This window comes from Pseudopipra pipra, chromosome 7 (genome assembly GCF_036250125.1).
Source record: "Pseudopipra pipra isolate bDixPip1 chromosome 7, bDixPip1.hap1, whole genome shotgun sequence".
Classification (NCBI taxonomy): Eukaryota; Metazoa; Chordata; class Aves; order Passeriformes; family Pipridae; genus Pseudopipra; species Pseudopipra pipra.
The window spans coordinates 29,361,085-30,388,760 of record NC_087555.1 but is presented as its reverse complement, the minus strand read 5'-3'; the positions used below and the strand labels follow the sequence as shown (position 1 = coordinate 30,388,760).

Here is a 1,027,676-nt window from a genome sequence, read left to right as displayed (position 1 = left end):
TGGGCCATTCGGGGCAGTGAGAGACATGTCAAGGTCCCACCTGTACTGCCCCACAGGCACGTAATGGTTTAAATCCTTTCGATATGTGAGGAGCCCACCAGGGAAGGGGTGAGTGCATTTGCAGAGCCAGATTCAGCTGATAAATCATCAACTACATCACAGTTCCTAACATGGGACATCAAATATAAGTTATCTGCAAGAAAGGACAAATCAGAATGTTGGTCCATTTCCCCTACACGGTTTAATCATGCATAACACCCTACAAATGAGCACATTTTACCTCTCAGCCCTTTAGTACACCCTGTCTCCTCTTCAAAATGTCCTTCTCTCTCATTTTTGAGCCAAAGAGCTGCATTTGCCACCTTGCACTCCTGCTTCCTCTCATCCTGCTGTGCCCAGGCTCCCTGCCCCACCGGGGGGCTGTAGGCTCAGCAGTGACCACATCTGCTGCCCTCACACCAGGGCTTGGCTCAGTGCGTTCCTGGCTCCATGGGACATGGACACCTGACACTGTCATTCATCGAGGGAGGCTGGCTGCCAGCTTTGGAGAAGCCTGTGGGTGTTTCTGGAGGTACACATATGTTCATCTCACATGCTGTTAGCTTCGTTGGCTATTTGGTGCGTCCTGATGGTGGTGAGTGTTTGGGGGCTTAGATAAAAAAAAAAAAAAGGGCAAAACCCTGCAAAACAGTATTTTGAGAAAATTACTGGGAGAGGTTGCTGAAAAAGAAGGTGTAGCTGGGACCCTGGGCATGTGTGAAGCCTGATGGGGTCTGCGAAAAGAGGCATTACCTGGAAGCACAGCTTGAGCACAGCCAAGGCACAAGAGCCTTTCTCTGGTTCCAGGTACATTTTCTCCATTCTCCTCTTGTTCACCATGATTTGCTTCTTCCTCTGTGTCCCTTCACTCTCTTCTCCCTTTAACTCACCTTCCCCTTGTGAAGAAAATCTAAAATGGGGGCGAGGAGGGGCCATCATCCTTCTTGCTCCATTCAGCCTCTGAGACTTCTTTGCTTGTTGCAAGCTCTCCTGTGCTGGTGAGTCCCCAGGCCCCATGGAGGGGACACACTTACCAGAGCACTGGCTTCTGCAACTAATGCATAGCAGAGAAAATGTCCCTCTTCTGTACAGTAAATAAGTATTGCAAACTGTAACAGTTTCATCTAAATTAATGTGGAAGCTTTTAATTACAAAGGGGAACTGTATCAGTTCGGTGGCCTCTGGACTGATGGATTTACGTGCCTCCACATTCCAGTTGCACTGACCATTTGGTGGGTGCACAGAAGCTGGCAGGGGTGAAACTGGCAGGGGACAAGCAGGCAGATGGATATGGCGGTACTTGTGAAGAGCAGAGGACACAGCCTGGGACTATGAGTGCACGCATTAGCTTATCCATCTGTGACACTAATTGGCTGTGGAAGTAGGTAACTTGTGCTGCTGCTGAACTCCCCTCTGGATTCATGCAGTCACTGCTCCATGGAGATGGACAGAGAAGCGTTCACTTCCAAAGGACATTTCAGGTGGCCTGCAGCAAATTTTACTTGTCAGGTTCAGATGTCAAAGCTGTCTTTGTGGCACTGTTGTGTGGGGACACAGAATGGCCCCGAGAAATGGGTCCTTTGTCAGATTCCAGAGCCCTGGAGCCATGCTGGCGGATGCTGACAATGGTTGTTTTATCAGGCAATGAGGAGGATCTGCTCTTTCCCATGAAGGCTCCATGTTTGTTTTTCACATAAGCTCAGGAAGCTATCTCTGAAGTGTGAGTCATTGGTACGTAACAGACATAACTCAGTCTGCGTAACAGGGAGCCTAAAGACAACTCTCTCAAGGCCACCCCCACTCAAGCTCACCTGATCTTCTGCACCTAATGGGTCATGCACACGCAGCAGCCAGAGATTACACAGCTGAATAGTTTTCCTCTGCAAATGGAAAAACCTCACTGTCAGTGCAGCAAATCCAGGGCAGCTGACAGGAGTTTTTTCTATGCCAGGTGTGGCTTCTTTCTGTGGTGGCAATGCAATCTCTGAACACCCTCAAAAACGTGACTGGGAAATGTCAAACTCAGTATCCACCTTAAAACTGGTTAGGTTTTTTGCCCCCTCTTCTCCTACTGAGAAGCTGTTTGAGAGCATTACTCCTCTCACAGTGAGAGCCCTTCTCCCTGTTTCATATCCAACTTATGCCCATCTGCTCTTAGCACAAGCGCTGTCTATAAATGTGAGTGATTATTTTCCCTCTCTGCCTGCCTAAACCCCAAATGTATTTACAGAGAGGAATCAGATCCCATCTCACCAATCATTTTGCCAAGCTCAGCAAGACATGCTCTCTATCTATTCCTCTGATTATCTGGATGTCACTTCTCTGTACCTGTTCCAGAATGAGTTCAGGCTTGCTGAACACCAGTAACCCAAATGATGTCCAAATATTTCAGCTGAATTTTAGCCAGTGTTTTGTATATATTTACTTTCTCTTCTTGAAAATACATGGCTTGCTACATGTAAGACTGCATTTATCTTTTTAATAACTACATCCTGCACATGCTCCTCCTCTTCTGTTGTTCATAGTGGATAAATTCTAATTTACAGCAGAAATGTTATCAGTCTCTCAGTACATGTCTCTGTACTGTATGCTGTTACATTTCATCCAATGTCTCTTATTAGAGCATAACAATCATATAATTTGTCCTGTAGGATTTCCTCTCCATTGAAAATATCATCCAACTTTGCCATTAGCAAATTTTGTTACCTCACTTGTCATTTTTTGCATGAAGCCAAGTAATGAAATTACTAAGACCAATTCCTCCAGTTCTATAATTTTGCTCTCAGCCCCATCAGCAGTTTTCACTCCCAGTTCTCTTGCTTTGTCATTTTACAGTGCTTATGTTAATTCGCATCTTCTTGAGTCTAACTAATAATTTTCTAGGTGATACCAAGTCAAATGCTTTACCAAAGTCCAGGTTGATAAGATTTATTATTTTTCCTTTGTTCATATCTTATCTTATCTTATCATTATCTTATCAAAGAAAGACATTGGGTTACTCTACATATAACGTACCTAGACTACACTTTAACCCATTTTTTGCTTCCTTTCTTCTGTTACTCATGGCTAACATTTCCTCTAAAAAAGCTTAAAGATTTCAGTGATAGAGATTATTTAGTCTTTAGAAGTGAAAGGTAGAGACCTCTCGAGTTTTGTGGCTGTGTCACACAGTAATTTCCATACCCATGCTCTTTAGTCCATTAATTGTGCTGCCTCTGCTCTCTGTGGTTAGTTACATTTTTTTCCTTCTGGAGTCTGAAGCAATATATTCCTTTAGCTTTTAGGTATCTGCACATATGCTTTCCCTGAATTATGTTCAAAATGGAAGATTTGCATGGTTTTAAATGTAATTTGTATGGTTAATTAATTTAAATTATAGATAGCAAATAATAACCATTTATATTGAGGTATCATGTAGCATATCAAAAAAGCTTTTTCTGGATGTTAGGTACAAATAAATAATGTCAGTTTGTGCCCCTAAGAGCTGAAAGCCCAAAATACTTACAGCTTTACAGCTTCCACACAGACTTCTTGCAGTCTGCTTTTATTGACTCATGGGATCTAGAAAACAAATCAACAGTGAAGTTTTTACTCCACTTATTTCATTAGTTGAATTTTCTGCTGCAGGTTCTGATCAGATTATATAGGAAGAACTTTTTTTTTCCCACACTTAAATTAGTTCTCCAACAAGATACCTAGCAGAAAACAAGACTCGATTTTAGCTCTATAGAAATCTACATAATTCCAAGTAATTTAAGGAATTTAAGAAGAACAGACTGAGAGGCCAATTGTAAACCATCTGTACTCCTTAGGACTTTCTGTAATCCAACAGAGAAGTTTTTCAGGAGAAGCAACAGGATTATAGCAGAACTGGAAAATGCATTTGCCACAGAGAAACAGTACTGGTAACTTAGAATTAATTTTCTATTAAATAGATATCAAACCCCAGGCAACTGACCTACAAAGACTTTCCAGAAACCAAATATACCCACTCTGTAGGCAGCACAGACTGCAGTGAGAAGGAAGGATATAATTTGGAAATTTTGAAGTAAATCCAGAATTGATCAGAGTGTGCAGGTACAAGTAGGGCATCTGGTAATGAGAACAGCTTGGTATCAGTATCCCTAAAGCAGAGCTTACATGGAAACACAGCAGTCAAATTATGGACTATGTAGGTTTGCCCACAAAAATTACCAAGTGCTTTGGCTTGATTTCCAGACTGAACTTGTTAACATGACACACCTGGAAAGGGCATTTGCAACTGAGATAACAAGCATCTAAACATGATAATGGAATTTACAGCAGATGGAGAGATACTCATGTTGCCATAGGAACCATGCAGGAAAAGTGTGTAGGAGTAAAGTATGGCACAGAAAAGCATCTGGGAGAAAGGGATGGTGACTGAAGAACTGAACTCACTCATCAGCTCTTAAGGTTAGATGGCACATTAATAAGAACATATTAGTTTTTCAGGATATTGAGAATCATGGAGGAAAGGAGTCCTAACAGCGAGCTGCAGAACAGCTGAAGGCAGCAATGCCGTGTTGTGCCATAGTGTAGGGCAGAAAAAGTCTCTAGAGAAGGGCTGGAGACAGCCATGAGATGGATGAAAAAGCTGCAAAGCCCCTCAAACACGATGACAGCATGTGACCCCTTATTCCTGCTGAGCACACTCAGGACCCAGCTGGTGGTAAGGCAATGTGCTTGGACTCCTCTCCCAGCAGCAAGTCCATATGTGCTTGGGAAGTGACTCAGTTCAGCTCATTCATTGCCTGCTCACTCTGCCCATGCAGAGAACCTGCTGGATGGTCCCCCAGTGCTGCAGGGCTGACTCCTCTGTGATGGACTCACATGTGGCTACATTTTCTGAAGAAGAAGTCAAGCCCTAAGCAGCCAAATGTGTGGGTTTGAATTCTAGAATTTCCCACACAAAGGGCTTGAGTAGGGGGCTATCTAGAGGAAGTTCCTGTTTCACTCTCTGTTGGGGTGAGTAACATGGCAGAAAAGACCCCCTCGAGCTCAAGGTGAGGAGTCCAGGTAAGGATCATCCCAGGGATTTTGAGGCAAGGCAGAAGGAAAGCCCTTCCATGGTGCAGAAGGACCAGACAGAGGTGACAAGCTCCAGCCACTGCCCTTTGTGCTAGAACAGCCTGCACTCAGCCACAGTGGGTGGTGAGGAAATACCCCGAACTCTGCCTGTGCACGAGTTGGAGAGAAAAGGGCAGGGAGGCATCCCTGTGTGACTTGAGCAAGCAAAGGATTTGCACTTGGGAAAGACCCAGGAGACATATCCAGCTGTCAGCAGCAGCTCCAGCACACTGCCAGATTAAAGCCACTCATGCTGGGAAGTGATGCAAGGGCAGGGAAAGGGCTTGAAACACAGTGCTCATCCATGGTGTGGCTATGGAAATGTCTCAAACTCTGATTGTAACACAGTTATGTCCTGCTCGTGCTGGTGAGCTGCTTCTCCAGGATAAGCTTTAGTCTGTATAGGGAGTTGGAAGGCCCTCCAAGACAGTATAAGTGCTTTGACAGTTCCAGATGGTGGGGTTGGGCACCAGGCAGAGTTGTAGGCTGTCGAGGTCTAGGAGATAAAAGGTGTGATGATTGTAGTTTGTCAGGGTTGAGAGGGATGGAGGGCCATGCCCTTCAGTCTTGTGTGATGGCTCCAGAGCAGTGTCGCTTCTGATATTTTTGCAGCTCCATGGTTGTTGTGATGAGCGTGACAGCTCCAGGCTGTGCCACGCTGCTCTCCAAACAAAAGCATTAAAGAAAGATTACACAGGCAGCAAAACTCCAAAGAAGCCTCTCCGGAGGCAGACACAAGGTCCTTCAGTCCCGTTCTTTGTTGAGTTCCCAGGGCACAGTCCTTTCCTCAGAGGGTATCTCACAGGGTGGAAGCTACTGGGATTACAGTCCCAGCTTCCAGCCAGACTGAGCCCTTGCTGCTGCCCCAATTTCCATTTCCATGTCTGGACTGTGTAGGATTGAGGCAATGCTGGACCCTGCAGCATGACTCAATGCAAAGTCACACTGAGTGCAGCTCAAAACGATGCCAAGTGTGAGTGGGAAGGATGTGAATGGGTCATGGACAGGGAAGGAAATTTTGTAGGCAATGTGAGCTGCTGTGCTGTGTAAGTTTGATGCTTTCAGCTGCACCTACATTACAGCAGGATTGATAGGGACTGATAGAGAAGAACAAGGAAATCAGGAGATGATTGACAGTGATTGAAAAGCCCAAATGAAAAAGGGTTTTGAATCATCAAAACTACAGAAAGATTAATTAAAATCATTAAAAGCAAGCACCAGAAATCCAGTGTTTCATACACATGTCAAATTACAGCAAATCCACAGACCCAGGAATTCAGTGATATCTGTAAAGCTCCGAAAATAAAGAAATTCACAATGTAAAATACTCTGGTGGGTGAAATAGCTTGTGCTACATTCACCTAAACTTACTGGCCATTTTCACCTACAGCCAGGAGAATACAGCCATGTGTTCAGTGTGTTGAAGGAGAAAAGCTGTTTATTTTAACCAAACTTCCTTTCTTATTCCTGTGTCACAGCACCTACAGTTTTAGTAGGCAGGTATCTTTTATTCTTGGCAAGAATAGGAAGTTCTTTCATGTTCATTACCCAGAAGAAACCAGAAAACATTGTTTCCCAGACTATTAACAGTATCAGTTCATAGTAGTATCAGAAGTCTCAGTTGCCTTGAGAAAGAATCTATCCCAGTAACAATTGTCCAATTAAAAAAATGCAGACGAGAAGCTTTGCTAGCAATGTTCCTTTGTGTCATTCTCTCATCGCCCAGCACCTCCCCCAGTTCAGCAATGATTATAAGAAGTCGCACTTCTCCTGCAGTAACGGCAGCTATACTTTTTGGCTCTTTTCCCAGGTTTGATGCCATTCTTCCGCAAGCCTGTAGAGGACGTAGCTCCCTTAGCAGACAGGAACAGCAATAGCGACGTCTTCTGTTGCCCAGGTACCAGAGTGGAACACTGATTTAAAACTGTTAAACTGGGTCTCATCCAAAGATACTTACTAGGTCAGGAAAAAATCCTGTCCGATCAACAAGGGAGTGGTAGAAAACTTGTATCATTATTTTTTTAAATATTACACTTTTTTTTTTTTTTTAAGGACACAGCGATGAAAAATATGCTGACATTTAGAGCTTTTACTCTTTGAACATAGATAGACCTTGCTGCTCTGAAGAAATTATACTGATCTGAAGAAATGCTAAGCATGTTAAATGGCTTTAAACTGAAAGAGAGTAGGTTTAGATTAGATATTAGAATGAAATTCTTTACTGTGAGGGTGGTGAGGCCCTGGCACAGATTGCCCAGAGATGTCGTAGATGCCCCATCCCTGGAAGTGCTCAAGGCCAGGTTGGATGGAGCTCTGAGAAACCTGGTCTAGTGCAAGGTGTCACTGCTCCTGGCAGGGGTTACAGTGAGATGATCTTTAGGGTCCTTTCCAATCCAAGCCATTCTATGATTCTATAATTCTGTGTATAGCCAGAGTATAAACTTTGAAAGAAATCAACAAGAGTTGTTTTGGGTTTGATCAGATCCTGGTCAGTTTCCTGAAATTAACAGAATGATGAATGAACAGAAAGAAAATTTGGCAAATTTGTTTTTACCTGAGTTATAATCAAATACAATTCACTTCAGCTTGTAGCCATAATCAGGCTTACAAGGATTTTATTTGACAAATGTTGGTAAACATATGTTATCCTATTCACACGTTTCTCCTCCAGATCTACAGCTCTTCCTCATTTCTTCCTCCAGACCAGGAATTCCCAGCCAGTGGCAAGGCTTTGGCAGGCTGCAGGCAGGGCACAGCTGCAGGATCCCAATGCTCACCCTCTGCTGCGCTCACAAGGGCCAGGGTGGGATCTGGGGCATTTTGAACCACTAAATTATAACTGGGGAAGTGAAGAGAGCAGTGAACACAAGCTATAATTAGTAGCACCCATAAACTAAAGAGAAAAGGCGGCTTGAAGTGTGTAAGCCCTTAGCAAACATGGTTGACTTGTCAGCCTTTCTGTGCTATTCAGCATTTTGTCAATGCCATCTTACGAGAGCCTCTGGTACTGCACGTGCAGTGCCTTTTTTTAAGAGAAAAAAACTAAATGCCCAGAGTAAGAAAAGCTGAGTTCGTCACCCAGTGCTCAGGGGCTGCACAAACATGCACTAAAGATCTCTGGCCTGTCTGGGGTGTTGGAGGTGTTCTGGGTGGAGGAACATCCACTGACCATCTGTGATGGTTACGAAGGTCTAGCATGGGTGAAGCTATGTCTCTGCTGGAACCGGTTGTCCTCAAACAGTGGGGAAACAAAGTACACGAGTGTACTTCAAATTTGCTTCAAATTTTCCCAGGAAAATTTCAGTGGGAAATTTCAGGGGTATTGGCATGCATTATGATACCATGCGATTATATTATAATTTTAATAGAAATGTGAAGTGATTGGCAGAGCAGGAACCAACATGTTTGGAGGGCAACAAGAGACCAGTTCTGGCCAAAATTTTCTCTGATGGACAACATTACTCTGCTGATCTGTTCACCTGCAGGTCCACAGGAGAAAAATGCAGCTGAGAAAGCCTTTTTTTTTTTTTTTTGCTTGCAGTGACAAGTGTACTTCTAAAAAGGCAGAAGTAGTGGATCTTATGTCTGTGCAGTGGTAATATCTTATGTCCCTGTAAGAGAATTCTAGGTATAGATGCCACAAGCACCTGCTGATAGCAGAATTTGTGTGCTTGGCAGGGAGGTATGGATATGTGCTAATTTAGAGCCAGATTAAAGCTTGTAAATATATTTTGAAGACATGATGCTCATATGGTACTGTCACCATTTGCTGGCCAAAGGCAAAGATGATTTGAATGTCACTGGGAAAATGCTGGTAGGAGGTGGAAAGGCCAGGGTGGCTTTCATGGGGTAAAGAGCTGCTGCCAGGGGAGATGCTGTAGGAAAATAAACTGTTTGTATGATATATACTCTGCTTTACATTTTTGCTTCTATGTATTATTCTCATACAGAGAATTTTTAGCATCTTTTGCGTTATGGTTGTTTACAGTATTATAGGTGTATAATAAGAGCTGGAGAACAGAGGAGGGAGTTTGGATGAGACGTGGAGCAGAACCACAATCTCGCTAACCACAGTCATGCCTGATTCTGCCTTCCTCTTCTTCCTATGCAGATTGATTAAAGCCTGAACGAGGATTCTCTGCCCCTCATTTTAAGAAATAACACTGCCGCAGTCAGTGAAGTTTGGGTTGTCCAGAAGCCATGCCTGCCCTGAAAGATTACACACAACCAGACCAATCTCTCCCAGTTAGCTCTGCTGTCATTCCAAGAAGGAAAAATGCAGTACTTGGGATGAAAAACAGAAGGGAAAAAGGGTTTTCCTCTCAAGGCCATGCCATGGCATCGCTTGGTGCATGAAGTGCTCCGTTTGACCCTGCTTTATGGGTCTCTGTGACAGCAGCCAGCAAGATCCGAGCTGGCACATCCCCACTGTATACAACACAGCTCAGATCCCTCACTCCTCTCAGTCATCTCTCATTTTGAGGGGAGAATTCCTGTAGCCCTGATATGGGAAAATGACTGGAGGTAAGATTGCCTTTACGGTAAGATTACTGTTACGGAAATTATAGGGGAAAATACGGTTGCTACTCCCTGGATGGAATGTGGTCGACATACCTGGCCACCCACAACAAAATCTTAGGGGGACTAAACAGAGAGTGGAGCAAAGAGGAGACACCTCAGCTGGGCTCTGTCAAAACCCCTGCAGAGAAGGGAACTTGGTGGTACTTTCTAGCTGATGAGCCACACAGAAGCTGAAAACCAAGGGAGATAATGGAAGATGTCCTGCTGTTGAATCAGCAAACACGGCAAAATTACTCTCCTTGGACAGACATACGTCCGGACTAGCCCGAGATACCTGCCTCCAAGGTGCAACCAGCCCTCACTAAGATGCATGACTAAAGTCATTCAGGCTACGCCTGAATGTAAAGAGTAGTATAAAATTTATGTAAGTTAAGAATATAAATATAAGAATATAAAAGCATATATAAGTTAAAAATGAGGAGAATCACAGAATAATAGAATATGCCGAGTTGCAAGTTAGAGGACTCCATCAATAACTTCTGGGACCAGTGAATGGGCTGAACCTGTGTTCTCCCTATAGGAACACCTATTGTGTAAGAAGCGTACTCTACGTACACTGAACGATTATCTCGAGCTAACTTTTGTTAGGGATTAGAGCTTGTTAGGATGGTCCTTTGAATTAGCGTACTGCTTTGAATGCGTTTTTGCGGTCAGATACTGTCAGCGGCAATCCCCGAACCTTAACCTGTCACAATGTTATTAATAAAGGCTGTCATTCCGTAATATGATCTGTTCAAGGGCGCTGACAGCCTAACCACACATGAAGGCTTTGAGGAAATTCCCCCTTTTCCCCTGACGCCCGAGTCTGAGGAGCTCCCTCAAGTTTTCGAGCCCTGCCCGCATTAAAGATGGCGGCGGCGCTGACCCGGAAGGGGCGGTGGGGCCAGGCCGGGTGAGGGAGCGGGAGGGCGGGATCGCCCATCCTGGCGCGGCCGTGCGGGAGCCCGGCCCGGCCCAGCCCAGCCCAGCCCAGCCCAGCCCATCCCGGCGCGGCCGAGTGGGGCGCGGAGGTGCCGGCGGCCGCCGCCATCGCAGCCCGCATGGGGCGGGCTCGCTCCGTGCGCCGGGGCCGGGGGCGCCGCTGAGGGGCGGCAGCCGCGGTGCCATGCAGGGCGCGGACCCCGCAGCGGCCATGAAGGGGCCGGAGGGCGAGGGCAAGACGGAGCCGCTGCCGGCGGCGGGGCAGAGCGGCGGCAGGAGCGGCGGCGGCCGCGGCAGCGGCAGCAAGGGCTGGCAGTACAGGTGGGCGTGGGGCGCGGTGAGCGGCGGCGGGCCCGGGAGCGCTGCCCGGGCTGCCCCGGCGGGGTGGGCGGCGCGGCTGCCCCGGCTGCAGCCCCCCGGCACCCGCAGCACCGCCGGGCGCAGTGCGGGGGCACTCGGGCACCCCGTGTCCCTGTGTCCACCGTCCCTGTGGAGACGGCGGGCGGCTCCCGCTCTCCTGTATCAGCACAAAGCTGCCGGGGGATGATGTGCCTTTGCTCCCGCCTCTCAGATCCTCTTTTCCCCTCGCAGAGCGCGGTTTAAAGTTGTTGGGGGGTGGGGGCGCTTCGTCACTTTCCAGCCTTTCCAGAAAAGCCAAACTTTCTGCCGAGTTTTAGCTCAATGTGTCAACTTAATGGCAGTCTTTTTATTGATGCTTTCTGTTTGTTGCTGATAGCAAAACTGAGTGTGTACGGACTTTATGTCTTATCTGACTTGTTTTAAGAACGGCTGCGCTTAGCATAAATCAGGATGATTACTGAGGTACAGCAAGTACAGCAGAAGAGAGCTGAGAAAGCTGGAGAAGCTGAGCACGCAGCATTAGTCTGAATTATTTGCCTGTGTGTTTGAGAGATTTGGGGGGTTCCATATATTTTTTCCCGGTGTGCTTTCTGTTTGAACATATTCCCACTCACACGCTGGCTCTCTAAGACATCTCTTGAGAGATTTCCAAATGTCTGCTCCTAGGTCTCTCATCCTTGACTGGAGTTCTGCCATGTTGCTGTGCTGCTGTTACGTGAAGTTTACACACTTCTCCTTCAAATGGAGACTCCCCAAAGCCATCATCTGCCAGCCCAGATGGGCTGGCTTGCTGTTCCCTGCGTGTGGAGGGAGCCGGAGAGAGCCGGAGCGTGGTACATCTGCCTGCGCCCAGCGGGACAGAGGGACATGGGATGGCTCAGAGAAAGGAGCACCCAGGCCCAGGCTGTGCAGGAACCAAGTGCCTGGTGCTTTTAATAGGGAGTGAACAGCTCGGTCATTGCTGAGAATCTGGGTCACGAGTAATTTACTTTTCTGGTGACTAAGTGTCTGGAAGAGAAGTGGTGATTTCAGGGTGAATATTTCAGGCTGCTAAATGGGGAAAGCTAATTTTCAGATTTAGTTATTGATTGCCTTATCTTCTGTTTCCTGTTGCTTTTAAACTTTTTTTTAAAAAAACCTCTGGATTCAAGTAGAACTGAATTTTCTAAAGAAAATTGCTATTGCTGTAACCAAGCACACACTTACTGTTCATGTGTTCCACATGTGAAACACAGGATTTAGTTTATGCAATCAAAATGGAAGTATTTTATGTTTTTGTGTGGAATTGGAGGCAATGAAAGGGATGAGATACCTGATTTGCCTGGATGCCTTTTTGCTGTAGTATGTTTGAGATGGTGGTCACAGTTCAGTGCTGTGCAGTGAAACTCCACTTTTTAAAATTATCCATCCAGGTCTTTCGTTTCTTCTTTTGGTAGGATAAAAGTTGAACTGACTGAGTTAGTTTGGTAGCTTGACAGCTCTAAGCGGGAATTGTCCATGTTATTCCTTGTAGCTATCAATATCTTGTTTAATTTGCTGTAATACTCTAGTGTAAATTAATCTTTCTTATTTGTTTTATTTCTAGAATATTGGGACAGATTTAATGTACTAATGGTATTATTGTGGACACTTGAGATACCTCGCTGTTAATCTCTGCTGTCTTGGAAATCAATTATTTACTCCTAGATTTGTCTCTATATCTAATTACCCACAAAATATCACCTTTTCCCCCTGTCCCTGTAGGAAGCTCTCCTGGTCAAGATGCTGTAGCTTAGATTTCACTTTGTGAATTACTTCTGTACTAAAATATATTTGACAAAAGAGAGACACCCACCCCCCTCAATGATGAATCAGTGTCCGAAGTATGGGTTTTAGAAATAGGGAACTTTTGGTGGAAGTTTGATCTTTTTTTTTTTTTTTGACTTACTAGAAGTTGAGTTCTTAAGAAACTGCTCTTTTAGCCATCTGACAGGAAATGATCTTGTTTTCTTGTGCATATATATAATCAGGGTCAGAGAGTGTCTGAGAGCAACCAACCCTGCAATGCAGTGAGGCTGCATTTTCCTCACTGGGGTCAGGAACAGCCCAAATGTTAACTTGGGTTTAAGTGGATAAAGAGAGCCTGAGAGGCTGTGCTGCACACTGAAGTCTTTAACCCTGTTTTCATTTAGAAAAACGGTTACCAGGAGGAGAGACTTCTGAATAACTTCAAATTATTAAAAGATAACTTGATAAAGTAATTTAAGATTATAACATTTTCTTTATTTTAACACTAACCAAGCTGAGAAGTAAGTATAGCCTTACTCATATAAAGAATTATTTGCATTTAGCAGTTTTGCTCTAGCTCTTGACCATCTTCATTTGGGTTTTGCCTTGCTCTAGGTTAAATGAACAAGAGTAGTTTCAAAGCAGTGAGAGAAAGGTGGCAGGTTTGGCAGGTATGTCTATGACATGTGATTTGTGTTCGTTCAAACAGCACAAAAAATGTCTCAAACAGAAAGCACAATCTCTGTCTATGAGCTAGGTGGAGAGCTGATCAGAATATGTGCCAGAGAAGTGTAACAAGTCCTGTCAGCCTGGCTTGAGGGGCTTTCAGATTATTTTGAGAGAATTGACTTGCAATTACTGGTTCTCATTTACCTACAAAATGAGAAGTTCAAAGTGCTGTGGTTGACTAGTGAAACAGGGTAGTCTTTCCCAGTTGGAGACATGCGAATGTGCTGTCCTCTTATGTTTTTCTTAGTGGTTCTGCTCTCAGATACATAAATCAATTCAGCTGCTATTAAAAGGATTCCCAACATTTCTTCCCTTGCTGGTAGAAATACATGTAAAATGTTCATGAATTTCCCAAATGATTGCTGTTTTTGAAGCTTACAAGTTGTATTTCAAAACCTATTTGCTTTTTAGTTCTGTGTGTATTTTTGTAGATAGCTGCCTTTGTTCCTTATTTCAGAAATGGTTTTAGCATCAGCTTACTACAGATTTAGCCACTTATAGCTATAAAAATGCTACAGATTGTGTCTTTTGCTCTTTTTTTAAGGAAGCAGCTAACTTTAGTTAGCTGATCCTGAAAGTTTACTTGAGTGCTTCATCAGGGTGATTCACAGTTGCCAGTTAGTATATAAAGCCATTTGGATGAAAGCAGCTTCAAGGACTAAACTTCCTAGACTCACAGTACTTTTTATTAGTTGGGATTTTTTTTTTTCCTTACTAGGAGTGACAATGGCTGGTAAGAGGGTTCCTTGTGCTTGGTGGCTTCTGCTTGTCGTTAATAAGGTTATCAAGTTAAGGCAGAATTCTCTTGCAAAATTACTCCATGTGGCTTTGGGCTGGAGTAAGAGAAAATAAGAGCAGAGAGAGAGTTTTGACAAAAGAGTAACACTAATTTTTTTTTGCATCGAATGCAAATGGATGACATGAAACAAATGGAATGGTTGCCAGTCTTCTTTTAAAGGCTTTGTTTTGCAGTTGATACTATGCAAGCACTCTTCGTAAATACTAAAAAAAACAGTTACTGACCTTAATTCAATCTTCTGCATTTTGAGCAGGTCAGCATGTGATAGTGTAACAGAAGAACTGGTAACTGGAACACATGAATATATTTTAATTCTGCATTTCGAGATGATCATGAACTCCATAAAGTGATCCCATATGAAATGCATTTTAAAGACAATGCTTATTTCTGAGTTTGATACCAGTTTTTTGAGGGTGACTGATGGTGCTTTGCACTTAAACACGTACACGTGAAGCATGTGAAACTGAGCTAGACTGTGGAAGTATTTGATTTTTATTCATGCTATCTTGCCAAAATGATCTAATTAGTAGTAAAAAAGAGTGTCTTGAAACTGATACAGTCTTCTTTAGTGGAGGTCGATGAGGATCCTTTGTATTTGGGGTGTCACTGATGTCAGTTGCAAGAAGAGGTGTTTAGTGTTTCTAGTTTCTATGTGTTTCTAGTGATTTCCATGAATGTTTGATCTTGGGAGGATAAATTTCACCTGTTTGGCCTAAAAAGCTGAAACCAGCTTGCTTAGAAACAGATACAGGAGGTAATGGCAGCACAGTGTTCAATAATGCTTGGTGTTGCAAACCTCTCCCTTGCTGGTCCTCTGTTCTTGTCTGGGCATCAAATTCATGCTTAGGCTGCAACAGAGAGTGTGAACTGACCTAATTTAGTGGCTCCTGAGAGCAGGCCACAATTTAAGTTAAAGTCCCTATCACTTGATAAGTAGAAGAAAAGAAAAACCTCCCAAACCTTCAGGTAAATGTTAGTGTCATCCTAGGACAGTTCTCTCTAATGCTGGTACTCCTAGTGCTTCCTCTTTATTACACACCTCCCTTGTTCTGGGTTTTCTTTTTGCGCTACTTGAAACAAAATTCTTTGGGATCCTACATGGAATTTGTGTATATTTGCTGTAATCAATAACTGTAAACCCCCTGCTTGTGATGCACAGCTGCAGAGGGAGAGAGAGGCTGTGATTTTGCGATGTCATCTCCCAGATGGAAGGTCTGGCAAGGGCTGCTCCTGTTTTGACTTTCGCCTGCTCTTGCAGCCCACCCCACTTCCTCAGTATCCTGCTGTCCTAAGAACCTGCTGGCATTGTCACATAGAGATGCCAGCTGCCAAGGGAGATGGCTTTTGTGTTGGCATCTTTTGGGTTGGCTGGTGGCTTTGATGTTAAGCCTGTGTCAAAGTAGATGATCTTCCTTGCTTCTGTTTCTGACGATCCTTGGAGATACCTCAGCACTGCCTTCAGCAGGGCAATGGTGCTCACTTTGACTTGTTGCTCACCTTTTGCAGTGTGATTCTGAATGCTGAAAAGAAGATTTTTCTCAAGTGATTGCTGTGAATTTTAGAATTCATTTCTGCAGTTTTATTACTAAAAATCAGATTAGGACTGCTGTCACATTTGTTTGATACACTGGAGGGAACTGGCTGAAAAACCTGGTGCCTGAATTTCTTTATCCTCATTTGACTCTTTGCTTAAAGAGTATACCATGCTTATAACACTGATTTAGAAATGCTGCATTTCACATAATTTGCTCATTAGAATAGACAAGAAGCTCATATTTAAAGTGATCAGCCAGTTTTATCCATCTCAGTGTCCATTCTGTGTTATTAAAAAGTTAAGGTCATCTTAACTTTAATAGCTGAAGCTCCAGGCACTTCTCAAAAGGCAAGTGAGCCATTTGTGTTCACACATGTATTTACACTTGGAATAATGGGGTTGGAGCAGATGGAAGCTCACATGTGTTGTAAATTAAGACAAGTAAATCTTGGTGTGAGGGGTGGTAAGTGGATAGAGTTGGAGAAACAGGTTTGGTAATTTAAACAGAGGCTTCATGTTGATTGGTGTTCTAGTAGGGAATACGAGCTCAATTCCTGAACCAGGTGACAAGGTCTGGGTTCCCTTCTCTGCCCCTGTGGCTCCTCAGTGAGCAACTATTAAGAGCATTCTCTCTCTCCTGCTTCTCAGAGCATTCCCATGTTGGACAGGCAGCGGTGTCATATGTGGGAGTTGGTTCTGGCATCACAACATACTTGTGTTTATGCTGAGATTTCATCTAGAGTTCAAATTAAGCTAAACTGAAGATGCACAAACTTTTGAGTAGTTTCTAAATATCAAATAATTTGTGCTTTCCATAGAATAGGTTTCTGCAGGGTGTAATGGCTGTTACAAATGTCTATCCGTCACTAAGTGCAAAGAGTATTTTTCAACTTCACCTTTTCTAATGCAATTAGTATCAGAGAGTTAATTAAATTGCCTACCACATTAACATCTTGCTTCACCACACACATTCTCTCCCCAGAGAGAAGATGAAAAACAAACTGCATGTGCCTGACCTAATCACATTGCTTAATGCAGGAGCAGAAAGCACCAGCTGCTGCTGTGAGGTTGAACCTGGGAAGGTTCAAGTGCTTACTCACTGTGAAAATTAAGGCACAAGTGCGATGACCCCTGTTTACTTAAGGATCGTGCCTTGACATGCCCTCTGATCACCTGCCTGTGCTGATGAATTCTTGTAGGGGATCGCTGCCTGCTGGAAATGCTGCCAGACAACCTTCTTTTCGGGGTGCTTGCAAAGCTTGTACCATTTCAGATTTTCTGCACTGTGTGTCTAAAGCTGAAATGGGAAGGGAGGACGGGCTGAGGTTGGGTAGGAGAAATATTGTTTCTTCATGTGTGTTAAGCTGCCAGTCTTGTATTTGACAGCCTGCTTAGGAGCAGGCATGTCAGTGTCAGGGGGAAGGCTTTTTGCTATGGTATGCATTTTTTCTTTTTCTTTCCAGGTGTAAATTTTAGAGTTTCTCAATGAGGCTGGAAATCTTTAATCTTGGTTGATGTTTAGGCATTGCCAGATCAGTTTCCCAAAGAGCCCAGTTCACACTGGAAAAGTTGGTTTCATTTGTTGCATGGAGATGCATCAGAAAGCATGAGAGCTGCTGGGCGGAACTGCAGGATGCTGTATGAAGGAGGTGGTTTCTGACTCTGGCTCCGACTTCCTCTGTGGTAATACTCATACATTATTAAAACTGCTTTTCCCCTGTGATCACAAACTGTGTTCCTCTTTTTCTTGAATGCCTGGTTTGGAACGGTTCACTCTGATTTTGCAAAACTTTCAAAGGGTCGTGGCTGCAGCTGAAACCAGCAGAAGCCATGGTTTGAATGTATGAATAAAATAAAATTTGGGCTGCAACTGTCTCAAAGTTATAGAGGCTGAAAATTCACTGTGTTCTCTATATGCAAATGTTTTCATCCTTTTATTGTTCAGTATATGACTCCTTCATAAGGGTCCATGGCAAGCACAAGAGAAGAAAACCACAAGAAAACTCATTACTAGTGCATAAGTGACAAATGAATAATACCTTATACTCATTGCATGATGAAAAGGAGCGCTTTTTTTAATTACCTCTTCTCTGGGAATCGCTGTCCACTTAAAGCATTGTGCAAGGAAGTAGTCCTGCTCTCTTTATGTGTTGTCATAATCATAGGTGGTTAACATGTGCTTTCTTAATTAGAGTTTAAGCTTTCCTAACATCTTATGCCTCAATTTAAATGTAGGAATATTTTTGTTTAATTTCTCTGTGTCCAAGAATTATAGTATAATTTGGAAAGCCAGCCAACACTACTACATCCTGACTGACTGCTCCCCTAGGTTTGGTCTGACCTGAGAGGTTGCAGAGAGCACATGCTGGTCCATTGACCAAATAGAAGGCATTTACTTGTGTTGAATCCTGAAATGCGCCACTTGTAACTGTTTGCCAGCTAGACTTCACAGTGATGGGCATTGCTTCTGGAGTCTTGTGGTTCACACAGGTTTTTGTCTGTATTTCTGAATATTTAGATAACATTAATTGACAACAGTCAAGTAAGTGTGTTCTTGCCTGCTTGAAAGGTGGTAATAAATTGTTATGCTCAGTATTGAATCTGAAATGTTGCAAAAATCTGAGGTAGCTGATCACTATATTAACTTCCATTTCAGTGTTTTATTGCTGCAGAGTCCAGGACAGCAATGTGTACTTGTTAGTATAATCATTTAAAAGTCATAATCAAAAAAAAAAGAAAATCTCAAACCTGCAAAGGCATACCTGTATATTTCTGGTAGTATAAGAGCTACTAGACTAGAAGCAGAGCAAAATGCCCTGGGATGGAATGTGTAGCAAGCTGAACCATGTTGGACTGTGCCTAAGAGTAACTAAGTGATGCAGAGGTTTGCTCCACCACTTCCTGTGGATAGTGCTTACCAGGATCCACTGCTTTCTGAGGTGTCATAGGTAGCAGATCGTCAAAAACTGCCAAGATGCTCATCTATCAGTGTTTGCCTTGTCTGTGTTATATCAGTACTGTTCACGGGGCAGAACAGCGTTGACTGCTTGAGCTTTCTGAAACTAGACATCAGGTGAAAGTTTTGAGTTTTGTAATAGTAATATGTGAAACTGTGCATTATGGTGTGCTGATGTAAACTGGTAACATAAATGGTAGCAAAGGTGCAGGCAACAATTATTTAACCGAGGTATCAAGTGGTTCAGACCTTTAGAGGTGCTGCTTTTTCATATGCTCCAGCTCTAAAACGTTGTTGGCTGAATCTACAGTTATTTTTTTCCAGCTATATCATTGCAGAACAATCTGCAGGGTTGGCTACTGACTCTTGGGTCCACCTTCAGTTCTGTTCTGCTGACGCAAATCCACAAATAAATTGTATGTGAGTGGAGTTCTTGCTGACTTGAGGAGTTCATCTATGTGTGAGACAAATTGCTTAGCTGAATCTCACTGCAATTTTTTCCAGGCAGACGTATTGTGAGAGCTAAAGAGCTCTGTAAATTATGAAGTAGTTAAATAATCAGTTTTACAGTTGTTCAGTGAGAGCAGCATTTTGCTACTTATTAATTAAATATTATCCATTTTCTTTTTTCCATTTGCTACTCTGCAAAAGTGTTACAATTGTACATCATTGACCTGTGCCATTAACGCACAGAAGAGGAGAATCAAATACAAGTTTCGTTAAGATGGTTTTAAAAAAAAAACCTGTAAGCTTGATTTAACATTCCCCTTGAGAACTAGTATTGATAGAACTTGAGGTGCAAACACAACTACTGTGTTCATAACAGGGGTTGGGGAGGCTGGGTCATGGGAGAGCCCCTCTACTCCTGGGCAGGAAGCCTGGGCTGTGTCATGACGGCTCATGGAAAGCTGACGGCTCTGCCACACCCTTTCTTCCTGGCAAGCCTGCACTGCTCTTCCAATGCATGTCTGTACTCCCAAGGATTTACAGGAGTGTGTGTTAGGATCAGTTTTTATATCTGATGAGGATGTGTGTGTTGCTAGCACGCTTGCAGCCAAGCGGTGTTCCGAAGTATCCCCAGGGTCTACTGTTGATGTTCTTGTGATAGTGTTGGACCGCTTTTCCTTGCACTTGTGTTCTTGGTTTCTAAATTTATAACTGAGTAGTCAAACACATGAGCTGAAGAACAGGAGCTCTGCTGCCACTTTACAGTTCCCTGTAGGGCACTGCTGATGAATTGCACAGCAAGGTTAGATTTTTTTTTTCTTTTTTCCAAAAGCTGTTTGGAAAAGCAGAGGTTATGTATTGATGTAGATACTCTGTAAGCAACTGATGCTTCTGCCTTACCTTGTTAGGGGTACTGGGGAGCCTGCTTTTGCACCACTGAGCTGTGGGACTGGAGTGTGCTTAATTTGGTGGTGGTTTCTTGGGGGCAAGTCATCTTTGCAGTTGCAAAAGATATGCCCAAACTGTCTGTTGCTGACATAGTTGTTTGGGATTTTTTTTCCCTCTTTTTATTCTCTCCTACACTTCCCCTCTGTGTAAGGAAAAGGGGAACCAGTGCATTGTAGATAAGCACTTTGCAGTGCTCAGTGAGCAAAAAACAGGCTGTTGCCAACAGTGAGCCTGTGGGCAGACAGAGACGAACAAGTTCAGTGAAAATGGTTATTGCTTTTTCCAAACTGTATAGTCAGAATCACTAATTGGTTTGCACTCTTACAATCCCAGTTTCTTTCTTTTCTTTTCTTTATGCTTTGATATCTTTTAATATGAAGATGGTCTCTTTCACCAGAGTTTTGCATTTTGCTGTGAACTCAGTAGGAAGAACTGTCTTCCCTTGGCCAGGGTCCTAAGGCACCATGTTGGTGCTGGCTGCTCTGGAGGCTGGATCCCCCTTCAGAAGCCCTCCCTGATATCTGCATGGGCTGGATCCCCCTTTAGGAGCCCTTCCTCACATGTTCATGGGCTGGATCCTCCTTCGGGAGCCCTCCCTGACATCTGCATGGGCTCCAGATTCCTGGCCATCCTTCCTGCTGTGAGCAAATCCACACATACTTGGATGCTGCTTGTAGTCAGGCCTTACGCAAGTCTGTGGGGAAGCCTTTGGCAGCTGCCTCTGCTCTTCAAGCAGCTGTTGGGTCTTCAGAGACTTGGCTGCTCAAAGTATCCCACATGGTGCTGTCTGGGTCCCAGCAAAATTAAAATCATCTGAAGGGCAGTCTTGGAACTATTGTGTAATGGCTTTCCAGATGGGTGTAATTTTGTGCCACTGCTTGCAGTGATTTGTTTGTGGGGGGCTTTTGGGGAGAGCTGCATGTGAGGTGTATGAAAAAAGGGTGGAGAAACCTTCTGCATTGCTGTTTCTTCTAGGAGAAAATGTTGTCCCAGTACATGTCAGGTGTGAGCCTGGGTGTCTTGGCAGAAGCTGCTGAAAGACGTCATTGTGGGACTGCTGTTCCTCAGTATCTGTTCAAGGCTTGGGTGCTGCATGTAAACAGGATACAGGGGAATTTGGCCTGACTGTCACTATCTTGTTTCTCCCCTGGGACAAGAGACCACCCTGCAAGGCACTGACAGCTGCTGCAACTTGAAGAGTCATGCTAGAAAAGGATGAGTAAAACTAGAAAAGGATAAATAAGCTAACAATGATCCTTTGTGAGTCCTTTATTCCTATTGTATTTTAGTGACATGTAGATATGTAGAAATCCGGCTTGTGGGAAACATCTTTGACTTGGGGGATGGATAGTTTTCTGGAACGAATATGAACGGATGTGTAATTGTTCATAGAATTCTGTCATTTGCTTAGGTGGACAGTTTCAGTCCCTCTCATAATATTTATAAACTAAGCAAGTGTGAGAAATGGGAAGTCAAGTTCAGTGGTGTTCAGCATTTTGGAAAAAAACCCAGATTTTAGGAGGTGGTGGTTGTGCTGAGCTGGAGTTCAGATGTTTCTGAGACAAGTTTCTGCATAATTTTTTCCTAGGTTGTGATTTGTATAGTATCCTCACTTAAAGTAGCCCAGCAAAGTTAAAATCAATTTTATTTTTTTTTTAATCCTTAAGGCTATGACATGTCTGTTGTAACATTTCCTTTCTTTGACAGGACATGTGAATTTCAACAGAAATAGGGCCTTTAGGAGTTGTTGACTCATTATTGCTGTTCCTCTGACAATCTGAGACTGTGGTGAGCCTTTTGAATAGCAACAACAGCATCTTGGCTATATGGAAAGATACACGTACCCATGGGTGCATGTACATGCACGTAGGCAGCACTGTGAATGCAAAGGTCTTACTAAAGCTGGGAAAAATCCCAGTGTAGCCAGGCTTCAGTGTCAGTGTTGAGATAAGTTGTTCAGTGTTTTGTGTCAAGTTCACTTCCAAAATCTCTTTCGTAGAAGTCAGAAACCCCAATGTGGGGAATTGTGAAGGCTTCTGAAGTGCATGGGTGACTTTGAAACAGGTTTTACCAGCACTGTTCCTAATGAAACAATAGTAAGGGCTGTAAGGAAAACCTTACTCATATTTTACAAACTGTGGTTATCTGTGAGTAGAGCCACTGCCTGAACCTCAACTTCTTGTTCCCAAAGTCTACCATCTTAAAGCCTTTTGTACTGCTCTGTAGAGCTTTGCTGTTAATTCCATACTAGTGAAATATTACTGGGTTTTCTGTGGTTGTTTTTTGGAATTTTTTTTAGAATATTAACTGTCTTACAATACTACTTTAGCAGCAACAAATATCTTAGTTTAACTTTTACTGCAGAGACACTCATCTTAAAATTCTTGAAGAAATGCTCTAGTTATAATCCCTGGCCTTGTTCATAAGTAATACTGAGAATATTTTCCAGTATTCATAGGAAAGTACTAATGCTTACCCAGAAGATTAGGAGGTTAACTGTAGTTCTGTCCTGTGTTGTGTGCAGTTATGGAATTACTTTTTGTGAATTGTGATTTGCAGACTGGATTTAGATTTCTTCAGTGTATAAAATTGTTATTTAAAAATAAGCCTTAGTTTAAATGTTGAAAATTCCCTGCCCGACGTGGTGTGGGAATTTGTACTCAGATAGTCTGAGTAGTGCCTATAAGGTCTGTGCTTTTACTCTTATATTTGGTTATTTGTTCACCCTTTGGCCCTTATGCTGTCACGGGAAATATTTGCAGTATCAGCCAAGTTTTTCCTTACCCTTGCCAGGCAGGTGGTCTGTTACTGGCATGGGTGCTAAAAGTTTGTCCAGCCTTTGGCAGGGCGAAAGCTAAATACAGTCTTTTGGGTTTGTGCAGTTCTAATGCAGATGCATGAGCACAATTAAGGAGGAAAATAATTCAATCAGTATTGTCCAAGAGGCGGCTCATTTAGCAGGGACCTCTTCTCATGCTCCATCTCTTTGGACTTTGGCTCTTCTAATGTCCTCCTAATCTCCCACAGTTTAGTCTCATCCCTGGCAGTGAATGGGAGGTGCTGAATGTACTTCTGGGCTTCACCTTGTCCATTGAGTTATAGCTCTTCTGTTTGAGATATGGGGTTTGGGAACCCCCTGTGTGAAGAGTCAAGGATTCTGGAACACAGCTGGTTGGTGTGTTTAACATCATGCACTCGTGTTCATTTGCTGCAACGTGCTCCTTTCAGATTGGCAGTGCCCACAGTGCTGGGGGTGACTGGCTTGTTTGTCCTCAGTCACTTTTTCAGACTTCTCTGGGGGGATGTTTTCAAAGCCTTTCAGTTGAATCCTCCAACTTTTGGGACTCATGAGGCTAGAGATACAAGTTTTTGAAGAGGAGGCATTGGGAGAAATTTGGGTATAGTCAAAATGAAAATCCAAGTGAAGAGGAACATGCAGATGAAGGCAAAATGTAGTCAAGTGGTCATTTGATATGGAAGTACATCACCAGGAGAGCTGCACTCCCTGCTACAGTGGCTTTTTCCTTTTTCTGAAGACTGACAAAATCAGCCATCTCATATGTCAAAAAGAAAAATGGTCAAATGATTTTAATCAAAGACTGTTTAATTTCCCGTTGTCAGATGAGTGGACTTCCATAGGCCATACACATAGGTGTGCTGTATTCACTGCAGTCTGAAGTTACTTTTCTAATTTTTCTTGTGTTCTGTTAAAGGTTCCTCTGATTTAGGCACTTCAGTTAATGGGAGAGCACAGTGGCTCTAGCCCGAATTGCAGGGTTGTGTACGATGTCTTATTGAAAAGCAGGAGTGAAGCTTGCATTCACTAAAACTGAAAAACAATTAGCTGTGACTAGGGACGATTTTCAGACTATTAAAACCCAAGCTCATACATTTTTATGACTATGCAATCTCATAACTTTCAGCTAAATTAAGACAGCGAGGAAGTCTAAACTGTACTTCCCTTGTATGCCAATAATAACAAATGAGAGGCGTCTGCAGAGGATGAGTTTGATTATGTCTCTCTTAGCTTTTCATACATTTTCATACATTTAAAATACACGATAGCCTGAACACCCTCTGCTCTCCTTGGTTTTACTTTTATCCTTAGTAACACTTAATGAGCTATTAGAAATTAAATTCCCAGATAGTCCTACTGGCTGCTCTCCACTGCAGGATATTACTGCAATTCTGATTGCTGCCGTAGTAGTTAGAATGTGTATTTTTGCTTTTAAATCAGTAACTTGTTTTTTCTTAAAAAAATATACATTCTTGCATCTCTTGTTTGAGTAGTAATACGGAATGAGAGTGATTTACTCTGTTCCTGTTTTCATTAGTGTCGTCCTAAATGGCTTCCCTTAGGGTGAAACAGTGTAACATTACATTTATCAAATTGGCAGGTATCTAATTAATCTGGTGATACTGACACTGTGTATAAATGAGGTGTAGAAAGCAGCTTCAGCTGTTATTTGAAATTTACTTCCATACTTAGTCAAACTATGTTTGCAACCAAGACCCACTAATAGAGATGATCCCTTGGCTGTAGTAATCCTGTTTTTCCCCACTTTTCCCCTTTCGCTGATATGGTGCTACTTTGACCTTTTTATGACCAAGACAGGCTGCTGCTCCATTGGACTCTGAATAATTTCATTCGATCTTCAACATACTATGAACTACCAAAATTTTAACTTAAAATCTAAATAAGATTAGTTAAATACAATTTTTTTTAAAAAAGGCAAATAATGTCTGATATTTGGGTCACTGTTTCAATTTTTCATTGAAATAATAGGAATTCCTCATGCTGGAGACCTGAATTGTCTATCAAGAGTGTGTTCTTCACTGTAGGATTATGCCCTGGTGTAAGAGGCGAGGGCATTGAGGTGGCATTTCTAGAACTGTGGGAACATACAGCATAAAACAGGTCTTTAAACTGTGATCTTAAAGTGAGTAGTTTGTAGCCATAGCACTTGTAAACCTTATTTAGGGCAACTGATTTTCAGAGGCAGCAATGTATTTTGCCTGTATATGCAATGCCAAAATGACTTCGATGGATTCTCATTTTTGGTGGATGTTGCAAGTTCAGTCTTTGAAAAAGAAACTACCTGATTTTCCTCTCTGGCCAGAGGAGGAGATGTTTTGGCTCCTGCTTTAGATTTCAGAATATGTTGATGTGAGTGCACCTGCATGTTGTGTTCTGTAGAACATCTGTTTGGGAGTGTGACTGTTTGTGCAGGGAGAAGGGTGCTGGGCATTAGGGATTAATAACACCACACTGGTGTAGGACCACCTATGGACTGTTTTGGTTGGTGACCACGATCAAGGTTCTGTTGAAAAGCTTGTGAAAGTGAATTTTGTTCAGGAGTCCAGAAATAGAAAGCTTGCTTAGAAGAGGGAGCCGGAACCAGAAGCAGCTTGGATACTAAGTGTTTAATTACCTGAAACTTGTAAAAATGTGTCCAGAAGTGCCTGTTGAATAAAACAAGTATTGCTGAAGCTAATTATGATTTGAAATTATTTGGAATTCAGTAAATATAGTTAAAATTCATCATCATCTGAGAACAGATGATGATGATCAGAAGCTGGGAAGATCTAAAATATGTTTACTGTTGGCTGATTGCTTTTCTCTCTCTTTTGATAGTGATCACATGGAAAATATTTATGGCTACTTAATGAAATACACCAATCTTGTCACTGGCTGGCAATATCGGTAAGTCTTTTATGGTGCTTTTTGGTGATGTTGGTCTCTGCAGCATCTAAATGAACAGGTTTCAGATTTTTTTAGTAATACTTGGATTTCCCTATTTCTCTTAGACAAACTTTTTGCAAGAGTCTTATGCTTTTCTCAGTATAGATTAAGCTAATGTGTATGTGAATTATATTTGTACTAAGACATGAATAAAAAAAGGCGTAGGAAGCAGTTAACTCATTTGGTGGCTTGTAACTAAGCTTGTATGTGTAAAAAGCGTTTACAGCATTAGGGTTTTTGTCCTTTTCCATTAAAAAATATTGTCTTTGTGTTTTCTGTTGAGTCTTCAACTTTATGCTAAGTCATGCCATCATTAAAAAAAAAATATTGAAGACTTCTTTACTTTGAATTCAAACAAGCTTTTCCCTTTAGTTCTCCAAGATGTCTGTCTGGCCTGCAATAACTTGATTTTCTATGTCAGGTGAAATTCTCTGGTCAGGTTTCCTATTTGGTCCTGTTACTAGACCAACACAATGCAACCAAATTAATATTGGAAAGACTACACTGGCCAATTGCCTGACTCAAGTCATTAAGTCCCAATGCCATCTGTGCCAACTTGTAATGGAAGTATTGACTTCTCCCAGTACCACCACCCTCACAAAACAAAAAAAAAAAAAGGAAAAGGAGCAGGTTTTATTTAGTGTATTTGCTTTGTTATCATTGCAGGTTTTTTGTGTTAAACAATGATGCTGGCCTGCTGGAGTACTTTGTGAATGAGCAGTCCAGACATCTAAAGCCCAGGGGTACCCTGCAGCTGGCTGGGGCTGTCATCTCACCCAGTGATGAGGACTCTCACACCTTCACAGTCAACGCTGCCAGCGGGGAGCAGTATAAACTAAGAGGTAGGACCTGGATTCTTGAGCAGGGGATTCTTCCACTAGGGGACAGTCCTGACTCTCACCTGTGGCTGCTTGGCTGGCCTTGGCTGCACGGCCCAGGAGAGAGAACTTGTTTGCAGACTGCTGCAGTGGGAATTGTGTGCAAAACTTTTCATCCCGCTCTTCTTTATGGATAGTTCCCTAATATTTGGGTTTCATGACCTTCAGAAGACCAGGAACTTCATATGTGTAGAGGGGGGTTTAATCTCCATGTATAGTGTCCTTAAATTGTACTGATTCAAAGTTTCTAAGTCATTGTAGGTGACAGCACTGTGTGGATGCTTGGCAGAGAACTGTATTATTCCTAATGTTCAGCTTGTTAACTGCCTCATGGTGGTTATAAAATCCCATTCTCTGATTTTGTAGGCTACAGAAATCTGGGCTAATAACTTTTAGTATTTCTTTCCTTGTAGGTTTGCTGTCATTTTCTAATTCAGGGTACCTTACTCTTATTCCAGGAAAGTGTTTCATGTTGTTAGCTGATGATATGTGTGAGGGGAGTTATGGTTTGTTGATTTTTTTTTCCCAATTAATTTTGTAACAAAAAAACAACAAGAAAGAAAGAAAAAGTATATACTATTTATGCTGAACTTGCTTTAGTATTATGGTTATTACATGTAAACAGGTTTTAGATTTAAAAAAAAAATATTATTTCTCACTGTTAAAATTTTGTGAGTGTTTTAAAGAATGAACCAGTCTTTTTTGTCCCTACTTTGCAATGTCTTCAGACATAATCCTTTTGGTTTGCTTTTGTTAGCTACTGATGCTAAAGAACGGCAGCACTGGGTTAGCAGGCTACAGATCTGCACACAGCATCACACGGAAGCTATTGGAAAGGTATGACTGATATTTTCATGGGCAGAAATAATTTAGGCTGGTAGAAGTAGTTGCAAATACAACTATCCTGCCATCTAAGACAAATATTACGAAAGGGTCCATGGTTGGGCTTGAAATTTATGTTAAAGAACGTTTTTCTGTGTAATAGATGACTTGTAATAGGCATATGCTCTAGGAATGAAACAGAGTGAAGTCCATTAGCCTCTGAAGAGCTGAGTGGTCCTCTCTGAGCAGGTGATGCTGAGCTGGTGTTTGAACAGGGAGCAGAGATGAAAGATCAGAGTATTAACCCAGTATTTTTCCAGTGGCCTTGCATGTTTTTTTTTTTAATGGATGAGGAAACAGGACTTCATGTTGCTGAAGCCCTTCCCTTTTGGGAGCTTTACTTTTTTTTTTTTTAACCTTTACTTTTCTTCTAAAAACCACTCAACAGCCCACAAATAAATTTAGGATGAATTCCCATGTTTGAGAAGCAAGTCCTCAACACTATATCTGGGTACTGTTGCTAACCAACAATGTGGTGGTTGCAAATACAGTGTATTTTATAGAACCTCCTGACTGCCATAACACCTGTTCTGATACCTGAACAAAGCCTTGCTTTTAAGTTACAATCAACATCTTGTAGCTGGCTTTGTTGTGAGAAATAAGTTCAATTAGTAGTTCTAAACAAAATTCCGTTCTCTTAAATGTTAGCTCTATCCTTGCAGGACCTTTTAGGAGTCAATTTCTGGTACTGTTGCAGATCAAGGACTAATTTTCAAGTCAGAGAAGTGATACTTATTGATCAATCCAGTTTCACAGATTGATCGTAATTGGACTGTAAAACAGGGCAACTGGCAGCAGACAGTGCAAAATATTTACCAGTTGCTACTAATAAGTTATTAGGGCTTTGTCATCTGTCCTTGCTCTTTAAAAAATCAGGAATTAAGCTGTTCTGCTGTATCTTTCATATTAGAACATTTGTTGATTATTAGGATTAATTGTAAATGTTTTTCAATATGCTTATTTATTCACTAGAACAACCCTCCTCTGAAATCTCGCAGCTTCTCTCTTGCATCCCAAGGAAGCGCCAACTCTCCTGGTGTGCAGAGAAGACCCAGTCAAAATGCAGTTTCCTTCTTCAGTGTTGGACATCACAGATTGCCAGCAGGAAAAAGAGTTCCCATTATGCAGCCAGATCACCTTGTAGATGTTAGAGAGGTTTGTATGCTTTAAATCATCTTACAGTTTTTTGAGAGAGCTGTCATGTTGTTTGTAGGATTGTGCAGAAACCTGCTAGTCTTAGTTGGATGTATTGTCAGTAGCATGTCCTAAGCTATTACTGCACAGCTGTGTGAGGATAAGGAACTTGCCTTGGCTAATTGTAGAAGTATGTGGTGTTTATTCTGTGAGTTTTGTGCTCTGCAACAGTATCCTGATGCTGAAGATAGAACTATGCATGTTCTCTTCCTTGCAAGTCCTGGCACTACAAGTGACAAGGGAATATCGTTAAGGAGGAAGTATGACATCATATACTGTGATGCTATTATACACTTTTCTTCCCATGTCAAGCTGTGGAAGAACTGACTAAGCTGTGCTTGTATCTCCTGTGACTGAGGAGAAGTTGGTCATGATTGATGTTTAAGAATACTAGTACCACTTTCTGGTATGCTGATTAATTTGGACAAATTGTCTAGGGAAGAGAGAGCAATTCAGAAGCCTGCTTTTTTTTTTCACTGCACATTCAGGCGTAGTCTATTTTAGGGGGAAAAACAGAAATAATTACTTTTCCATCTTGAGTGACAGAACAGACGGACTACTGGTTGATGGAACTTGTGAATATTTACGGGGTAGATTTTAGACCTTAGAATCTGTGAATCTCTCTGTCCACAGCAGACTGTTCTTGCAGATGTCTTGCAAAAGGTTAACTGCTGACATCCTGTTTTTATCCTCTAATAGCAGTAAAGTCTCCAATAGTACTAATGCAGAGACATGTGAAATCCTGCCAGGTACTCAGGAAAAATTCTAGCATTCCTCTGGCTTCTGTGTTTTGTAAGCTGTTTCATCTGCTTTATCTTGTGAAAGAGAAGTTTGTCTTCCAAATTCATTTTAGAACTGAAGCCCTATAGGCAGTTTTTTTTCAGTTTGATTTTCAAGTTACCTCTTACTTGTGATAAACTTCTTAGTAGTGTGGTGCAACACTTACAGCATTTGGTGAACTTAAATAATACTTTCACTTTCCTACCTATTACATGAAAACAGTGACAATATAGAATATGGCATTATGATTTATAGAATTGATGCCAATAGCTCTCTGAGCAGTGTTTCTTTTTTGTTGTTATTGTATTTTGGTGTTTGAGAAGCTGCCTTTAAATGAGGTAGTATTTCGGAAATGGCTTTTTCACTTTTTGACTTTTCGAAAGGCGATATGGCATTCAAAATTTTAGGGAGGAAAGGTACGTGTGTGTGAGCTGGAGCACTGAAGCAGTGGCTTGCATTCTCTAATTGGGATTCTCACTGGGTGGGAAGTAAAGTGGAATGATTTTTCTTGGCATTGCAAAGAGCACGGGAAACTATTTATGCTCTCTCTTGATTGCTACTGAGTTGGGAGACTCAGCATGATTATTTACCAGTTTCAAAATTTTTGACCTGTACAGATGAAGAATCCTCAGTAGTAACAGCTTTTCTCAATGTTAGTTTGCTTGCCTTTTTTTTAAAGCTAAAATGCTCATTAGATACATTAGATTATTAGATACATTAATGCATTAGATACATTAGATGCCTACTTTTTTATTTAAAGATATAGTTGAAATACTTCAAGGGCAGGTACGTGCCTGTTACACCTGAGCACAATACAGCTTCAATACTTACAAATTCTGTTTGAGAAGCTGTGGGAAGAGCAACTTCTCTTTCAAAGGATCTGCTGGCTGCATGGTGACCTTTTTTGATTTTCCTATGGATTGCTCTATAGCTGGGCCTTCTGTCAGTCTCTTTCCCTTTTACTTCCCCTCGTCCTTGGCTGAATATGTGTCACGCTGCCGACTTGGATACCTTGCAAAGCAGGAGATTTAAGAGGATCTTTATGCTGACTTGCACTAAATGCAGGTGTATGTGTTTGCAAAGTGAGAACAATTGCCTGTAAACTTCTCATTGATATTGCATTTTTAGTCACAGTGCTTTTCATCTTCTTGCACTACTTTATTTTTTTTTTCCAAATCTGAGTGTATAAACAGGAAAAAACTTAGGACTGTTCAAAGTGTGTTGGTTGGAAGGGGAGATGTGCCTATTTGAACTGCAATGCTCAGCATAGCATGGCTTGTCCTGTTGACTGACCTGATGCTGGAATGAAGTGCTTGGGTCCTACCACATAGTAAATTACTAACAGTGAAGGTCACCAGAAGGGTCATCATGATTTGCCAACTGATTATCTGTGGATTTTGTTTTTTTTAATCCAACACACTTTTTCAAAGTACTGGAAAAAAACTGCACACATAGACTTTTATCATGTTCATGACTGGAGGAAAAGGAGACACATGTTATGATAGCAGTGGTGTGTTTGCATAGACAAGGCTGTATATAATTGTTTTACTAGCTTTCTGCCCTGTCAGCTCTAAGGCTGACTCTGCACAGTTAAACACTTCCAAAGAGCCAATGCTCTTTGCATTCACACATTCACATGCTACATACCAAGCCCTTAAGTGTTCCAAATACCACATACCGTGACCTTGGATGAATACATGTTCCTTAAGTATTGCATAAAATCTTAAAATAGTTCCTAGAAGGGACTGCAGGCAGAAGTACTGAAAAAAAAATCCAGTAAGATACTGCTAGGATTGGTGAATTAAAAAGCTACGTAGTGCTGTAGTAGTTATAAATGCATTAATGCACCTTAGATTCTTTAAAGAAATTCTGCTGCTGCTCTGCTAAATCAATCTGTCTTTACATTTAACTCAACTGCCAGAACATCTAATGATTACAGAGCAGTGCTGTCCAGTTACATTGATATTTGTTGTTCTGCCCCAGAAAGGGGACTAGCATCCCTGTGATTCAAAGATCAGGTAATACTTTGTTTCTGTGAGTGCTGCTTGGTGGCTGGTGTGCTTTGCAAAGCACGTGTGGGCAAATGTGGTGTTACAGATTCTGTGATTTAAGGGTGTGGAGCTCTGTGTGAGGGCAGAAGGGAGCTTGGGGGGAGAGCAAGGTGGACAATGACAACAGGACAACTGCAATTTGAACACATAATGAAGATGAAAATCCTGCTGGCTTTCTCCCCTCTCTGCAAAGTACATGGTAAGATAGTGATCCTGACTGCGGTGTCAGTGCAGGCAACAAATGATAATCCTTTATGGTTTGAGCCAAAATGAGTAATGTGGATTTTTCCTTTGAAGTACTGCATCTGTTCTTGTAGGGAGTGAAAAGATCTTTATACCCACAGATAGTAGAGCCTTTTCCAGTCTGTGCAGAGCACGGAGTTTAATTACTTCTCACACAGAGTGCATGTGGGGTTCCCCTCATCCTTATCAACTAGGCATGAAAGTGTTGATATTTGTTGCAGCAAGTATCATGTTCAAATTCCTTCTTTTTTGAATGACTTCGATTATTCTTTTGCTTGTTAATAAGGTGCCATGTATTGCCATGGGAATTTCATTATGCTTTTAATGACTCTGTAGTAGCTGCATCAAGAAAACGAAGTACAGTTACCTTGGCATACATCTGTTACCTTGTAGTTTTATTGTCATAAAATCATTTGGGATCCTCTCTGTGCACAGCTGAACACGTATCACACAGCACTTCCACCCCCTGGTAAGTGACTGTTTTGTTTGGCAGATGATGTCTCAGGCTGAGGGCCAGCAGAGAGACTTGATCAGGAGCATAGAATGCCTTCCTGTCTCCGGTCACCTTACGTCCTTGGATCAAGACCTGTTAATGCTCAAAGCAACTTCCATGGCAACCATGAACTGCTTAAATGACTGTTTCCATATTCTCCAGTTACAACATGCTTCTCAGCAAAAGGGATCCTTACCAGCAGGTGGGTATAGGTGCACACAGAGAGCAGAACTCTGTAACAAATACAAATCCTTCCCTTCTTGCAGAAAGGTTCGTTCCACTGAATCCATTTTCACATGGGCAAAGAAAACTGGCTTCTTATGAGTTTTTCCAGAGCCTAACTTGCTTGTGTTGGGTGGAACTCCATGCATGTTATGTTGTTTTTTTTTTTTAATATATATAGTATATTCTATCAAAAAGTCTGTGGCAGCAGCTGCATTCCCACAGTAGAGTGGGAATTTTGTGGGATTGCAGAAACTAGGATATATAGTGTCCAACACAATTCTGTCAAATGTCATAGGTTTGTTGTTTGTTTTCTTTTATTGCACACTAAATACCTATTATAAGCATTTACACGTGTGTAGCTTCCATTTCTAGTTAAACATTAAAACAGCTCTACATTTGCACAGGTTATTATTAATGTTATTAATATATCAGTATTCTTGTTTTGAGTTACTGTTCTAGTCTAAACCATGGCCTGAGACAAGTGTTGCATTCCATTCTGAGACCAGAACAGACTTGTAGGCCAATGCAAATTGCTTAAAGCTTATGAAAAAAAGAAAATTTCTTTTAATAAACAACTGACCACCCCAACAAACAAACCCTCTACAAACCCCAAACCTTACTGCTCGTGGGTGTGGAGTATGTCCATTCACAGACAGCAGACAAATATGTTGCCCTGTCTGCACAATTGATCACTTCTATGCAAGTAGGATCTTAGCAGATTGTTCTGCCTAATTCATGTGCAGTGTATGGAACTGAATGTGTTCGTCGTTTGTAAATTCTGCATTTTATTGTGCCTTTTTTCATGTGTTTACTTTCTGGCTTTTTGTGAGCAAAAAGCTTTTGAGGATTTTCAAATGCTTCTCTTGCACAACAGATCTGTAGATATGGTAAGTATGTAACAGAGTATACTCATAAGTTGTCTCTTGCCTTATCTTTCCCATATTCCGATCATATTAGTGGCGCCTGCTTTGCCAGGGCATATTATTTTAGAGCTGTAGTTAGTTTAGCTTCTAGGATGAAAAAATATGTCCTATAAAAGTATTAAAACTATATAAAAAGAACTCGTGATTCTAAAATCACCACAGGCATTAAAAGAGGATATGTGAATAGGATGAATTAACTTTTTTGCTGTGTTTCAGTTCAACATTTCATTTTAAAAGTGAAAAATTGGATGGCACCTCTCCGAACCTCTGTCCAAACTCTGAAGTTACTCACACTGAAAGAACTCTTCCTATTCCCTTTGAATTTTTTTGACTATTGATGAATAACAGTGGGAGGTGCATATCAGAAGTATTTTTGTTTTGGCATTTTCACATGTGCACTACTAAGATGGTTTTTTGACTTGTGTCTGGGGACATAAGTAGGGTCCAGTGAGCACCACTGTAACAACTTAAGAAGAAGATAGCTTTGTTTTGTTTTTTTGGGGTTTTTTTTGACAAGTGTTATAGATTTATAATTTTTTAAACTGTATGGGTAGAAGCTTAGTTCACTGACTGCTGTTCAGTTGGTATCTGCCTGTTAATGTCCAAATCTAAAAAAATTGCTTGGAGATGTCCAACTCTTGGATATCCTAAGGAGATGGATGGAGAGGGGAGGATCAACAAATTGGATGATGCATTACTGGGGCCAGAGTTAAAAATAGTCCACTAAAAGAATGCATGCTCCTTTCTGCAGCCTTCCACACTCACCCCTGCTGTGGCCTTTCTAGAGACACCATAATACACTTGTTCCTTTCAAGGATTGCAAAGAATATTGTTATTATTATCACCATTATTATTATTAAAATCCATGTAGCTTAGATTTCTCCTCTTAACTCAGGAGGGATACTTCTGGTTCAACTGGCAGAGCCTTTTTGGAGGGTTCAGGAGTTAATATAGAAAGAGTTGTAGCTTAATTCAAATGTTGCAGGAGGCTTTTCTATATTTAAATGTAGGAAAACATAACATGAAAAAGGAAAAGTTTGAAATCAAACTGTTCTGTCTAATAAAATATATACAAGCACTATATAATCTTAGTAGGATCAGAAAAGCAGGGCATCATGCTTCACCTAGACATGACTGAGGTGCAGGAGGAAGTGATGGAGACTTGTCTAACATAACATCAGTTTAAACACAAAGAGGAAAGAAGTATTTTTGAGTCTGTTAAAGTGGTACTTGACTGTGAAGAATGTCTTGGACAAGTGCTTGTCAGGCTTAAAAAACAAGAATTAGAAATTATGTAAGAGTTCTAGTTTGCTATAAATTATTAGATGACAAAATCCACCAAAAAAACAAACAGAAGAGTGAAAATACTGCCCCAACACATCAAGATGTATCATGAATCACAAACTTAAAGATGAACAAGAAAGTTGCAGCTATGAACTTTTTCTAAATTCAACTCAAAAGTGGTGAAATGTACTGGATTGAAAAAAAAAGGTACTTTGTTATCATAAAGGTGAATTGCAGCAACAATTTTCAACTCTTGAGGAACAATGCTAGAAGTAAAGGTTCTACATGCTGGGAGGTTTGTGTTGTAGCACAGGGGAAGTGCTGACAACTGTTTAAAAAGAAATGGGTTGAAGACTTTTAGGGAGGAGGAGATCACGGGTGAGGAGAATAGTTTGTGCCTGTGAAAAATAGTTGAGAGCAGATTTGAATATGATCTTCTAGTGAAAGAGAAATATTAAGGTGGTATCTTGTCCATTCACAAAGATTAAAATGCAGCCTGGTAGCTCAGATCTTTTGAAAATACCCTCCTAAGCGCAAAAATTAAACAGCACATAATTATTAAGGTTGTTTTAAATGTAGCTGATAGGGAATATAAAAGGGAGGCTATTTGTTAAGTTCAAGCTAATATAGAGGCAGTGAGTGTGGATTAAGTGCAGCCTAGACTATGCAGTTAGAGATTAGTGTGTTGAAAGTTAAAGCTTAGAAAGCAGGTGTCATGAAGAGGTTTTAAAGATGAGTAAAACCTTTTCAAAAAGATAAGTGTGACAGTGACATTCTGAGCATCTTATTTTTTGACTTCTTTGAAACTTCTGTGTAAATATCTTAAAATGCTCAGAAATTCTTGTTTCTTATTAAGTAACAGATTAATGAGTAATAGACTATGAAAATAAACTACCTTACTGTGGGAAAAGTTGTCTTGGCTCAATAGTCAAGCTGGACTTTCTTCCTGCCCCAGTATTTTCCCGGTGGAAATGCTGCTGTTTATCTGAATTAAGCTTACTCTGTCTGTTGTGGTTGAGGATGTGACCTAGTTCCCTTTAACAGGGGTCTGGAAATAAAGGACTGTGTAGGAAGAGGAAACAGACACTTTAATATAGGTTCCCAAGCACAGGGAACTTCTGTCTGGTGGTAGAAATTCAGGTTTCCTAGTGATTTCTGTGTTTGCAACACAGCCAAGATGGTTTGTCAGTTTGTGTATTCTTCAGTAAAAACTGATTGGAATCACCTGTACACTTATTACCCTTTGAAAAAGAATGGAACATTTTTATTATTAATGAGGAACCCGATATGTTCTGATAAATTAGCTGGGAGTAACTGGAGATGCTGGAATCATCAGGTGGGTAATAGCCTTCCAAGTCCTGCAGCCTTTTTTTTTTTTTTTGACAACTATTATTTATTCAACAGCGTGTGCTTACCTTTTCTGCAGCTGAGAAAAGACAAGCACCTTCTCCAGAGAAAACACTGACAAAAAAACTTCAGCTTTATCTCTTTTTAATGTAGAACTGAGGGTTTGAGAAACTGATAAGTGAAAAGCAGCTTTCTTTTTTTTTTTTTTTTGGTACCAGTTAAAGAAAATTGTAAGGGTTACTTAACATTCCTGTGATACTGGGTTCCTCCTGTAGTATCTGTTTACACCTTTCATGACACCAACTAGTTTCTCCAGTCCAAGTTGCATGTATTACAGCTCACCAATCGCAGTGTTTGTGCTAATGATCACTGAAGGTGGTGTCTCATTGCACCACCTTTGTTTAGTGGCTGCTGGAGGCATTGGCTGCAGGAGGAGTTGGCTGCTTTCAGCTTATTCCATAAAAAAATAGCTCTTTTTTGAAAAACTGCTGTTTACTGACCTTGCAGAGGATGAGCAAGTTTCAGCGCAAACTTTCTTTTGCTTCAGGAACGACAATCAGTTGGTTGGAACCGAAGATCTCTCTGGCAAACCACTTCAAAAATGGAGCAGCTCAGAATTTCCCAGCAGAGATAAACAAACCAGCATCTGTCAGAGAAGAGCAATCCATTGCAGAGCCCTGCCAGCTAACAAGGGTAAGGTAATGTGAACATCCCATTTCTGTGGGGAATTATTTAGAGGAATATCTGTGAATGTTTCAGTCATATTATGGAAAAGTGATTTAATGACAGTTATTCTCATACTTCTGATTAGCTGTGCTGGAGGAGGAGTGAGTCCAGTTGCAGTAAATGAAACTCTCCACTTTGTTTTTTCAACAATTTTTTGCTGCTTTATGTAATTAAACATCAAATGGAGGGAGCCAGTTGGGATGGTAATGCAAGGTGTTGAAATAGGCAGTATTGCCTTGCATTTTGATCTAAACCAAGTAAATAATGAAGTGCAAAAAACCTAACTGAAATTCATGACACTCTCAGAATGGACCCAAGAAGAACTGCCTAAGCAGACAAAAGACAAAATTGCTGGTCTCCAGCTATTACATCTCCCTGTCTTTTTTTTCTAGGTCTTGCTGCATCTGTTTTTCTTAATCTGAACAACTCTCATCACTTGACTTCAGGATGGCTTAATGTATTTGAAATACAGCTACAGTCTGTATCATTATCAGCTACAGTCTGAATCATTATAACTGACAAAATGGATTTGAATTGCAAAATACTAAAGTAAAAAACCGTCAGGGATTATGATGAAGAACATGTTTTCCTAACTAAGCTAGAAAATCATAATTACATTCTCTTTATGCTAGTTGGTTTCACACAGTTGTTTAGCTGAGACTGTGTCATTGTGAAAAGATAATGTGCTGGTTTATGTCTCTGCAATAGCACTGGGCTGTCTTGGAGCAAAATCGAAATGGAAAATAATTTTTTCAGTTGCTGCAGTTTATAGTTTTTTAAATGGTTCAGAGTAGTTACTATTAAGTTAGAAAAAGAAAAGATGAAACAAAGCTAGGAGCTTTCAACTAAATCACATAATTCCTTTCTTCCAATAATTAAGCAAGTTACAGTTTGAGTACTTAATATATACATGGGATATGACTGATGTTATCACTGCCTGTAGGTATTTTCACCTCCCGTAGTTACGATAGCAAACACCATGGCATCCTTGGAAAGGAGTCACCTTTGTGATACTGCACTTTTCATCAGGATTTGAGTGCTGTGTGAGGGCTTGGCCCTGTGTTTTGGGTAGTTGAGTGTTCGTAAATCTGCCTCCAGCCAGGACAGCTGCTCCAGGACAAATGGCTTTGCTTAGGCAGAGGCATACTGCTGCCTTCCTATGGCATTCAGAGCCTCTCCCTTCTGCATCTGCCTCCCTCCAGCTGTTTGCCCCAGGAGGATGCAGCTCAGAGCCCTAGAAATACCACAGTCCCTTCTGCCTGAAGCGTCTGACTCTCAGCTTGTGGTGTGAGGGTTGTTAAAATGGTACTGATATAATTTCTACTAATCTGTCTGCTTTAGTTATACAGGCAACCAGCACATGCAGTGTGTGTATGTGTGGGGCTTTGTTGTTGCTTTATAAAACTGCTATAAGTTACTTTTTCCTTCACTGTTAAATACTGGCACTAGCAGCAATATGATAATGCTTGTGAAGAGCAGCTTGTGAGATACCAGGCAGGATGGTAGTCATGTAACTAGGAACTACCATTTGATACAGCCTCTGGAATAATGATGGCAACACTGGAAAGGCTGAAATAGTGTGGAGGTGGAGGTATGTTATTGAGGTGGTTAGAATTTGTGGTAGTTTTTGCATTGCTGTTTCTGTGTATGTGCTAGATGCTTGCCATTCTGTGAGCTCATAAAACTTACAGGAAAACAGGTCATGATTTCTTTTAACTTTTTTTTTTCATGACCCATTGTGGGAGGTGATGAGAAATCTTAGCCTGTATCCTCGAGATGGAATCTGCACTGAGTTATCTTAATATCCCTTCAAATTCTTCAGCAGTTGTTTATCTTGTGAATAGATTCCGTTGTGTAGCTCTCTGCAGGGGTTTATTTAGTCTCTTTTCATACATGGACAGTTAAATACAATCTGAAGTCCTTTTTGAATACTCTCTGGCCAGTCACATCTTTGAGCTGAGTTTATGGCTCTTATTCCAGGAACCTGAAGAAATAAATCCAGATGAGGAGCTGGAGGATATCTGTGATGATAAAGAAGATGATCTAGGAGCGGTGGAAGAGCAGCGCAGTGTTATCTTGCATCTCTTGTCTCAGCTGAAACTTGGCATGGACTTAACAAGAGTAAGTATAACTGAAGTGTGAAGACTAGCTGCAGTAAAAGTGAAGTGTCATTTTAAACTCAGCTTCTATATTGAACAATGTTGTGTTTTATATTAAATTGTGTCCTGTAGCAACTTCAGGTCCCAAGATGTGATGTCCTAGTTTGAGGTAGGTTTAAGAGAAATGGGCTGAGGAGTTGGATTTTCTTTAATGCAACTGACAATATCTTTTCTACTACCTTTTCTTTGTGTTTTCTACTGTGTTTTTGTTGCCTTTCTTGTAATGACCTGTTTTCTTTCCTGTGATTGCACCTGAGTTTTTCTTGCTGTTTTCTGCAGCCTTCTCATATTTTTCTTTCTGCTTTCCTCCCTTGATCTCTTTTCTGTCTTGATAATGCTTTTTCACTTGCATAAGCCTACAGCTGTATTCATGCTACTTCTGAAAAGAAGTTTTCTTTTTGGTTCCTCGTTATTGATCCTCAGACACTTTGCTGTTCTCATTTCTGTGTTTGCTTACAAGCAGACACAGAAAAATTAACACTGGAGAGAACTGGACTTGACACTTGAGTGCAAATATCAAAAGCAAGCAGCTTGGAAAAATTAACACTCATTTCCTACTAGACAACTTGGGCAGCAAATCTGGGAGAATCAGGCTACTACCAGCTTAAGTTCAATTCACTCCTGTAAAGATTTCTTACCATGAGCACTAGGCGCTTTTAAAGAAAAAATGGATTTTAGAGTGCCATGGAATGAGGAAAACACTCTCTTGGAGTTATTTTTTGAAGCTATTTTTTGGGCACTAGCTACATAGCCCCTAGAAACACTTGTAGTGGGCAGCTTACATTTCACAACTTGAGAGGGGAAAAAAAGGTGGTATGAACAGGCTCTGCTGTTTGTGGGTCAAACTTAAACCCTTGCTGCTTAACCAGGAATTGATTAAGTCATTATTTCACTTATACTGAAGATTGGATTTGGGATAGCTTTTTCTCTTAGTTGGAACAAATTGTCAAGCCCATCTCCCAGTTGTGACTTGTGGCTGTGTATAATGTCTTTAGTTCAGAGCAGGCAGAGTATCAGGGTACTGAAGTGAAAATCCACTTTAATACTCCAGGTTGGTGTTGCAACATGGCAAGTGTATTCAGTTTAACAGGCATGTTTATTAAGAGTTTTAGGTATGTGCTCTTTCTTTTTGAGTGCAGCTGATTTAAATGGGTTGTCTTGATGTCATGGTTGAGACACCCTGTATTGCTGTTTACAATAGTTAGTTATGTAGGGTTAGTTCCCACTACAGGGAAGGAAAAGGCTGATGATACCCACAGCCTCTCACTCCACAGTATTGCTCTTGGCTCAGCAAAGGACTGCTATTTTTTGTAGTGGTGAATGTAACTGGGAAAGTATAAGGTGCCTCTGCTCAGAGGTACAGGATCAGCCTATACTATGCTACTTCTTATGGATGCTTGTTTTAGTTGCTGTGGTGAGAGAGATTCTGCAAGCTCTCCAGAGCTGGCATAGCTTCACTGCTTTTCTCTCCATTAGACAAATCCTCTCCTAACCTCTGCTCTAAACCTTCCTTGCTATAGCTTGAGTTCTTTCATGCTTGTTTTCTCCTCCACAGACATATGGGACACATTATCTCTTTGCAGCTGTTATATGTTTTGTCTTTTTAGGTTGTTTTTATTTACTGATGCTCAGTCCCTTTCAACATCTTTAGTCCTAATAGTACTCACTGGGCTTTTTTGCCTTGAAAATTGCGTTTCTGGAACCTCTGATCGCTGTACTTTGCTCACATCTTATAAGAGGGACGAGAAAGTTCAGTCTGAATGTGTGGTGTCCAAAACAGGACAGAATCCTCCTCTCAGGAACTTCCCTTATAAAATGCCTGTCTCTTCTGTTTTACTTACTAGAGCCTTCTGGGTTTTCTTTTATTCCAGGTGGTTCTTCCCACATTTATTTTGGAGAAGCGGTCGCTGTTGGAGATGTATGCAGACTTCATGTCCCATCCGGATCTCTTCATCGCAATCACGAACGGCACCACCCCCGAGGAGAGGATGATCCGCTTTGTTGAGTATTATCTCACCTCGTTCCACGAGGGCCGCAAAGGAGCCATTGCAAAGAAACCCTACAATCCCATCATCGGGGAGACCTTCCACTGCTCCTGGAGGATGCCGAAGAGCGACGTAGCTGCTGATGCCGGCAGTAACTTCCCTGCTCACTCCCCCTCGGAGCAAGTAAATCTGTCTAAAGATGTGGAAGGCCAAGCAGAGCTGGACTACTATACAGTAAAATTTGTAGCTGAGCAAGTGTCCCACCATCCTCCTGTCTCAGGGTTCTATGCTGAGTGTGTAGAGAGAAAGATGTGTGTCAATGCCCACGTCTGGACAAAAAGCAAATTCTTAGGAATGTCAATAGGAGTGACAATGGTTGGTGAGGGTAAGTGTAACTTCTGTCTTTTATTCATTTTAGAAGGTTGTTAAAATATTAGTTTGATAGCAGATTTGATGTTATATTCCTCTGGTAGGGGAATACTGCTTGGTAGTTTTGTTTCAAAGACTTCAAAAAAACTATAATAATCTGCTTGCAAAAGATGTGAGGGAGTTTTTAGATTTTTTTTTTCCACATACTTCTGGTTTTCCTCTAATCTCTGTGATCTGCAAGACTTAATATGTAATCATTGGTGATGTCTTCCTTTATTTTTACTGTTTGCATATTACAGAAGATGCTACAAGTCATCATTATAAACAGCAAATTTTCGTATGGGGTGGAAAAATAGATAGGTTTATGCTTTGCCAAAAATCAGGATTATATTTGGAAATAAAATTTTGACTTTTAAACCAAAGGGCAGTTACTGTGATGTAAACTGATATTTATGAATAAATTTGCATCAGACATTTGTTAAATAGAAGTGTTGCTACATCTCCCTGTATTGCTGTTAATGTATCTTACTATGCACGTTTTGATTTTCTTTAACTAGAAAAATTGGATCCTTTGGGGACAGAGAAGGGTAACTGCCCCTTAACTGTAATTTCCCTTTAGTACTAGTATTTACTGCAAGAGATGAGACAGCCTCTCCCATTCTGTGTCCCCTGTATATATTGCCCAGTAACTGGGGATTCCAGGCCCTTTCATGTAAACTACGCACCGGACAAGGGAATGACCAAGGGAATGGCAGGGGATGTGGAAGGCACATCTCGATGCTTTGGCTGTACCAGGTAATCTCAGAAGCTGATATCTCCTCTAGGCCTTTCTCAAATCAGATTATACGTTTTCCGAATTTCTCGTGTTGTTCCTACTGATGTCAGGCGCCCCAGTGATCCTGTGCTCCAGAGGCACAGACTGAGGCAGGCAGCAGCCAGGTGTTGTGCTACAGTCTTGTGATGGCAAGAGGTGGACCTTGTGGTTTTGTTTGTTTTTTTTTTTTTTAATAGGAATGACACAAACCAACATATCTTAAAACTCAAAAGAAAAATTCTACTATTTTACGAGATTCTTGACATTTATTGCAAAAGCTACTGTCAGGCAAGAGTTGGGTTTATCTTGGCAGAGGTGTGGTAAAGAGAGTTGTCTCTGCTACCTGCCTTCAGATAGGGTAAGATGTATTACAGGGAGGTAAAACGGGAGTATTAGCCTTCCTCAGGATCTGCAGTTCAGGGAATTCATTTGTTATTTCCTTTTGTCAGTGCAAGTCTTGTCTTGCTGTGCTCCAGAGCCATCAGTAAGAGAGTGACCAGCCCTTTTACGTACTACTGAGGAGTGTGTGCACAGCACAATATTGTGCTTTAAGGAGCAATATTGCTGGGATAAGTGTTTTTTCTCCAAAAGAAACATAAGTGCATGTTACTCAGGTTAGTACTTTCAGGAAAATGCTTGTATCTAGAATCTAATAAATGTCACTTTTTTGGTTTTTTTAAATTTTATTTTATATTTTGGTGTGAGGGGCTGTGAGGAAAAGTAGTCAGAAGTTGGATTTGACTATGTTTCAAAAACCTGGCCTTTTCTGAAATGATGCTGATTCAGGGATTCTTGTATTTCTCCACGCAGGCATCCTAAGTCTCTTGGAACATGGGGAAGAATACACGTTCTCTCTGCCCTGTGCATACGCTCGGTCAATTTTAACTGTTCCCTGGGTAGAACTGGGAGGAAAAGTCAGCATAAACTGTGCAAAGACTGGGTATTCTGCAAGTATTAACTTCCACACCAAACCCTTCTACGGTGGCAAATTGCATCGGTGAGAATGTTTGTTTGAATTGAGATTGATCTCACTGTCTTAAAGGGTTACATGTTGTTTGCAACATGCATTGTAAGTGCACTGCAGGGATCATTGTCTTAGGATTTCTGTGTAAGAAACTTAAGACTATCAAGTTTTAAGCATTTTATAGAAAATCTCTAGGTAAAATTACCTTTTCTGAAGACAAAAGCAGTAATTCTTTTAATGGTAGTTCTTCACTTGTATGCATGTTTTGAAACTAACAGGTAAATGAAAGAAGATCCAGGGGAAATTTGTTTGGGGTTGCTTCTAGCAAATACTAGGAAGTGTCTGCACAGTTGGTGCAAAAGGGATTTTTTGACATTTTGTAGTAAGACTGCTGCAGATTACTCTTGTGCTAATATAGGCAATTAATTGAGGAAGGAACAAATTGGGTGGTAGTAACACAAAGAATCCAGAGCATTTTGCACTCTGCTGTTTGCTGAATCGTGTTTATTTAAATAATGTTGGAGATCATAATATGAAATATGTAACAGCTTAGGACATCAGAATTCCTTAGATGTGGGTTGCTCTCTCAGGTTGCAAAAAATCAGCAGTCTTCTCTAAATCATTTTTCCTTAAACAGTAGAGTAAGGCTGTATTTGTTGCTTAAAGAATACAAAAAAACCTCACCTTGCCCCATAAATTCCCATACCTGCCTGGAATTTAACTTGGAAGTATAGCTCCCCTGTCCCAATGGCAGCTGGAGAACTGAAGCTTTCATGTAATTCTGTTTCACTTGATGCAATTTGAAAGTGACACATCGTTTGGAATTTTTTTCCATCGATTACAATGTATCTTCCACCTTGGGATAGCTCCTCTTGTGCCATAAAAAATGAGTGATAGGATGTAATTTTACTTCAGTGATTTAATTTTGGAAACTGTTTTGTTATTTGTCTCTCTGAAATTAGTCACAGATGTAGAGGCTTTTTAAAGAGAGATCTGTTCAAGGTACTGCAACTATTGAAAATTTGACATGGTGATGATTGGACATTGCCAAAAGAATCTCTGGATGGGGAAGCAGCAGTGTTGTCATGGTTACCCAGAGTGCAAGTGAGTTGCTATGGCAATGGTATAGATTTTTTTTGTAGAGTGACCCTTCTTGTTAGACCTCAGCTGGATATTAGCTCCTTGGTCCTGTACCTCTTTAGCTGGATGAAATAGAGGATAATGATAACGAACAGCTAGACATATATCAGTCATGCCAAGCTTACAAATAACTGCTACCAGATTTTTATCACTAGTACTAGTTCAGGCAGATACTATGGTCTGCAATGCTGGGAATGGATGTGTGTCACAGAGCAAAGCAACTTAGAGAAATACAAGTTGTAATGAGAGTTTAATGGAGCAGGTCAATACTGCACCTTAGTAGTGAGTGATACGGCTTTGTTTACTTCAAGCTGAGCAGAGACAGTGATTTTATGATTGATGTTAAAATACTAGATGTCAGTATTGTGTTGTTACCACACAATGCTTGGAAAAAATCAAGTCTTAAAATTGTGAAGATGTAATTGCAGAGTCAGACTGGGCTGGTCTCTGGCATCCTGTGGATTCAGGCTGTTCGTGGAACTCTTGGGAGGAGAACAGGGACTCCACCTCGTGTAGTAGCTTTGGTGAGGTGTGGAAGTCGCAGAATGAAAAGCAGCACAAAATGAAGGCTGCTTGCTTGTCACTTCTCTTTCAGTTGGTTTCAATAATTGTTAGTGCTTGTTAACTTCCACAAAAAACCAAAAATTGTAAATGTGCTTTTATTCTTAAAATGATGAATCTTAAATTTTTGTGATGGAAAACTGTGTGTGAGCAGCAGATATTTATCAGTCTATTTGGGATTTTTTAAAGATATTTCTAGTGAGGTTAAATTAGGTTTAAGCTGCTGGACCATGATGTGGCAGAAGTCCTGGCTGCTGCTTCTTGCTGTGAGCTGGCTGTGAGCTTTCCCCGCTTGCCCCAGGGATTCCCTGCAGCTCTGATTTGACTGGCATCCAGTGTCTCTGTGCTGAAAGGTCTGACCTGTTATCCTTGTTTTGTTGCTTGAGAGATTAATTTCTCTATTTTGATGCCAGGTCAGTGTAGACACAGCAGGGAGTGACCAGTGCGTGTGGAGGAAGGGAAGTGGGATTGGTGTTCTGTGCTCCCTTCTTCCTCTGAGTGTGGCACCACACACAGGGTGGGAGCACAGAAGTGCTGCTTTCCTGCTCTCCTGTATGTAGTTGTGGTGTGCAAGTCAGCTGTTCCTAGCTGCTCAGTATAGAAGTGTGGAAAGAGATGTAGCCTGTGCTTTTTGTGTGTGATGATGAAATGCAGGAAGGGGAGCTGGAGAGTGGTGTATTTTAGGGAGCTTGGGTACAGGTAATTGCAGTTTAATTGGAGCTGGAGATAGTGTCCTTTGTGAATCCTGCAGCTCCTTACAACTGAGAACATCTCAAATCTGGTTTGCATAATGTGCAAACCCTTTTGATTCTTTGTTTCTAGGATAAAAGTTCTGTTTGAGGGTGGTAATTTGCTTGCCGAGAAGTGCTCCACAACTGGGTCAGGATGGAGTGGGTGTCAGAAGGTCTTTGGACAGGTCTTGATGTTGAGGAGAAAAATGTGCATCAGTGTGTAATTATGGTGATACTTGAGCACTGTGCAGCACCTTGAATGAAACAGTGCATGTTAGAAAGACATTTTTCATATCTTGTTATTGGCAGAGGTTTCTGTGGATGAGACAGGAAACAAAAGGAGTTCTCCTGATTCCTAGTTTCCTACCTTGTTCTTCTGCCTTTTATGTGTCTGCTGCTTATATGAGCAACATAAAAACGAGACCACCTACATATGGAGAACATTGAAATATAAACATTCGAGATGGAGTGCCAGCAGGTCATGAGATATATTCTTGCTAGAAAGTTTAATTTTTATTAAAAGAAGTCTGAACTATGTACCTGTGATGTGATGTTTCAAGTGGCAATGATCAACTTCTTGTTACATGTGAACCGGCCTGTGTTAGTTTCTTTTTCATTTTCAATTCCCTTAAAAGGTTTGAAATAAGCTTAAGGTGAAGCCAAAAATGGAGTTTCCTGGGTAACCTGAGGAGAACTAGAGCAGTGAGTGAAAGTCACTTTGCTCTTTCAGCTTCTCCATGCAAATGAAATTCAAGGAACTAACGTTTTTCAAGGCAATGTGGCAAGTTTGCAAACTCATTCAGGATTGAGTGATTATGCAACTAAGAGTCCTCAGGTGATTTTGGACATGGCCTTTTAAAACCAAATTTCTTTGCTAGAGTCACGGGTGAAGTGAAGCAGAACGCAACGAACACGGTGGTGTGCAGAGTGCAGGGGGAGTGGAACAGTGTGCTTGAGTTCACCTACAGCAACGGGGAGACAAAATACGTGGACTTGACAAAACTGACTGTGACAAGAAAACGAGTCCGGCCCCTGGAGAAGCAAGGACCCTTTGAATCTAGGTAGAGTATGTGCTTGCTCGTGCCTGATCCTTTTTGCCCTAAGCAGTCTGGTGAGTGCCTTAGGAAAACCTGCAAATGTAGAAATTATTTGTGCATAGTGCTTAGCAGCAGTGATCTTAATTTTTCATGCTTTTAAAAATAAAAGTCAAGAGTACAGAAAAAAAGTGCAAAAACCAAGCGCAGGCACATAGTCGTTTATCTTGTCTCTTATTCATGAACAGATGTTTTTTCGAGTTCACGAAGTGCCTGCTAGAACAGAGCCTCCTTATATGTTTTGTTTTTAACCGTCAGCTGCACAGCAGGGCAGCTCCTGACAAGGGACATCCTCACAAGAAACTGCTTGTTGAATAACACTTCCATAGCAGGTTTAAAGGGTTCGCAAACAGACATTAGATTGGCACTGCCAAAACCTCAGAGCCATTCCTACCTGCTCCCAGTTGCTGGCATAGCCGTGAGCCCTTACCTGCACAACAGCATCGCACTCGGACCTGGGCTGGTTTTCACTGTAAGGGGAGGAAATGCTCCTGTTCTGAGAGAACTGCTTGCAGTGATCCTGTAGTTCGAGGGGACAGGCTGAGGAAACTTTTGAACAGTAAAGTTACCCATTTGTTTTGCAGGAGGCTGTGGCAGCATGTGACAGAGTCTCTGCGGGATGGAGACATTGATAAGGCTACAGAGCACAAGCGAGCCCTTGAAGAACGACAGAGGAACGAAGAGAGACTTCGTGCTGAAACAGAAACACCTTGGTGTACTAAATACTTCCTTAAAGATGTAAGTTCCCAAGCATTTAGCTGTTGATGAAGACAGGAGCAGATCTATTATGCAAGCAGGTGCACACGTGTGTTTGTGTCCTGTCCGAAAAGAGAATTTGGCCTTAGATCTTATAGTTTAGGTCCATGGGATCCATAGGAGTAAGGTAACATAAAGACTCCTAAACATGTAAAGGTGTGACTTTATTCTTCACTTCCCAAACACTTTGATTCTGTGATTCCCTTGCATCAAAATGTTTGCCTGTTTCGTGGTCCGGTTTCCTTGACCAAGCACACAGAAAACAGCTTTGCATATAGATGTTTGAGTGTAACAGTAAGTATCCAAAGAAAATGATCAGTAGTACTAATTTTGCCTAGGCTGTGTGTGTATGTACCCAGCATATTGCTAGAAAGAGTGAACATGAGTTTATTCTCAACTTTGCACTAATTTTTTTCTTCTTCTACATTAGATTTTGGATATAGCTTATTTGTGGCTTAGCCTGTACTTCAACAATGTTAGTAGCAATAATATAGTAAGATTTAACAAGATGAACTGCAGCCTCCCTAGGAGGATTGGGGGTTGCTGGTATGATAACTTTAAAACAGGCTTTTCTTGTGGTCCAGGTGATGAGATCCTGTTGTGTGGAGAGCTTTGTTGAGCCCTTTGCAAGAGGGGAGGACTTGACTGAAATTTATGCTGTAGTAGTTTAGATTCTCCTTACAATTAAAGCTTTATGTGTAACACATCAGTAATGTAATTACACCTTCTTCTTCCCATATCTATGATTTAGTAAGGGTTTAGAACATAGTCCAAAAAGTTTCTTTTTCTTGGCTTTCTTCCAGTTCTGTTTTGTAAGGTTCAGGACTATCTGTTAGCTCCAATAAAGGTTTATGTTCTCTAAAGCTGTGTTAGTGTAATTAGCTCAGACTTACATAGTTGTATTGTTAGTATCCAGATTTAGAAAAGATGAAATTCTGTTGCTAACCCAAGACACAGATGTACTCAGAAAATGTTTAAACTTAATCCTGAGCTACTTCATTTCTAGATGAGCAGTTGGTGTGTGTTAGAGCTGACAGTCCTGGGTAACTGCCTCTGCTGGCTGCTTATTTGGCTTCTTAAAGTAATTTGGATCATGGAGTGGAGAAGAGTGGCTCTTTGACTGGGTTAATTACAAGTGCAGTCGACTCCCAGAGAGTGCTGTGGCTCGGCAAGAGCCTGCACGTGTTCTGAAGTAGTGTCAGAAGCCTGCAGCATTCACCTCTGTGCCTTAGTCTGTGGAGTTGAAGGTATAAGCTATGTCCCTCTGGTTTTCACAGTTATCAGCCTAACAGTTATGTGAAGGGAATTCTCTCAGGGCAGTGTCTTTATTATAACCATATTTTCTCTTCAAATTGCAGGGAGATGGCTGGGTTTATCATAAACCCCTGTGGAAAACAGTCTCTGCCGCACAAACTCAGCAAACAGACACTAACTAGAAAAAAAAAACTGCTTTAAGATGAGTTTTCTGATTTTCCTCTCCTTTTCCTCTGTCTCTCAAAACACAGTAATCACACTGAGTGTCCCCTTTTTATGTAATTGTGCAAGTTTAAATGAGCGTAAAGAAATAACTATACTAGGGCACTTTAAAGCTATTTAAAAAAAAGGTAAAAATCCAAGTTGTAGAGACAAACTTGGCAGGTACATTCAACCACCTTGTTTTTTGTATGACCCAAGAGATTTTATCTGCATTGTGTAAGATTCTTCTAAGTAGATCTGATTGCAAAAGCTGCCTAAGAGAAGAGAGACCTGTTGAATTTTGGAGTGACATATGAACTCTTTTGGAATCTGCATCAAGCCCTTTAATAACTGAAACCTTCTCAGTACCCATGTAGACAATAGCAACAAAATATTGCTGCTTTTATGCCCAGTAATTAACCTTCTTGGCGAAAACTGGAGGGGTGTTTGGAAGATGTGCCCGAAATCAGTATTAAGAAACAGCTGGATCATGACGACCTTTTCTTCGGAGAGAATGTGTGCATGCATTGGAGGAACATGGAATATATGTAGAGACTACTTTTCTTTTTTATGGATTTATAAAAGCAATTAGACGTGTAACCATGGAGAAATTTTTCCTCTGAAACGTTTTAATATACTTGAAATAATTGACTTGAATTGGAAAAGTAATTTGAACACTTTTCAACTCTAATTTTATTAAATCTCTTTGAGTGACTGATTTTTCTCAAGTTATAAAGTAATGAGGTTTGGCCTGTTTTTTTCTCCTCCAACTTCTCTTCCCGAGGACTAAGGCTTTCAAAATGAACAGAAAATGTACAATTTTTGTATTTAAATTTTTCTGCCCATCTAATCATCTCAGAGATGAAGTATCAGTGTTACAAACTGTCCTTTGGATTGTTTTGGTTTTTTTCCTGTGGTGTTGTTCAGAGCAAAGCAGTGAAATGTGACCTTGAATACATGGACTGTAGGTCTTGATTTTTCATCTTACCATAAAAACAAAAAACCAAACAACTGATTATGCTGAGGACTGGGTATTGATTTGAAACACAATCAGATATCAGGAAACTGTATTCAGGTACAAACATCCTTTTTTTTTTAATAACTATTTTATTGAAGTCTAAGAATTGCTGGCAATTAAGAATAGTACTTATTATGGCTTTCGTTATTGTTGTAACTACAAGCTACCTTAATTTTTCCAACAGTGGTGCCTTACTCTGTTTTTTCTTCTGATGTAGTCTTCCAATCAGTGTATATAACATTATCTGCCACTTCCCAGCCATTGCAATGGCTGCACCTGATCCAGCATCGTGAGAACTCACAAGTGTGTGATCTGGTAAGATGTTTTCCATAGAGGAGATGCAAGTGTAAGAATGCATCAGAAGGTTTAAATAACCATGTTAACTTTCAACACAAACTGTAAATCATGCAAAAAAAAAAAGGAGTTGGGTTTATGCACAACTGTTTTGATCCTCTTGTACATTTTTTTTTTTGCTGTGAAATGCACTGAGATCTCAATGCGAGTCATAGTCCGTTTGTGAGAAGTGGGGGGGATAATAAAGCTACAAAATGATTCATTTGTTCTGTCTGCTTTCCTAGAGATCAGGTGACTGGAAAGAGTAGGTTGTTATTATCTTTTACGCTGGAGATCTGTCTGGGCTTTCCTTGGTCCCAAAAGTGGGATATTTTGGCACTGTGTGCTCAAGTAGGAAGTATATTCTCCAGCAGAAGAATGTTTTAGGCCCTACTTGTCTTATTTGTGATATTCTTTCCAACCATCCTGTTATGATAGTTTTGGATATCCACTGCGCATTTTCATGTTTAACCAGGAATAAAAATAAAAATTAAAACAGTGGGATTAGTTCCTCCTTGTTTCTGGATCTGTGGCATATTTGGGGTGCACTCCTAGCCTATTCCAGGATTTGGGGTAGGAATCGTAGTGTAACATGAATTTCTTCCATGGTTTGTTGGTACCTGCACCAAACTGGGGGTGGTAGAGAAACAAAATAAATATATGTTTCATAGTTATTTTATCTGTGTCACTTGGCACATTTGATTTAAACAAACAGAAAGGGCTGTGGTGCAAGGTCCAGCTTTTAATATTGCAGTGATCAGAGCAAAAATAAACCTTTTTCAGCTGAGCATACTCCAGGGATCAAACTTGTGCTTACTAAAATAGAGACTTATGACTCAGTCACTGAGCTCTGCTTAAAATTTTGATTTGGGAATTTGTCAAGGTAATGGCTGTAAATCAGACTGAAAAGCTCCTATGTTGACCATAAACCCATTTGTGTTCCTTATATAACATTATCAGTCAAGTTATTTCTCTTCCTCCCTCATCTGGTATGCTTGTGGTTTCACACTAGGAAAGCTGTTACTAATTTTGTTGTGTAAAAATAAACCCAATGCTGAAGAAGTAGCTTTATAAAACGCATGAAATGATTTCTTTTAACATGGAGATGCTGCTAGGAAAAAAGAAGGTAAAACCTTCCTTTGCTCAGATGATCACCAGAACTGGAATGGTTCCTGATGTGGATTTAGTTAGGATGCAGATTTCTACTTCTCAAAACAAAGGACATAGTTGAAAACAGTTAAATAAAAAAACAACTAGCCACCGTACATCCAGCTTAAATTGTAATTGTGATTCTTCTGGGAGTTGCAAGCACCCTGCGGACTAATGGATGTATTTTTAACTCTGACCAGATTTGATTCTCTTGCATAACTGCTGTTGTTTCCATCTTGTACCTTCTGGAGAGCAGGGAAGCGCTCACTGCTGCTTCCTATGTAGACATTTGCTAGAACCACAGTGTGTTCAACAGGGAGCATGGCAAAATGTAGGACTTTGGCTTATGATCCCTTCTGTCTTTTTGGCCTGATTGGGCTCCACTGAATTTAAGAGCAAAGTTCTGATTGATCTCAGTGGTTTTAGGCTCCCTGAATTGTAAACAGCTCTTGGAACTTAAATAAGTGGCTTTCTTCAGAGGTACTGTGCAGCCTGCTGCTCATGGAAAACAGAGTGTGACAAGTCACTCCTATTTAATGCAGGCATTCAGGCATGTGATCCTGATGGATTTGTGTTTTATGAAAAAAATGCAATATGCAAATTGGGTTGTTCAAGGTTTTAGGCAAAAGGCAGGAGAATAGATTAAGTTTTCAGCATATTTACAGTGTAAACTATCAAGCCTAGGATGAAGTCTGTCTCCCTAGGAAAATCTGGATTTCAGCCATCAGAATCAGATGCAGCTTTCAAGTGTCTGGTTTGCACAGGCTGGTCCCTCTGTCCCTGTCATCTGTGGGAAAAACAGGTCAGAGTGCCTTTTAAAGCCTCTTGAGCCGAACTTGGAAGACCAAGTAAACATATTTATCAGTGTATCCAAACAACTTGGTACAAAACTTGGTACGGAAACTCTGCATGAAATATTATGAGAAGGAAAGATTGGACAGCCTGAGGGGAGTTTGGTGTGTTCCTGTGTTTTTTATATTCATGACAGAAAAGCTGCCCCATAGACTAGAGCAGTGGTTAAATGTATTAAGGAAATGAGACTGAAGTCAGGTGGGTGGAAAAAGTGTATTTGTGGGGGAACTGGGGATGATGTGATTCAAGAGAAAAGGGTTAACTTGAAAAATTGTAAAATGACAGGAGGTAACAGCCAGGTGAAGATTAGTGAGAATGACAGGTGTGGCCACAGTTGCAGGTGGAGATTTATATGTGGTAGCTAAGCAAATTTTTTGTTATTTAAATTTCATGTAACCTAGTTCATTCCCCTTCTGTCCTTTGAAGGATTTAGGGACAATTTGGTTCTAGGCTTTTAATTTAGGAGCTGTGGAAACAGTCCAAAGAGGTGGAAACAATAGCTAGAGAAGAAAAGCTTTTTGTATGGGTTGGTGCTGTCACAGCATTTTAGTAAACCAAACCAGCCCTGCAGATCTGCTTCCCTGCTCCACACTGGGGAGCCTCGGCTGTAGAAAGCTCATGGCTACTGTACAGTTTGCTCCTTTCCCCTCTTTCAGGGCTGATCCATGCAGCTGCGTGGTGGCAAGCCAGGAATTCCTCTCCAGTGCTATCCTGAAAGATACACCTCTGTGTAGGTGTCAGGTATGGGCGTGCAGGGCTTAGGATCACTTACGGTTTCTATTCCCTTTTGCTCCCAAGGGTGGAGGAATTTGCACAGTGCCAGGGTTCAGAGCAAGTTATTACTTACCTTTCCTTAATTGCTTTCCAGAATAGAGGCAGCCTGGCTTGGTGTGGTGATTATGGGAATAAAAGGTCTGAGTTCTGTCTTATTGAGTTTCCTCAGGGGGGGTAACTCAGCAGAGGGGTGCGAGAGTTGCAAGAAGAATTAGCCAACACTTTTGTGTTGACACTGTAGCACAGATCTGGCTAGAGGAGGCTGGAAACTGGTCTGATGGGGGAAGGAGTTGTCTAGATACCCTGCATGGGGAGATTTTAGTGTGAAGCAGCGGTGTCTACACTGGTGACTCACATTTCTATCAAAGAAACTTCACCTGAACTATCAAGGACACTCAGGAATTCACCAGTGAGAAAAGGTGTGTTGGAGTTGCAGCATATCAGGCTTTTGCAGAGTGGATTATTGTGTATCTTTGCACAATGTTAAGGACTCTGATCAATGAATAATTTTCTTGTGTGCCAGTGTTTCTTCCATTGAGGGTATATTACATTTCAAGATGTTTTTTTTGCTGCTACAACAGGGGTTTTGTGTGTGTGTAGGCCATTAAAAAAGGAAAATTGTCTTGTTCTCTGCAGATTAAGCAGTTGGAAAAGAAACTCACGAGGGCAGTATACAAGGACTTAAAAAAGATAGACATGGAATTCAGGTGCTTATTAATAAAAGATTAAACATTATTATTTTAAAAAATAATAAAAAGAATGCTTTGGCATCATTATACATTTAAAGTAAGTACAAAATCAGTTCATATATAATGTTGCACTGTAACCAAAGTATTGATTCCACAGGTCACTGTATCTGTGGGAGGAAACAGATCTTATAAATAAGTTATGTACTAGATCTTAGTTCCATTTTGAAAAACACAGCGAGGTGATTCTTTTTCCCCTCATGGGCTAAATGCTTCTCCCTCATCCTCTTGTTCCTCGTTATGAGGGTTTTTGCCTGCTGTGTCACTGCATATTCGTGCTCCCATCGCTGTCCTGGTGCTCCCCACCTGGAGAAGCTGTTTTGCTGGCCTCGTTGTCCGTGTTGTTGTTGAGGATGTCGTCGCAGTCCATCTGTGCCATCAGGTTGAAGCGCTCGGCCACGCAGTGGGCAGTGAGCCGAGCCTCGGGGTCGTGGTCCCAGCACTCCGTGATGGTGTCGCACAGAAAGCGCATCCCCTGCGGGCAGAAGGGCTCAAATTAGGATCTGAAGGCAGGAGGAAGAGGAGCTGATCTAACAGTGTTTTATTGCGACTTCTGACAGCCTCCTGCATAAAGGCTGGTTTTGGCCAAAAGGAAACAGCCTTGGTAAGTTGTGGCAAGTGCTGGTGCTTCCACCATTACTGGCACTGCCTGTGTTAGAGCAGCAGCCTCAGCTCACCCAGGATCTGCTCCCAAGCACTTCCCAAGCTCCCTGGAAATCCTTGCTGGAAGTTGGCTTGTGTTGGCTGTGGGACTTAAATAAGGGCTGGAAGGAAACAGGCCTTCCATCTCCTGTCTCAGCCTTGCCCATTCAGAGCATCCTAAAATCAGGAGGGACAGAGGAGGTGCAAATGGTGACCTGCAGGATGGTGGGTAAGACCAGGCCTCTAGGTTCCAGCCTGTGCTCTGACTGTTACACCTGGAGGGAGGGTATGGGTGGGGTGAGTTCGGAATTAAATTTCCTAAATCTGACTTCTTGTTTTAGTGGCATTCTGAAAGGGTGCACGGTGCCAAATACTCATTGCGTTAGGCAGCTGAACCTTGTTCTCTCATCACAAAATAGTGTTTTGCTTGAGGTGTGGTTGGGTGCTTCCCAGCGTGCTGCAGAACACATGTAGTTCCTCTCAGTTACAATGCTTATGTCTCCCAGAAATATATTTTTTTTGGTCCAATTGTGTAGTGCTCTGAAAAGAGTCAATATTTTGGGCTTAGAAACAAAATAAATGGTAGTATTGAGCTGGTATTTTTCCCACTCTCAAGTTAGTAACACAGCTAGCACCAGAAGCTGTGTTGAACCTTCCTTTGCCCATGTAATTCCTATCATGTGCTATTGCTTTTGGCATCATTGTCAACTAAGGTTGGAACACAGTGGAAAAATCATTATTCTAAATAAAGCTTCATGTTTTTCAGTGGGTTTTGTGTATTTCTTAATTTGCAATTGAGAGAACCCTGAGGTCGTCATGTGGACCCAGACAGAAGGAAAATGCAAGTCCTACGGACGTGTAGGGTCAGTGTCATCTGTCCTTCTGGACCTTTCTGCTGAGGTCCATTGTCTTCCATAATGGACACAGATTGGAGAGAATGGGATTGTGCAGTAAAACTGACAGATGGTGTGTTTCAGTACCTCTGACGTCACTCGTTTATTAGCTTAGTTGAAAGGATTTGAGGATAATTGATTACATGCAAAAATGAGCTAGCTTAGGCGAAGCTTTTAAAGTAAGCCTGTTCTCAAACAGAGCTTTGCAATGTCAAATGGTTTAGTCATTAGATTTTCTGTGGTTATTTTACCCTGAAATCAAGACAGTTATTTGTAGTTTGCCTTGTCAGTCGTGATGATGCTCTTTTGAATGGTACAACTGGAGCATCTTGTTTCACTTACAAATGGACTTAGTTTGGCTTTTATATTTGATGTCTGTTTTTCCAAGACTCCAAAGGTTGCTGAGTTGTACAAGTGATTTTTAGTGGCAATATTGACTTAAGCTTCCATTGCTCCTTCCTGTCCTGCACCAGCCCTCCAGTTGTGGCCAGTACATCCGTCTTTTCAGCTGCTTTGTGAACCAGATCCAGGAATTCACCTGGCCTAAATAACTTTTCTTTTTTTTTTCTTTCTTTCTTTTTTTTTTTTAATGTGTTGGGGTGTGAAACAAGGTAGAAGCATGGGCGTGAGGCATTAGTGAGTTATCTGGGAAACTTTGGGATAAATCTCTTCAGCTGTCTTTGTTGTGCAGACTTGCAAACAGTTGCCCTGGAGCTGCTGCTGGGTGACTCAGCCCTGTCAGGGAAGTTAATGCTGACTCTTGCTAAAAATCCAACCATGGCCAGACACATAGGTCCTCGCTTGACTGAGAGCAATCCTGATGCTCTCAGGAGTACCATGGAAGTACCATCTGGAGCTCTGCAGCAAACTTATTTTCATTGTTAAGAACATCTGAAGGTGCTGCCCATTCAGGTGAGTGACTTGTCACAGTTTCTTGGTGTCACCCAATGCCTTCTCCCACAGGAAGCCAGCGCTGACCCCAGGAGTGGCACAAACCGGTGGCTTTCTGCAGCTTCCCAGCAGATGGTGCTGCCCAGTTCCTCATCCTGGGGAGAACGGCTGCAAAATGCCTGGAAAATGCTGTAAAGCCAGGCTTGAAAGGAGATGTTTATTAGATTAGCCAAGATTAGTCAGGGGCAAACTTTCAGGAACACAACACAGCTTTTCTGTTCCTCTTCCCCAGTGACCATCAGCTGATCTAATAAAAGTTCCCTCCTTAAAAGCCTTGCTCTGTTTGTGTGCTGAACCAACCCAACTACAGCAATGTTGTTTCTGGGAGGTGACTGCAGTCAGCCTCCCCTCAGCCCAGGGAACAGCACAGTTATGGTCAGGCTCTATCAGAGTGTGATTTTTCACAACCCAAGCCTCTGTATATTTTTTCTGTGGTTTCAAAGTTTATCAGAGACCCTAGGAGGTGAATGTCTGAGATGAATACTCAAAGGCTTCAAATATGTGGCAGTGCTGATTTGAAGTTCCTGTATTTGCCTTCATTGGGAAAGAGGCTGGGTGAACTTCTGACATGGACTGGCTGGCTGATAAACTCCCTGGGGGTGCAGCAGAAACCACAGATTCATTTGATGCTCTTTGCAGCTTTGGTCAGTCAGGTCAGTTGTGAGTCTTTGGACAAACATGGTTTTGAGAGGAGACACTGTAGGGAACACGTGGCCTCCTGAGGTCAAGAAACTGTATCTTTCCCTTTGAAAAGTCTGCCTCTGAGTGCCACCCGGGCAGAGCGAAGGCAGTGGCAGTGTGTTTTATGGGTGGACATTGCAAAATGATGCACTGAACACTGCAAGGCTCTGAAAGCCAGCAGGCTTGATGTTTCAGCTTGTTTGTCAGGTGAATGGGATTGTTGATCAGCAGATGGTGTTTTTCACAAGATGTTAATGTCATGGGCCAGTGTGCCTGTTACCCCTCATGTCCTTGGTGCGTGGAAGAAGGCACTGGCCCTGGGACAGGGGATCCTGTCAGGGCCAGGGGGGAATTGTGTTTCTGTAGCTGTTTGGTCTGGGTGTACTTGCGGATGGTCTTAACAGAGCACATCTCATCACAGCTGAAGTGATGGTGTTCTAGAGCACTGGGTTATGCTTTCTGTGCTGACACACTTTGCTTTCAGACCCTCTGAAGGCTGGTCAAAGACTTCCCTTGGCAAAACCTGAGCCTAGCAGGGTCCCTGCTCTCAGCTTAATGTGTGTTCCCTGGGTGTTTCACATGTAGGAGATTCTTCCTGGTTTGCTTTCCTTGTAGAAATGGAAATCTTTCTCTCATGTTAGAGGTGATTTTGAGCTTGAAACCTCCACAACCAAGCAGTCAGAAGGCTGGATGCACTTCCTTTCCCCCCTGTACCTGCTGGGAATGGCTGTGTGCCAGGGACCGCATGTTTCTTGAGCTAGAGCCTTCTGGATAAGGTGTTTAGGGGAGAAGTGGGGTGGACTCAAATGAATTATTGTTTTGTGAGAAGAGCTTGCACTGAAGTGCTCCATTTTGCTGTTATCCTCAAGGTAACTGGAACCCATCTCCTGGCATTCAAAATGCTTCCTAATCATGACTATTGATCAACAAATTTTGCTGTACCTCTGGCTGGTGGCTTTTATACACCAGGGAAATGGGTCTAGTGGGGTTTGTGTGGGCCCAGCCAACCACAATGGAGCTGAAAGTAGAGCCGAGGAGTTCTGCCCACTTTTCCTTTGATTATAACTTTAACAATATTTCAGGCTGGTTTGGTCAAGTGGGACAACAGGGGTTGCTCTTTTCTTGTTGCTCCCAGCTTACCTGGTGCACCAGCCAGCTGCTTGGGATCTCAGGTCGGCCTCTGCCATGCAGCACAATGTCCCTCATGGTGTCCACACAGGGCTGCTCCTGGACTTTCGACCCAAAAGGCAGCTCATAATTCTTTACCTCTGCAAGGAAGCAAAAGCAGCATTACAGGATGTTTTTAGTGCATTCTTTGCTTTGTTTTGGTACGGTCCACCAGATAAGAATACACTTGTTTTTTGCAATCTGCAAAAATAAACAGATCTGGAAAAAATTGAGAATTTGAACACAGAAACATAGTGCTGGGTTTTCACATAAAGGTTGTTTTCAGAGACCGCACCGAGGAACCATCTGACCACCCCCCTGAACCCAAGAGATGCACTACAAAGGACCTGGTTTGTCTTTAGGTGAGACATATTTTGAGCAGGTAAAAAGTGTTGTGCTGGTGAAAGATGGGAGGGGTGACTACAATACCAGCATTTAGATTCCTGCTGCAGGCATGGATTGGCTTAGAGGAGAAATGGCCCTTACAGAAAGCAACCCTGTGTTGTGGGAGGCCAAGTAGAAACTGCCTGTTGCAGAGGTGAGAGGCCACCCTGGTTTCTGCTAGCTCCTCCCTGGATATGAATGCAAGTGAGAGATAAGTGAGGAGGAATGGCTGGGATGCTGGCTTGGGAACAAAGGATGCACAGGCCATCTGAGCCAGGCAAGGGCCCCCCACTATTGGGCATGGGGCATGCAGGGCAGCTGGGGCAGCTTTCTTGCCAAGGATTTGAGATTCTTGCAGCTTGGTGGGTTTGTATTGCAAGTAGGTGGGATATGGAAGGAAGGGAATGAGTGGAGCAGGCAGAAGGCAGGTAGGGGCCAACACCAGGGCCGTTAATGAACTGTTTTGCTACACTCAATTTCAGTTGCCAGGATGCAGCTCTGGGAAGTGCCTGAGTCTAGGGTTTGTGGGTCCCCATTGCAACCTAAACTTTCTAGTTGTTGTCTGAAGAAAAAAATGGTTGAGGAGGTGGAGGCACATTTGGCTCTTCCTGCTTGGTTTGGTTTGCATCACTGGCACAGGCTTGGGTGTGAAACAGTGGCTGGGGGGCTTTGAGCAGGGCCTGGAGCAGGTGACCCCTGGGAACCCATCCCGCTCCTTGACCACTGAGCCACTCCCTTGAGCCACAGCACACAGAGCAAGCAGCCAGGTGGCAGGGATCTGCCACCAGCTCTCGGCACCCCTGCAGGGACCTGAGCCACGCCAAATCAGGTCCTGTGCCATCAGTGGGGATGTGGGAGTAAGGAAGCAAAAAGGCGCACGGCAACCACAGTGCAATGCTCCTACCTCCTACCACTTCACATCTGGAGGCCATTTCCCACAAAACAAGGGCCATAGAGTAGACATCCATCTGCTTGAAAGACTCCAGGTCTTCCAGATTCACCCTGGACTCCAGGACCTCTGGGGCCATGTACCTGGCAGTGCCTACCTGCCCACAAAGAAGAGAGAGACATTAGCAGGGTGGGCGAGGACTGTGGCCACATGACAACCAGGGGTGGCTTGCAAAGGGTCCTCCAGAGAGGGTTTGTGGGCCATACTTGCCTGCCCGCTGTTGGCAAAGTCATCCACTGTGAGGGAAGGGTCGAGGCGTATGGCGATGCCGAAGTCGCAGAGCACACACTCCTGCTCGTTCTTCACCAGGACATTTGTGCTCTTGATGTCCCGGTGGGCGATGGGGATCTTTGGCCGGCCGCAGGCGGTGTAGTCGCTGTGAAGGTGGGCCACCCCGCTCACCAGGGAGCCCGCCATCTTCTGCAGGTCCATCCAGCTCAGGACGTGGCGGGACAGGTAGTCCTTGAGGTTGCCCCGGCTGTGGTAGGCGGTGATGAGCCAGTACTCCCGGCGGGGCCCTGTGCCCCGGTCCTCGGCAGTGAGGAACTGCAGGACGCTGTCGTGCTTGAGGCTGGTGTCGGTGAAGATCTGGCTCTCGTTCTTCCAGGAGGAGTACTCCTCGCAGGGGAAGATCTTCACGGCCACCGTCTCGTACTGCCCCGAGCGGCTGTGGCTCAGCTTGGCCCTCCACACCTCCGCGAACTGCCCTTTGCCCACCATCTCGTCCAGCTCGATGGGGAGCAGCTCCGTGGGGCGGCTGCTGGTGCAGCTGGGGCTGGCGCCGGCCGGGCTCTCATCCATCAGCACGGACAACTTCTCCTCCCGCTCCGTCGCCCTCCCTGGCTCCGGCAGCGCCGGGGGCTGTCCCGGTTTCCCACCCCACGCCTTGGCTCTCTTGCGCCGCTTCTGCGTGCGGCAGAGGTAAAATATCACCGTGATCATCACCGCCACCAGCAGCGGGGGCAGGAGGCTGATGGCAGCCACCGGGATCACCTCTTTGCTCTGCAGCATGGAGTAGCCTGGGGGGAGGAAAGCAAAGGCGAGGTGCTGCTGCTGCCGCGGGTCTGCAACAGCTCGTTTTCATCACGCAGAGGAGGAAAATATGCGAAGCTGTTAATGAAGCGCAGCCCTTTGCGGGGCCGCACAAACCCATCTCAGCACAGAACCCAGATGTAGGCAGTTAGTGAGGGGAATGCTTAGTTTTGGTCTCAAATTTAGCTCAATTTATCAACAGAGGGTCCGGGATGCAGGCCAGCATCGCTTGGGTTGGGCAGTGCAGCACATGAGATCCTGCTGCTGCCACCTAAGTGGCTCTGCTGCCTTTTGGGGGTCCCAGGCACCACTTGCACTCACAGCATGGGGAGCTGGGATGGAAATAACAGTGATAAATCCAAGGCAAGCCTCGAACAGGAAATCTCTGAGGGGGTTTGGGGCTGGAGCTTTGCTGGACCTCTGTGACACATGGAGAGCCAGAAGGGATGCTGGGGGTGGGCAGGACCACTTGGCCCAGGACAGCACTGTGATGCTTTGCATGATAATTAAAGGAGCATCTCTTCAATGCTGTCTGCCAGTGTTGGCATCTCCTTCCTCACTCTGTCACAACCCTAACCCCATCATCTGCCAGGGCATGGCTGCTTTTGTTTTATTTCTTTTAAAACCCTTTCATGGGGTGGTGGGGGGTGACATGCACACAAAGCCATAACCCTCACACAACATATAATTGTCTGATCCTTTGATGTTCACAATTCCTGGAATAAGCATGCTGACTTCAGTAGAGATATTCAAGTAAAATCTTACTCAGAGGTTTTTCTGCCAAGTATAATAACCCAGGGGAAGAGGGATAAGAATCATTCCATAAGCAAAACTCTCGCTGCTTGACCTCAGTGTGTGCAGATCATAATTCAGGTTCTGGAAAAACAGAGCGTTTAGCTATTTTCCTTGGCAAATTTCAAAAAATTGTGCTGCAGCTAATTTCTGCAAGGCTGTGAAAGCGTTTCTAAAATAGGCATCAGGTTTAAACCACAAGATCAACCTAAACTGATATAAATCAATAACTAACTCGGGAATATGTTTATTTTGGAAAGCGTTAGGCCTGGATATCACCTACTGCTTTAATGGATTTACCCGATGCTTCAGATCCCATCTTTGAAACTCTGAAGAAAGAGTTTAAGGGAGCTGCATGCACGAGTCCTGAAAAGGGGACGTTAACACAACTTCAGGAAATTCCTTCATGAGGATGCCCCATCCTGATGGAAGTCTTTTGATACACAGGGGTTGCAGCAGGGCTTAGACCTCTTCTACAGCAAGCAAATGTAGCTGCTCTGGCAATAACAGGTCTGTAAACTCACACCTTGTGGAGCATCTCTCCCGGGGTCTTTTCATCTCTGCTGAGGGGAGACGGAGCTCCAGGGCCAGGCTCAGCTGGAGCAGAGGTGGAAAGGACTTTGCATGCTCCACCCTGCCCAGCACCTCCCCCAGGGTGTCCGCTGGGCTCCTGCATGTGCAGCTTTAGAAAATGGTGCCTCTGTGTATTCATTAGGGTGGTCTCTGAGGCCTGATGGAGTCCCCTGCAGCCTCAGTGTAAGGGCAATGCCACCCAGCAGCCCAGGCCTGAAAGCAGGGCTTAAGGAATCGAGAAACAGAGAAAAACCTGCCTGCTTCAGCCACCCAAAATTGCTTGTCTCTATTAGATATTTCTCTGCTCAGGTGTTGTCTATACCATTGAATATGATCAGAAGTTAATATTTAAAATGCAAATGATTCCTTAAAGCAGAAGAAAAGGATGTAAAGAATGGGGTCTGTGAGGCTGGGGCTTGCAAAACTGGCTCCATGACCCAAAACAAAGAGGAGAGAATTATTTAAGACCTGCACTGCTCCCTCTACGACTTTCAGCACTTTTTTATGCTAGCTGGCAGGAGAAGGCTGGTTATGGAGCCTTTGCTGGGGGTGGCATTTCCAGTGAGCCAGTTGTCATTTTGTGTGAAATTTCATATCCTAGCTTTGGGATTTGACTATCTCTCCCTAGAAGTGTGTGTACCTGTTATGTTTGGCTGGGGAAGGAGCAAAGAACTGCCAAATTTAGCATCATTTGCCTCCATTGAAAGTGGCTTGTTTGTTCAGAGAATTTGCATTTTATGTGATGTTTTTCTTTTTTCCGTGTGTTGCAGGAAAGCTATGCTGCTGGCTTGCAGGTTCTGCTGAGGCTCATTTTCAGCATCTCCTTGTTCTGTGATAATGGAAAATTGGAGGAGTTTCGCTTTGCTTTTGTTACAGGTCAGATTCTTGATGGACACTTGGATAAACCTGGTTCATTTGGACTTAGGGAGGTTTGGACAAGCCCCCAAAGGCTCAGGATCTGGTTGGAAGCGTTTCCAAAGTATATGACCCTCCTGAGGTACAGAAATGGGCTGCCTCTTAGTTTTCCCTCCTGTGGATTTACAGCTCCTGTTGAATCTCCAGCCATCTGCAGAAGCATCCACAGGCGTGCCAAGCCACACTAACATGTGTATGCAGCTCCAGCTGTCCCTGCCCAAGAGAAACTCCACTGCAGGGATCCCCAGGAGAGCAGCAGGGGAGGCACCACCATGTGCCAAGCCCTGTGCCCCGGCACCTCCACCTTTTGGGGTTGCAGCCATGGTGGATGCCAGCAGTTCCCGTGGGTGTGTTCTGGGGCAAGATTTGCTCCAACGTGATTTATTTAAAGCTTTCAGAGTATTGACTCACACTGGGTTACATCAGCCCTTGGGTTCCCCAGTTGATTCACCCTGTGCTGAAGGGCACAGCCCACCGAGAGATACAGTGGATTTTCCATCACCTAATGTTTCCAGACAAAGGCTGGAGGTATTGCATGGAAGGATGCTTTGGCTACAGGCAAAAAGCTAGGCTCAGTAATGGGGTACAGATTTTAACTGGCTTTTATACAGGGAGCTCAAAGAAGGTGCTGAAAGAGCCCCTTCTGCCATTGCATCTCCCACTCTGCTGGAAATACAAGTGATTCCTCATTGGCAGTGGGTGCTGCTCCCCCCGTAAATATCACGAACGAAAGCACTCACCGTTGGTGTGGTTTTCAAAGATGAGTTTGTCGTTGCACTCCTGCTCATCCACGCAGCCGCAGATGTACATGACCCCGTCCTCGCTGGGCTGGGGGGCCATGATGCAGCGAGAGGTGTTGTAGTTGGGGACCATGAGGTTCTCGATGGGGCGGTGGGGGTTGTGGCAGAGTGTGCTGATCCTGATGCTCTCATTGTCCTGTCTCCTGCGTGTTACAAATGAACCGACACAGCATTAGTCTGGCAGCTCAGCCTTTGTGTCACCTGCCTGTCACCTTAAACCTGGTTCTGAGATAATTTGTTTTAAGCTGCATAGGGAATGACTTGTTTGCAGCAGCTCTGGTGTAATTCTAATTACACATGCTTTTGGACGGCTTGTGCTAAAGCCATTTGTCTCTTTGCTGAAAAGAGAAACGTTTGGCACACACGAATAGTAGGATGAGAGCCAGAGACTCTGATTGTTTCCAGTAGATAATTCACCAGTTCATAATTGCATCTTGGATCAGGTAGGGCCAATGCTAAGGATGAGTGCCCTGTGCATTTTCTGGGGCAAAACTCCCCTTTTACTAACACCAGCTGCTAGACCAGCAGGTTTTGGGGCTGTACGGTCCTAAGGAAACTCACCAAAATGATGGTCCCACAGGACCATCATACATGACTTTGTATGTCACCTCTGCTGCAATACAAGTCACAACACCTGTGCCTCAGCAGAGGCTGGGGGTCTCTGCTGCCCAAATTTCCCCTGTGCAGTGGAGAGGTGTGGGCTGGTATTAGTAAAAGGGGAATTGTGCCACAGATAATACACAGGACATCCTCTTCCATTGGAGCCTTCCCCAGAGGAGGCAGAGTAACATAGCACTTTTCATGTTTCCAAGGCAGTGATGGGGAATGACTGGTCCTCCATGGGCTATGGGTGGCTGGAGAGCAGTGCAGCTACTCTTGGGGGAGTTCAAAGGAAATTACAACCATTAATTACTTTTTCAGGGACAGCTTCTGCTTTCTGACTTGCCCATGCAAAGTGAGAGGGTGAAGGTATGGAGAGGTTTCACAATATCTCTGATGTCAGCTGGGAAGTCATATATAAAAGCCAGGGAAAGAACCTAAATTTGTCACTCTCTCCCTGATGAAGGTCACTGATTTCAGTGCTCCCCATGTTTTCTTGGAGCTACCAGGTAATTTGACAGAGGAACTTCCAGCTGAAGAGCCCTAGGAGGGTGCTCTTCCAGCTGAAGAGCCCTAGTCCTTCTCTATGGACTGCCAAGTTTGGGCACCTGGAGGATGTGAGTACATTGCTCAAGAGCATGGAGGCAAAGCTGCTGCTGTGACTGCAATCCCTACACAGGACAAGTTCAGATGATCCAAATATGCCTCTGCAAGTGAGCAAGGAGCAGCAAGGCTGGCTTGGAGGTGAGTCCTGTCTGCAGGGATCTTATTCAATGGGTGGACCTTAGAAAGGGATGGGAGACACTGGGAGGGGTAGGCAGGATATTTGTGACTCTGTAGCTGCCTCACTCCATCTGATATATGATGCAGGGTGCAGTTCCACCCAGTGCAGTGGGGCTGCTTTCCCGGTGTGGGGATTCATGCTGCTTTTTCCTGTGGGCTGTCCATGGGAAAACCCATGGAGATGTTGGATTGCCTACCCAGGATTTAAGGTGGCTGCTCCATATGTGTAGGGGAATTTGAGGCAGGGGGTGGATTTTGTTGTTTGTTTGTTTGGGTTTCTTGTTGTGTTTTGCTTTTTTAAAAGTCCATAATGCAACAATTATCTTGAGGCAAACTCCTACTGAAAGCTGGCGTTCAGCATTCACGCTAATTAGCAGGTTGAGATAAAGCCTAGCGATAAGTGCTTGGCTGGCTTTCACTTTGGCAGCCAAATTAAAAGGGAAAGAAGAGGAAAATCACTCTGGGCAGACCCAAAATGGGTGTTTTTTTAGTTTTGCTCATGAGGACCAGAAAGCTGAGGGAGGCACTCTTCCGGGCCAAACCATGCAGTGCGTGCTCGGCCTGAAATGCAAGATTGCGTTTCCTTTCCAGGCACCTCCCGCAGGAGCAGAAAAGGGTTTTTCCAGGGGATAGGAAGGAGGTGGGTTAAACCCAGTGTGTTAAACTCCAGTTTGGTGTCAGCTCAGATATCCATGTGCTGGATGGGGACAGACCTCAGCTGCACCCCTGCATGTGAACCAAGGTTTTACCAGCCTGATGCAGGAGGACATCGTAGACTTGGAGGTCAGAGTTGCTGGTTTGCCCTTGGGTTCAGCTCATAAAGCTAAATTCAGAGGTTTACGGGGCTTTAGAGATCCCACAGCAAACTTGCCACTCCTTGTGTCGGGTACTTAAATGCTTAATTTATTTAGAAAATAAACTGGTACTAATTATAGGACAGACCAAATAGTTTTTTTACAGTGAATTGTAACTTTAATTATAGTGGAGTCAAAGAAAGAGGAAGAGAAAGCCCTGAATTAGTTCAGTGGGCAATAATCCAAGCACAGGGGCACATGCATGTGCATTTCCATGAGCTCCCACCCAGCGAACCCCTTCTTCCCCCACATCTCCCCTTGACAATGGGCGTTTCCTCTCACCATATGGCCACACAGATCTCGTAGGGGTCCTCACAGTAGGAGTTGAGGTTGCAGTTGCTGTAGCACACCTTCTCCTCACAGGCAGGAGAAGTGGAGTCGCACCACTTGCACAGGTTGGTCTTCAGGCTGCGGCGAGCGCTGGCACTGCAGGCTGCAGGGGCAGAGAGGGGGCAGAGGGTGAGTGGGGCCGTGCTGGCCCAGAGTGGGGCACTTTCAGTAATTCACACAAACAGTGGAGAAGGAGTCTGAACTGACCCTATTTCTCCGTGCACTTTTTTTAAGCTTTCATTTTAGAATCATAGAATAGAATCAATCGGGTTGGAAAAGACCTCCAAGATCATCAAGTCCAACCCTTGACCCAACATTGCTGTGGTTACTAGACCATGGCCCTAAGTGCCACATCCAGTCTCATCTTAAAACCTCCAGGGACGGTGAATCCCCCACCTCCCTGGGCAGCCCATTCCAATGTCTGATTACTCTCTCCATGAAAAATGTCTTCCTAATATCCAATCTATTTTGGTTGGAGCAATTTTGCTCCACTGCTCAGTCAAATGTGTTCTGTATTACGCCAAAGCCTAGAGGAGATGGGGGGATGCTGTCGGTGCAGAGGCAGGTCCCACTGAACAGGAGCTTTGCAGAGCCTGGGAAGCCACAGAGAGCCGCATTTTCCCTCTGCGTTTCCTGTACCCTTTATCATCAAGGGGAAATTTACTTCTTCCTCTACAACCTAGGCTCAGATTGGCATTTCCCCTCATCCTGAGCACATGCAGTGTTCAAAAAGGGACATCCCCGGCTCTCTGCATGCCTGAAGACTTCATTTATTCCCCTCCCGGCAGGAGGAGAGGTGCTGGGGAGGGAGGCATGGCCAGTCTGGGATAGCTCCCTTCTCTCCTGCTGTCTCCTCGTCCTCCCTCTGTCTGTTCAATGAGCCCAAGCTGGGAGGTGTGTTTGCCACCTGAGAAGCGTGTTTGCCACCCCGAGCATCTGTGTTTTTGCAAGAAATGATGGGCTGAGACTTTCCAAGCTCTGGGGCAACAGGAGCTGCTCCTTCCAGGGCTCCATTGCCCGCTCTGCCCTATCCCAGCATCAGATGCTCTCCTGTCCCTAGAGCCATGGATCTGCTGCAGCAGTAGGAATAACTGCTGCCTGTGGGGAGCTGCTCTGCCTGTATCTCACAGGCATAACATTATCTCTATTTTTATAGAAAGGGCACATGAACCATGCTTGGTTAAGGGATAAATCCCAGCTAAATTTAAACTTCCTGTTTTAAGGCTGCTAAATGTCCTTAAAAAAAAAAAAGCCAAACAAGCCACTAAGTGGCTTATGTAGAAATGTATATTTATACTTTTTTTACTTAAATATATACACTCCAAATTGTTCAGGTATGAACCTGAACTACAGTAGCTAATTTTTTGAAGGTTTGGGCCATCCATGGGGGCGTGTTTCTCTGGCTGCCATGTCCCCAGTGCACCCAGCACTGCTGGGTGCTCCCAGCCCCTATGGAAAAGCCAGTCATGGCTCACTGTACTGCAACAGCCATCACAGGGTTTTCCATCACCAGCTGTTAGTATGAAGAAGAAACAAATTGCAAAATCCCTGACTGTGGCTTGTGAAGCCTCGGCCCTTGCAAGCAGGGCCCTGTTGATCCAGGAACACACCCACGGGCACCCCCAGGTCTGTGAGCAACCTGCAGGACCTCCTGTGTCCTTGGTAGTCACATCTGTCACCTGCCTGTGGTCCATGGCCAAGCCTAAGGACCCTCTTTAATACTGTCTCAATAGCAAAAAGGGGTTTCTAACAACTCTTCTCCCCAAATCCAGAGTGCACAGCCTGCTCTGACAGCATCTCATGTGCCTGCTCTGCTTCCCTCAACGGCCCAGACCCCCCTCCCTGCGACCCTCATAAAGAGCTGCTGGAAGGCTCCCGCACAGAAATAAACCATTTACAAGCTCCTGTGGCCTCGTACGTAGGGCCAAGGTTAATGGCAGAGGGGAAACCTGGCTGTAGCGGAAAAGCCTGTTACATCTAAAGGCTGGAAGGAGGAAATTTTGGTTTAAGTGACCCATGCCAGGCTTAAAGTGCAGCTCAGCAGGGTTTGTGTTGTGCCAGGTGGTAGGGGAGCTGAGAGCAGAGTGGGTGAAGATATTGCCCACAACCTCTTGTTCAGCACCCCCTATCCAGGGGGCTTCTCTGGCCCTGGTGAAGTGCCTTGTGATTTTGTGGGTGATCTCAACAGATCCAATGCCTCGCATCCATCCAAGGGTTAGCTACCAAAACCATGGCTTCGGCTGGGATTTGAAGCACTTGCAGCCAGCATGAACTGCCCTCAACTCCCCACTTCACTCTGCCAGGGCAAAGTTTGCAGAATCCCAGGCAAAACTCCTCTGGAGCATGAGAGTTTTGGGGGTGGGATAGAAATCAATCCCAAGCATTTGTGTGCAGCTCTCAACCTACAGCGGCAGCCACTACGCCCTACAAACTCTGTTGGTGTTTCTACATGGGAAAAAGGAATTGAAGGTAAATTGGTTTCCCCCTCCCAAACCCAAGTCCTATCACAGCCAGGTCTATGCTCTACTGGTGCCGCTGCCTTAGTTCTTCTTTCACCCCTTCAGCTCAACCCATCCATGCCACGGCTCGTGCTGTGCTTGCAGCAGGCTTGTGCAGGACTGTGGGCTCAGCAACATCACCCAGGGATAACTGGGGGCCCTGCAGAGGAGCAGCAAAAGGACAAATCCAGATTGTGGATGCTGCTGGTACAGGATGAGGTTTGTTATTTATGTATTTATACCTACCAGATACGTTATTTACTTATTTATGTCAAGGGTTTACTCGAGATCTCAGAGCAAAACGCCAATGTTGTACTGCTGTGTCTGGTGGCGATCTTGACTTGGCAGTTGCCTGCGCTGTGCAGCAGAGAAGCCAGGGCAGATGAAAGAGTTAAATATGGAAATGAGATCCAGAAATATAGTGGTAACCGGACAAAATTCTTTGGAGACAAATTGTTCTAAACTAGCTCAGGCTGTGATTCTGTTATCTGCTCTGCAAGAAAGGTCAGAGCAGGAATATCTCTTTTTTTCTTGCCCCCCCCTTCATTCTTCTCCTAGGAAGTTAAAAGAAGAGCACAAAGCCCACTACAAGCTTCTTCAGGACTTTGTGTCCTTGAACCATTAGCTCGTAGGTACAATTTAACTGCCACATCACTCATCTTGGCCCTGATTAGACCCAGATGAACACTTTCAATATTAATAGTCAGATGATTTAATAAAGCTGCACGAGCAGTAAAAGTAACAATACACTTCCATAAACGGGTTCCAGATGTTGCCAAGGCAAATGCTAAACATCAAAATACAAACTTCAAGAAAAAAAAAGCTAAAAAAAAAAAAATTCTGGATAAGCAAAACTTGGAACAAACTATAAACTAATTAAATGTGGGTTGAGTTTTCCAAAAATAAATTGAAGCCATAAGGATGTGATGTGAGCCAATAAATAGTACAGTTAGTCAAAGTTACTGTGGAACACCAGTTGGAAAGATGGTTTGAAGTCACCGATAGGTGGGCTCACAGCGAGCTTGGCTTACCATCAATAGGAAGGCTTGTTCTCCTGTGCATGACAGCGGGATCAAATCTTCTGGTATCTATAACTGGGACCCCAGAGAGGTTACTGAGAGCATATGAGATGATTTTCAAGTCAAGAAATAAAGAAAAAATGATGCCAGAAGTGCCTGTGTCTCTCTTGCAAGAGCAGTGGGGGTGATACCACCACCCAAGGACACCAGGATATTTTTTCATGCGTGTCGGGGAAGCTCTCCCGCCTCTCATTGCCCACACTCTCTACTTGGCCACCTGCAAAGCCCATTGAAGCACCACTGCTGTAGTCAATAACCCATCCTCTTTCCCCATAAAAGAGTCATTGAAAACAGCTCTCCAAGGGAATTTCATACCGGTCCCATACTGCAGCCACAGAAGTAGTCAGCCCCCAACAGATGAGCTCTTTGCTCATTTGCCAGGGGCTCAGCTGCTCTTACTGCAGCTGTAACAATATAGCAGGGGGCTTTTGTGAGCCCCTCTCTACCAGTGCATTCCCAGAGAGCAGGTAGGTCATCCACCACCCAACTCTGGCTCCAGCTTTCTGCACGCTGCAGTCCCCACGGAGAGGAAATCACTAAGGAGCAAGCCTGGGGTGCATGGAGGTGCAGGCACAGTGCATTTGTTATAGCACAGAAGAAAGTGCTCTGTAGCCCAAGCAATGGCATGTGCAGGCAATGAACACTTTCAGTTCTCACGTATTCTCCCTGACATGCTTTTTCAGAACACCTAAACACTATACAGGCTTAAGGAAAGGTGCTTGGTGTGAGATCCCCAGCTTTCCCCTTCCCAAGGTGGAAGGGGACTAAGGCCTCTGCCACCCAGGACCTCCATTATACAACTTTCAGATTATGCTCTGTCTTACCATGATAATTACCCTTACATTGCTTGTATTTCTCAATGACAAAGAAAAATTGATAATTTTCAAGTCATAAATGCTCTACGTAGCCCCTCTTTCGTGTGTATCTCCAAGTACCCCGGAGTGGGGCTGACACTAATTCAGCAGTCACAGAGGGCTGCCCAGCTTGCTGTTACTGTGGTGGCTCCGGGAGCTCTCTGCATCATGTTTTCCATGCAGGTCAGTTAACCTGTAATCCCCAGGCTTTGCACTTGGAGAGACTAAGGCCACAGAGATTAGGTGAGGTGATCTGCAGCTTTCTCTAACCAGCAACACACGAAAATGCAGGACTAGGGAGCACTTCCACCTTGACCCTGCAGACATATTGCTCCTGGAAACATCTGAGTAGGTGTCCTGATGGAAATCCAGCCTGTGCTGGGACCTGCTTTCCCACCTTGGTGAGCCTGGGATCAGTGGTGAGTCCTTTGTCTGCCGCCAAGTTTAGGATTAGGCTTTACCTTGGGCTTTCATCCACGGGTAATGACACAACTACACAATAACAGAGCCTCTCATAAAATTATTATGAGAACAAACAAATTCCTTCCCTTTTATAAATGCAGTATTTTGTTTTTAATACTAAACCAACAGCAGAGCTGATGGGCTCTGCTCTCTCGCTGACCCATGTGAGAGCACCAGGTCCTTGGTGTTCTCCATCAGCACATTACTCCTCCACGAAGTTGCCTCCTCCATGAAGCAATACCCAGTGCCATGGCTGGGCATCAGGGTAATGCCTATGTCCTTATTGGCAGGAGATCCAATACAGGGTCAGAAGCTCCCATTGCAGTTGCCCAGCATGACCATTTATCAGAGGTCCCATATTTCTTGCAGTCAGGTCCAGCTTCAGCTGTTGGAAAGCACCTGGTCTTGTTGTGGCATCCTGCTGTGCTGCAGAATCTCCCCAGAACCAGACCTCAAAATGCTGTACTTTTATTTCGGAAGCAGCTTGGCTTCCTCCAGCATACTTCTGTTCTCCAGTGGTGGGGTCTGGTGCTACTTTCCGCTGCTGAACCAAAGACGTTTTTAGTATTGGGCTGTTCTTCTCCAGCCATGTGTTTTACTCTTTATCTTCGTAGGAGAGATAGAGCAGACCAAATGGAGCTGAAAAAACTTATTATCCTATTTTCTGCCTTTGCAAGGCACAAGCCACCGGCTCTGCCAGGAAACCCAGCAGTACACAGGCTGCCTTCGGATAAGAGGACCAGGCTCTGCCCTCAGGTATGTGGTCCCACATCTCCCTGCATTATAAATACTGTACTTGGCAGAGTACAGTATGGAGCAAGGAATAAGCCAGAAATGTTTCTTGGTGAATAAAAGAGGACTGATTTTGATTGCATTAGACATCAGTGCTTCCCAGTGCCAGGAAGACATGCAGTATACATTTCTGGTTCGCTTGGACCTTCTTCAAACAGGCTGGTAACTGACTTATTCCACCACTTATTTTTCCTTTGTGAGAATATCCCTTTAAATTAAGTGTTTAGCAAATACTGCTTAGTCCCATTACAAAGTAAATTGGGTAGGGATCGTACCAAGCAGGCTCCTCCAATCTCCTTCAGATGCTGAAATTACATCATGATCTAACTTCACCCCGGGGAGAGATGAGCTCTGCAGATTATTGTCCATACTTCTGCTTTGGTAATCTCTGACATTTCTTGGGTCCATTTCACAAGTTTTCTATGTGTCAGCACAATGACTCTGCTTTTGGGGTGTTAGGACATTTCATAGAGACATATCGCAGGGCTGCACCTCAACAAAGCTGGCAGCATCCAGGCAAGCTGGAGTGCCAGGGGCCAGCGAGGTGATTCCTGGCACTTGGCAGGGAGAATTTGGTCGGAGCAGTTTCCCTTTGATTTCGGTCAGTTGATGTCTGCGCCTGTGGGCAATGACAGGGCTCCTCTGTCCTCCCATAGAGTCACTTGTCTCCTCCATCCACCTGACAAGATCTCAAGTTTCCTTCCCAGATTTCACTTTCTGATCCCCAATGCTGCTCCTTCGGGGACAGCCCCTGCTCCATCCCTTAGGGCCCTTGCCTGGATCCCGGGGTTCTAGGGGTGCTGAGCCCAGGTCCAGCTGGTGTCCAGCTGGGTGCTGGCAGGGAGCAGCACACTGCCCCAGGGTGGCTGTGCTGGGCTGGACAGCTGCGGTGGGGAGGCTGCAGGGGCAATTATTTGCCATACCGTGCTCTTACTTGTGTTTAAAAACAACAGCAGCTCAACTGACTCATAGATCCTACGGCCTCTGAGTCATTTTTTATTTCTGGATTTCACTGCTCTGCCCTTTGCAATGAAGGGAGCTGCATGTGCGCGCGCGCACACACACACACACACATCAAGTTCACATTTGTTTTTCCCCTATAAAAACAAAACGATTTCCATACCATTAATGAAACAGAAATGATTCGACTTCGCGTAGCCTGGCTTTTATTTTCCATTGTATAAACTCTGCAGATGAAATAATGATGGCTGTAAAGTAAACCTCTCTTTCTTTTTTTTTTTCCTTTCCCTTTCCAGGCAGCCTTTTTTCGAAATAGCAATAGGGAGTCACTTACAGGCTTGGCTTGTGCTGTGCCTGTAGTAATTAACCCCTTCATCCCTAGCTTTTCCTCTGCTGGAAGTTAGCCACAGCGTGGGTGAAGACATCAGCAGGTCTCCTCTGGGACTAGAGGCAAAGCGGGGGAGCAGAGAAGGCAGGGAAATGTGGGAAAGGAGGCCAAAAACTGCTCTGTGCAGAGCAGTGGATTGTGGTTGGAGAGAAACACCCATGGGCTGGACAGCTTTCCTGGGAGAGCCAGGGCGCTGGCACTGCAGACCCTGAGGTACCTGTAGTCTTCCTGCACACCCCATTTTTCAGGTGCAAGTGGGCACCACAGTTTTGTGTTTAGCCTGGCAACCCTGACCTGGGTCGCCTCCCTTCCCTCTCACTCCCCTGGGACCACCAGTGAAATGTTCTCTCTCTTCCACATGCCACTGCAGAAATAATCTGTGGTAAATAATTAATCACCTAATCTTGCTCTCTCTGTTTACAGGGTCGTTATGATTTTATGAAGTACTCAGAGGAAAATTATTAGAGTGAGGTAATACCTTACATGAGCAGCAGATACAGCTGGAGCTGGGCGAGCACGTGCCTGCCTTGCCCTGCGGGACGGGGTGAGCTGCCCTCCCTGCGGGAGTGTGGCCTCTGCTTTTTGATAGACCCTCACCATCACACACAGTCTGCCCACGCAATCTGTCTGTCTTCAAGGCTCCTACACATGCCGCAAGCATTTTTCCTAATCACATCTATCATGCAACAGCACAACCCTGCACCCCCCCAGCGCTGGTTCAGATGCTTCAACGATGCCAGGCCCGGGCGGGTTAGTGACACTGACTGAGATACTGTTCCACTTCCCAGACTGGGTGATGTGTTTTATATTATTTCTCTTGGATTTATTAAGCATTATGTAACTGGCTAACCAATCCCGCATGCGATGCAATCGTGGCTGATTTCATGTCAGTGGAAAGTAAACAAAAAATTGCTCTGAAGTGGCTGAACTGAAATCCATTTCCACATGCAAAGTAATTCCTGGAGGATCTTCCCCATCTCCTCATGGCTACTTTGCATCCAGGCTCTCATGCAACCCATTAGAACAGAGTTATGGAAAAATTGCACACAGAACACAACAGTGTGTTACAAGCAAAAATTATTAAGATGAAGCTTATTTTACGTAAACATTTTTAAAGCAACTTTGTGGATTTCTGCTGCCCCTTGAAACATGTTACTATTGCCTATTGCTTGTCTTTTAGTTGGGTAACTCCTTCAAATGTGAAAATTATTCACCAAAGAAAGTCTGGCATTAAAGTTTGAAAAACACGGGAAGTCCTGAGGTCCTGAAGCCCAGAAAGACCCAGCCCAACATGGCCAGGAAGATGTTCTCCCTTGCTGAGCTTTGGAAGTATCAGGTGAGGCAAAAATTATACCCCATTAGACTCTGAACTCAAGCTTTCCTGGGAGCCCTTTCTTTCTGGTTTTATGGGCAATATCCTTCCCATTAACACTAGTTTGCACCCAGAGATGTTGAGCTGAGGATGGGGGAACGTGGAATGCCTAAAACAGTAGTGGCCTTGCACTATTTCATTTGTTGTTCGTCAGTGTCTGAAACATTCAGCAATGCCTGAAAATTTTGTGTATTTCTGGATCCATTTCACCAACACACTTCACTGAAACATCAATATAAAGTTGGTGGCTGGGGGTTTCCTGGTTGTGTGTTATTTGCATTATTTTTCAGTAAGCCCCTATGGCAGCCAAGCACCTGCTTCACCTGGGCAAGGAGCTAAGTCCAATTAAGGTGAATTGCTGTATCAGACCTGGCTGGGCTGGTGGATCATGGAACACTTGCCACATGGAACACGTGCCACTTGCTGGGCTGCAATTTGAACATGAAAGTGGCACAAAGCCATGATCCAGCATCAGATGATGGTTGTGAAAGGGCAGGATGAGACAGCCATGAAAGTGCAAGTTCACAGTTCCATATGGGTGTCAGCCTTTTGCTGACTCTCTAGATGAACAAAGTTGTCCCAAAGCAAACAGGGAAGTTAGGGGTTTGTCCACTGTTCTAGAGACTAGTTTACTTCTTTGGTAGATGAGCAGGGATGCTCTGCATCCTGCCTTAAAAAGGTGGCTCAAGGGAGGGTTGAAGTTTAGCACAGGACAGGAGGTTAGCACAGGAGTCCCTCACACTGCACAGGACAGCAGCTTAACAGTGGGCTTTTCACACCCTCAGTGCCGAGTGTGCATTGGCTGTTGTGGGTCGCTGTGTAATTGTGGCTGTTACCTCCAGAGCCACTACCACACCAGGCACAAACTTCCCTGGCAGACAAAAGCAGTTGTGAGTTTGCCCAGTAATAACTGTGCTTATCCCATCAGGCATTCGGCAAGTCAGATGTGAGGAGCTATGACACAATCCAAATTTCACAGCCATCCTGTGCCTGAAGGTGCAACCCAAGACCTCAGCTGGCAACAAGTCCCCCTCATTGCACCTATGACCCCATCCCTTTATTTTTCCTATCTTTTTCTGTCCTTTCTACCTACGTGTTGTATTGGAAAAGCCTTGAGAGAGCAAGCCAAGCCAGCAGCACAGCCAGAACAAGTTTAGGTCTGGGAGGAAAAAAACCCACAGCCAGGGGTCAGCCCATGTATTCAGGCAGTCCCGTGTGGTCACCTGCACCAGGGTCACTTCACAGCCCCATGGCCTCAGCAACTCCCACCAGCCCAGACAGTGTGTGATGGGAACATGCCATTTCTCCTTGTCAGATGGAAAGCAATTTATTCAGGGTCTGAGGAGGTGGGGAAATGCTGAGTTTCAGCAGTTCATAAGTAGTTTTAGCAGCTCTGCCGGCACCTCTGCTTGCCTGAGGCTTTGCAGGGTGAAGCAATGCATTAGCATATGTCATGGCATGGTGGGTATGGGCTGCCAGTGGGGTCTGCAGAGGGTTAAGCTGCCACATCCCCTATGGAAAGTGCCTTCTGATACTGGTGGATTTGCATGCCATGTTTTCAGAGGGCCCTGAGATTTGAGCCCTCTGAAGAGCACTTTGCAGTGATCCAGTTTTGACTAAATTCTTCTCTTAAAAATAAGTCCCTTTTCCCACCTCCCACACTGCTTGGGAGAAGGAGTCACAGCCTGGTCACATGCAGCTGGTTTGAGCTCATCTTGTCACAAGTTGCTGCAGAAATTGCTGAGTATTTTAGAGCACTTTCAGGACTGGGAGGTGAATGGCAGAAGGTAAGAGTCAACCAACTCCACACTGCTGTTGCCATCATTTTTGTTGCTCTTGTTTCTGCAGAGGTACCAAGAGTCTATCTTATATCCCTTTAACTGCAGCTTCTGCAGCTCATTCTCAGGAAGATGTTGCAAAGAGGAGTACCCCTTTTTACACTTAAAAAGCTGCAGCAATGACCAAGGAGAAAAAGCACATGAGCTGCAAGTAGGTAGCAGACATAGCTCTATCTAACCTACAAACTCAAGTAAAACTATTGCATGGCAGTCAGGTTTTTTTTGCCATTATCATCATATTATGCTCTGGAATTCAGTTTTGTGTACATTTTTCAAGCTCTGCAGGAATCCTGGATCTCTGTGAATAGATGGAATTGAAATTTAAAGATATCGTCCAAATAGGTAAACACATCAGAAACATTATCTGGGTCACATTTGGGCAATGGAGTTCACTCTGTTTTAAGTGCAAATGGTTTACTGATGATTTAGATGAACTTCCTGAGGAGTGTTTGAAATTCCTGGCACACGTTCGGTTTGCCATCTGCTAGAAGGTCTTTGATGAGCCCACAAAGAGATGTTAGACCGGAGCTGCTCTTCATGTCTGGGTTGGACTTTTCGTGATTGACTAGTTTGTATTTTTTTGCATTTATATCACTTTGATTCCCAAGGAATCAGATCAAGTGGGGCTTGCAAGGGACTCTGTGACAAGCTGCTGGGGCAGGGATGCTCTGTTAATTTTCCATCTATGTGCTGTCATCAACTTGTACCAGCACTGCCAGTTCTTTATGTCTGCTAAAATTATTATGTAGAGTTGAGTTTTGCCCTCATTTAGATTGGATCTAACAGTAATTAAGTAATTTGTGCTGTCAGAGGGAACTTGAACTTGAGGCTAGCCTGGATTACAGACACAAAATACTTTTTCCCTTCTCATAAGTGTCCCACATTTAGCGTGTAAATAGACAGTGTGTTCTTCTCTTTCATGCCTTTCTTGATCTATTGAAAATATCTTTTAAAGAGTTTGTGTTGTAACCTACTAAAAAGCACTGCACAATAGGGTTGAATTCAACTCGAACATTTTCCATTTTCTAAAGCAGAAGAGAGCTATGGCAGGAGGGCAGAAGGAGCAGGGGTTTGGAAAGGAATTTTTTTCAGGTATGGAAAAAAATTTTCAGGTATGTCTCTGTTGACAGAGCCCGAAGTGCTTTTACTCTGCACATAAGAGTAACAGGAGCTTTCTTGTCTTCGTGATGCCTCTCAAGAGATCCCACTTGCAGGAGAAGGAGAAGATTCCCACAAGTCCTAGCCAGTGGGCAGAGCTGCAGCACAGCTCCAGAGAGAGCTGACAGCTGGAGGGGATGAGGTACAGGGGGCAAAGCTGCTCCTCCAACATGGAGGAAATGATGAAGAGTGGCTTCTCTATTCACCACCTTCTGCTCCAAGATCTCATCATTTTGCATAGTGCACTGCCTTTTCAACTCAGCATCCTGCCTCTGGACACCTCCTGAAACATGGTGAGTCTGAATATTGCTGAACAGCACTTCTGCCCCAGAACTGCCTCCCAGGCTACAGCCTGTTGCAGAGCTGATAGCCCTGGTGAGGGTGAAAGGAAAGCTCAGAGGCTTGTGACGCTGTTTTACAGCAGGTGAGCACAGGGTAAAGATACAAACCCACAGTAAACATGTGCTGAGATCGCACCCCCAAGCGAACGGCCTCTGCCTCTGGTGGGAACATCTGCGACCATTTTCTTCCATCGAGTGCCTTTTGACATATTAAAGACGTGGCAGGAACTGACCTCCCAGGGGATCCATTGGTCTTATTTCTGTGGATGCTTGTACCCTGGGTCTATTTGAAGAAGGATGATTCATTCAACTTCTCAAGCTTATGGCTCTGTGTGTCACTTCCCATTGTAAGAAGAAGGGTCTTGTTTGCTATCATGGACTGGTTGGGGCTAATTTTGGGACAGATCTAGTATGGAAAAAAATGCTTTACACAGCAAGACAGCAACTGATTCCATTTCTTCCAAGCTGGATGATGATACTTAGAGTCTCCCAGGCAGGAAGTTTTATCAAGCAGCATCAAACAGATGTTCCTCATTGTGTCCCAGCTGTGTTGACTGGCAACCTGCTCTGTCAAACACTCATTGGGGATACAGGCGTTCATTCTCCATGGACAGCATTGTATTAAAAAATCCACCTGAAAACAGCAATGGATCTTTCTAAAGAAATAGCTATACCAGTGTTAGTTGTAAAGACATCAGAAGCACTTGCAGTCATGGCACTCTCAAAAACTGTTTCCAGGAAGGGGTCTGAGACAGGATTTTGCAGGAAAAGAAGAGAAATTCTTCTCTGGATTTTCAGTGCTGGACACAGCATGAATTCACATTGGCAATAGCATCTTTCTGATGGGGTGCATGGTGCACTATAGCAATGCAGGACACAGTCAAGCCTTCTGTTTTGGGATGGCTGAAGTGAGAAGGGATCAGTATCAAAATCCCAGGGTTTTGCATTGCTGATCTAGGGAAAAGGCCCCTCTTAATAGCCAGGAACTTCAGCAGATGTCTCTGGGCCTCCCAGATGCAAAGATATAAGTGTTATTCACAGAGTGAACATCTTCACAGGGGTGCTGGAGGAACTGAAAAGATTAGGAGAGACTCAGATATTGGAGCCATATCAGTCAGTGTTAGCTCTCAGGGGATTTTTCAGGGCTCAGCCCTGCCTGGACCACAGACCATGGTAATAAACCAGCCCTGTTTGCTGGCTGTCATGGTTGTGCTAGTTCCCATTGCTGGTACAAACTCATCTGTACTGCTTTGTGTGCAGGGCACACATTAGGGTGTGTGTGATGGTTCTGGACTCCCCAGTTCCCAGGCATGGCCAGAGGACGTGCCATCATATGCTGCAAGGGCAGGACAACAGCTCTTTGCAGGCTGAATGAAGGCAGGCTGGCATTTCTTTCAGAAACCTTCAGGCCTCATTAGAACTGATTCTGGAGCCAGCATGGAAGCTGCTGGGCACAGTTTTCTTTGGACATCTACTTATTTAGAAGGACTGGAGTTTTGGATCCAGTGGAGAGTAAATGATATAGAGCTAAAGGGAACATTTCCATCCCCAGCGTGGCAAGATAAGACATCTTCCCACAGGCAGAGCATGTCCAGTATGATGTTGCTTCAACCACTTTGAGAGTTGTTGCTTGCTTTGAGAGTGGCAGGGGTGGAACTGGAACACAGGGCTTTGCAAAGTGACACTGGGCAGCTGCCACCGCTGGAACTGCACATCAGGTCCCCACGACAGCTTCTCATCACACAGTGCAAATGCTGAAAAGGTACTTTAAAAAAAAAAAAAAGTTTTAGTCTTGAATCCAAATAACCCTGTGTAGTCACGGGTAGCCCTGAGTTGAGGCATGTCCTTGGTCTGCTGGAGTTCACACGGGCGGCAGCCCCCGTCCAGCGCAGACTGGCGGGCTGCAGTGCACAGCTGGACACATTAATTACCCCAACGCCAGGATGCATTTGCTGTAGTATAAATCAGCTGTCGTTTGTCAGGCATGTTCCTGGCTTATCAATGGGAAGGAAAACACTGCAGTGGAACAGCTCCATGAAAGGGTAAGTCCTGGAGCGGTGTAATTGGTGGGAGCATGGGCTGCAGAGGGGATTGCACGATAAGCAGGCACTCCCACTTCTCCTAAAATTTTGACAGTTACCAGCAGCTGGCAGGAGAGTTTCAACCCTACATGGACCGTAGTAAAAAGATGAACCAACTGATGAAGAAGAAATAAGACTCTGATGGACGCTACAGATCCTTTCCAGAGGCAGGATCACGACAGTTGACTCTGAATTCAGGGATGTGCGTGCAAGCAGGGCCAAGACAGCTTTCAGCCATCCCTTCACTTCCCCTTGAAGATCCCTAAGGAAATGTTATCCCACAGTTGGGGTCCAGCACAGAGATAATGTAGCTGTAATCCCCAGGTTTGATAGGGCAGCCAGCCATCAGTGGTGTTATCTCCCCTCTGCGTGGAGGCCCCTTCCAGCACGAGGCTTTCACTTGGCACACAGCTCTAAACATGGGATGTGAAAGAGCAAAGTGTGTGGGAGCTGCTGATTTTGTCTCCTTGGTGGGACTGTTTTTTTTAATAAAAAGATCAGATGTTGCACTTCCTTGAAAACACGACAATCTATGGGAGAGTTCATTAGTTTATGGCAAGTTGTAACACTGTGGAGCCCGGCAGAAAGCAAATGTTATTGCAAAGAGTTATCACTAAGGGGAGAGGAAAACAATGTCCTGAGGAAATAAACTCGACAGAGCAAAACACCGAACAATACAAAGCCATGGAGTACAGGCAGTAGAGCTGAATATTTTCTCAGAACAAAAGCCCCCAGTCACCTGTTTTTAATGCCAGTGTTTGCTTTCTGCATATTCAGGGAATATGTGGGATACAACTGTCCAGAACTCCATCTCTAATGGGAGTAACAAGTATCATGATTGCAGCTGGCTGAATTTATTTACTACTGGTACACAAAAATGTCTTTGTGACCATTATTAAATAGTGATAACACCAGTAAAACACCAGTAAGCATAAGTTTTACTATTGGTTTGTGGGTTTATTTGTTTGGGAGTTTTTTTGGGGTTGTGGAATTATATTTCAAAAAGGACTTTCCTCCACAAAGCCCCCCACCAAAACACAGATTTGAGCAGCTTTAATGATGACCAGCCTGTCTCAAGTCTGAGAAAAGCTGGAGGTGCTAGGGGAGAGGAAATGCCAGTTTTCATAAATCTGACATAGCTGTACGCTGCCAGTCTTCTTAACCTTCAGTTAATCTAAGTTACACCAGACTGAAACAGTAGTATTGGGTTTGGAGAAGTGTAAAGCTGAATTCAAAATAATACATTGCTTTCCTTGCTCAGTTTCTTGCCACTTGCAACACTGCAGAGGACTCCAGTTCTGCATTGTCAGGGTTTTTCTTGTGTTTTTCCCTTTCACTTCCTAACTGGAGAATTTATCCCAGCTTTGTTCTTATTTAGCCTCATGGTAGGACACACAAGTTTCTCCTTCAGGCAGTGGGATGCTCTGCCTGCTCCCAACCCAGCTACTTACACCCAGCCAATGTGGGGCCCTTGCAGCCTGGTTTGTTTTGAGGGAATAATTTCTTCCTTGGTGTTTTGGCTGGCTTAAATCAACACGAAAGCATAACATAGTGCTACTTGAGAAGGATTGTAACAACCAACCCTGCAGTCCTGTGTCCTGGGGTAGGCAGCACCCACTTCCACATGCTGCATAGACTGGGAGAAGAGGTTTGCTCAGCTGCCCGGGCTCAGCCTTGGACCTGCAAAGCCCCTTTCTGCAAAAGGATGTATTTGCCTGTGAAATGGAGGGTGACTCCTCCTTTGCCCTGCTTCTTCCCCCATCCCCTCACAGCTCACATTTGAGCCCGTGTTCCTGAATTGTGCACACATTAGTGTTGGGGTGCAATTCTAACAGCTCCTCTGCTCAAAGGAGTGGGCTGGCATTTTGGTGGCACTATGACCCCTGGTTTTAGCTCTGCTGATCTCAGAAATAGGAAGCCAACTTCTTGAACAAGCTGCCTAAGGAGCCTGGGATAGGTCAGAGATTTCTTGGGCAGATCAAAAGCCAGAGATGTTTTTCTGACAGCCCTGGAGCTCCCTGTCCTGATTTATGAATTATATACACTCTATATATTTAGCTGAAGAGGCTCACTGGGGGAACAGTTTGTGTAGGCAGGAAAGAGCATATGGCTTCAGAGAGCCACCATCTACCAGGAGATAACCCTCAAATGCACTCTCTGTGGAGCCATCAAAGTTCCATGAGGGACCATGACAAAGGGACCCCAGGAGACTAGGCAAAAATGTTAGGATATTTTAGTGGATCAGCATTTTAACAGGAGACTGAGTTATGGGGAATCAGACCCAAATCCCAGAAACTGGGAGATCTAGACTTGGGGCAGCAGACCTGCAACTTCCCCTCATTTCAAAAATCTTCTTTCTCTTGCAGCTCGCTCTGCCATGGAAGTCCTATGTGCCTTGGCAGACTTTAAGTTTCTTCTCCTCTTTTGGAGGTTGGATGCCCAAAGACACTCTGCTGGGGTTCTTCACGCCCTGAGAGCTGTCGTCGCACCAGTGACACTTAGCTCACACTCTTGAGGTTGCCTCCACAGGTCAGAGGGTTGTGGTGCTTTGTTATCCTCTCTGTGAGATGAGACTGTGTTCAGCCCCATGCCTGCTTGTCCAGATGTGAGTCCTGTTCCTAACAGATGGAGCACAAGGGAGACTTTCCCAATACTGATACAAAACAGGGCAGAAAAACTCCTAATTCTTAACTTTAAGGCCAGAGTGTTTCCATGTGCACAATACAGTAATCCTGATATCAAGTCTGTAGCTTCTGTACAGGTTATAGTTCCAAGCAGATAGTCTTGTAGTCTTGAAGGCTTTGAGCAACAAAAATCTACCACGTCCCCAGCCTGAGCAATTACTTGCTGGATCAACTTTACTGTCTTGTGCTCTAACACAAATGCACCCCATTTTAGCTTCCAGTGTGTACATCTTGTTTTTCCACTGCTCCATAGAAGAGGAAGCCCTCTGCCAGAAAGCACCTCCCTGGGACCCGGCTGTAGAAGGCTCACTCACCTTCCAGCTCCCTCCTGGCCAAACTGAGCCTTCAGTCCCCTACATTGTAAGACAGTTTTCCAGTTCTGAATGATCCTTGTATTTTTTTTGTCCCGGGCCAGGTAAGTCCAGGACTGCCTTGGAAGGATTCTCTGCTCACCTGTGTGAGGGTTTGTGCTAGCAGCAGTGCAACTACAGCTCCTGTCTGCACCTTCTGCTGAGAAAGTCATGCAAAAATGCTGCCCTCCAGCAGCCACTGCCACCAGGGAGGAGTTTAAGGGTGGATATTTTGAAGCCTTGCTGGGGCTGGCCGGGGAGAATTAGGGAAATACGGTGGTCTGTCAGACTACAGCCCTTTATTCCATCATGTATGGACAAAAGTGGTCAGAGGTGCTGTGTGATGGCCACTTCAGCATGTTGGTGATCCAAGGCATAGAGACAGGCAGCATGGAGCACAGACTGGGGTCTCTGCTGCCCTGGTGTAAACTCTTAGGGAGAGCAGCAAAGTTCCTAAAGATGCTCAGCTGGAATCTGAGCCATGTTCTCTATGGCGAGTCTTAAATTTCTGTGCTAAGAGAAGCAACTTCGCTGCTGTCACCAGGCTAGCACTGTCACTCTTAAAAGAGAGGCTGGTACGGTTTGTTGCTTGAAGAACAGCTGAATGTGTATATTCTGTCTCTTTGGGGAACTTGCTGTTCCCTTCTTTTTTAATGTCAATGCAAAGTGGGCTCCCAGGGTATTTCTACTGTCTCAACATGACTGTAGGGTCAATCTTATCACTAAATGCAAGGGAAGTGGATGTAGTCTTAGAAAACATCTATCACTGATGAGCTGAATCACAGAGAGCAAGCCTTGCCTTATTTTTTTTTTCCCATGCAGAGGCAAATTTTGTCATCATATCACTCACATAACCTTTCAGATGAACTTAGTAATCATGATATGTTTTGGTTTGGCTTCTTTCAGATTAAAACCTTGCCTTTCAGAAAAAGGAAACCATAAGTTAAATAACTCCAAAATTAGGTATATCTGAAGGATAATTAGTGGTCTTCTTTTTTACCAAAAACAACCCAGGACTGTGCTTTAAACAATACCTTGTAGTAATTCCTGCTCCAACTGCAATTAAGTTAGCAGGATGTTATCGGTATAGTATCCTACATTTCAAACCATACTTTTGGGTATTATCTACAATAATGAATACTATATATCTCCATAACTTTTTTTAAAAATTAACCAGAGTTTGTGTCCTAATTCTCCCCATCTGGTTCTCTCTGCTTCAACAGTTGCCCCCAGGGTTGTGTTTGCCTACACACAAACTACTCACCGATCATTCTTTTATTCCCTGTTCTTGTAGATAGGGGGACCCACATAAAGTGAATACAGATACAGATCCCTGCCCCCAGTTATTTCATTTGGATGCAAAAATACTGGTGTTGTAATCCTCCTACTTCATTGCTTGGAGAAAAAAAAGCAATTCTAGTTGCCTTGAAATTTCTATGGCAAGGGGAACAGGTCTGTGTTGGTCAGAGTTCACTTTAAAAAGTGTCAGTGTCCATGCAAATATATAAATATACACTATATAGGGATATATGCCTGTATACACATACATAGGCTCTGTATATACAGAAAGACACACACACATACTTAGGAGATGTGTATATAACACTCATTTATACACAAATCCATTCCCTGTTATGAAACAATCATCAAGATATAAACAAGAAAAGTTAAACCACGGATGGGCACATTTTCAAGTGCTGCTGGAGGGTTTTATCTACGGTACTGAAGAAGTGCTATCAAAACTGAAACAGGGCACTTATTACAAAGAAATCTTTACGTAAGTGCTGGAAAGGTTTGCCGAATAACCAGATGTTGTTGCAAAGACACTTCTCCTCCCCCTCTCCCCACTTCTTCCCTTCTTTAATAGTTCGATTAATTCTGCGCATAAACCAGGTCTGATAAAAGTTCTAAGCTGCAAACTTCACCACATCTGGACACTGTCGAAGCCAGATCGTTCAGCGGTGCACTTCAGTTGCTTTTAATCTCCCACAATAAAATAAAAACTTCCAACAAGTAATGCTGACCTATATATATTTTTGCACTGTAAACACTGACATCTGCGAGCTGCTCCAAGCGAGCACGCAGCACTTTCCACCAAGAGATCGCTCGCCCTTCGCCATAAGAGCAATACACAGCTGATGCAGTTGCAGCAGCGTATTCTACTAAACTTTCAGCTATTTCCAATCCTCTGGCTAATTGCTGTCAGGGGAGAAATCAAAGATTAGCTGTTTTGCTGGAGGAAGGAAAAATAAATGACTTCTCAGAGTATGTTGCTTAACATTGCCTAACCAGAAACATTTTTCTACTCACAAAAGGAGAGCAGCAGTAAGGGAAGCAGACTCAGACTCCTTCGGTAACCCATTTCTGGATCCCACTAGCAACAAGAAACCCGGTTTCACGGCTTTGACCAATTCATCTTCCTTCGGTGGAGCCAGTCTCCTGCGATTCTGCTGTCAAGCCCGGAGCCCCGAGTTTGCGAGGCTCCCAACCAGGCTTGCCGGGAAGGCGGATCCAGCCGCTAAAGCCCAGCTGTGCGTGGGGTCCGCCCAGGAACTGCAGTTTATGAACAAACTAAGCCTGACTCTCCTCTCGAAATATATACAAATATGGGAGGGGGGAGCTGGGCAAAGGAGTCAGGCTCTGAGAAAAAGAGTTTGGTTTTTGTTTTCTGATGACAATGTGGAGTTGCTCCTGGCTTCACACGGCCCAAGGATCTTTGAAGGGGACCTAAAGTTTGCTGTGTGCATCTAATCAAAAAGGCATGGGTACCCCTGCGTGATTCTTTCATCTGAATAAAGCACGAAAGGTACGCTCCAATATGCTGAGCTGCAACTAACTCACTACTTTTCTCTTTTAGAAATTAGCTTTTAAATAAGCTTCAATGGGTTACATTTTTAATAAAACTAATTAGAAGTTTTAGGGCAGCTTTTTCAGAAAGACCACATCAATATGAGCGTAGCCTAAAGTAGGTGCTTTTGACCCATTAAAGCAGCAGGATTTAAATATACGTGTTTTCCTGAAGCAGGGCCTAAAATAATAACATAGAGCATTTCTCCCCAAGATCCAAACTGCTATACAAAACTTGTAAGAAATATTATCCCACTTGCAAAAGGGAAACTGTGAAATGTAGCAGAGTTCTGTCTTGCCTTGGTTGTTAACACAATCAATCAGTGGCAAAAGGAGGAGTAAAATCCTCAAACTCTTGCCCTATGATCTACCCCAATCCTTCAGATCAATGTATTCAAGAGTGGCAGAGAAAGAAATGCTGTTATTAAGGCTTAATGCAGGCAAAAAAAAAAAAAAAAGGTTTCGTAGTTACTGATAAATACATTGACTAATTTTTAATACATACGCTGGATTCTAATTCAGTAAATCTCCAGCTTTTTATTTACCCATTTTACAATTCATCTTTTGGTTCATTAATCAGTTTCAGGTAGATATGTTGTGTATCTATATATGCTTGTGTGTGTGCACGTTCATTACAGGTGAAACTTTTGTTCCGTTGGACTTGAAGGCCCTTTCTTTGTATCCACCTTTCTGATAATCTGCACCCAGTTGTTTTGTAAACTATTTATATAAACTATTTTGTTATGGAGTTAAATAAGGTATCTCTTTTCCCTTCCGTGTTTAAAAAGGAAAAAGGGGAGACATTAGATGACGTACAGACACAGCTGATAAACATAAAGTGTGTCTCCTATGCCTTTGTGATACAAGCATGGCAGAGAGTAGCTTGGCCTCTGCAGAGAGATGCTTGATCTGCTACTGATTGCTTCAGGGTGCCCAGGTGGAAGCCAGCTCAGCCTGTCCTCCACAGGGAAATGGCTGTATATCCCTGGGATAACGGAGCAAGTTAGGTGGACACCCCAAAGGAAGATACCACCTGGGGTACACAGAGAACATATTGGAAGAACAAGCCTAGAAAGGTCTGCCTGACCAGGGGAGCTGCCTTGTGCCCACAGCCCCACAGGACATTGGCTCCAGCTCCAGGCAAGGTGTGACAATGCCCTCCCTCACTTATCTGTCTTTGCATCCAACTGGGCAGCTTGCTGTGTGCTATGTACTATTAGTCAAGAAGAGATGGGCTGGCCCGAGTTACCACAGATGAAGTACGGCCTTTGAGGACTAAGGACAAGCAGATGTTCAGCAAACTTTCAGAAACACATTATTTTCCAATAAGCATATTGGAACTGCTGTGTGCACAGTGGTTTCTTGGAGTGACCTGCCAACTCTCCTCTTTTGGATTCAGAGCATTTCAAAATGCCCGCGGATGCTCAGACTGCCAGTTGGATTTTCAGATGTGAGCCCTTCTGTGAGTTACAAGACAACTGGATAAGGCTTGTGTTAGTAATGTCACAGATTATTCATGATCCATGGGAGCCCTCTTTAAAATCAGGAAGAATCCCCCACTGCCTATAAAATTTGGAGAGAAATAATGTCCCCAGCAGGAGCCCAGAGGGGCTTTAAACAATGGTGGACATTGACAAAACATGCTGTATGATTTGGAAGTGCAAGGGAAGCATGGGGTATTATTTTTTTAGCAGCAGAACTTGGGAAGGCAGCAGGAAACCTGCACAATGTCACTGCAGCCAGGGACCCTGAGCTGTGGGAGCTGCAGTTTCCAAAATTCCAGGCAATCCCAAATAACTTTTGGGCCAAACTGAACTCTGTAAAATGCTTCATCCTTTCTGCAGAATAATCTTAGGGAGAGATTTGGGGCCAGACCTCCCTGAAATGAGAACAAAAGCAGTAGATGTCCTATACAATGACACCTTTACAGGACAGTGGGGTTTCTACAGAAGCTGTGCAAGGGGAAACTTTTGCGAAGCAATGCACGTCCCACTCTTTCCAAACAGCTGTACTTATTTCTAGATGGTGTTAGACCTGCTCCTTGGTAAAACATGGTGCCATGATGACATGGGCAGGAGTTTGCTTTCTGCACAGGGGGAACCTGTCTGTTCAGCCCTTGTGTAAGACTGCACAGAGCTAGATATACCCTTCTGTAACCTGCATTTTCAGTCCACTGAGCTGAGGCTGCTGTAAGCAAACTTCACCTGCAAAATAGGAGGAAAGGGAGGCTAGGAGCTTGTTTCTTTCCTAGCACTGTGCTGTGAGTCACGCAGAGTTAAGTGGGGAGCCCTGTAGCACGTGCCCCACTGACCTGGCTTTTCTCTGACTTACAGCTCCGTTCTGGAGACTGGTTATTTCTTAGATCTTATCCAAGGAAAAAAATTCAAACTAAAAATCCGCCAAAGTTACTCGGGGGAAAGTGAGTAAGAACTCTGGGGCTTAGCCTAAAGTGTCTAAACTCACATTATAGAGCTTTGCTTCCATGAAAGAACACAGTGACCTTTTGAGTAAGACACTGGGGAGGAAGAAGAGATAAATGGTTATTTTTATTGTTGGCTTGTTTTTTCCTTTTGGTGTAAATTCCCCTGCTCCTCTATTAGTGGTCTGGACAGCCTCATAACTCAAGGCACACTGAAGGCTGGATTTAAGCTGAGGAACGTAAGGTCTCTGCAGGGTGATTTTTAAGTTGCATTGTGGGAGAAGTTTTCCCAAAGTTCTCGTTTAGGAGCTGAAGATATTTACTAGAGAAGTAAAATAAAACTTTGGACACCTGAAACAATATAACATATATTTAAACGAAGGTTGCAAGCAGCCTGAGTTTCCACCGTGGGAGGCAAGGCTCAGCAATCAAGCAAGAGATCTGAAGCTCCAACATGAGCACTAAATACCCCCGTGCAGGGTAATGTCACAGCGAACATGTGCCGGACCCAGCTGAGTCAAACTTATTATTCTTCCCAGGGGTGAAGATCACCTCATGTGATAGGGAATGTGAAGGGAGAGAAGGGAACCATGTAACCATGCCCCAGACGGTGCTAATGCAAGGGCCAGTGCACCCAAGCTTCCCTAGGCCTCCTCCATGCCCTCTAGACCCCAGAGATCATAGTAGGAGCACTGAGTTTAAAATGACTGGCTACAACAAAAAGTGTTGAGTTTACTTGTGCAATCAGGAGATGTTCCCTTGGCCCTCTTGATTTCCTGCACATTACATGACTGGACTAATATTTGTTGCTTCTACATTGTTCTTTACTTTAATCTGTTTATGTCAGTAGTTATGTTGGGCTTTAGATGAGCTCCATGAGTGGTTTTGTCATGAGGAGAATCAATTTTATACTTTGAAGTATTAAAAGACAGGTCTAAGGAAAACAGCTACCTGATAGGATTGGGACTTAGCTTCTACCTGTGAGCAGCACAAATCCATACTCTTAATTTATGTGCATTTATTGTGTGATCATATTGAACTCCTCTCAAGTTGTCCTGGCAGTTAATTAAACCCCGGAAATGTCATCACTTCTGCATCGTATAAGCATGACCTTGGTTTCACTGTGCCATCAGCAACAGTTGCCTGAGAAAGATGTGCATCCTGCAGGGTGGATCCAATCCAGCCATCACGTCCATCCTGCATTCACCTAAGGAAAAATACCATGAAAAATACCTTTGGCATTTTCCATTCTCTTGCTACAGCCTGTCCCAGTGATGGTCTGGCAACCTTTGATGATCAGATAGCATGAGGAGCATGAGCAATCAAAGCCAGCACTGCATCCTGAGGGACACGGCCATACCTCCTCTGGCCACGGGTGGCCTTGTCTGCATTGCCTCAATCAATTCTCCTCAGCCCTGCCAGCTTCCCCATGCTCCTGCCTCTCAGTTAATGCTCGTTTTGGTAGCCATGAAGCATAATTGCACTTTTTGTGATGCCTGACTTTTATTGGAGTCTTTGCATAGTCCCGAAACACTGGCCTAACTTCTAACAGGTTCCTTGATGAATGCTGCATCAAGATTAAGTAAAGGTGTACCACCTCTAACATTTACAGTGTTACTGAGTTGGTTTGTTGGGTTTTTTCTCTTCAATTCTGTCCCAAATCTACTGGCTTTCTTCCTCTGAAGTTTTGAGTTTTTTTCACAGCTCACTTCAAGCTGCTTTTGAAGCCACTTTCATTAAGTTTTCATTCATATTATTGATGTGTTTGTACAGATTCTTTCAAAAATGTGGATTAGTTTTGGCCTTTGTGTTTGTATTTGTGGAACTCAATCTGCTGTAGCTGAAATGGATGGAAACCACTGCTACCAATTTCAGATTGAGTGGAATTGAGTGATTTCCTGCACCCATCTCTCTTTTCCACTCTCTGCTTATCTTCCCTTGAGCTTTTCTTCTTCTGAAAAATTAACAATATTTTGATTTTCCTACTGTTTAGTGATCATTTCACACAGATATTTAGATGATAGAAATATGTCTATGAGGAGCCTGAACTCACCTACTTTTCCTCCTGCAGTATTCCATGCCGAAGCAGCTACTCATGCATTTTACTGACAGTTCCTTGACGTTCACTCCTCTTCTGTGTTTTCTTAAGGATCCTAAGCAAGCACTGTTTTCTGCTGCATCCATCATACCGAGGACATCACATGCAGACAGATGCCAGGGTCTTCAGTGATGCTCAGCCTTTGAAGACCAACAGCACAAGTGGGCATCACTTCAGCTGCCAGAGACCTCCAGATAGCAAACACCTTTGGTTCTGGAGGAATTAGCCTGTAGGAGCAGTTTGACAGCCTTACTCATGATCTTTGTACTATTATTATTAGTAGTAAAACTATGAAAGGATCCAGGAGCCTGAACCATGGATCAGGAATGTGCTTTTGAAGAGAAACTCCTGGCCAAAGGAATGCTTTGGCTTACACTACAAGGCAGGCTTAAGGCAGGGCACACACTGATTTTTTTCTAGTAACAGCCAAACTGGAAGGTGTGAAGGGTGGCCAGTCCCTGGAAGTGGGCTAGAGGCACCCTAAAAATCATCAGCTAAAATATGTGTGGTGTGGATGGTGGGTCCTCAGCCCCAGCTGTGTTGCTCCATGAATCTGCTCTGTACTGTACCCCATTGCTTTCAGCCGCCGGCACAGCCAGACACTGCACAGGATACGCGACTCTCGTCAGCAGGAATATTGGCTGGTTTACTCTTTCTTCCTGAGGTTACTGAAAGGCCGTGGGTGTTGCAGGATAGATGCAAAGCAGAGCCGCTGCTTTAGGTGTTTTCATTTAAGTTCTCAGTAGCAAAGTGATGGTTGTTGATGGTAGTTGTAGTATCTTTTAATTCTAACTACTTCTAAGAGGTTGAAGGGATGAGGAACTCTAAATGAAGATACTGATAAATAGTGTTGTGACAAAGCTGTTGTGAAATATTTCCCATTAATATGTTTGTTTGTTTGTTTGTTTGTTTAAGGTGTGTTATTTGCTAGAGCAACACAGACTGTCAAAAGATCCAAGAAAAGGAAACACACATAACCTTACAAAAAGCACTAGGAATCTAATTCATAAGGTAATATACCTTACTTAGCTCTCTTCTGCCAAAAAGCAGTTTATCCAGAGTAACAGTGGGATTAAAAAGAACAGACTTAAGGATGGAAAAAGATGGAGCTCCCTGTTTTACAGAGGCTGTGACAGGAGTCAGGACAGCTTCAGAGACTGAAGGGACTTGTAGGTAGGAAGTTGAGTTTGCTTTCTTAAGGTTGAAGAACAAGGGTTATGCTGCCTAGTGAACATGCTGAAGAGGAGGAGAGTGTCCTGGTTAGAGCGACCTGCAGGAAACTGGACTCACATCCTGACCGGAAGGGATCCAAAGAGGGCCTGGCTGCATGAATGGTTGTGCCTAGCTTAGGGGGAAAACACTAAAGCTTATTCTGACCAAAGTAGCACCAGTCCTGGAATTTCTCCTGAGAGCAGTACTGTGCTATTAGAAAATACTGTTAGCCCACTTTGCAGGCTGAGGTAGGAAAATGTGGCTGAGGAAAAGCACTTTGCTGGAGACTTTGGTGCTTATTGAAGACCTCTCCATTGCACACTAGTTTCTCAGGACATCTCACTCTCCTCTAAAGCTCCCCAGGCTATAATGTACATAAGGGCTACCTAGGCTGCTGCTCAACTTGGTTTGGGCACTTCTATCACTATCCTCTTTCTATATCCAGTGTTTTAACTCTTCTCCACAACTTTTATTACTACAAAGAAAATTCAAAGGTGAAAATAGTTTTTGAAATCATAGAATGTTAGACCCACAAAATATTACTGTACTTTATTGATAATGTTGTTTCCATAATAAAAATATTTAATACAAAGTATGATATCCTGCGTGAGCCTCACATAAATATTTCCATCATATCACTGATACGGATCAGAAAAAATTCAGTATGTGCATGCTGCAAATGCAAGTGTAATTGATACAAGGTATGTATCTTAATGTACATCTTGAGTAAACATAAGAAAACCATACCCTAATGGAAAACAGACTGTGCCTTACAGCATGCAATCATGCTTTTACATCTAAACTGGACTTTGGGTTTAGAAAACAAATCTTAAATCAGTCCTATTCAGAGGACAAATCACAGTTCACATACTTGTAAAAAACTTTTGTTTTAGGAAAGCCTTTTGTGGAAAAGCTTGGGAAACTCCATCCAGCTACAGTGGTGGAGGGGTGGGAAAGGACAGATTGAGGTATCCATTCAAACAAGCTGAGGAAAAAGTTGAGTAAACATTGAAGACAACAGAATAGAAACCAGACGCCAAATATTAATTCATGGGGTCTTCAAAGGGGATTTTGAGATTTATTTTAACTGTCGTTGAAAGAAAAAGATTAAATTTTGGATGAAAACTGTATGCAAATTCAGCTCTGGTCAACACTGAAAAAAACCCCGTTTCCTATGCAAAGCAGAAAAAAAGCAAAGCAAAGAAACACATAATATCAACTCTGTAATCCCCTGAGGTGGCCTTTAACCTGGGTTTGAAAAGGACAAGAAAATAAAAAAAAGCTACATGAGAATAATAAAGAATGTAGTGCTGAATCAAAGGACATGAATTTGGTGCAAAAATGGGAACTCTCAAGGGAATGATGTGATATGTAAACCAGGGAACAAGGGCTCTGTTCCCGAGTGTCCAAAATGGTGTTTGGATTACGAGGAATATATAGGAACAATCTCTTCATCCAGTTTGCCAGCCCCACAAGGACTGTGTAGGTACCATGGGATCATGAGGCAATAAACCCAAAGGCTGCAATAATGAAGGTGTATTTATGTATATCGTGTGATACATTAACTGATGTTCTGCAGGAGCTGCCGGGCGGACTTGCTGTATATCTCTCAAAAAAGACAGGCTAGGAATAACAGAAATGCACAGGAATGTTTGTTCCTGCTTAATGAGAAGAGACAAGATGGCTGGGGCTTTTAATAAATGACAGAGGCTTCCCCAGAGCTGAACTCTGGGGATTTTCTGGCAGATTTTAACCACTCAGGTCCTTCCTGGGGAAGCGTGGTGGGATGGGACATGCTTAGGTGTTGGCCAGCAGAGATGGTGAGCAGAATGCCCTCCTGGGTGTCATGCCAGCGCCAGGAGGGAGCTGATGGAAAAGGCTGGGCAGCCGATAGGGTAAGGAATACAGCAAGACTGAGTCCTTCTCTACTAGCAAAGGATTGAGAGTGGGGAAATAACGGGCTGGTGGGCTTTAAAAAATAACCCGAGCTGCCTAATGCTAACAAACATCCGGTGGGAAAGTTATTGGCTGCTGAAAGAGACTGTAAAGAAAAGTGACAACTCCTGCTACAGACGAAAGACAGAAAAATATCTGAAATATTTCCTACTAATATGGCATATATTTTTTGTTTGTTTGTTTAAGGTGTGCTATTTGCTAGAACAACACAGGCTGTCAAAAAATCCAAGCAAGAAAGGCGTGAGAAACTCTGGGATGACCTGAGAACTAGAGAGAGGAACAACACCACAAACAAATCTTAGACATAAACATTGGCAGCTGTAAGGCCGAGGGTGGGCGGTCAGGGGAAGCTCTGTCCCCGTCCCGGACGGGAGGCTCACGGCTGCGGAGCACGGTCACAACGGGGGTGTCGGTGCAGAGGGGCACTATGGAGCCCCTTGCGGGCACCAGGGCGGGCCGGACGCCGGCAGCGCCCCGGGATCGAGCGTGTCGGTGGGCACGGCCGGCGGCGGGACCCGGGGCGGCCCCGCGGACACACCCCGGCCCGGCCCGGCTCTAGGGCCGGCCATGGGTTTGCCCGGAGCCGGGATCAGCGCCTGCGCGCAGCGCGGCGGCCGAGCCCCCGAGCCCCATGGAGAGCGCCGAGCCCGAGCCGAGCGGCAGCCGCCCCGAGGAGGAGGAGGAGGACGAGGAGGAGGACGAGGAAGAGGACGGCGCCCTGCTGCCACCGGAGCAGCCCGCGGCCGCGGTGAGGGTGAGGGGGGCGGCGGCGGAGGGGCGGTGTCCCCCGCCCCGGGACCGGGGCCTGCTCGGCCGGGGCGAGCACCGGCCTTTCCTGAGCGCGCTGCCCGGGCCGGGCGGGGGGGCGGAGGGGCGCGGGGAGGCCGGGCCGGGCGGTGCCCTGCGCTGCCCGCCGCCGTGGGAAGGGGCTACAGGTGGGACGAGCCCTTCGTCCACCTGCCCGGGGCCGAGCCCTGCCCGGCAGAGCTGTGCAGCCCGACCCTCTGAGCTGCGCGGCTTTGCTTCCAGACTCGGTCTGGCCTCTGTCAGAGAGCTTTGTGCACCCTCTGTCCTCGTCCCTAGTGTCAGATTATTATTGATTATTATCAATTACCCTTTTTGTTTCCCCCTCCCCCTTAATTTCACAAATGAATCCCCCCTTCCTGCTCAGTGCAGCTCTGCCTTTCCTGGGTGGGTGTGTGGTCCTGACTGGTTCCTGGTTGCAAATGTGTAAAAGATAACCGTTCTCCTCTGAGAGATTAAAAGAAAAACATTTCGGTGCGGATGTGTTGTGTTTCCTGTGAAAGAGGAGAGGTGGTTACATGTCCCGGGTGTCCTGAGGAGGAATTCACCGGTAGCTGGGAAGTGTTTGGATAGAAAGTACTGGGGTTTGTTTGTTTGTTTGCTTGCTTTTAGAAAGGTTACTTTGTTACCTGTAAAGAAAAATACTTTTCCTTTCTGTATTTTCTTGGCTCAGGGTGATTTTTGCTATCTGAAGTTGTCAGTTTGTTAACTTTGCTCTTTTCTCCTCAAAGCAGGTTTTCTGTTTTCACTTGCAAATGTGATAGAGAACATAGGTATAAAATGAAGTCCTGTCAAAGCCTTTATCCCACAGAGACCTGTCTTATTTGAACAAATGTGGTGTGGGAGAAGGGGAGGCAGGGTTAGTAGCCTTTGCCTTGTGTGGTTAATGTTGCATGAATCTTTATTTTCCTCTTCTAAAAAGATGGAAGACTGTTTGGCAAAGAAAATGGAAATCACTGTTTCAGAAGCTGAAAAGCGGACTGGGAGGAATGCCATGAACATACAAGAAACATACACTGCTTACCTCATTGAGACTAGGTGGGTGATGAGAGCTTGCTCTCAGAGTGCATGGATGTACCATTCTTAACAGATTTTCCCTCCTTCCACCCCTAAAAATATTCAGGTACAGTTGATGAGAGGATTTAGCTGGTTTGTGCTTTGTCATGTGCTTATCAACCCACTGTGGAGGATCTTTTCCTGTGAAAACTTGGCAGCTGATCTCCAGTTTAGTACTAGTGCTGGTGTTGTGTAACTGTACTGTAATTCTTGGTTTGGAGCTAGGTGGGAAAATGCATGCTTGAAAGTTGTTGCTTTAATATGGTGTCAGCAACTGCTTGGTTATTTCTTAGACGTAGTTTGGGCAAATTTATACACATATTTATGAGGTGGTATATGAGAGAGGTCTAACATAATGGTTAAGCTTGCTGGAGATCACAAGAAAATAAAGAAGTCTCATGACTTGTGTCATGTGGTGAAAATTTACTGTTCCGCTAATATTTGGAGTGTTTTGCTTGATCTGATCACCACATCCTCCCTGTAGATGGTCTAAGGGTCAGGGTTAATTAACTGCTTCCTTTCTTCATACTACCTTGAACTTTCACTGGAGGACTTACTGCTTTCAATCTTCTTGTATTAACAAGATTAATAATACCACTTTGATAAACATGCTCAGTACCACAAAGACAACTTAAAATGTCAAGTATTGAGTAGTGAAAAAAACTTTAAAGTATTTTCTAACTTATCCTTACTTCTCAAACAGTCACAGATGACTCCTATTATGCAGGATCATGTTACTCAGCTGAATCAAGAATTTCAGAATTAGACTTTATTGGGAGTTTTGCTTCTCTCTTCTTTATATTACCACTTTTAACCTTTGGGCCTTGCCTTGGGAATGATCTGCTATATAGATAAAACCTTCTGAAACAAAGCAGTTGCATTTTGCAGAGGCTCTGAAGAGTTCAAATTTAAAAGGCTTCTTAGCTTGTTTAACTAATGGACACTCCAGTCAAACTGACTGCAAACCTACTGGGATATGTTTTACTGTATTTTTGCTAAACTTACAAAATGAAATCCAAAATAGACATATATTATATTTTTCAAATATTGTACTTCTTTGGCAGTTGCTCAGATGCTTAAAAAATACTTTTAGAGTGTATTGATATTAAAGATCACATCTTCTCATGTAAAATAAGTGTTATTTTCCTTGTAATAATCTTTCTGAAGGAAAAGAGAAGAAAACTGGAATCACTGGTGTCTAACTATGATGTGAAGTGTATTCTGGGGGTAGCTTTATGCAACCCCAGGACATGCTGACTGCATCTCCTTTCCCGGTCATCCCTGTGTTACTTTACACTCTCTCCTGCTGGTCTTTCCTGGTTGTTCTTCTATAGTGGCAAAACTGTATTTTGCTGCTCAGATTGCATTTTTTCATTTAGATTTATTTTATTCTGTGGTCAGCAAATACCAAGACATGTTTGTCACAGAACTATTGAAAATGTGGGTTTGTCACATCTCTAATAAAATGGGTTCTCTTTTCCTTTTGCTGAGAAGGCAAAATTTCTTGCATAAATATAAATGGTGGCTGTTAAATGTGCTTCCTGCTGAGCCTGTAGCTGTAGGTGGGCTTACAGCAATTTGTCTGTGGGTAATAGGATATTCTGTAGCTGAAGAATAAAACTTTTATAGTAATATAAAAGGAAGACCACTTAATAATAGTTGCATTACGTTTATGTGAACTGGGGTTCCACCGTTACTGCTATCTAGGATTTAATTTCAGTTTTAATTGAGGAATTGTATCTGGGTGAATAAGAGACACAAGATGGATGCAATGATGACCCCTGTGTATGTGGTACAGAACAGAAGCTAAGTGCTTAAACTTTTAACATGTAAGTTTCACCAGTGCTGAAAATGTTTTCAAAATGCAAGCTATGGTGTTGCTTACTTTTTCTTTTCAAAATGAAGACTTATTACTATGCTCTCATTTTCATGTGACTCTTATGATTTTTTTTTTTGAAGTTATATTATACCTTGATGTAGATGGGTTTCTTTGAAACAAAATGAACTCCGTTCCCGTAGACCACAGAGCCTCAGCAAATTCCAAGGGTTGTGCTTCTTGAAAGCATCCCCTATATTCTTGGTTTACACCTTTCTGCATTAGCTAATTAGATTTTTGTGGGGAACTATTTCTATTCAATTAGTCATGATGTCAGTTTGTTTCACAGCTTCTGTTAAACCATACAGTTATTTAAAAATAACTTGGTTTTGATATTCTCCCTGTAAGAACAGGGGACACTTCCCCCTCTTTTTGGGAAATGGCATTAAGGCAAGTACAAATTCTTAAGATGTGTAGCTAAATATTCCTTCTTGAGATATAAGTGCTCAGCCTATGACTTGCTTTCTATAAGGGAAATTACAAATATCCAAGACCTTATCTAAATTCAGACTTGCTTGTTAGAATCTTAGGCAGCTGTGTCTTATATCAGAGTCTGCATGAAACGACAGGAACTGAGATAGTATAAACCCCTGACTCCTGCTCTTGTACCTGTTTTTTTTATGACAGAACTGAAAGTTAATCAGAATGCACAGCACCTCTATAAGTGATCTGTTTTGATGCACTTTTAGTTATAGGACATTTGGGGAATGCTGTTCTCCTTTAAAGTAAACAATTTCTTGTGTAGTAGTAGAACACTTCCCATGTAGTTCACTTTGCTTCCATCCTGCTCACTTTAAGACTTCTAGTCTGGCCTTCGTGATCAAATAATATGATGACTAGAGCGTATTCTTTTGTTTGTTTTAAATGTGGCTTTAGGAAAAAGTGGCACAACCTTGTGCAGCCTGGTATCTGACTACTTAATAGCAGGATCCCTGGTTTCCAGCCCTACTAGTCTTCACTTCCTCTTGAAGTAAATTGCCAAGGTGGCTCAGTATATTTCCCAGTCATGCTGCCCCAATATGACTGGGAAGTTACTAATGTTATTTCTTTTTGAGTATTTGGAAAGTTTTCCAGTAGTTAAATTGTGACAGGAGTGATAACAGCTTCTCTGTTAAGACCTTGGATTGCCCACCCAAAGTGTAAGAACTTCTAAAGAAAGTTTCTGTGAGAGAAGTGAACTTGGCAATCAGTAGCCAGCCAGGCTGCAGTTCAGTGGTAGTAGGGCTGCACCATGGGATTTTGAGAGTTTTTCCTTTGTTATGTTTTTTTTGAATACCATTCCCAAAGTCTCCTATTCCATGCTGGGCTAGGTGAAAAGCCCACTCTTGTGTTTCTTGGGGAGAGGCACAGGATGAAAGCCCACAGAAGTATGTTGTCTTCTGATAAAACAGCAAAAGGCAGATTTTGGTCATTGAGAGTCAGGAAGACTTGTCTGCTCCCTCCAAAGGAGGTATTAGGAAGAAAGAAAGTCTAAATTCAGCATGAGCTTTAACCAGAGGAGAGCTGGGAGGTGAAAGAAGACAGAGGCTTTGAAAACTTAGTGTTGATTTTTACTTGATTGATACATTTATTAGGCAGATTAATTATTCATAGTATATTTTGATTAAATACAGCAAACTGGGTGAAGTGTAAAAAACCAAAGAATCAGCTGGCTGTGAAATATCCCGTGGCAAGAGAAGTGCTTCTTTGTCATACAGCTTGCCAGGTAGAAGAGCAATCATTAGATATCAGCTGTCTGAGAGGCCTGAATAGAGAGACTATTTCTAAGTAGCTAGTGAGAAAAATTGCCCATCCCTCTAAAATAGTGTTCCTCTGCACAGAGAGTGAACCTTGCCCACTGCAGGGGAATGGAAGTGTCACTTCTCATACACTGGAAGGTCAAAGGCTGGAAGCAAAATTAATGCTTCTACCATTGAAGAGGTGAGGGCTTTTACAAGGAAATAAACTCATGTATTTCCTTCTCGTCTGATTTAATATTTTGCAGCCGTTCATCTTTTTATTGCACTCAGAATTGTTTAATGGCTCATTTGAGGTAATTGGTTTTAAACAGGAAGTGAGAAGAGGTTAATTAGATGGACTAAAGTTTTCACATTGGCACTTTGAATTAAGGCAAATGAACGTGACAGGGAGTAATGTAATCTTCGAATTGGTTATGATAACATCAGTTATGAATGTAAAAACTGAAGGTTTCAATTTTGTCTTTTTAATTTTTTCAGGCAGGTTGGTTCATGGAATGAATAACTTGCATTGTTAAAACTGTACTTAAAGGGGAAACATATGGTTTTCCTGCCTGAAGACTGTACAAGTATTATATTGTGTTTTTAGAACCAAAACAAATTGAGAAGTTTGACTGAATGTCAACAAGTGATTATAATCTTAATTGAAACTGGTCTGCAATACTTGCATTTAATGGGGGAGTTCATAATGTGGTCTAAAAAATTAGATGGTAGTGAAGGTATTGAGTGTAATGAGTACCTTTGTGAATTTCTACTTCCTTTCTGAAATGGGGTTCCTGGGGAGAAATGTTCTTGTAATTGGTGATATTTTATGGCCTCATATGTAACCAGGTGGAGACATTTTTGGTGTGATTAAAAAAAAAAAAAAATTCTCTAATCTTACTTGCCTGTCCCAAATCCATCCCTGCAGTTTCAAACTCTTATTACCTCGTTTGAAAGGCCGTGCTGTGGGCGCAGGCTCCAAACTGAGGGCTGTGCAGTGATTTTGCAGCACAGCTTTGCAAAGAACTTTGCTGCTCCCCTCCTTTACCCAACTCTGTAGCATTGTGTGCTCTGGAAAGCGGAATCTGGCAGCTTTACTGTAAACCTGGGTGCAAGCGGGAATCTGAAACTAGTGTTAATAATTTCAAAGTAATTTTAAATTTATTTAAATGAGTTAATTAAAGGAACATGGCTGCCTTGTTTGGTGCTACATAGGCGCCCTCCTGATGAAGATAAAGCAACAACTGCAACTGTAAAAGGCAGCATTTGCACTTCTAAGACAGAATAAATGCATGTTAGAATAAAGGATGTAAGTATGAGCTGAGAAGAGAAATAGTGTCAGGCTGCTTAACACAGACTATGGTGAGGAGGTTGTATTGGATGCTGTCTAGTTAAGAAAGAACAAACTACACAGGCAGGTTTGACCTTCAAGATTCTCTGTTAGTAATTTAATCTTTTTTATCCGGGTATAGTGTGAAGCTTTTGTGTCCCTCATAAGGGTTGTAAAGCTTGATTAACTTAGACTGAGGGAAGCCTAGCCTGTTGTCCACACATCTGCTTTGTCAGAACAAATTTGCAGTAGGCTTTAGATCTAATAAACTTCTTTGATGTCTTCAGTGTGGGCAGGGAAGATGCAGTGAATGGCATGATCTGGTCTGGCAGTCTGCTTCCTTCCTCCTGGAGTTCTTGAGGCCCTGTATGGACATAAAACTTCAAGTAACAAGGTAGTGGTTTGTGCTGGCTTAGGACTAGGCTTCTCTATAAAGCTGTGGTCCTTCCCTGCTGAAGTGTTACACTCCCAAATGACCTTTTAAAAATGTCGATTAATATTTAGTTTTCTGCTTAATGCTTGTGTATGTGTGTGGGTTTGAGATGTTACTACTGTGTTGGGTTTTTTTTAAATAACTGATGTGTTCTTGTTAATTCTGACAAATACAAAGCTGATACAAAACTTGAAAACGTTTTTTGCACAGTTGAGTCTCCACATGGTCTTTGCTTCTCCTAATTTATAATTAACTCTACCAAACAGTTACGGAGCACTAAGAGCGTAATTTACACTGGAACGTTTTCCTGTCAGAAGGCTGTGATCTCTTACAGTGACAGGTTACTGATGGTGTGTTGACCTGAACCCTTGCAAATGATAAATGGACTGCTGCACTGTGAAAATATGTGATGATCCTATCGGTGTATTTGCCTTCCTTCAATATTTATAGGATAGGAATGTGAAATGTAAGTGCATTTGCTTCTAACCTGTAATCTATACTATGGAAGTCAAGTATATGTAGTTCCCCAAACAGACTTGAATCTGTGAAGTCACTTTCTAAAGACAGTTTTCTCGATTTCATTTCTTTTTCTACTGTTAGTTTGCAGCAGAGCACTATTCTTTAGTTCTTTTCTCATATTTGTGGTGTTAAAACTGTTGAAACTTATTAAATGATAATGTGATTCTTTTGACTGCAAAAATTGGGAATTCTAAAAAAAATACAGATCAACTTTTACATGATAAAGCTACTTTGGCAAAAATTGGGTGTGTGGAGGAATGGCAAGCCAGAGCAGGATGAGTTAAGGTAGATCAACAAGCTGCTTAACTTTATCTAATGTATATTACTGTAATTGTATCTGATATGGGAGTGATATATTGAAGCCACTTACAAATGCATCCTAACAAAATTCGAGGTGGTTCTTTAATGATGTTGTGTGAAGCTGTGTTTCTGCAGCAGTGCACTTGAAAACAGAGTAGGAATGTTTGGGCTAGAAACTTCCTGGAGAGATAAACTCCTTTTCATTCTTCTCTGTGCTGACCTCATTGGTGTTACAGGTTATTCACACAGTGATACTTTTAAGATCAGACTTTCACTGCATGAGGAATGGGTTTGATTAGAAGCAGAAGACAACAATTAAGCACACTCTCTGTTGAAATGAAACAGACAAATGAACTTTCCTGAGTATCTTATATTTGGGAAGTAGAAAACTTTATATTTTAAGTTGTCTATGGCAGTGTAACCCCAAAGAATAAGGTATGTGGAGACGAAAAATAATTGCAGCTTGGAGTACTTTTCCTTAGGAGCTCATATTGACAAGAAGAATAAGAATGATATTGAAAACATAAAGTGAACTGTTCTTGCAGTCAACCTTTGTTGGTACGTTCTTAAGTCTCTGTAGCTCTCCTGTGTGTCTGAAGTGTGCAAGGCTGCCATAAATGTCACTAGTGTGTGCACACACTGAGCCTGCCTCTAGTATGAGGCGATGGACTCAGTCTTAAACTTTAGTTACGTTTTAGAAAAAAATGAATAATGGAACTCTTCTATTACAGAAAAATCAATACAGGAAAGAAGAGCTGATTAAACACAACTCCTGTGCCAATCTCAGGGTTGCATTTCCTGTGACCAGGAAATGGTTATGCATAGGAGTGACAGAGACATGTAATAGCAGTGGACCAACTGCGTCCTGCAGTTTGGTTTTTTTTTCTTCCTCTCATTCTTGTCTAATGGAACATCCATTATATTGTGGTGAACTTCTTGTACCAGGTCTGAAATCTGAATTTCTGTCATCTTCCTGCATTTGGGTAAAGGAGGTTGCAGTCTTCTTCATTCTGTCCAATGTATCTGCTGAGCTCTGGGTGAGTCTCTGGTGTCTTCCTGGTGTCACAGCAGCATCTGTGTCTGCAGCACAGATGGGTCCTTCTGGGATGTTGGCTGGATTCTCAGGGCAGTCCTGACCTGTGTTTTTCTTGTCTCCCTATTCATGTTTGCTTGTGCAGTTGTGTGCTTAGACAGGGTCCCCATAATCCTAGGATGTATTGATTGTGTCAGTCTTGCTTAAGGGTTGATGATAACCCATGTGAAGGTAGTGCTGTTGAAACCCATGGTGTAAGTCAGTGCAGCCGGTTGATAGCTGCTGAAGCTGGAGATTAAAAGGATCTGTAATACTGAAGTACTTCTGTGTGAGTGTCTTGAATGGCTAGATTGTTTACCAGACCCTGCTGGGAGTTTCCCCCCTAGGAGTGTAAGGTGTATGCCTTCAGCTTTTGACTAAACAATTAATCTTTCGAGGCATAGTAGCTCAATTCCTTATCCATTCAATTTACCTGTTACTCAGCCATAGTTCAATCACTAGATACCTTCTTTGAGCTGAAGTGGTCTTGCAGTATTTAAACTGTGCAACATTAGTGTGAGGAGGAATGCTGCACAGCCTGTCAGTCCAGCACTAAGCTGATCTTACCCTCTTCAGAACTCTGTATTTGCAGTTGCAACTTCATTGAATTGAAATACTCTAATAGGGAAGAATTCTGTGGTATGTTGGCAGTGCAGTTTTAGTGGCTGCCAGCAGTGTGCTCACCTTTTCTTCTTGAGTCACTCTCAGTTTTAATCTGCATCTGTTTGTGTTGAATGCTATGAATACATCCTTTTTTTTTCTTCTTCCTTCTGAAGTTTTTTTCCCCCTACAAATTCAGTCACCTGGAATAAATGTCCTTTCCTCAAGGCAAGGGTAGATATGCATAAGTCATTCTACCTTACTCAGTAAAAAAAAATCTTTTGCATAAATCTGTATTACATTATTTCCACCTCAAGATGTAAGGCTGCTTTAGAGTGGGATTGTTTGTTTTTCAGCAAGGTCATTAGAAATCCAACCTTGTAGGAGGTTAAGAATGGCTTTAAAAAAATCTATAATTTGTGCGCTACTTAGATGTTTTTAAAACTTCAGAATGTTCTTATGAATTCAAGAACTGCATAACCTGACTTCAGCTGGAAGAAATAACATAGCAGTCTATTCTGCTGAGTACCATATGAGTTCATAACTTACTGTGCCCCGTTCTGAGCTCTTCAGCACAAAGAGCATGTGGACTTACTGAAGCAAGTCCAGTGAAGGGCCATAAGGATGATGATGGTCTTGGAGTGTCTGACATGCAGGGAGAGGCTCAGAGAGATGGGGTTGTTCAGCCTCTGAAAGAGACACCTGATGCTAACTGCTAAGAAGTGTTACTGACCCAATGCTTATTTTATGGTATTGCAAAGTATTTCTGTTGCTTTAAATGTATTGTGTGAAAAATGATTTTTCTTGTCAAATTTTTATATTATTTTTCAGTTCTACAGTATTTCATGATTTCTCCTTTTATAGTAACATAAAATCCTTCAATATCTTGGTAGGTCATGTTGGTTTTAGGTTTTCAACAAATTTTTCAGATGCATCAATTTTGTACCTGCTTACTCTAGCTAGTTTATGTCCTTGGTCCTTAAATATAAAAAGATACTACTTTGAACAAAAAATTGGAAGTTCTTTGAAATTTGCTGTGTTTTTCTAAAAATATCCTTTGAAATTTGGTGTGTTTTTCTAAAAATATCCTTTGAAATTACTTAATATTTTTGAAGTTATGTTTGTAAGTATTTTAGCTGTTGCATGCAAGACAATTTTTATCCTCTGAAGTGAAGATTTTCCCACTGAATAGCAAATTCCTTCTTATAATACTCTGTATCTTTCAGCTGCTTATGAAACTGTGCCGATTTGGAGTCTAACATTGTTCCAAGAGAAATATGTCTAATTCTGTAGTGATGTGAACTAAGTCACCTGTGTGACTCTTTACTTGACTGTGATCTACCTGTTCGTTTTTGGTGTGTAAATGCATTGACTTTTCCTGTGTTCCTAAAAAATTTGAGTGCTATCAGGCAGAAATTACAAATATTTTTTACGTTAAGTATGTAGACGTGAAATTAATTAAGATTCCTTTAGGTTATGAGCAAGTTATGCAGTAATCAGTAGTATTCTTGGGGCCTTTGCTCTATTTGTACTGCTGGTTTGAGGGAGTGGGTGATAGCTTACTAATGCTCAAATTTGCTGCTTTATCTTTCAGAGCTGTTGAGTCCCAGAGCGAGGGACAATGTGCACCAGTGGAGTCCCTGTGGCGACGTTACAGTGAATTTGAGTTGTTGAGGAATTATTTGTCCGTTACTTACCCGCATATTGTTGTTCCACCTTTGCCAGAAAAAAGGGTAAGGAAGCTGAGGCTGCAGCTTGCTTTGTTTTGTTTGTTATTTATTTACTATTGACACTCTTCTGTTTAACCAGGCTGACTTTGTTTGGCATAAGCTATCAGCAGATAACATGGATCCAGATTTTGTGGAAAGAAGAAGAATTGGTTTGGAAAACTTCTTGTTACGTGTGGCTTCACATCCTGTTCTTTGCCAAGACAAAATCTTTTATTCATTTTTAACGCAGGTATAGTAGAGTTATTTCTAAATACATTATTTGATTGTTATTTATTTAAGATAATGTTCTTTTGCTCTTCTTCCCTTCTATTGACCCATAGCTTGTTCTATGTCGGGAGGAAGGACAGACAGTGTGAATAAGCTTGAGGTGGAAAAGACTTGTCCAGCTAAAAGTTTCTTAACAGCCCACTGCAGTTGTACAGTTGCGCTTCTAATGTACCTTATGACTTTTTTCCAGTCAAGTTTTAAGGCTGCTAAGAGAGAATTTCTAACACTTTGAAACAGCATATTGGGAACTTAATGCATGTTGGTTGGGAAAGCTTCCACAGGGCTAAAGCTGAAATAGTAAGCATGCTGTGCTGCTGGCTGCAGAGACAGTACTGGCTTCCAGTTCACTCTCTGGATATCCATAGTTTCTGTAGCTTTGCGGTTTGGATCATGATCATTGTCACAAAAGTTGAGGTCCAGTTGTCAGCTTAAGCAATGCATTCTGCAGCTTTCAACTTTAGGAGATGCTGGATGGCTCTCCTTTTTTCTGTGCTTTGATGAGAGATTCCCAAATGGTGGACTGAGCAGCTATGTTTGCCACAGCACAGTATAGTATGTAGGTGAACCAATGTATAGGAGCTGAAAACAGCAGAAAACCAACCACTACACCTGAGCCAGGTGACAGCATGTGCACATAAACTGTTGTCACCTGTATGTTCTCTGCACTTTGCCTCGAGCTGCAAAGGTCCTTGCAGCTGCTGATAATCTCAAAGGCAACCCTTCTTTCTAAAGAGCTGAGCTACTTCTTTAGACAGAGGTGTGTGGCTCCTGCCCCCACTTGATAGAATGAGGTAATTGAGTAGTGAAGAGAAGAGCATTTTGGGGGGAGATCAGTATGTAAGCACAACGTAATGATTCGTTATTCTTAACCCAGAATCTTGGAAAGACATGGGAAGGGGAGCTGAGGCAGAAGGCAGGCTTACAGGAGAAGTTCTTTTGACATAGGCTCTCAAATAGGGACTTGCAAAAGCTATAGCACTCTTAAATTACTCTAACTGAACATTCTTTTCCTGTATTTTTAGGAAGGTGGGTGGAAAGAAATGGTGAATGAGACTGGATTTCAGTTAAAGGTAATTACTGTAATTGTCTCATGCCTGCTGTGACACAGACATATTCCAGCAAACATGTTCTAGGCTATTTATTAAAGGCTGTTTGCTGTGAGGATGAGTTAAAGGCATTGCTTTATGTATACTTGTATCTGCAAAAAACAGTGATGTTCTTTGCACGTGATAGGTAGGATTGCAGTTGTTAAGTTCTCTAGCAGGCTTGTTATGTGCCTGTGTAATTCTGCTAGAAATGTAGAATTATGATCTTTATAAGCTTTAAAAGTAATGAACTTAAGCCCATGGCACTGCTTTTTTATGTTGTCACTTTAGTTTAGCATCAATTTAAAGGTGGGTGTCAGATTTAGCCTGGTAAGAGGTGCAAGATGTCAAAAAAAAGAAAAGGTAAGCAAAGAGGTCTGAATTGTAGGACTTCTTTACTAGGAGAAGTTGCTGAAAGGGACTAAGACAGACGGATTTGGTGCCCCTTAACTGCTTAATAGAATTTGTCTTGGAGTAATACTATCCCCATTGACATCATTGAGTTCATGGCTGGGTAAACTGGTGGAAGACTTGCAGGAATAAATGATCAAAGGTCGTGTGTCTGTACAGGTCAAGAATCTGAGAAGCTGATAGATTGCTGGGCTGTGTCTGGAAGAGTTACTGTATGGGGACAAATACTGAGCTTTTTGTTTCATTGTAATGTGATCTGCCCTCATGAAATCACAACTGAAAACTAGGTGGATTATGAAGAATTATTCTAAATAGCGAGAGCTAAAGAAAATCCCTGGTGCTCTTATCCTCAGTGTCCAAGGGGCTTTGATACTGACACTTACTGTTGATAACTTAAGTTGGCAATAATTCTCTTCCATCACAGTAGGTTTTGAATATTGCTGGTATTCACAGTGCAAACAGTGTAAAGCTCTGGAGCTGTATGTTCCTAGTCAGCACATATTTATTTCAGCTTATACTCATAGGAGTTCAGAAGGTTTGTACTGGCAGGGTATGTTCAGGAGTGCACACAGTGGTGTGTAAAAACTCGTAGCAGAATGGTGAGACTGTTTGCCTACCTGAAACCACACTGTAGATTAAATGACAGATGAGCAAGTCCTGCTTTCCTTCTAGGTTTGATTGTGTAGTGTTTCCCTTTTACAGTTCCGGTTTCCTTAGGAAAGAAAAATAACTTTTTCAAAAGCCTGTTAGAGAGCATCTTTCCTTTATTCTACATCTAAAGCATAAACCCTCAAGATTTATCACTACACTGGAGGAAAAACCTCTATTCCCTGAATGTCTTAGACGGTAATCAGACCACTGGTTTATGTGTTGCTGTTGCCTCTGCATTAAAGCAGGATGTGTCTTCTGTCTGAAAGAGTTTGAACCAGGGCAACTAAACTTTAAATTGGGCATTAATGCAGTGTAGTATGTTACAGCTCAGTGTTGATGTTGGAAACTTTGTTTATTCTGCCAACTGTATCATTAAATTATGCCTTTCCTCCCTCCCTCCTCAACACTTAATTTTATATTTAAGGGATTTGTCACTTGGGATTTTAACCCTTCCTTTAGGAAAGAGAAAATTCCCCTCTCTCTTTAGTTTACTTAAATGATTATAGGATCATAGTAGGAATTAACTGTCTGAAAACTCCTTGACTGTACTTCATTTGATGGGGAGTTAATCTCTAAAATGCTTGTGCGTATTAGTCTTAAATCAGTTTTAAGACTGGACAGATGTTTTTCTAGAAGCTCAACTCTGGTGCAAATGCTCAAAAGTGGTGTGTGGGAGTTACTGTGCTGCGATTGGCAAGAAGGAAATAGCCCTACTTAGATGGTTGAGTGTTGGCAGGATTGTGCTTCCTGCCTGACAGTGCTTTACTGAACTCTTTCTTCAGAGTGCTACGTGTTTTGTGACAAAAGACAAAAAGCTTGCCCGGCAGCTGTAGGTTTGGAAGTGATCCTTTCCAAGTGTAAACCTGTTGAATGTGCATGCTGTCCCAACTCAGTGGCTTTGGTGACTGCTGTTTGAACATAAATACAGTGGTTTTTGAAATAGCTACGTATAGGGATGGACTCTGATAATGTCAGTGTATCCAGGTGATGTTTGTACTGTGAGAGGATGTGTGAGGAGTACACATGGGTGTGTGTGATCAACTCAAAATGTAACTGGCTTGTGTATTGACTTGTTGGAGATCCAAGACCATACAAGCACCTGAAGCACTCTGAATAAACATGAAGGCTGAGACTTGGAGTTCCAGCAGGATTTTGTGTTCCTTGTGCTGTTTGGAACATGCTTCCCCATGCTGCCTTGTCTTCCCTTTGCAAGATACTCTTAGAGAAGTGTCATACGCAGTGGTAACAGTGAAACAGTTTTCTCCCCGTGTCAGTCAGTCCTGAGGGTTTGTTCACTTACCTTTTTGTTTGTGGATTATCTTTTGTTTTGATGGTTTGGTCATTGGAAGGACAGCTAAAGTTAATCTGACTCTCTCAAGTCCACCACTAAACCATGTCCCTGAGCGCCACATCAACATGCCTTTTAAACAACTTGGAAGTGACTCCATCACTTCCCTGGGCAGCCTCATCCTGTGCTTGACAACCCTTTTGGTAAACAAATTTTTTCTAGTATCCAATCTAAACTTCCCCTGTTGCAATTGAGGCCATTTGCTCTTGTCCTATTGCTTGTTATGTGGGAGAGGAGACCAATGTCCACCTCACTACAACCTCCTTTGAGGTAGTTGTAGAGAGCATTAAGGTGCCCCCTGAGCCTCCCTTTCTCCAGGTTAGTTATGGGGTATCTTCTGCTCAGCCTAAATGCAGCAGGAGGTGAAACAGTCTCAAACTGTGCCTGTCTCATCTGTAGAGGTTATTACAAGGGCCCTAAAGGAAGGCCTCTCTTCTTGGTTTGGGAAAACACTCTATTCCCTTCACTGTCAAACTCAAAATAGCTCTTCAAGCCCTAAGTTGGCTGTAACAGTGCACAAAATATTCCTGTGTCATATACCAGCACTAACAAGTACTGCTGAAGTAACTCACTGCTCGCAGCTGTGGCACAGCCTGTTAGCTAAAGAGTACACTGTAGGAAATCTATACACCTCACAAGGTGTGTTTGTTTATTTTCCTTTTACTGGAGAGAAGGATGTTTTGATCAAAAGCAAAATCCAACCATTTACCCAGATTTGGAGTTTTCCTGCAGTGTAGATGGGCCCTGAGCGAGCTTTGTATAAAATGCATTATAGAAATGAAGAGTTGTAGTGATGTGGGACCTCTGTGGATGAGGCTGGGATCTCTCATCTGTATTGGTGTCTTATTAAGAGTAAATACCTATTGCACAATTTAATATTCAATTAACTGGAAAAAAAACCCTCCACCTCCTTAGCAAGGTTCCATACTGCTGTTGCAGTCATTGGTAAACCAACATCTCAAAAACTAAAGCAGCCAATTACCTTTTTAATTAGGTATTGAACTTTATTCTGTAGAGATTTATATATGCTCTACTATAGAGAAGAACATTGCATTAAAATGGTTCTATTCTGATATACAAATTACATATTTTCTGTAAAGCAAGTCATAAAATAAGGGAACACCATATATAAGATTTTGATTTCACTGGGGAACTGTTCCTAGTAATAAGGAGCATATAGAGGTCACTCTACCACTGGTTTTATTTGGTTTGAAAAATATAAAATAGCTTGTCCATATGGTCTTATGTTACCTAATTGCTTCATCTAAAAAGAATGCAGGGTTGTGTATCTTAACTCCGTGATTTGTGCTGCATTTTAAGAAGGGACTATTTTTGTGGGATTTGGATTATACCAGCTTAATTTTAGTGGTTACTGTTTACATCATATTCATAAAAATAGCTTAGTTTTTTGACTTTTTAATAAAAATATCTGACATGCAGGGCAGCTAGTGTCAACTTGTTCAATGTTTGAAGATTTAAATATGCCAGGAAGGCAGGATTTTTTTCTAATGGTGCTGCCAAAGGCTGAGATTTTTTTGTCACTGAAATTTAATTGCATTAAATTAACAAAGCTTTTTTTCCCCTTTTTCAGGCAGATTCCAGATTAAAAGCTCTTAATGCAACATTCAGAGTGAAAAACCCAGACAAGTAAGATTCCACATACTTCTTCCCTCCCTTTCCCTTTTTCAGTTACATCTATAACTTCAGGTGACAGAATATTCTCTCTCTTCAGTGTAAATTCAGAACAGAAAAATTATCTTTCTGCACTTCAAATCTTAACAGAAGCCCAGTAAGGAGGTACTGTGAAAAGGTTTGATAAATCCTGCTTCTAGAAGCAGGAAACATTTTGAAAAATTCCATTACTTTATGCAAAACGAGTATTTCGTTTTTGCTAGACTAAAAGGAAGCAACAAAAGAAACCCCAAACCCAGACTCAGCAAAAGAACCTCTTAATAATTGTTTGCAAAGAAATCTTTCCAAGTGTGAACAGAATACAGATTGATGGTAGGTCTTTCCAAAAGTCTGCTAGTGTACAGTTCAGGATGCACACACCCCAGTGTTGCTGTTCATAGTTCCCTTCAAGCTGCCAATTTTCACAGATGCTTTTGGAAGTCCAGAGGTCAGTTCAGCTCCGTTACAGTTTAGGAAGCTCTGGGACAGACACTAGAGCAATCTGCTGGATGGAAAAACTGCTCAGAATTGTCAGGGTATGTAATGGGAGGTTCATCACACCCTGGGTGCTGTGAGAAGGGTAAAATGAGAGCTTCTACTTCTGCAATAGTAAGAAACATCAGTGTGCAGCAGTAGAGCCAAGAGATGTTGCTGTTTGCCATCCATAAGCCAAGGAGACCCTTACCAAGTGCCCTTCTGGGTTCATCTGCTGTACAGCAGTGGCAATAGGAGATGCTATTTAGGGAGAGCCCACATTCCTGACTACTTTCTGTTGTCTTTTCCCTTTGTACTTCCATAGAATCTCTGCGTACTGTATTAAGGATCTTAGAGGGTACATACCTTTCTGAACTTCTTTATAGACTTACCTGTGAATTAGTCCAGTCTCTCATTTTTTACTGTGCTTGCTTTTACAGCCTTCTGTGGCAGCAAGGAAGCTTTTAACCAGGGTTTAATATAAAATGAAACATTCATGGATGAGATCGGAAGACAGAAATTCTCTCTGTGCCCGCAGGTGAAATTGGCCCCTTGTTTGAATGCTTCATCCTCAGTCATCTTCCTCTATGGATGATAGGAGTTAGCTTTTCCTGTTCTCACAGCAGGGAAACCTTCCCAGAAGTCTGACTGTAGGCATAGGTGGGCAAGATTGTTTAAGGAATATCTTGTTGTTTTTTGAGGTAACAGTGTTTCAGAAAACAAAGCTGTTGTGAGAAGTGGCTTGTTAAAAAGCAGAAAAAGAGTTAATACAAGGAAAACATGAGAAAGGGCTTGTAACAAAAACAGTTCCCAGGTGTCTGTGTCTCGGTAGAGCCTTCACAGTGCTTGAGAGAGATGGCACATGTTTTTTGTTGTATTCTGCCAGCTACAGGAGCTTCCAAATTGATTTGGGGGATACAAGTTGTTTAACAAATAACTGATGAGCAGAAGTTGAGTTTTTTTGTTTCATTGGGCTTTTGTTTTTGTGTTTTGTTTTGTTTGTTTGTTTGTTTTTAATAAATTCAGGGAGAGCCTTTTACCATAGCACGTGTGGCTCTTAACAGGAGGGATAGTGCCTTGCTCTGCCCAGCACACTCACGCTTGAGCTGCCTGGAATATGATGCCTTGGCCCTCTGCATTACCTTTGGTGCTTGTTTGGGTGGTGAAGTGGTTCAGCAAGCTCACCTTGCTTGAACAAAAGGTGTGACTGCTGTGTGGGGTGTAGGCTTTTAGGTTCCTGGAGCAGGAGGGGTTCAGGTGCAGCTCCCAGTCCGGATTGCCTTGCGGTGTTGTGGAGCTGCACCCCTCAGCTTAGCAATGTGAGGAGCTCCACACAGCTGGAACAAGGCTGCTCCTCCAGGTCAAGTGTAGACTGGAGACTAAACCTTCTCCTGTGGGAAGCAATTTATATTTTTAATGTTGGAATTAAATGGTGATAAAAATATGGTGCTCTGGTTACTCAGAGGTAAATTTGTATCTACTGCAGACCTCTTTGATTTGGCCTCGTGGTGCCCATCCTTTTGTTCTCTTTCTGGGCTTTAATCAAAAAAGTAGCTTTTTTTGATGTGAAAGATTTCTTTAGAAAACACTAAATCTTTTCCTAAGGCAGACATTTTTTTTTAAGTAGCTCTCCTTTATTTTTGTCTGGTTACTCAGACAAGTGGCTTATTCTTTAGTGAACAGTTCTGTTCTTGTAGTGTCTTCCTTCACAAAACAGGAGAGATGCATTGCCCTCACTGCCCTTACTGCCAAGTAAAGTGCACAGAGTAAATAACTTATATTGAAATGCTGTATACTGTAAATCAAAATTTCTTATTTTCCAGTGTCATAAAAGATATTTTTAAGAGACCTACTGGTGCTCCTGCACCAGTGTGATCGATCAGTTCTTCATTTGTGTCCCAATTTCTATTTAATAGCTCCATTAAGTATCGAGTCTGTTGGTAATACTGTAAAACCAATAAAACCAAGTGAAAAGTGCTATTTAAAAAAGCCTCAGTTACTGAGTGCCAAAACTGTCTTGTTTCACATTTCTACTGTTATGATGCACTGGAAAGTAAACATCCCTTTGTGTGCCTCACTGAACTCAGTTTGGAAATTACATTATAATTATGTAAATTTTTTTACATGAACAATGAGTAGGATTTAAGCAAATACTTGAGAAAGAAATCTTTGATCTGCAACACCTTTTAAAAAGTTTTTCAAAAAAAATATGTTTTTAAAGTTTTTGACCTTCACAGAAGAGTGGGGAAAAATACCAGCACTTTGGTTTATGCTTTTCTGAGACAGTAAAAAGAAGACAGCTTACTTCAGAAGTAGTAATTTTTAAAAATTATTTTATTTTTTAATGGAAGAGGAATTTGTAAGGGAGAAGAGGTATTTCTGCTGGATTCCAGGATACAGAAAGTCCTCTTAGGTCCCTGACTCTTGCCTTCAGGGAGTTACAGCATTCCTAAAAGATTTCTTGCCACAAAGCAGGATAAATAAAACTTTTCATTATAAATTTCTGGAGTGGAAAGGGGAGTCTTCCTGAGCTGAAGGCATGCTTTTTAATCTTTTGTTTTTAGTTCAATTATTTCAAGTATCTTCACTGTACGTGTCTGCAGCTGTCTGACATGCAGCCCTGGTGCATATTTTATAAAGTGTAAACTGAAAAGATTGCTCTCTAAATCCCACTGTGCAGATCAATGACTACATTTCTTTTTCCCATACAGTTTCTCTGCTAGCTTTTAAATATTTTTATGTATTTAACCCTGTGTGTGTCATAAAAGATTCTTCTTGGAAATCACAAATTTTAGAAACTGTAATAAAGCTTCTACTTCCTGAATGTAAGGATGAGAATATTTTAGGGGAAGACTTCCTGGCAGGGGAGGAAGAGGTGTTAAATGAAAAACCCTGGAATTTCATACTTGGTCACCCAAAACAAGTGACCTGACTCATTTCAGTAAGACCTCTTGGGTACAAGCTGTTCTGAAATACAAAGCCTGACTGTGTGCCTGTGATGGGAGGAGGGATGAAGTTTCTTTTTCCTTTCAACATCAACCTGGAAGGCTAATCTTAGACTCCCATTCTTTAATTCTAGTTGCATTCTTCTGTGTTTATTTTCAGATCATTGTTTAGAAATTTAAGTAAAGCTGTTTCTGGCTTCCCCCCTGGATGAAATAAATACTTTTTTGTGTACCAAAGTAGGTTATGAGTTAGATTTGTGTGTAGCAGGGAGGGTTTACATGTACACAAGAGGCTGTTGCTGTGGTTTAATTGGTTACCTGTCACTAGCAAGGCTGTGGCAAAGTCATTAGCGTGAGCTAAAGGTATCAGCTTAAACTGCCTCCAAGGCTTAATTGAGCTGGCTGATAAAATGCCTCTTCTTCAGAAGTGACAGGCCAGCAGTGTGCACATGGTCACTTGCAAGGGGTTACCTGTCTGGTACCTTGTTAAGATGTAGTGGTTTGATGGCTTTTAGCCATACGTGACTCCTGTGCAGGTACAAGTCTCAATAGGATTTCGTGTATAATGTTACAGTTACTGTATTGATTAGCCTTAGAGGAATTGTGGGAATTGTGAATGCTTCCTTGAACTCCTAAAGAGCTATGCACAAAATTGGCTAGATGGCAGCTTGAAAGTAAAGTATCTTTGCCAGGTCAGAAATGTGAACATGCTTGTATTAAGAAATGCTTCAGAAGATTTTGGCTTTGTACTTACTTGAAGCTTTCCTGTTCACTAACCCTTGCTTTTATAAATCCCATTAAAAAAAAAACCAACAACCAAACAAACAGCAAAAGAGTGATGCAATAACTTCAGCTAGCTGCTTTTATTTCATAAAATGTTATCTCTTAAATTGATCTGAACGTTCAACATTTGCATATGAAAAAATAGGGCTCATGCAAGTCCTGGGTTGTTCGCTTTGGGGGAATTAAACTTTGCAGTCCCTTCTCTGGGAGTCTTCAGCTAATTCCACTCCAACACAGGCCAGGCTCCGTCTCCCTGGCTGTGGCATTGTGGCTGTGTCGTGCATGCTGTGAAAGCTTGCTTTCATGATGGCTAATGATGTACTATCTGTTTCCTCCTCCCAGGAGATTTACTGAGCTAAAACACTATAGCGATGAACTGCAGTCTGTCATATCACACCTTCTGCGAGTCAGAGCTGTAAGTATTTCCCATGTGTGTCGTGACAAATAGTATGATTTATTTATAAGGCAGTATTTCTTGTTTAGTCAAGAGAAGTGGTGTATGTGTTCTAGAATGAGGGCAGTTTTGCCTGAGGGAGTCTGTCTCTGGAGTGTGGAGCAGGAGACAGCAAGGGGTGGGGGCACTGACTGTACAGATCTGGGAGGGGGAAAAGTTCCAGATACAGTGGTTGAGTTCGCCAGTGCATGTTGCTAATCTGCCCTCTCCTGTGATGACCATGTATCACAGGGGGGTGTTTCAAAGAGAATTGAGGTGTCTGCTTCTCTCTGCACAGCAAATGAGTTGCTTTTGCTGGATGTCTGGGCTGGGAAGGGCCCCAAAATACCAGTTTTCTGATCAGACATGTAATACTTTGCTTTCCAGAGCTTGTAGCGTGAAACCTATATGTTTCCCAATATGCTTTTTCTTTTTTTGGCTTGTTCTTCAATCTATAATGAATAATAGTCTTTCTAATGATGAGAATAATAATGTCATGCATCAAGATACTCTATGGGTTGAGAGTGGGAGATTATTATTTTTTTAAAGTCACAAAAAGGAAATAGGAAATTACAGTTCCAATAATGAGAGCATGATACTTTTTAGTAAGTTCAACAGGGATTTTATTTTTGATGGAAGCTATGCAGCAGAGAGGACGGTAATGGATTGCCCCGTTGAGTTGAGGTTCTTGAGAGGATTAATCACTGGTGTTCTACAGACAGTCCTGTTTTCCCAGGGCTGTGTGTGTGTGATCTGTTGGGCAATTTGCTTATGTTCCCTTTTTACTGCTGTGACAGACATAATAACAGTGGTAGCTCTTGCAGAACTTCACTCTCATTTGGTGGTACATCATAATTCCAAGGGCGTTATCTGGATTACAACTCACACTTCAGAGCGTACACGTGTCTTTTCTTCTGAGGTTGTTGCCAGCATTGTAGTGCTGGCTGCAGCAGGCACTGACACTCCAAACAGCTGAAATGACATCTAGCTTGAGCAATAAGTCCTGCAGTGGATAGCTTATTTCCTTTCCCTCAGTTCACTGAGCTGGGTGGAAAAATCAAGTCACTTGTTAGAATTTTACCAAAGATTTCTCTACAATCTTGATGTCAGGATGGACTTCTGTGTTGTCATCAATAAGTTAAAGAAGTGTGTATATAAATTTGGCATTATTCAGATAAAGGATGCCTTATATTTGTTGATCAAAAACTGAAGGGAACTTGGTTATTTATGGTCTCCGTAGGCATATCCTATAATTTCCAAAGAAATACTTGAAATGCTAATTTTTCAGTATAGCCTTGATTGCGACTTCAGTCTTCTGAAATTAATGCTGTTGATTTTTCTTTCAGTAGTGGCTTAGATTAGATTTAGGCCTAATCTTGTTTACCTGTGTAAGAACATTAGGGCTTTAGCTTGGAATTTGTATGTGGGCTTTCACAAAGCAATTGCACTTCATACTGATGACCAAAACCTGTCTCTAAAACATTTTAGAGGGTAGCAGACCGGCTATATGGTGTCTATAAAGTCCATGGCAACTATGGAAGAGTATTCAGGTAAGAGTTCATCCAGTTTTTAAATACATACAAAGATGTGGGAAGAGAGAAGGGAATTTGTTGGTTATGTTGTTATGCTCTTGAAAAGTATATCTGAAGCATTTCACTGTCTATTGAAAAGCTCTGTATTGCAGTACTAATGAGATTGCTGTGTTGCATAGAGTGATCTCCAGATCTGCTGAGCTTAGTCTCTAGTGGAAGACTAGTTTTTTGTTTTGTATGCCAGACCTTTGGGCCTTTTGCTGCTGCGTTGGCATTTTGTTTCTTCAGAAAGTAACTCCCCATCAGTCTTCATGCAGTTGTCTCTTAAAAGCTTCTAGGCCCTTTTGGTGGTTAAAAATCAACAATTATATCTATCCAATTTTAGTAGCTTTTTAAAGTGAATTTGCCAGTCGTTTTTTTTTATTTATATGAGTGAATTGCATGCTCAAGTTTTCCATCTCACTGGAGAATTAAAGAATCTAAACTTCTGGTTAAGGGAAACCTCCTGCTTCTACACACTGTTCAAGTGCTAAATTTAATTCTCTGGGTTAATGGATTGCAGATGTCTTTCTCACTGGGGGTTTTAAAATGAAATTAGGTGTAGTTCTGTAATAACACAAAGACAAACAAATGTCAACATCAGCAGAGTGGAATGTTTATGAAAAAATGAAGGACAGAATAGATGCATTACATATAAATTACATGAAATATAAGGGGAATCTCTCCTTTTTATCTTGTAAAAAGAGTTGTGGATGTAATTCTTGTAACTAAGAACTCCAATAGGGTTTCATAAACCTGAGAACACAATTAAAATTGCAGTGTACGTGCCAGGATGTCCAGAATAAGTCTCTTTCTATCTTTAATGTAGCTCTGTTTCTTTCTTTATCTAAATAATCTCTCTAACATAACTAGGTAGTTGTAATAAAGAGACAGTTGCTCTTTTTTTGATATTTTTTTAATGAATAGAACTAAACAACAGTCTAATATGAAAACAGCAACATACATGAAATGGCCTCAGGAGAAGTAAAATGCTTACAAAAGTCAAATCCCACCCTCTGGTTTTTGGAATGAGAGGCTTCTATCTGATGTGTTGTGAGTCTGGAAAGCTTAGTTTCTTCTCGATGAGTATGTTAGACCAAAATCTGTTTTAGAAAGTTCATCATTGTCAGTATCCCCTGCCCCATTTATATTGAGTGCTCCGTGATTTGTTTTTGTTTGGTTGATTTTGTTTTAAATAGAGTTTCAGCTCTTTGAACAAGACTTTCTGCTCAAAAGGAATCTCAAACTAAATATATTTGTGACGATGAGCTTTAGGGACAGTTGTTTAACAGAGTGCCATAAATAGCCTCGCCACATTGTCAGTGCTGCTCCTTAGAGAAAGAAAACAGTTTGGCCAAGTCTAACTTTGAGGCAGTTTCCATTCAGGTGTCACCTGGAAAGAAACTGTATACAGGATGCAGCTTATTAACTTCCTTTACCCTTGATGTGTGATGTTGTTTCTCGTTTGTTTTTCCTACAGTGAATGGAGTGCAATAGAAAAGGAGATGGGGGATGGGTTGCAGAGTGCTGGCCACCACATGGATGTGTAAGTACTGACTGAATATCTGATAGTTTGATGTAAGCCAGATGTGGAACTCTCCCTCTTTCCTCTCTTTTCCCTCAACCGTAAAGTACATATGAGTACTGAGAAAGTTGGGGGTGCATTGTTTTTAGGTATACAGTGTTTCTGTGACTTGGATGCAGGCACAGTTTTAGCATCCATATACTGTATTAAGTAGCTCAAAAAGTCTCAGGAGAACCAAAGGGGTTTCTTTTTTTATTATTATTTTGAAATTGTAGAAGTGTTTGGACTTCTTCCAGTTTTTCTTTTAAGTTACTATGCCAGAAACTGGTGGAATACAACTTTAATGTACTGCAGACCTGATGAGATCCATTTGGTTTTGATAGCAGCCATTTGTACCATGCAGTAGGTGGTACACAGGTTTGGACTTGATTATAGAGAATTAAGAGATTTAATTAATCAGCACCAAAACTCCAGTGGATACTTGAAACAAACACTGACTGGATATAATAAAGAATCCTCCCTCTTTGCATAGAATCCTCCCTCTTTGCATCTTTGGAGTCAGTTGGCAGAGTATACGAAGCCCAGCCTTCAAAATAAGAGTCTGGCACACGAGAGTGCTCACAGAAGTGATATATAGGCTCATGCTTTCTGCTTTTCAGGTAGTCATGTATAGTAAGTGAAACAGCATTTCTTACCACTCTGATTCCTCTTCTGCAATCCCACAGAACAGATAAATAACAACTCCAGCAAGAGATGGAAGGTGTTTCACACTTCATACAATATTTTTACCGATAAAATGCAATTTGTGTGGAAATAAAGTTATCAGGTTTAGTTTGCAGTGCAGATTTACATAGGTACTACTGCCTGGTTGTTATTGGTGGTGTCAAGTTATCAAGCTGTCAGTTGTTATTGGCCTTGTCAAATGGAAGAGTTTGAAGAGCCACAACCTCAGCTTCTTCAGAATAATTCTGGTTTTATCAGATCTTTAAGAATTTGAGCCCCTCTGAATAATTTATTCACAATTCTGCGTTTTGGCTAATGTAGTTTGCATCCAAGAAAAGCTATAATATATTTTAGGCAGAGGGCTCTGGTGAGAATAAAGAAATGGAGAATGTGTTCTGCATTCAGAAGAAAAAAAATTGAAGTAAAGGTGAAAATTGAAGAGATTATGAAAACATGGCATGATATAGTGGAGCTAAGGAATCAAAAGTAGGTTTTGGTGGTTCAGATACACCACACCAAGATTGCAAACACCTAGAAATTAAAGAGTTTGTCTCACTTCTCAGTCAGGAGGCTGACCCTTCTCCACACATCCAAAGTATTTAATATTTCTGTCTGTAACACAGTTAGGGCTAAAGATCCAGAGTGAAGGCAGTGGGTAACTGCTATTCTGGGTAACTTTAATCACCACATGAAGCCTGAGGTAGCTTTCCTTGTCTGTCATCTCGTCTGCTCTGGCACTCTCCTACAACAGTAATCCCTTAGTGACAATCAAGCAAGAAGCAGCAGCTGTGAGATTCAGGAACTCATTCAATGACCCATGTGGTCTCCTGCCAGTAAGGTTCATATCTATGATCTCTTGAAAGTATAACTTACCAGTTCAGTTATCATTCCCATAACATCAGGCAGGAGTTTATTGCAACAGAAAGCTACTTCAAGAAGGTTGCCTAATATAGATGTTAAACTTCAAGACTAATTCAATTATTCTCTATCTACCCCATATGCTGTGGTCTTTACTAGATGTTTATTTAAACTTATGAGTTGTTATTGTCTAGTATGATCTATAACTGTTTAATGTTTGGAGAAGACATCCCAAAGCTCTTTGGATGTGTACGTGCTAAAGTGACAGAGTATGCTGAGAAAGTTGGAGTAAATGGCTATAATTCTGGTATTTAAAAGATGAAAGAAAACAATGCCAGACCTTTGATTTCTGTCCTTTCTGTTATTAATGGGTGACCCTTTATCTCTGCATCAACAAGACTGTCATTACAGGTGGAACCAGTCTAAAGTAAAACAGGGATTTAGTTGACAGTTCCCACGAAGGGTGAGAACATGTTAGGTACCTTCAGAACTTATTGCAGCATTTCTCCTTAACATTTTCTCTGGTTTGCCTAAATTTAGGCAGTCAGAAATGTAGCTTGTCTTACTACTATTTTTTTTTTTTTTCAAATAAAGCTCATTATGAAAACCCTGTCTGGGTAAGGTAGGATTTTGTTTGGTGGGATTTCTTGGTTGGGTTTTTTTTCCCTGAAAGTTGTTCTGCCACAAGGAGCTCTAGCACTGCTCTAAATGTAGATCTTACTTGAAATGGAAATGTGGTCCATCTGCTGCCCTGAGAAATCTTAACCACCATATTAAAATTATTGCATTTCAGGACCTAGAAATAGAGAGGGTAAGCCATTTATGACCTATGTGGCTGTAGGATTTTTTCAGAACAAGTGTATTTTTCAACACGTTTTTCAAGTTTGGACTTATTCCTTACTTTGATTTATAATGTGGATTCTTGTTCTTCCTGTTCTTCTATCCCTTCTATATAAACTGATCTGCTGTTGCTGGCCACTTCATATCCTATGTGTATTCATCACCAATAGCCTTGGCAGGGCTTTTCCTGGATGTGCTGTGTCTTTGATTTTGCAGAGCATCAAAACAACTTATCATACTTGCAAACTTATCAAATTCATGTAACCAGGTCCCTTTCAGTATGAAACGCTGCCACTTCTTCCGTAGAGCCAGTTGCTGGAGAGGCACAAGGAAAAAGGGAAAAACTCAAGGATTTTGCAAAAACTTGAAAGCCAAGAGGTGCTGTAATTCACATTTGGGTCACATTGTGCTGGTTGCTGACATATGCTCAGTTCAGAGAGCCTGCAGATGTGCAAGGGATTGCCACATACTTGAGAATCTGAGTTAGCAGAATAGATTAAGGTATTTGTGGTGGGATCTCATTCATTCTGCTTATCTCCAGTGGCTCGTGCCCTGTGTCATGGGCTAAAGTGGCGTCTCATTTCTATTGCTGTGCCAAGCGAGATATGCAGTTACCTCTTTAGCTGTAGGCCTGTGGCTGCAAATGTGTCCAAGACAGTCATCTTGGTTAGCAAGAATCTACTAAATACTGTCAAACAAACAGTATAAACTAGAAAAATAAAGTGCTTTTTGCCATTTTTAGGAGACATCAGCCTAAATAACAAAACTCTTATTGAATGCAAGAGCTGCAGAGTTGGTCCAAGCCCTTGTACTCCAGATTTGTAGGGTTAAACTTCCTGTTGCTCAGAATTGATATGCTGCACTTACAGAGCAGACAAAGCAACAGACTTTGAAGGAGCTGAAGGGACTTAATGTTGTTGTGTTCAGAGCACCACTGTGAGTTATCTGGTACTTGGGCTGAATAGCAAACCATGAAAGCAGCCTCTTCACTTTTCAGAAGATATCATGTTCACATTCCTGTGCCTTAATGCTTTAAGCCTTCCAGGATTTCTTCTGCACCATGTCTTTTTTTTTGCCTTGGTGCTGCCTATGAAGAAAAGGAAGAAATTGATTTTCTTTCCTGTAAGAAAAACTGCCTCATCTTCAGCAGGAAACTTATGATAGATTTTGTACTTGTCAAAAGACTGATTGTAGTAACAACCAAAGAAACAGGCCTACAGGAATGCTTGGATTAACTGATTCAGAGTTTAATTAAAAACAAAGGAAAAACCCTTTCTGGAAGTATCCTTCACTGTTTTATTTTACGACTCGTGTTTCTGTCAAACATGTGTCCTCCCTTGTTACTGGATGTGTTATCCTTAAAGGTTAAATTTAGCAACTTTATATTTAACTATGACTGGTTTTCCCTAGATATGCAGCTTCTATTGATGACATTCTGGAAGAAGAGGAACACTATGCAGATCAGCTGAAAGAATATCTCTTCTATGCAGAAGCACTGCGGTATGTACAGAAGTTTATAGCTCAAATGGAAGCTGTAGTCCTTTTTTTAAATTTTGTGTTGATGTTGAATTTAGTTTGGTATCCTCTTCTGCTCTCTGAAAAAGGGAAATTTCAATGTTGTGGAGTCTCCATGTTATCCTCTCTTATTTTGCTCACTCATATTTGATTGCCATGTGAGTGGCAATACAAATTAGAACTGAGCTGATTAATAGTGAAAAGACAAATGTTAAAATCTGTATACTGTAGAATAAATGCTGTTTATTCCTATGGTTCCACTGTTTCCTCGGCTTCTGGTCTAATAGTGCCCCAATGTGCTGAAAGCTTCAGCTTTCAGATGAGATAGGCCAAACAGAACTGCTACAGCCATTATAAATTCTAGGAACTTTCAAACTGCCCAGTATAACTTTCATCAGCTGTACAGTCTTGTGCATGTAAATACTGATTTCTTTGTTTGGTTTTGTTTTACTTTAGTCTCTGTCAAGCAGTCATCCCTTACAAGTGTGGACACAAAAGCAAATTGCTTTATGCTGTAAGACTTTGCCTAAAGCAATTGTGCTTTCAGAGGGCTGGCTCTGAACCTCTTGGAGAGGTCCAGTAGTGCTGTAGGGAATTGGGTTGGCGAGTGTGACGGCTGCTGTGTGGGAGCCCAGAGCACTAGTAGCCTCTCCTGGGAGACGGATGTGCATCCGGCAGTGGAGTACGGATGTAAGCATCAGCAGCCCACACAGGACTGGGACTTAGTGCAGGTGGTCAGAGGAAACTCCTCTTTTCCAGATGAAAGGCACTGTGTGAATCTAGAAACAGTTTCTTGTTTCATTGTTTAAAAAATAAAATGTGAGGAATTTTATGATTGACTAATAGATTGCTGCTGTGACAGGTGCCGTCTCCAGGTACCTTTTGTCAAAGGTGTGATTTTTCTGTCATGTATTTTGAATAAAACTATTTTACAGTGGTGTCCTTAAGTGGGTGGTAGGGCTTGTATTGCTGAGTGTGTCTTAGAATGATTCTAAGAAGAGGAGCAGAGTGCTACTGCACTAAGAACTTTATTTACTTTGATCCAAGCTTGCTTAACTACAGCATTTGCAGAGTTATACAGTCTATGATAAGGCTGTTGAATCTGAGCTAAATAAATAACTGGAGGTGCTTCCTGTCAAAAAACAAACAAGACATGATGCCATTTGTAAAATTTACATGAAGGGAAATGTAGTAAAACAAAGGATTATGTGACAGATCTTTCATTACTTACTTTTCAGGGCAGTTTGCAGGAAACATGAACTAATGCAATATGATTTGGAAATGGCTGCACAGGACTTAACATCTAAGAAACAGCAGTGTGAGGAGCTGGCAACAGGAGTGAGTCTTTTTCCACTTTCTTCTCCAAGATGCCTCTTTTTTTTAATTTATTTTTTATTTGAGCCAAGTTACTTAGAATGACATTTAAATGGCACCAGCATGCTGGCTGCTGTTTATGAGAAGCGGTATCATATGAGCTCTAGACATCTGAGGTTTAAAGTAACTTGGTTCTTAGTGACTTAAGCTGTTTGTGCCAAACTTCTTTTATTGAATACTGAGCAAGTAAAGAGTTGCAGTAAATACGACTTGAGCAGAATAACACAGACAACTCTATCCTAAAGATCAAAATGTTGGGAATTCTGAAAGGCTTCCTCTGCCTTTTGAATAGTGGGTGTTACTGATATGTGGTGTTAGCCTCTTTTATATGGAAGGTAATGTTATCTAAAATATTATCTGGAAATGGTAACTGACAATTTTTTACAATTCTTAATGTTGCTTCTGAATCTATTATTGTTCTAAACAGAACTCCTTTATGGCTTTTCTTTCTCTTAGTTTCTTTCCTAATTCAGTAGGAAGACTGCTCTGAAAGTTTATCAGCCTTAAAGGGTTTGAACATCAAATTACTTCCTCCTCACTTTGCCTGGTCTAATGTGAGCCAACATGATTACCTATCAGTTAATGAAATGGAAGTTAAAGCAAAAAATCTGCCAAATAAAAAGCACAAATGCCGGTAAAAATCACCTGATGTCTTGTGGCTGTGCTCAGGAATTCCAAATCTAGTGTGTCTTTGTTTTTGTAGACTGTGAGAACTTTCTCCCTGAAGGGGATGACCAGCAAGCTCTTCGGGCAGGAAACCCCCGAGCAGAGAGAAGCCAAGATAAAGGTTCTAGAAGAGCAGATACAGGAAGGAGAAGAGCAATTGAAGTCTAAAAATCTGGAGGGCAGGTAAATGGGCTTGACTGTCTCAAAGAAAACACAGGGCTTGTCTTAGCACAAGTCCTTGACTGGATGCTCTTGAAGGTGTTTGCATTTTATAAGTGTTTTTAATATATTCTTGGTGTTTATGAGCTGTCTATAAAAGCTCCTGTCAGCTGCAAGTTGTGAAATAAAGTGCAGTACATGCAGTTAGCTTCTGGTCTGAGTGTATGGCTTATGTAAAACCTGATGACTTTCCCAGTTACTGAGCCCACTCTAATGGCTAACTTGCATGCTTTTATGTTCAACTAGTAATATATTTAGCAGGTGGGCTTGTGGGTCTGCAGCTGAGTAGGCTGAGGCTCAAAAGCTGATTTGCTTCAAATATGGTATTTAGTTTGGTTTACGTGTATGGGTCCTGAGCTTGTATTCTGCAGCCTCTCATATGGGGGACAACTGACTCCTGTTTGAAAGAGATTAGAAGCTCTGGTGAGTTGTGTTTGAGTAACTGCTTCTTGGTGCTCTAATGAAATTTTCTTCAGGAATGCAAAAATGAAAAATAGAAGCTAACATTCCTAAGGTGATGTGTTTGTGTCAAAGCACGTTTGTCATATAACACAAGGGGTAAACGTGGTATCTCCTAATGTGTTAGTGTTAGAGCTGGAAAGATAAGACTGGTTCATGAATAGTTCAAAACAACAGTAAATGCAATTTCTTAATCATTTTGACAGATGTATTGGAGATGTGCTTTTGTAGCTCTGGAAGCAATTTTCAAGTGAATACTTGCCTTGTATGTAAAGTCCAGCACAAATGAAAGTATGAATTACAGATATCTGCCTCTATTTTTATTAAAGAGACCTGACCACAAATCACCAAACCAAAATTAGTTTCTGAAGTGAATTGTCCAAGTTAAATTTGCATGTTTGCTGTACTTGACAGTCTTGCATCCTGAGTTTTCACATTGGGAAGATGAAGATTCTGACTTGACAACTGAAAAAGAAACATGCAATGTTTTGTGCTGAATGTCTGCATAAAGATTTAGTTACCCCAAAGGAATCTGAAGAAAAATGTGTATTCTGACTTACGCTGCTTCTATGGCAGTGATGCTTCCTGGGGAAAAAACCCACCAAACAAACATCCTAATGTGTCCTGTGAAACTGATTCTCTAGGTTAAAAACCTTAAGAATAAGATGGAGAATTAGGTAGTAGTACCAGTTATTAAATGAGGACACCGAAGGATACATAATAATTGCAGGATACATAATAATTGGTTTACTCGCTGTCAAACACAGCTTCTCTGCTGAGTCCAGAATAAGGAATGTGAGCTGAGGATGAAACACTTAAAACACTTACTAACAGAGATAATTGCTTTTAATTTCAGAGACTTTGTGAAAAGTGCCTGGGCTGACATTGAACGGTTTAAGGAGCAAAAGAATCACGATTTGAAGGAGGCACTTATAAGCTATGCTGTTATGCAGATTAGCATGTGCAAAAAGGTACGTTTGGCTTGTGAAAGGCCAGGCCAGTATATTTATCATATCAGCAGGGGGACAGATGCAGACTTTCAATAACTAAGAACGTGGCAGTCACAGAAGATTGGAAATCACTGACATGTTAATGTTGATGTGTCTGTATATATATATGTGTGTGTGTGTATATATCTATATATATAGAGAGAGATATGTATATATAAAGTAGACATTTGTGGTCCAATTTCATTGTGGTCTCTGCCTTATTCTTGTGTGAAGTTCTATGGGACTTCTTTGTAGAGTCTTCTGTAGAAGAAAGTGAATGAGGTTTGCAAATAAAGTATATTCCCACCTATTGATTTTTTAATTGTTTTTTTAAAAGGGAATTCAAGTTTGGACAAATGCAAAGGAATGCTTCAGCAAGATGTGATTGTCTGGAAATGAGTTTCTCCTCCAAGTGCCAGAGAATGGAAGCACAGTATATAACACCAGTGTTAAGTTGCTACATGACTTACATACAAATCATGAAATAAATGTAATTGTTAATAAAGAATGAAAAGGACATGTTGTTAAATGTTTAGCCCTGACTGCCACTTCTGTGGCATGTTTTATATGTGGGAGCAAATAATGCAGGGGTTAAAGAGTTACTGAAAACTACAGCTCTGTATTGGGACAAAGGTATAGGGAAACTTATCCCAGCAAGTATGAACTGAACTGTTCTGAGACTTGTGAAACACCATGCTCTGTAATGTGTAGATCACTTCCAGATGCCCTTCTTTCCAGCCCTTGCTGTTTAGAATTTTTAATGCTCAAGGGTTCTTTGGTTTTATAATGGGGCACACACTTGTGTTCTCGAGGTTTACACCGTAAGAGGACAAAAAATGAAATATTGTAATTCCTAGAGTTCATATTTAAATGCCTTTGCATGTCCATAGAGAAAAATACTTTTCCAGAGTTCAGGTTAAGCAGTCTCAAGCTCCTGAGATGTTTGAAACTCTCTACAGTAGAGGTGTTGTACAGTGGTTTGATAACAATATTCTGCATTTACTGGTTCCCACTTCAGTTTTGATATGGGCATTGATTTCTTATTAAACTTCTTTCTGCAAGTAAAGGAGATCCAGCTGAGCAGCAAAACCAAAGTCAAAGCTGGTAAGAAGCAGATGCAACTTCTGTTTGGTTGTTTGGAACCTGTTTACACTAGATGTGAATCTGGCCTGTGGCACCTTCTTGTGACTGAAGTGGTTTGGTTCTTGAACAAATAGTTCCTAATGAAGGTGCTGAAATAAAAAACCTGCAGCTTCTGTAGTACTTCAGAGCAGTGATGTGCAAGAATCCACAATGAACCAAGGTGTCTGTTTGGCCCTTGTAATGATGTTTCAATGTGTGTGTGCGTGTGTGTGTGTATACACACCTGTATGACATGATTTGCAGTTGCAGGTATTTGCATTAAATGTTTCTAATTATGATAATCACTACTGTCTAATATTGGGCTTTTTCTACATCCGTACTGAAAGTTCCTGAAGTCTTGTGGAATTGTCAGAATTGATTGCTAGTCATGGAGAAAGCTTTGTAATATTCTGTTGAAAAGTGTATTTAATTATTCTGGCTTATAACACTACTCAGATTTTTTTTTTTTTTAAGAGATACTCCAGAAAGTGCTTACATGTTCTTTTGATAAAACTTATCTAAATGTAGTTCCTGATATGTCCCATGTTACTTTTGTCTCTGCAGCATTTCTTTTCTATAAAACCATTGTAAAGAATTCATAGGTCTGGTGTACACTACAGCTTAAAACTCTGAAGTAAAATGCTGGTCACTCTGATAACCTGTGTTGGCTTTTTCAAAGCATATGACAGTGACACACCTGGCTGAGAGATGATGTTGGGCAGGAAGAGGCCTCTCCATTTAACATTTACAAGGAGAAGTGTTGTTCCATGCAGAGGTTCCGATACAGGCTGAAGGACTCTTACATTCCAAACCAAGAAGTTGCACACTTGATGTATTCAGTAAACCTTCTAAAGGAGTGGTGCCTTAATACAATACCATGAGGCGCTCAGAGTAGGTATTTTTCATGCACTTTGATTTTTGGTAGATCTTTCTGGTGCCTCTTTCCACACGTCACTTGCTGTACAGCTCATTAAGTGTATTAGTATGCCTTTTTTTTTTTCCTTGCTAGTTGTACTAAATTTAAGAAGGGAACAAAATGGTTCTTGTAAGTTTTGTGCCAAAAAAAAGATAAATAAAATTGGTCTTTGATATTTTTGTTATGTTGTTTTTTGTGAAAGCACTGTCTTCCAGTTCTGAAAACTGCTGTTTGATTAATCAGTTCTTGTTCATCTTAGTTCTCAAGTGGCCTCCAAATTTGGGTTTAAAATTCAGTAAATTGTGCACAGCTTGCCTTTTAGGTGAAGAACGTAGTGCTAAGGCCAAAATTAGATGCTTGTTGCAAGTCAGCTGTCTGAATTTCATGTGTATCTTCACCTAGGTAGGAGAAGACGTGTTTGAAAACAGTTTGCATTGCTTGACAGAAATTGGGTGAAAGGTGAATTAAGGATAATTTGCAATATCTTTATTGCTTTTACCTTTGTGTTTCCAGAAAAGCATTGCATATGATGTGCGTACTTGGGGATCTTGGCAAACAGTGAAGGTTTCTCCTCTTAGCTTTTTAACTTTTTAAGGTGAAACCAGCTACTTAATGGCTGTTTCCATGTGGGTAAAAGTGCCCGTGTGACACATGTACACTTGTGAAATGTGCATTTTTCCAGTTACAGTGTGGATTTAACTTCTGTCACTTGTTTCACTTTGCCTCAGTGAGCTTCCTTCAGTTACCCTGTAAACATCAAGAATTGGTGGGAGGCCTTGAGAATAGTAGCAGGAAGGAAGACCATTTTAACTCCATCTTAGTAAAATGTTTTTATGTGAAAGCGTTTACCTGCCTGGATCATCTGATTTGCTGACCCTGTCACTCCTGTCCCAGGAAGCTTTGCTGGGTGGATTATCACTGCTCATGCCATCTCTGACCTTTCCCATTACTACCTTGACATGTCAGTGCATTTTAGTTGCTACTGTTGTCTGCTCCTGAAATGTAGCTGGGGTGAGGGGAGCCTGCTGAAATGGTTTTATGAACTCTTTTTTTAATGTTGTGTTGTTTCAGTATCTGGCACATCATCCCAAGCAGCGCTAACCCAGCAGCTGTGTGCAGGGACTACCTTGGCAGGCGTAGAGCAGATCCTGGTGCTCGAGTCCACACTGAGGAGTTTGCCTGGTGCAGGAAAGTGGTAGCCGTGGCCAAACATGCAGCAGTCCCGGAGCAGCTGGCTTGGCTGGGAGCACTGCATCTGACAATGGGAGACCTTGTTTTCTTGTATCACTCTCCCTACCACTGAAATTCCTTTGTGCATTTTAGTTCGAGAAACGACAAACACTTTCTAATGTTGCCTGAAGGATTACAGGGAAGGAAGTAGTCTCAATTCCCCACACTTGTCATACAATGAAGGGCAGGGCTCTAACCCCTGTTTTGTTGTGCCTCTGTTCTCCATATCCCTGGTGCCTCTGTCTTGTATTTACCTCCAGAGCTCTGTGGGGAGGGACAACGTGTAATAAAAACCCCCATTACAGGGCTGCTCTGTAATAATGCAAAGAAAGAAAGCAAGCGGAATGGGAGCTGGGAAACTTGGAGCACAGGCCTTGGTGACCAATGCAAACACAAAATACTTGTGCATGACCAGTAAAAGCAGTCGCCTGTGTAAGCAGTGGCTTTGCTGCTGCCACAGAGCCCATGTCTGCTCCTGCCTGATGGGCTCCCACTTACTTCCCCAGCAGAGCTGTGTGTCTCAGGGCAGGGCTATCTCCCTAAGGTTTGTGAGGCTAGCTGCTGTTTTCTGATTCTTCTTGGTGTGATACAGTGTTACCAAAAGGATTTCGCGATTCTGACTTGTGGAGAGTCAAATGCAGCGAAACTTCCTCCTTTCCCTCCACTGCCTTTTTTGTTGCTTTTGAATGGTTTACCTGGACTGGCCTTCCCAATGCTGTGTTTTCTTCAAAAAGAATCTTCTGGCTCTGACTCGTTGTAGAAGATATCTAAAACATGAAACAAAGACAAATTGGAAAGGATTTTGGATGGATTTGGAGAAAAACAGCTCCAGACAGTGAAAATACAGAGTATTTTTGAGATAAGGGGAGATGGTGCCATGCTTGGACAGGCAAGGACGGAGTTAAGCTGCATATGAAGCTCCTCCTGTTTTGAGGAGAGATGCACAAGAGGGTGAGGAAGTAAGGAGAAGACAAAAGACAGGGAACAGGCAGGAGGGAGAGCAGAGATGGAATGGGTGGAGGAACTGGAGAGGATAAAGGTGGAAAGCTTCTGTACCTGGAGGCTGGGCTGTGCAGGAGAAGGGGAAAGCAGCACTGTCCTTGTTTTGGAGAGGTAAAAAAAGGAAGGGAGGTGGTAACAGGAGGTAAGGAAGTTTCAAGGGCTGTCAAAGGCAGCTATATAATACTAATGATAGTATAATGATAATACCTGAGTGAAACCTGTAGTGGTGAATGTGGTCTTGGAGTTCAGCACTGATAATGGTGTATCATTTCTCCTCAGCTCAGAAGGAGAGATGTATTTTTTTCTCATATTTTGTATCTGTACCTAATACAATCATTTTGACTTTTCCAAATAAATAAAACAGGAGAAGCAGCTTCAGTCTCCAAAAATGTAGCATGGACTTTATGGACACTCCGATCCTACAAACACCAGCATAATCAGCCATGGGATCTGGGGAGCCTCTTGGCTGATGCAGCTCTAAAACAGGCTGCCCCACGTACCACCACTATCCCAGGGACTACAAGTAATAAATAGCTGCTTCATCTGCAGCAAACATGTTCTGTTACCTGTATATATCGTGGCATATGATAACACCAATGACATTCTCTTCAGAAAGCAGCTATAAGTATCCGCAGAAGATGAAAGGTGACATTGTGATGAGGCTTCCCTGGATGTTAAGGTGGAAAATGATGTAGTCGGAGGGAAAAGGCAACCCCGACTGCCCTCTTGTGGGTCTCCAGCAGGAGCTCGCAGGGACCGGGATACAGCTGCGGTGAGAGGGAGGCGGGCACCTTCTCCCCTCCTGCCCTGCAGAGGTACGAGAACCATCGAACAGCTGGGGTGTAATGGAAGCCTAAATACGAGGGGATGGTCAACCTGGAGCAGATTTCCATGCAGGATTTAGTGATGAGTTTGTGTCTTCTTGTAGGTTGCTGTTAATAACACCATGTGTTACACTGTGATTTGCAGCTTGTGTGCAGGTTCCTTGGGCGCCTTTCACACCACAAAAATGCAACTGTGAGCTGCACTTAAAGGTTTATGAGCTAGCAGTATTTTTTTATTTTTAATAACTGCTTGGAAGTGGTGCCAGCTGCATGGTCAGAAGGAATGATCTATGGCCACTTGTGTAAGATGTAGTCCTGTGTAAGAGATGGCAAAGTTGCCCTGGCCCAGTGCTGCTTTGAATGAGCTTTTCTCTGGTGACAGAGAGGCCAAATCTCATGATGGTTGTTCCAGGGCCTAAAAGCACAGACTTTATTTCCAGCCTCACTTGTTTGCTATTAGATTCCAAGCAAAGGGCTGGTGGCTCTGATGGCCCTGCAGATACTGGATGCTCAGGGAGCAGCAGGGAAGAGCCATGGGCTCCCTGTGCTGTGCCAAGATGCCCCTGGAGCCACGTGACAGAGCTGTGTTTGCCAAACTGGAGTGGACACTGCAACAGCCACAGCAGCATTCCCATTCCCATGTGACATTCCCTGTGCTCCTCCGTGGACTGTGTCAGCCACGAGGTAATCCTGATCATTTCAAGCTACACCAGGTGCTCCTGCTGTCTTTCAGAGTGGCTCTTCCCCCAGCCAGCCCACACTGGGGCCGCATGGAGCCACCGACCTGCTCCTTGTTTGCTTCCATCAGGTGACTCATCACTGCTTCCCAGCAGCACAGCCTCCTCTTCTTCAGTGGCCCTCTAATCCTTTCCACCTCCACGTCTCCCGTGGTCTCAGTAATGCTCTTACTGCCCAGGCTCCCAGTAAAGATGCTGACCAGCACAAACCCAATGTGAGGACCCAGCGGGACCCTGCTTCCCCAAAGAGTTCCTATTTCCATTTACATCCTGCAGCCTTTGACCAGGTTTTAATTTATTTTAGGGAATGCTAGGCTGGCTCTCTGCTTTCTGATTAAGAGCAGGACCAGCCCAACCGGAGTGAGAAGAGCTGTGATATGGTGAATTGCTGCATTAATGCTATTGCTCCATCAAGGAAACTGTAATCTCTTAAAATGAGAATTAATTTGACAATATTTGTTTTTTCGTGAACGTGTTGATTGGCGCTAATCTCTTTTAACTCTGTATCAACTATTCTTTTCCCAGGGATTAATCTCAGACTGACAGGCCTATAGTTATCCAGTCTCTGTAACTATATATTTTTATAAACAGATGAAATATTTGACTTCTTTCAGCCTTGAGGAATGCCTCCTGAAATCCAAGACTTGTTGAAAAACAACGTCCATGGTTCAGAGATCTCCTATGTTGGGATTTCTATAAGCTTGAGAAAAAGCTGTATGGATCTGGAGATACAGGCATTAATTTAAGGCAGCTGGTGTCTAGTGCTGTACCCTGTATGTGACTCAGGAGAAAATATCTCCTTGTGATGGAGCTAATGCACAGCTGTGCCTGATGAAGAGTCTGCACGAAGTGTGATTTGGTTTTAACATCCTCCCAAATGAAGTGAAAAGCATATCCTTGTGTAGTTTAACACAGTATTACATTATAATTCTGTGCTGTTGCTGAAATTTGACCAAACTCTCCAACATCTTGGAATAAAAGTAATGAATTAACCTTTGAACGATGTCATGTGTCTGCAATATTCACTGATGGAGTGGGCTAGTTTCACAGAATCACAAAATATTCTGAGTTGGAAGGCACCCACAAGAATCACTGAGTCTAGCTCCTGGCCCTGCACAGGACCATCCCCAGGAGTCACACCATGGGCCTGAGAGTATTGTCCAAGCACTTCTTGAGCTCTGTCAGCCTTGGTGCTCTGACCACTGTCCTGGGGAGCCTGTTCCAGCACCAACCACCCTCTGAGTGAAGAACCTTTTTCTAATATCCAACCTAAACCTCCCTTGACACAACTTCTGGCCATTCCCTTGTGTTCTGTCACTGATCACCACAGAAAAGAGATCAGTGCCTGCCCCCCCTCTTCCCCTCATGAGGAAGTTGTAGACATGGAGACACCATTTGGTCTGGGTAGCCTCCTTTCAAAATCTAAAATCCTTCTCAGTGTTAAATCTTCCCTGATACATCTTGCTTCCTTAAAGATAACTAATCTTTTCTAACCTCTAACTTCTCTTTATGTTTGCCATTAGCATTCCTCCCCTTTCTGCAATACTTCACCTGATTGTATTTCTCCTGTAAGCCAGGATAGGGATTTGAACATGGCATTGCTTTTTCCAATTTCAGGGCACTTACTTAAAATATCCAGAAATAATTGCTGGTGATCATTCACTTTCTGTTCAAACTCCTTCTCCCTGCTGATGAAGTTACTGCTATTTTTAGCTTTAAAATGCTAAATACATAGTGCTTAGCTGGGCTTTTTCTGTTTCCTACCAACAAATGTAACGATTGGGATTACAAGGCAATTTAGTGTTTACTGGGTTTCATATTACTTTTAAATTTGAAAACATTTCCTTTTCTCTCTCATGTTGACATCCACTATGGAGCTTCCTGGGCTGGAGTTAAATGAAAGTGACGGTAAGTAAAATAAAGTGATGTTTGCCAGCAAACATGTGAGTGGCAGGACAGAAGCCTCAGTGGTGCTCCTTGGCAGATGGTCCTGGAGAATTATTGACTCCATTCAGGTGAAGTTTCTCCTTTCTCCTTACACCAGTTACTGGAGTGAGTTGGCATTTGCATTGTAGTACTTGAGGTCCCCAACAAACACACAGGGACTGGGGAGCTGGGTCTAATGGAGATGTTCCTGGAGGATCACAGGGCAGCAGGCTCTGGATTTGGGGGTGCTGACAGGATTTGGCTGGTTTTAGGAGAGCAGAGGGTGGTGAGGTGCTGTAGGACCCTGCCTTAGGGAGATAATTAGCCTCTGTGTTGCAAGATCCCTCTTTGAGTAGGCAGATAAGGATATAGAGGGGAAATTAGCTGTTAATAGGAGCAGGGTTGGAGATAAGCACAGGGAAAAAAACCACAGAGCTCTGCAAGCCCAGCTGGAGGTTTGGGCAAGGTTGTGTTTGGGAAACACAGGCCCAGTTGGTAGAAGAGTATGTTTATAAATTTGGCTTCCAGGACTGATTCACATGAACCTGCCGTGGTCAAAAGATGGCTCTGCTCAGCAGCAGAGTTGGGGTTACTTCTTCACGTGAGGAGCAACATGTGGGATGCAAGAGCCCTGGACCTGAGCAACAGAGCTGGGCACTGGTGCCTCAGGTTAGAGTGGCCTGTGTAGGGTGAGATGGCAAGTTTTCCTGAGCTGCCTGAGCAGGTAAACATGCTTGTTGGTTCAAAAGTTGTTCCTGTCATCTTTGCCAGAGGGGTAACCTTCCCTTCCTCTCTTGTCATGTACCTTTCTGCCTTCCATTGGTGTTAGTGCTTTGTCATGTGTATCTTTCCACCAGGTGTTGGTAACACCCTTGTGCCAGGTTTGTGCCTGCAAATGGCTCATAACAGGTGATTTTATGTGTTACCCACTCTGTAGCAGGCAACTGGTGCATTTCCTTCATTGCTTTTGTTCTGAACATCCCAGCTCCATGGCTGTTCCCCTTCATCCTCCCTTCATGCTGGTTCAGTCCCTTCCAAGTTGTTCAGTCTGCCTGATGCTGATGCTCACAAAATTGGGGTGGCTTCTACTGATATGGTGGCCATCCACAGTACACAAACCTTAATCTTTCACTTACAATGTGATTGCACTCTTGATTTCTTTCTGTTCTTCCTATCTATTAGTTGTGGATGGAAAGGGTCTCAAAAAATGTTGCTGAGTTATCTGCTCCTTTGTGTTGTGCAGAGTCCCCTTAAGTCCTCACCAACGCTCCCAGTCTCCTGGGATGTACTTTGGCAAGGATGGCACTGCTTCTTTACAGGTGGCTCCATAATTATCTGTCCCTGGAAATTTAAGCTTAATTACATTTTATTATGTATTGGTTCTAGAAAGGCAGGAATGGTGTCTCTTGAAGGACATTATTCTGTCATCCAGAAAGATGTGGTGTTTTGCTGAAGAGCTCTCTGGACAGCATGGATTGCCTTTCAGGTTGGGTTGAGCAGCCTTGGTCACCACTGCTTCTCCTCTTCCTGTCTGTTTTCCCGCCCTTTCCCCTTCTGTCTCCAGCTAAATGTGCTTTGTCCTTTTTTTCTCATGTTTAAAAACTGCAGAAATTCTTGCTTAGCCTTGATGAACCATGTCCCTGGCAGTCACTTTTCTTTTTTCCCCCATTGTCCTTACAGAGTGAGTGGCAAGCTGGGTCGTCCAAGAGTTCTTCAGCTGCTGCATCAACATTTCCCCTCCCAAAGCAGTAGCAGAGTGATCACGGTGCACTTCTGAGGAACCTCTCCTGCTGCAGGCCAGTGATGTGGCAAGAGGGGCACTTCCCCCACTGCCCCTAAGAGCGTGTTATATTCTGTTCATGTCTCAGCAGCTGTCCCTCAACAAGGGACATTTCTGGAGCCAATGAATGGAAAAGCAAACTGTTGTGTGGCTGTATGGGAGCTCTAAATCCACTTATTAGATTGCCATAATCTGGGGAAAGAAAGAAAAATAAAACACAAACCTTGAAATAGCCTCCTCTCGCTGACTGATTGTAGCTTTGTTGTAGTCCCTTAGGTCAACATACACCAAAGATGTTTCTTGACCTCCAAGTGTTTGAAGAGGCTAATACTGGGAAGGACAAGCTGCTCTGCTGAGTGTAAAGTTGCAGTCTGACTCACATGTCCCAGAAGACAGGATCTGGAGTAATTTCCGTGTAGTATCCCTTAGTGCTGGGAGTGAGAGTCGGTCACATCCCAAGGTAGGTGTTTCAGGCAGTTTTGAAGGAATTGCTCCCTGGAGAACCCTCTCTGTCTGCCTCAACTGCACAGGGAGTTGCAGAGAGATAATTAGATTTCAGACGTAGTCTCCCCTAAATGATGAACAGAACAGAAGCTGTAGAGGATTGCTGTGGGTTTGCTTTTGAAGACTTTGCCCTCTTTTTGTCAGTAAAAATTAGAAACTGGGAATTTTACAGAGCCTTCTTGGGTTTGGTCCAGAAGCACCAGCTTTGCTGTTCTCTAGGAAAGGGAACCCCTATCTTATAGATGGTTTTTTTCCCTCTTCCTCCGAAAAAAAAAAAAAAAAAAGTTTACAGGTTGATGTCCCACTGGCATCTGGGTTTATGTGCTTGAAGAGCAGGACACTAATCCCAGAGGAACCAGACAGTGGCTGGAGAGCTGGGTGTTGTTGCCGAATATGTGCTTTGCCTATCGGGACGGCTGTAGGCTGGCAGAGCAGAGTCACCTGGCGGTATCCAGGCTCCCTGTGCACAGAGCCGCTGCTAATCTGCAGACGAATGTGTTTCAACAGGAAAAATAAATCTTGCCCGTACCTGTGCTCGTTTGCTCCTGCCGGAGCCAAATCGCAGCGCCGCGCCTGGCCCGGGGCTGCTTGGAGGCAGCGCCCAAGCCAACGTCACTCCTCGGGTCGGAGGCTCTTGTGCAAGCAGAATGCAGCCAGGGGGGTCCGTGTGTGCCTGTCAAGGCTCCAGGATAAAGCGACAGCCCCTGCGTGGTTTTGCAATGTGATCTCTCCCTGCTTACACGTTCGTCAGCGCTCCCTTACCTGCCCCGTCGCGCCCGCAGCGCTCTTTGCTAATCGCTGCTCCCCAGCTCTCCTCGCAGACGTGCAATTCGCAGCCGCCTCGGTGGTTGTTCGCCTCCTGGGTGTTTGCAAGCGTGTTTGTGGATTCTGTCAAAACGTGGCATTTTAGCGCAAATGCTTGTAGGTGTCACTGTCACGAGCACGTGTCACTCCCCCGACGCGGCTTTGGTGACCACGCACGTGGCACCGGGAGGGAGCGCGCAAAGCAAACCCAGCGGCGCACCTCCTTCAAACAAGTGCCCTTTGATCCAGCAGGCTTCCGCGGAGAAACCCAAATACAGGCTAAACAGAGCCAAAAAAAAAAAAAAAAAAAGAAAAAAAAAAAAGGAGAAAGATTTAAGGCATGCTTTGCACAGGGGGGAAAGAAAGAGAAAAGAAAGCAAAAAAGGAAACCAAAAGAGCCATCTAACCCCCCTCAAAAGCCATCTAACACACACTCCCTGTTGGCCTTGCCTTGCAAGCTGATCCATTGTCTTTGCTCTGACGATGAAAACAAAATCCTTCAGCTCAAGTTCTTCCTACTGGACAGTGTCTGTGAGAGAAACTATTTTCATTTGTGGACCAGGAGAATTAAAATTTTCTTTGCTTATGGCTAACTTGTCAGAGAAGAGGCAGATCTTGGCCATTATGCTTCCATCCCCATCCAAACTTCCTCAAAGATGGAGAAGACTGATCTGAGTTGTTCTGTCATACGTGACTCCAGATGCAAAGTTTTGTTCTAGCTCCTCTGAGAGGCTTTTTGGATTTCTTACTTGGCTGGGGACCATCTCTGACAGGATCTTCAGGAGCAGAGCCTGGACTTGTACCTCTTGTTTAGAAAAAAACCAAACAAAACACCCCAGGGCAGAGAGTGTGCAGTCAAGGTGCTCTGCTCTCCTGCAGCCTCTTCTGTGTTGACTTCTTCCAGCTTAGTGGGAGATGATGCTTCCCTTCCTCTTCTTGCATAACCTCAGCTACTGTCAAGTCTTCATTTTCTTTGGTTTTCGATTGTTTGGATTTTTCCTCCAATTATTTGATAATGGGACATGCTCTTTTGCTCATCCTTGATAATTATCTCTTTTTTTTTAGAGCAGTAAAAGGAGTCAAACTGTGGGTGAGTCTTTGCCATCCTGGCACTGGTGGTATGGATGCAGCCATAAATCCTAAGACTCAGAAGGAGCTCATTTAGCGACAGCCCTGCGCCTGTGGGTTTGCTTGATGCAAATGATTAGTGATGTACAGCCAGGCTGGGCTGCCAAAGATGTGTGTTAGGGGCAGATGAATTGGAAATTGCTGCAGAAAGACAGGGACGTGACAGTTTGCCACCTCCACAGTGGGTGTCTACAGCACACGAAAGGCTGGTGGGGCTGTGGCAAAGGCTATCCCTGGTTGCTGGGGGTCTCTGTGCTCAGGGGTGAGGCAGATGGGCACAAGCTGTGGCAGTTGTGGCTGTGCTGCCCGTGGAGCTGCGCATCTTGTGTACACCCAGGGCTGTGTCTCCTCTGCTCATCCCCTGGACAGGACACTGGCAGCCTCTGCCCTCTTTTGATCACGGCTGAGTCATTTATGGTTGCAAGATGGTGCCCATACGAGATGCACTGGGACTTGCTGTCATCCTTAAACAGTATCTTAAGAGGAGCTCAGACTTGTGTCCCTCTGTGCTGTGAACGAAATCAGCTTTTGCTAAGTTTCCAAGAAAGGTCCTTCTCCACAGGGTAAGGACTGTCCCCAAAAACTGGGGCTGCTGCTCCTTGGGTACCTTTCCATGGGAATGCACTGGAGAATCCTTTGGGGTTAGGGAGATGCAAACCTGATTGTTCTTGCAGAATTTATGGGAGGAGGAAGGGGAAATGGAGAGACAAACCACTGGTGCTGTGGCTGCCGCAGTAAGCTGAAGGCAAGTTCCCTCTGTGTACCATGGTCCCCTAAACTTTCATTTCACACCAGTTTAGTGCCTGGTGCCTGCTGCTGTGAATTTGGAGGGGAAAACCTGCGGTGGGATGCTATTTTAGGTTGTGTGTGCAATGAAGCATATGACTAGCTTGCAATTAATGAGGTGGCAGGTGAGGCTCTTTTGGGCTGAGATCGCCTGTATTTTGTTCTCTGTGTGGATTGCCCTGCTCTGTGATTGCTCTGCTGCAGATGGCAGCTACTTGTAACCTCTTCCTCCCAGACTTTCCAGCAGTTTAAGCAGTGCTCTCCAGCAGCAGATTGGTAACTCCCAGGGTAAGTGTGTGACTGATTGGAAAATGCTGCCATGGGAGCCTCCTTTCCTGTGAGTGTGGTCAAGTGCAGCCCACAGCCTTGGAGGCTCCTCCTTCCCCCACCCATCTGTGGCTGTCCTGCTGCTTGCCATGGCTCTCCAGCTGCTGGAGAGCGGGAACTGTCACCATCTCTGGCTGGGGGAATGTTGTGCCTGGCTGGGGCTGGAATGCAGCTGCTTGATGGAGTCACACACCTCCAAAGGGGCACCTGCTAGCTGGTCCTGGTTTTGTTCTCTGGTTCCTCTGCTTTTCTTATTGACTCATTCCCTGCACAATCACATGTGCTTTGCTCCTCCAGGTAACAGCTCCTCTTCATGATTATTGTCAGAAATCCTTTATTTCACACCACAAAGCAGGTGCCACAGGTGTAGCCCTGCGTTGTTTGCTGTATCCTTGTTATTTGTATTCTTTGGTAATTGCAAAGCCAGGGAATCTTAGAAGGGATTTGGTATAAAACCCAGCTACAGGTTAGTGTGCTTACTGGTGTGACAGCAGGCAGTATCTTACCTCAACTTTTCCAGGTTGGAAAAGGTTCCAAGGGGAGAAATCTGTGTTGCTGGTAGCTTTTTGTGGGCTATGATGGATTCTGAAATGTCCACGTGGAAGGAAGCAGTTTGAAGAGTGATGGAAGGGCTTTAAGGTGTTGGAAGGGAGGCTGGGGACAGGCAGGACCATCTGCACAAGGGAGCACCTGGCTGTGTGGAGGCTACAGGCCAGGGATGCATTGCAGGGGACCAGTTCTCATCTGGTGGGAATGCTGGTGAGCTGTGGGTGGGGGGACACGGCATGGGAGGAGATGCAGGACCTGGGCACGGCACATTCAGTAGTGTACAGGGGCTAGCAGCCAATGTGGTGTTTTGAACTGGGCTCAGGGGTACTGCTCCTCAAACAGGGCTTGTGTGAGCACATTCCGAGGCTTGGCTGCTGTGCCAGGAGCTCTGGGATGAAATGGGGGCACCTTTTATATGAAGTATTTTGCAAACAATTAAACTGCAGTTCGTGCCAGCTCTTACTCACAACATGATGACAATTACAGGAAGTGCAATGTTTGATGACCAGTATCTCCTTTTCTAGAGGGCGATCGAGATTTCTTTTGCCCATTCTGATGCAAATTTCTTTAAGATCTACTAAGAGGAAAAGGGAACAATTTATCTGGGATGAATCACAAAAACCTGCTAGTTCATTTAAGTGTAGTTGTTTGTATTGCTGCTGGTTTGCTGCTACAGGCTTTACTATGGGTCTGAAAAAGCTTTCACTGTGCAAAGAAGTGGGTTTTTTTCTGAATGCATGACCCTAACTAGAAACTATGCAAACACAGAGGGACAGCCTGACCGTGCAAGGTGGTGCTTTTACTAGCAGCTGCTCGTTGGAGTCAGGCATATCACAGGGGAGGATCACAGCAGCTCCCTGCACTCCCTCTCTCCTCCCCAGATTCCTTGTCTGCAGTGATTTCAGGTTAACATTCCTTCATTTGTTAATTTGGTTGCAGCTATAAAAAATAGACATCTTACAGGGAATAGTGAGAGGATGTGCAAATTCAGCAACAAGAGAAAGAGAACATTTTATTCCTGTTGGTGGTTGTGTCTTTACGTGTTATAACAGACTTGAGGACAGAGAGACATCTTGTGCTTTTGGTGGCTGTGTCCAGCTCAAGCAGGTCTTCAGTTCCAGCAGGACCTGTTGGGTGGTACCACAATACCAATTATTTAGGAATGATTTGGTGTTAAAAAATTTGACAGGTTCAGACTATTAACAATGTCCAATAGTAAACAATCTCTGTGAGTTTTTTGCTCTGTGTTTTAGTGGGCTGGACACCCTGAGCTGCTACCTTGTAGGAATTTTGGTCTGATGTGAGCAGCTGTTCTTCGTCATTGGCTTCAGGATACTGCTCCTGCAAGGACAATTGAAATTACTGTACCTTTGCCTTTTTCTATTTTAGCTTCAAAGGACATTTCCCTATATTATTATGAAAATCATCTTTCACTAGACTAAACTTTGAAGCTGCAATATTAACCATTTTATATGCCTATGATCAGCGTTTCTGTGGTGAAGACACAGTGACATCCTCTTTCTGTTTTAACCCAGCCCGTTTGCTATTTTTGCATGCGATATTTTGATGCTGTCTCACTCTATGCTACACCACACTACTTATTTTCTTTATTTGTGATCCAGATAACTTTTGTTTTACCAACAGAACTTACTTTGATAACACATTTTATGGTGTTTTGAACTTGCTTTGTGGGGTTTTTTTCACTATCTCTGTCAAATTATTTTATTTGTCTACCTTGGCACTAAATAAGGTGTGGTTTTCTTCCTTTTTAAGGACATTGACTTACTGATTTCTACATGAAAAATTCACCAGCATTAAGATTACTTGTTAGTATGCACAGCTACAGCAGAGGATGTTTTATTTTTTGACAGCTCCAGCTTCGTTAACTTCTCTGTAAACTGTGGAGAAAAAGCAGCCATTTTAGTACATAAGTGGGCTGTACTACAAACAGAGACATTTCCCAAGCAGGAACTGATCTGCAAAATATTGCCACTTTGCATGCAATTAGAAATGAGATTGACTATCATATCTTTAATTAAATATGCTAAGTGAGTTGATCAAAAATGGCCAAGCTGACAAAATGAAAGTATCCTTGATCTACATCTAAATGCACATTTTTCAAAGGAAGTCATAGCTTTTTATCATGCCTTCATATTCCAATAGCTGGCATTGATTTCAGCCTGTCAGCTTGAATCTACTGGTGTTGATAAGAAGTCTTTGATAATACGACAATTTTTTTTTTAATAAAGCTATTTTTTCCCCCCGAGATGTATAGATTTTGGGTCACCTTGTTGGCCGTGCCCTTTTGTATGAGTTACCCAGAATCTCCTGCTCCTGCTTATTTATTTAGTTTTGCTATTTTGTCAAGGTTATCAGCTAGATATTTTATCAGAGTCTATTTCCTCTGTGCCTCTGGCTTCTAAAAATTGAGATTTAACTTTGTCTGGCAGTTAGGACCTACTGCACAACTGCTCTGTGACACTTGTCAGCTCCCCAGAGGGGCTGTGGGAGAGGGAAGCTGCCTCTTCTCTTGGGACAGTGCTTTTCCCCACAGCTTTGACCCAGAAGAACATCCAGTGCATTACTTTGCACTGTCACTGTTTGTCCTCTCCAATTATGTGCTTTCATCCACCATCAGCTCCTTGTCCACCTGCCCTTTGAAGCACTGATGGGATATCTTCTTCCACCGTTCACTGCAGCTCCTCTCAGACTGGCCAAGACTCTCTTCTTTCACGCAGGGACCAGTTTTTCTTCATCTGCCTGTCTGGCTTGGCATGCACACATCCAGCCAGCAAACAAGGGCAGTTTATTTTACAAAGAAACATGGTTTTACTTACTACAAGGCATTTTAAACCATTTATTTGACTTTTAAATTACCCTCAGTGTTGAACTCTCATCTGCTTTGCAGATGGATAGCAGCACTTACCAAACAGCCTTTGTTGTCTGGGATATCCTCAGCCCACAGTCAAACCATCTTGATGTTCTTCTGACCACTTCATTTTGCATTGTCCCTAAGGCTTAGCCAAGCTCCCTGGATTTCCCAAGCAGGTGGTAATTGCTATTTTGGAGGCTTTCTGAGCTGGCATTACATGGTCCAGCCTCCTGACTGACCTCTCAGGCTCTTTGAATGTGCCTGGGCACAAAGTGTGAGGGTATGGTCTCCTTCTTCAGGGTCTCACCAGCAGGATGCAGTCAGTCCTCCTTATTCCTAACCAAGACCTTCTAAAGGCTTTTGTCAGTGTAAAAGGGACTTGACAAGTGCCACACCAGGTGTGATGCTCTAGGAGACCAGGAGAGACAGCATCCCTTCCTTTTCAAAGTGCACCCATGGAGAGAAGCTGAGGAGGGACCTCCTTCCTTATGTAAAATACTGTGATGTCTCAGCATTACAAAGGTCACATTTTTCTTAATGCCTACACGCAGCGCCACATTCCTCTCCAGAAATTGGTCTCTTGATGTTTGCTTTGTGTTTTAAACAAATTTCTGGTAAAATTTCTGGTGTGTCTCTGAGATGTTTCCTTAAATGGATCCCCCTTCAGGTCTTCACAGGCACCAGCAGAAATGTATAGAGAATTGCAAATTTAATAGCTGGAGTCGTTCAGTAATAAACAGGTTTGTTAAGTTAACTGTGGGTAAGACTGAGAAACAAAGACCTTTGCCCTTCTGTTTTTAGGTAGTCAGTGCTGTCATCCGGGTTGGAGATCCTTTGTCACTGTTTGCTCGTTATCGGATAAACTAGACACACAGAGACAGCGAGATACACCTCCTTGATACACACACCGAGTTTTCTTAAGATGATAACAAGGCTACAATTTTACAAAGTCTAATCAAGTTCTCAAATTACTGCTTTGGGGCAAAGCAGTGTTTTTGGCTCAGGACACGTTATATGTCTGAGACAGAGAGTGCTTGGAACAGACTTGTTCCCCATTCTTTTAGTGATGGGGAAGCATGGCCAGCCAGTCCCCAGCCTACTGAGATAAACAGCTTAAAAACAAACAGCTCTTCTTTTTGATCCCTTTGCTCTTTTTTAGAAGAGAAATGTCTGAAAATTCAGCTTTTTGACTGCTTTCCCCCATTGCACGCCCTTTCTGCAACAGAGCATGGTACAACCATAGAAAACAGTGCAAAGGGCTGATGTAAGGCAAAGCTGAAGCAGACTTCTTTATAGGCTTTAAGATTCCTCTTGTACCTACGGTGGTAAACTGGTTTCATCCAGAATCCTTTTGGTTTTAGCATCAATGCTTTGGATGTGCCATAGCAAAGTCCTCCATTTTAATCTCTTGTTGTATACCTCCTTTGTTGTGTTTTTTTTTTTTTTCTGTACCAGACATTACTTCATGTACTTTTATTCTGTCTCCCTCATTTTTCTCTGAAGATAATAATCCAGATCTTTTCGATCTTTTGTGAATTGCCATGCCGTTGATCCTACTTGTTGCTCTTTGAATCCTCTGAAGTTCCCAGTCTCTGAGATGGCTGGAGATGGCTGGACCACAGCAGTCTGCCTGAGGTTGTACTACAGATCTATGTCAAGATAGTCTATCTTTTTATTGTTCTTCAGCCTATTTTATCTGCTTGCTTATTTTATCTGCACACAGAAAACAGACCTGGGTGGCACCTGGGGGGAAAGGCCATGATCTAGGTTACTTCCTAAAGCATTCCTGGTATATTTGACCAAACTGTTTCTAAAGACCTCTATTGACTCCACAGCCCTGTAGGCTATTCCCAGTGTTTGTGACCTTTGCTATTAGAAAGACAGAAAAATACCTAACCTAAAGCTTTCTCGCTGCAATGCACATCTTATATACCTCCCAAGGGCAGGAAAACCAGCTTTTTCCACTTGTCTGTGCAATGGCCTCTTACATGTTTGAAGACTCTCATCATGTTTCCCCTTTAGCATTCTCCTTGGGAACAAGTGCAGTTCACTTAGGCATTTTTTGGTCATGTTTTCTAGATCTCTTGTCATTCTTATTGACCTTTCCAACTGGGCCATCTCTTTCCTGCCCCAAACCAGACACAATACATTCAGCTGAACTCTCAGCAATGCTGTGTAGACTGAATTGAAATGATTCCTTTGTGTCTTACAACGTTTAAGCCAGTTCATACCTAACAGCATGATGTGCACATCAGCTGATGTCCAGCTTGTGAACAACTGTACTGCCCTACTAAACCATCCTCTGAAATGTTGCTGTCCTGTAGTTTAGCCATAGTATGAGGACTTTTCTTCATCCTTACTGAGCTGTGCTCCACCATCTTCAGCTTACTCCTAGAGGAGGCTGAACCTGGACCTGGACCCCAGACATTCTTGCAGCCATCTCCTGCTTGCTGCAATCTAAATATTTAACTGTCCTTGTCCTCTGGTTGAATAGTCTAGTGCAAGTCCTGATCAATTCCACTCAATGCATCCATGTATTTTGAAATAAAAATCAGTTATAACTACTTTCAAGTAGCATTTAACTCACTTCCTTTGGCCTTAGAGAAATGTCACCTAGTTCACTTCTCATTTTATGTGAAAGACACATGAGAAAATAACTTATCAATAGCTTTACCTTTACCCCCCCCCCGAAGTTATACCTTACCCATTTTTCATTTGTAATGTATCTTAGCAGTTTACCTTTTCTCCTAAATTCAGAAATTCATGCAGATACAATGAACTTCCTTGGCCATTATATCTGGCTTTTTTGAGGGCCTCTAAGGTTTCTTTTAGTCCTCTCTGGGGCCTGATTAACTTAATATGTTTTCTGTTTATATCTGTGATATCCCAGTTTATCCCGTTCATCTTTTCCCAATCTGTAGTGTAACAACCAACATGAAACAGATTCAGGACGGAAGGCTGAGGCCTTTGCTGTTAACCTGATACCCTGATGAAAAGTGACCACCCATACTCTCCTGTCTTCTTTCTGTCTTCTGGACAAATTCTGGCACTGTGAATTGTCAAATATATTTTGGAAGACAAAGTAAACACATGCTTTTTCTTATTACTTAGCTTACTGATACAATCAATAATTCTAAGAGATGAGTGAGATCTGATTTTCATTTACTTGCCATACTATGATCTTTCAAATGGTTTGAAAGACCATTCTGGTGATTTTGCAGGTAAAGATGTGTGGCTGCACAGTATTGCTGGCAGCCCAGTCAGTTCAGCTTCTGACAGTCATGGATGTGCTCTGTGTAATTTGGAGAAGGTTTAATAGCCTGTTTTGTTCTAACATTTCCTTATTATTCTCATGCAATTTTTGAGAGTATTACCAGAGGACACCAGTAATGGGAGGGCAACACTATCATGGTTTTTATTATGTTTTTATGCAAAACCCTTCCTTTTCTTTTGTTAAGCAATTAACTTACAGAGTTCCAATTCCAGCCTTTTAAGGTTGGTTTTTTTTTTTACTTTCTTATTTCAAGAATCTTTCCCTGTTTGGTCTTCAAGGTCCATTTGTGTCCTTCTCATTTTCCCTTCTTTCTCTGCCAACTGAAATTAGAGATTTTCCTTTTACTGGCTTTCACAAATTGAGATTTCTATACTCTGTAGGCTTTCCAAGTTGCTCAAAAAATGTATGGAAACATCCCACTTGACACAGTGGCTTGATCCTTGCAACCCTGGGCATGTGCAACCTCTTGGGCTTAAACATATAGAATCACAGAATCCGAGAATGCTTTGAGTTGGAAGGGACCTTAAAGACCACCTAGTTCCAAGCCCCCTGCCAATATATATTATAATAATATATTATTTATACACACTATATATATTAATATATATTTTATAATAGACAAGAGATATTATAAGCATATATATATATATACATATATATATGTATATTAGCTTAAATATGTAAGTTTTCCTGTTTTAGAGTTGAACTTTTGTTGATAAGTATCAATCTTACATTATCACTGGATCACAGCTTGGTATCCTACCTGCTCTGCAAATCTTGAGTCTTGCTTCTTTAATCAGGTAAACGTTAGACTTGTGAAAGAGGTGTAAATCTGAATTTAAAACATTGTACTTGCCTTGCACAAATTCTCAGTGCACGTTAGGTGGTGTGATGCATCCTACAACACTATAATGTAAACCAAGAGTATTGACAGTAAGTAGGTATGAGGTAGCTGGTCACTCAGCACTGAGTAACCTCCCCAGATGGACAAGTCTTCAGCTAAATGGTTCAGCTAATGCTGTTTTTCAAATTAGATCCACCATAATATTCAAATTAAAGAACTCAGCTGCAGTGGGACAGGCACATGGGAAAGATTAAGATGAATTAAGTAAAGGTGTGACATTAAATTGTGATATTTAAAGCCCACCAAATCCCTTTGTGGATGTTCTCTCTTTTACAGACAAAATATCCCTTGCTTCCTTTACATTTATTTCTGAAAGGCTTAATCCTAAAGTGTTCACACTGGGGTTTAAGGCCCTCTTGCTTTCCCATTTGCAGTTAATTCAACTTAAATGTCTTAGGTAGACTGCCAATCTAAGTTAAGAGTAGATGGTTTTCTGCTCTTCTTATAACTTGTGTTTTAAGGCAGAGAAATTGGTTCTTTAAGTTCTGCCTCTTTGTGTCATTTGACAATTTATGTTAGGCAAGTATTACATTATCATCATTTTTGTGGCTTTTTCTGTCTATTAGACATTTCAGCATGGGACATTAAACATCCTCTCTTCTTTCAATCTTTTCTTTTAAGAGATTTATAATGCTAATTTTATAGGAATGCCATGTGGGACCAAGTCAGACGTATCACAGGTATCTGAATGTCTTGTGTCTACACAAAACCACCTTGACTGACGCTGACTTGCTATCTTTCTTTCTTTCAGACAGGTATATTTCTCATCCAACTTTTCATTTGCTCCAGGATTTTTGTGCTGTCTTCAGGTCAAGTTTTATAGCACTTCAGGCTGCTGTATTATTGTAAAATAAATGAATGAGTCAGGTCAGGCATGTTTGTGGCATTAGAAACTAATCTGATATGAAGAACTTCTTCAGGGCTCAGGTGGAAGTGGAACAGTGTTCTCCTCTAAACCATTTTGGGAACAGAAAAGGTTCTGGGAATAAGGAAGAGAGCTGGTTGACTTGCAAACACCCTCTTCTTTTGACCATTATTGCCCCTAATTAATTATTTCGTTTATTAGTGTCAGCTGCACAGGTATTTTGAGACATTGCATACCACCACATTTCCCTGCCTTAATAATGTGAGGAGAAGCACATGGTACTGCTCTGGCAGCATTATGACAGACTCCTGACCTGCCAGCAATATAGGGCAAGGCAGATTCTACTGAGTCAGGCTTATGCGGGATCTTGAATTGAAAGCCTGCTATAAAATAAATAAATAAATAATTAAAACACAAATTCCATGAGGGATACTGAAATGAAGAGAAGCAATTTACAGACAATGTGAGTGAATGCTCAGACAATGGACTCATTAAATTTCTGCATTGAATATTTGTGTTAGTTAAAGCCCTGGTGAAATATTCCAATTGAGAAAATGGATGGAAGTTGATTTTCTAGCTTCTACTAGCAATTTTTCCCTGATTGGATCCACTGTTGAAATGTCAGGCATTCATCTAGGCATTTCTGAAGCATCATGCATTGGATCACTGGCACATACTAGTACTAACCAGGGCTACAGTGACCTTAGTCATTCAAGAAAGGAGGGGAGAGGAAGAGAGAAATCGAAGAAAGCATTTAATTTTCTTTCTGATTCAGTATCTGATAGTTCCACAAATTCAATGGGATATTTGCATTTTTGAAGTTAGACATGTGCTTGGCTCTGCTGCTGAGCAGGGAACGAGACATAAATCTGTGATGAGGACTAGGCAGTGTTTATCTCCACTTCTGTGGCAGTAAACTGGTTTATATTTACAATAAACTGGTTTATATTTACTTCTTGCACTCCATCCAGGGTTTAGTCCTAATGATGATTACTGTTCCTTTATGCAGTTATGATTTGATACTCATTTTTTGTCAAAAGGTTTTCAGGCAAAATTGCAGGTCACGCCCAGCACGCAGAGAGTGGTAAGACACACAGACACTAAATCTAAAACTAACTTTTGCATTAAAAGAATAATGCAAGTGTGGTGGGGAGAACACATCTGCAATCTCTGAAAGTCAAGTTATTCTCATCCTCCACCAAAGTTTTAACTTCAAGTGTTTGATGATTCCACAACTACAGAAAAGTCAGGTTTAGCATTGTCTGGGAAAATGAACTGTGTCTTTCCACACCCTAACACTTCATGCTTCCTCTTGAATTTACCATGGCTTTGAACATTCTGTTTGCAAATACCCTTTTTTTTAAAACATAAAGATTTTTCAAGCAGTGTTCTCCATATATAAACTACTGACATGAACTGTTCACACATCATCTGTTTTTTCAAGACTTAGCTTGGTTATAAAATACTCAGTAAAAATATTGATTGTTGAAGTGCAGATTGTTTTTCACATTTCCTTTGGCCTGATCATGTAACCACAGACAGACACAAATAGTCCAACAGATTTTTTTTTTTTAAAACTCAAGAAAAGCCAATTGTATGTGTTGGAAGGAATGAGACTATTAACTGTGAGTTGTGACATCCACATGGGGAAGGGGAGAAGACAGACATGCCATATCCTTGTTTTACATGAGGAAGGACAGAGAAGCAGCAGGAAACATCACCCTGGGCAGAGTCAGTAGGACAGGTCACATCATTAGACTTTGTACATCACTCCAAAGGTGCAGATAAAAGGTTAGGTGGATATGAGGGGGTGGTGAAAAAAGCTGCACTTGATGTTTGTTAATTTACCTGTCTGTGGGCTAAATGACTGAGCAGTAGGCCCAGGCTAACAGTATTTTCAAACAAACAAAAATAGTTTTTAAAAAACTGGAAGGGGATTTATAAAGAGTTGCAAGGATAAAGAAAGACCTGGAAAACAGAGTTAAAAATCCTTAAATGCAGTCGTTAAATCTGATAGCTAAAACTAATGATTAGAAGCTCAGGCTTAATGAATTCAGACAAGTACGAAGGCATAAATTTGAGAGTTAGGCTAAGAGGCCATCTAAAAAACATATCTAACTGGTGGACTTCTCTCTCAAATTCCCAAACAGGATCTTTCCAGATCAGCTGCCGCTTCAACAGAAGTTACTGTCTTGAAGCATAAATTTCTGAATTAAATCCTTCAGTTTGTCATGCAGGAGGTCAAACGTGATAGTTCTGGTTGATCTGTACAGTTACTTCTGAAGCCACTTCCTGTTGAAGACCTTTTAAAACACACACATATTGCCCAGTGATTCCCCAAAGCCACTCTTTTTAATACATAGCCATACATTTTCTTTTTTCTAGATTTATACAGAAAAGAGAAGAAAAAGAAAAAGAAGGAGGGGGGAAATGCCTTTTAATTTCCATTATTTAAGACCTCTTAAGAAAAGGAGACTGAAATGTACCGTGCTCCATGCTGCACACACATTGCCTTTTAGAGAGTTTCTCACAGGTGGGCAACTTTTGAAATTCAGAAGGGAGAGGGAAGACTATATTAAAGACTATTAATATTTTAACTAGGGAAAAGCAGTTTGTCTGCTATTTACAGAGCAGTGTACAGAAAAAAATGTAGGTCAAAATGCAAGTGCTCCTTTAAGCTTCTCAAGCTACTGAGTTTATGTATTTCTTTTCTATTTCATTATGTCAGAGCACCAATATTAATAAATAAATACCACAGTATTAAATGACTGTCAAAACTAATACAGACATCAGTGTCACACCTGTGTGACTTGGTGAGAAGCTACCATAATTAGGAAATACATGAGGCAAAGATCCAAGGTCTGATGTGTCCCTTCACCAACTCTACCTTGGTGGTGGGGACTTCCAGATGAACAAAGCACTGTAAGATTCTCACTGAACTTGATAACTTATAGGTGCTCAGTTCCTCTTAAAACACCATGAAAAACCGCACCATAACCCAATCTGATGTTTGAAAATTGGAGCATGTCTTGATTAAGGACATAGAAGAATGGTAAGAGAGTAAAGAACAGCACTTGAATATGCTGACTCTTGCTTTTTAGCATTAAATACAAGACAGTCTTTCTTCTTCATATTATGCTGTTAATTGCTAAACAAATTTTTTTGAAAAGCAGGTTCCAATTGATGTGTCCTTGGAGAAAGACTTGTGCTCACCCTGCAGAAAGCTTTAATTCCTCAGTGTATTTTAATATAAGGATTTAGTGCTGAGCTTCCCAACTCAGACTTAATGCAATTCAAAAGATTTTTCTGACAGGTAAAAATGAGTAGAGTCACCCAATTAATTGTCTTTGAAGGAAAAAAAAAATCAAAGCTGCATAAATGTACATCTTCCCTCAGTTTCTAAAACTCAGGTTTTGGAAATAAAAAAGTTCCCCATTTTATTCAAAAAGCAGGTTAATGACACTTCTTGTCTTTGTGTGAATCTGTAGAGGGCTGCATGAAATGTAGACACATATTATTAACTCCTTCCTCTTGATGCAATTATTTTGAAATAAACATATTGCATAAAGTCAGAGCAGACCTTCACACTAGGTCCTGGTGTCATTAATACTCTCTTCTCAATGCAATTTATTACACTGTAAGTGGATGGCACAACCTCTGACCTGTGTGAGGATGCAGAACCTTATTAATGCCTCTTGCTGAAGGAACTTGAAACCCTTGGCAAAGCTGAGTCACCGGGCAGATGCGTCTCACTTCTAACAGGACCTGAATGAAGGGCAGAAGCCTTGTCACGGGGACAGGGTGATCCTGTAGGACAACTTGGGAATAACTAAGCTTCTAGCAAAAAGCTTTGGGCTGCTGCTGATTGAATGACTCATTGAGCTAAGCCCAGCGAAGCTGGTAAATTTTACCCAACAGAGCTTATGCAGATTTTGGCTTCAATCCAGCAGAGCACTTAAGCACATGCTTAATTATACGCAAGTGACATGGAGCAATTGAGATACGCATGTGTTTAAGTCCGTGGCTGGCGAAAGGCTTTGTTTAGAGAAACGTGGAAAAGTTGGTAAACCCTAAAAGCAATGAAGCTGAGAGGTGCAAGCAACACCACGGCACAGCCCAGGCTGCAGATGTGCAGCCGGTTTGGGTGGAGAGCTGCTCCAAGGAACACAGGGTCTTTAGGAAGATTTGGCTTCTAGCAATTCTCCAGAAAGTTTATGGTGTGGGGTCATGGAGGACATCACGATCAAGGAGATTGCAGTGCAGAAAACTCATCTCGGGGCTTTCTGATGGACTTGGAGGCTCTGGGAGCCCCATGAACCTCCATAAGGGCACCTGTGGTCTGGGGCCTCCTCCAGCGGGAGGGATGTAGGATGTGCCGGCAGTGGGGAACTGGATCGGGCTGTACTTCTTTACGTTCAGGGTGGCAGAGCCCTGAACAGGCTGCCCAGAGAGGGCCTGGAGTCTCCCTCTCTGGAGACATTCCAAACTCACCTGGAGGCGTTCCTGTGTCACCTGCTCCAGGTGACCCTGCCTTGGCGGGGGGGTTGGACTGGATGATCTCCAGAGGTCCCTTCCAACCCTGTGACACTTCAGCCTCCTCCCTGGCACCGACCGCGGCCGCTCCGGCCCCCTCTCCCCCGGGAGCCCCTGCTGGGAGTGAGGGCGCTGGAACAACCCCGGAGGGAGCGGGGGGCAGCCCCGGCCCGAGGCCGAAGGGGCTCTCCCGCCCCGCCTCCGCCCGGGGCCGGCGCGGCCGTGGGAGCGCTGCCCGCGCCGGCCTCCTGACCCGCGCGTAACCCGGCACCGCCCGCCCCGCCAGCGGCCGCAGCCCCGGCGGGGATCCCGCTCCCGTCCTCGCTCCCTCGCTCCCCATCCTCCCCATCCTCCTCCTCCCGCTGCCGTCCCGCCGGTCCTCCGGGCGCGTTTCCCGTGGTGCAGCGCGCGCGCGGCGCTCTGGCCGGGTGTCGCTGTCACCGCCCGCGGACGCTCCGCGGAGCAGCAGGAAGAAGAAGAAGAAGAAGAAGAAGAAGAAGGAGCCGCCGCCGCCGCCGCTTCCCCCAGGCTCACCCCGCCGCCGCCGCCCCGCCGGCCCCCCCCGCCCGCGCCCAGCCAACCCCGCCATGCCCGGGGCCGCGGCACGGCCGCTCTGAGCCGCCGCCGCCGCCGCGCCCCGGCCCGGCCCGGCCCGGCCGCCTTCTCCTCGCAGCTCTGCGGCCGGTAAGTGCCGGCGGGGGCGAGCCGGGGCCGTTCGGGGCCGTTCGGTGCGCGGAGGGAGGGAGGGAGGAGGAGGAGAGGAACGGGAAAGGAAGGAAGGGGGGGCCGCGGCGCGGCGCGTCCCGCATGGGCCGCGCTTGGCCCCGGCGCGGGGAGGCCGGCGCGGAGCGGGGGATGAGGAGGCGGCGGGCGCCCTCCGCCCGCTGCTCCCGCCGCTCCCGCTGCTCCTGCCGCTCCCGCTCCGCCCGCTCTCCCGGCCGGAGCCGCGGGGCCGCGCAGGCCGCGCCGGGGCGGCGGGGATGGGGCCAGCGGGGCCGCCTGACAGACGGACGGACGGACGGACAAAGAGCCGACGGACGGAGGGGCTGGCAGCGCGTCCCCCCGGCCCCGTGCTCCCGGGCCGTATCCTCCGGCTGCCCGCCTCCCCATTGTTCCCGGTGTAAGATAGCTGAAGCGTGCCGACCTGCGAGCAGTCACTCCGTTCGATTTTATTTTTGAATAACCTTCTCAGAGTCTCCTCTCGGCTGCTCGGAGGAAGCTTTTGCAAGGCACCCTCTTCTCCCCAGCGTAGGGAGCTGCTAACAAGTGCCATTCTGGAAGTGGCTTGGCAGAGGAAGGGGGACCAGTAGGAGTTAAGGAGAAATTAGTTGGGCTTCAAACACTTTCACTCTTCATGGTCTTTCCTTCCCCAGTTCCTGCCAAACCTCAGCTGGGGTGAGTTGCAGCAATATCTGCATTAAGCTGGTTCATGAAAAGGAAAGACATTTATGTTGCCAGCATAACTCATCTCTCTGATCACTTTGTTTTTGTGAACTGTTCAGAGCAGCAGCTGTGAGGGATTTTGCACAATGATTAAAAAAAAAAAGGTAGATATGTGGAATCCAGTAATCACAACTTTAGTCTTGCTTTAAAGGTCTACTTGGAGCATGACCTCCCTCTCTGTCTGCATACACGTGATGTTCTGGTCCAAGAAGTGTTAGATGGGAGAGATGTCCTACTCCTGATGAACAGCATCTTTGCTGTTGGTACAGGACGAATGACAGAGGACTGTGGTTTTTCTTTTGAATAGGATCTCAGTTGCTTTGTTTATTTGCTGCACTTGCTCACAAATTTCAGTAGTACTTTTACAGGCTTGCTGGGAATATATGCCTGGGCCTGTCATGCTTCAATATTTTGGAGTGCCCATGTCAGATTTCGTTGTTGCAAGTGGTAGAAATTTGTAGCCATTCTCCATGTGTTTGGTGAATATGCCTGGTGAAGGGAGGAGGTAGAAAACTAGTGCTACCCTGTATCAATTCTTGCAAGTGTTCTTATGGTTTGCTCAGAAGCAGTCTAGATAAACCAGTGGTCCGATCTAGACTTAAGAAGTTTGCATACCTTCGGGCAATGTTAGTTTTACAGTGTCCCACTTCCAGCGTCTGGGATCCGTGCCTGTGTCCAGTGACAGCTGTCATCTGCAGGAGTGTTGGCTGCGCCGGAAGCTCCAGAGCTCATGAGGCCTCAGTTTTCCTGTGGATCCTGTGGGATCTGCAGGCTCCTGGTACAGGGTACACACACATTCACAGGAGAGGCCAGCAAACCCTGCTCTTCTTGAGGTTGTTTAGGAAAACAAAATTAAGTTTTCAATTGCGCAGTTTCCTGAAAACTGTTGTCATGGCCTTTCGTGGTGAATATGCAGCTGAATGTGTGTGTGTGTTCAGTTTCCAAAAGCGTTTGCTTTGTAGTTGTTTCTGGATGTCTGCATGCAGCTCTTCCCCAAATATACATGTAGTTAGTGAGCTCGCATAACTGAATAAAGCTAAAAGAGATGAGTGACCTCTTGCATTTAGGCTGTTGTGTGCACGTGTACTTCTTCTGTCTTTGCTCCTGAGGCTGAGACCTGAGAGAACAGATGTGTATGTAATCTGTGCTTTTGTTATTGTCCTTCTTGTCCATATGTGTTTCATGTCTACTCTGTTGCAAACATATTCTGTTTATGGAAGATCCCTAATATAATGGATTATGAAATCAAACTATTAAGTAAGTAGGTAGCTATTTGAAGAACTACAATGATTTAAAAAAATGGAAGAAAAATTACTCAGAATGTGAAAAGTTATATTTCAGGCTAAATGGTGCACCTGAAGGAACACATGCTTGGGGAATATTACTATGTAGCTTCTCAAAATACAGTTTTCCCTCTCAGTTTGTGTGTACAAGTTTATTTATATGAGGATTTAAAGTGCTGTGGAGCATGTGTGTGTTCTGGAGACAGCTGGTGGTGTAAAACCATCGAGGTTGGAAGTTCTTACTTCCAGCTGAGAATTTCTGTGTACTGGTAGTGTTAGAATTGAACTATGAGAATGCTAAGAATATATTACTCTAGTGAATTATGGTGATGGTACATCTTAAAGAGTTTAGCTCACTGCTAGGTAAGTTCTTTGCACCACAGGTTCAGTAATGTAAATTTGCAAATAATGGAGTTCAGGGTGTCAGTTGTTAGTGTAGGGGTTTAGGTTAAACATTTTAAAATGTACCATTGAGGAAGAAGCATTTGTTGTATTCTGGTATTTTGGGGAAAAGCAGGGTGGGTTTGTTTTTTGTATCTGCTGCTGGAGATTTGTGATTTTTTTTTTTGTGCCTGGGATATTTGTAGAGTCTTCCTCTGCTGAGGAAGACTGTGTGGGCTCTTACAAATGGAGACCTGTCTGTACAGAGCAGCTTGATGGAGTGGGCCTTAATCTATCAAAACCACTTTAAGTGGTTTAGCATAATTTGGGATTAAGTTTGATTTAATTTTGGCTCTAATATAAAATACATTTTTCTATGTGAAGTAACTGAAGTTAAATAAGAAATAGTAACATTGCGATAATCTCTGCGATAAATAAAGATACGGCTGTCACCCTAAACATGAAACTGAAGCATCCAGCTTTCTTGTCCAACCTTAACAATGTCTTGTATATTAAGTGAATGGGACAAGGACTGAGAAAAGTAAACACCAATGGAAATATTTTTTGCTTTGAAGACTCTTAAATGAATCTAACAGAGAAATAGATAGGTTTTATTTAAAATAAGTACTTTGTGTGCCTCTGCCTGGCATTCTAATGATAGCTGCCTTTCAAATGATGAAATAGATTCAAGCCTTCAGCTTGCAGTCTGATCTGCATAACTGAGTGTTTAAAGACAAATGTGGTCCCACAAAAGCTCCATGGATGTAAGCAGACATGGGTATCTGCTTCTGTCAGGTTGCAGGGCTTATGTGAGGGATCAGTACTGTGATTAAGTTTCACTTTAATTTGTTTAGGTTTTTTTTGACAGAAATACTTTTGGGGAAAGTGTATTTCTTGGACTACTGAGAGTCATGGATTTTTTTTTTCTTTTTTCGCTTCTGTAAATTGGAATCTATGCAGAACCTCCTGCACAGCATTGAGTTTATACATTTAACTTATTGTTTTTTAACAGCTGAGACATAGCTATTGACAGGCCATGTCAGCAAAATACAGCCACTGGCTATAATATATAGCTATAAGGCAAGCACAAACTTCTGTCTAACAAAGGAAAATCCGTTCAGATTTTCATGAGATTTATTTTCATTTACACAAATGCTGTTAGTTACTTTATTTCAGTACTTTATTTCAGTACTTTCCAGTGAAGTTAAAACACAACTCCCATCTGTTTAGCTCATTAGTTAGTACTCTGTATACATTTTAAATATACATTTTTTGTCATCCACATAGAACAGAATATTTTATACATCAGCAATAGTGCCATAAACTACAGAAGTGGTAAAATTTTAAACTATTTAACTTACAAATTATTGTACAAATTAAAATACAATAACATATGTGAGCATTCCAATGTGATATATGATTAAGTTATCTTCCCCTGACTCCATATAGAGATATTTTTCATATATCATTCAGCATGTTGGATAAAATATCTGGAAAAATCTGTAATATGTTCTCACAAAACTTGATTATAAGTGTGTCCTAAGGGGAAATTGGCTGTCTTTTAGAAAGACTGTGGAATCTATAACATGCAGAAGGGTTAGAATCTCCTGATAACTTTTTCCACACTGTCAGAATGTTATTTTGGGAGATAATATAGAGACTAGTACTGCTTTTGCTCAGAAATAATTTTTAATGTACTCTTAGGATATTATCAGTGTGTTAATGTATTCCAGGCTATGATATCAAGAGGCAACAGTGAGAATACTGTAATGTAGTTAATATATTACTAATTTATATTACTTCATGATTTCACTGCACTTTTGAAAACAGCAAGACACAGCTCAGTAACAGCATGTGTATATGGCCTGATCGTGCAATTGATATACTCTACTGGCATATTAGTATCACAGTATCTGCATCTTGTCATGGTATGTGCAGAAAACCTTAAGACAGTGCTGTCTAATTCTTCCCTTATGACTAGGATGACATTTTTATAAGCGCAGAATTAAACAGTCTGATGATAAAATGAAATCTGTGTGGGAAGAAGTTCTAACCTGCAAACAGCAGTAGGGTATAATTTATGAACAGCCTATCAAATATAAACTGTCTAGATCTCTTGCACTGGGAAAAAAAAAAAAAACAAAAAAAACGACATAAAAACCAAAACCAAAAATCCAGGTGCCTGTAAAATGTCCGTACAATTTCTTGATGTAACATGTGATATTACTCATGCCTAAAGCTGTTATGATATCTGTGTGAGCTCAGCTATGAGACTGATAAGCCTTCTGCTCTAAAATTGTTTCAAATGGCAGCTACATCTATAAGGTTAAAAGATGCCCATTCATAAAAATTTGTACAAATTTCTTAAATGTTTATGTAGTAATTTTCCCATAAAATCTGTATTAATTTTACTACTTATGTACCCCAACACGGATATCTAAGGCATCATTAGAGAGGTTTACAATGCCAGTAACAGCATGACCAGGTCGTGTTACCTTAGTGCAAGAGGTGAAGTGAGAAATACTGATGCTGGGCAGGTTTGACATAGTCACATGTTCATTAGCACTGTTTAAGAAAGGGAGAAAAAACAACTTTTTACACACTGTGAATGTTAACTGCTGTGTGATTGTCCTGAAAATTTGTCAGATTTCCTTTTTTTCTGTTGTTAGGGTTGTATATGAAACAAGGAAATGGTGATAATGCTCCTAAAAAGCATGTGTGCACATGTGTGTGTAAGACACTTGTAGCGTCTATTTATGATGATGTCTGGCCTAAAGCTCTAGTCATGGAGAATGAGAAGTGTTCAGCATAAAGTGAGATTTATTTTGCCAAACAATAAGCAGCATATGATGTGGGTTAGTGCCTGAGATGTCACTGGGGAGGGGCAAAGCCAGTGAGCAGCTTCTAAATTCACCATCTTTCTCAGGCTTTCTTGGGTAGTGAAAACTATTTAGCCTTGCTTTCAACAAGTGATTCTGTAGTATTGCATTGCAGACATTCAGACATGCAGTTTTTAAAAGGGAGGACAGAGGGAGAAGAATGAGTATTTAAGCCAAGAAATGAGTACATTTCATGGGATCCATGGATGATTTTTTAGTCTGTAAGCATTATAACAGTCAGAATTTCCAGATGCTGTGGATGATTTTAGAGTTTCTCAAGCAAGAGTGTTCTGAATCAAATTACTGTCTCTGTTGCTGACCTCCTAAGGCATGATTCTCCTCAGGTTAGGACCACTTAAACAGTAGTTTTTAACATAGGTCACTGTTATATGTCAGTCTCTGTCAAGTGAAGTATATGTGAGATGAATGACAATTGTCAGGCTTTTTAAGTTGGGTCATTTATAGCACTGAGCAGGTCTAGATACATCAGTAGCTATATACATAAATTTAAGAAACATTCTTCTTTTGTTTCTGTAAAGTTTCTTTTAGCAAAGAAGTTCTTCATGATAGGTTGGTAAACTCAACCAACTCCCTTTTTGCTGGAGTAACCTTACACTGCTTACCTTGAAGAAAATTTTTGTAATGACCACTAGATCAAGTGCAAAAGGAGGTGGTGAATCCTCAGGGTACCAAGAGTGATACAATTATTTTAGACCACAATCACTTGCAGATTTTCCAGACATGCCCATGGAATATTGGTTTTCAGCTTATGTGTTGACCTCATAACCAATTTTTTGAAGGTAAAGTCTAGTGTGAAGGTGCCCTGTGTGAATATTGCTTTAACAATATAAAATAAGAATGAATCATTCATATGGGAGAAAGACTGCTGTCATCTCTCAAGGAGGAAAGCTTTATTAGGCTGTGGTTCTCAGGAGCTTCCTCTGTCCCTGGTAAACCTGACAGTTACACTTAGTGATGAATTTTCGTCTGAGTCAGCAAAAAGATGTCAAAGTTATGTGATTGTCTTCTAGGGAGCAGGAAAGCTTGTATTGTTACGGGGTGTAAGGAAGTAAGGGAAAGCCACTTAACTTTAATGTTGTTTTTTCCTGGTAGAAAATATGAAATTTTCTTTTTAAATTACTAGAAAAGAATTTTTATGTATTTAAAATGTGGTTTTTTATGATCACCAAGGATGAAATTAAGGGATTGGGGGGGGGAATAAAATAGAGTTTGTAGAAGAGGAGCACGCAGAGGATGATCATCCAGTTGTCACAGTATTTTGCTGGAATATGTAGAGTAGGTGGCAATTTGTAGACAAAACCAGTGGGCTTGTTGTCTGAATCTGACAGTTAAAAGTAGATCATGCAAACCAGGCGTGTTCAGGCTGGTGCCTGTTAGGAACCTGTACTCAGTGTTACATAGACTATATTGGATCAAATATAATGCAGCTTTATGTGTGAGTTTACTGTCACTTTTCAAGGAACAGCAATGTAAAGGGACAAGCTGACAGAAAACCTAATCTCTCAGTTCTTTGCATGACCTTGCAGTTTACTGTCTAATGTGCCTTTGTATCCTCTCTGGATTACATTCCTTATAGGTCAGAGGACAGGCAGGGGGCTTTCCACAGTTGTGGTGGTGATGAGAGTATGGCTGCGTGTGTAGAAAAAATGGGATCTGTTGTAGTTACATCTTATGTGCCTAAAATTTGCTGTAACTCTGGACAACTCTTCATTTCCCATGTTTGTTTGGACACGAGTTCAGCAGAGCAGTTTGGATCTGGTTCTAGAACAAGGAGGAATGTCTGTAAACTGAAACAGGGTAGATTTAGATTAGATATTAGGAAGAAATGCTTAACTTTGACGGTGGTGAGACACTGTAACAGGTTACCCAGGCTGTGGGTGACCCCTCCGTGGAAGTGTTCAGGGCCTGGTTGGATGGGGCCCTGAGCAGCCTGGTCTGGTGTAAGATGTCCCTGCCCACAGGGGGATTGGAACTAGATGATCTTTAAGGTCTCTTCCAACCCAAACCATTCTAGGATTCTATAATAATTTGTTGCCCTTTTACCTCATGGGACACATCTGTGCATTGAAGGAACCTGGGTGAGTGCAGCTGCATCAGCGTGTTCAGGGCTTGAGGACTTGAGACTCTTAACATGGTTGGATGAGGAAACAGTATCTAGAAAGCAGTCTATAAGTGCAGAACGTTTTTTTCTTTCATCAGAATCCTGTAAGTATATTTTTGCACTTTACAGACTGGTTTCCTGCTTGCTTAGTATTATGGGTTGTATTGAATGTCTTTCACTGAGACTTGGCTTCATCATGAAGTTATTTGACTATGGGTTCTCAGAAATTTCAGACCTTTTTGGGATGGTAGCTCTTAATTGTTGGTCTGTGAGTTAATGGCATCAAGAACCTTCCAGATTTTTGTTCCTAATGATTATAAGAGTTATTATAAACACAGATCATATCTTTTGATCAATCTGAATTCCTGTTTTAGTGTATTCTAGGACTTAATTAGTGAGAATTAGCTGCAGGGTACCAAAGTCATTGAGGTAGAATCCAATTTCCACAATCTTTTTATTCAAGAGGGCACAATCTTGAGGAGTCTGAGTTTTATTTTTTGGATTATTTTCAATGTTAGTTAATGGGCCATCATATCTGTGTTATTATTGTTCCTATAAAATAGTTTCTAGGCATCTTGTGTTTTGGCTTGCCTTGATCTGAAAATGGGCTTAAGTACCTGAAAATTGTTTGAGAAATTTAAAACTGTAATGAGGAGTAATTACCTTGGGGTATGTGGTAGAAGTCAGTGGGATTCCTTGTTCATACCATCCTTGAAGTATCAAGGGAAAGAGTTATCTGGAAGTTCTTGTTGGGGTTGTGGATAGCCTTTTGAAGAGGATACGCTGCAGAAGCACACTGGATTTAGTAGTTACTTGATTTGCCTTCTTTTTTTTTTTTTTTTCTTTTGAAGTGAGGATCAGCCAGATTAAAAAGGCTGATTTACAATTCTGGAATTTTATGTAAGCAGGATAGGAATAGTTCTTAGCTGATTTAATCTGACCACAAGTGTTGGTTATCAGCAGGGAGGTGGTGGGCTTATTGCTACAATGGGGAAAAATATCCTAACTGTATGGAAGGATACTCTTGGCAAATTTACATGGTCTGTAACATGCTTGTGTTCCAAGAGGGGTTTTGAGAAAGTGACCTAGTTGCTCACTTCCATGATTTCAGAGTTTATTTCTACTCCTTCCCCCTGTGGCTGATCTCATACGGTCTTTAAATACTAACATGTGTCTGTTTATGTGCTGACTCTTCTGTTTATGCTTGATGAAGGTGCTTGATACTGTTCTGATGCTGTTGTATCAGAGAGTGCTGGTTAGGCCACAACAGTCCCTGACTCCGCTGATGAAAATTGCTCCTTGGCGCCCAGTTTGTAATTGCTGGAATATTTTGAAGAACAGTGATAGATTTTCTTTTTTTGTTTCATTATTGGTCAGTGCTCTCCCTAATGGAGCATCACAGCATTGTCTGCTCCTTGTTTTTCATCGTGCATTAAAGGAAAGAAAGGGCTGCCACCAGAATATACAGTTCAAGATGGTGCTTCTAGTGATACCCAAATCATTGTAATTTTACTATTTTTATATTCATATACTGCTGCCATCTCTGAAGGTTCCAAACACCTTTTTGGAAATGTCTTGTGCATTTTGATCACATTTTGTCACCTGTGATTCTTTTTCTTTCCTCGGGGAACTATTATATGGGCTTATTTATTCTACTGACTATGTTACATGTGTGTTGCCTTGTGTTTATGTTAGTAAAAGTGAAGTACATATTTATGTTCTTGAAGTAGTTTATTTTCTCTCTTTTATGTTTAGTTTTGTCATTTTTAGTTGCTAGGTGTATTAGTCCTCTGGAATAGGTAGATCCTTGAAAGGCTTTTTTTTTTTTTTGTGTAGGTAGAGTAAACCTGTAGGGTTTGAGGAGTGGAGCAGTTAATAGAGATCTGTGTCTTTAGCTTTAGAAAGGGCTCTTTCTGATCTTCTGACCAGACTTTTGACCCCACCTTTTCAGGTGGGTCTGAGAGATGGCCACTTAGGATAACACTGTAGTATTTGAAAAACAGTATAGAAAGTATAGGATTTGCTTTGTCTGTCTGGAGTGAATCTTCTACTAAAGAGGTATTCAATCTATCATGTTTTAGATTAACTGGATTATTTGAGGTAGATGAAGGGTATGTTTGAAATATAGCTGCAATGAAATAAATATCCATTAAAAATGAAGCTACCTTGAGGTATGACACTGCCTCTTCTGCAGGTTTAGATAAGAAAGTGTTCCTTGCCAATATCCCCATGAGAAAAGTTAGTCCACAGAGAGCCAATGATATTTTGCAGACTTTGTTTCTAGATGTTACACAGAATGTAATTGTACCCCAAGTAAGTTTGCTGTAATGAAGTTAGGGAAAAAAATGTCTACTTTGTGCATGGTGATGTGCTGAAGTTGAAATTGCAACTTGGGAGAGTGATTCCTCTATTCTAAAATACTTGCATTGCTCTCACAACCTGAGAGTCCATGTTGAAATAACATTTTCAAATAGTGAAGCAAGATCTAGAAATAATCACCTGTGCTCTCTAAGATCTGTTTTGTTGTTATTCATGTCCTTCTTATTTATGGTTTAGAATAGCATTGTGTTTTTCCTCTTAAGTTTTCCATATGCTGTCAAGTATGTAAATGAGAAATGTCTTCCAGAACCTCTGAGATCACTTTTGCAGCTAACTTCCAGGTTTTTTGATCAAAACCTTCTTGATTATACTTTCATTAGCTTATTGTCCAATGTTATTTAGTCTTTGTGTATGCATTAAGTAATTGTCCTGAATTTTTCTGTAATTACTATTTTTCTTTAATGCACATAGATGGCCTCTTAGAAAATAATGAAGCTGAAGTAAAGATATTACAAGCAAAGCATGCTTTTAAAGGAGCAATTTTAGGTATAAGTCAACCATGCAAGCATTAAAATGACAGCATTGAGCTTTACCTATGCCATTTAATTTTACCACCCTCATTACATCACTAATATATTATACCTTAATATTATACTTTAGTATTTAGTGATACTAAGTAGCCCCTACCTTTTTGAATGCACAGGAATTGAATAAGCAGCTGCTCTATACTTTGCTTTCTTCTCATTGCATAACGCATGTTCCCTTACTATGCTCTGCTTAATCCTGCTCTGAAGGCAGAATGAGTATATTTCTTTGTGAAATTTCTGTAATGGTTATTAGTAGGCTTGTGAGGGCCTCATAGGTAGTTCCTGCTGCTCGCTTCACATCTAAATCAAAGGTGGGTCATTGCACCCGATTTAGAGACAAGGAAGTGGGAAGAAGGAGCAGGGATTTGCCAAGATAACAGATGTGCCCAAAAGCAGTGGCAGAGCTGTGAAAAGAAGCCAAATCTCTCTCAGTTCTGTTACATTGTGGTGGTAACCAGTGTTTCTCTCTTCAGTCTTACTGTTGTGCTTACCTTTTCTTGATGGCAGTCCTGCATTGGAGTGCACCCATTCCTCTCGTGATTCTCCACGGAAGTGGCTATTCCATGTTAGTTGGAAACACACTGGTTGGTCGTGCTTTCTGATCAGTCATTAAGTCCTAGGAGAGGTGAGACCGTCTCACCCACCTCCTCACAGTAGTTATCTAAGTAACTGCAGTAGCCTTACCTGTCCATCTGAGGGCTGCTGCCTTCTCCCCTCAGCATTGTGCTGGCTGCAGAAACAAGAGCACTATAAACTGATTAGTTCACCCTTGTGACCTGTATTGAACATTGCTTATTATTACAAGTATTTTAATATACCTCAGGGAAAGGAAATGGATATTTCTTATTTTATGGCTGGAGAATTGGTGTCTGTGAGTAAGATGAAAGTTTGCATTTGATACGTGTGTCCATTGAGCTCTTTAAGAACTTTTTTTTTAAAAATAACAGCATTGCATTATCTTTGTATTTTTAAAGTATTGTTGTAATTGATTTAATTGCAGCCTTGAGTACTCAGCATTTTAGGTGAATTTGACCCAAATGTGTCAGCATAAGCACCCAGAAAATGTGGAACGTATAATTATTGATCACCTATTTTTAAAAAGTTTTGGTAGAAATGGCTTGTGTAGGCTTGTATTCTATTTTGCAAGGTAGCAAATGGTTGTGGCTTTCTCTTCATGTACTCTGTGACTCATTTACACATTTTGGCATTTGCAACAAATGGAGCAAGGGTATTATAAACTATCTTACTAGTGTCACCAGTTTTTATGGAGCATTCCATGCAGTGTGCTGTAGAAAAAGATACATCTATATCTAGATATAGATATACACACATGCATAAATATTTATGATCTTTTTATTAAAAAAAATTAAAAATCAGTGCCAATAGGCTGGAAAGGTGAATTATGATGAACCAAGGTACCCTAGTGAAGGCAGTCCCTGAAACTTCTGTATGTTTGCATACAACTTCTTGTATTCTCCCAGGGGGTTTTGTGTATAATATTTTAAAGATTTTTAAAAAGCAATCTGGAAAGAAACACCAGAAATTTTGTATACATATGTATGGAGTCATAGAAGGTTTGGGTTGGAAGGGATCTTAAAGATCATCTTGTTCCAACGCCACTGTCGTCGACAGGGACACCTTCCACTTAGATCAGGTTTCTCAAAGCCCCATCCAGCCTGGTCTTGAATGCTTCCAGGGATGAGGCATCCACAGCTTCTCTAGTCAGCCTGTTACAGTCTGTCACTGCCCTCACAGTCAAGAATTTCTACCTAATATCTAATCTAAACCTTCCTTCTTTTAGTTTAAAGCCATTCCCCCTTGTCCTGTCACTACAGGCCCTTGTAAAAAGTCTCTCTCCAGCTTTCCTCTAGGCCCCTTTTAGCTGCTGGAAGGCTGTTCCCTGGAGTCCTCTCTTCTCTCAGCCTGTCTGCATAGTAGAGATGCTCCAGCCCTCTGATTATCTTTGTGGCCTCCTCTGGACTCACTCCAGCAGGTCCTCATCCTTCTTACGTTGTGGCTCCAGAGCTGGATGCAGCACTCCAGGTGGAGTCTCATGGGAGCAGAGCAGAGGGGTGGAATCCCCTCCCTGGACCTGCTGCCCACAGTGCTCTGGATCCAGCCCATGTCACAACTGGCTTTCTGGGCTGTGAGCACACGTTGCTGGGTCACGTTGAGCTTCTCATCAACCAACACCCTCAAGTCCTTCTGCATAGGGCTGCTTTCAATCCATTCTGTTCCCAGGCTGTATTTGTGCTTGGGATTGCCCCAATTCACTTGCAGGATCTTACACTTGGCCTTGTTGAACTTCACAAGATTCTCACAGGCCCATCTCTCCAGCCTGTCAGGGTCCCTCTGGATAGCATCCCTTCCCTCCAGGGTGTCAACCACACCACACAGCTCAGTGTTGTCGATCCCACTGTGTGTGTCACCAGCAAAGATGTTAAACAGCACTGGTCCCACTACCAGCCCCTGGGGAACCCCAGTTGTCACTGCTGTCCACTTGGACATTGAGCCACTGACCACAACTCTCTGAGTGCAACCATCGAGACAATTCTTTATCCTCCAAGGATGAGGAATGTATGCACACATACATACAGACCTTTGCCATTTGAGCCAGTAGGGTAACAGAGCAACAGTGGGTTGTCATCTTCTGTAAAGTAGCACTTTCACAGTGCTAGTGATGAGTAGAGATGCTTCCCAGATACTTGCACATAGTAGACGAGTGGTGAGACCCAAGGAATTTAAAGGCTTGTAAAAATAAAAAAATCACATTTTTAAAAGAGAAATGTATTTTTCTTCTCTGTTTATTTTTAAGGTGAAAATATGTGAGATGGGCTGAGAGAGTTAGGCTGTGAATGCTGAACAGAGAAGGGTCCACTCCTGCACCGTGTTCTGACACACTGTCATTGTGGTAAATCCAGCCAGTGAGTTAACCTCAGAAAATTAATAACTGAGAAAAAAAACCTGCCAGGCTGTTGGAGTGTAAACAAGTGTGTCTTTATATGAGATCGGAGTAGGCACAAAAGATAGGCTGAACTCTCAGAGTTAGGAGCAGGAATCAGGATTGCCCCTTTCAATGACCATTAGCTGTTAGATGGGCTCAGCTTTGTGTTAGAACTACACTGTTATCTAAATCAAATAGTAAAAACATTTGATACATTATCTGAACTACTTTTATGAAGTTTCAACCTGAGGCATGTGATACGTGGAATTTCACAAAATTTTCATCAGTTGGACTGAAGTTATGTCTAGTGCCTGTTTTCCTGAATATAAATGCCATTGGAAGTCCCCAGAGTGAGCACTTTTGAGTGCCCAAGTTTCATGGTGCAAGGGCAGAAATTCTGCATCGTTCTTTTGAGGTTAACTATACAGTGCTGGAAATTCCCAGATAAACTCTCAAAAATAACTATTTTCTAGTAGGTTATGATTTAATGCCACAAAACCAGTGGCTTTTTTTCCCCCGATAAACCCATAACATTGCCTATGATTTTTTGACTATTTAAAGTATGTTTGCTACATTGATGACATCCCTGTGGATTTTGACATGTAACCGTGGCTTTGTTAATAGAGTATCAGAAGCTTTTCAATGGGTACATTTGATGATAGATTGTGGTTATGCTGGTGATGATCAAATAGAGATTTCAGGATAGGAAAGGTGGCAAAGATTTTCACGCATGGATAATTTTATGCACGATAAGTAGATTTTCCATGAGTAATCCTGTTGATTGTAATAGGACTATTCACAGCTCAGTATGAGTGTAAATCTTGGTGGGATCAGGCCCTGTACTGGCATGTGTTCAGCAACATGGAGCACTTAGAAATAACTGTGCAACAAGTCATAAGGGTGTTTGTATCATATGTTGCCTTTCAGAATGTGTTGATTTTATGATCTGTGAACCTTTTCAGGCTGATTTATGTTTGATTACTTTCATTTTGCAAGTCAACACATTCTGATTCATTCTTAGAAACACTTGTGTGTTAATTTCAAAGTCATTCTTTTAGCTGTGTCTTATTTTTCTGAGTAGGGAGAAGAGATAATTTTATTTACTGTTCTTTATTTAGAACCATTAAGTAGGGTATTATTTTTTACTTTCTAGGCTTCTGCAGTATGTTAAAAATTGAACCTTTGATATTGTGAAAGCTAGCTGTGTTTCCTTTTATATTGGACTATATCCATATTTTAATAGTGCACATAAATATATTTTGTGATGTGATGAGACTATTCAACATGTTTCATGGCTTGATAGGGATTTAAAGTGGATGTTAGAAATCTGTTAAGCTCTGATTTTTTTTCTTTCTTTTGGAGGGGTTTATGTTGATGGCAATTTTATTCATGGAAATGCTTAAACATTAGTAGTTTTAAATATGCTATTAAGCCATGTTGCTATCTCTTTCTTCATTAGCATTAGGAGTTAGGAATTGCAGAGTTATTGGTGACTTCTATGCTTCCTGTTAGGAAGAAAGCATTTGAGAATGTAGATAGACATTTTTTCCCCTGATCTGAATTTGGCGTAGCCATTGGGTATGTCTGTCTGCAAGGTGTTCATTTGTGTGTGTAGGTTGCATTTGTGGAGCAGTTTCACAACACCCTTTAATCTGATCTGACCGCTGACCGCTGCTGAAAGAATCAGTCCCGTTCCCTCCTCCCTGATTCTTCACCGTGGATCTCCTGTAAGCCTGGCCTGCTCGGTCCCACTGATCCAGACAAAACCTCATGGCTTTTCTGTGGGTATGTTTTTGTCCAGCTCCCTTCTCAGTTGCACAGTGCTATGCTCAGCCCAGAGAAGGCAGCAAGGAGGTGTAACGGGGAAGAGGTGCAGTGCACAACCCTTTCAGCAGGTAGCCCGTGTCTCAGATTGTTTCTTGCGGCTGTATCATTGAGAGTTGGGTAAATAAGAAAACACACCAAATGTCCCACTGGAATGGCCTATCTGTTGTAGTTGATTCTATAGAAGTTTGGCTGTTCAGGAAGGTTTTACTAGTCATGCCAGTAAACTACTCTGATTATGCAGTGATTGGCTTTTTTAAAAATTCAGAATAAACCTTTCCAAAGTGAATTTCACTAAATGGGGAAGGAAGAAAATTAAATTCTGTGATAGAATAAGAATGTTCATTTAGGGAGTTGTATAGATTGTATATATATTATATTCATTTAAATTTACAGTTTAGCACAAATCATTGTAGCATGACCATAGAGTTGAGCCCTGAGAAGCTGAGGGTTTCCCCAGATCGTGTTTTTAAAAGCTTATTCTGTGTGCATTTTGCACTAGTAACCTTTATACATTTTGTGGTTTGGGCTCTGCATGCACTCATTCTTCCAAAGGCTGTTGTGGAAGCAAGGATGTGGTAGGAATGTGCTCAGGTACATGTTCTGTAGCTTCAGGTATTTGTTCATTAGGAAGTTTGCCTTGTCTTATCTTAAATGAAAGCAGACTTCCCAAAATGTGGAACTGAAATAATGTCATCAGGCTGCTTCCAGTGTAAGGTTACCCTGAAACCATATAATAACCTCAGACTGAGCTCAGTGTCAGCTTTTGTGAGGGAATCTTGGAGGTAGATGTTTTTGCTAAAGGCAAGTTAGAACTGCTGTTGTACATCCTGGCTGTTGTGTTTGGCTTGTTGTATCTTCGAAAACATGGTCAAATGGAGTTTATTGCTGTACATGGAAGTCTCATTTCTCTCTCAAGTCTTTGCTATAATCCTTCAGAAGGAGCTAAGGTTTCAGCCTTAGGAATAATTAAATTTCAACAACTTTCTTTCCCTCAACCTTTCCCTGTTTCCCTCAACCTTCTTTCATTCCTTTTTGCCTTGGAAAAGTAGGGAGAAGATAATATACAAAAGAAGGTGGAGTGGGATACAGATATAGAAAGAAAAAAATCCTGCTTTTGAACACTTAAAAAGAGAAGTATAAGTCTTGAAACAACAAAGACTTTTCCAGGACATTGTTTACAAATAGAAAAAGTCCATCTTTTAAAAAACAAAGCAAAAACATTAAATTAGTTCTGTTCTACAAATAGATATTAAACTGCAGATGATTTTTATCTTTTGTCCCTGTTGTTAATCCTTAAAACATTTTTTTCTCACCTCTCATAAATAGTCTTTTGAATCCTAACTACAGAATTAATGTGTTTCTGCACATATGAATTTTATTTTTAAAGTGAACACAATTTGTATCTCTGGGTACTTGCTCATTCCATCAAATAATGCTTTACTGCCTGCTTAAGAAAAGAAGGGAGAAGACAGAATAACCCCCTACCCACCATCAGTCAAAGTGGAGAAAAAGCTGCACCATGTGTTGAACTTCACTGGCAAACAAGTTTTGCTGCTTTCCTTGAGGGTCTCTGTTCAGCTTTACTTTGTAGCAGCCACCATCCCAGCAGACTTTTTGAATCAATTAATGTTTTCTCTGGATGGTGTTTTAATTTTTGATTCTTAATTGAAATGTTGTCATGCTTTTCATTTAGTATGTTTTTGTTTAAATGGTTGTTTCTTTAATTAGGAATACTGTCTTTAGTGCTCAGTTCTCCAACTTACTGCACCAGTATTTGGAAAAACTGATGTCAGGGTTACTGAAATGAATAGTTCTGAAGTACAGCCGTAGGGTCTGGCGAAGCAGCGGTTTCTGAAATGAAGCAATGTGGTTCGCTGGATGGGGATGTTCTGCAAGCAGCTGTGAAGCACCCTTTGAAAAGAGAAGGTGCTGAGATGGTCCCATGAGACCTTTTCTGTGCAGTCCTTCCCCTTCCCCTCTCTCCCCCTCCAAAACTTTTCTGTACCCAGGAAGCTCTGCCTGTAGACACCTCTTGTGAGATGCTTTTCCTGGAGTAAAGGCTTGGAGACCCTCTCCAAGCAGAATAGATACTTTAGAGATTTTATTGACAACTCTTTTTCTGTCAATTTATAGAGAAACTATATGCACTCAAAGAAAAATTGTGAGATTACTTGGTGAGGCTTAATAGAAGTTCTGAGATTCCATGAAAAACACAACGTCTGATGCCAAGAAATGTGCATATGTATGTATGTGGTTTGTATTTTTGTGGCTTCCCTAGAGATAATCTCAAAGTAAGTTGATCTTTATTTTACAGATGCATCTTGCACTTAAAATATGTATTTAATATTTGCAGGCTTGCTAAAGTGTGCTTGTTTGAATGCTTTTAACTTACATCCTTTATCACACAGTCATTCTTCCAGGCACACTTCGCCTCATCTTCAATTTAAATGATAGGATTCCTTTTATGTGAGCCAAAAAGGTGTCAGTTGACAAATTACACATGTTTTACTGAATTAATTGCAATTGGGATGCTTCTTGTTTGGATTAATAGCCTATTTTTGTTTGTGGTTCTTTGTTTTAAAACATTACCTGCAGCGGTCATGTAGCTTACATTGTGTTTAGTCATTTAGAATATATAGCCTAACCCTATGAGTTCTCATTATTTTTCTATGAAAACCCAGATGTTTGAAAGCCTGCTTTAATAAGCAGTGCACTCACTGCACCACTTCTGATATGACTCAAGATCATGACTGGAAAACAACTTGAGCGCTTTTAGTTGCATGACTCTGCTGAACCTACTAGTCAGGGTGAGAAAGAAACTGTTTCTATATCCTTTGCAACTGAGAGAACCAGCAAGACCAATAAACACCAGCACGCAGCTGGCCTGTCCTCTGGGCAACTGCTGTATCCCGCCAGCTGTCCTTGGGTTCAGCATGTCACAAATCTTCCTGCCTCTGTTGGTGAGAGCAGCAGGCTCTTCTGCACTGTTAAACACTCAGCTTCTCTGTCTGCCTACCTTCCTGCCAGGAAGTAGCTTTACATCCAGGATTTCCGGAATTCATACCTAATTTCAGGGCGATGTGGCAGTATCCTCCATGTGGAACAACCTTCTGTGCTGTTTTTGTCAATGGCCTGAGCAGACAGATTAGGGCCACCATGTTCTCACACTTGATACTGTTTGTTCTCCCTTGAATGTGTTTCAGCATCTTGAGTTCTTGTATTTTAGTACCTGTCCACGTCATTGCTTTGGAGAATCTGCAGTGAGCTTATGCTGTGGTATTTCTGTAGCGTGGAACAAAAGCACAGTGAATGACAGTCTGTGTGAGATGTACCCTGACTATGGATTAACTTGGGATGAAGGCTGAAATGAGCAGATGTATCAGTTTATTTTCCTTGGAGTCTGTCTTTCAAGCTAGATATTTAGAATGCTCTACCAAAAAAACCAGTCTTGACTTTAGGTTTTTGCACCATCTTTTATCAAATGATGGCTCCATGCGAGGCAGATTCTTAAAACTTCATTTCTGTCTCACATTTCTTACTTGGCACAGGATGCTCCACACCAATAGGACGATAAATTCATCCTCATTTTCTTCTTTTAGGATGTTGTTGCAAGATCTCTCTGGGAGATCTGCATTGGTGGGAAAAATACAGCCTTAGCGATCTGCCAGGTTTTGTTTGTTTGTTTGTGTTATTGCTGAGAAACTATCAGTATGGTTTCCCAGTTACCTCCAAAAAATACTTCATGGATTGTATAATGTCTGCAGGTGGCTGTGTGGCATACCAGACCTGCATTTTCCCTGGAAGACATCCGAAATCTCATTCTCTTACTCTAAACTGGATTGATTTGAAAGTAAACTCGTAACACAGCACCACCTGAGCTCACTCAGGGCATTCTTTATGCATTCTTGTTGTCCTTATTTGAAAACAGATACTGTGAAAATCAAGAGCATGATTTCAAACTTCCTTATGTTAGAATTGCAGGAGAACAAAAAAGGACCAATTGCAAACATAAATGTTCTGAACAGTATTTTTCCATGTTCTTCTCCCGTCAGAGGTGATTTTGGTCCCTAAAATGGGCTTTTTATGTAGGAAGGAAGAATATTAAAAATATTGATGACATTTTCGTATATAAAGAGATTTAGCTTGGTGACTGTCCTCCTGACTTCCAGCAGAGCAAGGCTTACTGAAAATAATAAAGTATTTAACTGAAAAGCTTCTTTCTTTGGCGAGCATCTTAACTATTGAAACTTGTAGAAGTCAGACCATCCTGTCTGTCAACCTTTCTTTGTATTATTCAGAAGTTCAGAACCTTTCACGATAAAGAATAGAGACAAATGTTCTTTCACTTTTGAGTTATAAGAAGTGAGTTGCTATCAGAAGGTGTTAATGGGCTTTTTACTTTGTTGGGGTGTGTGGTGAATTGGTTTTTTTCTTTGTTCTTTTAAGAAATTGAACTAGTTTTACTTTCAGAAGGTTAAGAATCAGTAGTAATATTTGAAATACAAAAATATTTGAAATGAGATTGAGATTTTTCAGATGTTTCTGCTAGTGGCTTCCATTCCTACCATGTTCTCTAGGATTTCACCTAAAGAGAAACCATGATCTATTTTATAAACTCAGTGTAGTTTAGTATCGAGTCTTCACGAATGTGTGAGATACACTGAGAATTTTCAAAATATTTTCCTGGTGAAGGAAATTATTTAGAAGGGGATCAAATAGATCAAACTGAAAATGGAAATTTAGAGATTTTATGTACATTTGCTTGATTGAGTCTTTTTTGCATGTTGGCAAGGGGCTGTAGTGGTGCAGTTCTGCAGGGTGATGGCCCCGATGGTTTTAGGCAGAGAGATCTGATTTCTTTGGTTATGAGTTGTTGTTGTGAGCTGCAGGGAAAGCAGCACAGCCTCTGACTTAAGACTTGAATGAAGATGGAGCCTTTCTCTATGGTGCACTCCAAGGCAGTTGGAATTTAAAACTGATGAGCAGCAATATGCCAACACCACATCTGTATCATAATTCTGAATGCATCAAAATCAAAGGTGCTGACACTGTCATAATACTCCCCAAGATCCCTGTCTGGTGCTTTATCTGGGCCTGCTGTGTGTTGTCCAGCTCCACTGTGCTTCTGCTCCCACTCCTCTGTCTGCTGTAGCATTTGTATGTGTAGCCTTTGCCCTCCAGCTGTGGGGAGACAGAGGAGTGGAGGAAGGATGTTTTCTCTGTCTGTCTGTCTGTTGGTATGTCTGTCTGAAGGAGCAGGCCAGGGCAATGTGGAATGGTAGGAGTTATGGGCCTGGGGAGTAGGGTGAAGGAGCCTGACCGCTGTGGCTGGACATCCAATAAGCCAAGGAGAAGAGTAGTAGAACTATCTTGCATATATAATAACTAGTAGAATGAGAAGATACTGCCACTTCCAGCTTCACAAAAGCCTGCCATTCTATGTTAAAAACCAATTAATAATGTCATGACACTTGTTGGAATATTATGATTTTATATCTGTCTGTGTAACATAAGTCAATTTAATGGTATTGCTTTTCATGATTGGAATTTATATTTCCTGATTAATGCTCCAGCTTAGTGGAGGTAAAAGAGAATGAGTTTTTTACTAACAGTTCTGACCTCTCTATAGTCTTTATGTGATATATACCTTTAGCCAGAAAATTGCATTTTCATAGAATCACAGAATGGTTTGGGCTGGAAGGGACTTTTAAAGACCACCTAGTCCAACCCCCCTGCAATGAGCAGGGACATCTTCAACTAGATCGGGTTGCTCAGCCCCATCCAACCTGGCCTTGAATGTTTCCCTGGATGGGGCATCCATCACCTCTCTGGGCAACCCCTGCCAGTGTTTCAGCACCCTCACTGTAAAAATATTCTTCCTTGTATCTAGTCTAAATTGACCATCTCTTAATTTAAAACCATTACATGTTGTCTTATTGAAACAGGCCCTGCTAAAAGATTTATCCCCATCTTATAAGCCCCCTTTTAAGTATTGAAAGGCTGCAATAAGGTCTCTCCAGAGCCTTCTATTCTCCAGGCTGAACAACTCCAACTCTCTGAGCCTGTCAGCATAGCAGAGGTGCTCAGCCCTCTAAGCATTTTTGTAGTCTACTCTGGGCTCACTCCAGCAGTTTCACATCCTTCTTCTCTGTGTCCCCAGAGCTGGATGCAGCACTCCAGATGGGGTCTTGAGAGTGGAGTATCCCCTCCCTCAACCTGCTGACCACTCTGCTTTTGATGCAGCCCAGTTTTCTCTCACTTGTGGATATTAAGATGTTCCAGCAGCTACAATATGCCCTGGGGTAGCAGCAGTGAAAGGGCACAAAAGGGACAAGGAAATAGGGAGAACAGGACCAAAATGAAAGAGGCATTTGTAAAAGACAGTCAAAATGGAAAAAAGGAACAGAGTAAAAAGGCCACACAGGAAAAAAATAGAAGTTTTCTAAGGGATAAGAAGGAGGATTTAGCTATCATTTAATTACCAGAACTTTGCCAGTAGTCAGAGGGTACTTTGGTTTGAAACCTTTTATTTGAAAGCGTTCAATTGGGTACACATGGATGTGTGTGAAAGGAGAATCTTTCTATGTTACACCAAACTATCCAACGTTTGGCTCTTATTCAGTATCAATTTTAGGAGTGCATGTGTTTATGTTGAGTACTGACTTGAGCTCTTATAAAATGTTTTTAAGTGAAAAATTTTAAGCAAGTGCACCAATTGTAGATGTTTACTATTAAAACTTTCTTTGTAGGTAATTGCACTTAAGAATGAACATTGAAGACAAGCTGGGAGGATTATTTCTTAAATGTGGTGGCATAGACCAAATGCAGTCATCCAGGGCTATGGTAGGGATGGGTGCAGTATCTGACCAGTCTGGAGTATCGAGAGAACGGCAAGAGGCAGTGCTTCAAGATCGGACTATGCCGCACCAAGAAATTCTTGCAACAGATGAAGTGTTACAGGAAAGTGAACTTCGACAGCAAGAGATGATTTCACATGATGAACTCATGGTCCATGAGGAGACGGTAAAAAATGATGATGAAATGGATGCGCAAGATAGACTTCCTCAAGGGCTGCAGTATGCTGTTAATGTCCCTGTAAGCAATTTCTTTGTGAAATATTGGAGAAATTACTAGGAAGCTTGATCTGGTAGTCTAATCCTACTCTGGCAAGAATCTATTAATTGCTTGTTTGGATTATGATTATCAAAATATTTATGAACGGGTGCTATTTCTGAAAATGTCATTTGCCTCTGGCTGTGGATAAATTTTGCCAATTAAGTATAATCTTTAAGTATCTGTTTTATAAATATTTTATAAGCAGGCTGCTACCATAGAACTAATGCATTAAAATGTGCTCCTTTAAGTATATTCAATGTTCAAGGGTAACTACAAACCAGAATAAATAGTGTTATTAAAAGGTGCTTTTTATGCTGTTTATAGTACTATTTAGTTGCTTTTGCTATAGGAAGCATCTTGTGTGTTTTTAAGGTATGTGGACGCTTAGCAATTGCATTCACACTGCAGGTTGGACTGTGACACTTCATACATGACCATAAATATGCCCCTCCACGATATCTCATAGAAGGCATACCTTGGCTTTCCCAGAGAGCATGTAGATGACTTCCTTTCGAAAACAGAGCATCTGCCTGTAATGCAGCACATCATCACTGTTACCCTTCAAACATAAAGGACAATTACCAGGAGTATAAACATAGATAGCCTTACACACGAAGAATAACCTTCAGAAAGGTAGCACTGTTAAAACACTTATCTGTTAGCTGCAGATCAGGTGGTTCAGGTGTTAGAAAAATGTAAGAGTATCATGGTCTTTTTTAAGGTTCACATTAAATGAAGATTTTTTTTTTTTCCCCCAAAACTTCATTTGAACTGGTCTTTTTTTTTTTTCTTAAAAAATACTTCTGTCTTAAATATATAATAAACTATTCCGTTAAATCTTGCATTGACAACAGCGTGGACTAAAGTAAAATAGGTATGAAAAACTGAATGGTTTTACAGATGGAAGTGATTTTAACATAAGAACTGATCTCAAAATCACCACAGGTCAGGAAAAAAGACCTTGGGAGATGAATGAAAGGATACATCAAAATGTCATTGAGGAAATTAACTGTGCCCTTTTTATTTAAGATACATATTATTCCTTTCACTTAAATTTCTGAAAGAATGAAGCCAGAAGATAATTCCCTTAGAAAAAGGTTTTCTGTTTCAGCAGTTTGTCATCTTCTAAAATTGAAAAATTGCTTTTCTGTAGTGAGAACCTTACCTGAAACTGGCACTTGGTATCTTAACAGATCAGTGTAAAGCAAGAAATTACCTTTACTGATGCATCTGAACAACAGAAACGAGACAAAAAACAAATACGAGAGCCAGTAGATTTGCAGAAAAAGAAGAAAAGAAAACAGCGTTCACCAGCAAAAGTAAGACATTGATTTGGCAAAACCAAGATTAAAAGGACCTGAAGATTTGGTTGACTATGACTAATTTCATTAGCATTTGAAGTAGTTAGGCTGGAAATTGTTTGTTTGCTCAGTAAAGATGCAGTTCTGAAGTTCAGCAGAGACCCAAAACAAAACTGATATAACAGTGTTTTTCTTTGAACTCTTTTTAGCAACATGAACTCTTGACATATTTTAACATCTGTCTCTCCAGGCAGTTCTCTCTCCAAATATTTTTTTTTTTAAATTATGAGTCAGTAGCTTTGTAGACAACTTTTAAATCATTACTCTGTATCTATCTAATAATAGTTGTGCTTTTCTGTGAGCCTGATAATTTTATATGCTTCATGCATAGTAGTGAAAAGTTTTAAAAAGAAATCTAAAATGGTAGTTTTGAAAATTCTAAAAAGTTTACTAATATATATAAAATAATTTACTGGTAGGGAAAATTCCTGTGGTCATAATCATCTTCATATATGTATTTATTTATATCAAGAAATTCTTACCATAGCTGCTGGTTTGTTACTTCAAAATTTGTTTTGTAGATCCATTCATGAAGAGTATGTATCCCTGTATGTCTGAAAACAATTTTCTCCTATTGAGAAGCACTTCAGATAAAACCAGAATCATTTCACCTCATGAGGTAGCAGTGCTGTATCTTCTAGTAATTCCCCAAATCAGTGTTAACCTTCAGACTTAAAATAGAACATATCCAGGCTGCTCTGATAGACAGAAATCAGTTATATGTTATCACACGGCAGCATTAAGATAAGCCTACTCAGAAATCAACCCAAACTGTTTATACATTGAAGGAAAACTCACCGTAACAGCAAGAAAATCTCCCAAACCTTTTTGTTGCACTGGGAGCAGGACCTTCCAGTCCTCCCCAAAGCACTGTCAGATAAGGTTGCACTTGTAGTATTCTTGGAAAGTTGAGAAATTGCTTCAGATTGGGTGTGGAAGCAAGTTCCAAATCCTGTGCATTTTCTTCTCACTTCTCCCTTTGATAGAAAAAGGAGATCTAGGTTGAGTACATCCACAGATCACTTCCATGGAAACATGGCAAGGTAGGAGAGGCGTGTGCCCCTCTTTCTACAGACGTGAACTTGCATGCTTCCTTTTTATCTCCCAATCTGCCAGGTTAGGTTTTTGAGATGACAAAAGATTGAACAATGATCAGGAGAATCGTTAAGCAGGTTGTTTTTCAGTCTCTTTTCCACTTTTTCAGACTTGTCAGAGTAGAAAGGCAGAAAAAAGCTGAAGGACCAACATAGGTGAGAGCCTACTGCAGTTTAAGTTTAGTATTTCCAGAGTAATGGGGTTGATTTTCCCTCCAACAGCAGCTGGAACTTTGACAAATGGAAGTCAGTTAACATCCTGAAGCATTTAAAATTCTATCTTATATTAATGTAGTAATCAGATAAATAAAAAGTCATTAGTTACTATGAATCCTGTCTCCTTTTCCCCCTTCCACGCACACACACACGTGCACACACATACGCACGCACACACACACACATGCACAAGCTTTTTTTTGTTGCTTTTATTAGGGAAGCTGCATTGACTAAGTTAACTTTCTTCATTTAAGATGTGGTACAATGAATAGACGCAGTTGAAGAGCCCAGGTTTAGGATAACCGTGACATTAAATGTTATTTTCTGCACAATTATTTTAAAATTCCAACATAATATATGAAAAGCATTTCATAACATGTATTTAAATTTGTTTTAAAGACCCAGTCCGTTTCATCAGCTGTATGTGGTTACAGAACAGAGCTTTTACAACTGTCTCTATCTGACTGGAGCTGTAACATACCAGTCTTACAAACGTATGAATGTACTTGTCCTTCAGAGTGAATGCACAAGAATTTGTTAGCTCGAGACTTTCACTCTTGCTGAGTTTTGATGCAGCAGAATTTAAAATTAGGTAGATCCTACAGTATTTGCTACTACTGCAGAGCTACTGTTTCAGTTATTGACTCTCTCTTTCTCATCACTGTCATTATCATAAAACCTAAAATGTCGTAGCTAATCAAATTGCAGATGTGTTTCCCCATCAGACTTTCATTTTTTGTTAATAACAAGGGACTAAACGGTTTTATTTAAGGTTACTTAAGCTTTTCTTTATAGTTCTGTTTCCAGTTAAGCAAGACTTTTAGAAATGTAATTTGTTTACTGCTTTTCTTATTCTCTTGCCAGAGATAGTAGAGTCTGGGTTTTGGTTTGGGGTGGTTTTTTTTTCTTTTTCTTTCTGACAAATTAGAGAAAACCTGTGATTAGCTTTATTGACTAAGGTAGATATAGTGCAATTTTTTAAATATAAGTTTTTTTAACTTTTATGAAAATAGTGGCTTTGTTTGACAGCAAAGCAATTGAGTGTGGCAAGTTGAATTCATCAAGGAAATGCTTTAATATGTATATTGAGTGAGCAATACTTTATTGAGTGAAAAACCTGAAAGGGGAGAATGATAATACTATTTTCTTGGTTGTTTGGCTTTGGAGTTTTGCTTTTTAAAATATAATTTTGCCTCTACTGGTATTATGTAGACGTAGATAATTTATATGACTATTTTTGTTAAGTTTTAATGCCTTTTAGCAAACATTTAGAGTTGTGATTTGAAAATAGAATATAACTTTTCACTTTTGCTTTAAAATATGCTTATCCATGGTTTAGTGCCCAGAGGTGATTTGGTTACTTTGCATCCTTTCCAACAGAGGGACAAAGTAAACAGTAGCGTATAAAGTGACTCAGCTGTGTCTAGGGAAGCTCTAAGCTGATTTTCCATGAGCTGCTTTTGCCTCTGTCCTGTTGAAATATCTCTTAATACACAACAAGACACAAGTTGGATTGGACTGCAATTGGAAATGTGTACTAGAAGCTTAACGCATAGCTTTGTAGAAATTAGCATTGTTTTACCTGAAATATTTAAATTCTCTGCATCGCAAAAATTAATGTGTTTTTTTTTTGTAGTTAATAAGACACCTTTAGAGGGTAGTGTGAGAACAAATTTTACTCTTTTTAAAATAGATCCTTACAATAAATGAGGATGGATCACTTGGTCTGAAAACCCACAAATCTCATGTTTGTGAGCATTGCAATGCTGCCTTTAGAACCAACTACCATTTACAGAGACATGTCTTCATTCATACAGGTACTGCTTGACTTCAAATTTGTCTTTTTCTACTATATAAAGAGTTGTTTACTTATGTTAAAAATGTTTTCAGCTCTATGCGAATTTCAGTTTTAAGAGTGTAGCTAACTTGGCATCTAAGCTTAGAGATTCCATGCACCAAAGTGTCAAAAGAATACCAGAAAAAAGAAAAAAAAAATCAACATATGTTTAATAAACTGAAGACCTAACTGTTTACAAGGTTTCTTTTCTTTCTTTATCAGAAAGTTATGGGTTGACTTGTAGCCTAAGTGCCAAAATTGACCCCTTTGTAAAATGTGCTCCGGCTGCTTATTTGCCTGATGAGGTATCTCTCTGGTTCGGAGAAGTGAAAAAGGTACTTACCATTATAATAGCTTGCCAGTATCCTGAATGCAGACTTATGCCAGCATCGTGATTGATCTTGTTCATGAGGAAATTACAGCCATTCCAGATCACTCTTCCGTGCTAGACTTAATGTGACTCTTAGGATCATGGAAAGAACTCCGCAGTTCCTATACTTAGTAAGGCTAATGTTTTTTTTGTATTAGAGTATTTTTGGAATTCGCTCAGATGCTGGTTTTTTTAATAGACATTTTAATATTCCTCAAAAGTAGTTATCAGAAACAACAGTGTGTAGTTATTAACTTATGGATGTGGAATTATATTGTTCAAGGTGAAAAACCATTTCAGTGCAGTCAGTGCGACATGCGTTTCATACAGAAGTACCTGCTACAGAGGCATGAGAAGATTCATACTGGTGAGTATAGTGCCTTGAGTATCTTTACTGGCGTGCTTAAAAACTGTTTCCCCACTCAGGCAAGGTTTCTGGTAATAAATATGCAGCCTAAAACCCTTTTGTAATTTGTTTTTACTTAACACATGTTATAAAACTTTAAAAAAGAAATTAGTTTTGTGCTTTCAACTTGCTCCACTTTCCTTTTGGCTGTAAAGTGAGTATGAACTCTAGTAAGCAGATCTCTAAGTAGTTTTCTATAAATAGCCCCAGAGCAGCAAATCCTGAAGTTTGTGCATTCATAATAGTCAAGGTTTGTTAAGCAGTTCTATCTTTTGTTCTGTCAAGTTAATTCAGATAACGGGGACTTCCATTTCCATAGATTTATTTGTTTGTTTGTTTGTTTGTTTGTTTTGGAATTTGATGGAAAAGTGCCAGGACTAAAATGGCCAAAATGCCTAACCCCAAAGGTATTAGTATCAGCTTTTCTTTTCACCCACTTTTTCTTTTAGGTTTAATTCAGAACTGTTCTAAAAGTAAGAGTCTTAGTTTAAAAATACGCAATATAGGTCAAATAAGGCCTGAAGTTTTAAACCAAAGAGCGTTAAAGTTTATTCATGTTTATTTTTTTATCTTGTTGCACCACACAGAACCACATTCTTTAACAGGTTTGGTTTCATTGGGTTTTTGGCATTTTGGTGCATGGCCTTTCAATCCCTCTTTAAATATTTTGTAATATGGTCCCTTTTGGACTAGATGCCAATTTCTCAGCCTCTTTTTCAGAAAAGCAGAGCTGGTGAATGTGCACAGTGTTTCTTGGCTGTAGCATTTAAATGGATATGAAAGCTACTAACACGCAGTGCAGTGTGTGCATGTGTAAGGGTTGAGAGGGAGAAAAAAACTCTGCAAAATGAATTTTCAGAGCAGTGTACAGGGAGTTACATGCACAAATGCCCTGTTGTTTATGGGATTTTTGTATCCTAGGTTGCCATGAGTCCAGACTAAGTAGGTTTCCTTCAGCCAGTCAGCCACAGAAGAGTCTTCCATTCTTCTGTCCAGTGTCTTTGTTCTGCTCCTAGTCTTTCCTCTGGCTCTGAATTGGTGAACCATGCTGCCTCCACTTTGTGTAGATACTATTCTTGAAAAGAATGCTCATTCACTCTCTTCCATCTATCTGTCCCCCTCGCAAAAAAAAAAAAAAGGCAAAAATTTAAGTGCAGTCTTCACATTTTTTGGAAGATTTTTCTTTTTTTTTCAAATGAGGATTATTCCCTGTACGTGGCTTTGAAAATGAGAGTCTGGGCAATTTAGTTAATTAATGCTTGACTGCAAATATTTTATAAATTGATTTAATTATCTTTTTTAATTCAGCTTCTAGCTCTAATGAGAATTCTGTGTTGATTTTAAGCTTTGGAGGGAGGGGGTGGTGTTGGTGGGATTGCAGGTTTTTATGCCAGCTCTACCATATGCTAGTAGTTGTTTAGCAGAGAAAAAGGTGCCATTTAACAAATTAACCATATTGTTATCTGACTTTTTAAGATACATATATTTTCCTCCTTTCCTCAGCATCCTGAGGTATAGTTTGGTAGTTTCTTAGAAAATTGAAGATGATGCTTGTGTTTAAATTACTCAGGTATAGGGTAGTTAATTGGCATTCTGCATGCCTGTGTGTGCTTTCACCTCTATATGACCGTGTTCACTACTGGGCCTTAGCTGTTTGTGTAGTTACTCTGTTGTTCAGGACTGTATAACTAAACCCATCCAGAAAAGCTGCATTTTCAGCTTGCTTCTCTAACGAGAAGGTGTGCAGTGGGTCTGCGTTTCACTTTGATGGAAGTAAAGAAAAGATCTATTTGTATCATTCATATTCTTTTAAGGAATGTTCCTTATAAATTAAATACTTCATTTTTTTCTTTTTATTTTGCATTTTTACCTCTGGGAATGATCACTTTTAGCACCAGTTTTTGTACAGTGTTCAAAACACTGATGGAGAACAGGATGTCTCTTACTCTTTTAAAAATGTTTATCAAATTTTCCTGTTTATTTTAAGCCAATCAAAGCCAGTGGTAACACTTAGAAGCCCCATTTTATGCCTGTTACAAGCCCCCTATTTACAGGTGCTCCAGCTAGTTCCAGTCTGATTTGAATTTGGTTCTCTGAACTGCTCCTTCAAATGAAATGTTATGAGGGAGTAATGAAGCAATCAATGAACAGCCTTTTTTTTGTGTAAATAATTAAACAGTTGCATCTAAAAGCAGACATTGCATTAATACAAAATTCACTTACTAGGAATAATTGTATGTAGAGGGCAGCAGTGCTAGAACCCTGCTGCTAAACTTGTCCCTAATGAGTCAGAAAATTGCCATTTTAGTTGTAAGAGAGGGAAGAGTCACTAGTACACAAATATTTTCGTATTTTCAGTTTACTAGATTCCAGAAGATGCTGAATGTTCTTTTTTTTTTTCTAATGTCTGCTTTCTTTTTGCTTAGAGATGTTTCTATACACCTTACTCACTCATGCATTCATGTGTCCTAATTGTGTAAGCCACCCTACTTTCCATTTTAATCACAAAAACTGAGATTACATTTAAAAAAATAAAACAGCAATGGGGCTCATGATTCAAGTGCCTTCTTATTCAGTCCTGCTGATTTTTTTTATTGTCTTCTTTGTTATTTTATGATTTGTTTTTTGTCTGTTTAGATTTTAAAATGCCTGAGGTTTTATAATTGTTACAGCCTTCATACACATAATATTTGTACAACACTTTATGAACAGTTCTATTGCTGGGTTTTAATAGATTGCCAACATAGACAAACACATAAGCTGTGTTCGTAAATAATGCAGTAATTATTGTATTTTTAAATTTTGACTTCTTTTTATACATCTAATTCTCTCCCACTCAACAAGACATTTCAGAAAAATGTCCTGGATTCTCCATGCATTAGCAAAAGGCTGTTATTAACGATCTCCTCCATTTGCCATAGATCCTGTTTGAAAAGTACAACAAAATTGCAGAAGACATCTGAAGTTTCAGTCTTCTGCTAAGAAATTATTATTGGAAGCGTATCTCCATATTAATTTTTAATCTTTTTCTAACATTATCTTCCTTATGAAGATTAAAGCCAAAATTAAGTATGGTTTCAGTTTCACAAAGTTTTTCTTAATCTTACTTCCATTCTGGAATTCTACTGAAAAATACCATTTTCTGTGTTGTGCTGAGCAGTTCAAGGGCAGTGTCCCCAGAATTTTCTCCCAGTTAAGGCATGGCCAGCAGTGCCTTTGTATGCACCCTGAAAGTCTCCAAAAGTCTTTGTATGCACCCTGAAAGTCTCCAAAATAGCTGGTGGTCATAATACACCAAAAAACCTCAGAACCCCTTTTTGGCCCTTTTTAAGCCTTGAAATGGGAATGGGTAGCTGAGGGAGTCTTCTGCCAGCAAATAGCCAGCTTGAGTAGACGAATGTTAAGGAACTCTGTGACCATTCATTCACAGAAATGAGGATAAGGCTGCAGGTAAGTGTATTAAAGAAGTGTTCTGCATTTCCTGGGGTAGCAGAATAGCTCCTTAGGGGGCTGTTTCAGAGCCAGAACAGGACCGAGCTGTTTTGCTGTAAGGCTCAGACAGATCACCAAACAGTTGCTCCTTTCTCTAGAAAAACGTAAGGTAGCATGAAAGCAAACTTTGAGACAACGTAAGGAGAGTTGTTGGAAGAGGCAATTTAAAAGAAACACCAAGTAGAATAGGGGAGCAAAGAAAACTGTAAGGATTAAGCAGTAGACTTTGGGAATGGAAGAGAACAAAAGATCTTGCTTCATCTTGCTGAAAACTGAAGACAAGGATTGGAATTTGATGCAGAAAGTCTCAACAGGCTTGATGGGAGTAAAACACCATAGTCATAAGGGTGCCCAACAAATAAAGAGAAGGTGAAGAATGAAACTGGAGTTTGGAAGTTAAGAAATAGGCCAGAGAGAAGGATTTGCTTATAGACAGTATGAGAGAATTATATGATAGATATTACAGCTTACAAGAGTGCTGAAAACAAGCAAAGTTTTATGGTAATTATTAATAAGCAAGAAATGATAAAGGTCTCTAATTCAAGTGAAAGAAGAGGTAGGATGCTGAGGTTGTGAGCTTGTAGAAAAAAGAACTGATGGAAGAAGCTGAGAGATCTGAGTAGAGGAGATAATTTGATTTAGGAGAGAATAAATTGGAATAATTTCATCTAAGAAAGGAATTGGCTGAAAAGCCACATGGAGAGGTAAGAATTAATAATTGGAAACAGGACATAAGCTTACAAAGAGAGAGATTTAGAAATTGCTTGGAATTAAGGCAGTTGAAACTCTGGGCATTAATGATCTGACTAGGAGCACATGTGTGGGCGATACAGATATTTTTCATTCTAGTTTCTATAAATACAGGCACCATATTTTAAGGTACTGTATCTCCATTTGTAGAAGGATGTGGCTAAATAGTTCTATTGTAAATGGAAAAACACACTCATAACATTTTAAATAATAAAATGAATTAATTTAAAATGTAAATGTTGATAATTATCGGTAATTTAATGAAGTTAGTCCATAACATAATTAGTAAGAATAAAACTACTTCAGAAAACAGCAATAGTCTGCATATTTTTGGAAACAAAGCATAGATGGTTTATATCCCACAAATCAGTGCAGTGCAGTATCCAGAACAAAGACGATGTTGACAGATGCTGCCACGACAATCCCTGATCTCTGTGTCAGTCCAAAAGATTTCATAGAAAATATTAAGAGGAAAGATCACTATTGTTCAGGCTGAGTTCTATTAAATAATAGTGAACTTCTGTAAAAGCAAAACTAACTTTTCAATGCACTTGGAATTTTTAAGTTTTGTCAGAGAAACATAGAAAATAAAGAATATCAGAGGGAAGATGGAAGGCAAAAGTTAAAAGAAACAAAAATAGAGCCCAGAAAAGATCATTGCAGGGCTTCTTTGTGAGGAAAAATAAGGGGAGAACTGAAGATGAATTCAGGGCAGTGCATATTGTCTGAACAAATGCTTCATGAAAGTAAAGGATAAAACCAAAAACCAAACCGAGCAAATGAGAAATCTGTAAGTATGCAAACACCAGTTTAGCTATAGAGGTTCCTTTTTTCAGCTTAGTTTTTTTAAATAAAATATTTTTAATTAGTTTTTAAAAAATAAATAAATTTGAGTTCCAACCAAAGTAGTAGGATTTTTTCAAAGCAGTTATTTCAATTCTACATACAGATAAGGTAAAAAATATGGAAAAATACAGAGCACTCTCAAAAATGTTATATTCAAAGTTTGGAAATGCATAATTCTCTCCTAGAAGGGATGGGTTTGAGTTCATGAGTTGGTGAGAGAATTGAGGTATTTTTATACAATCGTCTGCCCTAAAAATATGTGATGCAACAGCAGTTCAGGAAGAGCATCTTTGCAGTTCTTCATTTGTTAAGTGTAAGACGTATATTTGTACCACCATTAGAAAGAGGGGTAAGGATTTAGTTTTAAAGGTGGTTTGTTTTTTTTAGCACAAAAGCTTAAAATAATTTGAGGCATCATCTACTGAGTATTGGAAAAATAGTGGTGTGAGCAAGCCCTATGTTATTTTTCATTAGCAATAGACTAAATCCTCTTACTACTATTAATAAAGAATGTAGTATTTGACCGGGTAATTATATGGAAAAACATTGATTCATTTTCTTCAATTAACATTGCTACATGTTTTTTATCAGGTGAAAAGCCATTTCGTTGTGATGAATGTGGTATGAGGTTTATTCAGAAGTATCACATGGAAAGGCACAAAAGAACTCACAGTGGAGAGAAGCCTTACCAGTGTGAATATTGTTTGCAGGTAAGATGACTTGGTGAAATCTTTCATGACTGACAAACAAAACAGCAGTAGATTCCCAAGTAGTACAGACAGGGATTTCTCCATGGGTTGTAGTCATGTGCATACATTTATACATGTATTTATACACATAAATGTATAACAAATGTTGTTTCTGTTAAAGTGGGCATTCTTGGTGCACAGAGGCACGGCTGGCTGTGCTTGATTTTATTGACTGTGTACTGTTGTTTGACACTTCATTAGAAATTGGTAAAGTGGATGAATTGTCAAGTAAATTTGTTAGAATGAAAGGTTTCTTTCTGCTAATATATTTATTTTTCCCTAATAATAATAATCACCATCGTCATCTTTTTCAGTATTTCTCCAGGACCGATCGTGTGCTGAAACACAAACGTATGTGCCATGAGAACCGCGAGAAGAAACCCAACAGAAGTGCCACCAAAGTTGGCTTTTTGCCATCGGAGGAAGATTCTGGTTTCTCAACGCCTATGAAAGACAGCTCCTTGCCAAAGAAGAAAAGGCAGAAAACAGAGAAAACAAAATCTGGGGATAAGGAAAGTTCAGATAAATCGGAACACAAGAAGGACAAAAATGACTATTTGCCTTTGTACTCTTCCAGTACTAAAGTAAAAGATGAATATATGGTAGCGGAGTATGCTGTTGAGATGCCACATTCTTCGGTCAGTGGAACGCACTTAGAAGAAGCAAATTCTGGAGAAATACACCCACCTAAGCTTGTTCTCAAAAAGGTTAACAAGAGGAGTCTAAAACAGCCACTCGAGCAAAGTCAAACCATTTCACCTTTGTCTACATATGAAGACAGCAAGGTTTCAAAGTATGCCTTCGATCTTGTGGATAAGCAAAGTTTACTGGACTCTGAAGGTAATGCTGACATTGATCAGGTGGACACATTACAGGAAGGGCCCAGTAAACCTGTACACAGCAGCACTAATTATGATGATGCAATGCAGTTCTTAAAGAAAAAGAGGTATCTACAAGCAGCCAGTAACAACAGTCGAGAATATGCCTTGAATGTAAGTACCATAGCATCTCAACCTTCAGTAACACAGGCAGCTGTGGCCAGTGTCATTGATGAAACTGCTACAGCCTCAATATTGGACACACAGGCGCTGAATGTTGAAATTAAAGGTAACCATGACAAAAATGTCATTCCAGATGAGGTACTGCAAACTCTGTTAGATCATTATTCACACAAGGCTAATGGACAACATGAGATCTCTTTCAGCGTGGCTGACACGGAAGTGACCTCCAGTATATCAATCAATTCCTCCGAAGTATCTGAGGTCACCCAATCTGAGACGGTTGGAACAAGCTCTCAAGCTTCCTCATCAGATAAAGCTAGTATGTTACAAGAATATTCAAAGTTTTTACAACAAGCTTTGGACAGAACTAGCCAAAATGATGCCTATTTGAACAACCCGAGCCTTAATTTTGTGACTGATAACCAGACTCTTACAACCCAGCCAGCATTTCCTTCCATGGAGAAGGTCTACACATCTATACCTGTCAATAGCTTTCGATCAGGAATGAACTCTCCATTAAGAACAACTCCAGACAAGTCTCATTTTGGACTAATGGTTGGTGATTCGCAGCACCCTTTTCCCTTTTCAGGTGATGAGGCAAATCATTCTTCTTCCTCCTCTACACAGGACTTCTTGGATCAAGTAACTTCTCAGAAGAAAGCAGAGGCACAGTCTGTTCATCAAGCATATCAAATTAGCTCCTTTGAGCAGCCCTTTAGAGCTCAGTATCATGGGGCAAGAGCTGGAATATCATCTCAGTTTAGCACTGCCAATGGACAAGTGAACCTTCGGGGACCAGGGACAAGTGCTGATTTCCCAGAATTTCCCTTGGTGAATGTAAATGATAGCAGAGCTGGGATGACTTCTTCACCTGATGCCACAACGGGCCAGACTTTTGGCTAAGAAATCTTTGTAAATAATACTGGCACTTTAGAACACATTTGTCAAAAGGGGGTTGCTCTGTAAAAGATGGAGTTCTGTACAGCCTTTAAGAGCGCTATGTTAAAACAAAAGTAAGCTGATATTAGCAAGACCAATAACTGCTTCTTTCTTTTTTTTTCTTTTTCTTTTTTTTTTTTAAATTTTTCGGTTAGCCACCAGTAATTGAACTGCCTGATGTTGGTGCCCCTATCAAAGGCAGTTTATTATTCACTTGTTCGAGTCCAGAAAATATTTTACCTTCTATGAAATTTAAAATAAAAAAAATCCCCAGGTAAGACTTTCCCCCATGATTGTTTCCTTGCTGGTTTCCTTGTATACTTTGGGAGGACAGTTATTGTCTGATATTATTCACATTGTCATTTCTAAGCTTGTCAGCATAGTCATTGCTCTTCAGCAGGGAATCAACATGTACTAAACACACAGAATAAACAAGTAAGTTTCAAAGGTCAAGCAAAAACGGCTTTAAAAGATGGCGTTTTCTAGAAGAATAATCTTCAGTCTCTCAAAAAAAGTTTTAGATCATGTACCCTTTATTTCTGCTTTGCATTACCTTGAGTTGTGTTTGGAGGGAAAAAATGAATTCTGATAGACTAACTCTACTATTTAAAATTCTAATTAATTTAAAATACTTTAAACACTTTTTTTAAGCAGAATGCCTAACTGCTAAAGCCTTTACTTCATTCCTGAAGTAATGTGTATTTCTTTGTACAGCTGAATCTAGATGTAACTTTTTAATGACTTTTTCATACACAGATACCAAGATTTTGGAGTTTTAGCTAAAATACTCTATAGATGACATTCCCAATTGCAAAATGCTTACACAAACTGTGTATTCCAAGATTTAAAAGCTTAATTGTACCTTACCCTCCGTACTCATAACGATTAACATAGAGCACTTAGCCAACTTGATAGTTTTCGATTTCTCAAAAAATAAAACGATTTTGAGATTTTCAGGTTTGATACGGTTGCATCATTTTCATCTCATACAGCTCCAGTAATTCTCTTCAATACACTTGAGATTGGGTATCCTTAGCTTCTCTAAAAACTGTTTTGATTCTCTGTCTGGCATTTTGACAATTCAGACCATTAAATTTATTGAAGTATCCCTGAAAGCTGAAGAAGCAGGCATTCAGATTCCCTACCTTTTTAGTGTTTGCTTAGTGAAAGTCATTACAATTTTACCAACCCCAAACCGGTGAATGATGCTAGTGAACAGGATTTCTTTTTCCAGCCTAGGAGAGTGATCAGAAGTTTTTGTTGCATTTCACAGTATAAATAAACGACAAAGTTTATCCCTGTACCACGAATATGTTTTTTTGAATAGTACTTTGTCTTGAAGTAAACGGTATGGTACGATAAGTAGTTCTGTGTGCATTTTTAAGGTGGTAAGATTTGAGTAGCCTAACTATTGTGTAGTTTAAGTTAACAAGTTACAGATTTTTGAACTGTAATGTTCATTCTATTGCACCTTCCCTAAAGGGACACTGTCTGGTAGTTTAAGGCAGTTTAAGCCTCATGTAGGCTGATTAACCAGGGAAAAACACACACACACACACACACACACACACACACATATGGGTAGGTATGTATATGGTGATTTTTTAAAAATAGGATTGCATACATGCTTTTACAGTGCTGTTGCTAGTTGGTATCTCTCAGACAAAGCCATCAGATAGGAGAAAAGACTGCATCTCAAGGGGCTGAAATAGATCCTGTCTTTTAAGAAAGGACTTGAGCGGGACCTAGAACAATTCCCACCTCTTCTGAAAGCAGTAGCAATATTTTTCTTAATTTTCATTACCAGGAAACTGATCCCACTCTTTATCTTTTTCCCCCTGGTAGCACTAGTAGAGCACTAACTTCACTTGGTACAGTTGAGGGAGAAAGGGTATTTATTTTATCTATAGCTTGCTTCTCTTATTGGCAAGAAATACAATTTATGTAAACTTATTTCTTAATACTTTTGTATAAGAAAACAGGTTCTGTTTTGATTTGTTGACCCCTCTGTATAATACAATAAGGTGTTTCAGTGTGCTATGACTTACCAATAGTTTTGCCCAAATATTTGGCCCCAAGTTAAAGAGCGGGCATTAGGAGAGAAAAAGTAAATTCCTTTTGGATTACTGATGATACATTTAAAGAAATTCCTTTGAAAGAATATTTTTAAACTGATTCTGGTTTTCTTCCTTTTTGGTCAGTTTGATTTTTTCACTTTCTATTCTATGTTGCACAGAAATAACATATATGGCCCCTACATGCCAGGAAGCCACTTCTTGTAATGCATATTTTGAGTGTTTCATTTCCATGACATCTTTGCTTGTGCTGCCTGAATAATACTGTGTTGGCATCTTTGCTCTCATGCCCTGATGCTGCAAGTAGATGGCCATTAATTGTACTATTTGTTGAATACAGCAAGGAACAGAAGGAAAAAAAAGACCAGGTTATTACTGCACTGCCCTGGCCCCATAGGGCGGTAAGAGGAATAAAGCCTCCTTCTCCCTAAGGGGGCTGACTCAGCTTTATTTGAAAAGGTTACTGCACTGATACTCTGCTGGGAGAAGGTGATTTAGGAGTAAGGGAGAGTCGCTCTCACTCCATCCCATCTCCACACTTAGGAATTGCTCCATGGGAGCATGAGGGAGCAAGCTGTTGTACAGAGTGAAGGAACTTGCTCTTCCTGCAGCCAAATGGGAATCACCTGAGGAAATGTTATCCCTTACGTCAGAACTCATTCCCTAGCCTGCTGCTGAGCCATTCCAGCTACACTCTGTGCCTTAGGAGAGGCTGTGAAGTCCCCGTCTAAGCCACAGGGTCTATCCCATAGGGTTCTTCCACATGTACAATTAAAAGTGATGTGAGTAGTTGATCCACTGATGCGTGAAGCTTTCTGCACTGGAGGAGTTAGCCAAATATACTGCTATGATTTAGGTTTAACTCAGTAAAAAGCTCTTGCTTGTTTAATAATGACATTATTTAATAACATCTTTCACCACTCACGTTTTGCTGCTTTTAATCTACAGATGGCTCATTCTTCATGTTGATCTGGGCACTGTTCGTTTTTTTAGTTTTTCATGTATGTTCGGAAAAAAGCAGCTTTGGTTTTCTGCTCTGTTCTTGCACTGATGCTGTTCAGTCAGTCAGCACAAGTCTGGGGTGAGTGTGTGTATTCCCCTGAGCCAACAACAGACATTCTTAATGAAAGGTCATGTAAGCACCAAATGTGTGTGTGTGTGTAAGGTGGACATTTTGGGGATATCTACTAGTGATAGAGCAGTGATAACTTTAAAAAAAGAGGAAACTGATGACATTTATTAACAAACTATATATATACACAATACATGTGTATATATATATATAAAAATATATACGCACTTATTAATAGGCCATATTTTGGTCCTAAATTACTTGACAGTGTCCCTTTTAGCATGAATCTTTTGATATGTTTTACCATTAATATAACAGACAATGAAGGAATCAGCTTGTAATGGTATACTAATAGGCATTTACATTTTCTTCCTTTGATTTGAGAATGAATTAATCATAAATGACAAGTTTTGGGGAGAAGGATTAACCATGTGTATTACTGTATGTTGGTTTACGAATAACAACATAAACAATTTCAATTGGACGATAAAAGAACCATGTTTATGATCTTGTGTCTCCTAGTGTTGTCTTTAGGAAAATTGTGTTTCAAGAAGAAAATAGGACAAGGAAGTATTCATGTGAAATAACAACTTGTATTATTTTTATATTATACTTGTCAGTTTTTTGGATGACGGGAGCTTTTCATTGTTAATTGAGAAGTACAGTAAAATCTTGCTAATTCGCTGACTTCTAAACAGAGCATCCAGTAGGTTTCTACATCCCTGATGGTCTCTTCCCACCTCTCTGCAATGGTCTAAAACATACTGTAGCGAGGTCTCATACAATAATACTGTACTACTTCACCCAAGTATACTACAGCACCTACATTAGTATACTGGGAGATAGAAGGAGTATTGAAAACTAAATTACAGTTGTCAAAATAAATGAACAAAGTACATTTTGTGATGTGACATCCTTGCTTTTGTTGCCTGCTTCTTCACTATTTTCAAAATTGTCATTTTTAAAGGGTTTCTTAGACATTGCTGCGAATTATTGGGGTTCTACTGTAACTTTTGGAGTTTATTCTAAAGTATTCATGTTCTCCTATGAAAACTTTCCACTTGGACAGATACATTATATTCCACACTTGATCAGAATATTTTTATAGTATTTGTATCATGTGTAGTAACTATTTGAAATGAACCAGAATATTTAGATGAATTCACTCTGAATTTTGCAGCATTGGATTACTTTATGTATGTATATTTGCTAACTAAATTTTCTTGGCTTTGAGAACTTTGATTTTTATTCTTCTTTGTTTGCTTGTTTTAATACCATCACAAATTGCAGGGAAAAATCCTAATACTCCTGGGAATCAGGTTGGAAATGTTAACAGGCGGGAATATGCTTATGCCGTCGGTACCAGTACGCATGTGAACTTTCGAATTACATGGTTGGTACTGAAGCAAATGAATAATGCCACAGTTTCATAGAGTTAAATGTTTTACTAAAATGAAGCCTTGTAACTTTGAAAGTTCATTCGACTTATGGTAATGCATGTTTATGTTAGGCATGTAATGCATTTAGCTGAAACTCACTTTGCAAAGGACAAGCACTAAGAAAGTATTACTGCTAATGAAAAGATGTGTCTAAGTTAAAATTTAAACTTTTCTTCAAGTTTAATTTGCTTTGTGTCAGGGAAATAAATTTATAGTCGCTTTTGCTCTACTCGACCTACAAAACCTTCTGTTTCCTTTTTAAAATTACATCTTTTGGTAGGAAACACAAACTGAGGCAAGCAAACATTTCTAAGACTTGTTTCTTGCTTTCCTTAATCCAATGGATGGAAAGGTAATATTGTGTAAACAACATTATTTTATTTTTTTATGCAATACCATGCTGTAAATATGATTTATCAAATAAGGATGTACCTATGATTGAATCTTTGATTCTGCACAGCTAGAGTTTATATATAAATATAAATGTGTCTTGACAATCAAGGACTTATGTCAGTCTTCCTTTATGACGTTTCTTATTGTTATGCATTCCATTTGTTTGACTTGAGTATTTGTATTGTCTGTAAAGTATGTAATGTTTTTATAGCTTGTTTAAAACAAACAAAAAAGCCTGTAAATATGAACTGATCACAGTACTGCTCTGTTAGAAGGCATAAGATGATGTACTGTTTGTAAGCAATAATACATGACAGTGCTAACTTGACAAGTAGCATAAGGTTAAGTTCCAAAAATACCTTTGGGAGTTAACAGCCTTGTTTGAGTTAATGAATATTCTTAATCATTTTTTTATAAATAAATTCAAACGTCCTCCTGCTGGAATATAAAACATTGTTTACACAGCACAATTTCAGTCACAGAGAGGACAGTCTTTAGATCTATGGCTTCATCCGTACACACTTTGAGTAAGAAATGAATGGCTTGGCTGCACTTCTGCGAGATGAGGAAGACTGCAAAAGTTGAATAGCTGTGTCTCTAAAGGATGAGAGATACTATTCTGTTTCTGTGCTGATTCCTGACAGTTCCTCTACTTAATTTGGAGTCTTTAAGTCCTGATATTGAACTGGTGAGACTGGGGCCTCCCATAGAAAGGAGTAGTTCTCTTCTTGTTTCATATGCAGATAAACAGTGAACTTAGGAGTCACCTCGTCATTTGAGTTGCATATTTTTCGAATTATGAGCTATGAGATGTTGAGATGGGTTTATTCTGATAAATAAACTAAATGTCAAACTTATAGTTTGAATTGAATAGGTATTAGACTGTACAGAGCAGCATAACTATTTGAACAGTCATCACTGCTTTAGAACCTCCCCCCCAATTTATAAATGTATATGACCTACATTTTATAGAAAAAGAAATGTTTTTAAATGCTAGTCATTTATATAATATGTGCTTTGAAGGATTTGCTAGTCCACTTCTGTCACTTTTAGTACACTGGTATCTTTTATATGTAATGTATGCTTTTTATTATTATAATTATTATAATTATTATTATTGTAGTAAAACATTTCAGTAGGAGGAATTTTGCAAAAGTATGAGGGGTTGAAATTTTCATTGTCAGAAATGAATTATACTGGACTTTGTCTTTGTAGTCTTGTCTTTCTTTAATTGCTGTCTGGGAGGGAACTTGGTATTCAAATAGAGCAAGTGACTTCCTTTTATTTTGAAGGCATACTAAATAGTGCTGAATTGGATATGAAAATATAATGAATTTGAAGACAGAGAAATTAGTACAAAATCTAGTGTACAGAAGAAATTGTGTTACAAAAAACTTTATGATATATATAGTGGAACACTGTTACAGTGAATTTCTGATATAGTGTTATTTTCTGAAGTCAATATGCCTTCTTTGTATTTCAATTAATTAAAAAAAAAAGATAATTTGTATAGATAAATTTAGGACAATAGGTTTATTTCAATTATTATACAGTATTTCTTTATCCTACAACATCTATTCCGTCCCTTTGTTATCAGACAAAAGACCGTAACCTGAATTCCATCAGTTAAAGTATGTATATAGGTGAGAGATGGTTTTATAGGAACCTGAAGAGTATGAATTTGTATATTCCTTATGTTTCTGACAGAAATCAGTATGTGAGTCTCTCATTATTCCTGTGAAATGAGGAATTTCCTGATACCAAGAGGAGTGTGTGTGCATGTGTGTTTGTGTGTGTGTGTGTGCACATAGGTACACGGAAGATGTTTGGGTCTCATGGCAAAAATGATACAAATATAAAAGGATTTAATGTAGTTCAACATATGACTTACATTTAATATGTAAAAGAAACATTTAAATTTCATAATTCAAAAAAAGACAAAAATAGTTTTGCAGGAAACAAAACTATTTGGATAGCAAGCTTGACCAAATGAATTTTTTTGGTTAAACTTGATATATTTTAAAGGATTCTATTTCTGCCTTTATTTCTGCCCTAAAAGCAACTTAAAATATTTTGGGAGTTATTCTTCCTGTTCATTTGACTGTGAGTGTAATTTATATCATGGTTTACAAAATGTGGCATGAAGGATTGGATTGTTCTATCTGTATAATACAATGAAAGATTGCTTTTTTTTACATAATCATGGTGAATGGTATTGTATTCTTAGGACTGATTTATTCATTAAGTGACTTAATGAGTTTCATCACTTTTGACGTTATTGTTTTCTTATGGTTAACTTAGTCTTTTTGGGTTTATAATACCCTTCTATGTATTGTGATACTAAGGGAAGTTATGTTTTTGCTTTATTTTTAATTAAACTAATAGTTTGATAATTTATATTTGCAAATGATGCATTTTAAATGTGGTCACTTGCTGTTTGAAAAATAAAAATATAGAATACTGTTTTATGAATAGACTTAGCAGTATTTTTCATGTTAGATAGTTTCGAACAAAATCTGCTTTCTTGATGAGACAGATGAAGACATGTAAAGATACATATCATTGTGAAGAACTGAAGTGGATACTTTTCAACAATTAAATGAAATATTTAAATATTGATTTGAGACATACAAAACTTATTTGGGTTTTCTTCTCCTTTGGATCTCATTGCCTCCTTTGATTACAGCAAACAGAATATCTGACCTTAACTTTAATCCTGGTTGTCTGAGAGGATTGCACTGGAATCACTTCAATAGAAACACCTAGTGTTAGACTGTCAGCTTTCCTTTTGTGATTTTTGTTTGCACTGGAGGGAGTTTATTCAGTCCCAGCAACTCCTCATAATAATGAGAACCAGGACTTCATTTGAATCTCAGTTTTAAGAAAGGTGAACTTGATTACTTAAGATTTCAAGTCTGTTGTATAAGAGCATGCCATGTGTGCTACATCATTTCATAGCATGTGTTATATATGGAGTATTTGTTACATAGATTTTTCTATTGTTGAAGCAATTATTTTGAGAAATATTGAAGATTATAGCATATATACTCTTACAAAACCAGAAATGTGCCCCATAGCATTAATTAAGTTTTTAAGTTAATTTAGTTTTCTCACCTTTATTTTCTCGTGTGTTTATGGCATTGTTTCCCTGAATCTTTTGGTAGGGTCCCTCTTGGTAAATACTCGATTTTTGTGCACTGCATGGCTCTGTTGATTTTACTTCATGTAAGAACAAGTTTTATGTGAGAAAGTGTTAAAAGTGGCACAATGCTTTTCAAAGAGAAAAAACAGTAGTGCAGTAGCATGTGAAGACTTGAGCTGTGCTCAGATGAGCACGGCAGGAGGAGCTGTGCGGGTCTGGGATGTCAGCAGCCCCTCTCCTGGTGGGCCTGGAGCCTGCAGGGTCACTGCCTGGGCGTTCTCCACCAGCCACCTCAGGGAACCTCCTCTGGGCAGAGGTGACTGCAGGAGAGGAGCTTTTCATCTGGCCTCAGCCTAAACCCCCTCTGAGCTGACTGAATTTGCACGGTAGCAGAGAAAGGGCGCTCAGGAGAGTTGCTCTTCTGTCTTACCCAAGGACAGCAGCCCTAGCAGGGGTGGCCATGCACAGCCCAGGGTGGTCACTGACTACATCAGCACAGATGTTTTGGGAACTGGCCATGGGAAAGCTGCTGTTTTTCAGTCCCTCTGAGCCGTCTTGCTGTCTCCTAGTGCCTTTGCATACCTCTGAATTGTGGTGTGAATACAGCACCATGACTTGATATGACTTTGTTTCAACCTTACTTAACATGGTATGTTAACATCCAGCCAATATAGTAACTACTTTCAATGGTTTCATGTTTAATATTTTTAAATTGTGGGTGCACTCTGCAACATGCTTGACAAAGTGTCTCTGTACTCAGCCACCCTGCTTGTCTTTATGTTCACTTATATTAGTTATACTGATTTTTATTTGTTTTAGTTATACAATGGAAATAAGAAATCAAAACTGATCATTTCTGCATATTGGCTTACATGATTAAAATTGTCAAATAGTAAAGTGATACTGAAAACAAGATATTTTTCAATATTTTGATATTGAAAAGATTTGCCAGAAGCTACATTTTGTTTTGAGTGAGAAAAATAGTCTATTTAAATTGGCTTGCCTTTTTTTTTTTTTTTTTGCTAGAAGAAGGAAACAATTTTCTATTAAAATAATTGGTTATTTGTGTATTTAGAGGCATTAAAAATATCTAGCTGAAATTAGTATTTTTCTTGCACTGCACAGAGTAAACTATTTTGTAGCTTGAGGTTAGACAGCAATTTATGATAAAGTTGAGCTATTTGGAGGTGGGTTGGCTTAGGGAGGTAGTCTGGAAGAGTGTTCAGGTGTCCCATGTGTTGGTTATCTTATGCATTGCGCTTGCCAGATCAACAGAATATAGTCTCCGAGAGAATATTGTTTGCTTTTTTGTCTGCTTTAGTTGTCGAGACACGGAGTTTAAAGAAGAGAGCTGTCCACTGGCATAGGGAGTTAAAATGGAGCCCATGTGTGCTGTCCTTTCTGAAGCCAACAGCCCTGCCCTTGTTGCTCAGGTAAGTTGCCTCCTCCGCAGTGTCCTTCCCCTGTCACACCAGGGCTGGTCTTCAGGTTCCTGCTGCACCATCTGCTCCAGCTTTTCAATTTCAAAAGCAGTCAAATGCATACGTGTTTGAGTCACTGGCAGAAATTAAATAGGATGGTTTGGTGAGGTTCTGTTTTAAAATGTGTGCGTGTGTGTCTTTTGCAGCTGCATCACTTTGCGTGTGTAAGCAGCCATGCACATCGTGCAGAAAGCATGAGATCCAGTTCCTACCTCCCATATTTGAACTTCTGGATGATTGCTGGATGTACAAGTTACTGTTGTTTCTTTCTGCTTAGAGTCCATCTCCCTGGGCAACTTCTGCCTGTCTCCTGTCTTCTAGGAGAGCCAAGACATGTTGCTGCGTGATCGCTCTGTGTGTGATTTTATTTGGCCAGCGGCTGCACCTTTCAAGCTTCTTGGCTAGAAATGTGGGTGCCTAGTCCCAGACCAAGCTTTGTGCTGATATCTTTTGAGACAGATCAGTGCACTGCCAGTAGCTTGTACATAGCTGCCTTCATTTAGAGGAGGTGATACCTTCTCAGCTGCATAGCCTGAGAGAGGTAAGCTGGCCTGGCTATAGAAATGCAAGCAGTGGCACTGAACATGTGTTAGTTTTCACTTTTATTTATATATATATATATATTTTTCTTATTCTCATGGTCAGATGTGATCATTAGTGCCATTTCACAGAGGGAGAAGTAACAGAGCTTTTGTAACTGCTGTTAGATCAAAAGCACTAGCCTGGCCTAACTGAAATGAAGAGGATCCATTTTTTTCGCAGTGTGATTTATAAAAAAATATTTCTCTGTTGTAATATGAATAATGACTGTTCAAAATGTGTTATACTCTGAAAGGTCTTCGGGAGCAGCACTTCTTTAATCGGTCTTTCTTGCCACAAGATAAACTGAGTCATGAGAGACGATAAAGCAACGACTGCGAGTGCTGGAAATGTTCAGGGTAATTGCGAGGTAATCTCGACTACGCAGTGCTGTGTAAGAACAAAGCAGAGGATGACATCAGAAGCTGAAAGGATGACTTATTTGTTTTCTCTCAAGTCTTGTGTTTTCTTCCATTTCTCTTGCCAGTTCCTGAAATCATCTTTGTTACAAAGCTAATTATAGACAGAACAGCCTAAGAAAGTTACAGCTCAGAAAGACGGATAAGCAAGCACAAGGATACCACTGGGACAAAATTATCCTTTTGTACAAACCAGGACTCAGAAAGGGGGATTTTCTTTAAAACAACATTTGTTACCTTAAAGGAAAGTGTCAAATCAAAGTGAACAGGATGACTGATCAGTCTCCTAGTCAAACACGTAGCTAGAGTGATGGATGTTGCAGCCAGTTGAAAATGAGCTCTAAGGACAGTGCGAGTCCCCACAGCGGGTGTGGAAATGCGCTTCGGCAGTGTCGGCTCTCACAGAGTTGTTTCCTGAAAATCCATTTTAAGGAATTGAAACAAGAATGTTGTAGTGATGGTCAGGTATTATATTGATAACTGCTGTTACACACGCTGAGCAACATCAGGTAAAAATCCATTTGAAAGGCAAAGTATTATACAGTTTGCAGTGATGAATGAACTTGAAAAAGGCTGGCTCTTCATTTAGTCTAGGAACATACTCTACGTGTCACAGCGTGTTTTACTGTTGATCTAGGATTTGTAGGTCATTAAGCAATGTGATTAGCTAAATTGTGTAGTTTATTCACAGTCTGTGCTGTGTACATGGAAATTGCAGTTTGCTGTGTTGTAAGACATGTATGCCTGGCAGCTGAAGAAGATGGTGATGAGGTAGGTGGTAATTAACATCCATCCTACTAAGAATCAGTCCTTTCCACATTTCATAGGATGGCTCAGACCTGTGGATGTTTCAAATTCACATCTCTTGCTGACCAACCTCTGCGCTGCTACTTTCCCTGTTTCTGTGGACCACGTTTGTATCTTTGACACCTCTGTGGTGTTCCCATACTGGTTTTATCCCACATAACCTTTTGGCACCCTCCTTACTCTCATATATCCATCTCCAGACTCCATTCCCTGGACAAATTTCCACTGACACCATACGGACTATGGAAAGTCTTCTTAAATCACAGTTCAGGATGTCTGATAACACAGGTCTGCCAGTCTTTGGATGGTCCATCTACCAGTCCTGAGGACCTATGTAACTTGAGGGAAAGGATTCCAGTTGGTCTGTGGAACTCGCAGTGTCCATTGATAGCCCTGAAAGCACTCAAGAATTGGACTTTGATAAAACAATTTTAACTTTTATTTTCATTTTCCCCCCCTTTTATTCCCAGTAGAGCTAAGGTACTCAGCGTAATGAGAGAGAATTTTATCTGGGACTTCTAAAAAACTTAATCAAATGGTTTGTGATGGTTTTCCTGGAAGGTGGTGTAGACCCTGAGGCAGTGTGGAGGAAGGCCCACATGAAGATGCTGGTGGCTGAGCCAGCTGTGAGTCATGCAGCCATCCTGAGCACACACTGAGGGAATTCATACCACTCCACATCATCACATATTCATTACAAGTAAGCTAAGTTGGAGCCACTTCTCTTGCCTTTGTGCTACCTTATTATTTTCAAAATCTGTTCTTTAAAGAAAGCAAACTGCTGTGCATGTGACTGCCACTGGTTGATTGCCTTTGGAGATGGGACAGTTTATGCCAGTTATGGTTTTCTTCACGTGCTGAGTATGGAAAAGCAGTGTGCTCCTCCAAAACACACACAGCCCTGCTGAAGGAATGCTCCTTCTCTTGGAAGGATTCTCTTGCCAAGAAGGAAAATGTTGAAAATTGCCATGACTTAAATAGCAGACAGAGCTCAACACCGACCACTTCTGAAAGTGCTTCTTAGCAGCAGTGCTTGGTGATTTTAATGTGTCAATGCGGTCCTTGAAAATACCTTTTGCTGGAATTCAGCTGTAGTTCTTTCCAGTGAGGAGGCAGGATTTCCCAAAGAAGTGTTCAGCAGTGGGGGGTGGCCGTGGCAACTAGCCCAAAAAACTTCTTTAGCACTTGCCTTGTGTGCACATGTGTGTAGGGGCAAAGATGCCTGCAGGCAGGTGACAGGGCTTGGTCCTCCGGGAATTAGTGACTCTTCATCAGTTCTGCAACAAATCGAACATACTTATTTCAGATTTTGCACTGGCCCTCAAGATAGGAGAATCTGGCTGAACCTGTTCCCTGGTAGTTGTACAGAGTGTAAAAAGGGAGCTGCAGGAGAGCTTTTGAAATATTCCAGGAATGGAATATCCTGGGGAGATACCCATAGAATTGGGATTGTTCAGTCTGGGAAGGAGGCTTAGGGGTGACCTAATTGCAGCCTTACAGTACCTGAAAGGGAGCTGACAAGAAAGATGAAGAGAAACTATTTACAAGAGCATGTAGTGACAGGACAAGGGGGAACGGCTTCAAACTGAAGGAGGGCAGGTTTAGATTAGATATAAGAAAAATTCTTTACTGTGAGGGTGGTGAGACACTGGCACAGGTTGCCCAGAGAAGCTGTGGATGCCCCAACCCTGGAAGTGTTCAAGGCCAGGTTGGATGCAGCTCTGAACAACCTGGGATAGTGGAAGGTGTCCCTGCCCATGGCAGGGGGATTGGAACTGGATGATCTTTAAGATCTCCTTGAACCCAAACCATTCTGTGATTTCCTCAGGCTTCATCCTCCTTTGAGAAGTCATCTGTCTCCTCTGAACTCTTCCTTTCCTCTTCTGCCACTTGCTTGTCCTTGCTGTTTCCATCCAAGAGTGAAGGCTTGTTTACACTTTGCCCTGCAGGACACTCTGGAAAATCAAAGTGGGTTCACTAGGCTACATGGATGTCTTTTGTAGGTACTTTATTGAAAATTAAAATGGCCCTAACACATTTTAGAAGTAAATGAAATCTGTGAATGCTGCATGAGCTGGCTCTAGATTTGATCCTGTTAACATCGAGACTGTCCAAAATTCGTGCCTTTAATTCAGATGGAGTTTTGCCTATGCAAGGTCACAGAATTTCTTGGCAGCCCAGGGCTGAGAAGTTACGCTGGAGCGAGTTCCTATCGAGACCGAGATGTGCAGAATCAGAGTCCCCTTTCCCTGTGGCCAAGCGTTTCCTCCTGCCGCAACCGAGCAGCCATATCAATTTGGTTATTTATTTTTTATTTTTATTTTTTATCAGACTCCTGAGAACAGCAGCTTTAGTGGAAGTCTGCTCCTAAACCCTCAGTAGTTTCCCACACCCTGCCGTGTTCGTGCCGCCGCCGCGGGCGCTGCGGGGTCTCGGCGCTCCGGGAAGCAGCACCCGGCGTGTGTCCCACGGGCCCGGGTGGGACCTGCCCGAGCCGGGCAGATGCAGATGCAGCCGCGGGGGCGGGCGCGGTGCCCGGCAGACGTGGCAGCGCCCGGGGCCGCCCCGGCGGGAGGCGGCGCCGCAGGAGCGCGGGCCGGGGGCGGCGGCCGCGGGAAGGAGGGAGGGAGGGTCCGGGAGCCGCCAGGTGAGTGGAGCCGGGGCGGCGGGGACACCCTCGGGCCGGGGGGGCACAAACCTGAGTGATGGGGACGGCGCAAGTGGTGCTTTGCCCGCTGGTCCCTCCGGCCGCGGCGTTGCGGCGGCTCCGTCGGGGCGGAGGCGGCGCGGGGTGGGGGGGAAGTAAACGGGGGAAAGAGAAGCTAAAGAATCAAAGCCATGGGGGGGGGGGGGGGCGACGGTGGAAAAGGGGCCCAAAAAAGGCAAAAGAAAAAAAAAAAGGGCAAATGAAATGGGGGGGGGTGTTAAAAAAAACCCTTTAGAAAAAAAGGTAAAAAAATTTAAAAAAAGGAAAAAAGGTAAAAAAAAAAAGGACAAAAGAAAAAAGTACAAAAAAGGGGGGGGGAGACAAAAGAAAAGGAGGGGGGAAGGAGGTGAAAAACCTTTTAAAAAAAGAAAAAAAAAAAAAAAGAAGAGGGAACAGGTAGTTGGAGCGCTCTCCGGGCAGGGTGGGCAGCGCGGTGCGGCGGCCGCAGCCCTTGGCAGGGAGGTGTTGGCAACGCCGCGCCCTCTGCAAAACCGAAGCCATCCGGCCACACCGGGAAATTGAAGTTGTTGGGGAGAGCCCGGGCTTGTTTCCCCACCCGTGGTGTTCCACAGCCTTCGTTACCCTACAAAGATATGTGAAAACATAACGAGCTGGTGCAGTAAATGAGTAACTGCGAATAGCCAAGAGCTGCTCTGTGCGGCGTTACCTTCGTTGCAGTGGTAGCCGCTTTATTTCCTTCTACTTCCCGCCTTCCTAAGAGTCGCCTAAATTAGGTGTTTTTAAGAACTTGACCTGGAGAAGAGTTGGGGGGATTTATTAAAACTAAAGTGCTGTTGGCTGCTGGGTCCCTTGAGGGAGGGAGGCTTTGGAATTACCTCCTCTGGCAAGGACAGAGCCTTCGGAGGTCGTGGGACCACACGCAGTTGTGCTTGGGAAGGCGTTAACCTTTCCTCTTAAAAATCAGCCAGCTGTTGAGTAGCTCAGAGGAGCGACGCTTAGCTCAGAAATAGCTTTAATGTGATTAATAAAATAGTGCTATGAAAGGATGTGGAGGGCACAGAAATTTGATCTATAGGAATCTGGGTTTGTAATTAAATATAGAAGTGTTGCAGGGAAAGGAGATGAGCCTTTGTAATGTTTTTGCAAGGTTTGCTAATGCTCTTCTGCTCTCTTGAATGCTAAATGGTATGGAAAGATTAAAACAGCCATTTGTCTTTAATTTATAGACTGGTAAGTGTATTTGGCAGGAACTTTAGGAAAAATAACATCAATTATCTCCCACGCTAGAGGCTCACTTATATTAAATTGTGCCTGTTTGGTTTATTTGGCCTGCTGGTGTGTATAGCAGAAAAAGCTTCCTCAGGGTTGGTGACCTGGATAGATAATAGCACACAAAAACATCGCTGTGCTGTTCAGCAGCTTAGGAACCACGCTGCGCTGGGACAGTACTGCATGGGGCAAGAGAGGGGCTCCTACCACAAGGACTTTTCACTTGCAGACCCTAAATTGCAAAAAAAACGAGCATGTTGCACGGATCGGGTTGTGGCTGCGTGTGCAGCGGCTGTCCTGGCATGTTTGTTCAGCTCTTGCTTCTGCGCTTTGTACCCCCTCCTGTGTTTGCTTCGGTTGCCTCCTAGGGATGAATGGATCCATGCGTTGTGGAAGGATGTAAATAATTACAGAATTGAGTAAAAAGATTTCAGGCAGTTGGAAATGCCACAGAGGAGCAATAGCGGAGAGGCAATTTCCTGAGATTGTGGAGGAGAAAGATCTTACACCAAGGTGAGCAGGAGCAGGGCTGAGCAGAGAGGGCTCCAGAGCACAGGGCAGGAGATGGGTGTTAATGCAGGGAAAAAGGAAGGAAATGGTGGGGTAAGGGGATTTAAATGTCTAGGAAGGTAGAATGTCTTGCGAGGTGTGCTTCAGGTCTGAACTCCCTGCGTGCAGGGAGTATTTCTGTATTTTGCAAGTTTCAGGTGGGTAATAGGGTGTATCAAACCTACACGTGGTTACATACTGGGCACGCTGAGTGAGTGCCTTCAGCCACTCTGAGCCACTGCAAGGGGTCAGGGCCATGTCCTCCTGGGGTCCCTTGGTGGAGTGGTTTAGGAGAGCAAGGGGCTGCAAGGCTGCAGCCTCCCTGTTTTCCTACATCCGGACGGGATTGCTGTGGCAGACTGGAGTTTGGATGGCCCCAGTGACTGCTTTACTGAGTGAAGTCTCTATTGAGGAAGGGCTGCACTGGGGAATCTTAGGAGAATATGGCTATTCCATTGTAATCTTTTTTCACGTTGTGTATTTTCTTCCATTTTTTATTATTGTGGCTATTTGCATAAAAACACGAGCTTGGTTTCTTTGGAGTTTATCTGCTCCTGCTGCTTTTGCCCTGCTTGAAGCCCCAATCTCTCTGTAACAGCAACCATTTATGATATTGTGAGGGGTTATTTGCTTCAAAAAATGTGGAGGAAGCAGCAGGGAATCAATGAACTCTTATAGACTTGATGCTGCTTAACTGGCCACGTGGGCAGGGCGAAGAAAAACCTCCTGTGCTGACCATTGTACGCCAGCTGTAGGAGACCTTCTGCAGCTGAAACACAGTGGTGGAGCAGCATCTGCTTTGGGTATTTACTATTGGGTATTTCAAAGTAGGGTAATAAGGGCAGGATGGTGAAAGTGCTGATCTGGGAGCTGGGATTCAGACTGATACAGAAATCCTGAGTGACACAAAGCAGTGTCTGTATGTCTCTGTCCCTGTGCAATAGGAAAAGTACATTTCTATGGGTTGCTTTGTCTGCACAGTTTGCAAACTTGAGTCAGAGATTCCTACACTGTGCCCATAATTGATTTGGTCTCTGGTCTCAGGTAAGGTGTCCAGCCATTGGTACAAGCCTTCTGTGATCATGGTTGGTTCTTTTAAGCATGTAAGCTCAACTTGCCAGGAAACTTACCATCCCCAGGAGAGCCAACGATCCAGACAAACCTCCCTCTCCACAGTCATGGAGCTTGCTCCCCTCTGGCTGCAACCCTCTTTGTCTTGCCTAGGCATGGTGTAGCTGTACTGAGGAATGGCCAAAAAGGCTCTGTTGACAACTGGTAAGGGAGGCTGTGGGTGGCTTGTTGATGGCCCTCACAAGAAAATTTGGGGGAAGTTAAGACTTGCAGCCAGCTGGAGGGAGGTGTACAAATGTACCTCTCTATTATTAGAGAGAGAACTTAATTTTAAAGACAACCTGATGAGAGAAGGAACCAGCAATTTCAAGGCAGAGAAATGCTTGTGCTAGCTTTCCCCTTCTGTAAAGATGGGTTTAGTTACCCCTGAAATAAAGCTTGATGCTGCTTTCTTGGTTACATACATGGTGTTGTTTCTGCCAGAGTCTGCCTGTGACAGATAGGAGTCTGAATTTGGGCCATTGCAGACAAGACTGTAGCTCCAAGGGTGGGTGTGACTGAAAAAAGGCTCCTGTACATCAGTACAGGGGATGGCTGAGAGCATCAGGAATGCAGAGTGTGAGTCTGTGGTGGTGAATCCCTTCCACTGCTCCAGTTTCATCTCTGCATCGTGCTGGGAGAGGGGCAGAGTGAGGTAACTCACTTCTCAGGGGCGAGGTTACATTGGCAGGACCCTAGTCTGCAAAAGGTACAGCTGGAGGAGATGTGATCAAGGCTATGAAGTAATTGGTGGTGCTGGGAAGTAAATAATCCGTGTGTCCTCTGTCACTGGAGCACAGGGCCATGCAATGAAATTACCAGGCACCAGATTAAAAACCAAGGAGAGGAAATGCATTTTGCAGGCAACACACAGTGAAGTGCTACAGGATGCTGGGGACGCCAGGGGTGTGGATAGATTCAGGAAAGGCCACCAAGGGTTGTTAAATGTAGGAATAGTGGTAGAGCCTGTGCCAGGAGCAGGCCTTAGGAGGTGCTGGGGGAGCATTGCTCTCTGCTTGCTGTGGTGTCACTCTGTGGTTCAGCATCTGCTGTGAGCTGCTGTTGATTCCCTGTGGGTAATGGCCTTGTGCTTTGGCAGATTGAGAAAGCAGCAGTCATGTCTTCTGTCTTTCCTGCTTTCACAGTAAAGTGCAATAAAACCATGAATCTTCTACAATGGAGGATCCCGCACTGCAGGAATTTGACCGAGAGGAATAGCTGACTTTCCACTTGGATCAGCCTCGCCTGTGATTGTTTTGGAGCTGTGCATTGGGCAGGCAGAGGCAACGTGAAGGATATGATGTTCAGCCTGAATGCTCCCCAAAGTGAGGGTTATGTCCAAGAGCTCTTCCATGAGGAAGCACAGCAGGTATGTCAGAGAGCCATTTCCTTTCCCAAATTTCCATCTCCATGGTCTCTGTACTCCTCCTGGTCACCTCTGTGGGAATCAAACAGGACCAAAGTAATGACACTGCCCTTTGTTTTGATATGTAAATCTGAGGTGTATTATTTACAAAGGGAAAGAGGTCAGAGGGAGCGGTTGCCATAGGAAAACTCTCATTTCCCTGGAGTTTCAGGTCTCAGTTCCAGCAATTCTGAAATTCACTGTGCCCCCAAGTACCAGAGTCCTGTGTCTCCTTTAGAAACAAAGTGACCTTATCAGAGATGACTGTGATGGGAAGACCATCTTAATCTGCTCTGTTGGTCCCAGCTGGTCTTACCTGGTTTGTCATCTCCTGTAAGAGACTTCTCCCATGCACCAAGGATCCTGCTTGCCTTAGTGGGGTGTTTGGCAGGAACAGGAGGAGAAACTCAGTACAGCTGCAGGTTCTTTAAAGGACCCTTGAATGGTGGTTTTGGTTCATGTAATGGGGTTAATTCATTGAGCCTGAGTGGGACTCTGTTGCTGCTTATCCTACAAGAATATAAATAGGGTATTGCAGGGAACATTCTCTTTCAGGGCCCAGGGATCCCAACAGCCCTACTGCCCCTTTATCTTAAAGGCAGCTTGCAGCAAAGGGCTGCCTTAGTAGCTGTTGGTGGTTGTCCCACTGTTGGTGGCTGGCTGTGGCACCACTTCTGCAGCCTGCCCTTAGAACATGAGAGGTAAAACCAAGGCTTTGCTTTTTCTAGGTATCTCAAACGGAGACCAAGCCCTGGTGGAAGATCCAGCTGTTTGTATGGGAGCCGGTGCTTTTTGGAACATGGGATGGCGTCTTCACCTCCTGCATGATCAACATTTTTGGAGTGGTTCTTTTCCTGAGGACAGGATGGCTCGTGGTGAGTGAGTGCTGACTTGGCTGGACGTTTGAATAGACATTTTCCTTCACACCTCCTTACTTACATCACCACCCAAGTGTTCTGGATTCTGGGCTGTTTGTTGTAAACACTGCTTATGCCCTCTGGTATTTTGTAGCTTTTCAAGAAGTTCTGGTAAAATGTAAAGCTGAAGTGGTTTTTGTAAATGGTTTCCTATTTTAGCTTTTGGAAAGAAAAATTAAAACACAACAAACAACCTTGACAATGAACAGGGACATCCCTGTGTTGTATTGTCAAGACAGAATAACCACTTTTCAGGTGAAGTGTATCACCGTAGTTCCAGGTACTCAGCCATTTTCCTAACACCACTGGAGCAGATCTCTTCTAAATGCATCAGTGATTGAGTCCCTGATTTCTTGAACAGGGATTCCTCAGTCAGTTGAAATTGTCATTGCTATCAAAGAGAATTTCAGTTCTGGATCCAGAATAATATCTCACTGAGAGTCAGAGCCTGGAAGAGTGTCCCTGCTCCCCTCATGATGAAAAATGTTGTATTGTCCCTTAACATTTCCTCTTAGAATAAGGAAAGCTCCCCCAGGGATGGATGGGATTTGAGCTTCAGGCAGAGTTCATGTCACAGGCATGAGTTAATGTCACAGGCATGGTGAACGCCTTCCGAAAGGACCAAGAAGACACTTTGTATTGAAAATTACTGCTCTGGAGGTGTTGAGGGGAGCTGCAGTCATTGTGTTGAAGAAGTTGGGATGATTTTCTACCTTCCTTTTCCTTCTGATTTTATTTCCTCCACATCTCCTTTGAAAGTAAGTTATTGCTGGACCAAACACAGATGAAAATAAAGCCAGTAAATAAAAGAAAAACTGAACCAGCTGGAAGTTAGCATGAAAGGGAAGGGAGGAGAAACTGAGGTTGGCAGAGAGCTCCCCTGGCAGAGGACGGTCATACATCGAGCTGTTCACAGTCAGGCTTTTGCTATAAATTTCCAGGGCTGGAGCCCGGGCTGTTGCAGCTTTGCAGTTGCAGGGGACCCTAATCTTGCCTGAATGTTGACAAGGATAGTTGCTGCACTAACCCCTTCTGGCGCATGCATAAATAAGCATCAGCATTTAATGGGGGCTTTTTCTTCCCACTTTCTCTGCTTGCTATTGTTGCTGTGAGTCCAGCCTTCTTCCTCGGGTCTTGATGTTAACCCTTTCTTCTTTGGAAACCATTGGATTGCCCATTAACTAACTGCTGCCATAGCCTTGTGCCACCAGCACTTTCTGGAAAAGCCCAAGGCTACATGAATTGCATATTTTTGCCTTTTTTTTTTTTTTTTTTTTTTAACTGAAGCATGTCAGATTTATTAACCCTTTAACCTGAGGGTAAGCAGTTGAAAAAAAAGAACAATTGTCCTTTTAAAAAGGAGTATGGAGTTGGAGTGGGCTGTGGTGCTGACCCAGCCACAGCTGCGTTTATGCTGCATTTATAGCAAACCTTGGCTCTGTTCCCCACTGACCAGATAACACCCCTGTCAAAGGCAGCAGGATGCTGAACCAAAATAGGATTTTATGATGATAGCAACATCCTGGATATGTTTCTTTTTTTTTTTTTTTTTTTTTTTCACAAAAAACAGAAAAGAAAAAAAAATCTGGGATTTCAACCAACCCCGGAGCAGGGAGGCAGCCTTTTAGTGCTGGTGATAAACAAACCCCATCACGGCTAGTGTGACCTCAAAGATGAGCACTGCTGGAGCAAGGCTGGAAAGGGGGGATGTGGACATGTCCTGTAATATGAGTAAAGGCAGGGAAGGGAAGCCAGACCTTAATGACGCGCTGGGCACTGGAGGAGATTTCTGATTGCTGTGCGCTGGTCTGAGTGATTTGTCAGCAGAGGAAGGTGGGCTGGAGCACGAGGGAGAACTTCTGACCCTGGAAAAGAAATTACAGCCGTGTGCGAGAGGGTAGGAGGGTGGCAGGATCCCGAGCTCAGAAGAGGTCCTTAAGTGCTTTTGGAGGTGCTAAGCACCTTCTCCTTCTGAAAATCCATCTCTAAATGGCAAACCGAACACCCCAAAAAATGGGTTATGCTGGCCCTTAACGCTGCCAACAGGGACCTGCAGCTGTGTTTGTTCAGAGGCTTTTGCTCTATACCCCACACTGAGACCGTGGCTGGTGCAGCAGCTCCTCCCGGGGCCCTCCCTCTGCTGCAAGCAGGAAGGGCTGTTTTTTTTTCAGCGGGGCTGAATCCTGTGCACAAAACTCCCCCGAGCCCATGGAGGGCGAGAGCCACCTGTCACTCTGTGTACGTCCCTCAGATAAGGGCTGGCACACGCTGGTTTATGAGACTGTTATTTATCTTCCATGCTGTGTTGCCTTTGGGGTTTTGTTCTTTGGGATCTCATTGTTTGGGAGGATCAGAGCTTTCAGAGGTAAATTTTCTGAAAAATTAAAATACGAGCTTGGTGCTGTTAATAAATCAGCTTTTGCAAATCCCAGGGGTTCAATTTTGAAACTACTTTTTGTTATTAAAGTGTTTTGTGGCTTTTTTAAGCATGTCATTCTAAACCACGCAAATAGGCAGCGATCCCCTGCCTATGGTGGCTGAATCATTGTTTGACCTCATTCCTTTTAAACCAGAGGACAAAATCAGTGATTCATGGAGAAGTCTTGTGCAGGGCTGAAAGTTGGATACAATGGTCCTTGTGGGTCCCTTCCAACTCAGCATATTCTGTGTGATTCTGTGACAGAGCAGAACCAGCTCATGTAAAGGTCTGCTGAGCCCCAGGCTGAGACAGGTTTACATCAAAGGGGAGCTAGTAGGAGCTGTAAACTTGGCAATCAGTTACGTTAATTAGACAACTAGAGGTATCTGTGTGCATTTCTTTTAATCTGTAATGACTCCAGATTCATACATCACTAGTGACTAGAGGCAGGTAGGTCCTTTTTCTATCTCAACGGAGTTGGTGTGAATTGATCTTTATTTGATTATTTTTTTTTCATTCCAGGGAAACACTGGCATTGTAATGGGCATGTTTCTGGTGTCCTTTGTCATCCTGGTTGCCCTGGTGACGGTCTTGTCTGGAATTGGAGTGTGTGAAAAGTGCAGCATTGGAAGTGGAGGAGTCTACTCCATGATTTCTACTGTCCTTGGAGGTCAAATAGCGGGGACCATTGGCATCCTTTACATTTTTGGCCAGGTAATTTGAAAAAGTTGTTTAAAGAAAATTTAGAAACTTTGCAATGCAGGTATTAATCTTTGCTTTCCTGCCTCATGAAGCAATGCTCCAGGTAAAATCTGGGTAATACTTCACTCTGCTGAGCAACATGGGAGGCCACCACAGGGAGCATTCAACCCCACTCTGCTCCCCAGGAGTGAGCTTGTGCATGACAATGTGCTGTCTGGCGAGAGTCACAATGGTGGAGGAGTTGTGTGTCTGAACAAGCCATGCAGGACATGCTCTCCCATCCCAAATTAGCCCCATTGCCAGGACATGCCCTTGCTGGCGGGAGACTGAAATTAAACTGAAGTGGGAGAGTCAGGGTGGCCACCTAAAGCTCAGTGAGCAGCTGTGGGCTGGCAGGTTGGCCTTGGTGTGCTCCCCATGCCCTTAGGGACCGGGCAAGCCTTGGCTGCTTCTCTGCAGGAGCCAGTAGAAGTGGAGCTGGTGTGGGAGGAGGGCTGGGCAGTGGTAAGTGCCACTTCTTGTGAGCCAAAAGTCACAGTTCTGGATTTTCCGAAAGATCCCAAAGACCTTTCATGGTGGTGAAGCACAAAAATACACAAGTAGTGCACATAAAGAATGGAAAATAATCTCTTAAACCTGCAGTAACTTAACCCCCTCCCCCTATAAAGACGTTATGAACAGTATAAAATGTGGTGAGCAGAGAAGCATTTTTATGGAGGTTTGTTTTTAACTGACTGGTTTACAGCAATCTCCAAAACCCCTTAATAACCCCCAAACCAAAAATAATCCCCTCTTCTCCTTTTGCTCCAGATTAAAAGCAAGTGTCCATAAAATACAAACTGAACCTTGTTACAAGCCAAGATATGGAAATGGGCCACACATGAGAATCCTTCCTGTCATATTTTCCACTCCTGCTCTCTGAGAGGACCCTGTCTGGGAAAGCAATCAGGTTGCAGCCTGTCCTGAGGGTCATAAAAGCTGGGCTGCGGCAGCGCTGGCCCCTGTGTAGGCATCTCATGTGCACGGGGGAGTGTAGGGTGGGAGCTGGCAACTCAGTTAAGAACTTTGCCTGCTCCCAAAACCTGATGCCTTTCCCTTCTTGGCCGTGCTTTTTGCCCAATGTGCTTTGCACCAGCTGCAGGCTGCTCCCTGGTATAAGATGCTCGTGGAGTGCTGTAACTTCTATCATCAGACAAGCCCAGCCAGAAGTGGAGTATTCCCTATTCCCTACTCTGACTGGGGCAAGTGGGGAATGCCTGCTCACATGCTGCTGATGCAGAGAGTCAGGGTCTGGTTCCCCTGATCTGTGCTAGTTGTCTACCTATGATGGAAGTGAATCCTTCAGGATGTCCAAGGTGCAGGTGTCTGAGTCTGGACAGGTGGATGCCCTGCACCTTGCTGAAAACCACACATGAACCTGCATCTCCTGGACAGACCCAGATTGTTCTGAGCACCCTCAGTGGAGGAGTGCTGGGTCTGTCCAAGGTGGGGGATCTGCAGTGAATGAGGGGTCTGCTCCACTCTTGCTGGCTTGGGTGGGGGTTTTCTCCCATCCAGGCATGTGGGAGCTGTGCTGCACATCCCTCATTTGTGAACAGGGATAGTGGGGTTGCAGGACCCGAGCTCATACCACTCATGTCAGCATGCCAGCAAACCCTGACCTGGTTTTCCAGGGATGCCATGCACTGGAAAGGGTTGTTGCTGAAGTGTCAGCTAGTGGGAACCTCTAGAAGGAAATGTCCTGGTATTTCAGATTGCTGTCCCGCAGTGGGGTTTGAGGCCTGAGCCTGTGTGCAGATGTCCTGTCCTGCAGACTCTCAACCACCCTGGGCAGAGTGCATGTCCTGCCCTGCTGCAAGACAAACAGGCAGCTTTCCCTAGAGCTTGGGGGGGGCACAGCTTGCACAATGTGCTCTTCTTTAAAGTGCAGGCTCCGTTCCAGCAACAAGATGGGGAGCCAGTGAAGCATCTTTTTTTACATCCAAACTAAACATTGAGTTAAAAATAACCCCTGGAAGGCAATGAAGGGGTAAACAAACTGCAATTCTTCAGACAGGTGTTGAACCGGGACCCTTTCCTCCAGAGAAACAGAAGAAGAGAGGAGACGCAGAGGTTGACTCATCCTTTTCTCCCTCAGAGAAGCCAGTGTGGTTTCTCCTGGAGTGTTAATGGAGGATAAATTTTAAAGCCAGTGGAATGTTGCTGCGGGGCTGGCCCTAACACCCAGCCTTCTCTGTCTGCCCAGGCTGTAGCTATGCTGTCCTAGAGCAATAAGGTTCAGTCCCTGTAGGCCAGAGTAACATCAAAAGCATTGTATTGTGGCAGCAAATGTCTGTTTGTCTGAACAGAGATCCCCAAGCCCAGCATGGGGATCCCTTTTCTGCCGTGGGGCACTCACAGAGCCCTGTCCCTCAGTGTGTTGCAGGTGCCATGTACATCACTGGCTTTGCAGAGTCCATTGCAGATGTCCTGAGCCTCAGCAACATCTGGGCAGTGCGTGGGATCTCCCTGGCTGTCCTGTTTGGCCTGCAGGGGATCAACCTGGCTGGGGTGAAGTGGATCATCAGGCTCCAGCTCCTGCTGCTCTTCCTGCTGGCTGTTTCAACACTGGACTTTGTCATTGGGTCCTTTACACACCTTGATCCAGGTAAAACTGGGGGTTTATTGCATTGAGGTCAGGAGGTGTTAATTTCCTGGGGTTTTCTCATCATTTGTGTGTGTGAAGTTACACACACTTGGGCAGAGGTAGAGTTCAGAGCTTCCAGATGTATCCCTTGTCCTTTGGCACTGATCTTTTAGAGGCAACCAATAATTTTGCAAGGAAGTAAGTATTTCCAGAGCATGACTGAAGATGTCCTATAATTTAGGTGTTTAACCTCGGGAATTCAGCTCTCAATGTGTGTGCTTGTTATACTTGTACTGTAGTCAGAGATTTTCTAACAACAGAGAGCATCTGTGTTTGCAGTTGCTCTTTGTTGCCTTCTGCTGCCTAACTCAGCATTAAGCATTGTGCCCATGAAAACGGAGGGTTGTGACTTTGAGATAAGAAGATTTTCTCCTGGAGTCCTCTGAGGTCACTTAGACCCTGCCTGTGCTGAGCTGTGCTGGCTGTGCCACCAGTGCTGGCCCCGGGCTGCACACCACTGGATCTGGTGTCCAGGGTCATGCTGGGGAGATAAGGAGGGAGCTGGGTGAGGGCAGGTGACCGCTTGGGTTTCAAGGAGCTGTGAGTGTGAGTTCTCCTGTTAACTTTTCCCAGACTGAGTTCAGCCAGCAGTGACGGCTCCAGCTTGGGCAAGGGAGAGGTTCAGTGCAGCCCTTCTCGCACCTCAAGCCTCCTTCCCCTCCCTCCATCTGCATTCCCAAGAAGTGTTCTCTGGGAAACACAACTGAAGGCGTGGGTTGTTGCTGTGGAAGCAGCCTACAAGTGCCGCAGCAGCCACTCCAGCAATAAGTGTAATTAGCTGAGTAAACAGAAGGTGTCACCTTTTTCTTGGCTTCCTCTGTGTCCGGCAGCACCTTGGGGGGTTGCAAGTGACCTACTAAAGTGAGTTTAAAGGAAAGATCTTCAGTTTTGATTGATAGCTGTGATTCAGCCGCTGAGCCAGGTGGCAGGAGGTGAGTCATGTGGGTACTCATAGCACTGATGGCACTGCTGTCTTTCATGCTGCTGTTTTGTTTCGTGCTGCTGGTACAGTGTGCGATGACGATGTGGCACGGCACGGGGACAGAAGCAGCTGCTCCCCTGTAAGACAGAGCATTATGGAAAGACACTTATAGAAAGAGCCTTATGGAAAGAGCCTTATATTTAGCATGTAAGAAATGCCCCAAATGGAAGCCTGTGAAAGTTTCAGCAGTACTTGTGAATGAAAATGAAGCAAGGACGGTTGTTGCTGTGGCCTGTTTTGCAGAGAAAGCAAATGAGCTGCTCCAAACAGCTGTGTTTCATTGGAAGTTGTTTTCTAAAGTAAATGGAGGGAGTTTGCATTTTGGTTGTGCTCGTAGGAGACCTTTATGATAGTAAAGAAAAATGAATACTCAAGGTGAGGCCTGATGGTAGGAAAGTGAACATGGCCCCAGGAGGCGAGAATTAGAGGAATACAGACGTCAGCAGGAAACATGCCCAAGTTGAGGTCAACATAGTTGTCTTTGATTTCCTCCACTGGTGAGCACTATGTCATTTTCTTCTGACAGAAAATAGAGAAAGGAAGGGAAACGAGGTGGCTGAGCATTGCAGATGCTGCAGTTTAGCCACAGCTGACCAAAGAGAGGAGGGCTTCCAGTGGGTGGAAGGACACTGGGCTGATGGTGGCCAGATCCAAGCCCCAAATGCAAGTACCCCAGAGCAGTTCTGCCCATACAGTGGGACCTGCGGCCATACAGCTGGCAGGGAGAGCTGTGGGTTTCTCTGCTTTCACAGACCCCTTCCCGGTGAGAGTGCGTTTTCCCTCCAGGCTGGGCGGTGGGATCCTCTCGAGCCCTGCATTTCCCCAGAAGGCCTCTGAGTGGTGTGTCAGCACCAACGGTGAGCGCTGGGCTCTGAGGAGCCTCCTCACGCTGTATGGATGGATGGATTCTTCTCTCCAGTGCAATTGCCCCCACCAGCAAAGCATCCCTCCTGCAAGAGGCTGCAGGTGGGACGAGCAGGTGTCAGTGAAGCTCCCTCCTCAGAAGCCAGCTGATGGCAATGGTGGAGTGCAATGCATCAAAGCCCAGCACTTGGGGAAGCATTTGAGACCCCTTTGAGGTGAGCAGTCCACTAATCATCTCTCCACAGCCCTCACAAGCATGCAGTTGTTTTGAGTGTGGTTCTGTGGCTGCAGCGGGGACTGAGCGTGCAGGGAGAGGTAGTTTTTGAGGACAGACCTCTGAGCTGGATTTCAGCTGACATCTTTTCTGGGTTGTGTCCTTTTTTTATGGCAGGTTTATGGGCTTTCAGTTCACAGCCTCAGGTTGCAGTCTCAGAACCTGTAAAATGGGCCATGTGCTGTTATCCTGCCTTTCCTGCTCCTGTCATGGCAGCCTTTTCCCTCACTTAGTGTTTCCAAGTGCTGCGCACATACCAAAGGACCGCACATCTGCCAAGCAGCAGTTATTTGGATTTAAATAATCTCCAGGAATGCCTGTCCATCTTGAAGGTCTTAACCGGCTGCCTTTGTGTGGTTGCTCTGGGTGGAGTCCCCTGCTCTTCTCCCTGTTCCCGCAGCTCACACCCAGGCACACACCAAATCGGATATTGTCCAAGCACTCACTCCCTTCCTGTGGTTTGCCTTTATTTTTAGTCTGAGGACGGAGCATGTTTACACAAAAGGGGGCTTCTCAGCAGGGCTTCCCGCTGCTTTTTCTCCTTTTTTTCCTCTCTCTTGCCGTGGCTTGCTCCCGCTCCAAAGCCAGCCAGGCTCCTGCAGTCCGGAGCTGGGGCCGGAGGAACTGAGCAGCTCCAGCAGACAGGGAGTGCTCTGGGTCGCTTCTCCAGATGCTGCTGACCCCGCTGGGACTGCCGGCTCCCTGCCAGCCTGCCCTGTCCCTCTGTCTGGCCCCGAGGGCTTTGCTCCTTTCCACAGGCTGCCCGCAGGATGGGGTGGGACTGGCTGATGTTTTGGAGTTAATCCTAAATCCTCCCTTGGCTCCAGCTGGCACTTCCCCTGGGGCTGGGTCACAGTCCCAGGCTAGGATCTCAGCCAAGGGTGGGTAGCGAGCAGAGGAGCTCCCTGTTCTGTCTGAAAACGAGCTTCATTGAGCTGTCTCTGGCCACTCATCTTAAAATTCAGGCCCCTTCCATAAACAGAGACCCCTATGGTCCTTCCTTCAGACAGAAGACATCTATATTCTCTTTATCCCTAGGCACAGGTTACTGTTTATATCAAACCTAACACAGGTGAATTGAAATCAGTCTGTGCTCAACTTCTCAACCCATAAGCAAGACCCAGCACTTGCTACAAATGTTCATAGTAGCAGGGATTTTTTGGCTTGTGTACATCCGCATTTTAATCCTGGAGGTCCTTACCTCAAAATCAGCCCAAGTTATTCTGGGAGGAGCAGTTGAACGCAGAGGAGAGGATGCTCCTATCCCTGACCAGCTCCTTAGAACAGTATGTGAAACTTTTTGGCCTTTTCATGTCCCGAACGTTAGAGTCACGGAAAAAGAAGATAAGCTGTCCGTTAATGCCCACTCTTTTATTTTCCTAGCATATCTCTGCTAATTTTTGTGTAGGGTGACTCCCAAATACTCCCTTTCAATTAGGCGCCTGCTTTCCTGTTTTGGCAGTGGCTCCCAGGTGCCCTGTTAAAGCAGAGCGGCTGTGGGAGCGCATGGGGGGCGATCACTGGGAGGAGGGCTGGTGTTAATTTGGCTGTGCTTTGATGGAGAGATGAAAGGAATCACAACATGAGCAAAAGGGGCCCGACAGCAGCTTCTTAAATGCCTGGGGGAGAAAACAATAAATTATTTTGTTGGTAATTCAGTAATTGTGTCCCCTTGGGCTGGGATCCCCCCTGTCCTGCAGCAGACGGTACCATGTGGCTGGGGCGAGCGTGGAGCCTGGCTGTGTGGGGCTAAGCCCTTTCCTCCTGACTGGGAAATCTGAGTGGTTCATTTCTCAGGGGCATAGGGAGGTTTGAAAGGCATGTTGCTGTCAGGGTGCTTCTGCTTGTGATTATTTTTCATGCAAACCACATCCTTCTTGTCACCCACTTGAGTTTTAGCTTCCCAAAGTTGCTCACACAGAGCCCAGAAAACTCATTTATCATCTTCACTTCTTCCTCTGAGGGCAAGTGCTTTGGAAGATTCATCCCCCTCCAGTGTTCTGTGGCTGAGCTGGAGAGCTGATGCTCTCCTGCGGGTACCACTGGTGAGGAGCTGTGGGAGATAAGCTTTGCCTGAAGCTGCTCCATCAGACAAAGAACCTGCAATTGTTAAAGTGATTTATGTATATAAACACTCCGGTGCAAAGATCTCTCAAATGGTGCCTCTGGGGCTTTGATGGACTGAATTAATTAATTATATTCCCCCATATGTAATATGAAAATGATCAAAGCATCCTAGTCAGGGGCTTTTGCTCGACTCTGGGTTGTTTTGTTTTATTTTTGGGTGCAAGGGGTGTGCCCCAGTATCATAAGAGAGGGTGCAGGAAGGATGTGTGTGTTAGAAGATGATCTGTAGCTAATCCCAGAGGCTTTATCCAGGCCGATTGCTGACTTCCTGGCCTGAGACACATCTGGAAACTGGCATCAAATTCCAAATAGAAATCACTGAATGAGTGGCAGCAGGAAAAAAAAAATCTCACTTTGCTACCGAACAAGGTAGATACCATGGTGAATAAAAGCAGGAGGCTGCTAATACACTCGTTATTTATTGAAAAACATGGGATTGCTTTTCCCAGGTTTTTCCAATTATAGTGCATTGAATGGCCCTGACATCACTCTTGAGCTGGGGCCAGCCTATTCAACAGTCTGGCGAAGACATTTATTAACTGGTTACCTGCCAATTGTCTGGGCTGGGAGCTGGGGGACAGATGTGTTTTGAAAAGTGATAACATTGTTAGAGGCCTTATTTAGATAGTGAGAGGAAAGCTACAGCGCTCTGTCCAGGCTCTCTGAAGTAGGTATTTAAAACAGTTTATTTAAAAAAAAACAACACAAAACATTAGGTTGAGATGTAACTCTGCGGGTTTGTAGGTAGGTTTTCATGGTGTTTCCTTGCTGGAGGACATCCAGCAGTCCTTTGTTGAGGAGCAGCAGTCTGACTTGCTGACAGGTGTCAGCTTGGGGTGTCAGTAGAGCTGCTGCACCCCAGGGGCTGGGACTGGCGTCCCTGTACCCCTGCTCTGCTGAGACCAGGCAGGATTTCTGAGCCCATCGCTCTGAAGCATCTCTCAGGAGGTGGGTAAGGAGGGGAGGAGAGCTCTGGGTCTGCAAGTCCCTGCCCTCCTTCACCCATTGGGCTGTGCTGGTGATGGATGCCACATACATCTAATCTGCTCTTAAAAATTTCCTGTGATGGATCCTTTGCTGCATCCTTGGGGACCCTGCTCTAGTCACAGCTACGTCAGCTAACCCTCTCTTCCTGCAGCCAAAACCCACTATTTTGAGTCTCTTGAGGACCTGGGGACAATCTGGTGTCCTTCCTTTCTTCATTGAACCACCTTGCTTGGAAGACCTCTGGTGTTCCTCTTCAGTCTTCTCTTTTCCAGGCTGTGCCATCTGAGTGGCCATGTGGGGCATGGGAGTGAGCTGCCCTCTGCCACATGCTGCCAAGGATGAGGAGTGTCCTGGTGTCACTTGAAACCCTAAGGCATGGTACTCCATGGTGGGACCAGCTGGCCCAGATCCATTCCTGGAGCAGGAGAGGGTTTGCTGAAGTTGTTACAGGTTTAAACTTGCTTAATAGGTACTACTGCTCCTCGTTTATACAGGGGATTTTGTACACATTGTTTGGTTTAATTATTTGCTGTTTCCCTGCAAGGCATCTTCCTAGAGCTTGTAAACAAATCCTGAAATACCTCGACTGGCTTTGTCCCCTGCCAGATGCTGCCTTCATGTGGGCTTTCTCCACCCATTCCTCCATAAAGCCTCCTGTGCAGGCTCTCTGCTCACCAGCAACTTGTTTAATGCTAGAGAACTAATAAAACTGACTGGTTTGAGAAAGATATATATATAATCTCACAATCTCTCCCTCTCTCCCTGTTGCTGTGTTTAAACAGGACAGCTTTATTTAATTGCATTGATTTTTTTTCTCTTTTTTTTTTTTGCCACCACATAATTGTTTTCAAATGATGAAGATATTTTACCTCCTCTTTTTTTCATTCCCCCAGTGTTTAATTCCAGTCACAGTTCAGCTGTGCCCTGAATCTGCTTTCCTTATTCAGAGATTTAATTTATGAAGATAATTTCTAGATATTAGATTTTTCCTCCAGCCGCTGCACTTCTAGTTTGCATTCCTCTCCTAGGCTAAAGAGAAAACTTTGCGTGGGCCATGGATCCTTATCTACTGTTCATCATCTTCTCTCCTGGCTTGTGCTAATAATTTTTGGCCTTTTTTGGCTGTAGATGAGGGATTTTATCCTGGTTGTACCTTCATTAGCCTGGGTGATGGCCCAGTGGTTCTTGCTGGTTTTCTTTTTTACTCAAAAGGGGGAGTGCATCCATTGAAAAATTGATTTTGGTAGGAAAAATTTATTCTCTGATTTAAATGGAATTCAATTAATAGTTTCAAACAAACAAAAAAAATTTTTTTGGGGATGACAACAGCTTGCTCAACCTTTCCAAAATCAAACACTCTTTGATTTCCAGTTTGATTTGCATTCTGAAGCTAGACTTGAAGCTGTAGATGTGTGTGTGTTGTATAGAGGATAATGAAAACCTTCAAAAAATAAAAGCAACCTGTCATTTTAGACACAAAATCAGAAAGTCAACAAATGGAATAGTTCTGTTTTGAAGTACCATTGTCATGTGGATAATACATCCATCATTTCGAAGTATGAGATGCTCTGGTCATGAAGGCAGAAGGCTGTGTAGACTGTGGCAGGATCCAGTGGATTCAGTTATATCATAGTTAACTGCTTTCATTTGAAAGATGGGGATTTGATCAGCACGGTTTGGGCTTTGTCCAAAATGATACACAGAGTAGCTCCAAGATAGAGAGGAGGTCACTCCAAAAAGTCCAAAGGATGTGTGTCATCACTGTTCATCTGCCATTCATTTTCCTCCAATTGTTGTGCCTTGACTCAGCCTAAATTCTGATTTCTTGAGGCCGAGGTTTTTCATTGAAGAAGTTCTGCAGAGCCTCCCACAGTTGGGAACTCTGGACATGACTTCCAAGAAATACCACTCTGTAATTGATAATAATATCCCCATTGATGAAAACTCTTTTCCTAGAAGGATGGAGCAAGGGACGCTTTACTTCTTGTCCTCTTTGTAATGAATAAAATAGTTTTCACCAGCTGGTTTGAATACTACCGAGCACACCAGGCTGTGGATACCACATCAAAAAATCAAATAATAATGGAAGGATTTATGTATTACAGCAAGTCTAGTTCTTAGCATTAAATAATATAAAACATAAGTGGAATTTAGAAACTTGAAACACCTGTGCTAAAATATCTTCCCTTTTTTCTCATAACCAGAATTTTAAAGTTTCTACCTGCAGAAAATATCCATTTTTTGGCTTTTTTGCAAAAAATAAAAGTTTTTGTCAATCCATAAAGACAGAATAAGAGCCAAACAGCTCTACTAGCTACTTCCACAGGCACATTCCTAAGTTTTCCTTTATTTAAGCAGTGCTTTTCTGATGAGGAGCTGCCTGTGTGGGTCCTTTCAGGCTCCAAGTGTGCTCTTGTGTACGTTAGTGGTTTTCCACTTTGCCGAGAAGCTGAGGTGGAGATAAAGCAGGCGCATGGGGAGTTTGGCAGAAATTAGCATTTCCTTCCACCCAGTCCAGTCCTGTAAGAGATGAGATGTGACTGGGGAGTGCTTGGGGGGGAGCTTAGTCTGCCTCATGATCTGAGAGGGGTGAAAGTATCCTGCAAATGAAAATTGCTCCATCAGCTAAAGACAAACATCAGAGACAGATTTAAGCAGCTCCCTTTGTTTATTCTGCCTTTTGTGCTATTTTTAGCTGTTGGCCAGCACACAGTATTGCAGGTCCATTGGCTTTAGGGAGAGGAGGTGCTCGTGACCTGATGGCTCTCGTGGTTGGGATGCCCCATGAGGAGATTGGAGATGAAGCATGAGTGCATTTACTGGGGGTGCATTTACCAGAGAGGGAGGATGTGAATACTTGGGTTTGTCACATATGTAAAGGGCTGACGGCCCCTGAGCAGTTTTTTTGCAGGTTTCCTCAGACAGATCATCCCCAGTGCTTCTGCTCCAGGCTTTCTTGCTCGCTTGAGGGTATTCAGTGCAACACATCCCATACTCCTCCGTGCCTCTGCTAACATAGTGGACCATTGCTGATGTTAAAGCTCTTTCCAAGACCATCCTGCAGCAAGCTGGTCTGCAGGATGCACTGCCAAAACCCTGAGCAGCTTAAGAAGAGGTCGCCCAGAGTGCTTTCCCTCGACAGCTCTGTCAGTCTCCACGCTTGCTAATTTGTCTGCTGAACTGAGCAATATTTATGCATGGGGGTGATTCATCTCCCTGCAGCAAGGTTCCTGGCAGCTGTCAGTGTGACGCCTGTCTCTATACTGGTGGTGCTCAAAGTCTGATCTAAATATCCCAGTTTTGTCTCTGCCAGTGGCGGTGGGGGATAGACAGGTGCAGTGGAGTGTGGTTTTCGGGAGAGTGCTAATGGTGGGATGCCTTGGAGCCCATGGCAGCAGGAAGCCGTATTGTGTGTTGACTTTAAACAGGAGGTTTGGGAGATCAGCTCTGGAGCAGAAAACAGGGGCTCGGGAGGAACAAACACTCGCTGCTTCAGAAGGGCGGCGATTTCCTTTTGGGTAAACACGTCATTAATCTCAGGGAGCACATTCTTTTCCATCAAAAGATAAGGGATTCGAGTAGCCTTTCTCAGGGCTTGGCCTTTTTAAATTGTTTTAAGTGTGGCTTTCCCTCCTTCAATTACAGACTGTACATAATCTCTCATTTCAGTTTGGCTGGGCTTATTGTGGGTGCAGAGAAGGTCTTGGGCAAGGGAACTCCTTCCCTTCTTTAAATTTGCTCTGATATTTTTTTTCCCACTAAAACCTGTCTGTTTTTTGCTATTTGCAGCTCTGATGAATTTGAAACGTAAGTGTGATGTTTGTCCTAACTTATGAAACAATCTCCCTCGTGCTGATGATAAAATAGGAGCTTGTTTGTTCACCACAAGTGGAAAAATGGCAATGGGCTTCTCTCCCTGCCCTGGGCTGCCTCTTGTTGCTCAGCTTTGGTTTGGCATTTTTGAGGGTGCCACTTGCTGTGGCCAGCAAGCCATAGGGTGATGCTGGCTACGGCACCCAGTGCTTAATTTTCAGCTGGCACCATCCTCTGCGGGGAGGCAGCTGTGGAAGAAGCTGCTGCTTTCACTTCTGCTCCCTGTGGCTTGCGGTCTGCGGTCGCTCTGAACTCTTCTGGTAGCAAATGTATTTAACTGGCATTTAAGGATGAAATTACAGAGGGAATTGAGTCCCTTCACGTTCTTACCTCCTCTTCTTCCCAGTACTTCTTCCTAAGGGCTGCCAACAGCAACATGGATTGGGGTGGGGTAGAGCAGGAACTGTGGAGCTCCTTCATCCTGCATCTCTCAGTGCCCTGACAGCTCAGGCAGATGCTCTGCAGCATTCCTGCACTGATCTTTGGGCCCACATGCCGTCGTGCTAATTGTGTAATAGCTTCGTTTCTGTCACTGCATAGTCATTGACCTGCATGTATTCAACACAGAAAGTCTTCTCTTTTTTTTTCCTCGTCTAGTTTAAGACTCCCCAAGCATAAATACTGAGGCTATGGGAGTTGTCAGCAGATAGGATGTGGCCCTGAAGACTGAGATGAACCCAAGTCATGATGTCATTTGTGACATATGGAGAGTGAATCTGCAGGGAGCAGTCAGAAGTCCTGTGTTTACTCTTGTTCATCTGGGCTGGGCTGCACATGCCCCATCTCCAGCTATGGAGCTGTGCTACTGCCCACAAGTCCAGCATGGAGCTGACATGATCCTGGCTCATAGGAAATGTGCACTGATCCATGCTGACTCAACATGGCACACGTAGTGCTGCAGAAAAGGGCAACCCAGCTTTGGTGAATGTGGTCCCTTGGGTAGATGAGTTCAGCTGTAGCTGTCAGAAGACAGGGGCATCAGTCTCATCAGTCCATCCCATCTTCCTCAAGTTCTGCTCCCCGGCAGTTCTTCTCTTCTCCTGCTGTTTCTTCCCAGTCTTCCAGCCAACACTTGTCTATCCAAAGGTGAATCAGGAGATGTCCTGGAATATGTTAAAACATTTTTATATCCCTGTAGAAGTTCAGCAAAGGTCATGTTTATTCTCTGTACCTGTTAGTGCAGCTCTGCTTCTTGATGCCCTTTGCTTCCATGACTCACCAGTTTCCTCACCATTCTCTTAGAGAACTGGGACTTTTGGTGAAGATCTCTTCATGTATCCCACAGGCCAAGTGTCAGCCCGCAGCAAGTTGAGCAGTGGACTCGTGGCACAGAAAAACCACTATGCTGTCCTCTGTCCACCTCCAGTACTGCTTCCCTCTCCCTGTTTTCCTCCCCAACCTTTCCACATTTTTCTCATGCATTCCTGCCTCCACCTGCCCTGTGGCAGGCTGGCCCTGTGGCCTCCAACTGCCCTACTGGCAGCAGTAGGGCAGTGCCTGAGAGTAGCAGTGGTAGTGTTGAACTTGCCTGGGGAAAAATATTGGGAGGATCTCGGGAGCTGGAGCTGGGCAGTAGCAATGGCATGGCTGCAGAAACAGCCTGGCCTTGGAAGAGCTTGGAAATGTGATTGTTAATGTCAGTATTAAACAAACCTAAACACAGGAAGCTGAGCGTGTGCACAGAGGGATGCGGAGGCTTGTGTCTGCACCACTTTGATTGATTTATTTTTCATCTGCTGGGAAAGGTGATTCAAGGTGTTATTTGCAACCCTGGTGCCCTCTTCATGCCTCTTCGATTATGCCCATCCACTGGGGATGTGCACCATTTTCAGTGCCCTTCACTGGGTGTGCTGCATGGTGTTGCAGGGCTGTGATTGTAGTCAGCTGGACCCACGTAGTTCTCTGGCGCATCCAGCGCTTCACTGGGGAAGTCCAGAGCCGTCCAGACTGTGGCTGTGTTGGTGCAGAGCCTCTTTCAGAGCTGTTGTGTCAGATGATCCTGTACTGTTTGTTGCCTCAAGTTAAATTTCAGCATTTGCATAGAGCAGGGGGAACACTAAGATAAAGTCCTTGGGGTTTGGACAACATTTGTGGCTTTGCATCCATCTCTGCACATCCACAGTTTCTAAGTGGGTGGTTAAACCTATGTATCTGTGATTGCACACTGAGATGCTGAAAAACCTATTGCTGGTGGTCCTTTGGCATCAAAATGTTACTTCATTAAAGGCTGGCATGCCTGATTTTCCCTTGACAAATGAAGACACTGTTCTCCTGTGATAGGCTATGGGCAGTTAAGTATGTAAGTGAGTTTGTGAGTTTGGTGATCACCAGACCATGGATGAACTTATTCTGCAGACAGGAGAAGAATTAGTGTTGTAAGGGCTTTTGGAGGGAGAACTTCACTCCTTCCCTGCTGTAGAGCACTTCAGCCTATGTAGGAATTAATTTCGTTTAGGCCACTCAATAGCCATCCGATAGACCTCAGCTTCTGAGAGTTACCAACCTGACAGAGCTTGACTTGCCCACTGGGGAGTTAACATCTCAGAAGTACTGGGCTTGTACTTGCCCTCAGCTAAGAGTTTGGAGGAGGAAAACGTTAAGTATGTGGTTGGTGAGGAGTGAAATCTTATCTTTCTGCAGAGGTGCGTGTTCAGATGAGGATGGCAGCTGTGGGACCAGGTTGTGAGGACCATTCCTATTTTCTCCACACTCGTGTGCCTGGATATCTCCAGCACCTGCACCAGGACCTTGTTCTGGGTGTGTATTTGGACTGGCATCCAAGGGGAATGGATGAAATCCAACTGGATTTCAGAGCTTATGCCAGAAGGGTTTAGAGATGGAAGAAGAAATGGGAAAAAGAGAGAGACCAGAGATAATTATGCCAAGGATATATAATTACTCTTTGGCTCTCCATGTCTTACATCACACAGGATCCCGAAAATGCTGAGATCAGACCTAGGAAATGTGCTGCAAGACAAACACTTCCAGCTGTTCCTCTGAAAGCAAATCTCAGCAAGTACCTTCCAGGCAGGAAGGTGTGGGTTCACGTCTTTAGGAAAAGAAAAAAAACCACTAACCATTTCAAGCCTTCAGCATTCACCTTTGTAATTAAAATCTCTAATCACAAGAAGAGTGCAATACATAACTGTCTTCTGGGAGCTGTTTCTTAAGGTGGTTTTCCATTTTTGCATTGTTTAGCCCCTGCCTCGGTGCCAGGCTTTGCTTAACCTTAAGCTTATGAACAGGCTTATTGAATTTGGCCAAGACTTGACTAGTCTGTAATGAGCTCCAGGTTGCCTGGAACTTGGCAACGCCATCGTCCTCTGTGCCGTTGCATAATGGCCTGACCCTGCGTAACCGCGGCTTCGCCTCGCGCCCCTTCTCCAACCTCTTGGAGTTCCCCCTGCAAAACCCCGGGCCTCATGGAGGGGCTGCCCTTGTAAGGGGTGTCTTGAGTGCCAAAAACCTCCTTGGCTGCTTTCATGCCCTTCCACAGGGTCAGAGGTGGGAGAAAGTGCAAGAAAAGCTCAAACATGGAAACCTGCCAGGGTAGAGGGGGAATGCAGCAGTGGCAATCAGATGAAAACTGGTACCTCCTCCCAGGCATCCCTGGTGGCTGGAGGGATGTGAGAGTCCTGACCATCTTCCTCCTCCTCCTCTGGCTGCATCAGGCTGGTGTGCAGCCTCCTGTGGTCCTCCTGTGCTTGCGAATGGAGGATGCTCATCCTGAAAGCTCTTCCATTTCAAACTTGCTAGATGCTTTTTATTGTTTATTACATCATTTTAATATGGGCAACTAAAAGGACTTAATTTGTGAAAAATCACAGGAATAATTCAGATGTTGCTCTAAGTCAATTTTTCCCAATTGTTTATTTATATCAGCTCAACCACTTGAGAAACCCATTATTTGCTTTCTCCTTATTGAGTATCTAATGATGAAAATAAATTGTTACCACTCTTTATTGTGCATTTCCCATAAGGCTGACACGGCACAGAGAAGGAACTGGATTCTTTTCTTCTAGCATGACACGGGGAAGATTGTTTATAGCACTTCAGCTCCAGCCCTCTGCAAGCCAGCTGAGAGCAGGATCGTTAAAGGCAGGATTTAGAAGCTGTGGGGTTGCATAAATTGATTGAGAGGAAAATTTGTCAGACAAACATCTTGTAATGAGCGAGGAGGGAGGAATCTGTTTTGAATCTCATGTACCCAGCAGTAAGCTGGAGAAAAAGATCTTACAAAAGAAAAATTAATAAAACGATCTTGCCTTGTTTAGAGATCAGAGTGCCAAATATAGGCCCTATCGCATTTCCTTCCCTCCTCCTTCCGAAGCTCGTCCTTTTGAAGTGCACTTTCAATGGGATGTGGATAATTGACTCTGTGAACAACTGACCAAGTGCTCTGTTGGTTTAACCGATTGGTCTCAGTTGCTGATTCCTGTGTTGTTTTGGATGATTTTCAGCCCAATTGCCCTGTCAGCTACAGTTAGTCCCATTAATATGACAGCTGAAAGGTCATAGATGACTCGCTCCGGTCGCAGGCACGAGGGCAGGCAGGAGATGCTCCCTGGGTGTTGTCCTCAGCTCTGTGCTCCTGTGCCCATAGTTTGCTTAAATTGATGGTGACTGCAAATCCTGGTGCAAAACCAATCAAAAGGGATGTGAGATTTGCTTCACAGGAGGGTGACTGAATGAGAAATGAGGTTGCAATGACAACTAACATTTGGATGAACTTCTCTTTAATTAGTCAAGAAAGTTCCTGGTTCTGTATACAGGGGAAATGTGGAATGGCTGGGCTTCCTCTCACCTGCCAGAGCCGTGAGGAGAGGAAGCAGAAGTGGGATAGAGATGTAGGCACATCCTGTGGCTCTTTCAATAAATCTGTGGCTGTCATTTTCTGTGGTTCCAGTGACATCTGCCATAGTTTCAGGCTTTGTTTCTTTCACCCAGGATTTCTGCTTAGGGGAATTAAGTAGGAAAGGGAAGGACGTAGGAATGAATGGAGCACAAGGTATCATTTCACTTCTTGAGATTAATAGCAATCAGATACATACAGATGCAGGTCAGACATTGGACTCATGAGCCTCATGGTCAGTCTGTGGCCATAGTATGGCCAAAACAGTACCACAGGAAATACAGCCTGGTTGTATACTTGGCCTTTTGTATGAGGAAGGAAACAGAAGGCACCCAAAGTGCCTCATTTGAATTACATAGCCTCAAAACACCACTGGAAGACCCCAGCTGGAGATGGTTTACTTGCAAAGCAGGACACTGTGCCTGGTGAAGTTCTGCAGGGGTCTGGTTTTGGTTTGGTGTTATTTGGCATTTTTCTTAGCTTCCTGGATGATGCTAAAGAGAATATGCAGATTCAGTTTGAAGTTGACCCCCAGCTGGGAAGGACATGCAGCATCTGGCAGAGAGAGTCAGGCCTTCAGATGACCTCCACAAACTAGGAAAATGGTGTGAAAAGGACAATTTGTGGTTAGGGGAAACCTAAATGCTAAAGACAGGAAAATATGAGAGTAAGCAATCAAGAGAGGATAGAGTCCAAAGGAGACTTCTATGAATCAGCGGAGCAAACAAGTGACATAGATGTATTTGATGGTGCTGCTGCGAAGCACAGGTTGGAGAAGGCCTGCAGATCTTCTTGGGGTGAGATGAATATTTTGCTCACTTCTTTTGTTTTACTAATGAAACATTAACATTTCTAGGAGGAGCCCATACTTTGTGAAAAATCCCTTGGCCAAGGACCAAATTTTCCTTGAGCAGTTTGGTGGGAGCTTTGCAGCCAGCCCGTGTGACATCATGGATGTGGATCCCAGTTGAAGGCACTCGGGTCTGGTCTTACAGGAACATACAGCCTACACAAATTCCCCCTTTATTTCTCCAGAAGCTGCACTTTCTGCAGACATCTGTGAGGTCCAGAGGTCAGTGTGTTGTGCTGAGCTTATTCCCTTTAAATCTCATCTAGGACTTGTTCCTAGTGGAGATAGCTAGTGCTTTTAGAAAGCCTAGCAGCAGGAGACCTCTTCTATCAGTGTGTTTCCATCCATGTTTGGGAAACACAATGAATGCAGATGTAGTAGGAAACTTTTGATTATCTATAGGATTTTTCTGTGACAACTTCAAAGCTCTGTGGTTAGTTATATTCTGTGACTTTAAATGGATATGTCTTGTGTTCAGAGCTCTGATTTAATTTTCCGGTTTAATCTATTGTCCAAACATTATTAATGTTGTCTTTGAGGCATGGGACAGCTTTGATGGAGTCTTTTTTTAATTTCTGGCCATCACCCTGTGCAGCCATAAACAACATCCTGCCTGCTAATGAGAAAATTCAGGTTATTGCAGTCACATGTCTTGTGGAAATAGATTGTAGTGGCAGGAGAAAAAAAGGAACCGACTTTCCTCACCTTCCACCCTCAGCTGGCACAACCATTTGGAGTACTGACAGGGAGGAGAAGTTTCCATAGATTAAGATACTCCATTAAAAGGCAGTGTTGCCTTTTGAAAATGAAATTATTAATTTCATAGGCATATCCATTAATTCCTTAACCTATAGCTATCATAAGCTATCTTTTCTATCTGTAAGCATCTAAAACCTTTCCTAGTGAATGCCCTGCTGGTACGTCAGCTGTCAGACTCAACTCTTCCTAACAAATCCAGGTTTGTAGAAGAATTTGATTCATCCTTCCACTGTGAACTGAGGGAGTGGGATCCTCCATTTTGTATGAGTAGATGAGGTGCGTGATGATGATGTCCTGCCTACTGCTTTCCCCTCTCTCCTATCTTCTGTAAAACTTTTTGTTTGGAAAGTAAAAACTTTTTGGTTTTGTGTGTGACTTAGAAAGACAGGGCAGAAGTTGATGTGGGGAGTGGGGCACAGCCAAGGGTCTCTACATTTGCTCCTTGTTGTGCCATGATAATCATCTGCAGAAGACTGGGGGCGGGGGAGTGCGGCTGCTTGTGCTGCACAGCCCCATGTTTTGACCAGATTTGGAGATGCTAATGCAGCAACAGGAAAGCAAAGGCATCAGAAGGGTAAGTGTATGATGAGGCAGTGGGCAGTTTTAGAGCTCTTTATTCCTTCTCCACTGAGAGAGTCATCTTGTAGGGGAGAGACCACCCTGCAGCAAATCGGTGTTTTTGGCTTTCAGTTCATTGGCAACCAGTGTATAAATTGGGTGTGTTGGTAGCAGCTTCACAGCATGGGCACATCTCAGGTCTTGTCTGTGCAAGAGCTTGACTAATAGGAACACAGCACTGGGATATGGTGTGAGGGCTTGCTCAAAATTGCAGTTGTCTTATGGCAGCATCATTTTGCTCATTTTGGAAAGAAGATTAAATTGGCATGGATAAATAAGTATAGATAACATTAAAAATGTAATATCTGATCCCGTAGGCAGTTTTCCTTAGTAGCCACGTTTCACAGGAAGATGCCCTGATTGCTTGGAGACAGGACTCCATACAGTCCATGTTCTGGCGTGGCAGGAGCTGCCCAGCCTGGTGGTGCTTCTCCATGTGCTGGTCTGCACCCCTGCGCCTTTCCTTGGCACTTGCAACCTTGTAACCACACGGACCTCTTTTCTGCCTTCGACCCCACCGTGTAAGTTGACAGTTATCCTTTCAAATGATCCCTGGAAGCAGCCGCTGCAGTTTGGTGTGTTGAGAGGACGGGTGGTCTCTGAGAGCAGCTGGAGAGTCTCCTGCAGCCTTGCTGGTTTCTGAGGTTCTCCTCTCGCCCTGTCTTTGCAGAGAACGGCTTCGTCGGCTACTCCGCAGAGCTGATGTCCAACAACACGCTGCCAGACTACAGCCAGGGGGAGTCCTTCTTCACTGTTTTTGGAGTGTTTTTCCCAGCTGCCACAGGTACTGTTAAGTTTTGTCCTCCCCCTCTTTCCCTCCACAGGCACATCTCAGAGATGAGCAGAAGCAAGTGGAGTTCCTCTGGGCTGCAAGGCGAAGCGAGCAGGACTGCACTTGGCCATAGCAGACTCACGTGGTTGATTTAAAATGTTCAGGCTTCTCTCCAGCATTTGAAATTTTGTACTCTCCTGTCCTGTTCACTTGAATGTGCTCTTCCATCGCTGTAATCAGAAACTGCTGCTGAACTCTGTGGGTTGATGTGGTGTAAATCCTTCCCTGCCAAGGACAAGGCTCAGGCACTGATCTTGGCCAATGCTGTCAGGCCACGAGATATCAAGCCTTTTTAAAAGGGCTGAGCATGATTTATCATATAAGATGAGCCTTGTGACTTGATTGCACTGGGAGAGTAGGAAGAGCACAGGAGGACTTTCCCTCCATCCTTACCTCAGTAGGTGGCTGAGCTGGGCTGATGCCACTGCTCATGATGTTGACCCACCACTTGCTGCATGGCATCATGGGTTCATCTTTGTTTGTTGGCAGAGCTCTCATTCATGAGCTTAATTAGATGCCTTCCTATTATTCATTCCCTTAAATTAGCAGGAAGATGCATGTCCCCTTTCCAGAGCTGACAATCTCCAGTGGGAATGCAATAACTATCAGTTGGAGTTACAATACCTTTTGTTGATGCTGGGTGTTTTAAGCTATAAAAAGTACCGATTATAAGCAGTTTCCATAGCAATGAATCCTTGGATTACAGAATGAATTTTCAGAGGATTAGCTCTAAGCAACTTGCTGGAAGTTGTTTGCAGAATTGCTGCAGTACAAGGAGACAAATGAAAGGGTTTTGTGAAACGGATGGGACTGGAGAAATGGTCTGGTAGCAGAAGTCACTTTGTCAGCTGCACCTAGTGTGCAGGACTTCAAATTATCCTTTGAAATCCTTTCTCCCAGCTTATTAGGGTGGCTGTTGCCTCTCTGTAGACTTCCTCTTGGAAAACTCACTGGCCTGAACTATCAGCACCACAGAGAAAATTGCTTCTGCCCTCTTTTTTGTTGTCGTTTTTGACTGGCCCACCTGAGTCCCCCAGCCAGAGAAAAAGACCTTCCTCGAGAACTCTGCCTCTGGTGCAAGAAAGCAGAGTTCATTGGTTATAGTTCATTTCCAGTTCATTGGTTATAGAAGAAGGAATAGTTATGGCAAGACTGCGCAGAAAATTACCGTGATTAGCCGTATTAAATGATTCTTCATCACTGCTAATGCTTGGCTGCGAGGAAGAATGCCAAAGCTAATAGATACAATTTATTTAAAGCCCTGGCAGCCTGTTGCTCTGTTTAGTTAGCAGTAGTAATACCAGTAGTAATGTTAAACATTCTCTGAAAATACAGTTTGGGATGATGTATAATTACTTTGGTTGTTACACAGCTTTTTCATGTGTTCTTTTTAATTGCTTGGTTATTTATAGGATTTAAATTATTCCTTTGGAGTAGCAGTGGCAGTGGTACCATATAACATTGTTATTGCTCTTGTTATTGCTGTTCATAGCAGAGATCAGGAGCCTCATAAAACGTGGGGTTGTGTTTGGTGCTCTGCATGGAAGAGTTTGTGGTCTGATTAAGAAACTTCTAGGATGGGAGTCAAGACTTCTCTGGTGCAGATCACAAATCGGGAGCCCATTTTTGCTGAGTGCTGGGAACAAAGCCCACATCTCCTCGGGCTGGGGCAGTAAGTGAGAGCTGGTTCCCCCAGGCCCCATCTGACCCCACTAGTGTAGCTGTCATCCTCCTCCCCACAGCAGGGGTGCGATGGATGCTGGGCTGTAAAGGGGGCCCTCGGTTGCTTGGGGTCCTACTTGGTGGAGCAGAGCTGCTTTCCACTGCATTGTGGGCACTGTCTGGATGCAGCCAGAGCCTTCCAGCAGGACAGGCGGTCTGTGAGATTGGAGATGACATTTCAGGGATGGGCTTGCCAGGAGCATTAATAGGAGTCTGGTGAGACGTGATAGGATTGCCAGTGCCTCTGATGCAGGGCAGGCAGTGTGATGCAGACTGTGAGGAATGACAGGGACAGGTGAACATTGCTCCCAGGCTGTCACCTCCAACTACCCACCTCTTCTGGAACCCCCACAGTGACCTGGCTGAAGCACTAGAAGCAAAATCCTTTGCCTTAAGATACAACAGAAATTCGAGGAGAGTTCCAGCAAAACAATATGCTATTTAGTTTTGAAGGGTTACATTGAACCAGTTTGAAACAGTTCTTTGACCCAGAGCAATGTTCTGTTTATCTTTAGTTATTAAATATTGTGTTTACTCTTCTTAATTTTTAGCATATGCTAGTTTACAATTTAAGATGCTGTTTTGATAACAAAGTTTTTTAAAAAAATGTTTAGGAAATTGTGAAACAAATTGTTTGGGCCTTTCTGAGATGAAATGTTCCTCTTTGAAGTGAAACTATTTTGATCTCTTCAGGATAAGCTTTTTCCTCTCTAACTAGAAATGGTTGTCTGAATTCAACTGGTTTCTTCGGTCTCTGGGATGTACTGAAAAGTGGTATGAAGTTGCCTGTTTCCACCAGAAATAACAGTGAAACAGAAACTTCTGAAATGCAGGCTGGTAGCTATAAAAGGAAAGAGTGGCAGCCACTTCAGGAGAGGGGAGCAGGACTTGTGGGGAGACCCTTGCCAGGACCAAACAGGCAGGAGGAGCTGTCTGGGGGATACTTCAACTGGAGGGCATGGGGTGGTCATCCCAGCCTGTTGTAGACCAGTAGCAACATGCTGCCTCCTACAACCATCCTCCTTGGATTGTTTTGCTCCAGGTCGGGTTGTTTTCTATTTCCCTGTATTTTACTGGTATGACTCCGGCAACGCGAGTGAAGTTATCCTGGTTTTACGATTGAGTGCTGGTAAGCAGAGGCTGCTCTGTTTGCTCCCTGGGTAATAGCTGTTTAAACCATTTCAGTTGGATGTGCAGTGCAGCTGGCTTTATTCCCCCAAGTTTGTCATTTAATCACAGAGAAGTTGCTGAGCAATCCAAAATATACATCTAGAGCTGGCCTAAAAGGGCATGGAAGACTCAGATTTGCTGGTTTCAGTCAAAAAGACTGAAGTACTCGCTAGATACTCAGATGTGAACATGCCCCTATAGAGATGCTGTGCATTAAGCAGAGGTTTTTCCACATGTTTGTAAATACCTTCTTAATGCACACGTTTTGCTGCTGTGCTGTGACAGGCAAACACTCAGCAAACCACCCAGCACAGGGAGGGAGTCTTGGGAGCTGCCTGCCCACAGTCAGCTCCCAGCAGCAGCCATGCAGCCATCAATGCATTTTTAAAATGAAGATAAATGTCATTTCTGTTGTGCAAGAAATGTTTTTCTTTTTCTACAAAATCCCCAAGGTTTTCTGTCTAATGAAAGAAGTGTGTTGTCATGCAAGAAAGTAAGTTGTCGTTTGAAGCGGCGGTAGTGGAAAGTATCATCGTACTGAAACCAGTTCTGAAATAAACCATATTTGGCACTTGCAAAATGACAGCAAATAGATTTAGAAGCTTTGGGCTAAGTTATCAGATGATGTAAGCTGGCACAACTCCATTAAAGTCCATGGAGAGGTGCCAGCTTACATCAGTGGAGAAGTTGGCCCTTTAAAAAAATTAGCTACAATTCTTATCTAACATTTTCCATTCTTCATCTCTTGGGTGAAGGAAAAAAAAAACCCTTTTATATTTTATAGTAAGTTCACTGAAAAATGCAATGGGTGTTTGCAAGCGATCATATCTGCAGTCATAAACTATAGCTGGTGGAGTTAGAAGCCAGAGCTGGTGGAGCTGGTGATAGTGTCTAACAGACAATGTAGGTGGTCCCGTCCTGCATGTATCCACCACCTGGATGATGCCCAAAGCCAGATTACACTGGGAATAGCAGCAGTGTACAGACCGTCTCAACCATAATTTCCTGGCTGGGTTGACTGTGTTTTCATGCTTCCTTGTCCAGAAGCTTTGTCATTATCTGCTGCTCTCTAAGATAATAGCCAGTGTGGAAAATCCAGCCTGCTATCTCGTTGAAACAGAGAGGTGGATAATTTTCTCTGTGAACAGTCTACAGATATGATTGATTGAGTTCAGAGGGGATTGGCCATTTCCCTAGGGATTTCTTCCCTGTGTCTGAAGAAAGGAACGTCCTGAATTCTCTATGTTGTTGAGTTTCATACGCAAGCGTAGGGTTTTTACTCTGTCACGCAGCCAGAATCTCTGGCAAGGCTTTTTGTGGCTTCTTGCAAGTCAGACCAGTTCTCTGGCAGGGGCTGTCAGAGGCTTTGGATGGTGGAGATTGTTTAGGATGGTGTTTTTTTAAAATTAATCAGGTTGTCCTTTCATTGGAAAGTGGATTGGTTAGTCTTACAAAAGACCTTCTTAGAACTGCTCTTTGGGAGCAGTCATCCCATCTGGAAAATTACTTTTTGGGTGGTGATGAAGAGGTGACTTTGGCATTGTCCATACATCTGTACTACCAGATTGTCCATACTTTTGTACTAGTCAAGTCAGAGGCATAATTGCAGCACAGAGGAGATGGCTTTGGCCTGAGTGGCTCAGAATATCTGTGTTGGTTCCCTCTATGATGGCCTTGGCCTTTGGCCCTGGAAACCATGAGACTGTGGTGACCTCCTGGGGGCCGTGGCAGAAGCTAATGGTGAGCAGTGGCCTGGATCTGACCCCTGATCATTGCACAGCAGGAGGTCAGTCATCAGTCTCCAGATCCTCTTTATGTGGGCTCTGGCAGGTCATCCCCTGGCTGCTCCCGAGTGTGCGTGGGTCCGTGGGAGGGAGGCAGTGAGGCAGCCTGGGCTGTGCAGTCACCGCTGTGCTGATGACTCACCTCTTCAACTTTCTTCAAGTTCAGTCCAGAAAATGCTGTTTTGGTGTTTCCTCAGTGCTTTGCTGAGGCAGGACTTTGGATGAGGAAGAGGTGAGTAAAGCTCAAGATGTAAGATTTAAAGGTGGTGCCAGATGTTTGAGAGACTTGGCAAAGAGGCACATGAGATTAACATCTGTCCTCCTGACAATAGTTTGCTCCCTTTGGAAATAAAAATCAGAGTATTCTCAGCTTTCTGCTTTGTCCCTGAATGGCAAAGTAGCGTGTTATCAAAAGTGCTTCACAGAGACTTTGTTTAGCATGATATTTGTGACGATTTCCATGGACTTCTGCCTAACATTTTTCACCTCCAGCTAAGCCTGTTGTGTAACTGCTTAAAAGGGACAGGGCTTGAATAGGGCTTGGATGCTTTATCTAGAGAAAGCTACAGCAGTTGACAGGCTTTTAGCTGTGCTGTTCAGAAATACATCCACAAAATAGTCTTCCAGGAGAAAATTAAGGAACTCATTTTGATTTGTAATGCTTTTGGTATGGCGTCAATCTGGTCTGAATCGGGAGGAAAAGCTCTTCCAGAAGCTGAGAAATGCCAGGATTCTGTGGGGACCAGGGAGTGGCTGTTGGTGCTCTGTCTCCAGGGTGGAGATGACAGAAAAAGATGGCTGGTGAGTGGACTGATCAAGGGGAAAAAAGAGAGATGAACAAGGAAAAGGTATTAATAATAAACAAATAAAGCCATGGATGTGTTTGGCAACAGGTTGGTGCCTTGTGCTCATTTATGTGCTATCCTCACAGCAGTGCAGTGAGGAGAGGAAGTGTTATGATTTCCATGGAGCAGATGAGGTGATGAGCTATGAAGATGCACAGCAAAGCCTGAGACAGAGCAGAGACGATTTCCTGTTCCTTGATTGGCAACCCAGCCATTGTGCCCTGTTGGCAGCCTATCAGTGGCCATGCAGGGTCTATAGGTAATAGGGAAGGCATCCATCTGGCTGATCTGTGTTTGTCCCCTTTATCCTGAGATTTGTCCCATGGCTTCTGTTTATCCTTCATCTTGGGAGGACCATTCCATCAGCACTGCTGGCTGGCTCCTGGCCCACGTGTCGTTATGGAGACATTTGTCTGACATCTGAGGGGTGGGATGGTGATGGGCAGAAGTTCGCATCTTAAAGAGGCTCTTTGGTCTTGCCTTCAAATTGTCCGAATTCTTGTCATGATTTTAAATCACAGATTTTTATTTATTTATTTATTATTTATAGCAGATACCTGCAGTCTTCTAGGAAAACTTTTGGGATAATGTGACAAGGCTGGTATGACTCCTCCTTCAACCATGGACAAAGCCTCTTAACCACTCTGTACCTTGGGTTTCTAGTCTTAATGTGGAGGCTCTAATACTTTGCTTCATCCTGTTTCCTTTTCTTGCGTCTTTAGATGGTAATTTTTTAGGCTAAGGACTCTCCCTGATTGTATAATACCCTGTACTCTGGCCTAAAATAACAGTTCAGTACTTTATTCTACCATGTGTTTTCTACGTGACGCTGGGACAATCACTTGCCCTCTCAGTGTTTCTGTTTTCCTATCTGGAAAGCAGAGATAATGCCTACTTCCAAAGCAGATCCCTTGGCTGGAAGGTGCCACCTACGTGCAGAGAGCACTGTTATTCCCTCTGCTAAATGTGCATGTGATCATCACTCAACATGGACAGGACAGGCTGTTCTGTAAGGGTGGCTGTCCCCTATGAATGCAGGGACCTGTAATGGATCTGATCCGGGGGTAGTACCACCTGCTACATGTGCTGCCGTGATGAACACTGGCATTTTTCTTTTCAACAATTGGGCTACATTGTCTTCTGTGAGGTTTGTATTAAGATAAGATGGGTTTTGTTCAGATATTGTTTCTTTTCCCCTGCCCAGCGTTGTTCAAACTGGACAAAGGGTTCTTTGATGTGTTAGAAGTGGCTTGGTTCTATGAAAGACACAGTTTCTTACCAAGCAATCCATGGGGGCCAGTATTCGTTTGTGTGGCATGCAATGAAGTGATACAGTTACTACTCTGAATCAATCAATGAACTGATTGATTAAATTATATTACATATTTTAATGCGTATTATATGTACTATAACTTCTCTTGACTCTACATTGCACTTATGTCTGCAAAATACAGGTGTGATGGTTGGGTTCGACATGAGTAGAGATCTCCGGAATCCTCCCACCAACATCCCTCTGGGGTCTTTGGCTGCTATTGGCACCTCGTAAGTCACAGATCGGGGAAAATTTACTCTGGAGACAGCCCTGGGTGTGACCAATCCATTTCACATTCCCATCAACCTTGTATTACTCAGCCATCTGGAAAATTAAAGTGTGGCTCTCATTCAAATTATCATCCATTACCACCACGTAGTCTGGGTGGGTTAGAGAAAATCTTTGTTAATGTCCTTCCTCTGCTGGGTGGAATGTGTGTTGGTGTTGGAATGGTTGAACTCCTGCAGCCTGGCTGTCCCAGAGTGGGATGCAGAGTTCTTGAAGGCTTGGGGTGTGTGATTTTGTCATTTATTGCTGTTGATTTCAGAGGGGGTTTTATGTTTTTTTTCTTTATTTCTCTATATAAATAGAAAATAATAATTAAAAATTTATATTTTTTATTACTGGGAGAATGAGGCTAAGACAGGTGAGATGACCTACCCACCTGCAAGGCCAGGGTAACAGAGGAGCCCTGCATCCAAGCCAAGTAATGCTCTCCCTGAAGAAATGCAACTTTCTAGGAGTAAAGTACTGCTACATATTAACAGCCCCCCAGTAGGCTTTCCTGCCTGCATTCATTACCACCTAAATTACCTTTGAAATTATTGCTTTTAACTGTGTAACAAGGTTCAGTCAGGAAGGAAGGATCTTCAAAATTTGGAAGGATTCCTGGTGAAATTGGTGCTTGTTTTAAGTGGGGGGATTTCACAGGACGCAGGAGCATAACAGATACCCAGCTATTCATGGCCATGTGATTCCCATCTCTGCTGTCTGGGTTTTACAGACAGACTAACTTGTCCCCCCACCTGAGTACTGGAAGGGCCAGAGACCCCAGAGGAGGATCATAACCGAGGCTGCAGAGCAGACTGGCTGCGCTGGTAACACTGCTGCCGGATGGGGGGAGCTGTGTACCTTCAGAACCACAGAATCACAGAATGGTTTGGGCTGGAAGGAACATTAAAAGGCCATTTAGCCAAACCTCCGTGCAATGAGAGGGGACATCTTCAACTAGATCAGGTTGTTCAGAGCCCCATCCATTCTGACCTTAAATGTTTCCAGAGGTGGGGCATCCACCACCTCTCTGGGCAGCCTATTCCCGTGTTTTACCACCCTCATCGTAGAAAATTTCTTCCTTATAGCTGGTCTGAATTGACCCTCTTTTAGTTTAAAACCATTACCCCTTTGTCCTGTTGCTGCAGGCCCTACTAAAAGGTATGTCCCCAGGACTGGGATATTTCTCCATGCACACCTCAAGAGTGCCGGTGGCTTCCCTTCAGGGGTACCATACAGTTCTGCTGCAGCTGTCCCTGGCACATCATAGTGGGTAACAAGGACCAGTATTAAATTTAGCCCTGAAGCTAAATCATGCAGGAACCATGCAGAGTCATCCAAGACCCAACTTGTGGGTACTTGACTGTCTCCTGGCTCTCCTAGTGAGCAGAATGTTCAATGGCTTTGTCTTGATGTGGAAAAAAAAGTTTATTTTTGTTGTTTGCAGGTGGTTTCTGTACATGGTCTTTGTTTTTTTGCTGGGAGCCATTTGTACCCGTCAGTCACTGCGCTATGACTTCATGATAGCAGAGAAGGTAAGTTGTTCGAATAACCCAGCATGGTTTTATAGAGTAGTGCTTTCAGGTTGTCATCTGCCTTGCTGAATGCTTGAATTTTCCAAAAGCCTAAGGAATTTGGGTACGCATCCCTCATTAAAATTCAGGGGGATTTCCCTATTGCAAATCCCAGTGTACAATTGATTTGAATAGCTTTGCATTCACCAGCATATCCAGTAATGCTGAATCTTGGCATTATCACCCAAGCAATAGCTTTAAGAGCTAAAGTATGCTAATGTGGTCTAATGATAAATGCTGTATTTTATTCAATGTATCCTTTCTTGTGTGTGAAAGCTTAGACCAAATTGAAATCTCTAAAGAACTCCCCTGCTTATCTTTACTAAGTCAAGCGAAGCTCACATTTCCATATCTAGCAGGCTGTAATTGCAGGGCAAGCAATAGGATTATTAAACTCCAGACGTTCCACACGGGTGTCTGTACACGAGGGAGGTTTGTAATGTAACATGCTACGTCTCACCATTGCAGGCCTTTAAAAGGAGAGCAAAAGATTTTGGTGTGTGCCATTGTCTTACCTTGAATGGGATATAAAAGGGCTAATTTTCTGTTATTTGGTATTATCCAAAATCATGAGCTCACTGTATTTGACACAATTTCTTGTGATTAATTTGAAGTTGAGAAGCTTGTGTTATTTGATTTGTAACATGGTTTTTAATCTAAAATGTCAGTTTAAAACCCTGGCTTTGTTTTCTAAGTAATTTTAGCTCTAGACTTCTTCCAGCCCCCCAAATAAACTCCAGATTGTTGGTGGGGCTCTGCCACTTGCTGCTAAGGTTAAAAAAAAATAATCTCTGTTTCAGGGTAAAAAAGAATGAGCCTACCTCTTTGTTCATCAATGACTTAGTGGGTGAAAAGTGCAGTAACAAAAAGAATCAGATTTAAATGAATCAGCTGAAGAGAAAGAGATTGTTAAAGCTGTGTTTTAACTTCAAAACCCCTAGGGAGGAGATGAAAAATCTCCTAGTAAAGAATGAGAAGATATTTAATAATGATAAATATAAAAAACAAAGAAGCAAACACACCCCCCCTAAAAAAACAAAGAAAAAGCTTCTTCAGGTTTTGTCTCTCTAGTACTGAACGAACCAAATATGCAATCCCAATATTCATGTTGCTTCTTTAAGCTATCTAGCTGCTTTAGATTTTAATTACATCGGAGAGAGGGAGGAGGGAGAGATCATTACTCCTCCAGACTCTCCCTTTCTGTCACTCACAGGTGAGCGAGTGCTTGGCTGCTTTTCTTGGTACAATATTTGTTTGTCTTTTTAAACATAAAAATGAGATTCAGTAATTTCACTTCTAATGAGCTCCAAGTGCCAATTCCTTGCAATATATTCACACTCTCTGTGTTCAAAACCCACAGCAAACCCTTTCATCAGCCTCAGTGAAAGGGACTCTTCCCCTCTAACCCTGATTTGAATGTCAAGTAGCACATTTAAATGCGAGCATTTTTAGCAGCTAAAATAATATATGATGTCTGGCACAACTGTTTGTTTATTCCAAGTATTTTTCAGAGCAGGGTAGGATTAGAGGGGAGGGAAGGGAAGATTCCCACTGAGTGTCTGTTGGTCTAATGGCAGCTGATATCTGCTCATCTTTGCCTCAGGTTTCTTCTGTCCCACGAGATAAAATTCACAAAGCCAAGTGGATTTTCATGGGGAAAAGCAATGTTGTGGTAGGAAGTTTGTACGGTTCTGGATTGTGACATTGATTTTACATGCCTTCCCCAAACAATGAACTTTTTATGTTTTTTTTACCCAATCTCCTTTTTGCTGCATGCAGATTTCATAGACAGGAAAAAGCCAGATGTTGCTTGACTCATCTTTAGCCATGTAGATTTTTGTAATTCCTTCTAATAAAGAATGTGCCACCTGACTTCAACAGGGGCAGAACCTAGGAGAACCAGTGTTCATTTTTCACCTTCTTTCCTCGACAGGAGGGGTGAGAGCAAAAGACATGTGGGATGCAGGGCACCTGCATTTGGTGGTATTCTCTGCCACAGATGTCTGTCTGCACCTCCAGCACTTGCTTCAGTGGAGTATGGGCAGGGTTTTTCTCTCTGCCTGGCCTTAGTGCTGGTGTTACCCCCATGCCTTGCTGCTCTTTGTGCCTGGCTGCTGGCTGTCAGACTTGTGTGGTCTTGCAGGACTTGGGGATGGGTCAAGTGACCCTAGACCTTAGTTTCCTTAGTTGTGGGAGTTTGTGTATTTGGGTGGGCTTTTTTAGATGTGCTGTCTGTGCTTGCAGCTCTTGACAGTGGGACCTGCTTAGAGGGACCCCTGTCCTCGCTTCTGTGCGACAGAGCAAGAACTGCCTTTCCTTTTCCTCCACGCCTGCAGGAGGTACTCCCAGACTGAAAGGATGCTTTCCAGAAACCAGTTCTAAACCCAGCCTTGTTAGCACTATGGCTTTAAAGATTTTTTTTTTTAAAGTTTCATGTTGGCCAAAGGAAATTCTTTTCTCATCGAAGACAGGAAAATAAGGTCATTGTATTATATCCTTTGGAGCATGTTTTTTGAGATGCCATTTATTTAAGTGGCAATTTTGATTTGGTTTTACTGTGGGTTTTCTTTCAGGATTGGTTTTCCCCTCTGAGACGCAGGGGTTTGTCTTCCTGTTTTGGATGGTTGGAAGCCTGGGCAGCTTTTCCTGTATGATGTCCTCTGTATATAAGTGATCTCTCCTGAAATAAACTCACTTCCAGTTACTTAAGGGGAATCTAATAGCTGCAGCTTTGCTGCAATTGCTCCAAGTGACAAAGAATTTCTTGGATATGAGCTTGTAAAATGTCTCTGTCGGTACAGGATGTTCAGTATTAAATTACTTTTATGGGATAATTTTCCTGTATTAATTGCATGTACTTTTTACCACAGACCAATTAAATAGCTGCTTTCCCAGGGCTCTCTCTGTTCATTTAGCAATGTTACAAAATACATGCGATCTCTTAAAATATGTGTATTTAAGACTGCTCGGGGGTCTTTAAAGGACAATATAATCAACTTTGCATTCTCTCCGCTTCCTCCAGGTATCCTTGGTGGGTTTTTTGTTTTTGCTAGGGCTGTACATCTCTTCCCTGGCCTCCTGCATGGGCGGGCTGTATGGAGCACCGAGGATCCTGCAGTGCATTGCCCAGGAGAATGTGATCCCTATGCTCACCTTCCTTGGACATGGGGTTAGTCATCCCTTCTGTGAGATTGCTGTCAAAACTTCACCTGAATTTAAACACCCAAGATGTGTCTGTAGAGTGAGATGAAGGATGTGTGAAATGCAAGGAGGGGAAGGCTCAGGATCCACTATGCTATGCATAGGCAGAAAAGCCAGGAAATGGGTGGTTTCATGAAAAAAGCAAGGCATCCAGCTGCCTGTGGTCCTTTCCCTGCCCTGAGCCCTCCCACAGGGTGTGTCATTGTGCAGGGGCAGCTCTGCTTCTCCCTGGCATTTTGCTCACCCACCTCTGTGCCCCAGCCTGGGTCTGTCTGTCCTGCCACGCATGGACAGCCGTTCCTGGGGTCCCCTCCCTCCCTCTGACCCACTTCTTCAAGATGTCCACAGTAAAACAGCCACTTATGATATAACTTTGCCTGTTGGATATTTTTTGCAAACACCTTATCTACATGGTGCTGATCCTGACCATGACCAAAGGAAGTACCTAGCTCTTCTCTGCCCTTCTGTCCAGGGCAGAAGCCTCAAATTTTGTCTCTACAGTTGGTGAAATGGATGGTAACTGTCTGTTTACCTTTTTTTTCTGTTTTCTTTTTTCTTATTCTTTCCTGCACACTTTCTTTGAGCTGTTCCTGTCCTCTGTGGTAACCTCATAGCTGAGGATGTGACTAGCCATGGTGCTGTGGATTCAGTCTCTGTGCACTGGAGAAGAGGACTCTTCTTTGTAAGATAAGGTGCCTTTTGGACACTTTTAAATAAAAACAAAGAATAGATTTGAAAGGTTAAGTTAGGGGACGTCTAAGCCTTAGATATGCTTTCAAACAAAGTCTTGTTTGGAATATGACAAAAAGCTTTTCCCTTGTCCTCATGAATAATCTTCATTCATGAGTCATTCTACTGATATCAGTCAAGGTATCAGTCACCAAGGACTGTAGTCTTGGGTTATACATCCAGAGCAAACAATTTCTTATGATTTTCCATTATTCTGGAGAGGGAGAAAATAATTCCATGACTCTCAATAACCTGCAGTACCTAACTGTGTGTGGAGTGGCTGGAAAAGCCTTATGGTGCTCTGCTCCTCCAGAGCACCTTGTAAATACAGAAAAATATTTTACAATAGTGGTATTTATGAATGTTTTAAAATATTTAAATGTTTATTAATATAATAATTTTCTATCCACTCTTTTATGTTTCTCAAAGTAATTTGCTAAGATAAAAATCATAATAATAGCAATAATAATAAATAGTAATAATTATAGGGAAAGTAGGAACAATAACAACAGCAAAAACTTCCAGCTCCTGAAGGCAGTTTTCAGGTGATCCCAGAACAGGCTGTTCTCCACTTGGCAACCCTTGTGAAATTCTCAGTGGTTTGTCAAAGGTGACTGGAAAGTTGATTCCCTCTCTGCTCTGGTAGTTTTCTGTCTTCCTGTCAAATTTTCTGCAGTGAACTCCAGGCAGAGTGCCTTGATGGGAAGGGCTCAAAAAGAGGTGAGAAATCAAAGACAGATCACTTTTGCCCCTTTCTTCTCTCTGTCACCTTGAAAATTGTTTACATTTGGTTTATGGAGAGTAAATACATCTAATTTGTCCTTACCGTTCTGTACCACATCAGTTATTCTTTGAAGAAAGTGTGGTCACCAAAACCTCAGCTGATGGGAAGGACACAAATGTTTTCTGTAGAGTTAAACCCAAGCCAGAGGCATCATGAGATCATTCCATCTGTTCCCCATCTCAGTACATCTTTCTGATACTGAAGATGCTTTCTGAGATCTGTGTTCCTTTGTCCTGGAGATGTATTTCTGTTCATTCTGAAAAGATATAACGGTCCAGAACTGGTCCCCCTTTCTGTTAATAAATAAGAGGGAAGGAAATAGAAATAGTTTCAATTCGAGCTGTGTGTTTATTAAAGAAGTAAATGCAGTAAGTGAAAACCTAGCATATTTTGTAAGATATTTTCCAGCAAGGTCTTTACACAGCCTGCATAGGCTTCTGAGGTGGCAAAATGGCAACACAATACCTGGTCCAAGGAAGGGCATGTTAGACCTGGGCTCAGTTCATGAACTGAAGGCTGAAGTATTTCCACCCCTAATGCTCTTTGCTTTCTCTCTCTTTATCTCCTCCTTTCCCTGCCTCCACCCCTTCCCAAAGGACAGGAGCAGGTGATGTTTCTCCTGGCTGCCTGCTTTCCCAACACATGCCTGGCATTGCTGGGGGCTGACTCTCGCCCTCCAGCATCCCTCCTGCCCAACCTCACTGCTGCTTTCCTCCTGCTGTTGGGTAGATGCAGCTTGGGTGAGTTAAAGGAGGGAAACCCCATGTGCAGAGACTCAGCAGACCATGGGTTTAGCTCAGCTGTGTGTCAGGGCAGGGCCAGAAGCTGCTGATGTGAAGGTGGCACCGCTCTGTGCAGGCAGAGCTTCCTTGACCGTGGCAGTCAAAGCCTTTCCAAGGGCAGCATACAGGAGCCTTTGGGGTAGGCAGCCATGCAGAATCCTGTAGAATAATTAGAGATGAACAGTTAACTCTAATTAACACATTTTATTGCCAGACTTCCCATAAGCCCCGCAAATCTCTCTGAAGGTTTATTGCTGCTTTAATGACATTGTTTTACCATGGAGATACAAGTGAGAATGGATGAATTTTCCAAAGACAAAGCTTGAGTAAGGCTCAGGGATGAGGTGGGAGCTCAACAGCTTTTGGCTTCCAGCCTGTTCTTTAATTTATTAGGCCTGTAAGCCTCTGTTTGCACATGCATGCATGTATTTCATGACTAAGGGGGTACTTTGCAGACAACCCAGGTAACCACCCATGGCAGCTGAGCAAGTGGGGAATCCTCATGGCAAGGTTCATGGTTATTAATTTAAACGTAATTTTGTTTTATTTATGAACTAGAAAGGCCCCAACAAGACTCCAGTGGCTGCAATTTTCTTAACAAGTTTCATCACTATGGCTTTTGTCTTCATTGGGCAAGTAAATGTTCTTGCTCCCATAGTCACCATCAACTACATGTTGACATATACTGCTGTAGACTATTGCTATTTCTCTGTCTCATTGAGCCACAACCTTCAGCAGAAGCCTGACGAGATCCAGATGGGAACTGCTAGACCTGCTCACTCTTCCCAGCCTTTAATTTTCAACAAGCCCTCAAGCCGTGCAGCAGATGGAGTAACTCAAAGCAGATCAAATGGCACCTTGCTGGAGTTCAAAAAAGACATGGACCAGATTTTTAAACCATTTTGTAGTGAGCCAGGTACTTGCAAAAAAGAAGGAGCTGAGAATTTAACCCGAAAGGCCAAACAAAAGGCGAAGAAGCCAGCCAAGCAGACATTACAAGACAGCTTTCTCCTGGATCTCCATCACGATGCTGCCCCAGCTCAGTACAGCTGGGATGAGACCATGGAGCCCCACAGCGAGAGCCAGCAGGACCTGGATGAGCAGGGCTGTCAGAGTGATGCAGGTCAGTGTTCTTCACCCACTGTGTCTGCCCAGCACACACCTGGGATGCTGGAGCAGGAGGAACAGTTCTGCAGAGAAGTGATGATGCTCCCTGGCCCAAGGGGAAGAGGCTAAGGGCTGTAGGAGACAGACATCTCCAAGCTCAGAGGGAATGGTTTATAACCTTGGCCCTCCCAGTGCTTTCTTGAAGGCAGGCGTGAAACTAGCTTTATATTGGGCTGTCATTCAGTGATTCATAGCAATAATATCATTTATTCCAGGTGAAGGTAGAGTTCATTGCAATGCATCACAGGAGAAGTTCCAATGCGATTTCCTACAGAAGATTAATCACAGGAAAGCAGGCAGGACTGTATTTAGTGTTGAGTTGTTTACTATATACTCATAATTCTATAGAGACATGCTTAATGCTGTACATTAAAAAGGGTTTGAGTGTATCTTGGGATTTTCTTCATCCTGGTGTGGGTTAGGAGGAATGGAGCCATGTGAGTCTAAAACTCAGGCTATCAAAATTCAGTGGTCCCAATGCCACAGCTGGACTCTGTAATTCAACATCCATAACTGAGGGTCTGAATTAGTTCTGTTTGTGATTGTGGGTATTTGATAAAGTGTGTTTGCATGGAGTTTCTCATTCCCAGTGTTGTAGTGTTTCATCAGCATTAGTCAGTGAAGCTTCATAAACCCCTCTGAGGAAGAAACTATTATTTTTCTTATTTCACAAAGTAGGGAAACTGAGGCAGAGATAGACAGATGTAGCCTTCAAATGGACTCAGTACCAGAGTTGGCAACCTTTTTTGTTTTTTCTTGCACTTCTTTTCAGTTTTCATTTTAGAGTTTTTGGTTAACTCTGTCATACTCAGCAGTCAGCTAGAATTTTTGCTTTGGTTCCTGGAATCTGGTAATGTAAAATAGAAGAAGAGACCCCACATTATAGCTCTTTTGTAATCTTTTTTTTCTTTTCTGTAGAAACATCTATAAAGCAACAAAATCCAGAGCTGGGAATTCAGCAAATACCAGAAGTACCAGAAGCCTTCTACTCCAGATTTTTCAGTCACTGGGTGTCCTTTGCTGTTGTAAGTAATTTTCTTTTTTTTTTTTTTTGAGCAGTGGTCTGTGATTGTAGAAAACAGAAGGCAGATCATCACAAAATACACTCCAGTACTTAAAAAAATGGCTTTTGAATCTAGCATTCCAGGATACCTGAATTAAAGTACTCAAGGTGTACCATGCATCCAGTAGTTCAAATTCAGAGAAAGCCTGATGACATATTAAATTAAACAAGAGGAAAAAAAAAAAACCCAGCCCCCAAATAAACAAACAAAAAAGCCCCAACTCAAACCAAAAAGGTACAGATTCAAAGTCTGTAATTTAAACTTTAAAGATGCATGGCTGGCTAGGAAAAAGATCAGTGTCCGTCTTTTCACTGTGTGCCAGCCTGCTTTTTCTTGCTGTGGGATGGATTGAGACATCAGCTTCAAAGCTGTGTTGCTTTTATTTATGAGCCAGTTTCTGCAAGCTTGGGGTGGGGTTTCATTAGCGCTGACCTCCTGATTCCAGCAGCCCGGCTGTGAAATTCCATCTTTTGAGGGAGGAAAGTAGAGCATTCCTCCAGTATGTTACTTTAAAGAATAAATAATTTATAAATAGCTTCTGTCTCAAGCTGCTGAGAAATTTAAGACATTTAAATTCATCTTGGGAAGATTGATTATTGGGCAGATGACAGGGAAAGGGTCAGATATGCATAATGAATGAACCATATGGCTTTGCTGCATGGATGAGGATTTCATAGCTGCGCATAAAATGTAACAAACCCACTCAAACAACCCACCAGACCCTGTTAGTTTAATCCTCAGATGGAGTTTGATACCTGCTTTTCAAATTCACTGCTGCTGCTGCCTGCAGCCAGGTCCTTATGAGGGGTCCCACCAGGCTGCAGCACCAGGGGTGGGTTGGATGTGGTAGCCCCTCTTTAGTGATGTCATCTTTAGGAGGCTGTGTGCTGATGCCACCTCTGGGCTTGGTAACTAATGTGGCTCCCAAGTGTATGTCAGGGCAGAGCATTCAGTTCTCTGCCTTTGCAGGAGATGACTGACGTGTTCATTAAAGCAGATTTGGTTCCCTGTCAATAGTCAGACTTGGGAGGAGGTTGCAGCAGAGCTGGGACAAGATCAACGATAAAATATAAAATCACAAAAGCAAAAAACAGGTGTGTTTATTTATCCTGACTCCTCTCCCCCCTGCCCTCTGCTCTCTCTTTTTGAGTTTCACTGGTCGTGTCAGTTGGGACTCATTTAGCTCTTCCTTTGCATGCTGCCCCTTGCTGTTCCTAATCTCACCCATGGAGATGCTACCCCATTCATATGCCACTTGAGCCAAATCTGTCTTCTGAGCTGGTGAGCCTCTGGATACTTCTCTTGGAGTAGCCCAAGCAGAGACCCTGCTTCTAGGACTCAGGGTAGCTCACTGAAGCTCCATGCTGCTGAAGATGACACTGTAAACCTGTGCTGTCTCTCCTTTTAGGAGTGAGATCAAATGAGGCTTTCTGTATTATGGGAACCTCATTTCCAGGAACCCTCAGCCATGACATACCCTAATCTTTTCAGATAACAGTAGGTGGAAATGCTTTCTGTGTGGCCAAAAGCCACTTGCTGTGGGCTGTTTTCCCAGGCAGGAGATGGTGTGGGGTCCTCAGGGGTCCTGCTGCACCACTGGCCTCAGCCACCAATGCCCAAGGGCATCCATCCACCCATGTGGTTGCAGGTAGCATCATCACTCCCACGGGCAGGATCTGGGCTGTGCAGCAGGTCTTGTGCAGGGAGAGTCTCTCTCGTGTGCCCATCCCAGCACATCATTAGGAGGAGACACCTAAAAGGACCCACTCATCAGGATAATTCTGAATGGCTGTATCCTGGGGCCTGACTGTACATGTCTCTTACACAAGGCTCCCAAGAAAACTCTGAGAAAGAGGTGTGACGATGCCATCAAAGCACTGTTTTTGCATGCATTGAACACCAAGATACTGCATTTCGGGGGGGGGGGGGGAAGAAGTGCATTTCCTGATGCTCTCATAACAACTTGAAAGTCCCAGCACTGCCTCAGTTATTGAAGAGTTTCTGTTAAGAGTTGCTGTCCATGCTCATCTTGCCAGGTTGAGGAATAAGCTGCTGACCTGGTCAGTGTTGGGCTGTGTCTGAAGGTGAACAGTCCTTCCCGGGCACCACACTGCCAGTTCTCCCACAGAGAGTTCTTCTGCTGGAGCAGGAGGTCAGTGAAGCTGCTGGGCTTTGCAGAAAAAGGACTGTCAACATCATATTACCTTACAGACTCTGGGATAACCCCAAACCATGTCTCTCCAACAGGCAATTGTGTCCCTCATCATAACGTTTGTCATTCAGTGGATCTACACCCTGGTCAGCCTGGGTGCAGCGGTTATTCTCTATTTCTACATTGGCAGAGTGAGCCCAGGACTTCCCCTTGGTGAGTATTTTTTTCCCTGTATTATTAAATCTGCTTAAAAATTCATTAAGCTTTAATTTAACTTAATTAGGAATTGAGACTCTTGTGTTTAATATGCAGGTGACACGGTGAATGATGAGGTTTTGTTTCATTGCTAGTTTTAATAAATTTTCTCTCTGACTCTTTAATTTTCTATTGGATTATAACTGTAGCTAGTGCTGGTTTGATAGTTTGAACGTAATGCTTATTGTTTTATTATATTGTACTTTAAATGGCAAAATCAGATACTAATACTAAGACTTAATGGGGGTGGCAGTTTGTAAATGTATAACAGCAATGAGAAAAATCCACTACAAATTAGTTTTAATAAACTTAATCAATCTAAACCCACCTGAGAAAGCTTTAAGGAAAATGAGTATCTCACTAAATCTCAGCATTCGTAACTGTGGAACAAGAGAGCCTTTTGATTCCAGAACTAAACACATTGAAAGTGTTGGGAACATAATCTGGGAAAATACTTTTAGGCAGAGGGCATTAGAAGGCTCTGTGCATGTGATCAGCTTGAACAAGTTTAAAATTAAACAGTGAAGCACATTCAGAAAGCAGCTCATGAGAGCCTATAGCTCCTTAGCAAGGCCACTGGAGGGGTTTGCATTGCTCTGCATGTCTAAAGGAGGACATGCTCACCTATTTATGCATACACACATACATACATACACAAACAGTGCATGGCAATGAAAATGTTGGAAGGAAACACTCAAAGTTCAGCCTGTTTTTTACTTGGCTATAAGTGAACGTTATTTTGTGGCCACAAGGCTTCTGGTGATCTGTGAGTTTGTTCTTCAAAGGTTGGAACAACCCTTTTGTCTAGAAAGGCTGGGAGACACTGGTCTGAGAGATGCTCTGGATTAAGGGCTAGATGAAGGCCTTGAGAGGAGAAATGCCCTGTGATTGACACATCTCTTCTCTCTTCCCCCCCAGCAGCCTAAGCCAAATCCAGCAGGCAGTGACAGGTCTCTGTTCTCTCTGTCCCTCACCACAAACTTCTCCTGCTGCTTTTGCTTCCAACTCCAGCACTTCCTTGCCCCTGCAGGGAGCCAGCACAGGAAACTAACTCTACAGAGAAACTAAAAAGAAAGAAAAAAAAAGTGTTGGTGTAATATACTAAGCCAGCTCTCTGTGGGGTCAGACAAGAGGGAATGAATGGTGAGACCACAGCTGCCCTGGCTGAGGTTGGCTGAATGGCTTCTCCAGTCTCCCCATCCCTTGAGTGGTCCATGGAGGAAAAGGTCCTGCAGTGGGTGTCCATGCTTTGCTCTGGCTTTGCTGGGGTTTGACAAGCTCTCAGGCTGGGAAGAGATAGCTTGGGTTCATTTCTTGACAAGTGTTTAAAAGCCACAGCATGTAGGAAAACTGCAAGAATGTTCTCACCACCACAAAATCTTTGCAAGTTAATAACAGGCATGTTGGTTTGAGATTCTATGCAAAAATTGAGTGGTGTAATGCTCTTATGAAAGAATTAGCAGCATACTGACTTCTCGTGCCTTTTCTCCATAGGAGCAGCAGCAAATTTCAGTTTCTTTGGCTGGATTAAGTCGGTTTTGATCACTTTGTGCAGGTTGGTACCAGTCACTTGGCAGTGACCAACATGTTTCTCATTGTTCCCATGACCCACTGATGTGCACAGAGAGGGGTGGAAGAATTGACTTGCTTATTAAGCAGGCTGTCTACCCTTTCTTGCATACTCATAGTTATTCTTACTTAATGGTAAAAATAGCTGCTTAGTCTCATTAGCCTGGCACATGCTGTGGATGTGGGGAAGTGGAGTCTCTGCTGCTCTGTGTGTAGGCATGTCAGCTGATAATCATATCTTGGTGCCTGAAGCTTTATCTTACCCCAGAGGTCTGTGCTCAACCTTTATAGCTCAGGTTGAATGGGAAAATCTGGCAGGAAATGAGAAATTGGATGCTCCATCTCTTCCACCCACCATTCACTGAAAGTGAATTACTATGGTAGTGGTGGAACTGGCACATATGGAAGCTGCGCTCAAGTTTCAGAGAGGAAATTTGGGGGGGAAGCTGCAGTAGTTATAAATACAGTAAACAGTGTCTTTGGTGAAGGAACCATTCAGTATTGAGTTTGCATGGGACTGCAGTCCATTGTCTTGGCGTTTGATTCCCAGAAGACCTTGAGGGTTTTGTTTGGTTGGTTATTAACTAGTTTTGTTAATCTGTTTTGATGCTATTAATTATTAATTCCATCATGTTGGGTTTCCCATAGCAGGTTGTGACCACCTGAAATGGCTTTGAGTTTCTCAGTTGATTTGGTTGCTTTTTGGTTGGGGTGAGTGAACACTGTAGGAAGGACTGCACAACATGAGCTGCCATGCATTATATGTGCAAATTTGGTGGCTCCTTTAAAGTAAATGAAAGTCCAGCACAGTTTAAGCACACTGGCACATACCCATGTCTGTCTTGCCAGCTCCTGCCTCTGCCCACAGTCCCTATAACATGGCCACATGCTTTTGGTAACAGAGGTGGTTAGGGAAAGAAGCCAGGGGAGATGGGACCTCCCTGAGAGGTCTCCATGGCAGGCTGAGAACAGACAAGACAGTTGTCCCACATCACGTCCATCCCTCTCTCTACCAGACCATTGGATGCCTCTGAGTATGGGACCGGGTCCCTGAAGACCCACCTGTTCTCCACACCTCTTGCCCTGAATAGCTTTGTTCACACAGGTACTGCTGCCTCTCACAGCAGTGTAAAACTGCAGCTTGCCTAAGCCTTAGAGGATGAGAGCCCTGGTCAGACAGACTACCCAGAAGAGGGGTGAGGGGGTGCAGAGGGTGTGCTCTGTGTTGTGGCAAGTGAATCCTTTAGGTTGTTCAAATAATCTCTGGCAGAGGTTTAATATTAAAATGAAAGCGTTTCAGAGTTTGTTGGCAAGGTTCACTCTACTACTTACTAGATGGTTAAAGCACACAGAGAAAAATCAAACTAAGCCCTAAAATCAGTCAATGTGAAATTAAAATCAACCAAAAATTATCTACATGGAGGCTGGGGCCATAAGGATGAAAAGGAATAAGGGAGACCTTCCTGTTGAGTCATAAGGGTTCTTGACACCTCTAAGGCTCTTAAGTGCTTGATGAGGTCTTAGTCAGTGCTGTATGCTCTTGCAGTTTGGATTTAAAGATGTGCTATCGGGTTTTCTTAAAATCAGCCTCTGGGATAAAGAGATTGCAGGAAAATCTCCCCTTTTATTTAAAAAGAGTTACAAAAATTACTGTAATTTTTCTTACTGCTTCGGAAACTATAAGAAGGGTGTTCTTCATTAGAAATGATTCATGCTCCTTCTTCTCCTGCACAGTGTAGAATGTGTTTGCCGTAGTCAACATCCAAAGATGAAACTTATTTGTTAAGACAATGTATATTTTCCTATGTTTACTGGGGGAAGGGAGTACAATTTTTGCGTGTCTTTTAATAAAAATTCTTTCAGGTTAGCTCTCTGCCTCCAAAGGGCACCTGGAAAGATTTAGCCTCTTCTCAAAGAACCCTGCCTTGTTTGCACAGCCGAGAGCGTGGCTGGGAATGGATGACAAACAAGGGGTGATGCAGGCACCTCTACTTCTCTGTTTGCAGGAGAAGACCATCTCCCAAGGAGCAGATTGTAGTGACACCGTCCTTTGCAACAGTTGGCATGGAGACCAGGCAGCTCACCGAGGAGAACGCTGACTTCGCCTCGCGGGACCGCTATCACCAGTCCTCGCTCATCAGCAGAGAGGAATTTGGAAACCAATTCCAGTGAAGGACACACACAAAAAAAAAAATCAATCCATTACTTCAAAAAGCATTTAGAAGTGCTAATGGGTGCCGCGGTGCCTTGTGAAATACTTGAATTTATGCATAAAGAATGTGAATAGTTATTTATGTATTTGAAGCTTGTTTGTTTATGCAAACTACAACGTTGCTGGGCTTCAAATCTTACCCAAACTGAGGGAAAAATTGGAAATGAAAGGGCTAGTCGAAGGGAGTGATGAGTTTCTGAGGACAATATAACTGTTTAAAAGAATTCAATTACAAGCCCTATTGAGGTCTAAAGACCGTTGCCACTATAAAAGCTTACAACACCCCATTTCAGATGTCCTCTGGGTGACTAGGGACACTTTGTGCCTGGGAGTGGTGACCTCGGCAGCAGGAGCCAGCACCCCACTCCCAGCTGTGCCACAGATGGATGCGACCTTCCAGGTCAATTCACTTCTCCCCTCGGCATGAACTTCCCTGCTTGTAATACAGTAATTTTCTACCTCAGCATTTCAATTACCAAGGTCTTAGAAAGTACTTTAAGGCATTAGACAATAGGCCAGAATCAGTGGCAAGTGCAAGAAGATTATGAAGTGTATTCACAACTGAAATTGCACATTTAAATCCCGTAATGCAGAATAATGACCTCTTCCCTATAACTGTGAAATGATGTCTTAGAAGCTGTTCATAGTGATTTGCCACATGCTTGCTGATATGAAACCTAAGACCTGACAACATAACTGCGCCCATATAGAGCATCTCCTGGCTGAAGGGGTAGATGATTCAGAAGTGCTTTAACAAAATAAGTTTAGCCTCATCTTTGCTTATTTTACTTAAAGTCCATCCCACAGTGAGCTCCCACAATGAGCCGTTTCTCCTGCTGCCATGATTTGGGATGTGGGAAGTTCAGCTGAAGGTGCTGCAGGATTTACAAAACACATCTTAGGGTTGATGGGCAGTGTCTGTGGGGGGAGTGAGATTTTATCTGGACCTCTCATCACTGTTGCTTCTTCTCCTCAGGGAAAAAACCCTCCACTGAGCACTGTCCTGCCTACAGGCAGCCATCCTGGCAGGGACCCACACAGGCATGAGCGAGGGTTCTGGGCTGAGGCAAGCTCCAGCAACACACATCACTTGTGTAATATTGTTGTAACTTGGCATTTACAAGGAGAGGGAAATCACTGCCTTTTGCTTTGTTTCATCTCTGATCATTTCAGCATTTAGATTATTTATTTCTCCTTCTGTGCAATAAAACCTTGAGATGCCAGGAACTCCTCTCTGTTCTTTCTTTGGGCACACTCAGTGCCTTTGAGCACCGTTCTGCTTGCCTGTGCTCAGTGCCCTGGTGTTACCAGGTGTGGGGGGGATGCTCCATCCCATCTCATGATCTGACCCAGCTGCAGCTTTGGCTCTTCCACTTTTCTCACAGAGGGATGAACAGGAGGCTTTCTGCTGACATGAGGAAAAGAGCCACCCTGGCGCACTGCAGAAAGCATACTCATTTTTCAAGGTCACAGGTCTTTTACTAAGTGTTTTTAACCTTAATTATCTCAATAGAGGCAAGAAAGAAGTTGTGTTTGTGTGACCAGCTCTGAGTCACCTCACGTCAGTCATTCAGTGTTGGAAACACTCTTTCCAGGGCTCCTGCCTTCCATTGCCTTTTGCTGTTGGTTTCCAAAGAGTCTGTATCCGTTGTGTGGATGTGACTTGGTGTTGAAGCTTCCCCTGGGTTTCCTGGGACCAGTGGTTCCAGGGAGCCTTCCCTGTGCTTGTATCATCCTTGACCTTGGCAGATACTGCTGTTGTGCAGACTGAACACTCCTGGGTCAAGCTGCATGGTGCTGAACACAATCCCTGTTACAGTTTCATACCCAACCATAATGCTGTTACTGTAAAATCTAGCATTTCATAAAGTCCAGTCACATGCATAGTGCCTTTCCTTTCAGGTTGAGGAATGCCCAGCCCTGCATTTCTCTGTAGCTTGACCAAAAGAAAACCCCAGAGCATGACATGAAGGGATTAATGGGCAGAAATTTCTAGGTAACTTCTTTTTTAGCTACTAAAAAATTTAATTCCCTTCTTAAAATAAGACATCAGTCAGGAGATAGAGAGGGAGGGTGGGGAAAGGTCCCTGGGCTGTGTACCTCACTCACTGAGGAGATGCACAGGATGAAACCAGATGACCTAGTGGAGAGTGTTTGCCTCTCCAACACTGCAGTCCCTGCACATCCCCAAAACTGGGGTGTGACGGGCCAGAAATACAAACAGTGTCTCCCTTGGTCTAGCAGTATTGGGAAGAGGCCCTGCAGCTTTGCCTTCAGCTGACTAAGTGTGCAGCAGCTGTCCCGTTCTGCCAGCACCATCCAGCAGCTCTTTGCATCTGAGCATCCTCTGGAACAATTTCAGTTGTGTTTGTGGGCTGATGAAGCTTCTGCTGGCAGCTGGAAAAGGCACTGTGCTCTGCTGTGGAGGGGCCCAGTGAGGGAATGTCTGGGGTGCAGGGATGGGTTGTGCCTTGGTATTTCTGAAAAAGACGGTGGCAGGGCTGGCATTGGCACCGGATGGCAATTGCTGCTCTTGGGACGTGGCAGCAGAGGAGATGCTCTGCAGAGCACATTGTTCCAGGGGTTTCTGGTCATTGGGCTCCACGTGCTGCTGCTGGAGAAACTCTGCCACCTCTCCACTGGCACTACCACCACAGCAGGAACCAGCTCCCTCCACCACCTGGTAAGTACAGCCACTGATCCTTCCCTCCCCTCGCATCCACAAGGGAGAAATGCATCACACAGGGCTGATTTCCTCGCTGCCATTACACATTATGACAACTTTCCTGTTTAATGCTTGGAAAAGGACATGCTAATCTTTCCTGGAGCATTAACTCTGGCATAGCTAATGGTAAGAGTGGCAGGAAGCCTTGTTTTAGCACCAATAATCCCACACCGCATTCTGCATATCATTGGAGACTCTACAAGTTCAGGCCCTATGGGTACGCAGGGCTTTGCACATCAAGGAAGCTTTTCCAGCAAGCAAGAAAGAAAGCAGTTGTACAGCTAAAGATCGTGGTGTCATGTCAAAAATGGCTGTAGCTTCAGTAGCACTCTAAAAAAGAAAAAAAGGGTGAAGTTAGGGGGGTAGGAGTTTATTAGCTTCATGTTTAGTGGCTGAAGGGAAGAAATGTAGGTGAGGATTGCTTCTATGAGTGGTAATGTGCCACTTTCACCCCCTCAAGAGCCAAGTTGTGTCTGCACATTCTGAGGCTTTCATGAAGCTTCAGGTTCCCTGAAGGTGAGTTTGGGACCCGGCTCTGAGCATCATATATCCTATTATATGTCAAGATTGCAGCTTTGTTAATTGTGGAAAGGCTTTCCTGTTTTCTAAGCCACATAACCTTTTTTTCATCTATAATTGTTTTCCTTTGGGTTTGAAATTTGATCTTTTTGTTATTATTATGTAAGAAAATGTTCTGCAATGGGTCAAGGGGTGAAAACATTTTCGAAGGAGATGTGGATATGGCAGCTCTGTTTTGTTCCTTTTGAAGATTCTAACTGTAATTGGTGGCTCTGCTTTTGATGGTTTCCTTTGCAGAGCATACAAGGATAGAAGGCAGTTGAGGATAAATATTTTATTACTTGCCTTGCAGTATTGCCTAGAAGCTCATGCTGCATTTGTGACCCGTCAGCACTAAGCGGGTCCGGAAATCAGAATTTTCTGCCTCAAAAGACTTGCACCACAAATAGTCAGGACTAAGAATGGGCAGAAGAAAAGTGAAGTTTTATTGTGATATTGGCATTAGGAGACAGCTCCTCAGTTGGTATAAATTGTCATCCACCTGGATCTGTGTCCCATTAAGAGTCTGCACAGGGAGAATGAATCACACTCCTTAAATCCATATCTTAGCTCAAACTTGTCTTTTTTTTTAATCTCCTCATGGCTTCTCTTGATCAGTTTTGAGTTTCCTTGGATGCTCTGTGTTGTGTATGGTGGCCAAAATATCACACACCTGCCATGGTCATTTATTCACAGCAGACAGTTGTGACCATACTGTTGAAGTAGCAAAGAAGGGTGACAAAATATGAAATGATGCTCCTGTGCATGGACGAATTTAGGCAGGGGGTGGCTCTCTGTGCCCCATGAGCTGGTATTCTCTTGCCCATGTGCCTCTGATTCAGACAGACAGAGTTTCTTAAACAGCATCATACTTACACCTGCAAGGTCAGAAGAGTTTTGCTGAAGCACAGGAGCCAGCCTAGGATTAACATTTAGGTTAGTGGGAAACGGAGATTATTTGAACGATTGCCCTTGCCTGGTGAATTTTAGAAAAGGCAATTACAGGGATAAAAGAGAGAAGATTTTGTAGACTACCTATAAATTTGCTAGCTCCATACAAAAATGGTACATAATGGACTTGTTATATTCCGCAGTGCTGTGTTGCTGCGACCCAGATTTGCCGTAGCATCACTTAAACCTAAGACAAGGTGAGACCTCAGCAGTAACAGCCTTAAAAGCTACGGATGAGAGGCTCTAGCAGCAAACTGCAGGCTAAAAATAAATCACTTTAAAACCCGTACGGCACAAGAGAGGCTCCTTCCTTTTCTGCTTTCTGCTCCTCCTGGTTTTTTTTTACCACATAATTTTTATGCTTGTACCCTCATGCTTTTTATGCTCACAGCTGGGATTTGTCCCTCTTGTGCAAGAGTGAGGAGAAGCACAGGTGCTCCCAGAAACTGAGTGGTCAAGGAGAGCACCTGTAACTTTGTTGGATCCAAGTGTCAAACTTCACTGGGGGCTTCTTTCTGGATTTAACACTCTGAAGTGTTTTGTTCAGCTCTAAAATGTCTGGGTTTTCCTTGATGTGCTCCAAACCAGGGCTGGCTGAAAAGGGTTCTTGAAGAAATAAATCAGAAATTTAGAATTGCTTCTTTCCAGCTGGATTTGAATGGCTGATTTATTTATTTTCCCCCCAGAAAGCAAGGTATTTATTTCCAATGACAGAATTCAAAATGCAACATCATTTCAAGTTGTGTATTTTTCTGTGAGGGATGGAGAGAGATCACAAGATCCATATCCATCCTGACCTCCAAATGTCAAGTATCTAGAACAAGCTGCTTCCAACAGAGGTACAAGGCAAGCAGTTCTTGTTAAAATAAATCAATAAAATACCACCACCCCCAAAATCTCAAGAAAAATGGTCAGGTATTAAGTGCCTTTTGGATGATTGGTATCCATTAATGGATGGCTTGCGGCATTGAGAGGAGATGGGAAGGTAATTAATTACTCAGTTAGGAACTATTTGTCCACTTCGGAAACTCAGGGCTTTTAATAACAAATTCCAGGAGGAGAAAATATTCACTTTGTACCTTAATTCATCATCAGCTTAAAACTTGTCTGAGGTTTATGAGCCTGATCCAAGTTTTGGACAGATCTGGGATGAGTTTCAAGGGAGCTGCAGGAGTTTCATGACATTGGCTGGGGCTGCAAAAGGCTCCTACGGAACCAGAGAGAAGGGACTGGTCACTGCAATCCTGACCAAGTGCTACAGAGATGCCTCTTCTCTACAGACTCCTGTGGTTTTTAGTGATTTCAGACCAAAACAATGTAGAACCCATCAAATCCTGTCATGTGTCTCTAACCCATCAATCTGGAGAGTAGAAATCAAGGTGAAACAAAAACGCGCTGTGTTTTTCCTCCCCCAAAACAAGGTGATGGGTGGGTTTCAATAAATCAATATCAATCATATTTTATATGTAGTTTTGTTAGAGGCTTCCTATGTTGATGAGATTGTTTGTTTTTAACTCCTTTGCTGTGTGTGGAATGTACTGATTGCTTTCAGGTGGAAGTGTTAAATGAATTTTATATATAATTCGGAGAGATGTTTGATGTCACAGCCTCTTTCAGGAGGATGCTATGGCATTATCTTACATCAGGCTCTGCCTGGCCCATCTGGCTCCTCAGATATGATTTAATGCATTTAAATCTCCCATTAGTTTGTGCTTTCAAGGAGAGAGGGGAGCAGTGTTGGCCTGGAGCTGTCCCATAACCAGTATCAGCAGGATGTGGCAGTGGAGCATGCAGTTGTGCCACAGGGATAAACAACTCCAGCACCATACAGGGAAAAGGCAAGTGGTGGTGGCCTTCACTGAGTGTTCATGCTCCACACATACACCTTCATCCTACTGCAGCACAGCACCACTGATGCTCCTTCTTGGTCCTCCCGGGAGGGTGTCTAACATGGCACATGGGTGGCAGGATTGGTATCCTGTCCACACGACTCTCTGCAGCTCCAATGGATAAAACAATACCCACTTTGGAAAAACAAAAAAAAGAAGTGAGATTTTTTTTTTTCCTGATATTTTCATGTGGCTGTTGGAGCTGGAGCTCAAAAATATCAGTCATAAATTGACACCTTCAGTTCAGGGATATTACTTATGAAACCATGAAGGTAGGAATAAAAGTAAGGTGGCAGGAAAACACAGTAGCTTTAAATTTACAGGCACTACATCTTGGCAAATCAGGCAGCTGTGGGGGAAGGGACTGTATTTGTGAAGTCTGAAACTGCCTGAATATTGGCATTTCCTTTCCAGGTGCTTGTGAATAATGTGCTGCTCGTGACTGGAACCATGATGGAGAGAAGAGAGAGATTATCTCATGATGGTAAGTACTGGTTTAGGCACATGGGTTCACACTGTGAGGCTTTTGCTGGGGCTGGCAGCAGCCTCACCACTGCCATGTGCTTCAGAGGCTGCAATGGGCATTCCTTGGCTCAGTGCTGTTTTCCCACTTATATTAAGCTCCGACAGGATGTGGCTGGTTCAAGGGCAGCACAGGGCCCTTTTGCTGGTGTTTCCTAGTGCTGGCTGTGCATACGGGCATAGGGTCCTACTGGTCACCCCTGTCACGGTTACAAGTGCCCTGTTTGGTTCAGAAATGCAGCAAGAGCAGGGAGCTGCTAAGTGGCTTAGATGTTGGGGAAGTCTCTTGGGAAGGTGAGGGAAAAGGGATGTGAGCTCTAGGCTTAGTGTTAGGGCTATAGGCCTTGAGAGTGAGTGGACACAAGAGCATCCATTTCATGTCAGGGCCAGGTTTGGCTTTGATTTGCCCCCTGCAGCCCTGAGGGTGTACTGTTGGCCTTAGAGAGGTTTCTGTGACTCTACTGCCTCACCTGTATTGCATAGTTAAAAGGTGTAGGAAAGCGTCAGAAGTGCTGGTTGGCAAGGCTTTCATTCCAGGGACTAACAAAACTTTCTGAAGAATCATATTTCTTATGGATATTACTTACTACCTGAGGAACTGGTAGAGGGGAGTCCTGCATTTCACATGTAAAGATATCTCCAAGTGTTTGAGCTGCTGCTCTGTGCTCCCTGCACCATCTCCCAAAGTATAAAAATATTTCACAGCTCTTCCCATGAGCTTTAACTCACTCCCATGATGGCATGTTACTTAATCGCATATTGGTCCCTCTGTCTTATCAAGAAGGAAGAAGTGTGTATATATGTGTATATACACACATATAGAGTGTGTAAATACATTGGCTCAGGCTGAAGGAACCTAAAGATATCTTCTGTGGATCATGCTCCTTGGTGGTGATTGCCTTTGGATTCTAGGTCACTCAGATCACCCCATATGCCAGGATTGGGATGGTTACTTGTATGCTTAAAGCATAATCATGACTGATTTGTGCTTTGTGTCCCAAACTGACATTGGCTTCACTTGTTCCTTGAGTTTAAGCAAATTTGAAGCAAGGAGATGCCAAAAGCTGTAGCAGACTAGAGAATGGGTTGATAGAGGAATGCTTCAAAGGTGGCCTTTCCCGGGGTTTTCGTCCATTATTATTCAAGCACCAGAGTGAGGATTTCTGAGCGTGCTTCATTGTGAAGTGGTGTGGAAAGGTGTGGAAAAAACTGAGCACCAGAGAGCAAGTCCTGTGTCGGGGTAAAGCCAAGGCCATTGACATGCTGGTGTGGGCTCATCAGTGCCACCTCTCGGGTGGAAAGAGGCTTTCAGGAGAGTTCGTGTTCATCATCGGCTTCTGCTTTTCGTGAATGGCAAAGTGGGGAGCTGTGGACCAGCCCCCACTTTTGTCCGAGGCTGCAGCTGTCTGGATGCCGGGTGTTGTTACTTGTAGCTCCCCTTTGAAAGGTCGGATTCTGCTTGGCTTGTGGAAATCAAGCCTGATTCTGAACTAGCTCGATGGAAAAGCACAGGGCCCAGGAACAACTCGAGAGGAGAGGCTGCCCAAGGTGAGTTTGTGTTCCCAGGGGAGCGAGAGCTCAGCGAGTACCCTAAACCTGGCGCATCGGGATGCCGGCAGCTTAGGCAAAGCCCAACCCACTGCTCCGTGGCGTGCTCTCTCGCAGAACCAGGAGCATGAAATTATGAAGGGGAATTTCAGAACAATGAAGGGAAATCCTTTGCCTGCCGTACAGCCTGGCCTGGGAAATTCACCAACTTCTTGCAGTCTCAAATGCTACCGAGACATTTCAAAGGGAGCGGGTCAGCTTCATAAACAAGAAAGGGGTTGAAGTTATTTGGCAAGGACTTGATTTCGATGGGAATTAAGTTTGGGGCTATCGAGCGCGGGAGCGGGGGGGTGGCCGTGCGGGAGCCGGGGGGTGACCGGCCGTGTCCCGCCGGTGCCGCTGCGCGGGTGCGGGACCTGCGCGCTGCCCGCACCTACGCGCGGTACCGCTGTCGCTGCGGCACCTCCTCGGGGGCTGGGGGCGGCGGGCAGGGGGGTCCTGCTCTCCCGGCGCGGCTGGGGGATGCAGCAGGAGAAACAAAGTAAAAGTAAAAAGAAGCATAATTTTAAACATTATTATTGTTGTTATTATTATTATTTTCGTTACTGATGCTGCAGGCAGCCGGGCGAGGGAACGGGCGGCCCGACGGCTGCGCGGGGCGGGAGGGGGCGGCCGCTGGGGGCCGGGCCGGGCCGGGGTGGGGGGGGCCGTGGGGAGCCGGGCCATGCCGAGCCGAGCCGAGCCGCGGCTGGGTGATGTCAGGCTCGAGGAGGAGCCTCCGCCGCCTGCCCTTTTACTTTCGGGCGCCGGCACTTGGCCGCAGGCTGCTGCCGCTGCCGGCCGGGCCCCCCCCTCGCCCCCTCCGCCATGGGCACCCCGCACTTCTAAGGCGCCGCCCCGGGGGGGGGGCAGCGGGAATTCATTAAAAATCGCTATTTACGTGGTTATTCATTGCCCCGCTCCGGGTATGTGAACAACCACCCCCCTGCCCCCCCCGCCTCCCCTTCCATCCACCCCCAGCGCCATGCCGGCAGCCTGCACCCTGCTGCTGCTGCTGGGCTTGGGGCTGGTCCCGGTCCCACCAGCCGGGTCGCTGCCCCTCGCTTCCCCACGGCGTCTTCCTCCTCCTCCTCCTCCGTCCCGAAACCGTCTCGGCCGCCCTTACTCGCCTCCCGCCGCGGGACAAGCCGACAGCCCGGGTGAGTGCCCCGCGGTGGGGATGGGGATAGGGACGGGATTTCATCCCGGCAGCAGTCGCGGTGCGGCGGAGAGTGCGTGGGATCCCACACCGTGCGGGTCTCTCGTGGCGCGGGACCCCGTGCACCCTCTGCCGCACCGCGACTGCTGAGCATCCCGGCATCACCCAGAGCTGATTCAGCTGCGAAATGTAACACCAGCAGCACCCCACCACTCCCCATATTCCTTTCCCTTTTTAATCTTGCCCAGCTCATCGTGCTACAGTCAACTACTTCAGTGGGTGAAGGTTTGGGATAGGAGTTGCGGGTGGGAAAGTGTAAACACGTTGTAGCTGCGTGGACTGACTAGGAAGGTGAGTGGTGGAAACTTCACAGAGGAACTTGAGAAAGGTTTTGGGGCATACCAGGATACTGGCAACACTCTCTACCCACCAAAATGCTGCCCAGGTGGGAAATTGGTGGCTCTTGTAGGTGGCCTTCAGAGTCTGGCTTGCCTTCTGCTTGTCTCCAGACATCCCCTCATCTCACCTTAGGTGCTGACCCACATCCAGGTGTGGGGACAGATGCTATTAGGTCTCTGTAAATACCCTCTCTTTCTATGTCTCCTAGAGACTGTCAGATTAGTCATGTATAAAGTCACATTTTTCTTTGCGTGCTACATCTACAGTGTAGTTATCAGGAACAATGATTAGTTTCATGCTTTGCAAATTGTGCTGAATTTGGTTTCAGTACAGGACAAACCATATTTTTCCCAGAACAAGCTGGGCTCATTTCAAGTGTCACTGAGTAAACTGGCTCACTGAAAAGGACACATAGCTCTAAGGGTGACTAATTCTCAATGAGTTTGGAAAGTGCTGGGCATCTGCAGGTATGACATATTGTCATAATTTGATGTATTATACCACCTGCAGACAATATGTCAAATTAGTCCTACACAGGTTTTAAGTAGGTTTTAGGATTGATCACCTGCCTGGGCTGGACTGTCAAATTTCATATTTTTAATTATCATGTTTTGGTACTTGGGGTTAAGTTTAGTTGCATGGGGCTGTACAATTTCAGGAAATGTGACAAATCTACATTTATAACATTTTAGTTTTCTTCACAAACCCAAGGCGTGCCTTTGTAGGATGTATCCACACTAGACAAAATGTACAGTTGAGGATATCAGCTGGAACGTACCCTGCAGTGGATGAGAAAGCTCTTAACTAGCAGTGTTTGTGTGAGAGCATCTTGGTGACTAGGATATTGCCTCAAAATGAAGGAGATTTGGGTCTGTTCCCAGCACAGCCACTTCTTTGTGCTACTCCAACTATCGGTTTGCCCTCCAAACTGGGAGAGAATAATGCTGTCTTACCTGCTACCAATCTTGTGAAAATAAACTCTGCAACTTGCCAGCAAAGTGCTCACCAATTATTCGATGAGAGCTGCACAAATTCCTCGGTGGACGGAAAAAAATATTTAATTTCATCTCAGCTTTCGATCTGGCATCTTTTCCTGTGACCTTGATGACTCCTGAGAGTTAGCGGAGGAATGCATTTCCTTTGTTAAGAGTCTGAAAAGCTCAACTATCTGTCCACATGCTGGAAAATCCATTTGTCAGGCTACCAGTGTCTGGCTGCCTGGCTCAGTGGTGGAGGCTTTGCTCCGTGCAGCTAGTGCTCAGCAGCTACAGGTGCTCGTGAATTATGTCAACCCCATCCAGAAGGAACGGGGGATGCATCATGAAGGAGTGATAAATAGCCCAGCAGTAGCTCTCTCCCCAGCAAACAGCATCATGAATTACGCTGGGTCCTGACAGCTGCGATTCACTTGCTGTTATCTCCAGCTCTATGCCTGTCAGTCAAAGGAATTGTTTGGTGTTATGGGGGCAGGCTGGGGAAATCTCCTGAATCACTCTCAGGTTGAGTTCCAGGTGCTTGAGAAATCCCTGTTTGTCTCACCACTGCTCCTGCCCCTCGGAGCCATTTTCCACCTTTGAAAACACTTGCTTGAAGCAGGGGGAGCATTTCTTGTGAACCCATCACCCCAACGCTATGTGGAAATGAAGATTACATCTCCCTTTGAGACAGTCTGGGACTGGGAGGCAAAAGCCCTTTCTCAGGCAGGGCTTAGCGAGCAGATGGTGAGGCAGTGGGTGTAGAAATGGGGCTTTTGAGTCTCTCACAAAGCGTGAGGCAAAGGAGCAGGGCTGCCCTCAGAGCCTCACTGCCTTCCTGGCCAGCCTGTGCCTCAGTCTGCATCTGCCGCCCTCCCTGTTGGGCAGAGAGATGAGGACAGATGGCTTTTGCCTGTGTTTAAAATACAGTCTGAACCCAGGGAAAGGAACACAGGAAAAAAAAAATAGATGAAGTAGGAAGCAAGAAACCTGGTGGTAGTAAAGTTAAAATATTGTCAAAGCCCTGCATGAAATCCCTCTTGGCAACTACTTCACGTGGATGCCAATCAAATGAAAGGGCACTGTCTGCTGCCAGCCTTGGGCAGGTGAGAGTTTGGTTACAATCTCTGTCCTCCTGCAGGTCTCTGTATTCCAGGCTTCCCATCTGTGAAGTGGTAATAATTCCAGCAACACCACAAGGGCACCAGAGGTGGGACTGAGCCCTGAAAAAGTCCCTATGGCTGGGGTCACCCCCTTTTTCTTCAGTGTCCCTTTTCCTGTTACTTCTGACCCACACGGGTGCCCTGCCACTGTGTCCAGCACAGCATGTGGCTGCTGGCAATGGGCTTGCCCTGAGAAGCTGATCTGCTTTTCTGCCATCTGTGTCTGTCCTTCTGTCCATTCTCCCTCTCTCCCATGCCAACTGTCACTTTTCTTTGCAGCTCCTCTGGTGACAGCCCCAGAAATAAGGTGTGAAATCACCTGAGAATGAACCATCTTTGCTTGCAGCAGAGATTTAGGCTGGCTGCTGGAAGAAACTTTCCAGCCCTCCTAGAGGGGATGAACAATCTGTATTTATTTATGTATTCTTTAACTTTCTTCTGAAACTTTCTGCGTGAGGAAGAAGCAAATTTAGGCATGAGGGACGAAGATGCTGAGGATGCTTGTTTGCAGAAAAGTATGTTGCCTCCAAGCCTTCCTCACATTTTGCAGTATGTATTTTGTGGCTCCTGGGGGGCAGAAGCCTGGCTCTGCCTGCGGTCACACTGATGCAGAGGAGTATTAAGACACTGCTATCTAGCTTTGATGCAATTTCAGGTGACTGTGGTGCAGGAATGATGCTTCCTACCCCTGCGGTGCAGGGACAAGGAGGGATCACCCTCCATGCCTCCGCATCACTATCAAAAGGCTGCAGGGTCTTCCTGCCTTGGGCATCTTCGCTGCTCCTCTATGAGCTGTAAGTGTATTTGGTTGGTATGCTGTGAACACGAAGTCCCTGGGGTTGTATGGATTTAGCTCTGCTCCTTTGGGGTACATAATTAAAAGCAAAAAAGAAATGAGAAGAAAAAAAGGTATTTCAGAAAAGGAGGGAGATTAGAGATCATCTTTTCTACCTGTTTCCCATCCCAAGCCCCAGAAGGTAGCAAGGGTTGTGCATTGACCAGCTGGGTTCACATCAATCTGTGGAACCACTTTGCGCAATATTTAAGTGCTAAATGAATATGGTCTGAGAGATAATTGTGTAACCTGGCTGTCAGGGAGCACACAGTGATGCGTATTGATTTACACCTCGCTGCGCAGTGAACGTGCGTGCTAAGCTGTGAGCAGGGCACAGTGAGTAAGGGGAGAGCTGCTGTAGCTAAAGAGGTATTGGGCTCTCCACGAAGTTTAATTTCCCAGTACCAAACCACCAGCACCAGCCTGTGCCTGTTCAGCAGGTGTTTGCAGTGTGTGCTGCTCCAGAAGCTGTCATCACTTTGAAGGGATAATTTAACTTGCTTTAAGTTTTCCTTGTGGCCAGGAGGACGAGAGATATGGGCAGTTTCTGCCGTGTCTGCAGGGGCTGATGCCAGCTTTGCTGGTGCAGGGGTGCCTTCCTCAGCAAATATTCTTTTCAGTATGAAAAGTTGCAGATACTGAGGAGTTTAGGGGAACATGGGGTTTCTGGGACAACTTGTTTCCTTTACCTGCTCTTACAGATACCAGTTTTTGGGCTGGCAGTCAGAAACTCTCTGTGATTGAGCTCCCAAGCTGTTCTATGTGCTCCATCCTCCTTTCTCCCTATCCTGCTCATATGCAGGGGACATGTCGCAGCTGGTGAGGCTGATGGCTCCATCACCGTCTCATCTCTCAGAGGTGGCAGAGGATTATGCTTATTTAGCAGAGGGCTGTTGGTCTTGGTTGTTGTAGTGCAAAACAAACGGATGCTGCTGAGACTGGGACGGTGGCTGTGCAACCAAAATGTAAAACGTAAAACATAAAACTTGGTAGCATCAGCCTAGTTGTGATGGTTTTAGTGAAGCTAATAAAACAACCCCAACAGAATAAAGAACTGTGTCAATTAACAAGCTAATCAAGGCAGTAAAATCTCTCAGAATAGTGACAGTTTCAGTGCTGTGGTGTAGAGATTAAGACACCACCAACGTCTGTGTTTCCCAGAGACTCTTCTGGAGTCTCTGCTGGAAAGACCTACTGGCTGGCGCTGTGTGTTTCCCATTGATGGGCGCTATGTACCATTTCCAAAACAAGTATAGTGGCAGGGCTCAGCTGTGGCTCAGCCTGCTGCCTTTTTGCAGCACAGAAATGCTGCCTTTCTGCCTCTGTCTGAGCCTTGCCCAACCCAGCTGCCCCTGATATGCACGGGGTTCTCCAGGCAGGGCTGCAACCTGTGAAATACCTCCAGAGAAAATAGAGCTGGATGGATCATAGATAGCCAGTGTAAACCCTCTGGACTCTGGATTTCCTTTCCCAAGTATTTCAAGAGAGTTTCTATGGTGTGGGAGGTGAGGAGGGTCTGAGTGGGTCAGGTTGTCTCTGGGCAGACAAATAGCACTGCTTAAATCTGGGCTGATCCACTCAGATACGCACAGAGCTCTTCTGGAAAGAGTCACGGCCAGATCCTGGCACTCGTTCTGGTATCTTTCTGCTGTTGAAATGGTACAGAGAAACTTTGGGGCAATTGACCAGCCAGTGTGTCAGAAGGTGCTCCAAGCAAATTAAAGGTTGGTTGTTCAAAATATTTTCCTGACAATGTTCGATACAAAATCCATAGTCTGTAGCTTGTGAGCAAGCTTGTCACGAGGCCTGAATACCCCAACCACAGGCCTTGTTATTTACATTCAATTGAAGATGTAGGTCATACAATAGGTTTTTTTCTCTTTCCTGAATGGCTGAGCACAGAAGGCAGAATCCAATTTTCAGTGGCAACAGACCTGATTACAAATTCAAATTTTTATTTCTCTGAGCAGTTTTGTGATATTTGCATTGTAATTTGCTGTTTCTGTAAATACGAGAGGTTCATTTGCTGGGATATTCATCTAGAGGAGATGCAAGAGGGCTACAAGCACAGGCATTGTGAAAGAATGAAATCTGTGGGTGCCTATAAGGAGAAAATGGTTTTGTCACATCTGACAACCCTTCCCTCTCACCGTTTTCTGCATACGTACAGCTGATTTGTGTTTGTGCACCCATCACCATATATTTTTTAATGCCCAGGTGTTATATATATAACATCCTGCTGCTTCAGCAAGGGGCACAGTTCATGCAGAGTCCGCGTTCATCCTTTCAGGCTGAAATCATTTGCATCAGAGGACAAGGAGAGAACTTTCCCACCCAAAAGGGAAATGATGTTGCATTACTGAGCGACCAGCCCAAGTAATAATATAATCTTAGAAAAATGCAGTTCCCTTGAGTAAAGGAAGCTCTGTAAACTTCAGCTTCTCCAGGCTGTTAGCATAGCTGTTGCCTGTGCTATAGTAACGCTGCTGTCAGACCCAGTCTACTGAAGTGCTCTGGAGAGAACAGGGGGAAAAGGGAATAAGAACCAGTTCCTGCTTAAAATGAGTGTCTCTTGTAGGATCTGAATACTGTGAGGTTTATAATACAGATTTGGGGATCTTAGGTCACATTCCTCCTTTGCTGTTGTTTTTTTATCTCAGCTGTGTGCTGGATAGGGTGATGGCCACCCATGGTCCTGAAGAGCTTGGAGAAGGGGCAGACAGAGCCAAGGTGAACAGAGGAGGGTAAAAGGATGCAAGGTTTCCAATCACTGGCAACAAAAGCCTGGTTGTATAAAACCAGGGGAGAAAGAGACTCATTTTTGGAGTTGTCAGTGTTTGGGCAAACCCATGGAAGAGAGAGACATTTGAGAAATTTACTCTGTGAACAGTACCTGTGGTTTGTTCTCTTCTGCTTGCCACAGGGTGGGTAGTGTTAGTGTGTACCATGGTTTATTTTCGACTCTATGAGTGCTAAGTGTGTGTGGGTCCCATGGCCAGGACGTTCACTGAGCCCTTGGTCTGGGTGCAGCAGTTCCCCAAGTTGGACACTCACTAGAGTCTTTTCTAGTAGAGTGCTTGTCTTCACAAAACCTGTAGGAACTTGCTGTCTTGGAAGTTTCTGCCTTCCAGGCTAATTTGTTTCATTGTAGGAGGACAAACAGAACTGTCTCAGGAGCTTCATCTCTTCAGAAACCAATATGAAACGCATGAGGTATAAAAGTATAATTTAAAGAGTGCCTGAAATGCAAAAATGGAGTGTAATACCCTATAAGCTGCTTCTGCTCCCATGCTGCTGCCCCCTGTCCCTCTGTGGCTTTGGATGGAGCAGTTTCCCATTGCCTGTCCTCTGTGCAGGCAGGGCAGTTGAGGAGGATTATATCTGCTTTTGCATCTGCTGTGCCCTTGACTTGGAGTCATTTGATAAATAGTTTTGCAGTTGGTTACTTAAGCATCTCCCAAGCTGCAGTCAGCATCTCAGCTGTGGGCGAGGGAGCATTGCTGCCAAAAGTCAGGATCTGTGTCAAGAGCCTCCTAAGATTTGGCTGTCTTTCCTTAAACCCCCAACTCCTGGAGTTGTCATTACAGGAGAATCACTTCGAGGGGTAGAAAAAGACCTTCTGGCTGTTGAGGTGGTAGATAAAAATGCCTTGGAAACATTAGCTGCAGTTCCAGGAGTCACACAAGAAGCCCAGGTTGGGTGTATTTAAAAAATACCACTAACTCAAAGCTGATCTCCAGAGGCTTTTGAGTCCAGACAGAAGAACTGTTTCAGACACCCCTGCCTGCAGGGCTCTGCCCATGCATCTGCAGGAGGAGTGTGACCCTCTCCATTGTCTTGCTTCCCTAGGAGAAGAGAGGGTACGCAGAGACAGGCAGGGTAACACAGCAGGAACACTGGGTGCAAACCCAGTTGCTTTCTGTCCAGCAGTCCAAATACCCTGTGCAGGCACCTTGACTTTGGTAGATTGACTCTCTGCTGGGAGAAGCAAGCTCCATCTGCCTTTTCACTCTTTACAAGTACATGACAAGGTGGGACAACCTTTAGAATTGCTTTCACAGCATTCCTGACTGTGGTCAGGCCAGTTTAAGCTGTTTGAGGGTGACCATGTCACTCACAAGGGGACCAAATGCTGCAGGTCCTTTCCTTTACCCTCCTGTGTGAGCACCCCATCTTGGACTGCCAGTTTGGTGCTTGGAAAAAGTCCTCTGGAAATGCCATGACCTTTGCAGTTCTTTTGCCAAGGCAAACACGAAGATGTTTGAGGGACCTTTTACACAGTGGTCTGATGGCAATGAGGACCTCGCAGCTGAAGTTTGGGAGGAAACACCCTTTTCTTTTTAACTCTGAGCTAATTTAGCTCTGAGATGAAATCAGGAGGAACAGAGTGAGGAGGAATTTTAAGTGGTCTGATAGAAAGCCATGCAAACTGTGCACAAAGGGTTAACTCAGCAGGGTTAGCTGTTGTCCCAGGGGTGCAGCCCAGGCTGGGTTTCCCAGAGGACATCATGTTGCACACACACATTTAGGGCGTTTTTCTCAGCATTTTTCAGCAAGCTGTGATGGCAGAGGTTTTAAAGGCTGTTACAGGATCAGTCTGACCTCTTTCCTCTATAACCAGGCAGACATCATTGTCATTTCTGCTACCAGAACCACCCTTAGATTCCCGCAAGGATCTCCAGACCATGAGAGAAACCCTGTGCAGGCATTTTGGACTGATGGGCAGGGTTCTTTGGTTGCTGGTAGCAAAGGAGGCCTCTTTTTTTCTTGAAGAGCATGCTAAAAGGCACTTCTGCATCTGGAGTGACAAGAGGAATTTAGATCTATAGAGCACAATTATTCACGTCACTGCTTGTTAGGATGCTGGCGTTAACACCCTTCCTCTTGTGGAAAATCTCTTAAGCCCCGAGGACCGATGTGAAACGTCACGCTCTGGTGAACTTTGCTGAAGCAGGGATGAATCACACTAAGTTGAAGATTTGGCTTTAATATATTATCTGAAAGATACCTTCTGTGATAACCTAGCAGGAGGGTACTGCTGCCCACCCACCCAGGGCATCAGGATCTATTTTAGGGGGAGGAGAGCAGTTTTTGGAGTATGTGTAAGTTGGGGGGTGGAAGTTGGGATTTGGATATTTGATGGGTTTTTCATTTGACCTTGGTTCTGAGTGCTCTATAAAAGTAAAAGGCAGGTCTGGAAGCGATCTCAAGACATCTCCCAAGGGATCTTGAGATGTCTCCCCTTGCAGGATCACCCCAGAAGATATTTATCTAACACGTTTTTAAAAATGAGAAGAGTTTCACAGCATCTCTGAATAACTGTCCTATTACAGTTGTGCCATTATAGGTAAGAAAACACTTTCTTATCAGGGAAACTGTAGCAGCTGGTAGTTAAACCTTCTGCAAAGAAATATCCCAGACAAATGCTGGCTAGGTTTGACCCTGCATAACTTGTAAGATCTCACAAACTGACAAGGTAATTTAGCAATCTGGGGGGGAAACGCAAAAGATAACCCTGTCTATTGAACTAATTCCTATCCCTGTGATGGGAATGATTTCCAGGAGTGAAAGCATCCGCAAACCAACTGCACATGATTTGCTTTCCTTGTCAATTGGAATCAAGGACCCTGATTGTGGAGCATAATACTGCTCTTGTAATTCAGCCTTTATCTTTGTGCCGGAGCTGGGCATAATTGTATCTGTGTCTGAAGGGACAAGGAGAAGGGTTTTAGTAGCTGGTGCTCACAAAGGCATCTTTAGAAAGCTCCCTACCCCTGGTACAAGCTTGGTAGAGCTTAAATGAAAATACCCCTGAGTAGCTTTAGGCATTTGAACAGTCATCATTGTTTGATTCAGATTTGGTTACAGGGCTAACATCTAAATGTTAATTCTTTTTAGGACATTATCAGCTCTTTCAGCAAATGCAGAATGGGGCTGCAGTATTGGACCGGCAGCCAACTCTGCAGATAAAAGCCTTTTGAAAGGATGTTTCTTAGGAGGGAAACATAATCAGAGTAAGAATAATCAGAATAATCATAAAGATGGTCTTTTCTTAGGGACACGGAGCAAATATGATGCATGAAAAAAGCCAAATGAGCACCAGGAGGCTTCTGACCTTGGGAATGGGAGTAACAGCAATTTTGTGGTCTCTGAGAACAGTCCACACCATGCAGACAGATCCTCATGATCCTGTCCTGTAAATTGCTGGTACAACTGGAGATCGTACGGTGCTGGGTAAACTGTGTCACATGCTGGGTTAAGACTGAAGTTGATGGTCACCTGATGGCATGAATGTGCCAGGACAGTTGATGTGAGGTGGCTCTACGCTGAGTAATCTGGGTCGGTGTGTGGGCAGATGGTTTTGGGCACGGATTTCTGGCCTCTTGCTCCTCTGTGCTGCCTTGCTCAGCACACTGTGCCCGTATGCATCAAGGTAGGATGTGACCTGACCCTGACTCCCTGTGAGTCCTCAGTGACAGCTTCGGGGGTGACAGGCCAGTTCTGTCCTTCTCTGTCACCCACTTCACTGCTGGTCACACCTGAAAAAAGGTGTCTGTTTTTCAGCCTCCCCAAAACACGTGCAGAAAGGCACTGGAAATGGTAAATCCCTTCCCCCCTGGTTCTCAGAAAGGAAACATGTGACTGCAGAGGCACTGGGAGAGTGGTGCAGGGTAGCAGGAGTCTGCTCCAGCTGCCTCCAGGCATGCTGTTCCTCTGCATGTCAGTGATGACAGGTTGGTGAGTGCCAGTGGGGAAGGACCTGGCTCATCCCCTGGAAGAAGGAGGTCCGGCGCCGTCCTGAGCGCTGCCACCTCCGCTTCCGGCGTCAGATCGGTCGGTGTGGTGTCATCTAGGAAATGCGATTTAGATCATCATCCTTTTGCAGCAGATGGGGGAAGGGAGGTGGGGGCCCTTATCTCTTCTGGGGATTAATTTCTCTTTAAGCTGCTTTATTTTTTTGCCTATTTGCTCTTTTTCTCCATCCCTTCACAAGTCTCACTGTCCCTTGCTGGAAGAGTGGGAACTATGGGAGCATCCGAGGTTCTCACTGTCGTGATATCATGCCCTGCATCCCACCTTCAGCTGGGAGGTGAGAGCTGGGTGTAAGGCTTGGACTTACTGCCAGGTTTCCCCTGGGATGGGATTACATTTTGCTAGTTTACATGGTGGGAAGAATCCAGCAAACCTTTTATCTGTGTGTCACCAAACTGCATCTACCACTTGTGATTCTCCTGCATCCAGGAGAACTCTTCATCCCTCTCATCCCCACCACGTCCTTGAGAAATTGCTCAGTTCCGAGGTTGGTCATCATCCCTGGTGCGACTGACAGTCAGCAAACCTCTTTGGCACGTGCTTAATGTTAAGCACAGAGAGTAGTTCCCTAGGGAGCAATTCTTAAGTGCATTGCTGGAGCGAGGCTCTGGTCAAGACACCTGGACCGAAGCCCACCTGCATCAGTGAGCAGCATGGCTCAGCTGGGAGACCAGGGACCCATGGCGGTCCCTGGCTGCTCCCAGTGTTGCCTCTCTTCATGGCAGTACTCCTTTTCCTACTTCTTCCTCCATCCTCCCAGTATTTATTGTCCCCTCCTGGCTGTGGGAAGCAGCTCCTGGGCTCAGACCACTTCAGAGCAGTGACCTGTCATTTTGTTTCCAGAGTCTGACATGAAAATACCATCTTGTTTTCTCCTTGGTCTGCAAAGGGCTGAGCTCTTGGCCCCTGGGGCAGATGGCTCCTGCTGCATGTATGCTTCACACTCCCAGGCATCGCTTTTTTGATAGGCATTGAGCTTTTGTGCAGAAAAATCTGTGCTTCAGCCCATTGTTCTTATGGCTTTAAGTAAAATCCCAAATAATCACAAATACCAATAGTTTGGGGGTTTTTTCCCCTGAAAGATCTGTTTAAATCAAATACAAGTCACTGAGCTAATACTAGGAGTAAATAAGCTACATGGAATGACTTTGGTTATCATGAGGTCAGACAGAATGAGCTAATGCTCCCTTCTGGCCCTGAAATTAGACTTTTCAGAAAGCTAAATTTTATCCTGCAGCTTCTAAGTCTCTAGCACCTTTCCTTACAGAGGAGCTCGAACCCCAGGTCTGTGTGGTACTCTGCCCCTCGTGAAGCTGCTCCCCCCCTTATCACTGAAACACAGCCAGGCTTGGAGGCAGGTTTCTTACACTGATATATGCATACAGTTTAAGTGACTATGGGCAGCTGCCGGGGTGCATGAGAAAGTCATCCAATGGATTGTGGTGCCTGGCTAACACGCAAAGGGCAATTAATCTCTCCATAGCAGCAGCAAATTACCTCCCCTGGGAATATTGTCCCATGTGAGATTTTCACCAATTGCAAACCTTGCAGACAGATTCCAGGTTTCTGGAATTACTTGTGTGAGAGCTCTGGAGAAAGATCCATGTTAGAAATGAAGTCTCGTGCTTGCAAAAGTGGACAGTGGCATGGTCCTGCTCCCTCCAGCCTCTCCAGCCTGTTTCTTTCCACTTAACCAGTACTGTACACACCGCCATGGATTTTTCTTTTTTTTTTTCCCCCCTCTCTTTTTTGCAGCCAGGATGTTTTTTCTTGCCTTTTTATTGTTCCAGTGACCTAGCAACTCCACTTTGGTGGAGCCCTGCCAGGAGACTTCCTCCCGAGCCGTCTGACAGTCTCCAGCAGCACTACCCTCGGATGGGAGCAGAAGTTAAAACGACACGGGGCTGGGTCCCTATGTGGCTTTTGCTCTGGCTTCATGAGTGCTGGTGAGGGCACAACTGCCTTCCCGATGAGAAAAGCTTCCAGGGGACTTTAAAAACCCTGGAAAGCAGAAGGAGAAGCAATGCGTGGGTGATATTTTGTGTAACATATCTGCAGGACATTACAGAAAAGCCCAGAGGGTTTTAGAAGTGAATTTGGTGGTGCTGGGATTTAGCATTTGGGATCCACGGTGCAGGCAGGGTAGTTGGAGACATTTCAGCATAGTAGGGCAGCGGAAAAGGGGATGGAGAGGAGGTGTGAGTGCTCTCAGAGCTGTGCAGTTTGGGAGATTTATTTTGGCTTAGTTTTACTGATGTTTACTAAAAACAGTGAGAAAGAAATCCCTTTGGTAGTGCTCCTGGGACCTGTCAGCTGGTTCTGCCTTCACCACCCCCAGGACTGCAGGGGCTTTTCCCACATTAACACCAGGAGGCAACCCTGGAGGGACACTTCTGAGGTAGAATATAAATGAGCTGTCAAGCAAGAGAATACAGCTATGTCAGGCTTTCTGCTCAAGAAAGACAGAAAGGACATGGGTCCCAAGGTGCTGGAGGCTCAGTCCCCACTTCACTGAATGGGCAGATGGATGGATGGATGGACGGACTGGGATTTTACTGGAGCCTTGGCATGTTTATGTGGTTTTTAGAAGTATGGGTAGTCATGAGGCAGCTTATCGCTGTTGGAAGTGGGCTTGTATTCGAATATATTTTTCAAAGACTCAGTAATAAAACAGGACTTTGTTTTTTCTTTTTTTAATTCAGTTGCTAAAAAGCCATTTAAAACCAAAAGTTAATGAAAAGAGGTTTAAGGAGTTGCTCTGAGCCCTGGGCTGGTGGTTTTCAGGCAGCACAGGTGGTGCCATGGATCCATGTGGTCCCAGGGATCTGTGGATTGAACCGAACTGTCCAAGAAAGATGAGTAAGAAGCTTAGGATTTCATGGACTTGAGCTGGTGATCCAGGAGCCTGCCCGTCCCCAGGGATGTGTTTAGGACACCAAAACTAAGAGGATGTAAACCGCTTGATAAGCAGAACAATATCCTGTCCCTGCACTGTGCAGGTTTTATCCCCAGTTGTGGGCACTCCATATGCTTGCATCCTGTGCTTTTGGAAAGAACCACAGATATCTGTGTACTCTTTATTTTGGAAAACCTGTTCCCTGCTTCTGGGTACTGCTTGTAAGAGCTGTAATTGGATCCTTTTTTTTCCTGTGGCATCTCCAAACATTAGGCTCTGGGATAATGATAAAAAGTGTAGGAGGCAAAAATGGCCTTTGGCATCCTCCATTGTCCTGTATGGGAGGTGGTGTGGAAGTGCAGAGTGTTTTTGTCTCATAAAGCAGCACTGCAAGCAAAGTGCCATGGCCTGGTACTGGGAGGGGCTGAGGATGATACCAGTGTCCCCACCTGCATGGGCACCCATTGCTGGTAGTGGCCAGGTAGGCATGAACCACCTGGACCTTGGCACTCAGAGCTCCCAGGGGCTGCTGCTGGCATTAAGCCCCCATCACTTTTCTTGAGCTGACACATTAATGCTCGAGTCACCTTTGGTGCCTGCATAAATCCTTCCTATTGTGGTTAAAATGATTTAAAGTCCTGTGAATTGCTGTCCTGCTTTGCTTGGAACCCAGTGGAGAGAGGGCAAGGAGCAGAAGGACCAGACCAGGGCACTGCCAGAGGAAGTGTCTATAGGGTACTGCATCCAAACCAATCCCCACAACAGGGTGAGTGGCTCTGTAAAGGCTTCTTCTTCTCCATATACCCTGTCTTGCCATCTTTCTTAATCCAGCTGGAATAATTCCTTTTCTTGATATCAAAAAAAAAAAAAAAAAGCAAAATAGGGCTGACCACATGTGGTTAAAAACCTCTTGCATTTTTCCCGTGCTTAGTGCACACGAGGGACCTTCCCTGAGCAATATTATCAGTGTGTTTACGCTCAACTGACCCATCTCAAGTATGAATTTTTTTTTTAAGCTCATTTCAGCCCCCCCGTTCTCCCCCCAACTCGAACTGCTTCTTTCAGAGCAAGAACAAGGAAGGAAATTGAAAATCCCAAAGAGCCCTGGACGGTCCAGATTTAGGGCTTTAGCTTTTGTTCGCACAAACTCACTTGGCTCCTAACCGGCCTCCACCCATGATCCCGACATCCGCAGCAGCCGTTCAAAACAGAGCACAGAGCCCGGCCCCGGCAGGGACCGCAGCCACCCCTGCCACCCGCTGCGGGGCCAGAGCCCCGGCTCTGCTCCCCACTCCTTCTCCCTCGTAGCCTGCCTTTCTTCCTAACCTTTTCCTACAGCCCGCAAGGAGTTTTCCAAGTTGAGATTAGCTTTTTTTTTTCCCCTCTGCGAACCTCGGATGATGTTAAGATTATGCAACGTTAACAGATGTGGGCTTTGCAATTATAGCTGCCTGTCCTCGGGAGGAGCCTGCTTTAGCTTCACGCGCGCACAGCTCTGCATGGGATGCTCCCGGGGTGGCCCATTGCCCTGGCAAAACAGCCGCTGTATGGGCGGCCGTACCGGGAATGCTCCCCAGGGAATCGCCGCCCTCCCCAGGAGGGACTGCTCCGGAGTGAAGGGCTACTCTGGGCAGCCGATCTACTGCTCTTGGCTTTCCTTATGTGCAAAGTCGGATTAAATTTGTGTTCCCCAGGCAAGAAAGCATTTTTCTGCCCTTCGAGGAGAAAAAAATCCCATGTGCAGGAAAGAAGTGGGGCTGGGATAGCTTATGGTGTGCCTTGGCTGGCTGCAATGCTCCTGCCAGGTGCTGTCTGTGGGGATGCTGCTCCCAGGGTGTTAGCAGGATACATCCCTCCTCTCTCCCTGCCCTAAAATATCTGTGTGAGATCACAGTCATGGCAGAAAAATTTTGGTGTTGTGCTGACCCATGACTGAGTCTTAAACATCACCACGATGCTGCCTGGTAGCAGCCACCTCTGGAACAGGGCAGTTCCCATGCTGCATCAGGAATGGAGTCAGAAAATTGTTGGTCCAAAAGGGAATTTTCAGGAGTCTCACAAGGTAGATATCCAACTGGGCTGCCAGGGGCAAGCCCAAAGCCTCCAGAAATCAGCTGGAACTTGATCTGTTTGTCCTGGCTGAGCTATAACTCAGCTCGCAGCAAGCTGTGGACTTGTTATGCTTGCAAAGAAAAAGTAACTCCGAGCCTCGACCTGTCTGGTGAGCATCACTGCTAGTTTTAACTGGGAAGGAAAACACGGGTGCAGTGGGTGGCAGGAGGGTTTTGTGCTGGAAGTCAAATACTTGTCAATGGCTGTAGTCGTGTGGAGTTAAACCGTGGAAAGCAGTTGGCAGCTTAGGATGTGACAAAATTGTTAGTGACAGATCAGCACCTGAGTTAAAGGGCCACTCTGCTTAAAGCCTTTAATGCATCAGGGGAGGCCAGATGGTCCTGTGTGGATTTTTTTGGAAGAAGTTTGATCTAGTCTATCCGCTCCAGAGGAGGGTTGTCTTTGAAGTCTAATGTCTGCAGGCAAATCAAAAAAGAGATTGTGTTTGTCTTGCACTTCTGGCAGGCTTGATGGATGTGTGATCAGCTGAGATTTCATGTCTATTTTGTTGAACCACCTGATTTTTGGGGGTTTCGTTGCTACATGCTGTGGGTTGGATTTTCCAGCATGGCTCATGCTCTGCACCCAGTGAATTGGGGAGCTGAGCCCATGCTGGCACGAAGTTTTCCTCCCTGCACCAGGACCTGGCATACCTTGCATGGCAGAGTTAAAAATGCCAGATGACTCTAAAAAGCCTGTGTAAATAATACCTTCTTATTCAGCCCCTCCACTCCCTGGCTGCACTAAAAGCCAGGTTTGCTGGCGCCCACGATAAGGGGAAGGGTTGTGCTTCAGTTTATTCCCAGCAGCTCTGCAGAGCCAAAAGAGGATAGAGAAAACTCTGAGGTGGATTTCCAGGGCAAACAACCACCAGACAAGAAACCAGCAGTGTTTTACTTTTGAACTGGTTGCATTCAATCAAGGTTCGTAGCTGAAGGCACTGTTTGCCAGCATTTCCAGGGTTACTTTTTAAGAAGGGGCAATGGAATGCCTGCTGTGGTGTCCTGCTATATATTTTAGCCTGCCTATCCAGAGCCCTTGTTGACAAATGACTTGGCAACCTGGGAAAGCAGATTTGCCTCTGTCTATACTCATCCCCTAAGGGTTTCTTTAAGCATCTGCTGCTTTGCCTTCTCTCTGTGCAGCAAAGCTGGCCCCTGAGGCTTTACAGTCAGTACGGGCTGCACAGCTGAAAGCTTTTAGTGAGAGGGGAATGGAGAGAAATTCAGTGTGCTGCCCTGCAGCATGCTCACAGTTTTCAGGGCTGCTATAAATGGACTTGTGGGCTACAATTACAGGCTGGGTATTGGCTTGCAGATGAACATAGCAAGTGTCCCCTGCCACTTTGCATCTCTTTGTCAAGATCGTGAGGACAAGAAGGTTGTTTCATGGGACAAGAGGTGGCTCACAGCAGGCTCTGGGTGGCAGCAGCTGCTTGGCATGCTCAGCAAGGTGGGCATCACAACCAGTGCTAGGGCTGTCAGTAAAGGTACCCCAGTGGCTCTGCTCCACTACAGCTTTTCTCTCCTTGGCCCTCTTGGTGCTCAGACTTCCAGAATGAAATACAGACTGTCCCACATACACCTCTTTTTTTTGGTGAGTTCCCACTGGAGCTGTTGCAGATGGATAGAGGACAGCATTTCGAAAATTACCACTTCAGTCATGGCAGGTGCAGCAACTCCAAAGGAGACATACAAGACAAGGGAGAGGTGTCCCACCGGTGTTTCTCTGAGATACAATTTTTTTATAGAAAATGCTCTGAGGCCAAAAACAGATGCAAAGCTTAGCCTTCAACATCACAACTTTTGGGCAGAGATGGTTCCTTTAGCTGCTGCTTGTATATCATCCATAGCCCTGTTGATGCCATGCACATGACACGCAGGACAAGTCCCATAGCCTGGTCTATCTCTGAACTGCAAAGTGGGGAGAGTTCCCCTCCCAAAACTGCAGCTTTCTTAGCCAGGCTCCCATTCTGCCTACTCAGTAAGAAAAGTGTGTGTTGTGCTACTTTAGCCCAGGGGCTGTGTTTTGGTTATAAGGAAGATGGACAAAATTGGGATCTTGTTGTTTCAGATTTGGACTTGCTTTGACTTGTTGTGGGCTTTGGAGATCATCTGAGGCTGCAGTGCCAGCCAAGTCTCGGGGCTGTAAAACAGATGGTGGCTGCTGGTTTTTGTGTGATTGATGTGCAAGGAAATCCTCACACAACCCTAGGTGGTACCACAGGCTGGAAACCCCAATTCCTCCAGCAAATCTCACAGGAACCACTCAGAGCAGCTGTTACTAGTTGCTCAGCTCCAGGCTGGATGACAGACCCCAGGCTGAAGCTACAGCTACTGCACCAAGTCCTGCTGCTGCTGGCAGTCAGTGTTAATGACTGAGATGAGAAGTTGGCTATCGAGTAACGTCTTCAGTCCTTTCTTAGGACTTATTTGGGGAATATGTTTGTATTCCAGGGATGCACACAGCTACCTGTGTACTTTGGAAGATCCCTTAAAGCATGTAATGCCTGTTAATGCCCCTGTGAGAAGTAATTTTTGGGTCCATGAGATAGAGCTGATAGTAGAAATGCAGAAGAAACTTGTGCAGAGAGGGGAGGAGGTTGCTGCCGTTAGACATCACCATGGTGGGGAGCAACTGGAGGCAGAGGAAGAGCTAGCAAAGCTAAAGGGCAATGCTGGCTTGGGAACCAACATTTATTCTATAAATGTGTTTTCTTCATTTTCTATTGAAAAAGGAAAATTACTATGAATGATGGGAGAGGTGGGGATTTGGAGCAGCCTTGTATCAGGAGCAACAGAGCAGACTGAAACAAGGTTTATGCAGGGTGAGCAGGGGCTATGGCCATGTTTGCTCACAGAAAATGGACATGTAGATGCACAAACTTCGTCTTGTTTCTCATATTCTGATAGACATTACTGTCAGATATGCCAAAATGTCCATCACCTTGGGATGCTTCAGTGCCTGGATGGGCAGTATAATCCCCACCATACACTGATCTCTTCTGTCCCTGGTCCCTTGTGGTGTCTGGATGGGTTATGCCAACCCTCCTGACTCCCCTACATTTCTCAGCCAGCTTCCCACCAGCTCTCTGCAGGTGATGGAATTCGAGGTCAGGTGTGAAACAAACACCGGCCAAGTGCTCATTGCGGAAAGAGCTGTGGAGGCCTCTCCTCTCCCATCTTACACTCAGGATGGGGCACATGGGCTGTGCTGGGCTCCAGCTGCCCATCAGCTCAGGACACCTACATACTCTTCCCATGGACTCTACACTGTGCCTATCTCCATCAGTTATTTGTTTCAGACTTTTCTTTTGGCTCCTTTAAAGATTTGTTTCTCCTAACACACACACAAAAAAGTATGAGGGTGCTGAATTGAATTAATCTTGTGCACAAAGGTGGGTTTCGGCATTTGATCCCACAGACCAATCTAATTTCCACGGGTATAAATCCAAAAATAAATGTCAGGTCTCTGCTTTGATGATGCAAATTTTTTCTGTCGTGTAAGTAAATGAGCTCAGAGCTTGGCCTTGGTGTTACTGCAGTGAGCCGAGCCTGCACATCCAGTGCTGATGGGATCTAAATTCTTTTCTTGTTTTTCCTTTTAGTCATTGAAAGCAGCTATCAGGAGGGAAGAAGTTCAAGCACAGGGATAAGGACTCCTGGTGCTCCGGTGGACAGTGTGGAGCTGGTGACGATGCTGGCTGGGAGCAGGGAGTGGGCATCACTTCCTGCCAAGCACGGAGCGGTGCCAGCGGGGAGCAAGGTCATGGGGCACATTGGTCCTCTGGCTGGCAATGGGGATGTCACCCCACCGGGAGCAGGACCCCCAGACAACCCATCTGCTGGGACAGCAACCCACCTGCCCACCCACAGCCATCCTCCTGGTGAGTTTTGTCGATGGGAGGGTCCCGGTTTGCTGTGCCCAGCCCATGGACTGAGCATAGCCAGTGGGTTAGGAGGTGTTCCTGCCCCACGGCTACAAATGCAGACTTTTGGAAGAAATCCAATCTCAGGAAAGCTGATTTTTTTTTTTGTTTAACATTACAACAAAGATGATTCTCAAGAGCTGCCACTGTTTTTCACCACCCAGCAGTACCCACAGAGTCCTGCCCATCCACAGAGCGCAGAGCAGAGACCCCTGGGCATTCCCACACCTCCTTCCCAGGAGGAGCTTAACCCCATCACAAACCCAACCCAGGTTATAAGAGCCCGAGTTAAGGATGCCTGACCAGCTCTGTCATGATTTGTTGCTGAGGTCTTCACATGGAAATCCTGCAAGTGAACACTTCCCTTTGGGCTTGTTCATAATCTTCAGCCATAAGTAAACCAATGTACTCTTCTGAGCACGCACTTAAATCAAAGCCTGTTTCCCACAGCAGCAGAATAAGTCTGTGCTGATCATCCTGTCCTCACCTCAGTTTTTTTTTTCTTAATGTCTCCGTCTGAAATACGTGTCTGAGATGTGAGCATAGAGGTTTCCTTTAATTTTTTTAATTCCTTCTTTTTTTTTTTTTTCTGCTTAGAGACTAAAATGTGGAGCTGGCATACCCAGGCTGCCAGCTGCTGGCTGTCCTGGCATCAGCTCCTTACTGCTTTCTGCATTTTTAATGTCTTAAAAAAAAAAAAAAAAAAAAAAGTGGTTTTTTTGCCATTCACAAATGAAGACAAAGTTTGAAATGCCATTAATTTTTGGTGGCAGAAACCCTCTGTTCCTGCCAGTTCCTCTTGTAGTTAAACTGTGCTCTGATAAACAGAGGGATGCAGCTGTGACCCTACCTATTGCAGGGTAGGGCTGGGTACCACTGTAGGTGATGCTGCTGCCACCCAGCCAAGACGAAATAACTTTTCAAGGGGAACATGACCCTCTCTGTGTTGCTTTCCAGATGCTGGAAGCCATCACCATGCTGTAGGTAGCCAGGAGAGAGGCAAGAGGGCTCTGGCTTTTCCCAACAGCCCTGCAGCTACTGAAAGGACACCACCAGGCTTGAAAACCGTCAGCGCTGATTCAGCTGAGGGGACACAGGGTGGGCACCTTGGGGTCTGGAACATGTTGGGGTTTAACAACACGATGAGGACAGTGCTGCTACCTTCATCTTCAGAATCTCATCACCCAGGTGAGCCATCCCAGTTCAGCCTGGGAACACTGAGCAAATGTTCCAACACCTGGGAAAAAGGTGCTGTTGAGCAACTAGGCACTGGTTAAGCATCACAGAGCTTTGTGGATCCAGCTCTCCACTATTTGCTCAGGGCAGTTTTCTGACTTGCTTCATGCATGAGGGCAGAGAGAAGCACCCATATGGCTTCTCCGGGCATGGAAAAATATAAATTACTTGGTGCAGCTCCGAAACACAAAGTTGCTGTGAGCATAGTGCAGACTATGCAGGGCCTGTGGTCTGTGAGGCAGGTGGAGGGTAACAGCAGGGGATGCTGGGTGGGCAGCTAAGCCCATCTCTGGGCTCTCATTTGCTTTCCCCTGTTCCCTTGCAGGCACTGACAGCCCCTCTCGACTGGCGAGCAGCTGGGTGGGCACAGAACTGTCCAGCAGCTCCCCCGTGGACACTGCAGCCACTTCACCCAGCCCCTCTGGGAGCAGTGGGGGAACCAGCCTCGGCACTGCCTTCCGTGGCTCCCTGAGACAGCCCCAATCGTCCCCCCAAGCTTCAAGTACCCAGACTGGTGCAGACCAGGTCATGCTACACCTCAGGGGTGTCACAGGGAACTCCACAAGCCCTTTGCTCACAGCATCGCCTGCCACTGACAGCGCTTTCAGAGGTGAGCTCTGCTGGCCCACAGCTTTGTTTTATAGATTTAAAAAGACTTTTTATAGCTTTTGCTTTCTTGAAACAGAGAAGATGCTCTGTTTTGCATGTGCTCTGTTTTTTATTATTTGGATGGTTAGCTGAAATTCCCTGCTGAAAGCAGGAAAAAGCAGTGGAAAAAATAATTTGATCCAAACCCCCAGCATTTTCCACTTAAAAAAAGGTTCTTTGGACCTTATCACAGTGTTTTCTGCAGGGTGGGTGTCTGCAGCTGTGAAATATCTCCACTGGTCCAGTGCCAACTGCAGAGCCAGGGCAGCTCCCAGCCCCACCTGAGCTTTATCTCCCACCCGAGTGGTGCTGGAGTGGGACAGGAGGTTGGGAACCCACACTTATGGCCACACCGAGTGGGTTTGCCCTCAGCTAGACAGGGTGAGATGCCTGTGCTTAACAAATTGGCTTCCCCTCGCTTGCTCTGCAGCAGCCGACTTCTGGAGCTCTCAGTAACAGACTTTGCCCCGCTCCACGTGAACTTACTGAAGACCTGTGTTGCTGAGTCCTTATCCTGTGCCCAGGGCAAGCACATCTCTGGGGTTCTCACAGTGACATGTCCCTTCCCTCTGCCACAGCTGTTGGGAGCAGCACCAGGGCTGCAGAAAAGAAGAGATCTGGTATCCAAAGGACAGCACCTGGCTTCACAGCTCAGCCCCTGGCCTCTGTGCCCTCCTCAGTGGCCCTGGCACAGGGACGTTTCCCTGGGCCTTCCACGGAGCACCAACTTGTCCCTTCTCTCCCAGCTTTGGAAAGCACTGCCACAGGTGAGCTCAGTTAGTCTACAGTTTGTTCTTTTACCCTCTTTTGTGCTTCCTTAAATATTTTTCCCTGCGTCCCATTAAGCCCTGGGATGTGTAGTGAACTGCAGGCTCATATGGCGATGTGGCTGCACTCAAGTTTCCTCCCTTTGCTGTTTGATGCAGTTTTCAAGCCACAGAAAAACCACTAAGAGAGCCTGGGCTGACTTCCACCAGTCTTAGAGCAGAGGTGGGATTTAAAGGCAAGTCTCTGCAGTCCTTTTCCCATGGGGTTTTCTGCTGTCTGAGCCACCCTGCTCTCATGAAGCCTGGCAGCAAGCCCTGAGTTTTGTGCAAGGTCTTCCTGCGGTGAGGGGATTCATGCCTTTCCAAAAGAGCACTTTGTCCAGATTGAAAACTTCCCATGCTTAATATCTGTATGTGTGCTGTAAGCATCTGGGAAGAAAATGGATCCATCTGTTTATAATTTCATATGTATAAATCCAGTTTTTTTATTGTACTGTAGCCATTGGAAGCAGCTACCAGCCATCCAGCAACTCAGCCACGGAGAGGAGAGCTTCGGATTTCCCTGCCACCAGTACCTCCATTTCCACAACAGCCACCAAGGGTGGAGGGAGGACGTTAAGGTCTCTGCCAGCCAGCACTGGGCTGGTCAGTGTGGCAGAGATTTCCACCTCTGGCACTGAAATCATCAGCTCTTCAGCCCAGACCCCTGGGATGTCTATGGGTGCCCAGGACGGTGATGGCAGAGGTGTCACAGACCCCTTGCTCACAGGCTTGCCACCTGCTTCACAAAACACTTCCACAAGTGAGTTCTGATATAGCTGTATATCTCAGAACGTTATTTAAAGATTTATTATTAACAAAATACATCCTTTTTATTTTAAAGAAAGGAGGAATAATATTGTGTTTGGCACATTCTGTACATTTAAAAACATTTCACAGAAATGAAAGTATGGATAAATATTATTCCTGTTGGAAGGGGAGGATAGATTTTTCTTGAAAACTTTCAGAGAAATTTTGCTAGCAACAACTTCAGCAGTTCCTATTTAGAGACCATTTTTTCCCCATCTTAATGATTTCCCAGTATTAAATATTTCCGTATTGAATATTCACACATCTGTTGTCTACATCTACTGATAGTAGATGAAAGGAGGTGAGGGGTAGTAGATGAAGTAGATAGGGATGAAAACTACCCAGGAGTTTTCATTTGTGTGTATGCAGTTTTGTATTTCTTTTCTCCTTTTTCAGCCTTTAGCAGCAGTTACAAACCCAAGAGTGTCCCAGCTGCAGAAGAGGCGACGCTGCACTCAGGCACACAGGGTGCTGACATGCCCAGTGTGGCAGTGGGGACTGCAAATGGCCACATAGCTGGGCTGACAAGAGGCTCTGCCACCAGCACCGGCCCCACAAGCTCTTTGGGGGTGACCTCCTCCTCCTTAGGGACTGGGACACATCGTCCCAACAGCTCACGGGAAGCTACTGATCTCCCAGCCCCTCCCAGGGATCCTTTGCTCACAAGCTCTGAAAGTACATCCAGAGGTAAATCTGTCAGTCTGAAAGCTGTCTGCCTTGGGGCTGGATGAGACTTCACATCCCTGCACTGTTTTTCTTTGGATACAGCCATCAGTCACTATTGGATACGTGGATGTTTTTATTACTGTCTGCACAGGGCTGGCAGCGGGGTGGGTGGGAAGGGGGAGAGTGGATCTCAGCTTTTGGGTGAGAAAGTGAAAAACATCAACGTTCTCATTGCTAATGAAACTCCTGTGCTGGGAAGAGCATCAGTTAGAAATACATACACACACTTTTACCATGCCAGAGACACTTGCTGGGGATTTGCAGCTGTCGTCTCATGCTATGTCTGCCATGCAGGCTGGTCTGTAGGACATGGGTTTTTGATTTTCATGGCTTTTAGTAAGGCACATGTGCTTGAACTTGAGAGATTCACCTCTTCTCAGAGCAACTCAATGGACAGTTTAGAAATGCACACCATGCAGACAGTCACTCAAATGTATATAGTTCTGTATGCATAAATCAAACCCTGGTTTATTGTGTCTTAGGTGTCAGAAGCAGCCAACGACCAGTTAACAGCTCAATGGCAGAGAAAAACCCCCTCCTTTCCTCACCCACCAGCGATTCCATTTCAGCCATGGGGAGCAGCAGGGGTGGGAGGACCCCGAGGTCTGCCACGGGCAGCAGCCGGTGGGCAGCAGAAGTCTCCACGTCCAGCAGTGGCACATACAGGGCCTTGGGCACAATCCGATCCTTGTCCACATCTCCTGTGAGAGAGACCTACAGAGTTCATGGGTCCATACAAATGACGGATTTCACCAAGCGGGTGGTAGACTCTTCCCTAACACACTCTCACTCTCCTTCGGAAGACCCTTCCCCAGGTGAGCTCACGTTAGAAAGGAAATACCGTTTTTCTTATAAGCCAAAGGAGGATTGTTACTGCAGCTTGCACTTGCCCGACTCTTTTCTGCTGTGCATAATATACTGTTTGGAAGGATGCAGTGTGATTTTGCGTCTGAAATATTTCAGCTCTTGCTTGACTAAAAATATGTGGTTTAAATTTTTTTACAGAAGGGGCACATGTGTGGAAAGTTCCATCACGCCAAGAAAAATAATTAACATTCAAATAGCAATCCTTTTTTAATATCTCCAGTTGCTATCTCCGTGTTATAGGCAAGAGAACTAAGCAAGTGAGGATTAGATCATGTCCCTGCAGTCTCAGGGATCAGATTTCAGTTCCTACCTTCTGTCTTGCCTCTTGGACCGTGCTGCTTCCCAGAAATTGAACCAGCTCAACAAATTTAGGGCAGCTTTGAATGTGGTCTCTGAGGTCCTTCATGCTGCTTTTGGTCCTTCATATTGAAGGGTCTGATCGCCCTGATACTATTTCTTCAGACTTCTCAGCACAGTGCCTTGTCTGAACTGATTGCCAGGCTTTTCTGGGTTGTCACGATATTTGTTCTAGCAGCGTGGAGTGCACTCAGGCACATAATGGTAAAATCAAGTGTACAGCATTAGTATGTCAACAGTTTTTATATAATAGCACTTTTCTCAGCATAAAACTATGTTTTTTAGAAGACAAATTTTTCTAGGAAGGATTTATGTATTTGGAAATTTCCTGTTTTCTCTGGATTGACATCTCATATTTTCTGCTTGTGTTTGTACTTGCTGCCTCTGGGTGTTACTGAAAGAAAGTTCATTTTTATTTATAGTTTCATATGTGTAAAAATGTAAATTGTTTCTTTATCACATTTTAGTTCCTGGAAGCAGCCATGTGTCATTCAGCATCCTGTCAACAGAGAGAACCAATTTCCCCACCACTGGCACCTCCATTTCCGTAACAGGCACCAAGAGTGGAGGGAGGATGTTAAGGTCTCTGCCAGCCAGCACCAGGCTGGCCCAAACGACAGAGATGTCCACCACTGGTACCGAAAACATCAGCTCTCCAGGCCATTCCCAGTCTTCTTTGGGAACCCCGGGTGGTGGAGACAGAGGTGCCACCGTGACATCCATGAATCCATTGCTCACAGGCTCACCATCTGCTTCGGAAAGCGCTTCCCCAGGTGAGCTCTGGCCACGTCTGTGGGGCTTCTGCCTGTAGACATTAGACTTCTGTGTAGAAGTGAGGATATGCTAGAATGTGCTGGACAGTGGTGTTGGACGTTATGGATGAAAATTTCAACTTCCGGGGAAAAATGGAAGTTTCTTATATTTAGTCACCAGAAAAACCCAGACTGCTTACTCCAGAGCAGTCTGGCCTCGAGATTTGCTGTGTTTTCAGAGACAGCACAATTTCAAGTCTGCACCATTGGCTTTGTTTATACAAGCAGAAGCAGCACCAGTCATTCCTGACTCCCACCCTGGGGTGCAAAGGCAGTATATACTGATCCCATACAAGCCTGCCATGCTTTGTTCTGAGTATCAGGAATTTGGGTGCTGCATAATCTCACCTTGCTCATTGTGGGTGCTAAGGTGGCAGTGTGAGCACATGGTGCCCATGGTGGGACTGCGGCACCGGGAGCAGTACTGAAGGGAAGCAGACCCAAAAGTGCTCCCATGGCTTGTTTCTAGTACCCTCTTCAGGGTGTCTTCCTGTGAGCAGCACCTCCTTGCACAGAAAGGGGTTGTGTCTTCACAATTAGTGTTTTCTCCAGGTTTGGATCTTCTGACACGTTCTATCTGTGCCGTCAGCCTGAGGGCAGTGGTGGAAGAGAGCACACCTGCCTGTTCATAGCTTAGAGCACATAAATCCATTTTGCTTTGCCCTTTCTCAGCAGAAGGGACCTCAGCAACGGGAGGACACCTGCCTCTCACCAGTACACCCAGTGCAGGGATAATCACCGCTGATCAGGAGAGGAGTGCTGTGCCCGTGTTGGATACCCATGGATCATCCAGTGCAGCAGGGAGTTCTCCTCCCACTCCACCCCGCACCAGCACCTTGGACGTGGTCCTTCTGCTGTCCTCAGCAGCAGAAGAGCCTGGGAAGCAGAGTGACGTTTCACAGGGTGATGCTGGACTCAGTGAGCTTCCAACAAAGCTGCTGCCTGCATTTTCTCCCAGCATCTCAGTGCCTTCTCCTTCACCAAGTGCTTCAGGTGGGTCTTGTGATTTCCCAGTTTGCTGTGGAGGACATCCCTCCTCCTCACCTGCTTCCCAAGCTCCCAACCTTCCTTTTATAGCTTTAAACTATATTTGCAGTTTTAGTAAGCCTGGTTTATAGTGAAGGGCATCTGAGCACTGCACGGTTGGTGAGTTACTCACCTCATGGCACTTGAGGCAGAGCTCCTTGTGTCAGGAGCTGGACAGCCAGGCAGCTCTTCTGGGCCACTTGTGAAGGCTGCCATGGAGCCTTGGCCTCAGCCTCAAACCTGGGGAGCCTGGCATGAGATGTGGTGGAGGACTGGTAGACCTTTTGCCTTTCCTTATATCCCAGTTATTGTATGTTTCAGCCTCAGCTCTGCTGCCAGGGTCCCACAAGAGAATGGTTTGAAACTCACTGGTCTGCCCAAGAGAATTTTCTGCAGGACATTCAAGACCATGTTCTACCTCCCTGCCATGATTCTCCTTCAGAAAAACCATGCACCCCAATCTGTTCTATTTTTCTGGTGTAAAGGGGAAAAGTACAGACAATCTGGGAATCCCCGTTAACAAATAAGTGATGTTCGTCACCAAGTGTCACCTCTGCTGTGGGGGTTGAAATATTCAGATTTGACTACTGGTAGAGGCCTCAAAGGTATTATTAATACACAATGTGTGTATATATATATGTATGTATATATGTGCTTTGCAATTTCAGGGAGAGGCAGAAGAGTTTCTGGTGTTCCTACTGAGACCACGTACATCTCGACCACACTCTCCAGCCACAGGGAGGGGACATCTCAAGCTGCAGCTAGCCACAGCATGTGGAGCACAGAGGCAGAAAGCCTCACACCTCACCTGGACACAGCTGGGAGGACCCGCATCGGCCCCCTCCCATCCTCCACAGCTTGGCCTGGGGTGAGACACATGCCATCTGGCCAAGCAGGGTATCCAGAGCCCAAGGTCACCATCTCATCCAGGGTCTTCACCTACTTCTCAGCTGCTGGTGAACCTTCCAGTGAGTTTTTCTGAACTCTGGGATAGTGTTTGACTGCTGCTCCCTTCCCCTCCTCCATGGTGTTGATATGACCACTAGCACCTGTCACAGCTGTTGCAGGTGTCATGGGTAGGATTTATAAATGGTGGTGGTTCTGCCCATTAGTGTTGTATATCTGCAGCTGTTGATGCTCAGCAGGAAAGGCCTCAAGAATGAGACACAGCTTGTCGCTGTAGGACACATCAACTGCTTGTCTGGGTTGGAGTGATAATTATAAATAACATAAATATACTATTATGACTCTAATGGTACTAGTTGTCCCTCTGGATTTAGTCCTGTTTTTTGGAATAGGCTTTTTGTGTCAAATCCACATTTAAGATAGATAGATATGTGAGATCTACTTCATATGTTTTTAATCTGTGTTTATCTGTGCAATTTTATTAATCTGCATTTCCAAACAGAATTATTGTAGAGCTCACAGGATGCCTGCTTTTTGATCCTGTTCCAGCCATTAGCAGCAGCCATCACTCCCTAAGCAACTCAAGAGCTGAGGAAAGGGCGTCCAGCCCCGTCACTGATCCTGCGTACAGTTCATCCACATCTGCTGGTGGTGAAGAGAGGATACTGCACTCAGCAATGGATGGCACTTTGGCTGGTGGCATGGAGAGATCTTCTTCCTATGCCAAAGCTGCCAGCTCTCCAGGACCAGCTAAGCCAACATCAGTGGAACACGGTGGGACAGCCAACACCTCTACCAACAGTAGGGGCTTCACAGACCTTGCAACAGAGACTGTCTTTGTACGTTCTTCCAAGATACCCACTTACTCTTCTTTCCAAAATGATCTCACAAGTAAGTTGATGTCCCCTGCTGTACATTTTGGGGGAATTCATGTTTTCCTGTTTTTATCTATGTTGTACATAAAATTCTTATTCATTACTACATGCAATGTCACCTGTGAGTTCACTCAGGGGGTTATTTTCATCAAAGGACTCAAAGCCAGAACACACATAGATGGGAAACTGTTCCAGAAGTGAAATCATGAACCCTCCTTTTTTGATGGTTACATTACTTTTTTTGCATCCTAACCAGTCTCTTTTGGATGATGCTTTCAGAAGTGTTTCATGATGACCTAAGTCAATTGTGAAATTAAACCAAATTTTCAATACCTTATTTTTTTTTAGAGATGGCTGTACATTTGTATTATGGGATTGACTTTACCTTTTATGCTAAATAATCTGAATTTTTTGCAGGCGCATGTGCTATTCATTTAGGATTTCCTAACTGCAAAGTTTTGAATCAATGAGTTTATGATAAGCTGGAAATTAGCATAATGTAATAATTTCATCTTGCAGAGGCATAAGTTCACTGTGTCTAAAAACAAATTGAAGAAGATGGATATTCTGTAGATGGGAATGGAGGATAAAAGGAAGAGGTTATGAGTTTTTTAAATTACGAGTGATAAAGAGAACAGATGGGTTTTCCTGCTTAGCTTGCAACAAATATCATGGAATGTTAAGTGCTCAATCACTTTAGAAAAGCAATATGTGAAGAACAGTGTTTTGGAAACCTACACGTTTCACTGGAACCTTGTGTCTGTCAGGGCTCCCCATTTTAGAACCAATTAAAGAGTGCACAAGACCCCTAATTCCATACCCACGCTTGGATGGCGCTCCAAATTTTTAGAAGAGCATGGACCAGTTCACAGACAAGAACATCATCTGTATTTAACAAGTGGTTTTAATACAACATCAAATTACTTTCATATTACTCTGTCTTTCTAATATATTTTGTCCTTTTACTCCAGACTTTTCAGGTAGCCATCAGCCAGTCAGTAGCATTGATGCCACTGAGAGAAGGACCTCTGTTTCTCATACGGATGGCACATACATTTCAACCACATATACCAGAGGAGGAGAAAGGACCCTCCTGTCTATCTCCAATAACAGCACCTCTGCTGACTCCTCAGAAAGTTCCACCTTTTTTTCTGAAATTTCCAGCCCTTCTGATGCATCAAAATCTTCTGTGTCTCAGGACAGGTGGACCAATGCATCGAGTGATAGCAGTTTTGTTGAACCCTCTACAGAGCCACTACTGGTACACTCTTCCAAACTGTCGACTTCTGCTTCTACAGGCAGCATAGAAAATACAACTGTCTTCAACACTGACTCTGATTTGTTGGTCACTAACAGATCATCTCTATCTTCATCAGCATTTCCAGTGTCTTCCTCACTGTCATCGCTGCATCACTCGCTGTCACCAACACCACCACCAAGTCATCTGTTCACACCGTCAGAATCACCTGAGCCACACTTGTCCTCTGTGATGGCATCTTCACCCCCTCTGCAGGCTTTGTCATCCTCCTTGCCCACTTCCTCATTGCTCTCCCCATCTTATTCATTAGCATCTTTATTGCCTCTGTTTTCATCACCCTCACCCATCTCACAGTCCAATGACAATGATCAAGCAAGCATCACTGTAGCTACAACGGTGGTCAGGCAGGTGCCCTCCACAGCTGCCACGGCTGGGAGCTCACCCAGAGAGACCAACAAGCACAGTGTCACACACCAGCCCCAAAACAGTACCACCTTCAACTCCACCGCGTCTCCTCTCCCTACGGCACCTATGGAGCTGCTTGGTAGACACACTGTGTCTGTGTCCACTCCTGTCACAGTAACAGAGACTGCCTTGCCTAGAGCTGCCACCACCCAGGAGGGCAGCTCTGAGAAGGCAACACCACTGCTCACCACAGCCAGTCTTGCTCCACAGGCTGGTCCAACAGCCCTTAGTCCCTCACCAAGTGCAACAAACTACAGCAACGTTGTCCCCGCAGTGGCACTGACCACGGTCAAACCTCCTGTGCTGACAACACCAGTCAGTCGCCGGCCAACCCCAGGTGAAGCTACCACCACGAAGGACCACAGAGCTCAAACACCCACTGCCACTAAGCACATGTATACCACTGGTGAAAGCACAGAAGCTGTGGATCCCACCACTGCAAAGCCTGGTAAAGTCACCGAGGAAAACATCCCTGTTACAAGTCCTTCTGAAGCCACTCCAACCATCAAGACCACTGTGAGAATTGCAACTACTTTGGCTGCTACCAAACCAACCACTGTTCCTCCATCCAGTAGCACGGTGGGGCTGAGGACATCATCTCCAGCAACAGGTAATGTGTATAATGGCACACTCATCAGTGGTGGGGCAGGGACGAGGAGGGCGGGAACACCTGGGTCCCAGTTTTAAGCATCATCAAAGGGTTGTGTACGTATGTATGACATGTCTGTTGTCAGCAGGGTTTGAGGGCAAGAACTCTGTCTCCATGTTGGTATTTTTAAGCTAAGGGTTTAGCAATCAAGTTGAACTGCTGGAATAAGGGTGAGCACTTTGGTGAACTTTTATGATAGAGAGGTTAAGCTGAAATATGACAGTTTTGAGAAAATAAAGCTGGCTGGCCTTCCAGGTAAGCATAGGATGCATTTTATATTTGATGATAAGTTAGCAATATCAATTGATATCAATTAATATCTATCTTATTAATGAGAAAATACAGTTGGCCAGCACTTGGTATTTGTGTTGGAACTGCTTCTGTTATTACAACTTATGGTTGTTTTCTCCCCATCTCACTAAATAATCTCATACTGAAGGGCCCATTGCTTCTCCTGGTAGACTATGTACCATAGTCTTGCTCAGTGTGTCATTATAATCATTTATTACCACTGCCAGCCTCCTTATCTTCTCAAGTAAATACATTTACTGAAGTTTTATATGAATGAAAATTGGCTATGTGTTTCAAGTTCAGAGCCTGGCCTTCATGCTGCTGTAGCATATTGTGTGCACTAAAGGCATTAATCTGAGTAAAATACTGGGAATAATATATATGCCATCCAATAATTAAGTATTTAAAGGTTATTTATCAGGCTGATTAGTTTTAATTATAGCTATGGCTTCATGAAAAAAAAAGTCACTGTAGGGGAATGAATTTTTTTTAAATTGAAAAATTAAGGTAGTGTATCCTTTTTAGCAACGGATTCACGCTTTTGCCAAATTATTCTTTCCCTTGAATACTGAGATTTGCCATTTGTCAGAATACAAAAGATCCTTCTACTGCCTTGGACATGGTGCTTTGTTCATGGGCACTCACTACCATGAGAGAAGAGCTGCCCTAGTCCCTGCAAAAAAAATGTATAAAGCACAAACTGAAGGATGGCCAAGTGAAAGCCATTGTTTTAAAACACACCCACTCATTTCTGGCTGCTTAGATTAGAGACACTAAATGGCCTCTTGCTGATGCTGAGGTAGCTGTGCCAGGCTAGTTGAGGCATGAGATTACATCGAATGGTGTTTCCCACCGCAGAGGTTGGCTTTGGAGTGCTGGTCTGCAGAGCCTGTGTGATACCGTGGTGTACCGCGGTGCCGTCAGAAATGGACACGTGGGTTTTGCTCTTGTGCCTCATGCTTTAACCACAGACTCAATCCTTCTTGCCTCTGTTGCAGTGCTCGGCAGCAGCCACAAAATAGGTATGAGTGCTGTGTAAGCTGTCTTGTTTTTCTTGTAGCACCGTGTTGCTGACAAGTCCACAGTCCTGCCTGTGGTCTGCCCTTGCACGCGTGTGTTGACACGTGTTGGTGCTCATGTGAGTGACATGCACAGCAAGAGCCTTTTTGACCAGGACATCTTTTTTTTTTTTTTTTTTGAAGGGAAGTATTGGATATCTTCTCCAGAATTTGCAATTTGAGTTGGCTGATCTGTGAATGATCTGAGACTACGGTCATTAATCCCCTGATACACCATATATCACAGTGGTCTCTGCTCCCCAGGCCCTTGCTCACCCAGCAGAAAGGGCATTATGAGTGGTGGCACAGACAGGTATCACTGCTGTGCCCATCCCCAGGGTGGCATGGAGGAGCCCTGGAAAAAGAGGTGATAGCAGTCAAGGCTGCCTCCACTGTAACTGGGTAATCTACAGCCTGTATCAGTGTTCAAGCACTAGCTTTGGATCACAGAAACAGGGCTTGGATGAAAAGGGCAGGACTTGGTGAAGCAGCCTGTGCTCCCATGTCTAGCTGTGGCTCTCGAGGTTCATTCTTTGGTTTCTCCATCAATAACCGGTGGGTTGTTTGTCTTCAAAAAGAACTCTGAGATCTTCTGATGAGCAGTGCTGTAAACAAGCTGAGTGTTCATATTAACATGGATCCACATTGGACCTCAAGGGCTTTTGAATAAATATTCAAGTGGCTTATATTTATTCTTTCAGCTCCAACAGAATAATTAGAAACAGGGTAAATAGTAAGTGCAAATGATGCAATGAAGCATCTGATAATGCTCAGGGAGTCACAGAAGGAGAGCTGAGCTGATCTTTTTTAGCCCAAAAGTTGATGATTTTTATGATTCAGTAACTGTAACCTGGGATTTTTTTCTGCTTTTGTAGATGTGGATAAATGTCTTTCCAATCCTTGTCCTGCACTGGCCACCTGCAACAACACCCATGGCTCCTATATCTGTCAGTGTCCTCTTGGATATGAAATGGAAAAAGGAAAGTGCAATTTAGGTAAGAAAACAAAAATGAAAAACCAGGGGAGGACAAGATGGAAATAATTATCTGTAATCTTCTAAAATAAATTAACTTGGGCTCAGACTAGTTCAGGAGCTTAATGTTCCTTCCAGCCACCACTTTTGTCAGAGCCTTTTACTGTTTACCCGAGAATGGTGTCTGATGCCTGTTGTGTTGAGCTGCCCGGGGAGCAGGCGCAGAGATAGCTGAGGGATTCTTGAAAATGCAGCAATGGAGCAGTGGGCTCAGGCTTGTTAGTAAGGACAGACGTGTCCCTTCTGTTCCCAATGTGTTTTACAACCCCCCAAAAAGCATTCAGCAGCTTATTGTAGCTCCCAGCCTTGCAAACTTCGGTGACAGCTTGGGAGAAGTGAGCAGGGCTATTGTGTAACCTGGCTTCAGTGGGATCAGCCATGTGCGGAAAATTAAGCAGCCGTGAAAGTCTTTGTAAGATCAAGGTCTTATTTCATACCTTTAGCATTTTCTTAGAAGCACAGTTATTAGTTGGAACTCAGGTTCTGACCCCCTCCTTTCTATTAGCGGACTCTCAAGGATTTACAATGTCCCATTGTATAGGGGAATTTGTTTTGATAGATTTTCTTCTGACCCTTAATCAACAAGGATTAGAGGCATGGAAATTTTGCTAGGGAAACATGGGTGAGGTGTCCCTGAAGAGTGTTTTGAAACATTTCTTCGAGTTGGAATGTGTCAGCTTCTAATTTAGAGAGTTGTTTTGATTATGCCTTGAAATGGGATACAGGCAGATTATATAACTACTGTGAAGGTGATTCTCATTTTATTTTTTGTCCAGAGTTGTTATATTAAAGCTGTCTGATATAAAATTTGTGGTGAAGATAGGCTCTGTGGATGGAAAAAAAATGGGAAAGAATTATAATGTTATCTGCAACCGTATTTGTTTTTCTGGTGGAACATAAAGCTGGAGCTCTGAGTTCTCATTTCCACTGAGTATCTCATGACACTTAATACAAGATTTAGGGGTATTATCTCTCCAAGTCTGGACAACTCAGATTATTGCATTCTGCTGCTGTGAATCAAATATGAATCTAAGCACAGAAAAATGCATCTTTTGGACCTCTTTTCAAATGTCATTGCTCATTCTCTCCAACAGTTTGAAAAATAAAAATGTCCTTTCTACGATGCTTTATTTTGACTTGCTGGTTTGCTTTCCTTCCATTGCAGGGAGGGGTAAGAGATTTGACATGTTTACCCCAAATTATCATAAATAGCTTTGGTACCTGTAACTTGTTGTCTTGTTACTAATTTTATCAATTTCTCTCTGTGTTCAGGAATCCTTTTAAATTAGTCTGTGTTCCTATATGAAATGTATGAACAGTGTAATGAAATACTGGCTGTTCAGCAGCATTAAGCTCTGGAATTTGACTGGGACTCTGGGAACATTGCAACAACACTTGGGAAAAAACCCAAGGCTGTGACTCTGCTTTACTGGGGCAATGATTCTCAGACGCGAGTTTTCTGTTTGCTATGTAAAGAGATTTTCCATACAAACAGCCTCTCATGTAAGGCAGATGAAACCACATCTACATACGGCACAGAGACATGTGTTCCAACTAACTTGTCTTGTTTTCCTTTTCAGTGAGAATATTTATTGGCCAGGTCCCCCTGAAACCTAATATCACCCATGGGAAGTATGCAGAGCTCTTCCACGTTGAGAGCGAGATCCTGGCCGTGGTGAGTGTCCTTGCTGGGACTTTGGCAATGCTGGTGGGACAAGTTCCCTTTGCTCCTCTTACGGTTGTCATGGGAAGCCATGAGTCTGCAGCATGGGTTTAGCCTTTTCAATCATTGAACTACCCTAGTCTGGTGTAAGTAGGACTGGTGAATGGACTCTTTTAAACCCATCACGCTTCTCTCCTCTGCCCTGCCCCAGCTGTCAAGACAGCAGTGGAGAAACCTGGCTCCTATGGGGCTTAAGGCAGCATATCTGCCTGGAAAATCCTGGATCCCTTTTCCTGAAGTGGTGTGCCTGGATACACGCTTCAGTAGCCTCCATCCTCTCCTACTGTCTTCTGGCTTCATTGTTTTTTCCAGATCTCAAAAGGGCATCAGTGCTCCTCCGAGATCAAACATTAAAACAGTAACTCTGGGCCCCACCATTCATTAGTAAATCTCATGGATGCTGGAGCAGGTTGTGCTGCAGCCACCTTGCTCTCAGCCAAACGCTGTGGGATGAAGCCCAGCAGCAGCACCCACCCAAACATACCTTCCTCTGGGTGGAGTTTTTCAGCCATTTGATTGTAGCTGTGTGACCCTCAGTCAGTTGAGCACAGGCACTGGATGAGCTGTTGGCTGCCCCATAGGCTGAGCCATCAGTTGCTCCAAAAAGACCCCTGGGCTGCGGATAGGTACATCTCTGTACATTTTTTTATCCAGTTCATTGCATGCACAAGTTCATCCTGTTAGCAGTTCCTGGACTGGCTGCACTTTATTCCAGCTCTTTGGAATAGGTGATTTGGAGATGCTGCCAAATGAGGGAGGAGTTGGGGGGAGTCACCTTGATGCTGCCCACACAGCTTGTGCTGGGGAGTAAATACAAACAACTGCACAGATCCAGGGTCAGGGAGGCTCCTCGGAAGATGCTCAGTCTCTGAGGTGCTGCTTTGAGATCAGCCTTGCACGGTGCTCTCTCCCTGCTGACATCGGGCTCATCCTTGGCCTTTGTGGTCACTGCCCAGTGGGGCCTCAGGCAGATGCTCATGTCAAAATCCCCAAGTCTTTGTTCTTGTCCAAGGCTTCACGATAGTGACTTTGTCCATCTCTTACTGGCAACAGGGCAATGCATCTTTCTTATAGAGCAAATGAACTGCTGGGATGTACAGAGCCCCCATGGTCTCAGCAGGTACCTCTGGCAAGCACAGGGGATAGTGTCAATGACCCAGCAGGAGGACCATTCCATGCTATGTCCCACTGGGCTGCCTCCCTCCATAATCTTTTGGGCCACTAACAGCTGCTCTCTCCTTCCCTTCCTTGCAGCTCAATGCATCGCTGTCAGGCTTGCCGGGGTACCACCACTCCACTGTTAAGGCAAGCAGGTAAGACTAAAGCTACCAGGGGAAGAATGAGAGACTTGAGCATTTGGGATGTTCAGCTTGAGATCCACATTCTCCATTTTGAGTTGGTGCTGGGCTTGATACAATCTGTCCTGGCAGTGGTACAGGGCATGAGGAATGCCTGACCATCTTGCCTGGTTCTCCTGGCCTGAGCAGTGTTGGGACAGGCTTGGGAGCTTCCCAGGAGGGATTTATGGCTGGTTCCAAAGTGAGCTACCAGCATCCCTTCCAGCTCCAAATTTTCTTCTCTGTGTGTAGTTTTTTCCTGTTTTTAAGGTCTGTTACAATACATGTAATGCTGTGTCTGTGATAAACATGGCTTATGTTAATCAGAGTCCTATGTATAAGGTGCTAATGATGACATCAGAATTACCCATGATACTCAGGGCTGTTTTGTTTTGTTTTCTGTTAGGGAGGCAAATATTGTGCATGTTTCAGTGCAATCCACGTTCTCTTTAGCATCCAACGTGACTTTCTACGATGTTATCAGCAGTGTGAAAAGCTACATTCGAGCTTGCAAATCCCCCACTGAAGCCTGCCAATTCATCTCCAACCTGAAACCACTCCACAGAGGTAAACAGCATCTGGAGAACTATGACAGGAGGAGAAAGGGATGTTTTATTTGGCTTCTTTTATAACAGAGGGAGAAAGATTTGGCATTTGGAAAAGCCCCTATGAATCATTTTATCTTATTTAAATGGGAGTCATCTTAAGAACCTCACAGTACAAAAGGGACCCAGATACCGAGCCTTATCTTTGCCACATGTGTGAGAAATCTGCGTCTCTGTGAAAACATCACACAGCACCGGATTAGAGGCATTGTAGGGCAGCCTTTCATCTCTGGGATGTGACACCGGGCCCAGCCAGATCAAAAAAGCATAAGTCTTAATTCCACCCACATGGCTGGGAGCTGAGAAATGGTGTGAAAGCCAAGAAACAAAACCCCTCCAGTGAAGTCGATTAGAGCTGCTGGAGGCTGCACAGGGAGCTCGTCTCTCCTGCCTGCCCAATTTCAGTGTTGCAGGGTGTAAAGATGGTTCACAATTAAGACCTTTTGATTTCTGTACTGAATCCTCTACCTGCTAAAGGGGAACGTGGATGCAGCACAGAAAGACGTGGAGAAGGACACCAGTGTTGTGCGTGATCTTCTCAGGTGGACCCGGTTGCTGGTTGTGGCTCTGGTTCTCACTTCCTGTGGGACTGATAGAGGAGATTTAGCTTTGAGAGGTACCTCAGGATGCATGGAGTGAGCACCCTTGAAAGATGGTCTCCTGCACGGAAACTGCTGCAGGTGGAGCTTTGTGACTTTGGGGTTCAAGGCTTCGAGGTTTGGCTTTGAGGATGAAGGGTGACAGTGTTTAGCCTGGCTGTAGAAGGAAACTCCTTGTATCGTTTTGGCAAAGTAAACATGAATATGAGTAGTTTAGTGTGCTTTTATTGTAATGTGCTATATTTTAAAGCCACACTGCACCATGCATTGCATTAAATTGTTTGCTAGACCCACTCAGATTATACCTACACATTACCTCTGATACAATGCTTCTGGTAAAGTCTACTTCTAACTTGAAATAAGCAGAATAAGAAACAAATTGTATTCTTGTGTAAGTACTTAAAAAAAAAGATAGAAAAAAATTGGATCTAGCAGGGAGTGGTCTATGAAAGGTGAGTGCCAAATGAGTGACATATTTTCCATAAAATCATATTTCTCACGAATATTTCTTCGTTCCATTTAGTCTGACCTCCCAGGAAAAAATGTAAATTTGGTGACAAAATTTCCATCATTTATCCACAGTTTTGCTGAATGATTGTTGTAACAAATCTGACTTTCTAAAGTAAAACACTGCATCAAAGTAATGTAAATGAAAGGACAAATTCTTTGTTTGAAAAATGAAAAAATCTAGTGCTTAATATTGAAATGGAAAAAAATTGGTTTGGGCTGAGCAAAATATTTTGCTTGATATAAACTTAAAACCTGATTTTTTGAGTTGTCTCATGGGGTGAATGTGTTTCAGCTTGAGCCAAACCAAATTTTTCATTTTCATTTCCCCTTCTGCCTCAGAGCTGAAACATTTATTATCCACAAGAAACGGTGACATAGGGTAATGTTGCCTCTCTCCTAATGCAGCAAGCACTGTTAAAAAAAAAAAAAGAGATTAAAGCAGCACATGAGCTGAATGTGATGCCTGGGGAAAGAAAATATGCATAATGGTGGGTTCAGAAGGGTCATGCTGATGTCGGCCACCTCTTCCCAACAGTTGGCAGCTTGTGTGGACAGAAAGACCCTGAGTGTGACAAGGAAACTTCGGAATGCACTGACTTCGACGGAGTTGCACTCTGCCGGTGCAAAAGTGGGTACTTCAAATACAACAAGATGGACCACTCCTGCAGAGGTATTGCTCTCTGTGTTGTGCATTTTCCCTGAATTTTGCTAAAACTTTTTGTTCTGGTGGGAATGAGTGTGTGTGCATAGCCCTGTGCATGCAAGAAGCTCAATATTATGAATAAATATTAGCAGCTCAAGTTTCTTTTATTTAGTTAGGGGGCTTTTCAGCAGACACTGAAGACACAGTCTCTCTCTAGGAATAATATTATCTCTTTCTGGTGCATGCTGTGAGTCACAGTGATTGAGGAGAGGGAGAAAGGGGCCTGGCTGCTTTGGGCTCCAGTTCAGTGGCACAGAGCAGAGATGACGTGTTTCTCTGCCTGTTTTGATTTTGTCTGAACTCTCAGTGAACTTAGGGGAAGTGCTTTAAACTCACAAGCTTATATTAATATATAATCAATATTTAAAAAATTTGTATCCGAAAATGATTATGAATTTATTTTTCAGCTGAGTTCCTAGTAGAAATTTTAAGCTTAAATGTTACATTATTTTTTAGCTACTCCTCAGATCAACAAATCTGGTTTTGCTACATTTTAAACAAGGTCTTTGCATGCCAGTGATCAAAATAACATCTGTAGGATCAGGGTGTCCATTCCCTAGTTTCAGTGGTTGTTGTAGGGCTTCTTAAGAAATGCAATTTTCTGATGACATATCAATAAGAATTGCAGTAGTGGTTATATATTGCTTCTGGCACTGTCTGCTGGGTTGCTGTTGAAATAGGAGGAGATGTTTTGTCGATTCCAAATCTGATCAGAGAGTGAGAAAAATGTGCCTAGAAATAATTCATGTGCTGCAGATTCTGGGATGGACATCTCATAGTCCTACCTCTCCTCCACTCTATGGCTCCAGGCAAAATCTTTCTCTTTGTGTTTTCCTTCCTTCCCTTCATCTTGTACGTTGGAGGAAGGATTTCTATTAGGAAATACTGACCATCTCCATTGACCCTAGAGAGTCAGAGAAGGACATATGTAGTGGCTGGAGAGCTGAGCTGAAACTTGGGAGATTTTTACCCAATTCTTACTCCATCATAGACAGTGGGGACACAGGGAAAGTTACTCTATTTGTCTTGTTCATATCTCTTGCCAAGCAGTGTTGTGAAGATAAATACCTGAAAGGCTGTGAGGCACTTGGATGCGATGGTTGCAGAGGGCTAAGAGATTTAACATCTTGTACATGTGGTTACTCCCTACTTATGGATCTTGTTTACCGTGGAAAATATAAAAACCCTACCTGCACACAGTGAGGCCTCAGTTCCAGCTTCAGCTCACTGCTGTCAGTAGGAAACATCTTACTGACCAGCTTCAGAGTGTCTGAGTGACAGGTTTGATGTGGGATTTAGGTTGTAGTGCATGAGGATAGTACCAACTGCATGGTGCCACATTCCGACAAGATACCAGATTTTCGGTATCAGTTGTTCCCATCTGGGTAAACCAGGAGGTTGGGGTTTCTAAAGGCTTTTTTGGAAGTCAAGCTATGGCCCTCATTTGATATTTAGGGCTATTTTGCTGATGAATATAGCATACAATATGCTAGCCTCTTTGAAAATCTCTGCCCTTCCAGTGCCTAAACAGGAACTGAGGTCTCGTGAGCATCCGACCCTCATTGTGGGTCATGAAAATGTAGTGCAGTAGCTCCAAATATAGCATTTGCAAAGAGGGAAGTGGCTATTGTGCTGCCCTGTCCGGTCTGCCCCGTGGGAAGGCAAGTGTGGCTGGAGAGCTGCTGGGGCATGGGGAATTGGCTGCCCCAACCCCCAGGTTTTATTCTGTCCTGCTTTGCAGCATCTGTCCTCTGGTTGACAAAGCATCTCCTGGACCAAGGAAGGGTTGAGTCCCTTGAGTCACAGCAGTTTCAACATGTTGGCCAGGGTACCTCTTGATGTGCAGTTCAGTTGTCTCTGGGTCATTGCTGGTTTTCAACCTTTTAGTGTCTTCAGGGCTATTTCAGTAACAGAGCAACAAGCCCAATGTGCCAACTTTTCAAGGACATGCTATTTTTACTAGTACAGAGTGTTTCTGGAATGAAGCAAGGAGCAGCAAAGCAGGTTTCCAAAGAGACCTCTGAGAATCTTTTGGGAAGGCAAAGGAATCCTGAAGAGCACAACTCGATAGCTTTGGTTGGCCCCTTACACTTAGGCCTTTCCTTTGTTCCCTGCTTATGTTTGAAAGCTTGCCAAGTGAGTGTGACAGTGCAAGGTCTCCTGGGGACATGTTCAAAGGAGCAGGAAAGATGCCAAAGGAGAAAGCAAAGTGGCAGGAAAAGGCAGGGTGAGGAAAGGAAAAGACATAAGCACCAAGTTTTTAAGTAAGAGAGAGAAATGAGTATTCAGGATCTTGCTTTTCCTCTTTACTGCCCATATATCCTCCTGGCCCGAGAAGGGTGTGCCAGTGAGGTCCCAAGGCTGCTCCTGCTCAAGGCACAGCTCCAACTTTGAGACTGCTCAAGGTGTATGTGCCCCACACATGTTACTGGGCTAGGGCTGAGGTTAGGATGGGCTCCAGCATCTACCTGCCCACTCCTGCAGGCCTTCCCAACACTCCAGCAATGAGCTGGGGCTGGGATACATGGGGCTGCTGTGCTCATTAAAGAAGGCAACTCCAGTGAGTTCCCTCCCTTGCACTGCAGATTTTTTTATTGCCTGATCTTGTAGTTCATTTTGGTAGAACATTCACTCCAAAATGTTTTCAGTCTGCTTTTGTTAGCAAGTGAAAGGAGTAATCCATCCAGTCATCTTTTGCTAATGCCTCAATGTTATGAATGAGCCCAGCAAGGATCCTTTGGGATTTACTGCCCTTGCCCTGCTGTTTCTTGACTGAGGCTCTTAAGTCTTGCCCAGTTACCTCTGGTCTCTTCCTTCACTTCAAATAAACCATCTTAGAGGGAGAAAAATATACCCAGTACAAAAAGTGTCACGATGAGATGCAGCATGGGGGCTGTATAATGAACTTCACCCTACTCATCCTCAGCTATGGCAAAATAAATGTAATGAGGGAGGTAATGAAGGAGTAGTGGGGCTGTATGGGGCAAAGAAAAGTGTGCAAGACCAGGTATCATGGGCATCAGCACCCCATCATTGTTGGTATCAGTGGCTGCAAGTCTATGTCTGCAGATGCAATGTTCATGATGTGAGTGCATCACTCATCTGTGTCCACACATCCTGCAGGGAAAATGGCTGAGTGACATGGGATGCTTTGTAAATGGTATATAGGCAAACAGTTTTTCAATATGGCCACAAGCAAGGCCAAGCATCCAAGAGCAGAGTGCCAGGCACACTGTGTGTTGCATCTCCTGAAAAGCAGAGACTTGGGCAGAGCTGCGAAGGGGGTCCGGCAGGTAAAAAAGAGATTCCCAGCTCTGGCTTCCAAGGGTAATATGATGCCAGGGTACATTTAGGTGTTATGGGCAGGCAGAAGATGGGAAATTTTGTTATCCCTGGGCTTTTGACATCTATTTCTGGGAACCAAAATCAAGAGGATCAAAGAGAACCGTTTGGAGAAAAGCTGCAATAATTAGGGAGACTCAAAGATCTCAGTGCCCTTGGCTGTATTCAAGGTAAAGGAGTTATTTGGTGGTGAGGAGGAGAAATGGGAACATATAACCTTTTCCAATCTGGTAAGTAAACATCCAAAGTTTGGAATTTGACACTGGGATAATTCAGACCAGAAAGAAGGTGAATGTTTTTAATGGCTGGGGAAATTAACTTTGTGAGCATCTGAACCCAAGGTTGTGGTTGATTGTCTGTCACTGAAAATATTAAAATCAGTCTTGGCTGTTTCTCTGAAATGTAGCTCCAATTCACCTTCTTGATTTGAAACTGGAATTAAATTCAGGGAAGTTCTGTGACCTGTATTACAACGGGGAGGTCACAGTCAGATGCTCACTGCTGGCATCAATATAATTTGTTATTGGTGCTAGAAGAGCCATAAATTTCTGAATCCATCCAGAATGCTAGTTCTCTCTTGGTTTACGATGATTTTACCAACCCATTTTAATAGACAACGTTTGTCTGTCTTCTCTCCTTTCCTCCCCTCCTGCCCTTTGGGTTTTTGACAATACAATCGCTGGCTGGTCCAGTGGGAAAAGGCATCTGGTGTGCTAGGAGCAGCACAGGAGGGGGTGAGGGCTTTGCTGCAGCTTAGCTGGGACCTCTGCTGGAAGCCTCCTCTTCTCCCTGCTTGCTGGTGTTAGAGAGTGCCAGAGCTTTTGGCTGTGGGTTATCCCCACAGTTAGAGAGCAAGGCAGAGGGAGTAGGGCTTGAGAGCTGCTGCCTCACCTGTTTTAAGCACATAGTGTTTGAGGGTGAAAAAATCCATGAACACTTTTGTTTTCACTTAACAATTCCCTGTGGAGTGTGATGCAGGGGTTTCCCAGACCTCTGGGTGATGTCTTGGAGACCCCCAGGGGCTGCTGCATGTGCTGGCCCTGGGTTGTCCCTCTGCCCAAAGCAACTGTGTCTGTGTCACTCCTGCTCAGGAGTGACCACCTTCACTGCCTCTGCTCAGGCAGCAGATCTGCAAGAGCTCTGGTAGCATTATTGCTGAGAAAAGCAGTGATCTCATCAGTAGTTTGAGTCTTATATTTGTGTGTCCAATGTATCATCTCCTTTCCTGTTCATCAGAAGGGTAGTATAATTTCCTCAGATAATTCAGGTGATGGGATAGCTGTCCATAAGCACAGAAGTTATTTTGAAGCAATGGTTTCAGTTTTCCATCAACATTTTGCATGTAGCAGTTTTCTGGGTTATTTAGACCTAAGAAATTTAATTTCTATTGTACAGTAAAATGTGATATCTCAAAATTTGACTTTGCTGCAAATTTGAAAGATCAGAAAAGAAAGTGACACAAGAAAAAACCATTATCATACCACTTTGGGTTACCATAACTGTGTTTGCACAACTTTTTGTAGCAATACTAACATTTAAAAGTAATTAATAATATGCACCAATGCTAAAGTAATACTGTTCAAATGAGGTTTCAAAACAGAAGCTGGAGGCACTTGCAGATTTTTTACACTGCTGTTTTGTGGGAAGCAGTACAAGTGTGCAGTGAGTTTTTATTTGGGCAAGAAGAAGTTCTGCTGGGAATTACATTACCAGCTGCCCACCCTGTGCCAGACTCCAAGCTGGCTCTGCCTGGAAGCCCTGAAATGGTCCTGTCAAAACCAGCGGGAGGTGAATTTAAGTGCACAGTATTTTGCAGAGGACATACTGCATCCCATCAAAGTGCATCGCATTCCTGCTGTGCAGCGGTGCTGCTGCCGGGCCCCAAGGGTGGTTGGGGTGGGGCTGCCGTGGGAAGCAGTGATGGGAAATGCCTCCCTGCACCACTACGTGGTGCTCATGGCCCTTCTCTCTGTTTTTAGCCTGTGAAGATGGATATAAGCTGGAAAATGAGACCTGTGTGAGGTATGGTGACTGTTCTGCCCTCCTCCTACCCCACCATCCTTGCTTTGGTGACCTGTCAGCACAACTAAGCCGCTGAAACTCCCTATTGTTTTCTGTTCTCAGCTGCCCATTTGGCTTAGGTGGATTCAACTGTGGAAACCGTGAGTAACAAATTTTCTTTATTTTCCATGGTGTCAGAAATGGGAGATTTGAAATAAATAATTGCAAATGACTATGTCTAAAATGCAGTAGGTATACACTTCTTTTGTCAGTGTTTTTTGTTTCTTCATTTTCTGTTGAAACTAATTTTGTTGACCTTATTTAACAAAGCTGTCTTAATGCTATGTCTTAAGGAAAGATCTCCTTTCCTTGGATACTCTGTCATGAGTATAGTGGGCACATATAGTGGGCAGTCTTGAAGCAAGTGAATCTATGAAATATAATTTGAATTATTCTGATCTATTAGTGAAGGGAATCCATACTCTAGGGAAACACAAACTTGTTCTTCCTTCCTCAGGAGATCCCCAACACCATCTGTTTCACTTGAAATTGCAGAGGGAGGGAAGATGGGAAATAGAGAGTTAATCCCTTTGCATGAGGGCTGTGGATATGTTGACTTTAGTGTTTCAAAACCACACCACTGTTTCTAAGTGAGTCTCTGTCTTTCCTGTCTGCAGCGTATCAGCTCATCACTGTGGTGATTGCGGCTGCAGGAGGGGGACTTCTGCTTATCATGGGCATAGCACTGATCGTCACCTGCTGCCGGTAGGTACCACCACCAGGCCTGGCTCATCCATGGTGTCCTCTCAGTGGATTACACCACACTTACTGCTCCATGTGTGAACTCTGAAGGACCAGAACATAGGTGAAAGCATAGGATAGCTAAGCAAGTGGGTTAATCAGAGATACTGAGGTATCACATTGTGCTTTCATTTGGGGCGTATCTTCTTTTTTTTCCAGCACCCAGGCTAAACAACTGAGCTGCTTGTCCCTTAATGATACACCTGGAAATCATGTCCTGCAAGGATGGAGAGGCAAAGGAGTCTTTCCCACTCAGAGCTTTAAGGCTCTGAAGCCAGGAAGCAGACTCCAAAAATGCAACCTAAGAGGAAAGGGAGATTTAGGCAACAGGGGAGGTTATACTTGCCATTTTTCAAGTGCTGTTTGTGTGTATTTATGGCTATTTTCATTTTCCTTCATGGACAAATCCGGCATGTGTTCTTACTCTGTGTGTCTCTCCCTCTCAGACACATGCACACATACATAGTTTCAGTACCAACAGGCAGCTTCAGTTTGGAGGCAAGATATGTTTGCTGAGGAAGCTCTGCTTCATGATTTATGTATTCTGAAAAGGGATGCCTTGCAGTAACACCCTCTCCCCGCCATTCCAGTTCCCAAATCTAGGATTTCAAAGCTCTCTGATAAAGATGGCAGCTGGATTTATTGGTAATATAGACGTGGCAGTGGTTTGGTTGGCACAGTGGTGTGCCCCTGTTACCCTGTGTTTTGAGCCAGGGGGACCAGCAAGCCCCATCCAGGAGGTGAGATGGCCAGTACAACTCCAGACCCCACAGTGCAGATCTCTGCAGGGGTGGACTGACCTTCTAATGAGTCCTTGCCTTTGGCAGCTTATGTGGCTTCCTGGAGGGTACTCTGCTTTGAACTGGAAGTCCACTCACACAACATGGTACTCATGTAGGGGCATTTGGTGTCATTCAGACAGGGTCCTTGCAAGTCTTCTTTCTTAGGAATTAACATAGTGCTTAGAAGTGCTATAGTTAATTACTTGGAGACTTAAATAGCGTGGGGCTTCCCATACATTTTTCTTCCTCAAGAAAATTGAGGATTTTTTCATTGACTCAGATGACCACACGCTTTTTTAAGAGACAAGGGGCATAAGCTGGAACAGGAGAGGTTCAAACTGAATATAGGGGAAAATTCTTTCACCAAGAGGACAGTAAGGCAGTGAAACAGGTCACTCAGAGAGATTCCCATCTCTACCTTTGGAGATTTCAAATCCCACTAGACAGTGCTCTGAGTATCATGGTCTGATTTCATATCTGACTTGACTTCAGAGCAGAAGATTGGACTATAGTTCTTCTGAGGTGACTTTTGTTCCCAGTCAAGTTCATAACATGAAGTGGTGGTCTCTCCTGAGATCATGTCAGAAGTGCATACAAGATAGCGGGATAAGTTTTATGTTTTCACTTTCCCTCATTCTTTTATAAACAGGAAGAATAAAAATGACATAAGTAAACTGATTTTCAAGAGTGGGGATTTCCAGATGTCACCTTATGCTGAATATCCGAAGAATCCCCGGGCACAGGAGTGGGGCAGAGAGACCATCGAGATGCAGGAGAATGGAAGCACCAAGAACCTGTTGCAGATGACAGATGTGTATTATTCGGTATCTATCCATAGCTTAACTATTAACTTTTTCTGCCTGATACAGGAAAGAGATATTCCTTTATTTTTGAAAGTACAGATCCCTTTCCTGCAAGATAAAAGGGCAAAGCAAATGTCTTCCATAGACAGCAAGGCATCAGGAGTCCTATGGGCTCTAACTATTATCTGTGCTGAATATCACAAAGAGATGTCATTAGGAAGAATGGTAGAGAAATGTCTAGGAACATGTTGTTAGACTGCCCCAAAAGCCCAATCCTAGAGAGAGAAGGACAGTTAAGGGTTTTGGATAGACTGCTAGGATTCACTGTAGGTAGTTTTCTCCTGTCCACCCTCACTGATGATGCGGAAGGTTGAGACCCCTGACTGGGGAACTTCACCCCAAAATGGGAAGATGCTGGTCACTGAGGACCCCTCTTTTCTTCTACTCCTTCCCTCTCCAGGGTACAAAAAGACCACCCCTTCAACTCTGAGGGAACAAGGAGTAATAGGCTGTGTAGGGCACAGGAAGGAACAAACGTAGGACTTGCTGTTATGGTTGGTACCATCTGCTAATGTTTGTATCCAGAGCTGTGATGCTGGTGTGTCATCTGTCACTTATCTACAGCTACATGTACTTAAAGTGTGTGTGGGTTACTCCTGAGAGTGAAGGTCACAGGATTTCACCCACGTCACACATTCTGGACTCCCTGCTTTCCAGAGCAGAGAACAGAAACGTTACTTTTTTTTCTGGCTTGTACTTTAAGTTTTGCAGTAAGCAAGTTTACTGGGTTGTGCAGCATGAAAGAAAATAATCCTCCTTCGTGCTTCCACTAAGAATGAAATATTTGGAAATGAAAATGCATTTCCTAAACTATTTTTTAGACCCTAATTATGCTGACAACTAGAAAGGGGAACTTTTTAGCAAGCAGTGGGTGATGAGGGCTTTGCATGGATCTGCTCTGTAACAGATCAAACCAAGTGGCTTGTTGTTATTCACTGGGTGAAAGGACTGTGCAGTCTTGGTCTTAGACATCAGCGTTCCTCAGCCAAGTGTCCCCAGGGGATTACCTTAATTAAGAGAAAGGAAGAGAAAGTCAGATCACTTTGTATTTGATATATAATTTGAGGGCCTGTGTTGGGAGAGGAGATATCTATGGTTAATGGGGAGAGAAGTGCTCCTCGGTAATACTCAGAGCAGGAGACTAGCTTTGATTTTCTAGAATTGTTTCCTTTAAGGATGGCTCTGGGACAATATTCTTTTTGTGAGAGTGGTTTCGATTCCTGAGCTCATGGTAGAATTCTTTTGGATTAAAAATTAACTATGTACTTAAACTGCACTTGGTGGAGTCAGGTAAACTTCAAGTCTGTTCGTTGGCCAGATGTCGATATCAAGATTTCATCAGAATAATCCCTTCAGGCAATACGTAACTCCCACAGTAAAAATGACTATAGGTAATAGAAATCACAAGCACTCATGTTGTTCCTTCTAGCTACTGAAATAACTGCTGGGAAAGGTGGTAAAGCTGTGCCTGAAGGAGGATTTGAGTGTGAGAATAAGACCCTTTTTATTTATTTTTTTTTTTTTTTGCTAATACAGCCACCTGGACTGAGAAATCCTGAACTGGAAAGAAACGGACTTTATCCTCCCTACACTGGTTTGCCTGGATCTCGACATTCATGCATCTACCCTGGACAATACAATCCATCCTTCATTAGTGATGAAACCAGAAGAAGAGACTATTTTTAGCAGAGAGCAGAGAGGGAGTGGCAGATGGACACAGTTTTGTGGCCCTTGGTCCCCAGGTGCAATCTGTCTCCTGGGTAATTCAGGCCACATCAATCTTACTCTTCCCATTTAACAGGAAGGACTTTGAACTCCTTGCCGAGCATTGCTGCCCTGAGGTATTGTTACACTTGCTGAGCAGCAGAGGGAAGGAGGAGGAAGAGGAGGGAATGGCTCAAGGTGCACATCCCTAAAAGACCCAGATGGAAACTAACACGTACTCCATATTCATCCTATGCTGCATCTTCACTCTTTAAGCTACACGGCAAGCATGGATCAGTACGGGCAGATGAACTGTGCCCAGCACTCTGCATTGAATACCACTAGGGAGTGTTTTGTTTACAGATCTTGTTCACTGTTGACTGTGCTTGTCTTCTTAGCCAGCCTTCATGCAAAGATTCACTGTGCAACTGTGTTTGGTAGGTCAAGTTTGTCCACTCCCTTTTACATTGCTGCATTGCTATTTGCTTTGTGCACAACAGGGAAGCTGGCTCAACTTTTGGCCCTCACCTTTTTACTGGTAGAAGTTCTCCAGGTGGCTGGGTCCTTGCTGAAGCCCAGTGTCTGGCAATATTGGCTGAATTCATGGGTTGATTGTCTCCAAGGAGTGTGGGAAGGTTAGTCATACCACTGCAATTTTGACTGAAAAAAGACATTTGTTCCTATGTGCTGCTTTGAAAATCTTCTATATATAGGGAAGAGTCCAAGTATATTGTTGTTTTGTCAACCAGTGTTGTTCAGAATTGATGCCACTGCACATTGTCATGGCACTTCCATATAGGATCCTTTGGGGTTCTGTATCCCTGCAGGGATTTAAATGCCTGTAGAAACAGCAATGTAATATTGAATAATTGCTCACAGGGAAGAAAAAGATGAGCTGTGCATTCAGCATGCTCTTTAGGAGGAATCTGTGAAAGAGCAGTAATGCTGCAGCCTTGGCAGGCAGATGAACCTGAATTCTGGGCAATGAAGATGAAACATTGCATTTTATGATCTCCACAGTCCACCTTGCCTTCTGTAGGAGCTGTGGAGGCTTTCAGGACATTGGAAAATAAGGCTCACTGCAGGCAGTTGCATTTAACAGAGAAAAAACATGATGCTTGCACTCCTAGTGTAGCTAAGATCACTTATGTTGAAGTGTTTTTCTTTCTTACATCCTAGTTTCGAGTGACTCAGACCAGGCAGGTTTACTCACCCAGGTATGTTGTCATATTAGCAAAAGCCTGAACAGGCATCAGACTGAAAGCTCATGGAGTGTATTCTGACCTGAACTGTGTACTTAAAGAGATCTTACTAATTATAGAACCTTAGAATAGTTTGGGTTGGAAGGGACCAGGTTGCTCAAAACCCCATCCAGGCTGGCCTCAAACACTTGCAGGGATGGGGTAACTTCTCTGGGCAACCTGTTCCAGTGTCTCGCCACTCCCATAGTGAAGAATTTCTTCCTTATGTTTAATGTAAATCTGCCTTCTTCAATTTAAAATCATTCCCCCTTGTTCTATCACTACATATTCCTGTGAAAAGTCCCTCTGACTTTCCTATAGGCCTCCTTTAGGTACTGGAAGGCTACTCTGGAAGCTTTCTCTTTCTCTCTCCAGAGCTTTCTCTTATCCAGACTGAACAGCCCCAACTCTCTCAGACTGTCTTCATAGGAGAGGGGCTTCAGCCCTCTGAGCATCTTCATGGCCTTCTTTGGACTCACTCCTTCTTATGTTTCAGCTCCTCAGAGCTGAAAGGAGCACTCCAGGTGGGGTCTCACAAGAGCAGAGGGAGAGAATCACCTCCCTTGACCTGCTGCCCACACTGCTTTTGTTCCAGCCCAGGACACAACTTTTGGGCTGTGAGCACACATTGCTGGGTCACACTGAGTTTCTCATCAACCAACACCCCAAGCCCTTCTCCTCAGGGCTGCTTTCAGTCCATTCTCTGTATCTGTGCTTGGGATTGCCCCGACCCACATGCAGGAAATATAATGAAGTGTATTTACCGTTTATCTTTACTGCACTGTTAATCTCAGTGATCCAAATTCCTGTCCAGATACAGGGTCCAGATGCGGATCCTTCTCTTGAATGTGACTATGCTTTTAATTCAAAGTGGCTGCTTGTATGAGGATAACAAATTGCACAATTCCTTAGCCATTAACCCACTATCTCTGTAGTGTGTACATAAGCTGATATTCCCTTCTCCCCTACCATGCTTTAAAAGACACAGTGCCTACAATTAAGTTTGTGAGGTAGCTCAGCTCATTGAAGCACTAAGGATCACAGGATGTGTCCCCCAAAGTGCCTAACCTCAAGTAAGAGCAGCAGTTCAGATGCTCATGTGTTGTGTGGTCACTCACTGGAGGCAAACCTGGGGTGATGAGGAGCCCTCTGTCAGGGAGCAGGTACGTGCATCCTACAGATGGTGTGAGTTCCCAGATCCTTTCCCAGCACTTCAAAGGCTGTTGTGTTCCCTATCAAAAGTGAGTACCAGGTACCCAGAGGAAGGGGAGATAGCACCAGGCAGTTATTAGCTGTGTTGGCTGAGAGGTTTCTGGTCCCTGCTCAAGTTGCTTTTGTTTTCTCAAAACTGCAAGACAGGAAAGGCACCTCAAGTGTGCTTGAGAAGACACAGTTTGGTGCACCAGCCATAGCACACAAATGCAGTCTTTAAATGCCTTTTATCTACTATGTAGAAACAGCAGTGTGGGCTTTCAGAAAAGCAGAGCTGCCTAGGGCAGTATCCTTTGCACTTACATGAACTTATGGTGACAATGCATGCAACTTCAAGCCTGTCTGATCCGTAATCAGCCTTGCAGCTGGTAGTACACAGCTTATCTGAGATGTAGGAAGGAAAGGAATGGATGCTTATGGGAAGTATTGCTGCCTAGGGAGCTATATTTGAGGAAATCTTTAATTACAGTATCAAAAATGATGTAACAGGTAAAGCACAGGAACTAGCTGTTCCCTGCCACATTTATTAGTGTTTCCAGTCCGTGAATTATGTTCTTCTCCCTTTCTTTAGCAGCTGATCTCTTAATTGCACAGGATCCATTGGCTGATGAGAACTAAGGACTTGACTCTGCTGTGCTGTGGGATCCTTCAAAGAGGAGGTTGGCAGGGTCATTTCTGTGTGGGTGAGTTGCCTCTGTTTTTGAGAGTGCCCAGGACAGAAAGGACTGCCTTTCCCATGGTATGGAGGACGGTTTTGTCTCTGTTACAAAAGAAAAGGGGAAGCTGGGAATCATGCTAAATCTAAATCCAAAGCATATAGACGAGCACTGGACTTTGCCCCTATTTACTAAAGCAGCTTGTCAAAAAGGAAGTGTGTCCCAGCAATGATGGGAATCCTGTGATTTGACCACATGTCAGCAATTCCTCAGATTGGGAAGCAGTTAGACATAGAGACCAGCCGGGGGGGGTTGGTCTCTTCTCTCAGGCACTCAGCAATAGGACAAGGGGGCATGGGCTTAAGCTCTGCCAGGGGAAATTTAAGTTGGATATCAGGAGAAAATTCTTTACAGAGAGAGTAATCAGGCATTGGAATGGGCTGCCCAGAGAGGTGGTGGATTCACCGTCCCTGGAGATTTTTAAACGCAGATTGGACGTGGCACTGAGTGCCATGATCTAGTAAATGGACTGGATTTGGACCAAGGGTTGGACTCGATGATCTCGGAGGTCTTTTCCAACCCAATCAATTCTATGATTCTATGATTCTATATGCTAAGAGGAAAGGATATTTAATTGCTTGGTTAGTTCAAAGACTGGGTGATGCACTCATGTGTGTCAAGTTCAAAGTAGGAAATACCAATTTACAGTTGCAGGTCAGTCCTTCTATGCAAAGAGAATTGTTATTGCACTGAAATTTTCTCTCTGCCAAAGAAGGTAAACATTGGGGCATTTCTTATGAGGAGTTATCCATTCAGCCTGACCTTCTGTTTAGCTTTGTTAAGAAAGGAATCACAGAGCCAATGCGTAGTCCACAGGAGGAGGGAAAGGGTCTCTCCTGATCTGCCACACCTTCTCTGGGTGTCCTATGAGGTCCTGCTCAGCAGGCAAGAGAGGGTTTAGGCAGGAGGAGCCAGCACCCAGATGAGTGCAGGTGCTTTCCCACAAAGTGATCCAGGAAGTTTTTGTGAAGGTGACAGATGCAGCCTGGGGTGATTCAGCCTCTGGGTCTCTACCAGCTCAGCTGCAACCTGTGCTGTGGTGCTTCTGTCTTCAGCCAAGTGCCACCCACTCCCAGCTCTGCTGGGTCAGAAGGAGTGAGTGCAGGGCCCTGTGTTTTGTCACAGTTTATGGTGGTTATTTTACTGCAGTTGTTTACTGCCACACCCCAGCATGGACTCGCCCGGCCACAGCAGGGATGTGGCCTGTTTCAGTGCAACTTGCCCCTGTGTAAAGCTGCCATTGGGATCCTCTCTGCCTGTCTGCCTGTCTGCCTCTGGCAGTGGAGTAGGATTTGTTGCTCCTGTTGGGTATAAGAAGGGTGTCTATGTGTCATCAAGCCACTTTCAAATGTGGGTCCTTCTCTATTCACTACCTAACTCCCCATAGGATGTCTAAATAAATGCAGCTCATTTCTCAGACTATTTAGATTACTGGCTACCCCAAATTACAAATTTTGAGCACACTGGGTGGTTTTGCCAAGGGGAATTGCTCTCCACTATCCAAAAGGATAAGAGCGAAGTGGCATGTTTTTTGTAAGGAGGATGCAAGTGGTTCAGCCAGATGAGGGGGAAGGAAGAAAAACTACACCAGCACTGCACATAAATCTGCTATTGCTCCTGTCTGCTGTGGAAAGCTAGGGGAGCAGTCAGTAAGGGCACATGGGCAGTTGTGGGGGTGTATTTTTAATTAATTTTGGAAAAAATGCTAATTCTGTTGCTTGACAGGAAAAGTTGTGACAGGCATGTATTTGCTGCTATGGTGCTCTGCCAGTTGTACTGAAAAAAACCCCTCACCCATAGAAATACCCCTGGCAGTCAGCATAGGAGAGGCAGTTGCAGTGAACAGATCAGCAAAATGCTTATTTGAGGGATCATTTAAAAGGCAGTTCTAACACACAGCCTTCCTGTGTCCTTGCCATGCACTGCTGCTTTTCCCTGGCCAGCCCTCCAAGCTGCACTGGGAAAATCAGGGTTTCTTTTCATGCTGTTGAAACTTCACAGCACTGAATTGGGCTATCTGTGATAAAAACAGGACACGTTGATGCCCTTTTACCTCCACATTTAAAGCATTAGGTTACACAGCAGCAATGAATCTCACTGCTATTACAGCACTTCTTGTAAGTCCTACTGTCACAGTCACAAACTGAGTCAGCTCTCGTGAATCAGTATCTGCCTCCAAACTGAGTGATAGTAAAAGGATTTTTAAAATAGCAATAAATTACCGTTAGAGAGAGGTGTTTTGTCATTGTGAAATTATTTGTGCCAATACTTGTAAAGGTTATTTGCTGGGACCTGAGTGAGCCCTAGAGTGAGTTTGGACATTGCTGCAGATACACCAAGTGCTGAGACTTGTCTCTGATGCTGGTCAATGGCCCTATCCATTCCACGTCCAGCTGAACTTTTCATTCCCCCCATAGTAATCTTTAATCTTCAGTTTTCATCCTTAAATTAACAAGAACAGATGCATTTTAGTTAAATGCTCTTCCTATGCCTAATGTTTCTTCTTCTTTACACACAAAGGATATAATCCAGCATCCATGATAATGACTGGGGTAACTCTCCCATGGACTGTATTGAAGTTTTTTTTTAGGCCTGAATTATTCCACCATCAGAGTCACTTGGGTGCCTATTTTTGTAATACTGTTGCTGCCTTTCCATGTTGTATCTAATTTTTTTAAAGTATACTTACTGCTGTAGCAAGACCTGTATTATGTGAGATTGAACAAAACAGGTTAAAGATCTGAAACACCTTCCCAAGAAGAGAGTGAGTGTGAATTCTATGTATTTGTTTTACTGGTCAACCAACCTGTTCCCTATCATGTAAGATCTTCTAGGGATGTAGAGATGTTTCCTGCAGTCACACGTAACAACTGCTCTTCAGTTCACCCTTACTTGTCTCTCTAGAAATGAAGCAAGATCTCCTAGTTTCAGAAGGGGTATGTGCTATGTGCTCATAAGAGTTTGGGACCTTTTCAGTGTGTATCTAATTGTTTATTCCCTTGAATTGCTGAAATTCAAAAGCAGGAGAGATGCTCATGACGGGGTAAGAAATAAATAAAAAAAAGGAATACACCTAATTTACAGAAATGTGGCATCAGTACCGTGAGGTGTGGGATGACACCTCTTCTGTGTCTAGTCTGTATTGCATGAGCGTAATATCCTTGTTGAGGGAAGACCTAGAGACAGGGGCTGATGTTTCTCAAAAGTGGTATGTAAATGCTAAGTCTTTATTCTGGTAAAATGCTAGAAGGAATGGGAGGCTTGCTTGGCTTAATGACTGCAGCAGGCAGCCCCTAGGTCTGCAAAATCCTATATGGAAAAGTCCTGTGCAATACAGTAAACACTTATCACTTCTCTTGTACAGTGCCCTAGAATTCACCTGACAAAAAAGGTCTCCAATAAAAGCTCCTAGGATAGGTTTACTATGAAAAACAAAACAAAACAACAGAATAAATACTTACTAGTTTTAAAGGAAATTCTGTTAAACTCAGTCATTTGCTTTAAACCCTGTTAAATTCTGCAGGACTTTCTCCTATCAGAAGATCAAACTTGTTGTGTAAAAGCATAATGGTTTGTTTGAGCAGCTTTCAGAATTGCAGTAGTAAAGCTCAGCTTTTGTCACCTCTGTTTCAAAAGGTAAATTTTCAGCATTTGTTTGTTCTTCTGAATGTAAACCTGCTTTATGTTCTTGACATTGCTCCATTTCCTTCCCTTTATCTCTGAATGTTTGCTTCCAAGTCGCTGGAGTTCTGAGGATGTTTTCCAAACCAGTATTATTTAAAGTTGTATCATATTTTCAGCCTCCACTAATTATACAGTACTGTAGTAGCAAAATATAATTTTTAAGGATTGGATTATTTTTATACCTGCATCCAATATTATTAAATCTGGCGTTCTAGTCAGTAATATAAAAGGATACAATAAAACAATGAATATTACTATGTCTCTGCTTTTTTATTTTCTTTAGCTGTGCCTGTAAAGAAAAACATATGCAATTTTTAGATGATTTTAATTATAATTAGAAATCTAATCCCCAAAATAAGAAATTGTATAGTTCTTTTGTTCTTTGTATGGTGCCTCCTGATTGAATAACTAAACTGAAAAGCAATGAGGAAATGAGTATGTTCTGTTCGTTGTGCCAAACAAACTTCTGCTCAGCTGAAATACAAGTTGTGTTCTGATACATTTATTTTGGTAGCACTGAGCAACTCAGTCTAATTTTAATTTTTCATCAGTTTAATTTTTCATCCTACTGGAATTGGTGAAGTTGTGTGTTTTATGTGTGTGAGTGCATGTTGAAAGGGAGGACAACCTCAGGAGACGCAGGTGCAGCAGGGCTGTTTGCAAGGGCAAGGGACTGGACCTGACCACAGTGAGATCACTCCTGTCTCAGTAAGTGCTGCTGGGGACTGTGAAGGATATGCAGGTGAGTGTCCCTCAGAGGAAGAAGGAGGGCACCTTGAATCCAGATGAACACGAAGGCTGCTGGGAAAAAGCGTGATTGGAAGAGCATTTGGAGCAATGGCAGGTATGTTCAGCTCGGTCAATTTTTTCCTGTATTGCTCCAGACCAGTACAACATGGCTGTGATAGCAATCGGATGGGACTAAGGTGGGATTCATCTGTCCTATCAAAAATTAGGTGGCCAGTTTGAACACACCATCTGGCTTCTCCAGTAGCCATGAAAAGAGATAAGCATCCACAGAGAGCAGCTCACCCCATGGTAAGACATCCCTCACTCTTGACCCAAGACCCCACACCAGACAGCTGCCTCAGATGAAGTGGGTGCTATTCGCAGAGCAATGCAGAGTGTAAGACATACTTCGTGCTACACCCTGAAACTTCTGTCTACTTTCTGTTGTGATACAGTACAGAACTGTGTTTTATGCCTGCTCCTTGTCTAGTAAGACTCTGGTGGGAAAATAAAGGGGAGAGAAATATGATGAACTCTGCGGTTCTGTTCATTTGCAAGAGAAGGACTGTTAGCTGTGCCTCAGTTTTGTTTACCAAGACTCTTGTAAGTTATTCTACTTTCTATGTGACATTGGTAACTTTTAAGGAAATTAACAGTGAGAAAGGATGGGTCACAACATTGCCATGGGACTAGGTAAAAGATCTTTGGAGTTATGGACAAGCACATGATTTAAGTCGTGCCCACTTCAGATTTGCATACCAGTGCCTCTGAGACCACTGAATGCACCCATTGTGTGTGCCTTCAGCATCTTGGGAACCACCTGAAAAGAAGTCAAAGTGCATCTGCTTCCCCTGATTATGCATGAATCTGTATGTATAGCACTTTGATTTAGACTTTCTGAAGGGGTTTTTTTTTTACTTTTAGCTAATTACAACATACATTTCTGCTTGTGTATATAATATATGGTGGATGAACCAAATTTACATGAGATAGCAAAATGTAGAGGAATCTGGTAAGGAATAGGATTGAAAAATATGTGGGAAGAAAGTATCAAGATGACACACATTAAGAGCTGTAAAAGACACTTACTTGTTCCTACTTTATTGTATATCTTCTGGTAGCATGATTGCCCCTTGATTACATGCAACTTATATAATGAGGTTGCACAGGACTATGAACTTTCTAATAGATAATAAGGCCTTTTACCTCTGATACTTCGTTTTGCTGGCATGAACAAGCATTGACAAGAGCAACTACTGTGTTTGTTACTAAACATAGCATAGTTTCTATTCCATAATAATTTTTCAGTGTTCTTGACTGTTATATCTGAGCTTTGACACATCAATTTGTTTTTACAGCTTCTGGAAAGTTATTTAGTTATTTCTTCAAAGAAGGTTTTCTCCATAATTCCTTGCAGGACATCACAACTGCTGTGGCTGTTGAATTTATCTGGACTAGCAGTCAACTATCTATTGTCTAAATGTGTGCCTAATGACTTCGTTAGTAACTGTACCTGCTGATGTTTCACTGACATCAGTTCTCCTGTTTTGGCAATTCTCTGCCATCTGTTCTCCTAAACCACCAAATCTCTATTACTAATTCCCTCACAAATCGGCAAGCAATGGGGCACATACAGCCTGTCACTCCTCTTCTTCCTGGAGAGACCCTGTTGTGACCACTGGTGTGTCACAAAATGGACAGGGAAAGGCAAGTAGAGACGGAAATTCTGGTATGTGAAGATGTATGTCTGTTCAGCGCATTATTTCCTGGAGGAACTGGTGCCTTTTGCATTGCAAATGATTCACTCTGCCAAAACTGTGATCATAATAAACAATCAGGTAGGAATAAAAACAAAGTCAAAAAATACAGGTAATACACCAGCTCCTGGTGTGCATTTACTGTAGAGAACAGTTTTAATGTGCAGACTGCATGCTCAACCTTTAGACTCTAGTATAGGCAGCAAAGCTGCACCATTTACACCTGCTGAAGACCTGACCTTCATTTTCAATAGTGCCCTGAGAAGTTCTCTTGGTCCTACACACTCACTTCACAGCCAACGGGAAGATTTCAAGACCTAGGTTAGTCTAACTGCACCTTGAGGCAACACTGGAAAATCTGAATGTATTGCAATGACTGAAGAGTCTAGATCTGGGACATGGACATCCCTGGATGATGGGTGGCATACAGCTCTGCCAAACACCCTCCACAGCCAGGTTTGTTCCCCTCCGCTCACCCATTTCCACCTGAAGCACGTGCTGCAGCTCCCTCAGATGGCTGATGTCTGAGGGGATCACAGCACTGAAATGTGTTGTTCTAATGAGACTTTGGGATTAGTTTTTGGATGTTCCCTTTGGATGCCCCTGAATTTGGGAGGGAGGTGGTGGCCTGGGGTGGAGGCTGGACGCTGATCAAGCAGGGAAGCACAGCGCACTGGGGACAAACACTTCCCAGCCATTTCCTCCCCTTTTTCTGTCAGCTCCTTGGCAAAGCAGAGTCTTAAGGAGGGGCCTGGAGGAACTGATTGGGCGACTGGTATGGGAGGGAGTAGCAGCAGGGGCAGGAGCTGAATCCAGCATGGCCTGGAGAGGCAGCCAGAGTGGGAGGGGGGCTGAGGGGCCCCCATAATGGCTCAGGACTGGCTCTGCCCCGGCCATCCTGGCAGGACAGCCCTGCTTCCCAGCTGGGGGCAGTGCAATGGCCCCGGCTGCTCCTGGTACCCCCAGTGCCCTCGGCCCCACAGCTCCCTGACAGCAAGCGTGGGCTGCTTCCAACCCAGCACATCCCCCTCAGCACCAGCTCCTGAGGGGTCTGGGGTCCTGTCCCAGCCTGCCATAGGAACGGTAGGTGCTGCCAGGGTATCACTGTGGAGATTAGGAGTAGGAGTGGGGAGCAGGCTGCACTGGAGGGGCTTCGGGGACAGAGGAGCAAAGGAGGATGCAGACAAATCATCCCACATTTCAGGCTCCACACCCTGAGCAGGTTTACATGGCAGAGTGAAGAGGGATGAGGCAGTTCACTCCCCGTGCCAGCAAGAGGCATACCACCGTTTTTACTGCCTGCAAGCCAACAGTGTTTCCTGGTTCAGTGCAAGGTAAAATTTTAGGACAACCCTAAGATGAGAAATTACTTGCGTAATACTTCTGGTCTCTCCCACCCTCCTACATACAAGGAGAGCCACCCCTTCAATATAGGAGATTAGTACCTGAGACTTCATTTCTTGTTCTTAAAACAGAAGATCAAACAAAAGCAGATGAAGGGAGACCTGTTTAACACACAGAGCTGTTACCTGGAATTCAGGAGTGTGTTTATAACCTGCCAGTGTTTCTGGCAGCTGAGTTTGCCAGAGACCAGCTACATAGCCATTAGACATGGCTTTGCAGGGGATAACCAATGGGTTGCTCATCCTTCTTGTCTGTGTCTGATAATGATGGGATAATCTGTGTTTACTTCACAGAAAGACTTTACTGGCAGTTGTGGCAGGATACAGGATCACCCAGACCTTCAAAGTGAGAAAAATTACACCTTTGCTTGAAAAGGAGGAACTGGAAACCACTGTGGCCCACCTGATTTCTAATGGTCTCAAGCAATGCATTTTACTGGAGCACAAAGCAGAACAAAGGTACTGTGCAGCTGGAGAACTTAGGCAGGGGAGGCAGCTAAAAATAAGAGAGTTCGGGAAAACTAAATCCTCCCCAAAGAGACCTTTTTTCCCATCTTGGTCTCTATCTGGCAATTTTCAGAGGCTTCCTGGCATGCAATGTCAAAAAGTCTCAGTCTCCAAACTATTTTCCCTGCATCACAGCTGTGTTACCTGCTTCATGGCCTTCTGGGTTATTTGTCATTTCTAGATCTGCTATAGGCTTCCTGCTCCAGCCTGACCATCCCTACTTAAAAATGTCAACCCAGCAGGAGCACACTTCCTCTCAAGAAAGGAATGCTGCCACTTGAACACAAACATCTGCTGGCTGTGCTGCCTGCTCCTCCTTCTCTTGGCCCACCACTTTAGCGAGCCCACAACACACATAAGATGGCAGCAAACAAAACCACCATAATCTCCACCAGAAAAGCCAAGGTCAGTCCTGCTTCTTTGATGTCAAAGGTGTGGGTGTTTTCTGTTTCTTTTTACCCTGTTAAGCAGTAAGAAGTGCTTTGGCATAGGATTTTGCTTATAAGAAAGAAGTAATCAGAGTTTGAGGCATGGAGCTTGTCTGTGCTGGTAATTTATTGCAAGAGAAGTGAGCATGTGGATCCCAGGTACTATTTTCCAAGTGCATAATAAGCATGCCTTGGGATGGGGTTACCTCTTCCACTTTAAGAACAGGTTATATGGCACCCTCCATTTAATTTGCACTGAAGGTGTTGGTATAGAAAACTAGCAGGGGATAGCTGGTGTGCTGTCAGTTCCCATGTCAGCTTATTTAGTGGTAACTTCCTTGTGTCAGATATTTATGACTTAAAGGAAGAACGCTGCCAGTCCAGAAATCTCCTCCCAGCCTGAAGAGGAAATACAACACAGCTTGAATCTATCATTTGCCACTTGCCACCATGACGTCAGCTCAGGGCTGAACTTTCTACCTGTGGCTGGGACCTTAAATGAGCTGACGCCAGAGGAGAAAAGCACTTTCTCTAAGGTTTAGCAGCAAGTAGCAGCAGCAACAGAAGCAGCAATGAGACGCCGTGTATTCCTCGCTGTGTTGCTCAGCCTGGTGTTGGGCCTTTTGAAAGGTAAGAAACACTATCTTCTGTTTTGGGATTTATGAGAGCAACTATTGTGTGGCAGTGAATGGATTGCTTAGTACTTTCAGCAGCTGCTGAGAAGTCAGTGGTGATACACAATTCAGCATGTCTAGATTTTGATTAATTAATGATGAAAGATGTCACTGCAAGCCAACAGTTTTCCTTGTTCACAGAACAATTCAAAATCACTGGTGCCTGTGATTAACCTAATTTAGCCTATTCCAAGAGCAGTTTGCAGGACTTCCACACTAAACCCAGGTAATTCAAGCTCTGTTACACTCATAACAAAAGGTGCAACTGTTCCACCCCAGTGCCCTTCCAGCCAGAGGCTCCTTGTCTGGAAAGCAGTGCCACCTGAACTGGCTTGCAGAGCTTTCGTTCCCTCCTGTTGAAATAAATTAATGGAAACATCACCACTAGCTTGCAAAAGGCTTGTACCGTGGTCTGTTCAAACTAAAGGGCAGGTATCATTCCTTAAGCCACTTACTAGTTTTTCCAGCATTGTGACAAACTTGGTTGTTGTGGGTCAGAGCCTCCGCCCAAACTTGCCTTTCCCTGATACTCAGATATGAGGGGGTAAAGGCATCAGCAGGAGTAGAATTAAAGCAACTATATGAAGAGTTTTGTGGCAACTTGAAGCTGTGAGAGGACAGGAATTCCCAGGTAATACAAAGATAAAATTACAGAGATATGAGCCAAATTAAGACCTGTTAAACTTGCAATTGGTGACAGATGGTTGTGGGGCTCTGTTGACTACTGTGAGTGAACATATGTATTTCCAGCAACATCTACAATATGCTACAGAGCAATTTTCAGCTATAAATCATGAGCATAGAAGTCTTCAGGACTGTTGGTTCGTTTTCTGTTTGGAGGTTTGTAGGTAACAGCAAGATGTGAAAAATCTTAACCCAAGAGTTACTGAAAGCAATGTATTTCACTTTCTTCAACAGACTTTGCATCAGAATGGGTCAGCCCAGAAACTTTTTTCTTTCTAAGCAAACATTGTTAAAAGCCTTGCAGGATGTGTCCATTTGAATAGTACTGGCAATGGCCCTGCCCTGCTCAGCAGCCAGATGTCTCTGCTGTTCCATAACCTTGGTCCTAACATCCATTTCTTTATTGCCGCAGTAAATGCTTAAGTCCATTAACATATCCTGTTTCATTACATAGAAAGTTAGGTCCAGGCACACAGAGCCATAAATTAGCAATCTTTGCTCAGGTTACCTTTGACAAGTTCATCAGAAAGGTTCAATTGTAGCTCACGTGCTCTGCTGTCACCACGGATGCTGTTCTTCCTGAGTCCAAAGGGTACACCTGGGCAACTGTTAGCCAGAGCTAACAGAGGCTAACAGTCATTGTAAAAAAATGGCTAGTTGTGTAAGGCGTTGTTGCCCCAACATCCATGGCTTGTGGCTAACATAGATTCATATTATATCATGGTTATAGGAAAAAGTACATTTCTTTACATTGACTGGGAACACATAATGCTGTATATAGAACTCAGTGACCAGTGGAGGCAGAAGCATTGGCAGAGAACTGGTACAATTGCTCATGTTTTCCCTTCACGTAGAGGAGACAAATGGATTACTTGTCTTTTTCACATGCCTTTTCTACATAAGCTTTATTGACTAGGAGAAAAAGGTTTAAAAGATTTTCCTCACTTTGGATTTTCAAAGCACTACAAAGCTCCAGAAAAGTGGGGCCTATTTTTCAAATGTCTACTGAGATTTGCAATATTTTTTAATATATCAGCTTGAAGAGTGTGATAGTGACACAGATTTTAGCCACAAATGCATTAGTCCCCCAGCTGCATGCTATTAATGTTTTAGATTAAATTATGATTGCAGCAGCATAACTCAGAGTAAATAAGTTTATTCCTAAAATATATTAACTAATTCATATTAAAGTTAGATCATATGATCCAAACTGGCCATTTGTAAGTATCACACATTTAACACTAAGGCTGGTTTATTATTTGTTTTCCTTACTTCTAAGAAGAACACCCCAAACCAAACCAACCAACTAACCGACCAACCAAAAAAACCCATCAAAACCCCAAATCCCCATACATTTATATCAAGAGTTGAGAATTATACAGTTTAAATAAATTAAAAACAAACAAACAAACTTTAAAATAAATATCTGAAATACTTTGGAAGAGTAAACACAATGACTGAATGCTGAAACCAAAGTGTGAGGAAATTTTTTTACCTATTGTCTGGTATCAGCAAGGTTTCTCTTTATTTAGAAAGAATTATAAAAGGAAGGAAAAGACAAAAAATAATGAATACTGTCATAACTGCATGGAATTGTGATTCAGGAAAAAGGGTCTTGATACCACTGATGATAATGTAGCAGAACAAGCATTCATTGAACAGAAATTGTCTGCTTTCAGTGTCCACATAAATTTGCACAAGAGCAGGTGCTAGCAAAGCAGTCATCCTTCCACTGCTCTGAAAGAGTCTACAGAGAGTTTTCAATGGTGCTCCAGTAGTGCTCAGCCAAGGGGTCACTTCCTAGTGAATGGGATGCCCCAGACCTTGCTCTGACAGTCTGCACTGCAGGGAGAAATGTGTGTGCCTACAACTCACGTAGAGGAGAAAGGCAGGGAGAGTTTAAACCTGCGATTGGTAATAAGGATTCCAATGGCAGGGTCAGAGAAAATGACTGTGAGAGAAAAAGTAACACAATGATGCATGAGGTCAGGGGAAAGCCCAAAGGCAAGGTAAGGCTACCCAGAGTTCTAGCTGTTCAGCCCCAGACAGGACCCCTTGCAGGTATCTGCCTCCTAAGCTGTCCTGCATGCACAGAGTTCCCCAGTGCTGCAAACTCTCTTCTTTTCCCTTCATCAGAAACCACTGCTGCCTCAGAAGGAGAAGAATCAACAACTGTGCCAACAACCTCAAAAACTCCAGGTAAGGAGAAAAACCATCAGACAGAAACTTCTGGGTACAGATTGGAGTAACCAAGTACAACAGATCTCTGCAGTCCCCATAGAGATGTGTTCCCTTGCCTAACTTTCCCTGAGATCCTCTCCCAGGGAAGACAAAGGTGCCCAAATTAAGGTTGTAAATACCCTCCATGCTTCCCTATTTTCCTCCTGCTCTTTGCTGCAAGGAGAAAGTGTTGGGGAAGATATGAGATGCTTTCCTGCTTGGTGCCTTTGCCTCCTGCACCAGGCCTGGCTGCAAGAGGATTCCTGCAAAGACATGCCCAGGGCAGACCCTGCCAAGGCTCTGAAGGCAGTTGTGCCTGAGGTTGGTTGGAGCATGGGCAGGAAGGGAACTGGGCGACACAGCATCACAGGGCTGAGCCCAGGGACCGGGTTTGGGGACCAGTGAGCAGTTCCTTCCTGAGTCAACTGGGCTGGAAAAGACATCTGAGATCATTGAGTCCAACCTTTGACCTAAAACTACCTTATCTGCCAGACCATGGCACCAAGCGCCACATCCAGACTCTTGTTAAATCCCCTCCAGGGACAGTGACTCTACCACCTACCTGGAAAGCCCATTCCAATGCCCAATCGCTTTCTCTGTCAAGAACTTCTTTCTCATGTCTGACCCAAACCTCCCCTGGCACAGCTTTAGACTGTGCCTGCTTGTCCTACTGCTGGTTGCCTGGGAGAAGTGACTGATACCCACCTGGCTGCAACCTCCTTTCAGGGAGTTGTAGAGAGTGATGAGGTCTCCCCTGAGCCTTCTCTTCTCCAGGCTAAACAAAACCAGGTCCCTCAGCCACTCCTCAAAGGGCTTGTGCTCCAGTCCCTTCACCAACCTCATTGCTCTTCTCTGGACCTGCTCCAGCACCTCAATATCCTTCCTGAACTGAGGGGCCCAGAACTGGACACAGTACTCCAGGTGTGGCCTCACCAGTGCTGAGTGCAGGGGAAGAATCTCTTCCCCGTTCCTGCTGGTCGCACTATTTCTGGTACAGGCCAGGATGCCATTGGCCTTCTTGGCTACCTGGGCACATAGTGCTGGCTCATGTTCAGCTTCCTGTCAGTCAAATCCCCCAGCTCCCTTTCTGCCTGGCTGCTCTCCAGCACTCTGACCCCAGCCTGGAGCGCAGCAGGGGGTTGTTGTGGCCAAAGTGCACTTAGTCCTATTGAACCCCATACTACTGGATTTTATCCATCGATCCAGCCTATCCAGGTGCCTCTGGAGAGCCTTCCTGCCTTCCAGCAGATTGACTCTCACCCCCCTGCAACTTGGTATCATCTGTTAATTGGATAATGGTAGGCTCAGTGCCCTCATCCACACATCAGATGACACAAGGCATCACATGCAGGGATGCCCAAAGAAGGGCAGGGCTGCTCAGGGCTTTGGCTGCTCAGCCCCTCATGGCTCCCCCACCACTTACGGGCTCACAGATTGTCTTGCATGCACAGAATTCCCCAAAGCTTTTCCAACAGACAATGCTAAGCAGTGCTGCCATGTTTCTTCTTTCCTCTTCATCAGGAAGCGGGGATGAAACTGCACCAACAACTGCCCCATCAGTGAATGCAACCCCAAATAATCCAGGTAAGGAGCAATCTCTTCAGGCAGCCCCTTCTGGGCACAGATTGGAGGAACTGAATTGCAGGGAGCTCTGCAGTGCCCCCAGAGAGGGATGAGTGCCTGTGCCAGGTTTCCCTGAGATCCTCTCCCAGGGGAGACAAAGTTGCCCAGATCAAGGCTGTGAATGTGCAGGCTGCCGATTTCCTGCTTACTGCCCTTGCCTCCTGCACCAGGCCTGGCTGCAAGAGGATCCCTGCAAAGACATGCCCAGAGCAGCCCCTGCCAGGGCCCTTCAGGGAGTTGTTCCCCCATAGGGAGTGGAGGGTGTGCAGGCTGTACGAGGCCAATGGCCCAACTTGAGCTGCTCTGACAGATGCTCCCAGACATGAGGTGCTTCCTTGGGAAGCTGGAGGGAGCTTTCCTGCCAGGGAGAACACGTGTGTGGTTGTGGCCAAGACAGCTGTGGCCACGGAGCACAGCTAAGCTGGGGGCAATGCAGTGCCCGTGTGGGGCACGTGTTCAAGCCCTGAGCTTTGGGGGACAAGGGGTCACAGACACATCAGACGGCACAGGCATCACATGCAGGGATGCCCAAGGCAGGGTAAGGCTGCTCAGGGTTTTTTGCTGCTCAGCCCCTCATGGCTCCCCCTCCACCTACGGGCTCACAGCTTGTCCTGCACTACAGAGTTCTCCAAAGCTTTTCCAACAGACAATGCTAAGCAGTGCTGCCATGTTTCTTCTTTCCTCTTCATCAGGAAGCGATAATGAAACTGAATCAACGACTGCCCCATCAGTGACTACAACCCCAAATAATCCAGGTAAGGAGCAATCTCTTCAGGCAGCCCCTTCTGGGCACAGATTGGAGGAACTGAATTGCAGGGAGCTCTGCAGTGCCCCCAGAGAGGGATGAGTGCCTGTGCCCAGGTTTCCCTGAGATCCTCTCCCAGGGGAGACAAAGTTGTCCAGATCAAGGCTGTGAATATACAGGCTGCTGTTTTCCTGCTTGCTGCTTTTGCCTCCTGCACCAGGCCTGGCTGCAAGAGGATCCCTGCAAAGAAATGCCCAGGGCAGCCCCTGCCAGGGCCCTTCAGGGAGTTGTTCCCCTATAGGGAGTGGAGGGTGTGCAGGCTCTACAAGGCTGATGGCCCAGCTCAAGCTGCTCTGACAGATGCGCCTGGACGTGTGGTGCTTCTTTGGGAAGCTGGAGGGAGCTTTCCTGCCAGGGGGAGAACATGTTGGTTGTGGCCAAGACAGCTGTGGCCAGGTAGCACAGCTAAGCTGGGGGCAATGCAGTGCCCGTGTGGGGCACGTGTTCAAGCCCTGAGCTTTGGGGGACAAGGGCATCAGACACATCAGACGCCACAGGCATCGCATGCAGGGATGCCCAAGGCAGGGTAAGGCTGCTCATGGCTTTGGCTGCTCAGCCCCTCGTGGCTCCCCCACCACCTACGTGCCCACAGCTTGTCCTGCACCACAGAGTTCTCCAAAGCTTTTCCAACAGACAATGCTAAGCAGTGCTACCATGCTTCTTCTTTTCTCTTCATCAGGAAGCGATAATGAAACTGAATCAACGACTGCCCCATCAGTGAATACAAGCCCAAATAATCCAGGTAAGGAGCAATCTCTTCAGGCAGCCTCCTCTGGGCACAGATTGGAGGAACTGAATTGCAGGGAGCTCTGCAGTGCCCCCAGAGAGGGATAAGTGCCTGTGCCCAGGTTTCCCTGAGAGCCTCTCCCAGGGGAGTCAAAGGTGCCCAGATCAAGGCTGTGAATACCCTCGACTCTCCCCCATTTCCCTGCTGCTCTTTGTCTCAAGGAGCAAGTGTTGGGGAAGATTTGAGAAGGCTACTCTTTTCCTGCTTGCTGCTTTTGCCTCCTGCACCAGGCCTGGCTGCAAGAGGATCCCTGCAAAGAAAGACATGCCCAGGGCAGCCCCTGCCAGCGCCCTGAAGGCTGTTGTGCCTGAGGTTGGTTGGAGCACAGGCAGGGAGGGAGCTGGGCTGCACAACAGCATGGGGCTGAGTCCAGGGACCGGGTTTGGGGACCAGGGAGCAGTCCCTCCCTGTCATCCTCCATCCTGGCCAAGCTGCCTGTCCCAGTGTGGACCTGGGAAACCCCATCCAGGTGGGTTGAAGCTCCTGCTGGGGTCACAAAGAGGAGGGGCAGCCTCCCCAGTCCCTCAGCTCTTCCTACATGGGGGGCTTGGAAGACTGCAACCTTCCTGATAGCTTCCCATTTTCCCATCACGATTGCCCATCATCATCAACAACCTTGTGCCTCCAACTTTCAGCGGAATGTACTTGAGGAATATTTTTCGTGAGAAGGCCTCTTTTGGTGGCAGAGGGTGTGCAGGCTGTATGAGCTTGATGGACCTGCTCCAGCTGCTCTGACAGATGCTCCCAGACAGGAGGTGCTTCCTTAGGAAGCTGGAGGGAGCTTTCCTGCCAGGGGGAACATGTGTGGTTGTGACCAAGACAGCTGTGGCCAGGTAGCACAGCTAAGCTGGGGGCAATGCAGTGCCCGTGTGGGGCACGTGTTCAAGCCCTGAGCTTTGGGGGACAAGGGGTCACAGACACATCAGACGGCACAGGCATCACATGCAGGGATGCCCAAGGCAGGGTAAGGCTGCTCAGGATTTTTTGCTGCTCAGCCCCTCATGGCTCCCCCACCACCTACGGGCTCACAGCTTGTCCTGCACTACAGAGTTCCCCAAAGCTTTTCCAACAGACAATGCTAAGCAGTGCTGCCATGTTTCTTCTTTCCTCTTCATCAGGAAGCGATAATGAAACTGAATCAACGACTGCCCCATCAGTGACTACAACCCCAAATAATCCAGGTAAGGAACAATCTCTTCAGGCAGCCCCTTCTGGGCACAGATTGGAGGAACTGAATTGCAGGGAGCTCTGCAGTGCCCCCAGAGAGGGATGAGTGCCTGTGCCCAGGTTTCCCTGAGATCCTCTCCCAGGGGAGACAAAGTTGTCCAGATCAAGGCTGTGAATATACAGGCTGCTGTTTTCCTGCTTGCTGCTTTTGCCTCCTGCACCAGGCCTGGCTGCAAGAGGATCCCTGCAAAGACATGCCCAAGAGCAGCCCCTGCCAGGGCCCTTCAGGGAGTTGTTCCCCTATAGGGAGTGGAGGGTGTGCAGGCTGTACGAGGCCAATGGCCCAACTTGAGCTGCTCTGACAGATGCTCCCAGACATGAGGTGCTTCCTTGGGAAGCTGGAGGGAGCTTTCCTGCCAGGGAGAACACGTGTGTGGTTGTGGCCAAGACAGCTGTGGCCACGGAGCACAGCTAAGCTGGGGGCAATGCAGTGCCCGTGTGGGGCACGTGTTCAAGCCCTGAGCTTTGGGGGACAAGGGGTCACAGACACATCAGACGGCACAGGCATCACATGCAGGGATGCCCAAGGCAGGGTAAGGCTGCTCAGGGTTTTTTGCTGCTCAGCCCCTCATGGCTCCCCCTCCACCTACGGGCTCACAGCTTGTCCTGCACTACAGAGTTCCCCAAAGCTTTTCCAACAGACAATGCTAAGCAGTGCTGCCATGTTTCTTCTTTCCTCTTCATCAGGAAGCGATAATGAAACTGAATCAACGACTGCCCCATCAGTGACTACAACCCCAAATAATCCAGGTAAGGAGCAATCTCTTCAGGCAGCCCCTTCTGGGCACAGATTGGAGGAACTGAATTGCAGGGAGCTCTGCAGTGCCCCCAGAGAGGGATGAGTGCCTGTGCCCAGGTTTCCCTGAGATCCTCTCCCAGGGGAGACAAAGTTGTCCAGATCAAGGCTGTGAATATACAGGCTGCTGTTTTCCTGCTTGCTGCTTTTGCCTCCTGCACCAGGCCTGGCTGCAAGAGGATCCCTGCAAAGAAATGCCCAGGGCAGCCCCTGCCAGGGCCCTTCAGGGAGTTGTTCCCCTATAGGGAGTGGAGGGTGTGCAGGCTCTACAAGGCTGATGGCCCAGCTCAAGCTGCTCTGACAGATGCGCCTGGACGTGTGGTGCTTCTTTGGGAAGCTGGAGGGAGCTTTCCTGCCAGGGGGAGAAAATGTTGGTTGTGGCCAAGACAGCTGTGGCCACGGAGCACAGCTAAGCTGGGGGCAATGCAGTGCCCGTGTGGGGCACGTGTTCAAGCCCTGAGCTTTGGGGGACAAGGGGTCACAGACACATCAGACGCCACAGGCATCACATGCAGGGATGCCCAAGGCAGGGCAAGGCTGCTCATGGCTTTGGCTGCTCAGCCCCTCATGGCTCCCCCACCACCTACGTGCCCACAGCTTGTCCTGCACCACAGAGTTCCCCAAAGCTTTTCCAACAGACAATGCTAAGCAGTGCTGCCATGTTTCTTCTTTCCTCTTCATCAGGAAGCGATAATGAAACTGAATCAACAACTGCCCCATCAGTGAATACAACCCCAAATAATCCAGGTAAGGAGCAATCTCTTCAGGCAGCCCCTTCTGGGCATAGATTGGGGGAACTGAATTGCAGGGAGCTCTGCAGTGCCCCCAGAGAGGGATGAGTGCCTGTGCCCAGGTTTCCCTGAGAGCCTCTCCCAGGGGAGACAAAGTTGCCCAAATCAAGGCTGTGAATATACAGGCTGCTGTTTTCCTGCTTGCTGCTTTTGCCTCCTGCACCAGGCCTGGCTGCAAGAGGATCCCTGCAAAGACATGCCCAAGAGCAGCCCCTGCCAGGGCCCTTCAGGGAGTTGTTCCCCTATAGGGAGTGGAGGGTGTGCAGGCTCTACAAGGCTGATGGCCCAGCTCAAGCTGCTCTGACAGATGCGCCTGGACGTGTGGTGCTTCTTTGGGAAGCTGGAGGGAGCTTTCCTGCCAGGGGGAGAACATGTTGGTTGTGGCCAAGACAGCTGTGGCCAGGTAGCACAGCTAAGCTGGGGGCAATGCAGTGCCCGTGTGGGGCACGTGTTCAAGCCCTGAGCTTTGGGGGACAAGGGCATCAGACACATCAGACGCCACAGGCATCGCATGCAGGGATGCCCAAGGCAGGGCAAGGCTGCTCATGGCTTTGGCTGCTCAGCCCCTCATGGCTCCCCCACCACCTACGTGCCCACAGCTTGTCCTGCACCACAGAGTTCTCCAAAGCTTTTCCAACAGACAATGCTAAGCAGTGCTGCCATGTTTCTTCTTTTCTCTTCATCAGGAAGCGATAATGAAACTGAATCAACGACTGCCCCATCAGTGAATACAAGCCCAAATAATCCAGGTAAGGAGCAATCTCTTCAGGCAGCCTCCTCTGGGCACAGATTGGAGGAACTGAATTGCAGGGAGCTCTGCAGTGCCCCCAGAGAGGGATAAGTGCCTGTGCCCAGGTTTCCCTGAGAGCCTCTCCCAGGGGAGTCAAAGGTGCCCAGATCAAGGCTGTGAATACCCTCGACTCTCCCCCATTTCCCTGCTGCTCTTTGTCTCAAGGAGCAAGTGTTGGGGAAGATTTGAGAAGGCTACTCTTTTCCTGCTTGCTGCTTTTGCCTCCTGCACCAGGCCTGGCTGCAAGAGGATCCCTGCAAAGAAAGACATGCCCAGGGCAGCCCCTGCCAGCGCCCTGAAGGCTGTTGTGCCTGAGGTTGGTTGGAGCACAGGCAGGGAGGGAGCTGGGCTGCACAACAGCATGGGGCTGAGTCCAGGGACCGGGTTTGGGGACCAGGGAGCAGTCCCTCCCTGTCATCCTCCATCCTGGCCAAGCTGCCTGTCCCAGTGTGGACCTGGGAAACCCCATCCAGGTGGGTTGAAGCTCCTGCTGGGGTCACAAAGAGGAGGGGCAGCCTCCCCAGTCCCTCAGCTCTTCCTACATGGGGGGCTTGGAAGACTGCAACCTTCCTGATAGCTTCCCATTTTCCCATCACGATTGCCCATCATCATCAACAACCTTGTGCCTCCAACTTTCAGCGGAATGTACTTGAGGAATATTTTTCGTGAGAAGGCCTCTTTTGGTGGCAGAGGGTGTGCAGGCTGTACGAGCTTGATGGACCTGCTCGAGCTGCTCTGACAGATGCTCCCGGACAGGAGGTGCTTCCTTAGGAAGCTGGAGGGAGCTTTCCTGCCAGGGGGAACACGTGTGTGGTTGTGACCAAGACAGCTGTGGCCACGGAGCACAGCTAAGCTGGGGGCAATGCAGTGCCCGTGTGGGGCACGTGTTCAAGCCCTGAGCTTTGGGGGACAAGGGGTCACAGACACATCAGACGGCACAGGCATCACATGCAGGGATGCCCATGGCAGGGTAAGGCTGCTCAGGGTTTTTTGCTGCTCAGCCCCTCATGGCTCCCCCTCCACCTACGGGCTCACAGCTTGTCCTGCACTACAGAGTTCCCCAAAGCTTTTCCAACAGACAATGCTAAGCAGTGCTGCCATGTTTCTTCTTTCCTCTTCATCAGGAAGCGATAATGAAACTGAATCAACGACTGCCCCATCAGTGACTACAACCCCAAATAATCCAGGTAAGGAACAATCTCTTCAGGCAGCCCCTTCTGGGCACAGATTGGAGGAACTGAATTGCAGGGAGCTCTGCAGTGCCCCCAGAGAGGGATGAGTGCCTGTGCCCAGGTTTCCCTGAGATCCTCTCCCAGGGGAGACAAAGTTGTCCAGATCAAGGCTGTGAATATACAGGCTGCTGTTTTCCTGCTTGCTGCTTTTGCCTCCTGCACCAGGCCTGGCTGCAAGAGGATCCCTGCAAAGAAATGCCCAGGGCAGCCCCTGCCAGGGCCCTTCAGGGAGTTGTTCCCCTATAGGGAGTGGAGGGTGTGCAGGCTCTACAAGGCTGATGGCCCAGCTCAAGCTGCTCTGACAGATGCGCCTGGACGTGTGGTGCTTCTTTGGGAAGCTGGAGGGAGCTTTCCTGCCAGGGGGAGAAAATGTTGGTTGTGGCCAAGACAGCTGTGGCCACGGAGCACAGCTAAGCTGGGGGCAATGCAGTGCCCGTGTGGGGCACGTGTTCAAGCCCTGAGCTTTGGGGGACAAGGGGTCACAGACACATCAGACGCCACAGGCATCACATGCAGGGATGCCCAAGGCAGGGCAAGGCTGCTCATGGCTTTGGCTGCTCAGCCCCTCATGGCTCCCCCACCACCTACGTGCCCACAGCTTGTCCTGCACCACAGAGTTCCCCAAAGCTTTTCCAACAGACAATGCTAAGCAGTGCTGCCATGTTTCTTCTTTCCTCTTCATCAGGAAGCGATAATGAAACTGAATCAACAACTGCCCCATCAGTGAATACAACCCCAAATAATCCAGGTAAGGAGCAATCTCTTCAGGCAGCCCCTTCTGGGCATAGATTGGGGGAACTGAATTGCAGGGAGCTCTGCAGTGCCCCCAGAGAGGGATGAGTGCCTGTGCCCAGGTTTCCCTGAGAGCCTCTCCCAGGGGAGACAAAGTTGCCCAAATCAAGGCTGTGAATATACAGGCTGCTGTTTTCCTGCTTGCTGCTTTTGCCTCCTGCACCAGGCCTGGCTGCAAGAGGATCCCTGCAAAGACATGCCCAAGAGCAGCCCCTGCCAGGGCCCTTCAGGGAGTTGTTCCCCTATAGGGAGTGGAGGGTGTGCAGGCTCTACAAGGCTGATGGCCCAGCTCAAGCTGCTCTGACAGATGCGCCTGGACGTGTGGTGCTTCTTTGGGAAGCTGGAGGGAGCTTTCCTGCCAGGGGGAGAACATGTTGGTTGTGGCCAAGACAGCTGTGGCCAGGTAGCACAGCTAAGCTGGGGGCAATGCAGTGCCCGTGTGGGGCACGTGTTCAAGCCCTGAGCTTTGGGGGACAAGGGGTCACAGACACATCAGACGCCACAGGCATCGCATGCAGGGATGCCCAAGGCAGGGCAAGGCTGCTCATGGCTTTGGCTGCTCAGCCCCTCATGGCTCCCCCACCACCTACGTGCCCACAGCTTGTCCTGCACCACAGAGTTCTCCAAAGCTTTTCCAACAGACAATGCTAAGCAGTGCTGCCATGTTTCTTCTTTTCTCTTCATCAGGAAGCGATAATGAAACTGAATCAACGACTGCCCCATCAGTGAATACAAGCCCAAATAATCCAGGTAAGGAGCAATCTCTTCAGGCAGCCTCCTCTGGGCACAGATTGGAGGAACTGAATTGCAGGGAGCTCTGCAGTGCCCCCAGAGAGGGATAAGTGCCTGTGCCCAGGTTTCCCTGAGAGCCTCTCCCAGGGGAGTCAAAGGTGCCCAGATCAAGGCTGTGAATACCCTCGACTCTCCCCCATTTCCCTGCTGCTCTTTGTCTCAAGGAGCAAGTGTTGGGGAAGATTTGAGAAGGCTACTCTTTTCCTGCTTGCTGCTTTTGCCTCCTGCACCAGGCCTGGCTGCAAGAGGATCCCTGCAAAGAAAGACATGCCCAGGGCAGCCCCTGCCAGCGCCCTGAAGGCTGTTGTGCCTGAGGTTGGTTGGAGCACAGGCAGGGAGGGAGCTGGGCTGCACAACAGCATGGGGCTGAGTCCAGGGACCGGGTTTGGGGACCAGGGAGCAGTCCCTCCCTGTCATCCTCCATCCTGGCCAAGCTGCCTGTCCCAGTGTGGACCTGGGAAACCCCATCCAGGTGGGTTGAAGCTCCTGCTGGGGTCACAAAGAGGAGGGGCAGCCTCCCCAGTCCCTCAGCTCTTCCTACATGGGGGGCTTGGAAGACTGCAACCTTCCTGATAGCTTCCCATTTTCCCATCACGATTGCCCATCATCATCAACAACCTTGTGCCTCCAACTTTCAGCGGAATGTACTTGAGGAATATTTTTCGTGAGAAGGCCTCTTTTGGTGGCAGAGGGTGTGCAGGCTGTACGAGCTTGATGGACCTGCTCGAGCTGCTCTGACAGATGCTCCCGGACAGGAGGTGCTTCCTTAGGAAGCTGGAGGGAGCTTTCCTGCCAGGGGGAACACGTGTGTGGTTGTGACCAAGACAGCTGTGGCCACGGAGCACAGCTAAGCTGGGGGCAATGCAGTGCCCGTGTGGGGCACGTGTTCAAGCCCTGAGCTTTGGGGGACAAGGGGTCACAGACACATCAGACGGCACAGGCATCACATGCAGGGATGCCCATGGCAGGGTAAGGCTGCTCAGGGTTTTTTGCTGCTCAGCCCCTCATGGCTCCCCCTCCACCTACGGGCTCACAGCTTGTCCTGCACTACAGAGTTCCCCAAAGCTTTTCCAACAGACAATGCTAAGCAGTGCTGCCATGTTTCTTCTTTCCTCTTCATCAGGAAGCGATAATGAAACTGAATCAACGACTGCCCCATCAGTGACTACAACCCCAAATAATCCAGGTAAGGAGCAATCTCTTCAGGCAGCCCCTTCTGGGCACAGATTGGAGGAACTGAATTGCAGGGAGCTCTGCAGTGCCCCCAGAGAGGGATGAGTGCCTGTGCCCAGGTTTCCCTGAGATCCTCTCCCAGGGGAGACAAAGTTGTCCAGATCAAGGCTGTGAATATACAGGCTGCTGTTTTCCTGCTTGCTGCTTTTGCCTCCTGCACCAGGCCTGGCTGCAAGAGGATCCCTGCAAAGAAATGCCCAGGGCAGCCCCTGCCAGGGCCCTTCAGGGAGTTGTTCCCCTATAGGGAGTGGAGGGTGTGCAGGCTCTACAAGGCTGATGGCCCAGCTCAAGCTGCTCTGACAGATGCGCCTGGACGTGTGGTGCTTCTTTGGGAAGCTGGAGGGAGCTTTCCTGCCAGGGGGAGAACATGTTGGTTGTGGCCAAGACAGCTGTGGCCAGGTAGCACAGCTAAGCTGGGGGCAATGCAGTGCCCGTGTGGGGCACGTGTTCAAGCCCTGAGCTTCGGGGGACAAGGGGTCACAGACACATCAGACGGCACAGGCATCACATGCAGGGATGCCCAAGGCAGGGCAAGGCTGCTCATGGCTTTGGCTGCTCAGCCCCTCGTGGCTCCCCCACCACCTACGTGCCCACAGCTTGTCCTGCACCACAGAGTTCCCCAAAGCTTTTCCAACAGACAATGCTAAGCAGTGCTGCCATGTTTCTTCTTTCCTCTTCATCAGGAAGCGATAATGAAACTGAATCAACGACTGCCCCATCAGTGACTACAACCCCAAATAATCCAGGTAAGGAGCAATCTCTTCAGGCAGCCCCTTCTGGGCATAGATTGGGGGAACTGAATTGCAGGGAGCTCTGCAGTGCCCCCAGAGAGGGATGAGTGCCTGTGCCCAGGTTTCCCTGAGAGCCTCTCCCAGGGGAGACAAAGTTGCCCAAATCAAGGCTGTGAATATACAGGCTGCTGTTTTCCTGCTTGCTGCTTTTGCCTCCTGCACCAGGCCTGGCTGCAAGAGGATCCCTGCAAAGACATGCCCAAGAGCAGCCCCTGCCAGGGCCCTTCAGGGAGTTGTTCCCCTATAGGGAGTGGAGGGTGTGCAGGCTGTACGAGGCCAATGGCCCAACTTGAGCTGCTCTGACAGATGCTCCCAGACATGAGGTGCTTCCTTGGGAAGCTGGAGGGAGCTTTCCTGCCAGGGAGAACACGTGTGTGGTTGTGGCCAAGACAGCTGTGGCCACGGAGCACAGCTAAGCTGGGGGCAATGCAGTGCCCGTGTGGGGCACGTGTTCAAGCCCTGAGCTTTGGGGGACAAGGGGTCACAGACACATCAGACGGCACAGGCATCACATGCAGGGATGCCCAAGGCAGGGTAAGGCTGCTCAGGGTTTTGGCTGCTCAGCCCCTCATGGCTCCCCCACCACCTACATGCTCACAGCTTGTCCTGCACCACAGGGTTCCCCAAAGCTTTTCCAACAGACAATGCTAAGCAGTGCTACCATGCTTCTTCTTTTCTCTTCATCAGGAAGCGATAATGAAACTGAATCAACGACTGCCCCATCAGTGAATACAAGCCCAAATAATCCAGGTAAGGAGCAATCTCTTCAGGCAGCCTCCTCTGGGCACAGATTGGAGGAACTGAATTGCAGGGAGCTCTGCAGTGCCCCCAGAGAGGGATAAGTGCCTGTGCCCAGGTTTCCCTGAGAGCCTCTCCCAGGGGAGTCAAAGGTGCCCAGATCAAGGCTGTGAATACCCTCGACTCTCCCCCATTTCCCTGCTGCTCTTTGTCTCAAGGAGCAAGTGTTGGGGAAGATTTGAGAAGGCTACTCTTTTCCTGCTTGCTGCTTTTGCCTCCTGCACCAGGCCTGGCTGCAAGAGGATCCCTGCAAAGAAAGACACGCCCAGGGCAGCCCCTGCCAGGGCCCTGAAGGCTGTTGTGCCTGAGGTTGGTTGGAGCACAGGCAGGGAGGGAGCCGGGCTGCACAGCAGCAGGGGCTGGGCCAACGAACTGAGTTTGGGGACCAGGGAGCAGTCCCTCCCTGTCATCCTCCATCCTGGCCAAGCTGCCTGTCCCAGTGTGGACCTGGGAAGCCCCATCCAGGTGGGTCGAAGCTCCTGCTGGGGTCACACTGAGGAGGGGCAGCCTCCCCAGTCCCTCAGCTCTTCCTGCATGGGGGGCTTGGAGGATTGCATCCCTCCTGTCAGCTTCCTATTTTCCCATCACGATTGCCCAGCATCATCAATGACCTTGTGCCTCCAACTTTCAGAGGAATGTTCTTGAGGAATATTTTTCGTGAGAAAGCCTCTTTTGGAAGCAGAGGGTGTGCAGGCTGTACGAGCTTGATGGACCTGCTCGAGCTGCTCTGACAGATGCTCCCGGACAGGAGGTGCTTCCTTGGGAAGCTGGAGGGAGCTTTCCTGCCAGGGAGAACATGTGTGGTTGTGACCAAGACAGCTGTGGCCAGGTAGCACAGCTAAGCTGGGGGCAATGCAGTGCCCGTGTGGGGCACGTGTTCAAGCCCTGAGCTTTGGGGGACAAGGGGTCACAGACACATCAGACGCCACAGGCATCATATGCAGGGATGCCCATGGCAGGGCAAGGCTGCTCAGGGCTTTGGCTGCTCAGCTCCTCGTGGCTCCCCCTCCACCTACATGCTCACAGCTTGTCCTGCACCACAGAGTTCCCCAAAGCTTTTCCAACAGACAATGCTAAGCAGTGCTGCCATGTTTCTTCTTTTCTCTTCATCAGGAAGCGATAATGAAACTGAATCAACGACTGCCCCATCAGTGAATACAAGCCCAAATAATCCAGGTAAGGAGCAATCTCTTCAGGCAGCCCCTTCTGGGCACAGATTGGAGGAACTGAATTGCAGGGAGCTCTGCAGTGCCCCCAGAGAGGGATGAGTGCCTGTGCCCAGGTTTCCCTGAGATCCTCTCCCAGGGGAGACAAAGTTGCCCAGATCAAGGCTGTGAATATGCAGGCTGCTGTTTTCCTGCTTGCTGCTTTTGCCTCCTGCACCAGGCCTGGCTGCAAGAGGATCCCTGAAAGACATGCCCAGGGTAGCCCTTGCTGCTGCCCTCAAGGGAGTTGTGTCTGAGATTGGTTGAAGCACGAGGAGGGAGGGAGGTGGGCCACACAGCAGGACGGGGCTGTACTGAGGGACCGGGTTTAGGGACCAAGGAGTTTGCTCAGCGGTTGTCCTGCGTGCACAGTTTTCCAAGGCTTTTCCAACAGACAATGCTAAGCAGTGTTGCCATGTTTCTTCTTTTCTCTTCATCAGGAAGCGATAATGAAACTGTAACAACTCCTTCAGAACCAGTGATTACAACCCCAAAATCTCCAGGTACGGAGCAATCACTGCAGGCAGCCCCTTGTGGGATTCTATTGGAGTACCCAAGTACTTGGGAGCTCTGCAGTGCCCCCAGAGAGGGATAAGTGCCTGTGCCCAGGTTTCCCTGAGATCCTCTCCCAGGGGAGTCAAAGGTCTCCAGATCAAGGCTGTGAATATGCAGGCTGCTGTTTTCCTGCTTGCTGCCCTTGCCGCCTGCACCAGATATGGGTAGAAGAGGATCCCTGCAAAGACATGTCCAGGGAAGCCCCTGCCAGGGCCCTGCAGGTAGTTGTGCCTTAGATTGATTGGAGCTCAGGCAGGGAGGGAGTTGGGGCACACAGCAGCACAGGGCTGAGCCCAGGAGCCTTGTCTGGGGAACTGTACATCTTTCCTTCCCAGGTGTTCTCCATACTCCACCATCCCCCATCCTGCTAGGGCATTCCAGAGTAGATAATATGTCCCCATTTAATACTGTGTCTCCCCACCACTGTTCCCTGCTGGCTCTTGCTGCAAGTGGATTGTGTTTAGATGATTTCACAAGTGTTGTTTCTTTCTACTTGGGATCTCTTCCATCAGGAGAAAATATTGTCTTCAGTAGGGTCTCTGGAAACAATATCTGAAGATGAACCTTATAGGCGTTGTAGCTTCATTCAATGTTTTTCTTTTTGCATTTTGGAGGTTGAATAAGAATTACTATTTTTTTCCCCATTGCACAGAAAATGTCTTATCCACGAGAACATACCTATAGAGTTAAGTGAAAGATACCAGGCAGGGTAAAAAGCAGAATCTGTTGTCTTGGAAGAGAACTGTAATACCATCCTAAGTATAATTTATATTGAAATATGACTTTTAATTACTTCTTAACCATTTAAATTAGTGATAGATATAAAATATATACTCTAAAATCTTTACAGAAGGTACAATTACTCAGAGAAAACATACTATGATAATTAACTTTGGAGTCCTCATTTTAATAATCTGTCTGCAGTTATGGACCGTGCCATGACTCTGTGTCATAATAAGGCAAGTATGCACCAGTGCAGTATTAAAGACTCACAGGCTATTGTAGTCTGCCTTTTTCTAACAGTCACTGACTTTGACAAGCCTTGATATACTTTCTTTGTTTGATTTGGTTTTAGTTGTATTAAGAAGAGTTGTGAATGCTCAATATGACAGATAATGAAATTCAGCCATACCCCGAGTCCTCACTGTGATATCCTGCTGGATTGTATAGGGAAAACAGTTACTATATGGACATTAGGCAAGCAACATACAGCTGTGTGCTCTGTAATTGCGTCTATACTCTCTAAAACATACCTGGTAGATTCCTTTAGTAGAAGTACACATGAACTATTCAATATATGAAGTATTTTACATGTGAACTGGCTATTGCAATTTCATAGAAATACTAACATCAATGTCTTTCATTTTTGTATCAGAGAACTTCTGCAGTTCAGACCCTTGTGGAAGAAATTTTGCTAAATGTGTTTCTTTAAAAAGCAATTATACCTGCCAGTGTGACTATGGATTCTACTATAGCAAGGAGGATAAGAATTGTTACAAAGGTGAGTTTGCAGAAGGGCATCTGTGTTTTTAGTTGCCTGTTCAGGTGAATTTTTCTCCCCATATCCCTTGTTTTCATGTTATAACTGAAAACATAATTAATCTGGGAAAGTGACTGCTCAGCAATTCCTTGCTTTCCAGATAGCCACTGCTACAATGACCTAGATTGTTACCTCACAAAAGAGTGAGAGCCAAAGAGGTTAAGGTTCTAGGAAAAGGTGAGTTCTCTGTCAGGGGTGCTGGAGATTGAAATGAGTGAAAAGCAGGAAAAAATGCAAGTGTAAACCTGACATCAACATCAGTTGTGAGGATTTAAAAAGGTCCAAACTCATGAAGACCTCTGAACAACCAGATTGACTTCCTCAACACTCATCACAGTCCTGTTGAAGTGCTTCTCTGAGATGCTGCTGAAGGCCAAGTGTGTGAGCAAATAGGGCTTCTTATTTTAAGTGCCAGCAAGCAAGATTCTCCAATTTACTTGTGAGGCCTAAGAAGCACGTTGATACTGAATCACTTTCTCTGATATGGTGAACCATGTTAGCTGCTTAGTAGCTGCAGTTTTGGAGTCCTTAATATACATATTTTCTCATTAAATGTTGTAACACCTCACAGAGAGTCTTTTAGTTTTAGGCCATTCTGACAGTTTAATGTTATTCAGTTTCATAATCAGGACAATTTGGTTGAGCCCAGGATCCTGCCTTCTTCCCAGGTAGCCAGAGTAAATCCCCCATTGTGACTAAATTGATTGAGCAAACATTTGTTCCCTACTGATCCCTCCAGTATATGAAAAATAGCAATGGTTATCTTCTGCATTGTATTTCCCCATTACTGAAGGCTGGAGAACTCTAAGGTGAAACCTGACTTTCTTGAATGCTTTCTAACTTGTATTCTCTCTTCTCATTTCAGGGGATGTATACCCAGGGGTCATTAGTGTGAATCAATACTCCAATGATAGTGTTAAAACTGTGAATTCCACAGAATATGAAGAGGTGTTCAACGGTGTATCAGAATTTGTGAGTGACTATGTTGGTTTTTTCTCTATATTTCATGTTGTACTGGGTGTTATACAGAGAGAGAGGACACACATTGCCTTTAATGCGGAGCCCAGAAGAGTTTCACTTGAGAAAACTACTTCTTTCAAAGAACTCTTCATACTACTTTAGGCCTATTTGTAAAAGACTTGAATTTTGCCCTCAGGGAAGTACCTGATTAAAGTAATGTCTGCATTTTTAATACCACTTTGATTCTGGGGAGTTCTCACATAAATTGCTCTGCATCTTTCACCGGTCCCTCTCCAGAAACAATGGGGCTGAGTGAAGTTGTCCAGCCTACTGAGTTTCTGAACTCCACTGTTCACTGGAGACTCAACAATACTCAGTGGGTATAAGTAAAAATAAACAATTTTTTTTTTTGAGAAAATTATCATTTTCACACAGCACAAACTTTTCAGAATGGCTGTTCAGCTGTTTCTAAATACCTGAATAACAAGCCTCTTCCATAAGCCTACCAGTATTAGCATTTTAATGCTGTTAATTAAATGGATACTACACATTTTGAGTATTCTATGATTGTACATTAAATCTGGTAAATGATTTCCTGGAAAAATAAGATGAGCAGTTTAATTTATACTGCCATGTTGAAAAAAGTGGATTTGCTTATGTCTCTTTCTGGTAGTAAGGAAGAAGAGATATGCACCTCTACTAGACATCTGATCAAAAAATATTCACCAGATATTAATCAGAAATCATCAAAACTGATTATCAATTTCTGCCTGTTATTATATTGCTTCCTGTGAATGTTTTATCAGAAAGTGACCAAAAATTGTTCCTCCAGAATGTTTAAAAATATTTTCCTCAATTTTTTTGTCCAGCATTTGTTCATGGCATGGCAACAGAAGAGAATGATATGTAGGACTAGAATAGGCATAATGTAGTAACAGAATGCAGAAGTGAAAATAGAATAGAAAATTATTTTAATTTTATTGAAAAGGATAGTTTAGCTTTCATTTCAGTTGAATTAGACATCCTATCCTTTTCTCATGGTGTCTCTTGCTTGTGTGGCAGTTGAAGGCAGCTGCCACCACTAGTTGTTCCTTGCTTCACATGGGGTGAGGGAGAGCAGTGACTTTTCTACTGACTCCATTCCACTTCCAGTGCTTTCATCAGTGCTGTGCTTCTCCCCACAAGATCAACCCCTTATGATCCCATTTCACTGCATCTCAGGGACATGTGCCATCTGGAAGGATGCCTACTTCTCCCTCTTCTCTCTCGTAGATTGGTACTGCTTAGGAGACAGCCTCCTAAGCAGTGAGTTTGCAATAGAGTGTTTGTAGCTATCCAGACAGTCCAGTCCAGTCCAGCTATCCTAATGCACAGCCTGACATTCAGTCTCCATCCCTCCACTGCTCTCCCATACTCCCTGTCCTCCCATATTCTACAGCACCACCCCACTACTCCTCTTCTGCAACACCTTGCCAGTGTATGTAACTGACCAGCTTGCTTTATTTGTGCCTATAGCAGCATGTTCTGGATTAAAACTTTACAGCTGAAGCCTCAGTGGTTCATGTGATTTTGGTCTATGTTTCTGCTTGCCTTTAACCACAATTCATTTCTTTTTTTATAGTTTGAAAAGGCCTTCAAAAATTTATCGACCTATGTACAGACAGTCATCGTGGAAATTCAGTAAGTTTGCCAGTTTGTTTTTTGCACAGTACGTGTTTCCCACACACCCCATTTTAATCTGTTTCCCATGGAATACTCAGTTCAATAAGAGATATGGGATGAGTTCAGTTCAGAACACTTTCCCTTAAAGAAGGTCATTCTTTTCATATTTTCAAGGTTTCTGGAATGCTGGCCCCATTTTTCCCCCAAAATGTCTGTGAAATGGGCTGGCTGACAGGTCCACTGTGGATGTCCCACTTTTAGCACCATGTAGGATATAGCACTATGCTATAACTAGCAGTCCCCTGTAATATCTGACATATCTGAAATTGTAAGTTAACTCTGAGGTTCCTATGAACACTTGGAGATCCAGCTCGAACTCCCAATTAATTTAAAAAACACCCTTATTACAGAAGGCATACAAAATGCATCTCACTGTGCACTTGTTGGTCTCTCCTGATGGCAGGTTGAATTGAATGAGCTGTGGTGACTGTAGCTGTGGAAATAAGGTCCTTTGCTGGTCTAGGTGGACGCTGAGATATCTCTTCCCATCTCCATCTGTTAGAGCTCTGTTACTGTCCCCAGAGCTCTGCCAGCTTCTTTGTGAGTGGTTCCTAAGCCACATCAAGCAAAGCCTGGCATGGTAGCACACACAGCAGTGTAAGCTCTTTCAGTGAACCCCACGGACTAAGCAGTTAAGCAGAGTGTTGTTCCAGCAGAGTTGCGAGGGCAATAACTTCCAACAGAGCAGTTGTGACAAACACACAGGGCACAGTAACATCTCAAGGCACTACAGCAATCTGCCACTTAAAGATATTTGTGTGCATATCCCAGCAGCATGAAGTTTAACTGAAGAACAGGGTAGTCACTGTTGTTCTCCACCTCACCCCAGGGAGGTTGATGTCCAGCTGAATCCAGCCCAGCTAGTGTGCAGTTGGCATAGATACCTCTACATTGCAAACAGACCCTTCTGAATTCACTATGGTCATACCCTGAATTATCCTCACCATGCTTCAGGATGGGTTCTCCACATCATGCCTGGATGACACCACAGGCTGATGCAAGCATGTGAAAGTTAGGGCTTAACAGATAAGGTCCTCCACACTGCAGCTAACTTGAGGTTAGCTCAGTTAAAAATGTCAGCTGTGTGTCAACAGCACACGAAGGAGCAATGCTGTTAGCATTAAATCCAACAGCTACCTATTTGGATCTACTAGAAAGATGGCTGTTAATGCATTCCTAAGCTAGACAAACTCATTTGCAGGTGTCTTGGCAATTACCTATGCTATGGGAAGAAATAAGCTAGGGGAGAGAGGGAGATTTGGCAGAAAATTTCTCTTGTCTTTGCTATCCGTATGGATTATATGAGACTTTTAAATGGAACTATCTGTACTTTTCAGACCTTCAGAAAAATCCAGAACTGCTTCTCAAACGATTGTAACAGTGATGAACCTGTTTAAGGAGAACTCAAGTGTCACCAATGAATCAGTTTCTCTTGCAGTAGAACGAGCAATAAAAGAAAATTCGTCCTATGTCTCTTCTTACAAAGGTATGTAACTCCTTACTGTGGAAGTAAATAATCAGCAGAAACAGAGGTTCCTATCTCGAGACCTGATTGGAGGATTTCTGTGTGCATAAAAGGCCATCAAAGCATAAGCCTTGTTGATTTTAAGGAGCTTAATGTTCTATCTTGTATAATTTTGAAGATTCAACCATGCAGTGCTAGGCTTTTTTGTCTTATTAAGGCTTTCTACTTCCTAAGTAAAGAAGAGGAGGAAAATAATTACTCCTAAGTAAGCAATGGCATGGTGATTTTAACCTGCTGAGTGTTAAGTGGTGGGAAAAATCAGGATAAAATATATACAGACATATATTGTCCTTCTGAGAGTAAGTCAGTATTTTTCTGGAAAAACAGGATGAAACTCTCTTTAGACTTCTATAATTAGCTATGGTAACCGAAATGAGGCCTCACTGATTAGCTACAGAGCTAAGTGATTCATTCATCTAAACTAGTAAATTCTTGCTTTACTAAATTACTTGCAGAATGATTTCCTAAATAAACTATGGATTTTTTTCTCTGTCTCTCCTTTTTTTTTTTTTTTAATATGATCCTCTTTTGAAACCAGCTTTCTCACAAGGTATAGCTAATAATTAGAATTGTCTATTTAATGGCTTATAGCCTGAGCTTGGTCTCTGGAGGTGACCGTATCCACCTCAACCACGACATTTCTTGTGTGCTGTTCCTAAATGTGAGAGGGAAATAGAAAAAAACTGAGAGCTTGCAAAGCACCAGCACATCCCTCTAATGTGTGCCATGCACTGAGGTTTTTAAACCATTCCCACCACTGGGTCATACATCTAAAGAGCAATGTACTGGGCAAAAAGGATACTAACACTGCTCATGAAATGAGCTGCTTGCCCATAAATATTTATATCTATGTAGAGCTGTATGGGATCTGGGCCTCACAGTTCAGCTGTGGAAAAAACTAAGGGAATAGTGATGGTTTTTTTCTGTAGGGTTTTTTTCAAGGTGAGTCAGAAATCCAGTGTTCAGAATATGAACTTATGGGTAGAAATTCCCTTTTCATAGACTGGAAGCCAGGAAGGTTTGGAGGCAGTTGCAGGAGGCTGAGAAAAAGGAAGTCAGAATGTATGATGGAAACAGGACCTTAACTGGTAAAGAGCAAGGGAAAAGAAATGGCTGGTCCAAAAACCTGCAGTATTGATGTCCCAGGAAAAGAACTCAAAAATTTTTTTCTTTAGAATTACTAAATAATCGGTTTATGATTTACTGAGCAAGTGCACTGCTTTCTATGAAATATTATTAGTACTCAGGTTTGCTCCCTGTTTCTCTTTTAAAGAGGCAAGGAAATGTGATGTGTTTGAATGTGATACTCAAACCACAGTCTGTGTAGAAGACCTGTTTCCAGAATGCCAATGCAAAAGTGGTTTAGAAAAGACAGAATGGGATGATCGTTCTTGTTCAGGTAAGAACCTTGCTACTTTATCTATCCCTGAAAGTCTGACCTGCTTATTCCCTGTCTCAGTCCCTTGTTGAAAAAGGATGCTGTGCAATTGTGCTGACCTCTAAAAATCATGGAATGTGTGTCTTATTAAGAAAGCCATAGAAACACATTCTCGCATTTCACTTTGAACACATCCATAATTCCATTCCAGTAGAATAAACTACTAAAGCTTGACAAAATCATCACTGAAAGCAGTGAGTGGGCAATTCTTTAAATGCATTGTTAGACTCTTGGCAAGAACTGAAACCTAAACAGGTGAAGGATGGAACAAATTGAATCCTATATTCACAGCCTTCTCTGCTAGTACATATTTTGGGAATAAATTCTGCATGCTACTTGAAGGCAGCTATGGGAATGTTGACAGAACTAGAACCCTCAGGATGCACTACAATGACCTGTTCATTGTTCATAGTTCTAGGTTTGCATGACCTGGATTTAGACAGGTTTTTGTGGGAAGAATGATTTCTGTGACTTTTAGGAACTGTTAGTTGTTGGGTTTACTTTCTTTAGAGTTTTGAATGTTTTAATGGGTACTCTGTTTATATTTTTAGCTGTCCTGCAAAGCCCTGAGATGTACCTTATTTTCTTCTTATGGAAACTAAAATTTTTACACTACAGAAACTAAAAAAGCTCTAAGATATGAGATTTTAAGAAAAACAATAAATATTTCAAACACCTATGATAAAGTTATGAAAGATGGCTGCAATAAAGCCCAGTGAGATGTGATCCAGTGTAGGCCTTTGTGGCCCCTAACCTGTCTTAACCTGTCTAAATCTGATCCAGTTTTAGATCAGTTGCAATACAAATTATCTGCTGTCAGATCAAACTGCAGGTCATTGCTTGCCTATGTTAGATGCAGTCTAGATGGATTTCCTTTTTGATAAAGCTGAATGGTTTTAAACAAAGCCAGTTTACTTCTAATTTTGTACTTTTGTATTTCAGTTTCTGTTCTACATAGGCATAGTCCTAAAAAAGCCATTCTGGTGCTTTGAAGAATGAGAGAGTTGTATATGTTCTCAGTGCAATAAAAAAGGGGGGAGAGGGGCTACCTTTAACATTGATTTGGGGAGGGGCTATCTTCAATTAACTCATATTTTTTCCCCCTGAAAATACAGCTTGCAGTAAAAGCTGTTCTGCGGAAGCACACAAGTACTGCACAATAAAAGAAGGGATCCCAAAATGCACATGTATGACTAACTTTGAAGAGAAAGATGGAAAAGATGGAGAATGCGTACCGTGAGTATTCAGCCTTTTATTGCATTCCCATGTTCTAGGCAAAGATAGAGGAGAGGGACATCTGACACGGGGTCAGACGCAGTCTAGAGGAACAGGCTGCAGCTGTGTGAATCAGAGAGGTGCCTAAGGTGGTTCACTGGTGGACAAATTCCCATTGTGTCCCGAGTTATGGCATTTTTACTGCTTGGCATTAGTCTTTCGTGGTCACTCATAATACCTGAGAGGAAAGCCAAGGAGGCCCAGGGTCACCCATGAGTCAGCGAAGAGGATAAACTACTTCACTACATAAACACAAACTCAGAGTAAATGGACCGTGGGAACTGGTATGCTGAAGTGTTTAGTAAGCAACAGGCATTAGAGCAAGAGGCATCAAATCCCTGGAATGTTTCCATTGATTTCAGTGGGGACTGTTTCCTGATAACTTTCAGACCTATGTTATTTCATCTTGGTTTTCTCTCTGAGGGTATTTCTGTCAGCTCAGGATCAGAGCAGAACGATGGTGTTTTGCTGGTGAAGCTGAGTAAGTGACTGGTTGTGCTCTGCTCTGGTGAATAAGCAGGGGGACCTTACTCCCCATGTCCATTAATTCAGCTCTTTTTGTAGTTATTGTTGCTGCACACTGAACACTTCTTACCATAAAGTTGATATATTTCAAATACAAGAAACTAGTATGGGAGGAAGATATAGAGTGCCCAGTCCTTACAGACCTTATGTTGAGGCTTTTGATAAAGACAGTAGTTCAGAGGTGCAGAGCTTAGTTCTTTAGAAAAATTAGGTCTTTTTAACGTTTTTCAGACTAAGAACTTGAAACTTTGAGTGCCCAGATCACCAGTCATTCTGAAAATCTCAGATTGTTTTACTCTAATGAAAGTAAAGAATTCAATATTAAGAGGAAACCTGTAATGAACACACCTTGCAGTGAAATTACAGATAAAAGGGGGAAATATACTATTGTTTTGTGATCACAGAATTATAGAATGGTTTGGTTACAAAGGACTTTAAAAATCATCTGCTTAATGACATTATCTTTTCTTTCTTTCTTCTTTTCCTGTGTTCTCTCCTGTAGTTGTCAAGTGGGCTATTCCGGGGAGAACTGCACTGACAGTAAGTATAAGAATTTCCAATTTTTAATTATAATGCGGAAAAATACCTGGTAATGTTTAATCTGTCTGAAATTTAAAACATTACAAGTAGCAGCCTTTAGGCATGCCTTTGTTCTGCACTTACAGCAGGGAAACATTAGGGAAAAAAAGGAGTGAAATTTATCTTATGCCTTATATGCTTAGGGCATGGAAAGAGCCTGTTTGATACCTAACTACACATTTTAGCAGCAATACTAGCTTAAGAACCCCTGCACCCTCTTAGTTGTTCCTGTCCCTCAGCTATAACTATGTGTAAAACCATTCAGTGCATGGTATCAGGAACCTGAGCTGTGATCAAAATAGCATTCAGAAGAGATGGTCTGTAATGCAGATCCTTAATTTACATCTTCCTGTGCCCACAGACATTTGTAAGCACAAGGAGCCTGGGAATAAATGACATCTTCCATATTTTCCTTCCTTCCTTCCTTCCTTCCTTCCTCCTGCCTTCCTTCCTTCCTTCCTTCCGGACAGGTACAGAACTTGTTTTTCAATATTCACCATGAGTTTTCAATTGATCAATTGATAGTTTTTGTTTGCTGGGTTTTTTTCCGCAGACACTGAACTCATCCTTATAATAGTGGGTACAATTTTCGGAGCCATTATCCTGAGTTTAGTGATAGCAGTCTCTGTAATTTCAGCAAGGTAAGAGTATTTCTTATAATTGAAGCTGCATTGCTGCATGTTCATAGAGAACTAAGCAGAAATTTAGAAAGGAGCAGGGCTGTGGATGAGGTTGCAGGCCTAGTTGGGCAGACATGTTCATTTAAGCCATACAGTCATCAGAATTTGCTCTTAGCTATGTGCTCTTCCAAGAAGCATTTATTGTCTTGCTGTGAATTCAACTATGAAAGCTTCAGTCGAGTCTTCAAAATACACACCTGATCCATGAGTCATAATCCTGCCCTAGCCAGTATTGATATGGCATCTGGATAAGACTGAAGAAGGATGCTGATATCAGAAGACTGTGTGGCCCAAATTCAGACCCTCTGCAGCTTTCCCTGCTCACACTTCAGCTCAAGGCCTGGCATGGCCTTTTCAGCTCAATACAGATGTAATTTTCAGCCAAGCATCTCCTTAAAGCTTGCTATTCCTGGTGTACTGGCAAATGTCTGATTGCAGTTGCACCTCCTCACTTCTCTCCACACAATAAATAGTCAAGCAGCTCCTCTGCCTTTGCTCCCAGCACTGCCCAAGCAAAGATGCCTACGAGACCACCCGCAGCAGACATTGCTCGCCAGCAGGTGCACAAGCTGGTGTCAAGTGTATGTGTCCAGCTTTGGCTGCAGGCATGAGGGCACCTTTTCTTAACTGAGTCTAATGAATGCCTCATTTCTTCCTCTGGATAGTCAGTTAGAGCTAGTGGCGGTTGAAAGAAACTCCTTTACTCTAGAAACTAGCTGAAAGAGGCCAAAGTCCCCCTCTGTCTCTCCTGGCAGCTTTGCCTCACCTGTGAGAAAAACATCAAACTTTGTACTCTTATACGATAATAACAATTATAACAATGATAACAAGGGTTATGCAGTAGGCATGCTACAAAAATCAGTTGTGAGTTTCAGAACAGGACTGAGAAGTCAAAATAAGGTGGGAATGGACAACTCAATAAGTTTGACTGACTTAATAAGTAAGGCACACTAAATGGTCTTTTAAAACCTTCTTTGTTCTTTCATTTCCTCTGAAGAGCCAAACACAAACAAAATCCAGAGAAGAAGAGGCTGATAAAGTCAGGATATTCCGACACAGATATCTCTGATGATAGACCGACCATAACGTTCCCCAGAGTCCAGACCACTTCTGGCCATGCAAACCCAGGATATCAGCCAAACAACCCATATGAGATACCTTCCACAAATAAAGGTCATTTTTTGGAGAGGGATTATGATGATTTGGTAAGTGTTTCACATAGACCTGTGGGAATTGCATGGTGAAGGGTCTAGAGAGTAAGTCCTAGAGATGAGCATAGTATTGTGGGCTACAGACACTGATGGAACCTAAACTTCACTTTGTCCATCCTCCCTTGATCTAGAAGGCCACAGTGGTATAAAGGCATCCAAACAACTGTAGCGGCAGCTGAAAAACTTTGCCTTAATACAGAGATCAGCACTCAACTCATTAAGATCTCTCTAAAGTCCCAGTAGTCATCCTTGAGTCACAAGTGAAAAGCAATGGCCAAAGCAACAGCTTGGCTGCCCAGGGGTCTGCTGTGTCATAGAACATTTGACTGCACTGTCCAAACATTCCTCACCACAAGTGTGCCTGCAAGCATCACAGGCTGTTACCACCTGTGCTTCTTTTAAGCCAGTTGTGGAGTCAACAGGTGCTGCAGTGGCACTTCCCAGCTGCAGCATCACGCAAGATTTACAGACAGTTTAAGCTGGGACAGCTGCCCAGAGGGTCAGTGTCCTCCCACCTGCTCTGCTGCTGCTTTGTTCACAGCAAGAGCCTCTGCAGCTGCTGCAGCACTGCAAAGGGGCAAAGTGTGAAGTGCCATGAAGAAGCTTTTGCATTGCTATAGCCCAGAGGAGCCTGGTCAGTAGAGGTGTGTCATTAGCTGGAAGGCATGTTCTAAAAAAAATGCCTGTTTTATCCCTGAATTTTGCAAGGGAGCTGTAGAGGAAGCTGGGCCTTGAGAAGTGTATGCTATGATATGATTAATTTGCTGGGTTCAACATGCATCAAGTAAATAAGAAGCACATTGTATGTTCAAATCTTGTTGAAATGACATTTTTGCTCCACCTCTGTGGTGCAAGAAAATGTCCCTGTTAAGTGAAGAAATCTGTTTAATTGTAATACATTTACATGTTTTGCAGAATTGAGGTCTAAACCGTGACAGGAGCAACCCGGATATCTGATGTTTAAAAAAACCAACAGCTTTTAAAAAGCTGCCAATTAAGAGAAGAAAAACATCTAAGTTGTTAGTTGGTTGGTCAGATTTGCATGGATTTGGGCATTTCTAACTTTCCAAAGGTGTCTACTTCTCACTGATTCAAGTCTGCCTGTTTGGTTTTCCTTGAGGGTTGGTGAAGGGGCTCTCACATGCAGTGTGCTACATGTTGAACTCTTCTGAGAAAGGAACTTTCTGATCCAGAGCTACTTCTCATTTCTCTTCTCCTCTTGTCTAAATTCTCTGTAGTACGAACCATCACAGGAGCGTGGGGGCTTTAGGATGCAGAGCAGATACTAAGTGACAAGAGCAGTAGAAGGACCTACGACCACTGCAACACTGGGTCAGACCAAAGAGTTTCGCAGCCTCTCACCAATGCAGTTACTTCAGCAGAGGAGACAACAAAGTCCTTGACTCCAGATTCTCTCAAGATTTTCTAAAAGAAGACCCCCGCTTGAAAGAGATCATGGACAACTCTGAAATAAGGGGAAAATGTAGTAGGGGATAGGGAAAAGAAGAAGATATCTTTAAAAAAAACTAATGAGCTCCAATAAACATTAGACTTTTTTGAGAAGGCCAGTACACTGGCAAGAGAGCGAGTGTATACAAGATATCAGGATTTTAATCCTGCTGGTTTTCAGTTCTTCTGGAAGATGGTCCAAGCAGTATGTGTGATGCTGAAAAATGTCAACATCCAGAGCTTTACCTTTATTTGTGCTCACTCAATTTCAACTAAGGCTTTAGGCAGATCAAAACTGTTATTCATGAGATCCTGCCCTGTTTCACTTTACTATATCAGATACAGTCTTTTTTACCCTCCTCAACCCCCCATATTTCCTATCTGAAAGCATTTTGTTCAGATCTCTGCTGACATGTGTTGTGTAAGACAATGGCACTTGTCTGATGTTTTCCACAGCCTTCCTTCCCAATAAAATGGCAAGAAACAATATCTTCAAACAAACAACTTTGTTCTCCTCGCTGCCCAACTGCATTGATTTTATATTCTCAGTTCCTGTGGAAAGTGTTAGATTTTTTTTTTTCTCTTGCACTCTTTATATTTGAATGATCTTAAGGTTGGTGTTTGGGTTTTTTCCCCCCGATTTCTTACATATGGTCAGTAAATCTATCTGTAAAAGAATCCACATTTTACCGAGTGTGCATTATCTATTGGCTAGCATTAACATTTCCTTTATATATATATATAAAATATGTATAAGCACACATATGTACATATATTTATAGTTTACATTCATTTAAAACATCATTTAATTCTGTTATATTTTCTGTTTTGGATCTTATATATGCAGATTAACTTTTCCTATTAAACATTATTTTTTCTCAGTACCAAGACTTTCTTACGTTGCTCCCAGTGGTGTAAGTGGGTTTTTTATAACTCTGGAGACTATTTTATGTTGAAATTTGTGCTGAATTTAGACACAAGTGTGCACAGACTGGTTACATCAGCATCCAGCTTTTACTCAGTGGTTCTGATCAGTAATGTTATTAAATCTTAATGAAGGTAAAATGTTTATTGTTGTAAGACTGGCACCACTTTTCAGTGGTTGTTTTCAGTGGGAACTGGGTAGTTAATGCAGTGGATCTCCTTTGAAAATGCTGGACAAGCTGCTCTCTTTGATGGCAGCTGCTAATGGCACACAGCTGAAAAAAGAAGCATCTTTCAGCTTAAGTGACAAGTTTGGGGGTCAGTGGTTGAGAACACTGTATGTGGCTGTAAAGGTTACCAGGATGTCCATGCAGATGCATGTTTTCAGTGCTCTCCATGATCAAAACAAGCTCCTAATTTTTGCAGTTGAAAACTGAGAACTAAACAGTCCTGATCTTTTTCATGTGGCTTTTCTAGCAAAAGAAAGTAGACCCTGCTTTCCAGAAGTAGACTGGTGAGAAAAGGTGCCATTTTGTCTCTGTTGTTTTCCTGGGCTTTCACTATTTCTTTCTTCCCATTGACTCCTGTCCCCTCTGCTGCTGTCACCTGGCTGCACAGTGTCTGCCATTGGCAGGGTCTGTAGCTTCTGATGGCATTAGCCAATGCCCACCATCTGAGTGCATCTCAACATGCTTAAGGTAACCTTTACTCCATGTGAGCAGGGCTAGCTGGATTTGGCTAGTCGTGATACCTTATTCAAAAGAATGGTAGAGGTTTAGTCTTATTTTCTTGACTTTTCCTCTGAGACTACTCACCCGTGAGGAGCAAAGCAAGGCATGGTGGCTACACTTACCACAAGAGGCAGAGGCCCTATCCTTCCTCCAGCTAATAAAGCCCTGCAAGGGGGACTGGCTCCCTCCCCCAACAGTTTAATGCATGGCTAATGCCCCCTTCTTTTTCTTTGAGCCCTGTGTGTCTCCACCATAACCCAGGTGAAGAAGATTCTCCCAGCTTCTAACACTTCTGCTAAGTCCTCTCCTTTTCCCCTTTTTCTCTGATTTTTCAGCAGCAGGAAAAGGTTCTGCTGCCAGCAGCATTCCATTAACCTCATGCAAACTCCACTCCGGGGAGTTTGCACGGTGTGAGACACTGGAAAACGGGTGGGATGTAGACAGGAACTGGCAAAAAGTCATGAAGCTGAGTGTAGTTTTCTACTTCCTTCAGCTGGCTGCTTTTGCTGGAATACCCCCTCCTCCCCTTCTTTATATGGCAGAGTGAAACTTGGGGTTACGTGGAGTCAAATAAAGAGATTTCTCTATATCAAGAAATAGCAACCCACTGGACGGGTCATCGTGGTTTTTCATTGAAGTAAATGGTCTGGTTCCATCCACTCAGGGCAGAGGATCCTTAAAATACAAGTAACAGTAGCCTGCTACAGAGGCACATGAAAAGGCCTTTAAGTGTTATCTCCTATTCTTTTGCAAAGCAATAGAGATTGGAAATGCAGCTGAAAGCTCAATGATAAACAAAACTTTAATGCAGTAAAACTTTATTGAGGGTGTGATATCCAGATATTTGCTGCCACTGATAATAAAAGCAGCAAAAATAGTCAGGTGTGTGTGTCATTTCGCTGCGCTGGAATTTTCATTGCTCTAATTCAAAGCTAATTTCCGCTACTGCAAGCAGGTCATGCTAGGGAGGGGCTATCAGATACCACAGTGAGCCTACTACTCTTTAGCATTTCAAAGGCTGATACAGTTATTTTATCTGGACTGGAATTCTGTACTGAAAGGGCAAGCTTTCAGATATTTTACTTCTCTTTGGCTATTAACAGTGTGTGATTCTGCTGGGAAATGTGATAACGGAAAAGAACTCTTTGTGGTGTTTTATGGCTGCTGCTGCTTGGCTCATGCTTTCTTTCAGCTGTCCATCCTTCAAAATCCAACCAGGTATGGAAAAGGGATCTGGGTGCAACCTTCATCCATCTGGGTGAGTGAGGACATGCCTGAAGGCTGAGAGGCTCCAGGGATCTGCTACACTTGTTTCACATCCTGGATTTTCCCACCCATCTTCTTCCCTGAGATGCAGAGTGTCCTGCTGGCACATGACCTGTAGAGGAGGTGGAAAGGTGCTGCCACTCAAGTCTGCCACCTACTTTTGTCCTAGACCAAAAATTACTCTAGAGAGTGCAATTGCTTGGCACATTTGCACAGGTTGTGCTAAAGTGCTAAAGGAGTTGGGATAGAGGTTGCCTGGTTATAACATGTACTTGTATGGGGATATTTGGATAGCTTCAGTCACATGCCATTCTCCATTTTTCTGGATACACCTGAGCATACTCAAGCAATGTGGGGTGGGAGGGGAAGGATATGGTGCTGGGGATGATAGTGGGGTAAGAACCTGAGTTTGGGCAGCTGCATTAGAGGAGCTGCACCACAGGAATGTAATGGGATGTGGGGTAAGAATGGGTGGGGTGATCAGGCCTGCTGTTAGCACTGCTTATACCTGAAAGCAGCCTGAAAACTGAGACCTAAAACTCTGCATCCACTCCCTCACCAGCAAAGCCCAGCATCCAAACTAGCATGTGAAAAGCAGCACCTTTCAGGCCTGAAAGCAGGAAGCACTTTGCATTTTTTCTGTTTATCTCTTGGTGAAAACCACCCCTTTTTTCCTTTATGAGACTGTTTTTACATAGATCCTGCATGTGATGTGCCAGGCTGGAGGCATAAACAAGTAAGAGTGAATAATGGAGGTAAGACACTATTACAGACCAAGAGGCCTTACTTTTCATTTCTTCTGTACTGTGAGTTTGACGGCTGGCTCTTTTCAGGGTGAACAATAGCACTCCTAACAACCAGAGGGACAGAGGTAAGGGAAAATGAACCTCTCCTCCAGCAAGAAGTGTTCACCTCCTTGGTAGAAATGGCTTCCCGAGCAGAAACCCCCAGTACGGAGAGTGTTTAGAGAAACTCAGATGAAGGCTGAAGGGATTCAGGCAGGTGCCATGGTGAACATGACTGTCCCTAGCTGGTTTTGGGAGACCACCTTGGCTTCATCTGGGGCTCAGGAGGTTGACTGGACCTTGGTACAACCCAGAGACCTGGGATCGTGCTTGAAATTTTGGGTTCAATAGCCCAGGGCCACAAATCACAGCAAGGCAAGCGAGGCAAGGTAAGCCTAGTGCTGCCTCATCTGCCACTCCTGTGAGAGGAGGAATGCCATTTGTCAAGTTTGGCAAATGCAAAGTCATCAATTGCTATTTTATCCCCATTTTCCGCCCTTCACCTGTTCGTTTTTAGCACAGTAATGCTCTCCGCTTCAAAACCTTGTGTCTGGTGTCTGTGGATGGAGCAGCTTTGCTTACCAAGGGTTCCCAGTATGATTAAATTGACCTCTTCCAGGTTTTGGGGTATGAGCTGAAGGTACTGATTTTTACAGCAACTAGTCAAAAAAAACCCCCAACCCAACCCTAAAAGCCCAAAGTGCTCTAAGAACAGGGGAATCCATAAAACATGTCAGGTCGCAACTAAAAAGGAAATAAACAGGGCTAAAAATAAGAATCCATAAATTGCCTTGCTGCTGATACAAGGCTCTTTAAATACATCAAAACCACAAAGGTAGTTAGGAAATCAGTGGGAACGTTGATGACAAGGGTATAAAAGGGGCAGATGGGGATGATAATGTAGCAGAGAAGGTCAGTGATATCTTTGTGGCTGCTTTTATAGATGAAGCTGTTGGGGAGCTTCATATATGTGCCAGTGTGCAGTGGATCAGCTGGAGGAGCCAGAGCTATCAGAAATACAAAGGTAGCATAGCATAAAAAGCTAACAGGAGTAAAGGAAAATAAGTGAAGTAACTAAGTAACAGGAGGGATAAGGTCAAATAGAAAAAGTGGTTGTTAATAAGTGACCAGGAAGCACTGATCCTGAGGACCAGAGGAGCAACACAGCCCAGTGGTGCAGGTGCAGGGAGCTGCAGTACCCGGCTGTGTGCCCAGGCATGGCCAGCCCATCACACCCTATAGACTCACTGAGACACACTGAGCTCTCACTGGTGGGTCTCCGAAGCCACTGACTCAGGGTGGCAGCCAAACATCCACCAGAATCCAGGGGTACACAAAGCTGTGAGCTTGCTGTCACAGGATGTTGTGGATGCTGTATCTGCAGGTTCAAGAGGAGATTAAGCAAATCCAAGGATGCAAATGCCTGAGAGAGATGTATCCCCTGAAAACAGGATGGGAAAGCAGGTATGCTGGAGGAAGGGACTATAAAAGGAACTGGGCCCCCAAGACATTCCCTCCTGTTACAGTCTCTGGAGCAGAGACTGGGGCTGGATGGACACCCTAGGTCAGAGGCACATTTCTCACCTTCTGCGTGCATTGCCCTGTTTTATTCAACACAGCATGGGCTGAAAGGTGATGCCTGTTTCATGGGTACATAGTGGGTCTTGTATGTCCTAATTATGCCCAGGCTGCTCATAGAACAGGGAGAGGCAGGGTAAAGTGCTGTACATGAGGCTCTGCTGTTTATGTAAAAACAGCCTCATAAAAGAAACAAAGAAAAAATTTCACAAGCAAGCAACTGAAAAAATGCAAAATGCTTCCTGCTTTTGAATGCGGAAGGTGCTGCCTTTCACACACAAGCTCCAAAGACAAACCTCCAGAGAGCAAACTCTATTCCTCTCCTCCAGGAAAAGCAAACCAAGACCAACAGCTCCCACTCTCCCTCTCTTGGTAGAAGCAAAACAGCTTATGAAGGATCTGTGCCTCACCTGCTTCCCTCTGTTCCAAATTCCCTGGGCAATGTCTCCAAATCCCGGACAGTGTCCCCCATGGCACCCTCTAGGGTGGGCAACATCAAGGGAAGCAGAGAAAAAAAATATCTGCCCAGCTGGTGGCCCAAACATGGCAGAGATTTCCCCAGGGGAACTGGGAGACTTGCAGGGCCAGATAAAGTGGAAAAAGAAAAACAGGGCACTGGGAGGAATAAAAAATAGTGCCCAGGACTCCAAAGAGGACTGTGGAAGGGCCGACATTGCTTTTGGTGGGCATCTATGCCAACCAAGAATTTTCTTCCTTTTTTTTTTTTTCCCCCTGTTCTGAAACACTAATACACTGGTAGCACCCTAAAGGGACATGTGTCCTAGCTGGTTTCCCAGTTTGGTCATCTCTTGGTAGTCATTTTTTGGAAGTGACATTAACAGCTTCCCAGAGTAACATCCATCGCAAGGAAATCCCTCAATGCTCCTGAGAGAGCCCCCCTAGACCCTCGCCAGTGGCATTGCTGCCTGTCCCTGATGTCTGGATGTAGCTGGGGAAAGAAAGTCTGCTGCATGAATGAGACTTTGGGGAAAAAAAGTCTTTCTCTGAAGTCTTTTATCCATAGAGATCTTTTTATGGGGTAAATCAGCCAGAAGTTAAAAAAAGAAATGTTTCATATCTGGAACAGTCAATGAATTCAAAAGGTCATTATAGTGCTAAGGTTCCTAATCCCCTCTCAAGCAGAGGAATGTTTAAATTGGTGTGAACCAGGGGTCAAGTCCAGGCAGGTATTTTAGTGCCTAACTTGCACTGACATTAATGGGAATAGGGGTCTCTGGGGAGGAATTGTGGATCTGGGTCTGTATATCATTCCTATAAATGAAACAGGGCTTGTGTTGCATATGTGTAACAGTACATTATTATTCTTTTAAAAGCAAGGTTTTTCCTTGTAGACTTCAGCATTTCTCAACTATTTTGTCCTCCAAGTTTGGTGTGAAAGATTCTGCAGCAAGCTCATGCTGTGCAAAAACTGCTTGCCAGAAAAACAAGCAAAATACCAGAGTCCAGTGATTTATTTCATGTAGGGATTAAAGAGCCAAGTGTCAACTGAGATTTGAAAAAGCTGCATGGGACTTTGGGAGGTCCAAACTGCACAGATCCAGGTGAATTCCTCAGAAACCTGTCTGTACCTCCAGAGCACTCTGCTTGTCCAGGTGCTTAGGACTGAAGTTTTTACTTCATTCAGTGGGAATTTTGCCAGAGATCTGAGTGGAGCCAAGCCTGTCTGGCTTTACCTGCTGACATTTTAAATCATATTTAATGTTTCTTCCCCTACACATAGGCATACAAAGGGAATCTCTTTGGGCTCTCCGCTTATAAGAAACCCTCTGCTAGATGTGTCCAGCAAATACTCCTGGCTTTTGTGGCTCTCTCGGAGCGCTAACCAAAGTGGGACAGGTTCAACTGAGGCGAGAAGTGCAGGAAGAGAGAATATTTCTGATCGTGCTGTGCAGGGTGGTGGGGATGGATCCTCAAGCTATCAAACCCCTCCTCCCGCTCGCTCCTTCCTCTCTGGGACCAGGCAGAGTCCCTGGCCACAAGATGGAGCTGGCTCTTTGCAGTTGCAGGATAGGGCACACCAAAGGCACATTTTAATTGGAGCTAACCATTAACAGATACCACAGGCAGGTTTCCATGGAGCTAATAATTTTTAACCCTCTCCTGTGTCACAGCCTTGTGCATCCCCACGCCTGTCCCTTTGATGGCACAGTCCTTAACTCCGGGGGATATGGGCATATTTTTTGGGGTGGCTCACGGCTGGAGATATCCATCACCCACTTCAGTTCAGCACATCAGTGAGCCCCTCCTGAAATAGCTGCTCGGGCAGCCAAGTGCCCCCCAGCCTGCTCTAGGGGCTGTAGGAACACCAAAACTTGCCATATTTTGTCTGGCTTCATCATCTTTGTCTGAAAGACTCAAGTTTTTGCACCTTAGAGGCATGAGGAAAATCTCCCCCACGTACCTCCCTCACTTTCCAGCCCAGCAGCTTCAGGTATAGACTTGCTCAGAGATTTATGCTGAACTTTGCCCTTTTTTGTGTAGGAGAGGGTCAAAACTTGGCAAGAGAATTTTAGGTGTTGCTCTCTGCTTCCCAGCAATGTTGCAATGCTGCTTTTCAGGTCAGGAGTAGTACCTCTTGAGTATCTGAGAACAGAGGTTGTTTCTCAGATGGTAAAAATAGATACTTTTATATCTATTTTTATAGCAGGCAGAAGCAACACCAGCTGCATCTTTAACCAGAGAATAGAAATAGGATTGAATTCATTACTGTAATTTTTGGCATGTGGTAGTTGCCTATTACTGACAAGAATTTTGTGTGAATTGTATTTTTTTTTATAGTTTCCTTGGAAAAAGCAGGACACAAACTTTTTCCATGGTGGTGAAAACCCCATCAGCCAGGTCTGTGGCCTGACTGGGAGGGGGGCAGTGTGGGGACAGCAAAGCTGCAGGGTGCCCACAGCCTGTGCTTCTGTGCTCCCATTTCCCAGCACGGCACAGCCAGGAGGACCCAGCCAGCAGTATGGTGAGGACCTGGAAAGGAAAAGAAAGTGTTTTCCTAATACAAGAACTGTTTGTAACATGGTGGAGGTTTCCAAGGTTCAAATGAGTTTGCCTTTTATTTCATAGCTCTGATTCTACATCCTAGCCTGACCCTAGCTCCCCCCAAAATCCTTTTTATTAAAACCATAAATCAGTCCAGCTTGTTCACCATCTGGGTTCCAGTTTGGACATCTTTTATTTTATAGAGAGCTGCCTGGAGCAAAGGACTGAGGGATGTTCAGGACCTGTTGTGCACCAGTGGTGCCTGAGGCCAGGCTGCACCCAAATTCCCCCTCCAGCCATCCCTGTCTTCACTGTGACTTCATGAAATGGGTAATCTTAGCTGTCTTAGCTGGTCCTTCTGGCACACTAGAGAGCATGCCTGGGATCCTATGGTTTCTGAATTTAATGCAAATATGGTAGTTGATATTACAGTAGTACAATATTATACCAAATAATGTGGCTATAATGAGTTACATCCAGTTGGAAGATATCTCTTCCAGTTGGAGCTGCTAGCTAAGTAGCAAATCTTAACTTATACCACAGAGTCTAGAAATGGGAGAAAGTCAGAGGATCTTACTGCAGGATGGTGGCAATATTTCGTGAAACATTAAGGCAGAGGTGGAGCTTCATCCTGAAACACGCAGTTGTCTTGGACAGTGACTTGGGACTGGCATTTTGCTCAGACTGGATCAGAAAAAAGAGTCATCATTAAAAATCTAGAACCTCTTCAGTGCCATTGCAGACATCTAGACATGACTCAGATGCTTTTATCCACCCTTCCTGCCACAAGGAAGATATGACAATGAAAACCTATCTTTAATACGTCTGAAGTATCTCCGATAAAGGATTTTATTTGTTTTAACTGATAGTAAATGAGCCAAAGAACCAACTTACAATTGCATCACTTGCAAATGCATGCCCAGGTCAGATACACTGGGTTTATGTCCTACTTTGACTATAGCTTTAAAGTGCAAATGATAAGAAAGTGAGCACAAAGATCAGGCCTTTCCAGACCGGGATTTTCCTTTCTGTATTCCAGCAGAACTGTGCAATGATACTGAAAACTCAAGTCCCAGGGCATCTGTGGCACTTAAATACTTCAAGGAGCTTGAAGGATCTCAGTCCTATGGGCTATGTGATGCTCAGTAATGGCATTTTGTAGACAGGAGACATGATGGTCAAGAGAGAAAAGACATAGGCAGTGGTGACAGCTGTTCCTGGAGGTCAAGGGTAACCTTTTTGCAGGTCATCCTTTCATGATCCCCAGGAGACAGAGCCCTTCTTTTGGTTCTCATCCCAAAATCTTGGTGCTGCCTCAAACTCATCTTCTACTGAGTATATCATATAACAACGTCATTAAGACATGAGCACTAATAGCTTTTTTTTCTCAGTCCCTTATTCAGAACAAGGGAATCCCAGGAGAAAGATGAAGGGATTATCTGGTTTTGTAGAAGGAGACAATCTTCTTTTTGGGCATCTATTGCCACCCCATCCCTAACTCCAGAAAAACAAAACACCCAGAAAAACACATTGGTCTGGCACCCTTATCACCAGCAAAAAGGAAGGATTTATATCAACACTTTCTCTGGAGAGCTCATTCTAGGCCACACATTACCTCTGTTCCTGCCTCATTTCTTGGTCCATGGCCAACCTCAGGGACACAAGGCTCCCTGCTTGCTCTGGGGCCCAGCTGCCCACCCCATGGTGGGTGCATTCCCCATGTTCAGCCATCGCAAATTCCCCCTCTTGGTGTCACAGCTGCTCACTTGGTCATTAGTGCAACTACATCCCCTTTTGCTGCTGCATGTGGGGCAAGAGCATAGCACTGGTTTTGGAGAAGGTTATTAACACTGTTCTCATTGGGGAAGCCACAGCACTTCCCTCCCTGCAGCTCCAGGGGTCTTTCCCTGGAGAGCCCCAGGCCTGAACTGTAGTCTGTTGGTCAACAGTGGTCTAATGGGATGAGCTACGTGTCCTGTGACTCTGTGGGACCTTCATAGGGGTTTGGCTTGAAAAATACGATGATAGGAGTACCTGACAAATAGCAGATGCTGAGCACTGACAACAGCTTACGGCTGAAAAGATGCGTAGTACCAGCTCCTGACCTTCTCCCTTTTCATGGGGGTTTCTCACAGGGTCTGTGGGATGAGGTCAGTCTGGGCACAGCAGGCACCGGGTGCTTGTAGCAATGCCCCAGGCGCCTGCAGAGAGCAAGAGCAGGCACTCGACCTCGACTGAGCCCAGCTAAATATAACCAGTGACTGGTGAGCTCCTACGCCTCGCCTGGCTCCAGTCCCACTGCAACACATTCCTTCTGAAAGCAATGCCTTCTTCCGCAAACCTTCTTCTCTGCTCCTTGAGATGCCACAGTTGAGTCTCAGAAGGTGGTTTCCTTCCCTCCAAATAGTTTGTTTCTCCCGTGATCCTGCTTTTCCTTTTTCCCTCTTGCTCATTCACCACTTGCCCCGGTGCATCTGCTCCCCCACCCAGCAGTCCCTGGTCAGCATGGCAGACACAGAGCCAAGGGATGAGGGTCTCCCTGCTCCTACTACCAACGTGATTAAAGCTCTCACACATGAGCCTATCCATGGATGGCAGTAGATGTAGTCATGTTTCGGGGGACTTGGGCATGGTCAGAAGATCTGACAAGGGACTTCTAGGTCTACATGAGGCTTCTTGGGGCAGTACAGCTCATATCAGTTACTTTATCTCTTGCAAGTGCAGGCTGTGCATTTAATTTTCTTTCTTTTCACAGGAATATTAAAAACACACCACAGAGGAACAACCTGCTTTAAATGTCTTGCATTTCCAGGTCAGACTCAACATGGTCAATACTAATTTTATTATTAATAAAGGCTGACAGCATGCACCTTATTGTGTTCTTGGGATAACAGGGAGAGATGATGCTGTCCCTTTCCCCACGCACAGACAAAGCTTGAGGGCAGCCTGTAGGTCACTGCCTGGCCCACACACCACATTCCTACCATGGCAGTGAGGCATTTAGTGATATTTTTGCACTGGTTGCAAGCAGTATGGTTGTGATGCTCCGACAGCCCAACTCTGATTTACCAGCACCGGGACAGTTAAAATGCCACAACTTTTGTAGGTGTGTATTTCCTAAAACAACAAATAGTCACTTTAACTGCAAACCTGCATTCTCCCAGTGCTTTGGAGAGGCTAAAGAAATCAGTGAGGTTTGTGAAAGCAGCATTGGAAATCAGTGCACATAAAGGGAAATTTTGGCAGGTGGCATTAACAGCTAATCACTTCTGTCTGAGAACAGCAACACAGCACATGTGTTTTAAGCAAAATCTGACTGTGAGATCTATTAGACATTATGCTAAAGTGGTATGAAGGGCTGCAGGTCATAGGTAAGTTACCTATTACTACAAATTGCTTTTAAAGTCAATGATCAGCTCTGTGGTTGGTTTATGATTTATTTTAAAAACAGAAGAAAACAGAAAGCCCTCCAGCAACCCAAACACAACAGTAAATCGTATGTTTCCTCTAGATCTGAAGTGTTGATGGCCCAAGCGGTGGGTGCATGAATAGTGCCAAAAAGCCGTCAGGCAGTGCAGCGCTGCCTCGGTGCCCTGGCTCAGAGAGCCTTTCAGCAGATGGACACAGTCTGTTTGCACAGAGAAAATCCCTGAAGCAGGAAAACGCCACGTAAGAGCAGGCACTGACCCGTGGGGAATGAGCGCAAGCCCTGCTGCGAGCGGGAGAGGAGGGCGCGCATTCCTCGTGTGCCTGTGGGTACATACGTGGGTGTGTCTGTGCGTGTGTCTGTGCACCAGGCGTGTCTGACTGTAGGTACATGCTCGGCTGCCTGTGGATCTGTGAGTGTGTCTGTGAAGGATATGCGCGTGTGTGCACATATATGTGTGTGCGGGTACGTGCACGCGTGTGTCCTCATGCAGCTGCGTGTGTGCGGGTGCGGGGATGCTCTGCGCACGCATGTACTCGCGTGATGCGGGCACGCACATGCGGGCACTCACATGCGGGCACTCACGTCCGCATGCGAGCGCTGTGTATGAACGCGGGCGGGCGTGCAGAGGCAGCCTGTCCGTGCCCGTGTGACCGTGTGTGTGACCGTGTGTGTGCCCCTGCGCACACAAACCCACCCGTGTGACCGGGCCCGGCCGTGCCCGCGGGTCCCGCTCCGCGTCCGCACGGACTGGGCTACGCCTCCCTGCGCGGGGCGGGGAGCCGGCAGCGCGCCCTCGGGAGCGGGGCAGACACACGCACAGGCGCACGGACACACGGACACGGACACGCGGACACGCACACCCTCCCCATCCCGTCCCGTCCCGCCGCCCCCGGGCAGCTCCGCGGCGCCGCCCCCGCCTCCTCCTCCCGCCGCCGCCGCCGCGGCCGCACAAAAGGCGGCGGGGAGGGCCCGGCCGGGAAGGGCTGCCCGGCCGCCCCGGCCGCCGCACCATGCCCCGCCGAGGGGGGCTGCCGGCCCCCGCCGCCGCCCGCCGGCCCCCCCCGCTCCTCCTCCTCCGCCTCCTCCTCCTGGCCGCCCCGCTGCAGCCCTGCAGAGGTAAGGGCCGCTCCGCTCCCGCCGCCCCGGGCCCCGCGAACGCCGCTCCGGAAGGCGGGTTGTCCCCCAAACCCGCCTCGGTGCTCTCCGTTACCGTTTGTGTCCTCTTCTCCTCTCGCCCCCGTTCCTGGCTGCCTGCCCCTCCGCCGCCCCGCTTTGCCGAGTGCCCGCTCCGCGCTGCCGGCGGGACGCGGGTCCGCGCTGCCCCCCTGCCCGGGGCCGGCGCTCTCCGCTCATCCCTGCTGCGGCTCCCGCTCATCCCCGCAGGCCCCCAGCACTGCGCTGCACCCTTGCCCCCTTCCCGCTGTGGTCCCGGTTGCGAGCGGTGGGGACCCGCGCTCCGGCGGCGCAGCGGGGCACGGACTGCATTCGCGGGGTGTTACACCTTCGCCTTAAAAACCGCAGAACAGCTATATATACACATCGCTCGCTATATGTTTTTAATGGAAGCAACTGTAGCCACTTCTGTTCGGGGACAAGCTCTGACCCGTGATGTTGGTCTGAGCGTTGTGTGTTAATCGATGGGATGAGGAGCAGCAGCAGAAAGCCACACAGAAACTTTCGCCCTGCCGGTGACCGATCTCCACGCTCGCACCTCGTACCGTCCCTCACTCGCACCTTGTGTCGTCCACCCAAGTCTGCGTGACACCCAGAGAGTGGTCCTTACCTCCCGTGGGGATGCTCTGACGGCTTACACACACACACACACACACACACACACACACACACACACAAAGTCGCAGTGCAGTTGGTGACTCCACTCCAGTAGTACTGGAAATGGGGTTTCCCTCCTCTCTGAGCACTTGGGGAAACTTTTTTACATGAAGGGAGCCCACAAAATGCCCAGAGTCCACCAGTCTGGTACTTACTCTCCTTGCTTAATGTTTTAATGAGTGATCTTAAGAAGAGGCACATCTTCCAGAGTGCTGTGGCGCTGGACCGCAAAAGCTCAGAAGAGGTTTTCTTTGCTTTATTTATTTATTTATTCTCTGTGTCTGATCCGTGAAATTGATGGTTCAGTATTGCAGCAGACCATCTCGGGGACAAGTCTGTTAGAATGCTCATTGGAAGCATAAATAAAATGATCTTTTTTTTCACAGATCTCTAGTAATGTACATCACTTTTTTTTTTCCTTTCCCAAGCAGGCCAGTACATTCATCTCTGAGGAGTTGCCCAAACTAGGATTTCTTGCAGAACAGGTTTAAAATGATGTCTGATTGCCTGGAGCATCGTTATGAGTAAATTTGTTGAGTACCTTTCATGAGAGTTCCTATCTCGCTTTGCATCTCTGGTTTGATGTATTAAAATCTCTGCTGTCTAGTGAGATACACTTGTCTTCCTCTGCTTTTTTGGACTCTCCTGCAGCTCAACCCAAGGGAAGGATGTCATTTGGAGACGTTCCAGTGCCTGCTGGACACTGCTCTGCAAAATAAACAGGGTGCAGGGCTTAGTACTCAGTGGCATCAGTGTAAAGGACTGTATGTGGGCTATGCAGCTCAGTGATCCAGGGGGGTGGATTATTTTCTTCCAGAGTAATCCCAGCTAAATCCTGGATGGAATTTTCCCCGTTATAAGAAGTTTACTTGATTTTCAGGAATCTTTTAATTAAGTGTATCATAGTCAAGGAGCAGACTGAGTTTCTTCCAGTCTTACTGAGTGACTTGCCCCAGCATCTGCAAGGATCTGGACTAGCATGAGCATCATCAGATCCTTCCTTTGCCCGATTCCGGAAAGACTGTGCTGAATCAAGCACAGCAAAGACTTGCATCTGGAAAATCCTGCGTGTTTCTACTCCAGCTCAAAAAGCTCAGGTTTCAGTCTAAAATTGGAGGGCTTCACAAAGCTCTTGTTTTCACAACAATGCTGGAAATGGTTTAGTGCTGCTGCAGAATGGAAAGAAAAGCATACTTGAAACTTCAAAAGCTGCCTCTGGGAGGAATGTCACCCCATGGCTTGGCCACAGGAGCGTGGGCTGCTTTGGTCATGGCACCCGGTGGAAGGAGGAGGACCTGGTTTTCATTCAGCTGTTACTAAGTAAACTCTCAAAAATCCAGCAGTCAGAAATGGAGATAAATATTATCCTATTTCCATGCAGATGGGCGAGTGGAGCTGTGGGAGAGCCAGGGCAGGGTAGCCAGAGTACAAACGCAAGTGTTTGCTATATAAAGCACATTATTATTGCTATGTTACCCCATGTACCATTGGCAAAGCAGCAGCTCTTGAGGAGAGGCTTTGGACTATGTTGTGGGGTTTGGAAATGCAAGTGTTAATGGCTGTCTAAATTATAACTCAGTTGAACAAGTTACATTTTACTTTATATTACCTATTCATCTTTTGAGCTCTTGCAATGTCCAGGAGCTGGAATATAACTTCTGAACATGAACAAGGAATGAAACGCCTGGGTATGTGGTAACAGCCGGAAAAAAAACCAACATCCTTAAGAAGGCTCTTGTTTGATATGAATGAGCCCAAGGAGCCTGTCTGAATGAGAGCCATAGAGAAAGTCCAGGGCTTGGCGTTCCTGGGTTAGAATTAACCACCTTGTGGGCAGCAGAGGCCCGTCAGTGCAGGACTCTGACACGGTCACGCCTCAGTGATGACTGAGTATGACTGACAGGATCTACTTATCCTCTTTTTGTTTTTAGCCCAGGGCATGCTAGGTTTTCCTCCAGCTGTCCAGTTTGATTCACTGCTTCCTGCGCTCACAGCCTGGCCCTGTATGGGAGTGGCCCAGGCGGCCACTGCGTTTCGTTTTTTGGTGCAATATTCACATGGGATACAGCAAAAATCCTTCTTCCAAGGCTCTTGTGGCAGAAAGTTCTTGGGACAGGAGAAAACTCTGTGTGGCTCTTCAGCAGCTGTCGGCAAGTCTGTGGAACCTGCACAGATTATACCCAGTAGCAGCATGGCGTGCTGGTATTTGCAGATGCAACTGGCTGGAAGCAGAGGCCTGACAATGCTTTTATTGACATTTGGGTTGGAAAAAATAGCAGACTGGGAGTTCAAGCCTGAGGCATTTCATTTGGAGTATGCAGCCTCTGTGCTGAATCCTGGGCTGACAATTTCTTTAATCAGTTATTGACAGTGGAAGTTAATAGCTGCACCCGGGGGAGCTGGGGCATCGGTAGTATCGAAGGGCACATTCATAGCCACAGGCATGTTTAAACAAGCTGCTGCATTCAAAGCCCACACCATTGGTGTCTGCTTCAGTTTAACTTGTGTGGTTCTACTTTATTTTTGAAGACCAAAGCCCAAACTGTGGATTTTGCAAGTGAAACTCACTTGGTACGCCTTGTGCTGCCAGACACCAGCAATACAGGAGAAAGAGCATCACTGGTGCCCTGGTTGATGGTCCTGATGGCCTCATGGGCAGAGAGAGCCCTTAGTGTCTTCCACCCCTGCCAGCCTTGGACGTGTCCCAGTGCAAAAACACTGACAGGCTTAACCTGGATATCCTGTGGAAATGACTCTTGAAATAAAATAGAATTAATTTACTGTAACATGAGTCCGCTGTGGAAATCACCTCTGTGGAAGAGGGAGATGAGCATCTTCCAAGACTGCTTTAATATGAAAATTTAAATATATTCAGCTGGAAAAATTCAGAAGATGTGCCTAAAGATGTGACCTTAAAAGTTAGCATCTCAGGGGGTTTCAGACAGCCCAGCTCTGTGTTTCAGGCTGGTCAAACAGCTATTGCCTTCTGTCTGCAGTAAGTATTTAATTAGGAAGATGAATAGCTGAACTCTTTGATTAACCAGAAACCATTGAAAAGAGGGAAGAAAAATCATGAAGTTCAGTCATATTTCAGAGGTTCTCAGCACCCCAAAACAAATTTCTGTCCTTTTTGCTTATCTTGGAGAAGGAAAAGAAAACAAGACCTCCTCGCAGGTGAAGTGAGATTTAAAGCTTCTTCTGCCTTTTTTAGCTCTTGGGAGATTCTTTGCTCTTGTTTAAACTTATAGTATGTTTAGCATTAAGAATGTCTCAGGCCCCCCCTGAACAATGTTCTGGAGTAGAGTAACCTCTCAGCCCACGCTGCTCTCTTGTTCTCTCTTGTTGAAGGTCTCAATCTATGCACCAGTGGAAGTGCCACATCCTGCGAAGAGTGTCTCCTCATCCATCCCAAGTGTGCCTGGTGCTCCAAGGAGGTATGTGGGCAGACCTCGTTTGTCTTGCATGCTTTTAGTAATGATGAAAGGAAGAGCTTTTCTCCCCTTCCTGTTCCTGAGTCGATCCCATGCTGGACGGGGTGAGTGAGGGCAGTGGGTGCTCCATGCAGAGCATATTTTGGGTGTTGCAACTCCTCAGCTTTTTGACATCATAGGAAGTAAGTCTTTGACCCCACTGGCCCCCACACATCCTCAACAGAGCAGCACTGTTCCTTCAGTCCTTCTGTCCCTTCAATTACCTTCTTGTTTTTGGTGGATGCATGGGCTCTGTCTTGGAGGGAGGCTTGTTCAAAAGCTCTCTCCATAAAAAGCCCCAAGCCCCTGGCTGGTGTCTTGCTACGTGTCCTTTGCCGTGTGGCTTGGCATGGCATGGGCTCTTTGTCTGTAAGAAAGATAATTCTCCTTTCTGAATCTATTGTGTCATTTTGGGGGGGCAACCCGTGCTTCTGGCATCCATGCCATGCCGTGGCGATGAGTTGCACAGCTTAACTGAGCACTTCAGAGTGAAAGTACATCCTTGTAATGATGCTGAAGCTGCTCACCTGTAATTTAATTGCACTTCCTTGTTTGTGAGAAATTGCAAGTATCTTTTCCTGCTCCCTAGGAGATGCTCATCAGTTTAGATATAGATAGATAGATAGATAGATAGATAGATAGATAGATAGATAGATAGATATAATCCAATATATGTTTTATCATGTAGACTTACAATTTCTAGAGAACAAGGTGCATGAAAGACCTGGTAACACCTGATGCATAGATAGCAGTTGTCTGCTTATTGCCTGTCCTAAGTGTTTAAGAGAGAAAGAGGGGTGCTTAAAGATGCATGGAAAAATCCTGCCTACTTGCAGGCACAGCTGCTGTGCCAGGAACTGGGTTTGGGCTTTGGGAAACTGCAGGGCAGTGGATAATTTTGAACCTCTCAGTGGGCATGGCCAGGAATGCTGCTGTTCTGTTCCCTGCTGACCCTTACTCCTGTAGTGTGGCCGTCCTGGTCCCATTTTGAGCACTCGCTTCACCTTCCAGCTATAGATGGTGATGCTGAGATGAGAATGCAGGCACTGTCCATGTGCCCCTCTGCTGCTTCCATCCCTCCTCCTGCCAGGCCTGCCTGGGGCAGCTGCAGCTCCTCAGAGCAGAGGATGGGTTTGGGGATGGGTATGAACATGGAGCAGAAGTGGCTCCCACTCCCCATGGTTTGGCTGGGTCTTGGGATGTACCCCATGCGCTGGCTCTCCAGGTCTATTTTACTGCATTTTTCACTTACTTGTAAGCACAGTTGCAGCTTTCCAGGGAAAAACTTGTAACCCTGCAAACACCACGCTGCCGGACAGTGTAATAGCCTTCATGGGTTGTTTTTTCCAGAAAGGCAAATGGTGTGCAGAAGGGAAAGGGTAAAGCAATAGATCTCTCTTCTGAGACATCTTGTAAACAGCTGTAAGAGCTCCTCTTCGAGCCAGCTAATCTGTGGTGGTGAGATTGGATCCAGGAACGCTGGCTATTAAGCTATGGGTACCCAATAGCTTGTGCTTTTTTGTTGGGTTTTTTTGTTTTTCTTTTACTTCTTGGCCTCCTCAAAAGACAATTTTTTTGCAAAATGCTGCAGTGGAAATGTTTGTCTGGTGGTCGCTGTGACCACTAATTGTACAGCAGCCCATGGGACTGGCAGCCTGAGTCTTATCTTGCAAACAGAATAGTTACCAAAAAAAAGTGTTCCAAACTGGAATGGAGAGGCCAGGAAGGAAGATGGGTGTTTACGGGGAAGTGCTGTAATACTTTCTGACCTTTAGCCTGCAGCAGCTATTTAAAAGCACAGTTCAAGGTGTTTCATGCCAAGAGCTACATGTTTAAAAGCTGCTGTCCCCGTTACATGCTACATGCTAAAACTTAGCAAGTTCTTTTCTAATTCTGTATTTTTATTTTTTTTAGAATGTGCTGTTTGAAACCCTAATTATTTCTCTTTAGCTGAGATCATCAGGTGAGGTAATGGGATTTTGAAAGACACCTAGAGTTTTTCGACTTCAAAAGTTTTAAAGTAATATTATAAACTCTCTAATATCCGCTTTCTTTTCATAGTCATTTCACCACCTTATTCCCCTTCCTTCTGTTGCAGCCTAGTCAGGTTATTAAATTTGTTAAATAGCTCATAATCTGTTTTCCTCAGCTGTCATTTGCTATTTGTGTTGCCTGGGAGAGTATATGCCAGTCAAATTCTACAGCTCTGCTGCTGTTTGAATATTGGGGTAAGATATTGGAGTGGATTCCACAGATGGTAGTCATGTTGTGGTAGAACCTCAATAAGCCTGATTTGTGTGTATTTTGTGCTCCCTTTGCTTTCACTTAACAGGTTTAGGAGCAAATTGGGCCAGCTTTTGTCAACTTGGTAGGTAACAATTAATAATGTTGTCAGGAAGCATACATAGTAGAAGTCTATCAGTACATATTGTATAATTCTGTATATAATTGTGTGTATTACGTGTGTATGTATTATGTGTACAGGAAGTGTAGAGATGTCTGTCAAATGTAGTATGTATATATATATATATACATACACACAAAGTTTAATTCTATATATTTTTTATCATCATCTCTCTATATACCTTCTTGTGTTTCCTTTGGGGAATAACATTACTTGGCAGTACCATCCTATCTGTTTGTGGGAGAGGAGGAATTTGAACAGGAAAGCTGTGCTGTTTCCCAGAGACAGTCACACTTCATGCAGGCTCCCCCAGTGTTTCATTCTCCTCCATCACCCTTTGCACTCCTGGATCCAGCCTCCATGTAAGCACAGAGCAGCAGACAGTCATAGACTGCAGCTGTGGGTTAGGAGTGCATGAAGGCAATCCTTTGGATGCAAGGAGACCTATCCCGATAGTTTTCCTATCGGGATAAGGAAGGATAAGGTTCCTTGAATTTATATGCCTTGAATTGTGAGGATAAGAGCATGTGTGTAGGTAGATGCTTACAGAGTAGTTATGATGCTGTCACTTTATGACTGCCACCTCCTAACCTGGCTTGATTTGACTTCTTTTCACTTCTGCTTGTGTTCAGCCTCTCCAAAGGAGTGGTGATGGATGAGCTGATGATAGCAGCTTCTGGTATGCAGCAGCCTTAGAGCGCCCAGGAGCTGCTGAGCTAACCACAAGTCTTTGGGCTGTTGGAAGTTTGGAAGCAGACATCAATTCTGTTGGCTGTTGGAAGAATACCTTGAAAGGCAGGACTTGAAGGTGTTGATTTCAGTGGTGATTAGACGAGGAGATGTGAATGTTTGCCTTAACCATCACCTGAGCGTGCCTTGAAACAGAGCTCGGAGGGAAAATGACTCTTGGGGTGATGGAGACTGCTGTAGCCTTTCCATCCTTGCTGGAATCTTAATTAAGCCAAAATGTCCTTTTTGATTAATTGAACAGAAATTTCCCCAATGGCACCCTCTATTTTCCAGCAGGTGCTTTTACCCCATGCTCTCCCATCTCAGGAATGTGCGCTTGGAGAATGAGGAAGGAAACTCAATGATGTTCCTAAAGGGAACATGTCCACTTTTTTTAATGGAGAAAGCAGGCATATTTCAGACTGAATTAATGTAGAGCTGGATTGATTAAAGCAAAAAATGTCAGGGACATGCCCAGTCAGGAGTTAGATATCAGATAGTCAGTGCTATTCTCCATTTTTATAGCATGAACCAAGCAATTTGTCTTAAAACTGTCAAACTGATGAGCATGTAATTGTCACGCTGTTGTCTCCATTCACTGTTTCTGCTTGTGAGCATTGGCTTTTGTGAGCTTGTTAGCACAGAGGCTGGACTGCAACGTGCCCACTGGGCTGGGGACAGGCAGAGTTACTGATGAGGACTCGGTGGGACCTTCCCAAGCCAGTGCTTCTCTGTGGCATGAAACAATGTTTGGGGTAGATCCTGCTTGTGTGGGGCATCTCTTGGGTTTCTTGCCAAAGCAGGCATGCAGGCAGATGGTTGGCAGGTATTTGAATTGCTTAATTAACTGCGAGGGGTCCTCTGCTTGGGGTTTGAACCAGCTGGTGTGGGGTTGCCTTTCAGTGTGATTGTTCATGAGCTAGTTGGACCTGTGCAATGCCCTTTACTCCCCCGATCGGCTCATCCTTTTTTGCCTTTCATTGAACCTCCATGAGCCTTGATCTCTGTCACAGAAAGCTTTGCACTTGAGTTGGATAGTACCTGGTAGCCCCAGTTCTGGCTTTGGGTTTTGACCCATGGGAGTGTGTTTGCGGGTGCTGTGGCGATTGCTGGGGCTTTCCCAAGGCCACTGTCACTCCCCTGCTCAGAGTTATGCTTCCTGGGTAAGAAATCAGGCAGAAGTAGGAGTCAGTCCTGCCCTCCTGAGTGCTGAGCTGCACCCCCATGCCCACAGGTGTTTGTACCCCTGAGGCTGGATGTTTTTTGTTTGTGTTGCTTTTTGCACAGTTAGAGTGTCCTTTCTAATGGGTAGCAGCAGAAATCAGCTGGCAGAGGTGCTCACCTGGAGCTGGGGTCCAGGTACTGGGAGAGCCAGAGAGCATCTCCCCACAGGTGCCCTATTGTTGGGTGGACATGCCCAGGAGAGCACCTGGACCCCACCAGCTTTTCTCTGACTTGAGGTCAAACCACATCTGAGAGAAACTTTTCTCCAAGGCTGCCTGAAACGTGCTGCTCTGAAAGGATGGGCGTTGTTTTCAGTTTTGTGAGGGGTTCTGATTTTTCTTCTGTAATGCTGGAGATGACTTAAATAGTCCCAGTCCTCCTTTTTGGAAGTTCATCTGTTTACACGACACGTTCCAAGAAATTTGTGTTCCTATCCATCTGATGTGCCGTCGTCGGTTTCTTGGCTGGACCCCGGTGCTGGATGCTGGAATGCAAATCTCGCATTTTTCAAATAGCGTTGGGACCTTGTAGTGAGAAAAATGCAGCAGGAAGCCTCTGTGTCCCAGGGCCCTGTATCTGAGGCTGTCCTTGAGGGACTCACGGAGACTACCCCAGGATCTGTCAGAAACCTCTCCCTCCTTGATATGTCTTCTGTCCTCTGCCATGCTGGAGCTTCAGCAACAAGTGAGGTTTATTCAGCCCCATGCTGGTTTTGGCTGCACAGCTGAAGGAGGGGCTGGCATGGCTGTGAGCATCTTCTCTGCATTCTTTCATGTCATTTTAGTCCCTCAGCCCTGGAGCGGAAGAGGGTTGTCTCTATTGTTGTAGTGCAGAAATAAGTAGGAATCGACCATTTAAAATCCAGTAAGTTTTAGGCATGTGACTTGTTCCCTTTGGCACTTTTGGGGAGAGGAGAAAAAAAAAAAGGCATTCTAACAAATGGGCTTTTTGCAAAAGGCTGCATTGTGTGGCTGGCTGTTCCCGAGTGCTGCCCTGCACAAGGCTGCATTGTGCTCCACGCACGAGGCTCGCAGCAAGGGCTGGAGCTCTGGGACGGGTGCTGGGAGACTCCCGGCCCTGGCAGCCTGTCCTTTGGGAGTGAGCCACTGCCTGCACCTTGCTGCCTGTGCCTCACTGCCTGTAGCGGGCACAGACTGTGTTTTAACCAGCTCCCATGAAGTCTCTCCCACCTCCCTTATTCTCCAGCAAAGCTGCCCAGGACAGCCTGCCCACATCAAAATGCTCCGTCAGTGCTCCACCTCAGGGACTGCTTGCTGTCATTTTTGTTTCCCAAGTGACAGTGTCGTGCCAAGGCATGCAGTGGGGTGGTGTGAGGGAGGGAGTACATGTGGTGCTCACACGGGGATGTGCGGTATCTCTCCTGGGGAAGAGGATGCAGGTCCCTGGAGCCACCCAGACTCAGTCTCCAGCTTCACATTCTGATTTGGTTGGTGGGTTTGTCCGTCTTCCCTCGGTGTCACCTCCTTGTCCTCTCTTCTGTCTTTTGCCAAGTTCCTTTGAGGCGATGCATGTGCATAAAATAATAGCGATGGCAATGGGCTGTCCATGCAGCAAACCAGACATTTTGCCTTGCTCTCATGTGGCCCAAACCAGGGCTGGTAGCAAGTGCTGCTGCTGTGGCTGGGTTGAAAACCCAGGCTTAGCTTTCTCTTGCGATGCTCTGCGAGCAAATTCAATGTTCAAATCCTTGCAGAGTTTCCTTTTTTGGTAGGTCCCTTCGAAAGGCTCCAGGCTCCTTCCAAGTACAGTCACCACAAAGGACACCAGCTTCTCCTTGTCATCTCCTATTTGCTAGATACCAGCATGTCAAAACAAAGCCCCTGCTGTGGGGATTGATGTATTCGCCTCCACTTCCCTTTTGTCCATTCTTCACCCCCCAGGAGTTTGGCAGCACAAAGTCCATCGCATCCCGGTGCGACTTCCTGCAGAACCTGATTGCGAACGGTTGTGCCGGAGCCATCGAAAACCCCAGCAGCAGCATCAGCGTGGTGAAGAACATCCCTCTGAGCAGCAAGGGCTCTGGCCAGACCCACCTGGATGTCACGCAGATTATGCCTCAGAAGGTCGCCTTGAATCTTCGTCCTGGTGAGTCCCCAGTTGCCATGTGGGGTGAGGGAAGTGAGAAGGGGTGACCAGGACATGCCGAGAGGGTGCTGTAGCTCATGGCCTCATAACCCACTAAAGCAGGTGACTGCTGGCCCCTTCCATACTTGTGAACCTCGGTGGTGCATCACAAATAGGTTTGGGGCTGAGGCACATGTCCTCTGTGAGAGGACACTGCTGTTGGGCAAAGTCAATCAAAGCCCACCCACAACTGTTGCCAGTACTAGTCTTAACCCTTGCATGTGTTTAAAAGGAACCTGCTCAGGTTAAAAATGGAATCACTGGATAGAATGAGTTAAAATAACTTCGGATCCTCGACCAAGCTGATAGTGCATGGCTCTAAACTGAGACGGCTCCTTCTATAAATTGGAAACAAACCCACATATCTGTTTTCTGTTGGTATGCGAAAGAGCCATTGGATCAAGGGAGAAGATGGAGATTTGAACTTGTGACTCAGGCCTTGGACTGTAGCCAGGTCCCTGTTTCATTCCCCTGAGCCATCACTTTTCTTCAATCTCTTCCTTTTAATTAAAAATTTAAAGGGAGTGGCTCATCTGAGCCATGCGAGCATGCTTGTTATCAAAAGTTTTTGCCTGGTGGGGGGAGGCTTTAATGTGGGTTTAGAATTCTTGCAAAAATGTGGCAGCTGATATTTCTGAAGGGGGGGAAAAAAAGCTCTTTATTGCAGAGTTAAGAAGCAAATATAAAAGCTTGATTCATTATAAGCGATTGGTGTGGGTTTCTAAGGCTTACAGTTTTGTGACAGCTCTCATTTGCATATAGAAAAAGGAAATATGATGTTTTACCCAAGAAAAACAGGAGCTGGAGCTAGTGCTCATGCTACCAGTGCTCTCCCAGAGCCTACCAGCTGCTGCAGCAGTTCTGTTTTAGCTGTACAGGTTGGATGGTTGTTATGGCTCTCAGTTAACTTCTCCAGCAGTATGACTGCTGTCATCAGTCAGACTCTCAAATCTAAAAATATTTTGCTTCAAAGCCTTAAAAGCAGGTACCTGAGAGCAGTCACCACTGTATGTACATCTAGATGCTTGGCTTCTGCCACTCAGTGTTGCTGATGAAACAGGTTTGCTCCCGTTAAAAAAAGGGAGTTGTTATTACTCCTCTTTCTTGAGGCAATTCCTGGCAGAAAGGGCCAACTCAGCTTCCACATCTCGCCTCCCGTATACCCCTCTTCATGCTCAGTGCCTGGTGCTCAGCGAATTCCCCTTTCCCAATCCCTGGCAGTTTTGCCCAGCCGAGGCGCTGATTCCCACCACTCTGATCTGCGGCAGGACGTAGGGGTCCATCTCCCCGTGGCTTCCCGGGGCCTGTGCTGTCAGATACCTTGGGCTGCAGAGGGCTGGTGTGCTGCTTCTGCCTGCCCTTGCAGGGGACCACACTCATGGCCATCTTCAGTTCTTCTTGACAGAGAAGCCCTCCAGGTCGGGGCTGAACTGCAGGAATCACCCCAAGGACCCCTGCAGCAATTCCCATACTGAGCCAGCGAGCTCCCCTCCCTGTGCTCCTCTTGCAGAGCATCAGAGTCACTGCAGGAAGGGGTAGATACCTAGATGTTTGTAAGAGTATCTCCCATTTTTGGTCTATTTTTGATGTTGGGCAGCACTCCTCCTTTGGGCTGCTGACTTCCTAAACCCTTGTATTAGCAGCCACAGTTTAAATTATCCATTAATCCTTCATCTTGAGAGAATGGATGTCACCCTATGAACCCAAGACAAAAAGGAGACAATGTTGATTTAATTTTAGGCATGAAGGGTGTACTATTTCAAAGATGAATTCATGCGGTGGTCTGTGGCAATGGTGATCTTGTATTCTTCAATTGCTAAGCAGAAGCAGAAGGGAGTGGATTGTCAATTGTTTGCTGTTCCCACCCAAGCAGTTTGATCTCATCATCCTGTGGCAGAAGTCGCATCCCCAAATCTGTGTCTGCAGCTAAACTCCAAAGGCCTTAAATTGATGTCCTTGCAAGGTAGCTTTTGGATTAAGCATTTAGCTTTTATTACATTGCTTTTTAATCCTGAGTCCAGCTATAAAGCAGTGTGTCCTAGTTAAATGAATAATATAAATAGTGTAAAAGGAATTAAAAAAGTAATAGGTGCAAGTTGTGTTGTTCATCAAGCCATAAGCCTCACCAAGCACAAAAAAGAGCTTTTCTTGGATAAGCACGATTGTCGAGTTTGTGTTCTTAAATTGGCCAAAATCAGTTTTTCCAGTTTCTGCACTGCCTCTGTGTGACAGTATCCGAGAAACATTTCTGAATTCAATTTTGAGTTTTAAAACTTTTCAATAAAAGCCCTAAGATGGAGAGGATGGTGGTGACGGTACATGAGGAAGGAGGGGGCTGGATTATCCCTAGAAGTGTGAGAGTAATACTGTGCACAGAGAATAATAAATTCTTTTGCACTTACATCTTCATACACTAGTGATCGTTTCTCTGAGATAATTGGTTTGTGCAGTTAGGAATGAAAGAAGAACTAAGCACAGGATCCTGTTGTTTTTGGTGCTTCTCAGGGACTAATAAATTTGTAACTATTAAGAGAGGCAGGTTGGATCAGACCATACCAAAAATCCTCTCTGGCAGGAAGAATAGTGTTTTGGAAATGGAAATGTTGCAAAACACAGAAGGACACATCCTCTTTTTCTGAAAGGGTTGGGTATTCCAGTGGGAAAAATGTGTAGGAATGAAAAACATAGGCATGGGAATGAATTTTTCCAGATTTAAACATATTTTGCAGCACTGAATTAGAGTCAAGCTTGCAATCATGTTTTTTTACCCTCCAATCAGTGCTAACAGGTTTTGCACCACATAAATTATGTTCTTTGCTCCCCCACAAAATGCATGCCAGGTGCAGCGTCAGGCCCACCTGGAACACCTCTGCTGACTTGGAGTTGTTCAGTCTGGAGAAGAGAAGGCTCTGGGGAGACCTTAAGAGCACCTTCCAGTACCTAAAGAAAGCCTACAAGAGAGCTGGAGAGGGTTTTTACAAGAGCCTGTAGTGATAGGACAAGGGGTAATGGCTTCAAATGGAAAGAGGGCAGGGTTAGATTAGATATTAGGAAGAAATTCTTTACTGTGAGGGTGGTGTGGCACTGGATGGATGCCCCATTCCTAAAGTGTTCAGGACCAGGTTGGATGGAGTCATAGTCACAGGAGCTTTCAGTAAAGCGATCTAGGGGGTTGGAATGAGATGATCTTTAAGGTTCCTTCCAACCCAAACCTTTCTAGGGTTCTGTGATTTGGTTAAGCCACCTCAATATCTCTGCTTACTGTAGGGCCAGTGCTGAGCTGCATCTTGCTGCACTCCACATCTCAGCCAGGGAAGTCCTGCTCCTGCTGGAAAAGAAAGCTGGGGAGAATAAAGAGGAGTATTTATGGCATGAGCTTCCTGCTTCCTACAGCTGGTATCTGGGCAATATCTACATGTGCATGTTTGCACGTGGTGCCTCTCACAGCCCTGCCTTTTCCCAGTGAGGTTGTAGCAGAGTGCAGGGAGATGGTTAAAGAGAAAGAAGGTGTTGGTTGAGGAGCTGTAGCTGACTCCTCTGGTACCCCAGCACAGAGCTGTGGGAGATGCACAGGGAGCTGGTGGAGGAAAGAGCAGACCGGGATCTAAACCCTTCCCAGCTTTGTTTGCAGAAGGGGCAGCCTCTAACCTCTAAATGCATCCTCCTGGGTGCTGGGTCTGGCTCCTTCATCAAGGGGCTGGATGCAGCTGGCCTGAAGCAGCTGCTGCAGAGGCTGGGAGAGGGTGTCCACTTGCTCTCAACACATGGAGATGGCTGCAGGGATCACTAAAGAGCAGATTCTGGAGCCAGGGACAGTGTTTGGCCCTGGTGCCAGCTGGGCTGCAGAGCCCCTTGTGGCCTGCCTTGCCAGCATGGCAGTTTTGGGATGCTGCTGCTGCTGTTGGGCTGGAATTAAGTGGGAGCAGCTGTGCTGCTGTGCACAATGAGGAGAACAATAAAGTGGTTAAGGAAGTGTTTTCACAATGCTAAAAAATGTGAGTTTCATTTCGGGGGAAGAAGAGGGGAAGCCACAAGTGTTTTTGCAGAACTTGCCAGTACCCAAAGTTCAGCCTTGGCCATGAAGGGCTGGGAGAGGGCAGGAGGGGGAACTTGGGCTTTTAAGTATCTGATTCCCTGAGTCTGAGGCTCCACTGAGCTGGAAAAGGGGCTGAGGTGGCAGTTGAGGACATGGGATCTCCAAACCAGCCGGGATGTGAGGTGCTGAAGTCTGAATTTTCCATTTAGACCCATCTCTCAGCAAAGCATAAGGCAGACTTTTACCGCCTCCTGTCTGGTGTGAAGTTGAGTTCATTTTGAAACCTCTTGACCTTTTTTGAGACATGGGTGGTGCTAGCATTGGCCTCCCCTGGTACCCCTTGTGGAGGGCATTCCTAGAGAAAATGCTCTGGCAAAGGGGAAGGTCAGGGATAGGTTTCCTCTGCTTGTCTTCACATTTGCACAGCCTGTGACTCAGCCCTGTCAGGTCCTTCCCTTCTGTTCTTCACTTCAAGAAGCTTTACCCTCTGCTTCAGTGCTTCCCTGGGTCACCCTAACAACCTTCTTTTTCCAGTTCACTTCCCTTTTGCCCTGCTTTCTTCAGGATCACGGTGGCACAGCTCTTTTTCGGATGGGAGGTCCTCTTTAAAGGTCTTTCTTCTGTGTCTGCATCAACTTTTCTTTCCTGCACAGCTCAGAGGACATCTTGCATTCATCTCACAGTGACTGTTCTATACTGACCCTCTTTCTCCTCCTGCTTCACTCATTCTCTCTTTTGTACAGGACTTCTTAGACTCCTCCTGGTTTGCTTTGAGGATGTACCCAAGTAAGCATGAGCAGGGTCCCTGTCTCAGTAGTCCACGAAACATCCATTTGAGGTTCACTCTGCTTGCTTTTCTTTCCAGTTTTCTAGGAAAACACCCTTGTACACATACCAGGGCAACGGCATTTTTCACATGTCCCCCCTTTAGATGTTCTCTCAGATGAGATAGAAAGACATTTTGCCATATGTCCAAAGAGCTAAAATAGAGACGTGCACTCCACAGATGTGTCTTTTTCTTACCAACCAGTACACTACATAGCTTAAGAGAACCCAATGTCAATACTTGCTTTCCTGGTAGTCTCCTAAAGGATGAATCTGGAAAAGCTTCCTCTCACCCTCTTCTTTTGCAAGTGATCTATCTGCTCTGCAGTGGAAAAAAAAAGCATGTGCAGTCTGGATTTTATGCGTGCTCGGAGTTTCCTTTTCACCACTCTCAACTCCTGTGTGTGTGCAGGTGACCAGACCTCCTTCCGAGTTCAGGTTCGGCAAGTGGAGGACTATCCTGTGGACCTCTACTACCTGATGGATCTCTCCCTGTCCATGAATGATGACCTGGATAATATCCGCAATCTGGGGACCAAGCTGGCTGAAGAGATGCGAAAGCTCACGAGCAATTTCCGTCTGGGGTTTGGCTCCTTTGTGGACAAAAACATTTCTCCTTTCTCCTACACAGCACCAAGATACCAAAACAATCCCTGCATTGGGTAAGTGGTGGTTGTACCCTGAAGGGACAAGCCCTGTCTTTGCACACAGCCTGGCTGCAGTCTCCTCTTCCATTCTTGCTTTAAATAATGAACCACACTTCAGCCTCAGCTTTTGGGAATGCTAATTAGCCATGGCTGTCACTGTGATACTTGAGCAATTCAAAATAGGACAGCTTCCAGTTTTGCTGTGGCTGTTGGGAGATCACTGTGTCTAGAGATAGGAAACTATCGTATTAGAGAGCTTGAAGTTATTTTTAAGTACCTGAAAAGGATGCAGACATGGCAGCTTTTTTGCAGGCTTTAAGCAAAAGGAGCCAGAAATTCCTGATTTCTGATTCTAGCTCTGAGTCATAGTTTGGCCTTGAGTAAATCAAATAAGCTTTTTGTCTGCATTTTACAGATAAGAAGACCAAGGCAATGTATGTCCTTCCCAACAAAAGGGAGGAGGAACTGAGATTTGTGATGGCCTGTAGTGCTGATTAATGAGTTCTTGTAGAGTGTTTTGAAGGCATCAGGCAGGTTTTTTCATCTTTATTGCTGTGGAAGGAAGCAAACTGGCAGTTGCAAAAGACACAAGTGATGTGGTTTGCTTTGTGGTGATATGAGAGCCTTCTGTCCTTTTTTCCTTTTTTTTTGTTTGTTAGTGTCTTTGCAAGAGTCTTTTTGCTGCCTTTTAGCCATCAGAGTTGGGATCAAATCCATTGAATTGAGGATTATGCAAGAGGGAAATTGGGTGTAATGGAGGGTGTCCAGGCTCAGATGGGTTTGGATGTTGGAATCAAAGAGTGGATACAGCAGCAAGTGCCCTCCTGGGAGGATGTCACCGTTTACACTTTCTAGTCCTCATCCACCTCATCCATCAGTGAGGTGCTTTCTAGTCATGTAAAGACAGTAAGGTTAGCATTTTTATTTGAGCCATTTGTGGATACCTACATTGTAAGATCACCTCATGAGTGGGTGCCAAGCTCTGTGCATGCTTCAAGCATGAGAGGCAGATAAAGAGAGCTTGCATCAGCTGTGAGTTTCTAGGCCAGCTTTTGGCACTGACCAAGCATTTGGCATCTCACTGCACGTTGACTGTTGACCAGACAAAAATTATCTGTATTCTCTTTTCACCAGTTCTGTCCAGAGTGGAAAGTCAAATGGATTTTAACACTGAAAACTCATACTTCAGCCATGAAGTGAGAAGTGACCACACTGACTGAGCCAGGAAGGTGGCTCTGCCACAATGGCACAGCACACCATGCCTCTTCATAGTACTTCTCCCAGAAATTTGGTGTGGCTTCTGAGAGATCCTCTCAGTCACCTCTGTTATTCTCAGTCTCTGACACCACTCATGTTGCCTGTGGGCTGGGGACAGGGTTTAGCTCCAGCTGGAGAAATCTTGGAAACTTTGTTTGGCTGGTTTGTGATTTAACTGGAGTAACATGGCTTTTGCCAAGTGAAATAGAGTGAAATATGGAGGAGGAAGGGGCTGGGAAAGGAGGAGAGGATGCAACTGGACAGCTCAGCAATACCTGAAACTACCAATGACCTTTCATCAAGGACATCCAGAGCTGTCTCCTCAGCTTTTCCCACTGTGATCAGGATATCTGCATGTACTTTTGGCTTTGCCCAGGTGGTTGCTTTTCTTTCTGTGGGTTACTTCAAGCCAGCCTTCTCTTGGGAAAGTATTTAGGAAGGATTGCCTAAGGTAGCTCATCTGGTGGGTGCTCCCTTCCAGTTGCCATATCTCCTTTATCCAAACCAGGGGTGCTGGCTCCTTGCTCTGTGGTGGAATCTCCTTCCCCTGCCCAGTCTGTGAGCGGGCTCTGGCTGCTGCCATGTGGCTCACTGATGTTGCAGTGAGGTTTGTCAGGTACAGTTTTGTTTGCAGCTATTTCTAGTGTCAAAACAAACTGTTCAGCTTCTAAGAAAAGCTGCAAGTAAACATGAGCTGCAGTGGGTGCTTTTTGCCCCTGGTCCAGGCTCTCTCTTCCGCTTCCTTGTGGTGATGTCTGACTTGCAGGTCCTGGGTAGGGTGCAGCCCTGCTTTCCTACAGGGTCAGGTTGGGATCCCTTGTCCCTGCTCTCATCCCTGCTCCTGACTCAGCATCCTGGGTGGGACCTCCCAGGAATCCAGGAAGTGGCTTCCTGCAGCCATGGTGTCGTCCAAGAGAGATGATAGTTTGAAGGAAACAAACACTAAATTTAAAAAGATAAGGAAGGCAGAGTGCCTGACTGAACCCCTAATTGCTGGTCTCTCTGTGATATGGCTTGTGGAGGTCACAGCCCGAGATAACCCACCCACACCACTGTGTGCCCTTGCTCAGCTATGGGGCGCCTGCCCTGCTCCTGCCTTGCAGCTTCTGCCAGCAAACCTGGAGTGTGAAACAAACAAAGAAGAATTAAATTATACATCTTCATGGGAGGTAGGACCCTACAGTGTGTCAGTGTTTTCTTTGTGCAGCAGGGCTCTGACAAACCATATGGGTTTGTATCACCTGGGCTAAGAGCAGCTTGCTGAGACCCTGCAGTGCAGAGGTTTCAGACATTGCAAACTCTTTGCCTTGGCCCTGTGTGCAAGTGGGATACAAGTCTGGACATGGGGGCTGATCATAGGGAATGGCTCCAGTTGGCAGCCAGGCCCAGGACAGTGGGACGTGCCCCATGGTTAGGTGTGTGCAGGACTGTGTGGGTGGAAATCCCTGCTCTGGGGTCCCTTGTGAGGGATTTGAATTCTCAGTGGTGGTAAATCTTAAATACTCCTTTGTGTAAAAAGCCTCTTAACAACTTACCTATAGAGGGTCATGTGTCAGCAGAGGCTTTTAATTGTTCTCTGGGTTTTATCTGTGAAGATAAGAGTGAATTAGTGCCAACCCAACTCCTTTGTAAACACATTTCTTCTTAACCCTTCCCATCCCTCTCCCCTGCACATGCTCCCTGATTTCTCATACCACAGGAGCTGCTCTGTTGAGCTCTCCCAGCCATGTGGTGAGAAGCAAAGCTGCTTTCTCATGGTTTTGTATGGGAAAAAAAGTTTTTCTGGTAGCCTGCTGAAGCATTTCTCTGTCTTAGGGTGCCCCTCCTACCTTTCTGCTCCAGTGACGCCCTGGAAAGCAGGGATGGTGTTTGCTCACTGGCTTGCAGGGAGAGTGGGAGGAAGCATGAGCTGGTGTTAGTTATTATTACATCTCATGCTGGGCAATTGCCAGGTGCCTGGTGATGTGTAGTGGGTGTAGAGTGGCACATGCTGGCAAGAAAACTGGCTGACAGAGTGAAAATCCATATTGCAAAACAAGGGAAAGGCACCTCTCAGCAGTGATGCTCCTGCATGGTGCTCTTTGACACCAGCCCACCAGTTCTGCAGGCATGGGGCATAGTCCCCATAGCCATCCCCATAGCCTGCTGGGAAAACATACCCTCCCTATCACTGGGTTGCATCCTTCACTGCAGATTCCCAATGTGAAAACCACTTTATAAGTGCTGAAACTGCAGAGCTGCTTGACCCAGGGTGGGCTGGTGCTTTGTGTTTCCACTCACACCGTACATGGAGACAGATTTTCAGTCCTAGTGGGATCTCTGGAAACTTCAGCTTCTCAAAGCTCCTGAGGGGAAACCAAAAAAATATGGGCTCTACTGTAGGGTTTTGTATATAGATAGCCAAAAATCAAAGTGTCCAAAACATGAAGAATTGTGAGAGTATTTCAGCCCTCTAAATGAAGAATTTTAGAAACCATACCTGCTGGTGTGGTTCCTCCCAGTTGACCACTCCTCTGTTCCTCTCACAGTTACAAGCTGTTCCCCAGCTGCGTCCCATCCTTTGGCTTCCGCCACCTCTTGTCCCTGACGGATAAAGTTGACCGTTTTAACGAAGAAGTTCAGAAACAGAAGGTTTCCCGCAACCGAGATGCTCCAGAGGGTGGCTTTGATGCAATTTTGCAGGCTGCTGTGTGCAAGGTGAGTTGCTCTGATTTCAAGGGTTTACAGCAAAGCAAAAGAGGAGGAGGAGGAGGCTGCTTCTGCTCTGTTCTTGAACCAGGGTAAAGCTTCAATATGCCATTTCTTGGAAGTAACTACTAAATTTTTCCTGCAGAAATCATGAAAAATGCTTTGAAGAGCAGAGGCTATTGTTTTCATTTGCTTTTGTAGATAAACAGGAAAAGGAAAAAAGGTTAATGCTATTTCTAGTTTAAAGGGATAAAAACAGAGCTTTCGCAAATGCAAATTTAGGGCTGAGATTTCATCACACAGTTAGACTTGTAGGTGCTGATCCCTGAGCACCTGGGACATAATCCTGTAAGATTTGCATACACTTTTGTACACCAGCACTACATGTCAGATCAGTGCATTTCTTAAGTGTGTCAAACACATCTTATAGTGGTTGACCCATGTTGAGGGTTGGAGCTGGTTCCTACTGCTCGTTCCTGACCCCTTTGCGTGTGGGGCTGGATGATCCCACCTCCGGGCACTGGTAGCCACTTTGTCAAGGAAACTGGAGCAGAGTTCATTAGCTTGGTGCCATGTTAGCCACAACCTTAGGGTTTTTGGAGATGCTTGCTTGAATATTTTTCTGGAATGAGTAGTGGGTTGCTCCATATCCCTTTGTCTGTCATGGATGGAGGTCTTTGCTGCACTCCAACATGTAGCTGAGTTTCCCTGCTCACCGGGAATGGCTCTTTTTGCTATTTCCCCTCTTGGCATACAATTTGCTTTCTGATTGCTTCAGCCTTTCAAAGTCCTTTTGATGTTTTCTTCTGCGTCTGAATTATGGGAGCCGGGAGATAGGCATCGTCTGTGGGAGTGATGGGATACAGGCATGTGGGAAAGCAGATCTTTCTCCACCTGGATTGGCTTCATTTACGCTTCATAGTCTCGGCAGGAGTGAACCTGCCCCACTGGATCTGATGCCAGCCAACAGTCATCTTGCCTCTCCTAGCCTGACACAGGTATTTTTCTTGGCACAACTACAGAGCTGCTCCCAATACTTGTCTGGGTATAAAGGGCTTCTCAGTTTTGGAGAGGTGGCTCTCATGGCTAGAATAGGGACATCGCAGGATGGTGACTTAGTTGTGCCACCCACCACGTGGTTTTTTGCAGTCCCTTCCACCATGTTACTGCAAAAACAGGACAACATTTCCCTACAGCGCAGCAATATTTCAGTGTGTATCACAAGGGCTCATTTTGGAGGTATTGATGGAAGGCAGGAGACCTGCAAGATAATTCCTGCACATTTGTGCCCATCTCAGACTGTTGGTAAGGATCAAAATCTTTGACTGTTGTTGGGTGCACAGCCTCGTCCCTTCTAAATTCAGAAGGCAAATTTAGATTCTGGCACCATCTAAATTCAGGACTGAGCATCCTCTAGGAAGGGTGAGCAAAGGTGAGCATGTGCAATGTGTGGCTCTTGGCGTGATCTGGCAGGTCATGATGGAGGAGTTTCTGCAGCCACAGCAGTTACTGCTGCAATTACTGAATCTTGGGTGTGGGAGAGAAAGACCATGGGACTGGTGTGCGAGGCAGGAGAACCAGTTGTGCCGTGACTCGTGCTGCCTTGGCAGCCTCTTGCTGTGGGTGGAGCAGCTGCCTCTGATCCCAGCCATAAGCAGCAAAGACTCTGTCCAGAGTTAAAAAAGCCAAAATTTCAAGCCAGCTGATTTGACACTAGGATGTTTGGCCCCACAGTCAAAAGGGGAACTTAGTGCCTAATTTCCTTCACAGCGGTCAAGTGATGGCCCAGGCTGGTCAGTGGCCAGGGGTTGTGGTGAGGCTCAGCACTGTTGAGGAGGGCAAAGGTGGTGGACATTTGGGGTGGCAGTGAAGTGCTGCTTGTGATGTGGATGCTCTTTGCATGCTGTTTTGCATCCACAGTGATTAATGGAGTAACATGGGGTTGAAACCCTGCAAAGTCACTAGTTTCTGTTAGCTCAGGAACTATTTTCCCCACCATGCAAGGAGAGCAGCGTAAAAGTACCTTGGTGACTTTCTGGGGTGGGTTTAGGACCCCATTGCATCTCACTGGCTTTTTCCAGGGCAGTTATGACCTTAGAAAGTCCCCTGCCTTTGGGTGATGCAGCGTGTTTGACCATGAATTATTTTGTGCTCAGCAGAAGAGTTTGTGGCATCAAGGGGGATGTCCCGGGGAGAGCTAACCATGGCATAGCAGAGCCTCACTGTCTCCAAGCATGGTGTCTGAGTGTGGTCTTCTCCTCCCCTTCTGAGGTGTCAGAAACAATACCTACTCTTGTTGACTAGGTGTTTTTGTACGGTAATTTATATCAAACATTTCTTCTGCCTGAGCTGTCTAAGAGCTCTGTCGCACTCGAGTAATTTTTTGGCCTGGTTTTCAACCCAAAGAGTGGGGAAAGTTTATACAGCTAATACAGACTAACGAACAGGCCCAGGATTTGGCTCTTTTCTGACAGATGAAGATATGGTAAATGTTATTTTGGAGGCAGTGAAAGAGCCATAGACAATAAGCCTTTATTCTGATGCTAAAATAGTAAGCCAGGAATATTAATCAACCTTCCATAATTACATTTTCCATTTGCAGTATTTTGGTTTTCTGCCATTTTCCAAGTGCAAGGTTCACATGGCTTGGTAGTATGTGTAAGTTTCAGATCTTATATGCTAAGATGCAATAAGGAGATAATGTTTGATTGAAAAATAAAGTGTCTTCTGAAACAGTTTTGATTAGTAGCTGGTCGACACTGGTATATGGCGATAGCGAAGACATGTGGGAGACACTGAGGTGTCTTTCAGAGCAACACCAAACAAAGGAGGTTTTGGCTTTTAACCCCTAAGGCATACTTGTTTTGCACCTGTATCTGTTTCTTGCTTCCAAAAAGGTCTGCACCTGAGAAACTGGTGAGGTTTTAGACATATTGATGAATCCAGAGGGCTTTTCTGGCAGTTGATATCTTGGCAATTGAACAGATTTTATTCAGTGCCCAAAGTATAAATTTAGATGGTTTTTCATGCATGGAAATACTGTTCATGGGTTTTGCAGCCTTTTCAATAGTATCTGGAGGGCTGTGCTGGGCTGAGGCAGCTGTGGCAGTTTTGCCTGTCACTGTTGGCTGTATGGAGTGAGAAGCTGTTTGGGGTATGGGAGACAACTGCAGCTGGTTGTAGGAGTAGGGGCAGGACCCGTAGCATGCCCAGCCCTGTGGAAACACGTCTTCCCACCTTACTCTGCTTTGGGTCCAGTCCCACCCCTGCTTTCAAAATCCTTTATATCCCATGAGGATCAAAAACCAGATGAGGGGGCAGGCATCAGTGCAGGTTTTTTTTGTTCAACAATCCCAGTCCAATAAAAATAAATGAAAGACTCCTTGGTTATTTGTTTTAAGTGGAGCAGAGTGCTACTCTGGGTTTCTCAGTGGAAATTGCATGCTAAAGAGCTGTTTTTTCCAGTGCCTGGAAGCCGCTGGCAGAGGCATTTCGAGATGCAGTGGCTCCTTAGCATGCCAGCCTCCCTGGGGGCGTTTTTCATAGACCTACAGCTCTTTCGGTGTGGCATCAGCACCAGCTTGGGCACCCCATCCAAAACACAGTGGTCTGATGCTCCGAGGCATCAAATGCTTTCAGTGCCTGGATGCTGGGTGCTCGTTGGTTTTTGGAAGTGAATTCCTGAACTGAGCAGTCACAGCAGTTTTGATGTTGTTGATGTGGGAAATTCTGTCAGAGGCATGGAAAGTTTGTCTGCAAAGGGGTGCTTAACCCATGATTTAAAGGTGGGCTTAGCAGGCAGGTGACCAGCAGCATCACCCCTGAAGTGGCTTTTTTAGCTGCTGCTTAAATGCAGCTCCTTTTCTTTGTGTGTAGCACATTTCTAAGGAAATGAAACTCAGATTAATCCTTCTAATCTCTTTGGAAGTTTCTTGGCCTCAATCATTTAAAAAGAAATCAGCTTTGGATACTCAAAGAAAAGTGAACTGGATGGGCTTCTGTCTGGTGGCTGAGTAGACTGAAATCTGCCTCTTGCACTGTTAGAACTTTAATCACTTTTGGGCTGAGTTGTTAAAAAGTTGCATTTTGGCATGATGTTTTAGTCTTTTGTCCAGTTGGGTAACTTCAGTGGAATAAATCCTGCTTCCCAGAGCAAATAAGTCCTCCTTGCATACTGAGCTGGACTGTAATGTGCTGGTGCACGGCAAAGGAAGTGTGTTGCCAAGGATTTCTTCCTATGGCCTTATTTGCATCGCGTGGGTCTTTAAAATACCATGAAGAAAAAATACCTTTTGAAATAGGGAGGAAAAAGGAGTCTACTTTGGCATAGTGTCCCTGAAGGAAGAGTTATATTTATCAGAAAGATCAGCAGCCTTTGGGCTATGACTCACATTTAGAGGCGAAAATTGTGCTAGCAGACATGCTTCTGCACCCTTCTGCCTGCTCTACCCTCCTGCCCTGCCCACGCCTGCTTTCCATAAGGAAGTGCCTTTACTGTGGGGCTGTGGCAGCTCGTGTGCTGGTAAACAGGGCAGAGCCCAGGTTTTGCTAAATAAGCTGAGCAGTAAGCTCTGGAGGAGCTGGGCATCTTCATCTGCACCATGTTCCCATCAGTAGGCTTTTACTAGCTTTTTCCTCATCCCTTCCCAAAGCATTTGTGTGGTGTTGCTCTGAGCCAGGATCTGGAGGGACGGAGATGCTGGAAGTGCGTGGAGAGGGAAGGTGTGGAGCTGTGTCTTTGCTGGCAGATGGGCAGGGTGGCCAGGATAAGGGGAACCTCCGGGTGATGGGCCTTTCTGGCTCCAATCTGTGCCATGGCAGGATCTCGCTGCCCTGGTTGGCAGCAAGACCCCAGCCCACCCTGCTTGGCAATGAGCTGACAATGAGCAGGAGCATCCAGTGAGTGCAAAAGAGTTTGCTGCAGTGCTGTGGTTTCCAAAAATTTTCTTTGGGCACCTCTGTTTCCTTCCACTTCCATTGCAACTAAGTACTTCAGTGTGCTGTTGTAGGCACAGATCTGCTTCTTGAGCTGATGCAAAATTGGAAACCTGGGGAAGCTCAATGGGAAGGAAATGTTTAGAATCTAAATCTTATCTTTTTACTTGGAAAAAATCCCTGCATCTCTCTCCATGTGAAGATAGTGATGTCTGGTCCTTGCACAGAGTGACTAAGGAGGGTTTGGAGGACAATTCATGTGCTGTGCTTGACACTTCAGTGCTTTCATAGGGACCACTAGAGCATGTCTTGGCATTACCATGTTTTTTAATAGGCAGAAGTTGCTCACGGCCAAGCTGTGCAGGGCAGCTGTATGTGGGTCAGTGCCAGCACCAATGCTAAAGGTCCCTGCCCCGCTCTTCTCTGGCTGTGTGCATCCCTGCTCTTCTGGGCTGTGGTGCAGGGGGGATGGAGCCGTTTGGAGCATGTGTAGAGGTGCACAATGAAATGGCAGAGGCTTGGAGGCACCACAGCTTCCAGGAGATGTGTGCAGAAGGGGAGCAGGGCACAGTGCCTGTGCATGAATGCAGGTGCACCAAAGCCAGATCCCTTTGTCAGGGACCTCACTTTGTCCGTCACAGCTCAGAAACAGCCTTTATGAGCGGGCGGTAATGAAAATGCTGAGCAGGGATATTGCTCTTGCTCTTGCTGTTGCCTTGGCTGCTCCACAGAGCTGAGGAAACAAGGTCAGATTAAATGTGTGTGGAGGAAGTTGGCAGCTTTCCTTTGGCCGTAAAAGCAGCTGAAATTCTTATTCTTGGATCTGGGTAGAGAAGGTCTGGTGGACAGTCCACATACCTCCTCATGCCTTTTAAAGTAAGTGTGTTGGAAGGAGATGCTGGGAAATGCTGGATGGGCTCCTGACACTTTGTTTTCTTACCAGGGATGGGTGGACAGGAGCATGGTACTCTCCTAATTAGTGCTAATGAGTCTGCTGCTGGCCAGGCACGTGGCTGGGACCATGTGCAGGGTGAGGGGTGAAGCGTGGGCTTGGCAGGGGCAGACCAGCTGTCTCACAGGGTTTGTTTTCTTCCAGGAGAAGATTGGCTGGCGTAAGGAGGCATCTCACCTGCTGGTCTTCACAACGGATGATGTGCCACACATAGCCCTGGATGGGAAGTTGGGGGGGCTGGTGCAGCCCCATGATGGCCAGTGCCACCTGAATGAAGCCAACGAGTACAGTGCGTCCAGCCAGCTGGTGAGTGGGACACAGGGGCCCAGCCCTTAGAGACCTCGAACCTCTCCGGAGACCATCCAACCCCCCCACTCCAGCATCTTTTGGCAAATACAGCACATGACCAGCATGGTTTGACCTGGTCCTGCAATTTGCAAATAAAGTTTGCTGTTCCCTTTAGGCATCCCCCCACAGTGAATGCTTCTGTGATGATCAAAAACAAGTTAGGAGTGTAGCGAGTTCTTTCAGGGCCCATTGCAAGAGAGTGAAAACTAACTTGGCGTCCTGAAGAGCATTGTATTTTGTCTGCAAAGTGTAGAGGAAGCATAGAATATGTTGTCCCTTTTCTAAACTCTCCAGTGGACTGCCAGCTTTTTCCTGAGGGGGCTGTATCTACTGTGATGTGGCTACAATAGCGAGTACAACAGAATGCTTCTCTTATTCACAGCCTTTGAGCACAAAACTAACATAGGTCTTAGTAATAAATAGGCAAATCAGCCCTTTTAAAAATTTAACTCAGTGTAGGAAACCTCTGGAATGAATGAGCACTTGCCTGCCACCTCGTTAGCAAATCCTTCTACAGAATAGTGCACTAATTATGATTCCTGAATGGATGTCACCCCATAAGGGGAGGTGAATCTGGGTGGCTTGTGTTATGGCCACAAGCTGGGCTCTGTGGTGGAACCCCTTTCCATCCATCCATGCAATCCTGGTAAGTGTATGTATGCATAAGGGAGCACAGTCCTGTACTGATGTGAAGTTAATGCTGTGGAGCCGGCATGGGGATGATTCCTTGGTTTCCATGTTTGAATCTCCGAGGCTCTCAATCAGCCCGTTAGTCTGCAAGTAAATCAGCTGGATTTTTTTCCAAGGACAGCACTTCAGAAGCAGGTGGGAGTTCTAAACTCAAGCTGGTCTCTTGAAATTGAGCCCTGGTTTGTTATTTTGTTGCTTGTGGATATCTAGAGCAGTATCTCCCTGCCGTCCTCTCTGTCTGGGATATCTGCAGAATTAAAGAGTTTATTGTAATCTCTTTATGGTCCCAGTATGCAGAAAAATCAGGCAATGGATGTTTCCACTTCGAGAGAAAAAAATCCACTTGCTGCAGTTCTAAATCTCCCTGCCTCTCATCCCTGGAGGTAGCAGCGAGTTAGTACACACATGTGTCTGCTGATGCCAAAGTGGAAAGAAAGAAGGAACAAAAGAAAGAAATTCAGTGTTTCGTGTTTTGCTGTAGCTAATGGTGTTTTCAGTCATGTATTCTAGTGAAGGGTGCAGCAGAAATATTTAAGGGATTTCTACTGTTTCAGTTGGGATTATGCTGGTACATCAGGGACTTCATCCCACAGCGAAACATGGCATGTGTCTGGAACAAATTTTGCTGTTGGGAGGAGAAGAACAATGAGAATAATCTTTATTTCTGTGCTACCCATCAGTTTTTCTGCCCTTTTCTGCCCCTAGGATTATCCTTCCCTGGCGCTTCTTGGGGAGAAACTCGCTGAAAACAACATCCACCTGATTTTTGCTGTTACAAAAAGTCATTATGTCCTTTACAAGGTAAGCACTGCTAAACTGCCCGGACGGGGGGGAGATTGTATTGCCTCTTGATGAGTGGAATGAAATGCCCTGGGGAGTGGAGGCAACTGCAAACAGGCGAGTGTGCAGTGGCAAACACATGTGTGTGCAGTGATAGGTGTGCATGCCCATGGCCACATGCTGCCTGGTGCAGGCAGGCAAGGCTCAGCCGCTGTCCCGCCCTGCTAAGTCCTTTCAGCAAAAAGCACTAAAGCTTCTTAGAGCAAACAGATATATATGTGTTAGTGAGCATGTGAAGGCCTAAAATAGACTCCATCTTAATCTTGATGTCCGGATGGCTGCCAGCACGCAGCATGCCAGAGAGCAGAAACCTGCTCAGCCCATTCTGCAGTGACTTAATCCCATTACCTAATCATGCACAGTCTTTCTGCCCAGCTGTGTTTTTCCATCACGGAGTCCAGGGCCCTGACATGCCACACACAATTAGAACTCTCTTGCCATTCCTGCTCTAGCCTCCCAAAAGAAAAGGTGGCCCTAGGCACAAGGACTGGCCTGTGTCTGGAGCTGCCCTGCAGGGTTTTGCTGCTCTGCAGGTGCAGGGATGGTGTTTCAGGCGGGGTCACTTTTGGAAACCTCTGGTGAGGCTCTCGAGACTCAAGCAGAAACAACAAGCAGCCGTGTTGCTATGGTCGGGATGCTGCTGCTCGCCCATGGAGAGCAGGAGGGCTGAGCTCATTCTCCACCCCCTCTCCCGGGGATGCTCAGAGTTGTGAGGGAAGTTGGGGCAGCTGCACCTCCCTCCCGCCTGGGCCAGCCCGAGTGCATAGCGGCTCTGGCAGCAGACCCAGGTCTGTTTGTCCCTGTCCTGTGGCCGTGAGCTTTGTTTAATATTTGACATGCCTCGTTAAAGATGCTTTACTTTTGAAAGCTCCACGTTAATGGGAGCCAAACCATTCCATGCACACCGCTGGGTGATGGGGCAGCGTGTGTGGCCAGTGTCCCTGGCATGGGGTTGGTCCCTCCTCACCCTCTGCTTTCCTTTTTTTTTTTCATAAGAACTTTACTGCCCTGATTCCTGGGACAACAGTGGAGATTTTGCACAAAGATTCCAAGAATATCATTGAGCTGATCGTCAAAGCCTACAACGTAAGTGCATTTTAATACCACAACTGCTGAAGTGAAAAGTGCCAGGAGCTCGGCCAGCTCGGCTCCCCCCTCCCTGGCAGGCTCCACCCAGCTTGGCCGCCTCCCTCCCTGGTCCTCTGCACGCTGCTGGGGCTGGGATGTCCGCCCTGGGGAGGGAAGCAAGGTGTGTGAGGAGGAGGAGGAGCATGGGGATGCCCAGGAGAGCCTGCAGCACAGCAGAAATTTCACCCCACATCTCATGTGCAGGATTACCCTCAAAATACAGCCTCCATCTAAAACAGCTCTCTTTCAGAGCACCCCACCAGTAGGTAAAATAGATTATATTTTTGTTATCTGATGTTCAGAGGCCTCCCAAAGATGAGACCAACTCCAGCTAAGGTCACATCCTTGTGTTGCTCTGTATGCATCACAAGTTGGTCTTCTCCCTGAATCCTTATGAGTCAGCTCTTCATGATCCTGGAAGGATATTGCTGTTTAGGTGCTGGGCATGGAGATCTGACCCCACAACGGGTCAGCCCTCAGAGTTATTCATGAGTGGGACCCATGGACACAGCTTTCTTCTTCTTAGTACTGTGCTCATTAGTGCAACGGAGCGAGGAAGAACATCTTTGGAGGAGTTCACACATCCAGAGGCCATGTAGGGATTGTGTTATGCTGCAAAAGTCATCTTTCCTTCGCCCCAGCTCTCTGCAGTTAAAACAGCATTTGGTTATGCCCTTAGGAAGAGTGCTTCCCAAAGCTTCACCCTCTGAGGAAAGGCAATGAACAGCTAATGCTGCTAATGAGGCCCTGGAGATACTGCAAAACAAAAGCCCAGTTGTCCCAGTTTGTCCCCTTGAGTCTTGCGAATAAGAAGCTTGTCTGGGGAGAAAGAAATGAACATTCACTCCACGTTGACTTTGCTTGTGATCTCAGCACCGTCACATGAAAACGTCCCTTTGCCTCAGTTTCATGGATGAAATATGCATCCGTGCCTCCATTTCAGCACCCCTCAAGCCTTTGCAGATAGATATAAGCCAACAAAAACTGTTGGGAATCTGACACCCCCACATCTGCTCCCTCCGTCTCTTTGCTTGTGAGCTTTGCGGTGCAGCCGGCTGGAAACCACTAGGGTGCTTAGACCAAGGTGTGCCCCATGGAATGATCTCTGTGGGATGAGTGGCTGCTGAGACATGGGCTAGTTTCTTGCCTGTTCAGCTGGGTGGTGGGTGTGGGCCGGGATCCCTGGGTGTGCTGCCAGGAGCTGGCAGCTCCTGCCTGCACCGCAGGCAGCCTGGGGCTGCCGGAAACCTGGCACCTGCCCAGCCATCTCCTCTTGGTAGCCTTGTTTTTGTCCTGAAATGATGGAGGAAATTATCACTGAGGGAGAAGGTTAAAATTCTGTTTTCTAAGTGGGAGTAAACCTTTTTTTATTTCTTATGGAAAGGAAACTCTGAGCCTGGAGAAATCCTTCATCTGTGACAGGGACCATCTTCTCTTGCAGGGTGCCAGTGGCTGGTGCTCTGGGCCTGAGCTCAGCCTCTTCCCTTCAGTGTTCTGGACATCTCTGGTCCTCTCTCCCCTGCTTCCCTCCACTGATGCACATATTGGACTTGCATGGGTCTTACATTACCCTCAAGGTCCTTTTCCCCCCATCCCTTCATGTTCCAGCTCTCTTTTCTTCTGCCTAGCATGCTGTCTTCTCTCCCTCATCCTGCAAGGTGTGAAGCAGAAGAGAACAGGGACTACTTTCTTCCTGCCCTCACTAAGAGGGCAGGAAAGAAAAAGAAAAAACTAAAAAAAAACCTAAGAACAAATCCTTCCCCCAAATCTCAACATACCTGAGAGATGGAATGGCTCATGTGGGGCTGTGCCCAGACACAGGACTGAGTTTGGACCAAAGAGAGAAAATGGGACACTGGTTTAAAAAGCACTTTCCTAAACTAAATTCGGGCAAGTCTTGGATGTGTTTCATGTTGCAACTGTCGGTTGCCCTCCGTGGTGGTTGTGGTGCTGTCAGAAGACATCGTTGTGTAACAGTGCAAAGGGGCTAATAATAATGGCATCACAATTAGGTTAACAGAATGACCATAGAGGGTAATAAGAAAACTTGGCATTTGTGTATGAACATAGGAAGAGCCCATGCAAGGTCATACTGAGGTCTGACATGGTGTCCTGTTTTCTGCCATGCCCCAGACAAGATGCTCTGGGAAAGAAGACAGGAGAGCATATCAGTGTGGCAGCTGATTTCTACAGGATAATTTGGGGCAGAGCAGTATCCTGAGATTTATTGGCACATGCAACATTGAGCCCAGAGGTGATGGATGGTCCCAATTGCCACCCCATGAACAGCTTCTCTGTTATAGCAGAGAGATGGGAAATTTTTCCTTTCTTTCCTGAAGGACTATTTAGATTCACTCAGCCAAAACTCATTTATTTCCTGTCCATTTCCAAAAGTGTTGGCTCTTTGCTGGCCTGTGAACCCTGGTTTGTCATCACATGTACTGGCAAGAGGTCTGAATTAGCACTTTTCCTTAATCTGACCTCATTGGTGAGGGTTGTAGACAAGGGGGAGACAGATAGAGCTGGAAGCTGGCTTTGGAAAATAAGAATATTTGTACAAAAAGCTCCATTTTGAAAAACTTTGTCATTTTTGGACACCACTTGTATAAAAATCAGTTCCAGCCATTGGAAGAATTAAACAAAACAACGTCATTCCAAATTAATACTTATAAACTTCATTTTGTTGTGACTTAAAAAGTCTGTGCGTGCAGTAGGGCGGAGAGATGAGAAGCAGAAGAAAGGGAGTAGGAGCATACCAAAACCTCACTGATGGAAAATGCTTTTCACTTCAAAAAGTTTTGCAAAGAAAGAGATTGTTCATTTATTTTTTCCCATGGCATTGTTTCCGGCTGATACTTATGAAGGGATGCTTTTTGTTTGGCACATTCTCCTAGGAGGGAAAATATATTTTTCTGACCAACTGGGTGAAAAGAAGAAAGCAGGACAGAGTTAATGCAGTTTTACACCTTCTCTGTGCTGTACAACAGACATTGTAGGACAACTGCTGGTGGAGAATCAGGCTTTGCACTTCACTAAGGGGCTGGTTTATGGGGAGGAGGAGGTGCAGATGTGCACACAGAGTTCTGACCTTCACCTCAGAGATGCTCCATCTGGGGTTGAGAATGTTTTCTTCTTTTTTTCTCTTGTGCATCCATATATTTTCAGTACTGGCTGCTATGGTTATCACACTTATCCTAGTGTGTAGGCAGCCCCCCAAGCCCCCCATGAGTCTAGTTGTGTTCATCAGAAGCCTTTTGGGCTGGTTAAGTCAAACTCAAATGTCAATGTGTTTGCAGGGGTGATTTTTTTTCATATAGGTGCAGAGATGTCGTAGCCACCATCTGGAAACATCAGGAGAAGAGACTAAAGCAGAAGAAACCCACCTGTCTTTGGGAGCCTGATGGTTTGCTTTCCTGTTGTGTTTCTAGAGTATTCGGTCCAAGGTGGAGCTCACGGTCTGGGACAGCCCTGAGGACGTTGGCTTGACCTTCACTGCCACCTGCCAGGATGGGTTGTCCTATCCTGGGCTCAGGAAGTGTGGGGATCTCAAAATTGGAGATACGGTGAGTCTACCTTTCAGTCTGTTCCCTGGAGAGGTTGTTTCACCTACTTCACTCTCTCGATGAGTGGTGCTGGGCAATAAAATATAGTTTTGCTCATTTTCCTCTGCTCTTCTCATGCTGTGCCACGATGATATAAAAAACCCAGAGAGTGTGTTTCTTTTAGAAATAGTTCTGGGTGGTGTAGATCAGCCTAAGGTCAACTGTGAGGAAAGAGGGAATACAGGTGTCTTGTCTACAGCACTGAGGTGTAAAGGTCTTAAACAGGCAGGAGAACACAGTAGTCAAGAACAGGTTTTTTTCCTGTAATCCCAGATACTCACATCACACTCTCAGCTGTGAAATTTTTATTTCCATGGTCTGCTGATCTTTTCCCAGTCCATTAAATATTTCAAGTTTCATTGTTATTGTTTGAGAATCCTGCCTTGTATCAGAAATAGCACTGCCAGCAGGATGAGGGCAGTGATCCACCCTCTGTGCTTGGCACTGGTGAGTTACCTCAAATCCTGTGTTCGGTTTTGGGCCCCTCACTTCAAGAAAGACTCTGAGGAGCTGGAGTGTGTCCAGAGAAGGGCAGCAAAGCTGGTGAAGGGGCTGGAACACAGGTCTGATAAGGAAGGGCTGAGGGAGCTGGGTGTGTTTAGTCTGGAAAAAAAGGAGGCTTGGGGACCCTTACTGCTTTCTACGAGAAAGAAGGGTCTAGTGAGGTGAGTGGCAGTTTCTTCTCCCAGGTAAAAGTGACAGAACAAGAGGAAATGGCCTCAAATTACACCAGGGGAAATTTAGATTGGATATTGGGAAAAATTTCTTCATCAAAGGGATTGTCAAGCATTGGAACAGGCTGCCCAGGGAAGGAGTGGAGGCACCATCCCTGGAGGTGTTTAAAAGATGTGTAGATGTGGCGCTTAGGGACATGGTTAGTGGTGGGCTCAGCAGTGCTTGATTAGTGATTGGACTCAGTGATCTTAAGGGTCTTTTCCAACCTAAATGATTCTGTGCTTCTGTGGTTCTAATCTAAACCTGTCTTTCCTGTGTCAGTGAGTGAAGGGATCATGGCTAACTTTGGAGGTACTGCAAGAAAAGGCAGAGGGTGTTCAGAAAGGCAGCAACCCTCCTCTCGTGTGTTCAGTTCCTAGGGTGTTGGATGGCAGCACAGACTAAAATTATCATTTCCTCCTTAATGTTAACAGTATACATGGCATAATCCATCCTGTGCTTTTTAAAAAGCAAAAAAACTAAGCTTTGCATGTTTAAATTGAGTATTGAAGCAGATAAACAGGTTGCTGGGCTGCAGGGCTAGGGCAGGAGGGCTCAGACCAGTGGGGAACCTCCTCCCTTTCTCCAGACTTTTGCTGTCTGAGGCCATGGGTGTGGGTTTGTTGGCAGCCTGATTGCCTTATTTGAGAAGAGTGACTCTGCAAACATACCAGAGCTCTCAGTGCTGAGGCATATAAAAATAGTTTGAAAGAGTCAACAGTAGCAGAAGTTCTACCCCACCAAATAAGGATCATGTGAAGTGTTAAAAAGGGAGGTAGCCCTGCTTTTTTAGGTGACTTTACTGTATCTTGGATGGGTGGGTAAAAGTGATCCCTGTAGCGCTTTGTTCCCATGGCAAAGCCTGAGCCCCCAAGGAAGCAAAGGTAATCCCGAGCTCCTGGCTTTGGCAGGAGCAGGGGCATTGCTCCAGCCACTGCAATTTGTGCTATAGAGAGGTCTGGCAGTGAGCACAGGAGGGAGCTGGCACTGGTACCACTCTTGTTTTAGGTGCACCCTGAGTATAAAGGTGCTTGCACAGGGAGATGTGCCACAGGATTGTGGGGGTCGTGTCCCTCCTTCCCATATTGTTCAGCTGCTGTCTGCCCCAGTGCTTCCACATGGATCAAGATTTGACTCCTGCTAAGAAAGTTTCCCCAAAGAGGATAATGCTGGCACTGGACCCTAATCTGCTGGGGTTTAGTCTTGGGGCTGTGGGTGTCAGTGGGTGAAAGGGAGCAGGATTACCCTGATCCCTTTAGCTTGCTTTCTGATCTCCTTCTCCTCTGTAATTTGAGCTCCTATCTTAATTGCTTCAGGCCTTGGGAAGGAGGGGGATGTCAAGGAAGGTTTCCGGGGGGTGCAGCTCTCCCACTGGAGATGGCTGCTCTGCCATCCTTTGTACATCACCCCTTGATATGTGGGACAGTGCAGACAGTGAGAACTTCAGGTGACCCCCAAATATCTCCAGAGAGAAATAATTCCCTCCTGAATTATGAGACCCAAGGAAAGGGTCTCATTTCCTTGGAATAAGGTTAATCCTCTTTGCTACGAGGCAGCTCTGGGCAGTGCTGGCTGGCCCCATCAAACAACGGGATTAAATCAGGGACCAAACGAGCAGCCATTGTATGGCCTTGGTTTTCTCCAGGAGAAAATCCCTGACACTGTATTGTAGCCACATAAAACGAGTAGGGGGTTGATGTATAACCATATAATGATGTGTAACTCTTCTGAAGTCAGTCTTGATAGAAGCATCTGTTAAAAATGGCCTGTTGAAAAAAAATGGCATGCTGAAAGCTTGGGATTTTGTGGCTGGTGCACATCTCCATGTGCAAATCAGGAGTCCCATAAAACCTTCTGAATCCATGATCTTGTAGGCCCTTGTGCTGTGCTGGTTAGATATTTGATAGTGTTTGTTCTGACAGAGTTTATTATTTTTAACAGCGTGGAAACTGGGCTATTTGCTAGAGTTTTGCCGTTTCTTTTTGGAAATAGGTGGGTTCCTTCCCATCTCACAGAAAGCAAGGGTTCCTGCTGGGGAAAATTGCTGTAAATGGCTGACAGTAAAGAGTTTTAAAACGCTGAGGTTGTCCAACCCCTCATGGCAGATGCTGGTGCATTGAGCTGCAGGTGCTCTTGCTGGATGTGCAATTGTTAGGGGGCTTTTTGCACACCTGGGAATGAAGCTCAATGCGCTGAGTTGGCCCCGCTCCATGGAATTGCTCCATGGATTTTCCTCAGGACATCTGCTGTTTCCTTCGTGGGACACCCTTGACAGCTGCTTTGGGGCCGTGCCCCTTAACCTACATCTCAACCTGCCCTCCAGGTTTCCTTCGAGGTGGCCGTGGAGGCGCGGAGCTGCCCTGCCGAGGACACCTCGCACACCTTCACCATCAAGCCCGCTGGCTTTCGGGACACGCTGGAGGTGGCCGTGACCTACAACTGCCGCTGTGGCTGCACCGGCCGCGCCGCGCCCGCCAGCGGCAAGTGCAGCGGCAACGGGACCTACGCCTGTGGGCTGTGCGAGTGCGACCCCGGCTACCTGGGGGCCAGGTGCGAGTGCGAGGAGGGGGCCAGCGGGGACATGCACCACGCCATGTGCCGGGAGGCGGAGGGCAAACCCCTGTGCAGCGGGAGAGGGGAGTGCAGCTGCAACCAGTGCCTGTGCTACGAGAGCGAGTTCGGAAACATCTACGGGCCCTTCTGCGAGTGCGACGACTTCTCCTGCGCCAGGTACAAGGGAGTCCTCTGCTCAGGTAGGAGCCTTTCCTCCCTCGTGCCCTCCACATCGTGGCAGTGGGGAAACCACCCTGAAGTGGGGAAGGCTGCTGGGCCGGGCTGTGCAGTGTGTGAGGGGCTGCGCCTGCCCCACCTGCCCAAATCTGCCCTGTTTCTGGAGAAATCTGTGCTCTCCTAGTTTTCCTTATGGGAAAAAGGAGGGAGAGGTTTAAGTACATCCAAAGTAAAGAACAAAAATTGCATTATCCCCATCAGAATTGGGTTTGCAGGTGTTGGAGTGAAAGGCTCCCTGCAGGCTTGTCTGCTGCCTGGGTCCCACGGAGATGAGCAGAGTCTTGGCTTTGGTGTTATTTTGATGTAACTATGCAAATCTCTTGCACACTAACATATATCCTTAGGAAAGAGTAAACTAGCACAGGCTTCAGAATCCTCTGAAGCTTTTTGGTGTTTTCATAGGCTGGATTTTTTCTATGTGAGCCATCCTTCCCTGCCTAGGCAGAAACAATCTTTTTTAAAGATGAAGCATTTGGAGTAATCCCCTGGTGCATCGCAAGTGAAAAGAAAGGTTGTGTTTCAGGCTGTTACTTATTAAAGAAAAGCTGTGTTAAAGATTCCTAAAGGTATTTTATGTATAGATTTTTCTTCCCACTAGGAAAACAAGTCATTCATTGGGAAAGATGTAGACAGTCAGCTTTGCTTAAACAAAGGCAGAGGAGTTATTTAGCTGTGTTTGCTAAAATGGTTTTAAAACCTCATCAGTCCAAGGTCACATAATTTACCTTGAATGTAATTGCCTGGATTAGCCCCCAGACATAATTCCCCCAGTTCGATCTGGGCAAAGGGTTTTTTAAACTTTGCCTGCTTTCAAGCAAGTAAAATATTTCCTTAGCTGAAAATCCTGGACAGGATTTCTGAAACAAGTGTAAGCTTGGAAAAAAATAGCTATTTTTCATGTTTTCTCCAGGGAATTGGCAGGGTTTTTCCCTGCTGTTTATCTTACCCTGCACGTTTCAGAGCTGGGCAGTAAGTGATGGGGCACTCTTTGGTTGCAAGTTTCTGGCTGCTTGAGACAATCGTGTTGTTATAGAGGTAGAGAATGTTTGTGCTGATTTTCCTGTAACCTGTTTTGTCACTGCTGAAGATAAGGCGAGTGATACTCTGGGTTGTGGAATTGCTCTGGAGCTCCCTGCTGTAGAGCAGTGAGAAAGGCCAGTACCACCTCCCACAGTGACTGCCCAGACTGGGAGAGCTGGGACTCTCCCTGCTGATGCAGGAGCGGAAATAGGGGTGAGCAAGCAGGAAAAAGGTATTTGAAAGTAGATGAGGGAAAAAATAAACTCAGCTGTGAAGTAATTAAGAGCAGTACTGCCTGGGGGTTCTCCAAAGAACCATATTGCTTTGATAGCATCATCCCATCCAAAAGGAGTATATTTAAGGGTAGCAGTGCTGTAAAGAGAGGTTGGAGGTTACTGGTGTAGCAGTTGCTGCAAGAGAAGGACACCCCTCTGCTCAAATTTCCTTTTCAGCAGGAGAGCCAGAGCTCTGCCGCTCCACAGGAAAGCAAATTGCGTTTCTTCTGCTGCACCTGCTTGATTCTGTCCCTGTGGAGGGTATCTGGTGCTGGGAAGAGCAGCATAGCTGTTTTCAGATCTGCCAAAGTTTTTAAAAGTCATTTAAAAGTTATTTTTATAGCTATGAAAGAAAACAAAAGGGTAGGCTGAGGCCAAGCAGCCTCTTTGCTCCAGGAATGGGATGGAGTCTGGCATGGCTGCGTGGGCTGGTTCTCCCTATGCCTCCTGGTATTTCTATTGCTCTCGGTTTGTTGGCTTCATTGTTTGGTTTTTTTTTTATTCCAGCAGTTATGATGCTAAATCTGAGCTGTAGCAAGCGCTGGGCCAGTGACATAACATTTTGAGGTGGTTTTGTCAGGCCAAGAGGCTTGGGATTTCACCAGCCTACCAAGGCTGTCTGAGCTTGGGGGGGGGGGGGGGGGGGGGAGTGTCCAAAGCTGCCCCTGGCAAACAGCCCTCTGCTACACAAACATCCCTGGGCAGTTCTAGCAGATGCAAACTCTCTCCTTCCTACAAATGAGGCCTTCTTGAAAAAGATTGTGTGTTTAGCTCAGCATTGAGCTATGTAGACTTGGTAGCCAGAAGGGTTTAGGTGATGCCTTGGGGGCAGGATGACTTCCAGGGCAGTTGCATGGGGTGTCCAGTTCCTTCCAGGGAGCAAAGTGCCACTCTGCCCTCACTGGGCACAATGTCTGTCCCTGAAAGGCTCTGGCATCCCAGTACCCAGTTCAGGCTGAATCCCACTGCAAGGGGAGACCAGCGGGTTTTAGCTAATGCACAAACCAAAAAAAGCAGCACGTAGGGAACTGTCATTTTGCTGCAGATCGCTGTTGTCTCTGTCCTTGCTAGGGAGTTCCTTGGCTTCCACCCATGAGGGGAACTCATCACTGTTGTCAAGGGCTTTATTTATACTCTATGAATCCTCTGGTAGCATAGAAGGCACTTAATGCCTCTTAGTGTCTTACTGATGACTGTATTTTAAACAGCGTTTTCACCCCAATGGAACCCAACCTCAGGTTTAGCACACACGGGCTGTGGTGTCCCCCATCAAATGCATTTACACCTGCCCAAGTTGTTGAATTAGATGATATCATGAACCTCTGAGTGCCTATCCCAGACCGAGCCAGTAGGAAAGCAGCCAGTCCAACCTGACCCAAGAGGAGGGGGAGGACCAGGAGGAAAACACATTTTTCAAGCTGAGAGGTAAAAATCCGCTCATGCAAACTGCTTTGCACATATGTGGCTGTGTTTTTTGCTCGCCTCAGCTCAGGCCCCATTGCCAACCTGCCTGAGCATTTCTTCCTTTTGTGATCTGTAGCAAAGTTGTCCCCATCGAGTCGCTGCCATGGCACAGGGATAGGTGGCATATTATACTCAAGCATCCTCTACTCCCAGCGAAAGCCACAGTGGAGCAGGGTTGAAATGGTCTGAAATGAACTTTTCTTATCTCTTGGTATTGGGCCTTTGGCCAGCGAAAGTGTTTTCATCCATGGATCCATTTATAAATATTGGCACCTCATTTTGTCAGCATTTTAGAGGAGAGGTGCCTGCAGACAGTGCTGCCTGTGGCTCCTGTCCTTTTGTAGCCCCCCACCATGAAGTGGAGGAGCAGATTTTGGGTGGGAGATAATCTAGAGAAGAAACAAGAATTTAATTCCTGTTAGTGGGAGGTTTAACGTGGCTTCTGCATCTGTGAGGCAGGTGGGAAAAGGAGTCATTTATAACGTGTCGTAAATGTTGATTCAAGTTGCATCCAGCTCTTAGTCAATGCCATTTAGTCACTAAAAAGTGGCATTTGTTCTGCTGCTTCCCGAGTCCAGTTAACAGCTCCAGAGTAGCTGTTTCAAACCATTAATCTGGCTTTTGGAAGGGCTGTGGGGGACATCTTGCACAAGTGCTTTGTTCTTCCAAAAGAATTGCAACTAGTTGTTCGCAGCACCATGCTCTGACGAAGCAGGCAGTCACTTCCCAAATCCAAGAATCCTTTGTTCCCAGTTTTAATCTGGATGGAGAAGTTGCCTTTTTGCATTGAAACCTTCGCCACATCACTCTGGCCTCTTTGCTCTGAAATGTGGGTGGCTGTGGGAGAGGGTTTGAAAACCTTCCTGCCTGCAGCTGGGCTGGGGACGGGGCAGCTGGCTGCACAGCCCAGAGGCTTTTGAGCCCCTTGGCTGCCTGCCAGGCAGTCTGACAAAGAAAGAAACATCTCTGCGCTAATTGCATTCCTGAAGGTGCCATAAAACTAGGTGGCAAGAGGGAGGAGAGGCCCCACTGAGGGCATCACACATTTGCCTCTAATGAAGAGAGACTGGCTTGCCAGAGGCCAAGCTTCATTAGCTTCACTGCCCCAGACCTATCTTTTCTTGAATGGGGGGATGCAGAGTAATATGGCATCGTGGCGTCTCTAGAGAAATTTTCCCTCACCCATCACCACTGTTCCCTGGCTCCCTGTGTGGTTGTCCTGTGCTCTTCAGCCCAGGACTCTGGTTGTGTGCAGGCACATTGCTAATGAGGTGTAAGTGAAGAGCACTCACCACACTGCAGCCATTCCTCCCCCTAAAACACAAAGGATTTGTCTGGAAAATCCATACTGCTTGAGCAACACAGCAACTGCTGACATTGGCACAGCTTTGAGATCAGATCTTTTGGGATTTGTCTTCTTCTTTTTTTTTAGAATTAGACAATAAATCAGATTTATAAATGCTATGCACCTGTAAATCAAGCCCTGGAAAGTCTCTCTAGCTTGTAAGCTGCTGTGAGCATCTTAACTGGTTCAGGTGACTGAAGATTGTGGCTGGCTAAAGAACAGCGTGATCGCGATGCCTCGTAGCAGAGGAGGTGGAGAATGGCCTCACTTGCTGGCACAGGGCTTCCAGTGACACAAAAAACTCAGCTCAGCAATAAAGTGTCAAATCTGCAGGTACATGCAAGTGCCAGAATCACTTCTGTGATAGGATGTGAGAAGGGACAGCTCACTGGAAAGTGACTGCTTATTTTGCAGAGAGTAACCAAGCTGACATGCAATGCGACTCCAGCTGTCCTCCAGAAACCACTTCAAAAACTGCTGAGGATGTACAAGTCCTCAGTATTTACTTCTGAATGCTTCCTCTCTTGGTTTTAGTAAATGGGGAAGCTCAGGGAGTTTTAGCCTTTACTAAAGCCCAGGGAGATAAGGCTATTCTGTTTGTTCTAACATAGCCTCAAGTTAGAAATCTCACTTATGCTTTTGCAATTTGTTTTTGGTGTTCCCTGTCCTGAGCACCAATGTAATGGCATTTAACAGTGCTGTGTTTGAGGGCATCTGGTGGGACAATGGCTCTGGTGCCAGTGCCCCAGTTTCTGGTCCTGCATTACAGCCCCGAGCTTTGAGAGTTACACTTGAGTTTGATGGTACTGCTGGTATCTCCACCCTGGAGTTTCAGGTCAGGTCTGTTACTGTACAAATCACTATGCTCATGGACATATCTTAGTGAAATAGACTTTATTCCACACACACCTTTGTATTTATTATTCACCTACCCAGTGGTAGTGCCTGGACAAAAGATGCTGGTGTGCATGTGAAAGCTCAGGTGGGAGAATAAAGGTGATCCACATCTTTCAGATGCACACCAGCATTTTTTTTTTGGTCTTAATTATCTTCATTCCTAATATGTAAGCTTTTACCAGAAGAAGAAATGGGTAGTTGATTTATTAATTTCTGGGGTGCAGGTGGTGGGTTGAGTGTGGTTTAGGGAGGAAGGGAAGATTCTTTTGTGCCCACTGTCTGTGGCTGTGCCATGGTTGGGGTGGCATGAAGCAAATGTACCCCTGCCAGAAGGGAAGAGGTTGGCCTGTGGCAGAAGGAAGATAGGGAACAGAGCCTAAACCACATCTGCAGTGTTTCCTTTTAAGTTATGTCAAGTCTTGTTATCTTTAGGCTTTCGATTTGGGTCTTTTTTTTTATTACTTTGTGTAAAAAGGTGGAATCTGAGCACTGCTTAGTAAAAAAAGGACCTGAAGGGGAGAGATAAAATGACCATATAAATATGGAAGTTAAAAATAATCTTTTGGCAGTTGCTAAGTGCTAGTGCAGCTGTGAGCCATGCAGCTGCAGGGACATGCAGCTCTGTCGCTGGGGCAGCTGCCTCACAGATCAATCCCTCTCTGCTTCTCGTGTGGGAGGAGGATGGGGAACACACATCTGCCTCCATATTTGAGGCTTATTTTGGTGACAGAGGATGCAGTGTCAGCTCGGGTCACTGAGCTGCAGCCTCACAGTACCAGTTGCTTTGGAATAGTCCCAGTCATTAGCAGCAGGCTGGGGGCTCAGGGGGCTCAGGGGGCCGGTCAGCGGTTGCAGCTGTGTGTGCTGTCAGGGCTGCAGGGCAGGGGAGTGGGTTGGGGTGAACAGAACCAGGTAAAGTCCTCTGAGCCAAAATCCTTTTCCATTAGGGTGGATTATAGGATTTTGAATGTCCCTTTTCCTCACCAAAGAGCAGGGTAGGGGACAGGGAGCTAAAAACCAGCTGAGTCTGGGCTATAAAACACAAAAGTATGTAGATGTGGTCACGCTACTCCTTAGCAGCCAGCAAACTTGGCTTCAGGTATCTTGAGGTCTCCTCTCTACAGAGCCACTGCATAGCCCAGGGGCCCTTATGGCCACAATAAATAACAAGACAATGGTGCTGTGGTAACATCTCTCTCTTAAGATGTGATCAAGACTCAGTCAGACTGCATGTTTATCCTAGAGCTTCCTAAAAACCTTTCTTCTTGCTGCATTCCCATTTGTCCTTTGCTTTTGTCACCTGCAGAAGCTGCTCAGCTAAAGGCCCTGTCCCAAATGTGGATAAAACAAAAATAATCCACCCGAATAAGAAGGAAAAATAAATCTCTCAGTTGCTGTGTCCCATAGCTGTGAGGAACTGAGGCCAGACCACCTGCGCCTGGGTGAGCATCCCCTCTCCAGCATACATCCCCCCTCCAGCTGTGAAACATTTTGGCTCCCATAAGAATAGATTGCAAACATTTAGTAAGAAATTAATCAAATGAGGCACCTCTGTTGTCCTCTTCCTTTTTTGGGGTTAAACTGTGAAGCTGGGCATATTCCACTTACTCTGATCACATGGATTAGTGAAAAGAAATGGAAGGTTTAGATCAGCTCCATTTACTTCCGTTCTGTGGTTCAGCCTAAAACATGTAAGGTCCAGGTCAGCAGGGGCAGGCAGGGCTGAGGACTGTGATGGAGATTACCTGGAGGAGCAGTCACCTGAATCCACCTTCATCCCACTGAAACCGATGCTGCTCTCACCCTGCTTATGAGATCTTTTCTGATATCAGCTGTTGGTATTCCTGCATTCCTGCTTGACCTTCTGCAGAGCATGGGGCTGCCATGCTGTTGCAACATTTTGGGCAGACAGCACGTGATTGCTTAAGCAGTGATTTGGAAAACATTTCTGCAGGTGAGAAAGGAACTGTGGAGGTGCCTGCTGCTGCCAACACATGTGGGATGTTGGCTTTTAGGTCTTGTCCTGGTGACAAGAGCTGGTGTCTGAGCCCTGAGGTGATCCCAGGCTGCTTTGCACGATGCCTTCCCGAAAGGGTGGGTCTGACCATGCTTTGCCAGACCGCAGTGAGCTCTGAGAGCAACACTTGAAACCTCTCAGACTTTAGTGTGGAGTGTCATTGAGAAACTCTCCACTCTTTACACAGTGTGAAGAGGAGGAGAAATGACAGAGACATGTACGGGACGTGCCTGCCCACTGCGGGCAGCCTGTAGTGCCCCACTGTACCCTGCACCAGAGAGGCACCTTCTGTGCTGGGAAGCAGGGATGTCCAGCCCCAGGCTCCCAAATAATTTGAAAGGGTGGAGAGAGATTCCACCCTTGAGCTGTGTGAGTGGCTGGCTGGCAGTGGCATTCTTCTGTGGCATTCTTCTGTAGCAGTATTTGACTTTTCCTTGCAAGCAAAGGGTTCCTGAGCATCAACTGCAGGGTGTCCCACGGTGTTCTGGTTGTGCTCATCTGCAGGAGCTGTGGCTCATAGCCCTGATGTAGAAAGGGGCTGAGAGCCATGTGGGAGGTGTTTTGCGTTTCAAATTTTGTCTTCATGAAGTTTGGCATGCAAAATCCTCAGTGGCCTTTTGGATGTGAATGGGGCTGACTCAGTGCATGTGTTTCCTCACATCTCCAGTCTGTGGGAGGCTCCTGAAACCTCCCTGCCACTTCCTCCTACGCTATCATTTCCATCCTTCCCCAATCTCTCTCTTCTTCTTCTTCTCCAAATTTATTTTTTCCCCTTTAACCTGGTTTCTGTTCTCTTTCCAATTTAATCCTGAGTCATGTGCCGCTGCCCTCCAGGAGCGTGAAGCTCCCCATCCTGCTCTGTGCCAGTTCAAAAGGCTGAACATCCCAGAGTTCAAATGCCCTCTGGGCTGGGGCAAACAGCACGGGGTGACCCTCATCTGCTTGCTGTGACCTGTGAAAGCAAGGCCAGTGATTGTAGCTGCAGTGTAAAAATGCCTGGTCCCTCCTCTAATTGTGCTGCTAATGACCTCCTGTGCTGTGTTTCAGGTCAGAGGCTGCCCATCAGTGCAGTGGATGGTTCTTAGCAGAATGCTCTGTGCTCGATGTATATGCTCCTCTGCATTTCTTTCACAGTAAATAAATGCACTATTAGGTATTGTACCACTAGGCACTAGCATTACATTGTTGCCTATTAAATAATATTGATTATATAGGAGTTGGACTCTGTGGTCCTTCTGGGTCCCTTGCAACTTGAGATGTTTTATGATCTTTGCATGGATTTCTTACAGGAACACAAATGATACTTCCATTTGTGTTTGTGCTTAGTGCTGTGTTTATTCTTCACCTTCCTTGGTGTTCCTGGCAGCAGGCATACCCTGTCTGCCCCACCTTGCTCACACCAGGGGTTTGTCTTGGTCTTTCACAATGAAACAGCAACTGAGTTGGACTTTCTCTCCCCAGTGTATTGAGTACTGCTCACTAGAGTTTCCATTCCTGGCACGAAAGGGCAAAGCTGCCCTTTCTTACCCCTCCTTTCTCCCTGCCTGGGCTCTCTCTGCTGTCCAAGTCTTGCAGTTCTTCCCAAATCTGGCAACAGCTCCTTGAGGACCAACCCACACAGAGCGCTGCTGTTCCTGCCTCTTTTCACTGTGGTTTCTCCTTGTCCTTGAGCGGACCTTTTGCAAGCGTTAATGAATGCTAATGAGGCATTAAATGCCCGGGCAGAATTAAAGAATACAGAAGTGACGTCTTTGACATCTTTATGGGAGCCAGAGCCCCGTCTCTGGGTCTCTGCTCTTAAAGTGGCACAGCATGTGGGTTGCAATCAGAGGTGTCATCTGATGGTGCATGCAGGTACCCAAACCCCCTGTCCTGCTGCAGCTGCCCCCTCCCACGGCCAGGAGCCCCATAGAAAGCTCCAAAAACCCCCCCCCAGCAAGATGAACTCAGAAAATAAAGCCCACTCACTCCCCAAAGAGAGAAGATGGTGTTAGAACAAACTCCCTTTAAATGATCTTCTGGCCAGTGTCTCACTGAGTTTGGCATTTGAATGTGGTCCATCTGATGAAAGTAATTAACAGAACTGCACATTTGGAAATGAATGTTGCATTTGGAGTTTAGAGGCAGATGAAAGCCTCCCACCAGCAGGTGAGTGAAATTCTGTGTCTGCATTTCTTGTTCACATGCAAAGAAAACCTGTGAATTTTGCTCGGTTTGGTTTAAAAAATTGGCTTTAAATAATTGACCTGAAAGGGAAATGCAGTGCAGGCTGTGGGTTCATTCTTTCTCCTTTTTTTTGGTCTTATTTTGAGTGGTATTCTAACTTCTTCCAGGTACTTTGGGAAGGGAAAAATCTGTTCCAAAACCATAGACCTTTAGTGAACTTGCATCACAGATTATGTGTTTGCATCCAAACACAGAACTGGGCAAGGCTCCCATGGCACTGAATTTTGCAGAGGAAGAATATCTCTCTGCTCCAGAGCCCACTCCTCTCAACAAGGTCCAGCTGAAAGGACATTCAGCCCACTTGGGCTTCAGCAGGATGGGAATTAGTCTGCTTTTCATTTGAAGGATGGACCTGAACCATAGAGTTTGGCTCTGGAGTTCAGGGATTTGGGATCATGCAGCTTTATTTTGGAGTCAGGTTTTATTTTAAGAACATATCTGGAGGATTTTTGTGCAGTAGGAGCAGGTAGGAGTCTGCTCAGGCATCAGGGAAGATGAAGCTTGTCCTTCATGGGAGCACCATACCTCAGTGGAAGGGTTGCAGAGCTATAGGTTTTCTCGAGACCTTTGTCTGCCTTTCAGTGAAGTGCATGGTTACCGTATGTCTCCTGATGTTTCTAAATCTTCCAGAGCCTTCACAGTGACTAAAGCTGAAGGCTAAGTGCAGAGTTGTATAAGCAGACCTGGGCAGAGATGGGCGAAGAAGTATGTAAGTGGTGGAGAAGTTCCTGTTTCTGGACCCAGGGGTGTTGGTGGTATCTGGGCAGGGTTGGGAGAGCCGAGTGGAAAATGCTTTTCTTGTCAAGCACCTTTATTTGTCAGACTTTTTGGGGAGAAAGGAAACAAATGGAGAGAGTTGCATCCAGAGGGGTTTCATCTGTGAGCAAGTCTCATCTGTTAGGGGGCTGGAGAGCTGGCTGGAGAGAGGAGCACTGCTGTGGGAGAGGTGTTGGTGCATCCATGGTAGACCCAATAAACACCTGCATGTGAAGAGATCAAGGTCGATAGAAAAGGACAGTGGCACTTCTTGAGTGAGGGGTTTGGAGGGAAACACAGGAGGGGGAAAACCCCGGAGGATTCCCACACACCCCCAACTTCTGATCCGGCTTAAGGAATTATGTGAACTGTTAGCAGTTCCTGCAGTGCCTTCTATGTCATCTACTTAAGGGGTGACAAAGTCAAGGATGAGCATGTGCCCAATGTGTTGGGATGGTATTTGGGCCTATGGCTCAAAGGAAACACCCATCCCAATTGTCCCCAGTCAGGATGAAGTGCTTGTGTCTCTGGGAGGATCTGACTGCAGCCTTTGCCCCATATCTTTCCCTGCATTGGTAGCAGAGTTGGCAGCAGGACCTAAAAGCTCCAATTCCCAGCTCTGGGTCTCCATCCAAAAGGCCACGTGTGGCAGGCTTGGCTGAGGCACTAACATAAGCAGAAGTCAAGAGATTTGTGAAGTGCTGAGTTTACTTGAAGAAAAAAAAAGGAAGGCTTTATTTTAAGAAATGCAGCTTTAGATCTCTTTCAGGAAATGAGTCCTTGCTGCCCATTTTGGCTTTCTGGTGGATCATCAGCCATATCTTGTGGTTGCATTTCACCTCCGCTTCTGCAGCAGAGAGAAGGAAAATGAGGAAAGGCTGGCCAGGGCTGCCACAGGAAATCCGCCTGCCTCGGATTGCTTTCAGCTGCCTTCATGAGACAGCAGTTTCCAAAACCTTGTCTTCCCTGTCCAGTTCTGATTTAACCCAGAAATTTCCAAGTGAATGAGAAATCGGCATACTGAGGTGGGGGTTTTGTTTTGCAATGGCAGTGCTGCACCGTGATTGCTGTCAGTAATGTCGAGCTGGTGATGGGGCTTCTGGTACCCATGGCTAAATTAGCAGCTCAAGCCTGTATTTATTCCTTAACCTTTGGTTTCATTAGTCGGCATCTCCGATGCTATTTTTGATGACTGGTGAGCTCAACCAGCACTAGGATTGAAATAAAGGCTTATTTAAAGCCTTGGCAGTTCTTGGTCAAACCCATATGCTTCAGGATATAAATATCCATTGCAATTGAAAGATGCACAGATCCATGGTGTCTGGTGTAAATAACATTCAGAAAAGCACTATTTACTTATTGCTGACCTCTTAGTGTTTGTTCTGTTGCTTCAGTACTGCGTTGTGGATAAATGTGTGGGCAGGCTCTCTTCTGATGTGAATGGAGGCAGTCAGAGGATGAATTTCAGATTACACAGAAACCTTGGTCCCTTGACATTCGTCTGTCTGTGTTTACATAGTAGCCTGGCTTTCACAAGGAGGCTGTTATGCTCAGCAGGCTCCAGGGATTGAGGATGCTCTGGCCAACCTGCCACCCTTGATTCCACTGCCAGACTGTCATGACCCAGGGAATGGATCCTAAACCCATCCTCACTGTCTAAAATTTCCTGAGCTCTCCCGACTCCCTAGTGGTGCTGACCATCTGGCAGAGCCATGGACCTGAGCTGTGCCATGGGCAGGCTGCCTCACCTCGCCTTGCCTGGCCTCTTGATGTGCAGTGCTGGCTGCTTTGAGTCATGGAAAGAGATTAGTAGGATGATTTATTTGCCTAAGCAGGCACTGTGTCTTACCATAGCCCTTTCCCAAATGGAAAGGTCTGTATTTTCCAAGTGTCCAAAGCCTCTTCTGCTGCCCTTCTTCCTCCCACTCAAAATGGGCTGTTCATAGAGCCTCTCCCACAAATTTCGAGCACTTCTGCTGAGAGATTGGCTGATCTGGTACAAAACTGATGCTCAAGCAGTGCTCTGCATCAATAGGGTTTGACTTCTTCTCTCATAAGCAGATGTTTTTGATGAATCCACCCCTCAGAAGTACAAACAAATGTTGGCTTCTGCATTGGGGCTCTCAAGGTGTTAGGCACAGCAGCCAGGGCTTCTTAAAGGGATGGCACCGGGGAATCTGGAAATTGTTTGCCATAACTTATTTCTCTTAATTGTTTTTCCTTTGTGGCTTTTCCTATTTCAAACTAGTTGTTCAAGTAACCAAAAATGACAACAGCACAGCCTTTTGGAGGTCCTGACCCAAAGTCTGGATGTGAACACAGAGGCAAAAAAAATAAGTGGCTTGATTAAATGGGAAGAAAATACGATATGATCTTTCCCCTCCCGAGCGTTCAGAAACCAAGAAACTGGCATAAAAATCATGAGGATTTCTTTTTCTTGTGTGGTAGGCACATTGGTTTAATTTTCTAGAAGGTTTGAAAAAAAAGTGTTGAAGGGGGCTTGTTTTCAAACATTTTTGCCCTCTCCATAAAAGCTGGGATGATGTTTTTTCTTTCAAAAGAAAACTGGTATTTTTTGCATAACTTTGTGTTATGCACAGAAGTAGGAAGCTTTAGGAAAACCACATTCTATTCTATCAAAATCCCTAGTGAGAGAGCTTTTAGTGCATTGAGTTTCAGACCTCTTGGTACAATTCCTAAAAGGCGGACAGTTATCATGGAGGGCAGACGGGCTGTCCTGCTCAGCAGGGTCACAGCCTGCTCTCAGGAAGCCTGGGATGAAATCAGGGTCAGAGGCTGGAAGCTTCTGCCAGAAGCTGCTATCCCAGTTCGACAATGATCCTGCTTTGGGACCAGAGCAAGACACAGTGCTGGTGTGGGAATGCCAGCCCGGGTTTTTGTGGTGCCAGGGTGAGGGCAGGGAGGATTTGGCCTATAGCTGTCATCCTGGTGAGCAGCTGAGGGGGGAAGGCAGAGGCAGCTGGGGTGAAATGAGGATGGTTGGATGTCCTGCCAAAAGCTGCCTGAGTGACAGTGAGAGGTGCAGCCCAGCCGGGGCACAGCAGTGGGATGGGGATGTGTTTCAGGGCAGAGAGAGAGAGGGAAGCACTGGCTGGGCTGTGGGTCTCAGTCCACCTTGGTGGCCTCGCAGGGAAGAGGATGCCTCCGAGGAGCAATGCACCCCATGGCTCCTGCCCTGATGGATCCCAGAGTAGTCAAACTTAGTGTGGGGACTGCTTTTCCCCGACAAAAGCATTGCTTTCCTCTGCTACACCCTCCCAGCATGCTTCTGCAGCCTCCCTGATATGTGTTCTGTGTTAGCCCCCTAATAAGAGCTGCCTGGAAAGTATGTTATCAAATTCAAAGGGAACATTTAATTTCCCGTCTTTTAAACTTCTAAGCTTGTCTCATTTCAAGGGTGGGAACAGAAGAAAATATCTTTTGTTATATTTGAGGAACATAATGAATGTATTTTGGCTTCACAAACCAGCTTTAATAGAGAATGTGCAATCTCAAATTTGAAGGGGGTTAAAGTCCAGGGTGATGTCCTGCACCATGAGACTGCTGCCGGTGCAGAGGTGTCTTGAAACACACCCTCCTTGAAAACGGATTGTCATCTTGGAAATGAAACTGGGAAGTAAAGCAGAGGTTTTTCCTGGCCATGGTGGTGTAAGGCTTCCTGCAGACATGATCTTAGATGGCACAGAGACTGCTTGACCACATCAGCACTGTGTGTGACCAGAAATGTGCAGCACATTTTCCTGCAAAATGTGAGTACTGGGTAGGACTCTGCAAACCTCAGCTCTGAGTCACCATCACCATAAGACTCAGTGCCACATTACCTCGAGACTCCTCTCAGATTGTGTCCTCAGTAAGAGGACAGAGTGGATTCCCATCTCCAGTGCTCCAGCTGGACACTGGGAAGTGGGCTGACTCTTGTTGTGTCCGTATGAGAAATAAATGTTTCCCACTCATTAAGTTTCAGGCTGTGTGGGAGATGAATGGCACCAGAAATGGAGCTCATGGTGCTTGCAGGAGTGGCCTCTCTTTCAAACTGATGTAGGCAGAGAAGATTGTAACATCTTTGCCATTACAGGTCAAGATGGAAAATTCCCACTCTTGGCATATTTGCCATGGTGAGCTTCAGCCAGTGATTTCTTGCATAGTGAGCCAGTGTGGCCAAAGGCAGGAAACACATGTCAACATGTTTCTAAATTTTAAGGTCACACCCCACGCTTAGTCACCCTCATACAAAACAGCTTTTTCTTCATCCCCTTCAATAAACAAAACCGCTTCCTTTAAGATGCTGTTTCTTAAGTTTTCCGATCACAGTGGTTTAATAGGATGCATTATTTGGAAATGGCCGTTTCCCATCCAACAGTCATTCCAGGCTCCATCTCCAGCCTGCCAGGAGCTGGAAGGGATGTGCAGTCTCTCTAGCCTTCTATGGCCTGGCACTGATGCCTTTAAAAACTGAATCATTTTATGGTCCAGAGACAGATTACCAATGCATTCACATCTTGTGCTGGGTTCTGTGATGTCCTAGGAGAACTGAGCTAAGGCTGACGATACAGGGGCTCTGCCCCTCTGTCCAGTAGCGGGGGGTGGCTCCCACCCAGGTCAGGACTATGGGGTGATATGAATGCCATTGGCTTGCTTGTCTTGTCCCTCACAGCTCAAATTCAAGCCTGAACACATTTACAATATGCCATGTACATGAATTCCCGATGCCAGTTGCTTTGGATTCTTTGAAATAGTGCCCATTTAAGAAAACCATGATTTATAGCTAATTTGGACACATGCATTGCCATGGAGGCACCAAACCTGCTGTGTATGAGACCAATTGCCTGAATTAATTGTGAATGAAAGCCAGACACCCCATTTGGTTTGTGAAGTGGAGGTCACGAGGGTCCCAGTCCTGCAGCTGTACCCTGAACATAATGTGGACATAGTTGTGGACATAGCTGTGCCCATGGGCTCAAACCCAAAGCTTTGTAGGGAGGGGGAAAACCAAACCTACCTGTACATCTATGTCTGGGGAAAGGGCAAGGCTTTCGCCGTGAAGGCAAACAGAGCAAGGGATTTTAATCTCCATCAGATGTAGGCAGGGAAGGAGGTCACCTCTAGAGATCTTGTAAACATAATCTCCTCTGTCTGGTAATGTTTGAATTTTCAGGCTGGATCCAAAGCAAATGGTGGGAGTGCAAAAGAGGCTGTAGGAGGGTGACTTGTGATGTTCTGGGACATATGAGATGCCTAGTAAAACAGAAGGTGCTCCCATGACTTTTGGCAAGGGATATAGCTTGACAGTCCACAGCCTCTCTCATAATCTTGGCGCGATGAGAGAGGCAGGGAGATCAGTGGTTTTGTGTCGATGAAAGGAGTGTGTATATAATTTATCATGTCTGGGGTGCTTCAGGCTGTTTCCAGTGGGAAAGCTGAGCTGTAATGAGGTTGCTGATGAGCCTCATATACAAACCCTTCAACTCTATGAACTGTGCCTTCAAAGGCATCCCTTCTCCTAGGGACTGACCAAGGAGGATTTCAAGCAGCCTCTCCAGCAAGCTGATGGATGCCTCTCTGAAACCAGCTGCTCGGCAGCCAGCCACTGCTCTTACTGTCACTGAAAGCCTTGGAGCCTATTGACTTTCTCAGCCCATTGCTAAACCCCCTAGCTGCAAGGGGATGTTTTAGTAGAGGAGTGCCTTCACTCAGTTGGTTTCTTCATCCATCTGTGCTGAGAGCAGCCCTGAGCTACTCCCTGAGGGGGTTCAGCTGGTCCCAGCAACCTTCATGTTTCTGGCTGGGACACAAAGGTCCTATTTGGACACAGAAGACAGTGCTTGTTGATTTAATTTTTTTTTTCAAGGTTTTTGTGAGAACTTCTTAAGTAAAACTGTTAGGAAAGAAGGGTAGGAAAGACTTTATGAAGTGGGCAACCTGCTAGGCTTTTTGCTGCTAAACTCTGTGTTCAAAACCAGCAAGGAAGCACTACTCCATTTCCATCTTCATATCTCTTGATGTAGACAGAGAAAGAAGAGATTAATTCATACAAAAGTAGGAAGGGAGAGGTGCCCATTTGTCTTGAGTAACTGTAGAGGGAAGCTGGGAGATCAGTGACTAGGTATTTTTTGCTGCTAAATGTAGATATTAATTTGATATCTTAGGTGTTTCCCATCACCTTCTGTTTGTTGCTCTGACAAATAAGGTCTCTCTGGTAGCTCTTCCTGCTGGGCTGCTGATCCCTCCTGCATAGGGGCAGCCACAGCACCCATCGCTGGCCCCGAATGCTGCTGATGCCTCTCCCCTACTCTTGCTTTCAGGTCATGGAGAGTGTCACTGTGGGGAGTGCAAGTGCCATGCTGGTTACATCGGGGACAACTGCAACTGCTCCACCGAGATGGACAGCTGTGTTTCCAGTGATGGCCAGATGTGCAGCGGCAGGGGCGCCTGCGTCTGTGGGAGGTGTCAGTGCACCGAGCCAGGGGCTTTTGGAGAGACATGTGAGAAGTGTCCCACCTGCCCAGGTGTCTGTAGCACTAAAAGGTACTCACGGGCATTTCAGGAAGGTCTTCTTGCGGGTGGGAAGGGCAGCTCTTTGTATCCTGGGATGCTTTTCAGCTAAGGAATTACTCCTGTTTTGTTAAACAGGGGAGATCCGCCCAGGCAAGCCTGTTACTGCTAGGAGCCCATGCCAAGCAACCTGAAAGTATCCCAGGTAGAGCAGCAACAAGTGTTGCTGCTCCAGTCCTCGCAGAGTTTCATGTCCCTATTCATTTCCAGTGCTGTCCCACTCTTCGGGAAAGGTTGGCAACTACAGTTTTGCTGCACTCTGAGCTGCAAACATCTGGGTCCAGAGAGCTGTGAGCTGTAGAGGAGGGGAGGATGGGGCCTCACAGCAGTGGAGGTGGCCTGGGCATCAGCATCAGACTAGTACAGAGCAGTGCTGCCTGCCTTGATCTCAGGCAGGATTTTGCAGTAGCTGAAATGCAGCTCCAGACATCCAAAGGGCAAAAATACCCCAAACCTCCCAGTTGTTTTACACCTTAATCGAATCCACCTCTAGAATAAATCCATCCTTGAGATGGAGATGCTTGGCCCTGAAGTTGCTCTTTCCTTGTGGTTCAGATGTGCAGCCTCAAGACCAGCACTCTGGGAGTCCCTTTCCAAGGGCTGAATCTCTGTGTTCATACAGTTTCTTGTGGGTGCTTAATCTTCCCCTCTGTGTGTGTTCCTGCAGGGACTGCATTGAATGCAAGCTGTTTAACTCAGGAAGACTGGCTGATAACCAAACCTGCCAAAAGCACTGCAAGGACGAGATCATCACCACTGTGGATGTTCTCGGTAAGTTGGCAGCAGCAGGACTACAGGCAGTGGGAGCCAGTGACTGTGGCATTGAGCTCCTCTTAACCAGACCAAGACACATCTGTAAAGAAACCCTCAGGGAATACCTAGTATTTAGAAATGTATATGTGCAGGTAGTATGTATATGTGTATACGTGGTATGTGTTGCACTCTCTCTGGGCTATAATCTATAATGAAGTAAAAAACTCTTTGATCTTAAATAACATCTTACCACATCTAACCACTACCACCAGTGCAAGGAGCAAAGGGAGTGGAATGAGGTCAGATGAGACGGAAGAAGAGATGAGCCATGAGAGAGTACAAAAGGAATTCATCTTGGAAGAAGTGAGCTTGTAAGGAAAAGCAAAGCTGTTTTGGAAACGAGTTCTGCTTTGGGAGACCTGACTGCTACAAGCCACCCTGGCAAGGTCCTCTCTTGCCCTTTGTGCCCTCTTCTAGAGGTCACCCTATGTGTGCATCTCTCAGCAGATTACTTTCTCCCCCTTCTTTTCAAGATCCATTCTGGGAGTCCTGGTTGCTATTTGGAGGAGTAGAGGCGATCCAAACTTGTGACAGCGTTAATCACAATCCTGACCTTGTCCTTAGCCGTACGCCTTGCAGAGAGGGTTGTAGATCAATCAGGGATGAATTACTGTCTGCATCTGACATTTCCTTCTCTTCCCATACTTTATAGAGGTAGGAGTGCCCTACCTTGCTTGTCTTTTCACTCCTTTCCCCCTGAGTTGCCTGCAGGTGATGTTTTTCCCATTTTCCTCTTACATCCAGTTTCTAGCTTTTAAATTATGACCAGTGAGGTTTCCTACCATTCTGTTTGGGACACCTGCTCTTGTTCTCTCCATTCTCCCTGCAGTTCAGCCAGGAGGGCACCTACATCTGCACACTGTGAGAGGTGTGGAAGTCCAAACTACACAAAGCTTCTTTCTGGTTGTCATGGATTTACCATTTTAGAACTTCAGGGGGAAAACTGTTTCCCCCCACCACACTAGTGCCTGGCTGGCCCGTGTTTCTTAGGAGCCAGCAAATACTAGGGGTTAAAGCTCATCCCTCCTGCCTGGTTATTGTACCACACCAAAGCCAGCTTTTGTGCTGACTGTGCCCTGGAAGGTGAGGCTGGGCTATGGTTTGCAAACTCCCTGCATGGCTTTCAGGGAAAAACACAGCCAAATTTCTATTTTAAGACATTTTGGGGAATTATGCTTATGCTTTTGTTGAACTATTACAGTTGGATTGCACGTGGTGCTTGGAGATCTGGGCTGCTAGAGGAAGAGATAAAGCAAAATATTCCTCAAGAAAGCTCTTGGGTACTATGGACTTCGTTACAGGCGGACTTTGCCAAATCCTGGTTTTCAAGCACTTCTGTATTATTCAGCACGTATTATAAGTCCCTGCTGAGAGGCTGAATGCTGATATTTGTCACACAATACATAGATCTGCAGTACCCTGGCAGAGGAGGATGGGACTTCCTTAAATATCAAATTGCAATGAGCACACCCTGGAGCATCCCAAGTGCCTTTTGACTCTGAGTATGAAGCAGCCAGTTCTTCAAAGCTTTGTATGGCAAAGGCATCAATCATTGGACTCATAAGCCAGAATGCTGCCTTGTGGGAGGCTTGTATGACTTGCTTTGGACTCTGCAGGATCTCCTTCGCTTCTGCAATATCTCATTTGCATTCCTAGTGGTTCCAGAGAGGAAGTTTAAACACAAGAGGAGCATGAGCTGAACCTGGCAACAGCACACATCAGTGGACCTGAAAACTCAGTGGGGCCCTCACACCTCTCTATGTGGATATGTGATCTCTGAAACCTAGTGAAGACCAACAGAGATAATTACTATTGAAACTTTAATCCCTGTCTCTTTTAGCAGAATAGCGGTGCAAGGATCAGAGTGAAAGCAGCTAGGCCTGGAGGAACTAAGGTTTGCTGCTTAACTCAGAAGGGCGTTAGTCAAGAAACATGGAAGTTTTATCTATATTAATCTAATTAGTACTTTACTTTGTAACAATCAGCACTTCTCCAGCCCTGCCTTTGCTACCACTGTGTAGGTAGAGCAGGTTTTCGTGTCCCAGGGTTGGAACAGCTGAGGTTTGTCCACACCAGGAACTCGTCGCAACTCACCAGAGGGGCAGCTGCATCTGGGCTCAGCTGTTGAAATGTAGGGTATTAATCTTTAAACTGTATGCAGGTCAAGGGCACTGAAAGGAAAAACAAACAGACAGGAGAAGGCTAAGGGGCTGGAGTAGCAGTGGTCATTAATGCGATCATTTTTCAGCATGACAGACAGGCACAGATAGGAGTGAGGAGGAGAGCTGTGGGAAGCATTTTCCAGGTGCCTAAGGCAAGGTCATGTCTTTGCCAGCCAATAGCACTGGGTCCCTAAATCCCTTCCTCTCCTTTGACACGCTCAGCCCATGCAGGCCTGCAGAGATGTGCTCAGCAGAGCTACCTCTCATGGCCCGAGATGCTGCCCCATCTCCCTCCAGTCACTGTCCCTGCAATGGAGACACCTGACAAGCTGTGGCCATGCAGAGCAGTGGCTTTACTGAAATCACACCTGAAGATAGAGCTGCAAACCTCAGGTGATGGCTTTGCTGAATCTTAAATTGCTTCTGTGAAGCAGCCTTCCTCAGGGAGCATCTTAGACTGACCAGAGCAGCAACAGGCTCTGCCTAGTGGTATGTTAGGCAGGCAAACACACATACAGTACCTATATGAAAGTCCTCTCATTTCTTGTGACCCATCTACACATAATCTTTCCAACCAACTCCTCCCTTCCCCCTCCCTTCCTCCCCCTCTCCTCCCTTTTCACATTTTCCTCTTCTATCTCACTCTTTAAAAACAAACTTCTCAGCCATTTCCGGAGCTGGAGCCACTCAGCACAGTTGGAAGAGCATGAGCTGGCCATGGGCTGCTGCTGCTGGCCCCATCTGAGTCTTTGCCCCTTGTTTTCTCTTCACCTTCCACTCTTCAAGAAATTTAGGAAATTAAGAAGAAAACAGCATTTATTGCCAAAGCAGACTTGTGTGAAGGAAAAGTGTGTGTGTTTGCTTGTGTGTGTGAGAGAGGTTGAGTCTGTTTGCCATCGGACATTTGCCAAGTGCCACATTTTTTCAAGCAGTAAATCTGGACACTGCTCAGTTACAATTTGCATGAGTCGTGATCAAAGTGTGCTGCTTTCCAGGCCTGCTCCCCAAATAAAATTCTGTGACTCTGCATCTCGTTCCAGAAACGGATGACCCGAGCGCGATCCTCTGCGCCTACCCAGTGAACAACTGCGTCATGAAGTTCACCTACTTGGAGCTTCCCAGTGGGAAGTCCAACCTCACCGTCCTCAAAGAGCCAGGTTGGCCCTCCTTTGGTTTCCTTTTTAACAGCAGAGGCTGCCTCAGGAGAGGTGATGGGCTGCAGCCCAGCGAGTTGCAGCAAGGCTGGTTTCACTGGCTGTGTGTGTGAGCAGATAAGCTGGGATGATTTAAACTGAAGTGTTTTATAGTGCTGAAACCCAACTACAAATGCTCCCAACTTAGTCAAAAAAGGACTCCAAGTAAAACATGCACCTGAGCTGCCAGCATTGCTAGCAAATGGTTGAAGGGTTTTCTGCCAACTTAGGATACTGAATTAAAATAAATAGAGCCTATTTAAGTAGCAAAAAGCATGCCTGATTTGGTGATACAGCCCCCAGGAACAAAAACATCAGAAGGGGACACCTGGTGCTGCTGCTGGTTAAGTCAGGATGTTAGGAAATCCCTGTACCAACTAAGGATTTCTACATTGCCTAAGAGCTAGCTCCTATCCAGGCAGTGTAAGGGCTGTGTGTCCCTGCTCCCTTCCCCAGACTGCACAGACAGCTGTGCTTCCCAGCGTTATTTTAATCACATGCAATGCAGTTGCTCAAAGAAAACTCCTCATGGGGTTTTAGGACAAGCTGGCAAGCATCCAGCAGTAGCTTCTTGTGATCTGCTCTGGTCCTCTGAGGCACAGGCCAGTATGGGAAAGACTGAGATTCCTTATGTTTTATTTAATTTGTGCTGCAGCTTGCACTTAATTGAAAGAGTAGTTGATTGGCTGACAGTTAATGTACTTACTTAAAGTCCTTAGAGATCACCTGTGTCCCTGTGGGCCAAAGGCTGAGCTGGCTTTTGCCAGAGGCACCTTAATGCTCTGCGTCCCACATGGGTCACCTGGCATTAAAACCCTGCGTCACTGTTGGACAGTGGCACTGCAGCCCTACTCTTCCCCTGGAGCGCTATGTGACATCCCAGCTCTGGTGACATGCATGAGAGCTGTCCCTTTGACCTGCCTCTAGCAAGGCATTTATTTAATAATAAAAAAAAAAACAAAACACTTTGATTTCAGAGGGGACTGTTGCTTTTTTTAATTTAGTCACTGCTGCTAGTGCTGCCCTGAGTTCACTCACAGGCAGTGGCTGCAGTCCAGATTATTATGTTCCAGGACCCAAATACAGGCTACACTCACACTGGAGCTAATTACCTTTTCTCCCTCATGACCAGCCTGCAGCTCAGCCCCCAGCGCTGTGACGATCGTGCTGGCAGTGATTGGCAGTGTGGTGCTGATTGGCATCATCTTGCTGGCACTCTGGAAGCTGCTCGTCACTATTCACGACAGACGGGAGTTCGACCGATTCCAGAGCGAACGTTCCCGGGCCAGATATGAAATGGTGAGCCTGGGGCAGGGGTGCTGCTGGTGTATGGGGGTGCTGTTGGGATGTGCTGGCAGCAAACAGCTCTGCAGTGATGGAGAAGGGTGGCAGGAACAAGGGATGCAGGTGCCATGCCCTGCAGTGCCTTGCAGCACACTTCAGGGTCCAGCATGTCGCACTGCCTTCCCCTTGGCAAGTTACAAATGCTCTGCAAAATTATACCCAGCCCTTGCTTTCATCATCTATTTCTCAGCAGAGCTTGAGGCTGAAGGGGGTAGGGGAGAGAGGACCACACTCCAACTGTGGTGGCAGCCAGATTGGTCAGGTCTCCAAGGGGGTCCTTCTGGGAGGCTTTGGGTGGGGTTGATCAGCATTTGAGGGCATCGCCTCTGCCTGCAGGCAGGATGGAAGGTGTGTCTGATGGACCATCTCTGGATAAACAACACTGCAGTTTGGATCTGAATGCTCAATTCACTCAAAGCTAAACATAGTGCTATCTCCAAACTAACTGACACATTTTCACCATGACACAGACTTTGTTCCTCACCTTTGTTCTCTTTGCTCCTTTCTCCAAAGGCATCCAACCCTCTCTACCGAAAGCCAATTTCCACACATAACGTAGAGTTCACGTTCAACAAGCTCAATAAGTCTTACAACGGTACAGTTGACTGATGAGGTCTGAGTGCCTGGCACTGCTGTGGACAATTGCTTGACTGTATGTGCTGCTTCCCCACTTGAAGATGGGATCCTCTTCAGGTATGAGAATCCCTTACGACAGGACTGGTCGATGACCAAAGCCTGTTATTTGCACAGTAAGGAGAAAGGTCTGGTTCTTTCTGGAGGCATGGACGTGGAGGCAGGCTCCCTGCCTGTGCTGATGGACTCTGAGCCGTGTGTGACTCCATACCCCAGCTTTCTGGATTTATTAAACCTGCCAACTAAGTCAACCAGGTGCCATATTGCAGCTTTAGACATATCCCGTTAGAAAGGGTGACTAGATCAAAAATCATGGGAACCCACGCCACCACAAGTTCTTAGGGGGGAATTAGCTTAAAAAGAGGAAGGTGTTGGAAGAATTTGTATAAGAAATTAGGATACAAATGTTCTGCAGTTTTTAGGATTTTTTTTTTATAAAAAAACAAAATAAAACTATTGTGCATATATGATGGCTGTGAGGAGAGTTCATTGTTTCCTTGCTGAGCCCCCCACGAAAAATGGGGCTTGCTACTGCAAGCAGGAGTGGTACTGCCTGATTGATTTATTAATAGAGCCTTATCAGTCAAAGCATAGCTATAAAAATAGGAGGTGGAGTCGCAGGGACTGCTGCCGAAGTTATGTTGATTTAATACCCTGCTGTTGACCCAGGGTGGGGAGTGCTTCAAGGAGCTCCTGCTCTGAGCTGGTGGTGTTAAACAGATGAGAAACTGGTGGGAGCTCAAGGGAAATGGGAGTTTAGGCTGAGGAAACTAAATTAAACACCCATCCCTTGGAGTGTGCAAGCAGGCATCTGGCCTGGGTGCCTGCAGGAGGGCAACTGGGAGCACACAGCAGCTCATCCAGACCTCAGACTTTTTACCAGAAGACTATTGCTGTGGGGTCCAGTGGAGCCCAGCTGGAAAAGCAAGGGAGCCCTGAGCTTTTGGTTGGAAAGGGAGCTGAATAAAACACAGTGTTTTTGCTTTACAGCATACATTTCGCTTTGTTTTTTCGGTTTCTTTTCCCCCACCCAAACCGTTCCCCCAGTCCCATGTGTTTTCCTCTGGAGCTGGGGTTTGGGTTACCATGCTAACAGCTGCAGCTTTAAACCCACACAGACAGCAGCGGGGCTGGAGCCGCCACAGGAGAAAAAAGCTGGAGCAATTGCTACTGCCTGGGGTTTTTTTCCTTCTTTTTTTTAAATTTCTTTTTTTTTGGCTCTTCACCCTGAGCAGATCATGCAATAGTCAGCTGAAGGAAGCTTGCCAGGGAAAAGCAAAAACAAATGGTGTTCATTGTTTTGACTTGCTCTTCTCATTGGAAAAGGGCCACGGGCCCATCCTTCCGGATTTTTTTTTTAATGTGTTTTTGCCTCTATAAACAGAAGCTCTTATTTGTTCAGTATAAACAGCTCTCCTTCAAGAATTTTATGGTTCCCCCTCCTCCTATTAGCAGCACTGAAGAAATGCAGCAGACCAGACTAGAAATATCTTGGAATGGGGATTTTGAGGAGGGCAGCAGGTGGCACATTGGCAGCATCGGCACTGATCAGGTAGGGTAAAAAACCCAAAACCTCAAGCAAATGAAGTCTGTACCCTGTCTTCCCACTTGATTCCACTAAATCTACCCCAGCAGGGGTGGAGGGTACAAGGGCAGGCTTTGGTTAGATGCTGGTGCTGCCTTTGCCTTTGGCTTTTTGCCACCCACTGTGGGTGGGCTGGGAGCTGTCCTGCCTCCTCTCCACAACAGCACAAGCATCAGGACAGGCCTGAGCACTGCAGAGGAGCAGCTCTTCAGAGCTCCATGTTTCCTACACAGTATTGAGGTCCAGGCTTAAGTTTGCAGGCTGAGACATTGTGTATTGACACATTTGCAGGCTGAGACATTGTACACATTGTCCCATTGTGTACCTGGGACTAATGCTGCCACAACGGGGAAGGAGCATTTGGGTTTTGTGACAAACCCACTGCATAGTGCCAGGCTGGCAAGACAGATTTCATCACTATCACAAAATTAAAAATAGGAAACAGTCAAAAAATAGTCATCATGACTAGACAGAGCAAGTTTTAGCATGGTTCATGTGACTGCCTCACACAAGCCATACTGCCCCAGGCAGGGAAAGGGGGAGCAGGAGGAAAAGTGGAGAGAAAGGAAGGACAGGAATGCTTTAAACCAGCTTTGCTACCCAAAGCAGCAAACACTGTGAATACAGTTTTGCTGCAATCAACTTATAAGGGACCAAGCAGTTTAAAAATAAATCCACCCCTTTGCACTCTGAAAGGAAAGGCATGGGCAGTGCCCCCCTGCCACCCTTTCCCTTGCACCCTAGCAGATTACCTTTGTGCTGTGGCATTTCCCACAACACTGGGCTAGTTTCGAGACACTGTGCAATCCAGGCAGTTGTCGGGAGCCAAGATTTGACTCATTGCTAAGGGGTGGTTTGGGCAGGGAGAGTGGAAAAGAGCAGAGAAAAGGCTTGGGGATGGGACTGCAAGTGCCCTCCTTCCCCTGCACAAGGATGCTCTGCTGTAAAGCAGACTGGTCTGCAGAGTGGGCAGGGAACAATGTGGGAGCAAGTAAGCAAGGGAGGGGTGCCACAGGCCAGGCTCCCAAGCCAGTATAGAAAAAGAAGGGAATAGTTGGTGCTGTCAGTGAAGAGCATCCTGCTGCCTGTGGCACTGCAGTGGGTAGTGCAGAGTAGCCCCCATCCGTCCCCACCAAATTTAGCTTATCCACAAGGTTACATCTGAAAAATTAGAAGGAAGTGATGCTAAGGCTTTGCATGATGGTGTAAGCAGATCTGCCTTTACCCCTGCAAGTGTAGTGCCAAGCACAGTCATGAGAATGGTGTATTTTAGTCAGCAGCAGTTTATTTGTGTCTGTAAATACACACAGCCTGACCACAGCTAGCATTCCATAATGAAAGCTCCAGCAAAACGCATCAGTGGGTCAAATGTGATGGAAAAATGTCAGTGCTTGTCTAGCCAAGCTGGAATCCGGATGCCATTGCAACATCAGCTCCTCCTGTTTCCCCAGCCACAGCTGGAGTCTGCTGCCGCAGAGCCACTGGGCCTGGGGCTCACAATGCCTTTTCCCTGCACTGCTGGTGTTTCTGGGGGAGGAGAGAACACCATTCCTTGGGAAAAGTCAAGGCCAATGGCAGCATTACTTTGTTAATTGTGGAGATGCAGTGTAACCCTTCACTGTTACACAAGCCTGAGTGAGACATGCCCTCCTGCATCCTCTTGCCCTTTATGGTGGACTAAGGTGCTCAATAGCTGAAGGCAGAGCATGAGCTCTGGAAGATGAATTCTACACACTCTTGCACCTGTTTAACCTTGGATTTCTCCAGCCACGTGGAAAGCGAAGGAGCTGCTGTATTGAAAAGGGAATCACTAAGATGCGTGACAGGAAATACCAAGGTGAGGTAACTCACTACATCTGCAGCCCAGTAGCATCTCCTGGCCCTTGTATCTCAGCATCATCTCCATAACTGAGTACATGCCAAACTGGAATTGACTGTTGTTCTTCTGCCTCCTCTTTACTGCCAGACTGCCAAAAGTTAAAACAATACAGCAGAGACCCAGCAGTTTATTTCATCCTTTATTCATGCCCTTTAGTTTATGCTGGTGTTCATTGGACAGAGCCTGTCAGAAACCTCTCCATTCAGCTGACACAACCCAGGCTCACCCAGCCTTTGGGTGGGCAAAGGCTGAAACTGTGGGTTTGCAGGACCCTGTCATGCACAAGGACACAGAGTCTTTATTTCCTAAATTACTTTATTGCATTTTACTACAAGTCACAACTATCAAGGCAAGCATACTTATGATTAGCAAAACAGGTATATCTATAATACAAACTGCTACAGTTATAAGGCTGTTGTGGTTTAACCCCAGCAGACAACTAAGCACCATGCAGCCACTCACTCCCCTGCAGTGGGATAGGGGAGAGAACCAGAAAAGTGAGAAAACTTGTGGGTTGAGACAAAGGCAGTTCAATAAGCGAAGCAAAAGCTGAACACAAGCAAAGCAAAACAAGGAATTCATTCCTTCAGAGTGGCAGGCACATGTGCAGCCAACCCCAGGAAAGCTGAATTCATTCACAGTGATGGTGCCTTAGGAAGATAAATGCCATGACTCTGAACATCCCCCCCTTCCTTCTTCTTCCCCCAGCTCTGTGTGCTGAGCACGACACCAAATAGTCTAGGATATCCCTGTGGTCAGTTGGGATCAGTTGTCCCAGCTGTGTCCCTTTCCAACTCCTTGTGCACTCCCAGCCTCCTCGCTGGTGGGGTGAGGAGCAGAAGAGGCCTTGACTCTGTGCAAGCACTGCTCAGCAGTAACTAAAACATCTCTGTATTATCAACACTGTTTCCAGCAAAAATCAAAATCATACTAGCTGCTATTAAGAAAATTAACTCTATCCCAGCCAAAACCATCACAAGCAAATCAACAGCAGCAGAAATCAATATTAGCAGTAATGAATACTAGTAGCAATTTTATATTTCAGTTTTACAAGTCACGATAAAATTACCACTAGTAAAGCAGCAAATATACTTATCAGTAATTATTATTTAATGCAAGAGGAAATGTTCTCAAATTGTGCCAAGGTAATTTTTAGAAGTAGTCTAAATACTTCTATATACAATATACCAACAGTATACTTCTATAGGGAGGTTTAGATTAAATATTAGGAAAAATTTCTTCACTGAAAGGGTTGTCAAACATTGAAACAGGCTGCCCAGAGAAGTGGTGGAGTCAACAACCCCGGAGGTATTTAAAAGGCAAGTAGATGAGGCACTTAGGGACATGGCTTAGTGGTGGACTTGTCAGTGCTGGGTTAACACTGGCATTCAATGATCCTAAGGATTTTCTTCAACCTAAGTGATTTTATGATTTTATGATTCTAGTCTAAATCTTTCTTTCCTGGAGTGAAGAGGTCGTGTTTAACTTCCGAGGTATTTCAAAAACAGACAGGGTGCTCAGAAAGGCAGCAACCCTCCTCTTGTGTGTTCAGCTCCCAGGGTTATTGGATGGCAGCACAGACTAAAAATATATACTAATGAATTTGAAATTCTTTTCCAACCTAAATGATTCTATACCTTTATATTATATGTGTGTGTGTGTGTGTGTGTGTGTGTGTGTGTGTGTGTGTGTGTGTGTGTGTGTGTGTGTATATACCACTGTGTATGTATATGTGTATACATATATGTATATACAGAATCATAGAATATCCTGAGTTGGAAAGGACCCAAAAGGATCACCGAAGTCCAAACTCCTGTACCCACACAGGACAGCCCTAAGAACATATATATACATCTATATATACATACATATATGTAAAATTTTGCTGGTACCAAGTGCTCATCAAACCCATCCCAGAAGTGGGGCCAATTGACAATGGACAAAGTCTCACTTGGACAATGATCCGCATCACAGAGCCTGGAGTCAGCCTGGCATCCCTGGTGAGGGATATATCATGGGGAACAGCTGTTTGTGCACACTGGGATGCATCAGAGAAAGATGCTCCATTTTGGGGTAGAATTAAGTCCTTTGTATACCGCAGAGACATAACGAGGAATAGGACACCGCCACTTGGAGCAGCCAATAGACTCTGCTAACATCTGTTTTCACCTGGCACAGTCAATAAATGATGGTATTTTCTATTCTCTCAGAGCAATGTTTGTATTTCCAGACTGTTCTTTCTCTTCTATCAGAACAGATGATGGCAGTTACCAACTCTTCATTTCTCTGGATGGTTTCCTCCTTCTCCAGCCTTTTTTTTTTTCAGCTTTCTAGTAGATAGATTGCTGTTACAGTTCCTTGGTTTTGCACCTTGCATTGATGGTATCTCAGGATTTCTCTGCTTTCTCAATACCCAGCTGCACTCCCAGTGCTGGTTTTGGCTCCCAGACTGGCAGGCTTTTTTGCTGTATTTGAGCAGAGGTCGTCTTCTGTTCAGTATTTTCCCCCTTACAATCAGGGCTGCTCCTATTGCTCCACCCTGTGGCCCATGACCACTGACAGGTCACTAGGAGTGAGACTACACCTGCCCGGTGCGTCTCTCTTGCCTCCTAATGCGTGAGGCGGAGGAGACCCATGTCCATGTCAGGCCCAGAGCTGCTGAAGTTCCTGAGAGGGTTTGCTGATTGAGGCACGAGTATACCGTACTGCTTTGGGTAAAAGTGATGCAGACAGTGCTTTGATACAAGATAGAAAAGCACAGACCCTGCAGCTTAGACAAGAGCTAATGTCACGGAGAAGTGCCTTGCCCACGCTCTGGGCTCTGGCAGTCAGGTGATTGCTGTGGCTGGCCCACTGGCCAGACCCCGGGCAGGGGCTGCCCTTGGGCTATTTGGTAGACGTGTTGCTGAGTAACATTCACTTCATATTCGATTTGTTTGGCTTTGTTAGCATAGAAGCAGCGGGTAGTTAGTATTCATTAACACAGAAATACCCCTTTGTGTGCCTAAAAGACAATCCAAGTAGGTTTAGTTAACCCCACAGTGATGATTTCCTTAATAATTTACCTGTGACAGTAGCCAACCGTGAGAGTGAGTTAATCTCCATCTGTAGATTATTTAGAACTTCCATATTAACATTTTGGTTAATTTCAAGTGTAGTGAAATGAATAACAACTACTCGGTTTAATTAAGCAATACCCAAGTTTGGAAATAGTGCAGGTCCAAACTTAGATGGTCTTGTTACTGCGGGGTTAAACACTCTGCTCTGATTACCTACAGGTTAATGCTTGTGTTGAAAGTTAAATGTCAAATCTGGAGATGGAAATGCCTAAGGAGCAAGATGTGCTGTAGTACAAGAGCCTGTCCACTGTGGTGGTAGACTCTTAGAGGGATTAGTGCTGCAAAGCCAGAACCTTCCAGGGGTTAAAAGTTGACCACCAGCTTCACTCATAGTCATTGTCATGTTTGTAGAATGAATAGAAAAAGAATTTGGTTTTGTTAATCAGAATGTCCAAAAGAGGTTACGATCTATACAGCCAATTATGTTACATCATTATGTTCCAATTATCATTAGTACTAAGCCAACTCTGTAAACAGCAGCATGTAGCATTAGGACCGATGAGATTACAGTATCTTTCACAATTCATGTTATTCATGTCCCATATAAGATGCCAGAGTCCATTAAAAACCCCTTTGTTTGTAATTGCTGATTCATTATTTCAGGTCCATGAGATTTCTGGAATCAATATGAGCTTGTATGCTGTCCCATTTATACAGAAACCATGCTTGGGTGTGGTTGTAACACAAACTGTAATTACAATTGCTTGTCTTCCTCGCCCAGATTGAATTTGTGTCCTGGAGCATCATAATGCACCATGGGGCCTCACCATATCAATGTGCTTTAAAGGTTGTTGTCAATAATTTGGTGTACTGGGGAGTAAGTATGCCAAATTGGGTTGATTCCAAGGTGCTATGGAGACAGGGTCTGCTGGGCATCAAAATTTGGCATCTAATGATCAAGGGTGGTGTAAGCAATACTAACAATCCAATTTGTTGCCTGCTTGAGAAATCATATTCATAAATTGAACGTGATCACTATTCCATTCTTGAAATAAGGGAACAAGCAATAATGTAATTACGAGAGCTGATAGATATAATACAAAAATTATAAGAAAGAAAAATGCTCATGATGTTGTTTCATTTCATGCCAACTTGCCAAATCGGTATGATGAATAAAGTAGGACCAAAATCCAGGAATAACAGTATGAGTTTCTGGTTGCTGATGTTGCAGTTAGGATGACCTGAAAGAAAAACAAAATCGCTTCATTCCTTTTGGATATTAGGTAATATGGATATTCCTTACTTAGAAATGAGATGCCTGTCACCCTAGTGATTGAGAGGGCTTTAAATTAGGTTTGAAGGGCAGAGGGGAAAAGACCAGGCCTAGTGGATGAGGGAAAGGCTGTGGATGTAGTCTACCTGGACTTCAGCAAAGCCTTTGATACTGTCATCCACGGCGTTCTCCTGGAGAAGCTGGCAGCCCATGGCTTGGTGTCCTAGTTACAGGGGTTGGGACCAGTTTATTGCTATGTGGAGTGTAACCAAAACTGTGTATTCTACAGCCTTTATGTCATTTCTGATTGACTGTTAATAATGGATCATTCCCAGCAGCTGCCTGGGGCACACCTGACACCTCAGGCTACAAACTGGGTGTTAAAGAACTCTGCAAGGAGCATTTCTTTGTCTTCACACCAATGACTCAGCTTTGATAACTCCCCTCCAGGGAGGCATTAGCACATTCACAGCCTGTGGGGTCATCTCTGCTAATGGGCCATACTGGACTGGCATAAATAGGCAGCTGCAAACACCTAGACCAAACTGGCTAGGCAAACACCTAGACCTTGTCCAATTGGCTTAGCAAATTTGGCATCACTGGGTGGGTGAAAGGATTGGTGATTCAGGGGTTGACACTTTTGGTAGCTATAATTTGTTGTGTAGTAATTGCTAGTTGTGCTTTACAATGTATAATGAAAATGATCCACAAGGCTTTCAATCAAGTATGGATTGTTCAAAAACAGAAAGGGGGATTTGTGGAGTATTTACAGGACAATGGACACTTCGTGAACAATCCATACGACCAGCTCTGAGGAGTGGTAGGCCTCACTTGACATAACTTTGGAGGTTATTAAAAGAATAGTTTATGGTTGCAAGTTGTGTGAAACTGTGTGTACGTGACCGATAAAGAGAAAGCTGGAAGGTCCCCTGGAAAGTCCCCAAGGCGGATCGGTAGGAGGGACTTCGGGCGGCGCGGCTGACGTCAGGACGCGTGGACAGGGCATCAGGACCAGTGAACTAAAGGTATAAAGCGCGTGCACGGACTGAGCTATCCAATTGCTTTGTTGTAATCACGTACCCGGAAGGAGCTGACTGTATAAAAGCTAAGCCGTTTAAATAATAAACTGAACATCGTTTGATCATATTGATCATCTGTGCGTTGTTTCTGAACTCCTGCCGCCGCGTGAATCCTTACACTAAAAATGGCAAATGCTTTGCCCGTGTTTGACGATTTAATTAACCTTCATGACAACCAAAGCGTGGATCCTCCAGAACTAAACATCAGCAACTCATGTCCAGCTAATCTTCCTAATGTTAAAAGAGAACTCACAGACTCAGAAGCAAGAGCGTTAGTTAAAGAGAGACAAGAGAAAGACAACCACAACTTTAATGAATGAAGAAGAAGATTTTATATTAATAATCATTTAAAAGAACTGCGCACTTTAATACCCAATGACCCAAATATATGCTGGGATAAAACAACGATCCTAAAAGCCTCAGTTGATTACATCCGTAAACTGCAAAGAGACCTGCAGTGCACAAAAGAGCTAGAAAACAACCTGAAGAAACTAGAACATGCCAACAACCACCTGCTGCTCAGAATACAGAAACTTGAGATGCTAGCTCAAGCATACGGACTGTCCCTTGTTCCATCTACAAACCTTTGCTCCCCTGATATGATCAATGCAGTTATCGAACAGGATCCTGTGCTGGACAACTACACCCAAAACATGATGCCACACCACGCAAACCTGTCCTGCACCACCACCACCTGCAACCTCACTGACATCACCGTCACCTTCAGTGACAACCTCGGGAATGTAACTGAACCAACTGGCACTTACAGTGCTCCTGCGAAAATGAGATCCAGACTAGAAGATATCCTAATGAACGATCAATATTAGAAATACTGTTCAAATCCCAAGCTGTGGGTGACTTGATAATAGAAAAATAAAAGAGATAAAAATATATTTTATCCGATCATACAAATAGAGTCTTATCCATGGAGCCGACGCAAAATGAAAATAGCCCTAACCAAAGGGAAATAGAAGACTCCTTAAACATTTTTAGTTCAATATTACTAGATCACTCTTACTGTAAAAATCCTCTTGAAAAGCCTTCACCAGAAAGCACAGGACTGAAATCAGGAACTCACAAAAGAGACAAAAAAGACAGCAAAAAAACTTCTCGGGTAACTGATGAGCAATTGGCAACTGTAGTGGTTTGAATCTTGTTTTCCCCCAGAGGCTAAGAAAAGTGGTAGACCCCAAGGGGTGGAAACCCCTGGAAGTTTTGAAGTTTTGCCCAATGGGCGCTCCTGCAAAATGTAAACATTCCACAAGCTCACCAGAAGAGACGAGTTGTAGTTTGGGTTGTTGTTGAGGAGAGGTGGCCATGTTGTAGAGCCACGAGGAAGGGGCTCTGAGCCCCTTGGGCCCTCTGGGGCCCCCCCAGCCCCTGGCTGGGGAGTGGTGCAGAGACTTGGAACAGTGTTAAGCTGGACTAAGTGTCTGTAGCTGAACCTGGAGATGTTTCTTCATTGTGAGTGGCAGCAGCCGGCACTGACCAGAGAAACGGTGGCAGAGAGCCAGGACAGATAAGAACTGAACCGGAGAAGCAGAAGAGATGCAACTGAGTAAGGAAGACACCGAGTTGTCTCGGAGAGCCGAGAAGGAGAGTCAGCAGCAGAGCTACAGGGTTCTTGGGGGTAAGAACTGATACCACACCCCCCAAACTCCTTTGAGACCTCCTGGAAGGAGGAAGATGATGGACTCTCACTTGAAAGAGCCTTGAAGTGTGACATGCACTGCAGAAAGGAGCTAGAAAGCTCCGAGAGGAATGCAGAGGGGGTGACCTTGGCTTTTCCCCCCCTCGCACTGCTGCCAAGGTGGCAGCCCGAGGCAGTGGCACAGAGGCCCTGCAAGGAGCTTGAATCTCCTGGAGATACCAGACCGTCACGAAGACCCCCTGTGTCTCGTGATATGACCGTGGTGGAACGACCTTTGTCTGGGGTGAACGTAGCCCACGGAAGACCCCTTTGCCTGCGTCAAGGGGCCAAGGGAGCTTGGATACCTCCTTCGTGAGTGCTGGCAGAAACCCAGCTATCAGCTGCTGCATGCATGTGGAGAGGACAGATGACTGCTGCTGTAGAAGAGACTCCTGCTCTGAGACTGGAAGGGATCTATCCTTCTTTCCCTCCTGGACTTTTATTTGGAGGGGAGAAGAGATCTGATCCATTGTAAATACTTATGTCATGGTAGAGATAGTTGTGATCGTGTGTATAATGTATTGTAGTATTTATTTGTACAGTCATTGTAATATATTCCTTTCCCCCATTCTGAGTCTGGCGTGTTTTTGTCTGGAAAACCCATCTCACATTAGGTTGAGATGTGGGAGGGGGGCTTAGACTAGGGAATTAGATTTTGGGGCTATCTCAAACCATGACAGCAACATAGCTTTGTGAATTTCTAGATGAATTTATAAAGAAATATGGCAGTTTAATACCACTCTGTGAAAAAGATGTCCTGAAGAGATTAAAAGAAGTCTTTAATGAAGCTTTCTCCCATAGAAAACCTTTTATCACCAGAGAAATCATGAAATATCAAGAAAAACATCCCAAACCCTCCACTTACAATTTCCAAATCTCCTGTAATAAGCACATACTGGAGGCTGAGGTGAGCTTAACAGGGCACAAGTGTAAAAAGCACCCCATTGCGATTGGCCCAGAGGCCTCTTGTATCCTTGGCATAGACTACCACAGGAGAGGGTACTTCAAGGACCCAGAGGGGCTTTTGATAAAGCCACTGTGGACACAGAGAAGATCAAGCAGCTATCTACCCTGCCTGGTCTCTCGGAAGATCCCTTTGTTGTGAGATTGCTGCGAGTTGAAGAACAACAGGTGTCAATTGCTACCACGATGGTGCACTGGTGGCAGTATCAGACAAACCAAGACTCGTTGGCTCCCCTCCATGAGCTGATTCATCAGTTGAAGAGCCAAGGAGTCACTGGCAAGACTCACTCACCTTTTAATGAATAGTCCTATATGGCCAGTGCAAAAGTCTGATGGAGGGTGGAGGTTAACAGTGGACTATTGTGGGCGTAATGAGGTGATGCCAGCACTGGGTGCTGCTGTACCAACATGTCAGAGATACAAAACGACCTACAGTGGAAGGCATCCAAGTGGTATGCAACAATTGACATTGCCAACACATTTTTCTCAACTCCTTTGCAGCAGAGTGCAGGCTACAGTTTACTTTCATGTGGAAGGGTGTCCAGTACACATAAAATTGACTGTCCCAGGGGTGGAAGCACAGCTCTACCATTTGTCATGGACTAATATAAACTGTTCGGAAAAAAAGTGATGACCCTGAACATCTACAATACATTGATGACACTGTTGTGTGGAGCAACAAGGCAGAAGTTTGAGATGGCAGAAAGAGTAATTCAGGTTCTTCTGAAAGCTGTTTTTACCATAAAGAAAACCAAAATCAAGGGACCTGCACAGGACATTAAGTTCTTGGGAATAAGATGGCATGAAGGACACCATCAGGTGCCTATGGATGTGATCAACAAGATAGCAACTATGTCCCCATGTTGGGAGGAATGGGTTAAAAGTGGTAGATGGATGAGGTGGACTGTAAATCTCTGTATTTAATATCTATCTTTTTATTGTAACATCTTTTAATATCTGTAATAAACTATTAATTGGTGCCAGAACATCTGCTGCCACCCCCTGACCTATGAGAGAGAGTGAGTAGGTTTAGGAATGTACACTATGAATGCACTGGCCACTGTTATCCAGTTTCCATTAGGGACCAATAGTGTGTAGGGATGACAACAGAATCATAAACATGATGCACCATGCTCCAGTGAGCTTGCAGCTGGAAATAACCCTTGATAAACTGATGTAAACTGCAGGCCAGTGATCCTCTGGCATGGACCGAGTTAAACAGTGCCTATGTCTCTGCTTGTGTGACTCTGCTTGTGTGACTCTGCCTGGGTGTTGCTTCAGTGATCCCCTGGTTAGTGAGGTAATGGAAATAAATTTACTCTTTGCATTCTAGCCGTGGGTTTGTGGTTGTCCTGGCTGCCTGCCTATGCTGACTCACACACTCCACCAGCTAACAAGAAGGACACAAGCTTTCCTAGGCAGCAACAAGTTTTTCAGCATATCAAACAGGAGATAGCTCATGCAGTAGCTCTTAAACCTGTCTGGACAGGACCAGCTGAGCAAAATGTACTTCACAGTGGAGCATAGTCTCACCTGGATTCTCACTCAGAAAATATCAGAAGACCATTTGTGTTTTGGGGCCAGGGTATTTATGTATAGTTAATATCACACAGTTTACACATGTGGGGAATGTGGGAAGAGCTTTAGGAACAGCTCCAACCTCATCACCCACCAGCGCATCCACACTGGGGAACGGCCCTACACGTGTGGGTAATGTGGGAAGAGGTTTCAGACCAGCTCAATTCTCCTCAGGGATGAGCAGATGCACGGAAGCAGAACGGCAACCTTGTCAGGCACCGGCGCATCCACACCAGGGAGAGGCCCTACAAAACACCAACGGACTCACCAGTAAGGGAAGCCCTACCAGTGCCCCGACTGCGGGAAGAGCTTTGGCCACTGCTTCCACCCTGAATGAACCCCCTGATGGTGAGGCAACCCCTGGAGTACAGTGATTGTCAGTCCAACCCTTTTACCAGAAAGGGTCAGTCCCCTTTCCCAGGGGCAGATTCTTCCAACAGAACCGATCCTATGTGGGGGGTGCATGTGGAGATTCCTGCCTTGGCTGGGGACCCCCCAAGGTCACTGCTGGAGGTTGAGAGCAGAGATCTCCCCACGAGCGTTGGTCTGGGGGAGTTCCATCCATCTCCAATTAATAATCATTGCTTTTCTGACAGCTTTCCAGAATTGCTTCAACAATTGCTTTAGTGTAGAGCACTATCCTATCTTGTCCTGTGCTTGTGGTTGTTTTAGTGTTTGTATTGTGCAGTACGGGGAGCGCCGTGTACCTTCTCCAGGGCGGGCGGGCTAGGGGCGGGAGGGTTCAATCTGGGGACGGGCTAGAGGGGCGGCAGTTTGAGGTCTGGCCTCCTGCTCGTGCACGGGCCTTGATAAGCACCCCAGCCTTGGATATGTACGCGACCCAGAACGGTGGGTCGGTTTGTTTGTCAGTTTGTCGTTTGCTAACCTGCTGGTATTGCTCAGGCTCGGCATGTTCCGGTTATGTTTGCTTTGCTCTGTTACGTCCTGTAAGAGTGGGCAGGACAAAGGGCTGCTCCTGAGTATCCCCTTATGTTTGTATATCAATGGGTGATAGTAAAGCAGGAAATGTAAGACTTGCCCAAACCGTTCTAACGGGAACGTAGCCTGTGTACCCCTGTGTGATTGCGAGCTATGCTGGCGTTGGCACATGCCTTCGGTAGGGTCGCCCATGCCAGACAGATCAAAACAGCAAGGTCAGATACAACACATCCGTGGGTAGGATGAGCTCGTTAGCCTTCTGGCAGTCATCCTAGGAGAAGGACAACTCTAATCCCAAACCCGGGCAGATGGAGCTCGTTTAGCCCTGTAAGGCCATCCATCTAAGAGAAGGTCACTCTAATCAAACCTACATCCTGAGGACCTCTCTGCCACCGTCCAAGCTCGCTCGGCCCTGGCAGATGAACCTCAGGATTAAAGGGTGGGTTCAGTTCCGCGCAGACTGCATCTCACCTAAAAAATCCATTGCGCAGGCTTGAAGGCTTTACCCACATCACACAGTTATAGTTAACATCACTGTTTCACGCAGAATCACAAAATTTTCTGAGTTGGAAGAGACCCATGAGGATCATTGAGTCCAACTCCTATGCAAATGCTCCACAGCCTGAGCTAACTTTACTTAAGGTCTTTGAGGATCAGAAGCCCACTACACCTCAACTGAAAAAGAGATACTAGCAGCATATGAAAGAGTTCAAGCCACTTAAGAAGTTGCTGGGACAAAAGCATATCTCCTCTTGGCAGTGCAATTTCCCATGCCACATTGCATGTTCCAAGGATACATCCCCTCTACACATCATGCAGCCAGTACTACATGGAGTAAATGGGTAGTTTTGATCACTCAGCAAGCTTGACCAGGGAAATGCAAGCACCCAGGAATCCTGGAAGAGATTATTGACTGGCCAGAAGGCAGAGATTTTGGAGCATTGCCTGAGGAGGTGACTTGTGCCCAAGAAGCACCACCATACAACAAGTTACCAGAAAATGAAAGAGGCTATGCTATAGTTAGGTCATGTAAAAAGAAAATTAGAGAGACAAAGGCTCAATTTGAACTCAATCTAGCCACTTCTGTTAGGGATAACAAGAAGTGCTTCTACAAATACATCAATAGCAAAAGGAGGGGCAAGGAAAACCTCCATTCTTTGTTGGACATGGGGGGGGACATAGTCACTAAAGATGAGGAAAAGGCTGAGGTACTTAACACCTTCTTTGCCTCAGTTTTCAACAGTAAGACAGGTTGTCCTCAGGACAACTGGCTTCTGGAACTGATAGACAGAGACAGGAAGCTGAATAGCCCCCCTGTAACCGAGGAGGAAACAGTTAGCGACCTGCTGAGCCACTTGGATCCCCACAAGTCTATGGGACCAGATGGGATCCACCCAAGGTTGATGAGGGAGCTGGCGGAAGAGCTCGCCAAGCCTCTCTCCATCATCTACCAACAGTCCTGGCTCACTGGGGAGGTCCCAGATGATTGGAAGTTGGCAAATGTCATGCTGATCCACAAAAAGGGCCAGAAGGAGGACCCAGGAAACTACAGGCCTGTCAGCCTGACCTCAGTGCCTGGCAAGGTTGTGGAGCAGATCATCCTAAGTGCAATCACGCAACACATATGGGACAGACCACTGCCAAGGCAAGAGCTACAAACTCACCATGGTGGAGGCAATGACTGGCTAGCTGGAAACATATCCTGTAAACCAGGCCACTGCTTGAAACACTATCTTAGGCCTTGAGAGGCACATTCTGTGGTGACATGGGACTGCAGAGAGAACTGAATCAGATAATGGGACATAAGATCACTTTTGGAATGATCTTATAAGCTCTTGGCAAAGAAACAGCATCGAGTGGATCTATCAAATCCTTTATCACCTACAAGCCTCGGGGAAGATTGAGAGGTATAGTGGACAGTTGAAAACTATGTTAAGAGCGTTAAGTAATGGGACATGGAGGCACGCACAAGCTTCCACTTTGCTTTTTGCTTTAAATAAACTGCCTTATCCCAACCCAAGGGTTGTTTCCATCTTACTCTGTCCCCTGCCCAGCTGGGAAGGGAAGTGATAGAGCTTCTGGGTGGGCACCTGGCATCCAGCCAAGGTCAACCCACCACAGGGAGGCTTAGGTTGGATATTAGAAAAAGGTTCTTCACACAGAGTGTGAACAGGCTCCCCATGGAAGTGGTCACAGCACCAAGCCTGACAGAGTTCAAGAAGCATTTAGGTCATCCACACCACACATGGTGTGACTCTTGGGGAGGGTCCTGGGCTAAGAGTTGGACCTGATGATACTTTTGGGTCCCTTCCAACTCAGCATATTCTGTGATTCTGTGATTCTGTGAAGTGAAAGCCATCCTATTAGCCCTAGAGCTTGCTGAACAAGTAAACTGGCCAGTGTGTTACCTCTATACTGACTCCTGGATGGTGGCTAATGCTCTGTGGGGGTGGCTACAGCAGTAGAAAAGGACCAGTTGTGAGCACAGGCACAAAGCCATCTGGGCTGCTGCACTGTGGCAGGATATTGGTGACTGGGTACAAAAACATGGTTATGAAGGTGTGCAATGCTCTCATGCCCAAAAGCCGCATCTCTGAAGGACACCAAAACAATAAACAGGTAGACAAGGCTGCCAAGTAGCTCAGGTGGACCTATACTGGGAGTGTAAGGGTAAGCTATTTGTAGCTTGATGGGCCCAAGAAGCATTGGGATATCTAGGGAAAGTTGCAACCTACAGATGAGCTCATGATCGAGAAGTGGACCTGACCATGGAGGCGAACATACAGGTCACTCATGAGTGTGAAACAAGTGCTGCAATCAAGTGAGCCATGTGAGTACAATCTCCCTGGAATAAAGGATCGTGATTGGGTTTTTGATATGGCAAAGCCTGGCAAAATGACTATTTTGGACTACGAATGCACTAAGGCAAGCACTCTCCATGGTGAAAGCAACTACTGGTTGGCTAGAAACTTATCCTGTAAGCCATGCCACTGCCAGAAACACTGTCTTAGGCCTGGAGAGGCACATTATGTAGTGACATGGTACCCCAGAAAGAATTGAATCAGACAATAAGACTAATTCCTAAAATAACTTCATAAACTCCTAGGCAAAGAAACACGGCATTGAGTGGGTGTGTCACATCCCCTATACCCACAAGCCTCTGGAAGGACTGAGATATATAATGGACCATTAAAGATTATGTTGACAGGTTTGGGCAAGGGGGAATGGGAACACTGGAATACAAGTTTAACAGAAGCCCATTGGCTGGTTAACACCAGAGGATATAACAAGTGTCCTGGTCCTGCTCACACAAACCCACTACACACTGTGGCAGGAGATAAGGTCCCTGTGGTGCACATTGGGAAGTGGCTGGGGAAGGCAGTGTGGATTGCTGCTCCCATGGGAAAAGGCAAATCCATTAATGGGATTGTATTTGCTCAAGGATCTGGGTGTACTTGGTGGGTAATGTGTGAGGATATCCAGTGTGTGCTTTGAGGATATTTAACCTTGGAGGAAAAATAATCTGTGGTGTGAGAAGTATGTTGTAGGAAGTAATGTAGCAGAAATTACCTGAACCAAGGAAGAGTGAGTTTCACAAAGAACCAGACGAGTGCAGTGATGATCCAAACCATGTGGTGCTGGTGCTCAATAATCGAACATATTAATTCTTCTGTCCTGAACACCCATCTTGACAGCGGGGGCCCAAGTCATAGCCTGTTTGTGAACATCTGAAGGAGTGGAGGAAGCCCATGGCCCGTGACAGTAACCTGTTAAAGGACAGAGAACATACAAATCTGTATGTTGGTTATAAAGAGGGTTTAACTATGTAGATTAAGTTTTAAGCATTGGTAAGGAGGGATTTCAGTAATGAGAATTAAATACAATTGAATCACATACTGTCTGTGGTTTTGGGCCCCACAATTTAATAAGGATGTTCAAGTCTCTGCATGCTTCCAGAAGGCTCTGGGTTTATCCAGTTTGGAGAAAAGGAGGCTGAGGCAAGACCTCACAGCTTCCTGAGGGGAGATGGCTCCTTCCCTGCCCGGAGGCTGCTGGTGCCACCCCCATTGAGTCTGTCCCACAGTCTGTGCAAGACGAACATGGGCATCTCCTCTAACCAGCCTGCTGTGAATCTTGTTCCTTGCAGGTGATCCTGTAAGTGTCTACATTCCAGATCATGGTCCTGTTTGTAGGGGATCACTTTGCATCAGGTTGATTAATTTCAGCATTTCAAGCATTTTGTCCCTTATTCTTTTTACTCTGAGCTCCCTTTAACCTCTGGATAACCCTGACCTGACCTTCCCTTTTACAGACTATCACTTTGGGAGTGCTTCTCTGTCCTTGTTGCCTCCCCATAAGGACTGTCAATTTTGTAGCCCTTGGGCCGCTATGGCATTCCAGTGCCAGGTTTCATGCCATAACATTAAGGCCAGTTTTTTTGGCAACTCTAGATGCAGCATTTTGCAAGAATTTTCCCTGCTGCTGTTGCTGGCACAGCCATCATGTCCCAGGGGCTTGCTCCTGTCCCTTAAGGACATCCTGAGCAACCAGTCTCATCGTCCAGCCAGAAAATCCATCAAGAGTATTAGAGGGAGGAGAAGAAGCTCAGCAGTCCCCCCATTTTTGCAACAGCATTTATTATCAATAACAACAGGGAGAAGGTATTCACTCTGGCCCCTGCATCAGTGTTTAGGAGAAATATTCTTCCTGCCAGGAATATCTGTCCAGCCTCAGCCTGTGAAGAATCACAGTTCTAGCCCCCAGTGGGTAGCACTGCACCACCCACCCCACCCAGTCCTCATGGGGCTTTTGCTGTCCTGCAGGGACAGCTGCCTTAGCCTTAGCATCACTAAAATCCGTAGAGGTCATCGTGACCCCTCAGGTGGTGGGCGAGCACCTTCCTTTCCAGCATGAGCCTGGAGTAGTACCAGGGAATTTTTAATGTGAGGGTACAAGGAGGCTGCATTATCCGGACAAAGCTCGGGTAACGAAGCGGGGGAGGAAGACCCGCTGCCAGAATCAAAGCCTCCTCCTTGTTTTCTGTTTTCAGTATTTGTATCTTTTCAATGATCTTGTTCTGAGCCCAGCCATGTAGGCTCTTGCTCTAGCTGTTGTGCAGCCAGAGGTCTGAGGTTAGTTTCTCACTGAATAATTGGTTTGCAACAAAACAATAGGATTCAAAGGCAACTGCTCGCACTTCTGCATCCTTAGCTGGCTGCAAAGGTCCCAGTTCCTGCCTAGCACTGCTAAAGAAAGCACCCACAGCCTCTGATGCCTCTGTGAGAAGCTTGATGAAGGACCCCTTGCTGTTCTCTGCTTTGCATTTGAGTGTCCTGCCACCTCCAAAACTCAGCTCACAGCCTTTCCCAAGTCAACCAATTCTCAGACACACTATCCCTGTTCCACATAGAAGTTTTCCACAAATCTCTTGCTATTTTTACTGCTCTTCTACTGCCTTTTCCCAAGCATCCATGACCCATGTATCACAGAGCCCCACTTCTGACACGAATTAATGCCACAGCCCAGAAGGGCTACATGGCCTGTGAGTATGCAAAGATTGCAACCGTTTGTAGGTTTGACTGACTCTGTCATGCACAGAGACATGGAGGATTTATTACCTATGTTCTCTTGTTCATTAGTTTACTACTATCAAGGTAATTATAGTCACACTTGGCAAAACAAGTATATCTACTCTACAAGTTACTACAAATTACTACCAGAAAGCAGACATATATATTTCCACAGCAGCTGCAATCAATACTAGCATCGAGTCTATATTTCAATATTACAAATTACTGCAGAATTACTACTAGTAAAGCAGGAAATGCACCTATCAGTAATTACTAACACACAGACCTTTATATAAAGATATATATTCAAAAATGTTACCTGTACCAAGTGCTCATCAAACCAATCCCAGCAGTGAGGGCAATCAAACCCCTTCCAGAAGTGGGTCCAGCCGACAGTGGATGAGGTCTCACGGGGACGACGATCCTCATTGTGGAGCCTGGTGTCCCTGGAGTCAGCCTGGTGTCCCTGGTGAGGGTCTGCTGTGCCGAAGAAATCTCATGGACAAAAAGGGTTTCTGTGCAGCAAAGAGGCTCCATTTCGGGTAAAAAATAAGTCCTTTTTATACCATGGAGACATAAAGGGGTGTAGGAGCACCACCACCTGGCACAGCCAACAGATGCTGCCAATTTCTATTTTTCACCTGGCATAGCCAATAACTGGTGATGTTTTCTATTCTCTCAGACCAGTTTTTGTTTTATCAGGCTGTTTTTCTGTTCTGTGAGTTAGAACAGCCAATTGCAGTTACCAACTCTTCTTTTCTCAGAATGTTTTCCTCCTTTTCCAGAGTTGTTTTTTGCCTTCCCAGATAATAAGTTGCTGTACTGTTTTTGCACTTATCAATGGTATCTCTGGATATCTTTGGTTTCTCAGTACCTAGCTGCACTTCGAAAGTGCCAGCTGCACTTAAGGATGCTTCTGGTTCCCAGGCCTGTTTCCCAGGGTGGCAGGCATATTCTCTGTCAGTATTTGAGCAGAGATCTTCTTTGGTTCAATATTTTCCCCCTTATAACCAGGTCACCTTTATGGCTGTTTCCATCATCAGCCTAAAATGATACCCCTTAGCAAAGCAGAAATGATCACTTGCAGGGAACACTGCAGAATTTCCCTGTCTGAATAGTCCTGTTTGTCAAAGTATCTTTTGCATAGCTACTATTAGTTGTTCAGGAGTGGATCAAAAGTGACTGTACTGTTTAGCTTCTCCTCCTGCAATACCTATTTGGGCTAAACACAGCCTGTGACATCATGCCATCATGTTTCTGTTCCTGAGTCCATGTGCAGTTACAGCCTTGTTCAGGCTTCCTCCTGAACATGTTCTCCATGCTGGCCACAGCCTCCACCACAGCCCTGCACTTTCACAGCCTGACTGTGGCTGGCACCAGCTAATGGGAAAATGTTCAGAGAAGCACATGGGCCATGCAGAAACAGAACCAGGACTGAGGACAAAGTCAGCCCAGACACACAGGCAAGGTGTCCTCTCCCAGCCTGCAAATGCCTGCCAAAGGAGTTAGAAGAAAACCTGAAGCTGGAGAAGGCACCAGGCTGAATTTTAATTTCCTACAGCATTTGAACTTGGAAGCTGTACTTGTCACAGTGGTACAGGCCGACCAAGAACCACCAATGTGATCACAAACAAACAAACAAACCATCCAGCCCGTCTAGCCCGCAGCTCAGTTACAAGCTTTCCAAAACAGACCATTCCCTGAGACAGTGACCTCCAAAAGTCAGATCTGGAAACAAACTTCCTCTGGGTCTTTCACATTCCTTTGGTGCTATTCCCTAAATGCCATGTTTGTGTCTCTTACTAAAAAAATCCACAGCAACAGGCTTTCCACATAGGAAGTGATTCAGTTATTTTTCTGGGATTAAGTCTCAAATAAATTTTCGTAGACAAGGCTGTGGAAACTAAAATGTGACCTGTCAGTTATTGGTTAATAAAGCAATGTTGATACTGTGACATACAAATCATAAAAAACTTGGCTGGTTTTAGTTCAGCACTGGGTTTATCAAGATTTCACAGGAATTTTAAGTCCAAGTAAAGCACTGTTCTTACGCAGTTATACTGATTAAAGTGCCCAGTCTGGGTTCTCTTGACACAACACTCCTTATGCTATTCACAGATACCCACAACCTCAGAGAGACAGAGTGAACTTTATGTACAAATATCAAAAGCTACGTAACAATTCCTTAGTGGTTCCAGCTTGTGTTGGTCCCTCAAACAGACCTCAGAAACTGCTGCTCAGAAATTGCAGAAAGACAGCCTGCTTTCTGCTGCAAGCACTGGCAATGCTTGGTTACAGTCTTATTTCACTATGAAAAGTGTAATATCCTTTAATTATTCTGTTATAAACTATATTCCAGAGTGGATTAAGGATCACAATTTCATATAAATACTTACTTGCCAGATAATATTAAACACAGCAACTTACATATAGCCTTATGCCTCTACCACAGACTCAGTCAGATCACAGAACTGCGAGACTTTCAGATTCATATATTATGATGCAAATGAGTTTTGTAAATTGTGACCTAGTTCCCATGTTAGGAACGGTTGGGACCAACAGCAAGAACTATGCAGTGAATGTGAGCAGCAGGGGCAAGCAAGGAAATTAACATTTGTTCTTAATTTGAAATGGATTTTTAATCACTTTCAGGTGCCTCAAAGGAAGTGCACACACTTGTTTACTATAATCATTCTGACAGGAGAATGCATATAGGAGGTAGCAGGTTTTTGTTTTACTAATTGAAATGTTTGCGGCATTGGTGTCAAATGAAGTGCCAGAATACAGTTCTCTCTGGAGTGCACAAAGAAGGACTGTGAAATGAAGCTTCCCAATTGATCCGTTCCTCAGAACTTGTTTTGTAAAGCAAGAAGTTGTGCATATCCTCTAGAAGTGACTGGATATTAGATCACCTCCATCTTTCCAAATCCAGTTGCTATTTTTTCAGCTAGAGGCCTGATAAACCAGCTCTCCAAAGAGCCTGTTCAGGGATTTAGCTGTGTGGATATCAGCCACACACTCAAACACAATTCAGCAGAGTTAGTGGAAAATACTGAACTCATGAAATTCTGCTTTGGCTGTAACAGCAAGCCTACAACAACACACAGTGCTGAGCTTCAGCCTGAGGCAGCTCTTGGATAAACTACTGTTTTAAATGAGTTTTAGACTACTGTTTTATCTTTTCATATGATATTTAAATGCATATTAAATGTTTGAAAAACAGCAAGGGTATGACTTGTTGAAAACCAGATGTTTTTTCATCTTAAGGATATCTAGAGGTGGTATCATCGTTGGAAACTATTATCTATAAAAGAGCCAGGAGGACCTCAATGCTCCTGAAAAACAGAGTCTCAGCTCCCTCTGGTGGAAAAAGTAATTTTCTGCAAAATAGTTTACGTGAGAAAGTTTTGTTTCTGCTACAGGCCTCAAGGCCATGATAATGAGAAAGCAAACAAATCCCAAATCCTCTGTTCACTTTGGAGGACTGGAATTTCTTAGGAGCAGATGTGAAATATCCTGACTGACTGACTGTTGCAGGGCATCTGAACAATATACAACACAATCATCACGTTCCATCTTCCCCAGGGTGGAGTTCTCCCGACATAAATTATGATACATGACTACTGAAGAATTGGTAGCCCCAAGGAAAATAAAACACACACACATACACAAAGTTCTAACATTTTCTCCACAATAACCATCATAAGCCACACAAGCAGCCCTGTCATGAAGGGGAGTTGGGCACTTCCAGAGCACATGGAGTGTCAAAGGGTAAAGTCATCCCACCCAATACACCCAGGCAGCACGAAATCGTTCAGTTGTGTGTTTCTAAACTGGCTGCCAACAGGGAGCAGTGTCACTAATACAAGAGGCATAAGGCAGAGCCCTCAGATCCAAGCCGGTCTCCCCCAGTCTTAGACACTGTATAGATTAATCCAATCAAAAAAACCCCTCCACTCTCCTATTTTGAAAGACTTGGTGGAAAGTTCAGCAGTAATGCCAAAAACTCTCTTCTCACTAGTTGACCCTAGTCTGCACATAAGTGTATTAACAAAAGAACTCAGCTTTCTCTGTGTGCTTTGGAAGAGCAACAGTCTAGAACTGCATCACCATTTGTCTTGGACTTCTTGAGAGGGATGAAAATTTTATCAATCTGCACCACGTACACGCTAGATATACATAAGGTTACTTTCTAATCAAAACCAATTGTACAAGATATTTCTGCTTCTCCTTATTCACCGCAAAGAGTGGAAAGTAAATCCTGGAAGTATTCCACCTATTGTCACAAAAAGGTCAACAAAGTACATTTTTGTTTCTCATTAGATGAATCAACAGCTCCACTGTAATTAAGCACACAACAACTAACTGCTCTGACAAATTCTTTGCAGCTCCTGTAAACAGAATCATGATAATTCCTGTAGTCACAAACATACCAGATTGATTTTTTATGATACTGGGGTTCTGAAAAGAGTACTTCATATTGCCACAGAAGGAAGAGTGCATAGGAAAGTGATAGGAAAACAGTAGCAAAAAAGGTATTTATTAAACAACATGTAACTCAATTTCACAGTACAGCATTAAAACCTATACTTGTTCCTTGGAAACAGCAGAGCTGAATAAACCTGTGAAAATGAGGCAGCAGGTCAGGTGTGAGGGTGAAGTTTATGAAGAACAGCAAAATACTGTTTCCACAGCCAGAAGGAATTTGAGGGTGGAGAAAAGAAACAAAGGCAACAACAGCCAACTAAATACCCTTGGAGTGCTCTGTGCAACATTTTTCAAACAAGAAAGCCTATTAAGGCTAAAAGCTGGTCATGAAGTTTTGGGTTCTTAAACTCAAATATTAAAAAACAACCATGGCAAGTACAACTTGATCTGTGTGTGTACAATTAAAACAACTTAGTAACAGATTTTTCTCCAAAAGGGCAGTTTTTTACAGGCTGAAGTGTCGATGTTTTAGCTGGAACTCTCACGGTGGCTGCAGCTCCATCAGCTTTGCTTATGGACTAGGACAGTGTCCAGCTTTCAATCTTCTGCACAAACACCAAGCCTGCTCAAGTAGCTCTCCCAAGCTGCCATCCTGTACTTCTCTGCTTCCTGAAGGCGGTCTGGAACTGACAAGATGCCACGTCCCACAATAATGATATCTGAACCTTTTTCACTAATAACTTCCTTGGGGCTCAGGTACTTCTGTCCGAGGTTATCACCTGAAACAGAGACACCATTTTTTTTTAGTTTGTACAAAACCATATCTATTACAAATCCTCAAAGACATGTTGGAACAGAGAACAGGTATGCTGGTCCAACTCTAATCCTAACAATCCACAAACATAACTAGAAACTCTGTCACCACCCAACAAATACTATTACACAGATCAAATTTGACAGCCAGCACCCTCCTTTTTCATGATTTACCAATCAGAATAGATGGAGCAGTTACACAAAGAAGCACAGATCAGGATTACTGAAATAAGCCTCAGCCTTCTTAAAACAGGCAAACTCCCCAAACATTAATGTAAAACCTTGTGACTTCACTTTAGGTTTCACAAGAATTAGGTACTGCAGAGAAACATATCTCCCCTATCTGCTTCAGTGATAACTTGTTTAGTCAGTAGAAGACTTTCAATTAATTGATACTGTGCATCTGTGTCAGTTACAAGTCTTACAGCTGAACTTCTGTATTTGTTGTACTTTTTTTTCTACTACTCAGTAGTTTAACATCTAATCTAACATCTATCTGAAGACATTTCACGTGTTTCCAGGACTGTGCTTTATGGTATGCACGGACCTCAAAACAAGAAAAAAGGCTATGTAGCCTGCTGGTTGCCTTTCAGAGCTCCCAGGAAAGGGATCAGCATACCCAGAAATATGGAAGACAGCCCTTAGTGGCAAACAGACTGCTCCCACAGAGAATCAGCAACTAAATTCTCTTCAGAAGCCACTTTTTCACTGAAGGCCAGATCACTCCTGTACTTGCAAACAGACCATAAATATTCAAGAAAAAGTTACCTCCAGTTTGCAGCTGCACCCCTGGGGTTAAGTGAAGAAATTCTGGTTTATTACTAACTCTAGATCCGGATATGAATCCAAAAACGAAATCTGAGTTGTCTTCAGCCATCTGTACCTGAAGATCAGTGAAGAGTTACAAGCGATATACCTAAAATTCAGCTGGACTAGCAATCTGTTTCTCATCCACCCTTTGACACACTAAGCTGTGCAAGGCAGGGGTTTGAAACACCTTTTCTTGCATTACCAGTGTAAAGTCACCCAGAGCTGACTCACCTGTGGGAACAAGCTGAGTCACTCTGCACCTGCATTTAGTTAATCGGAATCAAACGGGAGGATCGACCTTGGCTAAGTGCTTTGAGAGACAGAATGTTATGTCTCAAAGTGGAAAACCACTTTAACCAGCCTGCCTGATAAGCACGTGTTTTTCTGCCGTGGCTGAAAAAATCCACCACATGATGCGAGTGTGAATGTGTGGGATCATGGCACTGGTTTGGGACGATCCTGGGCATTTCGGTTAACTAAAACAACAAATGCTGTTTATGAGAGAATATGAATAAAAAGGGGAACACCAAAAAGGGTTGGTGGACAAGTGCTGAAATTGAACTCTGTGTGTGCCATTTTCTCCTTCAGTGCCCATACTCCCCCCTCTGTCAGGAAAGGGAATGTTATGTTTCTTTCTATGTTATAAATACTACAGTGAATGAATTTAAACTAATTAGAAATTATGCTTAATTAGAACATTGCTTAAAAAACAAAAAAAAAAAGAAAAACAAAAAAGAGCGGGGCTGCTAATAGCAAACTTGGCATGTTTACTACAATTCCAAGTGTGAACTCTGACCACCTCTCATCACTAGCTTACAGCTGCAACCTTTAACCACCACACTGTCAGATTCCTGAATCTCCAAGGAAAAAACACCTATAATAGTTAGAGCTGGAGGGACTTTTGGAAGCGCAAATATTAGAAGCACATAAAACCTCCGTGTCACACTTTACAAGTTTTTAACCTGAAGCAAGTCTGCCTACTTACTGCAGCTTTTGTGTATTCACCCGTTGCAAGTGACCCTTGGGAACTCATCTCAGCAATCAGGAGACAGCCACGCTGGAGAGGAAGACCTACTTCCTTCAGACCCTTCACAACTCCAGAGCCTGGAACCACATGGGCATTAATGATGTCTGCCCAGGATGCGATTTTGAATACACCACCTGGGAACAGGGAGAGGAAGACATGGACAAAGAGTCACCAGAAATCTGTTAAACAGGAAACACAAGTTAAACAAAACCAGCTGCACCCTAAATCACTCACATTTTAAAAGACAGTTTTACTACTGAAGCTTGACAGTTGCAAGTTCAGTCTCATCAGACAGTTCTGATAGCTGATAACCACAAAGTGTAACCTCTCAGTTTACTTGTCACAAACACTTGCTAATATCTCACCTTTAGTATTCACTGAGACATTTATGGTAGCCTAGAAAGCCACTGTCACAGGTGCTATCTTCCCAGACAGTATGCAGATCATATGGGACATAAGGATCAGCAAAAGAGAAAAGCAGTTCTACAGTTGCAGATCCAATGTCAAATGAAAGCTGTAACAAGCACACAATAATAGCAGGCTGCCTTAAGAAGCCAGGCTGCAGTTTCTCACAGGAGACAACTGCTCAGGAGTACTTACTGAGCAAAACTACAGATTCATAAAAAGGTTTAGGTTGGAAGGGACCTCAGGAAGTCACACCCTCTCAGCAGGGTTAACTTCAAAGCTAGATCAGGTTGCTCAGGCCTTTGACCCCTTGAGTCTTTTCCAAAGCTGGAGATTCCACACTCTCTCCTGGCAACCTGTGCCAGCACTGCAGTTACACACACCAGCAGCAAAGTAACAGTAAATCAAGGTTGATGTTAATCACCTTCATATTGATGTTTCACTGTGTTTCCAATGTCTGCAAATTTCCTGTCTTCAAAAATCAAAAATTCGTGTTGGTCTGCAAGGGTCCTTAACTCCTTTACTACCTCTGGGGTGAAATCATTCAAGATGTCTATATGAGTCTTCAGGATACAAATGCTGGGGCCCAGGATGGCAGCTAAGTGCAGCAGCTCTTTGGAGCTAGTGACATCAGCAGAAAGGCACAGGTTTGTTTGCTTCTTTTCCATGAGCATGAGAAGCCTGGCTGCAGTAGGATGCACCCCTGGCAGCTGGGCACGAGCACTGAAGCTCAGCTCCTTACAGAGTCTCTTCACAGGAGCAGGACCATTCTGAGCCACTGACTCAAACATATTTCCCTGAATGAATTCCTTCACCTTTTCAACCATCTCAGCAGCCACTTCTCCCTGCTGCTGGAGAATCTCCAACACCCCGGACAAGGTACACACAGAGTGCAGGCGAATTCCATGTTCCTCTAACCTAGCCTTCCCACCCTGCTCCCTGTCCAACAGCACTATGGCATCTGTGACTCTTAATCCTTCTTTCCGAAGAACTTCTGCAGTTTCCAGTACACTGGATCCACTTGTTACCACATCTTCAATGATCAGGCATGTCTCTCCCGGATTAATGGTGCCTTCTACCATCTTCTTAGTACCTTAAAAATAAAAAGCAAACATTCCATCAAGAAAGTTTAAAAGACCCAAAAAACCTTAAAAGTATCAAAACTTTAACTTGCTCTGCTAAAATAAAGATCATATTTGTTCCACATACAAGCATACACTACAGCATATCCTGAATTCCAATGGAACTGGACTTCAAGAGATTAGGAATTTCACGTTCACTGTCAGTATGGAGAGGCAAATTGTTTATTAGAATGTGATACCAGTTATCACAATTCTTACCACAGCTCAGTTGCTTATCTGTAACTTAATTAATAAGGATTGTTACTTTTCCAAGCTCATGAAATACTACTTTATGTTTCCAGAAGTTACGTTCTATTAACAAAACTGACACAGTGTTAACAGCACAGATTCAAATGTTTGAATGACTTCAGAAGTTTATTATTGTCATGAATTGAAAACTCAGAATTACAGAACTATTTTCTCGTTATTTAAAACATGTTTAAAGCAGCCGAGTAATTGGCACTCCTTAGCATGTTTCCTATTTTCCACAGACAGCATTCTGTGCTCAATATGCCTGTTTAAACAATGAGAAGAAGTAAAGCCCCAAATGCCTTTGTCTTAACTAACAACAGCCACACATCCATGAAAGGCCTCCTGGAGGGAAACAAAAAAGGATGCCTGGCTTTCCCAGGAAGCACAGAGCAGCAGGAGAACATTATGCAGTGCATTGCTAGAGAACGAGCACATGTACAGCATCCGTATGACACCAGAAACTTTGTGTCAGACAATTAACTGCTGTCACAACTGGCTTGTGCTTCACAAGAAGGAAAAGCAAACGTTTCCATGCCTGGCCCACTGCCTGACACAGGAGTAGCATTTAGTCTTGACAAGCGTACTTTCTAATTACACGCTGTTGGAACAGGACAGCTCTTATCACACGTAGAAATCCAGTTATATGGCAGGTTAATGCTTCAGTCCTCTCTTCCTTTATCAAAATCAGATAAATGGTTCATTGGGTAAAGAAGGGACTGCTGCTAACCCAGCCTACTGATTACAGGACCACAGGAAAATTAAAGAAAAAGGGGTTTGAGAAATAAATGAAGAAGGGACTAGAAAGGTTCTTCTTGGAGTCAATATGCAAAAAGTTCTGCTCAGCATGTTAGAGAACGTGAGTTATAAATCCTCGTTTCTGGAAGAGGCCACTGACCCAGAACCACAGTAATGGGCTAAGAGAAAAAAAAAGACACTGCTAAAGAATAGAAACAAACAAACAAAAGAAACCCCTTACAAACAAACCCAAAGAAACAAAAAACACCCTTCAAGACTCTCCTAACCTACTACAGCAGGATTCAAGCTGCAGCCTAGTGGGCAACAGCTGGGAGATCCTGATCAGGTTGGGATCCTGTGGGAAGTATGCTTTAGGGTGAAAAGGAGCTGCTTTTTAAATAACCTTAAACTGAAATGCTGTACATCACAAAAGAATCACCAATATATAAGGTAATTCCCAAACAAGACAGCAAGTTGACAAAAAGACTTGATTTGATGGTTTTACCATAGTCTTTTGCTTCCTTCCTCCGTATGAGCATCGGGACCTGATTTTCTGAGCAGATAATTGTGGCCAGCGGCAGCGCCGTGTATGGAACACCACACACGCAGTCATACACCAGACCCGCATCTTTGGCTGCTTGGAAGAGGAGATCCGCAACCTGAAAAAGGAAAACCAAACGCTTTTTAAAATCGGACGGGCGCGAAAGTGACTAAACTAATGCATTACCGCGGGAAGCAATGAAAACCTCGCTCCTTTACATGTTCTCACCGCGATCCGACAGCCCGGCCCCGGGAAGGGCTCCCTGGAGAGCAGTGCTCCCGGGTCCCCTCTCCCCCCTGAGCTGTAGGAGACCCGTCACCCCGCACGGGACAGACACCCCCGGCCCCTCGGGGACAGACACCCCCGGCCCCTCGGGGACAGACACGCGGCCCCTCGGGGACAGACACCCGGCCCCGCACCTGCCGGAGGAGGCGCGGGTGGGACACGAGGCCGCGCAGGTCGATGTACACGGGGGAGGCGCGGCCGCTCTTGAGCACGAAGTGCCCGAAGCGCAGCGCGCCCGCCCCGCTCAGCGAGGCCGCCACGATGCCCGCGGCCGCCATCGCCGGGCCCGGCGCAGGGAAGTGATGCAGAGCGGGAGGAGCGCGGGGCGGCCACACCCCCGACTCCGGCGGGGCCGGGCATCCCCGCGTGTGTCCGCGCCGTGGGGACCAGCCCCGCACAGAGCCCGGGTTCCCCGCGCCCACCTCCCCATGCCCGCGCTATCCCGGCCCGGCCCCCCCACCCCACGCCGCGCAGCGATTCCAGGTTCTCCCGTCACCCCATTCCCCAGGGAAGCAGAAAACGCCGCTGCGGGGAGGGTTGGATGGGATCCGAGTTTCTCGCCGCGTTTCTCTCGGGGTGACACCCAAAAGGCCGCTGGGTGGATGGAGCCACGCTGAGGGTTGGCTGCAGTGACGGTCCCCGGTGCTGGTTTCCTGTGAGATCCCTCCGAAAAAGATGAGCTGAATAAAGGCATCAGCCAGCCCTGAGCCGTCAAGGCCTCAGAAAGATGCCATACAAGTGAAATAAGACTGACTCGGTCTTCTCCGAATAATTTTATTTAATCAAAAAAGCCCAGAAACGGAGTCATTAGTATACTCTATTTATAAGACAGGAGATGTACAAGTCAAAGCTACATCTGTAGATGATCATATATACTGCAGTATAGTAACAACAACATGGGACAGCAAGTAGTCACCTCACAACAGTACACATGAGTGATTAGACTTACAAAGGAAATATTTACAAACCTGCCTTTACAAACCAACATTGTGTGCATACAAAATGAAATCCGCAATAAAACTGAAGGTACATTTAAGGCAGACCAGCAATACACTGAAATAATTAAGGCTGTGGAATTACTTTGCACCTTGAAAATGCTGAGCTGTTAGCAATACTGTTTCTTTTTTTCCTCCTTCGGTGGATTGTTGCAAAGATTGAAAAGCATCAATACGTTCCAACTGTTTGCTCTGATCTCGGTGAATAAGTCTGAGATAGATTTATTTTTTTTATTGTTTGGTTTTTTTGCACTTCCTATTGCATTTGCCTTCCAAAAGTAATCAGCAAATTGACCTCAGTGGCAGAGCAGTGCTGAACAGTTTGGTAGAAAGAGAAGTAAAAGCACCAGCATCAGAAGTTGGACATGAAGGTGAAATATGGCTTGAGTAGAAAAGATGTTGGTTTTTCACTAGCTCCATAATAAAGACTACAGTTACAGCAAACATTCAGCATCCTGACGCTATGGAAACACTCAGCACTATACAGATCCCAGAACAAGAGTTCATCACTTGATGGCAGTGTGCAGTCAGCCTAGTAAAATGGGACTTTATTTTGTTTCCTTGGGAAAGCACCATTTTCTGATGGGACATGAACAAATGAGCTGGAAAATTAATCCAAGCCCTGTGTTAGTGGAGAATCCACCTCTGCAGTGAAAGGAACTGAAACAAAACCAGGTGGTTAGCACCTGTACATGTTAATTATCTGTAAGACCTTTATATACAGAATAGCCTTTACATCTGTCTCTGAAGTTTATGTTATCCCAGGTTACTGGATGCAGTCCCCTCATTGCAAGGGTATTAAAATAGGGTTATACATAGTCAGATGTGTGGCTCTGCATTCAGCCTTTAGGCACAGTCTTTGTAACAAAGGCCTAATAGCATCATCAGAAATGCTAATGAAGTCCACTGAAGCCATAGCATTTGTATGGGTCAGTTGAGGGAACAGACTTTGTCTCAGCATTAACTCAGTTTACCAGTAAAATGCTTTTAAAGATTACTGTTACTAAAAAAAATAGTCTTTTAAAATAAAGGGGCAGTAAGAATAAACAAAATTTGTTGGTGTAAGTGGGAAAAATTTTTAAATTTGGAAGTCTATATTGCTTTAAAATAACGTCTAGAACCCTGGACTGGCTGTGTTTCATCCCTGTAGTAACATTTGTAGGGGGCCTGGCAGCGTGGTGGGAAGGGGTGGTCTCCCACAGGACAACAAGGTCTTCAGACACCTGATGGAAGCTGACAGTGTTACATGGGCCATCAGAATTCCTGTTTGATGGCTAAGAGTCAAATGGCCTGGCCAGGCTGCTCCAAGTGAAGTGGAGAGAGGCCAGTTAGTTTAAATCTCATTGCCAGACACATTCATTAAATGCAGTTGTCTTAAATAAAGAGCACCCCATGTCATCATGTCCTCTGGGCTCTGTTTACTGGCACCTGCTGCCTTCCTGTCACCCAACCCAGCACCAGGGAACACTGTGAGCAACACTTTGGTGTCAGAGCAGGGTAGGAGCGCTGTGGAGATGTCTGAGGGTGGTGGCTGTGTGGGTAAGTGCCACTCCGCACGGAGCTCATGGTGTGCCATTGCCAGTATTCCTGTTGGTCATCCTGGCTGGTCTGGAGCTGCTGCAGAAGCTAAAGAGTGCAGCTCCCACCACACCTTCACTCGGCTGTCTTGGGAACACCTGGAGTGGTACAGCTGCAGGCAGAAATCTTCCCCTCAGAGTCAGCTCAGCCTGGGGAGCTTTGTAAAGGCCTGACGGAGTTTTATGGAGAAACTGTGTTTTCCTGTGTTTGCTACAGGCAATATTTCATGCACCAAAAAATCCTCTAGTCGGAGAATGTTGCACAGGGAGTTGGCTGTGGTGCTTCTCACCCAGAGGGTGCACTCCAGGCCAATTTACTGAGCTTTGTAATCTCTTTACAACAAAGTTACAGTTTACAACAGAGTTACAGCACCTGTAGGATCTGTAGAGAGGCCACAGATTGGCTGAGAAAGACCTGAAAAGGGCAAGCTCAGAATACTTCCTCTGTATCTATCATATGGCAGCATTGCATGTCAACTTGACATTATTCAGGCAAAAGAAATCTTTGAGACAAAATACAAGAATGGTTGATAATCACAAACGTTATCTAGAAGTTCTAACAGGTTTAAATACTCCTGAATGTCCTGTACGAAGAGTGGTGCCCAAGAAGAGGAGTTCTCTAATGTGTATATGGAAAAAGCAAAACCACAAAGGAAAGCAACCCCACAGCATTCAAAATCTTCAGAGTTTAGCACTTCCAGCTCTCAACAAGGAATCATTTTTGAATCTGAGAACCTAATAATGTATCCTCTTTCAGCCTTTTGGGTGTTCTTTTCTATTATTTGATAGCAATGAGAGGCCTAAATATTCCCTTAAGCAATCCAGCTTTTTCCCACTGTGCATCCAAAGTGTCTGCTATTGCAGTTTGACATGCGAATGCAGGAGGAAGGAAAATAAAATGCTAAATAACTCCAAGTTTCATGTGATACATGAGAATTTGTTCATATTAATGCCAAGCAGAAAGCCTGTGGCTTAAACTGTACCCATGGGCCTAATAAAAGCTGTGGGTTTTATAGACCACACTTCCATAAACATTTTTTTAAGGGCAGTGCAATCACAGTACAAAGAGCCAGTTTTGACAGATAGGAAGAAGTACAGACAATCCTGTAGGAGAAGGTACCTGAGGCAGGTGCTAATTAAAGACACCCCTTGACTGCTGTCTGTATTCAGTTGCTAAGAAATTGCATACTTTGCACTGTTGCTCAGGACAAGACTGGTCTTTTTTAAGAAGTGCTGCTGAGTTGCTTAGAAAATCAGCTGCTGCACTACAGAGGGAAACTGAGATAGGTTCTATATGACCCAAAAAGTTTAACCTTCTGTGAACACTGTCTCTTTCAAGCCTTTCCACAACTCCTCCCTGTATTAGATTTCTCTCCCTTGGCCACAAAGCCTCGTATACCGCTTCTGACTGTGCTCGCCCTTCTTACTGTGACTCTCCCATCTCAAGGTTTGTTCTTGTATTGCATGAACACTGAGTTTTTTTGCTGAGCCTCCTTTCTTCTCCACTAGCAAAATAGTGACCACCCCCACGTACTGATAGAGCAAGCACAAAGATAAGGGCCAGGTCTCCTACCTGCCATGAAACTGAGCTGAGGGGTGGATCAAAAAAAGGACTATCAGAGCCCTCAGAATTTAACAGGACTCACAGGGTATCTCCACCACCTGCTGGCAGAGAGCTTTTGCTCATGCAGGCTCACAGTACAGTTACTTGGATAGTAAATCAAATTTGACTCTTGCACTAACAAGAGAGTCTATACTGAGCACACATGGTCAGATCAAGCCCTTTTCCTTAGGAAAACCTTTGGTAACATCCCACTACAGGCACAGCAACTGCACTCAGCACCGAGACAAAGTCCTCACATGCCAGAGGAAAAAAAATAAATCTCTTTGATGGTCAACCATGAGGCTGTAGATCTCTATGGTGGTATGGCAGTAGGATGGGGAAGCCCCAGCCAGGGAGGTGTTTCCCCTCCCAGTCCCACTGCTGGAGAGGAGGATTTGGCCAGCCTACAAACTGCTGATTTGTCACTGCAGACTCCCTGTGTTGGTTATACTTAAGGCTGGCTCCGTCACTGTCACATCAATATGATGATGTTGCAACTTGGCTTGCAAGAGAAAAATGTTTTAATTGTGAATATTTTTTTTATTATTACAAAGTAGGCTTTGGACATAAAAATATCCTCACAAATGCTTTGGTGATGAGGTGCTAATGGTGGCTGAGAGATATTTACAAGTTTGGAAATGAAACAAATGACATACTTTAAACATTGAAAACGATTTTCAAGCTGTAAGCACAAGAATGAACTCACCACTCCTACTGCACTCTGAAAGGCTCAGATGGACTTTGGGACGAGCAATTCTGAAACTAGAAATGGAACAGTAACCTTTATATTTATATATATTTATATATATGATACAATATATGTATACTGAAAACCTGTGATAGAAAAAAATTGTCTTCATCATCATCATCTAGTTTACAGATACTGCAAAAATTGGACTCAGCCTTTTCTCAATGCACAGGTTTTGCAAAAGATTTCTGTACAATGTGTATAAAATGCTTTTAAAAAAACCCATCATAGTCCCATTGTGCTTAGTCAGAACCAGCTATATGCTCCAGTGATTCATTGCCTTAATCATAGCTGCAAAAGGTGCTGCACGTTGACTTGACACAGCAGAAAGCCCAAGGATTAATGGAGGATTTTGGTCTGAGCATTACCACGCCACAGGAGTGTACCTAAGCCACGCCACCACAGGAGCTGATCCAGCAGTGACTAGAGCCTGATCTTGCATGTCCTACCCAGGCAAAGTCCCCACTGAAATCATGGCAGACCTGGGCATATGGGGCATGAAAAGTCTGTCTGTTAACCTGGAGCAGGCTTGCAATGATTTCAGCAAAAACTGACCGGTCTGGTTCTGCAGTACGTGCTAAGGTCAGCCTGGTCTCACTTCCCTCTATTACCCTACTCCTAATCTCTTGTACATTTTTAATTCAGTTCAGCAAGATCAAGAGGATTTCTTATAAGGCTGCCTCACAAAGATTAAGGCAACTGCAATTTTGGCTCTTGTTTCCAGTTGGTGTTTGCTTCCCGCAGTCCTTTTTTGGCAGTGGATGTGACAATACCATGTGCCCCAAGAGAGGGAGCGGGTCCCTGCTGCTGTTCCCCCCTTTTCCTTGGTCCCAGGTACTGCCACTTCCGCAGTGGTCTGTACCCTGCAGCTGGGGAAGCCAGGTGAAATGCAAACACCAAATATGGGGCTATGTACAGACAGATCTGCTTGGTGCCTGCTTGCTCCTGGTGCTCCTGCCTCAGGACCAGCAGTGTAGGACCCCAGGGATAGAGGAATTACGTGCCTGGGTTCAGCCTGCTCAACAGGAAACTCTTGACGCTGGGGACCGGGTGCACGTCGTACTGGTGCCTGCGGCGCTCGATGAAGGAGGCCAAGCGGGAGGTATCCAGTGGCATCTTGGAATAGCTGCCATTGTGTGGCTGCAGCCATGGATGCTGTAAACAAGTGGCTGCCGTTGGCCTTCTCCTGAAGTCTTCCTGGAGGATGACGTTGATGAAATCCCTGGCAGCATGACTCACATCGGAGAAGTACTCATGTGGGAAGCTGAAATCTACTCTGCACACATTGATACAAGTCTCTTCTCTGCTTTCATCCAGGAATGGAGAGACACCACTCAACATGACGTAGGTGAGGACACCAATGCTCCAGATATCTGTGCTAAGGGAGACAGGAAGGCCTTGGATAACTTCAGGAGCTGCAAACTCTGGGTTTCCGAGGAGGTGGTGGACATGGTAGTGACCTGTGATCTGAACTGCATCTTCCAAATCAATGATCTTGACACGAGGTACTGGGATTCTTAAATCAATGAGCAGATTTTCTGGCTGTTGAAAATACAATAATACAAACTTAATTATACTATATTTTGGCAAATAAAATGTGTAGGTTTCATGTAGGTTTAATAGCCAATCAAAACTCACATTTAATCAGACATGCAAGGTAGAGATCAGGGGAATGAATGATAAAGAACCACCTCAGCTGCTGTTTGCTCTAAATTCAGATCGGCGCTGAAGTTGTGATGACAACATCCTCTTTTGCACTAGGGCAACACGCTGGGATTTTGCACTTTGTCCCAAATACTTACAGTTTATTTTCCCAAACTAATCTCTACAGATTAAGAGCACTGACAGATTTTTAAATTTTGATGAGATTTGTGTATCTCTAAGTAGTTTAAATTCCATTTGTTCACATGACAACTGGCTAAGTAAGTGTGTGTAACTTGTAACAGAAATGTTCTTCATGGAGTAAATGTTCAACTTTTCTCCCTCTACCACATATCCTGGGAAGGACTCTCATGTGTGCCATTACTGTTGCTGTCAGTTGACATCAATGGAGCTGCCAGTGTTCACTTTTACACATCAGGACACAATCATGCTTTCCAGGCCAGGGTGCAATTACATTTCATCCCAGTTGGTTTTCTCTCTGTTTTAGTCTCTCTCTCAGTGAGAGGTGCTGAGCACTGCCTACACACTCTGCTCTGGGGACTTAACATGAATTTTCCTTCCTTTGTTGTCTCTGAGATGATTTCTGAATTTACTTCTTGCACACTCTCTAGATCCCTTTTTCTCTCCCTCATCCTCATTCATATTTTACTGCTGCCTCATGGCTATATCTATATATGTAAAGCAAAGTTCACTACACTGCTGTTCCAGTCTCTGCTTGCTCTTCTCTTGTGCAGTCTGCATCAACAAAATCAACACGTCCTTGAGCTGGATCCTGGGACAACACAGTCCATGGCTATGTCTGCTGTCACTGCCAGTGCATTTCCTGTTTCCCACTTAGCAACAGAAGGTGCTTTATTTAGCATCCCTCATTCAGAAGAACTGTAAATAGGTCACAGAAAATTAGCTTCCCACCTTGTTTCTGGTAAGTATCTTATGATCAGAGTATTCAGTGAAGTTTCTTACCTGCAAGTGATACCTACTTTTTGACAGGTCCTATAAATACAAACGATCTTATAGAAAGAAACCAGGATGATTTAGCCTTTTGTGTCTAATTCTCACATAAGGTACTGTACGAATGGAATTTTTTTTGTAGCAATAGTAGGCAGCAGAAGAATGAAAGTATCACTTCATCTGACATGCCTGGGGGTTAGAGACATGAGAAAAGATCTCCTTGAAGCTGGATTGTCACTATTTAGGAAAGTAAAATTCATCTCTCTTTCTCCATTTTTAATTGGCATTTAAGTCTGCAAAAAGTTATAGATTATCTGATATCCTGGCAACCAAAATCAATGTTGCTGATCACAAACCTCAAAACACTTGATCATAACTTCAATTGCTAATTCTCTGTCATCCAGTATAACTGGGATGTTGGGGAGGACAGCAGTACAGCGCTGAATCCAGGACAGTACAGTGCCTCCTGCCATGTGCACTAACAAAAGGAGGTACGAGCTGTACCAATCCAAGTGTGATGTTAGAGTATGCCTGAATATCTTCTCCACAGTGCACAGAACCTACATTTCTTGTTTGTTCTTCCTCTGAACCTCTCCCTGGTTGAATTTCCCACCCAGTTCCCCTCTCAGGCTCTGCAGCACAATGCACTGTGTTGCTTTCCTTTGCCCCTGCCAGTGCCCTCCATATCCTGCTTGCTCCCATCCCCTTGCTTTGGGCTCCCCAGGGTACAGGTGCAGATGTGAGGGAGACACATGCTCCTTCTGGCCTGCCCTGAGCTGCCTGGGCACAAGCCAGCCCTGCTCAGGGAGCTTGGTGACTAAGTTGGCAGAGGTGTGAGCCCAAACCATACCCCATAGGTTTAACTTATAATTCCCCTTCAGTCAGGGGCTAATGACATCTCTTGCCTCAGACATCCTCCTGCTTCATTAAATCCAAAAAGCCCTTAAGAACAAACCAGTGAGTCAAGGAAACAGGTGTGTCTCGTCTGAAGGCAAAAACCAGGCACTGCAGGTCAGTAAATCCTTCCTCTGATGAACAGGTCTGAAAGGCAGTCTTGTCCATTTAGTGATCATCTCCTGGGAGTACAGACTGCACCTCCTCCCTATCTGCACAGCTGGGAACTCACTGTTCCAGGGCATGGAATAATAGCACCATTATGTTTTGTTCTTACCTTTATGTCTAAGTGAGCCACTCTGCAATTGTGAAGGTACTGCAAGGCTTCCATTGTGTCTCTTATGTAAAACGCCACTTTTTCCTCCATAAGTTCATCATGGTTCATCAGATAATCTAAGAGACGACCGTCATCCATCCTACAAACAAATCAAACCCTGCACGTGAAAGATCACATGGTATCTCTAGGAACAGTTAATATTTGAAAACAAAGTTGAAATGGAAACTTCATGACCTAAAAATGGAGGAAACTACAATGCAAGATCTGATGAGTATTTAATGATCTCTCAAGATACCACAGGCCATGGTAGAATGATTAATCCTCAGTTGTTATCTCTGGTTCTTGACAAATTTAGCAACAGTCTTAAAGTAAACTCATTTGCTTAAGGATGGATTCAATAGACAGAGGCAATCCCTTTGAAAACAGAGCTTCTTAATTATTTGGATTCATCTATTTATTTATAGAGCTGGTTGCATAATGCAGAAAAAAAATCACTGACATTTTTAGCTGGTAATATATTCTGTGGGAAAACTAACCCAATAAAAGTTTTCCACCTAGTTTTATTCATCTGTACCAACAAATAATCAAATAGCCCAAATATACTTTGTTGAACACACTGTAACAAAGACTGTGGTTGTTACTTCTCCTTATAGATGCAAGCATGGTTGTTACACAGGCCTTTTCACCAAGAAGTATTAGAATGATGTAGGCTTTATTCTAGCTGAAACATATTTATATAAAAATATATATTTACTTTAAAAGTGGACAAAACTGCCCAAATAAATCTAACGTTATTCAATGGGACAAACTAACTGTGGACACAATTATCCAAGCTTCACCACTGTAGAAAGCAGTTTTATTTGTCCCTCTGAATCTTATTTACTGTAAAGAAAAGACAGTGGAAACTCTGCAGAAAATGGCTATTTTCATTTGACATCACAATAAATAAAAAGCAGATGACAAAATCTTTGCCCTGTTGAACTCGGAGTGGGTGAATTTTATCCTTGGCTTTAATAGGGCTGTGATTCCTATCCAGACACTTGAATTGCAGCTCTGCGTACTTACAGTTCCAAAACTAAGATGTAAGAAGTAGGAGACTCGTAGGTATCGTGGATAGTGATGTACTGAGGATGCTGTAAGTGCTGTAACAAAGCTGCTTCGTGTGCTGCCTGCTCTTTCTTTTTCATTTTTTTACTAATGAATTTTACAGCAACGTCTTTCCGGGTGGCTTTGTGAACGCATTTCTTTACTATGGAGAATCGACCCCTGAAATGATAAAGAAAACAGAATAATGAAGTGGCCTCATGAATAAATCATGCCTAGTTTTCAGTGCAATAACAGAGTGATTTTCTAAGTGTTATTTCATTCATCACATTAATATTTCACAAGGAATCAGATTTAACAAGTTGTTCATAACCTTTTCCAACAAAGGCCCTCCATCTTTTACCCTGGGTGTAGAGATTCTTTGGGGATTAGCAAACACTGAGAGCAAATGGTGTCACTTTGCTTTGTGCAGCCATGCTGATGTCCTCTAACAACCTCCCCTGGGTTCAATTTGCTGCCACTTTTACAGATTCTATATTTTTTTTTTTAGCTTTGGTCTCCCTTCTCCGGTTGCTTTATTAGAGAGACCAAACTTTCTCAGACAAGTAAAAGAACAGCCTTATTAAATAATCGCTAACCTAACATTTTGTCTCACCTTTTCAGATGCACAGTAAGAAATTAAGAAAAAAGCTGTCAGGAAAGCATTTAGGAAGCTCATACGGACTAGTGCCTAGTACCGTTCCTGAAAGTAAAACACCCAGTGCTGAACTTGGGCTTTTACTGATACATCATTCTATTCTACACAGAACCAGAATGACTCCTGTCCTTTCAGCCCAAGAATTACTGGTCTCTGATCACTGAGCTGAAGAGCTAACTGCATTAACCTGAATTGTTTGCATGCCCCTTATCTGTTGTCTGCACAGAGCACCAAGGGATGACAACATATGCAGCTCCTATTTAGGCTCCTGTTCAACTGACCCTCTTAATCAGCAAAGCTTTGGCGTGTGATTTAAGTCAGTCACATGCCCAAGTGCTTTGGCAAACTCAGTCTTTGAGGTTAAGCTTATCCAGAACCAGTAAATTGTCATGACTTCAAAAGATGACATCAAATCAGAGATGACAGAGGAGATACCAGCTTCCAGAGATTTGGCTGCCTAATAGTTCACTAGTTTGCCAAGTTGCAATCCTCAAATCAGAACTGAGCTTGAAACCCAAAATTTAGTTAGTATGTTAATCAGTATCTAATGTGCAATGCTCTTTGAAAGGAGCAGCATTTTCAGGCTAACTACAAAAGAAACCTAAACTCTCCTCCAAGGAAAAAGCTTCAATCCATTGTTTGAGTGTTTTATTGCAGTGATAAGCAGGGTTAATATTACCTCCCAATCTCATGCAGCTCTGCATAAGCAAGGTCAAAGTTTTCCTTCCATGAAATAGTGGCACCATCAGCAGCAGAGTCTTTGAGAGAATAAAGAACATTCAGAAAGTATAAAGACAGTTTCCTGAGGAATATAAACAGCATATTTTAAAGTTATGTGGGACTATATTACTTAAAATAGGAAACATTGCCACTAAGAGTCCAGTTTCATACTGCTCAGGCACAGCTGCAGTGTGTTGGACCACTAAACGCCAGAGCTTGCCAAAGAGAGGTGTGGATAAGGTGGACTCAAATCTGTCCTTGCAATTTTGCACTGAGAAGGGCCACACAGACAGTCTAAGGGCATGTGTGTAACTGGGAGACAGAGCTATGCTGTGTGAGCTCTTGTACCATCCAGCACAGGCTATTCAAGCCAGTCACAGACCTGGTTACACACTGGAGCTGCTAAAACATGGGGAAATGTGGGGTCTGCTCACAGCACTGTTCTGAGTGAGCTGTACCCCAAATTCCTGCAGCACTGAGCATTCCCATTCCAGCTGCACTGCTCAAGGGGGTATGTCCTGCAAGTGGAATTGCAGCCTTCCAGCTGGGCTGCCCAGCAGAAGCCTCTGGTGCAGTCGGCATTGCTGGAAAAGCAGGGGAACACCAGCCAGGACACAGAGCCTGTTGTGCAGAGATAAAGACATGAAATAGTCTTGGGATACAAAGTAGGGACCTGCTAGGAAACTGAAACAGCTTTTATGGCAGAAAGCAGCTGTGAGCCTGGATGGAGGTGAAGACATGACAATGGTGGCAGGAGCTGGCTATTTCCCAGGCTTTTTCTTGTATTTCTGCCAGGTCCAGGATCTGTGTTTTTATTGGGATCCATCAAAGCACACCATACAAATGGCACAGATGGACTCCTGTGCACATCAGCCCCTCCTTGCCCTGCCCACTCACCATACTCCGGGAGCCTCACAAATTCAGATGGGTCGCTGGGCAAGCTGATCCCCCAGGGATTGCTGGCACTCACTCGAAACTGATACTGGCAGCCTGGGGCCAGGTCCTCAATGACGAGGTATGTGTCCAGAGTTGAGGCTACTGACTGCTGCCAGACCTGTGAGCCTGCATTTACCATAGGGAGAGAAAGAGAGCTGAAGGAAACAATCTCACTGCCTGAATTTAGGGCAAAGACTTTCTCTGCCCAACACATGTAGGGTTTTAACTCTGAGAGGTTAAAATCTACAGGGTTTTTAGGAAGCGATGTTACAGCAGACTGTTACACCAGAAATGGATCACAGGAAGCTATATTGTGTTGTAGCCACCTTCCCATCTGGCTAAATGATTGAAGAAGGAAATGCCCCTCAGTTGACTGATGGAAAAAGTGCAGCCCAGGGACAAGCTATCTCTCCAGCTGTGTGCTGGGGCTGTGTGCTGCAAGTGATGTCTCAGGGCAGTGCGATAACACAGAAGTGGAGGGCTGATTTGATGATAACTCTGCTATAAGAGAAACAGTAGCAGAAATATTGCAAAAAAAGCCCCAAAACCATGGTCAAAGGAGTCCCAGATGAAGCTGAGACACAGGGTGTCAGTGCAATCCAAATGCTTTTGCAGATGAAGATGTGGTGGCTACAGTGAAAGCTGCAGCTGCAGGAGGAGAACCAGCTTTCTGAGGCTTAGTACAGGTATCTTGCAGATGAGCAGAATTGCAGCAAAGAAATGTGTGGCTCTCATGTGTTTCTGCTCCTATCAGAAACAAACCCATTGCCTAATGTGTGGTATCCAAAGGAGCAATACTTCACTCATCTGTACAGGGTCACAGAACAGAAAAGGAACCCTGGGACACCAAGCCCTGTCACAGACTGTGATTTCTTTCAAGAATATATAAAATTTTATTTTTAGTAAATTCACAGCCTTTTACCTTTATGTTATTTACCATGACCCATATAGTTTCTGTGCACTGTGGACAAATTCTGATTGCCAGGTCTCACAAGGTCAAGTTGGTTTTACAGGGAAGAGTCAGTTTTACCTGTGGAGTGGGAGGAATACTGAAAACTAAAACCACTGCTGGTTTTTTTTTTGTTGCTGTTTGTTTTGGGGGCTGTTGTTAATAGAGGAACTTTTATTCTCTCACAAAAATGCCAGTTACACTGATGGCACAGTGAGGGCCAAAGGGAGAGTATTCGGTAAGAGAAGGCATTAATATGATGGAGTAATTAGGTTTGCACATTTACTACATTTTTGAAACACGAAGGGTTAAAATCAGAATCCATATATCTAAGACAAAATTTACTGCCCAGGAACCTTCACACTTTTGCAGGAAGAATGCAAAAGGAATGTGAATAATTTCAAATGCCCTTTTCAAGAGCCTGTGTATATTGGGAAAACAGTGCATTTAATATCTACTTCATTCTTCAGGGGAAAAGGATGGTTGGATTTAAGAACAAATGTATTTCAGAGCTGAGCTTAAAAAATATACAGGGATCTGCAGCTCTATCCAGATAAAAAAAAATAATAAAGCTGATTTGGTTTTGACATTCCTGGGAAGCACACGCCAGAAAGGATGGATATCTTTCTACCTAGTGGTAGGATGCAAATAATAAAAGGATACCTTAGTGATGGATATATTTTAGCTTAGCACACTTTACTTGTCATAAGTGCCCGGAGAAAACAGAAAGGTCTGTAACATATGAGAGATTGCACTGGATGATAGAAGGGCTTCTTTTGGCCTAAGACTTTGGGATCTGTAAGCTACAACTACTAGCATACCAGTGGTGGTAAAAATGCTTTTGGGACCTTTTGTGACATAAAGGAGACTTACTTAGTTCTCATTCTCTCAGCCAGAGGGCACAGCTCAAACCACTCACCTTCTTCTCTGTACTCCACAGTGTAGCCTGAAATGGTGCAATTGCCTGTACTAGATGGTGGGAGCCAGCGTAGAATCACAGAGGTGCAGCTTCTCTCCTGAGCAATAGGACGGTTTGGGGCAGCTGGGACACCTTGGGAAGAGAAAACAAGCACCAAGTCCAGCATCACATCAACAAGTGCTAGTGCTTTGTTCTGAAGATCAGGTGCATCAGGTACATCAGGTCACTATGGAGCAGCTGCACCTTGTAGAGGGAGCACTGTGGTTTACTCTGGCACAGCCAGAGGAAAGGCAGTGTCACAATCCCATTCACCTACCACTGAGGGGCTGGTACTTCCATATTAGCAGCCAGGAGAGAAGCCTTGCTGCATCAACATGGTCCCACAGTACTAGAGCATGGGGGGAATTTCTTCTTGCTCACAGCTGGTGGTCAGCTCACTGTGAGGCCTAGAGAGCTCCCTGTAAGACCAGCCATGAGAATCACCCCTGGAATGTAGAGGATCTGTTGGACTTCACTAAGTAGCAAGCTAGGTTTTGAGGGTGGGGAGTCCGTTGCCATTGAAGTGTCCAAAAATGACACAAGCAAGGCATTCAGAGCTCTTCTGTGCGTATGAGGCTTTGTGTGCTTGGCAGCAGATTGACAAATGACCAGTAATTCTTCTGTCCTTTGCTTAGGGCTCCCTTCAGCACAGGAGTAGTTAGTGCAGCCACTAACTCGCTTGGATAAATTGGGGAAATTATATCTCTAGGGCATCTGGTGAGGCCAAACAAATTGACTTCTAAATGCTCATGACACTGCTGCATCTGTAAGTCTCCAGTTAGACATTCTTCTCTGGACCCTCCCCTTCAAAACAGCAGGCACCTCTCATCTCTCATGCTATCAGATCCCAGAACATTACCTCCAAGCTGGAGGTAATGAGCATCAACTCCTTATGTCGTATTTATTACAATTAGATGGGTCACTAATTACAATGCTGAGAATTCAGGCTTGGAGACATGTCTCTGAGTTGAATCCTGCAGAACAGTTCACCCAGGCCAAATTCTTAATTCACCTCCTCTATCCCCTAGAGAGAGGTGGAGGTGGAAGATCGGTGTCACTGGATCCCAGGTCCCCCTGCTCCAGGCAGATTCTAAAGCCCAGAGCTTCCCACAGTTAATTGGGGCGTCATCTCCCCAGGCACTCAGCAGCCCAAGGGAGCTGAGCTTCCCCTGGCCGACCTCACCAAGCCCCTGAGAACAGCGCTGTGAGCAGGATGCAGGAGCTGAACCAGTGCCAATGCATTTTCATTTCCCAGATGTGATGTTTATGATCAGATGACTTAATCAAGCACAAAGAACATGCAAAGCCTTCAGCCATCAGTGGGAGCTGTGGCTGAGGAATGGCTCTGTGATTTTAACATCTCAATTCACCTGGCACAGCTCCACATCCGGCTGCCTCTGCACTGGCTGTTCCTGTGTGCTCTCAACCCCCACTAAGGGATCCTGTACAGGAAAAATCCCATATGTTAAGGTCAGATACACTACCTTGGACTTTGATGGTTGCAGAGGTTGAGGCGGTTCCGTGTTCATTGGTTGCCACACAGGTGTAAATACCACTGTCCTGAGGCATCAGGTTGCAGATCTTCAAGGTGAGCTCTCCGGACTCACTGTGGATGCAGGAAAGCCCCAATTATAAAGTGCTGCTTCACTTGCTAATGGTTTTTATACAGTTCCTGTCCTGCCTTATTACAAACACACAAATCTTGTTAACTTATTTGAAGGAACATCCCCCCAGCAATTTGGTACCTGAGTACAACCCCTCATATATCAGGATTAGGCTGTTAATTAAACCTTTGAGGAAAGCTTTGGTCCAAATTGCCTGCCAGGCAAATCTGCTTGTCTGTTATGGCCTCAGAGGAGGTGATGAAGGATCACTCAAGCAGCAAGCAAAGTTGAGGAGTTCAACATTTCCTATGCTTGTGTAGAGCTGCATGCTTAGACTCCATATATGTGGAAAGATCTCCTATCTCAGAATCTTTCCTATCTCAGGAGATGCTGAGCTGCTGTACCTCTGCAGTGAAGTCCAACACACACCAGATAAACTGGGCTTCCTGCAGATGCAGAAAGCAGTCACACAGCACAGGGTGCCTGACATTTCTGGGGAGTTTCGGACCCCTGGAGCATGTGCCATTGATGTTATGTTGCTGCCAGGCCCCCATTCGGAAGGCTGGACATCTCATAAGAGCTGGGGATAAAGAGCACAGCGCCGAGTTCGTGAGAGACGCTCAGTCTTTGGGCCAATCTGAGAAAATAAACAGCTCTGCAGAGTCTAGTGAATTTATAGCAGGTCTAGTCACTTTGGTTTCCACATTTCAGTCTTCAAACATGCAACTTGTGGGAGTTGGCCTGAATTAAAGGATTTTGCTTGTGTAACTGCTATAGCTGTACTGGAGACCCAGCTTAGAGCCAACAGTAAGTTCCCTTGATGGCAAAACTAGGCTAGTTCTCGAATGCTTAATCTGTTGGAAACTGCAGAAGGACATTGCTGGGATAACTGTCTGGACACTGCAGCTTTTGCTGGTCTGACTGTACTGGTTTAAAACAGGACAGAAATATCCTCTTTCCCTGCAATCCAGACACTTGTGCCAGCAAGCTCTGTAAGAGGCACTGCTCCTCTGGGCCTCTCCTTGGCAGGCAGTGTCTTCACTGGAAAACGTATATGAGTAACAAGACAATACAAGTGCTGATAGTGCACAGGGAGCCAACGCACAGACAGAGGACTGTGATGAAAACCAGAACCCTGTATGGAAAAATCCCCCCATCCCAACCCCAGCCAGAGATAAAGCACTGGTGATCTACTAAGTAATGGCTAAAGACAATTTCTGATGCTCTGGGGCAGACACATAAGCAAATGGTCTCTGAAGAAAGCTCCTGATCATATTTAATTTTTTTTTATTGAACATGTAAAATCCCTTCTCTCTTAGTGTTCATTTTTCACTTTCAGTGGCTTTGTACTTCCTGGATTCATTTCAGCCTGAGCCAGAAGCGCTGAAAAGTTCAAATGAAAGATTGCCTCCTGGAGATTTCCACTGCAGTTTGGCCCAAATTGCTTATATAAGCTTATATAAGCTGCAGATGAGCATCCAGCATCAGGCTGTTACCTGACCTGAATTCAACTCCAGATCTTTCTGAATCTTCCCAATGCTTATTGTAAAGATAGTTTTCCTCCTCCCTAGCCAAGCTGGAAACATCACGACAAGCATCTTTCTGTCCAAGCACAGCCAGATGTAGCCTTCCCAGGAGCACATGTGGGCTCTTTTAGGAACAGCTGAGGAAATGCTCTGGAAAACTGCAGGAGTTGCCACCTCTGCCCATAAGATGAGAAAATGCCCAATAATAGTATTGCAAGCTGGTGGGGGCTTGCTCTGCTTGAGTCCCAAAGGTGAGCATGGCATCAAAGTCAAGCAGAGAAGCCCTAGCAATGCAGAAGCAATATTAGCCAAACTAGCAGGCTGTAAGCATTCTGGCTTCTGGCTTACAGCTGGCTCAGGAGGTCAACAGGAGCAAGCTCACATCTGCCAGCAGCACACTCAGCTCAGGAAACAATAGGGCTACCTGAGCCCCAAAGTCTGACCCTTTCTAGCCAATGTGTGGTGCACCCATGTGCCTGTACATCATGCCAGACTTGATTAACTGCATTTCTAATGAGTCTTGTAGCTGGGCTGGTGCCATATTTGAGCAGAACACGACCATCATGACCAGCTATGTTGGGATCCACAGGCAGGACCTTACCAGGATGACACCGTGTAACTGGCTGTGCTGTTGTCATTGTCAAGAATGTTTTGATCTGGTCCTTTCCAGGTTATAGTTGGTTTGGGTCGTCCACAGACTTTGCACTGCAGCATCACCGTGTCACCAAGCAGGCAAGTGATGTCCACTAATGGCACAAGAAACTCGGGAGCCACTGTAAAAAAAAACCCATGGGGACACACTTTTTATCTACAGGTGAGGATGTCTAGAGTCATACAAGTCTAGAGGATACATTACAGGACCAACTATGGGATCTGGGTCCCAAACAGGTGGGGGTCCTGGGATTATTTTACCAAAACTCCCCTTCATTAAAAGCCAGCTGTCAACAGCTCAGAGAAGGAGGTAGTGGGAACTGTCCACCCTCAGCCCTGTGCCCTGGCAGGAGGATGAGACTTTGTGAGGGCAGGTTTGGAGGGTTCAGCCTCTTCCGTGGCCCTGGGCTGTCTGACTGAGCAGCCAGCAGGAAGCCCACTTTCCCTGGGGATTGAGCAGTGGAGAGCTGCCTTTGCTGCAAATGCTGCCTTTGCTGCAAATGCAGGGTGCAGAGCATGCTGTGGCACCAGAGTAAATCACAGCTGCTGCACAGCTGTCCTTAACTCACCTTCTTGAATGAAATTGGGGTTGATTATCTGCAAAATACAAAGAGATAAAAGCATTTATTTTCTGGATGGTAACGAAGAAACATCTGATTTCACAAGGTGATGAACCTGACCAGTACTGCAGAAGCACAGATCAGTGGCAACAAGTGCCTTCTAACAACCAGAAGGTGCAGCAAGCTTTACTGACAACAGAACAGGCCTGGGCACAGCTGGGAAAGTAAAGGAAAGCTATGGCTTCTTCAACTCTGATAAAACATCACAGGTAACAGGCAACAGCGCCAAGGCTGAGGAGGGTGGACGTGCTTTCTCTTTGCTTGGGTGATAATGCTGAAGCCATCAACTCTTCTTCCCAACTCTTCTTGTGCTCCTCCCACACCTGGCTCCAGACCTGTGTTGCACAGCACCTGCAGTCACCACATACCTGGGGCATGTCATGAATACTCTGGCCACTAACCAGGTTTGGGGAAATGTCTTTTAAATTCTGCTCAGCTTCAGGAAAAAAAAAAAAGTAAAGCACTAAACCAGAAATACTTCATTTTGCCCACTGGCGAGGATCTGCAACAACTCTTGGTTTATCACAGTGAATAAAAATTCACTCATTTCACCGGACTGCTGGAAACTTTCCAACTCGAAACTATGTTTGAATAACAAGGAATTATTTTATCTAATTAGTTAATTGATCAAGTTATCAAAGGCTTGAAAAGCTAGTCTCTCTGTGGTCTCTGTGTGCTGACTTTGTTTCCATGTAACCCTGGTAGCAAAGTAGGGAAAAGCAAAGACAATGCCACTAAGTTCTTACACACAGAATCAACCCTACCTAAATTGTGGTTACAACAGTATAGGGGTTTTAGCCTTCTTAACAGTTTTAATAATCTTGTAAGGCCTTGTTATTAAAATTCAAGCTAATAATTTCATATCAAGCACCAAAAAAACCCAATGTGGTTTATCTCACCTTAAATACCTTTGTTACTATTTATTTCAGAGCTATTTTGGAAGATGCCAATGAAGCAGTGACCTAATTCGTGGCCTGACAAAGCTGATGGGAGGTTTTTGCAGAGGCTCAGTAACCAGGCCATGAAATAGAAGCAAAAACCATTCAAAATAAGGTAGATGCATCTTCAAGATTTATATTTACATTTTGGCTTTATAAATAGTGTTCAAGGTGAATGGCTCAGGGTGCCATTCAAGGAGGCACTTGGGCATATTCAGGTTCACTTTGGTTCCATAGCTCTTCTTTATAGCCCCAGGCAAAGCTGTGGTACCAGCACTGAGACCTCAGGCTCTGCTTTCCCCTATCACCACCACAAAGCCCAAATGAACCGGGCATAACATGGACTTGCCCCTCACAAATGTTTGGTTTTTTCCCCCACATAAACATACTTGACATCAACAAATTCCTTTCCATTTGAGACTGAGAGTTTCCTTTGTCCTAGCAATAGGCAGAATTTGATCCTTTGGGATACATCTACAGAGAACAGAAGGCTCACAGAACTGGCTGAAACAAGTAGTCATTGCCAGTGCTTTACACATGGCACTCCAGAAACAAATGGAGGCTGCTGCTGGCTGGCAAAACGGGTCTCAGTCCCGACCACACAGCCAGTCAGTCTGTACCTGGTGGACAAAAGTGATGGTTTGGACTTCCACATGCTCCCAAGAGTGTTGAGAGATTTTAAATGCATCATTCCCAGCATCCTGGAAGGAGCAATCTCTATCTACATCCCTAGGGAAGACTTTTGGAGCACTATTACTATAATTAGAGCTTCTTATTTTTTTTAAAGTCATGTTTGGGGCATCTCTGCAGTGGGGAGGTCATGCCATCCTTGCAATGGGATGGCACGGTTCGGCTCAGGTGGCAGGAGCCTGAGCAGGTGAGAGCCAGCCCAGCTCTTTGGGTCCTGAGTCAAGTCTTCCTCCTGCCTGCACCTTCTGGCCCTGGTTTCCCAGGCAGTGGGAAGCACGAAGTCCCATCTGAAGGGTGCAGCTGGGCACTGATGCCAGGACATGAACCTCTGGCCAGCCAGCCCAGAAACCTCTGAAAGGGTGAGGGACTCAGAGGCAACAACTGTAGTTCTACAGGGTCCAGAACTCACATACGGCCCCCAGGACCCTGCAGACAGGAAGAAATCGGAGCACAATGGGGTACTGGATGAAGAACATCCTCTCTCCCCTCTCTGCATGGGAAGAAAGAGAGATGGATCTCTATGATCAAGTTGTATTGCTCACACAAAACAGCAAAGAAAGAAAAAGCTGTTCTGTGGATACCATTGCTTGCCACTTTCCCTCACAGAGACGCCATCTACTTTTCAGCTGAGTAACCCCAGGCATCAGCTCATTTGCACATACATCTTCATTTTTGTAGTGTTTGGCTTAACTGAAATAGAGATCTATCCTCTAAAGCTCTCCCCTTCCTTCCCTGCAGCATGTACTAAATTCCCTTATTATTCACTGATCTCCATCCCTGTAGGATTAGAGATCAGGAGAAAGAAACACCAGTAACACTTTATATTAATTTTATAACTCTAAAGGATTCATTAGAAGATGCAACTACAATGATGAATGTAACAAATATACCTACAAATAAAGAATTCTACATTTCTAGTGACATCCAAGGTATAATAATTTATAATAATTGCCTTACCAATGTTTTTTTCACCATGGGAATAGCAGAAATAAAATTATTACTGCTAGATAATATTGGAAGAGTTTGTGGGTAAAATTTACGTTTCCTCTCCCAAAACTTCATCTTTTAATTAATCAAATGTTACCTAACAAAACCCCCACAGCCACGTCACAGCTTTTGCCTGCTGTAAGCTTAGAAAAAAGTAAAAGTCTGTTTGCATGAGAATGTTTAAGTGCTACCAAAGCACATCACTTAATTAGGGAACAGGATTTGGTCTGCTTTGAAGGAAGGGGTCAAATGATGGGGTGAGAAGGGCAGAAATGGGAAAGCAAAGGTTCACAGCCAGATCCACTGGTTCACACATTTGCTCCCAGGCCCTGGGGATTTGCTGCCTCTCTCTGCAGGCCGGCCAGGATTCCAGGCTATGGGTGGATAGCAGGAGAGAGCAGCCTCCAGAGTCCTTCTAGACTAAATGCAAGACCTTTGGAGACAATTTCTTCATTTGAAAAATAGGTTTTTAATTCCCATGGGTGGAGAGGGGGCTCCAGAGCGTGGCCTCACTGCCCTCAGAGGATGGGAACTCACATACTGCTCACACAGAGCCTTCTGCTGGTGCCAGGGCTGGTTTCCCTGGTGGATGCACTTGCCAAGTATCTCTTTAAAATGATGCTCTGTACAAAAAGCTGTATGAAAAGATCTTAAAGTCCATGGAAGTAACTCTTCACAATTCTCTTCCACTTTCTTCCTCAGGGATTTGCAGAGAGATGAAAGCCAGGCCAGGTTGCTCTGAAGAGCAGAAATCCCTGTGGGTAAGGGCCCAGGTGGGCTTCTGGCAAGCAGGGTGAGGTGCTGTGCACTGACATGGTGATTATGGGCAGGGAGTGCAGGTCCCCTGCAGCCACTGAGGCTCAGGGGCCACCACATGCACCTGCAGCACATGATGCTGCCAGGGATGTTTGCTTGGGCAACATGGTGGGCTCCAAATCCAGGTGACTTCTCCCTCAGAAAAAAGGATCTGAAAGACTGCTCTCTCCAGCACGTTTTCCCCCTTTTTAAAGCCCCTACCCATCCTTGGGAGCTCCCACACAAGATGAAGGGCAGCAGTGGTGTTTGTGGGGATGCAGGAGTCCTGGCTTCCGGGCATCACTGCCTCAAGGAATGCCCTGCACTGCTTTAACAGGTGGAAAAAACCCTGCTGGATATGTGGCTTTTGTGGATTTTTACTTCTCTCTGAAAAGCAATATGAGGCTCAGTCCTGACAGCCATAACCTGGCCATGGGGCCATAAGCAGGGGAAGGTGGGCCAGGATCTCATGCTGACAAAGGCTCCCTGAAAAAATCCCAGCAAACACCACCTGCCCCAGTGTGGCTGCCAGTCTTGCCTGTGAGCAAACAAACTCATGGGGATGGAACTACCCAACATGAAAACTTCTCACACCATCTTCAGTGTCAGTCCATACCATGCAAACACAAACCCTAAGGGATGAAACTTAGTTGGCAAGGCAGGTAGGAAACACAGCTTGCTCTTTTTTCTTGGAACAAAATTTTAATTGAAATGAGATAGATTTTTTTTTTCCACTGGATGAAATACCTGTAGCTTCATCCAGCGTAGGTGAAAACTTGCAAGGCTCCCTCCACGGCCAGGAGAGTTTCTGTTTCCCATACAGTGAGAGCTGAAAATGGAAACCCTACACAAGGTGACAAAGGCAGAACATGAAAGAGCCTCTGCTCAAATGATGCGGGGTCTGACACTGATCAGGCAAAGACAGGCAGCTGGAGGGAGGGGTGTGAGATAAAGAAATGGGAGGATGTCTCAGGGTTATTCAATAAAAAGCCAGAAATAGACCTTCCTTCTCCCTTCTCCAGCCTGCATGGTTTCAGGACTCAAATCAAGAAAGGCACATGAGACACGTACTTGAATGCCTTTGAGGACCTGCAGGGATCTAAGTGACTTAGATCTATGTGAATTAAGTGTAACTCAACAGTCAGGCTTTAGAAAAGCGGCATGGGTGCTTCATCCAACAACTCAGCATTTTGCAGTATTGGGCCACATTTTTCCTCATTCGTTAAGCTCATGTTATAAAGACAGAAAGGCATCTGCAGCAGAAACTGCAAAGTCCCCTTCCAAAGCGACTCCAACTGCCCTAATTCTTAGCAAAAGCTTATCTTTCATTTGTGCACACATGTTTTATCTGGTGGGGAGTGAGAAGCCACTGGTCCCGAAATGCTCTGAAAGCACAGCTCGGCTGCCTGAGAGGGTTCTCACCTTGGCCAGGGTTTGCTTTTCCATTGCAGAGATGTCCTTGCCATTCCTACTCCACTTCCCTGGAGGAGGCTTATGCCCAATTCAGACACACCAAAGCACAGAAGAGTCTTGCAGATGCCTGTATTTTTCTGATGCCATGTTTCAATCCAATTTCAGAGGTGCATATCAAAACCAGGAGTGAGAACATTTTTTTTTCCCCCAAAGCATAAGGCTAGGCTGCAAACCAAGCCCTCTGAAACAAGACCTGTGCTTCATCTAAACAGCAGAGGGCATGTTTACTCCAAGACAAGCAGCTCAGCATTTTGTAAACACTTCATGGCACCTCTTGGTCACTGAGTTAAAATAAAATATTGACACATTTGCACATGCTGATAGTAGAGTCAGCAGCATGTTCCTTGCTCCCTTACTCCAAAAAAAAAATAAAAAAATTAACGGTTCCCAGAAATTAGTTACAGAGAAATTAAGCCAACTCTAATTTGTAGGAAAAGATCTATCACTCATCACTGACTAGGTCAACTTTTACTTTGAGACTTTTGGGGTGACAAGCTCATGGTGTTACCAGCCTCTCCTTCCCCAAAAGAGAAACAAATTAACAAGAGGAAGTTCCTGATAAAATGAGCAAATAAGGATTCCATCATGCATGGATAGATGCCACCAAAGAAAAAATATAATTTAAAATGGCATCTGGTGAAATGTCCCATGGCATCAGTCTTTTGGCAGGGATGGGGGATGCCTTCTGGCACCCAAGCATGGATGGGCTCAGCTACCTTTGAGAGTGATGGAGAAGCTACAAGGAATGGTGACTGCTGTACAGCCAGAAGACCTCTCATCCTCATCAGATTCCTGCTGCAAGGCCTTAATGGCTGGCTGCTTCCATGGCTGAGGCTGTTGGATGTCTGTACTCCAGGCACCACTTCATAGCACTGTACCCCTTCCTGCATGTGAAGTGTTACATCTTGCTTTTCCAAAAGCTAAACCACCATGTCTGTGCTGTCAGCTCAGACTATGTCACACCTGGTGAGCCACCTTCCTGATCTGTCTCAACAATCCCTGGCTACTCAGGGCAGGGCAGCAGCACAGTGGTGTTGCCCATGGAGGCTGTCCCAGGGAAACATAGGGAGTTCTCAGGATTGTAATCATTCACATTGTAATAACAGGCCAGGAAAGGCTTTCTTTCCAGTATTGTACAAGATTTTGCCAAGAGAGTATGTTAGATCTGCTCTGGAGATGGACAACCTCAGGCAGGGGGTGAAGGTATTTGCCTAAAGCACTTGGGAATTCTTGGCCTGAGCTGAGTATTGACTTGGAGCCAATGCTGTATCCACCAAGCCGTTACTTACTCAACACAGTATTCATCCTTACAGGATGTTTCCTAGTGCTTATCTTGCTTTAAGTGTCTCTGAGTAGTTCTAAAACGCTAAAATGTCATTAACTGAAAAAAGCAGATTAAGAAGCCCAGCATATGTACCTTGGCAACAGCCCAGCTCACTAATCTAATGATGGCACGTCCAGTGACTCAGGGCAGGCCTGGGTTTCATCTTTCCTAAGACAGAGGAACAAACACTACAGGCTCAGTGACAGACATATGTCCACCAGCAGTACTTGTATCACGCTGCAGTTGGAGTCCTGCTGTGCAAAACAAGATGTGTGGGGTCCATCCCAAAGCCGGGAGAAGCTCCTGCTGGATTCAGTGAGATTTAGCTCAGTCAGACCTTCAGACTGCTGGAACATCATTCACTTAGACAGGAGAGGTAGCCCAATGGGATCTGCACAGCTGACTTATGACCCCCTTAGCATTATCGAAACCCAATGAGACTTTACGACACAGAATTGTAGGACAACTAGTTGTGTCACTGTTCAGGACCCCAGACTCGGGTGTGGATGATATTTGCTGATTCACAAGGGCATACACCTTATTCCCAGAAGTGGAGTTGTCTGTCTCTGTGCAATTAACTACAGACATGTGGAAAGGGAGTCTCCAATCTTCCTTAAATATAGGTTACTCCTATCACTCACGTGGCTACACATGTTCCTTAAGTGCCTGTTCCTACACTCACATATTTAATAGATGAGTTTGTGCCTTCTGTTTTGTGAAACTACAGCATAAAGCAGAAAACTAGAGGTAAAAATCAAACTTCATTTCCACCCTCATGCACTTTCATTACATATTAATAAACAAAGAGGAAAAAAAGCCAGTCATCAAGAGATACTATTTCTAGTTAAAGCTACAATGAATGGGAAGTTCTCCGAGGCCAGCATGTCCCTGTGTGAGCAAAACCCCAGTAATGGCATTTTTAGCTCCTTGAAGCAGTGTCACCCAGAATTTCAGTTTCCTGCTCTCATGATGTATGTTTTCCACATTTCTTTCTGACTGTGTGTCCCCTTGAAACAAAGGCAAAGTGCTTCAGAAATCTGGAATCTCCTGAACAGAATTTACTGTGGTATTTCATAAATAGCAAGCCAAGCAAGATCTGAAAAGCCACAGTACCCGAGGGACTTCATGGATAGTATGACCAGCTTACCAACTTCTTACACAGTGAGTAGGTTGGAGGCAAATTGCACCGACACTTCCGTGTAATTAATAGGTCTGCTTTGCATTTAGAGACTGCTCTCTCTGTTTCAGCACTGGGTGCACGTTCTCATGCATAGTGGGAAGAAGAGGGATGTCAGGGGTGACAATCCTATAGGAGAAGCCAGGTGACTTGCCCTGTTATTACCTGGCTGTAATGACAGCTACAGACGACTCCACCTTAATGACACAGGAAGGGCCTCATGCACCTCTGAATGTTGATGGCTGGGACACAGCACTCCCAGTGTCTATAAAATCCATCACGAGCCTAGCCAAGTGTGAGGACAAGGTCTTCCCCCACCTTGGGCAGGTGGTCATGTTTTCTCCAACTGCCCTGGGAGGTCACCAGTGGCTCTGCTGGGATGTACCATGCAGAGCAGGGAAAGGAAAACCAGGTGAGATGGTGATGTTCACTGCACACACAGGCTGGGGTGGAGGGGTAGCACAGCTGTTTAACAGTTATTTAAGCCTAGTACACAAAGCCCAGAACACTGATGAAGCCCTGAACCAGGCTCAGGTGGTGGAAGTAGTTTGTCTTGCCTCTGTTTTAATGAGAAAAGACTTTGGCTTCCAAGGCTGTAATGAAGGTAATTTCTTGTAACACATTTGAAAAGGAGAATCAAAACACTCAAAATGAAAGGAAAGGGAGAACAACTATGGCTCCCAGTAGGTGAATACCCCAGACCTTTACAGATCAGACTTTCTCATGGCCTCTTCTAGGTCTTCATGAGCATTTGTGAGCCTGTCCTTGCTTTGCTCACTCCAGATGATTTTGTTTAGTTTATACTGGATACCAGCAATCCCCTGCCCCAGGATTTCTTAGTCAGACCAACGAGCTGACCACACTCACTCCAGGCTGCAAATGTACTAAACTCAGCACAAGGCAAGGGCCATGCTGCTCCTTGGAGGACAGTGTGACCTTAGCAAGTCACCCCCACAATTGTTCTCTTAATTTCTCTCCCTCTGCCATTTTAAACATTTGCTCAGCCCCAGAGAGTTTTTCTCAGAAGCCAATTTGAGCTTTCCAAGCCAAGAGGAACAGTGTGGCTCCTAGGGACTTCAGCACAGTGACACTAGCACCTCCAGCCAGTGACCTGGGAGATGCAGGATGTGGTTTCTGAGTGTAAATCAAGTCATACACCAGGCACACAGTTACCCCCCCAATAACAGATTGATATCATAGCTAAGACTTCACATTAATGTCTTTTGATTTAAATAGAAACGCTTTTTTCTCCTGAACTTCAGAACAGTAGACTGCACCATAGTAAAAACCCAAATCAAACAATTAAAAAGACCCATGTGGAGTATGCTGGAACTAACCAGAAATGCCAATACTGGAGGACTCAGATACACCCACTGGCAATTTTAAAACATCTGTTTTTCCTCCTATTGAGCAAAGTCAAAACACAGAAATCCTCTTCAAAAAGAACAGTGATTCTTACCCAGCTCTGTACAATACACCTGTGTCTCAGCCACCTGTTACCCCACAGGGCAATTTTCAGCGAGTGAAAGCTTGCACAGACTCCCATGCAGTAACTGGGCACTGCCTTTTAACAAACACATACATTTCTCGTTGTTACCTGTGACTGGCAAAACGCTCTTTGAAAATGTAAACACACCCCTGAGAATAATGCAGCTTTAGTTGTAAGGACAATTCAATCTCCAGGATGTCAGCTGGGTAAAAAGCTTTCCTTTAGTACACATCCCAACATAATTAAAACAAAAGCAACCTTTCAGGTTAACAGCTAACGTGGTGCACCTGAAAACACTTCTCCCTCTTCTTTTTTTTTCCTTCCAGGAGAAGGATCAGCTTTCTTTTGCAGGATGTTTATAGTGCAGCCTGGCTAACAGCATCCGGGAGATCTGCTAGGACACAGATATCCCTGCTCTCCAGTGACCTGGCCTGTCATTGCCACAAAACTACTACATCTCTGAACCATGTCTTTGCCTGTTTCAGCAGGAACCTCTTTCAGTGTTGGTACAATGTATAGAAATGCTTGGCGTGGTCACTATACACAGAAAAAAAAATGGATCCTGCAAGATATGGACTGAGAAGAACCAGATATATAACTGTTCATGATTTTAACCTCCTTCAGGCTCTCTCAACAAGGCACTCCATTAGAACTGGTGGTTTCACACTGGAAAAAGAGTAGCATAATGTACCATGATTTGAGTTGATCTATTTGCATCAGCTTTGCCTGTGATACGAGTACATTCACACAACTGTTTTACCATTGTCCTTCAGTACTATGACAGAAATGCAATTTCCCACTCTTTTAAAAGAAAAAGGAAACATTGTCTTTTCTGATTTTCTAGATAGTTTAAAGCGCTGGTTGTGGTACAACAACATTTGCTCCAGTGATTTATAACAGAGGCCTGACCAGCAGCTCAGCCAGGGCAAGGGTTGTTTTTAACATAAAAAGCTGCTATGTTTATCAGAGTTGACACACATGTATTATTGTCGGAATGAGGTACCAGGCGGGAAACAGTGACTGAAGGTGACTACACGAGCCTCTAGCTCAGCAGGAGCTTGTTCCTCAGCTTCCTCCACTGCTCCTACCACAAAGGCAGCCCAAACTCCAGCCCTTGGCAAACCCAGAATCGTCACTTTGTGTGACTCACACTGAATTGGCACACGTCTGCAAGTGATACAGACCCACCAGCTCCCCTTTCAGCAAAGGCATTTCAAAACGGAAAATTTTCTTGGGAAAAAAATAATCACAAGGATGATTGTCTCTACCTCCATGCTAGTATTGGGGTCAAGGTCATCACACTCTGATTCCTCTGAGCTGTTTGTCTCCTTGTTTGGCAGCATGAAGAGGAAGAAAGAGAACAAGAGATTAGAAAAGAGATTGGTTAGTCAGGGCAGAACAGCACAGTTGTGAGCAGCATGGAAATGGGTAACAGTAGAGAAAATGCTCCTAAAAAAAACCAAACTAAAAACAAACTGACAACAAAACAAGGGAAGCAAGGGCAAAGACATGCGTTTGCCAAAGAAGCAGCAGTGATTCTGCAATTTGTTCAGGTAGTAAAAACAAGGAGGAAGCAAGAGGAAGAAGAACTGTGCCACCATGCTGGAGCAACTGCTTCCCGTGGGCCCAGTCCTTCCTCGGCGCTGCAGGGCGGCTGCACGGTGGGTGTGAGGGCACCTGGGTTGCAGTGGCAGGTTCCTCCCTTTGCACATGCCAGGGCTATTTCACTAGGCTTGGAAGACTGAAAGCCTCTGCAAAGGAAAACACTTAATCATGGGTTCTTCTGGAGAGAGGTGGATCCAAAGGACATGCTCAAGTGCTTTCCTGAATCAGGGCTGGGCTTTGGTTGTGTCAAAATCACAACAAGTGTTTGCTTGCCTCTGTTTCCCTCTGGGGGGAAAGCCCCAGATGAGTCCTGAGCAGGCCTCATGGTCGGTATATAGGGATGGATCCTCTGAGTTGGAGCACAGTAGTCAGGCACCCAGAGCAGAAGATGGAGCTTAACTCCACAGTTCTCAACCTTTTCCATACTGGGAGATCTCAGAGAGAGAGAGAGAGAGAGACGCAGACACACATACACACACACACACACGAACAGACACACACGAGACCCTCTCCTGGCAAGACAGAGTCAGCATCTCTGCCCTGTCTCTTTAACATGGAAAAAAAAAGGTCATTGAGACCATCTCCTTGGACCAAACACCTTAAGCATCTCAAGGTTGGGAACCCCTTATCTTGAGATGTGGTGAAATATTGGCCTAAAGAAAACTCATCAACTTCAGCAAGGCCATTGGTTCATCCAGTGGCTTTCTCACTGCTGCAGCTGCTCTGATGGAGCTGCAGATTGGGCTAGATTAGAGGTCAGTAAATCACTAACATCCCAATTTTAAGCTATTTAACCACGTATATGGTTGGGTTTCTTTAATGAAGATTACTTACTTGCATGTGGGATGCCATGAGAAAGAAAACAAAAAACAAAGGCTGCATTTTATCTTGCATGCAAAAATCCTGCTAAAATGGATACTACAAAAAAAGGAAAAAAAAAAAAAAGAGGTAACTAAAGTTGAAAAAAAAAATCAACAAAAAAAGCAAAACCCAAACTCAAAATTGCCGCCCCCTCCCTCTCTCAGGAGAGGGTACTATAGGGGGTGGAAAGGATGGGAAGCAGGAGAGCAGCACAGAGTTTTCAGATGGCCTTACTCACTTTAACAGAGACTTTGTTTCCCAGAATATCCTTGGATTTACGTGGCCCATTGGCTTCATTTTTGCCACTGCTCTCCTTTTCCGCCCGCTTTCTCATGCGCAGGGTATGCCATGAACATGACTTCCTGTTGTACCAAAAAACGCAGCAATCAAATGGCAAATCATAGAAGGAAGGAAGGATTTGGAAAGGGGAACCAGCATCCACATTTGCAATTACTGCAATTCCCTAGAAGGTGGAAGCCCCCAGCAATATGCCTGTCTTAATCTCAGCAATGAGAGTTGAAGTTAAAAACCAAAGAGTTCTGCAAAGCAGATGTTGTGCCACAGTTGCTGTTCATATGCATGGAGCAGGAAAAAAATGTCCATGATGGAAGCACAGGCAACTAGAACTTGGTCATCTGGTTTCAGGGACTTTGTCACAAATAGAAATTTATTTCAATTTTGCTACAGTTAAAAGACCAATCTGGTCCTCAGTCTTGTTGGTTAAAAGCAGTGAAACAAATATAAATACTTAAGAATGGTCTTAATAGATTACTCAGTACAGCACACAAAAAAATTTAAGAAATTCAAGGTGTTGCTTGCTACATGTTGCTCAGAACACAAATAGCTCAATAAATAGGAGCTGCATCATTAACTTTCCAAGTAATTTCCTAGAATGACGTGTTCTGTGCCTCTCAAGACCAAGAATTTCCCATCTGATTTTGCCAATCCCCTCAGAGAGGACATCAGTCAGCCCATGGGTTTTGGCTAGCATCACAGCAGGCACCATTTCCAGTACATTTTTCACTCCTTATTACTGTTCCTATGACCTTATTCTTGGAAAAGAACAATAAAAGACCATGTCACCCTTTTTAAGAGCAATGCTGTGTTGACAACAGAAATTGCATATCAAAGCAGACATAAAAAATTAAGAAAAAAACAAACCAGTTCTGGATATGGATTTCATTTGGTTTAAACAGTGGACAGGTTGGGGGAGAATTTGGGAAGGGGTATGTTATCTAAAACATAAAGCTCTCAAAACAGCAGGGTGATGAGCTGGGATCCAGGTTCAAAGCATCTGCCCACCTTCGAGTCATGCAAATTTGATTTGCATGTTTAAGCCCAATGTTTGGCACATGTCACGTCTACAGTACCTTGACACATTTTACAAAGCAAGTTGCATGTAATCCAAGGATCACCTGCGATGCCAATAAAACGCAGTATGTTAGCAAGGTAGGACTCAAAGGATGCCCCACGCAGCCGACGCTCCCCCAAGGACACTGAGCCTGATTCCTAAGCGTTTTCTGGTTATACTTCAGCACCTGATGGGAGCTGTACAATAGCTCAATTAAACAAAAAGCAAATGCTGCCGCTGACGCAAAACTGAACTGGGTCATGTCGACTTTTTTTGCCACCAGGATCAGGGTCTCCAGTGCACATGGTTGGCACGGGCAGTCATGCCTGAGCACAAGGAGCACCAGAGCACCCTGCAAGTCTCAGCCAGACAGTAAGTGCTGACTGGTATTTGGGCGTTTCTGGAGAAGGTCCAAATGAGATGTGCAGAGCAGGGGAAGTTATCCAACACTTCAGGACAGTTACGTTTTCCTTTAAGACACAGTAAGAGTCAAGGATGTGGCTGATGGACTCCTTGACCTGTCGGTGAATAATACATGGTGACAACACTACTGGATTACCATGTATTTTGTGTACAGTATTTGTTAAGAAACAATTTTATTACTTAAACTAATTAGTCAGTATGATCTGGCAGACTAGATAGGGTTGAAGATAACACCAGTTCCAGGTTGTTTTTTACCCATAGGATTCCTATTATTCAAGTCTGATTTTGTTTTCAGGATTGTTTTTAGCTGTTTGAGTCTGAAAAAATTATTTAAAACTTTAAATCTCACTGCAGTAAGAAAGAGAGAAGTGCAATGTATGTATCTTCCAATTTTGTTATACATTTCTGGCCACAATTCATCTGACTACAGAATTTGATGCAGAATTTTACTGTACAGCTGCCATGAAATCAGTCTTCACCAGGAGTCTGGTACAGTGGATGAATCTAAGGGCATGTGGTTGCATACTGTGGTTAGAGAGGAACCCAGGAATGGCCGTGGTGGATGTGCAAGAGACGTGCTAAGCAATTCCTTTGGCTTAACATGCAATTCCAGGTAGCATTCATTACTGACTGACAGGTAAAGTCACAATTTCTCTTAACTGAAATGGCAGCAGAGATCAAGTTATTATTTTTAGCGAATCTGTCACAAAATCTTTCCTCGTGTTCAATTCTGCGCCTTGAGGTACTTGCGTAAGGTAACACAATTTGTAGCATACATCATGCATTACCATCTAGTCATTTTAGATGTTAAAAGAAATCAACAGGTATTACTGAAAAGAGGGTTGTACCTTCTGTATTTAATACCAAAAAACCACTTTCTTGCATTAGTCATTTCAGACTGACAAAGTTCTAAAAATCAGAAAAGAAAAATATATATCCACACATTTGTTAAATAAGCAACAAAATATTATAAACAAAATTAAAAAAACAAAACAAAACAAAACCAAAAAAAAGGGTCAAACTAGTTCTTTTACCTCATTAAAACATGCTCATGGTGAAAATTTATTTTACATATTTAAAATAGTACATTTAAAATTAGTTACATTACAGGTACAATGATGAACATTGCGACTATCCATTATATTGCACAACCTGACTTCATCAATATGAGTTTGTTTCTTTCCTTTTTTTTTTAAATAGTGCAAAATACTTTATACAGGAATGTACTTGGATGGGGGACTTGCAAACCAAAAAGTATATTACAAAAGTTACTGCAAACAGAAAAAAAATAAAACAAATCAAAACAAAATTAAAAAAAAAGATACAAGCTGTACAAGGAAATTGCCATAGACAACAAAATCTCTCCTCCTTGAGAAGCAAACCTCAGTCCAACACGGGGCCTGGATTTTTTTGTGGGGTTTTTTTTTGCTAGATGCTGTTATAACCAATATATAGATTAGTAACTTAATACAACATAAATATAAGTCCAGTCCAAGCAGGTCCATGTCGGTGTAAAATGGTGTAACGTAAAGCATATCTTTAACCGTCTATGGTTTTATTTCTCTCCAAAGTATAAACAAACCCCCACAAAATGAAAATAAGCAAAACCCGAGCTATCCACCACGGCTGCCCGACGCTGCGGATTGACCAGCTTGTTCCAATGGCACTGTAGATTAAAATCAGCAGGAATGCCCTACCATTTGGGTTTATTTTTATTTATTATTTTTTTTCCTCAAAAAATCCACACAGTGCTCCCAGCGAAGCCAACATGGCACTTACTTGATGCTTCCGTCGCTATTATCTGTGGTGGATTTAGTGAGGGGAGCCAAGATATTGCCAGGGATCCATCCTTCAGCGGCTGGAGAGTGGTCGTTTGCAGGCTGGTACACCAGGAACATGTTCTGCTGGTTGATAGCAAGAATCTGAACCACCTGTCCCTGATTCACACAGATCTCATCCTCCTTCAGTGCATAGTAATCTTTAATCACCACCATGGAAGAGGTCCCATTGCACCCTCCCAAATCAGGCTGTGAAAATGGACACAACAGAAACCGGTGAGCGGGCGGCACTAAGGAACCTGTTTTTCTCAGCAGCAATCCCGATACTTTATTTCCAACCGAACCGTACCAGGGAAAAAGATACAAAACACTTGAAGTTCACATTGGCAGAAAAGGATTTTAAGACTCTAAAAGGTAGCAATGATGTGATAAAAACCAATCTCCTATTTCACATCAGATTTCACAGCTGCTAGCGACGGTGCCCCTGTGTGTTCTTGTTTGTTGGGTGTTACAGATGAACTGCCTGTGCTGAGCCAAAGTGGGGGAAAGACCAATGAAGGCTCAACGTTAGAAGCTGAATGAATACTCGCACTTATATATAGGTCATATTGAAAGTGGCTTTGGCCAACCTCAGTCAGCAGCAGGGTTGAAACATTGCTGGTGGCTACTGACTCTTTGGTGGTTTGTGTGCAATGCACCCGAATTATGACTTTCAGCTTGCACCTTGAGAGATGTTACGTGGCAAAAGGTCTAAACTCTTCGAATACCAGCAGAGTAGACCTCTTCAGGAATGGGTGGTTAATGGATGTTAAGAGAAGCCTGAACATTGCTGCTGCCAGTACTGCAAATGGATATCTAGTTCACCAGATCTGCAAGCACAGTGCCCTGAAAAACACTGGGCTCGGTGCTCCAGGGTCAGGCTCTTGTATCCATTTCCCAGCTGACATGCCATCCATCTAGATGGCAGTCTCTGTTTAATCCCAAATCCCATTTTCCACCATTGCTTCAGTTTGTTGATTCCTGTCGACCTGGTTAGCTGATAGAGCTAACCTCAGAGATCGTCTATGGCATAAGAAATGGGCTATGAGATCATGTTTTATCAGATGAGGCCAGTACCTTGCTTTGTTCATACTTGTCTCCAGGCTGTGAGTGTTCATACCCTGTGCTGCCGTTGGAGGTAGATATCTTCAGGGGTGGGAGAGATGGGTTACGGCTTGTAGCCTTCAAAGGCTTCTCAGACCCCACTGGGATAGAGGAATGGGGTCTGCTGTTGGGCTGAGGGGCCCTCCCGGCCTGGGGCCTCAGCACCGCTGAGCTGATCTCTTTGCGTTGGTACTCTATGGGCGACTGCAGCGCTGCAAGGGAGGACAAGGATTAGCCACACGCCTTCCACGGCCTTGCAAAGGGCTGCAGGGGGTGTGTGGAGTGATTCAAACAGAACAGACACGTAAGCTGCAAACTGAACAGCAACAGGAGATGCCACCCATGAAAGCACACGGTGCATTCATGGCCAGACAGGACACAAGCATGTTACACCGTGCTGTGCATGAACTGAACACAGCTACCGCAAAGAACAGCTTCTCTAACCAACACAGTGGGCTAAAATATACGTCTGCATTCATGTTCTTTGAAATAATACAAATTAATCACATCCCCTAGTCAAAATAAATGAAAGCCTGAATAAGAGATGCATAGTACATTTACAGTGAATTTTGCTAACATCAGAAAATACAGGCCAAGATCCCTGAGTCTCATTTGCGTATTCTCAAAAGTGCGATGACTAAATACTCTTTATACATGATGCACTGGCACTTGGCTTTCACTGTGCTTTTTACATTAACTGCTTTGGTTCAAGGAAACTGCTGTAACTGACCAGCAAGTGAGAAAGTATAGATGGCTCTAAGACATCAACCCCAGCAGTCCAGGCCTCTCCAGAAAACACCCAACAGGCAATACTAAACAGTTTCGTAAGCCTTTAAAAAAAAAAGTCTGCTTGTGAGAGTGCATGTTTCACAGTCATGAAGACAGCTTACACTGGAAAAGGGAAGGAAAAAAATTCCAGATTGTAAAAAAATAAATAATTTGTTATGTTTGGAGGAGAAGGGATCAGGGCTGGAACTCACAATGAATGGGAAAGGAACAGATTTTCTGGGCTCAGACTACCATCCCCAGACCTTTGGGTTTGGTTTCTTGCATGTCATGTGGCTTTAATGGATGATTTATAGTCAATTAATACTGTGTACATGCACCAGACTAAACCTACTGGAATGCAGAGAGACTAGTCTAGCAAGAGGCAGACAGAGGACATAATGTCACAGCATCAGCCCCACCAGGGAACCACAACAGAAGGAATGTCTTTCTCAACAAGAGGAAAAGTAAAGAAAAACAGAAAGGCTCAGCACCATACTCTCTACCATTCTCCTTCCAGAGAAAGGCAGAACAACTCCAAAAAGAAATCACTTCATACTAAAGAACAAAAGAAAAAAAAATCAAGGAGGACGCCAGATCACCATTTTCTTCAAAAGGACACAAACATAGATCTGGAAGATTAACTGGCTCGAAAACCTGCGTGGTGACCCTTGTTACAAAAGCAGATTGTATTTATGCCACAGTTACTGCCAGTTTCACTTGCTTACTTCAGCTGCAGCTGGAAATGGTTTGGTCCTGCTGCAGATCAGCCACATAGGGCAAGGAAGGTTGGGGAGAACTTTGACAACGACTTTGACAGTGACATTTTTCTATTGTATACAGCAGATTCAGCTGCAAGGTCTTTAGCAGTAAGATGTGAATGAATATTTATCAATCTATCTTGAAACAGTCTATTCTACTCAGTGCTTTTAAAAGGTATTTAGTTGAGTGTCCACTTGTGATACTGATTCCACCATTAACTATCACGGTCATGCCTGGCTTCCAGCCTCCTGTCAAACAACTGTTAGTATTCTTGGAAGCTTCTGGCAAAATCAGTGTGTAGGTACTTGCATTTTCTCTTTCTCTCTCAACTTGCCCCTCAAAACATGATTAAAAAAAAGGTACAGATGAATGGCATTTTCCTTCCGAAATATATCCATCAGTGATGTATTTTCTTTACAGTTTGATTCTTAAAGCAAAATGAAAGAACAGTCACACTAACCAGTCTTTTGGTGCACAGCCTGTTTCTCAAGCTTAGCAGCCTTTGCTTTTTCAAGGAAAAATATGAAAAATTTGAATATTACAGTGTAATTGTACTAAGTTTTACATTTGTGAACTGTGGATGCTTTGAACGTAACCCTGTACTCTTTAGGGCTTCCCTATTGAAGAGAGAAAATCAAGAGACAGCTTGAGCAAGAACTCACAGGGAATATTTTGTTATTAAGTTTACACAGCACAGGCTCAGCGTGGATTTAGTATGATTTTAAAGACAGAAAACATCTGCTTTAATGAAATGCAAAGCTAAAGAACGTATTTAAAGATTAGTCAGCCTCAATAAGATTACATTCTAAAAGCCACTTAAAATGTTCTGGACTGGACAGGCTCTACTGGATACAATATAATTTTCTTGGATTTATTTATAGGTTTAAGGTAAGTCCTTAAGCTTGCATTTTAATATAAATCTATTTTTACTTTTAGCTTCAAAGATAGTGATGATTGTGTTCCTATCCCATCAAATTGTTTGCTGGTCTCACAGAAGATGGGCTAAATAGGGTATATGAAGATGCTTCAGTAGAAAAAGGGTCTCACAGGGCAGTAAGTCCTGGAAGGATAAGAACGAATATATCAAAAATAAAAAAAACAAGCAATAAAGATGTGGAAGGAACAGAAAACGCCTGCATCAGTGCCTCTGGAGTTCTCACAAGGTTTTTTTAAAAAAAGTCTGTAGCTAAGTATTAGTGGAGCTTATTTCTATTCCAATAATTCCTCATTTAAAGCCAACTGCACTGGCACAAAACCATCCAGGTTTTGACACCAACTGGTCAAACTGGAGAACTTAAGACTGTTCATTCCACCAGTATATTTAAGGAATCATTTTACAGTTGTTGTATGAGCCCCTCTCTATTCCAAGTCATGAAAACCCAATACCAAGTGGTGGCATCATGGGTGAAACACCATTTCCCTTCTCAGCCCAGCAGTAGTTTCTGAACTATCACAAACAATTTTTGCATGTAACCCCTTTCCAGTTAACTTCTCAAAAGTAAAATTAAGCTAATTTTAAATTTTAAAAACCTACACGTTGAAGAAAAGGGAACTTTTGCTTTGATGTGAGCTGCAAGAGCCTTTTCCAGTTTTGCAACAAAAATTGAACAAAACTGAACACCAAAACCCAAAAATCAAAACATCTAACAGATTGTGCCAAGCCAACACATTCTGATTCAAGCAAATAAGTTTCGTTATTGGACATGTTTTAAGTTATTAAATACAGAATTTAATATAAGCTGCATTAAAAAAAAAGCAGTTTTGAAATGAATAGTGCAAGGCAATTTTGGACTTTGTTGCTTTCAACTTTGTTGCTTCCAAACAAACAAGAGAGATACTATTTTTAGATTCTTCCTCTAGTCCTGTTTCCTTCTCTTTCCCTCATCTATTCATGAGCAAGAAGAAGCTAAAACTGTTAACTGAATTTGATTCCTCTGTATTTTCAAAATACACACTTCCATTGATCGTGTGTGTTTGTCTGTTTTTTTGGGGGAACACAGCTTGAATTTGAACTACTATTTCAAACCACCCCGAATCTATTCCTAAAGCAAAGCTGACACTTTGGAAAGGCCCCTGTTCATGTACAGCTCCCATGGTTTCTAGGAGAAACATGCCCTTGTCCTTGTTTCTTTGTCCTCTCTTTTGTTTTTTTGTTTGTTTGCTTGTTTGTTTGTTTAATTAAAAGCAGCTGCTCCCCTGTAGAGGTGGGACCTGTAAGGGGATGGGTGGTGAGGCAGCCTTCATCCCACCTCACATCCTCAGCTTGTAGCACATGGTGATGTTTAGTAGAAGGTTCTTGAGGATGAACCTTGCTCTGAGTAAGTGGGAGATACTGTGTAGATAAAATGGCAACCTGGCTTCAACAAGGTCTTAGGTTGGGATCAGATTTAAAATCTCCCTGTAGGATGGAAGGCACCAGAGGACACAGTCCTGCAAACCCCAGCATTTTTAAAGGATCTTGCACAAAAATACCACCCGCAGAGGGACCTGAGACCTGAACATGATCCTGACTGATACATTCAGGGCAACTGCACAGGGACCCAGCCCCTATTTAAGGAGGGAGCCAGTTGGCTGCCAAAAACAGTCCATGAGATGCTGCTAATAAAGCCAGGCCAGAATGACCTGTGGTCTTTAATGGGGCTCCAGCAGCTTCTCAGGGCAGGCTCCAGGGCCACACAGCAGTTCAGATCAGACTTGCCTGTCCCTTCTCCCATTTTCATCTTCCCACCAGGCAGTCCTAGTATACAGGACAGAGATCTCTGTATAGTAGCATTGAGGTGGCCTCTTTTCAAAGAACAGCTGTAAATTATGAGTCTTTCCCATTTACTCTGCGGATACCACTTGACACAATGTTTAATGACAGGCAGACTGGGCTGGACTTTTCTCCTTGGGAATTTTCGTTATGAAAAGAAATCGCTGAATGTTTTTCTCAAAGAGGAAACAAAGACAAAAAGATTCTAAATCCCATTCAGTGTCATGGTTTGGGAAACAGAGCAAAGACCATGTACGTACCATTTAGGAAATCTCTTTGTGTGTCCAGGACCTGGTTGATGTCCTGTACCCAAGCTTGCTGAATTTCTGGATTAGCTGCCTGTAAAATTACTCTCTCTGATGTTTCCCGGCTCATTAGAGCAAACTTGCAGGGATCATTGTCCACATTTTCTTCAATCATAAGGTAGTTCATCTGAAACAAGTCAAGGTAAGCATGTTATATGGAGCATGAGTTAGCGTTGCCCAAGAATCAAAACTGTTGTGAAATGTTCCTGAAAATAACTGAGTCCAATGACAAACTGTCAGATCATAATCAGTAGAATTTGCCTCATATAGATTTACCCAGATAAATCTAAATCTTAAATAAGATGCTTAATAAAGCTCTGATAGACGTACCAGAAATCCACCTGCCTTGTCTTGATTTACAACTTCTATTTTAAGGTAACATAGATCTGACTGATGTGCTAAAAGTTTACTGTAACATATAAATAGAGAAAAAAATGTTCCTATTAATATGGTAATAAAGTCTATCATTCCTCCAATTTAAATAAATGTTTACATCTCTTATCCTTTGATAAGAAAATCTCAGTCATTAGAGTATTTTAAAAATGGAATGGACTGTGCACAGATATAAAAAAAAAAGATAAATTTTCCCCAGATCTTATTTCTTGCAGATTAAAGTCACCTGTGTGCAATCATTTCACTTGACTGTAGTCATGGATGCTCTTTCTCGAAATCATATGGATGGTAATTTTGGCTGCTGTTCTGTCCTTGTGAGGCTTCTGTTTTAAGTGTACTTGTAACTTTAGCTTTTTCTGAGATACTCTGGATACTAAACAAGAATAGGTTGGCATAGCCTCTCAAAAAAAAAAAAGAGGGAGAGTCTTCATGTCAAAAGCAGACAGCTCTGAAGACTAAGGCAGTAACATTCCTCTAGAAGTCTATCTCCAACTGCTCTAAGTATCTGTCAAGATATGGAGAGATCCACTTCACACGGGAATTCTGCCTAGCATTCAAACTGCAAGATGGAATTAGCCTCTTCCTTTGGTTCAGGGATCCCTGTGAAGTTAGAGAGACATGCAGAAACTCCCCTGATGTGAGGACAAGGAAAGGGACAGACAGTGAGCCTGGACAGTGGTATTCCTTTTGGTCTGAGCTCTTCCTCCTCTGATTGACAGCCAAAGCAAGCAAGTCAATCCTGTTAAGACTCCAGGAAAAGGACGTGTAGGTCAGAGCCTCAAACCCCCTATTTGTGTCTCAGGGAGATGCATTTGCCAAAGCTCCCACTCAGGTATTTTGAGAGTCTGAAAGGTACCCAGCTGAGAAGTATCTCAGAAGGGATGTGCCATTTTTCAACACTAATTACCTCACTGCATAAAAAAGGGTTCTTAGCTAATGTAGGACATCATGCTGAAGCTTATGTCACAGTTTGAGTGTAACAGACCTTGGAGAACAATATTTGGGAGCCTCATGTCCCTGACAGACCAGAACAGCTGCATTTGAAGTCATATGTACTTTTTACTCTAACAGAGAGACCTCAGTGCTCAGCAGTGGCTGTGACACAGAGGAAGGAGGTGGGATCTATGGTGCTGTCTCAGGTGGCGGCTCCACTGTGAGGTGAGGATGCCCACAGCCCAGAGAGGCAGGGAATGATCCTGCTATAGGGAATGGTCCTGCTGCACTGTGAGGCACAGCTCATCTCTGTGGGAAAGCACAAGAGAAATGCAAAAGCAATGTGAAGCTGAAATATGGGCTGGTAGTCAAGAGTGTGAGAGGTGTGAGAGCTGCCAGCACATGGACTCCACACTGTGGTGGGGGAGATGCACATGGAGCCACTGGGGATCCCACACTTGCTGTAGGCACTCAACAGGAGAATGAGCTGTTTTGCCAAATGAAAGAAAAGGGACTGGAAAATTATCACACAAAAAATTTTAAACTCAGACAGTGGGAACAGCATTCCTTTCGTAGGCTGTTTAACTAGAAAAGCAACTCATACCCTCGGGGCAAGCTAATTTTATTGACATTAGGAGAGATTTATTTTTCTCTCTTTATCTACAATATACAATTCAGGAATTGTTTCCTGCAGATAAAAGCCTCATTGTTATACATACAATAAACTGAAGTAAAAATGATTCATGCTATTTCCATCTCCAACTTTAATAATGATTTAAATCAGCAAAAAGATAAAATCAAAGCCAATCATCTAAATCAAGATGATTGTTTATTTATACGCTTTAGGTTTTTTCTTTATAGCCTGTTATTTGGTTGGAAACTATAAAATACACTGACTTGCAAATGGATGTAGGCTTTTCAGTAAATGCTGCAGCTTCTGTCAGCCAAGATGATGCCCTCATTTCAGTAAATATGCTGTTTATCATAGATTTGTTTAGCTATACATGGTTAATATGCATTATTTCACCTGATATTGTTCTTTTCTATTTCATATTAATGTACCATTTAAAATTTACAGCAAACACAATCTGAGACTGTGTGGGCGAATTCTCTCACATCTCTTTTAACCTGTATCTCTGAAAAGGAAATCAATCCCAGACTGGTTTCTCAGCTTCGAATGATCAAGAAATTCAAATGAACCAGTGATTTTGTTCTTTCTGCAGGCACAGCAATGGCTGTTCTACCAAGAGATGTGCAGCATTCATTCACCTTCACTTACCATTTCAGAGGTTAACTTTGCATTTGTTTAACAAACATAAAACCCCTTAAACAAACAAGGAAAGAAAGAAGTATTTTTCCTGGTCACTTTCAGTTTTTACTTTTAGTCCCATCCCCATAATCTGGACAGATTATTTAAAACCAAAATTAATTTCTTACAGCTTTCTTTATAGTTTAGCTGGTTTTATAATTCCTCATAGCTGCATTTTGAGAACTGTGTGGCTTTGTTTATTTTTGAAATGTTCATGCAACATTCACATTTGAACTAACAGCCCTCCTCTGAATTAGGGAAGAGTATTTCCAGTAATGTCATATAAAGGTTTAGTATCGACTTACAGTTTGGTCTAAGATGACTTTTTTTGATACTCTACCTTCCCCTACCTTTTATGATCATGCTTAAAAGTGATTATTGCATACTTCCTTTGACTACTGCAGGCTTTGTAGCAATATTTGCTAACTCAGAGCTATGAATGACACAGGACCTGCCCTGGCTGTGTTCCTTGTAAAAATTACCCAGTAAATTTAGACACCCAGTGGTTTATTTAGAGACAGTCTTAAATGGCTTCTGATCCACTGAAAGGATGCAAATGTTTCCTGCACATTGCTGTCCACATATAACAGGATGAACCAGTCCCATAGCACAGAAAATTGGAAACATTTCTTTATAGGACTATCAAACAGAATATGCCTCTCCCTCTCCATTTCTTACCTTTATGCTTTTCTTGAACATGTAGCCTGGCGTTAGAGATCCTTTTCTAAGGAGTTCACTGAAGATAACTATTTGCTCAAAGAGAAACACCCTGCGCTCCTTCGGCCGAGACTGAACTCCGGAATCCTGCTCTGTCACGTAGAAGGTGTCCTGCTGCAGCAGCTTGCCTTGAGCTGTCAGTTTGCCCTGAGAAGCGGACAAGGCACCACCATTACAAACCCTGACCCACCATGGTCACACAAGATGAACTGCTGTATTTCAATGCAGTCCAAGTTTTCCAGGTAGCACCACATTCGTGTGAGACATATCCCCCCAGGTTATCAAAGCAGCAATCTAGTAAATTGTGACCTCAGTTTAAGAAAAATAACATAAGTTTTCTTTGCTCCCATTGCCACTGATTGTGCATATAAAACCAAAAGCAAGAGGTCTCAAAGCAGACTGTTTTGTATGCTTCATTTAAAACATTGTTCCCATTATGTAGTTGGTAACTGTAGTGTCTTGTTCTCCCTAGTCATGAGCTCTCCATCACCCCCTAAACCAGCAGTCAATGATACAACACTTCTGAAGGTGCAAAAAACCAGGACCTACCTGCTCGTAGGAATGCTACAGTGCATAAGACAGTAAGACAATTTTTACTTCATTTTGGAGATAAGACATCTCACCAAAACCTACACTGGCTTAATTGCAAACCACAAGTTGTAACCTGTGGGGTTGTAACTCAAAAGTCCCCTCCTGGACGATGCCAAAGTTAGTCAGAGCTGTTAACGTGTTAACGCCAGGTGACCTTACGAATAGGCAGAGCAGGCTGGTTCATCACTTCTTTTGTTCTGGCTATAGCTATAAGAAGTCTCATTAAAGCTTGCAGAAGCTTTTACAGACCTCATATTTTGAAGAAACAATAGATAGATTATCACAAGTTTAAAGTGAGAGGTATATTACTCCCTCACCTCTGAAACCTCACCAAAACACGTAAGCTCAGCACTGGAGAAGAAAAACCATTAAATAAACAGCTTGGAGTAGAGACAATCACAGAAAGATAAAATAATTTTCCTTGACTAGTTATTACTATAAACAGAACGCTAATACATACCTCAAAGCCTTGGAGGCGACCCAGGTTCATCATATCGTTGCAACGTTTTGGTACAAGGCACATTAATTCAACTGCTTTCTGTTGAGGAAAAAGGATGTTGAATTATTACAAGAGAATCAGGGGGTTCCTAAAAGCCCAGTGTCAAATAATGAAGTTCAATAGCACAATTGCTGCTGTCAGTTTTTCATGGTGAGGCCCTCATGCACTGAAGATGTGTGCTAATGTCTAAAAAGAGGATGGGGCACCTAAAACGTAGGACTGTGCCGTCATTTTTTAATTCTGATTTAAGCTAAGAGAAAAACCACATTTAGAATACCAGCAGGATCTTCAACTATTGTCAAAGGAATACTGGGGTTTTCAATCCTCCATACAAAGTGCCATTAGCACTATTGTCCTGGACATGAAAACGTACCTCTATATCGGAGCACTCCAGACCAGCTTTTTCACTGTACCTCAGGAAGTCCTGGAGAAAGCAGAAAGGTTTGCATTAAGGCACTTCAGAAAGAGAGAACAAAAGGTGCCAGTTTGAAAAGGAAAAAAGCATATTCAGTATGTCATTTTCTGAGAAAAAATTTGCTAATATTAATAAATCCATCTGCAGAGATTGCTGAATGTCATAACCACTTTAAAGATATGGAAAAGGGGTGCGGATGATTGTTGAAAACATCACATAAAAAAAGACAAAGCTGGGATTAGCCCTTAGGAATGCTTACTTGGTCCCTGCCTTAAGCCACAAGACCACACACACATGAAGGTTTTTCTTTTCCTTTTGGCATTTTGGGGAGCGTGCTGCTGTCTCTTTGCTAGTGTGCAATTACCAAACTGTGGGCTGATGGCAGCCTGCTTGAGGTTAGTTCAAAAGAGAGAAGAAACCAGCTGCGAGCTCCGGTGCTGCTGGCGATTACAGGGTAGGGTTCAGACATGCCTGATTTTAGATATTAGCTTGAGACCCCTCAGGATAAATTTTCAGAAATGCCGAGTAACTGGCATATTGGATAAGTCAGTATAACCCAGAGTGGTCAGGCTCCTTGAGAAAAAAATTGTGTGGAGCTCCCCAAATTTTAAGACGTCAGAATATTCTGGAAATAAGTTTCTTAGGGTAATTTGAAATGAGCTATTCAGAAATGGAGGCTATAGCATTTACTAAAAGCACACCATTCAGCACCAAAGACAGACTTTATTAACACACTTGTGTATCTTTGTTTCAATTTAAAAAAAAAAATTGAAAGTTTGCTCTTAAACCTCAGAGGAAGAAAATTCCTATTTGAAGTTTACTCTTCTATAAAAAATCCCAAAATAAAATAAAATAAAAAAAAAAATCTGTTTACTATCCTAAATTACAAACAACTTGCACAGATGTGGCCTTCGTGCCCTGTGGACATTTTCCATGGGCCTCTGTCATTGTATGCCCAGAAAGCAGACTCCTCTTTTCTCTTAATGTGATGAATTTATTCCTCAGTTATGTCTAAGGCTGACTTAAAATAACAGCATCTAATGCAACATGCAGATTATAGTTTAGTCCAAACTGGATCTTTCCACTCACCTTGAGAAGAAGCTGATATTTAGTTATTCTTTGAATGGGTTTGATCAGAAAGTCACTGATGGTTAGCCGCTGGCTTATTTCCTGTTGAACCTCCTACAAATTGAGGATTAAAAACAATTGCAAACAATCACAGAGTAAGACAGAGAACACGATAAAATGTCTCAGCAGAGACTTATTTCCACAGAAAGTTGGTCTGTTCTTAATCTTTTGTTTACAAGGGGGAATTTCTGAGGATTTAAAAATCTGGCAGATCTTAGTTAGGCAAGGACTGGGTAAAAGTCATGACCGAGCTGGAAGGCGTTGGAAAGCACAGGATCCCTCCCCCCTCTGAGCTGACAGAGCAGGACTGCAAGGTCTGAAGATCACTCTTTCTACTGCAGCAGGATTAGCTCACAAATAAGTCCTGCAAGGCATGCTTCACATCCTGGGGTAAAAGGAAACATCCTTCCCTTGTTAAACAAGCTTCTTTACATTACTATCTAAATGTGTCTAGTCCCAAAGACTTTTTGAAACAGACAAAGTTAATCGGAATTTATGAGAGGCACCACCCAACTCCAACAGCTTTTACCTCCTCCCGTGTTTGCAGACTACTGATTAAAAAGTCATATTTTATTTTGGATAGAAATTAGTGCAGGGCCACTATAAGGGCCACACACAGTCAGCACTGCATTAAATATTTATTAGAAATTAACAACAGGAGAATTTGAAATCAATTAAATAATAACATTTTCTCCCTATGGCAGAGACTTCAGCAGCATGAGCAGTATTAAAATCTTCTAGAGTTTGCTTTAGACAAACCCCATGGGTTACAGAATAGTCTCCTTGACTAGGACTCCCAGCTGTAAGCAGTAGTAATGTGTAATGGGCCGTGCTTACCTCAAAGTATGTTTCATACTCGGCTACTATATATTCAGATCGTGGCTTGTTTTGGCAATATACCACATACATGTGCAATCGCCGCTCCTGTGAAGGTAAGAGGCACAGTAGCCTGGTGAGATTTTGGCTACTGTTCTGTTATTGAAGGGTGGCAGAGAATTGCTATGACGTTCTGCTTGGTCTTCCTTATTTTTGCTTTAATCAAAGATTTAGTTTGCTGAAGTAGGAAAGAAAATCGGTAACTGGCTCTGTTCTAGACTTCACCTTAAGCAAGGGGAAGGTTCCATGGGGTAGCCAGTGAGAGATGTCATACCCACAATGGCAGGTCTGAAATTTGCTAGAGTTGTGCTCTGGCTAATATCACATGAACATGTAAATTGTAGCAGTTGGCAAAAACCTGCCGTAATTATATTTTGGCAGATGTCCTTGGCCACATCAATTTTGCCTCCAAAATAAGTTGTTTGCAAGAAGACAATTAATTAATGCCTTAGTGCAATTCAGCTGCACACTTGAAAATGCATAACTAAAGGGTTACTTGATGTTTAAATTAAGTTTAGACGTGTAAAAGTAAACTAACAGATGTTTTTGGAAAAGAGTCATCACACCCTAAATGACAATTGTACTAGATACAGGTAACAAAATAAAACTTACATGCTTAATAAAAAGCTGTGCTAAACGGTCAGGTTCTTGAAGACATTTTTCCAGTTCAACCAGGAAAAAGCTGAAAGAAAGGACATCAACATTTCAGAATACTTCTTTAGGTCATCCCAGCAGCAAACTAGTCGTCCTTCAGATATGTCAGTACCATTTTAGCTATAGTATTCAATAATAAATGAAAAGGTAAGCTTGGCTTCAGCCCTTAATGGTGGGATTTCTAAAGCATTAGATGAGAGCTGTGAAATGTGGAGGTCTTTTCTTGCAAACTGTCTGCTCTTCTTTACTATTACAGTGGTTTCAATTTCCAGAAAGTGCCGATTACTAATTACAAGAGCTGCTTTCCTTCACTGAGAACTCCCAAAGTAAAACTTTTCCATGTACCAAAATACTTGTGAAAACTCAACTGAAGCTTTACCAGGAGTTCTCAGTTGCATGAGTAGATTTGGAGTGCTAGTCAATGTGAAAGAGACGCAGCAGTTTCCACCTGAATGAACAAATCAATGTTTTGCTGGTGGAGTTACAGTATGTTCTGTTTGTCACTGTTTTTAATTTCATAATAACTCATAATATGTAAATCATAAACACCATCTCTATCTGGGCCTGCAGCTTTGTGGAGGTCATTCATTCCAGCACAAATGCCCTTATCAAGAATATACTGGGATGCCTAAAAGTGAGGTAAAATCAGCTAAAGTAAACTTCAGAAATACTGCTAGATTTTTCTATCTGGCTGGCAAATCCTGACAATCTCCCTATCCATGAACTTACTCTTTTTCACTTCAGGATTTCTGTCTCAAATACCTCCGTGGATTTACTACAGTAGCCAGATTTGGGGAGAGGTCATGCCTGCAATGGTCTGGTCCCAAGAAATCCCAGAATCACAAAAAAAGGATGCAAATTGGAAATCTGTCCCAACTAAAAATCCCCATTGGTACTACCATTAGATACAGCTGCTCCCATAAGTCAGTCCTCTATAAATGTTACATTCATCTGCATTTAAATAGACTTCTTGACCCAGATATGCAGAACTAAAAATAGGGAATCCTTTCCTATGTGTTACAGAAAACTCCTACCATCACAGCAAAACAATGAATAGCTCTGGTAAAAACACTCCATTGCGGGAATCAACTTAATATATGGTGAAGCTTTTCCTGACATTTCTTAGTTTGTGCTCACAGAGTCATCTGTCAGAACATAAGGACAGGCCCAGGCTATGAGATAAGCACCTATGGGACACATGATGAGAAGGATACTGTGCTTCGTGAGTGAGGGAAATGTCCAGAGCTGAAGGAAGATCCAGCCCAGTGTCCATTGCTCAAGTCTGCCCATGCATGCTCAAATTCTAGTTAGTTTGAGCTGTAGAGTATTTCTGAGTGGCAGAGTTGAAACAATGATCATATTGTCCATAAGCAAGAGATAACTGTTCATAAATGAATGGAAATGGCCCAGGGTTTGTGTTTCCAGCAGCTTTTCAAAATCTACTTGTATGAGGAAGATTTTCAGGGAATGGAGTTCTTAACTCAGAGCCAAAAGCATCAACTAGGCCAAAGCATGTCAGAGATTTCATGTGAGAAGGATCTTGAAGGAATTTGCATTTTATTGCCCTTCTAGCCAAACACCACTGGTACGGTCAGCCTTCATGATCCAATCAGCTGCGTGTGAAGATGTTCATGACTTTCCAGCACTGCTACTGCACATCAGTAGGATGAATTGAGCCTACAGCTGTGACCCACAAAACACATTTATGGCAGCCTCAATAGCTTTTCTGAGGATCCAGCAAATACCCCACAAGCAGCAACTCTCCGAGGGCCATGTTGGGAATGCTTATGAGCCGTAGCTCAGGAGCTGTGGATGGACCACAGTGGTATATCCCAGTGAAGCCTCTTGCTGCAGCTCCCCAGCAAGGAGTGGCAGAGCCATTGGTAGCACAGCTCTGACACAGAGCAGAATCTTGTGTGCAGCGTTTCTGTCACATTGACCAGCACTCCTGACATAGTGTTTGAACCAGCATAAAGCTGTATCTGTGATCAGAGACAGCATGACAAACATCCTCCCATGAAGCCAGGCAGTGCAAAGCTATAGTCCACCAAAGTTGTTTGTTTTTTTTTTTTTCACTGGGAAAAATGATTTCATGTAAGACTGATGCTTTGCATCATGCAGTTGTGCCAGTTTTGGCTGGGTAGACAAAGCCCTCTATCAGGATTTAGTGTATAGTGAAACTGTGGCCAAAAGCACATGAATCAGAACATGTTCTCAGGATTCAAGATAGCCATGATTTGTGAAGTTATTAAGCAGCACTTACAAACCAACAGAGACCATTTAAAGACAGGCAATGTCCTTTGGAAGTTCTGCCCTGAATGACCTGCTGATGTTCATTTAAAAGCAGCTTAGACATACAGACACCATATAGCTGAATCCTTTATGGACAGTGGTTAGAAAGGTGCTTAAAAAGGAACTAAACGAAAAACTTACTCTTTGTGCCAGTCATAGATCTGGTGAATATTGCCAAATACGATCTTGTCTTTCCCTTTCATATCTTCAGAAACTCCTTTTTCTTCCATCCTCTTCATGAAGCCCTTTAGGATTAAGGATCAGTGATCAGCATTAAAATATCTTTTGTACAAATTAAAACCAGAAACCCAACTAGATACTTTAAATTACACAGTTTGCTTAAAATAAAACTTTAAAGAATTTGTTTAGAATATCTACAATACTTACACAAACCACTATTAGATGTAATTGAAGTGACAAGTGCAAATGTAAGATAAAAGTTAAACGAAGTAGTTTATCAAGCTCTTGGCTTCTCTAGTAAGAGGAAGAAGAACTTTGTACAGAGTTCTTCCATTCATCACCATGAGTATTTTGTGAGAGCACAAAGCCAAGCAGTAAGTTTAAAGAGTCACATGAACAGGATTTCTCACAACTCCTGAGAGTTTATTTGTAAGCCTTGGGAGCACTGCAGCCCTGTTAGGTTTGTCAGTGGTGCATGATATAAACAGAACATAAGACAAAGGTCTTCAAGTTTGGAAGCTCTTGAAAATCAGACAGGCTGACAATTCTCCTTGGACTGGTAAATGCCACTAGTGAATCACATGCCTACAGATCTGAGTCCTTGCTGGGAAAAAAAATGGACCCTGCGAGTGAGTTGGATCTGACAGGTGATCCCTAGAGAACTTCACAAGTTGAAGTTTAAAAAAAAAAAAAAAAGAAAGACTGTTTTATAACAGAAAAAGACCCCCAAACTCTAGTTTCTTTCAGGCTTTTTTTTCAAAACAATAATCCATGGTCCACACATGCACCTCAACACAGATCCAAGCCCACTTTCTAGAAATGTACTCAGACACAGAACATTAGCCCAGGTGCAAACTCAAGTATCTGTTATCATTACTCAATATGACAGGAAAAAAAGCATGAAATAAGTGGTAGGAGCATAAGTTAATTCCCCACCACTGCCCCCAAGGCTGCATTACAGCAGAAAGAGTTTGTCATAAGCAGGGTAGCCAAGAAAAATCTTTGCACACTGGAGTTGGACCTAAAATACAACGTTTGTTAGATGGAAACAAAAATAGTTTCCAAAGGCATTTCTCCTTGTTTCTGTCAACATGAGAAGGGGACCATGGAAGCAGAGTGCAAAATAAAGCAGTTTGTTTCTCATGCTGTATTTTTGTTGTTGTCACTTGTCAGCATGGTGCTTTTTAGTGGGAAAACATTTTGCATAGCAGGGTTTGCTTCAGCTCACCTCCACAACAGTTCCCAAGTCTTTGACGTAGTCTTTTTCAGTCTGTACCAGCTCATTTAAGACAAACCTATATTAAAACAGAACACACACATATTTGACCACATTCCTTGATGTTTGCTCCTCTTACCACATATGACTTCACCATAAACCCCCACTGTCACTCAGATCACATAACGTGTCACTCGTCACTCACTTAGAGCTCAGTGGAATGTAAATGAAAAAAAATGTCACATTTCAAGTCAGGGTAGTCACAATTTTCTTAACCACTCTTTCCTCCTATCCCTCTTTGCCCCCACAGCCCAGAATGGTGCAAGAGCAGCAGCACAACCAGCTGCCTGCACTTTGAACTACCCCTCTCTGACCTCCCCTCCTCCATGCCCTACACCCCCCACCCCCCACCCCCCCCCCGAGAACAATGGAGACATATCCTGATCCATTTTGTGGCAAGCAGGAGAGGATTTCTTGCCCCAGTTCCTCTGGCTTTGCCCAAGAGTCATCAATTAAGTTTTAATTCGGAAGTTTCAAATACTTGGAAAACAAATCCCCTCTCCCGTCATAACTAAGAGCTTAATCTTTCAGACTAGGCAATCTATGTGTGGGTGTTGAATGTTTTAATACTGATTTCAGAGCTAATAATCCCATGTAGGAGAGTCATCTAATGAAGGTTTGATGCATGCAAACAACAACAGGCTAAAAAAAGTCCCTCCTAAGTAAGTCAAACTGACTAATCACATCATGTTCTTTCGAGGACAATTTCAAAAAGTTACAGCTTGCTGCAGACAGTTTGTCTCTCAATTACGCCAATACATAGAGTTGGCAGATGACAAATAAACTCCATCTGTGCTCAAGTTTGCTACAGCATAACAAGGCTAACTAGATAGAGGAGTGCTTTCATGTCCACATCAATCAGCAGACTGACCCACTTGAAGTGATAGGGCTGAGGGCAAACAGTGCTAAGATAAAAGGTTGGTTTAAAATACCTAGAGGGGAAAGAAAACAGAATAGTGTTGCAAGGAGAGACTTAGGAGAAGTTACTGAGAAAATAAATCCTGCTCCTGCTGCGCTCCCAACGTGTCTGTTGCTCAGACAAAGCGGAGGCAATTCTTAGGACATGTGTCAGAAAAAGGTCAAACAGCTTCTTGTTCGTTTGAGAGTGAAATCCATCCCCCTTGGCAGAAGGCAGGGCTGGCAGCGGCCACACCAGATGCCTGTGCTCTCCGAAGTGCCCTGCCAAGTTGTGTGCCTGGGCAGCAAACACGTGCGGGGCAAAAGGCAACAGGCTGCTCTTTCACAGCCCAGCACCATGTGGCCTGAGCAGGCGTGTGCTGTACAGCCCCCTCTCGCTGGCTGACCCACCGTGCCCTTGTGAAAGGCTCACCACATCCACTCTGCCAGGGCACGGGTGCTGGGAGGTGCTGTTCAGCTTGCACCACCCTCCATTTGCATTGCTACCCACAAGCACAGAGAGCTGCTGAGGGAACGGGGAGAACCTTTCCCTCCTACAAGGTTATCTGGCCAAATTCTGCTCTAAAAGTGAAGCAGCAGGTGCTTGCAGTACCTAATGCTGCAGGTCATGCAGGCAGGTGGGTGTTTATTAAAAATCAGTGCAGCAACCAGGTTTCTGGTGAACAGATGAAACTTGCACATTTACATCTCTACACCTCCACTTATTGCCTTAAACTCAGCACCAGCATTCCCTCAGCTCCCCTCTTCCTAGCAAGCAGAAAAATCAATCTTGACCATCTCTATTCGTTCTCTGAAGCCTACCTGACACAGCACCTTAGAGGTACTCCCAAATTTAAGGTTTCTAAGATGTAAGCAGCCAAAAATTCAAGTTCACTCATCTTCTCCTCTAATAACACGGAGCAAGGGCAGGCAGTTGCTTGCAAAGTGCTCTGGTCACCAGCAGGTATTGACTACACAGCTGTATTTAAAATGGCACGAACTGGAACAAGGGTAGAGCCTCCTCACTTCTCATTAAATCTGAATATCTGTATATTTTGGTAACTCTGTATTCGATCCATACTGAACAATGACACTCTATAAGACTATGGTCTTACCGCTTGTAGAAATGCAGCAATTAAGCCTGATGGAATAGGATTTTCCTAAAACCAGGGCCAGCTGCTGGCACATGTGTGCTGCCAGGGCCACAGGACATTACTGCCCATGCCTGTGCAAGAGTTCAGCTGCTGTTCTGTGAGGGAATAGGGGATCACAGCTCGAGCTGGGAGCTCAGCTGCTTCACATGACTATGGAATTAAGCCCAGGAAGCTGCAGAGATACAGAACACAGACACAAAGGAGCTGGAGCAGAGACAGATGTCTTGTGCTGAAAGCCACTAGCAGGTGCTCCTAAACATCCTGGTGTTTGGAATTCTGGCAGCTACTAATTAATTACACATAACACGCTACCAGTTCCCCTGCCAGAAGCATCACACGCTAGAGAGTGTTCCTGTGTTCCTGTAACTATGCTGACAGTGCCAGAGGTCTCTGCACTAAAACTGCAACCTGCAGTTTGCTGCCAGTTACCTAATTAATGAATTGCTGCTAGAGAAAGTCCAGAACCCATAATATTGAGGAACTTTCAGGAGACACTCATGGGCAGAGATGTTCCCTGCAAGAAAGCTGACAGCTGCCTAGTAGGAAACTTCTCCCATTCAGAAATACATCCAGGAGTGTCATGTCCTTGTCTGCTGCTGGGAGTTGCTCCAGTTCTTCACTGTATCACTTCTCTGGCTTCCTACAACAAACTGCAGGAGCAAATGATGGCTTTCACAGACCTGTGACACTGCTCCTACTTCCTCTTCTACTCTTAACGGCCTCCTTGTTCTCCCCAGCTTGGTTTCCTTCCCTGCTTGGCATCTTTCCCAAATGGGCTGCTCTTCCTCCACCTCTCTCACATTTCCACACTCCAATGAGAGCTGTATGGAATGTTACTTTCCCCCCAATCTACCATTTGATTAGATCACTGCAGTTACCGTTGTTAGCACAAGAGGTGATACAAAGATAACAGCTACCTCAGCTCTCTTTCATAGAATTCTTGATTCTGTTTCTCCAATTCTCTGTGTTCTTCAGCTGAACTATGCATTTAAGAAATGCTTTAATCATTATAGGCTTTGAAGGGACAAGTGTTATTTTTTATTTACATTTAAGGGAGTGTACAGATAATTTTAAAAAATAACTTTCATGAGCCGTCACCATTTCTTTTCTCTCCCATTACCATGAACATGAGGGTTTCCCAAATGAAGCTTTCTCTTCAGTGGTGCACCAAAAATGCATCTGAATCCTGTCCCTTCCTTCGCTAATAACTAAGGCAAAAAAATATTATCTCATTCAAAAAATCCTAGTGGGATTCTCTATTCTATTCCTTGAAGACAGCTAACAAGGTCAATCACATATTCCCCCTCTGAGAGCTGATTTCACCACTGGCAATGAAGTAATTACCAATGCAAACATCTCAGTAATACTTGTCGAGCTGTTTAGAGGCTTTTACAGCACTAGATATGTGCTATCTGGGGTAAAAGCTGTACATTTTAGAGTGATGATGAACTTCCTGTGTGGAATTGCTTTTATTAAGTGTTTTTAAATGTAACAAAAACTAGAAGCAAGTAGAACACAGTTTTACTCCCAGTTCCATGTTCATTTACTTTTTCAGTGCTGCTTTGTGTCCTCCTTGGATGCACATTTTGGAAAGAAGAATCAGCAATACAACTTACATTCTGCCTCTCATTGCTTTGGCTTTTTGTTCCTCTTCAAGGTTTCGGGGGGGCGTTGAAGGTGTCATTCCTTCATTTAAGCAGCCAGTGGCATCTTTTAAGCTTCCTCGGTAAGATCCTCCTTCAAGGGTCTAAAAAAACCCCAAAGAAAACAGAATAAGCATAGGCCTTGAACTCCAGCATAACTATTCGAGTCAGTTCTGCAATCAACACTACAGAGTATTCAGCAACAAGCAGAGTATTCAGCAACACTTTCCTGCAGGACTTAGTGAAACACAACCAAACTAATTTTAAGTTGATGTAGGACCCCCCAAAAAAAAGCCAAAAAATGTCCTTCTGTTAGAAGGTAGAAAAAGATATTCCAGTAGCTCCAAGAAAACTCTTCCAAATTATTTCAAAACAACCTGGAAATATCCTGATGTCTCAATCAGGACCATTGTTAGGCTACATGTGGTCAAGGATTCTCTGCCAAAAGCTGAATGGGGATTCTTGTAGTAAAGTACTACACAAAAAGAAAGAGAAAGATGGACACACAGTAACATTCCATAATAATTAAAGCTTCCCCCAAATCCCTGGAAAGTAATTGTAACGGTCTAATAGACTGTATGCGGGGGAGAGAAAATAAAATAACCTCCAAAAATATGTCTAACTGGATTAATGAAATACTTCTCAATTTTTTAGTCCCTCGATGGAATAAAACTATTTTGAGTAAATTTTCTGGGAATATCCTTCTTGGTTTCCCATAAAGAACTCCTTCACCCGTCACTCCTTATCAAGCACGCTATGAATGCTGAGTCTTTCCATGTACCAATATGTCAAACTGAGAAAATACCAAAACCTTCTGAAATGATTCACTAGATAAAACTGCTTGCACAGAGCTGCAGTAATTTAATGATTGTTTTGGTTTTTTTCTCTCTTCACTGTTCCAGTATATGTAAGGAAATGAACCTTTGTAGGCCCATCATAATCCTGCTTTTAACTTGTTCAAAGAAAGCATTTAGCTACTTTTAGAGGTCCCGGAACGTGTAGAAAAAGGTTTAGCTTTGATTTAAAGATTTTGAACTGCTTAGGGAAAACTTAAGAGAAGCCAGGATATGAAACAGGATTTACTCCTTGCCCAACAGACATGGGATCAGACAGGGAGAGTGTACGACACTGAAATTTTTGAACAAATTAATTCCAAAGCATTTTTATTGCTTATTCCAGTCCCTGTAAGAAAGAGTTGACAAGGCAGATTAAAAGTGCCACATGAATCTTTGTAAAATTAAAGCACAGCTGTGGTACTTCAAGCAGTTCTACTCTTTAGAGGGTCTTTTTAAGAGAAACCAGAATACCAAACAAATTCACACAGTAAAACTCCCGTGCCTCAGAACAAGCTTTAAAACAAAACAAACAAAACATCCCACTGTGTAAAATACTTGAATACCAACAAGACCCCAGAAAGAGAACAGTACAATAACTCATGCTCTGCAAAGCCCACTCCAGAAGTGACTTTTGACTGTGCAGTGTAGAGCCTACGTGAGATGTGGGCTTCACCTCATAAGGGGAGCAAAAATATTAGACACTACTGAGAAGCAGAGCACATGGGGTTAATAAAAGCATAGCAGATGAAGGTAGAAAGCAAGGAAACCAGAAACAAGAGGCAGCCTTTATAGCACTTCCCTACAGTCACGTCAGGCCTGTTGTGTACACAGTTTTCACAACACTAAACTTACCAGCTTAGTTTTGACCAACTTTTCTATTGCACTGACAAGATCCGCAGCAGTTGGGACATCGGAGGAGCTCTGTCGAGCAGCTAGCAAAGAAGAGGACTGCAAGACACCAGGTGGCAAAGGAAAAGCAAGTTAAAAGGATGAGAAGGGAGCAGGAAACCAAGCGGTCAGCGAAGAAGCTTCTGAGGCAGGAGAACGAACGCGGAAGGGGAGCTGGAGGGTTAGAGGGCCACATGCACGGACAGGTGAGCGAGTGTCGCCGTATCAGACAAGCATGGAATTGCCATCCACTTCTGGCTACACATTTCCCTCAGCAGTTCCAAGACTGGGAACCAGGGAACAGCATCAAAGAACTGAAGTTCATTTACAAGCAGGTCACAATACTCCTGAAGTCTGCTGGTTCCTCCTTCAAAGGACATCTATGGTCTTACAGACTCCAGAAAATTGATCACCTTACTGCAGAAGTAAGAAATTACCCCCTCCCCCATACATACATATTTAATAAGTGCAGTTAAGCACAAGGCACACACAGAATTACAGGCAGTAGAGGAGGGAGGAACAAATAATTCCCTCTCCCCCACAGATCAACTGCAACTCCAAATGAACTTGGATGACACTTCCCCTTCATGCAACTTCAGCCATCTAAAACATGTAACTCCCTCTCTTCTCCCTGCAACCAGTGGAGAAAAAACACCCCTACATGTCTCATCTATCCTGGGTACCTGGCACAGCCTTGCCTCTATGCCTGTCTGCTGGTCACAGGTATTCGATTTTAGGTGCCTGACATCATGCCGTGTCTTTGGATGTCTCCACTTACAGATCTCCAGAAACACCAAGACCTCTTCAATGTGCTCCCAAGCACCCCCATGGCTCTGTGTGAAATACTCAGTTTTAGTTTAAGGTTTTTGCTCTACAAGGGCATATCACTCCTTGATCTTTGTCCTGGGAAACCTCACTTTGAACATCCAAACCCACTCGATAGCTATGGGAATTGGGATTTATTAGCTCACCTGTATGTACATTTCTTCTGAAGGCAATACAAGCACTGACTAAAACTATAAGCCCTTTTATAACCTGCTTTCAGCAGGCTGACACAGACTAAAGCATGGCTAATTTTTATAAATTTTCCATTAAAAAGTTTATTCATCTCTCAGTTGCTTAATAAAAGTCTTCTGGAGAGCAGCTACTCCAGTGAAATCACTGTGCAGGTGCCAACAAACACGCATCTGAGATTAAATAGTGCTGGGGAATGAGAGGTGGAAATGTGATGGCAGGAATTAGGCACCTGGCCACCTCTTTCCGCAGCCCTTTGGGAAGGTTTCTCCTGTTGAGTGACACAGCCCCAGGAGAAGAAAAAGAAGGCAAAGGAGATTAATCCTAACCAGAAGCCTTGTGATAGAGCAGAAACATGAACAGCCTGCCAGTCATCGTCTTGTCTTTCACAAATAATACATCTAATCAGCAATTCTAATTACAACAACAACAAAAACTACAGGTAATCAGGCTGATAATTAAGGAATTAGGCTGGTAATGCAGGAATCTCATACAAATGTTAAAGCTCAGACAGCCTGTTTCACCTACAATGCAGACAGACATGTCTAGGAAAAGAAGACTGAAAATAAGGACTTTGAAGAGATACTGGACAATATTGATGATAATGGCCAAACATAATCATTCTAACAGGAGGAGTCCAATTTTTGGAGGAACTAAACAGCTGTTGCTCTCATTTATTTTAACTGAAATTGCTCAATATCTCTGAAAAATAAATAACTTCAAGATTTTAAAGGGAGCAAGGAAACATTTGCTGCTGACAAGACTTTCAGGGTTAAATAAAACTTCTGGGATTGACAGGAGTCTGGTTTGTGTGGGGCAAATCAAAATACGGTATTTCTATTTCCCAGGGAGCAAATTATGAATTTCTAATACAAAGATATCTTCCAATTTATCTTTTTAAGAGCCTCCAGGAGCAGTGAGGCACGATTACTGCTGCCTTGCAGATGGGTTCAGGGAAAAGTGTCACCTCCCACACCACGCAGACATCTCCCCCCCTACCACAGCTACTGCCCCATGCTGCTGCTGCTGGTCCAACCTAAGCCTGTGCCTGTAAGCACAGAGGCAGCACATGAGCAAGAAGTTGTGCTCAAATTAACACCATTAGAGAGCTTTCAGCTCCAGCATGGCTCAAACGTTGCTAACACAGTGTCCTGTGCCAGGGAATTTTGGGACCCAGGTTTGTGAGCTTTAGTTGTTTTTTTTTTTCCCCATAACAAAAGTTGAGGAGGGGAAGAAAAACAGAGAAAAAGGGTTTCAGACACATCTTGTCTGTTAGGAGTGGGTAAAGAAATAGGATGCCAAAACACTTGATAAAGCTCAGACATCAGAAGCAGAAAACAGTTTAGTTCCACAACATTTACGCTGTCAGAAATGTATTTAAGAAATACTGAAGTCATATGGCATGTTGGACACCAAAAATAGTGACCTGACCTAAATCAGTTTTGTTTTTCTTTAAAAAAACCCAAAATAAAACAACCCCCCCACACACAAAAAGCAAGCTAGCCCCCAAACATTTAGCTAAACTCCATGGGGAACAAGCCAGGAGCAACAGCTATTGTGCTGGGCATGGATCCACCACAGCTCTGCTTCGCCGACCTTTCGCCTCTGCCCCTCTCCAGACAGCCACCAGCACACATAGCACTGAAAGGGCAAGAGTCCACAACTCCAGCTGCTTCCTTCTGGTCTTGCTGCCACCACAATGTCATAACATTTCCTGACAGATTAGCAGAAAGCCCCCAAATCCTTTACTCCATCACTCTGCTCCTCGAGTCCCAGAAATATTTACATCCTTCTCTCTCTGTATTTCCAAACTCCTGCCTGAACCTTCCCCAAGAACATTCTGGGTTGTTTTTTTGTCTGACAATTTATTAATCTCCCCTATCCTTGCTTCTTTGCCTGCAGCAATTACAATCAGAGGATAGCGATACAGAAGTGGCAGTGCTAAAAACAGATGTCAGCAGGAAAGCAGGAAACTGCTAAACAGGAGGATAGTTTTCTACAAGGGAGAATGACAGAACCAGGAAAGGGTGGGGGAGGACATGTGCAGACAGGACCTGCACTGACTGTCAATGCAAACCACTGTGACAGCCACATTCACAGATTCTCATCCCGAGACCAACTGAAGGACTTTGCAAGCCACTGTGCCATCTACCATGGCAAATTCTGACTTAACGCTCAAGAGACTCTACTTAACATCAGAGAACTACCACCACCAGCATGATGCCACCAAATACCATTTCTACTGCCACAGCCAGACACCAACAGTACTTTTAAATCAGATGTATTAGTCTGAATGGAGTTTCTGACCACACATAGCACAGGCATACAGTCAACCTGTCATGAAATGGGATGCCAGGACTAAATTGCTTATCTAGTCCTATCTGTAAATCCAGTTGGAAAAAGGTATTAGATTATGATTTGCTTGTAGGAGTCTCTTATAACCACAAGTTTAGGCTAGTTCTGGATACTAGAAGACCACTATGAAACCACTGTGTATAGCTATGCGAGAAATGCACTTAAACAGAAAAATTACATAGTAGGGGAGAGGCCTTACCATCTCATCTTGGGTTGGATCATTGTCAAAAATCTTCATAGGAGGAGGAAGAGGTGTGTGAGACTCTTCATCTGGTTCATCTTCTCCCCAACCCTTCTTGCTCTTCTGAAGAAAAGTTAAGATATAATTAGAAGCAGGGATGGGTTTCCCTTACCTTTTTAGGTATCTGAGCCCTAGTCCCACAGTCAATATTGCTTTGGATGGACAGAATTGCAGGTAATAGGAGAGATGCAATAGCGATTTAAGGTTTTGCCAGTTAATCCTGGTGCATTCTAAGGCTTACAGAAATACGGTTTATAGGTCAGCCAAGCAGCTAAGGCAGTTATAGCTGTGTGCTGATAGAATAGTATTTTTTCCATTCAAATAAGAACTGTTCAATGTACAATTTTTAAAATGTGTTCCTCTGTTTGCATTCAGTTAGTATCTTTTGCACTTTTGGCTTTTAATTCCTCATTCACTTTATCAGGAAAGCACCATTCTGGTGAAGAACATTCCTGCAGAAAAACTGCAGATACAGGAACATAGCAGATTTAACAGAAACATGGCTGAGTATTTTCTTTCAAAAAGGAATTACACTGGTATAGTAGGATAAAGCTGATACGAACCTCTGCTGCTCAAGAATAATTTCATTTTTATCTTTGGCAGCTTTCTAATAGGCTATTTAAAAATCTAGTCAAAGGACAATAATATTTGCAAACTCTGAAATGCTCTTCCCTATATATTCCATTGCTCTTTGGGTGACAAAGCTGTTTGCAACACAGCTTTAAACATTGTTTAATTGCTTTAAACAATGCGATTTTACATATGATTTGCTGTTCCCTCTAGACCCTGAGGGAACTGTGTTTACTCAAGCATGACTCACACCATAGAAGAGACTACTGGAGACACAGTCTTTCCCGCAACAAACACCAACACACACCTCATCTGCGCTGTCTCCTTGAGGAGTGGTTTCATCTCCAGTCTTTGGCGAGCCAAGGTCAAAGCTCTTCCGGCCATCTCGCACCTTCTTTTGTTTCTTGATGTTGCTCTCGGTCTTCCCGCTGTTCAGCCGGCGCACAGGACTAGTCAGCCATTTCTTCAGGGTGTTGGTTGAGCGCTTTGGGCCAGGAGAGCTCTGGATGGAGTTGAGGGATGGTTGAGGTTGTAAGTTGGCCACTGAATCAGACTTGCCCCCGTTGTCATTGGCAGAGACTGAATACGCGTCTGGAAGAAAGCGATGCAGGTGAGAGCTCATACCAGCACCTCCTCTCCTCCCTGGTGCACGTCAAGCACTGGGCAGCACTAAGCATGAACATACAAGCTGCCTCAATGAAAGGCTGACCTATGGACATTGTGTAAACTTTATTGCACACCAGAGAGTGGAATATGCCCTGCAACGGGCATTTCCCACAATCTTACACACCTCTCTCATTTCCTACCACACTATCTGTCCTTATGAAAGATCACACACAGCAAAGTTATTTAGTTTTTTAGGAAAGCCTGACTTTCATGCTAAATGCTGAACTTCTCAGCTTGTTCCCACAATTTCAGTGTGAATTGCCAGGAAGAAAATAAGTACAAAAAGCAGATTGCTACAGGAGACCTGACAACCACCAACACATTGTCAGGTTCCGATTCCATAATTGTTTCTCAGCTGGTTTCAGACCCCAGTTACATGACTGTTAGTTAGACTACCTACTAACTTTTGAAGCACCTTAAAATTATCTCCTTTGCCCCTGAAAGCACCCTGTCAGAAGAATTCACACATTCCCTAGAACTAAGAAACTGGAATGAACAATTACAAAAGATGACAAACTATTCAAATCAAAGGAAACTCTCAGTAATGAGACAGAAGACAGGCTTAAATTAACCAATAGTCCCATTAGCAGGAGATTCTGCTGAAGTGCTTTCAACTGCAGTCATCAATATACATGTTCAGACTAGCACCTTAGAAATGGGTGCAACCTCCTTACTCCCCCCAAACGAAACAGACCAGAGATGTGCCAATGTCAGTAAGGCTTTAAAAACAAAACAAACAAGTTGCTCAAAGATTTCTCAATTGCCCTTTAGGAACAAGCGCCCTGTTTTCAACTTTTTGAAACCATGGCAAGGCAACTCCCTCCCCAGGAGCAATCGGGGACTTCGATGTTTAAACCCACACAGTTTAAGATTTTTTTACAAAATTCAAGGGTTTTTTTACAAAATTCAAACATTGTCACATGTCTGTAAAATATAAGTCAGGCTGTACATCAGAAAGTAGTCAGCTGATGTTATTAAACATTTTTAGACTGTTATCTCTGAATATTTTATCTGCCCCAGCAGACACCAAAAACCTAAGTTGTAACACATGAACATAGCCTGGTGCATTGAGATATTCTCAGTTCAGCAGTAAATATCATCAGAGATGCTGGGTTGTACAAATGCTGAGGGAGAGCTACTCTTCCAGAGAATCATTACCTGTGTTGTTTTAGAAGCCAGTTCCTGCTATGAGCATGCAGAGCTTGTACCTGCTCTGAGTGGAGCTGTGCTCCCAGCTGGCTGTGCACAGAGCAGAGACTGCAGCCTGCCTTGTCTGCCAGCTTGTACAACACAGACTGTGAGAGTCAGAATATTTTCTAACCATACACAGCCTCAGTCAGAAGTTGAACCAATAATTTATTACATACCTGAGGTCAAAAGTTAGATTTTTAGAACATACAGGAATCATTTTAACAAGCTAGAGAAAGTCAAAGTTCATTTCCCAGACAGGAAGAAAATCCAAATCATCTGTCTTTTGACAACAGGAGGAGTAAGTGAGAGAGGGGCTGGGAGGAGGACGGATCCCAGGTGACTTACTGACATTCCTCCATAGGGGCAAAATAGCAGGCCAGAAAGGTCTGGGTTTAGCCAGCTCCTGTTGATGTTATTTCATGTACACAAAGCGGCGTTAAATCAACTAGTGCAAGATAATGTTTATCGGGGGCAGCTTATCTTCCACTCAAAAGCCTTTGGATAGTTCCCCCTCACAGGCTCCACGTGATGCTTGGCGAGTTTATCAGTGCACCTTGCATCAGCAAAATTCAGTGTTTCATCATGCTGATTTTGACTTTCCAAGTGCCCTCACCCCACTGAAAGCCCCACAGGTAGTGGGGGAAGCTTGAGGGCTCCTTGCCAAGGGGCTTTGCCAAGAGGAGTGCCCTCAGGTGCTCATGCTCCCACTGCTGCTGCAGGAGCATTAACTTTGGCCATTACTGGTGCAAAGGGAGCTGGGCTGCAGTCACAGAAGGAGAAATGCTGGAAGTGATCACTCTGTGAGGTTGCCACTCCCAGGGATGACTTGGAGCAAGCAGCCATATCACAGACTCACTGCCTTTGGTGGGGACTGGGCTCGCTGGGAGGTTCAGGAGAACTGACGACAAGCTGATCTCACCTTGTTGATTAACGTACAGAGAGGTTTTTACGACAGCTTGTAAGTAACATAGTCCAAATCCCTACCTCCAGTTGACAGCACTTTGCCAATTTAACTTCTGGTAATGGAAGGGAGTTGACAGGAGGCTAATGGAGCCTGGGACAACCCCATCCACCCGAAGGTTTTATTACTGTGACATGTGATCCTATGTCAGCCCAGCAGGCTCAAGGCATATCCAGATAAAGGAACCTTGAGGTCCATGATGGAAGAGGCAGGGACCTCCATTTCCACCATAAAACAGCCCTGGTTTTACGAGCAGGGCCAGGCCCCAGCCTTGCTGCTTCCCTCTCCTTTACCCAGGCAGCACAGCCACAGCCAGGGCATGGACAGACACACAGCACCTCTCCTGCCACAGCACTCTTTGCTCAACCAGCACGGGGAAGCGACAGTCAGTTGTCCTTGTCATTCCAGGGAAGGCAGCAGGTGGGCAGAAACAGCTCCAGTCCCGAGCTGGCCCACAGCTCACCTTCCCTGCTTGCAAGAATTTTGTCCGAAGTTTTATCCAGGGCCAGGAAAACTCTGCAGACCAAACATCAGCCCCCGAGAGCCACAAGCCACGGCGAAAGCCAACCCACAGGTTTCCAGAGGGAGGCATGTTACACCATGCAACAGTCCCACCTGAACAAGGCTCTGGATTTTCCTGCTCAAGGTCATGCCTTTGGTGATGAAAAAGGCTGTTTACCAAGGGGTTACTAAACGTGGGTTGGTCATGCCATGCTGTGTGCAGCCCTGGCAGATACAAAGTCCCCTTCTTTCTCCTTGTCTGCTGAACTGCCCTGCTGGAGCACTGTAAGGCATTTAGGACAGAGCCTGGGCTTTGCTTGGCCCACGCAGCCCAAGACTGGAAACATGGCCTTATCTTCCCTTTACATGGTAGTGTAGTCTCCCTGTGGTTGAAGGACAGGCAGGGAGGTGGGAGAGAAGGACTGGTACGAATCTCCCTGCTCCCCAGTCACCATTAGAGCCCTTCGAGGTGGGGTGACTTTTCTCTACCCAGCACTCTACATAGGTACAAAGTATTCCCAACCTCATCATTCCAGTTACCACTACCACCACACACGCACTATGCAAAAGCCACACCAAGAGTCCACACACAATATTCATAACCTTTTTTCCTTTTCTTTTTTAAAGGAACTGCAAATTTGGACACATTTGTGAGCAAGTCACATTTGTTGTTTTGCCAGCCCTGAGAGTGATTACCTCTGCACATAAAGCAGGTCAGATCGACATGGTCGCAGAGGCAGGACTGAAGCTCCAGAAAGAGCAGAGCTCATGAAATAAGAGACAGAAACATGAAACACAAAAAAATCTGCCAGGAAAGACCTTTTAGACAAGCTCCTAAGCTGAGCTTGTGTGAGCTCCGCTGCTTCTGCAGCACATACAGCTACAAACACATCAATCATGACACTTGATACTGGCCTGAGATGCAGACACCAGGTGGATCGAGCGGAAGAGGACGACACGTTACCGTGCTCTTCTTGCAAAGCACTAGCACATATGTGCTTTGCAAACTGCATTAGTAGAGCTGTTTGGAAACACAGTTTGCTTAAGAAAAGCCAGAGAGCTTTTGGAAAAGATGCAGCAGCTCATCGCGTGATAATTCAGGCAGCTGCTGCTGCCCACAGGGACCAGCAAAGCAGTGGCTGTCCTCACACTGCCATGAGCAGTTGTCCTCCCACCAGTGTCCCAGGACACACATGTCTAAAAAAAGGTATTTGGTGAAGCAAAATGGGTGTAGGGAGGTCAGCAGACTCGTGTGGCTAGATTGATTTCCTGGCCAAACCATTCATTCAGACAGAAGAAATGATGGTTTCCAAAACACTCCTAAGCAAACCTCCAAAAAACTTCTGGCAAGAGGACTGTGAGAGATATTCAGCCAGACCAAAGAGCTTTAACATTCAGTGCTTTTGCACTGCTGGAGACATGAAATGTTTGTTGTTGTTGCTCAAATGAACGGACATCTATAAAAGCACAGCTCTTGTACTTGAAAAATGGAAGGTTCCAGTTCTGTGCTACCTTGGGTGAAAGGAAAAATGAAAATCTCACAGACCTGGTTTTAGAGGCATAGTTGTATTCCCATTTGAGTCATCAGGAATTACTGGTGGAACATAAATACAAGGCATTTTATTTTTACCTCCCTGTTCCCCAGAGCACACGTGGGAGAGGAGGTCTGTCTGATCAGTCATGCAGCACCAGACTCCTTTGCAGGAACTCAACTCTTTAACAGGGAAAGGGAAAGGCCTCTCACAGCAACTCCAAAGAAAACATCAGGCTTGTCTTTTTGGTACATAATAATCACAGATCATATATGATAGGAAAGAAATATGTGTCCATAACCAGAAGATAATACAGAATATAGCTATAGAGACAGGTGAGTAGAGCAGGGCACAACCTTGCTTTAGGTGAGGTGAATCCCCTTCTCATTTATCTATGGCTCAATTTCTCCAGAAATTTTTTATTCCAGAAAAAGAGACTGAGAGAAAAAGATTTTTCCACAGAAGTCAAAGAAAATGAGTCATAATGGGAACTCTGTAATCCTCCTAGAATGTGCATTTAAATCAATGATTTTTTTTTCAGAAATAATTCCACTTGTGAATGAAAGCCAGTAATGGCAATCTGACCAATGAGCACATAAATCAGCTCTGCTGTGCTCAGCAGAGACCGTTTTCCACATTTAGTGATTCTTGTAAAATAATACTTCTGACAAAGACAGAATTTAATCAGACATGGGTGAAAGACTCATTCAGTCTTTACTTGAGTAAGCTTCCTAAAGAATAGGAATCTCCATAAAAAAAACCCAAAACCTTGGAACGCAGGAATCATCTAGACCCACGCTATGCTCAAAGCCCCTATGTTAGAATTTCACACTAAACAAACAAGAATCATCTAAACCACCAAAATGCACCCTCTCCTGCCCTTTCCAAGAGCATGTCCAGCATACAGGTCATAGGTTCCAGTTCACAGCTCTCAGCTTCTTGAAGTTTTATGATCTCCCTTAGGAAATGCTGCTTTGAGAGCCACCTTGGGTCTGCTCGAGGGATTCAGGGCCAAAGCTCTATTGACACATGCAAAGATGGCAGAATGAGGTATGAAGACTGCTTCTTTGGTCTCTTCTGTGCTTTTGTATTAAACGTCCAAAACATGCTCAGTGAAACATTTTTATTGGCACAAGTCAGGGTTACAAAACTTTGTGGCTTAGGCAGATGACAGTACCAATCCCAGTTATAGTGTTAGAGCCTATTCTGCCTGTAAAACCTGGCATGGATTTGCAAAAGTTTGGGAAGCAACAACATTTGGATAATACAAAGTCACTTTACAGCTATTCCTCAAGCAAAAAAACCTAGGTTTTAACAATGTACATCATGAATCTGACAACTTCTTACGTCAACAGGTAAGCTGTTTCTTTCCTCAGGCACAGCCTCTGAAGAAGGCTCTAGTGAAGAGTGTAAGTGAACACAACGAAATTTTCAGTGCCCATGTCAGACAAAGACAGAGGACAACTGGCTTGGAAAGCCCTTTAGATTAGAAGTACATTAAACTTTCGCAATGGAATTGCAAAACGTGCCCTGGAGACTTCCAAAGCTCCCCATCGGCTCCCAGCTCTGCTCAGCCACTCTGCACGTGTTCAACTGCAGACCTGCCCCGTGCTTCAGCTTGAGCTAAAAATGAGATGAGACCATGTAGGAGCCAGCTTCACATCAGAGAGTAAAGGCACATTCAAACTACGCCATTGAAATCTAAATACTAATTTTGGTTGGAGATTCAAATGCCCTCCCTAACTCCAAAATCTCCTGGAAATGAGCAAATTGAGAAGGTTCAACTGACTTTTGTTTATGTCTTGGGACTATTGTTTGAAGCTTCAAGCTGGAAGTACCATCAAAAGGCACAAATCAATCTGGCAGGATTTTCACAACTCCATTTATATGGATGAAATGACTTCTGTCCAAACTCAAGAATAATGGTCTGAAGTTAAATATTTTATAAAAAAGTTTCTAGTCCAATAGACAAAGTAGCAGATGTACTGGACAAACTTTCTGATCATTGACTGTAATGTAAAACCTCAAAATTTGACTTTCTGTTTCACTGCCAAACACACAAACATGACTAAGTTCCAAAAAGAACAGGGGAAAAAAAGGACTAGAATCTAAATTAATCACACAACATTCAGAACACACTGTTTCATTATTGAATAGCTGGTATTTCTTGGAAATATGAAAGAAGAGCTGCTTTGAGATAAAGAATGATCTGCAGAATTCCTTTTAGCCACACCGCAAAGCAGGAGATGCTCCTGTGGGATTTTGCATATGGGTTTTGCCTCAGGGAAATGGTCACCTATCTGCTGGCTTTCACATTCAACTTTCTGATTATTACTTGCAGGTTGAAACCTTAGCTGAAGAAAACAAGCACTCACCCAGCTGGGGTGGGTAAACACTGTCACTCGGAGCTGCTCATTTTTGTGTCACGCTGTAGCTCACCTCCTGCTCTTGGCAGTCAAGGAGCTGCACACACTTCTGCCCAAGGGTGATGCAGAGTGGGACTCACACCCTGTAGGAGCCTCTCTCTTTCCATTAACTACAGAGGGAGTCGGAGGAAATTATACCCTTGGCTAAATTTAGTTATTGTGAATCCCCTTCCCACATTTGAGTACGCTTCATACCAGGCCGATCTCGCAGCAGGGAATGATTAGCTGAAGTTAAGCATCTGACAATCCACTTTAATGAGCAATAACTGATGGCAACCTGCCATTAGCTTCAGTCGAATAGCTTTTATTTTTAGCTGGTGTTGCTCAGATGCAGCTTCCATCCAGCATGTGCTGGGAAAGCTGACATCTCAAAGTAGTCTCCAGGTCTTGGTTGTGCCAGTCGGAGTGTTAGGGCTCAAGAGCTCCAGTTCCTGGAGGTCAGAGAAAAGTCACTGCAGTTCTGGGAAAGTTTCAAAGAGTGAGATAAAACCAAAAGCCTGGAGGAACAGCACAGAGGCGCGTGGTCCCAAGAGACCTTGCAAGAAAAGTTACTGAAATCCTGAGAGCGTGCTGAATGAGTGAGCTGGGTCTCCAGGGAGAGAAACAGCACAAGGGGAATGCACAGAGAGAGCCTGCCGAAATAAAACATGACTTCAGTACTCTCCAAGAGTGCCTAGGGAGAGGAACAGCTGCAGGAATTCTCTATTGTATCTGCTGCTTCATATGGATCTAAGCTTTTATCAGAGGTTACTGGTAGGGAGGGCACCGGGAAGAGAGCAGGATGAGTCCTCAGGTGAATATAGGGCAGGGTCTTGTTTCCTACAGATCAGCATTTAACTGAGGAGCTGCTGCACATGAAGGCAGAACGTCTTTGTGCCTCTGAAGAGGCCCCAGGAAAGTGTGCAACTCAACCCCATGGCACCAAGCACTTGAAGAGCAGCTGAAGTGCTTGCAGTTCTCCTCTCTGAGTGTCCCACTCAGAAATACATTTCCATATAACAGCTTACAACTGTGATGGGTATCTACAACTTCTCTAGTTGGAAGTTTGAGCCTTTTTGTCTCCATTTATCAGCCCAATTCATCCTGCCTCAGAGTCCCATCTGACCCCTCACATAGGCTGCTGTGAATTCATGACAAGAATAATAAGAGAATAAACATCCACAGTGAATCCACCAGCGTGTTGGAGAGATACTCCTAGCCAGCTCCTATCCCAAAATACTATGAGATATGACTCAAGGCAGAGCAATAATGTACCTTCAAGGGAACCTTGAAGCAACAGCTTTTTAGAATAGGTTTTTACTGAATGAAAGGCTGTGGAAAAGCTCAGAAATAAAGCAGTTGCTCCACACAGCAGACTTTAGGGCCAGATGCACTATCCGTACACACCTGATTTCATTCACCCATTCTCTTGCCTCAAGTTTGTGCCCAGCACATGTCCTGGACCAGCCCAGAGCACAGCAGTAGCAAGTCCAACACATCTGCTGGGAGCACACATTGGAGCAGTCTTCCCGTAATGTCTCCCAGCTGGGAAAGCAGATCTCTGAAGCCAGAGGCACGCATTTTGCTTTAGCAAAGGAAGGAAATAAAAAGTCAAGACTAACAAGATCCAGAAAGGGCATGCTTTTTTTTTTTTTTTGAACAAATCAACATTTATTTCAATTTAGTCAAACAAGTCGTTGAAGCACTTCTCTAAGTTCTACTTTACATTTTGTATTTACACTGTCCTCATTCTGTGACAAAAATAATTCCCAACCCTGAAGTTTCCAGAATAAGTGTAGCTAGCAGCAAAAATAACAAAGCCCCAAACACAGAGCAAAAATCTCCCTTGATATATTTTGATGGGAGACTTATGCACGTTCCGTAAAAAAACTTTTAACCTGAACCTTTATGTAAAGCTATATGGGATGATGAGGGGGTAAATGTCACGTTTGAAGCTGAACAAGAAGAGCAGCATTTGCTGGCCTTTGCAAGTACACTGTTACTTTTAGCATAAGGAACTGTGAAATGCTTAGACACCCACACAGAAGCAGACTTTTTAACTTTGATCTAAGCAGTTTTGCTCTGCTGGGAGCGTAAGGGTACCAGAGTTGGCAAATACCATCTTTTATCCCAGATGTTGGGCACAAAAACAAACTTTATTACACATGGTTTCCAAGCAGCTGTTAGTACAACACAAGCCTTATTCTTTTGTGAAGTGTCAAGGGTCAGCTTCATTCAGCAGCTTCCAAATTGAGCTACTGTAAGAATTCTGAAGTAATTTCTCAGTTAAATGACATCATTGCTAAGGTCAACTCTGGCTTACACTTGAAGCCAGCAACCTCTATGACAAGGTGGACTACTCTGCTGAATTGGGGGAGAGGAGGGAGGACAACGACATTTCAATGTCATATTTAGGTCTCCCTACCTCAAAGGAAAGTGTGGTCATGTACCCAAACAATTCTTCATGGAAACAACAGAAGAATATCAATGACAAAATTGGAATTGGAAAAAAAGCAAGAACAGAACCCAAAGCTTTTTGGGATAGGAAGAAAAACTGCATGTTGAGAAAGAAGGGATTGGTCATTAAACTTTCCAGGCACACACAGGCCTCAGAAAGCACAGAAAACAAGCAGAACAAACAAACACAACTGTGTGCATCTTAGCGTCAGCTTCTTTTGCCAAATGCAGTAGCTTCCAACATTCAGCAGCTGTCTCTTGCTTTCTAGTGCTGTGGAGTTCTCTTTGGTACTTGGAGGCTGTGAGGAGCTCCGGGCAAAGAGAAAGTCTTTGTCCATTTACCAACCAATTCCAAAGGCGCTGATCTTGAATAACTTTACTAAGCAAGAGTGACACAGATGTTTGGGAAAGGGGGCTTTTCACTTAGTAAAGTTGTGGTAGGTGCAGTGGAAACCCAAGGCAATCTACATGCTTGTCAAATTGTGCCTAGGAAAGAACAGAGTCCTCCATGAACGTCTCTCATTTGTTCACTCTTAAATTATTCAGGCTCTGACAGCCCCTGAAAAGAAAAGAATGGAATAAGAATAAGTTGCAAGTGGTGCAGGGCAAGGGTGGACACCACGTAACCACCAAGAACAACGAGGTTGGGGTGTTTGACGACAGACACACTGCAGCTGGAGCCTCCAGGGCTGGTGCCCAAAGCAGCTTCCTCCACACTCTTGTCCTCCAGAAATACTAGTGGAAAATACAAGCTCACAGCAAAGGTACTGGTTGGGATGAATTAAAAGAAGTAATGAATGAAGTCAATGCAAACAGCGGTTTGGAAATAAAACACACAGATAAGAACTGCTGGCGCTTGTGATGCTTTGCTCTTTGAACACAGCACAGGGAAATGGCTAAGCAGCTCGGAGACTTTTAACTGCACATTCAAGACCATCAGTTAGACTTGCGGGAAGCTTTCATTCATTCAGCTTAAGTAGGAAAATCAGAACATCACTTGCTGTCCCATATAACAGGCTCACGTGATCTACGCCTTGGTTTTTTGTTTGACAGCTCTCTGGGGCAGGGAGAAGATCTGTGAGGAACCTTCCCTCTGATACCAGTCAACAAGTTTATCAAATTTCAGGTGACGAAGTCACTACTACACTCTATCTGCGTCAGCAAGAAAGGAACTTGAAGTCTCAGAGAGCATCTGCTGCATGGGAACAGGAGTGCTCCCTGCAGCACCCTGCCGAGGTCTCAGCCCCTCTGAAACTGTGCAAGTGCCTTGACTCAGCCACCAGCCTTCCCAGTAAGGTTAGTCCTAAGAAACTCATTGATTTTGACTTCTGGAGGGCTACAGAGAACCTCCCACAGCTTTTGTGGTGCCCACACCATTGCTCCCTACCAGCAGCCTCCTTATGGAAAACAATTCTGCATCCATCTTAACAGAGATGTGGAGAGGTGTACTGCATAAACTGTGCTGCTTCATTCCCATTTGCATCACTGACTCTCATCATAAATAGCTGTAAAAACGCTCTACCAAGCAACATGTCCAATAAACTATAATCATTATAAAAGCCATCTTCCCTATTGCTGAGTAGTTGCTTTCTTTTGGCCCCATCTTTCAAAGAAATCAGGTAAAAGAAACACTTGAACACAACACAAGGATTAGTCTAGCAGCAGAGGCTCTGATTTTAGAAAGACTCTGTCAAATATAAGTGATCTGTTACTGCAATGTGAGATGTCTGATTACAGACATCGACCTGCCTCATAGTTTAGTATCTCCAGGACGAGTGACTGCAGTGAATATTCAAGAAGCATGAGGGTTTAGATATTTGTGTGGAGCTTGCCTTGCTGTAGAGGCTTGTCTTAGACACACTGCTAGATCAAATTTTACAGCAACACAGCCCTGAGCAGCTACAGCCCTCCCCCCCACCTATGAGCAGCCTGGTATCTTTAAGCCTGAGTAATTTCTCTGACACTAAGACAAAGTCAACTAAGATGCTGCTGTCTGCTCAGCACCTGTGCCCTGGCAGGAGCTATGCTCTGCTACTGTGGAGTTGAAGTTACCACTAACATTCAAAGCATTCGCCTCCTTCTTGCCTAAAGCTATGATTTTCCTTCTGCCACTCTAGAAAGGATCCCTGTTGATTAACACTTATTCCATTTCCTAAAGAAATCTATTCAGCTTCCACAGGCTTCAGCTGAGAGCAATGCTTGAATATTGTGCTGATCCTCAGGGTTCAAACTACAGAAGGTACAAAGAATACCAGACTTGAGGCACTTCAATGGTATTCGCTGTGAATCATCATTTTACATTGTACCACTCAGACACATTTGGATCTAAAATACATTTGCATTTCTAATTAAAACAGATTACCATTAGTAACTAAAGAGTGTCTTAAATCAGAATCCTTAGGCCATAAAAGCTAATTGCAGGATGCTAAAACTGGATTTCAAAAGTATACATATTATACCCCCTGCAGGATTAATTAGGCAACATCTCTTCAAAAGAGTTCTCAAAAGTGTATTTATTCAGCATGCGGTTAAATTATACCAGTTGTGCAACACTCCTCATGGCCTGCCTTGGTACACGCTCCCGTGGCAGCAGACAGCTGGGGCCTTGTTCATCAGGGGTGCTCCACATGTGCAGATCTGATCCGGGACTGCAGCGAATCCCAGTCCATGAGAAGGAACACACACGCAGGTTCGTGCTCCTGCCTCACCACCACTCGGGTGCTGCCTTCCCCCCCTGGCGCAACCCTGCTGCTCCCCACTGCGCCGTGGGTGTTGTTCTGGCCACAGCCAACTGGTGCCACAGAACAAGATGATCTCGGGTACGTGTGGGATGTGCTTCCCAGGACACGCGCGCCTGAAATCAACTGGTCCGTGTGAATCTGGAAGCTATCACTGCTGAATATTTGATGCGCAGTTGGTCACCGGTTTCCTACATGACCTCAGGAAAATTTCTGGGCACCCACTGAGCTGTAATGTGTTTTCAGATAGGTTATGACTGTACTGCATGTCCCGGGGATGCAAGAAACCTCTGTTCACTAAAGCTGCATGTGCATTATGAAGAGATGAGAAAAAAATCCAACACAGCATAACAGGGCACATCCTCGGCTGCTGTACTCTGTAGCTGTAATTGTCAGCATGGCTGAACGGCATGAAAAAGTGTCCTCAGAGGATTTAGCTGCAGCTGGGGATGTGCCACTCCCAGCTTTTCCCTGTGCTCTGATCTGCTTGCTCCATGTGAAAAATGAACATGGAAAAATGCTCAGAACACATAACAGTGGAGACACCTCCAGGGTCGCTAAATCCAGTCCCTTCTTATCGTGGACCAGAGTCTCTCTCTTTCTTAAATGTCTAATTCAATGCTGTTTTGTGCTAGTGAACAGGGGATCTTTGCTCAAAAGTCACATATAGACTCTACTTGTGCTTTCCTGTACATAGCAACATTAAATTTCCATGTTTAATTTACAATCTTCCAATACACAAGATAATAATCTTGACCAGAAACCACCCACTGGTTCCTTAGGATGACATTTGCTAACGGGTTCCCAACAGGTCTGGCCTCCAGGCTTTGTCCCTTTATGGAACTTCACAGCCTGAAATACAATTTTGCAGGGATCCGATTTTGCTGTACCATATGGAACAACCAAGGTTGGGGTGCAAAAAAGGCAAGAGAATAGGAATTCCTAACTTGTGGTAACACAAAAATAGGGGACATACTTTTTCCATTTTCTGAAAGTACTGAGCAACCACAGCTCCTGTATAGTAAACTGAAGCATACAATGGGTCTCTCCCCATCACAGAGAAGAAACCCCCACGGCTCTTCTATTATTAACTGTTAAATTCAGCTTGCAGTTCTACTTTTCATTTCATTAGGACTTCACTGAAGAAATTTTCATATTTTGGCCTAATTATCTGAAAGGAGCCCAGGTGATGTGTGCGATTTCCATGGTCTCAGCCTGCTGGGAAGAGGATTGCGGGGCTGGTCCAGGTCAGAGGCTGAAGGATTGAGAGGCAGGTCAAACTCAACAGCAGACCCAATGGGATGCACTAACTACCTTTAATTCAAGGACTGGTTTGTGTTTCAGCACAATTAGCCACATGAAACATTAGGAGCTAATAGCAAACAGGTTAACTTTTGTTTTGTGGTTTTACAACGACAAAGGATGGCCAAGGGAGGTGTATTCAGGCTTATCTCATTAGGTATTTTCTAATAATTCTTTACATGTCCTGAAGTCCTATTTGTGATCTAAGCATCTTTTTTAAGAAAACAGCCTGACGTGTTTCTATAGTTGGATTAAAAAGTATCTTTACTTGACATTGAATTACATGATACAATATTAGCAATTGAACTGTCCTGCAATAGCAACTGATGCGCAGTGGTTAAACTGGCAGAAAATTGGATTTCCTTACTGAACTGAAAACCACAACATCTGCAGATCCTTGCTGTAATCACTGATTGCCCACCAACTGCTCTTTTGAAAAGAAACTGCAACTTTTGCCAAACATGAAAATGTTTTCATAAAGTCTGTTAACAGACAAGAATTAGACTGAAATGAAACAGTATTCTGGTGTGTTTGAGAAGTATCTTGATGCTATTTTTAGACTGAAACATTTTGAGGTTTGGGTTTTTTTAACTTTGAAATGATAGATTAGTTTTCCCAATATGTACGAAAGTTTTAACAAGGTGTATGCTGAAATATAACAGTTTGGGAAAAAAAAACCAAACAAAAACCTTCTGGGGTCATGTGAAATAACTGCCCTTTTTGTTTCACTTCAAAATGGATAGGTTTCATTTCAGCATCCGTGCATTGAATTCCTGAACAATACATCTATCTGGCACTTATTTTATAGGAAAACAGCATGTTTAGTTACCCTGTGTTTTTGCACTGAGCAGGGAGTTACCCAAGCTATATTTTTCACAGTTATCTGTTCTCTTTCGCTTAGAATAAAGTCTCCCTTCTTCAGGCTTTTGGCAAGATGAATAAAGCCTTGTGAATTCCTATATGCTTCTTGGAGTGAATGGGAAGTTTAGGAGCTTTGCCTACATAAAAGCAAACCCCATGTTTCTTTAAAGCTGGACAAATGTACAGAAGTTGAAAACAATGCAGCAATCTGAATAATGAGGATCCCCAACCACGTATTCACCCCCAGACTACTAACTGCAAGCTGATCTTTATGGAAGCTCTCGCTATCTATTTTAGACAATTAAGATCTGAAAGTAGTTAGAGCTGTCTAGCGGTGTGCATAAATTTCAAAAGAGAGGAAAAAGGTAACACTATTATTGCTTGGATCTTGGAAATGGAGAGAAAGTTGCTAAAGCATCCCAACTCTGGCGCTGATATGATAAACATCATATTTACAGAGAGTGGCTGGTGGCAGATGAGAGCAGTGAGCAGAAAGACTTGTGCAGCAACCAGCACTTCTAAAAACCTTGAACCTCCTGTGCTCTTGGACACTTAATATTTTACAGTAACACAGACCCACTGAAAATCTGACCTGCTTTTTTATCCATGAACAAGGTTCCTACCTCAAAAAACCCTCCTGCAAACAGGTAACAACACTTAAAACTGAGTAATCCTAAAGTGACCTAACTGTTCCCCCCCGCCTGCCAGCAGAGCAGTGACCATGCTTCTCCTTCTGTCCATCTTCAGAGGTTACTTATCAGACCCAGGTCTTCTCCTGAAATCCCCCTGTGTTGTTGCCATGCACACAAATGCTAACAGGTTTAGAGTAGTGAGTCTGTTTACCCAAAAGACTGGCATGGGGACTGTCAGTCATGCTTTTGGGACACATTTAACTCAGAACTATCTGTCAGGAGGGTGCAGAGCAGGTGTGGGAAAGCACAGTTTCACACTAATAAAAACAGTGATTTTTTTTCCTAACAGTATTCACCTTGTCAAGTTAATCCTGCTTGCTCAACTGAGCAGCATTTTCATCAACTCTTTTGTCTCTTCCAATAACCCTCTGCTATGACCTACTCTGACTCCTGACTCAGCCTGCAGAGGTGGGAAAACACAGGACTTGGAAGAGATGTTCCTGTCATGGGCTTACCAGTTTTCTCTTAATAGAACTGGAAGGAAATAACAACAAGTCTCACAAACCTCACCACAGCCATTTGCTCTTGAATTTGCCAGGAGAAAGAGCAGAGCTCAATTCTGGCACGAGAGAGAAAGACTGCCTACAGAAGACCAGTACACTTGATCCTCTTGACTCTACTGAGATGCAACTAATGAGCAACAGATGGACATCACCCAAGCAGTTTATTTGGGGAAGGTAACAGTTTCCTCATATTTCTCATTCAAGAAGGACCAGGAAACTAAGCAAGCTTTGGTTGACACCCTTAATTTTACTATTGTTTTCTATTCTGCCTCAATTTTGAGGGAACTGCTTTGGCCATGCATTCCATTATGCTTTACACAGTGTAACCATGGCTCAGCCTGAAGCACTAAATAAAATATGTTCAAATTAGGAAATGTTATGGGCTTGAATATAATACTGCAGATCACTCTCTTGCTACCACTCAGCACAAAGGTACCAGTTTCCTTAGAAAAGCTCTGCAGCTCTCTGTAAGTGTCAGCACCTTCTATAAAAAGCACCATCAGATCTCACTTTTTCCCTAATGAAGAAATAACTTTTATTAACGTGCTGTTGACAGCCCTTGCAATGATGCCTGTTTTCCTAACTTCCAGTTAAGGCTCTGTTTCTGACCAGCTAGGAAAGATGTACAAGGTGGCTGGCTGAACTCGCTTCACTGCACATAAGTCACCATCACTCTCTCAAGAGAAGCTGTCTTTGTTAATCTTAGAGCTAAGCAGCAGTAACAAATCAAAGACTCAGGCAAGAAGAGGAAAAGGAAGGAAGGAAAGAAAGAAAAAGAGGATAGTAAAACAAACAAAAAAAAAAAGCAGAAGGAAGACCAAAACGGTAGGAGATAAGAGCAGCCGGAGGGAGAAAATTTAAAATAAGAGCTTTACCAGGAGCTTAGCACAGACACAAATACACTCAACCTTTCATTTTTAACACACTGAGATTAAAGGTTTGACATTCAGGTTAAGTTTCTTTTGTTCTGAAATGAAAAGTTTGGATACAATCGGCAGCCTACTCAGAAGAGCAACTGTACAAGCAGGCAGAGGACATGTTCTTTACTGAAGCCAATATAACACATCCATTTAAATCTATCCTCCCAGTTTCTGGCTACCCTCAAGCAGAAAGTATTCTATATTCTCACCTGAAACCACTCTGCAGCCACATAATATTACCTACAATGGGGTGTAAGGTGTTGAACTCTAGAAGTTATTCTGACAGTTGATTACTTTTAACCACTTTCTTTGTCTGTACCTGATACACTCATAGCCAGCTTCTCAAGTCGAGTAGATGGGAACATCTCTCTTCTCATGCTTAATGAAAAGCATTTCCTATACCTTGTTAGTGCTTTCTACCCTCCTGGTGCCCATTAGGGCAATGAGACCCCAGCATGCTCCAGGTTGGGCTAGAACCAAATGAGCTGAGCTACTGCAAAAAAATGTCCTCTAAATAAGGCCTTGCACACAGCATTTAATTTCTGGGTTAAATCTGAGTCACTGGCTAGTCTTTACAGCTCCCTGTGCATCAGAGCCTGGAATTTAGTCTCCACCCAATCTCCATGCTCCCACCCACTGATGAGCTTCAAAGCCCTACGCTGAAGGTAGTGCAGAGTAATGGGACTCACCCACTGGACTTTGCTCTGTGCTTAAAGGCAACAAAATTTTAAGCTCCTCACATCCAAGGCATGCAGTGGACCTTTAGGAAAAACATTTCACAAAGCAGGAATACTTCCCATCTCTTCACTTTCCCTCATAGGTACTCTCTTAAAGCAACTTCTAATCTGAGCCACACTGGTAACTGAGGAGATATAGACTTCATGTTAAAAGAAAATAAGGTATATCTGTTACATATAAGGTATATAATTGCAAGTCCTGGACTGATTTCTAAGGACAGTTCAATGACTTTCTAGCTATCAGAAAACCATCAGAATTTGAACCCCCTTATCGGGGCCAGTTTTGCAGCATTAAGAAGCATCCCATTACACTAGGTCACTTTGCATTTGTGCATTTAGGAGACACAGCAAAAAGCCTTCCTTGCCCACTCTTGGCTTACTAAGGGCATTGGCCTAGAGGCTATGCTAGTTTACTGCTCCTAACTACACCCCTCTATGGCTGAAAGCAAGTGACAGACTCTTGCTCTGAGGCACTCCTATATTAGGATTCATATCTCTCCATACTTCAGAACAGTCAAGTAGTCCTTATTTAGTTCATGCAGGGGACTATTGAGGTCAGAGCAAAATTGTAAATGGTACTAAGTGTCATTTGCTTTCTCTGGATGGATCCCAATAGCTCTGTACATGGGCAAAGCTGACAAGATCAGAAACTCACCAAGAGAAAAAAGCAAAAAAGTAGCATCAAGGTCTCCACTGCTGCAATAGATGGGAGAAAACTAATGCAAAAGAGTAGTTTGAGTCATCTGTCAAAATCCTTCAGAGAAATGCCCAGTTACACAAAACTTACGTATTTCATGATACACTGGGGACCTATGGTTTGGGTTTTTTCAGCTCTGCGTTATTGCTGCTATTTAGGATATCAAGCATCCACATCACTTCCAAGCTCCACAGCAAGAAAAGCAGTGATGCAGCTCATACCAACACAACCTGTGTTTGAACACAGATTGCACACTCATCTTCTCAATTTCTCTCTCCCAAAGGTTCTTATTTGCACAACAAAACCTACTCAGTTGTTGTAAAAGGCATCTGTCACCAGAAAAAAGCAGAGCCGAATTTCCAAAGGAAAAGGGAAGGTCACTTATGGGGCAGCACTGAGAATAGTTCCAAGGTGCTTCATACCCCTCTTAAATACAAGCTACAGTCACCCATTTGCACTGCAAGGCTGAGATCAGTGAGAAGCCCTGGGATAACAGTGTCCCCTCCAGAAGCCCAGGTGATCACTGAAAACACAGAACACATGAAGTTAGAGATTCAAAGGTCTGTTTTTTACTGGCCACAGTAAACCATCTCCAAGCTTAATGGTAGAAGCTGCAAATGGGTGCACTGATGCTGTAATCTGAGGCACCTGAATCCCTAGTCAAATGTCAGCTTTGGTACCCGCTTAAATTCAGGGAATATTTCCATCATCTGACTACCCCTGGTTTTCTTTAGTAAATACAACATGACAGATAGCCTTTTACAAATTTTACCTGAAGTTTGCTACCATGGACAAGAGAGAGGTAAATCAATTTGTATCACAAAACACCTTTTGTTACCAACTCAATAAACTAGAACTGCAAACAAAGTTAACATTTCAAATGGCGAGAGAAGAGCCAGCTGCTTCCCCTTCCCCCTTCTAGAGACATCTGTAGGCAGGACAGGCAGCAGGGAGATTTTAATCCATTAGAATCAACATGTATAAGACCAAGCCCTGTCAGAGAGCTTGAATACTTCTCCAGCCTGCTGCATGGGCCAACACATTAAAGCACAGACTGTCCAAGAGACTTGGCTTTCACAGTAGTTTAGTACCACAACCTTTCTGCAGGCAGCCCTACCCCTACAACCAGATTAAATGTTCCTTCTTAAAGGCTGCAAAATAGTGGAATGTTGTGTGTTGACCTCAAGAATCACTTATTTGGCATGAAATAGTGGGTTCTCCCCAGGTTGAAAAAGATCAGTGTCTTACAAAGCCATGGCAAACTCCATCACCAGTTAGTTTGCTGCTATTACCACATAAGCGTGACTCTAATTCAGTAGATTTGAATAGGTTACAGGAAAGAGGGCTCTTGCACTGCATGTGTGCCTAAAGAAATTAGTAGTCTCAGTCATCCTCAAAGTCATCTTTATCTGTTCTTTATCTGGATTTCAGGGTTACCAAAAAATGCATTTGAAAGCTACAGTTACTAAAAAAAAAAAAAAAGACAGAAAACAAAAGCCAAGTTTTGTTCAGGACATTTTGCTTGGCCATCCAGAGAACAGGAAACACAAATACCACAAACAGTCTCCAAAAAACTCACATTATTCAGAACTAGTTCAAGAGCCATATCACAGCATAAAAACTGCAGGCTGGGAAACCTTCAGTCAAAGCATCTGAGCTGCACTGTTCCATGTAAAAGCCAGATTTTGATTTTATTTTTACAAGGCTCTCCAGCTGCCCTGGCTTTCCCACATCTCTCTCAGCGCTTCAGCTCAGCCAGCTTCCCCAGACCTCCCCCCATCACCATTCAGAGATTTGTGAACTGTGAGAAACAGATGTTCTCAAAGCATTTAGCTCCTACCCGAGCCCAAGAAAGACTAGAGAGGAAGGAAAAAAAAAAATAAAAAAAAAATCTCATTCAAGCAAATATTTCTCCCCGCCCTATTGACCGTACAGTCCCAGGGTGTTTCCTCCAAGTAATGATAAAATGTATAACTGTATAAACTGTATCAACTACAGCCCTCCCGCTCTTGGTGCCCGTTACCGGCTGCCCCGCCGCTGTCCCCCCGCCTGTCCCTGCCCTCCGCTGTCGCCGGGACCGAGGGCACCGCTGTCCCTCCGCCTGCCCCTGTTCCCCGCTTGTCCCCGGGGCAGCCGGCCGGGGGTCGCTGCCCTGCAAGGACACCGCTGACCTCCCGGCCCCGCAGCAACCCCCGGGACAGGATCCCGCGGGCCCCACCGACCTTTGAAGGGGCGGCAGCAGCAGCAGCAGCAGTACTTCGCCAGGAGCCATCCTACACCGGAGCGGGCGGGATAGCCGCGCCTGCCCGCTTTCATGCTGCCTTCGGGCTGCTCATGGCAAGGAGCCACCGGCCCGCTCGGGAAAAAACAACAAACCAAAAAATAATAATAATAATGGGGGAAAAAAAAAAAAGCCCTGAAGGCAAAAAACTATTGAGGAACGGCCGTGATGGGCGGCCGAGCCGCTGGCGGCCGCGGCTCCGGAGCCGCTGTGCCCGAGCCCGGCGCGCTCCTCGGGGGCGGTGCCGCCAGCGAGGGCGGAGCTGCGGCCGGACGGGGCTCCCGCCGCTGTCTGGGAGGAAGAGAGAGTTTTTCGGGGGAAGAAATGAAGAAAGGCGGTATCTGTGCCCGAGCAGGCGGCATGCGAAGTCGGTAGCGAGAAATAAAAAAAGCCTGGGAGGAAGTTTGGTACAGACCCGATACGCTGTGGGAGGGGGGGTTCCTCCAAAGCCTTTAAAAGGCAAAACTTGTACCGCTGCGGGTTTTTTAAACTTCACAACTTCTCCCCCCCGTCCCCCCCTTCCCCCAGTGCCATTCCTTAGCTTAAGCATCTGACAGCTAAAACTCTTTCCAACTAGCTGAAAATACTGCCCAGCTGTCTTGTGATCCCAAGGGCTCTGCCTGCTTTCTGCAGCAGTAGACCTGCCTGAAGCACTGCAGTGGGAATGCCTACGCTTCTGACGCATGGACTAAGACACTTGAGATCCAGGAGGACAGCTTGCTTTGGAAGGTGCCAGCCTGTTGTGTTGGGATTTCCCACCTAAAGCATAGAAAACTGGAGGTGCCAAAAACATCCTGAACCTTGCTGGAGGCAGCTGGTAGGAGAGGTCGGGCAGGATTCCAGAGCGAGAGCATCATAGTTTTGCACTCTTGCATCAAAACCTGAACAAACCCAACAAGCTACTTCTCCTAGGCAGGAATAGGTATTGAGAGGGAAGAGCAGAGGGCAGATGTGCCATGATTTGTGCCTCTGTGTGCCAGGGCTTCAGCCCGAGCAGGCATGGCTCTACTGATGCCACAGACTGATCATCTAGACTAAGGCTTTTGGTAATGGCTCCTGTGCCACTCCCATGGGGCCAATGGCCATTTCTGGACAGGAAGGGAGGGTTGTGGCCACAGCAGAGTGTTCACAAACCCACCTTGGGTTGTGCCTATGTAGAGGGTGCTGTTGTCCAGGGGCAGGCCTGTACTGGCTGATTCCACGTAACCATCAGCTGGGATCATGCACACTCTGGAGCTATCCTGGCAGATGGACCTCAGGACCTGGTACCAGAAAAGGGCCAGAGCCCCTCCCTGAGAGACTCCCTCCACCACAGTGGCAAATAGGAAACTCTATTCTTTACTTCTGGCTGCTCTGCAGGAACTGTTCTTCAACTACAACCTCACTGGAATGACTAACAACTTCACTACAAGCCTTAAGCACACAGAATTTTCCTGCCAATGCCCTTGAGCACCAAGGTGCTTTCCAGTACACAAGAATGAAGGCCACTGTAACTCTCTTTCCCTGTTGCTGTGTGTCCTGTCTTTCTTTGACTTGGGTCTTTGCCTATCGGGGAACTGCAAGGGAATGTCTTGGGGGTGCACTCAGGGCTCTTACGCCTGTAGCAGGGAGATAATATGTCACACACATAGCAGAAACCGCAGCTGCAGCCAGAGAACGGAAAGGTAGAGAGGGAACCAGCTGGGACACCCTTGCCTTCTGCACCTCTTCCTTTCCCTGTTTGTCCCTGCCACGGCTCCCCTAGCAGCAGCTCTTCAAGGTGGCTATTTTGGCTACCAGAAGTGCCAGGCAGTAAGAAGGCAGCAGCTTAGGGCCTGAGTGATTCAGGAAACTTCCAGAAGGGCTATTTTGAGAAGGCAGGTCCTCGCTTCTCTGCTTTCTACTTCGTACTGCATCTCTCTTTTCTAACCCACCCTCACACACCATGCCCACCTCTTGCCCCATGGGCTGGATGCCTCCCACCTGATCTCAGCTTGCTTTGTGCAAACAGAAGATGCATAAGATGAACATGCTCTTTACTGGCATTTCACTGTTCATGTGGCATCTGCCCTGATGGGCAATACGGGCTCCAAAGCAGGAGCAGTCCATATACAGTGCCTGGTTCACCAGAGTCCAGCTCTTGGTGGGTTTTAAAAGTCAGCTTAAGAAAACCTTTAAGACTCTTCTTATAAGAAACTAGGAAACATCCTAAGCATTGCATTTCAGCCCTAAATTCCCGCGCCCCTCGGAAGAGCTGTCCACTGAGAGGAGCCCGGCAGCGGGGCGTGCTGGACCAGCGGTCCCTGGCGCGGCGGTGGTGGAGCCGGCGAGGACACCCGGTGGCGGGGCCCGGCACGGCGCGGACAGCCTGGAGCGGCGGGGGACCGGGATGCTCGGAGACATCGGCCGAAAGCCAGAGAACGGCAGAAAAACGTGGAGTGTGTGACGGCAGAGGCACTGCAATAAACCCCGCCTGGGAACGAAGCTTGGCTAAGCCAGCACGTGGACGTGGAGTCTTGAGACCGTGAGGAGGGTTTGGAAGCAAGTTCGTAGCTCTTGTAATTGCAGCAAACTTTAAAACATAATTAAGGCGCAATCTCAGCTCTGAAAAAACTCTTTGCCTAATTAAAACATAACTGAAGTTATTATTGTGGGGGAGGCAGGCTCCACCCCTCCCCAATCTACAGTTCCAGCAATGTTGTGAAGGTTATCTTTAAGAAGTTACTCTTTAAACCCCCATACATTTATGCATACTCACTGATGAATTATACATGCAATAAATATTTCACAAAATAAGACTGAAAGCCATATTCTTAATAATCACAACACATCCAATTAGCTCCTATAAAGCAGCAGTCTAGCTCAGCTCCAGCCCCTGCTTCACTCAGCAGCAGCAGCAGCACTATACTGCCAAGTACACTGAGCCTTTAGCTTCAAGTAGGGAGTTTGGCCTTTGGGATGTAGAAGAGTTGCAGAGATTGGGAGGGGGTGGAAATCTGTACAGCCCACTTGCTCTAGGTGAGAGATGAGGAGCTGCTTGTCTGGGATTAGAAGATTATCAGCAGGATGCATGAGTGTGTGACTGTGGTCATGAATAACTTGGATGTCCCCTGGCAAAGAAAGCATCCATACCCTTGCTCTAACTGACGCCTGAGTCAAAGAATGGAGTCACAGAATGGTTTGGATTGGAAGGGACCTTAAAGATCATCTTGTTCCAGCCACCCTGCCATAGGCAGGTACATCTTCCACTAGAACAGGTTGCTCAAAACCCCGACCAATCTGGCCTTGAACACTTCCAGGAATGGGGCAGCCACAGCTTCTCTGGGCAATCTGTTCAGTGACTCACCACCCTAACAGTAAAGAATTTCTTCCTAACATCTAATCTATATCTCTCCTCTTTTACTTTAAAACCACTCCCCTTGTCCTATCACTATCTGCCCATGTAAAAAGGCACTCTCTCTCTGTTATAAGCCCCTTTTACCGAAAAGCTGAGTCACAGGAGTTCTTTGAGGAAACATCTCCTGGCATCATACTCTAAACACAATCATTATCTGCAGTGGAGTGGACAAGAAAATATTAGGGTGCTGATTTGCTGCATCTGAAGCTAAGGCAATTAGCAGTGTGCCTGCACCATGGGCTAAGAGCTGCCCTGCTCAAACCATATGATGGAAGGGAAGTCATCTCAGTCTAATGTCAGGATGACAAGGAAATCACTTCTGTCTGCTCCTAAATACACCATTAGAGAGTCCCCAGGCATATAAGTTGCTTTCATATGAAATTTAAGAAAGCCTGTAAAAAATTACTTTTGTCGTAGAGGGGAAATAAGTTCTCATATTTTGACCCAGCCTCACTGTGCAAAATTTGGGGTGAAAGATGGAACATAAATTTTTTCACTGTCTCCAGTGCTCCCTCATACCTGCAGCAGCTATTTCATTTTCTTAGGTTATACACCAACAGACATAACTGAGGGAAACACAGGACAGAGCAACTAGGGGATGTAAACTGGCATGGCTTCATTTTGGGTCAACACAAATGCCTGGCTCAGACTGCCCTGGAGGTCTGTAATGCAGAACAGCAGCGACAATATTTCTCCCATAATAACAGGTGCTGTTTCCTTCCCCCCATCATATACACAGGGAGATGAATAATGTAATAGCTGTCAGGAGCATCTGTTCGTTACTTATGCAAGTCAATCCTACATTGTGCTTTAGGGTGTAAAGTGATCTCTGCAGAAAATCCATCCCTCTGGGCACCACTATGATGGAATAAGATGTATTGTGGCTGATTTATTTTTTTAATTCAATGAAACTTAAGTGTTAGCTACTCATTTCTTAGGAAGGAATTGGAAACCAACTATCTAACAGAAATAATTCATGGATGGCAAAAGGAAGATGGATTCTTACAGTTTTAAAGAGATCATTTAAATATGTGATATGACTTGCAGAGTCATATTCAGATAGTACAAGGACATGCATGAAATTTAAATTTTGTTGATAGGGAGAGCTAGGTACCTCTGCAGAGCAATTCACACAGGGCAGACAGAACAGTAAACATGGACATTCTCATGGACTGAGAACTAGTCAGTGAGAAATACCAGGAGTAAAGACTTAACAGAACTTGCTTTCAGATTATGGCCTTGTTTCAGTTCATTGAGAAATCAAGAGTTACACACCAACTTCGGGAGCCCAGTAGATGCTACCTGACTTGTTTCATTACTCATTCTCTCACTTGCTTTCTGGGTGACTTTAGAAGAAAAAATTACCATTTCATGCCTCAATTTTTCTATGTGCAATAAAAGGATATTAGCATTTCACATTCCCTTAAAGTGGTCTGAAACAGAGATTAGACATCTCATACTGAACAGCAAGAAGAGTTGTTATTGTTAGACGTATCTTGAAATGGGAGTGACAAAATATGGCTCTGATATTATTGGCCTTTAGAGTCAGTATTAAAAAGCACCGCAATCAATATGTCTTGCCTGCAAATGCTACTTGCAAAACCAGGTAAATCTGAACAACTGGAGGGAAAGCAGATAGGCAGAGTGAAGCAGTCCTTGCTCAACCAGCACATTTCAGTACATTATTCTTGGCTCTGGCTCCAGCTATTTTCAACAGCACTAAACATTCATTAGATTAAATCAAATGAACCACATTCTTTAAAAATAGCCAGAGCCTTGTCGTGCCAGCTGGAAAAAACAACAACTTTATTGGGTACTAAAACAGATAAAATAAATTAAAAATAAATAAATAAATGGAGTCATATTCCCTCCTGGCTCAAGACAGTACAACTCCAAGGAGAGATTTTTGGCTCCTCAGTTCAGCACAGTGGTAGGTAGAAAAAGAACATTCTCAACTAGCTAAACCAAACAAATTAAGAAGAAATATAGACAGTCCAGCACAACCTCCATGCTGAACTGCAATGTAGGCATATGTTCAGCAAATGTTAGAATATATCATTCCTGATCCCTCTGCTGTAGATGTCAGCACGGGATGGATTTATGGCAACTCAGCAGAGTTGCCATGACCTCATAACATCCTGGCACACCAGCTCTACCGTAGAACCTTAAAGCCAGACCTGTCTGCTGTGCTGCGATGGACCTCACCTTTACAGACTGCTCAACCCACCTCTCTGGACATCAGAACCCCCCTACTGACACTAGCCTAACTTTCTTTCCTAATTTACAACCCATCTTTTCTCTTTCTCAGCATCCTATAAAGAAGGAAAAGTCTATGGAAGAAGAGAAGTCTCTTGGAGACTTATCCCCAAAACTATCTTATAAAAGTTCATCAAGTAAAGGTGGGTGGCCATAGAGCAGACCACAGAATGAGATACATATATTTGCTTTCATGTGATTCAGTCTGTTTCAAGGCAATTTAGAGTTACCCCAAAAATATTCAGGTAGGTATAATCTAGAATAGTTTCACCCACTCTCAGGAGCAGAACACACCTGCAGAACACATGTGCCCCTTCAACCTCCAGCCTAACTTTGCCTCTCAGAGATCTCAGAACAGATTCCTACATTGTCCAGTTCCTCTGGTTTCCTGGGCACAGGACCAATTCCACTATATATACAGCTTCTTCCTAAGCAGTAACCATTTGCTGGCAGCGAGTTGCTTAAGAAAACAGTTACAAGCTGATGTAAAATACAGCCCTGCTAGCATCCTCCAAGACCTCAGGGTAGGTTCACCTGCTCCTGGACTGGCTCTACTGCTTCAGCAAGGTCTTGTTTGAGCAGAGAGGGCTTTTCTGACCCATCAGCAGTACCACCAGATCAGTTACACTCAGATGAGGCTGTAGCAAACAGCTTCATCTCACGAACTAGTTTAACCTACAAGGTCCAGTAAGCAAAACCACGTACCACGTTATGTTAGTATGGTATTGACTGGCTGCTGGAGAGGTATGCTGGATGGTGGGCACATCCTGAACAAGCTACAGGTCAGAATAAAAAAAAACCAAACCCTTCAGCAGAAAAGAGTGAAATAAAAAATTAAAGCAGGTTGTGTGTTTGTTTCCTGAAGCACTTATCTCCATTAGAACAGAGACATATCTTTGGGAGTTACAGCAATAGCCAATGACAGAAGACAAGAAGCATTAAAGCACTGCCTTTTGGACATGTTTTGGCTCCTGCCTTACTGTGTTGGGTCTCAGTGGGGAAATCATAAGCCTATCTCAGCCCATCATGGTCTGCTTTCCAAGACAAACAGGAGCCTCACCCACTTGTGCCTGACAAAGGTGAGTTGTTGTTTTAGCAACTATAAACTAATAGTGTAACAAAAGTATTCCTGGCCTGCCTGTCTCAACTTGCCTGAGGTTGTTCTATTTGGATGGTAGAAGCCACAGCTGATTTTTTCTTTAAATGGCATTTCTCCTTCCTTAGAGGAAGTTGTTACCTGTTTTGTTTTACCTGTTTGTTTGTTTAATGAAAGAGTATTCAGACTATTTCCCTGAGGTGTTCTGCAGCAAATTGCAAATTCTATTCATCACCTTTCCTCTACCCAGTACTTCACACAATTATGGTTCAAGGCAAGTTAGAAGAAAAATTTAAAAACTGGCATACACTATTTGCTAGTTAGAGAGAAAATTTTCTCTCTTTTGCCAATCTGGAGGAATTGGTCTGGAATTAAAATAAAATTCAATGTCAATCTTGTAAAAGCTTTTATTTATTCAGACCAAATTATTGCATTCACTATATTTTCCACTTCCTTTTTATTCTAGGGTAAAAAGAAAACAGAGGATTTCTTACTGTTCAAATGTTTAGGATGGCAAAGCTTTCTGATTTACAATACCAGATCTAAGACAAGCATAAAAGAACCTGTAAATCTGTTATTGAAACTTATGGTGGGTATAAATAACAAGGGCACACATAACAGGCAACCTGCTGTGAGGAAAATTGAAAAAAAAAGTAGTTTTAAAGCTATTTTTATCAGCTGGTGGAATGACTGGCTAGAAAACAACCCTTCTGCTTTTCTCACTGTGGAGAACCTCTGCCTGCTTTCATTCTTTGGTGTCCACATACTAGCACAGTAGTGGCATTTTGAGGAGGTTAGCTTTCTGACAGGCAGGATTTCTGCTGATACACTGCCAGAAATGCTGCTCCCGGGAATACCAGAGAGCAATTGCTAGTCTAGCACCAAATACTCTAGAAATCCCCCTTCTGCTTGGTACCATCAGGCATTGCCAAAATCTGGATTTCTACACACTGGCATTTCAAATCATCGCAGGACAGAAAAACCTCTTGTCTTTCTGTGAGAGGGACAAGCACATGATGTCATGGACTACTTTTTAATCCCTATGTTCAGGCAAAATCTTGGTATGTAACAACTCCACATTACATGATAGTTCCATGAGCACTTTGAGTTGTCAAGAGCCAACAGCCCTGCCAAAACCCTTTGTTGCCTTTCCTGTCTCTCCCAGGTGCCTGCTCCTTCCTGCCGCTTCCCCTGTGCCAACAGAAATGTTTGTGCAGCCTCACAGTGAATCTGATCCGCAAATGGATCCAGGTTAAAATTAACCTAGGGTGGAAAAAAAAAAAAGAGTTTGTTTTAGCCCAGATTGGTTCCTTGGTCTGCCTTGGTTCTCCTGTCAGTATTGTTCAGATTTCTCTGCAAAAGCCTGGAGTTGCATCACCTGTACTACTGTGCTGTCTCCTGGCCTCAGTGATCCCACTCACTGTGGTAGATCCTGGCTTCTCAAGTAGGCAGAGGACACATACCTGATGCTCAGAGAGGTTCAGCCTCCCCATGTGAGATAAAACAGGTACTTCCATCTGGCTGACTATCTTTTGCTCAGCAAAGAGGGAGAGGCACTAGCCCCAAGTGTTGCTGAGCACAGGCCCAACTCTGCTGTGCCTGAATGTCCTGTTTTATGATGGCAATCAGAAGCTGATGGGAGTGGAACGTTCATTTTTGCATCTTTACGTGCAGAAAGGCACATCTTTGGAATAATAAGGAAAGGCTGCAGCAGACTGAACATTGCAGAGCATGTATAAATCCCAAGTGAAGGCTGTGTACCAGCAGTTGTCCCGTGGAGCAGCACTATGTATGCACAGCACAACCACAGCAGATCTGTCTGAACAGATGTGCAATGACCATGAAGCCTACAGGGTGCAAAGCCTGAACTACCTTGCCTGGCCACTCGTGCATGAAGCTTTTTTTCATGAAGGTTTTTCACAGGTCAAATTGTCCTTCCTCTGCAGCAAGAGCACCCTGATTCCTTCACACTGCATGAAACCTGATTTGACTTCTGCAGTTAGTGAGAGGAAAAGTGTTCTTATTTCACTGAGTAAGAGTCCTGCAGAGTTAATAAATTCTTCAGTGCTTTTCTGAAGAATGCCATTTGGTCCTTACAGCCAGAATCTGTTCTCTAGTACCTAAATGCAATTCCCATAGATTTCCAAGGACATTGAGTATGTATGTATTCCTTGGCAGAATACAGCTATTACCTTAAAATCCTGAAGATACATGAAGTCTACAGAGTTTCAAACTAAAGAACTTGATACAGTCTGAAAGAAGTAAAACTAAAATGTACGAAGACCTAAAAATACTTGTTAGAAGTGTGTCTTGAGTTCAAAGATTTCAGTGTTCCTCCCTAGTGTAGAAAATAGAAAAATGTCCTTGAAATATGAACACTGGGTGCTACTTTAGAACTTATAATCTTTTTGGCTTCCAAAAGAAAAGGACAATAAAAGACCTGTAGTTTGGCATCAGGCAGTTTAATGTTATTGGTGAAAAAAATGGAGCGTTCACTCCATGAAAACAGGAGTCACCAACACTCATGAACTGCAAACTGTCTTGCTTAAGAGAAGTCAGGGTTGCTTTATTATGTGAAGTGTATAATTATTGTTTCTGTTGGAAGGCACACCTTTAGTGAGGCTGGAGGCCATCCCAATCTTTCCTGCAATATGCAAGTAATTATCTCTATTTTTATGCTGTGTAAAATTTAATTTGTATTTTGCAAACTTTGGAAAGAAAAAATAAAAATACTTATTTCACTGCTTTTCAATTCTGCAGAATCAATAATTGTTCAGTGCATTTATGAAGAATATATAATACATATGTAAAATAGCATCTTTTAATAAATGCCTAGCATATCCAAGAACAAGAATGGTTTAACCTCTGTTATCCTGTTCTGAATTGTGAGATGCCTATTTAAACAGATTTAAGGAAAATGTAGTCAAAGACTATGCCTTAAAGAAAAGAAAAATAAAATTCTGGAGTTAAAGGCAACATTTTTAAGAAGAGATAATATCATTTATAAGACAAGTTAATACGAATGGAAAAATATACACTGACATTTATATAAATGACCTCCTGCTCTAGATTTTTAGACCATCATAGTGACAAGAACAATAATTCCACTTTCTAAAATTTGGGATTAATCTGAACTAAGCAAAGTTGACATTGTTTCAGGCTTTTCTGCAAAATGTGTAACCTGGGAACAAGTGCTCTGAAAAAATGCTTGTGTAAATGACAGGAGAATCAGGCTTCTCATGTCAGGATCAATATATCAAATCTGTGCAATGGGCTGAAGCAGATACACAGAAACATAATTTCTATTACTGGAAATACATCATTTAATATACATGGGCTTTGCTTCACAGTTTGCCTATCTCTGGCTCAGACCAGTCAGGGAAATGGGGTTTTTAGCAGAAGTAGTTCACTTCAAAACATGCTTATAAAATATTTGTTTAAGATTAGCAACGGAAGGACCAGCCCAGCAGTATACAGGCGTTGCAGGGTGCAAATACTATGTTTAGGAATAGTCCCTTTAACTGTCTGGCAGCTAAAAGAGTGGGGAGGCAACATTTTAGGTAAGTCAAAATCATCAATCATTAGTATTTGCATTACTGCGATTCTTGCAAGTACCAGTTATAGGTTCAATCTTTGTGATGGTGCTGTTAAAAAGTACACCTACAGTTTGACACTAAGTTAGTAGGGATGTCAGGCATGAACCCAGAACCAGCAGTTTATTTTTCCTTCATGCTCAAACTTTAAACATTTCAGGGAAAAGGATCAGGCAGTAAGTTACAGAATATTGAGCAAGGCAGAAAACCATGAGGTAATAATGAACAGTGGTGCACTAAGGCCAGTTACACAGCAAAAAGCAGATTCCACTCTTCACCCCACAGCCCTAGATGGATTATGGTTCAATGTCCATCTGTGAAAATGCTAAATTTAGTCTGGCCTCAGAGGAAACACAAGACACAAGTCCTGCACATGCTCCCATTGATCTTTGAGGATGACCTTCCTGTTAACTCGATGGGCCAAGCGCTACAGAGCAACTCCCCCCTTCCCACCACACTACATGTATTTCAAGACACACAACTAAATACAGAGGAAATAAATTTCACTCAAGGAGCTATTTTTATACCCTTCCTCCAGGCTGCTTGTTTTTCACTAGTGTGGTGGAGGCATGGAGATGCTATGGCTGCTGGCTTTAGGTCAGAGCTCGTATAAAACCTCGTGGTACAAAATGAACTCTCTATGCTGCCTGCTTGTTCTGGTGACTGTGCTGCACTGAGGCACCACAGCTCCAAGGAGAAGAAACAGGAGGCATCTGTAAGGTTCCTATGCAGTTAATAAAAAGAATATTCAGACCATTTTCAGTAGGTGTCTTCCCTGGATAACTGTGCAGAGTGCTTTAGATAATACCTGACCTGGTCTCTTGAACCTCATTACCACAGCAGGAGCCCAAGTCCTTTCTCAGTACAACAACCACTGCTCAGACTCTGTGAGCACCATTTGTGGAGTCCCTTCAAAGGCCTCTCACTCTGCTTTGATCCTGCGAACACAACGGAAGGCTGAGCTCTGCCATTTTGTGAGCAGGCATGTGATGGGATCACTGAAGAGCTGGGGACTGGCTTAGAGTCCTTTATATAGAAGATGTCTCTGGTCTTCCCTAGGCCACATGGGATGTTTCACAGCCAACATTACCCTGGGAAACTATCTCACTTAATTAATTAAAAGTATAGTATTTACTCAGTAGAGCTGTCTTTGGCCTTTGTTGATGTCGCAACAGCTGGGACATCAATAAGCAAGCAATAAAAATTAAAGACCCCTTTTCCACCATATCTTTGAAGTTGGTAAAAAAGGACCAATGCAGTCTTGTTTGTCCAGGTATGCACAGCTGAAGTGCTCTCAGACTGTTCCCTCTCAGACGGCTTGTGGGGTCAGGAGAGGGCTGCAGCCACCCACTCACCCTTCACCTAACCAGCCAGGTCCCAGCAACAGGGACCAGCTGGGACCTTCCCTTTGTGAGCTGCAGCCAAGGAGGGAGGTTCTCACTTCTCTACAGGACAGTAAGAGGGACATAACTGGGTTGGCTTAACCTGGCCCTGGAAAGCGTGGGCTTCCACAGAGGCTGTGTGAGAAACTGCAGTCCTGAGCCTAACACAGAGGGGGACTCTGCATAAGTGGTTCTTTTCTTCTCTGTGGGGAAGAATGAAAATGCCTCCCAACAATGACTTTACAAGAAAACTTCAGCAGGACGTGAGAGTTTTAGAGAAACATCAAAGAGTTGGGAGAATGCATGGTTATGTTTTGGCAACTTAGTTCTCCTTCTCTGTCTCACCTTAAAATGCTTAGTCATATCTACCTGAGTATTGTTCTCAACACTTCTGACAGACAGAAATAAGGCAAGAGCAAAAAAAAGCAAGAGAGGAAGCAGGTCCAGAGAGGCCATAAGAGAAAGCCTCTTTGGAGCTGAGATCCATCTTCTCCTGCCCTCAGTCCTACTACTGAGTTTCTCTCCAGTTTCTTTGTCAGACCAAGTGCTGAACCCTTTGGCATTCTTGGTGAGCTCAGTGTGCCACAGCATTTTAAATTCCCTCCAGTTTTTCGTTAGTTTGTTTTGGGTTTTTGGTTTGTTTGGTTTTGTTTGTTTGTTTTCCCAGTGATAAAACAGACACAGACACTGTACATTGAATTTTGGGATTAAGCTGTCAGGGGACTAGGTGGATATATTTTACCCCCTGTCAGAAGGGGAAGCAAAGGCAAAGTAAACAAGAAAAGTTGCAGGCCTTCTCTCTTTTAAACAAAGACTCCTGTGTTTAAAATAATAAAAATCCACCGTACAAAAGCAAAGCAACTTCCCCCAAAATAGCCTTTCCTGTTTTATCAAAGCATTCATCAAAATTGCACTTCTCCAAAAAAATAAAGTCTCAGGTAGAGCACTGGAGGCCTTTTGCTTTGATTAGATAACAAAGCAGCTGAAGCAATAAGCATTATTGATTTTAGTGGTACCTGGTATGTCCTAAACAAGTCCACATGGCTGAATGTAGGTGTTAATATCTGGTGATGCCATACTGAAAACAAGAAAAAATCATGACACAGAAATACCACATCAGAGAAATAGGGCTGTTCACAAGCCATGAGAGCATGGCTCCAACAGTCCGCATACAATCTGTGTCCACATGTTTCCCATACTTGGTCAGGCTGTGTCCAGCTTACTTAGTTACTCAGGTAGTGCTTGGACTGTCACTGCCTCTTAGGGTTGCCTAGGCAAGGATTTGTCAGTATAGTTTTGTTTTTCTGATGTGCCCAACAGGTAAAATCGCTGGTAGAGCTACAGGCATAGTGACATGAATATCCCTACAGAGGTATGGCTCATCCTTCAGCCTCAACTTGGCCTACCCCTTAGACACGATGAGAATCAGATCTCATCACCCGTATTGCCAACTGTTGCTGAATATTTGTTCATTTTTTTTATTGTTTAGGAGATAATAGAGTCCAGGAGAAGGTATAAACATGGATAACTCCAAGCATGGACACTTAATGAGTGTCTGAGTTCTTCTGCAGAGGGACTTTGAAGAAGGAGAAAGCACAGAGGTCTGGGATCAAAATATACCAGTAGGTCGGGGAGTGAGGCATCATCGGCTCTCCAGCTCTGGGGCAGGCATTGCCCACTGAGGTACAAAGCAGCGATATGGTGGGGAGAAACTGTGAAGGGCCATGAAAGTGAAGATAGGTGGACATTGTTTGAAGAGAGAGAGGAGGGAGACACAGCAGAGAAAAAAAGGAAAAAGGTGACCTGACTGAAATAGCAAAGTGGTTTTGAGTTTTTTTGTCTTTCTTTTCCCATTCCTTTCACAACTGCATGGAGCCACATTCGTACACTGAGGCAGAGCAGTAGTCCTGAGCTGGGCTATGGCAGGCCTTGGTGCCAGCCCACAGAGAGCTGCCATGTCACACCATGCTGGCTGACCGGCTTGTTTCCAGCTGCTCTATCATAATTGAAAAGGAGTGAAAATGCAGCAAAAACTTTCCTGATGTGATTTTTCTTCATAAGTTATGTCCTGAACTTGTAACAGGGAGGCACTAAATGCCAGCAGAAGGGCTCCACGTGACCTCTCTCGAAAGACAGCCTATACTATGAAATTTTGACTCTGAACACCCTTGTGGGAGCAGTAATAAGAACAGAGGTGAGGGTTTGTTTTTTAATTTAAATATTGCATATTTATATTGACAATGGGAGCCTGAACATTGTTTAATAGAAACCCCACGACCTGTTTATGTAACAGTTATATCAACTGTGTTACCTAATGAAATATTTCCTTTACTTCAGAGCCTTGCAAACATTTTAATCGACTGCTCTTCATTAAGACTTTCAAAAACAAAAACAATTTCTCGGCCTCTACAAGGACAAATGAAGGTTTAATGCAGCACACTAAAACTTTTGAATCGTCCTCACACAGCTCCCCTGGGACATCAGGAATCATTACCATGGAATATGTTTGCAACAGAGATTGTTTAAAACACAACAGAGAAAATGCGTGAGCCAATGCAGATCGCAATTTAATACTCAACAGGAACAGGGATACAATAAAAGCAACCTAGACTCTTTTCCCGCACTAAAATCCAAGATGTTCTTAAAAAGAGACGTGGGAAGAAACAATAATGCTTTTCCCTACACAGATGCTTCTTCTGAGATCAGTAACTGAAGGAAAGATTTAAAATGCAACTCGAGCCGGATTACCCTGACCAGCTTTGCACACTAAAGCATTAAACGATCTGGTCTTTCCCACGAGGAGAAGTTACAAAACTTCAAGTCTCAGTGTGACCTCTTTTTCATTGATACCACCCTTCTCACTAGGTTAAATCCTTATTCTGCTTCCTTCTGCCACAGCCCAGCCTGCCATTGCACCTCCCAGCCACAGGCTCTCTCTGGCTGTAGGATTGGGTAGGAGACCCTCCAAATGCATAAGCTGTGACCTGCACAGCACCGAAACTCCTGCTCCTCCTGCCCAAAGTCTGGTGCTCTCCCAGCTGACGGACCAGGCCAAAGTGACCCATGTGGGAAGTGCAGGCAAGATGCTCACCCTGCTATCATATGCCCTGCAAGATCTGTGTTCCCTCTTTAGCTGAAAGAGATCCAACTATTTTTCTGTTTGCTCTGTTACAAGGACCCACCACTGCCACCAAAGCCCTGCTGTTAGGTGGCCGTCTGCCTGCACAGCAAGATGTTTGCATAGCATCTTAAAAAAATATATTCCTTATCTCCTCCAGAGATATGCACCAGACACAAGCATCCTGTGGGCAGGATCTGGTCTGAGGCCCTGAATGGGACCCTCCTTTCACATATCATCAATCCAAAACAAGTGCCATGAAACTCTATCTTTTTTTTAAGGCTTTCTTTTTGTGATGGAGGTTGCTTAAAATTACTGCAAGAACTAACCTTTGTTTCTCTTTGAAATACTCTGTGTATTTGATCTTAGAAGAAAAATGCTGTTTAAGGGGTCATAAGACAAAAACTTTTATGATCAAGATTTCATCTAATAGTTTCATGGGCCAAATTCAAATTTGGAATCACTCAAAGTTAACAGGTTGACACCAGGAATATGCTTGTGGCAACATGCTTAATGAATATTGGCTAGATCACAATGCTGCTTTCTATCCAACTGGATTGCTCTCTTAATTTGAAATGTATAGCTTAATACTTTAGATCTCAATTATAGGGTAAAAGAGAAATAAAAGAAATAAAAGTCACAGCTTTCCTGTAATTAGGCATGTGGGACAGTTCAAACAGAGCTTCATTGCTGGTATCACAGATCTTTCTTTTTCCTTCCTAGGGATGCTAGTCAGAAAAAAAAAACATCCTGCAGATTCTGGAGTACAGTAACAGAGACTGCAGAGTTCCTTTTACTCAATCATCTGTAAATCACTTGCAAAAGGTTAATTCCAGAAATCTGTTTGCCTTTCTATAGAGGGTAATTGCAAACACTGTCAGATCATCGGAAAGGAAGGACAGGCAGGAGGATACTTGTGTGTTGAGCTGAAAAAATCAAGTGTGTATCCTCCAAAGGAACACAGTCAGGAGTCAGACAGAAGGCTGGCAGGCCAGTCCTTCCAGTCTCTGCACTTTTACTGATCAATAAGAGAAATCTGTACAGATATTTCATTACAAAAGGTAGGAAGTGTTCTCTTCTAGGTTTGTTCTGTTCTGTTGACACCACATTTTTCCTTTTGCAATATTTTATGTTAATTCACCACCTATTTTCAAAGGAGGTGTAAAAGAGTGAGGAAGACCCAGAGCACATGTTCAGTTGTGAACTTTGGTTTTGCATTTCCAGTGGCTTTTGGTTAGACTGTTTAAAAAAGCTTGATGAGGACTTGCACTGATGCTTTACAAAATGTCCTGGTGATCCCACCGAATCTGTTAAGTCTCTGTGTGTTCAGATGTTGGCTGACATATTACTTTCCTTACTCTTGCACGTTAAGGATAGTAGGTAGCTTCTCTAAGCCACGATTTACATTTACACTCCACAATAACTCATAATAGGACAAAACAGAGTAATTTGCCATTTCCCTCTATGCAGATGTAACTATGTTTTGATACTTGGCAAAACTCTGCATGTTTCTAAAATAGATGGCAAATTCTATTATTAGAAATGTTAAGTTTTGAGTGTAGGTACTTTCTGTTCTTGAAATTACAGTGCTTGTAAAAGCAAAGAATTATGTGTCTTGGTAATTGCAAGCAAAATTCAGCTGTTAACCTGTTTTCCTGCCACTGTGTATGTTTACATACTTGAAGCAGACTGGGAACACCATTAATGTTGATGTAAGATGTGCCAGCCTTTGTTCTGGGTTGTTGAGAAAGGCCAGAAATTTTGGAAGCCTGGATCAAGGAATTCTATATCCAACTTGTGCCTAAAGCTCCTGGAAGCAGAGAAGGGCATAACCCTGAATAGTCAGAAGCCCTTTATCATGCTAATCTTTCCAGCATCTCATAAGACCAGCAGGCTCTTTCAGCAGCTACTGCATTTCCCCCTTTAAACTTACCCCTCTTTCTTTATTCCCAGCATCTGTTCATTCAGTTTAAACAACTTCCTGTTTTCCTAATAGAGGGAGAACTGATTAGACACAGAGCCTATTTGCTGTACTTTAGCCAAAATAGTGGATAGGGTGGTTATTTTTATTATTTCTAGCTGCACTTCTGGAGATCCCATTAATACTGAGGCTCCCTGATACAGCTTTGGTATGTGCAGGAAGAAAACTGAGGCCAAGGGGGAAAGAGGTATAAGGAAATAAAGGCCATGAATACACGGCTGGAGCCAGCTGTCCCCAGACTCACTTGGCAGCTGTTTAGAGATGCTGGGCCAAGAGCGAGCTCCAACCTGGAAGCTGTGGCAGCATGTCAGGTGAGAGAACCTGCCCACAGGCAGGCAAAACGTGCTAGCAAAGGTTCAGTGCTCTGCTGACACAGCGTGGTGGCTTCCAGGCATCCGGAAGTCAGATCTGGACCTCCAGCCGCAGCCCAGCACTGTGCCCATCCTGCCATACCTGTGGTGCAGTTGTGCCCTGGAGCTCATGCAATCATGCCAAAAGCAGAGTTCCCATGTCCCCTGCCAGCCTCCAGCCCCTGCACCACCCTGTCTCCATCCTCAGGATTTCCTGCCTCCCTTTCCACAGCCTACTCTCACAATTTTTAGATATATTTCATTTAAGCAAAAGCTCTACAACCTGGTGGACATAATATGAAGTTTGAGTGGTGTCACCCAGTGAAGTGTCCTTCAGCAGAGGCCACAAGCCCTACTGCTGGACCACGCACCCAGCAGACATGTCCCTGGCCTCCTGTGAGTCATGCCAGGTAGTGACTGCTCTTACACAGGCCAGGCTGACTCTCAGCTTTACCTTTCTGTTTATTCCCAGATTTAATTTGCATGTAAGCAACTGTAGCACTTCTCAGTGGAGAGCTGCAGACCAGGACAGGCTCCTGTGGCAGCAGCAGCAGGGCAGGGCCCTGGGTATGTGACAGGCAGGAGAGGTGGCAGTGGGTCTAAGAGGTGCGTGAGGAGTTTGCAGTTCACACCACAAACAGAGCTGACAGCTGAGGGCATCGAATCCGAGAGGAGAAGCTGAGCTCTCCTCCACTGGATTTGGCTCAGATGCCTGTTTAAGGGAAAGTCAGATAGCAGACCCTGGTCCTACAGTGCTGCTCTGTATGTGTGCTGCATGTGTCCCACTCCCAGCCTCGGCAGTGGGAGGGCAGGCAGGGAACGAGGACAGACTACAGCTCAGCTTCAGTGCTTTTTCTCCAAACAAACAAAACCACCAAGCTTAACTTGCTCAAGCAACAATGATTCAAATTCTATTTCTCTTAATGCAGATGGGGAAAAAAAATTTAAAAAGCCAGTTCAGGTTGGAGGCTTCAAGTTGGGATGATACGAGCCTTTCCTACCTGGACCTTCCTTGCATTGTGCATGGCCAGAAGTGGGGTCACAGCCAAAAGGAGACCTGCTCTGGCCACACTCAGCTGAACCAGTTCTGGTCTATCAGTCTGGAGCGTCTCCTAAGCCTGGCTGCATGGATGCTATACGTGGGACACACATTGCTCAGAACAGAATGTCGACTAAAGAGGCCACAGACATCACAGAGACAGTGTTTCACCATTCATTGCACGTGAAGCCCAAGCTCTCAGGACAATACCAGGGATGTGTTTTGTTCCACACTAACTGTATTCTTTCCCCATTTTACTGTGCCATTACACACAATGTCTCCAGTTCAAAAGGCAGTAGTGTGTACCAGTACTCACTGATGGCCTCTTTGCAATTACAGACAGGCAGTAGGGTTATACTAAAAGAACATGAACTGGTGTGCACTGTGGCACTCATAAAATAACATATCCACAATTTGGGGCATCCTGGGTATATACACAGCATGACTTCCCCTCCCAGTAGGCCAATAGGCACTGAAACAGTCCCTTTGTTGTTTAAAGGTCTTATTTTTATCCATATTCTCAAGACAATAATGACTACCACATAGCAGAAGACGCACACATACAAACATTGATTCATGGACATGGAGTCAGGCTTGTGCTGTGCCCATTCACAGAGACCTGGGAACAAAACTCACCAATGACTGAACAGCCTTTTACCCATGCCAACTGCAGGAGCAGCCCAAACAGCTTTGCACTTACATGATACAAAAGGGAAAATCCAAAACAGTCTCAAACCTGTCAGACTGTTGCCTACCTTTTCCTGAAGGGAAGAAGCAATCCATCTCCACACTGCTGCGGGAATGGGAAATGCAGAGAGCACTGCTGGGGACCAGACCCTCCTGAGGTGGGCTCCGCTCTGTGGTCCGGACCAAACACCAGCCTGGCCTTTCACTCGGCCTCTCCAGCAGCTCCACTGTCTGCCCCACCTGAATGCTCAGCTCGCTGCTGTGGCCTGCTGTGAAGTCCTGGAGCACCACAGTTAGTTCACACCCTCCAGACAACTGCCCAGGGTCAACAGAAAAAAAAAAAAAAAAAAGAAAAGGAATAGACGTTAGAGGAGGTAGGATGAAAGCAATCATCTTTGCATCATATTTACACTGGCAAAGACAGGATTTGTATTCCTTAGAAGCCAAGTTAATGATTTCTTTTGTCAAAGTTCAACATGTTGTGGCCCTGGTTTCCTTTACTTCTTATTGATTTTCCTGGGCTGAAGTGAGACACCAAAGCTACCCACCCAATAACCTTTTGAATGCTAGCTGTGGGGGAATTTTCGAGCTATGAATTTTCTAGCTGTGAGTGTCCATCAGAAACCCTGGGGGTTTTTGTGTTGCTTTAGTTTCTGGGGTGACTTTCTAGAAGGGCAATAGCCCAGGCTGCCTCAGTGCTGTGCCTTAGGGCAGGACAAATTCCAGCTTGCCCCTCTACAGCTTGACCTAGACACATTCCCACACGCCACCAGTGCAGTGAGGAAACAGCTTCTCTTTTCTTGCAAGACAAGAAACATACCCTCATCTCCCCCGTCTTGCTCTAGGGACCTCTTGGGAGACTAGGAAATCCTGAGGGGGCAGATCAGAAAAGCTCCTCCCATGCTTTCTGATGGAACCCAGAGGTGTAAATATATAAACACAGAGTGATTGATTATATGCTGACTTCCAGGATTTGTACCTAAGAATAAATGTATCATCTTACTTCCGTACTGAGCACTGGCAACCTGCTGCTTTCCTTCAGCCTCACACCCTGTGACTCTGGATGAACAATTCTGGGCTCTGTGTAATCACAGTCTCTCTATAACCACAGACTGGATATATAAGCACTTGTGCATACAGCAGAGCAAAATAGAAGAAGGGATTGCACAAGCTTGTTTTTAACAAAGTTTGGGTTTTTTACAGATTTGGATCTCAGAGCTGGATTCTCGTGTGTCTAAAAAGGTGTGAGAACAAATCTAAGTTTTCTGGCATGAGGAATCTTTCGTAATGCTCCTCTGCAATGTGGATTTCTTGCTGTCTGCCCATCGTTAGGGGCCCTCCTTCTTTGTCCTACATGCTGCCTACTGCCCTGAAGTATCCATAGATCTTTGAGGTCCTTATTCCAGTGTCACACTTGGTAGAAATTTTGATGGAAATTAGTTCACTGATCCAAAAGTTATTAAGATGAGAATAGTAAACAAGCTGATTTAAAACAGAATAATACCATAAACCTAATTTTCTTGGGATATGAAGCTAAACCAAAGGATAACATGCAATATTTTTAAAGGAACAACTTGTCAATCCAACAGAATTAGAATAAATCTTGTAAGATTCAAAATCAGTGAAAACTGGGGTCTGCTTATCAGCTTGAATGGGGGAACCCTTGAGGAGATCACATTCATCTCTACAGACTTCATTCTTCAGCTGGTACAATCTCAAAATCCCTTATCTTAGCCCAAGCAGCCCTGAATACACACTCCCATGGGAACAGCCTGTCTCCCCACTCAGTGGGATAGGGGTTTGTGTGTCCAATGCAGATGTGAGAGAAATCCCACTCACAGGGGTGATATTCACAGTTACAGAAAGGGGTCAGTGGACAAGGACTGGTTCTCACCTGTCCTGTGTCTCTGCCGTAGACGAAATGCTAGATTTGGGGAAGAAGAAGGAAATATTTCTCTGAAAGATTATTTGTAAATAAATAGAAAAAAACCAAAACAAAACAAACCACGGCAGCTGTTTGAGGCCATTCAGACAAACTGCTGGCATTAATCCCGACAGAAAGAGCTCAGTGGTTGATGAAAGCACACAAGAGATCATTTTAGCACCTATTTGGGCAGTTTATCAGCAAACCAACCTCTTGTCACACTGACATAATCTCCACATAACTGGAGTACAGACATTCACAGGTATGGTAAGAATAAGATATTGCTGTGACATTTGCTGAGGTTTCTTTGCTATGGACTAATTTGGGGAGTACGAAATCTTCTTGATCCAATATGATATCTGATTTTGTATGGCGTGGGATATTTAAGACACAAGAAAAAAACTGATTACTTCTTGCTAAATACGCAGACAAATCTCACCAAATGTGATGAATTTCCCCTTAACTCTTTCACTATTCCTTGCTAGGTAAATTTTCTGTCCCCCAAATTATGCCATCTATCATATCTTCTCTGAAAATAATCAAGTCTCTCCTTCTTTTAGGGGAAAACGTGAACAAATACTCTGCTATATCAACTTATCACCCATAGAGCTATTTAGAGCATTTCCATGCCCTGTCCCCGAGTACCACTAGGTGTCCGTGTTTGCCATCACACAGCAAGTGAATTTTGCTATAAAGAATTAACTCTCACTTGTCTTCAATGTGCTTATCTAAGGATGAGGTGCAGTGTCTGGGCATGAAGGAGCTGGTTCAGACAGGATCCCTAGACTCACTGCTTTCAATAATAAAGGAAGAGGATGTTACAGAATATTAAAAAATTTTCTTCAGATGGTTCAAATTGAATTTTGAAACATAAGTAATTTTTATTGCTTAGGTAGGAAACGTGAAACAGCCCTGAAATAATCCAGGGGAAAAGGCTGGTCAAAACAGCACTTGGGGCAGTTTGGGGCTAACAAAACATTTCCTAGGGAGTATCCGCCTGGGAAGTGCTGCCCTAAGCAGCTGCCTGCTCCATGCCTGTGATTCTGCCCTCCTCACTGGGGCCTGAGTGGCAGCCAACCTAACAGGCCTTCTGAAATAACTAAACATCTGTGACACAAACAGATGCTTCAATTTGGGCAACACCTGTAAACACTATCCCAGAGGATGCAGGTGTGCCCCATGACCCTCAGGTACCATCCAGCCCTGTGAGCCTGTTTGCTCTGACTCATTAAAAATAGCAATTTAAAATAATGAGAACTGGAAGTAATCATCCCCTGTAGGAGCTGCTTGGCACCTGATGTGATCAAGCTCTTCCTCAGCAGGGGAGACATTCACCCCCTGGCTTTAGAAGCATACCTTTGATGTGTGAGGGAGGGAGCTAACCTCCCTCAGCTTCCTGGAAGCAGTATGAATTTGTATTATCTGCTCCTCCAGCATCCTCTGAATGAAACTGTGGATCAGGGGTTTCTGTATGCTCCAACTCACCACTTGGAGCCAGTGCTAAAATAACAGATTTTCTGGGAAACAGCCCATCTTTGGCAGGTGGAATTAAGCAGTTTCTTTTTTACAGGTAGGTGCAGGTAGTAGGTACAAGCAGTTAGCTCAGGTAGGGGCCCATAGATCATTTTTAGGTGCCACCTGCAAAGAACAGAAAAGGAGCTCCCTCCTTTTGCCCAAGGCCTTCCAAGTGTTTCTCAAGCCTGTTCTGTGTCTTACAGACCACCACACCACAAAGAACATTTACTTACCAAATTAGCCCACAGCAAAGTAATCTCTCTAGAAAACTTACAATATACTAATACATACACAATTTGTAAGCCACTGAGGAATAATGCAAATACATCTGATTCCCGATGACAGAAATCCTTTCACCTATGAAGTGATCGCTCAAGCCTTAGTTACTTAATTTGTTTTTAGGGAGTAATTTTCCAGTCTCAGAGAAGTGCATCATGCTTCTCTCTATGTTGGAGCACACAAATAGGAATACAGATAGGCTGCTGGTTTCTCACACATATTGCATTTGTTTTGGAAAGAGAAAGAAAATAGAGAATGCCCTTAAGGTTGAACTTCACAGGTAAATGGCTTCATATTTTAACATGTAACGTTCACTTTTATTATTCCTGTGATTAAAACCACCATTAAAGCCACTGACTGGATATATTTAAAACCCAGACAGCACCCTAATCTGTATATGGCACAACAAGATTGGTGAGACACATAAAAATAAAAATAACAATAACAATGCAACATGCCTTTGCAGAGCACAAGGCATAACTGAAAAATCTGACACAGGGACAGATCTAATGAATTGCACAGCAAGCAACAGCCTTAAAATCAGGAAGAAAAGGAAATGGAAGAAGCGAGTAGCAAAATGTAATGAGGAAGCAAGAGGGCCCCAGGCAGTCTGGAGCCGTATGCCCTGAAAGAAGCCAGCAGCAGCCCCAGCCTGCCTCCACAGTGCCTGCCATCAGCAAACCATCTCCTGTCCTCTGCCTTCACATGTTCCTGGGTTAGAAAGCATCACTGTGCATTCGGCATGTAAGTGTTTCATGAGGATGTTCTACCACAGGTCAAACCTGAGCTAGAATGGAGCTGTGCCCTATGTCACCAGTGCAGGCAGGGTCCCAACCACACCATTGACAACTCCCCTCTGCTGCAGGACACTGCTCACACACCTCAGAGCATCGATGTGAGCAGTTTACGTCAGACACCGACCCTGGTGAACGAGCTCCGTCTCACATGAACCTTTTTGCTTCTGGGAACACCCGACTGAGTGCCCATCAGCTGCAGGAGGGTGAAGTGCAAGCAACCAAAATGATCCCAGGAACCAGCCATACCCTGCTGCAGAGGCATCCAGGGTGCTCCAAAGTGAAGGAGCCAGCTCAGCTCCAGGGACCAGCAGGTACTGGTCAGTGCAGGATTACCATGAGATGGTATTTCCTGAATCACAATGTGTGTTCATGGCCACTGCTGCACCTGTTTAGTTTTCAGCCACAAAGCAGCAGCCAGAGGAAGTAAGGCTGAACACCAGAGGCATATTTTTCATCATGCTGCAGACAGAAAATACCTATCAGGTCACAGGCTGTCCTTCCTTCTCTCTAAAATAGATTTTAAGTAGTACTAAATCCACTCCAGTTGAAAGTAAAGTGGGAACAATTAGCTCGTAATAGGGTGAGCAGGTATTTGGGAGGTGCGTGTCTGAAGTCTGTTTAAGTATTTTGAAATATGCCAACATTGTTGCAGAAATCCACACTAGCTGGTTATTTACATCTATTGAATAGCACACAGAGCTCTGCTAGTTTAAACAAAGCATCCTGTGTGGTGCAGCACTGTGGCCTAATATAAATTGCTAGTTTTCTGTTGCTTTTAGGCTTTCTGCCCATCTGGTTTTGGATGAAAGCCAGTTTTGGATAGAAGCATTTAGTCACCATAAACAGCCTATTTCAAGAGGGTGAGAGAGGCAGTAGGAGCAAGAATGGGATTTGCATTTTTATCAAGAGCTTTAAAAAAAGTGAATAAAACCACTTAGATGTTGTTTCTGTCTGTGCTGAAATAAATCCATGAGCTGTCACTCTAGCTGGAGGACAGGCATGAGAAATCTTATCCCCCGCAGAGCTCCTTGTGAAAATTTCTGTAATATCATAGAGATTTTCTTTTTACTGGGAGGTTAGAGAGTGAGAGATCAAATTCAGAAAAAGCCTTTGAGGAATTTCAGTGCTAGAGAATTCCTTTAGTTTTCTTACTCTGTAACAGGCTCTGTTTGGAGGGTGAACTCTGAGTCACCTATGTTCCTGCCTCTAAAGCTTCTGCAGCTCTAAAGGATGCTGAACTGTGAGCTCCAGCGATTCTGGTGACTGCTTTATTGCATCTGTATGGAGGTGTTTCTGTGGGGACAGACTGTATTTCAGGAGCTATGAGCTGAACCAGGAATAACCTACTGTGGTCAGTAGAATGGCTCTGGACTGAGTTCAGAATTGGAAATTCACTGGGGAATACCTGGCTCATCTCCGAGTCTTTCTTAGTCCTCAGGCCCCTCTACCCATTTTCCATTAAGATGGATTTGGTGCTTCCCACTCTTTCTGTTTTGTCTGACTGAACAGAGAGGAGCACTGCTTGAGCTTCATGGGAAGGTCTGTTTATATTTAGCCAATTAGTCAAACACATGGCTAGGATAATGGTGACATCCTGTAGTTCAAATGTACCATCTTTGCTCTTCTCAGCAAGGAGATAAGAGAGGCATCTGGATGTGCAGCATTACAAATATAAACACAGCAAGTTATTCCACAGCAGGAAGAAGAGACAGAGATGGCACGTGGGACATATAAATATGCTAACAGAAAGGAAATTTGGTGTTATAGTCTCAAATAGCACATACCTTTCCTGTCCAGCATCTCTTGCTGGAGTCTCCACTACAAAACCATGGACTATGTTGGATTTTGGACTATGGCATATGCTGACATCTGCAGAACAGCTTGAATGGAGCTGTCTGAATTATTTCGGGAACCTTTTTTCCAGAAAGTAAGACTAAAGTTGATCCAAATGAAACAGCACTTCTAACTATAAAAAATTCTTTTGAAGATAAAGACAACCAGATTCACTTTGTTTCACTCAACAAATTGAACCAGAGCATGTCTGTGTTTGATCCTATAAGACTGACATTTTCCTCATGGTATTTGGCTCAAAGAGCTGGTACCCAAATTCCAGTCCTTTTTCTTCCCTGGAGAGGCACAAAATGGAGCAGATATTGCCTGTGCTCCTCAGACACACTGCCAGCACGACTGGCTCCAAAACCCTGCCAGCGCTGCAGAGGGTAAGAAAGGTGAGCAAGGCAGATGGCTGAAACCCTCCAAGGTAAACCCTACCTGCTGTCTTTTGCAACCACAAGATGTTCTAAACTCACCCAGGGTTAATAAAAATGCAAGAATAGATTGAGATCAGGAAGCACCAACTAGTTGCTTTCTTTTCTACGTGCGCCACAGTCTGAGCAATCTTGATCTGGGGGATCAAACGTTCCAGTCACAGATGATTCATCAGACACCAATTCCCAAGACACTCCTAGCTAGTACACAAAATCTGATCATGTATTCTGGCCAGGAGGTTCATGAAACACCTTCAGGTATAAACAGCAGATGCAAAATGTGCACAGTAAAATGTCTTTCTTCACAGCTGATGAGTTTAAAATAGAAACCCAGCTGCCTGCATGACATACCTGATGCTGGTGGAAAAGGAGAATTTGAGTCCAACACAAGCTTTAGAAAAACAAGGGACAAGAACGTGAGCCCTTGCAAAGGGTGGGCAATACACACATCTGTCTTTATCTAACTGGGGCATTCTGCCTTGACCAGAGTTTTGAGAAGGGAGGAATGAAAAAATCTTACAGAAGACTTGTTTGATCCTCAGGGCTCCCAGCTGAGTATGACCCCCCACTAATTGTTTAGCATCAGAGAATCTACGTTTTCCCTGATATCAACATCAAAGAAGAATTAGGACCTACAGGTCCCTGATTAGCCACCTCAGCTTTTAAATTACAGCAAAATGAATATAGTTACCTGAAGAACTAGGAACAATGACTCACATTAACCAGAGGAGAAACATCAGAATGATGCCCTCTCGGAAAGGAAACAAATGACACTCAGAGGAAAAGCACAGTAAGATCACATAGGGATGCTTTAGAACAAAGTGAATCTCAGTTTGTGCACTGAATCAATTTTGCTCAATACACATATCCCCAGATTATATTTCCCTTATAATCTGGATAATTATTTTAGACAGGTACATTGCTGTCTGCACAGTTACACTTTTAATGAAATTATGAAAAGTGATAAAATTTCAAACAATACCTGCAACTGATCTTCCCTCCCCTTTCAAGCAAAAAGCAGACACTTTTTATAGATTGCTTCAAAGCTATGCTTTCCTGGTCCTGATGTAAGAAGTGAGTGCTTGAAGGCAGAAAAGTGATAATCTTATATTCTCTTCTTTACCTCTGCTAGCATGGAGGAATCAGGATTTAGTAGCCAAGTGCCACTGAGTTTTAGATACAAATTAGACTGATTACATTAGATAAATACCCTCTCCAGTGGACAGCCATGGCCAGCTTCCAGCAGACCCTCTGCTGATCTTCACTGGCCTGCCTCAGGTGCTCTGGAACACACAACTCCTTAATAAATTCTGGATATCTGAAGGTACCGTGGATAGAGAGCACAGCACACAGAAATGCAAAAGCCTGCACTGATGCTTGGTAGCATCATAGGAAACCCCAGCACTCCTCCTTCAGGGATATTAGCTTCTCAAAATGGGTGAGGATCTGAACAAAGAAACCAAAACCACAATGAAGTATTTAAAATATCCCCTGATGTTTTTTCTGCTCAAATTGATGAATTTGCAGAACAGATGCTTTACATAAAACTGGCTTTGTTTTTAATTGGAGGAGATTATTTAAACTATGTCTAGGCCATATGGTCCTGTAAGTCTGACTCCCCTCTGCCATTGCTGGAGAGGCTAGCTTGGCATCCCTCTCTGTTTTCAAGTCATTTCCTTTTTACAGATTTAATAGCTGCTATTTTTCTTTTTTATTGTTGGTCCCTAGGTCCCATTACTATAAATCAGGGCCTGAGGCCCAAAATTAATTCAAAGGTGGATTTGGAGAAGTTGCTTTGAATGATTTTCGGTGGTAGGTTGGTCTAACAGAACGTAAAGGTAAATCCAGATTTGAGATACAGAAAATGCATTGGGAAGAATGATGACAGTGAGTTTCTCTCCAAGCTGCCAAAGGAAGACCTGCTCCTGGCTGGCACATTTTCCTGCTCCTTCTCCCCTTGCAAGTGTCGCACTGCAGAGCTGCTGGGGAGGCTTCAGGCTGGAAGAACATGTGATGGCTGAGGGCACTTCCCTGCCCCAGCACTGCACTGGGCATGTGGCTGGGCTCAGTGCAGCCTGGCCATCTGGGGCCTATTTCTATTGCACCCAATGCAGCCCATGAATTCTCATCAGTTGAGAGTAATAATGCTCCTGGTAAATTTAAATTACACTTTAAGAAGCTCGAGGTGCAATGTAAACTAAGGGTGCTGTTTGGGTGAGGTGGTTGCAGTGAGTCTGATAGCAGCTGGAGGCAGCCAGGCAACCCCACAGATCCTTCTCCCTTTCTCCCCAGCTGTTTTCTCCAGTACCTGTAGTTTACTGGTGGTTATATTAAAGTATCGTCCTAATGATATGCTTCACCTCAGTGTTCCCATTAATCACCACATAAAACCAGGCCACTGCTGCTGCATGGGCGAACTCTGCTTGAAGCAAAGCCAACTTTGAACACAGGAGTTTGCCCTCAGAGAGTGTTTGGCACTGAGAAAAAAGGAACTTGGGAGAGATGATTACTTGAGTTTGAGTCCTCCCTATTGCTTGCCTTGTGCACTGCACCCACTGAGCCTTTCCAACATTGCTGCATGATCTTCAGCCATCACAACAGTTGCAGTTTGAGTCCCACAGTTAAATCCTGAAGCTTTCATTCCCTTCTCCATAATACTGCTATTTACTTGAGGTGACCTCATTTGCCAAGTGATGTAACAGGGTGCACGATCGAGCCTGGCACGTCTAAGCAGATGTTTTCAGTGGACACAGAAACAGCATTATGAAAGAAAATATCGCCTAAAACCTGAGCAGCACAAGAGATTACAATGGCCTTTATGCAGATCAGCTTACCTAAAATAGTGTTGAAAGGCCTTTGGCTCCATCATATGCTTCCCTTCTGAAATGAAAGACTGTTGCTTGTACTACTGTAATGTGACTCCCAAAGGAACCAGCAGCTGCAGGTTTTGAATTTTATCATTCTTGGCCACTCTGTTTGATAGAGTTGACTGAAGCATGCCCAAAGGACACTCCTCCCATAAAATTTTCTTCTTTAACTACAATAATAAAAAATGGTTGCATGCTTTTTTTTTGGTGTGTTTTGTTTTAGTTTCTAACAAGGTAATAAATTCTATTTCAAAAAAGAATATAAATCCAAGGAGTTTGATAGTTGATCTGACTTGCTTTGTATCAACTAAAAGGAAATGCTCATTGACTTTGCCATTTACATTTGCTGTCATGTCACATTATCAGGAGGGCTAAATATGGATCAATGAAGTCCAGCACAAACAAGTAGAAGATTGAGAGGAGCCTGAAAGAACTTGCTATGTTCATTTATCAAAGGATGAGCAGAATAATAAGGTCTATTGATAAGCACATTCCCAGCTTCTGCTTAATTTCTTTCCCTGAAGACACTTCCAATAAAATACTATGGCCTGTGCAATCACTGTTACATGTGAATTGTTCCCGGACGAATATGTTCATTTCTGTTCTTGCTAGACTCAGTTCAATCAATATGGAGGCCTCAATTTTCACAGACAGATGTCTGTGTTTATCCACAACACTCATACACGTGTTCTTTTGTTCCCTAAAACCATATTTCTCTTTCACACTCCACAGATGCAGAGGAAGGTGACATGACCTGAGCTTAAAACATCCTCAGGGTATTTGACAACATGTAATACAAGTGTCCAGGATAAACGAAAGGTTCTGGTAGAGGAGTGTAACATTTTCAGCCTGAAATCCAAGTACACTTAGTGTTTGACATTACCATATCCAGCGTGTCTATAAAGCTGTGTGGAGGACATGTTCAGGGCAGCTCAATTAGAGTTACTGCTGGGGATTTCAGAGTCACAGAGGAGGACCAGAGCCTGAAGTCAGTGAAGTTCAGTGTAAACCGAACACTAACTTCCTCTGGGTTTCTTTTGAAAACCCTCGGCTAAATCTCCATCTTATCCTTAATTAGCAGATCTAAAGATGTGTGCTCAAGGGAACCACATTTGATTTTTTGCTAGTAACTGGGAAATAAAAATAAACTGAGTAAAAAATTCTATTACAGTGAATCCATAGAGTTTGACAGTGGATCTGAGTTGCTTTGTTTCAGCTGGAATAGCTAGGGATTTTGTGGCATCCTAGGGGCAGGCAAGAGGGACAAGAGGAGCCCATGCATGGAGATATAGAAGCACTGGAAAAGAGCAGGGCTGTGGTAGAACTGGGGCTGCAGAGATGGAGGACAGATGGCAACATGGGAGCCTGGGGGTAAGCAAAAGAAGATGGTGAATACCAGCAGCAGTGACTGGCCTGGTTGATACACAGTGCTGATCAGCATTTGTAACAAAACCAAGTAATTCCCATACAAAACTTGAATTTGAGAGCAGGTTCTGAAACTGCATACTGAAGAATCCTAAAGTGAAGGAAAAAATTATTAATCTTTGCTGCACTTGCTTCACTTCCTATTACTCTTACATCCACAGCCTGCCTGCCATACTTGTGCTTGTAGCTATTAACCTTCTATTATCCCACCTACTTAACCTGAACATCCAACAGGACACTTTCTTGGCTGAATATTTCCTTTTCCAGTCACAGAATTATTTGTCCCCCAACAAATTCTGTTTTACGAATTCACTATTACCTCGTCTACGCTGTAAGATTTTTGGCATAAGCATCTGTTTCCTTTCATAAAACAAGAATGATAAATAATAAGTAAGCAATTTCCTCTATCCCAGGTAATACAGTAGCAGAGCTGTGTGTTCAAATCTCATTAATCCTCACCCAATCTAAAGAAGAATCTGCTGAAATGCTCTGGTTGCCAGAATGAGTCCTAAGAGGAGGGAAAACATGCTTGAAGTAAAAGAAAATGAATTAGCCTTTACTGCATGAAATAGGAATTTACTGTTGCATCACCATGCCTAACACTATGGTTATAAGGCGGTAGCTCTTTCAATGATAAATTTCTGCAAGAAAATGATAAAAACACAATACAAATCATTTTTCCTTCTCGGGGTTCACATGTAAGGCCTTAGCAAGTAGTAACCCTATTAAGAGCATGTACCTAACTTATCACAGCCTGCACTGTTTCCTTCTCTTCTTTCTGGGTCCCTTTTCTGTCCTTTCAGCAAAAAAAGGGACTCTTTATCACACTGCTCCGTATTGTACCATAACTAATGTCTGGTTGGATCAAAAGTGCAGATAAATGAATTTGCTTCTCCTATATCAAAGGTATTTTTGTCTGTAATATGCACCATTGAGACATGGGAAAAAAGCAAAGAGAGTCTGAAAAGTAAGTCTGAAAAGTCCCTGCAGAAAAGAGAGAAACTCAGGGGAAACAGTATTCAGAGGCAGGTTTGCTCCTGGCAGACAGACAGAGGTTTTTGGTCACTGCTGTACCGCTCTCCAGCTGCAGCAGCAAGCTCCTTCCTTCCCCCCCCCCCCCCAAATCTCCACATTACAGAATTTTAAGAGAAAGTTTGGCACAGAAAGCCAGAAAGAAATGTAAAGGGGTAAACAGACATTTCTGTACACTGACAAATGTCTCTCTTATGCTCCCTTCTGAATTTGCAGAGTTTGATGCAAGAGGCACAAAGAGGCACAGAAGAGCAGCCACATTTATGCACAAGCTTAGTAAAAATCAATAGGACTTAAATTGCAAAGGGTGCTATTTTGTGAGTCAGGACTGATGTGAGTACTCTCAATCAGGCAAAACAAGCAGCAGTCCCAAAAAAGGAAGAGGGATTTAAGTATGTGGTGAAACCATTTGATCACATGATTCTGCAGCATCTTACAGGGTGGGATGCTCTATTATGTCTGGGGAGAGGGATGTGGGTCATTGAGAAATAAAAAACTTGGTTCCATTTCCCAGACTCCATGTCTCCACTTATTTTCTTTGTGTTATGCCAAGCACATGGCAACTTCATCATGGAGACCACAGTCATATCGCATGGATATTACTGATGAAAGCAAGAAGAGCACCTCCAAAACTAGACAATAGATTCTGCTGTGTCTCAGTTTCCCTATCAGTGATAGTAAAAACTTATGAAGAGTCTTATTTAAAGAGTGTCTATAATGCCTTTTTCTAGCCTTCCAGCTGAAGTCCCCAATAAAATCGAACAATACTACAGAGACTTTAGATCACACGAAATATCTTTGTCAGGCTGAAATCACGAGTAATGAACATAAAAAAAAATGTAGATGAACGTGCAACATTTTCCAAACTGAAGCCAAGGCGAATTATAGTTCTTCATAGATATTTCCAGAGTATTTACACAGACCACAATGGCAATAGTACTAATGTAGCTAAACCTTATTTCTTTCATGTGAAAAACAATCTTCTACAGAAAACAATGTTTATCACCCAGTTATTTTTTTCTACCTCCTTGAAACTTGGCAGGCATTTGACATCATCTGTCTCTATTAGGATGCCATGGGTTATCAGCATTGGCTATTTGGACAATTACAATCCCAGATGGTTCTCTTGCAAAAATTTCTACCGCTCACTGGCATCCCTACATACAGGTAAATTCTATTTGTACAGTAAATATCATTTACTTTGGCTGACTCCATTTTCCTTTTCTGACCACTGTCCGTCATTTTATGTCATTATTTTTTCTCAGCCTTAATTCCACACTGCAACCCAATATAATTTGAATTATCATCCATTAAGTAGGCTCTACTTTTCTTCTTACAAACTATATGATAGGAATTATTCTGTTTTATGTATATTGTTTAGCAATAACAAGGGTATACTTTAATTTATGAGAATTATCTGTGTTACCATAGGAAATAAATGCAACCAATGTAAATTCATGTTTTAGCCATGGTAACTGAACCTGCATCAACTATTGACACAGTGCAATACTTTAACTGATTCGAAGTCTTCTGCAAACACATCCTCTATGATTTTTGGTAAACGTGAACATGCCAGAAAAAATGAACTGCTTTCCCTGCTTACACACTTTTCTCGTGAAAAGAAGTAAGCTTATTTTAAAAGGAATTGTTAAAACATTTTTTAATTACTGAAAATGGGAAGGTAGCCACAAAAGCAACACTGAAGTGAAAAAGTGATCTAATGTCACTTCACAAAAAGAAAAAGTAGCCATTCAACAACACTAAACACAAAGGCATAGCACCTGCCTGGAAAATAGGCAGGAAAACTGTCATTTCAAAAATGGGCTACAGTCCTCTGCTATACATCTACAGCTATAGATCTGGTACAGTAAATATAGGTTTGGTTTTCTCTTTTTATAGAAGTGTTTCTAAAAAACTCCTTTGGCAACCACTAGCAAAGCCTTTACTCTCAAGCAAAGCAAACACTCCTGAGGAATTTGGTGCTGTTGTTTTGAGGTACAAGTCTGCTCTCCCCACCCTCCAAATGGATACCAAAAAGAGGATGATTTGTACAATTGCATTGCTTGAGCAAATGCCTCTTAGCTGGATTTCTCCATAAGTGAAAGCTCCAGCACCACCTGCTCAGAGTATGAACCTGCCACAGCTCAGGAAAACTGCCCTGGGACTTGAATAACACTTCCTAAACCTTCATTCACCAAAGCTGTTTAGAATCAGGGATGGAAAATGTAAAAGCCAACATACCTTCCCCTCTGGCAGTTCAACAGGTGTGTGCTACATTAACCAATCCTGTCTCTGTGCCACTGCCACCTTGACGTCATTGTTACTGGGTTGACAAAAGGTTTCCATGACAAATGAGAAAGCTGATCTGTTATCTCCCCTTTGGAGGAAACTAAAATGCCCTCTCTCCCATATTCTGCTGGACCCACCCATCTTGTTTTTGGCACATAGCACAGAGGGTGCGTTTTTGTGATTTATTTAGATTTCCCTCTGTTCTGGAATAGAGAACCCAAGTTGTTTGTTGTTTTTCCCCTAACTTATACTAGAGGGTGTCACCCTCATTCCACAGTGATCCCACCCACCTCACTCACAGCACAACCTCCTTTGCAGGCTACCACGCTCAAAAAGAGAACAGATAACACAGAAAGAGGACAAACTTTGAAGCAATGAACAAAAACATTATTAAGACATTTGATTCTGTTCTTGGCTATAATTTATTAGCTCTACTAACAGGCATGGCCCATAATAGTTAGCAGATGTTTGAAATATCTTGTTCTGAACTTTGCCTAAGATTAAAAGGATCTTGTAGAATTTAAATAGCAGCTGCAGAATGAAATAAGGTTGCCTTTCTTAGTGTGACAGAAATGTTCATCCTAGCCTTAAACAAGGAGGACTGTTTTATGTTCTGTAAATACTGAGGAAGCTAAATTTCTGTGCACAGGCTCCCACACATTATAAATTTTATATGTGTCTAATTTGCAGCAATTGACATGAAATAACCCCAATGAAAAAGGCTGGCCCAGGTGCCTGAATGCTTCTTACATTTGCTACAATTAACCCCAGACCTACAGCTCACCACAAGCAGGAGGACAGACTATTTCAGCCGTGAATGTCAGCTTAGCAAATTTGAAGGTACAAATTTATTTATTACCAACCTTGCTATTCTCTCTACAGAGAGGGAGAAGCCAGCAGTCGTCAAAGAGGATCATATCCTGGATATGGAAACAAAACCAAAGAATCTTCCAGGAGCAGTAAAATATGTTTCAGTGCAGCTGTGCCACCCCACCAGTCTTACTTGCCATGCTGGCCCCGGCAGAGATTCTACCCTGTGCAGCAACGCAAAGTTGCCCTTTTTTTTAAGCACTGGGTCTGATGCTAAATTCAACCTCATGGGTGTGGTCTCTGTGAATCCTCTAGGACTGCTGATTCCCCTACCTCTTGTTCCTACAATGATTAAACTTCAGCCAAAGGCTAGCTAATTAACTGAAACAGATGGCTAAGCTTCTGAATTGAGGAAGTTAGCATACAAACAGCTAATTTGAAAACAGGTTTAGATCTCAAGATGAATTACTGTTTCCTTTCAGACTGCATGTATTTCTTCTTTGCTTGACATTGTGAACACATTCTGATTTTTCATTGATTCCCATATTTGCAGGTTTCTTGATGTACACAAACTCAGATCTTTATTTGGCAGATATAAGTTCTGAAACAGATTTTGAAAGACCTTGTGTAGTGAACAAAGATGTCCCTAGCCTTTGTGCATCTGGTTTGAGTTAATATTTTTATCCCCTTAGAATACCCATGATTTTTTCCTAAGCTAGGCTTTTCCTAATACACATGTTTTAGTAACATAAGGTTGTGATATACTGCTCTCCAACAGATGTGATTTTGGAGGCTAGCCTGAGGAGTACTGCTCACCTTCAGACGGAGGCAAAGCCCAAACCAATGGTGTGCTATTGTCTTTGAGGAAGACAAAATGCCTTCTTTGACTCCTGTTAAGATTACTTTAAATCCTGCTGCATGACAGCTGCTTACAACTAATGTGGCATGTAATAGTGAAGATATTATTACTGAATATGAAAACAGCTAACACTTTTGCAAATCTAATCAATGTGTTTAATTCATTGTCCCAGTGAGGTTCACAACTCTTAAGACATTCAAGCCAGTGCAGGACTTTAAAACATACACTTAACCTCAAGCCAGTGCTAACTCTATTCCTATGGAGCAGAGTACAGCATATGCTTAACATTAGGGGCATGTACTTAATGGGCTCATAAAACACATCCTGGTTTATGATTCAGCACAAGCAATTTGCAGCTCTGTTTTCATCCTCCTTACAACCAGTAAGGTGTCCACAGAATTACAACAGGCTGGGGGCAGGAAACAGAGCACTGGTCTCATCAATGGAGCCATTAGGCTGAGCGAGCACAGCACCAGCACTAGACCAGGACAAGCCAACTCACACCAGTCCCAGTGGCAAACCCTGGCCAACATGTTCCATTTGCAACCAGAGAACAGGCGAAGGAAAACCACCACAGCTAATTACACACCGGAGCCATTTAGCACAACAAAACTAAATGCTGGAATAATACCCACAGGTGTTTTTACTACAGATTTACCGTAACTCCACCACTCCCAGCAGGTGTCAACACTCCTGACTGGGAGAACAAACCACCTGCATGTATTTTTTATTTAATTACTACGATTTTCAGAAATTTGCTGTGCAGTGCTCAAAGCGGAGTCATTAATCTTGAGTAATCTCTTTGAACAACAATTTCAACTTTTCTGAGCCTGTAGCCCCTCTATAAAGCAGTGGCTGTATTGTCTGAGCAGAGGATTTTTACGCAAGGCAGTTGCCATGGCAATGTGACAGGGAGGGCAGAACCCAAACAATAACTGAGCATCAAAGAATTTTAAGTGCAGGGAAAATTCAGAACTAGATTCCATATTAGAGCTATAGGCTGTCCAAACTGCAGATTTTAAAGCTTAGGAAGGCTGGATATTATTATAAGCTCCCTTAGGAATGGCCGTATTCCAGTAATGCATTATCACTGATCTGTTCCCATTATAATCCATCCATTTCACAGAAAACGACATGTTTTGTAAGGGAGTGGAAAAGCAATCTGAAAAGGAACAATTGCACATCTCAGCTTTTGGTAGAGAAAAGAGAAAGAGGGAAGAGGAAAAAAAGGTTATAATCTAAACTATATTTCAATAGAAAGCCTGGCTGTTGTAAAAATAATAATGGTCTTGGCTAGTTGCTTGTTGTGAAATAATGAAATTTGTGCACCTTTATAATATTATTGCAGGCATTCTATAGAGCACCCTAACAAAAATAGATGGCTAACTAAATGAGAAAAGGCTGCTGCATTGTTTTATAAGGCAATAATCCAGTTCCAGAACACATAAATCGTAAACTTCAAACCAAAGAGTTTATACCAAAAAAACACAACACAACTTTATTGTTATTGTTACCCTGTTGCTCTTGTATATGCTGTTACAGATGTGTTTGCAAAATAATTAAAATCTGAAAGGCTTAGCAGTGGGACAGACTATAATTATGTCTCAAGAGCGCTGAGTGCCCCAAGCTGTTATGAACCTTCATATAAAAATGATGCCATTTCTACATTCGTATGGACTGGTTTGCCACTTAAAGATGGAAACATACAGTCATGGAAGGTAAAATGACCTAGCAGAAGGCCACTGCCTGGGACATCTTGGTTCTAACTCCAAATGTCTTTTTTTGGCCAGTGTTTAACTTGGATGACTCCACTCTCCTATACCTCTTCTGCATCTTGGAAATAGGGATAGCGCCAGTCTCTTTGTCATGAGACCATGTACAAACTTGCATTTGAACTAAAGGTTATGTTTTTGCAAGAAACATGCTGTTTGGATTAGCTTATTTCTGGCAAGACAAAAGCCACCTCTGTGTTGGTGAAGTCACCAGTCTCCTCAATACCCCTACTAACCCCTGTGCCTAAAAGTGTGGCTGATATTCTTCCCTCCATGACGATGAGATCTGTGTGTGTTAGGGCTGGTGCTGTTTACCTGCACCAAGCTTACTGATCTGTTTGGATCAGCAGCCTGTTCTTTTTGCTCCTGACTGCTCACCCAGCTGCAGGCATTAGTGGCATACTTCTAATTTTTTTGGCTTCTCATGCATAACTAGCAGTCCCCACGGAGCAGGCCCAGTGCAGGCCAGCTTCCCACGGGTCTGGGCTGTGTGGTCACCCTCCAGATACAATGGAAGCTTCTCCTGAGGGTCAAGCATCTATGAGGCCTCTCAGCCATGTGCAGTCTTTAGTAATGTGTGTGTCCACAAAGACATGTCTTCATACTACTGCCTTTCTCCTAATTAGAGCTACTTCTGGGTTGCTGTCCCTATCCTTACGCTGATCTCCACAGAAGTTATTTTTGAGATCAGAAGCTTCTGCTGATTTGCTTGGAATTTGTCCAATGAGTACCGAACTTGTTAGAGCGCAGAGCACAAACAGATGTGCAAAACATGAAAGAAAACACTGTTTCCATAGAAAATGAAGTTTAAAACTTTCTCCTGTCACAGAGGTAAGCACAAGTCTCTTCAGGATTTCTCTACAAAGTTGTCTGCCCTATAATAATGCTATTATATCTATATCTGTCAAGTAGCCAGGTTTCCATCGTTTAGCACATGCCATGTTTATTTTCTATTGTTCTGCTCTGTCACATGGCCCAAATCAAATGGCCACAAAAGTCTATCACTGTTTCCTCTATTAGCTGAATTATAACTTCATAAAAAATGCCAAGCTAGCTTAATTTTATTTTCTATAATCAGGTGCTAACTGGCATTACTTACAAGCGCAAGGTTTAATCCATCATTGACTCATGCTCTTTATTTGTCATTTCATTTCTGTTCCTGGAGTCAATATACCAGGTTTGCAATTCAGTGATATTAACTACAAAAGAGACATTGCAGACTTTAAGAACTGTATCAACTCACAGTTAAAGTGAAATGATCTGATACTTATGAATCCTCTTACTGTTTTCATATTTAGGTTAAATTCAACTTCTGAAGTTTCTCAGGATCTATTCTATTGCTTATATCTCATGCAGGAACACAGATACCCATTACTATGTCATTAGAAACCATACCAGTTTTGACTTCTATAGGTTAAACGATTCTTCTATTAAAAGAGACTTTGGGAACTTGAACAGATAAGAAAAAGCAACTCCCTAATGGACATGCTAATGCAGCCCAGTTGTGACATAGATCTCCTGTCCCATTCCTCCTGGGCAGGACCAAACAGTCCCATTGCATTAACACCTGTAAAAGCTATCTTGCAACAGAGGTCAAGGATCACCTGTGCCGGTGAGCTGAACTGTACTTAAATGTTAGCTGTGAACACCAGAGGCTGGAAATGACTCATGGTGGGTACAATATGGAGTTGCTCAATACAAGCATAGGTCCATGTCTGATTGCCTGCAGGCTGCAGTTGTCTTTCACTAACGCTTCCATTTTCTGTGACATGCTAGAAACAACCTGCACAGCCCACGGGCTGGAACAGTACTATCAGTGATTTCTCAGCACAAACCATTTAGGGCTCTTTTTATGGCTTCAGGATAAGCAACTTCCGCTTATACACTACTATAGTTCTTCCAGTGCTGACGAGGCAAGACAGTCTATGGTAAGATGGCTTGTTTTATTATATTAATTTCTGATTCAGTATTATTTGGCTTAACTGTAACCAATTGCCTGTGCACGTAGATGTTTAAAGCTGCTTCTATCCCAATCTACTCTTAGCTGCCTCTGCGGTAATAACAAAGCACGATCTTGGACAGTTTGGCATGTGATTAATAACTGTTCAGATTTCCTTGGCAGTTTTAGCATATGCTAATTGGGTTAACAAGGTACTGAGTGCTCCAAGGTGTTATGAATGTGTTGTAAAATCAGAAATTCTGCTGTCAAATGCATTCATTACTCACGGTCTGTAATTTGCTTGCAAGGAGCCTTCTCCGAAAGACGGTATTTCCAGTCATTTCTCCTACTCCTCTGTGAAAGACATTAGCACAGCAGCACCAAGAGCATCTTTAAGTGATACTGTCTCATTCCTAGAGAAGGAATCTCAGCCAACAGGCTCCCTGGTATTTGGTGAGTGTCAGATTCCTGCTCAGCTGCAGCGGGACAATCAAGTTGCACCGGGGCCCTTGCCATGGGCTGCTCTAACCCGTGTGCAAGACCCATTTGGCCACCTGGACACAAACAGTTCCAGAGGACTGTGGACCTGATGGGATCAAGTCCGAAGTGAGGGACACCCAGCCACAGCTTGGGGCTGTTCCACATGCCTCACTCCCTGTTATTTTCCACATCTCGGCCTCTAAGCTTTATTGCTATTCCCATTCTTCTGCTCCCTACCTTTGCACTTTAGGCACGATGACTCATTCCCACCTCTTGCTATCCAGTCACACTGCCTGACGGTGTTTCTCATCTTTGCAAAATAAAAGCCACAGTGATCAGACCAAAGAGTTGTCACAAGCACCCTGTGCTCTCCATTTTACAGGTAAGATCAGACAAAACAGTCACACTGCTGTTCAAGCCTACAGAACGGACAAGAAAGTCATAGTATCACTTGTTCCCATTTATCCATTTTGCTGAAACATGCCCAATTTATCCACTGACATAGAGGCAGGTTCACACGATTCCTTCTGCTCCTTCTGCTAGTTCTTTCTTACTAAAATTCACATCTCGTGATGTCATTTCTGTGGAACTGAGAAACTCATTCTTTTCTGTCCTCCCTCTTCCTCTTCATTTTCCACTCCATGAATATAAAAGCCTTACTCAACAGTGACATTCAAGTTGACACTGATTTCTGTGAAGTGAATGTAATAAGATAAACTCTATATCTTTGTCTGATTACACTGAGACATACTGACCTGAGTAATTGCACCAGTCATTTCATCCAGTCAAATCACTGATGGAAATTAACACTAGATGGTGGGACAAAAACACTTCCTTGACTAATCAGCCTCAGTGAACAAAGTTCCTGGCAACAAAGAGGTTGTATCTAGATGTATGGAGAAATGAAGGATGATAAATTTAATTTTTTTCTTCAAAAATCTGAAGACGGAGTAAACACACTATGTAGCAGACAGGGCAATAATATATGAATGTGAGAAACAGGTGAGGAAATGATCACTCAGTCAAGGGTTTGTTTGCACAGGACTTAATCACCCAAGAACATGCTTTAGAGGAAACTGGAAAGGTGTGTACAGAAGACGACTTTTTCCAAGGAACAGCTGACTGTAAATGGTAGCAGCTCTTTATGCAATCCACACTTGTTAGTGGAAACAGGTGTGACAGCAGGAAGGAAATGTTTAATGTTTATATGTAAAAACACGACTCTTTCTTGCTTGACTAAAAGATTAGTGTTGGCTCAAAGCCATTATCAGGCTCATAATGTTCTCTAGTTTCAAGTATAAAGGTTCAAGGCAATAACCTGCTTGAGAAGGAATACAGATTCAGGTCCTGCTAAAGGCAGTCCTCACATACTTAAAAGGAACAGGGTTTGGCCTGGAATCATAACTGGTTTCCAAAAGTGGAGGTGGGAACACACATGTGTGATGGGCAGCTGAATGCAGACAGCTCATACGTGCAGTCTAACACAACACTTTTACATGAGTGAGTTCTTTATTTGCTATATTGCAGTTGAAGAAAAGAGAAACCATCTATTTTTCTGCACCTAAAAGATCACTGGGGCCAGTCACACAATGGAAACATGCTGCCCCTCAAACAGCTCCTGGAATAATCACTTGCATTAGCACATTGCTCATAATGCTAATTGAGCAAAGCAAAAAAAGTAGCTCAGCATACCAACCACAACTTGGCAAAAAAAGCACAAAACGTTTAAATCTGACTGATTTCAAAGGACAATAAATATATGCCCAGCATGGAGCTTATACTGTGCTGAATCAAAGCTACCATTTCCCCTCTCTGCCTGCTGCTCATGAAACAGTTTGGTCACCTACCCTATGTGGCGAGTAGAGGATGTGCAATTCAAGCTGCTTCCAGTGACTTCTTCCCTCCTGCTCAGCCAGCACAACTCCTGTAGCGTGCCATGAGGCTATGCAGGAAGAATGGCTGCTGCTGGATAATCTAACACTCCTAACCCCTTTGGCTCCAGCAATTTAAAAGGAATGCTCACAATTTATTTAATCCTAAAATCCATCTTGTCACACGAGTTAACAGTTAGATAATGCTATGCATAACATTGTAAGCATGGCACCATAAATAAGAAAGCATTTAAATAAAAACGTTTGCAGCAAATATTGAAATCCAGTTCCAAGATTCACTTCATTAGAAGCCAAACCAATGTATTAATCTCCACTGCGTGTTTTAAAGACATGAAGCCCAGATTTCAAGAGTTTCTGAGCACCACAAGCTGCTTCTGCATTTTGAAAATAAAGGAAAAATAACATTAAAATGGCTTTTTAAAGGCTTCTCCTTCCTTTGTACGTTCTCATACTTACAGCACGTTTAATTTGTAACCTGGTATTCAGCCCCAGAAAGGTGCTTTCCCAAAAAAGTTCCAGGAACAAAATAAGGTTCTTGCTACACTTTTTCTGGTCAGATCTGCAAAGCATCAAAACAACCTTTGCCCAGTGCTTCCTTAAGAACATAAAGTAACTGGAAAACAGTAGGCAAGTGATTCTTTCTTAGCCCCTGTGGCATAGCAATACAAATCTGACAACCAACAAGTATTGTCCCTTGATCTCCCTTACGAAAGAGTGCCCAATGGATTCAGCACCAAGTGAGACTGAGACAGAGCTTCTCCTCGTGCTGGGCAGCAGTGTGAGCTCTGGCAAACCACATCGGTGCTCTGTGACCTGTTTTCTCAGCCACAAAATGACACTGACTGCTTTGCAGTAGCCTGAGATCTATGACTACAGAATATGAGATAGACATCCCATGCAATTGAAGTTGGTTGCTCTTTTCTAGCTTGTCAGCATATTTGTTATAACAGGATTTACCATCAAAATAGAACAAACAGCAAGACCTCTCACGTTAGTGATGATAATGTGAAAAAGGCAAAGCTCTTCTTAATTCTGCCATCATTCAGGGCTCATTTAAAACCCACTAAACTGCTAATTGCTGCCATGATTTTATTTCATTTTCCTCAATCATATATATGCTGTCTTGGGACACTCAGAGTCACGCCTTTATTGTCCCCAATCAAGAGTTTATGTCAGTGATTTAAATTTGCTTCTCTTTGCTAGATTTATTTTCTCCTCTACAGCACAAAGAAATTTAGCAACAGAGACACAATCTGTTGTGATGAAAATGCAAAGCTAGAAAAGTGTTCTAGCTCTTGCAATGATATTTTTTATTGTTCCCCATGAGGGGAATTATCTCCATTAATGGTGATTACAAATCCCTGTTTACTGGGACATTAGCTTCCCTTATGCTTGTTACTGAAATGAAAAGAGACAACCAAAACATGACAGAGCTGTCATTATAAAGCACTTATCCCATTAAGCCACTTAGCCATAGTCTTTACATAGGGATGGGATGCCCAGAAGAATTCTTCGGAGAATTAATCAGTTATACATTAAGAAATGCAAAGGAAAACTTTCATTCATTAGGATCAATTTTAGCAGTTTCTATATTAGTCCTGTCAACAAAAATACCAGGTTCATGGATTCAAGTGGCCACCTTTCAGATCTGCACCTGTGGAGGCACATTCTGGTTCTCCTGAAATGCAGCAGTGCTGCTTTTTCTCTCTCACAGCAATCAAGGACTGGGAATGAGCAGATGGAAAATAAGTTGTATGTTTGTTTAGAAGACATCCGCTTTAGCCCAGCTCTTACTGAACTATTTTTATTCATGTATCTCCTCCATCACAGGGAAAGTGTTTTGTTCAAAGGCTGGAGGCAAATCCTGCTACTACTGAAACAAAACCCTGAGCAGCCAATGGATTCCTGAAAGGCTGGATCTGGTGTGGAGCTACGAGATGCTCAAAGCCAGATATTCATCTGGTGCTGAGTGAGGTGCTTTCCTTGACTTGGTGAAAGAAAACTGACTTATCATCCTGTTTGCTTTCCATGTTTTCAAATAACTTATCTTTTCTGCCTTGCACCTCTGACCCAACAGCTGCCTAACCCTGTATAACAGCTCTCACCAACCCCTTTTTTCTCCAGTGCCATGTAATTAATTGCATTTCAGCCTCAACAATGTTATCTTTTTCCTTTTTTTTTTGGTGGAAATGAGTGGCCAAGTGCTCATAAATAACACATGGGCATCATACAAAGAGAAGGTCATAAGGGAGCAACTTGATGAGCCTGAGAAAGGGTTGATTTTTAAAGTCCTTTCTCAGTCCTCATATTTCTCTCCTAGGAAGTCTGAAGGGCAGAGGTTTCATAAAGGTAAAAGGTACCAAAGGTTCAGTTGCTGGGGAGGGCAGCAGAACTACAGAGCTATGGGAGAGTTTCTGCAAAATAACTGCCTGTAGCACTGAGACCAGGACCTTTGCAAGAACATGAAACCTCAGAGATTTCAAAAGACAACCCACAAAAACAACCCCTGAAAACCTGGTTTACACCTCTTATATCTGAGCAGCAGAGGGAGGGGTGTTGCAGCCATAGTCTGCTCAGCATTGCAACAAAAGCCAGAAGGTGATTCCAGAACAGCCCTCAGCCCCTAATCTGTACCCTGCAGTCAGCAGCTGTTCAAGCCAGTACAAATCTGGGGGAGGCTGGGTCTGCTGCTGGGAAGGTAGGAGGGAAGCAGAGACAGGGTGCCATCAGCCTTTCAAGTGTCCCAGCACACACTGGAAGCATGCACAGTGGAGGATTATCCATGACGCATGATGCCAAACTGTGAAGGTAAAGATCAGCCAGTGGAATGGCACTTTCCCGATTTTACATGGAGCAACAGGTACAGAACACAGCCCTTTACCTTTCTAAGGACAATCAGCTATATTCATACAAAAAATCAGTGCTCTCTGCATTGTCTGCAGCAAGCAAGAAAGCTGAAGTTTCTGTGTTTCAATTTACTTTTTCTTATCTATATAAATATCACACTTCTAAATGATGGTTTAACAACAACTCCTGTTTTAAAGGAACATCACATGGCTTGGCTAAGTATTTCTTCTGCTGGGTAGACTCCTGCTGTCCTTTCCTATTGACTCCTTAGGATCATGCAGTAAATATCAACACTGGAAAACATTTAGAAGTAATGATGCCAACTGAGGCCCAGGACCTGTGGGGCACAGCTAGCTCCCACCCTCAATTCTTCCTGCAAGCTAAGAAGGCTCAGCACCTCGAGAGATGCTGCCCTAAAGTCACAACAACAACCCAACTGACTCTTGCAAAAATAAATAACCACCAGTCAACACAAAGCTTTTCTCCATGACAGTGGAAAATACGCATGTGTGGTCCAGCCATGTTCTTTCAATAACTGTTTATTTGCAAGTATGGTCAGGAAGTGACGCTGTAGTATCAGGAAAAGTGAACCCAGGGAGAAAAGGGCCTGTGGAGTTGTGCCATATGTTTCACACCCCTCTGTTTCTCACCCACACACATTTGAGGAGGGTGAGTTTGATTTTGATTGTTTTAAATTAGTTTTAAATTAGAGCAAGATCCAAAGAGAAAAATAAAGCTGGATAGCAGCAGCGCTGTGATTCTGGAAACAGAGGCTTGAGGGGACCTTTGGATGTCTCTCTCTCAGCTGTAGGCTGCCAGTAGCAAGGCATGCATGTGGTTTACAAGGTGGGGAGAATGCTGACTCCAAGGCAGTGAAGTGCCTCCTGGGGCATCCTGCAGCAAAAATATTTGGCTCCAGAATAAATATGGCCTCAGAACACTGAAGGGGCCATGAGTTTGTGGATGAGCAGAAGTAACTGGAATAGCCTTCCCCATAACTCAGAGCCTTTTATTTTCTTCCCTAATTGACCTAGGGGTGACAAGAGGTAAACCCTTACTGGGATTTAAGGGGAAAGAGAAGATAAAATAATGATACATTGCGTGGTGTGATCTCTTCCTCCAGTTCTCCTGGAAGCTTTCACTTCCCTCAGCTACTTGCTCAGCTCTGTGCTTCCCTGTGGCTTGCCCTCCATATTCCTACATCTCCTTCTATTGCCTCCCCCTGCAGTACCTATGTTCTTGTGATACTTCATGGTCCTCCATGGTCATAGCTGTACTTGACCAGGCAACACACAAAGACTTGAGGTTAAAGAGTTAAAATGAATTATCTCACTGTCTGCCTGCTCCCTTTTGCCCTTGATCAGGCATTTCACCATGCCACTTCCACATGAGAATGTGTGAATGAGTTTTATATAAGTTCTATATACAGGTTTGGATGGAGAAACATTTACCAGCAGACAGCAAGCTGAAGGGAGGAGAAGTAAGAGCTGAGACGGTGGGCTGTGAAATTTTCCAAGAACTGATCAGCTCTGGAGATAAGCAGCCTTGATTAATCCTCAGGAACTGATAAATTCAGCACACCAAGAGTCAGCCAGATCTGGACAAGGCCACCAGCACACACCAGCATAACTCAGACTACATCCAAGGTGGCAACAGCTGCTGTGTGCAGATTCACACATACTCCTGATAAAAAAAGGACCCTTCAACAGAATTTCTGAACACCTGCCTAAGAGCTACTGCTCACCAGTACAGACCTCCACACCCGAATTAAAGGTCTTCTTATAAATATCTGTGTTTTCCTGATTTGATCCCCTATATGAAGAAAAAAGGAATTTGGAACTGTTTCCCTTTGTCACCTTCCTTCATAGACAGTTTTGTTTCCAATACCAAACTTCTTGCTAATATTAACTTTGAACTTGAATGATCTCCATGTCCTCTAACATCCTTGATCAATGAAGTTTACAGTGTTGTTCAGAGATTGGTTCCTAACACTAACTTCTGACCTTACTTGAACTTTTCTTCCTTTCTAGACAGTTATTCTGTGTTATCCCTATATGCCCTTTATAGCTGGAACCATGTTGTTCCAAGGTTTTCTAAGTTTTTTGAACAAACCTGGAACTTCTAATAAGCATTAATGGCACACAAATGATGAATTCTAAAATAAAAAAAAAGTATGCCAAAAAGAAAACATATTGTTCCTCCAGAGGGATATATTTAATATTGTACAGCCAAATCAAACAAACACACTGTAATCACTAGAATGAAACCCCAGAAACAACTCAAAACAACAGCACAGGAAAAATAAATATGAACTCAAGTTCTTTGAAGAACAGAAGGAGAATGATCAGATTTAGATGACGAATAACTTCTTGCTTAATGACAACACAGAAGGTAGAACTTGAGGTGAAATTAAAAAAATAATAAAATACCCTTTTTAAAAAGAAGTTCTAAATACTGTTTGCTCCTTTTTTTCCAAGTCGAGCACTTCAGATGATCTGGTAGCCCAAGAATAGACACAGAGACAACCACAGAATACTGATGGACAATTCCTATTCTATTTATGTGCTCATTTTGGGGAACCACACAATCTAGCCACCTTTTGTCCCTTCTATCAACAGAAAAACAGCATGATGCTGAGCCAGGAGTATCCATTTTGTGTCCTGAGCAGGCTGGTTTCCAAAGCAGTGCTCAGATTTTTAGGAACATGGGCCTGGGCAGGTGCCAGTGTACCCCTATGGGATGTGACAGAGCAGGTCAGCCTGTGGGCAGGATAAGGAATCACCTGGGCCAGTGTCAGTCCAGGACTGACATCCTGTGCTGTGCAAGAACAAAAGTGAAAAGGAATTGTTCATGAGAAGAAAGGGAAGGAATACAATGTTAATTTTGATAAGCAGTAATGAGGAAATGGCCTTTAATGACTTACAGTTGAGCTCACACTCATTAGTGGATATTTAGAGGAAGAAGGAACTCAATCTCTTGATCTCTTAATATATATGTTGGTGTTTTTTTGTCTAACCATTACAGATGGAATCTTCCTGGAAAAAAATACTATTTTTGACTAACATGAATCAGTTTTAAGTGTTTCCCAATCAGTCAAAGATCAATTCAGAGCTAGAAAATTCTCTGACACCTGAGATTCAACTCAGTTTCTAATGTAAGGTAAATGGCAACAAATAATTGACATCTGGCTCTTTGAAAAATCACAGCACATCTATAAAAGTCAAACAACAGCTGGTCCCGGTTTAGAGCTGAAAAACAGAATATTCTTTAATTCTTCTGTGCAAATTAATAATTTATTTTTATTCTTCTGTCTTAAAATGACTGGGGTTGGTGATATCTTTGAAATAAAGATAGGGATTTTACTGCCCTTCCTTCCTTTTTAATCTGTTTTGATTGCTTCATACTGATTCACTTAAACATCCCTATAACTTAAACATCCTCTTTCTTCACAATAGGCATCAAAATATCTTCTTCTGTGTTTAGTAATATAGATTTATTGATATGGACCTTGATTTATTTCCTGTCATTTAAGACCATAATGTTGTTCACAGCTGAACTTCAGCCATCATTTCAAAGGCACCACTCTGCACCTTATTCTGTACATTTTAAATTTACAGCCATCCTGTCTAAGCAAGATCACATGTTCTTCAGAAATGTCTTGTGATTGAGAGATACCACATTTACCGTGAATTTAGGATACTTGCTATATGAACTATAATGACCTTTATCTGTGTGCCTTTCACCCTTATGGGGAATGTGTCCATCCGCACATCAGTACAGAATCTGATTTTCACACTGCTTGCAGGACTAGAAAGGAGAGATCAAGTGGGTTGCCACAGAAAATACATTTAAATATACTCAACATGGAAGTGTTGATATTCATACCTAAAATGTTTTAGGAGAGTTTCAGCCTGAAGGAGTTCCATACACTTGTTTTGTTATAGAGGGACTTGACTTATATTTTCAAATGTTATTGATTTACTTATTTTCCACCACAAGATGGATTAGATTGAAATGATCTAAGAATAAGACTGAATGTATACTAAATGCTGACCCTTATTTCCTAAATGAAAAAAAAATCTATTAAAATCAATAACAAATGTTCTTTATGAAATGGATAGCAATAGACATGAAAATTTGCAAAAGAATGCACTTTATAAAAGCAATGGAGCATACTCAATCTGCCTTGGGCATAGCTGCCAGTTGTGCATGGAGGAAAATGCTGAAAATAAATCTTTGAAGAATCTCTTCCTGTAGGACTTCACTTCCAGGGACTTTCAGTTGAATCTGTTTTCAGCATCTGATCACTCAACTGCATCTGGATTCATATCTGCAGTTATTTATAGCTGAAAGAAACCAAAACCCTGGGAGAGGTGTTAAGAAAATATCTGCTGCTTCTGGCACTAGTCTGGAAATAAACTTGTGAGTGCTGAGCAGTGACCCTGCACTGACCACCACAGGAATGGCTTTCCTTTGGGGAGAATTGTGCCCAAGCATTCTGAGAGCAGAAGTCCAACCAAAATTCCACAGCACTTTCAGAAATCCCAGCTGAGATATTTAAGAGGCATGGCAAATTTCTTGTCTGCCCTTTATGAAGGTAGTTTCTGGGAATATTACCCAAGGAACAATATGACTGCTATTTCCATGGGCACTGCAGATGTCCATATCTCTAGGTATTCATTCATTTTTGCCCATGAATTTGATGCTCCACAGTCAGCAAACTCTCAATAGGCAGTTTGTTGATGGTTTTGTTGGGATTTTTTTGTTTGTTTTGGTTTGGTTTTGTTTTTTGTTTTCTTTCAGAGTGCTTTAGGTACATTAGAAACAATCACAGTGAGATTAAAACTTTATCAATATAATACAATAAAAAATCTGGCACTATTCATATTACTTTAAATGTCATTTGATGTGAGAATGAAAGGTCCCCTTCAGAAGCTTCTGATGCATTCTTTCCTTTGTCTTGGCTTTGCTATATTTTCACAGTGATGAAGCCAGGGTTGTGCGAAACAGTCAATCTCTGGGAAATTTCTTGCTAAAATTCAACTATTAGATAAAAAAAGAAGACCTCTGGGGAAATTCATCCACTTCATCATCTCCGTAGTAGGTGTGTGAGGAATTGTCCAGCCATGCAGTACAATAGGAAATGGATAATGCTCCACTACCTGGTTAGAGAAAGTCCCCTGAGTAATCACTATGAATTTTGCAAGTGCTTCCAACAAGTGTTATATTTTAAAAGAAGCTGATCATATTTTACTTTGTTTTTCAAAAGAACACATACACCTTTTCCGAGAAAGCTCTTTGAAACAAGACAGCCTATGGCTAATGCTGCCTGCACCCACAGCTGCAGCAAATCCTTGCTGGCAACAACAGAAAGCAAATGTCCTTACTCTCAGCAGCACTTGCACCCTTGACAGATCTCTTCTCAGAGGTAAACTGCTAATCATCTACTTGTTACATTTAGAAATGGGTGCTGGAAAAGACAGGTAACATGTAATTCAAACCAGTCTTAAACCTGGCTGAAGATTAAGGTTGGTAAGAATTAATTTTTTTATTGTTTTGGAATCTGGTTCCAACCCAGGGAAGACCAAAGTCCATTTTTTCTAAGTTCATAGAGGAAAAAAGAGGGCCAAAGGCCCCAGAATTGTCCTGGGAGATATGTGTTGTAGGCAGAGCCAGTATTAATACCTGTTTTGAGGAGCTGGAGATCCTGTGCTACATGCATTATAAAACAATAAAAAAAGAGCTGTTGACTGACTCTGCTTGCAGATGGCAGGTGGGTAAATTCCTGTATAGTAAAAGCCATGGTGACTGGTGTAGACAAAAAAAGGCAGTGAGACCTATCAGCCAAGTCCCTAAAGCAGAGATTAAGTCATACTAAGGCAGAGCATAGGTCTAACACTGAGCACTGTAACTATTTGGATCCTCTCTGGGGTTCAGAATTTTCTGTGAGTGCCCGTGTAACTTCGCACAACAATTTAAATAAAATGTGTATAGCACGTCAGTCCTGGGAAGACTTCATTTAGAAATCTAAAAAATTTAATTTATACCTTCTCTCTTTGAGTGTGTTATATTTTACTCCAAGAGCCTCATGTTTATTTTCCAAAAGACTGAAAAATCTCAAATGTAGACAGGCAGGTACAACTCTGCAAATCAAATGCTGGAATATTTCATAATGCTGGCACTGCTGCATTCCTGATAATAAATACAGAAAGTAGAGAGAAAGTCTTTACTTAGGAAAGAGAGAAGAAAGAAAAGTGCCATTAGTGAGCATCAGTGATTAGAAAGGCAAGTTCATGCCAAAGAAAGCATTGCCAGCAGAGATAAACCAGTCTCATTTTATCAGCTCCAAGTGTCACTTCAATGACTTCAGTTTCAGGGAACTATTCACAGTAAAAAAAAAAAAAAAAAAAGATACATACATTTGTACATTTTTCAGAGGGAAGACTTGAATTTACAGGGGTCCTAGCTAAGATTCAAAGCAAAAATTGAGAGACAGTCACCCAAAGCCTAAGGAAATACCTAAAAAATCTACCATTAGAGAGACAGAGAGGGAAGGGAGAGAGATGTCATCTCCTGAATTGGCTGAACAATTTATTTCCTTGATAAGATAAACATTTTGCTACTACTACTACATGACAGAGAGTTAACCACCTATAGCTAGTGAGCACTCAAGAAGGCTAATTAAAGTGCCAAAATGTTTTATGTCAGGTTTTCCTTTGATCACTATCGTGTTTTCCCTTTTCCACAGGTGAGGGCAGTAAGAATTCAGTGTGACAACTGCACTAATGCTAGGCAGCATTCAAGCAATAGAAATACATCTTCTGGGCCATAATTCACTCCTCTTTATCATACCTTCACAGGAAAAATTCACTTAACAGTCAGCAGTCATTTTCTATTACATAAATTTAATTTTACTTGTGGTGCCATAATTCATCAATCACTATAAGGAAGCAGCACTCCAGACAGTACACTGAATTCTGGCACATCACTTGCCTGAACAGGCTTAGTGCAGAATAACCACAACAATACTTACATAAATGAGTCCAAATCAATTCCTTTCCTTGCCCTTTAGAAACTCACAACTGTTTAATCTAATGTAATTTATTGAGACTAAAATATCTTGGTTGGAGGAAGAAACCTCTTCAGGTCAATGCCGAGCTTCACTTGGCAGACCAAGTGCTGGCACCTATCACAGTGCTCCAGAAAATAGGAAGATTGCTGAAGAAATAGTCCAGATTTTGTATTTAAGTGACTACCTGCTTCACCACCCACTCCATATTCCCATGATCATGCTCTTCCTTAACTCTGCCACAGTCAAGAGTTTACATCACACCTTCCAATTTCCTTTACCTCAGCTACAATTCCACAGCACCCACTAAACACTGGCAGAGAGAGACTGTTCAGTTCAGTCTCACTGCTCAAGTACTGCAGAGACCCCAGTCCACAGTGACACATTTTGGCCATACACAAGCACTGCTGGGGGCCAACACGTCCTGCCCTTTGACATCCCCCCAGTATTGCAGTAGAAATGTGTCTCTTGCACATGACTCAACACAGAACTCACTGGCAGAGATAGAAAAGGCCAAAACTCAGATCATGGGATGCACACATTGTGTCATAATAATGCCAGAGGGATAGAGGGCTTCAATCACCAGCTGTGTAAATATTTTTTTAGAGCTTAAACATGGTTAAAAAAACCCTAGTACCAGGGGTCCAAAAGAAAAAAAAATGCTTCAGGAAAGTAAACTATATAAGTGAGAGCTACAGAATACTTTAGCAACATTCAAGAGAGACAGAGATCTGTTATGCAGTTTTTAATTCTGCTTGGTATGTCAGTTCCCTTGCTGAGAAACTAAGTAGAAATTAGATTGTCAGCTCAGTCTTAGCAAGAGTGCTCTTGTTAGCAGAATTAATGTATGCATTTGCCTTATGGTATTGCTTTTAATTTCTCTGTGACTTTAATTCCATCTGTGAAAATGGGGATCCCTTTCATATTTATCCCATATCTGCATTTTCTGTATTTGACAAAGTAATATTTAATATTTTCATAATTTTTAAATTATTCTTCCTTATGTTGATGTTCTTATTTCAAGGAGATTTTCCTTTAAAGGTTACTAGCCCTACCAATCATCCCTTCCAACTTTACCCGTTCTGTGATTCTGTGATTTTCCTTATGGCCTCCTTGTGAGGTATGCAACACAACAAGTTACCTTTACTATGTAATGAGTGGGCATTTGTTTGCTAATTTTTGTTTGGTTTTCTGTTTGTTTGGGTTTTTATGTTGTTTTGGGCGTTTATGGACTTTTTTGGGGGGTTGTGTGTGTGTTTTTTTCTTTTTAAATAACACATATTAACACTAAGTGACAGTACAAGGAAACACAACCTATTTAGAAAAAAGAGCAGCATGTTGGTGCACAACTTCATGGAGTTCAAACTCAAAATGATGAGTAGCCTCAAGAAAGAAAGAGGGGGATCAAGACACTCCTCATATCTGTGTTACTTGGAAAGGAAACTTCCAAGGAACTGAGAATTCTTCCTAATAAAGAAACTGAAGCAGTACTTCCTGCTTCAGCAACAATATCACGGGGAGAAATCACCTTGATTAGAAGCCTTTCAAGAAAAGAGAATTTGCCCCTAAGTGACTTGTTCCAAAAAGCCTTATTTCTAAAATCTCCCCTCTTACAGTGATTACCTTCAAGTAGAAAAATTATTATTCCCAGATTTTTTATAATACCAAGATCTCAGTCTCATGACTGCTCAAACATGAGCTAAGTCTAGCAGCTAATGGAAAAGATAAAAGTGTATTGTGTGTATTTATTTTTAGAGAGTAAAAAGTTTTCAGTTCACATTTCAGAGCTTTTTTCCACATCCAAAAACAACAGAAGGAAATAAGAAGTGCTCTCCTCAGTATTCTGCAAAAACCAAGACAAAAGAGGCCATTGGAAGATGGACCAGTATCGCCAGAAACAGCTGTTTCACAAGCCAACAGCTCAATGGGCTTAGCAAATGAGAATGCCCTGCATGTAGCATTTTCTTTATGTAATTCCCCACTGCTTTGAATCCAAATATAAAGACTGAAATCCCGTGTGCCATGAATTGAATAGGGCAAGGATTTCTCCCTAAGGAGAGGTTTTTAGATAGCATGCTGAAGAGGGCTTACTGTATAGAACAAAAGCTCTCTCCTTTGCCTTTTGGAAAAGGATGAAGAAATTTTGCATAGTAGGTTACCTAAGACCTGACCTGGATGCTCAATGGGAATTACAATTGCTGTAATAGTATTCATTATCTATTGATTCTTTAGCACTAAGTCTGGGTCATCAACCAGCTTTCTCCCTTCTATATAAAACTTACACAATACAAATGACAATCCAAATAATTCTTTGTATGAAATATTTTAGATTATAAATTGCATATAGAAAAAATCATGGATTGCAAATGTAAAAATTAACATTTTATATGTATTCTCTTTCTTACCTCTTATAAAGGTGCAGACTACAGACATTACTTCAAGTCTGTGTTTCTACTATATAGTATTTAATGAAAATGAAATGTTTGAGCCCAGGGATAATTGCTTTATATATTTTTGAGAGAGAAAAATCCAAGAAAATGAACAATATTAAACACTAAGATCCAGATTTAAGAAGCTACTTAATCAGATATTTAATTTAAACAGATATGAACATTATTAATTTTTTTTAATCTGAAGAGTCTGTATAATTACCTGACCACTGCCTGCAGCCAGGAAAGCATGAATATTTAAATGCTTAGTAACACTTCTGGAGTCAGGCATATAATTAAGAATATTTTTAAAGCAGAGTCTGCTACTATAAAGGCTGCTGTGAATTTCCTTTAATGTACAAAAATAGGTCCAAATTTGGCTCTGTATCCTATGCTGGGTCAACAGAGGGCAATGCTATAATTAATGTACAAATGTAATGTTTGCAAGAATTCCTGTCTCCCCCTCCCCCCAATTCCTCATCCAAACAAAGAAAAGAAAGAGGAAAGGGTAATGTGCCACCAAATATGATTTGTGATGGCCTCCAACATGTGAGTGACGGAGCAGAACAAGGACTCGGCTCTTCTGGCCCTCAGTCAAGGGCTCTATCCTCTGCATCAAATGATCCCCCTGATAAATGTTGTGGCTACATTCAGCTGTCTTGAGAGAAAACAAAATCCTTGCTGAATTTACAGTAATGCTATTTCATTCCCACTTAAAAACCAAAAACCTTCTGTATTTTTAGAAGTTTGAAATGCAAAGGTAAAGCTTAGCTCTGGGGCTGCGCTGGGATGAGAGGAGACGGAAATCACTACTCACAAGCCAGAAGGAATTGACTCACAAATAAGTTGAAAGAAATACATACGACTTGAGGCATGAGGAGTGTTATTACAGCAGAAGTGCTACTTGAGATGGATTATCTTTGAGAAGTTGTGATTTTCTTTGTCTAAAATGTTGCTTGGCATTCTTGTCTGAACATTCAGCAAATGCATTAGGTAATCCTCAGGTGCAATAGCCAGGTTTAGGGAAAGGACAAAGTGTGTCAGCTGGATCTTTGAATTCTCTTGCCTTCAGAGAGTCAACTCTTACGTGTTACTTGAGAATTGTTTCTGGCACCGAGTTAACACATATATGGTCCCAATGTAGCATTAATCTGCTGCCATCCTGGCACACTGCTAGCACTGCAGAACCCTGCTGTAAATGAGGCTGCCGTGAACAGCCAGAGTTTTTAAAGGTAAGAGCTCTTTCTATTGGCTCCTCAGGAAGGAGATCTCACTGGGGCACACAGAGAGGTCATCCGTGGAGGCTACTGCTGTGAAAAGCCCCAAAGCTTGAATTGGAGCTCCTGGGGAGCTCTGCTGATTATGCTGTAGTTAAATAGGCAGGGAAACCACTATTTGCTGAACACCTTACCTATCAGAGCTGCTATCAGTCCCACACAAGTTAATTACAGCATGTTATGTTACAATGTTTACCAAGCGCTATTAACTCTGCTAAGAAAACTGAATCAGAGAGCGTGATATGGTCCAGTCTTCCACTGTCAATAACCAGCACCAGCCTATGTGAGAATATAAAACTTCCCAGTCCAATGACATTCGCTCAGACCATCCTAGAAGATAAGCTCAACTACACACTGGAGGAAAAAAAAATACAATTTTAAACTTGGAGAGTAAAATAACCTCACTAGAATGACAGTGAATTGTTCCCATGTGGTAAAACTTCACCACTAGGAGTCGTGTGTGTCGGGTCCTTGCACAGCTTTGGATCTGCCGACAGACAGATGTTTGAACTAAGACTGAATGCAGGTGTGTCTCTGTGCCTCTTCAATGGGAAATAAGACAACTCAGCTTCATCTGTCATTAATTTGGGTAACATTGTGTAGAAAAACCGAGAAAACTGTAAAGAGATGCAGGGACATGATTTTCCTTGGAGCAAAGACATGATAATGCAGCAGTCTGTGAGCTAAATTCTACACAGTATGCTGGCAGTGACAAGAAAGAAGCTGTTCAGCAGGAACTGCCTCTCTAGTTAAAGATGATGCACTAGCATCTCAGACAAGTGTATTTAAGCCTTAGCTGCACACTCAAATTTCTATTCATTAAATGTATAAAAGGACACACAAACACAGTCTCAAGTCAGCAAGTGAACCTACCCACCTTAAAAAAGTTAAAAGCATGACATAACCTGTTCCCCAATAGTAATAACTTCTTCCCTGTAAGGTCTGGTACTCAGTTCAAACAAGGTTTTGGATAGAAATTCCTATAACCCTTTCCAGTCTTGTATCCCTAAACAAACTCCTGCCATGATGGGCTGTCTTTCAGGGTACAGCCTGACTTGGCACCATAGCCCTTGTATGCAGCTGCAGCATGCAATATGGAGCATCTCACCTAGACATTACCAGAGTTCATGCAACTGAGTCAATGGGCTTGGGGCAAACAAGCAAAGCTTATGCAAATGCTTAAAATTAAACATGAGCTCAAGTACTTTACTAAAGTCAGGGCCTTTATCAGGAATGATAAATGTGAAAAACGTAGAAAGTAAGGCAAGTCCACTGAAGGGTTGAAGACACAAGAAAATACTTCTCAGACATCGGGCAAAGTATTTGCATACATTACAGTGGCCTTTGGATTGTGAGGATCAATACTTTTATACGGCACATTATTGGACAAAAAAGCAAAATCATGGGGACGTGCCTTTAAGATAAATACAATAGCTGGTCTTACAAAGGTAATTTATTTGCAATTAACTTATATTTCTGAGGCCAGCTTTCAAAATAATGCCTGCACTGAACCTTACCTGTGAACTTACAACCAAAGCTTGGACTCTGATTTTGTGAAGACACCCTTCTACCTTTGTAAGTGGTAGCATAATTAAAGCCCCGATAAACAGATAAATCCATAAAGGCATGGAAGAATTGATATTTTTTCAAGTTACCTGTGGTTTCTAAATAACACATGAAGTGAACACGGGCATTATCTCCGTGGATATGACAAACCCCATCAGCAAAGGTAACTATTAACCACCCATTTACTCCTAGCACCAACTGCTAAGTCAGTGGAAGACCACGGTTGGAAGTATCAGGGTGACAAATTGAAGTGAGGCCTCCTAGTAGAGCTGGGAATCTGGACTCAGATTGTCTGACATGTAAAACAATGAGTACATACGTGCCGACAGTGTGCAGCATTCCAACAGAATCTAGCGCGTCTCGGGGCCATCCATATGCTCCACCATATGTCTGTGAGGAAAGGGGTCCAGAATCACAGTCTCTGGAAAGGGTAGGTCTCCCAGGCTCTCAAGATACCAGCCAGGATCCCAGTGTTGCTGTATTCATTGGTGTGTAAGCACCTGTATTCCCGCCAACAAACTACTGATTTCAGCTCAGAGGGTAAATATGTAACATAACCAACTGTTTGCTTATTCAGAAGCTGGCTCTCACAGGACAAGTTCTACTGGGGAAGAAAAGGTTGCTCTGGGCTGTGTTTCTTCAGAGCCAATCCAGCCTCTGTATTAACCACGAGAAGCTGCAGCAACAGAGATGTTACCGTGTACAACAGCAGTACTGATGAGCACATAGAAACAGACTGGAATTTAATAGCCTAGCAAGGGGGAATAGAAGTTTCAACTCACTCAGTAGATGACAGGTTGCTTTATTTTGCCTTCTATTCTGCTTTTCACTTATATTTTCCAGGAGGCAATTAGCTACCATGTATTTTCACATTCCAGTCCTACCTTATCACTGTCCACTGTGTTCTGTGACGTCCTGGATGCAATGGAAATGGTGTCAGGTTGACTGCTGCCATCCCCTTGGCTGTCTGCATCATCTATTCCATCTCTGCAAGAGACATAATAGGGGAACAATGATGCTTACTGAACACTCCAGGTTAGAATGTGCACAGCTTTACAGGTGGATTTGAGAAGAGCAGCGTCAGCGGGACAGAGCTGGCTTTGTGCCACAATTACCTCACTAATGCAGCCCATGATGCTATTTAACTGCAATTTAAAATGATGTCACCCTTAGCCATAGGGTTGGGATTAGCACATAATCACAACATTTGTTGCTGGAAACAGGATGGCCATTGCCTGCATATTGACAGCATAGAAGACTCTGGCATTCAGAAATATCTGTGTAATGAGGGTGTCAGGCAGATTTCTGCCCTAACCAAAAGCATTCAGCCTAGTTTACATGTAACACTGAAGGAAAGGCATTTCTCTTGCCTCACAGGAACCACATCTTCAGAAATTTAATACTGCATATTTAAAATTTAAGTTTGGATAGCCTTAAATATGCTATCCAAACAAACATAAAGACAGTGTAGAGGGTCTATAAATTTACCTCTAAGAGGCTGATAACAGAGGGTATTTTCTTCTGTTTTGCTGTATAGATAAACTTCTAAATTTTTACTGGTCTTTCAAATGAAACATTTAAATAATCCAAAATACATATTTAAGGACAAAGAAAAAAAAGGATCTCCATTCTGTACTAGAAAACTCTTGTATTGGTGCCTGTTCCCAGGAAGAAATGTCTGGACCTCTGCCTTGGTACAGGTCTCCTGGGTGACCTTGGATACTTAAGCTTTGGATGTCTCGATAATACATACTGAAGTAAGAGAAGCATAAAACTTGTGAGGAAATAGAGGTGCTCAAATTACAGGTGGCTTTTGGGAATGCCACAACAGAGAAAGAACAATTAATTTTGTCTAATTTCTATTTAATCCAGGATTGAAAGAAGTCGACAAGAAAAATTAGTATTACTTCACAGGCTGAAATGAGTTTGTATTTGATGATGAAAACAGATCCTTCACTGTAATAATTTACTGTCATGATCAACTAGGATTTTCATTTCAAACAATTAAAAATGCCAAACGGGGAAAAAATTCTGGTTTTATTCAAATGTGAAGAAGTAAAATCTACTTTAGGAAAGAAACATAACCTTGGACTCGGAAGAATGTTTACTGTTTGTTTCTCTCTAATACTTTGGAGTGTAGTACAATAAAAGATCTTTGCACATAGAAAAGCTTTCTAGCTACGTTTGCCAAGACAACATATAAAAAGAAAAGACAATGAAAACTGTTTTGACTATAGGAAAAAGCCCACAAACACTGCACTGCTGTGGGTTGAGAAAACACTAATGATTTCATGTTATAGGGAATGGTTGAGGTTACCTTCTACTGTTGTTTCGCTGCTTTGCTGGTGTCTTGGGGAGCTGAATTGGCTCTTTCAGAGCTCCCTTCAGATGAATAATCCTTTCTTGAATAACTTCCCGGATATTTTTGATCCATTCCTGTTTTGTTTCAATACTGGATGCCTAAAGTTCCAGAAGGCAGAAAGACAGAGACTTTATCATGTTCTCAGGATGTCACCTCCTATGTAGAAGAATCGTGGTTGGCTGATGAAAATGCATGATTACCTGTTTGTCCTCTCTCCTGTACTGGATTACCCAGTAGTTCTCTGGTAGCCCCCAGAGAACTGAGAGCATTTTTACCAGACCTATTTGGCAAGCAGTAGCAAAGCAGCTAAGCTCTGGATAAATATATTTAATGCTAAGCAACACAGCATGGTCTGTAGAGGGGAAATAGGTTATCAGTGCACAAATGGGATTTCCCCAGACAAAACAACCATAAGATGAATTCTTCATTAGAAACTCACTTGACAGAAAAGGCTGTCAGCTCTGGAGGTTTGAGGAATGGGTGACTGTTGATATGCCCAATGGCAAAGGACTAAGAGAATTACACCTCTCAGCCAAACACCCTGAGACGTGCCCTGTGTCAGTGTGCAACTACTCAACCCAGGCTGCAAGAGGAGATGCAATTCCAGCAAGGCTGCACAACCACATTTCCAATTCCAACTGGAGCCTTAGAGCTGAAGTGCTCCTGATGCTGGCATGACCCCACTGACAGACACAGAAGCCAAGGGAATATGAGGAAGGAAGAAACTGTCCTCTCATGTAGTGTTCCCAAGGCCTGAACTAGAAGCTCTAAAGGCAAAGAAAACAAACAGAAAAGACTTACTTTCAGCACTGTTTTATTGTCTGAGGATGGTGTTCGTCCAGACCACAAAGCAAATTTGCAGGGATCTCCTTCAACATGTTCAGTCACTCCCAGTTCTGAGGTCTAGTGTGAAGGAAAGATGATGAGAGATTTCATATATATGAAGCTTCATGAGTCCAGAAAACTTTGGACTTGTAGGAAGAAGTGGGGTGGCTGGGATGGGTAAGGGAATGAGATCTTATCTCTGCTTTGCTACACATAGATAGAAGAGACAGAAGACCACTGGGGATGGCAGGGAATTGAATGGCTTGAGTGATCCTGCTTGCATTTCCCACCCATCCTTCACATCTCACTATCTTAAAACTCTCCAGATTCGCTGCAAGCTGACTTCCAGGTAAGCCCTGCAGGACTGAGAGCCAGCCCTTCCAGGTGGCATTAATATCCCAAACCCAGCATGGGGACTTGAGAGCCATCTACCAAACTCCACCTCTACCTACAAGAAACACAACACCCAGAATGTTTTCTTTGCAGCCACACCTACCAGTAACTTGTTCTTGTAAACATATTTTGTGTGTCCTGAAGAATCTTTGATCTCTTTGCTAAACACCAAAGAGATTTCAAAGAGAAACAAATGCCTCTCACGGCCTTTCCGAATGAGAGACTTGGGATCCCACACTTGGAAGGAATCCTGAAGAATCAGCTCTCCCTGGACGTCCAGGTTCTCATCAAACCCTAAAACCACAAAACAGATTGGCTTTTGTTTATTCTTAGGACCAGCAATTCCCAGAAACACCAGAGCAGTAAGGACTTGAAATAAAACAGTCTTTTTCTTTTTTTACACATATCCTGAAAGGACTTTATTGGCACCCATTGCCCCAGTGAAAATATTTTTCTTTTTCCCTTTTTTTTTTCCCCTACTGCAATGACGTAAGTATTTCGCCAAATATATCATATGTGCTAAATGAGACTGCTGCTAAACTGTAGTAGGAATTACTTAAAAACAAACATTATGAAGGTTTCAGTTGTGGTTACTGTACACAGAACTGCATTGCAAGAAATCTTATGCATGTCAATACAAATTCAGAGAAATGTAGTGTGTGGTGGGTAGAAGTGCCCCACTCTACCATGATGCTTTCAAGCATGTCAACCAAGAGCAGTGGCATGGGGGAGCTACATCTATGAGAGCGAAGTGGTATGGTGTCTGAAACAAGTTTTCCAGGAGGAGTTTCCCATCTTTCATGCTGCCTGTCAAACACCTTCACATGGCTGAGGATCACAGGACTCCCTCCCTCCCTCCCTCCACTTAACTGGAGAAAAGGGAGTCCGCAGTGCAAGGTGCCATCAAGTTCCTGTCTCAGCAGCTGCTCTCGGCAGCTCATGGGTCACACTTCTCTCCAGAGCTGGGGACTGCTCCACCACCAGCACAGTCTGGTTGGCTCTGTCAGACAGCTCTGGAGAGCAGCAAGCAGCCCTGGTCCCTGCTCCAAATATTCAGGAGTACTGTCTTATTCAGAAGACAACTCTCTAAAATGCTTGGCTACCCTAACAAAGTCATTCCTGCTTCTTCATTATTGTGTGGTGCTGATCATCTCATGAGGACAGAATATCCAGATCTTATGTTGGGAACCCTTGCTTTTCACCAGACACCACAGTTAAAACCATCTTCATAGTGCTTCTGTCTACGCTGGGTCAATTTGCTCTCCTGCAATTTTAATCACTTGGTCTTAATGTGCTGCCTAGCTACTGGCACAGTTTCCTTTGTTTCACCTGTTTTAGTACTCTGCTTGTTTCTTGGTTCTGACTCAGGCCAGGTTGGAAATTATTTTCTCAGGCCAAGAAAACGTTTGAGAAAATAAAGTACCTGTGTCCAGAATAAAATTTTTAAGGTTTAGATATACTCCACACATCAAAAAGCCAATAAAAGACTTTATGCCAATCAAATTTTTCCTGTAATTTTAATTTTTTTAAATAATATTTTTTACATCTTTGGCATAATTATGCTAACATTTTGAAACACAAGCTGTTTTGACTCAGAAAACCAGAACTTTTGAAATGTTGAAACAGTATTTAGAAATGTTTTGATCCAATAATTGTTACGACTGCCAGCAGCTTAACTGATACTGTTTCAGGAGGATTTTTTTTTCATTAAGAAAGAATGTTTTAACTAAATATATATATACATACATTGTACACATATACGTACATACACGTGTATGTACATATACACACACACATAAGAGATAAAAAAATAACCCCCCAAAACTTCCTAGCCAGCTTTATTCTTCCAAGACTTGTGGAAAAATATCAGAAAGGAGCCAGAAGGTACCTGAAAATTATGATCAAACAACAGTACTGGTACAGTCAAACTCTACTAACTTTGCACACAAGTTACAAGCAGGCTTCATTTATCTGTGGGTCCCTCCCCTGCCCTGGCCACCTGCCCATCTGCTACCTTCCAGCATGCTGACGTGCATTGCGTCGTTGGCCTTCTTTGGGACACTGAGCATCACTTCCAGACCATCTTTGAGCTCCCCTTTGCCCTCCTCGCAGCAGGTCAGCAGTTCCTAAGAAGCAATGCAGAAACACCCATAAACAAACTCTGACCAACATGCTGGCTTTGTGTCTGACTGTGTTTCTTGGTACATGCAACTGCTTCACTACCAGTGATAGGAGAAAGCTGAACTATAGCAAACCCCACTGTGGATGCTCACAAATAGGGGGGATCAAACAGAAATGACTATAAAACAAGATAAAGCAAGGTGCTCTCAAATGAGACTGTGCATTTGGAAGATTTCTGGGGACTTTTGCTCATGTTGCAGCCACCACTCCATCCAGCTGTGCCAGGTGGGTGGCAGGATTCCTGCCTGATCCTGCAGTGCTGGTGAGCACTCCAGGGCAGGGAGGGCCTTTCAGGAAAGATTCATCTGAGGAGAGACCAAAGGGGTGCTTTAGCCTTCCCACCAGCAGATGGGTTATGCAGTGCAGGTTTGCTGTCCCACAGCACTCACTAGGCTATGGTAAACCTGAGTGTTGTTTCAGTAAACAGGTACAAAGCACGGATTTGTCAGTGTGTTGAACGTAGCAAGTACCTTCCTAGTACAGCATATCACTCCTTTGGTATATACAGAGGAAACTTTAAAGAGAAGTATCATATCTGATCCTAGGTTTTCAAAGACAGAATCTGTTTTTTCCCTTAACCCACAGAATTTTTTCTTCTCTGGCTTACTAGTTTAAAGTGAGCAATGGCTGGTTAAGTAAGATCTAAAATTAACTTATGCACAAGATACTAGAAAAACCTGTAACCAATTTACAAAAAACAACAAAGTTTGCTTTTTTTTTTAAGTGGGAAATGTTAATGTTTCACTTGGAAGTCCTTGGAACTTTTCCCTGATTCTTCAAACATGAACATGTTAGCTCTCAAACAGAATCCAGTGCCAATGAAGGAGTCTCAGTCAAGAGTCAGTGAAATTTCCCGAAATTCATTGCTACCATCATTGAAGCCTTTAATCAAAATACTACATCAGAAACTTGGCAAGAAGTAAAATAAACAGTTCTGTCATCCCTTCAACTTTCTTTTCCCATTTGTTGCTTTTGAGGATGAAATCCACTTGGATGCAAAAGAAACAAAAACGAAAGCCAGTTGAAAAGGTTTTTTACTGGTTTGTTTGGTTTTGGTTTGGTTTTTCTTTCTTTATAAGAGTCTGTTCCTTTAAAACACCCAACCTGATTTCACAGTTTGTTGTCATGCCCAGGCCTGGGAAGTAGGAGTAGCAGCTCAGCAGCAGCTGCTTAGGGGTCATGAAGCAGCTCCCTTAAGCACAAGGTAACTCATTACACCTCTGAACTGCTCTGCATGAGCTGATTTGTGCAGCTCACTAAGGTACCTTCAGTAGGAGTTGGTATTTTGTGATCCTCTGGACAGGCTTGATTAAATAAGAAGAGATGGAGTTGGCCAGACCGTGTCTTTGCTGAATTTCCTAGAACAGATAAAAACAGCAGTCAGTCATGGAAAACTATTAACCCCCTGCCAGACAGAACCACCCATAACTAATTTTAGCTAATTTTAGCTCTGGATCCCTGCATTTCTACATTTAGGTTTAACTTTCTTTAAGCTCCCATGCTTAAAGTGTGGTTTCAGAGGTTGGCAATAAACTGCAGAGCCCCTCTAGGGCCACTTAAACTGCAGGGTCCCTCTGCAAGTCAAGCTGAGGCTCTGCTGAATAAAACTGCACAGGCTTCGATTTAAATATAACTTACCTGTCGTGTCATCTGGTTTCCCCTAGCTATGAAGGCTGAAAGCAGAGTCTTAACATTCAATTAAAATGAAGTGACATTAAATTAAATTGCATGCGTAGGGTGTAATTTAGCTGTCTAAACATAGTCATCTAGTACCATCTGAGAGCCCTGGGTAGCTGAAATATCCCCATGTGAGTAACAGGTCTGACACAGTGCTGACAGACCCATGCTATTCTGAGGTGGCATGTGGGTCCCAGGAGATACCTTTATGATACCTGTGACAGCACTGAATACTTCTGTTTCGCCATCTGAACCTCAACCAAAATGTCTGGGTTGATCAGTGTGATGTGCTCATGAATTTCTGCAGACATTACAGACAGGCACTTGGTGAGGTCTGCAAAGGGCTCAGCTGCCTCCCTCCAACAGATTCCAGGGCAAGTTAGGAGCTCCTGAAAATCCTACAGCACCCTAATGCACATATTTAGCCATCTAAAAGACCTCAAACTCATTCCCTACAGAGGCAGATTTTCTGCTGCAATAGAACAGGTTGGAAACCCTTCTGTCTCCACCAAGCCCTGGGCATACCTCCCCTTGCTCCTGGACATCAGGAAATCCACAGTTCCTAAGGGAGCAGGTGAGGAAGGGGAACGGGACTTATCTCCAGATGCTGAAGGGTAAATTTGAGACTGTAAAGGGAAGAAGGTACAGAAAAGGAAGGGGAAAGAGCTGCCAAGAACAGAGATTTTCTTTCTGTATACAGTCTGATTTTCTGCTGAGTACTAGGGAGGTTACTGCTTCTTTTTAGCCTCAATGTTTATCTGTATGATGGGATGCAAAAATACCCACTTTTCACACCATGTGCCTTTTTTTTTCTAAGCAGATGAGTTTTTTAAAAAAATATCTCTGGTGCCATGAACAAGACCCAAAAGGGAAGGGGCTCTGTTTGGGGGTTAATGGAGTTTGCATGAAGCTGAGTCATGGCTGGCTTCACACAGGAACTGAGCCTGCAGAGCACATGGCTGGGACTCAATTCATAACTGCAGGAGCCAGCAAGACCTCAGCCACGTCTGTGAACTTCCTGGAGCTGGCAAAGTACACTTGTTTTTGTAGGATCCAAGTAACCAAGTTAGCACTACTCCTTCCTGACAGCTCTCTGAACAGCAGGGCATCTCTCAGTAAGATGCCTCCCCTTTGGGCATTCCTTACTCTGTCTGGTCAGACTGTGTGGAGACACAGTGGATTGGTGAAGTGTCCCTGCTGTAGCAACAGCACTGCTACATGGTAATCAGACAAGTACACTGCTGGGAAGGGACATTCTCCCTGCAGCTCCTCCCTCTGGTCCCTGAAGCGTGGGAGTAAGAAGACAGCCTGCTGGAGTGTGTCTTGGGTTGGCTTTGTAACATCTGGAGAGATCTGGACTTACTGTGGGTGAAGATGGAAGTGTGAAAGGTCTGTGCAGGGTAGAGCCCAGCAGTGCAGACATGTCTCACACACCTCTGGGGACAGGGAGCACAGAGGTGTCTGAGCTTTGCAGCAGCTGCCAGGTTTCAGAAGCAAGCTGACCACAGGCTCTGTGCTCTCTACTTTGCCCTGTTTCTTGTTTAAAGCAAGCTTGGCTCACGTTATAGTCCATCACCATGGCTCACTACCAAACACAATTTTAGTTGTTCCTTGGGTGGTAAAATGTCCCAAAGGCCTGGAAAAAATGAAGATATCTGACAGGCACTGTGTGCTGGTACTTGTGTATTGCAAACCAGATGAGCTGCAGAGCAGGATCAACGTGTAGTCTTGAGGCAATGACAGAATCCCAGACAAACACCAAAACTATCCTCTGCGTAGGGCAGCACAGGACCCTCAGAAGTCCTTGGATGGACAACATTGAGACAGGAATACTTAAATATAATGTCATACCATCAGGACTGCTGAATTTGCCATGAAGTAGTGACTAGGTGCCTAGATTTTGTATCAAATGTCTAAAGAGATTCACAAATTTAGATGTCATCTAATTGTGTACAGTTGGTTGGTAGGAGGACAAACTGCATCCTGAACTGGATGTACAGACCAAAGACTTGGTAAGTAGACTGTTTCAGCACTAAAACTCTCATGAGACATTTAGGTTTTGTGATGCATGACACAAATCTGATGAGCAATTTCAGAAAAAATATTAGTAAGCAGAAGCTGAGACCCTGGTTGTGCTTCTGCTCATTTCCTAAGGGACACTCCAGATCAGTGGAGAAACTGTTCAAGAACTACCACCCATGCATAAACACAATGCTCTGCAGTGCTACCAAAGTCAAGGAGCATGTTCCATGCTGGTCATGCAAGTCAAAAGTGCCCTGAAGCTTCTTGAATATCATCTTTTCCAAGATTTAAAGAAAAAAATAATTAAAATAGCAGAAGCATGTCGGTTACTGAACCAAACTCTTCCCAAGGACCAAAGCTTGCTCAAATAACAGACACTAAAATCAACTTGATCCCCTCAATAACATGCTGATTTCCACCAACTCGAGAGCTAACGTATGTTGGCAATAAAAAATAATACCTTGCTAGCCTGAAGTTTATAGTATTACAAATATTAAAAATTGCTAAACATGGTAGGCATCATTTATCTTTGAAACTACTGAATAAAGTTTTAAGAAATTCTCAGATAATGAACAAGACAAATACAAAAAGCAAAAGAACCAAATTAATGTCTACTGCAGTTATATCAGAATAAGCACATTAGTTTCATTCCCTATGCAATTTTCAGCTCATATAACCATACCAACAACTTCTGAATTTTATAAACAGAGCATGACCTGTAGGGAGGGAAGACAGTAGTCTTAATCCTTCATTAAAGATAAACTAGGCAAGTTTCATAATTGAGAGTTAGTGCATAGTTTTCCACCTGCCTCAGCTGGTCTAGTAAAAGAAACTGCTTTTATCTACATACATGGCTTCACTTGTACCCTTAGAACATCCCACCTCTCATAGCAACACTAGTAGTTCATGGTTTCCAATAAGATATGTCACTTGTCTTTGCTCCTTCTCCTAATTAGCTAATCCTTGCAGTGAGCCCTGAAGCTGCAAGTTTTCCACAGTTCAAGCAGGTTACTGGGAGTGCTTGTTTTCAACTCAAAGGTGTCTTTCTATGACAGTTTATGCAATTTGAGGGGTTGTATACTTCTGATCTTCAAGCAAACTTCTTACTAAGGGTGTTATTCAAAATAACTCACTCTCATCATCAGGGTGTTTTGGGAAATTCCAAGTTCTGCCTGGAACAAAAGAACCAGCCATTTCCTCTGTATTCCTTGCACCAGACTGTCCTGTGCTGTCACTGAAACACTGCCTCTCCAAGATCAAGATAAGAAGGATCTACAGGTACTTTGCATTACTTTAGTCACTCAGATTGAGTGACTCCTTGGGGATTTTTGGGGGGCATAGTCATCTTTCTCTTTTTGCACAGGTGTCACTGGGTATAGCCCAGCACCAATGAAAAGCAAACATCTCCCCTTGCAAAACAGCAGAGGATGACACAGGAATATTCACTACTAAGCAACATCATTGAGGTTTCCAGCCCATATAGAGGGCTGGAGTGGAAAAGCTTAGCAGAGAAAACAGTTTTACTTGTGCAAAAAGCACTGATGGACACCTAGGGCAGCTCACAACCCTCCACGAGCCACCGACCAGTATAAACCATTCAACAGGCTCAAGCGCCACCTCCTGGAAAATTCCTTTCAGTTCCATTCTGCTTTTGGACCATTTGATAACAAGGCAAAAACCAAGGCAAATGAAAAAGTTGTTCATCACTTTTCTTCTGGCTCATTTGAGACCTTTCATTGTCGAGTGTGATTGAAATGCTACAACCATTGGCACATACAGACCCCAGAGGAGCTGATTTATGTCAGCTGCCAACCACATCACAGCTTGGATCCTGCTGAGTGGTTACATTTGCAAACAGATTTTCAGTGCTTTGGGAAAGAGGTCTTAGCACTGTTTTTTTTCAGAGAGGCAACTAATTAAAAGTATAAGGTAGCAGACAAATATGGCAGAATGGATAAGGTTCCAAAAATAAGAGGAAGAGCTTAGTTTAAACATACTCAAAAACTTTAACAATTTTCTCAGCCTACAAAATTGGGATTGGAGCCTAAAAATGTTTCTCACCAGGTGTAGTGCTTGTTAGGAACATAGTCTAATTGCAGTCAATGGAGTTTCTTACCAGCATGATGAAGCAAATCCGTAATAGGCTGGGTAAAATTTGCTGAACAGGAAGACAGAATCTTGTTTTGGACTGAGGGATTTCAGATCATAAAACATAATAGAATCTGCCTTACCACTAAACCCAGAAATAGAGAGTACATCTAAACCAGATTTTTAGAAAGGATTTGGTCTGAAAAAAGCATAAAAGTTCCCATAAGAATTCAAAACACCTTGCCACACTGATGAAGATCAGACATCACACCACAGCCTCTCAGTTTTCACAGCATGTGATATTTGCAGTGGAATGAAAACCCCAATACCAAGGCACAGAAATGAACCCACTGCTCAGATGTAAAGGAGGTGTTTCAGCTACACTAGGTGTATGGAAGGAAAATGGCAATGGCTGCTTACATCAAAGAAAGTCCCTGCATGTTCCAGGATGAGCTGGTTGGAGTCAGGCTTGTTTTTGCAGTAGGTGACATACATCTGAAATTTATCTGCCTGTGAAAACAAACATCAAGGGAAATGCAAGATCAGCTATTTCTCTGTTCCCGCAGTCTTTTATTAAGGCTTACGAGGATAAATAAAGGTGACAACACCCTCTCACACACCCACTCCCCATCAAGGAACACGAGAATTGTAAATTAAGAACAGAAGATTTTAAAGTTCATACCTTACCTGAGCAGTTCTGAGGGCCATGAGAGGCTTTCTTTAACAAGTATAACAGAGAGAAAGCCTAAAACTTTAATCCAGATATAAAGTAATTTCTAAGAGCTGTAATGATGTTACACAGATTGTATCCAAGAGTCTGCAGGTCTCAAAACCATGAAGTGTTGACTCACCTACTTGAAGATAAAGCCAGTGTAGAAACTATGGGCAAGAGACTCACCTGGCTTAAACTAGCTTGAGCCAACATTATTTACTTGAAAATTGTGACACCTGGCCTAGAGATGCCTTTCCTACCTTGGCTCATACTTAAGTGGCTCAAATTTTATGTTGTGCTAGGAGTGTTTTGCATTTTATTTCCTAATTTATTTACTTTTAAGAGGAAATAAAAAGCAATTGTGCACTCCCACCTCATATTGCTGTACTCTGGTCTCAAGAAGAGGCAGGCAAATAAAAGAGGAGGATGGCTTCCTTTTATTACTATTGCATTTTTTTATTCCAGGTATCTAAACAACAGGACCATGCAATTGGGCAAGCAATTGCATGTATGTCTGTAACCATACACACAGCTCTGGACATTCACTATTGCTGAGATGATGCTGTAGTGTCTTAAAAGTACCATGAAGATTTTGCACAGAATGATGCACATTTTGCATATAAATGCATCCATTTTTCCTAAATATGTAACCTCTTATTTGTAAACAATATTCCTGAATCCATTTCATCAATAGTTGTGACATGTTTTTAAATTAAAAGCCCATTTGAAATCATCCAAACATGCTCAGTTTTTTGATAAGTGAAATTATTCCATCATTACTCTTAAAACACTAATTCCTAGCTTTGAAATATGAATAAAACCATCAAAGTAAACAGGAAGATGGCTGGCTTGACTGGTAAATATTTTGAAAAGAGAATAGCTTTCATACAGATAAATCACTGTAGCCAAATCCCAGAGCTTCCTACGCCCACAGAGATTCTTAGCATCAAGATTTCAAAGTCTTATTGGAAATCATCCTGGCATTGGGTAATGGAATGAGAGAGCACGGTGGCTCAGAAATTTGACATTAATTTCTGGAGAAAAACATTGATAACACATGTTATTCATGCCTTTGTAAAGTTCTCTTGGCATGACTAAAATTCTTTAGGGAAGGCATATTAAGATTTTTAATGTCTGTCCTCCTATGGCCTTTCACAGGGAAATGAATGTAACCCCTAAACACAGGTTTTGTTTGATCAATTCCTGTTAAACAGAAACCAGCAGAGGCAGAAGCTGTGCTGGTCCGTGCAGGACAAGGACAGAGGCTCTGAAAGCCTTCACACTATTCAGGAGAGGAGTTATGGGAGGAACCTTTCATCCAGAGACAGGAGAAGGACAAAGCAGTTGTAGTTCTAGACTAGCTCCCCATCTCACATATCACCAAGGACATAACCCTTGCACCTATTCCCAGCTTGTTTCCATCTGTGCTGCAGGAATTAATGTGAATAAATAATGAGAAGAAGCAGCCTCATTACCCAGGTGACGAAGCAGTGGCCCACGTCCTCAGGCAGTTGTTCATATTTCTCTAGCTCTTTTAAAAAAATGCTGAAAGAGGAAGACACCAGTAATTAGTTACACTCAAATACCCAGGAGATGCAGAATGACCAATGAGTTAATCAGTACTAATGATCAGTACTTGTATCTTGATTATGAGGCTAATCAAGCATCCTGCCAGTGCAAAAAGTGTCTCTTGCCAAGGTGTGCTTTGGTTTTGAGTACAGTCATGCCTGACTCCTCTAGAAAGGAAAAGATGGCAATCCCTAGCAGAGAGTCAGTGTGTCCAGGGCTGCAAAGCGATAATCAAGAACATGAATCTTCGAAGAGTTGTTGTGTAGTGGTTCAGAGGAAGAACAAAAAGAGAAGCCCAAGGCTGCCAGCTGTCCATCACTGAACTCAGCACACTGGACAAAGGACAACAATTCGAAAAAACTCAACATTCATAGGTAAGTAGTACACTCCCAAAATACAAATTTTTTAATCAACTTTCTCCCAACAACTTGTACCACAAGTGACATCTCTGTTTGCAGACAGAGCCCTGTCCAATGCCTGGGAGGAAAGAGAAATGTGGAACAGAGGCTGCAGAAGAAGCAGCCAGTGAATATGCTGTTTCCCCAGCTGACAAAATCATCAGGATTGGAAGAGACTTTCAAGATCATCCAGTCTGACCGTTGACCCAACAGCACCATAATCACCCCTAAGCCATATCCCCAAGTGCCACATCCAGACACCTCTTGAACACTTCCAGAGATGGTGATTCCACCACCTCCCCTGGCAACTTATTTCAATGCCTGACTACTCATTCAGTGATTTTTTTTTTTCTAATGCCTCACCTGAACTTCCCCTGGCACAACTTAAGGCCATTTTCTCTCATCGTTTCACCTGACATACAGCAGAAGAGATCGACCCCCACCTTCCTACAACCTCCTTTCAGGTAGTTGTAGAGAACAATGAAGTCCCCCCCGAGTCTCTTCTCCTCCAGACTAAACAACCCCAGTTTCTTCAGCTGCTCCTCCTAAGACACGTTTTCTGGACCCTTCACCAGCTTTGTTGTCCTTCTTTGGACACGGATTCTGAATCAGTCTGGAAGATGCTTTAACATCACCAGCCAAAGGAGAAGGCTGTGGCGGACACTGGTGGAGGTGACAGAGGGGAAATTTATTTTAGTATTGCTACAAGTTTTAGAGGAAAAAAGATTATGCAGAAGCAGCAGGCTGAAGGAGGAGGTGTCAGAGAAAGGAGAAATGACAGCAGCGAGGAGCTGTGGGGCATGACTGAGGGTTGAAGGGATGGCAGCTGGGAACAGAGGAAAGTCAAAAAGGAGAGCAATTTGATGGCATCAGTCAGGGTCATCAAAACAAAAATATAGCACTACAGAGTGAGGGCAAGTGGGCTGGCAATTGGGTGATCCTAACGTAGTTTTAAATGGGAGGAGACTTCGCCTCTATGACAGGGAATTTTTTGGGGCTGGAAGTCAATCTTAATGCAATATGTAGTTTATATCTGCTCTCCTGCTATGCTTTGAAGCTACTTGCACAGAAGCATGCGTATGGCAGGCTCTGCTGGACCATATTTATGTGTATGTGATAGTACATTTGTCTGGCTGAAGCACTTAAGATCTCCCATAACTTGACCAGGGAAGGATTTTCTGATTTGTTTTCAAAACCATTTACATTTTGACGTGTAACCTAAAGACAGATTTGGAATTCAGATTGAACTTGTGGGACTCAGCGCCCCTAAATGTTAAGTTTATAACTGCAGTTGCATTCACATTATAGCATGGAAACAATGCCCTCTAAGCTGATGTGGTATGCAGACTTATCTTAATAAAATGGAGTACTGTTAGTTACAGATTAAATACAGAAAGTCTCCAAGAAGTAGCAGGAAAGCTACTTATTAACCCAGCTCATGCCATCAATTTCATTTTTTTCCCTTCATGTTTTCCAGGATCATATTTTTGACAGGCAAGAGTCCAGACTAGATCTAGTGCTGTGAGATGGAAAGCATGTATAGGATGGCGAAGCATTGGTATCCTATGACTTTAATATTGTTGTTAATCAGCTGAAGGCGAAGTTGCAAATCATTTTTGTAAAAGAAAAAAGACAAGAAATCAAACATTATTTTACAAATCTGGATGAATTACTTTACACTCCTGTGTGCCTTGTACTGTAGGTGTTCTCTGCAGACACTGCAGAAATACACAAATGCCTATACGTGCCTTTGGTTTCCTTAGTCATTAAACATTAACAGAACTGTTAGGAAACTGTTAGAAAAACCTACTTGTTATGAAAGTCATATATCTCCTGAATATTGCCAAAGATGATGTGTTCTTTATTGAGGATCCCAGCTGGTATTTCTTCCACTCCACTTGTCATTTCCCAAAGGTAAGTCTGGAAGGCACCAGAAATGCTTAGAATAAATGCAGTGAAAAAAATAGATCTCCCTGGTTTATTGCCAAGGGCACAGTCTGACAAGGGTACTATGTACTTTGAGATTAAACAAAGAAGCTAAGAAAACCCAAATTTTCCAGTGTTACAGAAAGGTCTCCAGAGAAATTCAAAGTGCTGACACTTAGAAGTTTTCTGAGGAAAAAGCAGAAACAAGTCAACAACACCAGTCTTTGCTGTCCACCTGATGGTGTTCAAATACTGCAGGTAGAAACAGCTGAAAGATAGGCCAGATTTGCCACTTCAGGATCCTTAGATACATAAAAATCTCTTTCTGACTGCAGGAATAAGAAAGCTGAAAGATTTCACTGAAATACACTCTTTTTGTTGCCTTGAATATCACTGATCCTTTCAGGAACACCCTGCTGTACAGCTAGGCCAGGTATTTGAGTGTGCAAATCTGGATCTTTCTCTATCATAAGAGTATTCTAAGGAATAGATTAGAATTCTTACAAAAATGCTACATGAATCCATTAAAAAAAGAAAAATAAACCAACAAGCTTGGCCAATCAAGGCACACTGAGGTGTTTGTGGAGGTGCAGACACAGCCAAGAGTGGAGAGAACAGGGTACAGTCCTACCAGTGGGAGACAAGCTCCCATTGCTGCCCACCCAGCTCCCACTCCTAGCAGGACGTGGGTCTGCAGCAAACCACCAATGGTGGTACCTTCACACAGAGCCCTGCCAAGATCAGCCTGTGCGGTAAAGTGAACATCACCACTGCAAAGGATAACACGTGCTCCCAGGGAATACTGGGGAAGTCCCGGGCTGTAACTTACCTCTAAACATTCATGTAAATCCCTGACATAAGCTTTTTCTGTCTGAAGCAGCTCAGCCATAATGAATCTGAAAAAAAATAAAGTATTTTAGGTGTTTGGGGCATTATAAGCATTTGTACAGTGAACAGAAAAAACATCCTCCTGTTGTCTTAGTAAATACAGGCATTTCCACCCTAGACCTTCAGCTGCCTTACTTTGCACCTTTCAGCTCCATGACTGAAAAACCACTTCATATCCCAGTCTCTTGCAGGGCTTTTATTTTCTAAATATCTTTTCTGCATAAAATCTTATTAAGTTGCATTTCTGCAGCCCCGAGTTGGGATTTACTGTCTACGTGCCCATCCTTAATAATCAACTGATTCTCAAATTTTTTTTCCCCAAGAGTAAGGACTTGAAATTCACCAAAAACACTTGCACCTTTGCTAACAGTCAGTGGTAAGCCACCCTAAAACTTGACCTTCAGTGGCAATACAGATGGATTTTGGGAAACATCACTACTTTGAAGGCTCTTCAAGAGCTTGGTATATGACCAGAAAAAATCCAAATGCTGGGAAACCAATCAATGGCATCTGTAGTGCCTGAGGCTGGGCATCTCAAAGTTGAAGTGTCCAATGTTTTGAAAATATGCCACAGGCAGACCAAGAGTAATGACATTTCCTAAAGCAGAAATGGTTTCTTATCAAAGTCAGGCACTATAGTGACGATTTCAGAGGGCTGAGAAGGACTATATATACAAATACTTTCCAAATATTCTTACACAAAAATCAAGACAAAATACTTTGAAAATATATTGGATTTAGATTTAAGTACAACAAGCACTCTTCAAGTATTTCCTCTAGTATGAACTATTTCCAGGTCTCTCAGTTCTATACTGACTGAAATTTGAACCTAAACTTCAAGTGTCACTGAAACCCTGTTAACTCCTCCAGTCGTCACTGAAGTTAAAATAATACTTAGACATCTAAAGATGTTTTTATTTTTTCCTGTTCGTTTTACTTTTCACATAAAGCCAGAAGGATATCAGGGTTAATCCAAGTGCTTGACTCACTGCTTTCCCTTTCCAAAAGTAACTACTGATTAAACCCAAAAGAAATTCAACGTGTATCTTCTGAAATTCTCTGTCCTACAAGTTACAACTTCCATCCTACATCTGCAGAGTTATCTCAATAGCTCTGCAACTGGAAGGAATTACAGGAGTGTCTGTCAGTTCTGGTCATGCAAATACTGTAGCATCGCTCTTTATCAGATAATGTGCCATGGCAGGCTGTGAGCATTTGGGACATACTCTTTCTTTCTGGCCGACTTCCTTTTTTCTTCATTGACTTCATGATTTGCATCTCTCAGCTTTACCTCCCGGTCTGAAAGACTTGCTGGAATAATATCTAGTTCTAGGTCTTTGTTATCCTAGGAAAAAAAAAAGTACAAATTTTAAATTCATTGCAATCCTATTGTTGAGCAAAGTGCAGCATGTTCATGAGATCAAATGGGTAAGAAGGGACAAAAGTAAGATCATCTCAAAAAGAAGGAAACTCCGAGAGAAGTAGAACTACCGTGAGAAGGAGAAGAAGGTGAGGGAGACATCTTAAAAATGACAACTATGATATTCACTGTAGTCTTCACTGTTACTCCTATCTAGGAATAGGTATCAATGAAAAATGTCTATATTTTACCTTACTCTTTCATATCTAAATTAGTTGCCTCGTGTGGGACTTCCTAAATAATAGCCTGATAAAGTAGAGAACCTTGCAGAGACAATCCCAACTTTCAGTGGTCGTTTACCATGAAAATACCTTTCCAGGCTGTGGTTAGTAACTCTGTGTAAACCACAGACCCTGCAAGGAACAGTACATTTAAAGCATCTGAGGGTGTGAGGGAATTTATTCCTCTTTCTGACACTTAATTTTGAAGAATCGTTTTCTGAAAGGTTTTTACACATTTCTGTTTCTGACACTCCCCCTTAATACTACGGGCAGGGAAGAGCAAGAGGTTCTATTTTTTGTTTCTCTTGTGTGCTCTGTGTCACCTAAAATAGCTCAGAGGTGAGGCTGAGGATCAAATTTTTATGTTAGTTAAAGGATGAGAGAATGGAAACTTACAGGCAAAATTTGAGTTAAACTCAAAATAATGGTGCAGGATCAGGATTTATGGTTTATACTAAAATTAACATAGACTTTTACTCAAATAATGTGCTTCCCCTCCTTCCCAAGAGCTGTTACGGTCTCCTGGAAAATAGTGCAAACATTTGTTTAGAAAGTCTTTCTGATCTCCATATGCCTCCTCTTCATATCATTGATCTGCGACAGCAAGAAGTTTTCTCTTCAGGAGCAGTTCTGAGCTTGGCTGGGTAGGCTGGCTGAGCTTTAAGTGTTTCTAATGGGTACACGAAAACCTGCACCATTCATACCATAGCCTTCACCTTCCCCTATGACTTTCAGCTTTGGTATAAAACCCCAGGAGGACATGGTCTTACTGTACCTCTGTATTGATTCCAAGGGCTTTTTCCAGGGAGTAGCGGTATTTCCCCATCCTGAGAGAGAAGTCCCGGTAGCGTTTGTCAACGGTGGTGACCCACTTCCTAATTTCAGTGGCGTGTATATGTCCTTTTTCTACAAAGCTGTCGGCCAGCTGGATGAGGAGCTTCACTTTCTCCTTTGTTTGCTGCCCAAAAGAAGGTCCTTGATTATGTTGAATTATTTCCTTTGCTTTTAATTTACACAGCAATCAAAAGCAGCTCGCAATTTTTTTATACGTCATTAAAGGTTGTCTGTGCTTCATCTTATATGGAATCAGACACTTAAAAACTTTGCCCAGTAAAACTTAAAGACATTTTTATAAGGACACTTATGAAGCTGCAGAAAATAGAAAAAGTCAAGATTTTGAAACCATGCACATACAGACAAGGAAGACATGCTGGAAGTTAGACATGCCTCCTTCCTATAACCAAAAGCTTATTTTTTTGTGAGCCTTGGAGCAGAAGACAGGATTAAAAAATCATGCCTCATAAAATACACCAAATTACTCTGAGTCTATACCTGGGTCATTCTGCAGATCTGTGTAGGCAGGTCATTAATACACTTATTAGCCCAAGAAGTGATTTTGAGTCAGTACTACTTTGTTTCAAAACCAAACAGAATTTAAATCCAAATTCATGGTCTACTATAAAAGCCTCCATCAGTATTTTAGTTCCAGTTAGAACATTACCAGCTAAAAGATGCCTGAACTCCAAAAGATACATTGAGCCCCCAAACCTTCCAGAGGTCTTTTCTATTCCACTTATGCTCTCAATGTCCCATAGTTACGATGGTTTTCCATGTTGAGGAACTTTGTGCAAAACTGGCACAAGGAACCTAGTTATAAACTTTAGCTCCAATTCCAAGTCTATCCCGGGAAGTGAGGTACTGGCAAGTTTCTTTTCAGATGGGGAGGACTTTCCACCATGCCTAAAGCAAGGTATGCTGTCAGGTACTTGTCATCAGTGATTTGGCCACAAATGCATGTCACACCAAAAATATCTAGCAGATTTCAAACCCAAAACTAAATTCAAGAAATTTCACCACCATAATAAATTAACAGCTGAATCAGAGGTCATCCTAACAAACTGAGTATCTAAGCAAGGGTAGGTATGGAGATGTAAAAATCTGATTTCCTGTCATATTTAAAGTGTGTTTCATTCCCAAAGGCTACTGGTGTTTTTGCATTCCAAATAATTGGTTTGGCCAGAAAGTTATTTGTATCAGGAAGGCTTTCAGTTACAGCTTAATTTGAGTATAGCATCAGTCTGGAAATGACATGCATTTACCAGATTGCACATGGCAGTGAAAATGTCCTAGGTCAGCAGTAGGAAAGTGATTTATGACAGCCCTAGGGAGCAAGACTAGATGTGTCACTGTAAGGAGCAGCCAGTAATGGTTAATAGGAACAAGGTATAAAAATCAATCCGAGGCTAAGTTGAGAGCTGAAATAGTTTTGAAACTTCAGGATGAATGTGGATTATTCTGATAAAAATTAAATTATGGAAATTATGAACTGGAATATAATTTCAGGTGGACTAATTATGGGTGGTTAGAGTTCAGAAGTAGTTAAAAGAGTGTTGTACCTGTCCTGTCTGATAAAATTAACTTCCATCCACTGCTAATTGTCTAACACTTTCAGAAACATGCAAGCTAAGCGAAAAGAAGGAGACAAGAACACCACAAAGCCTGTGAATCAAACCCATGGAAGCATGGACAGCCTAATGAGGAATTTAAGGATTACAGAAGATCAATTTCAGGACACAGTGAAATACAGCTACATAATACCAAAGCCATGGTCTTCCTGCAGTCTGACTTTGCAATTTACATCCTTATCAGTGACTGTTAATACCCCCATGGATTCACTGTCTACAAATTACTTATGGTTTGAATTAATTTGCCTGAAGCAGATCCAATCACCATTCCTCTGTAAACCCCACCAGATTTCCCAGAATTGCTCCATATAAATGAATAGATTCTTGGTAATGCAGTTTTCTATTCAAAAATGTTCACCCCAGAGTTTTAAAACTCATCTAGTTCAAGTACTTTGTTGGGATCAGCAGATTATTTCTAATGAGATAAATGATCATCTGTGAGCAACACAGCTGGAATAAGTGAAGCAAATTGTAGTCCCAATGACAGAAGAAAGAGGCCAGGAATCCAACATGACCTTGGATGTGTTCAGAACAATTATGTGCTGTATACCATTCTGGAATGATTGTCTGATGATGGAATTAGGGTATGTCTCATTAGGCTGCTCTGTATACAAATGAACTTTCTCTTCCTTATGATCAGAATAAAAATTCTCTGTAACCAGTACTGACCAAGGTGGAAAAAACCTCCATTTTATGTCTGTGTCTTACTAAAAATGAAAGATCACAGTTCTCAAAAGATGTTTATCTTCTGGGCTGGGAATGTTAGAAGGAAAATATAAAATCAAGAGAATATTACTAGAGATTTGAGGCATTGAAACAGAACCATAAGTACAGACTGAAGTAGATGGCATGATTAGATTAAAATCACTGTTTACCTTGGCAGGTACTCTGAATTCCCCATATTCCTTCAGGAGTTCCTGAGTTTCTTCTGCTGATTCCCCTGTGGAGTTGTGAGTAGAGAGGTAATATTCGCCTGTTTCTTGGATCCAGTCTAAGGCCTGTGAACATCAGAAACAACCAAAGGAAAAACAAAACAAATAGTCTTTGTATTTCAAGAACTAATGCTCTGGCAAAAAAAACCCCAAACCTGTCAAATAAAGGATAGCAAACCCATTGGGACTTAAAACTGTGTATACTAAAATACTTTCTAGGAGTATGCATAAAGAAAAAGGTAATGAAAGCAGGTGGGAAAGGATACTCTATGTTTTCTAGGACAAAAAGGAGTGTAGGGAATTCTACCTAGGACAAAAAGGAGTGTAGGGATAAATCTTCACACAGATAGTTTTCTCATTCAGTAATAGCTCCATAAAACAAGTTTGCTCTTATATTTATTTTCAAAAAAATGAACAAATACAGAAATTAATCAAAGGTAGCAAAAATACTGAGTTCTGTTGTTCAGTTTTGGTATTATCTTTAGTTGTATTTAAAAAAAATCTCTATTTGTCACATTTTCAAAAGTTACAGTGTTTAAATATGTTTAAATACAACTTGAGATTGCAACAGGAACCCCACACAGAGGCACTACATAGATACAGGACATATTTACACGCTGCCAGGACAGAAAGGCAAAGTGGGGTTTTTACACTACCTGCTTGGCACTGCGCTCAAAGACAACATATTGTTGGCACTGATCTAATCGCCGCTTCTTCAGGGTCCAGAAGTGAAGGACCCGGTTCTCCCTCTGCAACAGCTCGCTCAGAATGGCTATAGGGCAAAGGAAAACACCTGCATGACTAGTGATTCTTTGAGTGCATACAGAAATAAGCCATAAAAAGCTGAATTTAATCACTCTGCCAAATGCACACATTCCCGAGAGCAAGAGTGCCCAATAATGTACTTCTTAAAAACGAGCATTGATTCAAAGGGGCTGCTTTAAAACCAAACCAACAACAACAAACTAAACAAATCACACACTCAAAAAACCACCACAAAGAAAGTAGAGTTTGCAGGAGGATTATCCGGTAAAGGAAAAGATGCTAGGATAAAGTTTGGGATTTACTCCAGTAAATACAGCAGGTTATATGATTTCTAGTCCTTTTGTTCTCTTGTGTTACTTATTTCAGGAGTCAGGTACCAGCTGACATTGGAGAAGTTGTTCTTTTACTGCCTCATCTGTTGCTCTGGCCAGAGGCTACCCAGCAATTGGCACCAAAGCCTATTCTGCCATTAGAGCTCTGGTCATGACTGAATTTAATTCAGACCTGAGCCCCTGGTTTGGTAAGATTTCTTTACAGCTATGCTGCCTGGAGACCCTCTGTCTGCTCCCCATGCAGCTACTCCTGGGCTGTGATTTTGGGCTGAGGTCTGGCATTGGTCCTCTAAACTGCTTTCTATGTGGTGGGGATGGGACAGACACCCAGATTTAGGAGGAGATTTGCAGGAGATCTGCTACTCCTTTGAGTCTAGGACACCTATGTTCTCCTTCAAAACCGCTTCAAAAGAGCACAGACAGACTGTATCAGCTTGATAAATGGGTGTCATTTAACTCTTGAAAAAGCACCACGGGTTTAACCAAAAGACAACATGGAGAGAGTGCAAGAGATTTATACTACATGGCTAACACAAACCTTAGTTAAACTTGAGTTTTTCTATTTAAACTGAGCTGAGTCATGTGTCATCCATGGCTATGGATGGAGCTCAGGTGACGCAGCCCCTGCCTCTGCCCCACAGCAGAGCAGTCCCCAGAGGGGGCTCGGGCACAGACAGCCCGGACAGCATCTGCACTCTGGTCTATTCGCACGCTGAGGCAGGTTCTCAACCCCTTACAGTGACTCAGGGTCATTTACTGCACCTCTTATTAACCTCTCCCACTCTAAGACCTTTCTGAATATATTTATATTTACTGCTTATGTATCAACACAGGTGGCAAACAGATTTGGATGTATCCCTCCCCATGTGCAAGTGTGACACTGACTACGGTCAAAAAATTTGTAATACTGAAGTTAATTGCAAAACCTAGCCTAGTCCCTGCTGAGGACATTGAGAACTTGATCTGAGTGACAAAGGCAACTTGGAGCTTGTCGTAGGTGTTCTAGATCAGGTCTCTGCATCAATGGTTTCTTCTGAATAAAATTAATTTTTACTCCGTATTAATAACTTTGCATTGGAAGCACAATAAATATCCTAATAGATGATGCTTTTATTCTAAACTGAAGTGTCCACTTCAAACATTTTCTGTGGATAGAGTCACCAGGCACAAAAACGACGTATTTGGCTTAGAAAGGGACTGGTATACAAGCTGATTTTTACATAAGCAAATCATTTCAAACAAGCTCAACGAGGAACACTCACAAGCTTATATCAGGTGCACATTTAAGGTCTTGCTGAGTCAGGGCTTGATTAGCTTTCCCATGATTTTCAACTGTAAGGAACAAATGTCCATAACAATGCCAAGCATTTGACACAGCAGTGGGTGAACAAAGTCATCTTGACACTGAAGGACTGGTATTGAGAGAAAGGAAAATAACCTCTTCAGTAGCACCAATTTCATCTTCTGTTTATAACCAAAGTTCCTATCCCTTCCACATATATAATGACTGCACTGCTTTTAACCTGTAGCTTTCTGCAGCTTCTAAGGAAGCCAGTAATATCAAAAATGCTTTATTTCTGCAGAATTATTTTGTTCATTCCTATCTGTACTTCACAGCATTTCTTGCCACAGATTAACAACTGATTAATTAAATAGAAGAATAGAAGAATTTCAGACATTTCAGATGTATCATCTGATTGTAAATGCTGATTTTTTGACCAAAGGAAAATAAGTGCAGGTGGGTACTTTTGCTGGTGATTGTTAGATGTAATAGGACATCAAACAGAATTCCAGGGACAAAATAATAGGAGATCCATCCTACGGACAAACAAGTTTGGGGTTCATTATTTTCCAGTGCTCAGCAGCAACAGGATGCATCCAGACTGTGTATTTGATATATGCTTATTAGTTTATGCATTTTTAGATATTAAGGCAAAATAGTGTCTGATGATCTCAGCTAACAACCTGCATGATGGGGGCTGGTGCAGTGTCCCTTCCACAAACTCTTCTGACAAGAGAAGCCTGTGCTTCAGACACCTTTCCTATTTCCCCCATTACCACCTGCAGCAGCCAGTTCTGTGTAAGAACTCCCGCCTGGCACAGGAGGGATCCCTTCTAAAGGTGTCAGGCACAGGCATCATTTAGTGATGGTATATGGCAAAACTTAGGGTGCCTTCTCAGCATGTGCACAGACTTTGGGATGAGCAGACAGCAGAGGGGGAAGCAAACAAAACCTTCAGTGCTGTCACTGCACCAATGCACCAACCTTTCACTTGCTGCTCAGGCCCTCTGGTATGGCTTGCTACTCCAGGCATGCTGACATTGTTCCTGTGGATGTACTTCAGGAATACCTCGGCGTTCCTTCGGGCCAGTGTACAGGCCTAAGAAAAACAGCCCCCACCAAAAAGAATCAGTAAGGATGAGCAAAGAAAGCAAAAGGCACCCAAGGGAGTTCTCTGCTTATTTTGCAGGGAGAAGTTCTCTTTCATCTGGGAGGATGAGACCTTCAGCTAAGAGTCAATAAACTCAGCTAATAAACTAACAGCCTCATAAATGTATTACAGTATAAGTAATTTTCAATATAATGGCTCATTTTATACATTAAGGGAATTAATGACAATAATAAAACAACTGGTTGTAAAGAACTGGTACCTCACACATTTTCAGTCTAACCAAACCTAACCCATCTCTCAAGAAAAGTACTAATTGTTTCAAAAAATGTACAATGTAGAGGCATAATTTCTTAAGCCTGGACAGCAAGCGTAGTTTCATGCTGTGTATCAGTTTTAGTGGAAGGTGAAAGGCTGGCTGACAGTTCACTTGTCAGCCTGTCAGCTGCACAGTTCTTACAAAGCAGCACCTGGAAGGCAGGAAGAAATCTCTGTCTCTGTCCTAGTGCTGCCTTGCAGAGACACAGTTGCTTCAGTTGTTATTAGTTCTTCAGTTATTGGCTTGGAGGACACAATTTGAAATGCTGGATGGTTTGTATAAGCCAACACCAAAATAATGAGTAATAGCTGTCATTTATAATGCAATTTTGAGAATTCTAACTTCGAACCAGCACAACAAGAAGCATTCTGCAAGTGCAATGCAAATACCACCCAAACAGTCCTGGTGACATCTCTCTGAAATAGGCACTGATGATAATGCTTATTACCCCTGCTATAACAAAGTAAAACTGGCCTGGGATTTATACAGCCAGCCAGTAGCTGAACTGGAATTACACTTCAGAACCTCCTCTCAAACTTACCTGCTCTAACACTGCTCTAACCTGTCTACTTAATGAAGAGTTTTCCTGATTTATTAAAGAACTAAAACAAGACCTTGAGAAAAGCCTCCTTCTGTTCCAGATGTTTGCTGATCAGAGGGATGACATGGTCTATCTCAGCTGCTGGTCCAAGTTTATCTCGACCTCCACACCAGTCTTCATCCCGTCTGTATTCTTGCTCCAAACTCTCTAATACACTGCAGACCTGAAACACATCCAGAGCACAGCAATTCAGTTATCTACAATCTAAACAGGAGGAGCATGTTCAGTAAAAGTCTATGACCAATGACATTTCAAATCTAAATGTTTTGTGCTAATGGGCCAGAGCATGGGGATACCTGGGTATAAAACAGACCCTGGACAGAATGATCTAGCAGTTCTTCTTACCCACAGGGATCTCTACTGTTTGGGATAAAATTTATCTGCTTTAAGGCTGCTGATAAATCATTCTTCTCTTCTAATAGATTATGGGGGGGGGGAGTACAAAGGTTGAATCAAGGCAGAGATCAGTCCAGACCCAGTGGATCCTTCAGGAAACAATCCCTATTATAGAAGAATGCTTTGGATGTGTTTAAATCCTACCTAAGTCAAGAGACTTAGCACATACTTAAAGAAAAACACATGCTTAAATACTTTCCTGAAGCTGGAATTAATTCTGTTTGCCTGCATGGTAGTTGCTCCCTATACAGCTTTTGTAAAGACTGATTGAAACCAATAAATATTAAATTAGTGTCACAGCCTAGGTGGATGCAGATGTTCCACTCTACAGGGCTCACAAATGTATCTTCTATGTTGGTAGAATAGTAGGAATGAGGTAAATAAACCAACACATCCTGGAAATTATGCAGTGGCCTCAGACAAAGCTGAGTCTTTCGTGCTGCGGATCCTGAAAATACTCTCAGTGGCTCGTGGAGGCACTGGAAAAACTGCAGAAGTTTTCCAGAACATTTGGAACTTTCCCCTTCTTTCCCAGAGGGCTCTTTCTACACAGTCCCCTGCTGAGATGACTCAAGATCCAGTCAGTTATTGCTAGGGATCCAGCTAACCATGTTCATCCTTTTTTTGCTTACTCCTGCAACTTTCATAGGAACACAGTTTTAATTCAGATGGCCCCACATGATTAAGAGCACAGTCTGGAGTCCAGCATCACCCATTATTCCAGAGAACATCAAAGTCCATTTTAAAACTGGTGAGTTAAAATGAAATGATCAACTGATCCTGCTGCCAGGCTTGTGCACTATGCATTATGCAAGGACATTATGCATTTGGCAATCTAAAATCATCTTGTTTGGACGCAAACCAGCATTCGCTCTCAAACATTTATTGGAGAGCAAGTACCCCTTGTATTTTTTAGGCATAGAAAAGCATTTGCATTTTACTTCTTGAAAACCTTGACATTCTATTGGACTTTGGTGACTTAATGAAAGTAAATGGACTGCCTAGGATCCACACCTTTCCATAAAGAATCATCTCTGCACGTATAAATATCCTCTCTCTGTTAAGATGATGAGAGAAGTGAATGTAAAGTGGGCTGTCAATGAAGTCAGAGAGAAACTGGGCTATTTGAAAGCCAGGGCTTCACCACTAACATCAAGAACATAATATGCTTGGGGAAGACAGGCGTGAAAAAGTTCAGCTGGATGTGACAGCCTCTCCACCCTTTTAGCTGTTTTTTCTAGATACTCAGAGAATTCAGGATCCAGTAAATCATTCAATCCATTGTCATCCAGTCAGGGAGCAGACCCTTAAGGACTGTAGATCACTTGTGCAGCCCAAGAGAGGATGACAGAGTACTTGCAGCAGTGAGTTCATGAGCATTTAAGGACTGAACGGTCTTTGCTCTAAACATTTGCTGAATAGACACAACTTATGAATGAACTGGTGGGCACTACAGTGTATGTTTGTCTATGACTTGGAAACAGGAAGAGAGACTGAATTGATAAATTACTGGCTATGCATGTTTTGGCCAGGACATTTAACTGTCTAATGCTTTAATGAATCCCTCACTGGTTTTCATTTCTCACAAAGCTCCATCAGCAGTAATTCATTTTGATCTTGAATTCATCAGGGACTGTAAATCTGTTTGAAACTCTTCAGAGCAAAAGACATTCATTATAAGGAATTAATTCATCTTAATCTTAAAAATGCATTAAACAAATGACACCAAAAAGTGGCCCAAGGATCATCAACAGCCTGATGTTAAGGAAAAACAAGTTCTTTCTCTAATAACATATTTAGTTGTGTTAAAAATCTCATCAAGTCCGGTTCTCTAATTGAGGAACTAGCTGTGTGATGATAATGACAACAGAAAATGTCATGGCAATCGCTGCTGCCCTTTGTGTAAAACCACAGGTTCCTGCAATGCCCGTGCTAACACCAACTGCCTGACTGCAGTGAATTATATCAGGCAAGGCTATTCGAGTAGCCACACTGAGGCACTAATTCTCACTGACTACAGTAGAAATGGCACCTGTTTGTGCAAGGGATGAATAATCCCACCATACCAGCAGCCAACTGGAAGGTGTTTTAAAATTCATGAACACCTGGAATGTTAACATACAATGGGTTACTGCTGTAATTATCTGTGTTGCAGGTGGATTTAAGAGAAATCCCTTTGCATATTGGCATCTTTTTCAGCATGGTGGTGTTTAACTACTAGTGAAAACACTGGCTAGTACTGCTCACAAAGTAACAAGCAGTTACTGCAAGCAGTTCGCAAGTAAAAGCAGACTTATATTCCTCAAAATTAAGTTTGATATCATGAGAACTTTAAACAAAAATGGTGGGATTTCAAAAATTATTGCTGTTTGAAAGTGGAAAAAATTAAAAAAAAAACTCCAAAGAAACAACTTCAAGAATTACATTGCTTCACTGAAAATTTTAAGATGAAAGTTATTACAAACCACTTGCTGCTTTTCTTTTGTCCATGTTTTCTTTGTTTGCCATTGTTTGTTTTTTTTCCCCTGGGGGGTTGTGCTTTGTTTGGTTTGTTTTTTTTTGTTACAATACTTGCCAAAGAAAGAATTTAGACTAGTTCAGAAATAGGTCTGCTATGGCCCAGATACAACACTGCTCACCTGCTCAGAGGTTTTATAGAAGGCCACCGAGGCATTGACAAGTTTGAGCCTGTCCTCCATCTTCAGCATCAGCTGCTGCCAGTGCAGGGCCACCTTCTCAGCACACTCTCTGATAGCATCGGCATCGTAATGTCCAGCCTGGAGCAACACTTCGGCTTTCTGCTGGACCTGCAGGGCACTCTGGTGTGTCTTCTGTAAGGAAGTGGCATGAAAGAGGGACTGCGTATGAGGGGAGGAAAGAGAGGTCGTACAGATGTGCCAGATGTATGGTAGAAAGGTGAGGCGAGGCGTGAGCATGGAGATGCGAGAGAGTGAAATATTTTCAGAGTTACCTTCAGTTAACAGTTACTTTCTGCAAAGCATTTTAGTTTCAATTATTCACACATATTTGCAACACAATATTAGAGCTTGGAACACATAAGCACTGCTAAGATGGGTTAGCTCCACTGATCAGCTACTGCTCCTTGGGCAACCTGGGGTGGGGTTCTTGGTGGGTCCATTTTGTCATCCCAGAGCAGGCAGCTGTTGTGCTGAGCTCTCACCCAGCCTCAGTGCTGATTGCATGCCACACAATCTGCAGATCCAAAAGTGAACCCTAACGAGGAGTTGGCAAACTATGGGCCTAATCACCTTAATTTGACTGTTGCCAGGCAATTTACCTGGCAGCAGCAGCTTTACTCGTGTGTGTAATTGTCCTGTCCACAGGATACAAAACATCTATCCCAGATGATATGGAGATGTCTTACTAAGGTGCATGAACTACATCACGAAGATACATTTCTGAAAGTCAGTTCACTCACATTAGAGACTAGACCGTGCTACCTTTAAGGTCAGAACTGGGGAGGGTCAAACCATTTTCTCCACCGTTCCCCAATTTATTCAGTGGTCACTTTACAGGTAGGACTGAATTCCTGACTGCCCTATTCCCCAGCCTGTACCAGCTCCTCTCAGAATTACCAAGTGGTGGCTACACTTCCCTCTGTGGCCTGCTGAAAGTAAAATAGCCCCAGTCTCTTCAAAGCCTCTTGAGTAACTGTGTTCAGACATAGCTTAGTCCAGTATTCGATTTTAATCTTCTGAACAGAAGCTCTAAAATCTCTCAAAGACTCCTCTGTGCTACATCCCATTTGTAACTGCCACTGACAAATTCTCATGTGATACTTTTATGATCTAGTCCTTGAACCTGGAAAGAAGCTTGAAATCATCTAGTAATACACTGATGAATACTGCAATGTAGAGAAAGCTATTAGCAAAAAGTAAGCATTAATACTTGGCAGAAACACTTAGGAAGATGTTCAAGAACAACTGGTTAAATTTAATATCCAGCTGCTTTACTGATGTTAGAATTGTAATACTTGTTTTAAACAGACTTTAAAGGGTTTCAACTGAAAATCAATTCCACATCTAGAATGCCTTTAGAGAATGGCCTACCCTGTGTGCTTTGCTGATCTCTTCCCCATGTTGAGCTTTAAACATTTTAAATATTTAATCTAGTGTTTTCTCCCTTCGAAAACTTATTTTCCCCTTACTGTGGTGTAACCCTCTTCTCCCTCTGTGATTTGCATTTACCACCAAGTACAAGCACTTCCCCGATGGCAGCAAGCTGTGATAACTCAGCCAGTGGGTGTCTTGTTCCCCGCTGCTGTCTGGTGGTGGCTGCCAATATGTGGTCAGCACAGCTTGGTACCAGCCAGCTCACACAGAATTGACAGAAAACTTCTTCCTTTTCCTTTAGGAGCTGCAGCAGCTACTCTTTCCTTACTGTGAGTGGAGCTGGATCCAAATAGATCATTAGCTAAGATTTAAACTCTATACTTACTAGCAACACTAGGATGTATATTGACTTATTCCAAGTTTACCAGGAGACATTCTCCCCTCCTTCTTCCCCCTGCCCCCCTTACAGAGTCAGGCATCTCTTCGAATTTCCATAGTTTCCTAGTTTAAAGTTTGGCTTAATTTTCAAATATATAGGGATTCTGCAGCTTGTTCTTTGCTCGGTAAGTAGCTAACAATTAACATAATTTGGGAAGCACATACACCTTGTTAAACAGGAATGGGAGAAAGCAATGGAACCTCTTTCTAGCAGCTGAAGTGAGCACACCCTGTGAGTGTAGGGTTTATTTGTACTGACAGAGATACATGAAGTACTGAACTTAACTATAAATCTTGTAGTGCCCTACTCAGGGGAGTCAGCCCTCCACTACTTTCTCATTCAAAGGAAAGCAGCTCAAATTAGGTGTTATTCCTCCTGCCAAGTCCTGGCCCTGTAAGTGAGGCAAATGGCTTGGCTCACAACCAGTTTTCAAGGGCCAGGTCAAAGATGTGTTGTTACTCCAGAGCAAGAAGGGGCAAAAGCAGTTTAGCAGGCAATTCTGAAAAATTGCCTCTCTTGCCTCTTTGTCAAACTTATTTGAGGATGAGAGTTTGAATGAGTTTCTCTTCTGCTGTCCACAAAAGGAGAGCTGAATGAAAAAGATCTAGTGTGAGAGCATTATCCAGTAACAAAGATATTCATAAATGAATGCTGTGAAATGACCTGCAAACTGTGGATGTGGGAAGAAACTGACTTCACAAACTTTTCCCATTTCAGATCACTTTGTGAATTTTAATGTTATTTTGTTATCAAAGAAATTACCAGGAGATGTGTGAGTGTTATTTTCATGAATGGAAAGGCTGGTATCTGACAGCAGAAAAATTAGCTGCAGGTTATAAATAATTATTTCACTATTAGCCTCTGGCTACATTATCAGTTTGATATAAGTTCATTTTCTAAAGTTTTTATTCCTCCCCTTCCTTCAAGCAAGCAATGATCGATGCTCAAGAGATAACCTTTTGTATGATGTTCACCTGGGAAGGAGAAACAAAGTTAACTCCTTGGTGTTACCTCTATGGCCAGCTGAAACTGCTCATGCTCTCGCTGGAGCTGCTCAGCTTCAGAGAGGGAGCTCGCGTTGACAAGGCTTGCATTCAACATTGATTCCCCATTCCTGATCCAGCCAAGCACCTGTAAAGAAAGGATATGCTTATGGAAAGGCTGCTTCAGTACTAAGGTTTATGTAGTCACAGATCAGAAAATGCTTCAGGCTGGGTGAACAACCATGTGTTTTGCCCACTGTGGTCTCATGTTGAATCTAGGAGCAGAAAGAAATCCTAGGATAAGAATGACCTACGTTTTTACATGGCAAAGATCTTACTGAAGAAGTTATTGCCTGAAGAATTAAACTTCTAAAGTATTTACATGGATATTTAGATAGCAAAGGGTACTCATACTCATTTCCAGGTTTGATCACAAAAGTGAATGTTCCCCTCAAATACCTCACAGCAAAACCACAAATCATAATGAGGGAGATTTGAATTTAACAAAGATCTCTCTTTTTCAAATTTCCAACTGGTATCATAGATGTTGCAACACCTTTCTGCTCCCCTTGTCTGTATTTCTTTTACACAAAAGTCAGAGCTTAGGGGTGAGGATGAAGAAGGCACAGATGGTTTCATCTAGCATAGAGTTAATATGCAGTTGGAGTTCCACCTGCACGCAGAGCTAGGAATAAATATCAGGTCCTGCATTTTGTATTTAATCAAGAGGCTTTACTTCAGAGATGTTCAGATTATTTGTAGACATGCAAACCATGCTGTAATGACTGCAGAATCAAATCCTAAATATACATAATTAATCTATCAAGCTTGTACTCACACATTTAAGCAGCAGCATTTTCTGCCATTTTAAGATACATGTTTGAGAAATTAGCACCCAGAACACATGTGCAAGTTCTTTTCTGTGTTGTCTCAAAGCTTATTTTCTACCTGTGTAGGTGTAAAATTATTCCAGTAAAGCCAGAAAGTTGCTGAATCCAATTCATGGGTGCACAGGAAATCCTGACTGCTCAGTCACTGCCCTAAATATAGCTCATGATTTACAAAGTTCCAAAATTGACTTTGCTGCAGTATTCTACATAGTAATTTCCCTTTTGTGCTATCATTTTCACCAAGCGATCCATTAAATTGCCTGAAAGAAATACAAACTTTCTGTTACTTTGTTTTTGTATCCCTACATCATGTATCACCCTAGTTATAGCCATTCAATTCCCTGTAGGGTAGAAAAATGAGTTTTCCCTAGGAGAAAGAAAGGGGAGCCATCTACACATGTAGCTGACCCCAATTTGTAGAAAATTACATTCTGCTCAGTACAACAGTGTGGTAGATTTCATTTGTCAGCTTTCTTTCTTTCATCATCAGGTGTAATTGTTCCTGTGGGAAGTGCCACAAAGATTTACAGGAAAAGAAATCGAGTTATCATAGGACAATTATACTGGCTGGTATTTTCTATAATCCATCAGACTAGAAACCTACATTATTATCAACTACGTGGTACCAAACACTGAAATTAATCAAAGGATCACTGTACCTGGGAAAGACTTGAAGTGAGGACATGATAATGCAAGACATGCTTTCACATTTTACACACCACAATACATCCTGACTTGGACAATTTAGAGTGTAGAAAATACTATCTATGCTAAAAATATAGCATTTACACCTCTGTATCTGGTTTACAAGACCTGCTCACAAGCTGACTCCTACTCATAAAGTGTTTAATACCTTGTCATTAAAATATGTAGGGAAGCTGCTAATACAGAACCAAGACCCTTCTATGATCATTTCCTATATTAACAGATTCACCATATCTGGCAACATGCTGTTGGGTCGACAGAAAAAGATGGCTTTAAACAGACATTTCCTACAAATTACGGATTTTATCAGCTTTGTAGAAGCACTGATTAAATAATTCTGTGGTTAAATAAATCTCCAAAGACTCTCTTAAAATGCCTAACTTTTTTTTTTTTTTTAATAGCAGAGAAGCAGAAATACTTTTACAGCATCTTATATAACAGCCACTTGACACTGGAGAACAGTTTCTCTGCAAGGAATGGGTTATTTACAGGGCAGCCACCACAGTTCTGAAACAACTCCCACTTTTGACTCCAATTTGTTTTAAAGAGGCTACACTCCTGTACAACACCTTATCTTTAATTAAATAATAGAACCAAATTCTTCTAAAATTCATAATTTCTCCCTTGAAACTTTGCCATCTTCACTGAGCACAGAAGCAGATTCTCCAGGAAAAATAAACATTGAGGCACCCTTTGTGCAGCCATTCTTAAGGAATGAGAGCTCTGTATCACGTAGAACTTTTGTCTACTGTTTAGTTTAGTCCAAATGCCTTCCTTCATGTTTCTAAAAGAGACTTAAGGCCTTGCAATGGATACCTGTCAAGTTGTATGGGAAAAGATTTTTAAGTTTAAATGATAAAACAATGTAAGTGAATCTTTTACATCTCCAGACCCTTTACAGCTTCTTTGACAGGACTGTACCACACAGACACAGCCATCAGCAAGGACAACCTCTGGAAATTTTAGCCATGTTCAAAACTGCATCAGGTTTCCAGGAGCTATTTGATGTTAGATTAGGAAAAAACAAATATATTCAGTGTCTCTCAAATGACTACTTCCCATCATCCTTTGGGCATATACATATGGAAGCAAATCTAATGCCAAACAGCAAAAGTAGATGGATAACAGGCACATCAAAAGGATTAAATATTCTTCAAAACAACCTCAAAAGCAAGTGTAGTGGGGCACTGTGAGGATATCTTGAAGAAAATTAGGTCAAGTTCAACACTTATCAAGAAAAAAAAAAAACCAAACCATACAAAGATAAAATAAGGGGATAGGGAAGCCAAACAGCTGCAGGCGCAGCATTAGAGTTTGTTTTCTTTAAACTGATCTCCACAAATCTATTCTGCTATTACTTTTATGTAAGCAGTCCAACCTCTGTAGTTTCTGTCAGAAATGAGTAGGATCCAAATGAGGGAAATCAGGCTTGGGCAGGATCTTCCTTAATAACAAAGAGTTTGTGAATTACTGATCTTTACTATTTCCACTCTAAAGCAGTTCACAGAACATCTAATTTGGAATCGTTCTGCTTTAATGGTCCCAAACTTCAGTTCATTGTCTTGGCATTCAAACCCTTGGCGCATATGATATAAAGCAGAAATCTCTGGTAAATGAAACTTAAATAGATAGAGACAGTTAAAAGACTTTTTATTTCCATGAGCCATTATATCAAAATGCAAACACATGTACATGTAGCAGCCTTGACCAATTTTACTGTGTCAGCAGAACTTAACACAGCTACAGTAGGTGTCTTGCAGCAACCACATCTCACCCCACTCACAAGAGCAAGAGCAATTTAGTAATGAGATCATCCATCGTCTCAGATGCACTAAAATTAAAGTGAAGGAAGCCTGGACCAGATTGGAAATGAACTACAAGCCAAAATCAATATATTTCCCAATCCCACTAAATGGTTGGGAATATGACTCATCTACAGGAAACCAAATAGATAGGACACAGAAATATTGTAACTGGCCTCTTCCTAAGGGAAACTGTAGCTGTGGTAATTTATAGGTTAACAAGCAAAGGAGCCCTTAGTATTCAGCTGAACAAATAAAATGTTTTCACTATTGGTTTGCCGAAAGGTCACTTAGTAACGAGAGCTCACATGGTCCCAAGCTCCATCAAGGAAATACTAATTAAAGACAGCTGTTCTCTCACAGTATTAGATAGCTCAGTCCTATAACTACTTCCTTTGGGTAGTTTTTGGGTTGTAAAATACTTAAGGCCCGGCAGATACTTGATAATAAGGTAGGTGACATGAAGTACCTGCAGAAAGTGCTGCACTGTCACTGTATGGCTCCAGGAGCAGCCACAGGCCTGACCCACTGCACTTCATCCTGGGCAAGTGGGCAACCTGCATCTTTAGCATTTCTACTACAGGTATAACCTCCTGTTTTCTGTCATAAAATGTCTCTACTCGATCATAAATCTATCACACAAAACTCCAAGCTTAGCTAAGCTCTGTGTAAGAAACTTGGGGAACCTATGGAAAAAAAAAGGATACAATTCATAATCATATTACAGTGGTGATTATAAATATCACAGAGTCTCTCTTTTTTTCCAGAAGAAAGCCAAAGCACTCTACAGAGCTCTAGAACTTCATGAGGAGTTCATCTTCAATAATCACAAATGCAAAATGACTACATTTAAAAATAAAAACTTAGGATAGTTTTATGCTACTTTTAGGTTTTAGGTAGGGTTGCAAAATATTCACATCATAACAGACTTTGAAAGAAAATGTATGCACTAGTGTAGGTGCTCCAGCTTCTAGCTTGAGTGTTGTCTGAGAATTAAGGATTTTTGTCCAGTGATGATGAAACAATTCAGGTAAAGTATCACTTGGCTATTCCCTCTTCAAAAGTGAATATTTATGATCATACGTACTAAGGATTCAGCATACATATATACATATGTATGAATATATATATGTATACATATGTAGTAAACAAATAAGCAAATCTTTTCAATGAACACCTTGTAGTATTTGGGCACCTCTCCCACCCCCTCAGCCACTTGTACAGGTAAAATAGAAACCTCAATATTCCAGGTGTCTGAAAAGATGTTCTTGGTTCTCCTAATGAAACCAAGACCATTCCTTTGAAATTCAGACATACACTGCAGTGTGAAGCCACCTATGGGTTAGGACCAGGAAGTGGAGTGTCACCCTGTGCAGCAAAGGAAAACAAAGAAACATGAGGCATCCAAATTAAATATTAGGGAAAAGCAATGGAGGCAGAACATGACTGCCTACACTAGGATGAAAACTGAAAGAAAGGCAATGTAACAATACTGAGATGTCTAAACAAGACCTTGGATCTAAAGACCACAGCCAGAATTTTTTGAATCACCAGAAGATGTTAAAGATTCCTGCAGGTCAACAGTTGTATAGCAATAAGTGAAAAGGTGAAACTACTATAATTTCATAGTTAGACCTCGCAGCTCAGTTTCCTTTGCTTTGGGCCAATTCTCCACCTCAGCTTAAGTCTGAGTCCCAAATCAAATAATTATATTCTCAGAACACTTGGAGTTTGATGCATTTTCTCCAGTTGAGAAGTTATTGGGTCAGATATCAGCAGACTCCTAATATCTATTCATGCAGCCAAAGGGCCATTCTGTAGCCTGTCAGCAAATCAAGTATTGTTAAGCAAAGAGGGATTAAGATTGTCCTCCTAAAGGTATGCTGCTTGGCAAAAGCTGGTTTAGCAGTTGCACGTATGTAATGGCTGAAAATCCATTTAAACTCCTTATGGGTGGTTAAAAGCTCTCACCTGCTTGACTTCAGCCTGTAGGTGCCGGAGCTGTAGGCACTGCTCTAACCTCTTGTGAGTTTGGTCAGCATTAAGCTCCAGCTCATGCTGTTTCTCATGAAGGAATTCCAGCAGTTCTTGAACCTGTGTTGCAAGATCAATGTCTTTTTCACAGATCAGCTCAATACCTGTAACATGCAGAGAGAGAGATATCACTGAAATTTCAATTTTGCATAAATGTGAATTTCAAAATTTTTTGCCATCTAACACATTGATTTGCAACTATCTGAGTAATTATTTCTCATTAAATTTTCTCACACGTAATATTTGGCTTTCTCAGTTTCCTACTCTGCCTCACTACATTTTTCCACAAAGTAGTGTTTCTCTGGTGATCATTGCTCATCTTGCCCATCAGCATCTGGCCAGTAGGACATGATTTAGACAGAGTCTTTCTCAGAAACTTCCATGAACATCAAATTTATAAAAAAGACAGAAAAAAACTCCCTTTATTACAGTAATTCATTAACTTACACTTTAGAAATGTATGTTGAAAAAAACCTTAAAAGAGAAAAGAGATGAAGATGAAAATACAAAAGTGAAATACAGGAAGTAAACTCTAGTCACCAGATCTACAGTAGTATTACAAGTACAGAGATCTCCACAGCCCAAACTTTTTCTCCATCTGGACACAGAGGATCATTAAAAATGAATTAGTTCAAACCATCCTATAGTTCAGAATTATTCCACAGACTGGCTTTTGTCCAGTCGTAACATATCAGAGAGAAAAGGTGGACAGGTACCACATTCCCTGTCCCTTGCATCCTGCATGAGATTGATAATCCCCTGGTCTCATTTCACAGCTGGCCCTGACTTGATCAGGAGATTGAAAGAGGGACCTTTTGAGGCCCTTCCTACCTCCTGAATTTTCTTATGACACTTTGAGCCTTGTGTATAGTCATTACAAGAAATACAACACAGAGCTTCACACCTTCCTTCTCGCTTACACCCATGCAATAACATTGCTGGGTATGTTACCAGTGCAATTGGGGAAGTCTGGCCGGGAGGAAATATGATGTCATCCCATGTTACTGTAATCCCTGTGACTATAAACTAATAAAGACCCAACTCTTCCCTCACTGAGGTCTATTGGAATTTTGCCATTGGCCTCAATGCAGGAAGGATCAGGAACCTAATATAAAAATAATCTAATTGCAGTAATGCTGAGAAAACACTGCACTTTTCTCCAAAGCCATTTGATTTCATGGAATAATATAAGAAATGTGTTAATTAGAAGCTGCTGAAATAAAAACTTGGACACTTTAAAAAACCCATTTAGAAAGTTGTATTGGCCTCCTCCTTTATCCTCCTCAGAGACTCATGACTTTCCTTCTCTCTCACAACCATATCTACAGAGGACAGTGTGCAAAATAAACATGACCTTATTACTAACCCTATCCCCTTTTTCTGGTTTCTGGTTTTATCAGAAAAAGCACATGGGAATGCAAATGATTGGCTTATTCCCTTTCCCAGCCAAAACAAAACAGTTCCTTCATTACCAAATAAAGTGGAATGGCCCCTGGCTTCCCATTTAAAACTGGAAATTTAATATGTGTTTCTATTCTTGGGAGTGAAGTTCCTTTCAATTGCCAGACACCAGGCATTGTTGCTACAATTAGCCTGCATATGGTTCTGTATCCTCAGGACATGACGGCTTTTTGTATGCTTGACTTCACTACACCTATTGGATATTAAATGCACGGTTTTCCTTCGTGCACACTCAGCTGGTCTGGTTCTGATTGTGCTAACTCATCAGCAGCAACCAGTGAACTGCCTGGGATGCTATCCAAGGGCAGCCTGCGCTCCCCATGATGAATGATCTGCCCTTTCCTGCTTGTCATATGTCATGCAGATTTATTCTACAGTGCCAGCACATGCGGTGAGAACGCTTATTCTTCTCAAGAATTGGTTTGCAAGATAGAAAGCTTTGTTTCCTGAATAATTTCATACATATTATCTTTACATTGTGCTTTGACAGCTCGAAAAGCACAGGTGACTTTCTGATAAACCAAACGTGGTTGCCATTTTCTTCTGATATATCAAACAGTGCAGCAGATGTCAAGGGAACGATATTGAATTGAAAATATTTTTTAAAAAATACTACAGAAAAGAGTACTGAGCCACACTAACTGGCATCCTACAAAACATGCATTAGTGACACCTGAACTGTTCGCAATGTGAGGTACAATTCAGTCTGAGGAAAGCTTTTTGACCTGTAAAAAACTGTTTTGAAACAGCTTTGAATCTGCTTCAGGCTGAAATATTAGAAGCCTGCGATAGCAGTTTATATTCTCTTCTTTGCAATATAAACTGTAGTTATAACTAACTATAAAGGACATCACAAACAAAATGTAATAGGTTTCCACTTCCCTTTTAAGCAATGCAACGCTGGGAGAAAAGGTGAACAATGTTAACTTGATGACCAGGAACCAAAACAGCTTTGAATTTTCCACATATCAGGTTGGGACTGAATAAATGTCCCCAACTTCAGCTTTACAGTGTTTCAGGCTTGACTTAGACAAATTGCTTCTAAGATATAAAAAGGGAGCTCTGTAAACCATGAGAGACTCCCAGCTGTAGGGCTCATTATGACAATGATGCTGACAATGCAAATGGACTTTAATAATCAAATAAATTTGTATAATCAATTAACCAGCTATTGCCTTTTGCAATCGGATATGTCTATCTCGTATTGGCCTCATAAGCCACCAGTGTGCTTGTAACAAACGTGGATAGAGCCTTCCTAAATCTTCGTTCGTGAAGCCTAGCCATGATATGATATGATAACCAGCTATTAGAGAGTAACTCTCTTAATTCCTAGAATGAGAATTACTAAGTTGCATATGCAAAAAAAATTACATGACTGTGTCATCACCGCAGCTTGGACCAAAGTGCTAAATCACTACTAAAATATTATCCTAAACTTTCCATGGGAAATGGATTTCTCAGAAATGTCCAAGCTGTCACTTTTGAAAATGCCAGGACCCTTCAACATATAAAGTTAGGCACCCAAAAAAATCAATATCCATTTTTGAGAATATTTACCCACATATTTAGCTTTGCTATCAGCAGCAGAGAGCTACAATCAAACTGGAAAAATAGCAGATAGGTTTGTTGAAATAAAAAGAGCTGGCTCATTCAAAAGTCCAGTCTTGGTTAAGAATACTGTTATAATAGTCTCTAAATGCAAATAAGTTTAGTTAAAGACACAGATTTTAGTGAGATATGAAGACAATTTGCAAGTACTGCTAAATTTCAGAAAACACAACCTGACTTCCAGATCTTAGATATTCCCTAATAAAAACAAACATTTCTTTGAAAAATAATTATTCTGCTGGTGAAAACAGGCTAATCCAAAGCAGGCTCACTCACATGCACTGGAATAGTGGATGGAATCACAGGAATATAACCCTGAGCTGTATGGAACTTAGGAAATACAGGACTTGTGCCGATGCCTGATGTGCACAGATGCCCTCAATATCCACACAGAGTCTGAACCTTTGGATTTATTGCAACAACATGAGCATGTTCACAGGGATTTCCACACACTCCACAGCCCTGTAAGAATCACTGCTTCAAGTCTGCATTGGACATGCAAAAATTGTGGGCAAACGTCCAAAACCTTTATTTTCTACCTCCACGAGACTTCTGAGAAAAAAAAGGCATCATGCATGGAAACACCTGGATGTGATTTTATCTGACAGACTTGCTGGCTTAAAGACCTCCAAGCCAAATGACAGAGTGATCAAAACTGAATCAGTTTCCTGTGTGACATGTTAAAAAGAATAAAGCTCAAAGAGATTTATAGGGAAAGGAAGAAACTTGGTCAATTAAGGGTGACTTGGTTAGGTAGAATGGCTCTGGAAAATCACATTTTTTCTGGCTTTATCTTCTATAGCTACAGCTGAGTTTTGATGGTAGCAATGGTGACAGTGTACAATAGGAAGCAGCAAGAGCAGCTGATTTCCCAGGACTCCTGCAAGTTTGCAGCTCCGGCAGTTAAGAACAATCATCCCTTACCTTATACACTGAATGACTGTGATAAAGGATTCAGAAAGAGGGAGTAAAATCAAACCACTTTTTTTATGAAGTATAACTGTCCTTTATTGAAGTAAGAAACAGTAGGCTCCCACATACCATCTCTCTCCCTTATTTTGCCATTCTCCCAGCATTTAGCATTCCATGCATGGCAGACATTACCATTATCTTTGATTAACTACAGTTACGCTACTTCCTATGGGGCTTCTGCTTCCTTGCCTTTGGGAGCAGTGGATTTTTATTGGGTAGGCTTCATAGAAAGTGATCTTAGATAATCTTACAAAAACATTTTACAAGTCACTTCATTTAGTTTCTAATCTTTTGTCTACAATCCAAAAGAATTTGTTTCTAACTTCTTGAAAGACACAGAATTTACTTATTTTCTATTTTCTAAAAAATCTGTCACTGAAACTTCTGGCTTTGTTGTGGATCATATTCTTTACCTCCCACAGATTCTTACTTATATGACTCTTCCACGATTAAAAACAAACAATCAAAAAAGCACAAGCATCTGAACCAATCTATTAGAACAAGTTTTCTGTCCTAGAAAGCAAGGAAGCTGAAGCACAGGGCCAGACATCGTGTGGGCAGATCTCAGAGAAGCTCACACACACGGTTCACACAAAGCACCGGATTGTCTCGTTCACAACATACTCTTGTAGCAGTCCTTAAGCCTCTGCTGAGTTCAGCTTGCCAAATCAGGCTGAGTACTGCCAGATTTTTTTAAATGTAGGTGCCTAGAGGTAAAATGTTTGCCAAAGAATAAAAACTTCTTATTTCAAAAGTGCAGATTGAGAGGGAAAGAACTGCTCTTGCTTTGCACTCTTTCCAGACATTTAAGAAGGTTAAAGCACTTCACAAGTAACATTCGCTTCTGGGCTTTACGCAGTGATTAATCTGAATTATGATATTCCTTTTCCAAATGCAAAATGCAAGGATACAAAAATCCTGCATATGATGTATTAGAAAATAGGATCCTACTGCTGAAAAGCAGAGTAAAAGTATCAGACAGACTCCCTATCAAAATGAATCAAGTCTTTCATTTAAGAGCACATACCAAAGGGGGTTTTTTTAACATCCAAGTTGCTACCTTTAAATTTCAAGTGCACTCTGAAAAGGAAAATTCCAGTATGGTTTATCATGTTCCCTTTTTATACAAAATAATTCCAGGTAGAACTGGCTGGAAACAAGAGTTCCATTTCATGACTGCTTTCAAGGCTCTTATATTTGGATTCTTTCCTAGAGGACTCTTGCAAAACTAGTTTCTTTCTCTCCCTCACTCCTGTCTCTCTTTCTGTTGGGCATGTCTGCACCCTGAAATGTGGCACAGGGAACAGGTACTCAGGTCTGTGGAGAAGGAAGCCAGCACATCTGGTCAGTCAATAAAGTCCAGTTGCAGGAAGTTTAACAAGCTTAGGAGTCTAGAACAACTAGACTTCATCCAGACCTGAGGTCTGACTGCCCAGCTCAAGGATCTGTAACTCGTGACTCTGCAGTGCTTGTTTCTGAGCCGGTGCAACGACAAAGACCTACCACAGCATGTTATCTCACCCTCCCCTCTCCATCCACTTTGGAGTCAATCACAAACTCCATCCTGCAGTTGTGAAAATTTCTGAATGAAACTTGAAATTTAGCTTCATTTCCTCCATGAGTTTCAGTCTCAAAGAAGCAGCAGTTAACATAAAATCCTGAATCCAATAATTACCAAAACTTTTGAAACAATTCCGGTGTGGAGAAACAGGTATTGCTCATAGTTATGTTAAAAGCTGATGTATTTAATATGTATTGGGCTATTTTCGTTTGAAACATATTTTGTGGGAGTTGGGGTTTTTTCTTGTTTTTGCTTTGGGTGTGTTTTTTGGGATTTTTTTCCCCCCCCCATGTAAAATAGAGATCAAATTGTCCTGCTCACCTGAAGCCTGGACCTCCATGATGTACTGGTGTAAATCTTGCCCTTGCTGGATGACTTCAAAGGTCATATTGTTCATGGCCAACTTGCGCTCAGTGTGACGCTGCAGTCGCTGCTCAGCCAGAGTGAGGTCTTCAGTATTGAAATCATTCATTTGCCTCAGCAGATCTTCATTCCAGGCATCTAACTCTGCTGTAACCTTCATGGGCAGAAGACAGACACCTTATTCACTCAAGATCAATGAAATATCTTGAACTGTGTTTGGATCAGAAAGTACTTCACATTTCGACTCTGATCCAGAAACATTCAAACTGCAGCCTCAGTACACTCCAGATCCTGCCCACTTAATGGTCACACTTCACGTTTTTCTTAAGACAGGATCCATAACACGATTATCAGCCCAACAAGAATTTGGACACCTCCTCTTTCCCTTATACTTTTCAAAGGGCACGGGAAGAGAAGACCCACTATATTTGCATGGATGGTAGAGAGAATGTTTCTGAATAAATTAAAATTTAAATTAAAAAAAAATGCTTGCATAATTGCAAACCACATAATCTCCAAATGGCCTGAATGTTTCTACAAACATTTTGCAACACGCTATTTGTTACATATCACAGATGTAACACACAACACAGAAGCATCACACTCAAGAGCCAGGAGATCCACCAGTAAATTCAGGAATGGTACCTGGCTGTAACCAAAGACCTATATAAGCTACCAATAACTCATGGGAACATGTAAAATCTTCTGATGCTTTCTCTGCTTCCTAATTGAGACACAAAGTCTGATAATTTTAGCAGTCCATTTATTGTACTTTCTGTTTTACCTCTTAGTCCACAAGCAGCCAATCGGTATCAAAGTCCTTCTCCCTTTTTGCCTCTACAGTTAAAGCAAGATTCAGCAGCCAGCCAAACATCAGTCTCACCTCAACCTAGATTCTGCTACTGCAGGCTAAAAAGAGGGAATATGCTAGTGACTATGAATGAGAGATGGGGGAAAAGAGAAATAGGAATTACATCAAGCACATAGGTACTGTGCAGAATACAATTTTTAAAAGCATTTAAAATTATTAAATAAATGCCTCAATTTTGATTAATAGGTTGATTCCTCATGCCTAGTTTTAACTCTTCTGAATCTAGCTATCTACATTCCCAATTGTGCATTATGATGCAGTGAAAAGTTCTGTTTCTCACTTAAAATGCTCTTCAGTGCCTGTGTGCAGTGAGACGCTTAACTTCCTAAGTAGCCAAGACTCAAAAATTTCCACTCAGTTTTCCTTTCCAGAAAACATACATTATATCCAACACAGGTTTAGGAAGATAAACCAAATAGACCAGTTCTCAGCCTTTCTCATGTTAGAATGGACAGTAGTACAGTTTTGTATTAGGAGTAAAAAAAACCAGGTTTTATGCTCTTTGTTTTTGAGAGAAGCAGAAAAGCAGACTCAATCAAGAACCTGGGACCTCAGCTGCAGGGTGAAAGGCAGAGCATGGGTATCCTGAGGGGCTTCTATTTTTCTTGAGCTTGTTCTTTTGCCCATTCCACTCAATTACCTTTAAATAATAGCTATCTCTACACTGTCTTTGGCCCCATTCCTGATTCCAGCAGCCTCTGATTCATTCACATATCACAGCTGGAGTCCCCGGACAGCGGAGACTTACTGGCAGATTTAACAGTTATGAAGAAATCTTCTGGAGAAGAGTTTTACTAGATACATTTGCACTTAGAGACAAATGCTCAGCTAACAGCAATCAGAACTGAGGTGATCTTGACCTCGTTTCAAACTACAAACAGCAGAATGAATTTAGAATGAGAGCAGGTTCCTACAGTCATGACAGTAACACTTAAAGTTCAATGCAAAGCCCTTTCTGTTCTTTCTAATGGAAAAGCATGTGACACAAGTGAATCAGAACTTTATTTGTTATGAGCTGTTAAAAATATTGTCTGTTTGAATTCACTGCATGGATTGTCAGGCTGCTAACATATAATTATTTGAAATTTTGCAAGGATTCACAAAGTACTTCCCAATTTCCTGTGACAGTCATATATGTACACTCAAGACATCTAAAACCATTTATAAGTGACAGTAACAGAAAAGATTAAAACAATCAAATAATGTGTTACACGAGTTTGCTCTGAGAGTCATGACTTTATGATTGAGAGTTTCTGAACAAAACAAAATCTCTCCATCCCATTTACTTCTATGGACATCAAATCCAGGACAGAAAAATGCAAATCTTTTGTAGGGTTGAACTGTCAGGGGAGTTAATGACGGACGTAAGAAGGAATCAGCAGAAGTTTGACAAGTATGCTGAGATCCAGTACTTCCTGGGTAAACCTCTCCGCTGTGGTGCTGTTTTTCTTAGTAACTCATCCACTTGGCTGTGGAAGGGACACTGATCAACATTGCTCTTATCATTAAATCTACAATCATTGCCATTGAGCATGGGGAGATGGCTGTTCCTGACTGCACTGGTTTTTGTCCCTCAGGCCTGTGTCCAAGACATGTCTGTAGCAGAGAAGCACCTACAAACACTCAGGAGAAGGTTTGCTCCCAGGAAACCAGTGCTGCTCATCCTCGTGACGGCAAGCAGCTCCCACCAGGCTCTGCACACAGAAGGAGATGCTCCTGAAGGACTACCTGTCCCTTGTAGATAGTGGAGCAAAGAGGGGTTTTGCTCCATTATCAACACTTCCCAGATCAAATGAGTGGTTCCAAATAAAGAGGGAAGGACAGTACAGGCAGTGATGACACAAGCTGATAAATTATGCGAGATGGAAGGCCAGCCCATGGTGCTCCGTGTTACATTGTCAGGACTGGGAACAGAGGCTAAGCCTGCACCTGAGCGGCTCTGGACGGTTGGACAGGTCCAGCAGGGTTTGCTGCCCCAGTGCCAGCCCTACTAGGGCCAAGAGCACAGCCACCAGTGGAGGTTAGAAGTAAGGAAGGAGGGAAGTAGCCTTTGAGTGGGGGCTGATGAAGGAGTGCCAATCATCCCATGTGCTGGGTTAGGGGAAGAGAGGAAGGGATCAGGCACAGCAAGAGGTGGAACATCACTGAATCTCTCAGGCTAAGCATGTACAGGAAGGCTGGGTACATTGCTCTGAGTAACAGACTAACAGATGGCTAGAAGGGAATCTAAAGCACACTCAGGCAAGAAGCAATACCAGAGCTGTGATAACAACACAGGTTTCCTGAATCCCAATCTGGTGCCCTATCCCACAGACCATGCTGCTTTGCATATCTCATTAAGACATTTCCTTTTCTGTCTGTACAGCCAATGCCTCAAAATCCCAGCATTTTCTGTACTTCAAACTGGACCATTTGGAAATATTCCCAGAGTGTGAATTTACTGGTTTGACTTGGGTATAGGGAAAATGATTTGTTTTTCTTCAGGAAGGAGCTGTAATTAGGCAGCTCTGTTAACTACAGATGTATATTTTTCAAGTCTAAAAAATGGATGCTTTCACAGATTGGTCAGGCCTTGATATCTATGATAAAATTTGGACTGCATCAAACAAAAGTGTCCTGAGCTGTGGTAAGACTGCACTGAGCCTGTGTCAGAATTATTTCATAAATGAAGCTCACTTGGCCATGAACTTGACACAGAAGAATGGCTGATCAGAGTTTACTCTGATTATCTGCTAGATTTTTGGTGGCAGGAACTGACAGCACTTATGTTTACTCACTTTACTTCCCAGTGTTTGTGATCCTAAATAGACCTCAGCAACCCCACATGCCGTGAGAGAAGAGAAGCCCTGATGTAATAGAAGTCCTGAGCTCTGCTCTGCTCTGGCTTGAGAAAGAAATTGTACCAAAGCAGAAGGGTCACATGTACAGCAACAGCAGCAGTGCACAGGTCTACACTAGTACAAGCAGCAGACTTATCCCCCCGTTCCCACACTGTTCCAAGGAAAGCTGCACACATATCAGTCACACTTCATCTGATTCCTTGGAAGAAGCCACGCTCCTTCTTTGTGGGTCATATAAGCTTGGGGCCAAGAAACAGGCCTTCCTTACTAAAGGAAAGTAAAATGACCCGAGAATACAAATGAAAGACATGACAAAGCAGTTGATTACAATGAGCCTAGGAAGCACATTTCTTCCTTCTTCACCTGAAACAGATGCTCCTGCTGCAATGATAATGGGAGGAGCAATTTTGGTAGTGAATCCAATCTAGTGTTGAGTTACCTGAGATATCCTTATCAGGGAAATGGAGGAAGCAGGTGAGCAAATACTGGTTTTGTGTCAGCTCCATGTTACTATCACAGAGCTATAATGGATATACAGACTATGTCAGCCAGGTCTGCTTTTCATGCAGACACAGTGACCACAGTCTAGACCACATTCTCTTTAGGCAGGAATCCTCCTAAAGCAGCAACTTAATATATCCAAAATCCCACTGTGGCAATACTGCTGCATTTGCTGCTTCCCATATTTATCATGTTGCAATACCAGCAGGAAATGTGACCAAATGGAGAGAGACATGTTCACCTTCAACCCTGGAGCAGAGTGAGAGGTATAGAGAAGAGGTACAGAGGTGAAAAGCAGTAAGAACAGGAGTAACCCAGGCATCTCATGCCTACATTGCAGCTTGCTTGTGAATTAGGCCAAAGAGCCTGCTGGAGCTGCTGCAGCTGCTGTGCAAGCAATTGTATGTCTCAAATAATTTCTTATCTAAATCCTTAGGTATATTTTTTTTTTACGTTGCTGCTGACATTTTCTACAAAATGGTGCTGCTGAGCCTTGAATGCTGCTTGCTTGGCCTTAATTCAGTGTTTGACACCCAAAGTCATCTTGTTTAATGCCAACCAGAAAATTTTGTTTGCCAATTGAAGGAGGTAGAGAGGGGAAATGAGGAATCCAGTGATAGAAAATAAATGCTATATGGTGAATGAATCACATAGGAACTGATATTCCAAAGTATGGGCTGAGGAAGGGCATATGAGGAGGAGGGGAAGAAAGTTCTCTCCTGGGAGTAGAAGCTATCAACACAGAGAGTGGGCTTGCAAGAGGGATCTGAAAAGGAGTAAAGATGCCTGGGAAGAACAAGCAAATGTAGGAGGCAGATTGCAAGAAAAATGATGGTGCAAGTAGGAAGAGAAGCAAAGGCAAGAAGAGTGGGTAAAACACAGAGATGAGACAGTCACACAGGCACAGTGCAGATCTGTATAGGTGAGGGAATTTCTACCTCATTTCAAGAGGAAAAAAATTGGCAGACTTACAGACGGAATTAGCGGAGAATGAGGATGGATGACATGAGATGTTAGATATAATCCAGGAAGGAATCAAAAAAAAGGTAATTCTAACTCCTGGATGCAGAGGGAGCATCTGTGAGTGCAGAAAGAAAGGAGTTATAATGGAGTAGAGATCTCTAAGGCACATATCAGAGATTGGGCACCAGGAATGCCAAGGGCAACAACACTTGGCTCTGCCTTGGTGTTCAGAGCAGGCTGAAGGAGCAGAGGTCTGGATGTGACAGTGTAACTGGATCTAGGAGCAGACTAATACCAAAGATATATGGTAGTGGAGCTGTAGGTAGGAAAGGGTAAATGAAACTGTCACTTCTGGAGATCATATAAGCAGAAAGTTTGCTGTTCCTCCTTCTCAGGCCTTGGTTTTGGCTGATGCTGTGCAGTATGGCAACGCTGTCACCCTTTTTTTTGACAACAGACAGAGATGCCACACTGGCTTAGTAGGGACCTGAGCCACTGAAGTGTGAAAGGACTGTCACAGTGATGATTCTGCTCTGGTGCTTTTGACTCCTGAATCCCAAAAATATCAAGAGAAACAATGGAATTCCGCTCCAAAGGACAGGGTGCCCAGAACAGCTTAGAGTATTCCTTTCCTTAAAATGAAGTGACCTGCAATTTGAAAACTAGGAATAGATGGAAAAGAGAAACAAAAGCTCACTAAGCATGAGACATTATAGGAGTCCAGCTTATGAACAGGACAGGCTGAAATTCTTCTCACCATTCTCTTTCTTTCAAATCTATCTCAAACCCTCTCTAACACTTATTTCTAACACAGAAGCTCACACCTGAGTGTCAGCTCTGAGTTGATGAGGGGGCTATAAAACATCTTGTACCTTATGTAGGCAGCTAACTCACTTGAAAAAGTCTGCTAGTGTTATAAACCCGGAATGGGAAACTCAAGTGAGTTGTAAATAACAGTGAAATAAACTACCGTGAAAGCTGGCTCTTGTTTCCTCCTAAACTCATGCTCAGGGATGGTTGTGAACAGCCAGAGGAGCCAGCAAGAGAAATCAAAGCTGAAAAATTCAATTAGCAGATGAAATAAAGTCAAAGAAATTGAATAGTGGAAAATTAGATATCCAGCAGGTGAAGATTTAAGTGATCATGGGGCTTTGTAAAATATAATAAACAGCATTCAAGTTCAAATTTATATTGTATAGTGGGAATCCCCTTAATCCCTTCCAGCACTATGTCTTGGTGTAGGAACCACATCACTCTCAGACAGTGCAGAGGCTCTGTCTAGCATTGAACAGATCCCTACGAGTTGTAGGAAAAATCAACACACAAGAGATGGAGCTGAGTACTTCTTGGAAAGAGAGAGGGAAGTTTCTTTGGAGGTAACCAACAACTGTTGCTAGACAGGCATTGGCTGAGATCATTCCTGTTTTCAGTCACGGCATTTTATAGAGGCCTACAGGTGAATTTAATCATCTCTCTACAAAAGATAAGGAAAAAATGTGCAGAAAGACTCTGGATGACAGTAATTTTTTTAGGGGTTGCAACTCACTGCATTTTACCATTTGGCTCTTATGCATTTACTCAGCATTTTACTGTACATTAGCACTCATGCAAATAATAAGCCTTAAAATTACTATTTCTGAAGCAAGGGACAAAGTATACTTGACAGACCTTCCTAAGGATATAACTCTGGAGCAAGACTGTGCTTTGTATGTATAACATTCTCGGTGGACTGCTGCTGATGTCTGCCAGCTATTGTCCCTTGAGCCTTACACCCCATTTCCTCACAGCGGATCAGCTACCACATTCACATTGCATGGAATCTCCTGAGTTACCTGGCTGGCTGCACAAACTCAGCTAAAGTCTGTATCATAGAGAAAGACCAACCATAAAATCCTGATGATCCCATCTTGCCTTGAAACGTGCAGTGACTTGGTTAAGGAATAAAACATACCAGGCACCAGAGTTAGACATGTTTCCGAAATAAAGAATGGGTTGTCATTTTATGGTGTTAAGACCTAAGGCAAAATAGCCTCCCACAGGGACAGCCAGGCTCTCTCATGTTTCTGTTGTGTCTGATTTGAGGTGTTGCCATAGTTTAGGTTTCATAATTTACCCCAAGAACCCAGTGTGTAAATATCAGTCAATATAATGAGATTAAGGCAAGAAAGAGCAGGCAGCACATGCTTTGTGCCTGTGGGTTTGTATCCAAACTCATATCTGCCAAACCTGCCATGACTCAAGTACAACACAAAAGCTGCCTATGAGGCTTAGAAGACCTTTAAAAGTCCTAAATGAACACAGCTGGTCTGCCCTGTCACAAAAATAGGCAGGTGGCTTCTCTTAAAGTAAAATACTTTTTCTGAAGAAAAAATGCAACAATAGCTGGCAGATTTCATTGAAGTACAAGAAAAGGTCCAATAATGCCTATTTAGATGGAAGTAAGTGTTGCTTGTGCAGCAAACATTAATCCTGAAGTTTGTCTGGGCTCCAAACCTCTGTCAAGAAGAGAAGATTATAGAAAAGCTCTCAAACCAGGAGGGCTACAAAGCAGATGGGTACAGTGTGAGTTTAGGAAGGAGTGCCAAAGGAAAGGGTTATGTGATCTATGGCACGAATTTTGATAGCTGGGGAGAACAGTCAGAGAAGGAAGGTTTCCAAAGAACAAATGACAGTCAGACACTTTCTAAATAAATCAAAAGGCAAATCACTCATTTGCCATTTGTGAGCTTTTAAAAATACTAATATTTTCAGTTTGCATTGTTAATTAGAAAGGAGAGAGAGAGAGAGAGAGACGGTAGCAGGGAAAATTAACAGATTAATCAAAACTGTTCAGTACCAGAACTGGATGGAATGAAACAACACAGGAGGTAACTATTTTCTAAGGCTGAGCTCTGGTGCACTGCCTTCTCTAAAGCTGTGGGGAGCAGATGGGCTCCCACTGCTGCATCCTTCTGGCTTCCACCAGAAATATGCAAGTCTCCCTCTCACCAGAGTTGCCAGAGAAGGGTCCTTGTCTTAAGGGATTCCCTGGAGCTCAAGAACGTGAGAACCCAGGGTGAGAACACAGATCTGAGGGGGGAAAACTGGAAACTCAGTGCTTGATAAAACAAAGGTGTTCAAGTCTGGGAGGAACAGGAGGGCCCACTTTTTGCAGACAGTTTGTGTGAGTGCAGGGAGGATTAACATGCTGCAGCAGGTAGAGGGCTTTCATTAAGGATGTGTTCAATATGGCATTGCTCTTTGGACAGATGGAAGGGGGCTTATCTAGACTAGAAGAGGAGAAATTCATTTGACAATCAATCATACTGGTACACATTATTTCACGATTCTTAATCTATGCAGGATCTAGGCTATTATGGAAAATTAAAACCTAAATACATTTCCACTCATAGCTCAAGCTATTTGTCTTTAGTAGAAAAAACACTTAATTTCCTGATTTAAATTTCCTTGTCTTTTTCCCTCAACAGCTTGGAATAGTCAACCATCAGCAATATTACATGCTTTTTAATTATAGTGATGAAAAAAATCTTTTTGTTTCGCCACAATGGCATGAGATAATTCTGTTAATTCTTATAACAGTTTCCTACTGACTTGGAATCTTTATTAAAAAGCTGAGGCAACTGACTGCAATCTACTTTCTAAGGATCATTACTGTGTCAGTTTGAGTCAATTCAGCTGTTCCTTGAAAAGCATAGCATACATGTCTCATATAATATTTTATTTCAAAATGCCTTTGTTTTTATTACCCATCAAACTGCCTTTATTGTTTAAGCACTAAATGAACTTACAAAATTTAAGATACTGACCTGGATATATTTTTCATTGTGTTTTCAGCTATAAATTGTCATAATTATTCTAAAATAAAAATACTTTGTTCAGAAAGAGGGAGCTTTCTAAATAAAATCATCTGCCCATAGACTCTCTATGAAACATGTTCTCAGATTTCCCTGTAATATTAATCTTGCAGAGGGAATTCAGATGTTCATATGATAAAAAATAGCAAATCTGCAGTGACAACCAAGTGGTGATTTTCTTTAAAATCCTTTCTAGCTAATCTGATTTTAGAAGACCCTGAAACACATTTCAATTTTAAATATTTTAATATATCACAACCACTCCATTCTATGAATACACAGAAGTAAGACCCATGCAGAAACAAAATCAGAGGTATCCACACAGTCTTCCCATTCTGGCATCACATATGGAAGGGACTAGTGTAAGTCACATGATCTCCTGATGCCTCAGCTGCCCCATCAGTAAAGTGATGTGGGGTGGTAACTATCTGTGAGATCTTTGACTGAAAGACTATTTACAAAGAAACAGAATTTGAGAGCGGTGATTTATTTTAATTCTGTTTTTTTAAGGTCTTTACTTTGATGAACATAATTCCAGGTTCAGACCTAGAATTTGTAGTGAAACAGGCTGAGATCTTAACGAATAACTCACGTGGGTTCACTCTCTACAGACACATTTGGGTGTTTCAGAAGCACATACTGCTTCTTTCTTTTTTTTTCTTTATTTTTGAAATCTTCTATTAAAATATAGGAGATACTACTCTTATGGCAAAGTATGTTATCTGACATGAAATACACACATACATTTATACTTATACACACATACAAAGGATACTGTCTCTCAGTATCAAGGAGGCTGCATATAACTGGCAAGTAAATGAAACTATTCTAATTTACATAATTAACAAGCACTGTAGGACAGACTTTATTACAATACCTAACTGTGCAGTCTCAACAGAAAAGCTCAGATACTTCTCACTGATTTCTATCCCTGGCATCCAGTCACAGATCAGGACACCTTTCAGGAAACAGGACACCTCTGTTTCCAGCCTTTTATTTCACTATAATTCATCACGCCATGTCTTAAACACAGAATACAACAAGGCACTCTAAGGCTCCCATTACTTACCAGTACCCACCTTGAGATTACCTACAGATTTACAAAAAATGCCTTCAGGAATGTATCATCATAAAACACAAAGGTGCTCCATGAACTGAGCAAGCACCAGTGGGATACAGCAGGAAGAACACAACCCAGAAAGGACACAAATGCTGACATGAGTCTTTCATAGATTTTGTGGGCACAAGTTAATTTACATGCTGATCTTTCTCCCTCATGTCCTATCAGAATTACAGCAAGTAATTACTGAGATTGGCTGTAGTCTCTTCAAAGTTTCTCGGTCCAAGAATACCTCAATTATTAGTGTTTTGATAAGTTTTCCATCCAGTGCTTTTGATTTCAAGACAGAACTGAAAGACCTTTTTTTACATAAGGACATGAAAATGCACTTTAACTTACCCCTCTAATTTTTTTTCCTTTTTAAATAAATCCACTGTAATGCTTAAGAAGCCCACCTTTTAAATATCCCTTCCTTTTATGCATTACATGTTTTTTTCATTCTCTGGTTTAAAGACAAGCATGTATCTGTTTGTATCTGTAGGGACGAACCTCACTCAGAAGTGACACATAACTTTCAAATCCCTGACTGACTCGTGTCAAAAGAGAGTTATAACATGGGCACCTTATGAAGCTTCTCTGCAAAGCAGGCAGATTCTCAGCACAGTCAGTTAAGTGCACATGAATCTATTTCAGTGCGTTCCAGCACTATATCCTAAAGCATATTTTTAGGCTCAACATGCTGAATTAAAACGCGGTTGTAGCTCTCTCTCTGTCCCTCACTGGACAGCTGAGCACAATCAAAGAGCTCCAGATGTATCCCAACAGAGCATGTTTACATGCACTCCCTGTCCCACAGCTCTACCTTTCTTGGGTCATGCAGCCAGCTCTTACCTCAATGGTGTACTGTTCAAAAATCCGGAGCTGAAGGAAAATGTCTAGCTTAATCTTCCTCTCATGGAAGAGCTCTTCCATCTGTACCTGGGCCTCGTCGAGCTGCTGAAGGACAGATTCGATGTGGCTGATGGAGCTATTGTGTGGGGTCTTATTGTTGGAAACCGCAGAGTCCCTGCAGCAAGGCAGAAAGCATGGTTAAAGCTCAGCTTTAAGGCAGGCAAAAGAGCAAGAACTACACACTTGTGATTCTGCATGCTGCTGAGAAGCACACCCAAGCACAAAGGGCTGAGGGAACGTGTACGCAAGACTCATCTCGTCTACTCGCCGAAATCCTGTGGCTCCTGAGCTCGGCACAAAGTTAGAACAGGAGGATCATCCTTTCTTGTGTCATGACACTGTGACCTTGCACACTTGGGAGGGGAAGAGAATGGTACATCAATCTCAGTGCCTCTCTTGAGGAGACTGGCTGGCAATACCCTTTAATCCTACAGAGTGACCTGCTCCAGCCTATACTCACATCAAACTCAGAGATGCTAGAACTTTACAAGCTAGTTTTCTGCATTTTTTTTATTAGTTATGGACTAATCGAATCAGAATTATAAGCATTTTAGACCAAGGGGTATGGATACCTTGATTTCCTTTGGGTTACGTGGTATAGCAATAGATGTAGAATACACTGTAAAAAATTCCACTGAAGGAAAACACCTTTCAAACACTCCAAGAGATACTGACTTGTCTTTTCATTGGTGTAAGTGAAATGAAACATGCCTGTAACAGGTCAGATACTGCTCCATTTACATTTTCCATATACAGGCAGCAGAAGGGAGCAAACCCTTTAAACTAGTGGGCTAGGACCAAGAGGGAGTTTGTTGTACCTGAAAGGACAGTCCTGACAGTTCCTTTTCTATTTGTGCTCTCACATACATTAATAAGCTCACCTACAGTCTGTTATGTCCTCAGTAAATTTTTTTCAATGACTATTTCATGGTTAAATAACCTCTGCAGACATAAAGAGCTGAAAGCTATCCTCAAATGTTCCACAAAAGGTCCCTCAGCTTTCAGAAGAACCAGAAAGGAAACTCTGAGGCCAAAATTTAATCTTGGCTTTAGTACTTTGGCTCAAACAAGATTTAGATGCATCTTCATCCAACCTGCTCAAAGGTGTGTGAGAGCAGCTGCATTATTTGGCACATTTAATCCAAGACAACAGAAATACACTGGTAGGATGACAGGATGCAGTGGGTAAGCAAGCAGGTCTTACCATCTTTCCTATCGATCTCCAGTTCTGCCTTGGGGAAGGTGGGGAGGACAATTACAAATCCAACAGCACCTATCAGACTATCAGTGCACCAACAAACTCCCACATGTGCAGTGACCCAGCTGACAATACTGGGAGACAAGTGAGATGTCAGGTAATGCTGCCAAACCACCACATTGTCCTGCAGGGACCAAATGAGACTGGGAGCCATTCTTCTGTCCAGCAAACCTGGGCAGCTGAGGAGGGGTTCCCCTGGAGTCTCCCCACTATGGAAGACTGCTAGCGTGCTTGCAATTTTTAGGTTTTTATTCCCCTTTTCTGGGTTGAATTTTCCCTCAATAAATATACAGCAAAGCATTTATAGTTCTGTAGTTTTCTACAGAACTTAACTGAAATGCTCATGCTTTCCTCTTTGCAAATTATCGTCACGTAGGGTCAGATCAAAATAACATACAGTCAATTTAACGCTGTCGTTGAGCATAATTGAGAAAAAAACAAGTATAATATTTTAAAAGTGCTTTAAGTTGAACTAGGCACTGACACAGAGTCATTTAACTATGTTTAAAACACACCTTCAAGATTTTAAGGCAAAAAACCACACATGTTATTCTGTTTTCAGTGTGCCTTAGAGGAAAAGAGCAAGCATTTGCCTGAACATCTGAACTCTAAGAGTAAAACTAAAAATACAGAAAGCTATTAACTGCACAGTAGTTAGCAGCTCTTTGGATGTGTTTTGCCTCTTTTTCCTCAAATATTTGATGTTTGATACACTGAACTTCAGATGCTCCAGCATTATTCTGAAGTAAGAACTACCAATTTCCCTTGCTTATAAGGTAATATTACACTAATATTGCTCTCCAGGTGTTATGGTTTATGTCTCACTCTGTCAGTCTGTTTTCAAGTTCTTGATCCCAGAGTCCCTCTCTCTGCCTCTACATTAGAGCTGTACAGAGGCAGAAGGGATGAAAATAACTAGGTGAGATTTTGAAACTAGAGCTTAATCTGAGGCTGCATCCAATCAAATTCTGTTTCCTTCAGTCAGCACCTGTCTTCTATAAAAGGACATGAAATATGTCTTCATTCAAATGCAGGATTATTACTATTCATATATTACCTAAACGACTCAAATGAATTATTCAAGACTGGTGTTGAATAATCTCTCATGGGATCTAGAGACACACTTAGTTTTAGAAATTCTTTTTCATTAAATATTTCACTCTCCAAATCAAGCCACCCTTGCATTTCAGTGACTGATGCAATACAAAGGTTTAAGAGTATTAATCTGGTATTTTTTTAACAGTCCTGTCAGATAAGGTGTTGACAATCCCTGGCTAGTGTGGTTTGAGAAAGATCTCCCTTCAGAAAAAAAACATTTCTGAGATTGGAATGCTTCTGCCACAATATTTCTTGCTCTTTCTGGTGAGAAATTCTGGGGGAGAATTAATATAAGATCCTTACTAATCTTTGAAAGGTTATGGATTACAGTTATAAAATTCAAGGAAATTATTGGGAAGAAGATATAAGAAAATAAACTTCGGGGAACATAAGATTGAACTCAGGACATTGCTGCTGAGTTTGTTAAAAAAGAACACTGTGCTCCTATAACCACTTTCAGTGCTTTAACTGGGAGAAAGCTCAGTGAGATATACCCATTATCAAAAGCTCAACCACTGTAAAAAAGGCAAAATACACAACTCTTCACTGGCTTCTTTTTCAGCCCCTAACATTCCTGCTCTTTCACACCTCACTGAAGCAAGTTATTGTTTTGCCTTTCACAAATGAGCAGAAATATTGCCCCCAGCAGCACCCCTAGAACTGCAGTTCAAAACATTTTCTTTGCCTTGGCTGCTGAGAACGATCATCACCTCAGTAAAACACTGATAGGGAAGAATGGAAAAAAAGTTTCCAATGTTAACCATGACAGGTACAGAGTTGGTAGCCAGGCCTGTTTTATTTCTGACAGGTAGGATCTCTGATCTCTGTACTCACAGTGGCCCTGAAGACCTTGTGTGAAGAACAGTTCCAGGCATCGTATTTAGCTCAGGCAGCTGAGCTTTTCTTCACCCCTCTGGAGGAGACACAGAGTGCCATTACACAAGTGATTTTCTCTAAACCAATATCTGTTCTCTCAAAGATAAGGATAAGAAATGTAAAACTTTCCAAAGCTCTAGTAATTTTATTGCTTTTAACCTGTGTTATGACACGCTTAATAAGAGCGATGTATTTCATTCCCTTCATTGTTGTAGCATTTGCAATCTTCAGCTATTCTTCACAGCAGGTACAAGGTGATCCACACTGTGAAATGCAACCTTGTGTTAAGGAAAGATTGCAGCAATTTTAGTTTTTTTGCTTTTTATCCTTTATCTGTGTCTTCTTTACTGTCACCAGCAGCCACAAAAGCTGTTAGAGTGGGCACATGCAGAGGCGGCTTCATGGTTTTTTCCACACAGTTCTGCTTCACTATTTGAAAGAGTCCAGGATCCCATTACAGGCTTTGGAGTTAGTCAGAGTGCTCAAAACCAACACTTCAATAAGATCATCTTGACAGTTCCATACTGCAAACCTTTGTGTGTTTTGTCCTCCAGACAGCATTCTCTCTGTGTCTGGTCTTGACTTTATCAGAAGCAGGGGATCACTTTGCACAAATATGCTCACCTTGTTCCACCTTGCTCACTGCCCAGAATACAAGCCAGACACCAAACCCAACAGTTCTTTGTTAAACACAACTGCCACAAAACCTGCCTTGGCATTTTGCAAATATTTGGACATGACACCAATTCCAAACCAAAAGTCCCAAAGCTGAGGCCACTGTCTCTTTTCAAAGACTGAAACTAAGAACTGACTAAGTTTACATTAAGAAAAAGCTGAAGTCCCACACACCATCTTGCAGTTCACCTCTTCCCATGCTCCACTGATTTCCAGCTCCAGGTATTACCCTGGCCATGCTCCAACTCTACATGCCAATTTCCTACTGACTCAGGTGCAGGCAAAAATCCTTTAGGCCAATCCCACAACCAGAACCAGGACTGCTTGAACACAGACACTTTCTGCAACCCCACAAACCATTCCACACTCCACCTGATGAGCATATACAAGGTCCCTTTCAGGCACTTCACGTGTGTTCACACTGAAGTGATGCTATGCCAACAGGTGGGAAGAATAACCAAAATTCAGAATCTCACTGCCATTTTTGTGATCTCATAGAATTGCCATAAAGTTTGCAAACACTTCCTGTGCATAAAGGGAAATTACCATGCAGAACTTTGACTTATCTGCTATGGCTGGCCATACATACATTCTTAGCTAAAACTCCTTCCCTCTGGCAGTCCACTTTCCAAACCCAGCATGTTTCTTTTCTACTTTTCTCATCAGTAAAGGTGAAGATGGATGGAACCTAGCTATGTCTGCTTCTGATCCCTCCTCTCTAACTCTAATCTCAACAAGCAGTACCAGAGCTCAGATCTCTCACTCTCCCACTGCGATGCAGGCAAGCCATATACAGCAAGACTAGGAATTTACATGGGCTCTCCAGGGCTGAAAGGCAATCAAAATCTAGAGCAGCCCTCTCAGACCTCTTTTCTGACCCACAGGAGAACAGTCTGCCTCCAGAATGACAGGAAAGAGCATAGAGAAAAGCTCAGCACATGCAGTAGTAGAAGGCTCAAGGACTCCAGGAGGGCTCTTAAAAGCAGAACTCCACCAGAGTCTTTCATTATCCATTCTGCTCTAGAGCATCTTAGGCTTTTCCTATCATGGCTCATGGTTTTCTGAACTTTTCAGGTGGGAAGTTAGGGCATCAGATTAGGAAAGCTCAGGGTGAGGAGGGTGATCTAACTCTCTGGGACAGTGCCTGGTGAAATGCATAAGACCTGGGAGATCTGCATATTATTTATGTATACAGAACATGCACACTGTGTGCTTGTAAATAAGGGTAACCTGTAACAATACAAAGATCTAAATAATAAGTGATGCATTGGACTTGGTTTGACACTCAGTACATCCCTTAAAGGCAGGAAAACTCACTGCTGTCAACAAAGTTGAAGGCACAGTAAACCACTGTAAGAATAAATGAGAGAGATTTCTCAATTACAAATTCTATGTAAGTTTACTCTGCAAACATTCATGTGATGATACTTGTAGATTGAGAAAGCAAAAAAAAAAAAAAAAGCCCAAACCCCAACTTCTTCATGTATTTTAAATCAGGCAAAATGAGCTGTTTTAATTCATAACGCAAGTAGAACCAGCAGTATAAGAGCCTCTTTGACACTATGAATAAACCCCACATAGACAAAGATAAATAGAAGGGTGCTGCATGCAAAATGAAATAGTGAAGACTGTTAGACACGTGTGTATTTTGTTAAGAGGAATACACTTCTCCTAAATCGGGAATAACCACATAAATCACGAGGCCTCGGCTCACAACCATTTAACAATCTTCTATAAATACCAACTAAAAATATTCACTTCAAACACATTTATTTCAATTCACTTCACTGTGCCTATAAATAATCTCTCTGTCAAACAGAAAACCCATGCTGATCCACAGACTACTCTAATCAGTCCACACAAATCACTCCTTGCAGTTTCAATGAAACACTCAAGGAATCTGAAGAATTATAAATAAGCAAAGAATTAATAAACTCTCCCAATTAATCCTAGCTTACAGTTCCATATTTATGCACCTCTAAACCACAGCATGTATCAGATTTCTCAACACCTGTCCTCCAGGTGGATGCTTACCTGAGCTGTTGGATTAGATCTTCCCCTTCTTTAATAACGTTGAGGGTAGCATCCAAGGTGGCTGTTTGTTGCTGCTGAAACTGCTTGATAAGCTCCTGAACTGCATCCACAGAGTCAGCACAGACATCCTCTAAGAGCTCCTTCTGCAGATCTTCCATCCATGTCCACAGCTGGGAAGGAGGGGAGGGAAATATAAATCACAGAGGGATTGAGATTTAACCCTTTTGCTCTCTATTTCCAGATCCATAGGCATTAAACAGGGCTGCATGTTTCACGTGAAAACTGACCTAAAATTTCTAAAATCAAAAAGATACATTTGTTATCGATCCCATTTAAAGCAAGAAAGTAAGATAAATACAGTATGAGGTAGGTTTTTTCAAAAATTAATTTGAATTTCAGTTTATTCTAAGACAATAACTAATTATATTATTCTCATTAACTCTTTACACAAGTAACAAGTTACAGACTCCTACAGCTGTGACAACCTAACCCTTTCAGGAGCTGAGCACTATCAGCTGCTATTAATTTTACATGCAGCTGAAGCCTGTTGCAGAACAGACCTAAAATCTTTGGTATGTATGTACAGTACTGGCTGAAGTCTAGCTGTGCCTACTCAGCTATGCCTTCCCAGGGTTTGGGGTTTTGGTTTTTTTTTTTGTTTCCAACACTTAAACCTCCTCCTCAAAATGCACTTCAGACTCTGCATTTTAACTCTGGGAAAATCCAAACATAGGAGACAGCAATATCACCAATCAACCCCATGCAGATGCATTAATTTTAAATAGTCTTGACTACCAATTTTAAAACCACAATCACAGCAACAAATCATTTGCAAGTGCTTAGATGAGAATTTCCAGCCAGCTGTTCATCAGAGGTCTGGACAGGGGCAGGCATGTCCCAGCAGCCTCTCGCTGGCTGTAAAGGCTTAAAGCGAACGGAGGTTTCCCCTTTAAGCTTGCTCTGAAGAGTGAGTGTAAAATTCCACCTACTGAGCTGGCAGCTTGCCAGCAAATCCTAATGACTCCACCAGAGAGACTGTTTTCTGTGCCATGCTTGCCCCATTAACCCACATTTTGCTGGTATATGCTGCAAGGTAGCAGAGAAGTACGGGAGTGAGAAACAGCACGTTGCGCCAGTGCACTGGGAAATGTCAAGGGACACGGTGCTGGCGGCAGCTTTGCCTGCCATTCCAGGGAGCTGCAGAGCAGTTGGTCTCAGAGGGACCTAGGGGTGCACATGGAGGGGACGACAGACGTGTGTGGGTGGCAAAGAGCTGGTGAAACCATTCGTGTTCAAAATGAGTTGCTCTGGATCCGCATCCTACAGTATTTCTTCTTAGACTGCGAATTCTGCATGTCCACATAACACAAGAGGAGGACAGGGATACCTAAGGTTCCAGCTGGCAAAGCTTCTCACAGCCCAGGGTCTACACCTAAGGCCAGTCACCAAATGCTACACTATACACACACTAAGGACTTTAAGGATACCATGCTGACCTAAACCAAAATAATCAAAATCAGAACCTGTCCCAGCACTGCTCATGATACCAGAAAAGAGAGAGCCCAACACCTTGTGCTCTATCCCCACCTCTGTTACTGACTCCTTGCTTGACAGACTTACAAAAACAAGTTTTAAAACATATGCTTAATTTGAAGGCTTTTTAGATTTTCAGAGTCAGCTTTGAATATTTTGGGTAAACACCTCTGTTTATTCATAAGTAGCGTAATCATAATGGACTGCCCTACTACTGGCCTGCAATGGAATGTATTTGCTTAGGGTATTTTACATATTTTCACATTCTCAAGAAAAAGGCATAGTATAAAAGAATGAAATATAAGTAAGCAGTCAGGCTTGTGAAATAAATGAAAGAACAAAAACATATTTAAAGAATCAAATAGAGAGTTTTTTTCATTTGTGGCCTTAGATTCATGCCCTGAACTTTGAGAAGCCACCATAAAGGAAAATGCATTAATGCCTTTATATATGAATTACACTCAGAATCTTTCTGGTTTTGATCCAATCCCTACAGCCACTCAAACAGTAGGGACAGCTGGACTATAACAGACGAGGACCAGGTTGTTCAGGAATATTCCTTTTTCTGCTTAGCAGATCTTCAAGTAATAGAGCATGTTGTAAATACAGAAGAGAAAAATGGCTATGTGTTTAAACCATCATCCTGTTTCGAGATGGGAAAGCCAGCAGTTTTTTAATTTCTTTCTGTTCTTTGTCATATCTCATTTTCCCATTTAAGATAACAAAAAATGCTCATTTACAAAAATGACAGTGAAATCAAGAACTTGCTTCAGTGTTAGGAATCTCTTGAAATCATCATTAGAAAGGGCAGAGTAGAAAGTTTCCAATCCCCCAATTTTCAAAGGAAAATCCTGTTTTCAAAAGTGTCTTCAGAACCCAACTTTTACCAGCAGCCAAAAGGATTTTGACATTTAAGATCCTAAATCACTTTCTGAGCACACTTCTAAATCAAAACAGTTTTAAAATACTTAAACTCTATTGTACTCACCTGGAACCAAAACACTCATTAATTTTTGAGAGTACTCAAACATATTAACTCATATTAGCTTCAGATGTCTCCACTAATGACCTCTGACTGTGAGGATTTGCATAATAAAATCTATCAGAATCTAGGTCATCCTTGACTCAGAGGCCTTTAATCCTCTAGACTTCACCAATCCCTGGGAAACCCTAATACAAAGATCAGTCAATAATATTAGGAAGATCTTTCAGGAACAATTCACAATAGGAACCTGATTCAAAAATCTCCCAGGTTATGTGCTACAACTAATAGCACCTGGAATAAGTTGCTACCAAGCCCCACTTGTGAATGCCACAGCAGTGAAAAGATGAACTCCATTGTCACTGCAATACCAGAGTCAAAAAGGCTGTTAATAATGAAACAGAAACAACATCGTGGTTGTCACTGCTCAGGAAAATCACTCCCTATTAGTGCTTGATGTTTCATTCCACTGGAACTATTCAACCACTCAAAAAAAAAATCCTGACTTTTAAAGCCCCAAATCACTAGACACCTTGTGCATTTCCAGTTCATGCTGTGACCTACTCTAAGCAGTCAGATAGTCTAGACTGAGTGAACTGTTTCAATTTTTCATTGAAATCTGACACATGGCACAGCACAACTTTTATTTCATATGTGCAGAAACTGACTTCTTTTATTCTTAGCACAAGCAAAATTTGTGAGCACCTGTCCCATTCACCTACGTACTCCAAAGTTGATCCCGTGCAGAGGGCATATGTAGACACATGCAAACATTCCAAATATTAAGGCAATATTTCCACATACACCTGTGATGACTTTTAGTAAGTTTTCCAGTGACATGTGTATCCAGAAAAGAAGATAACTTCTGCATTGCATTATTTAACATGTACTAAATCAAAAATACAGAATCCTGGAAAACAATAAAGAAGAAACAGAAAAATAATTTTTTGTGCTTCCTTTGATTGATCTGGGCTTTGGTATGATTAATTGGATATGGAGATACTAATGCATTAGTGGTAAAACCTGAACTATGTCTATCAGAGAGATTCGACCACAAATCTGACTGATGCAAACCACATGCAAAAATGTTATAATTATCAGCTACACAAAAGTCTCAGGCAAATACCTCACCCTAAAAAGTTCATGCTGAAGGTCCACAGAGGCTCCAGAATTGAGGCTTTATTTATCAAGGTACCATGGCTTTACACAAGAAAATTAATTATCTCCTAGATAATTGACTCCTAGAACAGGGGAAAAGAAGAACGATACCCCTTCTTTCTTTTGAGGGAGCATCTGGTACCTCTCATACATTGTAACAACTTCTGCATCTTTCTTGGATATAAAACACAGGCAGCTTCCCTCCATCCAAGAGACAATACAGCTCTTTATTCCCAGCTATTTTAGCTGATGCAATACCCTTCATTTTACTCAAGTACTTAATGAGACCACTTACTGTAGTTTTGAAGGACATCTGTGCCTGTTACTTAGAAATTAATGCTTCTGACTTAGAGTAAGGGACTACTTTAAACAAAACCTGAAACCTAAAGGGATTGCTAAGAAAATGTTGCCTGCATGATTGGAATAACTGTTAAACAACCAATATTTATATGCTGCTATTTGTAAGCGACAGAGATGAGTTATACTCCCCTCAAAAGCAGTTTAAAAACACTGAGTAATGGGACCATTGCAAAGCAAAGAACCAGACAGTTCAATTCATGAAAATTATCATTGTACAACATTTTTTGCCAGTCATTCAAAACAAGGATGTTAATGGAAAGAAGCAACTTTCCAGGGTATATGTGCTACCCCTTCACTATGTTAGAGAAGCATCATGTATTGTAGGACAGGCCCCAAAAAGGTGCTCATGACAACTCAGCAAGTGAACATTCATCACAGCAATGAAGACTAGAGCAGAATGCAGAAGAATTCAGTGAAATACAGGGACCCTGGTGCTACTCCATGAATTGTTCAGAGAAGCAAGGGCAGGCTGGGGAAAAAAAATCCAACCAAACCACAAACAGAATTGCTCCACAGAGAGTTGTCCATCAACCCTATTTAACTCTGCTACTATGACAGGCTTACACAAACCTATTCTGAGTAGTAACATTTAGCTTTTTCAGAATATGCATTAGGAAGTCACATAGACCTCAAGCTCAGAGTAATTTATGGCAGGACTTGTCTGTGCTTATGTTTAAGCACCTGTTCAAGTACTGTTTTACATCTGGTTTCACTGCACAACCTTTACTAAATTGCCTGTTCTACTTCGATTTCCCCACACCAAAATGGTGGAGATGCTAAAACTTTTCAGCACAATTAAAATTAACCTACATCAGGTGATGTTTATTCACACTTAGAATGCATACAGTCCTGTTTCAGTTGAAAGAATTGGTGGTTGTTTTAAATTGGAAGTGTAATTTCAACAACATTGTCCAAAGTCACATTCAAGGTCTTGTGGAAACATCAACAGAAACACAGAAAACAATGTGTGTAATGATGAGCTGCAAAGTGACCACATGCCACCAGTGAAGTGTCACATAATGACAGCACACATAATAAAACGTGACAGGATGGGATATGACCAGACACTACACATGAAATGCCACAATACGCGACTTCCATGGTAAGACACAACTGATGAGACTCCCTGCTGCGAGAAGTAACGTCAGATACCACCAAACTGGTTGGGAAGAAACGACGAGTGGAAAGAAAGGGAACATTCTGTGAAAAATCTGATCTCTTCCTAACCTCTTTCTTGCTTTTTCCTGGCCAATTTCTTGACATTCATCCTTGGTTGGGCTGCATCTGGTGCTTCTGTATGCTGATGCTTTTTAATTAGTAACCTTGCCTGTGGCAAAAGGATTTGCACTGCCTAAACATCTGATGCTTTTTCCAAGACCTGCATGGACCAGACTGATATAGCACAAAATAATCTCCTCTCAAGGGAAACATGCTTTGGGTAGCTAGGCTTACATCAGGGAATGTGTAGATCCCCAGCTCAAGGTCATGTAAATGTAATTCAGGGACTGTTTGCTCTAGGAGGGAAAATTGGCTTATAACTGAGGAATCAGATGTACATGTTCTGTGCTTCTTCTACTACCATCATAAATTGTAAAAACATGTTCCTCTTCTACTGTAATTTTAATATGTTACTTGTAATTATGAATCTGGATGTAATTAACTTCAGCAACTGTACCAAGAAAATTCTGCACTTGATCATTCTGATAATAGGCTTAGAAAAGTTCTTCCTATATCAAAGATTTACTCAGATTTACACCAGTGTAATATAGTACAATTTGGTGCTGGAGAAGCTTTCCATACTACAAAATCAGCAATTTACTAAAATAAATGCAGGTACCATTACATTCTCCTTTACTTTTTCACCGGTTCATTACTTTTTTACTGTTTCACTACTTCTCAAAGGGAATTTGCACCATCTCTTTCCTTTGTGCTTTTTCCAGTGACTGGCCACTTGCAGTCTTACCTCGATCTGCTGCTTTGAGCCTTTTCTGCAACTTTGTGCACTATGCCCTAGGAATCTCAGAAATAAACCATTTGTGACAATTCCGAATCATTCTGAAACTTGCTAAGGATTAAACAAACTGTGGGGCCTTTCTTTAAGGAAACAGTCTTGTTGGATCCATCGACTCCAAAGACTACGCTGACACCCTTTTAAACTTGTTGCATAACTCTATTGCACACGTGTACTTAAGGCACAACAGAACGTGTCTTTGAAGTGATGAGTGAGTTACAGGAGTGTCTCTGAATGGCTTTGATGCAGATTTACTCAGTACACAAATTACTGCAGGCACCAGCTGCCCACTCTGTTGCCTTCGTACACAGAGGTAAAGCCCACGCATGGAACTGGGGGAAGCTCATCTTCCTCAGCTTCAGGCAATCGGGACAACGGGCAGTCATGTGTCTAATAAAAAGGTACTTTATGTGAGTTGGCATGTCCTATTTAAAGATGTTCATAAAACTCCCTTCTAGCTGCAGCATGAACCACAGTTATCTGGAGAACAATGCATACAGGCTGGAGACCCATCTCCATAACACACAAAACACATGCAAAAGCCCTCAAAAGCCATTGACAATATTTGAGTGGAGCCATCATTCAGCAACAGTGCTGGTGAATGGCCTGAAAAATGTGGATAGCAAAGTGTGAACTTAGATGCAGTCTATAGGAATCCTTTGGCTAGGACATGGCAGAAAGATTGAAAAAACTTCTCTTCCATGTGCCTGCCCTCGCTCTGCAGCAGGTTTGCGTTCCTGACATTTGGTTTATGTGGCTGTATTTACAAGCATTTAATTCTTATTACTTTGATTCTGTCCCACAATTTTTTGCCATCACAGATGGCAGAATTTTATTCACTAGTGGTCTGGCTGTGCTTCAAACTCCCCGGCTCAAGAGCGGGATGTGCTGCCAGGATACCACAGCTCTTTTCATTCTCAGCTTCTTAATCCTTCATGAAAAAAACTTGCTTTTAGGCAACAAATGGACAGGAAAGAAGAGCACCCTGCACCACCCCAGCTGTCCTGCTTCCTCAGTCCCAGGTCATTGGTAGCTTTACAGACAAGATTTAACTCTGGAAAGAAACCACCAAAGTTAATGACTGGTGAATGCTGGCATTTTGGTCAAAGCCACAGTCTACCCTCTCAAGCTGGAGAGAGATTTGCTTTTATTTTGCTGCTTTACATATCTCACACAAAAATTAACACTTTTCATAGCCACAATTATCAGAATGATAACAGTAAGCTCACAACCCATCTATCTTCTCCAAGGGATCTGCCACAGAGGCAAGGGATGGCACACACGTAACCTCTATGTGCAGCTCTGGCAGTTGAATTCTACTTCTGCTTTCTGCCTGCAAATCCACCTCTGATGAGAATATTAGAATGTTTAGGAACTGAGCACTTAAAAAACAAAACAAAACAAAACAAAACAAAATGAAAACCAACCAAACAAAACGCCCAGCAGTTACTTAGAATCACAGAATCATTAAGGATGGAATAGACCTTTAAGATCATTAAGTCCAACCATCCATCTACCACCACCACCCTGTTCACCACTAAACCATGCCCTTACATTCCATATCCAAATATTTTTTGAACACTTCTAGGGTTAGTGACTCCACCACTTCCCTGAGCAGCCTGTTCCAATGATTGACAACCCTTTCTGTGAAAAAGAATTTCCTAATATCCAAACTAAATCTCTGCCAGCACAACTTGAGGCCGTTTCCTCTCATCCTGTCACTTGTTACTTGGGAGCAGAGACCGACCCCCATCTCACTACCACCTCAGGGAGTCACAGAGAGCAATAAGGTCCCCCCTGACCCTCCTCTTCTCCAGACTAAACACCTCCAGTTCCCTCAGCTGCTGCACATAAGACTTGTGCTCCAGACCCTTCACCAGTTGTCCTTCATTGTCCTTCACGGGACACACTCCAGCACCTCAATGACCTTTTTGAAGTGAGGGGCCCAGAACTGGACACAGCACTCAAGGTGTGGCCTCCTCAGAGACAAGTACAGGGGGTGGTCACTGCCCTGGTCCTATGGCCACACTATTGCTGATCCGAGCCAGGATGCCATTGGCCTTCCTACCCACCTGGGCACACTCTGGCTTATGCCAGTCAGCCAGCATCCCCAGGTCCTTGTCCATGGGGAAACTTTCCAGCCCCAGCCTGTAGCACTCCATGAAGTTGTTGTGACCCAAGTGCAGGACCCGGCACTTTGATTTATTGAACCTTACATAACTGGCCTCAGCCCACCAATTCAGTCTCTCCAGATCCCTCTGCAGAGCCTTCCTCCAGCAGATCAACAGTCCCACCCAACTTGGTGGTCTGTGAACTTACATAGGGTGCACTCAATCCCTTATAAAAGCATTTGGGTTTTTTTCATCCTCTTGTCTTGTGATTTCTATGCTTATAATACTCTCCTAATCAAACTACATGGATTCAGCTCCCAGAAAAAAATAATGTTCATGCTTATAAAAGGCATAAGTCTAAGATTTGAGGTTTCACAGCCCTGCAGTGAGAGATACTTTCAAAGTTTGAGTTTGCAGGTTAATGTAATGTTATGCCAATGAAGGACAAATTTCTAGCTTCTGAATAAGGCACACAGTGCTTCATTCTAACACTGTAAAGTGATGGGATGTGAAATGGCCACTCAGTGATTATTTTATGTGCACAGAGACAGTTTGGGTCATTTCAATTTTTCCTCTTTTCCTTGTTTTTTAAATCTGGACATAATACAAGAAAAGGAACAAAAGCGCTGTTCAGGACAGGAGTAGTGTGTAAGTGTGTAAGACAAATACTTTGTGGTAGACATGTTCGGAGAACAAGACTTTTCCAGAATTTCCAGAAGTTGCCAGGAAGTGGAGTTGCTAAACTGAGTATGCCCTGCACCACAAATCTCTATTATGGAATGGGCAATTGCTCTGAAAAAAAAAGTCAGTATTAGCAGTAAAAGTCAAACAACTGTAACATCAACTTTGAATCCTGGGTCAATTTACAATGAATGACAGGATTACACTATATATCCCAGAACCACTGTCATGTTTGCTCCATGATTAACTTCGATACATTCTGTCAACTCTTCTGAGGAGAGTCAACAGCAGCAGACCTTAGCCCCATGAGCTTTCTGCTCCCTCTGCCTCAAAGTGAGGGACAAGCCCTGTCAAAATTAGTGATCTACACTGATATAATCTCCTAATCACAATATTCAGCTGAAGCAGAGCAAATTTAATTTCACAGGTCTTGGTTATCAAGTAAAATAAAGTTAGCAGTGCCTGCAATAAAACGCTGTTACTGTTCCTGACTGACAGGGCAGACCCACTCCATTACTCACTTGAGTAACCCCACTGATCTCTGTGGGGTGACCAAGGTGACCTGCTGACCACAAATAATTTAGGTTATAGTACAGGAAGTTGTCTGACACTTAATGGTCCAGACTTTGCTCTCGGTTTCTCATGGTCTTATCAGATAAGCTGTTCGGAGTGAAACTTTCCATACCAGGTATCTGCCTAAGGTACAACTTGATGGAATTTGAGGTAAAAGGTCCAGAATGAGAGGAAGAGGAAAAAGAAGTTATTTCGCCTGTGGTAGAAGAGGAGTCTTATTTCTGCTCAAATGAGATGCTCCAGACCCTCCATGCTTTTAAGCAAGGGTTTGAAATTTTGCAGGTTTTAGCCTTAATGTCAAGAATATACATTATGTCATCCCTGTGAAAATTTTCCCAAATTTGGTCACTCAGAAGACCTCTGCCAAGTTTCAGTTTGCACACGTTCAGTAAGAACCTGTTAAGAGTCTGGCAGTTCATTGTTCTCAACATAAAATATTTTCTGAGCATACTCATCCTCCTGTTCTGTGGGCCAGGTAGACCTGGCAGGCTCCACATGGAGCTGGAAGCCCTGAGCACCTCATCCTACTGCTCTTCTAACCCACTGAGGGCCAACAAAGCACAGGGCACATGACCTGAAACCATACTACTCTGCCTCTCTGGCTTTTTCCTGCTGGACTCAATGCAGGAGCGGAAATCTGAAGCCCACAGAGAAATGAGAAGCCTAGAAGTGGTAGAACATGCTCTTCATGCCCCAAAGAGCTACGAAACAATTGCAGAACTCCTTTGTGGTTCAGTTAAGACCAATATGCTGTAGAAGGATTCAAATTCAGTGAAGTTCCTTCTTCTTCTTAAGTTAGCAACTGCATTATCAGCCAATACAACAAGTAACACAACAAACCTAAATCATCATTTAATTCAGCAAGAGTATTTTTAAAGTTTTTAATGATATGGAAATGGTGACAGTGTTGTTTCCTGTCTACATTCTAATACTTGGAATTGTAAAGTACACTTCAGAATCTTAAGTATAAAATTGTGAGACACTAAATTATTAAGATTCAAACAATGAATTACAAGATGTTTTTATTATTTGCCTTGAGGTTTTTGAGTCTTCAGGGTGTGATTTCATCACATCTGCAACCTCTTCTCCAAGAGGCTCAAAAACTATTTTCTTTTAAACAAAATCAAATGCCAGCCAAGAACCCTGTATCATCATTTGATCATAGCAGCTGAAAGCTCACAGAAAAACTTCAACTATCATGAGATTTGTGATAAAAGTGTAAGATCTGACAATCCTGCCAATAATTTATTCAGATCTGAAGTAAAACCTGAATTCAATCACACTTAATCCTGAGAGAAATTATTCAGGTACAAGACTGTTGAATGCATTTATGCCAGTGATAATAATTTATAACTTTACCCTGCCATCCAGATAATTGGATTTGATCCCCGAGGTATCAGGTTTCTGTGCGCACCATCAGGAATACCTTGGTCTAAAAGGGCACGAAAATATTGACTACAGGCTAAAAGAGTGTAATGAATACTGTAGGACAGTGGGACACACAAAAACTCTTTTATAGGCATGGTAGTAGGACAACTACATCACTCATGAGTTATGACACTAGCAATCACTTAGGGAACTGCTCTAAATTTATGCCTCTAAAATGTTATTACCATACCAGAAAGTCCTTGTTTCAGCCTATTGCATTTATTGTTAAGTAAGGTCACTTAAAAAAATATCAAAAATATTATTATGCTTAACTGACTTTATTTTCCATATTCCTTCAACTGTATAAGTAAGTGTTTAGCAGGAATCCTCTTATAATGCTTTCATATGAACTGAGCAGTAATTCAAGTCCACTGTACTATAAAAAAAACATGCTTAACTTTCATTGCCCGTGGGATATCTGCATTTAAATGACTCCCTAATGGTGAAGAAATTCTAGGAAGACAGACTACAAAAGGAAATATTTCTTTGACAAAATCACTTTTCAAAAATAGGAGCTGTTAAGAGTTTCTCAGGTGCTGGGAATCTGAGCAGCCTCATGTGGAGATGAAGAGCTGGGCAGAGTACAGGTGAAGCAGTGAGAAGTTCACAATCAATGAATTCATCCACACCTGGGAATTACCACATCAGAAACACAATTCATCTGTGATAGGAAGACTGTCAGAAGAAACATGTTCATTGTAGAAAGATATTTAGAATACTTCCGTAAAAACAGTGTCAGTAAGACAGATTCTTTCTACTTACTTCTCTCTTTTACCAGTTTTGTCTCAATATATTAATACAACATTAAAAAATGAGAATTCTTGAAACTTAGATGAAAAATACATCTAGGCCATAGTTCCCTGCATTAGGGCCAAAAAAAACAGAATCACAGAATATGCTGAGTTGGAAGGGACCTAAAAGGATCATCTAGTCCAACCCTTAGCCCATCCCCAGGAGCCACACCATGTGCCCAAGAGTATCATCCAAACGCCTCTTGAACTCTGTCAGGCTTGGTGCTGTGACCACTTCCCAGGGAGCTGTTCCAGCCCCCAACCACCCTCTGGGTGAAAAGACTTTTCCTAATATCCAACCTAAACCTACCCTGGCACAACTTGAGGCCCTTTTCTTGGGTTCTGTCACTGGTCATCGCAGAGCAGAGATCAATGCCTGTCCCTCCTCTTCCCTTTCTGAGGAAGTTGTAACTGCAATGAGGTCTCCCCTCAGCCTCCTCTTCTCCAGGCTGAACAGACCAAGCGACCTCAATCAGTCCTCACACAGCTTCCTCTCAAGGCCCTTCACCATCTTCACAGCCCTCCTTTGGACACTTTCCAATGGCTTAATATCTTTCCTATATTGTGCTGCCCCAAACTGCACACAATACTCAAGGTGAGGCTGCCCCAGTGCAGAGCAGAGCAGGACAATTCCCTCTCTCGACTGGCTCGCGATGCTTTGCCTGATGCCCCTCAGGACATGGTTGGCTCTCCTGGCTGCCAGGGCACTGCTGACTCAGATTCAACTTGCCATCGACCAGGACCCCAGGTTCCTTTCCTGGCACTGTTTTACCCCAGTCTGTACGTATATCCAGGGTTGTCCCATCCCGTCACTTCCCCTTCTTGAACTTCATACAATTGCTGATTGCTCAGTTCTCTAATTTGCTGAGGTCTGCAGGGCCTCCCTCTATCTGTTATTATTTAAATGTGTATCTGTTTTTTATTAGTATTGAAGAATGACAATTACCTTGGTATGTATACATGGTATACTCATGTATATTTCACAATATACATGAAGAGCCAAGCAAGGCCAAGCACTGCATCATTTCTACTTGAGCCCATCTATTTATAGCTTAAAAAGGCAAATACAGATCCAAACATGTGCTAAGGCTCTCCTGTTGTAATGCTTTGCCCTTTGTACCAGTTCATCCCTGGCAGTATGCTGTTACTTCACTGTGTCTGTGGGGATCCCTACGGCTGGCAGACAAACACTAAAACCACAGCAATTTCCTCACTTGTTATTTTTGGCAAAAGAAATGAGGTATTGAGTTGCTTGACTCCCACCAGTGCAGAAACATGTCCCTGAAGGAAGCAGGTAGTGACACACAGTGAAATTCACTGAACCTCCAGAAAATCAGTGTTTGGTCCCCACAGGAATGAAGTAACACAGAAATAAGTAAACAAAAACTTCCTTCTTCTTGCAGAGCTACTGGGCATCCTCAGATTTTGGGGAACTGTTTGAGACTGCAATAACTTCAGCAACCCGACCCAACGGCTTTCATTCATTCTGATGGACATGGATTCCTGTGTCCACCCTGACTTTGCTAATGCCCCAGTTTTATGCTACAGCTCCCTTGACTGGCCCTCTGGAGAGAGAATTATAGAACCATAGAATAGTTTGGGCTGCAAGGGACCTTTATAGGAGAGAGGCACCCAGAGTTTGTCCACTCTGGATCTCCTTAAAAGTGACATGAAGTAATTACTTAACTTTCCAAAAAGGCATCACAGCACCAGTCTGTCCCATGGGTAAATGCTTTTGAGGAAGAGATTTAGCATTTACTCTCAACACCTTATGAAGCAGCATTGATGCTATCACAAAAGACTGGTTTTTAAAACAATTTTCAAAAAATGTTCATTTTTATACATCTGCTTTTCTATTCACCAAAACAGAGCTCATTAAAACCAGGGGTTTGGAGCAGGCAAACTCCCTTCTTGTTGAAGACAGACAGGAGTGAGTATAATGCACTGAATCCCAAACCCTTAATGTAACGAAGCTCTATTTCCCAAACCCAAATTAGGCTACACAGTACCAGTAATTATCAGAAGAAATTTTGATGATAGAACACATATTATTTACACCAAAAACTTCCTAGAGTCATGCCTATCTTTTTTTTTTTGACTACTCATCACCTGCATAGGTGAAGCAAGGTTAATCACAGTAGGAAACTGTTAAGAAATAATTTTTACTGAGGAAATAACCAATTAAGTTTCCCCAGTGGCAAACCAGCATAGCTGCAAACATTTGAGCTACTTTGGAAACAACAGCAGTACTCACAAGCTGAAAGTTAACTATATTTGAGTATATTGCAGAAGCAGAATGTAAAAGAAAAACCTTTGTGTACCAACAGCTATAGTAGACATGGTGTAAGTCCATCTTCCACATACATAAATATGAACATGTGCACACACCCTCTACTTCAGGAGGCTCCCCAACACACTGAAGCCTGCTATACACAACTGGTTTGTAACATGTAAATCAACAAACACAGGCATGATCAAGAGTGCTTTTGCAAACAGATGCTGCAGAGCATGAAAACAACCATCTTGACTAATTCCATCTCTCTCTCAGCAGAAACCCTATTTGTAAAAGTCACTCACCACTGAATGGCCTCTGGCCTGCAGAAAAATTTGAAGTATGCTTTAATTACATCCCCAGTGGCCTCCCATCTAATGTCCTGTCCACTGTATCTCTGGCAAGACAGCCTTATCTCTGGATATTTCTCAATTACACTAAACAGCATTTATTCAGGTCCCCACTGATTCACTGTTTCAGTATGTGACTATTTGCTCTTTAAGAGTTACTTTGAAAAGTCAAGTCTAACTCATTAAACAACGTAAGATTTCCAGTAACACATAATAATAATGGCTAAATTAATTAACATTACATTCAAATGGAATCCCTCTGAGGATACATATCAGGCTACTGGCATGCTGATTCCTAATGTGTTAATATCAACTCATGTTCTTACAAGAGAATTCTTACTTTCTAACAATACATTCTAGTCATTAACTAAGTACCACTTGATTTGCTGCCCCTGTATTTTAGTGTAACACTCATATGTCTAATTCACATTTTATTTCCTCATTACAACAGTTAGTCATCTGCATGAAATGAACTAGATAATATCAGCCCTGTCTGGTGAAGATGCCTTTTCTCTGTGATCTGAGTTTTCAAAGTCAGCCTCTTGCAGCACCCTACGACACACAGCAAAATTCCCTCATGCGCATCTTACCTCTTTGGTGTGGGTATGGAAGGAGACTGACATGTCCAAGAGAAGTTTCCTCTGTTCCACCCTCCGGACAAAATCCTGAATCCGTACTTCCAGATGCCGGGCTGCTTTATAGATCTCTTCAGGGTCACATTCCCCAGTCTGAGCCAACTGCTCTGCAGCCTCCAAAAGCTTGTCTGCATTGGTGTATGTATTCTATCGGCAAACAAAGCAAGAAACACAGTATGAGTAATACAACTGTGGCATGTAAACCCCTGAAAGAGGCTGTTTATACTTTCAAAGGCATGAAAGCAAGTGATTACCAGAGTTTTAAAACAATAGTAATATTTCCTACTGGCACTGCCATCTGTGAAAGGAGAATGTATAAAGCCCCATAGACTAATCCCTGTGTACACATGAAATAGTTTCTTATTTGAAACACACCGCCGCAGCTCAATACAGCCAGACACAGCAACAGGGCTGCCCACTTGTTTATTTCCGAGTTCCCTGCCGTTTCTCAAAGATAATGTAATGAAGCAAATGGGGCTGACCACCTCAGAAACCTACAGTGTCTCCCGTGACACTCAGCCACCAGCTTATTGCGATGGCCTCCCAACAGCTCTCACATTACAGCATGTAATCATGTTAGCCAGAGATGTCTCAGCCCCAAGAAATACTTGTCTTCCACTGGCTTTTGTGAGATAGCTTGAGACGACCATGTCTTCAAGCCCCTTCTACTTTTTTCCTGGTCTGTATCATATTTCTAAATGGAGTAAGTCTGTGTGATTAGCTTGCAGCTGCCAGTGTGTAATGCTCATTTCCAGTTTGTCTGAGGCACTTACTTGTCCTGCATTACATAAGAATTTGATCACTGCACCATCCTGAACAAATTTACCCCATAGCCATGGACTTTGCTGTATGAGATATATTACTCCTGCTTAAAAGAGACGGAACTGAAGAACACATCAGTGAAGTGATGTATCCAAGACACGCAAGACTGTCAAGGAACAGAGGGGAATTCCACCAAACTCACCTCAAGTTTCAAACTACCTACCCATCCTTTCTCTTACTTTCATGTTTACGGAAAACACCACTCAACTAATACACCAGAGAGTCTCTAAATAACGGCAGAAATGGACAGGGAGTGCAGTCATCTTCTCCATATCTATGGAGTTATGGTTTAGTCAGCTGTGTTCAGCAAACTAAACATAGCCAGCCCTTGCTGTCATAGAAAGGCTTTCTTCACTCAAGATGAGGCCACTAGCTCTGTGGTATTTAACACTTAACAAAAATAAGGAGAGACAGTGATATCAGCTTAAGAGTGTTTCCAATACCAGGCAAGTTCTTCACAACCGCTCAGCATTGGCCTAAGGCTGCTCCCACTGGGAATTTTAATCTCCTCATCAATAGAAGCAGAACTGTAGCACTTTCCTTTTCAAAATCCTCTTTGGTTTAAAAATGTATTCAACTGATGCATATACACAAGCTACCTTTGAACACTGTGGACACCCATGTACTGCTGAGCATTAAAGGAACAGTGTCAAACATTAAAGCCATGAGTCAAGTCATGTTGTTCCTACTTACATAACATCCTGCTGCAGTCAACAGTTGTTGTTTAAGAAAATATTCAATACAAAAATGGAGCACTGACCTCCAAGTGTTTAATGGGGGAAAATATTTCCAGTTATAAAAAGAAGAAAGAAAACAGCTCATTCACTGTTCATTTTCCCAGTTTCTGAGGGCTGACTATAAATATACAGTATTTGCATTTCTCCTTTTGGACTGTGAAGAACATATTTGAGGCAGTTTTGTTACCAATAGTAAATTTTTTATTCCCTCACTTTCAGGCTACTCCTATAATGGTTAGGCTCTTAACAGCAGCAAAATGTTATGTTTTAATAATCATTTTTTGGAAATCTCTTTAGATGAGAGTTTGTAAAAAATGTTCCATATAATGTGATCTGACTTAGGGTCCAGTTTCACTTAACAGCATCCTTTCTGAATGATCCTCTTCCAATAGTATTTGGAGCAAATGCCAAAGTTAGCACTATTTTTCAAAGTCTAGTCCACTAGGGTTTTTCACACATTACCACTACAACAGCTCAAACATCAGTCCAGCTCCCTGAGTAGAAGACTGTTTCTGCTTTTATACACGTTATTTAGTATACTTTTAAATGCTTTCAGTCTCTCCTTATGCACAGATTTGGGACACAGAACACCTTTGTTGAAATACAGTACGAATACAGCTTTGTTGCATTAGTCCCTAATACACTTATGTCCATCTCTGCTGAAAACCATTACAAGTTTACTGTCTCCAACACGTGCTCCATCAAATTACATGTGAATAAGGGGAGTGCACTGATACAATGAGCAGATACAAATACACTGGTGAAAGGGGTAGAGGATGAACCCTAGAATTTGGGGAAAAAAGAGTGCAGACTGGCCTCGACAAAGGCTCTGGTCACACTGCACAGGCAACAAAAGATGCAGTTGTCCCACAGAAGCCCCTTTGCATTGAACAAGGCTCTCCAAAGGCAAAGGGGATTTTCTGCAAGGAGGCTGGCTGGGTGTGGAAGGAGCCACACACAGTGTTTTCCCTGGGCTGTGATAGGCACTGTCAGCATACAGTGATGCTTCCCTGAAGCATTCATACCTAATTTTGGACATGGTTGCATAAATGTGTCATGCACAGAAAGCTTGAACACGGTGCATTTTAAGCATGGAAAAATTTTTGTTCTATTCTTTTTCTGCCTTTATCTGTTGAGTTAACAGGTAAGTGTCTGGAGTTTAAAAACAGGTGCAGTTTATGACAGAAAAAAACACTAATGGTTTTATCCCTGCCATTCTAGAAGGAAGGCCTGGTGCTGAAAGATTTCCACCTCATTGCTGCAAATTTAAGAGGCTTAGATACATTTCAGATAAACAGCCACATTTGGGAGTTAACCACACTCGCCTTGAACTCCAGTTTGTTGTACTCATGAAAAAAGTGTCATCTGTTGTCATCTGTCGAGATTTACACAGAGCACAGGCTGAATAAGCTGGAGGTCATTTGGTGAGGGCTTGCTCTACTTCTGTTCTGTTCATCTGCTTAAAGTGCTCATAAATCATACCAGAAGTTGTTACACATATCAAATATTTTTCTGTACATGTATTTTTCTACAGTGCTGAACCAATGCTCTGTTGAACCTGAGAGTTTCATATCCTGGTTGGTACTATAATACTTGCTGCAATGCTCCCCTGCTCCCTACATTTTCATCCTGAGCTTACTCTCTTGTTAGTAAGCTCTTCAGAGTAGATACCTTTATTTTATATGTTTGAAGCACTTTGTACTTTCTTGATGTGATACAACCCTGGATCATGCAGGGTGAGAATCCAAGAGAGAATGAAGTCTTATGATGAAGAAAAGCATGTAATGCCTCCTTGTCCCAGTAACCCCAGCCAGGAGAGGTTAACTCAGATTCCCAGCCCTTTTGAGATGTAGCAGGATCTACCAGGAGCACAAGATCTACGTGTATCTCCAAACTGGCATCAAGATTCAAAACTTTGGAAGAAGGTTAAGACCTAATGTAACTGCAGAATTAAATTTTTCCTACTAGAAGGACAATCGTGGCTGTCCCCTTTTCTGCAAACCACAGACCCATGGAAAGTTTACTGAGGAAAGTGACACCAAAAATGGCTGATCCCTCCAAGGGGAGATCCCAGGAAGAATCTCTCCTCTGCATCTGTGGAAATGAGTTCCTGCCAAACAATAAAAGCACGAGTTACACAGAAAAAATAATCTACTAGTTATAAAATTATATGTTTTCTGAAATTTTAGGGTTGTGGGCATTTTTTCCTAATATTGTATTCACCTGTGAGAGAACTGTCATGTGCAAACCTTGAGGTTTTCAGTGAGCTGCTAACTGGCATTACACACTTCTGCACCATTGCATGCACAAAACCAACTTCCACCTCAAATCTCTTAGTAGTCTTTCTATACCAATCTTTGCATAATGACCTATTTCAATCATGAAATCTGCAAACACAAGGAACTGAAGCTGCACCCCTCAGGTTCCAGAGTGGAAATGGCTGTAATATATGCTTTTGAAGTTAATTTTAGATGAAATCAGGGGGCTTTCATATGTCTTCTGTTTCTTCCAAACAACAACAAAGAAACACAATTATGGAAAAGAAATAGACTATAAAAACCTATACAACAATATCACGATTCAGAATTGGAGGTGATTGGTGTCTTATCCCACGGGAGTATTTACTAACAGGATTCCCTATAACTTTATCTCATTAATTGTTAACAGTTTGATATTCTATAGCAAGTTAAAAAAAAGGTTTATGAAAAAACTGATGTGACATTTTCCTGTTATATTTATCATGCTTTCCTTTGTATTTCAGACCAACAAGTATCAAAATGTCAGGATTCATCTCTGATCCAGGCAGTAGATCTCAGCCGAGATTCCACAGTGTCTCCAGGTTAATGCACATGAAACCATCTTTGCATTGGAAATGCACTATCCTAATACAACTCTTTCAGCAAACTGCTTCCTAAGAGATTTCCTTAAAGTTGAAACTAACATTATTTTGTCCACAGTCGTTGTGCCAGAGAAGTGTTTCCACAACTGTTCTCTTCAAATCTTTTTAGCCCAGAGTAGGAGTTGCACTGACTCTCAGCATCAGAGAGCATTGCCTGTATGCAGTGTGTGCTTGGCCTCAACTGTTACACAAAAAATAGCATTGCATTTCTCAGTACAAGCCAACCAAAGGGCCCTAATTCTGGTTTGAAAGTATTTGTCATTTTTTCCCTAACTATAAAAAAAAAATTAATGAAATGAGAAGATACTGGATAAGGTATCAGTTAATTATTGGACTGATATGGGGTTTAAGCAGAACACAGTTATTTTGCCTTTATTATTTATGATTAATATAATAATATGACTAATATGACTAATATCTTAGTCACTTAGAAACAAATTAGAATGGAATGCAATAGTTCAGCTGGAAGAGACCCGCAATGATCATCTGGTCCAGCTGCCTGACTCCTTCAGGGCTGACCAAGATTTAAAGCCTGTTGTTAAGGGCATTGTCCAAATGCCTCTTAAACACTGACAGGCTCGGGGCATTGACCAACTGTCTAGGAAGTCTGTTACATGGTTTGACCACCCTCTCACTACAGAAATACTTCCTAATGTCCAGTCTGAACTTCCCCTGGCACAGCTTCAAACCATTCCCATGTGTGCTACCACTGGATCCCTGGCAGAAGGGATCAGCAGCTCCCTCTCCACTTCCCCTGCACAGGAAGCTCCAGAAAGCAATGAGGTCACTGCTAAGCCTCCTTTTCTCCAAACCAGACAAACCCAGAGTTCTCATCACACAAGACATTCCTTACAGCCCTTTCACCAGCTTGGTTGCCTTCCTCTGGACGCCTTCAAGTGCCTTAACATCCTTTTCAAACTAAAAAAAGGAAAGTACCAACCATATATATATATGTGTATATATATATATTCGCGTTTTCACTGACCCTTCTACATATTTTTAAGACAACAATCAATTTAGCACAGTATTTCAGTTTTGACCTGACTGCTTTTACAGAAAATTATTCCATGTAGTTTTTATATACTCCTAGGAACTACACTTGTAACTAGTTTATTTCTGTGTGTTTCTAGGCTGATTACACTGAAAATAGATGTGTCAAATGCTAGACCAGGGCAGAGTTCATTCCCTTATCTGGGCAATTTTTTTCCAGAACAATCTCCCTTGCACACTATTTTACAGCTGTTTATTACATTTGAGAGGTTTTCATAGTAACTGTCTCCAAGTTCTCCAATGTGTTGTGAACCATGCTCATCAGCCAGAAAAAGATGTTAATTGCAAACATCAGGAGAAACATGAGGTAAGGGAACAGGGCAGGTGATCAGATACATCATCACATTAAACACAAATACATCCCCCAGACTTCACTTCCCAAGCAGATGTTCAGATATGCGGAAGGGGAATGAGGCAGCACTAGTCTGCCTTATTCAGTATTGATCAGGTTCTGGGGCTGTGAAAGGCAGTTCCAGGCAAAGGTTCCTGGTATTGATTCAGAGAGCTCTGTCACCTGCGTTTTACCATGTAAAGGCACGGAAGAAATGGCATCTCTAGAGACCACTAAGTACCGACTACAGAGAGAAAGATGACTAGCTTAGATCTGATCTTTCTTACTAAAGACTAGTGATGTGAATCCCATATTATGCCTGCAGGCTGAGGCTTAGGGGACTTATTAAGCTTTCTCTGATGTGATATCTTCTTTATGTTCTTTAGGCTCGTGACTCGACTCTCCAACACCACAGATGAAATCTCTGTATTAGACTCTTGCTGGGAAGATGGGATGTCGAGACAAAGTTCAAAGCCTGATCCACCTCTTGCTGAAAACAGTAAAAAGGATCTTACTGACTTCAGGGAGAACTGGGTCAGCCTCCTAGACATCTACTCAAGATCGAAGGAGGAGACAAAAAATGGCAAAGGGCTAAAAATAGAACTCCGGAGGCTTTGTACCCTTGTTCTGTGCATAAACAGAGCACAGCACTCCTCCCCAAAGAAATACAACATGATTCACACTGGCAAAATTATAATTATGGAGCTGATTCTGCATTTCTTCTCAAGCCTTATAAACTGTTGTTATCTTTAATTATGAAGCTCACTTACTGCTATCAGATTCTTTGCTCAAGCTACTTTGTTAAAATTAAGTCCAGCTTTTTGCTGAGGTTAAGTGATCTCACAGTCAGGCTTTCATGGAGAGTTATATCTTTAGTAACTTGATATTCTAAAGCTAAAATAAGTGACCACAATGAAACATTTCTTTGATAAATAAATCTGGGATTTAAGGAAGCATCCATCTTTGTCAAAACTCCTCCCCCCTTAAGAAGGGCAAAGGCTAAGTGCATATGAAGATCTAATATAAGATGTGATTTTATTCTGTTTGAATTTTGTGTAATCAAATCAAGACCTATAGTCTTACTTGTGCTCTATTGCTCTAATTCAAAACAGACTTACCAGGAATTATAGTTACAGAAGTTAAAGGCAGAACATCTCTCAGAGGTCATGCAGCCACTTGCTGTACCAGTACCTGACTGTTCCCTACTATATACTAGAATGGAAACTTCTTCAGACCTTTTAAAAAAATATTCAGGCTAATGAGATTTCCATCACCCCCTTTTTTGTCAGACTGTTTTTCCTTAAATATGGAAATTCATCTTAAGTTTTTCCTAGTCATATCAATCCAGTTCTCCTTGCACTGTCCTTCCTGAAGTTTGAGCTCTTCAAATACTACAGGTTATTATATGCATCTTCTGATGAACGTGTAAGAACATGCCTATCTTTAAATTAATTAATCACATTTATTTAACTACTTTTAACAAATAAGGGTCTCAGTTAGTGAGTGCAAGCAAATGTGAATGTGTGTCCAAGTATGAACCGCTTGACAATTTTAATGAAATTACTACTAATATCAGAACTGCACCTATTTAAAAACACAGTCTAGGAACCAGAGTGCCTGGAATGTCACCTATGCTTCAGCAGACCAGCACTGCATAGAAAACCTCTCTCCCAGCTCCTGGAAAAGCTATCTTTGCAGCTGGTATATGGGGTTGAAAAGTCCTTACACCTCTCATCTCCCATTGTGGGACCACGCATCATTCACAGTGCCTTAAATTATTTTTCTTTAAACATTTTCTGTATGGGCATCTGTATTTACTGACCCATTGCTACTTTCCTCACTGATGTTTTTCAAGGAGATCTTATTGCAGCTTCTTGATACTTACAGGGGCTTGTATGAAAAATGAGAACAGACTTTTTTAGTAGGGCTTGTTGCAATAGGATAAGAGGTAGTGGTTTTAAACTAAAAGAGAGTAAATTCAGACTAGAGATAAGAATAAGTTTTTTTTATGATGAGGGTGCTGAAACACTGGAGCAGGTTGCCCAGAGAGGTGGTAGATACCCCATCCCTGGAAACAATCAAGGTCAGGCAGGATGGGACCATCCTGGTCTAACTGAAGATGTCCCTGCTCATTGCAGGGGGGTTGGACCAGATGACCTTTAAAGGTCCCTTCCAACCCAACCCAACCCAACCCTTTCTATGATTCTATGATTTGAAGCTTAGCTCTATTCAGAAACATCCACAGATTTGGGGAACGTGAATTTGTGTCCAACTTCAGATGGCTCAGAGGCCGTATATAAAATCATGCTGATATTAATGACTGTTTACACCTCCAGTAATTCCATTGTTTCAGTGAATTATGTAATATATATTATATATATATTAAAAAAATATATATAAGCATATGGGTTTTTTCAGTATGAATTAGTTATAAAATATTCCCAGGAATGATAAGGTGGATACAACATAGAATCTTCACTGATCATTGACAAGAACCAGATATTTTTACATGTATTGTTACTTTTATTTACGATTTTTCCTCGGGGTTCACATACAAACCAAGATGAATTTATTATTTGAATTTAAAAGAGTGACAGTTACACATTACATCAAATGCTGAACCCCTAGATAAATTGACTCAAAGCTGCCTTAGACCTTTAAACTAATAAATAAGCAAGATTAGAATTACTAGCTGGAAATACATTAGCTAAAAGAATTTCTCTTTGTGCTATTTCATATTGAGTGCTTAGTTTAGGTTAAAAAAAAAGTTGGCTATGGTATATTTTATCCTCTCAACTGTTCATCTCAATCAGGAGTGCAGTCATACATCAAGTAGGGAATACTCCCATTACCACAATCCTGCAAATTAACTCCAGTGTGATCACAACCATTATTCAATAAAATGACAATGAAATATATAGTGAAATAATGTTTTAAATTACAATTAAAATCACACATAACATCCAATATCAATAAGTATGCTAAGACACACAGATGCACATGTCTGTCTACTTGCTACATATACACAAAGAACAAGCTACGTTTTTAGCTCACTGGGGTAAACTTAACTATCACTCCTTAGAATACCATCAATGCAAGGACTTAATTTGAATGCCACGAGAGCTATTTTATTATTCTAAATCAGAATGTTCAAAAGCACATTTGGCAAAGACCAAACAGATTTCAAAGCTCTGCTTTGCTTTTCTTTTTTTTTCCTTTTTTTTTTTTTTTTTTTTTTTTTTTTTGTTTTTCCTTTTTTTAAGTTGCAAGATTAATTTGTTTTTATTGCAAGTGGAAAGATGAGGCATTTTATTCTTTTTGTAGGTAAAAAGACTATACCCACCAAAGGTTTCACCTGCAGTCTGGCAAACTTCCCCTTTCCTCCCTCATTTATTTTAATCAGTATATATGTGCGATCTCCTCTATTAAATAAACTACTAAGCACTTGCTTAATATGAGATAAATAAATAGTTCTACGCTTTCCAGGGAAGCAATCTGCTTACTTTGTGTTATAAGGAGGGCATATCATTGCAGGATTACACTGGAGTCTGATACACATCCTTGAAGAACCTGCAGTTCACAGTTACCAGAACTTTTGCACCATGCACTTTTATTCTTTGTGAGATGTGATTTAAGAAGTTTAGATTTGTGAAGCTCCACATAGGAACTGGGAGAAGACTTCTTTGGTACAAGAATGAAGTTTTAGTCCTATAAAGACCATATTCAATGTCTTTCCCGAGACCAAGAGATGTGACCAGCTGGGAAAGCAAATTAGATGTAGGCTCATTTTGTGCTTATAAGAACATTTTAATTTTTATTTTCTGCCACCCTACTGCTCTTCTGTGAGAAGCATATACAAACAGCATATTAAAAAAAGATGATGAAATACTCCTGCTGCTGTTTCAATATTTGATGGTTCCTGAATTAGGAAAGATATCTGAAATTCATGATTATTGGCTAGGCTTTATCCTAGCATTTGATCCCTGGTAATATACACAAAAAGAGTCTGGCCCCTTCACTTTGAGAACATCCTTCCACAGGAACAGAAACGTGAAAGTGAACAACAAATAGAGCAGGACAATGAAGAAAACATAAGAGTAGTTCTGGTATGAAATGTGAAACCAAACTGGTCAGTGTTGTGCAGCACAGTGAGTGTACCAGTAAAACAGTATTAGCACTGCCCAATGATTTGATAACTGTTTGAGACCTGCTCAAGTGACTGTCTGGTAACTGAACCTTTAACGCTCAGCAAAAATGAGGAAAGCATGTTCTTTTGTGGAAATGACAAGGGAGCACAAGCAGCCAGACTGCCAGGAGTGAAAGGCACTTCCTTCTGAAAGCTTCTTAAATTATTAATATTACCAAAAAGACAGGTAGTTCACAGCAAAGCTTCACAACTTTTTTATGATAAGGGGAAAAGGGAAGGCAAGTGGAGAAATAAACATGCAGCAGCTCCAAGGTGAGCAGCAACCTAGGAGGGCATGATATTGTTTTCTGTCCCAAAGGCTCAGTTCACATCTTTTCTGAGTCTTACAGACAAAAGTGCAATCATGACAGCTTTATCAAGTCCTGCTGGTATCCTGAATTGAAATAACTTCAGGCATTCTGGGTTTAATATCATCTCACAGTTTGGAGATTTCGAAGACACAGCAACAACACTATTAGAAGGCTTTGGACTGTCAGCAGCACTGGGAAAAGCCAGTACCAAGTACAACTGCCAGCACTGTTGCCTTGAAAACAGGAGCAGAAATAAACCCGTGAGAATGTGAATTCTGTAAACTGCCTGGCTTTGTTTCTGTTGTCTAGTTTTTTATTAAACCTACTTTAAATAAGACACCAAAGCATTTCCTCTCTCTGTTTCCCCCACAGCTACTACCCTGACACAGCTATGCTTTTATTACCATTAATGTGGAGACAGTTATAACATCTTTACTGAAGCACGGTTTAAGTGACATGGGACTGTTTATAGAATGATATAATGTTTAATGGAAGAAAATTCAGCAAAACTTTGACCCAAATTCTCCAGAGCTTTCAGCTTGAGAATTGCTATACAGCTGAACATAGAGACAAGGCAGTCTGGAGCATAACATGGTGCTGTGTATACATCACGTAACAATCATTCTTTCTGTCTGGTAATATATGACAAAAATGCTACACAGGCTGCTGCAAAAAGGTAAGTGTAACACTAATGCACTACAGGACCTCCAGCTCTGCACTAAACTATTTTGCCGTAAGCGAAAAGCCACCTCTGACAAGCAAACTGATTGTTGACAGAAAAAATACAGAGGAAGACATGCCACAGCCCTTTAACAGGGTCAGTGCAGTGCTGCTACCTGAGGAAGGATGGAGAGATTTAGTTAAATTTTTGCTGCTGCTCCTCTGAAATAGAGATAGCCCCCCTGAAACAGAGATAGCCCCCCTGACATGCTGCATTGCATCCACTCCCATGCACCAACCCAGGTGAGAGTGGTACAGGAGATGCTCTCAGTGAGGGCACCACATCTTGTGGTGCAGCTGAGCTGGTGCCATGTGCTAGCACTGTCTGTGCTCCCTCTAGACTCAGAGGCAAGCAGGGAGTCCCTTGGTGTTCTCCTGTATCCCTTCTATTTGTTCAGGTAAGTTTAAGTCATAGTAAAGAATCACTTATAAATTGATCACTTAAAAAATAAATTACTTTCCATCCAGAGTAAACCTCACACTCCAGTACACTGGCTGCTGGAGACAGACACACAATTAGAATAAAACACGAGCACTTTGGTTTTGTTCACAATTTGGATATTTCCATTTGGCATAAGGAGGTTTCTCAACATACCCTGCGAACAGGAATGGTAACACACCACCTGTGCACCACTGAAATAACCTCTACCTCCATCCCCCGACTCTCTGGACCTCAGATAACCTGATGGAGAATGCCCTTCTGCTATCTACAAGAATAAAACAGTCTCCTCAGCTTCAATTAAAGTTGAAGTAACTTTTTACTTCATCTCCTTGTTCCAGCTTAGCATCGTTAGAAGCAGGTCAGCAAGACAGTCCCTTTGGATTCAGAATCGCTTCACTGTCAACATTAATTCATCTCTCCATTGTGGTTTACACATTGGCATTTGTTTCAAATGTGTAGAAATCGTTCTCTGAATCTTATTACATTTATAAACCAATTTTTCACCTTTGTTATTTCCCTGACATGTGAACTGTCTGTACAGCTTACCCGTCAAATTAGTCCTTCAGAGGTGCCACTAAAGCAAAATGGACTAAGGGCTTTTTCTTCCCTAAAATTTAAAAGGATTAAAATCTGTAACAGCTAGGGAGATGTACTGTGTACTTATAATGAGGAAAAATAGAAAGATGTTTCACTACCCTGGAAGTAAGAGACCATTTTATTTATTTTACACCAGACTTATTCTTATACATCAGAAAAGTTCCAGACAGGAACTAACATTTTTCATGTTGGCCAGAAAGCATTCATATGGGATGCATTTTAAAAATGTGTTCTACTGTGTGAATGAAATTCAATTCAGCTTATCCATAAGCACAACAAAGATTTAGAAAGATATTGTGTTTTTATTTCTGGTCCTTATTAGGGGGCCACACATGATCTGAGATAAATATATCTTAATAATGACTTACAGTGAGAGATCTGGTACAGAGGCATTCCCACCAGAAATCTTCATGGTAAAAAATGTATTGATTTTTGGCAAGTAGTAGATCTCCAGGAATATTGCAGGCATATGAGATACTGCCTCTACAGTCAACATCTGCCACATTTTTTACTATAAAAAAAAATCCTGACAGCTTTCTGGTGTATTCTTTACTTAGTGTTGCTGAATCCTTGCTTCTCCCTATCCAATCCCCCTTCCCCCAGAAATCCCAAATCAGCCCCCAAAGGATAAGACTGGCCATGATATGAGACAAAAGCAAAGATCAGAGAAATTCTGTTGGAGTTGTCTTTTGATCTCTCTCTGCCTGCTATCCCAGAGTCCCAGTTTTGTGCCAAACCCCAAACAGTAGGATTTAGGCACCTGCCCCAATCCTGGAGGCATATCCAGCAGGTCCAAGCAGCAAATAACACTCCTCTCAGCATTCACATCCCAAAATAATCTCCTTTTTTCATGTCCCTATGTTAACACACAAATCGGATTGTGCTCTGTGCTCTGAAATACCTGTTTTTTTTTCCTGTCCCACATTTCCATGAGACTATAAAAAAACTGAATTTACAATGGTTAAATGACCCAGTGACCCAATTCCCCATCACACTTGGGTGAGACGGCTGGTATTTCAGCGTGGCTGCACAGCCCTGGCCGTGCTGGGAGGCTGTTTCCCTCTCATTTGATTTTCAGTGCACGACAGAGGAGTGAAGCCAGAACAGTGCCCATCACTTGGTGTGCACTGAGGAACTGTGCTTTGGCACAGGTAAAACTATGAATCCCCTGGGAAAGGGCCTGAAATTGGGAGGAGCAGTTTTCCACCTCAAGTCAGAAATGTTTATTGTTTTTCAAAAAAAGAATGACGTGAATGCATTCCTGGCTGGGCAGTATTTGTTTGAACCACTTTTGTGGTAGGAACAAACATGTACCTCCACTTTTTGAAAGGTTTCAACTGGGCCCATTTTGAGTCTAAAACAAACCCCAGAAGACAACAAAAAGTAACATTGAAATTGCACCAGACCTCTCCCCCTTCCACTGCAGGTTTCCAGTCCTTCCTGCACTCAACTTTGACATTTGGGCATTGACAAATCCAAGTTCTGTTTGTCAATATAAATCCTGGCCACAGGCAAAACAACCAGGAGTCGGTTGCCAAAAACCAGTGCTTTCAGCCATCTCTCCCCTCAGAAACACCCTTCATTCCACCAAACTCTCAATGCACTCACTTCAGCTCTTGGGTTGACACATTTAATGTAAATGCTGCACTTTCCATTGCTGACAACAATGAGTCACAAACACCCTTTTACACTGTGCACTTCTGAACTGAGCCTTTACATTACTCCAGGGAGGCAAAAGCAGGCTTGGCTCTGCATTTGTTGCATGGCTGTGGATCTCACCAGTGTCATGAGGAGTCACCTACACTGTGCAGAAAAAAACTGCATTGAGAAAACCTTATGCATTGGACAGAACAGTCTAATAAAAATGAGGGTTGCATGTTAATAGGAGACAGCGTCATTGTTTTGGAGCACATAGTGGTTTCTATTGTATTAGCTGCATACTAATACATGCAATCATGCTAGAGTAACGTGTGCACATACTCACTGACAGCTCAGAAACACCTCCTGTCTCAGCTCCTGACTTCTGGCAAATTCCGCAATTTATTTTTCCCAAAAGTAGCTTCATTTGAAATGTAATGACATGAGAAAGCCGATTTTGCCTGCTTTTCTCGTGCCAATCTTTTAATTTCTCTCCCTAGCTCAGCAAAGGATGAGAAAGACCCGCACTTCTGCATGTGCTGGTGCTCTGAACCAGACACTAAACAAAGGTGCCTAAATGCCTCAGACCAGATCCCATTCCCATAGTGACACAAACCAGTGCCTCCTTGGGGCTTGGTTATGCAAAACCAGACCTCACAGACCACTGTTATGGAGGGCAATATTAATGGCTGGATTACAAGCAATGAATCAACAAGTGAATTATTTATATAGTCCTTAGGGGTTTTGTCCCTATTCACACACATGTAATTCCAAAAGACCTCTACAAATCCGCTGATGTTACCGTATTTTTATACAGGGGAAACTGAGATCGGAACTCTATCTCAAGGAAATAAATTTTAAAAACAGGTTTATATGCAATAAATTGCTGATTGAATACTCTCTATTTATATATAATCAGTATAAAAACATCACAATAGTCTCATAATGCAAGTGTAGTTTTTAGACAAATCAAACACCTGCTGTGGGACTAAGGACATCCTTCATCTGGACAATTAGGGATCAGAAGAGAAGGGAAAACCACACAGCCAAGCAGCTTCTCTGCAGTGCAGAGCTATGGAACTGGATTCTCCACTCTTTGGAACAAGTTAATTATAAGCAATTTATCTGAAATTGGAAGTGTGATTTTGCTCTAAGTCTTGTGCAGCAGAGTGATCAATCGGACCCAGTTAGTCTATTTCCAGAACATTTGCTCAATGCTAATGAATACTTAAAACCTGACCTTGAAAATTATTTTGCTCTGTTACTGAATATAAATCTCTGATACTGGCTTAATCTACATGAAATTTCCTTTACTGGTGTCTGCAAAACAGCATATTTTTTGTTTGCAGCAATGTCCTAATCCAGTTGCTGTGGCTCAGGTTGTGTTGTTCTCCTAAGGCCAGCACTGGCTGTCCCAGAGCAGCAGCACAGCCATGGCCAGCTCCTTCTACTGCCCTGTAACAGAATCAGAAAGCAAAAATGCTGCTATGTTTCACAGTGTCACTTTTCTCCCCTCAAGCCCCCTCACTATCAATAGCTACAAGAAATTGAAGAGTACCAGTCCACCATCATTAAAAACGACATTTGGACATTGCTGCAATTAATCTTCCAGAATCAATAGGTACAGTTTGATAACCCACTGACCTGCCAATAGGAAGAGCACAAAGAAAAACGACCAGAGAGGTTCAAAAGCCTTTAGATGATGATGGTGTTCATCAACATAGACAGGGCAGCCAGAACAGAAGAGCTCATATAAGCAGGTATATTTCACAGAAATTGTCAATTTTAAATACCATTCATTTCAGCTGTAGGTTTATTCAGTTGAGACATCAGTACCACATTGAATGTATTTTTAGTACATGGCCTATATAACACACAGTGTTATAATTTTCCAATGTTCTCTTTAAGAAGTTTGGGGCCTTAAAGAAACAAATTCCAGGATTTTTCTTCTTTAGGAAACTTTGTCTGTCTTTTCTGATTCAAAAAGAAATTAATTCAAAAGTCTCTGAATTCCCCACACAATAGAAATTCTATTTTCCAGAACCTCTAGAATTTAAAATACATATTTCTTAAATAGCTTCATTGTCTCCCTGTCTGCCATGGGAACAGAATTATGCATTTATAGGCAAATTAAAGGAACATATTTTAAAGACACAAAAATAAACCTACCCAAATAAACCAGTGATAAGAAGCTAGCTCCTGGCAATTGTAAAAAATGCACAGTGTTGCCAAACCTTGAGATTTTATAGGGAGCATTTAGATTGTGAATCATGCTGCAGGAGGTTTAATGAAAAGATCCAGCTGTCAAGTGATTTTGGAAGAGAAGAAATAGGAAAGAAAATCACTTTGAGCTGGAGGAGAAATACACTAACATTCAAACTCAGAGACATGGCATAATAGGCACAGCTCTTCATATGGTGGCCAGGAAGATTTCTGTACTATTACAGAGCCTCTCTAAAAACAGGTCTCCCACTAGACCATGGAGTACCAATGGCTACCAACTCAATTCCATTGCTTCCAGAAGCTCAGCTAAGACGCTGTTTCAGCAGCCCCTGCTAACAGTCTCCATGGGCACGCCTAGATTATGCAATGGAACATAGTCTTGATATCCATAGCATCTGAAGAGCATCACACTTCCTCAGGGAAAAAACGTGACCTGCTTCTGACTTAGATCTGACAGTCAAGTCTCCATAGCACCACATCCAACACAGGCACTCTGCTCAGCCCTTCCCAGCCTTTCTGGTTCCTGGCTCAGGTTGAGAAGGACCAATTCAGTATCTCTGTCCTTGCAATGCAGGTATGTCCCAAGTCACCCAGAGGCTTCAAGACTTCCTGCACAAAGTTACACTATTGCTTCCATGATAAACTATCTGGCTCTTCAGCACGCTTTTAGAAGGTTTTGGATCCAGGAGTCCCAAGATAACTTTCACAGACAACCCATGTATTGGCAGTTTCACTGATCTCTCTCTGCTGCCTGTGACTGCCAGATGCATCCTGCTGCCAGTCAGGAGAAGAAACCAGGAATTCTGGACCTCCTGTACCACCGTACAAAGGCCTGTGTAATCTGCTGCCAGTGTAGAATTGAATGCATTTACATAAATGAAGTGAACAGGAAAAATGCAGATTATAGAGATTTGGCATTTCTGAAAGCACAGTTATTATTGCCAACTTTGAGCATATTTCTTACCAGGTTTAATTTTCTGCTTTTGCCCTGTTTTGGCCTAATATTTCATCCTACATAGGACTTCAGTCACTCAATCCAAAGGCAAAAATACAGTATGCCCAGCAAGCCATTCCTTTCGACAACCAGTTAGGTCACAAAATTTTAAAAAGTGAAACAAAATAACAAAATAGTAATTAAAACAACCACCCAGGGATAATGCTTCCTACGTGCTTATTATCAACATGGGCTCCTAATTTATTCCTAGCTGTTTTACATCAGTACTGAACTTCATGCCAAACTTTAGAACAATGACATCCAACAGAGCTGGAATTTGTATGGGAAAGCACTAGGGTTTTATTCTGAAGGCCAAACAAGTAGCTGTTTGCAATTCAGCTTTGGCCTGACTATTCCATTACCACAGTTAGTTTTAAAGCAGTTCAAGTAAAACTATGTGGGACCGAGAGATCACAGAATACCACTTGTACCTGCAGCATTTCTTACTGAATCCAATGGATATTTCACATGACAAACAATATAATCATATTTTTTCACCATACTTACACTTAAAAGTTCTTTTATATCTGCAAGAGCTTTTTGAAAACTCTGAACTGACAGTATTTTAGGAACAGCACAATGGAGGAAGGGAATACTCCAGACAGGAACACTGGAGAACAAATTACTTCTTGGATGAAGAAAATCACCTGATCTTTGATTTCTTGTAGTTGATACAGGCTCTTGGCTTTCAGGTCTCTGTTGAAAGCCTTTCCTTGCAGGAAATACATTTACCTCCCCGAGACAAATATAAAAGGAAGAGCTGAATCTTAAAAGAATTATGTATATACATGTTAGCTTAACTTTGACAGTATGAAGCCAGTGTTCAGGTGCTTAATCATCATCTTCCAAAAGCTGTCTCAGAGGAAGGCAAGCATGGATACCCAAGAACAGGAAAACTGAATGGCTTCTCAAATGTCATACTGCAAAGTCCAGCATTTTTGATCACATTTTGTCTGGTTCTCCTTCTTTGTAGTAATTCAGGAACAGTCCACTGCATTGCATGTATACCTTGGCAAAATGGAGCCTGTCAAACTTGCAAAGTCAGGAATAAAGGATCCAAATCTGTACTTAAATCAAAACTCTTTTAGTTATGAGGCCTGAATCAAGAGCTGCCACACTGGACACACCCCATGAAATCCGATGGCCACACACCGCCTCCAGTCAGCCTTCTTACTGTGTTTGATAACAAGGGACAACCCCACACATTTTGGGCCAAGGCTGTTCAGAACACATGCTTTGTTGTGTGCTGGAGTTGTGATATTTTACCTTGTAAACATTGGTGATTTTGGAAAATACACACGCTGTTGCATGCAAACACACACACAGGTACCAGATACAAAACCAGTTCTAGCGGTGAGCTTAATGTGGCCCAAGAGCAGCTCCACAGATCCGAGAGCAGCTTATCCCATAAACACAGATGACAAACACTACCTTGCATTAAACCAGGGATCGCCCAGCATTGCATTTAAAAAAAAAAATAAAATATTAAAGAGGGTTGTTTTTCTGAGTGACCTTGAACAATGTGGGTTTTGGCAGGGGTGGGAGAACACCACGGAACAGCGAGCGAGCCAGCTCCCACTTCTGCTTCATTTCACTCCGAGACAATGTTTGGTTAGTTTGGACGAGAAACACCGGCTGTGTTTACCATTAGAGCTAAAGGCTTTACAGCGCATTGCGACTGCCATCTGCAGGTTGAAATCCGCACTGGTGGGCGTTTGCCTGCCAAAATGTGGATAAACCTACACGATAGGAAATCTTAACAGCACATCTGATGGAAAAGCTCATAAAGGCAGAAAGACTAAAGAAATGCTCGTTTTGGATCATTCAAAGCACGAAACCACTCAGTCCTACGGCAGCAGAATGCAGGGGATTAACAGAGCAGTTTCCCAGCATCTTTCCTAATTCTGCACCAGCACAAAGGCAGCAATGCTCTTTGTGAGCAGAGGAGGATGCTGAGAAGGCCACCTTAACCTCTGACTGCTGGGAACGGCAGAAAGGAAAATGATCTGTGGCCTCTCTATCTACAAAGATGGGCTTCCAACACGTGCAGCTCAGCTTGATAGTGTTGAAGTGTGGGGAGATTTTTCCAACTGGAAGGCATGATGTTTTCAGGGTAAGAGCCCTGAATAAGGAAAAGTTAAAGAGTCTAAAATGAAGTTATCTTTGGATTTACAACCATGAGTGGCTGGACTGTGGTTATCTGATTTGCACAAAATAATTCCAGCCAAGCAAAGAGGCCATCATTGGAACACTGCAGCTACATTCAGAGTGATATTCCTTTGGTCATATCTTGATAATGCCTGACTACTAAATTTCACTGCATGGTAGGCACTGTGCTGTGCTGAGGTTGGCATTTTCAGGGTGGCAGCCTGTGAACAGTTTCAGCACTGCCTGAGAAACAGTTGCAGGTATATACAAGATAACAACCTCCCTCCCAGGAGCTCAGGCTTTTTAATCCAAATTCAAACATTTGCCATCTGTGCCTTCCATGTAGTGTATTTATGGTCAGAAAAATTGCCAGGGCTTTGTCTAAACAGCAGTTATGAGAGAAGGAGGCCCCAAATTATATTTCCTATTGCCCACAATACAGTGCTGTAAAATCACTGACATTTTCCAAGCACAGCTGTATGCAGGAATGTGATCTATTTGGGCCATGCCTGACTGAATCATTACATCCAGATTTATCAATCTGTAGAGTTTCTAATCAGACATAGAGGGAGCACGTTCCACCTCTCAATCTAGTGCCTTGGCAGGTCAGTCAATCAGAGCATTTCTCCGCACAGCAATCCTGGATACACAATTCTGCTTTACATGCAGACAGGTAAAACCAGGAATGTTTTGCCCTTTGTCGACAATATCAAGAAAACTTATTAAAATTGCTTCTAGTCTGACCTTTGTAAATGCCTTCCTGAAACAGCAGGAGATAAGACCAAATATATCAGAGCTAAAGGAAAGTATATTTTGGAAAATAGATTTATACTGTATGGCAGGCTAAGTGTTTTTATCAGAGAATTGCCAATAGCAAATACTATTGGTTATACTGTCAATCTCACCAGGTCTGTCAGAATGATACTTTTTATTATTTACTTTTTTTAAGGACAAAACCTTGAACTCTTTTTATTGCCATTAATGTTATTAATTAACATCCTGATGAGAGGAATGGGCAAATTCAATGGTTTGTTTAGAATGTTAGCACACGTGCTTTATTATATGGCTATACTGGGAATATGTCCTGCCAGTCATCCACCCTAGCCATGGCAAAGATGTTTGATAGCTTGAGAAAAATGGCAAATATTTAAACTTAACTTAGCATTAATTACTAACCAGCTCTAAGGAGTTAAGCATCAAGAAGGGAGTTAGGAAGAATAAAAACTGGTCATAATCAGAGCAGGGAGGAGATTTATTCCCCCAAATCGACCCCACTAGAAGCTTCTGCAAGAGAACTCCAGGTGTGATAAATTTATGGCCTCCCCTCTTACCCTCACTATTACTCTTTCCAAAGCAAAGAGTATTATATTCTCAAGTCCTTGACCTCAGATAAAGCCTGAGATTCCTTTCACTTCCCCTCACTGCATGTCCCCATGTCCATTTGCCAGCACCACATTCCAGTGTCACACTGCAGACAGGCCTCATAAATTAGCAGTGATATTCTTGTGAATGCACCAGAGGAAACTACTCCTGTCAAAGCCGTTGGGAAGTAACCAGGTTCAACTTGTGTCAATTATTTCCAATTAGGAGGCACCATAAACTTCATTCACAGAGTGCAGGGCTGATCATAACTATTCTAAGCTGTCCAGGCAGAGCAATGAGATGCTCATTGATGCTACCACATAGGATGTAAAAGAATCAGATTCAGAGGAGCCCAAGAGGTTTCAGAACCATGCAAACTACGTTTTTCTCTTTCCTCTCCATTCCCCTCACTTGAACACATGTGGTGAGCCAGTGAACAAGATTCATTTGCTCTGAATTTGGCCTCGTGAAGTGAAAGGAAGTGTGTCTAAAGTTATTCACAGGCAGACATGCTAAAATAATAGAGAAGAAGCACTAACAGATGGGTTAGAAAAGTCTTTAGTGAACTAATTATATTCTGCCTTAGTACCTACACATGCAAGCTGCACATCTGTAAGGTTTCTCGATCCTGATGAGGGGATGTATCTCCTAATTACATCAGCCAGCAAAGCAAGCCTTAAATAAGCTGTTGTTTCCATGTGCAGACAGTTACATGGCTTGCTCTCATCTCTATTGTCAAGACCATGTTATTTTTCTGTCTTTTCTCACCTGTTCTTAATTTTTTTCCTACATCTCCACTGAAATAAGTCTCAGAGAGGAAGTAAAAAAGAAAAAAAAAAAAGCTAATCTGATCCAGAAATGAGAGATGGAACTGGAGTTATGAAGCTAGTGTATCAGAGGAGGGAGATTTAGAAAATATTAATGCCACAAAGGATATGAAATCACTTAGTTTCAGCTCCTGTATATTGCATGATCTTCATTTTCATTTGCTAGCCCAGGATGGTATCCAGTAACAGCTGACTCAAGTATATATTCTGAAAAAGCATCTAATGCTGATTTCAGGAGGAAACCTCACACTGGATGAGGCCTTGTAGAGCCACGATTTGCAACCTCCAGCCTCAGGTCCATTTTAATGAATTTGCAGATTTAAATTTTCAAAATTTCAAGCCTGTTACCAGAAGGCTTAAATCCACAGGTGGTCCCATGATATTTTAGAAACCCATCAATCTAGAACTGCTGCTCTCAGGCTGTGTGATTTGTCAATGGTATGTAAAGATTTCCCATCACGGCTGAAAGGTAACACCAAAGTTCATTAGCAAGCCATGCAATTGGATACTCCATCAACAGCTGAAAATCTAATTTAAAGAAGAATATTGGTAATCTGAATTTCCAACAACATAGATAAGAAAAGACATCTAAGGGATTGGTGAATGAGAACATGCTAGCAGAATTAAATATGTTTAATACGGTTAAGAGGCACATAAGAGAAGACATGCCAACATTCTACAGATATTTATTTCAGGGTTATTAATTCATCCCTTTTCCTGGCATTTGTCTCCTTAAGAGAGATAAATAAGACCAAAGGGATATAAACAAGGGAATAATAAAAAACAAAAGAGTGAGAAAAATATAAATTGAATATGAGGGAGAGGAGAAAAAATAAACATCTAGTCAGTAGCTGCCATCAGGCAGTGAAATATTTTCCCTGATGAAACAGTGAAAGAGGTATGTCCCTGTTACTGGAAATATCTTAAACTAAACTAGGCCATCACATGGGAATGGTTCTGCAGAAAACCAAAACTAAAGTCTAGTAAATTTTTGTCTTAAGATGCAGTGAAACATTTCAGCAACAACTTGCCTCGGGTGCACCAACAAGACAAAGCATTTGATCCATTCTGCTTTACACAGATCAATCAGGATTTTAATGGATTTACATATTATCAATTACAGATAGAGGATGCTTCAAATCTAAGCCAAAATGTTGTAACATGATCTGACAACCAGAGCTGAGACTGGATAATTTCTGGCCATGGATACTTAGAGAAAAATAAGACGGACAAATGGATGCAAAGAAGGAAGGAAGGAAGGAAGGAAGGTAGGTCGGTCTACCTGTAACAATTGCCTCTAATTCCAAAAGAAGCAAAAATTCCTTTCCACTGTACTCTCAGAAGGAGTGGAAGGTAGTTGCCCTCACTGCAAACACACTCTAGTGTTTCCCCTGCTTCTTGGCTAACTGCTTCCTACCCTATTCTCAAGGCCCTCAGTCTCCACTGCAGGAGTTACAATTGATTTTTTTATCACTGTCTCTCATAAACCATTCTCCTCTATGTCCCAACAGTTTGTGTTGCTTTCCTGTAAACTGCTTGCAATTTCTCATGGGCTTTGAGACCTTTCATCGACCCAGTGTGGTGATTTTCTGATTGTAATTCCTGCCGCTGCCATGCTCTGCAGTGTGCATGCTGACTTCCGAACCTTGGAGACAGGATCCTGCTCAGCTCCAAATGTTTGAAGTGAGCAGCGTGGCCCAACACAGCAATAGCTTTTTCTCAGTATACAGAAGGAGTAACAAAAATCACTCCAGACAGCAAAAGCCTCCAATTTAGACTCTTACCTGTGCTACCTCTTCAAAATCATCATGTCTTTTCTGCAGCGCACGTGCTCTGTGTAGGGACTTCCCCACGCCTGTGTGTTTGCTCAGAAAGGCTTCCCCGTGATTTTCAATCCAGTCCAGTACCTGCCAAAAAAGAACATCCAGTTAGCTCTCCTGTCGCAGCAGCACAGAGAAATCCTGTGAGGGTGAGGATGAAACAGCTGCAGAGGAATGCTTTCTACTTGCTATGGCTGAACACATGCAGATCTGTCAAAGTCCGTTCCACTACACAGAAGATAAATGTTTATAGATGCTACTGTAAATTAGGTTTATTGAATTTTTACTATTCAATTTATTTTGAAGTGTAGCTTAGTTATTTGAGCCTGGTAGATATTAAATATTTACTTTCACATAAATGAATTTTGGGGAATGGGAATCAGAAATCTGGAATCTTTTACAGGAAGTACCCTCCTCTGAAGAGCTCCTTGAGTAAATTGAAAACCAGCAATAACTGATTTCATATGTCAGTGTGAGAGTGAGTACAAAAGTATGGCAGAAGGATCAATTAAAACCTATTTTTATGTGAGGAGAAAGCATTATCAGAGAAAATGGAATGAAAAGGTTAAGAAACCTTCACTGTAGGCCATAAAATATTGACAGTGTGCACCCTCCAAGTCTTTCGAGTTTTGAGTTCCAAATGTTACTGATCCCTATGGAAAAGTAGGGTGACAAATCTGATATTCTTAGTTAAAGAATTTTCTTTCAAAAATAGGTAATTTCTATGTTGACTATCCACGTGGAGTTTCTTCTCACAGTAACACTGGCACTAAAATTTAGATCAAACCTGTTCGGGGTCTACTGCAAGCTGGAAAAAAACCAATTTGACCATATAAGCTTGGGAAATTTCAGGAGGTGATGGCCACGCTTTCTACATCCCTTTCCCAATACACAGAAGCTAAGGGAATAAATAGTACTAGATCAGTGCTGGTATTTCTGTAACAGTAGCTAGGACTTCATCCAGCGAGGAGCTCTGCACTCGCAGTGAGTTGTGGATCCTCACTGCTACTGATGCTGATGGACTAGGAGACAACAGCTGGGATGTCTGTCACACAAGGGACAGGACACTGGAAGCACCCCCAGGATAGTGATACTACCACAGATATTATTGATTAAGCACAGAAACCTAAGACTAGAAAAATGGAAGATGTGATTATTTTTTAATTATTATTTCAGGCAAGTAAAACTATTTCATGGCTTGGTTGTACAGAATCTAAACCACCTGGGCTCTCAGCATTTTCTGTAGTGTAGAATGCAAGCATATTTTTATAGGAAGTTCTAAGTACAAACAAAGCTTTATACGCATATACTTAGGTTCCAGCCCTATTTCTTTGCTGGGAAAAGCATTTTTTAATTAATGCTCTGTGCTTACAACGTATTTTTCATCCACAGAGTACAAATAATTACACAAAATGGGGTATCAAAGTACTTTATGTCCTGCAGGGACAACACATATTTGGCACAAGTCACACTGTGGGTATGAGGAAGCAGGACCAGATGTGTTGGCAGTACAGTCATTACCTCCTGCTTCCCTTTCTCTGACCAGTTTGTCTCCCATTTGCTCTGGGTAGAGAATCCTAAATAAATTCCTTCAAACTGTAAGACAGTCATGTGCCAACTGGTCTGCTAAGAGCTTTTCTGCAATATATTTTTGACCAGGAATCTCTATATAGCTTGTATTAACAATTATTGGAGGGTAGCCTTCTAGCATTTGTGTCATTAACAGTCTGCAAATAATTCCATTAACAACATCTTTCCTCCTGTCAGTAGTTTTCAGCTTACCTATTAAAAATGGAACCAGATCCAAATTCAAGTTTGGAAAAAATCTCATCTAATATTATTTTTTAAATGGCAAGTGGCTTTAATTTAAACAATGTTTCATATTAAATTAGTATGCAGTATGTGCTTTCTGTTTATTAATAATTGATAGCCACTCACTGTAACTACAGGAAACTATTCCAGGAACTTTTTCATGCTTATAGCATTGAAGCAGTAATTACATAAAGATAAAATTTTTTATCCCAACCAATGTTATACTGGCCTGTTTTAGTCGCTATTAGGTGACTGTTGACAGAGACTGACTCTTCCAGTTTATAAACAGATGTTTTGTTACACGTCTCAATTCAGAGTAAGAAATAAAACACACAACACCCACTTTTAACAAAGATGAAAATAAAGAAAATTAATCCAGACCACAGTACTGGCCAAAAAAAGGAAACTACTCTCAAAAAAAAAAAAAAAAATAAAAAGCCAAAAAACAAAGTGATAAAACATTCATACATAGGTAATAAGCCTTTGTTCCAGGACTCATATAAGAGCTGGCAACTCCTGCAGCAGTGTCTTAATGTTGCACTTGAGAAGTTATTCCATAATGCCTGACATTCCTCTACCATGAAAACTTCCCTCCAAAGTTATCTATGCAGGTATTGATTAGGTTTCCAAATCTTTAATTTATAAAATTAGATATAAAATACCCCTTGAGGTATCAAAATTGTATACCCACATAATAAATCAAATCCTTGTGAGCAGACAAGATTAAAAAAATAATCTAGAAATCATCCACTTAAGACATTTGCTGTGACACCCTATTTGATTACTTCTTTCCTATGTCTTCTATGCTTTGAGTGCCATGTCTCAGATTTGACATACCCTTCCTTCTCTTTAAAAAGTTGTGGTTTAAATTGTTTTATTAGGTCTTTTTTTCTGCTGCCCTCGAGAAATAACTACAAATAATTACTCTTAGAGAATAACTTGCTTAACAGCATGTTCTATGCCTCGGAAAAACCATGTTAACATATCTGACCACTCCAGTTTTCAATGAATTTGTTTTCACAACCATCTTGTGAAATACATAAATGCTATAATTTCATTTTGCATAAAAGGAGGGGAAAATACATATATTACATACATATATATACACATACATACACACACACACGCACATATATATATAAAGACTAAGTGAATTGCTGAGGTGTCCCAGAAAGCTGACAAAAGACAGGATAATTAGGATGAGGTTCTGATAATCTGATAGCCCTAATTAACAAAAGAATTCTCAGCATTTACTAACATGCTAAAAAAATACGTTTTTCCTTATATAAAGCACTTGCATCTAATAAGCTCACAATAACTTGCAACCATGGAGAAATATCACATCTTTGTTTCCATCCTACAAGGCACAGAAAGTTTGCTCTCAATCAGGAGCTGAGGTACGGAATAACAGATGTATGGAATAACTGAGTGAGGATAGCAACAGCAAGAACATAAATCTGGACAGACACAAAGCACTTACTCTCCAGTGCAAATAATGAGAAATGTTAAGCAATTAGTCTGTGGCAAATACAGGAACAACTCTGAAAGGTCACAGTTAAACCTGAAATCACCAGCACTTGTAAACATGTACGTGTCAGCGAATTTGGAGAAATTCTCCCTTACTCTGAAGAGAGGAAATGTCTTCAGAACAGCATAACTGTGTAATAATTCAAGATAAACATTTAATGTTTTAATTGAGAGCACAGACTGTGTAACTTACTCTACTGCTGAAAATTAACATCTTGAGATAGAGTTAGCCACTGAAGTTACAGTAACTTAGTTCAAATAATTTAATTACTCCTTAAAAACTTAAAGAGCTTGAAGATGCCATTAAAAATGCAGTTAAGAGTGTTTTCCAAATTGCATCTTCAAATTTCCTAATTGTCCTTAATTGCTAAGTTATTTTTTTTCTAGCTAGGAAAAGGCTGTAAGTCATGAGTTCTTTGGAATTAAAATATTGTACTACAGATTCATCATCTGAGGTGTTTCTTGAAACATAACATTTATTTTTTAACTCCAGTATATTCCAGCTCTCTTTCTCGGTGTATTTACTACTGTACTCACACTAGTTTGAAAGCTACTTGAGACAGGGGCCAGGAGCTCCATCCTGCTTGGCAGCTCCTAGCACAGGAAAGCCTGATCCTGCCTCACTGCAATTTGAATCCAGGCTAACCACTGCTCTGTGGACACACTCCCCATGTAGGCAGCATTTTCCAGTCCAGGCTGTCCATTAGATAATCCTGCATTAATAAAAACGTAATTGACTTCAAGCTTCAAGACACATCCCCAAGCATGGTTGCAGCTGTCCCTGGAATCACCTAGGAAGCATCAAAACTCACAGACAACTTCTAAAAGAACGGGAGGATAAGAGGCTTGGTATTTTACCTTCAGCTATGGCAAATTCCCATCCCACCCCTTACTGACCCCATCACTACAGGTGAGTTCACTGGGGTAGCTGTTTCTGCTATTCCTCTGCTCAGTCTCATAGGATGTCCACAGGAGGAAATAAATGAGCTGCTCCATTAACCCTGCTGGTAACTTCCATGAGACTGCAGAAACTGTGCATGTGAGGCTAGGAGGTGAGAAGGTGGCTCCCTTTCTTTCCCAGATGGAGATTCCTAATACTGTGTTTAATTTCCAGTTAGCAAACTGAGCATCAGGCTAAAAAGCATGACTGTTTGCTGGGAGCCTGTAACAGAAGCAGAACACAAACCAAATATATTCGAGAAGCCCAGCTGATGTCAGCAATGTATATTGGTGGGAACATTGCAGGACACACATGTGAGTTAAAACGATGTTAATCTCTCTCTCTTTCTTTTTTTTTCCCCAACTTGTTTAAGATCAAAAATGGTAGAGGCAGTCTTTTCTTTCTATCATAATGTGCATGTCCTGTCTCCTTATCTCCTGAGGGGCACAATTACACACCCAACAAAATAAACAGTGAACCCAGGTCACCAAGAAAATTAAATAAAACTCAGTACAGTTACAGCAGGCTGAGTGTGCTGGCTATTACAATCATTATATGGCTGGATGACCACGAGATTCAAAATACTACCTGGAGGAAGAATAGCCATAACTGTCCCTTTAGAACGATCTGTGTAACTGCAAAAATAATAATAGTGGTAATTCAGACAGGCTTCATCTGAACACAGCACTGGGAGGCAGGTGCTTTGAAAAGAAACAGTTCCAGAGCCCTCTCCACACTCCTTTTTGCTGACAATTGAAATTCTGCCTACAGGAAGTCTGAGACCTATGGCACACCTAGGATGGTAAAATAAATATGGCCCAGGTGAGGTCAGGGAAAAATCTTCTTGTCAGTCCATTTGCAGGGAATGGTGATTGTATGGGATAACACAGGAAAACATGGAAGAAAGAAATGGAAGACTGGTTTTAAAGGGAAAAGGTTGAAGAAGCAATCAGGCAATAATTAAGCAAAGTTCTGGAATGATAATTGCTCTTCCTCTAGGCTAATTTGTATGATGGAAATCTGGCAAGATGATTGCATTAGTGCAGTTAAGGTCAAGTCTTTTAATAACTTAAAAAAAGTTAATTTGATTTTTAAATTTAAAAAAAAAGCAATGGGGCACTATTTTTAAAGGGCAGACTTTTCAACATAGCTCTGTGAAAATGAAGTCTTTCTGTAAGTATCTTTCCTAATCAGTAAACGTGAAAAATAAGAAACATTTCATATGTTTATCTGATTTAAATTAAAACCTCTTTGGGAAACAATTCTTTCTAAGCAAGTCCTCATGATATACACCCATTTTACATGAATACAAAATTTGAAAGAAGTAGTAAATCCATTACTCTAAGGAACTATATCTGTTGTTGAAGTTAGTTGAAAGATTTCTGCATTTTCACATCTTTTAAACTGTATATCTTTTTGAATAAATGAATGAAGATGAAATAAGAATAACTTCAATAGGAATCACAGAATCATTAAGGTTGGAAAGAAACTTTAAGATCACTGGCTCCAACCACTAACCCAGCACTGAACTACGTTCCTAAGACATCTACACATCTTTTAAATATCTCCAGGGATGGTGACTCCACCACTTCCCTGGACAGCCTGAACACTGAGGCTTGCTCAAATATACCAGTCACTGACCCCTGCCCTCATCCTACAGGAGGAGATGAGAAGTGTAAGCTGGTGATTAAGATGCAGTTTGTTGTGTTAGCAGTGACGGAGCACCCCGACGTCTGCATTTGACCCAGGCCCGTGTTGAACCGTTCCATTTCCTGAGTGAGATGACCCATTGAAGTGCCTCAGTCATGGGAATCATTAATCTTTGTTACTCTAAGACCCACTGTTTTGCCATAGTGACTCTTAAAACTAGGCTACTCTGAAAACGAAAAATAAGTTATAACATTTTACACTTTAAGCAGTAAAGAGTCAGATCTTGATCTCAAAACAGCACAAACCTGGCATAGCTCAAAGGGGTTAGTTTAACTCTTTGGTAAGAGAGTTGTAATAAATTCCAGAGCAATTCCACCCAATTTATTCAGCTTTAAATGAGGCGTCATTTCGAATAGGTGCATAAGCATTGCCTAACTTCAAACACATGAATAGAGCCTCTAAAAATCTGCAAGGCTTATGTCAGTGAAAGGAAGCCAAGCAGTATCAAGCTGCCACCATGAGCATTTTATTGCTTGCTCTTGAGATACAATGGGATAACTAAATTCTGGTGTGATACCAGGCATTCATATGGCACTCCAAAACTTGCGGTTTTATAGTCTCATCACTGTTTCCACTCACAAAAATCAAACCTTATCTTTACCTTCTCTGTAGCTACTATTATGAATGCCCAGTAACTCCAAGGCCTTGCATGTTTGAAACCTCCTATTCCAAAAGCTCTGCTTTTGCCAAGCCTGCTTTTTGTAACCAGGAAGTGTAGTTAAAAGGTTTGTGTTTCAGATCATACTTTACGTCCAAAGCTTAATGTAAATGTTTTGTTACACTGCACAGCAACAAAATCCAATCTTTTCTGTCAAAGCCCTTCAAGATTGTACAAGCCCACTAAGTAACACTTCCTGACTGTACTACATTCTGCAAATACAAGACAGAGAATCTCTTGACTGAAAATACTTCATTTTCTTCCAGTAGAAGAACTAGAAGCTACACATCATACATGTATTTATGAGCAATGCAGTTCAAAGTAGATGTGCTCCCAGGATACCCATGAACCATTCCCTTATCAGGAGGTAAAAGGGCCTCTAACTGATAATTTGCACATTTGCCAGGGAGACCACTGAATCTGAGTGGAGGCAGTAGCCAGGGTGGTATTGTCAGCTTCTATCCATTGCAATTCCATCTCCTGGACAATGTTGCTCTGTGCAGGCTGGCATGGCCAGCCCAATTCCATGCCTTCTACCAAGCCCTCTGGGAGAACTTGGTGTCAGCAACAGCACCAGGGAAGACAGAACTAACACAGGGAATCGGAAGAAAAACAAAATGAAAAATCCCCCCAAAACCACAACAACTGAAAGAGACTTAATAAGACCTAATCCCCTGTAATGAATAAAATGCACACAAAGTCTGATTTAAATCAGTTTCTTTTTGTATTCCAAATCATTGCTGAAAATAGACCCCTTTTCCCTCCTATCCCTGGCCCTGTCACAGCAGGGTAATGTCAACTAAAGGTCTAGCTGAGAAAAATACACCAAAATACAAAGGAACTTATCCTCTGGCTTTTCCTGCTATTATTAATGGTTTATAATAGAACCCAAAACAAAATTCAGCCATTCTCATTTGTGGTTTTTTACCTCATAATAAAAACTGAGCTCCCTTTTTCACTTCTTTCTTCATTATAAATTTATGTTGGAGGCACAGTAAAGTATTTTTGACAGATTTTTTAAAGATGGGGATCACACCTCATGTTTAAACCAGAAACATCATCTTTGGCTCCCATGAAATTATTTTTATTTTCAGAGGCATCTATATATGAGTCTGTAACTCAGATCTTGTTCTCACCAAAAGCCACTGCAAAGTTTCAACTGACTTCGGGAAACGCGGATCAAAGACCCCATGTTTGTCAAGTTAAAAGGCAGGAACTACGCATGCATCCACCAGAACCTGAGTCTCTGGACACACACCATGTTCTATTTTCCTTCTGAACATATGTAGTTCATATGACAGCGTGTCCCAGGCTGCACAGGTTAATGCAGGTAAGTGCACTCCCCATGCAGATACAGCCCTGCTGATGCAGTTCAGCAGTGGTAGGAGGGAACTGTGCCTTACTGTGTTCACTTTTCTTTGGTTAAACACATCAACTCCTGCTAGAGTTTCAAGAAATAAGCAAAAAAGCAACAAGGATTTCATATCTAAAGCAGGCTGGAATTGGAGTGATTTGGTTCAATGCCCAGCACTGCAGTTCAGCAAATGACTCAACATCCCTGCCTCCATTCGCGTTTCTGAAATGACATTACCCACATTTACAGATGCAATAAGCAAGGCTGAAAGAGGAAGTGCTTGGAGTGAAAGCTGCCTTGAAGCTTTTTCAGCCTCTGGCAATACGTGGCTCCAAATTTGGTTGGGGATTCTAGGAACTTTTTCCAATGCAAGAACACACTGAAATATTATAAATAGTAAGCAACATCATGGCAGCTGTGCAAAAGTGAACAGGCAATCCATTGAAAGGCAGGGCTTTAAAATCAGGTGTAAGCTGCTCCTAAACCTCTGAGGTAAAATTGCCTAATTGCTGACCATATACCTATAAACCCTGAAATACCACAGCTCAATCTGTCCACGTGGTAATGACTAATTCATCTTCAGAAAATAATATAGACAGCCTACCAAGTTCTTCTGCATTTAATTCAGCTCAGACATTAAGTAATAAGTCACTTCTTTCAAACTGGCTTGAGAGGTGGTATATCCCACTATCACCAGACAAGCAGTCTGAGGTTTCAGGGTTTTTATTGGGTGTGTTTGTTTGTTTGTTTGTTTGTTTTAAGGTGGAATTGAGTGAACAGAGCTACACTCATTAACATAGTTCGAAGACTGGACAAGAAGGATGAACTTTGATGCCTCTTCAATCCTTTTTCAAGGAGGATCTCTCTTAAAACGCTGCAACAGATAATGTTCCCTGAAGTCAGTCAAAAATTTTTGAGCATCATTTTGCCTTTCCTTTTCACCACAACTCCTCCATGTGGTATGTATGTACTCAACTGTGCCTGGGTCTCTTTCAAAAGTCAGGGAACTAATGCAGCTGCTATTAAGTATGATTTTTTAATCACTCTCTGCTTTTGCTCTCTAATTGTAGCTATTCCAAATACCACCACATAATTAAGGAAGTCTTTTCAAAAGAAAAAACATGCAGTCCCATTTACCCTGGGAAGGAAAAACAACCTTACAGACCTATCAGTATTTTGCTGCATACTGCAACTAAATTAACGAGGGGAATTAAATACAGAGCCAATTAAAACATTTAAAAAACCTTCCTTTATTCCTTTGTCTACATTCAACCAAATAAAGAAGTCCCCATGAGGTCAGATTGTAGGTGTTTTTATGAGCTTTCTGGACATTATGTGAAAGTTTCACCTCTGCACAATTTCTCATTTTAACAACAAAAATCTAACCTCTGTAGCTAAAAACCCCACTAGTCTGTCAAAAGCAGAACATCCATGTTGTGTTCTTTGCAGTGGGGGTAGCCTTGTGAAGCACAGCTGATATTAGTGAACACATCTGAGTAAATTATACAACTACTGAGACAAGTGGGTCCAGAAGAATGTCCTAAATATGTAAAAATAAACGCATATAGTCTTATTCACACTTCTCACTGCTTCTATCACCTACAGATATCCTACAAGCCCATCTGGAAACAGGACTGTAGGAGTTTATCCAGACAAGACAGTGCCTGCAGCAGGATCCTTGTTCATCAACAGCTTCTGCAGTGGAAATCTGTACAGAATAACAATTCCCCCAGGCACCCCCTTCCTAGAAGCTTCTATTGCAAAAGTATGCCAAATAGTTATGAAAGAGCTCCAGAGTATGACTAAGTGAAGACATTCTAAATATCTTCCATAGCAATGGCCCATGCACCAATAAGACTGTTCTCAACTTTTCTAGCAGAGGTTCAAAAGTTGATGGTGACCTGCTGTAGCAGTGCTCTTCCATTCCCCCCCCACCTCCAAGAATGTTCACATTATTGTAGACCTATAAACCTGGACAATAGTCAGAATTACCTGTCTGCTCCCAGATATGCTGCCCTCCCATGAGCACCACAGCTGCTCACTTCACGCCATGATGAGGTACCCACTGCCTCCTGCTCCACCTCAACTCATTACCTTTTCACAGGCTTATATGGCAAAAATAACCCTGTGTCTGCTTTCTGCAGATGGCTGTTATGCACTTGTACAGTTCTTTACATCTATAAACATATCATGATGGTTTGAAACTGATTCACATTTGGAGAATAGTGAGAGTACGATGTGTTGGAGTCCCATCCACCTTCATGTAAAGAAGAGTTGTTCCTAGCTCTAGTAATTAGTGAGATGTAGGATTTAGTTATGTCTCTGGAAACAGCACGTTCCATTCAGGGCTCTGGCAGAGCTGGCTGGGTGTAGGCTGGGCATTGTCACAGCAGTACTTGTCCATTTCCTCTGGATACTGGCTGAGGTCACACAGCCCCAGCCTCTAGGATGCAAGCTCCCCAGAAGGGAGTGGGAATATACACATGCCTCTCCTACCCTGAGAAAGAACTTCTTTCAACTTAACATTGCTTTCCTTTGGCAAAGTTCACGTTTATCAAATGTATCCCACTTATCTTTCATTTTCTTGATTAAATATTTTACTTCACAAAATTTGGCAACTGCCCCTTTAAAAACATTCCAAGTAAGAGAACAATAGACAGACAAATGAAGAACTAATGTTTCTTCCTTAATGCCTGGATTGCTACTAATGTTCCCAGAATATTGTTTTAAAGGAAATCAAAAGAAAAGAAAATATCTTCAGATTAAAAACCTTGTTGTATTCCTTAAATGCTGAACTTCTTTTAGAGCAAATTTCAAAGCTGAGTGTGGGTGGAGAAGCTATAAATAACCACATTTGTACATGCTCCTTCTGTACAAGACACAGAAAGTGTGTTCTGCATCAGCATAGAAAGATGATGCTGCGCTCTGCATGAAGCTTCTTGATGCTGGCAGGTAGAATATTTCTTTTGCAGTTATGCTGCTGGTGTTGCTCTTTGTGAGTCTTTTCTCCAGCTCTCAGGAATCACACCTGGCACTTAGCTGTAGTGTGATCACTTAGTAATACAACTCATCAAATCTGTCAGTCTCTTACCAACAATAATATTCAGAAGCATTTTCTTATCTAGGGTGTGTAGAAGGTTTTGGTTGTTGCTGTCCATAGCACTAGTTAGAACAGTGATTTTTCTCCTTCTGAGGCTAATACATTTTCCCCAGGTCTCCCTTTCTTGTCTCGAGTTTGTCCTTTCAGATCAGTTTTACAGGGTGCAACTGCCGCGTCAGGCACAGCTGGGGCCATATCTAGCCTAAGATCTGGGTCTCCCCATCTGGGCTGTTTGCTTGGTCATAATCAGTGTTTTCTGAAAGAATATCCCAGGTCTCTTATAGCTTAAGAGGATGGGAAGAACACTGTCCCAGGCAGAGTAAGCATTGAAGAAAAGGCAACCTGCAAAGCTCTTGATTTTTTACTCAAGCAAGCCTCCATTTCATTTTCCTTTCTGATTGCTTCCACCACTTTAGGCTTTGAAGTTCCCAGGAATAGAAATATCTGAGCATGCTCAGTGTCTGGCCCAGTTCCCTCCTCATGTGCACTTATGTAGGGGATCTCTACAGCTCTTCGGTGTCAACAGATAAAACAATATCTTAATTATTAGAAACCTCTTGTATGTTGAGTTAATGCTCAGACTCTGCTGTGACCATCTGTACTAGAGATTTTATTAATTCTTTAAATAGTTATTTAGCATCTTGTGTTTCTTCCTACCTCTAGTAACTGCTTTGCTTCCCTGGCACCACACTGACAGAAAAACAGTATTTGCAACTTGATAGTAAGTAGAGACACACTCAGGACCCAGCTGATTTAGATTTCTAAGGTCTTGACCTCCAAGTTGTTACTAATGACATCTATGATCACAGCTAATTTTCATGTTTGTGAACACAGCGTCACAGTGTTGATTTTCATGTTTGTGAGGAAAAGCTTTCTGATCCTATAGAGAAATTTGTGCATTTTAAAGTGTGGCCCTTTGTGGCTTGTGAAGTGTTTTCCTTGCATTTGTTTGCTTCGGGTTTTTTCTCAGTGGGAGTGTCCAAAAATGTAAAAGGACCCCTTGAAATACAGCAGGCACACGGGAGGGAAAAGAGGAGCTACATGAGCTCTTTAGAAAAGTACGTTATCCTCAAATATGTAAGCAGAACTACTTATTTTAACTCTGCCAATGACAGATGGGGCTATGGTCTTCAAGAGAAGAAACAAAACAAAACTAATAGTGGATAAAGATTCAGAAGAAAACACAACTGTTCTTCACAGTTCCGACCCTGATTTGCTTTATGGTCCCTTGCAGTGCCTCAGTTTGTAAAACAAAGAAAGAAATCCACCAATAGATAAATGTCAGACTAAGATAACGATATCATTACTTCTGTCACTAAATGCACATTTTGATAGTGTAAACCCACCTAAATTGTTACTAGTTTAAACAAGAAATTTAAAGGTAAGTAACAATTAGAAAGGACTGATAAAGGAAGGATGAGCTTTACAACAGGGTAGTCTTTAATGCAAGCACTATGCTCCAGGCCCTACACAGGCACTCCTCACTGTGCTTGAGTTGTCTCCTTCACCGCAGAGGAAACTGCTGACTGACCAAGATATTAAATAAAGCACTGCTTTGGGTTACTACTGGGACCAGATGATTTAATCATCCTGGTTTAACAAGGCTTACAATCACAGCACACAGCAGAGACAGGTTTAGTAAGAGAACAAATCCCAACTGGGACAAATGGGTCTTGGTACAGAGTCTCGTAGCATTACAGAAAAACTCACCAGGATGGCACAGCACTGCAGAAGTCTTAAACAGCCCTGCCAGGAACAGAGCCCTTTGGGGCTGAGCATCATGCCAACAGCTAGGAAAACATAACCTTTCTCCATAGGGCTCTGACCTAATTAGAGACTAGAGGCAAAATACAAGAGCACAAACCATGTGGGAAAGGAGAAGGAGAACAAGGATAAAAGCAGTGGATATTCTTCATCAGGGAGTTTTCTAGGATCTCTTGTCTTTTAAATAAATAGCCAGATGTCCCAAACATTTTATCTCCCAGTTTATGTGTGTCAGGCTGTGTGCAGGGAGAAAGGAATGCAGTGCAAGGCTGTGTCTGACCTGCTGGCAGTGCTCCCCTGACACTGGTCCTGCCCAGGGATTCAAGCCTGCACCACACCTTTTCTCCTGCTGTAGGGCTACTGCAGCATGTCCTCTGCTTATGCTGCCTGTCTGTCAATCCCCTCTCAGGCAAACCAGCTGTGCTTGACACAGGGTGTCCAGGGCAAAGAAGTCACAGTTCACTACTGCAAGTAAGTGGGGAAAGGGCTCAGTTACTGTGGTGTGTGAGAAGCTCTGCATGTAGCACACAGACCCCACGCTGAGCCAGGCATTGGGTATGCAGGACACAGCAGAGCTGAGATAAAAAGCCCAGGATGTTTGCATCATTGTGTAATCTGTGGCTGATTCTTCTATATGTCACAGCAGAAAATGATCCTGTGAGGGTTTCGAAGGGTGAAAGGCCAATAACCTCACAGATTCACCAAAGGAGGCCGTGGATAACAGCAGTGAGGAGCTGTTTGTAGGAGGTAAATGAATTGATAGTGACCCCAGAGTCCTGTGGCAGATTAGTAATGCAATAATAAACAAGAATATATGTGCAAGCAGGATGAGGCTTATGAAAAGTCCCTTCAGTAAGCAGCAACCTTGAGCTGTTCAAGAGAAAAGAGGAGCCACCTAAATGACTCTAGGAGTGAGAGTCACATGCAGAATGAAGAGCAGAAATGTTTGGGGACTTTCTCTAAGAGCACCTTTTTAAAGAAAAACTCAGTTTTCTCCAAACTGAAGTTTTCTGTGAAAAACTGCTTTCTTTCTTGTTTTTCTCCTAGCTCAGTGGCTCTCAGGATATGGCATCCCATCATCCTGAACTTCCTTCTCTTCTTGTTTCCTGACACCTTGTGCACTTTGAAATCCTGTGGAGGTAAGCAAGCAGTAACAATACCCAAAATGCGTTTTGACTGTGTAAAGTTAGTAGTTTTTGTTGGAGAGAAAGGGAAAATAATAGTAGAAAAAAAGTTTCATTTTGTGATTTCCCTCCCCCACAACTTTTCCTCCTTATTTGGGAAGGGAATTGTCTCAAGGTCAGAAAGTTTTATATGTTGCTGAAGCCAAAAAAAAAAAAAATTCTCTATCCCTCAACACACGTTCCATCTGAAAAAATTCAAAAGGAAGGAAAGAAACAAGTCAAGAGCTATCAAAACAAAGGGAGTACAAAGGTGAAAGACCAACGGACAGGCCTGAAATATGTTTGGTTTGTGTGTTTTCACATTTGAAAGACATTTCTGTTAAAAGGGAACCGTAGCATAACATAAAAGAAGTTTATAGCTGTAACAGAATACAGGGTTTTGAGCCAACCAGTTCTGTCTAAATGTGCCTGAAGGGTTACCCCAACCCAGGCAATAGCTTCCAGAACTACAATCCAGGTTACAGCTTTTAAAAACAAGCAAGAAGTTTTGTAAGTAGGAGTTCCCTATGAGGAATATGAAACAAAAGAAGTCGCCTAAAAGTCTCCTGTGAGCTAAAACACTCTGTTTAGTCCAAAATAGTGCACAACCTCTCTTCCAAGGACAGAAATACCAGAACTGTTCAGTCAAGTTGGTTTGGTAAGTCCACAGAAAGCAGGCACAGCCAACAGGACACGCTAACAGAGAAAGGAGCTGCTGGAGAGCACAGCCCTGCGGAGCACGGATAGCGTAAGGAGTCTGTGGCACGGAGTAAGGTAGAGCTGCCAGAAGGAGGAGTGAGAACTAGCGGGAATGACTAGCAGGGAGAGGAGCAGCTAGGAGAAACAGGTAATGGTGCCAGATCAGCTCAACCTAAATTGGCTCTTGCTACCCAGCAAGACATAATAATCTCAAATCATGAGTGTAATTCATTACCGGGGGGGGGGGAAAGTAACCAGCTGGCTGAGCAGCTGCTCTGTGGAGGAAAACACAGTGAAATTGTTATAGTTATACTTTGGGAACTAGCTATCATTACCCTCTTTGTTGTCTGGCAAGGCTTTTTCTCACGTAAATGAAAATACCTTTTGTTGGCCATCAGTCAAAAACAATATGAAAGAGGATTGATCACTCTGAGTGACAGGGAAGGCCACAAAAAAGCTGGGAGGCCATATCAGCAGCTAACTGAAAGGAAAGATCAAGGGAAACAAATGGAGTAGAAAAGAATGACTATTTTGGACTCCTAAACCAATGCCCAAAATAGCATATTTATTTCATAGCATAACAGACCCTTATTTCATATTTAGATAGTCCCAATAAATCCTATAAGACATTTCCATAAGGGGTAAAACTGGAGTAGCAATGATTTTGAGGGTTTAGAGCAGGGATTTCTTAATCAGACATCCTGAGATGAAAAGTTCTACTCATGAAGCTTTCAGTGACCTTTGGCAAGTTGTTCAACATCAACCTTTTAGAAAACCCATAATCCTGAAATGAAAGAAACCTTAATAAGAAAGAAGAACTACCGTTATTATTGCTTCTTAAAGTTACAGGGGAGAAAGTTTTCTGGAATTCCAGTCTACATCTATTCAAAGATCTTATTTTTCTCCATGTCTTTAGTGACAATTACTCATTCTAGCAGTTGTTTTCAAAAAATATACATATTTCTGGAGAAAACTCTATTTTATTTCTTTTCTTCGCCACTGCAACCCTCCTATTTTTGTATGGCTAATCAGTAACAGACAAGCCTAATTCTTTCTCCTCCTTTGCCACCACAATAAGAGCCAAGGATGCCTTTCAGGAACAATAAACTACACATCATAGTTTCAGGGAGGCTGCCATGCAAACAATCCTGGGATAGAAAAAGACAACGAGGACATGATACACATTGACTACAAATTCTGATTAAGTGTACCAGCAAATTTTAGCGGTTCCTTTAGGACTGATTTCCCTGCAGTTTTCTGCAAAGCCAATCCTGTATCAGGAGACACTGAATGTCTGGCAGAATGGTTAGAAGTGCTTCACACCACACAGGCTTTGGGCTCTTGCATCCTAATACATCTCACCCACCATTAGGTAGAGAACTGAAGGTCTTGTCTGAAGAGCCTACCTTATCATTATTTCCCTGACAGTGAAAAATAAGAGAGGGAAGTATCCAGGGTACAATTCAGATCTTAGACAGACTGAGTCATTCTCTGAAGATGCCAGTGTCTCTCTGTTGACTATAAAAGGAGACCACGCATTAGGCTCCTGACTTGGATGATTCAGTTACGATCCTAAAGACGGGCAGGATAAATACAGACCACAGATAGTTACATCTACCTACGGAGAACTAACTGCATCTTTATATCACCTTCTCCATTTCTTTATACTGTGAGTTGTTTCCTCTTCATCCACTAAAAGACAGATCCAAAACTTCAATGAGTCAATCAGTAAGATTTCAGAGGGTTTCCACAAGGCCTTCTTAGCGTAAGCTCTCAGTTAGAATCCAAACATTTGCAGTTCAAGAAGTAGCAAAACAGACCATCTGAAAGTAGTAGGTCTTGAAGGACAGACAGTGCTCTGAAGAAGAAAACCTCTTTTTGACAGACAAAGGAATTTTATTTTTCAGTTCCTCTTCTCACTTCAATAGGTTCAGAGATCAAGCTGGCTGGTTCAGATTTCTACAGATCCTATCTCCCAAGACAGCTGTGAAGCTCATCAAAGTGTTCTCGCACTGCTCATACATCAGTGTTAAGTAAACTTCAGTTGGTAACTGAATCTGGCCCCTGAAGTTTGACATCCCTTGCACTACTGCTCTGTGTATAAATTAAAAAGTGATCATTATTATTTTTTCATCAGTGACTCTTTAAAAGCACAAAGAACAATTGTCTTCTTGGCTTAATAACCATATAGAGGAAGAAAGAGGAAGAACGAGAGAAAGGTTGTTTCCAGATAATTTGAAGTTACACTTTAAATCAAATTATGAAGAGGATAGTGTACTGTTAACCAGTAACCTTTAAGGAATTTCCAGAATGATATCATTAAATGAAAAGTTAAAACTATAGTTCTTTGTGATGAATTTTGGCACAAAAAAATACAGGATAATACTGGTCTAAATTTAAGAGCACTGTCAGAAGTTTAGAACAGAGCTCCCTCTCTCATGTGAGTTCAAAGTATTTAAAGCAATTTACTTCTTAACCTGATAGCCTAAGACATGCCAGGTGTTCTTACACAATGCACTGATCACTGGTTACAGAGTGCAAATGTGACTGCCTGGACAGAAACACAGAGCCTGCCTCTGTACCAACAGCCACTGTCTGAACATGCTCAAGTATCAATGTGCCAAGTATTTGCACTCTCAGTCAGGAAGCTCTGCTCTGTCCTTTTGAAGGGCAGATTTCTAAGCCAGAGTTGCTGGCAAGTTGCTTTCAGTTGTGTTCTTTTTTCTAGAACCCTGTCCTGTTTGTGTTGGAAACCCTGAGCGTACTGTCTATAAATGCTCTGTGTCTTCACAAGCTAAAGGAACTAGGGAAACATCCATATGAAATCACCAGAAAATAGGTGGGCAACATTCTCATTCTCCTTCCTAGCATGGCTTCCTTGTGCAGCAAATCCAACACAATCTGGTCATTGAGAAGTAGGGATTGTATAGCTGTGCAGGGTGCTCTTATTCTACTACTCTCTGCTGCCACCAGAGCTTAGAGGTATGTCTATAGCCTGTAGAAATCATCTGAAACTCCTGCATAATCCCATGCTACTGAGGGTCCAAATTAAGGAATGGCAGTCCTCTTTTAAGAGTTCAAAATAAGCAAATAAGTCACCCAGCAACGTTTTTGTTATTTAAATGGCCATGCCGTTATTAATTCCTTTCATAATATCTGCAGGATACTAATCAGCACAAATAAACCACCACTTCACTTTCAAGACAGAGCTAGTTACTTGTTAATCCTCTTCAGAAGATGAGTGGGGCCACAAGTCTGTTCACTGCCTGGACTCGCACTCACATTGACTGAAAATGTGCCAGTTCCTTTGGCAGGAACAAAAGGAATGGAATGAAAATTGCCCTGAAAAAGCAGTTGCCAAAATGTTTTATTGCATGGCCTGTGATGAAGACTGGATGGAAACAAATAAACAAAACCCCCTTTTACTACTATTGTACCATCCTTTACTGCATAAATAATAGAGCAGAGAAGATTTAACAGCATAAGAGGCTGTTAGAGACATACCTGGGTTTGGAAACACATGCACATATTATTAAGTTGGTCCTTTAGAGCTCTGTAGGTAAAAGTTGTATGGTCTATCAGAATTTTGTGGTGAGATATTTATATCAAATAACAAACCAGGACATTGTGGCCTCACCAACTGCTGGAAGGACAAAGTTATTGAGAACAAAGGGATTTATCTCTAGGTCACGGATAACAAAAGGTTGCTTTCCCTTCTGTTGCATCCCATCGGGAGAAGGCTGCCAAGAAGTTTTACCAGTATTGATTCCTGAGTTCCTTCTTCATTAATTTTTGGGGGCAATACAACCATAATTAGAACCTGTACTCACTATCACTCATGGCTGGTAAGGTCACATATACCTTCTAAGCTCAGGGAACTTACAGCAGTAATACCTTGAAAATGTAAACATATAAATGACAAACATTAACCGCATCTCATGACTTGATCAATTTACCAAAGGGGTTGTGAAAATTCTCTAGGATGCTTTGAATTGTAATGTTTTAATTAGTGATCTGTCAGGGGTAGCTATTTACAGGCTAAATCTGCTCAGATGGCACACAGAGCATGTGATGTATTTCTGCAGGGTGCTGTGGCTGAAGTCATCTGGTAGTAAATAGAATCCTGACTTAATTTTTCTTTTTCCTTAGCAATTGTTTATGTATAAATCTCTTGTTTTACAAGTATTATTATATAAAAAAAGCATAAAAGGAGATATATAGTCTGATTTCTTCTGTCTTTGAAACAAACTATGACACGTTGGAAAACTACAGAATGGTGGAGAACTCTTCATTGCCTTGAAGTGATCAAATGATCAAAACAACTGAGTATGCATGTGCATGTGGCGGGGAGGGGGATGTACAGACCTAATCCTCTAAAATCTGGTGTGAGAGCTAAATGAAACACGAACTGCCTCAAGTACCCTAGCATTCTTCTGCAAATGAACTACATAGATCACATGTATCACATGAAGTGTTCAGCATTCTCAGATAGTGTATGGAGACAGATAGACATTGTCAGGACACTTTTCCATACAAATTATGCCCTGATCTGTTTTCTCTGCCAGTAAAAGCCAGACACGTTACAAGTTAAAGTGCTTGGTTATGAAGAGAGACAGCCTTTCCTCTGCAATACTCTGCAGTCTCCCACAACAATGGCAGCTGGTAAATGTAATGTTATCAGAATGGCCACATGGCCTTTTTATCCATCACCAGAGGCAGATAACCACGCAAGGGAACCAAAACTATGTCCATTAATGTATCTGGGCATGAAGCCAACAGAAGGCAAATCCCCAAATTTAGAGAAATCAGATGAACCTGCCACTAGTCCAGCCTGATCTTTTCAATAACCAAGAGGATTTCAGACAGTGCTACAGCTGGTAAGGCAACAGTCCTAGCTCTCTGAGTACCACCACCCTCTTGATTGTTAGTGTCATCTTGCTGTTTGCCACTGGTCTTCATCTGGCATGATGGGCCTGTTCCATTTTGCCATGCAAAGCCACCACAGCTACCTCAGCACTGTGTACATAGCCAAGAAACCCCCCACACAGTACCTCTACATCCACCTATTTTTCAGCTCTTCCTTTACAGGCAGCCAACACAATCAAAGTGAAGCAAGAAGAAAGTAGCACCAGCCATGACCTTGGGACAATTATGTGAGTCTGTGGAGAAACAGGCTGCCTGTGCCAGGCTGTGTGTTGTATGTATGTATGAAAATGACAGAAAGAACTGAGAATTTCTGTGAGAAGCCATAAGGCCTGTAGAATGAGAGTAGCACTTTGACTATTCTGCCATGAAAGTGCGTTAAAATACCAAGTTCAAGGTTTGTCCAGACCACTTCAATAATGCATCTAATGGGTCTCCATTTTCCTTCTATTTTAACAGGTATGCTTCAGGCTTTACAACTTCTCTTGAATGAGTTTCTTATAAAGTAGAGAATTCAGATGAAATTCTTGCCCATATGAAACAAATGGGATGGGGGAGGCAATGAGGTGGAGAACAGCCTTATAAACTTACTTCACCTCTTTCGAAGGCTGCATGGTAACATCTGCTCGTGGTACAACCCTTATCCTACTCTTGCTGTTTCAGTGTTGATGTTCATGGGGGCAAAGGGAACATATTAGATGCTTGGAGAGATGCATGCAGAGGCTGGCAGGATAAATCAGAATCTAACAGTGCAAAGCAGTGGAAATTTGAGCCTACACAAGAGCAATTTCAAATCTCAACAGTGATGGAAATGGTGTTAATTTGCTGGTAAATCGTCTGCAGAAGGGGAAGACCCAGAGCAGAGGGAGGCAAAAGGGAAAAGGTAACAAAAATTGAAGAATCTGCAGCAATTACAAAATACCAGTGTGAGTGCCAAAGGGATTTTTTTTCCTCGCCTGCAGGACAGAATCTCATCACCTCTTCCCACAGCTGTGTTCTAAAAGGATCAAACACTGTAGCTCTTCCTTATCCGAAACCCCAGAACTTCTAAAAAGCAACTGAAGCAATGAAGTATTTTACACACTTAGCAACCCAACATTTTTATAATGATCCTAAATACTTTTAGTGTTAAAAGAGTTCCTTGTCAGTTCCTGCCTGTGTAGAGCCTCATAACAGCTCACAAATTGTCTTAACTGCTATTGCTTTTGTGTGAATGGTGCTCTACTTCCTGTAAAGGCTGCAAATGCAGTTTCACGCCATTTATTTTCTTTCCTTCTTTAAAACACTGTATATTCATTACTCATTGTCCTTAGCATTCCATTATTTACCTTGGTTCACATGTGCAAATGGATGTCATTGTATTAATACATAGATATAATAGCAAACAGTCTTGTAAAATGTCTGATGGTGTGAAGTAATGGCTATTTCTAATGATATTTTATAGCATAACATTTCTTACATTAATATTGTAACCTGGCAATCCATAGTGTTTACACTGGTTTTTTTTTCTACAGCACAACATGTATTTTGATTGTGCTGTGACTGTAAGGATTTTGTGCAGTTCAAACTAAAACCCAGCTAGAATCAGAAGTATTTCCTTGACAGTGTGAAACTATCTGAGAACACAGCCCTGACCTGCCATTAGTACATGCAGCATGTAGTCTGGCCTTGCAAACGGTGCAGAGTACACCAGGAATTATATGAATGAGCCCTGTGTAACATATCTTAACCCTTAAATCCAGTCCAAATGGCACACACTTGGCCTACATAAAGCCTTCATCCAGCTAATTAGTTTTGCAAGGCCTCTATGTGAACACTTGATATTGATGCCCAAATACTTGATCCCTCTGGCAAGACTCACTAGAGTAGCTAGATGAGGAATTATTGATCTCTCAGGATCCATAAGTATCTCTTCTTGGAGATGTGTCTTTCCCAAAAGCTATTAATAGCTATTAATAGCAGACTGAGAGGATGCAAAATAATATTTGAGTCTGTATTAAGAATGTGCAAAACAACAAAACCTGTCCCTATTCACATCCACTTTTAAAACAAGATTGACACAGAACAGGTGACATGAAGAGAAAGGTATAGATGAACAAGTGAGGGAGTGAAAGTTCTGACAGAGAGATCATCTTTCACCAGAATTTGTACTGTACTAGCCAACAGCTGGAGAGGGTGAGCCACGAGACATCCTGACAGGGAAGACTGCATCTCTGAGAACACATTTAATTTTGAGCTGGGTAGAAAGGGGAGTATCTTCCTTAGAGAAACTATACTGTAGCATTACCCGTCTAGAAGACAGCAAATTCTAATAAACTCTAAGCTCTCCTGTCACGATTTGTTCTCCCACATATTTTCATTTTAGACTTGAACCAGGAAGAACTCAGTTAAGGTTATTAAATTTTGACAAGTCAAGAAATTATTACAGATAAATGCTGCATATCTTTAGTGAAAACATACAGGTAGAGAGCTTCATCTGCCAACTGATGGGCATTTAACAAAATAAGCAAAATAGGAATTGCACGACAAATATACAGGTGTTTATTTTCAAAGCCCTCATCAACATCCTCAGATATCTTCCTCCTCCTCACAGAATCTACAATTCATATTTCACATTTAGCTGATAATTTCATTTATGAGTTACAAAGCATTTATCTTGAATAGTACAGATGTTTAGTGAACAGAATGATTCATCTCTTCCTCTCTACTTTCTAAGTAGGACAAAGAGATGCCTCCAGTGTGTGCTAGGATGGAAAGACGTCTGTCATTAAGTTGTTGCTTCCCAGATAATAACTACCCATTAAGAGAAAAATTTGGAAAGACTGCTGCCAACAGAACTCACACAGAGTATTGCTCTCTAAAGCAATGGTGCTCCAGTGACTTACTGCTTCTTTCTTTTCCTCTCACCAAAAGTCACAGTACATACAAAAGACCTGTTCCTTCTGAAACCCAGTGACACAGCCTCATTGCCTTGTATATGTGGAGAGTAAAAGTCTGAATGGGTTTTATGAATGAATCTCATAAACACTTCTACTGAATTCAGAAGACGTAAGAGAGAAAGTTTTGGTTTGGAAAGAGTGAAAAAAAAAGTGTAAATCACCGTAGGGAATGAAGAATATCTAAGATAATATGGATTCTTATTGACATTATATACCACAATTAGAAAAATCACAAAACCATCACAATTTACAACCCTTGATTTTTGAGATTGTAACCCTAAAACTTATTAACTTTGTATATTTTGCTGAAAGTATTCTAACTGAATTCCAAGTACATGCTCTATTTAATATATAGCTTATGAATTTCATTACCATGCAGCATGTTTGCTGACATATAATGAAAGCAAAGTTGCTTAAATTAAGCATTCACTACATTCAGTCCCAGTTTTAGTTATATATATACGGCATGAATATTTTTGTGGGTTTAGAGGAAAAATTAGGCAGGTAGAAATAATGGCAAACTTTTAAAGACTGCCAAAGAAATGGCCATACATATTTGCAAAGGACATCTACAGCTGCAGTTGTGCTGGTGCACTCCAGTTGTGCCACTAACAGGACCCCAGATTTGCATGTTGAATAAAAGTTGCCTGTCCCCTCTCCTTGTTGGTTCATGTCTATTTTACTTGTGACAATTTTGTTGCTCTGTTTCTGCCTCATTTTTCACTTGGAGGAAGGCAATGACATAAAGAACCCCAGGGACATTAGAATGCTCCATAAACATGATTACAGCATTCAGGCTCTTCATTTAAGCAAGTACCATATTGCCACCAACATCTGCTTCGGGCTGTAATGGGGCCCATTAACAAACCACACCATCCTGAATGAGCAGAGCCCTGTAACATCTGTTGATTGTGCTTGCATATTAGGCAGCTACAAACATGGCGTCTCACACCTACTGTCACTTATCCATTCATATGGATTCCTCTGGGAGAGAAAAGTTATTCACCTGGAGCCTAAGTTCTCAGAGGTGAGCCTGTACCCTACACACTGTACCTCTGTGAGATGGGATCGGAACATTGGGGTGTGAAGTTAATTTGGAGCCAGCAAACTCATAGCAGAGGAACATCTAAAGATCATTTAAACACCACCACTAAAATGTCTATGTTGTTTCCTCACAGGAAAGTGAAATACACCACAGTTCAATGGCTTTTTACACTTGAAATTCTTTTTTTTTATTAAACATCACTTTCTCAGAAACAGTAGAGCACCTACAGCTAATTGCTCACTTGTGAAAAACTGAACACTGAAAATAGTGTCACATTTCTTATGGGGAATGGACTGATCAATAATCAATGGACTGACTGATGATTGCCAACGTGAAACAGAGATGTACTGAAAGGTGAATTAGGATTTTAGCATACATAGAGCTGCCTGTGAAATCTTGGTTATGGGAATAGCCTCTAGACGAGTCACCAATCTTTATGGGCTGAAAAGAAATGGTCATTTTTTATCTCTTTTAGTAGTGATATTACCTGTTGAACATCCTGCTGGAACACACAGAGCTGCAGCCTTTGATGTAGCCGGACCTTTCTGTGTTGCCAGATGCTTTCTAGGCGCCGTTGGTGATGCAGGACTTCATGTACCACATCCAACACCTGGTGAACAGCCTTGGAGTAGTTTGCAGTAGCAGTGAGGGATTCAGAATTCCCAGGGCTCAGGGGACGCTGTAGAACATCCAGCAAGGCTTTTCCATCCTGGCTCACCTGAGTGAAGAAATAGGTCTACTTCACTGCACTGATACTTAAACATTCAGTAGCCGACAGAGAACATTCTAGCTCATTCTTTTTCCCCTGTGTGTTTTCCTTATTTAAGTCAAAAAGGAAGAAAGACCTCATCACATCTCTCTTTGACTTGTAGTTACACATTCAGCACTTGCCTTTGCTTCCCAGTGAGCCTGCTGTGTCACTCAGCAGGAGCAGAGGTACTGCACTGCTGGGACTGCACGCACACATCCCAAGGCTATGTTACATTCTGACACTCGGGCACTGAAAATCTTTGACATATCCTGGCTAGTGACAGGTGGCATTTGCAATAGCAGGCCTATTTCTGTGAGGAGGTGGCATTTTAAGAAAACCACAGATGGCAGAGTCATTCATATTCTGTATGATAAAGGACAGTCCTTTCTTCGAAGGATTACTAAGTATGTCTATACGTTGAGAAGTGTGACATTCCATTCTGTATTTCATTTATTTTCATTTAGTGGCAGTGAAAAATAAATTAGTATATGACAGTGATTCTTTTCTTCCCCAGGAATACCTCAGAGGAACCTATGGTCTCCATTTTCAAAGGACTACAGTTGGCTAGCTAATGCAAAGCCAGCCACATGTAACCTTTTTTGAGAATATTAAAATACATTTACAGATGCAAAGGCATTTGGGAATTTAAAAAAAAAGAATGACAGATTTTTTATGCCAGAATTTTTTCCTGGAACATTCCTGGAGCATTTTCATATTGCGGGGGCAATATGAAAAATGGAACCATAAAAACCAAATTGCTATTAAAAAGTGTGTGCATGCACTGGTTCTCTAGAAATGGCTTTTTGAAATATTTTTCAGTTGCAGGTTACAAAATTAAAATATTTTTTTCAACAGAAATGGTGAATGAGGACGCTCTTGGAATCCCTCTCTTTTCCTGGTTCAATTTTTTCTTTTCCCTCTAAAACAAACTGCAATGAAAATGACAAGATTTTCTGAAAAGTGTTTTTATTTCTATGCAATCACAATTACCAATCTTGCCAGGGAATAGATTAATGAATGTTTTTCATCTAGTTTAAATTTTGAACATTATCAGTCAAAGTTAAAACACATCTCAAGGATTGCCAAGTCTCATTTGTTTCTGTATTGTAAGTTGCTTGTCCAAATGTAGCAAATATCCTTAAATACCCAAACTTTTGGGGTATTTTTTGGCAAGTCATGCCACATCCCAGTCTGTTGCAGCACTGTGTATCTGGTGCATTTTCAGAGAAATCAAGAGACCCTTTGAGATTTATACTGGCAAAAACTGGAGTCAAATCTCATCATATTTATGAATGTTGGGTGGGCTTAAGCAAATCCTTGTAGATTTTTTTAAATATTCAAGGCAATTTGAAATAAGATCCAGAAATAACTGGCCAGCCCACAGGGAGTAGCTTTCCCTACTAAATTCAGTTGCTGCTGAAGATCAGCTGAAACATGCCTTTCTTTTCACATGCTGGTGCCTTCTGGGGTCACAGAGGGAACAGCAATAGTGGATAGTGGTGATATGAGGGAGGACTTTAGGAGGAAACACTGAGGCACAGATGTTACCTCGGCAAGATTATGGATATGGTATTATCTGATACTCAGGAAGAAGCAGCTTCTAGACAGGCAAAGAGATAAGGCATAGTACATCCTATTTTATCTGTGGGAAGACAATCAGCAGCAACTTAATCACTGGGAACAGGAAACCAAGGCTATGGGCACATTTGGGTGCAGCTTATTAGAAACTCCCTCTTTGCACTGGCTAAAATTCACTGTCTATATTCACTATGCTCCTGTTACTGGGCTCTGGGATTACAGTTCGTCTGAATCAGTCCCTGGGTGGTGGTACAACAGTTTTAGTATAGTCCCTGCTGATTTACACTAATAGCAATCACAGCAGAATTGGGACTAACAATGCAGGTTCAAAAGTTTGCCCTGACTGCAGAGAATGCATAGAAAATATGACGGACATGCTTTACTCAGGACAACTCTCCTGGAAAGTTTGTGCCATAATATAGATCTATTAATACCTACAGCTTCTGCATTGTCTCATACTCCTTTCTCTTCTACAGGATGTAGGCTTTGATCTCTTGCATGGCAATTTGTTTCTGCTGTCTATTTAAAAAGCCTCAGAGACTACAAGTTATGATTTTTCCCTGATGGGCATAGCCTTCCAGTTATTCTCTGCACAGCCAGAGATAAAAACCAGACTTTAAGGGCTTCTGTTGTCCTGCCAATAATCATTAATACAAATTGGAGGCTACTAGAAGTGCTTCAGTGCTCTCCAATTTACATGCCTGTCCTGTCATACCAGACTAGATATACGACAAGGAGCATGGTGACCATGAGGTAACCAGTGGTACTCAGTATTCACAAGGATTACATACATATTCCAGGGTTTCATATCTTCTGCAGCTCTGAAATTCTTTGGCTTAAAAACTTTATTTTCCAAAAGTATTTTTGTTGTGACTATTACTGCATTCCCAATCAATAAGTTCAGAAGGTTTGTGCTCTCAGAGTTCTCCAATTGAACACATTTCAGAAAGGAAGGGAGCAGCTTCACAAATCGAGAAGCTACCTACTGTGCTCCTGCAGTCATTTCCTTCTCCTTACAACTGCAAAAATAAATCAACAAATCTCTTTTCATGTGAATCTTTTTTAATTTTTCAAGGACCGTGCAAGGAGACAAGCACTAACAACCCGGCTTAGTCACATCATTTCACTTACGTCTCACTAATGACATACTGTTAAGCATTGCAAAAGTCTTAGGCTGAATGGAGCCCATATGACTTGAAGTCCCAGTAAGGTGTAAGTGCCAGTGTTGCATTTGTCAAAGCAAACTTGATACTTCCTCACTTATTTTGAAAAGTATAGAATTGCTGCTGGACTTCATGGGAAAATTTAGTTCATTACCTGACACGACACACATATACACTCCTGTCATCTGGTGATATTCCTGCATTTTGGCTTCATGGTAGGAGAAGGATAGGCAGAATGCAAAAGTTATGTGACCTTGGGTGAAGCAAAAAATAGATTTTATTGTGCTAGTGGAATAATCTCCATGGATGCCCTGTACATAACTAGGGAATAAGTTAAAATCTGCAGATATTCCATAAAGAGGGTAAGAAAGAGTTCCAGAGCCTTGCAAGTGGCTAGACTAATAGTGCCATCTGTTGAACAGCTATGATTGGCACTGGGGAAAAAAAATGGGGTTTAGAGTGAATATATCATGCCTTTAGGAACAGAGAGTGAAGAGCAGTTATGGCACAGTGAAGAAGATGCTCTTACCATCAACCATAACTGGAGAAAGCCTTTCTTTCCCTCCTAACCTTATCTTTACCCCAGTAGAGGTCTGCAGTAGATTTTGTCTCCTCAGTAGATTTTGTCTCCTCATCCACAAGAAATACTGGTGGAGCAACATAAATACACCCTGGCTACAGAAATCAAGAGGAGATCTCCTTGCAAGAGGGAAAGCTGACAAATGCATATACCTTGTGTGCCTCTTCTCCCTCCAGCCCTGCTCTACACAAAAGAAAAGCAAGGCCACAACTAAGTTCTTCAAAGGAAGAAGGCCTGTTCTGCCAGCAGCTTGGCTTAGTGCAGGAGATTTCTTAGATGTGGATTGCATACCACGTCCATGATCTCCACCTCCACTAGTTCTGAGCTTCACTCAAGCTTAATAAAGGAAATAAGGCAAATAATTATGACTACAATTATGGCAAGATGGATAAAAAGAGTCTTCCTAAGGTTCTTTGGATGGCTCTTAGGTTACTGAAGTGAATTTGAACTGCTTTGTTATACTCTGTAAGAGAACATAATAGGCCCATAACATATTAAATGTTAGCTAGTATCCTATTAAATATCCATATTAAATGGTTATTTCAAGGAATGATTACTCTTATTTCAAATCTTTCCGAATTACAGAAATAGAAACAGAGATTTTCAGTGACTGCAGGAAAATAGAAACAGGGGTTTTCAATGACAATGAAAAGGAAAGAAAATGCTACAGTTTTCATCCTACCATAGAGAGCTCTGAGGGAAGAGACACTGTTTTCTATGAGAAGGGGCATTATATAGATTGGAGAATAGGCATGTGGATAGGAGGCAGGACTCCTAAGACTTTTCACCTTACCACATATCTGTGGGAAAAAGGATGAACATTTCTGAAATGAAAGACTATAACCTTTCTGGCAATTCTACATACCATTTAAAAATTTACTTATTAGTAAAATAGTATAGGGATGTTTTAAACAGCTGTGCTTGTGATTAATTATAGCTTTCTGAGGAAGCATCAGCAAAAGCAATATGGATGTTAACAGTTGCTTTTGGTAATGAGTTTTAAACAAATTTTGATTTCACAAAATCTAAGATTGGGGCTTATAAAGAAAATGCCAATTTCAAACATTATTATTTTTTATTTAATCCCAATATGACATAGTTTTTCGAAATATTTTTAAATGCAACCTAAAAACCTGACTGGGTATTTGTATGAAATTCATAGTTGCAACTAGAGGTCAACAAGACTGTTCTGTCTTTGCTCACACAATCCACTGTTCCAAAGAAGCCTAAGGACTGAATAAGGAAGCACCCTTTGCCACTGCAACCCAGACTTGCTCATTCTAATTGACTAACTCTCAAATTCTTGCGGGCATTTGGGAAAGAAGAGGTTTGTATCTAACATTCCTTATATTTATCATCAAAGTACCTGCACAACTGCACTGTGTATGTGTGAGTGCCAACCACCAAGCCTAGAAGAGCAAATCAGTTTCTCTTCTGTTTTATACTATAGATTCTTACAAGGCCACGATGACCAGAACAAGGGCTGGGCATGTAGGAGAGCTGCTATATTCCGTTATGCAGTCTTCACTTGGTGACTTACTAAGTATAGCAAACACTGCCACAGTCCTCTAGTCCAGCTTAGAAAACTGCAAGGAGCAAAATCCCTTCATAGCCAGCAAGACAGTCAAGCATAACACAATACAGGGAAATGAGAAATGCAAATAAACCCAAGTGTTCAGGTAATTTGAGGTTTACTTTCCAACAAACCTGAGTCCTGGACACATGTTTAACAGAATACAACAGATAACACATATGGATTCCTACCACCAGGGTAATTTGCAGGTTGGTCCATGTTTGGGATGAACATCTAGACTAGTTTCATTCCTAAAAGGATTCTCCTAGATGCCAGGAAGGTCCTGGAGCCCTTCTGCAAAATGACATGGACTAAACACAGACCCTGGACTGCACAGTCAAAGGCACTGAGTGTTGACTGTCAGTAGCTTTTATTTCATGCTGCAGCCTGAATGGGGGAAAAAGCAAGTAAAAAACTTCATGTGGATTGTGGATTTTTTTGACAAAATGCCAGAGAATTTGCCTTAGCATTCTTGCCACCCTCTTTTAAAGGAAAAAAAAATCACATACCTATTTAGGTTGGAAGTATTTTACAACAGTATATACAAATACATCTGACATGGTGCTTAGGGACAGGATTTAGTAGTGGACTTGGTAGTGTTAGCCCAGCAGTTGGACTCATGATTTTAAGGATCTTTTCCAGTCTAAATGACTCTAGATTCTGTCTAAAGCACAGTCTTTTGCAACATTCATTGCACTTAGGACCTTACATATCTTTGATGATGTATATTAAAGGAAAAAGCCTTTGGCATGCTCTGTGACATCAGCATACCCTTGCTAGAGCCTGGACTCATGCACAGGAGGAAAAGAAAAGTAGTAAAGTTGCTGGTGGCTTAAAAGGGTTCCCAGTTCAGCAAAGGCAGTGAAATGGCTCTTCTTTGGGTGCTAACATTGGTTCTAGATTTTATTTCTGTATGGGGTTTGTCCCTCAGATTTGTCCTTTTGTTCTGTCCTTACAAGCAGATTGCTGGGAGTCACCTACTACAGCCTGGGATTAGGTTTGACTCCATCTTTGGAAGAGTTGCAGAAATGGAAACCAGAACCTACCTCATTTAGAAAAGCTACGCTCCTAAATGCAGTCAGATGTCTGTTATCACTTAACAGATACTCACATTTTCTCTGGAAAGCACATACCTCTGTGTAGGCCTGTGTTACTTGCTCATAGAGGGTCTGGTGGTGGTGGATGGCCAGTTCCAGGTCTTGCATTTCTGAGGGCAGGCCTCCGTCACTGCACATTTTGCACCAGGCATCCACACCTGAAAGGAACTGAATTCCAGGAACCATGAGCAACAGTGACACAGAACAACATCTCGTCAACATCAGAAAACTTCATAGAGTGCCACTTATGTCTGCAGCAACAACTGAGAAAAACGTAACAATTATAAAAGAGTCCTTTTGGGCACCTTGGAACGGCGCATACCTGTCACCTCCTCAGTACTTGAGGGACACCTAGATCCAAAGGCATGTTTTTTGTTTCTTCTGGATTAAAAACAAATGCTCATTTAACCAGGCTCAGCAAACACCCCTTCTAAAAGTCTTCGCATACCATGCAGGGAGGCCACAATATTGCAATCCAAAAAGGGAGGTTGCAGCATGTTTAGAAAAAACCATCAGCATGAAGCACAAAAGGACACAGTGACAGCTCCAGCTGTTTCTGGCATTGTCTCATCTGTCAGTCTTCCCTCAGTCATTTACCTGTCCTGAACACTACTCATTTGAGCAACAGAAAACTCCCATTAAAATCACTTCCCACATTCGTTTCAGTGAAAGATGGACAGTCTGTATTCAAGGAATTCCCAATCCTGGTCCAGCTCAGTGGGACTGCTAATAGGATACCAAGGCTTTAACCCCCTGGGTCTCACATGTTCTTCTGGCCCAGATCAGCAGGGCTCAGACACCATTACCATCTGATGACTGCTAGACAGCCAGTGGGCAGATATCCATGAAAAGGAAGAAAAAGAAAAAAGGCAATGCCATTGCAATTGATATGGTTTAGCACCTTGGTTGGAAGCCTTAACAGCCAGCCAGAAACTGAACACTCTGGAGAGCAAAGGGGTGGAAAAAAATATGTTTTCACTCTTAAAGGCCTCCAGAGTAGTGCTGATGCACTTTGGCAGAACAAATTGGGGAAGCTCTCCTGTGTGCTGCCTGTTCTGCAAAAGAAAAGAGGAATTTAGTCTCTAAGGTTCCCACCCTGTTTTTCTTTTAAGCAGGGCTTAGTTCAGTGACACAGCACACATGTTCATATTTTGCCCATACTAACTGTCTTATGCCACCTCATTACTTCTCATTAATGTTTTCTCTTCCTCCATTTTTCTGTTAAACCAGCCTGCCATACTTTGGGCTATTTATAAAAAAGAACAGCTAATTATATAACAGATGCAGTACCCTGTAGGATGAATGTATAATGCCACAAAACCACTCCAGAATCACAGTTTTATCCATTCCTGAAGAGTTCACCTGTGGCTTGTTAGTAAAGCACTTGCAGCATGAATTGCTATGAGATTCAAAGCAAAGAATTCCAATTCAACTCTGGCATCAGCATCCTCTTTTATTAGTACTGTAAAGCTATTCACCATGCTGCTGTGTAATCAAGGATATAAAGTGTTTGCATTGTAAACACTTCAGTGCACAAAGATGCAGTGACAAAGAGTAATTCCAAAACATTCCTGTCTACAAAGTACAAATCTACCAGGGACAACTATGCTTTCCAGAAGACCAGAGGAAAGGATGGCAGGTTCTCTTGGATCGGTTTGACTTACAATCTGTCGAATCTGTTCATATGAAATCCCCAAACACCCCTGCATAGAGCTGAAGTCATCGTATTTTGTGCCAAGGCGGTGGAATTCACATAATTTCCTATGCAGTGTAAGAGCACGGAGCCGAGTCAGTCCCTTTTGGGGATGTTCCATGAACCTCTTGATCGAAACAATGAACAAAAGACCTTTATACCTTATAGACCAGTGCTCCTGCTGCTGGAATCACACTGTTATGGCTCTTATCAAAACTGCAGAATTCTACCAATTTTAGTAAAAGCTCTTGTAGTCATGTAACTCATCTATTGCCATATCCCCAGACTGTATTTGCACAGTAGGTGGGAGAAGTCTCAAGAAGATCCGATGCATATAACCACATGTCCACCAGGTTGTCTGGCATTGAGCTGCTGTATATAGACAATGTCACATCAATTACTTTGTTAATTTTGCTTCTGCCACTAGCAGGAGTAGTTGACATCATCTGGTTTAAAAAGTTTTTAAGAGATGCAGCCTGTGAATGCTTTACTCTGATATCTTGAAACAATGCAAAGTGGTCTGTGCTGTGTATGTAGAGTCACGTACGCAGAGCAAGTTTTTTTAAGGATTTTTGCAAAGTGTTAGTTCATGGCATAGGACTATTGATTTGGGCATTATTTGTCACACACTGTGGCAGACACAAAAAGCTTAGTTCAATGTAACCCTTCATGCTAGAAGCATATTCACGTCAAAAAATCACCACTTGAATGAGTTGGAAGAAGTTGCATTTAAAATTATAAATTACTAACTGTTAGTTTGGAACAGGAGCCATTACTGTCCACTGGATACTCAGTACCATTTAAATTGAATGCTTAAATTTATAGTTAGTCTATTGACTAGAATATCTCCTGTTGGGAACATAAAAACTGCTTAAATGAGATTTGAAATAATAATTGTCCGTGCGTTTCAAGGCTTCAGGAAAGATTGAGAAAAATTTCTCCCCAAAAATAAAGAAGTCCATAGGGTATCTTTGTGCCTCTGATCCAATCCAAAAGTAACTTTAAAGTAATGACCTACACTTATTCCTGACTCACAACCTATTCACCTAAGTTGCAAATTCTGTATGCAGATTCCAGCCGGTAACAAGGTATTCTCAGACCACTTGTTACTAACTTTCCTCAGGGACTGCTGTGCTGTGTCACATGGTTGCTCCAAAGCACAGCCTCAGACATTTTGTACTCTGTATTTCTCCACAGATTTGCACAGTTCTACTGCATGCTAGGCCTCTGTGTGGAAGCTGCAGAATAACCAGGGTGGTTCTCCTAGGACCCAGAAAATTTAGAACAAAACTCTAGTGTGCTTTCATGCTCCAGAATGGCTGTGGGGAAAGGTGGGAAGAAGGCCAAGAAGCCACTTTCCTCAGTGACTTTTAATACACCTTGATACCCTGATTTTTTTGTATGAGGCTAATTCCATATTTCCTGTTGCTGTTTCTGGAATTTCCCTATCTAACGCAGAAGTTATCTTGGTCTTATGCCTGTATCTCTTAGATATCAACTGGATTTTCCTTTTCTCCCTTTCATCAAGTTCTTCCTCCCTATTTTCTTTTCTTCTCTTTTTCATTTCCTTTCCTCATATAGGGGAGTTGAGGGTGTGCTTAGACAGATCTGGGCAGAAATGAGAGATGAGAACAGTAGTCTTCCTGGTTGGGGAGTAAAGTAATATGAAACAAATGGCCAGGGGTCAGTTTTCTGAGAATCAGCATAAATGTCTAGTGTGTGCACCTAACACCTGCTACCTTAAAGAGTAACTCTGCTTGTGCACTTCTGAGGGTAGAATTCTGACCCAGAATTAATTGGCTGAGATCTCTCAGCTGATTGAAAACATTAATTTGTTCATTCTGACAGGATCTGTACAGTGAACATCTTATGAACAATTTAGCACGCTTTCAGAGATTACATCCAAGCAGGGGAGGACACCTGGTATGTGTGCTTCCCCCATCTGGCAGTTAGGGAGCTGGAATCTCATCTGGAGTAAATCAGCATAGTTCTCTTGAAATCACAGTGAGATAAGGCACGTTGACCCATGTTCTATTGCAAATTTGAATAGCTCAGACAAACCTAAACATACAGAAGCAGATTCTCTTTTGCACTAGAATATCTCCATGTTAGCACTTGAAAGGGAGGGAAAAAGAAAAAAAAAAAAAACCAGAAAGAGGAAAGAAGAAAAAATAAACAATCAAGAGATTTGTACCAGGTGGAATTACAGGACATTTGGGAAACACCTCCACTGAATCTGCTGAATGGTACCCTGACTTGGACATAGAAGTTGTTTGGAGTTTAGTTTACTGGCTTTTGATCAGACACACGAGTTGAAGGATCCCTGGCTGGAGGCTAACTTGGAATGGTTTGTTTTGTTTTCTTTCTTTTCTTCCATTTTTTCTTTTTCTTTGCTGTTTTCTTGATGATGGCTTAGTATGTACAGGTTGTGCTTAAAAGAATTAAGGAAGACACAGGTGTGTGCACACCCACAAAAAAAAAATAAGGAAAAAAAGAAAAATAATTAAAAAAAAAAGCTTTCATCCAGGAATCCATTCAGCTGAGTCCCATTCAAAATGCCACATGTATCTGCAATAAGAGCCAGGAAAGCGATGTGATTCTGAGGCACATGAAGACAGATGTGAGGTTCAATTCCCAGCAGGATTGACTCAGCCTTTCATCCTTCCAAGCCAGACAAATTGTATTCCGTGCAGTTTTCTGTGTGAGGTCTTTAGGAAGAGACCTCGAAAAACAAGTTTCTTCCTGCTCAGCTTGCATGTTATAGAAATCGTAGAGCTTTGCAAAAAATCTCTGTCCCAAACCAACAACTTCCTTGCAGGCTGGGGTGTGCAAAAGGCTGGAAGATTATGGTCCTAATAGACTCGCTTCCTGTTGGTATCACAGAGAACTTCAATCAATAGGAAGGAATGAACAAAGAGACTGTAGCAGCTTATCACAGTGGAGAAAAAGGCAATCTGCACATCAGATCTGTGCGAGGGAAGCAGGGGTACACTGTGGGAGAAATGGTTGGATCCACAACAAGATTACCCTTACTGACAGAACAAAGGGAGCAAAAACAGATTTGATCTGCAACAGAGGAAATAATGGGTTTATCTACATCTTTGCTTCACAGATTTAAGCCTTATTTATTGTAAAATAATGAAGCCCTGAATTAAGTTTAAAAAACCAAACCCTGCGTGATGTGAAATAATAAAGAATCACATTTTGAATGAATGTTGGATAGATAACACTGTTATAAACCAAATCTCAAACACCTCACTATTTATACTATACAGAAGTCAAATGACTAAATTATTAGCCTTTGGGTCATTGGTTTATTTTACCAGAGTTACTAAGCAGGGCTGAAATTTTAGTCCTGGCTCATGGACACACTGATACCCACATTTCTTTTTTGCAGCAATCTGAATTCACAGGTTTCACATCAGCATTTATCTTGTACTAAATTTTCTTTTATTGCAAGTGAGGAGCAACTCCTATCACAATTAGCAAATTGTCTGTTAGTAATATGAGACTTGCTTCTGTCAGACAGCACAAACTTCAATTTGTTGTGAGGAGATGCCAAGGCAGGACTGGCTTTTTCAGACCCATCCATACAACTGTAAAGAAGAAAGACCCAAAGCTGAAAGTGACATTACTGTGGCTCTTTTTCAAGTTAAGGCTGAGGCAAAATACCCACTTTGAGAGTATCCAAAAGGCAAGAAGACAAAAAATAGTCACCTTTAGTTTCAGAGACAGTTCAGTGCAGTTTTCTGTTTTATTGCCTTTCATGCTGTACAATACCTCATAAGTAGCTCACAAGACTGACACTTCAGAAAAATAGGGGATCACTCATAAAAAAAACCCCAAAAACATCCAATCCTAAACCACGCAAAGAAGAAATAGCTAATTCATAATAAACCTTAAACATTTTCATTGTGACTATAGACTGGATGTAAGTTCTTTTTTTGAGTTTTCTTTATGAATACATGATGATTGACAATTATTAACATGAAGACTTCTCCTAAACACTACAGTGCCTATTATAAGGAGATGAAAGTTTTTGTACTGGGAATCTTCTTTGAGTATCAGTCCCATCAGAGGCACAGAGTGTGCTGACATGAGTAAGTGCCCAGTAGGGTGAGTAATTGCTCTATGCTGTGGCCTGTTGTCAATAGGAAACACAGAATAAAGAAAAATCCATTATAATTCTACAGTCAGAAACAAACAATAAGGAAAATCTTTACTCTCTGAGCTAACCTTTTCTATACATAAATTCCATCTTAAGAGGCACAGTTTCTGGCTTATCTTACAATTTCTTCTTCAGATGCTTCAGGTATGGGTCATTTTATAAACACTGAGAACACCCACTTGGTAACCTTGATATTAACCACTTGGAAAAACAAGCACACAACAACACTGAAAAGAGCTCCAAAGCAGTCTTTGTCACTGGAAAATGAATGTAATCAACATATGATCGATGCTGAGCCATCATCATTAGGTGGACCTGGTTTAGGTGCAAAAAAACCGGAAGGTTTATTCACTGACATATTTTAAATCTTTTGTAGCTATGAATTATGGAATCATTCTGGTAGTTTTAAAGACACAAACCAGAGTTCATGGACATGGAAAATTTTCTTGGATGTTCCTGTCTCTAAAATCTCTTACTTAGTGAGGTCTAATAAAGTCTGGGGCTATGGAGAGCACTGCAAGAGTAAGTGTTAGAATGAATTCTGTAAGTTTCATTAACAATAATGTTCTTTGGCTCCTAGAAATTGTCTGCTGGTATGGATCTATGTCCTATGTGTGAACATTCCTATGTGCACATAGCACATATACATATGGGTGCAGACACATACTGTCTTCCTGACCATAATAATCCTGAATTTATCCACAGCACCAACGAAATATTAGGCAATAGAAACAAAACAGCTTGTTATTGCACCATTGCACTTCATTCATGATCAGACTCCTCATTATTAAAGTGAAAACATAATTTCTTACCCACCAGGGAACATGGGCCGTTTTTGGGGTGGAAATGTTACTATTTGTTTTTGAGAGACTGAGCCACTAGGAACAAGGCTCTAAACCTCTCCACACATTAAGCCAAAAGCCATCAAGTAATAATTGCAGCATCATCATTATCGACGTAGCAGTGGATCGTTTTGCCACTCACAAAAGCAACTCACCTGTTCAGCTTTCTGGTGAAAGACAGCAGACATGGCTAAGATGGTGCTGCGCTCATCCAGAGCTGCAGCAAAACTCTTCCACTCTTGATCCAGCTGGCTGGATATTTGTTTAATTTGCTGGGAAGCATAATGGCCTGCCTCGGAGAGCCTTGACGCAACAGACATGATTCGATTGATGTTGACATAGGCGTTCTGAAAATTAAAAAGCACACATAAATAAAGAGAAGGAAGAACTGTGACTACCCTCTGCTTTCATTACACATTCCAAACACCATCAGCTGGAGTAAAGCCAAGCAGTTCAGCGAGAGCAATCAAGTACCTGCTTAAATATGCAAGAATAGCAGGCATACTACCTTCCACTCTAAAAATACATCCCTTTGGAATCTTTTTGCTCATCTATGCCATTATCTAACACTATTATCTCCCCTTCTCTACTTGAATTTATTTATGTAAAACTAATTTGCCATACTTCACCTATTTACTCCCCTGTTAGGGTCTACTCATTGTTTCTACGTTTTTATTATTTCTGTTGCATTACTTCATATATCTGGATGCTATATCCATGTATTCATAAGTAAAATGTTTGCTTTCTGTCCTTTGAGAACTCTCTGATAATCCTTTATAGACATGCAGTGTCAACAAATGGAAAAGTCTCACAGAATTTAAAAGAGCTCATAAGGATATTCTATAGACATATAAGTGTTTCCATAGAAATGTCTATTACATTATAGGCTTCAGTTAAAATGTTATCTTTTCTGCAGGCTATTTTAAGCTGTTCTCTAGCAGAGATATTATTTAACTTCACTCTGCATTTAGAAGGATTCAAAAAGCCTACTAAAAGGGTAATATTTTCTGTTCTTTCATAAGAATTTTCCATTACAGTTTTTATTCATCCTTGAAGAAGTGGAAGAACAGTTTTTTCTCAAACTGAACTGTGGACAGCAATATAATTGCATTACAATACCCCCATTCTGCATAGGAATGTAATGCTGAAAATAAATAGCCATCATGACAACGTCTTACAAAGATGCACCATCAAAAGACAAATGACAGCTGTTTTGCACATTTTTGGAATGTCATTTGATGTAAGCACTTTTCCTTTCTCTTTCCTCCTCACCAGATGAAAGGAGTATCTCAGAATTTCAGATGTTTTGCTAGTGTTGACTTACTGCTGCTTTCTTGTCTCACTGAAGTATTTCAAAAGGGCTTTAGGAATTTCTGAGACTAGAATCTGTAAGACCCTCATGTGCAAGGACAGACAACAGCCCTGATGATTTTAACAGTATTACTCATGGGCAAATAATAAATCAGAGATGGAAGTGTATGTTGGAGCAGGATCTCATCATAGTGAGTGGGAGCACAATGTGGAAAGGTATCTGCCAATCCAAACATGAAACACAACAGAGCACTGCCAAGTCAGGCACATTTCCAAACTAAGTTGTAAAGCAGGGCAAAGCATGTCTGCAAAGTGTGAGGGATAACTATGAAGTACACTCATCATACCTGTAGGTGATAAAGGGCAAAAGGATGGAGCCACACCCCATACAGCCACTCTGCTCTCCTTGTTAAAACCATGACTGTGAAAGTAGCCACCTCAATAACACAAATCTAAAGCAATACTCAGCCTTCAGTTGTGTTTTTTCCCCTGATCACAAAGCCTTTTCTTAAAAATTGGACTTGGCCCAAAATTGTCAGATTAATTTTAAAGAATTTCTTTTTTTCCAGTACAGTTAGAGAAACCAATCAAAATTATTCTGGAGTTTAAGGTACACTAAAGAAAGATACTCTGATTTGAAATTTTAACCACCAGCCATAGTCAAACACTTCTTTGTGTCCCTCTAGGTTAAAAACTGGAATTCAGACTAAATATTTAAGCCTTTTTCCCAGAAAGTCTTCATGACTAAGCCTCAACCAAGATCATTTTGCAATATTTCAGGTCAGTCCTTCTGGTGGAAAGCAAAGTAGCATGACTGCACTGCTACACTATAGTTGCTAAAACTTGGATGAGTTGTGTCAAAAAAAGAGATGGAACTTTGCTGTGCTTGAAGGAAAAGAAAAATTGCTGGAGAACTTTTTGATTTCATGTAAAAAATGGTTGCTTTCATCCTGATTTTATTTTTTTTTCCTTGCAGAATTATCTCAGCCACTGCAATGCAATGGGAAAACAACTGTGAATTCCTTGGTGTATAGACATGTTAACTAGCAGGAATGTAAAGGTAACAGCTGAACTACATCAGATGTTCTGAGAGTCTGTTTTTTAAGTCAGAGACATTTTTAGTTTTTTATGTCTGTTGTATTTTTATACAGAGATGAGGATGAAATTTCTTTCCTATATGAGAATTTTTCATGGAAGGGTACCAATTCACTAACTCCATAGCTTTTTCAGCAGAAAGCAAGGAGCAGTTTGGGAATCACTTGCCCACACCTCCACTCTTAGTGCACCAAGTGGAACAGGCTCAGGAAACAGAGAGCCCTGAGCTTCCCCTGCTCCTTTCTGAACAAGTCTGAGTTTCTGAGCATTCCAATCCAGTATCAACCAGGATGTGCTCTTTGGAGCTCCAAAAAGTCATTCAGTGGAGATACCTCCACTTCCCTGACACATGTACCCTTTATCTTCATTTTTTTTATCCCATCTCAGTGATGCAGAGACAATGAAGTGGGGTTTGGAGACACAAGATTTGTTCAAGGTCTCACCGAAAAACATGACAGAGCAAAGATTTGGCTGAAGAACTGGAACTCAGGATAGCACATCCTACTAGACATTTTACAATTTCAGGACGTTTGCTCAATGTCACTATTACTGGAAAAGACGAAATCCCTGGGAAAAACTGGAAGATACGGGTTTCTGTTGCAGATTGATATAAAATGCAGTATGGCTTCAAGGCACTCCATAATTTACTTTCAAGAGAAAAACATTTAATTGACCACAATTCACAAAATGCAAGACATTTCTTTTCCACCTTGAAGAAGTACAAGATTGTTAAGTGCCTTTTTTTGGTCTTTATCTGCCAATGTGTAATGGTCTGAGTAAAATGGAAAATCTATGCTGACAAAATTCAACTGTCGACATCTCACAAAGTTAAACCTTCCTTTCCCTCTGGTTTGTTCACCTCTAAAAACTGAGTGAATTGAGATTTTTTTTTCTATGTCACTATTATATAGATCTTCTTATCTTTACATGATACAAATTACATAGAGCGACTAATGTCTGTGACTTTATTTTTCCTTTAGGCTCAGAAAATCCACTTCATCAGATGCATGAAGAGTCTCACTTTAATCTTAATCTAAGGCCTCACCTTTTTTTCAAAATAGAGGTGTCCCCAGAAAGGACTGCAAAGCTATATAGGACCACAATAGGTCAAACAATTAGAAAACAATATATTGATGTAGAGAAGTAAAAGCACTTCAGTTGACATTCTGTAGTCATGACACTAGGATACACCAAATGTTTGGGTAATATATATCCTTCATCATGTATCTGCAAACTTTCCAAAAGCACTCCACATGCTGGAGTTAATTTGGTATTGACTTTATTTCAGCTTTGAAACTTTAGTCAAAAAAAGGGGGTTTTTGCCTTCTAAAAATCACCAGACTGGCAAACAAAATAAAAATTTCCCCACACGTACATTGGCATCATGATGCATAACAGTTTCTTTTACAGTTTAGGAAGGCCTTGTGCAGTGCTTTGCAAGTGAACATACCCCTCTTTGTGCACCGATTCTTAGTCCATTGCTGCTGCCTGACCAAGCCTTGAGTCTGGTCAGCAGTGTGTGTCACGCAGCTGCTCCCGCAGCACAGGCACGTGCTGCTGAGGTCCCGAGCACACGGCAGGACAAGAGCCCTCAGTCTCAGCAATAAGCACTGACAGTAGTGGAGTTTCAATTGTGGAATGATCTCCCACAGGGAAATACAGTAATTCAGCCCTGATCATCTCGTGGGCGTGCTGGGGGACCTTCCCTCTTAATTAAACCCTCCAACCCTAGCTGGAACAATACTTTCTTATGATACACTTATGAAAAGAATATCTTACACTCACAAAAGAAAAATGAGGAGTGAGAAGCATTAAATCTGCAAGGAATTTGGCTGTGTTCATCTCATTTCCTAGAGAACTAGTTGAGATGTTGTGATGGCAAGCAGCAAAGGTGGGCTGCTAGAGAAGGGTTTTGCAGATTAATTGAAGGTGAAATTTGATTGTTGAGTTGTTCTTTAAAACAAAATTTAAAAATAACCAGTTTACACTGTGTTATTGTGAGTTTAGGAACCATATGTGAAATGAACCTAACACATAACTCCAAAGCAGAATGTTTCAGTGACAAAAAAAACTCATGAGATATCTTTCAAGACCTTTAAGTTTCTATAACATGTAGCCTATTGCAGAGTAATATTGGATGGCATTTTAGCTCTGCCTACATACAGAAAAATACCATTCATTTAAGACAGATGTTGGGAATTTTCAACAGACACTATTAGCCTTCACATGATAACTGTAACGTGTTTGAAATATATTGTGACTTAGGACAGCATGGGTGTCCATGTAGTGTCAGACAGCAGGATAGGCAGCAATGACAGCTCTGAATGCTGCCATTTTTATGCATTCCCCACAGAAAGCTGGAAGTCATTCTTTAAGGAGGCTAATAGACCCAGGCATAAAAAGTCCAGGCAAAAGCAACAGGAATAACTCCAGTTACTCAGAACAAATGGCACATACACCACGTATCCAGGTGCAGAGCTACAGTCAGTCTGCTTTGTGCCATATCGAAACACCAGGGTTTTGTTCTCTAGTGGATTTATTAGACTATTGATATTCCTCAAAAAAGGTCTGAGCTAAATATTCATCCTTGTGAAAAGTATTATTGCTTTAGTATAAACATTATACAGCTGTGATAAAGACTAACATAATTTATTTTGAAACTGAAGTGAAAACAAGCACTGCCTTGAATCACAGGGAAAAAAAATAATCTATGGTCCTTATTTGAAAGAAAAATAACACACTACAGTTTATTACCTCAAATATATGATTTCCCCACATCCCACATTGATCATTTAAAAGGAAGAATTATTATTGTAACAAACAGAGCAACAAATTGTTTTTCCAAGCAGGAGCTTTGGTCACAGCATGCCTATAGAGATGTATGGGAAGATCATGCGACAAAAAGCATGACCCAACAAACATTTGGAGTGTGTATTTTCTAGAGGAACTGAAGACAATATTTTTACTATTATTAGTTATGCCAGGCTTAAAGGACACTAGGCACAGTGTAAAGAAAAAAACCCAACAACAAACACAATCAAAACAAAACACCTTAGAAATCCAAGATTAGATCCAACTTCCACTGAAGTTTGTAGGGTTTTTCCCTGCAAAACATACAGCCATCCTTAATGCAAGAATATTCTCTATTATGCAAAAGCATTTTATGTATATCAGTATTGTAGGAGCAGAGTCTTTGGGAACCGACAGCAAGGCAAAGACCATTTCTTCCTCTGAAAGTGTACAGCACCTAAGTGTAACAGTGGCCTAAACCTACTACCCTTACTGAAATATAAATATCACCAAATAATATGTGTTAGTCATTTTCCAACAGAAATCAAACAGCAGCATGAACAAGTGAACTAAGATGTTGCCATAAAAATAAGAAAGGAAAGGGTTGCTTTAGTTTCAGACTCCTCTCATTCTTCCTGCATGCTTTACCACCTGTGGAGTGACTAGTATGCAGCTCAACACTCTAATGCAGCAAAGTGATGTCTCCTGCATGCCAACACCCTCATGTTCACAATGCTGTCTTGCGGAGACACTGGGACTCACTCCACATTTTTCTAGCAAAGAATCTTCTCCGTCTAAAAAAAAAGGACATCACTGCTGACATAAAAGCAGCAGCTTCAGTTTAGTTCAAGTAGCTGCAGCTTACGGTTATTACACTTTTCCCACTATTTTCCAAATATCCTTTCAGTTTGATACATCCCCACATCAGCTATTTCAAAAATAGGATGCCCAGCCTTCTGCAGGACAACAGCCCTGATTAATTCCACAGCCCTGTTTAATTCCACTCTTCAGGCTGTAAAACTCACCTCACATGCCAGCCTGTGTAACCCCAGCATTGAAATACCCTCTTGAAATGTTGTGCAGAAGCACAGCCCAAATACAGGCCTTTCAGCAACAGGGAAAGTCTTTAAAAACCTGTTTGATTGTGAGGAATTTCAATCACTGAGTAAAGCTCTGATACTGCCAAAAAATACCATGGAGGCCTCATTTAGACTGGGGGGAAAAAAGGAAGGAAAAAAAAAAAAGAAAAATATAGGCCTGAGTTGCTTCTGTATCCTGAAATATTTCTGTAGTCTTTTTTAACCTGACTTTGCCACACTGCAGTAACAATACCACAACTCATTATCTAATCTCTCTTTGACAAATGAAATCTGTTGAACAATTTTTTAACAAAGTTCCTACTGAGAAAGCATATCACAAGAAATTTTAAAATGGAAATTTAAGTTGAATAAACTGTTCCTGTTTTCTGTATGAATTGATGTTGATCCAAAACCAAACAGAAGACATCAGAGGGGATTCCAGGTCTAATATTCAACTAAAGCTAAACAAAAAATAGCATATAAAAAATGACATACAGCTGTACTGCTCTTTTTTATTTATATTCCTATAGGAATATCTAAGAACATAGGATTATCTAGGAACATACATAGGTTTGGCATGTTTGTTACATTTTGGGATTCCCCCGTATGTTTCAGTCCCATTAAATAGGGCAGAACTGGGCATCATCTCTTACTGTACTTCGGGACACATGGAATAAGAATGGGGGAAAATAATTTTTCTTCCATTAGGTGGACCATCCCTGTCACTTATTAATTTTCTATTAATAGCAATGATCCCTTTCCAAGCTTAATTTCCAGCTACTTTAAGAAAATAATACCATCCAGTACCACAAAAAAAGGATAAAGGAAAATTCCATGGCTTGACTGTTTATTGGTGTTTTCTGAAGAATTATGACCAACTTTGCATCTTTCATAAGCGAAATGAATTTTAATGTACTAACCTCCAGGACACATTTATTTGTTAGGACTCTCAGAACAGCAAGTGTTATATGGAGACAGTGCAATCCTGTATTTTGCTAGATGGCACTGTGAGGACAAGCTCATAAATCAGTGCCTAGAGCCTGGTTTTCAGTGCTTCTTTCAGATATAATCACAATAAATACATTAATAGGCATTATAAACATTTATTCATCTCCCACTGTTATGCAGTGCCCTAGTGGGGCACAGTGCTTTAAGTGGAAAATAGCCAGCTAGGTGCAAATGGGGGGTGGAATTCAAGCTGGAATTTGGCTGGAATACCAGGCTTAATGCCTGTAGCATTATGAAAGCCGTGTGTGGTTTTAACAACCTCAGGCAGCCAGGAGCTCTTTTTCACATTTCAGACAACTGCTCTCCAGTACCTTGTCCTTGAGCAGCACAGCAGGTGTGGCTCTCCAGTGACTTACACCTTCAACTTTAACATCAACCACCACCTCTGAGGTCTCAGCTCCTTGCAGCTGTAGCCTGACCATGCAGAGCATGAGCAGGTTCACCTGTAGGAGCTGGTTTACTGAGGGCAAGCTTTGGTGTACTTGGCAGAGAGCATTCAGAGAGGGCTTATCTCTGCACCGTGCAATTGCAGCAGGGGGTATACGTGCATCTTTCTAACCCACTGCAACAATCAAAACGTCAATACACTCTGTCCTCATTTCTGTGCTGAAAGCAGAGCAGTTTCCAGAAGAAACCCCTTATGCCTGGAAGGAATAAGAAAATGAGGAAAGCACGTATAAACGTATAGTGATCTTTTTTTTTTAAAGAAAAAAGGTAAATTTAGTCGCATTCAAAAATTCTGCCTGATTAATAATTGAAAAAGGCAAAATCCTACTGTGGCCACAATTGACAGCTTGATTATTGTCTCTTTTTCAAGGTTCTAAAAAGTACCTTAACAGGGTAGGAGTGTAGAAACATAAATTATTAAGGTGCCACCTATAGCTCTCAATAATTCCCCATCAAAGAAATGCCAAAGCTTAAAAAATATTGTATTTTCTCCCCAAAATGTAAACTAACTCCACAGAACTGTGCTGAACTTATGTCAAGGAAATAATCATGTATCAGCGTCTGGGTGGACAGAGCAACACTATTTACAGAATGAGGGCTGCTGCCACAGCCCAGCCTGACCTTCCTGACTTCACCTTTCACAGTTCCACGGTGCTCTCTGAACTGGAGGTGGCCCCCTGTGCAGGCCCTTTACTCCCTCATGTGTTGTTCACATTATGCTCTCAACTCACCATGGAATTCATGGCAAAGTGGTTGTGTTGGGTCTGCAGGTCAAGGGCATGTTGGTAGCTCACACCGATCTCCGTGTGACTCTGCAGGAACAACTCTTTGTTGTGGCTGATCCAGTCGAACATCTACAAGTTACATAAGATAAAGGGGAAAAAAAAAGTTAGACAAGGATGGAAACAATGAGAGACAGTGCAAAATATAAAAATCCTGTTATGTCTCATAATATATGTATATGCATATATGTATATGCTCTAGATGTATATGCAACACAGACAAAATCACCTCATCTATGCTCCTCATTAAAATAAGCTGTTGTCGAGCAACGGAAGCATTGAAGTTATCATCATATTTCATTATTAACAGAGTGATAGACCCAGAAAAACACTCATAAAGCACGTTCCTCAGAAAGCTGATCCCATAGTCTTTTCCTATAAGTAAACTACAATCAGGGATTGCTTCACTGACCAAAGTTCTAGCAGTTCATAAAGTACCTTTAATCCACAAATGGACCAAAAATTCCATAAACATTATGGATGCAATTTTCTCAACCCCCTTTCTTTTTTGTCTGTACATAAAGTTTCCAAATGTTACATTCAAATAGCCAGTTGACTTCCTACACTTATATTTCCCAGGTCTTTGCAAATCTTAAGCCATAACCTAGTCTATCTTCCACTTATTATTTTTGGGAATGAAGAGAGAAAAAGAAAAAAAATGTATTATATTAATATCTACAAATAACACACATTTCAACTTCTTCCACTTCCAAATGTATTTCCAAGCAAAATGGATTGCTCTGTACTTCAGACACAGATAGAAATATATTGAATAAAGCTGATAGAACTCACTCCTTATTTTGAAGTACATTAATGTGACATTTCAATCTGCAGCACGTTCATTCATTATAAGCTGTCAAAAGTCAGGTAGGAGATAGTGCATTTATGTTTTGGTGTTTTGTGTTGTATTAGAGACTAAATGCATTGAAAGCGAGAGCCTTTAATTCTTTACTCCTGACTACAGTTCTGCAGGCAAATACAATCTCAGATTTCTTCTTTTCTGCAAATATTTTTGTTGCAGAATCCCTTCAAAGCACCTTCCCTCATCTCCATCCCAGCAAGGCAGGGGACTGTCCATTAATAAGGACTCTTTCATAATAAAAAAATAAACAAATGAAACCCTAAGTCATTAATCCCTTATAAGAAAAGAAAAGCTAATTATAGAGGCAGCACAGCTCAGGTGAGTACAATCCTCGGTGTTAGAGAAAGTGGTTTAGGGTCAAAAGGCAGCGATGCAGCTTCTGAGTAACCACCTTACAGTCACAGAATGAGTCCAGATCCTTGCTGTAATAGTTGCATGTCCTCCAGTAAAGAGCTGGTTTGTTCCTTAGCCCTGAATAACAACTTGACAGCTGAAGAACACTTGGAGCCCACTGCTCAGGCACGGTATGTTGCTGTAGCTGCTCAGGGTCGGTGCCCCGTTCCCTGTAGAGATGGTGCTCCCGAGAGGAGAGAAAAGGCCCTGTATGGGGCACCTATGACTCCTGCAGTAAAAGCAACATTTCATGCTGAGCACTCCATTCAGCACTGGAGTGCACTGCTTTGTGCAGGGGATTTGCAAAGATAATATTGAATATCCCTTTCAACAGAAGGCAAATAAACATTGCAAGTGTCACCAGACATGCTACACTAACCTGGTCCCAAAAATCTGTCACATATGCCTGACTTTTTAACCTTTTATTTATGAAAATACAATTGCAGCTACAGAGTCTGCACCACCTTGTATTTTGTGTTGATGAATAGTCCTAAAGGCCAATTTTGGTTCAGGTTACAAAGATGCAAGTCCAAAGTGATATCAATGACACAATTAATTTCTCATTTGTACCCATGGAGCTGATCAGGCCTATCACCATTTTTGCAGGAAATATAACTAACAACATTTTTGCAAGGATGAGGTCAAGGGTTTCAAACATTACTGCCAATTAAACAGAACAAAACAACCTAGTACACTTGAAGAGGCATCTAAAGCTTTCTCATTGGATTCCTTTTTCTCACTTTATGAAGATTTAATAAGCAACATTAGCACAAAATAATTTGCCACACTTGCGGTCTTAGAGGAAAAAAAAAAAAGCAGAGAAGAGCCATAAAGCTAATAAAGAAAGGAAAATTCCATAACAGCAAAGTTCACATCCCAACAACAAGATTTTACGTCTCTGCTGAGAGACCAACAGAGATTTCTTGTAAGTAGATATATGTTTGATGTGAACATTTTTTAATGTTTTAAACAATCTAAAGACATTCAGGGGGAAGAAAACTGGCAGCAATCCACTAAAAATAAACAGTAAATTTAATATTTTATGCTCAGTAAAGCCGAATCAGGATCTTTTTAAGACACGTAATTTAAACAAGTAATCTATTGTTCTGTGGATAGGGAGCATTTCCTCCTTCTAATCTACACACATATTGTTGGATGAGAATCCAGCTTAAGTTAAACCATGCTTCTGCCTTTTATTATAAAATAGTAAACTATGAGGAAAAAGAAAGGAACTTTAGGAGATAATTAATCTTTTTTTGTCTTTTTTTTTTTAATCAGCCGAAATACACAACAACAGTTTAAAGGATGCCCTTGAAGAGTTTTGAGCAACACTGAGCAACTGACTTTGATGATGAAATCTGTACTACCTTTAAAACAATATGGTTTTTAAACTTCTATCCACAGCTAATAACAGATTTTGAAAGAGACTCAATTTCAGTTTAGACTTTGCATCTTTCTATGATATTATTCATAAAAAAATATTTTGGTTTCAGCTGGCCTATGCCTGTAGCAAATTATCCCCTATCAATATGATCTGGAATCTTGCCCTGACTCTCTCACATCTCATACAAATGCCCAGAGAATGAAGAAGTTTGCCTTTCATGTGGTTTGGAGCTGGGAGAAAATCAAGCAAGATGATGTCTCGGAACAAATGCAGAGTAAAAAAGATGCAGATTCAGTACAGTCAAAAGTAGGGTTAATGATGACTTTGCTCTGTAAAAACAGACATTGCTCCTGAGTCTTAATGAATAACAAGCAGTATTTACAAACAGTCTTGCTTTACACAGCAGCCAGGGCTTTTCAAAACTGCAGACATGCCAACCCTAAGCAAGGCAATAGTGTGTCTGAGGTACCCAAAGAAGTTCCAGATGAACTGGTACCTTGGCATAGCACAGTCCCATGCTGTGTAGAAGTGCCAACCTGACCCTCAGAACAGCACAGTCTGAGCTCAGTACTGCTTGGATTTGTATCTACACTGATTTTGTTTCCAGGGCTGGTTCCTTCAGAGACTTCTCAAGCATTTCTGCTTAATGCTTACTTAACTGTAGACATTTTCCCAAGTACCCAGAAGAGAGTACTGGGAGTCTGGCATCATGGAATACTTTGTATTTTCACCCTCCTAATCAAAGATGCGTGGAAACAGTAAGTATTACACAGTCCCACAGGTCATGAGATTTCCTTAACAATTGTGGTATTTAAATAAATAAATACCTAAAAATGGGGTCTTATTTGCTTTTGAGATCTAATGGATTGTGTTTTCAAACTCTTTTCTTTGACCACAAAGTCTAAAATGGACTTAAAAAAAATTTCTCATAATAATATGACTCAAAGTTGAGGTGCTGAAAATACCAGATGTCAGACAACTTGTGATGCTGCTGTGAAAGTTTGCAGCAGGTTTGCAGTGTGTGGCCAGGAGGTTTCAATATGAAGGTCTGTCAACATTGTCTGGCCTGGCCCACATTACTAGCAATATTTCTTGAAAGCTTTCAGGTTAAACTTGTTTTCCACATGAGAAACTCTGATGCTTCCTGTGTTCCTGAAGTGAGTGTGTTGCTAGTTTGTTTAATTAAACACACCATTACGGATGTGAACATGGCAATGACCCAACAATTGCTGTTTCACTCAACCCTGCGAGGACTGCCCCAGTTTCAAGGGGCTAATCTGGGCTCCTGAAAAAACGTTCAAGATCCTTTGACAAGTTAGTTTCCCTGTCAAAGGAGTGAGTTTTTAATACAGTAAATATCAAAATTTGGCAAATGTGCTCTATGAGATCAGCTTAAACCAGATACAGTGTCTCAGCAAACTGAGATTTCCTTTGTCATTCTAACATCGCTACACAGCACTGTATCAATTGATCTCACACCATCCATGAAAAAGACTGTCTTAGCAAACCTAGCCAAGTGATTATCATAAAATTATTGGATCTTTCATTATTCCTATGACTTACTTCTTAGCTGGAGTTACGATGACTGCCAGTGACTTAATTCTTCTCGTAAGCCTTCTAATCATTCCTGCATTCATGAATTCTCACCAAACAGCAGCACAAAATAACTAAGATTGGACATTATATCACTAAAAACGCATGAACCAAATGTCCTCAATGTCTCCCAGACTAGCACTTCTCCACACTGCTGTAGATAATCTGGAGACCAGTTAAGTCATTTGGAGTTTTCCAGTGACTGAGATGCTGGGGAGAGGAGTTAAGCACACTTAAAACAGAAGATCAACTTTCAATGTGATTATCTCTTGTAGTCCTGTTTTGAACAATACATAAAGGAAATTGAATGCATATGCTGAAGAATGTTAACTGCTACATTTAATTAAGGAAATTAGACTTTTATGAGAGAGTCAGAAGAACTAAGAATGATCCAAAGGGTCTCTGCCCAGTGCTTTGAGAAGCCTGACTGTCATTAGTGATCAAACATGCATCAGTAATTATTATACATGTGATCTTGAGGCCACTTCACTTGAGATCAGGGTATCAGATCACATCTCCAGCATCAGTCTTGCTGGCAACAATGAGTTCTTAACCTCCTGTTTTGTCATCCTAGTTGATAAGTTACTAGAAAATCCAGGTTAAGCGTTAGACCAAACAGCAGGTCTCAAGCTGGTCATGAATAAGTCCTGCTGAGGGAGAATGTGACTCCATGCTTTCCCTGGATTTGTAACATCTGGCAGGCTAGCAAGTACAGGGTGAGAACAGCTGTTTGAGAACAGAGAAGAAACACGGATATGGAACAGCATGTATGCAGCCTGTGCACAGTCCAGCCCTACCTCAGATAAAATGAGATTTATAACATCATTCAGATAAAAACCTCTGCTCTCTGGCTTTTGTCAGAGCTTGCTGAGAAGCATTAGCACTGGATTCTGGAACAGTGGTGCAGAGCACCACAGGATGATGTGCCCAGCACAGAGCTGGCAGCACACCCTATGCCAAGTGTTATTGATGGGAGGATTAGAGCCTTCATGGCTTTGGCAGCCAGTGAACTGAATATATTCATTAATGAAATTGTTTATACATGCTGAAAATAATAAATCCCAAATCTATTGAACACTGTACGAGGGCTGGAATTAATTATGAACCAGCTTGTAGCAAATCATCTTCTCTGTAAGTTCTGAACCATAAATATCAAACTCATACGGTTAATTAAGGGCAGAATGATAACCAGTATAACCACACCGTCTCGAAGAACAATATGGGATACATATAAAGAAAAGGGCCCCAAAGGGACATACAGATCAAGTCCAATCACTGCTTTTGGCAGCTAAGCACAGTATAAAATTTCCTTTCATAAAGGGATGAAGCTCCACCTGAAAACTAGTGAAGTGCTTCAGCTCAGCTTCTCCTATGGGAAGCAGTTCCAGAAACTTTCTTATCATTACTGAACTCATCATACACTCTCTGACCTAAATAAGACTCATGTCCAGTTTATACACATTTACTCTTAGGCTAACATTTTCCTTCAAGTTAAAAAAGTTCTTCTCCCAGATGGTTTAACCTTTTCCAGTGTGGACTGGGGCAGGTTCATTGTCTCTCCTGCTGTTTGTTTTACTAGAGTCCAATGCTTTTAACTCATCTTAAGACACACAGCCTCTCTTTGCATTTGTTCTAGTTCAGATATCTTTCAATCTCAACTAAGGTCCTAGTAGCACTTTGTGGAATGTTGATTTCTTTTTGCTGGAAATACTCCAGTTGAAATCATGTAAGATAACCTTTGCTTCTGGCATCAACTTTAGAAAAGAAGATACAAAAATGAAAGAGCAACAAGTACTGGATCACCAGTACTTACCATCTTTCTCTTGGCAGCCTCCTGCGTAAATAGTATCAAAGACCAGTAGTGTTTACCGGATTTGCTCTGAAAAGAATAACTTGGGTGATGTTCCAAATAAGAGCAAGTTCAAGAGCACTTAGGAAAAATATGAGGCAGGGTCTTGAAATAAACTCCTGGTAGTCTCACATGTAATGCATCAGGCATAAAGGCATTCTCCCACTATGCCTCCATATGCTGCTAACAAAGAGAAAAATATTGGTAATCTAAAAGAATGTCTTGTCAGATTAAATCCCTATTAGATTAGTGCTTTTCCGTCTCTTCCAATTTGTGGACCCCATACAATTGTTCAAAGCAAGTGCTATAGCAAATTGGAGTCCTCAAACCATAAATCTGCTTTATCAAATACCTTTACCAACTACTAAGTTGGCATTTAATATCCATGATCCACAGGTTGGGAAAGGTTGGAGATAAGCATACATTGCTTATTAAAGAGAGGTCCATATAAGAGTCCATGTGCATTTTGGATTTTCAAAACTGTCTGGCCAGTGTTAAACTAAGTAATCTACAACAGAAAGTGGAAAGTTCCACTCTGAGAACATCTACAGCTAAGCAAGTTCATTTTCATATGTTTCCACAATATAAACAAAATAATAACACACGTAGAACAGTAACTGCCAGAGTCCCTCTCTTGAGGTTTACAAAGTTTCCAGCTACAAGGTCTATTCCTATCTCATTAAGGGAGTTCAAGTATTCACAGCAATTCAATTAAACAAAAATGAAGACATATTTCTTACATCCTTTGCAATTGAATTTAGCCAGTACTTGAACAAAAAATAATACTGTGCAACAGATTTGTGGCACATATACCGTCTGCATTGACATGCAAGGGCCTGATCCAGGAAAGATTTGCATGTGAGTTATCTTTATAAAAGACAATCAAGAAAGTCCCCTATTGCATCCAGACTAGAATCAGAACTGCAGTTTAATTGGAACTAGTGTCTAGGTCACCTGTACATCTGGGAAAGGCCTGGGAAAGGCCAACGGAACTGCAACATCTCCATGAAGGAGCACATGAGAAATGCCAACAGCCTGAAGAATCAGGACATTTACCCAGAAAACAGAAAAATCCCTACTCTTAAGCTCTGAGCTAAATTCAGTGGAACAGAGGGGCTGATTCTGGCTGTCCAGACTAGCTGGGCAAGAAGCCAGAAGGGGGCAAGAAACCAGAAACAAAGACCAGCAGGTAGAACAGGGGCCCTCAGTAATCAGAGCCTGTCCCACAGCCCCCGAGAGCTTATAGTAACCAGGTTTAAACAAGAGACCATCACACAAGTTCTGTAGCCAAACAAGTCCAAGCTTCCTGACTATGAAATCAATCAGCAGGTCAGGATCAGGTTCAGTGAGGGTAACCAGGCTCAGACACAGCCCTGTGACCACAGCACAGGTCCACAAGGATGAGGAAGGTCCCAGGTCATGCCACAAAAGCAGCTGATTGTTCAGTGTCTGGCACAGCAGGGCTCATGGCCTGGCAGGGCAGGGCTGTGGAACAGCTGGAGGTGAGGTTGGTCAGGGCCATCAATGTCCATCAGTGCCCACAGGCCCCTGACACTGGGCTGGGTATGTGAAGGGTCACCAGGCAGCAGTGTAATGGCCCCAGAATAAATTTTGTACTTAAAGAAAACTTTGATGGCACATTTAATTTTTTTCATGAATCAACAAATTTGATGAAAACTGCTTCAACAGAAAAAAAAGCCCCAATCTGCTGTAATTCCTGTCGCCACTCTATAAATACAGCCTTAATGAAACCAAATTACTTGTAGCTTTAAAATAGAACTCAGCATACATCTAAATGCTTTGCTAAGCCAGGGCCTAAATACAATGTTGTGTTTGTTTTTGTGTTTGTCTCTTGTTTACAGATGGTGATGGACAAGGCAATACTTCTGCCAGATCTTTCCCTTTCACATGTGTTCAGAGCGGTCCACAGCCAGGATAAATTGATGCCGTTCCAACAAGGCCAATTTACACCAGCTGAAGATTCAGACCCACAGCTGTATTTGTGTAACCTCAATGCTGCATGAACACAGTTTTTCCATTATAAATATCTGTGTATATGATTCACAGAGTACAGTAAGTTTAAGCTTCAGCACATTAAATTATTCCAGACAATGGGCCCAACTGTCAACCCACTAGAAAATTAGCTAGATGTGTGACGTGACAAATAGCTTTGTATTTATATCAGAGCACCATTTCCAACATATTCACACTGAATGTTCCTACTAAATGCCAGAGTAAGAGATCTGTGTATTTTTTTTCCTGACAGATATCAAGCCACAGCCATGCACAAAGCATGTGATTCCTGTAATGCTGAACAAAGAAGCAAGAATTTTATTGTTGAAGATGGGAGAAAATTACAGCTCCCAAACAGATAAATATGACTAATGATATCTGGGCATATTTTATACGTCTGTGTTGTTTGCTTGCTTTTTGAAATATTGCACCGTTCCACCACACCTAATAACATCAAGCACTCAGGTATTCCTGGAAAGGATTTTCTGTTCCTTAAAATGGAAATGGCCTGTCCTGGGCACAGATCATCTACAGAGAACTTCTTACTGTCTAAGTGCAAATTAATTCATTGGCTGAACACGAATTGTAATACTAAAAGATATAAACAGACAACAGTCTCGTGAATGCAAACCACAGTGTAAATTATGAAAACATCACAGTGGGTTCCCAGATGAGGGATCTTCTCAGTTTTCAGAAGAAATTTTCATTTGGTTGTAAAACGCCATAGAAGTTTGGTGACTTTATTATAGACCCTGGTTCTATTCCTGGCTGAATGTGTGACATTCCTGTCATTCCAAATAGCTGCCATGAAAAACAAAAACTGCCAGATGGGTGTTTACTGCTTTGTACCAGAATCATGGCATTTCCACTAGCAAACCTACCTATGTCTGAGACCCAAAGATACAGCTGTGGTGTAATCACAGGTTTAAAATCCTGACATGTCATAGCACTTTGTGGCTGGAGCTGAGATCTCTGCACAGATGGAAAGCAGAGGATATCAGCTTTCTGCTGGATTTTGGGGGGCCCAGCCCTCCTACCCCTGTGCACTGGCTGTTTCCCCATCCCATGAATCAACCGGTTCAATCATAGAATCACAGAATCAGCCAGGTTGGAAAGGACCTCTGAGATCATCAAGTCCAACCCTTGATCCATTACCATTGTGGTTACTAGGCCATGGCACTAAGTGCCACATCCAGTCTCATCTTAAAAACCTCCAGGGATAGAGAATCCACCTGGGCAGCCCATTCCAATGCCTGATGACCCTCTCTGTAAAGAATTTCTTCCTAATATCTAACCTAAACCTCCCCTGGCAGAGCTTAAGACCATGCCCTCTTGTCTTACTGATAGCTGCCTGGGAGAAGAGACCAACCCCCACCTGGCTACAACCTTCTTTCAGGTAGTTGTAGAGAGTGATGAGGTCTCCCCTGAGCCTCCTCTTCTCCAGGCTAAACAACCCCAGCTCCCTCAGCCTCTCCTCACAGGACTTGTGCTCGAGTCCCTTCACCAGCCTTGTTGCTCTTCTCTGGACCTGCTCCAGCACCTCAATATCCTTCCTGAACTGAGGGGCCCAGAACTGGACACAGTACTCAAGGTGTGGCCTCACTAGCGCTAAGTACAGGGGAAGAATCTCTTCCCTGGACCTGTTGGCCACACTGTTCCTAATACAGGCCAGGATGGCATTGGCCTTATTGGCTACCTGAGCTGGCTCATGTTCAGCTGGCTCATGTTCAGCTTCTAGTAAATCCAAACTCCCAGGTCTCTCTCTGCCTGGCCACTCTCCAGCCACTCTGCCCCCAGCCTGTAGCGCTCCATGGGGTTGTTGTGGCCAAAGTGCACTCGGCCTTGTTGAACCTCATCCCATAGGAATCAGCCCAACCATCCAGTCTGTCCAGGTCCTTTTGCAGAGCCCTCATGCCTTCCAGCTGATTGACACTCCCCTCCAGCTTGGTGTCATCTGCAAATTTACTAATGGTACACTCAATCCTCTCATCTAAATCATCAATAAAGATATTAAACAGAGCTGGACCCAATGCTGATCCTTGGGGGACACCACTGGTGACCGGCCACCAACTGGACGCAGTACCGTTCACCACCACTCTCTGGGCCTGGCCCAATGTTTTCCTCAATGCTGGCAAAGCTGCAGAGCTGGGACAACAGTGTCTTCATCTGGTGTGGGGGCACAGGTGGCTCCACAGGTGGCACTGGGTCTCGCTGCCCTCTCAGCATCCCCCTGGATTTCATGAGGTGGCCTCTCCTCCCAGGGGGGAGAACCACCACACGCCAGAGCCTGACCATGGTGCCAAAACACCCATCAGCCAGAGAACACCTGAATACAAGGTGCTAGGGAAATAAAATGATGGCTGCTGAGGGCTGGAGACACTCTGTGGGGTCTAACCTGGGGGACAGTGAGTGGCTCATGCCAGGGCAGGGACTGTAAGGAACAGCAGATGAAAAGATGTAAGAATCAGAGAATAGCTGTAATAGCAGCAGAAAGAAATTTACACAAATATTATCCCTGCCCCATCATCCCACCAAAAAAGTTTTGATGGACTGGGTATAAACCAAGACAAAATTAAGGGAAATTGAATTTGGGGGAGAGTAGGTGTTTATGGCATTGCGTCCTGGTTTTTCCTTTTAACACCCAAATTAAGAGCAGACATTTGTGTTCATTAGCAAAAAATTGAGCAAAATTCCTCAACTCAAGACTGTTTCCTTTGCGACACCACTTCAGCACCTGTGTAGGACACAAGGCATCCAGGACTTTGATGCCAAATAATACAGAGGGGCCTTGCAAGACATGAAGATTGAAGACAATATTTCTGAATTAGTTTCCATCATGATATGTGCATGATATGTAAGATGCAAAGACAGAATGATGTGGTTTAAAATGACACTGATACTTCTGGAAGTGATCCACAGACCATGCTCCTGGTTTTTCCTCTTAAAAAACCCTCACCAACTCCTGGGGAGGCAACCTCTCAGCTGCACACCCACCTTTATCTGTTCCCTATAAATAGATATGAAGCATAATTTAAGATACACTTTTAAAATCCCAAGCTCTGCCAAGTGTGGGCCATTGAAAGCATTTCAGCCAGGCCAGGAAGACATTAATTTAGAAATAATCACATGGTTACATCTGAAAGATGCTGCACAGTAAGTCTGTGAACCTCATGCACAGTTTAATTACATTATTTCCTGACAGCTAGTCTCTTATCACCTAACCTTCTTGAAGATCAAAGCAATAAATTAAAAAAAGAAGCTTTCTTCTCTTTTTCTGTATGTGCTGGCCTCTCTCTTTTTTTCTAGAAGTGTGGGCTTTGTTGCCCTTTAGAGCATTTGGGTCTTCTAGTCTTCATTAGATAAAACAGAACTTAATGCTTAAAATATGCTATAATCATCGTTAAAAATGAGGTTTAGGTCTGTGTTCAGATGCCAAAACAGATTCTTGTGCCATACTGATCAGGAGAGCATTCCTGTGCCTCCCAGCGGTGCCAAGTTGGAGATGCTGAAGCGGTCTTGAAATGCTCCCTATCAAAATTGGCAAGCAAAAGAAAGAGGAAATTTCTGCAAATGCAAAAATACTCCACCAGAACATACTGCCTTCAATTATTTTTGGACCCATTTTAATGTTCATGGAGGAAGCAAGAGGAATAGTAACTGCGTATCCAGTGTCGGCAGCAGGAAACTACAAATAGCAGAGCACACCATGTTCCAGCCCCAGCAGCGGCAGAGCCGTTTCCTTACAGTCAGGAGTGGACGGGCTGTGAGGCGGCTGCTGCCAGAGCCTGGAAACATAAAGCAGGAACTACGCCATCCCTCGGATAATGTTCTGCCCTCTTACACCGAAAGGTCAGGAGTGTGCTGGATGATCCAGTGTAAATGGGATAGAAGGTGTCCCCTGGTGCTGTAACTATGCTATAGGGCACTCTTAGCACGAAGGAAATGCGCAAGGCTTCCTCATCCCGAGCTGCAGCAGCGGAGAGAGGCATTGTTATTGCTCTTACATTCCTATTGAAAAGACCAGGTTCAATTCCAAGTGCTGTGGAGGCAACATATTTAGCTGCCAGCAAAAATAATAAAAACAAAACAAAACAAAAACAAACCACCAGATTTGGCAGCGCAGAACAGGGCAGAATGAATTTAAAAAGAAAGAAGGAAAGCACTAAGATATCTATATTACACATCAGATTGGGGCTCCTGCTGCAGGACAAGCTTTCTCTGTGACAGGAGGCAAGGCAGTTAACCCCTGTGGTTTTTAATTCCCGATTTTTAGCTTTGAACTTTGCATCCTTTGTACTTCCATTTTGCTGCTCCAAAGCCAATCCAGATCAACAGAAATCAGTGTCTGCCCTTCATGATGGACAGCTGTCCACATCTGAAACATCAGTACAAATGCCTTCAGAAGATTCTTAATGTGCTTTGCTTCTGGAGTCTGAACTCAGGTCATGGAAGTGTGAAGGGAGGAAGTTTGTACCCTCAGAGCTGTCAAACCAGCAACTGACTCATTGCAGGAGAAACAGAAATGTCAGTGGTAGGCTCCAAAAGGGGTCCTGCCCCCTTCACCACAGGGAAAGAAATGATGGTTGCAGCAATGGTAGGTGACATTCACCACTAGAATAACAGCCATAAGGAAGAGGATTTCTGATATATATTTACCCTGTTCCCTTTATTGCTCTGCTCAGCAGGCAAGGCAATCCCACACTTCCTCAAACCAGATGGCAAAACAGGGTTTGTAGCTGCTTTCAGTTGTAGGAGCAGCACAAAGCAGTTGGTATGTACTTGTGAATTTGTCCTATGGTTGTTAGCTTTGTCCCCAAGCTTTCTACTGATGGATGGAAAGGCAGAAAAGCAAACGTTCACAATGCTATCGGCACACAGGGAAAGACCCCCTGTGGTCTTGACTGATAAATAGGAAAGTAGCAGAATACAAGCTTGACACAGTGAAAGCTTCTTTGGAATATCATTAATAATGAAGACTTTTTGCTTTTACAGTCCAATTAGCAGAACGGAGCTCTGTTTGTGCTTTAAGGAAAGTTGAAAACTTCTATAATTATCTCCTGATCTTGCAAAAATCTGTGTGGTTTTTTTTTTCCTACAGGTACCAAGAACAGGATCTTATTAAGTGTGACTAGCAGTGGTCAAAATAATGAACACTTCCCACAGAGCCCACCATGATTACTTCCCGCTCCAGCAACTCTTCACTCTAGATTGGGGACAACAAATTGTGGATGGCATTAACAACCTGTCAGAAGTTGATTTCATATTAAACAGAGCAGATGTCAGCTCACTGCATCTTTAATTCAGAGCTACAGCCTGCAAAGACTGCAAGTCCCGACATGCAGGTTCCTGAACTGAGAAATATGGGCTATGCAGGATTCATCTTCCTCTTAAAGGTGAAGGATTTTTCAAATAATTTATCCTTGTAGATGCTGGAGAGGATTTACCTCCACAGTTCCCCAATGATTCTTTTGTGTCCATGACTAGGTGAGGGAAATTGCAGATTTGACACAGTTTAGCTGCCACTCTGAGAGCCTTCCAAAATGAAGGTGCTGATCCCACTATGAAATCTCTTTAGCACATGACATGTATGCTCATAGCATCAAAAGGAACTGCCAACACACACTCTGTGCACAACCACCCTGGTTATAACATTTTTTTCTGCTTCTAGGCCAACTTTGTTCTTTCATTTGTTTTATTAAAAAAAAAAAAATAAATTCTGAGAGCCAGTAAACCCAGTAATTTGGGAAATCCATGAGCCAAAGCCCTGTTACGCTACCACAGAGCTTCATAAAAAAAATCAGTAAAGATGTATTCAGAGCATCATACTGTCTATTCAGCTGCACTGAACACCTCATAGGTGCTTACCCATGACAGAGAGCACCAATGTGCTTCAAGACAAAGCAGGAGCAGCACTCAGTAGCAAGAATTCAATTATTTTAAAATGCAGGAAGGAAAAAGAAAAAGAAACACAACAAAGAACACATTTGAATAAACACTGAAAATTAATGAAAACCTGCTACAATAGAGTTATTGCTACATGCTTTCAATTCTCACCTGTTTTTTAGAACCTTCTTTGTTCTAAGATGTGTGAAGTAATTAAGTAAAAGTGATTAGAGCTGGCATACATTCATTTGAGGAAATAAACAGATTTTTAGAAATGAATATACAGTTTCCCTCTTTGATATGAACTTCCCGTGTTGATCCTTTGTGCTTGATTGGTGCTATCAGAAAAGTCTTGCTCAAAACAGCTGAAGTGAAGCCGAATATTTGCAGTATCGTATTAAAGCAACCCAAACCATGTGTGCATATATATCTGTATTCAGTAGGAATGTTTCCATACCCTTACATCTCCAAGAGCATTCTACAACTGAAAATATGCACTTCTTTGCTTGAAACAACCAATACCACAGTCAAATTCAGGGCCTTATTATGCTACATGCCAAATAAACAAGCACTTAACTATTGTTTATACACCCAAGCTCAGTCTCAATTTAAGCCTCCTTTCCATATCACCTATATAATAATTTTTCTAACATTTTACGATCTGATATTGTAAGACAGTGTCTGCCAATTCAACAATTTAGGAACCTATCTGCACCTATTTTCTGTGGTCTGCCTGGTATTGGAAATTCTGTGTCAGGGCAAACACTTCATGTTGAACACGAGGCCTATCCTCTCCTCTGCTTTAGTTTTAGAGTGGGCTTAAGTACAAAGGATAGGACAAGATGATCTTCTATTCACATGGCAGCTTATTTAAGCTGCTAGCTGACTTTCCTTCACAACATTGGCATCCCAAGTCTGATTTTATGAACAGTTGTCTAGTGAGAATCTCTATAGCAAAAAAAAAAGGTACCATATGTTAAGGGAAACTTCAGATTATAAAAGAAAGCATTTTTCACTGGCAATATGAGGGAGAAGATGCCAGGTTTGGAAACAAGGTTTCCAGAGAGAACAGACACTATGTGCTCTGTTCAAGAGTCCATAGCATGAGAAGAGACAAAGATGCCAAGGCAATTTAAAATACTTAGACTAAATGTTCCTCTTGAGTAACATCTACTCCAAATCTACAAATGTAGAGATCTGTATATTCCTTCTCTATGATAAAAATGAGAACCAATTGTGTCAAGAACACTTTCAAAGCTTGTTGTTCTTATATAAGGAGTATTTCAAGCGCTGGAAAATCAGGCTGCCCATGATGTTGCAAATGTGTACTAACACAACTGGAATACTGGAGGGGGAGGTACCAACATGGACAGACAAAAACATGGTCTTACTACCATAAGCAGGTGGCAATGGCTAATCCTGCCACCGGCAGTCAGAAACTTTTACCAGAGCATGATACACTTTCTGGCTCAGTCAGTGCCTGTCAGGGGGAGCTCTTACAGACACCATGAGTCCTTCACTGATTTCAGTAGAAGCTGAGACTCTCTCTGTTGTACAGGACCAGGTCTCTGTCTTCTTAGCAGACAACTCAGGGAGACCTCAAGCAACAAAATGCAATCAGATCAGGGATACAGCTAAAACTGGCCTAAAACTGAGTGTTTTCACCCAATGAAGAGGGAAGCAGATACTTTGGTCTGAGAGGGGTAGGTACCAACAACAAATTGGTCCTCTCAGAATGCCTTTTCTGAGACCATGGGTAAGAGATTTAATTTATGCTCAATGGTAAATTCTTGGTCACTCTTCTCATAAAGCCCTCTGCAAACACATGCCTGTTCACAAACACAGACTGCCAGTTCACTGTCTTTCCCAGACAGTATCTATACCCCAAGGCCCTGTCCTTTCTCTGCACAGACATTTGGAATGGGCTAAGGATAAAAGAAACATGCTTAAATGAGCCTCACTTGGACCCTCAGTCAAATGTCTGTGCAGAAGGCACTAAGCTCATTGACTCCTTTTATTGCAGAAGTCTTACAGAGCTTACCCCAGGTCTAACAACACCCCCCGTGCTCAAAATCTCCAGGAAAGCTCCTTACTGTGACGCTCACTTACTGTGCTGTTGTGATATCCATGGTGTAAGTACTTACATGGAAAATCCAGGGCATGCTGAGTTCTGCACATCAATGTGGTATTCACATAACTTAAATGAAATCTAAATCCTATACAAAAATCCATGCCTAATCCATGATTATTATGCCTGTATGATTATTACTGTTAACTGTTAAATACCATTCATTCAGTAACAAATCCTTTCACAGTGAAACAGCACCCAGGGCAAATGTACTTCTCCTTGACGCAAGGCACTAAGGATGTGCTCTCATTCTTAATCTTGATTCTGGTTCTGTCCCCTCTTAATATGCTTCCTGCCTCCTCCCCAGTCCTAATTAACCACCTCCCCAGAACTCATTCATTTTGTATTCATTTCACATATGACAGCTCCCTCTGTCAGCTTCTCAGTACTCTCCTCGTTGGCTTCCCACTCTCCTTCCCTGGGACATATCCCTCTTACAGTAATTTCTAAGCCAATAATTCACATGAAATCTTGGAGGCAATTGTATATCTGGCACATAGCACAGATCAAAGAAACCGAGTGCTTCCTGCAGTGAAATAAGAGAGGAGAAATGGTCCTTCACTGAGTGGATTTTATCTTAGTCAGAGGAGTCTGTCCCAGGTGCTGTGCCTGTTGACATTATCTGGATCCTTAAGGGTTAATAGGACATTGCAAACAGAAAAACTCTATTGTTTGCTTATGTATCACTTTGAGGGTCTCTTGATACTCCTAAAGAAAAAAAAAATTGAGGTGATGGGAAATGTAGAAGAAAGTGAAGATGTTGCTAAAAAGATAATCTTTTTAGTCTTTCTTGTGCTGCTTTTCCAGAAAGTCAACTAAGACCCATTTCTATGAAATGCTTCCCCACACATCACTTGACTAAACGAGCAGTTACAATTGCTCTACTTAATGGACTGTAGTAAAATAAACTGCCTTCTATTAGCAAGAAGGATCACACAATCAGATTTGTAATGCATTTTATTACAGAACATACAACATCAGAATTTTTAAGTGCAGTAGAGGGGAAGAAATGTATGAAACAGTTAAAGTGAGTATCATACAGACACAAATATACTGATAGTTTTCCTTCTCTCAAACATCAAGATATCAGTGGTTCTTTCTTAAAGCCATCTTTTCTCACCTAAACCACACCATAAATTTCCACATTTTACATTCTATTATCCATCAAAGCCATCTTGCATCTTTTTACACGAAGAGTAGCTTGCAGAGCATTCCTTCCTTCTGAGGAACACGAACCTTTGGCAGGTGTAATACTTCAATAACAACATGAGCATGGTTCAAACACTTGGATTATATACTTCTCAGATACTCTTCTCCCTCCACTGACTTTGCTGTGGAGCTAGAGCTTCTCTGTATTTTTCTAGACTAAATCTGTCTGGTCTTAAGTGACATTCTAAATGAGGAACTCCTAAATTTTCTCTAGCACTTCAAGGTGGGTATATTGTTAGTTAATGGCTATCTTGTGCTTCTGCTGAAAATCAGTAGAAGTCTTCCCAATACTTTCATGGGGGATTGGAATAGGATACTGGACAGGAATCTAGTATAAATGACATATCTGTGACTTTCCTCCTTGAGAAACCAAATGCCAAATAATTTATTTCACTACATTGGGGCTGAGTTTAATAGCACTTATCCAGTAAAATAACATATTAGTTCCCTTATTTAAGAAAATCTGACTGAGGAAGAGGCCTGAAGCAGATATGAGAAAGGAGGGACACAGTGTGTGCTGTTCAGTGCCATGGTCTCACTGCCCACACTTGCAAAGGGAGCAGGATGCAGGAGAATTGCTGCAACTGTTACTGCACCCTATTTCCCCCTCAATCATTTTGCTTATAGCCCCCTCCAAACTTGTCTTCTATCTATGAACTTTGCATTGTTAATCTCCAGTCACTCTTGTGCTCACTGCCCAATCACTCACACTCCAATCACTGTTGTGCTCGCTGCCATTCCAGCTGGTCACATCACCTGGGAAATGGGAGCAACAGCTGCTGTGGGGTATGAGCTGCAAGCCGTTTTTGCTTCCCACTCCCTCTCACTGCAGCCACCTGCAGAGCAGCAGCACCACGGCAGCCCCCAGCAGCCAGCACAGCTTCCCAGAGCCTGCTCCACAGGCAAAATCACAGGCAGAGCTGTGTTTTTTCAAAGGGAAGCTTTGGTGTACATGAGGCAGTTGGTTTTGACTGCAAGCCTGCTGCTTCACTGCTCCTTGAAGACTAGATGTGGCCTGTGGTTTGCCACTAGACTTTCTACAAAGCTGGCCTGATCCAAATAAAATGTTTCTCCCACCGCAAACTTCCAGTGAAATTCACTTGTGGCATTTTCTAACTACCATTGCCATCCTTTGGAGTTAGCCTTTGTGTAGTGGATGGGAAGTCAGGAAGCAGAAGGGGAGGTGAGGACAGAGAGAATGTGCAAAGCCCCCTCTGCCTCCTGTTGAGGCTGACCCCAGTGGTGTCAGAGCAGCCTCCTCTTTGCTCTGCTGTGACAAGTTTACAGTGGAGACTCTCAGTTCAGTCCAGCTGGTGACTATACTGTTTATACTTAATGTGGACATTGCTGATTACATCATGATAGCTGTTTTTCATTCACAAACGTGCCAGGGTAGTAAAATTGATATGGAATCAACCCAGAATGATGTAGAAATTCCTACAAATAGTCAAATTGGGTGCCAGTTACAAATGATTTCCAGAAAAGCTGGAAAGTACAGCGTGTAAGGATAATTTTTTGTCTTTTTTTGGTATTTATTCAAGTGCAAAACATGTGGACTCTTGCCTGAATTAGTCTCCCTGTCCAGATTTCAACCAACCAATTATCATTTCTCAGATAGTTCTAATAGTTGGATCTACGCAGATCGTGGTTTTTTTGTTTCAAACAATATTCAGTTTAGACTGGGCTACATTTTTTTAAGTTACTGGTGACTAAAAATATTTTCCCTGTTACCCAGTAAAAACATAGTGAAGCCTCAGTTCTAGTTTCAAAATTATATGTATGTACATACGTATTTCTATATTAGTTGGTGAGGAATAAATTTGTTGAACAGAGCTATGCCAGCAGCTGAAATGTGTTATTTATCAGCAGATCATTACAGTCAGCACTGCACAGCATGTGAACTTCCTCACACCCCTCTGCCAAAGCTCCCCACGTGGCTGACCTGCCTGCTGACTTGAGCTTCAAGGAGCTTCCAGTCCCCATCTGGGGATTCAATCTCACTGCACTGCTTCTGCCTATGTGAGAGCTCCACTTTTCCCCTCCCTTGGCCCCAGTACAGGAAAATAAAATCCTAAAGGCCTGACTTAGAGACAAAGTTTCTCCATAGACAGCTTTGCTCTCATTCACTGATCTGAGTGGGAGAAACCCAGGCTGTGACTGCCACCCATTCCGCTTATTTGCCAATAATAGGAGTTGTTCAGCACACAACTCTACAGACTTCTCTAAGTTGTAATACCTGTAGTTTGTATGATTTGTGTGTCAAGGCAATGACTGCCATTTCTAAATGTTCCAACAGAGGGGATCTATAGGAGGAAAAAACCTGAATTGATTTGCTTGGAACATTTGGGGTGTTTTAATACTAAAGGGTTCAAAAATTAACCTACCTTAAAATACTCTGTGTTTTTAGTTCTTGTGTCCCTTTTTTTTTCTATCCCAGTTTTGAGAACTTTTCAGGCAATGAGGACACCTGAAATTTTTGAAATCAGAGATATCAAGAAAATGGAAAGTCCTTGTTCGTTTTCTCCTTATTAGAACAGGTTTCCTGAAATATCATCCAATGAGTATACAGAGATATTAAAAAAAAATAACAATCTAAAACCTTGTTTATATTCAGAATTTTATGTTGGAATTTGAGCTTTCACAGGGTATTAGAGTTGTCATTTGGTTAGAACTAAATGACATATCCAGGTTAGATGGAAAGAGCTGCACCTCTCCCTGGGAGATGGAAGAGTATCCTGGCTCTGCTGCCACACCTACGTGTAGAGTGTAAAGTGCAACTGAGCAAATGGACATACTTGGAAACTCTAAAATTCAATACACAGACACACTGGTGGCTATTTCTACAGTGGAGACAGTGCTCAGACTTGATTTAGCTCTGAACATTTTATGAAACAAGTACTTTCCAGTCTGAGATGATCAGACTACTTCAAAGAGACCTCCAAAAGGCAGCTACATGGAAAAGGCACATCAATATTTTACATCAGTCTACGCATGTGAAACGTGAACTTAAAGGGTCTGCAACCTTTCCTGGAAGAGTTTAGGGACTCTCCAACTGGGGAGGTTAAAAGGACAGATTTGAAAGTATAAAACAACAAAATATTTTCTATTCTTTGGGAAAATGTAGCAGTCAAGGAAAGGCAAGCAGAGCCAAAGCAGAGAGAAGCCAAATCAAGACTGTGTGTTTAGTTAATGTGAGGTAGATGAATAAGAGACATCAAGAATACCAGAATGCCAGTTTTGTCAAACAAGAGTCACTCAAGACGGACAGCGTTACAAAGGCAGGAATCACATTCTCACTGCTTCTTCCTTCGCCTCAAAGGTTTCACCTTTTTGTTGACTTGCCTAAACCTTACACTTAACAACCTCAGAATAACATGTGCAAAGATTGTAGCTGTCACACTGCCAGACTTACATCACACCATCCTTTTATTCCTGTTCAGGAGGTAAAAGGGAAACATACTGGAGACTTCCTTCAACACTACAGAACAGTGCTTGGCAGCAAGAACTTCTCGGACATTGACTTGATCTGAGAGGCTTTCAGCTTATAACTTTATTCATCACAACAACTCCCTAAATATTAATAATTTACTAATAATATTAGTGAATCACAATCATAAATTTAAAAATTATGTTAGTAAGTAGCAGTCATCTGAATAATCCCAAAGAAACTGAAAATCCAAACTGGACCACTGAAATACAACCACTGCTGGGAAGCACAGAATTGAGTGATCTCCTTACAGCACCTGACACACAAGGAAAAGGGAGAAGAAGAAACTGGAGCATTTGGAATTAAAATTCTGCCCTTATACATTCTTGAGTGATGCTGCAGTGACTCTTATTTTGGAGGGGTTCATCTGAATTCAAGGTTTTCCCAACAGGAGGATTGATTATACAATGATGGAGCCTTTTCAGCCTTAACATGTCTTAGAGATATTTAGTACATGCATTGAAAAACAATGTCACGTGTGTTGCTCTGCACCACTGAAGATTATGTTTGTTTCAGCAATGTGCTTTTCCCTGATGTTTTAAAATAATACTAACTTGTAGCTGATTAAAAAAACCATCTTTAGTGAGATCCCCCTGGGTCTGAGAGCTTAGTACCTTCCACTGAGAATACCCTAGCTCTCTGGTCTAGAATTTTAAATGTGCAGGAAAGACTTCTCACAAAACCACCTAAGAAAGTGTCAAGCATTCCTGCATTAAGAAAGCCAAGACTCTGGCACAACACAATTTCTATAAAGTAAATTCCCAAAACCTGTACTTGCATGTGCTTCCAGAGACAAACAGACAAAAACTTTGAGTAGTAAGGAGCACACTTTACTGTGTATTAGTGAAATTTGTACATGCTGCTGTTTGTGAGACTTGGTTTGGGAACTCTGGCTGGTTTTTAGCCACCCTTTTCAACAAACATGACAAGCTGCTATGCTTTGCTTGCAGGGGACTTCCTTATCTAATACAGGTTCCTGAATTAGTATCTTCTGAAGAGGCAGGAAATGAGGATGTGGTACTGTACACCTGTGAAACTATAGCTTCCTAAGTCCCTGTTACTTACCTGTACTTCTGCTGCTCTACATACTTTTGTATATTGTATTGCATTTCAAGACACACTATATGCCATTCAGGCTGACACACTACATTGCAAACATCTAGGAAACGTGAAGCTGTGATGAAATCTCTATGGAATACTTTATTGTTAAATATTTCTCAAATAAGGTCTTGTGCTGGTGAACAGGAACAGGGCACTGACTCAGTGTCAGGTATGAATTCAAAAGCCATCCTTATGTGCTTTAAAATGCAAAACAGCCACACTGGGCTTTGCATGTTGCTGTTACTTTGGAATACTTTCTCTTGGAGTGTTCATATGTTTAACCTAAACATAGACTCAGATCTGTTCTGTGGGAACTGAGTGGCCACGGCCTTGGTACAAAGCCATTACTAAAGATTTTACCCATTTAAAATCTTGTTGGGATTTCTTAGGAATGGGAAACTGAAAATGTTCTTTGAGGTAACAATTAGGAGGATTTAAACTGCAAATTTCCCATAGACTCCAAGAAGTGCAAACAATAATCATAGTGAACCAAACCCTAAAATCATTCTTCTTCAGGTGCTGTGACAAGTAGATAAATATATTCATAAGCTTTGTAAAAGAAACTTGAAAAAAAGCTCAATTCTCGTGCTAATGTCTACTAAATATACTCATTGTGACACAGAAAATCAGATTAACTTTCACCAAAAGTCACAGAGACAAGCTACTCTTGGATATCATTATGTCTGCTATATCCAACAATTATTAGCTCAATGAATCTGGTTTACGAGTCACACAAAGTACATCTGCTGACAACATGAGATTTACACCTGGGATGAACACCTCATGTTGCCACTTATAGAAAAAATGGTCACAGTGTCCTAGCAATTGTGTCTTGTTGAAAGTATGAAAGGAAAAGTTTGTTCCCTACCTTCTCAGCGTCTTGCTCAAAAAGCCGGAGTTGAAAGCACTGGTCCAGTTTCAGCTTGCGGACATGCCACATCTGATGTAAGTGTTGCCGGGTGGAATGCAGCTTGTCTAAAAGGCTGGTGATCTTTGGCACAAGACTTTGAAAATCTGCACTTCCAGGAATGCAGTTCCTACCAGAAAAACCATCGCTGGATCTTATGCACTGTAATAACCTCTGACCCTCACGATCCAGTTCTTCTACGGGAGCTTTAATCACTTTTTTCTTCAGCTGTGTGTGCTCATCAATCAGCCTTCTCGAGCCCTCAACATCAACTGGGAACTCCTTCCTAGCCAACATTTCCTGGAGATCCTCCAGCCTTGATAATAAATGGATAGCACTGTTGAAGAATTCTTCCAATGAGACACGCAACTCTATCCATTCATCGTGGTTGTAATCCAAGGACCCTTCAAACTCATCCGTCAGTTGAGAAGGATCCACAAGTTTTGCCAGGCCTTCAACAGACACCATACTCGTCTAAGGAAGGGAAAAGGACAGCATTTGAATCAGTGACCATCTAATCAGAAACAACAGTGCAATCCATAAAGTGATGCATGGTGCATGAGGTGATTATTTTCCTCGTCAATACATAATTGAAGGAACATTGTAAAACACATTGAGGACTATATTTAATTTTGATGAATTAACTGGATAGGAAACTTTGCTATTAATGGTATTGATTTACTTATTTATTAAAAGACATTATATCTACTGGAATAATGTCTACCTTTTTCAGCTGGCCTGACTATCAAAAACAAGTAATGAGAATGCTTCTGCTACAGATTACATCAACGCAGCTGGACACTGAAGACATCTTCCTGCAGCTTTTGGATATCTGGACATGGTTGTTCACTGCACAGGTATATGGTGTTACAGGGATTCTGCTACTTGTGTTACACCCCAGCCAGTGGCTATACAGAAGCAAATATTTTAGGCATATGAACTGAAGCAGGTATTGCAACCTGCCAAAACACACAACGTGTTGAGTTTTTTTCTTCCAGATTATTCCAGTTGGCTTCAGCCACAGGCAGATCTCTTCCATATTAACAATTCCTAATGTAATTAAGCCAAAATCAATGTAAAAGTGAAATGTCATTGGAGTATTAACAACTAGAATTTATTGCCCATAGAAAGTACTGCTCACAAATCACACACAGTCAATGAGAGATGGTTTTAATTCATTCAAACTCAGTAACTGGTGATAGAGAAAAGCACTGGGTGTCTGGAAAGCAGATTACAGTTTAAGGATGCAACAACCGATAGCTGTTCCCATTTATTCTAGACAAATTATTCTTTTTCTGAAATACAAGCTTAGGATTTCATATGTAACTAGAGATTTTCAGTGCTGTCATGTTAACACTCAAATTGGCAGTCCTTAAAGGCCTGTGATATTCATCAGTGACTGCATATCTATCCCCTAAAGATCAGGCCTCTAAAGACTGTAAGGATTTGTGCTCTTCAGAAGTGGAGGAACCCAGTAGTCACAGCAATCTTATAAAAGTCATCTACAAAGAAAAACACCTGAAGCCGTGATCATTTTCCTGAATTATGTCCAAAAGAGCAGGCTGACCACTGGTTTAAATTTAATAATAAGCCTTTTCTTCCAATTTGTATCTATCTAAAAATATCAGGCATTCTGGAACTTATTAAAATTGGGATTGTACTGAACTTATGCTCAGGAGAAAGATTATTTTAAAACTTCCTTGCATTATTCCCTGTTTTGGGGAAAGGGGAAGACAGTGGGAAGAGCCAACAAACAATGGGAAGGTAAGTATGTAGCTTCAGAAGTTTTTCAAATTTTTAAATCTCTTGACCTGGACAATGACCCCTTGAAGATAATTCAATTTAACCGTTTAACTGCCTGTCAGGAAAATACTTCTGCTCATGGTTAACACTTGGGAATCCCCCTGCAGTGTGTCAAGCTAATGGAAGCACTGGTCTAATCATGGACAAAATTTGACATGAGATAGCAGAAAGGATTTTCATTTCACAAGTTCTGCAGAAATTTCCTTTATTCAGGTTTGAGTTTTTAAGGAGTTTTTTAAACTCTAATGAAAACAATCTTAATAGGCAGGCAGGTGGTAACCATCCTTCTTTTAGAAGTCACTTTAAGAAGTGCTGTCCACTATTTAGACTCTTTCAGCAGAAGAAAGAAAATAATCTTGAAGGCATCTCTGAATTACTGATAACTAAGCTGCCTGGTCCATTCCTCAAAGTGCCAGGCAGCTTTGGAGTCCAAACCCTTTCCTTTGTGTGAAGATCTGTGGGCTTGCTTCACTTTGGACTGTGACACAGAAACACTCTGCTGAAGTCTCACCACACAAAGTCCAAATCCTTAGCCTCCACTAAGGGTCCTACAGTGCCCTGGCACACACATAATGCTTCCATTAAGCTCAAAAGAGAAATCTGGCCTTAAAACTGACACTGGTTATTGCTGAATTTGTGGATGGGGCAACTCAGTAGAGACTTACATTGCCTTCCACTGCAGTGTGTTCCTGCCAAGGCCCTCATGTTTGATCCGAGCTGTGGGAAATCACCATGACAGTTCAGTGCAGAGAAGGTACCTGTGAGCTGCCCCACATAAATCAAATAAATGTGGGTCATATTGAACTGTGAAGCTTGTTTGATACTCAGTTCTTATGAGAGCACGAGCTGCCCAAGAGCCTGAGCTTACTGATGAGCAGCAGCAGCCTCAGCCCCGAGAATCCTTTAAAAGAGAAGTTCCTGGATTGTGGTGCATATATTGCAGGGTGGACCACAGCTTAGGAAATCTTTGTTTACATTGTGGAATTGAAGGATTCAAACCATTCTATGATTCCAAGTATCTGCAGGTGGTCCAGTACACAGCAAAAGCAGTGACACTCCTCCTTCAGTCCAAAATCTTGTAACCCATTACAGACACCCATGTGAACAGCCCAGCAGACAGACTAAGGTTCAAAGGCACAAACAACACACACAAAATTAAAATGCCCTTCATGTGTGCCAGCATGTACAGCAAACAAGTCCAGAGCTTTTAACACAATACAGACTCAGATCTGTAACTATGAGGATAAGCTTGATCACAGTTTACTATCATCACACCAACTCCACATAGAAAAAAGCCTGCAGAAAGTATTAATTAATTTTAAAAACAAACAAATATTCTAAAAATATGTACTTTAACTCTGTTACTCTACTTCTAGGTTTTGAAGCTCTAGGAAGACATTGTTTTTGTTTACTAAAGCACTGGAGGATTGAAATTCAGCGTTGGATATACATGCATATCCTGTGTTTTCTTGGGCTATTATGGGACTGCCCCTCAGCGCCCACATATTTTTTAAATAGACAGTCCCCATCCTGCAAAACTATTCTATTACTAGTCTCTGCACAGGCTCCCTCCCGCTCCACGTTCTTCTGTGTCCATACATCTCCCTCCTCCTTCCCACTGCCCCAATCTATCTCATTCCCCACAGGCAGCATTGCCAATCTCATTGCACTGTGATGGCAGCTGCCTCTGCCAGGAGCAGTGATTTCAGTAAGTGTCAGGGATCTCTGGAGGTAACAAACCCATAATGGAGGCAGCCTTGCTTTCAGAGGGAAATATGGGATAGCATATGGGATAGCAAGTGCAAGTTATTTTGATGGCAGAGTCCTCAAAAGTAGCCAAGGAATGTAAAGACTTATTTAATCAAAGCAAAATTTATAAGTTGACTGGGTTTTGTGAAACAGGTGGGGAAAGTGTACAAATACTTAAATTGTGATAATAATGTAAAATTGTGTTAATGTGTAACACCAATCTAATTCCCCATACCAATTCAAGAGTGCTTCAAAGAAAATGTTCAAAATAAGGATATATTTATATCACGCTGATTTCAACAAATCTTAAATATATACTTAAATACAGTCTTCCATTGCAATAAACATTAAGAGCTATAGCCAAATTCTCTACTGAGTTCCAGAGATGCAAAATATGAGTGTCTCTCTGGAATTAATGGATTGGTAAGACAGCCAAAAATATAATTGTTTATCAGTGAATTAGAAAAAACAACACATGACTAAGTCATGGCTGGGCATAATTGAAGTATGAGCACTTCATGCATCTGAGCTTTGCTTCTCTTCATGTAAGAAGCTGAAATTCACAAAAAACTAAAGTGCAGTGCTTGAGGCACCTTATCATTCACATGATAATGTTACCCCTGAATTGTAAAGTTCAATTAAATGAAGGAGGTGACAATATAAAGAGGTGACAATTTAGTGAATATCTTTTACCCAAAAAAAGTCACTACATGAAGCTGCATAGAAGGCAACTAACAAACCCATACACTTGCTTCTAAAGAACTTTGTCTTTAGCATTTTAACTGATTTGCTGATGGTTTTTTTCCTATGAGAAACAAAGGAAAGACTTAATGCCACACCACCAAAAATAAATACCACAAAAAAAAACCTCAGCAAAAATGAACTATGTGAACCTCTGACATGAAATATGCAACTCATTCCACCAGTGTACTCAGAAGACAACCTGATGCCAGGGCATGAGCCCACTCCTGCTCCCACTCCCAGTCCTCAGATGTACTTTTTGCTTTCAGTCACAGGGCGTAGGAATTATTTTTTACCTGAAGAAAAGTTCTCATCACAGATAATACTTTACCATACATTTCTTTGTGGCTCTTACCTCAAAGATGAACTTGGAACTGCCAAAGTTTGTTTTCTGCTTTTGCCAGAAATTATCAGGTTTTATAATCAGGGCAACATGAATCTCAGCAGGAAAGGCTTCTTGAAGGGTTTTTAGGAGAGGCTTGATCAAATCCCATTTGGATCCCCTCATATCGATAATAACAGTGAATCCTCGTTTACAAACATCTTCGCTGTAGGAATACAAGCATATCATTATAATTAATATTGTGGGAAGTCACACTGAGACTTAACTTTTGTTGCTAGTGTTCCATGCTTCACGGCAAAGCAAGGAATGTTATACTTTAAAATAAAAGACAAAATATTGCGCAGCATGAAGGCTTTCAGAAAGGTTGTATTAATCTTACTATAATCTAATTTACATGAAATTCAAGTGTCCATATTATAGTTTGCCAAACATGTTTAATGCAAATTTTCACTAAAACCATATATACTTCCACACAATTGAAACCAGAATCATATATGTCTGTATAGAAGCTCTTTATATGTACTTAGAGTGGATTCTGCTTTCAATGTATTGAATTCAACCCACAGCCAAAGTCAACAAGCAGGGTCCTGTGCCTTAACATTACTGGCCATTTTTAAAGTTGGGTACCTTCATTTTCAGAGGTCTCTCTAAGAGCTTTTTAAAAAAGTGTCACTTCCAGAAAAGTGCCAGGCAATCATTCCCTGACAGGAAGGTCCTTGTCACTCAGCATGTGCACTGTTATCATTGGGGCCCTTTTCCCTCCTGACTGATCTTCCAAATGCTGTTGGATCTTTTTCAATCTGCAGTCAGGCTTTTCTGCCAGCCTGTGCTCCTCCCTTGTCAGAAGTTCAAGACAGATATCTGGCCTGGTCACTGGCAATGCATGGGGTCCAACGACATCAGAGCATTAGCTTGCAAACACTTCTCTTTTTCCTCGAGAGGAGAAAGAATAAAAGGACATGTTGATTCACGTCAAATCTGGGGAGATTTCAGTATAGCTTTTTAAGGGATGTAGTAGTATTTGTCCTGAGGGAAAGAGGTATGGTTCAAAAGTGTCATCCCCCATCTGCAGACCCAACATTTGATGAGATTTAGGAAGTGTCTACTCCTCTGACTGACCAGCTAATATATCTGCTTTTCATGGTGTTGAAGTCTTGAGAGCTATGGGTCTGCTTTAGGACACAAACTCTTGCACAAAATGTGAATGTCCCCATTCCCAGTAACGTTATTGGTATAGTAAAGGAGTAAAATTTATTCGTAATGCACTAAAGATGCCAGAATGGTCTATATTGATCTAGTTTTATTATTTTTTAAGGTGGGATGGAGGTCACAGCCTTTTCCACTGAAAGAGAAGCTGTTGGAAGAAAGAAAGTGTGGAAAGGAGAAAGGAGGATGAAAACAGAAAAAAACTATGAAAGAAAGATGGCAGAACATGAACATATGTTGTATAATGAACAAACAGTGAGGTACAGAACAAGAAATCCTCTTTAATACATGAATATAGAACCTTTGACTTTTCTGCAAATGGGACATCAACATAAATAGGATCAATATTGTGTACATAGAGGCATATGTAAGATAATTTAAAATAGTAACTGATACTGGATATCACCGGATTGAATCTGAAATATGCCGAGGACAGATATTATTACATACTGGTATAATGCAGAAATTGTAAGACTCTGTTTAGCCTCCACACAAATACTCTCAGTGCACAAAGACAGGATGATTTTCACTTCACTCTACCTCTTTAACTTCTTAAAACACTCTTTCTGCTAATAAGATCCATCTCCTATATATTTAACTGAAAACAACTCTCTAAAGCTTACAACTAGGTTTCTGGGCTGGAACAAGAATTTAGATACTCTTCATAGGAGGCACACTGGATTAATATATGCTAAGAGAGTTCACTAGCTTGAACAGTCTCAACAGTGCCAGACTGTAACAGTCAAAGACAACAAGCTTGGTCCTCTGCCTTAACATTATTGGCATATCCAGAGCACACAGCATACAACAGTCAGTGCAAAGAAAAACTGGGGAGATCAGGCACTTCCAAACACTGTCAAGAATACAGACCTTTTTATTCTCCCTTTACCTACTGCTGAAAGGTCAGACATCTAATCCTTCCATAACTAATGCCAAAAAAGGCTGTAAAAGAAGCTTTGTTGGTGGTGCTACTGCCTCTTGGCTTTTGGAACAAGAGCTGAGACAAGGAATCAAATCAGAAAGGGATGAATAGAAGGCGTTTTGTGTTTTGTGTTATTTTTCTTGCAAAGCTTTAGAGGGTCGTTGGGAACTCCTGCCAAGTCACTGATCCCAGTTATACTGACCTGACTTTTTCAAGGATTTCTTTTTCTCCAAACACTTGACAAAGATGTCGAGGAGCCATACAGGCACGTGGAGAGCTCCAACAGCAGAGAAGTAACAGGTAAGTGCAATCTCTCTTTTGTGGCATAAATAAATAAGCACATCACCACCCCAGTGCAACTACAGCAAGGCATAGCCAATATGAGCTCCATTCCAACTCCCCATGGCTGCTGCCATCCTGAGAACTTACCAAATCTGACCTAAACCAATGAATTAATGCTTATTGATGAACGACATAAAAACCTGTTTCAGTAAGCAGAACAGCTTACTGATCAGGTCCCAAAAAAGCTGGCCTTACATAGACATAACGAAGCACTGATAAATTCTGGTGAGGCAATCTGTGAAGATTAGTCATCTTTGACAGTCAGTCATTTTTCTTCAGTTACCTCAGCATGGATTAAGGAAATGACCCGAGGTTCCTTTTGAATAGTGTAGCCGTGCTTATTAACTTTATTGCTTAAAAGCAACAATTGAAACCCTTCCTAATTCAGCAATTGATCCGGGAAAAGCATCAGTAGCAATCAAGCTTCCTCCACATTGTCCAAGCAAGAAATGTGTTATTCCTGGCTCCCAAGATGCTCCATCAAGACGTATCTATTACGCACAAGTAATCACTTTAGTATGGCAATTAATGTTGATTGTGGTGCTTAATTTTTTCCGGTATCGATATTTGACCAGAAGCTGGAAAAAACGCTCAGATCAAGGTATTTGGACAATCCATCAGACTTTTGGCTGTGCTCATCTGGACTAGATTTGCAACGGTGAGCACAAAATATTTTGATAGTTGATATGTCATTTCAGTTGCTACACTGCTTTTAAGAAAAGACAAAGACCAGCTTCTAAGTTCAATAAAAACACCCTAGAATATTTGTGAAAACAGTACTTGTGATCTGAATTTTAAAAAAAAAAGAAAGCATAAAATTGAAACTCAGAAGCAGATGTGATAATTTTGTCCAAATAAATGCCTCTATTTTTTTTTCTAGGGTGCTTTCATAAGGTTATTTTCTCAAATTTCCTCTTTAATTCAGGCACATTCTAAATTGTATTTTCTTTGGCAAGAACTGGTTTGCTGGGTACCAAATGAATTTGAAGACTTCATGCTTTCTGATTAATCTTTCAAATACCTATCACTGATTATGTGTATTTTTCATCTTTATGGTTTGGCCAAAGCTTCTGGCATTTCAAAGCTTCAGCACTTGATTAGCTGAAATAACATAATATCTCCATTCCCATTTTGCAGTCATGAGTTAATGATGAAGCAGCACATTTAGCACACCTGTTGGACCATTAAAAGCACAGATCTGACATGGCTAGCATCTCATTCAAAATATGATTTGTTAACGGGGAGAGCAAGATCTCTTTTAAGGTGGGTCGGTGTAACCTTGTCAGGAGACACTCTCAGCATAACAAGTAGCTCTTCAAGCATCAATTTGTAAGCACAAAATCTACAGGAACCCAATTATTTTTGAGATCACCATTCCTTTGACAAATGTGGCTATAGTCAGCCACATGATTCACAAGCTGAGGGTGGAAAAGGGAGAGGAAGAGGAGGTATCTGAAAACAGGTATGTGAAAGCCTCCAAGCACAAACAGTTATCCCAAAGGCTTCATTTCATACTGAGACCAAACTAATTCCACAGCCTAGTTTCCATATCAAAATGCACTGAGGATCACTTCTGTAATTTATGTGTTAATATTTTTGATTAATTGCAAATTTTTATTCATTTTGTCTGTGGCTCATTTACTCAGCTTGAAAACGAAACTACACAAAGAGATTTATAATCAGCTTAACTTATAGGGTTTCATACTTTGATTTTACATCACCATGTTGAGCCTGAATATCACCTTGTCAGTAGAAATAGTCATCTATACTCGTAATATACTTTCCAGTACATTTAGAGGACCAGGTAAAGTCCTTTTTAGTAGACCTGTTTGTCAAGCACTCCTGAATCACAGTTATTTATTAAAATAGCTTACTCTATTTAATCCTTCTCAGCAAACTTGACGTGGCTAATTATCCCAGGTAACTGATATGTTCCTGCACTGTCACAGCGTCAGTCTGAGCTATCACCCACATCCCCCACTGACTGTGGCTGTTGGCTGTGATGAGGCAGATTGTCTTCCCAAAGATCCTGGGGCACCTGTGACTCCTAATCCTCACACCTCCCTTACGTGCCCACTCATCAGAAACCAGTGGAGGAACTTAGTGATGCACATCTCGAGAGCACCATTACTCTGGAATAACAATTCCCACCAGAGAACTTCAGCTACTTAAAATACTGTAGGTAGACAGTCTTCATCCTAAATTTTCCTTGTTACATTTCCTAACTTGGTTTCACAATGCTTTTTTTGCAATTAGAGAAGAAACAGACACCCAGCCTCCATTTCTTCCTTGCTGTGATCTAACTTTGTTTTTTCTCTTTCAGCACAGAAAAGGAATCACTCATTCTCACTTCTCTTTTTTAAAAAGAGAAGGAAAGAAAGAAACCAAAGCCCATTTCACACTGGCTGGAACTGGACATAAAGCAGCAATCTAGAGAAATTTCAGTGACATGTTGTAAAAAGACTTGGAGCCAGTGAGGTCCAGGCAGAGACAAACCTTCTGTCTCTGGTTTCCAGCCACTGCTCTTAGGGGACACACGGTGTGACTGCAAATGGCACAAGAACACAGATGTGTGGGCTGCACAATGTCTGCATTCAACCCCTGCCCCTGGCCCCAAGTCAACAGGAGGGAACAAAAAGACAGAAAAAAACCAAATACTTTGGCAGAAGCTAACTGGTGCCAGAATAATGGGCCCTCCTGCTATTCTCAAGCAAGTAACTCATTTTGGTATTTGATTTTTACTTCTAAAAAAAATTACTCTGAACTCAAAGCAATTCTATTGTAAAATGATATAAGCTAAGAAGAACTCAGACACCAACTAGGTGTAAGAAAACCTTTTCCCAGCATGTAACCATGATCCCATGAGCTTCTGGGAGTTATTTTAAGAGGTGCAGATCGGAATTCAGCAGGTTTGTGTTGTGCTCTCTTCCACCCAGGTAAAAATCCTGATCTACATAGTTACAGACCAGAACTGGAATCCAGAGCTCTGTTATTTAATTGAGCAAATAAACACTATTTGAGAAGCTTCCTGTCTTCATTCAAATAGCAAAGATATAAGACACAGCTGTGTCCAAAAATGCATGATCACAGCTATTAAAGCCAAATCTGGAGGATGAATATTATAATTTTTCACATTCCTGTTAAGTTTCTGCTGGTAAATGATGCCTTCATCTAAACCCATTTACCCTCTTCCCCTTTTGTTGTTGCACATCTACTATATTTGGATCATTGTCTGGCAGGTCTTCCTTGAAACAGCTGCTGAGATAAATATGAAATTAATCAGGGCTTTGTTTTTGTTGAAGAAGGGCTACATTTAAAGACTTGTTACTACAACAAAGAAATATTTGAACAGTAAGTACCATTCAACTCTCTCTTGAGCATTTAAAGTCTTGTATTTGAGATGATTTAGCAGAAACAAAACAAAAATGCTTTACCAAATGAAAATTACACATTCTTGACATTTGCTGGAAAAAATAAATATTAGGGTTGTGCTGAAATATAAACACACCATTCTTGAAAAGGTTTGGATGAGCAGAGGCTATTAAAAGTAAGTTTGAAGATTCAAATCCACTGGATTCCAGATGAGAAATAAAGATACATGGTTGTGCCTAGGACAACCAAACTAATAAGATTCAAAAAATAAATATATCTTTTTGCCTGCACTTTAAGCTTTTTTTTCATAGTCCAAGCAAGGAGACCATGAAGCCCATTTCATGTGCAGTCGCTATGAAGTTTAGTCTACAGCCAACACCGCCAGATTTTCACATAAGGAAAAGGATACTTTTCTCATCTGGGCAATGAGTGCTTGGGGCTCTTAGACACGGGATCCTAATTTATCAGTTCTCGACATCGGTGACTTAACAAGGGAGTGAATGGAGCATGGTGAACAGCTCCAGGAATTCCAGTCAGCACTGTAAAACACAGTCACCCCAGAGTGGAAAGTCTCCAGATTGCAAATACATACATTTCCTTGAAACGCGTTGTTGGAGGCAGAGAAACCCATAGGGGAAAGAACTTTTATAGCATAAATAAGCCTGCAAACATGTTCGGCTCATGCAAAGGGTGATTAATGTCGGTCTAGACAGTCGACAGCAGCACCTGGTAAAATCCAATATATGTCCAGAGGCAGACACCATGCCAAATTCCGTGCTGATGCAAGCAGGTATAACCACTCTGGGAATAGCACATTTGATTCAGGGCTCAACTGGGCTCACAGACGAGGACAGGAAAAAAAACCTCTTCAAAGATGGTAAAATCACTTTTTCTACGTGGTAGTGACATTTCTTGTAGTAAGCACTCATCGGTTCTCATACGCTGCTCCTGGCAGTGCTGGAGAGCAATGCACATCCATTTACAGAGGTGCTGTAATTAAAATAAGGAACTAGGGAGAAAAGATGAGACGCTGAGTGCAGGTTCTCATGGAACTACCACTGAATTAAAAACTGAAAAAAAGCTTTTATAGCAGCAAAGTATTCTGTTTAGTCCTTTTCAGATGAAATGTCTTTTTTTTTCCGTTTCTTTTTTTGATCAGTCTACTAAAAAAAAAAAAGGGGGGGGGAAATTTTGAATTTTATCAAAATATTTTGATTGCCATAGCATTTTAGAGGTATTTTTTGGTGAGAATTTTTTAAAGCTTTTGGATTTTTTCCTCATTGAAAAATCTGCACTTCAAACCAGCAAGTTCTTCCACAACTTAGCAACTTGGCTTCTGCCCTTTTGCAGTGCAGAGTTCAGCATGGGATTTGCACTTTATATCTCCTAAGCAGAAGTGATGTAACTATTCTTTGAGACCTACAAGATTTGGCCGGAGTCCACCCACTCCATGTTTTATTTAAGGACAAACACTGGATTCAAGTGTATCTGTTAGGAGGAAAGGTTGAGTGCTACATCCCAGAAACACTCCGTGGTCCCTTCTACGGGTCTGTTTTGCTATGATACTACAAGAGTATTTCAGTTTTCTTTAGAATTGCACAATTAAAAAGCTGATGCCTCCTTTTTCCCCGGGTTGGACAATGAGGGCTGACCACGACTAATAACTGAGTGGTACTCTTTTTTGGGTTTTTTTTTTTTAGTTCCACCCATATACAAACAAAGCAGGTCTTATTAGGCACAATGATTTATCTAAAATAGTTCACTTATCAGATAGATACTTCCTGCCATGCTAGGCTGGGTGAAGAGTGCCTGTTGTATTACATTCAGAAGGGCTTGCTCTGAAGCTACAAATCAATCTATAAGATACACTTGTAAAATCAATTTTTGTGCATTCATTTACACAGCAGATTTTACTCATTCTTTCAAATAACTACCATGATGGCCACTGAGAGTGGAAAAAGTCCTTTTTACAGAGTTCTCAAGAGACAGTGGAAACTGATGTGCTGTGACAACCCAGTTACAAAACATCCAGCTCACATCCCATTTATTCTGAATCTGTCTCCTAGCAAGGCCAGGCTCTGTCTGCATCTAGCAAGAGGGGCTAAGCCTTGCCAATGAAGCTACTGGATGTGAGGTATCCCTTGTTATTTGTGGAGACATACATGTGAGAGAGATGAAAATCACTGACGCTGACTGAGCACAAACAAGTCAATAACTCCGTATTTCACAGGGAGTGGAAGACCTGAGAGTGAGAAAGCTGGATCCAAAAAGCTTCTGGAAACCAAAGACAAATCCAACAGTCAAACTATGGAACCAAATCCTGGCAATAACCGTGCCAGTCTCTGAGCTAATGCTCTGCCTGTCTTCCCAAGATCACTTCAGGTATTTTTCCAGCCTCAGATACTCTCACCTTTTTAGGAGACTGAGCTCCTTAGGTGCCTGTGTGTGGTCTTCTCAGGTTTACAGTCCATCATGCTAAGGCACTTTCCCACATGAATGGGAAATCACACACTGGTGTCATGGCAACACAGTTTTAATGTTGCTTCCCTTATGATCCTGAACTTTCACCATGACTGCAAGTAATTCCAGTTTTCCATAACTACCTCCACCCATCAGTCACCTCTAACTGGAAAAACTCAGAGCAACTCTTTTATCAGCTAAAGCAGGTTCAGATAAATGATGTAGTTTCAACTGCCTGCTCCCTTTTCCCTCTTAGCTGTATTGTATCTCTATCAAAAGCACAATAAAACTTCCAGGCAAGCCCATCTACAAGTACCACATGTGAACACACATCACCCTATTCATCTCAAGAACTACATACCCCAGGTGGTGCTTTTCTTGCTGCCAGACCTGAAAATTATATTGACAAATTAACATACGTCAGGATAGGAATGATAGGAATTTGCTAGTCAGAAAACTCCTACAATTTATTGTTGATATCAGCAAGCCCATGGTAATGAAAATCAGAGAGAGCAGAATCATGAAACACTGCACCTAAGGATATTTGGCCTAATATTGAGTCCCTCATTTGATCTGGAAAAGACACATCAAACATACATCACAGGCCACATCTACTCCACCAGACTAATGGTTTCCTACCTGTCACTTAAACTAATGCCATATAACATCCTGTGCAGAAATGGGCCTAATACAGCAGCTTTCTGTAGCAAGCTGAACCACCACAGTCATATCCCCACATCCCCCAGAAAACAGCTAATGAGAAACAACAGACGCCATTTCACAGTCGCTGTGCAAACCTTTAGCCCCACACTGGACACACCACACAGTTTAAGCAAAGCCTACTAAGTGTAACTCCCTGATACTGAGATATCACAAATATATGTAACTATTTTCTTTTCAATTATAGCTTCACATATGGCTGGAGCACTGCAGTCCAAGGGATGAGACTGAGCCAGGTGAGCCTAATTGGGTTACTCCTTTCTTGTGTTTTCTGTGTAACAGCTCAACTCTACCTCTGCATGTTACCTGACTTTTCTTTATTGAAACCAGTGCATTTTTCCTTTGAACATATATTTACCATATCTTCAGACACAGGGAGGAGGATACATACTGACAAGGAGAATTTCAAATAGTCATTGGCCACTTTATGGTTGATTCACAAAAGATTAAGAGATATCACTTAATAATCTAAGCATGTGCTTATTTATCCATGCTGAGATATATCCTCTTTTACACTTATGCTGATTTTATATAAGAGTTGTTTATTGCTCTACACATATGCTTATCTAATTGTACTGAATATACATGCTTTATTAAACTCATAAATGAGCACATTTATGGGTCTATCTGAAAGCAGAGCCCTTCATATTTTATTTATAAAGTGGGACAATAGAATGGCATTGACATAGAAGATCCATTTAACTCAGAGGATTTAGGGTTGTCCCAAAGACTTTTCTATTTTTTTGCCAGAATCAAAGCTTTTGGGTTTTTTAATTAGATTTCCAGCCCATCTGCTTGCAAAGATAGCCTTGACAATATAAACTAATGCACATTTGTCTTGCTGAGTCTGCAGCCAGTGGAAGGAAACAATGAGACAAGGAGAATAGTGAACTTGCACTCTCCATCTTATTGGGGTGTTAACTAAAAACCCAATTCTGACAGCCTAAATACCACAATTCTTAACTATTTCATTTCTGTTAATTTTACCACAAACCTTCAGACACAATGTTTGTCAAAGCCATGAATTATTCACATAAGCTCTTTCCCATTTTGATGACTGTGGTGTACAATTCAGGCCGTCAATTAGGACCAGGAAAGAACCTGGCCAAATATTTATGCCTGCAATTATAATCAAAGATTTTGCTCTTTTTTTATTGTGTGGAGTAAAAAAAGCGATCACAGCATAATCAAACTACTACTAGAAGCCTATAGTGGAAAAGATTGCAAAACCACAATTACTGTGGATTTGATGGAGAACCCACAGGAGCACTAGCCTAATGCATAATTTTAAGTGCTTTATGAGATAAAACTAAGGAAAACAGATTAAAATCTCTGTTGCTATGACATGCTTTAGAAACAGCAGAGAAAACAGCTCCAATAAACTCAGACATTTTCCTACAATTTGAAAATAATAAGAATGCTGCCCTGGTCTCTTATGAGAGTGACGCTATATCAAGTTATAGTACCTCCATGCTAAAATCACCCACAAAACTAATGACTCTAAGTAGAACTGACTATGCCTGTATTTTTTGTAATTACCGATTCCAAATGTAAATAATTGTTTCAATCTTCTTTGATACAAGCTCCTCTGGAATAATTATCAATGAGTGTTTATGTCCATCAAGCAAACTCACACAGGTTGTTGGTGTCTGAAAATAAAGAGGTAAGATTGAGTCTATGATAGTTGTTGCTGCCTGAATTACCCCATTGTGGGGGTGCTGCATGGATGCAGTCGCATCCTAATGCTGGGTTTTTCAAGGACAGCGATGTTCAATGACCGTGTTTCTTCAATCCTATGGTCCGTCTGATAAAAATATCTTCCATCTGGTTCCTGTTTGTATGGTTGTGCCTCACAATAGATGGAGCTTGATTAAGCAATTAAGATGGTGCATGAAGCACATGTTTACACTTGCTGGATATGGATGGACTTATGATCACACTTGACTGGTTTTCTGGAGGAGGATGACAGTACTTAAGAATTAGGAAAAGGACATGGTAAGTAGAAGCCTGCAGGCCAGGCAGGCCTTTTACTGCTTTGGTTGACTTCTTGCATCAATTTCCAAGTTTATTGTAGTAAATTAATGTGTTAGCCTGAAAAAGTATTGATATCCTCCTTTCATTTGTGACTAAGAGCAGATATGGTGAATGCATGTTTCCACCTTGATGATTTCCTTCTTGATGATTTCCTTCTTATGCCCCTGGCAACTTACACAATGAATAAATATCTTTGCTCTGTCTTAAGATGTAGAGGAGTTGTGGAAAAGTCCTAGGGTTGGTAATGGCTGCCTAGATAGATTCTTTCTAGTCTATTATTTTGAGATTCCTTTGTTGCTTGATTCTTTTTGCAGAGTAGATATATATTTTCAATTCAGTCAGATTCTGGAAGTCAGCTGTAGCCTGGAAGAAGCAACAGGTGAATCCTGTGATCTTCACAAGAGGCACCAATCAAAGGTAGGAGGAACTAATGGTCTGATAAATCAGTTGAGACTCATTCATAAAATTACCTGATATATTAATTTGTTTCCAACTACCTTAAAATCCACACGAAAAATCCTGTTACATCATCTGGTGATAAAGGCTTCTTTGCTCTTCTCTCTGCCCCACCTAACTAAAACAGTTTATCATTAGCTTTGTTTGAACTTGACCAATATTTGAACTTATGTGATGTAGAACATAAAGTGCCGCAGCATCGGAAATATTCAGCACTGCACGAACAAACCCACACTACAAGAATGCTGTCATAACCTGTTGTAGCATCTTAACACGTCACATGTTAAAAAGGATCTTAAGGAACTTTGCCATGAGTAATCAGGTGTTAAATAAAACAGGGTCTAATGTTATGCTTTAGAGTATTTCACTTAACAACAAAGGCAGAGAAAACCACCTTTTTGTATTGGACTTCAACAAAGAACAAATTACACCCTAGAAGATCTCTGAAAATTTCCTTTGAAAAGGAACTTACTCCTTGGCCACGAGAATGAGAAATAAAAAAAGAAAATCAAGGACTCAACAAGCTATGTGCCAAAAAAATGTTCACAGGTGCAGGAATTAGACTTTTAACAGAATCCCTAATTACACATCTGACTTCTGGCATCTTTTCAAGGCAGCATGAACACAGTTAAAAGTTCTTTGTGCATTTGTACACTCCCACAAAAAAAAGGGAAAAAATATGTTTTCATTTGTAAAAACAATTATAAGTCAACCTCTAAAAGGGCAATGTGAGCACAATACTGGCAAGATGGACTTCAGCTCCTGAAAACACTGACTTGTCACCAATTTCAAAAGCCCAGAAATGGAGATCAAGACAGCTTTGCACTGGTACTGTATATAATACATTAATTTGATTTATATTGTTCCACTTTCTGTACCTTATCAAACATGTCTGCTTTAATTTTCCAAGTGCCCCTGGGAATGTACAAAATATATAATGAAGACAACTAGCACCTTATTCACTTAGATGAATATTTCTAAACCTTGTGTCAAAGTTAGAGCAGGTGGATTCTCAAGTGGCCTTTTTCTCAAAGGTATTGAGTGGTTTTTACCTAGCAAAAATTTATGCCTTTTTCATATAATTAGTAGTGCCCAACAGGTCATCAGATAAGTGCTGCTGATGCTATTATACCACAGATACAATTTAACAGTCCATAAAACTACAGAGGTGAAGTGTCCTACACAATTCATTCCAAAATGAAAATCCCAGGAAACCTTTTTAGCTGACCATATTTCCCTGTCACCTACCATGAACAATCCAACACTGCAGAATCATTGGGGTGGCTGCTCTGGAAATTAAAGAGAAACTGAGATTTCCAGTAAGCCTGGTAAGTGGGGAATGATATAACAGTTGAGTTTTGCCTTGTGAACAGAGAAGAATGAAACCCTAAAATACCTGCACATATTGCTTGTGTATTTGATTCCAGTCTAACAGTTCATTAACAAAGCAAAGCTCCCAGACATTCTTCCTATGGGTAAGATTGTTCACTACTTTCCTATGTACCTGCTTTTTAATTAGATTTTGGAATGGAATTGCAGCTCCTACCACAAATCTCCAGTGGGAAGCAAAATCTAAACTAATCTGTGATCCCAGAAATGTTTGCTTCTCCAGATGCAGTTTCTGAACTAACTTACAAATGTTATAGAAACAGAAGAATGGAGAAATAAGGAGGCATAACCACAAAATTGGATGTGATTAATCAGTGTTTTAAGAGTTCAGTTCTGTCTTGTGAATGGAGGAAAAAAGAGGTCTTAAAGAAAAAGAATATATTGTCCATTTGATTAATTCTAAAACTAAGAGTTTACTAATAAGCTTTTCCAGTCATTCTTCCTGTGAGCAAGATCACCCATTAGTTAATCAGGCACCCGCTTTTTATTTAGGTTGGGTTTTGGAACTATTGTTCTCCCCTGCATTCTTCTTATACTCCCAAAAATCACTGCATGGCAAAATGGTACATTTGTAACGGAGACAGGTTTTTCAAGCACATTTTCTCAGGTCAGGCAGTAACACAGTACACAGCCAATTTCTTACACAGTGCTCCCAATTCAGCACTGGGAAAGGCAGCTTTAAGGCCCTGTCTCCCAGAAATTAGAGGTCTAATCAGTGCATGCCATTAAAGGGGATGTGTATTTCTGCCTCATACAGCATACCTATAACCAAAACACTTAGGGTTTTATATCTTCAAGATGTAAAATATCAATTAATTTGGTTTCCCAAACTTTAGGGAGTATGGACTGGTAAATTCAGGTTATACAGTTAAGCCAAGGGAAAAGAAAACTCAGTGTTGAGTCCTGAACTAAAATGCAGGAAACTCTGACTGTGTGTCTTCTCTTATGTTCTAGGATGGCACCTACCTTAGTGCAAATGTGACCTAAATGGCTGACCTAAATTAAACTTCAGGGTCCATGCAATTATCATCTACAAAGATCACAAAAGACATGAGCAGAGCTGCTAATAAACATAGTCTTTAGTTGGTGGGCTAAGAAGAGCTGCTAATTCTACCGAAAAGGAAATGTAATTTTAGTCTTCAATTAGGACTGACACACAACAGAAAAGCAATAAAAGGAAAAAAATCTGCATTGCTGCATTAGCAGAGGACTTTGGCCTCTAGGGCAGTCAGCTGCTGAATCACAGAAGATTGAGATAGAAGAGACCTAACTAATCATCATAGCCAGGGATGTTGTTGGCACTTAGCCAAGAAAGAACAGTAATCAGTACCAAAAGCCTACCTTTCTTGTAGCTAATTTTTCACTAGCATTAAATTAACATGCAAATAAAGAAGAATGATGGGAAACTATTTTAGACTTAGAGTTTGTAGCAATATAATTTAATGAATATTAGTCTCCATCCACCATGACTGACAGCATGACTTTTCTATATGACATACAAAGTGTACATGCACAGTTGATGAAAGATGTACAGGAAGCCCACTTGGAGTTCTCTAAGGGGAAAAAAACCCCTTTTATTCCCAGTGGGACATGATGTTTGCCCATGGAGCAACTCAATATCATGCAACAGCACTTCAGAACACAGCATTCAGTCTTGACCTGAAACTAAGTGTTTTGCAGATCATGCCTCAAGAACACCAGAGCCATGAACCATGCCTTGCAGAATAGTAACCTGCAGAGAAAATTTGAAAACACTCCCTGCAGTTCTAAAGTATCACAGCCCCTGTATGGGTACAATGTGTATTTTAAAATACCATAAAGTTCCTGCTAAGGATCCCACCCATCTCTATATCAATGCTGTGTTGGTATCCATATTATTCTATTTCTTAAATGGGTACATTTTATAACTGCTTGGATGCTGGACCCTGGTTTAGGACTGGTGGAGGAAGAAGGGTTGAGTTTTACCAAGTAAAGGTTTTTAATGAGTAATTCTTTCACACTAAACTTCAAAAAAGTAATATTTATTCAATCCTCAATGACAACATCAATAGCAGAAGCATCTGGCTTGCCAGATGCTCAAATAAATAATCTATCAAACTTAAGTCATCCTTCTAGTGCAAGTTTGTTAATAACACTGCATAAATATTAGAGATTGTCAATTTTTTGTATTCATGTGTGAAATGGGAGAAAGGCACGGGAAAGGCTTATGAAAGCAGCCTGAATCTGGCTGGAGATGAACTGCTGCTGCTACAGTTTTCAGAGAGAGATGCAGTTATTCTACAAAACCAGTCCTCTGCTACAATTGCTATCCAATTACTTTAATCCAGAAGGAGCACTCAGCAAAGATATCCCTTGTAAAAGCAGCATCAAACCTACAGCAGGTTCCTACTTTCCCATTTGTGCTGTAGCACAGGTATGTGCAAGAGGTGGAAGGTATCTCCCTGAAAGTAGTCGTAGGACAAGAGAGAGCTGTTCTGGTGCTTCAGCTTGTTGGTGAAGTACCACAAAGGAACTTTCTAAAATACTGTATTGCTGGGAAATTCTCCAGAGACTAAGATTTCTCTTTAAAGTCAGACATAAAGTAAAGCCCTGTGTACACAGGCAGGGAAACCAACGCTCCCTTGTTAATAGTAGAAAAGTACACTGTGGCACACGTTGCAGACCAGACAATGTTTGCCAAGCCAAAAGCACATCTGTGTTACACTTTTCTCTTTTTTCTTAGGGGGAAAGGAGAGAGTCTAGAATTATTTTTCTTATTTTTCTGATTTTACTTTGTGTTAAAGTATCTCTTTCTTTTTTTCTCTTAATCTAAGTAGCCCAACAGTCTCACACAACATAGTTACAATCACATTTTGCTGCAAGCAGCTGTGCAGGATCCACAGGGAGCTCTGAGCAGCGCCAGGATCCACAAGAAAGACATAAAATACCACAGACTTGGTTAGGAGCACCTTGTGGAAAATGAGAAGAAACCATTGATGAGATTTACAACTGTCTACCAAACTTGGATACCAATTCCCTTTGCAAACAGCAGGTAATTGAGCATCCCAACCTCTGAGACACAGTTTGCCAGTCCCAGCCCATACTTTCCACGTTATAAGACCATCGGCCCGCTCAATCCCACATGTTACCATGAATTGGTCATTGTTCTATTTCAGTATGATCCAACTTTCTAATACCATAAACTAGCACATGCTTTTATGAGCATGGGAACTGCTGAACCCTTGGTGGTGGTTTACACCTTTGTTATTAACCATTAGAGAATCAATGTGCCTCTTACATGCTCTGATCTCTGAAAACGGCTGAGTTCAGACCACCCTTCCCTCTCTGTGGACACTAATTAGGTCTCTTTCCTTGATGCAGCTGTCTATTCTCATTAAATTTGTAAGAATTTAATATTCTTGAGAGTCTTCTCTAACAGATTTGGTTTAACAGTGACTGACAGATAGCACGATGGCACAAGCTATTAATCATTAACTTGGAGACACAGTCAAAAATATATTCGTGAAAATGCATCATCAGTCCTGCCCAAGCTGTGCACTGGGGAATCCAGACTTTGGAGCAGCGTCCACAATACCTCCACAGATCCAATAAGGATAAGGATCAGGCAGTCTGGGCTGAGACAACTCCACTTCTGTGTCTCCCATTACTTGTTCCATATTGGCACACAGTAAAGGTCTCATCCATTCTCCATGGGAGTTCAGAAGAGCTTTCCATTGACATTAAGATACACTTGACAATATTCCCATTACAAAGAAGACTGCAAAGCACAGCAGTTGTTTTCCTGCTTCTAATGACATCCATGAAGAGGATGGCATAAGCAACTTCCAAATTGTAATAATTTCTGAGAGTAAAGAGGATATAACACATACTGGAGTTACTGATGAGGAACACAAGCATCCATAGTGGAACAGTCTCTGCAAAAACTGTAGGAAAGAGATCACCTAAAAGAAAAGTTAGGATTGGCTGAGCCACTGCACATTCCACTGACAGCTGCTGACAGCTTCAGGAGGAACCACACGCCGCCGGTGCCAGCTCTGCTGCCAGCACAGCGCTCCCACAAAACATCTCTGTCTGCTAATTTTAGCTTTTCTGAATTACTCCCCACATTAACACAAACTTGCCTTCTCCAAGGAATTCTCCCAGTCACTGCTGCCTGGACCTCTCAGAGTACTGTGGAGCCACAGGTCTGATGGTTAAAAGGCCCACAAGGAACATGCAACAGCTTTACATCAGCACTAGCACGACAAAGGCCAGGGAGGGCCGGACGGTGAGGTGTACTGCAGAGACTCACAGACCACTTGTCAGAGAGCCACTGAGAAAGAGGATGGAGAAAATGATGCTCTGCATAAAATTTATAGCAGGCTGTGGTGCCCGCCAGCTCCCTCACCAGCGAGCGGGTGCAGAATATATCCTAGTTTACAAGTTTATGCCTTTTCTCCATCACCTCAGCTCCTTCTTCCAGGCAGAAAATTCCAGTACAACCAACATGCAAAAGCCATTTAGGACAAGGAACAATGCTGATCTAATCCCCAGTCCGAGGGCCTGGACAGAGCTCAAAAAGCAGAGTGTGCAGCACAGCTGTACGTGAGACAGCTCAGGGGATGGGATCAGGCTCCAGATCCTGCCAGTGCCACTGGGTGGCACTTGGTCATGGTGGCTCCTGTATCCTCGCAGTGGCAGCATACATGATGAAGGGGGTTGTTCTACTGTTTGCTCCAGATCTGGAGGAATCCAAGCAGAATCCTTCTCAGTATGAACTCCCTGTCGGAAATGCAGTCAGGCACTACCTATGACATCGCTAACAGAAATACAGCAACACAGGGAGCAGTTGTACAGGGCAGGCAACCATCCTGTGCAAGAGAGCCAGAGATCAGCACTCCCAGCTCATGCAGAGGAGCTGAGCAGCATCTGAGGCTCCCCTGAGAAGACAGCTGAGGTTTACTCAGGGCTTTGGCAAAGCTCAGACCCTTGAAACACACTCCTCGGCACAGCTCATCAACCCTCAAGAAGGCTCAGCTGATGCTGCTGCACCAAATCACCACCCATACAGGAGGCACATATTTCCAGGTCAGCCCCGTACCCCCTGGCCATGGGAGAAGCACTGCCACAGGCATCTTTGACTTTTCTCAGAGGGTTTTAAGAGCCATCCACTCCCTCCTCTCACAGTAAGAAAGAGAGAAGCCAGGTGTGGAGGTGCTGCAGAGCTACAGCTGGGCAGCAGCTGCCTGTTGGTTGCTTTCTGTGCAGAGGACATGGGGTCTGCAGAGAAGGACTCCACTCACTGCCATCCCTCTGGCTGCTCTGAACTTGCAGCCTGAATGCACTGCCTGTGGTGAGGAGAAACACCCCACAGCTGGGAAGGTGGGGCTGAAGCAAAAAGGCCAGATCAGTAAAACCAAAAGGCATTGGACCTGAACTGGGTAGAGACACTTGCTTTGCTGCCTGGGAAGAGCACAAAGTAAAACAGTGACCTTTCTTTCATTGGATGTGTGCCTCCTCAAGCCCTTTTCCCTGGCTCCACTGAAGAAGGTGTGACTGAGCTCTCACTGGGCTGGAAAACAGCCCAGTGCCAGGAAAAGGAACTTCTCTTCCAGACCTGTGCATTTTCTTTGTATGTTAAACTTGGCCTGCAGGGCTACCTCCACAATCCTAAATCTTCAAATCATTAACCCACTGAATTTTTGTTGGAGATGGCGGATGAATCATAAAAAACCCAATATGACTTTGAAATCTCAGCATGAGTCTGCATGGTTGGCAGTAAGAGAAAACTGAACTCCCTCCCCTACGCTGCAAAATAGAACAATTGCCTTGGAAATAATTCAGACATAATAAATGAGGGATTCCTTCATATTAACTGTTTTCAACTGCAGATTTATAGTCTAAAATTAAGCAGATGTTGAGTGTTGAATAGAATGCTTAAAAACACAATGACAAGTTGAAATCCCAGTTTCTCTGCATGTGGCAATCAGCAATTTCAATTATTTATTGGAATCCAATTAAAATATAATGAAATGGAACAACCTATACTTAAGAACATAGAAATATTGTATAATTTGGTGTGAAGAAACACACTGAATTCAGATTTTTGGGTCTTCCAAAATGGTGCAAAAATTTTGTATACAAGACAGACAGCTTGCAAAAGGATTTGCAAAGTAATTTCTATGTCCTTTGAGTAATTTACTTCAAATAACAATTTCAGTCTTGAAATAACATCAACCTTTTTTTTATTTATGTATTTGAGTTCCCAAACTACTGTTCTGAAATAAGGCAATCAAATCTTCATGAGGTTGTTTCAATATTAACATCGGGTTACTCTCACTTGCTTCTATTTCAAAATAGAGATATGCTTCCATTAGACCCATACTGATGATGGCTAATAGAAGTGAGGTTCAGAGCCCAGTTTACCCTGCCCTTTATTAGTCTTTAGAAGAAAAAGGCAACATGAGCTGTGCAAGTCACAGCACATTAACTGCAAATCTCTGTATCATGTTATTTATGTTGCCCATCACAAAACCAGACTGAAAACACTTGCACTGTTATCGAGCTGGAAGGCAGAGCAGGGCTCAGCAGTTAACCAAGCTGGAACCACTCAGGGCACTCCCACCTCCCACAGAGGACAGAGAAAAAGAGGACATCTGCTTTAGGTCCAGGGCTGTGCAAGATCAGACCTTACACTATCCCAAAAAACCAGCAACAGGCAATGAAAGCAGGAAGTAATTTGGAAACCAGTACTGAAGCTCCCACCACTTACCTAAGGTTTGGGTGGATTAAAAAAAATAATTCCACGAATTAAAAATAAACATAGGAAATTAAAATTATGTACCTGTTTAAAAAACCCCCACATCTTTATACAAAACAGTGTCACAAGAGCTGGAAAGACTGCTTTCATCCTTCTTTTGCAAGACAGGAGTGACAAGATCTGGATCCCTCCTGATATGCCTTCTAACAGGGTCTCTAAGATGGGCATGCTAAGAAACCTGTTTCAGTTCTTCAGTCTATTGATTTTAATGCCTTTATTTTTGTCCTATTTGCAATGTAGACTGAGGCCAAATTGTTTACTTTAGCTCAGTCTTGCATAGTGGATTGTAACACATCGCTTTTACTTTCCCTCTCTAACATAAGCATCCCTGACACCTTCAATCATTTCTCATAACTCCTGCTCCCCAGGCTCTGACAGCTCTTATCACTGCCTCTGCACCTCTAGGAAGTTCACATTTTCTAGCAGTTTCTGGTAAAAAGTTGCCAAGCTTGCAGCTGTAGACACTGCAGAATGTCAGTTATAGCCACCGTTCACTCATCTAGGAATATAATGCCTCAACAGGTTGTTACCACATCTGGAAGGAAATCAGAGATCCTCTTCTGAAGACCTGATCTCCAACAAGCAGTGAACGTGTAACTTGGTCCTGAGGTGCTCAGTAAGGTGACACAGGAAGCAAAACAGAGCAGTGTGGTCAGAAGCCCTTTAATAGGACAAGCCAAGACCACCATTGTTTTAACAGAAGTCCCCCAATCCCTAACGGATGGTGATAATAACATCACTTACCAGTACCACACACAGTAGAGGCTGGATTTTAACTAGCTATTGGGGCAGAAGGCTCTTAAAATCCCCAGCACTCATGTCAGTTATATATTCCTAATGAGTCTCTTGCTCCAAAATACCTTACAATTATCTGTTAAATCAAATTATATCTGAAGAAAATACTAAACCTCCATTAGGCTCATCAGTTTCACTTCATTTTTTTACTGTGGTATTTTGATACAAGTGCACAGTGGAATAATTATCGATGGCACCAGATATTTAGTTACTAAAATTAGTATGAATTCCCTGGTGTTATTTTTTAAATAGATGGTTATTTTTGTAGATCTAAAATAGCCTCCGGAAAAAAAAAGTCCTCAAAAGCTCCTTTTGTGCTAGGATCACATAACAGAAAGCAGAGCTCTAGGGTTTAATTCCTATCAATCAACAAAATGAGTTTCACACTACTCCTGGCCAGAGGAGCTAATATATACAGTACCTCAGGTCACCAGGGAAGAGCTTAAAATAAATCCAAGAGTGGGTGAGTATTGCTACATTTTACCATCCCCTGTATTGTTCTTCTAATTTTACAAAGCCCCAGTCACTGAACTAATTATTAGAGGCACTTCGGTTGTTTTACTGATCCTAGCACCTTCCATCAAACTCGGGCAGCTCTGAGGAACTGTTCAAACACACAGGGCTGGCTCTTGGAAACACTTTGCTGCTGTTATGAGCCCTGGATGTCCCCCAGAACAGGGAAATATTTGAGCAGGTTTTTGAACAGAGGACAAATAAAAAGTAGATGTCTTTAAAAACACAGGCCTCCAAGGCATCTCGGGTTTCCCCCTCTGCAGAGAGCACAGAAGATTGCTTATCTTGGCTCCAGAACAGATGGATGTGTTCAGCCGGAAGATTCACTGTAGCTGACAGAGAACATTTCCTTCATCCTATTGCTTCTCCGTGCGAGGAGATAACTCAGGCTAATAATATTCTGTCTGCTTTTTATCCTCCTATAGCCTACGCATAACTTAATTCTTAATTCCAAAGGGCTCGCAGAGGAGATTGGCCTGGTGCTAGTTTCATTTCCACACATATAAATCAAAGCTCAGTCTACTGGAATAGATGGCACTGCACTGGTGTTAAAACATAAGATCAGCAAGGCCAGAAGATTCCCCCTCATCTCCCTGATCATAAACACCATGTTATCCTACATTCAGTCACGCCCTCCAAATTTGTAAATATCGCATCCATTTAAATTTGCATATAAATAGGAGCTATCCTGATTCACAAGAAATAGAGCTTTGCCTACCCAGAAAGCATCAGTGCAAATGTAAACCAAGCAGAAAATGGCAGAGTGGTAGAAACTTGGCATCCGTGGCAATTACCTTTACATCTAATGAATAGAGTCTTAGTTCCTTAGTAACTAATTACAGTGGAACTGTTTGGAGAAAAGGACCTCGTGATTTGCCTGAAAGCCAACGTAGGGCACCGAACCAGGACTGCATTAGTGCACACTGTCACATACCCACTCACCACCTTCTCCTGGCACCCAAGACTGCAGGAGCAGGCTTTTGAACCCTCCAGGAGCCCTAAGTCACCCCAGGCACTATGGACTGAAAGGTTACCATTTTGGGAAAGGAAAAAACTGCGTTCCTAGGTCTTCACCCCCACGCAGTAATCCTCAACCACACAGGGAACCCCGCTGCCTGCAGGCACCTGCCTGACCATGACTCCCAGCTGCATGAAAGCCCTCACTATTCTGCTCTAACTCAAGCACACACAGCCGCTTTCAGAAAACCCACATTATTATTCTGGTTTTGAAAAAGGAACTGCAGAAAGCTGAATCAGAAACTTTCAAAAGTGCTCGCAAGACCCTGGTTTCACTTACCCTAATCTATCATCACATTTCATCACCAATCTCATACCTGCTCAAAGCTCCCAGCGCTGTGCCACCTCTGCCCCCTCCATTAAGATATAAACCAAGGGTTAAGTGACAGATTGTATCAACCTGGATAGCAATCTGTCTCACTCAGGAACCAATGCACCGGGAATAAAGAAAGAATTATTATCCCGGTGTCAATATGATGAATTACAGTCTCTTTTTACTAAAAAAGAATTTCCAGTTTTTCAGCTAGCACAGAAAACTCTTCTGCTTTTAGCACTCAACATCAGAGCAGTTTCTCCTGACATCCTGTTCAGAGGGTCCGCTAATGAAATTATTCATTTTGGTAGATGGCTGATGCAGTTAGTCACTATAGCACTCATCTTGGAACAAACATGAACTGAGAGCCAGCCATAGGAATTGCGACTGCTCTGTCCATATATTTGTTTCCAAAAAGTAAATAAGTTTGAAAGCTCTGCTGATTGCCCTTGTTGAAGTGAACAAAATGTCTAGGGAAAATGAGTTTTCAGGGTTTCCTTACACCACACAGGTTACATAATCCCACGTGCCAGACTCATGAAGTTTGTGGTCACATTTCCCTCCCAGAGCAGCAAGTTCACAAAGTTCACCAGACAAAACAGGACTAGAAGGAACCAAGAGACATCACCTCATGATCTATCATACCCTCTTCGTAACATTTATACCCATGCCAAAGGTTTGTCTATAGAGTAATGGAAGGATTTAAGAAGAAGTTAGATAACTTATGAATCTACTAGAAATCTCTTCCTTATAACAAGCCTAAGCTTCACTTGCTTCAGTGTAAAACTTTTGTCTTAGCCCTGTGAATCCCTTCCTTCTGCAGTGTCACAATGTGCTTCCACAGACCCTACTCACTCTCTAGGCTGAACAAACTCTACCCTTTCAATCCTTCCCTGACAGGCTACTCTTCCAAGACCCACTGATCACTCTTGCTACTTTCTGCTCCACACCCCTCAATGTGCAATATCCCAAGAAGGAGACAGTACTCTAGCTAATGTCTCCAAAGGTCTAATCTGCAAGGATCCTTTGGAAGTTTGTAGAAGTGTTTCACATGTCCCTCACGGCTGGCACATTTTCTGAATGGGTGGTTGTATCACAGAGGAAGAAATGTTCTCTGATCCTCCAAAGGCTTCACACATCAGGGCAGGATAAGGCTTTGCAGTGGGGACCGGTGGGGGTAAAGCTTTTTTAGTGTTTCTAGAAAGACAGGCAGCTAGGTCTTGTATTGGCTCCTTCAGCATGCACCTCTGACCCCAGTGTCTGCATCAGCAGAGAAAAATCACTGCTGCACTGATCCAGAGCAAGGCAACCAAAAGCAGCATCAAAGACTGAGCTAATCAATTTAGTTGTGTGAGTGGGGAGCAGAAGGGATGTATCTTGCTATTGCTGCCACCTCCATGGGGGAAAAGCAATTAATAAAAAAGGTTGACACGTTAGAAGGTCATTTTTGCTCTGCAATTGCTTGCAACCTCAAGCAATGTCATATCTTCATACTTGCAACTATGCAAAGAAATGATAAGATGTAAGGGAGCACTTTCATTACTGTGGCAGCTGGAGGGGGATTGTCAAGCCCTGGGACATGCACTCCTAGGGAGTGACCTACTGCTCTCCCAGCCCCACAGCATGTCCGTAATCTCGCTCACAATATGGTTGAAAATAGAGCTGGCTAGAGGACAAAAGGGGAGTGGTGGGGAGGAAAGCAAACAGATTCAGAGATTCAACTACTAACAAAACCTTGATGACCGAAAGTTCAACGCAGCAAAAAGTTAATCACCAGAGGACTTATGACATCCAGGGAACAAGCACCGTCAGATCTGGCACACACAGCTGCTTTTGCCACTCACTCTCTGCAGCCGAGTGATGAGTCTCCAGAGAACCCTTACCCCTCTTCCATACCAAACACGACCTTTGTTCTCTGCACATTGCATGTGTGACCTGAGACCCTTACCTCTTGACTTCCAGATGCAGCCAATTCCTTTGCCTTTCATGTCCTAACTTCACACTCTTTGCAAAAACATGAGCACTGTTTAACAGTGGCTTTAAAAGAGAAGTTGCTCCTGGGTGGCACAGGGTGTGTTATTGCAACCCTGAGTGTCCCTTCTCAGCCCCTTACCTGCCTGGGGATAACATTCATCTCAATAGCCAGTGCAGTAGTTAGTGGGCAAGGATATTTGGCAAGCTTAAAATCAGGAAAAGGAAGCTGGATGAGGACATTCATAGCCTCATACCCCCTGAGGCTGGATCAGAAATACTTGCCTGTGCACTGAGCCCTATAAATGATCTCCCAAAGCCTGCAAAGATAAACATGCTCTGGCAACACACCTTTCCACCAGCATCCCTGGGAAAAGGATGGGGACCTATTTGTTGGAGGAGAGCCACAGGGACTAATGTGGAGAAAGGTGGTGGTTTACATTCAGAACAATTTGAAATGGCTTCCTTTGAAAGCTTCCCCTTAAGTCCACCTATGTTCCCTCCCCAGTCTGGAGAAATCTCCGGGAAGTGCGGGAGTAGGAAAATCTGCCTCCTTGTACAGGCGCATTCTCCTCCCAAGCAACTACAGTCCCCTTCCCCAGCTCTCCTGAACCTCCCACAAGGTATTAGAAAGCAACAACAAGACAGCAGGCTCTCTCCAGCTTGCTATATTTAACTGCAGGCCTCTGAGCACTCTCCTCCTTTGCAATCCTCTAAAACAGTTGCACAGAAACACAGGGAATGAGAGATGCTCCTCGCTGCTGTGACGAGCCAGGAGCCTGGGTTTGCTCACACTGCCTCCGCTGTGGAGCTCCTGCATTGCCACGTGTGCGATAAAAACCACCGGGGTGTACACAGGAGGAGGAAGGGAACACTTTTGTCCCTCCACCCCAAGAACTCAAGGTACTAAATGTTCATACTTGGAAAGCAGCAACTGCCAAGAACAAGTTCCCCACCCACCCATCCACCCTAAGCTTTGAAGTGTTTTCTTTCTAGCTTTACCTTGGCACGCTGGCCAAATAAGTCACAAGTTTCCGAAGGTCTTCCTGCCTTATTCTGTCATGATTGCTGCGGGCTGGGAAGGTCAAGACAGGACCACCTCGTTTATCACGGCCACCTGTGGAAAATAAAGGATTGTTAGAAAATCAGGCAGGAAGCACATGTCAAAAAAACTATGTGCACTGAATTGATAAACATAAATTACAGCACATTCAAGAGTCCATGCACTCTTTGTAGCTTTTAGGCTTGCCTAATTGAGGAAGACAGGCTTGCATTTGCTGGAGCTCCAAAGGGGAAGATATATATTAAAAAAAAAAAGCCCACACTAGGAAAATTGCTACTAGCATTTCTTCTTTCACCTAATCCCATCAAATCTAATATATCTGCCAATCCAAGCAGGCAAAGCTAATGAAATCCTACTGTTGGGATAGTTTTAGACTGGTCAACATCAGGAAAGTGAAAGCATTTTTCACTGTTGCTCAGTGTGTTGCACAGTTCATTGCAAGATAGTTTACAACGTCCTGCCAGGTTGAAGGGATGTATCCCAGTAAAGTTTATGCAGTACAACATTCTAATCTATCAGATAATTCATTAAATTGAAATTTTGAGTACAAGTTCATGCCTCCCTCTTATGCTTTCTATTTAGAAAGTTGTTGGCAATCAGAATAATCTTTTCGGTTTGTTTTTTTTTTTTCCCTGTAGCTTTCCTGTCTTAAAGTCCACTCCCTTTAAACTGCCAGTGTTTGGCACTCAGTCTTTTACAGCAATTGTCTAAAAGCTTAGCCATAAAGGAATGACTCTACTCTGAACTATACAGTCACAAGTACAGGCATGAATAAGATCTATTCTACTGCACCTTATTTTATTCTCTCCTGTGACTAAAGTTTAAGAAGCTTGAAACTGAAGTCTAATGTCTTATTCAATGTTTAGTTCTTTCTTCATGTATCATCTCAGGAATTTTTCCAGGAATTGTGTGTTTTTAGATACATGTTTGCACTGTTATCTAGGAAAGAGCCATAGCAAAACTACAGCTCATGGAACTGCAAGGACCTCACAAACAAGCTGTAAAAATGCAGATGAATTTGCACTAAAAGTGTAATCCCTTTACCAGAAATATCACTCCTGAGAAAGGAAAATCACGTGCTTCTCTGAGCTAATTTACTTGGCCAACAAGAAGAAAAGGCTACACAAGGACATGCACATCTCCAGCACGGATCCATGTTGCACTGCCCCATGCAGAACTCAGGGTACCTGAAGTCTGTGCAACTGGAACATTCTTGTTACTATTTATACATTTTCTTAAAATACAGATTTATTTTTTTTTTAATTGCTAAGACCTGTCTAAGGAGTCTTCTACAGTGCTGCTGCCTGTACCAGTTACACAAACTTCATCTAAACTTCTACTAATAGAGATGCCACTGGTACCCCATGTTACAGTTCATCAGTCTACATTCCCATGGTTTCCAGTGGATGCAACATACCTGAATGGCTACATTGTGCAACTCTCCATTGGAACCAGGTCACATCTGATTTGTCCAAAGACAAAAATGGAGAGGAAAGCAAGCGATGTCATCCTTATTTTGATCCCTCATGCAGACAGGGGTACACATGGAGAAAAAAAACTGTCCTGCCTAATCTCGTCCCAAATCTCTCTGTCTGTTTTTTGCCTTTGGCTTCACACCATGAAGGTAAGGAAGGTCCATTGGAATCCAGTGTCACCTTGGCTGATCCATGTCTCTGCCACACAGCATGAAAATGGGGATGTAATGTAAAAAGGATTAAATTTACAAGGAAATAAGCTCATTTAAATTTTCAGACCTTTTTATGAAAAAAGCTTCCCATTTTAAGTACATTCTCCCTTTGTTGAGATTATTTCACACACCACATCAATGCCAAAGCCATTATATCACGCACGATGTGTCCAACAGAAAAGCAAGCCAGCCTATAGAATGGCAAACCAGTACAGTAACTAAAGCTGGAGGGAAATATTTTTTCAACACAGGAAGCTTTTCAAGGTTTTGAAAAATTTCCCATCATATCAAGATGTAACTAAGGCTTTCAAAAGCTTCCAGATACTCACTGAAGCAGAGACCTTAACTTGAACTGTATCCCAGAAGATCATGCTACCCTCTACACAGTCAGGCTCCCTCTGTTTCTTCATTTCCAATTATTTAAATATTTGTACAACTTGAAAAAGCCCTAAGAGATGAGATCAGGAGACATCCAAGCCCACAGTTATAATCCTCCCCCAGGATATGAAACACTTGTAAAGGGCCATGAGCTTCCCAATCAGCCCTAATCACTTTGATGCTGCCCATTCACCTTTACCCAGTAAACCAAAAATCATGTTTCTGGGACCCCTTTGACACCTACAGTTCCACCAAAGTGAGCTCTGCAGAATAAATAAATAATTTTTTAAAATTATCTAAGTTCTGGTAAGCTGAAAAAGTGAGAAAACTCTTGACCATTTTACTAATGATAACACAAGGATTTCAGCTACAGAAAAGGAAACAGGATCCAGAACATTCCCATCGTGTCTTTGCTTCAGGATAAAAATTGTCCCTCAACAGTTCATCTAAACCGTCCTCAGGGGAGCAGGATAAATAAGGCTCAGGCACAGGGTCAGAAGTTACCAGAACAGACTGGAGAAAATGGGTTAATTCTCATTGGAGGAGGAAGGTTACATGATAACCCAGTTGGAGGTTTCTGGATGATGGAAGGATAAATAAGTGCCTGGGTTGATTCATTCTAGTCTTACAGCACAGAAAAACAACGAGACATGGGGCAAATCTCAAGATATATGAGGTTTAGAAACAAATGTTTCTCATTTGTGATAAAAGTACTGCTCTATGCTTTGAGCAATAGGGTGAAATTATTATTACAAGTGCATCATACATATTAGAATCCTTCAGTTGCTTCCAAATTATTCAGTTCAACTCAAGCCAATCCCAATTATTGAGAAATCTGTATTTTTTATGAATGCCTGCATAATTTATGATTTTATCAAGAGCCTGTATGAAGAAACATCAGATTTCTTCCAGAACAAACCATGGTATGTTTAATTCACCATAAGGCTTACAAATTTCAGTAACTGTGGTTTACTCCTCTAAATACTGATAATATGTACCTTTCTTGTTGCACTTTATAACCAAAAATGTCAGCTTTTCTAGGCAGTGTAAATATGATCTTACCACCATCAAACTTCAGACACCAAACATGTCTATATTAGGACACCCATCTGCCCTAACAGAGTCTCTGGACAGGTAGCAACAGACACTAAAAAAGAAGAAAATCTTTTGGCATCAGCTGTATAGGGAGCTTATATTGTTCCTTTTCTTTATTATTATCTTTTTACTGAGGGGAATAGTGAAGTACAGAGAGAGGGGAAGAAATTCAGCCCAGATCCCACAGCAAGTTCACTTGAAGAACCAGTAGAAATGAGGTTTTCTGACTTGGCCCACTATGTTAGAACTTCATAGTGCTTGAAACTGTCTGTGTTTGTCAGTAATCCACTCGAGGAGGCTAATCTTGCCCCAAGTCAGCCATGATCTCAACATCAATTGTGTATGAACAGTCTTCAAAGAGCTACTCAGTACGTTGTTTTAAGAGAAAATAAAAAGTAGAAGGAAGTAAAGAGTTTCAATTGCTTTAATCAATATGTTCCATCTCCTGCCTCCCCCTGGACTCACAGACATGAGATGCAATAATCAAACATGTCATTAGGTTTGTTAATTACAGTTATTAAATGCTAAAACAAAGAGCTGATAATTTCTTATTGGTTTTCAAGGTGAGTTTTCATGGGCTTTGCTCTGATTTAGAGAGGCAAACAGATGGTCTGGTTATTAGTGCTCTGGAAAAAAAGAGTTAGAAAAACACATGTTCTTCAGGGCACAGAGTACACTGAGAACAAATATTTAGCCATATATGTCTTGCATTCTTCTACAGAAATGCTTTGTTGATGGCCTTGCCAGTCAGTGGCTTCCTTGCTGATTCTTCCCATCTCCCTTTCTTCTGGCCTATATGAACCCATTGCTAAAGTCAGCACTTATTCCCAGAAATAGAATTACATCATTTTTCCTCCACAAATCATACAGGGGATATTGCAGTGATAGCACAAGGAGTTGTGACGCACACCCCATTAAAAGAAAATATTGAAGAAACCTCAGAAGACCTGGATGGAAGCAGGCTGCATAGTCAGTGGCCTTCTGATGACCACTCATCTAGTCAAGCGTGCATCCAAGGAGAAAGAGACTCCAGCAACAAGATCCTTATCCTAGCAGCTGCCCGAACTGATATCTTAACCCTCTTAGTGGTAGGCCCAAATGTTTCTGCCTGTGGTGGCCCCAGGTGCCCACAGGTAAGCCAAGATGTTGCCCAACCCTGAGTGTTGCTGCTACAAACTCTGTACTGGTCTTACCAGTCTCAAATCCTGAGGCACATTCTTCCCCATTAACACAAAAAGCTGGAATTCCAACTATGGCCAGTCCTGTTTAGGACAGGAAATTATCAGTTTCCGTTAATGCAGACTCCTTGTATAAAGCAGATAATGATCTTATCAAGCTCTGTTTTCAAGCTCCATCTCTCCACTTCTATCAGCCATTCTACCACAATACCTTACCTGCTTGTAGTGACCCATATTTAAGGGTTCCAAACCCTCTACTTCCTTCTTCACTCTTTTTATAAGCATAAATTCACAAGGATTAACCAGAGACTCAGAGAAACATCCCCACAGACAAGGCTCCCCAGTACCTTGTCTAACGTCCTGCAGCACACTGGGAACGGAAACGGGAGCAGCACACAGTGTCTCTGGCCCCTGTTCAGATGTCTCTGCAGTTCAAATGAAGACACTGCTTCATCTGACCCTGCAGATCATATGCTGATCCATCTTGAGGTTGCAGACTCTGCTGAGACCGTAAGTGAGTTTCCAGAGGAGCTGAAATAATCCTCAACGGGTATTTCACTCCAAAATGTGGTGAAAAAATGAATGACAATGAAGAGAACTAGGAGACAGAAGGAGCTCAGCTGATGTCAGCCACTTCAATGCAATGATAAACAATACACTCTGGATTTCTAAATCTAATTGACAGACTTCCTAGGAAAGGAAAGTATCAAGGAATTGGTATCCAGTCTTAAAATAACATTCCTTTCCCTGCCACAGCTGAGCTGTGTGAGACTGCTTGCCACTAGACCTCCTCTGAACAAATTTCTACACTAAAAATCCTCCAGCTTCAAAATGGATGAATGTCTTGCATGGGTCATATACAGGATTATCTGTGTGACCGCCCTCAAGTTCAGTTGGTTCCAACACAGGTGATTCGAGTGCAACTGTGATGAAATGTAAGCTCCCACAACAAGCCCACCTGCCAATTAATACAGCTGCAGTGCAGTCACCAGAATCCCATATCCCAAAGTCAATTACCAGAATCAAATCCTAATAGCAAACACAACAGTATATTTAGGGTTAATGACTCCAAAAACAAGACCAGTTGATCTCACCAGAAGATCTCCTGGCAGATCAGATCAGAGGCTGTAGACAGGACGCCCCGTGCAGTCCCTGGAGGAACCCATCTCCTACCAAGTAGATTTGTTCTGCAATCGCCCTCCAAAAAGCCACTGCATGGATTTGAAGAGACCACCTGTTGTGGCTTGTAATACACTTCTGCTGCTTTATGCAAGTATTTTGGGGTACTTCCTTAACTTTAAATGTATGCTGGCCAACAAGCCCCTGGGGAAATGGTCTCAAGTTATTACTCTAGCAAAGCAAAACTAAGGACAAGTGAGACTCAATAAAAGGAAGGAAAAGCCTCTTCATGTGGAAAGCAAAACTTCCAGAGAATGTATAGAGAAGCTTGTTTTTTCCTCTGGAAGTAGCTGGATTGCTCTGAAGTATCAAGGGAGTACCAGTACCCTCCTCTTCAAAACTGACCCTAAACCTCTCTGCCTCTTGTCTCAGATGCAAATTACTTTTTTTGATCTTGCCTCCTTTATTGCAGATGTATGGGAATAGCTGTATATATTTAAAAAACAATTGACAACTGAACAAAATAACCCCCAAGTCTTCTAAAACAAAATAGCCCATTGCACACCCTCTTGCCCCTGGAGATAGGGAGGGAAGAACACAGCACTTGGGGATGGTGGTACTGACAGACACTCCAAACTCACACCACTGGGCACAATGTTAGAAGCTGTAGAGAATAAGGAGAAACAAAGAGAGGCCAGATTCACCCTGATCACACACTGTTTGTCTTCCTCATTTGAGACAAGTATGGAGAAATGGCAATGGAAAAGTTTCTGATGTTCATCAGTGAAGAGAAATATGTGATAAACTGATTCACTATAACTGGTTGCTCAGGTTTGCCACATCCCCAGCAGGGAAGTCCTCAACATCTACAGCCAAAAAGAGGATCCTGCAAAGTAATGGAAGTTCAGGGGAGAGTTTAAGCTACTGGACTTATGTAATTGCTATTAGGAAGTCTTTCCCCCCTCCGGCTTTAAGAAAAAATTCAGCCTAGAGCTGGAAAACACTGGCAGATGAAAATGTTTCTGAAATTGCACATTCCAGCAAAGTATTTCCATTTCAAATAGCCTATATTTTCACACCAAAAGAGAAACAAACAGACAAACCCAAACAAACAAACAAAACCCCCACAATGACAAGAAACAGAGAGGATGTCCAGTTGTGAATTTCAGTGCTTCTTGTCAGTTAAAATTGATTCCTCAGGAAAAAAACACAAGCCTGGAACCAAAGTGCTTTCACAAAAATAAGGAAGTTTCCAGAGCTGACAAGTCTCATTAGTGGGACAGAAGAGCACATCTTACTGCAAAACGACCCAAATGGTTGGGTGTTATTGTTTTAAATATCTCAAGTGCTACAGTCACCTTCCTGGGTCCTTATATTAAGGACAAGAAAACCCTGTGAGCTGGAACAGGATGGGATATATACAGACCTTCCTCCTTCACAGACTCAGTTCCTCCCTTTTATTGTTTTTTTTCAAAGTCCCTGACATTAATTGAGAAGCTATACCTATGTGACAGGGTGAGGGGACAGTAAGTGCTGGCAGTGACGAGACATTCTCCACAGAATGCCCCATGGCTATGGTTAAAATGTGTGGAAAAATATAGAGCAACTGATTCTGCACACTATATTTACTACCTGTAAATGAAATCAGAAATCCAAGGAGACTTTTTGATTTCTCCTTTAACTTTAGAGACCTATGAGGATATCTAAACAAACACTATAGGTAAAAGCTCTTCTCTATCCTCAAAAATCAGCTAACACTCTTGGAAAACAAAAGGAAAAAAATCAAATGACAATTAAAAAAACCCAAACCACCAACAACAAAACAAAGAAAACCAAAAAAAAACATAGCAGGCACAGACTTCATCAAAAGACCTGGAAATGTCACAGTCTAAAGATTTTAATTTTCTTCTTTAAAGAAAAATCTCTATTAATGCAGCAGCAAATTCCTGATGAAAGCATCATGGCCCAAAACCACTAGGAAAATTCAATAGTCAAGCAATGCCATGTTTTTGTAATAGCATATTTTCTTTTCTTGGAATTTCCATTTATTTCAAACTACCCCAATGTTAATAGGGAATGGTATAAAATGGAAGAGACTTTTCTGTAACAAAATAAAGAATTATTGATGTTTCATTTGAAATTTCCATTTCAGAGGAAGAAGAGGATGGAAACTTTTAATTTAAATCAGAACTTTTCGTGCAAATACAGAATGTTTATATAGTTCAAAATTTAAATATTTTAGTTAGTTTTATTCAAAAATTAAATATTTTAGTTAGTTTTATTCCCAACTCAATACAAATTCCAGTGTTCTCAAATCAGCATTTGAGAACCCCTGGAACCTGGATGTGAAGTCTTCCAGTGCTCAGAGGCACTGGGGGTCTCATTTCAACCCTTTCTCTGAACAGTGAAGTTCATCCATTACATAAAAAGAAAAAACATGCTCCTCCACATGTGGTACCTCTGACAGTAAGTGACCTGTGGTGTCTTTGGACAAGTTTTTGGGAAGGTCAGTGTCTCCCTCTCTGAGCTTTCCTCTCTGATTCAACCTGCTGGCCTAAATTTGGTGGAACCTAATTGCAAAGTTGTCCTTTCACCAAGTCTATTTATACTGAAACTCAGCTCACAAGGCTGCTCCCAAGACATGTGGTGCTGGGGACAGTGGACTTCTGAAGGATGGAGATGGCTGAGCTGTTACTACATCCAGTTCTCCCTGCTTTGTTGCCCAAAGTCCACAGAAAAACCTCCTTCTTTGTGAAACACACGGGTTGGGAGCTCAGCTTGTCACAGCTGCAGCAGCTCACCAGCTTATTACACACTTCTGCCATGTGCTGTTGGTTCCTCAGTGCTCAACCACCCTCTCAGACACCTGGCCAGCCTCCTCCTTCGTACTCCTGCCTCGGCAGAGGAGCAGACAGCACCTGGGTGACAGGTGGGAGCCCACACACCACTGCTCTTCTGAGCCCTCGAGGGAGCAGAAGGACCGTGAAGGATCCCGAGAAACTCTTCTGGGTGGGATGGGGGAAATGCTTTCAGCGAGACCCATGACATTAGTCAACAATGAAGCTTTTTATAGCCTAAGTGCATTAAGAGCTCCATGTATGGGAAAGGCACATGGCAACACATTCCCCTCCCTCTCCTGAGAGCCTCATACTCTTCCTTCTGCATTGCACTGATCAATAGGAAATCTCCTATAAATACAATCAAGCAGCTGAACAACGCCCCAAATTACACTACTCTTCTAAAACAGCGTCTGTGTTTCCCAAGAAAGACTATAAGACCAGTTTCCAAAATATTTCACACCTCTCACTGAAAAAAACCACCTAAAATAATCTACAATCTGTTTTATTTCCTCTCCTCAGTGTTCATCTCCTTCTCAGAACACAAAAATGAGTCTCTGGCCTGTAACTCACTCACTAATGGTTCCCAAAGCCTTTCCATTGCTGGAAGCAACACAGTGAACCACCCAGGCAAAGCCAAGATTTTATTGGGGTTTAGACAACAAACAGGCGGCCAAAGCCACCCCCTGCCAACCCCCTGCTTAATCTGCTTCCAGGAGGTCAGCGATGGAAGCAATCAGACAGCGATGGCCGGGACATGCTGCTCCTGCGACTGCTCAGTCCATCACTCACAATGTGAGTTATGGAATGGGATTTTCAGGTGCTGTTTAGGCACACACATGAACTCTGGGTTCAGTCTAGCTCATGCATGAGATCACTGGAAGAAATCAAGAACCAGTTCCAGGAAAAAATCCCGATATTATCCACCATCCCTCAACTCTCCCACAGCGCAGGGATGCAGATGCAGAGCCTGCTGCTCGCTGCCAGCTGAGTCAGCCAAGGGGAAGTGCCAGGCACAGAGCCCCAGACAGCACTTAGGCTGGATGAATCCATGCCCAGCTAGTTAGAGCTGTATGTCAACTCTGAAATTAAGTGCCCTTGTGAAAGCCTGAGTGCTCCTCTGAGAGGACACGGCTGTGCAGGCAGGTCCTGCTGTGCCTGCTCCGGAGCAGGCGGCAGCTGCTCTCCCTTCCCTGCCTGTTCTGCCCTGTTGCTCTGCAGGGTCCAGGTGTGGAGCATCCACCACACTGAAACACAAAGAGTGGTGTATCCCCTCCCTGAGGGGTCTTGTGTGTTCTCTGCAATTTTCCTGTGGAATCATGGACTAAGAAACCAGCTGGTGAGGCATAGCTGATGGGAAAAGAAATAAACTATGTAACTGAGAGGTTCAGCTGAGAGTTTTTGTGCGTGCTGATAAATTCTGCTGGTGTAAGGGGAGCCCCCTCAACAACTTTACTGTACTGTTATCGTTAAAATTAACTGTAGCATTAAAATCTGAAGAAGACTCAATAAAATTCCTTTTCCTCAAGGAAGCTTGATTAAAACACCATGTGCTCTCAGAGTCTGTGCTAACTACAGAACTTTTTTTTTTTATCTTGCAAAGTCCAACTATTTGATTTTTCTATTTTGCAAAACATTCTGTACTCAAAGCATACTCTATGAAATTATTCCATTTTAAGTAAAAAGAACTCAGCCATCAGTTGAAATGCTCAAACCTTTTCTTAATCTGCTTTATTACAACCCAGGGGAAGACTGGGCAGTACTTACACTCTGGCTGGAAGGTGATGCTGAGGCTGTTGCAGTGGGACACCAGAATCTCAAAGTGTTCTGCCTGCAAAGGCCTCTGGTAACTGTTGGCTGTATTCATTGCATTTGGAGACCATGAAGAGGAGGTGTAAATCCTAGGACAACTAGTTGTGTCAGGAACAGCACATTTTGAGCAGATCCAAGTCTGGAGGCTGGTGAGTCTATAAGGAGCAAGCTGTACCCTGCCTGCAGCTGATCATGGTGCAAAACCCCAGGGGATCATGCTGGAGCTGCTTATTTAACACCCTTTCCCACCCAAAGGCAAGCTTGGCCCAGAACAGTGTCTAATGAGCTGATGATTTGGTGTGAGACACTCTGGCTCACAGTTGAACGCAGGCACCACCAGTGCAAGGGGCTATATAAACAATCCAGACAGGTTGTCGTTATTAAATATTCCATGAATTACCAAATGATCCTGCAGTCATTTCCATGCAAAGCAACAGCAGGAGCCAAGAACTAAATTGCAGTACAGTCCCTGCATAAATTCCTTCCCTTCACTTCCCCAGAGCACCCAGTTCAGCTTTTGTGTCACAAACAAGGGTGCAGGTACACTGTGTTTTTACAACTGTGTTCCCCTCTTCAGAGCAGTGAAAGTCAACAACCACATAAAACATTTCAGGACATTCAGAAGGAAATTTCAGTGTGAGATAAAGTACTCTTGCATGTGAGGACTGTTGGGATAGTCTTGGGTTTCCACGTGAGGCTTTTGGTGTTTCAGAAACTTCCCTCAAACTCCTGGATTTTCATGTTGTTGATGAGAAGGTTTAGCTTTTATAGGGCCAGAAATCGTTTGCCCAAGTCACTGCCGGACTCATGATCCCTGGACTATTTAGCTGTTGCTACATGGAAAGACATCTCACACCGAACATTAGTCAAGGCAAAAGCTTTTCCTGCCTGGACAGCATCTCCATGGCTCAGAAGGGTGATGAGCCCCATCCTCATGGGCCTGACTCCACATCTGGGGAGAGAGCCAAGGAGGAAGAGTCTGGGCAGCAAACAGCCTTGCTGCTCCTCTCCTCCCTTCTGCAGTCAGCATTACTGTGGCGATGCAGGAAACAAAAAACAAAAACTGCAAACAAGGGGAGCTGGCTATTCTTGATGCAGGTTTTTTCACTGTAAGCAGCCTGAGTGGTTTGCAATCATAGAAACGCTGCCACTGGAAATATCCTGGGTTTATGCTGCCAGTTTGGGTGACTTCATGCAAGATTATGATTGCTTCAGACTTTCTCTTCCCCCTCTCACTGACAAGTTGTAATTCATGCCAGAAACACTATCATCCAAGCTATTCTCAAAGCCTTTTCCATATTGTCTAGTCCTCATCCACCCCCAGGTCCTCAAGATTTGTCTCGTGAATGAAGGCTGTAAATCTTTGTACAGAGTGGCAGGAGAGCTTTGAGCATCTGAGTTATTATGCAAATGCAGCATCAATGGTACTTTTAACTGCAAGATGATTGGGATTGTAAATGGAACACCAGTGATTTATGGGTCAGAGTGCTGCCTACAAACAGGAATTAACGCTATTCACTGACCTTGAAACCAAAGCAGGATCCCTGAACTGCCCTGAGTGCTGAGACAGCCCACATCTAGGCTGGAGCTGAGAAGCTGCATTTCATCCTACCTGTGCTGCCCATTTACCTGTTCTCAGAATATGAAGAAAATCAATATGGGCCAGTTTCCAATGCTCTGAGTATTACTGATAGCCCTGTTCCACATACAGTCCTTTGTTAGCAGAAGAGCTAATTTAAGTACTACCAAGGCCAAAACCTGAAGCTGGTCCCTCATGACTTTGCAGCGCCATAAGGACCAGGATGTGGCAGACGGTGCTCATGCTGAGCTGGAGGGATCAAGAAAAGATGTGCTCACCTGACACAAAGGCCACTTTCTCCTTCAGTATAGGAAGGACATCAGCAGCTTTTAAACCATCATTTCGAAAAGAACCTGCAAAACAGAGAAAAACAGGAAAGCCACATTAATAGGAAGTATGCCCTTGCTCCCAGCTTCATGGACATGACATGTTTTTCAAAATCAGACTGGAGAAAGTCTATAAATTACATAAAAGCACCAACAAATGGACTCAAATGGCTGATACACCAACAGCATTAATGTCAATAGAGATATGCTTGTAAAAAAAATACAGAGAATCAGCTCACCATTCTATCCTTCAGAAGTTCTGAAAGGTTAACAAATTTCCCACCAAGTAACCAGATTTATCCCTGCTGCATTTTTCAAGACCATACTATCAAGCCTGGGAGATGCCCAGCTTGCACACCAAGCGAGGAGCCTTCTCCCTTCACTGTTCTCAACACAGTCCAAGTAAAATCGCAGGGAACATTGCAGCTCATACACATCCATCTAGCATCAGCCCTTGAGATAGATTTGCAGAGACTGGCTTAAATAAGGTTTTTCCCCTTTCCCCCTTTCTGCTATACACAGCACAGCTGGAGATGGAACATCTCCAGGTGTGGACTGTGGTCAGAGGGAGGACATGCTCCTGACGAGTGTTCCCTGGGTAAGGAGCAGTTTGAAGCCACAACACAACCTCATGTAATTCATGCTGTTTGATTACATGTTAAGTGTACCTGCACAGGCCATTTGCCTTCCCTGCAGTTCCAAATTATTTCATGTCTCCTAAAATTTCACCAAAGAAATCACAGATTTTTACTCTCCTGGAAGCCTTGGAAAAAGAACTGCTGACAGTTTCAGGCACCAGCAGCATCTTTCTGTTTGCAAAAGCCCAGCAGTAATGGATAACCCAGAGCAAGCTGGACACTGCTACTCCATCAGTGCAATTACAAAACAAAAGGTGGGTTTGAAGGACATCTTTGTAGTTACTCTGAAAAATAAGTCATCCATCACTGGGTAGTGAATACCCATCATGACAAGTGATCTTCCATATGGCCTTAAATCTATTCCAGCTCACCAAAGGATATAACACATTTGAAACCCTATATTTTTACTTTCTGCCTTTCACAGGCAGGCAGATCGTCTGAAATGGTACCAGGGAAAGAAAGTCTTCTCACTAAGCAGCTTTCTAGAGACAAGGCAACATTGCTGCAGCCATCACACCCTCCTTGCTGAACACAGCAAATGGTACCTGAACATTTGGGACTGAAAGTGGGACTGAGGATAAAAGCACCTCCTTTATACTGCCACCTATTACTTCCAACATGCAGCCTGCAAAAGTACAGTGGTTTGATCCATGCAGACATTTGGAACAGACAGGATGAAGACTGTAAAAGCCATTTTCACCTGAAGCTGAACTACAAGTGTTAGTATTATTACGGCTGAGTTACTGTTAATGGCAAATGAGGCAGCACTTGCCATTCACAGTCAGATTGTGCAACAAGACTGTCTCGTACATGTAAACACGTCCATCACTGGTGACCAAAGGCTACAGCTAGCTCTGTGCGTCCCTGTATGCTCTCATGTGTCACCTCTGTGGCACTCAGCTCCAAAAGATGCACAAGTTGACCAGTAAGCTAGTGAAAATTAGCAAAGGAGTGAGGTAATTCAATGAAAAGCCAGGGCCAATGTAGCTGCATTTTGAACAGCCACCAGAGCACGGTCCTGAGGGACCCCTAAAGAGTGCATTGTATCAGTAAAGTGTTTTGGGACCAAGCACAAGCGTCCTGGTTGCTGAAGTCTTTCTGTAATCAAGTAAGCATGACTTTGTGCACTCTGTGTTAAATATAGGAGACTTTGCTATTAACTTATCCTCCTAACAAGAATAACGTCTCAGATCCCTGGCTGTGGCTAGCTCTCACATCAAAGGTAGGAACTTGTCAGCCACAGGCAATGTTTGGAGTTTAAGTAGCTTTATATATAAGCATCTCATCCAACTGTGAAGCAAACAAGAACAGCCAATGTGCTAGACACATCACGGGGTGTTGAAGACACTCAAATGGAGTAGTGGGCCAAACTTATCCAGCTGCATGTTCAGCAGTGTCAGTGCAAGTTGATTTTTGGCCAATATTTATTAAATTTTTCAGGAAATGGCAAAGTCAATTCTTAGACACTTAACTATGCAGCAGACACAGACACTATACAACTGAGATCTTAATGGACATTAGAAAAAAAGTCAGTGGGTGTATGTAGAGCACATAACAAGGACTTCTTAGCAAAAGCCCACTATATTGAGGGCTGAAGGACAATTTCAGACACTCTTCTACAAGGAAGGGCTGCAAACCACGAAGGTAATGCGCATGGAGGCCAGGAGAGAAATGGTCACCTCCTGAGCTGTAGCGGGGCAGGCTGCAGGCATGGGGCTCTCTGCTAACAGCCCCAGTGTCCTGACTGTGCACAGGAGAGGCAAGAAAAGACTTGAAGGGGACAGTGCTGCCAGAAGGTACTTTCCCCCTTCTTAGTATCACTCAGGATAGGTCAGACCTGCTCCAACACAATGAATGAATGAATTAGAAAACTGTGAACCCATCCTACAGCCAGGGAATAAACAAAAAGCCCCAAGATCTGCAAAACTTCCCTCAGGATGAGGAAGGAAACTCCTGAAGGCAGATCAGTGCCTGAAGCAATGCCCTCACTCTGGATCATGTTTGTGCTCAACCAAGTGGCAGCTCATGACCCCCAGATGAGGCCATGGCCACTGCTTTCAGAGGTCATTCCGGTTCCTGACAAAATCCTTGTGTTAGAGGCTACACCTCAGCACATGCTATGAGGTTTTCCAGCAAGGGCTAGGGGAAGGTATACATAAATGGGAAAACCTATGGCTCTAATAAGGACCCTGAAACCAACAGTAAATCTGTCTCCAGGAGGGTCCAGTGTAGCAACTATTCATTCCCCAGCTCATAAGTTATTATAAGCATATCCTTAAAAATGCTTATTTTCATCCTATTCCCCAGCTGTTTCTAATACATTTGTTTTGTTTGTTTGCGTGCTGGATCCAAGGCCATGTCTGCATAGCACCATCTGATTTTGGCTGCAGAGCCCCATGTACACCAAGGCTGTACTTTGTATCCTGTCCTACTCCTCCCTGCTACCCCTCTAAGACCCAAGCCCTCCTGCAGTAGACAGACAGAGGACAGAGGTATGAAGAAAGGGCAGGCTGGACACTGAGGCATCCTCCCCATTGTCCAGGTATTTGTTTGCAGGTTCACCACCCTCATAAGCATGGAACTACACAACAGTGTGCCTCTTGCTTTCTCCCAGCAGGTCTCACCAAGAGCTGCCAAGACATCTGAATATTGCAATCTCCTCTTTACCAAAAGAGAGACACAGAGATCACAGTGCTGTAACCCAGTCACCCTGCAACACCTCACACCTCCTTCCTGTCCTGGCTTAGTGTGCCATCCACATAACAGGGACACCACGACTGGCCACAAACTTGTATCACTCCAGCGACAGGAGAAGAGAGCACACCATGTGAGCTTGAGCAGCTGACAGCATAATGTGTTCTTGTAAACTTGGAAGCACTGAAAAATTAAAAGAGTGGATCCTCAGCATGGCTGAGTCACATGTGAGGGCAGAGCAGCATCACACACGCACAGTCCATTTCCCAGCAGGGATTCCCTGGGTGGCAGAAGCAGCTCACTGTTTTAGATGACATGCTGTAATGAGAAGCCAGATGGGTGAGACGAGAAGCTTAAGGCATGCTTCCATGTTAAATGTACCAATCCTGAAACTGAGAAAATTCCTTTTTCCCCCAGCTGGCCTGGGGAACTCAACTGCTGCAGGACATGGAGGTCAGCAGCTCAAGGGGCTTCTTGAACAGGTTGGAGATCTGCAAACAACAATCTCCAGGGAACTGTGAAGATTAATAAAATAAGCAAGAGTTTTGAAAAGAATGTAAGCCTACAGACTTTGAAGTGAAAGCCAAGCTCTAACTCTTGGAATGAAGTATAAATTATGCCTGGAGAGAGCTCTGTGAGCTTTCAGATTGCTTTCTCTAAGCAGAGTGCAGGGCCTCTGTTGGAGACACAGTCTGGGGCTAGATGGAGCAATGATCTGCTCCAGAGTGGCTTTTCCTAGAAAAGCTTCAGTTCTAGTCTGAAAAATGCAGCTCTTGGCTTCAAATAAAGATCAGCTGCTGGAAATATGGAAATACTTTCTATACTTAAAAAAAGTATGCGTAGGCAAGAAGAAGGCCTCCTGTCAGAGCACTGCATGGGGCTTAATCACTTGGCTCCTGATGCCTTCAGCAGGAGTTGTTCATCCCAAGTCCCATGCAATGTTTCAAGAGAGGCAGCCCACATTCTCATAGTTCTCAGAACAGATTTGACTATTTAAAAACTTTGGCACAAAGTTTCTTTAACCAAACAAAACTGAACTCCTTGGGCTTAAACCCATCCCTCGAGGAACTCCACTGGAGTCCAGTATGCAACAGTAGGATTAATCTGGTCCATATTTTCTTTCTTCTCCCCTCAGTAAAGGCCTTTCCTGTATTTCTACACCACCACCCCACCCCACCCCCCAGTTTTGGGGGCAGTTACCTCCCAGGTTTATGATAGTCTAATTGCCTTCCTTTTTTTCCCCTCAAAGTTTCAGTGGATTTTACTCGAGTTTGCAGTACGGTGGCATCTTGGCTTTCTACAACATACAAACAGAAGGGACGTCTGATGTGAGCAGAGAGAGGCAGAACAAAGGAGACTTTATTATTCCCATTGTAGCCTTTGCAAACTGAGACACAGAGAGATTGACTTGTCCTGTGTCAGACAGAAAGTTTGTGCAGAGCTGAACCCTCATTTCCCCAATGCTTCCCCAATGCTTTTCTCATACAAACATCCCTTTGTTTTCTGGCAGAATATAATCCTCCTTTTTCTTCTCTTTACACTTCTGGCTTCCTCCTCCTGCCCTTCTCTCTCCATTATTCTTTCCTTCTGCATTTCTGCCTCAAATATTTACCTTTTATGTGTGATAAACCCTCTTTAACCCCTTCCTCCCCTTCCTGCAGGCTATTGTCTGTCCCCACAGGGCTGTGAGCCTTCCCAGTTTGATTTCTCTGATTTTCCACAAGCCATGCTTAGCCAAGGGCTGCTGGGGCCTTTGCCGCTGGGATTTTGTTGGCTGAGGCTCATTGGTTAAGAAGCAGAGAGGCCACAGCATGGCACAAGCATTTGGTTGAATAGAAGCAACATGTGCTCCGGACTACTATTTTAGCACCATCTGGCAGAGATAAATGGGGCTGGACACTCCGCATCTGCTGGTCGCTCCTCTGCGGACAACAGCCTGATCCCTGATGCAAAGAAAGAGCAATTTAGTGCCCCGAGCACCCCAGGAGCCCACAACGCTCTCCTGCCATACTTGCCCGCTGCAGGCAGCAGAAGAGCAGGTTTTGATTTCACAGAGGGAGGAAGGAAGGATTGGATTGAATTGAATTGAATCTAAAGGCAGCACCAGACAGAAATACCACAAAATTAAGCTGTAAATATTATTACGAACTATTATTGAAGGTTAACCCAGAGCTATATACTTCTCCTTAATAACCAATAAAGGCAATACCTGGTCTCACAGGAAGCATTTAGGACTGCAGGTCAGAGTGTGACAGGGACAGGGGGAAAGGCAGGTTGGACTAGCATCACAGCCCTGGGGCAAGGATGGCATCTGTGCCCCTCCATCCTCCATTCTCTTTCTCAAGCCACCAGATCAAGTGTGCAGACTGACACACAGACTCATGCCACAGCTTCAGAAGTTGCAAGAACCATGAACAACAATTAGATGGTCTGCACAGAAGACTAATCCCACTGTACCACATGCCACACTCCTTATCCCAGCTGAGAAAGAAGTCATATGCATTACATTGCTGCATTTATTCTAAAATGAAAAGATGAACATTGGGTTTATACATAATACTTAGCCTCAGTCCATGACTAATATTATTTTTCTGTTTCCTTACTCTGTCTTTCATTTTATTAATTATACACCATTACTGCTCACTGAAATATCCTTCTGGTCACAGCTATCAGGTGGCAGTACTACAGGCTACCTTTGCTTCCAAGTTTTGCCAGTGCATATCAGAGGTCCAGTTGCTTTTCTGCCACCTCTACACCGACAGGTTAGATCCTCTGATTTCCCACTGCTTGAATCCCTGCATAGGGAAAGCCACTGCCAGCACAGCTTCCCCCCCTCCCCTGCCTGTAACACTGAGAGAGGCAGGGCTGGGGTTTGGGGGGACCTTGCTAATTGCTAAGATTGTTATTCCTTCCACAAGGTACTTGACAGCATCGAGCCTCCCAGCACAGCCTTCGAATGTCCACACATTTAAACAGTAGCCTCAGCTTGAAAGCTCGCCAAAGAATAGGCAAGGCCTCAAGAAAGATAGAGCCGCTTGCAGCAAGCATGCAAATTCATCAGCCTCTGAGCACGTGTGGCCTCTAATAAGCCGTGTTCGGCATCTGAAACCTAAAACGTCCCACCCTGTGCACACCACCTAAGCTGACAGCCAGGCTTTGCCTTTCAATAGATGGCACAAAACCATTCAAAGCCTCAGAAGGATACTGAATTTAAGCACAATCTGCGGCCAAGGCTCTGCTTCAACTCTATCCATGGGGGATTTTAATAATTTCATTTTAAACATATACTAATAGAGATGCTAAGAGAATTCAATGACTGTGAGTCAATCTTGTATGCGTTTCCCTTTTATTTTCATGAGGACTTTGGAATCAGGCTGAGATCTTTCAGTTCCTACCCTTGGAAAAATAATTAGACGTTATAGGTAGCCCTGTGGATAGCACATCTGACTGCTAGTCAAAAGACTTGGCTCTATTTGTGGTTCTGCTCCTAAATTGCTTTATGATCCTGAACAAGCTGTTTTAACTGTGCCAGATCTTGGTTTCCCTCTCTACAGAACGGAAATAATGACTGCCCACATTAGTAAAGCACAGTCAGGTTCACAGACCTCAAAAGCACCTTACAAATGTGAATTAATTCTGCCTCAAAAAACCTCTCTGAGGCAGGGAACTGTTGCAGTGCACTTTTATAGATAGGCAAAAATGAGGCACTGACAGTACGAAAGACTTGCTCTGGTGATCACAGAAAGGGCTTTTTGAGAAAAAAAAATGGAGATGTTGGGAGAATTGGAAAAATTAGGTCATCTGACACAAAATCCTGTGTTTTATTTCTTAAGTGTGCAAGGGATAGATGTGCTGCCCCAAAGGGAAATAAGTATATTCAGCACCTTGAGCTTTTAGTCGTTAAGTGTCTTGCAATCTACACATCAGTGACCACCCAGATGCAGCAGACTTTTATGGTGTTAATAAACAGCTACGGGCCATTTGTAATCTGAAGTCACATTTTAGACATAGCCATGGTTTCTACCCAGGCCTAGTGTGCATGAATATTTTCTTTTCATTTCACTCCCTTCTCAATTACAATTGGGTTCCTTATGGAAACATTCCTCAGAATTTTATAATCCCATAAAAAGTTTAGAACTGCTGATGGATTCCTGTAGGAAGGATGCAGGGCCCCAGTGAAGTTGTAGAAGCTGAGCACCCAGGGTCTCATCCTCTATTAAATTCTGTAAGTTAGAATAATTTCCTTTAACTGGCATTGGTTTAGTCAACAGGCTTTTCCCAAAAAGCTGCAAAAGGGCATCTGCCAGCACCTGTCACATATCAGGGACGTGCTTAGGGTTTCCCATCCGTCTCCCAGAAAGCCTCCCACTCACATCCCGGAGGTCCCAAGCCACCAGTAACTTCTCCAGGACAAAAAAAAATAAAATAAAATATCTAATTATGTACAACATTGAGGAGACATTTAGCTGAAACGCCAGCCTTACAAAGGAACCATATGCCAGTGCCCCAAGTGTGCTTTGCAAACATCTGCCTCTCAGGGGATTTCATGCCAGACAGTAAGAAAGCAACTTTAATTAGAGGCCAATTGAGATCCTTTTCCCAAAACCTGTGACTTCCCTAGAAAAGAAAAAACATCCCAAACAAACAAAAATGTTTAAAAACATTCTGTACATTTTCTCTTTTAATGTAGAGTTCTCTTTTTAATTTTTCTGACAGATTTTAACATGCCTCATCTAAATGGATGCACAGGCTGTTAAAGTTCCCATTGCCTTCAGAAGCATGGCTGTGTCTAGTACGAGTGTCAGAGTAGGTTTTAAATTAGTCATTTCTGACTGTGGTTCATTCGCCATTCACAAACTAGCACCTCGCTATTAATTAGGCTTACATTTCCCCCATCTCACCTCGCCTCAAATCCCATCTGACCGCATACATTTCTGCCTTTGCTCATCTCCTTTGGTCCCTTTTCCTTTCTGTCAGGGTTTATGATTTCTGCTTGCAGCTATTGTGTCACCCTGGGAAGCTGATTTAAAAAAAAAAAAAAAGGAAGAAGAAAAAGAAAACCTAAATCCTCAATTGAAAGGGGAGTATTCCCTTCCTGTGCATGAATTCCCTGGTTAGGGATAAAGGGAGATCCATGCCCTAAGCTCTTGAAACAGGGCAGGCAAAAGTAGAAATCATCCCTGCAGAGGTGTACATGGGTCCCTGGTGGGATGGCAGAGGCTGTCCCCACCCCTGAGCAGGACACAGCTCATCCAGGAAAGGCAGTTGCAGGCCTCTAGGTGATCCATCTCTGGACAAAACCAACAAAACCAAGGCAGCAAGAACAGCAGCAGAAAGCACTCCAGGTGATGTCAGGCAGAACACATCTCCTCAGGAGCACAGGGAAGGCTCAGGCTATGCTGCAGTGCTGGGCTACTCCAACAGCCACTCTGCAGCCCTTAGCTGGCAAGCAGGACCTCCCTCCACACCCCACTCTTCTGCTCTTATTTTAGTTTCCCAGGGTCTACTCCTCTGCAAACCAATATAAAACCAACCACAGCCCACCAGCAGGGCCTGTACATAACCCACTTGCAGTTGACTTCAGGTTTCCCAGACCTCTTTCATAAAGCACTGAACTGTGAAGTGGCAGCGGCAGCAGCTCCTCTGAGGATCTCACCAGGAAATACTCTGGGTGTAACAGCAATTGCTTTAACTTCCCCAACAGCATCCTAAATCTAAACAAAACCAGGGCAAACATTTTACATACATCAGCTGGAGGGGGAGGGCAAGACACTCACAGGGCTAAATAATTTATCTGCCTCTCTTGCGGATGCTGACATTTTTGACACACATTAAACATTAATGAACATCATTTTATGGATGGCTGAGTCATGCCAGTCAATGGATAATCTCCTGCCTCTCCACCTGCCCCTTTCACCCTGATTTGGCTCCTATCGCAGAGCACAGCCACTTGTAACTCTGCCCCCTGAAAGAAGCCGGGCTCCCCCAGATGCCAAAGGGCAGAGCAAAAGCACTGAGGGGGCGGAACAGATCCCAGTGAACACATGGATGAGAGCCCAGCCCACCGAGTCCTAACCCCACTGCTGTTAAATTCACAGACCTGCTGTTTTGTTAATTAGCTAACACGAGATGCTGTGAATCATTTTGGAAAGCAAATTACCTCCCTGATTTCCAAAAGCTTCCTAGCTGCATTTCTTTTTTAAACTTACTATTTTTTCCTTCTCTCAATGTATAAATGCCAATTAAATTACAGCCTGCCTCTGTTTAATCTAATGTTAGCCTACTCATATTTTCAGCTGCTCCCTGATGCCAGTTATGGCCCCTTATGCCCAAATCTCTTTAGCATGCTAGTATAAATGTTTATAGCCCTAAGACTTAGTGCTGTAAGAAGCTTGACATTTTTGTGCTAATAACCTGCGATGTTATTGTACTGTTGAATTCAAAAGGATCACCAACGGGTTGAAAACACAGCTTCCCTTTAGTTTGTTGCAGCTAAGGACACATATAAAGAGATGACTGGGATTAAAGCCTTATGAGCTGTCTGGATCTCTTCCTGGACAAGCAGTCCTAAAATTTGCTGAAATGATACTCACGAGAAGTCAGGGTTACAAAAAGTGACTGGGCAGGCTTCAAAGACAGAGGAGATGCATTTAGTCTCATCTTACATATCACAGAATCATAGAATCATTTATGTTGGAAAAGACCTTTAAGATCATCAAGTCCAACTGTTAACCCGGCACTGCCAAGTCCACCACTAAACCCATTAGACTGTGATTCTGGGTAGCAGAGTTACCAGAAATAAGTTCTTCATCCCCAACATACCTTTCTTTATGGAACGGGCTAAAAGATTATCACCTAAGCTCAGTAAATTGCCTTTTTTCACTAAGGGGGAGCTGCACAAATAACTGGTTACAGGTTAATGAGATCTGACAGATCTCCAGAGGGTGCAAGCTGCTGCTCTATAGATCCCTGACAGCTGGAGTCAAATGACCATCCAGCTCATCTCTGAAACAGGGAAATAGTTTGGGGCCCCTCTTTCCAGCCCACTGCCAGGTTGCATTTTTTGCTTTCAACAGAGGTGACAGAAGTGCAATATATTGGCAATGATTTTTTAATTTCACAGACTGAACTATAAAATCCTTTTCCCACACACATTTTCCCTTCTTCTAAAGGGATTTTACTGGTCGGTGGTTTCACTGAGTAGCATGTTCTGCAAAAAATAGCAATTCTAGGCAGGAGGATATTGTCACATGCAAAGTGTCAGTAATAGTCCACACAGTTCATTAGGAAGGTCTTCTAAAGATAGTGAAATCATACTTGGATCTGAGATGACTTACTGCACCCTGTAGGATCTTGCTGCAGGTGGCTGCCAAGCCTTCCTTGAATATAACACTGAGGAGTAGACCTCAATCTAAACCCAGCTCAGTCAACCAAAGGACATTTATTATCTTCAGTAAATAAGAGATGAAAGGAAAACACATCTCCTTTCTCCCACATCTCCTGTTCCAGGTGAGATTTCACTCCTCTGGTTGCAGCAGTTTTAATAACCCATTTTTATATTTTTCCCTGGCCACAAATCCATCCTGCATAAACATCTCATGCCAGGCATCCCTGCTCTCCCACACAAACATGTACCCACACACCTTCTCATATTTTGGTTCTGGCTTTGCTGATAAAAGGACAGACTGTGTCCATGTTTCCAGCCTACAACTCAACCCAGGATTTCCATGACCTTTTCCTGCAAACTCCAGCTCTGTTGCTGCAATGACTCATCCATTATGTTAGTTGTTCAATAACTCTTAGGCACTACCGTGCTAATAAGGCTTTGAATAAATGACAAGTCACAGCCAGAAGTCAATGAAACATTAGGAGTGATGACAAATCAGAAATGGCAAACTAACTGCACAAAGAAAAAGAAAGAAATGCAGTGAGATTTTTCTGTCTGCTTCCAAAGCAAATGCAGAATGAAAGACGGGCTGGAGAGAATAGATTCATCACGCTTTGGCTTCATTATTATAATAATTAATTTATATTAGCAGGTGCACATTAAGAAGCTCTGTTTCCACCCCTCTGCCACCACCAGCTGGTGCAACATGCGTGTGTCAGTCACGGAAAATAGTAGTTGTGCTGGTGCCCCTCACCATCCATCTTATGCCTGCATCCTGCAGCTTTGTTATGGGGTCCAGTCAGCAGCACTGGTACAGAGCTGCACAAACAGATAATGGGGAGCAGTTTTTACCCCAAAGTCCCTAAAATGGCCAGAGCCAGATATGGTGGGAGACAACCAGACACATAATGCAATTTCCCGTATTTCATGGGAGCTGACTGATGGCAGAGCACAGGTGTCAAGGCCAGGTATTTGAAGCATGACATTTATAATAAGCTTTTATAAACTTGCCCTGGAAAAGCAGATAGAACTTTACAACAGAGCTCTCCCTCCTGAGGAACATGTCATGGAAATGTTCACAAGTCCGCAGATCTCTGTTTTATACCTCATCCAGTGGATCCCAGTGCAGGATTTGGCCCAGTGCCCAACAGCAGAGTTCTGAGATATTACTTGGGACTGAGAGAGCCAGAAAAATACCCTCGTGGTAATGCCTGCTTAAATTTTGTGATATGATGAAAATGCAGCCTGTGGACATACATCTACCCTCTCTAGCACTTTCCTAGGAAGCCCTATCAAATGTTGTGATATCCATTTATAGCAAGGTGTATATTAACTCCAGAAAGCCAAGATACATGACACTGGCTACTAATGAAAGCTGCAGGATAAAGCAATAATGGCATGCTTGGGAACAAAAAACGCATACTGAAATATTATAAAAAGAAAGTTATTATGCAGGAGAGGCACAAAATTCAATTTTCTGAGTGGTACACTGGCTTAAAATATAGACAATTAGCCTTTTCACAGCCATGAGATGGTGCTTTTTTTGCGAATGTTGCGAACTCACACACACAGAGAAAAACAAAGAGATAAACAGTCTCTTCTTCTCCTGCACTGAAGTGCTACAGTACTGATCACACTGCTGCTATAAGACTACTGACAATTAAGGATGTGTCACCCTGAACAGTATCTCTGTCTGCATGTATCTGATCTGCCCATTACCATCATTCTCAGCCACCACAGCAAAACCATGCACAGAAATCTTACGTTATGGGAATAAATATCCATTGAAGCCAAAGTGGCAAGTCAGCTGAGCACATAAATTGCCCAGATTCTACCCGAGGACAAGAATAATTATCTTTCCAAATCCACTTTAAAGCGCTCACTAAAGAATACTTTCTGAAGAGGTCAAGCCCTGATGATAGCTAATACTTTCAAATGAATCTTTGTTATTGCCCGAGTACAAAGAGCTGTTTTAACGCATCACGACAGAAGAATGCCTCTTCCAGGAGCGAGCCTGCCCCTATTTGTGCAGATCATCCCTTAAGTGTTTGGTAAGTCATATGACTCTGTGGCTTTGAAAGATTGCACTTTGAAGTCCAACAGACAGATGTCAGCATAAAAAGACTGGGGGTGGGGGGGAAGTCCAAGCCCTGAAGAGCCAGCAGCAATGAACAGCAATGAGCTTGTCTGTGAAGACAAAACAACCAACAGCAACTGAGCAAGTGCCTCACCCCTTTGCTTCTGAAAACTGTTCAGCAGTAGTGTAGCTACACAAGTGCCAGCAAGGTAAAGTGCCCTAAGTTGGCTCTACCTATTCAGCAACGTGGCTGAACCCACCAGCACTTACAGCACCAGGAGCTTGGGAGCACCACCACTGCTAGAAAACAGGTACTGGGCAAAACAGCACCCTTGAAGCCATAACACCAGTGAGTCCCTCGGGTGTCAATCGTTTGAGGAACAGTGTGTTGTAGCTTGCGCTACCACTGTCACTGCTGTTCCAGGGATAAACAGAAGGCTTCTGTCATCAGTGTTTTCAATCCAGCCCTTTTTCAAAAGCACTGCTATTCAATTATAATGATTGTTTTGTTACGTGTGGTTCTACTCTGACTCCATAAAAATAGGATCATGGAGTTCATGTTTATTGCGTCTCAATGATTTCCAGATCAAATGCAGTCAGTTTACAAGTAAAAGAGATGTTTGGTTTGCTTTTCCAACTACCAGGTCTACAAACTCACGCTGGGATCTAGAAGTTAAATTGTCATCTTTTTGGCTTGTACAATTGCAAAAGGAATGAAAAAGAAATCTGCTTGCTCGCTCCCGGAGTGGCTGTGTATTTCCAGCTTCAGAGATAATAAGGAATAAAAATGAAGACAATATTTTCAAACCCACTTATCTAATTCTGTGCTTCAGGGCTTCAGAAAGGTAATCTGATTTTAAAAGCTACTCCAAGGGCATCTTGAAGTGACAAGATTTAAGTACCACATAAAATCTTACTGCATATTTAAGTACATAAATAGTATGTAGCTAACTTTAGGCACCCATTTTTCAAAACTGTTCCCCTTAATTTAGTCAGCAAATTAATCAGATTTGCATGTGATTACACATAGAAAGCAGATCATTTCTGTAGCAAGGTGTTATTTTTATATAGACACTTGTCGGAGCAGAATTGCATGTTAAACTAAAATTTATGAGTCTGCGAGCTGAGTGTACATTAACTATTTGACAGCTGCAAATTATTGCATTACAACACCAAGTTGCTTACACAGACCCATGTGCACACATGTAACTCAACCATTCCCCAGCTGTCTGTAAAACCTCAGCGTTGTAGGGGTTAGTAGGTTAGCAGGTTTCCCTCATGGCAACTCTGACACACTGTAATCAGGTATCTGAGCCCCACTGACCTGCAGATGACAGAAGCAAGATGTTCCAGAGGCAGAAGAACTCCTGAAACCTGGTTTGCTACAGATAAGCTACCTACCACCTTGACATACAGATCCTCTAGCTCTTTGTCATGTCCCCTGTGAGTTCCCTACAGCAAAACCTCCACTTTTCAGCTTCTCTCCACTTCATCCCCCCCAGTATATCCAGCTCCTTTGCCACATGGTTTTGGATGCCACCAGTCAAACACGTATTATACCCAGAGTGCCGCTCTGTGGATCCCAGTGTGATGGTCTCCTCAAGCCCTGCAAAGGATTTGCAGAAGCCTTAGCTAACAGCTGTATGTGAACACAGATTTATGGTGGGTAAACTGAAGAAGTGTTCACTCCGTTCATCAGTTGTCACAAAGCATTCCTTCGTGACCCATGGTGCAGCCACCATGACCACCCTGTCTGGAGTTGGGCTTTGCCTCCTCCATCCTTGTGCCTTTGAGAGTTAATGACAATGTCTGATGGCAACCAAAGAGATAATGTATGAGAGCTTACTGGAAAAGTGGGCTGCAAATAAAGGCTGGGAACATGGCCAGTATTTACAGATGTACCGAGTTAGCGAGTTGAGAGGAACTTTCCAAAATATTGGCCAGTTTTACACACCCGGCCTTTCCACACTGGTTTCATAAGCTGGAGGTGCCTGCTTGCAGGGGCAGCACCGCCAGGCCATTCTTGCAGCTTTACTGTGGCTTTCCCCCCTTTCCTATCCCCCTCCAACAAGGACAAGCAAGGGTGTTTAATTACATCCAAATGCTAACATTTTTAGCTAAGTGTAAAATTGTTCATTTGGAAAGCAGCGCTCCTGGCTTCCATCATTAAAGAGCACTGTGATCAATGTAACATCAGACCAATTACGGCTGTTATGGTGCTGAGAGATGCATTTCTGTTCTCTGGCTCTGTGTATGTATTCAGGTGTAAAGGGAAGGAAAGTGCAGCCTCAAATGCTAATTGTGCTGCTTAGGACATATTCACTCCTAAGGAGTCCTGTCAATCACATAGGCTTTTAGTGTCAGGCAATTGCCAATCCTTTCCCACTCCAGCCCCAGCCAAGGTCTTGCCCATGATGATGAAATCTGCCTGGAGATTTTAGAGCCACAGTCATGCAAGACAAAGCTGTTCCTGCAACAAGATGCTACTGACTTGCCTTCATAAACTGTCAAGGGGGCTCTGAAACGAGCACAGTGAGAAGGAATGGGAGTACTTGTGGTTCACTCCATCCTCCGGATGATATTTTCCCAGCACTAGTCACAGCTCGTGCTATTTGAGTCATCCTCATCTGAGAATGTGAATAGTTCCCAACCAGTAATGCAGCATTTCTGTTTTCAGGCTGAGAGCTTGGCTTCCCTCACAGTGCTCCAAGCTGAGCTGAGTCCTGGAGACTTCAGGGATGTTCGATGTCCAGGGAAGGGGCCTTGTACAGGTGGGGTGGTAGGGTGGTAGCAAATGAAATGCTCTGGGCTGAAAGGAAAACAGAACCCTCCCAATACTATTGGCTTTAGACTTTGGATTAAACCCTATCCTTAGTCATGCTGAGGCAGAGAGGAGCAGCCCTGCACAGTATTCAGAGAACTGTAGATTTACCCTGCTGAAACCATCCTTCAGTTCCACACTTATGTATGACTTTCCTCATGATCCCTCTGGGAATTATTTAAATTCCTTATAAGAAGAAATGGATTTGCCTTGCCATTTACAGCACAGGATGTTGTAGAGTTACTGGCTCAGACCTGAAAGCTTCCTACTTGGATTCACAAGAAAAATAACCATTAAATTGGAGTTTAAGTTGAGTAAATTCAGATATCTGAGAGCAAAAGTAGCATTTTGTGGGAAGTTGTAATTGTTCCACAACAAAAAGAAATCCAGAAAATTCAGAGCTGAGTTAAATGCAGAAGCAAACCAAGATGGCTAAGGTATGGATATCAGTTTTAAGGCATACCAGCAAGGTTGCAGAGACCCCCCAGGGATAGCAGGGAACAAGCACGCAGCTATGGCTAATGCGCACCACTACTGATAGCTGAAGATTAAATTGATATTGAAAGCCCATTGCAGATTAAATTGATACTGAAAGCCCATTTCATTTTTTATCTTCACCTTATTAAATTATTTTAGGATGAGAAAAAGGAGACCACATATCTGTATGCTAAGAGTAACACAGGGGTATAGCACATTAATCTGGCAATAAAGCCATCACGGACAATCTGTTGGCTAAAAGCCTCAGAATGTATATCTTATTCAAAAGTTGCATATAAATTAAATTAGCCCAAGAAACAGTTACTGCCTTATAAACATGTGATGTTTCTAACCATTCATTTAGCTGTTTTCCTGCAACAAAACAGATGATGGAGATACCCAGACATCAGTGCAGGTCCCAACCCCTTTCTGTGGCTCCTTTAAGAAAGCTCTCTAGAAATTAACACTGAACTTACACTTGAGTTTTATTCCTTGGAAGGAAACGGCCCTCCCTTCCTTGGTGTACCCTCTCCAAAAGCCTGTGAAGGAAGTAACCCATGTCATAGTGAGGCAGATAAAAGCTGCAGGTGGCCCTATATGTGAGATCTTCCCCCAGCTCCATGCAGCTCTTCCTGGGGTCTTGCTGTGCCAGCTCCAGTCTCCAGGAAGCTCCGACATTTTCCCTGGTGGTCCCAAGATAAGGAAGAATAATGGTTACCCGAGTTAGCTGGAAACATTTGCTTTTCAATCCTGGCCACAGATGTAACGTGATCACACGCAAATGGTTCGCTCTTCCTGCATCTCAGTTCACCCATATGCTAGGGACAGCATGTTTCCCTAACTCCTGAGAGCAGCCTCAGAGCCTGGAAGCAGCATCTTGTCTTTTCACTGGCCAAGAAAATTTCTTACCATCAGTGGTAAGTGGGTGTTTTCTCTGTACGGTTTGCTCAGAGGGAAATTAAAAGGCAGAAAGCAAAGATGTAAAGCTGTTCTTGAAAGAAAATGTCCATCTCTAGAAAAGTGAGAAAATATTACAAGTTCCACACATTTAGCACTGCTGCCAAGTGAAGTCTTGAGCAATTAGTCTGCTGATTGCTTGAACTTCACTGGGTGTAAACCAACTCACTGTCAGTGTAAGCCTCAGTATGCTTCCAGCAGAGGGTGCTCAGCCAGAGCTATTCTCAGCTGCCCCACTTGCCTGTTCGGACCCAGTGAAGACCTTTGGGTGCAACCCATCGCCCAGTGCAAATTTTTAGTTAAGCAAGTGAGAAATAAGAGTGGCAAATACTGCACTCAGAAAGAAACCCAGCTTGTCTGAGTCATCTCTAAGCCTTCCACACACACACCTGAGCAGGATCACTCCTGTCCTGGAGCAGCTGCCACGGAGAACAGTGTGCTTGGAGGCAAAGTGAATCTACTCTGTGGGTGAAGGAGGAGAGGCATGGGAAAGCCTCACATGGGGTTATCAGAAGCTCAGGATAAGCCCCTCAGCCCTTGTGCAGAGCCTCGTGCCATGCACTGCATGGCCTCTGCTGACAAAGACCAGGACTGAACCAGTCACTTGCTTATCCTCCACGCTGCAGATGTTTACAGATATTTTCACTAAACACTTCAAAAAGGTGCCTCTCTCAGGAGTCTGCTTACACATTCTCAATCTTCTGAGCTTTCAAACATTTCATTAGATCTGAAATTCCCACCACAGCAAGTAGTGATCTTCAGAAGGTATGGAGTCTGGGTGGTGGAAGAGGCACTTAAGCACAGAGTGGGTGTTAGCCCAGATCTCTTCCTCCTCAAGTCTTCCGGGTATCTGCAATAGACTGCACTCAATTTTTGAGCAATAACAGTTCCAAAAGTTCACAGATTTGAAAATAAAACATGAAACCATATACCTAATTGCCTGGGTACTGGAGCATATAATTTCTCCGTCTATGAGCCTGAAAGCTGCCAACACAGTTGAGAAAGGAGCTGCAGTGTGGGGCAACAAGCACAAGCCTTTTGTAAGATGTTTTTTGCAGAAGCAAGAACACTTGGTCACCAAAACCATCACCTTCAACTTTTAAGACATATGCCCCAACTCTGTGTGGGATGTTCAGTGAAATGAGTATGCAGATTTGGTCCTCAATAGGAAAATCTACACACTGAAATTTGAAATAATCAGTTTGTCTCCACTCAAGTGAATCTCAGGTGAACCCACACTGATGCCAGATTACCTCTCATTATTTGAAGTGCTTGTCCCATATATCTGCACGGGAGGTACTAAGCAGGGCAGAGAGAGGAAGCTGGCAGTCAGCAGTGTTTTAAGTGTGGTTAAAACCCAGACAGCTTCAGAAAGAAAATACTCCCCCTGCTTCCAGTCTTCCAGTCAAAGAGTCACATCTAGACCAAAATCTGAAGAGGAAGCACATCAGAAGCACTGCAGCTTCCCACTCTGGAATATTGTGTTTGATAGAATTTGTGATTTTAAATTGGGTCAACTAACCAATAATGTGGCAAAAGAAAAAAAAATGAATGCATACCAAAAATGAGGAAAAAAAGGGAATGTGAAGCAGAAAAAATGTTATATGATGTTATTAATGACTAGATTATCTTTTTCCTTTGTCCTGCTGTCCTGTGAGGGAAATTAGGTCTCACACAGGGCTTGTAGCTGCAAAACTGTTCCTTCAGACCAGAGAAGCGTCCAAGGTCTCAGATGCATCTCCATCATAACGGGTCCCAGCCACATGTTCTTCTGGCAAAGAAGGCCAAATTCCAATGCCTTTCCAAGGCCTTTTTTCGGCCAAGGCCTGGATTTTGTTGTGAGGGGACTCGTGCTGAAAGCCAGTCAGAAAGTCATAAAGAGATGTGCTCATCTGGAGCCGTATCTCTTTATAGAAGGTTCCTGTTAGAGAACTTGTGTCATCTGGGAGACAATGTTTATCATTTCTTCAGGCTGAATACATTTTTGTTCAAGTCACAGAGACATATTATTTCTTGAAAACAGGGTAATCAAACTACCTTAAGATCTTCCTTTAATGCAACTGGAATTTACAGAAACTTAATGCAACATATAGGGCTTTCCTAAAAGAACAGGACTGTGTGACAGCTCAGAACTGCCAGGCCTCTGCAGCTGAAAGTGCAATGGGGTGGGAACAGACAGTTAACATGTGGAAATGAGGACAAGGAATCAAAAAAAAGAGAAAGTGAGACAGGAAGACCCACTTTTTAATGAAAATATTATCCTGTGAAATTGCACAATTAAAAGTCAAAAGAAGAAAATTTGAACGTGGCACAAGTTAAAAGAATTACATTTTATACAGATTTTTTTATCCTGTCTTCTAAATAGTCAATGATCTGTTGCACATAAAACTGTAGGATGATAATTGGAAGCAGAGTCTAGTCCCATGACAGGAAATAAACTCTTATCAATGGCTTTTGCAGATCCCAGTCAAACCGTTGGGAAATTGGTAGTCTTGAAAATTAATATGTAAGATCATGATCTTAGAGAAGGATATAGCAAATACACTTATCTGTAATGAGTCCATACTGGTTTTTTTGCCATGAAGATAACCCTTGAATAAGAAATCCAGCCATTTCCTGGTTTGGACTTTGTCAGGATTCCTGGTAACAGCATTGAGGAGAAAACCCACGTAATTTGCTTGGCAATGTGAGACAGATTACAGCTTCCAAGTAAGTGCAAACAAGAGATTTTCTAGCATCTCATGAGCTGAGCTAAAGACAATAACAGAACATTATATAACATGACAGAAACCCATTTTCACCACAGTCCATTAGTGCAGCTGAATCACTCAATTCTGCAAACTGCACTGATCATTCAACATTAATTGGGGCAAATTAAGTTATAATTTATGACTTTTCTCCTTCATAATTACTTATAGAAGGAAATCATGAGGAACTAACAATTAAAATGATGGTGAAAAGCTTCAGGATAATTTGTTAAACACGAGTGTCCTTTCTTTTTCTTCTCCTAGGAAACAGCCTAGTAACTTACCTCTTGTTACTTGGGCTGTCATTCACAGCTATACCCCAATATCCAACTCATGGAAAACAGAAAATTCACAGCCCACTTTCTCTAAATGCATGGATAGGAGCTATGTCCATCTTTGTGTGACACACACCCAACAGCCATTAGACATCCTAGGATGCTACTACTGTGGAAAACATTTTTAGAAAAAATGAAGGAAAAATACTTTAAGAGAAAAAACCATTATATCCGGGAGATCTGGAAACCAAGGGAGGAATCCACAGGTCTGAGGTTGATGCATTGTTACAGATCAGCAGTTCAGGCACAATGTGACTTGTGCACTGGGCTTGTGCCTCTGTTTTTCCAGGATGCTTTGGACTCTTAATGAAATCGAGAAATCATTTCAAACAAGACCAATAACTACTGCTTATCTTATATGCACAGAAAAGGAAATTTAACCTAGGCTTAAAAACAAATTACAAAGAAAAAGAAAACATCTAGCATTGTAACCTCATAACCAATTATTCCTTTCACAGCCTATTATTCCTTGCACATTGTCAGTTCTCTTCAATTAAATGCCCTTTGCTATTTTAAATACTACAAATTAGTGCCAGTTCAAATAGATGTTGTAAATTCATGCAGATGAGGAAGGCAGACATCCAAGCCATAATTCTTTATTCCAGGCTAATTTGCTCAAGTTATAAACTGCTGATTTGAACATGAAACAGGCCTGAATGATCCATTTTTCCATGGTGATCAGAAGACAGGGTATGGGACTGATAAAAACATCCTGATATTTGGCGGTAAAACCTCATCAAACCTTTCCAGAGAAGATAATATTCAAACCCAGAATCTGAATAAAAGCAGTAGGCAATTTCTTCTCCAAGCTGAAAATCCATTATCATTTTGTTCCCATTTTTCTCCTGTCACACACAGTTTTCTTAAACAGAAGGTATTTGTTATAGACAAAACCTAAAGGAGTTGACACGAATAAAAAGGGTTTGGTTCCTACCCTGCCTTCCTGTTTACCAAGCAGCAAATCCTGCCTGAATTTCTCTACAGTACGCAAAGATAACTAGCAGCTAAATAACATACTGCAAGCAAACATATCATTACAAGGCCAAGTCAGTACATCCAATCCATGCATGAAACACCCTCTGAAAGAGATGGGAAATCTCAACAAGGAGTCACTGCAGATTCAGGACCAGGTGGTAGCATGGAGTGTATGAATCAGAGAAGAAGTTGGCCCTTGATTTATATTTTATAAGATAGTATATCTTTAAACAAAAAATGGAGCAAGGTAGAGGCTGGTGATAGGCTCAAATGACGGCTGTTTTCCCAGGGAAGAACACAAGATCGTGTTAGTGCAAAGGATGATGATGGCTTTTCACTTCTATGGAGAAGCAGAGAAGGATTTTGAGGACAGCTCACATGAGAATGTCTTTATGTCAGACAGTAGTGGAATGTACAGATAATCAAGCAGCTATAAGTGCACTTGACAAGCTACCACATTAAAAAGCTTGGCAGAGCCATTACCCATCTCCTAGGCAAGAGAAATGACTGCCCTAGGCTGCTGCATCAGTAGTGCTCTAGCTAGCCCTGTTTGAGCCAACCTCTTGGTCACTTTACCACAGAAACCACAAGAACAACTCTACCATCCAGACATTCTTCCTTGAGCCTGTTCACTGCAGGATTTGGGGTCTGGAACAGGGATATGAAGAGCAGTGAAAAAGCAGAGTCTGAGCAGCAAAAGCTGGACATGCCTTCAAGATGAAGATTCTCCCTGTTCTGCCCCTACGCTTCCCTCTCACCTGTATTAGCCACGCAGGCCTGGAAAAGAGACCAGAGTGAGTTGGGATTGTGCTGGTTTTGCCCTGTGTACACAGACCAATTTTCTCATATTATAAAAGCAGCACCATCCTCCTAAGTCCAGGGATGATGGACATCCTTTCCTCTGCCAAATTTCTCACCTGTCAGGTGTCTCTATGAGAAAAGATGGTTCTTTTTGTTCTTGCCCACAGCAGCAAACCAAAAATAACAAAATTATAACAAAACAAAACAAACAAAACAACAAAAAAAAAACCCAACAAAAAAACCTCAACAACAACAAAAATGACAACCAAAAATAAGGACTATTGAATGTTTTGTGTCTGCTTTGAAATACTGCAAATACTTCTGACAAAAGACCAGGATTTTCAAAGGGATGTCCATTTGGAGAACCCAGTTTCTTAGCAACTGCAGGAGACCTCTTAAGGGGTAGAGATTTCAAGAACAGAAGCAACAAACATGCTCTAAACCTTACATCTTTTTAGGAGGCTCCAGAAGGGGAATTTGAAAATACAAACCCTCAAAACGTCTGCTTTCACTGGCAAAATCTCACCCCCAGTGTCATATCTGACATAGCCTTCTGGATCCCCTGTGCATCCTCCTCCTGCTCACACTAAAGTAAGGTGTTATTGTCAGCGCTGCAAGCAGGTTGTGTTTACACTAAAATCAATCCTTCAGCATGCTTAGGAAGTTCAAACAAGCACTTGGCTGTAAATCTGAGGAGTTTATCCAGACAATGATGTTAACTGTTCCTGTGTGTAGGAAATGCTGCAGATTGACCTAACACTTCTTCTAAACAGGAGTTTTACTACATCTCCTGTGTCAGTCACAAAAGTGATGGGTGGAAAGAATGTTCATTGTTATTAAAAAGGAAAGTCAGTTTCCAAAAGGAGATGTATCACAATCCATCCCTTCTCTGCCAAACATTCCTGCGTACTTAAGGATTCTACTAGGAAAAGAGATTAAAGAGAATTGTGTAGATCAGATTATCGAATGACAAACTCTTTCAACCTGCAATTCTGAAAGCATTCTGGCATCTCACACCACACCTCAGCTGCTGGAATATCAGATACAGCCAAGGCTTGCTTAATCTACTACTAGTAGGAATGAGGCTTTACACTGTGATGTGAGTTTCCTTTTACTGTTGGAGTGGAATTTTTGTATTAGTTCGAAACAAAGAGCAGTGCAGCTGAGCAGAACACAGGGCAGTTTTGTCCTTTTCACTTGCCCTGCTGAATGGGCTGTCAGCAGTTCAGTCTATGTATCATGAATGCTAAAGTACTGGTTCAGACTGGAGTCCTCAATAGACCTGCTGTGGTACCAGGCAGCCTCCAAATTCCCACTGCTGCAAGAGCAGCGCAGCACAGCACACAAAAAAATCCCCTCCCCAAAAAAACCCAGACATCCGCCTTTCCCCCACGTTTAACAACATTTCTGCTCTGCATTTCTGCCTCCTCTTTCTGCATTGCTGAATATACATCTGGGACAGGCTCAGTTGCATTTCAGTGATGCACACTTTATCCCAGCTCTCCACTGGGAAATGGGGATCACTTTAGGTGCTTCTTCAGGCAAATTTCTTTAGTAGCCTCCTGTTTCCCCCCCCCTTCCCTCCCCCCAGCTTTTTCTGATCTCTGAATAATTTGTTCACACAGTACTGCTTCCTTTGCCATTAGAAGCCATAAATCAAAACACAAGCACTGCAAGGTCTTACACTTTCAGAATATATTAATTTTTGGTTTCTTTGGAAAATAAAAATCTGTGTAACAAGTATGAGGGAGTCACAATTACTCTTTTAACAGAGGCTGATGGAAACAGAGTTTCCAAATTTCTGCCAAAACCAAATATTTTTTCCTCCATTACCTTAAAAACAGAATAGTTCCCTGAACCTGGGCTCATTTTCTTCCTGCAGCCATCAAGTTTCAATTTGCAAATGGTTGCCCAGCATAACCTGCCCATCTGCTGGGCTCCCTCCCTCAATGATCACTCCCCAGCCTCTGGCACCCCTTGACCCAAGGACCAAAAAAATTGTATTACCATGAGAACTTTAGAAATTTGGTGTGTATATCTGGCAATTTGAGGAGGGCTCTCCCTTGGTCCCAGCATCTTCTGTCAGCTTGGCTATTTGTCACCACAGAGCAGCATGGAGTGACACTGTGGACAGGGAAATCACCACCACAAGCCTGGCTCAGGGGACCTACAGTCAGGTTCATATAGCAGGACAAAATTACCATAGGGCAGGGAGGTGCTGAACCAAGAATCAGAGGGATTCACTCCACTTCACTTGGTCAGCAAGAGAAATGCTTACTGTCCCCAAATTGTTTTTCCTGATCTTCTGGACAAAATGCCTTTTTGCCATTAAATTACTCTCATGAGATCTTTACACTGACAGGTCCACAGTAACAGCACAGCCTGTGGAGCCAAGGATTAGAAAATCCCCTATCAGCTGTAGTCAAGATATGAGAGAGTTGAGCTGGTCAGCACATTTTTATCTGTTAAAGGTTCTACCATTCCGGATCATCTCTATGATCTTTGTACAGAGAAATCCTGCCTGTGGTTCAAAGGCAAGTGCTTAATACTTCATCAATGCACCTCACAAACATTTCCACATGGTTTTGGATCTTATCTACCTAAAATCTGCAGTAATAAGTTCAAATGAGTGATATGAACACACAGAGGCTTGTTTAACATCACCAGCCCTCAGAAACTGCTTGATAACTCCAAGAGCTCTTCAGAGGGATCAACATCTTCTACATGAGGCCCTGAAGCACGTAACTCCTCCCCCTAAAAAAATCTGAAACCCAACAGCTATCACCTGAGTCTCGCAGATGCACTAAGTTGAAAACAAACACGTTACAATAGCACCAAATTATTACAGCAACTTGAAGCCACTGCAGCCAACAAATGCCAGAGGTGAAGCTCAGAGTCATGCTGAAATAGCTTTTTCATCACGGCCCTCATCCTGGAACTACAAAAATGTGTCTTGCAGAGTCAGATCAGCAGTGAGTTATTTTGGCTTTCTACATCCTGTATCTCTGAGAAGGAAAGAGTTGCAATTAATCAGAAATTTTTAAGTCACGTTTCTTTGAAGATGGCTGGTATTCTGGGTTGCTTTACAGATGTCAGAATTATTTACTACAGAAGTTCCTTTCATTAAGAAAAGAATTTTTATAGCTGAATTTCACTAGTTGCAAATGAGTGAGACACCATGTAAAGCACCAAGGAAGGGCTTTCACCACTTCAAAGCATTGGGTTTTGTAACCACTTCTACAAGTCTGCAGAATTTATGGCTGAAGTGTGTTTGTATAATGTGATCCCAGATTACAAGAAACAAGATTCCAAATAATTCAAAGCTAAACAAGGGCTCACACAAATGCTAAACTCTGTAGTGTCTTTTTATTCCAGAAGCTTCTAATAACATAAAGAGTGCAGCCGGAGTCGTTAGCAGCTGGCTGTCACTTCCCAGGAACTCACTGGTAGTAACCACTAAGGTCCGTAGCCCCTGTTAGAGGATGCCAGCACAGCTGAATGCTCTATTCATCATTTATATGCCATTCACAACGACTATACACACACACACAAACTTCAGAAGGCCAAAGGTTTAGCCAATCTGTGAAAACTGGGCAATTAGTGCAACATCTCCTGTTAAAAGCTGGTGTCCTCAGCTAACAATTCACGACAGATCACTGAAAACAATTAGGGCTGTTAACATACAAGGCACTAAAGACATTTACAGTGTGAAGTCATTGGCACCCCGGCAAGATGTAGAGATTTTATATAAGAGGATACATATGTGAACACGTGTTATAAGCCTGATCATTAGAGTCTACATGAAATGTCACCTTAGAATTCCAATTCCTTTGAATAAAAATGTAAAAGGAGTCATATATCCTCTTCTGGTGGTGTATACTACAGTTCACTGGAGTTGTACATTTAAACACAAGAAAGAGAGAAAGAAAGAGAGAGAGAGAGACATCCCTGTCCTCTTCTGCTGCATTTGTGGGGACACGGAGTGGGCCTTGATGGGCTCTGAAGCCAAATGCAATGAAGCAACAGGAATAATGGGCCATGGAGGTGGATTTAAAATTCAGGTCTGTTCAATCCCTACGCTTTTCTCCTCTCTTAGAGGTGGAGTTCTCTCTGTGCTGCCAATAGATGAGGTTTCATTCCTGTAGCCTTTTTCAGCCCTCTGCAATTTTTAATTATGGTGGAAGGAGGTATTTCACCTCTAGCTTTGCAAATTCTGTCCCAAAGGGGAATTCAAACAAGGTTGGTTTTATTCTAGTTTTGAAAGAAAACAAATTCGGTAATGTCAAACTTTTTCATAAAACAGACTTCCAAGTGTTGACTAACTGTCATCCTGATGCTTTAGTGAGCATTTAAAAGAGCAAATCTGAAACAGCTGAAATACCAGGAAAAATTAAATAGCAACTCTTGATCTAAGAAAAATATAAATTGATGGAGCAACCTGCATTGGATGCAGAATTAAAACGCACACGGGAAATAAACTGGAATACCTCACTCAATTTTTGTTCATCACAGGTCATCAAGCTAAGATGAGAAAAGCAAACTTACAGTGTTTTACTTACCAGAGTTATGGAATAGCAAGTGGTCTAGGACTACTCCCATAGCAGTTGGGAAAAATATGCATTTTTGAAAGACTGATTCTTCTGGCAAATTCATAACAGAGTGTGGCCACAGGCTGTAAAGGACAGACCACACACACGCTTTCTGGACAATCAGTGACGGGACATAAGCCTTTCCTCTGACTTCTTGATATAAACTTAATGGTTACCAATATTTACTTAGTCTGTAAATAAAGGTCATGATTTGGTACTATTTCTCTGCTCTGCATGTGCTTAAACAATATGAAAATCAATGCACTATAAGGGCACGGTCATGGCCTTTTTTCAAACAGGAAGAGTTCCTTGTCACATGTTAGAAGAGAAAATCCCAACCCAGAGGAGCACAGATGAGAAGATCTTCAAAGAGCCCAAACTGAACCATAGCTGAAATGCAAAACACAAAGGTATTTGCTGTCAAGGCTTCAAAAATACACTTTTGCCATTTGACAGTGGTGACTTGGTGACTTTGGCTGGTACTAACACGCCAAAAAGTCATCACATATTTCTACACTCTTTGGATTCCACCTTTAAAATAACCGCCAAAATTGCCAGAAGCCCAAAGCAGAACCTTCCAGACGGACACAAAATTAGAGGTTTGTCACCTTTTTTCCTTTATCACGTGAAACATATCCACTGACATGCACAGCTTCTTTGACAGAAGCTTTATTCTATAATCACTCTAGGAAAGCAGAAGGCACCCTGCAACACCCACCCCACCCCACCCAGCCTTTTATTTCTTTCTTTGTTCCCTTCAATGGCAATGGCAGGAAGGAATTTCATACAGCGCTGAGGATGAACAATCCAGTTAATGACATTGCTGGAAATTCATACATCTGGGACAAAAGCAAGCTTCAGCCTGACAGCTGTTTGAAACATTCAGATAATCTCATTCTGTTGAACAAGATTTTCCCAGTACAAATTTTAGACGACTCAGACAACTTTTATTCAATTTTACAAACTTGGGACATAACACTTGTTTGTGAAAAACCTTCAAGGTAATTTTCAGAGACCTGAAGATCTCTGGAGGTTTAAAGGTCTTGAACTAATTCCCAGTTAGAAGAGAGCGCATCTGAGCAACGCCAGTGCCCCAAGAGCTCCAGGTTTGCACCAGGCATCAGAGGACAGGGCCTGGCTCTGGTGCTCTCCCCCATGCCCAGCTCCACGAGGACCAGCAGCACACCCTGTTAACAGCTGCTGTCTCAAGATCCAGAAGGCAAACCAGAGGAAGCCCTCAATCATTCACCAAATCCATCACACCTATGTGAGCCGCTGCCACCCAAAGGAGTTCCTGTACTCACAGAAATTAGGTATATCCACTAGCAGATCCTTGTCCTCAGGACTAATAACTGTGCTGTGTACAATCTGCTGGCCAAGAAAAACACTTCTGTTTACAGTATGAATAATAATAAACCAAGAATTTCCTCTTTTCCACTAAGTAGACCCACTTCTTTTTCCTACTTACTTTTGGCTCTGTCTGCCCAATGTTTTGAGCATTACCTACACACTTAGAGAGGGCAAAGGCACTGCCCATTCCTACTCACAAGCATCCCAGTAAAACTTCTAGTGCTACAAACCACTCTATACTTCCTTTTAATGACAGTCAACAGAGACATCTCCAAACACCTTCCATCTGTCCCATCAACAAAAATGATGCTTTTAAGGGAGGTTTCTTCCCTGTTCTCTAGACAAGAAGGATGGATCGGATCAAACCAAGCTGCTTCAGCACAGGGAGGGAAGTGAGCAGGAGGTAAATGTGAAGGCATACAGGGAAAATACACACACAACCAGTATTTGACTGCAGGGACCTATAATCAGGCAGTTGGAGACATCCAGTTTTTTTTAACCTTTTGTTCATTGTTTTAGTAATTTTATCTCTCGATGACAGATGAGGCGGATATTGCTAGGAAACTAAATGATTTCTTTGACTCAGTGTTCTGTGGGGAGAATGAGGGAAACATGCCAAAAATGGAGAGAAATTTCCCGGGGACAGAAAATGAAAAATTAATGAAATGCGAGGCAACACGCAAGTATGTCAAATGAACCAAGAAAGGGATAAGAACAATTAAAATCAAACAGTGCTCTGGAGGGTTTGGGAGGATCAGCAAGGCAGGAGCAATAGTCTGAAGAATCTGTATGGAGGAAGCCCTTTAACTCCCCATGAGGTGCAGATAAGAGACCAGGAGGGCCCAGGTTCAGGACAGCAAGTGAGGAATATCAGGCTCCCTGAGCCCAGTCTTGGCACTGGGAAAAGTAATTGGCAGTAGCTTGAAAAAAGAGTGACAGACATTGACAGGAAGGATGTCAAGGTGGACAGACTTCTTTTTTTCCCTGGAGCAAGATGGCAATGAGGACAGACCCAGGATGAACAAGCCAATCTTGTTGACTTAATTTTCAGCAGACAAGTACCTTCTCTATAATCAATAACAGCAAGTGGAGAAGACACTGTAGATATGTGGTAACTTAGCAGGTAGGGGAAAAAGCAACATGTGGGCTAGTTTTTCTTATTGTACATAAAGCTGTATACATATTATTTTATACAGAGGTGTTCTGCACCCAGGATCTGGTTACTGAAAGTCTGTGTCAGCAGCAAGTCCAAATTTGCTGCTCCCACCTTGCAGCTGCTCCGCTGCCTATGAGCTGTTTAGCAGAGCAGTCAACAGCTCTGAATCCCAGTCTCTAACCTAATCACATCTTGGGGCTGCCAAACTGACTCTGTGTACTGATCCTGCAGTGGCCTCGGGTTTGTGACTGGAGTCCTTGCTTGGAAACAGCTCTCTCTTGGTGGGGACAGCAGGAGAAGGCCACGGATTTAGTTCTAAACTCAAGAAGGCACTTGGGCATATGGCTATGCTACTTTGGGACAGGGCTGTTTTCCTAGATTAGTGAGTGACGCCTCAGCTTGCTAATAATAAAACAGGGGAAGACTGGATGCAGGAACACAAAGAAGTGAGAAAATAGGTCAATCCCTCACTTCTGAAAACAGAAGAGAAAAGGGATAATGCTGGAAAACAAATAGTTGAAAGGAAAAGCTGCCTTGATGATAGTGCAGGGCGTTGACCAAGAAAGCATCACCAATGACAGCAGAAAAAATCAAACAGGCCAATGATGGAGAACAGACAGCACCTCCTTTACAAAAAGCAGAAAAGGGCTTCTTGTGGACCATATCCCAGAGACCAACATGCTTTGCAGGGCACAGTCGTAACCTCCAGTCTCTTTAATTCTCTTTTAAAGGATTAGTTTTCTAACAAGAGTATTTGCCAACAGGTCACATGGTGAGCACAGAATATCTGCTGGTATCAAGTAGGTTGTGTTCCCCTACCAAAGCAGGCAGCATTTCTGTTTTACAGAAGCAGAGGGAGAACTGTCAGATGGCAAGAGAGGTGCCAAGACTTCCTTGATGGAAGGTGATAGACAGGTCTCACACTTCCATACCAACTGTTTCAAAGTCTGATTTTTCAATCACTTTTAATAATTTCTTTGGATCCAAAATAATGTGGACAGATGACATGATACGCAGACAAAACCTGACTCTCCCAGTGGGAGGAGGAATATTCCTGTGGTTTGTATGAACTAAACTTTTAAAGCCAAAGAAAGTAACATTTTTCCTATATGCAGCCATTACATTTCCTTTCTGTGCATCTCCTCGTTCCTGTAAAAGAAAAACACTCACGACTAAGTGAGATCCAATATATATAATTATGTATATATATAAAGTGTGATGCTGGAAGAAACCTGCTGCCAGAAACCCTGGATGCTTTGGGACCAAAGCCGTGCCGAAATCCACTGGAGCCCTTCATTAACAGCTTGGTGGGCATCTTCCAAAACCCTGCACAAAGCTGTACTCATGGATTTTACATCAGGAATGGCACAGCATGAGAAACAGTCCCATTCCTACCAAACTGACTGGCAGGCATTTCTCCCCATTGAGTGTTTCATCAGTTCAACAAGAATAAACACGTCGTAACTGGCTGACCACTGACAGTGTGGGGGGAAAATGTTGCTCCCCAGACCCAAGCCAGGCAAAAGGCTGAGGGCCAGCTGGCACCTGTCAAAGGGAGCCAACAGTAGGCAGCAAAGGCTCAGGGTGGAAAGCCGAGTGCCAGATTTTGACTTCAGGTACGTCTGTGCAGCCCTGCAAGTCCCTGGGTCTGGAAGGGGATTTGTGCAGGTGTAGCAAACACTTTTGCTGCATTTATTGCAGCATCAGGTTTAAAGCACTAGTACAATGGCACAATGCTGATCAATGACATCACAGCCTGGATTTGCTTTTGGATCTACAGCTGTTCATCTGAATTTTTGGCTGCTACCTCCATGAGCTAAGGTTTTCATTGGGCTCTTTGTTTGGTACCAGCTGGATCCTCAGCAGCTGAAGTCAGCAGCTGTAACTTCACATTGCTGCAGTGAAACCCTGGGAGCTGCTATGATTTTTCCCAGCTGAGGATCTGGCCCACAGAAGGAGAGAGATCACATCATAAGGGAAACAGCTTCCCTGAGGAGCAGGACTGCGGAGCCATCGAGTCTGCCATCTGGCTTTGCAGCACAAGGGGCTGACACACTTTAAAAGTAGGAGAGGAAGGAAAGACCCCAATGAGCTGCTACCTGGCTGTGCAGCTCTGCACTGCATTTGGGCTGGGACATAAACCCTTATATGGGATCCTCTCCTCCTTGGAAGCACCAATCTTTGCACTGGATATTGCTATGCATTTTTCTGCATATAAATCAGCTGCATCACCACAACTCTCTAATTCATTCACTGGCACAAATGAGGCCTAAATAAAACCCCGCACTTCGCAGATTTGATATTCCCCCCCCCCCAAAAAAAAAAAAAAATTGAGAAAAAGCAACCTTTTAGTTTTTCTCAAAATTCAACACAAAGTAATGACCAGAGGAGGCTGGGAACTATTTGGTAAGTAACATCACAGGCAGAGATGAACCTCAAGGTTCTTTGAGAAGACTACTCTGAGCAGCCATCATGACACTTCTCATCCATGTTGTCACAGGCCAACCCCAATGTGTGGTTTTCCTGTGGTCTTGTTCTGTTGCTTTGTGGGGAGCGGAACCATTGTGCAGGGGATGGCTGCCAGGCTCTTGGGGAAGAAGTATCTCCAAAATCCATGGATGAACCCATCCTTTTGCATAAGAGAGCGAGAAAAGCTCCTGCTATTCAGGGCTCTTTAGAACGTGGAAGAAGGTGTACAACCCACATTGTATCCTGGGCCCCTTTTCTGCATTTACACATTAGATCTCACGTTACCCTGTGTGCACCCCAACCCTGGGGTGTTCCACAGCCTCTGTGTGGTCCTGATGTTCCTTGCAGAGTAATATTAAAGACAAGCCTCTGAAAAAAACTCAGAAAGTGACTGGTCCATCAACAGGCATGTCCCCAAGCAAGCCCCTGACCCTCACTGTGCAGCTTGTAATTACAGAGAAAGTCAAAAGAATTTAATTTTCATAAGAGGTATGTACAGCAAGCAATCACTGAATTAATATTTCAGCTTGTCAGAGCATCTCCTTGTGAGAAGATCCCAATATTATGAGGTTAAAAAAATCTAATGTGAAGCTGAGCCACAACATAAAAGCCATGCTATCTGTCAAAGTCATCAGCAGCCTTGTTCATGGGATTTAGCAGTCAAACTCCCAGCCCAGAGCCTGTCAGCTCTGTCTACCGCAGCATATAACGCATTTAGCAGCAAAATTCTTTCACAAGAGACAAAAAATTGACCAGAGAAATGAAATTTGGATTTTAGATTCTCCTTTCTTTTATTGGTGATGAACATGTAATAAAGGGGGGTAAAAAAGTTGTAAAGTAACTGAAAAACAGATGTAAGTATTTCTGAATTAAACTGGAAGCTTTTTCTGCTGGAGGGCTTACACACCTCATCTGCAGCACTTCCAGGACTGCATCCCTAAAAAAATTCCTAATTTAACAAGTAGGTTGGAAACTTCTACAGTGTAGTAGCTGACCTTGATAATCATTGATCAGAAAGCACTTTAGTATGGAGCAATCCCTTTGCAATCCCTGCTTAAAAGCTTTTATAGAGCTCCTGCCATTGCTGAAATGGTGGGGCTGGTATGGTCAGAAGGAAACAGCACTTGTGCTCAGCCTCTATATTCCCCTGGAGAAAACAGCAGTGAAGACTAAAATCAAAAATTTGAATTAACCAAGTCCAGGAAAGCTCTAACAGGGAAATTCAAAATGGCCAAAACCGAGTGAAAAACTGCCTCCTGAGCAGCTGCATTCACTGCTGTGCTGCAAGTCACAAGGCAACCCTGTCCTGAGCTGAGCGGGGGTGAGCAGCAAACAGGTTTGCTCTGGTGACAGCGCTAATAGTGCCTGGGTTGCATCGCGACTTACCCGCTCAACTGAGAGCGCACAGTCACCTCGAGCTGCAGAGCTGAGCCTGAAATCCTCCCCTGCCCCACTACAGTCAGTACAAAACCACAAACCCCAAAGGTACATCACATGCAATTTCACAGACACAAACCCAAGCTGCTACAGGAGCTGGTGTCCTGCCTCCCCACCCTGCACACTCCCAGTACCAAATGCACCAGCAGCACAGCTTGGAGGGTTTCTTTGCTCGCTGAGGAATCACTTACTACAAGCAAAGGAATATTTGACCTTTCTATCAGAAGGAGCTGACAAAGTAGCCCTTTAAACCTGCCTCAGTTGGGCTGTGTTAAAAGGGAGAGCCTTCATTCTGTGCAGTAAATCTGTAATTCAGTCGGCGTGCTGAGCAGCAGGATAAGGGGGGCATCTGACACCGAACAGATGTCAGATTTTATTTTTTTTTTCCCCTCTCCTCCTAGTCTAGACAGTGGGTCTCACATGCTCCCACCTGGGGACACATCTGCTTGATCGGGCTCGTGGAAATGAGCAGTGATGCACCTTGTGTGGATCACTTGGAGAGATCCACCCTCTCAGGGGAATGCCTACATCACTGCGAGGTGATGACACTCCACCACAGGCTGGAGGCAGGATGCTGAGGCAAGGGTGAGCTTGTCTGCTCTACCATTCAAACTAAACTAACAAAACCAGTGGCAAAACACAGGAACGTTCAGTGGTGGAGGATGAATGCTTTCCCCTATGCCATAGTTCAGGCAGCTGAGTGCATCCTGCACTGGACTCCCCAAACAGCAGCTGGGAGCCCACTAATGAGGACAGGGAGAAAAGCTGCAAATCTCCCCCACCTGCTCAGTCTTTGAGACATTGGAGACATTGTCCTAAAATTCTTTGTTCTTTGCCGTGTTTGCAGGTCACCTCTTTGATAAACTAGTTTCCAGATAAACTTTTAATTACGAGTGAGGCACTTGTGTGCTCCCAGGGCAGGGGAAGCCCCTGGGCCCGTGTCACTTCCCATTGTGATGCTGAAGGGAAGGCTGTTGGGCTGGGTGCCCCAGATCTCCGCCAGCATCCCCTGCCCAGCATACTGAGAGCACAAACATTGCACCCTCAAGCTTAACAGTAGGATCTTGCTTAAGATGTTTAAGATAAGTGGGTCAGCTACCAAGGCTGCACAAATGGCATTTCCAGAAGGGTGTTGTTATTTATACAGCACCACAGGGGACTCTGGAGATTCAAAGACAAATAAATCATGACAAACTCCTTCCCTGAGGGGCTTTGTAATGTGCAACTCAAACCCTCTGGGATGTTCAGTTCCTCCTATGAGGTGATAAGTGCTGTCAACTCCCACTGACTTTAATAGACATAAGGATGCTCAACACCTTGAAAGACAGCACTTTCAAATTACTTTCATCTCCAGCAGTATGGCCACTTACACAGTTTTAACATAATGAAGTAGTAAATGACAACTATACTTAAGAATAATGTTCTGCAAAGGACAGTTGGAGGACAGGACCACCTAGATTTTCATCTCTAGTTTCTACACCACAGAGATTTGCTGGTAGGAGATGGACGTCTCTGAGAGGCTGAACAGAAAAGTGAGCTCGTATGGGAGGGAAAACATCACAACCAAAGCTGACCTTCAGCACTGGCTGGGGCAAGACACTGCCCTAAACTGCTTCTGGGGTATTTCTCTGTTTAGGGGTGGTGGGTGGTTTTTTAGCGTTTCCATTTTTGTGGTTTCATAAATGTTAGCTGTGTAATAGTAAACTGTCTTTCCTAACAAGTAAGTGATCCAGATGGAAGAGATGCAGGGGTGTCCTAGATCTTCAGACTGTAAATCTGATTCAGCTGCTGCCTCCAAGCCAATCTTTTAATTAAATTTTCTCCTTCTATAAGTCGTTTTGTGTTTGGGGTTTTTTTGTTGTTTGTTTTGGGGGTTTGGGATTGGTGGGGGTTTTTTTGTTTGTTTTGGTTTTTGTTATTGTTGAGTTTGGGGGTTTGGGGAGAGGGCTTTTTTGGTTTGGTTTTGTTGTGGTTTTTTTTTCCCCCCATGGATCTTGCAGCAATGGACTTGGCTTTTGTTTCTCTTTTTTTTTTCCCCCACCAATCTTTAAATCTCCAGGTAATTTAAACTGCTTCCCCCATGTAATCCTTGCTCACGGCATGCTATAATTCCATAAAAATTTCAACACACAGAGAGACAGGTCAATCCTTATAATGAAGCTTATCTTGCGGGAGTTGTAATATTTGAGACAGATAGTCAATGCAATATTTATGTGCTCTATTTATTAACACCTTTGATGACTAATGGTGAAGGTTATTTGTGTTTGCTGGGTTTTTTTAATCAAACTACCTGTATTTCTTTATAGACAGGAACAGACTATGATGCTCTTCTGCCAAGAGATACAGAAACAACCCTTCAAATCCCTAAGAAAAACAAGGATATTCTAGTATGTGCAAGAGGGAAAATACTGCTCACCTGTTTAGCACTTTTAGTTGGGAGAGTTCAAAGTGTTTTGAAGAGATCAAGGACAGGGAAGAGACAATGTCCATTAGAGTCAATTAAGTTACCCTTTAAACTTCAAAGTGATCTGTCCATGCCCAAGTCTTACAAGCAGAGAGACAGAGAAGTACAGTCACTGTGGCTTTTGACATCACAAAAACCCAGAAGAACGATGCACACAGGTGGAGCAGTGGACACAGCCCCTGCAGCCAACACGCCTCAGGAGCACGATCCATTTCCCTGTGCTTCCAGCTCTCAGCTGCAAAACCTCCCCCAGCACACACACGTCACTCACAGTACCCTGCTCTACAAGCAGTTGGAGGTGTGAAATACACTGGGGCTTTCACATCCAAGTAACTCTAGAAAGGGACAGGACAACTTTAATTTTTATTGCCCACAGCTTCAAAAATTTCCAAAGTAAATCCAGTTAGTAGAAGAACTGCTTCTAGTTCCAGAGACAGTAATATAAGCACAGGTATGTCCTAAAATTAAATGTCAGAGACATGAAGAGTCAGAAGAGAGGTGTGAGCTTATTTACAGGCTGGTGTGAAATGGCAGAAGGCTTTCCAGTCTCGTCATCCTCTGCTTCCCAAAGGACTCTTTAACCATGTTATTGTTTTCACTGGGATTTCATTCCAATGGGGGGAAACAATCCATCAAAGATATTTTCTTACTCTGCTCTAAAATGCTGCTTGGCTTTATGAGGTAATAATAAACATATTCATATTAAATTTTACTCCTGTGAAAGACGAACAGCAGCAGCACATATAAGAGCAGTTGCTCTGACATAAGTTCCACATTTTCCCAATTCACTGACAAAACCAGCTTTCCTTTCCATCTTGCATTTCAGACAGGGCTCGATTTCAAATGAAGAATGCTTTTGCAGGTGTAATTTTTGCATAATTAGGGCATCCTTATTTGTATGCCAGCCTTCATGAAGGGAGAGCCAGGCTGAATACCTGTGCTTCCTTCTGTTTCTTTGTGGCTGCAAATCAAAGACCCAGAGAATATTCTGCACCCTAAGTTCATTTAGAAGGTTGAAAACCACAATAAAGGCTCATGCCTTCAAAAAGCTGTACATGAGTGCTCTGCACTAACCATCCCTTCTTCCATGCAATAATCTCAAATTCCTTTGACTACTTGCTACGTAGATCAAACTCGGACTTCTGCTTGTGTCTTGTTAAAGCAACTTCCCAGTCACCAGCACTGCTCTGAGATGGCAGTGAGAGCACAGCTTAGAAACTCATCCACATAAAAAGAAAAAGAAATATCAAAGAATATAACTTGTGTTATAAATACAGTGTTCAGGCCACTTGCAAAAGTCAAGAGTTGTGAAAGCCAGACAGAGAAAACTGAGCATGCTTGTGTTTGTGTATACCTATACATATATATATACATATATACATATACAGATATGGATGGTATAAACCTGTCAGATTACCAGCCTATGTATAAAAGAAGTGCAACACTACTATGAGTTGAAAGAGACAATTTTTGGAGATGCTTTGGCATGGAAGGGGCTTTTTGCTTTGCCATCCCTACCTGTGAGATGTCTGGCTTTCTGCGGGATGGGGACTCACTGTGTTGCTCTGGCTTCCCAGATGGCATGTGCTGTTTGTCCAGCAGCAGGCCACATTACATCCATGGCTCTTTTTGGCTGCCACCTGATTAAGGTGTTGGGGGTGACACAGCTGATTTCAGGGGCAGAGTGATAGATACCCTTACATAGAAATGAATTGTCCTTTCCACTGTAATTCCTGATAACTTACATCCCTAATGGCCTTTCACTTAACATCTCTGCAGAGAATGGAATTACCATCCCAATTTTATAACAGATTGGCTCATACTGTGCACCTGAATACAAGACTTTACTGTAGACTTGTATGCGATGAGCAACTGAGCAACAAACAGCTTTTTTGCTGTTTGTGTGCTTTTGTGGGCCTGGAGAGCAACTCCAGCACCTGAACGGGGCAAAATGGCCACTGGAATTAGAATAATGGGGATGATAACATTTTTACGTAATAGCACTTGATTTGTGTCTACTACATACAGTTATAATATTCCATAATACAGGCAGTTGTGTGCATGCTGTGCCCTGCCAAATAACCCAGTTTAAATTTCTATGAACAGGCATAATATATTCCATCTCACTCTCCACAGAATTCTTCCTTTGTCCATAATATGCTTTCAAGCAGTTTTTATTTGCAAATAAAAATGCTTGTGAGGCATAATTTCATTTAGTTAGGCCCTGAGAAAGGGAGACATGGCTTGAACACTGGCTGATAGTCATCTGTCTTCCAAATAGTACCTGCTTGCAGATCTAGGAAAGCCATTTAAGTGGATTTTGCAAGACCCACAAGGTAATGTTTACACTTCTTTGTACATAGATCTGTTCTTAGATGTATTTAGGATTTTTTTGCAAGTCCAGGAGATCTCCTATTGATTTGAATACTCGAAGGTCCACTCTGCTATCAAGTATGTTAAAAAACCACTGTCTTGAAGGTTGTGCCATGGGCTTATCAATGTCCAAATACCACTGGCAGCATCACCATTTGTTGGGTGCTCTGTTTTGAAGTGGAGAAAGAAAGAGGTGCTTGCAGAACACCCATCTGCACACTGTGAGGTGGAGGTCCTTCTTGGCTTAAACCAGTGCTGAAGACTGAAAGACATCAAACATCAATTCACTCTACACAGAAGGAAAATGCTGAGGAACCACCTATTTCCTGTTTTCCTTTGTTACTGGTCAAACCTGGCAATAGGAGATGCTTTCAAGCCTCCAGCTACTCTCATTTCTGAAATTATATAGTTCTACAATGGGTTATCCGAGACACAATTTTCCAAAAAAGGAACAAATCAGAAAATATAAAAAGACACAACGGTCACCAAAACCTGTTTTGGAGTATCCATCAAGTGATGTTTACTGTCATGAAAAAGTAATATTTCTCCAAGAGCATTACGGACTGAAGCAGTTTGTGCTGTGATGCATGGGAAGCAACAGGGATATTGCAAACAATCCATAGTCTGGAGAACAGCACTCCACCTTGGGCCATCCAGGGCAGGAGGACAATAAATCCTCCTTCAATCCCATTCACAAGTCTTTGCACATCAGACCAAGTCTGAAAGATGAGATTGCCAGGAGCAATATCTTATAAACCTCATCTGCTGCCCAGTTTGTCAAGACCCTCAGCAGGAGACTCTGCACGTTCACTTGGGCATCAGCCAGTGACTCTCATGGTCCTAAATGATCCTTTAAGTTTTGGTAGCTGAACCACAGGACAGGAAAAGGGACAAATCTCATGAATTAAATGGTGTAACTCCAAATGGCCAGGTCACTTCTAAGACATACTTGGCAAAATCAAAAGGCAGGACCTCAAGACATCATTTGGTCTGTGCCAACCCCATAAGTGACAAAAATCTACTCTTTTCTTTAAAAATCCACACAGAAATAGCTCTCAGTTTAGAATGGAGCCATCAAAAATTAGCAGCCTCCTCCTTGCCATTTTCTTGTCTATAAGAAAAAATTCCCTCAACTTCATCACAGAACATTTAAATCAACATGACATGAGTCTGGAAATGCCAACATCAACATCTAAGTACCATGGTACAGCGTCAAAAAATGAGAAATAACTGTGCAAAACCATCTCCAAACATGAAAACTATACTGAATAGGGTTCTTTGTGACTGTGGGCAGAGAGAAGTATATTCAGTGAGGTGTACTGTCCTTCTGCCCCAAACTTGTCTTCCTACTGTCTCTTGACTTCCACAACAATGTATCTGGGTTTGGATTGTTCTGCTCAGGGAGATCATCATTTCTATTTAAACTCAAGCAATGGAATATTAAAGAAAAACTGAAGTGCCACTTAGACTCCTAATCACATTCAGCGCTCCTTTGTATTGAGCTGAGTGTCCTTATTTTCCCTAGAACTTTGTGTTGATGTCAGGCATTCAGCACATCACGAGAGATACTTTTTGTTTTCCATTGCTATTGCCTCCAATCCACAACTCTCCAACAAAAGCCCAGTGCAAAACAAGAAGGCTTGGGATTAGATTGTCCTATGTGACACCACAAAGAGATACATGATGATTATAACTTGCCCCCCAACAAACTTCCACAATCCCCAAATCTGGTTGTGTATCTATAGCCACCACACATGTAGCAGCAGAAAGAAAGGAGAGCTGGCAGCAGAGACATAGGACAGAGTAAACTTGACTACATTCCTTGAAAGAAAGGAGGGCTAAGTCTCTAGGGCATATGCAATTCCTGGATTGGTGCAGCTACAGTCCATCGGTAATAAACAAAATTTCCAGAATCTCTGAGAATGGAGCCAAAATCATAGGAGAAAAATTCTTGCACTTAAATTAAGTATCCAAATGCAAAAGTACAAATGTATTCTTCCATAATGGATAGGAGTACAATATATCTGAATACCCAAGCATCAATTAAAACCCAGACACACTTCTAAGCATATCCACCAGGTAGAAAATATGCCTGGACTGACTGAAAAGAATGCCCCGTCCACCCTTAGTGAGGCTCATTTATTCATTTAAAGAAATATAATCTTTAAAAACTCTCTCTAGCCTTTGATCTCCAGTCATCAGTACAAAAGGCATTTGGAGTACTGCTCAGACTTAATTAGCTGGCTCCTTTTTTATACATGATCTCAGTCACACACTAATTAATCCATTTATAGTTTAAAATCTATCAGTCAAATCCCATACTTCATTCTTAAGACATCTTCAGAAATGGATCCACTCCTCCTCCTAATTTGTTGCACTGCTAGAAACATCTACCCCTCCTTTGGACAGTCCCACTTTCCCAGTCAAGAAAAAAACCCAGAAAACATACACCTCCAAGGAGTAACTGAACTTGGATCACCCGGACACGGGGCTGCTCAGTACACAGAATAAAAAGGAAATATAAGCCTTATTTTGTAAAAAAGAAGACTCATGAAAAGCTGAGCTCCACCTCCTGTATTTCACTGAACCACTGCTGCACATAATGCAGAGAGCTGTCAAGAGATTTAATTAGGATACAAAATCCAGCGATTTAAGAATTCTCTCTCCTTATAACATTCTTAGGGATTTGCTCAGAATTAGAGGATGGTTTAAACATTAAAGGGTTTTTTTTCCCTTTAATGAGATCAGCTGCATAGTGGAAAATGAGACTTTATTTATCTAAATATCACATGAAGAACTGAATAATTTAATAACCTCGCTCAACTAAATCCAACCCAATATATTTACATGTCTTTTTTTCTTCTTCATATAAAGTACTTATTTTGTGTTTGACTTGCAATGTATAAACAACTCTTAGCTCTACAAACCATAAAGATAAATAATAAGAATTCTATATTAAAAATCTACTGTTATCTTTGCTAACAGTAATAAGTCTTTCAGTTTGTACTTATATTCAGTCCTGAAATCATAGGTTATTCACTTAGCTAGATCTCTTAGTGAATGTTTCTGGACACAAAAAAACTTTCATCCCGTTTAAAAGTGTTACATACCCTTCTAAAATCAATTCTTGTCCCTTTTAGATCAAGACTAGCATTGGTAATCAGTAACAACCAATGGATCCCTAGGGACCTGGGAATGACTGAGGTATCCATTTGGTTACATACAGTTTTACAGAAAACTTTAACATTTCAAGGGCAGGAAAATAAAATCTAGCACATCTCTTTCCTTTTGATACTGCTTTATCTATCATTAGGGCCAGGTTCAGTCACCCTTGCAAACATTTACTGCCTCAATGCAATGATCCATTTAGCTTAGGTTAATTAATTCAGTAAAGTCAGGGTAATCAGTTCACCCAGGATTAAGTAAAACACTGAGTACTGGGAAAAAAACCCAAACCAACAAACAAAACACAACAGGAAGATTTGTTTTCCCCTGCTGATACATCAAAAAGAAATGAGTGTGGAAAACTGGGACTTAATAATTCGGAAGGACAGCTTGCCCAAAATAATCAGTCTAGTTTATTACATGGAAATAATATTTAAACCTTTTAAAATACAAGTATACATGGATTAGTAAAAAACCCCAAAACTCTTTATCCAGGACAAGGAAAGTAGATCTACTTAACCAATACTAAAGCTATTTTACAGTGCAGGTTTTCTGCATTTTAAAGGAAATCCAATTTCCATCTTAGCAAGTTTGATATAAACTATGAACGAAAAGTAAGCTGTTAAATAAAAATGAAAATATTCACTATCTTCTAAGTGATTAAAGCCTAAAAGTTAAAAATAAGAGAAAGAAATTTGAAGCTTTTTATTTGAATTACTTGAAGCTATATAATTACTTCTAATATTATTACTTGCTGGCAAAACTGCCAGATTTGGTGTAAATTATGTGCCTTGGCAAATCATCATGTCCTAAAGTTTACTAAATCGAACCAAGTGTCGCTTGTAAAAGGATCAAAAAGTAAAAACAAAGACACTCCTCATGTCAGCTACAGAGACTAGATGGACTCTGTGGTGGGATGACATCAAGGTGCATCTGCCCACTTCGGTGCATCTCCTCTCCCCGTGCAATTCCGTGGCTATGCATGAACTCAGCAAATGGAAAAGCTTAATTTATGCACAGCTGCCAGCTTGCACTCTGCTCACCAGTGACTTTCTTAGCAGGAGAGCACACGCTTAAATTAATATTTATTAAGGCTCTCTAACGGCAGTGGCCGATTCGTGCGCTTCCACTTCAACCCATGGTTGCCTCATAAGAGCATGGTACGAAATAAATCAGTGCCCCATATGCAATGTCTGCTTCCCTGACTGTAAGATATGGCTGTGTGTGGTGGCAAAATGCAAGTGAGGATTCCACCTCAAACAGCAAATAGCACAGAGTGGAAGAGTGCAGATTGCTGCAGTCTCTGACAGCTTCTTTCAAAGTCAAAGCTGATCCTCGGTCAAGTAAAGCAGGAGAAAAGTACAAGAAATACAGTAGGTTGCAAAAATGTGCACAGAAAGTAGTAAAGCCCTACAGCACCGTGCAGGCTCAAGGAATATGTTCGGTTGTGGGGTTTGATCACTGTTTTTTCAGGTAGGAACACTTTGCAGCACACCTAGCTCCTTGGTTCCTGATGAGCCTTCACTCTGCATAGGGCTGGGGCAGCTGTAAGCTCTCCTTTTGCAGCAGGGTGCTGGAAGACAGCTGAAGAGACCAACATTTGGTGGTTTTGCTTCATGGGCTACAAATGGCTTACAACAGAGTCAAAGGAGAGAACAGAGAAATGGGACGATGTAGGGGAGAATTCATCTCATTTGAAAGACACATCTAAAAAAATCAATGCATCACTCTCTAAAAGTGTCTACATCTCACAACTAACAACAAAGAGATTCCTGATTAGTCCAGATGGAGGTGTAAATGTTGTAAACTTCTGAAGTAGGATACATCAACCCCACCCACAGCACCTTCACAGAGCTGAGATCATGGGGTGCCTTCGAGCTTCCTCAGCCCAGAGTTTTGCCATTAGAAGCAAACCAACATGTTTAGGCCAAATAGCATCACACACACTGCTTTAGAGGGTGAACACTTTGGAAAGCAGCACAGGGTTTTAACTATGGCATGAAGGAAGATTTTCAACAGTTTAGGCAAAAGCTGATGTAACGACCATCAGTTCTTCTCCGCTGACTAACCTAAGATCCCAAACCTTGAGTGTCTAACACATCACAGGCACTGTGCATTGCCTGGCAGTGTGGTCACCAACACAGCAACAACCGTTTCTTTCCAGCAGTCTTACATCTAGAGATTTGTCTGTAGGTGAGCAAAATCAGGCTGCACTTGGGATGAGGGTCTGGGCATATGGGACATTCCAGCCCGTCCTTTGGCAACCTCTGCTTGCGTTAGCTGGGTACCTGAGTTAGCACTTGTCAAGGACAAGACAATCTCTAAAGACAGCACACATGGAGTAGGAGAAGGGAAAGAGCACAATCCTATTTATGCCATTGGCAAACTGAAGTATCAGAGTGAGGAAAAGCTGGGAATGAAACCGTCTCAATCCAGCATAGCCAAGTGTTCAACTAAAGGACTCTCCTACCCTTCAAAAAGAGAAGAAAAACATGAAAATTCTAATAAATGTTTTCTTTAAAAAGAGAGTACATGTATGTAAGAGGATAAGCAGTAAGAACACAGCATCAATACTGGTATAGAGGTCTTTGATAGACTGATGTTCTCAGGATACAAAATGAGACTTTCCCAGCACATGCACAGCACACTCAAGATTAACTGAAAATGAGACCATGCTATCACTACTGATGCCAGGTTCTCATAGTCTGCTTTTCATTTTCATCAAGCCTACTTCATTACCACCGCCTTGATGCAAATTAAAATGAAGTCATCAGGCTCTAGACAGATATACAATTTTTGTTAGAAAGGCGATGAACCCAGTTCCTGTTCCTGCGAACGATTATACAGTAAGCAGTCTAATTTTCTACAGATGGTTTAATGAGACTGCATATGCATAAAAAGTTACCCATAGGCATATTTGCAGTAGAAAGGCCATGGTTATCTCTTAGCTGCAGGGTCTTCCAGGGACCCAAGCAATTACCATTGTTGAGAGCAACAAAAGCAATGCTACAAATGCGTCATTAGAACAAATATTTCGTAACTGGGCTTTACTAGTTACACCTGGTGCTAAAATTCTTAATGATGGAGCACCATGCAGAGGGAAAACTTCCTGCACTTTGTGGTGTGGATGCACCAGCACGGACACAGCCAACTCATGCCTCCATGATGACTGCAAAGTTCAGAGGGAGCTGACGCCAGGGTGGCATTGGTAGCTGAGCTGCAGAGCTGCAGCTTCACAGAATTAGCCAGAACACCTTAAATCCTCCCTCTGGGATCAAGGGAGGGATGGACAGAACTAGGTGGGATTGTGGAGGCCAATATTCACAGCACAGCCAGGGACCCCATCACCATCCCACACAGTGCCACCCCCTTCACAGATGGACCAAGTTGCCGCCTCTCAGTTTCAAACATATCTCAAGGCTCCTGACTTTGTGAAGATTTTGGCACGGAGCTGAGGGAAGGATGGTCACCTCTGTGGGAACAATCACCCCAGGACAGTGGGCAGTATCCAGGCAAGGGCAGCATCAGTGCCATGGGGACACCAGACACCTTTGTCACGGAGGTGGGAGTAGTGCTCATGGGGAAAGCTCCAGCATCCTGATGGTGACCCTAAATGAAGGACATGCCCAGAAATGTACCAGGGATCAGTTGGGACATTATCTTGTCAACCACTTATAGTCTTCCCGTTACTGCAATGAAATGTTTTCAGGAACAAGTCCAGCATTACCACTTCTACCTTTCCCCAGTGGCTGCTCTCAGCAGGTGCCTTTAAACTTGTTGGAGGCTGAGCATTTTATCTGCTGTAGCCCTTCACTCTTCAGCACAAACCAGCTGTGAAAATTTCCACCTCTTCTATATAATTTTTATCTAAATTCTGACTGCAAATAGCATAGGAATGCATTTTCTCACTTTGCCCATGTTTTGCCTTGCTGCTCTTTAACATGGAGGCACATCTCACAGGGCATGAGAAAAAGGAATTTTTATCAATGACAGTCACATATATGTTACTTGCTTCCACCATAGACTGGGATGACTGAATTGCCACAAGTCAAAGAGACAAGGCAGCCCCGGGTACTCTTAGGTGAGACAGAGGCTGGAAGCCATTCCCTTGCAGTCTGCATGGAGCGTGGACCCTGCAGCTACCCGGGAGCTGAGTAAGGAGTACAGGCCCAGGGATCTTCAAAGAGATCTTGAAAGGAAACAACTGGTGATTCAAAAATCCCCTGCGTGTTTCTGAAAAGATGCATGAAGCATGTAAAAGGAAAGGAGATATTTGTCTTTGAAAAGAAAACAAAAAGTCGTTAAAATCTTGGAAGATGTGGCACCACACAAGAAAGTAGACAGAACTAGTTCTTAGAAAATATATAACTTAATATTTGTCCTATAGGCTCCCACATTAGACCAGAAGCCAGGAAGACTCCCTGCTTTGCTCAAACACAGACCAAGGACCCAGTAAGGGCTAAGGGGCTGAAGTGGTGACTGTAAACTGGAACACACCTGTGTAGGAGGGGCTAATGAAACCCACCCAAAATCTGGGGGAACCCCATATAGGAAACAGTAGTGATATGAGAAATGCTGCCATATGTGTGTCTGCAGTACAACTGTACTGCAAATAACTATAGAAATTGGAACTAGAAGGGACTAATTGGATAAGTCCAGTGATAACAAAAATAGCAATGTAAAACACATACATAAATTGGAAAGTTGCTGTTATGTAGAACAAATAAGTCTCCTGGCTCTGGACCCAACACTGTTGTCATAATAATTATCAGTGACAGAGGCAGAATCCATGGTCTGTTACAGAGAAGAGAAGGAACCTCTCAGGGCCCATTACCAGCCCAGGGTTAGACCTCATTAACCCTCGTTAAACCAAGGCAGATTATATGTTGCAAACCAGATCTGAATTTGGCTTTAGATTTACCACTTGTTTACACAAGCAGCTCAGATAGCTCATTTCTGCTTCCAGACACCCTCACTGACTGCTCTGTGCTTCCCTGGGAAAATTCTAATAAAATAGCTGTGCTATTCTGCTTTTTACAGTTCTTTTCAATCCTAGTCAGACTGGTCTAACTCCAGGTCTCATGCTATTCTTCAGACAACTCCAGTCTCCCTGCCCATCTTGCAGGATATGCTGGGTGAGTTTAGCCTCTTGGAGTCTCCAAGAGCTGGGGAGCAGCCAGTTCCTCTTGCCTCCTCCAGAAACTGGAGTAGATGGTCATTTCTTTGAACTCAGACTTCACAGGTTGCATTTGATGAGTAAAGTAAATGCAGGCTGGATGTCAATGCTTTCTGCTCTTGAAAAAATGGTGCCGGGCAGGATTTTGGCTACAGCCCTCTGGACCAGCTGAGGCAATGGTGAGCAGCAGGCATGGAGGGTAACAAGAACAGGAAAAGTACAGGTACAAACCAGATCTGCATTTAAGCATCCCCCAGTCTCTGTTGCTGGGGAGCTTCAGCTCACCACATTTCTAAGGGATAAAGTGATATATATCCATCCCTGTGTGCTGTGCAAACAGCCAGTGACTCCAAGGGCAAGCCAAGACAATCAATCTGCCACAGCTGAGCACGTTCAGGTCTGTTGTTGTCACTGGGGGATTCGTAGCAGTTGTGCTTTGGGAAACAAAACAAACAGCAGCACACTTCTGTACACACCAGCTCAGGCAGCTCACCAAAATCAAACCAGGCAAGTGAGGACTGCTCGACCTGGAGGATTTAATTGGAGTCACTCCCCCCCTCCCCAAGCCATCTGAAGGGTTCAGAGTTTTATTCTTACTAACTTGCAAATTTACTGCTCTAATTCAAAAGGAAAATTCATGATCTCAAATGTCAAGAAGTTGTGTTCAATTTCCTTATAGTGCTTTGACCTTCTCAACATGAAGGAAGCAACCCTTAAAGAGCCAGTGAAGCCAGGCTGCAGAGAATATTTATGTTGAAGGGCTCCTGTACACCTGTCAGGACAAGGCTCCACACTGGGGACCCTCTCATCCATCTCAGACCCAGGAGATACCTCCTAATTTCAGTGGACAAATGTAGGACAAATACCAACATTTTTCAAAGAATTTGCAGACACAGTGAATAATTAAACCAAATCCAGTTTAGATTCCAAAATGGAAACTCAAAAACATTTGTTTTCTAATTTAAATTATCTTTTTGATTCACTTTACAAAACTAGGAACTGGGCCCTCAGTTTTTCTTTTTTTTTAGTGAATTGGCATCTCATGCAGCTGAGCAGGGTTATAACACGACTCAGTGAGAAGCATTCTGACATTCCAGGATGAATTTTGGATGGTTGGCTATTTCCAGAAGTAAATAAATCACTGAGTTTCATTTTAAGCATTGCTGAAAATCTCACCCAAGCTGAAAGGGAGCTCATATTCATTAAATAATACTGCAGTTTCTGAAAAGGAGAGGGGGATTTCACCATAGCAAAGAAAGAAACTTAGTACCAAAAATACAGAAAAATGTGAAAATCTCATCTTGTCATGACAATTATGAGTACAACCTAAAACAGGATAGTTCAGTGCAACTTCAACTGAAAGTGCATTTGCTGGCCTGCTGGAAGGCAGCAATCGACTAGTACAGCACTCCCTGCACAGCAATCTAGTTCAAATCCAGCCTCTGAAAGTTATTATCCACATAAAATATCCGGCTTCCATGAAACTATATCCTTCCTTCCATCCATCCACAGGCTTTGGAATGGAAGGATGCCCACATGCTAAAAGTCACTGTTATAACCTGCATCTTCACTGGCATTCTCAGCTGCAAGGCAGAGGAAGCAAATGTGCACAGGAGACGAGTGTCTCCCCCTCTATTTGAGCCCACCAGGCTCACTCAAGGACACTGTTTTGCCAACACTGGAAAATGTGCCCAAATGTCTAGAGGAGGAATGTGAAACTGCAGACGCTGCATGCTGACAACTTTCAGCTAGTCAGTTCTAAACTGTCTGGGGATTTCCACATGAGCCACAGCATGAGCCTCACTACCCCATGTTGTGCAGAGAGTTATTTCAACAATTTATTTCAACAACTGCCACCATCTTGCATGCTCAGCCATGTCAGCTATTCAGTCTTCCTTGCTGGTACAGACCTACAGGACATGATACGTGCACAGAGGATCTCAATGCCAAGGAAAACCTCTTCTTCCTGTTACAGCAACATTGCTGCTGCTGTGGCACAGCAAAAGGGAGGTGACACTCAGCTCCTGCAAGAGATCTGTGGCATCAACTTCTGTTGGTTTTCACTTGTTGCAAGAGACCAATGAGGTGTAAGAGCAAAAGAAAGATGGCCCTCACTGGCATGAAGTTTTACAAGCATCCTCCTGCCACTTCAGCCAGCTTGCACATTTCATAGCATTATGAATTTAAATGCCATGGGATAGATCTGTCTGGCAATAAATTCAGCCAAAGGCAATCTCTTAAAAAGCCATCATTATGTAAGGTTGTGTTTGCTCATTATAATGAAGGATGGAAAATATAGTATGCATCACATAGTGTAATTCAAAATTGATTTCCTATTGTGACACATTTTACAGAGGCTACTCTGCACACTGTTTTTGCCATGGTCTAAATCGAGACTGTTTTCCCACTTTTCTTCCCTTTTATCTTCTCCTGTTTGCCCAGTGCAGGAGACTATTTCAAGGCAATACCTTCATCTTTGCTGCACATCAGAAGCAAAGCAAGAGAGGAGTGCTGTCTCCTATCCTGGCAGCTCTCCATCACATTTTAAAACTCTTCCTTGAACCAAAAAAGCACATCACTCATTTTATTTCTCTACTTGTCAAAGAAGAGCTGGTTGCTAGCAGCAAAAAGAGCCACTTGTAAAACATGCCAGCTCCTGGTCTCATCCTGCCAGGAGCTCTGTCATCTCAGCTCCCACCAACGCTCTGCTTCCTACAAGAATCTGAACCATGCAGGATTGGCCTCTCCTAGAGACTCAGATGGTGCTAGAATTATGTTTCTGCTTTGAAGACTGCATAAAACCCCTGTCACAACACCCTCAGTTTTTCAGCTGAGCTATTCTTTCTGTTGATTTAGATTTTACCTCTTCATTTTCTTCAAATTTGTAATCTTTTTTGTGCTAAAGCTGCTAAATAGGTCTTTTTATCCCAAAAATCACTTTATCACCAACACTGCTTGGCACCCTTGTCTGCAAACTCAACAGAGATACCAAGGGCTATTGTGTAAACTACATTTCCCATGTTTGATCTTCAGTGCTGTACCTGTACACCTTCACAGGTTTGTCAAGTTGGTGGTGAAAGCAAACACAGCCATGGTCCCACCTACACAAGAAGTTACCTTCAGTGAGTGTTATATAGGTAAAAACCCAGAAGACTTCAGTCCCTGTGGAAATAAAAGCCATGACTGCCCATGTAGAGCCGCTTCAGTAAGGCCACCTGCCATGAGACCATGCTATGAACTGCAGCATAAAGCAAACAGCCCATGGGGCAAAGGAGCTATTCTGCTCCTTGACTGGCTCAAAGCTCTCTTTACTCACTCCAAATCCCAACACCCTGGGACTGGAAAGGCCATGAGCATAATTTGGTGACGATTTCTCTGTGTTAGAGCCTTTCCTCCATCACCCTGTGAGCTCTGGTTATACTGCACTATGTCAAATACAGTCACAGTCTCCTTAGTTAATCTAGGTCCCTTATATGCTCTTGCCTCCTATACATCAAACCCTTCCTGCAGGACCCTGGGGAGGCAGCTGGCTTCCAGGTAGGGAAAGAGCTGCCCTGGCAGGGCTCAGGCACTGCCCTGCTCCCTGCTCCAGGAACAGGGCTGCTAGGGCAGGAGTGAGCAACTCAGACAGACACTTGTGCTTCATATGCACATATAAAGAAGCTCCAAACTTGCAGGAATCATTGAAAGATTATTAAATGCCTGGGGTCCAATGAAAATTGGACTGTCTCTTATTTCTATTTTTAGAAATAATAATTGAACTATTATTATTTCTATTCTCCGAGATAGAAAGCTCACAAACTCAACGTTTGGACCGGAGCAGCTCAGGAAAACAAAGCAGCCTGACAGCCATACCAAGCCTGTCGGGGTGCAGCTCTTGAAATCCTGCCCTATGCTGGAGCTACAGCACCATACTTGGTCCCTTTTGTCTTCCCAAAATAGCAGCTAGCAGGGCTGGAGAAGAATCAATTCCCAAGTAAATCTCATGCAAATTGGAATCACACAAAGGAGGCTATTAAACGGCAATGGACATCGGCAGCACCACTCTCAGACCTGCATGACAAAAGAGGCTAATAATAATTAAAAACGGGTCTCGATTTATTTACGTTTCTTTCCACTGTGCTTTGTTATTTTAATCACTGAAATACTGGCCACTCATGACCCATTCCATTGTAGTTTTATTCATAATTAATATATGCACATAATCTTTATTAAGTTACATAAAAAATAATAATGGAGTTTTACCATCAATGTAAAACAACAAATTAGGTTTTGTCTGTAGTTTCAATTTGTCCAATAATGATATTTAAACATATTTGGAATTAACCAGCTCAGATGTTAATCAGACAGAAGTAGGTCTGCAGCACCTTCGCATGAGTAATGCTACATGAAATAATTAAAATTTCACATTTATGCAGCACTTTCCATCTCCAAGGGATCCCAGAACCTATTAACAAGTACATCAAAACAGACATATTTTGCAATATTTTGCCTTCCTGTGACAACTTCCTTCCCAGGATTTCAGACCATTTAACAAACAGTAATCAAGCCTTCAACACCCTGCAGGGAAGGGAATGGGCTCCACTGAGGGCACGGAGCCCTCAGGATGGGGGAAAGGCAGCAGGCTGGAAGAAAGGCTGACTTGGTACTGACTGCCCCAATTCAGACAAGGTTTGCATTTAATAAAATACTTAATCGTACCTTTAAGAGAGCTTTAATGCATCATGCATGGCTTTGAGCCTCTTGCTGAATGTGAGTGTGAGGAGGACCTCAGAAAAGTGTGGTGCAGAGGAGAGCGTGGTCACTACTGGCCTGTGAAGGCAGCTCCTCCCTGCCAGCTGTTTGTCATAATTACTTCAGGTTACATGGGAAAAAAAAAAGTAAGTTTTTTTTACTTGGGTTTTATATGTGATGAAAATAACTTTATACCCTCAGATCATCAATGTTTTTTTCTATTTCATAGATCCCCACATCTTTAACAGGTCTTGCAACTTCAGCATTCTTTCCCTGTATACTTTTCAGTTTTCCAACTGACAAATTTTCCAGCTGACACTTTCTAGCAGGGACTACATTTTAAATCAAGGACTGTTCTCCAAAACTGTCTGCACTGAGTGTTCTTACTTAGTAGGTCTCTGTGTAATATAGAGACACTACTGGGTGAAGCAAGAGGGGAACCTCCCACAGAACTCTCTGATTAGTTGTTCCCAGCTTGAGTTTTTGCTGCACTGAGCTAAGCCTTGGGAACACACCAATCTATGGAGACAGCTTTGGCATCTTGCCATGGCAACCTCTCTTTTAGGCATGAGGAAGAACTGACTAAATGCAATTCGCTTTAATGTACTAAAACTTCCTGTATCTGTAATAATTATTTTGTTTCAAACCACGTGATTTGGGGATCATGGAAAAAACAGACACATAGAGAAAAGGACTTTCAAATAAACTGTTTGTTACAATACAAAAATAATTCCAAGCTCTATTCAGAAGCTTGAAAATCATATTGATTTGTGGGCAACATAGTAGCCATTGAATTTTTGTTTCTGAGGCACTAACCTAACCCTAGATTTTTCTCCCATCATGTTGCAGAGGACCAGAGGACACAGAGAATTCTGCCTAAGGCTTTAGTTGGAACACTTTTTTTTTTTCCTGTATTAGCAGTAAAGGATCATATTAAGAGGTCTAGCAGATTGCAGCAGACTGAAAAATGATTACCCTTGTCTTTTAGGAAAATGAGAGCAGGGCCTGGGAAGAAATGCCTGATAAAGTCCATAAATGTCCATCAAGTGCTAAGCTGAGGACCATAAAACCTTCCTCCTTCTCTCTAAGCTCTATACTGACAGCAAACCACGTTATGAAGCGTAATGATTATTTCAGGCTAAAGTTTTCTTTGTTTTTTACTTTTTTTTTTTTTTTTAAAAAGATGGAAGTCTATGGTTAATTATTCACCTGCAACCAGAGTTAGCTGAATTCAGAAGAGGAACAATGATTTTCTCTATTTTTACTGCCTATTATTAAGTGCTGGTTTCCAGTTTTGTTTAAATGCCAGTTATGAGGATTCAATTTACCCCCTCCGAGGGGAATGTCTGGTATCATTCTGAGAGTAATAACTGCAATATATTACGTTAATTGGGCTCTAATAAGCTTCACAGTGCTTTTGCTTCCAAACAAGAATGGAAATGTCATTTTTTAAACACAGTGCACCAAGCAGCTGTCTTTACCTGCACTACCTTATTTCTGAATCTGAGAATAGGGGGCAACATCACAGATTTCCTGGGCATTACAAAGAACATAAGGGAAACCCAAAAGATCTAACTCCTATTAACACAGTCTTCTCTAAAGCCCAACCCTGTTTGAGAAACTAGGAAATCCCACATGAAGAGTTCATTTCATCGAGATGGCCTCCCCTGTCAGCAGCCTCCAATGAACTTTAAATAATGAATTTTAAGGCTGTTGTCCTACATATCATCAATCTCAAAGACAAGAAGTCTCCAGCAGTGAATTTCTCTTCTGTTTAACTCTCAATAGAATGGTATTTCATGCAATTAATGTCAGATGCTGCTTGCGCATTTTGATCATTTCATTTACTTACAGCACAAGAAATGACCATGCCCACAAATCCCAGGCATCTTTTGCACTCACTGAAATTTGGCAGTAAGCCTGCAGGGTGATGCAGGCTTTAGCAGACTCTCAGGGATAAAGGAGGATTATACCAGTTACCCTAATTAATATTTTGCTATTAGACAAACTAGGGACAATGACCTTTAAAGACGAGCAAGAAGAATTCCCTCCTTGTCCGAAAGAGATGAATCTATGCAATTGCATGCATTTGTATCAGTATAGATGTTGAGTATAAGACATCATGGCCACCTTATATTTCTCATTTTGGCATGACAGAAAATAAATAGGAAAGTATTAATGCTGCTTCAGGTCAAACCTTTATACCTGAACAACCCCCCCACCCACAGAAGAAAACCCCCAGAATCTTGACTATTCATATTGTTTTAACAAAGGCAATGATACCTCAAGAGAGCTTCTTAGTCCTAACACTGACTGTGCTCCTCAGTACCAAGCAGACAACCCAGGGCAGGCACAGTCCCATGTGCACAGTGGACCCCCAGCTGCAGGGGCACAGCTGCTGGAGGCCTGGGGGGTTGGTAGCCTCAAGTCTCCCACCACATCTGCCTTGGTACCCCTCCTGCTGCCTCACCAGCTGGTCAGGAGGAGCGGAGCTGTGCCACAGGGTTCCACGCCATCGACCCCTTTCAAATCTGAATTTTCCATCTATGCTGATCTGTTATTGGCCAGTTTCCAGCAGCACACAACTGCTCCTCTGCCACTGCTCATCCATGCAGACCTCTTTCTAAAACCTGCCTCTTTCCTTCCCTCCCCCTCATTAGGCCTCTACAGTGCAGTTCTTCTACAAAATGCGTTTCCTCTGCCATGGTACCGATATCTTAAAGTGTCACCAGAAGCTGGATGACCATGACCTCCCCAGCCAGTCCTCACCCTGCTTGTCCAAAGGCAAAAGACACTTTTCCAGGTGTTTTCTTACCACATCATTTGAGAAATCTTCCAATAAGTTTCCTGTCCTAACAGGAGATGTTAAGTAAACTAGGCTACAGTTTTCCAGTTCATCTCTTAACCATTTAAAGATAATAAAAATATGTTGTCTGGTCCTTCACTTTCCTCAGAAACCCTTCTGAAGAGAGTGCTTTCAAATAGGCCCATTTATGGTTCACCAACCCCATTGCACATTCACTCCAGACAATGAAAGGGGGCTTGCTTTCCAGACCTGGAAGACATTATTTAGAAAGAGAAACATAACAATCTCACTAAGCCAGTAATGCAACTTTTAGAAAAGTGGAAGCATTTCATCTTTCCCCGTGGAGATCCCAAGCCAAAACCTCTGCTGATACAAACTGGCTTAACACAGTGATGCTGTCAAAAAAGATCTCATTATTTCCTGTGTTGTTCTTCCTCTTCTCTTTTTCAGGTATCAGTATATTATTTTAAAGAAAATGTTTTATATTAGGTTAACACCAAAGCTCTGGCAAAGGCCACAAGCCCGGAAGTTTCAGATACATGATAAATCCAAACCTCTCCCTGAGTGTCCCAGAGGAATGGACACCCTCCTGTGTGAACTTCCATATTGAAGCACCACAGATCCCAAACCACACATATGTAAGCCCTTGCAGGTTAGTCTGGAAGTTTCCCTGGTGGTCCAGTCTCTCCCTCACACAATTTCCACGAAGTCCACCTACACTGATTTCAGATGCACAATAAGAGGAAAGTCTAAAGGACCAGACCTGAAAGATTCACATATCACACTTACACCCTTTGCAAAATACCATCAGCTCTGTGGGCAAGATGCCCAGTAGAAGGGCTGGATGCTTTGCAGTGATCTTGCTAACATTTGTTAAAAGCTCTAAGGACTTTGATTAGTGGTCTTTTTCAGCTGCTTGATGATTAACACAATTTTAGGTGACTAATTAGAACTGTACCGTTTTTTGATGCAAATTCAACTCTCTCACTCTCAGTGACAGGCTCATACCAGCATCCAGCAATTAGGCCAGCTCATACCTAGCATCCAGCATCCAACAATTAGGCCAAAGTCTCCTTCCTCCATCCCTGATATTAATGTTAAAGAGGGCCTACCAGCAGGGAGATCTAGGACACCATGCTTTCCACTCTGCTCTTACAGGACCTACTGCAATTCGCTTGCAGATCAGAAATTCCAGCAGCCAAGTTTTATGCACGTAACGCTCCTGCATGGGATTTTCTGTACAGAAAACTACCCAGGAGGTGCTTTGCAGGTACTACAGAGATGAACCCACAGGCATCAAAGCATGCTCATTAACTTCATGCTAAAGTTAAGAACATGATTAAAAGCTTTGATGAACTAGGTCTGTAATGATTAGACCAATCTAAAGAGGGAAACTGCACACCTCATGCAAGGGGGAAGCTGGTGTTCACTGGGAGGAAAAATGTATGAGAAAACTCCTCAAAATCTTCCCTTGCTCCATTAAAGCCATAGTCATGCAAAATTCAAGCAAAGCTAGGATGTTTTCCAATGAGCTGGGACTGCATGGTGGCATCTCCAAGGAATCCATGTTCCTTCTCTAATGCATTAATGTTACTGCTTGTTTGTTGTCAAAGGTGTACGGGGCACTGGGAATGATGCCTCTTCTTTTACACATCATGCCCAGTCGCTAACACCTCTTACTTTGTAGCCAGATATTAAAGATAAAAGCTGTCATGAAAATAACCTAATGTACTATTTAGCATATTCATTTAAAAATCACCATGGATTTTTAAAAACCACAGGCGGATGTAACTAGATTTAGTAGGTAGCAAAGCTCCTCACTGATGGCGTAGAGTCCCTATTTTCAACACTCTCTATACAGAAATTTGCAGAAAAATTAAATAAAAAAAGCTTTTCCTTCTCACCAGGCACCAAAATAAATAAAACAAAATCAACATTTCACCAAATGCATGAAATTAAATACGTGCTTGCTGGCATGTGCTGTGAGGGTGTCACTCAGGAGAGCATTTAAACGCATATGCTTGTATTTAATGACTTATATAAGACTTAGGAGTAGGTTTAACCTCAAGCATGTGTGTCTGTGTTTTGCTGCACAGGGGAGGTGTGGTAAACCAAGGTCTCAGGAGCAGAGGCACCCCGGGGGTACAGGGCTCAGCAGTGAGGAAAGCCAAGCGTGCCTTGCTCCTGCAGAGCTGCTTGGCATTTTCATGGCTCATCCCCCATGTTTCAAAGGAAACACGCACATTATTGCACTTCAGCTGTGCTTGCCAAAAACAGACTACTGTGGCCATGTGGTGGTTCTCCCTCTGCGAGGAAGAACAGCTGATACCTCCTTGTCTTGCAATAACTTTTACCTCTTTAAATCAAGTTGACTACAATACATAAATCTCCCCTTATTTTTCCATGCCTGTAGACAGGTTAGCAGATGTTTTCAACATCCAGGCTGAAACCGTAAATGATGAGACAAACTTGGACCTCTGGAGCTTGGTGTGAGGCTTGATGTGGGAGAGGAGCTGTCTTCACCTGTGCCTGCACGACAGGAAACTGAGCTATTCAACTGCACTCAGGGGGAGGAGGATGTGAACCCCAGGGGATAAGCCCCTAACCCCCCTGCGCCTATTTCTGACTTCTGGGCTGTCTCCTTGGATGTCTGATTAGATAGAGAAAACAAAAAACCCCACAATAATGACCTCAATTTCAGCTTTAAAATTCAGTGAAGAATTATTTATTTTCTTTAAAGGATGATTCATGCAAGAAAAAAGACTCAGACTCGAGTCTGAGTGATTATTTCAGTCTTCTATCTAGTCAGCTTCTCCTGCATGATCCCAGCAGAAACTTCACACTGAATGGATCCCTCTGAGTGAAGCTTCTGTTCCAGGTGATGCTTGTTCCTCAGGTGTGCGGAAGGATTTTTCAAAAAGAGCAGTTGCACCTGGGGGCCCTGACAGAAATCAGGAGCCAGTACTGTGCAAACACCCAGTGAAAGGCTGACAAAGAGCTGGCAACTGTAAATACCCCCAGGAAGAGAAAGGCAGGACTGGAGGGGGCTGCAGCAGCGATGCCAAGGCCTGCTGCTCAGAGATGGCAGGGGCACAGAGGACCAAGGCATCCACCTCCTGCCTCCAGATGGAAACATCTTCATTTTTTCATCTCAATTGTTTTTTCCAATGGATTTTGTCCTACTAAAAGTTGTTTGATCCTGACACATAGAGAACGAAGCCCCTGAACAGGCATCAGAGTGATGGCCTTGCCACCCCCCCAGCAGGGGACCCGCAGGACCATCTTTGCAGCTTTTATTTACAGAGCAGTGATAAAGTGGGAGGGACTTTTTCTGCTCATTAAGAGGCAGAGGCAGTGGGACCACCACTGTATTCCTTCCATGCACACACAGCTCTGGGCAGCTACTGAATGAGACAATGCTCCCTCATTAGGGAGAGGGTCGACAAATGTGTCTGCCATCCTTCTGTTACTATTTCCAAATGAACTCAATTAAGTTAATTAATTTTTTTAGTGCAACAAAAATGGCAAGGACGAAGGTGGAACATTAAATGAGAATAAAAATAAAAGATCGCTCCTCCTTCTCCAACCCAGCTCTCAAGATTGTTTGCTTTCAAATGAAAATAATTTTCAAAACATTAACTTATTTGAAGAAAATCACTGTTTTTCTCTGTGGCTGCTTAATTTGAAAAGTCACACCCGCACTTCTCCCCACAACCAAGTATGATTAATGCAAAGCAACTTTCCTAAAAGAGGAATTACTGTCACACTTTTGTAATCTCAATCAATTATGGATACTTCAAAAAATACAATGAACTTACATTTAATCACTACAGAAGTTTAAAGGAAAGCTTATGCTACATGCTTTGGATATATGAGGATATGGGCATATAATTTTCATTGGGACTAAACCTTCTTTTGAGGGAATCTTGTACGTAATTCACATATAAAGGCACAATTTCATAATTTGCTATTTATGGTTTGTCTCCTGATGGGGTCTTTAAAATTAAATAGGATGCTAATTCATTAACAGTTTAGTGTGTGTGCCTGTATGTTTTGCCTTTCATACAGATTTCTAGAAGGTGAAAAAAGAATAAAAGCTTTCCAGTTTTTGTAATCTGCCATAGATTTGAGATAGGAAAGAAAAAAGCAGATAAATAGTAACAAGACACAGATATGAAAAACATTTAAATATGATTAATTAAATTATTTCCATTTCATTACTGCTTTATCCTTTTTTATGTTAATGATTTGATGATTGCACCCTAGAAAACCAAACCAAATTTCTTCCATTTTGAAGAAATGACAGTATGAGTGAACTTCAGTGCATGCAAATTATATCCTCTTGAAAAAATTTCTATTGTTTTTTATCGATGCATTAATAGTACCATAACAACAGGAGAGGCTGCCTTCTGTTTGTAACCTGGATTTAGTTATCTTACTAACAAAATCATGAGTGCATCTGGAATTTCTACAGGAAGTTCAATCGAAAGCAAACGTTTTAGCCAAGAAGCACACGTATTACATGCCCAGTGACCGCACCAGATCCCTTCCTAGAGAAGGGTTTCACTGTGCCATGCCCTGTATGAGAACCAGGCCAAAAAGCTATTCAATGCTTCAGTAAACTTTTCAAGCTAGTCAGAAGTTGTCCAAGATTTCAACTCTCAGTAGAGAAACAGAGTGACCTCGAGTAGAAAGCCTCACTTCCACCTCCTAACACACCTTTACGCAACCATTACAAAAATATCATCATCTCTACTCTGTTGCACATGTTCAAAGTCAACATCCTCATCACCTCTAATAGTAATTTCACCATGTGCTTTGCTCCCTCTAACTTCTAACCACCTAGGAACCTAATATTGTTCTTGTCGAGACATGGACTTATTCTCCATCTGGATGGAACAGAGTCAGCCAGAGTAGAAGTAAAGATGTTTATCTTTTTGTCCCAGGACTCCCAAAGCAGTCACTGAATGACTTCTTATAAACTCCTACAGTGCACTTAAAGAGCATTACTGGATTGTTTCAGATTTAGAAAAAGGCATGTAAAAAACCCTTTAGAAGTGGCTTCTAATTTGATGCTTAGAGGCTCTGAATTGCCGCTGGAGACTGCTGTGAGCTCGTTCAGATCACCTAAGTTGTTGATTGAAGCATCCAGATCAAATGCCTGAAAGTGGGATGGGAATATTCCCTGCAGGAGATGAAGTTTCAAAGGTACTGCCTAGCATTGTAAAAGTTTATCCAGGTGACATCGTCAAATAAATCAGGAAAAGCAGACAGTGTTTACATGGGCACATCTAAACCATCATGTCTGGGAAATTTTCCCCACTCCTTTGCATGTATACTCTGGCTACATCCCAACTTAACATCAGGGAAAGTGCTAAGTCCCACTGACTCCTGTCCAGGTCCTGTTTTCAACTGGAAGAAAACCTTGGTAACTCAGGAAATCCAAGTTATGCTCTAAAACATTGAATGACCAGAGCCCTATGTGCTTTGGAGCCAATGAAATAATCTGGGACTCCAGACTCATAGAAAGTTGCAAACACTCAGCACCCAGGAATCTTATAAAGGCCTTTAGTGACCCCATCACTGCTGCTCTGTAATTTTGCAGCCTTATCCTCCAGACAGCAAATAATTCTTATTTTTTAACAAGTAATACCTGTCACCCTTATTTAAGGATCAAACCTCTGGGATCTGGTGAAGGCTGCAGCTCCTTCTCTTTACACACAGAAGCTCCCAAGCAAGTGACCCTGCCCTATGCCAGGAACAGCCCGATGGCCAAGGCCGGCTCTGATTCTCAGGCACTTTTGTTTCCAGTGTTGGTGGGGGATGAGAGCGGTGCCGAAGTGCTTCACTCCTCCAGGAAATGGTCCATAACAAGTCCCTAACGCTGCCCATTACGAGGTCAGCCATCTGTCTCCTGTTCAATACTTTCCTGGCAATTGATGCCCCCAACCACAGCATGTCTGGTAAAAAGCAAAGCATCCTGCTCTCAGTTCTTTATGCTGCCTACCTACAGCCCGATACTCATTCACAAAAGCTTTCTTGTGCGTAAGCTTAATGGACAAAACAATCAATGCAAACAAAATCAGATGCTGTCCAACTTTTTCTTGCAGTAAGTAGAATCTGAATCTTAGGCTTTTGTCTGAGATGCCCCCTAGGTCCAGGATAACTAAAGACAATATGGATATTTACAATTAGCCACAACACTTCCAACTTAATTATAACATGTGGGTAATTTCCTCTACTAAGTTTATGGCCTGGCAAAAAGAATTTCACCCGTAAAAACCAACGTGGTGCTGTAGTGCTGCAGATTATCAGAGCATGGGATAGCCCTTCAAACCAGTATTTCAGGTGTCAGATCTCCCTTTATACCAGCCTGGTGAAGCATAGATCAAGCATTCAGAGTTCTAGCAAAACTGCCTCCTAGTATCTGTTAAGAAAAAGATGAAGCCAAACAGCTACAAGCACTTGCTTTCTCTCAAGGTTCTCCTTGGACATTCATGCCACCAGTAAAAACAGAAATGGAGCTTCAAGCCAGGTTTTTGTTGGAGATTCTAGGTTGTTTTGATCTACCTGTTGCAGAGAAGTACAGCATGTTCCCAGTTATTCATGTTTTAATGTGTTGTCTCCCATGTGTATTTCACTGTGAACACATTCCCCACAAATGAAAAATGGTGAAGAGATGAGGTGAACTTGAGAAACTCATGAATATCAGGTTCTCAGACAAATGCCTGCAAGGCAAATGCCTGTAAGACACAACACTGTGTGTGACCAAGTACTGCTTTTTTTCATATTTCTCTGTACGCACCCAGGATGTCATTAAAATCTGGGAAAAATGATAATAAACCATTTCATACTTTTTCACTCAAAAGATTCTCACTTCAGAGTTTTCACCCTGCTTCACCCTGCAACATACATCAAGGTTACAATCACCAGGAGACACTGAGAAGTTCAATTTTCTGTCTCATGAAAAGTCATGAACATGTACAAAATCCTGCTCTGAGGACAAACCAGGGGATGTGTCACAGCCAGACAGACCCTGGGCTCAGCTCCCCTCGGCTCCCCACTACACTGCTGCATCTCTGTATGATCTTTGGCGAGCTCTGTCACCCCTGTATTTCTGTCCTTACCCTTAAAGCTTCTGTTTGCTGCTTCTTTTTGGTTTGAAAGTTTTTTCCAAGGCAGAAACTGCTTAGGCCAGAATTGTGCTGCACTCCCCAAAATGATCAAGAGATGTTTGCCAGTTATGACACACAGTTCTCTGTATTTTAAAGCTTTTCCTTAGTAATATTTAGACACTGGCTACAAATTACATGTTAAACAGGACTGAAACACTTAGAAAATCTGCTACTGCAATGGGAGATTAGCCCATCACAGGCATTATCCTCAGCACAAATGTGCAAGCCAGGCAGGGCAACTGAGGAGGCAGGAGCTGCCTTTTGTGGAGAGTGGTGGAGTTACAATCTTACTGATTTATGGGACACTAACTGCCTTGCAAGGCAGTAATGATTTTCCACAGAGGTCATCACAAACACTGTTTGTCAGTCTGCTTTGAGCAAATCCCATTAAGAAATAGGTGGTTGAAATGTTTATTAAGAAAACCATGAGCCACGTGACAGAACTATAACATTACAACTTCAGTTCTACTGGATGGCCTATGAACACAGTGAATTCGATGAAGCAGGTATTCCCAAGAGAGGAATACTAATTAAAATAGAGAGAGATGCACTGATAGACTGGCACATTTGTGTGCTCTGCGCTGCTTGAATTACTTCCACATAATCACACTTTATACTTACCTTTCCATACATCAGACTCTGAGCCTAGATTTTACTTCCTTATCTCTGTCCATCTAGCACATAAGAAAGATTTATAGCATGTTACACGGGGTGAAACTGTGAAAAAGCAGTTACCATGGCAACCCAGTATTTCTTTTCTGTATAAACTTGAAATACCGAAGCAAAGGAAGGCCAGAACTCCACACCAACTTCAAAGTTGTTCTTTGTTCCTATTACGATGTTTTAAAGCAACCAAAATATTTTACTGCCATCAAGCATACATAGTAAACATGTCCTTTAAAACCCTTTTAAAAAGAAGTGGTCAGTCATGGCAAAACATCACTACAGATGTGACTTGCCACACATGAACAGGTTATCATGAAAGAAGTATCTCAGAAGATGCCCTGACCATTCACAGCTGTGAAGAAGCACGTGAAAGTGCAGTAGGTCACTGCAGGCCACCGCCGTATTACAGGTCAATTTTGCAGTATTAAGATACTTCATTGTCAGATTCCTACATGTTCCTCTACTGGATCACAAACAGACCTTGACCCATGAAGATAAATCACAGCTGTATTTTCGAAAGATAAAAGAACAGCGGCTCCATTTCATGGAAGCAGCACTACGTCTTTGCCCTCTCATTTATCACAGACTATTTTATGATCACGTACATGAACAGCTCCACTGCCCCTAAGTTTAGTATTTCCCAGCATAATGCATCTTAATTCAGGGCACCCACCCATTTGCATTGACATCAGAGAGCTTTACTGCAGAAGTCCCCAGAAGATACCCAGGGGTCTGGCTGCTTGAAGCAGAGTCTCCCTGTTCTCTGTAAGGAAAACTTTCCTTTCTTGAGTGGGCCACACACCACACAGAGCCCAACAGGTCCAACACAAATAAACAGATGTGCACTAAGGTGGCCTAAACATCTGCTAGGACCATTTGTCCAAGCCTTTTGATATACAGCACTTTTTTGGGGGGTGAAGGGGGAGGTGGGGTGGAAATCCAGGAAGAAAAAGTGTACACTTGCAGGGAAAAGCAGACAAATGGTAGACCTACAGATAATGAAACAGTAACCTGTTTTTCTCTCTACCTTTTTTTCATATGGGCAGGCATAAATAGTTTTGTGTATATCACTCACCTTAGAGTATGGCAACCCAAATTTTTAATTTTCACAGGGGAACTTAAAAACTCAGTGCTCTTCAGCAACACAACCCTCCGTTTCTCCATGAGGCATTACCATACAGCAGCAACACTGTGCCAGCTGAGCATCTGAGCAGACCAACTGGGACAGGCCTAAGCAGCCATCCCAACTGCTTCATATTCTGGTACTGCTTTTCATTTTCCCTATTGTGGTGTATTTTCCACATGGCCAAAGCCCTTCCCAATGGCCACCGCTGCCCAGCTCCCACACCCTCACATCCCTGTGGTGGGACACTGCACTCTGCACTTGTCCTGAACTCCCTTCCAATTGAAATCACTGAATCTTTTTTTATTGTTAGTAAGGGCTGAATTTCCTGTGGTGCTGGTAGCATGAAAACACAATCTCTGATTCACAATATTAAAAACACATTTTCCAATCAGAATGGAGTAGAAAGAGAGGGAAAGGGATAGTGGGATAGACATGCATCCCACCGAAGGCAGCTGAGTCTCAGAAAATCACAGATAAATCAGGGGACACTGCTACCTTAGGGAAAAAATCAGTGTTTTTTTCAGCTATGATGCAAATTGGATGGATATAGCAAATACTTGCTTTGCTATGTAAACTGTGAAATGAATGACTGTTTTTTCACCTGCTGAAGTTCTCCTGCTGCCATGTGTTACAGCATTTTGTGTACAGATTGAAAACAAAGCTTGGGCACTTTCTTCTCCAGTTATTGAAGGAGTCTAACAGTGTTCCCAGTGAATTTGACAGTAACACAGTGTTATTTAGGGGAGGCCCACTGCTGACCTCACTAACACTGGTATCAGAGCAGAGTCATTCCTTTTTACTGCAGAACTCCATTTTAATTTTATTTAGGGAGGCAGCATGACCTCATAGGCAAGGCATCAGGAGATCTGGGTTGTGTTCCCCACCATGCCGTGTGATCACAGGCAAAACTTGCAAGTGCTCTCCACTTTCTATTTTTTTTTTAATCATCTGCCGTGTGCTGGAAGTGATCATTATTTACTGCCACAGAGTGCTCTGAGATCGATGAATGATAAACCCTAAAGAAATGCTGAGTGTTACCAATGAAGTGTGCGATTTTTATAGGATTAGAACAACATAAATCAGGACTAACCCCAGTGCCATGGACATAATGCAAAATCAAGGCTCGGGGTGATCTGAATGGGCAGTAAAGTTCCTGGGAACAACAGATGACCCAGTGAAAGCACAGTTTAGTACTCGGCACAAGGATGAGGTAATGGCAGAATAGGCTTTGATGGAGAAGACAAAGTGCCACAGAACAAAAAAAGCGAGTTCATCTTATTTTGTTCATATTGTGTCAATTTTCCTATCCTTTTACGATTGCATTCTCTTGCAGACATATTCTACCTCTCTGTTCCTGCTAAGCTTTGTCTTACGGCCTCCTCCCTTCCTCCCCTTTCTAAATTCATGCTGTGCATAAAATTGTCTCACTGATTTAGAATAAGATTTATTCCTCTTGGCCCAGTGCTCTGCTCCATTGTAGGCCACTAGCCCTAAAGATGGGAGATTTAGCATGTGTTTCATAAAATATTTCAACTCTTGGTCCATGTTTTATTCGTTTCCATTTCTTTCATTTTTTCTTTTTATGGAATTTCATCAACACCACGGGATTGGTACCTGGGCTCTAAAACCAGCTGATTCAACAACCTGCTATCCCATCAGGCATCATGATATACACACAAATGATAACTCCTTCAGGTTTGTTCCTCATTAGTCTGAATTCTATAAGAAAGTCAAAAACTGGAAAAGAAATGTTGGTTGTACATTGAATCTAGTTTAACTCCCAGAATAGCATCACTATATCCACAGTTAATATATAAACTCCCAGCATCCTATCACGTTGGTGCTCTGAACACTTAAAAGACTAAAGAAAACAAAAATAAATGTATCGAATATTTACAAATCTCACACAGTTAAGCCAACTCTATCACAAAAAAATGCATATTGCAGAAATAAAACTCCTAACTCTAGTTGAAATGAGTTTTTATAAAGAAAAAAGCCACTTCTTAGAACCAGTATTGTTGGTAAGACAGGAAATAAGGTAATACGAGGAACACCTCTGGGCCTCTGGTCACCCACTCTTCTGGATGCCCACTCTAGTACTCTTTCTGCTCCCAGGACCTAAGAAACTTGAAATGAAAAGAATATTAATGAAAGAGATTTTGGCAATTGTGACTCGTTATGATTCTTAAACACTTCAAGCCATGTTGACTGTTGCAAATATGCTGGAAACTGTCATTATTAAGAGTAGAACTGTGATGGGGGGGCTCCAATTGAAGTTCTTCACTTCCATTACATGCAAAAGCTTTTTGAAAGCCATAATTTTCTGTTAAAACTTGATGGCAAGGTAGACATTGCAATATCTGTAAGTTAGCTCAGTTCTATTCTGTATTTCCCTTTAACATCTGTGGAGCTTTGTGGAATCAAACACAGCTCTTCCTATCTTTCTGGAGAGGGAAAGATATTTCAGAGCTGCAGAACAAACACATCTTCTATGGGCCATAACCTCCAACAGGATGGTGGGATGTGATCTCTGCAAGAGAACTGCCAGGTCCACAGCAGGATTCAGCACAAGCTCTACAAGCCAGACCATTGTCAAGCACATTAATAGGCCTGGCTTAGAGAAAAAAACAGGTCTCTCACCTTTGGGCATGTATCTCATATACTGCCATAGGAGAGATTGAAATACCCTCTTAGTGAAAAGAGGTTTAAAATCCTCCTGGTTTTCTAGTTTGAGTAAAGCAATTTCATTTACCCAGATGAAAGAAATGAGCTCCTAGCTTAAATGGCCAGGTAGCACCAGTGACAACGAATTTAAAACACTTTAAAATATTGCAAGTGAAGTTCTTCTGCTTGATTTTGAAAAAGACTCAAAAGCATTTCCAGCTTGTCATTGCCAAGTCAAATTTGACCTATAACAAAAATCAAACTCTTAATAAAAACAGAAAGAATGGGTACATTCCCATAACCAAAAATGTTTGAGCTGTTACAGCTCAGCAATTTACTCCCCATCCACTGAGTTGCAATAAGTATGTGAGCACTTTAAGCCCACTTCAATACTGAAATAAAATACATTTGCTGAAAACGTGCTTCGGGGGATATCTGCAGCTGTTTCACGGAGGTTTTAACCCACCACTGATTGGAGTAAGCTAAGAGCACACTAACAGTAGATTAGCATGTTTTGCCTGATAAACTAGAATTTGTGAAGCCACAGCTATTTGACTGCTTCCAACCATGCAAATTAAGACTAGGTGCTCACAGTGACACCAGCTCAAATTAAAACTGCTGCTGATTCAGAAAGAGTTGAGACTGACAGTCATAGATAGACAAGAAGCCGTTGAGACGGCTGCCCTATGGGATACAGAGCATAATCAGACATTGAAGCAAGCAGAATTACAGGATCATGTCAATCACAGTTCTTCAGGTTTCTTTTAAACACATATATCTGAAAATTTGAAAACAAAACATGATCCTGCATATATTTTTAGAAATGAACGATCCACTTTATGGGGTTCCTTAATGCTCCTGTATGCAAATCTCTACGTTAATCACTCCCAAATCACTCCCTGGAATACTATACATATGATAAATATTTAATTCCTTGCACTGACATTACAGGTTGAACACTTCTATATTCCTACCACATTACTAAAGCCACGAACAGTGGGGAACTGTCTGAAATAATCAATTATATTTGATCATTCTTGGCCATAGCCACTGCAAAGATAAATCTGCCAAGGGAAAGGAAAATGTGACAACGCAGGAAGGTGACGAAGAGCTTGAGAAACTTGTTCATTTGGCATTATGTGACAGTGGTGACATGTGCTGCCTCATGCCTACGTGGAGAAAGAGCTTCCAACAGTCTGAAAAACTCTTCTATGGTCCCAAAGCACATGTAAATATCTCATCCAGTGTCCATGGAGAAGCATGGACACTGGATGAGACATCCATTATTCAACACCATGCAGGAAATAATTAAACCATCAGCATTTGGATATCACTGGACATGTGAAGCATAATTATGGCCTTTTCCAGTGAACTCACAAAGATAAAGTCAGGAGCAGGTGAGAGAAGCCCACCCCACAGGCAGGGCAGAGAGGCCTGGTGCCAGGTGGGTTTCTCTCCCAGTGAACACCCAGGAGGTCTGACAGCAAAGCTCTGCTTTTCCTGCTATGCAGAGATCCCATCCCAAGGAGAGAAGTGTTTGCAGAGATGTCGTCCCATGGGAACTTTGCACAAATCCCCTCCCTCCCAGCCCTGCCAGCACAGCCTTGGACTGGCTGAAAAGTCCCAGATACCATCTTCCTTCAAAATCTCTCATGACCATGGTGCCCCAGGGTCCCACCACCACTGCTCTGCTACCCGCCCTCTGCAACCAGAGCAGCAAATTGCCAGTTCCTCTTCCAGCTCTTCTCAGTCCAGAGGGCTAGAGATGTACTCATAGTGATTTTTCCATCATTATTAATTTTCAGATTTTCCAACTGCATTTGATCAAGACAGAGAGAAGAAACTAAAAATATAGCATAGCACTTAGGAACACTAATTGCAAATTAGTCTTAAATAATACATCACCCCTCTCTTAATTATGGCCACTTGCACTCTTCTCATAAAGTGCACATCTGCTAATGTATTTTTCCAATAATATCAGTATAAAGTTGCAGGAAAAGGGTAGAGTAGTGGCTCCTTTGTATCTTGACCTGCTCTCAGCCAAAGTTTCCCTGAATGTCCATAAAGCTTTTCTATTTTTTCTTTTCTGCCTTAAAAAATTCATCCTTAAGATACATTTCTTGGACCAAGAATCACTCGCTAACATCCTTTTCTGAAGGAAAGGGTATACCAGAAACCTGGTTTGCCTGAATAAATAACTAAATCCTGTATTTCCCATTCATTTCCAAAGGCTTTCAAGGGTGAACCACTGTAAATTCTGCAAATTTAATGTTCATGCTTGTTTTACTGCACCAAAGTCCTTGATGCCATTTTTTCCATTTAACTTGCCATTTTCCTCAGTACTTGCATGAGGGATTGAAAGATGCTGAAGCCTGTGCTGCCACTCCAGTTCTACACATGCCCATCACCACAGTTTTCAAAAGACATTCATGACTCTGAGCTTTATAATGTTCTCTCATCAAATATGAGGAGGGCCATGACAAATTCTCAGCACTGGTGAGCTCTAAGCACTTGCACGAGTTCCTGGCTCTAGCACTGAAAACCAGGCCCACAGCACATTACCTCCTGCACCCAAAACAAACAGTCACCTTTGAAAAATGTTAAGAAAAATTGTTTCCCAGCACTATCCACTATAACAGTGATGGAGCTGGAATCTGAGCTCCACTCTTCTTGGTTGAATACCCTGGATGTTATAACTTTCTTGGGAGCACCACACTCTAAGACGCCTAAGTCGAATTTCTAAATAATTCAAAACGTTGGTAACTAGATCTGTTCATTTTATTCTATTGTCTAATATTTCCATGATGCTCCAAATAAATCCCACTTAGTGCATAGACATGACATGCCAATAAAGGTCCAGGGCAGCTCCAGACCTGATGCTACCTATAAGCAGCATAGTCTTGCTACGGGATCATCAGGCAGCTGCATTTACCTGGTCAGCTGGTTCACCTGAAGACCCATGACACTATCACCAGGCTAATCATCTAAATGAGACACCCTTCTCGCTGCAGCCAATTAATCACATATCTTTATCTGACAGGCACAGGCTTGAGATTATTGCTCTGAGTGACCAGTTTTCCTCACCACAGAGAAAACCAACAATTAATAATCAAAGGAAAAGGAAAGTAAAAAAACAAGCTCAACCCCAGTGAAAATCAGCTTGGGTTTTAAAGAGATTTTTTCAGCCTGTACTACACAGGACATGCATCCTCTTACTGACAAAAACCAAAGAAGGGCTTTTAGGTTCTCAGATGTGCTGCTCTCTGAATCTCCGTGCCCTGACATAATCTAGAGCTGAACAAAGGATACTTTCTTTTCTTTTGTTTGAGTTCATCATTGGACTGAAAATCTTTTCAAATTTTACAGGAAAATCAGTACAGTCAAAATATCTGTTTCAAGGCAGAAAAGGTGAGAGGTCTGATGGAGACATTTCTCCTTCTTTTCAGAAGTAATTGCAGTCAGTATTGGTTCCCAAATTGTTCATTTAGAAAATATCCCTGAGACCAGCTGCCACAAAACATTTCAGCTGCAATGCACGGTGTGTGGACTCTGCCAAATTTTTTCTGACCATCCCTAATAGAGCTGCAGCCCCAACAAAGCCACTCTTCTCAGGCATCCTTGAATTTCCCTGTCACTGGCAGAGGGAGCCTGTTCTTGTGTTTCCTCAAAGAATGCAAAATAGGAAACAGCCCTAATAGTGACATGTCCCTCATAGATAATTAAATAGAAAATCTGGCAGCTTTTCAGACACGCTGCTACCTTCCTATGAATACAAAGCAGGTTTGCTTGACAGTCAGCAAACGCACCGGGCCCCCTGCCTGGGCCGGGGTGAGTCTCCGGGAACACTTTAAACAAATGTTTATGATAGATCAGCATTACATTGCTCACTTAGTCTCGTCCAAGAGACGTGACACCCACATCAGTCTTTGATGACTCAAGTGAAAATCCCACCCCTTCCCAGCAGCATTGTGCATGCTCCTACTAGGTTTTGATTCTAAGCAGCGCCCAGCCCATTTCTGGGTATTTTCACTGGCAATCCCATAGATCCCACTCTTAACAGCCAGGCTATTAGCTGGTGCTGCTCACCTGCATTTGTAGTGGCTTCCACAGCATTTCCACTTGTTCCAGACAATGATTTTAACACTGACTGACCCAGCGTGGGGTCTATTAACCCCATAGTATCCAGGCAGGTAAAAATGAACCACTTTCCTCTCTTCCCAGCAGCCAAAACAGCTGAAGTGTTAAGAGCGTACTGAGGGCAATGCTCTTTTTAACAGCACTTGGCACAATTAAGCTTTAATTCAGAGCTGTTATTTTACAGTTTCATTTGTTTCTGCCAATTTTATGTTTGAAGGGTGGAGAAAGCATGAAGGAATAACAATTTAAGGGGAGCTCAGCACATGGAGAACGAGTCCCTCTTATTCTCTCCATCACTGCTGAAAACAGGAGTTTTCCACCTCACAGGGATCCCCTGCCAAAAGGACGAAAAAAGAAACACCTTGGCAGTTACCAGAGCATTTGAACCATCACAGACAAGTACGTTTCTTTGCAATGTTGCACAGGGGGACACAGCTGAGAATAAGACAGGCACCTCAGCAGCACCATGGAGGGTGGGTAGTCAGCAGAACTGTATCTTCTGGAGGCCCAGGCTCCAAGCCAAAGCAGCACTTTTTAGCCTGTCTTTTTTTTCCATAACACTATGGATATAAGAGGGGGAAAGCTACAGGAAACTATGACCCTAACATGCCAAGTTGCCACCAAGTGTGTGAGCTGGATGTGCTTCTACTTTTCTGTGCATGGCTCTTCACCTCTCAGCTTCTCTGGCAGCAATTTGCTTCTGCACCAAGGAATAGGACAAAACCCACCCTCCTCCAGGTATTCAGCATAGGAAGCAAACACACACTGAGGCCTTGTGACTAAACCCTGGCACGGGCAGGCAGCAGTGCAATTAAAGGATCATACAAGCTTGTGAGAGGGAAAAGATAAAGACCTGTTTGTAGGGGAAGGGTCACGGATCACAGGGAGCTGCGTAGCTGTCCAAGCTGGAAAAGGAGGGGGTGAGTCAGTAGTTCAGGGCACAGCAAACAAAAAAGGCTTTAAAAATCACATCACTCTGAAATGGTCCAAAGGAGGACACATGTTGCTGCTAATGGGGGATATCACTGTTTTGCAGCTCAGGAGTACTATCTGGGCAGAACAGCAGTAGCTGCGTTACAGTCGATGTCATTATGGTGTGCTGGAATCCTGGTGGAAACCCCCATATAAGAAGTCCTCCAGCACATGGTGGTGGGACAGGAACCACAGAAAGCAATAACCACCCTGGGGCCAGATACAAAAGGTACAGAAACGGAAAAGCAAACTCAGCAGTCCCCCACCACCGCCATCCTGAAAAGAGAGAAGCAGAACATAGTGCAGGATCCTGCCGGGGGATTTTTGTCTCTCACTCTGCTCTTCAGCTCACTGCACAAAGTGCTCACATACCACAGTAATGAGTGCAATAGAAATGCCTCCAGAGGTACAGTAGATTAGAGAGGGCCAAACAAGAATGCAGCAGCTAAAGGGATAATCAGAGCTCCCCTCCACAGGGAAAGGGCAAGTCTCCGAACTTCTCTCTCTATCAAATCACGTCTAAAAATACACTGAGCAGACAGATCCAGACCTGATGGTGTGACAAGAGTTAATGTGCAGCACTGAGGGCCTGTCACGCCTGATACAGCTACAGAATTGATCTGATCAGTGGACAGGTACACCCACAAGCATTTCTCTGGCGTCCTCCACTACGGGCAGTGGTCAGGTCCTGGCCAGGGTGCTGCATCAGCTACCACCCTCCATTTCAGAGCCCAACTTTGACTTTTGCTCTTTTCCACCCCAGTTTCCAGTACAATAAGGCAGTACAGGCTCAATAAGTTTCACTTGTAGCTCATTATCCCATGGTTTTTAAAAAAATCTACCTTTTTTTTGCACTACCACCTTAGTATCACCTAGGAAGGCAGGACCCAAACTGTCCTGTGAGCTGAGGCTAGAGGAGTGCAAAAAACTTGTTTGATCCCCCTTCAAATGAATTGTAGCAAACACATCTTTTCCTATATATGTAAGAGCACAAGAAAAATCAATGTTACAGCTAATAGACCCTCTCATGGGACCACAGTAATCAGTAGTAGATATCTGTGCTGCAAAATAATATTTGGCAAACCCACAATGCTTTAGGGTCAATAGAGAGATGTCATTTCTTTCTGCATAAACTGATTTACACTGACGCCACAGATATGCTACTCATAATGCTGAACAAATATCCCAGAAAGATTAATATTATTTTCATTGAACTCTCTATTTAAAGAAATATAGAAGCACTGTTTCATCCCTAAGCTGATAATAGAGTCCACGTGTGAAAACAATAAAATAATAAAAGCAACATGAATAAGACTTCAATGGAAAAAGCTTTACCCAAGGAAAAGTTTCTACATCAAAGCAGGCAGATAATCTGACAATATTTTCTCCTACAAAACTGGATAAAGTTACTTAATGATTTAAACAAGATAGAGTATTATAATTTTTATTAGTCCCTAAAGAGCTACAACTAAGCTGCAGGGGAAAATTGTCTGCCTTATCCTGATAGGATATCTAAGGTAATTTTCAATTTTTTCTGTTTTGCATGATCACAACCAAAAATGCAAACAAATAATGATTTTTAAAATTACTTCTGCAAACATTAGTGGGTTTGGTGCAAAAGTGCTCAGAGTTACAGTATGCAGGCATCTGATCAGTTTTCCAAGTTGATGAGACTAGGAGGCTCCATTCTTTATGTCCCTTGCACTGCTGTTGTGTTCCATGACCAGCAGCTCAAACCAGGAGCACAGGCAAGATGTGCAGGATGTCAGGAAGAGCAAGATAATTCCCAGCAGGATGTATCTGGACTCACGAAGGAGGGACCTTTCTAAATGGAAGAGTTTCAAGCTGATCACCTCTCCTAGGAGCAGCTTAGCACTAACAGAATTCTTCTATAACAAAAGGCAACAGGGGAAAATAATGGATTTTCCCTGTTGCTTAAGCAAGTGATATCCAAGTCATTTTGGGGTATCAGTAATAATATGTGTAATAAGAGCTCAGCTGGTATCAAGTGAGAGGCATTCCTTGTCTCTCTGTTGGGCCGTTCAATTTTCTCCATGTCTAACACTTCTGGAGGCAGCAGAGATGTGAGAGTGGTACAGGTGTTGCCAATTTAGTAACAGTGAACTACACAGGATTTTGGTCATAAGTGGGGAACCACTTACAAAACCACAGATTTGCTACCATTTTGGTTACATTTTTAACAAGGATTTTTCTCTCCCATTTTTTCACTCCCTCAATGCTTGCCACAGTCAGCATTTTGTTCAGTGGGATATGTAGATGCATGGCATCTGAGGACAACCTGGCCTTGAAGGTCAGCCCTTCAGCTATCTCCTGAGTTTTCCAGGTCCCCAAGACAATATAACTAAAGATCTCCAGGTTAAACAGCTGTCAAGATGAGTTAAAACAACAGTAACTCAACAGAAACAGAAATTGGCATATTAGGACCACAAATATATTTGTAAAATGAACATACTGCCCTATAATCCCTACAGGACTGGAAAGACCTTGCTGGTTCTTAAAGCATAGACATTATAGCTCTCACTTGGCTCTCTGTGTATATGTAATCCTGGTCATAATTACATGCATATGTTAGGTATTATTTATAATTCAATGACAAGAGATAGATTTCATTTTTGTTTGGTCACTGCTGCTCTGTATGTTTGTGCTGCATAAAGCACAGATTTACTTTGCCAATAAAAATCTGGTATCTGAGACCCTGTGGTGGGCTGACCCTGACAGGATACCACGTGCCCACCAAAGTGCTCTATCACTCCTGTCCACAGGGGAGAGAAAATATAATGAACAACTCATGGGTCAAGATAAGGACAGGGAGAGGTCACTCACCAATTACCAACACAGGCAAAACAGATTTGACTTGGGGAAATGAGAAAAATTTACTATCAATCAGATCAGAAAAGGATAATGAGAAATAAATCCAAATCTTAAAGTGCCTTCCCCTCATGCCTCCCTTCTTCCTTGGCTCAACTTCACTCCTAATTTTCTCTCCCTCCTCCCCTCAGAAGTGCAGAGGGATGGGAAATGGGGGCTGTGGTCAGCTTATCACATCTCTGCTGCTCCTTCCTCCTCAGTGGGAGGACTCCTCACACTCTTCCCCTGCTCCAGCATGGGGTTGCTCCCATGGGAGACAGTCTGCTATGAACTACCCCAGTGTGGATCTCTTCCACAGGGTGCAGTCCTTCAGGAGCTGACTGCTCGAGTGTGGGTGTCTCCTGCAGGTTTACAAGTCCTGCCAGCAAACCTGCTCCAGCATAGGCTCCTCTCTCTGCAGGTCCAGAGGTCCTGCCAGGAGCCTGATGCAGCACAGGCTCCCCACAGGGTCACAGCCTCCTTCAGGCATCCCCCTGCTCAAGCGTGGGGCCCTCCAAGGACTGCAAATGGGTCTCTGCTCCACTGTGGATCTCCATGGGCTGCAGGGGCACAGCTGCATCACGGGCTGCAGGGGGATCTCCACTCCGGTGCCTGGAACCTCCCTGCCCTTCTGCACTGACTTTGGGATCTGCAGAGCTGTTCCTCCCACATATTCTCACTCCTCTCTATGGCTGCAGTTGCTGTTGTGCATGTTTTTCCACCCCTTGCTGAATCTGTTATCCTAGAGGCTCTATCATTTCTGCTGATGGGCTCGGTCAGGTCCATCTTAGAGCCAGGTGGTGTTGTCTCTATCAGACATGGGGGAAGCTTCCAGCACTTCCTCACAGAAGCCACCCCTGTAGTCCCCCTGCTACCAAAACCTTGTCATGCAAACCCAATACAGATCCCTGTGGTCAAAAACGTTTCTTTCTTTTTAATGCTTCAGTAGCTTTTTCTTTATCTACAGTGCTCAAAATTCTTTCTTCTGCTTCTTTTTCTTTTCTGTCTAACTTCTTGATCCTAATGCCTATGCTGTGCTTATCACTGAAGCATCTGAGTAGCAAAGGAGCCAGGGCAACTTATAGAAAAACTTCTTACTTCAGAACTCAAACATACTCACCAGATTACTTAGAGGCCTTCCACACAAGGTTTAGTTTCTTACATCAAAAATCAGGTTTCAGCCTTGCCCCTGTAGCACTGGGGTCACAGCACTGAACAGGAAGTAAAGAGAAGTCTCAGGATCTGGTTTAGAAGTAGCATGAAATGTGTTTTTTGGGAGCAGCACATCAGGAAAGCGACCCTGCATCTTCTCTTCATTTGGGCCATCTGTCTCCTTACTGAATGAGGGACCAAACCAGAAGTACTTCAGACATAGATCAGAACATCTCTGCAAGAAATTCACTGCAAGCAATTGTTCTAGTCTCAAATTATAGATATTAATAGTAACAACAAAAAAATATACAATGCTGTATTGCCACAAGACCAGTAGACAACCAGGAGATTTATATGTCCAAAAAGAGAGCTAAGGCACCAGGCCACAGAAACACCTTCAGGTATCAGAGAGCTGGGAGAAAGAAGAGTCACTTCCCCGTAGATTTATGAAACCAGAAAGAGTTTAGAGTGTACCACACTGGCACACATCAGACGCTCAAACTGTCCTACTTTCTCTAACAGGCAGCCTGGGGAGAGCCCAGTCTCCTGAAACACTCATTTTGAAAGTCCCTCTGGTCTAATAACAATGCAAGTATGTACTGGTTTATATCATTAATGCTGTTCATAGCACAACCAGCCTACAAAAACAGAAACAATCTGCTGAAGAGATACTTGAGACAAAAAATACAGCAGGGTTTGCTTTCTTCCCCTTTCGTTACTAAGCAGCCTATTGACACTGCCTCTACTTTTAGTGTTAGTCATTTTAAGTTCATGATGCAGAAATCAAAAATACTGGGAGATTTATTATTTCACTTGTTCCTGAAGGAAAGATGGCAAACAAGGTATGTCCATGGGAAGGTTGCTGGGTAAATGACAGGCAGAGTACACACAGCTCTGGGAAATCCAGCTATGCTAGCCTAAATTATTTAACTTGATCTAGTCAATAAATATTGCATCAAAATTCAGGGCAAGAAATAGAAAGTTTGTACATGAGATTTATGTTTCACTCTGATTCACATTATAAGTGGTTTGATTAAATATTTATTCTAATATTCGCTTGGGTTAAGAATTATACCAATTTGTCTATACAAAGCTATGCAGAAGCTCATAGGAAATCTTATAAATGCAGCAGAAATGCATTATCAACCTCCTAGTTTTATTCTAAAACCTTTTTTTTCTCTCTTGATAACAAAACCTGCCAATATAATTTATTCCTTGCCACCAGTGGTCTATTATCTTCACAGCTGTTGCTCATGGGCTAAATCAAGCGAGGTTTCTGTAAAAAGAGAATTCAAGTTCTCAGACATTTCAAATACCTTCAGAAGCAGAAGTTCAGTAGAGTGAATATTAAAGGAGAACTTTCAGGAGGTTTAGGTAAGCTCTAGTAAATCACCATGATCTTTGATACATTTCACGATTTAGATTAAATTCTTAAAAAAGCTAAACTTCATCCCACTGATAGTTCAGATAGCATATTCTTTCTGCTAGAGGGAATTATTATGATATCTTAGCTTTTGTCAGATTGAGAGCAACCTAAAAGTACATGTTATTTTCCTGAGAAGACAAAGAGATCAGCAACATTTACATGAAAACAGGTCTGAATATTTAAAAATAGCAGGTGATGTTGAGAGACATTTAAGAAGACTTGCTCTTAAAACTGTTTATGGTTCAGACACTAAAAATGAACTCCGGTTATGTATGCCACTGTAACTCATCATAATACAGAAGAGAAGCTACAAGTCATGATTGAATCCATTGATTATTGGTAGCTGACAGCTGCTTGTAAGTGGAGCTGAACTGGAGGAACTTTGTTGTCAGCACTAGCACTGTTTGATTCACTGAGTGATGTGGTCCTCACCTTTGTTCTTCTTCCTCTGAATGAATTGAGAAGGTTATCTACCTCTGCTAAGTATTGCAAAGTTCAGAGATAAAAGGCACTATGTGTACTCCCATTGTGTTGCTCTTTATTAATTAATGGAGGAAAAATGCACAATTGTGCCTTTGTCTTTGCTTAGGAACATAATGAGGAAAGAGCTTCAATCTTCAGCTCTGCTGATTTGATAGAGGGAATATCACATCATTAAATACAAAAATGTTGGACTGTCTTTGCCAGAATCTGTCACCAGACCTGCATAGATGGTCAGAAGGTATATGTAGTGAAAAATATTCAACATCTCTCATCTGCTCCTACTACAACTTCTGTCAAGGTTCTTTCAGCCAGACAGATGTGAGTATCTGCTAACAGGATTTTAAATTCACAAGCTAAACACTTCTTTCAGCTCAAGGAATGGGAAGCAAAATGAATGAGACTTGTCTTGCCTTTTTTTTTCCCCATTATTTCTTAGCAATGGACAAAGGACTCTAATTCTCCAGTTCACTATATCAAGTACCAGTAGAACCAGGCTAATTTAACTGGAGAGAATATATCAGTATAGATCCTATGGTCTCTCCTCAGTGCTATAAAAAATAAAATAAAAAAATCAAGATATGTTTCCAGTCTCAGTAATGTCAGAGCCCTCCTGTGTGGCCTTAATCAAGGCAGCTTACTTCAGCATGCTTTTTTTTTCATCAGTAAGACATATATAACAAATAAGCCTGAGTCAAGAAGTATTTGGAAAGTCATTCTGAGAATTCTTTAGGCCTAAAAGTATAAAGTGCAGAAATTGGTGTCAATCCATTGCCTGATCACCCCCTTTAGTTTCACTACTTAGGTATCTGCAGAAATAATCAAAGCATGAATACTTGTGTTCTGAAGCAAGAAGAGACTATCACAAGCACAGGAATTTAGATCCACCACTTCAGACATGCTGCAGATAGTTCCTTAACAGTTCTTGGAAATGAAGTTACATGCTGTGGTCCCATTAGATCATTTACTTCAGAAAGATATTTAATCTTTATTGAAAAATTCAGGTAATTAAGAACTTTCAACATCTGCTGGAAAGCTACTGTAGATGCCATAACCCTGATTGCTGAAGTGTCACCCACCTCTCCTGTTTCAGTTTAGCTGACTACAGCTTCCAGAGAGGGGATCTCAGTATGCCTCTTCCTACTAATTAAACAACTGTTTAATACAGTGCACTTTCCTTTGAGTATTCAGGGGCCATTTCTGAGCCTGGTTTTCACAACAGGTCTGGAAGGTCACTGCAATAGCACTCTCAAAGATGTGCTGGCTAGAGGCAGTTGAAGCTCCTCCCTGCACATTCATACACGGAAACCAGTGATTGTTTTTTTCTGAGAAGCCAGAGGAATGTGTCCTGGCACAGCCCCAGCACATTAGTGATAGGGCACAAATCACCCTAACCTGCTTCCAAGCACTGGATGGCATCCAGTCCTTGATGTCCTTGTCCAAGCAAACCCTTCCACCACCAAACCCAGCTGTGATCCCAAAGAGAAATAGCCTGTTAAGGGAGAAGTTTGGGTGTCTCTCCATTGTTCAGAAGAAGACAATCTGACTATACAATCCAGATTCCCTTTTTCCCTGCTTCTCTGGTTCTATGTTTTGTCAAGCAAAGAAATTATAAAAATGATAGAAGACTATTTTACAGAAAATATACTCAGATACTTCTCTCTCTCTCAGTTCATTCCGTCAGCTCATCTCCCAAATTTGGCTGCTCCTGAAGCTGGTAAAACCATAACCATGCAGCTGCTACCTCAATAGCTCAGTGCCTTGGTATTCACAATGCATAGTTTCTTTACTCTGCATTGATCAAAAGGAAAGCAGAGTGGAGAATGGCACTGCAGAGAAAATGCTGCTCCCAGCAGCATTTTCCTTCTCCTCAGCAAAGGTGTGGTGGGCAGACACAAACAGGAAAACCCACCTGTTGTCATCTGTGGACAGGACAGCCAGGATACGAAACATGTATCCAGGGGAACAGTCACCCCAGTATGTGAAATCTTACCATCCATCTTCCTTTTCAGTGTGATTTGATCAACTCACCAAGTACTGCCATGTCAGCATTTCACCCTCAGCAAGGAGCAGACACGACAAACTGTCCCAAAGAACCAGGACTGTGTAGGATTTACCACCCTTCTCCCTTAACTTTCTTTCCTAACTGTGAATCATGCAAGTGCCTGTGCAAGGCACTAAGGTTTCTCCATTGCTATGGGAACACAGTACTCTGCAGCTACTGAAATATTCAGCCCACCTCCACAAAATACCAGGATTTGCAGATTCCAGCCAAGTACCTGAGCAAAGAAAGGTTTTCAAAAGCCAATGTGCTATTAGCATTTAATAAGGAGAAAGGGAGGTTATTCTCTCTGAACAGCTTGAGACTACTCCAAGCAATGGAATTACTGACGACCTGCTGCACTCAACAACCCTTCCTCCCCCTCACCAGAGATGCTCATAAAAAGGCAAAGCCCTGGCAGTAAGAAAAGACAAAAAGAAACACCTACCCTCAGAATAACAAAAACATCAGTCATCCAAATGTGGCCGAATATTTGTGGTCAGTCAAGTCCCAGCTATCTGGCACCCAACAATTTGGATCATCTCTGCCCTGAAATTACCCTCCCACAGACCTCCAGGATAGGTACACAGACATCTGGCCTGTATCTCTGAGTTGAGGTCAGATGGCATTCCTGCTCAAAGAGCTGAATATTTCCTCTTTTCTTTTACCCTCAAACTCAAATATCAAAAGAAAAATAAGAGTTTATTTCCCATCACTGGTTGACACAACTTTCATGTAATCTGGAACAATAAACAAGGACACTTGCATGGGATTTGGCTTTTTGTTAGGCAAGGATATTACTAGGATTCAGTGGGTTTACTTCTGGTTTATTGGGCTATCCCACTTTAATAAGCCAGTTCTTACACAAACATATTTGCCTGTCAAGTGGTAAGATGAGGCATAAAAACTAAGTTGCAACAGAATTGAATTCAGCAAGAAGGGAATTAATTATTTCTCTTTGAACAAAACAAAACAAAAGACAAAAAGTCTTCCACGCATATTTCCAGGATCATCCTGAATCTATCAAATTACCCATCAGTCAGAAAACACTGAGGGGGAAGGGAGATTATCAACTGTATGACAATTAAAAGCGCTGTAAAGCTGCTCTCACTGAAAATGTTGTGCCTGTTTTTTCTGTGTTGCCAGTGGTGGTAGGAGTTGTAGGGATTTAGGGAGTATAGGACTAGCCATAACTGCAGCCTTTGCTGAGCAACATCAGCCACACTCTCTGAAGATCAAACTCCTGATTCCAGAGTCCAGCAGTGTAGGAAGGGGAGGAACAGTCCACGATGACTGGCCACAGCCCAGGATTTGCTTCTCACATAAGTAATAGCTACCTATGGTTTCCCCGGTCTCTCATTTTCTGTTCAAGCTGATTGAAACAATTGTCTGTACACCATTCCAGCCATGCTGGAACGTGCCTGGTGCATACGTGACCTCAGCTGGTCACAGGACCCTCCACCTTCTCCTTTTGCCCGTCACTAAAAGTGTTTACAGGATGCTTACAAGTCACAGGAAACGAAGTTACCTCAGACATCTTTGTCTGATCCAGTCCACTAAACAATGGTCATGATTTGAAAGGACCTATCTGGACTTTTGAAGAACTTCACAATGTTCTCACAAATGATGACCAAGTTTAAGTTTCCTGCTTCCTAGAAAACTCATAGAAAATTTCCAAGACCAGCTGCTAGGCCAATCTAACTTGACCTGATATTCTGAGACAATCTGTACTAGACAAGAAGTTGGAGATCAATTTCTTCTAGTGGTAATAGATTACCTCCTCCTGCATTTACAGGAAAACAAAGCCTACCTACCCTCTGTCTTCATTATTCTAGGTAAATAAACAATCACACCTTTAGTATCTTTTCAGTGACATTCCCATAAATATCTTCTCTAGTCTTCTGATTACACCAATAGCCCTTCTTGTCACCTTTCTTGAATAGAGATGTCCAGGTTTTTGTACATATTTTGTTAATAGCATCTCACATTGAGCTCGGAAGTACTACATATTTGTACTTGTCAGTTATTCACCAAATCATAATAATTCCTTAACCTGTGGTAATGCTGTCATGTGTTTCAGATCTTCTTCAGATTGCCTAGTGCACCACTCGAAGACAGTAAGCTCTGGATATGATGAGCACAGTTACACAAATGTTGGATAGGATAAGATACGATAGGACAGGACAGGACAAAACATGAGGAAAAAAGTTATTGGCCATGCTGCTACAGACCACAGTAACATCAAAGATTAAAAGTTCAAATAGCAAAAAACAAATATAATACAAATCGTAATAATAGAGGTCTTTATAATGAAAAAGTAGATAGCTTCAGCTTATGCCATGCACAAGTACATGAAATGATAGTGATTTATGCTTTTTAAACAAAAGAAATAAGTATTTCGATTGGGCTTGTGGGGGAAGGACTACAGGGCTTATATTCAAAGCTTCATTTTAACCAGGGAAAATTACTGACTGCTGCATGAGGTAGCATTCAGCTTCTTTCCTTTCCTTGAGCAGGGCACCTGGCTTGCCTCGGGAATCCAAACCCAGCAGGACGCCTTTCTGACATCTACCTCCTGACCAGCCGTGGGTGTATCTACTGACATTAAGCAGCATGAGATCTTCTCAAGGAAGCAAAGGCCTACATGAAAAGGTTTCACTGAAAAAGGAGGAAAAGTCTTTAAAGGGAAAACTACTCAGCATGCTGCACCAGAAGCCAAGTTGAACTTTCATTTTAGATCTGAGCATTCTGTAAGAACAGAGTGCACATCTACTTCCTACAGTAAATTATTCGTCCTCAGCTGTATTTCTGTACACTTCAAATTTTTATATAAACCTCTACAGAAAAAGAAATAACAGCAATTATAATCCTAGCAATTATGTAGGCCCTTTTTGCTAGACACCAGAAGGTGAATTGTTACCAGGGAAAAAAGCACTTTGCTCTGAGAGAAGTAGGACAATGAATTCCCATCATGCAAAGATGATGAACCCAGGTAATCAAAACCTGAAAACACTTTCAGGCAGCATCTATGGGAAAGAAATGCAAAAACATGAAGCAGCAAAGCCAAAAAGTCTTAAACCCCAGCTAAGAAGTTTGGCCTGCAAATTAAACCAGGGAAAAATCTTTAGCAGAGAATTAATGCTGTGCCAACATTGAAAAAGTACAAGCACAGATTTAGGACAACTATAAACTATAGAGTCTGACATCAACCACAAGGAAGTGAATGCAAAAGTTAATAAAAAATGCAATTGATAAAGATGAATATGGTCAATACCTCAGTGCATACTTCAATCACTGAAATATCTTGTCAAACAAACCTGCTTTGATTTTTTAATGAAGCAGCAAAGTGTGGTTGCTGAAGTCTGAAGTTGTATTGATACAGTGCACATATCTTTTTATAAAATTTTTAAATTAATGTAGCGTGACACCCATATTAATAATAAGCAAGATAGAGTACCAATAACGTGTGCCTTAAATGAATTCAGACCTTGCTAACTGACATCTCAAACCACACATGAGGGATGGGTGTTTGCAGAGGTTTCTTCAGGAATTATTATTGTTATGCTTGAAGACACTGAACATTTTCACGAGCATTCAGGAGGTAAAAGTAACTTTGCTACTACTGTAATGCCTTATTGATAAAAGGCTTGTAAAGCAGTAAAGGGGGATGAAGGCACGTCACTCTAGTACAGCAGCAATACAGGTTGCTTGGGAATTCATTCCAGAACCATGTATTTTTTACAAAGCAAGGTGAAAAATTATAGAAGAAACAACGTGGACAGCAAAGTGGGACTTGTCTGTGGAAGGCAGCAGGTCTGAAGTAATTTAGGTTAATGAGCTACAGCAGCTGAACCCCAGTTCTTTATTCAGTGATGTTACAAAAGGGATCTGCAAACTGAGGACTGCAAAAGGAGAACAGAAAGAAGAACTGGAAAACTACTGCAGCTTATAATCAGTATTGCTACAGTGAGACTGAAATTTTGAAAGTGATGCAGAAACCGCCATAAAAAATAAAGGTATAGAAAAATAAATCTTAAATGAGACTATTAAAAGCTTAGTTTACCAGCAATAAAGCATCTGACTGCACTACAGGGTCTAAATACTGCCTCTTTTATAAAAAAAGTTCAGATGAGAAAAACTATATAAAGAGCATGGCTGGCCATAGATTTGACTACAGGAAGATCTATGTCAATTCTCCAGTTCTCACTATCTTTGTATCAAATTGGATTTTATTCCAGAAACAAACAAACAAACAAAACACAAACAAAAACCCCATGAACAAACGAACAAAAAACAAGAACACCCTCCTCCCCCTGAAAAAAAAAAAAAACAGGGGAAAAAAAAAGGCAGCCAAGTGAATTGAATTGCTAAGGCTCAGATCCTTTAATGACCCTGGCTGGGTAAAATATTTTCCTTTAAACAGTTGTGCAATCAGCATGGAAGTCAATAGATGCATCCTGACCCACAGTCCCCTACTTCATCCTGCACACAGCAGCAAAACTTAATGGTGTGATCCACTATTTGTCACACAACAGATGCCTTGATGTCTTACTGGGAACTTGGTGCACTGCTGCAATTCAGGCCTGGGCCCCTTACCTGGGTAGCCCCTGCTGCTCTTCAGTTGGTGAGGGCTCAATGAATTTGAACTATTCGACTGAAAGAGAAAAAGAGGGAAAGGACTAAAATTTTTCAGACTGGGATACTTATATGGAAAGGCTCAAAAAGAGGAAAGGAAAATGCTTCCAAATTAAGAATATTTTCCATGGTCTTTTGATGAGTAGAATTTATATCTCCACAAATAGAATAAGTAGGTCATCAAGGAGCTAGGACATGCTGTTCCCTGAACACCCTGTCAGGTGCCTTAACTATCTGTCACAACTAAAACGGGTTATAGGACCTAGAAATAAATCCATATTTGTGGATACCAGACCACAGCGTCTCAGACAGACCATGGAGTCAGTTCATGAGTCTGTTCCATATTATGTTCAATTAATTTCATGTGTAGCTTAATAGCATTTTTGTGCAGTTATTGCATAATAATAACAGAAGACAATCCAGCTGCGTGCTCAGTGTTCATATATAATGTCTCGGGTGTCAGTGAGTCTTCAGTCCAACCCCGAGGCAAGCAATGGTTTTCTCTGAGTCCTTACCCAAGGAGGGAAGCACCTCACCCATGAGTGCTGATCCCACATCCCACCTCCAACCCCACAGCCCACCACAAACACCATCAGACAGCAGGGCAGTGAAAACCAGACCTCATGGCTGCTCTCCTGGGCTTCTCACAACTGGCCCAAAGTGACACCCTGTATGTATGCACAGCTGAAAAATCTGCACACATTTAAGCTGCTAAGTACTAGATATGTTGTTACACCAAATATTCACTGACCTCTCACAGAATGTATTTTAATTGAAGTAATTATTCACTCAGCTCCAGCTGCTAGAACTCCATCCTGATGTGTGTGAAAGTAAATGGCTTTTCAGATTGGCTGCTTGGAAGGTTGGAAAGTATCTGCAGACTGATTAGCAGCTGGGAAGGGAGTCTTCCAAGGCCCATCTGTTTTGCACAGCTCTTCTCATCAGTTTATCGATATGTTTTTAATGCTCTTATCAATGAGTTCCTATTAGGTTAACAGCCTGGAGCAGGGATGAAAAGCATAGTCATGGAGAGGCTTATGGTTTGTTGATTTCCAGTTGATTCCAAAGCTTTTAACATTCTCTTGTTTTCATCAAAGTGTAAACTGAGTTTGAACTTTTGAGGTAGCAAGTGTGTTTCTTGAGTTTCCTGATGAGGATTTTTTCTCATTAAGTAGTCATTATGTTACAGGCTTGGGTTTTCCAAAGCAATTGGCAAAGCTTCCACTGATTTGACTCAGAATGATTTCACCCTAACATTAACACTGACTTAGTGTTTGTGCTTCCCTAGAAATAATATGTCACAAAAGAGCATGTTTTTGGCCCTTCCAGACTCTGAGAGGGCCTTATGCTAATGATAAATCAAGCTTTCTGAAGGGTGAAATAAGTCGTAGGTATCAAGCTCTGTAACACTGCCCTGCTTCTGCAGCTGAATAAGAGTTTCCAGAAACATCCTCGTTAATGAGAATATTACACTCACATTGAAAAGCAGGCCTGGATGACACAAAGGCTAAATGCCATTTCTCTAGGTAAAGCATAATGTTATCACCATGAGTAGCAGAGAGTGCAAAACACTTTAATCCTTATCCAAGAGCTTAAAAAAAACTACTCAAACAGTTGAAGCAAGTTAAGGTCAGAGTTAGAAAAAAACCCAACAAACCGACAGATTTACTGCTTCCCAGCTTCATGCTCTAATTAAGTACAATCAACACCAGCATTAACAATGCCCATTTCTTATGGGTTTCTGTCTTGTAGAGGGGTTCCCTGGGGTGTAAGACACATTTTGATCAAAAGCCTTCTCTACAGCTCGAGTTTTCAGAACCACCCTTTACAATAGGTTTTCTCTGCAGTCTAATAATGATATAACTCAAGTCATAGTCAGTCTTTTCCCACTGGGCTCAAAAATTATTATCCAGAGAACTGGCAGTATCTCTCAACCACCACAGTAGTGTCAGTCTTTCACAAACTGGGCTAAGGAGCAAACTGAATTTGTCCAGCTGCTTATCAATATGTTTTGCAAAGCCTTTTCTGCATCTTCTTCTGCTCTGTATAGATGTCACTGTTTGCACCTCCCACTCCAGGTATTTCTAAACGTGCCAGATGTTTGCCTGAGCTGATTATGCTTTGTGAGTAGCTAACCAGGACTATATAAACAACTGTGAACTTTTTAAGAAGATCTTTGTCTAGCAATTTAGATCAGATCCATCACTAGAAATGATGGTTCTTGACAGTGTTTGGTAGTCTAGTAACAACAGAAGAATTAAAAGATCTGTTTAGTTATTCAGTCAGAATTCCTAGCATTGTTTACAACACAAATGACCTCACTTATACATTAATTACATTCAATTTTAAAAATTTAAACCCATGGCATTCCAGGAAAGATTTATAAAGCAAATGACCAAGGCAAAAAGACTGCTAGGAGAATGCAGAAAATTAATTACAAAGTTAATAACGGCTTTGCACATAGTACTATCATGTTTCTCTTTCGTAAATTAAGGCTAGAAACTGATTGTCATTATTAGAGAGGCCTCAATTCTGCTGATTTTGTTAGACCTCTGGCAATTGCACTTTCACAGGTTAATGAAAAGAGCAAATTACTCAGTTTCACATTATAAATAAAAATCTGACACTTTTTAATGCACAATGAACTCCTCTGGAAGAGTCTTTGTCATGAAGAAATTTCCCCTACTGAGAGAACACCCCAAAAGCACTCTGTGTGCACAGAGTAGATGTTGAGTCCCCCCTGGTTGAGCAACTGCTTTTTATTAATCTCCAGAAGGGTCTATTAAGACAGTGACTCCCACATTGTGCCTATAGGCATCAGGAATAGTTCTAAAGATTACTTCCCCTTTGGAGTCAGACTACTAATGGTTCAAGTAAGAAAAGAGAGACTTGAAGCAAGCTGTAAAAGGGACAGAACACGACAGTTTGTTTAAATAAACATAACTAGTTCCACTTGGATGCTGTAGATTGCCTAAAAGTAAGGAGATAGGGAGTTTATGTATCATCCATGTAAACAACAATCACAAAGTCATCACAAAAATAAACCACTTTCTGCTTTATGATCCTCTCCAACCCAGCCTTTCCCTGTTCAGAAGACAGGGCCTCTTGCTAGAAGGTGCAAGGCTGCAAATCCTTGCAGATCAGAGAACCGCTGAGCTAAACACAATGGCAAAGACATGGCCCAAGGCAGACACCCAAAGCTGGCCATGGCCACCCTGTCCTCGAGCTGAGCCTCCCCATCACCCACCATATCTCAAGGACACTCATCCTTGAGCATCTCGAGAGGGTTCCCCACCGATCCACTTACTGCAACTTGCCCACCTACCACCTTTGCTTTTCACTTCATGTGCTTGAGAGACTGCAGCACACACAGGGCCCACTCTCCCATCTCAGTCTGCCCCCGCCTCACGCTCTGCAGCTACTATCGAAAAAGGGTATCCAACAGTTCCCTCTCACCCAAACACTGGTACAGAAAAGTTCATGTTTCCCATTTACACCAACCTCTCCAAAAGGCTCATTTCTTTTCCAAGATCAGAACATACGTTTCACTGACACATTTTCTGCAGGGCTGCTCTGTCCCCTCAGGTTAGCCTGGGCGACTTATGAGCATCCTGACCCAGGTGCTTATTTTGCTTTTGCATTTTCCAGGCTGTGAAATCCCCCAGGAAGGGATTGCTGTGATATCTGTATCTCAGAGAGAGCTGATAAAATTACAAGTGCTTAACAAATACACAGAACATCCGCATACATGAAACAACACAAACAGAAGAACCAAGATGGAAATGTTGCTTCTAGCAAGCAAATGAGAAATAGTAGAGCAGAGCATTGCATTTCTCATGCTCTGTCTCCTGTGTATCTCCAAGCTTACTTTGGCAGAGAATTACTACTTTTTAGGGGTTCTTTGCTGGCACTAGCAGGTTTTAAATGAATACAGAATGAGTGAAAAATATTCCACATTGAAATAGTATGTGGCACAGTACTGAGATGTCAAATTTTAAGAGACATCTTGTCAGTGGTATTGGATGTAAATCTAAAGGTATCTCATCTAAGAGACAGTACAGTATTTCCACAGGGCAAGAATTAAAACACATATAAATCTATTCTAGACGTTCAGTTCACCCCTTTGATTTCAAGAGTCCAGATTTCCCAAAACAAAGAAATTCTGCAAGCTCTGTTTTGTGTACACCAGTGGAAGCAACACATCTGTTAATGCCAAGAGGTTTAGTTAAGCACATTCAGAACAGATTTGCTGCACAATGTTAGTGGCGCTGAACCTGAAAGCAGTCATTAGAGAAGGAATTTATTCTTGTGCTAACCCCAAGCAAGAGTCACCATCCAGCCAATTTAATATCAACAGCAGTAATTTCAACAATATGATATTTAACCACAATCCTAAAATGGCTCAGTCTGGAAGCAACACAATATCAATGTTTCAAAGAATGCGTCCCCAGCAACATCTGAAGAGGGAGGAAAGATTCAAGGCCACAGTGGCTTTTTCATGGGGTTGAGTGCACAGCTCTTGCTTGAACTTTTTCTTAATTGAGGTTGCAAAAGAGTATGCTGAGGAATGAACACAAATACCATTTTGGTCAGCAGCAAAGTCTACAGAGGACAGTAACGAAGGACAAGTTCTTTGCTGTGGGAGCATCTGGATACAGTGCTCCACCCCAGCCAGGGTATATGCCAAGGGACACTTGGGTACCCTGTACAGATTTTACAGTGGTGAACCCCTAAATGCATCACCAAAGGAGACCACAAGGCCCACAGATAAACCCTTTTTTCCTCCTGTAATTCCTTTCCTTGCTCCCATCTTCTCTTCTCCAACAAACCCCCCTCCCCTTCTCCCCCAAGACAAATTTCCTTCCACTCCCGCTCCCCTGAAAATGTCCAACAACAGAGGATATTTCCTCTTTGCTCTTGTGGCCCCTAAGCAACCCTGACTCAGGGAAGCCCAGACTGCAGTCCCTGAGCCAGATGAAGTTTTTCATGACAAATCATTTGGCCTTGAAAACTTCCTTGTGGCTTTTGGGAGGGAGGATGTCAGTTCAAAAAAGTTCAGATTGTTCAAATTTTGACCCAAATCAACAATGCCTTTATGAGGCTCTCCTTATGAACCCTATCCTTGTGTCAATGTACTCATTGTGTGTCTTATCAGGCTAGATGATTAGATCTTTCTGCAACAAACACACATTAGGTGAAATCTGTTTTCCAGTAAGATCAAGTTAGTTTTACAATGGCAGAAGACTGCAATCATTTAGGAAAAGGAGACATATAAGCTGATAGAAACATCCATTTCTCAATACCTGTCACGAACAAAGCACACTATGGAACTTTCCCCCAAACAGATTGATAATGATGAGACAAATGTAATACCCTGAAACAAATAGCATCACTGCTTTTGTAACATGTTTTATATGCAATTCTGTCTCAATAAGCAGGGAGGAAATAAATAAGAAAGACACAGAAAAAGCAAAATAATATTAAAAGCACAGGAAAAGAACACAACAACAACAAAAACAAACAAACAAACAAAAAACAACAAAAAACAAACAAAGAAACCCCAGAAACTTGCACTTAAAGGGACTATTGGTCTGATCTAGTATTTGATTCTTACAAGCACCAGAGTTCTCTCTATAACACTGAAGAAACACTGTATTTCATATCTGGAATTTTCTTGTAGCATTCTCTGCCTCCTGAAGTTTATTGTACTTTGGGAAAAGATATTCTCAAGATGCCACAGACAAAAGAAATGTAAGGATTCCTGTTGATAGCTCCTTGACTAATTGCCATGAATACATCCAGCATACCAGTGGGGTTTTCTCTCAGTCTCAGCATCTATTTCTCCTCCAAACTGCAGTAAAATAAGACAATTTTGCTGCTGAAGTAGACACTTCTATCAGTCCTTCTGTACCTGTGGATAATTTGAATGGCTTAAAGTATTTCAATAAATTAAACAGGATAAGTAGGCACAAGTTCTTACGAAGGATCAGATGAACTTAAAAGCATTAGGAGAGAAAATAAGACCTAATCAATGTTTCTGTAGAGGGCCTCTTGTTCCCGTATCATTGGTAAGAAAACAAATGTACTTGTCCTTATAGATCGTAGATCTTACAGCCTCCAGGAGCTGGTTGTGACTAAGCATTCCCATCTGTCAGCACAGTTGCCTTGATTTAGCATTACCTAACCTCTGATGACACAAATTAAATATCCCCACTTCTCATTCAAACAAGGAGCAGAGCTCTTACCAGATAACTCACTCTAAGCAAACTGATTTAGGGAAATGCATCACCATGAACAAAGAAGTTACCCACTTGCTGGATGTTTTCAATACCTTCAGTGTCCTTGTCTTCAATCAACTACCCTTTACCAGCCTTCGACACTTCTGCCTGAAGCAAAAGGATTGCTGCACTGTAAGCAACACAGCTTCTAGCTCTTCAGTCTAAGTCCTTCTCTTAAAATTTCCTTTTTTCTTTCACTTTCTCATGCACATACACACACATTGTTGAAGTTTACCATAGCTGATTCTGAGTCAAGAAAACAATCTTCATTTTTGTCACAGATTATAGTTGAGACGCTCTAAGCAAGCATGCTCTTCTGAAAGATTGTTTGAGAAAAAAGAAATAACAAAACAAAACACCCCAACTCCCCAAATTCATAACTGAGTGTTGATTTGAACCATCACAAAGACATGTTTTAACCTCTAGGAGTTCCTTTCTTCATTTCTTTGCAGTTGTCATTAAAAGATGACAGCGAGGAATCAAAACCCCCCTGCAGACAGACCAAGGACTTTGCAGTCATGAGCACCCTTGGAGTACAAGGCACACACCCGGGGAGTTGTTGTCCTCTGAACAGCCCATGCAGTGCTTGTCACGCGCCGCAAGCTGTCTGGTGAAAAGGCTGTCTCCAAAATGCAAGTTGAGCTGGGCTTAGATTACCTTATGCTGAGATAGATATGCTTTTAATAATTATTATTCTTGCAAAAGGTGGGAAAAGCCAAGGAGTGGATCTAAAATGTGTGTCTGTCCATTGGGTCCACTGGTCCATACAGTCCACTGTACCCAAATGTCCTGTAAGCTCAGCTTTTCCATGTTTCTTCAAGTTCTGGAAAGACTATTGATGGATATATTGGCCAATTTGGATGAAATTCTGAGATCACTTCTGATAGATGTCTGTGAGGTCTCTGTGTGACATATGCATATAGAATACTGGAAAGGAGCCCTGTTGTTACAGCTTTGTAGCTCTCCCAGTCACCTATAAGTGAAAAGGAAAGAATGAGGGTGCTGGTTGCAAAATTTGTCTCTGAAGTCCCATCAAAATTGAGTTATGTGCCTTGGAAGACACATGTTTCTTTCTTAAATATTTTAAACTCTTATCTTTGCAGAAAACAAAACCAGACCATTTCTAAAATAGAACTTCTGGTGATCTTGTTGGGGGGCCTGACTTCTCCACTGGCAGGTTTAAAACACCTTGGCTCTGGGCTTTGGATAGAGACAGAAGGTGTCAGTGAGCCAAACTGAAATCCTTTCCTACCTTGCCAGGTAAGTGTTCATAACTGAGCCTTTTCTGCTGCTGGTGAGGATGTCTTGAATATTTATGTGAGCTTGTTCTTCCAAAAGAGCCATTTGGCAACCATTTGGTGAGATGGAGGATGCAGAGCTTGGCCCTGTCTCTGAAAGATTAAATCCAGGATTAAGAGTATGATCATAAGAAACTGCAGAGTGCAAATATCAAAGGTTAAAGAACCAACATATCTTAACTGTGTCAGAGCTGTGAAATTTGTTTTAGTAGACTTGCTTGAAGGTCCCTGGGATGCTGTGGAGTGCATGTAAGAGCTCTGAGTCCCAAACTGGCTCTGGCTATCCCAGAATGGAGTAATCATGTTTTTTGTTTCTTTGCTAGTAGACAGGTCTAAAGTAGTGTACTGGGTTTCAGTGGCAAGATTTTGGTAGCAGGGAGAGGCTACAGGTGTGGCTTCTGTGAGAAGCTGATGGAAGGCTCCCAATGTCTGACGGAGTCAATGCCAGCCAGCTCCAAGATGGACCCGTTGCTGGCTGAGCCTGTGAGAAATGGCGGTAGCACCTCTGGGATAACAGATTTAAGAAGGCTGAAAAAAACCTGCATAACAGCAGCAGCAGCTGAAGAGGAGTTAAAATGTGTGAGAGAAACAACTGTGCAGATCCCAAGGTCAGTGAAGAAGGAGAGGGAGGAAGTGCCCCAGGCACCAGGGCAGGGATTCTCCTGCAGCCCATGGTGCAGCCCATGGTCAGGCAGCTGTGTCCCTGCAGCCCATGGTGGTCCACAGGGGATCAGAGATCCACCTGCAGCCCATGGAGGACCCCATGCCAGAGCAGGGGGATGCCTGAAGGAGGCTGTGATCCTGTGGGAAGGCTGCACTGGATGGTAATCAGTGAGTGATCTCTCCCTGTACTTATCTTGACCCACAGGCCTTTCGTTACATTTTCTCTCCCCTGACCAGCTCCCCTGGCCAACACACCACAATTAGCAATATTTCTGTTTGAATACTGCCTGTATTACTTAAGAGTTGATTCATATTTACCAATAAACTTCCTGCTCAGATGGATGGCCAGGTTGTCTTGCCTTCTGGAAAGCCATGTCTTCTACAGTATCTTCTGGGAACTGATCCTCATTGACGACTGGGAAAGAGCAAGAAATAAACCAAGATCTGGTGCAATGGATTAGGTCTTGTGCAGTCAACGTCAGATGTCTGGATCAGTACCAACTTTACCATAGAGTAGATGGAGTTCTTCATTGGCATGGAAGATAGCAAGAGGGACATATGAAGAGACAGGTTTTAGCTGGACAACGGAGCTTGAATTTATGTACAGGTGTTCCTCATCCCAGAGTAGATGTGTCATGGAAATTAAGGAGAGGTTAAACTGTTTTTTGACAGTGAAATACACAAAGAGGATGTGAATTAATATAATCAGATAAGGTTTGTTTGATAAATACACAATCATCAACCAGCTCCAAATACACTGTTCAGGAGTCTGGCATGTTGAACTACCCACATGCAGGGTGGTGTGGATCCCAGCCAACCTTGGCAAGATCTGGCTACCGAGGCCGTGTGAACTTGTGAATTGTTTCACAGGTTTCAGAGGGGACTAAAATTCTTTTTGAGGAGCCAGCTGGCTGGTGCTGCAGGGTCAGCATGGACACAGTGAGTACAATATTTCACATGGTAGTACCAATTGTTCTTTGTCTTACTCTATATCTTACTGAGCAAGAGGAACTGGTCCAGAGAGATTCCTGACTTTGCATTTTTAATTAATTGAAGCACGTGTATACCAGGAGTGATAAACTGAGAGGAAACTCAGAACAAGCCTTTGCTTTACAGCACTGGAAAGAGGTAAAAGGAGAACATGAACAGTAGCAGCCCCTGGATGCAAACACATGTATCTAAAGCATTCATTTTCTTAAAATCCCAGCTCGCTCAGCACTCAAAGCTACGAGTTTTCTAATGATAGGACCAACCATGACCACGGCTCTCCTCCTCTCACAGAGGCAGAAAAGGATGCAAGGGGACAAGCTGGTAACAGCCCAGTGCTCTCCTGCTCAGACCAGCCTTGGACGCAGGTGGATGTGCTCTGCCATGTCAGCGTTGGCTCTTAGGGTCAAGATGAACTTCATTTCCATTCATATGGACAAGAAATATGGCATTTCCACATCTTATTTCCCATTTACTCTCATGAGCAGCAGCTTTTAAGCTTAACCCACCTTGGTTTTCCCACCCCAACAGTGCCTTATCTGTATCCTTTTTGCTCTTTCATTTGATGCTGTAGGTTTGGTCTGAAGATTGCACAGCCAACGTGTCCCAAGTTTTCTTTTCCCACAGGCAAACTAACTTTAAAATGGTATTTATAATTTTAGGCCACTAAAGACTGTAAATGAAAGATACAGATTTGGGATGAAGCAGAAATAATAAAAGGAGTGTCATCGCTCATTTCTGTAAACAAACTACCTGAAGCAAATGAATTAGTTTGAGTGAATACAAGGACAAATTTTTCCTAATCCAAATAAACAAAATGGGCTAAGATATAACTGATACAGGTTTATAGCATTATGATTTTTCTTTTTTCTAAATTCAAAAGAAAACAGAGAATTACTGTATCTTCCCTTCCTGTTTTATTTGTTGGATATATTTTTTATGTTGTGGCATCCTGACTTGGTTTCTTTTGCTTTTGTTATTGCTTCTTGGTGAGCTTTTTTTCCACTCAAGTCTAAATCAAATCATAACTGTTGCTTGGAAAAGCTGTAGTTTTTCCTCCTGTAACTTTTCACCCTCTGTGCTCCTGAGTTTGGGGGCAGGGCAGAATCTAAGATGCCAAATGGAACAGTCATGGAAATTGCTGCAGAAAACCTACGAATCTCTCTGTAATATGTTATATTATAACCTATGGTGGCATCATTTTAGCCAGGCCCAGAGCAGAGAGATCCACTGCATTGGGGCAGCAGTTTGGGGGCAATGCTGTGCTACCCAAGGGCTCTTCAAGATCACCTAAACACGGAGAAGAAGTCTGGATGGCTCCCAGCACCCACAGCAACTTCCCCAGCCACCACCTGCTCCCCACACCCTGGGCCAGCAACAAGCAGACAAAGCTTTGATTTGCACTGTGGATAGGATAAGTAAGGATTCACATTTCCTTTTGAGATCCTTCCTTTTGCTGTTGCCCCTCTAAGCACAGGGCAGTATAGCTCTGAGTGAGAGGGAACCACCCTCTGGCAAAAGTGCTGTTTGGCTGGAGGTGAGCATGCTCCTGGGACAGATGGAATAACCCACCAGGAGTGGAAACACTGCTCATGGATAGGGATTCCAACAAAAACTTCAGCCTCAGACTTACAAAGAAATTAGACGGACTTAACACTCTTAAAACAAATAACCAGGGAGGATATATTGTGATAGACATTGCACAGGAGCTTTAGCATCCATCAGTTCTTAAAAAATTTCTCTCTTCACCGTTAATACTGAAACTGCACCATGAATAGGCAGCTAAACTATCTCGGGACAAGCCCTACCTGGCTCTCTCACACACACAGATCCTTCTGCACCCTGAGAGTTCATGGCCAGGCACTTTATGGAATCAGACCCATAAAATCTAAAACTCTTGCAACCAGCCCCTGCTGGTGTCCCCCTAAACCAGCACTGATAACTCTGCTCTCGGCAAGAACATCTCCTTCCCGCACTCGAGGCAAAGCGGGTCCCAGTTCAAACGTTCAAGCTCTGCTGGGCTGGCTCAGGCGATGTTTATACTTCAGTGGTACGGGTGAAAACTTACACAAAGCTTTGCGCTGTCAAAGCAAAATGTGATCATTCCAGACTGTGCACTGACATTATTAAAAATATCAATTAAAGCCAAAAATGCACTCTTACACTTAGCTGCTTGGATTAGATTGTAAGCAGCTCAAGGATAAGAAACACTGTTTGTTTATCTTAATCACATTTAAAAATCCAGGCCTTTGCACTATCTCCCCTCACAACAGCCATTTCAAGTGACAGTAAGAATTCTCCAGTGGCTTCAAATGGATTTTTTTCTGCCAACACATTCCCTCTTTGCTTTTAAAGTTTTATTTCTCTTGTTTTTTTAACTTTTAAGCAAATACTACCAACTCATGATTCCCCCAAAACCAAAGAAACAAAGCAGAAAGAATAAAAAGTTCAATGTACATCAAGAAACACACAGGACAATTTGCAACACAGTGTCAAATAAATGCTCATTTACCTTCACTGGAGGTCAGTGGGGCAAATTGGTGGGAACTATTTGCAATTACAGGTTGGGGAGGGACAATTGTGGCAGTTGTGTGGCTTTTTAATGATGCCTTTTGCTCTAATTTAACTTTGGAGATCTTACAAGAAATGGAAAACACCCAGAACTCTGCAGGTTCCCAGAATGTCTCTTTAACTGTATTCAAATAAGCCTGACTAATTTGTTTCCAAACTCCACAATTTTATCTCAATAAAATCAGTGAAATATTACTGCATACAATTAAAGCATGATCAGTGCATTGTGTTGGATGAATATCAACAAGTCCCATTTGTGTCACATCTGGAAGTACATATGTTACACGTAAGAGAATATGATATAAAACTTCAATTCTCCATTATTGTTCATATTGGACTTAACATACCAAAGAACAGAGATTGATTGCTCCTGATTTTACCAGAAACCTCCTGAAACTTTCCTTTAAACTTGGTTAATGATGTAAACTTTCAGAGGACAGATCCTAGAGGCCTAAAGGCCAAGATACAAGGCCAGCAAAAATATATTTTTTGCAAATCTTGTTTTCAAGGCGTTGGTGAGCCTGAACTGCAGTTTTTGAAAGCTTGAGGTGCACAACATTGCATAAGGCTTCCAGCTGACTACGTTTCTCAAACGATCCCTGCTGTATGCCAGAAAGGAAGGTGAAACCTTGCAGCCCTAAACAACCTTGTGCCTGATAATACCTTTTTGGTGATAGGAAGGTGGGAAACAGAGGTTTGGTTTAAGTACATTCACAACTGTAAGTACAGAACACTTGAGACATTTTCTAAGTTTTCCTTTATTGGACATCTGATTCTGTTACTATTCCTGCTATTATTGGGACACTATTTATGCTTACCAAGTTTATGCTTAACCAAACTTATTGCCTGAAGCCCACTTGCAACACTTCTCTGGGAATAAACCTCCTGATGTGTTGTCTCCTCCTACACATCACTGACCAAAGGAACTGTTGCTGTTTTCTCATTTCTGGGAGATGAGGGTTTTGGCCTGTTTAGAACGATTAACAAAAGCAGGCCGGAAGAATGGGGCTACACTTGAAGAACATCTGTCTTAGTGACAGAAGGAAATCTGGACTTCCCTGTGTCATCAAGGCACATATTTAATGAATAAAAAATACCTTCTAACATGGAGAAAACATCAATATCATGCTGCAATCGACCACTAGCCCTGATGAGAGCATCCATGTACAGAAAAGAAAATTCAAACTCTTTCCTCTCTGCACCTCTGATTTCTCACCCAACTAGCTGCTACAATGGGCACTGGAAGGGCACTTTCAGGATGGGACAGAAAAAGCAGAAAGCATGATTTCTGTGCCTTTTTAATAACAATTCTGTCCACAGCAACAGTCTCTATGTACATAAAGACTCTTGGCAAACGTGATCTGGTGAAGCATCTGAGCGTGTGGCTGTTACCAGCAAGAACAGCTCTGCAACTATAACTACACCAAGATTGAATGTTATTTTACCACACACTGACTGTCTAATATTAGTAATTATGTACAATTCTGAGGTTTCTTTTTGCATAGGAGAAAAAAATCATAACAAATAAGGCGAATGCTCAAGTACCCTGCAGCTTTAAATCCCACAACATGGACCATTAAGGGCTTTTACAACCTCCTGGGTGAGATCCATTGTGTAACACTGAGGTTCTGTTTGAAAGTGAAGGACACTCCTGCAGACCCTGTGAAACTGCCAAACTCAAGCATGCAAAACAGAAGGGACATTAAAATAAAAATGCCTTTTTTTACATTGTCTTTGATTCTTTCCTCTCTTTTGCTGACAGCCTGACACCTCATGAATGCAGACATTCCTTGACTCTAGATCTTCAAGAAGTTAGCTACCGAGCCTGTGGTTTAACCTTTAATGAGCAAAATAGGGGAGGTTTTCTGATATATTCACGTTCATGTAAATCTATACATCTGCACTCAGATCCAGGCCACACTGGGACAGTTCCCTCCTCAAACCAGTGTTTCTCCTGAACAAGACTCTTTGCCTATAATATATGCCAAAGTCTTGTTAAATTAAAGACATAAATTAAAATAGAAGAAATACAAATTCAACAAAACTCTATTACAGTTTTTAAAAGTAAACATAAACTAGGTAATCTAATGAGTATAATGGGGAGGAGAAGAGAACTATATGAGAAGTGACCAGCTTTTCCCCGCCATGGTGCCATCCCAGGGCCTCTCAAAAGCTCATTTTTGGAGGCTTGATTCTGTCTTGTAGCAACTGACTCTATTTGTCCTAAATATTCAGCTGAAAATATGTTCTACATTATAGTATTGAACAGAGAGTCTTTTAAAAGCCTTGTGATCATTAAAGTTAAAAGTCTGATGAGTAATGTTGTTCTGTCTGAAGTATATGTCATTCCCTTTGCCTCCTTGCTTTATTTTGGGACAGATATACTTAAAATAGTTTTAAATAAATATGGAGATTATTATCCAATCTAAAAGATTTAATTTAGCATTTATATGGGTTTTAAATGCATGCCAACACTTTCCTTCATTTCAGAGTTTGGCAACTGTTCACTATTCACAATTCTAAAGGCTGCAGACATATGTCTGATCATTTTAGGATATTTGGAGTTGTAGCCAATAAAGACAGTGCTGATTTTAATTAAACTTCTAATTTGTTTCTGAGACAACAACAAGAACTCTGATTGCATAAAATTGTGACTGGCTCCTTTAAATACTCGTGGGTGAGAATTGCCAGAGGCATCACTGTCCATCACTTCCTAATGGTGGGTAAAAATAAATGCTAAATCATCACTCCTGATAACATCAGTGGCAGTTTGATAATCTAGCCCAACTGTAAACATCTTCTTTCCAGTGAGAAGCAGAATATGGACTGGACAAAGGAAAAAAGCCATCCATAAATTAACTGTTCTGCCACTCCATCCCTGCCTTAGGAAACTGTTTACCAGCAGATACGTCAAACACCAATATATATTACAGCAATTCCTCAGATGGAGTGAGACAAATCAGGGCATAGGAAGCCCTGCACAGTCACTTTCATGTCACCAGTTCAAGTCTCTCTGATGTCTCCTGGAAGTAAAATCCCTGTACTGCTTTAAGGCTCTATTATAGCATCCATGTTTTCCAGACTTTCCCAAATACCCTTGCTTTTTGCCCTCTTTTGGAAGACACTTTCCATGCCATTCACTCACATGTCCATTCCAGCCATTACTTATAGGGACAACTCCAGCATTTTCAAAGCCACCCTTTAAGGTGCTTTGGCAGCTGGAAGTGTGGCTGTGGCTGGGGGCACCTGAGTTACCACTCCCAAGGGAACACCAGCAACAGCCTTCCCAGTTTGACCTGGGAACCACAGGTAAATGGGAAAAGTGTTAGTGGCCTTTGGACAGTTTCTCCAGGCATGCATCCATGCCAGAAAGTCACCAGGATGCCTAGGACAGCTGGGTCCCATGCAGGCAGCCTTGGGTGCTTTCCCATGAGGGGCCAGACACTGCACTGCTGAGTGCAGGATGCTCTGCACATAAATAAATGACTTCAGCCCCCAGGGCTCTCTCCAGCGCTAAACTGCTGTTTAGGAACATCAGTCACCCGCTCAGCCAGTCTGTGGATGAAGGACACTCAAGAGCCATCAGCTGGCATGGTCTCTGCCTCAGAGAAATGGAGATTATGCACAGCTCTGCACCTCTGCACCAGCCAGGGGTGTCCCGCGGGCACTGGTGACCACCCCGAGCACACCAAAACGCTGAGGAGGACCCTCTGTGTAGGGCAAACAAGGGTAGTGTCCAATTTCTTTTTATAGGCTTCCTTCAAATCATTTGAAGAGCCACTTACAGAGTTTACATATTTAAATGTATTACATCATTCTGCTGGGAAGATTTTATTCCTTGTTGAGTATTACCACTTTATTTTGGAAAACAACAGCAACTTGGATATATCATTAGTATTTTGTGACAATTAGACAAAACATTGCAAGGTCTCTTTGTACAAAACATTTTCAGGTTCATCAAACATAACTGTGTGGGCTATGTCAAGAAACAGCCTTTTTATGTTGTTCTTGATGGCATGGGAGCTGTTGGCCTCTCTATAAATGCTGATCAAACCATCCCAATATAATTTGCATCTGTGCCGAAATGTAAATACATTCAGTCTCTTCTGTGGACAGAACATAAGACATATGCTCCTAACCACCAGCTAATAATAATGTTTAGTTATTGGGAGTGCAAGGATGCTCACATAGTTATAACCAAAAGATGCTTTGTGAAATGACCTGGCAGACATTAACAGTGATGGGGCGTTTCAGGTGTGATTATACAGCTTCTTCAGGCAAGGAAAGCCTTGCCTGAGGGCTGCAGGAATGAGCTTTTATGGTCAGCAGTGGCTGGTGATGACAGTCCCACCCACACTTCTCAGTGATTAAAACCTCCCAACTCCTATCACTGACAACCTCCTTAGTTCCCCTAAAGCACCTTAAAGCTGTTTGGCTGCATTTTCCACAGACTATTTTGTTCAACATGGACTCTTTCCTCAAGACCTCCTGTATCTTACTGCATGTAAATCACACAAAATTTCACACTAAGCCTTTTGACTTGCTATAGTCTGTATTGAGTGCTCATATGCACAACGAAAGGCAGCAGCAAACATTGCCTGCTAAGATCTATAGGTTTTCAAACCTCTTCTTCATTAATGGAAATGCTGAAAATCCCAATCTGTTGATCAAAACAGCTCATGATGATAAATGAGGAGACCCTTTGTAACTACAGGCAACAACCTTTTCCATTTCCTTAGTGACACTATACAGCATTAGTGTAGGATCTGTAAATGCATTATAAAAGAACGTGATTGGAGCCACTCCTATACCACAGATATATTTTTCACACCCATTCAATTGCATTGGCATCTGAATCTTATCTGTGCAAGGGAGAATCACCACTACATCCAGTTCAGCAAAGTACTTTTCTAACCAGCTGAGGGAAGAAATCATAACCATAAGGGAGAAAAAGGGGACTGACGAATAAAAATTATCCATCAAATGCTACCAAGGCCTGATCAGTTATTCCCAAGCTCAAAACTTATTATTTCTCATATAATTTTCCCATTTTTGCCAAGTTATGCCTACAGTTAAATCCCCTTTAGCCCGGCTGAAGGTTTACCTGTGTTTAACAGGAATCCAGGACAAAGACCAGAGGCTTGTGTTGCTTTCCATCTTCAAATCAAATAGGATACACATCAAATCAATACTGTACATTTCAGAGCATTTAAATTAGTTTTCTTCAGAAGCTGTTGAGTTGCATAGGGCACGCAATAAAATCCAGGCTAAGTGATCGATAATCTACCATGCAGACCTCAAACTTTGGAGCATTAAACTGAAAAGCCCTTTAATTATACCTCACCTACTATTATCTCCAAACTCCCAGCACTTTAACACAACATAGAGAATCTGTGGAGGATTCCCTTAATTAATTAGTTCGACAGCTTTTTAGACTGTTTGCTGTATTTTCATGTGCTGCTTTGACAATTATTCCTATTCTATGCTTCTAAAATATTGGTGTACACTTGCACTCAAATGCAAGTCCTAGGTAATGCAATGAGAATCCCTCTATCAGCTTCAATGGACTTTCAGGCAAAGCTTGAAGACCTTCAATTTCAAGCTGTATTAGCAAGGCCTCTGTTTTATTTCTACATTTTCATGGAATATTGTTAAGTATATTTTATAATTTCAACTGTTTCTGGAGAGATTATTTAATTGGTTTTGTATTTGAATGAACTTACAAATGAGGTATCTACATGTCCAGATCAATATACAGGTATATCAATATTCCTGTTTATTATATTAATATAGCTATATTAATATACCTATTTATACAGGTATAAAAGCCAGAGACCAATTTTCCTAGTTCTAGCTGCAAATCACATGTTAGGTCCTGCATTAGTGTGGGTTTATACTGCTGGCCAAATAACTACAGCCCCAGTACTGAAACCCCTGGAAATGGCTATTCACATACAAGTTAAAAAAAAAAGATCTGGTGCTTAACTGGCATTCAGGAGTTTCAGTGATGTGGAGCCTTATGCATTATGCAATGCTTTTTTGGTGTGTATTCCCAGGGCTGAAGGCCTATTCATGACTTGATAGCACTGGGATCATCTACAGGTTGGCTGTATAAGAAGAAAAGGAAGCATTCAGAGCTCTTTGTTGGTCAGGTTTCCCTACAGATACCACTGGTAAAGCTTCAACAACCAGAGAGGCAGAGGTGGGCTGACAATGAAAATATCTGGAAATTCCTTCTCAGTACCTTAGCAATGCTTAATGTGACAGCTGGAAAAGAGGTGCAAGATTTGCAATATATTTCGATACTATTTGCCGTAAAGAGATTTTCTGAATACTCTGAACAGTTCCAGGATTATTTTGCAAGGACTCTAGGAAAAAAAAGTCTATCTCGCAGCTTCTGACTATCAGTGATGGGTGGATGTCTTTTAACATATAGTAGAAATATCTTTCTCTCTGCCTTTAATAAATTTTTCATATTTAATTCCCTCTGGTTCCTTTCACTTAACCTTAGTAATGCCAGGTATCTGTGTCAAAAATGGAAACAACTTTGGCAGGTCATAAAATGTTGTCTTACTCCACCATAGAGAACTACTTGCAACATGGAGATTAAAATCATCTACACAGACTCCTATTGCAGTTCAAATTAATTGATGAATTCTACCCAGCGAGTAAATTTTTCCATACTTCCTAATTGCTTTGGAAGTTACATCACCTTGAAGTTGAAACCATGTGTGATAAAGATGAACTTTAAATACAACCTCATGCTTTCAGTACTATGCAGTATAATGTATTCAGTATTGTTTCAGGATAATGCACAATAGTATTATGTCAGCATGAAGACCAAGAAAACAAATATAGTTTTACTATTATATCAAAATTATTAATTTTATTACAAGATGGCATTAATTCTTTAACTATTTCATCTGAATTTACTCTGTGGTGCTTCTAAGGTGTATTTGGGATTATTTACTTTCACAGGCTAGATCTCCTTCAAGCAATCAATATTAAAGAAAATAGAGAGGGGCAATCTTAGAAATGTCAAGGAGTCATTTTTCGTTCCATTTCAAGGTAAGACCAAACAACAGTACATTGGTTCAATCCTGCTGCACAAGGACCAGGGAAGAAGATATGCAAGTCAAATGTCCTACAGAAGGATACAATTTTAGCACAGTGGGCCCTACGTCTGGTTAATATATGTAGGTGTTTCTCTAACACAAGTAATAACATGCAATGTACAATAATCAAATCATAACATAATACGAACTACAATGTTTGGTCATTGTTATTTGTTTGGAATAAAGAAAAATTACTCTCCTGGCTTCATTTCTTTTGTGAAAATACCGTCCTACAAGAAGCTATGTTGTTTCCCTAAGGGATATGCTGAAGTTCTCCCAGCTCCTCCTGGTACCCCCACAATGACCTGCACTGTTCAGGGCTGTGATCTCAGATGCAGTGCTCCATGGTTTTACCTCACCAAGAGCCTGATCGAGGATCACAGCTCAAACTCTGGATTTTGCTTCACAGTATTTAGTGTGATCAATATGCCCTTTTGTCTTGTTCAAAATGCTTTTAAGCATGAAGTGTCAGTATTATTTAAGGTGAATATGACATGGTAGAAATAAATATCATGCGTGGAGTTGGAAAAAAGATGATTTTTCTTTTGTGTATGCATTGGACAGCATCTCCGTATTTCTAAAAGTTCTGCCCTTAGGGAAGATTTGTTCCTAGGACTCATGGTTATCCATTGCCATGGTTCTTTATGTCTCAAATGACTTGTTTAGATGGAAAATATGTGTTTAGGTCTTGGGATATGGAAATTCCAGAAGTAGTATTGTAACTTTTTCAGCTTTTTGACACTGGGCTCTGTCCTGCAAAGCCCAAACTCTGGATATGCAACCAAAGGATAAATGAAACATGAAGCAGAAAACAGAGAGTTGAGGCCCACAGAACTTTAGAGATTTGCCCACAGTCCAACAGGACACTTATAGCAAGGACAAGAACTGAACACAGACTTTCTGTCACGTAGTATAAACACATTACCAGCCTTCTTCCATCATCTTATGCCTCTACTTCAACTGAAAAATTAACCGTAAGTTTAAGCCAAGTTACAACAGCTGGAAAAAAATAGTCCCTAGTTACTGCAAAACCTCGTGTCACGAATCTGACAGAAATAAGAGGCTTGTTCTTCAATACACCAGTGCCTTTCTTGCTTATTCCCTCTTCTTCCTGATCTTTAACATCTCCTCAGTTGTACACATGGGCCAGTTCAGTTCCTCAATAATATTTGCATTCAATAGTGCATATGCAAACAGTATTTTTAGTTAACATGCAATTTGAATAGGACTAGCATTCCAAATCCAACATTTATCTTGATTACTCTAAGCTAACTGTACCCACAGGCTCTAAAATGCCGTTTTGGAAACTGCTTTGGGCACAAGATAATATGAGATCACTAATTAACTAGGAAGTTTTAAAAGAAGATTTGATTTAGGCCCTGATTCAGCAAACAAATAACATTAAGTGTGAGTAACCCCCTGGAAAACATGTGAAGTCATTGCATAAATCACACAACATTAAGTGCACGCTGAAAGCACCTTGCTGAAATAGAGCCTAATTTAAAAGTCTCGTATTCTCTTTAATGGAGTGCACTCCAACCAAGAGCCTGGTGTGTTGTGGTTTCCTCTTCTCTGTCAGGGCAAACGGTCTGAATGCAGGGCCAAGAGCCAGGAATTCCTGCTCTCTTAATCTCCTTCTGAAACCGTCTGTCTGCGTTTTGGACAAGTCCACTGACATGACTGCATCCCAGACTGTGACTTGAAAAATGTGGAAAAAAGTTTCTACTCAGCAACTTCCCCTACAAGACTATGGTTAGGATCAATTATTTATTTAAAGGTCTGGGTGATTCACTTTTAAGTCTCCTAATATACTTAAAACAGATTTAGAAGTAAAGCCAATAGGTGCCTAAGGAGATCTAACTTGCAATTCCAGTGCCATGCTTTAGATCTTCCTCAGGTGAGCAGCTCTTGCTGACACTATTCATCCTACTGATTGTAATGGAAATGCTCAGGTACTGACTGAACTGGGCCCTACATAACACAGCAGGAAATATGACGAAAGAAAAATGAAGGAGAGTTAAAGATCATGATAAGGATTTTCTGGTTTTACATGTCCTGGTGCTCCCTGTGACACACGATGTCCATAACCCATGGTTGTTCCTGAGAACTGTAACTTCAGGGAACAGTCAGAAACAGGGAGGCAGTAGGACCAGATGGGGAAGAGCAATTTCTGAAGAAGGCTCTGATGTGAAAGATGAAGGTTAGAAAAAGAAGAGAATCCCATTGTTGTTCTCTTTAGCAAATGAAGAGCAGAGGCCTTGCTGTTCATATGAGCTCATGGCATGAGCCACCCTGTGCACCAAAAGGAAAGGAACTTTGGGCAAATAGGGGACCATTTGGAAAAAGCAAGTGAGGCTTGTACTAAACTGAGACATCTGCCTCACTGCAGTCCTTTCTAGTCTCTCACATTCTTCAGACAACAATACAATGAAAACTTTGAACAAGTCCCCATTACTTCTCATAGCAGATATAAATGTTCCTTAACTGACCTCTGCAGTGTTACCTGGTAATGAGCATGTTAAGAAAATGGAAGAATATAATCCCAGGTTTTGAGACAAGACATTGTGGTCTTCTTAGTCGTGACTTAGACATTTTCAAACAGTATTTCCAGGACTGTTTTATGAGCATTCAGCTGATGTATTTTTTTTCTGATGCAATTTTTCCCTTGAAAAAGATTGGATGGTCTCTGAAAAATGTAAGAACAGTAACTCCTGATAGTGTAGTTACCAGAAAATACCTTCCCACCACTACAGGTGGAGGAAACTTTTTTTTTTTTTAATTGAGTTCCTGGGATAATATTTTTCAAAAGCTCACAAAAATGTTCACAGAACTATAACCTGAAAATTATAATTTAATTTGGAGCTTTACCAAGACCAAACACTCATATGAGTGAAGAGGGGGGGGGAGAGAGAGAGATATACTTCCCTCCCTTCACTGCCTTTGAAGCTGACTTGAATTTATTTTGAATTCAGGAATCTGTCAGCTCATTGTCTCACCCTGAGCCACTGGGAGCACAGGCATGTGTGAGCTCCTCTGTGTGAAGGCAGCCGGGTGAAAATATTTTGCCTGATCACCATATTTAGGGGTCTGTCATATTCCCTGAACAAGCTACAATTTCACTCATGACTGAAGAAAGCCGGTAGAGCCATGCAAATGTAAGCAGCTACATAATGGCTGCATCTGTTTTAATTTTTAGTGGCTTTACAAATAATGATTGTTATTAAAACAAAGTGTATTTTGTCACAGATGCTCCCAACAAAGACTAATTGGCTGCACAATTACCAGGCTTTGGCTGAATGGGCGCTGGTGCAGAAAGCTGGGTCTGCTCAAGGTCAGTGCCCCAGTGCCCTGATTGGGGTTGGGAAAACCCAAAGGCCATGATGGGCTCCTGGTTTAAGCCCCAAAAAATAGTGTCAGAAATCCACCCTGCATAACCACGATCCACTAAGGAAAAAAAGCTTTAATTTGGTTCATTTTTGGGTTTAGATCTGAAGCTTTATAAGTGTGATAGAAGACACTGTCCAAAAGTTCCAAAAGTTTTGGAAAGTGTGATGCCAGAGGAGGTTTGCCTCGTGAGACCACACTTTATACAGTCCCATAAAGCAATAAAACCCAGGAGCTGCCACAGGTCACTTTACCTTTTTCATGAGAAGAATAAAGGGTGATGCTGTGACCCTACAAGCCACTCTTCAGTCCCACATCTACTCTGCCCAGAGCTTAGGATGAAGGCTTTTATTCAAACAAAGCTTCTTTGTTTGACTTGCTTTTAAATAGTGATACCAAAACTTGTTCTCCAGTGAATGGTCTCATCCACTCTGGTTGCATGTGGACTATATAACTGGAAGGCAGTATTTTTTAGACAAACATTGATCTCTGAAAGCCTCTCATTACTTGAATGAATCAGAACCAAACCCAACATTCTTCAGAAAAGTGAGTGTTTAAAGTTAAATTTTCCATATTTTGAATTCAGCGTGATTTGTCCTCCTTTAAAAGCAATTTTAATTACATTTCAGTTTTGAATTGATTTCCACAAGATGCATAAGTTATTATTCTTCATTTAGACTGTGTCACTGGAAGCATTTCATTACATGATAAAAAACCCTACAAGCCTGTCTGGCCTCAGGGTAGAAATGACTGGAATGACATCTCTGTATTTTTAGTTCAAATATTAAATGTGTATGGGCTGCAGCCCCAGTCCCTTGTGGCAGGAATCCTCCAGGAGGAGATGGCACAGCAGGCATCACAAAAAAGGAAAGGAAAGTTGGTGATGGAAGGCAGGCAAGAGATTAATGACAGCCGAACTTGCTCTTTTACAGACACATGGAAAAGCCCATAGTAAAACCACGCTGAGCCTAAAAAGAAAAGTAGGAACAACCATGTGGTACATCTGGTGGAACTGCAATAATCCATGGGAATATACAGTGTCAGATAATTACTAAGCATTTCTGCAACAGAATCTGCTTCAGGAAGGTGATGCAACTGCAGTAAATGGACTCTTCTCTGTGGGTGCACTGAACTGATAAGCTTTTGCTACCAGAGCTGCTGGGCTGTATTCTCTGCTCTAAGATACACACATACAGGCGTGAAAAACACCTCCTTCAGTCAGCACCGATACTACATTTGAGTAGAGATTATTCAGCATCCAAATTATACGCTCAGCAAGATCACCTCCATTTTGATAATTGCCTTATGAATGTGTAACACGGCAGCGCGGGGATTTGTATTCCCAGGAACGTCTGCTATCAGGCATCAATCCTTAGTCTGCCAAGGACGTGGCTCACCAGTTGATAAAGAAGAGGCACACAGCACTCTTGGAAGACCTTCAGGAAGAATCTTATCCTTCCTGGTTTCACTGGGCTCTTGCTCCACAGATGCTGAACCAGAGGTAAATTTTAGGCATGACCCTGTGTTGTATGTGATACAACAAAATTTCCTAGGGGCAATGCAGGGAAAGGTCAGGATCCTCATAGAGATCCCCAGTCATTGCAAAGGGATATTTTAGAGACACTGCTAGTGTTGTTGAGGTAAAAAAAAAAAATCCATCTATTATAAATTCTTTACTTAAGGCTTGCAAATTACTTCTCTCCATAGGATGCATAAGGAGACTGGCATCCCTGAAGTGAAAAAGACCTCAATTACTCATCACTCCCTTAACCTCAGATACCCCAGTAATTGCTGTGAGTCAGTGAGGCACTTCCAGTAAGTGCTGCACACAGGGGCTGATATCCTCTCTGCTCTTTTCCAAAATAGCAAGCACTTGAGTGGGAGCAGTGCTGATATATGCACACAGCTCCCAGGGAGAGATGGAGGTGGAGGGGAAGCTGGGTTCCTGCTCTTCACCTGGCTGAGGGGGAGAGCCCAGCCCCCATGGCCGATGGTAGGGGCTGCATTGCAACGTGGAGCTTTAGAGACAGTGCCAGAGACAAATGTGTTGCGCTGCGGAAGGAGAACATAAAGGAGAGTTCGGGATGTGCATTCATCCCTCAGAGCCACAGCAATAATTGCCACTGATTAGAGGAGCAGGAGTGATAAGGTGGTCACGAAGGCAGTGGCCCCTCACCTCACAAGGGCAACAGCAGGTGCAGGGACTGCAGCAGCACACACAGGTCCAGAAAGCACTTTTGAAGAAATCTCCCAACTGTTCCGATTTTCTGTGCTTTGATTTGTGCTGCCAAGGGGGCTGATGGGCACCCAAAGTGTGCCCTTTGGGATGATGCTCAAATGACTGATGCACACAACCCACAAATGGGTGCTCTGGGCATCCATGGGGCCGCTCCAAAGTGCAACAATTGAAATGCACAATGTGCAAACATCAGCTCCTTCACATCAACTGTCTCTCAGTACAGATTCACTCCCTCTTTGACATTATTTGCCACCCTAATGTAGCAGCATGTACCACTGGGGATTTCTCAGCATTTCTGAGTGTCCTGAGCTCCAAATACAGGGACAGCACATAGTTCCTTCCACAAGATGCATTTTTCAAGACTGAAAGTCCACGCTAACTATTCTCTATCACTTAGACAAGTGTGAATTGGAAAATGCTGAGCACAGCTAGTTAGTGAAGAAAAGGATTGGTAAGATAGATGGTTTCCTTCAGAAGAAAAGAGGACATTCAGATCTTATTGTACTTGAGGCATGGAAAAATATTCTGCTCTAAGAATTACAGGCCCAGCCAGGAAATGCCTGTTGTCACCACATCACACCCTGTGGCTACAAAATTTGCAGAAGAGGGGACGGTCATGCACAGGTCTCCATCATCCATTTCATCATCCCAAGACACTGCTTTGAGTTTAGGAAAGTTCAGTGGTTTATATTCTTTTTTTTTTTCTGCACACAGCTGTGACAGAAATTTATTCTACAGTATTAGATTAATGAAAATTTCTCTCACATTTTGCTACAAACCCAAGAACACTTGAAGAAGACATGTAGCCATCACAGGAGGTTGTTTCATTCAGAGGCTTGAACAACTGCAAGGGTTGATGCCTCTCTCTCGTAATGGGCTGTGCTTTTTGAAATGTTTTTTTCTTGTTCTTGTTGCCAGCTTAGGTAAGAGCTGTTCTTTCAAGTCATCTCAGCATGACTTCAACTGGAGTATTTTCACTGCACAACTCAGACTTTTGGCTTTCATGAGGCTCTGTCCTTTTGGCGTTTTCCCTTGAAAGAAATGCGCCTTCAATCCATATTCCTGCAAATATTAAGTCTATACATGTGGCCCTGATTTGCAACCTCTCTGCAACTCCACTTCTGAAACTGGGCCATTTGTTCAGTGGAAAGGGCCAAAGTTATTACTGCAGGTAACCACAAGTCAGAGCTGCAAATCAGCATAGAAACGATAAGCCAGTAGAAGCAATAACAGTCAAGAACCCAGATATAGATCCCATAAAACCAGCACTTTGCCAATTTGCTTAGGCCAAAAATCCTTCAGCAGATGCCTTATGAGTAACTTTTTAGAAAGCATAATTTGAAAACCATTGGACAGATCAGAAACCAAAAGATAATATCACTGAAAGTCCAAACTATGTGGGTTTTCTTTTTTTTCTACAAACAAGCAGGACCATATTCTGTTCTCATTTAGAGCCATAAGGATGGCTGGTGTCAGCCATTCAAGATTTACATTCACAAAACACAGAATAATTAAGTTCAGGTTATTTCTGTGGCTGAATTTTCTGTCCTTAGACATGAAGAAAAAGCTAGGATACAGTCTCAACAATCTTAGGATAGCGAGGAAACACAGGAGAAGTTTTCTTATGTCCCAGACTACAGCAGGAATTACAGAGTTAGAAAGCGGAGAGGGGAGCTGGCTTGCAGATGAAGATAGAGATAAATCAGTGTGTGGCTGGGATGGAACAGAGCACTCAGTAAATTTCCACCTTCTTGTGCTGGATCTATTCATTTCATTCTCAGTTACTCAAAAATTCCATTTGAAAATTAGCAGCAAGTAAATACTATAGAATGGAGCAGGAGGAAGTAAAGAGACAATAAGTGAATTACAATTACATTGGGAAACAAAGGCATCCAAATCTCTTCCATCAGAATTACAAGAAATTCATTAAATTGGCACTGGGCCACCTGGAACAAGCTGAATTAGTTGAATAATGAAATGTTAATTCTTCAGTTTTGCCGTCTATTTTACCCAATCAACTGTTTTCAAACACTGTAAGTTTGCAACTCGCAAAAACAAAACAAAACAAAAAAACAACCAACCAAAAAGTCCCCCCAGAGATAGAGATATATTGGAGAGAGGCCAAAAAAGAAGAGTGCAAATGTGCAGAGGTCCAGAGCACATGAGGTCCTGGGAAAGACTGAAAGAGCTGGGGTTGTTTCATCAGAAAGGTCTATGGAAAACACACTATGGGTTTTCAAACAAATTCATGAAAGGACAGCTTCAAACTTGCAGATTACTGTTTAAATTTCTGCAAATGAGATAAAGTTTGAGGAAAAATATTTGAAAACAGTGTATAGTGAAGTGCTGGAATAGAGGCCACTGCAAGGGCTGTGGGCATCTCCTCGCTGGAGCTGCCAGGTATAACACAAGAGTCATTCTCCCCACCGTGAAGCAGGGGATAAACAAGGCAACCTCTTGAGGTCCATATTTTCTGATTTGCTTTGCAAACAATGTGCCAACAACTTTGGTAAGCAATGTTTCAAAAGGTGATATACTGATGCTGAACAATATGCCACACCAGTGTCCCCAGTCTGAGGTGCTGGGCTTTCCTATGCCTCTAGTAAGATAAAACAGGGGTGTGCCCCTATGCAACCTCCAGTTGTGAAACATCAGACACTTGACAGCATCATCCTTGTGACAAATCTAAACCACCACTAAAGGATCCCAGGAGTCTTTTAATCAATATGTGTTTCCTTTAAAATACCCCTATAATTGATTTTGCAGTGGTGGTATTAAATGGTTTAAACATGCAAAGGGTCATTTTAGGTAACTGTCCAAAGGGCAACCTCCACTACCTGCAGGTTTGTGAAATATCCATTACAGATTCCTTTAAACTTGGTAATGAGCCATATTTAATAGGTTGCGGTGTTTTTATATAAGTAAATTTGAAACAGATTCTCCAAGTAATGAGACAAAGTTGGCGAGCTAGAATTTCACCATGTGGCTGAGCGCTGGCATCACAGTACGTGGGGGTGCTCAGGGCCCTGTGTCTGTCCCAGGCATTTGGCAAAGAGCCACTATTCTGTTTCTACTGCCACATGAGGCTTTTATGTTCATACAGTTTAAATGTTTCCTGTTCCTGCCCATCCATTTATCATTTTCTGAATGAAAACCTAGCAAAGGTTTTAACAAGCACACAGTTATTTCAGACATCTCAGTTTTAGGCACCAGCTAGAGACAATGGCTACAAGAACCTGAAATATACCTTACTCATTCTGGCACTTGAATCTCAAATTCAATCTGTCTAACCAAAGGGCAAGTTTAACTGCATACTTGAATAAAAACATTGGGAATAATTCTGGACATGACTGCATAGCACTGTCTCTACTGTGATGTATCTATAATCTGCTTTTCCCCTAGGTATCCCTTGGGCACAGTTAAAACCAAATAGCATTTTACTGAATTTTGCAGCTCTGATTATCCTGTGCCTAATCAACCTTTGCTCTTCTAGATTTCCCAGTTTGCAAAACTAATTATAATGAATTGGCCAGCATGTATGAGCAGTGCTGCCCTTCACCATCCCGAAAAGGACTGCCCAAATGTGTACTACAGGTCAACTATAAGTTAATAAGCACAGACAAATTTGAACAGATGTTGCTAGCAAAGGGCTTGTGCTTTTGAAGTGGAGGACAATGCTCTATCCTTGCTGCCCTTTCGTAATTAGAGTTATCTTCTACTGCAGATAAGAGATCTTCTATCTAGATAGACAGAAGACAGATAGATAGATAGATAGATAGATAGATAGATAGATAGATAGATAGATAGATAGATAGATAGATAGATAGATAGATAGATAGATAGATGTCTTCTAGATATCTAAGGGCTGATTTTTTAATTATTACTATTATCATCATTAATCATTGATCTGCAGCATTTATTCACATTATTATTGGGGGAATATAATAGATACCCTCAAGCATGTAATAAATGTACGCTTCCCACCATCTGATTGGTGGGGAGCAACAAACTACAGCTAGTTTTAAAGCAGATGTGCATAGACTTTAAAAGGGAAAATCTATGGTGAAAAATTACACCACTACATGACTGAATACAGTAAAGCAGTGGAGTGAAAAAGACTTACATTCAGCCTTGCAGCAACACTTAACATTTTTTAGTCTACAGAGCCAGATATCTGTCCCCAAGTATTTTTGCCTCTCTCATCTAGATTATAACTCCTGCAGAATAAAAACTGTCACCATCAACATAAAAAGATCCCTTGACTGCTGACCCGATTTTTTTTTTTTGTCCCCTAGAAAACAACCATTTGAAACTCTGATTAAACAAGATGCACAGGAACCTACTCTCTTCTCCCCAGCGGTGACACAAATAGCTTTTCTGAGCAAGCACGTCAAGAGTAAACACGAGCTGCTACAATAAAAGAGAAAGTTTGATTTCACAATTCTTCCTTGTGCAAGGAAGCTTTTTAAAGAGACTATTAGGCTAGTCAGGACCCTAGACAAAGCAGGGGAAGTCCCATGGCAGCCACACAATAAATGGCAGCACCATTAACATTAGGTCATAACCTCCGTGTCGCTGAGCCTTTGTGTGCACCGAGCCTGGTGCGCTCGGAGCTGCCGACAGCTGTTCCAGGGCAACACATGGCCAAGGAGAAAAGCAGCAGCCAGCAAGGGGTTAAATCGCTGCTTTGGGCTTTTTTGCTGTAAGCAGCACCCCTTGAACTTGCTATTATCTTCCTGCCATCTCCTCCACACCTGTCCAAAAACACGGGCGGGTGATGTAGGTCTCTGAAATCAATGTAACCGTGCCAGGTGCTTTCCTTTCCAGTATAAAAGAGCTGTGCCCTTCCTGCCTTGCTTTTAAAATGGTCACTAGTTTCTAGCACTTGTTTCAGAAATGCACCACTAAGATTTGTTTAAAGACACCATCAGTTCAGCACGCAGATTATCTGCTCATGTGTTCTGATTCATTAGATTCTCCTTTTCAATTAGGAAAAAAATGCATTTGTAAACCCAGAATTTTGAATTCCTCCATTCAAAACAGCTAGTAAACCAGCATGCTGCTCACACCCCAATAATAAGTTTATCTCAAACATCAGATGTATCACAAACACTATCCTTACAATCCTTCTTTTAAGCAACAAAAACAAGCATTCTTTAGTCTCATGGCTTTTCTCAAGGTGCTGGCAACATATTATTTCTGAATAGAATGTATTCCTAATGTCCAAATATTGCATATAATTAAAAGATGCAGCTCTTTTGGACCACCTTGTGCCTGTTGCCAAAAAGCATAAAACTACCTTCTTATCAGGAGTTCATATTTAGTCCTGAGAAACAACATGCACTGGATGGAGCTGATAAATAATTCAAACGGGAAATACTCTTTTACTACAACTAGAAAAGCACGTACTCAGAATGGAAAAAAACCTGAAAAAAAAACAAAACAGGAGAAAGGACAAAGTTGTGCTGGAAACTAATTCTTCAGGATGTCATCGCATAGGGTAAAACAGCTTCCTTATAACACACTCCTACATCCTCATGGACTGCAGGGAATCTTACACCAAGGGGCCTTGGTAAACAGGAGTGACATAAAATAAAAAGTAAAACTGCACAGCTATCTCTAATTTCCAAGTTCCCTTCCAAGTGTGACTGATGGTCAGGGATGTGATTTGATACCAATACAGTTATAAACAGTGTCCCATGTAAGCCCTGCTGTGGCATCACTGGGTCATTGCAGGGCTCACCTCTGTCCATGCAGGTAGATCTTGCCCTGGGCAACAGCCTGTTCTGTGAAAAGCACCTTTAACTATCCAGCCTCGGGCTACATTAGGGAGTGATGGATTGCTTTAGTAGCACTGTTGCTGTTCCTAGTGATATAACTCCCCTAGAGACAAGGCCTTAGAAAACTACCGTGGGTGTCTGGCAGGCTCAGGAGATGATGTGTCCGGCACCATGAAAGAGCCATAATCAGAGTTTGCTGCTGAAACGCTACGGACTGAGGTCCCCGTTGCTCTGCAGAGCATAACGTCAGCACAAACACAGCCAGCGAAGAGATTGCTGTGGGCTTGAGACAAAACAGAAATTAAAAAAAAAAAAAAAAAAAGATAAAGAAACTCCCACCACCCTTTCATTCATCTGACATAAATACTGTTTTGTTTTCTATTAAGATCTTGCCTTAATCTGGTAAAATTAGACCTTTTGCTTTATGAAACAGGCCTGGCACAAGCCTTCCCTGCCCTGCTCCCTGCACAGGACGGGACGAGGTTCAAGACCTCATGCTCTTCAGTCATTCACTGCTTTCCAAATATGCTTGCCATTAATTCCCCCATTCTCTCCCTCGAGTCCTACATAAAAGCTGCACAGCCATTAGTAATTATTAACTGAGTCCAATCAAATACTTTAGCTGAGTTTGAACGTTGCTATTCAGTTTGGGATGTTTAAACATAATTACAGGCAGCAAGACTTTTTGACATGACAAATATTTTTTAATAACATTACCAGAATGGTTAGTTCTGTTTTCACTGTGAAAGCAAACAGAGCAATTCCAGCTGGAAAGTTAACATTTATCCTAGCAGTTGGGTAAAAAAGACAGACTCTGGCAGCCAGGCAGCCAAGTAAACTGCTTCCACTAACCAAGGAGAGATAGTGCTTCCAGGGACACAATCCTACAGCCAACTTTTCTGCAGTTCAGAGCAGTGAACCATTACAAAACTTCATGTATTAAGAGTTCATTCCCTTCTACCCTTTCACCCCCCCCACTCCTTCACCATATCCTTCTCCTCACACACCCTTTGACATGCATCAAGTTGAGCTTTGATGAAAATTAATGTTTCTTCAAAAAGGGAAACACTGAGTTATTCAACCTGGAAAATCTTCCAACACTAAGAGCACAGACTAACCATGAGCAGAGAGGATGGAGAGGGAAGGTGCTTACTAAAAACCTTTAAGATCAGAACCAACAACAATAGATTTTTTTCACTTAGGCTCATTGTTTAAATTGTATTCTACTGCAAGGAGTCTGGGCGCCTTTCAAATGTAAATATTTTACAAGAGAATACCATATGGGAGACCCAGCTGTTTGTTTTTATTAGGAAAAAAAAAACTAAATCCTTTCATTTTGCAAAGATTTTTTTTTTTAAAGCCCAACTCTTAGTTACATGCTAACATTTGAACTATCTTAATTCAAATTAATCCCTAAGTAGTTGCAGGAAGTGTTTGAAGTTGGGATTTTGCAGTTGTTAAGCACTTAAAGAAGTTGTAAAAGAAATCAAGATTGCAATATGCTTATACATCAGTATTTTCCCATGTTTGATAAAAAGCCAAAACACATTGACTCTTTACATACTACTATAGGTGGCATATTTAGAGTTCAATACAGCACGATGACATTTAAATAGGTATGTAAGCAATATCAGCTACAAAAATAAACCCACCTGGTCCAAAATCAGAGACCAGCAAAAGCTTCAGAGTACCTAATTCACTTGCCAAATTAAGCTTCTAATTTTGTATACAGATTACTCAAATAAAACCTTGCAGATTTTCTCAAATGTGTTTCTGCTCAGAATAATTTGCCAAGAAATACTCATACAGTGAGTCAAGGCAGGAAAAAAAAGCTTCTGTGCTGTCTTTAAAGCCCAGTTTGCACAGGACACACAAAGAGCCACGAGCAGAAACACAGTGTCCACATCCACAGGACTCATGTGCCCCTGGGTCCCAAGAAGCTACTTCTGTTTTTCGAGACAGGACTTGCTGTGCTCTCTTGAGACCTGTGAGAATACACATGCACATGTCTCACCTTTATTCATCCTACTAACTCTTTTCTTTTTATTCTCATACTTACCACAGGGAAAAAAAAAATTAAGTCACAAAGATAATATAATAAGCATCATTCTGGAGAACATCCATGCTGGGGCACTATACCTGTCCTGCCCTAAATCTAACCCCAGGAAGGACTGATATAACCAGAGGAACCTCACAGAGGGGCTGGGCAATAAGACCCAGGCACCTGACAAGTGATGCTTCTCCAGGATGCTCTTCCAGCAAACAGTTGTTTAAGAGTTTTCTCTGAAACAAATTCTAATTAAACTGTTTCACAAACTATTTTTGCTGGAGTTCCTTAAATCCCTCTCTGAATCCATTTATAACCCTACAACCTCCTGAGACAATGAATTCTCTAGTTTAATTATGTTCTGGGTAGAAAAACTATTTCCTTCCCTTTAATGCTTCCCTGTCGTGCAAGATGCCCTCAGATTTGTGAAATGTGCTGCACCCTACATAGCCAGCCAAGAGTAAAGGTTTTAATGTGAGGTCCGAAAGTGCAGAAGCTGAAAAGTGCTGAGAGGTTCATCTCCAAGGCTCTGGGAATCAATTACTGCCTGGGGCTGTGCACTAAAGAGAGGCGGAGCATAGAAAGGGAAAGGAAACACGTTTTTGAAGGAAATATGCTTACACCCAAGACAACATCGAATTTTTTATCAGCTAGGGCAGCTTGGTGACCAGGTCTGAACATCAGAACCCAGCCATTGAGTCATCATTTAACTCGCCTGCTCGTCAGCACCCAGAGCCCTCAGCTTTCCAGCAGCTGCCCCTCTGCAACCTTCCTCACATGCAATTGAAGGCAAGGTAAACCCTCTCTCCCTTTCTCGAACACCAGCCAAATGCTTCCTGCTCCTCCTCTTATTACTGCTGCTGCTTCTCTCATCCCAGCCACCTTGGGGTTTATTTGATTCCCAGAAAATAAAAATGAATGCTACAGTGTTGGGTGAGGAAGGCTGCTCTCCTCTTGAGACCCACAGCATCCATATAGATGGGAGCGCAGCTTCCCCATCCCTGCTGCTCCAGGTTCCTTGCAGCAGCAGCTATTTGCCTTTTCATTATTGTTCGTGTTACGGCAGCAGCTGAAGCTTTCAACCAAAACTGAGCTGGCCACCATACACACAGTTAAGACAACATTCACTGCAGACAGCTTAACATCTGAAATAAGATGATGAGAAAAGATTGAGAGAACACAGGTCAGCGCCTTCATGTGTCCCAAGCAGGGAAGAGTGTGGGGGCTGCCCAAGCTGCTGCAGGTGAGCAGGCCCCGTGTTGCCCTAGGAAGGTTATTATTTCCATGAGTTACACCCATTAGGCACTCCCTGTGGGAGGCTGTAATTCAGAACAGCACTTCTGCACTAGCCTGAAGGTAAGATATGTTATGGACTGACCACAGAGTAAACATTAATTATATCACTCAATATAGCTGGTATTCACGGGTCAGGACAGGAAGTTCTTCTCCCAAAATAGACAGGCTTGGTGCAGACTCTGAAGAACAGCACAAAATCCAGAGCAATGACAGTTTGCCTAGTATATGTCTACATAAGGTAAATCTCACTGATCCTCATTTATCCCTCCACATGCTCTTTGGGACTGTGTTTTCTCCCTGATGCAGGCAACTTGTTCCTGCAGTACCAACATAGCACACGCTTCTATGAAGTAAAATCTCTTCCTGGGGGAAGGCTGAAACACAAAGTCTCATGGGCAATACCTTTTCACCTCCCCACACCTGCAGTGCCACAAACCACTGCTATAGCGCACCCCAAATGCTTCTCCCTAACACAGAACCTGCAGACTTTTCCTGAAGCAAGTGACAATGGCAAAGACTTTCTGTGACAAGCTGGTAAAATCTAGCCTTACTACAAACACTGCATCTTAATTCTGATTTACTCTAACAAGAAGCAATCCACACATATTATAGCCTGTTTAGTAATACCACTGAAAAGCCAGTCCAGATGAGGGCACTTGCCTTTTCAGTGGGTTTGTGTTTGAAATTCAGTGGTAGTATTCAGCATAGAAAGAAAGAGAAAAAGTTTTAAAAGATAAGGAAGCAGGATTTCTCTGGACAATTGGCAACAGAGGAGTTACTGGCATTCAAATGTGTGCTCCAGGCAAGAGCTGACTTTCTGACACTGTGCCCCAAACCATGTTGTTCTTATAATAAAATCATTCAGGCATCAGTCGTGAGGTGGAAGATTACACTGAAATAGTACTCCCCACACTGTATCTTTTTCATTTGCATCATTTACTGCTGGGCATCTGAAAAGAAAGGATGGCTTATATAAGAGACTTACCCAGGTCTGGAAATGTTTTCCATTTCTCCTCCAACACAAAATCTTTCTTCTTATAAAGAGAAAGTCAATGTTTTTTCAAAGCTGGACTATACAAATTCAGACATTTCCTCTTTCTGGTTGAAGTATTTTGTAAGCATAAGAGCAGTTATCAATTTAGCCCCATGTTCGAGTTGAGAATCACAAATATTCTCTTAGATATTAATGAAAAAACAATATCTGTGGAAAGGGGAGGGCTCCAGAATGATCTTCTTTGCCCACCTGTAATGACAGGTAGGGACCCTCTAAATTTAGTGACTGCAGGAATGACACGGGACATTACAAATCTATTTCTCCTGCCAACACAAATGGCTGCACATTTGAGGGTGTGTTTGAAGGGGATGCCTCAGGTTCCACCACTGGTGTGGCTACCAGTGCCCAGCTGTGATGGCATTGAAACTAGAACTGGGCTTTGGGAGGCACCTGATGGCACAGGAACCTATCTGAGAGCTGATGCTGATGAATGAACATCAGAGCATAGGAGAGATTCAGTAAGTAACTAATCCACCCTTCTCAACCACTGAACTGTCTGCATTTGGGTATCAGTCCCCTTCATTGAGCACAGTTACTTATTATTTCAAAGGTGTCCAGCTCCATCTTGGTTCCTTCCTCGAGCACTCTGCAAGATTGTATTAAAGTGTTTACTGGGACTGAAAAACATCAATGGAGATTTACTAAGGTTTCTTAAGTCTATTTGCAGCTCAGCCCTCCCTGTTGATATGAAACACCAGGTTTGTGTGCAGGTCACAGGTCCTCTTCCAGCTCAGGACGAAGTCAGTCTGAAATTTCCAAGAAAGCCAGAAGAAGGTAAACTAGCACTGAGTTCTTACTGAAAATGAAGAAAGATGGATAACCAGAGCCTTGCAAATCCCAATTAGGATCTGTGCCCTCAAGAAGCCCAACCAAGGGCAGCCACTGCGGATGGGACACAGGTACCCACTGGCACAATGTGCTGCACTGCCCTGACTCCGGTGTTGTAGGAACTGGAACTGCAGCTCCAAGACTGTGCAAGACAAATATAAAAGAACAGATTCAGGCAGGGGCAGAGGGATGCCTCAGGTTTCCCTCTTAAATAAAAAACTGCTGAGAAGCAGTGTGCAGATATATAGTATAATGAGTAAATAAACACTTTGTCCTTCGAGGGTTATTTTCTCCCCTTGAAGGTGAGCTGGTGACCAAAATTTCCTGATCCTGTCCTGAAGTTATCCTTAATCTTAAAATGCTTCAGAAAGGTACAGACAGCAGGAGTGTCACCTGCCAGCCTTTAGGGCTTTATAGCACAGTTCCCATTCCTCACAATTTGTATGCCTTGCACATTAACACATAGATTTCCTCCTGGTAGGTGAGGTTTACACCTCTCATCCCACATATGATGAAATGAACAGCTCCTATTGTAACAGGACCCTGAATGAGACTGTTCATACAGACCATAATACCAGCAATACAGCTGTGTGTGCCAATGTGATCTCTACCTCTCTCCTGTCTGTGGGTTTTGGATAGGACCCAATCCATGCCAAATTTAGCTATTGGTTACAATATTTGTGAGGAACATTTGGTGAATAACTAGAAGTTACAGTTCAGATTTGCATTTATAATCATGACAAAATGAAACCAGTAGTAAGTTTCCAATGTAATAGCTTTAAAGTTATCTGAGAAGAAATTGTTATTAAGAATCCAAGTTTCTACACAGGCCATTGCGCTCAAATCCACCAGTATGCAATGAGCAATCAGAGAAGTTATTCCAAAAAAGGAAAATACATTTTGCATTAGTGATAAATTCACTACAAAATATTTTCAGTAAGTTATTATTAATAGCATGTTCCCCACTTAGGACTCAAGTGCCATCAAATAAAAATATGCTGCTGTTGCCAATTGGAAAACTAGCTCCATATGTGTTTATTGGAGTTATAAGAGCATAGTGTCCAGGTGTAGAGATTATAATTTTGGCAAGAAAAGACCTGCTACTTCTGGAGGTACCTAACCAACATAAGCACAGCTTATGCTGTGCCCCCTGATGCCAGGCCACATGGAGAGGACTGTGAGCCTCAGCTGCAGCAGTTAAAGCAGTAAAGCACAGATTTCAAAAGGTGTTTCAACATGTGACTCATTAATTTAAGAGTTTACTCATGGACAGTTATCAAAATACTTAAGAGGCTACAGCACTCACTCCACAACCTGCATCCACACAATCTACTTCATGTTCTCATAAGTCTTTACTTATGAGACTTTGTCTACTGAAAATCAATGGAAAATAAAAGTCTAATACTCTGATGAATCTGGACCCTAAATTCTTATTCATTTCTGTAGAGACCTAGGAGCATAAAACAAAAGTCAGGCCCTTAAATACATGCTCAAATCTGGATGCCAGGCAGCAAGCACCTGTATAGGTCCTGGGAAAGACCTTAGATCCTCCTTGAGGCTTTTGGTGTCACCAAATAATAAATTAATAAAATGATCAGAATTATAACTTTGCCTGCTGTCATTAGCTCATATGGGATTGATCTCAAACACCAGGAATGCAACAGCACTGAAACCATCATGGAAGGGGGGAGAGAAAAATCAAGTCAATTCTTCAAAATATGGCAAGAACCTGGGGAGTATGTTATGCTAACACATGACACGACATTATTCATACAAATGATAGAAAGTGAGGCTGGAAAGAGCAATTCCCCAGTGTGCAATACTTTTTTGGTTAGTTCAAACTATAGATGATATAGCGAACAGTTACTACTTCAGGAAAAGAGATGCTGTGAGGCCAGCCTCTCGTGAGCTGGTACAGTACCAAGTCTTCCCCAACTAATTAAAGAGATCATAAACTTTCTTCCAAATTCCCAATTACTCTTTTTTTTAAAGTAAAATTAAACAAACAAACAAACAAACAAACAAAAACCCCAAACTGAAATCACAGGTTTTCAGATCCTCTCTATTTAATCACCATAAATGTCACTGAAATATCAGACACGATACCTGCATGACAAGAGGGAATCAATTTTGCCTCTTTCCCCAGAGTCTCTTTGGTTTTCAGTTTCATTTGTCACGCTGGTATCAACTTTCTCCTGGCCAGATGATGTTATAATTAAACACCCTGAGATTCTCAAGCCCGCATGATGCCCAGCTCTCTTTCCTTCCCATCTAGCAGCTCAAGCACAGGCCTGGCATCAGAGCAGGACATACAGTTGATGCTGGGAGCCTGGCACAGGTGCTGGGCACGTTTCCCGCCACGCGACCAGAGAGGTGCATGTCTCCTCCAAAATATCCACTTCATTAGAACACATTCATGATGGTAATCACTAGGACACAATCTGGTTCAGTGTTTAATAACTCCATCATTGTGCTGTGAATGTGCTCTGGTCATTTACATCTAACATGAGTGGGAGCATGATTTGAGCATTGCAGCTCTAATGATGCCCATTTGTGACACTTTGCTGATGCTGATAGCTGATGGTGAAGTTTTGGGAAAAAAAATTCTTGCTATATGTTACAAGATCTGAACAGAGTTACTCTTCTGCCTTTAATATTATGCCCTTTGACAGTTATAGTTTACCAACAATAGCTTCAGAGACAACATTTTGACTGATACTTTGTCATGTTTTTATCCTCACAAGGTGTAAGAAGGCATGTAATTCAGATTTGGCAGGTAATCATTCAGCAAATCATACTGGCTAGCCAAGAACAAAAAAGGAACATTATGCCAGTGAATCTCATCCATTACAAGAAGAAGCAAGGATGTGTTACACTGGGTAGTTTTTGCAGTAAATTTGCAGCAGTGAAAGTGAGGAATTTGAGGCCCATCGAGAGAGGCTCTTACATTAAAGAACTGAAACATCCAAAAAATCATCATGCCTTGTGCACACAGCTCCACCAAAATCATACAGATCCCTGATCAGAAGTGCAAATTGGGAGTCCAACCTGAAAAGCCCTTCCAGTGAGACATGCCAGGAACTGTTAATCGTCAAATGAACAACTGCTGGACTTGTTAATTTCTGTTATGATGAGAGGGATCTCATCTTCAAATGAACTTCTTTATCCACAGTTTAACAAACAAAACAAACCTCTGAGCATTGCAGCACTAGGTGTAATCAACCCATCAGACAGCATTAAGTTAAAACAATGGCTCAGATATCACTAAGCCTCTTATAGGAGTTCAGTCAAATCCAGACTTATTTGGATTATGTGGCAGTTTGGGAAATACAGTAGTAGAGGATCATTTTCTTTCCAATCAAACTCAAAGAATATGAATTTTTTTGTTCTCTTACAAGCGGAAAAAAAAAAAAAAAGACAGAAAGAATAACTGCACTGGCCTTGTGTAAAATTGCTCAATTGAACCAACTTGTAGCCAGCCTGGAAGCTTAGTGACTCTGCCAAGCCACATCTGAATAATGGTCCTTGTCACCCGCTCCTGAGGCTGGGAGCACTCAAGAGGCAACAGAAGCCACTTATTTCAGAAAAGTGTACATCTCATCTCGTTCAGCAATAGCCCACTTCGGCCCCAATATTGGGGTCTGGAAGCTAGAAACTATATGATAAGGAAAAGCATTGATGAGACTTGAAGGAAGTCTTGTCATAGTCTTCTGTGCTTTCAATACGGTTCATTTGCTCACAAATGTTCAGGGCTGATACAGGAAGTCCCTCAAAAAGAAAGAGAGAATGGTAAGCCCAACCATCCCAGAGAGCTGGGGGCTCAGCATCTGGCTCAAAGTCCTGGATACTGGGCATGCACATGTGTAAAGCAGACCCAGAGCCTTACGCCAGCATAAGCAACAAACACGTTGATTTCCATTTATGTCAGTGAGGGCTGCAGAGATCCAGTATGTCTGAAAGTAGGCATGTGTTAAAGACACGTCCATATATGGATTGAAATGTCGAAGTTTTTTAGAATCCTGCATTGAAAATATTGGCCCTTTCTCCTCAGAACTGTTAGCACCCGATAACTCTTTAGATTGAAGCAAGAGATTTCTCTTTTACTTCATTCTTGTAACAATGTAGCATTGCTGGCTTCAAACAAATTATAATAAGAGTAAATCCAAGTGTTAACAGGGAGAATTTAGGCCCTAAAATTATATTTAGTAACTAAACACCGCTGAAGTAAATAAACCAGAAGACTTGCCTAAGAGAGCAACTTAACCAGCACTGTCTGTGCTTTTGTTGGGCTGTAAAGACAAACTTAAGGATGTTGTGACAAAACTCAGCTTGAAGCTATTAATTTTTCAAACATACTGTGACGTTGATCTGAAAGCTGTGAATTAGGAGATGGAAAGTATTCCTGAATTTCACATTTCATCACATATTTTCACGGTGGGTGAAAAAAAAGTTTTGCTTTCCTCATCAGAGGACTGTTGTGTCTTCAGGAAGAGCTTTCCTTTTGTTCAGGATTGCCATCTTCCTGTGTGGTGTTGTTCAGCCCTGCACTGTGACTCTGTACAACGGGACTACATGGCTTGTACAGCTGTTAAGAACCACTACAGCAAGACACTGAGATTAAAAGTAAAGCAGGACTGCTGCAAACTTCACCTCAAGTTGCAAGGCAAATTCTTTTTATTTCTGGCTCATGCATCATCGGTAACAATACAAGTCCTCCCAGGTCCAGTGCTGTATAAATCCATTACTTATTAATTATGTCTCCTGTGTCATCTGGCCAACACTATTTCCTTCTCTGGGTTGTACATGTGTCACTGGGAGCACACTTTGAAGACAATGAGTTTGTAAATTTGAAGACAATGAGTTTATACAGGAGGCTTTGCAAGATAAATGCAGGTAAGAGTAGTTCTGACAGTGCAGAAACAAGGAAAACTTTCAGGATTTTTGGCTGGAATGGTGGAAGGTCTGTAGAGCAGAGTAACAAACTCCAAGACCTGACTTTCACTACGTGCACTGAGCAGATCTCCAGGGCAAGACCAGTTTCTGTAATTTCTTTACAAAGGGATGTATTTTAATCACTGAGAATGTCATGGCCTGGAGAAAAGTAAACAAGGAAGGCTTATAGCAGCACAAAGGAGGTGTCAAAATGCCCACATAATTTTGCCTGCACACTGTGTCTGTCAGGGATGTGCTGAGGTCTTTGGTCCAGCTCACAGAGCTGTGCCAGTGCAAGGGTTTCAATCAAAGCAGGACAACTGCGCTGATGGGGCTGCGGACACAGAATTTATAAATAAAAAAGGTCAAATTGCTTGACAGATTTGTGCTGGTCTTTTCCAAGGCAGGGTGAGCACAGCTGCACTGGTAGAAGTGCATCTGTGCAAGGGCCTTCGGTCAGAAGAGCTGTGATGGATACAGGAGCTCAGCAGTGACAACCACATGGCATTGAGGCTTCAACTAGTGCAGAAAGTGACTGAGAACCTCACATCAAAAGATTCACATTTCTCCCTGCTGGCTTTCTGGGCAACGAAGCATCACCTCCAAGACCAGTTTGTCCTCAGGCCCTGCTAAGTGGGAGTGCTGGCACGACAAGTACACGTGAACAGCCCAGAGCTGCTCCCAAGGAAGTCGGTGACAAAGTTCCCAGTAATCTTGATGGAAACAGAAGCTGGCACAAAATGCTGCAAGTCATTGCATGATCTCACTGTGACAGTACTCTGAGCAAATCAATACTTAGGTTGAATTTCATTTTGCAAATTAAATCAAAGATTCAATTGCTCTGTCTTGCAGGAATTGTCTTTGCCTTACAAGATACCACAAGGAGAAGAAGAAATATCTCAAATGTGCCTCGTAATCAGCTGCATCTATTCTAGGACCACAACTACTAAAATGACTTAATCACACATTTAGCATTATTGCAGGGCATTATTATAAAGTAGATTATTTGACTGATTTAATTGTGCATTTCATGTTATAGCATAGTGATTTATTTTAAATGTCTCTTTAACTTCAAACTCCCTGTGATTGCAGTGCTCAGATTTGGGGAAGTTACAATACAATACTCCCCACCCTCCCCAGCCCCCACTGGGAAGAAGACCTGTCTAGGATTGTATGAACTCAAATGGAACTCTGGGTGTTTACTGCAGCAGACAATTTGGCCCAAAGCATGTTGTAAAGCTCAGGATGGGAGAAAGGAACAGCATGTTCCAGACTAGAAAGCAGGTCTGAAGGACACTGAACTCCTCCTTAGTACTTAGATTAAAACAGCTGATACTGGGAGTGTCCTGAACACTCTTATTCACTCTACCCCTGCTAGAAAATCATATGATGTGCCGAGGTGGAATGCTAATTTTAAATCACAGTGCAAGTAAACATTTTTAGAAAGAGGTCATGTCTAGTGGGTTGGACACAGCACTGCAGAAAGCCATTAACTTGCTGATGGAGGTGTTACCCCAGCACTGCACCCCTTCACACCTTTGGGAAGGTGTTTACCTGCCCTCATTCCTCATTTTCAAAAGGGCAATGAGATTTACTGAGTTTGATAGTCAAGATGAATTAATTACTGACCTGGTTCTTCCCTTAGTTATCTTGCAACTCTGATTTCACCATCAGTCATGGCAGAACAACATTTGTTTCACTGTTCAATCGTCAGGCCTCAGGAAACCAAAATACTTTCCCCAACATTAGAAGAAAGAGAGACATAATATTAAAAATAACCTGCACCATATTTACAGCTATCTGATTTAGAGCTGGCTCTGCCCACCTGCTTCCTTCCTGCTCCCACCTCCAATAAAACACTTCATTCATCATTACTTCCTCCAGTTCCCCATACATCATGGGTTACACTCCAGTCACTGCTTCCTCAGTTCAACTTTTAAGATTACCTATCAGCTACATTTTCAGATAACTCAGTGAACTTCACTGTTCTGCTTTTTTAGAAATTGATGAGAGCTAAAGCAACTTTTGCTATTAAAAGCACAGCCAAAAAAAAAAAAAAGAGAACATTTTACTTTGGAGAAAATCCATTTGGATGCAGTCACTCCCTTCTAGAAGCGCAAAACAACTTGATCCAGGAGACCTGCTAAAAAGAAACGTAATTTCTACATATAGCAGGCTGAAGAAACTTTTCCCTTGGAGATTACATCACTTTGATTGGATGCTATGTTTTCCATCCTGATCTCTCTAGTTAAGTGAAACTGTAGGGGAAACATATTACTCATTGAAAAGCTGTATCCAGAACTACTGCAAAACAGGGAGACAAGTCCTAAAGGAAATAGAAATCACTTGAGCAAAAATCTTTCCTGATTCACCCCTGCACAGCCAGGTTCAATTGAAAAGAGCTGTCTTGAGTATGCAAAGGACAAAATCCATAACATTTTCCTCTGAATATTAACTGTTAAAAATGTTCAAAAACAAACCCAAAAGACAAAACTCCAGCATGAAGAACAAATAACTTGCTGAAGTTCACCACTAACATTACAAAACATTTATTTTTGTTTATACCATGTGCATATAAATAGCACACAGTGCAAGCACCACTCTGAGTCAATGAGAAGGTTGCGCAAAATAGCATTCAAAAATCAGGAAATGCCAGAATTAAGGTTACCCAGGCAACCTTAATTTTAGCCCCCCCATGCATATGCATTTTTACAACACAGCCCTGAAATACACCATAGCATTCTACTTCTCAAATAGTATCACATACAGAAGAAAGCTCCTGACAGCAACTGCCAACTTGTCATGTTGTACATGTTGGTGGCTTTTGCTACATGGAAGAACCAGATTAGGATGTAATCTTTCTTATTGCAACAGTGACTTAATTTCACTCAAAATTTAGCACAAAAATGTCCCCCAGCATCCACTTGGGAAGTGAGTTTTCAGCCATTTCTAGACCTTGGAAAACAGAAAAGGATTTTTATCCTGGCATAAAGTTTGATACCAACATATTTAAAATAAACTACCTGTGTGGGCAATGCAGTCTTTGCTCACAGTTAAAATTCATGTTCTCCTGTGCTAAACAGATACCATGTTTGCCCTGTAGTCAAAAAAAGACTGGGATATGGCCCTGAAGAGACTAGATGAGTTCATTGAGACAAACCTAGAACTTGTGAAGCTTTCCTAATTCCTTTTTTCAACAGGTGAAGACAGTTTCAAGGAATAAACCAGCCTATGTGAAACAACTGACTATAATGGTGCATTTTAATTCCAGGATATTTACTTCACTCCTGTTTTAACAAGGATCTCGGGTATTTCTGAAATGCCAATAAGAAAAACACCAATTAATTGTGTTTATCTTATTAGCAGTTCATGCCACAGCACATTGAATCATTCAGCATCAGGACAGCTTTCCTGAGAAGGCAAACTGTTATTCACAGAAGCAGGTAAGCCAAACAGAAATGGTGTAAGTGGCTTCTACTCTCCATGATAACAGGTACTGTAATTCCCCAATACACAAAATTCTGTTCCTCCTCCTGCTGCCCTCTGACAGCAAGGGGCAGATAGTGCTCCAGCTGAAATCAGTTTGAAAATTCCTTCAATCCCATCAGAATTGATCCAAAATTACTCCAGCACAGAATAGAATAGTGCACTTGGGAGCACTGAACCTGGATTAAAGAGACTTGGCTGCACTCCTCATCCTTGCCCGCCACTCCAAGAAAGTTTTATCCTGTATCCTTTCTGCACATCCCTCTTTCTTTGCCTGCCAGCTTTCCCTTATCTTCCTGTTTACATTGCAAGCTCTTTGTGGCAGGTTTTCCCTCCAGGAACCTGTTTGTACAGTGCACAGCATAGTAAAGCTCAGTCATGGTCTCCGGGTACACTTGGAATAAAAATAATAAAGAAAAACCTAGCAATAAGAAAAAAAGACAACTAAAGCAAAGACCTTGACTTGTGCTAAATAATCCATGGCTTGGATAGGCATAGCTTGTGACAGATTCTTTCCTACTCCTATTAAGTTGATGGCAAAGCTCCCATTAGCTTTAACGAGAGCAGGATCACACCCAGCCTGTGTACACTGAAAACTTTCAAAAGGCCAAAAATTGTCTAGCTTGAATGACATACAGCATTTCAGTTCCTATGGAAATTTCAAATTCCTACAGAGTGTGGGATGCAGTCAGTCCTGTGCCACAAGATATATCCATTTCCGACCATGGAGGCTCCTCCAGACTCAGGCACCTCAGAAGAACTGGATCCTTTATGAGAAACTTCAGTCATCCAGCCAATAATACAACAAAAATAATATTTTCCATTCTCACACATTGCTAAGTTGTAAACTGTTACTTAGATACCTGCACATGGAGCTTATGAGAAACACATGTAAAATCCTGACAAGCTAACCCTGTCTATACCTTTACACAAAATAACTACTGAAAGGACCAATTTTCAAAAGATGCCTATTGGGACTGTCAAGTGTGCAGTGTGCCAAAGTCATCATCAAGCAACACACTTCAGATGCTGCTCTGCTTTCCCTGAGATGCATCCCATCACCTGGAACATCCCTTCCTAGTTTCCCAGGGCAGGTATCACCCTGATGTTTGCCTTCAAAATGTCTCCAAAGACTCACTAAGAGCTTTTTGAGCTTTCCCAGTAAAAGGAGGGAAAATTCTCAGGTTTGAGACAACTCCTCCTAGTATCCCCTCTCTGGTTTAAGTCATTACTGGGTGAGCACCACATCTTTCCAATGTTCAGTGGGACATGACAAAGAGCTTCCTACTCAGCTCAGACGATGCAACACCTGATAAACAACTCTACATTTGCAAATCAGGCAGAGGACTCTGTCACATCATTCTCGTGGGCTACATCACATTATTTCACTTATAACACCAAAATAAGGAAAAGTCAGCACAATAAGGACTTTCTGTTGCTAAAACCTGGAATTCCAAAACACAATGCAAATGCATCTGCTTGAACTAGCTGCAGAGTTGGTGGTGGTGGGAATTGTGCTGTTTTGATTTAAAAGCTATATGCTTCACACAACGCTGTATGAATGGATCTCAGTCCCAGCAATGGTGACAATGCATTAATGACATTACTCCATCCCTCTCTTACCACCTACAAAGTGTATGGGAACAAGTAAATGGGTATTTGTTTTCAATTATTTTCTCCTACTGTATCTTTTCTGTATCATCTCATGATGTCCCTTGGTTAACTTGACCTTTGTACTTTCCAACACAGTGAACAAAGAAGTGCATTCAAAATTGGGTTTGTACTTCTTGTAGTGATTCCTCAATGTGACTAAGCTGGTTTGTATCAATTCTAGGATGACAGAAAGCTGCTTTTCCCTGCTTAGATACACAAACTCATTGAAAGTGCACTCCCTTCAGCTTTGCACTGTTATGTGATTTTAATCCCCAGAGCAGTAAATGTGGCTCTAATATATCACTCAGTACTTTACCTGATAAAACTGGATTCATTATAGATGAGCAGCATTGAAAGAGAATAAAATGTGGGGCTAGAGAGCCTGGGTTTACTCAGCAAGAAATTTCCATTTTCTAAATCCACAAAATGTGTCTCCTTACCTAAAATTAGACCAAAATATAAGAGTTTCACTTCCAGTCTTCATATATTTCCTACTTTTAGCTACAGCTTACTAACACTAAAAAAGTGCTAGAAAACTTATTCTCTAGGCAACACTATTTCTCCAGAATTATGATCAGAAGAGTAGCCTTTTTTTTATGTCATTTTAAAGGATCTGATAAACTGCCATTTAGACCTCTACACCACCTGGTATAACCACCTAGCCCACACACAAGCTGGCTTGGCATTCCCTGTATTTTTAGCGAAATTCAATTTCTCAGCCCATTTTACAAGTCATTTGTTTATTTATTTGTTTAATTACTAGTGTGCAGGTAAGAAATATCCTGAGAGAACAACTGTGCTCTGCAAGAACTGATAGATGTGCAAATGGAAGTGTCTCTTTTGTTGAATATAAATAATAATTTTAGCATGAAACCAGCAGGATAACGTCCCTACTGAATTTAGGATACAATTAGAAGAACTGTGTTGTCTTGGACCTTTAGTAAATATTCTTTGAAGATTTCTGAGGCCCTTTGCAAGCTGAATCTGTTTAAATCAGCAGTTATAAACATAAATGCCTAATGAGGCTGCTGAACAAACTGCACTTTGACTAACTCTAAATTATAAAATCGAAGCTGGGAGTTGACAAACTGAGTATTAAGTTTATTATACACACAGAAAAACAAAAAAGTGGGTACCTCCCTCACCTTGTTTTTAGAATTATGCACCAGTGCAATAGTGAACAAGAAATTTCATCCATCACTCTCTAAAAGAGAAATCTGAAATTAAAATTTGGAGAGTTTCAGTCCCAGCTCTTTAGACATGTAGGTGATCTTCAACTGTTAAAGACCACCAAAGCTATGACTGTTAGAAAGGACAGGTGTGCTCAGGATACAGAGAAACTCCCTACAAGGCAACAAAGAAAAGGAAAGAAAAGTGAGGGGAATCTCAGTGGTGTCATCTTGAGGGATGGATGAAGACAATGGCTTTAAGAATCTCAGAACCTCACTCATATGCACCAAATATGAGTCAGACAAGCTTAAGGGTACACCCAACTTGTTATTCCCTAAAAGCTGAGTTTTTATTTCTTAAGACTAGTGTGTAGCTCTCTGGAGCTCACTATCTCCTATCTACACAACAACTGTTCAGAACCATGTGTTCCTAATGCCAGCATTCAGGAAATACAGATACTACCCAAACACCTTGGGTTTTTTAAAAGATGCAACCACAGAGCATAGCTTATCCTAGTGAACTGTTCACCTTCATCTTTCCCATCTCATCCATTTAGTGAGCTCAACACTTGATAGTGTAGACTGTCACATACCACCTGAATGACCAACATAGCCAGATTTGATTGAGGCCTCAAATTATTTGCCATAAATAAATCAAGTACCCCTACTTGCCATCAAACCACAAGGGTAACAACTTCACTATCAGTGAGGGTCTCAAGGAGTTCTACTTTCCTTTGGAGGAAAAAGGGATGAGTAAGCTCCTGGAGGAGTCTGGGTAGTCCACTGATGTTAATGGAGCAGAATGAAGGCTTGGTGCTCAAAACCTGGTTTTCTGGACTGCCTGGCAGATGCTCATAAGTGTTAATATTATTACTGTATTGTTTCTCCTGTTTTCTTTGAAATCCAACAAAGCAGGCTCAGGCTCTTATGATCTGCACCCATATATCAGGAATGATTCCATGATCTTTCTGTTGCCAAAATAGGCAGATATATTCCCTTCAGTTCTTGCTTCCATCAAACTCAGGCAGCTTCTCTGACCATTACCCCCACCAAGCCTGTCTGAGGTTACTTCATGGGTGACAGTGGAGTTATTTCACCTTGCACAGCCAGCAACTTTCTGCTTGCTTGAGGCAACAGGGGGGAGCTTAAGGGAGCCAGGTCGACCAGCTTCTCACTGGTTTCTTGGTTGCAATCCAACCCATTAACAGGCTAGCAACCCCTCAGAGGCTGCAGCTCTGTGAAAGTCTTTTCCTGTCCTCCTTTACTACTTATTCAGAGAGTATCAGACAAAATGCTCAAGTAAAACTTGGACTATTCATACACAGGGTCTAATTTTTATTACAAGAGGCTGTGGTGGGAGAAAGGAGGTTCTGAAGTTAAGCAGGAGAAAATTGGATCCATTTCTATTCTCCCACCACTGTCAAATCCTAGCATTTCATCCACCTCTCCATGCTTCAGTACCATCTGCAAAACAGAGATGCTAATAATCCCCACGTCTCACAGCTGTTCCATGAATTAACTCGCCAGGGCTCAGCGGTGTTTCGGTGGTGACGGGCGCTAACAGGACACCACAGCATCACCTCTTTCCTTTGTCAGCTTATTAACTACTGCACGTGTTCTCCAGGTATTGCAACTGGGTATGTCTGAATCGCTGAAATACACAAATAAATGAGAGTAAATAACCTTTCCCTGCCTATAAATCAACCATCTGTTGCATTCTTGGATATGACAAAACTTTTAATCAATATATAATTTTCACCCTGTTTTAATGAGTGTTGCTGTATCGCTGCCTACTGCTGCGTGCCGTTATGTCTCCTGTTGGGCTGATATTAAACAGTTCTGTAGTGGGAGACGATGCCAGCCCAAAGCCTTCATCTTTCAGCTGTACCTGATAAGCCTGCACACATAAAGTGCATGTTTATATTACTTTTCCACTCAGCTTCCTAAATGGGACACAGCAACAGTCTTATAACCATAGCAGATCCTAAAAATTAAAAAGCAATCATGGTAGTTTTTTGCAGATATTTTTCATGGAATAACCGAGATTGTTTTAGACTAAACGGACTTCTCTCACACTGTCTGGGCTGTATCTCCTTCTGTTGGGATTTAAGGACCACATTAAACAAATAATTAAATGGGAGACATCCAAGGAATAGTTAACTTTTGAGAAAAGAGGATTTGGGATGGTTCTCTTCATTCTGGGTCAGCAATAACAAGAGCTGGGAAGAAAAAAGCTGTTGCCTAATGCTGGATTTTAGTATTTAAAAACCTGGTTTTCTTCCAAAAGAAAAATGGGGCCCTAGTGGCTTGGCAGCCTTTTCCTGAGCCACAGATCCTGTGATGCCAAGATCCTCGGCCCCACAGCGGTTTGCATGCCCTGGCACCACGTACCCTCCCAAGAGAGCATTGCCAACCCCATCCATGGTGGCTCCCAGAGCTGGCAGGGTCCACAACAGGGATCCTGGGAACAGCCCAACTTCTCTCACAATTCCAGCAATATCAAACCATGTCAGCAAAATATGCAGTTCCTTTCCAAGCAGGAAATCCAGTGAAAGAAATTTCTCTTATCAGCCTCAATGTAAATCTCCCATTTCGGGCTGGTGTGGGGTAAAGTGAGATCACATGATCTCAAGTAAGATCAGTTTTGTGACCGCATGCGGTCTCCTTGCAACTTGTGCAAAAATAGCCTTTGCAGTCCAGTTTGGATCATACTCTGCTTCAAAGAAAGTGTGACTGGAGATTTAAGAATTTGACAAAAACAGAACTGGTTTTTACTGTTAAGAAGGGGGGGGGAACAAAAAAACCCCAACCAAAACCAACAAAAACCACCCATAAAAAAACCATAGAAAAGCCACAGTCAACAAAGAACAACCACCAAATAAATATCATTTCCATATTTCCATATCATCACTTTGTAGGAATGTGATTTAAAATTTAAATTCTAACTTTCCTTTTGCAGCCTCCCAGTCCAGTACAGAGCAGCAGAGTAAGAAAGCGCTGCAGAGCAGGAACACGCTGTTTGAGCCGTGGCACTCTGGAGGATGGGCAGCACCGCAGATCTGATGAGAGGGAGAGATGAGCAGCCCCTCATTCCGTGCCTGGCCTCTTGTAACCTTCAGTTCCATTTTTGGTCCTCAATTGGTTTAAAAAGCACTGTGTGACTTGGTATGAAGGCAAAATTACAGACAGGAGCAATTAGTCAGCTCATGTAAACTGCCAGAGGTTGTTTTGTAGGGGCACAGCAGTGAATGAACTGCAATGGATGGAACTGGATGAAGGACGAAGTAGATGTAGGCTCACTGGACCACTAAATATGAAATAAAGCTCAAACATTTCAGCTGCCTTCTCACCAGTACCCCAATTGTTGATACCATAATCTCAAGATTGGGAAGATCCAGGTCTGGAGGGCAGCTTGGCACCAGTTGAGGCTGGTGCTGGTCCTGGACAGAGCAGAACCCCGTGGGCACATGCTGAGCCTTCTCTTTCCTGGTGCAGCCACAGTGCTTGGGGCTGTGACTCCCAACCCCCAGATCATCTCCTGAGCGAGCTGGCTCACTCCACATGCATCAGGACAGTGCAGCAACAGGGAGGCCACATAAAATCCCCCACTTCACACACAGATAAACAAAGCCCAGATGGCCCTGGGGAGAGGCAGAGGGAAGCCTCTCTGTATGTGCACACTTCATAATTTGGGGAAAACTCACAGATAGCAGGGCACAGAGTTTGCTACATCAGCAGACAGATGTGAATTTGAGTAAGCCTCCAGTAGTGCTGCTACACTACTGCTTTTAATGTCTGCTAGAACAGCAATGGAAGAAAGGATCAGGTGACTAGAGGAAAATGGAATTTTTGGTGGTTGGAACAGACCAGTCTGGTTCAGTAAATCATTGATCTGAGTTTCTCTCTGCTGTAGAGTGGTCTAAGCTTACCAAAGGCAGTGACAAAGCTCTCATTGACTTAACTGAAAGAAGGATTACTGAAAACAGCTACACTAGAGGTGTCAGGAACCCAAATTCTAACTAACAGTTTAATAAACTACAAAGGTCTTGCTTCTTCTTTAAAGGGTGATAACCTTTTACAGCATTGACATTTTCGTTGAAGTCACTCCATGAAGAACAAATTGGGGCCAAACAAACAGTCTGAGACACACTGTTTAATACTTGCCAGAGCTGCATTTATCAGTCTAAGCTCCTAATTGCACTGTTTAGAGAAAACATATTTTTCTTTCTCAGATTTTCTCTGCTCGAGGCTGCATGTCTGAGACATTAAGTGAACTACTCTATCAGAGCACCTGATCACCAAACTAAGCAATAAAAGCAACCATGGAAAACAAAAGTCACAGAAAACTGACCTTTTGTTGCTACCACAGCCTTATTTGGTGTGGAAGCTCAAACATGCCATTGTTAATGAATCAGACCAGAAATAGTTCTGTCTCTTGAGTTGTTCAGAACAGACAAAACTACCTTGTTGTTTGTGCTGCATGAGCATCACCACAGGCTGCTCTATGTTCATAAACATACAGCTCCCATCGTGGACATAAGGATGCTCCAGGTAAACACCAGTATAAGTTGTGATACATCTCGTACACTCTGAAAGCTACAGCCATCTCAGACCCCTATTTCACATTCCTGGACAAATTACTTCATTTGCAGATGCCCAAGAGAGCTACATTATAGCTCTTTTCCAAAATGCAGTCTCAACTCATATCCAAGTCCAAAATGTACTTATATATCTAATATTAGGAACTGCAATCTGAATCTTTTAACATAAGCATCCATAAAGCTCAGGTATTAAAACAATTTTCACAATGATGGAGAAGAGAAGACCTTTATGTGTTGCTTACAAATTGTAGTATTTGATACTTATAACAACTGGGTTGCTTTAGATACTCAGCAGTGCTGGTTTGGGATTTTTGTTTGCTTGTTTGTGAACTGGTGATAGTTAGAATATTAGTTACTAAAGGCTCAGCAACACAGTGAATTTGTCAGCATCTGTACACTTCAGCAGCCTAATGACTGAAGCAATGAGGTTTCATATTGTAAAGGTGATCAGATGTCATCAACTCCTGTTGTTCTAAAGGATAAAAGATAGATAACCATAAATTTCTGCATTAGCTGAGGGAATACTCTAGGTAAAGCAGAAATTAACCTTCAGAAAACTAACAACAAAATATCTCACCCAAGGCACAATATAAATTGATACCAAATCACAACCAAGGGCACCAAAAGATGTCCAGCACATTTTAATACCAGGTTTTAAATAACAGAGGTTGACCAATTCAGAGGTGAAAAGGAAAAAAACCAGCTCAAGCTTTTTTTCCCCAATATCAATATTCTTTGTGAAGCACCAAAAATATACAAATAATAAAAAGAAGTGAGCATTGCAGTCATTCAATTTCTAGTTTCTCTGGGGGCAAAGGCAATTAAGAAATCAGTTTTCTAAAAAATTGAGTGAATGTCAAGATTTTCAAAGCAAGCATGAAGGTTTTATTTTTTCCTTTTTAGGACATCTGTCTTGGAGGAAAACAGAGTGGGTCTCCTTTTCAGATGGCTGAGTATCTGTATCAGAACAGCAGTATTATTTAAGATCTATACGCAGAGCAGCTTTTTTGTTGGGACACAAAAAGATATGTAAGACAAAGGGGAAATAAACCCCAAACACATCTGGCAGTAGTTCTACAGAAGGAAGTTAAGTGTTACAAAAGGTAGCTCGTAGCAATACGTTGTGCCACCCTGTCAATGTGGTAAATGCAGAATCTGCACTAAGTGCACATCTCAGTCATGTCCAGGGTAGATGGGTCTGTATCTACTGCCGGCTCTTCTGAGCAATCCTGAAGGAATCATCCCAGCCTGAAGGATACACTTTTTCTGATGCCTTAAGCCACAGCCAGGTCAATGTCCCCTCTATGGTTCTGGTCATGCCCATGTGACAAGTCCAACAGTGAAAAAAAAAAGTACATCTGAATTTACTTCTTTTTAATGCAAAACTAAAACTCCTAGAATAAATCAGATTTATATTCCACATGTTCTGCAAGCCACACAGACACAGATATTCCTGTTCTACTGAAGCCTGATGCTTTTCCAGAGCACAATGTGCAGTACTTGTCTTAATTCTCTCTCTTCCCCCTCACAGGGCAAAGCCAGCAACTGCCTATGCCTTTATGCTGCACTATCCAGACCAGCCCTGCTGTGACAATTCTGAAACATGTGAAGAAGCTCCAGGAGCTTAACACAATCCACCCAGAGAAACAGAGAGGATATGAAGACAAGTTAAAAAGCTGGAACTGTCCAAATAGGAGCAAGGCTGAATGATGCTCAAACCAGGCACAGAGCAAATAAACCTGGCTTTCCTAGATTCATTTATTTTCCTAAAGAGCTGGACAATAAATTAGAAAAGAATGTGTGACCATGATGTAGGAAGACAGGAAAAAAAAAAAAAGACAGCTGCCAAGAAGTCTCTAGAAACTGATTTTCCACTAAGGAAGTAATAAGTATTTGGAATCACCTGTAAGATTTTTCAAACAAATTCACTGAAACATCCAAGTGTCATAGGAATTACATTTTTCAAAGGATATACAGTAAGTGAGGGAGGAAATTACATATTGAAGGGATTTTTTCCTTTTAATTCTTCACATTTTACTTCAGAGACAGAAATACACTCATATATACAGGAAAATATCCTTTTCCTCTTAGACATCCTAAATCACATTCAGTGGACAGATTATGGGCGTACAGACCTACTGTGAAGGTACAGAAGAGGAGAAGGAAACTCTGACCTTTATTTCACTACTTGGTTTGCTTAAGGCAAGAGCTTCTGACACAAATAGTCACATCTTTGGCCTCAAAGCATAAATACTAACCAAAAATCACCACAAAAGACACTGCAGCATGGACCAGTCCTAGTTTTAAGAACCACCAGCAGGCTCCAGAAAATTTAAGAAGTTAGTAACAACTATTCAAAATCTTGGCTCAAAACGCATTTTCCACATTTTTCCCTAATTGCTTCATTTCAGTGTGGTGGAGCACATCTTCTCACGTGAGCAGTGGTGTGGAACAAACTCTCAGGGGGCCCAGGTTTGGGTGGCCTCCTGCAGCAGGATCAGACCAACCTGAGACGATACCCAAGGGAGGATTTTGACAGCTGCTGCAAGGAAGACAACAATTCACACATGAAAACAATTTCAGTGAAGTTGTGATAACCCCATTGCAGGTGAGCACTGCTCACCTTGTCCCCAGTGAGTGTTGGGGTGCCGTCCCCAGAATGCTGGAGGTTGTGCTTGTCACTGCCTGGTACCTTGTCTGCTTCTGAGTCACTTAGCTGAGCTTGATTTTTTTTATTCATCTCTAATCAGTGGACAAATTCCAAATTTACACAAACAGGAAAATTAGGCTTCATTTATTTGTTAATATCCCTTATTTCTGCTCAAGTTTTGCACTCCATGACAAAATAAAATAAACAAAAAACAGCTTTATCTCACCTAAACTGCTATGAGACATGACAGCAAATATGTCAGTCTCATAACCCAACACCACATGTATCTGTCTTTCCTTGCCATGAATTTCTGCTCGAGCAGCAGGAATATGACAGCTGTACCATGCACTGGCATATTCACAACACTAAACCTCTCCAGAGTAGCTTGATGAAGGGATGAAATCTCCACACCCCTCAGTGAAACAAAGCCAGCAAGGGAGATAAATCCCCAAGTGCCTTGGTGACTAACAGCCCTCTGCACAGTTTGGTGGATAAATACTGCAGGAGAGCAGGAGGGAGCAGAGCTTGCAAACTGCAGCCTCTGTTGTCCTTCTGGAACTGTACTACTTTATGACTTCCAAATAGCAAGAAAATTGACTGCAGCTACAGGGTGAATTGCTGCTTTCCCACACATACACTATATACTCATGCTATATTCTGCAATATTTGTCAACAGGAACGGGGGATTTTCTTTTATTTCAAGACTAATCTTTGAAGTAAATAACGGAGGGAGAGGGGAATTGCAATCTTGAAAGAATCACTTACCCTTAACATCTCCTAATTTCCAAGTATCCTACACAGACAGCAGCCCTGGAACCTCCTTAACCCACCAGACTCCCAAAATACAATTTTTTAAAATGTATAAAAATACATAGGGAACTCACTGTGTTTTGTTAGTGGGAATCTTGCCTTTCCTACTTCTTATATACACCCTCCTCACACATTGTAATCACACAGGCAGTAGTTGATCAAAATATCTTTAGGTCTTTTTGCAATCTTTGAAACTATCCCATATGCACTGGTGGCAGAGGTCCCTGAAGCCCTGTTCCTCCCACACTGCTAAATCACTAGTCTTGGGACATGCTATTCAGAGTATCAATTGACTTTTCCTGTTTAAATTGCTACACCTAACCCAGGATCTCCAAATTGCCCTTGTCTTTTAAAATATTTATTCTTACTAACAATGTAACCAAGGACTTGGAAATTTAGTAATATGCTGAGCTGGCTCTATCATAAATACCTATACCAGAGACAGGAATATCGAACAGGATAAACAGGAGGGGCATTGCATGAGGGAGCCTATCTGCTTTCATCCCACAGAGAAGTGAATAAATAGTGATCTGGACCACCTTTGTGACAAGCAAAAACTCTTAAAGGCATTATAAAATCACAGAATTGCTTAGGTTGAAAAAGACCTTTAAGATCAAGTCCAATGGTGACCCCGCACTGCCAAGGCCACCGCTAAACTGTGTTCCTAAGCATCACATCTGCACATTTTTAAACACCTTCAGAGATGGTGACTCCACCACTTCCCAGGGCAGCCTGTTCCAATGCTTGACAACCCTTTTGGTGAGGAAATTTTCCCTAATATCCAATCTAAACCTTCCCTGGTGGAATTTGAAATCATTTTCTCTTGTCCTATCATTTGTTACTCGGGAGAAGAGACTGATTCCAGTCTTGCTACAACCTCCTTTCAGATAGTTGTATAGAGTTAGGGTTGAGGGTTTTTTTGGGGGGTGGAGGAGGAGTAAACTTTATTAGCTGTTTTCTTAACTGACTATCAATAGAAACACTTAAAAATTTAAAATTCATTGGGACCACTTGGATTTAAACATTTTTACAAAATACTGGCAATTCATACATTTGAGATATGTGGTTCATGGATCAAAATAAATCATCCTTATGGACATCTTTCCACAAGGAATTGTGTCCCCAGAGAGAAACATTGCTTCTGAAGGTTTACATGAGCTTCAGATGCCAGTACATAAAGCATAAAAGTCAAGTGCATCCATCACATAAGGGATAACCCAACCAGTGCATCCACAAGGGAATCACATACAACTCCACTGGTTGCGTCCCCACCAGTCCTCACAAGTTGACTCAGGAGCAGACCCAAGTCCAACATGGGTGTAGATCTCACTGTCTGCTCCCTATTTGCAGAAGTTTCCCCCAGGAACTGCCTGGAAAAACTCCTGCAAGAAGCCAAAAAACACTCCGTTGTGTCCTCCTCATACCCCTAAACCCACATCTCTCTCATGCTGAAACCACGCCAAAAGGCCAGGCACACTCGTGCAGATCCAAGCAATCCCATAAGCTCCAAGATATGGACCTCATCTTCCCCTAGTAACAAATCTGCAGATTCACTGAAATACTACATGGCAACTGGTTTCACTGGTTGGTGCTCCCATAACGCGAGGGCGTGCTCAACTCCAGGTAAAATTCCTCCAGCTGAATTATTCCAACTTTGGAGAAACACAGACATAACCCCAGCCCTGCCAGCACTCAGAAACAAAAATAAGACAAATCTGTGTTAAAGGGCATCATTATTCAGTGAGTGGAGACATTAACATGCAGACAAGACAGAAAGAGAGGGAAGAGGCCACTCCATCAGAGCACCCATCAATCACTGTGGCACTAACAGAGCTGACAGCTCCATTAACTCTGGCACGTGCAGGTCGTAGGCTTGCTTGTTTGTTTGTTAATATATTAGCAAAACACATTTTAAACAAAAATATTAAAGCATGGAAATTAACAGAACGGGTTTTTAGAAGATGCTTAATGAACTAGTTGGAGGAGCAGGGGTGAACAAGGAGTTTCCAGCAAAACTTTCTCTTCACTATGAAATATGGCTTTGACTCAGCAAAATAATGAAGGAGGGTGTCCTTTGTTCTCAGAGAAAATGTAGTCTTTTTGTTGGAGAACATACAGCACTCATGAGCTAACGATTTCTACTCTAATTTTCTGGCAAGTTTTCAAACAATTTTCTCAGTTATTAGTGTTTTTTGTCCAACATGTCAAATTACCTGGCTTTCTTTTTTCAACAAAAGCTGAAGAGGTTTCTCCTGGAACCATCAATATAAATAGACATTTTTATTGTTACCACCAAAATTTTCAGGATGAGATTATGTGGAGACCATTGCACTACTGGGATGCAGAGACAGTGTGGAAAAAGCATGGGAAATGGTAAGTGAAACAGCCTGCATACCATGAAATTGGACAGAAATTCTACAAATAAAAGACAGTTGTTGCAGAAAAGTGGTGTTTAAGGTTGAAGGTAGCCAATTCCAGCCCAAGCCATGAGCTCACAGGGTCCTAGCCTCCAGGCAGGTACATGATTTGAAGGAGACCAGACAGACTGCTACAAATGCCAAGTATTCCCAGAAAACACAACAAAATCATAGCAAAAGCATCTGGGATGCAGCTTTTCCTGTGTGTTTGTGTCAGTCAAGCTCGTTTCCAGATATGCTGATAAACTGTCAGGCACAGAGGTTTCCAAAATGCTGAAGACAGCCTGTAGGCTGCATGTAGACTTGTTTCTCTATATAGCACAGCAAGCAGGAGAGCCTGGACAAGGGAGCATGTACTCATGACACAGGAGAAATTTTAAATTTGCCAAGTGCAACCACCTGAGGCCACACTGTGTTCTGGAACAGCTCAGCCCCACTGATAGCTGAGCACTGTCATGGGATTTTGCATCCCACTCCTTCAGGTATAAATAACTCCCCAGACTGCACAGCAGTGGAGCTGGCCCTTTGGGTTGGACTTGTGGCTGTTGCCTCAGGCTACAGCCCTGTGTGTGTGTGTGCATGAGGAATTGTGCTTCCAGTATGAATCAAGTTATTTCTTCTCATATGAATAATGCTTATTGACAAAATGACTGGGTTTTAAACATTACAACAAAAGTAAAACCAACAAAAACAAGCTGATGGGCTGAGATGAAAGATAGTGTATTTCTTCTTTGAAGGACAAGCATATAATGCATTCAATGACCCAGAAAAACATACTGCAACATCTAGGTCTGTTTGTTACAAATAAATGTCAAAAGACATGAAAGAAGGAGAGGTCAAGTCTTCACCTAAGACAGCCAGAGGAAACACTGCCTTGCACTGTGAATGCATTTGGAAATAATTCCCAACAAGAGAAAGTCTTTTCTTTCCGGTTTTCATCAGCTTGAGGGCTAGAGGACATGAAGCTGTCACAAGTCACCATCAACACACCTGCAACACACACTAGATGGGATTACTGAAGTCAATGACATGGGCCCTGGTGTTTGGGGGCTCCCCATCCAGTGGCCCAGCCAGCTCTCTTCACCACCATGCACACACACCTCCCTGCAGCAGGACTTCCTCCATTTGTTTATTTGGATGCTCAACTCTCCTGAAAGAGCCTATGCACCAAAACAGGATTCTCCTATTGTTGCCTCCACAGGAAACTGAAAGAGGTCCCATGATGGCAAGAACACAATGCCCTGGTTGGGAGCTAGACCACAGCACTCAGTGTGTGTGCTATGGGAACAAGGGGATTGTGTCTCCTGGGAAGGGAAGACAGGGTGAAAAGATGCTTTTTATATAGCTGAGGACATCTTGGAAATATCTAATGACAAGTGACAGAGAGTGGTGGCTTGTTGTGCAGATAGGTCACAGCATGTGGACATGACCTGCATAACCAATGCCAATGGGTTCCCTAAGGGGAAAGAAAAAGTATCCATACTTTCAGCAGGCCTAACTCTGGTCTCACACGCAAAGATGGTAAACCAGAGTAATTGAGTCTGAGCCCAGCAGAAATCAATGAGATCACTGTCAAGTCCAGTGTCAAACACATACACTTACAAACTTGCCCAAGACAAAGTTCCAGAGATTTTCATACTATCCCCTCTGAACTAAAATCTTGAATGTTTTCACTCAGTTTCTGCAGAAAGCCTTGCTATATCTGCCCCTTATTAGCACATTTAGAATGCTGTGAGAACCCATAGAGCACCTCTCATGTCAAGACTACACACACATCAGTCATGTGCATAAACATCTGAAAAACACTGCTGTTATCCAGAAAATACTGCCTGGGTAGCAGCTTCCTTTCAGCACAGTTTAGCAGAACCTTGAAGTTGCTTTAAATTGCCTGTAGGTTTAAAACCAGCCACTACCAGTATGTTCCCTTGAGCAGGAACGTACCTCTACAGTAGGTGGCATCGGGCTGCAAACTGCTCACCAGAGGCCAAACCTGGGAAACATCAGCTGCACTTTTAGCCCTTAGACTATTTAATGATTTCCTATAAACAAGACTATTGTCGAGGACAACAGTCAGGGCTCAGCCTGTGGTCCAGCTCCCATCTCAGCTCAGCAGAGCTGTGTTACTGCCCCCTCCAATCTGTCACTACGTCTGTACGCAGTCGCTCCCTAACCCGGTTGTGTCAAAATGATCCAGGTTGCCTTACTATTTAAAAGCATGGAGGGTTTTCTTTAACCCAGATCACTCTGACTGATTTGGGTTAGAGAAGGACTGCACGTGCAGCTACGCCTGCAGATACCAACCCTGCAGCAGTGGGGACAGGGCCCAGCCACTTTGAGCCTGGCTCGGGTTCAAAGCCTTCGAACGCAGCTCAGCTGCAAGCCAAATAGCACATCTGGCCACAGCTGTAGATACTGTTCAGGAAAAAAAATGGCAAATGAGGCTGCATTCAGTGTCACAGATGAACTATGGAGTGTAAAAATTTAGGGTATGATTCACAGGAAACACTACTCAGCTTCAGATTCCATTATCACAATTAAAAAAGAACCCCCACCATTCTGGTACCAGTGGTCTTCATTTGTCAACTAAATTCTTCATTTTAGGGTTACTAGGATAGACTTGTTAATACTACACAGCCACATGCAGAGATAGTAATTCAATCACCTCTCAAACTAGAGCTAAATGTGTATTTATTTCAGCCAACCCAACTCCAGAAAAGTGAATTTTAAAATGGAAGCACACTGGAAGAGCTGAGAAGCTTCCCTCCCACAAGCAAAACTCCAGGTGTTACCTGTATGGTAGCAAGGTGCCTGAGATCTTTCTCTTCCTCTATGCTGGCCACTGTTATGCACATCAGAGCCCTTGTTTGGCTCCCCAGGCATGGCCAGAACTCACCAAGGGACTCGTGTAGATATAATCCACAACTCAGAGTGGGAGACAAACAGTTTTGCACACTTCTTTTGTTCAACTGCAAGAGCCATCAGGCTCGTGACTAGGACCACATTCAAGTCAATGTCAAAATAGCAAGACTCCAAGAATCTGTTGCCCAAGTTTCTTACCTAGGCATTCCATCCCATATCATCTTCCAACAATCTCTGCTACCAGCCAAACATGAGAGTCAGATCATGTCCTGCTGGCTAACATAGCTCTAAAATGAGAAATGATATTTTCTTGTTTCACAGAAGTTTGGTTAGACTGAACATATCTGGCTTTGTAAAATACATCAAGATCCAGAGATGAAAGATGCTCCTCAAGTGCAAAATACTAAATGTTTCTCTTTAGTTAAGAACAGAGGGTCTAGTAATCCAAAATTTGTTTGGGGATATTCTGGAGGATTAGGCTCTTCAGATTCATTCAAAAAAAGGAGAAAAACTGGTTGCACATATGCTTCATCATAAAAGTATTTATCTGACACGCAGCCAAAACCATTTTATCTCTGTAAGCAATCTTTAAACACTGCAGAATGCATTCACTGCTTTCATTACCAGATTACTTTTTAAGAGTTCAGCAGGTAATTGAAGTTCCAAATGTCCTAAACTGGTTTGGCAATGGATTTCTTAGTGGACTTGCTATCCAAGAACTTTAGAGGGAAAAAAATCAGCTGGATACTAAATATATACCCTAAAATAAGATGGATTCAAATTACACTAAGGAGCAGACTTTTAAAGAGCGAGAACATTTTAAATGAAGAGTAAAGCTCTGCTCAGAGGATGTTCCATGATGTTGAAGCTTCAACTCATACAAAATCACAGAGCAAAAAGTTCTGTGAATTTTTCAATGACACTATGTTGGCCTAAATCTGTTCCTACTGAACTCAAAGGCTGTTAATTTTGACAGAAAACTAATTAGGACAACGCTGTCCCATATACTTTGCACTATTAGCAAATGCTTGTTAAAAACAGAGGGCTCTAGAGCATTTTTCCTGGATAAAAACGATTTTGTTTATTACTTTTCCAATTCACTCAGCAGGAACAGTGAAAGGAATGAGCCTCACTCTGCTCCACACACCCAGCTTCCCTGCACCCGCCCTGCACTGGGGCACTCAGGGGCAGGGCAGGAGGGTGATGAGCAGCATGAAGCCTGCAGGCTGGCCAGGAGGCTCCAGGGGTCTAATGAGGACTCTTGCCCCAGCTACATCAATAGCTCTTGGCAAACCATTTTCTGCCTCAGTTCCTCACATTTATGCAGCGGAGATGATGACAGCGCTCTCTGTTAATAACTGTTATATGCACTGCTTTAAGTGCTATTATTTTATAGAGCTTTTTATCCACAGCCAATTAGCCAATTCTCAGAGGGAAACTGAGGCACTGAGCAATGCTAACTGCTTAATGTCATCCAGTAGGCCACAGCAGAAGTAGGACCTTCCTCTCCAGAATTTTACATTATCCTCTAAACTTATCTACAACCTTGATACTCCAAGGTGAAAATTAGCTTGCTGTTTGTCCAGCACTGTCAGATGTTTGCTTCTGCTAACATTGCTGTTTGCAGCCTGGCTTGTTGTTACTGTTGTTCCTGCAGAGAAAGCACAATATTAGATTTGTAAAATCACGCTGTATGGGAAGACACTGTGATAGCAAATGCAGGATTATGGTATCACTGCAGGCTCTAGCAGCAGGGAAAGCCAGTGATGATGTGGGTTGCTCATGGTCTAACACAAGGAGTTTTAATGATGACAAGAGGAACACAGAATAACAAGACCAAGGGCTTTGCTTTTCACAGCAGCAATCTTTTCTCCTAGGATTACTCCAAGGCAAAAAAAAATCCTTGTTCTGCAATGGATCAGTTTACACAGCAAGGGAATAACTGATATTTAAGATGAATGAGAATAATTGAGGAACCTTCTGGTCTGACACATACCCCGAAGAGATCAGAAAAGGTGAAATGCATAAAATTAAAAGCCTGGATTCCCATATACAAATTATGGTTCCCACCCAAAAAGGCACAACTGTTTCACCTCATGGGGATGCAACACCCTTTCTTGCTTTATGCCTGCTTAACGAGGCATTTCTATTGCAACATTGCTGCTTGTAAATATAACTTGGGGATACCTACAACTTTAGGATGAACATTTCTGGCTGCACCTAAATGCACTGACACCGGGAGAGTAAACAGTCAGGAGTCTCAATCTGTCTGTCAGATAAAGTATGCCAGGCTTTACCTACAGGAGCCTTGGGAAAGTTACAGATGCAGAAGCTCAAGAGCTCTTGTCAGAAGAGCTCATAATTCAGCTGCTGCACCCTAACTTAACACTATATGAACACAACGCATGAAGAAGCAGAAGAGGGCTGAGATGTTGGGAACTCAACTCCAGTCAGCACCAGAAAAAGCACCCACTGATTTGGGATGCTGGAGACACCCAGAGCCTGCCTTCCCCCATCTTTGCATAGAGCAGGTGTTCACTCACGAGCCTCTTATCAAGCAGCATAAGTAGGAAAGTTCTGTCTGACCGACACGTGGTACTTAACAATTTATAAACTTCTTTAATAACAATAACATCATTGTGGAATAGCATTTCACAGCTCCTCTCGTGCTGCAGACGGCAGTGCACTTTGCCATCTGAAACAGTGAGCTGTGACGTGCTGGAGCCACGCGCAGCTGGGCAGGAAGAGCCGAAGATCCAAGGAGGTTTCCTTGAGGCAGGCAGGCTGGGGCGTGACGCAGGGGAAGCCCGTGTGTTCCCGGACGGCTTCGGTAGCAGCCGGGAAGGATGGGGTGCCTGGACACGGTGTCTGCACGTGCTGTTCCCGACACAGAGCTGCCAGGGACAGTGTTTGTTTTACCTTGACTAGAGGAAGGGAGGTTATGCAAAAACAGCAGAGGGGCTAAGAATAATATGATCTTCACCCTGAAGCACTATGGAAGAATCACAGATACAAATTACCTCTCAATATTAAAGTGCAGCAATTCATACAGTCAAATTCAGCAACTACTCATGCACACCAGCATTGCAAAGCATAACCTCAGAGCAGAAATGTAGAAAAGCAAGAGAACACAATTATATCAAGAGGAATCTGGCCAGGATAAAGAAATGCAGCCTTTCTCTATAGAAATTGCTTGGGGAATGCCTTAGTTGCACCGACAGCTTCAAAACCATGAGCCTCAAGTCTTAACTTAAAAAAAAGTGCCTTTTTAATATCTAGGTGACTCTTGGGGGCTCAAATGGATGAGTGCCAACAACAGAGCCATCAGCACCGACTCATCCATGCAGGTTTTCCATCTAAAAATCTCAGTTGTCAGAAGAGTCCCAGCAGGACTTCAGAATGAAAAAAAAACCATGACAGGTCCTAAACTTCCAAATTAACATATTCATTTACTTATCCATGTATAAAAGTGTGTCACTTAGACAGCTTTCTTGGGCATCAATACCTAATTCAAAACCATCCACTACAGTTTTCCCATTTGTTTCTGGATTGAGAATAAACTCAAGTTACTTCAGCACAATTAAAATACTGTGTAGAATTACACAATAGAAATATTGAGACAGTTTCAAGACACTGAATACAAGGTTTATATTCACTCCTACATGCTGAATGCCTCCTACAAGGAAGTACAAGCCCAGGCTGTTGCCCACCAAAATCCCACTGTAAAGCTCCCGTGCCACTGACGGTAAGAGGAGCTGTGCAAAGATCTGTCCAGACAAGGCATCAGGGACTGATGCTGCAACTGCCTGCGGTTTTCTGGATCAAGGTTGTTCAAGTTTCTTTTTCTGTAGATGAGAGGTTTGCATGTTTGATGTTTTAATATCTTAATACAGTACCTATATCTGTAACTCTATAGCAAAGTTAAGGATGAATCTTATGTAAACTCTTGCATAAACTCTTTGGTCACGGAGGATTTTTAAATAATTTTTTAAGATAATCAAAAGAAATGTAAAAGTGTTTCACAAAAGGTGACAGCCCCAACTCCAGACTTCCACTCCTTGAAGGGAAACAGGACAGCCAAGAAACTGCAATGTAACAAGTATAGTTTTACTTTCCTCAGCCAAAGATCTGCAGTTTTCCACTATCGACACACAGGACAAGCAGGATTGGGATTTACTGTCTGATACAGAAAGCAAACAGGATTCGAATCGTAAAACAGCACACAGTGACACTCCTGTGGGTCCAGGCTGCAGCAGCATAACACGTGGGTGCTCAACAGCAGTTCAAATCAGGTCATAAAATCCAATTCATCAAAATAACCTTTTAAAAATAGATTGCTACAGTTGGTTTCCTCTGAAACTGAACTGCTTCAGGCTCCTGCCTGAGCCACCGTTTGCAGGGTGTTTGCACACCAGTAGGAAAAGTAATAACTAGAAAGGTTTTAATGCAGTTCCTGGAACAGCTCTCAGGGAAAATACATACATAGATTGGAAGTGCAAAAAGGAAGCCAGGAGAGGAGATCCCTTCAAAAGTCATTAGCTGCAGCTGTTAACATAGCTGCATGTCAGATTAAAAAAAAAATAATTAAAAAAAAAAAGAGCTCATAGTCCTGCTTTGTTTGCCTGTGCTCTTTGCACACCTGCCAGTTAGGCATCCTTAGTGTGCCCTCCACGCTCTCCTATTAGTTTCAAGATTTTTAGTTTAATCTGTAAAAGGTTTCTGTCTTGATCACTTGACGTTAAAACTATTTTGTGTACAAACTGAGGTCATGGTGCATCCCAGGACAAGAGGAAAAGAATGGACAGACTCCCCCTATAGCACTCTCTCATTCAGTAAAAGTTGGAGGCCCATTTGGATTGGGGACATCTAGAAAACAGAGCCAGGGAATGGGTTTGCTACTTCTCAAATCTTCCAGGTATACATGAGCCAAACAAAGACTTTGCTGGGGACCTGCAGCCAGTAAAAAGTAAGGGCTATGGTCTGGACTAAGGAGCAATGGAGGGGCAGTAGAATTGGATCTGGCTGAGATGGAGTTAACTTTCCCCATAAAATCACAGAATTGTGAAGTTTGGAAAAGATCTCTAAGATCATAAATTTCAACCATCAACCTAGCACCACCAAAATGTTCACCACAAAATCATGTCCTCAAGTGTCAAAGTCACACATCTTTTAAATCCCGCCAGGGATGGTGACTCCACCACTTCCCTGGGCAGCCTGTTCCAACCCTTTCAGTGAAGAAATTTTTCCTAATATCTAATCTAAACTTCTCCTGCTACAACTTGAAGCCATTTACTCTCATCCTGGGAGAAGACACCAGCCCCCACCTTGCTACAACCTCCTGTCAGGTCATTGTAGAGAGCAATGTCTCCTCTGAGGCTCCTTTTCTCCAGGCTAAACATCCCCAGCTCCCTCAGCTGCTCCTCATCAGACTTGTGCTCCAGACCCTTCCCCAGCTCTGTTGCCCTTCTCTGGACATGCTCCAGCACCTCAAAGTCTTTCTGGTTGTGAGGGGCCCAAAACTGAACTCAGGATTTGAGGTGCCTCAACAGTGCTGAGCATAGGGGGACGGTCACTGCCCTGGGCCTGCTGGACACACTATTGCTGATACAAGCCAAGATGCCACTGGCCTTCCTGGCCACCAGGGCACACACTGGCTCACAGCAGCCCTCACAGTGCTGTGCTTTGTACTCGTAACTAGAAAGGTGTTGATAACACACCAGTGTTTGGGCTACTACTGAGCAGTGCTCACAGCACCAGCACTGTCTCTCCAACGTTCCCTGTCTCTCCAGTAGGCTGGGGGTGGGCAAGATCTTGAGAAGGGACATAGCCAGGACAGCTGACCCAAATGAACTAAAGGAGTATTCCATACCATATGATGTCTGCTCAGCAATAAACAGTAAGAGAAAGGAGGAAGAAGGGGGGTCATTTGTTATTTATGATGCCTGTCTTTTGAAGCAACCGCTATGTGCACTGAAGCCTTGCTTCCCAGGAAGTACATTGCCTGCTGATGGGAAGTAGAGATGAAAATATTTGGTTTTCCTTTGCTTCCACATGCAACCTTTGCTTTTTCTTTATTAATCTGCCTTTACCTTGATCCCTTAAAGGTTTTTTCCCATCTTGTTTTCTTCTCCCTTACCTACTGAGGAGTGGAATGATAGAATGGCCTGATGGGCACCAGCCAAGGTCAACCTGCCGCAGGCATTTGCAGGAGGAAGAGAGCTCCCACACGAATCTCTACAGTCCTCAGGCTGGTGATCACTGCCTGTACTACACCTCCCACAGCCTCTGTCTCTAAAGATAACTTCCAAAGAGGAAACTTTCCTTTGTCTATATATTCCCAAAGGAAGATGTAACATGACTGTCTGTTTCTTGTCAGTGGGAAAATTACTCTTTGGAGCAGCACCTAATTAGAACTCTTTGCAGTTGCCTCATTCACATGTTACATGGGGAGCATTACTCTCCTCATGTAAACGCAGGTGGTGTATGCAATCAGTTGGTGCTCTTCAGAAGGCCATTCTACCCTGGATAATGCCATGTTAAGCAAATGGCCCTGTTTGGAATAGCAAGACACAGGTTTTACATTTGCGAGATATATTCCAAGAGGAAAAAGTATGAGGAAAAATGAGGCCAATAAAAGGAAATCATATACTATGGTTATAGCTCTATTAAATTTGGCTGTGTGGAACCAGTCAGGAGGTACCTTCCCATGCCCCAAGGAACTAACATGCCCACGAGAGACATCCATAGCAGAAACTTCCTGGCACAGTGGTTGGCTCTGCAGCAACAGGGAATCTGGCACTTGTAAATGACAACAAAGCAGAATCAGAGCTGTAAATGGCTCCTGACAGCATTCTCTTCATGGAGAGATCCCTGCGAAATATGGAATATATTAGCAAACCTGGGCTGGAAAGCAAAGCATTCTTAGGTAGGTGGAACTTTTTAATAGCATGTCATTAAATCTCTCTTACATTTAGCATTTAATAGATTTAACTTTCACAGCAGCATGCTCATTACAAAAAGGGCACAGGGGACCTTACCAAATAGTGAGCAGAACAGACCCAGAGCCCAAGTGCCTCATTGTCAGCATTTGGGTACCATGGTGATGAGCAAAATCATCTGGATGTCTTAACACATTAAATTGGAAATATCCTTACTCTGCTACTAGTCTTCTTTGGCCCCATCCCCACACGAGTCTGACAGCTGAACACAGGCCAAAATTTCTGCCTGTGTAAATTACTGTAGCTCCTCTGCTGTCACTGGCATCAGGCCATTTTTTATACCAGCTGTAGTTCTGACCTACGTATATTTAAAAATATGGTCAGTGTAATAAAAATCTTAAGACCATTTGACTTCTTGGTGTGGACATAGGCAAGGTGTGTTAATCTCATTTCCAGGACTAAGGCCAAGATGTACAACCTGTCTGAAGTAGGTCACCTGCATCCATATATAGGCACCCATATCAAGTGGTTTAAGAAGAGCCAAGTGTTTGCACATCTCTCTGATTTCACTTGTCACTTCAGCCATGACTTTTGACAATCCTACAGTAGAAAAGGATTGGTGTGCTTTTCCTGGTCTGTGCCCTACCAACAGAAGGTAAAGCCATGCAGCTTCGTCAGGATTTGCTCCGCCCCCAGGACATGGGTTTTTCAAGAACACAAGTCCATACAAACTCAAGAAAACCACTTACTACAGGCTTTGTGCCTGATTATCCCTTTTTATAGATGAGATCTCCCTATTCTACACAAAGGCTGTGACACTTAAAATGTTCTGAAACGCTGCACTAATTCTGTGTATTACTTCTAATTCCTGTTATCTCCATTACTACTGCACGCCAAGGGGAGCTGAGGATAGCTGAGCCAAGCAAAGAAATTATTGTTCATTGTGCACATCTTGAGCACTTCCTGATTTTGGAGGTGGATGCTACAGAAACTTGTCCTTTGACTACCCAAAGAAGAACCTACCAATCATTGGTTTTGAGCTATTGCAAATGAGCATCATAAAGCTCCCAGGCTGAAACATGATGGAGTTGAAGCTGGAAAAATACTGGAATTAGTCCCTATCACAGCAGCCAGGTCTGAGCTGCTAGTTACACCTTACTGCACAGCTCAATGAGGAAGTCAATCAGCTCTGAAAAAAAAAAAAAAAAATCTTTTCCCATTACACGGGCTTACATGTTGGGCAGAGTCATTTTTACAGACTCCCATTACCACACGGATCAGTTTCAATAGGTCTAAACTCATCCAACCAACAGGGTTTCCCCTCTGCTCAGTTTTAGTACCAGAGACAGTGTTAACAACTTTCTCCTGGCCTCAAATAGTTCAAGACCATCTCATTAGGGATTTGACAAATAACCTGAAGCATCAGACAGATTACAGACTAACAGGCACCTGTAAGAGATAGCTGACCTATTTAACACCCCAGCTAACTTTTGAGCAGGACTGAGTTGAATAGGAGCAAGCTGTTAACTGGAGATTCACACACCATAGATCTAAGTCCTCCAAACTCACAAGATCATTACTATTTACCCGGTAGGCCTGACTTGCTCCTTAAGACTAAATTTGTCTGAATGCTTCAGACTGACTCAATTAACATCACTCCTGAACTCTCTGCCTCAGCACAGAAAAGCAGAGCAGGAAAGTTAAAGTGCTGTGAAGAGAGTGGCAGTCAAGTCCAAGGAGGTTGGCTCTTCATGACATATTTCTGTGAACAAGATGCATTAAATGTGAAGCAGAACACCCAAGGATTCTGGCTCTGTGTCTTTGCTTCATACGGAAATGCCTCCTCTTTGCAGCATCAAAGCAAGACAGGCATTTGGTGCATCACTATTAAAAGACTGCAGTGTGATAATAACAGTCTTCAATGGTATGGGACATCTCCTAGAAGAGAAAACCTTGTTATTTTTCCTGTGCTTTGCAGTACCTCCTACGGCTGCTTTCCTCAGCCTAAGCATGGTACGTGCACAGGTTTTGCCTGTTCCCTGCTTTCACTGTGTACCCAGAGAGTCTTTCAATTTTTTTCTCTAAAAAAACCCCCTAGTTTTGGCTTTCCATCCCAAAAGCTACAACTCTAATCAAACATCTTATTGTCTTATTTCTGTGATTTCCTCTGGCTTCTGACCTTTCCCATACTGACATCACCTGCTTCCCTTCCAAAGAGGATGCAGACTCTGATCCCTTTCTCAGCCAAGTGCCCTCCAGTTCTGAAGTGCTCTGCGAGGTAACTTTGTGACACTCTTCCATGGTTTCCCTACAGGCTTCTCATTTCTTCCCTGTTTTTCTGCTAGTACCTTATTCTCAGCCATTCCCTCTGCTCCACACCCAGTGTTAGACTCTGTAACTCCTCTGGCTTGTCCTTCAGATATGTTTAAAAACAAAGCAAAGTAAAACATGAGTCTTCGGTTAAAGAAATTCACAATCCACTTGACAGCTTTTATCATAAGCACTCAATGGCAAGGACCATATTTTTGTTCAGTGTTTCCAGGGCATCTGCTTCAGAAGAAACTAATCAGTGACTGACAATAATACAAATAATAAACCCTGGTAAAGAATCGTCATAACATGACAATATCACAGACCCTATAAGAAGACTGCCCAATTCAAAGTTTTATTTGCATTCACTCAGAATACTTTGAATAGTTTCCTGCATCTATAGCTTCAAAAGCTACTCAGACTGACAGGTACAGCACATGAAAGGCCTGTGAAACCAAAGGCAACTCGCTGAAAGTTTTCATCTGGAGTTTCCACTATACTCGTGCCGTGGGAAAAGACAGTAGTAAACAGTGGAAGAGAAACACAGTCCAGATATTTCCACAGAAAGTAAATCTGCTTCCACAGAGAACTGCCTATTTCTTGCTAGCTATTATTTTTAACCTCTTGCAGATTTATTTTTACTACAATTTAAATGTATCTGTTATACGCCATAACATTATTATTATGAGAGACACTAAAATAGCAAAGTATTCTAGGCACTTGATACCGTTTTACAAAGCAGGGAACTAAAGCCAGCGATGACTGCAGCTCACTGCAACAAACACCAGTCACACGACACACACACCCCTTTAGCCTTACTCCTCATACCTCCTCTGTGGAGTTACTCCCCAAGCTGTGGTGTGCTGTCTCCTGCTGTTTAACGGGGGTGGCAGGGAGCAAACAAGGAATTAAAATGCATCCAGTGGGATGAACTTCTGATTTCTGCTACCAGGCTGTGGGCACAGCCTTGGACTCACAGCCCACAGCTTGGAGCCACTAAAGCCATCAGCTAAGCCTACATATCTCGTAGCAAAACTATCTAGGATACTTTAGAGTCATAGAATAGTTTGGATCAGAAGGGACCTTTAAAGGTCCCTGCCATGAGAAGCGACATCTTCCAAAAGATCAAGTTATTCAGAGCCCTGTCCAACCTGGTCTTGAATGTTTACAGAGGTGGAGGCATCTGTCACCTTTTTGAGCTATCTGTGCTTGTGTTTTCACCACCCTAATCCTAAAACATTTCTTCCTTATCTCTAGTCTGAATCTACTCTCTTTTAGTATAAATCATCACCTCTTGTCTTATCACAACAGTCCCTACTCATCTTTTTATAAGCCCACTTTAAATATTGAAAAGCCATGAGAAAGTATCCCTGGAGCCTTCTCTTCTCCAGGCTGAAGAAGGCTTTCCTCACAAGAATCCATTTCCAACCTCTCTGATCATTTTTGTGGACCTAACCTTGGGGCTTTAATTTCATTTTTCACTAAGCTGTTTTAAATAAGCAAAGGTTTGTTTGTGCAAGGGTCTCAGGTTTTTGGCTTCATAGTGTATACTCTATTAAGACTAATAAAATACATTTAAATAAAGAAATTCCATCTTTATTAATGAGCTTAACTTTTCAGTGCTCCAACACTGAATGACATCTCTTCATGTCGAGACAGGCTATGGTAGATCATAACTTTCCACTCCCAAAGAACACAGCTGGCAAAGCTCTTTTGTTTTCAGCTTGGATGCTGTTTGGCACAACAGTTTGACATTCGCTTACAAGACTGGTGAAAAATATGCACTGCTAATTTTCCTAAGTGCCACGCCAGCGTCTCTGGGGGCCACATGTTTGCCTACCTTGCCATAGAGTAATGGGATTTCCTCCCAGATAATAAAGTGAACTTCACATCAGCTAAGGCAAGACTTTAGATAGGTGTCCTCCGCCTTCGTTACTGAACGATATATTCATGGCAAAGCGCTAAAGTTGATAACATCTTTAAAATACATTTCTTCCCTAGCGTGGGGGATACAAGCCGATAATCCCCGCAGATCTCCTTTTTCTCCCCCATTGCCCCCGCGGTTTATCATGTCCAATTAGCCATCTGCCATGCCGGCACTGCCATACAAAGGCAGCCCGCTCCCCTCCGCCGCAGCCCATCAGCAGGGCCATTGTCCCGGCTGACAAACAAGAATCAGACACTATTGTCTCCAGCTGACGATGCTGCTCCCAAAGTAGGCTGCCAGTTGCCATTAAAACAGCGGGAGCGCCAGAGTACGCTCCAGGAGTCAGGAACCGTGCCAGCAGCGCCGATGTTACCGGGTGAATCTATACAAAGCTCTTTTTGAGATATATATCTATATATTCTGATTTCAGGTAATAAACCACCCTCTCTATCCCAGTTGCACCTGAGCATGCCTGACCTACTGCCTTTATGCTTCACCAAGCACTCACCTGGTAAAGAAATGGTCACAATCCCCAGAAGACAGCAACATCTTGGTGTCAAATCTTTCCTTGTAATGTTGTTTATTATTATTTTAAAGGTAAGGCATGTCTTCTGCCACTTCAGCACAGCTTATTCCACATATCACACCTTCCCCTTCACCACTTTCCCCCCCCCCCCTCCCCCAAATGTATTTTAAAACACTGAAAACTCCACCATGTCTATGTGGGTACCAATTATGCAACAAGGTTAATTTAATTTCTCTTACAAACAACACACATTCACCCTTTTTCCCAAGGCCACTTCACTAAAAGAAATTACTAGAGCAGCTGGTCTGCCAGTCACCGAGATGTTAAATTGAAGATCATTTCCTCTTATTATTCTCAGCAAAGCATGATGTGACCTTACACTAAAAACTACAGGCTGCCTAATTATGGTAGTTTTGTTCCATCAGTGAAACTGAAATGCTGGTTCATATAATTAAGGTTACTAAAAAAGGAATTCCATTTTTAGTTTTAAAGGTAATTTGTTGCCTTGAAGTGGAAGTGCAACAAATTAGACCTATGTACCTGTATGTTCTCAGCTTGTGTAATTTGAAAGAAACAGAAAACACTCCTAGATTTTAGTAACAAAGCCACACGTTGATAAGACACAAAGCACCCCAATAAACCACAATTTATTCAAGGCACTAGTTAATGAAAATGAGCAAACAAAATGAATATTTATGTTTATGTTTAAAAGTAGAAACAGAATTATCTTCTAATCCCTTGATTAGGAAACAGAAATTATTTAAACTTCAACAAATGTTTTAAATGATATTACAGTCTCCAGCACTGAACATACATTGTTTCAATATACCCCTTTTAACCGTCACTGAATAGTTAAAAATAAAATAAATGAAAACCAACTGAAACTAACATGAATCCGCAGTAATCACATCGGTTGCCGACCTTCACAATGACTAACAACAGAGGAAAGTGTTTGCCCTGGATTCAAACGCAGTGCTCATTATGGACCAAATCTGAAATATAACATGTATACTTACATATTTTGCTGAAATGTTACTCTATTCTTAGCACAAAATGCTCTAAATCCCATTTCAACACACTGCAGTCCACATATCACACAGGTGACTGACTTAAACCTAGATTTACGATTGCCACTGCAGTGTCTGGGCCAAGTTCTGTTTTCCGTTGTATCTGTGAAAACTCCCAAACAATTCCTCTGAAGTTCTCTGGATCTGTACAACAGTAACACAATCCATCCCAGAACCAAGTGGGAAAGAAATAATTTAAAATATTATGACTTCTTTCTTTTACAGCCCTTTACACTTTAAGGTTCTCCATTCAGACGATCATACTTGACTTTTTGTATCCAGCTTTCTTTTGCAAAACGTATATTGTAATATTCACTGTTATTCCTGCCAGATTCTCTAGGCAAAATTCCCCAAGTGGCAAAGTCCCTTCAGTTAAACACAGGGCGTGTGAGCCATGCAAGGCTGTAAAACGGGAGTTGTTTATCCAAAGAAATATTAAAAGCAGGACACCAGTCCAAATCAAACAAAAGCACAAATACCTCTAAGTCGTTTCATGACTTTAAGTTCCAGCCATAAAAGACACAGCACTATGGGTTTATAAGGCCTTATACTCCAGAAGTATTTTCTTTGATGTAACTATGAAATACTTAAAATACCACTGGGTACTGTATGGTACATGTCACCATGGAGCAATAAAGCTGCTCGACATCCATAATCGACCTTCCCAAAGACCACAAGGTCACAGCAGCTGAAACAACAGAATACTTCATTCCCAACCTTCAAGAGGCCCAGAGCACCTGTCCAGCCAGAGGACTCCCCAACAGGCTCTTAACATGGGGGTGTGCTTGGAAATTACACCGAGGAAAACCCACCAAACCCATTTTTAAAACCTCATGTTTCCCCGGTAGGTTATTATTGTGGGACTTGATAAAAAATACAGTATGGGAGGCAGGTGGTAGGACACAGCAACAGTTGTATCTACCTGGCCAGGTTGGATGCTCATTTCTATCCATGCCACTCATCATCCCAAGACACACATGGCCATCTAAGGCCACAGGCAAAAGAGTCTACACAAACACTAGGAAGCTTGTTCCTTTTTGATGACTTCAAGAATACAATTTTCTTCTTTCAGAATTTCAACCCCAAAACACAGCACAGGCAACAGGCCCCCACCAACAGCTTCTGTAGGTGCCACATCGAGCTTTGTGTGCCTGTGCACTTCACTAATGTCTGTGCTATGGGCTTATGTTTCCTACTGCACCCTGTCCTGGAAATCAGGGATTGTGAACTTCCGTACACATGAGCTCTGAACAGAAGCTGGGTATGAAAGGGCCCTTCCTCTGGAAGTAATTCTGTTCAATATTAATTGAATTAATATCAAACACAATAAGCATCTTTCTACTGGCCTATAACACAATGCACTCTCATCCTGAACAAACACATTGTAAATAACTATCAGATGTCATCCCTGATGCCCTTCTGAGTGAGGAAGAAGGAAGTAGTATAGGAAAGAAATTATTATCTGAATATAAATCACTCATTTAAATTGTGCCCTTTCAGCATCAGACAAAAAGAGATCCATTTTTTGTCACAAGAGCCCACAAACCAGCAGGTTCTGCCCCCTTTCTGAGCAGCATCTGCATGGTGAGAGGGGGAAGAGGATAGCCATCTCACCAAGACCTCTTGATTCACCTTTATGTCCTTTGCCATGTCTATACGTGAATTCCCAGACTAGCAGAGCCGCCTCAGAGTCTTGAGGTGGAGAAGATGGGACAACAGCAGGGCAGAGCCACACAGCCTTCCATGTGCACTGGGGTATCCAGTGACAAGAGGCTTCTAGGGCCCCACATGTAGTGAGATAACTGTCCTCCTCCCCCATGTCAATCACATGGCAAAACAAAAACCACCTGCATTAGACAATAAAGAAAGAAAACAACAAAACTCACATTCCTGACAGGGTCAGAGGTCAAAGCCTCCAGAGAGTGGTACAGCTTTTAATTAACAGCATCACCTCAAAGAACACAAGGGCTTTCCAAGTGGTAGGAAAGACCTGACAGTCTTTTCTGCAACAGAGCCTCCTTTATCAGCACACATTGCCAGACCAGGCCTTATGAATTAAAAAGTCTCAAGGTGAGGAAGCCAGGCATCACACGAACACCTCACCCCCAGTGACAACTCGGCTGAATCAATTTACCTGCTCTACGAGGAGACACTTGAGTCCATCAACCTCGAGGAGCACTTCTCTGCAGACATCATCTCAAGCACATCTATTGATCAAACAGCCTGGCCACTGCCAATTATTTTAAAGTTATTTAATAGCAGAGCTGCCAGTCACTCATGCACAAATGAACAATGCTAGAAGAATAACCAGATGAAAAGCAGAAAGCAAACAGAATAATTCATCGCGTTCAAAGGAGATGGAATAACATCAATTTTCGACTCACACACGGGAAGTATCAATGACAAAGTTGGCATCTTCATATCAGACACAATCAATGCTATACTTAAGTACCAGAAAAATAAATTAGAAAATAAAACTGTACCTGATAGTGGATAAGAAATATTGATGATTACTCTTGTTAGTAATTGGTAGTTTGCTAAATTGTTCTGTCTCTGACCTCTGTAAATATTTAAACTTTTGGAAAAGGGTTTCCTTATGTGTTTCACCTCTGTTTCCAAAACACATTGCATAAATTACTGCAGCTTAGGCAGGAAGTGAAAACTTTCCCTCTGTGTCTGTATCCAAGGGATATCTATCATTTGTGCACTTTACGAAGTGACTTACTTTATGTTTGAAACAATAAGTATTTGGATTCTGTTCCTTGCAATATAGAAGTCTCAGTACACATTAAATATAGACTACTGAGAATTCCAGAGAACTTGCTCATATTTTATCTGTCAGCAAAATAGACATAAGAAACTTAATAAGGAATACCTAGGCATAGATTTGGTTTCTTACTGAAACATAAGCTCAAACAGAAGCGACAGACATCACACAGAAATTACTGCTGCAATTCAGCACCCAGTGTTATCCTAGAAATCAGAGCTGGAGACTGCTATAGTAATTTCTGCCCTTCAAGTCCCTCTGCCTGTTAATTTTTATCCCAATAACACGGGATTGATTGTCTAAAGGAGAATTCCTGAATTCCTTCCGCATATATCTGACGGTGAAAATTAGAATAGTCCCTGTCCTGCCTGTCTCCAGGGAGGTTTAACTGACTGCCAGCATCAACCACACAGGTGTTAAACCCACCCTCTTTCTAAAGTCATTCCTAGTTCTCATCAGTGTTAAGCACCAGAACAGACCTTCCTTTATTACCTGGTGTTAACTTTCTCAATTTGACTTTCCAGGTACAGCTCAGAAAGCTGCTATCTCAATTGTCGCTGCTGATAAGGGACTGGTACCGCGAGTGTTTGGGTGCTGCTGGGGGAGCTGTTCTGCGTGCGGCGCCGCTCCCAGCATCAGCCTCCTCTGCCGGTACCAGGGAGCAGCCTATCGATCCTCCCGGCTCAGTGCAAAGCCCAGCCGGTTGCTAAAAGCCTCTGAGAGAGATATTAGTTACTCGGACCCTTGTTTTTTTCATAGAGAATAATGCGTTCATGCTTTTCCATGTGGTAGCTGTGAATTTGGGAAGAGTTTAGGCTGTTTAGTATATGCATGTGCTTTTAGAGCAGCTAATCTTTAAACCACACAGATTCATTTTTTATTTGATGTGAATGTACAACGGCATGTAAGACAATGGTTATGCTTTACAAAACCAGAATATAAGTCAGGACAAAGAATTAAAAAAAAGATAATACCAAGGGGGAAGGGATGCTAAGTCAATGCAGGTCTCTGCAGGTCTAACAGACCCTGTCTCTCAGCCTGAGAGGTGCGGGAGAGTCAGTTGTGTCCTGGCTACAACTGTTCCCTCAAGCCCCACATGAGCTGTTCTCTCAGCCATCCATTAACCCAACTTCAGACAGGCACAACAGCAGCACACAAACCCCAGAAGAGAAGGGAGCCCAAACAATGCAGAGAACCAAGTCTCATTTCACAGAAGTCGTGCCTGCTCTCGTGCTTTCCCCATTTCTCAGAGATGTTGCCCAGCCATTCTAACCAATGACAATCAAAATTAACTACTACTAACTTCGGCGCTTTTTTCATATCATCTTTTTGGACACAAGATGCTACATAATGGTGCAGAAACCTGAATTTTGCCATCTTCTTTGATGAACCTTAACGTAAAGGAGACAAGCATCAGAGATAGCCTACACATACATGCTTCACTGCAAGGATGTGGCCTAGGCCCCCCTTCCAAGCCCAGGTTCCTGCGATTTTGTTTCCTCAAGCAGAAGTATTAGAAGAATCTCTGAAATCTCCATGTTAAATGTATAATGCAGGTGACAAGTGTATTTGTGGATCTACAGGTGAAATTTCAGGTGAAGGAGGCAGGTTGGCAGAAATGTCTAGCCACACGCCTCCCTGTGTTTTTCCCTCATTTAGGAATACCTTTTTCATATAAGCTATTTAGGTTTGACTCTCTCCAAATTCAATTCTGCTAACGTGCTTATGTTGAGAGGGCAGTGTTGCAGAGAAGTGATTCAGCCTGAGGTGAAGAAGGGGAGAGAAGAAAAAGGTGGAGGGAAACCTTAATTAACAGGGGGTTTTTTAAAGGAAAATTGGTGCATTATTTTTCTCTTTTTTTCCCCTAACAAATCTGTCATTGTTGAGACTTAGGAAATTAGCTTGTAACCAGGTAGGCTATCAACAAGCAAATATCCTATGGCTTAATGACTTGTGGATCACAAGATACACACAGCCAGACCTTATTATACTTATCCTCTAGATCAAAGGGTTTTCACATAAATGGGGTGCAGTCTACCATAGCAGGGAGCTGCTGCAGGCCTTCAGGATTTTACTTCTTTAAAGTTGTGGTGATTACATAATCGCTTTTTGGTAAGTGGAGCTCAAAGCACTATGTGTAGCTAATGAGCAGGTAGAGGGAGGAAAACAGCTGAAAAGCAGAGTTTTGACAAACAGCTGTGGCAATAAGTGTCAGTCCTAGCCCACAAGGGTCAATGCCCTTGTGAAAGAAGCATTTAATCCTTTACAATTTTTAATTAAAAATCTACCAAGAAGATTATAATACTTTCTTAAGATTTTGATGGAGGGAAGGGAGAGAAGGGGGGTGTGTCATGCAAACCACAAGTTGCTTCACCTCAGATGCTGATACTGTGCTGGTGGCTCCCACACAAATACCACCCCACAAACGGGTGATGCAGTGGGGACCCCAGCATGTAGCTATTGCCCATAGAATTTAATTAACCATTGCTTCATTAGCAACACCACGCTCTGCCGTAGCCCAGCTACACTTGGCTCCACTTCAGCATCCTCTGAAACGGGAGAGCAAAACACAGGACTCTCACCCAGCCCTGAGACACTTCGCGAGCCGTTCCCCGCGGGGTCAGCCTCCCCGGCCGGCAGCGAGGCTGCAGGCGAGCGCTGCCCGGGGCGTCTCTGCCCTCACTGCCCACCCGAGGGCGGCAGGGGCAGCTCCCGGCGCTCCACCCGGCTGGCGCGGGGTGGGCAGGGCAGGCGGCCAGCTCCGCTCCCAAACACCGGCCGGTACCCGGGTGGTGCCGCCGCCCGGGGCGGGGGCCCGGCGGGGCCCAGCCGGCGCTGCCTCCTGCGGGGGGTGACAACGCGACAGCTCTCCCCGAGCATCCCGGCGGGGCTTTTGTGCCTGCCTGGGGAGGGGGCCCGGCCGGTCCTCTCCCGAGGCGGTGGGAGCGCAGCCCCGGGGTAACATCCTCCCGGGGGCGGGAGAGGCGACCGAGGCACGGACGCGCGAGGGGCTGAAGAAGACAAAGCGAACAGGCAGGCAGGGACCCCCTCCATCCCCTCCTCTCCCCTACTCGCGACTCCACTGTCGGCGGTGCCCGCGCCGCAGCCGCCAGCCCCGCATCCCGCGGCGGAGGCAGGGCCCGGTGTTGCTCCGGCCCCTTCCCCGCAGCTCCCCTACCTGTTCGGAAGAAAGCATCCACCTCGGAGTCAGGGACAGCGCCTTCCTCCGCCGCCCCTTCGGCGGGATTCATGGCTGGGGGAGAGGCGGCAGCGAGCCCGGCGGCTGGTAATATCCAGTGAGTTAGGGAGGAGGAGAGCCGAGAGAGAGAGAGAGAAAAAGAGGGAGGGAGAAGAGGAGGGAGGGAGGGATGGAGGCGCGTTCAGCAGCGAGCCCAGCCGAGCGCCGCCCGGATCATCCCTTCCGCGGTGCCTGCGGGGCGGCTGCCCCGGGGCTGGGCTGCGCTGCCCCCGGGCTGCGCTGGGCTGCGCTGGGCTGCGCTGGGCGGCGCGGCCGGGGCGGGGTGCGAGTGCCGAGCCCCGCCGCCGCCGGCCCCCTCCCCTCCGCCCGCTATTGTTCCGACCTGCTCCGCTCCGCTCCCCCCGCTGCCGCCGCTGCCCCTCGCCGCGCTGACAGCCCGGCCCGGCCCGGCCCCCGGCGGCCGCCCCCGCCGCTCCCCTGCCGGCACTTCCTGAGCCAGGCCGGACCGGCCGCGGCGCCCCCGCCGCCGGAGCAGCCCCTCTGCGGGGCGCGGCCGCTCGGGCGGGGCGGGGCGGGCCGGGCACAGGTGCGAGCACAGACACCCCAGCGGGGGCCGGCAGGGGGGTTTTTTATTCCCTACCGCTGTGCGCTCCGCAGCCGTGTCGCTGTGCATCCCCGGGCGGCACCGCTGCCATGTCTCCTCTGCGAGGAGCAGCCGCGGGGGCTCGGCGCGGCGCTCGGCTGTCAGCTAGGCAGGTACTCGGGCAGCGAAAGTGAACGCTACTGTGGTTACACAGACACGAAAATTCTTCTTTGGTTTTCTTTTCTTTCCTTTTTTTTTTTTTTTTTTTTAATGTTCATGAGCTGTAGGGCACTATTGCTTTGGAAACGATCAGTGAAACTGCATGTTGTTGCAGGTATGCCTTCATATTTTGTTCTTTATAATCCTAGGTGACTAGAGAGCCAAAAAGGAGTTTGAAAAGCCAAGACCCTGGTCCCAGGTCAGACACCGATTCAACTCACTAAACGATTTTGATTTCTCTACTGTAACTCCGGTATTTGTGGTTTGGGACAATAAGTGTTGTCTCAAAAGGAGTGCTGTGAGGAATACTTGTACTTTGTTAGCTGCCGAGTTAAATATTCTTCCCTGAGCCCAGCTATCAAGATTTCAAGCACAGACAGGCAGAGATAGACAGAAAGACAGATGTTTGCCATTTGGGCACTTTCTTCTGCTGTTCACCTATTTGAAGTTGCCCCAGCTCCTCATTCTTCTATAATCACGTAACGGCTCTAAAACGAGCAGCCTGCTTAAGGAGAAATGTTGCTGTTTCACCTATTCAAACCACGGTTGTAAAACAGGAGTGTTACTCTCACACCTCACAGTTCTCCATTTTTGTTTCCTCTACTATTAGGAAGAAAAAGCAACTGTTAGTGTTATCACCCCTGTGGCTCTATCACTCTTGGATAACCCATCCTTGCTGTAAAATGCCATCCATCACTCTCAAGAATAGAAGTCCTTTAGCCAGCACATCCCCATGGACTCTGTATCGTTATTCTATAGGAGTAATGTCCAGTCACTACTCCTGTGCCACTGAAAAACTCTGATGTTTAAGGGACTTGAGGACAAAACACCTCTGAGAACCTGGTCACCACAGAGACACTCACTGGAGCACTTCAAAAGATGTATCAGTCTAGTGCATCTCAAGACAGAAAATACTTGGAAGTGTCAGAGCCAACTGCTTATGAGTGACACTGTTTGGATCAGATCTCAATCCGTACATAGGTTAGCAGCTGAGCCTGGCAGAACTTTTCCTGTTTCAGCCCAGATTACTTTAGATGCCAGAGGAGCATAGGTTTCCTCCACCTGATCTCTTCTCAATAGAGCTGAGTGAGAGAAAGGCTGGATTTGGATGTATATTGCATTTGATTAAAGACTGAAAATTTCCCTGCAGAAACTTAACTTTCAAAATGGTAATGACCAGGCAGGATGAGCACAGAGATCTCAGTCACATCTTCTCTGACCTTACTGTTTACTACTGGAATTGAAACAGAATATGTCATGCCCAGAGACTCAGAAAAGGGCAAACATCCTATAGAGATCCATCTAGCATTTAGTTTCCCTCTGGTTGCCTTATTCCCTCCCTCCTGATCTCTGATGTAGTGTGATTTCCCATGCCTAACTCCAGCTGGTTTTGGCTGAAGCCATTTATCCTTCTATGCTTATGGATAAAAAGGGTCATTTCACAACTGTCTGCAGAAAATAGCATCACAAAAGCTATGTCCAGGCTGCTGAAGCTCACTGTAGACCCCTGTGCTGTCTCTGAGCTCACCTCCTTCGGACAACCAGGATTCCAGGACCACCTCAGTATCAGGCATGCCAGCAGTGGGGCATTACCACAGTACATTACCACAGTACAAGCACCTCATTACAATCAGTCTTTCAAGCACCAGACTTTCTTCAGTGACCATTCACCCCTTCTTCCACATCACAGCACAAAGCAGAAAAGCTTTCCATCTTCCAGGCTTAAGGAAGCTGCACCATTTTGAATCCCATCTCAAGATCTCATCTCTGAATACTCACTAGCCCAACTCAGATTCACTCCTTAACCCTCATTCTCCCCCAGGTTCATTCAGGAGTGTGAGCTAAAGTCTTGATAGCTGGGAAGAATGTGGCTTCCTCATGAAGCACTTTGAATCCACTCAGGATTTGCTACAGCCTGGTGGGCTTTAGAGTTAAAGCATTGTAGAGCATCCTTAGAAGCTAGACAGAGGTTACTCATAAGCAGAGAAGGTTTAGCATCCTCCAAAGGGAATGAATGTTGTCAGCGATGGAGAGATTTATATTCCCCTTTCATTAGGAACAGTGCAGGCGTGGCCTGCAGCACCAGCTGTAGAAATCATATAGGCTACAGAAAGCACATTTTTCTGTATAACCTGCAATCAAACGTGTTAGAAAATACTGAGGGAGGGAGTGGTTCATTTAGCTGGCCTGTCATCCCAATACCTACACAGATTCCTGGGTAATGATTAAACCATCTAAGACACTCATATTTAACCATATAAAATACCAATATCTTCTGAAAACAAATTATTTTTTTCTTCACAGAAAAATGTCATTGCAACAAGAATGGTCCCAAATCTCTCATAATTTAAAACAAATGAGAAGTTCCACTTTTTAAAGAATAAAGGTGTTTGGAGAGGTTTTTTTGAATAGAGTTTCATTAAGGTCTACCAAGACTTAGCCGTGAATATTTCTTGCCCATCTCTGCTGTGCAAGACACACCAAGTATGTTCTTCTCTGCTTGCAGCTCCATCAGCCAGGGAAGCCCTGCACAATATATTCACTGTTTTCATGGAATTATCATTGAAGCATTAGTCCTGCTGTCACATTTTGCACACACCTCTTATTTGCACACACCATGGCAATGCAGAGTGGGGAGTACCACAGTCTGCTATCAGTAAATTTTAGTGCAAACCCAGACACTGAGCTACTATTTTTATTAACACGGCAAGCAGAACAGGGCTGTCACTGTAAAATATCATTAACAAGTGGGAACCACCATGACTTCCGTTCAAGTCCCGGCAAGAAGTTTACAGTTTTTGTTGTTCAAAGAAGAGCCGTTAAATAAAGAATAAAATACTTTCTGCAATGTATAATTCACTTTTTAGATAAAATGCTGAAGGCACCTACAGTTTCCTTGAAAAACAAAACACAAAAAACCCCCTGTAGAATTACATAAGCCAAAATACACTAGTTTCACTGACAGACACGGCTTCTAATCTTTTGCATGGCTCTACTTGACAAATGCCTCAATTCATACCACACAACTTACTTTAACTAGGTACGAATGTTTTTCTTTTTGACAGCCCCTAAAGCCGCTCAAAGATCAGAAACTGTCATACAGGCTTTTGATTTAAGGCTTCTGCTACAGTCAAGTTTTCCAGTGGGATGGCAATAGGTGGCATCTGAGTGAAACACTTTTTAGCTAAACCTCATGAGCTTGCAAGCTATAGGATGGGAGGAGGGAGAAGAATTTGAACAAGAAATCAGCAAAATTCATCTTTCCAAGAGAGCAGATCCAAGACAGAAGAAATGCATTTGAAGGCTCTAGGACAGTTGCACTGCTGGCAACAGAATAGCACTCTGAGAAAGCGCATGCAACATGGGTGTCCTGCACAAAGGATCAGGAGTCCAGAGCTGCAAAACACAGTACGAGGGGCAAGGGCTGTCATTCAAAAGGGACAGGGGGAAAAACCACCCTGGAGGCTCAGTAGATGAGCTGCAGCCTGCAAGGGGCTTGTGCACTTACTTGTGCAGAAAGTGCCTCCCATTCAGCGACACAGCAACGTCTAAACAGAGAGTGTTAATAGGTGGGATCAAGAGAAAACCTGAATAGCAGAAGAGGAAAATATAAGTCTTAAAAGCACATAAGGCTGCCTTGTTAATAATTTATTTGCAGCTACATTCTGGGGTATGTGAGAAGAATTTCTCACACCCAGAGACCCGTTCAGACCTATGTTTAGGTATTAGACTTGAGACTACTACACTTTTAAATGGCACCAGGCACAAGGGGGTGGAAGTTTCCATCCACGTTCTAGACTATCAGGAATGTTGCAAGGGAAAATCTGCAAGTCCCTAGAAACAGGGTGCTCAGAGAAGACTCGAGGGCAGGATGGAGGAGGCAGAAGACACGTTTCATATGCGTAGGCTCAAATGCCCATATATATGCCAAAGATAATTTCTGGCTCAGCAGACAGCCCGTGCACATCAAGGTTGGCTTTGCAGCATCCACATGTACATTTACACATGTGGCTTAGCTCTGTCCTTTGCTTAGATGTAGAATAGCTGTTTAGGCAGGCATGGAGCAAGCTCTAATTCCATGCCAAAGCCCTCGTCCCAGCATCATCCCCACTGTGGTTATCCTCCCTCTCTGGATCACAGCTGAAGTGGGAATGTCTACTCAGTTGCTATCCACACTCCTGCTTTCAGAGTGGATGTAAATTCCCATTTCCCAACTTGGACAGAAGCTGAGCAATAATCACTCCTCTGCAGAAACATCACTCCACTCAGAAGAGAGTGATAGCAATTAGCAAGACAATTTTAAAAACAGAGAGGTTTTTTTATCAGTGTGGCAGTACAGAGATTTGCTAGCATCAGTAGACAGACAAATATGTCTCTTCCATAAATTTCAGAACTGCATTTGCTACTCTGGCCACAGAAGTTAAACTGAATTAGCAGCAAGCAAAAGAGCTGATGCATCCAAGAAGTTACAGGTCTCAGTTAAGCTTACAGATATGCATCTAGAAGAGCCAAGAGTGATTGAAAATCCTTTTCTCCCTGGCAACTCTTTGGATACATTTCTTAAATAAGTTGCTAATAAGTGCTAATGGATCACAGATTCTGTTAACTAATGAAATAAAATAAATAAATCTAATCACAAAGGCGGTATCCCTCAGCCAGGTTCCGTTTGCTACAGCAGACTTGAAAAAAGCTTGTGTCAGCCAAGTCTATGCTGTACTTTTATGTACATACAGAACATGAGCCTTAAGCACTGTTAAGCTGGAACATTTTATTCTAACTAAGTTTCCTGAAAACATTTAATCCCGATCCTGAAATTTTGCCAGATTCTTAGCGATACTGAGCAGTACTTATTTGACATGAGCTCCTAAACTCCAAGCAACCTCCCAGGCAAGTTCTGCCCAGTGCAGAAAGAGTTACAGAACTAGAACAGAGAAAGGAAGTATTAAATATTGAAGTGTTTGGGGAAGAATGTAAATGTACATGGTAGCTATTCAGAAAACCAATTTTGAAGTGAAGCATGCATTAAAATTAAACAGTGACTACTACTTTATTACCACAAGCATTCATTTCAGTGCACTTGTAGGATACTAATTTCACACATGGTTGGACATAAATACTAACTTGTTTTCCATTTCACCAGTATAAATTAGTGTGAGAAAGAAGTTTCTTCCTGGGACAAAAGTAGTGGTGTTGTATGCAAACCCAAAAACAATGTGAACCCCGTTTATTTTTTTTTTACAAAAAATTAGAAAACTAAGTTATCGGATCTCTAAATGTGCCATAATATTTAAGCTTTGGATTCCTCTAAGAAGCTTCAGTAAACTTAATTAGCTAACACATTATAAGTATCCTTAGGACGTCAAATGATTAAGTCAGTCTTACTAAATCAGGTGAAAACCTTTCAAAATTCCCTAGACCTCCTTACTACAAAGTACATTATACATTCCTCATAAATCCTGACAGCAATCCTCACAGCCTCTGTACCTGTTTATCCTGCTCAGTGCTTTGCAATAGCTGTAACACTGAACATGTACACTGTGATATTCACACCAGACTCCCCACAATAAGCGAAATGTTTTTTCAATAATTACCTAAATGAATAAAGTTAATCAAATAGATTTTATTTTGCCTTTAAGTGAACATCACAGTATTGTTCATGTAACAGATTTGGATAAGTTCTTATCTGTGGAGTCTCACTCAAGGAACTGTTAGAAGATACCCCTCAGTGGGTTTTTTTGTGGCAGTTTGGATTTCGTGGTGTTTTATTTTGTTTTAAAAAATCAGAATTAGTGTTTCTGAAGGCAGCAATCAGTAAATTACTGAGACCAAATCTGAGGCACTGGAGTCATTCAGTGACTTTGAGTTTTCATCCACATTCCTGAAAGCACACACAGCAGTTCTTGCAGGTAGATCTCAGGGGCAGCCATCACTCTTCCTGACACAATGAGCAGGGCTCAGTTATTCAGTGTCTCCCTGCTTTCCAGTAACTACTTCTCTCCAGAGAGCTTTGAGAGTCCTGCTGAGCACAATTCCTCTTCTATCGCTTTCCACAGGTATATTTTCAGCCTGGCTTACAGCTATGGCTGGAAAGGTTTCAGATATTCTCCTCCATTTATGGTCCTTTTGGCTTTTTCTTTTCTGCCTAATAGCAGGTCTCCTCTCAGTGCTGCCTATAAGCAGAGGTTCACAAGGACAGAGAGTAGCTCCAGCTTCCTTGCAGTATTCCTTGCTACAGGCAAGTGTGACAGAGGGCAGGTGTTGGGATACTGGGGCTACGAGAGAAGCACATCTGACTGCAACCAGACTCGTAACTAGACAAGGAGGAAGATGTGTCCAAGCAGCCACATCCTCTTGATTCCCAGAGCCCCTGGGGTGAGGCCCAGCCTTCCACTCCTCTCTGCAATGACTCCAGAACTGGCACTTAACTGCTTGCAGTGGTACTTCAGATCTCTCAGAGCTCATAGCCCAGCTTAGCTCTGAACTTTAAAAGTAGGTCTCTACTGCCACCACATCTTGCTTATAGTATCTTACACTTTCCATGCATTAAAAGGTCAGGGATGGATTCCCACCATTCACAAGGAGACGTAGCCAGGGAGGGAGGATAATGTACATATGGTGTATTGAAGATTCCTGATGAGGTTTGTGACCATTCCAACAACTGCAAGTATGAATTTTTTTCACCCTAAAAGAGATGCTTCAGTGGCAGAACATTCAAGAAAGAGCCTCTGTAGATTTGTATAGTTTGGGGTTTCAGTACAAATTGCCACTTTGATATTTTTATTTTTAGTTCCAGTGCTGATGGGACCAAGATTCGTGCAGAAGTGCAGATCTGGTGTGCTGACAGCTTAGAAGGAGACAAAATTAGGAACCAGATGGGAAAACACAGATGACACTGTTCTGCAGAAGAGGCAAGACCGTATCTGAAGACACTATTTTCAAAACAATATGTTCCTAACCACTGTGACACTTGCTCTGAGAGGGAGGTCATTTATATAACAGCAGGTAAGACTGACATACTTTCTGCAGAAGAGCTGCCTTCAAGGTAGGTATTTCTACAGCCCCATCTGTCAGTCTGATAGAGGCTGGTATCAAAATTGACCTCCAGGGAAGCTGTGCTATAAATTCTTAAGGACCACACATGATTCTGAATATCTTTGAAAACATAATGCCTCACAGCTGCTGGAGCTGAAGCATTGCCTTCCTTCAAAGGGTAAACCCTCAGTGGTCGTCTGGATCTGTTTAGGAACACTGATATCTGCTATCTGCTATAAAAAAGCTCTCTGTATCACTCTGACTGATATAATGAATCTAGAAAGTGTACACAAGAACCAACCATCTTCCTTTCCTTGGCTGTGTCGTGTCAGCTCTTCCTTGTGCTCTGGTGAACATCTGGAAAGACTAATTCCTTGCTATGCTCTGCTAGCATGCTTTATTTCATAGCCAACACTAGACAGCCCATGCTCCAGAGCTGCAAGAAGTCTGAGCTATAGGCCATAGGCCATCTGGCTACCAAGATCCAGTGTCTTTGGACCAAGCCTCTTCGGTCCTGGTAGAACAGGCTGTTTTACCAGCAGACCTGGTATATAACACAGACACAAATCTACAAAGACATTTGTACACCACCTTGTCAGTGATTAGAGAAAGCATAACTCATTTCATCAGGACTTCGTTTCTTGGTAGAGCTGTCTGGGGCAAATCAATATTTGACTATATTTGAAAATGTTTGTGGGTTTGAGTTCTTTTTTTCCCTCAGAGACTTTTGTTTTAAACGGCTGGTGGTTAAAGACAAGCCAAGTACCCTGAAAGTGAAATACAGGGTGCCTGTGCAGCTTGAGTAGTTATGGCTACTGGAAAAACTGAACCTGTGTACACGCAGTACATGCTCATCAATGTTCAGTCTGGTATGTAGCCAAAGGAAAAAAACAACTTCTACTCCAATGCAACAGCCAGAACAATAAATATATATTAGATAGAAACAAATATTGGGAGTAAGAATTCTTATATTCAAATCCAAGGTTTCTTTATGCTGCGAACTGTGACATGCAAGAGAACAATTACCCCTCTAAATAATAATTGACCCATCTGCAACAGGGCTATAGTGTATTCTTGCCTTCAGGGAAAGGCTAAATTCGTTATGGTTCAGTGAAATACTCTTAGATCTACAGCTGCACAACACACTACTTCAGGGTGAACTCTCCTTCTATGAGAAATCTTGGCAGATCTTTTGCACAGAGGCAATTTCCACATTCCCAGTTATGGTGGATGGTATAGTGCTATAGCAGGATACTCTGGTGCCCAAGGGACACACATTCCCCTCCCCTTCTGTCTACTCGTCCCAGCTGGCACAGTCTGGGGAACAGCTACATTGGTCCCCATTTGCTCATAGGAGTGACACCCAAAACCCAGCCACCCCTTCCCCAAGTCTGACGTTCTGCAAGTGCTAAATAATAACCAATTGCAAGTCCAGGAGAAGCTTTTATCTCAAAGATACATCTCCTCATCAGTTATAAAATGGAACAGCAGAACACGACAAATGAATCTAAGATTCAAATGTCAATATTGCAAACATATGCGGCTTTTCTAGGCAACAGAAATAAACACTGCAGTCATTATTACCATTCACACAATCAAATATAGTTTGAAATCCATGATTTTCCATTTGTTTATATGTAATGGCATTTCAATCCTTTTATTTTAATCTCTTTGCAAGGCCATCCCTCCTGTTCCTTTTATGTACATGTGGATATACACTCATACTTGTGCTGATTCTCCCCCGGCCAAAGGAAAGTTTCACACACACTTCTTTTTATATATGTATTTTTCAAGTGTGGGAAACCAAATTAAAACTAATTTGGGCAATGAAGATTAAAGTTCTCTACTAAATAGTTTTCTTTATTTACCAACGAGTGTTATCTTGTCTAACTTATTAGACCAAATATATTTTCTATGCCTTGTGTCTGCAACACTGGGACAACAGCAGCATTTAGTTTTAGTCAGTAGTGTACATAAGTGTCCTAAGTCTACTACAGACTTTAACTGTAGTTAAAGTAGAGTAAATTCCCTGATCTGGTGAAATTAAAAGCCCCTCTAACATCAAGAAGACTGAATTTCATCTAAATGCTGTTCAGTTTGATCAGTATAACATGTTTTTATTGCTGAAAACCCAGGGTTCAAATACTACTATCAGCACAACTCATCATCTATTTAGGTTGTGGAACCAGAAGTAATCCTAGGAAGTTTAGTCAGGAGACATTTCTTTTCCTTGAATTAAAATCAATATTTTAGCATTCTGTGTGCTTTCAGTTCATCGTTCAGAAAATTATTCTTCCACCCTGTACTAATGTGGTCCAGGATCTCCCCAACTACTTTCTTCTGCATCAGTTATTAGACCTTGCACTACCCTCAATAACACCAAGTTCTTACAGTTGAGAAGTTGCAGCTAATTCAGAATACATCAGTGCACAGGAGCAGCTTAAATTATTTCCCCCAATGCATTATCATGTATTTATCTTCTCTGAATTTCATTTGCCATCATATTGCCCAATCATCCAGTTTATTAAATCCTTCAGGACACTCTCCCAGTCCTCCATACTTTCTTGCTTGGTTTCACCACCTCATTATTCAATTAATCTTCTAGATCATTACTGAACATTGAAAGGTATATTCTCCACACTACAAAGTGATTATTCTTAAAATTGAATTGGATTTTGCTGTGATACATTTAGTGGTGCAAGAAACACAACCATGAAAGCATTAGACAAATACTTCAACATATGTCCCTAAAGAAAACAAAAGTTAGATGGACTTCTCATCCTCACCAGGGACACTGTGGTTTGTTGTTCCAGGCCCAATAACACTTTCTGTGGTTTATGGTATGCTGACAAAACAGCATACACTTAAAATAGAGCCTGATGATTTCAAGGGAGTTGAACATCCCCACTGCACCAGCAGTGGCTGCATTTGCTTTAGTCCTCCTTGTGCCTGGGAAGAGCACCAAAGCATGCTACTGCTCGCTGACATGTTCTCCTTCCTCCTAGGAGCTCTTGCCATCTCCTGCAAACCCAGGGGGAGAAGGAGATAGATGAAATGGAATAGAGGAGATAAGGAAAGCATCACCAGGAAAGCTGGGAATGTGCCAAGAACCCAGTAGACTTAGGCACTCCACTCCCATTACACTTCTGTAGGTGTTAAGTGCCAAATAATTTCAAAAATCCCTAAAGAAATGACTACATATGGCACACTCTGCCAAGGCGTGGAGCTGCCTCCCTGCTGTGCTATGGTTTTGTCCATAACAGTGTAGGTGGACATTTTCAGACACTAACATCAGGCAGAGGAGCTACTGACTCAGAATCTGCTGTGAACTTTCAACCTCACAGGAGTCAACTCTGAAGTCTCCCTCTGACAAAGAGTTTGTCACAGTCTCTGAGAAACCAGTCCATTAAAAGGTTTCAGAAACCTCCTTCTGAGCCTACCAAACAGATGTTGCTTTCTGTTCACTCCACAACAAAAGACACCCATGTTTTCAGAGTCCAGTATAATTATCATAGGAGTCAACAGAAAGACAGCTCGAGTTCCAGGGCTGTCACTTCCTTATTCATTTTGGAAATACTCTCAGCTAAAGCAAAACTGCCATTGGCCTTTCCCCAAGATTTCAAAGAGAGAAGAACTGCAAGATTTGACTCTTATTTGTAGTTTCTGATTCTCTAGGGCAGTGCTTTCATTTTCCCTGCAACGTGCAGTTTTCTACCCATGTTTCTAGAAATCTCATTTTCCCATATTTTTCGCTATGATCTTAATGAAAGACAAAGTATCTAAATAAAAAACAGAGTTGGAGGTTGATCAGTAAAACTTGACAACATGTGACAGAGTTGTCAGGTAAGTGGCAGGGCTTGGTGACCCTGAGGTTCCCTCTCGATCCTTTGCCTTCCAGTTACACTGCCCACAAGGGAGAAACAGGGTAGCTTTGGTCAGGAGGAATGCACTGAACATGAACACAAAGATTTGGGGTTTTTGGTTTTGGTTTAAAGGTATTCTGCCCTTTACAAGATTTTAAATACTACCATATTTTCATACATAAAGCCTCGGGGTGATTTGCACACATACACAGGAATCTCTGGATCTTGTAACAATTCTGCTACGGATTTGCAAAACGACATCAAGCAATTCACAGTTCTGTACCTCTTTCATACTTCTGTAAAATGGTTATGGTGATACTTATTTGCCTCCCAGGAGTGGCAAGGAATCCTCGTTCCAGTTTATAGCGCTCTGAGATGCTCAAGGAGTGCTATAGAAAAGTGGAGAGTTAATTGGTTCATAAACTGTCAACCTTATGGTCATCCTCTTGGTTAAAAATAGCTTTAATGCGTCAGTTCTTTCTGAATTAACACAGAAAAAGGCAATTAATTATGACAAGGTAGAAAGTTTGGGGGTTTTTTTGCTGAAATGTACTGAAATGCTAGTTGTTGTATAAGCATTTATTACAAACTACCCCTCTCTGGAGGCCTGCAAACAGACTTCAGTACAAGTCTAACAAGGGCTACAGCACAGACTGCTATGCACACATCACATATACTTTTTGTAACATATTATTGTAATATTAATTGCTTCAAGACATTATGATGCAATTACAACAAAACAATGGTACCCCAGCCACTGTCAGTGTGCACGTATGGAGGCAATGCTGTCAAAGTGAAATGAAAGGGTGGTGCTGTGAATTGCTGAAGAGCAACCTTTAACAAGAAAATGGAAGTGACACCAATGTGATTCTGTAAAGATGGTATGATGTCCAAATTAAACTAAACTAAATCAGAGGCATTCCATTTAAATCATGTTATGAACAAGAGCCATTTATGCATTAGTGATTCAGCTTTTTAAATGAGTCAGTGACAATAAGTGACAATGTTTTGACAGTTCATCTTGAATGGCAAAAGGATCATCTGAGCCATAAGCCTTCTTTTTTCCCTCCTTTCCTCTAATCCCTTTTCAAAGAGGCTATAAAGTGCATTTCTGGTAAGAAGAGTGGTTTCATAAAGACAACACTCTTGAGATCAATATTTATTCATTGTCAGTGACCACCAGAGAAAAGGTCTATTCCTACATTTTTTTCTTGCCTATGATGTCTCATTTTTACTTTAATACCCAGAGAATAAGATCAGATCTTATCTTACCACATAGACCATATTTGTAGATAGTTCCTTGCTTGGAGGAATTTGTAGCCTGAATAACAGAACTCACTAGGAAGTTTCAACCTAAGTATTACATTTTTAGAAAAATTTAAAAATTTCCCCATAGGAAAATTCCTGATTTGCCAACTTTCTTTTTTTTTTTCCTTCTATTTTTATGATGGAAAAATCAAATTTTCTTTCTTTCCTTCTTTCTTTCAGGCCAAATTCTTTACCCCTTCATTTTCACCTAAGATTACTCCTCCAGCATGAACCAATTCCCATGATGTATCACATCTCTGCCCTACACAAGACACCGCATGTTGCAGGGGGCAATCTATTAAAAATCCCAACCATACAGGAGAAATATCCTTCCTGTAATTGCACTGAAGTGAAGGTGGGGCAGAAGCTGCAATTCAGACCAACATTAAGGCACATTTCAGTCCTCAGCTACATCATCCAGACCTGTGCATCTGGAGAGGCACCAGCTCAAACCCTACACTGATGTGCAGCCACTGCATCCTCACACAAAACTTCAGCTAACACATCCATGCCAAGTACATCCTCCTCCTCCTCCTTTTCAAGAGGCTCTTTAATGTAAGGAAATATATTTTACTATACAGAAATCTTTCTCAAGTGACCACCCAGAGGATTAGTGAAAATGGGTTGCCCAGTAATGGCATTGATTTTTATTTGACCTGCAGTTAAAAGTCCAGTCTGGGAAGGCTGATACTACAAATAGCCTGCAAGGCTCATTGCACTGAATAGAAGTCTTACGACATCCTGTGTTAATATGCCTTTTCCCAAAAAATTTCCTAATTTTTCTGACAGCCTTCTGCTTAAGGGAAGGGTAGTTGAACAAAGAGATGCTGAACCACCATCACCTCTTCCACTCCCATTTGAGTGAGGAGAGGATCTGGCCTGTGCATACTGTAACCTCACAATTTCCATAGCAACACCAGAAGGGCCTTGTTAACCACAGGTAGCATAAAACACTCAGAAGGTTTTAAACCATTCTGCAAGTCTCAAAAAAAAAAAAGGTGCTAAATATGCTGATTATAATTTAAAATTCTGATAAGAGCATAATTTTAAGGTAGCAATTGAAAAAGAAAATCTCCTTCAGGTGGAAACTTATCCAGCTGAAGTTCCACTTATCCAGCTGTATTGTAAAATGACTCCATAAGCAAAATTTTCTGCTATTTATAAAAGAATGTATTATTTCAATAGTTAGTATGAACCACAAGGGAAACTTTACTACAGAAAAGAACACATCATTTTATCTTGATAATTGTTGTTTCTCTATATGTCTGCTCTATAAAGCTCTAACACAACTGACAGCCAAAGGGAAATAGAGCAGCAGTGGGGCTATTGCTCCCTCTGCTGTAAATATCCATGATTTCTTACTGCAGGTGATACACTACAAGTCATTAAAAATACTTCAACTAATTAAAAAACCATCAACAAAAAAAAATTTTTTAGGATGGCAAATTATTATGTTCTCTTGCAAGGCAGTGGAAAGAATATCCAATAAAATATGTTGCTTTTTGTTTCTTTTTTTCAACACACAAAAAGCCAGCAAGAGATTCATAGGTTTTAACTCTAGCTGTAGTCATAGATGAAAATTAACTTAAAAATATAAACACATGAGGAAACCTTTCTGCCACTGATCACAGCCTTGCTTCCTAGTGGCAAAGGGAAAAGGGAAATAATAAGCGCCGAGCGAGAGGCATTTTGACCTTCTGAACAGCCTCCCATTATGAACATCAGCACTGAGGAAATCAGTGAATAATCAGGGAGAGTGGAAAATAAACAAGAATGTGATTCATGAGGAGATTTAGGGGGCTGAATTGTACGTGCATGGGACAGCAGATCACTGAGTAACGCACGGCCTTCCGTTACCAGACCCGCCTTGTTCCTCAGCTCAGCCTGCGAACGCTCCCAGTGCCAACGTGCTGGGCTGACACAGAGAGTCTTCAAACAAGCACCAAGTCTCTGTCAAAAACTAAAGAGGTCGAACGCTTTATCCAAACCATCTTAAAACAGGTTGCTATTGAGCAGAGGATAGAAAGGAGTTGCCTCAGCACCAAATTGCTCTCTTCACAGGCTTTATTCCTTTGCAACTAGAGATTTGTAATTTAAGAAAAAAGGCTCTTCCATCGTTTCTGCAATATTATAGTAATGGAGAATGAGAGTGTAGCAGCAAGATTTTTAGTGCAAAATTTCTGCTGGGAGGCACTATGAAATTGCCTTCTCTTGTTCTTGGTCCCTGCTATGGCTCAGAGCAATCAACAGCAAAGGGAGTCCAGTGAAGGAGGGGCTGAGGGGAGGCACATGGGGGAACATCACCCCTGGACCTGGTTGGTGTTTCCACAGGCAGCAGCATCTTTGATAAAGATTCCCAAGACTGACAGAACAGAAAAGATTTATACACCTCCAAATTTTCCAGCTAAATATTGCCCGTTTATCCTTTCTCTGAAATATTTTGCAAGAAGGAATGAGATAACTTTCATTTTCTACTGAATTTCTTAATAACGCAGGATAAGGCTCCTCAGCTGATTTGTTTTAACACACTCACGGCTCTTCAGTTTGGACAAAATGCCTCTTCTTGATTTCTCTCTGATTAAAATCAATAGAAAAATCCTCACCGATTTCACTGAGTGATGGATCAGATCTTTGTGCTCTGCAGCCCGTAAGGATCTGAAACTGTGACTGTATTTTAACACAGAGATTCTTTTCTTTTGTGCAAGCAAGCATGTGTTGGGCACATAGGGGAGCGTCTTTCAAGTGTCTTGTTCACTCCGGGCTCTCTGCTTGAGGAAGCATATGGCTCTTTGTGCCTGAAGCCCCATAAATCTGCATTAGTTTAAAATATATGAATGTGAATCATTAGCCTAAGATTTCAGAGTAAAAGAGAACACAAGTTCAATATAACTTCTAAGCATTTCTGAATTTGACGTTATCATGACTGAGAATAAGGAACACCATGGCTGCATATTTAAAATGTGTCACTGACCACTCTTAGGACAGCTTTTTCCAGTGATAAAAACTTCCTTCAAAGTTCAAAGAGACTTTTTTTTTTCTTTTGAATCTTCATGGACAAATACCTTGTGAAGATTACATACCCAAAATAGCAACCCTATCACTTGAATCTAATTAAAACCATTTGTCAGAAACATATTTTAAAAGTCAATGAGACCTGTATAGCCAGCCTTGAGTTCAAACTGCAATTATCCTGCCCTGTGTATAATTGAAATCACAGGGATTAATGAGCACATACAATTACAAATTTTTTTTCTCCGCCCAGGTTTTTCACTTTAGAGGAAGAAAGAAATAAGTCACTGAGGAAGACTGTGAAAAATGGAACAAAAGGAAAAGCTGTGTATTTTAGAATACACTAAAGTGAAAAGCATCCACAGAGAATAAAGGGGGGTTGGGTGTGAAAGAAAGACTTGGCCAAGACTGGAAATACCTACGAAACTTTTACTTCTAAACTGTTTTCATGACATGGCCAGAAAGATTTGGGATTTAGGTGTGTTTGTCTTCAGACACAAGGATTATTGTCTTAAATTAGACTTGAAAGTTCTAGATGTTTGACCACTGATTGAATTAACAAAAGCCATTTATTTCAAGTAAAGAGAAAACACACATTAAAATATAAAGAGGCAAGATAAAATTCCTTCTTTGATTCCTTCTTTCCACTTTGATTATTCCTTATCTAAAGGCAAGAAAAAATAAAAGTGAGATATAATGCCAAAGTGACTTTTCACTACCTTAATGTGCCTCCTGCTTTAAGCTTTTAACAAAACCTTGCAGCTATTCCAGTACTTGCTTTATGTTGAGTCACAAAAGACAGAACAGCTAGAAAACAGTGAGGTTTTTACTAAAACCCCTATTCCCCACCATAATTTATTAACTCACCTGACATTTCTTCCATGGTAAATTAGAGGTGGGGCAGCAATGGGCTGCTCCAGCTGCTCCTCATCACAGAAGATGAGCAGAACTAAACAGGATAAATTGCAGATATCCTGTATCTTAAATCACACTGCTGTCACAAAAGGAGATATGGTGTGCAAAGGCAAGGAATATCTTCTATTAGTTCAGCAGGTAGAACTGGGAGACACTGGATATGGTTTTGAGTGCATAACTCTTCCATAAGGCCTTTGAAATAGTTTTCCCTAAAAAGAGGTACACATTCCCCCAAATATATCTGTTTTTCCCAGTAATACTATCTCATCTAAAATAGAGAATGTTTTGCTCTGTCATTTGCCAGGCTTATACATTAAGGTTGGATCATCACAGCTGCAACACTGCAATGCTATGGCAAGACTGAATCCTACATTTGTAGTTAGCTCTGCAGCAGGTTGGGCAGGCACAAATATCCTTTCATCTCTCAGAAACACTTCTCCAACAATAATCTTTAAGGATTTCCAGGCACAAAGAAGTCTCTGCTGACAAGAAAAGAAACCTCCATGTCAGTCCAAGGACTCTGATTTAGTCATCACGTCTGGTTTAATTCAAAGGTGCTGTGACATATCAAAACCTTTTCATGGTTTTGTTCCACTTCTCTTAACCTGCTCCAAAGATTCCCTTTTCACTAGCTTTTCATGGACTCTGGGTACAACTAAATTAACTAATCTGATTCAGTCAATAAAGAATATATCCTTCACTGGCATCATACACTTGGTTACACTTGCTTTTTTCTGAGGAGATGCTCCTTTAAAGGCTTGATGAAGACTCAACTCACAGTACATAACATGCAGATATGCAAGTTCCTTGTGTTTTCTAGCTTTCCCCCATACACTTTATAAATGGTGCTTGCATGGTGTGGGCAGAGTTATGCTACTGACAACTTGTCTTTACAACAAATGCCTCTATTTGGTGTAAGAGTTCCAACCACTTTTATCAAAGCAAAAGGTGGAAAAAAGCAGACTCTGGCTGCAGCTAAGCTAATGAACAGTAGTTTTGTTCCAACTTTCACTGCCAAGTAATTTCCTCCTGTGGTCATTATGTTGTTATTTGTACAGCAACAGCTGCTTCACAGGAGAAGTAGAAGACACTGCTCCTTTTGCCAGTGTCAGTAGGCGATGGGAGGAGCACATCTCAGACCTGTGGGGACGGACTCACACGAAGGGGCTTTGTGCAGGCATGTGTGACTGCCTTTCCAGTGCCAGAAGAGAAATCAGGCTCTCATTTTCAAATGATCCAGAAGAGAAAAGTGACAGAGCAGACAGAAGAAGGGCTGAGCTTTGTAACAACATGATTACATGATTCTCTAGTTTCACTGTGTTAGAATACATCAGCTCTTTCTCTAAATTAAAGCCGTGATTTAGCAGCCTTCCTGACTAGCAAACAACTGCTGTATAGAAAGATTTGTCTTTTATTTAGGTGTCAGTCTCTATCCTTTCCCCTTGTTAGCAACTGAAGGCCACCGTGGTGGTTTTTCTCTCTGCTACCACACAGCTCTGTACCAGGCCACCCAGGGCTCCTCTCCCAGCACTGCCCCATCTCCCACTGGCCCAACAGCAACCTGCTGCACCCAGCACCACCCCGGTCCACCTCTTCCCCCATGCCCCTTTCTTCCTTACAGGGCACTGTAATTTAGGTACAAGGCAAAACTTCAAAAAGAATCCTATTTGGTTTAATCTTATTTAGGCAAAGGAAGGAAATAGACTTTCTGCACTTAAAGGGTTTATGATAAGTACCCAACTCAGTACTTTCATTACAATACACTTCAAGGTCATGAAAAGGCAAGGTTTTATTTTATTTTCACTAAAAATTTTGTAGTCATGTTGCACCACTTCTTTCTTATCAAAGAAAATTTCCAGAGTCTTTCTGAACCTTAATTATATAAAATAACATGGTAACAATGAAGTCAGTCTAATTTGCTCATTTACAATGACATTTACTGAAATGAGCCTTGTGGCTAATTTGGGAAATATACAAAGTGGCACTTTAACCTCAGTTGTCTTCTCCACTGTCCCAGAATATCTTTCCACCCCCAGCAAGGCAGAGCAAGAAACTCCTGTCTTGGCTGCAGAACTCTAGAGCTTTGAAACTGGGCAAGAAAGAATCATGCTGGGCAAAATGCAGGGCAGTAGGGACAACTAAACTTCAGAAAAATAGATTGTAGAGCCGGGAGCTGAAAACACAATATCCTACTTGCAGGCTGCCATGCACAGTATACAAAACCCATGGATAAGAGCCCAGGCTTAAGCCCTGACTGCCGGAGGATGCCAGCACCAAAGGGGTCACTGATGCCTGTAAGCAGCAGGATTGAACCCCAGATTACTCCTACAGAGCACTTCCATTTAGTGGCCACTTCCATTTGGGCCCTTGCTAAAATTCACCAGCTACTGCTCCCTCCAGGGAAGAAGGTGGCTCAAATCCTCAGCTTTTTCATGCTCTCCCTCAGTTGCCACATGCCTATGTCAACACACTGTAAAAACTTGCAACAGTATCCAACAGCTCACTAGAAAATGTGACAAGTTTCCATATACCATTTTTCCCCCAATGCTGTTTAAGCTGGACCCATTTCAGAGCTCTTATTCATTGATGCATATGCACAGGTGACTTCATGATTTGAGACAGGAACATGACAACTGGAGGTGAGCACAAAAAGAGGTTAAAAGGAGAAAATTAACAGGTTCTTTGCAAGGCAATGAGCTTTTTTTTTTTGGTCTGCTAATGCATATCCATTAAATATTTTGTCTGCGTATTCTTTTTGTGAGAGTAAATAACCAGTTCTGTTCTTGTTTTGTGATATTGTCCTCTTTGACTTCCTTTGTACACATGCATGTACAAGTCTTCTGCAAACCACTCTGCTGAGATGTCCAACACGTGAAAGTCATTGGGGTCATCACTGGAAGGGGATAACATCACCTGCACACGCACAGAAATTCTTCACATTTTATTGCCCACATTTACCATCAGAAAAATCTAAGAGTTTTTAGAAGTATAATTTATATTATAATATATTTTAATCTCCCTTTCAGGATGCATGATTCTCCACCATTTATTTTTTTTTACTTTTATCAGGTTTTTTTTAAGTATCTCAAGCAATGAAGCACTTTCTGCTAAAATTTCATTACATTGGTAATGTAATGTTCAAAACTGAGTCACACTCCTAGAAGAAAGTCCTGTGGAGATGCTAAAGGATCTGGTTCAAGATTTAATAATACCACTGACTATTTTTTTCTACCTCTGAGAGCTTTTTGCAGCCTGTATGCCAGATAATTTATTCCATCAAATTTTCAATATTTCGTGACTGAGGCTGATTTCAGTATTTCTCTGCTGACCTATCATCCCTTACGTATTTCCCTTGTTAGTGGACAAAACAGTGCAAGGAGAGAGGGTGAACTGGAGGTCTTCTGCCATTTACTTGAATGCCACTAAAATTGCAAATATTAATATTGTTATTCTGTTCATTGAAAACAGGATGGAATCTAATCAGAAATTATGATTTAGTGAATAGAACTTATTTTTAAAAAATACATTTTCTCTCTAGACACTCTCTTTCTTTTTTTACAGAAAAAACATTGTGTCTATGCCTGATTTTTCTGGATTTTTTTTTCCAACATAGAAATTAGAGGGAGGGCAATCCTATTTTGCTCTGCTGTGTTCTTGGAACCAAATCCAAAACAGGTGCTAAAAATCTTGATCGTTTGTTGGCACAATATCAGAATAAAACCCTCACTAATGATTGTCATATAGTAGAGAATGGAGAAATAACTCTGAAAAATAGAGTAGAAAAAAAAGGTGCAAGCAAAAGAAAACATATGCAGAGAAAGTGGTTTTGCTGCATCATTTTCAGCATAAATATGCAAAGAATTTAGGGAAATTATGGATTCCTCTGCAGGATCCCATGATAAAGATTTCAAATCTCTCCACCACCTACAGAAACAGGCTGCAAAAAAAGCTGATACAGAAAAAAACAGAGTCAGAAGATGAGAAAGTCACTCTGATTCTCTTCCATTCCCAACTGATAACCTTCCTGAAGGTCAATCCACATGAAGATCATTATTCAGTTTCTGCCACCAAGCTCAGGTCCTTAAAAGCAGGATCATATTTATCATGAGTTTCTCATTAGTTTCTTAATTTGTAATTTAATGCTTTGAAAGAAATGTCTGTAAGTATCATGTGTTAGCCAAAAAGAGGTCCAGCAGACCAGCATGGAAAGAATGCTAAACCATCAGCTGTACTAATTGCTCCCACCAGTTTGCTGAAGAGCCTCAGCTGAACTTAACAAGCAAAGTATATTTCTCTTTGCACCACTGCAAAAGGATCTCCAACACCTCTCGGTGAACAGCTGAAGCTATTACTGTTCTTATGCCACCATCCCTTGCTACAAATGACAGAATGCTTCCCCATTTAGCAGCTACTTTATTTGCTCTTCTCTGCTTCTCTGTTTCCCCCACAAGTTCTGTCTTACTATAAATTTTTGATTTAGTACCTTTCAATTTCCCTTTTCAACTATGCACCATTAAGACTCCTCTATTCTAGTTTTCTCCCTAACTATTGAAAATTATAATTCTTTCTTCTAGTACTTGGCTTCCTACCCTTTGATCCTTTTTTTTTCTTCCTAGTAGGGCACCTGACCCTTTCATTCTTCCTCTACCCCTTTTTGCCTCATTGACCTCCTCCTCTTTTTTCTCAACTGCTTTCATCTTTCTTCATTTTTGTGCTCTGGCTTCCCAGTTCCTCTTCTCTTCAGCTGAATATGTAAATTTTTTCCTAGAGACTGACAAAGCCCAGAAGTCAAAAACTTCATCTTCAATCTTATTTTCCAATTTTCAGTATGGATTCTATTAAAATGGAGTTGTGGCTTTCCATTTGACAGTATACTGATGGAGCATTAACAGCGTTTCATCTGTGTGGTAAAGGACCAAAATAATTAAAAGTCAAAGCAAAATTCAGATCCTTTAAATATTTTGCTGATTTAGATATTAGCTAAAATTATGTGTAGATGTACACACAGTATCTCCATCTTTCATTATGTACTGCTCTTTGTAACTCTTGTAGCTCTTTGTAACTCTATTGCTCTTAACATTAGCAATACCAAAAAACCCATTAATTAAAGCAGACCAAAACAAGAGATGTTTATCTGCACTGGCAGATTCCTAGTGATGGGCAGGGGACTGACTGAGCTGCACAACTGGAAAACATTCAAGAATCAGGCATGTCACATTTGCCAATGGCCCCCATCACGCAGCACACACATGGGTGGACACTGCACTTGGCTCCCAGGTTAGTCAGCCTGGGCCATCCAAACCACCCAGTGCCATTCCACAGAGGGATCTACAAAGGGAGAAGAGGAATTTACCTCACCCTCGTGTTTCTTTTCAAATTTATGAGTGGGGCAGATAAAAAAGCAGCTGAAAGCTTTTCCTACTAAAGAAAGGAAAGAAGACTGTGTTCCCCAGTTGTGGGTTTCCCCCAGCTTACTGGTAACAAAGGACTTCTAAAACTGTCCTGTTCTTCTTAAAGATTCCCCCAGCCAGCATGAGATTCCTGGCTCATTTACTTTGCTGTGCCAGTTTCAAGGTGCACTTTGCAGTGAGGTCTCTGCACAAGACAGGGCCCATACAGACCTCGCAACAAACCAAGGTCCAACCCTTCATCAGGGCACCAGCTGCACACTTGGACCTTATGAAGGTTGCCCAAACATTCAAATATATGTGAGAAATGTTTCTAGGTTTCTGCTAAATGGTAAGAACTCTAAGGTAGAGCACCTCTAACTTGCTGAGAAGCCTTGCAGAGGTTTCACAGAGGCTCTCAGTTGCTGAATTGCACGTTCACATGTTCCCATTCTTTGCTGCCTCAGCCTGTCTTGAGCACCACCTTCACAGGCTTTCTGGCTCACACTGTGTGTCTAAAGTCAAGATACCTGTCTCACAAAGATTATGTGGTCAGAAACATTTAAACAGCCTCTTTTTATTTTGTAATGGAGTGGAAGTCCTGCTGGCTATTTTTGTTTTGTTATCAAATTACTAATCATGGATCTGACTGCTCTAAAGCCTAGTGTCAACACCAACGGGATGGACACCACCTTCAGCCTCAAGATTCATGACCGAATTTATATGATTTAATAAGTTGCAGGACAACAACCACACCAAAGTAATTCTACATATTTGCACTTAACCTGTGGAGCAATCATGTTAGCTGAAACCCCTGTGAAAGAGAAAACACAAATGGATGTCTGAGATCTACTTATGATGTTGAGGCCTCCTCTGCTCTACTCACTGAACTTCTGACACCAAATGATCTACAATCCCTTGGCACTACTGTAATGCTGCCAGTAAATAATCTCTTAACATGAGCTTTGATGGGGAAGAGGACTGGGGACAACTAGAACAAATGCATTTGGACTGATACCACATGGGCACCCAGCTGATTTTTGAAGACCAGTGTGTTTTTACCTGCTCAGTGCAGGGCAGTGCTCCTGCCAGTCACATCAGTGGTGGTGGAGGCTTCCCTGCACTCATGGTTTGGGCTCTTGCACCTCTCAGTTATGTGCCAAGTAGCCCAAGAAGCTGAGGCTGCTGGGTGGCTAAATCTCTGTGGATTATTTAAGGGGGTGATGTATGATCCACAGATGTCCTCAAAGCAAATTTCCTCCCAGGAATGTGCTCTCCCAAGCTGCCATATCACCTTGTAACTCTGCAATATAATACCATTGCATAGAGACCCTTCTATGGAAAAATGTTTCATTGGGCTGTTTGGGTATTTTCTGTGCCTGGGAACACCTGGACAGATGCAGTAGGACACGGAAATCTCCTCCCTGACACAGAGGGATACAGATATGGGGAGTGAGAAATCCATGGAGGGCAGAAGAAAGGAGAGACTGAAGGGCAGTGAGCAGTGACAAATACAAAGTGGATGCACAGAACTCTTGTGAAGATCCAGAATGTCATCTCTTATGCACAGCTTGTACATTGAATCTCCTTTTTCTATCTCACTTTAACCTCCATTCTTTGATCCCAAACTTCCAAAGCCAAGACCAGAAAGCAAACACGTTTGCACACCAGCATGTCAGAGGTGCTGTGCCTTCACCTGCTGATGGCTTGTAGTTCCTGTGGTGCCAATTTGACTTAAGAAAAATTTGTATTTGATGACAAGTTGAAAACACGGAGGCTTTTTATAGGATCAGTTGTTATCACTGTAGCTGGAAACCCCTCACATAACACCTCTTCTGCCTCCTCCCCAGCAAGCTGGGAAGTAGCTGCAGGTACATCCAAGGCTGGGTGAGCCAGTGTTCCTTCCCTGCTGCAGGTGTAGCATCCTCTCTGCTGAATGCTGGCTGGGTCATGGAAAGGTGACAGAGAAAACTACTCTGGCTGCTTTATTCTCTGTTTTTCTTTGAAACCTGGGATTTACAGGAGAACTGGAGTGGAGGAATGCCTGATGAGATCCAAATGAACTGTGATAAACAGGCTCCCTCCTGCCACTCATGTACGCCTTGGGGCCATGAAATAAGAAAATCCAGCAACCAGGCCATAACTGTCCTTTTTCTTTTCCTGCCAAGTGTCAGAGCAGCAGGTGGTTAGAAAGGCTCAGGGGTCATTTAGGATGAGTGACAGCACCATGGCCACATGCCATTCCTGTGTCATCCCACCTGCACTAGAGAATTAAGGAATGGAAAATTTGCAGCCTTAAGGAGATGCCCTAGTTAATTTTGCTGCCCTTGGATTGTCAGACTGGATGGCAAAAAACCAAGATCAAACAGGGAACTTACAGTAAATAATTGATTTTGACCTCCCAGGCTTGCTGAAAGATGTATCCTTGGCATGAGAATGGGAATATCTGAGTTTTAAAATGTATTCAGTATTCAAAACCCTCCACCTACATACATATTGCACCCTGCTAAGGTCCAAGAGCAGACAATATATGCAAGGCTGTGTGTGCAAGGCTGTTGTTTCTCTTGGCTATGGCTACAAATAAGGAAATAATAAACATCCAAGTCTTCCCTCTCTATTTAGGGGTATGGTGATACAAAACCAGCAAGCTCCTCTTCATTGTCTTTCTCCCATATCTCTCACAGACTATTTGTTCTTCCTGAAAGATAAGATGCAAACACAGCATGTCTCCACTGACTGGGCTGCTGACTCTTATTTTGTTTCTGTCAAATGATCCCAGTGCTCCAATCCATGAAGGATTGATTAGCCTCTCTTCCTCTGCTCACCTTCCTATCAAAACATGGATTAAAGAAGGATGAATCACCAGGAACGAACTGGGGAAGAGTGTAAGCAGAGTTTTCTGAGACTAGCAGTGTGCATGTCCACAGCAGCTCCTGTGACTTGCTCCCAGGAGTGGTGATGTGGACACCACACAGCACTTCTGAGACACTGCCTGGGCACACCTGGATCTGCTCATTAAGTTTAAGCATAAGATTATAACACTTTGGTTTCATCATTACTGTGCTATGCTAAAAGAATTCATGTCTCTCCTTAGATTAATTAAATATACTCCTATTTAAAAAAGGCTTATGAACTATTCTGCATAGTAATAAATTATGGCAGAGAATAATAGAATATAGATATGAGTCACAACAAAAATCATGTGCATTATTTAATCAAATACCAATAAAACTTGCTTAATTTAATATTCTCAAGGAAGAACTGTCTATATTTGCAGTTTCTTGGATTGATTCAATTCATTCTCCATAAGCTTTATTTCTGCTCTTAGCAATATGCAGAAAAAAAGTTACTGTGCCCATGTTCTACTGCATTTGCACCCTCTCAGCAGGTGCTTAATAAAAGCTATTAAGCTCCCCTGACAGTTTGTCCAATATTTAGATTATTGCTATATTTTTTTAAACCAATGGAATGGGGAAATAGAATATCACAAAATACCTTAAAGAAGACACAGAAAGAAACATGATGGTTTTGTCATTATATTCTGACTTATTAAAACACACAAAACATGATTTAAAATTATCTGCCTGTCAAAACCAGCTTAGGTAGCAGTAAGTTTAAAAATAAATATGTATATCTAGAAAAAAATAATTATGTATATGCAGTCAAGGTGAATATTTTCAGATGACTCCCAGATGGTTTCTGTGAATCCTGAAGGTGAGCAAGTGCATTGATAACTGTTCATTTCCCAGATGCTATGGGGAGTCTACAAAAGAGATAAATACAGTTTTCTGGATTTAATTTATACCGAGCTTCTGTGTCCTTTTATGTAAGCAGTGTTTTGCCAACCTGAAGAGAATGAAGTCCAGCTGCTGCTAAGGCCAGTGTCTCTTGCAGATTGTTTACAAGTGTTAGAGACAGGGTTCCCTGCACCTTCTGTGCAGGGGGAAGGAGAAGTTGGTTTTCTACTACTTCTCTTCTGATGGAGGAATCTTGCTCTCTTTTGTATTCCTCCCACAGAGTTTCCCTACAAGGCAGCATGATCCAGCCCTCAGTAATTAAGATGCCCATCCTCTTCCCACAACTTTCAAGCACAAAAGCCTACCCTGACATCAACAGGAAGGAGAAAGTAATATTATTAGTGCTAATTGGTTAGCAACAAATCTCTCTAGGACATATAAAGCCTATTCATAACATGAATCACTTACATAGGGGAACACATAATCAAGCATGAGAACTTCATCAGGAATCCTCAGCAAGCCTGCAACCACTTCAGCACAGACTTCAGCTGGCTACACCCAAATATCCAGTTCATGCTTTGGTGAACTATGATTTAGCAACATTATTTAGATTGTATCTGTGCAAAAAAAAAAAAAAGCTGCTCGAAAGAAGAGAGTTGTATATCCCTGTTGTTTCACTTCCACAAAGCAGCAGGCTAACTCCCCAGCATTTCCTGACCTCCAAAGATATGCCTAGATGCAATTTTAGACAAAAACATTGGGAAGGGCAAAAAACTTTGTATGCAGAAACAAAATAACCATTTCTATTTCATTTGTAGACTGAACTCACATAAAAAAGTACTGCCAAATTCTGCTAGAAGTTATTTAGGCTTGACCTTTGGACCAACCTCACTGCAGTCTACATACAGCACAGTTCCTGTCACCTGAAACAAAGGCACCAACCTTCCATAAATTTGAAGGAAGACTGCAGGAATGACACTATTCTGATATAAAACCTTTCAAGTTTTTCTACTGTAATAATTACAAAAATGTACAATTTCTGTAGTTGTTCTGCTCTAACTACTGAAAGATCCCTCTTTCAGAGTAGTATTATTTACAGATCTCTTTTGGTAGATATCTAGTTTATGTCTACATCAATATATTTGTATCTATTTTGTTATATACTGACAGCATGTAATTCATAATGTGCTGTACTTCATGACTCTAACTCTTCATCCTTTAATGTGTTTTGCATTTGAAGGTTGTTGACTGAAGCATTCAAACAATTTACAAAGGCAATACACAATGAGTGGGAGCTACTTGCAGCATACTAATTTGTTGGTTTTGAACTAATACTATGTATTGTTTCAGGGTAAATGGATAGGAACCAGGCCTTACCATGACCCTGCCTTCCTTTGGAAAGCTTTTACATTTCAGTGCTCAGATGACCTCCCGGAGCTACTGCTTTTAGGCTGTCTGCCTAAAACATTCCACTTGCATCGTTAATTTAAACAGGGGATTTGGGGGATACAAAAACATAAAATAGGCCCTAATTTAAATATAATTTAAATTCTAGAAGGCGACAACCAAGTTGGACTTTCAAACCATATTGTGCTGGTGTCCCCTCAGAGTCACACACAGGTTACCATTCTCCTGAGAAACACACTTGCAGGCTGCTCTCCCTTGGTCCCAGTGGAGCCCTTGTCTCCCAGACACGGAGCTCCTCTATTTGTACAAGTGTGTTTGCAAGCTCCCTGAACAAGTGCATGTGCTGTCCCTGTCCCCCCACGACATTTACACCCTCTGTGCCACCTTTAGGCATTTGACAGTGCAGGTGTGTGTAACCAGCACCTTCTCTATCCTGAGCCACAAAAGTATTTCAAGGTGACCACCCTGAAGTGCTCAAATGCTCTGTCCTTTGCTGATCTCTAGAATGATTGTGAACAGATTTTTTTCTGGTGCCACAGTGACCTGTTCAAGCTTCCCAGCCTCATCTTTCCTTGGGCATCACACAGCTGATGGGATCAGGGTGTTTGTGATTCACACAGGGATGCAGGGAAAGGAGAGCCTTGCTCCTGCCAGTAGACTACAGCTGGGATCACAGAGATGCTTCTAGAACCAAGTCCAATGTTTCTTCTCCTTAAGACTGGCCAAGCTTCATGGAGAAAACCTGAGTCTCTGGTAATGATGGAAAATGGGGAAGCTCTTGGAAATATGGATAGAGGGCCAGTGCACAGAGAGGCAGGTGATGAAGGAGATAACTGGAGTTTTGAGAATGGAGCAGGAACAACTTAATATGCAGAGGACAGTGGTGGAGAGGGGGGTGTTAAGATGGGAAAATTAGGAAGAGGTGGGATATCTGCATGGATGTTGGTCATGAAATGGGAGGAGACTATCTACTACAGGACAGTTTTGTGGTGACCTATATGTTTAAGGGTTCAGAGAGGTATTGCAGAATGAAGATTTGAAAAGGGTTGAGAAGTGGAACAAAAATAAGGGGTGAAATAGTACCGGAAAAGGACATAATTGACTTAAGAACAGCAAGATGGGAATTACCAGACTTACACTGAGAAATTTCACTAAGCACAGCAAAGAACATGGGCAGTAACGTTACATGGGCTGGTAATTTTTCAATGGTAGAAATAAAGATGGACAAGGTCTGAAGGAGCTCGAGCTTTTGGGATGTCATTTTTTGATGTGTCTTAAAAATCTTTAGGAAGTTAATACAATTTTCTTGGCATGATTTCTTGATCCACCAGTTCCATTAGCATTCTGCACAGTAGGAATTAAACTCCAAAAGTGTTTTTTAATTTTACTGTTTTTTGAACTAACACTTTCCAAGTCCTATTTTGTCTGTTAGTAATCACTTGGGAGCTTATTATAACAATTTGTTTTCCATTCATTTAACTTTTAATCACATTGAACAGCAAAAGTAGATGAATAAATTTCAAGACTGTAAATAGTTTTTTCAGTTTCATCATCTAGTTCATGTGCAGAAATATAATCCAAATGCTAAATCAAATATTTAAAATCAGATCTGCCTTCCTGACTTTTTTTTTTTGTTAAAGAAATAAGACATCTCTTTAATATCAAGCTCTGGAAATCTTTAGAAAAACCCTGTATTTTGAGTCTAAGGTAAATAATATCAATTTAAGCACATGTAGTCTTTTCAAGGGTCTATCCCATGCATACTGAAGTGCTCACTAAGCTCATGACATGACAGCATAGGTCACACTCCTCCCAGGAAGAGACCAGATGGGACAGGGAGCAAGACACCAGCACTGAACCTTTTAAGGGTAGGTCCACCATAACTAGAGGACTGACACTTTTGGTGCAAAAAGAAGGCAAAGAAAGAGGAAATAAACTAAGGGAGATGGCAACTACTGGACTTGGAGTGGGGATTAGAGATACAAGTAAAAGTAAGGAATTCAGTGGGAGACACTGAGCACTGAAACAACTTAAAAGGTCAGCAACCTTTTCCATGTGCTCTGACATTGACACCAAGACCGAGGCCATCAGTTTAATCTCTGAGAATGAAACTGGAAATGAAGCTGTGAATAAGTTATAAGTCCTGGAAATCAAATCAAAGAGAAAGAAAGGGAGAAAATCCAACATCTTGACAGAAGCCAAACAGGTGGGGAAAAAAAATAATTTCTGCTCAAAAATTTTTTGCTCAAAATCCAGGACAGTCTCTGCATGTCAGGTCATTACTGTATGACCTACCAGGTCACCTTAGCCAAATTCAGCTCTGAGAAGGAGACCCTCGTCCACCTGAGGCAAGGCTTACAGAGCTCACAAGACAGCCAGTCCCATGATATAACAACCGTCACAAAACATCAGAGTTCGAAGTCAATATTGGCAATTTAAGCTGTTGGAGAAGTACAGAGGATGCAGCCTTGGAGAAATGCCTATATATAGCTCCTTTCTGTCTCTCCATATGGAGATGCACAGGCACAGCAGTTCAAGCTTCCCTTGCCTAAGCCAGGCAGTGTCCCTCGGTGGTGATACAAGATAACTTACATGAGAAAAGGAAAAACTGTTTTTATGTCTCTATATTTTCAGCCTTCTCTGCTGTGGGAGTCATGAATTATGCTAACATATTCACTAGCAAGCAGAGTGAGAGCACTAAATTAATTTCTCATAAGAAAACAGTCATAAGACAGGAAAAGATCTCCAGTCACTTTCTGTACAACTTCAGTTCTGTAGAAGTCAGTGATTTTTAGGTGATTTATGTATAACTTTTTTTACATAAGAGAGATACAACACAGATCCTGGGAAAGGTTTTGTAGGTATTTGCCCAAACATTTCAGAAAATATCATGAGGAGGATATCACTGAAGGATTTACGTGGCCATTCCACAAGTGGAAATAAAAATGATTGCTTGAGAACTTTAGCTGAGAAATATTGAAATGAAATGGAAGATCAAAACCAGACTTTCCAAGTAAAGACTGTGTTGGAGAAGTGAAGGATAAGAAACAGTGAAGGATAGTTCCCACCCTATAAAACATGTTAGGCAAAGCCTGTTTTAGAGGATAAATACTTTTCTGGGATTAAGGTATATTCTACATCAATCATTTCTTTTCTCAGAAAAGATAATTTAGGTGAAGATGATAATATCAATGATTTAATGCTCTTTAATTCTACTGAATAATTTAAGACGAAGACAACATTTTCCCTTCAAGCTGCTACTTGCATCCTTTGATGTAGACCCAGATCTAAGGAAACATATCTAACACATGATTATTTTTGGTCATTTTCTTATTGTTTCAAGGAGCAGATAATGATACATTTTCAGCACTGTTATTTGGCTTATAAACAAGATAATCACAAGCCCACTATTAAATAAATAGTAAGCTTCCGAATAATTTCAAATGCTTTATGTTAATGTCCAAAAGGAGTAGAAAGTATTTAGAGCTCTCAGAAAGTTCCCAGCAGTTAAACTGAGAATACAGGTCAGCTTTCTTGCTTGGGTCAATGTACTGATTACTAGGGAGTTGCAGGCATTTACATCAATGGCATTTACATCAATGGCCCAGCTGAGACTCCATTTTAAATGGATAGTAGCATCAGGCCCACGTTTTACCTAATTCCCTAGAAAGATAACAAAAGCCCATAATGTTCATGTGCAGAAGGGTCTGGTTTGTTTGTGTGTTTTTTTTTTAATATCACGGAATTCCTCAAACTGACAAAAATAATATGCAATAATAATGTAAATGAAAATCACGTAGGCACGGTTTGTACGTTTACAAGGCTTGTTGTGAACCTGTTTCTTCATCACCCCACTGCCACACTCTGAAGCCAATCCACTGCAGCAGCAAGTCTAACCTGGAATAACTAAGCAGTACAGCAAGTGTCATACACTGAATTTTTCTCCAACACCTTCTGGCAGAACCGATTCATCATCCTGTTGTGTTAAGATTGAATCAAAATGGTAACTGAAATGTTTGTGTTATTAACTACTTTGCTGATAGGAAGGGAAAGTTTTTGATATAAGAAGTGTGTAAAGGAAGCTACACGTGGATAGATTAAAGGGAGCAGATTCTAACCCCAAGGACTCAGAGGATGAAACCTAGATTAAAAGTTATGCTAATATAGTAATAAAGAAATATTGTGGAAAAAAAATAGCCATTCAATAAGGGAATGTGCAAAATTCTGCAGTGAGTCAGAGTTTAGCAACAATATACACAACATAAAGAATAAGTGGATATCTCACACTGTTGCAGAAAGTTTTGAGGACTATCGTGAAATTCAAATTCAACTTCAGTTCACAACACAGTGCTGTTGCAAAAGAGAAAAACATTGTACTGAGAAATATAAACAAGGGTAACATTTATAGACAGATGATGTAATCCTCTTGTTATTCTTAGTGCTAGTAAGGTCTCAACTGGAGTGTTTTGTCCAGTTTTGGGCATTATATTTCAAGAAAGATGTGTATCAGATGAAGCCTTCAGATGAGAGTATTCTATGAAACAGAACCCACAGGCAGGATTGAGCAATTTCAGGTTGTTTACCACAGAAAATGGAATACCAAACATGACACAATAATTACCTTCGAATCTTTAAAACACTGCTTCAAAGAAGAAAGGGAAGTGATGCTCTCCATCTTCACAGAGAATAGAAAAGAAAACAGTAGGCTAAAATGCAGCAGGGAAGATTTAAGATAAGATTAGAACAAACTTTTTCACAGTGAAGCACTGCAACAGATTGCTCAGGGGGATGGTAGCTCAGAGCCAGGAGCCACATGCAATGCCACAACTGGCAGGGCAGAGACCCCCCCACCCAGGGCCCATCCAACTGCAAGGAGTCAGGGCAGGCCAGGGGAGGCAGCTCAAACCAATCTTATCTGGCAAGTTCTGGCAATGCAGCAGATTCAGGGTCAAACCAGCAGGCTGGGATCAGGAGGGCATATGGCCAAGCAAAGCAGGGTTGTGGTACAGCCCAAGCCTGGCATCCTATGGCATTGCTGGGGCATGGACTGTTGGGGCTGGGCTGAAATAAGAGCCCTGGGCCCAAGGACAGGAATAGAGATTATTCCATGGGAGGCTGGTCAGGGCTATTCAGGCCACTGATGCCCTCAGGGCTGTGGGACATAGAGGAAAGGCTGGAGGTCTTCAAGGGCAGGCTCCTGGCAGGATGGGCACAGATGTCTCTGACCCAGCCTTGGAGCAGAAGAAGAGTCCAGGTGACCTCTAGGCTTGCCTTCTTTGTTTTGATATCTCAAGTTTGATGCCATAGGTCTGAATTATCAAACAGCTGCTGTGGCCTTGGTGATGTTCCCCCAGACATCAGGAAGGGTACCTTGCACAAAATGGAAAGACATCACATCAAAGCTCTTAAAAGTCCTGGATCAAAAAGAAAGTGATATACTCCCCACTTTGGGGCAAATATATAAAACAATGATAATTTACATCCATAGGCTTCTTACTACATTTATTATTTCAGATATATTGTTACACTGACTACATTTTTAGTTTGGATAATCTGCTTCCACTTCTATGTCCATAAATGTTCTGTATGGTTAATATAAATACAATGGATGATGAATACTGATGTATTAGCTGTTTCTATATAGTAGAAAGTAGATTATTTCTTCAGCTGTGCTTCTTTTGGTCCTGAAGATTTATGGTTTTCAAACTCAGATCTCTTGCTCACCCAAGTTGCCAAAGAAAGAATATGCATGAATAAATGTCTACTAACAAATCTTGAATTATAGTCAGGCCACACTTCTGTAAAATTAACATCCTTCCAGATGTTACAGGAGTAATTATTTTCTGTACTCACACTGTTAATTTTACCTGTATTTTTATAACTTGTAATCATTTATGTGCTTCTACTTTTTCCTTCCATTTTACTTATGGAGTGCTTTTGCTATAATCTTTATTAGATATACCCAACAAACATGTGCTTCGGGCACCCAGTTAGTGTCTGATGTCACTGATGCTCCCTATATATCACAGCACACTTCAAAAAAAAAAAAAAAGCCTAGGTCAAGCCCAATTCAAGTATTTCAGTGGTGATACTGGATTACAGAAAACTTTGTCTTCCTCTGAATGGAGGCAAATAGCATGCATCTTCCTGTGATGCATTTTTAGTTTGTGCTTATCTCCAGATGGAAGGGAGAGAGACATTGCATGTAGCTGGACTGGCTCATGTGGGAGGAACTCAATCTCCCAAAAGACTTATTTGCGAGTGTAGCCGATACTGGACACTTTACTGAAGAAAGAAATAAAGTGGCTGAAGCTTTTAGCCCTGGCATTCCTGATTGGAGTTGTAAGTTTATTCATACTTTCATGGTGTCCTGAATGAATATCCTCTATATTGTGATTTTTGAGTTGATGTGTATGTTGAAAAAGGAGACCGATGTTTTGCAATTACCGGCATGTGCAATCGCATGTTTTAACCAGGTAACCACTAAAAATCAGGAGGAAATCTTTTTTAGGAGTAGGGGAATTACTTTAACTATATTTTTTCAGGGATCAATGAGGCAAGAATATTTGTAATAGCTTTTTCCTTTCCAGACAATTGGCAACAGATTAAGCATCAGGGAAGATAGCTGGAGATACAGGGACAAAGGTTGTAAGGTTCATCTAATAGTTTGCTGAAGCCATTTCTGCTCTCAGGGTGAGTGCAAGAGTTCCTTTGTTTCCAGCATCACTCAGCAGCCAGGACTGATTACAAGTGTCCTGGTTCTGTCTTGTTGTTGTTCTCACTCACTCAGATTTTGTATAGCTAATGTAGAAGACTGGAGCAAACCCCTTCTGTCAAAGGAAACAGATCAGCATCTTTTCACACTACCTAATATTCAGACAGTCTCTGTCAAAGAAACCTAAGAATATGAGGGGAAGTCAGTACCACAACACGTGTTTTCAGTTACTAAGAAAACCAAAGGGCAGGGAGTGGTTTTGGATCTAATGGCAGTTGATAGTCAATATGTATGGAAATCAGATTGCAGTCCTCTCACGTAACCGCAAGAAACCAGAATTTAAAAGCTTTATCAGTTCATGCTGACAACCCAGGAAATACAGTCACGGGTTTCACTATGGATTCAGAAAAGTACCTACATACTTCTGACAGCACTTAAAGGCATGACTTCTTTTAGCCATTTAATAGAGAGAGGAAAATGGATTTGTGCATTTCTATTATCAGTGGAAGACAACCAGGTTACTGTGCTGATGTGACTAGTTAGATGCATTGATGGGATTGATTCACTGCAGATCTTAGGAAAGGACCTCTCGCTCATCCTAATTACCAGAGTTGGGCAAAGGTTTACACACTGAAGACTAATTAGTTGCATAATTCTTATGTGAGATCATGTGGAGAATTAATAGAGCACTGGTTATGGCACTGTTATTATACTGGTATACCCAGCTTTATTTCCCAGCTGATAATTTTAATTCAGATGAGGTTAGGCCATAGATGTGAGCAAGGCAATAGATTACACTGAGGTAATCAAAAGTGGATGTGGAGAAAAAAAAAGTGGAAGAAAAAAGTTCTGAATCAGAATCACAGAGCTCTCTAGCTTGGAAGGGACCCCCTGAGATAATCTGAAGGAGCTGGTACAGTTCAAATGGAAGTTAAAGCTTTAAGAAGAAATTTGTGGTTAAAGATCTATTGGCTTTTTGCAACAGAACGATATTATTTTTAAGTCTCTTAGGTACCATAACTTACTTATCTATGAATCTGCTCCTAAAGCAGCAAGTGTTACAGGATTTAACCTTGGTGGGACAAACTTCATTGACCCTTGACTTCAACACTCACATCGCAGTACTGCTTCCAAAATCTGTCTCATAGGAAATTTGGACAAACACTCTGTTTAGGGACAATTCTGTTCAGGTTTTTTATTTGCTGTTCTTCTATTGCTTCATTTCCTTTTCTAACACAGAATGAAAATGAGTATTTGAGAAAATCATCTGTTGTCAGAGTTTGTTTCTCCCTCTAAAGCCATCAGATTCTAGATCTGCTACTAAATTTGCATACTGTGAAAATTGTTTATGTGGTTTTAAAGGTCATTTTGATGTCACAGTAGATTTTATATTTAGTAGAGAAATAAATAAATAGTGCTTTAGCCAAAAAAATTACTATTTTCATACATGCACTTTCCCTAACAAAACATTATTCCTGTCAGTAGGATTGCCTGAAAAGACAAGTTTTGACAAAGATTCTGTAAAATATCACTGGAATTCTCTTACTGTTATTTAAACAAAAATGTGCCTGGATTTATCGTACGGAAACAACAAGCATTGGATTCCATGCAGAGAAAATGATTTACTGTTCTCATGGCTCCATCTTGTGGCAATCAAACCTCCCGCACCAGTCCTTTGTCAGCACAGTGTCATCCACCGTCTGAGCACTCCGGGGTGTTACTTACGCTGCCAGCAGCTCAGAAAGGTCAAAACAGCTTCAGTCTTAGTGATGTCTCCTGCAAGTCAAGACCCTCATGATCTCGTTCTTGTGAGAACTTCTCAAGGTGAGGAGCATTTAATATGCTTTACATAAGATCCTTCACTTACATGGGAGCAGACAGACCAAAACCAAGTTATTTTTTTTCTCCCGCTATATTTACAAAACAGGAAGAAGAAACTCATGCCTTATAGACACGTTAATTCCAAATATATCAGAAAATCAGAATTCGATGACAGGCTTTCTGAACCACACAGACCATGCAGCGAGTCCTGTGGCAGCTTTCACTATGTGTGATTGAACTAAAGCATGTCTTGGACTGAAACACTGAAAATCTAGTGTAGATCATTTTGAAACCTCTTTTACAATTGCACTACAGTTCTAGGGGCCATTTTAATTGATATGACATCCCTTAAGCATGATTTTGACATACCTGTTTCTGAAGTACATGTTTTCTGCAGGTTGCATTATTAATTATATATTCACTGCTATTCACCTCCCCTTTTCTGTTGGCCAGCTGTAGACTGAAAGACAGGCAGAAAGACAAAAGAGCTGTTTGTTTTCTTTCCAGTATTCTAGTTGTAGCTTTATTCCCTAATTGGACACTTACAGGGATTTGGGCAACTATCAAACTAGTCTCAAAGTAATAAACATATTCCTGGCCTACTGATCTTACAAAAAGCTTCTCATTTCATGAAATGCTCCCCTGTTAAGTCCAGCAAACTTTTGGTTGTAATCCATTCAGAGGAAAACTTTATATTAGTTTGTGCTATTGCTTGATCCTGTTTAGGTTAGTACTTAATTAGGTCACTACAACTTCTTGGTACTGGTAGCAAGAGGCTTTTGGAACTTACACTGAATGCAAATATGCCTTGGTTTTCCTAGGTAGGTACTGGAAAGGCCCCATTTTCTGATGAAACTGGATTGATTGATAAGTGTCTTCTCTCACCTTTAGCTTCATTTCCTTTGCTTTCCTTCCTGAAACAAAAGAGCTTTGTTTTACTTTATCTAAGAATTGTCCCCTCAAAAATCTGTGATCCCTGAAAGCTGTTCTACATATATTTATTTCTTCATTATTAAGCACATCAGTCATGTATACAGTTGCTGTAAGACTCTGGTATTTCAACTCACTGTAAATAGTTTAGGGTAAGAATAAGCTTTTTGTTATTTTTGGTGATGCATCATGCAATATGGACAGCACCTCAAGCATTAAGATTGAAATGCAACCACATATATGTTTTAATTATTCATAATTCAGACAGCTTTTCCTTTGTTAATGATTTGAGTCTTTTCTTCTACATATACTATACTTTTATTTATGTCACATTTGCCAGCTTTTTTACCAGCTTTTTTATGTTTTTTTCCAGTCGACTTAAGCATTATTTCTACACCACTGTTGAAACCAGGAAGATTGTTGGTTTGCTTTCCCAAAGGCCTCAACCATATCCAAAGTCATGCGCTGGAAACGTTTGGGGAATGCTAGTTTTCTGTCAAACTGGAAAAAAAGATAAAAATGGTTTCATGACATGGCATTTAATTTTCTCTCTGAAACATATCTCGATGATATACAGTATGTCATAACTATGTATGAACTCAGCACATTACATTGAAGCATTTCAGTATGTAAGACAAAGAATAATTTTTTTTGTTTTTTAAATCACAGTTTTACCATTACAGACAGGTCCAGAAGTATTCAGTGATTCTCCACATTTTAAAAAATTATTTATAAGGCAACCTTGCTGTTTCATCTGTAGTTTCAAAATGGTTCAGTTGGCAAGAATTGAGCTCGATGGCCTTCTGTATTTATTTTCCTCTTGATGCAAAAGAATGAAGTGCTGATCTGTGTGTCTTCATACTAAAGGATGGGACTGGGGTGGGGTGATTGGGCTTTTTTATATGTTACTTGTTGCTAAACAATTTGGAATAATTTTTCCTTACTTAAATACTGCACCCACATCTATCAGTTCAATGAGAATTTATCCATAAAATTCCAGAAGCTCCCTTAAGAGAAAAGTATACTAATGTCTCTGGCTCTAATTTCGTAGTTGCCACACATCTTTTTGAGCTGTTTTCATCTTTTTTTTTTTTCCCTAGCTTATATTCCTTCCTTCAGCTGTTCTATTGTGGTGATCTTCTTGTTTTAAACTTTTCAAAGAGAAGAACTGAAGCAGTCTCCAAATTTCTGCAAGAAAACCCTTCTGGGTTACTGTTTTCTTTGGGTTTATTTCTGACAAGATGATAAATATGTTCACAGTGTATTTTTACTTTGAGTTCAGTATAGTTTCAGCATAAATGTTAACACAGTAATAACAACACAATTTACACATTGGGAGAGCAGAGATGTTTGACTATGTATATTTACTTCTGCTATAGTACTCTTAATAGCATAGTTTTCAGCCTGAGTCAATGTGATTGCTTTCAATGCTGTGTGTTCAGAAGGTCTATTATTCAGCTAATAAAAGTGAGGATATGCAGAATACTGATATGCCAGTGATAAACACAAGGGTGTGTTTGTGAGTGTGGAACCTGAGGCACTGTCCCTGATGATCCGTGCGGACGGGTGTTTTCAGGGATTGCCACGGCAGGTTTAACATGAGCTGGAAGCCAGCGTGGAGAACAAAGATCCGATGGATTTAGCCTGCACACAGCGCATCAGCAGCTCCCTGTGCCTGGTCACCAGCCTGGTTTCATCCTGTGTGTCCCTGAGGGGACACAGGACACGGGCTGTGCCAGCAGCGCAGGGAGGCCCTAAGGGACCACACAGAAGGAGCGGAGAGTCTTAAACTGCACCAGGGGAGGTTCAGGTTGGACCTCGGGGGAGTTTCTTCACAGAAAAGTTGATTAGACATTGGAATGGGCTGCCCAGGCAGGTGGTGCAGTCACCACCCCTGGAGGCATTTAAGGAAAGAATGGATTTGGTGCTTGGTGCCGTGGTCTAGCTGACCTCGTGGTGGTGGGTCACAGGTTGGAATCGAGGAGGTCTTTTTCAACCCAATTGATTCTCTGATTTTGTCACCACCCACCTGCAAGGCTCGATTTTCCCACATATTTTAAGAGTGTGATGTATTTTATAAATATGATGAAGTGCTGATCTGTGTATCTTCAAACTAAAGGATGGGATTGGGGTGCGGGGATTTTTTTTCATATGTTACTTGTTGCTAAACGACTTGGAATAATTCTTCATTATTTAAATCTTGCACCCACATCTATCACTTCAATGAGAATTTACCTATAAACTTCTGGAAACTCCCTTAAGAGAGAAATATAGCAATGGTTCTGGCTCTAACTTGGTAGTTGCCTCACATCGTTTTGAGCTGTTTTCATCTTCTTTTTTGTTCCCCTAGCTCATATTCCTTCCTTCAGCTGTTCTATTACAGTGATTTTCTAGCTCCGAAAGGAGCTCTAAGGGACCACACAATCCGCCCTACGTTGGGGAATTTCCCTTCAGGAGCGGTGGGGCGGGGCCGGGGCGCGCGCCCGCCCCTCACGGCCACCTTGGCTCCGCCCTTTCCTCTTCTCTCCTCCCATTGGCTTCTCCGCGCCCGCTCTCCACCAATCCCCAGCCGCGTTCGGCAGCGCCGCTCCTTCCCCTTCCCGCGCCCGCTGCCGCCGGCGCAGCCGTTAGACCCGCCCCCTCCGTTAGACCCGCCCCCTCCGTTAGACCCGCCCCCTCCCGGACGGACCGGCCCGTTATTGGCGGGCGCGGGCTGGGGCGGGGTCAGGGCCATGGCCGCCGCGGGGGCTGCGCGGCCGCGCAAGGTGCCAGCGGGGCGGGGGGGCTGAGGGCGCGGGGCGGGCTCGTCCGTGGCCGCACAGACCCGGCGTGTGCCCGGACGGGGTGAGGGGAGCTGCGGGGGTCTCTCTCGCCATCCAGTAACGAGTCCCGCGAGCGGTCGGGCCTTCCGGGGCCCAGCCCTGCTCGCACCGGGGCGCGGTGTCCAGCTCTGAGTGAGTCTCTCATGGAGCTCCTGGAGCGGGTCCAGCGGAGCGCAGCGAGGGTGGTTGGGGGGCTGGAACATCTCTCTTACGGGGGAAGACTGAGGGAGCTGGGTCTGCTCAGCCTCGAGAAGAGACGGCTGAGAGGGCACCTCATCAATGTGCATAAATATCTAAAGGGGGAAACAGGTTGCACAGAGAGGGTGTGGAGTCTCCCTCACTGGAGATATTCCAGAACCGTCTGGACACGATCCTGTGCCATGTGCTCTGGGATGACCCTGCTTGAGCAGGGAGGTTAGACCAGAGGACCCACTGTGGTCCCTCCCAGCCTGACCCATCCTGTGACTCTGGGGGTGTGTGAGGGTTCTTCCACCCTGTGTGCACGTGGTGTGTGATCCTTAAAGTCCCCAAGGTTCAGGTGGGTATTTATTGAGTTTGTACATCAGCTCTTGGACGTGTCAGTAAGTGAATCACTATATCTATAGAATGCTGTGGAAATTATCAAAGCATCATGCTTTGTAAAGGCACATTTTGTGAAATGAAACCTACAAGTTTAAGGCCCTGGTGGCAGCAGTTACCCCCTCCTTGGCCTGGGAGCTGTAAATTGCCTTGGACTGATCCACTTCTGCAAAAGTTCTTGGAACTGGGGGGCAGTGGTAGTCTTCAAGTATGTTGTGAAAGTACGTCATGAAAATTAAAGTGTATTTCTGTAATCAACAGGGTTTGTCCTCTGGAAGGCTCTCAGGAGCAGTTAAACTAACAAATGGAAGAAAACAGTAAGACTTTGATCACAAATACTGTTTGAGTGTATGTGTGAGTGTTTGGGAATTTTATACTTGTCACACTGCACAACTAACCAAAATTTGTTGTATATATAAAGAAAAGGTTTTAGCTGAAAGTCAGTATGGCCAGGTTCTAAGCAGCCCATTAATAGACAGACACAAACTAAATAGAAATTTTGCATGTAAAAATAGAGAGTTGACTCTGCATATGTTTTATTTGTAGTAGATTGAATTTTTATAATTGCTAGCTGTATGTAAGATTGTTGAATGGAGACTGAATTTGCTTTTGACTTCAAGCTGTTATTGTCAGCTAAATACGTTTGTTGCGGCCATGCAAAGTTATTTTTTCCTGATAAAATTAATTTCCTCTTGTTTCCTACTATTGAATGAAAGTAAGTTGTTTTTTACTTTGCTGCATGTTAAGGAGTTGGTATAAACAGTGAATTTGACTTTTTCAGGGTTGGCTTAAGGAGAGGATGTTATACTGATGCAGAATTCTTTTCCACCGACTCTGACAATCAGGTAGTTAAGTGACTTTTTAATACAGTCATCCCTGTTATCTAAAGAGAAGGGGAATTGTAATACCATGAGTAATAGAAGAAAAGCAGGTTAATATGAACCTGAAATAGCTCCTGCAAAGCAAGAGAGTCTGTACTACACCTTGCAGATACAAGCAAGTTGGTTTTGTGTGCGGTGACTTCGGCTCTGACAAATCTCATTAAAGCACAGGATACATTTTGCAAACACAAATATGCTGCTTGTGGACAGGGGCTGGTCTTGGCAGAAGAACAGACACACTTGTTAAGTTTTTGTGCTGAAAAGAGCACAAAGAGTGGTATGGAATCAGTGCTGCAGCACTGGGATTTGTGTAGTGCTGAACCAATTGTCTCCAAAATACAAATAGGCTGTAGATAATAGTTTAACTGTACATGGAAATAAGAATTAGAAAAAACACGCATGCAGTTACCAAGACACAAAATCCAGCAAATGGACATGGTGCAACAACACAATTTAGTTATTTTGTGAAATTTACATGTTTGCAAAAGTCCATATAATTGTAAAGTAGTATATGGAAAACTTCTTTCTGGTTATCAGTTGTTCTTTGTCAGGTGACATAGTGGAGATTACTCCCCTCAAACCTGAGTTTACTGAAAGAAAACAGTGGTACTCATTTTCTGACTGCAGTGTTCTTTGTGCAGGTTGATGCTATCCATGATGGACTTGACCAGTGTGCAGCTTTACTGAAGAATTTCATACAAAATGGGGCTACAGGTTGTAGCTATTGAAAATGCAAGTTACATTTTTAGGTTTTGTAATACACTCTTGATTTGTTTTGTTGACTGCTTTTTCTTTCAACTAATGCTAGGAAAGGAGGCTGTCCATAAACAACCTGGGAAAGCACCTACTTCCAAGCCTTTGCTAACCAAAGGAAATACTTCCAAGAAGAAGGGGTTAACAAGAAATGTTACTCCTGCCCCTGTCCGAAAAGAAATTCGTAAGTGGGCTTTCTTGGGCTTGATTTTTTTCTTGAACAACATTAAAAGACTCCTCAACTTACTGAGATAACAGCAAGGCTTCAAATAATTGTTGCCATTTGTTATGGGCCGATCCCAGGCTGAATCCACAAAAGGGTGTAGACATAAATTACTGTTTTTTAAAACCTTAAATGTTTAGTAAACAGTTACTGAAATTCACAAATGTTTGAGTTACATGTATAAGAAAGAAAGTTGAGTGCATTTACGAATCTGCCAGACAACACAATGGGTTTGTGTAGCTGGAGAAGACAGGCAACTTCAGGTGGGTTTTTTGTTCCTTATTTCTCTGCAGTGCCAATATCAAATAGAAAATTTGCTCCGTCCACCACACCTTCTGCTGAGAAAGAACTTTCCAGTGCAGCACAGAATCAGATAGTTCAACCTATTCATGTGCCTTGCAGTCAGCAGTCTCCTGTGATGTATCAGAAACTGTGTGAGCACGTGGAAACTCAGATGTCTCTGATAACTGGCCAACCACCACAGGAGAGTAATGAAATTCCTACTATAACTCCTTCTCCTACCTCAAATCAGGGTTAGTGGAACTATTAATGTAGAGCTGATTATTTAACTGCGTGAGTTTTGCCCCAAATTTCCCTGATCTCTGCTGTTTTCTTTCAGGATGTCAAAATGTTGCAGCTTTTAATTATCTGTTACCTACGTCCACATCAGGACTGTCCCTGCAGCATTCAGCTAATCCCTTAACTACTCAGTCAGTAAGTAGAAGTTTGATTCTGACTATTAATAAACATACTGAATTAGCACTGCCTATTTATTTATACATTTAATTTTGTCAGTTTTCCTAATGCTTTTCCTTTAAAAAAATTGCCTATTTCAATCTGTAGCGATGAACAAAATAAATAGAGAAAATATCACTTTTCAAAACACATCTTATATAGACACCAAAAAATGAAATTAGAGGCATTTCAACTGGCTGCTTGTTTCTGCATGGGGAATTCTGTAAGGTACAATAAACATGGAAGGTGCAGGAAATTATTGATTACTGTTAATTGCATTCTCAGTAATGCACATTAGGATCATTAACCAATTTCTGATAGAAGAAATCATATATCAAATGGAGCTTTTCCCTGCCAATGATCAAGTTAATAATTTCTTCAGACAGCCTGTATTATCTTACAGGCACATGTTAAAATGCCTGTGTATTTCAGGGTATAGAATAGAACTAATGGAGAGAACCAGCTGCCACCTCAGGAAATGTGGTAGAGGGCTTGCACCTTGAATCTGTAAGACTGTAGACTTACCTTCCATCTGCAGGCAGTCCATGTATAGCTAGTGCTGGCCTTGACTTTTGAAATTCATCTGCTTAAAATCTTGAAAGGTAACAGTGTTGTCCTTTTTTTTATTATTATTCTTTCTTCCCTGTTCTGGATGGATTCAAGAAACACTGCTGAGGTTTTTTTCTTTATAGAACACTTGAAAAAGAACTGTGCTTTAATGTTGCCAGTAACCTTTAAGATAAAGACAATCTAAACCAGATTTACATTTTAATTACTCCTTATTATACAGGAAAATTATTCAGTTAATAATTTGTTCTTATAATTAGTAAAGAATGATCGAGACTACATTGAGTCAGACAAGAGTAGTGTTGTTTGTTGGGGTTTTTTTTAAAGATTTAGAAATTATGGTAAGTTTTTGTTTAATTTGAATATTCTTTATGCAGGGTGTTCCTGTAGATAGTGCCAGTGAATGTGTGCCAGAGATGGGAGGACCTGTGGTTTTCCCAGTAGTTTCTGCTGCTCCTGCTGCACAAGTGCAGTCTGGCACTGCTCTTCCTAGTGTGGTCCCTTGTATAGCACCAGGTCCTTCGATCCCTACAGTGCCTACATTGATCCCAGCATCTTCTGCCAGAGAGATGACCCCAAACCAAGAGCACCAGACAAAAGAAGCAGATTTGATAAGGTGCATACAAGCTCACCTGGCCCTGTTACAATCACGTGAGGGACTGAATGGCAGCACTGAACAGAGGTGCCATCAGCATTGTCCAGCACAACATGATGGCTCAAGTGACACGGAGGAAGATACTCCTGAAGAGCACAGTGAGGATATGGTCAGTGAGGAAGATGAATTGAATGTCCTTGACATAGCTCCAGTGAGAGATACAGGCTGTAGGACAAGTTGTGTGAAGAAAGTTCTAAAATCTAGAAGAGAAAGTCCAGAAGAAACAGCCCATAAAGTTATGACTGTAAAATATCTTATGGGTGAACTCAGAGAACTGATAACAGATCAAGGTGAGGACATTTTTGTTGTGCAGTGGAGTTATTACATACAAATAACACAAGAGCTCTGTTAAATGTGAGCACTTCAGTTTCTGCAAGTTGTGTGTGTCAGATGGTGTGTGACATCTTAGCATGGTTTTCCACAAGAGCAATACCTTCAGGTTTCACTCTGCATAAGTATTAAATTATTTTTTGGACTATTTTAACTTTATCATAACATCTGGGGTAAGGACTGTTCCTATTTCATATACAGACCTTTCCCCTGAGAGAGGGCCCAGTGTGGACATGTTGCAACAGCAGTCCCACCAAGGCTGGTTGGAGAGATGGTGGCTTGTGTTTTATTGAGGATGTAAAGCATAGTTTTCATAGTCAAGCATAGCAATTTTAAATAAATATAGTTAAAGATTAGGTTTTCTTGGGGGAAAAAGTGTAGATACTAGTAAACTACTTTGTAGATTGCTTAATCACATGTAAAATATTACTGTCATATTGCAGCTTTATAGGTTTATTGAATGTCCTTTTTTCCCTCACCTCTTGCAGATGATTCAGAAATGCTGAGGTTGATGAGTGAAATAGAAGGTTGCATATCATTGCTCCCAGCTGTAGTGGGAAGTACAAACATCCAAGCTGAAATAGCACTGGCTTTACAGCCTCTCAGGAGTGAAAATGCCCAGCTGCGCAGGTCAGGAACTGTCAGCGATCCTGTGGTCACTGCAGATGTGCCTAAAGCATCTTTAACTGGCCTCTTCTAAATTGCCTGTGTTCTATCATTGTCATGGTGTACATGTTAGGGCTCTTCCCTTCTTGTCTGTGCAGTATTTATGTACTAGAAAGTGTGTTGGTAAGGCTGTATACCTTAAAAATAAATAACTAACACACAGCAAGTCTTCAGTTAATACCGATGTCTTAATAGTGTCAGTTATCTCATGACTGGGCCTTTGGCTGGGTGGGATCAATGCACTGTTCTGAAAACTGCAGTATCAACATAGTTAGTCTGCTCATATTCTTTTTGTAGACCATTCTCAAATGCAAAAGTGTCTCTCATTTCAGGGGAGCTCTCAAATGCATTACTGAGTAGCACTTGACTTCAGAACAGGGGGAAGGATATATACCAGAATGTGCAAAGGGTCTTTTGTGTTGAAGAAGTACAGGAATGTAAGAAAAACATGTTATTAAAACTTCTTTATATTTCTGAAACATTCAATGACATTTAATTCTCAGTAGCAACTTCTTACTAAACTAATTTAAAGTGCAGTGCTTTTGAGCTCATTCTAATACTTCTGAATTTGTGCTTTTTCACAATTCACATTTAGGAGACTAAGAATATTAAACCAGAAACTCAGGGAACAAGACACTAGTGAGAAGAAATCTGGACAGAGCTGCAATTATGAATGTAAAGTACTGATAATGTTGCTTGTCAGGGGGATATTTGTTACAGCTTTATTTCAATAGATACTGTTATTTTTTATTTATATATTTGTATCTTCCTATGTCTGTATGTATTGCAGCCTTTAGTGGCAACCAAACTAAGTGTTGTGGGTCTAATCATGCAGCTGCATTTGCATGGGCTGTTGGGCCTTTTTAGACTCCACAGAGTCAGCCTTGGCTCTTCAGCTGCCAAGCAGATTATTTTTCCTTATGTGCCTCTTAAAATGAAGATGACAGATAATTAAGAAGAAAGCTTGAGCTTTATCTTGCTGCTGCAAAAACCCCTTCCTCTATTTGTAACCAAAATGCATATTACCAAGATTATTTAAAAGCTTAATTTGGTTTAGCAATTCAAACTACCATACAAAACACTTAAACTTTTTATGTTTTACTTTTGGTAGTAGTTTCTTTGCAGTCCTTGAATATGATGCTCCAGAGTCAATTGCAAGAATCGCAGAAAGGCCTTGATTCACTGCAGGCTAAAAATGAAGAACTTCTTAAAATAGTAGAAAGTCAGAAGGAAGAAAATAAACATCTTGCAAAAGTTATTCAAGATAAAGAAGAAGAATTGCTTGAAAACAAACAGCATTATGACATTCATTCCACCAAGCTCAAGATTGGTACGTGTTTTCAATTTGGTTATTCTTTGTTTAATGTTTTAGAACTCAAATAATTAGGTAAATTTTTCTTGGCATTTCAGAAGTGGAAGAAGCATTAGGAAATGTGAAGAGCCTTCAGTTTAAGCTGGAAGCTTCAGAGAAAGAAAATAAGATTTTGGGCATAACAGTACGTCAGCGGGATGCCGAGGTTAAGAGACTGCGGGAATTAACCAGGTACTGTTGGCTAAGCCTTTTTTTTTGCCTCTTGACATTGGTTTTTTTTTTTTTTTCTTTTTTTCCCTAGTTTTTTCTTTTTTTTTTATGCTGTGGATTACTGTAATCTTAGTATCTTGGTGGTAAGAGGTAACACAGGCTAAAACTTCTCTTTGTAGTTACTTTTGTAGCAATGGTGATATAATTTTGTTTAAACAAAGTTGTCATATTCCATGACTTGAATTCTGTGGTAAAGTAAAATAATATCTGCAGTAACTTGTGTGAAGTTTTAACTCTTAATAGCAGATCTGGCAATAAGTTGTTCCATGGGAAGGGCAAGGACCTGAAAACATACTGATACTTCCCTTGAAGGTGTAGAATTTGGAAACTAACTCTTCACCTGAATTTTTTTTTTACACTGGTTTAGATATTGGTCTGGTTTTGAGCACAACTGGCAGAGAAGATCTGCCTTCAGGACCCACAGCAAGCTCTTCCTGTGGGAATGAGCAGTCCTTTCTTTAACTGTACAGACATTTGAAGTAGATTATGCCCAGATATAATTATGGGTAGAGGTAGAAGTTCTTCCATCACTGAATGAAGGTGTTGTTACTCACTTTTTTTTTTTTTAATAACTACTGTTGTGAATTTATTTTGTCACAGTCTTTTCTGATAAAAATAGCAGCAAGCTGGGAGACATAAATAGGGTTTTGCAGATGCATAGTGGTATGCACAAAAAATTGGTTTGGACATTCTGTGTACAGGAAACAAAACTGTTGTTTGTCATGTTTATAGTTGGTACTGATGGAAACAGCAGAATATTTTTAATCAACATTTCAAATTATTCAGTAGAATTTTAGACACTTCTGTGGCTGCTATACTGACCACCAGATGGTGGTATAATAATGTCTTACTGCATGTGTTTATGTATCTGCTATAGACTTAAGCATCTAAACATGAATTGCTTTTGATGTACAAAGCAAAAAATTAGAAGAATTATTTCCTTTATAATATTTTTTATAATATTTTTAGATGTTATGGGAACAATAATTCAGAAAACATTTTGTAGGGATTTTGATAACTTCTTCTATCTGCTTTGAACAGTTTCTTGGCATCAATTTATTTCATTTTATGCCACACAAAGTCAGATAAACCAGGAATAATCTGGAGAACTTCATTGGGTTGTGCTATTCTAGTTGTTTTATAACCATACTGAGCTGAAGAAAAGTTCAAGAAACTTGGAATTGGTTCATGTTTGTACTACATTTTATGACAGTATGTAGAAAGAGCATTGCCACTTTGCCACAGTCTGAGAAATCTACTGTTTTGGTCCTATAGAAAAGTTTTCAACTACTCTTTTTAGTGACTAATTTTGAACCTGTTGTATTGATCTTACCTAAACAGAACCTTGCAGGGCAGTATGGCCAAGCTTCTGTCTGACCTCACAGTGGACAACGTTAGACCCAAACCTGAAAAAGCTCTCTCAAAGTCTCTTTTGGAAGACCACGAAAAGCAGATGCAACCTGAGCCATTTCCTGGGAGTACTGCAGTAATGACTTACCTTAAAAAATTAGAAATGGATCATATTTTGATAGATACAGATCTTCAATATGCAAATGAAAGTGGAAACATGGAAATGCAAAATCTGGCCTATGAAAAGTTTGATGCTGAAGGAAGTAAAATAAACAGTATGTTCATAGAAGAAGGAACATCAGCTCCCAGAGCACTACAAACTTCATTGAACCAAGATGCAGAAACAGTTAGTGATTCTGGGACTTTACTAGATGACCAAAACAAGTTGGATGAGACAATTTATATTCCATTGACTAGCAGTGCCTCTAAAAAACAGCAGCCAGTCTCTGACAGAAGTGGTGTGCTACCCCAGAGTAGAGGGGCTTGTAAAACTTTGGATTTCTGTGAGCTCCCAAGTTCTGTGCCGCAGTGTGGATGTGAGCTATCAAAGGATCCAACTGTACTGGATAAGTTAAGTGCTGGGTACAGTGTGAAAAAGACTGTGGAAAACACTCTTGAAGTTACAGGGGATAAAGCAAAGTTGGAAGGAGACAAAGTCCAAATGAGATCAAAAGTCATTCCAAGTGGAGCTGCAAAAGATTCCACAGATAAACCAGACCAACCTCAGCCTGGTACATACCCTCATGTATCAATGCCATTTCCAACAGAGATTTCTCAGAGAAAAGGTAGTAAAACAGCTGATTTTAGTTGCATTTCATTTGATGGTTTATCAGTGAGATCTGAGTGGAGTGCAACTTCTTTCTCAACATTTACTTCTCGAGATGAAGAGGACTTTAAGAATAGTTTAGCAGCCTTGGATGCCAACATAGCCAAGTTACAAAGGACTCTGCAGAGTAACATCAGGAAACAATGATTATGAGGAGGGGAAATGGGCTGCCCTTGTTCGGAAAAATTAGGTTTTTCTAAAGTATATTAATAAGTATGGTGCAGATATGTATATTTGTATGTAATAACTTGTGCTTAGCTGTTTCAACTATGAATAGAATTTGTTCCTCATTAAGCTGTGGCACTGTTTCCCTTGATATGTACAACTTGAAATAACTGGCTTTTTATATAAAATATAAATGGTTTGGGTTTTTTTTTAATTATTACTTAGGTTTATATTCTTTACTTGCAAAATTAATTATACTTGAAAATTAAATGTTCTTGTTTATGCATGGTTTTTTTTTTCCTTCCCCTAAGAACTGTTGCAAGGTGCTATACGTGAGCAAAAGGTTCCACAGGTAGAGGCCAGGGAAGAGCTGTCTACAGAGCAGCAGGAATGCTGAGAGTTACAGTTGCTAAGTCAGGATCATGCTATTCCAGAAATAAATGCAGCCATCATATGGGATTTGTAGTGTATGGTAGATCATATAAAATACATGAAGTAATCCTTTTTCACTCATCACTGATAAAACTCAGTTTTCTCTTTGGACCATTTTCCTCAAAGGAAGAAGTTGATGGAGAGTTCAGGCGAGAGCAAAAGAACTATCAATGTTCTGTTGCTTTCTGCAGTTCTGTTTTAGGTTATACTTTTTACTAATGTTTGATTTTTATCTAAAGTAAAAGAATGTAGAACCCGTGGATAAACACAGAACAAACAGGCTGACGCTGAGAAACAGAAGCAGCAGAGCTGACACAAAGGAGACAAATTAGGAATTAGTGAAAGCTGGCAAACCAGTGCAGTTAGCAAAGCACCAGAATGTACAGTGTGAGGAAGGCATGGAAATTCCGCAGTTGTTGAGATGTCAAACATCTACTGGCCATAAATACAGAGAGTCTGGACTGAATCACCCAAATCGACTCTCACAGGAATGGGAGCGGAAGGGGGAATGATTCCAGTCCGCTGTTCTCCCCAACAGGCCTTTCCACATCTCAGGCTCAAGAATATGCATAATATAAGTGTTTAAGGTACAGGTACAGGAAGGTGGTGTTATTGCCACCATTCTCTTCCTCTTGCGCTCTTAGCAGTGCTTCAGTGCTGTTTTTCAGGGAAAATATCTTTGGAAAAGAAACAGCAATATAAGGACCTGAATTTAAGATTGCTCCTTCTGCAGCATTGCTTTTTTTTTTTTTTTTTCCTAGAAAACATTGCTGTGCTTCCTGGTACTGTTTTCTTGTATGTTTCCAACTAGAAGAAAAGTCCCTCATGGTTAGTTGCTTGAATGAACACATTTTAAAGTTAGGATGCTGTCCATGCATTGTGCTGGGAAGCAGTTCTGTGATTATTTTAGTTACTGGTAACTGAGTCATACAAAGGTATGAAGACAACACATACTACAGAAGATGCCAACTGGCACTCCTGCTTCGAAAAAGGAAAGTTAGACTAAATAGTGACTTCAGTGATTTAGAATGCTTTTAAGGCTTGGCCTGGATTTCTTGGTACTCTCCACGCTCCTTGTGTTCACATTCAATATCAGGTTGATGGTATGAAAGCTTTAATTAAATATTTACAAGCATTTTCAGTGTAGAAGCTAAGCAAGATTTAAACTATTATTACGGTGGGGATCAAAGACAAGCTACAATAAATTCTAGTCTTTAAAACTCACAAGAAAGCTGAGGAAAGATGGGAAGAATATTCATTAGTAGACAAACTAATTCAGTTTTCTTCTTGCAGCCAGGACTTTCTCCATTTGAAGGAGGGTATTTGTCCTGGTCAAAGATAGTTGCAATCTGCATAAGGCAGCTGTGGTGTCAAGATACTCAAGCACGTTGTTCTTTGGTTGAGAACATTTATATTCACTTTTGTCTCAGTGAGGGAAGATGTTACACCATCTTACTCCTGTCCTGTTCGTTGTCACAAAGTCAATCCTATCAAAGCAGGAGATGACTACTAGAAAACCCTCTTGGGGATAATGACATATGAGCAGGTTTGAAATGTGTATCCACTTGCAAGAAGGAGAAGCTTAGAAGAAGAAAGAGGAAGGAGACAACGTCTTTAATGTGGTTCTTTGTTTTGTACTCAAACATGTCAATCAGAACTATAGCATCCTAATGAATTATAAAACTTCCCATGTATGGGCATTATGAATGTGCACTGTTGTGGAAGCAAAATTCAACAAGATCAAATATCTAAGTCTCTTAAAGCTGGGAAAGGCTTCTAGGATTCAACCCAAAACAGGGCACTGAATCTGTGGAAATCAGCATAACTGGTGTTCTGATAGCCTCAACAGAAGGCTTACAGACTCAATTCTTTTAATGTGTGTATATAGTAAATAATCCCTACAGAAAATAAAGGAAATCCTAAATTTGCACATTTTGTCACATGTTTTGACCACTGAAATTTGCAGTCTTGCATGTACATCCTAAATAAGATCCCAAATAATTGAGTAGAAAGAAATTTTTATCTTTGGTGCATAAAACAGTTTAAAAGTTATTCCTATAATAAGGAGGTAAAATTCACTATGGACCAAAGGCATCACTTTTGTCAACACCGATGCTTGGAACATTGGAGTAGCTCAAGCTGCAGCACATATCTCTGCTCTTCACTGATCAGGATATGATGAATTGGGAGTTACTAGGATTCATCCTTGTTGCACACATGTAGTCCTTAGGCCTGTATCTTTCATTGACTGAGTTACATTCCTGATTTAGGTTACATTCCTGAGTTACATTTAAGAACCTTTCACTGTGATCCAATTGATTGAGCTGCCTGGCTAGATTCCAACGCCAAACTTTGTTTCCCCAGCAGCTAAAAACTGTAACTTTCTATTTGGAAGCAGGACAGAATTTTTATCTGTGTAAATCCAGCAGTCACACCAACCACCCCAATAAGAGCAATACAATCTTCATTTGACATCTGGTTTTGGACACATCCCTACAATGAGGTAGAGGAGTCAAACTGTATTTGCAACAGAATTCAAACTCCCTTTCTGTTTCAGGTTTGTTAAGGATACTTTAGGAGAGCTTGCAAGAGGCAAGAGAATACAATAATGAATTGAGCCACTGTGTCAGCTATACGAGTCATTTTCGTGTTGCACCTGAAATTTTGCAGTTGTTTCTAAGGAACAAATAAAGGGTAGTCTTTAAATTCAGTTAGATATATTGTGTCAGAATAGTACAGACCTTCCTCAGAGCTGAGGGATCAGACAAGGGCAGCCAGCTGTGGAGCCTGTTTCTGTAGCCAGGCTATCACTCGTGTAAACAGCCATGAGATGTTTGGGGCAGTTCTGAAAGGAACCATCTCCTGTGCGTCTCAAAGCCTGTTCTTCCACACCTGCTGTTTTACCAGGGTCATGAGAAAAACAGCTTAAGATTTTCTTCCACTGTGTTGTAAGTATTTATAGTGTATTTTCAGGATTTGCAAAGATCTACGGTTGAACCTTAGGATGCCAAATTGAGAAAAGCACAACTAGTTGGGCTGAGGAATTTATCACAGGTGGCTACTTGATCATACAGCTCAACAAGTATTCAGCAGGACTTTCCAGTTTGGCCAGAAAAGCTGGTTTCAGGTTCCATCCATCACTGTATCAGCCTCCAAATAAAAAGGATATATGAAACTGCTCTGCTCAACATGAAATCATTATTCTATGTTCAGCAATAGCTCCTGTGAATCATTTCTTCTGTTGCAAGGATAAACTTAAAAGTAACAGCTCAGCAGCTACACTATCAGTGATCATGATTAGATATTAGGAAAAAATTCTTCACTATGAGGGTGGTGAGACACTGAAACACGTTTCCCAGAGAAGCTGTGGATGCCCTGTCCCTGGAGGTGGTCAAGGCCAGGTTAGACGATGCTTTGGGCAACCTGGTCTAGTGGAAGGTGTCCCTGGCCATGGCAGGGGGTTGGAACAAGATAATCTTTAAAGTCCCTTCCAACCAAACAATTCTGTGATTTTATGTGACCTCCTCTAGATTTTTCTTGTAAACACAGAAGTTAAAGGAGTTTCATTTTTACAAAGCATATTCTGTGAAGTTGACATCTGCACTTCTCAGTGGTGTGGAAAGAAAGGAACTCTTAAAGCACATTTCATCAAGCTCTTAACAGTCATTTTCTTTTTATGAACACTTTTCCTTATGGAAAATAGAAAAGATTGGACAATACTCCTGAATACCTGAGTTTAACCTGTATATAATTCCCTCCTCTGACTTCTTGAGCAATAAATGCCTGTAGTCCAGTGTCCCATTCCAAGAACTGGGGAATGGTAATGGCTCCCTGCAGACACAGAGGATTGCTGTCTTACTACTGTGTCCAATTCCATCAGAAACTTCATAGGGAATGAAAGATTTGCTGAAGTGAAGCCAGTGCTGCATCTGTGTGTGTAAATAAGCTACCTGGGACACCGATTGTGATCAAGTGGCAACATCATGCAGTTGTGTATGGAAGGAAGGTTTTACAGCTCAGTATTTTACAAAATAAATAAATATAAAAAACCCCTAGGGATTTCTGCTTGTGCCTCAAGTACATTTCTTAAGTCACTGACTTACTCAGGCATTCTTAACAAGGGTGATTTTTTTTTCCTTAGAAGGGAAAGAAACATTTCCCTTGTTAGATCAGAGAAACAGATGAAGGAAAAATAAATTAAAAAACAATCATAGATTTAGTCACTGCAGTGATCCCCAAATAGCACAGAGAAATATTCAAGCTTGAATAGGCCAGCTAGGACAGGTCTGCACACCTGCCACTGCACCAGAACTTACACAGACAGATGAAAATCTCACGTCAGATTTTGAGTATTAAAGCGGGTATGAAAAACAATTCAGTCCAAACACAGATTTAGCTCTAAACCATCCTAGGTAGATGAGATGATCTGTCATGATCTGTTTCCAACTAAGCTCAGGCAGGTCATCTCAAGTGGTTCTTAATCAAGATTAATGCAAATGGTGTTAGACAAAGTATCCATCTTCCCCAAAATTCAGGGAATCCCTTCCATAATTTCTTTACACAACACAGTGCCTGCAGAGCCTTTGATATAGGGCAGTCAAACTGAGGTCTTATTGCTGAGCTCACTTCAGCATCTCTGCTTTCAGGTGAAACTAAGAGTGATTGTAACTTGCATGACTGTTCCTATGATTTGAGCTGTAACCAGCTGGAGCCTGAACAGAACAACCTGTCCTTTCCCCCAAGCTTCAATCACTGTTGCAGTTGACCAGGTCTTTCTGCAGCATAAGAATAGGAGAGAGTTTGATGAGCTTTTTTGAAGATGCACACTTGAGCACATACAGTGTCTACACACACTGTACATATGCTGAGAAATCTTTTCAGTAGAGAAGAAAGTAATTTCCTTAGTTTTTAGTCTCCAGATTTCTCTTAATCTGTGAAAATGGATGGTTTCTGGATTGTCTTGGCAAGTGTATTCACTATAGCTGTTTTCAGTTGTTATTGCAGTGAGCTGAGGGAAAGGTACCTCTCTGTAAGCAGACGACACTGCTTTTCCTCCCAATGCTTGGTGGAAATGCCACAGTTACATGGTGATCTTTTTTAGGGATGAAATCACATGTGAACAAAATATGTCACATATTTTGAGATTTGGATTTACACAGGTGCTGTGGTCATACTTAAATGCATCATCAGTGAATGACTTCACATGCTGTTTGAAGAAAAAATACCAAGCTGAACTGAAAACCCAGTGCTTTCACACATATCTTCTGTTTATCAGGGCACAGAATGGAGAGAATATTATCCCACAGATACCTCTTGGCCCCACAAAAGACTTCAGTCACAGTGCACAGTCACGCAACAACCCCCAGTCATGAGGTGACACCAGTAGCATTGCAAGTTCAACAGTAGTGACATAGGCTGAAAATCTCCTTTATGCATGAATGTGAACATCCATTACTGAAGTTTTTACAAAAACAGTCTAAAATTGGTGTTTTACTGACTGCAAAAAGAGCAGCTTAAACTAGTCAGTGTAGTGGCCACCTGTGCTACAGTTAACATTATGTGGTTTATAGGCTCTTGAAGTATTTGAATGTCTAAAGACTACTTAGAAGTATTATTTCTTTTAAGACTCCTTGTTTTGTCCAAGCCTATGATGAATTCTGGCTACTTCTCTGCTGCAAACATAAAGCCAAAACATATATTTTCTTACTGCCTCCTCCCAGATTCTATTCTGTATTTAGAAGCTAGCAGTGATGGTTTTGGACTTGCAATTATGATATTAAGCTAAGTGTAAAATATTTTTCTTGGCATAATCTAGAATATAAATAGCTTTAACATCAGTTTCTGGTTTTCTTTATTCCCTAGGGAATGCCAGTTCTCTTCCATAGTTAGTATCAATACTAAGATCGTCCCAACAACACCCTTGCCCCAGCACCCCCTTTCCAAGAAACACAAGCAAAGTGGGGCCAACAACTCTGCCTCCCAAGACTTCAGACTGACAACACCATGAAGATGTTCACATAAACTCCCTCAACCTTCATCCCCCTTCCCTCCCAGTCTGCAGAGATGCAGCAGTTCACCATGACACTGAGCTCTCTCCAGCACTGGTGGTGTCTCCAAATAAAGTTTGCATTTCCATTCAGAAAAAATTTCACTGCGGCAATTTTTGTGTCTCCCACAGACCCCTGGGCCAGGCCATGAAATTTAAGGACTACTGATTGCCCCTTTCCCTCTGTAACAGCAAACACATAGGAATGTTGACACCTAGTCCAGCTTTTAAACCATGATCCTCTGTGCAAGAGAGCAGTGGAGCCTCTCTGCAAACAATGAAGATAGAGGTTAGGTGATTCATTTCATAGCAGCCATTGACTAAGGAACAACAGGCTCAGATGAAATTTGGAAGTGAGTTCTTTCAAAAGCACTTACTATTCTTATTTTAAAAATACTATCCATCATCAGTCCCATTTGCTCAGTGCAACATATGCTGAGCAGATATGGATATTTATCTGTTCAAGCTTCCTAGCTCTTCCAAGGAGTGTACCTGAACAGGGTCCTTGCAACAACTGCTATGATGTTAGGAAGCCTCTGATATGCCTCATCTCAAGGAGTCACAAACGTCAACCTTCCCTCTGCAAGGGGAGGCAGCAACACCAACCACAGTGTCAACTGACACAGCAGGAGCAGTTTGTGTACAGACCAAGGAGTCACAGCCCAGCCCGTTCATTCACTGTGTTTGGTGAACACCCCTCAAACACTCCTTCATGTGCCATCACTGTCTTTACTCCACTTTTGCCTCTGAGATCTCATAATCCAGCCCTAATCCTTACAAAAGGGTTAAGACATCCCTTGGGAAATCACTTCTCCGAGTGCCAGGCTCGGAGTGCAGTCCCTGCAGCAGAGCCTCTCTCCCAGCAGCTGGCTCTGGAAACAAGAGCAGGAATCATCACCACAAGCCCACCAGGGAGACCCAGACACCCTTCATTCACACAGACTGGCTCAGGCCGTGTACAGAAGAGCTGCTATTGTTAGTGCCACTCAGGAAATGTTCTGGGGAGTGTGTAATTGTTTACGCTCGGATTCTTTTATCAACGCTTGATTAACTGCAGTTACAACACATGTTCACCATTAATATTTTAAATTACTGAGATGTTTTCTAAATATATTCTGATGGCCTCTTAGAAGCTTCCACCAGAGATTCCAAAAGTGATAGGACAATAGTCATGTGCCTGCAGTACAGGCCCCTTCCTGCCTAATGGTCTCCAAGCACGATCTTGCGCGACGCCAAAATTCGGTGCCCATGAGAGTACAAAAGGGACCATTTCTAAAAGTTATCTGAAGCTGATTTTCTTCCTTTGTAAACAGCTCAGGGAATTTCTAAAATGCTATTTTACCCGGCTATAACAAAAGCTGTTGTCATCCAGCCATGCTGCAGAAAGTGGTTGCTTGGGATTTGGCCACATCTTCCAAATACACTGTTTCATCAGTCATTTCATCCCACAGAAGCCACAATTAGAAACATTTTGCTTCTAAATTCCAGAAACAACTTTTAAAAGTCTAGAAATTTCCCCCTCACTTGGCTCCTTCAGCTGGATCTCCTCTGCTGAAGTAACTGAGCAGCAGCTTCTTTACCTTGTAAACAGGAACACACCTATAGCTTAAATGTACTGAAATAGCTTTCCTTTTACAGAGACCTGGGAGGACTGCAAATGGAAGTCATTTTAAAGTGCCTGGGTTTGTTGAAAAATCATTCAGGGCTCCAAAAATTAGCAAAAGAACCCTTTTCCTTTTGAAGATTACTTTACAGGCTTGTGAGAAGATTCATTACTTGAGTCACAAGGCTTGTAATTGATCATTCTCAGCCTATGCTCTAGACAGTCTGGCAGTGTAGTGCGTCGAGTCACTAGAGATTTAGTATTTGTGGTTTTGCAGGATTCTAAAGAAGTTGTTCTGACAGTTTAAGGGAACATTAACTAGTCTTGTTGTTCCAATCCACCTCTCGCAAATATTGACAATTAAATCAAGGTTACAATTAATGTGTTCCTTCTGTGATTATTGCACTCATTAACATTCAGAGACTGCACTTTTTTCCTCTGGAGCAGTTTTGCATTTCTTGGTCTAATCTTTGTGGCTTTATGCTTATACATTAAAGCATCTCCCTTTCCTTCCTGCCATACTTCTCTCCTTGCAAATACCACACTGTATACGGTTCTACTCCCATCTTCCTCCCAAGATTCTTACTGGGATAAGAGTCTTCCTCAGTTATCCGCTGGAGGAAGCAAACACTTACCATAATGACATCTGAACGTCTGTGAGTAGTTCATTATAAATCATAGCTTAACTTGCAGGGAAACTTCAAGCCAAGTTCTCCAAAGAATGCTCATAAAGCCTGTGCACTTGTGATCAGTGTAAGTATCTTGGCTCCAAGCCTATGAATGTGCTCTGAATCTCAGTTTTAGTATCAGGACTTGTATTTGTTAAATTATTCAGTGCTTATACTATTTAATAGAGAAACTAATAGCTGACAGGATGTGTTGGCTAAGCTTGCAGTTATTCTGTTCTTCCTGCTCCATCCTTAATTGATAATAAATTGCAATAGTCTCATATTCTCATATAAATTGCAATACGCTTCAGGCCCAATGTGTTTACCAAATGCTTTCACTGATCTAGAGAATATTAGGACTACTACTAGAAGGGTGTCTGGAGTTTAATGAAAACTGACTTTTTCCACAGACAGGGAAGGACTTAAAGGGTCATCCCAGAACATTTAAAAACAAAGATTCAACTCCATATTCTTTAGCTTCCTTTGTTGAGGGCCACAAATATTTTTCTACAAATTTCTATCATTCTACAAATAGAACACCACCAGCAATATTCACCACACTGAAATCTGTGTAACCCTTACATGTGTACTCAGTTGGTTAATTCAGAATCACTGTGTCACTCTGTTATTCGTTTATCATCACTTTCCCTGAAGGATCAGTACCAAGATGACACCTCCTGATCCATTTCTTACAATGGAAAGCTTTACTATGTACAGAAAATGTTAACAAAAATAAACAGAGATCTGAGACTTTGTGATAAATGAAGGTTTGTGTGTCTGGTGCTTCAGAAACAAAAGAAGCAGTTTGCTAGTAAGAAATGTACTCAAGCAGTTTTTTATTATAACATTATAACATTAAATGCCCTTGTACAGCCATTCTGAATCTGCCTCCAGTGAGATCAAGGCCTGAAACTTATTAGTGAAGCTAATCACCATCCAAAGAGATATGAAACTGAGACATGGCTTTTAAAAGAAAAGAAGTTCCAGTTATGCACCAGCTATAACCTGTATCTAGTGACAGAAAACCAGTTTTAAAAAGATACTCTACAAATTACCCCAGCAATGTGGTATCACTACAACAAGCTTTATTTTGGGGTTTCAAAGAGGAAAGCTTTGCTTTCCTGTCCACTTGTTCTGTTGCTACGTAGAGACAAACACAAAGCACTAACTTAATCCTGATGCCAGGCAAGACAGTGCTGCCTATATCATTAGATAGACAAATCTAGGAATACCATTACTTCCCTCATTTCTCAAGGAAAGGGCTTGTGCTTAACTTGTTACAGTGTCAGTGAATGACAGTGCAAGTCAGACTGTGACTGAAACGGGTATGAGAGAGAGAAAGTGAAAATGAGAGAGGGAGAGAATTAGATAAGGAGAAAATTTCTTTTGTAAATAAAGGAGGAAAAAACATTCTGCACAATCAACAGCAGCAGACACAAGGCTGGTTGACTCGTCCGTCTTTTCATTTCCAGAATGATTGAGTCGCTGAAACACCTGAGGCCCAGCTTCATATTTAGATGTCCTCATAGTTTATATTCTATTAGTTTTAGGCTTCTCCTCTCTAATTTTCTTTTTCAGGAACTGTTGCTAGAATGCCTTTGGTTACAGTTTAAGCATGCCTGGTCCTACAAAGGATTCCAGTTACTTCTAGCAGGCACAAGATATGTTGTTTCTTTGGAAACATCAAATCTAATTGCAACAGTAGTGCAAATATAATGCCCTTGGGTGCCTGCAATCCAAGGCATATCTGGAATGCTGGGAAATGGGATAATTTCTCATCAATCTGTAGAGGTGATTTTGGGGACTAGTGGCACCATCTTCCATTTTGTTTAGTTGTAAATAAATTTCCTTGAAGTTTCAGTTAACATTCCATAATCCAGTACTGGCAAGGAAGATAACAGGACCACTTGACATCTCCTTTGGTACCATACATAATTTCACAATCCTACTTCTTAATTCCCTTCTCTCTAGACTGCACACATGCATAGCCACATTAAAAGCAGATGATGTTACTTGCATAAAAATGCTAAAATTGGTTATTCAGCTTTATTGAAGCCAAATGAGAAAGCTGATGCCTCAGACAAAGATTGTGTGTAAAGAGGAAATGAGCTTTCCAAAAGCAGCTGTAGAGTCAAAAGCCTCAGGTAGAAGTGTGTTAACAGCAGCCAGTCTGTCAGTACTTAAGAAGGTTTCAATGTATAATGAAAGCATGCAATTTTTTTACTTAGCTTGTGTTTCTAGATCTCTTTGATTAATTGTTTTCAATCTATCATTACATTTGCCTTAATGAGATTAACTTATTAAAAGCCATAGTTCCATGAACAACTAATTCATTCATGTTCTCAGTTCTCTAGACATATAACAAATTATTTTGAAATGTTCTCAGAGAAAAAAAATCTTTTGCACTGGAGAAACCGTTAGAGCTTTAATTACAAGATTTCTTGCAAATCATTTAGCACTTGAATGCCTCTAATGATGAATAGGAGCCTGATCTGTGTCTGAGACTCTAGCTCATTCTGTTAATTAATTGAGGCCATTTTTCTGTGCAGTCAACATAATTATTGCTACTGTTATAAGGCTAAAAGACTGCAAACTAGATTCTGTTTTAGAGGGATATAGGGAAAAAGTCATCGTAAATCTTATAGTCTTGAAAGTCTCATACAAATAGGCAAAGAATATGTGTAATTAATTATTATTATTATTATTAGCCTCCATTTAAAAGCGGGAGGCTGAGATATAAAAAGCTGCCCAAATTAGATTACATTGTAAGACTGTGGTAAAGAAATTAAAATGTTTCTTGAGCTCCATAGCTACAGTGAAAACATTTCACTTTGATGTGACTATGCTACCCCTAATTTCCAATCTCCAGCTAACATGAGAGACACATTTCTGCTACTAATGAGCTCGCACTCGGGGATAAAAGCAATATGTGCAACATATAAACATGTCAAACAGTTCCCATTGAAAGTGAAACTCTGGCAGCAAAACACGTAGGCTGAGGGTTTTTTTCTACAGTTTATTTTGGGGTAAGATTTTGGAGTCTTTTTTGGTTGTTTGTAGCCCCAGCCTCTTGGATGCTTCAGGGAGAAATGAATGTGGTGTTTCAACTGAAGTGAGCATGTTTTACAACTTATATGTATGCAGAGAAAGATGGCTGGTCAGAAGCCTCTCTCTGTTTCATTAAGGGATAAAATTGCAACTGATTTTTCCTTAAAGTCTATGAAAGCATTGGGCAGGTCTGGAGACCAACACTTTCTATTCACATGTGGAAGCATCTGTTCCTCTTCTGTGCTTCTCACACCTGCCTAGAAACTGTGGTTGGGCAGCAAGGTTGTTCTTTCTATTGAAACACTCATCATTTCTGAGAAGGTGGCCCAGGAAGGTGCTAAATTAGCACTACTAGAGAGATAAGTAGTCTGAGAAATAAGCTGATTTAAGAATAATTAAGATGTAACAGAAATACTTTTAGATCTTAAAAAACCCACACCCCACACATAAAACTATCCAGGTACCTTTCAAGAGACACTCTCTGTGTGGAAGCAGGGAGGAACACTGATTCTCATCTGTTGCAGCAAACATACAGATAAACAGCCAGATATTACCATAATTCATCTGGATCTCACACTTTACATGTATCTTTTTCAGGACTTGGTCTTCTCCACCTTTAAGGTAGGCATTTTGCAACACTCCAGTAGAAACATCTATCCTCATGAAATCACACCAAAGATCTGGGGATGTAAGCAACCTGTGCTTAGTACATGTCTGAAAATTTGGGAAAAGCTTGAAAATACTGTTTGTTGGAAGAATTTGCTGGGTTTTATATTTTTGTTCTGCTCTGTTTCTGCAGTTTACCAAAAATGTATTTAGCTTTTTGAGCTGTCACAGCCATGAATCTTCAAATATTTCAAGCTCATTCAAAGGAATTGTTTTTGAAAATAATGATCAGAGTTGACATCTGCATTGCAAGGACATCTTAGTCTGTTTTGGAGGCCAGAGAGGCAAACTAGCCACCTTTTTCCAGATTAAGGTTTGGAACGATCTTAGTCCTCTGCTTAATGACTAAATATTGCCTTCATGCTAAAGACAGTGACACACATATACTTATTATGTATTCATATATGTACACACATAAAGGCAAAAAAATCCTACAGCCACAACATTGTTTTTAAAAGACTCTAATATTTTGTTAATCCTTATGGTGGAATAACAAAGCATTAGTCACAGTTTTCTGTATCCAAAGCACTTCCAGAAGAAAAATCCACGAAGTACACACTTTAACCAGAGTCAAATCCTGGCTGCTCCAGCAGGGATATATGCTGGATATCTTAATGAATGCCAGGTACAAAATACCTACCCACAGCTGCCGTCCTTCCCCAGCTAACAGCTTGTGTTGGAGCAGCATCAAAGCTGGCTACAGGCATAGCAAATGCATGCACCTGCACTGAGTAATTACTGAAGCTAATGCCAGTATGGATTAGCTTCAGTGCTCTTGTGAAAAAAAGTATGGATTAACTCACAGCATTCGGCTTATTACAACTGTCTTACTGCACATCCAGGTTTTATGGGCACTTATAAAGCAATATCCATCTATGTTCACTTTTTATTTCTGATGATGGAGTCTTTCAGCTGTGACATTGGAGTGTACTTCAAAGCTTCTCCTTTGTCTGCTTTTCTCCCTCATTTTTTTTTCCATTTCAAACTCAGCATTAGTTTGCAGGTTACTGCTCATGTCCTGCCACCACACACACCCCTATTTTCTGTTTCCAACCTTCATGTAATATTTACTTTTTCATGTCTTTGTACTGGTTTCTTCGTCATCACCTGGAAGCAGTGGGAGGACTTGATATCCACAAAAGACAATTTAGAGATAACTTCTAAAAATCAAAATGGCCTTGACAACCAGTGCTGTCTGCAGTGTGTACCCATCTAATGAGAGCTGCATTTAGACACTCCTTACTTTTGATCAGTATTGACCTATGCTGGAATAAATCTGGAAACATAGAAATGAAAAGCTGCTACTTCTTTAGCCATTCTCTTGAGCTGTCCCTAAAGCCACATAAAATTATTCTTACTGTAAACTTGCAGTTTCTTTTCTGTGAAAATACAGTAAAAATAAAAATAAATTTCAACCTAATACCCTGCCTGTCCTATGTATGCCTGTTTCGTCTAGACTGTGAGCAATGAGAACCAGACACCATCTGAAATGTTAATTTACTTCATCAAGGAAATGAGGCTTATATGATCCTGGTATCTGTCTGTGTCCCTTTAATAGGTTTGAACTCATTGTCTGATTTCAAGCTAATGTGACAGAAGTGGGGGAACAACAAGATAATTGAGCTACTACAGGTTGCTTGGAAATTAGAATTTGGATAGAAGAGAGAGAGATAGAAATGCCTTGAAAGCCTGCTGCAAGAATGCACATGTAGCCTGAGATTAAATAATCCCCGCAGTAAAGATTTCTTATAAATTCTTCTCCGCTGGAATAAAAAAACCCAAAACCGAACACCTAGAATCCAAAATTGTAGTTGATCAAGAAATACAAATAAACAGCAACCCAAGCTTCAGTAGACTGGTGTCCAGGGAATTAGTCTGCTTATTTGTTGAAAAGCAGCAACAAATCTTGTGATGCACAGGAGGAACAAATGCTACAGTGAGACAGGGATCAGATTGTCCTGTTGCTGGGCTGGAGTTGGCACTGCTTGGAACAGACACTGAGCTGCATCAATGCTGTGTGAAAACAGAGTGTTTACTATAAGTGTATTCATTTGGATTTGGCTGCCGAAAAATTTAGGAACTACAAGGACATAGAGCAGCCCATGACAAAAGTAGTTCTTTTGATCAGAAATGACTTGAATACCCAATGTTTCACTGCAGGGCTGCAGAGAACAGAGATGCCAAACTTGATGTCTGCAGATTCTCTGCTGCAAGGAAGACAATCTATTTTTAAATTACTCCTTTCCTGGAACAGGTGAAAGGAAGAGCAAAACTGGTATTAAGAAATTGTCGCTGGAACTGCAACTCATGGTGACACTGTACTAGAAGAACCATATTGTGACTGCAAGCATATACAGTATATCTTACATGGAGCATGTGGGATGAGACCAGGAAGTTGAATAGATAAAGACCTGAGGAAAAAAGGAGTTGTATTTCTTTTCAGTACTATGTGTATCTCTGAGCTGGTACTCATTTTTGTGCTCAGCCATTTTCAGCCCAAAAGTAAGTCATTCTGTACTTAGCTCAAGGGTGAACACAGGACACAGTCAGCTGCTTTTCTCCTTGAGGAGTTCTGTTCCTCTATAATAGAGAAAGGACCCCTTCCTCTGGAGATGGGGAAGAAGGTCTAACTCAAGGAACTCCCCGCAACAGGACACATTGGGAACAGAGAACTAGCATGATTTGAAATAATCTGAATGCATTCCTTGACACCAGCAAACACTGAGTCTTCAAAGTAACAGGCTTTAGGGTAGTGCTCCAGGAGCAAACTATAACAGAAGAATACTGTAGGATATAGAGTTTGGCTTCATCACACTATGAAGAAAGAGCTGGGCAGCAGGACTGCCAGTGTGACTTGGCACTGATGATGGCAGTGAGGCCAATATATACCCATTTGGTGCGCCCGGGCTTCTAAGGAGTCATAGATTTGTCTCCTACTTGGTAAATTTCCCTTGTGCTAAGCTTCTTGTCATGCAAAGTAAGATGTTCTGGATTTCAAGCAAAGAGAAAACATCAAAGAGAAGGACCAAAGTGTTCTCTATTTTTTTTACTTCTTACTATTCCTCATTTTAAGCACATGGAATGCTGTATATATCATGGCCCATGTGCCAAAGTTCTTAAATAGCTGCCTGGTTGTCCTGTGAGCAAATGGAGGCCTTCACAGTTTGTTCTCTAAGTGCTTTCTCCTCCCTCATTCCCAGTAGGTTAAGAAGTGTATGAATAAAATACACAAATGTGTAACATAAAAATGCTTTGGAGAGGGTTGTGTTTAGCAAAACAAATGGCCTGACTTTGGCAGTTGGTTATTTGTACTGCAGGAGGCCTGTGAAGCCCCACTGGGTGAGGTATTTTCACAGGTCTATAAAAGAAAATACTTTGCTTTGGGGAACACCACCTGCCCTCCTTGTGTCAAAGCCTAGAAGCAGAGTAGGACTGTGAATTGCCCCTTTCATCTGCAATCAATGAGCTCAGCTAAGTGGCCAGACTCTAATTTTCTTTGGTCTCCCAAAACCTCCCTGTAGTTATTTCCGTATTTGATTTCTCCAAAGACTATATTGACACAAATAAGATTAATACCTGGATTAATACCTGGATTCTGCTGGTTATTGGTAGACCTGAGAATTGCATTTACTACCTTTAGTGCTATGATAGTCTTACGCTTTGCATGGATGGTACAGGTCAATGTGTGAGGTAAGGTAAGAAGGCAAGGTAAGGTAAGCTTAAAGTAAATGAAGCTTTATCTTACAGCTACAGCAAGAAAAGCTGGAAATTATTTTAAAGATTTTTTAAAGAAAAATTTGATCCTGCAACAGGAAACTGAAGTTCAAAATAGAACATCAGTGGGAATTTTGCAGGAGGAGTCGTCTCCAGATGGACTGTAAACTTCCAACCTGCTCTCTGGGCTGGAGAACTCAGTGTGTCTATGGTAAGTATTTGCTCTACACGCTTTTAAATACTGTGGTGGGAGAAGAGGATTTGAAGCATATGAAATGCTCATGGTCTTGTGTAATTCTTGGTATGTTGACAGAGCAGTAATGAAAGGCTGTTTCAGCTGACCAGTTGGAATATAGATAGAGAATGTGCATGTGGTGAGGAGATCTGCATTCAATTACTGTCCTACCACAGACTGGCTGCAGACAACACAATTATTCTGTGCCTCAGTTCCCTAATTCTAAAACAATGAGCTTCCTTTGTCTGACTTGTCTACTTAGAGGAGATGCTCCTTGGGGCGCTGATCGTCTCTTAGAATGTTTTTCGTTTTACCAGTTAATACAAAGCAGCTCTGGCTATCTGAGTACCACTGGATTTCTATTGCTCCTGATCAGAAGAAGTGGTTAATCAGTCATTCGTTATCTCTGGGTTTCATTTTTGTGTTCTTTATCTAATCTTGGCAAAAATGCTTTATTCTTGAATAACACCATCACATAGTACTTTTGGAAAACTGTCTCACATGATGTCTTTATTTCCCTTTTATCCCACTCCATCAAAATTGAAGAATGTCAGCAGTGGTAGTCCAAACTGCCATACTAGACCATGAAGACAAATTTTTCTTAGGCCAAAAAATTTTATTATAGACAAATGCATACAATTACCACTGCAGAGCTGTTTCATTG

General features: G+C 42.7%; 12 protein-coding genes and 1 pseudogene across 35 annotated transcripts; 9 read left to right on the top strand and 4 right to left on the bottom strand.

Moving 5' to 3' along the window:
- Nucleotides 1–10,687: 10,687 nt before the first annotated feature.
- Nucleotides 10,688–50,536, top strand: OSBPL11 (oxysterol binding protein like 11). Of its 3 annotated transcripts, none has more exons than XM_064661464.1 (13): nt 10,688–10,950; nt 25,805–25,873; nt 26,579–26,754; nt 27,548–27,627; nt 28,645–28,827; nt 32,434–32,635; nt 36,760–36,905; nt 38,919–39,059; nt 40,969–41,467; nt 43,076–43,262; nt 46,540–46,722; nt 47,340–47,493; nt 48,870–50,536. In XM_064661464.1, the coding sequence occupies exons 1-13, from the start codon at nt 10,814–10,816 to the stop codon at nt 48,945–48,947; spliced, it is 2,235 nt and encodes a 744-aa protein (XP_064517534.1). In that variant the 5' UTR covers nt 10,688–10,813; the 3' UTR covers nt 48,948–50,536. The 3 variants fall into 3 exon arrangements, with proteins under 3 accessions (XP_064517534.1, XP_064517535.1, XP_064517536.1); XM_064661465.1 differs by lacking the exon at nt 10,688–10,950 and adding an exon at nt 11,677–11,822; XM_064661466.1 differs by lacking the exons at nt 10,688–10,950; nt 25,805–25,873 and having other exon boundaries at nt 26,615–26,754; nt 28,671–28,827.
- Nucleotides 50,054–85,908, bottom strand: LOC135417386 (TGF-beta receptor type-2-like). Of its 2 annotated transcripts, none has more exons than XM_064661468.1 (7): nt 85,352–85,908; nt 66,137–66,287; nt 63,558–63,760; nt 59,716–60,524; nt 59,461–59,602; nt 58,146–58,273; nt 50,054–54,313 (listed from the first exon to the last, which is right to left on the bottom strand). In XM_064661468.1, exons 1-7 carry the CDS (start codon nt 85,401–85,403, stop codon nt 54,101–54,103), a joined length of 1,698 nt encoding a protein of 565 aa, XP_064517538.1. In that variant the 5' UTR covers nt 85,404–85,908; the 3' UTR covers nt 50,054–54,100. The 2 variants fall into 2 exon arrangements, with proteins under 2 accessions (XP_064517538.1, XP_064517537.1); XM_064661467.1 differs by having other exon boundaries at nt 59,461–59,598; nt 59,712–60,524; nt 85,352–85,885.
- An 8,217-nt stretch (nt 85,909–94,125) lies between these two features.
- SNX4 (sorting nexin 4) lies at nt 94,126–128,029 on the top strand. The gene is given in 15 exon segments (XM_064661470.1): nt 94,126–94,185; nt 94,187–94,321; nt 95,300–95,415; nt 104,876–105,014; nt 105,091–105,240; nt 106,301–106,348; nt 110,365–110,420; nt 114,989–115,061; nt 116,568–116,629; nt 118,131–118,196; nt 122,007–122,096; nt 123,350–123,449; nt 124,189–124,334; nt 125,686–125,800; nt 126,156–128,029. Coding segments are annotated over 15 exon segments (1,389 nt in total). The 5' UTR covers nt 94,126–94,140; the 3' UTR covers nt 126,204–128,029.
- Nucleotides 128,030–148,917: 20,888 nt separating this feature from the next.
- On the bottom strand, nt 148,918–153,011 carry LOC135417644 (collagen alpha-1(I) chain-like). Its single transcript, XM_064662058.1, has 3 exons — nt 151,860–153,011; nt 151,031–151,133; nt 148,918–149,671 (listed from the first exon to the last, which is right to left on the bottom strand). The coding sequence occupies exons 1-3, from the start codon at nt 153,009–153,011 to the stop codon at nt 149,610–149,612; spliced, it is 1,317 nt and encodes a 438-aa protein (XP_064518128.1). The 3' UTR covers nt 148,918–149,609.
- ZNF148 (zinc finger protein 148) lies at nt 152,452–195,314 on the top strand. 4 transcript variants are annotated; one of them, XM_064661460.1, is made up of 7 exons: nt 152,452–152,585; nt 174,436–174,781; nt 175,996–176,121; nt 179,167–179,290; nt 179,964–180,047; nt 185,766–185,884; nt 186,238–195,314. In XM_064661460.1, the coding sequence occupies exons 2-7, from the start codon at nt 174,452–174,454 to the stop codon at nt 187,825–187,827; spliced, it is 2,373 nt and encodes a 790-aa protein (XP_064517530.1). In that variant the 5' UTR covers nt 152,452–152,585; nt 174,436–174,451; the 3' UTR covers nt 187,828–195,314. The 4 variants fall into 4 exon arrangements, with proteins under 4 accessions (XP_064517530.1, XP_064517533.1, XP_064517532.1 ...); XM_064661461.1 differs by lacking the exon at nt 152,452–152,585 and adding an exon at nt 152,947–153,296; XM_064661463.1 differs by lacking the exon at nt 175,996–176,121.
- Nucleotides 195,315–201,875: 6,561 nt separating this feature from the next.
- Nucleotides 201,876–253,832, top strand: SLC12A8 (solute carrier family 12 member 8). The gene is made up of 14 exons (XM_064661459.1): nt 201,876–201,917; nt 206,012–206,235; nt 207,000–207,146; nt 210,130–210,321; nt 212,725–212,956; nt 229,852–229,965; nt 236,989–237,076; nt 238,564–238,651; nt 241,713–241,859; nt 244,745–245,309; nt 246,272–246,378; nt 248,665–248,782; nt 250,319–250,379; nt 252,400–253,832. Exons 2-14 carry the CDS (start codon nt 206,164–206,166, stop codon nt 252,563–252,565), a joined length of 2,097 nt encoding a protein of 698 aa, XP_064517529.1. The 5' UTR covers nt 201,876–201,917; nt 206,012–206,163; the 3' UTR covers nt 252,566–253,832.
- A 7,750-nt stretch (nt 253,833–261,582) lies between these two features.
- On the top strand, nt 261,583–317,016 carry HEG1 (heart development protein with EGF like domains 1). Of its 4 annotated transcripts, none has more exons than XM_064661457.1 (23): nt 261,584–261,997; nt 280,796–281,074; nt 282,074–282,304; nt 282,678–282,962; nt 283,579–283,767; nt 284,267–284,569; nt 285,013–285,291; nt 285,825–286,157; nt 287,034–287,339; nt 288,051–288,371; nt 289,073–289,372; nt 289,860–290,201; nt 291,157–292,518; nt 294,782–294,901; nt 296,520–296,614; nt 297,917–297,975; nt 298,406–298,566; nt 300,249–300,383; nt 305,738–305,780; nt 305,883–305,920; nt 306,437–306,524; nt 307,992–308,166; nt 309,742–317,016. In XM_064661457.1, exons 1-23 carry the CDS (start codon nt 261,823–261,825, stop codon nt 309,889–309,891), a joined length of 5,769 nt encoding a protein of 1,922 aa, XP_064517527.1. In that variant the 5' UTR covers nt 261,584–261,822; the 3' UTR covers nt 309,892–317,016. The 4 variants fall into 4 exon arrangements, with proteins under 4 accessions (XP_064517528.1, XP_064517527.1, XP_064517526.1 ...); XM_064661456.1 differs by having other exon boundaries at nt 261,585–261,997; nt 285,013–285,303; nt 288,054–288,371; XM_064661455.1 differs by having other exon boundaries at nt 261,585–261,997; nt 285,013–285,303.
- A 5,007-nt stretch (nt 317,017–322,023) lies between these two features.
- On the top strand, nt 322,024–352,772 carry MUC13 (mucin 13, cell surface associated). 7 transcript variants are annotated; one of them, XM_064661448.1, is made up of 27 exons: nt 322,024–322,216; nt 325,081–325,143; nt 326,686–326,748; nt 327,480–327,542; nt 328,272–328,334; nt 329,498–329,560; nt 330,294–330,356; nt 331,087–331,149; nt 331,880–331,942; nt 333,108–333,170; nt 333,901–333,963; nt 334,695–334,757; nt 335,923–335,985; nt 336,716–336,778; nt 337,511–337,573; nt 338,735–338,797; nt 339,267–339,329; nt 340,757–340,882; nt 341,787–341,893; nt 343,503–343,561; nt 344,941–345,089; nt 346,402–346,527; nt 347,682–347,802; nt 348,869–348,906; nt 349,499–349,586; nt 350,623–350,830; nt 352,075–352,772. In XM_064661448.1, exons 1-27 carry the CDS (start codon nt 322,159–322,161, stop codon nt 352,123–352,125), a joined length of 2,139 nt encoding a protein of 712 aa, XP_064517518.1. In that variant the 5' UTR covers nt 322,024–322,158; the 3' UTR covers nt 352,126–352,772. The 7 variants fall into 7 exon arrangements, with proteins under 7 accessions (XP_064517518.1, XP_064517520.1, XP_064517519.1 ...); XM_064661449.1 differs by lacking the exon at nt 326,686–326,748 and having other exon boundaries at nt 322,026–322,216; XM_064661450.1 differs by lacking the exons at nt 337,511–337,573; nt 338,735–338,797 and having other exon boundaries at nt 322,025–322,216.
- A 12,056-nt stretch (nt 352,773–364,828) lies between these two features.
- Nucleotides 364,829–424,439, top strand: ITGB5 (integrin subunit beta 5). Its single transcript, XM_064661446.1, has 15 exons — nt 364,829–365,118; nt 369,181–369,266; nt 375,561–375,765; nt 381,078–381,327; nt 385,098–385,266; nt 391,289–391,450; nt 392,888–392,983; nt 394,019–394,108; nt 397,579–397,713; nt 400,790–401,219; nt 417,580–417,802; nt 418,497–418,600; nt 421,845–421,961; nt 423,130–423,296; nt 423,855–424,439. The coding sequence occupies exons 1-15, from the start codon at nt 365,013–365,015 to the stop codon at nt 423,948–423,950; spliced, it is 2,436 nt and encodes an 811-aa protein (XP_064517516.1). The 5' UTR covers nt 364,829–365,012; the 3' UTR covers nt 423,951–424,439.
- Nucleotides 424,440–432,846: 8,407 nt separating this feature from the next.
- Nucleotides 432,847–433,792, top strand: LOC135417377 (microphthalmia-associated transcription factor-like; annotated as a pseudogene).
- Nucleotides 433,793–448,108: 14,316 nt separating this feature from the next.
- On the bottom strand, nt 448,109–454,310 carry UMPS (uridine monophosphate synthetase). The gene is made up of 6 exons (XM_064661440.1): nt 454,141–454,310; nt 453,686–453,839; nt 451,497–452,165; nt 450,626–450,801; nt 449,599–449,713; nt 448,109–448,796 (listed from the first exon to the last, which is right to left on the bottom strand). The coding sequence occupies exons 1-6, from the start codon at nt 454,282–454,284 to the stop codon at nt 448,615–448,617; spliced, it is 1,440 nt and encodes a 479-aa protein (XP_064517510.1). The 5' UTR covers nt 454,285–454,310; the 3' UTR covers nt 448,109–448,614.
- Nucleotides 454,311–454,766: 456 nt separating this feature from the next.
- On the bottom strand, nt 454,767–962,199 carry KALRN (kalirin RhoGEF kinase). Of its 9 annotated transcripts, none has more exons than XM_064661424.1 (63): nt 962,181–962,199; nt 961,520–961,624; nt 799,672–799,746; nt 787,648–787,762; nt 762,349–762,541; nt 757,662–758,174; nt 734,841–734,963; nt 726,535–726,726; nt 719,713–719,844; nt 713,422–713,652; nt 689,265–689,387; nt 666,149–666,340; nt 651,309–651,478; nt 645,308–645,482; nt 634,286–634,481; nt 628,300–628,466; nt 622,960–623,079; nt 620,076–620,294; nt 617,054–617,203; nt 615,997–616,111; nt 613,290–613,405; nt 612,577–612,699; nt 610,012–610,194; nt 608,822–608,940; nt 607,537–607,603; nt 606,592–606,701; nt 604,290–604,359; nt 602,523–602,612; nt 597,581–597,673; nt 596,149–596,260; nt 594,238–594,428; nt 593,718–593,819; nt 592,872–593,014; nt 591,439–591,541; nt 555,114–555,143; nt 553,288–553,534; nt 514,205–514,488; nt 513,286–513,390; nt 509,682–509,777; nt 507,967–508,097; nt 504,252–504,318; nt 502,985–503,088; nt 500,510–500,579; nt 499,859–499,945; nt 498,983–499,075; nt 497,852–497,902; nt 497,440–497,517; nt 496,350–496,535; nt 492,992–493,163; nt 488,426–488,664; nt 487,311–487,558; nt 483,996–484,119; nt 482,560–482,619; nt 472,368–472,395; nt 471,749–471,920; nt 469,502–469,623; nt 467,979–468,110; nt 466,072–466,236; nt 465,134–465,212; nt 463,779–463,979; nt 462,714–462,852; nt 459,934–460,471; nt 454,767–458,943 (listed from the first exon to the last, which is right to left on the bottom strand). In XM_064661424.1, exons 2-63 carry the CDS (start codon nt 961,590–961,592, stop codon nt 458,912–458,914), a joined length of 8,976 nt encoding a protein of 2,991 aa, XP_064517494.1. In that variant the 5' UTR covers nt 961,593–961,624; nt 962,181–962,199; the 3' UTR covers nt 454,767–458,911. The 9 variants fall into 9 exon arrangements, with proteins under 9 accessions (XP_064517494.1, XP_064517495.1, XP_064517496.1 ...); XM_064661425.1 differs by having other exon boundaries at nt 513,286–513,387; XM_064661426.1 differs by having other exon boundaries at nt 620,076–620,267.
- Nucleotides 962,200–1,001,112: 38,913 nt separating this feature from the next.
- On the top strand, nt 1,001,113–1,012,960 carry CCDC14 (coiled-coil domain containing 14). Its single transcript, XM_064661439.1, has 13 exons — nt 1,001,113–1,001,231; nt 1,002,129–1,002,184; nt 1,002,649–1,002,712; nt 1,003,390–1,003,462; nt 1,003,557–1,003,685; nt 1,004,018–1,004,257; nt 1,004,344–1,004,438; nt 1,005,404–1,005,971; nt 1,006,500–1,006,641; nt 1,007,273–1,007,352; nt 1,007,789–1,008,007; nt 1,008,088–1,008,220; nt 1,009,601–1,012,960. Exons 1-13 carry the CDS (start codon nt 1,001,199–1,001,201, stop codon nt 1,010,580–1,010,582), a joined length of 2,814 nt encoding a protein of 937 aa, XP_064517509.1. The 5' UTR covers nt 1,001,113–1,001,198; the 3' UTR covers nt 1,010,583–1,012,960.
- The last annotated feature ends 14,716 nt before the right edge of the window (nt 1,012,961–1,027,676 follow it).

Excerpts from the sequence above, each read along its gene's own strand:
- SLC12A8 (XM_064661459.1), top strand. The coding sequence starts at position 206,164 with ATGATGTTCAGCCTGAATGCTCCCCAAAGTGAGGGTTATGTCCAAGAG. Across the intron at positions 229,966-236,988 it reads GTTTTTCCCAGCTGCCACAG|GTGTGATGGTTGGGTTCGAC; the intron begins GTACTGTTAAGT and ends TGCAAAATACAG. Across the intron at positions 250,380-252,399 it reads GTTTTGATCACTTTGTGCAG|GAGAAGACCATCTCCCAAGG; the intron begins GTTGGTACCAGT and ends CTCTGTTTGCAG.
- HEG1 (XM_064661455.1), top strand. The coding sequence starts at position 261,823 with ATGCCGGCAGCCTGCACCCTGCTGCTGCTGCTGGGCTTGGGGCTGGTC. Across the intron at positions 287,340-288,050 it reads TTCGGAAAGCGCTTCCCCAG|CAGAAGGGACCTCAGCAACG; the intron begins GTGAGCTCTGGC and ends GCCCTTTCTCAG. Across the intron at positions 305,781-305,882 it reads GAAAATGAGACCTGTGTGAG|CTGCCCATTTGGCTTAGGTG; the intron begins GTATGGTGACTG and ends TTCTGTTCTCAG.
- LOC135417644 (XM_064662058.1), bottom strand. The coding sequence starts at position 153,011 with ATGGGGAGGCGGGCAGCCGGAGGATACGGCCCGGGAGCACGGGGCCGG. Across the intron at positions 151,134-151,859 it reads TGACACAGGAACGCCTCCAG|GTCCTGTTAGAAGTGAGACG; the intron begins GTGAGTTTGGAA and ends CCCTTCATTCAG. Across the intron at positions 149,672-151,030 it reads GGTTCTGCATCCTCACACAG|GTCTTCAACAGGAAGTGGCT; the intron begins GTCAGAGGTTGT and ends GTGTTTTAAAAG.
- OSBPL11 (XM_064661464.1), top strand. The coding sequence starts at position 10,814 with ATGCAGGGCGCGGACCCCGCAGCGGCCATGAAGGGGCCGGAGGGCGAG. Across the intron at positions 10,951-25,804 it reads AGCAAGGGCTGGCAGTACAG|TGATCACATGGAAAATATTT; the intron begins GTGGGCGTGGGG and ends CTCTTTTGATAG. Across the intron at positions 41,468-43,075 it reads AGTGACAATGGTTGGTGAGG|GCATCCTAAGTCTCTTGGAA; the intron begins GTAAGTGTAACT and ends TTCTCCACGCAG.
- ITGB5 (XM_064661446.1), top strand. The coding sequence starts at position 365,013 with ATGCCCCGCCGAGGGGGGCTGCCGGCCCCCGCCGCCGCCCGCCGGCCC. Across the intron at positions 375,766-381,077 it reads CGCCTTGAATCTTCGTCCTG|GTGACCAGACCTCCTTCCGA; the intron begins GTGAGTCCCCAG and ends GTGTGTGTGCAG. Across the intron at positions 423,297-423,854 it reads CCCGGGCCAGATATGAAATG|GCATCCAACCCTCTCTACCG; the intron begins GTGAGCCTGGGG and ends CTTTCTCCAAAG.
- KALRN (XM_064661424.1), bottom strand. The coding sequence starts at position 961,592 with ATGAATCCCGCCGAAGGGGCGGCGGAGGAAGGCGCTGTCCCTGACTCC. Across the intron at positions 503,089-504,251 it reads ACTTGGGAACTGTTGTGGAG|GGCTTCATGAAGAGGATGGA; the intron begins GTGAGCTGAAGC and ends TTAATCCTAAAG. Across the intron at positions 499,076-499,858 it reads AGTATGAAACATACTTTGAG|GAGGTTCAACAGGAAATAAG; the intron begins GTAAGCACGGCC and ends CTCAATTTGTAG.
- UMPS (XM_064661440.1), bottom strand. The coding sequence starts at position 454,284 with ATGGCGGCCGCGGGCATCGTGGCGGCCTCGCTGAGCGGGGCGGGCGCG. Across the intron at positions 453,840-454,140 it reads ACCCGCGCCTCCTCCGGCAG|GTTGCGGATCTCCTCTTCCA; the intron begins GTGCGGGGCCGG and ends TTCCTTTTTCAG. Across the intron at positions 448,797-449,598 it reads GGTGCAGCTGCAAACTGGAG|GTGATAACCTCGGACAGAAG; the intron begins GTAACTTTTTCT and ends TCTCTGTTTCAG.
- CCDC14 (XM_064661439.1), top strand. The coding sequence starts at position 1,001,199 with ATGGCCGCCGCGGGGGCTGCGCGGCCGCGCAAG. Across the intron at positions 1,004,258-1,004,343 it reads TTCTCCTACCTCAAATCAGG|GATGTCAAAATGTTGCAGCT; the intron begins GTTAGTGGAACT and ends GTTTTCTTTCAG. Across the intron at positions 1,007,353-1,007,788 it reads ACAGAGCTGCAATTATGAAT|TAGTTTCTTTGCAGTCCTTG; the intron begins GTAAAGTACTGA and ends TACTTTTGGTAG.
- LOC135417386 (XM_064661468.1), bottom strand. The coding sequence starts at position 85,403 with ATGGGTTACCGAAGGAGTCTGAGTCTGCTTCCCTTACTGCTGCTCTCC. Across the intron at positions 60,525-63,557 it reads CTTTGAAAACCACACCAACG|GCTACTCCATGCTGCAGAGC; the intron begins GTGAGTGCTTTC and ends TCCTCCCCCCAG. Across the intron at positions 54,314-58,145 it reads GCAGCTGGCTGGTGCACCAG|GGGATGCGCTTTCTGTGCGA; the intron begins GTAAGCTGGGAG and ends TTCTGCCCGCAG.
- ZNF148 (XM_064661460.1), top strand. The coding sequence starts at position 174,452 with ATGAACATTGAAGACAAGCTGGGAGGATTATTTCTTAAATGTGGTGGC. Across the intron at positions 174,782-175,995 it reads AGTATGCTGTTAATGTCCCT|ATCAGTGTAAAGCAAGAAAT; the intron begins GTAAGCAATTTC and ends GTATCTTAACAG. Across the intron at positions 185,885-186,237 it reads AGTGTGAATATTGTTTGCAG|TATTTCTCCAGGACCGATCG; the intron begins GTAAGATGACTT and ends CATCTTTTTCAG.
- MUC13 (XM_064661448.1), top strand. The coding sequence starts at position 322,159 with ATGAGACGCCGTGTATTCCTCGCTGTGTTGCTCAGCCTGGTGTTGGGC. Across the intron at positions 326,749-327,479 it reads TGCAACCCCAAATAATCCAG|GAAGCGATAATGAAACTGAA; the intron begins GTAAGGAGCAAT and ends CCTCTTCATCAG. Across the intron at positions 338,798-339,266 it reads TACAAGCCCAAATAATCCAG|GAAGCGATAATGAAACTGTA; the intron begins GTAAGGAGCAAT and ends TCTCTTCATCAG.